At 43.2% G+C, this 1,153,433-nt stretch overlaps 2 protein-coding genes, 1 long non-coding RNA gene and 1 other non-coding gene across 8 annotated transcripts; 1 reads left to right on the top strand and 3 right to left on the bottom strand.

Annotated features, from left to right (window-relative positions):
• Nucleotides 1-208,020: 208,020 nt before the first annotated feature.
• Nucleotides 208,021-212,269, top strand: LOC126234402 (uncharacterized). Its single transcript, XM_049943090.1, has 2 exons — nucleotides 208,021-208,394; nucleotides 209,849-212,269. Exons 1-2 carry the CDS (start codon nucleotides 208,242-208,244, stop codon nucleotides 210,923-210,925), a joined length of 1,230 nt encoding a protein of 409 aa, XP_049799047.1. The 5' UTR covers nucleotides 208,021-208,241; the 3' UTR covers nucleotides 210,926-212,269.
• Nucleotides 212,270-263,967: 51,698 nt separating this feature from the next.
• On the bottom strand, nucleotides 263,968-1,046,957 carry LOC126236165 (atypical protein kinase C). Of its 5 annotated transcripts, none has more exons than XM_049945254.1 (15): nucleotides 1,046,824-1,046,957; nucleotides 1,046,421-1,046,583; nucleotides 1,044,036-1,044,157; nucleotides 1,026,219-1,026,308; nucleotides 505,428-505,478; nucleotides 479,730-479,815; nucleotides 473,879-474,059; nucleotides 473,354-473,452; nucleotides 468,798-468,973; nucleotides 465,748-465,982; nucleotides 460,672-460,852; nucleotides 447,592-447,710; nucleotides 444,792-444,961; nucleotides 439,648-439,763; nucleotides 263,968-265,783 (listed from the first exon to the last, which is right to left on the bottom strand). In XM_049945254.1, exons 2-15 carry the CDS (start codon nucleotides 1,046,483-1,046,485, stop codon nucleotides 265,696-265,698), a joined length of 1,779 nt encoding a protein of 592 aa, XP_049801211.1. In that variant the 5' UTR covers nucleotides 1,046,486-1,046,583; nucleotides 1,046,824-1,046,957; the 3' UTR covers nucleotides 263,968-265,695. The 5 variants fall into 5 exon arrangements, with proteins under 5 accessions (XP_049801211.1, XP_049801210.1, XP_049801213.1 ...); XM_049945253.1 differs by lacking the exon at nucleotides 439,648-439,763 and adding an exon at nucleotides 438,444-438,559; XM_049945255.1 differs by lacking the exon at nucleotides 263,968-265,783 and having other exon boundaries at nucleotides 439,644-439,763.
• On the bottom strand, nucleotides 908,223-908,296 carry Trnat-cgu (transfer RNA threonine (anticodon CGU)). The gene has a single exon. It is a non-coding gene; the product is annotated as a tRNA-Thr (tRNA).
• A 91,618-nt stretch (nucleotides 1,046,958-1,138,575) lies between the features above and the next one.
• On the bottom strand, nucleotides 1,138,576-1,144,995 carry LOC126234401 (uncharacterized). Its single transcript, XR_007544720.1, has 5 exons — nucleotides 1,144,657-1,144,995; nucleotides 1,144,428-1,144,560; nucleotides 1,140,879-1,141,339; nucleotides 1,140,650-1,140,782; nucleotides 1,138,576-1,138,635 (listed from the first exon to the last, which is right to left on the bottom strand). It is a non-coding gene; the product is annotated as an uncharacterized LOC126234401 (long non-coding RNA).
• Nucleotides 1,144,996-1,153,433: the final 8,438 nt, after the last annotated feature.

The raw sequence follows: 1,153,433 nt of genomic DNA, 5'->3' as shown, positions 1-1,153,433 counted from the left end.
TCATTGAGCGTGTTACAAGAGAAGGATATGAGGAATAGGTCAAAATCAGATTCAAGACAGGGCACAGAGGGAAAAGAATTGCGAACAGTGTTCTTGAGGTTACACCAAGGGTCAGATTGTTGCTTTCATAAGGTTATAGAGTGTACATAAAATTTGAGTCATCGCGCATCAGAGACTTTCTATCGGTCCAATAATATTTTAAATGTTGGGGGACATGATCACCCGACCAAACGTTGTGATAAAGAGCCAGTTTGCGGAAGATATGCTAAACTGGACCACAAGAAATCCGAATGCCCTGAGGAAAAGGCTGTGAGCTGCATACATTATGAATACAAAAATATAACTTGCGATAAGGCCGGGGGTACTGAATGTCCGACCTATAAAGAACTATGTAAAAGGCAGATAGAGCATACTGAATATGACGTCACAAATAATGTTTACTAAATAGTACAGCAACTATAGGCAACTACACCCACCAACCCCCCGCAAACACCACATCGTCTTATGAATTTATTAAGAGCAAATATTTATATGTTACAGATTTCATAGATGATGCATGCCTATAAGGTGTCATGGACTATACTACAGCTAGGATCTAAAACATGAAATTTTTGATCGGGAAACATTACAAACAGCCGTTTTTATGACGGTGGCAGAACTAGAAGAGGAAGTAATGAGACACGAGCAAGAACCGCAAAACACCACAGAGAATCCTGATCGCCGGCCGATGTGGCCGAGCGGTTCTAGGCTCTTCAGTCTGGAACCGCGCGACCGCTACGGTCGCAGGTTCGAATCCTGCCTCGGGCATGGATGTGTGTGATGTCCTTACGTTAGTTAGGCTTAAGTAGTTCTAAGTTCTAGGGGACTGATGACCCCAGATGTTAAGTCGCATAGTGCTCAGAGCCATTTGAACCATTTGAATCCTGACCACAGTCATCCAAGCACCAACAAAACAAATGCACAAGAAAAGACCTTACACCAGCATTAACAAAATCGATCAACTGAAGATAACAACGCCAATGGTGACGAAATAATTACCACAACTAAACAAGAATATGAAGGGAACGCACACAGCATTGTAAATACAGAAACGAAAACGACAGTGAAAAGTACTGACGAACAAGACAACAAGCATGATCAATTACGAGCGCTTGCAGACACAAATAGAACCATAGAAGTCAAAACAAGGACAATACAGGCAGAAAATGCGCAACACGTCTCACCAAAACAAATCACCACACAGAATAAGACACCACAAGTCAAAAACACACATAACTAGAAGAAAGGGATAAAAATGTAACTGACAGCCTACAAGAACAAACAATAGATTATAGTAACATAGAGAACAACGTGCAACTTAGTAGACTAGAACACACAGAGATATATTCCAAGCAGCACTTAGACGAATAACGAGATTAAATCCTCAAGATGGAGACAATATAAGTTACTCGACGACTGAGCAAACTGAGCGAATGATCTTACGATCTAAAAATATACCGACAGAGAAAAGAGGACTCTTACAGGTATTGGAACAATATGTGCTAGGAGGAATGAAGGAATTAACTTCGACAAGGTGCACAAAACCTTGTAAGGGAACATGGACGACTATACTTTGGCCACACGCAGACCGATCCTAGATGTTTTGCATTAACTAAACTGCCATAGTGATTTTCTTAAAATTAAATTGTATGAGAAGTACCATGGTAGATACAGAGCCTTTGAAGCTTGTGGAAGAAGTAGATGCTGATGTGTGCGTTCAAGAACCATTTTCACGTCATGCCAGAATACCTGACCTTTCGTCCGCCTGCTTAGCTGGGTAGTAACGTGCTTGCCTCCTGTGCAGCGGGCCCGGGTTCGATTCCCGCCCGGGTTGGAGATTTTCTCCGCTTGTGGACTGGATGTTGTGTTTTAATCATAACTTCATCCTGACCACCGGCGCGCAAGTCGCCCAATGTGACGACGACTGAAATAAGACTTGCGCTTGGCGGTCGAATTTCGCCGTATGGGGCCTTCCAGCCACCGATGTCATACGCTCATTTCATTTTACCTGACCTTCCAAAACACTGTATGACAAACGGAAGACCAGATAGCAAGACAATAATCATAGTATGTAACAAAAATCGCATCTACACTAACCACACAATTATGTTCGCATCATATAGCAACAATACTTCGATAATCTCCTGAATATATGCGCAATACTCATTTGACACAGCACGATTTGCAACTGCAAAACAACTAATACTTCTAGCGGACATCAATGGTCGCTCAACCCTTTGGCACGCAGATAGAACAGACGAAAAGGACAGATAATAGTTGAAACGCTCGCTAAACGCGCTGGTCAGAACAGGTGATGGGATTGTGGAAAGGGCCAAGGGTTGTCAGTTTCTGCTTCTAATTGTCATTCATTGTAATTTAGCGACTCTTTCACTGCTGAAGGCCTCTAACAAGAATCTTAAAAATCAACAAGTTAAAAATCCAATTAAGATAGCAGTAAAATAATTTAAAGAAATAACATATGCAAGGTGCAATACCAATGGCCGAGGGCCACAATCAAACTTCAAAATTGCAAAATATATTACCATAATCCTTAAAGGCAGAAGGCCGCAGTGTTTAAGCTTGAAAAATTTAAAATTAATTTTGCATAATATCAAGAAACAAACAATAACCATAAGCCTAAAATTTAAAATTGCTGACAGCAGATTTAGGTGAGACAGGTGGTGAGCCCAACTATATTTGATCCATCGGAACCCAACCAGGGGGCAGCCACGGACTGACCGACACAACAACTTGCTTGCCACGAAACAAAAAATGAGAATTCAGACGAAAAGTTGCGAGCGTCACTATCCACAATCAAATACATGTGTGTACTAGCTTCCAAAACTACACACCATGTTGGACAGCAGCAACAGGTGAGGAAAGGACACTGCCTAAAATTACGTTAGCGGCCAGGGCAGGTAACCACAACACTAACGCAGACAAAAAAAAAAAAAAAAAAGATTCCGCTGGTGCACTTTAACAATAATAAACTAATCTGATTAATTCCACCTGATGGCGGCTATTTCGACCACTTCAATCATTCGTTGTTACTCACAGGAAAACTCCACAGCAACCTACCAACTAGCTGCAGAATGTCAACAACATCTAAAATAGTCGTCAGTAGCAATAAGGAAAACTACACACACGAAAACAAATCGGGAGTCGATGCACACACACACACACACACACACACACACACACACACACACACACACACACACACACACACACACAGCCGACTAATGAACGATCGGCGAGCCGAAACGCGTCGTCCGGTATGGCGACCGACCGACGATCCACCAAGACCACGGCCTGGCTCAAGTAATGCATGGCGCAATGGTCGGGTGAGCCATGTCGATGCAGACCTCACTGCTGCTCCAACCCTACTGCCCTAGTGCCACATTGCCACTCGCCGACTCGCAAGTCCAGACTGCACTCCAGACGGGTTCCAACTAACTGGCAGACCCGCACTCGAGACCCAAACTCCGACCAACTGGTCTACGACAGACAACAACCGGGAAGTAATAGCAGTCGAGCAACACTACGATAGGGGATATACCGATACCCGCTGCTAACGCCGCTCACGGTCAGGCAAAGCAGCAACTCAGTGACAGTAGTAATTTAAATTAACGTAGTGAGGTGGAAGTAAGGTAAAAGCAGGGTGTAAAATACATTATAGAGGGAACACGAGCCGCGCACGGCTCTATAGTGGACGTAATAAATGAATACAATCTACTTGTTCGAAATAAACCTGGTCAACTGCTACTGCAGTAACATGGGAAATAAAAGCTACATTGTCATCTCACTTGTATACACTTCGTCAATTAGATATATTACAGATCGGAGAGTTTTAGACAACGTAACATAAAGGGACCCAAATGCAACCGTAAATGCACACAGGAACTAGTAACACAAACATACACGACACAATACAGAAACGACTAGTCTTAAACAAAGCAGACTGGAATAAACGTAAACAGATGATTGAAAACTCATTCTAAATACAATTAAAGACAGTATCGATTACCAAGCAGACGTTATAACAAATATTCTAGCCCAACCACGAAATCAAGCAATTCAAACAATACAAACCACACAAAAACAAGTAGCGCCATGGTCGACCACATTAACAAAACTGAGAAAATAATCACGAGACAAATGACGCTATTACGAAAAATGTAAGACAGCTTAGGGAAGAAGAATTAGACTGAAACATTACTTAGACACAAGACAACTATACAAAAACGAACGCCAAATGACCAGACAAAACCACTGGGGCAAGTCTGTAAAGACCAACACATAAATCAACACCTGGAGGGCACGATATTATGCTCAGTACCTTTTGAGTAAATTCCTTCCCTATGACAACTATACACAAGACAACTGACAACATACAAACTTACGCAGACAACTAACTGAACCATATGTGAATAACGAAGTCACTGCCTCTTTTTCACTCGAAGAGGTTGCCTTAGCAATCAAAAAATTAAAAAAATAGGAAAGCCCCTGACCCATATGGTAATCATTCGGAAACAATCGAATACTCTGCTCCACAAATTGTACCTTACCTAACGCACTCACTAAACTGTGCATTACTAGAGCGAAGAATACCAACATTATGGAAAACTGCCAACACAGTAATAATTAAGAAGTCAGACGATCGAGACCCGACTTACCCAAAGATCTATAGAACCATATGACTTATCAACAACCTAGCGAAAATACAAGAAAGAATACTATGCGACAGACTATAATTGCATAGATAGCTAGTCGGACTAAATCCCCATCAGTACAGCTTCAGACAATACAAATCTATAGATGACGCAGAAAACAAGATAATAGAAATAACAGAGACAATTAACGACAAATATGCACTGGCTATATTGATAGACATTGCTGGAGATTTTGACAGTCTCTGGTGACCGGCTTCCTTTGGAAGACTAAGAGATATAGAGACTCCATCAGCTCTCCGTAATAGTCTGGTAGACTAATGGTTGAAGTTGAATGGAAGTCTGGCCACCGTAAGATTGTCAAAAAGATTACCAAAGGATGTCCACAAGGGTCTATTTGCGGGCCAGTATTCTGAGACATTGCCATCTAACATCTGTTGAATAAAATCAATGAGGATAACAGAGCAAAATTGGTGGTGCCATACGCTAACGCCCTGCTGGTTGTAGTGCCAGCAAATTCAAGACTAGAATTACAAACAAAGGCCACACAACTCCCTAAAAATATTAACGCTTAGTACACAAATAACAAACTGTCTATAGTAGCTGACAAAACAATGTACCTGTTATTAAGGGAGATTCTTGAAAGAAAGTCTATAATGAAACCAAACAACATCTCAGTTAAGAACAGGAAAGTACGTAGATATACTGGAATACATCTGGACAATAAACTGAACTTCAATGAACACGCAAGACTAATTACCGACAAAGCGACGTAATAATGCATAAATTAGCTAAATTTAACATGATTCAGCATAGACTTCCATTACACGCTATGCCGATCTATCACATGGCACTTTTTGAGTCAACAGTTTATTTTGCTGCGAGCACGTGGGCATACAGCCTCAGACTGACCCCATACAAAAACATTGTAAGAACATTGTAAGCCTTGGACAAAGGAACGTGCTCATCAAAATATCAGGAGGTTTTAGGACAACATCCACAGAAGTACTGTGTATGGTTATGGGTGTGTGCCCCATTGACATCACTATTCGTAACCGAGCGGCAACATGCTGGTTAAAGAAAGACAGACCAGAAACAACATAGCTGGACCCGACATAATACACCGAAGATAGCTTAACATGTGGCCGGTTAAGACATGGCAGGAGGAATGGGACCAGACAGACAACGGACAACGTGTCTACTCTTTTTTTCCCTAATACATTAGAACGCATAAATTAAAAATACATTGACCCTACAAGAGGGCTGATCCACTTCCTGACGGGACGTGGCCCATATACTGCCCATCGGGTAGGTCTCAAAGAAACTGACACCTGTGAATGTGGTGAATATGGCATCGCAGAACATGTAGTCCTCCACTGCAACTCATTGGCACACCTAATACCGAATGTAGACTTACAAGAACTAGGAAATACAATAAGAGATCAAAAAATAGCACATCTTGAACAGACTAGCAGATGATGTATGTCAAATCCTTCACGAAGCTTACATACAAAACAGAGCATACTTAAGAACGCTACGAAACGCAACACTTGCACGACAAGAAAACACGTGGCACGAAACAGACACAGTCATTGACATTGAAGCGGATGAAACAACAGATACAGAATGTGAGTCTGACATTCAAATATGTAATTGTCCAAAAAAGATCAAAAGACGATTGTAGGTATAACAGAACCTATAAAAAAACAAATAAAATAGTATAAAAACTATACAGTTAACATAAGATTAGTATTAATTGATAACTCAATTAATGAAGCAAAACTATTATGTAAAGCAAAAGATACCAGTTGTAAAATCAAATAGTTTTAAAACTATTTCAGTAATGACAAGCTCGAAGTTTTCCAGAGTCCTCGTCATTAACTTCCGTCAGACCTTTCTTTACTATTTGTATTCTCTTTGGCCGATCAGTTCCCGTCATTCCACCAGGAAGGAGGTACAAGGATCGTGTGGTCTGTAGTTCAACCATGCCTAGACGGTCAATACCGCGGTTCGATCGCGTCCGCATTGTTATTTTGTGCCAGGAAGGGCTCTCAACAAGGGAAGTATCCCGGCGTCTCGGAGTGAACCAAAGCATGCTGTTCGGACACAGAGAAGATACAAAGAAACAGAAACTGTCGATAACATGCCTCGCTCAGGCCGTCCGAGGACTACTACTGCAGTGGATGACTGCAACTACGGATTATGCCTCGGAGGATCCGTGACAGCAACGCGACCATGTTGAACAATGCTTTTCGTGCAGGCACAGGACGACGTGCTACTGTGCGTAATAGGCAGCATGACGAGGTCCATCTTGCAACCACGACACCATGTAGCGCGGTACAGACGGGCCAAACAACATGCCGAATAGACCGCTCAGGACTGGCATCACGTTCTCTTCGCAGATGAGTGTCGCATATGCCTTCAACCAGACGATCTTCGGAGACGTGTTTTGGGGCAGCCCCGTCAGGCTGAACGCCTTAGACACACCGTACAGCGAGTACAGCAAGGTGGAGGTTCCCTGCTGTTTTGGGGTGGCATTATGTGGGGCCGACGTACGGCGCTGGTGGTCATGGAAGGCGCCGTAACGGCTGTACGATACGTGAATGCCATGATGCAGTAGCATACTGGCGAGGCATTCGTCGTCACGGACGCCAAAATTTGCGCCCCCATCTTGCACATCTTGTGAGTGACTTCCTTCAGGATAACGACATCGCTCGATTAGAGTGGCCAGCATGTTCTCCAGACTTGAACCCTATCGAACATGCCTGGGATACAGTGAAAAAGGCTGTTTATGGACGGCGTGATCCACCAACCGCTCTGAGGAATCTACGCCGAATCGCCGTTGAAGAGTGGGACAATCTGAACCAACAGTGCCTTGATGAACCTGTGGATAGTATGCCACGACGAGTACAGGCATGCATCAGTGAAAGAGGACGTGCTACTGGGTATTAGAGGTACCAGTGTGTACAGCAATCTGGACCACAGCCTGTGAAGGTCTCGCTATATGGTGGTACAACATGCAATGTGTGGTTTTCATGAGCAATAAAAAGGGCGGAATTGATGTTTATGTTGATTTCTATTCCAGTTTACTGTACAGGATCCAGAGCTTTCGGAACCGAGGTGTTGCAAAACTTCTTTTGATTGTAAATAAAAAGTGCAATGTGGTCTCGGGCTTGCTGCTGGACAGCCCTCGATCCCACTCCAAATTCTACGACGACCTTGACAACGCATCTACAACGAACGTACTGTCGGTAGTCGCGTGGCCAGTTGATCTCCTCCCTAGCCCTGGTAGGTTTCAGCAGCCAGAGCTACCTGAGTGTTGAACTGGAACGTGGATTTCATAGGCCCTGCTGCTGGCTTCCGCATTCTTGTTCAATGCTGGTATCACCCAGCGACGTGGTGTTGTCGGAAGACGTTCAGTTCCTCCATCAGAACCTGGTAGGCGAAAAGATGCATAAAGTTCATCAGGTGAAGGCCATCAACTCGAGTACATCTTCGGCTAATTCATAGACTGTGCTGGAGCATCTAGGACATGGATCCACTACAATACCGTAATCGTGGCACTGAGTGCTATTACTGTAAATGCCATTGATCCCAACGACCAGCTCATGAGCAGAGCTGGAGACCTGGGACATTCAAAGGGAGGTAGCTAGCGTGATGCTATGACGTCAAACTCAGTTCGTAATGCCCACATTTGTCCTCCTTATAGTGCTGTATTCACGTAATACTCTGCTTTCGTAAAGAGATGTAGTTTCACGTAACATGTCTTACAAGCTAACAAATATGCTTGTGTCGCTTCCTTTGGCGTTCTATCGCAATAGTTTTTGCTGAATGCATATTCCTCACCTAATAGACGGTGGCATAATGTGTCGACGACCTCATCCACTTGCGACATACTGGTTTACATCCTGCTCCGCCTTTATCTTTGCCTTAGCTTGAGTTTGCAGTGGCAATGTGAATGAGTTTTTATACATTTTTCTAATTTCTACCCTTTACTATTCTATGACATAAAAATGCTATGTATGACTGTGTTCTGACCTTCTGGAGGACACATCAACCTACATACATTTGAACCTGCTTACTATTTTCACTCTTCGTGTTTGTTAGCAATTTTTATCCCCCTTCTTCCCCATAAACTTAATTACACACACACACACATACACCTCCTGTAATTACTGAATTGAGGATTCCTTTCCTTTTTCCCCAATGCTATTCAGTGCCTCCTCATTAATTAGTCGATCTACTAATCTAATCGACAGCATTCTTTGTGGCACCACATGTCAGAAGCTCCTAACCTCCTCTTGTGGCAACTGCATGTTGTCCAAGTTTCGCCTCCGTAAAAGGCTACATTCCACACAAATACTTTCATAACATACTACGAAACACTTTAATTTATATTAGATGTTAACAAATATGTCTGTTTCGGAAATGCTTTTCTTGCTATTACTAGTCTGCTTTAGCTATCATCAGTTAGTCTACAGCCCAATCAGCAGAACTCATCTACTGCTCATAATTAGTTCACTACCCATAGTGACTCGTTTCCTAATTTTCTTGATAATCATTCTCCTACCACTTTTCATGGCACTATCCATTCCGCACATCTGCTGTATAAAGTCCTTCGCCATCTCTGACAGAATTACACTCTCCATGGGAAATCTGAATGTTTTTATTTTTTCCCCCTTTCCCAGTTTCTCGTTTATTTCCTTTACTGTTTTCTCAGTGTCCAGACTGAATAACATCGGGCATAGGCTACAAAACTGTCTCACTCCCTTCTCCACCACTGCTTCCTTTTCATTTTCTGTGCCTCTTATTACAGCAGTCTCATTTCTGTACAAGTTTTAGATAACCTTTCCATCCTTCAACAAATAATTTGTGTCAGAATTTTCCAGTGATGACTTATAAAACTGATAGTTCAATAATATTTACACCTCGCAGCTCCTGCCCTCTTTGGAATTTGAATTATTGTCATTTCATGAGCACTGGACTGACTGCCTTTTTGATGCTGACCTACCCCCATGAACCATGGACCTTGCCGTTGGTGGGGAGGCTTGCGTGCCTCAGCGATACAGATAGCCGTACCGTAGGTGCAACCACAACGGAGGGGTATCTGTTGTGAGGCCAGACAAACGTGTGGTTCCTGAAGTGGGGCAGCAGCCTTTTCAGTAGTTGCAGGGGCACCAGTCTGGATGATTGACTGATCTGGCCTTATACCAATAACCAAAACGGCCTTGCTGTGCTGGTACTGCGAACGGCTGAAAGCAAGGGGAAACTACGGCCGTAATTTTTCCCGAGGGCATGCAGCTTTACTGTATGGTTAAATGATGATGGCGTCCTCTTGGGTAAAATATTCCGGAGTTAAAACAGTCCCCCATTCGGATCTCCGGGCGGGGACTACTCGAGAGGATGTCGTTATCAGGAGAAAGAAAACTGGCGTTCTACGGATCGAAGCGTGGAATGTCGGATCCCTTAATCGGGCAGGTAGGTTAGAAAATTTAAAAAGGGAAATAGATAGGTTAAAGTTAGATATAGTGGGAATTAGTGAAGTTCGGTGGCAGGAGGAACAAGACTTCTGGTCAGGTGACTACAGGGTTATAAACACAAAATCAAATAGGGGTAATGCAGGAGTAGGTTTAATAATGAATAGGAAAATAAGAATGCGGGTAAGCTACTACAAACTGCATAGTGAACGCATTATTGTGGCCAAGATAGATACGAAGCCCACGCCTACCACAGTAGTACAGGTTTATATGCCAACTAGCTCTGCATATGACGAAGAAATTGAAATAATGTACGATGAAATAGAAGAAATTAGTCAGATAGTGAAGGGAGATGAAAATTTAATAGTCATGGGTGACTGGAATTCGTCAGTAGGAAAAGGGAGACAAGGAAACGTAGTAGGTGAATATGGATTGGGGGTAAGAAACGAAAGAGGAAGCCGCCTGGTAGAATTTTGCACAGAGCACAACCTAATCATAGCTAACACTTGGTTCAAGAATCATAATAGAAGGTTGTATACATGGAAGAATCCTGGAGATACTAGAAGGTATCAGATAGATTATATAATGGTAAGACAGAGATTTAGGAACCAGGTTTTAAATTGTAAGACATTTCCAGGGGCAGATGTGGACTCTGACCACAATCTATTGGTTATGAACTGTAGATTAAAACTGAAGAAAGTGCAAAAAGGTGGGAATTTAAGGAGATGGAACCTGGATAAACTGAAAGAACCAGAGGTTGTACAGAGTTTCAGGGAGAGTATAAGGAAACAATTGACAGGAATGGGGGAAAGAAATACAGTAGAAGACGAATGGGTAGCTCTGAGGGATGAAGTAGTGAAGGCAGCACAGGATCAAGTAGGTAAAAAGACGAGGGCTAGTAGAAATCCTTGGGTAACAGAAGAAATATTGAATTTAATTGATGAAAGGAGAAAATATAAAAATGCAGTAAATGAAGCAGGCAAAAAGGAATACAAACGTCTCAAAAATGAGATCGACAGGAAGTGCAAAAAGGCTGATCAGGGATGGCTAGAGGACAAATGTAAGGATGTAGAGACTTATCTCACTAGGGGTAACATAGATACTGTCTACAGGAACATTAAAGAGACCTTTGGAGAAAATAGAGCCACTTGTATGAATATCAAGAGCTGAGATGGAAACCCAGTTCTAAGCAAAGAAGGGAAAGCAGAAAGGTGGAAGGAGTATATAGAGGGTCTATACAAGGGCTATGTACTTGAGGACAATATTATGGAAATGGTAGAGGATGTAGATGAAGATGAAATGGGAGATACGATACTGCGTGAAGAGGTTGACAGAGCACTGAAAGACCTGAGTCGAAACAAGGCCCCCAGAATAGACAACATTCCATTAGAACTACTGACAGCCTTGGGAGAGCCAGTCCTGACAAAACTCTACCATCTGGTGAGCAAGATATATGAGACAGGAAAAATACCCTCAGACTTCAAGAAGAATATAATAATTCCAACCCCAAAGAGAGCAGGTGTTGACAGATGTGAAAATTACCGAACTATCAGTTTAATAAGTCACTGCTGCAAAATACTAACACGAATTCTTTGCAGACGAATGGAAAAACTAGTAGAAACCGCCCTCGGGGAAGATCAGTTTGGATTCCGTAGAAATATTGGAACACGTGAGGCAATACTGACCCTACGACTTACCTTAGAAGCTAGATTAAGGAAAGGCAAACCTACGTTCCTAGCATTTGTAGACTTAAAGAAAGCTTTTGACGATGTTGACTGGAATACTCTCTTTCAAATTCTGAAGGTGGCAGGGGTAAAATACAGGGAGCGAAAAGCTATTTACAATTTGTACAGAAACCAGATGGCAGTTATTAGAGTCGAGGGACATGAAAGAGAAGAAGTGGTTGGGAAGGGAGTGAGACAGGGTTGTAGCCTCTCCCCGATGTTGTTCAATCTGTATATTGAGCAAGCAGTAAAGGAAACAAAAGAAAAATTCGGAGTAGGTATTAAAATCCATGGAGAAGAAATAAAAACTTTGAGGTTCGCCGATGACATTGTAATTCTGTCAGAGACAGCAAAGGACTTGGAAGAGCAGTTGAATGGAATGGACAGTGTCTTGAAAGGAGGATATAAGATGAACATCCACAAAAGCAAAACGAGGATAATGGAATGTAGTCGAATTAAGTCGGGTGATGCTGAGGGAATTAGATTAGGAAATGAGACACTTAAAGTAGTAAAGGTGTTTTGCTATTTGGGGAGCAAAATAACTGATGATGACCGAAGTAGAGAGGATATAAAATGTAGACTGGCAATGGCAAGGAAAGCACTTCTGAAGAAGAGACATTTGTTAACATCGAGTATAGGTTTAAGTGTCAGGAAGTCATTTCTGAAAGTATTTGTGTGGAGTGTAGCCATGTATGGAAGTGAAACATGGACGATAAATAGTTTGGACAAGAAGAGAATAGAAGCTTTCGAAATGTGGTGCTACAGAAGAATGCTGAAGATTAGATGGGTAGATCACATAACTAATGAGGAAGTATTGAATAGGATTGGGGAGAAGAGAAGTTTGTGGCACAACTTGACTAGAAGAAGGGATCGGTTGGTAGGACATGTTCTGAGGCATCAAGGGATCACCAGTTTGGTATTGGAGGGCAGCGTGGAGGGTAAAAATCGTAGAGGGAGACCAAGAGATGAGTACACTAAGCAGATTCAGAAAGATGTAGGTTGCAGTGAGTACTGGGAGATGAAGAAGCTTTCACAGGATAGAGTAGCATGGAGAGCTGCATCAAACCAGTCTCAGGACTGAAGACCACAACAACAACAACTATAAAATGTCAGTACAGTTACCAATGTGACTACGGGCTTAAACTTCTTTCTCATGTTTCAAGTAATACTTCAAAATGACTCTATAACTCGGAACTAGTTTCGAATATGACTTGAGCAAGAAGAGGTCGTAAGAAACATTACTGTATTAGTGGAAAAATATCACCTTCATTACCAATTTTGGATGAATTTTGTGACGACACAGTATTCTAGCTCATCCGGACTAAAAAGCACAATGCGACTGCTGTAAAAAGTGGCATAAAACGTATTCCACAGGTCAAGTTGACATCTTAATTACTTTATCCCCGGACAAGTAATAGTAACATAAGAACAAACTTTCGTTAATATGCACGGCATGTTCGTGCCTCGCCGCGAGTTTTTCACCCAGCCCTCGGAAGCAACTGCCTAAGCCTTACAAAGGGTAATTCAAGTAATGCTCTTGTTCACGCTGCATAGCGGATGTTGACAATGCATCTTCGTTTCAAGTTTAAGGAAGCCAATAAGAACAGCCTTTAACCAAATACGTCTTTATGTTTCTAACATGTGAATTAATTTCACTTTTTAGACAGACTTTCCTTAACACTCTGCTTTTGCTGCAGATTCTCATTTTTGTTATTGATGGATATATAAATATATATAGCACATTTTCATCTTTTATGTTGAAATATAACAGCATAGCTATTAGGATTCTAGCCCACTTTTCGATGTGCAGGTATATACTATACAGTAATTACAAAGGAATGTTCCCAGGTGTAAAAAACAAGCCTTGATGATACTTGGCGGCTGTGTAGAGAGATCAAAATAATGCGATACATAGTTTTTCGTTTGTGCCCAATTTCTGTAGTAGGGGATGAAACGCAGCCTCAAAGGTAGTTTGACATAATGGTTTTAGAGCGAAAATCTTCGAAACCATGATATATAAAACGTGTTTCATATAAAAGTTGACATGTAATTTACGTTCTTGAAAGCTATATAATCAACGTTTGCAATAATTTGAAATATTTTACAATAAGCCACCGCCGTTAGTTAATCTAGGAAATGAAAACTTTTCCTCCCTACCAAGAAATCTTCAACCCTAAATTGTGTTTGATGCCCCATGTGATCGTACTTTTGCTAATAAACTTTGATGTAGTACCGAACCAAACGCTTTTCGAATGTCAAGAAATGCGTTGATCCATGGCTTTCAGGATGTCATGTGAGAGAAGTGCAAGATGTGCTTCCAATGACTGAGGTCTTGTAATCCATAATGGTTGACGCGGAGGAGTCCATCAGCTTTTTTTTCGGTCATGGAAAATGCCCGAGGTTGCACGAGCAAATTGTTACATTTCTATTGCTATCGTATCCTCTCCGCCCCCACCCCTCAAAATCCCCTGATATCAAACGCATCGATTGCCTTAACAACGAGTTCGCGAGTTCGGAGATGACAAACTACTTAGTCATAATACACATGAATAGCGTGAGAAGTGTGTGGGCAACTGCTACCATACATCTCCGACCACATACCAAGGACCACAGAACCCTCAGAAAGACAAACTATAGCTGTTTTTCGTTCCGCGGTAGTACTAACCCGCTGTTTTTGATACGTTATTTTAACAGATTTCCATCATTCTTTCGGACTCTCAATAATTACGTATGTGTATTTTGCAACGAAATGCTTGCAGTTCGTTTGGTCTCGTAAGGAGTCTTTGAACAGGCTCACAGTTATCAGAAACGGTTATTCTAATTATGAACGCGCGTTATATACGTTAATAGCTCCATACTTAACAATCGCCTACAACAGCTCGCTCGAGGAAAGATCCGTACCCAAAAACCGGAAATTTGCGCAAGTAATATCAATATTCAAGAAAGGCAGTAGGAGTAATCCACTAAATTGCATGCCCATATCATTAACGTCGATATGCAGCACTATTTTGGAACATATATTGTGCTCGTATATTATGAATTACCACCAAGAAAACGATCTCGTGACACACAGACAACTAGCTCTTTACTCACACCAAGTTATGAGTGCTATCGACATAGGATTTCAGATTGACTCCTTGTTTGTATATTTCCAGAAGGCTTTCAGCACCGTACATCACGTACGCAGCTCGTGGTGTAGTGGCTAGCGCTGCTGCCTCTGGATCTCGGGGTCGCGGGTTCGATTCCCGGCCGGGTTGAAGATTTTCCCTGTCCAGGGACTATGTGTTTGTGTTGTCCTCCTCATTTCATCATCATCATCATTTGTGACAGTGGCTAGATTGGACTGTGTAAAAGAATTGGACTGTGTAAAAATTGGGACTTTGTACGGGCTCTGATGACCGTGCGGTTGAGTGCTCCACAAAGCAAACATCATCACCGTACATCACAAACGTATTGTAATGAAAGAAACACAGCTTATGGAATATCGCCTCAGTTATGCGACTGTAATGGTGTCAGAGAGGTACTGTTCGTAGTACCTGATGGAAAGTCATCGATTTAAGCAGAAGTCATTTCTGACGTTCCCCATGGTAGTGTTACAGGGTCTCTGCTGTTCCTTATCTATATAAACGAATTAGGAGACAATGTGAGCAGTAGTCTTAGGTTGTCTGCAGATGACGCTGTCGTTTACAGCCTAGTTAAGTTGTCAGAAGATCAAACCAAATTGCTAAATGATTTAGAAAAGATATCTGTATGGTGCGAAAATTGGCAATTAAGACCAAACAGTGAAAAGTTTGAGGTAATCCACATGACTGCTATCAGGAAACCGTTAAACATCGGTTACACAATAAATCAGGCAAATCCAAAGGCCGTAAATTAAACTAAATGCCTAGGAATTACAATTACGAACAACGTAAATTGGTAAGAACACACAGAAAATGTTGTGGGGAAGATGAACCAAAGACTGCGTTTAATTTACAGAACACTTAGAAGATGCAACAGATCACTAAAGAGAATGCTTACACCGAGCTTGTCTCTTGTCTTTTGGAGTACTGCTGCGCTGTGTGGGATCCTTACCAGTTAGGCTTAATGGAGTACAATGAGAAAGTTCATAGAAGAGAAGCACGTTTTGTATTATCGAGAAATAGGGGAGAGAATGTCACGGACACGATACCGGATTTGGGATGGATATCATTGAAACAAAGGTCTGTCTCGTTGTTGCGAATGTCAAGGGGAAACGATCGTCATAATCAAATAAGAGAAATCGGAGTTCTCACGGCGAGGTATAAGTGTTCGTTTTTACCGTGCCATGTTCAAAAGTGGAATAATAGAGAATTATTGTGAAGGTGGTTCGATGAATCCTCTGCCAAGCACTTAAGTGTGATTTTTGGAGTACCCATGCAGATGTAGATTCTATGACTGTAATCGTTACCAGGAAGAAACAGTTTACCCTGCTGATTTTGCAAACTGTTTAACAAGTATGTCTACATATTCCTTCCATTTATATAATTAATTAACAGTCATTTTCATCAATGTGATTCTCTGTGGGAAACTAGATACCTACAATTAGATGAGAATTTTGCTTTTTGTGGAATGATGGTATGAGCTATTTGGCGCTTAGTATTTGTTATTATTTCTTTTTGCTACACACATTACTTATTGCTTTTACTTCGTCGTTTATAATGTATTCTTTTCCCTTCTCTACATATTTTTCTGCAATGAGTTTTTCTGATCCTATATTCACAGACGGCACAGATACTTCTCACTTGTTGGTATAATTTTGACAAAGTCCATTCTTTCCTGCAGCTCCATGCTGCTGTAAATTAGGTTGAAAAGCATGACCTAAAGTACTGTAAACTGGTTAAGCTGTTCCAACAGTTACAGTTGGACTGTAGCATTTATATCAGTGCATCGATATTCCTGTCACAGAACAGTATCAAGTTAATTATTATTCCAGGTAGGACGTTTGATATTAGATTAATTGATCAAGTCAACAACTTTGGCTGATATCAAGTTACAGTGGAAGAGAATATCTCACAACCCGTGGCATTTTTCAGACATTACGTGCTTCCGACTATTGGTGTTCTTGTAACAAACGAGATGGTTAATTCGAAATTTGTTCCCCGTAATTGACCGTTATAACATTCCACCGACATTGCCTACATCATCGTCAAAGCCAAAATAAAATTTTCAAAGTACTCTTGAAATTAACATTATCATACCCAACAAAATGGAACCCGCCTTGGTAGCAGCGCGTGTTGGCATGCCGATTCCAGTATTCTGGCTGATGCGCCGGTTCCGGGTCCAATCCAACCGCTGGGCTAACAACAGCCTGGATATAGCTTTTTGGCGATTTCCCACATTAGAGTAGGTGAATACCGGGCTGGTACCCAAGTCCCGCCTGAGTTACGCGATTCAGAAACAGAAAACTCCAGCCTGGACTCCCACTCAATGGAGTAGAAATGTCTTCAGTGATGAGTCCCGCTTCGAACTGATCCCTGAGGAGCAGCGGAGACGTTTCTAGAGTCGTCCCGGATAGCAGTGGCATACGAAACTGATTGTCGCCCGCCATACAGCCCGACAACCAGAGCCGATGGTCTGGGGTGACATTTCTCTTCAAAGCTTTCATTCCTTTGATTGTCATCCGTGGCACACTTACATCACATTTGTACGACGACGATATTCTACGCCCCGTTTAGTTGCCGTTCATGGCAAACCATCCTGGGCTTACATTTCAGTAAGATAACGTCCGCCCGCAAACGGTGAGAACTGCTAATGCTTGTCTTTGTGCTTGCCAACCCTACGTTGGAAGCAAGGTCGCTGGATCTCTCTCCAGTTGAGAACGTTTGGGGCATTGCCCTCCAGCCATTTTGGACAGAATTTACCACGATATCCCTCAGGAGGACTTCCAACAACTCTATCAATCAATGGCAAGCCGATTAACTGCTTGCATTAGGACCAGATGAGCACCAACGTGTTATTAATTACCTCAGTTTGTGAAGCTCTTTGTCTTGAATAAATCATCCAATTTTTCTGAAATTTTAGTTCTTTGTTTGTCAGTACATATACCTCACATCTGCAGATTTCCGTCCCATACGCATAACTCCTCCGTGACGCGTCTTCAAGTGTTGGTTGGTGGTTAGTGTTTAACGTCCCGTCGACAACGAGGTCATTAGAGACGGAGCGCAAGCTCGGGTGAGGGAAGGATTGGGAAGGAAATCAGCCGTGCCCTTTCAAAGGAACCATCCCGGCATTTGCCTGAAACGATTTAGGGAAATCACGGAAAACCTAAATCAGGATGGCTGGAGACGGGATTGAACCGTCGTCCTCCCGAATGCAAGTCCAGTGTGCTAACCACTGCGCCACCTCGCTCGCGTCTTCAAGTGTAATAAAATAGAACTGGAACGAGATAAGAGGATTAATATGACATTACCATCTTGGTGAGAGTGTTACAGCATCCAGCACATGTCGTGTGGCCACATCCACATTCGTCTCAAATGTTGATGTGCTTAAGCTTATGCTTTTCAACATAACTTACATTAAATTTCATGTATTATATAGTCCCGATTTGGAGTACATATCTTCCGATCCAGGTATTTTCCTCAACGGTTTTCAGTCTTAGTGCTTTGATGTTAATTCTAACTAAGCTTCCCGTCGCCAAGTCACGCATCAAGCAGAGTTGCTAGAGTTTTCACTTTTTGCAGACGACACAAATGTTATTACTACTTGGGTTAGAGAGACAGAAAGAAAAGAAACTGTTAAAGACGTTTTTTAAAGAACTAATAACCTAGAAATTCTTCGTAAATGGACTGTCCACTAATTTAGACAGAACTTTGTATCAGTTAAGTACAACGAACATAACACCACCAGCAATTATTGTAGCACTGAATGAATAGGAGATCCGTGCGTAGGGCAAACTGCTCCAAAATTGTTGCGTAGCACTGATCAATATTTGAACTAGTAAAAATATGTTGATGAGGGTCTCAACTAAATTTTAAATTTAATTACCAATTAAGGGGTAGAGGAGGGGGGCAACTCGTATTACTACCGCGGTGAATGATGAAATATTTTTGAGATTTCACGACTGATACTGACTGTTACATTTATCTATGTGCCGGGGTAGGATGCAAGTTCGGTTTGTGAAGATAATTTTTTTAGTGTGGTGGTGGGAGGTATTGTAAATGAGAATAGCGAGAAAGTTAACATCAAATTTGGCGATCACGAATTAGACGAAGTTGAAATACTATATTTAAAGAAAAATAACATACGACAGACGAAGCAGGGGGGACATAAAAAACCGACTAGCGCAGGTAAAGAGGGCATTCGTGGCCAAGAGAAGCCTACTTGTATCAAAAGTAGACCTTAATCACAGGAAGAAATTTATGAGAAAGTAATTTTGCAGCACAGCATTGTATGGTAGTGAATCATGGACACTGGTAAATCCGGCACAGGTGAGAATCGAAGCATTTGATATGTGGTGCTACAGAAGGTAAACTGATAAGGTAAAGAATGAGGAGGTTCTCTGGAGAATCGGCGAATCGGCGAATAAAGAGACATAAGAAAAACGTTGACAAGAAAAAGGGATGCGATGATAGTATATGTGTTACATCAAGGAAAAACCGTCAAGGTAGTAGAGGAAGCTGTAGAGGGGAAAAACTGCAGGGGAAGACAGAGATAGGAATACATTTAGCAAATATTTGAGGACACAGGTTGCAAGTGCTGCTCTGAGACGAATACATTATCGCAGAAAAAGAATTCGTTTTTTCTGTCTTGTTTTTCCTTTATTGTTATTTCCATTCCCCATCAGGGGCAGGCTGGTAGCAGCATAAGCACTGCTCTTTAGCCAAGAGACATTACAAGTAGATAAGAAGACATTTAAAACAATATAAAGAAGAAAACATGACGTAATATAGAAACAAAAAAGGCGGAACATAAGAAAAGAAAGCATACAAAGCGGTGACCGAAAATCGGAGATAAAAATCTAAAAAAGTAAGTTGCACAAAAAACATACAAGATTAAAGGGCACCAGGCCAAGTACAGCTGGAGCAGGAAAGTCGGAGAACAATTAAAACAGCCTCGTGATGGACGCTGCAGCACGGAACAGTCATGGATGATAAACAGGTCGAGCACACTATTAAAGCCACATCACTTGATGACTCTGTAGCATGGCACCGAAACACAACACTAACGCAGCACGCTGATAACTAATAAAAACCTGGAAGGGTCTGCCAGGGGGGGAGGGGACGTGGGAAAAGGAAAAAAGCGAAAAGGAGGCGAGGAGGAGGGGAGAGAAAAGAGGAGGAGGTGGAGGCCGCACCAGAGGAGGACTCGGGAGGGAAGGCATGGGAGAGGAAAACAGCCGACGATGGGGGTGCAGGGACTCAGGGAGGGAAGGAGGAAAATGCATTCTGGGGTAAGGAGAGGAGAGGAAAATGGGGGCCCTGGGGAGGGGGCGAGGGGAACAAGGCCAGGTTACAGTTGGAAGGAAGGGTATATGTCACGGCGAAGTTCAACATCTAGGAGGGGGAGGTGCTGGAAATTGCCCTGATGAAGGATATGGAGGGTGTGGAGGTGGAGAGAGGGAGGGAGACAGCCATAGAGGTGCGGCAATGGGTGGGAGGTGGAGAGGAAGGAGGAAACTAGGAAGCCTGCAGGCAGTGTAAAGGATACAGAGATGTTGGAGGAAGAGGAGGAGGGTGGGGAAGGGATGAGGTCGTACAGGAGCCGTGCGGGGCAAGGAAGGCGGATACGGAAGGCAAGGCAGAGCATGTGGCGTTCTAGGATTTGGAGGGCCTTATAGAAGTGGGGAGGGGTGGAGATCCAGGCAACGCTGGCATAACAGATGATAGGATGGATAAGGGATTTGTAGGTGTGGAGGATGCAATCCCCGTGTCCGGCCAGACAGGAGTTTCAGGAGGTGGAGGCGGGAGGGGGCTTTGTGCTGGATGCTCAGGAGATGAGGGGTCCAGGTGAGGTGCCGGTCAAGGGTGAGGCCAAGGTATCTCAGGGTGGGGGTGAGCTGGATGGGACGACCATAAATGGTGAGGTAGAAATCGTGGAGACGGAAGGAGTGGGTGGTGTGGCCTATGATGATTGCCTGAAGAATTTGTCGTATCAACTGATAATCAACGGAAACTTCCCGTAAACTGTGATCGAAACTGGGGATTCGCCTCATTTTTATTTATTTCTGATACAACGTTATCAGTTGACTGAGCGTGTGTGTTTGTGTGTGTGTGTGTTGGGCTCAAATGGCTCTGAGCACTATGGGACTCAACTGCTGAGGTCATTAGTCCCCTAGAACTTAGAACTAGTTAAACCTAACTAACCTAAGGACATCACAAACATCCATGCCCGAGGCAGGATTCGAACCTGCGACTGTAGCGGTCTTGCGGTTCCAGACTGCAGCGCCTTTAACCACACGGCCACTTTGGCCGGCCTGTGTGTGTGTGTGTGTGTGTGTGTGTTTTATTTAAGGTAATCGCCAGGTTTTTTGATGAACTGTGAAAAGTACACTGTCTGATCAAAAGTATCCGCACAGCACTATGTAACCTGGAATTGACCACTAGATGTCACTGGAGTATGAAAGGAGGCCAAGAGTAGAGAAGTAGCAATAGTGGAATCGAAAAGTCAGCTGAGCTCAGTGAATTCGAACGTGGACAGGTCAGTGGGTGTCACCTGAGTAACATATCCATCATGCTCGTTTCAACGCTTTAAAACTGAAGCGGTGTGGAAATACAAGGAACAACCACAGCTAAAACCACGATCAGGAATACCTCAAATACTGACGAAAATGGACAGTCGAACATGGCGGATAGTGATTGTAAGTTACTGCAAAAAACCAGTGGGAGAATTTAGTCGTTAGTTCCAACTTGCTACCAGTATTGACATTTCCTTCAAGTGTTGAAATGAATGGTGCTCAACGGCCAAGCAGCCGCTTGTAAGCCACACAGCGACTCTTGAGATTCTGCAAAGAGTGACAGAGGATGACTGGAAACAAGTGTTTTGGAGTGATGAATCACGCTGTATCCTATGGGAATCGGGTGGAATGCTTTGGGTTTGGCGAATGCCAGGATAACATTATCTACCATCATGTGCACTGACAACAGTGAAGTACAGGGGAAGTGGTGCTACTGTATAGAGATGTTTATCGTCGATACGGTGTGGTTTCCATCCTGCACTTAAGAAAACGCAAAATATGGAACGAATTGAACGCATTTTACAGCATTGTTTACTGTCTACAGTAGTGGAACTGTTCTGAGCTGATGGTTGTTTGTATGAGCGTGACAATGATACTGTCATTAAGCAGCATACGTGACGCAATGGTTTGTGGGCAATAACATTCCTGAAATGGATACCCAGGGTTATTGTGCGGTTCAGCCCCTGGTGGACCCCCCCCCCCCCCCCCACACAGGGAACATCTCACACCAGACGAGTGGAACACCAGTGTTTGTGCAGTAGAGTAATGGTGGTGTACGCGTACATGGACAACTTGTTTCCGCAGCAATTTCCGACATAGTGTACCTGAGTCGGAATAAGGGAAACCAGCCTGCATTCGCCGAGGCAGATGGAAAACTGCCTAAAATCCATCCACAGACTGGACGGCTCACTGGACCTCGACACAAGTCCGCTGGGCGGATTCGTGCTGGGGACCAGGCGATCCTTCCCGCTCCGGAGAAGACCACCATACTCAGTGCCTTGCTGAATCCCAGTGACCTCGCGCGACTAGCGCCAGAGAGGACAGACATGTTGTTTGCTCTGCTGTCCCGGGTGGCACAGCCATGTCACGGTACCTTGACTCAGAAAATACACTTAAAAGCAACAAGGCAAGTATTGATATGGGGGTACGGTGGCATCTGAAGCACAACGAACTGTCAGCACAAACGACCCCTGTTGACTTGGCACCACAGACAAGGCCAGAGAGTGTGCCCCATTTTCACGTCACTGTGGCGTTATCTTTCACGAAGATGCCGTGAGACATTTTGTTGCCTACCCTGTCCTGGACCACCTTGGCATGGAGAGTGTTTAACTGTTGCTGTGGCCAGCAAACTCTCCAGATCTCTCATGCATTTTAAAAATTTGCTCATGGGTGACACTGGCCACCACGACTTATCAACTCTGGCATAGAGCAGAACCTGTAGTGGGCTGACGTACCTGTCGTCGAGGCTCAGTTCGATTCGACCGGTCTAGAGAAATGTTCCTTTTTTTTTTTCGAGAAGTCAGAGTTTTGTGTACTACACTGTCCAGTGACGTTAATGTGACGACCTGTTAAAAGACTGAATGATCATATTTTGCAGCGCGGACCACAGCGAGACGTGCAGGCATAATGTCAGTGATGATCTGGAAGGCTGTAACCTTCTCGTATACAATAATATCAATGATAATTTTTTTGTTAATATCTTAACTCATGAAAACTGATAAATTTTGACGTGAGCAACGATACGCCATGGCCCTGTGAAATCAATCTGAAAAAATTCTTGCCTCATGATGGTGTCGCCGGATAACTCTGTCTACATATCTACTCGTGAATGACACAGCTTAGTGCAATGCTGGCCTATCTGCTAATACTGGACAACATTTGTCTGAGATCTGAATCGTTAGAAAAATTGACTTTGCTTATTGACACAGCTGCATAGCTGGTCGTGTGGTTACTAAAGAAGACATGACTATGATCTGAGAAAATTTCTGAAATATTTAAATGTAAATAAATGACTGGATCGGGACTGGTAATAACTTAAGGCAAAATTATTCCTTCCTTTTTTCTGTTGACTGGTAAAAATTATATTCTGAAAATCTTTTACATTATTGATAAAGATCTGGAAGCCATTATATGAAAAATTGAATATTACAAATCTGGGTCAACTGGTGCTGACTAATCACAAAAAAGATTGAAAAAAATTCATATTAACATCTCAGACACGTGACTTAACTACGCGCATGCCAATAAAATAATAAAATCTACCTTACAGTACATGGCTATGAACTGCGCTGTACCAGCGACAGACTACAACTGCCCTGAAGCAGCGAGCGACTGCAATTGCTGCTACTCTGATCTGCGACTCTATTGCAGCAAAGATATTTTCTGTCGCAGGCAGCACGTGATCAATACATCGAAATTACATTTGCTCCAGCAGGGTGGTGAACCCCTTGCATAACCCTCCACTGGGGGGTAAAAATTTGGCAGTGATGGTGAGTCAATTGGACTTGCCATGAGCAACAAATTTTTCTATTGCAAATAGATATGAAATATTTAGTTTACTAAGTTTACAAAATGAGTTTTGGTAATTAATATACATATGTTTTACACATTTACAGAGTATATCAGCGAGCGACTGCAACTGCTGCCGAGACTGCTCTGACCTCCGACTCCATTTCAGCAAAGATATTTTCTTTCCCAGGCAGCGCGTGAGCAATACATCGAAATTACATTTGCTCCAGCAGGTGGTGAACCCCTTACAAGGTACAGACACAGATGTGGAGCCACACCGACTCCACTGCAGTGACCAGACGTGCTAGGTTTGTCGGTTGAGGATCCATGGCGCGAATAGCCCAATCGAGGTGATCCCACAGATTCTCAACTGGGTTTTAATCCGGGGAGTTTCGTGGCCTGAGAAGTATGGTAAACTCATGTTGGTGCTCTTCGAACCAGGCACACACACTGCGAGCTGTGTGAAACCTTGTATTTTCCTGCTGTTAGATGACATCCTGCAGAGGAAAAACAAACTGCATGTAGGCATGAATATGGTCTCCAGAGAAATACGAAGACATATGTTGATCCATTGTGCCATCAAGAATGACGAGATCACCCAGGGACTGCAACGAAAACATTCCCGAGACCCTAACGCTCCGTTATCCGGCCTGGAGTCCTTTGCTTTCAGAAGTTTCATGCCATACACGACAACCATCATCTGTCCCATGTAGCGTAAAACGTGATTCATCTGAAAATCTCGCGACTCATCAGACGTCCAGTTGCGGTAATGCCGTCACTGATTAAGAGCAGTCAGAATGGGCGCAAGAACTAAGTGCCTGATGCAGAAGCCCGTACACTGAAACATTCGCTAAGCGGTCGTTGATGAGACAATTTTGATATGCCGTAGGTTCGTCTGGGCAGTCAACTGGTCAACGGTTGCGCGACTGTTCGCCCGTATACGTATCTGCATTTGTCGTTCACCCCTGTCACTTTTGGCCGTGGTGCAACACAATTGCCTCATGTCCGATTTCGGAACGTGCCATTTTACCATGCACGGCATACTTTAAGAACCGTGTCATGCGAACTGTCTAAAAACTTAACCATTTAGGACGTGTTTCCACCTTTGCACCGAAAGCCAGTGGGATCACGCTCTTGTGGACGTCAGATAAGTCACTCTGTTTCCACATTACAACGACCGCACTATTCTCCGTGTACCTCCGACACGCTTCACGTACCCTTATTTGCTTAGCGCTGGTACCTGCCGTCTCTGAAAGCTTACTGCACGTCGACATCGAACATACGCAATGGTCACATTAAAGTTACTGGACCTTGTAAATTTCGCATCTGTATACCACCAGATGAAATACAAATTTAATGCATTTGTGCAACTGTGCTGTATACGCACAAAAAGTCAAATTTTGTTGTTTGCTAGCCTTCCTGATTCAGTTTTAATGGCCAGCAATGTATGTTATAATCATTCACCATTACGTAGAAAAAAAATAAATCTGCTAATAAGAATACGATAAATAATTTATGTACAGGTGCGGCTTTTCGCAGATGATGCTGTAGTATACAGAGAAGCTGCAGCATTACAAAATTGCAGCGAAATGCAGGAAGATCTGCAGCAGATAGGCACTTGGTGCACGGAGTGGCAACTGACCCTTAACATAGACAAATGTAATGTATTGCGAATACTTAGAAAGAAGAATCCTTTATTGTATAATTATATGATAGCGGAACAAGCACTAGTAGCAGTTACTTCTGTAAAATATCTGGGAGTATGCGTACGGAACGATTTGAAGTGGAATGATCATATAAAATTAATTGTTGGTAAGTCGGGTGCCAGGTTGAGATTTCTTGGGAGAGCCCTTAGAAAATGTAGTCCATCAACAAAGGAGGTGGCTTACAAAACACTCGTTCGACCGATACTTGAGTATTGCTCATCAGAGTGGGATCCGTACCAGGTCGGGTAGACAGAGAAGATAGAGAAGATCCAAAGAAGAGCGGCGCGTTTCGTCACAGGGTTATTTGGTAAGCGTGATAGCGTTACGGAGATGTTTAGCAAACTCAAGTCGCAGATTCTGCAAGAGAGGCGCTCTGCATCGCGGTGTAGCTTGCTGTCCAGGTTTCGAGACGGTGTGTTTCTGTATGAGGTATCGAATATATTGCTTCCCCCTACGTATACCTCCCGAGAAGATCACGAATGTAAAATTAGAGAGATTCGAGCGCGCACAGAGGCTTTCCAGCAGTCGTTCTTCACGCGAACCATAAGCGACTGGAACAGGAAATGGAGGTAATGACAAAAAAATGGTTCTGACCACTATGGGACTTAACTTCTGAGTTCATCAGTCCGCTAGAACTTAGAACTACTTAAATCTAACTAACTTAAGGACATCACACACATCCATGCCCGAGGCAGGATTCGAACCTGCGACCGTAGCGGTCGCGCGGTTCCAGACTGTAGCGCCTAGATCCGCTCGGTCACCCCGGCCGTCGGAGGTAATGACAGTGGCATGTAAAGTGCCCTCCGCCACACACCGTTGGGTGGCTTGCGGAGTATAAATGTAGATGTAGATGTAGAACACAAGCCTTCCACGAATATGCGTCGCTGGAATATTAAAACGCTTGTCAGTACGAAGTAAAACAATGTTATATTGTAGCATTTCTGTGTATCATTTTCCACAGATTACTGAAGAAATTCTACGAATTTTATGTTTATACGAGCCTTGCGTGTAAAGCAAAAAGTTAAATATGCTGGTAAATTTGCACAGGTGGTTCTGTTTTAGAGCACGAAAACAACACACTCAACTGAAGTATGTTTATTGCGTGTATTCTCGAGTGATTTCTCCTCTCTGGTTCCTGACGTTTCCAGTGTGCAAGTGACAAAACGGATCAGCGCTGCATATAAATTAATATCCACGACAGAGGCGCGCCTCTGCCAGGTACGAAGCGTAGCGCACGAAAGAAAAAGAGGAACGCAGCGCAGCGCAGAGCTGGCCGACTGGCTGGCTGGCTGGCTGGAGTTCTCATAAATCTGCCGTCAGCGGCGCAGCGACTCCCACTACATCAGCATTGTGAATGTGGAACGAGTACCGACTATTCGCGGGGGCTGCGTGCGCAGACATTTATCTCAGTTTCCGGGCGGAACGAGCTGACAAGCCGAAAATCCATGTAAATCCAAATATAAGAAGTGAAATATATGTCGCTGTGAAACACGATGACAATCGTCGTAGGACAAGCGTATCGTAGAATGTATATATTTTATTTTCGTTGCTCTTGTTGTATCTTACAAGGGAAGATCCCCATCGCACCCTCACCCCCCACCCCCGCCTCAGAGTTAGTAGTAAAATGGCCCAAAGGGTAACCCATCAAAGACTGAACACAGATTAGGCATGAAAGAAGTGTACTGAACTGTGAAAAATGAAGCCAAATACACTACTGGACATTAAAATTGCTACACCAAGAAGAAATGCAGATGATAAATGGGTATTCATTGGACAAATATATTATACTAGAACTGACATGTGATTACATTTTCACGCAATTTGGGTGCATAGATCCTGAGAAATCAGTACCTAGAACAACCACCTCTGGCCGTAATAACGGCCTTGATACGCCTGGGCATTGAATCAAACAGAGCTTGGATGCCGTGTACAGGTACAGCTGACCATACAGCTTCAACACGATACCACAGTTCATCAAGAGTAGTGACTGGCGTATTGTGACGAGCCAGTTCCTCGGCCACCATTGCCCAGAGGTTTTCAATTGGTGAGAGATCTAGAGAATGTGCTGGCCATGGCAGCAGTCGAACATTTTCTGTATTCAGAAAGGCCCGTACAGGACTTGCAACATGCGGTCGTGCATTATCCTGCCGAAATGCAGGGTTTCGCAGCGATCGAATGAAGGGTAGAGATACGGGTCGTAACACATCTGAAATGTAACGTCCACTGTTCAAAGTGCCGTCAACGCGAACAAGAGGTGACTGAGACGTGTAACCAATGGCACCCCATACCATCACGCCGGGTGATACGCCAGTATGGCAATGACGAATACACGCTTCCAATGTGCGTTCACCGCGATGTCGCCAAACACGGATGCGACCATCATGATGCTCTAAAGAGAACCTGGATTCATCCGAAAAAATGACGTTTTGCCATTCGTGCACCCAGGTTCGTCGTTGAGTACACCGTCGCAGGTGCTCCTGTCTGTGATGCAGCGTCAAGAGTAACCGCAGCCATGGTCTCCGAGCTGATAGTCCGTGCTGGTGCAAACGTCGTCTAACTGTTCGTGCAGCCGGTTGTTGTCTTGCAAATGTCCCCATCTGTTGACTCAGGGATCGAGACGTGGGTGCACGATCCGTTACAGCCATACGGATAAGATGTCTGTCATCTCGACTGCTAGTGATACGAGTCCGTTGGGATCCAGCACGGCGTTCCGTATTACCCTCCTGAACCCAGAGATTCTATATTCTGCTAACCGTCATTGGATCTCGACCAACGGGAGCAGCAACGTCGCGATACGATAAACCGCAATCGCGATAGGCTACAATCCGACCTTTACCAAGGTCGGAAACATGATTGTACGCATTTCTCCTCCTTACACGAGGCTTGACAACAACGTTTCACCAGGCAACGCCGGTCAACTGCTATTTGTGTATGAGAAATCGGTTGGAAACTTTCCTCGTGTCAGCAAGTTGTAGGTGTTACCACTGGCGCCAACCTTGTGTGAATGCTCTGAAAAGCTAACCATTTGCATATCACAGCATCTTCTTCCTGTCGGTTAAATTTCGCGTCTGTAGCACGTCGTCTGCGTGGTGTAGCAATTTTAATGGCCAGTAGTGTACAAACAGTGAATGGTCCAAACTCAAGATGTGCAACATCGAGCGAACTGCAGGACCCACGATGTCGTGGTTGAGTGGTCAAGGCGTTGGGCTGCAAAGCAGGAAAATTGTGTTCAGATCTCCTTCGTACCCCTTTTTTCGCAAAATTATGAGCTTTCCCTCCGGTCATTGACGTGTCTGTTCTCCTTCTGTAGGCTTCGCAGTTGTGATGTATACACTGGTTATAGCATTTGAGTCATGAAGTAAGAATATATTGTCACGTAGAAGGAGGTGTACTTAGATGAATGACGAACACGAACTTCACTTAACGAAGGTTTCTTCAGTACTTGCACATACAAGAGCGCGGAGCGAACTGCCTCCGGCCAGAACACATACAGTATATATACAGCTACAGAACATTCCAGTACAATGATTCTTGACATTTGTGGATACTTCTAGAATGTAGTCGAACCGAATACAGAAATTAAAATAACATACTCCAGGTGAGTTTTGAACTCACGACCCTTGACACTACACCACGGTAATACTCGGCTTCTGGTGCGAAAATATTACGGTCGCAAGGAAATGCGATGAATAGTGAGAGCAGGCGAGATGCTGCATAGACCTCTCACATAAATGAAAACAACAAATAAACATGTGTGAACTATGTTACAACAAAGGAATTCAAGAGTCAAAACTTCCTAAACGGAACGCAAGAGTCATAAAGTGGGGTACTTCTGGAGATCCCTTCTTTACAATGCGCTGTTGCAAATGGACGCTACACCACGACACAGACGCAAATTTGAATACCAGGAACAGACACATCAATTACCAGACGGACAGTTCATAACTTTGAGGAAAAAAACTGGAGCATGAGGGAGACCCGAACGAGGTTACCCCCCGCTTTCGCAAGCCAACACCGTGACCAGACAACCACGAAGCCGAGGCTATTGAAGATCGCTCGACGTTGCACTCTTCAGTGTTTCTATTTTGCATTTTTCTTCTTTTCTCACAGTTCAGTACATCTTCTTCCTGTTTTCATGCTTGATCTGGGTTCATCTTTTGATGGGCTATCCACTGGGCCATCTCGCCACCAAATCTGAGATTGCGATGGGGAGTTCCCCTTGTTAGCGGACTGCCGTTGTTCAGTTACCTCGTAATGTTTACGTCTTCGTCGATGTCTGTACTCCTCAAGACGGTGTGTAGCCAGAGGGTACTTGGTATCACAACGTTGTCTATGCTTACTTAATCCCATTAATGGATACCTAGTTAATTGTATCCCCGTAGCAAATATCGTATCTAAAATTCATGGAACCTAGCAATGCTACACGCTGTCTCTGACATACCTTAAGCCAAGGTCCGTCAGTGTCAATCATTTACTTGCTCTCCAGCTTTCGATGGGTGGAACGATAGTGCGCTCTATATTTTTACATATTGCGCATACCATTCAACGCGCTCTGCTGACACTACCACACAGTCCTGTTCTTGTCATTTACCGTATGGCGTCTTTTTCATAGTCCCATAACCTGTTGTTATTGTCGATGTAGTTTCAAATGATACACAGCAATGATTTTTCTTGACAATCCAGTAATTATACAGGGTGCTCAGAAACAGTCTGAAAAGCTTTTGTGAGTGTTGCCGGGTAGACTGCTCCGAGAAAAAAATTCGGTATGTTGCAACGTTTATGATTTAATTAGTATTGAATTTAGACAATCAGACAGTTAAATGCGCAAATTCAAGCAGTCTGCCAGAGATGCTGTTGCCAAACATTTTCTTCGTTTGATTTCCTCAAATTGAAAAAGAGAGAGATACAAAAATGGCAATTTTGACGGTAGCAAGGCTCGCACGTGCTACCATCCAAAGCGACCCGCTTTTTTTTCTTTGAACACATTCTACGAGACCGTCTGTTGCAGGCTGCTCGGACTGGCAGGCGCAACAACCCGATTGCCTAAATTCAGTGATAATTAAATCGGAGACGTATCGAATTTCTTCCTTAACAATTAAAGAGGCGACACGTAAAGGCGAACATGTCCACAATTTTAAAAGAAATGATATAAGGAATGGAACGCTATCTACAGGATAAGCATAATCTAAATACATCACGCAATTTAAGTGAAACCGAGCATGTGCCACGACACAAACCTGTAAAAATATACGGTTCAGAGCAGGAACTAGCATGTCCACGTATACATTTGGTGCAAAAAGAACCAGTCACGTGATATCCATTCCAGTCAGGATCAGACTTTACCGTGCAGAATAGTTATTAGCATTAGTTAGTGCTTCTGTGCTCCCTCGTAATAATATTACATCGTACTAATATTAGTAATTATTATTACGAGGGTACAGCTACTTACCTTCTGACCGTATTTTCGATAACCTAAGGAGACTTCTACGAAACAGACGAACAGCTGCAACAAAATAGGAATATAATGAGGTCTACTAGGCAGTGGGTAGAATAAGAAACCTTGATGAAGATTGGAGAGTGATAGACATGAAATTCCTATATAAAGGCCTACGAAATGACATAAGCGAAATGAAATGAATTTTCGTACACATGTACGCAGCTACAGCAAACACTAATATTGATAAAGAGACAACTGCTTTCTAGAGATCCCAGCAAGATTTACAAGAGCGGAAGTATTTTTAGAAACACCGATGGACTATTACGGAACTCTTTTCTTAATCACAAGCTGAAGTTCTTCTCAGCCATCCAATCTTAGATGAATAAAAAACGATTTTGATGATCTGGTGTAAACTATTTTCGGTGAAGACTGGCAAAATCAGAGGGACTGAAGTCGGTGTACATTCATCATTGACAATATACCGATGCTGCACAACACAGAGATAGAGGAAATTGCTTGTGACTGCTGTTCAGAATATGCTTTTGGTTTATGTGTTCAAGTGTAACAGTTACCTCAAAGAACCGTTCTATTAATGGGTAATTCCATTTGTACATCATTATATTCAGTTACGATGATCTGAAATGTTTTAAATAATTGTTAAGCAACAATAAAATGAGAACTTTCGGTGAAACACTGAATATCAATGTTACAGTTGCCAGTTTATAATTTATTTCCTTGATATCACATACTTTATTGTTGGAAATACATAATATGATACAGTATAGGAAGCATTATACAGTAAGATACAAGCTATTATTTTTTTTAATATATTTGCTTTTGAAAATCATTAAGAGGGAACGTGTCCAAATTTTTCATGCAAATGAGAACGTGTTCATGTTTACATGTACTTTTTAGGTGTACAGTGTAGATTTGATTTACAGTTTCGAATTGCCTTTTGACACAAAAGTAAAGGCTTTTACATTGCAATGTGTTATTTTCATTCATTTGTGCGCCTGCAACGTGTTTTATGTTGGTTATGAGATACTGCATTTAGTGGACATGTTCATCTTTGCGTATCACCTCAATCATTCCTCAGCACACTCTACCCCGCAACACACAAACTTTTCAGACTGTTTCTGACCACCCTGTGCACTCGAATCAGAAGCCATACAAAACTCTACGTCACGTGACTGCACAGTACTAACGGAGACTACTAAAATAACAATTTACATAGTTTTCATAGTGAACTGAATGACCTTCGCCTAGAGTTGAGCAACAGCAACCCCGCCACTTTCGCCGTTCATCAGCTTTCCGTCCTGCATGACAGAGGACATCCTGAACAGCGGCACACGTGATCCGCTGTTTGTTCTCCTTCGCATTCACATTGTGTCGGTCCTCTGTAACGTCCGCATTTGATAGGACTGTCCCTGGATTTATGAACACCTGATCTGAGCCTGTAGTGATCTCCAGGTGGACCAACGTAAGCACCTCCAGGCAGTAGATACTAAGCAGCTTTCATCCACGTTTGAAGTAGAGTCACATCTAGCTGTCCACAATTGCTCTCCGGCAGCAGGTGGACACATGTTTACTGTGACGTTGAACTAAGAAACCACATCTCGATTTAAACCTATGGTAGTTGATGAACATGCAGAGAGTGTAAAATAGGTGGTGTGCTAGCATACGAAATATATGACACTAAAGACAACCTATTCTGCACTGCATTCTGAACTGATGGCAGTTCATTATCAACGATCAGTCACAAAAAGCAGAAAATTATCATCAATGCACCGGTAAAACGACGTGCAACATTCTTCAGCTGACTTCACTTGCACACATATTAAAGACAAAAGCGTCTAAAGTAGATCATTCCAATTATGTTGCATTCGTTTCCGAGTCTGAGGAAGGTCACCCATCAAGCCTTTGGCGTCCGCTACCTACGGAGGGCCCATCTCGAATGACTCTAACCTCATTATAAACCGACGGAAAAAATCGTAAACTCAAAAAGTAATCAGTATAGAGTAATGAATGTTCTTGAATACATTTGTCTATGTAACATATTTAAGTAATTAACATTGCAAGATCACATGTTAATATAAGCGCGAAATAAGTCATTGCAAATTCGAAATGCTGCTACATTAAGAACCGGTATAACCGCCAGAATGTTGAAAGCAGGCAAGCAAACGGGGATGCATTGTCAAGTTCGTTTGTGTGGCCATACTCCGCAGCAAGCATATAAATATTTGTTTTGTAAATAAAATTGCCTTTTCCTGCTGCTAGTTACTTTATTTATGCCATACACGTTTCGCCTTCTCCTGTTCTAAGGCATCATCCGTGGGATCTATAACGATACAGTTCTGTTAGTTACAGATTATCAAACAGTTCACTTCGCGATTTTTTGTAAAAAAAAGTAATTACTTAAGATTTGCTGATCTGCATTTCCCTACATCTGGTCTGGAGGTCGCACTACCACTTTTTTCACTGCCATATAATCACATCTTTGTGTTCTCGCCTTCCACACACTGTTCACCATGTTTCTCACTTTTTTTGTGGTGGACTATTGTTCTTTTGTCACTCGATACAAGTATTTCGTCGTACACTGCTTTTCACAGTGTAAATATTGCGACTCCACTACGTGTTTCATCTTCTTTGGTACGTTTACCTATTGTGTTGTACCGCTGCCGGATGTCAATTTGGGGGGTGTGAGATCCATGTCTCTTGCACTTGGTTGGTCAATCACCAGACTGACGTACAAATCTACAGTCACGGTGCGTGGGATAACAAGATACAGTCTGGAACCGCGCGACCGCTACGGTCGTAGGTTCGAATCCTGCCTCGGACGTGGATGTGTGTGATGTCCGTAGGCTAGTTAGGTTTAAGTAGTTCTAAGTACTAGGGGACTGATGACCTCAGAAGTTAAGTCCCGTAGTGCTCAGAGCCATTTTTGATAAGAAGAGAGTGCTCCTGCTGTCACACGAAATCGCACCCCGAACCATAACTCAGGTGTAGGTGCAATGTTTCTAGCACCCAAACAGGTTGGTTACAGGTCCTCGATTGGCGTGTTTCTAACCATCACACAGCCATCACTGGCACCGAGACAGAAGCAGAGTTCTTCAGAAAACACAACGAATCTCGACCTGCCCTCCAATGCCAGCAATCATGTACAGTAACTACATTCCCACCAAGTCTTTCTGCAGTATCAGAGAAGGAACATCCCGTTTCTCGTAGTCCTATTACAAGACCTCATTCAAATTCAGTGAGCTGTTGATGATGGAGTCTTTGTCGCCTTAAAGGCATCTCCCGCCATCGCCAATCTCAAAGGTAACTAATGTTCACGACAGTTAAAGCTTTTAGTTAAAGCAAACAAGATTTGCGTTCTCATAGTGGCGGTACTAGCGCCACTCTTACGCGACTGGAGAGAAATTTTAATTTATATCGTCCTTCAGATATAGAAACACACCTACCATCTTTCGTTTATGTATCACAACCCCTTGTTGGTGTTGCGGTTTTTCCGTCAGTGTAATTATGGAACTGCTCTTTTTACATCTTCGTAAACTTTCGTGGGTGATGGGGTGACAATGTGATCCCCACTTCACTGCTGCACGATCACATTTTCTCTTAACACTACCTGCTCGTATAGCTTAATGCGGAGCGCATTAGCTTGGAGATTGGATCGCATCTGCGCGGCACATTAACGACCTTGGCTGGTGCACCGGCCAGCCTGATTGAGGTTTGTAGGCGGTTTCTCTCGTTCATTTAGACAAATGCTGGACTGGTCCCCAATTTTCACCTCAGAAAATACGGCAACAAACGGTTAAAATACGATCACACACTAAAAAATCTTACGCAGTTCCAAGACAAGTGGCGCTCTTAGATTACTGATGGCTGCGGCGTCAGGAGGGATTCGACCACGAACTTAAATCAAATTGCCAAATTCTTAAGTAGAGTGAACTCCTTACTAGACGGGATTAACGTTAACTAAAAGCAGTAGATGACTGATGTCTGTAACCATATTTCGTCTTTTTATTAACACTTAGCCTTTTTTCAGACTCTTGGCTTCTTAACTGTGCCCTACGTTTAGCTTAATTATATGGCGTGTGAAAAGAATTCCATATTTTGACACACAGGGATATTAACCAGAACACGAAAAATATATCCAGTAAACATGGCTTGTAAAATGCATACCTTAAAACTTACGAGCAGTGAGCCGTGGAAAAAACTGCTGTTTTGAAGAGCGCGCCGCAGCGCGTTGTGTGAAGCAGTCGCCCTCCGTTTCTGGCGGTGGCGCCGCTGTGGCAATCGCAGCTTTGGTGTCTCCCTCTGGTGGAAAAGGGGAAAGGTTGCCTGTTCACGTGCATTTAAGGGGCGCTATAAGCTCGCCAGTCGGTCAGTTGGTCAGTCGAAGTGAGTCTGGATCAGTCACTCGTCAGCAGTTGTTGGTCTGTCCCTCGTTCGCATTTGTGCGGCAGTTAGTGTTTGTCTGTCGTTCGGAGTGCTGGTATGTCTGTCGTTTGGATCAAACTTTAAAGCCGGCAGATGAGAGTCTTGCCACTCCGCCAGTAAGAGAACTCAGCGAGTGGTCGCCCGGTCGGAGAAGAGTTCCTGCATCTGCGTCTGCGCGTTAGGCCGCCAGTCTGCTCGAGTTGCTCGGGCAACGGTCATTGGCGGGTGGATCGGTCGGTTGGTGGGTCGCACATTGAGACACAAGATGACATGTCCGCCTCGAGCGTCGGCGCATGTGAGGTCGCCACGTGAGTCCAGTGGGCCGCGCCGAATAGCGAGGGGTAGTGACTTCGCGGCCGACACGAGAGCAACAGGAGTCAACCCACCACATCGGGCTGGCCGGTGCGAGCTGCGACGCCGTGAGACGGGAAATCGGCGCGCCTTCCTGCGTCCGTTGAAGCGGCTGGCAGCAGACGGTTCGAGAAAGCGCTGGGGGTGCTGCTCCAGGTCTTCGCCAGAAATCGCAGTTTATTAGAAATTAAGTGATTGGATATATGTTGTTTCATTTACTAGTAAAATTCTACTTGTTTTCTTGGTAAGGTCACCAGCCGCTTTTTTTGGGGTCGTCCCACCATTCTTCTCCGTTTGCCCATCCGCGAGAAGATGGTTATTTATGAATTAAGTGGTCCGTTTTTCCCTTGTGGAGTAGGAGCGAGTTAGAGCAACCTGCGGTTCGGGTTGTTCGGTAATCTCTCTATCAATCTACCGTACGTAGTAGCTGCCTCTGTCATGTTTGTCGGTTCAAATGGCTCTGAGCACTATGGCACTTAACTTCTGAGGTCATCAGTCCCCTAGAACTTAGAACTACTTAAACCTAACTAACATAAGGACATCACACACAGCCATGCCCGAGGCAGGATTCGAACCTGCGACCGTAGCGGTCGCGCGGTTCCAGACTGTAGCGCCCAGAACCGCTCGGCCACTCCGACCGGCATGTTTGTAGGATTCGGTGTTAACGAATTTATTCCTTGAAGTGTAACGGCCGAATTCCTGAAATATGGTTTTATCTTGCCTATAATCTTTTTTTTTTTTTTTAAATAAATCAAGTTGCACTTTCGGTGGCAAGTTAGTCTTTTAATGTTAGTGTTTTGTATCATTTCCATACCTCCTACAGGGTGCATAGTTTATGTGCTTTGTGAGTTGTTAAAATTTTTAGTTTATAGTAATCTGGTGTGTTGCAGATTTGCATCAGTGTAGTCTTTCAGAGGTTGTTGTGAGCGGTCGTGACTACGGTCGTGTCAAAAGGGAGCGGCAAGGTTCTCAGCCAGAAAGCTCATACAGTCTAAAATTTGTTCTTTCTGCCTCTGAATAAATTGTAACTTGATATTTAGAGGGTGCTTTCTGATTATAATTTTAAATCTGTTTCTAAAAAAAAAAATTTTAAAAGGCTCTTAGGAGTAAAATTTCCATTTTTTGAAAGAAATTTGATTTGTTTTCATCAGTTACCCACTGGCAACTACTTTCACGCTCACATAGGGTGATTAAATGTGTTAATGTTCTTGAAGAAACGCTAGTAAATAAAGTAAATTCTTAAGAAAAATTTTTGAAAGTAAAGTTCACGGTTCAAGCAGTTGTTCATGTTCACTACTGTTTCACTGCAAGTTCTTAGCTGTTATAAAAGACCTACAGAATACAGTAAACAAATGAGGATACATGCCTCTGTTAATTTCCACTAATGCAGCATGCAGTAAACATCTGTTTGTTTTGTCACTTTAAACGGTATTCACAGTTCTTGATAAGTGCATACGTTAGCGAAATCAGTTCGTGATTGGGTAAGTTTATGAAATGGTTTTATATCGTGTTTTACCTTTGATGATGCAAATTAATATGCAAATGAAGAAGCAAAGCATCAGCGCCAATTTTCAGTTAATGCGTGGGCAGGAATTATTAATGATACACTGCTAGGGCGTCACATAGGTTCAGTGGTGCAGAATACCTTCAGTTTCTATCAAACGACTTGCATCTCCTGCTAGAGGAGGTACCATTCCAAAAATGGCTGGAGAGGTGATTCATGCACGATGGAGCACTAGCCCATTTACTCTGACACCTCACACAGACGTTGAATGTGCAATGAATTGGTCGTGGAGGTTCAGTACGTCGATCCACTCGTTCCTCCGATCTTAACACCATGGATTTTTAGGTTATGGGACACTTGAAATCTTCAGTGTATGCGATAACGATGTACAAACACTATGCCTGCCAGCGCGTCCATGACAAATTTGGAGGTTTTCAGAGAGTGCGTGATCACTAAGATGTCAGACAGAAGCAGGTCTCATTAAAAAAGGACACCATACTGTGCACCTCTTTTAGCAATGACTACAAATTCATGACTCATTTCATACCAAGCAGATTACATTAGAAGCTCTGTTGTTCACAGAAAGAGAACAATGTGATCTCATTTGTTTACTCACTTATTTACTGCAATGGCACACAAAACGATTGCGTAGCTTACAGCAAGCAGATTATACAGAGGGAGATTAGGAAAGTAAGTTCTGATACGTCGCAAAATGGAAATGACAGTGAAAATTCGATGAATTTTTGCACAGATGTGTTGGGCAGTGTCTCTATCTTGCCCGTCAATGTCGTCATGTCGCTCTTTGCAGTTGGGAGCACACAGTGAGCACTTAAAGATGCTTAGAACAATACTGGAAGCCTGATTTCATGCATTTCCTACTTAATGAAAACTCTCGGCCGCACATTGCAGCGGCAATGAGGAAGCCCAAGCAGCGTTTTCGATGGGAAGTGTTTGGTTACCCACCATACAGCCTGGACTTGGTTCAAATGGTTCAGATGGCTCTGAGCACCATGGGACTTAACTATTGCGGTCATCGGTCCCCTAGAACGTAGAACTACTTAAACCTAACTAACCTAACGACAACACATACATCCATGCCCGAGGCAGGATTCGAACCTGCGATCGTAGAGGTCGCGCGGTTCCAGACTGTAGCGCCTGGAACCGCTCGGCCACCCCGGCCGGCGGACTTGGTTCCCTCTGATGTTCATCATTGCTCATATGAACCGCTGGCTATGAAGACAGCAGCATTTTAACACCAGCAACGAATTGCAGACAAGTGTAGAGAAGGGTGGAAAGCACAGGCAGCTGCCTTCTATGGTGAGAGTATTGGAAAGTTGTTACAACCCTACGACAAATGTCTAACTCGGAGCGGCGACTAATTACAGAAGTAGCTGGAAGGTGTACCAAATTTTTGCGAATACAACATTTTTTTTTTAATTTTCACTTCATGTTTCCTTCACCGCGACGGATTGGACACTACTCTCCAAAAAACTCTGTTGTTTCACTGTAACAGAAAAATTGAGTTTTCATTTCTTTCCTTATTTGTTTATTGCACTTGTGGTTCGTAAAAGCAAAGAGGTTGCATTAGTTTCACAGTAGAAAAGATGAACGAGGGCTCATAGCTCTTAAGATATACACTACTGGCCATTAAAATTGCTACACCAAGAAGAAATGCAGATGATAAACGGGTATTCATTTGACAAATATATTACACTAGAACTGACATGTGATTACATTTTCACGCAATTTGGGTGTATAGATCCTGAGAAATCAGTACCCAGAACAACCACCTCTGGCCGTAATAACGGCCTTGATACGCCTGGCCATTCACTCAAACAGACCTTGAATGGTGTGTACAGGTACAGCTGCCCATGCTGCTTCAACACGATACCACAGTTCATCAAGAGTAGTGACTGGCGTATTGTGACGAGCCAATTGCTCAGCCACCATTGACCAGACGTTTTCAATTGGTGACAGATCTGGAGAATGTGCTGGCCATGGCAGCAGTCGAACATTTACTGTATCCAGAACGGCCCGTATAGGACCTGCAGTCGTGCATTATCCTGTTGAAATGTAGGGTTTCGCAGGGATCGAATGAAGGGTAGAGCCACGGGTCGTAACACATCTGAAATGTAACGTCTACTGTTCAAAGTGCCGTCTATGCGAACAAGAGGTGACCGAGACGTGTAACCAATGGCACCCCATACCATCACGTCGGGTGATACGCCAGTTTGGCGATGACGAATACACGCTTCCAATGTGCGTTGATCGCGATGTCACCAAACACGGATGCGACCATCATGATGATGTAAACAGAACCTGGATTCATCCGAAAACATGACGTTTTGCCATTCGTGCACCCAGGTTCGTCGTTGAGTACACCATCGCAGGCGCTCCTGTCTGTGATGCAGCGTCAAGAGTAACCGCAGCCATGGTCTCCGAGCTAATAGTCCATGCTGCTGCAAACGTCGTCGAACTGTTCGTGCAGATGGTTGTTGTCTTGCAAACGTCCCCATCTGTTGACTCAGGGATCGAGACGTGGCTGCACGATCGGTGACAGCCATGCGGATAAGATGCCTGTCATCTCGACTGCTAGTGATACGAGTCCGTTGGGATCCAGCACGGCGTTCCCTATTACCCTCCTGAACCCACCGATTCCATATTCTGCTAAGTCATTGGATCTCGACCAGCGGGAGCAGCAGTGTCGCGATACGATAAACCGCAATCGCGATAGGCTATAATCCGACCTTTACCAAAGTCGGAATGATGGTAGGCATTTCTCCTCCTTACCCGAGGCATCACAACAACGTTTCACCAGGCATCGCTGGTCAATTGCTGTTTGTGTATGAGAAATCGGTTGGAAACTTTCCTCATGTCAGCACGTTGTAGGTGTCGCCACCGGCGCCAACCTTGTGTGAATGCTCTGAAAAGCTAATCATTTGCATATCACAGCATCTCCTTCCTGTCGGTTAAATTTCGCGTCTGTAGGACGTCATCTTCGTTTTGTAGCAATTTTAATGGCCAGTAGTGTATTTGTTTGGAGGCAGCGGCGTCTGTACTCTTATGATCAGCGCGTGCTTCTCAAATACGTTTGCATGCCTGCCACCTGTCGCTGCTCGAGTGTCTAAAATTCTGAAGATACAACCGACTTTCGACATTTCGCTGGCGTTCGCGTGAAGTCCCTCGCTCGCTGTGTGGTGCGATCTTTGTCCTGACCGCACGAATTTACGAAATCGTTTTTAACGATTTGGTAGCAGCAAAATAACGTACTGTGACAACAATAATGTCAATGTCATTTCTGCTCATGTGACTCGTAGCAATTTAACCTATGCTCTTAGGTTCCTGCCAAATCACACTCTAGGAAGTTGAGACATATTCGGGAAAAACTGCCAGATTATTTGTGGCAATCGAGAATACAAATATCATTGCTGGTCGTTTCACTGGCAGGTGTTTCGTTTCTTGATCAGACTGAAGTCACAAAATCGAAGAAACTCGTTCTTGAAAGGGCACGCTCTTATATGTAATTAACATCGACTATTACAGAACATATTTCTATCACATGAATAAGAAAAAACCAACATCTGAACAAACGCGAAGGTGGGGTATAAACATATCTGCATACAGCACTAAGCGAACCTACTTCCTATGGCTCCGCAACCACACGCCTCTAACCACAAGACCATATTGATCGCATTCAAATCTGATGATTAGTAGTGCTTATCTTAGGATCTCCAAGGGCTTTTGTTCGCCATTGTATCGTTAATTGACGTTTAATTCTAACAAATCGTACCAAGAGTGACTGTGATAAATCTTCAAAGCGCCTTCGACTTGAAACGACATACTGTCATGACATGTAAGTCATAATACAGAAACAACACAATACAATGAAATCGAATATGGAGCCTCCAAAGAAGAGAGTGAGGGACTCACGTGACCCAACCCAAGTGCCGGCTGTAGATTCACATTAAACTCACATCGGTACAGCAGTTGCTGTGTTGGCCTGTCTGTTGTCTAGCAAGACACCGGCATCGGTAGCTTGTCCTATAAGTGGCTTTTTAATGACTCGCTCGGTTGTTGTGAAGGCGACCTGCCGTAATTCAAAAGCTTTTAACAACATTAACTGACAGGTAAGTGTTTATTTATTTATTTATTGCTATTTAGCTTGACTAGATTACGGCCTTAAGGCCTTCTCTTGCATCTGACAAGAAACAACACATAGCAAAGATGTAGCAAAAACATTCACGGAAATAGTAATAACTAATAGTAATGATAATAATAGTAAATGGCATTAAGAATGATACGCAATACTTTAGTACATTTGAATACACGTTTAATGTTATAGCCTCGAAAGTAATAAAGAAAGAAGACTGAAATGACACTGGCGGTTCCTGTTGGGAAAGAAGAAAATTTAAATAAGAATTCTGCCGACTTGGGGGAAGAAAAAGTTGTGCGTGAGGGGGGCGATTGACGAGAGAGAGCTGCAGACAAGTAAATGGGACAGACGGCTATTGTGATAGAAGGTGAGCCATTGACTGTGTACTGGAGTTTGGAAGTTTTGTGACGGCCTTCGTAGCGACAACACTTCGCTGTAGAAACGGCCTACGAAGTCACCGCCACACTTTTAATAGCGGGCCGACCGGTCCGCTGGAACAGTGAACAGAAAGATGAAAACCCAAACACTCAGATTAAATGAAAGTCGGTACTTATCTTTATTAACGACGATACAGAACACAGTGGTGAACATGGTCTACAGAAATATGTCTAGTTCGAGTCGGAGCGGCTAGGTCAGCGTCGGCTGACGACAAACAACAACTCTGCTGCGATGAACACACAACTGACTAGCAGGTACACAATTCGGTGGCGAGTATACAACTGAGCGGCGAATCCAGAACTGTCCTAGCGCTCGCGACTCCAGCGCTTAAGAAGCCAGAAGCCAGCGGTAGCGCGCGCAGACTTGCGGCGATTTCCTGTATCGCTGGCGCTGCTTATGCGGACGGCGTCCGGACTTTGATGATGCCAACCTTTTTGGCAGCGGGCTCGGTTGGCATTACTGGCTAGGATATAACACTCCTCCCCCCCAAACCGCCGCACCGTCGTTGAATAATGACGTGGCGAGCGTCGACGGCGGGGGAGGGGTCTGGCCGCAGACGTAGCAGAAGAGATCGGGGCGGAGACTGTTGTCGGTGGCAGTCCCCGGTCCGCACCCCAGCATTGGCTGCGCGGGGCCTCGGGAAACACCGACTGAAAACCGAGGTCAGGGTGCACGCCTGTGACCACGGGCGCAGCTTCTGGTACTGGACGCGACGGGGCGTCGGGACCCACGAAGAGAGGCAGCGTCTCCTGACGCTGCGTCGACGGCTGCTGAGTGGGCGCCGGACAAGGCGCTGCGGTGTCAGACTCCTTGGGGGTGCCCAAGGAAAGCGGCTGCAGTACAGGCTGCACAGCCACCGCTTGGGAAGGCGGCCCGGCTGAGGGGTCGACGTCCATCAGCTCCGAAGGCGGTGGCGACTGAAGAGGGACCGCAGGCGCCGGAGCGACCACCCGGGGCGCTCCCGCATGAAGCTGCGCGGGGGGCATCAACGGGACGGGCTGTCGGTGTGGTAGCGGCGACGGCTGCTGCTGCTGCCCTGGGGGCGGCAGCGAAGTCGGAAGGCGCGGCTGGAACCCGCCGCGGACCAAATCTGTGGACAAAGAACGAGCGGCAGAATCCGGGCGGCCAGCGCGGCGCAACTGGTTCTGATGCCTCCTGTGCACCCCAGTAGCACCTTGAACAGTATAAAAACCGCGACCCTGGACACTTATCACGGTACCACGTTCCCAACGACGGCGACCGTGATAAACTCTGAAAAAAACGGCGTCGTTGCGCTGAAAACGCGTGCGATGCTCACAAGCGGCGGGTCGATCCGGGGGGGTGCAACAACCGTAGTAGGGTGCGATGACGACGGCCGTGGAGAAGCTCCGCAGGCGAAGGGCCGTCGCGTGGCGTGGTCCGGTACGACGACAGGAACGTGATGAGGGCCTGCTGACGAGAGTGCGTAGCACGAAGGCGGTCCATATGATCCTTGAATGTGCGTACAAAACGTTCCGCTGCACCATTCGATTGAGGGTGGAACGGCGGAGTAAGAACATGGCGAATGCCATTGGCAGAACAAAAACCTTCAAATTCAGCAGAGGTAAATTGTGGACCATTGTCAGACACTAAAACTTCTGGAAGACCCTCAATACAAAAAAATGAAGTCAACGCCCGTATCGTTTGTGCATGGGCACAACAAACGGAAAATTACTAAATGCATCTATCACGATGAGCCAACGAGAATTCCAATATGGACCAGCGAAATCAATATGTACTCGCTGCCAGGGACCGGCAGGGCGTGCCTACTCAAAATAGCGTTGAGGCGGAGCAGCTTGGTGTTCGGCACACGTCGAACAATCTGTAGACATCTGCGTAATCTGCTTATCAATGCCGATCCATGTACAATGACGGCGGGCAAGCTGCTTGGTGCGGACCACTCCCCAATGACCTTGATGCAACAAGTCGAGGACCTTGGATTGGAGCACTTGGGGAACCACTACACGAAGTTGGTCATTCTCGGTGCGTAACAGCAAAACTCCGTGCGAAATAGACAACAGATGACGTTGCGGATAATAGCGACGAACCACAGGATCCGATATGTCCTTTGCCTTGGACGGCCAACCACGTTGAACAAAACGTAATAGTACAGATGAGGATCCGTAGCTGTCTCACGTGCCACCTGACGATAATCAATCGGAAAATCCCGGAGGGATTGATGCTCATCGGCGTCAATCTGATGGCAAGAGTCGTCAGAGGAATCGAAGACATCATCCGCAGCAATCGGCAATCTAGAAAGCGCGTCAGCGTTTGCATGCTGAGCTGTAGGGCGATACAGTATCTCATACTGGTATTGTGATAACAAAAGAGCCCAACGTTGTAGTCTCTGAGCTGTCCGCTGAGGAACTGGTTTAGACGGATGAAACAGCGACGTCAGGGGCTTGTGATCTGTGACTAAATAGAATGGTCTACCATAGCGGTAGTGATGGAATTTTGTGACACCGAACACAATAGCCAACGCTTCCTTGTCCAATTGGCTATAATTACACGGAGCTTTGTTTAACAATTTAGATGCGAACGCAATAGGACGTTCGGTGTTACCGACTCGGTGAGACAACACAGCACCGAGACCGAAAGAAGAAGCATCACAAGCTAACACCAGAGGCTTGTTAGGGTCGTAATGGACCAGACAACGATCATTCAATAAAGCCTCTTTTAGCTGCTGAAAGGCTGATTGGCAATCAGCTGACCACACAAACGGAGCATTCTTACGGCGGAGACGATGCAACGGTGCAGCAATCTGTGATGCATTAGGTATAAACCTAATATAATATGTCAATTTGCCAAGAACTGCTTGCAATTCATGCAGATTGCGAGGGGCGGGCAAATCACGAATAGCTGCTAAATGTGACTGGGAGGGATGAATGCCTTGAGCATTAATAACATGTCCCAGATACTCCAACTCCGTAAGGAAAAATGAACATTTATCGATGTTGCAACGTAGGCCTGCCTGAGACAACACTGTAAACAAACACTCCAAATTACGGAAATGTTCAGTAGGCGTCCGACCGGACACAACAATATCGTCTAAATAGTTGCAACACGATGGCACATTAGCCGGAAGTTGTGACAAAAAACGCTGAAAAATAGCTGGAGCTGACGCACAACCAAAAGGCAAACGCAGAAAACGGAACAACCCCAACGACGTGTTTATGACAAAATACTGTTGTGATTGCTCGTCGAGGGGCAATTGCAAATATGCTTCACGGAGATCAATTTTGGAAAAGAAACGAGCGTCCCCTAACTTATCCATCAGCTCGTCCGGTCTAGGCAAAGGAAAAGAATCAATGACAGTCTGAGGATTGACTGTCGACTTAAAATCAGCACACAAACGTAACTTGCCAGACGGTTTCTTTATAATAACTAAGGGAGAAGCCCACTGGCTCGCTGAAACGGGTTGAATAACACCGTTGTTTTGCCAACGACGAAGTTCATCTTCTACAGGTGCCCGGAGGGCGTGAGGCACTGGACGAGCACGAAAAAATCGAGGCTGAGCATTATCTTTTAACGTAATATGAGCGGCAAAGTTCGCAGCACAACCGAGTTCGTCTTTAAATATGTCACTGTATCGTTTACACAAATCGGTTATGCTGTCTTGAGGAACAACAACAGAATTAAGTTGCAACACATTGTCTTGGATAGACAGGCCAAACAAGTCAAAACAGTCTAATCCGAAAATGTTTACACTGTCTGTAGCGCGGAGCACTGTGAATGAAACTGTTTTTGTGTTGCCCCGGAATGTGGCTGGCACGCTACATACACCTAACACAGGAATGTGTTCGCCACTATAAGTAGCCAAAGAATGTTTTGCCGCTGAAAGTTTAGGGCGGCCGATAGCCGCATACGTAGCACTATTGATGAGAGTCACAGACGCACCAGTGTCTAAATGAAAATTGAAGGTCTTATCCTGGATGCGTAGCTTCACAAATAGTTTATTACACTGTCTCTGGATCGGTGCAGCGGAGGCGGAAGACACAAAATCAGCGCGTTTAGCGCGTGTTCGCTGTTTACGACAACTCGTGGGTTGGGCGGGTGGAACAGCAACTCCCGCTTCACTTGCAGTCTGTACATTACTGTTTACAACGTTTGAAGTACGCTCGGGTCGCATAGCAGAGGGCTGGGTGGGTGGCTTATTGCGAACAAGTTTATTACCCACACGAACCGTGGAAGAGTCTTTAAACGCGACCTTCTGGGCGGGCTGGCTTTGAAGAACATGAATATCCATGGGCTGGGCAGCACTAGAATTGTTCTTGCGTTTACGCAAACAAACAGTCTGGATGTGTCCTTTCCTTTGACAAAAGTGACAAACCGCGTTTCTTAACGGGCAACGTTCACGAGGATGAGCAAGAACACACTTAGGGCAAGACTTAACTCTTGCATTTTGCACACGCGGCTGACGAATGTGTTTAACATGACGCGGCCGGCTAGTGTTTACAGTCTGACTCTGCCGGTGGGGCCGCGGGCGTGACATAACTTGCTTAGCACAGGCAATTTGAGAAATACATGGCTGATCTAACTCACACTCAGCATAGTCAAAAGTATCTTGGGCTTCAATAATGTTCATCACAGTCTCTAATGACGGGTCAGGCAACTTTAAGATAGCAGCACGAATACGAGAATCTGCAATGTTTTGAGTAATAGCGTCTCGTAACATGACATCACTGTAGGAAGCTCCACACACACAATTAAATCGGCACTGACGGGTGAGGCCCCGTAAATCTGTTAACCACTGTTTATTAGATTGATGTGGCAGTTTCTTTAATCTGAAGAACTTGAATCTGGCCGCTGCCACATGAACTCGCGACTCGAAATACTCAGCAAGCTTGGTAACAACAACGTCATAGTCTAAAGCTTCTGGCTTGGATTCCGGGAACAACTTACAAAGTAGTCTATAGACTTCCACGCCTGCAGTGGAAATTAAATAAAGCTGCCGCTCATTACCTGTGATTTTGTAGACTGACATGTGCGCCTGCAACTGCGCGAAATATTCTTGCCATTCTTCTCGTGATGCCTCAAAAGCACGAAAAGGCGGTGCTGCCTGTGCTTGTTCCTTGGGTGGTGGTGGATTAGCCGCTTGTTTGGCGATTGCTTCCACCAGACTTTGTATTTGCTGACTCTGTAACAAGATCAACTGTTGTAATTCGGCAGACATAGTGAACACAAATTAAACCAGCCCCCAAAATTCTATCTCAAGAAACAAGTTGAACCAGCCCTGCACACGAGTTCGGAAGTCCTCGTCGCCAGTTTTGTGACGGCCTTCGTAGCGACAACACTTCGCTGTAGAAACGGCCTACGAAGTCACCGCCACACTTTTAATAGCGGGCCGACCGGTCCGCTGGAACAGTGAACAGAAAGATGAAAACCCTAACACTCAGATTAAATGAAAGTCAGTACTTATCTTTATTAACGACGATACAGAACACAGTGGTGAACATGGTCTACAGAAAACTGTCTAGTTCGAGTCGGAGCGGCTAGGTCAGCGTCGGCTGACGACAAACAACAACTCTGCTGCGATGAACACACAACTGACTAGCAGGTACACAATTCGGTGGCGAGTATACAACTGAGCGGCGAATCCAGAACTGTCCTAGCGCTCGCGACTCCAGCGCTTCAGAAGCCAGCGGTGGCGCGCGCAGACTTGCGGCGATTTCCTGTATCGCTGGCGCTGCTTATGCGGACGGCGTCCGGACTTTGATGCTGCCAACCTTTTTGGCAGCGGGCTCGGTTGGCATTACTGGCTAGGATATAACAGGAAGAAATTTAATTTCTCTGATTTTTGTGGAATATTGTTTCAAAGTCGGAGACCCGATACAGAAAATTATTTAGAGGACATGGCAGTGTTATGTTATGGTACAGAGAGGATTTTACTTCATTGAGAACGAGTATTTTTGCTGTGCTATTCAAGTAGTAGAGTAATAGCAGAAGATAAATAAGAGGGAGTGCAGTGTTTGAGACGATGATAGAGGAGGCATGTAGTATGATAGTCTCTTCGCTTATCGGCACAAAGCCATGACAACTGTTTTGGAATTATGCTGCAGACGTATCGCACCCAAGCATTTGTCGCCAGTTCTAGCCTACGTCAGCTTCCGTGCGAAAGTCCTTGAAGAATGGCATCATCACAGTCAAGTAAGGGGAGAATTAGTGAGTCTATTAGCTTCTTTTTAAGCACAAAAGGAAATACTGTTTTATGTTTGTCTACAGAATGAAGTGACGTTGACACCTTGTTACAGACCGCCGTAGTGTGTTCAGTCCAGTCTAAGTGACGGTCTAGGATCATCCCCAAGTTATTTGTAGAAGAGGAAAATGTTATTTCTGTACCGTGTAGGATTAAGGGTGGAAGAGATTCTCCGAACTGAGTGGTAACAAGTCTTTCTTGAACCACTGACATTGCTTGCGTATTGATGGGTCAAGTTTCAAACCTATGTTCTGCACGCACTCTGATGAAGCAAATAGGTCAACATTTACGTTCTGGATGGCTGTACGCAGGTATGTTGGACTTAAACTTAGGAATACGTGAATGTCGTCATCATATAAATTATATTTGCAATGGGAGTTAATAGTGGATACATAATTAACATTTAATGAAGAAAATGGACCTAATACTGATAGTACATCCTTCTATTGTGACCTTTCAGTTCTAATCATTACAGACTGTTGGCGGGATGTAAGATATGTGTGAAGCCACTAAACAACACTCGAAGAAAATTTTTGACTAGTGAGTTTAGCAAGTAGAATATCAAAGTCAACAGTGTCGAAAGCTTTGCTAAAATCCAAAATCACATGATAATCTCCTATCGTTTGTCGATAACTTGACTCGGTTCGTTAGCCACTTTTATAAGAGCGATCGTCGTGCTCCTATTTTACCAGAAACCAGATAGGTACTCATCTAAAAGGTTATTTGATGTTAAGTAACTAGTAAGCTGTCCGTGAAATTTGTATTCTAAAGCCTTGGTCTGGTAGAATGCAAATGCGACAGCAGACGGAAGTTTGATTGGGTAATGGTTCTATCAGGCCCTTCTTCCATACTGTGGGGAAGATGCTGGAGGGCAGAGAACGGTACTGGATCGACGAGAAAATTTATCATTTGTACTGTTATATTATCGTGTCCTGCAGCTGCCGAATGAATACGCGCAATGGACATCCCGATCATGTTATAGCTTATCGGCTGTGGAATCATATTTTCGTTTGTATCAACCACTAACTAAGAGAATCGATGGTCTGCGCCCTTGTGCGGTGGTCAAGTAAGGATGTCGGCGTTATGAAATTGTCATATAATCCACAATGGGAATTATGGTTTCTTCTGCAGCTTTGCCTATTCCTAGACCTCGCAGATTTTTCCACAGGACGGCGGGGTCTGTGAAAGTCCACAGCTAGTGATTGGGTTGGTTGGTTGGTTGGTTGGTTGTTGTTGGGAAGGAGACCAGACAGCGTGGTCATCGGTCTCATCGGATTAGGGAAGAATGGGGAAGGAAGTCGGCCGTGCTCTTTCAGAGGAACCATCCCGGCATTTGCCTGGAGTGATTTAGGGAAATCACTAGTGACTGGGCATTTCTCGATTGCGTAGTAGCTTGCATGTCAGATAGTTATCAGAGGTCGGACGCTGTTCGTGTGTAGTGTGTGCTCCGGCTGCATTAGGTGTTTGATGTGGTCTGTAAGCCACAGTGCCGGTTTTCTCTTTGGTGATGGTCGTGATAGAGACATAACAACAAATCACTGCCGTTTAATCCCTTTCTTGTTCCAGTAATGAACGGCGCCTGAGAACGCAGGTAAGGCTCAGTACCAGCTCGAATCTCTCTAGTCTGACCGTCACATTTTCAAGAGGTATATTCACCAGGAAGGAATATAATGGATGTCCCATCTACGAACAAACGCCCTCAGAATTTCAGCAGAAAACCACACCGTCATACACAATGCTGGTCTTCTAGCGTCTACTACTGGAGATCAATGAGCATCTCCAAGGCGCTTTCACGCTTACTAAACAAGAACCCGTGACGAAATGCGCTGCTCGTCTTTGGATGTTCTCTGTTTGCTTTATCGGACCTAACTGGTAAGGGTACAAGACTGACAAGCGGTAACTAAGTATTGGCCGAACGATGGTTTTCTAAGTTGATTCCTACGGAGGTGATCTACACTTACTGAGGGTTTTTGCAATGAATATCAGCCTGGTTCCTGTCTTTCCTACCATTAATGTTAAGTGATGATTCTGTTTTAGCCACTGCACGCGCAATTCGCAGATATTTATTGGATGTGGATGTTTCCAGTCATTGCTTGGCAGTTGTGTAACTAAACAATAAAGGTTCGTTTCGACTATTTACGTGAAGCATCAATAAACAAGCCCTGCACCAAGTGTCGGTACTCAGTAAGTCTTCCTGCAGTTAACCATACTATTTCACCCTTGCAACTTCCTTATACACGACTGCATCATGTTTGAAAATACTCGTGGCGCTACCGACTTCACCCAATAGGTCATTTATGCGTATTGTGCAGAGCAATGATCCTATAACGCTCCATTCGGGTACACTCAAACGGCCTATAACGTCTGAAATTTTTTCTAGTAACGAATGACATAAAAGTAATCCGATTTTGTTCACTAATCGACACTGCATGGCTGTATCAAGTGCCTTCCGGGAGTTCAACAGTCTTCTGGGTATCGTGTGTAAATGATCGGCCGCATCGTACATCGTTCGTATCCATGTGTTGTGTAATATCGTTGACTATCTTGCTGAATATCGTTGTTTGTTTGCTGTCATAGTTACGTGAATAAATACTCTGTAAAAGTGATTGGCTTGGACTTCCTTACTTTCGCAACTCGACGGAGACATTTTTGGTACCGAAACCCGGCGCTGGGAACTTGTGGGCTGTTATTGGATGACACACTGCGGCCTTCTTCTCGTTGACCGAAGATGAAGATCCTGCAACATCACATAAAAGTATGATATACAATTGCGTGCTGTAGAGTAGACACTATACGGAAGACTATTAGCACTGCCCTCTGCTTTTGCGGCTGGGAGGAAAGTAATCACGGTCAGCGAGCCTGTTGTAGCCGTTAGAAAGTGTCTTGTCTAGCCGAGAAAGCTTCATATGGTTGTGCATATTTAACTTAAAATCGCTTGTCAATTGTTGCAAGTGAAACGCGCTGGCATCTTTGACTAGCTGCTTCACATAGTCAATCTTCTTTCATTTGAAACAATGGAATATTTAACAGAGCGCGTAGCGTATTAATTGAAAGCTAAGAACAACAATGCCTCTTGAAGAGCTACAGACTTTAAAAAGAAAACGATCTCGTCAGAGAGGTCTTATAACGCGTCTAGTGTCCGTGACGGAAGAGTTATAAGATGACACACCGCTACAGAAACGCTTGGAACAAGAGTTATCACTTCTCTCACAGCTTGACGACACCTTATAGGCTTACACGAACATTTATCAGACGTGGAGTATAACACGGATTTAGTTCTTTGCGAAGAGTATCCTGACAGAGTGAAACTCGTTTTTTTCAAGGCCCGAGAGAGTACTGAGCAAAAAGTGTCTTCTTTCGCCGGCCGATGTGACATGCGGTTCAAGGTGCTCCAGTCTGGGACTTCCCGACCGCTATGGTCGCGGGTTCGAATCCTGCCTCTGGGATGGATGTGTGTGATGTCCTTAGGTTAGTTAGGCTTAAGTAGTTCCAAGTTCTGGGGGACTGATGACCTAAGATGTTAAGTCCCATAGTGCTCAGAGCCATTTTTTTGTCTTCTTTCATAGTGACACCGTGCGGGACTAATCCAGTCTCGTCTGTGATTCAGATTCCTCTGTCAAATAAGATGTCATGTACTAGGCTCGAACCGTTCTCTGGAGACACTGAGACTTGGCACAGATTTTGGGAACTGTTTGAAAGCTTTATCGATGGAAATGCTTCCGTGTCTACTATTAATAAACACATCTTCCCAGGAGGATATTTCACTGGTGAACCCGAACATCTGGCCGATGGCACAGCAGTGATTGCTAGTACCTAGGAAGACAGTAAACGAATTCTTCAGGAAAGATATGAATACCGCAAGAGCATAGTACAGGTCCATTTAGAGTCTTTAGAAGAACTTCAACCCGTTCTAGATGAATGTCATGAAACTCTTAAAACGATATTCATAGGTTACAATAAAGGCATCCAAGTCCTGACACCCTTTGCTGATGATGTAAATGCCTATGGCAAGGTTTTCGCGCCAAACACTTTGCACGCTTCCCCGGCGTTTTGTCGGCGTTGGATAATTCAAGTCCGAAGAAGACTTACTACGTTGAATGGAATTTTTATGGGAAGATGTCGATGGTGCACTCACTGTGCTTAAGACACTTGAAAGGGAACGAACGAGAAAATAACGGGCACATATAAGCTAATGTAACTTTTATCGTTTGAGACATAATTGACCAAATTTCGTACGTGTTCTCATTATCTTATTGGCCATAATCCAGCTTTCTCTTTCAACATGTTTTGTCAACTAATTTGATCAGGACGTTGCCGGACACTATCAGAACACATTGTGTTACATGAGGAACATTTTATCAAAGGTTACTGTTCTTGCCACTTTCAAAATGTGGTAGGTTATTCTTACTAATTACACAAACAAATCTGTGAACCAGTTTTTTAACATCACTCTTAGAAAACTAGCAACAATTTTTTAAATGTGTATCTATGATACATAGCAATTTTTATTTCTCAAAAATTTAAATAAAGTCGACAGTAAGACATTTTGAAAAATTTTGTGCCATAGGAAGTTGTGTTATAGCATTTACAAAGTCTGTAGCAAATTTCACCTTATTATCTGCAATGGTTCAACAGAAAATATTCCTTATACACTGAAAAATGGAAGTTGCAAAAAATGCAGGAAAAAGAATTTATTAACTTTTATGCTACAGACAAGTACCTTAATGTTTGCCACAGCTACACATTTGTTCTTTTTGGTCTTCGTGTAGCTCTTTTCTTCTAGTCTGATCCTTTTGGCAATATACTTCACTGACATCTCAGAACTAGCTTTATCAGCCTTCTTCAATAGGTATTTAGTGAAACAAACTGGATCAAATCCTAGTCTCATAAGGGTCCTAATTCTTTCATTGTCACCATCACTGAACACCAAAACAATCGTTATATGAGGAAATTTTAGGAACAATGGATGAATAAAATGTTGTCTTTCAGACGTTTCTTCTAAATTAGAGTATTAAGGGTTCCGTTCACGTATTGTGTTCCACCATACGTGCGTTTCTTTAATAAATCACAATCTCATCGTAAGTAAAACTGAGGACTTTTATACTCTTATATGGCGATCAGTTTGGCTTTAGAAAAAGTAAAGGGACCAGAGAGGCATTTCTGAATTTGCGGTTGATAATGGAACTAAGAACGAAGAAAAATTATGACACTTTCGTAGGCTTTTTGACCTGAAGAAAGCGTTCAAGAATGTGAAATGGTGAAATATGTTAGAAATCCTGAGAGAAATAGATGTAAACTATAGGAAAATATGGGTAACATAGGTACAATATGTACAACAACTAAGAGGAAAGAGTAAGAGTGGAAGAACAAGAATTCATTGTACGGATTGAAAAGAGTGTAAGACAGATATGTAGTCTTGCGCCCCTGCTGTTCAATCTGCACGTCGAAGAAGCAATGACGGAAATAAAAGAAAGGTTCAAGACTGGGATTAAAATTCAAGAAGAAGGGATATCAGTATTAAGATTCGCTGATGATAATACTATCCTCGGTGAAGAATGGTCTATTGAATGGAACGAACAGTCTAATTAGTACAGAATATGGAATGATAGTAAATCGAAGAAAGACGAAAGTAATAAGTAGCTGAAATGACAATAGCGACAAACTTACCACGATTGGTGAAAATGAAGTAGATCATGTTCAGGAATTCTGATGCCTAGGCGCCAAAATAACCCATGACGGAGAAAGGAGGACATAAAAAGCAAGCAGACAAAAAGGGCACTCCTGGCCAAGAGAAGTCTACTACTATCAAACATAGGCCTTCATTTGAAAAAAGAAATTTCTGAGAATGTGCGTCTGGAGCACAGCACTGTATGCCAGTGAGGCACGGACAGTGGGAAAACTGGAAAAGGAGAGAAAAGAAGCATCTGAGACGTGGTACTACAGAAGAATATGGAAAGTGAGGTGGTCTGATAAGGTAAGGAATGAGGAGGTTCTCCGCGGAATCGGTGAAGAGAGAAATACATGGAAACACTAAGAAGGGAGAGTGTGGTAACACATCCGTTAAGACATCACAAAATAACTTCCTTGGTACTAGAGGGAGCTGTAGAGGATAAAAAGTGTAGACGAAGACAGGGCTTGGGAAGCATTCAGCAAATAATTGAGAACGTAGCTTGCAAATTCTTCTCTGGGCTGAAAAGGCTGGCACAGGAAAGGAATTCATGACGAGCCGCATCAAACTAGTCAAACGACTGTGGGCTCAATAAAAAGAAAGGACCCACAGCCTTCCATACTCTACAGATCTCTGATTCCAGGAAATTGTAGAATATCGCAATAGAGAACAGAGTCGTGTACGAAAGAGGGCATGGCACTGCGCATTGGTTGAAACAAGGTAGCTTTTACATTGGTTGTGGCATGAATTAAACCCTGGGAATTGGAGACAATACATCTAACATTGAAGAAACTGCAAAAAGTTGGGAATTTAAGGAGATGGGAACTGGATAAACTGAAAGAACCAGAGGTTGTACAGAGTTTCAGGGAGAGCATAAGGGAATAATTGACAGGAATGGGGTAAAGAAATACAGTAGAAGAAGAATGGGTGGCTTTGAGGGATGAAATAGTGAAGGCAGCAGAGGATCAAATAGGTAAAAAGACGAGGGCTAGTAAAAACCCTTGGATAACAGAAGAAATATTGAATTTAATTGATGAAAGGAGAAATTTAAAAATTCAGTAAATGAAGCAGGCAAAAAGGAATACAAACGTCTCAAAAATGAGATCGACAGGAAGTGCAAAATGGCTAAGCAGGGATGGCTAGAGGACAAATGTAAGGATGTAGAGGCTTGTCTCACTAGGGGTAAGATAGATACTGCCTACAGGAAAATTAAAGAGACCTTTGGAGAGAGGAGAACCACTTGCATGAATATCAAGAGCTTTGATGGAAACCCAGTTCTAAGCAAAGAAGGGAAAGCAGAAAAGTGGAAGGAGTATATAGAGGGTATATACAAGGGCTATGTACTTGAGGACAATATTATGGAAATGGAAGAGGATGTAGATGAAGATGAAATTGGAGATATGATACTGCGTGAAGAGTTTGACAGAGCACTGAAAGACCTGAGTCGAAACAAGGCCTCCGGAGTAGACAACATTCCATTAGAACTACTGACAGCCTTGGGAGAGCCAGTCCTGACAAAACTCTACCATCTGGTGAGCAAGATTTATGAGACAGGCAAAATACCCTCAGACTTCAAGAAGAATATAATAATTCCTATCCCAAAGAAAGCAGGTGTTGACAGATGTGAAAATTACCGAACTATCAGTTTAATAAGTCACAGCTGCAAAATACTTACGCGAATTCTTTACAGACGAATGGAAAAACTGATAGAAGCCGACCTCGGGGAAGATCAGTTTGGATTCCGTAGAAATATTGGAACACGTGAGGCAATACTGACCCTACGACTTATCTTAGAAGAAAGATTAAGAAAGGCAAACCTATGTTTCTAGCATTTGTAGACTTAGAGAAAGCTTTTGACGATGTTGACTGGAATACTCTCTTTCAAATTCTGAAGGTGGCAGGGGCAAAGTACAGGGAGCGAAAGGCTATTTACAATTTGTACAGAAAGCAGATGGCAGTTATAAGAGTCGAGGGGCATGAAAGGAAAGCAGTGGGTGGGAAGGGAATGAGCAGGGTTGTAGCCTATCCCCGATGTTATTCAATCTATATATTGAGCAATCAATAAAGGAAACAAAAGAAATTCGGAGTAGGTATTAAAATCCATGGAGAAGAAATAAAAACTTTGAGATTCGCCGATGGCATTGTAATTCTGTCAGAGACAGCAAAGGACTTGGAAGAGCAGTTGAACGGAATGGACAGTGTCTTGAAAGGATGGTATAAGATGAACATCAACAAAAGCAAAACGAGGATAATGGAATGCAGTCGAATTAAGTCGGGTGATGCTGAGGGAATTAGATTAGGAAATGAGACACTTGAAGTAGTAAAGAAGTTTTGCTATTTGGGAATCAAAATAACTGACGATGGTCGAAGTAGAGAGGATATAAAATGTAGACTGGCAATGGCAAGGAAAGCGTTTCTGAAGAAGAAAAATTTGTTAACATCGAGTATAGATTTAAATGGCACATCTTGACTAGAAGAAGGGATCGGTTGGTAGCACATGTTCTGAGGCATCAAGGGATCACCAGTTTAGTATTGGAGGCCGGCGTGGAGGGTAAAAATCGTAGAGGGAGACCAAGAGATGAATACACTAAGCAGATTCAGAAGGCAGTAGGCTGCAGTAGGTACTGGGAGATGAAGAAGCTTGCACGGGATAGAGTAGCATGGGGAGCTGCATCAAACCAGTCAGGACTGAAGACCACAACAACAACAACATCTAACACGCTACACAGCTATCTGGTGGCAAAAAAATTAACGTTTATGATCAATTTTACGTACAGCCGCCCCCTTAAGGACCCTCCGCTCACGGGCATATCTGGTCCTTTGGGCACATTAATTCTTGTCCAGCCACTCTCAACGTTAGCTCCAAGTAAGGCCGTTAGAACCACAAGACCATTCGCATTGAGAAGCCTTCCTGCGTTTTTTGCGAGCATATCGATCATTGGGCACTACATTACAAGACAGTGCAAAGTATTCCAGAGCGTCTCAAGATACTAAGATCGAGAAATCGCTGTTTTCTTTGTCTCAAGCGAGGCCACCCTGTCAAAGACAGTTCGAAGAAAGGAAGAGCCGCCTGCTCCCACTGCAAACGGAATCATCACCGCTAAATTTCGGACGTTTCGGATCAATCTAAGCCAAACAATCTTGTTCTTCCAGTGCCCCTATTAAAGCTCAGTGGGCAATGTCGTCACGGGATGCTCAAGTTTCACGAACCTTCAGGCGGCACGCGTTTTTGTAACAGGGCCCATAGGCGAAAGCCGACTCGCACGTTGTACTTTGAATGCAGGCACCCAATCCACGTTCATTTTCCGAAATCTGCTTGATCATTTAACCTACAGGTTATCGATACTCGGTCTCTGTCATTACATGCATTCGAATTTTCTTTGATGTCTGTGCCTTGCAGATTTGAGATTTGTGTGTTTCAAGCTAAGCAGCGCATGGAACAATGATCAAGTCTGGGTCAGTGCTTTCGAGAATTGACATAACTTCACCAAACCTCCGACTGTGCCCAAGGACGTCAAGATAAATCAAAACATCGAATATTTACAGTTGGCGGACAGTAGTATCTCCTGTAATAGTTGATTTTTAGGTTGGAATCGCGTTCTGGAGAATATGGATACATTTTCAAACGGAACTCGTTCTGGACTGGTTAGTAGCATCATTAGTAAATTTGTTTTACAGCAGTCTAAAGAACCTATAAAAACTGAATATATGTTGTTGTGCCACGCCCGGGCGGGGTCAGGGATTTTCTCTGCCTCGTGATGACTGGGTGTTGTGTGATGTCCTTTGGTTAGTTAGGTTTAAGTAGTTCTAAGTTCTAGGGGACTGATGACCATAGATGTTAAGTCCCATAGTTCTCAGAGCCATTTGAACCATTTTTTTATGTTGTTGTGTAGGAATGAGCCATTTCCTTTAGTCTCATTTTTTTCTCTAGTATTGCATAGCCAGCTGGTAACCATAAAGGTCTTTGTGAAGAGGTTGTTTTATTCATGCAGACATGTTGCTATCTATATTTCAGTGTTTCTATAGGAATAAAAAACTTGACTTACACATACTTTATTATTTATAAGCTTTTAAAAATAACTAGATAAACAGCCCAAGGTAAATGTGATCTCAGTTCTGTAGCTACGTCTGGTGTGTATATAGTACCATGTGTTAAGGGTGAATACGATTCAATGTGTATGGTTACACTTTCCTCAGTTGGACTGATACCACAAGAAGTGAGTTCTATTAAATTTATTTATATATTTTCGCAAATATTTTACATATGGGCTCCAGGTAATGCGTTTATCAATGGCTACCTGTATAGCATAGCTTGCAAATACTAAATTCTTAAATGTCTTTTTTTAAAGGTGTGTACAGTCATTCTTGTTGAAAATTTTAACTTCTGTAAGAAAGTCTCTACTGTAAACTGCATGGTATTTCAACTTCACTAATGAGTTTCATTGGCTCTATTAAAGATTGCCTAATACGCACAAAGTTATCACAAGGTTGTACCCAGCAATCAGTACAAAATTGCTACCCAGGTAAGAGAATTACTTAACTTCGTCTACTTCGTGATCCCTAATGCTGATGTAAATATTCTCTCTGTTCTAATTTCTGCTACTTCTCATTGCTTTCGTCTTTCTTTGATTTACTCTCAATCCATATTCTTCATTCATTAGACTGTTCGTTCCATTCAACAGGTCCTGTAATTTTGCTTCACTTTCACTGAGGGCAGCTATGTCATCCGCGAATGTTATCATTGATATTATCATTGATAATCTTTCACCTTGAATTTTAATCCCACACTTGAAGCTTTCTATTGTTTCCATCATTGCTTCTTCGATGTGTACATTGAACAGTAGAAGCAAAAGATCTGCAGCGGATAGGCGCTTGGTGCAGGGAGTGGCAACTGACCCTTAACATAGAGAAATGTAATGTATTGCGAATACATAGAAAGAAGGATCCTGTATTGTATGATTATATGATAGCGGAACAAACACTGGTAGCAGTTACTTCTGTAAAATATCTGGGAGTATGCGTACGGAACGATTTGAAATGGAATGATCATGCCGGCCTGAGTGGCCGTGCGGTTCTGGGCGCTACAGTCTGGAGCCGAGCGACCGCTACGATCGCAGGTTCAGATCCTGCCTCGGGCATGGATGTGTGTGATGTCCTTAGGTTAGTTAGGTTTAATTAGGTCTAAGTTCTAGGCGACTGATGACCTCAGAAATTAAGTCGCAGCGTGCTCAGAGCCATTTTTATTATTATTATTATTATTATTTTTTTTTGAATGATCATATAAAATTAATTGTTGGTAAGGCGGGTGCCAGCTTGAGATTCATTGGGATAGTCCTTAGAAAATGTAGTCCATAAACAATGGAGGTGGTTTACAAAACACTCGTTCGACCTATACTTGAGTATTGCTCATCAGTGTGGGATCCGTACCAGGTCGGGTTGACAGAGGAGATAGAGAAGATCCAAAGAAGAGCGGCGCGTTTCGTCACAGGGTTTTTGGTAAGCGTGACAGCGTTACGGAGATGTTTAGCAAATTCAGGTGGCAGACTCTGCTAGAGAGGCGCTCTGCATCGCGGTGTAGCTTGCTGTCCAGGTTTCGAGAGGGTGCGTTTCTGGATGAGGTATCGAATATATTCCTTCCCCCTACCTATACCTCCCGAGGAGATCACGAATGTAAAATTAGAGAGATTCGAGCGGGCACGGAGGCTTTCCAGCAGTCGTTCTTCCCGCGAACCATACGCGACTGGAACAGGAAAAGGAGGTAATGACAGTGGCACGTAAAGTGCTCTCCGCCACACACCGTTGGGTGGCTTGCGGAGTATAAATGTGGATGTAGATGTAGATGTAGATCCCCGTCTTACACTCTTTTTAATCCAAGCACTTCGTTCTGAGTCTTCCGGTCGTATTACTCCCTCTTAGTTCTTGTATATTTTATAAATAACAAATTCTTCGCTATAGCTTACTCCTAATTTTCTCAGAGTGTCAAATAACTTGCAGCATTTTACATAGTCGAACGCTTTTTCTCCGTCCATATATTCTACGAACATGTCTTGATTTTTCTTAAGTATTGCTTTCATTATCAATCGCAACTCCACAACTTCCGCTGTTGTGCCTTTACCTTTAGAAAGCCAAACTGATCGTCACCTGGTAGATACTTTTTCTTGTAGAACAATAAACTAGTAGCCAAGATCGCAGGAATTCTTTTTATTCCATGATTACCGGTTTCGGCGAAACTAAAGCCGCCATCATCGGATCTTAGGACACATACAGGTTACAACATCAAGGCAAACAATGGTGATATTAATAGTTGCCTATAACACGCAGGCCTTACAAAATTGTCGTAAGTAGCACATAGGCGTCCAAGAGAGATGACATTATAAATGTGAAGTGTTTCCATCACATACAAGCGGTAATCATGGAATAAAAAGAATTCCTGCGATCTTGGCTACCAGTTTATTGTTTTACAAGGATCTAGATCACTCGCACATGAGCGCAATGTGCTCCCTACAAGATCCTTTTTCATCCATCTGCATATAATTCTTGTCAGCATCTTGGATGCTTGAGCTGTTAAGCTGTTTGTCTATAGTTCTCACACTCATAAGCTCACAATTGCGTGGATGATTTTTTCCGGAAGGCTGATGGTATAGCGCCAGTCTCATATATTCTACACACCAACCTGAATAGTCGCTTGGTTGCCACTTTCCCTAATGATTTCAGAAATTCCAAAAGATTGTTATCAATCCCTTCTGCCTTATTTAGTCACAAGTGTCCTACAGCTCTGTCTCTTAACGGTGGATCCTCTATATCTTCCTCATCGACTCTCATTTCTTCTGTTACATCATCCGAAATTTTCTTCCTCTGTTAGAAGCCTTCAATGTACTACTTCCACCCATTCGCCCTCTCCTCTGCGTTTAACAGTGGAATTCACATTGCACTCTTAATGTTGATGTACTTGTTTTTAATTTCCCGGAAGGTGGTTAGGACGTTTCGTACTCAAATTCTCACAATTTTATTTCTATGCAGTTGAGTCAACCAGGAGGGGGACGGGGAGATAGCACAAAGAGACAATAAAACTTGAAAACTAGGGCTATAATATATAGCCGATAACGTATGCCTTTCTTTAACTAATAGCCTGTCAAGTTATCGCATGATTTCCTCGTTTATATTTCCTCTTGGAAAATACACTAAAATTTTAATTACTTCATCTATTTATTACTTCATCTATTTATTTATTTTGTTTCCGTGACGGTCTTAAAATCAGCAAAAATGAGAGGCAAAATAACAAAAACTGTTAATCTGTAATACGGAAACGCACTCAGGAAACAATTTACCCTTGAGTAAGTCGAAGTTGCTTCGAATAGTGTGACAAAGTCAAGAGGAAAGTTCTGAAGCCGTGGAAATTAAGAGAGACTTATTTACGTTGTCGGAATGGCTCTGTAGGCATTTCACCAGGTACTCTGTTGTTCATGAGTACGGAGCACATTATCATGCGTCTGAGAAAACAAGAGGATGTTACTGATTAATTGCAACAACATTTGTCGGACACCAAATCGTGCGGTTATGAAAGTGATCGAATAGTTTAGTTTCGGGAAAATCATTCTGCAAGCTCTAATTAATTGGTAATGTATGGGTAAACTCCAATTGGACTATAAGAGAGTTCACTTATGAGAAAGTTACATAACTTGCACTGGTATACTACATGTTTGTGTGAGTACAGAAAAAGCAGCGTACAGAGGCGAGATACCGCTCTTGTTTAGGACACTGACCGAGGCGAGAAGATACACTTCCAAATACACTTTCTATTATCTAAAATAACCAATTTACAAACTTCCAAGAACCGAAGAAATGTACATATGTTTTGCAGTCACATTACTGTCCTACAGACAGCGTAAAGACAAAATCTGACGTATAAGTAATGATGTTTCTCGTACTCCATCCGTGAATGGTTCAAAATGGTCCAAATGGCTCTGAGCACTATGGGACTTAACATCTATGGTCACCAGTCCCCTAGAACTTAGAACTACTTAAACCTAACTAACCAAAGGACATCACACAACACCCAGTCATCACGAGGCAGAGAAAATCCCTGACCCCACCGGGAATCGAACCCGGGAACCCGGGCGTGGGAAGCTACCTCACGACCACGAGCTGCGGACCGTCCGTGAATGAAACGAGGAAGAAATTTTAATACTCCGTCCAACTAAAAGAAACATTCCAATTCAGGAGTGAAACCAGCGGTATTATATGGCTCGGAATGAGCATGAAAACCGAACTGGAAATATCAAAAAGAAAAAAAAGAAAGCAGTATCTTTAGGAAAATGTTGGGACGATATAATAGGAGATGTGATATGGAAAAGCAGGATAAATGGAGACCTTCATAAATATACCGAAAATTTACAGAAACACTGCGCAAACATACGTTGAAATCCAGTGGACATTTTTTGGCCATGGACGAAACATTTTCCTGTACACCGCTGGACCGTGAACAACAATCAGATGGGTGGAGGATGTCAAGAAAGACAAAGAGAAGACTACTATCATCAATACTAAAAATGAGTACTGGAGCAGCATAAAAAACATCAAGACTTTCCACAGTTTTATAAACTCAAGAGCAGAAGGAGGAAATGAAGTGAAGGAAATTAAGAAATTTTATGAAGAGAAGACGCCATTGGAAGAAACCCTTAAATTCTATGTGTTCCATAGTTTGCTAAAATCGAATGAACCAGAAAATGCCTGCAACTTCGCCACGCCCCTTGCAGTGGAATTTCTTTTTTTTTTTTTTTTTTTTTTTTTTTTTTTTAATGTTTCAGCGCAGCCAAAGACAGATATTTACCTACCAGAATGAATACCTAGAGCATGTGTGTGTGTGTGTTTGTCCTTGGGATAATTTAGGTTAAGTAGTGTGTAAGCTTAGGGACTGATGGCCTTAGCAGTTAAGTCCCATAAGATTTCACACACATTTGGACATTTAGAATGAATACGCCGCTCGTCAGAGTGCTTGCGCTATTCATAAAACGTATAATGTTTCTAGTTTTCATGGTTACAACTTTTCATTAACACCTTCCAAAGCGGAATGTCTTATCTGAGATGCAAATATTTTGCGTTTAATTTCCTGAGGATTGTAACATAGCCTAGAGAACATGTTGTTTCACTGACTATAGCTACCCATTTGGGGTTAATACGATTTAGTCTTAACATTGCTGCAATTTGACGGTAGGGGAAACGTACTTCAGTATGATCGCGGTGCGAGCCGTTGGTTTCCACATCACTTATTCCAAAGCTAATTTACTCCAGACAGAAAGCGTTCTGGTGAGTACATTGCTATGTTTGCAGACGGATTCCCTATGTTTCACTGTCAGTGAATGTCGGACTCGTAATGGAGCTTTTCGACCCACCTCTCGAACGTTTCCTTTCTCTGGCTCCATCGTTTCTCCCTATATTAAGCAGATATAAGAGGATTGGTGGGAACGTCGGGATTTACGCAAGACTCAGACGAACTCTGCGATGCTCGTAACGTTGACTGCCGAGCTCTGGAAAGGATCTCCAGCGCATATCAAGTCGATACTTGAGGATTCTTGTTAACGGCAGGTGAGACCTCGGCAGCAGCAGGAAGGGCGAAATCAGGTTGAAGGCGCTATTGGAAACTAATGTGATGTACCAACCTTTGCCATAGGGAAACAAGCTGTGGAAAAGTTGGGAATTGTTTTCAAGTCGATGACAGATAGCGACATTCATTAACCGTAGTGAATGTAAACAGGGTAAGGAGGAACGAACTTTAGAAACTTTAGACACTTCGAGGGATGATAAAATACAAAAAAAAAAAAAAAAAACAACACACTAATTGAGATGATAATGTGTGTATCTAGGAACAAGAATATGAAAGTGGTAAAAGAAGGTTAACCAATAATGCTGTGCATTACATGTACATTCTATTTATTAGTTATATATTCCAGAAACTGTAATGTATAAATATTTACATCATAAGCATTGAATGGTTCAAATGGCTCTGAGCACTATGGGACTCAACTGCTGTGGTCATTAGTCCCCTAGAATTTAGAACTACTTAAACCTAACTAACCTAAGGACATCACAAACATCCATGCCCGAGGCAGGATTCGAACCTGCGACCGTAGATAAGCATTGAAGCAACGTAACAGTTTGTAGGGATATGAAATGGAATTACGACGTAGGCTCAGTCAGAATGAAGGAAGACGGCAGACTTCGGTTCATTAGAAAAATACTGTGAAAAGGCAGTCAGTTTAGAAAAGAAACTGATTGCAAATCACTTGTGTCCTTCATCTTAGAATATCCCTCAAGTGTATGGAACACATACCAAACAACACTACCAAGGAATGATAAACACATACAATAATAGTCACAAATTTTTTACTGACTTCCTGGGCATTCCCACAAACCCATCGCAATAGCAGAATGTCAGTTACGACGATACAAACGTGAGGACAACACAGAGACCAGATCCCGAGTGGCGGGAATTTCCAACCCGGCCAGGAACCGAAATCTGGCCCTTTTGATGAGCAATCCGCCACGCTGTCTGCGCAGCTGCCGAGGCAGACGAATGCTCGTGTGTTTGTCTGACGCATGAAACAGTCATGGCAACGAAAAACCTTAGCTGCCAGCGGCCTTAAGAGGGACGGCAATTATCCAGAGAAAGCAGACATAAAATATTTCGAGAACCAGCGTTATATGAAGAACGTATTTAAATGTGCTCCACTGTACTCTGTGACTGTCGCTTCTAGGTGGTGTAAACTGCCGCATAGCTTACAGAACGGTTGTGTTGTGTTTAACGGTGTTCTGCAATTTATTTACTTGGGCAATAAGAATACATGAAAGTCGACTGGTAAACCTTACAGAAAATTAAGACCGAAAAAAGATTATAAACTATGTTCTGCCTGAATACAGTTTTAAATAATTACCTGCAAACTATGTGAAGCTTGTTAACACAGGCTCCAACAAAGACACATAAGTATTATATTAATGCTGAAGAAACAAAATTTTTTCAATCCAAGACACTGTTCTCCACAACACCATCAAATAAAGATACTGCTGCATTAGGATTTGTTCCCACAAAGAATGTTACTCTGCAGGTCTTAAGAAAAAAGAAGCTATGAACGGACTAAATCATATCCTATTATAGATACTACTATTTTAAATGCAGTTACTGTATTACGTGTATGCAAAAGAAAGCTGAAAACGGAATAGCTTGAAGTAAAAAAAAAAAAAAAAAACGCAAACTTGAGCGTTAGGAGAAACCGCTGCCAGGAAGGAAAAATGGAAACGGCTATAGGAATAAGAACAAGCCATTCCTGATGTGAAAACAAAACTTACAAATTACTGTAAACACAACATAAGAAAAAACCTGGATATGACTGTGGTATATAAGTTATCAATATTTACTGCAAATCTGTATGGAAAGTGGTCACACATCGCCGCACTCACAGAAGATGATGGATCCAGTGAAGTTTAGTACTTTAACGGATATACGAAAAATCTGTTTATAAACCTGCACTCCTGTTTCGATCTGCATAAGAACGACGGTTACAATGTATCTTAATGATGATGATGATGATGATGATTAGTGTTTTGGGGCGCACAACAGCGAGGTTATCAGCGCCCGATGTATCTTAATGTGCAGGTCTCGACATTGTGCTTATAGCAATAGAAAAAACATTTGTAGGGAGTGTAACTGATGTAATAACTACATTTAACGGTAATTCATTTACAGAAATGATAATTTTGAGGTTTTATACCCCATTTCCTCTAGAATTTGGGCATAAATCCGTGGCGTTTATGAGTTTGCGTGACAAGATAGTGATTATTTCATGATGTCACAGATACTGTTCTGCGAATGGTTGACAGAAGCAAACTATGTTGATCTACGTGTTTACGAAGCGAACATGTCTCATGTGTTGTTTTACTTAGTTATGCTTGGGAAGTACGAAAATATATAGTTTAAGGAATAAGTCACATTAAAGGTCTCTCCAAAACTTATTATTTTCGGTATGCTTTCTTGTGCTGTCAGGAAATACGCAGCCACACACCCTATGAACTTATCTTGGAGTTAACTCTTGGTATTATTCAGTACTTTACTATGAAAAGGAAAGGAGATACAGCCGAAACTTTTTAGATAGCTCTGGCACCACAATTCCAACTGTTAAATATGACAGGCCTCCTTAGAATGGCAACCACGAGACACGCCTGTCGAAAGTTCAAGCTACCATACATACGAGCTTTCGCAAAGTACAGAAAATATAATGCCAGTCAGTAACGTTAATTATATTTTTCTAATGTAGAACATGATTCATAATCTTCTTTCCCCACTAAAATGGTGTTAAAAAAATGGCTCTGAGCACTATGGAACTAAACATCTTAGGTCATCAGTCCCCTAGAACTTAGAAGTGCTTAAACCTAACTAACCTAAGGACATCACACACATCCATACCCGAGGCAGGATTCGAACCTGCGAATGTAGCAGTCGTGCGGTGCCGGACTGAAGAGCCTAGAACCACTCGGCCACAGCGGCCGGCTATTTTCTTCCTGTCTAGAATGGACTTGGTGAGGTGAACGCTCCTGAAGCCACCGATTCCATATTCTGCTAAAAGTCATTGGATCTCGACCAACGCGAGCAGCAATGTCGCGGTACGATAAACCGCAATTGCCATAGGCTACAATCCGATCTCTTATCAAAGTCGGAAACGTGATGGTACGCATTTCTCCTCCTTACACGAGGCATCGCATCAACGTTTCACCAACCAACGCCGGTCAACTGCTGTTTGTGTGTGAGAAATCGGTTGGAAACTTTCCTCATGTCAGCACGTTGTAGGTGTCGCCACCGGCGCCAACCTTGTGTGAATGCTCTAAAAAGCTAATCATTTGCATATCACAGCATCTTCTTCCTGTCGGTTAAATTTCGCGTCTGTAGCACGTCATCTTCGTGGAGTAGCAATTTTAATGGCCAGTAGTGTATTTTTGCGTAATGGGCTGCCTTCGCAGAGAGCATTTGGTAGTTATAGTGATCCTATGAGGGAACGTATCTTGATAACTACCACAGAACAATGTTTTACTACATAGATGAAAAGAAGTTGATCCAAGCAGTATCTGAAATGTAAATTAGGAGCGACTACCCTTTAGAAAGTCGTGAGAGTTAACTTTACCCTAGTTCTCCACATGTAAATACATTTATTTTTCAGACGCTGGTAATTCCCAGGAATTACCGACCCCTGGAGAAATAATCAAGCGGTCATCGAAAAATGTTATGACTGACACAATCACAAAATATTTCACTCACAGTAACAAGTTTCAACCGACGTTGGTGTTGTTACCATGGTGAGATGTAGCGGTATTCTTCACTACTGTGTGCACGCAACAGTACCAAATTTTTGTCCTGTGGTTACTTGCACACATCACCGACGTGCGCAACCGTTTCCCTCACTGATATCAACATGATCGAAACGAGTTGTTGCGTGTGAAACATTTTGTGAAGGTGCCAGTGAATGTATGAGTGCATACCAAAAAGAGTGTTACTTTTTCCTCTCTGCTTTATATTACGAAAATTTCATACTTTCCAAGTAATTAAGCTTTTCTACACTCTGCTTCCTTATCTGTTTCAAAGTGTTCTTTCCTACCCTGAATTTTGTAATAGCAGTATTTTCCACTTCATGCATAAAGACTCCGTCAAAGATCACACCCAAATCGTTTTTTCACCAACAGCCCTCTGCTGGAGCCACAAACGTTCTACACGACATATGAGTTGTAAAACGAATACTACAATCAGACAAGCGGCGATGGTTAAGTCTTGTCGTCCAAAAAAGAGAAGGGGTAAAATTTATGTCTGAACATCACGATTTTTCAAAGCTGATCTAAACTCATTTTCCGACGAAACCGATGCACACCCTTCAACAGAGCCGCGACTAATTCGTCGATACGTCCTGCTGTAACTGGATGAGTTCTCAGCCTCTAATAAGTACCCTGTGGAGTGACGCAATTTTTACGTCACTTGTGAAGTTCTTGGCACGCTCCAACTTATTTTTCTTTAATATCACAATATATCTGGCAAACGCGACAATTGCAGTAATGTCTAGTCTTCACGTTACTGAAAATTTGCTTGATAACTTTATCGACTGTTGAAAGTCCCGTGGTTCATTATTTTTATTTAGAACCGCTCGGTATTTCTAAATGAATTTTCGCACTGCAGCGGAATATGCGCTGATTTGAAGCTTTGTGCCATACGGGGTCACTACCCTGGGACAGTTGCCTTTCGCTATCAAGTACTCTAGCAACTAGGTTATCCAAGTACTTAGTTTATTAATTACATGTTCCACAGATCATTTTGAAGATGATTTTATTGAAATTATGTGGCACGAGTCAGTTTAAAAAATGTACATGATCATGTTTAACATTAGTGAACACATTATTTTTGTCTTGCTCATTTAAGCACACTTAAACACCAGTTTTTGAGAAGCTAGAAGTATCTGAAACAAAAATTCTTCTATGGAATCGAAGGAGTTGTCCGCAGGAAATTATTTAAAGCTTACGTTGCTGCCTGTGACACATTTTATGTTATTGGGAAAATGGTCAAAAATTTAGTTGACGCATATCGAACATCTTTCTGAGCCACTGACAGCTTTAATAATGGGTAACATAGGTCATTATTTATTCTAGTGTTGCATGAGGGGGGAAAACGGTTCTTAGCAAGATTATTGACAGTGTGTTTACATGAAGTTTTGTTAGAAACAACGTAATTGGGTTGACCTCTGATTATGTAGTCCCAGAAGAAGTCATTTTACGTCCGAACTGTGTACATGTTGAGAATGTGATTCAGCCTAGTCACTAAATTATGTAAATCACATACAATTCTGTTTCTAATCGCGTAAACACTGTAGGATTAGACTTTACATCCGTTCTGTAATAATCAAAAACCAAGATGTGCGAACATACCTCTAACAAGGAACCCCTTGAATGCGAGGTCGTAAGAGCAATCTCTAATAAGGATCATTTGAAAGTGTTGTGTTAACACTTATGACAGGAAAAATATTAGCTGCAAATAACTCACCATGTGCATCAGGTGTGTAACGAAATATGTTTGTCTAGGAGGTCCAGAGATCGATCTTTGCCGGTCGGTGTGGCCGAGCGGTTCTAGGCGTTTCAGTCTGGAACCGCGCGACCGCTACGGTTGCAGATTCGAATCCTGAGTCGGGCATGGATGTGTGTGATGTCCTTAGGTTAGTTAGGTTTAAGTAGTTCTCAGTTCAATCGGACTGGTGACCTCAGATGTTAAGTCCCATAGTGCTCAGAGCCATTTGAACCATTTGATCGATCTTCTTCGGGATATGTATATTATAGTTCACAAAATGGATATCGTCGACATTCATGAAATGTTCAAAACAAACATTAACTAGCACAATGAACTCTGAATGAAAAATGGCGCGCCATAGTGATCACAAAGGTTCGCGCCATCAAGATCGAAGGCGAACTCTTTGGGAGTTACAAACCGTGCAGGACGTTCACCTCACTCTTAAAGAATGCGTATAGAATCATATTGGTGTAACGGGGTGATCAGAACTGATGGAATATATTGGCATGTAGCCGAATGCTACACATTCTGTCGTGTAGTTTATCTGAAACTGATTATCTTTTAACGCGTAGTTGCAGTTAGTGCGATAATACGTTTTATAGGCACGGAAAAAACAAACATCCATAGGCTCAATTTGTCGAGTGGCTCCAGATGGTATGAATTCCAATGTCACATAGTTTTCAGGAGGGATAGTTCGCTCTGAAGGAGTAAAATCCTTATACGCAGACCAGGAATCAAGCAAAAGCAGGTTATTTTGACCAGTTATTGGCCAAAAACAGTGCTCATACCACAGTTGCAGTTCTATTTCCTGCTGCTCTTGCAATATCACGCAGACGAGAAAGGATCATAGGGGGCAGAGCACCTCCAACGTTTCGCAACACAGTATTTATTTAACTTTCTAGCGAATTTACCAACCATATTAACGGTCAGCATAAGTGTACACGAATACGTTAAGGTAGTGATGTAGTTGATCTTGATAGAACTGTCTTGGCACCTCTAATTTTCAGGGCTCTTTTCATCTGCATTTTCTCTTCAAATCTCGACTGGTTGGAGTTGAAAACAAGTTCCTTACTGAATGCTGAAATAAGTTTGTTCATCTTATCTAGAAATTTGTGGGACGATTCTGCAGTTTTCTTTGCATTGTGAAGTTGACGCTTTGTTTGAAATTTCGTTATCTCACTTGTTCCAATTCTGTAGCACAACCATGCACTGCTTCCTTAGAAATCACTGTAATCTATGTCGTACCCAATGTTATGTGCATAACGTAGTACGTCATTATGATGCATATCCTGTAAATTGCATCGAACATCCTTGAAAAAACGTACGAACACCAGTTTCCCTTGAATATCTGTAGTTTTTCTTATACGTTACGCGGTCATATTGCTGCGGACTTATAGGAAATTTTTTCATTTCTCATTTTTTCATTATTTCGCCAATGATTTTCCATGTGCGTAATTCCATTTAGTACCCACTCCTTGGCCAACGATTGTCCTTTACTACGTATCATTGGAGACAGATTTTCGGCTCCCTGTCCTACAAGGATGATGAACTACATGGCTCGACACATGTTTAAATATCGCTTTCACTTGTTAAGCACGTATCGTCATCATTGCCCTCCTCATGTACAGTCGTGCTCAGAAGTATCCGAACGACCTGAATTGCATTTCACCTGATTCGAATGCAACCCACATTGCGCAGCTGTCTAGTAGGTCCCCTAATCGCCCCTCGGTACAGTCGTTTGACTATTGAAAATGGTTCCAACAAGTCACCACTAGAAAACACTGCTCTGTATCGCAATAACTCATGAGGTAAAGTAATACCAAGGTACTACAAATATCAGGGAACATCTTATCACAGATAAGACTGTTCTTCAGGCTTGTAAGCTCACATTTATTACAATAAATGACATACATGAAATGTTACCACTCTCATTATTACGTCAGATAGGTAATTCACGTAGTAAGTTCGTCGTATTCATGATTTCCTCTTCAAAATAGCATACCGTACTTAATATTTAACATAAAATGACATTAAAAATTGAATTATTCACTAGCAGCTAGTTGAGAATATGTATGAACTTCAAATGCTACGACGAACCGTCTCGTTCTGCATAAGGATTCAAACCCAGGTCATGCAGACTAAGCAAAGACTTCGTGACTGACGGAAACTAACAGTTATTCCTGACTAGGCATACAGAAAGTGATATACCTCGATTTTAGGCAGTATCAGTTAGCAAATATCAACTTTAAATTACATAACGTAAACATTGTTAACGGACGCGAATTCCTACCCAGCATCTATTGTCCTTGTTAACGAACTACGAGAGATGTTAAATATTGCTTTTTCACAAGTAACTTACTTGATATGCTGTGAGGTAAAGCTTTGTGTTGGACACGGATTCGAACCCAGAACCTAATTGGATTTTCATCGAAGCACAATCAACTGTGACATATCGGATTTTCTCGGCAGTAGCTAGATGTTTTAACTGAAATGACGAGACGAAACATTAATTTTTTCTTTCCCAAGACTCCAACCTGGCACCTATCGCTGTTATATTCTAGAGAAAACGAACGTTAAAAATGGGTCTGTTACACCAGCAGCGACATGTGAGCATGTTTGAACTAGAAATAACGTGACGAAGAGTTCAGTACTGACTGGGAATCGAGCCCCACACATATCGTTGTTGACTGCACACAGAGAGACGTCAGCTACCGAATTTTTCTCCACCAGCAGCTCGGAATAACATCCTTGAAATGGTTCAAATGGCTCTGAGCACTATGGGACTCAACTGCTGTGGTTATCAGTCCCCTAGAACTTAGAACTACTTAAACCGAACTAACCTAAGGACATCACACACATCCATGCCCGAGGCAGGATTCGAACCTGCGACCGTAGCAGTCGCACGGTTCCGGACTGCGCGCCTAGAACCGCGAGACCACCGCGGCCGGCTAACATCCTTGAATTTACAATTATTTGCAAACAGTTCTGTGTCTCACTGAGACTCAAAAACGTCAGATACTGTTAGTGTTGACAACGAATGAAAATACATTAAAAATCAAAATTATTATCCACCAGCAGATAGGTGTTCTCATGCTAGAGCTTGATAATACATAATGAAAGCTTTAGTGCCGGGCAAGGATTCGAACCCTTTCACGCGCAATATGTGGAGATGTTGAGGAATCTGCAGTTTTGAACAAACAACAAATTGCAGTTGAGCTGCATTGTCACGAAGGGATCAAATTCCGCGTTAAGGGCGGTCTGAGCTGCATTCCCAGATCAGAACCAATTTTATCGACAGACAGAAGCTCAAATAAAAGATGGAATAAATGTCCTGTGACCCTACATAGCTTTTGTTTCGTCACTAGAAATAAATAACTAGTATCAGAAAGATTACTATTGATAAAGTTTCTACGTGTCGCGACTCCTGACTTTATTGTGGTTCAACCTAACGTCTACTTGGTAGGGAAGGAATATCATGTTTAACATGAATGTCAGACCACAATGCCATTATACCGTCTTCACTTGGCGTAGCCAGAAGAGAACACAATCTGTCTCTCCTTATCAAAAATCATCAGCAGAAGTTGGAATCGAACCCAGACCATAAGTATACAAACCTAGCATCAATCTAAGAGACCACCAAGTTCTCTTCTTTATCACTCATTTTTCTATCATAAAAATGTTGCGCCACACTGGATGATAATTCTGACATACAGACTCCCTGTAGTGGTTTGCAGCATGTTCAGTACATTCATTTACTTGGTTGACCGAATCGCCATGAACTAGCTGCCTCGGCTACCCACTGCATACATTCGACTCTATTTTGTGATCACCGAAATAAAATCACGTAACTGACACCTACACAGAACTGCCAACAGTGTAGGATGCAGAAATTTAAACAGGAAGTGTTCCTTTCGACTTGAGCTACTCTATTGCGCTATCTGTTTGTTAAAAACGTCGTGCAGTGCAAAAGAAAAGCTGTAACTGTCTGTCTCTCAGAAGTCTATATCCAGCCATATGCATTATCTCACAGCACTGTGCAACGCGCAAGTTCTGGAGGACTTGTTATTGAGTTCTGGAGGTATTGTAGCTATGTGCCAGCTAGTAGCGTAACGGTAAGCGTCGCGCACTGTTGATAAAACGTCGCGAGTTTGGGTACATTCACTGCTACATTTTTTAAAACGCCATACTGCTGTCTGCTGAAGTTATCGATCTAATGGAACTTTGAACATAATTCCATTCACTTCTAAACCCAAAATAGTCGCATGTGGAAAAAGGGCTAACTTCTGAAACATTTTGTTCTTTTCAGGTTTAATAGATGGCCAGGCTGCAGATATATCTCGAAACTTTTGTATTATGTATGGGGAGAGCGCATCGTGCCAAACTAGGTCAGAAAAGTATTTTCTACATTAGCTGTCGTGTGGCAGTGGCATTTTATTCTTCATAAAACTTTGTTTGACAGCTTTAACTCAGAACAAGTTTTCTACATGCATGTAATCAATAAACTGCATGTGCATTGTCAGACTGTTATAGATAACATCAGAGAATTCGCATATATCGTTGATGATTAACTTCTCTCTCATGTTAACTAATGTTTTAACAACACTAAAAGAAACCGTACGAAAATTGTGCACTGTATTATAAGGTTGGTTGGTTGGTTTGGGGAAGACCAGACAGCTTGGTCATCGGTCTCATCGGATTAGGGAAGGATGGGGAAGGAAGTCGGCCGTGCCCTTTGAGAGGAACCATCCCGGCATTTGCCTGGAGTGATTTAGGGAAATCACGGAAAACCTAAATCAGGATGGCCGGACGCGGGATTGAACCGTCGTCCTTCCGAATGCGAGGCCAGTGTCTAACCACTGCGCCACCTCGCTCGGTGTATTATAAGAAATGAAATAAAACTACCCACGATAACCTTACGACGAAAGTCTGTTTCAATAAAACTGAGTATCTGTACACAAACGTGTAATCTGCGAGTAATTGCTGATGTTTGATATTAACATGAAAAGGACTCCGTACACAGGGAAAGAACCTCTTCTTGAGCAACTACTCCTATAGTGACCAAAAGGCATTAAATGATCTTCAAGCACATGTGATCCAGCAACGGTATGAAGAAAATGATAGTAACAATGACGGTAATAATCGAATTAGCCGGTAACTTCACACTTCACAGTGGATTTTCTCGAACTAAGAAATTTGCTGAATTAGTGAATATTTCAAAATGGCTTTACATCGAGGCAATGATGCCTAGAAGAGTCTTTACATCCTGCTGACATGAGAATAGCATAATCTCCACGTCAGAAGATTGCTTCTACTGAACCATTTAATAGACTCGCATTTTTTCCACCGTGACTAATTTTGTAAGCTAAACACATCATCCGTTACAGCACACTCCTGGGGCTGGGAAATGTGGCCACAATGGTCTGGTGGAACGAACTATCACAGGTGCAATGCGTGGGTTCAGGCATTTACTTTTAAGAGGCACAAACAGATTTACTTTACCTCTGGTAACCTCAAGAGAAAGACGTTATAATCCAGAATCCGCATTAAACATCACGTTTCTTCATTACCAATTGGGCAGAGCCGTATCACGTTGGGAAATGACATAGGCAGAAGTCATGGTAAACAGAAATACTGTCGCCAGTAAGCTTACTTACATTAGAAAATTTTATTTTATTTGATGAAACGATAGCCACTTAAAGGAACAGGGCTCTTATTTTTCCTGTACTTGATTAAACTAGAGACGCTGAAAAATTTGGTGCTGGACTGTGATTCCAATTCTTATCTCATCTTTCAAGGATCTGAATCTCTCGGAACAGTATAGTTCAATCATTTCGTTCCTTTTCCCAAGACTGCAATCTTCTCTAGGTCTCCTCCAAAGGTAAGTATGTGGGTCCGAATCCTGATCCAGTACAAAAATATTCATAATTTCATTTCAAGCCCTATCACCTGCATACCAGTCTGCTAGTGAAAATTAATGTGCATTAATAATATCTGTTCATGTATTGCCAACAATCGCAATAGGCGTCGTTATTTCTGGTCAAACACTCACACATCTTACTGTTGGTGAGTAAGCAAATGTTACTCAAGCTATGTTCGTGGATGATAAAGAAGGACGTTAGGTGTGCGGTTCGATTGTCGCTCAGGCACAAAAATTTGTAGCCTTATTTTAGATTCAAACATCTAGCAGCTGGTAAGAAAAACCGATACGTAACATTTGATTTTACTTAGTTAACAATCCGATTGCGTGCTGAGTTCGTATCTCCGTCACAGAACTTCACATCATGCGCTTCATCTTTAAATGCATGAACACTATTTTCTTCTGAATGGAGGTATATCACACATCTTTCGTGGTTAGTTAACAGGGACGAAAGGGTCTTTACAGGAGCCCCGGTTTATTACAAAACTGCCGTCTTTTTTTTTTTTTTTTTTTTTTTTTTTTCCCTTCAAGTTTAGATTTGGTTACTGACATTGGCGAAAATTTCTGTAATTCGTGCCTCTTCATGACTAGTCAGCAATATGATATGATTAGATTAGATTAGATTAATACTTGTTCCATAGATCATGAATACGACGTTTTGTAATGATGTAGAACGTGTCATTTTAATGAAAGATATCTTTACATACCATGATTCAGTTTCTTTGCAACAATATTTTACTCTCTCTCTCACTCTTTTTTATTTTTATCTCTCTCCCTCACTCTCTCTCTCTTCTCTCTCTCTCTCTCTCTCTCACACACACACACACACACACACAGACACAGACACACACACACACACACACACACACACACACACACACACACACACACACACGCACACAGTCTTTTTTATTTTTATTTGTTTGTTGTACTCGACTATCGGCGAGGCACGAAAACGTTCGTTAATAATTTTCTTAGTTTTGAGTACACTTACGAAAGATATCTAAAAACAGCTATGAGAGTTATTGATTTATGAAGATTAGTTTCCAGTCAGTTCTGAGTATTATTAGTAACTACGCTCCAGTCCCTAAACCCAGTTACAGAATTGTGAATCAGACGGATTACGTATTCCAGCCGCGTCTTTGAGACATCAGTTATAGTCACTTCCCAGCCCACTGTAGAATTACATCGGTTCGTCTTCTTCCCGCTGGTAATGTAACTGAGATTTGGCAACAAGGCAAGGTATATTTAGCAACTCTGTGATCGACAAGTTACTTCCTGGTGTGCACGTAATTAAGCCTCAAAGATCACTTGATTTTTCCTGTTATTTCCATTGAATAATATGAGTTATTATCAACGCTTGAGCTATAACAAAAGATTGTAAATTTACGGTTTTCAGCCCAGGAAAGTCGTTGCACGTGAAAATCGCATCTAATCTCGTCCTTTAAATAGTGGTTTACGAGTTCTAGCCACTACTGGACTCGTAAGAGGAGACCTATACGCATGCCTCTTCCCTAGCTCTGTGGAAACGGGCTAACCTGAGAGGAAGCGTCTGTTATGGTTTGCGGCTCCAGTCTTGCTGACTGTAACGTTTTTATCCCTTCTGTGAAAGAGCTACAAGCAGTCAGATCATACATCGATAAGGAAATCGCAAGAAGATACTTTCGGCTCATAGTGCAGTGGTGAAAAACTTAACAATACTGCACAACAGGTAACGCCTCTTTCTGCTACTGACAAACAAATTTTGGGTTTCTAGGAATACATAACTTTCTTTATGAAATGCCATATTTGCATACCACTTGAGTATGACACAGCATACCAATCAAACACAGACCCAATCGAAATCTAAGTGTTTAGTATTTTACTAATTCGTGCCGATAGAGGCACGCTTGTGTACAGATACTCAGTTTTACTGAAACAGACTTTCGTCGTAAGGTTATCGCCGAATTTGATCCCTTCGTGACAATACAGCTCAACTGCAATTTGTTGTTTGTTCAAAACTGCAGATTCCTCAACATCTCCACATATTGCGCGTGAAAGGGTTCGAATCCTTGCCCGGCACTAAAGCTTTCATTATGTATTATCAAGCTCTAGCATGAGAACACCTATCTGCTGGTGGGTAATAATTTTGATTTTTAATGTATTTTCATTCGTTGTCAACACTAACGGTATCTGACGTTTTTGAGACCCAGTGAGACACAGAACTGTTTGCGAAATCATTGTAAATTCAAGGATGTTATTCCGAACTGCTGGTGGAGAAAAATTCGGTAGCTGACGTCTCTGTGTGCAGTCAACAACAATATGTGTGGGGCTCGATTCCCAGTCAGCACTGAAGTCTTCATCATGTTATTTCTAGTTCAAAAATGCTCACATGTCGCTGCTGGTGTAACAGACCTATTTTTAACGTTCGTTTTGTCTAGAATATAACAGCGATAGGTGCCAGGTTGGAGTCTTGGGAAAGAAAAAATTAATGTTTCGTCTCGTCATTTCAGTTAAAACATCTAGCTACTGCCGAGAAAATCCGATATGTCACAGTTGATTGTGCTTCGATGACAATCCAATTAGGTTCTGGGTTCGAATCCGCGTCCAACACAAAGCTTTACCTCACAGCATTTCAAGTAAGTTACTTGTGAAGAAGCAATATTTAACATCTCTCGGAGTTCGTTAACAAGGACAATAGATGCTGGCTACGAATTCACGTTATGTAATTTAAAGTTGATATTTGCTAACTGATACTGCCTAAAATCGAGATATATCACTCTCTGTATGCCTAGTCAGGAATAACTGTTAGTTTCCGTCAGTCACGAAGTCTTTGCTTAGTCTGCATGACCTGGGTTTGAATCCTTATGCAGAACGAGACGGTTCGTCGTAGCATTTGAAGTTCATACATATTCTCAACTAGCTGCTAGTGAATAATTCAATTTTTAATGTCATTTTATGTTAAATATTAAGTACGGTATGCTATTTTGAAGAGGAAATCATGAATACGACGAACTTACTACATGAATTACCTATCTGACGTAATAATGAGAGTGATAACATTTCATGTATGTCATTTATTGTAATAAATGTGAGATTACAAGCCTGAAGAACAGTCTTATCTCGGGACATTTGCCTTTCGCGGGCAAGTGCTCTACCAACTGAGCTACCGAAGCACGACTCACGCCCGGTCTCACAGCTTCACCTCTGCTAGCATCTCGTCTCCTACCTTCCAAACTTTACAGAAGCTCTCCTGCGAACCATGCAGAACTAGCACTCCTGAAAGAAAGGATACTGCGGAGACATGGCTTAGTCACAGCCTGGGGGATGTTTCCAGAATGTTCGAGTCTCGGTCGGGCACACAGTTTTAATCTGCCAGGAAGTTTCATATCTGCGCACAAATCCGCTGCAGAGTGAAAATCTCATTCTGGAAACATCCCCCAGGCTGTGGCTAAGCCATATCTCCTCAGTATCCTTTCTTTCAGGAGTGCTAGTTCTGCAAGGTTCGCAGGAGAGCTTCTGTAAAGTTTGGAAGGTAGGAGACGAGATACTGGCAGAAGTGAAGCTGTGAGACCGGGCGTGAGTCGTGCTTCGGTAGCTCAGATGGTAGAGCACTTGCCCGCGAAAGGCAAAGGTCCCGAGTTCGAGTCTCGGACGGGCACACAGTTTTAATCTGCCAGGAAGTTTCATATCAGCGCATACTCCGCTGTAGAGTGAAAATCTCATTCTGGAAACATCCCCCAGGCTGTGGCTAAGCCATGTCTCCGCAGTATCCTTTCTTTCAGGAGTGCTAGTTCTGCAAGGTTCGCAGGAGAGCTTCTGTAAAGTTTGGAAGGTAGGAGACGAGATACTGGCAGTTCGGTGCTATCGGCCGTGCGAAGCGGATGTCCGATACTTCCGCCTGTGCGGCGTTCGCGAGTGTTTGTTTACCTGTGGACTTAGTCTGCGCGCGGCCTAGTAACAACGATCATGGCGAACAAGTACAGGAAAGCTACACTACGATTCAATTTCTGCAAAGACTACGAACGACCAAAGGCTTTAGCAGTGGAACGATTCATTCGAGAGGAAGTCAAGATACCGTCAAACGATATTGTCGGAATTCACCCGTCCATCATTAGTCCCACGGTGTATGTTAAGATGGTACAGGACTGAATATAACGCACTTTACCAAAATTAACGAAAGTCCATATGCAGAGGACTACTTATTAATACTGCGAAAAACATCGTTAACTATGTCGTCTGCTGCTTACAACACTAGTATTGCCTGCAAAAAGTTACAATTCTGCCCAGTGCATGCTAAGTGGAAGGGCATTCACACACAAAGAATAGGAGTGGAACCAAAATTGAACACTGTATAAATCCTTTTGCGATTTCACTCCAGTCAATAACATCTTCTGTCTTTCCAAAATTGTTTTAATTATTCAGCACAACATTATGCATTCTGTTTGTTAAGGACTATTCAGAACAGTTCCCTGTAAAACAAGCCATTCCAAAAAATAAAATCTTTCCAAGAGTGTAACGTGATCTATGCAATGAAACGCCTTGGGAATATAATGAAAAACTGACGACGTTTTATAATTATTTTCTTGTAACAATTAATTAAAATTGCATTCTCAACCCAGCAGCCCTTCCACAGTCCTAACTGTGATATGCTGAGAAAATTCTTTGTATTCAGATATGACATTTCTTCGTATATTCTGGTAAAAGCTGTCAGTAAGGAAATGGACCAATAATTACTCCTTTCTTGTCAACTTTGTTATAAGAAGTTTAAATTGGCATATCTTAATTTGTTTGGGAAAAGTTCTTTATCAGTAATGCAATATGTATACCACTGAAGACATTTAGAATAACTCATCACAATCCTGTTTCACCATACCATAGGAGATTTTGTTTCAAATAACTTTTATAATTAATTTCAGTAAAGGATGTGCCTCTCCCTATTCTTTCCCACTGCCACCAGGCTCTTCACATCCTTTTCTTTTTACACCTGACCAGTATCGCTATGCATCTTCCATTTGCCTCCTACACATCTTGTCTCTCTCATCCCCTCCTCCCTATCTCTCTGTCCATCTCTTAAGTCACCCCAATGGCAGGTAAGTGGTTCTTACCCCCCATAGTCCCCCTCTCTCTGTCCATCTTCTCCTACCTTTCTCTCTCTCCATCTCTTAGGTCACCCCACTCCACCACAATGGCAGGTAAGTGGTTCTTACCCCCAGCAGGTAAGTGGTTCTTTCACTGACAGTCCCCCTCTCACTCTCTATCTCTGCCTCTCTTCCTCTCTGTCCATCTCTTAGGTCACCCCCACTCTACCTCAATGGCAGGTAACTGGTTCTTACCCCCAGCAGATAAGTGGTTCTTACCCCCCACAGTCTCCCTCTCTATGTCCATATCGTCCTCCCTTTCTTTCTGTCCATCTCTTAGGTCATCCCCACTCCATCCCAATGGCAGGTAAGTGGTTCTTACTCCCCAAAGTGCTTCTTTCCAGACACACACACACACACACACACACACACACACACACACACACACACACACACACACACAGAGCTGACCCTTCCTATGGGTTTTACACAACCTGTAAAACATTCAGAAACCACGCGCGATAATTTGATATTATCTGGCTCGCTATGTGCTAACAATGACAGAATAACTGAACAAAACTATACTGTAGCAAATTTAATGTAGTTAAATTTTGTGTCAGGATACGTTTTCGCTGGAAGCCAACGTTTTCGAGTAATTCAAGAAAAAAGCATTTGAAGGTCACTCTTGTATGTTTCTTTCGAATAATTCGAAAGCCTCTAGTGAAAAAGTATCCCAGTAAAAAATTAAAAAATTTAACTACATTAAATTTACTAGAAAAAAGTTTTGTTTATTTTCTTTGTAACACTAACAGTTTACGCATAGCAAGTGACAGAATGAGAAAATCTTGCCAGTGGTATTTGGAGGCATTGTAGGTAGGGACAACTAAGAATGTTGAGGTTAGGAGGGTATTTTCTCTACTACTTTCAAGTTGTGTTTTTTGTCCTTTTTCAAAAATTCTTATCGCTTCTGATATTTTCGAATAGTCGGATATTTTACGCCAGTGGCAACAATCATTAAATAAAAGTAATCATCTAAGATAACGAAAGGCACCAGCGTGTTCTTGAAGTTCTACATTACTATCTTTTGCTCCACATAGTTTCCTTTTTTCACACTTTTTAATACTACTCGCGCTTCTTGTATTGTGACTGAATCCAGAGTAATGTTATACACTAAAGAGCCATAGAAACTGGTACACCTGGCTAATATCGCGTAGGGCCCTCGCGAGCACACACAAGTGCCGCAACACGACGTGGCATGGACTCGACTAATGTCTGAAGTAGTGCTGGAGGGAACTGCACGGATGTCCATAAATCCGTAAGAGTACGAGGGGTGGAGATCTCTTTTGAACAGCACGTTGCAAGGCATCCCAGATATGCTCAGTAATGTTCATGCCTCGAGAGTCTGGTGACTAGTGGAAGTGTTTAAACTCAGAAGAGTGTTCCTAGAGCCACTATGTAGCAATTCTGGACGTGTGGGGTGTCGCATTGTCCTGTTGCAATTAGCCACGTTCGTCGGAATGCACAATGGACATGAATGGATGCAGGTGATCAGACAGGATGCTTACGTACGTGCCGCCTGTCACAGTCGTACCTAGACGTTTAGTGGTCCCATATCACATCAACTGCAAATGCTCTACACCGTTAGAGACCCTCCACCAGTTTGAACAGTCCCCTGCTGACATGCAGGGTCCATGGATTCATGAGGTTGCCTCCATACCCGTACACGTCCATCCACTCAATACGATTTGAAACGAGATTGGGGCGACCAGGCAATATGTTTTGAGTCATCAACAGTCCAATGTCGGTGTTGACGGGCACAGGCGAGGCGTAAACCTTTGTGTCGTGCAGTCATCAAGGGTACATGAGTGGCCTTCTGTTCTGAAAGCCCATATCGATGATGTTCGATTGAATGATTCGCACGCTGACACTTGTTGATGGCTCAGCACTGAAATCGGCAGCAATTTGCGATAGGGTTGCACTTCTGCCACGTTGAATGGTTCAAATGGCTCTGAGCACTATGGGACTTAACAGCTGTGGTCACCAGTCCCCTAGAACTTAGAACTACTTAAACCTAACTAACCTAAGGACATCACACACATCCATGCCCGAGGCAGGATTCGAACCTGCGGCCGTAGCAGGCGCGCGGTTCCGGACTGAAGCGCCTAGAACCGCTCGGCCACAGCGGCCGGCAGAACACTGGGCGCAGGAGTAGCAGCTCGTCATATTGTCAGACCAGTCCCAGTTCTGAGTACACCATCACGAGGGATGCATTCATGTGTGAAAGCTCCGAGGAGAACAAACTTTGCGCGACTGCGTACGTCGTAGTCATAAGAGCCCAACACTTGGCGTGACGACCTTCTTGTGCCACTGCGTACATTATAAGGACGAGCGAGGTGGTGCAGTGGTTACCACTGCTGAGGCCGAGAGTGTTTGTCATCTGCGGTGGCAGGTGGAACAGAGTTGTCAGAGGTAAGGGTAACAGTGGAGCTGCGAGTGGATGCCTCATTGTCGGTCGACCTTTCGTCATGTACTACCATTGTTGTGCCGATGCTTGGAGAAGCCAATGCCCCCAAATCGCAAGCTGTACACGGTCGGCGAGAAGGTGTTGCAGTTAGCGAGCAACCTATTGCCTCTACTCGTAGCCGCCCGCGGAGTTGCTAGCCCAGTGAAGTGACAAAGGCAGCGATTTAGCAAGGACGGTGACTCGAGCAGTGGGCAGCAACCCACGACGGTAGATGCACGTGCTAGAGGTAGCCGCGCGACTTGTGGTAGGGTGCGCAAGGGTGCGCAGCATCACACCGAGTTCCCGGCAACACTGTCTGCAAACACAAACAGAGGCAGACAGCAAGGAGTTGAGCTGTACAGACAACGGAAGACGAGTGGCTGCACCGCCATACGCTCGAACTGTAGTCCACAGGGGTAGGAGGCTGGCAGCAGCTGAATAGGCCTGCAGGTGGCCCACTGGCTGCAGGTACTAAGTCAGCGGCATTGGACTCAGCGCAAACAGCGAGGCTGCAGCTAGCAGTGGCATAGTTCAGGTGTGGCAGCTAGTTCGTCCACACAGCCTCGCAAACAGGCACAGGTCCCCTTCAGAGCTGGTGGCTGTCACACTGCATATTTCTATTTATAAATGAGTAGTATTTGTACAGACCTGGTCAGTCCTAGATTTGTAGAGGCATTAATCCCCGTCATGTAAGCCACTACAGAACCACAGTTCGGACGTGAAGCAGCTAGGTCACCCACGCCACAGTAGCTCTCATTTCTGCGCTGTCGATGAATATACAACTCTGGTCCTTCTGCTGAGCTGGCCTATGTCATACCTGCTCGACGTCGTGGTGACAGTACGTGTTGTATCAGCAGGACACACCTGATGTCAACACCTGGCCCATCTGACCCACTTCCATAAGGCTCTTCCATTACCCATGGCGAAGTCTTTAGTTTATTCAGCCCAGCCAGGTAAATTAGATGCAGCGCAACATGCCTCACTTCATCAGGGGATTCAGCTCACCCGATCCAGCTCACGGCAGTTCTGTAAAGTGTCGACGCAGCACTATGGATTCCCATTCGGAAGGACAAAGGTTCATGCCATCGTCTAGCCAACCAGATGTAGGTTTCCTGTGATTGCCCTAAGTCACTCCAGGCAAATTCCGGAATGATTCCTATGACAAGGACATGCCAGGTTCCCATCCCCATCCTTTCGTAATCTGAGCTTGTGCTCCCTCTCTAAAAACTGTTCTGTCAACGGGATGTTAAACTCTAATCATATTTCTTTCCTTTTTGCACTAGACGATCACCTCTTGTTCGCGTAGCCGGTAATTTGTACAGTAGTTGTCCCCTTGCCTCGAGGTCTCCGTAATGTTATCTTTCAACAATATAACACAAATCTGCATGTTTCAAGTATCTTCCATTTTGATACAGATGATGTCTGTTGTCGTCAGAGGACGTCCAAATCTCTCACCCACTGAAACGATCTGGTTATCAGTTGCCCTGAGATTGGCACATAATCAGTCACTAACCAAAATATCTCATGAATTCAGGCACACCGTTCAAGCAGGTTAAAATGGTGCCTCATACCTTTCTTTTGCGAATGTAAGGTAAGTGTGTCCTGATCATGTATCTCTGTTTTCGCTTATCGAAGACATATTGTCTTAAAACGTGTATTATTTGGGTCATTACCTGGTTGTTATAAGGCATATTTTCTTTACATCAGGCCTAGATTGGTTTACTTAGGATAACTAAACGGTTTTCTTAAAAGGAAACGTCGCTTGATCTTATCAGTACAACAAGAGAAAACCTTTTTCCTATTCGTCCTGGTGTTACTACACTGCTCTGCAAAACTTAAGCACGAGACAGATAAAGTAAAATAACATATTATATTAACTACACGGTGAAAGTGCAGCACCATATTGCCAGAGGTCTTCCGGCAGTGCTCAGAACGCTAGAACTCACAGGACTTGAGGCCAGCGTGAGTCTAGTGCCAAATTAGGCTGGTGGCCTCGCAACGCAAGGCATTTAAAGAAACTGGAAAAGACAGTGCGTGTATGCCTGATGAATTTTTACATGTATATTCGGTAGGTCTGAGGATCGGTCGTAATCTATTTTACATACCCCTAAGTGATACGTTTGAAGTTCTCTAACGCTATAGATACAGTAATAAGGAATAGCGCAGTAGGCAGTACAGATGAAGAGGAATGGACAACTCTAAAAAGGGCCATCACAGAAGTTGGGAAGGAAAACATAGGTACAAAGAAGGTAGCTGCGAAGAAACCATGGGTAACAGAAGAAATACTTCAGTTGATTGATGAAAGGAGGAAGTACAAACATGTTCCGGGAAAATCAGAAATACAGAAATACAAGTCGCTGAGGAATGAAATAAATAGGAAGTGCAGGGAAGCTAAGACGAAATGGCTGCAGGAAAAATGTGAAGACATCGAAAAAGATATGATTGTCGGAAGGACAGACTCAGCATACAGGAAAGTCAAAACAACCTTTGGTGACATTAAAAGCAACGGTGGTAACATTAAGAGTGCAACGGGAATTCCACTGTTAAATGCAGAGGAGAGAGCAGATAGGTGGAAAGAATACATTGAAAGCCTCTATGAGGGTGAAGATTTGTCTGATGTGATAGAAGAAGAAACAGGAGTCGATTTAGAAGAGATAGGGGATCCAGTATTAGAATCAGAATTTAAACGAGCTTTGGAGGACTTACGGTCAAATAAGGCAGAAGGGATAGATAACATTCCATCAGAATTTCTAAAATCATTGGGGGAAGTGGCAACAAAACGACTATTCACGTTGGTGTGTAGAATATATGAGTCTCGCGACACACCATCTGACTTTCGGAAAAGCATCATCCACACAATTCCGAAGACGGCAAGAGCTGTCAAGTGCGAGAATTATCGCACAATCAGCTTAACAGCTCATGCATCGAAGCTGCTTACAAGAATAATATACAGAAGAATGGAAAAGAAAATTGAGAATGCGCTAGGTGACGATCAGTTTGGCTTTAGGAAAAGTAAAGGGACGAGAGAGGCAATTCTGACGTTACGGCTAATAATGGAAGCAAGGCTAAAGGAAAATCAAGACACTTTCATAGGATTTGTCGACCTGGAAAAAGCGTTCGACAATATAAAATGGTGCAAGCTGTTCGAGATTCTGAAAAAAGTAGGGGTAAGCTATAGGGAGAGACGGGTCATATACAATATGTACAACAACCAAGAGGGAATAATAAGAGTGGACGATCAAGAACGAAGTGCTCGTATTAAGAAGGGTGTAAGACAAGGCTGTACCCTTTCGCCCCTACTCTTCAATCTGTACATCGAGGAAGCAATGATGGAAATAAAAGAAAGGTTCAGGAGTGGAATTAAAATACAAGGTGAAAGGATATCAATGATATGATTCGCTGATGACATTGCTATCCTGAGTGAAAGTGAAGAAGAATTAAATGATCTGCTGAACGGAATGAAAAGTCTAATGAGTACACAGTATGGTTTGAGAGCAAATCGGAGAAAGACGAAAGTAATGAGAAGTAGTAGAAATGAGAACAGCGAGAAACTTAACATCAGGATTGATGGTCACGAAGCCAATGAAGTTAAGGAATTCTGCTGCCTAGGCAGTAAAATAACCAATGACGGACGGAGCAAGGAGGACATCAAAAGCAGACTCGCTATGGCAAAAAAGGCATTTCTGGCCAAGAGAAGTCTACTAATATCAAATACCGGCCTTAATTTGAGGAAGAAATTTCTGAGGATGTACGTCTGGAGTACAGCATTGTATGGTAGTGAAACATGGACTGTGGGAAAACCGGAACAGAAGAGAATCGAAGCATTTGAGATGTGGTGCTATAGACGAATGTTGAAAATTAGGTGGACTGATAAGGTAAGGAATGAGGAGGTTCTACGCAGAATCGGAGAGGAAAGGAATATGTGGAAAACACTGATAAGGAGAAGGGACAGGATGATAGGACATCTGCTAAGACATGAGGGAATGACTTCCATGGTACTAGAGGGAGCTGTAGAGGGCAAAAACTGTAGAGGAAGACAGCGATTGGAATACGTCAAGCAAATCATTGAGGACGTAGGTTGCAAGTGCTACTCTGAGATGAAGAGGTTAGCACAGGAAAGGAATTCGTGGCGGGCCGCATCAAACCAGTCAGTAGACTGATGACCAAAAAAAAAAAGTGATAAGGGTGGTCCACCCCAAAAAAAGTTTCTTATTTTTTGGACAGAACATTTTATTTTTATTTTTTTATGATGTGGCATTAAAAAATACACACAACCCTAAATTTTCACCCTTCTACCACCAACCCCTATTTTTTAAAAGCGATTTTAGTAATGTAATAATTTTCAACCCCAGTCGATAACAGATCAATTATCACCTGATCAGTTATCCCCTCCAGCTGGCTACCAGTGATAGTCTTTCACTATTCGATAGACAGGTAACTCAAGAAAACGTACCAAACGTAATGACTCGAATATCCCTCTTTGAATCGACGTAACTAGACCGAGGAGTTTAACTAGGTAGCAAGCGTCATTCGCCAAACCGCCATTTAGGCCAAAGCGCCCACACATCGATTTTTATCGTACGGAAGTATATTGTACGATCAAATTCGTTTAGTGGAACAAAGAAGTGCCTATGCTTTGCTTTGTTCCTCTAAAAGAATTTAATCGTACAATATTTTTACGTACGATAAAAATCGACGCGTGAGCGCTTGGCCTTATTCATAATGCTGGCGAACACGTTTCGACACGAAATTGCCGCCATGTTTGTATGCTCATGGACGAGCCGTGTATCCGCCGCAGTTGTTAAATCCGCGCGGTCTACCGTAGAAACGCTAGAACTAATAGTGGCCGATACTGCCGGACTTCCCCCTAAGCCTTTTCTCACTCCCTAAACAGTTTTCGGCCATTATTATTAAAAAAATGGCTCTGAGCACTTTGGGACTTAACATCTTTGGTCATCAGACCCCTATACTTAAAACTACTTAAACCTAACTAACCTACGGACATCACACACATCCATGCCCGAGGCAGGATTCGAACCTACGACCGTAGCAGTCGCGCGGCTCCGGACTGAAGCGCTTAGAACCCCTCGGGCACCGTGGCCGGACATTATTATTGTTTGTGTCACGAGATACCGGCAACAAAGGCTATTGTGTTACACGGTATACATCGTGTTTCACGTATACATTATTCTTATAGACTATAGATTATGTGGCAAAACAACGCTTGTCGGGTCAGCTATAGCATATAAAGAGTTTCAGAGGCGGAACGAAGTTCACCGGGTATTCATATACTACTGGCCATTAAAATTGCTACACCACGAAGATTACGTGCTACAGACGCGAAATTTAACCGACAGGAAGAAGATGCTGTCATATGCAAATGATTAGCTTTTCAGAGCATTCACACAAGGTTGGCGCCGGTGGCGACACCTACAATGTGCTGACAACAATGTGCTGACATGAGGAAAGTTTCCAACTGATTTCTCATACACAAACAGCAGTTGACCGGCGTTGCCTGGTGAAACGTTGTTGTGATGCCTCGTGTAAGGAGGAGAAATGCGTTCCATCACGTTTCCAACTTTGATGAAGGTCGGATTGTAGCCTATCGCGATTGCGGTTTACCGTAACGCGACATTGCTGCTCGCGTTGGTCGATGTCCAATGACTGTTAGCAGAATATGAAATCGGTGGGTTCAGAAGGGTAATACGGAACGCCGTGCTGGATCCCAACGGCCTCGTATCACTAGCAGTCGGGATGACAGGCATCTTATCCGCATGGCTGTAACGGATCGTGCAGCCACGTCTCGATCCCTGAGTCAACATATGGGGACGTTTGGAAGACAACAACCATCTGCACGAACAGTTCGACGACTTTTGCAGCAGTGTGGACTATCAGCTCGGAGACCATGACTGCGGTTACCCTTGATGCTGTATTACAGACAGGAGCGCCTGCGATGGTGTACTCAACGATGAACCTGGGTGCACGAATGGCAAAACGCCTTTTTTTTGGGATGAATCCAGGTCGCATTCGTGTTTGGCGACATCGCGGTGAACGCACATTGGAAGCGTGTATTCGTCATCGCCATACTGGCGTATCACCCGACGTGATGGTATGGGGTGCCATTGGTTACACGTCTCGGTCACCTCTTGTTCGCATTGACGTTACTTTGAACAGTGGACGTTATATTTCAGATGTGTTACGACCGGTGGCTCTACCCTTCATTCGAACCCTCCGAAATCCTACATTTCAGCAGGATAATGCACGACCGTATGTTGCAGGTCCTGAGGTCCTGTACGGGCCTCTCTGGATACAGAAAATGTTCTACTGCTGCCCTGGCCAGCACGTTCTCCAGATCTCTCACCAACAGAAAACGTCTGGTCAATGGTGGCCGAGCAACTGGCTCGTCACAATACGCCAGTCACTACTCTTGATGAACTGTGGTATCGTGTTGAAGCTGCGTGGGCAGCTGTACCTGTACACGCCATCCAAGCTCTGTTTGACTCAATGCCCAGACGTCTCAAGGCCGTTATTATGGCCAGAGGTGGTTTTTAATAAGAGGTGGAGCCCCTCCACGCCCACACCGGCATGATGTCCAACACAAAAGGTCTACTGCCATCTCTGCATAAGGGTTAGTATTCACTAGAGTGAGGTGTCGCAGGATGTGGGTACTGCGATGTTTGCGTACGTCTGGTTAGGATTAACCATTAATACGCGCTCATCTGGAGATAGATTGGTCGAAATCTGACGAAGGGTAGCGGTTTGAAGGGCAGAGGAAAAAAAGTGCCAAAGCAAGAGCCAAGGGAAAAAAACCTCTGCGAAAGTTAGGTCGGGCGGCAAGAGCAGTAGCGGTTGTCTTGCTGCCTGCGATAGGTTGTACAAGGATAGGCTTTGTTAGTAGTGGGTATCATGCATGTCGATACCTTGACGTTGTGCGTTTGTGCTGCTCGGCGGCTGGCGCTGGGTGCTGGTACGGAGTCCTCGTTCAGCGTCAGCAACCTGCAACAGTTAGGTTTGTTATCGATCTTGTGTCCGATGGTCATATACCGGAGGCACAGTGTGAGGGAGTGTTGGCAGATTGTTTTTGCGTCTGTGGGCGAGCTCGTCGGTGTCCCTGCTGTGGCCTGTTGGTCGGCTCTAATAGCAGCTGGTAGTTGCCAGTCAGTGTTGCTGATATGCAGGGGCTTACCGACGTTTGTCGCTGTTTGCGTATGTTAGTTTACCATAGGTGGTTATGCCCTAGCTAGCAGTGTCTTTGGCCGCTTGTGCTTCCACCTGTGGTTGTGATCGTAGTTTCCCAGAGTGAGGATGAAAGGATTGTTCGAGTGTCTCGAGTTCCTGTATAGTCGTGCGGCGTGTTTCTTGAATACTTCCTTGAGGGCATCAAGGCGGTATTCATGGTGAAGATCCACGGTGCGTGTGTAGCGTGGAGCATTGCTAATGATTCGTAGCACCTTGTTCTGTATGATCTGCATGCGGCGCAGTCGTGTGGGAGGTGCATATCCCCAGACGGGAGCTGCGTACGTCATCAGAGGTCTAATCAGTGTCATGTATAAGGACCTCGACATCCTCCTATTCAGTGTGCTTTCCCTGTTGAGCATTGGGTAGAGCTGTTTGAGCCTCGCGTGCGCTCGGTTGGCAACGTATTCGATGTGGTCCCCCCATGTAAGTTTCCGGTCCAGCCAGACACCAAGGTATCTGACTTTCTCTCGGAAACGTATTGGGCGTGTATGTAGTGTTATCGGTCTACAGTGTTGGTGTTTGCGCAAGAGTTTCGGTCTGCGTGTGAACAGAACTGCTTCGCACTTGTCGACGTTTACTTTAATACGCCATCGCTCCAGCCAAGGCTCAGCTGTTCTGAGTGCTGTCTGTATTCGTGAGTTGATGTTCGACGGTTTCCAGTCTTGCGCGAGGATGGCTGTGTCATCCGCGTAGACGGCTAACGTCGTGTTTCGTGTCGCTGGGAAGTCATTAATGTACAGGTTAAACAAGATGGGCCCTAGGATGCTTCCTTGGGGTACTCCAGCTTGGATACCGTGTTGTGTTGATTGTTTACCCTGCACGTTAGTGTTGAAACATCTGTTCGTGAGATATGAGTGTATGAGACGTACGAGTCCGTCCGGGAAACCAGCTTCGCTTAGTTTGCGTATGAGTCCGTTGTGCCAGAGACGATCGAAAGCCTTTTCGATGTCTAGGAACACGGCCCCTGTGGCTTTGTTCATGTTGTAGCCGTGTGTTATATGTTCGACTACGCGGAGGAGTTGTGTTGTCGAGTGGTGATTCCTAAAGCCGAATTGCTCCGGTCTTAGGGTGTCGTTGGCGATGCAATGCCTAGTGATACGTTTTAGTATTACCTTCTCAACAATCTTGCTGAGCGAGCACAGCAGACTAATGGGTTGGTAATTTTGTGGGAGGGAGTGGTCTTTCCCTGGCTTCCTGAACATCAGGACCTTGGCCGCCTTCCAAAAGTCAGGGAAGTGTTGGTGTGTCAGGATAGCATTCGTTAAGTGTGTGAGGTATTCTACGGCTTTATCCGTGAACTCCTGGAGGACACGGTTTTGAATGCCATCAGGTCCAGGGGCTTTTCTAGCGTTGGTGTGCTTGATAGCCCATGTGACTTCATTTGTGCTAGTACGTCTTATTTCGTTGCGCGAGGGCTGGGCTACAAGTCGTGTAACCTCCTGGTCCGTTTCAAGTGTTAATGCTGGGTCTGAAGGAACCAGATTCGGCATGAAAGACGCTGCAAGTGTTGTGGCCATAAGCTCTGCCTTCTCCGTCGCGGAGTAGGCTGGGCCGTCTGGTCCTTGTAACGTGGGAATGTAATGTTTCTCCCTGGTGAAGTGTCTGGCCAGCTGCCACACGCCAGGACGTGTGGTATCCAGCCCAGCGAGTTTCTGTCCCCATTGTTCGTTTCTGAATGTTTGAATCTTATTCCGTATTATGCCCTGGAGTCTGTTGACGTGCAGTTTGTAGAACTGGCGCCTGGTTCGCTGCCAGTATCTCCTGAGGCGGTTCCTCATTGAGATCCAGGATTTCCTGGGGCAGGGCCGTCGAGTGTTGTCTTGGTGTTGTGAATGGAATGGCGTCAGTCATTGCGTCTTGGACGGCAGTTGTGAGAGCCTCCACAGCCTCGTCGATTTGCTGTGTGTTGTTAATTTCGTGGGTGTCAGGAATGCGACTATCAAGCGTTTCCTTGAACAGTGTCCAATTCGCACGCTTGTAGTTAAGCATCCTGCGTGGTTCGATGTCCTGCAGTGTCTCTTCCATGTGCAGTATTATAGGCATGTGGTCTGAGTCCAGATCGTTTTCAACCGTTAGGTTGAGTGTGCATATGATGCCCTTTATGAGGGCTATGTCTAACACGTCTGGCCTATGTCGGGCCTGTGTAGGCACGAACGTGGGAACGTCCGGTCCAAGTATAATGGAGTTTCGGCCTAGTGCGTGTTCGTACAGTTTCTTGCCGTTGGAGGTTCGTATTCGTGAGTTCCAATCAGGGTGTTTTGCGTTGAGGTCTCCAGCGGCTATTACCCGCGGTGCTATGTTGAGTACTGTGCTGATATCGCGTGTTACTATGTTTTTAGGAGGATTGTATAGCGATACCAGTGTGGTGTTGGCTCCGTTGAACTTGACCCTGACGGCCGTAGCCTCTAGTCTTTCAAGTGCTGGGAGCTCGATGTTCGTGTGGTCGATGTCTCTGTGTATGATGATTGCCGTGCCGCCTCCCCTCCTGCCATCCGCTCGGTCGGTACGATAGACGCAATAACCTGGGAAGTTCAGTTGTTTGCGAGGCGTAAGCAGTGTTTCGTTCACAAGAGCGATTCGGATACCCTTTCGCTCCATGAACGCGGCCATCTCGGCTTTTTTGCTTGCGATCCCGTTGGCATTCCAAAACAGGATCTGTGTGATTGTGTTTAAGTCTGCGTTTCGGGGCTGGTGTGGTGTATTATCCATGTAGTAGTGTAAAAAGCGGTGTGATAGTGGCCTGGAAGCTAGTCCAGTTGAGCGTACCCAACATGAACTGTATGAAGAGTTGTGAGACACACCCCATAATCTTCGTGACTATTTCGGTGGTCGTGCGTCCGGGGAATAATGTTTCCATTATTCTCTGGAATGTTGTCGTAATGTTGGTCATGTCGGCCTGCGAGTTATTGGTCGTGTTAACGGCCGCTTGTTCCAGTGTTGGCGTTTGGTGAGGGCTGGCCCGCGAGTCGGTTGTTCGTGTGGCAGTTGTGGGCGCCTGTGTACTCTCTGTGGTGAGTGGGTGTGTTATGTGGGTTGTTGAGTTGGTGTCCGGGATGTATTCGTGGGTGTTGGTGTTCTGTTGCCTGTGTACTTGTTGTGGTGTGGTCGTGTTCCTCGTGCTGCGGCTGTTTCTCCTTCTCCTCCTCCTCTGGCGCTGTGATTGTCCCTGTGTAGGTGCGTTTTCTGTAGCCTGTGGTGGGCTGCAGTTCGCGATCTCAGGGGGTAGGGTGGTGTTGTTGCTTGTACCGTGTGGTGTGCCCGGTGCGGGTGTGGTGTCAGGTGTTGTGCTTGTCTGTTGTGTGTCTGTTGCTGGGGGTGTTTGCTGAGCGTGTTCTGAGCTCTGGGGCTCCTCTGACCGTCCCGCGCTGCTGGGGCTGCCAGCGACCACTCCAGCGAAGGATATTCCACTTCTTACTGGGCGCGGGGGCGGTTTTGGAACTGTGATGGCGGTAGGTTTCGCATGTTTCGCGATTTTGCGCCTCAGAGCTGCTTTGTAAGCAATGCACCCTCTGTAGTTTGCCGGATGGGCAGCACCACAGTTGGCGCACTTGCGAGGTGCTGTATGGGGGAGTTTGCAGCGTTGGGTCGTGTGACCGCCAGCGCAAATGCGGCAGCGGGGTGCGAGACCGCATCTGATACCTGCGTGCGCAAAGCGCTGGCAGTTGTGGCATTGTTTGGGGGTGCGCGGCGTGTTGTACACCTCTACATTGACGACCATGTGAAGAAATAGTTTTAACTTCAGCAGGTCGCGGGATTTGGCCGTGTCGGCCAATTCCGCCATGTAGTTGTGAGACGGTCTCGCTGTGCCGAACTCTGACATTCGGTTTACCCGAATGCACTCCCACCCGAGAGCAGAGAGTTCATTGTGTACCGTGTCTGTCGGGGTTCGTGAGTCTATCCCCTTTATTACGTACTGCTGTGTTTTTTCCAGGACTGTCCTGTACGTGTAGTGTTCTACCTTCCTTTCTTTGAGAAAGTCCAGTAGATTTGTGTAGTCTGCCTTGTTCGCCACGTACAGTGCGGCGTGTTCCCCGGTGAACTTAGAGTAGTATGTTGTGGGGCTGTGCTGATTGTTAAATTCCTTGTTTAGGAGACTTAGGTCTCCGTAGTTGTGAATGATGACCGGTGGGAAGCCAGTCGCGGTGTTGTTTGTGTTCTGCGTAGCTGCTTGTATATTTGTGGTTGCTGCAGTCGCAGGGTTGTTTGTGTTGGTCCCTGTGTTGTTATTGTTGTTTGTTCGCGATGTAGATGGTGTTGGCAGCAGCGCTCGGCCGTTGCCTCGTGAGTTTGTGGGCTCACTTGTCTGCGTATTTGGCTGCTGTTTGCGCCTTGGGCCGACCTGCTGCCACGGCCCGTCTTCATCTGTGTTTGTTGTGTCCTCTGTCGGCTCTGGATCCGGTTCCGTCGGTGCCTGGGCCGCCAGAGGTGAGATAGGGGGCATGTCCTTCTGTTGTTCAGCAGGTGCCTGTGTGTGTGGTGTGGGTGTTTCTGTTTGTGTGTTTTCACTGCCCATCAGCTCTGTGATCAGCTCCAGCTGTTCCGCGATCTGTTTGTCCTTCAAGGCAACCTGCTCTTGGAAGGTGGACAGTGGGACGGAAATGATGGCGGGAGTAGCTGGCATTACCGCCTCTTGTGCTGCAGCTTTGCTGCGGGTGAGTGGCGGGGAAGCACAGGAAAGATCGGACATCTTTGCTGTTTCGGGAGTATTTACGTATTTGGATAGGGAAGGATGGATGCACGACAATTTTGCTCTTTTCACGAAGCGACAATATTTGCTTTTTAGCGAAAGCGCTGTGTATCGTGTTCCTTCAGAAGAGGGGTGTCCCTACGACCTATCTGCGCGGAGTGCAATGCGCGGCGCAAGAGAGCGCGGGATGAAGAGAGCGGCCTACAGTGCGCGGGGTTATCCGACGTGAACGGGCCCCTGACACTGAGATTACCCTACCAAAGAACGGGAGAGTCCCGCTGGGGAGATTGCAACCGAAGTTGCAGGAAGTTGAGCCGAAGCTCTTGCCACTTAGCGCCCGAAAGCGTTAAGCGGCTTGCGCGGGTTCGTGCCGCTCAGTAGAGCGTCACTGGCAGCTACGCCAGTTGCAGCTTATTAGAGACCACTCCGAGGAGCTGTCAGCGGGCAGCTACGCCAGGTGCAGAGAGCAGCGTTCCGCTCGGGTCGGCTGCTCGACTGCGATTTATAAGGATCTATGCACCCAAATTGCGTGAAAATGTAATCACATGTCAGTTCTAGTATAACATATTTGTCCATGTTTATCATCTGCATTTCTTCTTGGTGTATCATTTTTAATGGCCAGTAGTGTGTATGTGTGTGTGCGCCTGAATGTGAGTGTCGAGCGGCGCGCAGTTACAATACACTATGGTGGTGTTCTTCATTACAACATGACCCGGAGACAACATTTGAATGACTTCACAGGGGAAGAATCATCAGGAAACTGCAAGATGCACGAATTATGACAAGTGTAGCCCAGGAGTTTGGTATTGCTCACAGCATTGTTTCACGTGCAGAGGATCATTCCGAGCTACATGCACAGCTGCCCGAAGGAGAGGAGGTGGTCGATCTCGGTCAATTACAGGAACAACAGGCAAGGAGCGACCCACGTCACATAGTCGGTGCAGTTACATCCACGTTTAATAGGACTGGAAGAGCATACAATCTCACGCTCCACAGTGGCACGGTGACTGCATGTGCATGAACTCGTTGCCCCACAACCAATATATTGTGCCCCTTTGACACCCATCGGCGGCGGCATTTGTGACTATGCAAAAACCATCGGGACAAGACCAACGAAGTGTGGGTTCTCGTGTTCCTCTCGGCCGAGAGCAAATTTACTCTAAGTAGTGATTCTGTTCGTAACCCATATGACGAGGAGTTGGAATATGCATTGCATCCTGGATCACTGTCGAACATGTTCGTTTGGGTGGTCCAGGTGATATAGGGTGGAGAAGACATAATGTACGTAGGTGTACTGACTTCCAAAACTTGAACTCCGTACAACCACGGGTCTGCTTCCTCATGCGCGTCTTTTTAGGGGTGATTTCTGCCCTGTCTTCACTTTTTTATGTATCGCAGTGCGTGGCCACATCGAACAGCGCAGGTGGATGAGCTCTTGGAAAGAGGATATTCGGTGAATGTAGAGACCTACCCGTTCCCCGATTTAAACCTTATTGAGCACTAAAGGAATGCGTTAAGAAGACGCACGTCCACGTGAATCAACGACCATCCATTAGATGTCAACCGAATTGGTGGAGGAATTGAACGATCTGCCACAGTATCCCCCTAGCGATCTTGTGACGAGCATAGGGCCATGTTTCAGAACATGCACTGCGTCCGTAGTGATCACACACCCTATTATGAACCACATCCCATCTCTTGTGACGTCCAGAGAATCATCATGAATAGCAGTGACTTCATTGTATTCTGTGGCAGTTATTTCCGTGTATGGTCTATATTTGTTCGACTTGTGTTACTTGGCACTGACACGTCATGGGAAAGTTACTTCAGTCCTTAAGTTTTACAATTAATGGCGATTTGTGTAATTGCAGTTTCTGGTAATACAGAATCGTCGTCCAATAGAAATACGAGTATGGCCAACAGTAGCAGCAAAGTAAAGCGTTTCTGGGCATTGGTTATGTAGTGTCACCACCTACTTTCAGTAGAGCTTCAAATAATGTGTCGCAGCTGCGAGTACTGTATAATGGAATGATGTCAATGACAACTTGTGCCAGACAGGGACTCGAACCCGGATATACTGCTCATCGTGTGCGGTCGCCTTACCATTAGGCTATCCGAGCACGACTCACGGCCAGATCCAAACTTCCATATGTCTTCAATCTGTACTCGCACATCCATTACGGGGATACATTTTACTCGAAAGTCGCTTGCTCGGTGTCGAGGGATAAATATGATATTGCAGTGACTGTGTTGTTCAGAAGTGCGATGCAATGTTCCATTGCACATGGAACACTGCATCGTAATTCCGAATAGCACAGGCACTGAAACATCGAATTTGTAAGGAGTCGCCGGCCGCTGTGGTCGAGCGGTAGTAGGCGCTTCAGTCCGGAACCACGCGGCTGCTGCGGTCGCAGGTTCGAATCCTGCCTCGGGTATGGTTGTGTGTGATGTCCTTAGGTTAGTTAGGTTTACGTTGTTGTAAGTCTAGGGGACTGATGACCTCAGATGTTAAGTCCCATAGTGCTTAGAGCCATTTTTTTTTTTGTAAGGTCTCGCGGTGTAGCATTGTGTCAAGTTATCACTGGTCAGTAAGTATACTGTGGCATCACATGGGGCGTAGTAACATGTACGCAAAAAGATTCTGAGAAGGGCTAGGCGTACTCAGCAGAAAACTGTTACGTGGAGCAGCAGTTGCTGGAGTGGGCGGACGGTGTGACCACACCAGGGTAAGACTCTTCTTATGAGTGACGCGACACGCTGTGGTGTTTTAGTATGAAAAGTGCACAGTGGAGTCACATAAACAGTAGTGGATTTTGAGGCAGAGGTATTCGGACTCCAGCAGCAGCAGCACCACCACGACACCGGACGACGAGACGACTCTGCATCGCCAGCTGCAGCCATGGGTTCGAGACTGGGCCGGGCCAGCTGCACCCTGCACTGGGTCTCCTTGTGGGACTTGGCGCCACAGCGCCGCTGACTTGCCGTATGGGCTTACCGCCGTCCGACTTCTGTCAGGGGAGAGCGTGTCACGTCCTGTGTATTGCGGTCTTCATTAGTCTTCACGGAGGACGTCGCCAGGGCTGATCCACCTAAATGATGGCGTCCGCCACTACAGAACAACCGTGGCCCACTGTCAGGCCATCGGCAGTCATCAGTCCGACGTCTGAATCACAGAGCGCTGACGCTGTTTCTTCGTGCCACGGTGAGCCGCCGCCCGCGAGGCTTAGCCGGCACGGGACACTGAGCGGGGCGTGTCTGCATCACACTGCTTCCAACATCATGTGTATCTGAAGCTAATAAAGTAACACTGCACACTGCAGCAGTGGGTTACGGCTCGAGAGTCTGGGCACACAGGCTCACGAGTGTTGTGCCCGCCATGACAGTGAGAAGGGTTCAGAGATATATGATACTCAGATCTGTGGGGGCCTATAGAACATCACCAGGGGGAGTCCTGTTAGTCATAATGGGGCTCTGCCCCCTGGGCATCAAAATTAGAGAGCAGGCTGCGTGGTTCTGGGTTAAGAAAGGGAACGTCACGGAGACAGAAGAGATATTAGGCACTGGGGCTAGCGATAAGGGTGAGATTCGGCAAAGGGGCGAACAATTGTGGCAAGAACTATGTGAGGCGGATGAAACAGGGCGTAGAACATTTGAACTTGTTCCAAACATTAGAGAACGATTGAAAATGACATACTTTGAATCCACTAGAGGACTAATCCATTTTCTCACTGGACATGGGCCATACCCAACATACCTATGTCGGATCGGGAAAAGGGCCACACCAACGTGTGAATGTGGTGAACCGGAGGGTACCCCCGATCATGTGATCTACGAGTGCCCCCTTTTCAATGATGTTGCTTCCACATTACGTGACCAATTACCTGACTGTGGCACATACCAACTAATAAGACAACAAGACACTTTTCAAACTCTCAATAAACTACCAGATGAGGTATCACGAAAAGTGCTAAAGGAATACCTGAGGGACATAAATTACCATAAATTAATGTAAAAAATTGAGACATACTAAATACCGATCACGCGCTCTACTCCTATATCGCCTGCGCGTGGATAGGCCGACTTTCTCGCGGTCTGGAATCCGCCACGTACAGGACTAGGGGGAGTGGGGAACAATATCACCAACTAGACAAAGCACCGGATTTGACTTAGATTAGAACTAGTTAGTAGGACTTAGATTAGGAAATTAGTTATTAGGAACCGGCAACGAGTAACATCTTGGCCTGCCCAGTGTCAGGGGAACGCCCATCGGGATTAGCTCGATGGGGAAGGCAATAAAGTAGGTTTATATATCTCTCACACAACTGTGACGCTGCAGGCAGTAGAGTTTAGTGAAGATATTACACACTAAATACTAATACTTGTCGGAATTTAGCTGCCCATTGTAATTAGTTATAGCTGTAGCTGTAGCTCACAATTAATTAAATTATAATTAGCTGCATTTGATGTTTAAACAAATTAGCGCCCACTAATCATATAAGGAAGTGGGTTATGTTATATAATTATTATTGTTGTTGAAATAAAGAATTTTTTTTAAAATAAGTTATTGGTCGGGGACTGATGACCTTAGAAGTTAAGTCACATAGTGCTCAGAGCCATTTGAAAGTATTGTTTCTCGGTGATCAGTGTATCTACAGGGCCCCACCGGTGCGTCACTACCCTCACTCCAGCGCCGCCGTCACTGTTCAATTTGGCAGAGAGTGAGTACGGGGCGTAGTGGGCAGAGCCGCCGGTAGGGCGCGGGCAGTGTGTGGGTGTGGCGAGTGCTGGCCGCGCCTCATTTCGCGACTGATTACGAGCCGCCGCACCGCACAGCGATGAGGTGAGCTGTGGTGAGATGAGGAGGCGCGACACGCAGCGCCCATTTCCGCCGCTGCCGCGTCTCAGCTCACCTCAGCTCGGCACGGTATTCTCAAACGGTTCAAATGGCTCTGAGCACTATGGGACTTAACAGCTGTGGTCATCAGTCCCCTAGAACTTAGAACTACTCAAACCTAACTAACCTAAGGACATCACACACATCCATGCCCCAGGCAGGATTCGGACCTGCGACCGTATCAGTCGCGCGGTTCCGGACTGTGCGCCTAGACGGTACTCTCAGCGGCGCCCGAAGAACGCCGCCGCACACTACAAACTGCACTGCTGCTGTGCTTCTGAGTGTCTCCAGACCGGTGGCGAGCATTTGTCAAGCGTAGTCAAACCGAGACAGAGGGGAAAAGACCGGACAAGTGCGAGTGGGACTCCAGCTCTGACGGTTCCGTGCAGACTTAATTGTGTATACAGGGGTTCCAACAATACTTTTACGAACTAGGGCGACAGGTTCCTTACACCAAAACAGGAAAAAAGTGTCCGGTAAACCTGCGCTGCAATACTCATACCTGAATACCTACACTAAAGTGACAAAACTTATTGGATACCCCCTAACAGTGTTGGACATACTTTTGCCCGGCATAGTGCAGCGACTCGAAATGACACGCACTCCACAAGTCGTTGCAGAAATATTCAGCCATGCTGCCTCTATAGCCGTTCATAATTGCGAAACTGTTGCCGGTGCAGAATTTTGTCCGCGAACTTATGTCTCGATTATGTCCCATAAATGTTCGGTTGGTGGTCAAATCCTTAGCTCGAATTGTCCTGAATGCTCTTCAAACAAATCACGATCAATAGTGGCCAGTGAAATGGTGCATTATCATTCATAAAAATTACATTTTTGTTTGGGAAAATGGTGTCCAAGTAGTCGGACGAAATCATTCACACTCAATGCTCGGTTGAATTGGACCAAAGGACCCAGTCCACTCCATCTAAAGACGGTGCATACTATTATAGAGGCATCACCAGCTTGTACGGTGCATTATTGACATATTGGGTCCATGGCTTCGTGAGGTGTGCGCCACACTCGAGCGCTACCGTCAGCTCTTACCAACTGAAATCGGGACTTACCTGACCAAGCCACGGTTTTCCAGGCCTCTGGCGTCCAGTCGACTTGGTCACGAGCTCAGGAGAGGTGTTGCAGGCAATATCGTGCAGTTAGCAAAGGCACTCGCATCTATCTTCTGCTGGCATAGCCCGTTAACGACAAACTTCGCCGCACTGTCGTAACAGATACGTTCGTTGTACGTCCCACATTGATTTCTGCGGTTATTATCCGCAGTGCTGCTTGTCTGTTAGCACTGACAACTCAACGCAAAAGCTGTTACTTCTCTTCTTCTTCTTCAGTAGCGCTACAACTCTTGGTGAGCCTTGGCTTCTTCAACAATCGTCCTCCACACTTCTCGGTTATTTGCTGCTCTTTTCCACCCCCGGACTCCCATATTGGTGATATCCATTATTATCTCGTCGATCCATCTTCTCCTAGGTCTCCCTTTTCGCCTAATTGAATGGATCATACCTTTCATCATTTTCTTTGGAATTCTATCCTCTGCCATTCTCTCCAAGTGTCCTAGCCATCGTATTCGCTGTGATATCACAAATTTTACAATGTCCCTGCCTTATATTAACTAAAGCCTTCTTCCTCCCTTATTGGCCCATAGATTTTGCGTAATATTTTCCGCTCAATGCTTCTTACTGCATTTTTATCGTGTTCTGTCAACGTCCTTACCTCTGAGCCGTATGTGATAACTGGGTGGACTAGGCAATTATATATTAACAGTTTAGTTTTTCTTGTAAAAAGGCTATTTTTGAAAAGCTGCATATTTGCAAAGTAAGCTCTGTTTCCTGCTTGTATTCTTTCCCTTATAGCCTTTACAATACTGTTGTCATTTGTTATTAGGGCTCCCAAGTAGTTAAAAGAGGACACTCCATTGAAGAATTTCCCATTGATGTTTAGGTTTTTAGGGGTTCTTCTGGCCTCAGATTGTAGCATTACCATATATTTTGTTTTGTTTTCATTTACTATGAGGCCAATTTTTAAGGCTTCTGTTTCCATTGTCCGGTATGTTTCTAGGAGTGTATTGGTGTTTCTTCCTACTATAGCAATGTCATCAGCGTATGCACATATCTGGCTAGTTTTCATAAATATGGTGCCTCTTTTGTTGATTTTATTTACTACACAATGCAGGGCTATATTGAATAGGGCAGTGGAGAGACTATCCCCTTGCTTCACACCTTTATTAAAATCAAAGCTTTCACTTGTTCTGCTAAGGACCTTTACTTTTGCTCTTGTCTCTGTCATTGTCATTCTGATTAGTCTTATTAATTTAGCACATATACCAACTTCTTTCAGTACTCTGTATAGTTCTTGCCGATTTATGCTGTCAAAGGGTTGTTTGAAATCGATGAATAGGAAATGCAGATCTATATCATATTCATAGAACTTTTCCATCATTTGTCTTATCACAAATATTTGATCAGTTGTTCCTCTGCCTAGTCAAAAGCCACACTGATATTCCCCTAGTATGCCTTCTGCACACTTCTGTATCCTTTCGTTTAACATACTTGTGAAGATCTTATAAGCTGTACTTAGGAGTGTTACACCTCTATAGTTTTCACATGCTGTTCTGTCCCCTTTCTTATAAATGGAGACTATTATTCCAATTTTCCAATTAACTGGCATAGTTTTTGTCAAAAGCTGTTACTGTCGTTTGCTAAATGAAGGCCATCGGTCACTACGTTATCCGTGATTAGCGGCAGTGCCTCAACTGTGGTATTAGAGCCTATGTTTACTGGGCATTTATTTCTTATTTTGATGCATACTATCTGTACACAAAATATGGAACGCAAAGAGCTTGTAGTAGAAGAGATGTGCTTCGCGGTACCTAAGATGAACAAATTCTCGCAGCTCTTAAGGCATGCATTTCAGAGCCCGTTTTCTTGTTTTTCTTGTTTCCGCTTAAAGAACCTGCCCCCAAATTGATATGAGTATTTTACAAATACTCTGTACACATTATATAGTGGCCTGGTGCAAGTCTTTTCTAGTGGACACTACTGCGGCGACTTGCGAGTCTCTAATCTAACACAATTATCCGTTGGGGGAAAGGGGACCTACAGTTCAACATGGAAACCAAACCACGTGTTTCTGGCGACTCCTCATATCGTGAGAGATGAAGACTATGTTGAAACGAAAACTGAAAAATCTAAAGTCCGACTGCGGTTGGACGCCGTGACCTCTCAGTTTCCAGGCAAGCGCTTTACCGCCAGAACACCAGGCCTCAGACCTACATAACTTTATCTACATGTTTTGATGAGAGTTCTACATCTACATCTACATGGATACTCTGCAAATCACAATTAAGTGCCTGACAGAGGGTACATCGAACCACCTTCACAATTCTCTATTATTCCAATCTTGTCTAGCGTGCGGGAAGAATGAACACCTGTATCTTTCCGTACGAGCACTGATTTCCCTTTTTTTATCGTGGTGATCGTTCCGTCCTATGTAGGTCGGTGCCAACAAAACATTTTCGCATTCGGAGGAGAAAGTTGGTGATGGTAATTTCTTGAGAAGATTCCGTAGCAACGAAAAACGCCTTTCTTTTAATGATTTCCAGCCCAAAATCCTGTATCATTTCTGTGACACTCTCTCCAGTATTTCGCGATAATACAAAACGTGTTGCCTTTCTTTGAACTTTTTCGATGTACTCCTTCAGTCCTATCTGGTAAGGATCCCACACCGCGCAGCAGTATTCTAAAAGAGGACGGACAAGCGTAGCGTAGGCAGTCTCCTTAGTTGGTCTGTTACGTTTTCAAGGTCCTGCTAATAAAACACAGTCTTTGGTTAGCCTTCCCCAAAACATTTTCTAGGTGTTCCTTCCAATTTAAGTTGTTCGTAATTGTAATACTTAGGTATTTAGCTGAATTTACGGCTTTTAGATTAGACTGATTTATGGTGTAACCGCTGTTTAACGAGTTCCTTTTAGCACTCATCTGTATGACCTCATGCTTTTCGTTATTTAGGATCAACTGCCACTTTTCGCACCATTCCGATATTTCTTATAAATCGTTTTGCAGTTTGTTTTTATCTTCTGATGACTTTATTAGTCGATAAACGACAGCGTCATCTGCAAACAACCGAAGACGGCTGCTCAGATTGTCTCCCAAATCGTTTCCGAGAATCGAAGTATGTGACTTATGCGGTGGTATCTTTTGACTCGATTGACTTCGAACCTTAAATGATTTACACCTACAAAGAACTGTAGATCTTAGTACGTGACAAAAATTTCATTTCCCCTCTACCGGTTACTGAAAAATAGGGGTCTCCACAGACGCCTCTATCTTTTGATTTCCTAAATTTTTTACAGCACCAAGAGATCATAGACATTAGTATTTCACGTAAATTTCACCTTGATACCTCTACCCGTTCCTGAGGAAAACGGGTCTTAATAGACGGGCAGACAGACGGAAATGACAGAAAAATATTTTTCATGAGATATAATAACAAATTATCAGTCTTCGGATTTTATCCTTTACTTGTACCGTAAAATCTTGTTTCTTGTTAAGTTTCATTATTCTAGGTCAACCCTGTAGGTTTTGATGAGTGACTTTGCAAGTATCAAAATATGTAACATAAATGGCCGTATCTTTTGCCTGCATTGACGTTACATTTTTCACAGCCTCAAGCAAAGATAGGCCTTGGTATGTATATAAATATCAAATTTTTCCCTCTACCGCCCTGAGAAAAAGGCTCTTAACAGTCTGACAGACAGACTGACACATGAACAACAAAGTGACCTTATCAGGGTTCCGTTTTTACAGATTGAGGTACTGAAACGTAAAACGTAAGTAAACTGTTTATTAGTTCAAAAGTAATCATCATAACTGTTGATACATTTCTCGCACTGTGAGAAAAGACGATCAGTGCCTTCATGGAAAAATGTTTGGGGTTGTCTGTGGAACCATGATTGTACCCAGGCTTGCACATCTTCGCGCAAGGAAAATCGACAGCCACGAATGTCTTTTTTCAGGGCCACAAAAATATGGAAATACCATGGGGAGAGATCGGGACTATGTAAGGCCTTCCAGCAGCTGCAGCGCAATCGAAACAACATGGGGCACACCAGTTCCGGAAAAACTGTGATGACCTTTTTCGCTGACTGCAAAGGACGGCTGCTTATTGTCATTCTGTAACACGGCGCTACAGTCAAAGCACAGCGGTACGTGGACAGTTTGCAAAACCTGAAGCTCGCCTTCAAGTCCAAATGCCCAACAATGTAGACGGACGGCATCATTCTGTTGCACCATAATGAACGCCCACATGTTGCCCAGGTTGTTTCTACTATGCTGAAGAAGTTTCTCTGGGAAATCCTTACACAGCCTCTATACACACCTGATCTCTCCCCAGCCGATTTCCATATGTTTGGAGCCGTGAAGAAACACATTCGTGGCCGACGATTTGCTTCGGATGAAAAATTGCTCGCAAGCGTACAATCATGGTTCTGCAGGCAACCGTAAACATTTTTCCATGAAGGCGCTGACTGACTTGTCTCGCAATGGGATAAATGTATTAACTTTACATTAAAATTGAAGAAATTCCTCCAGATATATTTAAGATGTCGATTTTGTTTTGGCAACTAGTTTCAGCGTTGTAACAATGTCATCTTCAGGCCCATACACTTGTTGACGTCAACTGCGTGCGGCTGATACTAGAAGTCAGTGGTGAGTTACGGACGTGCTCCGTTTAGACCGGTCTAAACTTCATACTAGTTACTAACCACCTTCCACACGGAGCACGTCCGTATCTCACCACTGACTTCTAGTATCAGCCGCATGCAGTTGACGTCAACAAGTGTATGGACCTGAAGATGACATTGTTACAACGTTGGAACTAGTTGCCAAAATAAATTCGACATCTTAAATACAGCTGGAGGAATTTCTTCATTTTTAATATAAATTTATACCAGCTGACGTTCCACTGTCCTCCATTTAAACTACGGATGTACGAAGATAAAATGTTCAAAAAATGGTTCTGAGCACTATGGGACTTAACATCTTAGGTCATCAGTCCCCTAGAACTCAGAACTAATTAAACCTAACTAACCTAAGGACATCACACACATCCATGCCCGAGGCAGGATTCGAACCTGTGACCGTAGCAGTCACGCAGTTCCGGACTGAGCGCCTAGAACCGCGAGACCACCGCGGCCGGCAAGATAAAATGTATTAACGGTTCGACGATTACGAAATAATAATAGTTTAGTTACTTTTCTCCATCAGTCTCGTGTTCTTTGACTGTCCCTTATACATCAGTGGATCCCAACCTCAGAGGAATTACCCCAGGAGGGATAAAATGAAATTTTCTAACGGTAAAAACAAGAGGGTTTGATTGTGCTTCGGTTTTTCAAAAGATCATAACTATCTACTCAGCCCAGTAACATTAATATTACCAACGCCTATGGTCGACGACAGCGTGCAATGACGACTTATAGACGGTAGGCGGCAGCACTAGCAGACGGGGAGGGGGTGGTATACAAAGCGTGAGGACGGGAACGCAGAAAACGGTGACGTGGTCGTAATGCGGAAATGGAGCGATTTATCTGACGTCTAAAATGGCATTATCATTCGCTTTCGAGCCAAGGATGAAAGAATTTCCGAAGCGACGAGTTTGTAAACTGCTCGCGTGCCGCCATGGTTAAAGTATACCGGCATGGCAAAATGGCGCTATCCAAAACGGGCGCGGAGGCCACTGTGCAGCACCACGGGGCATGGATGACAGGATTGAACGACAGCTTCAGGCAAGTGTACGGGGGAATAGACGTGCAACTGTTGAGCCATAGACCACCCCGATGAACCAGGTGGCGACGAATAGGGTCCCTGGACGACTATATAGCGATCATTGCTGCATATGGGCCTCCGCAGCAAGCGCCTGCTCCATGCAACCATGCTGACTGCTGTTCAATGGCGACGGAGGCTGTAATTTGCACACTGATACCGCAACTGTATGTTCATTGAGTCGCGAATGCTGGCCTTTACAGAAGTCAGATGGTCGTTGGAGCGTACGGCGTGAGACGTCTGAAAGCAGACACTCCGCAACAACAGTCGGAAGGGTACAGACGAAAAGGGTGAGTGTTGTGGGCTGGGGAATGTTTTCGTGGCATTCCCTGGGGGATCTCGTCATTCTGGAAGGGGCAGTGGATCAACACCCTATCTCATTGCATACCATTTCCATCCCTAAATGCAGCTTCTTTCCTCGGCACAACAATGCAGCGTGTCACGCAGCTTGCACTGTACGTCCGAAGTTCGCAGAGCAGCAGGATAAGTTTACCGTACTCCCTTGGCCACCAAGCTCCCCTAATTTAAATCCAATGGAGAGTCTGTGGGACCACACTGATCGGGCTGTTCGTACAATGCATCCTCAGCGGAGAAACCTAGCCCAGCTGGCCACGTCATTAGAGTCGGCATGGCCATACGCTCCAATTGGTACCTTCCAGAACCTCAATGATTCTCTTCCTGTACCTCTCGCCGCGGTTCAAGCTGAAAATGGTGATTATTCAGGCTCTTGACAGGTGGTCTCGGTAATGTGACTGGAGAGTGTATATCACTAAGCAGCTATCCCAGAACCCAGGGCCAGGAGGAACAATTATTGACTGAATTTCAAAATTTAAAATGCTGTCACAATCTAGTCATTAAGAGGTACAATCGTATGGTAAAACTTTAACTCAAGAGAAATATTAGAGTTAGAAACTCTGTGTGTGTGTGTGTGTGTGTGTGTGTGTGTGTGTGTGTGTGTGTGTGTGTGTGTGTGTGTTATGTCTTGAAGCAGCTTAAATGACGCCGGGCCTATACCCGGACTTTAGTCATGCAGTATTTGAAAATGCCAGCACTTCAGGACTTCTGACAAATTAGAAACATAATTTCAAACATTTTCTAAACTTTTTCTCACCTACACCCCCACCCCCTCCCCAAAATTATGAAAAGACAAAAGTTTATCATTTACCACATTTCCGCTTTTCACGCGGTGAAATGGCACCAAAAGGTAGTATGTAAGGAGTCCAAAAATGAAGTATTTATATGCTAAGTGTACACATCTTAACATGGTTGATTTTAAATGGAGATGCAAGGTGTGGGCGAAGCAAGGTGGTGCACGGCAAACGTATTTTGTAACAAGTTCTACTCTCAGTGTTGACAGGTAGCTTCTTTCTGAGCAGGAGCTTAGGTCGGACTCGCAATGCGCTGAGGACTCATCATTCTATAAAAAAGAATGTTGGAAATAACCGCTGCCTGTTTTCTCGTTGAGTCATTAGTTCGTAGTTTAATGAAACACTAATGAAATCTAAATATCATTTATCTTTTGTTGTTTAAAAAATAAAATTCTTCAAAGCAAATTCTTTTTTATTCTAGAGCAATGTGGTAATGTTGATGGTGACGGGACGGTGTACTAAATAATACCTGATCGCACTCAGAGATAAGAGATTTAGAATGGTTGGGAACCACAGATCTAGAAAAACCCATACTACAGCTTAAGGCAGAAAAATACCGGTACTCGTGCACTTTTCATGGCATCTGTCATCAGGTGCATGGAAATGTTGTGAATGTAAATTATATATGACTTTATCAGCAACCAGTGACAGAACCTGCAAACTTACAATGAAGACAAAAATTGTATTCCAGTGACAAAATGAAACGTTGAGCGATGTGGACAGTTGCACTGCAAAATAATACAAAGTAGCACGCTGTATATCCCCAAGCACTCACCGACTCCTTTTAGAAACAATGTGCAGCATACAAGACCCTCTTTACTTACAGTGATGAAGCAACTACAACAAAAATTGGCCTGGCGCGAGTAAGACTCGCGCACTGACAGTTCCGTACAAACTTTATTATGTGTACAGACAGTCCATGCACTGCGGGAATCGAGAACCTCAACCATTTTAGCCTGGAAAAATATTGGCCCCACGGTTCCAAGATTATCGAGAATGTTTTAATTTCAGTAACATAAATGTGACGGAAAGTAGTGCAGGAGGCAGACGACCGTTATTATAATATTCGGGGCCGAGTGGTTCTAGGGACTTCTGTCCGGAACCGCGCTGCTGCTACGATCGCAGGTGCGAATCCTGCCTGGGGCATGGATGTGTGTGATGTCCTTAGGTTAGTTAGGTTTAAGTAGTTCTAAGTTCTAGGGGACTGATGACCTCAGATATTAACTCCCATAGTGGTAGAGTCATTTGAACCATTTATAATATTCGGTACTTCTCCATTCAGGCTGACTGGGTCAAAATTGTAAATGTCATACGTCAGGCAGAGAATAACTTTATTCCTCATATTACACGTTTCGGAATTTATCCAACATTAGATATCCAAGAGCGATTACTGTACGTTGATATCACGTTTCAAGCTGTATGAAAAACAAACATTCGCAGATTAGTCTGCCATACCTACGTGTAGTAATCTCTGTTGGATATATCATGATGGATAAATTCCAAAACGCATCATATGAGCAATAAAGTCATTCCTAGCCTGATGTTTGTCTTTGACCATTGCGTACCAGTCAGCCTGAGTGCAGAACTACCGATTGTTTTCAATTAAGTTTGATGTCGGATAAAAAATGACAAGAAATATGTTTTTCATGTGATATAATTACAAATTAACAAATTTAGTATTTTTTTCCTTTTCTTGTACTGTGAAACTTTCCTTCTTGCAAAATTTCGTGATTCTATGTCAACGGGAAGTACCCTATAGGTTTTGATTAGTGAGTTTACGAGTATTAAAATATGTGACGTAAAGGGCTGTATATTTTGAGTGCATTGACTTACAAGCTAACGTTTAGTATACCGCCAAGCGACCATAGACATGTGACATCGCCGGCCGCGGTGGTCTAGCGGTTCTAGACGCTCAGTCCGGAACCGCGCGACTGCACACATACATGCCTCGGGCATGTATGTGTGAGATGTCCTTAGGTTAGTTAGGTTTAAGTAGTTCTAAGTTCTAGGGGACTGATGACCTCAGACGTTAAGTCCCATAATGCTCAGAGCCACATGTGACATCAATTTCATATTGATACCTCTTCCGGTTCACGAGAAAGAGGAATCTCAACAGACAGGCGGACGGACAGAGTCTATAGCAAATAATTTTTTTTCCTTTTGATGTACATTCATATTCACAAAAAACACCTTGAGCGACTAGAGATGGGATGTTCATATTAATAGGATATACGCATTAGTATGTTCTGCAGAAATGATTTTTCATCTCAGCCACCTCGGTTCAGCATTTCTGTTGCCTAATAAGAACAGGGTCCTCCATGGGCGCTGATAACTTGTTCCATGCGTGATGCCATCGACGCGTATAAGGCATGGATGGCGCCCTGCGATACCATCCACGCTGCATTCAGCTGGTTCTAAAGTTCATGTGTGTTGGTTGGGATTGGGTTACAGCACCGCACCCGTCGTTTCATCACATTCCACACGTTTTCGATTGGCGACAAGTCTGGTGATCTGGCGGGCAAGGACAAAACGCTCAAATCCTGTGACACCAAGAAGGCGAGCATTTGTCCAGCAACATGTGGTCGTGCATTATCTTGCTGAAAACTTGCGTCTAGGGTGTTGTACAGAAAGGGTACGGCTACGGGTCGCAAGATGTCATTCACATAAGGAACACTGGTCACAGTGCCCTGGACGGGCAACGACTGTGATTTGTGGTAGTTCTCAATAGCACCCCTCACTATAAGGCCTTGAGTTGACGCTGTATGTCTTGCGCGAATGCAATCACTGTGATGCCGCTCCCCCTGTCTGCAGCGAACCAAAACTCGGTCCTCATTTTCAAACAAAAATAAATAGTTCAAATGGCTCTGAGCATTATGGGACTTAACTTCTGAGGTCATCAGTCCCCTAGAACGTAGAACTACTTAGACCTAACTAACCTCAGGACATCACACACATCCATGCCCGAGGCAGGATTCGAACCTGCGACCGTAGCAGTCGCGCGGTTCCAGACTGAAGCGCCTAGAACCGATCGGCCACAATGGCCGGCCATTTTCAAACAAACAGAACGTGGATTTATTCGAAAGCACAATCTGTCCCCAGTGACGTTGTTCCATTCACAATTGCCGTCTAGAATGTTTCTGGACATTCGTATACTGGGAAGTGGAGGACGTGGACGTAACCCATGGCGTAATATCAACCCTGATAGTGTACGATGTGTTACACTGTCCCACTGTTGCGCCACAGCGGAGGAGGACGCCGATCTATCCTGCAGTGCCATTCGGATGGGCGTCCATTTTCTCGGGGGTTGGTCTGGGTGGTGTGACCTGACCCATCTCGTCGTGTTGTAAGGCCTTCAGTGGACCATTATGCACACACCCGTTGCACTGCCGAAACACTTCGTCCCACACGAGCAGCAATTTCCCGGATTGGTGCATCACATTCTCTCATGCCAATAATGCGCACTCTTTCAAATCAATGATTTGACGGTATGGTTCAGGCATCCTGCACAAGTCACACTGATCCATTTCCTGCGCCGGCCGCGGTGGCCTTGCGGTTCTAGGCACTTCAGTCCGAAACCGCGTGACTGCTACGGTCGCAGGTTCGAATCCTGCCTCGGACATGGATGTGTGTGATGTCCTTAGGTTAGTTAGGTTTAAGTAGTTCTAAGTTCTAGGGGACTGATGACCTCAGATGTTGAGTCCCATAGTGCTCAGAGCCATTTGAACCATTTCCTTCGGTTTATAGCGACAAAGAGAGCCGTAAACACATTTCACTGGTAGGTGGTGCTGCGCCGCGATATCGATGTTGACCATGAACCTGCGGGCAGAGATGGTTGAAATGCTAATCATTTCTGTAGAATATACTAATGTAAAGGTGTTCTGTCTTTTCTGAAAATGAGCGTAATTACAGATCTACAGTTTTCGGATTTTTTTCCCTTGGTTGTACTGTGAAACCTTGCTTCTTGCCAAATTTCATGATTCTAGGCCAACGGGTAGAATCTTATAGGTACTGATGAGTGATGATTGACATACGTGACACAAATGTCAATATCTTTTGAATTTATTGACTTAGAAGTTTCAATGCTTTACATCGCCAAGGGACCACAGACTTCAGTAAGGATATAAATCTCAACTTGACACGTCTACTCGTTCCTAACAAGGGAACCTCCCCATCGCACCCCCCTCAGATTTAGTTATAAATTGACATACTGGATAGGCCTTGAAAAACTGAACAGAGATCAATCGAGAAAACAGCAAGAAGTTGTGTGGAACTATGAAAAAATAAGCAAAATATACAAACTGAGTAGTCCATGCATAACGTAGGCAACATCAAGGACAAAGTCAGCTGAGAAGCACCGTGGTCCCGTGGTTAGAGTGAGCAGCTGCGGAACAAGAGGTCCTTGGTTCGAGTCTTCCCTCAAGTGAAAATTTTACTTTCTTTATTTTAGCAAAGTTACGATCTGTCCGTTCATTCATTGACGTCTCTGTTCACTGTAATAAGTTCAGTGTCTGTGTTTTGCGACCGCACCGCAAAACCGTGCGATTAGTAGACGAAAGGACGTGCCTCTCCAATAGGAACAGAAAACATTTGATCGCAAGGTCATAGGTCAACCGATTCCTCCACAGGAAAACACGTCTCATATATTCTATACGACACTGGTGACAGCATGTGCGTCACATGACAGGAATATATTGTCGACCCACCTAACTTGCACACTTGGCGAATGGGTAGAAAGATTCTTCTACCTTGCCCGATTTAGGTTTTCTTGTGGATGTGATAATCACTCCCAAAAAAGTGATGAAAACATAAGAGTTTGTCACATAAACTGCAATAAATGAATGCAACAGTTTCACAGTCGCACAGTTTTCCCTGTGCTCTGTCAAAACATATGTTTTTTTACGTTTTCAAATGTTTCCGTGTGTAGACCGTCAAATCCTGCATACGTCCAAATAAATCTGAACATGTCCTGGAATTTTTGAGAGCGAAGTTGATTATGTGTGAGTGCCTGAACTTTGATAATTGTCTGAAAATAAAAAATTAAACTTTTCACTAGAGAGAAAACTTGAACCAAGGACCTCTCGTTCCGTAGTTGCTCACGCTAATCACGGGACCACGGCGCTCGTACGCTCATACTCTCCTTAATGTTGCCTACATTGCGCATGGACTACTCAGTTTGTATATTTTGCTTATTTTTTTCATAGTTCCACACAACTTCTTCCTGTTTTCTCGATTGATCTGTGTTCAGTTTTTCAAGGCCTATCCCTGTGCCAACTTATAACTAAATCTGAGGGGGGTGCGATGGGGAGGTTTCCTTGTAAGAAAAGGGATTTTTAACAGACAGACAGACAAACAGACAGACAGACAGACGGACGCACAACAAAGTGATAATATAAGGGTTCCGGTTTTACCGACTGAGAAACGAAAGCCTAAAAATGTACTAAGAAATAACATGTTGAACGACCTCTAATAACTGTGATAATAAGTACGCTGCCTTACAGAGAAAGCACCGGGGAGAGGGGGGGGGGGGGGGGGGAGAAAACGAAACGGTTTCAAAGAGTATGTGACGTTATTTCAGCCACTACAGAATCAAATAAAACTTACAAATTACTTAGCAGTATGAGCCTACTTCTCAGTCTGTCGTTACATCTCCTGTGGCCTGGACGCAAAAATTAAGTTGCGAAGGGTCTCATAAAGCGATTGTACAAGGGCATTTCGAAAAGTAAAGATGCAATGGCTCGCAATCCTTAAACAGAACATTTATTCATAAAACGTCAGTTACATCTTATTAACTGGATTATTTGTTATTTTTCGACTTAATCACCCCCATTATCCAAACATTTGTTAAGTCGGTGCACAAGCTTTTGAATCCCACAGTCACAGAAAGTTGCCGCCTGTTGTCGGAACCACATTTGAACTTCATCTTTGATCTCTTCATCGTCGTGGAATGATTTTCCACCAAGATGTGACTTCAGGTAATGGAAGACATGGAAGTCGGTGGGCGCAAGGTCCGGGCTGTATGGCGGATGGTCCAATACGTCCCATTTGAATTGTTTGAGTAGTGCTTTGGTTACGAGCGCTGTGTGAGACCGAGCGTTGTCATGACGCAAGCGGACTCCACTTGTCAGCATTCCCCTGCGTTTGTTTTGAATTGCCCTTCGAAGACGTTTCAAAGTCTGGCAATATGCAGCAGCACTAATTGTCGTTCCAGGAGGCATAAATTGCAACAGAAGAATGCCTTGTTCTGTCCCAAAAGTCAGAAAACATGATTTTCTTCGCTGAAATCGACGTTTTGCATTGCTTGGCTTTTGGTGAATTCGAATGGCGCAATTGCATTGATTGTTGCTTGGATTCAGATGTGTGGTGATAAAGACACGTCTCGTTACCTGTCACAATGTGATGAAGGAACTCATCACCTTCTTCAGCACAGTGTGTGAGAAAGTCGAGTGCAAAGCCCATCCTTTTCTTTTTGTGTTCTTCCGTTGACAGTTTTGGAACCCAGTGCGCACACAATTTCCTGTACCCTAACTTGACAGTCACAACGTCGTAAAGAGTTGTCATTGACACGTCCAGTATGATCTAATGCAATTGTTTCAATGTGAGACGTCTATTCGCACGGATTGCTTCCTCCGTTCTCCGAAGAAGGGCATCAGAGATCACTGATGGCCGACCTGTTCTTTGTTCGTCATGAACATCGGTCCTACCTTCAGAGAAATGACGACACCATTTCGTTACATTTTGTCGATTCATAATGTTCCCATAAACAGAAACAATTTCTTTGTGAACATCCACTGGTCGCTGACTTTTTGCATGAAGAAAACGTATGACGGAGCGCACTTCGCATTTGGCGGGATTCTGAATCGGCGCAGCCATTTTAAACACGACCTACTCCAACCCAAAGCAACGTTAAACTGCCGAACGACCGCGAGGAGAAAGCTAACGGTTCAAGGTTAACACCAGTGTTGCCAACTTGCTCGCCAAAACTCTCCTGTTCCTTTGGCGTACGGTGTATCTTTACTTTCCGAAATACCCGCGTATCTCCCGCTCAGGCTAGCTGGCCCACGACTGTTGTACCTAGTCGTTGACACCCTGGACACTGGCAGTAGCACCGAATTGACGTCCGAACTGTTCCCACACAGGCTCTGCCGTGGGCAGATCTGGATCTTGATGGCTACGGAAGTATCTCTGTTTCACGCAGACAGTTCACGGAGACGTGTGTCATTCTGGACGAAAATCGTCCTGTTGAAAAGTGGCACCATGATGCTATCGCAATAGAGGCAACACATGAAGACGACTGTGCTGTGAGAGTTCCTTCGACCATTTCCACCCGCGACCTGAAGTCATACCCGATGCACCCCCCCCCCCTCCCCCCAGGCGACAGGTCCCAGGAGCAACACCGCTGTACCTCATCAAAACAACGCAAGAATGGAATCTCTCTCTCGGTCGTCGCCACACTCGCTGTCGATGAGACAGTCGTTCAGTGTAGTGTAGAACCGCGACTTATTCCTCGACGCAATGTGGCGCCATTCATGAGCAGTCAGTGCATCCCAGTTACAACACCACTCCAAACGCAGCCGATCCCCCTTTGCGGTGGTCAGTCGTTGTCGGCCGGAACTTTGATGATTATGCGCTCATGTTCCCATAGGCCCAATGTCATATCTGAGTGTCCCACAAACATGTATAGCAGACAGTTCAATAGCCGGCCAAATGGAGGCCCACAATGAGGCCCTATCAAACTACCAGGTGCCGATATCGCTATCAGCAGTACGCGGCATCTCCGTATCCTTCGCAGTGCTCATTCAATATCTGACACGTTCACGCCCCTTATATGCCCTACCAAGCTTAATAGCAACGCTAATGTACTCTGCTGGCCGTTCTACTTGCCACACAGAATACAACTCCAATCGCTTACATACCCGCCTATCGTGTGAGTGTGTGATATTCGACTATCGTCATCTGTGTGATGCACTTCATTTGCCGGGTGGTGAATTTAAAATGATAGCATGTACATTTACCAAAAAATTTTAATAACCATTCCTTAAATCTAGTAGGAACAGTACGGTCAAGGCATTCAGTAAAAATTTCAAGGTATTCAATTTAGTGATACGGTGCTCTCACTCCTCGCCACGATCTCAATTCCAGTAAAGCCCACAATCGCAATATTTGTCCAATACTGGGAGACGAATGCCATAAATTAACGTCTGTTTCAGGCCAGGACTAGTGATAGTGAAATATCTATGTGTTAACTGATGGCAGGTGTCAAGGAGCAGGTCTTTTCAGATTTGAATGGTTTTGTAAGGAACACTACGTCAAGGTTCCCATTGGCTAAAACTACACATAGTATGTAAAATGCAGCTTTGCTGTCTCCTTGCGTGACCTGTTGCCAGTCATTCTGCTCAACTTATTGGTGAAAAAAGTGTATTTTACATTTCGCCAGATAACAGCGGTTGTGAATACTAATACCACATCTTAAAGAAGTCCGACACAAGTCAGGTAGCCCACCTGACGAACAATAATTCGGGGCCCTACTGAAGAAGCCTCTGACTGAACAGTCATCGAAGTTACATTGGGCGTCCCCTGCATTACCGACACTTGTTTTTAATACATTGTAACTATAAGTAATGGGTGGAATTTAATATCGAATTTAGGGTAGTGGCAGTACGCACGAGCTTCTTAAGATTAGAATATTGCTGAGAGGCACTGCAGACTTAAGCTACAGGTTACATTACGTATAGTCATGTACTCGGTGCGAGCAACAAGTGACTGGCGAAACTTCTTCTGAGACAGGAAGACATAGTTCAGATTGTCTGTAAGAGAAATAAATATTCAGTACGTAAACGCACCCTCGCTACCGTACGCATGTGCGCTGGCGTTCCTCTCGGACGTAGCTGCTTCGGTTCTTCGTGGTGAAAGACATTTTCCTCACCAATATTTGGTCGCAAGGGGGTGAGAGCTGATGGCGTAAAGTTCCTGATATCCACAGTTGGCTTCAGTGTCGCGCAGTACATTCCAAACATCTCCTCGGTCACCCGCGGGATGAGCGCATGTGACATGATGATCATCCGTCCGACGGATAGAGACGTTGAGCCTAGCAGTCCCCTGGATGCTATTTGAGAAGTGTAGAGCTAGTGCTTACACTTAAGGCACAACTCTTATACACAACGTGGAAATTAGTCACTGTGTGCTGAAATACTTCTTGAATAGATGTCAGAACAACCCCTCATTAGCTCCCAGCCAGTCATGTCGAAATAATTCTGTTTCTTCACGTAACAGTTGGAGGATGCTTAGATGTTTACGTATAGTCACTTCGTTAGGTCGCCAGACGTGTGACTGACAAGACTCGAGGTCCTTCAGAGTCAGCAAAAATGACATCAACGTTTCTGCAAGAATCATAAATTTATAGTGCACAGAGAAGCTTCTAATTTGTTTGTTGTAGTAGGTAGTGGCTTTATAACAATTTAACTTTATCATATACATTATTCTAAGTAATTCCTTTTGCCGAAACCGACATCATCGTCATCAGTGTTCTGTCCTAGAGCAGATCTTCACTTGTAGCTCTCCATGCAGTACTGTCATTTGCTACCCTCTTCATTTTCTCATAATTATTTTCTGTCATTGTACTACTCACCATCTGGTATCTTATGCGTCCTCTTCTTCTTCTTCCATTCACCATTCCTCTCACAGCATCCATCAGTAAACAATCTCTTCTCAACCAAAGTCCTCTTCCTGATTACCTTTAAAATTTCCCTCTCTAGCTCCGCTCTTCTCAACATCTTCTCATTTTTCACTTTGACTGCCCATTTTATGCTCTCCATACTCCTCCAAATCCACATCTTAAATGCTTATATTTTTCTTCGTTCCTCTTCCCTCAGTGTCCATGTAGCAGCTACATATAATGCCACCCTCCACATAAAACTCACCACCAGCCTCTTCCTCAAGTTCCTGTCCATGCACCCACACAGAAGTCTCCTCTTCTTATTACATTCCTTCTTGGCAACTGCTATACGCGTTTTCACCTCCTTATTGCATCTTATGTCTTCCGTAATTATGTTACCCAGTTGTTTGAGAGCACTAACCTGTCCTAACTTCATACACACATCAAAAAAGGTTTGCACCACGTCGGTTCCGAGAGTTCCGGAACGTGTACAGAAAATTGGAAAAGAGATCAACATAAACATCATTTACGTCATTCTTATTGCTCATGAAAACCACACATTGCATGTTGTAGCACCATATTGCGAGACCTTCGGAGGTGATGATCCAGACTGCTGTACACAGCGGTACCTCTAATACCCAGTAGCGCGTCCTCTTCCATTGATGCATGCCTGTATTCGTCGTGGCGTACTATCCAAAAGTTCATCAAGGCACTGTTGGTCCAGATTGTCGCGCTCCTCAACGGTGATTAGGCGTAGATGCCTCAGAGTGGTTGGTGGGTCACGCCAACCATAAACAGCTGTTTTCAATTATCCCAGACATGTTCGATAGGGTTCATGTCCGGAGAACATGCTGGCCACTCTAGTCGAGCGATGTAGTTATCCTGTAGATGTGCACGATGGGGGCACGAATTGTCGTCCATGAAGACGAATGCCTCGCCAATATGCTGCCGAGATGGTTGCACTATCGGTCGAAGGATGGCATTCACGTATCGTACAGCCTTTACGGCGCCTATGACCACCAGCGGCGTACGTCGGCCCCACATAATGCCACCGCAAATCAGTAGGGAACCCCCACCTTGCTACAATCGCTGGACAGTGCGTCTAAGGCGTTTAGATGATCGAGTTGCCTCCAAACACGACTCCGACCATTGTCTGCTTGAAGGTATATGCGACGCTCATCGGTGAAGAGAACGTGATGCCAATCCTGACCGGTCCATTCGGCATGTTGTTTGGCCCATCTGCACAGCGCTGCATGGTGTCGTGGCTGCAAAGATGGACCTCGCCATGGACGGGAGTGAAGTTGCGCATCATGCAGCCTATTTTTTGTACACCGTTTGAGTCGTAACACAACAGCCTGTGGCTGCACGAAAAGCATTATTCAACGTGGTGGTGTTGCTGTCAGGGTTCCTCCGAGCCATAATCCGTAGGTAGCGGTCATCCACTGCAGTAGTAGCCCTTTGGTGGCATGAGCAAGGCCTGTAATCGACAGTTCCCGTCTCTCTGTATCTCTTCCACGCACGAACATCATCTCTTTGGTTCACTCCGAGACGCCTGGACACTTCCCTTGTTGAGAGCCCTTCCTGGGACAAAGCAACAACGCGGACGCGATCGAATCGCGGTATTGACCGTCTAGGCAAGGTTGAACTACAGACAACACGAGCCGTGTACCGCCTTCCTGGTGGAATGACTGGAACTGATCGCCTGTCGGACCCCCTCTGTGAAATAGGCGCTGCTCATGCATGGTTGGTTACGTCTTTGGGCGGCTTTAGTGACATCTCTGAACAGTGTCTGGTATACAATATGTATAGTCAACGTCTATCTTCAGGAGTCCTGGGAACCAGGGTGATGCAAAACGTTTTTTGATGTGTGTAGTTGTTCTTACATTTCTTGCATTCATCACCATATATCATTAAGTGCAATTTCGAATTCCTTATAGGTCTTATTTAATTCTCTTGATATTCCCATCATAGTCCTTTCGCTCTCTGCTAATAACACCATATCTTCCGCAAATCTATCCTCCTACCATCAACCCGCACTCCTCTTTCCGTTTCCAACTTTGATGAATAATGTGCTCCAAATAGATGTTAAAGAGTATTGGGGAGGGACAGCATTCTTGCCTCACTTCCGATTGTGCTTTTCTTTGTCGTCTCATCTCCAATTTGTACTCGTATTTACTGTTGTAGGTATAGATTCTTAATCAGCCTTCTATCCCTCCAGTCGACTCCATTCTTCCTTAGATTGTCCATTAATTTATTCCACAGTACTCTATCAAAGGGTTTCTCCAAGTCAACCAAAACAACACAACTTCACTTTCTATTTCATTGTATGACTCATCTATAATTCTCAACAGCCCAGTTACATCTCTGGTACTTTTGCCTTTTCTAAATCCATACTGTTCCTCTGCAGTACTTCTTTCCAGTCATCCATGAATTCTTCTATGTATCACCTGTAATAGAAATTTGGCTGCATCAGATATCGAACTTTTGGTTTTAAAATACTCACATTTCTTGGCATTGCTTTTCGTTTCAATCAGTATCATTACTGCCGAGAGAAAGTCATCCGGATACTCACGTTTTGCATATCATTTATTACATAGATAAGTTAATTCTTTCACACTCTGCTCCCGAGGCTCTTAAACAACTCTGCTTGCAATCCATCAGTTCCACTTCGTTTATGATTCTTCGTCTCCCTCGAAGTCTCTTCTACTTCTCCTTCCAAGGTGCTGTAGCTTTTGTCCTCTTCTATAGTTCTCGCCTCCTCTTCTAATTCAATATAGTTTGGTTTTCGATCAACCTCGTATAGGCAAAGTGCTTATTCCTGCCACCTTTCGGACACTTCCACCGGTGCCACCGGAACCTCGCTCGGTAACAGAAACCTGAATAAGTAATCATGAGCCATCAATTTGTGTATCAAGCCGTCTGATTTATCACTTTTAAGAAATACAATAATGAAACCATAAAATAACCGCACTTCGAAATGGAGTGAATAAACAATGACTCCAGCAAACTCTGGAACGCCAAGCTACTTAATACTATAAATCTCTGGGAAAAGCCACAACTGAGTAATTTTAACAATTATTTTAATAATGATTATAATGATTCCTTTAATAATGATTATAAAACCGACTTTAACTTCGTTATTATGTGGCGCCAAGTTCAGAAACATCTTTCAACAAGTGAACACCAAAATACGAGATTTAACTATACAAGGACCTCACATTTCACAGTGTTGACAACACAGTACCCAGAAGGTTACACCGAATCTCAAGTTAGCGACACTAACTTAGGGCTTCCAGACTAGTGGCTGGCCACTGGTTTCACTACACCCAAACTACTGCCCATCTGGAGCTCTCTTACAACTGCTTAGTCTTAACAACTTTAAGCAAGACATAAAGTTCACTAAGTTCTTAAGGTTTACGACTAGTGAATCTAACTCTTTATTTCGACCAGCACTAGCCGTAGCTTAATTTAGATCTCAATATTCGGTAGGGCTTAGCCCCTTATCACTAGGCAGGCACTAGCTCAGTTAACATAAGTTAGCCTGCACTTAAAGCGATAGCTTCCCTATATGCAGAAAAGCAGTCTAATTCATCACTGACTGCTAATCCGTCACTAAGACACACGCCGCACAAGACGCTGAAACGTTGATTTTCTCAACAGGCAGTGTATCGTCTACACTGAGAGAAGAGTCCCGTTCCGACGTCGTAAGGCGTCATTTTTTGCGTCATTTTGGGGAGCGTTGTTTACGCAATCGTCCATCCTTGAATACGGGAAGAAGTCGCGCCAGTCATGCAGAAAGGCCGCCGTCGAGACAACCAGTGACTCGACCAAGAAGTCACATCCGACATCAGTATCGGCCACGGGAGCAGCCGGAGCAACCACCGGAGCTGAGGACACGGCTGAAGTCGCATCGTCACTCACCTCGTCCACAACCGGTCCAGGAAGTAGCGGACCACTATCTGTCAGCTGCTCACGTGACTCCCGAGAGCCGCCGGGAGGCCGGCAGCGACTTACGCGCCGTCGCATAGGTGACAAGAAGTATCGTAGACGAGTGAAGCACCACTCCTCCAGATGGTAGCTACTTTATCGGTCGCTGCAGACATTCAGATCTGAGGTGGTCTTATTTTCCACACCCAGAATCAATATGCTGCTGTCCGTCGTACACGATTAAAGCTCGACATCCGCTGATCACACTGAACATGACTGCGCAGATCAATTGTGATCTGTCGCTCCCGGTAAGAACAGAGTATACGCGGAAGTGCGCCCATCGATCTGCCTTATGATCATGAACAGAGCCTTATGTTCGAAAGCCGCTGAGACGACCTCTACAGGTACCTCTAATGGCAGTTCGAACACGCGACTAGTTCTAATGCCTGATCCCGCATGTTCGAATTTGACCACGCCGAGCTAAAACGTGCACGTTCGCAATATCATTGATCACTTTAACGTTTATGGTGCTAATGAGAATGAGGAGGTGGTTAGCCAGGAGTTCCGACGGCGGGATCTTCGCCTCCTCACGGAGGAAACGTTCCTCATCTAAGGTAATCGGTCGTGATATTCGGACAAAAATTGAAACCTAATACCGATTTCCTTAACTTATTTGCCATAATCTCGCAGGCTAAGTAGCAACCTAAACAAACACGAACTCACACGCTCTGCAGGCGGAAGTGTGGCACGTCCTCTCTGACGGGCTGCTAAAGCCAGACTGACGGGTTTAGCCCCTTATCATTAAGCAGGCACTAAACTAGTTAGTCTGCGGTTAAGGCGATTGCTTGCCTATATCAAGAAAAGAAGCCTGGTTCATCACTGACTGCTAATTTATGCCGGACAAGGCGGTGAACACCGTTATCCCACGTTAGCAGAACATACAACAGCACTCAACAGCAGCGTTCCACTCAGCAGGTATGTTTGAGTGCAGAAGAACCCTTCTGTACCCTAACACCAACTAACGTAACTGAGCCTTGTTTTCCTCAGTTATTCACACGGAAACACAAAGCCCCCACAGCACAAACTGATACAACAATATCACTACCGGCTGATCATAACTCACACTCACTACAGAGTAGACACAATTCCGCAACGAGCTGTCAAAACTACCCAAAGTTCGTGAACAGTTCGAGTCACAGCAAAAGGCGTCCGTGTGACTCCGAAACCAAAGTCCACAACGCCCACGCAACCACCGCCTACCAACACAGACCCTGTGCCTTGCACCAGCCGACTCTTTCCGCAAGCAGACCAAGCACTCTCCCTGACCTCGGTCCGCGGGTCGCAGCTCGCCAGCGCCTGCGCAGAGTGGCATCCGCTGAGAGCCGACATGGCGGAAGTGCAACTCACCCTAGTGGACGGTCAAGTTGGCACACACTGTACAATCACTTCTGTCTATAAATGATAATTAACTGAAACCCTTAGCTGCCGACGGGTGTTGTTGATATACCTCAATGGGAACAGCTGGAAATGTGTGCACGACCGGGACTCGAGCCCGTGATCTCCTGCTTACATGTCAGACGCTCTATCCATCTGAGCCACTGAGGACACAGATGAACAGCGCGACTGCAGGGACTTACCCTTTGCACACTTCCCGTGAGACCCACATTCCCAATTGTCCACAATCTACATACGTAATGTGCCTAATAGATATTTGCCCATCCACTCATTACTCGCGCATACAAAGATGACGATTCCTGTAAGAGTTCGGGCAACCTTAGTGTGCGCGACTAATGAGTGGATGGGCAAATATCTATTAGGCACATTATATATGTAGATCGTGGACAGTTGGGAATGTGGGTCTCACGGGAAGTGTGCAAGGGATAAGTCCCTGCAGTCGCGCCCTTCATCTGTGTCCTCGGTGGCTCTTGTCGGCACGGTAGCTCAGCGTGTTCGGTCAGAGGGTTAGCTGCCCTCTGTAATAAAAAACCTGAGTTAATAGACCAACAACGAACTTAAAAGGGTGTCTTACGACGTCCGCCCCGATCAGATGCAGCGAACGAAAACGAACAAAATAATTTTTTTTAAAAAAAAGATGGATAGAGCATCTGACATATAAGCAGGAGATCCCGGGTTCGAGTCCCGGTCGGGGCAACATTTTCAGCTGTCCCCCTCGTGGTATGTCAACAACACCTGTCGGCAGTTGAGGGTTTCAGTTAATTATCATTTATTCTAGATAAGCTGCACGGTCATCAATGGTTTCTGTTCTTTCGAAAGCAGTTACTGTTTTCATACTTCTTTCTATACCCATATTTGTTCTGCTTTTCTTTGCTTCAAAGACTAGGTCAGCAGCTGATGTATACATCACATTTTCCTTCCTTTTCTAGTTTGTCTATTTCTGTACATCTCTCTTTAATCCATGTCTTCCTTGCTTGTTCTGTTTCTCTCCTTAACTCATTATTCAGTTTTCTGTACCTTCCTTTCCCTTCCCAGTTCCTTCTGTATTCGATTTCCTTTTCCCTTCCAATTTCCCCAGCATTGTCTTTTCTACCCATTCTTTCCTTACTCTTTCGAACTTTCTCTGCAGATTCGCTAAGGTTTTGCATCTTGCTGTTAAATCTCTCGTTTGCTCTCTCTTCACTAGGCTCTCTATCCCATTTTGACAATGTGTTACCGAGCGAGGTGGCGCAGTGGTTAGACACTGGACTCGCATTCGGGAGGACGACGGTTCAATCCCGCGTCCGGCCATCCTGATTTAGGTTTTCCGTGATTTCCCTAAATCGCTCCAGGCAAATGCCGGGATGGTTCCTTTCAAAGGGCACGGCCGACTTCCTTCCCTGTCCTTCCCTAATCCGATGAGACCGATGATCTCGCTGTCTGGTCTCCTTCCCCAACACAACCAACCAACCAACCAACCAACAATGTGTTTTCCAACTCAGCATCCTTACTTTCTTACTTTCGTCTTTCTAGGTCAAATTTCTCTCTTGGTTTTCCTTCTCTCACTCTCCTCAACCTTATTTTCAAGTCAGCCACCATGAACTTGTGGTCCGAATCTATGTCTGCTCCAAGATATGCTCTGACACTCTTTAGGCCGTATTTGTACCTGTTCTTAGTTATAATATATGTAGTACCTTTCGTCATTCAACTTAGATTACTGCGTATTATCTTCGCCCTCAATCAATGTGTTTCCAGGCACGAGAGAATTTTCTCTGCCAAAATTAGCTAGCCTTTCACCCTGTAGGTCCTATCTCCCAATACAAATCTTCCAACCTCTCTCTCTTCTTTTCCCTCTCCTACCACTACATTCAACTCCCTCATTACGATAGTGTAGGCGTTTCTTTTTTTCTTTATTCACAATTTGTTCAATCTTTTCATAATATTCCTCTACTTCCACGTCAGTGTGTTGACTTGTTGACATGTATATTTGTATTAAAACGATATCCTTCTTCAGTATGAACTTTTCACTCTGCAGTGGAGTGTACGTTGATAAGAAGCTTCCTGGCAGATAAAAACTGCGCGCCGGACTGAGACTCGAACTGGGGATCTTCACCTTTTGCGGGAAAGTGTGAAACGTCCCCTTAGAACAATTATACACGACTGTCCTTAAACTGACACACAATATTTTTTAGCGCAACGCAATCTGACTTTCAAAAATCCCTACAAAAGAATGGCCTTGACTAACATTAACCTATAACTTTCACAAATCACTTACCTCACAAAAATCTTCGCTACTCAAGCTACTGCAATACAGCGAGCGCCACTACTGCCAGCTAAATAAGATTCAAACTACGGAAGGCACTAACTACTGATAGGCATAGTTAGCAAATGAAAGATTTTAATAGAGAACAAACAATGTATTTACCTTAATAATGTTGAAAACTCATAATATGCATAGCAGTTCATGACATACAGTTTTAAAAATTTCACAATTCCGCCATCTCTCTCCCCACATCCACCACTGCTGGCGGCTCACCTCCAACTGCGCAACGCTACGCGCTGTTAACATCCAGCTGCCGCTGCCCAACACTACAATGGCAGGCAACAATGCAAACTAGCCACAGACTGCACACAGCACAGCCAGTGATTTTCATACACAGCGCTACGTAATATTGCCAATAAGAAAACATAAACAGCCTACTTACAAGTGCTCTACTATTTGGAAAGTGTTCGGTTTTAATCTACTGCTCATAACCAATGAATTATGGTCAGGGTTCACATCTCCCACTGGAAATGTCCTACCCGTTAAAATCGGGTCCCGACATCTCTGTATTATTATTATATGATAATCTGAAACTTTGTGGTGTCTCTAGGTCTTACGAGCAAATTGTACACAACCTTCTTTCACGTTGTTAAACCAAGTACTAGCAATAATTACATTATGGTGGTGGTGGTGGTTAGTGTTTAACGTCCCGTCGACAACGAGGTCATTAGAGACGGAGCGCAAGCTCGGGTTAGGGAAGGATTGGGAAGGAAATCGGCCGTGCCCTTTCAAAGGAACCATCCCGGCATTTGCCTGAAACGATTTAGGGAAATCACGGAAAACCTAAATCAGGATGGCCGGAGACGGGATTGAACCGTCGTCCTCCAGAATGCGAGTCCAGTGTGCTAACCACTGCGCCACCTCGCTCGGTAATTACATTATGCTCTGTACAAAACTCCACCAGGTGGCTTCATCTCTCATTCCTTTCCCCCAGTTCATACCCTGTTTTCAGTCACCCAGCACACTTAACTCTTCCTCTCCCTTAATTATCTCAATAATTTCGTTGTCTCATCATACATTTGTTGACTCTGTTCCTCATCTGCTGAGCTAGTCGGCATATAAACTTTTACTAGTGTGGTGGGTATTGGCTTTGTGTCTATCGTGGCTAAAATAATGAGTCCACTATGTTGCTCATAGTAGATTACTCACATTTCTGTTTTCGTATTCATCTTCAGCTCTTCTGCTGTATTTCCCCTGTCTAATTTTGTATTTATAATCTTCTACTCGCCTCACTTGAAGTCCTGTTCTTCCTGCTACCGAATTCAGTAATTCCCTTATGTATAACATAAACCTAACCGTTTCCCTTTGTTAATTTCCTAACCTACCTACCCGATTAAGGGACCTACCACTCCACGCTCCACGGGATACCAGTGTTGTTTTTCCTAATGACGACATTCTTCTGAGTAGCCCCGAACTGGAGATCCGAATGGGGGACTATTGTACCTCCGGAATATTTTATCCAGAAGATGGCATCATCATTTAACCACACAGTAGAGGTGCATGTCCTCGATATAAGTTATGGCTGTAGTTTCCCCTTGCTTTCAGCCGTTCGCAATACCAGCAGAGCCAGGCCATGTTGCATAATGTTTCAAGATCAGATTAGTCAATCATCCAGACGGTTTCCCCTGCAACTACCGGAAAGGCTGTTCGTCCCTCTTTAGGAACGTCATGTTTGTCTGGCCTCTCAACAGATACCCCTCCGTTGTGGTTGCATCCACGGCGCGGCTACTTGTATCGCTGAGGGACGTAAGCCATCTCACATCGGCAGTGTCTGTGTTTCAGGTATTTTATCATTATTTTGTCTGTGACTGATGTGCGTCCAATCTGCAGTTGACTTAGATCGTATTTTCAAATAAGTTCTGAGTCAACTGCAAATTGGACACACATCAGTGTGGGACTACATTGATGTGGAAAACTTAAGGACGAAAGTAACTTCTGCATGATATGTCAATGCCAAGTAACATAGCTCGATGCAACTTAGACCATACACAGAAAAAAATGCTAGAGTGTAGTAGAGAAGGTAAACGAAGGAAACAATGTGACGAACGGAAATGACTCTTTTTATTCAAAGACAATAGTTATACCGAAGTCACCGCGATTGATGATGTTCCCCTGGACATTACAAAAGGCGGGACATGGTTCTCAGTAGGGTGTGTTATAACAGCCCCCTGCTTCCCGGGATTTGCGAAATTACAATTTGACAATGACCGTGAATTATGAATTTCGACCCGCGTCGGGATAAGGCATCCGAATCTGAAGTAAATAATGATTATTCCGCGGGAAACAGGAGACGTTATAACTTGACCGTTATCGAATGAGTAATTTCATTCAATAACGATCGGTAAATGAAATAACGGAAATAATTTGGAAATAAATTTTGCCAGTGGAAATTTTGCCTAAAGAAATGATTAAGTTGTAAAAGCAATTAAAAATCGGTCGCCAGCTCAACTGATGAGCGACAGTACTGTTAAGTGCGTGAATAATTGTGTCAAAAATAAAGTTTACCTGTTTGTAGCGCAGCAGGTGGAACGGGAACTTTTACGTAAGTGCTGTGTCAGGCTCAGTAGTCATATAAAACAATGTCATAACAATCTAACTACACTTATTTTGTTCATAATTTGTCAGCTAAGTGCAATGCTGACAACACAGATAATTATCTATCGATATTTTGAATAATGGACTGTCATTCTGTCTTTAAAATTAGGTACTTTGCACAGTTCAATCTACTGATAATGAAATATATTGCCAATAATTGATTAACTATGTTTTGACTGATAATAATTCATTAATTGGGGGATTTTCAAGTGGTTCAAAATGGCTCTGAGCACTATGGGACTCAACTGATGAGGTCATAAGTCCCCTAGAACTTAGAACTACTTAAACCTAACTAACCTAAGGACATCACACACATCCATGCCCGAGGCAGGATTCGAACCTGCGATCGTAGCGGTCGCGCGGTTCCAGACTGTAGCGCCCAGAACCGCTCGGCCACTCCGGCCGGCGATTGTCAGGTGGAATAAGCTTTATAGTTTCATGAAATATCCTTGAATTAACTACAGCTGAATATTCATTGAAATAAATCTTAATAATCAAATTTATTATTTCAGTCTATTATTAAGTTACTACGATTGGCGTAAGCTTATTAAGTGCAACAATTAACTACGATAACCAGTCTGAAATTTACTCTTCACCGTCTATGAAAATAATTTGATAATTAACATATTTTCTCTTGATAATGGCGTGACACACTCGGTTCAATAAAGTAAGGATTGGAAGGAACCTATTTGGTGTTATTGTCGGGTGGAATGTAACTGCAACTCTTCGATTATAAAGTGCTTGTTATGAATTGCTCGACTTCAGAGAAAAGCACAGTCACTGGCAAGCCTTCTACAGTTTTATCCTACGAAAATTACGTAGATCTTACTTCCCTCGTTGTCGGTGGATCAACGGAAGTCCACGGCAGCGATACAATGTGGCAGCGGGCTTTTACTGTTGCGACTTGGGCCCACAGTGCGCTTCACATTTAAGTCCTCGTTTCTTCAGCACTATGCCCATTAATCCATAATAACTTGCCCGGCCACGCTTCCAGAAATGCCGACCATTACTTTCCCGTCGTACTTAGATCCACACACTAGCCGTTAGATGTAACACAGCTAGGACTAGCAGCACTCGACTGTACTTCTTACTCCGAGCACGGCGTCACTGCTACTACTACCCGCTAGCGCGCTCCCGCGCCCAGAGGCGCGACAAAACAATCTCTCTGACTTCAACGTTAACTAAATATGCTCTGACTTGCCAGTGTTTAATATTACATAATTTAAACATAGTATTTACAATACATATTTACACTAGACAATACATCGTATACCAACAGTTTCATGTGTTAAGTAAGCGAAAAAATTCATAGCAAGGACTGCGTTGTAGCGTCACAGTGTGATCACATAATCTGCAACTTTCTCTAATGCTGAGCACACTTCAGTGTAATTATTGTCTTTCAGTGAAACTGTCATTTCTGCTCGTCTCAATGGACCTTTCCTTCAGTTAACTTCTGTAGTATACTATAGCAGTCTTTTCTATGTATGTACGGTGCAAGTTTCATCGGGCAACGTCACTTGGAAGCGACACATCATGCGGAAGTTACTTTCGTCCTTAAGTTTTGCACACCTGTGTATTTGTCTATAAATTGCTCCTAATATTACTCCTACCTCTGCAGAAGTATTTAATACTTCTCTTTACACGCCCTCCTGATACAACTTGATGTCTGAAATATTTGTGAGGTCAACTCTACAGAGGTGGGAAAAGCCTTCACCCCTTTCTGTTCCCATCCGCTGGGCAAAAATTTTAACAGGTCTAGCATAGCGATTAGTTTGCAAACTCCGGCAGCCCACCCCCTTTTTTTTTTGCGGTATTTTTGGGTGGCCACCACAAGGCGCAGGCGGCGAAAGTTGTCCGGCGCTGGCGAAGCATCGAGTTAGGCCGCAGTTGGCGGCTTATTAGCGGCTAATTCCGAGCACCCCGTAAACAACAGGCAGGATGCGCCCGCCAGCATTAAAATTCAAACGCCGGCGTGGCGGAGCGCACAGCCACCTTCCCGTAATTACTTGCCGGCGTCCAGTTGTGCGCGCTTTTTGTACTCCCGCGTCCGTCTCTTCAGTTTCCGTCCCAAGGCACACGAAAAGTTTCCGCAAACTATGCCAGACACGTCTGCGCATCTCCGTCAAGTGTGAAGTCGAAGTTTACCGCTTACTTGAATGACTCTTCCGGCTCCAAAGGTAATTGAAACTCGTAACAGTGTATCATATAGTGTCCGTTGAGATCGGAGAGACAAATATGAATAATCATTTTCTTCATTTGCTTCTCCCTTTCTTTCTTTATATCTCCATCTCTACTATCTGATCCTTGATGTGTATTGCTTAACATACATGCCATTCTTCGCATTTTCCTCTTCCTTTCTGTTACATGGTTTCGTGGCATGAATGTTTCTGGTTTTCCTCTCTTCCGTAGAACTTGCCACTACTGACATGTAGCTCCTATGTCGGAACGTCTTGAGCCTCAGTTTGTAGTGCTGGACGAAAAACAATTGAGACATTCGCCTCGGAATTGTAGTGGGTCGTAACAAGCCTACATTTACTTCGGAAGGATACGACCAGATACTACAACACACACAAAATATTAGATCGCTTTATTAAAACTTGAAAAATGTAAAATACTTAACTTGGAAACAATCCATGTTCACAGAAATGTCACTATGTATTTGTTAGTGTCGCTGAACAATATATCTTAGTACTTAACATGATACAGAGTGATGGTCAGATCTCAATGTTCAATTGACTATAAACTTCGATATACAATTCTGGCGTCTAATACAACTCATGCTGCTGGATCTGAAATAAGATGATGCTGTCGTCTTAAGAGAAGAATACAGAGTGGGCATTGCGGCCCTGTGCTCTCACATACGCAACCTTCCGGCATATACAACCTCTCGAGGGCGTGTCTTCGCCGACGTTTCTCATTCGTCCTTACTTGTTCCTTGTTCTTACTTGCGATTTTTTCGTGAGACACCAACATAGACATGGGACCTCATTTTCGGACAACATGACACGGGTGATTTAATTGTGTCGGTGAAAACAATAGATTCGTCGGTTCTTCGTACCCTCACAGAATACGACCCACAACGAAGCACGTCCACTGTGTCAGGCACTATACTGAAAAGAGCAACAGGTCCATTCCGGTAAACATGATGGCAACAATTACAGGTTAAAACTATATAGTTGCTGCAGATATTTGATCAACGCAAAGTAATTACTTACGGAACACAATCTGATTGCTTCCCTTTTTTTAAAAAATGGAGAGCTGGAGTCATCATCAGTGATTACGATACACATAAATGTATTCCCCTTACAAACATCCTACCATCTGACAAAAACAGGGCTATCTTTCTGTAATGAAAAATAAGAACATCTGAAATGTGAAAATTGTTGGTCAAGGTCGTTCAAAAAGTGTCCGTTCGACGGCCGTACAGTCCAGAGTCGATATGCTAAACAAACAAAATCGCAGTGAGCATATAGGCAACCATCCCACCGATTTACGAGGTTGAAGATACCCGTTTGGTAAAACAACGTGTCCTGCTGCGTGAAGAAATCCTTTATAATAGATCGAAGGCGTGACAACGGCATGGGGAGAGACGTGGACTGTAGCTGTAGGTCGGGCGCTTGCGTCTCCCACTCGAGTTGACGTTACCACGTTGGCGATATGGGGACGTTCGTTATCATCAAGAGCGGGAAAAACGAGGTTTCCGACGGACATGTTGCCCCACGCACATTCTTTATTCTCCGATGGATGTCTACCGATGTTTGTCCTTTGGTAGCCAAGAAAAGAAATAGAGCACGTTGGCTCTGTTTAGACGCATGTGGTAGTAACATCGTCACAGGTCACGTTTCTGCATTTATTGTACGCACGGCGGAAAGACGCAAATGCCACACTAATTCTTCACTAACATGTCGGTACTTATACACCCGCATCGGAGTTGCGCTACGTTGCATATTAGCTGCAACTACGCCCTCAAACCGAAACTTTTTGATGACCCTTATAAAAGCCACAGATTTGCGCCGCATATGTAAAGCAGTGACGATGACAAGCTAATAAGCTGCTCTAGTTCAACCGTATCTCCTTCGCCGAGTCTACTTCTAATGCTTTGTGGCACATACACTGATCAGCCAGAATATTATGACCACAGACCTACTATCGATGAGCCGGCCAGTGTGGCCGAGCGGTTTTAGACGCTTCAGTCTGGAGCCGCGCGACCGCTACGGTCGCAGGTTCGAATCCTGCCTCGGCCATGGATGTGCGTGATGCCCTTAGGTTAGTTAGGTTTAAGTAGTTGCAAGTTCTAGGGGACTGATGACCTCAGAAGTTAAGTCCCATAGTGCTGAGAGCCATTTGAAGCATTTTTTTTACTATCGATGCAAACCCGCGCAGGCGACCGCAGCACCACCTGCCTGCGCGGTGCATGTACTATCAGTCAGCGTGCTGTTCGTGTGTAGAATGGGGAAGGCGCGCCCGCCGTCTATATGAGTGAGATTGACCGATGGCACATTATGATGACCCGGAGCCTCGTCATGAGCATTTCGGAAACTGCACAACTTGTCAAGTGTTCGAGGAATGCTGTGGTGAGTGTCTTCAATACGGGGCGAAACCAAGCTGAAACTACGTTCAGACGTCTTGAGGTTGTGTGGCCAACCCTCATTGTAGATGTCGGACGTCTTAGGCTGGCAAGACTGATACAACAGGACCGGCTGCGAACTGTGGCGGAACTAACATCAGACTTAAATAGTGGGCAGAGTAGAAGTGTGTCTGAACACACAGTGCACGGAACAGCCCTAACGATGGGCCTCCGCAGCCGACGACCCGTGTATAACACTATTTGTTTATGGTTCATCTAAATTTTTATAATTTTTTGCTTTAAAATTTTCTCATAATGGTGCTATATTTTCTTTTATGTAAAAGTGTGCTATACTGAAGTTTGAAGTTCTTTGCATTGTATGTGAGTAATGTGAGTAAAATACTATGTAAATTGTTTATTACGTTAAATAATTTTATGATGACATTTTGTATTTAAAATTATTTATGTGTATAAACTGTTCATATCGATGTAAATTTGACAGTTGTAAGAAATCATCACGCTTAGGAACAATGTCAGAAATAAGTGTTATGTAAAAGCTAGTGTGCTTTTGTTTGAAACAGAAGTGGCTCTGGGGAGTGTAAAAAGTGGCAAGGGTGAATTGGCGCGCGGGAAATTAGTCACGCAGTTTGTAGGCAGCAGTGATTGAGACAACACCCTAGTGGAGCAGGAGAAGCTTTGCCTGCAAATTTGCACAAAAATATCTCGGATGAAAACTGCAAACGGCTTACGGCATAGCTGCGAGTTGTTGAGTCTAGAAGAGAAATTGGGCCCATACAGCAAGATACTTGCAGGCCGTACTGAGGGAAGCGTAGCAGTCACAACTGTTCATCACACCGAAGCCTACAGCCACCAAATAAGATTTTTTGGTATTTTACTTCTTTACAGCGCGAACCATTAATTTAAACTGTGTTTTATTAGTAAATAACAATTTTTGAACTTTAAAGAAACTAGTTCACCCTGTTGATTCATCCAAATCATACCCATATATAGGGTTCCATCCTAGTGTTTGATTAATCCGAGTATCCTGTTTTACAGACTTATGAAGTGCCAAGTTAATATAAAGAGGCACCATTTAAATTGTTTTTGTGTAAAAAGTTGTCTTAGTTGTTTCGCTGAAAGGCGTAATGAGAATTTTAGTTAGAGTAATACACGTCCATGCTTTAGTACATTACAGAGAAATAAAGTGAAACTATTCTTGTTTCATAAGTTTTTTTAACTATTTCAAAGTGTTATAGTAAACGATTGCCTACGAAAAATTCAGTCAGAGCGAGGCAAAGTTAATAGAATCTGTTAGTTCAAAGAGTAATAGCTTTTGAATGTAAATTCCAGTAAGAAAGAGGTTTTCTTGAAGTGAAACATAAAAGGTGTGTGCTTTAGTATCTAAGTATATTAATATTTAAGTCTGTTGGAAAGTGCTTTTCTAAAGGTCCCCACTGGCCAACATTTTTTTTAGCTTCCTTGAAGCTATCTTCTTAACTTTTTCTCTTTTAGAAACGTAATGTGTAAGGATGTAGTAGTCAAAAAGTTATTTACATCTACATCTACATTTATACTCCGCAAGCCACCCAACGGTGTGGCGGAGGGCACTTTACGTGCCACTGTCGTTCCCTCCCTTTCCTGTTCCAGTCGCGTATGTTTCGCGGGAAGAACGACTGCCGGAAAGCCTCCGTGCGCGCTCTAATCTCTCTAATTTTACATTCATGATCTCCTTGGGAGGTATGAGTAGGGGGAAGCAATATATTCGATACCTCATCCAGAAACGCACCCTCTCGAAACCTGGACAGCAAGCTACACCGCGATGCAGAGCGCCTCTCTTGCAGAATCTGCCACTTGAGTTTGCTAAACATTTCCGTAACGCTATCACCCTTACCAAATAACGCTGTGACGGAACGCTCCGCTCTTCTTTGGATCTTCTCTGTCTCCTCTGTCAACCCCACCTGGTGCGGATCCCACACTGATGCGCAATACTCAAGTAGAGGTCGAACGAGGGTTTTGTAAGCCACCTTCTTTGTTGATGGACTACATTTTCTAAGGACTCTCCCATTTAATCTCAACCTGGCACCCGCCCTACCAACAATTAATTTTATATGATCATTCCACTTCAAATCGTTCCGCACGCATACTCCCAGATATTTTACAGAAGTAACTGCTACCAGTGTTTGTTCCGCTATCATATAATCATACAATAAAGGATCCTTCTTTCTATGTATTCGCAATACATTACATTTGTCTACGTTAAGGGTCAGTTGCCACTCCCTGCGCCAAGTGCCTATCCACTGCAGATCTTCCTACATTTCGCTGCAATTTTCTAATGCTGCAACTTCTCTGTATACTACAGCATCATCCGCGAAATGCCGCATGGAACTGCCGACACTATCTACTAGGTCATTTATATATATTGTGAAAAGCAATGGTCCCGTAACACTCCCCTGTGGAACGCCAGAGGTTACTTTAATGTCTGTAGACGTCTCTCCATTGAGAACAACATGCTGTGTTCTGTTTGCTAAAAATTCTTCAATCCAGCCACACAGCTGGTCTGATATTCCGTAGGCTCTTACTCTGTTTATCAGGCGACAGTGTGGAACTGTATCGAACGACTTCCGGAAGTCAAGGAAAATGGCATCTACCTGGGAGCGTGTATCTAATATTTTCTGGGTCTCATGAACAAATAAAGCGAGTTGAGTCTCACACGATCGCTGTTTCCGGAATCCATGTTGATTCCTACAGAGTAGATTCTGGGTTTCCAGAAATGACATGATGCGCGAGCAAAAAACATATTCTAAAATTCTACAACAGATCGACGTCAGAGATATAGGTCTATAGTTTTGCGCATCTGCTCGACGACCCTTCTTGAAGACTGGGACTACCTGTGCCCTTTTCCAATCATTTGGAACCTTCCGTTCCTCTAGAGACTTGCGGTACACGGCTATTAGAGGGGGGGCAAGATCTTTCGCGTACTCTGTGTAGAATAGAATTGGCATCCCGTCAGGTCCAGTGGACTTTCCTCTGTTGAGTGATTTCAGTTGCTTTTCTATTCCTTGGACACTTATTTCGATGTCAGCCATTTTTTTCGTTTGTGCGAGGATTTAGAAAAGGAACTGCAGTGCGGTCTTCCTTTGTGAAGCAGCTTTGGAAAAAGGTGTTTAGTATTTCAGCTTTCCGCGTGTCATCCTCTGTTTCAATGCCATCATCATCCCAGAGTGTCTGGATATGCTGTTTGGAGCCACTTACTGATTTAACGTAAGACCAGAACTTCCTAGGATTTTCTCTCAAGTCGGTACATAGAATTTTACTTTCGAATTCACTGAACGCTTCACGCATAGCCCTCCTTACGCTAACTTTGACATCGTTTAGCTTCTGTTTGTCTGAGAGGTTTTGGCTGCGTTTAAACTTGGAGTGAAGCTCTCTTTGCTTTCGCAGTAGTTTCCTAACTTTGTTGTTGAACCACGGTGGGTTTTTCCCGTTCCTTACAGTTTTACTCGGCACGTACCTGTCTAAAACGCATTTTACGATTGCCTTGAACTTTTTCCATAAACATTTAACATTGTCAGTGTCGGAACAGAAATTTTCGTTTTGATCTGTTAGGTAGTCTGAAATCTGCCTTGCTAAACAGATAAACCTTCCTCCTTTTTTTATATTGCTATTTACTCTCATATTCAGGGATGCTGCAACGGCCTTATGATCACTGATTCCCTGTTCTGCGCTTACAGAATCGAAAAGTTCGGGTCTGTTTGTTATCAGTAGGTCCAAGATGTTATCTCCACGAGTCGGTTCTCTGTTTAATTGCTCGAGGTAATTTTCGGATAGTGCACTCAGTATAATGTCCCTCGATGCTTAGGTCAAAGTATGCTAAATTACAGTAGTAGTGGTAGGGTCATACGTGGACCCTCGAATGTGCCTGTGTTAACACCACGACTCAAATGGGCGCGTGACCATCAGCACTGGACGTTGGCGCAGTGGCAGCCGTTGTATGGTCTGATCATGCCGATGGGAGGGCGCGAATCCGTCGTCTTCCACAAGAATAGCTGCTTGACACCTGTACTGAGGGACGCAGACGAGCTGGCGGCGGCTCCAGTAGGCTCTGGGGAACATTCACGTGGGCATCGATGGGTTCAGTGGAGCTCGTGCAAGGCATCATGATGGCCAAATATTATCGTAGACTGGTTGCAGATCACGTACACTCCTTCATGACGACCGAATTTCCCGATGGCAGTTGCATTTTTCAACAAGATAATGCGTCACACCCCAAGGCCAGGAGTGTGATGGAGTGGTTCGAGGAACACAGAGACGAGTTCCAATTGACGAGATGACACCTTCAACTCACCAGATATGAATCCAATCGAACACGTCTGGGATTTGGTTTAACGTTGCGTCCGAGTTCATCGTCTCCATTCCAGGAATTGATGGGAATTAAGTGACTTGTGTGCAGATGTGGTGCCAATTCCCTCCAGCTTCTATGCCACGAAGCGTCGCCGCTGTTATCCCTGCCATAGCTGGACATACGTGCTATTAGGTAGGTGGTCATAATGCTCTGACTCATCAGTGTATTCATTTGATTCCGTCATCTGCAAAGCTCGTCACGAATTGTTCTTAGTAACCTGTGATAGACGTTCCAGTCTTTGCCTCACCCACCATTGCTACTTCCTGCTATCGTTGCTCCTTCGCATACCCTTTTAGCCTCTTCTGTCTCAGAAAACGTCGCACCAAATTGTTCATCCAAAATGTAATTTCTCCAAAATACTATCTAACATCCGTTTATCTCTTGCTGTAATAGTATTTCATACGAAGGGTACTCAAAAATTTTTAATTATCTCTTCGAACAAACTAAGCTTGCTACTTTAGTCCTCATCTAGCTGTTCACTCTTCAGTGCGTCACATTCTTTTTCAACGATGGATGGCTTGAGGGACATCTCAGTTGCAAAAGTCTGCATTTCAACTGTCGAGGAAAGGTTCCACTGTGAAAATAATCTCGTCCATTCTGTAATACCTGTTGTGCAATGGTTTCTTCACACAGGGAAACAGTAAGAAGTCACTAAGTGCCATGTCAAAGAATACAAAGACAAGGCATAATGTTACAACCTAAAGAAGCAACGTGCGTCACGTGCTAAATGAGCAAATGCAACAGCTTGGACTTCTTATCGCAGCGCTCCGTACCGATAACTCTCGCCCCCCCCCCCCCCCCGACACGTTGTCATTAGTTTGGGATAGTATACACCTGTGACGGTTTTCCACCTTCGAGCATAATCTGATAGCACAGCAACACGGCAGTCCCAAAAAACATACAGCATAACCTTGCTCGGTTCAAATGGCTCTGAGCACTATGGGACTTAACATCTATGGTCATCAGTCCCCTAGAACTTAGAACTACTTAAACCTAACTAACCTAAGGACAGGACACAACACCCAGCCATCACGAGGCAGAGAAAATCCCTGACCCCGCCGGGAATCGAACCCGGGAACCCGGGCGTGGGAAGCGAGAACGCTACCGCACGACCACGAGATGCGGGCATAACCTTGCTCGATAATGGTTGGGTCTTCACCTTTTTAGTGACGAATTCACATGCTTCTGAAACTGCTTGTGACGATTTGGGAGAGCGGGAGGTAGCAGATGATCAAAAAACAACTTCAATTTAAAACAAATTTTTCAAACCTTTATTGAACTTGTAATTTGCGAAACTTCTCAAGTAATAGCAAAATTCACAACACTTCAGTCATTTACACAAGATGAATCCGCTTCACCAAGCTGTCTTGAAAACTTGAAATCAATAAGCTTAACAGGGAAGAAGATAATTTGAATTCTTACATATTCTCGAATTCAACCAATAAAAAAAAAATTCATCATAGCAGTTGGGATGGAAGTTTAGTCTTCGCCTCCGCCCATACGCACAAATGACAAGCTACAGTTGGATAACAGAACTAGAACAGAGAAAAGAGCACGCTGTTAAAGATCACAGGATACAGCTTGGTACAAACATATGGAGCAAAACCATCCTGACACTAAGTTAATCAGTTAAAAACAGAGTAATAACTCTGACTAACCATAAACCTTCAAAGCAATAGCTTAAATTCTTAAGAAATTAAAACCATCCTAGATCAGTAGTAGAACTGGCAAAAGCATTTACGATAAAACTAGTAAAACTAGCTGATATTTGAGCGTACAGAACTGATTTATAAATTCTTTCTTTCGGTTTAGCACAATAGGGAGTACAACAGGTATCGTAAAAGCTGTTGGTGGTGCAATACACTGTTCACAAAAATGTACTGCCTTAAGGTCATTAACGAAGTGCCTTTAATTATACAATTAAAACGCCGATGCATCGAACACAAGCGATGCTCACTTTAATAAGCAGAGCGAATTCTTCAACGTGCTTAATTTATTTTCAAAACCTATGCCAGTATTCAGCTACCAACACTCTGCAGATTGTAAATGGCATCAAATCGCTGCACACCCTGTGAAGATAGTAGTGTGCCGCACTAGACCATCACATCTGACAGACTAGTGGCAACTCCAGTCAAAATGTTCACTACGCCACTTGCTGACAGGCAATATTGATGCGACACGGTTAAACACACGCTGACATTCAAATCACAGTCTTACGTCAATAGGGTTAGGCATCTGACCGCCTGCCGGCTGAGACTCCAAGAGACGCCGAGGCCTCCAGTAACACTGAATCATGTCATCGTAGCGCCACCACCACGCCACCTAGTCGGGCGCTGCAACAGATGCTGGCCGGCGATAACACTCACAATTACTGACAACCGAGCCATCGCACTGGAGACAGTACCAAACTGGCTCAGTTTCCGCGGCTTGCTTTGCTCCTTTTTCTACTGTCAATAGTGATGGGCACAGCATTCTTCAACGTTAATCAGGCACCTAAAGAAGTAATCTTGATTGGCCTGACACAGTTGTAACATTTCCGCTCCTCTCTCTGTTTCTAGTGACTTTTTGACTGGATGTGACCCGTTGCGGAATCTTTGTGATATTCGAAACTAGCTGAGTACCCAGCGTTGCCTTGGTATGCATGTAGTCCGACCTTCTGTTAGTCTATCCCCTCCTTCCCCGACTGCTCCCCCCTCTCTCTCTCCAACTACTCCCTCCCTGTCCATCACCTCCTTCCATCTCTTGTTCCCCCTCTAGTGTCCTCTCCTCACCCCCTTTAAGTCAGTCTCCTCCTCCCTCTACCTGTACATCTCCTACTCGCACCTCCTCTTCCCTTTCTCTCTCCACTTCCTTCTCCCGCCTCTCTCTGTTCACGTCTTCCTCCCCCTACCTGTGTCCATCTCCTGCTTCCCTCCCTCTGTCCATCTCCTCCTGCCGACCTTCCCTCTCTATCACAAGCTTATGACCCCCCTCCTCCCCCCCCCTCCCTTTAGCAGGTTGATGGCCCTTACCTCCATCGTATTTCTTTCAGATAAGTAGGAAGTAACATGTTAAAAAGTTTCGACATATATCCAAGGATTTAGGACGGACTTTTTACCTATAGCTTTGACAGAAATCGCACATGTCACATGTATTTAACATATACATTTTTCTACACATATTTCACGTATCTGTAGCGAATTTCACCCTGCAGCTTGCTTTCACGCAGCCCCAAATGTATGACGTCTTACCTCCCGAATAATGTGTCTTACAATGACATAATTATACAGGTATATTCAGTGGTATATTTGGATACTGCCTGCGAAATTTGTTGCGAATAGAATTGGTAGTAAAGACGTAATAAATTAAAACGTTACGCATGATGCAGTTTTTCACGCATATCAATGTTTATGAAGTCATATCTCCTGAACTGTGCGTCGCACAATGATGTTGTTTTGTAGGTAAATTCATCGGCCGTATGTGGATAGTGTCTGTGAAATTTCTTACGAATGAATTCAGTAGCAAAGAAATAATAAATTTAAACGTCAAGCACGATGCTGTAGTATTTCACGCATCTCAGTGTTTACGTCGTCGTATTTCCCGAAGTGCGTGTCGCACACTGATATAATTTTGCAGGTACATTCAGTGGTATAGGTGAATACGGTTTGCTAAACATTTCGCGAATACTGCAAGTATTAAAGAAGTAATCAGTTAAAACGTCATGTCTGATGCTGCATTTTTACTACATCAACAACGAAAATGTAGTGAAAGATAAATTTTGTCGCTGTTGTCAACGAGAAAAAGTTTCGTAAAGGTTAGAAATTATGTGTAAAGTTTGTTGAAAGCCAATCCTGTAGTACCCTCATTCTCAAATACTGGATGGGTAAAGTGGACATTCGCTCCTCTTTGGCTACACGTCTTTTTCACCTCCACCCCTTTTGGTAGGTGGTGGTTGTTACTCTCACACCAATTCCTTCCCGACGTGATATGTGTACCTAGTTTGGCTGAAAACGTCCCCAATGGTTTAGGAGGGGATGCGGAACATACATACATAAATACGTAAATGCATACATACAAATATTTCATAATATGTGTGGATGTATGGATGTCGTGCAATAGTCTATGCTGAAAACTAATTTCCACTTTTTCATCTATCAGCTTAATTGTGTTACGCCTGTCTTCTGACCATCGAGGACTCCACTTTGCTTGCGATTCTCGTTTCTTCACAAAGAGCTGTTCTGACACTTCGTTATTTGTAATTCAGACCAGTCTGACCGCAATGGAAGCATTTGCGCCATCTGACGACTGTGTCATATGATGGCGTGTGTTCCCGTACACATGAACCAACGTGGATTGTTCTCTTCAAATGCAGGAAGCGGATTACGGCACTATATCACATTTTACCAATGTTTTGATCATTTCGTTTCGGCTCCTCTAGGGGCGTGCTACGGTAGTGTAGCGTGGGGTTTCAGTATTTACCAGGACAGCAGACACATATTGCTAATAAACAAAGTAATTCACAATACCCGACATAATAGTCGCGAGAGAATTCAGCAACTGTATTGATATTTAAATTTTTTATGTTGTTTCCTTTTATAGTCCCAATAGCACATTTTTTCACATCGCCTGCAGCGCCTCTCCTGGCCTCACGACCATGTCGGCTGGACCCTAGACGACTGGAAAACCATGGCCAGGTCAGATGAGTCCCTGTTTCAGTCGGTAAGAACTGATCGTAGGGTTGGAGTGTGGTGCAGACTCCACGAAGCCATAGACCCAGGTTGTCAACAAAGCACTGTGCAAGCTGGTGGTGGCTCCATAATGGCATGGACCGTGTTTACATAGGATGGACTGGGTTCTCTGGTCCAACTGAACCGAGCATTGACTGTAAATTATTACGTTCGACTACTTGGAGACCATTTGCAGCCATTCTTGAACCGAGTCACAATTGTTCGTGGTTGCTTTGAAGAATATTCTGGACACTTCGAGCAAATAACTGGCTACCCAGTTCGCCCGACATGAATCCAATCGAGGGAGCAGTTCGTGCACAGAACACTTCACTGGGACCATGGACGGCTCTAGAGGCAGAGGTTTTCCAACGACTTGTTGAGTCCATAACACATCGAGATCCTGTACGACGCCGGGCAAAAAGAGGCCGACACGATATTAGGAGGTATCCCATGACTTTTGTCACCTCGATTTACACCTGGTATCGTTCGCAGTGTCTGACGTCGTTCGCAATTCAGACATAACGAGATGCTTAAACTCTGACAAGACCTGCGTAAACCGTCGACTCAGAATAAGATCAAATAGTTTTGACGCTTCGGAAGAGATGCACGAACATACCAAGGAATTCCTCCACTATTTTAGTGACAAACCAAGGGTATGAGAATTAGGATGCAGTCGAGCTCATAAATTAAAGCGTGCAGCGGTGTTAATGTCTTGAAATACATTCTTCGACTAAGTGTTAGTACGGTGTCTTCCTAGTGATCCGGCATCAATTTTAAGGAAGTAATGGAAACACGCAATACCTGTAACTATGCAAATAAGTATAGCCAGATCACTGTTCCCTCATACGAACATAAATGTGCGTATTTAATATTATTTAACAGGGAAAATGCAACAAGACGATCTCACTACGTCATAATCACTAAATTCACAACATTCGTGGCTTAATGAGGAACCAATTCGTAACGAGCGTGGATCGAACTCTAGACTCCATCTTCATGAAATGGTCGCTGTGCTACGAGTGACCAGTTGAATATAGCGACACAGGAAAGGAACCAAAAATATTTCGTAACTCTGACTCGTGACGTTTATATTAGTTATACATTTTTCTGGCGGCCATTCTGTGCGTTCCGCAGCGGTGCCAAAAGAAGAGGCCTATTTTAGCAGACGTGGGCGAGTTATGTTCCACATTTAGCTTGCCGGGGTTATCCGCCAACTTCCCTAGAATATTGTACTGGGTGTGGGTCGCTTCATGATTTTCAGTCTGAATGAAAGATAGAGGGAAGCACCAATTTTCAACATTTCATCATTTACTACATCTTCATTTCGCGGCTTAATAGTTTGAAAATTATGTATTAGCGTAGGTGGCTACGTTCGTATTTACGTTTTCTGCTCTGGATATTTTAAACGTCTGTTTTCATTTTGTTCTGTTCTGAAGATGATAAAAGATTGTTTCCAAATTATGAGGCATTCTTGATTTCAGAATTGTGAAAGTCCCGCAGAGGCATTGTTTTAAGTTTTTAATCAGTAGCCTTGTCAGAGGTGTCATCTTAGCACCCATGTTTTCTTCTTGATGATGCAGATACGCTACGGTTTGAAAAAAGTGAAATACCAGAACCAGGAGATCACAATGAAATTTATTCCACTGATAAGGCACGTGATACTACACGAATGATTAACGTTACAGACGTGTCCATGCAAGGCGACTGTGGAAATTCAGTACAGTGTAGCGACAGCACGTGCTGCAATCACAGTTGATAGATGTCTTGGCACGGAATCAAAGAGATCCTGAGTATGCTGTCGGGGAATACTCTCCCATGCGGTTTGTAAGCACGTCCACAAAGCCGCGGAAGGACCTGAACGAACGAGTTACCGACCGACTAGACCCCATACATGTTCGATGGGTGACATTTCAGGCAAATGCGCAGGCAAGGGAAGAAGTAGTAGCCGTCGTTCTTCAAAGAAGGTTTACACATTCTTCGTCACATGTACCAGGCGTTGCCCTGCTGAAATATGGCATGGGAAACAACCAGCGGGAAGGACAGTGACTCGGGCTGTAAAACCTCCCCGATGCAGCAGTAGTTCACACAGGGCGCAAGAAGTAGGAGGCAGGATCACGTGTTACAGGGAATGACGCCTCAAACTACACAGGTCTGCAAAAAAATTTTTTTGTAAGTTGCTTGAAATATTTTTACTGAATTATTTGTTTTAGCATGCACTGATTTCAGAAGTGATGTCCATTTTCTTCTATCACATGAGGCTTTTTTTTTTTAAATTCAAACACAAAAAATTGGTAAAAGCACTCGTTTATTCAAAATTATCAAACATAATATTTTTTTACAACCAATGAAACATCATTTTGAGACATATAGTAACAATATTATACTTATTCATGTTTTTTATGAAACCTTTTCTTCTTTTCCTTGATACTCCGCCAAGCATCCAACAGTAGTCAGCAAGCTTAGTGACATCCCATCTTCCTTGCTACCGTCTCTCGATATCACGGACATCCTGGTGAAACCGCTCCCCCTGTTCTTCACTGTAAGCTCCCAGGGTTTCAGGGAAACTGCCTATGTTGGAGTGTAAAAAATGGACCTTCAAGCTCATCTTGCAGCCTTCAGATTCGTATGCCGCTAACATCCGTTGAACAATGGTTTTGTAGTTAGGATCCTTAGTATTTCCCAAAAACTTTCGCACTACATCCTTGAACAATACCCAAGCTTCTTTTTCCTTCTCATTCATACTTTCCACAAAGAGGCTGTTGGTTAAAAGTTTTCTTATGTCGGGGCCAGTGAAAACTCCCTCTTTCAACTTTGCTTCTGACAGCTTCGTGCATTTTGTACATAGATATTTAAAAAAGTCTCACTCCTTTTGCAGCGATTTTACAAATTGTTTCATCAATCCCAATTTTATATGAAGAGGGGGCAACAAAACCTTTTCTGGTGGTACAAAAGTAATACTGACAAGATTTTTCTCTCCAGGTTTTAAAGTTTCTCGGGGTGGCCAATCACTTTTAGTCCAGTGCTATTATCCCACAAGCATAAGAAGCATGGGTATTTAGCATAGCCTGCCTGCTGACCCAAAAGTATTTTGAAGTCTCCACAAACCATCCATTGATTTGATTTTTTCCAGGATAATGGCCAAATCGTTAAAGTTTTCGTCCATAAGCACAGACTATCCCATCGGAAGCGATGCAAATTTATTTCCATTGTGCAATAATATTACTTTAAGACTAGTTTTGGATGAATGAATGAATAGGCGCATATCAAAGCAATGCATGAGTCCTTCCACATCGTTGCAAAAAAAAAAAAAAAAAAAAAGCCTTCTTTTGAGAAAAACTGGGTAAATTCTTTTTCTCGCTGTCTGTACCATGAAAATGATGCACTAGATGATAAAAGGTTTTTATTTTGTAATCTGGAACCTAACAGTTCGGCTGCATCTTTTGAAAAACCTAAATCTCTTACTAGATCATTGAGCTCGCTTTCAGAAAATAGTTGAGGTCTTTTATCTTCGTCTGAAGAAAAATCTGAGCTTGATTCATGCTGAGGAGATAATGTAACTTCGTCCTCCAACTCACTCGGGTATTCATCCAAACTGGAAGGTGGCTGTCGGATAGGTATTTCAGAGCTATGGGGCACTGAACGTATAGCTGAGTCAAGGTTTGGATAACTTACCCTTCTTTTGTTTTTTGAATTGACTCCCTTTACGTCAAATGAACAGAAGTAGCAATCAGTGGTACGGTTTTTCCGCTCACGCCATATCATAGCAATCCCAAATCGAAATGCATTTTTCTTAACCTTAAACCACAAACGAAGATCTTCTTCACATCTTATGCGGGGCCCATGGTTTATCTTGATCATCAAGTTTTAATTTAAAGTAAGCAAAATAAACTTTCCTCACAAAATCACTTATGTTTCTCTGTTGACTTTTAATAGTGTATTCACCACAGATATAACAAAAACTGTTAGGAGAATCACACAACCTCTTGTAGCCATGACCAGACAGAAACAGTAGCACTGTTCACTTGAATAGCAAAATGTCTACTGAGAGTTTCTCTTCATTTCATGCTAGATACAAATCGTCATTTGACTTGTCGCAACACGACAAAACTGAACAATCAGATTGATTGCATTTGCTTCTGGCGCCCAGGAGTTCACGGTAAACCCTGCAAATGGTAACAAAGAATAGTTACCATTGTAAATTTTAAAATAATAAAATTATAAACAGCCGACAAGTTGCAATGGATAAAGAAATTCTTTACCTAGGTTTCGACAAATATAAACTTGTCTTTATCAGAAGGTAACCTAAGCACGATGAACATCATAGCTTACATTAGAAAAGTATGTAACTTATAAGCCAAGAACAAATTTTAACACAAATTAGAGAACTCTTGCATTACAGAAGTATGATAACGACGACTGGTACTTACAATTTTACATTAGTAAGGACTAATGTACCTTTCGCCGTTTTTACAATTGTCGGCATAGATCCATGTGTCAAAAATAAAATATAGCCCTAGAATTAAGGTTTGTCACGTTAATACAAAATAGCTCATGGATCTTGCAGAGCTCACAACCGACTGAGTGTAATCGGCGAGCGTAGTTACTCTGAAAACAGGGCAGGTGGCGCTCGTGCCGAGAAACATGTGCCAACTGGCGTACAAAGGCAACGTGTAAATTATCGGTATTAATAACGTCCTTAGGTAGGGTAACAATAAAAAAAAGGAAGGAAATGAACACTCCCGTTACAATAGTATGGGAGCATTGGTAAAAATAATGTAGTTATACATCAAAAAAGGCAGGTGGCGCTTACGCCGAGAAACTTACGCCTAGTAGCCAAAATATAAAAAATTACGTTACTATATTAGTGAAGCCCACATGTCAGAACTTTAAAATTCTCGTCGTATACGAAAATGTTAAAAAAATCCTATGCAGTTTTTTAGTCGCAGACCTGTGCTATCACTCTTGGCTATTGTCCGCTATGTCGCGCAACAGTACAGTCTGCCTGACTCGTTCACGACGGCGACATCGAACGCATGTGCTGCCATCACTATAAGACAAGCTGAAGTGGGTAAATACTACATTTTGTCACTCAGCACGCCGATGTTGGCGCCAATTGCAGTCAGTGGTGTGCTCTGGTGAATAGAAGCCGACGCAATGACAAGCGTGCCACGGATCCCGACCGCAGAAGAAGGCGTCCAACCGTCGGCACAGACACTTCCACACCCCTTGCAGTGCTCCAAAGTCATGCCAACACTGTGGACGAAGCTGTTTTGTCCGACACGGCCAAGCGGGCAAGATGGAGGTCATCTTGCGCTGTGGTGATATTGTGTCGTCCAGTACCCAGCCGGCGCTGTTTACGGCCATTCTCCCTCCTCTGGTCCAACATACGCCTCACTGTTGAAACAGCGGGCCCTGAATGAGCCGCTGTGTCACCGAACGACAGACTTGCCTCCCAGACTCCAATCATTCTGCCCCGTTCGCACGCACTCACATGCCGGTATTCCACCATGCGATATCGGCGAGGCACATTGGCACTTGGTTACACGTTTCCACTTCGTATGACGGATCCACACCGACTGAGCGTTGGGTAATAGTGTCCTGTCCAGTCACGTCTTCTTATAGTGCGGTGTTGCAGAACATTGCTTCAGAGTAGTCACTTTTTACAAACAAGAAGTGTAATATACTGAGTCTGAAGTCATTCCATCAGATAACATCGATAAAGATGAATTTTGTAAGGAAAGTTTCCAGCTTTGCTGCAAAGATTTCAGCATGGGTTTTTGCACTCGGCACTTGTTTGGGTGATTGTCAGACACTATTTTTGCTGCAGATAGGTGTTGATCCAAGTGCAATATTCCGTTTTTAATTTAATAGGCACAATTTACATTTAATTGCACGTGGTGATTGTCAAATGATTAATTTGAAATTCCCCATGATGTCAGTTGGACGATAACCTAGTTTCTTTCTTGACAGAAATTATCAAGAAGTGTATTGAATGTTTTTCGTTAACAGTTGTAAGTAGGCTGTTTAAGTTCTTATATTGGTAACGCCACCGCCACGTAGCGCTCTGTATGAAAATCACTGGCTGTGCTGTGTGCAATCTGTGGCTGGGTGGCATTGTTGGAATTTGCTATTGTAGTGTTGGGCAGTTGGCTGTTAACAGCGCATAGCGTTGCGCAGTTGGAGGTGAGCCGCCAGCAGTGGTGGATGTGGGGAGAGAGGTGGCGGAGTTTTGAGAGCGGATGATCTGGACGTGTGTCAATCAGAAACAGTAAATTTGTAAGGCTGGAAGTCATGAACTGCTATATATTATGAAAATGGTTCAAATGGCTCTGAGCACTACGGTCGCAGGTTCGAATCCTGCCTCGGGCATGGATGTGTGTGCTGTCCTTAGGTTGGTTAGGTTTAAGTAGTTCTAAGTTCTAGGGGACTCATGACCTCAGAAGTTAAGTCCCATAGTGCTCAGAGCCATTTGAACCATTTTTTTGACAGGAAACGTATTAGAGTGATTAATTTTGTACTTAAAACATTTATTTTTAAAGATTTTTGTATTACAATGATACAAAGGTTTTCTGTGATACATTTCATTCCATTGCTGTAATCTGTAACACCTGAGGGTATAATTTCATTAATCCTCAGAGGGTACACGCTTACTTTGTGTACAATGTGTTTGGCAAGTACAAGGAGCCCTAGCTAATATGGTATTTGCTTATACAACTTTACACATCGGTACCATATTTCTCTAACACAGAATTACACAGCTATCTGATTATTTACTGAGAAACAAACTTTTTTCTCTACATCAGTGACATATGTTTACATAATTGCACAGTTGGATAACTTCACACTTATGAAATTGTATTTTGTCTGTACTTTGTGAACTGCACATATTTTTTCAGATCCATTGTGATACTATGAGAGCTGTGAATGATGCATTTGGTATGAGATCATGATTTTTAAAGTACGTTTGAGGTAGATAACATTATTGAAATGAGCAGAGAATATTGTTTAGGGTTTGAAATTATTGCAGAAAGCTACGACGTTTTGGAGATTTGGCTGAGGTTTTATGATGTTATTATTACGATGACAATGTGTATTATGCAGTTGAGGTATGTTTATGATCAATAAGCTGATGCTATATGAGGAATTTGATTATGCTATGCATTTATTATGATGAAATATTGAAGTGTCGACGAATATGTTTATAAGTAATAAGGTAAGGAATAATGAGTAGTGGTTAGGCAATCTGATTTGAGAAAAAGGACGTTGTAAACCAAGAATCGTACTTTAAGAGTTATGAAATGTGTGTAAATGCGTGAATGTATCACAATGTCGGCGAAAATTTTTTGGACACTATTATATTTATAGGATTTTGTTTCTACACATTTCTACTGCAATTTCTCGACTTGTGAAATTTTATTTGTATCAAACTGTCACTGCAGCGGAAACTTCTGTTGTAAATATTTCGGTAAGAGAGTTAAGTGAACTTCACGTAATGCGTCATGGGTGCCCACCTGTGCCACCTGCCTGGAGAAAAAGCCATTAGAAGAAAAAAAATGGCCATTATCCTCGCTATTGACATTTCTTTGTAGAAAGCATTGCAAATACGACACGGTCAAACTTGAAAACATATGATTACACTGTGGAGGTCTTAATTAATGATATTTACTAAAATGCCTAATGAAATGATGAGAAACATTTTACATCTATTGTCTTTGTAGTTGAGAGATTTTTTACTGCCTTTGGAGACGCCATTTTCCTAGTGAATGACATTTCATGCCTTGCTCTATATAGGCTCTTTATATTTGCTCATTTCGTTTAATATCTAGTTTGTAGCTGCACTGCAGCATTGGTTAAAATAAAATTTTATAGATGTACTAATATAAATATTTTATGCCTACAGATTCAGTAAATAATAACTTTATGATCTACTTAAAAAAAAAAGACGAAGGAGCACAAAAAGACATTTCCCTTCACAGGAATTGCATACAGAATTTTCTTTTCAAGTACTTGGTAATTTCTTTTGCAGAATAAGTTGTGGTGCACCACTTTAATTACATAGTCATTAAGATGTGAATATACGAGGGTTGCCCAGTAAATAATGCCCCATATTTTTTTTCTCCGAAATAAAAAATATTAGAAATGTGAAACTTTAGGTGCGAGTTATTTGAAGTTTCCCGCGTGTGTACGCAAAGTTTCAATTTCCTCCGACAGAAAGCGGTGGTGTAGGAATGTTCTAAAATGGCGTCTGCAAGTGACATCCGTCAGAAACAACGTGCAGTGATTGAATTTCTCGTAGCAGAGGAAGAAACCGTGGGCAATATCCATAAACGCTTGTGCAACGTCTACGGAACATCTGCAGTCGATAGGAGTACTGTTGGTCGCTGGGCACAGAGGGTGAAAGCATCAGAGGGCGGTGCTGCGGAGCTCCGAGATTTGCCGCGGTCGGGAAGGCCTCCCACGGCTGTCACGCCTGACATGTTGCAGCGGGCTGATGTTCTCATTCGACGGGATCGACGCATTACGACTCGACAATTGGCACTGGAGTTGTCAGTAAGCAAAGGAAGTGTGGATGTGATTATCAATCAGCTTGGATACTCAAAAGTGTGTGCAAGATGGGTTCCTCGGTGTCTTACTGTCGATCACAAATCCCAAAGAAAAGACATTTCTTTCGATTTGTTGCGACGCTTTCACGTTGATGGGGAGGCCTTTTTGTCACGGATTGTGACAGGTGATGAAACTTGGGTGCATCATTTTGAGCCCGAAACAAAAAGACAATCGATGGAATGGCGTCATGCTTATTCTCCACAGAAGAAAAAATTCAAAACAGGTCCTTCAGCCGGAAAAGTCATGATGACTGTGTTTTGGGATTGCGAGGGCGTAATTCTCATTGATGTGATGCCAAAAGGCAGTACCATTAATTCAGAGGCTTATGTCAAAACATTAGACAAACTTAAGCAGCGCTTCCGGCGCCTTGGGCGTCATGTTAACCCACAGGATGTTTTGATTCAGCATGATAACGCTCGTCCTCACACAAGTTTGAGGACTTGTGAACACATCGCGAAACTGGATTGGATAGTGTTACCCCATCCACCCTACAGCCCCGATTTGGCTCCTTCAGACTTTCACTTGTTTGGGCCAATGAAGAATTTCATTCGTGGAAGACGTTTTGCCGATGACGAAGAAGTGATTCACGAAGTGACAACCTGGCTCCGTAGGCAGAGTAAAGATTTTTACCGGCAGGGAATACACGCTCTTGTGTCTCGCTGGAAAAAGGCCGTCGAACTTGAAGGAGATTATGTGGAAAAATAAAGCAAGTAGACAAAACATCAGTCTTTCACATATGTAAATTTGATTGTTGTGGAATAAATACTTCTGGAGAAAAAAAATATGGGGCATTATTTACTGGGCAACCCTCGTACATTTCCCTTATCTGCATTGTTGTCTTTAGTGTAATATTTTTTCTGCTTGTGGGTTTGTCATATTTAGATTAAGTTACTGCATTTGCTGCTGCTGTTTGCCAGGCATAGTACTACTAAATTTCACTGTGTATTACTCTGTTAAGCCAGTTTTACTACTGATTTATTTTTCTTGTTGCTGCCCATTGGCTCATATTAGTTACAATGTTGCATTTGCTTTGCTAATTGAGATATACTGCTGCTTGCTTTGCCAATTTGCATTTTTTTGTCATTGTTGTTTGTGTTAATTGTTTTGTACTGCTGCATTGCCTCGTTCCTTAGTGTATATCTGATCTCAGTAGATTTAAGTTAGGTTAAGGGGGGCAGACTATATAAGAAACTAACTATGGAGAATAGGGAAAGAATGCATTGACAAGTTATATGAAAAAGATTTGGGCCAAAATGGGTATTGTACACTGCGAAATAATTATTTTGAAAGAAATATGAATAGAATACAGAAAGCAGATATAGATAAGACTTTTTGGGAATAATGATGAATGAAGGGAGATCTCCAAGAAGTAAAGAAAGATTTGTTTGCAAAATACTGCAGTAAAACAAACCCTGTCCTTTCCTTTTGTATTATTCCGCTATGTGTTTGTGTACCCTTGTGTATTTGTGTTCTTCCTGTCTTTATGTGTTTATCTGATAAGACTTATGTTGTAGAATTTTTGTAATACTCAGCTACATTCACTATGATGAGGAATACTGTTATCCTCAAATATAATTTGCATTTATAATATGTTATTTACTTTGTAAAGATGTTTAGACATTATTAATTGTGTTCTGTTTCAGTGCTCTTGTGTGAAATTAATGTTTAGAAAACTGTTCTCATTATTTGATATATTTACTTATGTCATAATTCCTGTAACACCGATGTATCTGTTTATTTCTATTCTTTTGTAAAGCCTGTACTACTACAAATGTTATCTGTATTGTTGTGTTCTTTAATGACGTATTTTGTACCTTTGTAATTGTATTCACGTGTCGTAAACTTATAATTGTATAGACACCAGTTCTTCAAATTAAGTATCATTTCACTGCACATGTTTCTGTTGGTCATAATATATGCACAGTATGTGAGAAGTTGGGACTGTTAGTGCTTGCACATGTGTTAATAATTCAGCAAGGGACTAGTTAACAGCATTGCTGGTTCTAAGGACGTTACAAAAAAAATTTTTTTTGTGAGTGCACAAGTGGTGGTTCATGGACTTGCTATATTGTCCGCAAGACTCTTAGATGGTGATTGTGCACCTCCACAGTCGCAACAGATGGCTGCTGGCCATCTCTACAAGGACTGAAGTGGGTCTGCACCTTTGATGGCCCACCAATACCATAATTTCTACAAGGACTGCAGTGAGTCTGCACCTATGGTGGCCCACCAATACCATAATCTCTACCAGGACTACAGAGGGTCTGCTGTGTGATGACGTACTTACCAATATTCTTCAAAACTTCGACTGACTCTGCTGTGGGTTAGCTCTGTTGTGGCCCATTACCTGTCTGCATGTCAAGAGTCAGCACTGTCTATCCGTTGGAAGGACAACACTACTTCTTCAAGACTGCATGGAAATCCACTACTTCCGTGTGCATTTTCTTTTACTGCTCAGACTTTGAGAAAAACACTGCAATTTTACTGTGATGAACGATCAGGACTGTCTTTATGGACTGTGAGAAAATTTTAACTTTTGACCAACATTGTATCAATAAGTGTGTGCATTTGATTTCTTTGATATTGTAATTGTGGAAAAATTTTAACAAATACGTAATGACCAGTGCCCAAAACAATTTGTAAAATTTTTTGTGGGGAGCATGGGGGCTATGTAAGTAGGCTGTTTAGGTTCTTATATTGGTAACGCCACCGCCACGTAGCGCTCTGTATGAAGATCACTGGCTGTGCTGTGTGCAATCTGTGGCTGGGTGGCATTGCTGGAATTTGCTATTGTAGTGTCGGGCAGTTGGCTGTTAACAGCGCATAGCGTTGCGCAGTTGGAGGTGAGCCACCAGCAGTGGTGGATGTGGGGAGAGAGGTGGCGGAGTTTTGAGAGCGGATGATCTGGACGTGTGTCAATCAGAAACAGTAAATTTGTAAGGCTGGAAGTCATGAACTGCTATATATTATGACCTTTGAACACTATTAAGGTAAATACATTGTTTGTTCTCTATCAAAATCTTTAATTTGCTAACTATGCCTATCAGTAGTTAGTGCCTTCAGTGGTTTGAATCTTTTATTTAGCTGGCAGTAGTGGCGCTCGCTGTATTGCAGTAGTTCGAGTAACGAAGATTTTTGTGAGGTAAGTGATTTGTGAAACGTATAGGTTAATATTTGTCAGGGCCATTCTCTTGTAGGGATTATTGAAAGTCAGATTGCGTTGCGCTAAAAATATTGTGTGTCAGTTTAAGCACAGTCATTTATAATTTTTCTAAGGGTACGTTCCACAGTTTGACAGAGATCAAATGATATATCACCATTATCGTTTGTTCTTCGACATTCGGCGTCCCGTACGGTCATTCTTCATATAAATTTTGTTTCTTCGTCAGCTTGTAATTATGAACTCATCTTGAAATACTCTGATACTACACTACTGGCCATTAAAATTGCTACACCACGAAGATGACGTGCTACAGGCGCAAAATTTAACCGACAGGAAGAACATGCTGTGATATGCAAATGATAAGCTTTTCAGAGCATTCACACAAGGTTGGCGCCGGTGGCGACACCTACAACGTGCTGACATGAGGAAACTTTCCAACCGATTTCTCATACACAAGCAGCAGCTGACCGGCGTTGCCTGGTGAAACGTTGTTGTGATGCCTCGCCTAAGGAGGAGAAATGCGTACCATCACGTATCTGACTTTGGTTAAGGTCGGATTGTAGCCTATTGCGATTGCGGTTTATCGTATCGCGACATTGCTGCTCGCATTGGTCGAGATCCATTAGCAGAATAAGGAATCGGTGGGTTCAGGAGGGTAATACGGAACGCCGTGCTGGATCCAAAAGGGCTCGTATCAGTAGCAGTCGAGATGACAAGCATCTTATTCGCATGGCTGTAATGGATCGTGCAGCCACGTCTCGATCCCTGAGCCAACAGATGGGGACGTTTGCAAGACAACAACCATCTGCACCCAGTTCGACGACGCTTGCAGCAGTATGGACTATCAGCTCGCAGACCATGGTTGCGGTTACCCTTGACGCTGGATCACAGACAGTAGCGCCTGCGATTGCGTACTCAACGACGAACCTGGGTGCACGAATGGCAAAACGTCATTTTTTGGATGAATCCGGGTACTGTTTACAGCATCATGATGGTCGCATCCGTGTTTGGCGACATCGTGTGAACGCACATTGGAAGCGTGTATTCGTCATCAACATACTGGCGTATCACCCGGCGTGATGGTATGGGGTGCTATTGGTTACACGTCTCGGTCACCTCTTGTTCGCATTGACGGCACTTTGAACAGTGGACGCTACATTTCAGATGTGTTACGACACGTGGCTCTACCCTTCATTCGATCCCTGCGAAACCCTACATTTCAGCAGGATAATGCACGAGCGCATGTTGCAGGTCCTGAGGTCCTGTACGGGCCTTTCTGGATACAGAAAATGTTCGACTGCTGCCCTGTCCAGCACATCCTCCAGATCTCTCACCAATTGAAAACGTCTTGTCAATGGTGGCCGAGCAACTGGCTCGTCACAATACACCAGTCACTACTCTTGATGAACTGTGGTATCGTGTTGAAGCTGCATGGGCTGTTGTACATGCTATCCAAGCTCTGTTTGACTCAACGCCCAGGCATATCAAGGCTGTTATCACGGCCAGAGGTGGTTGTTCTGGGTAGTGATTTCTCAGGAACTATGCACCCAAATTGCGTGAAAATGTAATCACATGTCAGTTCTAGTATAATATATTTGTCCAATGAATACCCGTTTATCATCTGCATTTCTTCTTGGTGTAGCAATTTTAATGGCCAGTAGTGTAAAATAAAAATTAAAGAGAGAGAGAGAAAATGGTTCAAATGACTCTGAGCACTATGCGACTTAACTTTTGAGGTCATCAGTCGCCTAGAACTTAGAACTAATTAAACCTAACTAACCTAAGGACATCACACACATCCATGCCCGAGGCAGGATTCGAACCTGCGACTGTAGGTGTAGCAATTTTAATGGCTAGTAGTGTATTTTCTTTACCTTGTGTTTTCCATTAGTAGCTGTTTGTGGAAGAGGTGCCACGGATGCCTGTTTATGTACTATTTTCTGATTTCAGGGAAATAAGCATCATTCTTGCAGAAGAAGATGTCGGATTTAACACTGTCTTTATGGTATTTCCCCTGCAGGTACAAACAGTGGTAGTTCCTTTGAAGCAGAGGTGACTGGTTGCCACTTACAGAGACCCAAATTTTCTGATTCAAAATTATTTGATCTGTATTGTAAATCTCTCGTAGTGTTGAGATTTTAGTATACATTTGTCTACTGCACCGATTACTTGCTTTAGTTTAGCAATTTTTGTAATGCTCTGATACTTATAGCTCGTATGAAGCGTAAGCGTTCGGCTCAAGAGATGAAAAATTCCTATAGATTCCCGAATAATGCTCTCGGTGTATGAGGATGTGTTGGCCGAGATAACTCAGAATCTTTACTAGGCGATGGGCTAATTACTCCTCTGCAGACGGTATCATCACGCTATTAGGTCTAAGTTAATCAAGAAATTAATTTTAGTCCATCTCATTGTTTCAGACGGGGTACTGAGCCCTAATGGTTGACTCAACACCGTCTGTGGCTAAGCTTTCGTAACCGCTTTGTACACCAACCATACTTCTTTATCCAGACTTGGGATCACAAAAGAAATTATTGAACTATTCGTCACACCTAGTAGCAACAACACAGCTGATATTTATTTAGCACTCTGAAATAATATTAGAATCACATATAGTGCCAGACGTTGGTAATTTGTTCCTAAGTGCTTGTAATGGACTTTACATATTATATTTATTTATTTTGAGTCATCAGTCTTCTGACTGGTTTGATGAGACACCGCCACGAATTCCTCTCCTGCGTCAACCAATTCATTGCAGAGTAGCAATTGCAGCCAATATCCTCAATTATTTGTTGGGTGTATTCAAATGTATGCCTTCTGCTGCAGTTTTCGTCCTCTACAGTTCCCTCTAGTATCATCAGGGACATTCCCCGGTGCCTTAACACATACCTCATCATTCTGTCTCTTCTGTTTGTCAGTGTTTTGCATAAGTTCTTTCCTCGCCGATACTGCGGAAAACCACCTCATTCCGTGTCTTATCCATCCACATAATTTTCAACATTCTTCTGCAGTACTACGTCTCAAACGCTTCGACTCTCTTCTGCTACGCTCTTCGCACAGTGCATGATTCACTACAAAACATTGCTGTGCTCCAAACGTACATTCACAGAAATTTCTTCCTCAAATCAAGGGCAATGTTTAATACAAATTCGCTTCTCGTGACCAATGTACCCTTTTCCCCGTGTTAGTCTGCTTTCTACATCCTCCTTGCTTCGTCCGTCATGGGAAATTTTACTTCCAGTTTAGCAGAATTCGCTAACTTCGTCTGCTTCGTGATAAAAAATTTTGATGTTGCTGTTCCCGCTGTTTTAATTTCTGCTACATCTAATTACCTTCGCCTTTATCCGGTTTGCTCTCATTCTGTAGTCTATAGTCCTTAGACTGTTCATTCCGTTCAAGATATCCTGTTATTCTTCTTCACTTTCATTCAGGATAGCATTGTCATCAGTGAAACTTACCACTGATAACCCTTTACCCTGAATTTTAAACCCACTCTTGAACCTTCCTATTATTTCCTTCATTGCTTCTTTGATGTATAGACTGAAGTGAAGGGACGAAAGACTGCATCCTTGTCTTTCACCCTTTCTAACCCGAGCACCTCGTTCTTGGTTTTCAAGTCTTATTTTCAATCTTGGTTCTTGTACATATTGTATATAACCCGTCTTTCCCTGTAACTTATTCTTATTTTTCTCTGAATTTCGAACACCTTGCAGCATTTGACATCGTCGAACGCCTTTTCTTGATTGACAGGTCCAAGAGCGTATACTGATTTTTCTTTGGTTGAAATGGCTCTGAGCACAATGGTACTTAACTTCTGAGGTCATCAGCCCCCTAGAACTTAGAACTACTTAAGGGGCTCCGAAAAGGCTCAAAATCATGAAAAGTTCAATTTTTAATAGATATATAATTTATTCAATTCCGAAGACTACAACTATTTTTAAATTTTTTTTGAAATGTGTTCTACATGGGCGAGACCCACTGTGGCGCTGTTAAACTGCTGTCAAATGGTGTTAGCCGGCCGAAGTGGCCGTGCGGTTAAAGGCGCTGCAGTCTGGAACCGCGAGACCGCTACGGTCGCAGGTTCGAATCCTGCCTCGGGCATGGATGTTTGTGATGTCCTTAGGTTAGTTAGGTTTAACTAGTTCTAAGTTCTAGGGGACTAATGACCTCAGCAGTTGAGTCCCATAGTGCTCAGAGCCATTTTTTGAAATGGTGTTATTATTAACGTCCGTGTTCATCAGGTACATTTTAGTGATGTGAGATAAAGTATGTGTTGTGGCTAACCTGTGACGGTTCAATATATATCGCTGGTGTGATTGTCGATTGTTTCATGTTTATTTACTCTGTCGTTATCTCGAAAATATTCGTAATTAATTCTGTTTCTTGAGTCTCTGTTTTGTTGAAGTATAATAATGAGTAAAAGTAAAGTTATTAGAAATCCTCTGAAGGCTTTTAAGAAAAGGAGAAATGTTGGAAAGCCAAAGGGATGTGTTATTACTGTAAACAATAAAGACGATGAAAATCCCCAACATAGCTTGTGTCCCAAAGAAGAAGACAGTTGGTGTAAATATAACAAAGGATTGCTAACTGGTGAAGTGTACACTCATAAGCATAGTCTGCCTCATGCAATAATGGAGGTGATAAAACCTATTTTCAGAGACTTAGCAGCACCCGAACTGTTGAAAAAGTGTATTCACGGAAAAACTAAAAACCCCAATGAAAGTGTAAATAGTGTTATATGGTCGAGAATCCCCAAGACTGTATTTGTTGGAATAGAAACACTTCACTTTGGTGTGTATGATGCTGTTGCGACTTTCAATGATGGCAACATTGTAAGGTGCAAGGTATTTAGAAATATGGGAATGAAGATAGGTTCTAACATGGTACGAGCGATGCTTGCTTTAGACAAGGAACGCCTTCGGGCTGCAGACAGGGCTGTAAAGAGTCTAGAAATACAAGCAAGAGTAAACAGGAGGAGGAACAAGAGGAAGCTGGAGGAGGAGTTTGCAGAGGATGAAGATAATCCATCCTATGGACCTGGAATGCACTAAAAAGTTAATCCAATCTTTGTCGCTCGATTCCCAAAACTTTTATTTTCTCATACTAATTACATGTTTTCTAAGGATCTTCCAAACATATTTGTTTCAAACTTTCAGTAAATGTTACACAGTACCTTCTGCATAATTTAACACAGCCCTTTTCCAAAAAACTGTATATTTTTTAATATATAAATAAAAAATTGCAAAAAAAGTTGTGAATTTTCATTACAATTAAAAAAAATCATCTTTAATAACTGAACCAAAATTTTGTAAAATCCCTGTGTTAAGTTGTAGCCCATATTCCAATAAATAATCTGTAAAAAGTTCAACTTCCTACCTCAAATACTTTGTGAGGAAAGATGTAATTTATAAGCGTTATTTTAACATTGCAAGTATAGGGCGTTCCGGAGCCCCTTAAACCTAACTAACCTAAGGACATCACACACATCCATGCCCGAGGCAGTTTTCTAACCTGTGACCGCACAGGTCGCGCAGTTCCAGACTGTAGCGCCTAGAACCGCTCGGCCACCCCAGCCGGCATTTTTCTTTGGTCTTGCTTCCATTATCGAGCGCAAAGTCAGATCTGCCTCTGAGGTGACTTTACCTTTCCTAAAGCCAAACTGATCGTCATCCAACAGATCCTCAGTTTTCTTTTCCATTCTTCTGTATACTCCTGTCAGCACCTTGCATGCTTGAGATGTTAAGCTGATTGTGCGGCAGTTTTCTCACCTATCATACCCGTGCTACCTTTGATATTGTGCTGTTGATATTTTCCGAAAGTGTGATGGTACGTAGCCAGTCCCAGAGATTGATTCCCATTTCCCCAAATGATCTTAGAAGTTCAATTGGAATGTTATCTATCCTTTCTGCCTTATTTGTCTCAAATCTTCCAGGGCTGTATTAAAATCTGACTCTAATATTGGATCCCCTATGTCTGCCTTATAGACTCCAGTTTCTTCTTCTATCAAGTCATCAGACAATTTCTCTCCCTCATTGAGGCCCTCAGTGTATTCTTTCCGCTTACCAGCTCTTTCCTCTGCTTTTGACAGCGGAATTCCATTGCATTCTTAATGTTACTACACTTGCTTTTAATTTCACCTATGACTGTTTTGTCTTTTCTCTATGCTGAGCCAATCCTCGCGACCATCATTTCTTTTTTGATTTCTCCACATTTTTCCTGGAGCCATTCGCCTCGGCTACCCTGCATTTCCTTATTATTTCATTCCTTAGTGATTTATATTGCTGCATTTCTGTCTTTCCTTGAACATTTATGTACTTCCTTTTTTTCGTCGATCAATTAAATTATTTCTTCTGTTACCCACGGTTTCTTCGGAGTTATCTCCCTTGTGGCTATGTCTGACTCTCCGACATCTGTGATTACCCGTTTTAGAGATAGCCACTCTTCTTCAGCTGAACAACCTACTGTGATATTCCTCATCGCAGTATCCATATCCTTAACGAACTTCAAACGCATCTCATCATTCCTCAGATCTTCAGTGTCCCATTTCCTTTCACACTGATTCTTTCGTACGATTCTCTTAAACTTCAGTCTGCTATTCGTCATTACAAAATTATGATCTGAGTCTATATCTGCCCCTGGATATGCCTTACAATCCAATATCTGATTTCGGAATCTCCGTCTGATCATGATGTAATCCACGTGAACTCTTCCCGTGTCTCCGGGTCTTTTTCAAGTATACCTCTTCCTCTTGTGATTCGTAGACAGCCTATTCGCTATTATCATCTGAAATTTATTGCAGAACTCAGTTAGTCTTCCTCAGCTCTCATTCCTACTGCCTAGACCACGAACACTGTCCCTCACATCTCTCCTCGACCTTAACGCTATTTTCTGAAAAACGTATCAGAAACACCGTTCCCATCAAAGCAGAACCTTTTCTGTCTCACTCAATTGTCCAGCCACTTTCTCGAAGTCCTTCTCAGTAGCAGCACCCCAACTCTGGAATAAGCTCCAGCATCATACTAGAGAAACGAATAATACCTCCAGCTTCAGAAGACAGTTAATGAAATATCTACTGAAGCAGCAATAATGACTATCATCGTCCCTGTAAGTACCTATTACCCTTTACATCCTTCTTTCCAACAAGTATTCTTAGCTGACGCAGTTTCCTTAAATTTCCTTTCCCCAGAACTCGCTGTATCAGAAAACTTCTGTTCTGTACCACTACAATGGACTATTTATAGCAGTGTGGAATTCCAGCATACTGTCCCAGACTTGACTTACTGGGATAGGTTTCATAATTTGAGAATTCACATTCCAGAATCTGGCACAACTGCATCTGAGACAGAGGATGTATTTGCAGCTCCAGGTCTGTGACATATTTTCCTCTGCTACTATTCGCCCAGAAGTATGTGTCACTGCTTCTCCTAAATCTAACTTTGATTCTTTGCATTTTTTATCTTTAATACCACACTAGGAGTGAAAGGCTCTCACTCAGAGTTGTACAGTTACTTATAGAATCCTGCATACTGCTCTTCCTAACTCCAATTCCTCCAACTCACCCTGGAATCACACTGGTGACAGTTCCATGCACTGAGATGTCACATGCATAGTATTTATTCAACTATGTTCATGACTGAGAAGTCCACCCATGGCCAAATCACTGAGCACCACTGCCAATGTTAGGAGACAGGGCTACAGAGCTCGCCATACTAAATAAGACATGAGGGCCCCAAGTTAAAATGACGGGAAATATGAAACCACTTGTACTTTAACGCAGGTGACAGGTAAGGGGCAACAGCAGTAGGAACGAGAGGAATTCTGGGATTGAGAAGCGTCAGAGAGTTCCTCCAGCCAGGTCTACTCAATAGGGAATGAGAGAGGATTACTGGGACAGCCAGAGGAAAAAAAGAATTAGGTATCATGCTTGTCAATTTCGACACATAAATGTGTGTGGAACAGATGGCGGTATTTATGTAAACAACCACCACGGAGCTGTATTTTTCCTTTATTGTTATTTCATCCCCCTCACCCCACATGGGGATGGATGTGCCATGAGTGGTACAATATTCCAATCTTCAGCCTAACGAATTTAAAAATATTGTAGTGACTCGAGAACTGTTTGCAGTATCATACACCATGCAAATTACCAATGAGGTCGCCCCACACTGGGCATCAAAAATGAAGTGTACTGAAAATTCTTCTCTCTTCTCTGACATGTAATGATGTGTACATGACCACATTTGACGCCAAAATGTTATGATTCGAGGATTCGAGATCTGTTTGCGATATCACACAGCTTGCAAATTACTTACCTTCAAGTGCACATTCTTAACACTCCATCCTAGTGCTGCAGTGGTCCATCAGTTTTCAGCATGCTTTTCATTGTCTGTCAGGCTCTTCGAAGCGGTCCATCCTTAAGTGAGGTGAGGACACCTATTCCTTTCCTGATTGCAGAATGGCTCTAGTGTCTACATCTCAGGTGCTTGTCACATAGGGTCCACCTCTCTCCTTGTCCCAAGCTGTTGGCCCTTTGAGTCAGTGAAAGTGGCTCCTGGCAGAGGCATCATAATATAGAATGAGGAACAAAATTTGTGGCTGTTCTTTCTAATTTAAACTAAAAAACAGATAGCTAAAAAACGAAAATATACACATTTTAAAAGCACATCACACAAAGTTAAAATTCTTCTGATAAAAAAAACCACTGAAGTGGTGCACTTTCACTTAAAATATGAATGACCCACACTGGATAAGGAGTAGCATCAGACGACAGAATACATTCCATAATGTTGAAGGATATGGGTAAAAAGATAGGGGTCTATTAGGTAGAAAAACTATGGAGATGTCAAGTATCAGTTGAGGATAATGCGAAATATAGCCAGTGGGAAAGACAGAGGGTGAGGAGCAGTGTGATGTGTAGGTAGGATAATGGTTACAAGAGGAAAGAGGGGGATAGGTGGGGAAGAGTTAAAGTTGTTGGGAGCACAGAACCATCTTTGTTTTCTCTGTTGTTATTTCATCCCCCGACCCCTTATGGGTGTGGTGGTGGTGGGTAGTGTTTAACGTCCCGTCGACAACGGGGTCATTAGAGACGGAGCGCAAGCTCGGGTTAGGGAAGGATTGGGAAGGAAATCGGCCGTGCCCTTTCAAAGGAACCATCCCGGCATTTGCCTGAAACGATTTAGGGAAATCACGGAAAACCTAAATCAGGATGGCTGGAGACGGGATTGAACCGTCGTCCTCCCGAATGCGAGTCCAGTGTGCTAACCACTGCGCCACCTCGCTCGGTCCTTATGGGTGTGGGGTGAACTATTAGTGGTACAATACTCCGCTCTTCAGCCAAGGCATTCATAAGGATACAACAAAGATGATAGAAAATATAAAATATGAATACTGTCTGTGCTATAAACTAAAAATATTAATAATGGACAGCCAAAAGGATGAAAAATATATACATTTAAAAAAATAAAAAATGGCTCTCAGCACTATGTGACTTAACTTCTGAGGTCATCAGTCGCCTAGAACTTAGAACTAATTAAACCTAACTAACCTAAGGACACGACACACATCCATGCCCGAGACAGGATTCGAACCTGCTACCGTAGCGGTCGTTCGGTTCCAGACTGCAGCGCCTAGAATCGCACGGCCACTCCGGCCGGCCAAAAAAAAACAATTCGAATAAGGATATATTCTTCTATGAAACAAACACTGTAGCACTGCACTCTCACTTAACAGCAGAAGGGACCTGCACTGGGAGAGAAGTATTGTGGGAGGAGAGAATATATTCCATAGAGGTTGAGAGGTATGGGTAAAGAGATAGGGGCTTGTTAGGGGGGGAAACTATGTAGATTATAAGTAGGAGATGAAACAGGTAGCAGAAATACAGATGATGGGATAGACAGAGGGTGAGGAGAAGTAATGGGGTGTTGGATGGGCAGAGGTACAAGAAGAAAGGGCTAGGGATAGGTGAAGAGGGAATTTAATGAGATGGTACAGGTACGACGTAAGGGGAAGTAAATAGATGCAGAAAGCCTGGCGCTCACGGATCTAGAGAGATTTGTAGAACTTTGGAGACAGAGTTCTATGCAACATTTGCGTAGCAGAGGACAGGTTGGATCAGGATTTTGTAGGTGTGGAGAATAGTGGAGGAGTGTAAACATAAAGTTAGACCCGTTAGTAGGTTTAGTCGATTGTGGGCTTTCCGGTGGATGTTTAGTAGGTGAGGTGTCCACACTGGTTGCCATTCGAAGATTCAGTCCAAGATATTTTAGTGTGTTAGTTAAGTAGATAGGATGGTCATAACTGGTAAGGTAGAAGTCATGGAGGTGGAAGATGCACATGGTTTATCCTATAACTATTTCCTTGGAAGGATTGATCTTAAGGAGTCATTGGTTACACCAGGAAGTAAACTGATTGAGGTGGATTTGGAGGGATTGTTGGGCTTTTGGATTGTGGGACAGAGGGTGAGGAAAGAGGTTTTATCAGCATACTGAAGAAGGTGGACTGGTGGAGGTGGTTAAGACATATTGCCAGTGTAGAGGAGATAAAGGAGAGCACAGAGCCTTGGGGCACTCCTGCAGTGGGATGGAAGGAGTGAGAATTGGAGATGTTAATAGTGACTAAGGATATAGTTAATTGGAAATGAGTATGTCTAGAGTCTGAAAGGAGCCCACAATGCCATACATAGTCATGTGCTTTCTCTAGGTCGAGGGACACAAAAATAGCAGATTTACAGGAGCTGAGTTGGCAAGTTAGGAAGTGAGTGAGGTGCACGAGCAGGTCATCAAAGGAGAAACTGGGACAGAAGCCACACTGGTTAATTGAAAGAAGGTGGCATTGGTGCAGGGGTTGACGGATGCACTGGGAGAGGATGGATTTGAAGACCTTGCTGAATATGGAGGTAAAGAAGACAGGGTTATTAGAGGAGGCATCAGTAGGGGATTCGTACAGTTTGAGGGAAAGTAGGATTTTGGAGGTTTTCTGGAGCTCAGGATGGTAACTGCGGAGAAGATAGTGGTGAACAGTCACAAGGGTGATGAGAAAGGAGAGGGTGGGCATTCTTTGAGGTGTTGATAGATGATGTGGTTGTGACCAGAGGATGTTTGCGTTTTTTATGAAATATGTGTTTTATGTCATGTGGATGGTAGGGAATAGGGAGTAACCAAAATGAGGCTAATCAGGGATGGAGAAGATGTTGAAGAGATAGGATGAAAAATGGTCAACCTTGCTCAGGTTGTTATCAGGTAAGGGATGGTTGTTGCAGAAGAGCAGGTAGTGAGGTATATGGTTATTGTCTGTGAATTGATGGAATGCTTTCTGGTACTTGGAAGAGTGTATGGGGAGTGTAGTGTCGTGTCTGGTGAATGTCTGGCGCCAGTTCTGGTGTTTTTTACATTTCATAAATTCCTGATGTGTCTTTGTATTTGCCGATAAATGTAACACAGTCAAGAGTTTGAAGGAAGGAGCAGTACATGTGATGAGGTTCTGAAAGGAGGAGTAGGGCTTGTGAGAGAAGGGTGTGACAGTGAGGATATATCATCTTGGTAGGAATGCGGGTAGATATAAGTGTCTGACAAGGTCTGCTGCAAGAAGGATGCGGCATGATGGGTATCGTCAGGTTGTTGGAATGTCAGGGGGCGGATTCCAATCTGGGTATCTTGGAGCCCTAGTAGTCTTGAATATTGTATTGTATTGTATGTTAACCAGGGGCCTAGAAATGATGGAGAGACTCTGTCCCCACTGCAGCCGTAGTGGTCCACAACCCCACGACGACTACAGCAGTCCACTTCACCCCTCTGCCACCCAATGCTGAACCACTCTTCCATGGTTACTGTGAAGTTCGGCCCCCAGTGCACCCCCCAGGGAATGTCTCACACCAGACAAGTGTAACCCCTATATTTGCATAGTGGAATAATGGTGCTGTACTCGTACATGGAGAACTCGTTTGTGCAGCAATCGCCAACATAGTGTAGCTGAGGGAGAATAAGGGGAACCAGCCTGCATTCGCCAAGGCAGACGGAAAACTGCCTAAAAACCGTCCACAAACTGGCCGGCTCACCGGACCTCAACACAAGTCTGCTGGGCGGATTTGTGCTGGGGACCAGGCTCTCCTTTTCAATCCAGAAAGCTGTGAGTTAGACCATATGGCTAACCGGGTAGACAATCTTGGATTACCCTTGGATGTAGACTGGTAGACTGGGATGGTGTGCACAGGAATAGGGTTGTGTGTAGTAGATGGTGAGAAGTACAGGTAAGTTGTCATTTCCAATCAGATCGAGGACTCCTGCAGTGAGGTATCCATGGAGGTTGTGAGATGCTAGGATGATACCAGGGTTTGTGTTGCTTTCAGGATGGGTGAGTTGTGGGATTTGATGTCACCTTGCAGGGAGTCAGTAAACTGATGTCACCACTGGATTTCTGTGGGGGATCTGCAATATATGTTGAAGTCTGTGGCAATAATATAGGTGAAAAAGGTATGATCTACACTCCTGGAAATGGAAAAAAGAACACATTGACACCGGTGTGTCAGACCCACCATACTTGCTCCGGACACTGCGAGAGGGCTGTACAAGCAATGATCACACGCACGGCACAGCGGACACACCAGGAACCGCGGTGTTGGCCGTCGAATGGCGCTAGCTGCGCAGCATTTGTGCACCGCCGCCGTCAGTGTCAGCCAGTTTGCCGTGGCATACGGAGCTCCATCGCAGTCTTTAACACTGGTAGCATGCCGCGACAGCGTGGACGTGAACCGTATGTGCAGTTGACGGACTTTGAGCGAGGGCGTATAGTGGGCATGCGGGAGGCCGGGTGGACGTACCGCCGAATTGCTCAACACGTGGGGCGTGAGGTCTCCACAGTACATCGATGTTGTCGCCAGTGGTCGGCGGAAGGTGCACGTGCCCGTCGACCTGGGACCGGACCGCAGCGACGCACGGATGCACGCCAAGACCGTAGGATCCTACGCAGTGCCGTAGGGGACCGCACCGCCACTTCCCAGCAAATTAGGGACACTGTTGTTCCTGGGGTATCGGCGAGGACCATTCGCAACCGTCTCCATGAAGCTGGGCTACGGTCCCGCACACCGTTAGGCCGTCTTCCGCTCACGCCCCAACATCGTGCAGCCCGCCTCCTGTGGTGTCGCGACAGGCGTGAATGGAGGGACGAATGGAGACGTGTCGTCTTCAGCGATGAGAGTCGCTTCTGCCTTGGTGCCAATGATGGTCGTATGCGTGTTTGGCGCCGTGCAGGTGAGCGCCACAATCAGGACTGCATACGACCGAGGCACACAGGGCCAACACCCGGCATCATGGTGTGGGGAGCGATCTCCTACACTGGCCGTACACCACTGGTGATCGTCGAGGGGACACTGAATAGTGCACGGTACATCCAAACCGTCATCGAACCCATCGTTCTACCATTCCTAGACCGGCAAGGGAACTTGCTGTTCCAACAGGACAATGCACGTCCGCATGTATCCCGTGCCACCCAACGTGCTCTAGAAGGTGTAAGTCAACTACCCTGGCCAGCAAGATCTCCGGATCTGTCCCCCATTGAGCATGTTTGGGACTGGATGAAGCGTCGTCTCACGCGGTCTGCACGTCCAGCACGAACGCTGGTCCAACTGAGGCGCCAGGTGGAAATGGCATGGCAAGCCGTTCCACAGGACTACATCCAGCATCTCTACGATCGTCTCCATGGGAGAATAGCAGCCTGCATTGCTGCGAAAGGTGGATATACACTGTACTAGTGCCGACATTGTGCATGCTCTGTTGCCTGTGTCTATGTGCCTGTGGTTCTGTCAGTGTGATCATGTGATGTATCTGACCCCAGGAATGTGTCAATAAAGTTTCCCCTTCCTGGGACAATGAATTCACGGTGTTCTTATTTCAATTTCCAGGAGTGTATGTGGGTGAGGAAGTCGTAGGGAATCAGGTGATTAGGTCAAATATAGTTGATTGCACAGGTGATGATTGAGGTTTGAAAAAAAGATGTTTAGTGGGAGTATTGTACAAGGTTTGTGGCTGAACAGGGATGTCCTAATTGTGGTCAATTGCAACTCTACCTCTGGCTTGAGGAAGGGGGTTATCTGTGCAGTGTGGGATGTAACAGGGTCTGAGAAACATTTCATTAAGAACAAATATATTGATGTTGTGTTGGGATACAGTATGCATTAAAAGATGTTTATTGGTGGGGAGAGAGAGGGTATTGTGGTACAGGATTTTGTAGTGCTGTCATACCATTATAAAAAGATAAGATTGGTTTGTGTAGATGAGGTCCGAATAGGTTTAGATGAAGGTGTCGAGGTGGGTGAACATGAAGTGGACCTGGCTGTGGAAGAAGGTAGCTTGAGTATTGAGATGGGAGGTGGAGCATGCAGCAAGGGAGATTCGTTGGAATGAATGGATGTTTTGGAAGTTCAGTGTAATGAATTTGATAATATCTTCAGCAGTGGGGGTAGGGCAGAGAGAATTGTTGGGTGAGCGGGTGTATCAGGGGGATGGAGCAGAACAGTGATCTCAGATTTGGTAGATTATGGCTTAGCTTTGCATTTCACCGCCTAGGTGCTGCAAGTAGGAGGCAATGATAGGTTAGGGCACTGTTTAAGAAAATGGGAGGCTTTTCTGTGTGGGTAGGTAGCTGTATTTTTACAATCTGCAGTAAGGTGGTCACTGTAACAGAGACATTTTTGGCAGCAGTAGGACTGAGGAAGGGATTTTGAAGGTTTGACGTTGCAGTGGTTGTGGTAGGTCAGGGTTCTCCCTGCTTGAAGTCTATGGTGGCAGCGGATTCAGGTAAGGCTCGGACAAGGTGAAAAGGGCCAAGGTCATTATTGATTCAAACGACTTTTTCAACTTCTGAATCTAGATATTTGTTCAATTCAGATGCCACTTCCTCATCCACAATCTCAAGGTCGATCTTTGTGATCCCCAGCATCCTCCCACTGTGACTACAGTGCTCACAAATGTCGAACTTGAGATCATGGACGGGAGGGTGGGAGGACAGCAGGTTGTTTGACGCTGGGTGTGGTGGTGAGAGGAGTTAAGGAGGCTTAGGGACCAAAGCCAGTCCGAGGAATTTTAGAGAGGAGGCAATATGGAACTTGCGTTTCAGGGACTTTAGTGAGACAGAGTCTTTTCATTGGATGATTTGTTGGATGTGGAGGTTTGGTAGGTATTTTTGATTCAAGGGTGAGGGATTTAGGTTGAAGGAGCTTTGGGTCAGGGTTGAAGAGGATGAAGATGTGGATGTTAGGGAAAGATGTTGGTGGAGGAGGAGTTGTATCCATATGCTGAGTGTCGTCAGGTACAGTTTGTGGTTTCTTAGTGTGGGAGTGAAAGAGAGGTCAGTGGTTTGATGTTTTGTAGGTTTCTTAATGCCTGAGGGAGGGAAGAATGGTTGTGGAATGGGGGTGTCAGAATACGACATGATTTATGGTTTCCTGTGAGTTGTGCAAGTCCCTCAGCATGGTCTGCATTGCTCGGTGCAGTGCGGCTCGATGAGGTGATACTAGTGATCTCACTTTTTACAAGTGGTACTCGGTAGACAGTGACACATGCATCAGTGGTGGAAGCAGGTGGCGAGTCGAGGCTGGAAGAGAAACGGTAGTGTGAGTTGGTAACACAGAAATATGCATGTGTTACTGCTGCGGTAGAATAGGATACAGTAGCTAAGGGGGGGGGGGAGGCAATAGATATAAGGGGGGGGGGGATTAGAGGACATACTTACAGTAGCTAAGGGGGGGGCAATAGATATAAGGGGGAGGGGATTAGAGGACATACTCTATGTCGTGACACTGAGAGCAGGAGATAGAGAGGTGTAGATGATTGACGTAGTAGGGTGGTCCATGATGGGAGACACTGATGAATCACGTTGATTGTGGTGAGCGGCCGCCAAAGTGGAGCTGGGACAATGGTGACGGGGTGGGTGGAGTTGTGAACGATGAGAACTTCGCCGATGTGACAGGAATGGAAGCAGCTATGTCAGTAGCGATGTGGTGGCGGCGATCAACAAACGGAGGCGGTGGTGGTTGCGAACAGGCGATGAAATGGTGGTGACACTGACGAAGGCGAAGATTGGCAGTGAAGATGTAGAAGATGATGACTGGCAGTGAAAGTGATGATGGGTGGCGAAGGCTGGCAGCAAAAGTGATGACACGTAGCGAGGACTGGCAGTGAAGACAACGACGAAGAAGATTGGAAACTATTACCTATACGAATTTAAACCCTGAGAGCAGCCTAGACAGCTGTTATATCCGAGAGGAGGAGAGGTTCCAACACTTGAATGACAGATCCATCTTTTTTATTATTTTTATTTCATTCCCCCCACCTCATACGTTCTTCAGCCATATGAGAGCAAACTTTTAAAACATATTAAAAATTGCAAGTGACAGTTGACAAAATGAATGTTTGACGTAATAGGAAGACTTAGATTCACTTACATAGTTTAAAATATAAAAGGCAGATTAGTGGATTAAATAGTATATTGACACAGATGTAACAGCAATACAATGCTTCTCGAAAAATAAGAGACAAAAGCAAAAGTTAAAATATGCAAAAAGCCACTATGCAGTAACGCTGAGCCAAGACTACCAAAAAATAAGAGAATCAAGGGGATACAGAATCATATTTTTTTTTTCCTTTATTGAGTTTCGATTCCCCCCGAAGGGGGCGGGCTAGCAGCAGCTTAGTACGCCGCTCTTCAGCCTACAGAATTTGTTTTGAAAAGATGAAGATAAAAAATAACAAAATCAGGCGATAAAATCGGTGACTTAAATGGTAAAATGGCGGAAAATCGTGGAACTTAAAACATAAAACAAAGGGTTGATGATGCTAATAAAAGACATATGAAGCAGATAGGTAAAAGAATAGACAGACAATTAAAAAAACACGGCGACAGTCTGGTTTCTATTCCCAAGAGATATAAAATTTACACCCAGCGACAGCATGGTTTCTGTTCGCAACACTTTTGAAAGACGAACAATACTGAACATTCACTTGAACACTGCAGTAAAAAATTGGCACAAATACAGAATCATCAGACACGCAAACTTATATGCGAAAGCCATGTAGCGTCAACATTTGCGAATGAAACACACTTATACCTACTAATAACTCAACTCGTACCCATCAAAACGCGGCAAATGCAAATACAGGAAAGTATGATATCTTCTAGGAGAGTAATGATGTAAACCATTCTCGTACATCACATTTCACAATGAAAAACTGCGCTGCCACCACGAACAGAGTGAAGCGCCAACTGGTGGTAGATGACTGTAGCATCGCCCAGCAACACAGCACTGGTTGCCAGCTCCACGTGGTTGAAGGAGTATGAACGCTGTGCCTCGAGAGTGCGAGCAGAGCCTAACGGGAATGACGTGTGCAAGCTCTAGCTACCGCATAACGTAGCATATGATTCATGCACGCAGACAGCGCTCCATCTATCTGGACGAAGAGATGTCTCTCTCGGAGCACGCGTGCCGGCTTCTGTCACGAGTCGCTGCTGCATTTAGTCTCTTTTCTAAGGCTTCCATCAGACGGTTCCATTGGATTTCTAAGTCTGACGTTGAAATATCGGGAGGGAAACGGTATTGTTTCTACAGAGGTCAGAAAACAAATAAGATTTACTGTCAGTTCTTGAAATATGGGAATGGCTGTTGAAAAGCATTTCTATATTCATTACAGTCTCGATTTCGTGCTACACAAGAGGAGATTGTTTCTGATGGCGCTGCCATATTTCGAATTTGTCACTCAAAACGTAGAATCCATCCTTTATTGCGTATTATTTTGCAATAAGAGCTGTACTTTACGAAATCAAGGAACTATCCCACTGTAACTGCGAAAGATATCAGTGATTATGATCATATTTGACCGGAGGTGGGACATCTGCTTGATGGTACGGTTGTTTTTTGAAAGTGTACATGCAAAATTTTCAGGGTTGCGACGAGCAGGCAAAATCTTAATTTCATCTCTCTGTTCGGATATGACTATGCGAGATAGCAGCACTTGGAATCCGCCAATTAACACAACTAAGAGGCGTGTGGACCTTATATTGTATTGCATGGAACTGGGGACCTGGAAACGACGGAGACGCGTCGTCCCCTCCGTAGCCTACGGTGGTACACAACTCCACAATAGGCTACAGCAATCTGCTCACCCCACCGCCACCCCACACCGAACCCAGGGTTACTGTGCGGTTCGGCCCACAGAGGACCTCCTCCGGGAATGTCCCACACCATATGAGTGTAACCCCAATGTTTGCATGGTAGAGTAATTATGGTGTACGCGTACGTGGAGAAAGTGTTTGCGCAGCAGCAATCGTCGACATAGCAATCGTCGGAATAGGGGGAACCAGCCCGCATTCGCCGAGGCAGACGGAAAACCACCTTAAAAACCATCCACAGACTTACCGGCACACCGGACCTCGACACTAATTCGCAGGGCGGATTCGTGGCGGTCGCCAGCACTCCTTCCCGCCCGGAAAGCAGTGCGTTAGACCGTACGGCTAACCGGGCGAGCCTTGTGGACCTTTATTTCGCGAAACATTAATGCTAAACTTTACAGAACCCACAACTGACCCAGCAGAACGATCCACATCTCACTTAAACACTTCGATAAAGTACCGTTACTCATTGTTGGTGACTGACGATGTGATTACAGAGTTCCATACTCAATATCTACTACTTTTTACATCAGACAGAACATTTATTCTGCCTGACACAAACCATTTATAAGTTTCCAGAGGTGTATAAGGGGAACTATTTATGAAATTCACATCCGATAACGCTTGGAAGTTATGTTATGTTCACTTAATTCTTATAAAATGGTCGTCAGTAATGGTAAATGTATGTGACGAAAGTGCGAAATGTTGTGAGGATAAATAATCTGTCACCTTCATATCCACAACACTTCAACGCGAAAAATAGCCGCCAATGGCAGACACTAGGCCACAGTGCACCCTACATTTAAACACCGGCCAGAATTCAGGCACTCTATGTTCTAACACATACTTAACAACATAATCGAAGAGCATTTAAGATCTCTCTATTGCGATTCACATTGCAGAGTCAAGTGTCCTAGGTTCACCCCAACTCAACGCTTAAAAATTTCTTGTCAGAGACACATATTCGTTCTCCCATTGCTCCTTACGCTAAAATTTACTTGACAGAGACACATATTTGTTCTCCCACTGCAGGTGGAATAGCAAAAGAGACGAATCAACTTTTTTGTCTCTCTCTCTCTCTCTCTCTCTCTCTCTCTCTCTCTCTCTCAGTGTGTGTGTTGAGAAAATAAAGAGATGCACATTCATCGTCCTGATGGTGAGCCATTCCCTTGTTATACATGACATTTAAACACGAGAAACAGTCACCACACCACAGCGCACCATGTACTTAACACTGACCAGAAGTCAGGAACGCTAACTTTGTGTTCCAACAAATAATTGACAACATAATCGAAGAGTAAGATATGTCCACCACAGACTAAGTCTCTCCATAGCGATCCATACTGCAGACAACATGTCGCACAGGTTCACCGCCGCTGAATGCTTAAAGTTACTTGGCAGAGACACGATTCGTTTTTCGTTGTTACATATGCAGGTGGAATAGCAAAGTGGTCGACTGGCGATGATAATTCAAGACTTGGAGGACTGGCACTGCCTCTATGACTTCATAATCCAGCTCATACCTGTCGTCCTATTTATAAAAGTGTAGAATTATGGCATATTGGCCCAGACCTCAGATACTGGAATAGCTTCTATGATACTTCCTGGAAGATTAAAACTGTGTGCCGGAACGAGACTCAAACTCGGGACCTTTGCCTTTCGCGGGCCAGTGCTCTACCAACTGAGCTACCCAAGTACGACACGCCCCTTCCTCACAGCTTTACTTCCGCCAGTACCTCGTCTCCTACCTTCTCATTCTGGAAGCTTCTATGATGTCAGAACTTCTGTTATACAGGCACTGTAAAGGAAAATGTATTATAATCATTCACATGACAACATTGTCGAAGAGCAGATACAGCCAATATAGATAGACTCCCTGTAGTGATCCCTATTGCACATTACATATCCCACAGGTTCATCACATTTCAACGCTTGAAGTTACCTGTCAGAAGTATATATTCGTTCTCCCATCGATTTATATGAAAGTGAAACAGAGAAGGGGACTCATTAGCAGTGATAAAAGATATTCTCCATTATACAGGCTTACTACCCATCAAGAATATATTGGAGCAAGACAGCAGCAAATTCTTTTGCATCAGACACAGCACACACCAGAAATTGCACATCACATCTCTTATTTCTGATGAATTGTAAGAGTGTTTGAAAAGAAAATGTTCTACAGTAGACGCTTTGGCTCAGTTGGTGTAGTACCATATTAATATTTGAAACAGTAGATTCAAGTAGTTGACCTCATGACGAATTCAGACTGCAGTAAGTTCCCAACTAACTGTAGGATTCTCAGCCAGCTGTACCATAGCGACAGACACATTCTTTTGATCGGTGGCAGTGTAACATTTTTAACTAACACCGATTTTCGCTGTAGACATGCCTTGGTGTGATAGAGATTTCACACTGATGCAGACAGAACACTGAACTGCAACCATCATCCTTCCTACCGACAGAGTGTGATCTAACGTCTGGGCTGGCACTGCATTTTGAAATGATTTCTCACATAAATTTTAAGCGTTTTACAGTGTACACAGGTCATCTAAGATTTCCAGCATATTTCTATCCACACCTCACTTGTAGCATCCAGGCCCACCATCCATCAAGAATGAGTCTCTGCTATGAATTTCTAACATGTTATTGTCATCTTACATTCCAACATAGTAAACTACTGAGCAGGGTAACGATCTTTCCGCGACATGATCCTGCAGGTACTAACCTGCATGGTTCTGAGTTTAGAATCCATGACATCTTCAGTTACATCAGAATCCAAGATGACTGACCTGTGGATATGAATAGTTGTTACAATTCTCATGGTGCTGTGATCATCCAGTGTCACTTCTATAAAGAGAAATTCCATACAAGCGGAGTTTACAGAAGACACTCCTAAGTCTACTAGTGCTTCAATTCGATTTCGAGAAATACATGCTAAATTTGAAGCAGATAAAAAGCAATTTTTGGAGAGTACTGCAGAGTGATGAATAAGTCTGATGTAGAAAAAAGAGAATGACAATGTTTTTAACGATAGCGTTATAGTTACTACAGTTCACAAAGTACCAAATGTGTGTTAAGAGTGTATAGAAGCTACATCAAAAATACATATGATAATATTTTTCTCTTAGAAATTGTAATTTGTTTTATTCCATCATACACATATACCATGAGACTTAACAGTGCATACCTTGGAGGGAGAGTTTTAGTAGTTCATATATTTGCAATGTTGGAGAGATTTACAGTTCAGTGGTTGCTATGTCAGAGAAACTTAAAACATCTATAGCCTTCAAAGACAGATACTGTTCAGATGACAACACACATGGAGTGTTAGCAATAGCAACCACTACAAAAAAAAAAAAAAAAAAAAAAAAATCAACCCACCTCCACTCCTCTCATGTCTCTACCTACACACAAGACAATTCCACAGATTTCACTAACTCACACACACACACACACACACACACACACACACACACATACACAAAATGAAAAAAGAAGAAATAGTTTTACAGGTTGGAAACATTCACAACGTTAACGAAACCAAACGAACAGACATAAACACTACTGCAGTGCTGACTGAGAATCAGTTTAAGAAAGTGAAGTGTAAATGAAGCAGCGCAAGAAATACTGCAGAATGGCAAAAACTTTCAAGTGCAAAAGTGAAATTAAGTCTTTCGACGCCAACAGCTGCTAGCAAGGACGGAAGGAGAAGAATATATAAAGAAACATTGTAAGTAATTTGCACACCAACTTTATAAACAAAACGCTGTTTTTAACTTAAAACAATCAAAAATGTACAAACGTATGTACCCAATTTGCAGAATAACTAAGGAAGATGCTTTATAATAACAAAAGCGAAACGCGTTTGGTGTAATTCTTTTCAATTAAAGTGCAGTCAGCTCAAGACAGATAACCTATAGTAATGTGTGGAAGAGATTTTGGTTTAAGGTTATAGTTGCTCTGAAATTAATTTTTCAGTTTTTTGTTACCCAGGAGTGCTCTATTTTTCAAATTTTGAAGGACAACGTTTCTCAGGTTAAAGATAACGGAAAAGTGCTGCACAGAATTATTCAGTAAAATATTCTTAAGAACTATGCCAAATTTCAGGCTGCTAGCCTTTATAGTTCTTGAGAAAAGGTACGTTATAACTCAAAAAAGTCGGTTTACAGTAATTCGCATTTAAGGTTTTTATTTCAATTTTTGACAATATTGCTATAGCTCTAGTGAATAATGATGTATCTTCCTCGTCTCCCTGGAGTAATCTCTTCCCCTGCCTTCTTTGCCTAGCCAACTTTCGCATTTTTTCTTCTGCTGCCTGAGCTTTGTCCAGCCGCACTTGATCGATGCTTCTGAGTATCTCTGGTGTGAATGCACCTGGATGTAAGCGTACTCTCTGCAGGCACTTCATCCTACCTACATTTCCACTATCGAACACTAGACAGGCATCACATGCAACTATCTTCACAACAACTGAGGACACAATTACTGTTTTTGGACAACACATCCACATAAGATGATTGTAGCTCTCATTTTTTTTCTGTTTTCCCCTGTACACATATTTTCAGCAGTTCAGGATTGGCTAGGTATCTGAAAGTTGGTTTTATAACATCTAGAACAGCCAGTGGCAAACCATGTTTGTGGGTGTATGGCTTTACACTGGCTTCTGCCTGAAGACATTTGCACCACGATATGTCACAAAGGGAATGTTGAGAATTATTATCTGTGGAAAGTTTTTGAAAGAATATTGCCCACACGGGTTGCTGCACTGTTTTCACACTATGTAAGTTATCCCTTATAGCTCTTCCATAATGTATTTGTAATGTGTGAATTTCCCTGTCTGTCGGACTGTTAACACCTCCCAATGGCTTTCAATCTTCTAATTTCTTGCCTTTCATTTCTTTCTTCAAGTCTACCTCCCACTCGCTTTTGAACATGTCCCAAATAATCCAGTTTTTTGTTTCAGTTTTAGTTTGTGAGTCATAAGGACTACATCTACATTTATACTCCGCAAGCCACCCAACGGTGTGTGGCGGAGGGCACTTTACGTGCCACTGTCATTACCTCCCTTTCCTGTTCCAGTCGCGTATGGTTCGCGGGAAGAACGACTGTCTGAAAGCCTCCGTGCGCGCTCTAATCTCTCTAATTTTACATGCGTGATCTCCTCGGGAGGTATAAGTAGGGGGAAGCAATATATTCGATACCTCATCCAGAAACGCACCCTCTCGAAACCTGGCGAGCAAGCTACACCGCGATGCAGAGTCTGCCACTTGAGTTTATTAAACATCTCCGTAACGCTATCACGGTTACCAAATAACCCTGTGACGAAACGCGCCGCTCTTCTTTGGATCTTCTCTATCTCCTCCGTGAACCCGATCTAGTACGGATCCCACACTGATGAGCAATACTCAAGTATAGGTCGAACGAGTGTTTTGTAAGCCACCTCCTTTGTTGATGGACTACATTTTCTAAGCACTCTCCCAATGAATCTCAACCTGGTACCCGACTTACCAACAATTAATTTTATATGATCATTCCACTTCAAATCGTTCCGCATGCATACTCCCAGATATTTTACAGAAGTAACTGCTACCAGTGTTTGTTCCGCTATCATATAATCATACAATAAAGGATCCTTCTTTCTATGTATTTGCAATACATTACATTCGTCTATTTTAAGGGACAGTTGCCACTCCCTGCACCAAGTGCCTATCCGCTGCAGATCTTCCTGCATTTCGCTACAATTTTCTAATGCTGCAACTTCTCTGTATACTACAGCATCATCCGCGAAAAGCCGCATGGAACTTCCGACATTATCTACTAGGTCATTTATATATACTGTGAAAAGCAATGGTCCCACAACACTCCCCTGTGGCACGCCAGAGGTTACTTTAACGTCTGTAGACGTCTCTCCATTGATAACAACATGCTGTGTTCTGTTTGCTAAAAACTCTTCAATCCAGCCACACAGCTGGTCTGATATTCCGTAGGCTCTTACTTTGTTTATCAGGCGACAGTGCGCAACTGTATCGAACGCCTTCCGGAAGTCAAGAAAAATAGCATCTACCTGCGAGCCTGTATCTAATATTTTCTGGGTCTCATGAACAAATAAAGCGAGTTGGGTCTCACACGATCGCTGTTTCCGGAATCCATGTTGATTCCTACAGAGTAGATTCTGGGTTTCCAAAAACGACATGATACTCAAGCAAAAAACATGTTCTAAAATTCTACAACAGATCGACGTCAGAGATATAGGTCTATAGTTTTGCGCATCTGCTCGACGACCCTTCTTGAAGGCTGGGACTACCTGTGCTCTTTTCCAATCATTTGGAACCCTCCGTTCCTCTAGAGACTTGCGGTACACGGCTGTTAGAAGGGGGCAAGTTCTTTCGCGTACTCTGTGTAGAATCGAATTGGTATCCCGTCAGGTCCAGTGGACTTTCCTCTGTTCAGTGATTCCAGTTGCTTTTCTATTCCTTGGACACTTATTTCGATGTCAGCCATTTTTTCGTTTGTGCGAGGATTTAGAGAAGGAACTGCAGTGCGGTCTTCCTCTGTGAAACAGCTTTGGAAAAAGGTGTTTAGTATTTCAGCTTTACGCGTATCATCCTCGGTTTCAATGCCATCATCATCCCGGAGTGTCTGGATATGCTGTTTCGAGCCACTTACTGATTTAACGTAAGACCAGAACTTCCTAGGATTTTCTGTCAAGTCGGTACATAGAATTTTACTTTCGAATTCACTGAACGCTTCACGCATAGCCCTCCTTACGCTAACTTTGACATCATCTTTCTTCTGTTTGAGAGGTTTTGGCTGTGTTTAAACTTGGAGTGAAGCTCTCTTTGCTTTTGCAGTAGTTTCCTAACTTTGTTGTTGTACCACGGTGGGTTTTTCCCGTCCCTCACAGTTTTACTCGGCACGTACCTGTCTGAAACGCATTTTACGATTGCCTTGAACTTTTTCCATAAACACTCAACATTGTCAGTGTCGGAACAGAAATTTTCGTTTTGATCTGTTAGGTAGTCTGAAATCTGCCTCTTGCTAAACAGATAAACCTTCCTCCCTTTTTTTATATTCCTATTACTTCCATATTCAGGGATGCTGAAACGGCCTCATGATCACTGATTCCCTGTTCTGCACATACAGAGTCGAAAAGTTCGGGTCTGTTTGTTATCAGTAGGTCCAAGATGTTATCTCCACGAGTCGGTTCTCTGTTTAATTGCTCGAGGTAACTTTCGGATAGTGCACTCAGTATAATGTCACTCGATGCTCTGTCCCTACCACCCACCCTAAACGTCTGAGTGTCCCAGTCTATATCTGGTAAATTGAAATCTCCACCTAAGACTATAACATGCTGAGAAAATTTATGTGAAATGTATTCCAAATTTTCTCTCAGTTGTTCTGCCACTAAGGCTGCTGAGTCGGGAGGTCGGTAAAAGGAGCCAATTATTAACCTAGCTCAGTTGTTGAGTGTAACCTCCACCCATAATAATTCACAGGAACTATCCACTTCTACTTCACTACAGGATAAACTACTACTAACAGCGACGAACACTCCACCACCAGTTGCATGCAATCTATCCTTTCTAAACACCGTCTGTACCTTTGTAAAAATTTCGGCAGAATTTATCTCTGGCTTCAGCCAGTTTTCTGTACCTATAACGATTTCAGCTTCGGTGCTTTCTATCAGCGCTTGAAGTTCCGGTACTTTACCAACGCAGCTTCGACAGTTGACAATTACAATACCGATTGCTGCTTGGTCCCGGCATGTCCTGACTTTGCCCCGCACCTGTTGAGGCTGTTGCCCTTTCTGTACTTGCCCAAGGTCATACAGTCTAAGGCCATTTGACCCACAATTACACATGTACACGAACCATTAATCATATGGGTAAGTATTTCTAAGTCAGTTAACCTAAATCCACTGGAAAATTCGTCTCCTGCACTGTATATAGCATGATCAACACCTTCACTAATTTTCTTCTTTGATGAACTCAGTGACTTTGTCAAAAATTATTCTTTACACTAAGGAGCAGCATATGTAACAATGTTATTTAAATTTCCTGTACTTTTTACATGTGAAATTCGACATTTCCTCACTTGTTTATTTGTGCGTCCACTGTTATGCCCCATTATGAGCAAAACAGATTGATATATGCGAAACTAAAAATTGAAATAAGTTTGTAGCACATGATGTTCAAAAACCCACGTTGTAAACAAAGGAACAAGCAAAGATAATCTTTCTCACAGCCTTCTAGATACATTTGCGGTTCGTTTCGATTGCGTCAACAAAAAACTAACGCATGAAAAACTTCTAGCGTAGAGAAGATGTGGATGACATCATAGAAAGAGGGGACATGGCAGACACAGACGTCCAAACAAACTTTTTTAACGCCTATTTCTAACGAGTATTCGACTATGAAACTTCAGGATGTTATTCCTAAAGAATCAATCTAATAAATTACGCAACAAAAAAATTGGAATTTCTGCCATTAAACTATTACGGCCGAGCTCACTCCTGTTATAGAAATGGATCTCGTGCTTTTGTGTCCATTGAATCTTTAATGTATTGTTTCCTTTGTTTTCGTAACACGTTGAAAAATTGAATGAGATCTCTGTATTTTTTGCTACTAACGTTCTCCTACTACTGAGATGAAAACTCCGAAAGGGAAAATGTATTTACCTTTTACAAAGAGAAAGTCGACACTCTGCGTAAATAAGAACGTTAATTGATAAATGAGTTTCAATGAAAATTACTTCGACATTGAAAATGTCAGAATTATTTCACGAGAAAAATAATTTTCAGTGTTACTTGGCACTTAGCAAGGAAACAAGATACAAAGGATAAAACAAAAAGGCGCTATTTACTGCATTCCAGATATTGTGTGATATTTTTTCCAGTATTAATTTTCTCGATCAGATAAATTTATATATTCTGAAATATTTGGATGACAATTTTCCAATTCTTTCAGTTGTCAGGAGTGTAAGGAATTTACCACAAGATCTTTGACAAAAACTTCCACTGAAACGTGGACATGAAAACGCACGTTGACGAGGAGCTAGTGGCGCCACAGCGTGAAATCCCACGTTACGCTACCCTGTGGATCGTGAAATAAAGAATTTGGCACGTCAGGTTTTTGCCCCTTGGAGTGGCACGTGGCCAATGAAATGCAACATCGTTTTACGATACAAGCAGAAAACAGCAGGCACCATACGTATGGCGTTAAACATCGTATTTCGTCGGTTTTCTTTCTCATAAAGTACGTTGTATGAATTTCAGTCTTTCAAAGCATCAGAAAATTGAGGATCTCTCGAAAATGCTTTGTTATAGCCATAATTTGTCATAGTAAAATGACCCAAAACTGTGTATCATTAGGTAAAGTTTTCCTATACTTGATGTTTTTAGTGTTATAACTTGTGTGTTGCGAAAGCATACCGTCTCAGTGCAATGATGGTCTATCAAAATTGCGTATTTCTGGTACTTTGCAAATTTAATATCAAATAATGACATTCATAGACACAATCTTTACAGACTCTAGACCAAATTCGAAGATACAACTGCTATATCGAAGTTGTAGCGCAATGAATAGTGTCGCGGGCTTTTGAGTTGAGAAGAGCACGGTTGCAGGTTCTCGTCCGTCTTCCCAATTTTTTTTCTTCCACCTTCTATTTTCTAAACGGAAATAATGTAAATACTGCAATTCTTGTTGCAAAGACGAACGACTGGAATGTTTCTCCAGTGGCCAGAAATCTCATCGTGACTGCAGAGTATGTCTGAAAGTAAACACAAGTTACACACTGGAAATTTTTGCTATCATAAAATTTTCTGTAATATACAGGGTGATTCAAAAAGAATACCACAACTTTAGGAATTTAAAACTCTGCAACGACAAAAGGCAGAGCTAAGCACTATCTGTTGGCGAATTAAGGGAGCTATAAAGTTTCATTTAGTTGTACATTTGTTCGATTGAGGCGCTGTTGACTAGGCGTCAGCGTCAGTTGATGCTAAGATGGCGACCGCTCAACAGAAAGCTTTTTGTGTTATTGAGTACGGCAGAAGTGAATCGACGACAGTTGTTCAGCGTGCATTTCGAACGAAGTATGTTGTTAAACCTCCTGATAGGTGGTGTATTAAACGTTGGTATAAACAGTTTACAGAGGATGGGTGTTTGTGCAAGGGAAGCCCGTGACAGAGCACTTCATCACTGGCCTCCAAGAAGCCCTGATCTTACCCCCTGCGATTTTTTCTTATGGGGGTATGTTAAGGATATGGTGTTTCGGCCACCTCTCCCAGCCACCATTGATGATTTGAAACGAGAAATAACAGCAGCTATCCAAACTATTATGCCTGATATGCTACAGAGAGTGTGGAACGAGTTGGAGTATCGGGTTGATATTGCTCGAGTGTCTGGAGGGGGCCATATTGAACATCTCTGAACTTGTTTTTGAGTGAAAAAAAACCTTTTTAAATACTCTTTGTGATGATGTATAACAGAAGGTTATATTATGTTTCTTTCATTAAATACACATTTTTAAAGTTGTGGTATTCTTTTTGAATCACCATGTATTATTACCTTTCTCTGGGTTAATGGACTGGCTCATGTTTGTATTTGTATCTTACGGTAAATGTCTTTTTTGTAACACTGAGCAGCTTCCAAAAAATCTCCTCTTCTATTCAAATGAAATTACGAAACGAATCTTGATCTTGAAATCTATGTGACGGATTATGTTATTTCAGTGTTGGAAGCGAATGTAATATCGAGAATATTGATATTATGCATGCCCAAACTGACTTCAAACAATATACCTTAATTACATTCAGATTAAAACCGAAAATTGCATGCGAATTTAATTAAGGTAACGAATAACTTCTACTGGTATGTCCGAGCGGTCAGGGGCGCTGCAGCCATGGACTGTGCGGCTGGTCCCGCCGGAGGTTCGAGTCCTCCCACGGGCATGGGTGTGTGTGTTTGTCCTTAGGATAATTTAGGTTAAGTAGTGTGTAAGCTTAGGGACTGATGAAGTCCCATAAGATTTCACACACATTTGAACACTTTGAACTACTGGTATGTCTCTCAAATCGTTGTAGAGCATTATGTAGTGTTCCTCTACCAGCCATTCGTGTTCATGTCATGAATCTTCTTCACGATTTTCTCCGTTCCTCTTCGATAGTCACTAACAGAGTTAACGCATCTATTTTACGCGCATCCATTTTCGTAAAGAAAATGTGTGGTCTGCGAGCCAAATGAAGCCGACAGTGGCCGCCGGAGAGCGCTGAGAACGCAAATCACGTCCCGTGTGCCGACGGCGAAGCCTCTTGTGAAGACGGATGTGAAATGCACGTCCACGTCATCGTTATCTGTCTCGTCCAGTGTGAGGCTGGCTTAAGAACTGTGCTTTGGTCGTTACTCATCTCTGTTATCATTGCTTTCTGCTGCATTTTGTTGCTGTATTTTGATTTTTTCGAAAAAGGATATGCCCTCGTAGCCTGAGTTTCACCGTTCAAGATGCCAGAATGCACAGCAGACAGCTCTCACAACATTCGCAAATTTTGGCGTTGACGTGTAAACGAAAATGACCACTCGAAACAATCGAGACTCAGTACGGAAATAAAACGCCAGGGGTGCTGCAGTAGACTAACTTGTCTCGAATCGTCAATTGAGACATGAAAGTCGATGTGGTGCAATAGGGGCATTATAAGGTGCATGAACCGGTGACCAACCCCCCCCCCCCCCCAAAAAAAAAATCCCCGTTGCCTCCTTAAGGCCCCGTAAACGAACAAACATTTTGTCAAATTTATCAAAATAACAAATATCTGACCGTGTTTGACGTATTTGTCAAGCATAGATCGTTTTTTACGTGTTGTAGAGAAATTTGATTGACAGAAAGTTTAACAAGATGGCGGACGTTGTTTGTGTTGATGTTTCGCCGCATATGTATAGTCAAAAATTGTTTTATTATGATTTATCTCACTATATTGTGAGCTTCCACTACTATGAAAACTACTATCAAGTATAAAAACAAAATAGCTTTGACAATTATCGAAATGGCATAGTTACCACATATTTCCCAGCCATATATTACGCACGAAGAGTTTATGAATAAAATCAGTATTTTACGCAAACAGTCACATACAAGCGGAATGGAATGAAATAAAAGAAATCGAAGTTCTCCGGTTCTTCCACGGGCGATGTGGGTTATATGCTCCCATGTTGCGATAATTTAATGACTTGTCATTAGAGGACCAAGTGAAAGAGAATAAATTTTCGTGAACTTGTGTCTTCTTTTTCAATATATGGGTGAGGCAACGCTAAACAAGTTATTAATCGTTTCACTGTCCATCCGCAGGAAGTTGATGTATTCGTCACGTTCTGAGAGAAACATTTCAAAATGGCTCTGAGCACTATGGGACTCAACTGCTGAGGTCATAAGTCCCCTAGAACTTAGAACTACTTAAACCTAACTAACCTAAGGACAACACACACATCCATGCCCGAGGCAGGATTCGAACCTGCGACCGTAGCGGTCACGCGGTTCCAGACTGTAGCGCCAGAAACGCTCGGCCACCAGCGGCCGGCGAGAAACATTTCCATTAACATGTTTCGAGTAAAATGTTACTCATTTTAAACCATTCCCTGGACCAGCATCCTGTTGTCTTCTTCTTTAAACACAGAACCAGAGATAATGTTAGAAATGTTTTTTAGACATTCGCCGGCCGCGGTAGTCTCGCGGTTCTAGGCACGCAGTCCGGATCCGTGCGACTGCTACGGTCGCAGGTTCGCATCCTGCCTCGGGCATGGATGTGTGTGATGTCCTTAGGTTAGTTAGGTTTAAGTAGTTCTAAGTTCTAGGGGACTAATGACCACAGCAGTTGAGTCCCATAGTGCTCAGAACCATTTGAACCATTTTTTTTAGACATTCAAATGGTTCAAATGGCTCTGAGCACTATGCGACTTAACTTCTGTCATCAGTCGCCTAGAACTTAGAACTAATTAAACCTAACTAACCTAAGGACATCAAACACATCCATGCCCGAGTCAGGATTCGAACCTGCGACCGTAGCGGTCGCTCGGTTCCAGACTGTAGCGCCTAGAACCGCACGGCCAGTCCGGCCGGCTTTTACACATTCACACTAGTGCGAAAATACAACAGACACGAAAAGTGTCTCCTTCAAAAATAAGGTTAAATTGGCAAGCCTTGTTAGAAAGTTTACGGGCTTAATTGACACATCCGTGGCTATACAAGAGCCAATTTGACAGCCAAGTTTGCTCTTTTAGGAGGGACTTATTAAAACGTTTCATTGTCCATTCGAAGAAACTTCATGTACTCATCGAGTTGTGAGAGTAATATTTCCTTTAGCATATTTTTATGGGTAAATGTCTCATTGTAAACCATTCCCTGGACCAGAGTCTTGTTTTCTTCTTTTTGTTCTTTAAACACAATGCCAGCCAGGCCTGCTTTGTCTACATTTGTGGCCGTACTCACAACGCTCGAAATACACACGAAAACGAATAGCGTCTGCTTCAAAGTGAGGGTAAACTCAAAAGATTGTTTGAACGTGTACGGGCTTGCTTGACAAATCCGTGACTACATAAGAGTGATTTTGTCAAACACGTTTGATCGTTTACGGGGGCCTTTACCCTCCGAAGGAAAGCCAAGATCTGTTCCTGACGAGTTTCGAAGCGTCTGTTGAGCCGAGCTGCTGTGGGCGGCATGCAGCAGACGTACGCAGCAGGCGGCCCGCGTGTTTACCTGTCGGTCGGCGCGTGTGCGCCCGCGTCCGCCTTTAGCCTCGCGGGGGCGGCCGTGTCTGTACCCGCCGCACGTCGCGCCGCGTTGCGCAGATCAGGGCCGGCTGTTGCGCAGGGTAAACACCGCCCCTCCTTCCCTTCCCCCTCCGACACGTGCCACTGGGGGCCGCGACCTGACCTGCCTCAAGGCAGAGCCTCGCGCTGTGACGCCACCCACCACAGCTGTATGCTCGCCACTGTCCGCTGCTGCGCCACAGGAAACAGCTTCTCTCTATGACTGCATGTTGGGCGAAGGTCAACAGTGGTTGGGGCACAGCACTTCTCCTCATCGAGTGCTGATCGTACTTCGGCTGTAGTGTTCACTACAAACTTCACCGCACAAAACGTTACTCGCGCCCTTTAGAAAACACGCTGATCCCTCTGGTAGTTATGGGAAGACCTGAATGAAAACAATCTAGTCAGCGAGTTGTTGCTTCGTATCGGGTGCACTAGTTATTCATTCTTTTGACTGAAAGCAAACCAGGTTAAAACAATCCAAAATGACCAGACACAGCTCAACACTTCCCCTCTCATAAACTTCATATAATCATCTTTGTTGTTCATTACTTCCCACACTCTCTCTTCCAACATATTCCCATTTTCCTGTATTCATTAAGTTGTTTTGTTTTGTTGAAGTTTTCTTTGTATTCCACATAGACTGTAGTTTCAATAGTTAAGGCTTTCTTTTAACTGGTACTCGTATTACTGTCCATGTTTAACACCCCTCGTAGTTGTCTCATCAAAGACTGTTCATATTTTACTTTGCTCATTTACTTAATGAAAACTGTTACACAACCAGTGCTTTGATTATAATGTTAATGTTAAAATGCAGTAACACCACACTCTCAAACTGTAGGTTCCCTCAAACACCTCCATTTTCCTACATTTATTTATTCTGTAGTTACATTGATAACTGTCTCTTTAATTGGTTGTGTATCACTCTCCATCTTTCATACCTCCTGATGCAGCCTTGTCTAGTACTAATTTTATGTAGGCATACTATTCCTATTTTGTGCTAAACGTTTTCCTGTCTACTCCATTGTTATTTATGTACTGCTCAGTTTTTACCTTTTCTTTGCAAAGATGTTACTTACTGTATGTTTCTACTTCAGTCTAGATGTGTTACTTCTCTTCCGATGTTGTTTGCTAACATTTAACTTCTGTGGTGATAATACACAGTAAATGTCTGAAGAAGGCCTAGTAAGCCGAAAACCGGTTAACAATAAAAGTAATATTGTAGAACAAAAGCAAACTGGTGCTTTTCATTTATTAAAACAATAGATTCAATCGGTTGTAGTTTTCGCATTCGTTCATATATTACCCATTCAAAAAATGGTGTAAATGGCTCTAAGCACTATGGGACTTAACATGTGAGGTCATCAGTCCCTAGACATAGAACAACTTAAACCTAACTAACATAACGACATTACACACATCCATGCCCGAGGCAGGATTCGAACCTGCGACCGTAGCAGCAGTCCGGTTCCGGACTGAAGCGCCTAGAACCGCTCGGCCACACAGGCCGGCATTACAATGAAGCCAGTGTGCAGCGGTAGTAGATACAGTCCGTTGTTAAATCCTTATTGTCGACTGCACCCTTATCCTCACCTGTCGCCACTATTACTATCGTTTCGATATTTGCTTTTTAATGAGCACTAATAAGCATATTTTAATTCAGTTGCCGGCCGGTGTGGCCGTGCGGTTCTAGGCGCTTCAGTCTGGAACCCCGAGACCGCTAAGGTCGCAGGTTCGAATCCTGCCTCGGGCATGGATGTGTGTGATGTCCTTAGGTTAGTTAGGTTTAAGTAGTTCTAAGTTCTAGGGGACTGATGACCACAGATGTTAAGTCCCATAGTGCTCAGAGCCACTTTTTAATTCAGTTGATGTTGAGAGGATGAAACCCAATTCCAGAGCTTACATTACTCCTCTCGAACAGCACTAAGATAGTCGTTTAACTTTAAGTTCCCGTTCATTGGACGCATCGCAGTCGACAGTTGTAAACTTGGAAACGTTGAAAAATCAGCCAACCAGTTGCAAATGAAACTGTACTGCCGTTTCCTCTAGTACTCCGGTGGACACATCCGGAGGTAATGGAGATGTAAGTAGTTAATTCTACAACGCATTTTTTTTTAAATCCAACCCCATGTTGACTGTGCTTGCTCAGACAGCCGAAACTGCGGAACTGTTTAATATCGAACGGTGCAACAGTCAAGTGTCGATGTCATACAACGATTCGCGCCGACGTGTGTTACGGAGTTTATTTAACACTAAGGCTCAGGGGCGGTCTGACTTCATTCCTTTCTCCCTCTCTCTCTCTCTCTCTCTCTCTCTCTCTCTCTGAGTTGTTTTTGTGTTTCTGAATCTGTACGACTTCTTCATAAAGCCTAGCATAGTAAAGATTGGACCTTGAGAAAATTTAGCTTTCGAGAATGGAATTTGGTTGTCCTCTGATCCGAAAGCATGATCTTCTACCGTCATTTTAGCTGATTTTCCCACACGCATATCACTCGGTGTCCGTTATGCCTGGTGTTGATGCTTCTTTCAGTAGTTCCGTCGTACACCTGACCACACGAGCAAGTGATCTGCTATAAAAAATGGTTCAAATGTCTCTGAGCACTATAGGACTTAACTTCTGAGGTCATCAGTCCCCTAGAACTTAGAACTACTTAAACCTAACTAACCTAAGGACATCACACACAACCATGCCCGAGGCAGGATTCGAACCTGCAACTGTAGCGTCTAGAATCGTTCGGCCACCCCGTCTGGCGATCTGCTATACTCCTTCCGGGGAAGTTGATTGGGGGACGGGAGGCGGGAAGCGCAATTCCTTCATAGTATTCCGATATTCACGGAACTTTCTTGTCGCTTTATCACTGAGTCAATACCATGTCTATTTAGCACCTTTTTATTGCTATATGCGACCGTTTTAACAAACTGGAGGAAACTGTCCCTTCAGGTGATCGATTTTCACCAGAGATTTGGATCTTTCAGATTGTAGTGCCCGTGGTTGCTAATTGAAAGGTGCAGACTATGTGCAGGGTTTCACCGTCTCAGATTGTTTCTTCTTACAGATATTCAATAAAAACACAACGCCATCATGTTGTACACGTAACATTACAGTCATGTTTACAATGTAGATACCGTCTACATTTCATTTGACTTTGAAAGGCAATGGGAAATCTTCGATATGAAACTTCCTGGCAAATAAAAACTGTGTGCCGGACCGGGACTCGTACTCGGAACCTTTGCCTTTCGCGGGCATGTGCTATATCATTTTTATATATATAAATCTCAGTTTGTTCATTCTCGTTCGTTTCATCTGTTCTGGGCAGACGTCGCAAGACACCCGTATCAGTTCGTCGTTGATTCCTTTACTCAGTCTTTTTATCACAGAGTGCAGTTAACCCTCTGACCGAACACGCTGAGTTACCGTGCCGGCGACATCCGAGCTACCCAAGCACGGCCCATGACCCGTCCTCACAGCTTTACTCCCGCCAGTACCTCGTCTCCTACCTTCCATCGCAGGAAAGCTTCTGTGAAGTTGGGATGGTAGGAGACGAGGTACTGGCGGGAGTAAAGCTGTGAGGACGGGTCATGGGCCGTGCTTGGGTAGCTCAGATGATAGAGCACATGACCTCGAAAGGCAAAGGTTCCGAGTTCGGGCCTCGGTCCGGCACGTAGTTTCAATCCGCTGCAGAGTGAAAATGTCATTCTGGAAATCTTCGATAGCACTTGATGCAGGCGAGTTATGCTGGATTCCTGCAACATCACTGACACTACGAGTATGACTCTCTATGTCCACTTTCCACACATGGTTGCGAGATCACGGCTGTTCAGTACAGAATGCCAAATCAAACATCTTTCAGCCGTCTAATTTCCAAATTGTTATTTTATTGGGATACCAATTTCGGCAATATATTACGCCATCTTGACTGTACCAATGGTGGGAATCTTCCTATTCCTGAAGATGGCGTATATCGCCGAAAGTGGTAGCCGAATAAAATAACAATTTGTACATTTAGACGGCTGGAAGGTGTTTGATTTGACATTAGGAGTATGAGGCTTATCTTGACAATCCACTCAACACCAAATTAACCACGCAATAACCACGATGGTGAAGAGGCAATATTATGACACCTGTGAAAGCGTGAAGGAAATCATGCACTGCCTGATAAAAAGGAAATGCCGCACCCAGAAGAGGAGGAGGGCAAGAAGTGAAACTTCAGGATGTCGCCAGGATATGTTTTGTTATTTCGGTGATTAAGAAATCGAGCCAAATATTCAGAGAAGTTGTCAGTACCAGACCAGTTATAAGTATTACGTTGCACCCACTCTGGGTTGGATGCACGCACTGATTCGATTCGGATGTCATAAAGCCATTATATCCTCTCCTAATGTAAGTTGGCCCACAACAGCTGTAATCGTTCATTGATATCCTGGACAGTGTCATAGCGACGGAGCAGACGTCCGAGCTGGTCTCACATGTATTCTATCGGGGGCGGAGATGGGACATTGCTCGCCTCCGACTACCTGAACATCACGCAGACAATTCGGAGACATGTGCCATGTGTGGACCAACATTATCCTACTCAAAAATGGCACCACGTTGCTGGGAGGTATTATATGAAGACGCAGCATGTCCGTGTCGTAACGTTGTGATGTTAGACTTACCTGAATTACTGCCAGATGTAACCTGAAGTCATTCCCGAATAGCTCCCCTACACTATGACACCGAGAGTGACACCGCTGTGCCACTACAAAAATTTGGAAGAATGGGTAGTCTGCCAGGCCGCCGCCAGACGTCTTCGACGCTCATCTGAGGAACTCCAGTTCCGCGATTCATCGCTGACAGTGCGACGCCATTCATTAGCAGTCCATGCTACCGGTCAGGGCAACACTCCAAACGCAGCCGTTTGCGTTGTTGTGTTAATGGCAGCCTACGCGTGAGCTGCTGCTGCTAGTTTTCGATGAATGATTCTATACGACAGACTGTTGCAAGGTATCCATCACTTTTTCTCGCGCAGTAGGCACAAATTTGAAGCGGTTCCGATGTGCATGGCGCACGATACGACGATCCTGCGCCTTGTGTGGTGAAATGTGACAGACTGGAACCTTGACGAAAGGGACGCCTGGTCCCATGTTCCCATGCGGTCCGACATTGGGGCGTTGTCATATCCGAGCAGGATGCCTCACAAATCTAGGTATTGCACGATTTGACCATTCAGCCAAATGGAGACCGACAATGAGGCCCGTCTCAAACTCTTCAAGGTGCTGATAACGCTGTCTCACACAAGTACACAGCATCTCCGTGTCATCCATGGTGATCACTTCCCATCTAACGCTGCTCATGCCTCCTGTTATTCCCCACCTGGCCTTGGTAACAACACTAAGCACGAATAACACTGGTGCACTCTGGTGGCCGTTCTGCCCGTTACAGAGAATTACGACTTCAACCATTTACATTCCCGACAATGGTGGGTACATGTGAGAACTATTGTGTTCAAATGTTCAAATGTGTGTGAAATTCTATGAGTCTTAACTGCTAAGGTCATCAGTCCCTAAGCTTACACACTACTTAACCTAAATTAGCCTAAGGACAAACACACACAACCATGCCCGAGGGAGGACTCGAACCTCCGCCGGGACCAGCCGCACAGTCCATGACTGCAGCGCCTCAGACCGCTCGGCTAATCCCGCGCGGCCTGAGAACTATTACATCCAACCTTGTCTTCTCGGTGCTTCACTTTTTTTGTCACACAGTGTATTTCTTCTTCTTCCTCTACTTATTTTAATTTTTTAATATCTCTCTCTTATGATGGATTGAAATGTGCACCTCGTAGGATCGTTTCTGTGTGAGCGTGACCTGATGAGACTCGGCAGGTGAAAGTGCTCTCTGTCTGTCACACTTTGGTGTTCAACACAAAGCGGTATTTAAACTGGCGTAAGCCACATATTGCCTTAATCCAGCAAACTACACTCCTGGAAATGGAAAAAAGAACACATTCACACCGGTGTGTCAGACCCACCATACTTGCTCCGGACACTGCGAGAGGGCTGTACAAGCAATGATCACACGCACGGCACAGCGGACACACCAGGAACCGCGGTGTTGGCCGTCGAATGGCGCTAGCTACGCAGCATTTGTGCACCGCCGCCGTCAGTGTCAGCCAGTTTGCCGTGGCATACGGAGCTCCATCGCAGTCTTTAACACTGGTAGCATGCCGCGACAGCGTGGACGTGAACCGTATGTGCAGTTGACGGACTTTGAGCGAGGGCGTATAGTGGGCTTGCGGGAGGCCGGGTGGACGTACCGCCGAATTGCTCAACACGTGGGGCGTGAGGTCTCCACAGTACATCGATGTTGTCGCCAGTGGTCGGCGGAAGGTGCACGTGCCCGTCGACCTGGGACCGGACCGCAGCGACGCACGGATGCACGCCAAGACCGTAGTATCCTACGCAGTGCCGTAGGGGACCGCACCGCCACTTCCCAGCAAATTAGGGACACTGTTGCTCCTGGGGTATCGGCGAGGACCATTCGCAACCGTCTCCATGAAGCTGGGCTACGGTCCCGCACACCGTTAGGCCGTCTTCCGCTCACGCCCCAACATCGTGCAGCCCGCCTCCAGTGGTGTCGCGACAGGCGTGAATGGAGCGACGAATGGAGACGTGTCGTCTTCAGCGATGAGAGTCGCTTCTGCCTTGGTGCCAATGATGGTCGTATGCGTGTTTGGCGCCGTGCAGGTGAGCGCCACAATCAGGACTGCATACGACCGAGGCACACAGGGCCAACACCCGGCATCATGGTGTGGGGAGCGATCTCCTACACTGGCCGTACACCACTGGTGATCGTCGAGGGGACACTGAATAGTGCACGGTACATCCAAACCGTCATCGAACCCATCGTTCTACCATTCCTAGACCGGCAAGGGAACTTGCTGTTCCAACAGGACAATGCACGTCCGCATGTATCCCGTGCCACCCAACGTGCTCTAGAAGGTGTAAGTCAACTACCCTGGCCAGCAAGATCTCCGGATCTGTCCCCCATTGGGCATGTTTGGGACTGGATGAAGCGTCGTCTCACGCGGTCTGCACGTCCAGCACGAACGCTGGTCCAACTGAGGCGCCAGGTGGAAATGGCATGGCAAGCCGTTCCACAGGACTACATCCAGCATCTCTACGATCGTCTCCATGGGAGAATAGCAGCCTGCATTGCTGCGAAAGGTGGATATACACTGTACTAGTGCCGACATTGTGCATGCTCTGTTGCCTGTGTCGATGTGCCTGTGGTTCTGTCAGTGTGATCATGTGATGTATCTGACCCCAGGAATGTGTCAATAAAGTTTCCCCTTCCTGGGACAATGAATTCACGGTGTTCTTATTTCAATTTCCAGGAGTGTATTAGTCACAGAAATCGAAAGTGCTCTGTGATTCCAAAATCGTTAAACATAAATGAGAGCAATTTCATCAATCGTTTGTCATGTAAATTAATCAAATATTCCTAGACACATACTCTGAACACCCAAAGAAACTGATACACCTGCCTAATTTTTAAAAAATGGTTAAAATGGCTGTAAGCTCTATGGCACTTAACATCTGGGGTCATCAGTCCCGTAGACTTAGAACTACTTCAACCTAATTAACCTAAGGAGATCACACACGTCCATGCCTGAGGCAGGATTCGAACCTACGGCCGTAGCAGCAGCGCGGTCCCGGACTCAAACGCCTAGAACCGCTCGGCGACAGCGGTCGGCTGCCTAATTTCGTGTGGGGCCCCCGCGAGAACGCAAAAGTGCCGCAAAACGACGTGTCATGGACTCGACTAATGTCTGATGTAATGCTGGAGTGAACTGAAACCATGAATCCTGCAGGATTGTCCATAAATCCGTAAAAGTACGAGGGAGTGGAGATCTCTTCTGGACAGCACGTTGCAAGGCATCACATGGCCAGCTGAAGTGTTTAAACTCAGAAGAGTGTTCCTGGAGCCACGCTGTAACAATTCTGGTCGGGTGGGGTGTCACAAATCCTTCGGAATGCGCAATGGATATGAATGGATGCCTACGTACGTTGCACCTGTCAGTGTCTAGACGTATGTGTCCCATACCACTCCAACTGCACACACACCACACCATTACAGAGCCTCCACCAGCTTGAACAGTCCCCTGCTGACATACAGGGTCCATGGATTCACGAGGTTGCCTCCATACCAGCTCACGTCCGTCCGCTCGATACAATTTGAAACGAGACTCGTCCGACCAGGCAACATGATTCCAGTCATCAACTGTCCACTGTCGGTGTTTACGGGCCCAGGCTAAGCGTAAAGCTTTGTTTCGTTCAGTCTTCAAGGGTACACGAGTGGGCCTTCGGCTCCGAAAGCCTATATCGATTATGTTTCGTTGAATGGTTCGCACGCTGACATTTGTTGATGACCCAGCACTGAAATCTGCAGCAATTTGCGGAAGGGTTGCACTTCTGTCACGTTGAACGATTCTTTTCAGTCGTTGTTGGTCCCGTTCTTGCTCGATCTGTTTCCGGCAGCAGCGATGACAGACTTGATGTTCTACCGGATTCCTGATATTTACGATACACTCGTGCAATGATCGTAAGGAAAAATTCCCACTTCACCGCTAGAAAATCCCCACTTCGTCGCTACCTGGGAGATCCTGTGTCCCATCGCTCGTTCGCCGACTATAACAGCACGTTCAGATTCACTTAAGACTTGATGACATGCGATTATAGCAGCAGTAACCGATATAACAACTATGCCAGTCACTTGTCTTATATAGGAGCTGCAGACCGCATTCTGCCTGTTTACATATCCCTGTATTACGCATGCCTATACCAGTTTCTATACCAGTGTATATTCCTCTGTACAAAGGTGCCTACTTCACGGCAGAAAACCGTCACAGTAAGAGCATAATTCAGTTGTGCAGGATAAATCGGGCATATTTCTTTATTGTGGGTAGCCTAACCTAATTTGTTGTAGGACTAAAGAAAAGAAGGAAAACAAATCAATTATTTTAAATACTGTATATATTTTCCCTAAACTGGTTCACAAGTAAAGTGAATATTTTCTCTAAAATGAATCTGTGAACAGTTTCTTATTTAATGCTCAGATAAGAGACAAACTATCTCTGTAAAAATCTAACAAAATGAATTTCCACCATGGAATGTATGTTCATGTACCCAAAATTACAATAAATGATTGTTTGAACAAAGCTCACCTCGGACAGGCTGGAAACCTGTAATTGAACAGAAGACTGTTATGCAACCGCAATTGGCTTTCCAAACTCTGTGCAGCTTGCAACCACAAGTTGCAACCAGATCCAAGATCCAAACAAGTGGAGACACTGAAAAAGCAACATAAGTTGTGGCATTTACCTCGAAAATTGTGAGTTGCTCAGAGCAAAACCCGCGCTATCTCTAACGAGGCGACACTTACTCGGTCAGTTCAGCACAAACAACCAGGCTGTGATCAGGGGTCTCTCTCTCTCTCTCTCTCTCTCTCTCTCTATCGATGTGACCTCTCGTCCACACGTTCTTGCACTGACTGTATGACTCACCAACGTACCTCCCCACTCTAAGAAAACTACCGCCTGGAGGGAAAGATTTCCAACTTTCGTCGCAGTGACGACCAAGAATTCCTCTGAACACAATGAAACGCCGGAGAAACCTGCCAAAACTTCTCCACTGTCGCTTACACTATGCCCATTACCTGCCCAGAGGTTGGTACACTGTATCTGCTGTGTCGCCACTCACTGGCTCAGACATTTACGCTACAGCGCCTATCCTGATGACTTCTGATCGGCTGACATCATCCGGACAGTTACTTTCTAGAATTTTCCCACACAACACGGCACAATGCCTGCGCTACATACTTGCAACCGCGACAGGAAATGCAGACCCGTCACACCAGAAATGCTCTGGAACCTGCAGTCTTTCTACACGGTGCTGCTTCATGGACACCAGAAATTGGACAGCAGGTTGCCACAACATTTGTACGAACCAGCAGCCCAGCAGCAGAGAGCTTAAGCTGCTCCATATTCTTAGTGTTGCGACCTCCCAGGCCCGCGACTGTATCCTCAGAGGCGTGCCTCGTCGAAAGGAAATTCACCAATCTTACACCAGAAGCCACTAATGATGTATTTCCTTCCAGCACTGTTAAAAATGCTAAGCCACCAATTTTACTCGTTTACGTTCACAAGTTTTCAACTGGAGCATCTCCATTGCGGCCGGTTGTAAGCATCTTGCTCCATCCGTTTGTGCATTCATCCTATTTTCATGTCATCCATCATTCCAATTGTCGTCTTATCTCTTCCCCTCATTCTTTCCATTTTTCCTTCTATAATTCTTTTTTGCAGACAATTTTTACGCAGTGTGTAGCCCAACCAAGATTTTTTCGTCTTCCTGATCAGTTCCAATAATCTTCTTTATTTCCTTATTTACTTATCCAGTTCTTCTTTCTGCGCCATAGCTATATTTTAAAACTTTCTAAATATCTCTCTTCTGTCTTTTTAACTGTCGATGATTGACTGCTGAATAGCACTACACTCCAGTCCTAACATCTAGCAAATTTTTTCCTGAACTCCACTGGAATTCTTCTACCTATTAGTAACTGCTTCAGCTTTTGAAAAGTTCTATTTCCCACAGTTGTCCTCCTTCCCATTTCTTCTGTAAATCTTCCTTTCCATGTCATTAAACTTCCCGGGTGCAGAAAGGATATTTCTTATTCTGTCTATTATCCATCTATGTTAACTGACTTTTCCTGATTCTTTATTCTCATCGCCTTTATCTTCCCTGTATTCATCTTTATTCCATATTCTTCGCCCCTTCTTGCAGTACTCTACAATATTTGTTCTAGCTCCTCTTCTGATTCCGCCAGTACAGCATGAACATCGGCACATTGTGTCGTCTTTACCCCTTTCTATAAGTTACAATTCCTCTTGATTTCTCTGTGGCCTTACCTATCAGTTGTTCTCCATATTTGTTGAACAGCTTCGTGACATTAAGCATCGTTCCCTTAAACATATTCCAATACTGACGTCTTCAGTCTCCTCGGTCCCTATTCTTACTGTCACTTTTTGCTTTTTGTACATCTTCTTTACTGACATATCTTGTTACTCTATTCCAGCCGCTACAGTCTGGAACCGTGCGACCGCTACGGTCGCAGGTTCGAATCCTGCCTCGGGCATGGATGTGTGTGATGTCCTTAGCTTAGTTAGGTTTAAGTAGTTCTAAGTTCTAGGGGATTGATGACCTCAGAAGTTAAGTCCCATAGTGCTTAGAGCCATTTGAACCATTTTTTATTCCAGCAGTCTTTTTCAGATTCTCAGCAGTAAACTTTATTGACTGCCTACTCCCAATAGATAAAACAAATATGTACACCCTTCTGCATTTCTGTCATTCTTTCTTTAGTCATCCTCGTACAACCTGTAGCATATCATGTTCCTTTACCATTTCTGAACTACACCTCGTATCCTCCAATATTTTCGTCAATTTGCAGTTCTCCTTAGTATCACTCTCGTTACAACCTTTGCAACAGGACGACCAAACTAATTGTCCTATAGCCTTTGCATTATTTTTTGCTGCACATTTTAGGTAAGGGATCTATAATGGTCTTAAGTAGAGCTTGGGGCCAGTTGCCTGTATCACAAATTCCGTTAACTATCTCAATAAATGTAGCTATTGATCTGGACCTAAACTTTCAGTACCTCAGATGGTACAGTGTCATAGCCTAATGTTATGTTTTCACAGAGCTCCTGAACTGTTTTCTCCAACTCCCATTTCAGTATCTTAGGTCCTTGGTCTTCTTCATTTCTGTTCCCCTCCATCTACCGAAGCCAGTCTGGTGTCGACTGCTGTCCACTGTATTACTCTTCTACGTAATCCATCCAAATTTATTCTCCTCGCCGGCCGGGGTCGCCGAGCGGTTCTAGGCACTACAGTCTGGAACCGCGAAACCGCTACGGTCGCGGGTTCGAATCCTGCCTCGGGCATTGATGTGTGTGATGTCCTTAGGTTAGTTAGGTCTAAGTAGTTCTACGTTCTAGGGGACTGATGACCTCAGAAGTTAAGTCCCATACTGCTCAGAGACATTTGAACCATTTTATTCTCCTCTTATATGCATACTGACCTCTTACCATGTTTATCTGACTTCATTGTGTGCGTATTTTTTTTTACTTCTCTAATTCTTAAATGTTTCACTATTGTTCACATTTTTTTCAATATTCCTTTCTCTTACATTATTTCTCATTCCTCACATTGTTTCCTGGCCAGTTAACCTTCTTAGTTCATTGGTCTGTTTTCTGTATTTTCGTCAGTCTTCTTATAGTAGTCTTTTTTTTCTTTTAATTTCCTGAACTCATCCATTTTTCCAATGTACTTCCTGTTATCTAATCTTTATTGTTCCTTAATCTTTTCACTTTCCCAGTTTCTATCTCGAATACTTCCTATGTTGTATTTCTTATGGTATACTACTCTTCAAAGACTTCCGCTCTTCGCCTTACGTGTTCCAAATTATTTCCGACATAGTTACTGTACTCAAGTTTCTGACGTTTATTTTTGCTCTCCCACAGTTTTTCGAGCTCCAACTGGCGCCTGCACGTGAAGACCGAGGCCACGAGGCCGACGCAAATAAACGTGACTCTTTGGCCTTTCGGCTGGGTTTTTGCCCGAGTGCAGGCGAGGCGTGACGTCAGGACTCAACAAACACAGTGTCACACACAGAGAGAGTGCGTGGGAACCACGGTAAGTGGAGGGGACCGTTGAAAGACGGCAGGGCGTTGGCCCGGAGCTGGCCTGCCCCACGCAGACACAGTTAAGTATAGATCAAGTCTGCACAGCGTCTCGCGTCACGAGACAGCTGTTGGTTCTCTGGTAACAGCGGGTGATTCGTAAACACGGTTGGCAGGTACCGAGCTGAGAAGTCACAGACCCCTCACTAAACGAGCGAGAACGTACTCGTGGTAGCCATGCTGAAACGTAGCAATTTGATGGCTTGTCAAGATTGCATCTGTGTGGCCACGTTCCATCTCGTCTCTTCCATGGGGCCGTTAACCTAGTGTTATTGTAAAGAAATCTAACTGCACTTTTTTGCATTTTTGTATAAATAGGAGATAACAGCTGTCAAGAAAAGTTGTTTTAGCAAATCTCTTTTGCTGTTTGTGAGTTATGACGTGCTGAATTTTCGTATTCATAGGGGTAGTTCATATAGACTCTCTAAAATCTTTTCTGGAAACGCAGAAGTGGAATATCTGTGGAGTTTCGTACTGCACGTTACCAAACCGAAATAATCACGTGACATTGAAATTACGCTGCTTTTTAAATTTTGTGCTAAGAACGACAAACATATATTACGCTTATTTGCCCTGTATCCACACATTTATTTGTTAGTAACAGCTATGGTGCTGAATTTTTTGTTATCGATCGAACACGAAATTCCTCAAAGGAAAAAAGTACAACAAAGTTCTAATTATAGCTACGACAATAGTAAGAAGCGCTTTATGTGTTGACTAATATTGCGACACAGTGCAATGAAAGAATAAAATCGTAGGGCTAATGTATGTGATTGTATGGCCATATATTTATGAGATAAATGTAAGATAAAGTGGGATATACAAGGTGGTCCATTGATCGTGACCGGGCCAAATATCTCACGAAATAAGCGTCAAACGGAAACACTACACAGAGCTTCACTTGTCTAGCTCGAAGGGGGAAACCAGATGGCGTTATGGTTGGCCCGATAGATGGCGCTGCCATAGGTCAAACGGATATCAGCTGCGTTTTTTTAAAATAGGAACCCCCATTTATATTACATATTCCTGTAGTACGTAAAGAAATATGAATGTTTTTGTTGGACCACTTTTTTCGCTTTGTGATAGATGGCGCCGTAATAGTCACAAATATATGGCTCACAATTTTATACGAACAGTTCGTAACAGGTAGGTTTTTTAAATTAAAATACAGAACGTAGGTACGTTTGAACATTCTATTTCGGTTGTTCCAATGTGATACATGTACGTTTGTGAACTTATCATTTCTGAGAACGCATGCTGTTACAACGTGATTACCTGTAAATACCACATTAATGCAATAAATGCTCTAAATGATGTCCGTCAACCTCAATGCATTTGGCCATACGTGTAACGACATTCCTCTCAACAGTGAGTAGTTCGCCTTCCGTAATGTTCGCACATGCATTGACAATGCGCTGACGCATGTTGTCAGGCGTTGTGGGTGGATCACGATAGCAAGTATTCTTCAACTTTCCCCACAGAAATAAATCCGGGGACGTCAGATCCGGTGAACGTGCGGGCCATGGTATGGTGATTCGACGACCAATCCACCTGTCATGAAATATGCTATTCAATACCGCTTCAACCGCACGCGAGCTATGTGCCGGACATCCATCATGTTGGAAATACATCGCCATTCTGTCATGCAGTGAAACATCTTGTAGCAACATCGGTAGAATATTACGTAGGAAATCAGCATACATTGCACCATTTAGACTGCCATCGATAAAATGGGAGCCAATTATCCTTCCTCCCATAATGCCGCACCATACATTAACCTTCCAAGGTCACCGATGTTCCACTTGTCGCAGCCATCGTGGATTTTCTGTTGCCCAATACTGCATATTATGCCGGTTTACGTTACCGTTGTTGGTGAATGACGCTTCGTCCCTAAATAGAACGCGTGCAAAAAATATGTCATCGTCCCGTAATTTCTCTTGTGTTCAGTGGCAGAACTGTACACGACGTTCAGAGTCGTCGCCATGCAATTCCTGGTGCATAGAAATATGGCACGGGTGCAATCGATGTTGATATAGCATTCTCAACACCAACGTTTTTGAGATTCCTGATTCTCGCGCAATTTGTCTGCTACTGATGTGCGGATTAGCCGCGAGAGCAGCTAAAACACCTACTTGGGCATCATCATTTGTTGCAGGTCGTGGTTGACGTTTTACATGTAGCTGAACACATTTCCTTAAATAACGTAAGTACCCGGCGAACGGTCCGGACACTTGGACCTTTTGCACAATTGGTAAACGGTCCATTTTAACACGGGTAATGTATCACGAAGCAAATACCGTCCGCACTGACAGAATGTTACGTGATACCACGTACTTATACATTTGTGACTATTATAGCGCCATCTATCACAAAGCGAAAAAAGTGGTCCAACTAAAACATTCGTATTTCTTTACGTACTACACGAATATGTAATAAAAAATGGGGGTTCCTATTTAAAAAAGAACGCAGATGATATCCGTTTGACCAATGGCAGCGCCATCTAGCGGGCGAACCCTAGCGCCATCTGGTTTCCCCCTTCAAGCTAGACGAGTTTAGTTCTTTGTAGTTTTTACGTTTGATGCATATTTCGTGAGATATTTGGCTCGGTCACTATCAATGGACCACCCTGTATGCGAGTGTGCTGTTGGTCAGTCTGTTGAGTGCATATACATATCGAACAATTTTCATCTACATCTACATGACTACTCTGCAATTCACATTTAAGTGCTTGGCAGAGGGTTCGTCGAACCACAATCATACTATCTCTCTACCATTCCACTCCCGAACAGCGCGCGGGAAAAACGAACACCTAAACCTTTCTGTTCGAGCTCTGATTTCTCTTATTTTATTTTGATGATCATTCCTAACTATGTAGGTTGGGCTCAACAAAATATTTTCGCATTCGGAAGAGAAAGTTTGAAATTTCGTAAATAGATCTCGCCGCGACGAAAAACGTCTTAGCTGTAATGACTTCCATCCCAATTCGCGTATCATATCTGCCACACTCTCTCCCCTACTACGTGATAATACAAAACGAGCTGCCCTTTTTTGCACCCTTTCGATGTCCTCCGTCAATCCCACCTGGTAAGGATCCCACACCGCGCAGCAATATTCTAACAGACGACGAACGAGTGTAGTGTAAGCTGTCTCTTTAGTGGACTTGTTGCATCTTCTAAGTGTCCTGCCAATGAAATGCAACCTTTGGCTCGCCTTCCCCACAATATTTTCTATGTGGTCTTTCCAATTGAAGTTGTTCGTAATTTTAACACCCAGGTACTTAGTTGAATTGACAGCCTTGAGAATTGTACTATTTATCGAGTAATTGAATTCCAACGGAGTTCTTTTGGAACTCATGTGGATCACCTCACACTTTTCGTTATTTAGCGTCAACTGCCACCTGCCACACCATACAGCAATCTTTTCTAAATCGCTTTGCAACTGATACTGGTCTTCGGATGACCTTACTAGACGGTAAATTACAGCATCATCTGCGAACAACCTTGTTTTGTGTACCACGGGGGATCAGTTCCATCTCTTACCAATTTATGAGGTATGAATCTCTCAATTGCTGTTGCAACTATATCTTTGAATTTGAGCCACATCTCGTCTACATTTGCATAGTCTGTTCGGAAGAATGGAGATTGTCTCTTACGAAGGCTTCTAGTAACACTTCATCCGCTTTTTTAAATAAAATTATTTTGCGTTTGTTTCTGGTGGATTTGGAAGAAACAGTATTGAGCCTAGCTACAACGACCTTGTGATCACTAATCCCTGTTTTAGTCATGATGCTCTCTATCAGCTCTGGCTTGTTTGTGGCTAAGAGGTCAAGTGTGTTGTCGCAACCATTTACAATTCGCGTGGGTTCGTGGACTAACTGCTCGAAATAATTTTCGGAGAAAGCATTTAGGACAATCTCGGAAGATGTTTTCTGCTTACCACCGGTTTTGAACAAGTATTTTTGCCAACATATCGAGGGAAGGTTGAAGTCAACACCAACTATAACCGTATGAGTGGGGTATTTATTTATTACGAGACTCAAATTTTCTCTGAACCGTTCCGCAACTATATCATCGGAGTCTGGGGGTCGGTAGAAGGAGCCAATTATTAACTTAGTTCGGCTATTAGGTATAACCTCCACCTATACCAATTCGCACGGAGTATCTACTTCGACTTCACTACAAGGTAAACCACTACTGACAGACACAAACACTCCACCACCAATTCTGCCTAATCTATCATTCCTGAACACCGTCTGAGACTTCGTAAAAATTTCTGCAGAACTTATTTCAGGCTTTAGCCAGCTTTCTGTACCTATAACGATTTCAGCTTCTGTGCTTTCTATTAGCGCTTGAAGCTCAGGGACTTTCCCAGCACAACTACAACAATTTACAACTACAATTCCGACTGTCCCTTGATCCAAGCACGTCCTGTATTTGCCATGCACCCTTTGAGATTGCAGCCCACCCCGTACTTTTCCGAGGCCTTCTAACCTAAAAAACCGCCCAGTGCACGCCACACAGCCTCCGCTACCCGTGTAGCTGCCAGTTGAGTGTAGTGAACTCCTGACCTATTCAGCGGAACCCGAAACCCCACCACCCTATGGCGCAAGTCAAGGAATCTGCAGCCAACACGGTCGCAAAACCGTCTGAGCCTCTGATTCAGACCCTCCACCCGGCTCTGCACCTAAGGTCCGCAGTCGGTTCTGTCAACGATGCTGCAGATGGCGAGCTCTGCCTTCATCTCGTAAGCAAGACCGGCAGCCTTCACCAAATCAGATAGCCGCTGGAATCCAGAGAGAATTTCCTCAGATCCAAAGCGAAGTCTTTAGTGCCGACATGTGCCACCACCTGCAGCTGGCTGCACCCTGTGCTCTTCATGGCATCCGGAAGGACCCTTTCCACATCAGGAATGACTCCACCCGGAATGCACACGGAGTGCACACTGGATTTCTTCCCCTCCTTAGCCGCCATATCCCTAAGGGGCCCCTTTACGCGCCTAACATTGGAGCTCCCAACTACCAATAAGCCCACCCTCTGTGATTGGCCGGGCCTTGAAGACTGAGAATCATCCTCTGAAACAGGGCAGGCAGCTGCATCTGGCTCAGCCAGAGACAGTGCCTGAAACCTGTTTGTCAGATGCACCGGGGAGGCTTTCTGATCAGCCTCCGGGGACGTCTTTCGCTACCTGCCACGCCTTGGAACGACCTCCCAATCAACCATAGGCGAGGGCTCAGCCCCACTGCGGGCAGCAACCAGGGCAACCACAGCGGCAGACCGATCTGGGGACAGACGGGATGAGGTTGATATCCCCGTGATACCCAAGTCCGGCTCCCCACAGTGGTGCCCATTGGCAACAGCCTCAAGCTGCGCGACCGAAGTCAGCGCCGCTTGCAGCTGTGAGCGAAGGGATGCCAACTCAGCCCTCATCCGAATACAGCAATCACAGTCCCTGTCCATTCTCATCGATGTTGAACAACAGTTACTGAAACACGAGTCAGTGCCTAGATAACGCAAGGGAAACACGCAAAGAATGTATTAACTAACCTGTACAAATGCCTCAAGACTGCGCTACAATCTGCCTGAAATTACGATTACAGTAACTAAAACTCGAAATTACACCTCCTATACGAAACTCACACGCAATTTAAGTAAGAATCTACGAAGTAAACACTAAAGCGCGATGCTACAACTCTCAAATACTATAATACGCCCGAAATTTATGAATTAAACAATGCAAGTACCCAAAAACACGCAAAGAAATTAAGAATTAAACTATGTAACAAATAAGTAAGATACAAAACTTCCTGGCAGATTAAAACTGTGTGCCCGACCGAGACCCGAACTCGGGACCTTTGCCTTTCGCGGGCAAGTGCTCTACCATCTGAGCTACCGAAGCACGACTCACGCCCGGCCCTCACAGCTTTACTTCTGCCAGTATCTCGTCTCCTACCTTCCAAACTTTACAGAAGCTCTCCTGCGAACCGCCGGCCGGGGTGGCCGAGCGGTTCTAGGCGCTACAGTCTGGAACCGCGCGACCGCTACGGTCGCAGGTTCGAATCCTGCCTCGGGCATGGATGTGTGTGATGTCCTTAGGTTAGTTAGGTTTAAGTAGTTCTAAGTTCTAGGGGACTGATGACCTCAGAAGTTAAGTCCCATAGTGCTCAGAGCCATTTGAACCATCTCCTGCGAACCATGCAGAACTAGCACTCCTGAAAGAAAGGATATTGCGGAGACATGGCTTAGCCACAGCCTGGGGGATGTTTCCAGAATGAGATTTTCACTCTGCAGCGGAGTGTGCGCTGATATGAAACTTCCTGTCAGATTAAAACTGTGGGCCCGACCGAGACTCGAACTCGGGACCTTTGCCTTTCGCGGGCAAGTGCATGGTTCGCAGGAGAGCTTCTGTAAAGTTTGAAAGGTAGGAGACGAGATACTGGCAGAAGTACAGCTGTGAGGGCCAGGCGTGAGTCGTGCTTCGGTAGCTCAGATGGTGGAGCACTTGCCCGCGAAAGGCAAAGGTCCCGAGTTCGAGTCTCGGTCGGGCACACAGTTTTAATCTGCCAGGAAGTTTCATATCAGCGCACACTCCGCTGCAGAGTGAAAATCTCATTCTGCAAGTAAGATACAGTTCCATCAAGTAAGATACAATTTTTGCACATCACAATCTGAGTCATTGCCTCAACATCACACAGATCTCCTAACTGCTGTGTCTATTTTACAATAGCGTCGATAGGAAACTGCAAAAAAATACCTATGTCGTAGAGAATGAGCATTTATGTGCATTCAATATTTTAGTTATTTCATTGTGAACGAAGATTAAACACGAGGTACCATAAGGTAAAAACCGAACAATTTAGTCCCTAGAAATACTTCGGTACCTGATAAATCGCCCATTTGCCGAATGTCTACGCTCCAAATTCAATCTTTTTCAGGACACATTCATTTTGGTATTTGGAATATTTCGCAATGTTGCATGGGGGCTTAATTATAATGGAATGCAAATAATTTTAATTTTTTGGTTTAGTAGCTGTCTGTCCGATTACGAAGTCTCGTAACGGTTGGCCCTGACTAGTATTTGTACGCAATCTGACTGCATAGAACAACAACAAAGAATGAAATGAAAATTTCCGTTAATACAATCAATTAATTAAGTCCCCAGCAACTATAAAACCTACGAAGCCAACAATGCAGTGTAGCTGTTCTGTGTGTGGAAGTATGACTCAACGTACGCATCTGGCACGGTTCTTCTTCAATAACACAAGAAATTTTAAATATCATTTATACTGAATTAATTAAAGGAAATAGAAATACCATAATTACTCAAGAAAACCAGAATTACACTCTAATACAAGAACACAAGCCAGATGCTTTGTTGACTGAACCTGTAATGACGCATTATTTAAAACATGGAAATAATGAAAAAACACGCAATATTTTACCTTCATATATATTGACGAAAAGCACTCTGATCATTACAGTATTTCCATTCGAACCATCTGCTGTCTAGCCCATCAAACAACTGCATAAAACATGGAACAACATCTCGACAAACACCGCCCACTACCACATCTCAACACACACTGACTACTACGAGTCCTCGACAAGCACTGCCCACTACGACATCTCAATAATCACTGACTACTACGAGTTCTAAACAAGCTCTGCCTACTACGACATCTCAATAATCACTGCCTACTCCCTCGTCTCGACAAGAACTGCCAGTGGAGGAGGGGGAACAATACTCTCTAGCGCGATCTCTGGCGCTGTGGCTCAGTGCAGCCACCTTTCATATGCCCTTCCTCCACGGGCTAGAATTTGATGGTATTTTAGCCAGCATTGGTGGTGAAAATACCACCAAATTCGTCCAAAAAAAATACAGACAAAAATCAAAAGATAAAATTAATACATAAATATCACATAACTAGATAAAATTTTGGCTTTGCACTGACCTTTCAATAAGCTAATATATAGAATACAGTAAGCAATACAAATTCTTTCATACATGTGACTTTACATAATAGTTTACACAAGTATTATGTGGTTAAACAGTTCAATCAATAGCGTCAGCAATGACGAATATGTGCAGGTAAGAGTCTCATAACTTTTCACAAACAGTAATACACAAAAAATCAGTTCACACAAATATTCACATAAACGCTTTCCATAGCCCAAGAATAAGCAGTTGACAGTTCCAGCAGTAGCACCCAGCAATGGTCAACAGGTGCAAATACCAACAAGTAACATTATTTCAATAGAAGCAGTCCATCAGTGGCACCCAGTAATGTTGAATAGGTGCAGACACCAACAAGTAACACCATTTCAGTATAAGCAGTTCCATTAGTGGCACCAGCAATGTTGAGCAGGTGCCGACACCAACAAGTGACATCATTTCGGTAGAAGCAGTCCATCAGTGGCACCCAGCAATGTTGAGCAGGTGCAGACATCAACAGGTGACATCTTTTCAGTAGAAGCAGTCCATCAGTGGCACCCAGCAATGTTAAGCAGGTGCTGACAGCAGCAAGTGACATCATTTCAGTAGAAGCAGTCCATCAGTGGCACCCAGTAATGTTGAACAGGTGCTGACCGCAGTCCATAATATTCACTTTCACTAATCACACTGTTCATCAGCAGAAATTAAACATGTTCTAGTGGCACCAATCATGTAGAAAAAGTGCAAATAACAGTCCATAATATTCCCTATCACTAATCACACAGTTCATCAGCAGAAATTAAACATGTCCTAGTGGCACCAATCATGTAGAAAAAGTGCAAGTAACAGTCCATAATATTCCCTATCACTAATCACACAGTTCATCAGCAGAAATTAAACATGTCCTAGTGGCACCAATCATGTAGAAAAAGTGCAAATAACAGTCCATAATATTCCCTATCACTAATCACACAGTTCATCAGCAGAAATTAAACATGACTAAATGTCACACATCATGTTGATAAGTGCAGCATCATCACTAATCAGACAGTTCAGGCATGAACAATTGTTTGAATACACATACAATGCTTTAACAAATTATTATCAATGCTCTTACACTAAACATACAAATCATAATAAACACACAAATGATATCAAGTAATTGTCACATTAACTATTACAGTACACAATAACAGTAAACCTATAATATTTGTGGGTGTCAGTGCAAGCCACAACAAACAAGTAAAATAATATTTAGGAGATAGGTGGGTAGGATTAGGAAAGGAAAACACACAAAACACACTCACTCATCTTTCATCCACATTTAGTGCTACTGTGTAGTTGAATAGTGTTAACTGTGTAAATGCAATTCTGTCAAAATTTTATGTTCATCATGTGTATCAAGTAGTAGTGGCAGCAATGTATAACAGTCAATAATAGTTAGTCAACGTCATAGTCATCATGTCAAGACCAATGTTTGCCAAGCCAGATCAAAATGTACGGTTGCTGAACAACTGTCAGTGACCCAAGATATGCAATTGCTTCCTCTCTCCAAAAAAAAGTATATACTGCTTAGTGATTTAACAAAGTGTGTGTGTAGACAATCTTCCTCCTACTTGAGTGTTCTAGTCTGCCATCTTCATCCTCCTTGTTCCATATGGACCAACAAAAAAAATTATGCTCCTCACTTACTTTACCTCTTATCCACCAAAACTCCAATAATCATCAGCATCACATAATCTCAATACTTCACTAATACCTCTTCAATACATCGATACATATAAACCTTATCATCAATATCATTTACCTTACCTCTTGTCCACGAAAACTCCAATAATCATCAACTTCACATAATCTCAATAATACCTCTTCAATACGTCGAAACATATAAACCTTAGCACCAATATCGTTTCACTTCCATAACAACTCTTTCCTCTAGTCAGTCTCCTCGAACAAGTAGAGATAAAATCCTAATGCAAACTTTAATTCAGCATCCCATACAATCCGAAGACACAGTGTCCACACACAACCTCTGTGTAATCCATCTGACCCAAATTTTCTACTCATGACCTCTAACAGACTTTAGTTCGAATAACTCTCAGTAATTAAGTACGATTACGGAGTGTGAATGATCATAATATTTCACAGTGTGTACACCACTTCAAGAATCATGGCAGAAACAAACATGTGGAGTATTTTTTTGTGTCGAGTGTCACTTCCTATTTCAATTGCTCACGAAGAATGCAGTGTAATAACTGTCAATGGTCTAACCTAGTGTTGGTATGTCATGTCGTTAGCTTCCTTCCTATTAGCATAAATTTATACAGCTTCCATAAAACCTCCAGCTCATGTGACTTCTATGCAGTTTCTTGTACCAATGTCGTTCGTAGAATTATAGCAGTTCATTTTCTTATCTTAAAAATATAAGGCACTGAGCGTAAGCAAAACATCCAATAGCGAGTAAATATACCAGCAGAGAACAGAATGTCAACATGTGAATGCAGCACAATCCTTACAACGAGGCTCTGCCAAGCGAACAATCTACAATTAATACCATAGTGTGACCTAAACCAGCACCCCCTGTAAAAGAAAGCCTGTCTACGTAGTGCGTGACGTCACAAGATGGCTACACACATAGTCCCTTCTTCAACAGTTTCACGGAACAGTGCTTGTGAATAGTCGTTCGGCGAGTTACGCGTCAGTTTAGTATTATAGTGAATGGTGTTCCTGCGTTAGTGTACGTGATTTGGTTGTTTAGTTTCTGTGCACTAAACTGGTGATCTGTTTTTCTTTGCTGTGAAAATTTCGTTGCCTGCAAAATGCCGTATCGTTGTTGTGTGCCGAATTGTAGAGGAAATTACGACGGTGGACCAAAAGTAACCGTGTTTAAATTTCCGGAGGATGAAGCAACGAGGAAGAAATGGTTGTCACGTATTCGCAGACATAACTTCACTCCTTCTTCAAGTTCAAGAGTAAGTATTTGTTTTGTTTATTTCTTAAAAGAGGTTAAGTGTGCTAACACAGAATAGGCACTTATGCAGTAAGGAAGGTCAGCGACATTTTGACTAATAGATCTTAACTGAATAAGTGCCGAACTAAATAGCGTTTCGTTTTCTTGCCCTGGCAATTCTACAGTTTAGCTGGTATAGGTTATATGAATTCTGTAAGTTCAACCAGCATAGCCTAAGCACAGTCATACTTACGTAGTTAAATATCTCATATCTTTATACTTACTGTTTATGCTGCCTGTTGTTAGGAATAAAAGTCCGTTTATAATTAAGTACGTGCACTTAAGATACAGACGACTTTCGATGTATTCTGCTTCTGTATTTAGTGTTTCTTTTTGCTGTAAAAGTCTTTAGGAAGTTGCCTGTTCAAAAACAAGTAATGTGGTTTACCCAGAAATTGAAAATGAAGTAAAAACAGTGTCTCAGTCGCTTGTTTTTAATAAATTATTGGTGGGAATTTGAAGTCATTGCAAGGAATGTTACTATTAGGGAATATAGTAGGCTTTAGACTTAACAGTGAACCATAGACAGGAAAAATGAATGGGTACATGAATGGATTAACAGGCCATCACAAAATGCAAAGGGAGAAACTGTGAAAACATAAAAAATACTTGTGGATTTTACAAATTCTTACTTTCTGGGTCTGGAATTTCAGATACATGCCAGTGACCTACACAGCTGTCTTATAGATACACAGCTACAGTACTTGAAAGCAATTGTGTGCTCATGTTTAGCCTAATAGGTAGCACATAAGTGGCAATGTATTAGTTCATCATACTGTCAGTTTTTATGTAAGTTATGAACTGATATCAAAAGCAAAACAGTGTCTATCTGATAAAAAGCACTACCTTTAAGTATTTCGTAGCTCTAAAGGTTACACAGTGTGACAATTACTTTGTATTATTCTGTTACTGTGTCACAGTTGCTTCTATGGATTACACCTGTGTGAGTTTGGTGTCATCATGCTTTCTTGTGTCCGAGGTGTGTGTGTGGGGTGGGGGGTGGGGGGGAATAGAGCAAGACATTAAGCAAAAGTCCCACCCCTCTTGTGAATATATGAGCTTCAAGGCTAAATTATAAAAAAAATTGTCACTGTTATTGAATCATGCTACAAACATTAGTCAATGTTTGTAATTTTTGATGGGGAAAGTACTTTCTTCATTTCACCATCTCTTTAAGAGCTTGTTGCCATGACATGTAACTGCATGTGTTTTGATATTGAAGTGTTATTGTTTTATAGAGTTACTATGCCATGGCCACATTTATCACTTGAGTATTCTGCATTTTAGTTGGGAGTCTATTTGTATTTTAGAACTAGAAACTAACTTTATATTCATAAATTGTTTTCACACTATTAATATTGTCATCACATTCAGTTGTAAGCACAGTTTTCATTTTTTATTCATTTTTAATTACAGGTATGTCATGTTCACTTCCACAAGGATGATGTTATTTGGGAAACACAAATTGTGGATGAAAGGACTGGTCAGTTATTAAGAGCCCCCCTTCTCAAACCACGTTTGAGACCACATGCAGTTCCATCACTACTCCCAAACTGTCCTTCCTACCTTTCAAAGGAAGAAAGTAGACGTGAAGGGCCAGAGGAGAAAAAGCAAAGGCTTGAAAATGAGCAGTTAGCTGCAGCGTTACAATATAGTTTAGCATCACAGAAGGACTATGAAAACACTTTCAGCTTCAGTTCTTTAGAAGAGTTGATGTTGCGTACGAAGGAAGTGGATTTGCCCAACGAGTGGAGTGTGATCGAAAAACACAGTGATTTTGTTTGTTTTTTAAAGATAATAAGAAATCCAGCACCATTAATCACACATTCTGTCGTTATAGATAGTAATTTAAATGTTTCATTGTTTAAGAAAGATGTACAAATTAAGACATTAGGAAAAAGATCTTTTCCTGTAATTGTAATCAATATCCATGAAATTGTCAGTGTACTGCAGGAGTTTTCAGACACAGATTGTGGGCACTCAGAAACTTCTATAGATAGTATTGTAGAGATAGTGAAAGACAGTCTAGGAGTGCTGAAAGACAGTTTACAGGAGAGTGAAAAGGAGATGGTAGACTTTATATATGAACAAGTTAGTCTCATAAATGTAAAGAAATTTAATCATAGGTTTAGTTCTACATTTATGATACTGTGTTGTTTGCTATTTTCCATTTCATCTCATGCTTACAATTTTTTACGTAGCAGCTCATTAATGAAAATGCCACATCCAAGCACTCTGCGTAGGGTCTGCAGCAAATTTAATGTGAATCCATCTCACGAAAGGCTTGGGGGAAGTAATTTCCTGTCCTATGCAAGACAGAAATTTCAATACTTGAACAGCAATGATGTCAATGTTGTTTTGAGTGTAGATGAAATTCATCTAAATTCTTATTTGGAATATAAAGGAGGTAGTGTTTTGGGCATGTCATATAACTCGGAATGTGCTGCAAACATGGCACATGCCTTTGACAAAGACAAGACAATGCCATTTTGATCACCTTCCTTTATTATTTTGAGAAAAACTTACACAAACTGTGCTATAGCAGACTCCACTTTTTTTGCAAACAAGGTTAGTTTGTTTTGGTGATAAATGGAAGACAAGAGCAAAATTGCTCTATAGTTCTCTACATTCTCTGCAATACTTTTCTTTGTATACTGAAGTTATTACTTTAGCTTGTGATACATGTGAGAAATCTGCCAATTTGTAATGATTCATTAATTGTTACTGTTGAAAAAGCTACTATAGTATTTATGCATTCTTTAGGTAGACAAACTTCGATTTCACGTAGTGTTCGTGGTGTTCCTCTGTCTTCTACTACTGTCACTGTTATGAGTGCAGATGTGCATGCTGTGACAATTGCCCCTCTTTTTCTGAGTTTACTACTTTCTCTGCAGCTGTTATAACTGTTGTTCTCTCAACATTTTCTTATGTAGATCATGTTTGCATATATTTTACTACCAATACAAATGGAGAAGCTGGTGGGGGAGGGCTTTGCAGTACTTTCATGGCCTTTGTGTATAATGATTGGCAGGTCTCCTCATCTAATAGTAATGTAATTCTGGAACAGCTCTCACTTCTGTTACAAGCACTATTGAGTGCCACTAATCCTCAGGTTGACTAATTACTGAGCTCTTTAAATAGATGCTTGCTCTGTGCCATAAAGTGCCTTCTTGTTAGCTCATCTTTGCTGAGGAGAAAAAATCTGAGGTGGACTCTCAGGTATGCCCTTCTGTTGGCTTTTTGAATATATTTGTTTATAAAAGAATATTAAAAAAGCTTAAGCCTGTCACAATTGCTTTTCACTCACCTAATCTAATTAATGTTAGCAGATCATATTCCAACACCACTTGACACATTTTTGCCACATAACATACACTTACAGTTGGTAATTACTTGCAATTTACAGGGTGACCTAATATAATGTCTATATGCATTGCCATTTTTCTACTACAGTGCTTTCATATGCATTCTTCCTACACAAAACTTTATGGTGCAGTGTTTTATTTGCATTCTTTTAGTGTCCCACTTAAAGACCTTCCATTACTACCCTGGAGATTATAAAATAGCAATTTAATAATTAATGTTGTTCAAAATTTATCATTATTATTCCTAAAATTATGAAACTTAAGTCTCAAGAATGTGGTTATTGTTAATGTTTGGCCTTGGTGTCCATAAGTCTTAATTATTTTGTCCCTACATAGTATTCATGCTGTACATCTATAATTTTCTATTGTGAACCACTATAATCTAAAATTTTTCTCATTCCATGTGTTAGTGATTGACAAGAGTGTATGGAAGATGAACAAAAGAAATAAATAAATTCATTCATACACAGAATTTTTTTACTTAATTTGCATTCATTCATATCAGCATGGTCAGTAGATGAAACTTTTTTTCCACTTCTAAACAATTACCAGTATATATATTTTGGAATGATGATCTGTTAAAGTATTGCAACTAAATAGAGCTGAACCACCACCCCCACCCCTTTCCCCAAACTTACGGAAGGATGAAGTATCTAAGCCACTGGTGAGTGCAGCCCAAATGTGATGCCAAATGAAGGTAAGTGTTCATTTTTCACAATTATTTCATCACAGGTCACATCACGTCATAAAACTTCTCAACAGATGAAATGAAAGTTTACTTCGTAGTTGAAATTTATTTATGTGCAATTCATGCAAACAGTTTGTTTCAAAGTATATACTTCTTAGTACAGAAACATTCTTTCTTCAAAGGTATTCAGTTTAGAGCAGCGAAATTCTAACCTGGTAATCTGTATTTTGAGACCTCATGTAATTTCAATACATAATGGAAATTTAGTTAACTTACTGAGAAAAGAGAATTCATTGAAATTTGTATTGGCATACCAAAACTTTATGGCAATACCATTACATACTCATCTCAGGTCAGTGAGATTTTCTTAATGGAAAGAAAGTTTCTTAGGGAAAGGTGCACAAACTGAGAAGAGATATCATATCATTCATTAGAACTGCATTTTACTTAAAAAATATTAACAGGAGAAATTTCTTTAAATTTAAAAAAAAGCATGAATACGAGGTTGCTGAAATGGTGGACTAAAACATATGTAGAACATGTCTTTCAGGGCAGTGTTAGTTTTTGAAACGACTCATACTATTGCTTATTACCAGTGCCTCTCTCTAGGGGGTGTTATAATTCGAACACTATTTGCCCAATTTTCGTGTTTCTTTTTTTAATTCACACGTATATCATCCAACCAGGTTTTAAAATAGATTTTGCTACATAAGGAATAAGCAGCGGCAATAACAGTGTCCTTAAAATGTTAGCTGCCAGTGTGCTACTTTGCAAATTGCTGTCCACACTATTAGACCTGCGTCAAAGTGATGCAATATTTAACTTAAAAAACATAACAAAAACCCTAATAGAAAGTCCGCGAGAGCATACGAGAATCTTTCGCGGGTGGCTTTCAATCAAAATTTTTGTCATTAAAAATCGTCTTACACAGGAGCTGCAAAACGGAAGAATGGTGAATGGTGGCCAGCCATAAAAGATAAATGTATACCGTTGCAGACGTTTATATTGGCCTTTTCGAGATTTACAATTTATACTACAGCACTTACAGTTTAGGAATGGTATTGGAAAAGAGCACACTGGTGGCAAACACTTGCACTTTGTGTAGCTGACGATCTTTGAACGGCTAACCAAACTGCCATCAAACAAGTCGTGACAATCCCCATTAAAGCAACTTTAAAATAAACTACAATGAAATGGGTCCATTCATTTGGGAGTTTTGATGCCTCAGATAATGAAAGTTATTACAGCCACTTTTTACGTCGGGGCTAAATGGTATGCAGAAATAAGTTACAGACAAAAGAACTGGGTCATTTGAGAAAGGAAATCTTGTAATTCATGAGAGAGGTATGTCAGATTTCTTTACGAATTTTCCTCGTGCGGTTTCCGTAACAGTCTTATTGCTGTGGCCAAACGGACTGCGAGCACCGGCACCAGACTACGTGCGTGACGTCACTGAGCGGGCGCGCAGGCTTTCCTCTATAGGGGGTGCTGCCTAAACCCCATGTTCGTACACCGCATATCAGTATTCTATATACCAAATTAAAGAGTACTTATGACAACAAAAGGAAATGTGTTAATATGCAATCCATACGCAAAGCAGCAAATATGTATCTTACATAATAAACAGGTCATTATCATCATATCAGCATAAGCAAATAAACGTTCATATGTAACCTTAATAAGTAAACATGAAGGCGCAAGCAGATAAATCACAAAGTATAACTTACATACATAACCACAGTCAGCACAATTAATCAGGTGACAATTCTAATTTAAATAAATAAGCACAGCAGGCACATAATAAAAAAAATATGACATCAGTGAAAGAGCATTGCAGCCAAGCGATGCATAATATATACAAATAACAACCCTGTTCATTAATCAATAATTGTCAAAATCAGCAAATGTACACAAGCACGTCGCTTCACAAGTAAATTCATAGAACATGAAATTTAGCACAAAGTATGAGTCACATAATCGCAAGCAGCAAATTACGTCTAAAGTACGTACCTAAGTGGAAATATGTTACCTGAAAAATAAACTCAATTAATCGTTACCTTTTGTGTTTATTACTTTTTTTTTTAAATTACATTCTTCCTGAAATTTTCTCCATAGCAAGTCCTCTTAACGTCAAACACACACAGAATTTACCTGAAGGTCTTAAATACTTTATACAACCGTATCCTGAAAAATACTGAACGTTAATAACATAATTTATAAAGTCACCATAGCTTTATACAGAATTTATTCGGAGAATTTAGACTGTATTTGTTTACGGCTGTCAGTGCATTCGCACTGAGTGCTCGATCAGCTGTCGACACGTGACGTAGAAAGTGACTGTTTGCGGTCAACGACTGCCTTGTGCGGCGCGCAGACTTCACTGTTGCTTTGAGTATCTGCCGCCGCCGGAACACGGCGCGGTATCCTTGTACTCTCTTCGTGTTTACATGTAGCTGTTAGTTTCTCACAAGTATGTCATTCCACAAAAATTTTAACGTTTGATATATGATGTATTCCTTTAGAGCGCCGAGATTTAAGAGTTTCTACTTCAACAGTGTTATCATGAATGATTTTGCGAACCCTATATGGACCATTATAAAGCAGAAAAAATTTGCGACACAAGCCTTTTCCTTTATGAGACAAACGGTGAGACTTAATTAACACCTTTTGACCAACTGACAAAATTTTTAAACGACCAGGACGTTTCGCTGATTTCTCTCTTCTAGCAGCCGCAGATGCAATATTTTGTAGAGCCAGGTTGACAACTTCAGAATGCCGCAGTTTCCGTGAAGGCGGAAAAGGAACGATTTCAGAAATGCGATTTGTTGGTACTTTATTTTTTAATATCAATAGAGGCGGTAAAGAAGTTGAGTCATTAGGAAGTTCATTCAGAATGTTTTGAAAAATATGAAGATACTGATCCCAAGTTCTGTGATTCTGATGACAATAAAGACGGCACAATTTATTGATTTCCTTCATCCACCTCTCTGAAGCATTAGATTGAGGGTGAAAAAGTGAAATAAAAATTGGTTTAATCTTACGACGCCGTAGAGTACGAAGCCAAATTTTAGAGCGAAACTGTGATCCATTATCTGATATAACCTTATCAACATGACCAACTTCTTTAAGAAAATGTTTGATGAAAGCATTAGATACTGAACGAGCTGTTGCCTTGCGTGAAGGTGTAAAACACACATATTTTGATGTCAATTCCACTGCTACGAAAATGTACGCAAAACCATTAGTAGAACGAACCACTGGACCGAACAAATCGACTGCAGCCATGTCCTTTAATTTCGCTGGAATGATAGGAAACAACGGTGCTCTGTGAGAAATAGTTGGCGGTTTAGCCTATTGACATAATTTGCATAAACGAGGTGTGGCCAAATTGTCCAATCTAACAAAGCGTCTAAGAAAATTACAAACACCAAGGAAACTACGAACATCACGTTTTGTAGTAGGAACAGCATAATTACGAATAGCGTCTAGTTTCTCTGGATCAGGAAGAATACCCTCTGTAGAAATAATGTGACCGAGAAATTTCACCTGAGAACGACCAAATTCAGATTTTTCTAAGTTCACTGTAATGCCAACTCTTGCAAAAATACGTAACAATGAATCCAAAATTTTGTTGTGCTCACTCCAAGAACGTTTAGCAATAAGAATGTCGTCAACATATGAAGTAATATTGTCACAAAGATAAACAGGTAAAATTTCGTTTAAGCTACTAATGAATGCTGCAGAAAATATAGTAAGTCCAAACGGTTATTTCCAAAGTCACTTTTGGGTAAAACAGTCAAATCCGGTTATTCTTTACCTACTGTCTAGATAGATGGATAGTAGAAGAATTGTTTTTTATAGATACGAAGAATAGTGAAAGAGTAGGCAGCGGTGCAGAAAACTAAAAGGGAAATAACACCACTACAGCTCGGGGCCCTGTGAGCGCTACGGCACATATTCACTTAGTATAGTGAATCCCCTGAGGACATTAATAGCTGCACATAAATTTCAGTTTGTGACTTAGTGGCAAATTTGGCGGAAGTGCGTACATAAATTGATCTAGCCATGAACATGGATGTATGTCATTCTTAGAATTGCGAAAGATCTTAAATTTCCGAACAGTCAAAAAGTGTTTATAGTCAAAGTTTTCGCCTCGTGGCGACAAAGACCTACCGCGTCTGTCCCAGTCCCAATGTTGATTATTGTCAAGTTCGCGCTCCTGGCGCTCTCTTGTTGCATCCCGTAAATGAAACAAATTATTTTCTTCAAACCCCTCTGGTATCTGTGATTCTAAATTTCTTTTGCTGTCTTTTCCTACGATTTCGCCTTCAATTTGTTTGACTTGTTTCCGTAATGCCTCAACTTCCCTTTTAACGCGTTCATTAAACTTTCCCTGATTTTCAACATGCTTATTTATGTTCTGGTACTCTTCAGTTTCCGCAAATGGCAATGGAGCCGTATCATCCGAATCTCTGTCCCCATGTAAACTAAGACTTATCAATTTATCTGAAATCTCCTCAACTCTTTCCGATAAGTCACCTATTTTTTCTTTCTGTTTACTTATGTCTTCCGTAAGTGTCGCGACTCGAGTTTCAGTATTGACACATTTTGTAGTTAACTGTTCATATTGTTGTGTTAGGTTATTTAATCTGTCATTTGGTACGTATTCCTCGATTCTCTCAAATATTTCTTCTTTATCGTGTGCACGTTGTAAATTTAACTCTGAAAATTTTTGTACTATCACGCGATCTCTTTCTTCCTGTTCTCTATCCTGTTCCCTTTGTCTAATCTCTACTGCAATTAATCTATTATTGTGAGAATTCAAAATCGGTTGTACTTCTTCTCATTTCTTTCTTTAATTCATCTTTCATATTTTTGAAACATGTCCCTATTCGTGAATCTAACCGTGTTTCCAAAGTTCCCATCTCTGTTTTTAATTCAGATCCAAACAGTGTTTCCACTGTTCCCATATCAGTTTTTAATTCAGATCGAAACTGCTCCATTGTTCCCCTATCTGTTTTTAATTCAGATCTCAAAGTTCCCATCTCAGTTTGAATTGTTCCCATTTGTGTTTTTAATTCAGATGCCAAATTTAATATTACACCCATCGACTGCTCCGTATTAACTTGTTCGAAATTCCTTTCGCCCCTAACATTTCCCGCAAGACCAGTTTCATTCGTCATAGCTGTAAGGCTATCTGTGTTCAATACTATTCCAGAATCTTCTGTCATTAATCTCGTATTCTGTGAATTTACTGATTGAGAAAAATTTTGAAATGGTTCCGGACTATCTACCCGACTTATTAAATTGTTTTCCACTTCATTATTCATCACACCGTTCTCCTGTGTTGGCGAGTTCGCCATGTCAACAATTTCGTCATTCTGACTATCCATCATTTTTGCCTTTTTCATCGATCGCGTAATCATTTACAAAACATACAAAATTCGTCACTATACGAAAGTTACACAGAATGACACTATATCTCCAACAATATCATTCACACGAAATGCTTCCCTCAACCACGATTAACGAACAATTGAAATAATTGCACTAAATTGTCAAACCCGTAGACAAGACAATGAAAATTAAATTCTGCCAATATACCATTAAAAGAATGACAATTATCAAATCTACACATGCAAAATAGACTACAATTACTAAACTACAAATTACTACAACAATACTACTGTCTACTATTTTTACAATCAGAAGAATTCCAAGGGACGAACCGAAGCAGCGGTCGCCACGTGCATGGGGGCTTAATTAAAAATAAAATGCAAATAATTTTAATTTTTTTGCTTTAGTAGCTGTCTGTCCAATTACGAAGTCTCGTAACGGTTGGCCCTGACTAGTATTTGTACGCAATCTGACTGCATAGAACAACAACAAAGAATGAAATGAAAATTTCCGTTAATACAATCAATTAATTAAGTCCCCAGCAACTATAAAACCTACGAAGCCAACAATGCACAAGTGTAGCTGTTCTGTGTGTGTAAGTATGACTCAACGTACGCATCTGGCACGGTTCTTCTTCAATAACACAAGAAATTTTAAATATCATTTATACTGAATTAATTAAAGGAAATAGAAATACCATAATTACTCAAGAAAACCAGAATTACACTCTAATACAAGAACACAAGCCAGATGCTTTGTTGACTGAACCTGTAATGACGCATTATTTAAAACATGGAAATAATGAAAAAACACGCAATATTTTACCTTCATATATATTGACGAAAAGCACTCTGATCATTACAGTATTTCCATTCGAACCATCTGCTGTCTAGCCCATCAAACAACTGCATAAAACATGGAACAACATCTCGACAAACACTGCCCACTACCACATCTCAACACACACTGACTACTACGAGTCCTCAACAAGCACTGCCCACTACGTCATCTCAATAATCACTGACTACTACGAGTTCTAAACAAGCTCTGCCTACTACGACATCTCAATAATCACTGCCTACTCCCTCGTCTCGACAAGAACTGCCAGTGGAGGCGGCGGAACAATACTCTCTAGCGCGATCTCTGGCGCTGTGGCTCAGTGCAGCCACCTTTCAATGTGACAGTAGCATTATTTATGAAAATACAGTCAGAAATATGATCAGATGCAGTACAAAACCGAGAGACAGCGATGCCTATCAGTTATTTTCCTACAAAAAATGCATACCAGCTGTGGCAAAAAATAAAATGACTGTGCATTTATGTTATAGGATTCTTCCATAATACACACAGTAACCGAATAAACTGATTTCATTTTCAATATTCGAATATACACGTCGATAACGGTGAGCAAACAACGAACTGCCAACAAAACTAAGAAAACATCCATCAGCAAAGCTACTTCAGTAGACCAAATGATAACATTTACATTTTTAATGACTGTCACTTGAAAATGCTTCTCACACAAAGCCCATGCGGTGGAGCGGAGCTTCTTGGAATGTACGGCTATCGTACCCGTCGACCTGCTGCAGTACAAACAGCTCCGGCTAGTCCTGTGTAAATCTCCGCTGAGGCGAGAGCGGCACTGGGGCTGTGTGACGAGGCCAACGACTGGGTTGGCTCGAAGTCGTTGAGTCAAGGGTTCTGATCGTTGTGAAAGGGCGACTGGTATTAGTAAACAAGCCGGCTTGACTTGTTCCAGTGGTACCGCTGGTGGTTTGCGATTTAACATTATTTGCACCATATCTTCATACCCGTGGAGTACTTGGCGATTGTAATGGTGGGCGGCCGGCCAGGGTGGCCGAGCAGTTCCAGGCGCTTCAGTCTGGAACCGCGCGACCGCTCCGGTCGCAGGTTCGAATCCTTCCTCGGGCATGGATGTGTGTAATGTCCTTAGGTTAGTTAGGTTTAAGTACTTCTAAGTTCTAGGGGACTAATGACCTCAGATGTTAAGTCCCATAGTGCTCAGAGCAATTTGAATTTTTGTAATGGTGGGCACACTTCACGTTCCTTAGGATAAGGGCCCGGGTTCGATTCCCAGCTTGGTCGGAGATTTTCTCCGCTCAGGGACTGGGTGTTGTGTTGTCCTGATCATCATCATTTCATACCCATCGACGCGCAAGTCGCCGAAGTGGCGTCAAATCGAAAGACTTGCACCCGACGAACGGTCTACTCGACGGGAGGCCCTAGTCACACGACTTTTTATTTTTTATTTTTACCTTCATTAAGATCATATGCGAGCACTAGACTGTGGACGAAGACTTTCTGGTCTCCATGGCGGGATGCTGGTGAAGGACGTCGCTTAGAGGTTTGTATCTTGATTGTTACCGTAAAAGTAGCAGCTCCTGTTCAATTGACAGCTACTGTGCCGCAAAAAACATTCCGATAGCGGGCTTACTGTCGCCCATAAACCACTTCCGCTATCGATGCTCCAGACTCGCGTCTGAAACTGTGTGCAGGCGCAGTAGTCCAGCTGTTTCCCCGACAGGTAAGCGCAAGTTTAACATTCTATGCCAGCGTTTTACCATTCCATTAATTAGGGCAAGGTAGCTGGTAGTACACTGGTGTTGGAACCCATACGCGTTGGGCAGTTCTAGGAACAACGTTGAATAAAATGTACGTCCTGGAGCCGTATTGAAACGAGCTAGACAGCCGAAGCGGGAAATACACTTTTAAGTTCCTGCTGTTGTTTCCGCTGAGATGTCACTGACTGGTGTCGCCTCAGCCCAACGAGTGTATCTGTCAATACTTAATTAAACCGTCCGCCCCTGGCAGCTGAGTGGAGAGCTGGCACGGTAACTCAGCGTGTTCGGTCAGAGGGTTACGTGCCCTCTGTAATAAAAAAAACTGAGTTAATCGATCAATGACGATCTTAAACGGATGTCTTACGACATCCGCCCCGAGCAGATGCAACGAACTAAAGCGAACAAAATGAGATTAAAAAAAAAGTGGTCAGCGTGACAGAATGTCAAACCTAAGGCCCCAGGTTCGATTCCCGGCTGGGTCGGCGATTTTCTCCGCCCAGGTACTGGGTGTTGTGTTGTCCTAATCATCATCATTTTATCCCCATCGACGAGCAAGTCGCCGAAGTGGTGTCAAATCGAAGGACATGGACACGGCGACCGGCCTAACCGATGGGAGGCCCTAGTCACACGACATTTACATTTTTTATAATTATACTTTCGCTACGTGAGCCAGTGTAGACGAAAATCTATTTACAGTACCAATACACAACTTTACAGGAACAATTTTCAGACCGTGCGCTGCAGGATTTGCATTGTTTCTAGTGTTAGTGTCATGACTTCCCGTTAGGCGCCGGTACTGGAACGGCGACGTAGGTTCCAAACACAAGCACCAGTGTGCAATTAAACTGCACACAGTCAAAATGGGTCTGGGCAACGTGAGCAGAGCTTAACTCGTAAAAGTTCAAATGGTTCAAATGGCTCTGAGCACTATGAGACTCAACTGCTTTGGTCATTAGTCCCCTAGAACTTAGAACTAGTTAAACCTAACTAACCTAAGGACATCACAAACATCCATGCCCGAGGCAGGATTCGAACCTGCGACCGTAGCGGTCTCGCGGCACCACTCGTAAAAGTGTTTTATAAAAACAACAGCACTAGTGCTGCTACTCTTCGTGAGTATCGACGCATTGAAGGAGATGTCCTCTTCCCGCCACCGGGATTCAGGAACATTATTCGAAAGTTTGATTTAACTGGAGATTTGGAAATCACTCCTGGGAGAGGACGGCCAATTGCGCCATAAATTGTGGTTACTATTATCATGGCTGAGAATGCTGGACGAAATTAGCGATCTTCAGTCAGTGCACATTTGAACATTCCACACTCCATCGTTGTTTCTGGCAGCAATTGAGCAAACGTGGCTGCGGTTCCAGGCCGTCACGGATGCAGATGACCTTCGCATTGATCAGCATTTGCACCCTGCAACTTGAACATGGTAGGCAATTAACAAATGTTATCCTCTCATGTTGAAATTACAATAAAATATGTTTCTTTCAATGCTTTTTTCGTTATTTCTCTTCCGTTTGTCCTTACAAATGTTTACACAAAGTTTCATTGCCCTACGATCACACGTTTGTCATGAGGACTCTCTCAAGTGGCGAAAGTCTAATTACAACCATCCTGTATGTATCGACACCCCTCTGACGGTGTAACTTGGCCCTCAAGATCTCTGTGTACGTGGAAGAAACGGCCTGTTGCTTCTGGAATTTCTGCCAACGGCTTGTGTATATATCGGTTGACTTTGCACTGCTGACATGCGACATATGTTTCGACATCTGGCGACGAGTCTTCTTTGCTTTTAAAAAATAATAATGCTGAGCAATACAAATTTCTCTGTTATTAACTTAATGGTGGCTTTCGTGCTGGGATGGGCGTGGTTATGAATGCTGGCAAACAATGATTTATGTACAATTTCAGACAGAAATTCTCTGGATGATGGTCGAAACACATCGCGCCAAATAAGGTCTTTGGTGTCTATGACCTGTGTATGGGCTGGAGATCAATTGAATTCCCTTGTAAATACTCCTGTAGCTATTTGTCTGTGGCTGCAATGAGCTGACTGTAATTTAATGTGCAACAGACGACACCAATCCTGGAGAAAAAATTAGCAACTCTTCTGCCCCCTTTGACGCAATTATGTCCATCGTAAATTGACAAATGAACTCCAGTTGGCGAAACTGTTGCGTATAACAACCTGTGACGGGCTCTCCGGCTTCCTAATATTGCCATTGGACATCGTTATTATGTTAGTTCAGCTAGGATTCCACTGCTGTATCCACTCAGAATTTCTATGCTTGTCTTTCGACACATGTTAAAGCCTCGTTGGCGTATCACCAAGAATCCTGTCAGCTTTCCTGACTGATTTGACCCTATACTCCTAATTTTTAGATGCATTTAAACTTGCTTTCATTTTTTACCTTGGCGCGTTTGTTTCCCGTATTGGGACTCTCAGCTAGCGATGGGAAAACCGACAGGTTAAAATCTATACCGCTATTTCCGTTCTGAATAAGCTGTATTTTTCGGTATTTGATTGGTTTCGGGTGTAAGAGGTTTTTTTCATTTTTTCTAATAACTGGGTACAAAAATCAGCAAATTAATTTGCCATAGCAGCACTGCGAAAATTTTAGATTTTCGTATAAAACTTTTTTTAAAGACGATAAATGTGCATTCATTAAATTCTATTGCTTTGAAGTTTTGGATTATTATAGAATTTCGAAAAATCGATCAGCATAGATTTAACAACAGCGGCTATAGATAGAAACTAGCAACAATACATGACGTAAGAATAGGTACAGCACTGCAGAGAAAATGATGTACCTGCTCCCGTGTATCGTGGCCTGTTACATGCTGCGCATGTACTTGCAGTATGAAAGACTTACCCCCATACGGTGGTTTCTCGCTGTTGTCGCCGCACATCAGTTGCATTGCAGAGTTGTATCATCCCTAGCCTGCAAGTATTTTATGAAGTGTGTTAGCAGTGAAGTACAATCCTCAATTTGCTTCAAAGGATTAAAAATGGGAGGAAGCACAACAAATTTGCAACATCTTATAATGAGAAAACGTTCACTATGTTCCGTGGAAGAGAAGTTAAATTTGATTACTATACTCATAAATTTATTGATGTGCTGTAAACATGGGATAATAACTGAACCCCTTAATTGTGTGGGGGAAAAATTCATGGCATCTAAAAGTGACGATACAGGATAGTCAACAACTTGTCACCTTTCGCTCTCACTGTCTCCTCACTATCTCTTACTCCTTCACATTCATTATAACTTTTCAATCTTTGATCTGATTTTGCATGTATTACTGGAAGCAAAAGCAATAAAAAACGGAAACTCGATTACTTCAGAAACCAGTTATTTTGAGCGGTTATAACAGTCATGTTAAAACGGAGACGAAAAGAACCTGTGTAACCGAAAACCGGTTGTTTCTGCGACTGTCATCCCTACTTTCAGCAGCCATCTCTGAGAAAGCAGACTGGGCACGTGACCCGCCCGTCCGTCCACTCTGGGTCGTAAAATGTGTACAAAATGGAACGGCAACTCCCCCGTGTCACGTCGGCAGTCCGCCAACTACAACACTCTCCCTTTATTATGGAATCAAACCACTTGACCCTGCTGCTGCTAAACTACGACATGTATCTTCTTCCATACGGAAGAACCACTTTTCACTCTCAATAACAACACTGTTCACAGTTGGCAGAATAACACTGCCGCTATACCAACTTTGATTCCATAGAAGAAGTGAAGCCCAACTTATGCACTAAGAATCAAAACTGCTTATAGATTCTACTATCAATTCTGAGAAAAAGGCTAATGTGAATAATGACGGCTCCAGCAACAAGCACATGAGAAATAAAATCGCTCAGTCAAAGAACATGTCCACAGTTATAGGTAATGTTGATGTCCATTTACTTTCCGTCAGCATGAGGCTGCGGAGATGGCAGGCTGTGTCCTGCCTCCTCCAGTCTTGTGTTCCAAGCAAAGTTCCTTGAGAAAGTATTAAGGGTGAGGGTTAGGAATAGTTAACGCTTCGGTGATATAAAAGTCAGCAGTTCAGAAAACCAATTCTGAACATCATATTCCCCATTCAATGACGAAACAGTTCTGAACCAAGGCGTTACACCATTTATGGCTGTTACTAGATGATGTCCCAGCAAGTCTCTAAAGTCGTCGTCCTTTTTCCAATGACAGGAAGTTTTATGAGATCCTTCCCTATACAGACTGTGTGCCATGAGCCTATTTCTCTCATGTTTCTGGCCGGAATCCTCCAGCTTGACAGCTGATGTTTCACCGATGGTGTTGGCTGATGATGGTGTGCTGGACCACCTAGTCAGAGGCTGAGAAAAATGTTGGCAGCCTTCTGAAATGTCTGCCGCCGCCCAGGTCGCTTCCACTGTAACGTGTAGGTACCACAATGAACAGACCACCGACAACTGCCCAAGAGTTCTGTCACTAGCGACGACCATATTATTGCTTCCTCCAAGCCTTCCTCCACCAAGGGACTCCCCCGTCGGTAAGATTTTTCAGCCTCCTGATTCTTTGTTATACTTAACTTCTGTTTGATCCAGAAAATAATGTACATTCTATATTTACAGTTTTAGATTATACTCTAACCTTTTCCTCTTTGACAGTGCTAAGTTTAACACTCGAAGTACTTCTTAGTTACGTTAGAAACGTGCTATTTGAAGCTCCACCAAAGATATGCTTCTTGCTTGTTCCTGAGGCTTCTCGCCCCTCCCTGCCTAGTTTCATGATCCCACAGCAATTAAGGCAACGCCGGCCGATGTGGCCGAGCGGTTCTAGGCGCTTCAGTCTCGAACCGCGCGACCGCTATGGTCGCAGGTTCGAATCCTGCCTTGGGCATGGATGTGTGTGATGTCCTTAGATTAGTTAGGTTTAAGTAGTTCTAAGTTCTACGGGACTGATGGCCTCAGATGTTAAGTCCCATAGTGCTCAGAGCCATTTGAACCATTTTGAACCAAGGCACCCATTTTTGGCCTCTTGAAGCCTCTTCGCACATCATTACTAAAATTTTCAAAAAATTTCTTTAGCCATGAAACATAGCCGTCATAAACACTTCTTGAGTTTCTTAAAAGTGAACGTAATCGGTTTATAGTCCTTATAGACTACAGTCTGGCTCCTATATAAGGGCGAAAGCAGTACAGCTTCACAGATGACCAGAGCAGCTCTTGGTCATACGCACTCCAGTTGGTTTGTGCCTCCGTCAGTTTCCGGGAGAAAAGATCTAAAGGTTTCAAATACTTTCCAACATATTGATGGAGAACTGCACTAATAGCATACTAGCATACTAGCATTTGCCACTACCCGCCTTGTCACGGTCCGCGTGCCTCCCTCCGTCGGAGGTTCGAGTCCTCCCTCGGGCATGGCTGGTTGTGTTGTCCTTAGCGTAAGTTAGTTTAAGTAGGATTAAGTAGTGTGTAAGCTAAGGGACCGATGACCTCAGTAGTTTGGTCCCATAAGATCTTACCACAAATTTCCATTTTTTTTCCACTACCGCTAATAGAGCGTTATAGGCTGGTTGAGACAAGAGAACTGCTTTATACAAGCTGGTTTTTACCTTTTGAAAGGTTTATTTCACCCTGGCGTCATGGAAGGGGGTGTTGACTGTGGTGTTGTTGCCCATTAGTGTTGCTGCTGGTAGTGCCTGTATCTCAGCTGCTCCCAGTGGAAGTAATCGGGTAGAACTTAACAATGCCCAAGAATCATCTCACCTGCTGACAGTTCATATAGTGTGTGGTATGTTTTTAAGGACATCGTTCTTCTCTTTGACTAAACAAATACTGGCCATATAAATTTTATGGCCAAGGAATGTTACTTGCTTTGGTACAGACGTATTTTTTTCATTCACTGCCAAATTGTATTTTGATATCTAATTGAACACCGCACTGAGATTTTTATGATGTTATACAGCTGCCTATATGGATATCAAAATATCGCTTATATAGACAAAACATAGATTCAATCTCCATAGTGCTTCATCTAAAACTAGCTGCCATTTTTGGGCAGCATTTTTCAGACCAAATGGCATATTTAGATGCTCGAAAAGATCAAAATGTGTTTTCACTGTGGTCTTCTTTTGCCACCGGAATCTGGTTACAAATCTTTTTGCAGTCAATCACACTAAAACTTGTAGCTCCAGCTAATATATTCATGAAATCTCTTACATTGGGGAGTAGGTAGCAGTCAGGGCTGGTATGTGCATTCAGTGTATGGCAATTTCTGCAGGGCCTCCAGGTTCCTTCTTCTTCTCCAGATGTAATGGTGATGCCCATGGGCTGTCACATGTGCATATGATACCCATTTGTACCGCTTCCTCAAATTCCGCTTTTACTACAGAAAAATGGTTGGTTGCTGGCAGTCTCTGCGGCCTTTGAGCGACTGGTTGCCTGGGTGTTGTCTTAATGCAATGCATTGTGGTATGTTTTAGTTCACCGAAACGCTCAATAACTACGTGTCTGGCTTCTGGTACAACATAATTACAGGGTGAGATGATGATGATGTTCATAGAACTTTCGGCTGTATTACCTGTGACTATCTCTGTACCTATCTTGATCTGTGTTGTACAGGGGCTTATTTCCAGTCTTTGGTGGTGAAAGAAATCTGTTCCCAATATTGGTTCAGTAACAACTGCTAGTATGAACATCCATTTCAACTTTTGACTAAAACCCAGGTCAACTGTTACTTCACGTCCGCCATATGTTGCAATAGGCGAGTTGTTGCTTGTAATACGGCACAGAGATGTGCCCATTGGTGCAGTTTCGTTCTGTGTGTATGAAGCGTATCATATCTGTACCTAAGTCAGTAAGTTAGCGAACGGTTTGCTTACTTGTCCATCACATACACACGGCGCAATGTTCTAAACAAGTATGCTCGACTCACTGCATGTGTGGATGTGATTGCTCTGTGAACGATAACTGGGTCAATTTTGCGCGCGCTGTTTCAGTTACTTTCGGTTAATTGGTCGGTGGCGCTTCCAGAACTAACGATGACTCCTTCATGCACGATTGGAATAGTGCGGTCTGCTGCTCCTACTACACGGCGCTGGGGAGATTTGGCAACGCGCATGGAGACGAGCAACCTGTGGCCAGACCGCCTAAACTCCTGTAGTTCCAGCACTCCAAGTAGGATAATAATGTTTCCATTGTGCCATTTGGTCGCCGATTGGTTCTGCCAGCAGAAAAATTGACTATCTTCTTTACTTTGTCTGATGCAAGCTCGCGTTTACCCTTTGTGCCAGTAACTGCTTCTGAAGTGTGTCCATTCGACATCACGAAACTGTTCGTAATGTTCAGTTGCTGATCACGTTGTATAGCAGCAGTCTCATCCGAGCTGATGTCGTTACCCGCTTCCGCTAGCCTGTTCCATTATGCATGAACTTTATCTATTATTTATAGTGAAGATTCAATACACTTTTCTCACAGGCCAGCATAGCTCCTTTTACTGGTAATGGCAGGTGTGTCAGCTTAACATAACGTTGCGTTCCACCCGTCATTGCTTCTTCCTCGACGATGTTTCTCAGGTGGCGCCAGATCTCCATAGGTATTATGTCGACGATACGCTCAGACTGGAATACTTGTTGCATGCCTTGTTCCACCACTGATTTACACATTTAGCTGGACTAAGGTGCTCTCAAGTGGGGATACTGTTGTTACAAGGGTCGCATTAATATTATGTCCGAAACCATTGCGACTCTTCAGGCATCTGAGTTGTTAACTATTGCGGAAAAGTTTTTGCGTGAACGCTAAGTCCCGATTTATCAGGTAGGAATTTCGGAATTTGTACTTCCATTTGCTGTATGGAAAGTCGCTGGTTTCGGTGGGTGTATTGTCTATCATATTTGCGGTCTGTCTCGCTGCTTGCGGGAATAACTTAATATCACTGTGTCTTGCAGTTTGTATTTGAAGGTCAATAACCCGATTTTGCTGGTGTTCTCATTGCCGTTAAAGTTAGCTTTGTATCTGACATCGTTTGAAGTCGTGATGCGAAGTCACTGTTGATCTTTGCTCGTTAATCGCAGTTCCTATGTTCATTTGTAATCCAGGAGTCACCAATCCATAGGAGTCTTCCTTAATACACACAACAATAATTCAGAAATACTCCTTTTCCGAATAAAGTTATTTTCTTCAGTATTCGGAAATACATATCGACAGCAGCAATCAAACAAGGAATAGTCAACAAAACTTAGAAAAAACATAAACATCGCAAAGTTAGATCAGCAGACCAAACAGCAACACAAACACTTTTAATCGTTGTGACAAGTCGACGGTTTCTACAATGTCTTCAAAAGTCTTCAAATCCTCGAGTTTATTCCATATGCAAATTATTAGGATGCCTATGAAGCTCGTGTACAGAATCCACGGTACTTTTGAATGAGATCTGTCAGTACGAGCGATTTTATGACATTAAAAATTTGCGTCACTGTAAAACACGGAAAACAGACGTTGCGCAAGAATGCAGTAAAGAAAGAGAGAGAAAGATGATGATGTTGGTTTGTGGGGCGCTCAGCATCGTAGTCATTAGCGCCCGTACAACTTCCCAATCTTTCCATTTCCATTCTCGCCACTTCCAGAAACGATGACGAGATGTTGAGGACAACACAAACACCCAGTCCTCGGGCGGAGAAAATCTCCGACCCGACCGGGAATCAAACCCGTGATCCAGAAACAGCAACGCTAGCCACTAGACCACAAGCTGCGGACAAGAAAAACCACGAGCTGCGGACAAACGAGAGAGAGAGAGAGAAAGGCAGGAAGAGTTGATGGAAATGATACAGCAATATAGGTCATTCAGAAATGACATCGATAGAAAATTATGGGAAACTAAAGCAAAACTTCTGCAGAAAGAAAAAGTGGGGAAAGGGAAATGGTCGTCGGAAGGACAGATTCAGTATTTAGAAAAGTTAAAATAATTCTCTGCTAAATTACAAGTAGAGCTGTCAACATGAAGAGTGCAAAAGCATAGGCGAGAGCGTGTAAGTGGAAATAGCACAGGGTGATTATAATTAAACTTTCGCAACTTGAGGAAAAACGAGTGATCGTAGGATAATGAAATTTTGTGGAAAAATTTGTAAGGACATGAGGAAGAAAAATAATAGACAACTCAGTGAAAGAAACACATTTTAATTACCTCTTGACACCGTTCATATCTGGCGATCATGGTGGTTACGCAGTTTGAAACGATAGGTAAACGAATCGGTTTTCTCATGGGAGAGCCGACAGCTAACTGCGCCACGAACTGGCGAAAAATTTACTGTTGCCATGGGTGAGAAAGCTGGAGCAATGTGCAATCTTCAAGCAGTGAACGAGCTGTGTCTCGACAGCTGAACATTCCATGGTGCACCATTGGAAAAGTGTTGCGAACAACTGTGAAACGATATACTTACAAACTTCACATTACTTACCAACGTATGCCACGTGACGCAGACATTCAAGTAGACTTCGTTCTTACGTTTCTTGTGTAAGTAGGCTGTTTAGGTTTTTTTATTGGTAACGCCACCTCAGTATGAAAATCACCGGCTGTGCCGTGTGCAGTCTGTGGCTGCTTTGCATTGTTGTAATACTCAACCATTGTAGTGTTAGGCAGCTGGCTGTGAACAGCGCGTAACGTTGCGCAGTTGGAGGTGAGCCGCCAGCAGTGGTGGATGTGGGGAGAGAGATGGCGGAGTTTTGTAATTTGTCATGATATCAAGGTAAATACATTGTTTGTTCTCTATTAATATCTTTCATTTGCTAACTATCCCTATCAGTAGTTAGTGCCTTCCATAGTTTGAATCTTTTATTTAGCTGGCAGTAGTGGCGCTTGCTGTATTGCAGTAGTGGGAGTAACCAAGATTTTTGTGAGGTAAGTGATTTCTGAAAAGTACAGGTTAATGTTAGTCAGGGCCATTCTCTTGTAGAGAATTTTGAAAGTCAGATTGCGTTGCGTTAACAAAATATTGTGTGTGGAAAGTCAGATTGCGTTGCGCTACAAAATATTGTGTGTCAGTATAAGCACAGTCTTGTATATTGTTCAAAAGGGGACGTTTCATATGGCGACCCTGCCAGGATACCTCACTGGAATCTTCTGATTTTTTCCTTGTAGTTTGTGTAATTAGTGTAGATTTTGTTTATTGCTAGCGCGTAATTATAGAGAGAATTTCCTTTGTAGTTGTAGTTTTTCATTGTTGTACAGTAAAACAGTTGTGGCATGCATGTAGATTTGCAGCAAGTATTTCGCAGCTGCGCTTGCAATTAACTAGATATTATTTTCAGTGCTATGTTAATGTGTTTTCTTATTTTTGCTCTTCAAATTGTGTTTTTCTGTGTTGTCGTGTGAAATACTGTGACAATAATGGCGTGTGAAAAACGTAACACTAGGCTCCAAAGCAAACTGAGAAATAATAGTGACGACGAGCGTAGCTTGCCAGCACCACTGTGTAATGAATTAACAGATGTTCAAAGTAATAATTTGGTAGCTGTGCATAGGGAAATGGAGCGGGCTGCAAACAATGGTGTAGACAGCGAAACAATTAGAGAACAGGGAAGCATTATCGATCGATCGGTCGGCGACGGCTCGGCTCGGGAATCCGAAATGACACGACGCGATCTCGCAAATACTGTGGATTCGGGATTTGGGTCCTCTCCGTTTTCTCAAATAGGTCAAGACGCGTTTTCTGCTTGTCAAAATGTGAATGTTGCCGGTGAGAGTGCACTGCCAAAAGGCATGGAGAAGCAGATTCCGGACACTGATACATTGTTATTGCAATTAATACAACAAATGGGACAAATACAGCGGCAGTTAGACGGAATGGTGCAAAATCTTCAAAGGTTCGACACAATGGAAGAAAATCTTCAAAAGTTAGACACCACACTTGAACAAACACGTGAAGATTTGGCTACTGAGTTGCATCCCATTGAATCGAAATGTCGAGAAGTCTGTAATGACGTGAAAACACAAATTTGTGAGCGTTTCCAACCTGTTTTTTCGCGTCATGAAGATGCACTGCAGAGTCGCGAGGCAGCCATGAAAGAGCTGCAAACTGCTGTTCATGAAAATCATGAGACCTTGCAAGCTAGATTTGACTCAGTTGCATCTGCCGATTCGGTTGCGCAACTTGCAGGGGCTCAGGAGGGCTTAAAGGACACAGTAAATACTCTGAAACTTGGTTCAGAAAAACACACTGAGGAGATGTGTTCACTATCGGATAAAGTAGCCGAACTTTCAGATCAGTTCACTAATTTATCTACGAAGGTAGATGATAATCTGAATGACACAAAACCGGTAGTCTTTAATGACACAGAAAAGTGCGAACAAATTAGGAAATTCAATCAAAATCAAATCAATATACAGTACAAAAGAGAAATCCGGGAAGTACAAGATCAGTTGGCACAAGTAATACAAAAATTACAAATTTCAGAGGACACTCGCGCTCCAACACGGGAAGAGGGACTTAGAAATACGGAAAAGCCGCAACATAATAACACAGGGCATTTCGGAAGTTATGAAAGAGGTTGGCGGTGTGCGCCGAATTTTGAGATGGAACCGCCGACGCGACCTAGCAATGACCGATATGCTACTCGCCGACACAATGATTTTTACTATAAGCTGTTGGAAAAAAAAAAAAAAAAAAAAAAGGGGAGGCAGAAGGACTTCAGACGCAATCGCGGTTGCGATTCCGGGAGAAATTCTCCACCACATGACCGACAAACGGGAAACTATGTAAACTGCCGACATAACGACAGACATGAATTTCATCGGAACTGGCGGGATTGTGGCAGAGCTGGGCCATCTCGTCGGGGCGAATTTGTGGAGGTTCGGTCTCCGAATCCCATTAACGACGCGCGCGCGCCAACAAAGCGGCAGGCACTGACCCGCACAGCAGGCAGACACCTGCGCCGGCTGGCTCCGAGAAAAATAACATAGCGCTAACCTTGAGAAAAAAATTCCAGTATTCTTTACCGACGTATACTACTTGATAATTGCATTGTTCAAACTCTGAGTACTAGGAAGAGCAAAGGTTTACACCACATTTCACACGTAAAACCGTTTATTGAGAGATAATGTGCTTTTTTAACTTGAGATTTTAATACAACATTTTGGTTTACTTGAAAATACATTCTGGATTCAAGGTGCTTTCTGAGAGATACCAGGTGACACAGTGGTTAGTTTATTTGACAGCTACACGACTATATCACGACGCTACTAATGTGTGACACAATTCACCTTGTTGCTTTTGCGGTGTATCTGTTTTATATCTGCACAGTTTTTCTGAATTTTTCTGGAAAGTAAAACATGTTTTAGTAGTAACTTTTGTGGTATAGCAACAATGAGGCAGCCTTTTCCGTAGCACAACAATACGTTACAGCACAATACTTTCTTCATCACAACAATAAGCGTAATAACTAAGATATCTATACGCAAAGCATTTCACTTTTGTGTATCATCAGGTAAGTACATTGACTTCTGCAGAACTTAGCTTTCAGAGGACGATAACTACGACACTTCCACAGAGATTATCTTACAACATGAGGCACAGTTTAGCGCTACAGGACACGTATTTGAGTGATTAATTTTGTACTTCAAACATTTATTTTTTAAGATTTTTAAATTGCAAAGAAAGTTTTCCGTCATACATTTCATTCCATTGCTGTAATTTGTAACACCTGAGGGTATAATTACATTTATCCTCAGGGGGGTACACGCTTACTTTGTGTACCATGTGTGTGGCAACCACAAGGAACCCTAGCTAATATGGTATTTGCTTATACAACTTTACACATCGGTACCATATTTCTCTAACACATAAATTACACAGCTATCTGATTATTTGACAGTGAAACAAACATTCTTTTTACTACATCAGTGACAGATGTTTACGTAATTACACAGTTGGATACCTTCACACTTACGAAATTGTATTTTGTCTATACTTTGTGAACTGTTCATATTTTTTTGGACCCATTGTGATACTATGAGAGCTTTGAATGATATATTTGGTATGGGATCATGATTTTTGAAGTACGTTTGAGGTAGATAACACTTTTGAAATGAGCAGAGAGTTTTTTTAGGTTTTGAAATTATTGGAGGAAGCTACGACGATTTTGAGATTTGACTGAGGTGTTATGATGTTATTTTTACGACGACGATGTGTATTATGCTGCTGAGGTATGTTTATGGTCAAGGAGCTGATGCTATATGAGTTATTTGATTATGCTACGTATTTATTAACAGGAAATATTGAAGAAGCGTCGACGAATTTGTACATGTGTAATAAGGTAAGGAGTAATGAATAGTGATTTAGGGACTCTGATTTGTGATAAAGGTTGTTGGAAACCAAGAATCGTACTTTAAGAGTTGTGAAATGTGTGTAAATGCGTGAATGTATCACAATGCCGACGAAAATTTTTTTGGACACTGTTATATCAATAAGATTTTGTTTCTACAGATTTGCAACGCTAATTCTTGACCTGTGAAATATTTTTATGTGAGACTGTCACTGCCTTAAATATTTCAGTAAGAAAGGTAAGTGACCTTGAAGTAATGCGTCTTGAGCGGCCACCTGTGCCAGCCACCTGGAGAAACAGCCATTAGGTGGAGAGAAAAAAAAAAGGGAGGCCATTAGCCTCGCTTGACGTTCCTTTGTAGAAAGCATCGCAACATTTCACGGCTATTGTCGTGCTAGTTGAGAGAAATGCCATATGGCGACAGAAATGCCTAATGAAATGACGAGAAATATTTTTACATCTGCACACCTGATTACGACAAGCGTCTTTCTACGAGAGTTGAGAGAATTTCTAACTTATGAAATGTCACATGACTACTGAATGATTATTTTATGCTTTACTTTGTACATTGTTGCTTATTTCATTTGATATCTAGTTTCCAGCTGTGTTGCAGCATTGGTTTCATAAAAAAAAAATTTCATTTGCTAATGTGAACACTTTCTGTCAACAGATCTATTAAATAATTACTTTATGACCCACATTCTTCGAAAAAGGAGCTCTTGGAATGGAAAGAACAATAAGAAGGGACTAATCACAGGAACTGCATACATAATTTTCTTTTCTAGTACTTAGTAATTTTTTTGTAGAATTAGTTTTTGTGGTGCACCACTTTAATTACTTAGACATTAAGATGTGATTATACATTTCCCTTATCTGCATTGTTGTCTTTACTGTAATATTTTTCTGCTTGAGCGTTGTCATGTTTAGATATAATTTATTGCTTTTGCTTCTGCTGTTTGCCAGGCATAATGTTACTGAATTTGACTTTGTATTACGCTGTTAAGCCAGTTTTACTAATGATTATTTTATTGTTTGCTGCGCATTGCCTCATATTAGTTGTAATGTTGAATTGCTTGGTAATTTAGATTTACTGTAGCTTGCTTTGCCAGTTTGAAATTTTTGTCATTGATGTTGATTGTTTTATGTGATGCTGCATTGCCTCGTCCCTTGGTATATATATATCTGAGCTCAGTAGATTTAAGTTAGCTTAAGAGGGGGTAGACTATATAAGAAACTAACTATGATGAATTGGAAGCAATGCATTGACAAGGTATATAAAAAAAAGATTTGGGCCTAAATGAGTATTGTACAATGAGCCATATTTATTTTGAAAGACTTATGGTTGGAATACAGAAAACAGGTACAGATAGGACTTTTTGGGAATAATGATGAACACAGGGAGATCTCCAAGAACAAAAAAGGTTTTGTTCGCACAATACTGCAGTACCAAAAGTTACACTGAAAACGAACCCTATCCATTCCTTTTGTGTCAGCCCTCTATGTGTTTGTGTACCCTTGTGTATTTGTGTTTTTCCTGTCTTTATGTGTTTAGCTGATTAGAGCTATGTTGTAGAATTTTTCTAATACTATGTTATTTACTTGGTAAATTCTGTTTTGTTGCTCATATGTGGAGGTGATGTTTCAAAAGTTATTCTGATCTTTATGTAAGTACTTATGTCATTATTTTTGTAACACTGATGTATATGTTTATTTCTATTCTTTTGTAAAGCCCCTATTACTACGAATGTTATCTCTACTATTATGTTTTTAATGATGTTTTCTGTACCCTTGTAATTGTATTCTTATGTTATAAAATTGTAATTGACACCAGGTCATCAAATTAAGTAACTTGTAAGTTACATTTCACTGCACACGTTTCTGTTGGTCATAGTATATGGACAATATGTGAGAAGTTGGGAGTGATAGTGTTTGCATGTGATTTAATGATTCAGCAAGGGACTGGATAACAGCATTGCTGGTTCTGAGGACAATTCCAAAAACTTTGTGAGTGCACAAGTGGTGGTTATGGACTTGCTACATTATCCGCAAGACTCTTCGATGGTGATTGTGCACCTGCACAGTCACAACAGATGGTTGCTGGCCATCTCTACAAGGACTACAGTGGGTCTGCACCTCTGGTGGCCCACCAGTACCGTCATTTCTACAAGGACTACAGTGGGTCTGCACCTCTGGTGGCCCACCAATACCATTATTTCTACAAGGACTACAGTGGGTCTACATCTTTGATGATCCATCAATACCATTATCTCTACAAGGACTACAGTGGGTCTGCACCTCTGGTGGCCCACCAGTACCGTCATTTCTACAAGGACTACAGTGGGTCTGCGTCTTTGCTGACTCACCAGTACCATTATTTCTACAAGGACTACAGTGGGTCTGCGTCTTTGCTGACTCACCGGTACCATTATTTCTACAAGAACTGCAGTGGGTCTGCGCCTCTGGTGGCCCACCAATACCATAATCTCTACCAGGACTACAGTGGGTTTGCTCTGTGATGACCTACCCACCAATACTCTTCAAAACTTCGACTGACTCCGCTGTGGGTTTGCTCTGTTGTGGCCCATTACCTGTCAGCATGTCAAGAGTCAGCACTGTCTTTCCGTTGGAAGGACAACGATACTTCTTCAAGACTGCAGGGAAATCCACTACTTCCGTGTGCATTTTCTTTTACTGCTCAGACTTTGAGAAAAACACTGCAATGTGATGAATGATCAGGACTGTCTTTATGGACTGTGAGAAAATTTTAGCTTTTGACCAACATTGTATCAATAAGTGTGTACATTTGATTTCTTTGTTATTGTAATTACGATTATGAAAAATTTTAACAAATATGTATTGGCCAGTGCCCAACAAAATTTGTAAAATTTTTTGTGGGGAGCATGGGGGCTATGTAAGTAGGCTGTTTAGGTTTTTTTATTGGTAACGCCACCTCAGTATGAAAATCACCGGCTGTGCCGTGTGCAGTCTGTGGCTGCTTTGCATTGTTGTAATACTCAACCATTGTAGTGTTAGGCAGCTGGCTGTGAACAGCGCGTAACGTTGCGCAGTTGGAGGTGAGCCGCCAGCAGTGGTGGATGTGGGGAGAGAGATGGCGGAGTTTTGTAATTTGTCATGATATCAAGGTAAATACATTGTTTGTTCTCTATTAATATCTTTCATTTGCTAACTATCCCTATCAGTAGTTAGTGCCTTCCATAGTTTGAATCTTTTATTTAGCTGGCAGTAGTGGCGCTTGCTGTATTGCAGTAGTGGGAGTAACCAAGATTTTTGTGAGGTAAGTGATTTCTGAAAAGTACAGGTTAATGTTAGTCAGGGCCATTCTCTTGTAGAGAATTTTGAAAGTCAGATTGCGTTGCGTTAACAAAATATTGTGTGTGGAAAGTCAGATTGCGTTGCGCTACAAAATATTGTGTGTCAGTATAAGCACAGTCTTGTATATTGTTCAAAAGGGGACGTTTCACTTGTAACGGTTGAACTGGACAAGATGTGGCCTTGGAATATTTTGCGAAGTGATGAAGCACACTAAGTTTACTTGGCACTGAACACTCACAGTTTTCGTATTTGCGGTTCGTCACCGCCTACAAACTTTCATGAAGTTCTCCTGCACATCGAACGCGCCTCTGCCGGCCATGTGGTCGGGCGGTTCTAGGCACTTCAGTCTGGAACCGCGCGACCGCTACGGTCGCAGACTCGAATCCTACCTCGGGCGTGGATGTGTGTGATGTCCTTAGGTTCGTTAGGTTTAAGTAGTTGTAAGTTATAGGGGACTGATGACCTCAGATGTTAAGTTCCATAGTGCTCAGAGCCATTTGAACCATTTTATTGAACGCGCCACTGTGAGATGTGGCTTCATGACACAGTTCATGATGGGTCCACTATTCTTTCAGGAACTCGGACCCCAATGACTAAGTGATATGCAACGTGAACGGCACACGCCGATCTGATTTGCTTCGAGAACATATGATTCCTGCTCTACGGGAGAGAGGTGCTATGGACTCAACTGTTTTGATGCACGATTGAACGCCATCCCACATTGTTCGTGAGGTCACTCCGTAATACAATTCAAGCAAACCGCATCATTCTCCGATCGTTCCAAACTGCATAACCACCTAGATGCCGGCCGAAGTGGCCGTGCGGTTAAAGGCGCTGCAGTCTGGAACCGCAAGACCGCTACGGTCGCAGGTTCGAATCCTGCCTCGGGCATGGATGTTTGTGATGTCCTTAGGTTAGTTAGGTTTAACTAGTTCTAAGTTCTAGGGGACTAATAACCTCAGCAGTTGAGTCCCATAGTGCTCAGAGCCAACCACCTAGATCACTAGATTTGAACAGTCTCATATGGAAATAAAAATGTGTTTCTTTGAGTGGTTTATTCAGTATTTATTTTCTGCATGTTCTTACAAATGTAAAAGTGTTTCTACAAAGTTTCATTGTTCTACGATCATTCTTTTTTCATGGGACCCTCTCAAGTAGCGAAAGTTTCATTACAACCACCCTGTACATTGATGGACTCTATGAAACGGACGAAGTGGCAGTTGACGTAAGGCAAGAAGAAATGGGTGTCGATTAGGAAGGCATGCAGAATCCAGTGTTAGAATCTGAGTTTGACAGTGCTTTGGAAGATCTGCGATAAAACAGGAGGGATAGATAACGTTAGTTTGGAATTCCTAAAATAACCGGGCAAGTGGCATCCATTGATTTATTCAAAAAAATGTTCAAATGTGTGTGAAATCTTATGGGACTTAACTGCTAAGGTCATCAGTCCCTAAGCTTACACACTACTTAACGTAAATAATCCTAAGGACAAGCACACACACCCATGCCCGAGGGAGGAGTCGAACCTCTGCCGGAACCAGCCGCACAGTCCATGACTGCAGCGCCTTAGACCGCTCGAGTTATTCAAGACAGTGTGTAGACTCTATAAGGCTGCAGACATACCGTGGGTGTTTTGAAAGAATATCGTCTACACAATCCCGCAGATGGCGTGGACAGAGAAATGGGAGATTTATAGAATCATCGTAAGAGCTTGTGTATAGATTTCTCGACCTATAAAAAGCGTTCAAAAACAAAATATTGGGCCATGTTTGAAATTCGCAGTAAATTATGTATAAGATGTACGGAAAGAAAGGTAATGTACAGTAGCTACAAGAGCCATGACGGAACAATAACAATGTATGACCAAAACAGATGTGTTCACAGTAACAAGGGGCTAAAGCAGGGAAGGATTCTTTCTCCCTTACTTCTCAACCTGTAGATCGCTGATGCAACGACGGAAATAAAAATGGTTCAAATGGCTCTGAGCACTATGGGACTCAACATCTTAGGTCATAAGTCCCCTAGAACTTAGAACTACTTAAACCTAACTAACCTAAGGACATCACACACATCCATGCCCGAGGCAGGATTCGAACCTGCGACCGTAGCAGTCCCGCGGTTCCGGACTGCAGCGCCAGAACCGCTAGACCACCGCGGCCGGCACGGAAATAAAAGAAAGGTTCGAGAGTGAAATTACAGTTCGAGAGTGAAATTACAGTTCAAGGTGAATGGCTTTCAATGTTAATATCCACTGAGGACAATTGCTCCTCAGTGAAAGTAAGGGTGTATTATAGGCAATGTGGAACAAATTGAACAAATAGTGAAGAGTAGCAGAAATGAGATTAGCGATTAAATTAACGTAAATATTGGAGACCACGTGGGAGACGAAATAGAGAATTGTGCTCTCCTTGAAATAAAATAACGAATGACAGACGTAGCAAGAAAGGCATAAGAAGTCAAACAGGACATTTATGGCCAAAAGAAGTGAATTAGTATCAAATATAAGTCTTACTTCGAGGAGGAAATTTCTGAGAATATAAGTATGGAGAGCATCATTATATGGGAGTGAATCATGGAAGAGCGGAAAAGAAGAGAGTCGAATTTTGTGAGATGTGGTGCTACAGAAGAACGCTGGAAGTTATTGGACAGGTAAGATAAGATCGCAAGCTGCACTCTGCAGATTGGTGAAGAAAGGGATGTGTGGAAAACACAGACAATAGGGCATGTTTTAAGACATCAGGGTATAACTTTCACAGTAGTAAGGGAAAAATCTAGCGAATAGGACCATACACAGCAAAGTGCCGTCGCGTTCAAACCAGCCTCATCAGTTGACAATAGCTTTGATTAATGACCTACACTGTACTCTGAGTATGTAAATGCTATTTCTTCATCGCATTGTACTCCATCGCATTGTACTTACATCTACATATTTCGCATGTTTTACTTGCATTGTGATTATCAGTTTCACATTCAGGTGCTATGAATCCTCACACATGCTCTTTTGCTTTTTAATTTAGTATCTTTATGCTGAAGTAATTATTCATTGTTGGATTTACTCCTCTGAAAGGAGTAGTCCAGAAGTGTATTTCCTTAGGTGGTGAAATGTCATTTATAATTTATGTCACAGTTCTCTCTTACATTTGAGTATATAAAGCAGAGCGTATATATATATATATATATATATATATATATATATATATATGTGTGTGTGTGTGTGTGTGTGTGTGTGTGTGTGTGTGTGTGTGTGTGTGTGTGTGTGTGTGTTTGAGATCTCCCCCCAAACCTCTGGATCGATTTCAGCTAAATTTGGCACAAAAACAGCAGGCCTCATGAGCGTCAGCTCTTTGAGATTTATAACCTCCCAGCTCTAATAGGAGCAGAGATATGGGTAAAAAGTGCTTTTTCCAGCCTCTGGCATAGAGGCTGCACTGCACAACAGGCATGTTGGAATAGTATCAGCCTGCAAAAAATGGTTCAAATGGCTCTGAGCACTATGGGACTCAACTGCTGAGGTCATTAGTCCCCTAGAACTTAGAACTAGTTAAACCTAACTAACCTAAGGACATCACAAACATCCATGCCCGAGGCAGGATTCGAACCTGCGACCGTAGCGGTCTTGCGGTTCCAGACTGCAGCGCCTTTAACCGCACGGCCACTTCGGCCGGCTCCTTGCAAAAATAAACCTGCTTTGCAGGGCAGCCTCCTGGAAGAAAGGATATTGTGGAGACATGGCTTAGCCACAGCCTGGGGGATGTTTCCAGAATGAAATTTTCACTCTGAAGCGGAGTGTGCGCTGATAAGAAACTTCCTGGCAGATTAAAACTTTGTGCCGGATGTGGCGATGAGGGTTTTGGTGGCAGAGGTGGCGGTTACTCCTCAATAATGGAGCAAAAGTGTTTAATTCACAAATGTCTTTTGTCGAGTCATGATCTGTCATAAGCTGAACTTTTAAAGTTTCGTAAATTTCAAGCAAATTAATTGTAATATAAATAAAACTGAGACCTGCAGGGGGTAAATAAGATATAAACTTGGCCACAAATTAAGGGATTTGATCCCCAGCCAGGCCAAAAAGTAGTTTAAGTGGTACTTTGATATGAAATTCGATTATTTATGTTATGTATACTTGCAATCTGCACCACTACCATACACTGTCGTTCGGTAATCACGGACAACGTCAGTATACAGTAGATGGAAGAGGGGGGGAGGGGTAATTGTGATAGATCTTATTTTGGGTACCCATCAAGCTTATGTCATTTAATAAGTATCGGAACATTGTGCGGGGCAAAGATACAATACAAACATGTCCGTGCCAAACAGAGATATGTGCGAAAAGAAGAATTAACACATATCTACATTCTTATGTTCCTTTAAACCAATATCCAATTTTTCGCTCTATCTGCCTCTTCCCTTACGTGATTTTGGGCGGACATATTTTGTTTTTGTTTGTGTGTGTGTGTGTGTGTGTGTGTGTGTGTGTGTGTGTGTGTGTCAGCTATGGATTTCTAGGTAAAAGTTTTTTACAATATATTTTCTGGAAATGCAGGCAGTTTCTTTCATTTCTGAATTATTCCTCCAAGAAATGATACCTGGATGCACCGCAGGCTGCAATCTTAGAGTATAACTGTGACGTCATCATGATTGTATTACGTTGCATTATTTATCGGGGTGATGCATCCTTTTCTTCAAGAGAGCAGATGCAAATATCATTTCGTTAAAAGGTGAATCAATATATCAATCAATTTACACTGGTTCAGTGGTAGTCGTAGCGAGAAACTATGGAGGTGCGAACTTAGACGCGTCAACCACACACCACGAAATAATCTACATTATCCGTTCCTCCCTTACGGCACCAGTTTTTAAATGACCAGCATAAGTGCAAACGTCAAACTGCTGTCTGATATGGAAAGTCTTTTGAGACCTCGTCACCAACTGGTTTCTTGTTCTTTCTTTTGTTTTTCATGAGATGTCTGCCACACTGGCTGCCGGTAGGTGATTGTGAGTGGTCTTGGGTTAGTCGACGAGGCGTCGAGAGCAGGCTGATTCATCGTTGGCGATTCCTGGGTCTTCGGCGAGGCTGCAGATGCAGGTTCTAGTAGTAGCTGCTCTAAGAAGGCTGTTTAGGTTTTTATGTTGGTAACGTCACGTAGCTCTCTGTATGAAAATCACTGACTGTGCTGTGTGCAGTCTGTGGCTGGTTGGCATTGTTGGAATATTCGCTATTGTAGTGTTGGGCAGTTGGATGTGAACAGCGCGTAGCGTTGCGCAGTCCGAGGTGAGCCGCCAGCAGTGGTGGATGTGGGGAGAGAGATGGCGGAGTTTTGAGAGCGGATGATCTGGACGTGTGTCCATCAGACACAGTAAATTTGTAAGACTGGATGTCATGGATTGATATATATATTATGACTTTTGAACACCATTAAGGTGAATACATTGTTTGTTCTCTATCAAAATCTTTCATTTGCTAAGTACGGCTATCAGTAGTTAGTGCCTTCAGTTGTTAGAATCTTTTATTTAGCTGGCAGTACTGGCGCTCGCTGTATTGCAGTAGTTCGAGTAACGAAGATTTTTGTGAGGTAAGTGATTCATGAAAGGTATAGGTTATCCTTAGTCAGGACCATTCTTTTGTAGGGGTTATTGAAAGTCAGACTGCGTTGCGCTAAAAATATTGTGTGTCAGTTTAGTGTTGATCAGAAAAAGTAAAGAGCGAAATGTCTGAGTACGTTCAGTTCTGCTCAGCTGTTTGAAAATCAAATAACGTAGGGGGTTTATCAGCACCGTAATTCATTAATTTTTCTACGGGAATGTTTCACTGCCTACCCTGTATCTTACGCTTTAGGCCATAGCCGCTGAAGGACTTACGACTAATAGACAAAGATTTAATTGTAAGGTTAAAAAAAAATTAAGTTGTGATCATGAAAACTGGTTTAGTCCTATACGCGCTCACACTTCATGTGACATTTTTCCCAATGATGAAAGACTTGGTGGACATCTTGATCACAGACAGCTCTATTTCGGCTGATCAGAAAACGTTCCAACCTGAAAGCCACATTGTATCGATTCTGGGAATGCCTGCCAAGACAGGGTTCCATGGCGCGAGGTGCTGCCCCACAATGTTAGTTCAAAAATGGTTCAAATGGCTCTGAGCACTATGGGACTTGACAGCTATGGTCATCAGTCCCCTAGAACTTAGAACTACTTAAACCTAACTAACCTAAGGACAACACACAACACACAACACCCAGTCATCACGAGGCAGAGAAAATCCCTGACCCCGCCGGGAATCGAACCCGGGACCCCGTGCTCGGGAATCGAGAACGCTACCGCGAGACCACGAGCTGCGGACACACACAATGTTAGTATTGGCTCTTGAGCAAAAAAGGTTGACAACCACTTTTCTGCACGAATGCGGATAGAAGCATGGAGTGGATTTTACCTTACACGTTGGGCTATAAAGTTTTTGTTTTCAATACGATCTTCCGATTTTACAGTGATATGTCTTTTTCTCGCATCCACATACAACCACGGGATGTTTTCTTACATTTACGTTTACGATCAAAGTTTTCATTTGACTTTCATAAATGGTCAAACTGTCCTTCATAGGAAGTACAATAAATATCCTTACCAGAGTAACATTCGTTCATCTGTTTTGTAAACAAGTTCGGGGCTACTGTATTCGCCGCTGTTGATATGCCTCGCGGCAGTTCAACCCAAGTTGCACGGGGAAGCGCGCAGGCGGAGTTTTCACCTCCCCGCACCGTACCAACCATCCAAATAGTAAAAACAAACTTTACGGGAACAGACAACATGGGAGTGCAGTGGTACAATCCGAGACCTGTATGCATCTTACGCTGTAGGAGTGCCAGTGTCGTCCTGTCGCCGAATATGACACAGCATGGATGTAAATGAATTGCATCTGAAAGTTTCTAGGCAAAGGTCCTGCGTTCGAGACTCGGTCCGGCACACACCTTTAATCTGCCAGGAACTTTCAAATCAGCGCACACTCTACTGCAGAGCGAAAATTTCGTTCTGAACTGCACTCGTTGGAATGGAGAACGCAAAACAAGTCACCATCTCCACTCCGTCCTCGCTGAATAGCAAAGAAGCTAGCTGCAGCAGGGAGATTGCTGGTGACACAATTTGCTCGAAGATAAACTTTTAGTGTGGATCCGCAAGTTAAAATCCACCCCACATTTCTCCGTGTACAACACACTGTACTCTGGGAAATCACGAATCTTTTTAGAACAGCTTTTAAGAGAGGGGCATAATATTATTTAGAAACCAACGACACAGTAGGGCAAAAGTGTATTAGAGTTTATAATTTCCGCTAACCTTACGCACGTGGAAAAAAAAAACAAGTTGCCTTGTCGTATGCGAAAACAATGACGTGAAAATAGAAGAGACTTTACTTTACAGGAAGTGAAGTAGTGGCTGTAATGGAAAGCTGAAATTTGGGCTCAAGCACTGATATTGCAAAAGAAATCGCTTTTATGAGTTCAAAGGTACAAACAAGCCTTTATCTTCAGAAACATCATAACGTAAGAATCTGCGTTTCATTCCGCGCAGATTCTTGCGTTAAGATGTTTCTGATGGCGACAGCCTATACGTTCGAAATGTTTAAAAATATGTTATGTTGCACTGTGTGTGACTGGGAACACATTTTTAACTTTCATTTGATAATAGCAGCTAAGCTGCCAAAACATTGTCAGGTTTGTAGTGTTTTATAGTTGCTATCAAGTACTAACTTTCTTGATTTACTTTAATATGTTACTCCATTCATTTACTCCGAAAGAATGAAACGCAGCTGAGGAACATTATACCAGAAATCCAAAACACTGTATAATAAAAAGAACTTCAGACCAGCTGCTAGTCACATAGATTTTTTGTCTTTATTGTTCTTCGGTTGCACCCATACGGTCAGTGAAAAAATACATCTTGGAAAACTAGAACTGCATCTGACAACTGGTTCAAATGGCTCTGAGCACTATGGGACTTGACAGCTATGGTCATCAGTCCCCTAGAACTTAGAACTACTTAAACCTAACTAACCTAAGGACATCACACACATCCATGCCCGAGGCAGGATTCGAACCTGCTACCGTAGCGGTCGCGTGGTTCCAGACTGAAGCGCCTAGAACCGATCGGCCACACGGGCCGGCGCTGCAGCTGACGGTAACATCTGCACACGAAAATAAGGAAACTGACCATAGTCGTCCAACAAGATACTATTCTGACATTTAGCAGTCATAGTTTTCCATATATACTAGGTTTGGTCAAAATAATGTATTCACCACGAGAAATTCAAGTTTGAACACAAATGCAGATGCTAGCGAAGCCCACAGACTGAGCCGTTGTATTTGACCACGATCGGCATTTGTGCAATGTCCTCTATGCGCTTCAAATGTCAGTCGTGGTCAGAACTGTGTTCTGTGTGGTTTTGAGTGCGTTATGTCGGAGATCAGTGCATTTGAACGTGGGTAAATTGCTGGCGCTCGTATGGTGGGAGCGTCCACAGGCAAGGTAGCTGAAGTGTTTGGTGTTTCAAGAGGCACCGCGTAGAAGAGTTACATCGCTTGCAAAGAAACTAGTAAAATAATATCCGTCACAATACAGACGATCGTGTATCTAGAGTGTTCGTTACAGACGGTCACTGGAGTGGACTGTGAAGGAAAATAAGGGGAAGACTGCTGAAAAAATCACTGCAGATTGAATGTCGCACTCTCAAACCATGATAGCATTAAAATACAATGAAGGGAGCAACATGATAATGGAATTGCACGGTGGACTGGAACTCCAAAACAACTCGTGAGTGATGCAGGCTCCCGTAATAGGGAAACGTGGTGCCGAAGATACAAAACCTGGAATATTGAGTAATGGAAAACAGGAATTTGATCGGGCGAGTCTTGCATCACGCTGTTTCCAACTTCTGGCAGAGTTTACGTCCTAGGCGTGAAACGTGGCGAGCGTTCGGTTGTGATTTACACAGCCGTATTGTTGTATTCCATGGGCTCCGTGACTACTGTGCAACGTCGCATTGTTACTAAGGATTATGTGATCATTTTTGCTGATCATCTCTATCCCATGTACAATGCTTGTTGCCCAATGGTGAATGGCTCTGAGCACTATGGGACTCAACTGCTGAGGTCATTAGTCCCCTAGAACTTAGAACTAGTTAAACCTAACTAACCTAAGGACATCACAAACATCCATGCCCGAGGCAGGATTCGAACCTGCGACCGTAGCGGTCTTGCGGTTCCAGACTGCAGCGCCTTTAACCGCACGGCCACTTCGGCCGGCTCCCAATGGTGATGATGTGTTTCAACACGACAGGGCGTATCATCCGGCACTGGTTTTGTGAGCAGGAATATGAATTGTCACATCTCCCTGGCCACGACAGACATCAGGTTTCAATATTATTCGGCCTTTGTGGTCTACTTTCGAGAGAAGAGTGCGTTATTGCAATCCATCTCCATCATCGTTCCTGAACTTGCCAGTATTTTCCAGGAAGAGTGGTCTAAGAGTCCCTTGAAAACCATACTGGACCTGTATTTATGCATTCCCGGACAACGGGACACTATTTTGAATGTCAGCGGTTTATCTACACCATATTAGGCGTCGTAATGAGTTTTTAGGGCTTTCATATTTTTGTCCACCCCCAGTATCTGTGTAACAGACAGTGAGACACGATGGATCTGTATTTTCAGAATGCTGCACTTCCGGTTGTGCCACATCTGACGAAGTAACTACACTGACGTAAATGGGAAGTGTTACTTACATCACTAACACTGCGCCGACCTTTATACACTCCTGGAAATGGAAAAAAGAACACATTGACACCGGTGTGTCAGACCCACCATACTTGCTCCGGACACTGCGAGAGGGCTGTACAAGCAATGATCATACGCACGGCACAGCGGACACACCAGGAACCGCGGTGTTGGCCATCGAATGGCGCTAGCTGCGCAGCATTTGTGCACCGCCGCCGTCAGTGTCAGCCAGTTTGCCGTGGCATACGGAGCTCCATCGCAGTCTTTAACACTGGTAGCATGCCGCGACAGCGTGGACGTGAACCGTATGTGCAGTTGACGGACTTTGAGCGAGGGCGTATAGTGGGCATGCGGGAGGCCGGGTGGACGTACCGCCGAATTGCTCAACACGTGGGGCGTGAGGTCTCCACAGTACATCGATGTTGTCGCCAGTGGTCGGCGGAAGGTGCACGTGCCCGTCGACCTGGGACCGGACCGCAGCGACGCACGGATGCACGCCAAGACCGTAGGATCCTACGCAGTGCCGTAGGGGACCGCACCGCCACTTCCCAGCAAATTAGGGACACTGTTGCTCCTGGGGTATCGGCGAGGACCATTCGCAACCGTCTCCATGAAGCTGGGCTACGGTCCCACACACCGTTAGGCCGTCTTCCGCTCACGCCCCAACATCGTGCAGCCCGCCTCCAGTGGTGTCGCGACAGGCGTGAATGGAGGGACGAACGGAGACGTGTCGTCTTCAGCGATGAGAGTCGCTTCTGCCTTGGTGCCAATGATGGTCGTATGCGTGTTTGGCGCCGTGCAGGTGAGCGCCACAATCAGGACTGCATACGACCGAGGCACACAGGGCCAACACCCGGCATCATGGTGTGGGGAGCGATCTCCTACACTGGCCGTACACCACTGGTGATCGTCGAGGGGACACTGAATAGTGCACGGTACATCCAAACCGTCATCGAACCCTTCGTTCTACCATTCCTAGACCGGCAAGGGAACTTGCTGTTCCAACAGGACAATGCACGTCCGCATGTATCCCGTGCCACCCAACGTGCTCTAGAAGGTGTAAGTCAACTACCCTGGCCAGCAAGATCTCCGGATCTGTCCCCCATTGAGCATGTTTGGGACTGGATGAAGCGTCGTCTCACGCGGTCTGCACGTCCAGCACGAACGCTGGTCCAACTGAGGCGCCAGGTGGAAATGGCATGGCAAGCCGTTCCACAGGACTACATCCAGCATCTCTACGATCGTCTCCATGGGAGAATAGCAGCCTGCATTGCTGCGAAAGGTGGATATACACTCTACTAGTGCCGACATTGTGCATGCTCTGTTGCCTGTGTCTATGTGCCTGTGGTTCTGTCAGTGTGATCATGTGATGTATCTGACCCCAGGAATGTGTCAATAAAGTTTCCCCTTCCTGGGACAATGAATTCACGGTGTTATTATTTCAATTTCCAGGAGTGTATTTACTGATTATGCAGTTCTGGCATATATCATGTTCGGCAGATTATTCATGTAAACAAAGATTACGTCGTGAGCTTAAAAGTTAGAGAGAGTAAGTACTACCTCATCATAAAACTTGTAAACGTAAGCCATTTATTAATGGCGAGAATTATTATGAAATAACTTGCCACTGAAATGTTGCCTTATGAATTTTGCAAGCGAATAGACTTCTTACATGTTATTCATTTGTATTTAAACACTGTTAAGCAACATTAAAATGTAACAAATTCATGTTGAAACTTGTATGCAATTGAAATGTATTAGACCCCACGTTAGCTAATATTAAAATGACATTTATATGCAGTTATAAGGAGCAAATTTACGTCATCTTTTAATTTCTTTATGTAAACCAAGTAAAATTTTACATACTTGTACAAAGACATGTAAGATAAACTGTATATGAAAAGGGTGTTTAACACAGGTGAAATAAAAAAGGACATCAAGAAGAACTATCCACATGTCATATGTTTAGCGTGTGTTAAATGAAGACTGCACCCTCGTGTGAAGCAGTGATCAAACTTGCGTGTGTCCTTTATAGTGGCGTTGGACGACGAACTTTACTACGAAGGAAAATTAAATCAAGTAATTTAAAGACTTGCCAGGAATATTTTGAACTCTCGACATGGTTCCAAAGATACGGTATGGCCTTTTGGACACTGAAATGTGTGATGGACGACGTGGTCTTTGCAACCATGGTCCGAACTTTATGGCTTCTTCGTCGTGGCAGAGCTACCCTCTAGACGCAATAACGACATACAGCTCGTCGTCGTCTACAGCGTTATAGACCCGAGGCTGAACTGTTCTCCGTAGCTGCACTGCTGGTAGCGCAAGGTACGCGCACATCCAACACCGCTTAACGTTTGGAAATGTGGCCGCGCTTTGTGAGAGGTGGTTACGCTTCAATAGTGGAGCGAAGGACTCTAATTCAGTCGTGCCCTTTGAGAATATCAGAAACTGAACCTTCCATGTTTTGTAAATTTGATGCAAATTAATTGTAATATAAATAAATCTGACCTTGCAGGGGATATAAACTTGGTCACAAATAAAGGGATCTGACACCCAGCCAGGCCAGAAAGTAGTTTAGGCGGTACTTGCATATGAAATTTGATTATTTAAATAAGGTATGTGTGTAAAATGCACCACTACTGTATACTGTCGTTCAGTACTAATGGACAACGTCAGTATACAGTAGGGGGAAGAGGGGCAGTTATGATAGATATTATTTTGGTTTAGCCGTAAAGCATCTGCTATTAAGTAAGTATCGGCACACTGTGCAAGGCAAAAATGCAATATAAATATGCCTTCGCCGAACAGAGACACGTACGAAAGGAACAATCATCATTCTCTTAAGATAAGAATTAATATGTCAATCAGTTCCGAATATTTTAGTGGTAATTGTAGCGAGAGACTGTGGAGGCGCGAACTTAAGCGTGTGAACTGCTGCACACCACGAAATAATCCACATTACTCGTGCCTCCCTTGCAGAGCCAACATTTAAGTGACCATTATAGTCTCAAGCGTCAAATCGTTGTTTGTTATGGAAACAGTCTTTTGGGACCTCATCGCCAACTGACTTCTTGTTCCTTCTTGTTTTTCTCGTGAGGAATGTCTGCCACACTGGCTGCTGGTAGCTGCTTGTTACTGGTTTTGTATTAGTCGAAGCTGTGTTGGGCACAGCCTGATTGCTGGGTCTTCAGCGTGGCTGCAGGTGCTGGCCCTAGTAGTAGCTGCCTACCCTGTACCTTTTGCTTGAGGTCATTGCAGGTAAAGGATTTTACAACATATAGAAAAACGTTTAGTTATAAGCTTGAAAAAAATCACTCTATGACAACGAAAATAAGCGTTAGTCCTCTACTTATTCACTCTTCACGTGAGATACTTTTCCCAAAGACTGAAGACTTCGCGGATATCTTGGTTGCAGAAGTCTCTATTTTAGATGATCGGGAAATATTTCACCTTGAAAATCACGTGGTGTCTGTCCTGGAAATGCCTGTCAGGACATAGTTCTTTCATCTGAGAAGAGAGGAAGAATTACCTGGCTTCCATGTCAACAGAATTTCAGGCTGAAGCAAAATTTGGTAGCCAAAAGAATCAACATGTATGACTGCCTCCTTAGCAGAATGAATGGGGGAGTTTGTCGTGGAACAGAAAGACCTCGTTGGACAACTTGTTGTTTTCCTTTCTCAGGACAGCCTCCCGTAACCTCTTCGGGTGATTTCGGTGGTGTACTTCTGTGGCAGTTAACCCATTATGGTTATATTCCGTTAGCTCCACATCAATGCCGTCTCCAAAAACACCCAGTATCAACTTTGTCTTCAGACTTCTGTGACCACATTGCAAGTGTCTGCAACTGATAGTCACTGTGTCACATGATAGTCCATTGTTGCTTTATAATTTCCACGACCTCAGCAAAGACGGTTACAGTGTTTCTCCCCTGTTAATGTAGGAAACGAATTACTGCTCGGTAACCCACTTCATCAGTGAGGTGTACTATATTGTTTCTGCTGCTCTAACGACAGGATAACATTCTGTGGCATAGCGACTTCAATGTGTAGTATCGTATACCATATTCCACTTGCAAGTATGTGCCTATGAACAAATTGAAAATTTAATTATGTAACTTTATTTTTTTGATTTGATAGTTAAAATTTTAATACTACCCATTGTAGTTGGAAGTCCTTCCTTCTCCATGGTGATTTTACACATTCCACAGTGCGAACGCCAATGCCAAGTCCCTCTTGCTCTTATCATACATCAACGAGTTCCATTGAAAACGGAAGATACTGACGGCCAATTTCAGTAAACTCGTGGCAGTCGAAGGATATGTATAGTATGGCAGTTGCTATTTGTTACGTCTCTGCCACCTTCCTGCAAAGACATGTCCGTACACAAATTATCGGCCACTGGTTTGACTGCTAATTTCGTGCCGACACAGGTCTTATACACTCCTCCTGCGGGTCACATACCTCTTTTCATACTTTGAGCTAGAACAATGAGCGGTAGCCGCATCTCCATGCGCTGGAGATCTGAATTGATATGGCAGTGTTTTTTTTTTCCAGTGCATGACGTTTCATATTTCACAAGTAACCTACTTCCGTTTTGAATTTGCGCTCTCTTCTACTTTGCTGACTTGATTGCATGTCCAGATCTAGAAGAGTACACTAGCAATTCCTTGGTCCCATCACACTTCGTGTGCTTTGAAATTGCGATTCTGTGACACAATCTTGAGCCTGGATGAGGTTGATGCCACAGTCAGGTCACTTGTTCCTCTTTAGCCGTGTCACGATCCAAACTAGCTCGCGACTCTACACAGTGACTTACTTTCAAGTCTTGGTTGCACACTTGGTTGTTCATGCCCGTAACAGGAAAACCTCACGCCGAAGATATAAAACCTGGAATGTGGAGCAGTGGAAGAATGGTTCAAATGGCTCTGAGCACTATGGGACTTAACTTCTGAGGTCATCAGTACCCTAGAACTTAGAGCTACTTAAACCTAACTAACCTAAGGACATTACACACATCCGTGCCCAAGGCAGGATTCGAAGTTGCGACTGTAGCGGTCGCGCGGTTCTTGACTGTAGCGCCTAGAACCGCTCGGCCACTCCGGCCGGCGGAAGAAAGGAATCTATTCGGATGAGTCTTACTTCACACGGTTTCCAACTTTTGGCAAAGTTTACGTCCCACAAATGAAACATGAAGGCTGTTCGGTGGTGATTTTGGGAGCCATACTGTTGTATTCCATGGGCTCCATGGTTACTCTGGAATGTTCATACAGTTCATATCGTCCAGGACAATTGTTGTATCTCCCTGACCATCGCAGTCAGTAGGTTTCAATATTATTGGGCCTTTGTGGTATACTTTCGAGAGAAGGGCGCGTGATCCATCTCCATCATTGTTATCTGAACTTGTCACCATTTTCCAGGAGGAGTGGTATAAGAGTCACTTGAAAATCACACTGGACCTGTATTTATCCATTCCGAAATGTCTGGACGCTATTTTGAATGTCAACTGTTTTCCTACACCGTATTACGCAAGGTGATGCGTTGTTTTTGGTGTTTCCGTATTTTTGTCCACCCCCTGTATCTGTATAACGGCCAGTGAAACACACTGCACCCTTATTGTCAGGAATACGCACTCCCGGCTGTGCCACGCCTAGGATAAAGTAGCTACACTGACGTAAATGGGAAGTGTTACATCACTAACACTTGGCCGAACTTCACAAGCTGATACTAAAGTATTTTGAAGATCTCGGGATTATGTTGGTTAAAATCTCATCATTATGAGAGCTTATTTTTAGAATTTTCAGTACAGCATATGAAATTCCTACAGATGATTTATGATGCGAGTACACGATGTCTATTGGGCTTGCCTAATAATACTCGAACTTTCCACGTGAACAGCACAACACAACGTCAAGCGCGTGCACGTGCACCTTATCGTCGTCGTCTTACGGACTTTGAGAAAGTTCCAATCATTGGCAAAAGGGGACATGAGAGCATCATAGGAACAGATCGCACAGATACATCTACATCTGCATAGATATTCCGCAGGCCACAGTACGGAGCGTGGCGGAGGGCACTCTGTACCACTACTAGTCATTTCCTTTCCTCTACCAGTCGCAAACAGAGCGAGGGAAAGACGACTATCTATATGCCTTCGTACGAGCCGTAATTTCTCGTAACTTACCCCCGTGGTCCTTATGTGCGATATATGTTGGCTGAACGGAATGGACAGTGTCTTGAAAGGAGGATATAAAATGAACATCAACAAAAGCAAAACGAGGATAATGGAATGTAGTTGAATTAAATCGGGTGATGCTGAGGGAATTAGATTAGGAAATGAGACGCTTAAAGTAGTAAAGGAGTTTTGCTATTTGGGGAGTAAAATAACTGATGATGGCCGAAGTAGAGAAGATATAAAATGTAGACTGGCAATGGCAAGGAAAGCGCTTCTGAAAAAGAGAAATTTGTTAACATCGAGTATAAATTTAAGTGTCAGGAAGTCGTTTCTGAAAGTATTAGTATGGAGTGTAGTCTTGTATGGAAGTGAAACGTGGACGATAAATAGTTTATACAGGAAGAGAATAGAAGCTTTCGAAATGTGGTGTTACAGAAGAATGCTGAAGATCAGATGGGTAGATCACATAGCTAATGAGGAGGTATTGAATAGAATTGGAGAGAAGAGGAGTTTGTGGCACAAGTTGACTAGAAGGGATCGGTTGGTAGGGCATATTCTGAGACATCAAGGGATCACCAATTTCGTGTTGGAGGGAAGCGTGTAGGGTAAAAATCGTAGAGGGAGACCAAGAGATGAATACACTAAACAGATTCAGAAGGATGTAGACTGCAGTAGGTATTGGGAGATGAAGCAGCCTGCACAGGATAGAGTAGCATGGACAGCTGCATCAAAACAGTCTCTGGACTGAAGACCACAACAACAACAACAACAACAACAACAACAACGAGCCCTAATTTCTTGAAACTTACCTTCGTGGTCCTTATGTGCGATATACGTTGGCGGCAGTAGAATCGTTCGGCAGTCAGCTTCAAATGGTTCACTAAATTTTCTCAAAATTGTTTCTGGAAGAGGAAGTCGCCCACCCTCTAGCGATTCGCATTTGAGTTTCTGGTGCATCTCCATAACACTTACGTGTTGTTCGAACCTACCGGTAACAAAATCTAGCAGCCCGCCTCAGAATTGATTCGATGTCTTCCTTCAACCTGACCTGGCACAGATCCCAAACACTCGAGCAGTGCTCAAGAACAGATCGCACCAGTTTCCTATATGCAGCCTCCTTTACAGGTGAACCATTCTTCCCTAAAATTCTCCCAATAAACCGAACTCGACCACTCGCCTTCCCTATCACAGTTCTCACATGCTCATTCCATCCCATATCGCTTTGCAACGTTACGCCCAGATATTTAAACGACTTGACTGTGTCAAGCTGGACATTAGTAATAGTATAAGTGAACGTTACTGGTTTGTTCTTCCGACTCATCGGCATGGACTTCCATTTTTCGACAGTCAGGGCTAGCTGCCATTCATCACACCAACTAGAAATTATGTGTAAGTCGTCTTGTATCTTTCTACAGTCACTGAACTTCGTCACCTTACCGTACACCATGGCATCATTAACAAACAACCGCCGATTGCTGCCCACCCTGTCCGCCAAATGATTTATGAATACAGAGAAAAGCAGCGGGACTGTCACACTTACCTGGGCACTCCCTTGTCTCCGATGAACACTTCCCATTCAGGACAACAAACATACTGGGTTCAATTACTTAAGAAGTATTCGAACCACTCACATATTTGTGAAATTCTGTCTGTGAACAGGTAGCTGGCGGTGGTGTAATGACACCAGAACAAGTGGTGACTAGATGGGTTAAGGACAACAGTATAGGAAGGGGAGGAGTCACGGATCCTTCCAGAATGACTACACCGCGAGATCTCAGGATTTTTCGACTGGTTCTGTCCGACGGACGGAGTGCAACAGCTGGAATCGGTGAACAGGTTACAGATACAACACAATCTCGAACTGTCAGGGACAGATTATTAGAAGCTCTGTTCACTTCTCCAGTTCCCATGCACCTTTTAACAAGGCAGTAAATCGCAGGACAACAGAAATATGCAAGTCGGGGGGCCAGCGTCAATTGGACATTATATGGCTTTTGCGTTCAGCGATGAGTCTCACTTGCGTTCATGGAGGTCAAAAGGACGCCAACGTTTGAGCAGACGGAACAGTGAAAGGTTATAGGAAGCCCAAGTCTCTCCAACCCCCGGAATCATGGTGTGTGGAGCTACAGGATATGGTAAGACTGATACATAAGGGAGGGTGAATGCTTACCACTATGTGGCAAGAATGATAACTCTGTTGTCATATCCTTCATCATCCGGGTAACACATGTATTTTGGCAGGATAATGCAGATAACGCAGATAATGCCACCAGCGACTTGAGTGGCCTACCTGATCCAATCACCTGACACACACAGGGCATGTTTGGGATGCCACGGAATACATATACAGACTGTCCCACAGAACACTGACAATGTTTAGTATGCTGTTCAGGAAGGCAAGCTGTTCTGTTTTCGAGGAGAAACCCGTATACGGAAATGTCATGACTTGAGAGCTGGAGAGTGTCGAAGCCTGCATTCCACATTACATCAGCAAACCCTAACACGAGTAGCGCAACGCACTGTCTACATTACAAACGGGCTTTGAACTGCGTACCTTCTACGCCAATACAGAGCGTACATCGGCAGTGCTGACCTCACGCACGAGGCAGTAGGTGTCTTTGATTTATTTTAATCGCTCTTTGTACTCGAGCAATTAGGTCCTCTGCTGACGTTACAGGTCTGCCAGACACCGTACTCTTCATACTACTACACATAAAATAATCGAGAGGTGTAGGATCTGGCGAAAGTGGCGGCCGTGGAGCTGGTTCACCCCTACCAATCCATCGATTGGGATATGCGACGTTAAGGTCATTCCACACAGCGGCATCAAATTGTGCTGGAGCTCTGTTGTTTGGAATCACATGTCCATCCGAACATTTAGTGGCATTACATCAAAACATTTCTAATACATGAGAGGTACATCAGTCCTTTTAGTCTGCTTGACAGTAGATATAGCCCAGTGATATTGTCACCAATTATCCCGGCCCAGAAGTTAATACTGTCCGGTATTGGAGGTCCGGGACCACGCATGCATGCAGAGTTTCATCCGCCGAAACGTGCAAGTTTAATATGCTGTCTTTAGTAAATGTGAATTCATCCATGAATGGCACCAAAGTCAGGAATTGTGACTGGAGTATGTTGTAAATAGCACTGCGCAAACTGTACCTGTTGTGGATAGACCTCTTCCCGTAAAGCCTGAGCTTTCTGGAAATGGTATGGATGGAGCTGGTGTTCATGGGCAACAAGCCACATGGCACTTTTACCCGTGTACTGCACGTGTACCAACTACCAGGTGCTGGTAGCTGGGTCCTCTTTGAACATTGTCAACGTGTCCTCCTCCAACTGTAGTGTTAGTGCCAAGCGTGGACAACCTGCATCAAATTTCGGCTCCCACCAGAGGTCAAACTGCAGAATGGAGATATTACTCGCAAGTAACAACAGTCTCTTGATGACTGTTAATGTGGAATGATGTCTGTTTGGAAAACATTCCGCATACAGTCTTGCAGCAGCTCTCCCATTGCAATCTGCCTTGGTGTATGCAAGTCCCATGTCGGTCATTACCGCGGCTGTGTTCTGGTACATGTCGCACTGCTGTTAGCAACATTACTGTACTGGCAGATCACACCAGCAAGCTGCGCAGTAAGATGTGCACAATGGCTGTGTGGAAGAATGTAGCGCTTCCAGACACCAAAACTAACCGGAAGAAACCGTCACAAGAGTTCGTTTTCTGACTTCTATGCTCTACAGCGCACAAGCCGCGCATTACCAGGTATGGGTTCCTTCTTGCAAACCGATCAGTTTGCCTCCCACCAGCGTCCAAGCAGTAATCTTTATAAATTGACACAGTATGTGTTTCAGGCTTGAGAATAAATTCCTGGAGATGACATTGGGTTGTTGATTGCTTCCATGCCGTGGGCGTCACTAAAACTGATACTGATGATGGACGTCAGTTCCGAATGGAATGCTCGATAATTATCGAAGTGCACCTTCATGGTGCAACACTTACCATTTTTGTCACTGGATCTGTTGTAGCGTTTTTTTATGTTCGAATGTTTTTAGACATTACGCGTGTCTTGCCTTATGACAGAGCGTAAGCAGCACTTCTGTAAGAAAATGTTCGTTCAGCGTCACTCATCTTTTTCAGTAAGTTGAAAATTGTCATTACATTAAGGACACAGTTGATGGTCGAAACTCAGTGTGCTGTGGCAAATGACTCTTAGGGAACCAAGACGTTTCTTTTTTTCACATTTCGTACAGCAATTTAGAAATGCAATGAATAAATAAATAAAACACCTCTCCAACAACTTCTTGCTCTATAAAATGCAATTTCGGCTGCCGGGGAACTCTATTCGGCACATTTTCAGTATGGTTCTTACAGAAGTTGTGAGTCCACGTCCACAAAATTTGTTATCCTACGTTATCAGTTCGAAAATGACGGTTAGTTAAAAAATCATTTTAATCACTGATAATACAATAAAATAAACTCACCGCTGAAAATATTAGTTATCCCCTTAAAAGATCACACTAGTCGCTTTGCAGCACACAAGATATTGTCAAATTCATGCTAGGTGAGTATGCGACCCTACACCGCTGATTCTAAGTCATAACAGTGAAGTCGTATGTATGTGATAATCAGCTGTATCCAACCAGAGCGATGAGATCGGTCGACGTGGAATCATGACAGAATGGCAGAAATCAGCCATGGTGTTTCAACGTACCCATGACCACACCACAATGAAGTTGTCTCATTGGTTGGCGTATCTATGGAAACTGTCCAACGCGTGCATGTGTGAGAGCCAATAGTGGCCGTAAAAGATCCTAACCGACAGGGACGCGACACGGGTATCACATACTGTTAATGACAACTGAATTCAATCCCGACAGGAATTGTTACAGTCAGTAAATTAAGGTGAATGTCAATTTTTGGGTGCGCTTTGCGCACGTAGCTGCGTGCATTGAACATTTGGATTTGGATGCCTCGTAAAATGCCACTGCTCACAACTGAACACTGAACATCAAGCTGCACGTCTTCAATGGACCATGCAAGAGACAAAGTGAACAACAGGATACTGGAGGCGAGTAGTGTAGTCCAGCGAGTCGCGATTTCACCTCTTTAGAAATTACGTAAGCCATCGAGTGCATCGACGGCTGAAAGAGGCGATTAACGTGTAGTCTGTGGACGATGCAGTTCAGGCTGGAGGTGATTCTCTCATGTTTTGAGAATGTTTTCCTTACCATGACTTGGGCCCAGGATACGTGAGCGTAAACCAGGATGTCTACAGGTGGTGCCCAATTTTTTTGCTCGTGTCCGTATGTACAGGAGGCAGTACAACGCAGTCATGAAGGCACTAGCGTAAACAGTGCATGAACTTTGGAATGACGTTGAGGTGTATTAGGGAAACTTTATCATCGCATGTTTCCTTGTATACCGATTTGCATCGATCTCCAAAAAATTGTTAAAATGGCTCTAAGCACTACGGGACTTAATATCGGAGGTCATCAGTCCCCTAGACTTAGAACTACTTAAACCTAACTAAGGACATCACACACATCCATGCCCGAGGCAGGATTCGAACCTGCGACCGTAGAAGCAGCGCGGTTCCGGACTGAAGCACCTAGAACCGCTCGGCCACAGCGGCCGGCATCGAATCTCCTTCTTGGCTTCTAGCTATTGACTTCTGACAGAGAATATACGTTGAGATTGGTCCGATGTAATCGAACCCCCTCCCCCTGTTAACTAATGTGCATCACATATTTGCCATACTTAAGTCAGTTCTCAATGCATGACTTATTCACAGAGAAGCTGCCTTCTGCTCCCAATGACACTGCAGTGTGTGTGTGTGTGTGTGTGTGTGTGTGTGTGTGTGTGCGCGCGCGCTCGACAGCCTCACGGCAACAGTGTGTCAGGTCCCATAACAGTTATTAAAGTTATAAAAGTTGTTACAAATTACACATCTCATCTGATCCCCTAATTGTTTTGAGCAGTATAGTACCAGCACTTCACTTCATGAAATGTTACACCAAAAGGATTCAATCCTGCAGAAATACTTTAACCGACAAAACAATGAGGTCATCAGTTAAGATATCTAGGTCCTGAAGTATTGTCATAGGCAGAAGGAACTAAAATGGTTCGACGTCTTTCTGTCGGATCTACGGAGTGGAGACAACAACATTACGGTCACCGAGATAGTGCTGATAAAGGAAAGTTGCTGCAGAAGGGTTTGCTGTTCACTTGCGTTTACTCTATCAAACGAATTACACAAGCAGTTGGGTTCAGATAGTGTAGTGAGCAGATAGTGCAGTGCAACAACAACGTGACTTACCTGAGAGCCATAGGACGGTTAGAAGCGGGACAGACACAGAGGAAGGTGGCTGCAGCTATTGGAATTTCCCGAAACGTAGTTTCCAGGACCTGGACGCGATTTCAGATAACAGGAACCGTTAAAAGAAAGCAACGCCAAGGTCGTCCACGGGTAACATCAGCAAGAGATGACCGTTACCTCCGGTTAACAGGCCGTCGAGTAGGAGACTGAATGCAACTCAGCTGCAACGCACCCTCCAGGCAGCAACACGACGCGCAATATCAACACAAACAGTTCGTAATCGTCTTTGGGAATGTGGCCTCTACGCACGGAGGCCTTGGTGTATGTCCCATTAAAACCACGACACCGTTTAGCCCGCAGAAACTTGGCGGAGGGACATCAGGATTGGAATCGTAACGCATGGCGCCGGGTGCTGTTCACAGATGAGTCAAGATTTTGTGTTCAGTGAGACAATCGTCGCTCCTTCATCTGGGGAGAACGTGGAACTCTGAACAATCCTGTTATCTGTGTGGGCTGGAGCCAGTATTGGCGGACGTACGGACCTCTATGCCGTTCAGAATGGCGCTTTGACTGCTCAGAGGTATAGAAACGAGTTCTTCGACCTTTTATTGTGCCCTACGCTGGTGCGATAGGAGAAGGGTTGCTTCTGGTGGACGATAACGCTCGTTCCCACAGAGTTGCACTGGTGGACAACATGCTTGAAGTTGAGGGAACTGAACGAATGGAGTGGACACCTTGTTCACCGGACTTAATCCCGATTGAGCATGTCTGGGATGCACTTGGCAGACGCATTGCACCCAGACCAGCACCTCTCGTAACGGTTGGAAAGCTGGAATTGCTCTCACGGAAGAATGGCCAGATGTCTCTCAAGAGCTGATTGATAACCTCACACTGTCCATACGACGCAGGTGTGCAACTATACTGGCCGTCCGAAGTGATCACACACCATATTAGAGGACAACGAGAATGACTGTTTCACTGTTACGGTAGACTCATGATGCTTCGCTCTACGTAAACGCCATGTAAACCTCAGGTAAAGAGTTGAGACACCAAAATATCGCACTGTATCACACACAGATTACAATTGTAGCATATATCTGAATAAAATAAGTTACCATAAGTCTATTTTGTATGATATCTCATCTGATCCCCTAATTGTTTTGAGCAGTATAGTACCAGCACTTGATGAAATGTTACCCCAAAAGGATTCAATCCTGCAGAAATACTTTAACCGACAAGCTGAGCCCTATACAGGGTGTCCCAGCTATCTTGTCCACCCAAAATATCTCTGGAACAATAACAGCTATTGGAAAACGACTTTCACCGGTATCAATGTAGGGCTGGGGCCCATGAATGTACATATTTGGAAACATTCTAAAACGAAAGCATATGTGTTTTTTAACACAAACTTATGTTTTTTTAAATGGACCTCCTATATTTTTTCTTCAGCAATCCATAGCGTGACAAAGCACACACACAATGGCGTTGATTGCATCGCAATATTCCCCTTACATCCCGAGATATTAAGACACGAAGTTGACGCTTGAAACACCCGACATGCGCTGCTAGCGCACGTCCTGAGGCTCAGGCGTGAACCCCATGCTGCCCGTAATCGCGATGTGATTGACATGCGTAATCACACTTCCATACTTATCAAGAGGTCCGAAACGAATAATACGGTCTGCTGTCATCCTGCATTAACGTCGTACATTCCAGCAGGTATTTATCCCATAGGCTAGGGATGATGCGGTTCTGTAACATATCTGTGTACCGCAACGTTAGTCACAAAGTTAACTTCGCTTATCGTTAATCCGTTACTAAAAAGGTAATGCCGTTCAACGTTAAAACTTTACTTTACTGTAGATCTAGCGCAAGTGACAGTTAATCATTCACTCGTAATAGTAAAATTCATGTTGGTGGTTTTAGTGAAGCAAGTGGGCTAAAAGTTTTACCGTTGTTTCGGACCTCTTGATACGTATGGAGGTGTTATTACACATGTCAATCACATCGCGATTACGGGCAGCATGGGGTTCGCACCTGAGCCTCAGGACGTGCGCTAGCAGCGCATGTCGGGTGTTTCAAGCGTCAACTTCGCGTCTCAATATATCGGGATGTAATGGGAATATTGCGATGCAATCAACGCCATTGTGTATGTGCTTTGTCATGCTATGGATTGCTGAAGAAAAAATATAGGAGGTCCATTTAAAAAAACATAAGTTTGTGTTAAAAAACACATATGCTTTCGTTTTAGAATGTTTCGAAATATGTACATTCATGGGCCCCAGCCCTACATTGATACCGGTGAAAGTCGTTTTCCAATAGCTGTTATTGTTCCAGAGATATTTTGGGTGGACAAGATAGCTGGGACACCTTGTACACTCCTGGAAATGGAAAAAAGAACACATTGACACCGGTGTGTCAGACCCACCATACTTGCTCCGGACACTGCGAGAGGGCTGTACAAGCAATGATCACACGCACGGCACAGCGGACACACCAGGAACCGCGGTGTTGGCCGTCGAATGGCGCTAGCTGCGCAGCATTTGTGCACCGCCGCCGTCAGTGTCAGCCAGTTTGCCGTGGCATACGGAGCTCCATCGCAGTCTTTAACACTGGTAGCATGCCGCGACAGCGTGCACGTGAACCGTATGTGCAGTTGACGGACTTTGAGCGAGGGCGTATAGTGGGCATGCGGGAGGCCGGGTGGACGTACCGCCGAATTGCTCAACACGTGGGGCGTGAGGTCTCCACAGTACATCGATGTTGTCGCCAGTGGTCGGCGGAAGGTGCATGTGCCCGTCGACCTGGGACCGGACCGCAGCGACGCACGGATGCACGCCAAGACCGTAGGATCCTACGCAGTGCCGTAGGGGACCGCACCGCCACTTCCCAGCAAATTAGGGACACTGTTGCTCCTGGGGTATCGGCGAGGACCATTCGCAACCGTCTCCATGAAGCTGGGCTACGGTCCCGCACACCGTTAGGCCGTCTTCCGCTCACGCCCCAACATCGTGCAGCCCGCCTCCAGTGGTGTCGCGACAGGCGTGAATGGAGGGACGAATGGAGACGTGTCGTCTTCAGCGATGAGAGTCGCTTCTGCCTTGGTGCCAATGATGGTCGTATGCGTGTTTGGCGCCGTGCAGGTGAGCGCCACAATCAGGACTGCATACGACCGAGGCACACAGGGACAACACCCGGCATCATGGTGTGGGGAGCGATCTCCTACACTGGTCGTACACCACTGGTGATCGTCGAGGGGACACTGAATAGTGCACGGTACATCCAAACCGTCATCGAACCCATCGTTCTACCATTCCTAGACCGGCAAGGGAACTTGCTGTTCCAACAGGACAATGCACGTCCGCATGTATCCCGTGCCACCCAACGTGCTCTAGAAGGTGTAAGTCAACTACCCTGGCCAGCAATATCTCCGAATCTGTCCCCCATTGAGCATGTTTGGGACGGGATGAAGCGTCGTCTCACGCGGTCTGCACGTCCAGCACGAACGCTGGTCCAACTGAGGCGCCAGGTGGAAATGGCATGGCAAGCCGTTCCACAGGACTACATCCAGCATCTCTACGATCGTCTCCATGGGAGAATAGCAGCCTGCATTGCTGCGAAAGGTGGATATACACTGTACTAGTGCCGACATTGTGCATGCTCTGTTGCCTGTGTCTATGTGCCTGTGGTTCTGTCATTGTGATCATGTGATGTATCTGACCCCAGGAATGTGTCAATAAAGTTTCCCCTTCCTGGGACAATGAATTCACGGTGTTCTTATTTCAATTTCCAGGAGTGTATATTCCTCGACTAGTCCTTAAAAATAGCGTAAGAGGACAATTTTTTTTTCAACCTCCAGTCAGTCGTGAAACGGGAACCACAGTGAAAATCAATAATGCTTTATTTGCAACATTAAGCTACACCTTCCAGCTACTTCTCAATCTAGGCGCCGTTCTGACCTACTCATTTGTTGTAACGTGGCACCAAACTAGCATTCCAATACCCTCGTTATAGAAGACAGCCGCCTGTATTTTCCGCCATTTCCCTACACTGGTCTACTCGCGGTCTGTGCCATAATGCTCTTCCGATAGCCAACGGTTCATGTGAGCGAGGAGATGAAAATCTGAGGGAGACAAGTCTGGTTTGTGTGGTGGGCAATGAAAGAATTCCCGTCGGAAACGTTGCAGGAGAGCGTCTTCGTTGCACCTGCTGTACGTGGGAGAGAACTGTCATGAAGCAGAATCCCAAAATATCAGGATCAAACAAAGTGTATTTACATTCGTGAAAATCGTACATTGACATTACCTGTCCATGATCATACATGCTTTCTAAATTTGCACCATCTCGGGTAAACCTATGATGATCATGACTATGTCAGGGATACTTTTGAAAAATCTGGAAAAATACATCTTTTGAAGATATACATGGTAAAAGAAAAAAGTTTTTAAAACGAATTTTTGGTGTCCCTGAAGACTATGTGGTTTCAGTCCAGCTGTCCATCATTTTGTTTCCCTGATTGCAATATAAGTCACGGAAGTTCTTTCAATATCTGGAAGTTGAATAATTACATAGAAGTGAACAAGAGTTGTAGTACAAGTAATCAGGGCTAGTTTATTGTTGGTGATCTATTTTTATTTCAAAACATATGCATGAGATACATAATAACAAACTTCACGTCTGTTTTACATTTAGTTAATTACATAAAAATAAGTAAAGCACTTAAAACACAAAAAGTTTTCTAAAGTACAAATATCCATTAAGAATAAACTAAAAACTCGAAAGCCAAGCACATACTGGAATGTTAAGGATCACCCGTCTACACACTGCAAACAATTGCTGTCAACAAAGCAGCAAGTCGACACAATAAAAACAACAACAAGCTGACTTCCTCCTCAAGGCCAAAATTATCTTCATTAAAAACAGTGTTGACAAGACATCGTATAGAAGTCGACCGTATGGATCGTTTCAAATCAACTTTTCACAGAAAATATCACTTCTCGCTTCATTTTTTTGAACTACATTAAATCTCCGAGAAAGATTTAACCGCAGCATGAGAGGACCAGGAAAACACTACAGAGAAGCTAGGCTGTTGAAATTGTTTGGAATATACTATGAAGATTAACGTTACGTGTTTATACTTAGGTATACATACTGGCGGTGTGGCCGGAGTACGCTAGTCGTTGACAGCAAGTTTTCTCGTCCCGGCTTTGTTATCTGGATTGCAATCCCAATTTCTTTTTCTTACTCGTCAAATACTGCAAAAACGTTATTCACAAGCGAAGCTACATAAACTTTCAAAATGCGAAACTTTTCTCCATCCACGCTGCCTGTAATAAGTGATTTTTTTCACGCGTAAAATACGTCAAAAAGAGTGGAATGTACGGTAATAATACTTGTTCCTCTAGTACAAAGGAACGGATACTTTTTTTTATATTTTTTGTCGGACTACTACACGACGTATCGTTACAAGAGCTGAACGACCAAACTGTTGTACAAAGAGCACACAAAAACGTAACGGTAGCACACGGAAAGAGCACCGCGCGCCGTTTGGAACACAAGAAGTTTCCGTCTCGACTCTTGCGTTAATTAGTGGAGGAGAAAGACCACTTTGCACCAAAACATCGTTAATACTTTCAAGTGACTCTTCGGAAATACTGAGTTTTACTCCACAAAAATAAACGATATCAAATACAACAATGGTATGTATATTTATATGTATATATAATTTTTTATACAGTGCGCTATGAAGCGCCACACTTTAGTGTCACGTTTTCATTTTTTTCATAGCCTCCAATACTTGGAGTCCGATGATCTAAGTAACCATCTACGACTTAAATCTTAATCTACAGACCTGCTTTTCCGTCGTTGAAGAATTTATAACTCTTACATCTAAATTACTTGATACGTAACGCTCTCTTTCTCTCTCTTTTTAAATACACTTCTCTTCGAGAACATCCTTTCTTGCTTCACACTTCCTTTTTTTTACAGTATAACAATAGCATTATGACAGAGCTAGCCTCCATTGATTTTTTTGTTTGTTTCTGAGTGACTGTGCAGGAAAAAATTAGGCCTGAATGCGTGAGCCGTAGAAGCAGAGAGAACACGCGGGCGGCAAAGTAGTTTTAGGGTGCGAGTGTCGAGCAGTCCTCCGGCGCACACGGGACAGTGAGAGTGTGTAGTGGCGGGGGCGGGCGAGACGGGGACAAGAGGGCCAGGGATCCAGATAACGCGGCGCGCGGCGACGGTGGCGCCGCTAGAGCGGCAGCGGCAGGCACAGAAGCAGCGGGCCCGCCGCCGCCCGCGGCCGCGCTGCCGCCCCCGCGCCGGGGGCCGGGACTCCTCGCCCGCGTCGTCACACGCAGTCCTCCAGCGACATCAGCAGCGGGTTCACGTACTCGAAGCCCTCGAACTCGGACTGGTCGATCTTCTCAATCACCCGCCTGAAACACGACAAAAACACACACACAATAGTAACTCAGAAGTTCCTCCATCAGCCCACTAGCGCTGCACACACAAAAGACGTATGAAGTCTTTACTACATCCATCTTCCGACAAATAATGGGACGGCAACTCAGCTGTCACTATATATTCATGTAATAATGATGACACATTAAGCTATATTTATAGGCCTAATTTTATCTCCTCCTCTGTGATACCAGATGATCATGTGGATATCGGGAAATAACTAAAAATGTGTGTGAATTTCTAAGGGACCAAACTGCTGAGGTCATCGGTCCCTAGAATTACACACTACTTAAACTAAGTTATTCAAGAATAGCACACACACCCATGCCCGAGGGAGGACTCGAACCTCCGATGGGAGGTGCCGCGCAGTCCGTGACATGGCGCTCTAACCGCGCTGCCACTCCGCGCGGTGTGGAAATAACTGTTATACATCTCACGGAGGGTAGCAAAAACGATGTCCGCTGTGCTGAACCTCCTTTCCTGCTTGTGCAAATTTATTTGGTGTGTTGCCGCCATGAACATCTTAAGCAGGAGAGACGAGCCTGCATCGGTATTTTGTACCCTCCATGAGATAATGATTATCTGTCATGGGATCATAACCATATAAGCTGTAATACTGTAAGATTGTGTACTTTAATTATCGTGTGTAATACTGTCCATTGCCTGAAGTTAAGTTTATAATGTTCAACAACATAAGGAGTGAAACTTCCTGGCAGATTAAAACTGTGTGCCGGACCGAGACTCGAACTCGGGACCTTTGCCTTTCGCGGGCAAGTGCTCTACCACTGAGCTACCCAAGCACGACTCACACCCCGTCCTCACAGCTTTACTTCTGCCAGTATCTCGTCTCCTACCTTCCAAACTTAACAGAAGCTCTCCTGCGAACGAAGGTTCGCAGGAGAGCTTCTGTTAAGTTTGGAAGGTAGGAGACGAGATACTGGCAGAAGTAAAGCTGTGAGGACGGGGTGTGAGTCGTGCTTGGGTAGCTCAGTGGTAGAGCACTTGCCCGCGAAAGGCAAAGGTCCCGAGTTCGAGTCTCGGTCCGGCACACAGTTTTAATCTGCCAGGAAGTTTCATATCAGCGCACACTCCGCTGTAGAGTGAAAATTTCATTCTAGAAACATAAAGAGTGCTTAGTTTAACAATTTCTCAACCAATATCAAGACCTTACAACATTTAGCATTATAACAATTTGACCTGTAATATTGTGTAGCTGAATTATTTATTGTGCTTAACATCGTCTATTACGAAAATTTTAATTTTAACGTTAAGAAATAAGTTTCATACACAACACACTCCGCAAGTGTATTGTATCTTTATGTATAATGTTTGGTTGCATAAGAACTAGCGTCCCTTTCAGACATCAGTCAGTTGTTTCCTGAAGATGGCCTAACAAGCCAAAAACTAGTCCGAGATTAACGAAAAATCAGTAGGACAAAAACAGTGCACTTATTATTCAAACTTAAATATGTAATTGTTCTACCAAGTAGTAACGGAAGAATCCATAAATAAAAATGTGTGCTTATAGCACGTTAGAGTAGAAGACTAACAAAAATACCCTGGCATCTGAGATCTGATTGTTCATGAGGATATCTTTTGGTTTCTCAATGAATAGACGGGCCTCATAACCAACAGAGTCTTAGGCATTTGCGGAAATGTGCTGCACCATACACTCTTAGCTGTGTACATTCCCGTTGTGAAGTGCATACGCCTCTACATCCATTCTCTGCAAACCGCTATAAACTTCACGACAGACGATGCTTCTCATTTTACCAGTTGTTAGGGTTCTTCCCATTCCATCCCGTGGGAAGTGCGGGAAGAATGATTGTTTAAGAGCACCTGTGCGCACTGTAAGTAGTTTAATTTTACTCACGTGACATCTCCCGGAGCGATAGGTAGAGGGTTGTAGTACATTCCTAGAGCCATCATTTATACCTGCTTCTTGAAACTTTGCAAGTAGACTTTCTCGGGATAATTTACGTCTACTTTCAATAGTCTGCCAGTCTTGCAGCATCTTCCTGGCACATTCACGTGGGTCGAGCAAACCTGTGACCTTTCGTGCTGCTTTGTTTGTATCGGCAGAATGTCCCCTGTTAGTCATATTTGGTACGGGTAACACACACGTGAGCAATATTCTAGGATGGGTCGCACGAGTGCTTCGCAAGTAGTCACCTTCCTAGACTGACTACATTTCCCAGGTATTCTACGAATGAACCGAAGTCTGCAACCTGCTTTACCTACAACTGAGCCTATGTGATCATTCCAGTCAATACCTTTACAAATAATTATACACAGTTATTTGTATGAAATTACCCATTCCAACAGTGTTTCGCTCATATTCTAGTCACAGGACACTAAGTTTTTTTGTTTTGTGAAGTGCACATGGTTCACTTATAATTACAGTAAATAAAAACACGTAGCATGGCAAATGTGTTGTCGACTAGCTACTCTTTCATTTACACATATCTTATAAGTCGTCGTGTCTGCTCCACGTTGACTGACTTTAATTGGCCTGTAAATAACACAAAGCTACGTATTACGTTACTCGTGTCACCGATAACAGCCGTTTATGGAATTACCATTAAACGTGACACAGACATACTACGGCATCGTTATTTTTAGTGTAATTCTATGCCGTAACATGTCATCGAGTCTTATAAGTTTGTGAATGTTAACAGACTCAGAATGAGATTTTCACTCTGCAGCGGAGTGTGCGCTGATATGAAACTTCCTGCCAGATTAAAAACGTGTGTCACGATAATAAGAATCCTTACAGCTCACAGGGGCAGTAAGCAAGCTCACCTTGCTTTAACACGGCTTAAATGAAACCATTTACGCGAAGGACTGGCGTGAAAAAAATATCGCTTCTTGCTCACGCACGTACTTGAGTTCGGCCATCAATCCAACAGTTCGAGCGCAGAAGGCCACTGCCGCTCCTATACGCCGCGTCGCAGGTAAAACTGGCCCGCGCTGCATAAAAAGTTCCCAAAGGGCGCCATTACGACGGAGCTGACGCCGCTATTCTCAAGGTGGACCGGGCCCCGGCGCGCGGCTCCTTCGCGACGGCGCAAGTTCTGCTTGGGCCTCTGTCCCTCCCCCCTCACGTGGACGGCGTTTTATGGCCGCATTAAAACGGGTACGCCACCGAGTGGGTTTTGTTCCCCCTTATTTTTTTATTTTTTTGCGACTTGGCTCCTACTCAACCGTAAAAGCGCGCGGAACGCGTTTCTGAAGGGTTGCACGCACACCGCGCCGCGGTTAATGAAGGGCCGGTGCCGGGCGCGCGGTGGCGTTATTAAATAACTCGGGGCTTCCCCGCAGCGCCGCCGACGCCGCCACAAATTACCACCCGGAGGGCTTTTCCGGCGAAAATCCGCGCCGGATTCGTCGGGGTAATTGGCAGCGTTCTCCCCGCGGTAAGAATAACATAGTGTGGTGGGGTGATAAACGACCATCTGCCAGCCAGATACGGCCATAAAGAGGTGGCGCCCAGGTTATAATCCCCACTACAAAGTTTTTGTGCCAACAGCGGTCGTGGCACTTCGCATTAGATACACAGATATACGGGCAGAAATTGTATTTGCTTAAAACACCTCCAATATTTTTTTACTGTGAAATTTTCTTTCCCCGTATGGTAATCGAGACGAACTATGAAATCATGTGCATGTTTAACGAAACCAGAATTAGTCAAATCTGACGTGAATCGCCTCACAAAGATAGGTGGGGTATGTACTAAATGTGAAGGTCATGACTGTTCGACAGTTGGTACAGCTAGGGTTCCACCCTGTTATCTTACGTTTACGTGACAAAACAAGTGAAACTGCGCTATATCAACAACTTTGGTGTTCCCATCAAGCACACACAAAGACAGAGAGAGAGAGAAAAATCTCAATACTTCTCCCTTTGAAGGGCTCCTGAAATCAGTACATAACGCATTTAACAAAGAGTTCCCCAGTATCTATTACGCTGTCTCTGTATATTGTTACGTTTATGAAAAATTACGGGTCAGTCCGATGACAGTATTTAGGTGCACTGCATGAAACAAATGAGACCAAGCTAAACGTTTAAAAATGAACGAATGATTTTAGTGTACTGTGATTTTTGACGCAAATTTCAAGTCTATCATTCTCTTATAGCAATCGTTTAGAATTGGACCTGCTGTAACTTCAAGTAGATAAATTGTTCTGAAATGCACGACGTACAAGTGATGAACATCTGAAGAAAATACGGCTAGTGGACTACCACATAAGCAAATGTAATGCAATATGCAAAATATCCAATATAGTTTAGTTTCACCTTTATTAAACACTCTGTAGAATCAGTCACAATTGTGAAACATTTATAGGAACCTGCAAGGAATGAGTGAACATGAGAAGGTCAGATAAGTTATGATTTATAGGTTGTTTCACTAGAACCATTATTATTGTTATTATTATTATTATTATTATTCATGAGACATTATACTTATTTCACAAAAATGTGATTGGTCCATCGGACAAAAGAGGAAAGTAATCAAATGGTTCAAATGGCTCTGAGCACTATGGGACTCAACTGCTGTGGTCATCAGTCCCCTAGAACTTAGAACTACTTAAACCTAACTAACCTAAGGACATCACACACATCCATGTCCGAGGCAGGATTCGAACCTGCGACCGTAGCAGTCGCACGGTTCCGGACTGCGCGCCTAGAGGAAAGTAATCCAGGAAGCTACGACATATAACGCATCCTGGCTTTTATCAAAGGTCGGATGGTTTCCTCAATAACTTTTGTCGGTGTAGTGTGGGTACCAATCAAAATACGTTGTTTATGTGCCTGATGCAGTTGTTTAAAATGAACTCCACAATACACATTCCCGTTGAGTGTGCGGTAGTTTTCGATAATAGAAAGGTCGGGAGGTGAAACACGTAGAAAGCTGATGTCAACTGAAGGAAATTTACGGTTAAACACTAAAGAACGAAAAAATCAGAAAACACTGTGAAACGCCGAGCCAATGCTTTAAGAAAGTACAGGTCGAAACTCGACTCGAAAATCCACTATTCGTCATATACGACTTGAAGAGTCAATCGAAGAATTAAACTGTGCAAGATACCGTACCATAAAGTAGATACGTTTCCTGGATGTGAAACGTTTTTGAAGCCAAAGCGAACAATGCTGTGAAAAACTGCCTTAATGGACGGCGGAAATTCTAAAGCTGATTAACAGATATGACAACAGGTTAAATGCAGGAAATGGCTACGTCGATAAACAAAGGAAGCTTGAAGTGATATGTATTGTATTAGTAAAATACAAGCTCACAGAGTAAAATACTACTCACACCCTGGAAAGGGGCTACTAATCGCTTTGGAGCGCTGCAGATGATGTAGAACTCGTATCAGATGCTCAAGTGACTATCCACTGCTGACCTAAATCATGTCAGCGAAGTGGTATTTGGCAATCGCTTATATGCAATGATAGTGGTAAGATAGAATGCTATGCGGCTGGTCCCGGCGGAGGTTCGAGTCCTCCCTCGGGCGTGTGTGTGTGTGTGTGTGTGTGTGTGTGTGTGTGTGTGTGTGTGTGTGTGTGTGTGTGTGTCCTTAGGATAATTTAGGTTAAGTAGTGTGTAAGCTTAGGGACTGATGACCTCAGCAGTTAAGTCCATAAGATTTCACACACATTTGAACCTTTAGAAGGTAGACTGACGTGTCAGGCAGGCAGAGAAGCGGCTGTTGTGTCTGTATTTGCGCATGAGCACACCGTGATTTAAGATCCCCATTTGTTGATCTCACGTGCCTGCATGTATTGGCGTACCACTCACGGCCATGTAACACAGCGCAAGAACAATAGGCGTAAGAAGTACCTAACGAACAGGGTCCTGAGACGGGAGTCACACCTTATCAATGGAAGCCGATTTCAAATCGGGCAGGCACTGTCAGTGAATGATGCACGTCCAATTCAACACGTTTCCTAGGGAATACCTGGAAAGAAGTCTTTGTTAAAGTACAACATGCAGTGTAAGAATTTGGGGGTCACAAAATCCTGGCGTCATCTTCGAACACGAAAGAGAGTCACCGAAACTGAATGTGTTTTGTGCCTTTTTTGTTCACAAAGTTCATGGACCTTTCTTTTTTGTACCGGAAACTGTGACAGGAATGTCATACCTCGATATGCTGAAAAACTCATTGTTTCCTGGATTTCACGAAAATTCCAGTGATTTCATTTTTCTGTGCGACGTCATCCCGACTCTTTCACCTTGAGGTGTGGCGTTATCGTAACACCACCATCCCACAACTTTGGCTTGGAAGGAGGACACAACAAGATCTTGTTCATTATTTTTTGGCCTCCCAGGTCACCAGGCCTCGCGCCTTGCGGTTCTTTTATGTGGGGGGGGGGGGGGGGGGGGTATATACAAGGCATTCTTAGTCCCACTTATGGCAGCTACTCCTCAAGAGCTGAGAAATCGAACTGTTGGAGCCGTCGCTTTAGTACACAGAGACCTGTTGATTCGAGTGAGGAATGAAATGGACAATCGTTTCGATGTTCCTCGAGCAAAGCATGGTGCTCATGTTGAGTGTATGGTATAACGTCTCTGCGAACATGAAAATTTGAATCTTCCTCTATCCAGTGACACGAACAATGAACTGTCTTTGTTTGTCTGTAATAAACACCTTAAAACTGTTCTTTCTTTTTGAATCAGCCTGTACAATGGAAATCTGCAGTCTTACCTCGCAAAAGGTCACTGCCCACATTGGCACAGAACGGCACGACAGTAATTGACTGTAGGCGTGCAGTGTGGCCCGAAGAGTCGTAATTTTCCCTCTTCCGAAATGCTGAGGGGGCGACGAGTGCACCTATGGCCCAATGAGACGATTAATTCTCAGTGTGGGAAGTGTACAGTTCAGGCCAGAGGCGGTTCTGTGATGTTTTGCGGCTATTTTTCTTGCCGTGACTTCAGCCCACTTGTCTATGATACGTTAGCATGAACCGGTAAATATTTTTCAGCATTCTGTTGACCAAGTGCGGCCCCTTCTTTTACGTCTAGTTGACGAGTTTGCTGCGGGCAGTCCTATCTTCAAGGATGACAGCCTCGACTGGAGCGCTAAGCCCCCTGATCTTAATCCCACAGAAGTTATCTCGAACAATTTGGAGCAGCGAGTGAAATACAGCAATCAACATTCGCACGACTTGGTAAGTGTACAGGGAACCCTCCGATATGCACCATACCGTGGCTTGCGGAGTTTGCATGTGAATGTAGAACTAATCATCAATGAGTGGCTTCAGCTGGAAAGGGCACACATAAGAGAACTGTGGAGACGTTTCCTCGCGTAACTGAGACCGTTTCCAAGACTACAGGCGCAATTAGGCGGTACTAGCACGATGGCTCCTATGGTGACTAATTTTTGTCCAGTGTGCTTCTTTCTTGATTTTATTACCACCAAACGGTCGTTAGTTCCTGGATTACCCTATTTAGCACTCGACGTGGCACAGACTCAACAAGTCGCTGGAAGTCTCCTACAAAAATATTGAGCTATGCTGCCTCTGCAGCCGTCCACAATTGCGGAAGTGTTGCCAGTGCAGGATTTTGTGCACGAAGTAACCTCTCGATTACGTCCTATAAACGTCGATGGCATTCATGTTCGGCGATCTGGGTGACAAAATCATTCGCTCGAATTGTCCAGTACGTTCTTCGGACCAATCGCGAACATCTGTGACCCAGTGACACGATCCACTGTAATCAGTAAAAATTCCATAGTTGTTTGGGAACTTGAAGTCCACAAATGACTGTAAATGGTTCTACGTAGCGGAACATAACCATTTCCTGTCAATGATCGCTTCAGATGGACCCGAGGATCCAGTCCATTCCATGCAAAGGCAGCCCACATCATTATGCAGCCAACACCAGCTTCCACAGTGCCTTGTTCACAGCTTGGGTCGATGTCTTCGAGGGGTATGTGCCACGCCCGAACACTACCATCAGCTCTTACCAAATGAAATCGGGACTCATCCGACCACGGCACGGTTTTCCAGTCGTCTAGGGTCCAAAAGATATGGTCACGAACTTAGAAATGCGGTTGTCTGCCACCATAGCCCACTAACGGCAAATTTCGTCGCAGTGCCCGTCGTCGTACGTCCCTCATTGATTTCTGCGGTTATTTCATACAAGGTTGCTTGTCTACTAGCATGGGCAACTCTATTCAAACGCAGCCGCTCTCGGTCGTTAAATGAAGGCCGTTGGCGACTGTGTGGTACGTGGTGACACTTGCTTGAAATTTGGTACTTTTTGCACACTCTTGACACTTTGGATCTCGGCATATTGAATACCCTAACGATTTCCGGAATGGAATATCCCACGCGACCAACTCCAACTACTATTCCGCGTCCAAACTCTGTACATTTCCGTCGTGCGCCCGTAATCACGTAGGAAATCTTTTCACGTGAATCCCCTACAAATGACAACTTTGCCTATGCTCTGCCCTTCTATACATTGTGTACGCGATATTACCGACACCTGTATATGTGCATATCGCTAACCCATGACTATGGTGACTATAGTCTGTCGGTAAACGGAAGAGCGAGCGAGCGAGTCCCCACTCTGCCAACCCAGCTACGTCACAAGTCGCTTCTACAGGCTGTTTCACAACGTAATACCGGCCCTGCGCGGCGCGCGCTTTAAATCTGTGGCGACGCCGTATACAGATACGTCTCGGCTGCGTTCATTTTTAGACAAATGCATTAAGACCATAAGGAATACAAAAAACGTTAGCTTCTTCCGAAACACAACATTATAGAGTAAATAATATTAAGATAAATAATATTAAGATAAGAACGGGAGTCAGGATTATACTACAAACATAGAACCGAATGCCTGTTCATGTGAATGTATTCTATGTTCCTCTATTGCTATTCGTAAAACGAACCCCATATAACGCAATCAATCTGTAGAATTTAAGGCTTGTTCTTACTTTGTGTTTCTACTACAAGGTAGAAGTTTTCTTTTAAGGACTTGCAACACGAAGAGTGTTTAAAAAGTAAGCTGAAGTTTATAATTTTGTATGTTGTATTAGTCCGATTTGCACTACTTCATTGTCACTGTCTTCGTAAATATGTCTCAAAAGTATGTGTACAATGTTATGCATATTGGGTATTTACTCTGTTGTCAGCTGTCAAAAAGGTTACATGTGTTTCCGTAGCATCAAGGATTTCTTGTTTTGTATAAAAACAGATTAGAGAATCTGTATTAATATTTGTTATAGGAATGGAATAAAGGGTATGAAATTTTTAGAAATGTTAAATATTGCTTTTCGTGAGCCTGTTATGAGCGAACCAAGGGCATACAAGTGGTATAAACATTTCAAAGCAGGCATTAAAGGACAGCTGTTTTACAAGCATGGATGAGATTAAAAATGCACAGTTACGAGACCTATAAACTATCCCGAAGAAACAGTTCGTAAAGAATTTCGGGAACTGGAAAAAGCACTGGCACAAGTGTATAGTATGCAAGGGGGAATATTTTGAAGAGGATAACATTGCTGTAGATTAACAAATAAAGTTCTTACCAAAAAATAAAAATTAATATGTGAACGCACCTCATATGTCAAGCGTTTTGCTTAGAAGTCCAGAATCGATGTACATGTTTCGAAGAAAATTTCAGCAGTGTTTAGAATAGCTATTGCGCACATATTTAAAGCAATATGTCTCAGAATCAGTTCAAAATGGCTCTGAGCACTATGGGACTTAACTTTGAGGTCATCAGTCGCCTAGAACTTAGAACTACTTAAACCTAACTAACCTAAGGGCATCACACAAACCCATGCCCGAGGCAGGATTCAAACCTGCGACCGTAGCGCTCGCGCGGCTCCAGACTGTAGCGCCTAGAACCGCTCGGCCACCCCGACCGGCTCGGAATCAGTTGAATAGTGACCGAGATAGAGATTTTGTGTTCCATAAGCATCAGAGTTTTTACGTGATTTTGAAACTGTCTACAACGATCGGTTTCCTAGCAAGATTATTAGTTTTCCTTCGTGGTGATTCCACTAAACCATGCGGCTCATTTTCGCGATCGTTCCTTATGCGTCCAATTGGGCGAGGCTGACGTTTGTATAAATTGCAGCCCATTGATTGGGACTGGTAATATTAGCCAACAGTTCGTTTTGGGCCGCCTCTTTAATACACGCTGTAATAACATTAGAGACGATCGAACGCTCGTTCAAGTACCTCTTCTTCCTCGTATTTGCACATTTTCTTGCAATGCTAGACGATTATCCGTCACTTCCAGATATAGAAGTATATCAGTAAGTATACAAATTTAACTGGCTGACACTGGCAACTAAGATCCCACGAACAGAATCGACGTGTATCACTGCACGCCGATCTACACCGCTAGACACACTAAAACATTTTGGGTGCCCCTGTAGGCCGGTGGCAGCGTTCTTCCGGGAAAGGCCACTTCCCCCACCAAAAGCGCTGCTTGGTCTTGAGTTTACAGACTATATGTGTGACGGTAACGTTACATCATTCTACGATGAGGTGAATGGAACCATTGGTTTCCTACAGCGTAACATAGGTACAAATTGCCTCAACACACGTGAAAGATAGTCGGCAAACCTCGCTTCCAGGGAGAAACAGTGCCGTAAAGTTGCGCCGCGTAGTGCGTACAGTGCAACGAGTGGCAGAAGACGTATAAGCGTTAATTGAACAGCGCTGGCGAGAGCGGCGGCCGGCGTGTAGCCTGTGGCGGGTGGAAGCGGAGGTTGGGGTTGCAGGTGGGGGCAGGGGGCGGGGCCGCGGCGTCGCCGGGCCGCGCCGGGCCGGGCCGGCCACCGACCGATCAATACGCGCCGCCGGGGCGCGCGTGGGCGGCGAGGCGCTGCAAAAATAGTCGCGCGCCGCTACCTAGCCGAGCCCGGACGGCGCGGCGCGGCGCGGCGGCCGAGCGCGGCAAACCGCACCTTGCCTCCCTCCACGCTCCAGTCTCGCTGCCTGTGCACCTCTGCTCTCCCGCGCAACTGGGCACAACTACAAGCAATAGCGGAGACATGTGTGACGTTTTATACTTCTTTCATTAGTGACGTCACCTCCTCAGTACTTTCAACTGACCCTTCGGTACGTCACTGATACACTGTTTTATGTCGCAATTGAAAATAGTTTTCTAACAGGCCCCACACACACATTCCGGTTTACCTGTCTGGTGTACCTGGCACCGGTTAACGTGAACAAACGTGGCACAGAAAAAGCACGCCGCGGTACAGCTGAGAGCACAGTTTTGACTGAAGGCAATGAGTTGGCTGTAGTAAGTTTGTTACTTGTTTTCACTTTCAACACTTCTGTGCAGTTTCTTGCCTCCCTTTAAGGAGATCCTCCTTTTTTAGGGTTCCATGCCTCAATATGAAAAAAACGGAATCCTTACAGGATCGCTTTGATGTCTGTCTGTCTGTCTGTCTCTGTATGTCTGACCGAGTATTAAGAACCTTTTTCTCAGGAACCGGTAGATGCTCCAAGTTCAAATTCATGTCACATACTGAAGTCTATGGACGTTTGTCGGTGTAAGGAATTTAAGCTTCTAAATCAATATAATCAAAACATTCCGCCATTTATGTCACATATTTTGATACACGCAAACGCACTCCTCGAAACCTATAGCCTACTTCCCATTGACCTACAAAGACGAAATTGGGCATTCGCAAGGCTTCACGGTGCAAGTAATGTAAAAAACGTGAAACTTGTTAAACTGTAATTATATCACATAAAAAATATCTTTTGCCATTTGAACATAAATTGCATTCATCGTCTGTCAGAACCAAAATGGAGGAAGATTACTGCATCCAGACATAAAATGTAAGTTGTAGACAGGTTTTAGGATGTAAATAAAAATGTTTTATAAATCTTCTCTCTATCTCTACATATATAAAATTAAACTTCTGACTCGCTTCTTTTTGTATCGAGGACCTACTGTAGAGATTTTCATACGGTCTTGGAATTCCCGGGACCAATATCTTTCCAGTATCGATATCGGTAACAGGCAACCTTTGGGACTCTCAATTCGCAAGGTGCGCGAGTCTTACACTCGCTCAATTTTTATTTTTCGTTCAGTACACAAGGGCGGGATTTAAACAGTATAGCCCAATTATTTCTCCAGCGGTATTCCCTTAACGACATGTCTTCTTGTAAGTCGCACAAACCGACTGAAAAACAAAAGTCAACACTATCAACATTACAAATTAACACAACGAGAACCACAACAAAACATAATTTTTAACTATTCACGCGGTTACTAAGACATACTAGAAGCGGCGCTGTGATAAGACGCTGGATTCAAACTCTGCATCTAACACAGTATGCGACGGAGGGTGCTTCAGGTATCACTACCTGTTCCCTCCTTTCCCATGCTATTCAGAATGGCGCTTGGGGAGAACTACATTCGGTAAAATTCCGCATTAGCTCCAATTTCTCGGATATTTTCGTTGTGGTAACTTCGCGACACATACACAAGTGTTGCGACAAACTTTGAGGGGTTACAGCCGGCCGGGGTGGCCGAGCTGTTCTAGGCGCTACACTCTGGAACCGCGCAACCACTACAGTCGCAGGTTCGAATCCTGCCTCGGGCGTGGATGTGTGTGATGTCCTTAATTATGTTAAAGTATTTCTAAGTTCTAGGGGACTGATGACCTCAGAAGTTACGTCCCATAGTCCTCAGAGCCATTTGAACCATTTGAGGGGTTATAGAGGGGTCTCTTGAAGTACAAATTGAGGAGGATAGGACCTAGTGTTTGGAAACGTCATCCACCGACGCTACAGAGCGTCGAAGTTATGGCCGCCGGCGCCTACCCCTAGGACACCCTTCCGGCAACAAAGGGGACCTTGTACGCTGACGGACGTAGGTGGAACATCTCGCAATGTTGTTCTGTGATCGCGGCTTACTGTCACCATCGCCAGTGGGGAAGATGAAGCTAGCTACTGCTCAAACAGGCCTTGTCTCCTATGACGGCGAGGCTCAGTTGAGTTTCCATCTGCTGATTATTTTTATCCCGGAACACTCTTCAGTCTCCAATGTTTTTCTGTGTACAATAGAAAAATAAACTGAGGATGGAAACGTACGTCCGAAACTGTCATACACCAAGGTAAAAGAGCATCGCAGTCAATGCCACAGCTAGCTCTATCTTCTCCATTGGCGAAGGTGGCAATCAGTAGCAATCAGAGGTTCCGTCTATGTCCGTCAGCATAAAAGGTCACGTGTGCTGCCAAAGGGGTGGCCTAGTTGCAGGCGCTGGCGCTTATAACTACGACACTGTAGCGTCATTGGATGACATTTCCAGACACGAGTTCCTATCCTCGATTTGTTGCTCAAGACACCCTCAACAACCCTGGAAGTCTGTCGCAACATTTCTGAGGCACACTGTATACCGGAGGAAGTAATATGTTGCCTGAATCTTCCCGGTATGTACTCTCTCGATATTTCGATGGTAAATTTCTCCGTGGTGCTCAACGCCTCTCTTGTGACGCCTCTGACTGGAATCTGCTGAGGATTTCCCTACCGCTCTCGCGCCTACTAAAGTATCTCGTGACAAAAGACGCCCCTTTCATTCCATATGCTCTACCTGTTCTGTTAATCAAACCTGGTAAGCGTCGCAGACTAATGCGCAATACTGAAGAACTGGTTGAACTAATGTTTTGCAGACATTTCTTTCCTCGGTGAGTTACATTTTCTTAAGAGTCTCCTAATGAATCTCAGCCTGGCATCTACTTTTCCTACCATTTGTTTTGTGTGGACATTCCACTTCAGATCGGTCCATATTGTTACTAGCACGTATTTTACGGGACTTTGTGTTTCCAGTGACTACTCATGAATGGTGAAACCGAAGAGTAGAGGAGGATTAGTGTGAAGCTGGTACGATGAACGCTCTACCAGGCACTTAAGTGTGAATTGCAGAGAAGTCACGTAGATGTCGATTTCTTCGCCTATTTATATGCAATACATAACATTTATTTATGTTCAGAGTCGACTGCCTGTCACTAGACAGACCATCAGTTCTCTGCAGGTCTTCCTGCAATTCGCTAGTCTTCTAGCCTGCGAAAAGGCTCATGGGGCTTTCGATCCTATCATTTATGTACAACAAACAGTAACCATCCTACCACACTTCTTTGGGGTATTCCCAAATTACCTTTATGTCTGTCGAGAAGTTTCATTAAAGCTTACACGGCGCTACATAGTGAAGGGATCATTACGATAATATATGTTGTTTGCAGTATATAATATTAATATTTCTTATACAATACTTTACTCTTCCAAACACTAAGGTAATGGAAAGTCTTCGCTGTTGAACCCGCAATGCTCACAGACAAGGGAACCTCCCCATCGCACCCCCCTCAGATTTAGTTATAAGTTGACACAGCGGATAGGCCTTGAAAAACTGAACACAGATCAATCGATAAAACAGGAAGAAGTTGTGTGGAACTATGAAAAAAATTTGTAAAATATACAAACTGAGTAGTCCATGCGAAGAAAGGCAACATCAAGGACAGTGGGAGTCAAGGAACGCCGTGGTCCCGTGGTTAGTGAGAGCAGCTACGGAACGAGAGGTCCTAGGTTCAAGTCTTCCCTCGAGTGAAAAGTTTAATTTTATTTTCAGTTTATGTGACAAACTCTTATGTTTTCATCACTTTTTTGGGAGTGATTATCACATCCACAAGAAAACCTAAATCGGGCGAGGTAGAAGAATCTTTTTACCCATTCGCTAAGTGTACAAGTTAGGTGGGTCGACAACATATTCCTGTCATGTGACGCACATGCCGTCACCAGTGTCGTATAGAACACATCAGACGTGTTTTCCTGTGGAGGAATCGGTTGACCTATGACCTTGCGATCAAACGTTTTCGGTTCCATTGGAGAGGCACGTCCTTTCGTCTACTAATCACACGGTTTTGCGGTGAGGTCGCAAAACACAGACACTAAACTTATTGCAGTGAACAGAGACGTCAATGAACGAACGGACAGATCATAACTTTGCGAAAATAAAGAAAGTAAAATTTTCAGTCGACGGAATACTTGAACCATGGACCTCTAGTTCCGCAACTACTCATGCTAACCACGGGACCACGGCGCTCTCGAGGTCACATTTTCCTTGATGTTGCCTATTTTGCGCATGGACTACTCAGTTTGTATATTTTACTAATTTTTTTCATAGTTCCACACAATTTCTTCCTGTTTTCTCGATTGATCTGTGTTCAGTTTTTCAAGGCCTATCCACTGTGCCAACTTATAACTAAATCTGAGGGGGGTGCGATGGGGAGGTTCTCTTGTGAGAAGATTCTGTGCTTATACACTGGTTGCCCTGACTGATCACAGGTACGACTCATCAGCGATGTGGAAGGTAATGTTCTTTTAGTGTGAAGAGATTTGTTTCGACTCCTGTGTCTCATCTTCCGAGCGCCAAATTTATTTCTGAAAACGACACTGCTAGTGAAAATGCAAGTTCACAAATAGTTTTTGTGCCCTGTCCTTCTTGTCTTGACCGCAATTCATATTTTTCGTCTTGTTGTGTATCTCTGGCGGATACCCCCTTCTACTGCTACTCTATACACTGTTTTGACACCTTTTCTTTATATAACTTCACTTTTACTTCGAACTTATTTTCCATAAAACTTGATTTGATCGGACACTTAAGGCTCATAGCACCTCTCAATGAGTATGGAGACGGAAGTGTTTGCTCAAATAACGTTTTGTGGAAATCAGGTGTAAAGTAAAAGACTTTTACTCAGTGGCATTGAAACTGTATTTAAAAAATGGTGTGAAAACAATGTACAAAATAGCATTAAAAAGATGTATGCACCACACCTACACAAAAGGGGAAAAATGACATCCTGCCAAAACGACAAAAAAGAGCAACGAAAATTGATCTCTAAAAATGTGTTCTCGCTAGCAATGTAATTTCCAGAAATAAATTTTAGATACAGAATATGACACTCGAAGCTAGGTATCGAAACATGTCTGGGTGAATGGAAAGGCGTAAACATTGTTTTGCATAAGGCGGAGTTCAAAAGCAACCAAATTTTTTATCAAACAGTGTAGAATAATTTTGTAACTGTAACGGACTGCACGAATTAAAAAAAGTTGTGTTTATAAATATGCGCGTACACGAAGCGTAAACAGTTTGGTTACTTTCAGTACGACTTACAAACGTAAGCCTTGGAAGTGGCAGGCAGATGGTGTACTGTGGCAGTAGACACGGTTCGCGACCACGGCACTTGGCAGCAGTCAGTTCAGGAGGCCAGATGTGAGTCGCTGCCCTCGCCCACGACTTGGTGATCCCCCAAAATACGTCGGAGCGCGCTTCGTGTGTTCTAAAAAGACGCCTGTCACACCGCTCCCAGAATAGTGCGGCCGTCGTTCCCGTCTCCTCCAGCACCTGCCGCGTGTGTACGACTCGACTGCAACCGCAGCACCGGCCGAGCCCTGCTACCCGTGTGTCCGACTGGACTCTCTCAGGGCTACCTCCGTCCGCCCGCAGGTAGTGTCACTCCCTGCTTTTCACTCTAGAAGCTATTCATTCCTCTTGTGAAAATCCCTGGGAGTTTAAAACCCATTCCTGAAATAGACTCAGACATCCAGGCACGAATTTGACAGCAGCTGTCCCCCATGAGTGGACAGACGTAGAGATGCGATGGCGGGTCGAGAGTCTTCCACAGATAGCTTAATCGGTTAGAGCATTGCCTCCGCGAAGCAATTGTTTCAGGTTCGCGTCGAAGTTCGGCATTCCGCACACTGACTACTCCATTCCTAACGCGATTTCTACCTCACATTGCAAACTGTGAAACGAACCGCTTACAATTAAGACGACTAAGTAACGGTCTTACAGGTTTTCAATACGTCTAAAGGCCGACAGAAGCACATTTTTCTATTTTATGTTAGTTCATATATTTTTTCCTAGTGTAAAATTATTCGATTTACACAGTCATCACATATTTTCGAGCCACACTGAAGACGTGTTATTGCTGATTCCCGCTTCTTTACGTAACGAAGACGCAACTTCTAGTAGTAAATATTGGAGGAACCTCTCAAAGCTCAAGTATTTCAGTCGAGAACAACAAAACAAATTATTATCATCTATTCACAACAAAAGCTTCACATTTGTAGTCTAAGGGAGTGCACTGGCTGCAATTATACCAGTTCCGGAAGAATATGAAATGCTCGGATTACTGCAATAGTCTGCCTGTATCGTCCCGGAAGTGCAAACCTTCAAATCCTACAGACAACTGCCTAAAAGAAACATCTATTTAGTATCATATGGCCAGTTAGGAAGTATCTACGCGTCGGTGGTGAAATCCACTAATTTGCTGGAGGGAAAGACAGGCTGTATACCCAACTGGACATTTTCCAACATGCTGCATATAACCTGCTCCCTTTTTGCCCCTTAACAAGATCCGTTCGTCGCGTTTGCACACGTGTACAGAATTAAAGAAACAGACAAAAATCTTCACGTTGAAGGCCAACAGTGATTCAGGAAAGTAGAAAGAATTCTTTAATGCAGCCTTTCATCGCACCGGTCACACACGATCACTTTTTGCAATAAGTGTTAACCTTCGGATCTGTGTTCAAGTACGCTTGTGCAGAACCACATAACGAAGTTCACTCATAATAATGAACATGAACTCAGATGTGAAAATTGGCATCACTGACTGAAACAATACTAATGTACTAGTGTTACATCCGAATGCTGGAAGAAAGATTCCTTTCGAATTAGAACAATTTTCCTCTGAAGGTAAAGTGCAAAACTTTTAGACGAATAACGAAAAAACGTTCTCATATTTTTCTGGAACTTCGTTTAAACTATTATTTTACACTCATTACAATAATTTAAATTATTCAACAATTACAAACGAACAGCAATATGCTATAAAAACAAGACTGCAGGACACAGTATGGCCACTAAAATGGCAATGGAAACATGACATACCACGAAAATAAGGCATCTGATAGATCTTTATATTTTTTTAATTAGATTTTTATTCTCAAATGTCGCTGCAGATTGACGCCAGGCCACGACAGTGGCCAACGTTTGAAACAATCATCTGGTGCACTCATATTCCATTCCCTAAAAAGCAAAGGATTTTCAGACATGGGAGGACCAAAACGAGACTTATTAAGTCTTGTGTGGAAGAAAAAAAGAACAGCGTTTAACGAAAGGCTGATCAAAAGGAGTAAGAGAGAAAGCGTAAACACACATTGGGCAGTGGCAGAGAAGAGAATCGGACTGACAGTTCCACATAAAGCGTCCCTGTATTCGCCACAACTGATGTAGAGAAAGCTCTGCAAATTTAAGTATCGGCAGCAGGAACTGTATTTGCATGCTGTAACTCCCAAATGTGAATCCACTAGGGTAATCAGTGTGGAACACAGTTCAATAATCACGTTGAAGGCCGACAGAGAAACAGTGATATTGTTCTTGGCAGCGTACGCTACTGGCCACTGATAACAGCTCTGTCTTGACAATGCATCCCTCATACTCGTAAACCGTGGTGGCTCTGAGTATTATCCATTTTGTACCCTCTTATTTTGCACCATCGCAGAGAGAAACACTCCACAGAACTCAAATCCATTTAATGTCCAAATAAGGAGGGCAGGAAACAACACCTCAAAATTTATTTCCAGAGCTGCAAGAAATCTGAGACCACAATAGGCAGTGGCTTGACTTAGCAGACGATGCAGAGTTTTAACGCAGGGCATCCTACATGTCATGATCCTGAAAACCTTTTCTTGCCCCTGACATGCAGGCCTGCTTGCAAAGCAGGTTGATTTGGTAAGCCAATACAGTTCCTACACTGGGAAAAGGAGGTTATAAGCCCCACAGTGCTGATACTTGTGAGGTCAGCCGTTTCTGTGACAAATGTGGACTAAATTGATTCTGTAGCTTGGGAGGGGGGTGTTGAGAGACGTGCGCAAATCTGCTCCCCTCCCCAATCCTCAATATGCACGAAAAAACGCCGGCCGGGATGGCCGAGCGATTCTAGGGGGCTGCAGTCTGGAACCGCGCGACCGCTACGGTCGCAGGTTCGAATCCTGCCTCAGGCATGGATGTGTGTGTTGTCGTTAGGTTTAAGTAGTTCTAAGTTCTAGGGGACTGATGACCTCAGCAGTTAAGTTCCATAGTGCTCAGAGCCATTTGAACCATTTTTTTTTTTTTCATGAGGAAACCAATTTTAACAATGGCCCCTCACCGGGGAAAATAAACAGCCTATCACATTATACACCTTTTGCAGTTAATCCATCTACGGAATGCACTAGTGAGGCCCACCACAGACTTCAAATGACAGATTCGACATGCCATTTCGCTCTCTAACTTCAAAGCACTCTTCTGTCGGTTTGGGAAAGCAGGAGTCACGCTACGACTGGAACTGCGAGGCGTCCTTTGTCCATGAAACGCAAGGGTCCACGTTCAAACCAGAGCCTGAACACAGTTTTAATCCAGCAGGATGTTTCATCACACAGCGTGCACTGAAATAATCCTTTCACTTCACAAACTGGGCATTCTGATCAACTGGTGCAAGCACTTGCAAGGGAATGAATTCAAATCTATTTGATCACTGTAAAAGGGGACCAAAAATACACTACTGGCCATTAAAATTTCTACACCACGAAGATGACGTGCTACAGACACGAAATTTAACCGAAAGGCAGAAGATGCTGTGATATGCAAATGATTAGCTTTTCAGAGCATTCACACAAGGTTGGCGCCGGTGGCGAAACCTACAATGTGCTGACATGAGGAAAGTTTCCAACCGATTTCTCACACACAAACAGCAGTTGACCGGCGTTGCCTGGTGAAACGTTGTTGTGATGCCTCGTGTAAGGAGGAGAAATGCGTACCATCACGTTTCCGACTTTGATAAAGGTCGGACTGTAGCTTATGGCGATTGCGATTTATCGTATCGCGACATTCCTGCTCGCGTTGATCGAGATCCAATGACTGTTAGTAGAATATAGAGTCGGTGGGTTCAGGAGGGTAATAGGGAACGCCGTGCTGGATCCCAACGGCCTCGTATCACTAGCAGTCGAGATGACAGGCATCTTATCCGCATGGCTGTAATGGATCGTGCAGTCACGTCTCGATCCCCGAGTCAACAGATGGAGACGTTACAAGACGACAACCATCTGCACGAACAGTTCGACGACGTTTGCAGCAGCATGGACTATCATCTCGGAGACCGTGGCTGCAGTTACCCTTGACGCTGCATCACAGACAGGAGCGCCTGCGATGGTGTACTCAACGACGAACCTCGGCGCACGAATGGCAAAACGTCATTTTTTCGGATGAATGCAGGTTTTGTTTACAGCATCATGATGGTCGCATCCGTGTTTGGCGTCATCGCGGTGCACGCACATTGGAAGCGTGTATTCGTTATCGCCATATTGGCGTATCACCCGGAGTGATGGTATGGGGTGCCATTGGTTACACGTCTCGGTCACCTCTTGTTCGCATTGACGGCACTTTGAACAGTGGACGTGACATTTCAGATGTGTTACGACCTGTGGCACTACCCTTCATTCGATCCCAGCGAAACCCTACATTTCAGCAGGATAATGCACGGCCGCATGTTGCAGATCCTGTACGGGCCTTTCTAGAAAATGTTCGACTGCTGCCCTGGCCAGCACATTCTCCAGATCTTTCACCAATTGAAATACGCCAGTCGCTACTCTTGATGAACTGTGGTATCGTGTTGAAGCTGTACACGCCATCCAAGCTCTGTTTCACTCAATGCCCAGGCGTATCAAGGCCGTTATTACGGCCAGTGGTGGTTGTTCTGGGTACTGATTTCTCAGCTTCTATGCACCCAAATTGCGTGGAAATGTAATCACATGTCAGTTGTATAATATATATGTCTAATGCATACCCGTTTATCATCTGCATTTCTTCTTGGTGTAGCAATTTCAATGGCCAGTAGTGTAAAAATAGTTGCACCAAACAGGAGATCTATCCGCAAAACGCTCGGAGCGAGGCGGCGCTCCCCTCGCTGACGGCGGGGCTCGCTTAACGAGAGCCGAGCCCTGTACCTGGCGGCGGCGAAGCGCATTAGCAAATTGCATTAGGGGCGACCCTGTCGCCAGCTTCCGGCGACAACTGCAATCAGTCAGCCGCGACCGGCGCCGGCCATTCACTGCGCGGGCAGCTGGAAGGCGGCGCCATTAGCGGAACACGGCGCGCAGGCCTGGGAACGAACGCCCACCCCGCCCTGCATCAAGATTTACAGCGGCATGTGGCAGCTACCCACACGGAAAACCTTAACCTTGCCGTCTTTAACGCATGTTGTTGTTTTTTCACGATTTAACGTTCCATTGGCTAAGCAGCTGACCAGAAGCAGAAATGAGGGTCAGTGGAAAGAGACATGCTGATGGACCTATCTGGCGTTCACCTTAGGAGACGTTAATGTGTCTGTGGAAAAAAATCAAACATGGCGCCCGAATTGAAATTACTCCTGGTCATTCTACACCAACACCATGTTCAGTATGCCACCTAACGGTATGTGGCGTACATGTCCGTACTGTTTTACGATTTAAATTAGTAGACGGGAGACGAAGCTCCACAGCTGCGATGTTGTCGCGCCAAGTAGACTGCAGGCAGCCACCACAGGGCTTTTTTCTCCACATGAACAGAAAATCGCGTTAAAAATTTGTCTCTTACAGAACAACAATAAACAGCTTAGACGTTTTACTGTGTCTTTCCATTGTACGACGGTTGGAACTTTAATAGTGACAAATATTTATTTATAATTTATGCAGAATTGATGTTTCCAAGATTTACTACCCTTCAGAGTAGTCACCAGCACTGCGTATAATGTGTTGTCAGTGATACGGAAGCCACAGATGGTTCAAATGGCTCTGAGCACTATGGGACTCAACTGCTGAGGTCATTAGTCCCCTAGAACTTAGAACTACTTAAACCTAACTAACCTAAGGACATCACAAACATCCATGCCCGAGGCAGGATTCGAACCTGCGACCGTAGCGGTCTTGCGGTTCCAGACTGCAGCGCCTTTAACCGCACGGCCACTTCGGCCGGCAGGAAGCCACAGACTGCCCTCGGCTGCGTCAGTTGTGTTGGCAGTTTGAATGAAGCGGTCTGTTGCGGAACAAATCTCTCTAACTGTTCTGAAGCGAACGCCATGAAGTGCTCCCTCTAATTTAGGAATTAAATTGAAGTCATAAGGGTTTAAATCCGTGGAGCGTAGTGGATGGTATACCACTTTCCAGCCCAATCAGTCTAACAAATCAGTCACAACTTGTGCCATAAGCGCCCGAACATTGTGCTGCAATCTTGTTCATTTTTTCGAACAAAGCCTGCGAACAGTTCAGGCGACGTCCTATATAAGCGACAGAAGCAACCTACCGCGCGCAACAACTTCAGGCGACAAAACACAACCGCAGATACAGCTAAGGAAGTGTCCTACGTTTGTGACATCCGTCTCTCTGCTTGTCGTACACTACAACTGGCGACGTTTGAATTCAAACGTGTCTGAATTCAAACGTGTTTGTATGTTGTGACTGCAGCCCACATAACAGTGACAGCCGAGTCTTCTCAGCAAAGCGCTGGAGCGGACACAACGGTTGCTATGAAACGCCGGCCGCGGTGGTCTCGCGGTTCTAGGCGCGCAGTCCGGAACCGCGCGACTGCTACGGTCGCATGTTCGAATCCTGCCTCGGGCATGGATGTGTGTGATGTCCTTAGGTTAGTTAGGTTTAAGTAGTTCTAAGTTCTACGGGACTTATGACCACAGTTGTTGAGTCCCACAGTGCTCAGAGCCATTTGAACCATTTTGCTATGAAATACTTATCGTCTGCTTTTAAAGGAAACTATTTGGTAAACAGATGTGATGTTTTTCTTATCTTACAGCATGATATCTCCGCTCGATAAAGGACTGAATTTCTTTTCGTTATTCGTCGTAGTGACTGTGCTGCACGAAAAGAAGTGAACGACTGCACCAAGTTTTTACAAGTTTGCAGAGGTAAAACCGCATTGCATATCTTTGCGTACAGTTCATTTTTGGCCACATATCATTATGTATGAAACGTGGCCAATATACCGAAATTGCATATGAAGTTGAGAGCAGAAGCACATGTCTTTTCATTCTCAAGATACTGGTTTTTTGAAGCACCGGTCGTGCACGCTATTCCAAATTCCTTCCCCTGTGTACTGGTAAGCATATGGTCACAGATATCGTCATATTTCATGAATGGTTCAAGACACTGACATGAGATTTTCTGCAAATGACAACGCGCAGAGAGGACTTAATTTATCATACGTTGAACCAACTGAATATTTTTGTCAAATGCTGGAGTGGAGGGAAAATACGACTCCCTATAAATTCCACAATTTTTTTTTTTTTTACTTGAATATATTCATAGCCAAACGAAGAGCGAGAAATGAAGAAATGGGGTGTTAAACAGACCAGTGTGAGTTCTAGTTTTGCAGACAAATATGTAACCACTTGAAAGTAATTGGGGGTAATTAAGAAATAATTAGTGAGTTGGAAAACTGAAATATTTCATTAATACCTGCTACTAGCTACATAAATGAAGTGCCAAGAAGTTTCTCTCTTCTAGGTTTATCTATTTTGCGCATAAAAAGATGTATTGGTGTGATATTTAACTGTCATAAAGGCTCTTTCGAATCAAATACGAAATATAGGACATTTCTAGAACCTAAGGCGCTAAGAAGACAAATGAGGTGTCAGTAACATCACGCTTTCTGAATAAAGCTTGGAAATAAAAAAATTATAAATAAATCGGTCAAATGTTTTGTGAAATGATTTAGCTACGAAAAATAAACTAAACTACAGAAACATTTTGTGTGTCTTTGAATGATGCCTGAAACCTTGTACAGCAAGAGAGATGCACCAAATGTTTCTCTAATCTATTTTATTTCTTACTTTTACACGAATCACTTCACAAAACGTTTGCCCCTTTTTTTTCAAATATGTTGTATGCTTTATTTATTCAGATTATTTAGATTAACTGAAACACTTGGTATTAATATTGATTACGATAAATTACATTCCTAGCAATCAAATGTCAGCAAATCTCCATGGTTGTGCAATGTGCTTTATTAGGAATTTAATGTGTATGATGTACAGGGATAGGTATGTATACATTTAAAAACCAATTACTTTGGCAAGACCTTAACAATATGCTGTGAGGTACAGTGTAAAGAGTATAGATGAAACAGAGAACATGTCATTGGATTGTAGGTGAGTCAGGTAAATTACGGGAAGTAGCCAGCTCCGAACCCAGGACCCATGACGTTTCACATTACTAACGCTACACCACAGACACCTCCTGTGGAAAGTCCCTTATTTTTCCATACCTGCGTTAAACAGTCATTCTTCCACAATTATCAGTTACTGAAAGTTCTTGGTCACATAAGAAACACTCTCTTTTAATTCATTCATGAGAGTTTGACGTCTCTCTCGTCATCAGCATATGTTCGAAAAATTCGTCTGATTCTACCGTTTATAGGCGCCGGTTTATGGAAACAGCTGGTCGGGTCTAGTAGCCACCTTGTAGCGGGAGTTCGCCGCCGCACGCTGAACACTCCTGCGTATCGCCCTATGCTGCCCCATGTAGCAGGAATTATCCAGAAGTCGCCCGCTGTCAGTCGCTTTTGTCACTTATGGTAAGGAAGCGGCGTAAGGGAAACAAGCGACGACATTTCTGCAGCAGTCGCCAATCATTTTGCAGGACAATGCTGAAGCGCATATGGCGTACGTTGTGACTGTTTTGTCTGATCTCCTCCCCCCCCCCCTCCCCCCGTCAGAGGTTCGAGTCCTCCCTTGTGTGTGTGTGTGTGTGTGTGTGTGTGTGTGTGTGTGTGTGTTGTCGTTAGTTTAAGTTCGATTAAGTAGTGTGTAAGCCTAGGGGCTGATGACCTCAGCAGTTTGGTCCCATAGAACTTACCACTAATTTCCAATTTGTCTGATCGATGGAGCTGGAAAGTGCAGTACCACCCATCACAGTCCTCGGATCTAAGCCCTTGTGAATTGATTCCTAAATTGAAGGAAGCACTTCATAGCATTCGCTTCAGAGCTATTACAGAGATTCGTCAGGCAATGGACCGCTTCACTCGAACTATCAACACAAATAGCGCTGCTGAGAGTATCCTACGACTTCCGCATCGACAGTAATGGGTTATATACTATGCTAGTGAGAACTTTAAATAATAATAAAACTTTGGAACACACATGTAATTTCTATAAGTTGTAAATAACTAGTTGTCACCATTAAAGTTCCAGCAGCCCTCATATCATTAAATATCTACGCAAACCCTTTTTAATCTAAAAACCTATATGTAGAAACAAAAACCTTGTAACATTTAAGCCCACTAACTCCAAGTGCCTTGTTAAAAAGTGGAAACGAATCTGGGTGTATATACAAACACTCATGCGCAGCATGCAAAAAGGCGTTTTCATGGTAACTACTGCAATTTGAAAGTATATGTTTCCATAAGAAAAGGAAATACATATTTGCTTCAATGTCTTGCTTAATATAACAGTTAATTTCATCATCCACGCAACAGAATCACGTGCCTCGCTTCCTACTACAATTTGCTGAAAATGCCGTTTCGAGATATTGAACCATTCACGAAATAATAGTGGTGCAAGTCTGAGGTGATAACCTTTGTACAATAAGAATGGATAGTACGTACAATGAAAGTGGGATGGGGTGGAAAGGAAACCGAAGCAACTGATGGTTTCAGCTGCATCGGGGCTTTCGGCGGGTACGGCGGCGACGAGTGAGAATGTGTGTCGGTGCGGGACTCAATCACGGGATCTCCTGCTTACTAGGCGTAAACTACACAGTGTTAATCGCAAAAGCGCGCACCATCTCGGCACACTCCCCTGCCGACCCACACTCGCCACCTATCCGCACAGTCCACGTACATGTTCTTCGTGCTGGCTAATTTTAGATTCCCGTTGGAGGTCGAACGATATTCAACATCCGCACTGAAGGCTGCGCATCAGTTGCCCATATAAAAGAATGTGTAGGCTGAGAATGGCAAGAAAATCAGGCAGAAAGAGGTTGTACAAAGCTATATAGAATTTCGAATTACGGAGTTGCTTGCTTGTTGTGGGTGCGGTAACTTTAATTTCGCGCACAATAATATGAGACACCCAACAGGAAGCAAGGTTTCTTTATTTGTGCTTCACTTCATTAGTTTCCTGCCGGTGCGCAGCGCACTGGTGCCTCTCTATAGAGAGAGTGGCCAGAAAATAGCGGACCATATGAAAACGAATCCGTAGCAAGCGGAGGAATAAAATCCAATTTGGAGGCGCACAGCTGAGGTCAATGCTCGTCGGCGAGGTTAGGAGCGGAGTGAAGCCGTAACAGCAGCGAGAGAGAGAGAGAGAGAGAGAGGGGGGGGGGGGGGGGGGGAGGCAGTGGCTGTGCCGGGGGAACGCCACGCAGTCGCCAGCGCCATCGCGAGCGCGAGCGGATATTGGCGGCCCAGGCCAGCGCCGCTTTGATACGAGTGCGGCGCCTCGATTTCCCGCGATCGCTCAATAAAGGCCGCAGGCGGCGGCCGCTTCTAGAGAAACGGGTCGGCCTCGTTCTGGGCCGGCACTCCGCAGGAAGCGCCCGCTCCTAATAGCTCATCCCAGTCTCAAAGGCAGCGCCGCATCGCTCCACCCTCCTTGTTTCCGAAGGGATTACGCTCTCCACTGATAAAGTACCAAATGAGAGGCCTCAAGTAGGAAGGCTGCGCCTTGGAGAACTGTGTGTGTGTGTGTGTGTGTGTGTGTGTGTGTGTGTGTGTGTGTGAGAGAGAGAGAGAGAGAGAGAGAGAGAGAGAGAGAGAGAGTGCGCACGTGTAAGGGAAAAGGGGAGGGGGAGAGAAAGCCGGTACGTACTTACAGAATTTAAACTTTGCCCAGATTTGCGCTGAAATACTGGTCTACACAGATGTACCCTTGTTCATTTCACTATGAGCTGCCATTTCACAATTATTAGACAAAGACCTCTTTCCAAAACTTCCGCACGGCAAAGCAGCGTAGAGGTTCAAATACTAGACTCGTATTCAAAGGGACCAAACTTCAAATCCTTGTCCCATCATCCTGATTTCGGTCTATGTACTTCCTCTGAAACGTTTAGTGCAAAATTACTGATTCCTTTTCAGAAGGAGACTGTCGATGTCCATTGGCACGCTTCCCAGATTCCTAGCTTGTACTCCGTCTAACATAACCACCTCGACGACGTGGCGTCAAGCCCTGATCTTCCATCCTCCTCACCTCATGTAGTAGGAATGACTGTGGCACTAGGCCATCGGACAACCTAAAATGTTTCCATGGGTCGCTAGTAAGGATTTTCCGATCATAGCTCTGGTGAAGTTCCATTCTTGCATTCTGCTGGTCTACGAAACGGACGGCACTAGCACTGAAGCACAAAAACGCCGTTTGTGCAGTTTCTGCCTCCCTGTTTAATCTTTATGAAAGGACTACGAAGTAGACAAAGTTAAACAATTCTGCTATTTTTGAAGTAAAATGACATGTGACGGACACGCAAAGAAGAAATAAAAGCAATTATCACAGGCAAACAGGACATTCTTGGCCAAGAGAAAGCTACTATCAAACATCGGCCTTGAGCTGAGCAAGAAAATACGTAAAATGTGTACATCTGCAGTGCAGCTTTGTATGGTAGCGAATGATGGACTTTGGGAACACGGGAAAGGAAGAGAATCGAAACGTTCGAGATGTAGCGGTGTAGAAAGATTTTGGAAACTTGCTGGTCTGGTGCGGAATGAGAAGGTTCCCCACACTATCGGCGAGGAGAGGAACATACGGAAAACGGTGACAAGAAGTAGCGACAGGAAGATACGACGTGCGTTACGGAATCCGGGAATAAGCTCCGTGCTACTAGCTGGGGCATCCAGCATACAATTGGGGATGTCGGGTGCTAGTCCGATTCTGAGACGAAGAGGTTGGCACAAGAGAGGAACTCGCGGCGGGCCACAGCGAACCGATGAGAAGTCTGGTGAGACCAAAAAAATTAATTAAAGCCTTTAGTATTATGCAACTATTAACTGAGACGGGACAAGAGACGGTACACATCAAAATATTCCACATAAAATGTTTTGATATATTTAAAGGTCCATTTTCATTCGCACCCTTTCAGTGCAGACGCAGCATGCTCCAGATCTTCAGGCTCAGAACAAGTTACAGAGTAAACTAATTCTTCCGACACTTCTTTACAGACCGACATCATAATTATAAATGAAAAGGACAACACTATGGATAATCTACAGTTAAATTTGAAACTTCCTGTCAGATTAAAACTGTGTGCCGGACCGAGATTCGAACTCGGGACCTTTGTCTTTAGCGGGCAAGTGCTGAGCTACCCAAGCACGACTCACGCCCCGTCCTCACAGCTTTACTTCTGCCAATACCTCGTCTCCTACCTTCCAAACTTTACAGAAGCTCTCCTGCGAACCTTGCAGAACTAGCACTCCTGAAAGAAAGGATATTGCGGAGACATGGCTTAGCCACAGCCTTGCGGGATGTTTCCAGAATGAGATTTTCACTCTGCTGCGGAGGTCCCGCAAAGGCAAAGGTCCCGAGTTCGAATATCGGTCCGGCACACACGTTTTAATCTGCCAGGAAGTTTCAAATCAGCGCACACTCCGCTGCAGAGTGAAAATCTCATTCTGGATACAGCTAAATTTATTTTCGTTACCCTGTTTTCGGCTTACAAAGTCATGATCAGATTCATGATGACCTTGTACGCTGAAAACAGGTTAACCAAATAAATTAATGCTGTAAATCATTCTCAATATTGCGCTTTTCATTTACAGCTAGCAGAGGATCCTAAGCACAGTAAGCTAAGGCTTGAAATCAATGTTTACGTATTACTGTCATAAACAATTGGCGACAGTAACTGTTCCAAGTTAAAGGCATCAGCTTCAATGCATCCTTTACCGCGGCAGACACAAGCCTACCAACCAGCTTCTCTACCGTTTCTAACGCAGTTTCATACAACCAGTTCGTGTACACCGACAACAACAGCAACAAAAATCACACTGAGAGATATCCAGCTATCGCGTTGGCCATGGAACGGAACCTCCCCTTTCAATCCAAGAACGAAGATACCTGTACTCCCGAGTGTCCAGAGACATTACTCATTTCATCCTCATTCACTCGCATGTCGCCGTAGTGGCGTTAAAGAACTTGTGGAGCGGCGGCCGAACCGCCCCGCGAGGCGTCTCCCGGCCACCGATGCCATACGCTCATTATTACTGTCGAAGCTGGACGGTGCACTGCGTCTTTCAACCAGATCATGTCGCAGGCAACAAAAGGTACAGCTGGTGACAGCTGTGGAAGCAAATGAAGTACTGTTAATCGAACTTGTAGAATTACAGCATTATACCGCCTGACACATTCTTTCATTTTTCGATTCTGTGCTGCCGGCCGAAGTAGCCGTGCGGTTAAAGGCGCTGCAGTCTGGAACCGCAAGACCGCTACGGTCGCAGGTTCGAATCCTGCCTCGGGCATGGATGTTTGTGATGTCTTTAGGTTAGTTAGGTTTAACTAGTTCTAAGTTCTAGGGGACTAATGACCTCAGCAGTTGAGTCCCATAGTGCTCAGAGCCATTTGAACCATTTGATTCTGTGCTGTTTATGTACGACGGCATGGTGAAACTAATGCCTCCGAATCTTTTATGAATCTTTATAAATAAAAGAAACATTATTACCATTCCACATCTTTATTCTTCGTGTCTACGTACTTGCAACCCTCTGCTGTTGGAGGGCTCGAAATTTTAGAATATGACATGGTGGTGTTTAACGTAACTATGTCGGGGCCTTAAAAACAGTCCTCAAAACACTGGAAGCGTGAATTCTAAGAGTTCCTCCTCACAGGGAGCACCCACTTCTTCAGCATGGCAATGCCAGACCACACACGAGCGCGGCGATATCTGCAACAATCCAAAAGCTTAGCCTCACTGCTATCGGTCTGTCTACATAGTCCCGACTAGGTCTGTTCATCTGTTAGCAGAAACGTAAACAGCACCATCGAGGACTCCACTTCGATAGCGAAGAAGAGGTGCAAGGAGAGGTGAGATCGTGGCCCTGTCAACAAAGTCGCATATATGGAAGAATGGCTCAAATGGCTCTCAGCACTATCGGTCTTAACATCTGAGGTCATCAGTCCCCTAGAACTTAGAACTACTCAAACCTAACTGACCAAAGGACATCACACACATCCATGCCCGAGGCAGGATTCGAACCTGCGACCGCAGCAGCCGTGTGGTTCCAGACTGAAGCGGCTTGAACCGCTTGGCCACCGCGGCCGGCTTTCCACCTTCGAGATCAGGGCCACTCCTGCTGCTCCTTGCATTCATGAGGCCTACACCAATGCTGCCGACTCCCAACATGGGCTGCAAGTCAGCAAGTACTTCAGGTGGGCCGAGGGAGGAGGGGGGTGGCGTGACTCTTCGACGTCAACGAGAGCACTTTGGAGATCCATATGTAGGGCTGCAACCACCAACGCCCATGGGTCGACGGTAGCCCTGTGAGCTAGCCAACGCCACCTGAGGCTTCGTTGCGCTGGTGGAACCAGAAATCGAGCATATGCAGACCCTATTCCGCTGACGATGACACCGCTCTGCCGGCCTAGCTGTGGCGCGGCGCTTTGCAAGAATATCGTGTACTGTTGCTTAATAAATGTGTTACAGTCAATGATGTTTTCTTGCCCCTCTCGAGCGCAGCTTCGTCCTCATCACCGCATTCTGCCCAGCTCCCTCCTGACGACCGCAGCACTGCGAGTCTGGACTCTTTTAGCTCTACCGACTTCGACTTCACAGGTGCTTTCGGAAAGTAATCATTCCGCGATCACGTTTCTTGCATTATGTACCATGTACCCGCTGGGTGACGGGAGAAGAAAATCGAAAACGGAGCGGCAGCGGCGGCTGCGGACTTTGGCCTTATCATCGGCCACGACGCGCCGCGGCCTAAGTGCGCCGGCGCGTGCTCCGATACCGCGGCCGTAAAACGCCAAGTCTGGGAGCTGTTAGGGCGCCAGGCAGGCACCGTAGCGAAGTAAAAGCGGGAAGCGGCATTTGGACGCAATTCGCTTGAGGGGGGCGGGGGGCCAACAGAAGCGGAGCCACTCGTAAAAAGGGGGCCCGGCTGGCGCGACAGATAGCGGTGGGATGCGACAGTGCAGCGCCAGGGCAAGACCGGCCTACTCCTGGCCCACACTCGCTGTGTCTGCTGCGGGTTATCCTGCATCTGCATACGTTCTAAAAATCATGGTATGGTAAGCTCACCGGACAAAACATTACTTGCATCCTTTAAAAAGAGCACACTGGCCCCTCTGCAGCACTATAGATGGTGTAGAACTGATAAGAAGCGGTCACGTGACCCAACGCCGGCGACGTACACGTGCTGAACAAAAACATGGATACACCGCGAGAAATGCGTGCTCGAACATAAACGCAGATTCCAGCCGAGCCTGCAGGCTGTGCTATGTCGTCAGTAAATTGCATGTGTCGGTCGAGGTCAGTGTAGTTGTCAGTGCATTATGTCGCAGCTAAGTGAATTAGAATGTGTGCAAATTGTGGCGTTCACATGTAGGATGTTTCCGTAACCAAGGTAGGCAAAGTGTTTGGTATTTCAAGATGCACCGTATGGAAGATTTCTAGTGCATACAAGGAACGGGGTGATCGCGAGTGGCAGTCATTGAAGAGGATTGTGACGAAACATAAAAAGACCTGCCAAACTCACTGCAGAACTGAATGTCGCAATCGCGAATCCTGTCAGCACGAAAACAGGAACGGAGCTTCATAAGCAGAGTATTGCAGCTGGAGCTGGAATTCCAAGACCAGTCATCGGTGATTCAAATTCCCGTAACAAGAGAACAGAGCGCCGAAACGCTGAAACGTGGACTATACAGCAATGGAAGAAAGTTATTTAGGCGGGTGAGTCTTGCTTCACACCACTGAGGTGTAAAGGCTACATTAAAACGATGACAAACATCCGTGGTCGGGCCAAGACTCGATCCTACGACGTCTCGATTTCTAACCAAGCGCTTTATCGCTACAACACTGAACCCGACATGTATGTAGATGGTTCCAGTTTTGATGAGCGACTTTGAGTGTATCAAAACATGGGACATAAATAGCCGTGTCTTTTGATTTCACTGACTTAGACGCTTAAATGTTGTACTCCGCCAAGGCACTGTAGACCGTTGTATCTGACAAGTTTCAACTCGACGTCTCTACCCGTTCCTGAGAAATAAAAAGAGAGTCTTAACAAATGCACAGACAGACAGTCAGTCCATTTTTAACACATTGAGGTACAGAACCCTAAAAACAGCTGACATCGTAATAGCTTTGGTGTATACTGTAACATGTGTTCGTTAGACATCAAACCCAAGAAACAGATTCTAAATACCCATGCCGACCGGAGTGGCCGAGCAGTTCTAGGCGCTACAGTCTGGAACCGCGCCACCGCTACGATCGCAGGTTCGAATCCTGCCTCGGGCATGGATGTGTGGTGTCCTTAGGTTGGTTAGGTTTAAGTAGCTCTGAGTTCTAGGGGACTGATGACCTCAGATGTTAAGTCCCATAGTGCTCAGGGCCATTTGAACCATTTTTGAACCATTTTAAATACCCATGTTGGAGCACCTGAAAATCAATCCATAGGATCTGAACTGAAGTTGTGCGTTATTTTATAGTTATTTTGTAACTGAAAGAGGTAAGAGGCACATTCGGAAAGTAAAGAACTTTTTTTTTCCTACAGAAAATTTTATTTGATATAATAATTAAACGAAACTATATTCTACATACAATTTTATACCCAACCTACTTTCCTGCCTAGTCACAGTTAAAATTAAGCATTTGAATGCGGTGGCGTTAACCCAGTACTTCTCCACAAATATAACAGCACAGTCATGGTTCGCAGTTCTCTCGTGAAGCTGCATTAGCATCTTGCAACAATATTTGCACGAGATGGTGAGTTATGGAAGTTCTGTGTCTAGCTTTAAGTACGTATTCCTTGGAAATAGTCTAATTAAGAACCTTGTTCACTGTCTCCCTCCGCTCAGGCGTTTCTACTGCTACCACCAGAAACGTGACCTCCATTTCAAATCGTTCTTTTACGCCACGAAGACCACTAATATACAGAACACGGTCTGTGTTTGCATAATATTAGCGTTTGAGTCGATCGCAATTCCAAGAAGCGCTTTAGACTTGAAATGTCTCGGTGCGGCCAATAATAACGAAGAGGGAAGAAATTACGGGTCTGCAGAAGCAGCCACCGCAAAGTAGTCCGATATCCCTGTTCACCGGGACCACTCCTATTCCGCCGGCGCGGTGCGAATCACTAATGCATGCGCTGGCGATCGTGGCCAAACGGCTGGTGTGTAATGGCCACCATCCGTCCTTTCTACTGGAGGTGTCGCGCAACGAGCTACCCGACCTCCCACGTTGCTGCTTCACGGATCGTCATGTCGACGGCACAGCTCTAGGGGACGAAAGAGCGCTCATGCACTGAAGCGGTGGAGAAACTGGTATAGGCATGCGTATTCGAATACAAAGATACGTAAACACGCAGGTACGGCGCTGCGGTCGGCAGCGCGCCTATATGAGACTAGAAGTGTCTGACGCAGTTGTTAGATCCGTTACTGCTGCTACAAGATTTAAGTGAGTTTGAACGGGGTGTTACGGTCGGCGCACGAGCGATGGTACACAGTATCTCCGAGCAAGCGATGAAGTGGGGATTTTCCCGAACGATTATTTTACGAGTGTATCGCGAATATCAGGAATCCGGTTAAAATCTCAGACATCACTGCGGCCGGAAAAAGATCCTGGATGATGACAAATTGTATTATTTTCGCTACAAAGGGCTGCTGCTGGTGGTGGTGGTGGTGATGACGACGACGACTACGACGATTCGATCCCGATCAGGTTCGCCTCTCCGTGTCCCATAATCAGCACGTTAAAGCGCTCCGCTATCTAGGGAGATACAAGGTACTGATTACACTAATGATTCACTGGAGTCTGTAAAACAGGCAGTTAGTACTGAAGCTAGCTTACCAGCCTTCAAACATAATGTCACCGTTCGAAATTCACTCCGCACTCGGTCATGATGAATTATCAAGCCCAGATTTTTAATTTAATTCAAGATATTTATTGGTCACTGTTGTGTAGCACAGAACTACGCAAAAATTATACAAATAACAAAGCAAGTTTAAAAAAAAACATTACTCTCCAATTGTCTTGCCGTCTACACACCACAGCTCCAGTCTTTCTGTTACAACTTCCTGACTGCCACCACAACAACGCCTAAGTGCCGAAAGCGCGGGAACTCAAAGATCATCTCTAAATTTATCGACAAGTCACAGAAACCCTACATTGTACGATTAAGTCACAGAAATTTTACAAAAAACACAGCTTAGTTATTATATGCAAAGATCGAAACTGTGAGGCAGCCGCATGCAATGTTCCGAGTCGAAACCTGTTAACTGTCATAAATCCACCAAATACGATCAAGACATCTGTGTGCTTTACTGATAGATTATCAGTTTATGTAAGACAGCGCATACACGCGTCAGCTATCGTTATGACATCTTCCAGCGCTGCAAAACTCTCTTTTGGAAGAAGCGTGAAATCACTTCAAGGGGGTTCACTGATGACGCTTTTAAGAAACTGTTTACGACAGCAATATGTGCCTTACTGGTAGTAAGTGATCCCGCCCCTTAGCAGTTTCTTTGAACCGAATCAAGCGACTGGCAGTTCTCCTGGTATTTTTACGTATCTGTGCAACAGTGGTGGTGCAACTGTTCGAATATAATGGGAAAATTCTCTAAGAACAATCTGGTGATCACGACTGCAAACAGAAGCGTTTCTTCTGTGAATCATGCAGTCCGTAGAGCCACGACCCATAAGTGCATCCAGCGCCGCCCCCCCCCCCCCCCCCTCATGTTCGGGCTAATGAGATCGCACAGCGTTAGTCCGTGGCCCGCTCATGAAATATGCAGCGCCCCGCAGCCTGTTACGTCACGAGCAACAGGTGCAGCACGTCCCCCGTGCCATGGAAACCATCACGTAAGAGCCTGCGCGCTACCAAACGGCAGCGCCATTTGCGACGCAAATAAATGCTGCTTTCGTGGGACCACCTGGGATCCTTTTGCAGTAACCTCCTAGTGTATAGCATCTGGAGTGCGAGTTCCAGCAAAGAAGGATCGTGCATGCCTCTAAGCAGACACTGAGCGCATTCTCGTTCGACTTTAGAGACGGCATAGTGCTAATAAGTGTATGGACCTCAACACGACTAATAAAAAAAAAAATCCAGTACATTTGAATTGCACGATAAATCACACAAATTTTAATGGCTGACGATTTAACAAAATACCTATGGATTACATTAACGAACAACTTAATTGGGACTATCATACACAAAAAAGTTGTGAGGAAGGCACGCCAAATATGGCGTTTTATTGGCAGAAGACTCAGAAGGTGCAACAAATCTGCTAACGAGACTGCCTAGTCCACACTGGTCTGCCTCTTCTGGAGTATTGCTATACGGTATGTGGCTCAGCACCAGATAGGATTAAAGGAGGACACCGAAAAAATGCAAACAAGGACAGCTCCTTTGGTGTTACCGCGAAATAAGTGGGATGTATCACGGGTGGGATGTATCACGGATACAATAAATGAGTTGGGGGTGGAAATCAATAAAACAAAAGCTTTTTCGTTGCGTCAGGATCGTCTAATGACAATTCAGTTACCGATTTTCTCCTCCGAATACCCAAATATTTTGTGTACTCGTACCTGCTCAGGGAGACATATACATCTTAATACAGAGTGACCCGAAAGTCCGTTAACAGTTGAAAATTCAATACTTCCTGGGATAACACAGGTTGTTGTTGTTGTGGTCTTCAGTCCTGAGACTGGTTTGATGCAGCTATCCATGCTACTCTATCCTGTGCAAGCTTCTTCATCTCCCAGTACCTACTGCAACCTACATCCTTCTGAATCTGCTTAGTGTATTCATCTCTTGGTATCCCTCTACGATTTTTTCCCTCCACACTGCCCTCCAATACTAAATAGATGATCCCTCGATGCCTCAGAACATGTCCTACCAACCGATCCCGTCTTCTGGTCAAGTTGTGCCACAAACTTCTCTTCTCCCCAATCCTATTCAATATTTCCTCATTACAAAATTGTTAAGGCTTTCGTGGCCACTTGTTGACAAACTGCCTATTGGCTTCTGTCTCGGGTTCTTCGGCGTCGCCATGGGTAGTCCTCTCAGTCCAGTGGTGGCCAACTTCTTCATGGAACAATTCGAAGCACAGGCACTCGACTCGGCGACTTGCAAACCTAAGGTGTGGTACAGGTACGTCGATGATACTTTCGTGGTGTGGAGCCATGGTGAAGAACAGCTCGGTGAATTCCTGAGACACTTGAACAGCCTCCATGCCAACATAACATTTACCATGGAGGTAGAAAAGGACAGGAAACTGCCATTTCTAGATTTGCTGGTCACAAGGGACGGCGAAAACCTGGGACACAGCGTGTATCGAAAACCGACACACACGGACCGATACCTGCACAAACTGTCAAACCACCACCCGAGCCAGAAAAGAGGCATGATTAGTACGCTCGTAACGAGAGCAGGACGAATATGTGAGCCTCAACACCTCAAACGAGAAATGCAACACCTGGAAACTGTTCTGAGGAGCAATGGGTACTCCACAAATTACATTAGAAGTGTAACAGAGCTAAACACTCGGCGAAGTAAGGAACCAGAAAAAGAAATGTCGGGTACGGCCTTTCTGCCATACATTCCCAGAGTGACGGACAGAATCGGCCGTATATTGCGCAAACACGGCGTAAAGACGATTTTCAAACCGACAAGGAAGATCAAACAGTGTCTTAGATCGGCGAAGGAGAAAAGAGACCCACTTGCAATGTCGGGAATATACCGTATACCTTGCACATGCGGAAAAGTTTATGTCGGAATGACTGGACGATCCATTAACACCAGGATCAAAGAGCATAAGCGACATTGCAGGTTGGGGCAGGTGGAGAAATCGGCCGTGGCAGAGCACGCACTGAATGAGACCGACCACGTAATAAAATTCGCCGACACGGAAGTTCTGGCTGTAGAGAAGCACTATCACACGCGCTTGTTCAGAGAAGCTGTAGAAATACAAAAACACGCGAACAGTTTCAACAAGAAAGAGGAAAGCCTTAAGGTAAACGGATCCTGGCTTCCCGTACTGCAGCGAACGACCGTCGCAGGTAGCAAGAGGAGAACCGCACCGGAAATGACCGCGGAGAAGCCCTCGGACGTTGGCGCGCCAGGTACATATAGCCTGCGGCCGCGACCCCAATAGAGCAACAAGCTCTCCAGCGGCCCATCCGCCTCCCTTCAGGTGCGGAAATGAATAGAAAAAAAAAAAAAAAAAAAAAAAAAAAAAAAAAAAAAAAAAAGCTCGCCTCCAGTTCACCACCGGCAATGGAGGGTGAAGCTTTGACAATGCCAGCCACTCGTGCTGGCGAAACGTCAGAAAAATCATTAGATGAACGTCGGCCGAAGAACCCGAGACAGAAGCCAATAGGCACTTCTATGCTCTTCTTGTCCAAACTATTTACCGTCCATGTTTCACTTCCATACATGGCTACACTCCATACAAATACTTTCAGAAATGACTTCCTGACTCTTAAATCTATACTCTATGTTAACAAATTTCTCTTCTTCAGAAACGCTTTCCTTGCCATTGCCAGTCTACATATTATATCCTCTCTACTCCGACCATCATCAGTTATTTTGCTCCCCAAATACCAAAACTCCTTTACTACTTTAAGTGTCTCATTTCCTAATCTGATTCCCTCAGCATCACCCGACTTCATTCGACTACATTCCATTAACCTCGTTTTGCTTTTGTTGCTATTCATCTTATATCCTCCTTTCAAGACACTGTCCATTCCGTTCAACTGCTCTTCCAAGGCCTTTGCTGTCTGACAGAATTACAACGTCATCGACGAACCTCAAAGTTTTTATTTCTTCTCCATGGATTTTAATACCTACTCCGAATTTTTCTTTTGTTTCCTGTACTGCTTCCTCAATATACAGATTGAACAACATCGGGGAGAGGCTACAACCCTGTCTTACTCCCTTCCCAACCTCTGCTTCCCTTTCATGCCCACTGACTCGTATAACTGCCATCTGGTTTCTGTACAAATTGTAAATAGCCTTTCGATCCCTGTATTTTACCCCTGCCACCTTTAGAATTTGAAAGTATTCCAGTCAACATTGTCAAAAGCTTTCTCTAAGTCTACAAATGCTAGAAACGTAGGTTTGAGACGTAAAAATTGACACACACACATGCTTGAAATGACACGGTGTTTTACTGAATCCAAAAAAGTGCACAAATGACCAACAGATGGAGCTTCATATTACACAAAAGCGATAATCAGTATAAGGACGATGTTGCTTATGGCAAATGCTCAACATGTTGGCCGTCATTCATCAACAATACCTGTAGTCGAGTGATAATTTTGTGAAAAGCACTGTACAACATATCAGGAGGTATGGTGAGAAACTGTCGTCGGATGTTGTCTTTTAGTATCCCTAATGAAGTCCGACGATCGCGATGGACTTGCGACTTCAGGAGACCCCTGCAACGTCTGGGGACGTGGAAGGCCAAGCATGATGGACGTGGTGGCTCAGCACGCGATCGTCACCGAACGATGTGCGCAAGAGATCTTTCACACTTACAGCAATATGGGGTGGAGCGCCATTCTGCATGGAAGTAGTACCTTCCAGCAGGTGTTTATCAGCCAAGCTAGGAACGAACCGACTCCGTCGCTACAGCTCATTTTATGCACGGTTCTAATGCGGCGCACTGACGAGTTGCTGTCCAGCAGTATCTGTTGGCGAGTTTTTGCAATCGTTTTTGGTTTAAAAATAAAACGCCATGTCATTTCAAGCATGTGTGTCAATTTTTACCTCCCAACCTACTTTACTTCGTGAATTAGTGCGTTTTCAAATGTTAACGGTGGTTTGGGTCACCCTGTCGAATAACAAAAATCAGAACTTGTACGGACAATTTTCGTGTTCATTTTTTCCCACATGCTATCTGAAAATGAAACGGCAGAAAACCAGCATGAAAGTAGTGCTATGAACCCTCTGCTGAACACTTCCATGTGAACAGCATAAGAATCAAATAGATTATTAGAGCATCAACTATAATGGGCATGTTTTCCGCCGTCCGCTCTAATACTGTTATCACTTCGTTGAGCACATTTTATTATTATTCCATGAAGATCGGGCAAAAATTTGCACACCGTTTAGTTCTAAATTTTCTGCATTCTGCTTCATAGCATATCTTATAACGTTCAATGATTCTCTCATTACATGGAGTGATCCAGATCTACACAATAAAATAAGGCACACACGTCACATTGGGATATGCTCAGTAACTAAAGGTACCGCTTTCGTGTAGTCGCAATCGCATCATATAGATTATAGAGATGACTTATAAGCGTATTAGGTTTAACTTACAATCGACAGTAACGTCATCAAAGTCAGCAATGAAAATCGTCGAAAAACGAGCTGTGGCCTTGTTGATATGACCACGCCGGTATTCGTCGGGAATTTAGAGTAGCTACACATATTACAGTTTAGAATAACATGAGAGGAATTTGAGTAGATTTTTCTTTTTTTTTCCCCCACAGCCTGTCAACATACTTATACTTTAGTAGCTATGGAAGTACGCAGCTCTTACTGGTGTGCTGCATGAAATTAAACTGATGACGTATTAATACTCGCGATCGTAAGTCAATTAGTATCAGTACTGCCACAGGAATGACAGCTAGAACCCCCCCCCCCCCCCCCCACACACACACATCTCATCTCATCCTATCAGAAACTATCCAAACGTCGCTACAACGAAGCAAGCGCGGAGTACATCTAAACTGTAGCGGAATCGTAAAGTGGATAGTGATGGACGAATTACTGCATTGGAATAATTAGGTTAGTTGCCTCCGTGAAAGCGACTGACCTTGGTCCTAGCGACTTAACCGAATGCGTCTTTAATTATACGTGTGAATGAAATGAGAATGTGGGACCAGAACTTTCAGCTGCATATTGCGCAACTGTAGATGGCAAGACTGGAGTTTGTGATTACGCTAAACGATGTGAGGCGTACAGGAAGGCCTCTGACGATCTGAGCAATCCAATATTAACAGTGGCTCAGGCTTAATTCGGAGATGATTTCACGCATGTACCGGTGCAGGGAGCTTAGTCAGCCAGCGTCAAACTTGCCCCGACGCACAGTAATGAAGTTTGTCAGCCCTGAAAAGGTGACGCTCCAACGCAAACATTGGGCTAAATCTCTCCGTGTTTCATGTAAGCTGGCAGATCAAAAGAGCCATTGGCCTCCGCTACCGCTAGTGCCACGATTAAACCGTACAGAACGTAAACCACCTTTAGGCGAGAATTCAGGCAGCCTAGTACACAGAACATACTAATCTGCTCTGTTTGGAAACAGTCGCCCCAATGTCGTTATCCTACCATAGGTGTAAAAAAGGTAATTTGTGTAATACTTCTGAGTTTATATGAAGAGAGGTAAACAAAAAAAATTATAAACAGAGCCAGCAGATAAAAATCAGAGCGAAACGTATCTGTTAAAGAAAGTGGAAAAAAGAGGAAATGAAAGAACTTTAAGTTGAATAACAGAAGTAAAACGACGTGAAGTGCACAAATAATCACAAACGCTTTATCAAACAGGAATGAAAATAACTGAGAGACTCTATAGTGCAATTACTCGGATGAGCAAAGCACATGCTTTATGCAATTAATTTCCCCCACACGTTGGAAGAGTAGCTACCATGCGTGAGGATGTTTCATAATACTCTCTCAAGCCGTGATCAAAAACTTATTTTATACACGACACATCAAACTGCTAATGCAGCATACGCCCTGGTACAGCATTTATCTTACCCCATCATTCTACTACTACTATTACCACCATTACTACTAGTAATAATAATAATAATAATAATAATAATAACGGAAATACAGTATCACTGTGAATGCTAAATAGAAGTATATTCAAAAAACAAGATTATGATATGAATAAATAAAAAGAATAACTTGTTACAAAATATGAAGTTAATCGTCGCTGTTACTAGAAATGTACAGCGCATGCGATACACTTGCTGCAACTCTGTCAAGAGGCGGCAATATACAGTAACCCAATTTAAAAAGCAAAAGACTTCAAGAAAACTATTACTGAGCACTTACTTTTAAGTAACGATGCATTGCCAAGAGAACGCTACCACAGAGGTTACAATTCAAATTGCACTGCATAATTTAGTCAATTTTAGGAAGGAAGGGTAAGAGAAGGGTCAACACGAAATGAAGTCATTATTAGACAGCGGGTAAGCTTACTGTTTAGTGCTATGTGCATGAAAATCTGAAATAGAACGGAAAATCGCAAATGATGGTCGAAAAGTGATTTAAAAAGAGGAGAAATCCATCTGTGTGATCACCACCACATTATTATTATTTCTTTCCTTTCTCAGACATTATTATTATTATTATTATTATTATTATTATTTCTTTCTTGCCTCAGACGTTATGTCTGGTTAAAAATGGAAGGTGACGCGGACCTTGATCAAGCGTGACTTCCTTTTAACTGTACGGTATATGTTACATTGCATTTAGGAACTTTCGGGTAATTGAACAAGTGTCAATAATTACAGATTTCTGTAGTTGTATATATCAGTTTGGATGTAGCTGTATTGCATTGATGTACTGGTGGATATTGTGTGGTATGACTCCTGTAGTTGATAGTATAATTGGTATAATGTCAACTTTATCCTGATGCCACATGTCTTTGACTTCCTCAACCAGTTGGATGTATTTTTCAATTTTTTCTCCTGTTTTCTTTTGTATATTTGTTGTATTGGGTATGGATATTTCGATTAGTTGTGTTAATTTCTTCTTTTTATTGGTGAGTATGATGTCAGGTTTGTTATGTGGCGTTGTTTTATCTGTTATAATGGTTCTGTTCCAGTATAATTTGTATTCATCGTTCTCCTGTACATTTTGTGGTGCATACTTGTACGTGGGAACATGTTGTTTTATAAGTTTATGTTGTAAGGCAAGCTGTTGATGTATTATTTTTGCAACATTGTCATGTCTTCTGGGGTATTCTGTATTTGCTAGTATTGTACATCCACTTGTGATGTGATCTACTGTTTCTATTTGTTGTTTGCAAAGTCTGCATTTATCTTTTGTGGTATTGGGATCTTTAATAATATGCTTGCTGGTGTTTATTGTTTGATCCTGTATTGCAATCATGAATCCTTCCGTCTCACTGTATATATTGCCTTTTCTTAGCCATGTGTTGGATGCGTCTTGATCGATGTGTGGCTGTGTTAGATGATACGGGTGCTTGCCATGTAGTGTTTTCTTTTTCCAAATTACTTTCTTCGTATCTGTTGATGTTATGTGATCTAAAGGGTTGTAGAAGTGGTTATGAAATTGCAGTGGTGTAGCCGATGTATTTATATGAGTGATTGCTTTGTGTATTTTGCTAGTTTCTGCTCGTTCTATAAAGAATTTTCTTAAATTGTCTACCTGTCCATAATGTAGGTTTTTTATGTCGATAAATCCCCTTCCTGCTTCCTTTCTGCTTAATGTGAATCTTTCTGTTGCTGAATGTATGTGATGTATTCTATATTTGTGGCATTGTGATCGTGTAAGTGTATTGAGTGCTTCTAGGTCTGTGTTACTCCATTTCACTACTCCAAATGAGTAGGTCAATATTGGTATAGCATAGGTATTTATAGCTTTTGTCTTGTTTCTTGCTGTCAATTCTGTTTTCAGTATTTTTGTTAGTCTTTGTCTATATTTTCTTTTAGTTCTTCTTTAATATTTGTATTATCTATTCCTATTATTTGTCTGTATCCTAGATATTTATAGGCATCTGTTTTTTCCCATCGCTTCTATGCAGTCACTGTGGTTATCCAATATGTAATCTTCTTGTTTAGTGTGTTTTCCCTTGACTATGCTATTTTTCTTACATTTGTCTGTTCCAAAAGGCATATTTATATCATTGCTGAATACTTCTGTTATCTTTAGTAATTGGTTGAGTTGTTGATTTGTTGCTGCGAGTAGTTTTAGATCATCCATGTATAGCAAATGTGTGATTTTGTGTGGGTATGTTCCAGTGATATTGTATCCATAATTTGTATTATTTAGCATGTTGGATAGTGGGTTCAGAGCAAGGCAGAACCAGAAAGGACTTAATAAGTCTCCTTGGTATATTCCACGCTTAATCTGTATTGGCTGTGATGTGATATTATTTGAATTTGTTTGGATATTAAGTGCAGTTTTCCAATATTTGTAGTAACCATGAGTGGGGTACACTATCAAAAGCTTTTTGGTAATCAATGTATGCGTAGTGTAGCGACCTTTGTTTAGTTTTAGCTTGATATGTCACCTCTGCATCTATTATCAGTTGCTCTTTACATCCTCGTGCTCCTTTGCAACAGCCTTTTTGTTCTTCATTTATAATTTTGTTCTGTGTTGTATGTGTCATTAATTTCTGTGTAATGACTGAAGTTAATATTTTGTATATTGTTGGTAGGCATGTTATGGGGCGATATTTAGCTGGGTTTGGTGTGTCTGCTTGATCTTCAGGTTTCAGATAAGTTATTCCATGTGTAAGTGTATCAGGGAATGTGTATGGGTCTGCAATGTAACTGTTAAATAATTTAGTTAGATGTGAATGTGTTGAGGTTAACTTCTTTAGCCAGAAATTTGCTATTTTATCTTTTCCAGGGGCTTTCCAATTGTGAGTAGAATTAATAGCTTGGGTGACATTATTATTATTATTACTATTATTATTATTATTATTATTATTATTATTACGTGACTCGTTTTCCGCAAGAAAACGACATATGACCATTCTATGATTTCTAATTTTCCTCTCTCTAGAAACCACACGAGGAAAACGAACTAGAAAGAAATAATACCAGAAACAACTGGAGTACTGAAACGGAGAAGTACAACCTAAAAATCGAAAAATATATCGCCATTTCAAGGTGAAATTGAGCACTTTCATTCATTTCTAGTGTGAACTCAAACGGTGTTCATAATGTATGGAAATTGAAAACAATAATTAATCAGAAACGGCAAACAACGTATGTTCAAGCAGCCCACTAAAAATATTCACATACTGTAACTGGATGGGAGGTTACTACAATTCGTTGCAGTCTCTTAAACGGCTCATTTTCTTCACCGAAGGCTGGTATCGTATTGGGAGTGTAATTGTTGTATGTGGCTAGGAAGTGTGCACTGATAGAACGTAGCGCCATGCTACTAGAGTAGAGGGCATGGGTGGAGAGGGAGAGATGGCTTTCAACTGTTTCACTTTACAATACGTCATGAGAAACTGCAAAGGAGACTGATATCTTACCCCATACCTGGAAATCATGCATATACGAATTCGGTTCCCCTGATTTTTCTACCACCAAGGCTGCAACCCGGCGCCCCAAGGACGATAGCAAAAGTTTTGCAGCGCGAAAACAAACGCGGCTAAGGAGGCGAGACTAGAGATTCTAGATTATAGCTGGCAGAAGCGCTACAAAAGTGTACGTCAAAAAATTATTGCAATTAGCTCAAATGGCTCTGAGCACTATGGGACTCAACTGCTGTGGTCATAAGTCCCCTAGAACTTAGAACTACTTAAACCTAACTAACCTAAGAACAGCACACAACACCCAGCCATCACGAGGCAGAGAAAATCCCTGACCCCGCCGGGAATCGAACCCGGGAACCCGGGCGTGGGAAGCGAGAACGCTACCGCATGACCACGAGAGGCGGGCTATTGCAATTAGCTATGAAATGCGAATGCCTGCAAGATAATGATTTCTGTGGTTATGATTTTGCTGTCAGATGACACTGGTTCGGACCAGTGAACGACCTCTTACTCAGAAAGGACGCTGACGTGAATGGGCGCTGACGCATAGGCCTGTGGCAGCGGGCATCCATCTCTGACAGGACGTCAGTTCATCACTTTCAAATGCAGAGGAGCTACGACGGCGTCCGTCTCCAAAACCCCGGCAAGGGTGGCAGAAACACCGATAATGGCTGCAAAATTATTAATTATCATCTCCATGACGAGGCAACAAGTGTCACACTGTATTCGTTACTCTTACGTACTCCTCCTCCGGTTCCGCGTTGGAGCTCCAAGCTTCGCTGCAACGATACTGCGTACACCGGTTGATTACAGTGGTTTTTCGTCACGTTCCCGTAAAACTGCAACGGTACTGTCATCCGCAATAGCGGCACGTGGCTTAAATCAGCATCTTAATACCTGCCAACACACACACACACACACACACACACAACGGCGCTTCCTGTTTCGCGCATTACAATACGACACGACACTTCACACGCACACCGCTCTTGTTTTATGCAAACTTTGCGCAATGCAGAGACCTCGTTTGTAAATAGAAATTGCGTCTTTCTCAGATCACACAGGTTACGTCCAGGCTCACACACACGGGACTTCGCTCTGAAGACGCTTCTGTTTGTTGTTATTACTTCATTCAAGTCGCACTATACGAATGACAGTTGTTGGTTTTCGTGGTTGCTCTAACGAGTTTTTCGTAAATAATACTGCTGTTAAGGAAGATACGTCTGACAAACGCCACCTTCACACAGTAAGAAAACCAGTGTTAAAAGTGCATAGTTTGGTAGAATGCTGTAATACTGTATCAAGCATGTTGTTATTCCCTCCTCCTCCTCTCCTTCTTACCCAGCTTGCGTCTGTGATGTTTCGGTATGAAGAAAGGAAATAAGCGCTACGACAGATTGTTGAATCTCATTGTGAAGTTATTTATACAAGTAATATACCACCTGTCAAAAAAATGGTTTAATAGACACAGAGAAATTTTAAGATGGCGGTTTTAACGGTTCAGATGTTCTATATAGTGCCACCGTGACACCCCCCCCCCCCCCTACACACAAACTTTAATACAAGGCATAGAATGTTCATTCAACCACGTAAAACTGACCGAAAAGTTCTACTTTGAGAGCTCGTTCAACTAGTCCTTCATAATTGCATCTTCTTCGGTCTTGGGGAATCCATCAGAGATCCATTTTCCACTGTGGTATTTGTGGTAGGATGTACTCATGACACCAACTCTTTTTTTAAATGTGTCCTTTAGGCACTACATAAGCTATAAACCTCAGCAATACGGTGCCAAATTCCATCATGTTATCAAAACCTCGTTGCTCAAATAGGCCGCGTACTTCCTCTACATAAATTCCTACAAAACCAGTAACCGGTCGCGGTGGTCTAGCGGTTCTAGGCGCTCAGTCCGGAACCGCGCGACTGCTACGGTTGCAGGTTCGAATCCTGCCTGGGCATGGAAGTGTGTGATGTCCTTAGGTTAGTTAGGTTTAAGTAGTTCTAACTTCTAGGGGACTGATGACCACAGATGTTAAGTCCCATAGTGCTCAGAGCCATTTGAACCATTTGAACAAAACCAGTAGGATTGACCGTGGATTTCCCGATACGCAGGGGAGACAAACATTGGTTGTGGGATTTCATATCTAAGTGACAATTGTAAAAATATCTATTAAGGGAACTCGTGACAGAAGAGGATGGGCACGACGGCATTACGCTGTTTCCTAGATTGGGGAGTGCTGCAACCTACTGTAGTGACATGAAACTAATTCTCTGAATGGAATGAAAAGTGCGACAGTGATTTTGACTTGATTTGGAGTGCGAATTGTAACTGAAAGATTGTCCTTCACGTTTCCAATTCTGTTTTTATCATTCTTGCTGAATTTAAACGCAAGGTAGGGCCGTTAATTTTTAATTGTACGCCCTTAAATAACATGTGATGTAGAAATGTATGCCATTCGCTGTAAGTTCGTACATAAAACGTTTAAGTCCATCAGTTATTATGCTCCATAAAAGTGATCAATCTGGAATGTGCTCTCGGAGTGGAAGAGGACGGGGCCTTCATGTTTTGATGCAAGTAGATTTCAAGAGATACATTCCCCTTCCTCCCACCTCTCGCATTTCCAGACGGCACGAACTCACATTAGAAAGACTGTTAGATATCAACTGCGTATTAACTCAATGGAAATGGCAGTTTCACTCAATCTTCTGAAATGGGAATTTTAAAAGCTCGTAAGAAGTTTAACGCACCCAAATCACGGTTGGAAAGGTATGCTTATAAGGCTAACAATAATCCCAATACAAAGTTGACAAATCAATCAATAGTAAATTCCAAAATGTGCAAAATGACGAGCTGGTAGCATACTAGAAGTCAATGGGGTACAAATTTAATAGTCCAGCGATGAAATATCTCACTGTCGGATCATTTACTATTCGCAAACCGGAAAATATATCTGCTGCACGAGCGAAGGGATTAAAAAAGTAACAGTAAGAGTAACTTGGCATTAAGCATTAAAAATAAATGTATATTTTTCAAAATGACAAAATATTTTCTCACTGTTAACTATTTTTTGACGATTCCATATTCCTTAGTCCAAATTTTTCATCAAGAAACCTTTTGTGTTGGTTTTAAGATGACATTCCAAATAATTTCAACGTTTATGCTATAATTTAAAAAAATTGCTTATCTCATTGTGCCGTATGGGTGTGAAGAACGGGAAATATGCAAGCATTTCCTTCATAAAATGTAAAAAATACATAACACAGTTTTAAGTGATTTTCGAGTAAAGTACGTTAGGTTATACTACAAGGTGTTTTCTTTTCCTTTTTTTATTTTACGACAATTGTTCAAAATTAAGTATCACGCTCTGTCCCTGCTTCCCTTACTAACTGAAAAGGTGTGGACAAGCTTGAGTATACTCTTGGAATGACGTTGCAAGCTAAATTTGGATTAAGTTATCAGATCCACAAGGTAAATCTGAATGACCTCACTGTATGAAATGGTATTTGCACCCCATACTGCAACACAGCCACGACTCGCCACGACGCAAGGTATGTCTTAGTTAATTGAAAAACCTGGCAGCAACGGACAGCCAACGACACTGCATCTCTTCAAAGCAATTTTAGCTTGCTGTTTCACAACGATAAAGAAGCACGAGTAACGGGTGCAAATCTTTCAATCTCAATTCACTAATGCCGTCACTGCGTGTCAGTTTCTCACTTATTAACACAAACATCATCTCATTTGACTTTATGTGGCTGAGCGCGCCCAGTTTCAGACCACCTCACGGCAAAAAGTTCTTAAATGGTTACGGGTGTCGAAACAAGGTTCAAAAATGGTTCAAATGGCTCTGAGCACTATGGGACTTAACAGCCATGGTCATCAGTCACCTAGAACTTAGAACTACTTAAACCTAACTAACCTAAGGACATCACACAACACCCAGCCATCACGAGGCAGAGAAAATCCCTTGACCCCGCCGGGAATCGAACCCGGTAACCCGGGCGTGGGAAGCGAGAACGCTACCGCACGACCACGAGATGCGGGCAAGGTCGAAGCAAGGAACAGCGCATCAGTATTCTGCGAGGCTAAGACAGAGCTTTCTTTGAACGCTGTCGTTCACAAGTGCGACATAGTCACATCAACAAACGTCTGGTATTTTGAAGAAATTGTGTAAAATAGGTCTTTATGATATTCATGGTTTTGATGAATCTCTGGAAGTAACAACACAGCTGATGATGAGGCAAGCTGTCACACAGGTCATTAATAACGAATAATAACTGAAAGACACACCACAATAACGAAGAGCATCCACCTGTGTCGTATGAGTAGTAGTAATATCGTTTTAATTATCACATCGAGAAATAAAATTAAGTTAGGTTAGGTTAGTGTTGTTTAGCGTCCCGTCGACAACGAGGTCATTACAGACGGAGCGCAAGCTCGGGTTAGGGAAGGATGGGGAAGGAAATCGGCCGTGCCCTTTCAAAGGAACCATCCCGGCATTCGCCTGAAACGATTTAGGGAAATCACGGAAAACCTAAATCAGGATGGCTGGAGACGGGATTGAACCGCCGTCCTCCCGAATGCGAGTCCAGTGTGCTAACCACTGCGCCACCTCGCTCGGTGGAAATAAAATTAAGTAATTAATATTTTTGTATGTTTGCAGGTACGCGTCTCCAGTCCGGGTAACAATACCATTTCCCGCTGATCGAGCAGCCAAAGCTAATCGGCGTTACCCACTGAAAATATACTAAGGTGACAAGAATAACGGGATAGCGATACACACATATACAGATGGCGGTAGTATCGCCTACACAAGCTATAAAAGGGCAGTGCATTGGCGGAGCTGTCCCTTGTACTAAGGCAATTCGTGTGAAAAGGTTCCCGACGTCATTTTGGGCGCACGACGGAAATTAACGTATTTTGAGTGCGGAATCTTAGTTGGAGCTAGACGCATGGGACATACCATTTCGATAATCGTTAGGGAATTCAACATTCTGAGATACACAGTGTCAGGAGTGTGCCGAGAATGCCAAATTTCAGGCATGACCTCTCACCACGGACAACGCAGTAGCCGATGGCCTTCACTTAACGACTGAGTGCAGCGGCGTTGTGGTGTAGAGTTGTCTGTGCTAACAGACAAGCAACACCGCGTGAAATAACCGCAGAACGTATCCGTTGCACAGTGCGGCGAAATTTGGCGTTAATGCGTTATGGCAGCAGACGACCGAAGCGAGTGCCTTTGCTGACAACGCAACATCGCCTGCAGCGCCTCTCCCAACACTATTGGAAAACTGTGGCTTAGTCAGATAAGCGCCGATTTCATTTGATAAGATCTGATAGTAAGTTCGAGTATGGCACAGACCCTACGAAGCCATGAATCCAATTAGTCAACAAGGCACTGTGCAAGCTCATGGTGGCTCATAATTGCGTGCGCTACGTTGACATGGAATGGACTGGGTCCTCAGGTCCAACTGAATCGGTCATTGACTGGAAATGGTTATATTCACCTACTTTGAGACCACCCGCAGTCATTCATCGACTTCATGTCTCCAAACAACGAAACGACGATGGAATTGTTACAGGTGACAGTGCGCCATGCCTGTATATCCTACACAATTCGAGTGAATTTATTTAGTCACCCTGATCGCCCGACATCAATCCTATAGAACATTTATAGGACATAATCGAGAGGTCAGTTCGTGCACAAAATCCTGTACCGGCAACACTTTCGCAATTATGGATGGCTACAGAGAAAGCATGGCTCAGTATTTCTTAGGGGACTTCCAACGACTTTCTGACTCCATGCCACGTCGAATTCCTGCAGTACGTCGGCCAAAAAAAAGGTCGACACAATATTAGGAGGTATCCCATGACTTTTGTCACCTCAGTGGAAGCGGAACTGTTGATCTGTGCCAAGTCAGAGGAGACTTCATGATTAAACCTAGTAATTACAATTTTATTCTACGTGGAGGAGACCGCTTTTCTGTAGTCTCACTAAATAAGACAAATTATCCGTACGTTTCTTCAAAACAGCGGTAACTGATTCATTCCTCCAGCTCAGTTGCTTAACTAGAGTTCGGTTTGTAATGACAGAAACGTCAAAATTACACTAATTTTACAGAAAAAAATAATAGTGTGCTACAGGGTGTTCAGTTGAATGGCTACTTCTGTTTTATGCATAGTATTTTGACAGGTGCTGCGAGCTGTACTGTTAGGAAAACTCTCCCCTTGGACTCAACCGTTGGTGTGGAGCCGCTGGTTATAGCTGATGCCCGCACTTTCGTTTTCCAGAGCATGAAACGCACATTCTCTGAGTGTATCCCAGCTCCAGAGGATGTGACGACAGACAAGATTTTAATAAATCGAGAACCGGATCACAAGCCTTGTTTAAACTGAACCGCCATACCCGTTTATTATGTTTTCCGACATATTTATTTCAATAGGCTCCTTAATTATGCTGTCACTGAAACTTGGTGTATGGACCACCGATACTGGTCCCATCGTATTTCACTTCTTGACTATTTTCAAGGCAGTCCCCGGCAACAGCTGATTTGCTCGGTTGTTGTAGTAGTCGGGTATGTCTTTGATAGTTCTTGCATGTCTAATCAACTGTTCTAATGGCCTGCCTCAGTTAAGTCATGGTACATTCGCATGGTATGTGGTACACACCCGACTTTCGGTGTCTTAAAGCGTTCTTTAGCTTTTTATCCTAGTTATTGGAATCGAAATATAATGGATGTTACGTTTCGGCAGGACGCTACCGATCTTCCGAGTAATGGGCCAGTTAAGGTAGAAAATAGTTTCATGACTTCAGTTTCTCTGGAAGAGTCTCAACCTATTTCCCACATGTTTTTCATTTCGACAGCAATGGTCGCTCAGTTAGACGATCTGAGTGCGCTTTCCACCGGAACACTAATCGCAGGCAACCCTCTCCTTGTGTGAAAGCGATCGAGCTCTAGCTACATCTACATCAGCACTTCGCACGCCACTGTGTGGTGCATAGCGGACAGTATCTTGTACTACTACTACTACTACTACTACTACTACTATTAGTAGTATACACGATTACTGTTAAGGGGGTAGGACGTCAAACGGGCCGACTTGGAGCAGGAGAGGCATCACAGGAAATTTTAATTTCCAATGTCTATACTTTCACAAATAAATTCATAAAACTTTGTCAGCATCACCAGGAAGGATTCAGGATTCACACTCATTGCAGTGGAAGTTCGAAAACATAACAAAATAATTTTTTGCGTGTGAAAATTCATCATTTTTTCACTTACTAATGGCTGCATTTGTTGCTATAGGTACACTTTTCTTCATAAGTAGGAGAGATTCTTCGATGAATTTTGCACAGCATACATACCATACTTACAGGTGCATGAAACTCTAGAATTTATTTAATTTATGAAAAAAACGAATGAGCTGTTGTATTTTAAACTTCATGTTTAGAAAAAACACAAATTTTGTAGTTAATTGCCTCAATTTTTACTACAGTTTTTAATAGATTTGGAAAATTCTAGAGTTTCATACACCTTTAAGTATGGTTTTATGCTGTGCAAAATTCATGGAAGAATCTCTCTAACTTATGAAGAAAAGTGTACCTATAGCAACAAATGCTGCCATTAGTAAGTGAAAAAAATGATGAAATTTCACATGTAAAAAAATTTATTTCGTTATGCTTTACAACTTCCACTGTTAAGAGTGTGAATTCTGAATCCTTTCTGGTCATGCTGACCAAGTTTTATAAATTTATTTGTAAAAGTATAGACAGTGGAAATTGAAATGTCCTGTGGTGCCTCTCCTGCTCCAAGCCGGCCCGTTTGACGTCCTACCCCCCCTTAACATAAATGAACACATTATTTTTCGTCCCACTCTTGGCGGCAGTACACTTGTTCTGCAGTCAACGTCACCTGCTGGGCCTCAAAATTTTCTCAATAGTATTCCTTGAAAAGAACATCGCTTTCTCTCCAGATATCTACATTTGAGTTCACGAAGCATCTCCGTAATACACACAGGTTGATAGGACTTGACGGTAACAAATCTAGTAGTCCGTCTTTAAACTGCTTCAATGTCTTCCTTTGATCTGACCTGCCGCGGATCCCAAACGCTCAAGCAATACTCAAGAATGGATCGCACTAGTTTTCTATACGCAGTCTCCCTTACATTTGAACCACACTTCCTAAAATTCTCCCAGTACACCAAATTCGACCATTCGCCTTCCCTACTACAATCCTTAAATGCTCGTTCCATTTCATATCACTTTACCACATTACGCCTAGATATTTAAGCACACTACTAATACTGTATTACAGTATTACGGGATGGGTTTTCACTACTCATCTGCATTAACTTTTATTTTTCTACATTTAGAGCAAGCTGTAATTCCATCACACCAACTAGAAATTTTGCCTACTCGCAAATCATCTTCAATCCTCCTCCTGTCGCTCAACCTCTAAACTTTATCGTATACTACAGCGTCATCAAACAGTCGCCGACTGCAGCTAACTCTGTCCGTCAGATCATATATGTCTATGGACCACAGCCTATGACGCCTGATTCCTTTACGGCGAACGGTGATCGCTCGGGGAATGGAGGTATAAGTTAGGGTGCCAGCATTTGTTTGTTCACTGTGATCCAGTGGAAGAACCTGAGAGATCATGCGCTGTCATTATTACGTGGATCGATTGTAAACCGGAAAAGGGACAGAAAATTAATACGTGGAGCTCCGAGACTAGGGGGCGACAGCTCTAGCGGCGAAACGCGTCACCATTTAGGGCTGTCGTAGCGATTGAAAAGTTATCGCCCCGCGGCAGACAGCGGAGCCAGCACGGCGAAAAATAAACGGAAATTGGTTGGTTGCAGGCGGCGGCGGCAGCGGCGGCTGCCGTGGCGTACATTAAACATGGGGCGTGCAGATTGGCGGGCGCTGCTGAATTATGCATCGCGCCGGCTGTCGGCTCTATTTGATTTGGCAAGATGGATGCGCCGGCGCGCGCCATCAATCAGCCAGCCGCATCCCGCGCTCATTAAGCGCCCTGCCCGGACCAGGCTGCGCTGCGCTATGCCACGCTGTGCTGTGCTATGCTATGCTATCAAGCGCTAGCCGCTGCTGCGTGTTCCTTACAGTGGCGGTGGCTCATACCAAGCACCGAGCACTTGGGTTGTGGTGGTGGTGGTGGTTGGAGGGGAGGACTGAGGGAGTGGGGATGTACGCAGGGAGAGAGGAGGTGTTCGCTCTGTGCAGTGCCCGGTTGACCCAATTCTCTCTTGCGTGGAGGCGACAGAAACACCAACACTACATCGTGGAAAAGAAAAAATTGCCTCCGTATCTGCAAAGAAGATCTTGCAGACTACTCATCCTCCACTTCCTTCACAATTATGTCACTTGAACGTGTATAGGACAAATGATACCCGTCTTTGAACTGGCTCGAGATTTCCCGAAGCGCAACAGTGCTCGGTACACTAACGAGCTTGTTCGAACCGTTACCAGACATTTGGCTAGGGCGTCGCGAGTGCAAGAGATACGCGAGAAATCACAATTTACTCGACTCGTATAATCAATGCTTCCACTTAAAATTTCCCGAGACTCACAAGGAAACAGTATTAAATCTTACCAACGTATAAATTGATGACGTATCGAAAAAAAAATTGCAATAAGAGTTATCGTATAGGTCTGTATGGATATACACTGTTGAGTACCATTAATGTGACCACCTGTCAACAGCTTGAATAACCACTGCAAGACGTGCAGGAAGAGAGAGAATGAGATTCTGGAAGGTATCGACGGGCAGTGTGGAGCCATACCGATTCCAGTGCCGTGACCAGCTGCGCTAAGTTTCTCAGTTGAGAATCCATGACGCGAACAGCCTGACTGAGGTGGTCCCAAAGATTCTCGACTCGTCTTAAATACGGGAAGTTTGATGGCCATGGGAATTCGGTAAGCTTATCCTGGTACTCTTGGAACCAGACACGGACGATGCAAGTTGTGCGACACGTCGCATTGTCCTGCTGGTACATGCCATCGCGCCGAGGAAAAATAAACTGCATTTAGGAGTGAACATTGTCCCGAAGGGTAGATGCAAACTTATGTTGATACACTATGCGTTCCAGAATTATCGGATCCCCATCGAATGCCCTCTGACCAAGGCACCTTCTGACGACTGCTGCACCGTGTTTGGTTTCAGACGTTTCACGTCGTACGCGCCAACGGTCATCTGTTCGATGGGGTATAAAACGTGATCCATCTGAAAAGACCTCCTGTAGCCACTCAGTGGACGTCCCGCTGCAGTACTGGCGTGTGAAGTCCAGACTTTGTCACCGATGGACGGCACTCAGCATGGTGCAAGAACCAGGGGACTGGTGCTGAGGCCCAATTCCAGCATAGTTCGCTGAACGGTCGTTGAGCAGACACTGCTGCTGGCCCCTTGGTTCGCCTGGGCGGTCAGATACTCAGCAGCTGCACGTCTATTCGCCCTAACACATCTCCGCAGCCGTAGTTCACACCTGTCATCTGGTCCGTCGTGCACCACGGTTGTCTCGGCGTCGGTTTTGGATAGCGCCATTACGCCATGCACAGTATACTTCATCCACGGCGGCACGCCAACAGCCTACAAACTCAGCAGTTTCGGAAGGTCAGTGATCATGCCCTTTTAGACGTCAGATAAATCAATCACTAACCGCTTTATGACAACGACCGCATTGTTTTCTGTGACCCCCTCCCTCCATGACGTTCTTTATGTCATCCGCTGCTAGTGCTGCCCCCGTCGTCTGTGAGTGGTTATTGCAAGTTGACGTCTGACACAGGCTGTGAATACATATATGTGACTGGATCGTGTTTAAATATTTGTGCTGATTTTTGAGTAAAGGTAACGAGCAAAGGCGAAAACGTTGTGCTAAAAAAAAGTTATTCCTGTACAATATCTTATTTCTTTGCCCGAAACTAATAATTTAGGAAGCGGTTTGCAAAATATTTCAGTTCCTTTTACACGTTATAATAACTGGTATGAAAATTACAAATCTGTTTGAAAATAAGACGGCAACATTTAGATGAAAAAAGGGAAAAAATTCAATCAAGAATTAAAAGTCTAACAAACGAAATATTTTTTGGTAAACTGACTGAATTGTTGCCGCGAGAATAAATTAGAGCGGCAAGACCCGTGTTGGAGATAGTACCATCAGACAACACTGATCGTGGGATGAGCGAAATTTTGAGAACTGGGTAGAATCTTGACATCAATCTTTCATTTATTTATTATTTGTTTTTGTTACACGTCACCTGCATCCTAGAAGATACTGTAGTCCGTGCTTCACAGTTATTTTTATTATCAAAATCCACTGTGCATTAAAAACGCTAAAACTAGTGGCAGAGATAGTACAACAAGAGCCACTGGACTGCGGCCCCGCTGAAATATCTAACAGAACACGTGGTTTCCCCAAGTGTGACGTACACTGTACGAGCAGTTTGAGTCGTGCTCAAACACAGCCCTACTATCCACATCCAGTAGATCACACTGCAGTTATTAACACCAAAGCATTTCGCAGAGGTTCATAGTACCACTCTGCCTCTACCTTTTCACTAACACCACGCGAGAAAATAAACCCCTAAATCTTTCCGTTTTCTCTCACTTCAACACGATGGACATTTATTCCTATGTAGGAGGAAGTAAATAAAATATGTTGACATGCGTAGAAAAAGACTAATGACGTAACTTTCGTGAAAAATCTCACCGCTACGTAAACAGCCCTTGGTTTTAGTAACTGCTTCCCTTAGTTGCCTATCTCACCCGCGACACACACTCTCCCCGTTAAGGTGTTCGTAATTGTAATTCCTAAGTATTTAGTTGAGTTGACAATCTTTAGAGTTGTAAGATTTATCATGTAACCGAAATTTCAAGGATTTTCCTCTTTAGTACTCATACGGAAGGTATCACACTTTTTATTGTTTCGCGTCAATTGTCACTTTACGCACGACGCAGATGCCTTGTCTGAGACGTTTTTCAATTCACCCTTGTCTTTTAATGACTTTAGTAGACAGTAAATGAGAGCACCTTTTTTTTTTTTTTTTTTTTTTTTTTTTTTAGGGCTACTCAAATTTTCCGCCAAATCGTTTATCCAGATAAAGAGCACTAGAGCGCCCGTAACTCGTCATTGTGGAACTCAAAACGTAACTTGTCAGTAACTACAAACTGAAAACTAAAACTTTCCGACAGAACATCACGAATCCAGTCGCACGATTGGCACTACGTTTGCAAGACACGCAGTTTGATGAAAGGTCATTGTACCGTCTTACAAGAGCGCGTTGATCTCACTTACGAAACGCCTGGGCTACCGACTTCCCTGCGTAACATGTGCGTTTAGCGGTACACCTGACTCTCTTGGCGAGGCGTACTGTAGCGCTTCAATGCGCTATCACGAAGGATAGTATCACGTCAACACTTCATTTTCCAATGGAAAAATGCATATACAGCGTGTCCCAGGAGGAATGGTCAATATGCAGGGATATGACAGGAGCGACCATTCGAATCCAAAAAAGTGTAGTAAACAAAGGCTCTAAAATGCCTACCTTGAGAGCTAGAAGAGATGTATTTCACAGTAGGAAGATGAAGGACTCACGGTTCTTAAGGTATGCATTGCAGAGCATATGTTTACCAGACTTTTTTTGTTTCGATTGATCGTTCCTCTCACATTCCTGACTATTTACCATTTCTCCTGCGACGCCCTGTATGATGTACAAACATCATGAGATTTAGCTACGTAAATGATACGTATAGCGGTGACTAAAATCGCTAATATCGTAAATTTGACCTACAGCTTCCCCCTCTACTTATTAATGTTAATGGAATGCCGTTACGATACTAAAATCTTGTATTCACACCCTTAATTAATTTGTGGTATGTGAGCGACACTTGACGAGTCACGTGTCTAGCTGTCGAAAACGTAGGGTCAAGCAGAAACATTTCTCCTCACAATTCATTACTACACAACTTTACTAGTGGTTTGTTTCCGTTTTTAACATGGAGTGTTGACTGCGTATTCTATAACTTAAGTACAATATGCGTGAGTTTCCACGTAAAACAGCAACAAGAAATCCACAAGTACAAGTTACTTTCAAATTCCCTATTATCTACAGGGTAAAAAACACCAATAATTTGAATACTGTACTTGTTTCTATAATAGCACGTTACCAGAACAATGCAAGCTCAAACATGCTAATATCAGACTTAAAAATGTACTACACGACAAAAGCATTTGATATTGGTAATTATTTCCCTAAAAGCGTCGTGAAGAAAACAAACACACAAAAATCGTGCCTGGAAGCAAAACAGAAAAGCAATTTTTTTGTAATTAGGATTGCTTAATACGTCTGTTGGGATTAACGGGCATTAGAATCTGCAGCAGCATACATTAAATATGTCAAAGTCCTCGCCATGAGCAATACTGTATGATCGACAACCAAACATGGACTATTAATAGCGGTGAATCCACAGTGCGGTCATGTCGCAGAGGAGTGTGCACTGTTTCGCAACGTGGCGCTACCAACTTCGTCGGGGCAGGCAGTAGTTCATTGTGAAACATAATGTGGTTTACTAAGACGTCCCTCACATGCATTTCCCATTCAAAACGCGCACCGACAGACGTATTCATTTCTCGCCCTTTACATCTACTACATGCCCGTATACGCTTCGGAAGCTACTGTATATTGTAATGTGGAGGATATATCATACTTGTATTACCGATTTTCTTTCCCATTTCCTCGTATCGAGCGAAACAAAAATTACTGCTAGTGTGCACTTAGCTCTCTTAACTTACTCTCGTCATATGTATGCGTGATACACGACGGCGAAAGCTTAATGGCCGCAGTCTTTTTTGAATAAAGTCTCTAAATTTACCCAAGAAGGTTTCGCGAGAGCTACATCGTCTTTCTTCCCAGGGTTCACATTTATGTTCCCCGAATATTTCTGTTACACCTTCGTAACACCTGTAACCTATTCGTTACGATCCTACCGGTTCGTCTCTAGATTTTTTCTGCTTCTTTTGTCACATCTACTAAATAATGATTCTTAACACTCGACAATAACAAGACATTGTCGCACTAGCGTTCTCCGGTGCGATTTCCTTTAGGAATGCAATTCATCTTCCCAGAACACTTCCAACAAATCGAAGTCTACCATCTACCTACCCTAATACTGATGTTAGGCGATCAATGTACTTCATATCATTTGTTAGTATTACCCCAATATGTAGAGGCGTGACGTGCTCAGGATGTTCACCAGTCATCTTGTAATCGCATGCACTCGGGTTGTTTCTCTTTGTTACAGGCGTTATCTGAAATTTATCCGCATTTAAATATAGCTGCCATTTATTACACCAAAGTACAAATTTTATCCAGGCCTGTCTGTATTTTCTTACGATCGTCCAACGTTGATACTTTCCCCTACACAAAACCATCATCATTAAACAATCTGTTAGGATGCTGATCCCATCTGATGACTAGTTCATGTTTACCGAAAAATCTGCCGATGCCGTTACTCTCCTTGGCGCACATTTCAGTTTGTGTGTAACATTCACCATCCAGTATAACGTGCCTGGATCTATTAGTCAAATACTCGTGACGCAAATCACATATCTGCGGAGATATTTCGTGTGACCGTCTCTCGGTCGGTAGTCGACGACGTGACACAGTGTCGATCACCTTTAGGGAGTCCAGAACGACGGAATCTATTTGTTCAGCTGCTTCTGTTGCTTGTAACATGTCTACATGAATAAAGCATGCTGAGTTTCGTAAGAGTGGGTTTCCCTTAATCAGTGCTGGTTTTGCAGAGAAGTTGGTTTTTCCCCAGGAACATCATAATGGATTAGCTTAGGACCATGAAACACACAGGCTTCAGTGATGCTGGTCTGTACTCTATCTTTTAATATTTTCGTAAAACAGCAGTCATTTCCACTCTCTTCCAGTCACACTGACTTAAAAGCTGCACCAGATATTCTCGGTAAATAAGACGTAGGAAGGAAGCTATTTGTGCTGTGTACTAGATGTAAAATCCAGAGCTTCTCAGCGAATGTGCTCTGCGAGCGGCGGGCACTGTACACCCTCCGTTGTCATAAAAAATGGGGTGGGTGGTCTGTTTGCAGATTTGTGTAATCGAGGTAATGAGTCTTGAGGGAAATGCTTGAAGAAATCAGGACTGCACAGTGCCTGTCACAGTCATCACAGATCAATTATTTAAAGCTGTGTTGTCAGTGCGTATTGGGCACTGCGAGGTTTTTCGTTTTCCCACTCAGCTGCGCTATGAATCCTGATTTATTTCCCCAACATGACTGATGTTCCTTCTGTACAAAACTAAACTAATAAATTCCTTGATAAACCTACATTTTCTACACTTACTTCAACGCTGAAGAGAATGTCACATAGAGGTATGTGCCTTTGATATTCACACAGCTACAGATTTATAACATGACCCTTACAATGATTTTACGAGCAGTCATCTGCCATAACCTGCGTCGGACACAAGATTTTCATATTTTATAACGCTTCCAATCGAAACTTTCTACATAAAGCGGACATAAAATGGTCAGCTACAAATACCAAGTACGCTTTTAACAAATTGCAATCCGTGGAAGGGTACAAGGACTTTGCTAAAAATTGTGCAGTTTCGTAACCCGTCTGAGTGGCACAAAAACCTCTTGAACATGGCCAAGTACACCACATTTTGCATTTCCGTACTCTCCTTGACATGATAACACACGTGACGTTTTCGTAAATTGAACGTTCTGAAACTAATCAGTGGCTTACGATACACTAAATATTTAGCGAACCCACCTTTTCTTGCGAAAGAAGATTCCTAGCTCTGCGAATTGAAGGATGAAAACATTGACGGTATTAGACAATATGGATTCGGCATTGTTGCTATTATAAGGCATCCCTGTCAAAATCTATCCACCCCGTCTACGAAGTTGGCGCTTCACCCATGTTCTCGCGAACACATGGTGCGCGCGCATTTCGGTCACTCCCTACCACGCGGCAACTGCTATGCTCGCGAGCGTGAGCAGGCGCGGGTATAGAACCTGGGAAGCTTATGAGTATAGGAAGGCGCTCCGCACCGTAGCGCGTGCGCCAGGTTACAAGTGGTAACAGAGCGGTGTCACCAGGGAGGGAGAAAAAAATGTGTGTTAAATCTTACAGGACTTAACTGCTAAGGTCATCAGTCACAAAGCTTACACACTACTTAACTTAAATTATCCTAAGGACAAACACACACACGCATGCCCGAGGGAGGACTCGAACCTCCGCCGGGAACAGCCGCACAGTTCATGACTGCAGCGCCTGAGACCGCTCGGCTAATCCCGTGCGGCAGGGAGGGAGACGCTGCTACTTGTTGCGTACGAGCGACAGTTGCATGATTCAGCCACAATCCTCATACCTGGCCGCTGTCCGCGCAATAGATTTTTCCCGCCAGCAGCGCGCCAAACCGTGCCGTGCCAAGCCTCGTCGTGAGCTGGCGTCCAGGTTCGACCGACCGACCGCCCGCGGCTGCAATTCAGTGCGGCTTCTCGCCGCCGCGCCGGCCGCCCGGGACGGGGTCGTTAATCCTGGCAGCCACAGCCAGAGCACGTGTGCACGCGGCGCTGCCCGATTTGTTGCGCCCGCGAGCGCCATTCCGTTTCGCTTGCTTCTCCACTTCTACGGGGCCTCTCTAATTACCCTGTTTGCGTCCAACAGCCTCCAACAAGTTTACAAACGCGCCGTTTCCACGAACGTCTCTAGTTAGCTCAACATGCGATGCGGTGTTAATTAACGCTGCCGTAAATTCTAGCTTTCTGTGAAGTCTCTGACCAGTACTAAAGGTGGCTACACCATTATTGTACCTAAGCGTGCACCTCTTCATCCGAAGCAAATCGGCGGCCACAAATATGTCTTTCTTCAGGGCTCCAAAAATATGTGAACGGTATGGGGAGAGTTCGGAAGCGTATAGACCGTATAGAGGGGTGTGCAGACATTTGCCACGCCGGACATTGCCACGATTTTACCTGCTCCGAAGGGTTGGGTCCCTTGTCTCCCCCTCCTCCTCCACATCGCTTGCTGAGCCTTTCCGCCGATTTACTTAACGTAGAACCAGAATCTCTTCGGGTTTTCGGCCACATTTCTAGAGAGAGTTTTGTTGTGGAAACTATTAAATGTATTTCGCATTGAAATCCGTACCAAATTTCGAGCCTCAGTAAAACTGCGCCAATCTTGGAGATTTTGCGTTCGTCTAAATTATACTTGCCTTTTTCGGTGCTCCTGCATCAGCTTTCTGTCGTGTTTTGTGTACCATGGGGAATCAGTTCCGTCTCTTATTAATTTATTTGGTATGAATCTCTAGAGTGCCGTTGATACTATTTCTTTGAACTTAAGCCACATATGGTCTTCACTTACATAGTTTGGAAGGATTGGAGACACTCTCTGAAAAAGACGTCAACCGAATTTTTAGTTGCTTTTATAAATAGATATATTTCGAGTTTAGTTTTGCCTTTCGCGGGCAAGCGCTCTATCAAAGGCCACGAGTTCGAGTCTCGGTCCGGCACACAGTTTTAATCTGCCAGGAAGTTTCATATCAGGGAACACTACGCTGTAGAGTGAAAATCTCATTCTGGATACATACTGACATAATCGTTTGTTTCCCAAAAGTTATAAATATTTCGATTTCGGAAAGAAGCTCTATATTTGGCCAAGATGTCGAAGAAGAAGGTCCCTTACGTACTGGTTGTATCGAGTAATATGTGGAGACGGTGGTTTGAAAGAGGACAGAAGTAGTACGAGGAAGGGGCGTCCCTTACCTGAGGGATCGCTACCTGGCGAAGGGGCAAGTGTGGCAAATGTCCGGCATTCTATAGAGGATGTGCAAGTACTTCCCTGCGAAACTTCTGCAGCATTGTCGAAACAACCTTTGAAACATGTGGGCCGGTCCACGGACCCGATCTCTCCCGTGCGAGTTCGTCATTTTTGGAGCCCTGAAGAAAAACATTCGCAGCCGTTGATTTGTTTCGGACGAAGAGGTAGACGGGCACGTACAATCATGATTGAACAGGCAATCGCAAACATTTTTCCATGAAGGCACTACACGTCTTGCCTCACTGTTGGATAAATGTAACAATAATTATGGAAATATAATTGCGTCGGCCAGGGTCAGTCGACATAAAAGTTTTCTGTGTATGGTACCGCGTCATAATGTATAAAACTACTACTGCTGCTGCTGGAGAAAAACCAACGTTTCGGTCACGGTTGCAGCTGCCTTCTTCTGGGTCTACTCAACAATAATAATTATAGCGATTACTTTTCAACTAATAAACAGTTTACTTAATTTTTCTCAGCTGTCGCGTTTTCATTTGACTGCCCCTTATGTATGAAACTGCAAGCTCTTTGCTATTACGAACCTTACTATGAATGGACATGTCCGAAAGAACAGACACCACGTATTCACATAACAGATTCGTCTTGATGGGAAACAAATCGACAACTTTCAGTGCGGATGCAGATCTACGTTCGACCTACTGCGGGAATCTAAAATTAGCCTGCATGGAGGACACGGAAAGGGGCTGCAGATAGGTGGCGCTAGGTGAAAATGAGTCGGCCGGGTAGCGTGCAGGGATAGTCCGCGCATTTGTGATAAACACTGTGTCCTGATGACGGAGTAGTTAACGCAACTGCCTCGTAACCAGGAGATCCAGGGTTCAAGTCCTAGACCAGCACAGATTTTCACTCATAGCCGCTGATTCCGCATAACGTTCTGATACAGCTGATATCATTAGTTCCTTCCCCTTCCATTTCTTTCGCCCCCCCCCCCCACCTCGCCATCTTCAATTTACATAAACAGCAAAGAGCATGCAGTAGAAGATGTGTGTTTCACAGGAGCAAAGATGAACAACGGCTCAGGCTCTTAGGATGTGAATTTAAGATGCCCATTTTTACTGTCCATTTTTTTGTCCATGCTACCGCCTATCAAAATACGAAATAGTTTTTTTAGGCCCTGTATATACACGAGAGAGAATGGCAAACTAACAGCGCTACACTTGCAGCTATTGTGTAAATCTGTATGAGTCTACCAATCCTTGGCAATCCTGTGCTTAAAACACTGAAGCCGCGTTCCGCTGGACAGGTGCTCAATCCCATTCCGCCCTAATATGTCGGAGGCAATCAACTCAAAAATAAAAATACAACAGAAAGTTTAGCGGTACGGCTGGTTCTTTCTATCCTTCTTTTAGAATTTGAGTGAAGAGTGACTGCTACATTTGTAATTTCTCTCTGTTGGCCATCACTGTACTCAAACCTTCTAGCGTTTCCTCCACCCTCCCATCACATGCGCCTAAGCAGATTATTGGATTCTACTGTTAGGGAGCTCACACCATACTACTTTTATAATTATGCACTACTCTCAATTAATTTCACAAACAAGACTAAAGCGAAGTCCCTAGGTCAAGGCGGATCTCTCATCTGAAAACAGTACGCTACAAGCTCTCGCCTGTCAGTGCAGGAGAGTACTCCTCAAAAGAGAAAACATACAGCACGATTACGTACGTTCCGACTACGCTACATAAATGGAGGATATGTAACAGTGTTCTTCCCGGAACAAGAGTAGAACAAAAATTTCTTGTTTGCCTCTCATTTGTCTGTAAAGTACAGGGAAAAACGATGCTTGAGGAACATGATACAACGTAGCTACATCGGCACCCAGACTACACAATCTTGTCGTCTCAGATGACTATTTATTTCAAACCTGCACATGCCCCCACGCCTTGAGTATCCTAAAATGAATAAATTCACGGAAAGATCGCCGCTGCACACGGTTCCTCTACACTGTATATTATGGATACAGTACACAGTATCACGATCGGGAGGGCAGAACCACCACGCAGCGAACGCCGCAACACTAATAGTATACGTGTTAAGCCGCGGCCACACCGGCTGCGCTGCGACGCACCGCGCAAAATCAAGAAGAGATGTTCGGCGCAGCGTGGGGCCTCCAGTGTGGACGTCGAAGTAAATGGTTCGTTCATGTGCGGCTCTGTTTGGACGTTTCCCATTATTAGTGACGCGCGAGCGCGCTGGACCATTGCTGCACACCTACTAATACGCTGCTCCATTCTGCGCAATTCTGTGCTGCTCTGCGCCTTTCTGCGCTGCACCTCCTTTGTGGACGCGGCCTTATGTTGAAGTCCATTTAGGTGGCTCGATTCTGCAAAGCTTCTCACTGACAAGGGAAACACCCCAGTTCGAATGACTAAAACCGAATACAAATGATTTAAAAATACGGAGATGTGTGTTTCATTATTTATCAAAGTCATTCATTCGTAAAATTCTGAGTTTACATAAGGAAGATTGTAACAAACGTGTCGATAAGGTTCCCTCGTCAATCACATCCAGAAAACGATGTCTGGAAAGTGTTTCCAGTTGTTTAGGAGAGAACTATTCGACGCGTACGTGAACATTTCACGGTTATGCAGCTCCTTTAGATCACATTTTATGACAGACGTGAGACTTTTTGATCGAAACCCTCGTTTTCGCAGTATTATTCTAATTCCACGTGCGGAACAAAGTAATTTGAAACACGGAAACTGCTGCGTCGTATTTTCGAGCAGCACACGTTAAGATAGTAAACTCACGATTAAGATGGGTTTAATTACTTCCGCATCTGTTTCTGCGCTTGAACGAGATTTGCAGATTACAGGCGGTATATATCTACGAGCACATTACTTTTTACAGAGTCGATAACAAGGCGCAACGAGCGGAGCACCTGCCTCTGTCCCTGGAGGCGTTTATTAAAGCCATCAATCGCGACAGTAATTTAAAGTTAATCAAGAGAGAATAGGAAGGAGCAGACAGCTCTCTAATAACGGTGCAATTAGTGCCCGCAGGCGCGGTGCGCCCGCATCGACCGCGTAATCGTAATGGCTCGCGCGAGCTCCACCGCGGTAGCCAGCCCAGGGCAGGGCAGCGCCGCGCCGCTTACTACCGCACGCGGACGTCTCGTTCTCATTACCACCACCACCACCACCACCACCACCACCACCACCACCACCTACTACTACTACTACTACTACTACTACTACTACTACTAAATGGCACGTATGAATGGCATTTCACCAGCGGGAGACGCTAAAAGAGAAGCACTGTTAGAGTAACTCAGCCGTGAAAGTGATGTGAGTTTCGTGATGAAAGTGATTCTGAAGCCGATGCTCCAGCCGCCAGTTATGGATAATAGCGAAACCGATCAGTCTGCCGAATCTTCAGTCAGCGTCGAAGAAAACACCATCTTCCACGGTAGGAACGGTCATTGTTGGAACACAACTCTCCCAAACAGAACAGCCCTGCCAGCTACTAACATTGTAATCCATATGCCATCCACAATGAATGGATTTATGAATAACTGAGGACTTTTCAAAATATTCGTGTAATATGTTCATTTCTTTAAATGAATAGCATCTTCATCAAATTAAAATGCAAATAAAGTCCTTAGATACGGATCATTTTCAAGTTTCTTTACTGAAAATTTTTTATGAATTTTTTACTTAGTTTCTAACTGTGAATGTATTAATACTAATAGTGACTGAAAAAGTACATGAAAGAGTTGAAATAAAATGAGTTTGGTATATGAGGGACCACTTTCATCCTACAATATTTCTCCAGAAAATAAATGAGGGTCACAGTGACCCTTGTGTACAAAATGGAAATTTGTCGTAAGTTCCTATGGGACCAAACTACTGAGGTCACCGGTCCCTGGGCTTACACACTAATTAAACTAACTTACGCTAAGGTCAACACACACATCCATGCCCGAGGGAGAACTCTAACTTCCGACGGGGGGAGCCGTATGAACCGCGACAAGACGCCTAAGACCACACGGCTACACAGCGCGTTGTGTACAATTGACGTGATAATTTCAGAGGTGTACGCCACTAGAGTTAATTGTAATTTATCAAATGGCTGCGAAAAAGTTCAGTCTTTAGCCACTGAATATTTGTATGTACAAACCATGTTTCGCCTTTTCCTACTAGGCATCTTCGGTGGTCTATAATTTAACGAAATGTTTTTCATTACATATCTTTTCATACGAGATGCTTAGTTATTATTGGCAGCTCATTTAAGTTACATAACTATTCACAAATACACTCCTGGAAATGGAAAAAATAACACATTGACACCGGTGTGTCAGACCCACCATACTTGCTCCGGACACTGCGAGAGGGCTGTACAAGCAATGATCACACGCACGGCACAGCGGACACACCAGGAACCGCGGTGTTGGCCGTCGAATGGCGCTAGCTGCGCAGCATTTGTGCACCGCCGCCGTCAGTGTCAGCCAGTTTGCCGTGGCATACGGAGCTCCATCGCAGTCTTTAACACTGGTAGCATGCCGCGACAGCGTGGACGTGAACCGTATGTGCAGTTGACGGACGTTGAGCGAGGGCGTATAGTGGGCATGCGGGAGGCCGGGTGGACGTACCGCCGAATTGCTCAACACGTGGGGCGTGAGGTCTCCACAGTACATCGATGTTGTCGCCAGTGGTCGGCGGAAGGTGCACGTGCCCGTCGACCTGGGACCGGACCGCAGCGACGCACGGATGCACGCCAAGACCGTAGGATCCTACGCAGTGCCGTAGGGGACCGCACCGCCACTTCCCAGCAAATTAGGGACACTGTTGCTCCTGGGGTATCGGCGAGGACCATTCGCAACCGTCTCCATGAAGCTGGGCTACGGTCCCGCACACCGTTAGGCCGTCTTCCGCTCACGCCCCAACATCGTGCAGCCCGCCTCCAGTGGTGTCGCGACAGGCGTGAATGGAGGGACGAATGGAGACGTGTCGTCTTCAGCGATGAGAGTCGCTTCTGCCTTGGTGCCAATGATGGTCGTATGCGTGTTTGGCGCCGTGCAGGTGAGCGCCACAATCAGGACTGCATACGACCGAGGCACACAGGGCCAACACCCGGCATCATGGTGTGGGGAGCGATCTCCTACACTGGCCGTACACCACTGGTGATCGTCGAGGGGACACTGAATAGTGCACGGTACATCCAAACCGTCATCGAACCCATCGTTCTACCATTCCTAGACCGGCAAGGGAACTTGCTGTTCCAACAGGACAATGCACGTCCGCATGTATCCCGTGCCACCCAACGTGCTCTAGAAGGTGTAAGTCAACTGCGCTGCCCAGCAAGATCTCCGTATCTGTCCCCCATTGAGCATGTTTGGGACTGGATGAAGCGTCGTATCACGCGGTCTGCACGTCCAGCACGAACGCTGGTCCAACTGAGGCGCCAGGTGGAAATGGCATGGCAAGCCGTTCCACAGGACTACATCCAGCATCTCTACGATCGTCTCCATGGGAGAACAGCAGCCTGCATTGCTGCGAAAGGTGGATATACACTGTACTAGTGCCGACATTGTGCATGCTCTGTTGCCTGTGTCTATGTGCCTGTGGTTCTGTCAGTGTGATCATGTGATGTATCTGACCCCAGGAATGTGTCAATAAAGTTTCCCCCTCCTGGGACAATGAATTCACGGTGTTCTTATTTCAATTTCCAGGAGAGTATATACTTCTGTTTTTTTTTACACTTACATTCAATTTTATGTCATTTTCATATATCAATATGTTGCTCTGAAATTTTTTTATACACTCCTGGAAATTGAAATAAGAACACCGTGAATTCATTGTCCTAGGAAGGGGAAACTTTATTGACACATTCCTGGGGTCAGATACATCACATGATCACACTGACAGAACCACAGGCACATAGACACAGGCAACAGAGCATGCACAATGTCGGCACTAGTACAGTGTATATCCACCTTTCGCAGCAACGCAGGCTGCTATTCTCCCATGGAGACGATCGTAGAGATGCTGGATGTAGTCCTGTGGAACGGCTTGCCATGTCATTTCCACCTGGCGCCTCAGTTGGACCAGCGTTCGTGCTGGACGTGCAGACCGCGTGAGACGACGCTTCATCCAGTCCCAAACATGCTCAATGTGGGACAGATCCGGAGATCTTGCTGGCCAGGGTAGTTGACTTACACCTTCTAGAGCACGTTGGGTGGCACGGGATACATGCGGACGTGCATTGTCCTGTTGGAACAGCAAGTTCCCTTGCCGGTCTAGGAATGGTAGAACGATGGGTTCGATGACGGTTTGGATGTACCGTGCACTATTCAGTGTCCCCTCGACGATCACCAGTGGTGTACGGCCAGTGTAGGAGATCGCTCCCCACACCATGATGCCGGGTGTTGGCCCTGTGTGCCTCGGTCGTATGCAGTCCTGATTGTGGCGCTCACCTGCCCGGCGCCAAACACGCATACGACCATCACTGGCACCAAGGCAGAAGCGACTCTCATCGCTGAAGACGACACGTCTCCATTGGTCCCTCCATTCACGCCTGTCGCGACACCACTGGAGGCGGGCTGCACGATGTTGGGGCGTGAGCGGAAGACGGCCTAACGGCGTGCGGGACCGTAGCCCTGCTTCATGGAGACGGTTGCGAATGGTCCTCGCCGATACCCCAGGAGCAACAGTGTCCCTAATTTGCTGGGAAGTGGCGGTGCGGTCCCCTACGGCACTGCGTAGGATCCTATGGTCTTGGCGTGCATCCGTGCGTCGCTGCGGTCCGGTCCCAGGTCGACGGGCACGTGCACATTCCGCCGACCACTGGCGACAACATCGATGTACTGTGGAGACCTCACGCCCCACGTGTTGAGCAATTCGGCGGTACGTCCACCCGGCCTCCCGCATGCCCACTATACGCCCTCGCTCAAAGTCCGTCAACTGCACATACGGTTCACGTCCACGCTGTCGCGGCATGCTACCAGTGTTAAAGACTGCGATGGAGCTCCGTATGCCACGGCAAACTGGCTGACACTGACGGCGGCGGTGCACAAATGCTGCGCAGCTAGCGCCATTCGACGGCCAACACCGCGGTTCCTGGTGTGTCCGCTGTGCCGTGCGTGTGATCATTGCTTGTACAGCCCTCTCGCAGTGTCCGGAGCAAGTATGGTGGGTCTGACACACCGGTGTCAATGTGTTCTTTTTTCCATTTCCAGGAGTGTATAACCAAGATCTCTGTGCTGTTAACTTGAGTTTGTTTGCTACTTGAGAATTACTATTTATCCTTAAATTAATGTAATTTCCCAAGAAGCACACATTCTCAAGTAGTACACAATGCCAATTTAACAGTACAGAGATTTGGTTGTGTAATGAACTAGGTGTTAACCGCAGCTTTGCTAACGTATCAGTGGTTTCATTACGACAAGTGATGTTGAGTAGATAAGCTGCTGTACGTACAACCACCTCAGCTCCCCTCGTGTGCCTGCCTGTTCGGGTATGGGTACCTCGTGATGCGTTCCGTCTCCACACCCCTCCTCACTGCCACAACGCACGACGATGTAGCACGCAGCGCCTCTGTCGACTGGTGCATAAGAAAGGGCGTCAGCAGGAGCGCGCATTTGTGCACCGTCCTGCCCCTCTTTTTTAATTTATTTTACTTCCTATAGTAGCTTATGTTCTTCCTCAGAGTACACGCTATCTCAATGCCGAATTTCGATCGAAATCAGTTCAGTGGTTTCATCGTGAAAACGTAGCAGACAAACTTACTTTCGCATTTAATAATATTAGTATGCAAGTATGGATTAAATACGTTGTATTCATTATGTTCAATTGCATTACGTAGAATATATCAACCAAAATAATCATTTTTACAAATATATTCAAACAGTAAATACACAATGAAACTTCTGACGACCGGATGTTTTAGTAACTTGTGAGTCTTCTGGGTTGTATGGCTACGGTCCAAAAAACTTCAATTCCTGACGTTTCGTCCAGAACTGTGCTGGACATCTTCGGTGGTGCTCCTAGCGCCACTAAGTCTTGCCAACAAACGACTCGGACGTTGGAAAGCGACATAAATATTGTGTAAAATTGGCGTGGTCGAGTTTACGCGTTACCAGTAGAGATAATCTTCCTCATAGATGAAACTTAACTATCAACTGACGCCAGTCGAGGATAAAAACTTATTCATCGATTCTCCAGAGCAACTGTCCAAAAAATGTACCTGATCAGATCGGAAAGATTTTACAGAAACTTGGCATCAAACCAGTTTTTACACCAGTTAAGAAAATGTGTCAAGCACTGCGACCTGTTAAGGATAAACGTCCTCCGCTGTCAGTATGTAGGGTAGACAGGATTCTATATAATTGTAAGAAGGTCTACTTTTGAACTACCAAGAAAAGCATGAATACAAGACTGAAAGAACGTAGAGCCTTTGCCGACTATGACAAATAGAACAACCAGCTGTAGCAGAACATATTCTTCAGTCACGAAACGACGAAGTGAAGTTTCTCAAACCACAACTTTATCTACCATGTTAAACTATTATCCACGGCTATATAAAGAAGCCATCGAAATATCTAAGCTTGAGGATAGTTTTAACATAAAAAGGAGAAGCTATGATATCTACTGATACATGGGCAATGTGTCTGCAGAATCGACAGATAAGTTTTGATCCTTTACAGACCACAAACAATAGTTAAGATTTATCTCTAACAATGATTATCTCCGCTGATCAAGTGTAAGTGTAAATTCGACCACGTCCATTTTACACAGGACTTCTGTCATTGTCCGGCGTCCGACTCGTCAGTCGGCAAAACTCAGCATTGCCAAGAGCACCTCCGAAGATTGTCCTTTTCAGTGGTTCTTTTTCACAGCTTATTTTTGTTGAAATTAAATTCCAAATGTATCACATGTTTCCAAGTTTTTATGCCAAACGATAAATAAAGGAAACCCCGATGTATTAATACAATGAGATAAAAATCTGAAAATAAGAGCGAATTAGTTACACGAAATAAATGACGTAGTGTAACTTGGCCTCTCTGATCCTCGTGATTTTTGCGTATCTGTATGGATTTATGAGGCTCAACAGAATTTTGCTTCTAGAGATAACGCTCCCAAAGAAAAAAAAAATTGTGAACTACGAACTATCATTAAGGTGTTAGAACGTGCAGCGGGACACGTGCGGAACGAAAGATTTTCCGGATGTGTCATACACGTAAAAGAGGCGGTGGGTTCCGGACGCCCAGTGTGTCAGAAGCAAGAACACAAACGAAGGCTATTGCAACAAAGTGTAGTTTATATCTCCATCTGCTACACATGTTGCGTATTCGAGCAAGTAGGCGGAGCGCCGGGGGCCGCTGTAGGGTACACCGTTTAATTTACGGCGCAGCAGTAGCGGAGAGCAACTTTTATTGCGCAGCGTGATGCACTTTAGGCTTCTGTACCAGCTGCCGGCAGTCCTTGGCAACGAGGTCAAGAGCCACGTGTGCACACTTCGCCTGAAGCTAGCCACTCGGCCTAGCTTCCATTATCATCAGATGCCCGCTAAAACACCTGTCACTGGATCACATCTTTCAATATGTCTTATCTCAACCGTTCAGCACGGCGTGTCGATTCTTACAGCTGTAACAATGAACTTGGTACAAATTTTGTACGGTCTTCAAATTTCAAACTTTTGCAGCTGAAAATTATTGCTTTTGGACACTTTAAGGATTTTTGCAATCCGCCCGCGTTCTGGCTCTGATGGGAAAATCGGAACCGATCCACCGACCGACTTCCGTGTCATTCTCTACCAATAACATTAATGGATGCGATATGGAGAAGCGTGGGGTCAACACATCGATTTTCCGGGCACTTTGCTTTTGCTTGTTTTGGGAAAGGAGACCAGACAGCGAGGTCATCGGTCTCATCGGGTTAGAGAAGGACGGGGAAGGAAGTCGGCCCTGCCCTTTGAAAGGAACCATCCCGGCATTTGCCTGGAGCGATTTAGGGAAATCACGGAACACCTAAAAAATCAGGATGGCCGGACGCGGGATTGAACCGTCGTCCTCCCGAATGCGAGTCCAGTGTCTAACCACTGCGCCACCTCGCTCGGTTTTCCGGGTACTAAATGGCTCTTAGCACTATGGGACTTAGCATCTGAGGTCATGAGTCCCCTAGACTTAAAACTACTTAAACCTAACTAACCTAAGGACATCACACACATCCATTCCCGAGGCAAGATTCGAACCTGCGACCGTAGCAGCAGCGCGGTTCCGGACTGAAACGCCTAGAACCACGCGGCCACAACGGCCGGCTTTCCGGGTACTGTCGGTATTTTTCATCTTGGAATTGCTACTTCTCACACAAACAGCTTATCAACTGGCACCACGACGCTGAGTGCACCCCGTTCCAATCCCTCCACCAAGGAAAAATCCCTGAAAGTCTCGAGAGTCGAATTTCGCTTTCGAGTCAAGCGTGCTGCCCACGGAGAGGCGGAGGCTGACATTTATATTATCAGCATGTAACGAAATCACGAACGCCGACGTTGTGGACCTGTTTTGTTGGAGACAGATACAGTTTAGCTGGGAGCATCCCTTTTTTTTTGTTTTTGCCAATTTATCAAAGCAAGTTCCGTTATCATTTGCATCATCACTGTCATTCCTTTCTCTTTGTCTTCATCACTAGATTCAATGACGTTAACAGCCCTCGCGGCTACGCACAAGGACATCTTTCGTGATTGCTTCCCATGATTTCTCTCTGAGGTAACAGTGCGCACTACTCTGATCCGGGCCATGGCTGTATCTTGTCTTGAGACCAAGTTAGTTCGCGTTATGGCCGCGACTGCGGTTCGCTTTGTCGAGTGATACGTACTGTCGTCGTCTTAGGTTCTAGACGAGGTGATGGACGTCTCAGTCTTATGTGGCTCGTTGAATGTTACTTGTTTACAGGGTAACTCTGTAGAACAACACACTTTGTATTTTCTATCATATTTGTGGAAGCGCGCGCTCTCTCTCTCTCTCTCTCTCTCTCTCTCTCTCTGCCTGCCTCCCGTACCAAATGGGAAGATTTACTTCGATTACAAATTTTAGCCAAGACTGCTAGCTTGTCCCGCGAGGCACCAGGTTTTACAACCCAACAACAAGCGGTGTCCGAGGCGGGGAACCAGTGCCCGGCGGACCTTTATTCACTCAGCCACAAAGATAACTCGCCAGCGGACATAAAAAGCAGCGCGCCGAGAGTAAAACTAGAGCTGCAGGCCGGAAAAACCAATAAACGCCTTGGGCCGCTTCTCGAGGCGGGCGCCCGTCGTAAATCTGCGCCAAATTAACCGGCAATCAGGGACACTCTGCCGCTCCGCGCTGGGGCGCTGCGCTGGGCCCGAGCTGAAAATTCAGATTTACGAGGCGCCGAGAGGACCTGCACATGAGGGAATGAGGCTCCCCATGTTTATGAGGTGCGAGGCGCCGACCGGGCCCAGGGCCCTAAAAATAAAGCACGCCCAACCGGACTCCCTGCCCTCCAGAGCCCTCGACGATGGTAAACCACGCATTCCGGAAGGTGCGAAGAATGACAGCCAGCTTTTACATACACACACTTCAACAGGACGCATCAAAACCATTAGCGAATACACTGCTGAATCGCATACTGTGGACAGAGTTGTGAAACTACCATAGGCTACCGACGACTATAAGTAATCGTAGGCTACGGTAGTTTTCCTAGTAGCTCTGTTCAGTTAAGGTCGTACCCGTGTCACCTGTACGTTATGTGTGTTGTATACCCATTGGCGTTACCTCGTAACGATCGTTTTCCTAACGTATGCGACCAGTGTCTTACTATATTCCCCTAAAAAGCGAAAGCAGTATACCGTCTAGAAATTGAAAGAAGATGTACGTACACTAATGGAAAGAAAAATCGCGACACCACAAAAAGGATTGATGTACAGTACAGAAATTTCGGAAAACATTGCATGATCACAGGTTAATGTAAGTGCGAGATACGCCATTGCAAATGTATAACAGGGGTACATTAATAACCGGTGTAACTGCCAAAATGTTGAATTCAAGCAAGCAAACGTGCAGGCACGGTGTTATACAGACGAGAAATGTCAGTTTGTGGGATGGCGTACCATGCCTGCTGCAATTGTTTGTCAATACAGGGACAGTTAACGCTGGTTGGGTATGACTCTGGAGTCGTCGTCCTATCATGCCCATACGTGCTTGATTGAAGAAAGATCTGGTGATCGAGCAGGTCAAGGCAATATGTCAACACTCTGTAAGGCATCCTGGCGTTACAATGGCGATATGTGGGCGAAGGTTATGCTGTTGGAAAAAAACCCATGGAATGCAGCTCATGAATGGCACCACAACAGGTCAAATCACCAGACTGACTTACAGATTTGCAGTTAGGGTGCGTGGGATAACCACTGAGTGCTCCTGCTGTCATACGAAAGCACACCCCAGACCATATCTCCAGGCCTAGGTCAAGTGTGAGTAGCAAGCAGACACGTTGGCTGCTGGCCCTCAACTGGCATCCCCGTAACCAACACACGACCATCACAGACACCGAGGCAGGACCGGCTTACACCAGGAAACACAACAGGAGTCCGAAATGGAGGTGGTTTTGAGTCAGAGGAATGCATGCATCAGGGCGTCTAGCTCGGAGCTGTCATTGAAATAATCGATTTGTAATTGTTCTTTGGGTCACTGTGGTGCCAACTGCTGCGCAGATTGCTGCTGCAGATGCAAGTCGATGCGCCAAATCCCTACGTCGAACAAGATGGATTTCTTTCTCGGTAGTGCCATGTGGCCATCCGGATCGAAGTCTTCTTGCGATCGCACATTCCTGTGACCACATCTGCCAGCATTCATGTACAGTGACTACATTCCTGCCAAGCCTCCTGCAGTATCGCAAAAGGTACATCCAGCTTTTCGTAGCCATGTTACAGACCTCCTTCAAACTCAGTGAGGTGTTAATAGTGGCGTTTTTGTCGCCTTAAAGGCATTCTTGACCAACACCAAATCATCACGTCCAAGTTCAGTGGTAACAAACACTAATCACTGTAACAGTGTGTATGTAACTGAATCAAACCTGATTTGCATCCTTATTGGGGCGCTACTAGCGCCATTCTTACGCGACTGGCGCGAAGTTTGAACAGGGGTCATGTTTCAGACGCAAAAGCACGTTCACTAATTTTTACCAATCCCACCATATTTTGTTTATGTCGCACAACTCCTTATTGCTGTTGAGATTTTTTTCGTCAGTGTGTATAGGACAGTGAAACCTATGGAAAAGTTTTGTTCTACATAGTTATCCTCTTGTCTGTTACTCAAAAATAAACAATATTTATAGCAAAACTGAAACTGTCAACGTTTAATTCAGGTTCTATTCTATACTGCTGGTCTGTAACGTGAAACAGAGGAATGTCGTAGTAAAAATAAAGGAAACAATACAAATTTGTCATACAGCGCTAGAAAACGCAATTTTCTCAATAAACAGGTAAGATAAAGAAAAACTAACCACAAAAGCATATCAAACATCGCTTCAATACTTCGTGGAACATACAAAAATCAAGTTTCTGTTTCTTCATACACAACTTTCGAATTTACAAGGTAACAATTATTTAATTATACGAAAAAAAAAACCATACATTAGTTACAAACTACGACGTTCAAACACTTTATTCAACACGTAAACGTCGCTAAAGATACTCCGATTTAGGTTATGACATGTTCGTTATGCCTGTCATCATTGAGGATAATGTACCGCAGCCGAATAGCTAAATTCTGCATGAGCCGCTGAAGTGTCGGAATACCGATGCTGTCGATGACCTCCTGAATGGCTGTCTTCTGTTCAGCAATGTTTCTGGGGTTATTGCTGTACACTTTGTATTAAATATAGCCCCACAAAAAGGAGTGACTTGTGTTTAGATCCGGAGAATATGGCGGCCAATCGAGGCCCATACCAGTGACCTCTGTGCACGAAGAGCCAGAATGCGGTCCCCGAAGTGCTCCTTTAGGACATCAAACACTCTCCTGTTTCGATGGGATTGAGCTCCGTCTTGTATGGAACACATCTTGTCGAAATCAGCGTCTTTTGGATAATGGGGATGAAATCGTCTACCAAAACCTTCACGTACCGTTCGGTAGTTAGCGTGCCATCAAGAAATATCGCACCAATTATTCCGTCACTGGACATTGCACACCAGACAGTCGCCCGTTGAGAATGAAGAGACTTCTCGGTTACGAAATGGGGATTCTCAGTCCCCCAAATGCGTTAGTTTTGCTTATTAACGAATCCATCCAAATGAAAGTGGGCTTCGTCGCTAAACCAAACAACAATGCGCGCTCTAATTTCCATCATGCCCCGAGAGCAACCGTGCAGTTTGAACGTCCTAACGCAAACCGTTGAGACGTTATGACGATTTTATTTCATGTAGTTCAATAAATGTTACCCTATATGAATGGTAAGAGAAAGCTCTTAGCTTTGATCATGATGAAGCACGTCATACTGAGTACAAATAACAACAAATAACATCTATGCTTGAATCAAAAGTAACTGCTTTGGTTAAACAAAAGAACAGAACTTACGCAATCATCTAATTTATATTACTTAGAAAATGCAGTTTATGTTTTGTAAGGATATAAAATACACAATGGAAAAACAATGAATGATGTGCTGTTCCAATTATACGCAAAAGAAACAACTAAACATACAAAAAGCAAGTGCAAAAGAAACAACTAAACAAAAAAAAGAAAAAGAGAAGTTGTCGGGTCCTAGTTTCTCTTTAACACGTTCACTACATTTCTTTCCCTACCAGTGCTGCCAATACTTCCCCTTAATCCTACCATTTACTACGTCTTCTGGTAAAGTGCAATTCTACTCCTGACATTATCATGTGGTGTGCAGATATCTATATTACGTGACTGACAGGTGGTCGGTATGTCTAAGGGTGCGTCTATGTTTAAGCTGTTGTCCACAACAAGAGTTTCAAAAAGAGTAACGACTAAGGCAAAACGTGACTCTGGCCATTACGTCATAATTACTGTTCCCAGTAAATAACAGTGTCGTGGAAAAATATCTCTCGGCCTACTTAAGGCGATATAAGAATTCCGGCGACAGAAATGGCAGCACGGAGCCGGCCGAAGTGGCCGTGCGGTTAAAGGCGCTGCAGTCTGGAACCGCAAGACCGCTACGGTCGCAGGTTCGAATCCTGCCTCGGGCATGGATGTTTGTGATGTCCTTAGGTTAGTTAGGTTTAACTAGTTCTAAGTTCTAGGGGACTGATAACCTCAGCAGTTGAGTCCCATAGTGCTCAGAGCCATTTGAACCATTTTTTGGCAGCACGGAAATACAATCACTAGAAGAGCTCTCAGTTTACGATAGCGTGCTGTGTTAAAGTCACTTTTGGCTGAACAGAACAACATAAATGGTGAGAGCAAAACCAATAAACTGACTGCTAACAAACCAACTCTGCAGGGATCTCCTCCGCAATACCGTATCAATGGCGTCTCATGTCGTCTGTTGGGGAACGGCAGCTGGGATGGGTCACGTGAGTCAAAACTGGTAAAAAATTCTGTTTTTGTTGTTGTTTTGAAAAAGATGTAACTGCAAAAAACCTTTACTTGAATATCTATTTTGGTGTGTATGGTGAAAGAGAGATTTCTAACCAAACGGACATCCAGCAAGAAAACGTTCTGTAATACTTCCAATTCAGGTGTTAAGAAAAATGTCGGATAGTATGGGCCATACATTAAAAACAAAAAAAAAGAAATTAAATTAAAAAAGCCTGTTTTTGTGGTTCACAGACTAATCTGCTTATGTATCAAAAATACAAGATGGTAAAAATAGTAGGTTAAAAAAACCAACTTATGATCGAACTCGACGCAACGGACTGAACTTGTGAACTGAGGTTTTCTGTAAGATAATTCTGGGTGCTTCTTCATGAAGTTTCGATAGAAATCGTTACCTGCACATTTCTGTGACGCAGTTTTAGATTTTCTGCCAAACTGTAAACCAACTTCTGAAACCTAGTCTTCGCTAGACGCATTAACCTAATCTAAATCTCTCTATAAAGAGTTGTTCGCAATTTTCCTCAAACGTTAGCTTGAAAAATCCTACATGAGGTGTCATAGATGTCTGCCGACTCTGTACAATAATTTTATCTCATTTTGGGAACATTAAAACGCTCGGCGGCAGCCCTTTCGGTCACTTCGACTTCCAAAACACCTGAAACCGCATCTTTCATTGTAGTTGCGGACTGTGACCCTCATCGACAGTCTGCTTCTTAGCCTTGGCGTCGAGTCCTAAATACAAAAACAATTCTTGTATGACCCATGACATCCAATTTTCGTATAGCTCCTTCTACGCGACTGATTCTGCAGATTGGAAAATTGTGGGAGAAAAAACAGGCTCGAGTTAGCGGAACTTCATTAGTATGATACAATACACATTAGACTACTTTGATGTTAATACTAGTAAAGTAAGGAATATTACTCCTTACTATTAACAGCATAAAACTGTGTTGAAAATTACGCCGTTCACGACTTCGACACTCAAAAACAGATTTTAATATGACACCAACTCAAGAGCCACATCACTCAATTTTCAGCAAATGGCGGAGTGCCGCCTGCGCTTTATTCCACGCACTGCATGCGTCCGCCTTTTTGCGTCAAACGTGAGAAACACCAAATGGCCCATACTGCCCACACAAAACGCCGTTACCCTAACAGCACACTATCTCACCGAAGATTTCCTCCGCAATACCATAAACTGTGGCACACGTTTCCATCTCATGATAGAACAAATAGTTCTCCTTCTGTCCTAACAGCAATTCTTCATCCACAACCTTCTCCCTATCCTCTTTGCCTCTCGTGTTTGGCCCCTCCATCCCCAGAGACGTCACCTGAAAGTCTGTTTCCTGTTTTCCATTCCTTGAAATTCGGTAGCAAAATCTTTTAATCAGTGCTCAGAATGGCGAAAATGATTGCGATGGAAGAATTTTTACTGCCGCTTGTGTTAAGTCAAATACGAGCACTTTTGAAGAAACAATCTTACGTGAAGAAGGGCAAAAGTCCGTGAAAATATAAGTCTCAGATTCGCTGCCCAGAAAATTGTGTAACTGTTTCCGCCGACTTGCCGAAACGTGTACCGCTAGTACAACCCCAAACAGATAAACTGTGTGTTGAAGAACAAACACTAAACCAGTGTATTCAAATTACATATGACACTAGACTAATTTTCGTACTTCATATGTAGCTGGTGGGTTTAATGAGTGGCTTGTACGTGCACTGCACCTGTCACCACAGGGACTGAAAATTTCTCAGTCCTTTCGAATGGATGTAAATATGCTGCGCGGTCATCAATAAAGATGGAAGTGACTACAGGGCACACGTACTAGGCAGGGGAACAGCGTGCATATGCGATTCTGCGCTGCACGCGTCATGTGCCATAAAATGGTGACGGCAGTAAATCTGCACAGCCCCCATATTTACGACACACCATCTCGCAATAAAGAATCCAGGCGACAAGTGTATCAAAAATTACATGAAAAATTGAAATACCGGGAGAATATCGAAAATGTGTTCTCCCCCCCCCTCTCTCTCTCTCTCTAGCGTTATACCAATGTTCACACGTATATACGTCATCTTCACGGGTTGAGGGGGTATGTGCTGTTATTCCAGTGATTACAAAATGGAGTCAAATTCACAAAGAGCTTAAGTAGTATGAACACACTTCTCAGTACGACGCTGCACCTTCTCTGGGTTGGATGCAGGCACTGGATCGGTTGGGTTGGGAAGGCTGACAGGAAGCTGTTGTATTCTCTCCTGAACCAAGGTGGCCCACAACTTTGATAGCTACTCCTTGATGTGGATACTGGTGCTGGGACGGAGATGGCGGCAGAGCTGGTCCCACTAACATTCTGTACCACTGTACCGCCATAGTTCCCTCCGTCAAATAATGTGACCCTCACCAAGTCGCAGTCGTACTAGCCGATGATATCGTTCGAGGTAGCGCACAACCACGGCTCATCACTGAACACAATGCGACGCCACTGATTAGCAGTGCATGCCTGCCGGTCGCAGCACCATTCCAAATGCAGCAATTTTTGTTGTGCTGGATGCAGCCTAAACATGGGATAGTAATACCCTACTACGGCAATTACTAGTCTCCGACCACTGCTGCGGGATGACACAGAATGCTGCAGGGAATCCATTACCTGTTATCGGATGGCAGGGTCCAAAGCTTATGGTCTAGTGGCTAGCGTTGCTGTCCCTGGATCATGGGGTCCCGCGTTAGATTCCCGGCTTCCCGGACGGGTTGGGGATTTTCTTTGTCCAGAGACTGGGTGTATGTGTTGTCCTCATTATTTCTGAAAGGGGCGACATTGGACTGTGTAAAGATTGTGAATTTGTCCGTGCGCTAATAACCGCGCAGTTGAGTGCCCTACAAACCAAACATCCTCGGATGGCAGGCGCGGTTGTGGAGTTAGGATGTGCTTGGCGCACAATGCGGCGATCAGGCGTGGTTGATCGGAATATTGTAGACGTCACGTCATGCCTGCTCTCACACTGTCACATCCGGACACACCACAAATATGGATATTAAACGATTCAGCCAACAGGCCAAATGGGGATGCACAGTGAGGATCCTTACAAAATCTCTAAGGTGCGGATAACGCTTTCTCTCATGAGTACGCGGCACTTCTGTGTCTTTCACACGATCACTCAACATCTGATTTTGTTTACGCCCCCTTACACACCTTACCTGGCCTAGTAACAACACCATACACTAATATTCTGTTCTACCTGTCACGGAGAGTTGTACTTCTGGATTACCACCAAGCGTGTGTACGAGCATGGAGTTGCATTGACAACCGACCATGTCTCCTGGGTGCGTCACTGCTTTTGCAGGCAGTGTATATAGTACTTGATAACGGAACCTATAGTTTTCGTAGACATGAACCAAATAGTTACGTAAGACATGTTAGTACAACATTACCTCTACAGTTTTACCCTTCTGACGACATTTAATACAGTATAAACGTGTCTTATACAAATATTTTGTTTATATCTACGGTAACTTCCGGTCCCATTGGCCAATACTATGCGTTTTGTTTGGAGCGATTCATAACAGCTTCTTGGAAGTCATTTTTTCTACTTCTGATTCCACAATAATATGTTCATAATTTATGTATACAGTGATAAAGCCAAATACATGTCGTATTTTTTCTCCACTGCTAGACAGGCTCCCTGACGATGGCAGTGTCAGACTGAAAATTTCAGCAAATAACTTCATATTCCTTAAATGTTTACGATCTGTAGGGAACAACCTGCACAGTATTTACTGACAGTTATCAACGTATGCCAGTAGACAGCACTTCAGTTTTACATCACGCAACAGAAATGGGCCAGAGAATTCTCGTACATACCGCAGACATCGTAACATGCCACTATGGTTGCATTGTACTTTAGTTGATAGAATAATACAAACCTTCCGATAATAATAGCAGGAACTACTACCCGCTGGTTTAGATGCAATTATTTGGACAAGAGCCTTTTGGTTTTAGAGTGAGCCGTAAACCATATTTTTCTACATTCTACTCGTTGTAACCTGCGCTTTTTAGGATCACTGTGCATACTGAAGAGCATGGCTGCTGTGGGAATTCTGCGCAGACACGTGCACTTGGGGGGGAGAGAGATCTGTAGCGAGTCCCCTGGTACGGCGCAGAAGGGCGTAGCTAATAGGGCCCGGGGCAGGTGGCATTTTAATCTCGGTGTCGCTGCATTAGGAACGCGCGTGTCCGATCAATTAATCCGGCGGCAGTGCGGGGGCATTTAATGAGAGGGTAGAGCACACACGGAGGGAGGGAGGGAGAGAGAGAGAGAGAGAGAGAGAGAGAGGGGGGGGGGGGGGGGGGTCCGCGCTGCCAATCAGCGGCCGCGACGCGAGCGATGGGGTCAGGCGGAGGGGGTGGCGGAGGTGTCAGCTACCCACTATTCGTCACTAACGCTTGGACGTCACACGAATGGTACTCTCCACACAACCACGCCTAACAATGGCTTCTGCAGCAGCTGCCAATGTAAAAATTCTATTTCCTTATATCACTTTCATGACAAGTTTTGATGTGAACCTTCTTTATACTCACAGATGATTATTAACATCAAATATACACCGGGTGCCCCTCCTACGAGTCGTCAAGGGCATTTTCTCTGGTGTTTCGCCACATATTTCCAATTTCGTCTTTACAATGTGTAGCTGGATTTAGCCCAAACAAATACTGCTCATAAAGTCTCTAATGCGACACCCAATGTCAACAGAAAGCATCGATTTGTTTATCGTTACATCAAAAAGATTTATAAAAGCGAAACTTTATGTTTTGTCGGTATTTATTAACAGGGAGAGTAAAGCATGATGAATAAATAATACACCAGCAGCGACTACGTGCCGCCCTGCACCGCGGAATCTGCTACCGCGATGCAGCAGCGCTACTCAGACGCTAGTGATCCCACTAGACTAATTCGGAAAAGCTGTATCGGATGGGCAAGTAAACTTCCACTTTAAAAATCATTCTATTTATAAAGGGGACAAACATGATTTCCACTGACATGGGCCGTCGCATTAAATGTGTAATAAATATGTAATAAGCAGTGATTGTATGTGCATACTCCATTTATATATAGCATAAAGGAAGGAGCAAATATCTGCCGAAACACCAGAGAAAATGCGCCAGACAACTCTTACGAGAGGGACCCCATATACAGGACTAAAACATAGCCTTATTTAGCGACGCGCTGACCATCATCAATGGCGCCACAGTTGGTATCGCGGCTATGTGCCTACAAATACGAAACCATCGACTTTACGGCTGTCAGTTACCAGTTGACATTGACTATGGAGTACTCAGTCCAAAAGCCATAAAACTTTGGCTACGTAGCCTGGCTAGAAATTCAAAACGACTTTATTAACTCAGAACGATGTGCCATCTGGCATTCCTAAATACTGTACGTCTGCACTCAAAACATAATTTCGGGAGTTCGTTTCCTGATAAGGCTGCAAATCAGTTAAACCGTCTTATTTTCTGAAAGAAAAATATCACTTTATGAAGTGTTCTGAGCCAGCAGGACCTCTGACAGTGTTGTGGTGTTATTCTGATCTATAGTCATCCCGCTTGAAGAGATTTTTTTACCAATCCCTACAGGTTTCAGTCTCAAACAATCTCGTAGTCGACGGTAACTCCAATCCGTCTGTCTGTCTGTCTTCCTTCCTTCTTCAATAGGCTCAATTTTCTATCCCTTTTTGGGTGGTACGGCTCTGCCAAGAGTCGCAAATGTAGTAGGCATATCTAGGGGAACTGTGTGTAGTGTGTGTTATGACGGCCAGAAGAGCTCATGAGAACACTTGGTAAGCTAAGTACAGCATCGGAAAGGAAATTGAATTCATCACATTATTGAATTACATCAGAGGACCACTAACTATGGATACAGCATGTCAATAACACAGAAGTGGTCGTTAAACTGTTTATGTGGATCAGAATACTGTATCAACAAAAACATTGCGTCGGGAAAAACATTGCGTCGGGAAAAACATTGCGTCGGGAAAAACATTGCGTCGGGAAAAACATTGCGTCGGGAAAAACATTGCGTCGGGAAAAACATTGCGTCGGGAAAAACATTGCGTCGGGAAAAACATTGCGTCGGGAACTTTATAGACAAAGCATGAATCGCAAAGCAGCGGTTTCAACATATCCTTCAAGCCAATTTCATTTAATATGAGATTTCAAATGCTGAATGCGGACAAAACACGGAAAACCGACCAATGCACATATGGAACGCAGACCGATGAGTCTGCCACTGAATTTAACCCTATCGCCAGACGTCTTTAGGTACTGAGAATACCATAGGAAGAGCTTGAAAAAACCCTAACCTAAGTGCTCAATCCAAAGTTTTCGAAAACTAAGGATAGTATCCAATGCAAAGTATGAGAACACCAAGAGAAGCGCGCAGAACAGAATACCTTCATCCTTCTAAGAAACATGGCGGAGCATCTTTGTATGGAGCTCATATCATAGTTGCAGGACTGTTAACAGTGTCATCATTCACGCTGCGGGAAAAATCAAAGACGGCAAATGAGCATCTGGACGAAGTAGCGCTATTTAACTAACCTCTGTAGCGTTGAACTAAATACTTTAGAGCCACTGGTAACAAAACCGAGAGCCTTTCACCCTCCTCGGCCACTTGCAAAGCGTAAAAACGTCGTGTTTGCCTGTCTCAATATGCTAATCTCCAAAACTACCACACGAATTACATGGGGTTTTCACAGGTAACTTGAGCTTGTCTTGGGGCAAAATACAGGGTTTATTTCATCAAAAGCAGATCAAGGAAAAAATACGTTGTAATTTAAAGTTTTTTTTCCATACTAACACAATATACTGAGGTAACGAAAGTCATGGGATACATCCTAACACCGTGTCGAACTTACTTTTGCTCGGCGCAGTGCAGCAACTTAACGTGACATGGTCTCGACAAGTCGTTGGAAGTGCCCTGCAGAAATACTGCGTCATACTGCCTCTGCAGCTGTCCATAAAAGCGAAAATATTGCCGGTGCAGGAATTTGTGCACAAACTCGCCTCCCGATTATATCCCACAAATGTTCGATGGGTTTCATATCGGGCAATCTGACTGACCAAATCATTAACTCTAACTGCCCAGAAAGTTGTTCAAACCAATTGTGAACAACTATTGGCCTATGATATGGCGTACTGTCAGCCATAAAATTTCCATCGTTGTTTGGGAACATGAAGTCCATGAATGTCTGCAAATGTTATCTAGGTATCCGAACATAAGCACTTTCAGACAATACTCGGTCCAGTTGGACCAGAGGAGCTAGTCTGTTCCTCGTAAAAACAGCCCACACCATTATTGGCTCAGCACCAAATTGCACAGTACTTATTCACAACTTTCGTCCATGGCTTCGTAGGATCTGCGTCACACTCAAACGCTACCACCAGTGCCTAGCAGCTGAAATCGGAACTTACTGACCAGGCCAAGGTTTTCCAGTTGTCTAGAGTCCAACAGATATGGTCACAAGCCCGGGAGAGGTGCTGCAGGCGATATCGCAATGTTAGTGAAGGCTCTCGCGTCGGTCGTCTACTGTCGAAGTCCATTAAAGCCAAATTTCACCACGTTCTCCTAACGGATACGTTCGTCGTACATCACACTCTGTTTTCTGAGGTTATTCCACGCAGTGCTGCTTGTATGTTAGCACTCACAACTCAACGCAAACGCCGCTGCTGTGGTTCGTTAGTTGAAGGCCGTCGGCCACTGCGTTGTCCGTGGTAATGCCTGAAATTTGGTATTGTCGGCACACACTCGTGACACTGTGGATACTGAATTTCCTAACGATTTCCGTAAAGCAATACACTACTGGCCATTAAAATTGCTACACCAAGAATAAATGCAGATGATAAACGGGTATTCATTGGACAAACATATTATACTAGAACTGGCATGTGATTATATTTTCACGCAATTTTGGCGCATACATCCTGAGAAATCGGTACCCAGAAAAACCACCTCTGGCCGTAGTAATGGCCTTGATAGGCCTGGGCATTGAGTCAAACAGGGCTTGGCTGCCCATGCAGCTTCAACACGATACCACAGTTCATCAACAGTAGCGACTGGCGTATTGTGACGAGCCAGTTGCTCTGCCACCATTGACCAGACGTTTTCTGTATCCAGAAAGGCCCGTACAGGACCAGCAACATGCGACCGTGCATTATCCTGCTGAAATGTAGGGTTTCGCAAGGATCGAATGAAGGATAGAGCAACGAGTCGTAACACATCTGAAATGTAACGTCCACTGTGCAAAGTGCCGTCAATGAGAACAGGAGGTGGCCGAGACGTGTAACCAATGGCGCCCCTTACCATCACGCCGGGTGATACGCCAGAATGGCGATGACAAATGCATGCTTCCAATGTGCGATCACCGCGATGTCGCCAAACACAGATTCGATCATCTAGTTGCTGTAAACAAAATCTGGATTCATCCGAAAAAATTACGTTTTGCCATTCGTGCACCCAGGTTCGTCGTTGAGTACACCATCGCAGGCGCTCCTCTCTGTGATGCAGTGTCAAGGGTACCCCCAGCCATGGTCTCCGAGATGATAGTCCATGCTGCTGCAAACGTCGTCGAACTGTTCGTGCAGATGATTGTTGTCTTGCAAACGTCCCCATCTGTTGACTCAGGGATCGAGACGTGGCTGCACGATCCGTTACAGCCATGCGGATAAGATGCCTGTCATCTCGACTGCTAGTGATACGAGGCCGTTGGGATCCAGCACTGCGTTCCGTATTACCCTCCTGAACCCACTGATTCCATATTCTGCTAACAGTCATTGGATCGCGACCAACGCGAGGAGCAATGTCGCGATCGGCTACAATCCGACCTTTATCAAAGTCGGAAACGTGATGGTACTCATTTCTCCCCCTTACACGAGGCATCACAACAACGTTTCACCAGGCAACGCCGATCAACTGCTGTCTGTGTATGAGAAATCGGTTGGAAACTTTCGTCATGTCACCACGTTGTAGGTGTCGACACGCGCGCCAACCTTGGGTGAATTCTCTGAAAAGCTAATCATTTGCATATCACAGCATCTTCTTCCTGTCGGTTAAATTTCGCGTCTGTAGCACGTCATCTTACTTGTGTAGCAATTTTAACGGCCAGTAGTGTATCTCATTCGTCTAGCCCCAAACGCCACACCGCGTTGGAAGTCTGTTCATCCACCATAATCACGTCGGAAATATTTTCACATGAATCACCTGAGTACAAGTGACAGCTCCGCCAATGCACCGCCTTTTTGTACCTTGTGCACGCGATACTACAGCAATCTGTATATGTGCATATTGCTACCACATTACTTTTCTGACCTCAGTGCACTTGCGTATTTGTATTATTTTGTCTAATTCGTGTACGAGAGGACTATGACACATCTGACGCCATATGACAGCGCCATTATTTCTGGTCCCTGAAGGTGTGGTATCGGTCTCTGTATTTGGCAATAAGATAGCGACCGACAACAAAGGTCCCAGTCCTGATTTTTTTTTTTTTTTGTGGTTTTAGGGCGCACAACGACAATGGTCATTAGCGCTCAGACTAAGTTAGGAATGCACCGCGAGGCACAAGGTTAAAACAGCAACTAAAAGGGACAATACTATAAAAGACATAGACAGGCAGAGGATTAAAAACAGCATAATCAAATGTCCTTAGACAGGTTTTGTCAAGTTGATAAAACGAAGAACGCGAGCAGCTGCTCCTGGGTCATCCGCTAAAATGGCATCCAGAGTACATGGCAGGCCAAGATCAAGACGCAGTGTATTAAAATCCGGACAGGACGTTAAAATGTGACGGACCGTCAGCAACTGCCCACATGGGCAGAACGGCGCCGGCGCAGCCGTCAGCAGATGGCGATGGCTGAACCGGCAGTGTCCAATTCGTAACCGGGCCGAAACGACCTCCTCCCGCCGAGAAGGGCGTGAGGAGGACGTCCAAGCCGCGGGAAGAAGTTTCAAGGCCCGAAGCTTGTTGTCCGTAAGTGCAGCCCAATCGGCATGCCACAGCGATAAAATGCGCCGACAAATGACCCTGCTACAATCTGATGAAGGGACACAACAAGCAGCTGTCCGAGGCTGGAGGACCGCAGCCTTGGCCGCGGCATCTGCAGCTTCGTTCCCAGGGATACAGACATGGACAGAAACTCACATAAAGCTAACCGGAGAACCGTCGTCCACCAGCTGCTGAAGAGAGCGTTGGATCCGGTGCACGGAAGGGTGAACCGGATACGGATCACTGAGGCTCTGGATGGCGCTCAGGGAATCGGAGCAGATGACATAAGCAGAATTTCGGTGGCGGCAGATGTAAAGAACAGCCTGGTAGAGGGCAAAGAGCTCAGCTGTGAAGACCTAACAATGGCTATGGAGCCGGTATTTGAAAGTTTCTGCCCCGACAATAAAGAAACACCCGACCCCGTAATTGGTCTTAGAGCCATCTGTATAAATGAAGGTCATATTAATGAACTTTGAACGAAGTTCGACAAAACGGGAGTGGTATACCGAACCGGGGGTAACCTCCTTTGGGAGCGAGCTGAGGTCAAGGGTCCTGATCCTTGAGGGTTACCCACGGAAGTGGCGGTGCGCCGAGCGATCGGTGCGCGCTCTGGGCACGTGGTTCGCGTTACAGGGCTGGGACTGGGACGCACAAAGCGGATCATTAGGCCTGCGGCGCTCAATGGGCTCTGATTGCCTGCCGGCCGGCGCTGGCGCTGGTCCGAGACGGCTCATTTCGCGCGCCCAGCAGCGCCGATATGCCTCATTTCCTGTCGCCGTCTGCGCAGCCACTCTGTCTGCACGCCGATGTCTCCGACGTCGGTCTGTCCCAAGCGGTGCGTAACTGCTGCTACTGTCGCCATCACGGGGCTTGGCTACACGTCCTACGAGGCGGTAATCGGAAGTTTCCGAAATTGGAATTTTGCGTGCAAACTGTTACAAATTCATTGAAACACCACTAGGCATATCTGCGCACATTCATCTTCAATCATTGTGACAAGTGGCTGCGAATTGAATAGTTTGGTCAGTTGCTGGTTAGCGTACTTCCATTGACGTGTTTGCATGACTTCGCTGTTTTGCGAAGGCTGGTGTGAAAGAATAGCGTGTCAGTATAATTTTTTGTTTAAAAGTAGTGAACACCGCTGCCGTAACGCACCAAACGTAGCAGAGAGGTTTAGGAGCTAAAGTTTTAGGTCAAACGCACTATTGTATTAAGATTTTCGTAAACGGGGAAAAAAATGGGCTAATGCTGACGACCGTTCTGGTCGGTCAAATGGCTGGTTCCAATGGCTCTGAGCACTATGGGACTTAACATCGGAGGTTATCACTCCCCTAGAACTTAGAACTACTTGAACCTAACTAACCTATGGACATCACATACATCCATGCCCGAAGCAGGATTCGAACCTGTGACCGTGGCAGTCACTCGGGTCCGGACTGCAGCGCCTAGAATCGCTCTGCCACCAAAACCGGCTTCTGGTCGGTCATCAACCGGCATGAGACTGAAAAGTGTTCAGAAAGTGAGGTAGCTGAGTCTGCAAAATCGTAACAGACTATCTAAGACCTCTGCAACAGCTTAACAGTAAGTTATTGTACATGCGAACGCATTCTAACAGCGACACACAATATGACTAGGATTGCGGCGAAGTTTGTGCCACGGCTCCTTCAGTTAGATCGGAAGCAGCATCACATACTAGTCTGTAAGCAGCTTAAAAAGCTGCGTAAAAACGGTCCAGATTTTTTAAGGGTTTTCACTGCTGACGAAAGTTGCTTTTAAGGGGCTCCGGAACGCCCTATACCTGCAATGTTAAAATAACGCTTATAAATTACATCTTTCCTCACAAAGTATTTGAGGTAGGAAGTTGAACTTTTTACACATTATTTATTGGAATATGGGGCTACAACTTAACACAGGGATTTTACAAAATTTTAGTTCAGTTATTAAAGATGATTTTTTTTCAATTGTAATGAAAATTCACAACATTTTTTTGCAATTTTTTATTTATATATTCAAAAATATACAGTTTTTTGGAAAAAGGCTGTGTTAAATTATGCAGAAGGTACTGTTTAACATTTACTGAAAGTTTGAAACAAATATGTTTGGAAGATCCTTAGAAAACATGTAATTAGTATGAGAAAAGTTTTGGGAATCGAGCGACAAAGATTGGATTTACTTTTTAGTGCATTCCAGGTCCATATGATGGATTATCTTCATCCTCTGCAAACTCCTCCTCCAGCTTCCTCTTGTTCCTCCTCCTGTTTACTCTTGCTTGTATTTCTAGACTCTTTACAGCCCTGTCTGCAGCCCGAAGGCGTTCCTTGTCTAAAGCAAGCATCGCTCGTACCATGTTTGAACCTATCTTCATTCCCATATTTCTAAATACCTTGCACCTTACAATGTTGCCATCATTGAAAGTCGCAACAGAATCATACACACCAAAGTGAAGTGTTTCTATTCCAACATATACAGTCTTGGGGATTCTCGACCATATAACACTATTTACACTTTCATTGGGGTTTTGAGTTTTTCCGTGAATACACTTTTTCAACAGTTCAGGTGCTGCTAAGTCTCTGAAAATAGGTTTTATCACCTCCATTATTGCATGAGGCAGACTATGCTTATGAGAGTAAACTTCACCAGTTAGCAATCCTTTGTTATATTTACACCAACTGTCTTCTTCTTTGGGACACAAGCTATGTTGGGGATTTTCATCGTCTTTATTGTTTACAGTAATAACACATACCTTTGGCTTTCCAACATTTCTCTTTTCTTAAAAGCCTTCAGAGGATTTCTAATAACTTTACTTTTACTCATTATTATACTTCAACAAAACAGAGACTCAAGAAACAGAATTAATTACGAATATTTTCGAGATAACGACAGAGTAAATAAACATGAAACAATCGACAATCACACCAGCGATATATATTGAACCATCACAGGTTAGCCACAACACATACTTTATCTCACATCACTAAAATGTACCTGATGAACACGGACGTTAATAATAACACCATTTGACAGCAGTTTAACAGCGCCACAGTGGGTCACGCCCATGTAGAACACATTTCAAAAAAAATTTAAAAATAGTTGTAGTCTTCGGAATTGAATAAATTATATATCTATTAAAAGGTAATAGTCTGCAGATTCAGAAAACGCAAAAAAGTAAAAATTGAACTTTTCATGATTTTGAGCCTTTCCGGAGCCCCTTAAGGCCACGACGCGACACTAAACAGCAATCGTCGCAATGGAAGAGTCCCTCACCACCTCCTCCAAATTAAATTCAGCATGTCAAGACCAACATTACGTCTTATCCATCATTTTGCTTGTTGTTGTTGTGGTCTTCAGTCCTGAGACTGGTTTGATGCAGCTCTCCATGCTACTCTATCCCGTGTAAGCTGCTTCATCTCCCAGTACCTACTGCAACCTACATCCTTTTGAATCTGCTTAGTGTATTCATCTCTTGGTCTCCCTCTACGATTTTTACCCTCCATACTGCCCCCCAGTACTAAATTGGTGATCCCTTGATGCCTCACAACATGTCCTACCAACTGATCGCTTCTTCTAGTCAAGTTGCGCCACAAACTTCTCTTCTCACCAATCCTATTCAATACTTCCTCATTAGTTATGTGATCTACCCATCTAATCTTCAGCATTCTTCTGTAGCACCACATTTCAAAAGCTTCTATTTTCTTCTTGTCCAAACTACTTATCATCCATGTTTCACTTCCATACATGGCTACACTCCATACAAATACTTTCAGAAATGACTTCCTGACACTTAAATCTATACTCGATGTTAACAAATTTCTCTTCTTCAGAAACGCTTTCCTTGCCATTGCCAGTCTACATTTTATATCCTCTCTACTTCGACCATCATCAGTTACTTTGCTCCCCAAATAGCAAAACTCTTTTACTACTTTTAGTGTCTCATTTCCTAATCTAATTCCCTCAGCATCACCCGACTTCATTCGACTGCATTCCATTATCCTCGTTTTGCTTTTGTTCATGTTCATCTTATATCCTCCTTTCAAGACACTATCTATTCCGTTCAACTGCTCTTCCAAGTCCTTTGCTGTCTCTGACAGAATTACAATGTCATCGGCGAACCTCAAAGTTTTTGTTTCTTCTCCATGGATTTTAATACCTACTCCGAATTTTTCTTTTGTTTCCTTCACTGCTTGCTCAATATACAGATTGAACAACATCGGGGAGAGACTACAACCCTGTCTCACTCCCTTCCCAACCACTGCTTCCCTTTCATGTCCCTCCACTCTTATAACTGCCATCTGCTTTCTGTAAAAATTGTAAATAGCCTTTCGCTCCTTGCATTTTACCCCTGCCACCTTCAGAATTTGAAAGACAGTATTCCAGTCAACATTGTCAAAAGCTTTCTCTAAGTCTACAAATGCTAGAAATGTAGGTTTGCCCTTCCTTAATCTAGCTTCTAAGATAAGTCGTAGGGTCAGTATTGCCTCACGTGTTCCAACATTTCTACGGAATCCAAAAACTGATCTTCCCCGAGGTCGGCTTCTACTAGTTTTTCCATTCGTCTGTAAAGAATTCGCGTATTTTGCAGCTGTGTCTTATTAAACTGATAGATCGGTAATTTTCACATCTGTCAACACCTGCTTTCTTTGGGATTGGAATTATTATATTCTTCTTGACGTCTGAGGGTATTTCGCCTGTTTCATACATCTTGCTCACCAGATGGTAGAGTTTTGTCAGGACTGGCTCTCCCACGCCCGTCAGTAGTTCTAATGGAATGTTGTCTACTCCGGGGGCCTTATTTCGACTCAGGTCTTTCAGTGCTCTGTCAAACTCTTCACGCAGTATCGTATCTCCCATTTCATCTTCATCTACATCCTCTTCCATTTTCATAATATTGTTCTCAAGTACATAGCCCTTGTATAGACCCTCTGTATACTCCTTCCACCTTTCTGCTTTCCCTTCTTTGCTTAGAACTGGGTTTCCATCTGAGCTCTTGATGTTCATGCAAGTGGTTCTCTTATCTCCAAAGGTCTCTTTAATTTTCCTGTAGGCAGTATCTATCTTACCCCTAGTGATACTCGCTTCTACATCCTTACATTTGTCTTCTAGCCATCCCTGCTTAGCAATTTTGCACTTCCTGTCGATCTCATTTTTGAGACGTTTGTATTCCTTTTTGCCTGCTTCATTTACTGCATTTTTATATTTTCTCCTTTCATCAATTAAATTCAATATATCTTCTGTCACCCAAGGATTTCTACTAGCCCTCGTCTTTTTACCTACTTGATCCTCTGCTGCCTTCACTAGTACATCCCTCAGAGCTACCCATTCTTCTTCTACTGTATTTCTTTCCCCCATTCCTGTCAATTTTTCCCTTATGCACTCCCTGAAACTCTGTACAACCTCTGGTTTAGGCAGTTTATCGAGGTCCCATCTCCTAAAATTCCCACCTTTTTTCAGCTTCTTCAGTTTTAATCTACAGATCATAACCAATACATTGTGTTCAGAGTCCACATCTGCTCCTGGAAATGTCTTACAATTTAAAACCTGGTTCCTAAATCTCTGTCTTACCATTATATAATCTATCTGATACCTTTTAGTACCTCCAGGATTCTTCCATGTATACAACCTTCTTTCATGATTCTTGAACCAAGTGTTAGCTATGATTAACTTATGCTCTGTGCAAAATTCTGCCGGGCGGCTTCCTCTTTCATTTCTTAGCCCCAATCCACATTCACCTACTACATTTCCTTCTCTCCCCCCTTTTCCTACTACCGAATTCCAGTCACCCATGACTATTAAATTTTCGTCTCCCTTCACTATCTCAATAATTTCTTTTATTTCATCATACATTTCTTCAATTTCTTCGTCATCTGCAGAGCTAGTTGGCATATAAACTTGTACTACAGTAGTAAGCGTGGGCTTCGTATCTATCTTTGCCACAATAATGCGTTCACTATGCTGCTTGTAGTAGCTTACCCGCATTCCTATTTTCCTATTCATTATTAAACCTACTCCTGCATTACCCCTATTTGATTGTGTGTTTATAACCCTGTAGTCACCTGACCAGAAGTCTTGTTCCTCCTGCCACGGAACTTCACTAATTCCCACTGTATCTAACTTTAACCTATCCATTTCCCTTTTTAAATTTTCTAATCTACCTGCCCGATTAAGTGATCTGACATTCCACGCTCCGATCCGTAGAACGCCAGTTTTCATTCTCCTGATAACGACATCCTCTTGAGTAGTCCCCGCCCGGAGATCCGAATGGGGGACTATTTTACCTCCGGAATATTTTACCCAAGAGGACGCAATCATCATTTAACCATACAGTGAAGCTGCATGCCCTCGGGAAAAATTACGGCCGTAGTTTCCCCTTGCTTTCAGCCGTTCGCAGTACCAGCACAGCAAGGCCGTTTTGGTTAGTGTTACAAGGCCAGGTCAGTCAATGATCCAGACTGTTGCCCCTGCAACTACTGAAAAGGCTGCTGCCCCTTTTCAGGAACCATACGTTTGTCTGGCCTCTCAACAGATACCCCTCCGTTGTGGTTGCACCTACGGTACGGCTATCTGTATCGCTGAAGCACGCAAGCCTCCCCACCAACGGCAAGGTCCATGGTTCATCGGGGGGGGGGGGGTCATTTTGCTTATATTGAGGAAATTGCTCACTAAGAGCTTGATCCTTCTAGTCAGGTATTCAACAAAGAATTCTATCACGAAGTAGGACATCAGGAGAAAACGCCTACAGAAGTAGCGTACGAATGTCTGGGGACTGGTGATGTGCTTTACTAGAGGGTGTCGAAGTTGAGTGACTGTCGGAGCATACAAGATAACTTAGACAAAAATTTTTAGTTGGTGTTGTGAATGGCAGCTTGCTCTAAAGGTAAGTAGGGACACAATATGGAAATGTTCGGATACAACATTAGTAGTGTCCTGCTTGACACTGTCACGTCGTTTAAATTTCTGGGGGTAGCGTTGGAAAGCGACAGGAAATGGAACGAGCATGTGAGGATTCTAGTTGAGTACGTGAATGGTCGACTTCGGTTTACAGGAAGAATTTTGGGAAAGTGTCGTTCATCTGAAAAAGAGACGGCATATAGGTCGCAAGTGCGACCTACTCTTCAGTACTGCTCGAATATTTGGGAACCCCACCAGACAGGATTAAAGGAAGAGGCGGGCTTTTAGATTTGTTACCAGCATGTTCAAACACGATGCAAGTGTTACGGAGGTGCTTCGGGAACTCAGATGGGAGTCCCTGGAGGGAAGGAGACTTTCTTTTGGAGGAACACTGTTGACAAAATTTAGAAAAACGGATTTTGAAACTGACTGCAGGACGGTTCTACTGCTGGCAACATATATTTTGCGTAATAACCGCGAAGACAAGATACGAGAAATTAGGGCTCATACGGAAGCGTATAGACAGTCGTTTTTCCCTCACTCTGTGAGTGGAACGGGTCAGGATATGACTACTAGTCTTACAGCAGACCCTCTGCCACGCACCGTGGCTTACGAGTACGTTTGTAGATGTAGACAATGCTTGACCCTATACGGTACATTTTATTAGGACATTTTTTTACAACAGATAAGGTAAAAATTGTTTCCTACCCGCCGTAGTCACAACACGTATCTGTGCCTAACTTCGTTCTCTTACCCATGATGAAAACGAAAAGCTGGGATACGGTGGAGACGATTCACGCGGAATCGCAGAGCGTATTAACAAACAAAGCCTTCCAGGAAGAATTTCAAATGTGGCAGAAACGTCGGCATCGGCGAATTTGCTGCTTTCAAGGATATCGTGCAGAATAAGGTATGACGAAGTAATGATATTTCGGGAACTTTGCAACTTCATTTCGGACTTCTGAACTTCTTCAAAAACAACCAGTTAAGAAATATCTGATGACCAGCAAAGATGCACGTCCTCCGTTGATGAATGCTAGTGAAGAGGGTGCTATTCTGCTGGGCGCCAGGAAGCATAGGGATAAGATAAGGTGATCTGCTAGGTACAGCAGCAGAAGATGATGGGTATGAAACTTGTCGAAACTTCGCGGTATTTCTACATTGCCACCCCACTGGAACCCGATGTCTTTGCATCATTTGTATACGACACGGAACCTTCGGGTTGACGACAGATTTACCTTTTTACTGTCAGACCACCACGAGATTGCTATGGCGAAAGACTTAGTGGGCACAATAAAAAAAGGAGACCACTAGTACTGGAGAGCAATTTCAACAGATCAGTCCGATATCGGAGATCAGAAACAGACCGAGGACAGTTTAATGTTCGGGTTGCATACATCGCATTACTGTTACATCAATATTGACGGGCTTGCTTCGTTCCCGCTGTAGGTCCACGAGTGTGACGAGTCTGAGAACTGTGGCGTTGCGTTCGCTTCATACTCAGCGACTCGTTCTCTCTTACTGAAGCAGACAGGAATGTAAGGCTAGTTAGTACGGAAGATGAGTGCACTACCTAGCTGCTGAAAAGTGGAACTGACAAGGCGAAACGACCGCTTGTCGAGCTCAGATGACTTAACGAAGCTGCATTTCGTGAGACTCTCCACGATGTAAGACGAAAAGTAACTGATGCATAGGCGATAACTACCAATGGGTTCCATCGGAGGAGAAGTGATGTCTGGGATAAGTTCCACGCTATAGTCCACGATTCAGACGAAAGAGATACAAATATAGTCCAATAGAAACAAAACGGTTGTATTCTTGTTTATTGCACCTCCACCGTGAGAAAACATTATGTGCTGCTACGTCAAAAGAAAACTGGACACAGAGGAACGTCACTGCTCTATCCATGCGACAAAAAAAGCGCGCTGTTTCTGTATTCATTTGGTCGTGGTAACTTAAGGTTATTTGCTAACAGAGAGTTGTGTAGCTTATCATTCATTTCGGTAATTTATTTCAGAAATCAATCTCCATTTACAGGTGAACTTCATCCTTATGCCACGTTTTCTGGTACCGGAAACGCCTCGGAAGTATGTGGATGTCAACATAATTGTTAGACATTTTCTGAGTAGACATGAAATATTAAAACATATCATATAGACAAATGTTTTGTCTATATAAGTGTATGCATAAGTAGAACCATAGTACACGCTAACCGATTAGTCGTTATAATGGTACATAACTTGGTTCTGCCATTTAGGCAGGTCGGAGATTTTGTGACATTTCAACTTGGACTTGAGAATGGCTACAAAGCCGAAAACATGATCGTGTGAGATAAACGAAGAGTAATTTAAAAAGTAAACGGCGGAAATTTCTTCCAAAAAGGTTGCGTATGTAGCGACAATGCCGCGAGCCCGCGGTTACACATGTGAACTCGTGTACTCGCTCTGCTTTCTGAACGAGTCGAGTCTACTTGTACCTGACTACAGACGCAGGTGGCGATTACGCTGCGGCGGAGATTCACGAGTAGAGTCTACGGGCACACGGAGATGGAGAGTTCAGAGATGCGTCACATTGCTCATTGGCGGATTTAAAGCGAGTGAAGGGAGCTCATTTCTGATCTCAATCCGGAATATTTGTCCCGCGTCAGCACTACTACGTCATCAGCATTTGGATCTGAGACAGAAGCCAAAGACGTGAGCGGACCGAGGGTAAATTGGACAGAGGGCTGGGACAGATGGGGGCCTGCTGTTCGCACAGCCTGTTTACAGCGAGAGGCGGCAGTGTCCGGCCTAGGCAGTAATTGCGCCGCCCCCGGCCGCGGAATGTATAAATCAGACTTTATGAGCGCCCGCGACTAATGACGGTCCGGTTTTAATATCGCCAGCCCCCGCGATGCCGTAAAATACTGTGCGCCGTCAAAGTGTGTGAGGCTAATGGCACGGCGCGAAGGGGCTGCCGGGTAATCACGCCGGCCCGTGTCGTTTACAGCTGCACTGGGAGGCCGCCGCCGCCGCGCTGGCTGCAACACCGCGACACGCGACAAGTTTTCCCCACTGCGGCGGCGGAAAGGCGCTACTTGGTCCATTCCTGAGCGACCCAGTGGTACCGGGTCACCAGGAACACTGTGGAGAAACTGACAGAAGCCGCTGGGGCAAACGTGCTCTACGAAATCGTGAGAAGCTAGGGTTTTCGGGAAGCAAGATACCGAGGAAACAATGAAAGAATGGCGGGAGGACGAGAAAAGTGGCACAATGGTTGCGATATAGTTCTACTGAACTCACCGTTCTTTTCGTAAATCCGAGATCGATTCCGACCAATAGGTCTATTCCAATTAGATTGCTGTCTATGACATCTGTTTTGTTCGTCATACTGTAAAACAGGGCCGCACAAACACGGAAAACCGCACGCGTGCAAAGCGAGGTGCAGCGAGTGCCTGCACAGTGCATCGGTTCAACTCGGCATAATTTGCCTCCACTCAGCTTGCTAGGTGAGGCCGACGCTGTGCGCTGCCGAATGCGCTGCCAGACGGCTTAGTCAACATTGGAATATGTAAGCGCAAGACAATTACCGGAATAATGGAACCATCTGCTCCAAAAAAAAAAAAAGGGGAAAATTGCCGAAAGTCAATTTAAACCGGAATGTCAACTATCCTACTTTTTTGTGCGTTGTGACGATAAAGCCAAATGTCGAATCTGCGGTACACTAATTACGTGTGTCAGAAAATCGTCTATTGAAAGGCACTACAACAAATTGCATTCAGAAAAGTATAGTGATATAACAGGGGATGCCAGAGAGGAAGAATTACGGAAATTGCAAACTCTTGCAGAAGAGAATTCTGTATCTACAAACGAGGTTTGTTGCAAGTACTTTAGCATATATATTTTGGTTAAAGGTCATGCGAAACAAAATAACATTTGTTTAGATTCCTTAGATTTCGTTTTCGCATAAATTATTTCTAACATATCTTTTTTTCTCTACTTTAGGGTGAAGAAGATGAGGGCTGTTGCGAAAGGACGCTCAGAGATAGTTACAAAGTTGCTCTACGTTTAGCAAGAGCTGGGAGGCCATGTATGGACTGGCCATTAATAAAAAAAACCTTACGTTGGGCGTAGTAGACACAATGAATCCCACATTAGCTCCCGCGTACAGCAGAATACCACTTTCCATTATGACAATACATCGGAGAATCAACGACATATCTGAGAATTTGCATGAACAACTGGCATCCAAAATTGAAAACTTCCTAGCGTACTCCATCGCACTTGAGTCCACGGATATTAACGACACGGCTCAGTTAGCAATATGTTTGCGTGGCGTGGACGACGACCTACATGTAACGGAAGAGCTCCTGGATATGATTTCGTTGAAGGACACTGTTACAGGAGCGGATATTTTAGCAGCTGTTGAAATGGCAGCTGAAGGAATAGGACTCCCTTGGGAAAAGCTGTTTTCCGTAACCACAGACGGGGCACCAGCAATGTGCGGTAAAGCGAAAGGGTTTATTGGCCTACTGCGGAAAAAACTTAACATGCCGAATTTATCTTCCGTTCATTGTTTTGCACACCAAGAGGCTCTTTGTGCGAAAGTTATCGGTCTTCAGGATGTGATGATGGTAGTGGTGCGTATCGTGAACTACATTTGTTCTCATGGACTCACTCATCGTCAATTCAAAGAATTTTTTGGTTTCCTTTGAAGAGGTGTATCCAGATATTCCCTACCACGCTGAGGTGCGCTGGCTGAGCAAAGGGAAAGTGATTTCCCGAATTTTTCGACCTCGCCACACTGTGGCTCAGTTTTTGGAGAGCAGAGGACGTCCGGAGCCACTTTTTCATGACCCTGAATGGGTAGCAGATTTAGGATTTTTAGTAGACATTATGGCTCTCCTAAGTGATTTAAGTCTGAAACTCCAAAAGGAAAACAATCTCATCAACGGTATGATCAGCAAAATAAACGCTTTCCAGTATAAACTGAAGCTCCTCAAAAACAACCTTTCAGAGAAAAATACGCAACGCTTTCCTGAACTAGGTAAGCGAGATATAAATTGTGCCTTTATTAAAAAAGCCTGATTTTTATAACCGCTCTCATCAAAACGGTACTATGTTTTTGTTTGTCAGCATCTGTGCAGGAAGGAGCGCGCTTTGAAAAATACGTCGAGGTGCTATAATCCCTTGAAAATGGGTTTAGCGACCGATTCCAGGTAATGTGCCGGTATATGACATACAGCTAAATAAAGGAGATTGCGTTACATATGCAAGTGTAACATTACGTTAAAACCAATAGTATACATTACATGTTTATTAAAATCTATCGCATTTTAGTACTTCGAAACAACGGCTTACATTACTTTTATTTATTAACATTGCCTTTGTTATTGTTTCAGGAAATTGCCTACCTGCAGCCAATTCTCGATGTTTTTGTGAAACGTTTTTCGATGGATATTGAAAGTGCGTCTTCAGATTTACATTTAGAACTAATTGATTTGCAAAGCGATGTTCACCGAAAAGGTGTGTTTTACAATACAAAAGGTTTGCTCCAATTCTACCAGAATTTGCCGAAGGAAGAATTTCCCAAGTTACACAGAGAAGCAGCGAAGATTATTTCTATGTTTGGTTCCACTTGTGTATGTGAAAGGTTTTTTTCTGTTTTGTCTTGTACAAAACCTAGATTGCGTGCGAGTATTTCTAATTGTAATTTAAAAAATTCTCTCAAAATTGCTGTCAGCCAATCGCTTGTTCCAGATCTTATTAGCATAATTGCAAATAAAATAAAGAGCACATAGGAAGATACATTTGTGTTGAAACCAAATTTAAAATTGTTACCATTACAGTTACTATATAAATCTCTTTTGTACCGGTACACCAAACTAAGCTCTCCACCTAGTGTACATTAGTATTTGGCAATGACGAAGACAACAGGGTAAAAGCTTTGAAACAGGTCGAGACAGGCGGCGCGAGCGACACAAGCTAAGGGAGTGAGAGGCAGCGCTGTTGCGCAAAGCCGAGGAGTGGGGGGTCTGCACCGTCGTCAACATAGCGCAGCCGTCTTCTGCACTCTGCGATGCACCGGTGCACGCACCTTGTGCGGCCCTGCTGTAAACAGTTCGTAATAAAAGTTGGTACCGATGTAACATAACACACACTTCCGGCCAACACATTAACTGCTGCAAAGTATCCGTCCCTTTTCGTATCGATCTTTCTATTTTAGTATTTAATTACTACTTTATTATCTAATTGATCAGTTTTCTTCGTATGTGTCTAGTTTTGATATTTGGTCTTCTAGAAATTATCCTTAGCTTCACTTACATGTACTCCGATCACTGGCAGTGGCGTAATAGGATTGCAGGGGATGGCTTCCGTCAACTAATCCTTTTTCACAGCCTGACATAAAAACACTGTTCATCTTCTTGTTGCTGCTGATGCATTTCAATCGAAGCAAGAGATCAAAATACATCGATTCCCACAATTAACTGTACTTAAAAGACGACATTTTCATACCATTACTTGATTAAAATATCGAAGAAAAAATATATCAATATCTTTCATAATCCTTTACCTAGACAAAATCCAGTTTCAATTTTGTACTCCTCTGATCAACTGGAATCGTTTCGGATGCATCACGTAACATCCTTTGTGGTTTGTACTGTGGCATTTTTCTAGCGAGTTGTGTGTTCGTACGTATTGCGCCCTCCAATCACCTAGCAACCCGGTTCAGTCAATATACCGGGTGATCAAAAAGTCAGTATAAATTTGAAAACTTAATAAACCACGGAATAATGTAAATAGAAAGGTAAAATCTGACACACATGCTTGGAATGACAGGGGTTTTTATTAGAACCACTCCATATTGCTACACGCGTGAAAGATCTCTTGCGCGCGTCGTTTGGTGATGATCGTGTGCTCAGCCGCCACTTTCGTTATGCTTGGCCTCCCAGGTCCCCAGACCTCAGTCCGTGCGATTGTTGGCTTTGGGGTTACCTGAAGTCGCAAGTGTATCGTGATCGACCGACATCTCTAGGGATGCTGAAGGACAACATCCGACGCCAATGCCTCACCATAACTCCGGACATGCTTTACAGTGCTGTTCACAACATTATTCCTCGACTACAGCTATTTTTGACGAATGATGGTGGACATATTGAGCATTTCTTGTAAAGAACATCCTCTTTGCTTTGTCTTACTTTGTTATGCCAATTATTGCTATTCTGATCAGATGAAGCGCCATCTGTCGGACATATTTTGAACTTTTGTATATTTTTAGTTCTAATAAAACCCCACGTCATTCCATGCATGTGTATCAATTTGTAACTCTCTATCTACATTATTCCGTGATTTATTCAGTTTTCAAATTTATACTGACTTTTTGATCACCCGGTATTATAGGTCCGAATGTAATTATAACGCAAGCAAAACCGACAGATTTGTGAGGAGCTCCCAATCTCATTTGGATGCGCTGAACTGTCTGTAAAACTAGCCGCTAACACAACATAAACTCACACGATACTTCAGTCTTCAGACACGTCGTAATTCTGACTGCGGGCTTGTCTGGCGGCATGGGAGTGACCGAACTATCCGCTTGACGGTAACCGTCAGCCTTGGCTGAAGGGAGCCACTGGTATATGAGCAGTTATGCTGACAGGCTTCACGCGATTCTCGACGAGTATTATTCAGCAGAGGCTTTGAGGGCAGGGCTACAAACGTGTGTATGTTACGAACATCGCGTCGTATTGTTTCTGTCTACAATGAAGGTGGCAGCGAGGTGCTTCAGTTGATCGATCTCGTGTTATTGTTTATGTGCAGAACAATAATAAACAAACGTTATTGGAAGTTTTTGTTCCTATTTATGAGATCTAAAAAAAAAAATCAACATACGAACCTGTGGACCTGCAGCCCTGTACAGTGAACGACTACAAGGTACGTATATCCACGGGAGTTGTGGTTTTGGAAATCATCGTTGTTAGTGGGGACTCGAATTGATGTTATTTAAAATAAACTATACGTAGATCTCACGGTCACACTCGACACGGAAACAGAAAGGTAAAGAAGGTTGGAGAAGGTTGGAGAAGGGAAGAATTGTGTTGCTTAGGGATAAGCTAAACTATTAATAACAAGTAATAAACAAGGTAAAATGAGGAGAATCTTCAGCATTGTGCGCGATCTTTACATGAATTACACTCACTCGCTAGGTAACGTTCAATATGACGACACTGCATGAAGTAGCATTCGTTCCATCCTCCAGTGAAAACCTGTGACGACAATATCGAAGCTGCAAACCTGATTGCAGAGTGCACACAACTTAATTAAATTAAATGATCCCATTACTTCTCCCCTAAACTGTACTATACAGAAGTTGGTTCTAGTGTAACATAACCCATACTTCTGGCCACTATAAAAAATTGCTTCAAATTACCACTCATTTCTGGGCTGATATTATTACTTACATTTATTTTTTCAGGTTTTTTTCGGATGGTTCAAGTCTTCTTAACTGGTCTTGTAGAAATTATATTTAACATGTATTGGAAGCCAGTACGATTTCTCATTGGCAACAGCATAATAGGATTTCCGGAGGATGACTCCAGTCAACTAATCCTGCAAAGACTGACAACAGAACATTGTTCATCTCCATCTTGGCTTTTTTTTCTGAAATATGAATCACGTTCTAAGAACTTAGATAGTCACTTGAGGTATCCGATATTAATGTAAAAATGTGTGTGCTTATCTCCAATAGTTATCAAAGCCCGATATTCCTGTTTCTAGTGAACTATTCGCTTCGACGATCGAGTAGAAAAACACTGCCGAAAATGTTTAACGCTGCAACGTACTGCGAAACGAGAGCAGCAGTCCAGCAACACCCTCTGCTGTAATACAGTACCCCCTCATACCATTCGCAGCAGGCACACGTGAACGCAAAGGGCATCGCCCCCGCCGAAATCTCGCGAAGAGCGTCCCATCGTTTGTAAACAAACATATCTCCGCGGAAAATTCATATGCCTCTGAAATGGAGAAACCAATAACGCCGTATTACTTCCGATCGGTTTTGCAAGCTCACAACACGGATTTCCGATACGATTTCCTCGACAAAGCGTTCGCGTAACATGCGATAAAGAAAACAAAAACTGTGCTCAGGGGTTGAAGGGCCGCTTTTGTTATTGCAAATATGGGAGCACTTCCGGCGACAACATGGGCGCGGGGCATCGATGTTCTCCTGCCGCAGGCAGTGCCGTATCGAATTCTGCGAGCAACCAACCACACCACCCTCGAATCCACCAGTCTCACACACGCTATCTTACGGTCTGTAATTTGAATCGCGGTGTCCGAACCCACGTGTTTGTACGAAACGGCATGTAGAGCACATACAAAAAGCTTCTTTGCATGACTAAAAACCTAAACCATACACGAAATCTTGATTTGGCGTGTCCAATCTTCACAGTGAAAACTCGTTTGATGCAGCTTTACTTGCTAGTACATCCTGCGCGAACCTCTCAATCTCTGAATAACTACTGCCCAAATAGGAAAACTTATCTGCTTCTCTTAGTACTTCACTTCCAAGTTAGCTGCCTGAGCATCGTCTGATGTAATTAGACTACATTCCAGCTATATTCAGCTCGTAACTTTTTCTCAAGACACTATACGTTTGGATCAACTGAACTTCGAACTCTTCTATCGTCTCTGACAACATCGGCAAACCTTACAGTTCTTATGTCTTATGCATGGCTTTAATTTCCTTTTCAAATCCCTCCTTCGTTTCCTTCACTACTTCCCCAATATACAGATTGAGTAACATCGGGGATAGGCTACAGACTGGTCTCACTCCTTTCTCATTTACAGCCTCCCTTGCACGTGTTTCGACTCTTGTATCTGCAATCTGCTTTCTGCAGAAGTTGTGAATAATTTTTCCCTCCCATTGTTTTATGCGCGATACCTACAAAATTTCAACAGTGTCAAAAGCCTTGTGCAAATCTAGGAATTATATTTTTCCTGCCTTCTAGGGTACGTGGTAGGGTTGCTACTGCGTCGCGCGTTTCTACATTTGTTTGGAAATAAAAACGATCCTTCCCGAGGTCAAGTTCCATCAGAATTTACGATCTTTTTATAAATACTTAGTACTAGTATTTTGCAACCATTACATATTACAAATTTTGGGTCGAGCCTTAACCATAAGTATTGTTTTTTAAGTAGAAGGAAACATGAAGCAACAACTTGTTTTAAATCGTTTGCTTCTGATCTATTTTATTTCACTGCTTCGTGGTTAAAGTGATGCATGTGTTCGGTTGAAGTAATACGCAGTTTTGAATGTTTGGAGGTCGAAGAATCATGTCTGTCTGGTGCTGCCATTAGAAGCAGCTTTCGGAACCAGGAAAAAAGTACTAGGGAGCATGGGTTGTAAATAGAGATGATACATCCAATGTCCAATTGAGCTAGTTTGTGTTTATAGATAGCATAGTGTATATGTGTTATGGAAATCACATCGAATCACCATCGTTGCCGTTCGAAGGAGACCTGAACTGAGTAAATGTGTTCCCTTCTGTATTATAGGCATTTTTTTCTGGAACAGTACTAATTAGGTTGGTTAGTAGATCAATCGTATTTAGTTGCGCCTATACAAGATGTGTGAGAAAAGTTATGCAACTGATTTTTTTCTCATTCACTGCTTTTTTTTTCATCCAAACAACAATATTGTTCCATTCAAGGTAGTTCCCTTTAGCACCTGTACAACGACGTAGTCATTGTTCCCAGTCTTGGAAGCAGCGCTCAAAGTCTTCAAGTGGTAAGGGGCCTTTAAGATGTGGGTCACATTCTTTTGAATGTCCAAAATGGTTCAAATGGCTCTCAGTACTATGGGACTTAACATCTGTGGTCATCAGTCCCCTAGAACTTAGAACTACTTAAATCTAACTAACCTAAGGACATCACACACATCCATGCCCGATGCAGGATTCGAACCTGCGACCGGAGCAGTCGCGCGGTTCCGGACTGAGCGCCTAGAACCGCTAGACCACCGCGGCCGGCTTTTGAATGTTCTCCAGAGTCCCAGAATGACGTCATTTTAAGACAGTTTTCAATTTCGGGAAAAGAAAAGGGTCACAAGAACTCAGATCAGGTGAATAGGGGCTGTGGTACAATAGGAATGCCTTTTGAGGTCAAAAATTCCGTGATGGAAGTGGCTGCGTGACCTGGGGCGTTGCCATGATGCAGCAACCATTTGTCCACAATGTCCGGTGTCACTCGATTCACCCTTCTCCTGAGCCTTTTAAAGATATATTCCTAAAACACTTGGTTCACAGTTCGTACAGGAGGAACAAATTCCTTATGCACGATACAACCAATGTCAAAAACGCGAATCAGTATTGTTTTGACCTTTCATTTGCTGATTCGAGATTTTTCGGTCCGGGAGACTTCTCAGTGTGCCGTCCTCATTTTGCCGCTTTGCGTCAGTATTATACTCAAAAATCCAGGATTCATCTCCTGTGATCACATCAACACTGACCCATTCGTGGTCATTGGCAATCAATAAAATCAACGCACATTTATCTTCCATGGTCGTTCTGCTCAGTTGTGAGGTTTTCGGCACAATTTTGGGACAAACATTTCGCATGAGTAAATCTTCCGTCAAAATTTGATGTCGCACAAAAGTGTTCATCAGGTCATCTGTCATCCTTATTACTGAACGTCGGTCTGATCCCACAAGAGCAAGGACACGTTGACGTTTTCGTCTGTTTTTGAAGTTGAACGCCTCCTTGTGTGAAGTTCATCTTCAACGTGTTCTCGGTCTTCCAAATGGCTCTGAGCACTATGGGACTCAACTTCTGAGGTCATTAGTCCCCTAGAACTTAGAACTAGTTAAACCTAACTAACCTAAGGACATCACAAACATCCATGCCCGAGGCAGGATTCGAACCTGCGACCGTAGCGGTCTTGCGGTTCCAGACTGCAGCGCCTTTAACCGCACGGCCACTTCGGCCGGCTCTCGGTCTTCCAAAAATGATTTATACCACTAAAAAATTTGTGCTTTTTATAAGGAATGTTCCCTATAGGGTTGTTTCAACTTTTTAAAGATCGCACTCGCGGATTCTCCAAGTTTAACACAAGACGTGATGGCATAACGTTGCTCTAAATTCCGCTGTTTCCATTTTCGTAACACACGCCAGAAACACAACTTCACTGATGGCGCTGTCAAAAACGAGTGATGACTGTATGGAGTCTGATCTCGGACAAAGCATATGAAAGGGATGAACACACCAGTGTACACAAGCAGAACAACGCAACACTGCCAGATTGCTTGCAGTTTTGTCAGTCTCATTATTTTTCTCACACACCTCGTATGTCCCAGCAACCTCACAAAAAGACGTCAAATCCATTAAGTTTTACGTTGATAATTTTTATAAAGATAAACGCAACGTTTTCAACTGTCTGAAAACAAATGCGTTCTGGTATTGAGTTATTACGATCTTTTTCATAATTAAGAGTCGAAAGTCCCTCACGAAATAATAACAGACATTTGAAAATTCTAGGTTCCAACGAAAACTTCGATATCGTTAGTTTCTATGTCTCAACTGATTGATTATCGAAATGAGCACATAAAAAATAAAAAAGGAAAGAAAGAAAGAGCTACTAAGTAAAAGTTTAAGATCGTTTTTGACCGTTTATTTCTCAAATATGTGTAAAATGAGTTTTTACTATGAAAGGGTCAATAATGGTCCGGACCACGGTTCGTCGACAATGGTAACGTGGATGTCGATCTACGTAAGGATGGCCACGTCAGGTGCGACTAGATGTAAAGATTAGGACCAGGTCGAGCGAATACAGGGCTCTTGAAACCAAGCGGAACGCTGACACCTCGTTTCCGACTGAAATCTGGTAGCTGCGATATCAGAGGCTGCGGTGGTGGTGGTCACACACGGCGTGTGACGTGACGCGGCACTGCGGCGCGTTCGAGTTGCCATCGCTGGTGCGTGGCTGTGGGCTAATTGCGCGCCGCCTGTCGCTGGCAGCCGAGTGTCCGCGCCTCCTCCCCCACACCGCAGGCCCACAGTCGGCAGTTAATTAGCCGCTGTCTGCTACACGGCCGCCGCGCCGCGCCACGCCGCTCAACGTCAACCACTTTATTCGAGTTTTTCCTGTCACCGCAGCCGTCTTCTTCCTGCGACAAGTTTGGAAGAAGCTGTAACCGTCGCTTAGGAGGGAAAAGTCCAGTCTCTTCTGAAACGCAAGCTCCCCGGGCAGAACAGAATACTGGTCAATCCGTCCCCCCCCCCCCCCTTTAAAGAGCGCAGTGGTCTCTATGGAGCGCTATAAATGTCACAGAATTGGTACAATGGATCATGTGACGCCCCGGCGCTCTGATAAATCACGGCAGTGCCAGTCGACAGTTGCGTTCAACCGAAACTCCGGTTCGGTAGTTTTGGTACAATACATAAATAACGAAGTAAATGGTAGGATCACCGGCAGCACTGCTAGCATTTGTAGCGAAAGAAACATACACTGAGGTGAAAAAAGTCATGGGATCCCTCCTAATATCGTGTCGGACCTCCTTTTGCCCGCCTTAGTGCAGCAACATGGCGTGGTATGGACTCGATAACTCGTTGGAAGAGTCCACTGCAGAAATATTGAGTCATGCTGTCTCTATAGCCATCCGTAACTGTGGAAGTGTTGCCGGTGCAGGATGTTATACACAACCTGACCTCTGCATTACGTCCCATAAATGTTCGATGGCATTTATGTCGGACGATCTGCGTGGCCAAATCATTCGCTCGAATTGTCTACAATGTCCCTCAAACCAATCGAGAACAACTGTGGCCCGATGACATGGCGCACTGGGTTGGGTTGTTTGGGGGAAGAGACCAAACTGCGAGGTCATCGGTCTCATCGGATTAGGGAAGGACGGGGAAGGAAGTCGGCCGTGCCCTTTCAAAGGAACCATCCCGGCATTTGCCTGCAGCGATTTACGGAAATCACGGAAAACTTAAATCAGGATGGCCGGACGCGGGATTGAACCGTCGTCCTCCCGAATGCGAGTCCAGCGTGCTAACTACTGCGCCACCTCGCTCGGTCGCATGGCGCATTGTCAACCGTAAAAATAACATACTTGTTTGGGAAAATGAAGTGCACGAATGGCTGCACGTGTCTCCAAGTTGTTGAACGATCGGTTCAGTTGGACCGGAGGACCAAGTACTCTATGTAAACACATCCCACACCATTATGGAGCCCCCACTAGCTTCTACAGCCGGAGTTGTTGACAACTTGGGCGCATAGCTTCGTGGTAGCTGCGCCACACTCCAACCTTCCCACCAGTTCTTACAAGCTGAAATCGGGGCGCACCTGACCACGTCACTGTTATCCAGTCGTCCAGGGTCCAACAGATACGGTCACGGGCCCATGGGAGGCGCTACAGGCGACGTCGCGCTGTTAGCAAAGGCGCTTGCATCGGTCAGTTGCTGCCGTAGTCCAGTAACGCCAGACTTCGCCGCACTGTCCCAACAAATACATTCGTCGTACGACTCACATTGATTTCTGCAGTTATTTCACGCGGTGTTCCTTGTCTGTTAACACTGACAACTCTACGCAAACGCCGTTGCTCTCATTCGTTACGTAAAGGTCGTCGGCCATTGCGTTGTTCGTGGTGAGAGGTAATGCCATGTATTCTCTGCACACTCTTGATACTGTGGATCTCGGAACATTGAATTCCCTAACTATTTCCGAAATAGGATGTTCAATTTTCTGGCTCCAACTACCATTCCGCGTTCAGTGTCTGTTAATTCCCGTCGTGCGGCCATAATCACGTCGGAAACCCTTTCACACGAATCACCTGAGTAAAAATGACACCTCCACCAATTCACTGGCCTTTTATACTTTGTGTACGCGATACTACCGCTATCTGTTTATGTGCACATCGCTATCAAATGATTTTTGTCACCTAAGTGTAATCTAGTCACATATTTAAAAAAAAAAAAAAAAAAAAAAAAGTCTTGAGGCAGCCTTGGTCACAGCGTAGAAATTACCTAGAGCATATTCATTCAATATCTGAGAATTAGAGCACTTTGCAATTGTCAACAAATTTTGCAAATAATCTCAAACATTTTGGAAACTTTTTCTTGCTGACGCATCCACCGTAAAATAATGAAAGAAAAAAAGTTTACTGGTTAATAAATTTTCGCAATTCATGCAGGCGTGACGTTCAATTCATTTATCCTTTACTGCTAATGCTACTCGCAACACATTTTGCACACATAGAGGGTATGTGAGAAAAGTAAAGTGACTGACAAGACTGCGAGCAATCTGTTAACGCTGTGTTGTTCTACTTGTGTACAGCGATGTGTTCATCCCTTCCAGATGCTCAGTCCGAGTTTTAGCTCAGTATAGCCATTACGGGATTTTTGAGAGCGCCGTCGGTGAAGGTGTATTTTTGTTGTGTTTTACGAAAATGGAACAACAGATTTTGGAGCAACGTTTCGTCACGCTTTGTGTTAAACTTGGGAAACCCGCCGTTGTGATATTCGAAAAGTTGAAACAGCCCTATGGGGAACATTCCTTATCAAGCGCACATATTTTCCGCTGGCACAAGTCATTTTTTCGAACGTGTGCGTGCTCTTTTGAGTGTGCACTTCCAGGACAAGCCGTCAACCAAGGTTTTACAAAAAAAAAAAAAAAAAAAAAAAAAAAAAAAAAAAAAAAAAAAGTTCAAATGGCTCTGAGCACTATGGGACTTAACATCTGTGGTCATCAGTCCCCTAGAAATTAGAACTACTTAAACCTAACTAACCTAAGGACATCACACACATCCATGCCCGAGGCAGGATTCGAACCTGCGACCGTAGCAGTCGCGCGGTTCCGGACTGAGCGCCTAGAACCGCTAGACCACCGCGGCCGGCCAAGGATTTACAAAACTGATCTTCAGAGGCTTACAAAAAAGGCGAAGAGAGTGAGACCGGACATTGCAGACGAGACGATGTTGCGTACGATAACGCCCCATGTCACACGGCCACTTCCATCATCCAGTTTTTGACCTAAAAAGGCGTACCTGTTGTTCCACTGCCCCTTATTCACCTTATCTGAATCCTTGTTACCTTTTTCGTTTCCCGAAATTGAAAAATGCCTTAACGTCATTTTGGGCCTCTAGAGAACATTAAAAAGAATGTGAACGACATGTTAAAAGCGCTACCAGTTGAAACCTTTCAGCGCTGCTGCCGAGACTGAACAATGACTCCGCCTGTGCATAGTTGCCGAAGAGAATTACTCTGAAAGAGACAGTATTGTTGTTTGAAAAAACAAAAACGTTGATAGATAAAAAATACAGTCTCATTGCTTTTCCCGCACACCTCGCATCTGTGTTATACATGGGAGGTCGAGTCTTTAAAGAACCGGAGTTAGGGCGAATTAACGGTATAGACCTGAAACGTCGGGTGTGATCGTACTGGTTGCATCAGCCGCCTTTTAAGAAATGATACGGCATGGGAAAATATGAAAAAGCGTATGCACGACCACGAGGGGGCGGGGTGGGGGCGCGAGCTTAAAGTTTTGGTCTCCAACACAACACTGCAGAAGAGTTGTCAATGCGTGTACTCCGTTATGCACCACGGTTTGTATTTATCCGCTCGGCACCTCTTACAGCAAGGTACGCACTTCAGCGGGTGACTAGCATTTTAAGCTGGTGGGCGCAGCCTGAATGCAGCGGGCGGAGTTGGCTCGTCGACTGGCGTAGCAAACTTTTCCAGTTATCAGCAAATGGATGCAAATCCCCGAATTACACGGCGACGGCGCGGGATTGGCTTCTGCCGCCAACGCCGGCATCTCACCCGTATTCCCTTTTCCACACGCTTGATTTCCGACTTTGATAACAGTGGGTAGAGCCAAGATTGCGGTGGAACTCGAGATTCTACACAAGCTCTTGCGAGACTATGAAAACGGACGCGACAAGAATTAATTAACGAAATGCACGACCGAACGCTTCGCTATTTGCGCAGCCTAAAAAAGTGTAATGCTATGAATTCATTTTGACCTGAGTGTGGACAGACCTGACAAAGAGCGACTAATTAATTGTGAAAAGTGTTCGCTTGAGCCGCGCGCGCGCGCGTGTGTGTGTGTGTGTGTGGGGGGGGGGGGGGGGTGCGAGAGAGAGAGAGAGAGAGAGAGAGAGAGAGAGAGAGAGAGAGAGATGGTTCAAATGGCTCTGAGCACTGTGGGACTCAACTTCTGAGGTCATTAGTCCCCTAGAACTTAGAACTAGTTAAACCTAACTAACCTAAGGACATCACAAACATCCATGCCCGAGGCAGGATTCGAACCTGCGACCGTAGCGGTCTTGCGGTTCCAGACTGCAGCGCCTTTAACCGCACGGCCACTTCGGCCGGCAGAGAGAGAGATCGCAAACTTCGGTGGGGACTGAGAGACGAACTATTATTTTCGATTCAGTGTTGTCAACAACGGAGCAGAAGGCCCCAAAAGGAATGCACATTAGTCAAGAAATCAGTGTCGTTCTCCAGAGATGCTGGGTGCGTCGATCTGGAGTGCACCACGATGTTACTACGTTACTACAGGCGAATTCCGGAGTTGTTCCCTAAGCAACGCGACTGTCTATTTACTGACAGCTCTGTCCTGCTCAAAGAAGTTAGCGATATTGATTGGCGACTCCATGGCGTGTTGTGTGCACCACGACCAAATAGTGGATAGAATTGGAAGGAAAATCAGCATTGGCCATATTTTGTTGTTTTATTGTCAGAAAAATCGATTTTTGGTCACTTAGTGACCATCCTCAGTGCTATAATATACAATTAAAATTGGTAGGCACTGGTATCAAGCTATAATCACAAACTTAGAGCTCTAAGCTTGTGGTTATAGCTTGATACCAGTGCCTACCAATTTTAATTGTATATTATAGCACTGAGGATGGTCACTAAGTGACCGAAAATCGATTTTGCTGACAATAAAACAACAAAATACGGCCAATGCTGATTTTCCTTCCAAGTTAGAGATAGATTCCGTCTCTAATGATATCGATGTCGGGTGTTTTATTCTACACTGAGAAAGCACGACATCAGTGGAGGGAGAGACTCACTGGCACTCTACAGAAGCCCCAAATAATTTTTTCCTGTTCTTGTTCTTTTATGCACTGACTGCGCGCGTACGTGTCGTTATTATAAGTTTTAGGTAACTGTTCATTTTATTAGCATCTTGACAGGGAGGGATTCCAATTTTCTCTATCAGTAACATTGCACGTCCGCATAACATGCCGACCCTGTGATGATGCGCGATAAGGCAATGGAAAAGAATAAGAAATATCATTTTATTCGCACAACTTATGTCCATTTCCTTCTTTTGTAAATGTACAGTTTAGATATGAAAACGGCTGCAAGTCGAAATCAGCTATCAATTTTAATAAAACATCGTTTGACGGAGACTTGAGTTTTATAACCTAATCTGATTTAGGTAAGCTACCAATGTTAGAAACCGAATGGTTCCACTATGACGTAAGCGAAAAGAAATCAGATCTAGATCAACATATTTTATTCCACTTAGAGGAAGAGTATGAGATAAGTTAATGCCTGCCAAGAAATGCTTCTCTTTTAGATTTTACTAGATTCCTGAACACGATCTACCTCAGACCTGTTCCTTTGGTCGACAGCTTAGCGCAAAAGGGTTAGTACTGACGATACTCAGGTTCGTAACATTAAAACAAGAGCTTCCAAGAAGCTTTCAAATAAATGGTCATACGCATTGTGCATCACGGTGTGGTTTACAGTTAAAATCCGAGAGATTACGTTCCTTTTCAAATTACTCTCCGCTACATAGCATAAGGTGGCATCCGGAGTATAAATGTAGAAGTTCATTCAAAGGTTTGGAAATCGGAAAGACACGCACGGTTCTGTCTCTAGCACGTATGGATACGTAGTGAGACACTGGGCTCTTCTACAGAGTTAAAATTCAATGGCAATCCTGATTTATGTTTTCAGCGATTTCCATGTCCATTCGGAAGAATGCTCGGCGCTGCTCGTTCCTAAAAAACACACAGCGGCCCGTTCCCTAGAATATTCTTATTCAACCGAGTAATTTTTCTCTGCCAGTTTACATACCGACGAAAAGCTTATTTCTTACAGCGAAGCTATTCAAAGATGTTCGAGGTTCACTGATCAGTAACGTGGAACTGGCAAAACACTTGACTATGGGCAATAGCAACATGAAAAGCAGCATCTCAAAGTCATGTCGATCTGCGTTCCTTTTCCGTGCGTTCGCAAAGACGACGGAAAATAAAGCGAGAGGTGCTTGTCTTAGCGACTCCTCCCCCTCAAAGCCCCACAGGCATGCTGTGGGAAGCAGTTTCGGGACTAGGAAATGGGGCATTAGCCGGTGGCTGCCTCTGCAACGACACGTCGACCGGGGCTATTTTCGTCGAGTGCAAAGGGGAGCAATTAAACGAATTCATTACCGTGCCAGTGCGGCGGGCTCTGCAAGATCGGATAAATGGACTGTCGCAGGGGGGAGGGAATAAATTACCGCTGCCGGTGGAATAAATTTCCCAGAACAAGGAGCACCTCCCCGTGCTTCAGCTGTGTTTCGTATACTCGACTCTCGACAATTCCGCTGGGCTGCTAGAGCTTTACTTAGCTGTGCCATTAAAATGGATGTGCTTTGGGAAATCACTACCGTACAAGAATACGGATACTATGAACGAGGCATGTGGGATGAATACCACAAACGGCTCCAGTAGCTCTCGTAACGTGTTATTCTGTCGTCGTCTTCTTCTTTGACAAACACTAGATGTGTTCTTCCACCGACGCTTAGTAAAACAACGCTTATTTACCAATAAATGCACAAGCTGTGAATGGTCTACAATTTTCGTCAAACTTACGAACGCTTTTCGTGTTGAGTATCATCGACGAAGTCTTGAACGATTTGGATAACTTTTGATACGATATTAAATGTGAAGGATGTGTATTCACTGACTTAATATTTTTTAATTGTTTCCTCCTATCATATATAAATGGTGTCAAAACTTTTATTGTGAACGGTGAGCAAAATAAAACTAGCCCGGGTGGATGATATAAGTTGGGTTGCCTACATTCAGGTGCATGAAATACAGGGTGGTTACAACTAAAGTCCCGCTACTTTAGAGGGGCCCCATGAAAACCGAGTGATCGTAGGATAGGACAATGAAACTTTTTGGAAACATTTGTATGGACATGCGGGGGAGAAATAAAGAATCAACAACTGAAAGTTTACTAAATGAGAGAAGGGAGGAGGGGAAAAGGCGCCTAGACAGTTTCAGCGTAAATGCTCGTGTAGTGCAAATGGTTCAAATGGCTCTGAGCACTATGGGACTTAACATCTGAGGTCATCAGTCCCCTAGAACTCAGAATACTTAAACCCAACTAACATAAGGACGTCACACACATCCATGGCGAGGCAGGATTCGAACCTGCGACCGTAGCGGTCGCGTGGCTCCAGACTGAAGCGCCTATAACCGCTCTGCCACAGCGGCCGGCGCTCGTGTAGGGCACTACAGAAACAGTCTATATTTCGCCAATCGAATCAAAAGAGATGAAGATATACACTGTTGTTTGCAGTGAACAGAAGAAGAGAACGCAAAGTATAGCAACTAACTGGTCTACCATAGGAAATAAAATTTGATCAATACACAGATGCAACTGTTGGAATGGAAATCATTAACAAAAACGGCGATATCTTTTTTTTTAATTCAAAATGGACAACACGAGCGTAGAATGATTTTACATGCTATTTTAAAAATGTATTAATTTCAGAACTATCACAACCACCACCACCACCACCACCACCTCCACCACCACCCACCACGTCCCAGCGTACCCGGATTAGTACTTACACAGGTCTTCAACTATCCGGAGAACGTGAGAACATTTTTTAGTATGTTTTATTTTTGAGCTTCAAATGGAAGACACCGAAGTGAAAATGGAACCCAAATTACTAGTCGTCAAAACTAAGAATGTGAAATTACTGGAAACGGTACCATAGGGCCTCATGGGATTACTGTTACACCTTGTGATTTGTATTTACTGTAACTGAAAAAAGTCTAACAAGCTAACTAGCTTACTCTCTATGTGTACCGCGCAAAATTTTGCTCTCTTTGCATCGGTGACTGCAACTACATTCTCAGCTAGGAAATCTTTGCAGCTAGAGGATGCTGGAACTAGCAACCGAAGCGGGTCTGTCAGATTTACGATGCGGCCGCCCGAAGAGCTTTAACGAGGTACACATGTGTTTAATGAGGAAACAGCGCCCACATCATGCAATGGGGAAAGCACGGTTCTCTTCGCAACGATTCTTAGAAGTGAAGGTGCGAGGTCACATGCATTTGTCCACGAGTTAAAATACCGCAAGAACCATCGTATATCAAACTGCTACACGTAGAACGCTCACGCGAAAGTAATTAGACGAAGAGGGACGACAGAGTTATTCAAAGCCAGGAAGTACATGACCGTTAGCGGTAGCTGTATTGCGTAGTCAGCACTTTTTGCCTCGACCTAAACGTTAACTTTAATATCAATAAACTGTAATCATTTTATCGATACCGACTAGCAACACCTGGAGTATCCGTCTATTTTTACTTCTGTTTCACAGGAAAGATATCAGATGATGTCTTCTTCATAGGAAACATACCAGCATTTAGAAAAGTTACGAAATACCTAAAGCAATGCGGATAGGTAGGCGTGATTTTGATCCCTTTTTTCCCAAAATGCGAGAGCAGTGCTTTATCCACTATACCGCTTCGTCCAGTGGCTGGGGTGAGAAGGCGAGGCCAAAACTGTTTTGAAAGCAAAAACGTGTTTAAACTGTATTGTACACAATCTCTGAAGGAAAATTGGGTGTAAAAGCATACGGTTCATCTTACTGACCAAGGGGCTGCGCTGCGTGTATATATAAACAAATAAGGCTTACACTCATATGTATTGGCTGTTAGTTCAGCACAAAAAATGGTTCAAATGGCTCCTTAACATCTGAGGTCATCAGTCCCCTAGAACTTAGAACTACTTAAACCTAACTAACCTAAGGACATCACACACATCCATGCCCGAGGCAGGATCCGAACCTGCGACCGCAGCAGTCGCGCGGTTCCGGACTGAAGCGCCTAGAACCGCTCGGCCACCAGGCCGGCAGTTCAGCACAATATACGAGCAACACATGAAATAAAAACTATGAATGGTATGTCGCTGGTACCTCTTTATCTACGTACACTATTTGATCAAAAGTATCCGGACACCTGGTTGAAAATGACTTACAAGTTCGTGGCGCACTCCATCGGTAATGCTGGAATTCAATATGAAGTTGGCCCACCCTCAGCCTTGATGACAGCTTCCACTCTCACAGGCATACGTTCCATTAGGTACTGGAAGCTTTCTTGGGGAATGGCAGCCCATTCTTCACAGAGTGCTGCACTGAGGAGAGGTAGCGATGTCGGTCGGTGAGGCCTGGCACGAAGTCGGCGTTCCAAAACATCCCAAAGTTGTTCTGTAGGATTCCTGTCAGGACCCTGTCCAGGCCAGTCCATTACAGGGATATTGTTGTCGTGTAACCACTCCGCCACAGGCCGTGCATTATGAACAGTAGCTCGATCGTGTTGAAAGATGCGATCGCCATTCCCGAATTGCTCTTCAACAGCGGGAAGCAAGAAGATGCCTAACACATTAATATAGGCCTGTGCTATGATAGTGCCACGCAAAAGAACAAGGGGTGCAAGCCCCCTCCATGAAAAACACGACCACGCCATAGCATCATCGCCTCCAAATTTTACTACTGGCGCCGCCCGCTGTGGTCGTGCGGTTCTAGGCGCTTCAGTCCGGAACCACGCGACTGCTACGGTCGCAGGTTCTATCCTGCCTCGGGCAGGCTTAAGTAGCTCTAAGTCTAGGGGACTGATGACCTCAGACGTTAAGTCCCATAGTGCTTAGAGCCATTTGAACCATTTTTTACTATTGGCACTACACACGCTGGCAGATGACGTTCACCGGGCATTCGCCGTATCACACCCTGCCATCGGATCGCCACGTTGTGTACCGTGATTCGTCACTCTACACAACGTTTTTCCACTGTTCAATCGTCCATTGTTTACGTCCTTACACCAAGCGAGGCGTCGTTTGGCATTTACCGGCGTGACGTTTGTTTTATGAGCAGCCGCTCGACCATGAAGTCCAAGTTTTCTCACTTCCCGCCTAACTGTCATAGTACTTGCCGTGGATCCTGATGCAGTTTGGAATCCCTGTGTGATGGTCTGGATAAATGTCTGCCTTTTAAGCATTACGACCCTCTGCAACTGTCGGCGGTCTCATTCAATCAACAGACGAGGTCGGCCTGTACGCTTTTGTGCTGTACGTGTCCCTTCACGTCTCCACTTCACTATCACATCGGAAAGGGTGGATCTTGGGATGTTTAGGAGAGTGAAAATCTCGCGTACAGACGTATGACCACGTTCGAAGTACGTGAGTTCCGCAGAGCGCCCCATTCTGCTCTCTGAGTATGTCTAATGACTACTGAGGTCGGTGATATGGAGTTCCGCTGCCCATCTTTTCGTTGTATTAACATTACATGTTGAGACGATATTAAGGCTAGGTAGGTTTACTGCTGATGTTATAATCAAATAGTACTGGGTTCGTTTTCCGGTTGAAGAACATTATCTTGAAGTTCTCCGCCTTAAAGGATAACTAGCAATCAGTAAAACAAGTGGAAAACCAGACCAGTCTTTTATGTAAGTCACCGGACAAAATATCAAAATATTACTCAATCGCTCACCTAAGTCATGGTACGGAAGTGGTGAGTATGTGTCGATTGTATAGAATCAGCGCGATGAGTTGGGTCGACGAGGAGACGTGACAGAATGACAGAAAGGAGCTGTCGTGTTTGGATGGACTCATGAAGAGGCGCTGAACAAAACTGCACGTCTTCATTGGGGGGCAAACATTGAACACAGTCGCTGACTGGAGTCGTGTAGTGTCGTCCGACAAAACGCCATTTTCTCGATTTTCAAAAGATGCTAAGAGGCGAGTCCATTGACAGTTCGGTGAGGCAGTAACATGCACTGTGAGCAGGGTGCAGTTCAGCTCAGAGATGGTTCTACGATGTGTCTGGGCTTTTCTTGGGACGTGACTTGGGCCCATTCACCGAAGTTATAGTGAACATGAAGTATGAGCAAGTTTGCTCCTTCGTCTACATCTTTATAATGAGTACACTGTGGACAGACTGGTCTTCCTAGAAGAGAAAACAGCCCCGGTTCACAGGTCTGCAAACGTATGTTAATCGTTTGACAAACACGCAAGAACCTCCTGACCCTCGACTTTAGTGCTAAATCACTTGATCTTAATCTCATTTAAAATGTCTCTGACTATTCCGAGCAGCGAGTGAAACGTAGCATTCCGTCATGTAGGCATATCTTTAAGGAGTTGGACATTTTAACTGCACCATTACAATTCATGAATTCGCTAATGGGACTCACCATAAATAATCCTTAACAATTTGAGAAGAACAGTGAAATTCGAATTTATATTTAAAAACTGATAGACTGAAAAAAACTAGTTTTTGAGAGTAGCAGCATGAGTAGGACTAAAAAATACTGTGTACATTAATGTTAACACTAATCATGTACCGGCCAGAGTGGCCGAGCGGTTTTAAGCGCTACAGTCTGGAACCGTGCGACCGCTACGGTCGCAGGTTCGAATCCTGCCTCGGGCATGGATGTGTGTGATGTCCTCAGGTTAGTTAGGTTTAATTAGTTCTAAGTTCTAGGGGACTGATGACCTCAGAAGTTAAGTCCCATAGTGCTCAGAGCCATTTGAACCATTTTGTTAAGTCCAATAGTGCTCACAGCCATTTGAACGAATCATGTACACACAACCTGTAAACTGACTTGTGACAGATCATTTCGGCAACAGAGTAGTTCAAATGATCTACGGATCGACCGACCAACCGACCGACCAACTCACCGCAATTTGGTAGCTCAGCTGGATGTGACATACCTTAAGTAACTTGTGAACACTGTTCTTAGTCGAATTGGAGCCATTTTCATGGCTAGCGACGATTGATACGCGGTATCATCGCGATGCCTCGTGTGGATGGGACGGGTGGGAAGGTGACTTTTTTTTGTCTGTAGTTCTTACATTGCTTAGCAACACACAATATGGTGCGGTGTGGATGGCTTCTCGGAACCTCCTCCCACCCCATCCTTCGAGACGTCGCACTAATACCGCCTAACAATGCCTCTAACCTTCAATTTCTCCAGGTATGCCGTATCAAGCTGAAGGCACTCTTTATCATTACATCCCGCGCCTATCATTTGCTTGACAGTGGCTGCCGCAATCCACGAAGGTAGCGTTATGGAGGACTTGGGAGCAGCGAGCATACTGCCTTGCGGTCGGTCTCGGGCGCAAGAGGCCGCGCTCTGTAACCAGCGCCACGCCTGTGCCGCCGTCTATGCACCAGCGTGCACGTAATCGCATTAGGGAGCGCGACACCTCGCGACAGACACCTGCGCGCGGGCCGCGCTGAAGCGTCCAGCCGGCTGGAACCCAGCCGCACCAGAGAGCGGCCTTTGACGCCCGCCGCCGCCGCCTCCGCTGACACCTGCTAGCGCTTCTCTGGGCACGCATTAATACACGTCATTACACGCAGCCATATCGACCTTGAAACAACCCCTGCCGCGCTTCTATCAGCTACAGTCTGGGGATGTGGATATCGGTGGACAGATTCGCAGAAGTAATTATTTCGAGGGCAAAAGCCCAAAGCAACGCGGATATCTGCAATAATTGTTATTGTGTGGTTAAATGTTACAGATCAGTATCAATACCATCATTTTCTTCTATTTGGATTACATACCACTGATAACAGGCAAACACAGGGAAACAGAACATCCCCGGCCAAAAGGAGTGTACTAGTATCGATCGTAATCCTTAATTTAAGAAAGATATTTCCGGGAAAGTGCGTTTGGAGCACAGCATTGTATCGAAGTGAATCATGGAATGTGGGAAAACCGGAAAAGAAGAGAATCGAAGCGTTTGATGTGTGTTGCTATAGAAGTATGTTGAAAGTTATCCCACCCAGTTGGACGTGCGGTCTAACGCACGGATTTCCGGGCGGGAAGGAGCGCCTGGTCCCCGGCACGAATCCGCTCGGCGGATGTGTGTCGAGGTCCGGTGAACCGGCCAGTCTGTGGATGGTTTTTAGGCGGTTTTCCATCTGCCTCGGCGAATGCAGGCTGGTTCCCCTTATTCCGCCTCAGTTACACTATGTCGGCAATTGCTGCCAAAACAAGTTCTCCACGTACGCGTACACCACCATTACTCTACCACGCAAATATAGGGGTTACACTGGTCTGGTGTGAGACGTTCCCGGGGGGGTCCACCGGGGGGCGAACTGCACAATAACCCTGGGTTCGGTGTGGGGCGGTGGAGGGGTGAAGTGGACTGCCGTAGTCGTCGTGGGGTTGTGGACCACTGCGGCTGCCGCGGGGACGGAGCCTCTCCGTCGTTTCTAGGTCCCCGGTTAACATACAATACAATACAATGTTGAAAGTTAGTTGCACTGACAAAATAAGAAATGAGGTGATTCTCCGCACAAACGAACGGGAGAGAAATATAAGGGAAACGCTAACGCAGAGGAGGAACAGGAAGATAAGACGTGTTTTACGATATCAATGAATAGCTTCACTGGTACCTGAGGAGCTGTGGAGGATAAAAACTGCAGGGGAAGACAGAGATTTAAATACATCCAACAAGTAACCGAGGGCGTTGGGTGCAAGTGCTACTCTGAACGGAACGCATCAAATGAACCAGGCAGAAGATCGATGACAAAAGAAAGATACACACTACATTTAAAAATTGCCCGTGTGAGATTGGGACCCTCGCTGTGAGTGTCACGTACATTAATTATGTACACAGACAATTCATCCGTCTCGGAAATCGAAAATCTCTACGATTTTTGCCTGTTAACGACACTGATACGCGCAAGGCATCTGTCGCGGGAATTCCAAGACTTTCTCGAATGTTTTGATTTTAAGCCTCACCGGTCCACGACAGTCAGTTTTACCCCTGACGAAGATGACGGAGGTAGTCATCGAAAGGTCGGGATTTTATCCAAATTTGACGCGGCAAGTAAACCGAGAACTTTTTATGCAAGGACTCCGTCGCGAAAGACTTCGTAGACATGTTTTGATTTTAAGTTTGAAGTCGGATGGCAAATCGCAGAAGAAATATTTTTTTCGTGTGATGTAATTGCAAATCAACAATATTCGGATTCTTTCTTTTACTTGCAGGGTGGAATCTTGATTCTCGCCAAATATCGTGGTCATAGGTCAACGGGAATTGCCCTATAGGTTTCGATGAGCGAGTTTGCGAGCGTCAAAATATGTACCACAAATGACCGTGTCTTTTGACTGCACTGACTCAGAGGCTTCAGTTTTTGATTCCGCCAATGGACCATAGACCTGACTACAGGACATAAATCTCAACCTGATACGTCTACCCGTTCTTGAGAGAAACCATTTTCAACAGTCGCACAAACGGAGGATGGACGAATAACAAACTGATCTTGCAAGAGTTCCGTTTTCGCCGACAGATACAGAACCCTAAAAACGACTGATAGTAATAATTGCCATTATTCTTTTTAGTCATTATTATTAACTTTTCGGAATCGATTGTCACTACGTTGTCTGGCGTCCTATGTCCTGGAGAGGGCAAACACGTTATTGATATTTGCAAGGGCTAAAGGAGACAACATGCCCTTCTCCCTGCTTTTCCACACTATCACATGTACATCCTACTTCCGCTCTACCGCCAACTGCTTTATATCTGAGTCATTCCTGTTTCGTTCGTATTAACAGCTGTCACTTATGTAATAAAGGAAAGCTGCCACAAAGCGACTTATAGGTCATTCCAAGGTTTGCAACCTCCTTTCCATGTCCTGACACTTGTTCGAGTTTCACACACTACTCAAATAGCGTACCGTATAAAATAAGCGAATTTCTCAACATTTCTCTTACATGTATGTAGAAGTACACATTGTAAAGCTTATTACATTGACAGTATATAACATACGGTAACAATTTGAAGCCGCGATGGTCTAGCGGTTCAGGCGCTCAGTCCGGAACCGCGCGACTACTACGGTCGCAGGTTCGAATCCTGCCTCGGGCATGGATGTGTGTGATGTCCTTAGGTTAGTTAGGTTGAAGTAGTTCTAAGTTCTAGGGGACTGATGACCACAGATGTTAAGACCCATAGTGCTCAGAGCCATTTGAACCATTTTTGAACAATTTTAACAAAATTCACTTGACATTTCAGTGCTCAATCAACCACAAGAAATTCACAACATCTGTTTCCGCAATTGCGACAGGAAACTAACTTATGCAAAATATGAATTATATGAAAATCTATCTTGTATTAAAATGTGTTCACGATCGGTATCTACATTCTTCGCAAATGCAATGTAAATTATGGGGCCAGAGTTCGGCACACGAAACTTCAGGCCATACACACGCCTAACGTTAAAGCTCCTTCGTACCCAATGGACTGGTTCACAAAATTTGGGGAATACGGGACACGGTAAGCTGAACGTAACATTTCTCTTCTTCAAAGCTGGCCTCTTACCACTGACCTATGTCGACAGAACACTCACTCGTTATCAGCCTTCAGTAACATCAAAGTAGTTTATACCAGTATACATGAAACTGCGTTGAATACCTCTTTCAAGCCTATCATTGTGCCTTACTCACGATAAGTATTAACACACGTTTAGAATAATTCGAGCTGCTGCGATGATTTACCCAAGCCATTCATCTAACTGTCGAAATTATTCGTTCAAAAAGACCACGTTGGCTTCCGTCTCCCACTGTCGCTTGGCTGAGCTAATGCCCCGTTTCGAATGGCGCCGATAACGTCGGCGGCCTATAAATCTCCTTCTTTTGTATAAAATGCAGATACAGAGGTTCGCCGATGACATTGTAATTCTGTCAGAGACAGCAAAGGACCTGGAAGAGCAGTTGAACGTAATGGGCAATGTCTTGAAAGGAGGATGTAAGATGAACATCAACAAAAGCAAAACGAGGTTAATGGAATGTAGTCGAATTAAATCGGGTGATGCTGCCGGAATTAGATTAGGAAATGAGACACTTAAAACAGTAAAGGAGTTTTGCTATTTGGGGAACAAAATAACTGATGATGGTCGAAGCAGATAGGATATAAAATTTAGATTGGCAATGGCAAGGATAGCGTTTCTGAAGAAGAGAAATTTGTTAACATCGAGTTTAGATTTAAATGTCAGGATGTCGTTTCTGAAAGTATTTGTATGGAATGTAGCCATGTATGGAAGTGAAACGTGGACGATAAATAGTTTAGACAAGAAGAGAATAGAACAGAAGCTTTCGAAATCTGGTGCTACAGAAAAATGCTGAAAATTAGATGGGTAGATCACATAACTAATGAGGTATTGAATAGAATTGGAGAGAAGAGAAATTTGTGGCACAACTTGAATAGAAGAAGGGATCGGTTGGTAGGACATGTTCTGGGTGAGGCATCAAGGGATCAACAGTTTAGTATTGGAGGGCAGCGTGCAGGGTAAAAATCGTAGAGGGAGACCAAGGGATAAGTACACTAAACAGATTCAGGAAGGTGTAAGTTGCAGTAGGTACTGGGAGATGAAGAACCTTGCACAGGATGGACTAGCATGGAGAGCTGCATCAAACCAGTCTCTGGACTGATCTTGAGAAGATTTTATAGTGCTGAAAAGACTTGCTTCAAATGTTCAGAAAAGTAAAACTGTACACTTCACAAAACGAAAGATCATAATATCCTATAATATCAGTGAGTCACAGTAGCAATCGGCCAACTCATACAAATACCTGGGTGTAATAGTTTTTAGGGGTATCAAATAGAATGATCACATAGACTTAGTAGTAGATAAAGCACGTGGTAGACTTCAGTTATTTGTAGAGTACTGGGGAACTGCAATCAACTCGTGCGACTCATTGTAGAACATTCCTCCAGTGTGTAGGACCCGTACCATGTAGGACTAACTGGGGATATTGAACGTATACAGAGAAGAGCAACACGAATGGTCACGGGTTTGTTTGACCCAAGAGAGTGTGTCAGAGAGTTGCTGAAGAAAACGAACTTGCAAATTACTGAATATAGATGTAAAGCATCTCCAGAAAATCTACTAACAAAGTTTCAAGAACCGGTTTTCAATGATGCCTAGGAATATACAGCACCATACTTATCGCTCAAATAGGGATGTTGAGGACAAGATTAGGATAATTACAGCGCGCACAGAGACATTCAGACAATCACTCTTTCCGCGCTCCAAACGTGAAGAAACATCAATAGCTGGTACAACGGCACATACACACTGCCACACACTTCACGATGGTTTGCAGAGCACTGATAAAGATATAAACGTACAAGTGGAGATGTGGCAGTTGTATGGATGTAAATTCAAACATACGCCCAGTGAGGTCCCCCAGAAATATTCTAAGACGCAAATGCACTTAATCCGCAATTAGAAACTATTAACGACAAAATATCGTAATACATAAACTCACATTATTTCATACAGGTCGCTAGACAACGAATGTATCGTGGAAGCAGGAAAAAAAGGATGCAAGGTTAGAGACTAATCTTGTACACATTGAGGTCCGAACAGAGAAAAAAATGTTAGTTGGTTAAGGATACAGGGAAAAAAATCGTGTTACCTTTCTTAAATGCAACTGCGTGGAGTTATTTACGTACGGTATGTTAATAACTAGTTCAGCGCTGTAAAGTGAGCTCTTGCATCACGAATAGAACTCCTAGCCATAAATTTATCCCCTGCGTCAGTCGACAAGGGGTTTTCATGATTCTTTCATTGTCAGCATTATGTTATGGTCTCGCCGTATTTACGGGTGCACAGCTCACAGAGCCAACGTATCACAAATAGAACTTCACCTGAGCGACAGACTACACAGAAACGTCAGTTTACTTATAGTAACGCTCTATTCTCCTTCGCTTTTTATCTTATTCCGAGAAAAATCTGATTCTCAGTGATCCTTTTATTTATATAAAGCAAAATATGAGCCGGTTAAACCTCTTAAGGAGATTTAAGGCCTAGGAGAAGCGAATTCGTTTTATATCCAAATACGATGTGGCGGTATAGCTGAGCTTCCACGAAACGGAGATCAATGGAATAGCATCACACGGGCGAGGAGTGAAAAATTCCTACAGATATGCTGCCCCTGCTGTGGGCTGCAGAGGGCTTACAAATCACAAAATCTTATCTGGTCGACCGAGAGATTACCCCTTTTTTTCAGGGTACGGTATGGACTTCCGTTCGCAAAAGGGAGGAGGGGGAATCTTCCCCCGCTTTTCTTGCGTTTAGCATTTCTGTCAGTGGGGAAACGTTGTACATCCTCATTACCTTCGATTTCTGTCCAAGGGGCTGCACCAATTGAGGATTGCTTTCGATAATCAGTAATGATACGAAAGTACCCAACTGAAAATGCTACATAAAAGTGTCATGCAACTCCTATCACTGAAGTACAGCTCCACAGGCTATTCATCTAACACAACAGCTTTCTGTTATCTTTTAGTGTCCTGCGACTGGACTTGATTTCTTTCGTAGAATTATTCAGTTGTCAAGGTCCATCAAGAATTTAGATGATGATGATGAAGTCCCATACTCCGTGACGGAGCGTAGGGGAACGATGCGGCAGACCCGCACCGCCGTACTAGGCAAGGTCCTAGTGGAGGTGGTTTGCCGTTGCCTTCCTCCGACCGTAATGGTGATGAATGATGATGATGAAGACGACACAACAACACCCAGTCATCTCGAGGCAGGAAAAATCCCTGACCCCGCCGGGAATCGAACCCGGGACCTCGTGCTAGGGAAGCGAGAACGCTACCGCGAGACCACGAGCAGCGGACAAACTTGCAATATTTTGTAACTGTTAATTAATCAAGAGATATGTCTGAGGTATTTCGACGCTGAGCGGAATTTACACCCCTTTCGAAACTAATTTATAGTTGCAGCTTTTTGGGAGATTTAAAGTAGGAGGCACAGAGTGACGATTAAATTGTAATAGCTCATTCACTTCTGTTAAGCATTGATGTGAAAATACTACTTTAAATTCTCTTTCGTACACGGAAGGAGAACAAAGTATTTCCTCCTATTAGACGCAGAAAGAAAGGGGTGGGAGAGGAATATGCCGCAGCATTAGTCTGAAGTGACTACGCAGAGAAATGAAGGAATAATAGGATTTGACTACTGTCGACGACGAGGTTATTAACATGGAGCACAGCGGGGACTGGAGGCGAACAGCAAAGGAATTCGGCCGTGTCCTTTAAAGAAACTGAGCCAGCACTTGGCATAAGCTATTTAAGAGCATAACAGAAAACCTCGATCTGGATGGCCGAACGAGGAAATGAACCGCTGTCCTCACGAATATGACTCCAAGCTCGCTGGACAAAACATTTGTCGTCATTGTTCCTTCTTCCATAAAAGGGCGTACTGGTCGCTTTGGAGCGCTGCAGATGGTGTAAGTCTGGTACCCAGCTGTCATGTGTTCCTTCACCAGTGACGTAAGTCATGGCACTGAAAATGAGTCAACGTGACTGACAGAATGGCAGAAACGAGTCACTGTGTTTGGACATGACCACGACCACATAGTGACTGATGTTCACACCTCTGCACGCATACACTCCTGGTTTGACGTACACTCAATATCTGAAGAAACTACTCACACTCTTACTCGAGGAATATCCGCCGTTATTAAGGCTAGAGGTGATGTTGCACGGTACTAGCGCGACGTCACTTGGGAGTGACACGTGTTTTGACCGGTGTGCTTAGTTAGCGAACGATCAAATCTTCTGATAGGTGATACATTGGGAAAACAACATTTGTAATTACAGTATCACAATTTATCTGTAAACGAAGTGTGCATCGTGAGAGCCGTCTGGTGCATTTTCTCTGATGCTTTGGTAGATGTTTGCAATGTGTAGCAGTGGTCAGCGCAACAAAGTACTGCTCGTCACGTCTTTCATGCAACATGAAGTGTCGAAGAAAACCGTCGGTTTGCTTCTCACTACAAACAAAATGGTTTTTAAATCGAAATTTTACATTCTCATGAGACAGAATGGCCACAAATTAGTCTAGGGAAATATTAGCTTTATTAATATGTATTAACAGAGCAGTAAAAGACTAATTTCAACCAGTACTACAGCAGTGACTGGTCTGTGCAGAGTGCTACTGCCATGCAATAGTACTGGTTAATCTTCGAGCTGTATTGCCTCTGTTAATACATACTGATAAAAATAATATCCCATTAGATTAACCTGTGGCCATTCTACCGAATGAGAACGTAAAACTCCGGTTTAAAAATAATTTTCTTTGTAGCGGAGAAACAAGCCGGCGCTTTCCTTAGACACTGGGAGTCGCATGAAAGGCGGAACGAGCAGTATTGCTTGGGCTGACTCCAGCTACATATCATAGAAACTCCAAAGTTACTCCACCTGCATCCCGTAACAAAATGAGTATGACCTTTCTACGAGATGGTTGAGTGCGGAATTTTTTTGGTTTTTGATAATAGTCGACCCAAGTCTCATCGCCTGTAACGCAAATGTTCTCGTCCGTCATTATGCGGTGCGCCTGCCCTGCTCCACACAAGTTAGATCGCTTTTAAACTTCTTACACTACACGTACACTTGCTACAATGACAAACACGAATCATCATACTGCGCTGTCATTTTGGGATGAATTTCGATTGGTTTGACACCTTCACTACACAAAATACGCTTCACAGATCGCTGCTCAACCGTGATCCGTGTTGAAAGCGGTGTGGCCATCATGTTGTGGACGCTGCTGCCTTCTCCCGCTTTGTAGCATCACGCTGCCATCTATCGGACACTTTATGAGTCTCAAGGAACACTACTACCACCTACCAACTTCGTCATACAACTTTACGAAATGTCGTGGAACTTTTAAGGTAAAAAAAGGGTGTACGTACACTTCTACGTGTGGTGTCGTTCCCTACAGACACAATCCCCGCGGGTCAATTCGTAATTCATAGTTTCATACCAGATGTTGACAGTGCTGGCGCCAGAGGCAGCCACATAACAATCGCGACCGCCCTACGAACACGCCCCTCTCGGGTGGCGCAGGCAGCGCCGAGGTGGAAGTGTACTTGTATAAGAGGACTGCTGCAAGCTATCATGAGCCCCATCTTACTGCGATCGCCGGCCGGGGTCGCCGAGTTATTCTAGGCACTACAGTCTGGAACCGCGCGATCGCTACAGTCGCAGGTTCGAATCCTGTCTCGGGCATGGATGTGTGTGATGTCCTTAGGTTAGCTAGGTATCAGTAGTTCTAAGTTCTAGGGGACTGATGACCTCATATGTTAGGTCCCATAGTGCTCAGAGCCATTTGAACCATTTTACTGTGATCGACGCTTGCGACTATACAGCCTCATTCAAACTGGCTTCTAAATATGGACTTCGCCATGAACCCGGAAAACCGAATACTCCGTTTGGATCTGACTAGGTTTGTGTTCGGCAAATCACTGAGTTAAGCAAACGCTTTTTACCAATCTGCTGTTGTCTATCTGATTATCTGTTTCTTGTCTTAGAACCCACGCTTCGGTAAAGGATACATAATATGTACATACGTACGTATGTCAAAGATCTCCTCTTAAAACACTGGATCAATTACAACTACACTTAGTAGACAGACCACTTATTGTCTAGAAAGAAGCACTCTGAGGTAAGAACCACATATCTCCCATTGAGGTGGGGCTTGGGTTGAAAATGGGATGATGAAGAAGAAGAAGAAAAGGAAGGATGAGAAGAGAGGGAGGAGGGAGGGAGAGAGAGAGGAGAGGCGGTGTGTGCCACATACGTGATACGTGAAATAAGCGTACGACGACGAAACCACGGATAAAAAGCTGGCAGGAAACACAACGCAGGAACAGAATATAAAATAAGTTTAGAGTACAACTTTTAGACAAGCATTTTAGGTCTTATAATTATGTACATATATAACACGTTACTCATGAATTATCAACCACTAATAATAAATATGAGTAGTATGTTTTAAGTAAATAAATTATCGTTCCCACAATTCTTGTAAAAATTACGTAGGGTACAAGACGATACGCCTGTGTACTGTAATTAGCCGTACGAATATCCGTTACCCCGCTGCACATCCAGTGCAACCTTTGTTACTGAGAATAAAGCAGACCAAATGTTAGCGATCGGAGGCTATGCAGGGTATTTTTTTCCGCACTCCTCTGCAGCAGTACATGAGCAGTGCCTGGAAACCACAAGCACGAGCATGACGCGGAACTGGTTGGGTGGGGCCCCGTGTCGTATTATATCCGGGAATGCGCGGACGCTGTTCGCCAATTAGCACAAATTGAGGTAGCAGTCGGCCGGACAGCACGCGCTTGGGCACCGCCAGAACAGGACGTAAAGCGCTGTGCGAACGATTCGCCTGCTTACAAGAGCTTACGGACTGGCCCTTTTCGCTTTGCTTCTCGCTTATACTCCGGTGCTACAACATGAATTTCCCACAGCAATAAGATGCAGTCCTCAAAGACACTAAAAAAGTTCGAAATTGAAAATTGTTCGGCTCAAGTAAGTACGATCAATTTAAACATTTTCAACACAGCCGTCCGTAGCGTTCTGCACTTGTACTCTGGAGTTTGCTCGTTTGTTTCTAGCTAGATACAACTTTTTTTTCTCGTTTGTATTTTATATTTACTACCAAAGTAGCGATGCGCCAAGGTTTCCTACAGGTAGCACTAATTATCTACGGTCCAACGATTTGTCTACTGCACTGGTAATACACACACACACACACACACACACACACACACACACACACACACACACACACACACACACACACACACACCCCTCGTGGATCAGTCTATCCATTAGCGAAAACTGTATCAAAATCACTACAGTAATTCCGGAGAATTGCCTTCAAGTGCATGCAGCAGCAGTAGCAGCAGCAGCAGCAGAGGAAGAAGAAGATACTTACACAGGTATAAATTCTACACACATCAAAAAAGTTTTACATCACCCCGGTTCCCAGAACTCTTGAAGATAGACGCTGACTGTGGATATTTTATCACAGAAACAGTCCCTTTGATTGTTAAGAGATGTCACTACACCAGTCCAAAGACGTAAACAACCATGCATGAGCAGCGCCTATTAGACGGAGGGAGTCCGACAGCCGATCAGTTCCACTCATTCCACCAGGAAGGAGGTACACGGCTCGTGTTGTCTGTAATTCAACCATGCCTACACGGTCAATACCGCGACTCGATAGCATCAGCATTGTTACTTTGTGCCAGGAAGGGCTCTCAACATAGAAAGTGTCCAGGCGTCTCGGAATGAACCAAAGCGATAGTCTTTTTTTTTTTTAAAAAAATCTCATTTTGTTCTATATTGTTCGTTGAATTTGTTCGTGGCGGACGTCCGATGACACTCGTTCAGGTGTTCGTTAATCCGTTCACTCAGTTTTTTTATTACGGAGGGTAGCTAAACCCTCTCACCGAACACGCTGAGCTACCGTGCCGGCTTGTTCGGACATTGAGGAGATACAGAGAGACAGGAACTGTCGATGACACGCCTCGCTCAGGCCGCCCATGGTCTACTACTGCAGTAGACGACAGCTACCTATGGATTATGGCTCGGAGGAACCCTGACAGCAACGCCACCATGTTGAATAATGCTTTTCGTGCAGCTACAGAACGTCGTATTACGACTCAAACTGTGCGCAATAGGCTGCATCACGCGCAGCTTCTCTTCCGTCCATGTCGAGGTCCATCTTTGCAACCACGACACCATGCAGCGCGGTGCAGATGGGCCCAACAACATGCCGAATGGACCGCTCAGGATTGGCATCACGTTCTCTTCACCGATGAATGTCGCATATGTCTTCAACCAGACAATCGTCGGAGACGTGTTTGGGGCAACCCGGTCAAGCTGAACGCCTTAGACACACTGTCCAGCGAGTGCAGCAAGGTCGAGGTTCCCTGCTGTTTTGGGGTGGCATTATGTGGGGCCGACGTACGCGGCTGGTGGTCATGGAAGGCGCCGTAACGGCTGTGCGATGCGTGAATGCCATCCTCCGACCGATAGTGCAACCATGTCGGCAGCAAAATGACGAGGAATTCATCTTCATGGACGACAATTCGCGCCCCCATCGTGAACATCTTGTGAATGACTTTCTTCAGGACAACAACATCGCTCGACTGAAGTGGCCAGCATGTTCTCCAGCCATGAATCCTATCGAACATGCCTTGGATAAATTGAAAAGGGTTGTGTATGGACGACGTGATCCATCAACCGCTCTGAGGGATCTACGCCCGATCGCCGTTGAGGAGTGGTACAATCTGGACCAACAATGCCTTGATGAACTTGTGGATAGTATGCGAAGACGAATACAGGCATGCATCAATGCAAGAAGTCGTGCTACTGGGTATTGGAGGTACCAATGTGTACAGCAATCTGGACCACCACCTCTGAAGGTCTCGCTGAATGGTGGTACAACATGCAATGTATGGTTCGTAAGCAGTGAAAAGGGCGGAAATGATGTTTATCTTGATCTCTATTCCAATTTTCTGTAAAGGTTCCTTAACTCTCGGAACCGAGGTGACGCAAAACTTTTTTTTTATGTGTGTAGTATTAAAAATTTCGTGCAGCACAATGGCCTGTTGCAAATCTTTCAATCTGGCGCTATGTCGGCGACTCATGTGTCCCTAACGTACCCTCGTTATCCAACCGGAGAAAGGGGAACTACAGTTTAACGTGAAATTCGAACCACTTGTCGTTTCTAGCTAATCTCTACATCACTGAGAGATGATCGTTTGCTTAAAAGACAGACTGAAAAATACGTGGTCCTACTTAGATTCGATCTGGCGACCTTCTGAGTTACCTGGCACGGGTTTTACCGCTTTTTTCCTCTCATTTTGTTCGATATGTTCGTTGCGTTTGTTCTGGGCGGACGTGCCATGACACCCGTTTACGTTAATCGTTGATCGGTTCACTCAGTTTTTTTTATTAGACCGGGCAGCTACCCTCTGACCGCACAAGCTGAGCTACCGTGCAGGCTACCATTAGTGAAAACCGTATCCCTACATTTTAGTTCCTCACATTAGCCCGAACATTCAGAAAAAAACCGCGGCATGGGACTCAAATTTACAACAAGCATACAGGGGGCATTTAAAAATTAATTATACAAAACTAATCTTTTATTCTGAAAAGGCTACATAACTTACATGTATGTTTGATACAGCGCTGAATGCAGTATAACTGCAAGTTTTATTCCCACCTAACAATGTTAGTTCCAGCGTTCCCGCTACGTGGCATGATGAACTATTCCAACAGTCGTCATAGAGTCGTATAATAATGCACAGCGTGTGTAATGTTTTTTATGGTTTCATGGGTCTAAATCCTCTACTACAGTTCAGAGGCAACTCAGTACTAAACATTGCAATCCACAAACTCAGAGACAAACTGCTATTAACCGGTAATACCGCTTCACCGACACCGGCTGTGTATCACACAGTACGCCGGGTCAGGGTGGACCAGCAGTCTCCGACTCAGCAACTGAACAAGTTCGGCACTCTTACATTCGTAGTTCGGGAAAATGAAGGAGACGTGCGAGCTTAGAATTGAATATCCGTAGTGTTACAACGTGGAAGGTATCACGGCCGAGTTGTTGTGGCGCGCCGGTATATTATCGTGAAGTTGTCGCATATCTCCGTAGGAATGTGCCGACTTGGATTGGACGCAGTGGAACAACATCCAGGCTACCACTATCACCTGAGCTAATCCAAATGAACTCCTGTGTGTAGGATTATATTAAAGACAGATTGTTTGTTCCTCCGCTTCCGGGGAACGTCGACGAGCTGCGACAACGGATAACACAAGCAGTTGCCACCATGCATCAAGACTCGCTTCATAGGATTTGCCAGGAAATTTACTATAGATGGGACTTTCGTAGTGTTACAAAAGATAGAAGCGTTGAACATTTGTAAATAAAACTTGAAGATGTACCGCATTCAGTGATGTATCAAACATTTATGAAAGTTATCTTTTTCACAACTAAAGGTTACTTTTCTGTAACTAATTTATATAGATCGAACTGTTGATTAACAAGTAATTAAAATTTTAAGAAATATAACAAAATGGACAAGCAGGAATGGCTAGAGGACAAGGTAAAGACGTATAAGCATGTATCACTAGGGGGTAAGATGGACGCTGTCTACAGGAAAATTAATGAGACGAGCTTTTGGAAGAGCAATTTGGATTCTAGAGAAATGTTGGAACACGCGAGGCAATACTGACCCTACGACTTCTCACAGAACACAGGTTAAAGAAAGGCAAACCTACATTTACAGCATTTGTTGACTCAGAGGAAGCTTTTGACAATGCTGACTCCAACATTCTCTTTGAAATTCTAAAGGTGGCAGGGGTAAAATACAGGGAACAAAAGACTATTTACACTTTGTAAAGAAACCAGATGACAGTTATAAAGAGTCGAGGGGCACGAGAGGGAAGCAGTATTTGAGAAGGGAGTGAGACAGGGTTGTAGCCTATGCACAATGTTACTCAATCTGTGTACTGATCAAGCATTGAAGGAAACAAAAGAAAATTTGGAGTAGGAATTAAAGTAGACGGAGAAGAAATAAAAACTTTGAGGTTTGCCGATGACATTGTAATTCTGTCAGAGACGGCAATGGACTTCCATGACCAGTTGAACGGAATGGACTGTGTCTTGAAAAGACGATATAAGATGAACATACACAAAAGCAACATGAAAACAAAGGAATGTAGTCGAATTGAATCAGATGATGCTGAGGGAATTACATTAGGAAATGGCCCTGAGCCCTATGGGACTTAACATCTTAGGTCATCAGTCCCCTAAACTTAGAACTACTTAAACCTAACTAACCTAAGGACATCACACACATCCATGCCCGAGGCAGGATTCGAACCTGCGACCGTATCAGCAGCGCGGTTCGGGACTGAAGCGCCTAGAACCGTTCGGCCACAACGGCCAGCACGAATTACATTAGGAAATGAGACACTTTAAGCAGTAAATGAGTTTTTCTATTTCGGCAGCAAAATAACTGATGATGCTCGAAGTAGGGAGGATATAAAATGTAGACTGGCTATGGCAAGGAAAGCGTTTCTGAAGAAGAGGATAGAAGTGTCAGGAAGTCCTTTCTGAAAGTATTTGTACGGACTGTAGTCGTGGATGTGAAACATTGACGATAAACAGTTTAGGCAAGAAGAGAATAGAAGCTTTCGAAATGTGGTGCTACAGAAGAATGCTCAAGATTAGACCTGTAGATCACGTAACTAATGAGGAAGTGCTGGATAGAACTGGGGAGAGGAGGAATTTGTGGCACAACCTGACTAGAAGAATGGATCGGTTGGTAGGGCACATTCTGAGCATCGAGGATCATCAATTTAGTACTGGAAGGAAGAATGTGTGTGAAATCTTATGGAACTTAACTGATAAAGTCATCAGTCCCTAAGCTTACACACTACTTAACCTAAATTATCCTAAGGACAAACACACACATACACACACCCATGCCCATGCCCGAGGGAGGACTAGAACCTCCGCCGGGACCAGCCGCATAGTCCATGACTGCAGCGCCTTAGACTGCTCGGCTACTGGAAAGAAGGTTGGGGGGTAAAAACCGTAGAGGGAGGGCAAGAAATGAATACAGTAAGCAGATTCAGGAGGATGTAGGTTGCAGTCGTTACTCAGAGATGAAGAGGCTTGCACAGGACAGTGTAGCGTGGAGACCTGCATTAAAGTAGTCTTTGAACCGAAAACCACAACAACATTTTTTCGCAGGAGAGCTTCTGTAAAGTTTGGAAGGTAGGAGACGGATACTGGCAGAAGTAAAGCTGTGAGTACCGGTCGTAAGTCGTGCTTCGGTAGCTCAGATGGTAGAGCACTTGCCCGCGAAAGGCAAAGGTCCCGAGTTTGAGTCTCCGTCCGGCACACAGTTTTAATCTGCCAGGAAGTTTCATATCAGCGCACACTCCGCTGCAGAGTGAAAATCTCATTCTGGAACATTTTTAAAATTACTAATTGCATCATGATGCCAGTATTCAAATAAATTAAAATTTGATACAAAAACGCGAAACATCAAATAATAAAACATACCTTTCTTCTAGACATGATGAATAAATGTTAAAACCAGAATTTTACTTTATGGGAAATGAGGAGGAAATTCGACCGTTTTAGAGGAACCATCCCGACATTTGCCTTGAGCGGTTTAGGGAAATCTTCACAAACCTAAATCTGAATGGTCGGACGAGGATTCTAACAGCAGTCGTCCTGAACATGAGTCCAGTCTCACACCGGCGCGATCTCGCTCGGTTCAGTGTAATGTCGACACAAGAAACATCGCAGCCTGTGACGGATTGTCAACCAGCAAACTTGAATACAAACAACAATTCGTCACGACAGCACCAAAATTCCATTCCATACGTGAATAAAACCCGTCACAGGGCTTGATTTTGTCGACATTCCAAGACGAACATTAACGCCACGCTATCGGACTTGTCGCACGAACGTAAATAACCAGCTGTGGGATATATAAATAAAACCCCTCTCCTGAGACGTTTGTGCCGCTGACGTTTTAATTACTTCAGCAAAGCGAATAATTAGTTTCTTGCAACACAATTTAGGCTCTGCCGCCAGAAGGCCCGCCGTATTTCACGCTGAAGCGTCAGAGAAGGAAAAAATTCGCGCAGAGGCCAGCAAAGTGATTACTTGCCCAGAGGCAACTGGCTCCCGCCGCGGCATGGGAATTGCTGCCAAGCACGCGACGCCAGGAAGCGAGCAATCTTAAAGAGTTTTTGCTGCAGAATCTGCTTATGCGCACACCAGTTGCCGAACATCCCCTTTGGCACCAAAAGTTACTACTTTCTTATTTGTCTGTGTTATTAGGCGAAAACTAACCACCTGAAAGTCAACACATGGAGATCATCAGATAAAATTCTAGAAACATAAATGACGTGGTAAGCATTTAATATCCAGACTTACTGTTTGGCTTACACTTACTGTAAAACTTACTGTAAAAACAAGAGATAACAATTTTAAACACTGTCCGTGTGCCTTTTGTTTGTGAGACATGTACTTCCACAAACGTGTTACAAATACTTCATGTGAATTCATTGCCTTACACGTCGGCGTAACAACTTTCCGTAACCACAAAAGAAGGCAATGTATTTGCTCAAGCTGGGAAATCTAACAAGTCTTTTATTGAAGCAGTGCTGTCCATCATACAAAATGTTACATTTCTCCCTTACTAACAGGGAAACGCTTATTAATGCAACCGTAACAATGCAAATTATGTAGGAAGTTCTAAATAGCACGTAACGAAGGAATCACGTAAAAAAAGTCTAATATTTTGTGGTGAGATCGTTAAAAATGAGATAAAATATGAGGAACTATTATTGCGTTGCTACAGTACTTCATTCTTAAGGCCATTAATACTAACTGCACAACAGATTATTGTAACACATTAAACCGCACGTCTTAAGGTCCAAGAAAGCGGCTTAACGTCTTGTTAGGGCCATAGTTACTGACCGTAAAGTTAAGGCGTAGTATTTGTCCGGAGCCAATTAAAAAGCCGTTATGACTTAAGTAGTTCTCTGTCTAATGATATGTTCACTGTCTCCGTTTTGAGCAAGCCGCATCGGCGATGCGTGTCGTTTCGTTGGCCGTAAACAGTAAGCAAACGGGTGAACTTCAACTGTCGCCGATATTGACTACCAGTATTTCGACGAATGCCATTGCAGTGTTGTGGGAGATGAATAGCAGTTTTAATACTAACTGTAAATATATCAAATGTATCACAACGTTTCCGCACACAAAAAAATTTAAGATGTGATACGCCACATAAAGAAACTTGATGAGAGTCGTTTGATGTTGTGTCTCAAACTTCTAAGGTAAATCGTAATGGCTGGGTGACTTGTTGACAGAAATCGCCGAGAACAGTAACACACTTCGATGTACACGCCACTTCGATAAACACGTGCGAATTCGTATGAAGAAAACAGCTGAAACAAACATTCAGTCCTTATCGTCTATAAATATCTACGGTTACTACATACGCCGACGCCGAACATTCTGTAATCGTTATGGTCGGATAGCATCACTGAAGCAAGTATTGAAAAGATTCAAGTTAAAAATTCTGTAGCCCTGTAATCTCAGAAAAACCTTAACAGAACAACAATAATCCTGTTTTGGATGGAATCTATGAGTACTCCTAAGCTTCACACATACCGATTCGCGAAGTAGAACAAATTAGCCCAACAATAACTCACAGAGGAGCATGTAAGCAGCTACTCTGCAGATGTTCCCTCTACAAACGTAAGTGGGAAAAACAGAATAAAATATGATCAAAATAATTCTGGTCAATAAAGCGCTTCCCGCATTTCGTGACAATGCAATTTAACTAAGAAAGAGGACATTAGGAAACTATCTGAAAAGAGCCTAAACACAAGAAAACGTCGCCCAAGTGAAAGATGGCCTTCAGAAAATAGCTACGACGGACAGCCGTGTAAGAGGGAACTAAAGGCCGTCGGGTCACGTCAGTATTAAAAAGTACCTACTCATACATCCTTAGAATTTCGCGTTGTGTGTTGGTTAAAATTACTACATCATTCCGCACGTGATCAGTGAATATGGTAGTTTGCGACCGAAATGGTATCGGAAAATTTGGATCCCTAGTTTTTGATTTCTCATATCAAGACTGGTTCGGCCGGTTCGGCTACGTGAACGCGTGGAAAAAGCACTATTATGTACCCAAAGTTCAAATCAATATTGGTGTGTTGCACAGCTACTGCATGATGTTCAGATCAGTGTTTGGTGCGCCAATACCTGGCACGTTTTTATTACAGTCACCCTACATGTGGTTACTTCCGCCAGGCAATAGTCCGGCGACTTTTGAACAAAAAATAAAAAACGAATCCTGAAGTATAGTTTAATCAGAATGAAATTTTTTAGTTAAAAACACACTATCATGTACATGACTCACAGTAATACTTTTCCGATGTTTCTATTTCATCTACGGCTAAATATGGGAACTTTAGCCCTGTAACACGACCGCGGATGATTTCCTCTACGTACGATTCCCTAGCCCTTTCCTTAACAACGGAGAGTCAACATGTTGCACAAGCCAAGTAAAAAAGAAAATGATTTACTTCGAAATTAATTCGCTGACTGCTAATTCCTTGACATCATTTGTATTAGGTGTAGATCTTCTACATAACAGTGACATACGAAAATTTTTGCCAGAATGGAACGAGAAAGACTGGTAATCCATGGTACAAAAGGAAGTACTCTTTGCCATCCACTTCAAGTTGGTTTGCGAGAATGGATGTGAATGTACATTGCCTAATCGAAAGTATCTGAAAACCCCTACATAGTGCGGAATTGACACTACATGTCATGAGAGGCTGATCCGTCAGCTTAAAAACGGACCGGAAGTGTTCTGTTGTCAGCTCGGAAGCAGCAACAGCACAGCGACGGGTCGGCCAGGAGGGGTCAGTGACTTCGAATGCGAACTACTAACTGTAGGTCACCTCAGTAATAAATCCGTCGAGGGCATTTCAATCCTTCTAAAGTAGTCCAAGTTAGTGATGTGATTGTAAAGTGGGAGCACGAAGGTACGACTAGAGTTAAACCAATGCAAGGTAGATTCCATGGACCGATAGACAGGTACCGTCGAACATTGCGGAAGGAGCATGTAAAATATCGCATGAAATCGGTAGAACAACTCATGAGTTACAAAGTACTACCACACCCAGCACAATGGCTATGCTTTGAGAGTTAAGAAAAATGGCGATACTGGGAAGTGGATGGCTGGAAATGAGTGATATGGAGTGATACATCAGGCTATATCTTGTGGCAATCTAATGGAAGAGCCTGGGTTTGGCGAATGTGTGGAGAAAGTTACTGCCATCATATGTTGTGTCAGCAGTGAGGGACAGAGACAGTGGTAATACGGTATGGGGACGCTTTTCGTGGTCAGGCTGTGGTCTCCTTATAACTCTTAAGAATACGAATTGTACAGCACTGCGTAGAACAGAGGAACAGTTTGGAGACGATGACTGTATCAGCATGACAATGCATCCTGTCATAAAGCAGCATCTGTGAGGCAATTGTTGTGGACAATAACGTTCCTGAAATGGACTGGCCTCCCCAGAATACGGAACCTGAAACCAATGGAACGCCCTTGGGGTGGAACAGAATCTCGACATCGCTCCGTATCCATTCTTCCACAGACACTAAGACATCTCACTGAAAGTTCATGCCATCATAAAGACAAAGCATGGCCACACCCCATATTAATATGCACTAATAGCTGTCTAGATTCTTCTGATCACATTTTTTGTAAATACACTGTCCAGTCATAATAATGTGACCACCTGTGGAAAGCCTGAATAACCAAATTTTGCACTAAGGACTGGTGCGGGTCATGCAGGAAGACAGTCAATATGAGTGTCGAAGATACTGATAGAGATGTGGAGCCACGCTGGCTCTAGTGTCACGATCAGTTAAGCTAGATTTCTCGGTCGAGGATCCATGGCGCGAACTGCCTGACTGATGATGTTCCACAGATTCTCGATTGGGTTTTAAATCTGGAGAGATCGGACCACGAACGTACACTGCAAGCTGCGTGACACGTTGCATTGTCCTGCTGATAGATGCAATCATGCCCAGGAAAAGCGAACTGCTTGTAGGGGTGAACATGGTCCCCAAGGCTAGATGCAGATTTGTGTTGATCCACTGTGCGTTCCGGAATGACGAGATCACCCAGGGAATGCCATGGAAACATTCCCCAAACCATAACGCTCCCTCCTCCAGCCTGGAGCCTTCCGACGATAGTTGCAGGGTGTTTGCTTCCAGTCCGGTAAAGAAAAAAGGGATTCGTCTAAGAAGGCCATCTGTCAGCACAGTGTGGACGTACAGTTTCGGTACTGACCTGCAAATTCCAGACAATGAACAGCAGTCAGCATGCGTGCATGAACCAGGAGCCTGCTCTGCAGACCCATACGCAGCAACCTTCGCTGAACGGCCGTTGAGGAGACATTGTTGATAGCCCCTTAGTTCATCTGGATGACCAGTTACTCGACAGTGGCACGCCTGTTCGCCTGTACACATCTCCGCAGCCGTCGTTCACCCTTGTCATCCATGACCCGTGGTACAACACAGTTACCTCAGCGCTGGTTTTACATAGTGCCATTTTAACAAGCACAGTATACTTTAACAACGACGGCACGCGAACAGTGCACAAACTTAGCCGTTTCGGAAATGCTTCCAGTGGCCCGAAAGCGGATCATCATGCGCTTTTGGACATCAGATAAATCGGTCTGTCTCCGCATTACGACAACGGCTGTATTGTTTCCCGCCGTCCATCCCACTGAGACGCTTTATATACGCTACTGCTAGTGCTGCAACCTGACGTCTTTGAGTGATCATTGCACGGTGACGTCGAACATGGGCGGTGGTCACAATGTGACTAGACTGTGTATATGTTTCCAGTAAAAAATATCCTTATGTTTTGGATCGCCCACGTTTTTCGGTTATCTGTGTGGTCTTGGGTTCGCATTAACTTGGATAACCGGAAGAGTGCTGTATTATTAAAGTTGCAAATACCATCAATGAAAGACTGGTGGCAGCCAGTCGATGAATATTTAGAGAACTGGTTTATTAAAAATTTATTTGAAAGGCCCCAACCAAGTCCTTAGCACTTTTCTCCCAGAGTAACTTCGGCTGTGCCTACGTGACACAAGCTGCCTGCCTTTCAGACACGAGGCAGTTTTCAAACTTCCTGGCAGATTAAAACTGTGTGCCGGTCCGAGACTCTAACTCGGGACCTTACCAACTGAGCTACCCAAGCACGACTCACGCCCCGTCCTCACAGCCTTACTTCCACCAGTACCTCGTCTCCCACCTTTCAAACTTTACAGAAGCTCTCCTGCGAACCTGGCAGGACTAGCACTCCTGGAAGAAACGATATTGCGGAGACAAGGCTTAGCCACAGCCTGGGGGATGTTTCCAGAATGAGATTTTCACTCTGCAGCTGAGTGTGCGCACTTTTGTCCGTTTAAAAAGCTACAGACAACAGTGGCCTTCAAGCCCTTTGCTGTAGTTGCTAGAGAATTCACGGCATCAGCTCACGGCGACAGCAAGTGTGGGAAGCAGGTCACTTGAGTGGGCTCTTCAGTGTTCTGTGGTGGTGTTGGGGGCGGCGGGGAGGGGGGGGGGGCAGAACACAGTCACAGTCACTCTCGTTATCCACATCTGGAGTAGAACAGACGTCCTCCTTAGGATGCACGGCCTGTAGTTCTACACCCCACGACTCCTGCCAACAGATCTTAACGTTAGCTGCCGCCTGTCCCGTTGTCTACGTTCTTTAGTTTGTTCGACGTACTAGTCTGGCCTACACCTAGCAACTTCTTACCCCTGGCGCGACCCCATGTATTCCGTACACTGAAATATATGCTCTGTACTAGTCCAGATTACCTGTTGTATCATTCAACGTTAACCCTGGAAGTCCATTCCCAAGTTCGTGACCGCACGACGACCTGTACTGTAGTCTCTAGTCTGCATGTGAGCAGCGCTCAAATGTGCCACGCGAAGTACACTGGCTTTACAGCGGCGGCGGCTGGCGCTTGTCTTATCGAAATTGTCCCCTTATAGTTGCTAATCACGTACGCTTAACAGCCGTAGAAGACAGACTGTGGCGCGGTGCGGCGCTATCCATTTACACACGGCACGCAGAGCTGGCGCGCCGCCATAAAACCGGCTGCCCGGAGGGAGAGCGCGCCGCGGTGCCGACGCCTGGGCCGCCGCGCACAATTAACGAGCGGAGCGCAGCGCCGCTGGCCGGGCGTCGGCTTTGATGAAACCCTGCAGGCGGGCCGTATGCAAATGCCGGGCTGCGCGGCGCGGGCGCCGGGGAGACATAATTTAAGGACGGCCGGCGCGCTTTATTGGCGGGGAGGGAACCCGCGCGCTCGTAAAGCCGGCGGGGAATCCCCGACAGGCAGCGCCAGCAGCGCCGGAGCGGCCACCGACTCGGCGCACGTCCGCTTCTGCACGGCGACTTAATGTGGGCAGAGGCCACGTGGCAGCGTCATCGTTCTATACCCACGGGCGTACACGGTGGCGGGGCAGGGGTGGGGGTGGGGGTGGGGGTGGGGGTGGGGCGGGGAGGCAGATGACACCTGCCCCCTCCCTCAAAATGAGTGATCACAAACCGAAATCGCAACCTGGCCTGCCACACAGACCAGGGTATCAAATCTATGCCAGTTGGAAGAAAGGCAGCTGACGTGATGGACACTGATTACCAATACACAGTACACTAAAGTGATAAAAGCTATGTGGTAGCAATATGCACATACACAGATTGCGGTAGTATCGCATATACAAGGTATAAAAGGCAGTGCATTGGCGGGGTTGTCATTAGTACTCGGGTGATTCATGTGAAAAGGCTTCCGATGTGATTATGGCCACACAACGGGAAATTTAGACACACTGAATGCGGAATGGTAGTTGGAGCTAGATGCACAAGTTATTCCGCTTCAGAAATCCTTTGGCAATTCAATACTCCAACATCTACAGCTTCAAGAGTCTGCCGAGAATACCAAATTTCAGGCATTACATCTCACCACAGACAACGCAGTGGCCGATGGTATTCACTTAACGACTGAGAGCAGCAGCCTTTGCGAACAGTTGTCAATGCTAACAGAGAAGCAACACTGTATTAAATAACCAGAGAAATCAATGTGGGACATACGATGCATGTATCCGTTAGGACAATGTGGCGAAATTCGGCGTTAACCGACCGTGGCAGCAGACCACCAACAAGAGCGCCTTTGCTAACACCACGATATCACCTGCAGCACCTCTCCCGGGGCTCGTGAGCATTTAAGCTGGACCCCAGATGACTGGAAAATCGTGGCCTGGTCAGGTGAGTAAAAATTTCAGTTGGTAAGAGCTGATGGCAGGGTTCGGGTGTGGTGCAGACACCATGAAGCCATGGATCCAAGTAGTCAACAAAGTACTGTGCAGGCTGGTAGTGGCCCCATAATGGTGTGAACTCTGTTTACATGGAACAGTCTGGGTCCTCTACTCCAAATGAACTGATAATTGACCAGAAACAGTTATGTTCAGCTACATCAAGGCCATTTGCAGCCACTCCTGTACTTCATGTACCCGAACAACAATGAAGTTGTTATTGACAACAATGTACCATGTCACAGGGTCACAACTGTTTGTATCTTGTTTGAGGAACATTCTGGATAATTTGAGCAAATGATTTGGCCATCCAGATCATCTGACATGAATCCCATCAAACACTCATGGGATATAACTGAGAGGTCAGTTCATGCACAAAACCTTGCACCAGCAACACTTTCACAATTATTGATGGCTATAGAGGCAGGATTGATCAGTATTTCTGCAGGGGACTGCCAAAAACTTTTTGAGTCCATGCCACATCGAGTTACTGTGCTACACCAGAAATAAGGAGATCTGATGTGTATTTGGATGTATCCTATGACTTTTGTCACCTCACTATATCACTGGTGTGCTGCTTGACATAGCCATATTGATTAAAAATCTGGTCATAACACCTAAAGTATGAAATGGAATGAACACCTAGGATGAGTGGCAGGAAAGGCGAGTCGATGATTTCACTTTATTGGGAGGATTCTAGATCAGTGCAGGTCATCCTTACAGGCAAACTTATAGGTAAGACTTATGTAGTTGATTCTTGAGTACTGCTGAAGTTTTTGGGATCCCCACGAAACAAAGAGGGGTCCTGCTACATCTGCTAGCACTATGTTTGATCAACACACTAACATTACAGAAATGCTGTGTGAACACAAATGGCAATCCCTCAAGGAAAGATGATGTTTCTTCTGGGAAACACTGTTCAGAAATGAAATTCTTCATTTGTGTGACCATATTGTCCATAGTTGCTTTATAATTATTGAAGGTATTTCAATTCTGCCTTTTCAACTACAAGAAAATTTGCATTTTTGTCGCCAAATGCATTTCCTTTTATTGAAATAAAACATTATCAGTGGTCTCTAAGGAAAGATTCTTACAAACTGACTCTCTTTCTAGAATGAAAAAGATTCTAAAAAAAGATGTTGATACCATAAGTAAAATAACATGTTTTTAACTGTTTTTTATCTAGAATGAAAGTCATTTTGTTAATATCTTTCATTACATTTATTTCCAGTATAACAAAATGCATTTGGTGACAAAAATGCTCATTTTCATCTGGTTGCAAAGACTGACTTAAAGTAGCTTCTGTAACAGTTGGGAATGTTTGGAGTAGTGACATCTGTGACTGACTTTAGAACAATCCTACTGCCAGCAACTTAGATGTCCTGCATGGACTGCAAAGACAAGATAAGAGAAATCATTGCTTGTAGGGAAGCAAATAAACAGTTGTTTATCCCACGCTTCATTTCAGAGTTCAACCAGAAACAGAATGACTAGCAGCAGTAGCAGAGACATATAAATCTTTCACTCTATAATATAGCGTATAGTATTGTGAAATTTCCTGAAACATTAAAATTTTGTGCCATATGTGGACTTTTTCAGAGCACTTCCATTGAAAGGCGAAGTTTCTCTTTCATCTACATCTACATCTACATTTATACTCCGCAAGCCACCCAACGGTGTGTGGTGGAGGGCACTTTATGTGTCACTGTGATTACCTCCATTTCCTGTTCCAGTCGCATATGGTTTGCGGGAAGAACGACTGCCGGAAAGCCTCCGTGCGCCCTTGAATCTCTCTAATTTTACATCGTGATCTCCTCAGGAGGTATAAGTAGGGGGAAGCAATATATTCGATACCTCATCCAGAAACGCACCCTCTCGAAACCTGGACAGCAAGCTACACTGTGATACAGAGCGCCTCTCTTACAGAGTCTGCCACTTGAGTTTGCTAAATATCTCCATAACGTTATCACACTTCGCAAATAACCCTGTGATGAAACACGCTGCTCTTCTTTGGATTTTCTCTATCTCCTCTGTCAACCCAACCTGGTATGGATCCCACATTGATGAGCAATACTCAAGTATAGGTTGAACGAGTGTTTTGTAAGCCACCTCCTTTGTTGATGGACTACATTTTCTAAGGACTCTCCTAATGAATCCCAATCTGGCACCCTCCTTACCAACAATTAATTTTATATGACCATTCCACTTCAAATCGTTCCGTACTCATACTCCCAGATATTTGACAGAAGTAACTGCTACCAGTGTTTGTTCCGCTATCATATAATCATAAATAAAGGATCCTTCTTTCTATATATTTGCAATAAATTACATTTGTCTATGTTAAGGGTGAGTTGCCACTCCCTGCACCAAGTCCCAAGTGCCTATCCGCTGCAGATCTTGCTGCCCCCCATTCCCCCCCCCCTCCCCCTCCTAATGCTGCAACTTCTCTGTATACTACAGCATCATCCGCGAAAAGCCACATGGAACTTCCGACACTATCTTCTAGGTCATTTATATATATTGTGAAAAAGAAAAGCAGAGGTTACTTTAACGTCTGTAGACGTCTCTCCATTGAGAACAACGTGCTGTGTTCTGTTTGCTAAAAACTCTTCAATCCAGCCACACAGCTGGTCTGATATTTTACTTTGTTTATCAGGCAACAGTGCGGAACTGTATCAAACGCCTTCTGGAAGTCAAGGAAAATGGCATCTACCTGGGAGCCTGTAGGGACCCAAAACAATTTTAATCTGGCAGGAAAATTCACAAGACTTTTATTTTTATTTGTGATTACAGTTAGCAAACTTCTAAAATTCACCATTAAATGTAACCAAGAGGAATATTTTACTATCTGAACTAATTGTGATAGTTCATTGAAGTCCAATTCATGGGAGATGGGATATGACAATAAGTACAACACCAGATCTGATGGATACTGTTTTGTGTGGATGTTCAGCCATGATGTTGTCGTATGCAGCATAGCCGCAAAACTAGAAAAATAGAAATACACAGGAAGAACTGCAGGGGATCAACACTTTGTGCAAGGACATAGAGTTGACATACAACGTAAATAAAAGTAACATATTGCATTTAAATTGGCAGAAAGTCTCATGGCAGTTCAATTACACTATTTTTTATCAGCCACTGAAAAAATATCAATGAGTATGTTCCAGGTGAAAACTACAGTAAGATCACAAAAAACTCGCTATGAAGAAAGCAGATGTTGGGCTCAGAGTCAACGGAATAGTTCTAAGGAAATGAAAGAGGTAACTTACAATACCTCATTTGACTGATTCTTGAGACCATTCATCAGATTGGAAACCTTGCCAAATAGGGTTAGAAAAGAAGATCAAAATGAACTACAGAAAAACGTTGTGTTTCAACAGACAGATTTTCATCAAACTCCAGTCAGAAACTCAACTAGAGAGGTACTGGGCATCACGGAGAGGGTACACTTCAAGAAAAATGTGGCAACGTATTACTCACTAAAATAACTGCAGCAGTAAATTTACAGAAATTCACATTCTTACATAAGCTTCATTGCAATTATTCTTCCTGTGCATTGTTCATGAATGGAACAGGATGAGGAGTAAACAATAATGGCATCCAAAGTACTCTGTGTCATTCATAAGACAATGGGTTATGGGAATACAGATACAGATGTACATTGTAGGCATGTTCTATGTGTCCTGCCTGGAGGGTACTGCCACTGAAAGCTGCAGTGCAGCCATTCGAGTGAAGTGTGGTGGGGAGCTGTGGGTGACATCCACCATCAGGTCTTCTGGTGGCCTAACCTGTGGGTCCAGGGAGCAGTTAACAACTGGCATCGCAGAGGGGTGTGCCACTACTAATGCCCACCTTCTGTTGCAGTACACACACTTTGATGGTGCACACCTTTCTCTTGTTGGAGGCCACAGTGTGGCCCAGACCTATGTCACACACTCCATGCATAGCCAGTGGGTGCTTACTGGGACACTGTCTATGATGTCAATGACAGTGCTCTGGTAACCCACTGCCTAGAGCTGCAAACACTAGAGGCAGGGTGGACAACACCAACCGAGCTGCGACTAACGTGCTGTGACATCATTGGGTGCTGAGTACACATCTCCATCACAGCAGTGGCCGAGATGGTATGGTGTGTATGGTAGCAGCCGTCAATAAAGGCAACAGTATATTTTGAAACAATAAATGCTTGTTTGTTAATGATGTTTTACTAGAACCTTCAGGTGCTGGGCAGGTTATCTCCGACCAAACTATGGCTCATCCTGCAAGGGCTGACAATCCAGCCAGATTCTGATATTGATGACCTAATGCTACTACCTCATCTAGCATCTGGTCTAAAGGCAGTTGCAGTATATTGCAAAAACATCATGCCATGACTGTATTGTCTGAAGAGTACTTCCGCTACAACATTCTCTACATGTTTCTACACACTGAGTAATTCATAAGTGTGTACAGGCAAACATTAGCCACCAGCACTGGCCCAATATGATGCTGCAAAGCAGACAATGGAAGGATGTAAGTTAACAATTTGATGTCTGTTAACATGTAAGTTATTAGACACTAGCCTGTTTGCTTATGGATAAAGATGGAAACTGGTAAGGGTATTCCGGGGGCAGTCGTAGCAAAAATTAAATCATTACAAAAACAACAGAAATGGTAAATTAAGTTAACTACAGTGGAATTAAAACACATGAAGCCACTGATAACAAATGTCCAAATCAATAATTTGTCAAAAAAGAACATCCTGTTGCTAATCGGCACACAGGTCTCCATATTGACGATCATGGTGCATATACAGGTTTCATTCGTCTAGACATACTTCTTAGCATGCCTGAGCATGAAACACAGTTTACAACAAATAGACCTACTTTGAGTTCCAACTGTGTTCCACAGCTTTCTTAAGAGCACAAGTGATTGATAATCTCCATGCAGTGGCAGTGCCTTTAAAGTAAACTGAAACTGCCAAGATTCTGTATCAATCATACTATGCATACTGCAGACTCTGCTTGCATTTCCATGTGTTCTACCTGTGGCCCATCTTGCACATGTAGCTATCTGCAAGTAGGCTGCATCATTTTATTTGACAATACAACAACACACAGAAAGCCTTCAACTCACTTTGTTTTAATTCTCAAGTTTACTTAAGCAATCATCATATACAGGGTGTTCCAAAAGTATTCTTTCAAATTAATATGGGAGGTATTTATTTATTTAATCCATGTGATATGACAGTACACAGTGTGTTACAGAAGTCTGATAAAATCTGTTAACATTGTTAAGCTATATTATGGGTAGATTATGGTCTTATAATACATTGCAACAGTATGAACAAAATAGCTCCATTACGTAGTTCGTGTTTTGCATTTAAACACAATGCACAAAATTACTTTTCTACATTTCTTTTAAAGGGTAAAACCAGTAATACAACTAATATGACTTCACAGCTTTACTAAATTGTATGTTGTCTTCAATAGACATAATACATATGGAAAGCTTGTTGAACAACTGGAGGCCCAAGAGCAATATTCCCTTTTTACAATGGTGTGTGTTTGCAGCACATAACACATGCAGATTTAAGTTCATTCTGGTGTTGAATTCGTGTATGTCACTTAAAACAAAAAAAAAAAAAAAAAAAAACAAAAAAAAAAAAAAAAGTAAATAAGGCAGTGTTAGAATGAGGTAAAGAACAGCAAAACAAATGTATTTTGACAATCAACATATGGTCTCTAAGTCACCTTATAATGTTAGGGAATATTTTTTAGTGATGCTGACATATGATCTTGTGTTGGTGCCATTGAGTGGAAATGTGTATTGACATTCAAATACCCACAGTTCACATATTTGGGCATGTGAATCCATGAGGCTCTTGACCATGTGCTCACTGACAGAAATTCAATGTTAATGTGTGGACAGGAATTCTCAGTGATAGGTTGATTGGAACATACATTCTTCCATTCTGCCTCAACAGTTGGAGATAATGGATCTCCACGGAATGTGTGTTACCAGAACTGCTGGAGGATGTACCTCTGAATGTTAGACAAAGGATGTACTTCCAGTACAATGGTGTGCCATCCCAGCATTTTTATGAGGTATCATCTGAGACTCATCTCTGAGAACTGATGAATCAGCTGAGGTGGCCCTGTGACCTGTCCATCCAAGTCACCTGATGTCACTCATCTGGACTTCTTCCTCTGAAGGCATATGAAGCACCTGCTGTATGAAACCACTGTGGAAACAGAAGAAGACCTCATCGCTAGAACTGCCATTGCTGCTGCTACCACTGTGGACATGTCAGGGATCTTCAAATGGACATGACTATCAATAGTCTGACAGTGTACTTCATGTATACTAGCCACTGGTTGTACATTCAAGCAGTTCCTATGAATGCCAGTGCTGTAATTATCATTCCAAACTACCCTATGTGTAAACTGTCCCTACCACCAGAAATTGCTGTAAGGGACTATATGTACCATAACTAAATGTATTTCTTTTGATGTTTTCTTCCTCCCATGTTAATCTGAACAAACCGTTTCAGAGCAGCTTGTATAAGAATGTCAAATCCATTAACTTACATTTCAACAAATAGTACATATAATGTATCATCAGGTACTGTCCCCTCAACCGGTCTAACACCACTGGACCCACTGTCAATCAGGGAGGATAGGGTACTCACGATATTTATTACAAACCAACACATTGTGTGTAACTACAATTTCATCATTTCTTCATTTTTTGTCTATTTAGATTTGACTGTGAAGCAGGAGTGTCCAGAAACAATGGTGGGGTTGCTAATTTACTTATTGTTATCTATAGCACATCAACCCCTACTATAATCCATTTACAATAAGAAACACACACATACATGATTTTGTGAAAAAATGCATTTGGAGATATAGTGCTATGGGCCATATGGTGAAAAATAATGAACCATGTGATGAGTGAAATTTTTAATATGAATAAAGTAATAGCAACTGCTGTCTACAGTAAAGTGAAAATGTTAGTCTGCAACCATTCATAATCAGTTCTGCAAGTGCCAAACATCTTTACATGACATATTCGAACATATCATACAGTCTGCCTTAGAAGGATTTTATGTATTTTAACAATACTGTGACATCGCTCAAACAAGACTCTGGAATTCAACTACATACACTCCTGGAAATTGAAATAAGAACACCGTGAATTCATTGTCCCAGGAAGGGGAAACTTTATTGACACATTCCTGGGGTCAGATACATCATATGATCACACTGACAGAACCACAGGCACATAGACACAGGCAACAGAGCATGCACAATGTCGGCACTAGTACAGTGTATATCCACCTTTCGCAGCATTGCAGGCTGCTATTCTCCCATGGAGACGATCGTAGAGATGCTGGATGTAGTCCTGTGGAACGGCTTGCCATGCCATTTCCACCTGGCGCCTCAGTTGGACCAGCGTTCGTGCTGGACGTGCAGACCGCGTGAGACGACGCTTCATCCAGTCCCAAACATGCTCAATGGGGGACAGATCCGGAGATCTTGCTGGCCAGGGTAGTTGACTTACACCTTCTAGAGCACGTTGGGTGGCACGGGATACATGCGGACGTGCATTGTCCTGTTGGAACAGCAAGTTCCCTTGCCGGTCTAGGAATGGTAGAACGATGGGTTCGATGACGGTTTGGATGTACCGTGCACTATTCAGTGTCCCCTCGACGATCACCAGTGGTGTACGGCCAGCGTAGGAGATCGCTCCCCACACCATGATGCCGGGTGTTGGCCCTGTGTGCCTCGGTCGTATGCAGTCCTGATTGTGGCGCTCACCTGCACGGCGCCAAACACGCATACGACCATCATTGGCACCAAGGCAGAAGCGACTCTCATCGCTGAAGACGACACGTCTCCATTCGTCCCTCCATTCACGCCTGTCGCGACACCACTGGAGGCGGGCTGCATGATGTTGGGGCGTGAGCGGAAGACGGCCTAACGGTGTGCGGGACCGTAGCCCAGCTTCATGGAGACGGTTGCGAATGGTCCTCGCCGATACCCCAGGAGCAACAGTGTCCCTAATTTGCTGGGAAGTGGCGGTGCGGTCCCCTACGGCACTGCGTAGGATCCTACGGTCTCGGCGTGCATCCGTGCGTCGCTGCGGTCCGGTCCCAGGTCGACGGGCACGTGCACCTTCCGCCGACCACTGGCGACAACATCGATGTACTGTGGAGACCTCACGCCCCACGTGTTGAGCAATTCGGCGGTACGTCCACCCGGCCTCCCGCATGCCCACTATACGCCCTCGCTCAAAGTCCGTCAGCTGCACATACGGTTCACGTCCACGCTGTCGCGGCATGCTACCAGTGTTAAAGACTGCGATGGAGCTCCGTATGCCACGGCAAACTGGCTGACACTGACGGCGGCAGTGCACAAATGTTGCGCAGCTAGCGCCATTCGACGGCCAACACCGCGGTTCCTGGTGTGTCCGCTGTGCGGTGCGTGTGATCATTGCTTGTACAGCCCTCTCGCAGTGTCCGGAGCAAGTATGGTGGGTCTGACACACCAGTGTCAATGTGTTCTTTTTTCCATTTCCAGGAGTGTATTAATGGTTAAATACCAGTTAATACCACCAATAATGTTCACTCATTAAAATAGTTTCACCCATCATACTTTAATCATATACCGGTTACATATGAGATCGAATTATAGTCTACATTCCGTTGTTGATTCAGGTTTTCAAGCACACTTTCCTAAGAAGATGTGGCACAAAATGATTACCTATCAATTGCATGTAACACAGATCTATCTGTGTTTCTTAAAGAAAGCCTGTCACAGTACTTTGTAAAATATTAAGTTTCCAGCATCATCTGATGATGTCGCTTTAGTCATGATAAGGTAGAAAGATTAGGGAGTTTTACTGGTACCAAGGACAAGGGTGATGAAGGAAACACGTCATGTGCCCTATGAAGGAACAATCTGGATATTTTCCAAAAGTGATTTCAAGTAACACCACAAAACTAGTACCTGATTGACTTAATGACAATCTAAACATCACTCCTCCCATCTTTGAGCCCAGTTTTTCAATAAGTGCATCAAGAAACTTGTTTTTGATCAAAGAACCTAAGTCAAAGATCCTTATAATGGATGCTTAAAGACTCTTACACTGTTTGCAAGTTAGCTCTGAAAGAGCACATTGTCTGCACACTCAGCAATATTTTAATCTTGTTTATGTTCCTCCCGACCAACCACTATCTAGCAAACCATTTGCTGTCTATGATCAACATCGATATGCAGAAAAGCAGTGAAACTTGCTCTCATCAAACTTCTAGTAAGTTTTAAGCTTAGACTTTACACTGTAAAGACCTGCTTGTTTCTTTTATTTTCACTACCAAAAGAATGTTTACATTGTGTCTTCAATTAAAGGCATACTTTAAACTTGATTTATTTCAGTAACAGACAAAGAAGGGACAGCACTGCCCAACAACACTGGCAGTATTCTCCATCTTTATTCCACATTTGTAAGAGATCCTTCAGTAGTGAGTGGTCTATTGAGACTATAGTTTATTTATTTACAACGCGAGTTAAAATTATGGCTGGTACTCTTAGAAACAAAGGATTTATATGTTATTTTAGCTATGTCAGATCTTGTAAACTCTATGGCCGTTAATGAATGTTGGTGAATAATGCAATCAGCCACAAATGATTTTAAAATGCTTTTACTTTAGAGCCATAAAGGATTCATAGATTAACCTCACATCTCTAGCATAAGGAAACAATTTAAGCAGGATAGACTTACATATAAATGAAATAGTAAAAATTCTGCAGAAAGTTATATGGCTTCTTTATACAGGGTGTTTCTAAAATGAATGTAAAAATGACACAGTTGTTAGAGTGGGTCATATCGTGCAACTTTCACATAGCACCCAATGTCTGCATCCCATTGAATTTGGCACTAGGCATAATTTAAACAGCATTACATGCTGCAAGGAAGGTAGGCATACAAACTGCCATCAGAGTCAACACAGTAACAGATCCGCAGGGAAACGTTTTCAATTTCTTTGTGACATCAAGCTAAAAGAGGCGGGGTTCATGTTTCATGACCTTTATTGGAGAACAGTTACAAAAACAGCTTGAAATTATGCCCTCCTGCTTGATTTCAAGCCATGCAACAATACCAGAGTGATTGTCACACCCTTTCAAACACCATTTAAAAAGTGGGGAACGCATCAGAGGCTGCCGTAATTCACGCTACCAGCTCTTCATCCATAACAATAGGTGTTTCATAAGAAACACATTTCAGGTGTCACGGGGGGAAAAAAAAAAAAAAAGTATGAAATACCTGCCACCATTTCAGTTTCAATGGTGGGTTATATTCCTGTCTTCCCGCAGGCACATAATGATGTTAAATGACATATAGGGCTGAATACTAAGGAATGCGGACATGGGTTGCTACATGGAAGTTGCTTATTATGACCCATTCTATGCACCCTCTCATTGTTTACATTAAATTTAGAAACATCGTGTAAAAACAACATGAATCACCCCACAAGACAAACGGATTGCAGTATATGTAATGGAAAATGAAATAACAGCCAAACTACAGTGGAATCTGTAGAAGAATATTCTTATCAACACTCTTCAAGAGTGTCACTGTGCCCAAAAAACATATAACAGCAAAAAGGAATAGAGGGTTCTTGAGGAAAATACTGCTTAATGCAGTGCCACGAGTTCCAATCCTAATTTTCCTTCTTTCATGAGGAAAAGTAGTTCTGATTTCAAAAGTTATAATTTTTAGTGCAAGAGCATTTGGTCACCAAAACTGATCAGTAAAAAGGAAATGTATGGTCTGTATTTGCAAGAAATTTTCAGTGTGAGACTACAATAATACATTTTACTGTTCTTTTCATAGCACTTAAGAAAATTATACTTTTCATGATATCTGTTGAAAAAGGAAAAACCACTTAGAGAATTTGCTAACTGCAATGCACTCTCTGAAGCATATGAGGTAACAATGTGTAGAATTAAAAACTGAGATTTCACGAAGAACAAAGCAAAATAAAACTTAAACACATAAAAATTTAATTTAGTTATACCAGACACCGAAAATCAATCAATGTTCCTGCTAAAAATTATTTCATAATAAAAGCAGCAAAATCAAGAAAAATTTTATGTTTATGGTATATGTTATCACCAGGTACGTCAGCTACAAGTTATTTTCATGCTTGTATTAAAGCTGAATATGCTCTTCCTCTGTTCTGAATTAACAGCCCAAATTCAGTTCATAAACTTTTTTCTTCCTGTGTTAAACCAATTCTGAGGGGAATAAAATCATGACATCACAGTTGTTACTGTATATTATATCCACTTAATTTTATTGACATGAAAGGTCAGGCTTATTGTTATTTATGAAATGAATTACTTCACTTCTTTGAAGCTATTTATAACACATGAAACTTCCTGGTAGATTGAAACTGTGTGCCAGACTAAGTCTCAAACTCACGACTTTTGCCTTTTTAACACATTTTTATTAGGTCGCATTCTCATCTGTTTCTTCAGTACAAATTTTGCAACTGATTTTAAATTAATTTTCTGAAGAGCTAAAAGCTTGAAACTTTCGACATAGCTCAAACTCAATGACAATGCAGTATTAACCCACTCTCATGTCTGGTGGGTGGTGGAAGGTACTTAGTGTACTACTGCAACATCCTCATCTTAGTGTTCCACTCACAAATGTTTCATAGTAAGAACTGGTGCCAGTAAGTCCCTATGTGGGCTTAAGTCTCTCTAATTTCTACCTTTGAGGCCTTTTTGTGAGACAATTGTAGGAGCAAGCAATGTATTGGTTGACTCAGGTCATGAGAAACTGAAATAATCCCAAAATTTACCACGTGTCTCTGTTGTGATATCAAAATCTGTGAAATCGATTGAAAAGTCTTTCACACACCAGACTAAAGAGCAGAAAATAAATATTTAAATAATTTTTCAAATATAACACATTTTTAAAATGGACAAAAAAGTGTAAAATAATTTCTCCTGGCTCATTATAGATTACTAACCTCATACAGATAATACTGAAAATTTGTGTTTGTGAATTTTTAATAGCTATGAAAGTACAGAATTTAAATCAAAAAACAAGGTGTGTATGCAATACATAATTGATGCATGAACAGATCATCTCCTTACTATTATCTGTTGCATGCATCCCACATTTTTTGTTTTGAATTCAACACATAGTTTTGTAGCCATTCAAAATTCACCAGCAAAATTTTTCAGGTCTATCTGTATGGGATTATGAATCTGTATCCGTCTAGGAGAAATTATTTTATACTTTTCAGTCTATTTTAAAATGTGTTACATTAAAAAGCTTTTTATTTAAATAATTACTTTAACACATTTTTATTAGGTCACTTTCTTATCTATCTGTCTGTCTGTCTGTCTGTGTCTGTCCAGTACAAATTGGAATTGATTCTAAAATAACTTTCCGAAGAGCTATAGACTTGAAACTTTCAACGTAACTCAGGAAAGGATGACAACGCAATCTTAACTCACTTTCTAGCTTGGTGTATTGTGGAGGCAATTTTATACCACTGCCATTTTCCTCTTTCTCTGTTCCAGTCACAAAAGTTTACTGATAAGAACGGTTGCTGGTAATTCTCCGTGTGAATTGTAATATATCTACTTTTCACCATCAGGGTCTCTTCATGAGATATACATAAAAGAAAGCAATATAATGGTTCACTCAGATGGAGAGAAACTGAAACAAACCTAAAATTTACGTCGTCTCCATTTTGACGTCATCAAAATGTTTCGAATCGACTGAAACACTTGACACACACAAGTCTAAAAAGTAAAGAATAAATTTTAATGTACTACATTTTTTATATTGGACTAAAATGTATAAAATAATTTCACCTAGCGATTTCACTCATACAAACAGATAGTGGCAATAACATATAAGAACTGCAACATACCAGAGACTCTGAATGACTGTGTGGACCTCTAGTGAGGGAAAGTGTTACTCACGTGTTTCAGTTCTACAGGAAGCATATTATAAGAACAAGCTTTCTTGAAAGTATCACTTTCAGGATCCTTTGCAGAACCACAGTGCTGCTGGCTCAATTTTCAGAATAATCTGCACTGTCACTGATACTGACATAAGAAAGCTATTTTTCTTTGTATATTTTCACTCAATTATGTCATAGAAAATATTATTCTGAAGCAGTTCTGGGCTTTCACAAAGGATACTCCTAAGAACAGAAAAGGGTAGCATAAAAATTCACAAGATCTCTCAGTGGAGAGCTAACAGGTCACTGTTCACGTGCTGTAAAATTCCAACTCTGTCATCCCTTAATACTTACTCACTCATGTGGTTAAAATTTAGTAGTACTGTCTCATTCAATACAATCTCCAGTATTCACTTAACAAAGACCCAACAGAAAGATGTTCTGTCATCCTTACCCTAATATATACTAAGATGTACAGTATTCTGTAGGTTCATTTTTTACTTAGAATATGCTTTCTGTAGAACCAAAACATGTGAGTAACACTTCTTCTCACTGGAGCTTCACACATTCATTCAGAGTTTCTGCTATGTTCCAATTCTTGTATGTTATTGCCATTCTCTTATTTTCATGGTGTTTTAAAACTGACTTTCTGAAAAGCCAGTAGGTAGTGACTGAACATTACCAATTATCTTTAACTCACACCACTGCACAGAATGTAAGAAAAATAAAAGAATACAATAAAAAAGGAAAGAAAACAGTGTGTCACAATAAAGTTACAGAATACTCAATTGGGAAGAAGTGTTCTTTCACTGAAACATTGTAGGTGGTGTTTGTAGTTAATCACACATTAATTATTTATATGCAAAAACCAATGTTACTATTCTTCTATATAATTATTTGCCGCCAATACCCACAGAGTTCAGATACAGCTGAATTCATGATTTCACAAAATTAGCCTGTTGGCAGTAGAGCAAGTGGAAAATTTAATTAACCTACTGAACTTGCTGCAAACTCACCTCCAATATCAATTTCAACATTTAATAATAAATGTTACAAATATAGAAATTATATTCATCACAGTGCTAAACACTTAATAATGTGAAAGTTCTTACTGCAGTTGTTAACATCACTTTCACCACCATTTCACAACCTTAAATTTTGACTGGTTGTATCATAACATGTTGGTTATCCCCTACATTTTTTCCATAACCCTATATTGTTTACATATGTTCAGTCCCATATGTTGGTTACATTGATGGCAGTGATGGTGGATGCTGGGGTCTGGAGCACAGCCAACGTTCTAACTCACCTCAAAAGTGTTCCACTGGATTCAGGTCAGGACTCTGGGCCAGCTCTTCTCTATCACTGGGAATGTTACTGTCCACAAACCACTGCCTCACAAATGCTGTTTTATGACAGAGAGCATTACCATGCTCATACAATCAATCATAGTACCTCAACTGTTCCTCTATTGTATGCAGTACACTATGCCATAACATGTGTTCATATTCTTCTGTACCTAGTATTTTTTTTAAGTGTGATAACGGGACCACACTTTAACCATGAAGAACATCTTCATACCATACCACTGCCTCCTCCATACTTCACTGTTAGTACTACATATGATAGCAGATAATGTTCCAGACCCCACCATCCATTTGTCACAATTTCAGCATGAGTAATCACCGCAAATCACTTATTCCATTCATCGACTGCCCAGGCACAAAGCTCTTCACACCATCTCAAGCGTCGCTTAGCACTGACGATAGAAATGAGTGGCTTATGAGGAGCAGTTTGGCCATTGTGTCCCATTCTTTTAAGCCCCATTCACGCAGTCACAGTGCTTGTTGGCAGCACTTCGGAACTCACGATTGATTCCTTCCACGGATATCTTAGAATTTTTTTATAACTACCATCTGCAACACTCGACAGTCCCTCTCTATCAGTACACGAGATCAGCCTCGTCTTTGTTTAGCTGTGGTAGTTCCTTCCCGTTTCCACTTCACAATAATACCACCAACAGTTGCCTTTGGTGGGTTTATACGAGTAGAAATGTCTTTGATGGATTTATTACTCACGAGACATCCAGTAACTACGTCCAACTTTTGGCACAGCTAGTAGCCAGTTCAACATTATTTATGGGTACGGGGTACTCACAGTCAGACAGGGAATGTTTGTTGTATTTTTTGACACTTTTTCTAAATTTATTGCATAGTGTTACCATAGACTGAATGCGATATTACTGCAGCTACTGCTGGTTAAGCTATCTTCAGCATTTAGGAGTAATCTTTGCCCACTGACACTGACAACTATATTCAAATTGTGATTGTCATTTCATGTGCACACTTAGTGTGATACAGTAGTGTGGGTGAGTCAGTTATTGCTGCTGATTGGCCACATCTGTAGTCAAATGTGTATGTTTGGAAAACATGTACGTAGTCTAATTATGTGTTCTTACAGCCTTAAAGTTTCAGTGTGGAACAATTAATATTGTATGGTAATGTACGGGACATTGTTAAATGGCGTGTAGTTAAACTGGCTTGAAATGTGTAAGAACTTCAGAAATAAATCATACAGTCTGTGATCTGTCATTAACCATTATCAACTGAGCCCTTCATAATCCACTTCCTAAAATTACCAGCAAAGGGAAGAATGTAAGTGGATATTTGGAGGTGATGACTCCGTCATGTTATACCAACATATTTAATTGTGAGAAACCATCATGTGTGAAAGTAGCTTTCAAGGTATCCCATAGGACTGTTATTTGGCTGCCACCACCTTATTTTAAGGATAAAGTCAGAATATCTGATAGGTTGATTTCAGATGCTACTGTTGCAAATAAAGAAGAAAATTTTAAGGGATTGCAGGAAGACCTGCAGGAAATCAATCCTTGGTCTTGAAAGAAAACCTAAGTGTAAACAAATATAGCCTTTTGTGCATAAATAGCAAGAAAAATCATTATTCTTTAATTACATGTTTGTTAACCAACAGCAGGAAAGAGACACAGGTGTAAAGAAAAAAAAATCAAGGTATGTGTGTGTGTGTGTGTGTGTGTGTGTGTGTGTGTGTGTGTGTGTGTGTGTGTGTGTGTGCGCGTGTGTGCGCGCAGGGTGCCTGTAAGTAGATGAACACATGAGCACCCAAAGTAGAAAAGCAGAGGCCAGACTGAGAACCAATGGAAGAAACCTCCATGAATTTAATTAACCTACAAGGCATGAGGTACAAGGCTTAGAAAATCCTCACTCAAATGATTCTGGCATACAGCTTACCAAGTAATATTAATAAGAAGATAGAAGATGGGTACATTTTGTCAAAGGCTCACTTACAAACATAAGAGTATCATAGAGATATTCATCCACCTCTAGTAGCAGATATCACAGGAGCTGTATCATGCATCAGAAACAGTTTCTCTATAAAAATTCTGAGAGTGGGGATTTCAGGAAGAGTCAAGAACTATATTACTTCTGAAATGAATCTGATTATAAAATCAGAGATATTGGAGCTCATACAGACGTTTACTGTCAGTCATTCTCCTGAAAACCATTAATGAATGGAGAATGAGATGGATGGAATGATAGTTGTAAACAAACTGCTTTCTTCCACACACAGTGAGGTGGCCAGTAGAGCAATGGATATAGACATAGAAAGAATGCTATACACCAATAAGTCATAACCTTTGGTGTGGCTATAATAGAGAGCCATTAGTTTATGGATTTAAAGACATTCATTGTTGAAGCAAATGTTGATAAAAAGATCACTGAAGGCAGAGCATACACTTTGGTAATGCATGAATGGGGGCAAAAAATTGAACGAAACTTGTTTGAAACATTTATCTTACCATTAATTTCAAGTGATTTACAGAAACTTCAGAAAACCTAAATCAAAATAAAACCTACACAGACATGAACTCTCAAATGGTTCAAATGGCTCTGAGCACTATGGGACCCAACTGCTGTGGTCATAAGTCCCCTAGAACTTAGAACTACTTAAACCTAACTAACCTAAGGACATCACACACATCCATGCCCAAGGCAGGATTCGAACCTGCGACATGAACTCTGCTCCAACCAAACAGGTGTTCACTGCTTGGTTACTGTGCCATCTAGACCAGTTCCATTTTGTCATAGCTGGTCTCATGAGTATTAATGGTCAACAAATAATCCAGTTTCAGAATTACATAAAGTGGCACCTTGCAATATTTGCACAATGCATTAACACTACTGCCTGACACCACCAAATGCAGTGTCATCCTTTTTCCCCCAAAACATTTAAAATAAAATCAATTCCATCTTATCACAGGAGACATGAATACTATAAACCAGTTTTTCCAGTGATGTGTATGGGCATTTTTAAGCTAGTAACAACACTCATTGCTAATGACCTGTGCAACTTCCATCATTTCAGATGTTTCTATAAAAAGAAAATTAGGGAATACATCTTATATTAAACAAGTATGCTGAAAAATGGTAATGCAAATATTAACAATTCTATGAATTTGTAGACAACTGAGAATTTGTGCCATGCTTCAATTCAAATCCATATTTCTTGATTACCATAAGTGTTGCCATAAGGAAGCAAGCTGCAGATCTAATCCAGTGATTCGTCCATCAGTGGTCTCCCAACATTACCAATGGAGGTTCTCTCAAAGAAAGGGAGGCAGATTAGAGTTTTATGTATCATCAACAGTTTAATGTATCATCAACACTGAGGTCATTAGAGACAAAAAACAAGCTTGGAATGCTTCAAGGGATGGGAAAGAAATCAGCCATGTCCTTGCAACAGAACAATCCTACCATTTGCCTGGAATTATTTCAAGAAATCATGGAAAACCTAAAACTGGATGGCCAGACATCTATTTGAACCATCATCCTCCCAATCCTCCCAACCACAATTCCAGTGAGCCCACAAGTCCAGGGGGCTCACCACCACACATCAGTCTGTTCTTCTCAAATGGTAAGCAGGAATAGGACAACTGGGAAAACAGAGCTGAAGGAGTGCTCTGGTTTACCCTGCCACAAAGGAAATGTATGAAATGAATTAAATGCACTGGAAAAAAATCAAAGGGTAAAAGGGTGATTAAATCAAGCAAGATGCACTAACAACAAGAAATAATAGTGAAAACTGATCAGAGATGTTGAACCTGCAAAGTACAAATCCCTTCCCATCAGTTCTTTCACTTCATTTCAATACTCTAGCGACAACTAAGTCTGCATGAGGCTCAAGAGTGCATAATGGTTAAGATGATTGCTCCCAACAACCAATAAATCTGGGATTGAGGACTGACACAGCACAAATTTTCAATTGTCACTACAAATTCAATACAATGCCGATTCAGTACATTGAATTGTTTGCACTGATTTGATTTCATGTCTTAGCATTTCACTTTTCTTCAATTCTGTAACTCCATCTACAAACATACTCAACAAGTCCCAGTTTCTCTTATCTTCCTGGTACTTATGCAAATTGTACACGGATGGCAGTAGAATCATTTTGCAGTCAGGTTCAAATAAGAGTTATCTACATTTTCTCAACAGAGTTCCCCAAAAAGATCATCATCATCATCATCCCTCTAAGAGATTCTCATTTGAGTTGCCAAAGCACCTCTGTAACACCTGCAAGATGATCAAACCTTCTGGTAACAAATATAGCACCCCCACCTCTTTATCGCTTCAATGTCTTCTTATTCTATATGTGGTCTCCTTTACAGATGAATCATACTTTCCTAAATTTCACCCAATAAGCCAAAGCTGACCATACACCTTTCCTACTACTGCCCTTGTGCACTCGTTCCACTTCCTATCACTTTGAAACATTACGTCTAGATATTTAACATACAGGCACTCAACTGTGATACTTTCCATATATCAGTGTGATCAGCAAATAGTTGCAGACTGGTACTCACACTATCAGTCACTCCTTTTTTTGTACATAGAGAACACGTGAGGTCCTATTAAACTTCCCTGGGCCACACCGGATGATACCCTACTCGACTTCAAGGGCAACCTACTAGGTTATATTACTTAAAAAGTCTTTAAGCCACTCATATCTGGGAAACTAGTCTGTATGCTTGTACCTTCATTAACAGTACACAGTGAGGCACCGTATGCTTTCCAGAAATCTAGGAATACAGTATCTACCTGTTCATTCACGGTTTGCAGGGTGAGTTGGTTGGTTGGTTCTTTGATAGGGGGTGGGGATGGAGGTGGCTTGGGGGACCGAACAATGAGGTTATGAGTCCCACGATCTAAGGTGACAGAAACTAAGGGAGGAACAACACGAACAGCACAGTCCAGTCAATGGGAAAGGAAAACAGGCAAACAAAGAGACAAAAGGAATGTCAGGATGGCAGAAAGATTAAAAAGAACAGGAGGGGGGGGGGGGGGGAGAAGGGCATTAGCCTGGGGTGCCCCAAAAGTGCACAAGTGCTACACATGATGGGGCTCCAGCACAGGCACTGACCTATCCTTGATCTATCCTGAGCCCTACAACATATTGTATCATGATTGTGACACAACTGGGACAATACTACAGGAAAAAGAAACAACAAAAGGGGAAACAAAATGGCACAGAACACCAGACAAAACATTGGGAGGGGGGGGGGGGCTGATTGGCATGGATGCAAGGATAAAGGATTCCCAAACAAACACCAAAGGTAACCAAGGGACTTCAATTCTGGAAGGAAATTCAGATACTTAAATCTGGGAGGACACAACATGTTCACAAATAAAACAGAACAGTTGTAACCATGTGAGGGTCATCCATTGACAACCACATTAAGAAAGGGGGAGGGAATTTTAGTGTGAAGGGCCACAAGGCAAGGGCAGTCCAGCAAACTATGGATCACTGTAAGGGAGGCCCTGCAACTACAAAAGGGGGAAGATGGCAGAGGATGGTAGATTACTGCAAGGGAAGGCAGAGGGAAAACACCATGTGGTGGGAGTCCCCTTGATGGCACAAAGTTTATTAGATAGGGGGTGGCTCCCCAGAGTCAGCCCACAACTGAGCAAACTGGAATTTGATGTGAAGCCACAAATCCATACCTGGAATCGTCACACAGAACATGGGGTAGGTGGCTGTCACCACACCCCAACCATTGGTAAGCTCATTATCTGGGATACCCACTTGGCCAGGAAACCAAAGTAAATCAACCAAACAAGCAGCACAGCCAAGATTGGCAAGAAGGTTGTGGAATGCAAAGACCAACGTGTACCAGCAAAAACAACAGGCGACAATCTGAAAGCTACTGATTGTGTCCGTACATAACAAAAATCTCGGTGAGGGCGGACTATTAAATAAAGGAGAGGGCTCGATAGACTGCCATTTGTTTCACGGTAAATACTCCACACATGGCAGGCAACAGACAGTGTTTCCTGCCAACAGAAGATGTGAAGGCATATTCCAAGTGATCAGTTGATTTAGAAGCACAAGTGTTAAAAATAATAGCATCCTGAAACTCCCATAAAGACAGAAGTGAGGTGGTGTCCAACCAATATATCCACCTGATGGCAGGCAGCAGGCAGGCAATGTCCAAAAAGCTGCAAAAATTAGAAGAGGAGTGGTGAACAGCGGAAGAGTGGTTAGCAATAGCATTGGAAACCAGGAGCTGGGCGCACCAAACCAAGGGGGGTGAGCTTGAAGACCCCCTTCATGAATGTAAACAAGATGTGATGGTGCCAAGCCATGTCATGGACCTTATGAGGATAGGAGAAAACTGCGAAAAGATGGCGGTGCTGAGAAAAGGTCTCCTAAAATATGATTCACAATCAAAGTAGACGATTGAAGGAAGACTGTGCCTCCCAAAAGCTGCACTGGTAAGAAGACAAAACGTCCCAAGATTCAAGGATCCAAATGAGCAGATGAGCCACTATCTATTCCAGTATCTCGCAGAGGACATTGGTCAGAATGATCGGCTGGTAACTATTGAGGGATGACATATCCTCACCGGACTTAAAGACAAGACTCACAACACTGACCTTCCACTGAAAGAGGAAGACACATTAGAGCCAAATATGATTCAACACCCAGAGGAAATACTGTTGTTGTAGAGGACTGAGGTTCTGAAGCAAATGGTTATGGATGGAATCAGGACCAATGGCTGAATTATGCAAAGAGAAGAGGGCCAGAAACAGCTCCCATTCAGTAAAATGTTTATGGTAAGATTACATCTCACAAGGGTAAAACATAAGTGAGAAACTTCAGCCTGCTGTTTCTGGTGGAGGAAGGCAGCTGGATAGGAGGCTGATGCCGATGCTGTTTCAAAATGGGTTGCAAGTTGTTCTGCAAGAACCAATGCATCCACACGAAGTCCACCCGGAAGTCCAAGGCCTCGGATGGAAGACTGACATTGGCAGCCTAAGAGGGTATGGAGCATAGCCCACACCTGTGATGAAGGGACAGAAGAACCTAAGGAGGAGACAAAGCATTCCCAACACACCCACTTTCTCTGTTTGATTACATAATGTGCTTTGACATGAAGACATTTATAGGTAATATGTCTGGTGGATGACGCGTGCCATTTAAGGCATTGCAAGGCCCAATGGCAATCATGGATGGCAATGGCAATGGTCATGTTCCACCATGGGACCACCCCATAGTGAAAGGGGCCCGTCAAGTAGGGAACAACAATGTCAGTGGCATTAATAACTGTATCGAACATGTCACAAATGACTTCATCAAAAAAACCTGACAAAGAGGGGATAGACACATTCTGGGAGGTATATAGAGGCCAGTCAGAATGATGGAAAGCCCAGCACAGTAACCTGGCCATTGGGAGGCAGGAAGAGAAAGAAAGAATCAATGGGAAGTAGTCACTATCGCAGAGGTCATTGTGCTGCAACCAGTAAAATGGAGGGGGAAGAGGAGAGGAAGTGAGCGACGGATCTATGGCAGATAAAGTGCCGTAAGCAGTACTGAAATGGGTTAGGGGCACCACCATGAAGAAGGCACAGGTCATGTCCACAAGAAAATGGTCTAGCAAGAGACTCCGACTAGATGAACTGCCCCACAAGGGTTGATGGAGATTAAAATCTCCAAGGAGGAGGAATGGAGGTGGTAGTTGCTGAAGGAGGTGGCCTGCCACAAGGGAGGTAGAGATTGCGAACAGTGATTGTAGAGTCCAAGTGGACCCAAAAATCAGCTTTCAATTTCATATGAAGGGAAAGGGGGGGGGGGGGCTCCCTTTACTAAAGATGTCCATAAAGACCAACATGCAGATACCAACAGAAGCCCTCGAAGGGTTGACCTGGTCCCAACAGAAAGCATGGAACCCATGAAGCACTGGTGAGTAATCAGCATGTAAATGAATTTCCTGGAGAACAACACAAGCTTTAGAGTCAAAGGATTACAATTTCGGAAGGTAACAGTAGTACCCATTACAATTCCATTGAATAAGCATGAAAGGTGGGTCCACACGGGAGGCAAACAGGGCTGAAACTGGTCACTATCTGTTACCAACATGGTTGGGGGCGACATACATAAACTAGTGGTCTGACTCAAATCGCAAGAGGGGAGTCAGTATCCTCTTCTGTCGAGGTGGGCAGGGCCCAGAGTGTAAGTGAGAGAGAGAGAGAGAGAGAGAGAGAGAGAGAGAGAGAGAGAGAGAGAGAGAGAGAGAAGGCTTCAGTGAGCTCTGGAACTGAGAGAGTGTGAATGATCTTGGGAAAAATGGATTGTGTGTCCCAAAGCTGACTCCTGTCAGCAGACCTCTGGTCAAGAAGATGCTGAGGGCAGGGTTCCCGGGAGAGGGCCCCTAATCACTGGCAGGCGCTAAAGAAGGAAGACACTAAGACACTTCTCTAACTAGGTAGCAAAGCAACATGTGTGTGTGTGGGGGGGGGGGGGGGGTAAGAGGATGTGGGAGCCACAGGGGAGGGAGAGAGGAGAAGGGTTGAGACTGAGGTAAGAAGGAGGGATAGGTGGCGGACGGGACGTAATGGAGGAAAAGTGAGATGTCACAGACACAAGGTGACGACAGTCATATTTCTGACGGGCCTGAGTGTAGAATAAACCACTAAAGGATTTACACTCCTGTATCTTCTTCTCCTAATTATGAACTGGACAATATGGTGACCATGGATAGTGATGATTATGACAATTAATATGCATGGGCAGCAGAAAACAAGGGCTTCCCTCATGGAGGGGGGTCTCCACTTTCACCACATAGAGGGTCCACTGTACAGTGGGACGACATGTGCCTGATATGCAAACAACAGAAACTCATCATGGATGGCAGGATGTATGGCTTCACATCACACTGATGACACACAAACTTTACCTTTTCCCAATGGTACCCCCTCGAACGCCAGACCAAAGGCACTGGTCTCAATGCAATTGTCCCCATGCCCTTTCTGAACACGCTGAACAAAATGAACACCCTACTGTTCTGGATAGGCCCAGAGTTCCTAATCAGTTTGAAGGATGAGATTACTATGAAAAATGACTTCCTGAACCATATTGAAAGACTAGTGAGGAGTAATGGACATCAGGTGGTTGTCACGACAGTCACAGGTGCAAAGCAATGCAAACTGTATGACAAAAGAAGTTCTGATAAACAGCAAAGCCAACCATATCTTACTCAGAGAGTCCATTTCGCCAACTTGTCTTCAGTATTTCCCACAAAAAATAATGGCTTGATGGTGGCGAAAGTGTCACATCAGTCCATGTGGAAACCTGGTAATAGGGAAAGGGTTTCACACCAATCCAGCAAGTCTGTCCCCCGCCCTCCCCCCCAAGAGTGTAGCCAGAGGAAACAAGGCTGTTGGGTTATAAGAATAAGCATTAAAAAAAAATACATTGCCAACTAAAGAGATGGCCACTGAGGAAAGGCCAGCTTGAAGCTTAGTGCATTTCATACGTAAAGTATAGATTAGATTTTAGATTAGATTAGATTTACTTTCATTCCAATTGATCCGTAGTGAGGAGGTCCTCCAGGATGTGGAACATGTCAGAAAAACAACAATACATGACAAATATTTACAACTAAAACAAATAAGCTAATGTACCATTCCACAGGTCCCAAGTGGAATGATCGTCATTTTTAATGAACACTAAGAGTCATTTTACAAATACTAATGCACTGAATTTAAAATAAAAAAGTTTTTTATTTATTTATAAGGTAATACAACTACTGTAATACTTATTTACAATGAACACACTACTGCACTGAAATGGTGCAGAAGTTATGTTGTACTTATATACAAATCAGTTGGTTTTACTAAGAAATTCATCAATGGAGTAGAAGGAGTTGGCCACCAATAAATCCTTTAGGCTTCTCTTAAACTGAATTTCATTGGTTGTTAAGCTTTTTATGGCTGCTGGCAAGTTACCTCCTGCCCTGATACCTCCAATCCAATCAACAGCTCTTCCCATGGATGCCACACAGGAACAGCAAGGGCCATCTGGCATGGCAGCCATTGCCGGGAAATCCAATGGTCCACAATGACAAGCAACCACTCCTAGGCATACATGGGGAGGTATCAGCTCAGGTATCAGAAGTGTGATCTCTCTGTTGTCAGGTGCTCAACCACAAAGACTGGTTGCTGTGCTGTCTATCTAGTGTTACAGGAAAGAATGGTGTTGAGGAAAAAATGAAAGAAGCAGTAAGGCCTCATGCTGAAGTGAAGGTCAAATCCCAAAGGGGGACCAAAAATGCTGAAGAGGAAAGATAAAAATGAGAAAGCAAGAGGAACAGAAACCATAAGGAATGTCAGGTACAAGGACAGCCAGGCCGATGTAAACAAGGACTCAAGGACTCACAGAGATGGAAAGGACATCCTGTTTGTGCCACGCATGAACTCATGAAAGAGCTGTAAGCCCCTATGGGACAACGCAATTAGTACATTTCATACTCCTATATAGGAAGTCTAAGGTCCTGCAGGATCCACAGCAGTGATGAACTGTGAGGATCCCGCTCAGCTGTAGGCACTCTTTTTTACGTATTATTTTACTTTTAGTAAGATGTGAAGGTAAATGGCCAATTTTCATTTCACTAATTTATGAACTAATTTATGCACAGAAATGCACTTTGACTGTTAAAGCATTATCTGATAAAATGATAAATATTAGTAGGAGCACTAAAATTACTTATCATGGTATATATAGCAGGGAAAAATGACTGCTTAGACAATTAGTTAAATGTCATCTCCTGTTCTGTAACTGTACCCCATAAGAATATTGCTAACCCACAGAGCTAGCTATACAGTGACATCTGAAGACTGTCAGGTAATGGAAGGGAGTGCTGTTCAATTCTAAGTCATTCTGAGCCAGTTATCCACTCTCATCTAGGTCCTGGTAGGATGGATGTGTTCCCATTTAAATTAAGAAAAACCAGACAAGTGCAAGTGGAGTTTGCACCCTGAGGGTTCTGTCATCATCATCTTCGTTTCCCCTCTATCCAACATATGGTCGAGTTGGGGTATCAATGGTACTTCGCCACTTTACTCAGTCTTTCCACCAGTCTTCTTCCACAATTTGGTTCCATAGCAGGTTTCTCCTACTTAAACTCAACTTTATTGTATCAATCTATCTTGTTCTCGGTCTTCCTCTTGGCCTCTTGCCCTCAATCTTGAACTCCATCCTTTTTCTTGGTATTCTTCCCTCTCCCATCCTCTTCACATGCCCAAACCATTTTAATCTATTCTTTTCAATTTTTTAGTCAACTTCTCCACTCCAATTTTCTTCCTAATATCTTCATTTTTCACTCTGTCTCTCCATGTCTTCCCTAGCATACTTCTCAGAAACTTCATTGCACTGGATTGTATCCTACTCTCCTTTCTTCTAGTCATAGTACAAGTCTCGGAGTTGTAATTTACTATGAGTGTGAAGTAAGTCTTGTAAAGTACCAGCTTGCACCTCATTAGTATTTCCCTTCCCCACACCAAGCCCCTCACACACTGGTAAAATGTACTACTCTGTTGTATTCTTTTGCTAATTTCTGTCCCCATTAACACACTTCCCAAATATTTAAAGTTGTCCACTATTTCAATATCCCATACAGAATGCTAAAAAATGTAATTACAGTGAGTAGCTTTCAGACTTTTGGGAGCATTCTGTTTGTCCAACTGTTTGGTTAGTGACCTATGTCTTTTCCTGCTACAGTATGTCAAAAAATGATTTTTGCCTAGTTTTGTTAACAATGTAAAACAAACAATCCCTGCCGATAATACTGTGATGCAAGTCTGTTATAATGCACAACAGACCATAGAAGAACAGAAGATGCATAAAAAAACTTGGGGTCAATTTATAATACAGAAAATTTAGTTTAATGAAGTAAAATTATAATGAATTATTCTTAAAACGTTCAAAAATACAATTTCATGACAATGATCTATTGTTTACTGTGATTTTAAAATACTGTCCATAAATGACATAAAATTAGTGCAAGAGTCCTTAATCATTGTTACTAATCAATATAATTGCCCATCTTCATCATTAATTTTTATTTTTGTACCCTTAACAGCTAAAGACATTATCAGAATATGTCGGATTAGAATTAGAAAAATGAAAAGTAGTATTTCTAGATGTATGACAATAATAAATACTGTACATAAGTTCTCACAGAATATAATTTGTTTAGGAATAAAAGGGACAACTCACGGAATAGCAGAAGCAGTGAGTCATTGACAGATACAAACAAAACAGAATGAAAACTCTGCTTGCTTTCTGACCTACATTGTGCTGGCTAGACATGACTGTCAATGACTGAATGCTTCTGCTATTTGGTGAGTGGTCCCAGAGAGTCCTAAATTATTTACAGTATTACAATAATACATGTACAAGATATAATGGAAACCTACCATGTTCAAAATCTAAGTATACTTTATCTTGTCAGTTCTCATGTGCACTTGTAGCACCGATTAGTGATGTTTAGTGAGGCAGTCTACCTTAAATAAAATTTTGGCCATTAGATGGCATTGAATGTTAATTTTTCTAAAAATGTACAAAACCTGCAATGCCTTCATCATGATACCCAACTGCAGTTCTGGCCTGAAACCTGCACGATTACTTCCTGCTTTTATCTTCTACATTTACCTTATTTCAGTCTTAACCAACAAAACTTCACTTCTTTCTTTCACTGATATGGCAGCCGCAGATTTATTTTCAATTTTAATAACTGCATATTTGCACATTTATTGCCACCTAATGACCACTGACAGTTATTTAAGCTAGACTATCCTGATACACAGCATCAGTCTATGTACATGTGTCCAGGAGAACTTTGAAGATAAAGTGTGTCAAGCTCTTAAATATGGTATGTTTATATTTTAACCTATGTATGCTTTACTGTGATATTTGTATAAATATTACTTCTCATTTTCCTATTTCTAATCTGATTGAGACTATGATGTTCAATGAGAGTGGGTCCACAGTCGTGATGAATTATTTAAATGATTTAATACCACCTGCAGTTGTCAATTTTCCTTTATGGGTTGTACAGTTGTACAATTCTGGTCTTACACCATTATCGAGTATCTGCATTTTAAGTCAGAGGCACCACCATTGCTTCTAGCCTTAGACAGTGTATTAGTTGCACGTCCCTCATGTTTGACTCGTTAAATATTCAGTACCACATTTGTCCAAGTTCCAGCTGAACAGGCTTGAATGATGCAAAAGTGCCTTTAGCTGCTCATAATTAGTATCTTTACAATTTCCACAGGCTACAGTTTCCTGACTTAACACCTGCACAATACATTTTATAGCTTGTGGAAATTGTTAGGGCACAGAAAAAAGAAACTGTTCACCTACAATAAAACACAGTAATTATGAGCAACTGAAGGCTTTCAGCTGGCACTTCAAAAAATGAGATACTGAGTATTTAACCAGTGAAACTAAAGACATGCAACAAATGCACTGCTTAGGACTGGAAGTAATGTTGGTGCCAGATACCTAAAACACTGATCCTTGATAATGATCTATGACTGAAATTGTATAATTGTACAACCAATAAAGGAAAAATTATAGATGCAGGTGGTACTAAATGATTTAAACTGACAGATTTTGATGATGGCTGTAGCCGAAACATGTTAAGGTGTATAATCTCTTAAAAATAAAAACAGCAACCAAGACAGATAATCATCATAACTTTAAAAATAGTGACATCAAGTGCATTCAATTCCACACATTATTTTGAATTCAGATACGCTAACAGATATCCTTCCTTCAAAAAATCATGCAGTGTGACTGCAGAACTGCTGAAAGTGTGGGATTCATGGCAAGTATCCTATGGATAAATTGCCTCTGACTTTTGTATATGAAATCTGCATGTCAACTGAAATATACTAGATACATGTAAATTACCAAACAGTGAGCTAATTTACTCGCACAAAAATATCATTCTCTTTTTGAATTCACATTTTCACTAGTTACAGGTTGTTATGTTTGTAAGAAGTTTTAAACCAAAATAAATAATATATGTACATCAATATTAAATATACTCCTAAGGAAAATTTAAAACAGAGGAGCGTATTTCCCATCCCACCTTCTCCTTGGAACCACAGTGAGAAAGGGATGTTTGACACACATGGCAGTAATATAAAGTAGGATCATGCAATGGCTCACTAGTGAAGAAGCTTTTTATGCTTCATTCATGGATCCATCAGAAGTTTGAAGCATCAGATTAAATCTAACTAACTTATGCTGGGATTTAACACTATCCTTGCTTCTGATGAATAAATTAACATAATTGTTTCAAAAACATAATTACAATATAATAGTATTTAATTAATTTATAACTAAGCAACCAAGCACTATATCACAGCCAGTAAAGAGTAAAGCTATAAATTTAAAGGTAGCACAGCAGTTTGGATAATATGGCTGGCAGCTAGGTAAAGGGTGAAACTCACGTGTCATCAGGCGTGAGGTGAACAGGCTCATCGGTGAATTCTGGAGGAAAATTGGCCAGGTCTCGGTCCGACTCGAGGCGAGGTTTGTACGGGGGAGCCACTTGCTTCTGCTCAAGCTGCGGACCAACAAGATGCATGGCTACACTACGCAAGGCAAACTATCTACTTAGGAGCCAGGCCACAGGCAGAAGGGGTCAAAACAGCTCTTAGCTATTGGCTGCTTTCTAAAGCTCACTACATTCTGGAATGACTGTGCCCTGAACACTGGTGCACCATCCACCATCACTGATCTCTTCAACAAAGTACTTAGCGCGCAAAATTTTTCTGTACAGTAATCTATCCCAGCTTGTTTACTTCCTTTTCAAACATCCTCCCTGGTCTAGGTACTTTCTCAAGGATACAGTATTTTATGGCACCCACATACTTTCTCAAGTATATAGTCTTTTATGGTACCTAGGATTCTCAACACTGTTACTTACTCAGCAGTAAACTTTTGTATAGCTCGAAACTCTTGCAGTCACTCTTTCAGAACGACTTAGTTGATGAACTCATACAAAAAAAGCTTCCAAAATACTGTGAACTATCTTCAAAAGACAATTTAGTTTTACAACTATAAATAATATATGGGCTATTCATGTTTTGATAAAACTCTGCAGCAATAAACTTTGACATTGGAAGTGAATCACAATGAACATTATCTCACCCCCACCTGCCTCCCTTCCACTCTTACTTACACTTACTCCCCTTACTTTCACTTTTTCTTTCCTGTTCTTCTTCCCATCACAAAATCATAATTATGATATTAAATCAAGAAAGACGTGGCAAAATGGAATTTATCCGTGCAGTCTGTTCAATGGTGCATGTTTATGCTTCTGACAGGTACTTCAGAACTTTCTATTTCCATTAGAGACTTACTTGATTTTTCTGTTGTAATCACAGAGCCACATGTTACAAATAGGGTTATACAAATAAAATACAGGAAGCTTAGTGTTCGTTTAGCTTTAAAATAAAAGCAGAATTTTTTTTAAAGAAATGGCTTCTTGTTTAACCTTTTCTGCCTGTAAACTTTGTTGCAGCTGAGGCACCAATGTAATAACACACAAAAGAAATTTCTTAAGTGTCCTAAGATTCTTGTGAGGTGAATGGTGCAGCATGTAGGGGCACTGAAGGGGACAGGGCTCAAACTGTAGCTTGGCTCACTTACGGGTCATCCGGGGTCAACTGAACCGGCTCCAGCGTGAACTGGGGATCAAAATTATCCAGGTCCAGCTCAGATTCCAAAGTAGGGCAGAAAGGGGGAGGGATTTGTTTCTGGTTCAGCTGCAAGAAAAGGAATACTCACCAATGATGAAAAAAAATACAATGTTCCACAGGTATTAAGTAGTAACATCAACTGACAAGTACACCAAAGGCTTAAGGTAAAAGTGAAAACAGATTTGCACAATCACATTCAGTATCATGTGGAACAAATTTCAGATCAGCAGTAAGAAAAAATTCAACCCAAATATTTCTATTTTTAGTTTCAGAAGAAACGTTCTCTGTCACTGAACTAAAATAACAGGTACATAACAGAGACACCAAACAGGAGACTTCCACCTATAAGACCCAAGTCCTCATATATGGGTGAGATGACACTTCACTTCATAAAAATGCCATAATTTCTGCTACACTATGTGATCAAAAGTATCCGGACACCCCCCAAAAAATACGTTTTTCATTTTAGGTGCAATTGTACTGCCACTTACTGCCAGGTACTCCATATCAGCAACCTCAGAAGTTATTAAACATTGTAAGAGAGCAGAGTGGGGCACACCATGGAACTCACCGACTTCGAACATGGTCAAGTCACTAGGTGTCAGTTGTGTCATACGTCTGTATGCGAGATTTACACACTCAAACATCCATAGGTCCACTGTTTCCACTGTAACAGTGAAGTGGAAACGTGAAGGAACATGTACAGCACAAAAGCGTACGGGCTGACCTCATCTGTTGACTGACAGAGACCACTGACATTTGAAAAGGGTCGTAATGTGTAATAGGCAGACATTTATCTAGACCATCACAGAGGAATTTCAAACTGCACAGGATCCACGGCAAGTACTATGACAGTCACACAGGAAGTGAGAAAACTTGGATTTCATGGTCGAGCCACTGCTCATAAGCCGCACATCACACTGGTAAATGCCAAACAGCGCCTCATTTGTTGTAAGGACGTAAACATTGGATGTGGAAAAATAGCGGAAAAATATTGTGTGGAGTGACAAATCCCAGTATACAATGTGGCGATCCGATGGCAGGGTGTGGGTATAGCAAATACCCGGTGAACATCATCTGCCAGTGTGTGTAGTGCCAACAGTAAAATTTGGGGACGGTGGTGTTATGGTGTGGTCATGTTTTTCATGGAGGGGGCTTGCACGCCTTGATGTTTTGCATGGCACTGTCACTGTACAGGCCTACTTTGATGTTTTAACCACCTTCTTGCTTCCCATTGTTGAAGAGCGAATTGGGAATGGCGATTGCATCTTTCGACATGATCAAGCACCTGTTTATAATGCACAGCCTGCAGCAGAGTGGTTACATGACAATAACATCCCTGTAATGGACTGTCCTGACCTGAATCCTATAGAACACCTCTGGGGTGTTTTGGAATGCCCAATTTGTGCCAGGCCTCACCGATTGACATCAGGGCGCCACAAACTTGTAAGTCACTTTCAGCCAGGTACGCGGATACTTTTAATCACATAGTGTGTGTGTGTGTCCATAGTTGAAAGGTAGGTAAAACATATTTTTTTGCTCCACAAACATTCTGAGCCCTGTGTGTTTTCATGTGGCTATTTATGATGTACAAGTGACCTAAAATCATCACTGCTAAATGCCCAACTTTTTGTCACTACGCATGTTTATATGAAAAAAAGTATTTTCATGTATCGTTCTTCATACAAAATTACTGAACATTCAGCAGCACCTTCTTTTCCAAAAATGAATCTATATTGAGTTAATAAGCCTCCCCCCCCCCCTCTCTCTCTCTCTCTCCCCCCCCCCCTCCATCGCCTTTCCCTTCTGTTTTGTGTGTGTGTGTGTGTGTGTGTGTGTGTGTGTGTGTGTGTGTGTGTGTGTGTGTGTGTTTTCTATTCTGGATTTTTGGGCAAAGTCAACAACTTTTTTTTCATTTACTGGTAGAAGCCAACCTCGGGGAAGATCAGTTTGGATTCCGTAGAAATATTGGAACACGTGAGGCAATACTGACCCTACGACTTATCTTAGAAGCTAGATTAAGGAAAGGCAAACCTACGTTTCTAGCATTTGTAGACTTGGAGAAAGCTTTTGACAATGTTGACTAGAATACTCTCTTTCAAATTCTGAAGGTGGCAGGAGTAAAATACAGGGAGCGAAAGGCTATTTACAATTTGTACAGAAACCAGATGGCAGTTATAAGAGTCGAGGGACATGAAAGGGAAGCAGTGGTAGGGAAGGGAGTGAGACAGGGTTGTAGTCTCTCCCCGCTGTTATTCAATCTGTATATTGAGCAAGCAGTGAAGGAAACGAAAGAAAAATTCGGAGTAGGTATTAAAACCCATGGAGAAGAAATAAAAACTTTGAGGTTCGCCAATGACGTTGTAATTCTGTCAAACACAGCAAAGGACTTGGAAGAGCAGTTGAACGGAATGGACAGTGTCATGAAATGAGGATATAAGATGAACATCAACAAAAGTAAAACGAGGATAATGGAATGTAGTCGAATTAAGTCGGGTGATGCTGAGGGAATTAGATTAGGAAATGAGACACTTAAAGTAGTAAAGGAGTTTTGCTATTTGGGGAGCAAAATAACTGATGATGGTCGAAGTAGAGAGGATATAAAATGTAGACTGGCAATGGCAAGGAAAGCGTTTCTGAAGAAGAGAAATTTGTTAACATCGAGTATAGATTTAAGTATCAGGAAGTCTTTTCTGAAAGTATTTGTATGGGGCATAGCCATGTATGGAAGTGAAACATGGACGATTACTAGTTTGGACAAGAAGAGAATAGAAGCTTTCGAAATGTGGTGCTACAGAAGAATGCTGAATATTAGATGGGTAGATCATATAACTAACGAGGAGGTAATGAATAGAGTTGTGGAGAAGAGGAGTTTGTGTCACAACTTGACTAGAAGAAGAGATCGGTTGGTAGGACATATTCTGAAGCACCAAGGGATCACCAATTTAGAATTGGAGGGCAGCGTGGAGGGTAAAAATCGTAGAGGGAGACCAAGAGATGAATACACTAAGCAGATTCAGAAGGACATAGGTTCCAGTAGGTACTGGGAGATGAAGCAGCTTGCACAGGATAGAGTAGCATGGAGAGCTGCATCAAACCAGTCTCAGGACTGAAGACCACAACAACAACAACAACAACAACAACGATAGAGACTGTGAGGATGGAATCCAATTTCATCCAACTGCAGAGTCTTCCCACCGTGTGCCCAGTTTTGGGAGTCCAGCAGGGTTATGGAGCAGAGCAATTTGATGTGTTCCCCTTACTGCAACTTTGCTGAACCCATACATAACTACACAAATAGATGCCCTTCAAAACATGCTTGTTCATTGTGATTTTAGTGGTCCCCGAGAGATGGGTTGTGTAGTGTCAATAGTGGTTGCTCCTGTGACAGATTATGCTTTGATTCAGTGGTCACCCAAGCAACAGATTGTGTAGTGCAATAATGGTCACTCGTGAGATGGGATATGTCAGTGAGTCCAGCGGTCACCAAAGTGATGGACGGTTTACAGTGTTTTTCAGTGATCACTCCTGTGGCAAGCCCTGTAGAGTAATTTACGTGGTCACCACTGTGATGGGTGTTTCGTGACACTATGATCATTTCTGTACCAACAGTGTGAACAGTAAATGTTAATTACTGAGCAATTGTGGCTTTTGTGTGTCAATACATGTCTTATACTTCCTACGTACATAATTCCAAAGTAGTAACCATTCACTGTGTAGTCAGGGTGCTGAATAGTAGGCAAGCACATAAACTAGAATGACCAGGTCCTTTAAATTTAGTTAATCTCCCTGTCTGCCACATATCAGCAATTTATAAAAGGGCAATTGTATAAATCTAGATCCATTGCTGTTGCTCTGGCAACAACAAATTTCTTTTTTAATTCAAAATGAATTTAGAATGAAAAAAGACTGTTCAGCAACTGAAGTTAATAAGGATAATGTTAAAATAAATTTTAAAGTGAAGGATGTTCTTATTCACATCACAGTATCCATGGATTCACATCTGCTTCTGAACTAGTTCTCCCAAGAAGGTCTTTCAACTTATTTGTGATATACATTGTTTCACGTTAAGCAGTATTATAATATTTATCAAATCAATACTAAGTCATTACCATGAAAATAACTTTTACTCATCCAAAAAAGCTTAGCACAAACATAAAAAATTGCATGGGTCCAAAATTAATTGTGTTACTGGTGCTGTAAACAGAAAGACATGAGACATGAAGAAAAAGCACATGACTAGAGTACATGTTTAGTTTTATTATTAATGTCTTCATGGAAAGCAACTACTGAACACTTTTTTAAGATTCTATCAATTCTGAGCTTTAGTTTACACACACACACACACACACACACACACACACACACACACACACACACAGAGAGAGAGAGAGAGAGAGAGAGAGAGAGAGAGAGAAATATCGCAATCCACTCGGGATGTGCTTAAATATTGTGCTGATTGCGAAATAGTGGCATAGCTCAAATATTAGTTTCCATAGGCAACATTAAATGTAGTCTCAAGAGAAAAAAAAAAGGAAAATTAGTAGCTAGCAGCAGGCAACAGGTGGAGAAGTCTGGAGTGGGGAGATAGCACACACAGCGATCCCATTAATTTTACTCTCACAATTTCATGTACTAGAGTCTTAATCTAATTACAATTTGTATTAGCTTCATGTCATTAATCATTCAAGGTGTGTCCATAATATAGTGATAGGATAATACTGAGAAAGTTTAGAAAAAATAGATGAATGATGAATTTATTTGTTGTACTTTCCATGGAAGAATCTTATTTTCTAAATCTAACTAGCCCATTGGTAAGTAATTACTATACACATGGAAATAAAGTATACATAGCATTTTACTAGTGGTATGGGCATTTAAAGAGTAATGCATCATTAACAATCTAATGAATTGCCATTAACAATGTAACATTTTGCTAAAACCAATATTTTTACATGAAAGTCAATGGAGAATATTTCAGGTTCATAAGGAAAATTAAGAAACTGCTTATCCGGGTAACTATTAGATGCATTAAATCAAAATTACTGAAGTTTTACAGTGCCTATACATTGTTACAACATTTATTACACTTACCAATTCCCACTCTATGCTTTTGAAGAATGGATGATTTGCAATATCCATGAAACCTGTTTCTCGATGACAGCCTAATCTGTCAGCCGGGTTTTTATTTAGGAAACCTTTGAGCACAGATGCAGCTTTCACAGAAAGTGAGCGAGGTATACGAATCGTCTTCTCCAAGATAACTGGAAATACACAAATTCAATAAGATTATTTAAGAAGAGACTATTTCTTTAGCTGAACAATGAGTACTCTCACTTTCATAAACTATCAGTAGTAAACACAACAGAAATGCACTGAAACTTACAGATGTCAATTACCTCTTATCAGTTTGGAGATACAGTATACTTGATAATTCAGGGACCAAAAAGGAAGTAAATTCTGAAACAAACTGCTTCTACACACAGCAAAAATTAGCTGTACAATCATGATGTTCCAAACAGCTGATGAATCAATGGAACAAAAAGTTTAAAAAATTGTTCCACACAAGAACATGGTCATAAACTAATTGCTGATTTATGAGCCTGCCCTGTATCTTCCCTTCGTTTTTCTTTCTCATATTCTGGATTCTAAATCTTTCTGCTCCATTGTTTCCTCATTATTTCTCTTTCAACTCCTGAACCTTCCCCAACCCACTGCCTTGGTGCCAGCCACCTCCCATGCACAACCAAAATGCTCAATGTAAGGGTTCTTGAGCTGCTCCTTTAATGCTCCACTGCCTCCCTCTATCCTACTCTACTTCCACATTTCCAGCCCCTCCCCAGGTAAGACTGATACCCAACCAAGTTACAATGCCCACCAAGGGGGGAAGACCAGGCTGACTGACTACTGGTTTATTTATTTACACAATCACGTCAGAATCATCATGACTATGACTGATAGTGAGAGGGTGAGAGGGAGAAAAAATGTTGCCCACAAGTTAACCAATTTATTGCCTTCTTTTTTCTACCTGCCTGTCTGTTGCTCAGTGCTTCTTCTGATTGTGGTGAATAGTAATTATTTTTATAAACATAATTATGCAGTAATACAATAAATCAATAATGCTTTTCTTCTTTCATAAATTAATAAAATTTATCTATGGAGACTTGATTATGTGAATACAATTTTCTCAGTGCAGTAAAAATACTGAACTGTAGCACATAATAACCCGTGCCACAAAAGGATTTTCTGGGCAATCTTCACAGTTCTTTGCGATATTATCTGCTAAGGGGTCAAATATTGTAGAGAAGAATGGCAAAATGAATTTTGTGCCAGAACAGCTACACTTTCTTTATTTTTACAGTCATTAGTAAAATAACAGCATCATACACTGATCAGTCAGAACATTATGACCACCTACCTAATAGCCAGTATGTCCACCTTTGGTACAGATAACAGTGGCAACATGTCATGACACAGTAGCAATGAGGCCTGAATAGGTCACTGAAGGGAGTTGGAACCACATCTGCACACACGTGTCACCTAATTCCCATAAATTCTGGGGAGGGTGTTGGTGAGCTCTGATGCCATATTCAGTCACATCCCAAGTTCAGATCTGGCGAGCTGGGGGGCCAGCACATCAACTGGAACTCAACACTGTGTTCCTCAAACCACTTCATCTCACCCCTGGCCTTTTGACATGGTGCATTATCTTGATGCAAAATGCCACTGCTGTCAGGAATCATGATCATCTCATGAAGGGATGTACACGATCTGCAACCAATGTACGATTCTCCTTGGTTGTCATGGTGCCTTGCACAAGCTCCACTGGACCCATGGATGCCCACGTGAATGCTTCCCAGAGAATAATGGAGCCACCATCACTTGTCTCCATCCCACGGTACAGGCGTCAAGGAGCTGTTCCCCTGGAAGACAACAGATTTGCACCTTCCCATCAGCATGATGAAGAAGGTATCAGGATTAATGAGACCATCTGTCACTGCGCCAACATTCAGTGCTGATGGTCATGAGCCCATTTCATTTGTAGTTGCTCATGCAATTTAAACAGTGGCTCTTGCATGGGTCGGCAGCTGTAGATACCCTTTGTTAGGAGTGTTTGGTGCACTGGGTGTTCACACACACTTTTACTCTGGCCAGCATTAAACTCTGATGTTAGTTCCACCACCATTTGCCATCTGTTCTGTTTTACCAGTCTGACCAGCCTACAATATTTGACATCTGTAAGGAGAGGTGGCCACCCAACCCCAAGACATCTGGATGTGATCTCACCTTTGTTTCGCCAGGTGTTGAAGACGCCACAGCACTCCTCAAATGCCCAAAAAGTTGTGCAGGTTCCGAAATACTCATGCCTAGCCTCTGGGCCACCACAAACTGCCCTCGGTCAAACTCAGATTGTGCGCCTTCCCCATTCATTCTCCACAAAGACAACATGCTCACCGATACTACATGCACCACGTGTGTGTCTGACTAGCAGTCATTCCTCACCAGCTGACATTGCTACCATCTGGATGAGTTTATACTGATAGTAGGTCAGTGGTCATAATGTTCTGTCTGATCAGTGTATTTATACAATGCCAAATGGTTGTATTTTTTTCTCATACAGGATCAATAGAAATACACACAGCAACAAATTTTTGTGTGTAGCAAAGCCTAAAATCATCTGTTGAGTTAAATCTAACTAACAGCGGAGAAGTATTACTGACTCGAAGAACAAGACGTACTACTAAATTAATAATAACACATCATTCAAATAAATTGCAAAGTCACATAAGACTTTAAAAACTACCAGAGCCTTCTGCTGCAGACAGTAACTTGCTGGTAAAATGAGTACAGCACTGAAATGTACTGCTGAGCAGTTACAACAAACAGATCTCACCTTGGAAAAGGTAATCTTCAGTATTCTGATCTGGATTCTCAGATGCACCAGCAATATCAAATGGACTTCTACCAGCTAACATCTCATAAAGCAGGACTCCAAGTGCCCACCAATCAACACTGTGAAAATAACATCACTGTTAAAATAACATTCAATGTTAATTATGTTTTTTAGAACTGTTCTTGCTATTTAATGGCATTAGAGCTGGGTGTTTACTATTACTTACTATTTGATTTGCATTCCGTAACACTGTCATTTAGTTTCTTTAGTTGTGTGTTTCTAGAACTGCCAATTCCACATTAACTGTGTTTCTGAACCAACCAACCCTTTCATTTTATTAAAAATAAGTGTATTACCTAAGTTATAATAAAATATTAAAGATGGTATTATAATTGCATTATTTTTCTGTATTTTATACACAGAGTTCATTTCACAGCTGCTGATATACATTTGTAACGTTATTACACTGCTGTTTCAACTTCTTACGTTACCTGTAGACCTCTCTGACTTGCTGACCATCATAATAAAACATTCTATCAAATATTGAGATTGATATAAAGAACTCTGAAAACTGATACCATTACAATGCACATTCTCTAAAATGCCACATCCATATTTCACTTACAGCTTCCACAATGACTTACTCAAAGATTTATATCAGTATTTCCATATGTATCTTAGGAGCAGAAACAGACATCTTTATTTCTTTTTCGGCATACAAATATGCCTCAGCTCACTCTCTTCTTTACAACAGATTGATTAATTAATAGCAGTTAATTCTAGAAAATTGAAAATTCATTTTATAAAACTGAGACACCCATTAAATTCACAAATTCAACCTACACTCCATATACTATAATTAATTGCTCTAGTATTAAGTTTAGCGTGCTTGTATGCTTCGATGGCCTCAATCGGTTCTATGGCCATATGTTATCTAAGCACAGTCAGCATGCCAAGTCACATTTTGTTATTTACTTATTTGATGCTGTTTACTGTACAATTTCCCTTCAAATGTGATCCTAACATCTCTTTCTCAACATGAATTCTAGGGGACAATTCCCCTTCAGCTACACATTTTGGAACTCTCTGTACCTACTGACCTGTACAAAAAGAAACAGTTTAGAACACAACAATATCACTGTAAAATAAAAATTTGATCAAAGCCCTTGTGGTTCTTTCTTCATTGTGCAATACATCTTGTCAAATTTACAATTTTCAATTTGTTAAGCAGATTCTATTTATTTGGACTATGAGTGGGTTACAGGAGAGAGGATGGGGAGACTGTTGAGCAGAAGGTCTAGGTGCAATGGGTTAGCCAAGACTGAGGCCAGGAGGATTACAGAATCAAAGCATGTGTTGCAAGGGTAACTCCTATCTCTGTAGGTCAGAAAACGGGAAGATTCCATATGGCACAGGTTGTGAAGCAGAACTGAACTGAAGCATATTGTACTCAGCAGTGTGTTCTGCTACTGAGAGGTCAATTCACCTCTTAGCCACAGTTTGGCAGTGGCACTTGTTCTGGCAAACTGCTGGTTGGTGGTTATGGCCACATAAAATGCTATGCACAAATCACCACAAAGCTGGTATAAGACTTGACTGCTTTCACCTGTGCCCTTCCATCTGCTGGCATAGGTTTTGCACCTGAGTCTTCCACAGGGATATGACTTGTGGAAATTTACTGGGAATGGGAGTAGCATAGGGATGGACCAGAATGTTGCCTAGCTTGGGTGGGCAGAGGAATACCACTACTCCTAAAGTGGTATTCTGCTTTACCAAACCTACACAACATTCTGGTCCATCCATGTGCCACTCCCACACCCAACCCTTTCCCATGTAAAACATCCAGCTGCAAGACCTGCCCAATTCAACCACCTAGCACACCAAGATCTAGTTCTGTCTCACTCATATCCTATCCCACCACTTGGAAACCAGTTGTGTCACACATGAACTCTGCTGCAATTTCTGCACAGCATTTTATGCAGGCATTGCCATCAACCAGCTCTCCACCAGAATGAATGGCCAATGCAAAATGGTGGCATGTGAACACACTGCTTAGTGCAACATGCTTGATATCAACAGCTGCTTCACTATCTCTGCCATCTGGATCCTTTGCAAGCTTTTCTGAACTACGTAGAGGTGATTTATCCTTGCAACACATCCTGTGTTTCCATGATCCTCTTGTGACACGAACTCACCAGCTCTGGTGCCAGTGTTCTACATTTCTGTCCTATGCACTTACTTCCTCCCCCTGAATTTTTAGTCATCCTTCCCCAGCCCCTCCTATTTCCTGCCTTTTTTCTCCCTCTATGGATCCCACCTAACTCAAACCCTCATCCCTGTCTACCTGCTGGACTGCAGTCCCCGCATTGTGTGCTCAGCCAGCACAATGTAGCTGCACAAATGTGTGTAAAATACATGTGTGTGTGTGTGTGTGTGTGTGTGTGTGTGTGTGTGTGTGTGTGTGTGTGTGTGTGTGTGTGTGTGCGCGCGCGCGCGCGCGCCCATGCGCGTGTGTGTGCGCACACACGCAAGCGCTCACATGCCCACTGCCAACTCAACACTTCTGTCATTCAGTGAGTTGTCTCCCATGCATCTAAATTATTAACATTCTGCCAGAACTTTCCTCGCAAAATAATAAGGGCTACAAGGTATCAAAATTCAATTTCCACAGCTTGTTTTCTGGTGGATATGAAACATGCTGACTTCAGCTTTTGTCTTCCTCTTCAACTACATCACATCTAGACACTTTCCAAGTTCCTAGTACATTTGTGACCACTGTAGTGTTGGTGTACTTTTACATCCGACATTAACGACTTCCAGCAATGCTTTTCAAACTGATGCTTATGTGACAGCAGTTCCAATACGGTATCAATACAGAGGGAACAGACTGTGTTCAGGCACGAACTCCCTGCATTGATGGCCAAGCTGCTCGTACAGATCACAGCAAACATATTCAGTGGGCAGTGCTGGAGACTTACCTAGCTGACTTAATACAGCCCCACAGTGTGGGACATAAAGCTTGCTTACTTGCATGAAATGATTTTGTAGTCGTTACACTAAATACATGAAAACTTTGGTTCACGGCTCTGGATTTAAATTAGGTTTGTAACTTGGACAATGAAGCTGCTCGTTGATTCTACTGTTGTTATTCATGACCTACAATTGACTGTAGATCTGCTGTACGCCACAGTGACTTTCAGTACAAAGTATACCCCTGAGTATCCTGTGGGACAGTAAAGACAACATTAACTGTTGAAAACATTAGTGTGTGGAAAACTCATCTTGTTCACAAAATCAAGATTAATTTTAGAGCAATGCCACTGCTAATAAGACCATCTGTGCCAGAAAACTGATGGGTTTAATATGTGTCTGGAAAACGCACTGCCAGCAAACAATCATACTATGACTGCTGTCTTACAAACCGCATAAATGTATAAGAAGGCTTTTATAAACACAAAGTATATAAAACTTGATCTAGCAACAAACACAAGCATATAACATGGTCTGACAAGTCTATGCCTACATTGTTTACTACTACTGGACATGTTTACTTTTGAAGAAGACCAGGTGAGACTGTTCCCAGCTGTGAAGCACAGTGGCAGTTCAGCAGTGGTTTGTGTGAGCATAATATGATTTTCAATGGGTGATACTGTTACAATGAAAGAAAAGCCAACTAGTTAAGTCCATGAAAAAATCTATAACAAGGGGTGTATTCAGTGGTGGTAGTATTGTTTCTAGCAAGTGACTTCATCTTCCAAGATCATAGTACTAGCATTCACATGGCTAGAACTGTCAGAACAGGTTTGATTATGGGGATGACACAGCAAATCATCTGTAGTCCCTACAACTGCTGAGTTTCTGTACTACTGAGGCATTATGGTATTTATTGGAAAAACAACAAAGAGCCCATTACTCTTCCACACATCCATCAATCCTAGGGGAAATGTAAGTCAAACTGGTGCTAGTGAGCCCCTAGAGATCAATATCTCATCAAACTGGTAAGTGGTTATTTTTATTCTTCCCGCTGAGTTATTTACACTCAACTAAATGCAGTGATATGAAATTATGAAACATAGCTTTGGTCGTGTTTTTAAATTATTATTTATGATCTGTAACAAAAATAATTAACTATATACAACCCCCAAAATGGCACTCATGTAACACACATAAAAAATAACAGACCTAACTTTCCTATAGTTTATCAGTGTGGGGAGCATGGATACATATAACAGACAACAGCATTCACACTAGCTTTCAAGCACCAGCTCATTTTCTAGCAAAACTCACATAACCACTCAAATTCAAACACATAACCACACAGACACCAAAATGTACACTCCTGAATGCAGTTGTCTGAGCCGATGGAGGTAGGGAGGGAGCAGGGAAGGATGCAAGGAGGTGGTAGCGGGAAAGAGACAAAAGAACACAAAGCGTAGAATGGAAAGCAGCATACTATGAGGACATGGCAAGTAACTACCTGTTGACTCATATGAAGACCAGTGTCAAATTGTGGCAAACTGCAAATTTGACCATCCAGCTGCCATTACAACACAAATGACTTCAACAGCTGCTTCGCTATGCAGACCATTTGGATACTACCTTTCACCACACTTTTTTCTGAACTATGTACATACCTAGTGAGGTGGCCCAGTGGTTAGCACACAGCACTCCCATTCGGGAAGACAATGGCTCAAATTCACATTTGGCCATCCCGATTTAGGTTTTCCATAATTATCTTAAATCGCTTCACGCAAATGCCGGGATAGTTCCTTTGAAAGGACATGGCCAACTTCCTTCCCCATCCTTCCCTAATCTAATGGGATCAATGACCTCACTGTTTGGTCCCATTCCCCAAATCAACAAACCAACCAACCAACCAACCAACCATGCACATGGGAATTCTCTCCCCAGCATATCCTTGCACTCTCATGATCCCCCTGGCCTTAAACCACACTAACCTGTTCCACTGCCTCCTCTTATCTTTTCCTTTCTCTCTTCTGTCACCTCATTCCTCCTACATCCTGATCATGTACTGCCTTGTCCCATTGCTCTCCCCTCCCCACCTCAATTTGGGCACTCATTCTCTGTTTTCAAAACCACTCCCTTCCCACTCTCTTCATTTCTTACTCTTTATTAAACTCTCTCTCTATTTTACCCCTTCTGATTTTTTTCCCTCCTTTCACCCCCCCCCCCCCCCCTACTTCCTACATTTTCATACTCTACCCTATGTACTCTTTCTTTCTTGTGTGACTGCGGAATCATCAGTCTGGAGACCTGCCTCTTTCCAGCTAGCCCCTCCTTGTGTCCTCCTCTACTACCCCCTCCCCCCTACCCCACCACCATCAGTTCAGGCACCTGCTTTCAATAACTGAATGTCAATATAAATCTTTCTGTGATTACAGAGTTGTATTTTGGAAGTCTGTGTGGTTGTGTATGTGAATGAGTGTACTACTTCTATAAAAAGAGCTAGTGTGAATTCTGTTTTGTGGTAAGTGTTTCTGTGCTCCATGCATCGATCTGCCATAGGTGAGTGGTTGCCTTTCTTTTATTTTAAATACTGCTCCATCCCAGAATTTCCATTATTGTTCAACTTAATTTCCAACACACACACACACACACACACACACACACACACACACAATAAACTCACAGCAACTGACTATACTGTGAAACTCAACATTCTCTGAATTGCAGAAATAACGACAGGTATCACTCGCTCCATTAAGTTAACGAAGTACATACACACTGTGTTCCCCAGCAGTAACTCAATGACTCAATTAACTACTACTTCTGACAGTTTTAAATTAATTATTATTTTTGTATCACTTCACTGTTTTCTGTTATTTCCCATGGGTGCACAGTAATTATATATTAATTAGTATCCACAATTCATTTAATAAGTTTTCTAGGAATTTCACACTTAAAGCCAGTAGATCAGCCTCACATTAAAAGCTTAAAATCAAAATATTTTCCCTTTGCCTTTCATTCCCACTTCAAACTACTTTTTCATTGTCTTCGCAGAATTTTTAGCACAGAAGTTTAACAGTGTAAGTATTAAATACTGTTATTCAAGGATGAAAATTTCATACTGGAAGTATGTTGTTATTACACCTTCTTTCCAATTACAATTATGTGCTTGACCAGAATTTGTACCTAAAACACGGCTTCCATGGGCTGCCTTTCATGACTGAACTACCCATGTTTTATGGACCACTTTCTTCAAACCCTCTCAACCATTCCTCACACCATAACTATCAGAAAAACTATTCATCACCATTGATGCCACCACCCTACACATGCACATCCCCCAAGACCCTGCCCTTGTTGCTGCCAAACACTACCCCTCCTGACATCGAAAACAGACTTTCAAAAGTAAAATACCACTTTGTTCTCCTGTTTTCAGTTTGTGTTTGTTATTACACATTTCCAACACTCGTGTATCGGATACCACTATATTAAAATTGTACAGGGTCAAATTATTATTAGATCATGCAATGTATGTGAAATTTATCATCATGGCTATTTTACACGGTCAAAAATAAGAATAGAAAAATTGTATTTGATACAGATCTACAATCTCATTCCTTATGCTCCTGACCAACAACATCCTTTCATGAGAAGAAAACAGAAACAAATTTGGAGCAGTCTTGGGAATCCATGACACCTTCATGTACAAACTGTCTATGTGCCACACAGAAGAAACCTCCACTGCCACCCAAAATCCAAACCCCCTTGTCTGGTTTACATCCACTTGATATCTTCATGACCTGGATCCGTAACATACACTTCCCTCTCATTCCTCCACAACTTCAATAAATTCTCTCCCATAGCTTCATCTGAGCTTCCTCAACTCAACTAGTCACCTTCTGGAACACTGTCACTATACCTTTCCAATGGATAAATACAAATCCCTGTCCAAGTCAATTTAATCCTACCAATTTGTGTCACCCCATCCATACTAAAAAGTCACTCCCACACAGTCTGGTCAAACAGAGGTGGAGCACATGCAGTGATGAGCAATACTATGTTCTATACACTGTAGATCTGCTTAGGGCTTGAGACTAGCCTCCAACTCTACTCTGCCAACACATCCCCAATGCCATATCCACAGATGCCCCTAATACTGTGACCACCCCATGGGTCAACTGCAAAGGAGTCCCCCTTTATTATCCAAAATTACCCCAAACTAGAACAACTGAACTGCATCCTTTCACAAGGGCTACAACTACCTTTTATTATGCCTGAAAATGAGGAACATCCAACCCGCAATCCTTCTCATATCTCCAAAAATGGTGTTCCTCCACCTCCTTTGTTTACGAAATACCCCGGTCCATCCTTATGCCCTACATACTCTCAAATCTCTGTCACATAGGTCTTATACCTGTGATAAACCCAGGTACATAACCTGTCCTATATACCCACCCAGCACATTCTATTCCAGTCGCATAATAAGAATACCATGCCCTATTAGAGACAGGGTAACATGAGAAGCCACTCATCACTTATCACCTCTGCTGTAACTTCGGCACTATGCACAGCATTTTATGAGGGCATGGCCACCAACCATGTGTCCACACAAAAAAATTGCCACTGCCAAACTGGTTACAAGAGTAGAAGTGACCAGCTGACCACCTGGTCCAATGTGTGTTTCCGAGCTCATGCCTTTTGTGCAACCACACAGAATTATGTAGATGGGAACTGCCCCTGCAACATATTTCATCCTACATCCTCTCAATTTCCCCTAATCCTTGTCCACACCCTCCTCCATCCCTGTCACCATGCTCTGAAATTCCCTCTTTATACACTCAGCTCACTCGCTCGCTCCTCTTCCCGTATCTCTCTTCCTCCACTGTCTTCCTCTCCATTCCTCCACTACACTGCACTGCAGGCCACATGCAAGTCCGCTGCCAGCATAGTCAGATGGGACAATTTAGTAGTAGTAGTAGTAGTAGTAGTAGTAGTAGTAGAATTGTGTGTGTGTGTGTGTGTGTGTGTGTGTGTGTGTGTGTGTGTGTGTGTTTTCTGCATAGTCTCTCCTCGCTCGAGTACAACACATGGAATATTCATACAACCCCGTCAAGAAAGTCTGTCTTTGAGACGTTGTTCAACTGGCTCATCATACAGGGCTGATTATCGCTTATGATGTCAAAGCATTGACTCTTCATGCGAATTTCTGAACTCACTCTCTCTCTCTCTCTCTCTCTCTCTCTCTCTCTCTCTCTCTTTTTTTTTTGGGGGGGGGGGGGGGGACACATCATAAACACTTTTCTCTTCTTCAAAATGTTCTACAGTATGTCCTGAACATCTGTCTTAGAAATGTTTGTGACACAATATGGTGGCACCCACATTACTTAGGGCCCTACGACAATGGGATGCCACAGCATATCTGCTGGCAATGTTAAACATAAGCAGGGGAAGCAATGGAGCCTCCCGCATCTGGCATCTACCTGAGTGTGGCAGCTCTGCCAGGTTCTGCTGGCAGGCCTGCCAGCGAAATACACGGCCACTTATGGCAGCACTCGTACCAAGACGCCAGTAGACCTACCAAGAACTACCTGCCTCTTACCACTGCCTAATTTTAACCACCCACATGCTATGGATAGTTTTGACACCAAATCTTTTATCTGCGAGATTCAGAGGAGTTCTGCAACCTGGGATACTCCATCTCAGAACTATTCAAAACGTGAGCTAAAAAAAGTGTTGGGAATTATGAGGGTAATAAATGAAGCTCAGTTCAAAGAATAAGCCTCTCCATGTTACAGTCACATTCAAACTGCTTACAACAATGCTCTTTCTGAACTCTGGCTTCCTGGAGATCATGGAAATTGTGGACCCTCAATTTCCTCACAGCTTGATCCTGACGCTCCACTCCAACACAAGAGGGTACATCACAGTCAAAGCGCTTTTACTATCTGGGACTGATGACCATAGCTGTTAAGTCCCATAGTGCTCAGAGCCATTTTTACTATCTGGGCTACGCAAGTTTTCCTCACAGCCTACTTCCAGACCGAAATAGTTGAGCTACATCTCCTGCTGCAACAAGTGATGCTAATGGGCCAGATCATCAGACACGATAGAATTCAGACATAAGAAAAAAGATGTGTAAACAAAGGAAACAGATTTCTGACTTCTGTCTAAATCATTTGTAAATTGACCTTCTGTTTATAATAATGTACTTTTCAAATAAAAACTGAAAAACTCTTCTATGTAAACTTTACAGTAACAACTCAAACTGTAAATATCACTATGTACAATGAATAATTACCTACTGAGTACACATATCACGAAAATGTTTTCCTCTGGTGAGATTACTTTCCTTAAAACAATGACCTTTTTTGGCAGTTAATCTTGGGAGATCTCCACTACCTTGTCAAATGAACAGAGTAACATTCTCAGGATAGTGGAAAATTTAGCACTGTAATTTCTTAACTCATTATAAACCAAGTCAAATAGCCCGTAAATATCTTGATCAGCAATGAAGAGATGTACCCAGAACTTCTTTTCTTGCATTCCCTTTTTATTTTGAACCTACACATAAAGTCTGTAGCTCTCCTACTGAGTAGAGACTGAAGGCATTCCTCTGGCACCTCTAAACTCCGATTGGAATGTACACCGCAGAGACAGGCTGGACAGTGAAGGGGGAGGCGTGTTTATAGCGATAAGAAGTGCAATAGTATCGAAGGAAATTGACGGAGATCCGAAATGTGAAATAATTTGGGTGAAGGTCACGGTTAATGCAGGCTCAGACATGGTAACTGGATGTCTCTATATGCCCCCTGGCTCAGCAGCTGTTGTGGCTGAGCACCTGAAAGATAATTTGGAAAATATTTCGAGTAGACTTCCCCACCATGTTATAGTTCTGGGTGGAGATTTTAATTTGCCGGATATAGACTGGGAGACTCAAACGTTCATAACGGGTGGCAGGGACAAAGAATCCAGTGACATTTTTTGAAGTGCTTTATCTGAGGAGGGAGGAGGAGATTAGTGTTTAATGTCCCGTCGACAACGAGGTCATTAGAGACGGAGCACAAGCTCGGATTATGGAAGGATGGGGAAGGAAATCGGCCGTGCCCTTTCAAAGGAACCATCCCAGCATTTGCCTGAAGTGATCTAGGGAAATCACGGAAAACCTAAATCAGGTGGCCGGACGCGGGATTGAACCGTCGTCCTCCCGAATGCGAGTCCAGTGTGCTAACCATGCTTTATCTGAAAATTACCTTGAGCAGTTAAACAGAGAACCGACTCATGGCGATAACATATTAGACCTTCTGGTGACAAACAGACCCGAACTATTTGAAACAGTCAACGCAGAACAGGGAAACAGCGATCATAAAGCAGTTACTGCATTGATGATTTCAGCTGTACATAGAGATATTAAAATGGTAGGAAGATTTTTCTGTTTAGCAAAAGTGACAAAAAGCAGATTTCAGAGTACCTGACTGCTCAACACAAAAGTTTTGTCTGAAGTACAGATAGTGTTGAGGATCAGTGGACAAAGTTCAAAACCATCGTACAATATGCGTTAGATGAGTATGTGCCAAGCAAGATCGTAAGAGATGGAAAAGAGCCACCATGGTACAACAACCGAGTTAGAAAACTGCTGTGGAAGCAAAGGGAACTTCACAGCAAACATAAATATAGCCAAAGCCTTGCAGACAAACAAAAATTACGCGAAGCGAAATGTAGTGTGAGGAGGGCTATGCGAGAGGCGTTCAATGAATTCGAAAGTAAAATTCTACATATTGACTTGGCAGAAAATCCTAAGAAATTTTGGTGTTGTGTCAAAGCGGTAGCCGGATCAAAACAAAATGTCCAGACACTCTGTGACCAAAATGGTACTGAAACAGAGGATGACAGACTAAAGGCCGAAATACTAAATGTCTTTTTTCAAAGCTGTTTCACAGAGGAAGACTGCACAGTAGTTCCCTCTCTAGATTGTCGCACAGATGGCAAAATGGTAGATATCGAAATAGACGACAGAGGGATAGAGAAACAATTAAAATTGCTCAAAGAGGAAAGGCCGCTGGACCTGATGGGATACCAGTTCGATTTTACACAGAGTATGCGAAGGAACTTGCCCCCTTCTTGCAGCGGTGTACCGTAGGTCTCTAGAAGAGCATAGCGTTCCAAAGGATTGGAAAAGGGCACAGGTCATCCCCATTTTCAAGAAGGGATGTCGAACAGATGTGCAGAACTATAGACCTATATCTCTAATGTTGATCAGTTGTAGAATTTTGGAACATGTATTATCTTCGAGTATAGTGACTTTTCTGGAGACTAAAATCTACTCTGTAGGAATCAGCATGGGTTTTGAAAAAGACGATCGTGTGAAACCCAGCTAGCGCTATTCGTCCACGAGACTCAGAGGGCCATAGAAATGGGTTCCCAGGTAAATGCCATGTTTCTTGACTTGCGCAAGGCGTTTGATACAGTTCCCCACAGTCGTTTAATGAACAAAGTAAGTGCATATGAACTATCAGACCAATCGTGTGATTGGATTGAAGAGTTCCTAGATAACAGAACGCAGCAAGTCATTCTCAATGGAGAGAAGTCTTCTGAAGTAAGAGTGATTTCAGGTGTGCTGCAGGGGTGTGTCATAGGACCGTTGCTATTCACAATATATATAAATGACCATGTGGATGACATCAGAAGTTCACGGAGGCAGGGAATGGCAATTGAATCTCAATGTAGAAAAGTGTAATGTGCTGCGAATACATAGAAAGAAAGATCCCTTATCATTTAGCTACAATATAGCAGGTCAGCAATTGGAAGCAGTTAATTCCATAAATAATTATCTGGGAGTATGCATTAGGAGAGATTTAAAATCGAATGATCATATAAAATTAATCGTCGGTAAAGCAGATGCCAGACAGATTCATTGGAAGAATCCTAAGGAAATGCAATCCGAAAACAAAGGAAGTAGGTTACAGCACCCTTGTTCACCCACTGCTTGAATACTGCTCAGCAGTGTGGGATCCGTACTAGATAGGGTTGATAGAAGAGAGAGAAGATCCAATGGAGAGCAGCGCACTTCGTTACAGGATCATTTAGTAATAGCGAAAGAGTTACGGAGATGATAGATAAACTCCAGTGGAAGACTCTGCAGGAGGGACGCTCAGTAGCTCGGTACATGCTTTTGTTAAAGTTTCGAGAACATACCTTCACCGAGGAGTAAAGCAGTATATTGCTCCCTCCTACGTATATCTCGTGAAGAGACCATGAGGATAAAATCAGAGAGATTAGAGCCCACACAGAGGCATACCGACAATCTTTCTTTCCATGAACAATACGAGACTGGAATAGAAGGGAGAACCGATAGAGGTACTCAAGATACCCTCCGCCACACACCGTCAGGGGGCTTGCGGAGTATGGATGTAGATGTAGATGTAGATGCTGGCGTCTTGTACTTCCAGACCAGAGCACCGTCAGCAGAGCTGCCATGGCATCCCAGAGCAGTATGGCCCTTAATGCTACCTGCTCAGAAGTGGCTGCTCAAATACACATTTGTTGTTTACAGTGGTTAATTCAAGCTGCCACCATAGTCAATGTGGTAACACAACTTCCACACCAAGAATAAAATAAGTCTCAGGAGTTTTTGGATGTATGGTGTACATGATCTGATCGGAGTGATCTCAAATCTGTCATTTTACATAACAATCAATCATTTATAGGATCAGTAAATACTATGTGTATTAAATAAGATAAATTTTATATTTGTGAACAGAACGTTATTGAAGTATAACATACTGATTTTGAGCCCACAGTAAAACCTACTTATCTATAATCAGAAGTAGTCAATGATAGAACAAGAAGAATGCTACTGATGATTTATGAGAGACTGCCATCAACTGGATCAGTAACAGAAAAAGAATTTTGTAAAAAGAAAAGAAAATCTCTCATCTAAGAAAGAACAATTGCATCAGTCTCTCTCTCTCTCTCTCTCTCTCTCTCTCACACACACACACACACACACACAACACACACAGGGAGAGGGAGGGGGAGGGGGAGGGGGAAGGGGAGGGGGAGGGGGAGGGGAGGGGGAGGGGGGGCGTCATTTTTGAATCTATGATTGCTTGATACCTGAAGCCATAATCCTCTCCACGGAGGATTTCTGGAGCGATGTAATTTGGTGTTCCACAGAATGTTGAAGTGGTATCACCAGGTCTGATACCTTCCTTGCACATACCATAATCAGTCAATTTGATATGGCCTTCGTGATCAAGGAGCACATTATCAAGTTTCAGATCACGATAAATTATGCCTGTAAACACACAAGTTGAAAGAGAAATCAAAACATTTTTACTGCCCAGATTTATAAAATAAAATGCTATATTTTGTTTCTTAAATATGAAAGTTAGCATCTGCATACAATTCTTCAAGCTACAAGTTTGAAACAAACAACACAAAAATGAGATGTAAAATTAAGAGTGAGAAACAATTACACAGTCTCTTGGCAAAAAGATGCAACATTGCTGATGTGACTATGTTCAGGATGGTAATAAATAAACTTTTGTTACTTGAGCCACTCACTCTATGAATGACGTTCAGACTGTTTGCTGCACAATTTGTGTTGTTAGTAGTGTCAGCATCATGACTTACTATTAAGCACCACTGCTGGTATAGTGACATAGTGTTGAAACACAAGCTTCAGTGTGCATTACAGTTGCAAACAGTCAATACCGTCTGGACAAAGGGTACAGGGATTTACTTGTAAAGCTGTTTTATCAAAACAACAACAATAGTGTTGCTCCTCTTTCTGCACCACGGTTGAAGAACAAGATTCGCAAGTCTGAATTAACTAGTAATTTGAGAATTGCTTCTGGGAGAGGCAGACGGCCAATTGTGCCACAGACTGTTGAAGACGTTACTGTTGGCCTGGCTGAAAATTCTGAATGCAACGTGGGATATTCAAGCAGTGCACGAGCTGTGTCGTGACAGCTGAATGTTTGGTGGTCCATTGTTCAAAATGTGCTGCAAACAATTGTGAAATTGTATCTCTAGTGCAGTTCCCAGCAGTTGTGAACGCATTCAGTCATCACAGTGAAAAATGTTTGCAACGTGGAGCATAAACATGGAGTTCAATTAACAAATGGTGTTACCCTCTCATGTGGAAATTAAAATGTGTGTCTTTCAATGGTTTATTCACTACTGCTCTTCCACGTGCCCTTACAAATGTTTTCATAAAGTTTCACTGCCCTAAGATCACTTGTATTTAATTAGAGCTCTCCCAAGTAGTGATAGTTAAATTACAATCAACCTGTATAATATGCTAATGTTACTTATTACCCATAGTTAGTATGTCTTACAAAATTTATACGAGAAGCGTGTTGTCTCTTTATTGGCTATTTTGCTTCACAGTTTATTACAACACTGATATTTAGATTATGTACTTTAAATGAGAGGCAGAGAATTTTGAAGGCTATAAATAACTTACAGCACCTATGTAGCCGACATAAGAGAGAATGGCCTTTTTTTTTTTTTTTTTCACCCTCTTCACATGGGATCTAACACACTATTAATATTAATGAATGGTCTTACAAACACTTGAGGGCATCTACTTAACAATTCCTACTATTACGGTAATAATGATTGGACTTGTCTTTGATAACAGATTAGGTGATGTCTATTGAATGCATATGCCCTGGCACTTACCTTATTGCCTGTGTGACATCACAGGTAAAGGATGTCCAGCAACAGAACCCCTCACTTTGAAATTAAATATCTCAAAAACTAAGATATGGTGAAGAATTTGCAAATGGTTTTCACATCAGTTCCTTTTGTAACATTAAATCATGTTTGAAAACTATGCCTTGTTGCCAAAGGATTGCGTTCTAACCTATGGTATTCCAATACCAGAAAAACACACTGTTCAATGGAATACACGATTTCAACTTCTTGGCTCAGTACGCTAACCTCCTTTCATATTTCAACAGTAGAACTGATCGTTCCGAGCTGTGGTGCACTATTTGGCCTATAGGCACTACATACTGTGATTACAATGCCAGCTGTTAGTGACTTTTCAAAGTGTTTCAAGCCATTTGTATAAAATTTTTACAGCTTTTCCAATAAACATACCATTTGTTGCAATCATCTATCAATCTTAGTTCTCAAGTTATTTAATTTTGAAATCAGGGCACCTGTGCTGGACACCCTGCATTCATATTGGCTAGCAGTTTTCCTCTTAAAATATCACTTGGGAGTGGTATAACCATCTGGTAGCATTCCCAAGAGCACTGTAAACAATATGCTGACAGTTCACTGTCGTTAATTTTCTCAATTATTAGCCATTTCTGGAAGAGCAAAGATGAAATAGTCAGCAGGAATGAAGTAGTTTTATGTATGGTGGTATTTGGGTCAAACAATGATTCTCTGTTAAAATGATAATGCATTCCTCACACACTAGCATAGATAGCAGCTACTATTTAAGTGTTAGCTGACAACTTTTATGCAACACATTCCGTAGTCTTGTTGCATCTCTTAGATAATACATGAATTTCTTTGTGATTTCTCTCAATGCTCCTATACCTGAATCTCATCAGCTCCTAAACTTGAAAAAATCTGGCAACTGCCTCAAGTATAAACTAATTAAATAATTAGTCTATACATAAGTTACAATTCACATGATTTTTTTCTTTGTTGTGTTTCTAAACATGTTTAAAAAGTTTCAGTGCAGTGTTGACCATATTGGATGTTTAGTCAGTCTGCTGTCAAAAGAATTATATGTTTTGGTAGTGATTGTGTTTTTATACAAAAGTGGGTAAGAGAATTTAAACTATATTTTGCGATGGGATTGCAATAAAATGCAGATTTTGGTGAATATGTTGTGAGCAAAAGAAGAATTTTTGAGTGGTATAAGTGTTTCAAGAATGTCATGAAGGTGTTAAAAATGATCACCATGCATGCTCTAGCACATCATCAACTGATGAAATCATGGAAAAAGTGAAACAAGCAAATATGAATGATCACCGATCACAATCGGAGAATTTACTGATTCTGTTAGTACATGAACTGACTTATTCACGAAATTCTTTCAGAAATGTGCAGCACCAAAATTTGTTCCAAAGTTTTGAATTTAACAAAAACAACAGCAAATTTATGTTGCTCAGGAGTTGTCAGATGAAGTCAACAAGATGTCAAACTACTGAAACATGCTATAACAGATGATGACTATGTGTATGAAGCAGAAACTAAGACTAACTCCTCCAATGGAATGGAATGTCATGATAACATTGGTGGCCAGTGACAGATGGCATCCTAGAGATGCTGTGAAAATGACTCAAAGATATTATTTGCACATGTCAGTTGTTTCACCAGAAATCTGTACTCTTTGGCACGGTATTCATGCACCACATGGGTATATGAACATAACTGTATCCATGTGCCAATGTTATGATGAATTTTCCATAGGAATAAAATGAAATAATTAAATTTCATTAACAACTGTAAAATAATCATTTAATAATGTCTTACAATATCATAATGCGTGAAACTTGTGAAAATTATTGTTATTTTCGAGGAGATGATTTTGCATGTCAGGAATGTGACAGAAGCAAACAAGTGGTCAGGGGCCCAACAACATGTTGTTGGGGTCTTTTCTGTTGGAGCAGTGCTGGCATGTGGACTCAAAATAGAACAAAGTAAAGTTTGTCTTTAAACTATGATTTTTATTTGACCCAACCACCTACTTACGTTAAACAAATCATGATACAATGTTAAGATTGGCCAAGAACTGAGTGGTTGTTTCATCCCCTAGAAAGCAGAAAGTAAACTGTAACTTTGTCATAATTTTCACAGTGAGCAGAGCTCATTAGCATTATAGGGAGCATTCTGGATTGTCAAAAGTGAAAAAACCTCAATAAATGTGATCAACTGTGAATGTTATTGTCACTGTGATCTTCAGTGACCTGAGTTCTTGCCACAAGGTTGAAGAAACAACTGGATTCTGGTCCAGCAAATGCTTTTAATCTGCCAGGAAGTTTCATATCATCCCATATTCATCCTGGAAACATGCCCAGGTTGTGGTTAAGCCACGTGTATGAGCAATATCCTTACTTCCAGGACAGCTAGACCTGCAAAGTTCACAGAAAATCTTCATTAAGTTTAGAAAGTACAAGATGAGAAACTGGCAGAAGTAAAGCTGTGAGGACAGGTTTTGAATCATGATTGGGTAGCTCAGTCAGTACACCACTTGCCTGCAAAAGGCAAAGCTGCCGGGTTCGATTCCTGGTCCGGCACATAGTTTTAATTTGCCAGGGAATTTAAATGAAGATACAGATACACATCCTTGTCAAGCAATCTAGAGGGTGGATGAATGCCCAGGTTTGTAGCAAAATGATTCAAATTTTTGCACCATGATAATACATCTGCTCAAACTCAATCACTTATTCATTAATTTTTGGCCAAAAGCAATACTGTAATGACGCCCCAGCCCCCCACAGTTGCCAGACATAGCCATATGTGACTTTTTTGTTGGCAAAAAGAAAGAAAACTTAAAGAGTCAACATTTTATATGCATACATGAGACTAAAAAGGCTTGGTTGTGACACCTAAAAGCTATTCCTAAATCTGGGCCTCAGAAGTATTCCAGGGATTGGACAATGCTCAGCTACATGTGTATAAAAAATAATAGGAACTCTTTTAATGGGTATAATATTGATGTAGATGGTGGTGGTGGTTAGTGTTTAACGTCCCGTCGACAACGAGGTCATTAGAGATGGAGCGCAAGCTCGGGTTAGGGAAGGATTGGGAAGGAAATCGGCCGTGCCCTTTCAAAGGAACCATCCCGGCATTTGCCTGAAACGATTTAGGGAAATCACGGAAAACCTAAATCAGGATGGCTGGAGACGGGATTGAACCGTCGTCCTCCCGAATGCGAGTCCAGTGTCTAACCACTGCGCCACCTTGCTGATGTAGATGAATAAATAAAATTCTTTCCAAAAACAAAAATTCTCATTTTTTAACAACCCTCTCAAATTTTGTGTGATCAACACAGTGCAAGATTTGTCAGTCAGATTGCTAAAGTTTTATAAAGAAAGTAAACTGGAAAACGGAAAGGCATCATAATTATCACCAACGAAATTGAACAACATTACCAGTTGGTGTCGATATGCCACATGTTAGCTAAGTCAAAAATGTGAAGTCTATAATGTGCATTACCTTTATCATGCAGGAAGTTGAGAGCAAGACTGATCTCTGCTGCATAGAAACGAGCATGTTCTTCTGGAAGGCGACGTTGCCTCTGCATGTGGAACATCAGGTCACCTCCACGTACAAACTCAATAACAAAAAACAACCGACTCGGTGTTTGGAAACACGAGTGCAGGCCTACCAAGAAGGGATGGTTTGATGCTGTTTCAAACACATGCTTCTCTGTTTGCACCCAGTCAATATCCTGCAAAAAAGATTTTAAGTCTTCAAGTAAAGAGAGATGCAAGACTAAGTTCGTACTTTCATTATCATCCTCTTACTAAGTAGAACATGGCCATTAACATATAATGCATAACTTACAAGTGACAAGAAGTATAGCTGTAGAGAGCAAACATGGAAATTCTTGGATGGAACAATATGTAAAGTAAGGGAAAGGAACCATTCACCTAAAGCGGACTCACGTGTGGCACACAGACGTGTGTAAAAGAAAACAGTGTTCACTAGCTTTTGAGCTCTAGATCTTTCTCTAGTGGAAATTACCGAAATTCACACACATGACCACAAAAACACCAAAATGCACACTACTGCACTAGCTGCAACAATGATTACTGATTACTGAGAGCAGTTGCCTGGTCTGATGGATGAGGGGAGTGAGTAGGGAAGGACACAGACAAGGAGGGGGTAGTGAGGTAGTGCGAGGCAAAAGTGAATAGATAGATGTCTCATCAGCTGAACAACAGGATGAAAGGAGTTCTGCCAGAAAGACTAAATAAGGCAGAAAGGGGGATAGACTGGTTGGGTGGTTGGTTGGTTGGTTGGTTTGGGGGACGGGAGCAAATAGCAAGGTCATCAGTTCCATCAGATTAGGGAAGGGTGGGGAAGGAATATGGCCATGCCCTTCAAAGGAACCATTCCGGCATTTTCCTGAAGCGATTTAGGGAAACCGCGGAAAACCTAAATCAGGATGACTGGACATGGGTTCGAACCATCGTCCTCCCAAATGCGAGTCCAGTGTGCTAACCCCTGCGCCACTTCGTCCTTGTTCGGTAGGGGGAGAGGGAGATGGGGAGGGGGGAGGCAGACATACATATATACTTACTTTTTTTTTATATGCACATGGAGAGGCCAGGGAGGAAAAGTCGTGGGAGAATGCAGCACATTATTGGACATGGAAGGAGTAGTGATTTGGTATGCTTCTGCAAAAACAACTTCAAATGATATTAGTATTTGATAAGTAAAAATAATAAATTATTAAACACATCAGATTTACTATTTTCCACTATTATCACACAATATGTCACAGTAGTGTTTAATACTTTCTATCTTAGTATGGCCATTAGAAGGAGAATAAATTATGTTCTCAGGCCAATATTAACCACTGAATTATTACTTGATATTTTATTAAAAAACTCTACAAATGTAATTCCTACCACTGATGGAAGGCATAAAGCATGTGACATTTTGCACATGGAACAGGTGACAGTTTTCGAAGCAGTCGTGCTGTTGGTGGTTGGTGAGCTTGATACGAAGAGATGTATTTATGGAACCATATGAGAGGTGGAGACTGACGTGTGGGAAGGTGGCTCGTTGAATTCAGTAGAACTAGTTGAGACACACTTGGGAATAGGTGTTGAGGTTATGGATGCAAAAAGACAGGTTGTCTTTGCCATGTATCCAGATTATGACAATCTCATTAATGAATCTGAAGCAGACAAGGGGTTTCAGGTGTTGACTGGATAGGAGGGATTCCACCAGATGGTCCAAATGTAAGTCAGCATAGAATGGTGTCATGCAAGGACTCATGAGAGTACCACAGAATTATTTATAGATTGGGCCTTGAAAAGTGAAATAACTGTAGGTCAGCATGTGGTTGGTCATGGGAATTATGAAAGATGGTGTGGGTTTGGTATCAGGCAGATGCTGGGAAAGTTAGTGTTCCATGGTCACAATGCAGCAGGGCTGGAGGATGCTGCTGATCAAGGACGTCACAACCAGAGTGATGAACAAGGAGTCTGGTGGTAAAGGGACAGGAACTGTGAAAAGAGAGTGAAGGAAGTGAGCAGTGCCTTCAATGTAGGATGGGAGGTTATGCACTATTGTTTGGAGGTGTTTGTAACAAAAGCAGACGTTCATTTTGTGGAAGCATTGTTTCCAGCCACAACTGAACGGCCAGTAGGAAGATCTGTAGGGGTTGTGTTTGTGGAGTTTGGAAGTGGTAAAAGGTAGTTTATGGAGGATTGATGGTGTGATGGAGGAGATGGACCTAAGGCCTTGAGGAGCTGCTGGAGGCCCTGTCGGACTTCTGGAATGGAATCATAGTTGTAACATTTGTATGCAGAGGTGTGAGTAAGTTGGCAGGGATCCTCAGCCACCAAGTTACTGCGATTTTTGACCACAGCCCTGGAGCCTTTGTCTGTCGGAAGGATGATAAGTTCTGGATCAGTTTCCACATTATGGATAGCTATTTGTTCCATAGGAGAGATGTTGCACTCACTAGGATGGAGTTCAGGGAAGGAAGGTGAGGACAGATTAGAAGTGAGGAATTCTTGTAACTGGGTGGAAGAGGAGGAGCATAATGGTTGGAGGAAGGTTGGAACTGTTTCAAAGAAGGTTCTATGTGGGGTTTTGGTTGGTTGTTATCAGTGGAGTGTGGGGCACAGAAATGTTTCCACTGCAGAGATGAGTGAAGAAAAGAATGTCCTTTACAAGTCCAGCATGGTTAAACTTGAGCTTTGGGCTAAAGGCGAGACCTTTGGAAAGTACTAAGACCTCTGCTGGCGTCAGAGCTTTGGTCAAAAAGTTGACAACAAGCATTTGCTCTCAATAATCATTAATCTGTCACTGCAGCTGTGTGGTATCGGTGTGATTTTGTTTGAGAATGTGTGTACTTTTTCTGTTACATAAGTCTATGTGCCACACATCCGTCTTCTATAGGTGAGTGTCTGCCTATGTCATTTTCACTGTTGGTTTTACCTCTCACACATACACTGGAATAAAAGACTGTGATGTTACAGGAAGACAGAGTTCAGTTGCATGTGAACACCTTGAGCACTGCATACCTCATCATCAGTGACGAGTGCCTTCTTAATAACCTTCATGGCATATATACGACGTGTCTTCTTCAGTTCAACCATAAGAACTTTAGCGTAGCTCCCACGACCAATAACACGAATCAGCTCGAAATCATTAAGGGAGTACTGTCGTTGTGATCCTGGCTCCAGAGACTCCTCATCAGCTGCAAAACACATAATAGTTAATTAAATCATGGAACTGGACATGTAATCAAGCATGTATACAAAAGTTTTCAAATTAATGCATCACACTGGAAAAACCATAGTCTGAAGACTCATAAGGAGAGGCCATCATGTTCAGATCAGGGATTTACTTGAAACTTTGTACACTTTTATTAGTCCATTAGGACAACGTAATGTGCAAGTAGTAAGACATACTACTTAGGCAATTTGAAGAAAATCGTAAGGGAAGTTTTGAGTGGAGAGGATGTACCAGTGGACTGACACTTGAGCACAAGATGGTGGTGATCAAGTGGTTAGTGTCAGAGATGTTTTGCAGCAGCATTATGCATTGGATCTTTACAACATTCACCAACTGCAGTAGTCAATGAACCCTGAGAACCTTGAGTCACGTGCATTTTTGCAGTAAAAATGTATATTTCGTGATTTTCAAAAAATTCACACATACAACATTCATCTTTGCTACATTAGCAAGGTCTCATCATTACGCAAGTCAGCTGCTGAAGGGGGCTTGTTTCTGTGTCTGCAGGCCAAGGTGTCCAGGTGCAAAGCAGTTCCACGCATATTGGCTGCAGGTAGAGAGGATTTTGTATATCACAACAGTCATGGATTTTTTGGAAAACTTCAGACATTTTGTCTTTTACTTGTCAGCAGTTATAAATATAATACTTGTTGTAATATTTAAAATTAGTAAACAGCCAAATAACTCTGGAAATTGAATAGAAGTTAACATAAATACACGTATTTTCTCATTATATTACTTTTCAAATGTCATATATGAACCAATATGACCAATGTTGAGAAACATAAATGGGAAAAAAAAATTAAGAGCAGGACTCAATCCAGTGATCTACTAATTATGGAGGTCTGTCACTAACCTCTTGACCATTGCCTTCTCAAAGCGGCAACACACTGGCACATACTCAGTGTGCAAAACTACTCTTGTGGTGGTCTTGAAACTGCTTACGTACTTACTTATTTACTTACTACTTGCACATTATCTTGTCCCAATGGACTACTAAAAGTGTACAAAGTTTGAAGTAAATCCATAATCCTAATGTCTTGGGCTCCCCTTGTCAGAACAAAACATGTACCTAAACTTCTTCAAATGTTCAAACTGTACCATAGCTGAAGTACAACATAAAGAAAGAAAGAAAGAAAGAAAGAATAGTGAACTTCCAGTTTTTGAAGCATCGTTTCTTCCCTCTACTCTAAAAGCTAATATGAGAGGTATAGAATATGGTTGGGAAGAAGTAAAAATTGTGAAGAAATCAAAGTATCTCAGAGTGAGCTAGAAATTCTACATAACATACAAATACAAGAACGACTGAGTTCCACTCCTGGTAACTGCTAAATAAATGCTTTTATTCTGCTTGCTGCATTTCTGTTATCTACAATCTTCATTCTGTGATTACAAAACAGCAATCTCATCAAAGATTATTACATATTGAAAGCAAACTGAATATGCTCAAATTATGTAGCTTTCAAAAAACTGCAAGTTATTGTCATTCCAACAATAACATCAGAAGATTAAACTCAGTCTCAAAATTTCCATCTTAAATTTCCACTGCTTAAAAGTAAGTACAGAAAGAAAATGCCAAGACAAAATAGAGAAACTGATTAAAGTAATGCTAGCCAATCAGAATCATGTAAGAGAGAGAGAGAGAGAGAGAGAGAGAGAGAGAGAGAGAGAGAGAGAGTGCACAGAAGTCCATAAAATTTACTTGTTACTCTGTGTTCTACAATGACACACGTTTCTGATGTGTTATCATTACTCAGATAAACTTTTATCAGCTTATATTCTCTCAGCATTCACAAATTAGTAAGTTACTCCAATAATCTCTTTGCACAAAGCTGCTGACATTTCTCACGTGCCAACTCACTGGTTATAGTAAATTATAAAATTCAAGGGGGGGGGGGGGGGGGGATTAACTACATAACACTTCTTAAAAGTAACTAAAATGATGGTTTCATTACAACACTAAATTTCTTGTGTGGATTCATAAATGGATGGGTGCATAACAAACTGTAATTAAGATGAACACAACATAATTTTCAAACAGGTGCAGCTTTTAATTAAAGACTCTGAGGTGGAGCCACCCTAAAATATACATTAAAATAAATTTCTCAATAATGTATTGCAGAATTGAAACTATCAGAATGCATTTCACATACTCCCCAAGTTGATTTAAATAACACATTTCAACATTTTTGAAACCATTAATATGTGATACCAAGCGATGCTTGTTGAACACATAGTAGTTAGTCTTCAGGCTGCGCCTTGGAATGCCACTTCGCTCTATGTAGCACCAGTTTGGGGGCATGGCTTCCTTGGAATACAGTCCTTAGGGGCATCCTGAAGGCCCTGGTGTTTCGGTCTAAGGGTGTCCTGCCAACCTGCACACTATTTTCACATTCCACTGCTTACATCAAAAGGGAATGAACAGAGTTGGTGAAACTTCACTATCAAATTCCTGTTTCTGTATAACTCTATTACGCTTTCATTGTCAGTAATCAAGATTTAGTATTATTGTTTTGATAGTGTTTTAGACAGGTTTTTTTTTCCTTTCTGCCATTGTTTATTCTGTCTACAGTTGAATTTGTTTGCAAATGTTCTGCCAGAGTGCACTTTGAAGGAAAAGTGCACAAAATATAACCTGTGTGCAAAATACACACCATTACTTTAGTTTACTTGCTTGCTTACTGTGAGTAATGTCCATTATTAGCAAGTTTGTTTCTCTTAGTGTATTATGAACAAGTTTACTGAGTTTTTCTATTTTGCGGGTTTTGAAAACAACGCAATATGAATACAGTGTGTAATTTATCAAGTAAAATTCTGGAACATATGGTTAGGGTGGAAGTAAAGTAAGTTGGTGCACCCAGATCTGATTCAAACATGAACCAAGAAGAAAAACAGGCAAGGGTATACATGCAGTTTTAACAGGCTAAAGTATAAAATGCAGCTCAGTGGTTGTGTGTGGTATATCACTTAAAATGCATATTTTCTTAATATGACAAATACAGTGAGTGATCCCTGAGGTCAAGGCAACATTGCTGTTTCCTCAAGAGAATTCATGAACACCAGGGTCTAAGCACACAAAACATGAAACGTTTGAAATTTAGAAATGAAAATACCGAGAACATTAAGCACGCAGTTGCAGTTGTTATGGCATAAAGTCAAGCACCAGCATGCCAGTCTGGAAAGACAGAACGGAGAGGGCTGCGAAAAGACGTCAGCCAATTGCACACTGACCGACTCCTCTCTAGGATGACAACGCAACAGCAGCAGCCTCTATGCAAAGAGGACATGAGCGCTGTGCCCGACTGGTCATGGTCCAGTTCTACAGCAGCTTGAAGACTAGAGTTTTGTACAGCAGCGACTTACGAATTTATTATACTGAAGTAGTTTTATCATTTTGTATGTTGCCATTTGCTTGCAACACTTCTATGTACAAGTCAAAGTTAAGTATTGTCATTTAATTTTTTTGTAATAAAACCCATCAATACGATTTGCTTGAATTTTTGTCTAGCGATCTGAAAAAGCAGATTTCCTAGACATCTCACATTCAATGACTACGCAAGATTAAACAGCAGTAGAGAGCTCTCCAAATCATGTCTTTTACTGCAATTTGTTGTGGTAAACTGTCAGAAAATGTTATTCAGGGACATGCCAGAAATGATCACGCAAAGCAAGAAAATCTAGTTAACAAGGGCTCCGAAATTCACACCGTAAGTCCACTTCTGCATCTTCGATAACTCCGAAATGAATCTCTTCTACTGTAAGCCCTTTCCTTTTCGTGTTTTGAAAGCTAGTAGTCTGGACCACAACAAGACAAGAAGTCCAGTAAACATGGGCCCTGAAGTGCATACCTTAAGGGCTGTCAACTTCAGTTATATGAAAAGCATCTCTTCTACTGAACAAGTGCTTGTAAGGTTGAAGGTCTGCATTTTACAGCCCATGTTTACTCGACTTTCTTGCTTCAAATGATCGTTCCTGTCACATCTTCGAATATGCACCATTCCTCCTGGGACACCCTGTATATGTTGGCCGAAAGCTGTGGTTGTTTAGGTGCCTGTTTTCAGAGGTGCTGTATCATTTTGTGATTACAGAAAATCAATTACCATAATGCATTTTGAAACATCTATAAAAACTAACAATGAGTTTTCCAAATATCTGTGTAGTATGCCTCACATTGGAAAGACGCAATAAATGTCTCTCATTTATGACAGAAAACGGGGGCGCGCACATGCCTGCCTGCCCACCTGCACCAAAACACTCCTATAGCTATTCTTCCACTGTAGTGATTACTTAATAGTATTCAAATGAATCCAATAATTACACATTCACTAATATGAAGACTTACTCTTTGTTGGATCTTCAACAGGGACAGAGTCTGATGTAAGATCTAGTGGTGGTTCTGGAAATTCTTTCAAATCTGGTAACAGCTCTGATGTAGGTGTACCTGTGAAATGAAATTTCACTGTAATTTCACTGCCATAAAACAAAAATAATTTTGTTTTTCATAGTACTGCACTTGGTCTACAATAAAATAGTGAACATAATTTACCCCTTAATGATTCATATCTAGTATCCGTTCTGAAGAATCAGCAGGTGATATGTTATAAAATTACCTATCTAGCAGGTTTTCCCATAAGACATCAATTGTTAACTGACCAGATTTAAGTATTAGGTGATGCTTAAACAAATACTGAACCGTACAAACAATAAGATACATTATCAATATCCCCCTGCTTTTCCTCATTTGTGGTGATGAAAAAAATTCTTGCGACCTGATAACATGAAATTTATCATGCTTGAAAGCTTAATAATCACAGTTTTGTCTGCATTAAATTTTGATTCAAATGTGTGGAAAAATTTCATGTCTTACTGATTGTCGGGGTTTCTCCATTGTGCTCCTCCTTAACAATGGGCTCAACTTGCTCACTGCTGCAGGGCTTCTGCACCAGCTTGTGGCATTTCTTGTGCACCAAGAGCTTGCACTGGATGCACTTGAAGCCTTGGCGCCCCAGACCCCAAATACGATCTTGACAAAAGGCACAAAACGCTCGCTGAAAAAGTCAAAGAACTTGCCCTATAACAGTTGCAATCCATAACCACAAACTGGAAATTATCAGTGGCATCTATAGAACATAAATAGATGTTTTCTGGAAACATTAATTCTAACAAATAAAAGAAAGGCCAATAACTTCACATACAGTCTAAGTACAAGACTTAAAGGAAACAGGAGTTCTTTTGTGCTTATAGATGTTCCTCACCTAGATGTTCAGAAGTTCTTTCTCCAACTTATTGAGGTTTTCCTTATCAACCTCTACCTCCACCAATTACAACTCTCACTTGCGAAAAGAGGACAAACAGAACAAGGATGGAATCTTTTAAAACAATTTAAATATCTAAAAGAAAATTATGTACAATTATACACATTCTTAAAAGAAATTTGTTAGCTTCTTCTGTTCTTTTAGTCTGTAATTTACACATTTTCACTGTTCCCTCTAAAGTAATAGTTTTATGAACATTTATTTTCAACAACGTCTATCTGTGGGAATATTTTTATCGACAATTTATCTGATCTGCTCCACATGATATTTCTTGCTGTTAAAAATTTGAGCAGCTTGGATTCTCTAAATATATGATCTTTGCCTTTTAAATTGTTGTAAAATATGGTCTGAGGCATGTCAAACTAATTCACTGTCTCAGTTTGCAAATCATCACCTTCTAAAAACTGTGCAATTTTTAGCTGACCACCTAAAGAAAGCAGTTTCATGTTTTGCTTAAATATTCTTCAGCAACTTACACTTGCCAACTAATTAATTTTTATTTCTTACAAGGGGACCACACAATAACCAAATTTTGATGTGACTTACCGAACGAAAGTGCTGGCAGGTCGATAGACACACAAACAAACGCAAACATACACACGAAATTCAAGCTTTCGCAACAAACTGTTGCTTCATCAGGAAAGAGGGAAGGAAAGAGGGAAGGAGAGGGAAAGACGAAAGGATGTGGGTTTTAAGGGAGAGGGTAAGGAGTCATTCCAATCCCAGGAGTGGAAAGACTTACCTTGGGGGGAAAAAGGACAGGTATACACTCGCGCGCACACACACACATATCCATCCGCACATACACAGACACACGTGGAATGTTTCCAATGAAGTCCAGAACTCAAATATCAATCACCAACCTGTTCAATGCAACTCTACATTTACATCTACATATCTACTCTCCAAATCGCACTTGAGTGCCTGGTAAAGGATTCACTGAATCACCTACACACTAATTCTCTATTATTCCACTCTTGAACAGCAAGCAGAAAAAACAAACACACATATCTTTCAATGCACGCTCTGATTTCCATTATTTTATTATGATTATCATTTCTCCCTGTTTATATCAGTGTCAACAAAATATTTTTGCATTCAGAGGAGAAAGTTTGGGACTGAAATTACGTGAGAAGATCCCACCACAACGAGGTTCCACACCAAATCCTGTATCATGTACATGATGCTCTTCCTCCTATTTCTTGATAATACAAAACATGCTGCCCTCCTTTGACCTTTCTCGATGTACTCTTTTAATTCTATCTGGTAAGAATCCTACACCATGCATCAGTACTCCAAAAGAGGATGGACAAGCATAGTGTTGGCAGTCTCTATAGTAGATCTGCTGCATCTTTTGAGTGTTCTGCCAATAAAATGAAGTTTTGGTTTGCCTCCCCCACAACATTTTCCATGGGTTCTTTCAAATTTAAGTTGTTTGTAATTTTAATTCCTAAGTACTTAGTTGAATTTACAGCCTTTAGATTTGGCTGATTTATCGTGTAACTGAAGTTTTAACGGATTCCTTTCAGCACTCATTTGGTTGACCTCACTTCTTATTATTTTCTCACCATACAGATCTCTCACCAAATTTTTTTTTTCCAATAGGTTTCAATCTTCTGATGACTTCACTGGATGATAAACGACAGCATCATATGAAAACAACCTATAACGGTTGCTCAGATTGTCTCCCAAATTGTTTATATAGGTAAGGAACAGCATAGGGCCTGTAAAACTATCTCTGAGAATGCCGTAAGTCACTTCTGTTTTACTCTATGACTTTCTGTTAGTTACCATGAACTGTGACATCTCTGACAGGAAATCACAAATCCAGTCACATAACTGAGATGATATCACATAAGCAAGCAATTTGATTATCTGCTGCTCGTGAGGTATGGTGTCAAAAGCGTTCTGGAAATCTAGAAATATGGCATCAATTTGAAATCTCTTGTCAATAGAACAAAATACTTCATGTGAGTAAAGAGCTAGTTGTATTTCACTAGAAAGATGTTTTCTAAATCCGTGATACCTATGTATCAATGGACCATTCTCTTCAAGGTAATTCAAAATGTTCAGACACAATGTATGTTCCAATATCCTGCTGCATATCAACATTACTGATATGGGCCTGGAATTTAGTGGATTACTCCTATTGCCTTTTTGAATATTGGTGCGACCCATGCAACTTTCAAGTCTTCTCTCTCATAAATTCTCAAGAAAACTGACTTTTAAGTTTTCTGAGTGCCTTTAAATACTCTACAATTAGATCATTAGTTTAAATGAGTATTGTGGCTCTGTGGTAGAATGCTTGCCTGCCATATGGGTGGCACAAGTTCAGGTCCTAGAGTGGTAGTATTTTAAACATAGATCCGAGTTCTGTGAAGAGTTGATTACACAAAGATGAAAACATTTAATTTGTAATGTATTTTTAATTTGCACAATCTTTATTAACCATCTTTTATGCAAAATCAGTAATAAAGAATTTATATCTGTACATGAGAACTGGTTGTTTTTGCACAATATGTAATAAGAAAAATGGCATTTTTCATAAAAATGAGGATTAGGTAGATGTTATTCAGAATATATTTGATGAATTTCATATTTAAACGATTTAGGTATTCGAACAGAAACGAAAAACAGAAATATGATAGCCAAAAAGGCTCAAACCAGCGATCCAGCAATTATCAGTCTCAAGTGCTATCTATTTTTTCCCATCTTCATGTATTTTGCACTTTACAGAAGTGCTCGTTGAACATGAACCATTCTTTAAGGATTTGCATCAACCAGGAATCAAAAACAAATCATCCACTTGTCAACCCAGCATTCTACCATACAGTGACACTACTTGTCAAATAATGGTATCAGAAATCATTTACAATGTGTAACATTCCCAAATGTGTACCAATCATTGAAAATTCCATCAATCCATACATTTATAATTTAACTAGATTCAAAAATGTAAGGCAACAGGCATATAAATATACATTTATTTCAAATTCTGGATAAAATTATTGTGCAGTTAAATTAGTTGTTTCCTTCTAGCTCCTTCTAGTCAATTACACTTATGAGGATGGAAGTTAATGGGGTTGCACTGATGAGAAATACTATTCCCACTTACAGAGGTCTGTATCTTCTCCATTATAGAGTTTTTAACAGGCTGAAAATGAAAGGAAGTGGGAGTTAGTCCCACTTATAGAGTTTCTCTTTTTCATTTATCCTCAATTTCCTATATTGTTATAAGTACTATTTATTTAAAGAATCAGATTAAATTTACATTATCTCTCTCTCTCTCTCTCTCTCTCTCTCTCTCTCTCTCTCTCTCTCATCCACCCCAATCTCTCCACCCTCTTTCTCTCAAGCATCATGTCCCTAGCTCGTATGCTCCTTCCCTTGTGCTCTCTTAAGCAAATAAGATAGAATGTATTTTTTTAATGAATTGTGTTTCTTACAGTATATCTGGTTATTATGTTCTAAAACATCCCTGGAATGTACACAACTGTGAGTGGGAAAATGTGAGAGTGTGAGAGTATAAATCTTTAGTTATTGGATGAACTTCCAGTGCTGGACAATATTACCGCAGAATAAAAAACTAAATACAATCTTTAAAGGGCTGACAACTGTTCACAATAATGTAAGTTTATGCAGTAGCATGTCAGTTGGAAGTAATGCCTCATAGATTCAGGTTCACTCAAGATGATTAATTGAAGAATCTGTCTTGCATAACTTCACAGTGAAATACAGCATGTGTGGAATACAATACCAGTGGACATCATTTCAGTGGAGTTTTGGAGGAAATTTATGTGAATAAAATAAACAGTCCTTGGTAACTAAACTCCTGAAATTATTATCCTAGCATAAAATTTTGTTGTATAGTGTACACAAAGTTTATAAGAAGAATCAATGCCTTGAGCAACTTTCAGAACCAACAGAAAACTTAAAGCAGTGTTGATGGACAATGCTCCAGGTTCAGTCTTATTACTCTTCTGGTTCAGCATGTGAGATTACATAGTTTTGTGCTTTAGCTGTGTGGTTTCTGGAGCAATTTGATACATTCACTCTAAACAGAAACAGCCAAATCTTGCACATGTAACTCATGCTGAAGTACAGCCTTCCACAACTTAACCACAAGGGAAGGAATCTGACATAACTGTATTGCTCTATGGTCAACACATATCAGTGTGATGTACAGTTAGTAGAACAGTGATAATTAATTCACCAACAGTTCTGCCATGAAAAGAAAATTAAAACACAGCTCAGTCAGCAAAACTAACTGCGACTTGCCATGGCTTGACAGATATTTTTTCTGAAGTGTCAGTCATTATCTACAGAGACAATTATGATTGTGAAGAATCACTTGGAAATCTCTTTGCATCCTGTAATGGCATTCCCTCCATTGCCTAAGAATGTATTAAATAGAACAATTGTGACAGTTATACTGCTACCAGAGAGACTTTGTGGTGGACAGCAGAAGTATCTGCATCCATTGAAGATATTCAGAAGAATGACAAAATATTTTGGTGTCTGATGCAAATTTTGTTTATAGCACCTTCACTTCTAAAGAATGGCAGGCTGTATTACATGAAACCATTCAATTTTATTGCAAATTGCATTATCAGCAAAATAGAGTTGCAACTACAGATAAAATTTCATGGATTCCAGTAAGTGAACTACAAATGAGAAACAACTTGAAGTTTGAGTAAAGGTACAAAATAAAAAAGGCATAGTAATATTCCAAGTCTAGTAGAGTGTGATACACATTCAATTATATCAGTAAACAATGATCCAATCTTGTTACAATATAGCACAGTAGTCACAAAAAGCGTAATTTCTGCGAGGAAATCTGCTGGTCTACAATTCTAGTACAACAAGACTCATAATATGCTGCACCATATTTCTGTTATAACAAGTGCATTTCCACTGAAATCATTTTGTAACAAGGTACACCAATGAAGTATTGACTCCATGTCCGTACATGACGTGAAAAAATTTGGATTCTGAAAAGGACGGCAACAAGATTATGATTTAACATGCTGCTGTCAACAACGTCTCTGGAGATGGAGTACAAGCTCAGACTGGGCAAGGAGGGTAAGAAAATTAGCAATGTCCTTTTGAGAAATGACAGAAATCAATGAAAATCTAAGTCTGTATGACCAGATAAGGATTTCAGTCTTAGTCCTAGTAAATGGAAATTCAGTGATTTAATCATTGCAACACATCACTCATTTTGGATTCTGAGTGTGAAGCATAAGAGACTTCTCACTATAATGCACAATGGTCATATGCACTTCAGATTTATAACTCATACAGCTCTCTTGTGCACCTGTCCTGAGAGCACATTACAAGAAAAAAAGAGTGGCATAATCTTCAAAATATTCTATAATCACAAAAAAAAACTCTTTAACTTACTCGATTAAACCGCTTCGCCTGGAAGATGTGTCCATTGACCCGGTACAACTTCCTCCATCTCCGAGCACCTCGTCGATATATACTCCCTGGAAAAAGAGGTAAAAGGTCCATTACCAGGTACCGAGGTAAACAAAAAGCAACACCAGCATTAGTATCAACAAAAATGTACTACAAAGTAACAGAGGAATTAAAACTACATTAATCAGGAAATATTACAGAATTTTCTGTAAACAGCACTCCACAGCTACAACATATTAAAAGACTGGCATCCAAAAACCACCAACAGTTGCTGTATTGTGAATTTATTTGTTGACAACCAGTTTCAGTCTTGCAACTATCTTCGTGTCATGTATACAGTTACACAATATTAAAGGGAAGTTCCCAGGTGTCAAGCACATAATTATCATCCACTGTATCCATTGCAGCATCTGTCACTTATACACACCGCCACTAAATAGTACATCTAGCAACTAAGAAAAAAAATTTTAAGTGACACATGCTGTAAATGATGATAAGTATGTACTTGGTACCAAGGAGCCTTCCTATAACCTGATGTAATAATATTTGTGACTTGGAGATGTTCATTTGACCTAAACTGGATGTTGATTAGTAAACTCTCTTTACAGGGGTTTTTGGTGGTTTTGTGATGCCATCTTATGGTAGATTGACTCGAATGAGTTGACATTACTTATCCAATGGTGCCACAACCTCATAAGTTGCTATGTTTTATCTGCTGTGTCACAATGGTGTCAATAGAAAGACCTATTAAGGATAGAGAGAATTGATCTTCCAAGGGAATGATGAACATACATGCTCTAAAAAAAAAAAAAAGAGTATGAGTACTCATTTTTATCTTATCCTCTATATACTCTTCACTTTTCCTTCATTTACATGTGGTGAACTTTTTTGCATTTCCCATTCTCACATCATTTATCATACTTTGGATTCAAAGTTGGCAGCAATAATTTCATTTGTTTTTGACAGAAAACACAACCAGCTGGCATTGATGCCAATTATTAAGTTTATGTACAGCCAACTTGATGCTCACTTGCCACTGAATATTACTGCTTCATTCTTTTGATCCTATATGCCGTGTTTATATTGATGGGAACTGATTTAGCATATTGTGTGACACTGTGGCATACTGAGTTGACAGTACATGTGCTGGTCTGTGTGGGTCTTTGTTAAATTACTTTGCATTTGTGACTTGTATGATTATCTTTATTAAATCCTTGCCACACCCCTCCCCAACCACCACCACCACCACCACCACCACCACCACCACCACCACCACCACCACTTGCGGGCTGTGTATTATCTACTAGTGAATGACTACTCAGTGCAAAAACTGAAATGGCATGTTGGAAATTAATTTTTGATAGTGACTACCCTGGAATAAAGCAAATTACGGATTATGACTACAAGACTAAATGTGCCACCTGCAATGTAGTTTTATCAATTCAGAACAAAGGGAAGCATCGTATTGAGCAGCATTTAAAGACACCACTGCATAATCTAAAAGTAGAACAAAGTAACTAGACCTCTTATGGTCATATTCTAATGTTGCCCATAATCAACAGTTTCAAATTGTGGACTGTACAAGCACTCTTCTCAAAAAGTCATGTTATCAACGAATTTTTGTTGCAAGGACTAAATCAGAAACTAATGTTATGAATGTTCTGTATAACTGGTTTGAATAAATATTAAGAGACAAGTTTAAATCAGCAAATTTCATTGGAGTAGCATGTGGTGCATTAAATAGGAATGACAAGAATATGCTTCCTGTTTTGATTAGACTCAGCAAATTTTCCAGCCTGACTGGTAACACAAATACTCATGTAAACATGAGGCTTCTGTGACTAGGCATTCTTCCAAATGATACTGCCAATATTGTTGTGCAATGTGTTCAATCTGTTCTAATATGTTATATGCTGGAAGAAAGAATTTTTGCTTATGTCACAGATACCTCACCTTTCAGTTTTAGCGCTCTTACAAATACAGGTCGAGGTAACGAGTACACAATATACTGGAAAAGACATTTAAGAACAATATGCTGACAGTAGCATGTGTTATTCATGATCCACTGGAATCTGCAAGGTGAAGGCAATACCCGTTTACACCAACAACATCAGTTACAAGATGTATGATTGACATTTATATAGCATGTGTAAATAAGCTGAAAGAATTATGTGACTACTAGAATTCAGTGTCAGCAAGTGCTGCAACATGGGAAGACTCTCTCTCTCTCTCTCTCTCTCTCTCTCTCTCTCTCTCTCTCTCTATCCCATGGCGGAATTTATTGAAGTCAATACATTGCAAGAAAAATAATGCAAATGTTCATTTATATGACACAAGAAATGAAGGCCAGCTGAGAAATCTATAGCACAGACTGTGAGCTGTGGAAAAATGTCCTCGATACTCAGGTGTACAAGTCGTAAAGCATCTCCTGAAGAGTCTACAGGACAGTAGGAGTGAAAGGACATTCCAGAAACTTCTAAAAGATTACTTAATGGAAAAATAATTGTGTAGTAGAGAAGTATACGCAAAGAATGAGGAATACTGTTACTACTTTTATGAATGCACTGTAATCAACTGAAAAGATTGTAGTATGTTGATGTAAATAACATGTATGCTGTTTTGTATTTTAATATGTTGGCTAAATATTTTAAAATATTAGGTTAAATTGACCTGTTCTACACTACAGGTACACACACAGTACATAATGTACCAATCTAACTGGACCAAATAAAAAAATCTATCTATCTATCTATCTATCTATCTATCTACGAGGGCGGTTCAGAAAGTAACCTCCGATTGGTCACAGTGCGGGTTGTGGGGGGAGTAGCGACGCCATCTGTGCGTTCACGCACTCAACAGGTCAGTCGGCATCAAGCCGTGGTCGAGTGAACGTCGTACCTGCGCTAGTTTAGTTTTTGTGGCAGTTTGAAATGTGTGCTGCAATAGAAAACCCCGCCAAATGTGAAGTGCGTGCTGTCATAAGGTTTTTTACAGCCAAAGGATATTCTGCAGCAGCTATTCATCGTGAGCTTTGTGCCGTGTACGGACCAAGAGTTATGAGTGAAGGAGTTGTCCGTGAATGGGTACGTTTATTTAAAAGTGGACGAGAAAACGTTCATGATGAAGAGAGGAGTGGTAGACCATCATTGGTGACTGACGAACTCGTTCAGACAGTCGATGCAAAAGTTCGTGAAAATCGACGTTTCTCAATGTCGGAGTTGTCTACTGGTTTTCCACAGATTTCTAAGACTCTCTTGTACGAGATAGTGACAGCAAGATTGGGTTACCGTAAGTTCTGTGCACGATGGGTGCCCAAAATTCTTACCGACCACCACAGAACTCAAAGAATGGCCTCTGCATTAGACTTTCTGTCACGTTATGAGGACGAAGGAGAACCATTGTTAAACAGAATCGTGACCGGTGACGAAACCTGGATTAAGTACGTGAACCCTGAGACAAAAGAACAATCAAAGATGTGGGCACATTCAAATTCGCCTACCAAACCAAGAAAAGCCTCGCAAGATTTTTCTGCCAGAAAACTGATGGCAACGGTGTTTTGGGATGCCAAAGGGGTGTTGTTGGTTGAATTCATGGAACGTGGTACGACCATTAATCAAGACGTGTACTGTGAAACAATAAAAAAGTTACGACGGGCTATACAGAATAAACGCCGTGGTATGCTGACTTCCGGTATCTTTTTTTGCACGATAACGCCCGTCCTCACTCTGCTCGTAGAACAACGGCCCTTCTTGAGTCCTTCAAGTGGGACGTTATCAACCATCCACCTTAGAGCCCAGACCTGGCGGCAAGTGATTATCACCTCTTCATGCATTTGAAGAAATGGCTCGGGTCACAGCGGTTTGATGACGACAAAGAGCTCAAAGATGCGGTCACAGGCTGGCTCGAGGCACAAGCGGGTGATTTTTATGCAGAAGGAATTTCAAAGCTTGTGAAGAGATACGATAAGTGCCTCAACCGCTATGGAGACTATGTAGAAAAATAGTGCAAAGATGTAGTTGTAAGATGTATATATTAAAATATTTTTATTTAACTTGGTGTATTTTTTAAAATCAACCGGAGGTTACTTTCTGAACGGCCCTCGTATCTATCTATCTATCTATCCTAAAATTGTCTGTATTATTAAAGAGATACATTTTACGTAATATGGACTTACCAATAACTTCAAAAAAGTTCTTTGAGGAAGGCATTGAACTGTGGTTTCTGTTTATTCATGCACAACTTAAACTGTTCAGTAGTTTTCTTACACGAATAAAGAGGGACTACATTACTGTAACTGAAGTTGCAACAGAATATAACAATTTAGTTCAGGCATTAGAAAGTAGGCAAATGAAAATATTTATTCTACTTACAGTCACAGCACTGTAGAACACATTAGTGAAGAATGGTGTTGTCTGTAGAACTCAGTTTCAGAAAACTTTCAGGGCATTCTACAAAGAGTGTATCCTATACCCCAAAATTGGTCTAAACATTTTACTAAAGGTATGTTGGAACTAAGGAAGTTGCTTTTAAATTCTGTTGTAACACACATACATGCTTTGAACTGTACAAAAATGTAACTGAGTGCCATGATGTTGAAAACACTATTTCTGATATGTACTGTTCCATGAAGCGAGTAACAAAAGAACACTTGGGAATCCCCAAGAACCAATAATTTGAGTCTTCAGAAAAGATGGGAAATTACCCTACAATGCTTCATGAAGGCTGAGTGTAAGCTAAATGAAGAATTCAAGAGGTTTGTGGAGTTCACTTTTGCTATTCCAGGAACCAACGCAGACTGTGAAAATGTGTTCAGTGTTACCTCAAAATACTGGTCATCTGAAAAAAGTTGACTTTCGATGCAGACAATGGGAAGGGTGATGAAAATGAAAACTAGCTGTAACTATAATTTTCACAATTTTGTTATGACACAAGGAAAAAAAAAAACAATCCCTTCTTAAAAAAGTGGGAACCTCAGAAAAACACAATAAGGAGGGACCAAGTTGCAGCACATAATCTTAAGTGTTCATATATTATGTATCAGAGAACAGCAATGTTATTATTATTATTATTATTATTATTATTATTATTATTATTATAGATATTTGGACAGTTGAGCTGATATGTACTCATTTTCAGTTGAAAATATATATGCTTATCCTGTACAAGGTTCATTTTTTAATACATCTACCAACACATCCATCGTAACACCTTTTACAGTATGCAATATAAGAAAGTTCCACTTTTCATATTCACACTTTATCAAATCCTCATACTATGAAATTTTGGTTACACCACATTCTGGCCCACTACGAAATTCGGTGTGTTCTGCTCTGTTATGACTGCTTTCCCACCTGAAAAAAGGGAAGGACGATGACTTATCATAGAACCAAATCGAACACTGTCATAAAGTAATTTGGCTATCTAAAAGTTGAGACTACTCTTTCAGGTACACCATGTTTACTGGTTTAGCAGCATGAAGAGAATATCCATTCTATAAGAAAGTTATCTAGACCAGTTTATCTATACAATTGTATATACACTAAATAAAAGAAAGAGAGTCATTTCATTACAGATGGCCTGTTTTCTGGATGGATCAATATTCAATTTCGTGAAATTCATCACTCTGGTACCATAATGCTCCCACTATTATAATTTTAAGATGGAGCTCCCTAGACTCTGGACATCGGACTTAAGATATAAAGCCCAAATATTCAAGACTAAAATGCTGCTGGAAGTTACGAGGTCAGCAAAGCAAATGACGTCGTAATACTGCATATAAGGCGTCCTCATGTCTGTCGCCATTCCTCGTCTAATATTTGGGTCATTAAAGGAATAGAGCTCTTCGACGTGTAATAACAAGACGTTTACCATACTGCTATTTTCCCGCCAATTTCATGGCTGCGGCAAACAAATTAACGGTTTACAGCAGAACAAAACGTATTTAATTTTGCCAAACTTAGAATGTTATTAGCGTCCTCCAACGTTACTGCAGCTTATTATTAGCCAGGCTTTTCTAAAATCTTGAGAGAAAAACTCATTACCGCTGCTTTGTCTGAAAAGCTTGGATTCCGCCTCGACGATAATCAGAATATTACTATTCTTTAATGCGCAGAACTTGCATACAGAAGCCACTCTTCCGCCGGTGTTTCTTTTTAATTTTTTTATTTATTTTTTACGCAAACAGTCCACAAATAGCATTTTACTGTATACAAGTGGAGCAACAGATTCTGAGTTTTGCACGTTTTTTTGAGTTTAACTGTAATTTATTTTTATTTTATTTTGTGTTTCAGCAGTCTAGGACAGACAACAAAGGATGACGTCTAATTCAATTTTTTTCTGATGGGACATATTGCCTTTTCATTTGCGTACAGCGTTTTTTACTAGCCGTGTACATAAACAGTATTCTAAAGATATTTGCTGCGGATAGAAGACAACCACACCACCAGCAGCTTATAACTGTGGAATATCGGTTGTCAGTCAATACTGAAGGATAAATCTTAAACTACGGATTTTTGACGACGATTCACAACAGATGACTGAATAAGGAAGGACTATGCAACACTGATGTTCCGCGGGAAAGGGGTAAGAGCTCAGTGAAAAACTGTTAATAACATGATGGTTTTTTTTCCTATCTCTTGATGATACTAATTTCTTTTTTTAAAATGTTATGATTCCTGTGTTATTAGTTATGATTTAAAATTGAAGTAATCGCTGAGTAAACCAAGTTTTTCTTATTTTTTTTTTAAAAAATACTAATCTTCAAAATAAACAACGTGTTCAATCGAAGTCCCTCAAGTGTTCTGTCAGAGGAAAAGTTTGGGAACTCCTGGGCTATGCTTAAGTTCTCAGATGTCCCGGAAAATGAGAAGAAATATCGACAGAACATAAGAATATATGAAAACAGACAAATCCGCTTTAATAATCCATATAAACAGTGGAAATAACGATATAGAATTCAACAAATCGTCGATATTGAGCTTATTAAAGATTGTAATCAAGTTCTAATGAATCAACATGGGTATAACAAGTAGCCATGGCATATTCAAAAACCGAAGACTTCCTATCCTCCTGAACGAGGGATATGAAGCTGCGCTTACGACACGAAAGATATTCGGGAGTATACTTAAATTTGGATCAATTCGAAGACATTAACCCAGATTTCACGAGCCATCTTTAAATTAATCCATGTGAATCTTTTAAAGGCTCGTAAAAAAATTGTATGGTCGCTTTCTTCTACATCTAAATACACACTCTACAGTCCACGTACACTGGATAGCAGAGAGTACTTCGTACAATATTATAGACTATTTGCCCTATTCCTTTAGCGTACAGAGCGAGGTGAAAACTAACCTGAATATCTCTTATCCCATTCCCATTATACTTGTCCAATTGTCGCAACGGAATGGGAGGATAGATCTCATCGTTGTGGTAACGGAACGGAAGGATAGATCTCATCCAGTACAGATTCTCTAAATTTACCCAACAAGGTTTCGCAAAAAATGATGTCTTCTTAACAAGTATTTCAAATTAATTTTCCCAATTATTTCTCCTGCACTTTCGCATGATCTGCACCGTCCTATTACGATTCTAGCAGGCGTATTTTAATTGCTTCTATGACTACTGCCATGTCTACACAATACGATAGCAACGATGGAAAAATACTATAGACTTTGTCGCACTAGTGTCATGTGTGAATTTCCTTTACGAGTGTAACTCAACTGGCCAGTGGGCTACATTCACTACGTACTGAACAACCCGATATGCTTCATAAATTTGCTATACGATACAGTTTAGTTCAAATTGTAGTGTCGCACGTCGCATAGTTTTAATAACATAAATAATATAGTTTTTTTACACTTATACACAGAATAAGTGCTCAAACATGAATCTAACACAAAAATATTAATTTCATTATGTTTTCAAAAAGCTAATTGTTTCTCAAATGTTGGATATTTTTCAAAATTTGGTTATCCATTTGTAATTTTGTTTATTATAAACTTCTAAAAATGATTCAGAAGTAACTCATCATTTGTAATTGCCCCCCCCCCCCCCCCCCGTGTGTATTATCATCGTTTTCTTACTCAATCAGAAGCTGGCAGGAAGAGAGACGTGAAAAAAGTTGGTTTTATTCATTATTCACATGTTTCTGTAATTATTTGGAAAATATGGAATATATGTGTTGACAAACATATACTTAAGTATTCCACATGAGATGAACCCAGAATCTTTCTGCATCACTCGGGAACGTTACATACGTCAAGACTGCCTACAACATGAAGAAAATGAAATGCACTTCAAGGAACAATATATTTGAACATAATTACTTTCAATTTTCATATTAGAAATGATATAAAAATTTCTAATCCAAAACATTGATATTTACAAAAATATCATTACCGGGCCTCGATTTATCAAAAGAAAGGACCGATATATCGATATACCGGCGGAAAAATTATCGAGGCACTGGTATACAAAAATATCGTCTCATATTGTAAATATACTGCCTGTTTTATAAATGTTATTTAAGTATTGATTTATTATTTGATATTCTGTACATCAACACCCTAGCAGCCTGCTTATCCCCCTTAGAGCAAAGAGCTGAAAGGAAAACAATGCATGTTCACGCTTAGTGATAACCACTTTGCTAACAATGGTAACTGCATGTAAGTAGCACAATAAAAGGTGTCCGATGGGTCCATCGTTCGGTTTCGTCACACATCGGATTTTCCTGGAACACTTCGACTTCCCTGTTATTTTTTTTTTTTTTTCCCCAAACGGTTGCGACCTAGCAGTTATAGTGTCAAAATTGCATGGTGAAGTTAAGCGTTGTAGTTTCTCTTCATTTGGATTTTTGTTCATCACTTTCAGCAACTGTTTTTGAAGAATGACAGGCCGGCCGAAGTGGCCGTGCGGTTAAAGGCGCTGCAGTCTGGAACCGCAAGACCGCTACGGTCGCAGGTTCGAATCCTGCCTCGGGCATGGATGTTTGTGATGTCCTTAGGTTAGTTAGGTTTAAGTAGTTCTAAGTTCTAGGGGACTAATGACCTCAGCAGTTGAGTCCCATAGTACTCAGAGCCATTTGAACCATTTTTGAAGAATGACAATGTGAAGAAAAGGCACAATACTTGCGTTAAAATTGTTTTCTTACGCAACTGGTGTGTTATTTCTTCACGTCGGAAATCTTGTTATTCTTTCACACCGCCATCCTCCATTGCAATCGAACTACTACTTTGTGCCACCTATACTTGCTTCACACAATCAAAGGGAAAGACTGGACGTGATGAAAGCTCAAAAAGTACTAAGTCTCCTTCACACAGTGAAAGCAAAATTATATTCTATTACAATTTCAAAAGAACAATTTCATATAGTCATCGGAAACTGCGAAAAAGATATAACAATGAAAAAATACTGGCGTTCGATATTGCCAATTCGATATCGATTAACCGGGGAAGCAAATATCGGCTTTATATATCGACACCTTTCGGAATATATATCGATGTATCTATGTCTTATCAACGGCCCTAGCGGTGAGCATGCTGTCTATTTACACAGTAGTGTACAACAACTGAAAAAAATGAATTCATATTCAGTAATAAAAAGATTAATCTTTCACACTACGTATACCTAACACTGGTTTAAAGGCAGCGCGTCTGACCAATTATCAAAACTGGGTCTTGTGTTCGAACTAGCCACTGATTAAATTCTGAATAAAACTATCGGCCCACTCACTCACCGACATTGTCAAAGATGGCTGAGGAGCGTACATACTGTAATTCCAGGGGAAACTGCACTAAACGACGGAACAATCAGCAATGATCAACGGCATGAGGCAGCAGAATGCTATTGAAACCACTACATCAAAGACACATGATGTGTATCCACAGAATTTATGGCCTATAATTGAGAAAGTGTCGTGATGATATCTGCATTGGCAAAGGATTCCCGATTAGTCCATCATTCTGATCTTCTGTAGGGAGCTGACAAGGGCAAGGTAAGTACGAGAAAAAGATTGAATAACCAACAAAAATGTAACACATTACGAGTCGGAACGTGGGCTGTCATAAATCCGAACAGACCAGAAACACCTGCAAAGGAAAATATGTCTTAGATATAACGCGGGTCGGTGAAGTGAAATACAAAGAAAATAAGAATTTCTGGTCAGACGACTACAGAGTAATATGAACAGCAGCAAAAAGCGGTATAACGAGAGTAGGATTCGTTATGAAATGGAAACCAGACCGGAGAGAAAATTACTGTGAACAATTCATCAGAACTGACAGCAAACCAACACCAACAACAATACTTCAGGTACAAAGGCTGATGTTACAAGCAAAAGATTAGAAGGCAGAGATACTATATGAAATTTCAGCTAGCAACTGCCAATACAGTGCTCAGAAGCCACATGAGGACAAGGTATATTCGCAAAAGGCTTCCGACACGGGAAAATTCCAGCTGGATTACATCATGGTCAGACAAGTGGCTCTGAGCACTATGGGACTTAACTTCTGAGGTCATCAGTCCCCTAGAACTTAGAACTACTTAAACCTAACTAACCTAAGGACATCACACACATCCTTGCCCGAGGCAGGATTCGAACCCGCGACAGCAGCGGTCGCGCGGTTCCAGACTGTAGCGCCTAGAACCGCTTGGCCACCCCGGCCGGCAGGTCAGACAGATTCCGAAATCAGATACTGTATTGTAAGGCGTAATGACTAACAGAAATAGACTAGGATCATAATTAAGTAATGAAGAGGAGATTGAGGTTTAAGAGACTCGTTTGGAACCATCAACGTGCAAAGACGTGGGATGCTGAAGTATTAAGGAATGAGGAGATGAGTTCTCTAGGACTACAAATACTGCGATAATAAATACCACAGTATGGAGTTCTTTTGAAGCGTAATGGATATCACTAAATACGGCAACACAGAAGTTGGACAGACAAAGATAGGTACAAGGAAGGTAAGTGCGAAGATACATTGGGCGGCAGAAGAAATACATTAATCGGTCGACGAAAGAAGGACGTACGAAAATGTTCAGGAAATACAGGAATACAGAAATATAAGTCACACATAAGAAGAGTACTGCACTGACTCAGTATATATAAATGTCAAAACTATCTTCGGTGAAAATAAAAGCTGGGGCGTCAACATTAAAATGTGCGATGTGAATTGTACAGTTAAGCGCAGAGGAGGCAGCGGATAGGTGGAAGAAGTACACTAAATTCCTCTACAAGGGGAAGGTCTAATGACGCGATAAAGGAAGAAGGCAGCTGTAGTGGGTAAAAGGTCTAAGGCAAGTCAGAGATCGGAATACATCCAACAAATAAATGAGGAAGCATGATGGAAGTACGACTGTTGTGAAACTTTTATGTAATGTCTGGATTCTTGCTTTTGGGATGGAGATTTTAGTGTTGCACAGTAAGTGGTCCTTTCTTATTCAAGTATTCAGCCTGCCATACCTGCTACGCTACTTTAACTCTCTCCACTGCTTTATCCTTTTAAATTGGAATTTTTACACCTGGCAAAATACATTCTTGTGCTGAAGAACTTGCTACCGTGTGCCCAAAACACATCATCATCATCATCAGCAGCAGCAGCAGCAGCAGCTACACATATGAAAAAGACGTGACTGCTAACAAACTGTCGAGGTGATCGGCGCAATTTCATCATTTATAAAAAAAGCCTCTGTTCCTTCCCCATTCCCATTCTCTCTCTCTCTCTCTCTCTCTCTCTCTCTCTCTCTATCTATCTATCTATCTATCTATCTATCTGTCCTTTCAATATGTGCGCTAAATAACATAGTCTATTTCCTTTTCAATCTCGCCATGTTATGTTATTTACGGCTCGCGTGAAATAAGTACGGCCGAATATCAGTGTAAATAAAATATAACAATTGAGTGGTTTCGATTCACCGAAACTCCTAATTTTATTGCTCGTGCAGTTACGTAGTATCCATTACTCATACGTGAATGATGATTATGTCACTCAAAGCACATTTAAATATTACAATGCAATAATTCTTCGTAAGGCAGCATCGTACATCAAGAGAATATGCAGCTTCCATCAGAGTTTTGTAGTAACGAAAAGATCCTTTTAAAAAATCAGTGATTTGTGTTCGTTAAAAGGTGAGCTAATGCACTCACGTAGATATGTTTAGCTGTAAGCGCTGACTAATGTGACACACACAAAAGCGATAATGATATCAGAGTTCATATTATGATATGAGCAATAATGCGGATGTTCCTAGTGACAGCACACGAGTGACAATGTATCGTACTGTATGCCATACCAAGTCTCCCGCGTGCCTATATTTATACGTGCCTCTTTACGACTGACGAAGGATGTTGAAAACGAAAATGAAAGTCGACAGTCAAACAGGGAGAATCCTCAATGGTACTAGGACGAAAAGAACTTATTGTTTGTTCTGTAGCTGAGGTGTAGAATACCCGAATCTATTTCCATCTACGAGAATACACTGGCAATACCTGATATATCGCGGCTAGATGAACAGAAGTCTAGAATATTCTGGAACAAGCGCCAGGCTGAAGTTAGAATCTCCATAAACAAAGCAGCCGACTTGTTTTTGACGATGCTAATAACACTTGCTTATCCAGAAACTTTCACTCAGTAACTAGAGTGTACCCTGTGGCGATACTTCCTAGCAGGTACAACCTGGGTACTAGCAGGTACCGAATCTCAGTCGTTCCAAAGGTCCACGCACAACATGCCTTACAACAAGTAATTAATGTAAGGACCGTTACTTCAAATCACGCGAAGCACGAATAACGTGTGTTTCACTTGCCACATAATAAACATTTCGCCGGGGAAACTGGTAGTAGCTTTATTAAATAATTATTGCATTCACAGTCTGAAAGTGTGTAACGAAAGCAAAAAACAAATAGTCACATGTCTCCTACTGAGAACGTCTTACAAAACTCCACAATCACAGTTTATTCCAAAGCTACTGGGTTGGGCAAAAATATGAAAACACCGCGAGAAAGGCATGCTTGAACATAAATTCAGATGCTAACTATGCCTGCTGGCTGCGCTGTTGTATTTGACCAAGAACGGCATCCACGCAATGTCCTCAGTACGTTGCGAGTGCCAGCCGTGGTCAGAAAAATGTTCTATGTAGTTGTTAATGAATGATGTCGGAGCTAAGCGACGGGCACACTGTTGGTACTCGTATGGTTGGAGCTTCTGTAACCAAGGGAGCCAGTGTGTTTGGTGTTTCAAGAAGCACTCTTTGGAAGATTTGTACCGCGCACAGGGAGAGCAGAGAAACATTCGCTAAGGCTCAACTCGGACGAAAGCGTGTGTTGGGTGCGCGTGACACAAAGTCACTGAAGAGGATTGCGTTGAAAAATAACAGGACGACAGGTGCAAAAGTCACTACAGAACTGAATGTCGCAGTCACGAACTTTGTCAACACCAAAACAACACGAAGGGTGCTCCATAAGCAGTAAACTGCGGGGCGAGCTAGATTTGCAAAAGCATTTATCAGTGACGCAAGCGCCCGCAACAGGAAAACGTGATCCCGAAGCAGTAAGACAGGGACTATGGAGCATTGGAAGAAAGTCATGTGGTCGGATGAATCTTGTTTCACACTCTTCCTAATTGCTGGCAGAGTTTAAGTCTCAAGAGAGAAACATGACCAGGGTTCCGACAGGATTTACGCTGCCTTAACTTGGGATTCCATGGGCTCCCATTGTTATTCGGCAAGGTTCAATGATGATTGTGTGTTCCAAGACGACATAGTCCCTGTTCACACAGCTCGCATTGTCCGAGAATGGTTTCGTGAGCACGAGGATGAATTGTCGCACCTCTCCTAACCACCACAGTCACCAGATATCAGTGTTACTGAGCCCTTCGATAGAAGAGTGCGTGATCGTTATCATCATTACGTGAATTTGACACTGTTTTCCAGGAAGAATAATGTTATATTGCCTTGAAAATCGTAGATAGCCTGTATTTAACCATTCCTATACGACTAGAAGTTGTTTTGAATGCCAGAAGTTTTCCTACACCGTTTTAGGCATGGTAATGTGTTGTGTTTTTGGTGTTTGAATATTTTTGTCCAACATTTGCACTAAATGGAATATCGTCAGCAGAAATAACGTCTTAGCAGTCTGCACATCATACAGATTTCAATGCCTAAATGTTCAGTCACAACCGTCGTGTACAAGTTACCTTTCCAGCAATATACTGTAGCATCAGCACTGGATACAGTTGGGAAAGGATATCGAACATGACACGGTGCGACTAGATATGGTAATACAATCACAACAGACTGTTTGTTTTTACAAATACTTCCGTTTGCACATTTGATTCCACTATTTTTCTGTAAGATCTGAATGTCTTTGATTCTTTTATTTGTATCATACAGTAATCGTGAGATTCAGGTACTATAACGTGAGTGAAAATAAATTTCCTGTTCTACAAAGAAAGGACTGCAATAGCTAAGGGCGGACGGCCCACGAACAGACGAAAGAATATAGCTACAAAATGGGTCACTTGCGGAAGATGCCAATTACAGAATGGAGAGAGAACGACAACTATAATCGACGACAGCTATGTGTAAAATACTGGGAGGTAAAAACTGTAGAGGGAGACCAATAAACAAATCCAAAAGTATCTGCCCACAACACCACCATCCGTAAACTTACTAGTACCACGTATGGCTCGCAGCCAAACGTGCTCCACACGTCCATCCTGGCACTACGCTTCTCTTCAGCAGAATACGCAGCACCAGTTCGGCGAAACTCCACATATGAAAAACAGGTAGAAACTGCGTTGAATGTGACTGGACACACTGTGATTGACAGCCTATGACAAGAGTTCGTCGCCAAAATCTATCAAATTACTGGTATAGCGTCACTTGACATCCGGAGAGGAACTGTCGCAAAAATGGAGAAAAAGAAGCAGGATATCGATCCCAGACACCACCTGTTTGATATGTACCACAAAACCCTAGTCTGAAGTCAAGGAGCAGCTTCATGCGCACATCATCAGCAGTTCCATCAGCACCTGGAACTCGCCGGAAAGAGCTATGGCGAAATTCATTAACCGAAAGAGTTGGGGAGAACATTAAAGAGGAATCTGTTCCGAGATTTCATCTGCTGTATGTGACGTGGAATGCACTAAACAGATTGAGGACAGGAGTGTCACGATGCAAGGCGGAAGTCCTGAGGATGAGTCCCGTGAGTGTGGTGACCTGCAAGACCCACAAAAACGCTTGGTCTACAGAAACCTGCCCCCATCCTTACACCACAGAAGATCAATACAGGGTGTTACAAAAAGATACGGCAAAACTTTCAGGAAACATTCCTCACACACAAATAAAGAAAAGATGTGTCCGGAAACGCTTTCCATGTTAGAGCTCATTTTAGTTTCGTCAGTACGACAGTACTTCCTCGATTCACCGCCAGTTGGTCCAATTGAAGGAAGGTAATGTTGACTTCGGTGCTTGAGTTGACATGCGACTCATTGCTCTACAGTACTAGCATCAAGCACATCAGTACGTAGCATCAACGGGTTAGTGTTCATCACGAACGTGGTTTTGCAGTCAGTGCAATGTTTACAAATGCGGAGTTGGCAGATGCCCATTTGATGTACGGATTAGCACGGGGCAATAGCCGTGGCGCGGTACGTTTATATCGAGACAGATATCCAGAACGAAGGTGTCCCGACAGGAAGACGTTCGAAGCAATTGATCGGCGTCTTAGGGAGCACGGAACATTCCAGACTATGACTCGCGACTGGGGAAGACCTAGAACGACGAGGACACCTGCAATGGACGAGGCAATGCTTCGTGCAGTTGACGGTAACCCTAATGTCAGCGTCAGAGAAGTTGCTGCTGTACAAGGTAACGTTGACCACGTCACTGTATGGAGAGTGCTACGGGAGAACCAATTGTTCAGCAGCTGATTGGTAGACATCTGAGAATGGTTCATCCAACAATGTACCAATCCTCATTTCAGTGCAAATGTTCTCTTTACGGATGAGGCTTCATTCCAACGTGATCAAATTGTAAATTTTCACCATCAACATGTGTGGGCTGACGAGAATCTGCACGCAATTGTGCAATCACGTCATCAACACAGATTTTCTGTGAACGTTTGGGCAGGCATTGTTGGTGATGTCCTGATTGGGCCCCATGTTCTTCCACCTACGCTCAATGGAGCACGTTATCATGATTTCATACGGGATACTCTACCTGTGCTGCTAGAACATGTGCCTTTAGAAGTACGACACAACATGTGGTTCATGCACGATGGAGCTCCTGCACATTTCAGTCGAAGTGTTCGTACGCTTCTCAACAACAGATTCGGTGACCGATGGATTGCTAGAGGCGGACCAATTCCATGGCCTCCACGCTCTGCTGACCCCAACCCTCTTGACTTTCATTTATGGGGGCATTTGAAAGCTCTTGTCTACACAACCCCGGTACCAAATGTAGAGACTCTTCGTGCTCGTATTGTGGACGGCTGTGATTCAGTACGCCATTCTCCAGGGCTACATCAGCGCAACAGGGATTCCATGCGACGGAGGGTGGATGCATGTATCCTCGCAAACGGAGGACATTTTGAACATTTCCTGTAACAAAGTGTTTGAAGTCACGCTGGTATGTTCTGTTGCTGTGTGTTTCCATTCCATGATTAATGTGATTTGAAGAGAAGTAATAAAATGAGCTCTAACATGGAAAGTAAGCGTTTCCGGACACATGTCCACATAACATATTTTATTTCTTTGTCTGTGAGGAATGTTTCCTGAAAGTTTGGCCGTACCTTTTTGTAACAACCTGTATATAGCAAGTGATAAGACCATCAAGACAGCGGAATCTGGAGCTCAAGCTCCATCTAATAGAGAGCCAACAGGGCCTGGCAGAATTTAGTTTTTATTTTGTGTTATCTAACACCTGGACACGAAAAATAAATAAATAATAGGGCCTGAAGAGAGCTACAGGTTCAAATGAATGTTGGTTGCCGTAGCTTTGCAAAGAAGGAAAGGCTTATCCAGGCCACGCTAGCGTGGAGACCTGCATCAGACCAGTCTACGGACTGACGACCGCAACTACGGCACCGGTTCCCTCGCCGGTGCCCGAACTGGTGCTCGAGGTGGGTGTATAACAGCGCATAGGTAAGTTTGCTGGCCGGTACCAGACGCGCATCTTCACACACAAACGAGTCTCGGTTGTGCAGTAGACGAGTTCAGCTCACGCACTGCCCGCGGCGCGAGGGGGCTCCAGTGAATGCGGCGCTCATTAGCCTCGAGCGACCAGTGCGTGCGTCGAGAGGAAACGACGCAGGGGCGCTGCAGCTCCGCATGACGGCAAAGGGTGTAACGCCAACTCTCGGACCATCCACAGTGCGAGCGCCACGTCACATTCCCGACTTGAACAAATTCGGTTTTTGTTTCGTAGGCACGCACCGCGTAATACCAGCAGACAAATGGCTACTTTATGGTTCAAATGGCTCTGAGCACTATGGGACTCAACTGCTGTGGTCATTAGTCCCCTAGAACTTAGAACTACTTAAACCTAACTAACCTAAGGACATCACACACATCCATGCCCGAGGCAGGATTCGAACCTGCGACCGTAGCAGTCTCACGGTTCCGGACTGCGCGCCTAGAACCGCGAGACCACCGCGGCCGGCGGCTACTTTATCTGTGGAATAATATTACATTTGCACCGCTTTTCAAAATTATAATTCGTCGATAATTAGTTTAGAACTAACGGCTGCGAAGGAAGTGGTAGGAAGATGTTCACGCGAGAGGACCGGCCCGCATTCAGCCATTCTCGTGAGTTCTGTGGCCACAACAACAACCTACTGTTGCCGAACTCCCTACAACCCTTCTCGATTGCACTATTATTCAGTTTTATGCAGCTGGCTGTCCTGTAGGATCTTTTGTTAGTCTTAATGTCCTAGAGTTGGGGAAGTTATTACTATATTTGTTGTTACTATTGTCTGTTGTGTCATACTGGATATTGCCAGAAGATTGTTCGTCAGATGTTATGAGTGGAAATGTTCGGCGTTGCTCTCTCTTGGTCAGGGGATTGCCGTACGAGATCAGTTCAGAACATGGCGTTCACGTTACATACCTTGGTTTCCCCGTTAAAAAAGTTATCAAACGGACAGCAGCTGCTTTAAATTTTACCAGGAAGGCTATCATCAGCAGCTGAGACCAAGCGAAGCTATATCAGGAGCTTCGTCTTACGCAAAAGAAATATATATATATATATATATATATATATATATATATACAGTCTAACTGCTGCAACACTCAGAATTTCATGTATCTCTATCCTCGCAGTACAAGTAGGCTTATTTAAGATGACATTTTACCACTTCTATTCACACACGCAAGTTTTATATTCTAATGTTACAAATGAGCAGGCTGACCAGAAAACGTAGGTGTAGTTTATTTATAAACATTTTTGTTTTTCTCAGTCTTCTGACTGCTTTGATCCGGTTGGTGGCCAATTACTATCTTGCAGCAAACGGTTTGCAAACTCTTATCTCGGAGAAACGCTTCCACCTTATGTCATCAATTAGTTGTTAGCTAAGGCGCTGCAGTCATGGACTGTGCGGTTGATCGCGGCGGAGGTTCGAGTCCTCCCTCGGGCATGGGTGTGTATGTTTGTCCTTAGGATAATTTAGGTTACGTAGTGTGTAAGCTTAGGGACTGATGACCTTAGCAGTTAAGTCCCATAAGATTTCACACACATTTGAACAGTTCTCAGGTATTTCCAATCTCTGTCTTCTCCAACAAGTTTTACCCTCTACAGCTGCCTCTAGTCTTAACGCATTTCCAATCACTTCGTTCCTTCCTCATGTCAGTGTTCTGCATATGTTCCTTTCCTCGCCGATTCTGTGGAGAACTTTTTGCGTGTCAGTCCACCTGATCTTCATCATCCTTCTGTACCATCACACTGTAAATACTTCAATTCTCTTCTTTTTCTCTTTCCCCACAGTTCATGATGAACTGCCGTACAATGCGGTGCTCAGATATTTCTTCTCCTAAAGAAGCCCGATGTTTGGTGCTGGTAAATTTCTCTTGACCAGGAACGGCCTCCTTCCCTGTACTGATTTACTTTCTATGTCTTCCTTGTTTCGTACCAGAATTAATTCACTCCGTAGTCTCGATTCTGATGACAAGTTCCTCGCTATCTCGTTCCTGCTACTTCTCACTACTTTCGCTTTTCTTCTGTTTGCTCTCAATTCACATTCTGTACTCATTAGATTGTTCATACTATTCAACAGATCCTGAAGTTCATCATCTCCAGTCAGGATAGCAATGTGGTCAGCTAATCTTATCACTGATATCGTTTCACCCTAAATTATAATCCCACTACAGAACCTTTCTTTTATTTCCGGCACTCCTTCTTCAATGAACAGACTGAACAGTAGGGGTGCAAGACTTCATTCCTGTCTTACACCTTTTTAACCCAAGCATTTCGGTCTTTGTCTTCCAATCTTACTGTTCCCTCTCGATTCTCATACATACTGCATACCACCCGTCTTCCCTATATTTTAGCCGGCCGCGGTGGTCTAGCGGTTCTAGGCGCGCAGTCCGGAACCGCGAGACCGCTACGGTCGCAGGTTCGAATCCTGCCTCGGGCATGGATGTGTGTGATGTCCTTAGGTTAGTTACGTTTAACTAGTTCTAAGTTCTAGGGGACTAATGACCTCAGCAGTTGAGTCCCATAGTGCTCAGAGCCATTTGAACCCTATATCTTACGACAGTTTGGAACATCTTGCTCCATTTTACAACATTTAACGCTTTTCCTACGTCGATCGATCCTAGCAATTTGTTTCTCGTAATGAATCCCAAAAGACGACCGGAGCATGGTATTGAAGCATAATTTGACTCATGTAACTCAAGCATCGCGCCATCGATATCTCTGACAGAGTTCTAATTTGGAGCAGACGAAAATCAGATTTATTCTCAAGATTTTGTGCGTATAATGTGTTCGTCTAAACTGAATAACGACAAAGTTTCTCGCATGTCAATAATTCGATGAAATCACATTCTTATATTTTCCGTATATTATACAGTAATGTAAACATCATGACAAATGGAAGTTTGGACCGCTGCTGGAAGTGAAACCAGGGTTCAAGTCCTAGTCTAGCACAGATTTTCATTTGTTCCCAAATATTCTACAGCTGATGCGGAACGATAATCCCAACTTGTGAATCGTTTCTTAATATGCAAATATCATCTTAAAATTTTGTTACAGTAAATAAAACTAAAATGAAATCACAGTGCAGTTCGTACAGAAACACTGATGTCAGTTCCGGAAATGTGCACAGGATGTGAATGAGTTAGAATAAATGTAAGAAGTCTTGTTTCGTGCGGAATGTAGTAACTCTGCTTCACACCTGCACGAGCTCCTGCCAAAGTGTCACACCCAAAGACTGGACCGAGTGGGTCGCGTTGAGTTTCGTTCAAATGGATAAACTGGGATGCCGTAGCGCAATAAGATTGTTTGTTTCGGATAATTTGTCATCACTAGAAACTGATGAAAAATAGGAGCAGCTTTGTAAGGAGTATGCTCCTGTATGTTTAATAGTAAAGAAATCAGTGGCCGATATCGCCTCTCTTGAAGATAAACCATGGAGAGAACGTTCCAAAACTGCAAACAAAGATGAAAACACCGAGAAAGTGAACGATATAGTACTGGGCGAACGTCAAAGGTGTGCCAGGTGGCTAACAGAAAGAAGCGCATCGGAACACACGAAAGATCGTTTTCAGCTCATCGACAGGATGCAAAAGAAAATATTTTTCGGCAGACCAATGCAGTTTCCCGCAAAGGATTCTTCGGTAAAAAAAAGTTAAAAATATAGAAAAAATATATGGCTGGAAAAAATCCAATGAAGTAGCGACGGCTATAGATGACTATTTTGCAGAATTTACGGCCTACATTATGTCGAATGGAATACAACTGTGATCTAAAAAGTAAAAAATGAAAGTTGTGTTGTCGGAACGATAAATTTTCGCCGTAGAAGTATACATATATAACACCTACTGATGCGCTTGAGGAAAATTATGTAAGTCTGAGTATTTACTTTTAAGCTACTTTTGACCAGTGCATTGGCTGCTGTACGATGCACTGATTAAAAGAAGAACATGAGACCCTACGACATTACGTTATCATTCCACTATCACGTCCAACACGAACCACCTCATTATCAAATAAACTTAATCCTTTATCCTTCAGTTCTGTGGAAAGTAAACTCCAAGCCCCGCACAATTACCCGGAAACTGTAGAATACGGGATAAAAACACCGCCTTTCACCAAGCCAACCAACTGTCAGCTTTCCTACCTCACCACGTTCCTACATACGTGTCTTTATTTTGTTCTGCACATCCCATGCTGTTTACAGAAGATCTTTCTGTAATTGACAAAATCTCACTGTAGAAACTCAATCTAAAGAGTTCATTTGACACGTTCTATAGTTTAACACCCAATCATCAAACAGCAACTTGTTAAGAACGGAGAGATCCGACTCCCAAATGTTTATCGCTCTTGCACGTTTTTCGTGTATCTAAATTACCAACCGTACACTCCCACGTCTAACTGCTGAAAAATAGTACCTTTGGGAAAATGAAAACGTTTTTATTTATATCTCTTACGCCGAATCTGATCGGACTGAAACTTCCTACCTGTAAATAACTTACTTTTGGAACACTTAAAAGTCCCAAATGCTTTTCGGTACACAAGAGACAAAAAAATCTGCCGGGAGAAAGCCGTGTCTGAAAGAGTCATCCACCAACGCAACAGAGCATCGCATTCACAGGAGAGAAGACCTGCCTACGCAGCACCTAGGTCGATATTCTCCACTGTAGATCGTGGCAACCAACGCGAATACTGAATTCCAGACGACACTGCGAAACGTTCTTCCAAGTCAGTCAGAGTCCAAAGTCACGTTTGATGCAAAAGGGTGGTGCAGTGGCAGGCGCTGGATCCTGTAACTTCGACGCGCTGTAGCGTCGTTGGATGACGTTTCTGGGCACCGGTTCCTGCCCTCGAGTTGTTCATCAAGACACACTCTACAACCGCTCCAAGTCCGTCGCATTATTTCTGGGAAACCCTGTATACAGGATGTTCGTAAATTCTTGTTGCAGACTTGAAGAACTCAGAGAGGAATGAGTGCATAATATTTTGAGTAGGTAACCATGTCTGGGAACGTAGCTCTTCCGTTCGATAACGGTTTCAATTCAGATGTGTAACGCGTCCACATCTCTGCTGAGGTAAAGAGAAAAGTCTCCGAGTTCCTTGTCCTGACATGCAAAAGGGTTGACAGCATAATGTGTATTACATTAGACGGTCACTTGCTTTCACTTAACGTCTGCCTAGCACCAGAACTGTTCTATACGTATAGTACGCTGCATTTTTTGTTTTGGAATAATGTAAATACGTAATGTTTACGTGTTAATATAAACAAATGTGCTTAAGTGATAATTGGACGTTTCGTTATGTTTCCTTTCGAATTGTTACATAATAATTGAAGTGCGTCACCCCTAATTCAATTCCTCAAGCAGAAGTGGATGAGCTGAACATTTGAACTGAAACTGTCGTAGCACGGAAACAGTACGTTTCCGGACATCGGTTCCTATTTAAAATATTATGTACTCACTGCCCTCTGTAAGTCCTAGAAGTTTGTAACGGGAATTTCCAAACACCTCGAAAGACTTGTTATGTGACCGACAAATAATAGCGGCAGACTGTTATCCCAGAGGGGGAAAAAATCCTGTTAAGGAACATCAGTTATGATGTGATTCTTGAGTTTCTCCCGGCGTATTTGATAATCAAAATATCCACGGGTGTGCTGCCGGTCTATAGTGTCCAACGGGCACAATATTTCGGCGATCATACATGTCGCCATCATCAGGTGAACTGACGGACTGAGCTCCTGTGAACGTGCCGGCACGGAGATCCGTACGCTAAGGCTGCTCAGAGGGAACTGGGTTCGGTCGCAGACAGCTGCCACCACCCTTCACAGAGGAATGGGGTACTTAAAACTCTAGTACATAGGGCGCGCACTATCTCTGACGCAGAGAGTCTACCCCAGGAATTGGAACATCTGAGAACTGTTTTTCGAAAAAATGGGTACTCAGAGTGGCAGATTCAACGTGCTCTCCGCCCAACCACTGCAGCACAACCTGTTGAGATGGATGACGTCACGAGGGAGGAGGTAGGCATTGCATTTATTCCATACACAGGCGCACTCTCGGGGAAAATCGCCCGCATTCTGAAGAAATACCGGGTCGGAACTATGTTTTGTCCTCCAAATAAAACTCGTGCACTGGTGGGGAGCGCCAAGGATGACCTCGGTTTGAGGAAGGCCGGCGTGTACCAGATTCCGTGTCAATGTGGCAAGTCGTATATTGGTCAGACGATGCGTACCGTCGAGGATCGATGCCGTGAACACCAGAGGCACACTCGACTGATGTATCCGAGCAAGTCGGCGGTCGCTGAACATTGTTTGTCGGAAAATCACGCCATTGAGTATGACCGCACGAGGATTCTGGTACAGACGTCGAGATACTGGGACAGCGTTGTTAGAGAGGCCATCGAAATTCGCACCAATGACGACCTCATAAACCGCGACTGTGGCTATAATCTTAGCAAGGCTTGGGAACCAGCGATCGGGTTAATCAAGAGTACATCGAGCAAACGTATAGTTGTGACGACCACGGCGGACAGAGCCATCACACCGACGTCATCTCAGACGCCGTCGCAATCTGTTCCACCGCGCGACCGTGGCGCGGGGCGCGGACGGCGGAGGGAGCGCGCCGCGGGCAGAGGGTATTTAAATCGGCCGCCGCCGCGACCGAACCCAGTTCCCTCTGAGCAGCCTTAGCGTACGGATCTCCGTGCCGACACGTTCACAGGAGCTCAGTCCGTCAGTTCACCTGATGATGGCGACATGTATGATCGCCGAAATATTGTGCCCGTTGGACACTATAGACCGGCAGCACACCCGTGGATATTTTGATCAGTTATGATGGTTTGACATGAGCTATGAGGGGTGTGAATCAGGATCCCAAACTAAAATATACGAACGTCTGTTCCCTTACGTATTAATGAAGGAAAAAGGCGAAGTCACGGTTTCAAGACCAGGCCGGGACGAAGTAAGCCCACCGAACAAAACATTAGTCACCCCTTTAAACGAGCACACTGGAGCAGAACTGGTACGTGCCAGGCCATCATGCGATACCCTACCACTGAGGAAATTTAGGTCGGCCAGAGAAGTGGGAGGTCAAAGTCCGATGTATGGAATCAGCGCAGTAATATGCGTCGACAGTGAGGAGCTGTTGCCTTTCGACGTGCCCATGTGCACACAGTGAACTACATTGGACTGTCAAACCTGAATACATGAAGTGGTGTATCACTCACATCTACGTAACATGACGTAAGAATAGGGATCTTAGAAAAAAAATCCCAGCCGACAGAGACCGGAGATGACCATCATACCTTGTCAGTAGCTATCTTATGCGAATTTCTCCCGTCCGTAATGCAGGTCCATCTCAACAACTGCGAAGAAAATTGTACGCGATGCACATATGGAGACGGGTGCCTCGCAAAGGGCCATTGCTCACAGGGGCACATAAAACTGCACGCCTTCAATAGATCAAACACTACGAGAACACTAATTTTACTCACGTTTGAAGATCATCTTCTGTTCTTCCGCGTTTGTGATTTAAAACTGGGTCGTTTTGAAAATCCAGCATAAACCTGATTTTCGAAACAACCCAACTACATTAACAGGAAAGTAGCTGACTGTAAATGTATAGTGTTGTCCAAAAAGTCACGTTTTTGCCACTTTTCAAAAGATGTTCACAGTGCTGGAAACACACATTTACTACCTACGAAACGCTCAGGCACTATCTCGTCTTGACAGGCACGCTCCATCACCGGACGTTAATCCCATAAAAAATCTCTATTTGGGACAGCGAGTGAATATAGCAATCAATAGCCCATCGACTTGGTATCTCCATGGGATATAATCATTGACGAGTAGCTTCAGGTAGATGTGGCATACCTGAAGAGACTTGTGAAATCTCTTCTCCGCCGAATTGACGCCATCATGAAGACTAGAGGCGGTGACAAACGTATCAGCATTATGTCACCTGGAGGTGATTAATTTTTACCCATTGCAAATAAGGCATTATTTTACACTGGACAATGACAGTGCATAAAATCGGCAGTAGTTTTTCATAGGAAACGTACCGGTATCCGCTTTAAACCATTCATGTACACCACGGGAAATGGGTGGCCTGACGGGGGTGCGGATCACTCTCCTACCGAATGCGAGTGCAACATCTTCCCAACAGTGCCAATTCGCTGGATGTTGTTATCTGATGATGGAGCGGTTTGGGGGAAAACAAAGGCAAGGCAAAAAAATATTGTAAGAAAAGAAGTTCTAGACGCAAAACAGATTTTGTTAGCAATCTTAGGCAAAAACTACAATTTCGGAAAGTAATAACGCTGAAAAAGGTTGGCATATTATTATAAGGATACCTGTTAAACCAGTGTGTAGCAGAGTGGCATCTCTTTGTAGTTAATGTTACGGCGTTATATAAAGCAAATGAGCTAGGAAGCAGAAATCTCTGAAACATCATTAAAGGCATTACACTCCTCAGCTTTATATTTAAATCGTGTAGTACTTACTGTCTTCTCCTTGGCAAGGCATCCCGGGGGCAGATGGCGCATTGGGGAAAACTGAAACAAGAAGAAAGAATGCTGTCAGGAACTAAGCTATTAGCGGCGCCATCAAGCTGCAAGACATAGCGCTTCATGGAGAAAAGCCAAAATAAAGTAATTAAATAAAAAATTATCATCAAAAGCTTTGTACACAGCGATGTAAAGAAGCTCTCTGAATTTTTTTCTTGCACGTTTGGGTTCAAACACTTATACAGGCGCTGCCACATGCAATGCCACGTAGGTCTACGGGCCACATACGGCGGAAAGCCTGGCTACGCGGGTAGTTGCACTAGCTTGCTCAGAGCTATAAATGCGTGCTCTATATAATTCAATGAAAAAAAAAAAAAGCAAGCAAAACCGTTATCGACGCAAACACAATCTGATGTGCCAATATTTGCTCCAAACCTTCACAACATTCGACGTTTCCCAGCGACCTGATGTGCAGTGAGGAACTTCCTTCCCATTTAACTAATTAACGGAAACCACCACTCAATTCTTCTCATTTATTAGCCAGTAAATGTTCGTATCAGGTACGGAAAGGAATATTCACTCGCTCGTCATTTCGTAACCGGAGCGTTGTACGATAATGAACCTTACACCTCCTTTCTATATGATTTATTTTCGATGTACACCTTATCGACAGGGTTGTAACTTAGACTTAGCAGCGACATCAACCGGGAACGGAATTGTTTGTGATCTTATCAGACCAACCATGTTACCACTAGTTTTAAGTAAACGGAAAAACAATGGAAAACCTACGCGTACTGATAGCTGAAAGTTGAGAAACAGTTGTTTTTCTGACCTATTACGGAACATTTACTATTACCCTTCTTTGTACAATTTAATATTTGGAGGTAGAAAATCAAATAAGCAATACAGAAGTTAGCGATTTAGTGTGTAAGAAGTTTTGCGAAGGTATAAATTAACTAAAGCGTACAGTTTGATTCGGGAAACCGAACTGAGGGCCGCATGGTTGGATGGCAAAAATGGTAAACAATTTGAATAACCTAGACAACGACAACTGTAACAGCCATTTCGCGTCTGACAGACATACAGGTAAAATTGAACAACGCGACTGCTGCGAAAGAAGGCCCATCTCTGAATTGAAGCAGCTACAACAACTATAAATTCTCTGACACTAACAAGTCACTATGATCAGCGTCCACGGGATAATACCAGGTAACTCATTGCTCTCAACGTGACAGAAAGTCCAACACAGCTGTGAATAACCTTCTGTTCTGAAACTGCACTAGTACCCACCGAAGGTTTCTAAAGGTATCAACTCCGTGCATATACTGGCACTGGTAGTTTTTATTTTGAGGGGAAATGTGCGTATGTCACGAAAAGCAGAAACTAATGACGAATGACACGTTTGCACCACCATTATGATTTAGACGAAAAAGGAACACCAGTTCCTATTACAGGATTCTAGGGGATGTAGAGGTGTTGGACTTCCTGTCACGTTGAGAGCAATGAGTTACTTGGTATTATCCCGTGGACTGCTGCGAAAGAAGACTCATCTCTGAATTGAAGCAGCTACAACAACTATAAATTCTCTGACACTAATAAGTCACTATCATTTTAGAGAGCAGCAGATGACCTATAACCCCATTGAGTGGACGATGATATGTATAAATCTCGCTCTTCCTCCGTTTCGGTCCAGGTAATTACCCTCACTCTTCTTCAATTTCGATCCGAAATTACGTTCTGCGACATGTTATTAGCTTTTTTTATTTCAGTGATTTGAAAATCACATTTCCCCTCAAAACAAAAACTACCAGTGCCAGTATATGCACAAAGTCGATACCTTTAGAAACCTTCGGTGGATACTAGTGCAGTTTCAGAACAGATGGTTATTCACAGCTGTGTTGGGGTGGTTCTGCGATATTTTCGGTGTGTTTTTCGTAACGAGGACTTGGGCTCGCTCGCTCACTCACTCATGTTCCTGTGATAACTGACCATGATGTTCATCTGAGCATTCTCGGTGATCAAGTTTTATCCTTTTTCCTACATCTTCGTGATGAGTACGCTGTGCACACTGTCTTATTCCAGGAAATACAATAGCGGTGTTCACAGTGCTGCATGCATACGCTTATGATTTACCGAACACGCAAGCACTCTCTCGCTCCTTGACATCACTCGCGATGTCAATTCCACAGAAAATCTTTGGGATTACTTGGAACGGCGGCTACAACGTAGCAATCAACATCCCCACATTTTGATAGCTATACGAGATTTGACATATTAATGACTAGCTTCAGCTGGTTATGGTATACCTCAAGAAGCTGTTGAAGGTCTTCCTCGGCGAACTGAGGCAATCATCAGCACATGGCACTAGCATAATGTCTCCTGCTGGTACGTAATTTTTTTTTCTAGTGTGCGTATGTACAACTATACTTTAATACTCTGCCACATACCTGACACTATTTTACGCAGCAGACTTATATAAGTGTCAGTCAAATGAAAAGCGAACACTCACCACAACGAGACCATGGAATGGTTTCATTCAAAAGTAAGCACCAGACTGGTTAAGAGATTTACCCCACTCGGAGACGAGACAACCAACTCCTGTATTACAGAACGTGGTTGGGCGCTGACAGATCTACAACAGCAACCACTGTTCCACTTCCTCGTCCGACTGAAGCCAATGTCCACTCTTGTCTTTCTTCAGGTCGCTGAAGATGTGAAAATCACGCGGTGAAAGATCCAGATTGTATTGAAAACGCTGCAGTGTTTCCCGACGAAATTGCTGAAGCGCAGCCTTCGTCCGATTGGCAGTATGCCGGCAGGAGTTATCGTGCAACAAGATGCTTCCGTCCGACAGCATTCCTGGTCGTTTTGACTTTATAACGCGTCGCAGTTTCTGCGAAGTGACTTCACTGCGCTGTGCACTGATTGTGGTTCCATGCCCGAGGGAGGACCGCTGCAGTTGAAGAAAACGGTCATCATGAACTTACCGGAACTTGTGCAAACAGCTCCGTATTTCAATGACGTGTGAGATGTACGGTGCTGCCAATGTTTTGCCGTTTGTTCTCTGGCTCAAAATAGAGGCGCCATGTACGGTCATGACGACCTCCTTCGGCTGCAAGCGACCTATGTTCGTCGAGTAAACAGAGCGTGGAACCACAATGAATGCGCACCAATATGAAGACACTTGGCACAAACTGGGACACGTCATAAAGTCAAAAAGCCCAGGAAAGCTGTCGGACGGAATCACACTGTTGCAATCAGACGGAGGCTACACTTAGGCGATTCGGTTGGGAAACACTGCAACATCCTCCTTACGGTCCGGATCTTTCACATCTTTGGCTACCTGAAGAAAGACATGCGTGACGTCGGACGAGGAAGTGCAGGAGTCAGTGCGGTTGTGGATGTATCAAGGGCTGACCGCGTTCTGCGAAGCAGGAATTGATTGTCTCGTCTCCCAGCCGGATAAATGTCTTAACGCGTGTAGTGTATACTTTTGACTGGAACCATTCCATACTCCCGATGGGCTAGTGTTCGGTTTTATTTTGACTGCCCCTCATATATTCGCGGCTGGTGACAAAAAAACAGGCGAAGTGTGCTAAACAAATTAGTAACTGCTACCAAAGGTCGAAATACTTTTGGATAGGTGTGTTACGGGAATTGTGTATTACTAGTGCACAAATTCAATTATTACATCACGTAGGAGGTTCGAGGCCACACGAAATATCGCCTGTAAACAATGGGAAGAGACAGGTGGCATTATTATGAACATATTGTCTTCTGAGATCATGTTGAAGGCGCACGTGGTTCAACATTGCACACGTGATGCGTAAAAATCAATAATGTGTTGGCGGGATTAAGAATATACAGCTCCTAGATAGGATGGAACTTTGAGTGTCAGTGTACCTACTGGAGAACGGCCGGGGACACGTCGGATCGACGAGCAGGAAGCCACCAGAGGGAAGAGAGCAGGATAAAAGGACGAGCACCGCTGCAGAGCCCAGGACAAATATTGGGAGAGCGGCGGTAGGGCAGGAATACGCCCCCTAGCCCTCGTCGTTACGATTTCAGGACTGCCGTAAGTCGTTCGACAATGCATTATGCAGGCCTCGGCCGATCCCCTGTGCGCATGCGCGGCAGCCCGCGTCACAGCGGGTGACTGCCAACCAGTCCAGCAGCATGGAGACCGACCTGCGCACACCCCAGAATTTTTCAGCGCCCAAGTTCCCCTTCCCGGGCTGTCAAACACTCTTAAATGCCAAGTCACGGTGGACATGTTAATTATGTATGACCTTCGGCTCCCTCTCCGCTCGTTTAGAAACACTTTAAAAGTTACCTCCTCTTCGCCGAGCCGTGGGAGTGAAAAGCGCACGCAACGAGATTATTCTTCAACCACCACCACCTGCTTCTCCTCCTCCTCTTCCATGTCTTTTAAAACAAGAACTTAGTTTCGCTGATATTCATTCTGAATGAATATTACTCTGATACAACAAAACAAATCATCCCCTGTGAATAATGCGTCTGTGCGTGTGAATTCTTAAGGGACCAAACTGCTGACGTCATCTGTCTCTAGACTTACCCACTACTTAGACTACTACTTAAACTAACTTAACCCAACTTACGCTAAGGACAACACACACACACACACACACACACACACACACACACACACACACACACACACGCCCATGCCCATGCCCGAGGAAGACTCGAACCTCAGGCGGGAGAGGTCGCACGACTCGTGATATGGCGCCTCTAAACGCGCGGCCACTCCGCGCGGCGCTGTGAATAATGCCATATACTAAACTTATAGTCGGGGACAATGTTATTTTAAGCGTAATGAATTGGTAAAACTCTACAGCTGTTTGTGCAACACGTGATGTAATAACAGCAGAAACAAGCCGCTTACGGATGATTTTATTTCGTCAAAAGAATTCCGACTGCGAGGCCTACGTTCAATGCCACACACGTTTGATTTGGATGTTTTCTTCACTGTAAATGCGCTCATACGGTCTTTTGTGTAACATGCTTTTATGGTTCTACAATTAAATCTCTACAGTCTGGTCAACAAATGCTACGTGAAATGTGTACTAACAGAGAAACTGCAGCATAGTAATTATAAGGTAAATACAAAATACTTACTAATCCTTTGATAGCCGCACACGGAGATACATGTATAAATAAATTATTGTGGTAGCAACCACTTACCAATTCCCTAGGCTCCAATGTTAGTATCAGCACAGTATAAATTACTCTCTAAGGATGTGATGCTTTTAGAAGATCGACCGTTTCTAATTCCCTTGGTGACATATTTTAGAACTTACGTTAGAGCTTATCCCTTTGACTTTCACGTGGTCGTTCATCTTTAACCACACTGCTGGTATGTTGCTCTGCATAGTCTTCGACGAGCGAGCTACACTTCCCACAGCTAACAGTGACGAAATAACCATGCAATTTACAATAGAATACTTACCCGTATATTTATGAGATAAAATTCTCTTGGGTGTTCTACGTAGTTGCGTTCGACAAAAAGTTGAGTTAATATTTAAAAAGCTCACGCGGGTGCTGAGAATTGTGTTTCCCGCTGGGGGACGGCGCGCGCGTTCATGCATTACTTAATCTGGCGGCACTCATTTTCCTGTTTCTCGCCGTGGGCGGCGATCGTATTTAAACGCCCTAGTCTACGATTTTAGTATATTCACCTTTTACTTTAAAACTGGCGTTAAGTCCATTCTTTTAATACAATGAAAGGTCACATAAAATAATTTACACTAAATTATCTCAAATTAAGTGATGTTTCACTCGTTCAGAAAGCTCTATCGTTGAAAGATCACAGAAAATAGCAGTCACAACTGTTCGTTGAGCCTGGCATGCAGTCAATGCGACATATGCGAGGGTACTACTGGTAGCATAATTTCTGGAGTTGAACGGAAGCCACCGGTGGTACAAACCGCCCGATGAGAGGATCTACCATGAGCCACTGGCGGTAGACGCCCGCGTGAACGTGTTAAACAAAACGCGAAAAATTACGTCTTTTCATTACTTATGTTTGAGTTATAAACATTCAGCTCCAATATAGAACTGTTCTCGCACTCTGGAGAAGACAAACTTCATTCGTGGATCCATCTGTAACTACTTATATCACCAAAAACGTATATGGCGTTTCACATTGCTTTTACAGATTTATTCCCTTTTTGTCTAGCCAGTTTCAGGAACTACAGATTTCAGGTTTCCAGAGGGCTTCATCCCAAAAAACTGATCGACTCCCACCACAACCCCACTCTTACCTTCAAATCAGAATTTTGTTTCCTCAATGGCAGCTTTAACAGAACTAGAGAAGATTTGTAAAGAAGCAATATGTGTCGCTATGGAGAAGTCTAGATTTGTGCCATATCAGTATTACCAAGATACAGGACATTCCACTATTTGTGACAGCAATATTCGACTGAAATAAAATTTTGACGTTCCTTTTAATGCAGTAATTTCCTAATTTACTGTCACGACAATAATATGATATTAAGATGGTTGCGGTCTTAAACGAAACCGATTATACAACGATGTAATTGTGATTTTCAAATCATTGAAATAAAAAGAGCTAATAAAATGTCGCAGAACGTAATTTCTCGGATAGAAATGGAAGAAGAGTGAGGTTATTACCTGAACCGAAACTGAGGAAGAGCGAGATTTATAAACCTCATCAACCACTCAATGGGGCTCTCTTAAATCATTTCTAGAGATTTTGGAGATGGTTCCTTCGAAACGCCACGACTTATTGCGTCCCAGCTCTGCTAGTTGTGTTTGTGTGTGTGTGTGTGTGTGTGTGTGTGTGTGTGTGTGATGAGCTGTATTTCAACACGAAGTTAATCCTACGGCTTCCCTTCTTTCCTTACAAGTATCCATAAATAACAAAACTGGAACACATCAATCTGAACGTTTGTTTGCACAGCACTACACTTTTCTACGCTTGGCTGCTGTTGGCACATCATACCCGGCAAGTTATCCGAGTCCGATAGAGGTTGTGTACGACAACAGCTTGGTTCAAACCCCGTTCGCACGTACTTAGTTTTTCGTAGTTCGCCAAATCATTTCAGGCGCGTTCCTTTGTAAAGGCCATGTTACTCCTTCCCCCCCCCCCCCCCACCACCACCACCACCCACCCCCACCCCACCCCTCATCTCTGCATAATCATAACTCGCCCTTAGCCTCTAATCTACATGTATGCTCTGGGAACCACCTAACAGTGTGTAGCGGAGGGACTCCCGGCACCATTATCTGTTCCGCCACTCACCTGTTCCACAAGCGAATGGTGCTTGGGAAGAACGCATGTCGACATATCTCCGCACGAGACATAATTTCTCTGACTTTTTCCATCATTTCGCCCTATTTACTTTCGATAAGTAATCGTAGGTCTTTCGACTGTTCTTTAAACTGTGAGAGCGTACTTTCCAACTGTGGAGTTCTCCGTGAGCACAATGCATCTCTTTTAGCGTCTGCCACTGGATTTTAATGAGTGCCTCCGTAATGCTGTCGCACTTTTTGAACGAACACGTGACGACACATGTCGCTCTTCGTGGAAGCTTCTCTGGCAAGGGTCCAATTCCGACGGGCTCAGTTTGGGACCGTTGTCACAGACTAACACAACATCATGTCGACGAAAAGTTTAATTAACTACCTCATTAATATTTTCTCTAACCGGAGAAGACTCTTAATGGCCAGTGAAATAACAACATACACTTTGCCACGTCACCACTCGACGTAGGATAAAGTCTTACAAATCGTACCACCTATTAAATTGCGCCGCTAACAAATCCAGAAAAATATCTGCCGAAATGGTGATGCCGCATGTCGAACAGAATGTGTACGAGGTTGTACCTAGCTATTATAGGTGACAAGTTCGACAGGCCGTTGATATTTATTGGCGTCGAGTAATGCAAGTTCGTTTTGTGCTCCGAGGAAGTACATATCTGTTTGTGAAGCCAAGTATCTGCACTCTTACAGATGCAGAAAGTCTACCTATAATTTATATACCATACAACTTCACTTTTAGCGAAGGAAAAAAAGTTATCACTCCAGCCTCTGTGCAGTAAGAAGTAACTTTAAAAAGTAAGGCGTCATCTTATAAATTGTACGATCACTTTTCTTACATACTGTGCTTCTACATTTCAAAATAATGTTCACTATACAAGTTTTACCAATTATTTGACCTAATTATTTATCTAACAATTGTACCGCTATATGTGTTGCCTGCTGTAACCCTGGTATGCTCTATCTGCCTCCGTGTAACACACACGGTACAGTCACTACACGTTACAATTTTAAGCTATTCGCCGGTTATTACAACTAAGCAGCTGACAAATGGCTTCACACAAATCCTTACAGCAATATTAGTCAGACAAGGGTAGGTCAGCTCTTAGAGTCACACGGCAGAGATGAGACTGTACAAAATGCTGTCAGTGCCTTCTTCAAAACTGGAACCTGGCCATTGGAGCTACACGTTTTCGAGTTTCGGACTTCGCGGCGATTGAATCCAACCCACAATCAGAAGCTACAGACGAGAATACGAAATGAGTCAACAGACAAATCAAATGTGTGAATGTATTCCTAACGGGCCAAATTGCTGAGGTCATCGGTACCTATACTTATACACTGCTTAAACTAAGTTATGCTAAGAGCAACACACATACCCATGCCCTAGGAAGGAATCGAACCTGCGGCGGGAGGAGCTGCGCAATCCGTGACATGGCGCCTCAAACTACGCGGCCACTGCGCGCGGCAACAGACAAATCAAGAACTCCCTGGAATATCAAGCAAACTAATGGAAATTGTGCATTGTTAGGCCTTCAGCTCCCACAAAACAAAAAGGAGAGTGGCAGTATCGCCTTTACCCGAACTCTACAAAAGAGAACAAGAAGCAAAGCAACATCTGTTGTTGGGATCAGAGGTACTCCTTACAAGAGGCTCATCCTTGGCAAAGAATCTGTGAACTACAAAAGTAGTCCTACAAAATGTTAAACCAGCAAAACAAAAAAGCATAATATGTCTTCATCCTGGTTCTGCAAGATCTGCGAAGTTGTTCAGAAGCAAAAATGGTTAACTTCCTCAAATGTGTATGGTTTCATATCCGGAGTGTGAAAGTAGGTGCGAAGAAAAAACGCATTTTATTGTGACAGTTGCAAACCTGAATGAATCGGCAATGTTGAAACTAATCAGTTTAAGACCAAAAGTGACCTAATATTTCAGATAATGAATATGTATTACAGCTTCAGATGGGTTCGCTAATGTCTTAAAAATTAAAATAAATATTGACCACTCTCGCCAAATTCCTTTCTGTAGTTCAGAAAAAAAATTATTTTTATGATTCATAATATAAGTGGTATAATTCAGAAGACATGTTGCAACCCTCTATCTACTGTGTTACATCTCTCAATTGTAGAAAATTTACTTTCGAAACTTCTGGCGAATGTGTGTGAGAGAAAAGATCACTCATTTTCAGTATTACATTTAGGTAATATATATATATATATATCATATTTCAGTAAAATCATAAAAACGCTGCAAGTGGTACTATTGATGAGATTTCATCCTACATATTGCTTTTTTCAGAGTTTGGGTGCACACATCTTTACTCATGTAACATCCCAACAGAAACTGCACAAATTTGTGCCACTCTCTTGAATTTCAGGGTAGTCCGCTGGTGTATGGGGAAGGAGCGGGTGCTGTGCTGGGGGTGCCAGGTTCGAACCCCAGCGGCCCCGGCGCACGCGCTCCCCGCCGCCTCCGCCCATCGATCCGGCCACGCCCACCGCTGGCGCACAGCGCGCGACCTTGGCCCATACTGTCCGCTACAGCCGCCAGCGCACAGGCCCAACACGATCCCGCACGCTCACTCCCGTGTTTTCGGCAGGGGCGGCGTATGATCACCCCAACACTGGACATAATCCTATCAGGGGTACCAGTGAACCGAGTACGCAAGATACCTTCTGTGAGACAGAACGATTTTTGACTCTGCAGCGGCCAGTGCGCCGATTTGGTTTTCCTTGCCAGATTAAAACTGTGTGTCGGACTGAGACTCAAACCTGGAACATCCGCCTTTTGCGATCAACTGCTCTGCCGACTGAGCTTCCCATGCATGATTCACGACCGGTCGTCTCAGCTCACTTTCACCAGCTTTCTCCTACCTTCAGAACTTCACTAAAGTTCTCCTGTATACCTTACAGGACTAGCACACCTTTCTTGTAAGGAGTACTAGCTCGCAACAAATGCAGGTAATTTGTACTGAAGTTTGGTATGCGTGAATTTGAAGAGATGACGGCGGGCCGGGAGTCTCCCAGGGACTCTTGTACAGAGGAAAAGGGAGGCTGCCACAACAAAGCCTTACAATCTAAATTTGAAAGTCTGGGAGTGCCTTATCATTATACTACTGCTTTGAAGCGATACAGTGGTACGTAATACAGTTAAAGAACATGCAGTTCCTTTAAAAATGGTTGCTTCATCGTCTATATGGTCAGATTATATCCACAAAGTAATACCACTTCGTGTATTATAGATTCCAGAAAACTGTTTCGATATTTCAAACCGCTTATGAAATATGAGACACGATTGCACACCTTAAACGACACAAAAAAGGCCATGAGATACTGTGAGAAATGTATACATCTGATAGGGCTGAAACTGGAAGAAAGTTTGCTTTATTTTAGATACTCAATTTATTGTACTGAGCATTTAAACATATTTTTTAAAGAACTACGTGCAATTGCATCCTTCTTTTAAGTCGTGAGAAGGTAAGTGCTGTGATAATTCTCTGATTTAAGCAATCACAGTTAAGAAGGGGCTGTCAATGAGGTAAATATGAAGGCCAACACAACTGTCAAAATTTTACAGAAGCAATGGACATAAAGCCAACGGCGTTGCCGCAGTGGTAACACCGGTTCCCGTCAGATCCCCGAAGTTAAGTGCTGTCGGGCTGGGCTGGCCCTTGGATGGTTGACCTTCCGGTCTGCCGAGCGCTGTTGGCAAGCGGGGTGCTCGAGTGAGGTAAACTGAGGAGCTACTTGATTGAGAAGTAGCGGCTCCGGTCTCGTAAACTGACATACGGCCGGGAGAGCGGCAAGCTGACCACATGACCCTCCATACCCGCATCCAGTGACGCCTGTGGGCTGAGGATGACACGGCGGCCGGTCGGTACCGTTCGGCCTTCCACGGGCTGTTCGGACGGACTTTAGTTTAAATGGACATAAAACCGAACCATGGGATATCAAATGGATCGAGCATGTGAGGATTGTGGTAGGGAAGGGGAATGGTCGACTTCGGTTTATTGGGAGAATTTTACGAAAGTATGGTTCATCTGTAAAGGACACTGCACACAGGAGGCTAGTGCGACCTATTCTTGAGTACTGCCCCAGTGTTTAGTATCCGCACCAAGTCGGATTAGAAGAAAACATCGAAGCAATTCAGAGGCGGGCTGCTAGATTTGTTACCGGTAGGTTCGAACAACACGCAAGTATTAAATTTTGATAACCAGCATTTGAAGCTGGCTGAAGAACGTTCCTACTGCCGCCAACATACATTCGCGCAATGACCACTAAGATAAGGCATGAGAAATTGGGGCTCATACGAACAAATACAGACAGTTGTTTTTCCCTCGCGCTATCTGTGGGTGGAACAGGAAAGGAAACGGCTAGGTATAGGGTACCCTCCGCCACGCTCCGTACGGCGGCTTGCCGAGTATGTACGCAGATTTAGATGCTAAATTTATGTTTTGCGACAAAAACGAACACCTGGCATGCGAGTCAGATGTACTCCATATTCTTCACCAGCGAAGAAAACAATGTGTAGATTAGCTATACACAAAACAGGTATTCGGAGCCGCGCCGTGCAATGGCGTAATCTCCTACCAGGAAGTGGTCAATGCTCTGGTTATACTGAGCGTTGTAAATTAATACACTAATAACAAGTGTCACTATAGTAAGGTGAGAGTAGTGTAAAAACGATGCCGTTGTTAGCCTCTGGAAGGGAGTGTACGGTTTGGGAACGTCGAGGAACCGAGATGCGAGAGTGGCAGCCGTTCTCTCTACGCCAAGTGTGCGGGTGCGCTTTAATCGGATACACGCGGGATTGGACCCGTCAGGTGACAAGAACGGCGGCAGGAAATTGCCTCGGCCGCTGGGACGTGCCGTCGCAGGTACGAGCGCTCCCCAAGGAAAGCCACAATTCCAGACAGCAATTTCCCTTAATAAATACAAAGGAAATGCGAAACGCATAGATATCGAACCGTCGAATCGCGTATCCGCACGAGTCCTAAGGTGAGGTGCGACCTGTCTTGTATCGTAAACGACAGAATTTCCAGGTCAGGCATTAGGTTACATAACTACCACAAAAATGGCAATAAGGCTGTCCGGGGAGGCGTCTCTTACTATTATTCTGCAGTACCACGTACACGTAGTAAGCACGAATTGTAGAAAGCTAACTATAATCTTTTTCCTCCGCGAGTGAATACATATCGAAACTAATGACGACAGAGGACGAGAGAAGAATGTATTAAATCCATTTGTTGTACAACGGTTACATCATGCAGTATAATTCAGAGAAAGATGCAATGACTATTCCTTAGCAGTTCTGTGGGCACTCTCTCAACTCATTTACAAACAAGCAAGACGGAAATGTGGTTAAGACACTGGACTCGTTTTCGCTGGGAACTGGCTTCTAACCCTCGTCCGACGACAATGACTTGTGCTGTCCATGATTAACCTGAATCACTTCAGGCGAATGCTAGTATCCTTCCAGTCACAATGTTTTTTCCGCATCGATGTCTAGCAGAGATAGCGGAACATTTTTAATGGTCTTGAGAAGGGGTGAACCCAGCGAGGGGCACGGGACGGCAACTAACATCCAGAGATCTTTGTAAGACGACTTCACATCCTGCTCAGCAATACAGCCAGTCGCGTTAACTCAGCACCATTTTGTAGAAAGCCAGAACATTCAATGCCTACTGACTAGCGACAGACGAGCACCCAGATAAATTTTGTCGTGATTTCTTCAAACCGCAGTATTTCGACGTTCGCTGATATTTTCCTTCCAAACTGAAAACGCCAAATCGGTCTCCGTTCTCAAAACTTCCAGTATTGTTGTCCCATCAATTCGCGACGTTTTTTCATCGTGTTAAGTCAATGTCAAAAACTACTAAAATGTGGATATAAAATTACTGACGTGAGCGTGAACGTTACATTCCTAACAGCTACATAATACGTACAAAACCGATACAAACTATACTACTGACCGGCACTAGGTACCTGTTGTAAAGGGCAGCATTTGCTTAATTGGTGAATACTGTCAAAAACCCCTATTTCAAAAGTTTCAAGTTTTAGTTTTATTTTGTGACAAATTATGCTTCGCCTCACTCCGCCCTCCACACCCCTCAAAACAAGCTAGGATGCTGGGTACACCCTTCATCCTGGGTTACTAGACATATGTATGCTGTTCTCTGACATGAGGCAGAAGAAAGGGAATATTATTTTTCTTTGAAACGTGAAGCAATTTCGTAATTCTGTGCTGCTTCCTTCCTTTATTCAGGTCATTAAATATTCGAAACATTATGTGAATCTTGAGTTTCTCCCGGTGTATTTGCCCGTTGGACACTGTAGACCGGCAATACACCCGTGGATATTTTGATTATTCGAAACATTATGTTTCTGTCCCTTGTCGTGTATAAACGACATCGGGTGGAGAGGGAACACGTCGAGCAGGTGTTCGCTGGAGAACTCCTAACACGACGAACGTATTGCAGTGCAACAGCAAGCCTTTACATTAGTCCCAAAATTGAAAACTGTCTAAAGAATGACTGTTTTAGCCTCAAACAGCTTTCACCAAAACAATCTAAATGATTACATCTAATGTTGCATTAATACTCCGAAGGCTACACAGAACACACAGTGCGAACGAAGGGTGTTCAAAAAATAATGCAAAGCACTTTTTTTCTGAAAGCAGGTTGGTTTTATTCAAAACTACAATGCATCACATTATTGTCCATTCTTTTGGCTACAAAACCCTATTTTTCTAACATAACCTCCGTTCAATGAGACGACCTTACGCCACCCTCATGGAAGAGCCTGTATGCCGTCTTGATCCATCAATAACCTCCCCATTATAAACGTACTGCTTCTCGTGGAGGGCATCCTTGATTGTACCAAACAGATGGAAGTCGTAAGATGCGAGATGCGGACTGCAGGGTGGATGAGGAAGAACAGCGTAATCAAGTTTTGCGAGGTCCTCTCGAGTGCGCAGACTTGGGTGAGGTGCAGCGTTGTGGTAGAGAAGTTCCTCCGCATTTTTGTGGCGACGAACAAACTCAACGAGAGTGTCCGCGATGATGACAGACGCTTCGCTCAACAGCTCACCGTGCTTTTATTCAAAGTCGGGTCTACAAAGACATTCTGCAAGCGCTTGTATCTGCGATGCTCTGGTTTTCCGCCGCAAGAAACTCACTGACACGTTTCTGCGTGCAACGCACCTCCGTTACAGACGCCACTTTGAAGATGATGATGATGATGATGATGATGATGGGCTTGTGGGGCGCTCAACTGCGCGGTTATCAGCGCCCGTACAAATTCTGACCCTTTGCTCAGCCCAATCTCGCCACTTTCATGATGATGATGATGATGAAATGATGAGGACAACACAAACATCCAGTCATTTCGAGGCAGGTGAAAATCCCTGACCCCGCCGGGAATCGAACCCGGGACCCCGTGTTCGGGAAGCGAGAACGCGACCGCGAGACCACGAGCTGCGGACACGCCACTTTGAAGGCTAGGTTAGCGCCGCCACCCGACGGAACTTCATGAAACTACAAGGGCTGAAACGGGAAAATTCCACGACGTCCCACAAAAAATTGCGCATTTACTCAATCGAAATTGGCTGAGAAAAAATGTGTTGGATTACGTGCTGATACTGTATTACACTCATAAATTCCAGTTGCTGATGTTGCGTGGAAAGCTTAACTGTTGCTATGACTCCACCTAAGCCTGAATTAGAATTTCCCTCATTTTAGCGCCTTTTATTATGATGTGGAATATACGTGAGAGGAAGTAACTTTTTTGTCTCGTATTGGAACATACGCTTTCGAAATTTCCACAGCAAACCTTTACATTTGTCTATAGCTTCTCCCACTTAGTCTTGAGCACTGCAGCGACGCCCTCACATTGACAAAACAAATCTCACGAAGCTCTTCTTCAATTTCCTTCGTCCCCTGCGTTAATAAAACTCGGCAGAGCTCCCGTACTGATGAACAGTACTCGATAAACACACAGCGCGAGAGCCGGAGGTTCTGCACGACACCTGTTTTGTGGGTAAATTACATTTATTTAGGCAACAACCGTGATTACGATTGTTCGCTCAAATTAAACGTGAAATGCCTCAAGCCAGCAGAACTTTGTTATGGAAAAAAAGAGAAGTCGATAGCGCGACGAACATTAAGATTTAACTTTACGCTGGAATAATGTATGACAGTTTAACAGTAACGAAAGGGACCGAATTACACTGTACCATTTATACACTCTAATAATGACGAAAATACACCAATAACCCCCCCCCCCCGAGCAATTACACCGCCGGGGCCGGCGGCGCCGTTAAGCAGATATAGTTAGCACTGACTGTCTATGGGCACCGTTATACTGCTGCCAGTGTAGAACAAGTACGTTTCCCTCTCGTGTCGTGTCTCTCTCACCCCCCCCCCCCCATCACCCCCTAGTTACAGGGTACGCCCTTGATACTGACACAGACAGCATAGGCAGTTTGGCAAGAGGGGAGGAAGAGTAAGTTCATGGACAGTCTCCCCCCCCCCCCCCTCCAAACACGAAGTGATTTGGTAATACTGCTGTTCTGTAGTTCCGTTTACAATTGTATCTGCACTCCGCAAGCCAGCTTGTGGTTTACGGCGGAGGGTACACTGTGTACCCCTGACTCTTACCGCCTTCTCTTTTCCAGTCGCGAATGATCCACGGAGAAAACGATTGTTGTTGCGCCTCCGTATGAGCTCGATCCCTCTGATTTTACGTTAATAGCCTTTCCGCAAGATATGCATAGGAGAAAGCTATATATTGGTTGGCTCTTCTAGGAACGTAACTTCTCGGAACTTTTAACAGTGAAACACACCGAGATGCACGTCGTCTCGCTTGTACCGTGCGCCCTTCGAGTTGGATGATGCTTTCGTGCTTACTAAAGAAACCTGTAGAAACGTTCTGCTTTTCTTTGTATTTTCTCTGCTTTCTCTATCAAACCAATTTTGTACGGGTCCCAGAGTGACGAGGAACATACCAGTATTGGTCTAGCGAGGATTTTGTAAGATTATATGCATCACACCAGCGGAGAAAGCCGGCGTTGCGCAGGTATTTATCTATAGCTGTGCGTCCACGTCCTTACGACACAGCGTCTGGCCTTGCGCTTAACGTTTATGATGTCATATATCCTGAGCTACATGTCATACGTCATACAACAACACAATATTGTAGGTACATTCAGCGGCATATGTGGATACAGTCTACAAAATATGTTGCGAATGGAGTTAGTAGCAACGAAGCAATAAATTTAAAAGCCATGCACGATGCGGCAGTTTTTCAAGCATCTCGTTGTTTCTGACATCTCCTGCATTGTGTGTCGCAGAAAGATATATTTTACAAGTACTTTCAGCGGTACTGTCTCTAAAATGTGCCGCGAGTTCAGGTAGTAGTAAATAAGTAATAAAATACAAAGCCCTGCCTCACGCGTTGCTTTCACTGCATGCACAGCGGAAAAGTAGTAAGCGATGAACATTTAAACATATTTCCTTTCATCGCTTTGTAGTGGCTATCAGAGAGAAAAAATTTCGTAAAGGTTCGAAATTCTGTATAAAGTTTGTTCCAAGTCGCTAATTGTTCTCTTTCTCCAATACTAAATGAATGAAGTATGGGAATTTACGCGTCAAGGAATACGCTTCTTTCTCACCCCCACCCCCAGTCATTTTATAGACAGGTGGTTCTTACCTCCACAGCGACTGTCGCCTGGCGTAATGTATATGTATACCAAGTCTGGTTGAAATCGGTCCAGTCGTTTAGGAGGAGACGTAAAACAAACAAAGAAAACACACATTTTTATATGTATGGATATCTGAAAAATAATGGTCCTCTAACATTCCACTGGGGCTTGCGCAAAGTTACTTTTGCGTCTGAACATGCAGTCTTTGCTGAGGTCATAAAAATAATGGAAACATAACGTTCTCTGTCTTTTGGTTGTGTGTAACGACATGGTAGCGCGGAAGGAGCAGGATGACGCACGTATTCACTAGAGAAATGGTTCAAATGGCTCTGAGCACTATGGGACTCAACTGCTGTGGTCATTAGTCCCCTAGAACTTAGAACTACTTAAACCGAACTAACCTAAGGACATCACACACATCCATGCCCGAGGCAGGATTCGAACCTGCGACCGTGGCAGTCGCACGGTTCCGGACTGCGCGCCTAGAACCGCGCGACTACCGCGGCCGGCATTCACTAGAGACCTCGCAACAAGCTTAAGTACTGCGATGGCAGCAAGCATTGCACGGTCCCATAATTGCAACGAACACTGTCTAATGGTGGACCAGTGATGCCGCTGGCACAAGAAAACAGGAGGGAACTCGCCCTATACGAGATAAGTGACAAACGAAGTGTACGGCAACTTACAGTCATGGCGGGTCCGGGGAGGGATCAGGCACTGCCAGTCGCCGCAATTCATGTGCGCCGGAGGCGACGATGCGCCAGCCACTGACTCCCAATCCCATATCTTATCTGTGTGGCCAGACATTCAACGAGCAGTCTATCGCGTGACTCAATCGACGGTGACACGTGGTTACCAGAAAACGCCACTGGCCAGTCTTCGTTACGCTACTACAACTAACACTGCCCCTCTGTATGCAGTCACGCATGGCGTGCGTACCTCTACGGTACCGACAGTGTTTCTTGTTTAGTTTGCTGTTAAGATTACAGTCAAGAGTATGGCTGTTGTATTCTACCAAATTGATAAAAAGTATCTTATCTAAGTAAGCGCAGTATCTGGGATGGTTTTTCTCGTAACGGCGAAGGTAAGTAAAGCTGTAGTATCTCGAAGAGGAAAGCTATCACATAACCCAATTGTCGACCCAAGACTGATATATGGGGAATTACTGATACTCTGAAACTGTGAACGCCACGAAGTCAGTGGTGAGACTTGCCCCTTCTTGACTCTGAAACACTTAGCGAGATGGCTCAGCGGTGAAGGCAATGGACAAGCATTAGGGAGGATGATTGATTGTATCCCCCGTCCAACCTTACTAATTATGGTTTACGCTGATTTTCACTAATTCGCCCAAGATAAATGCCGTGGCTTGTAAAAGGACCTCGCGCATTTCCTTCTTCTACCCAAGCCTGTGCTCCCTCTCTAATGACCGAATAGTCGACATGACGTAGAGTCCTAAGCCCCCTCCGTTTGCTTTCCAGACATGTAAAAGTCATTCGCACTACGTTGATAGGGATTCGTCACCCACAGCCGCGCGGGGTAACCGCGCCGACTAGGGGCGCCTCGCCACGGTTCGCGCGGCTGCCCCCGTCGGAGATTCGAGTCCTGCCTCAGACGTGTGTGTGTGTGTGTGTGTGTGTGTGTGTGTGTGTGTGTGTGTGTGTGTGTGTTATTCTTAGGATAAGTTAGTTTAAGTTAGATTAAGTAGTGTGTAAGCCTAGGGACCGATGACCTCAGCCGTTTGGTCCCATAGGGACTTACCACAAATTTCCATCGCCCACAGAAGGCAATGCACTGACTGAATATGTTGTGTAGTTGCAGCAGTGGTTACGTTGCTATCGTTATCACAGGCGAGAGTTACGAAAAAGTAATGCCGCTAATGCTTCTTGCAGGTAACATGAAAGACTGTTCATAATAACGTACGTTGTCTTTAATAATGAGCGACGTGATGCAGTGGTTAGAACACTGGGCACGTAAGAGTAACGGGCGGACAGGGAATAATTCTCCTCAGATTTGCTCATCGATTCTTCCTGTGGTTTCCCCAAGACACTTCGAGCTAGTGTCGGTATGATTTTCTGATCACGTGCAACTTGGTAAAGGTATCGTCTTTGATTGCCTCCTCTCGATAGACTAAGCTCAAATTATTCCTTTATCCAGTTTGACGCAATAATATCGAACTAGACAAGTAAGTTCATCACCAACCATGAAGCTGCACCGTCAGAGCGTACGAAAATGCCCTTTACTATTTTGTGGATAAAAAATTCTTTTTTGTCTTTTTCTCCCTCTGTAACCATAGTGATCATTACTCACTCTCTATTCCGTCTGCTGGAGAAATTGTCACCACTGCGACCTGCGTCGTATATTCACGGAGAAGTCTTCTAGAAACATCAGACGCTTGCGCGCACACACACACACACACACACACACACACACACACACACACACACACACACGCGCGCGCGCGCGCGCGTAAAGCAACACAATCACTGTTTATTTCAAACACTTTTGTTAGTCTGGCATGACTTTCGCGAGGTTCGTCAAACTTTCAGAATCCACAAAGCGGCGTTTGGGTTCCTGCAATAAAACTAGTACGCCGTCCCATAAAATAAACAACTACTTCCACATACAACGGTAAGTGCACTGCAAAATATGAAAAAGATATATAAGGGTTCTCCAAAGGAAACTGGCAAGTAGTAGAACGATTATTTGCTTCACAGTGTATGGAAATATACAACAAAACGTGACGATAGAAAGATCATGATTTAACATCCAGTCAACGAGGTCGTTAGAGACAGAGTACAAGCTCAGATTAGGGATAGAAATGGCTGACCCTTTTCCAAATTACTTTGGCACATGACTGGAATCTGAATCCCCGTCCTCTTTACTGTGAGTCCAGCGACTTAACCAAATCGCAGCCTAGTTTGGTCAAGAAAAAGTGATGATTTGAATTGAAAACAAGCTTTGTGGGACACACAGTCGTCCTCAGTACGCATCCAACACGCTATCAACATTTTCACTGAAACTTCTCTCTGGTACACTATAGTTTTCTGTCCTAGTGAAACTGAACATTAACCCACTTCCGAAAAGGAAAGAAATAAGCAACAGCATCATGACGGAAGTCGCCTCTGGCGTTGGGAGGAGTGACTTTACAAAATTAAAAGAAAATCTAAATCAAAGCTGGATCTAATCAAAGTTTCGCACTATTGTGACTCATGGCTTCACTTTTAGCCTGCTTTAATTGCTGTCTGTAGCTGAACCAAAGGAATGTCAAACACAGCCTACAAAGACATTCTTGTTAAAATCAATACATTTAATTGCTTTTTCCCATGATGTGCAGTACTGGATCAGACGTCGAATGCTTTGATAAATTTTTAATCTAGTCTGTAATATCTTTTTCACAAGCCGTCTACAAATCACATCGCTGCTCACGCAGAAACTGAAGTAGAATATCTAAGTAAAAGTCGTCATACTTTCTTTTCTGCCTCTTTGAAACATCAAGCATTAAAAATTCAATTAGCTCCAGGCCCACTGCTTTCAGCAGAACCGGCGAGAGACCTGCCTCTTCACTAATCTGATAGCGCCTGCAGGTTTCCTGCGAAATTACGTCGGGATGTACAGATGCTTATGTAATTAGAATATAATCCTCATTTGAAGCCTCTACTTCCCAGTAATTTGAGTGATGCCCATTCGCTACCTTAACTTGGGAGATACACTTCAGCATTCTCGGCCTATCTCCAAGGCGCTACTTTGACAGCCCCACTTATGTATGGTGACAAATAAAATTATTAACAGTATAATTAGGAAGGGTTGTATGTGTACAAACAACCAGAAAGCATCAAAAGTAGAACACAGGTGCAATGAAACATGATGCAGGACTGAAATAAACCCATGACGCGTTGAGCAATACATTACTGACTTGCAGGGCAAACTGAGAAACCTCCGTAAACGATAGTACTATCTTAAAAGTTTCGATACCACTGTAAGTGTATGAATAAGTCAGCGGCAGTATCAGCGATTCGCTGTTAATGAGCTGTGCCACATTCCATTCGTAACCCACGCCCATTTGTAATCTATCACGTATCAGCAGAAGCGTCGAATATTAATTTCAGGTCTTCTTTCAAATCCGTCTATGTACGCTGTTACTGTCGTCAGAAAACATCCAGAAATTATGTCCTGTCTTACGACGTCTATGTGCAACTACAGGAAACGTAAGTATGAATGTGGGCATGCAAAACAAGCCAATAACTCCAAAATCCACAACTATTGGAAACTGTGAGCTTCTAGCGGAAACTGCTACGATTTACTATTCGTTCATTGCTATAGCTCTGGGTTCCTCAAAACTCCTAATGCTGAAACCTATTTTTTTCTGCTAATTATAGTACCCTTGCGGCTTTTACAAACTACCACATACTGCCTTTAACGATTTCATTAACAGTAAAATATTTTAGGCTTTAAGGCTGGTTATCTTTAAAACTGTTTTTTTTTTTTTGTTGCACTGATTGGAAAATGTTCGTTAGCGGAAATTACTTTCGCACCTAAGTCCGTTTTCGGACTGCAGCTCACCTTTCTTGCATAAATACGGTTATGCATCCATAATAAAGGATCCTTTTTCTGAAATGATACATAATACATTTTCTTCATGACACTGAAATGCGAGGAAGTCGCAGCAAGACAAAAAAAAGCAACAAAAAGTTCCATCCTGTAATTCCTAACGAGAACAAGATTGCGGTAAGTCAATGCCGACGAGTGACATAGTGCCTTCGTAGCACATGCGTCGAAGAAACCCTAATGGAACAGAGAAACAGTTACTGAAGGGGACAAACTACAAGATATTCAGAATTTTATAATTGCCGGATGCCGCTACCAATTTCAGGCTTGCACCAATCCTAACATGCAGCTGCATACACGAACTATAGTTTACAGTTAGTAAAATACTCACGGTAGTAAAATGTAACTTTTATGTTGACTGTTTCTATATAGCTCCACGTTCTATCTAATCCTATGCGAAAACCAATTCGCATGCAGTTAACCTTTCCTTGAAGTTCAAGATTGTAAGATATTTGTGCCAACTGTGGAATGTGGCGATTAAGCAACAAATTACTATCTTTTTCCAGCAACTGATACAAATATCTCGCAATCTTGCATTAAAAATTTCTATGTCTTTCACATGCATTAAGTATTATACTAACTGTCGTCTATTATCTATGTATGTAACTGTCTACAGATAGGCGCAAAACAAATTTGTAATAGCGCATTAAATAAATTATCAATACGTTATTGACAGCTAGCAATTTGCTACAAACCTAAGTGTTTCGAATAGTTCACTGACAGAGACCCAGAAATGTATTGCCAAGAACAGATACGAATGAAGAGACTCGCTGACATCGCACTCTTTTTGCCTGCGTGTAAGGAGAACACAAAGAATTTTTGAAAGAACCGACTACCTTGCACAGAATCTCAGTTCAAGATACTTGGCGCATACTGAAAGTGATGAAATAAAGAAAAGAGAGAAGGGACTTGTTAAACATCTTCCACGGAGAACAGTGAGTTCAAGAAATGCAATAACTGCCGTAAGTAAAAATGAAGGCTATATAATTATTGGAAGAATCGTATGGAAACGTAATTCACCCAAAAAGGATTCAGCTTACAGAACCATCATTCGCGAGAAAAGCTTGTCAGTCAGGTATCCTCGCCAGGTAGGCTTAATAGAAGAGATAGAGCAGGAAAATGGTAGCATTTGAAAAGTATGCCATCGAAGAATACTAGGCGACGAGTTGGAGCGTCAGAAGGGAACAATAACAGAGACAGAATGAGACTAGACTATCAAGAAAAAAATTTAAGAGGCTTTTGAGTGAAATACAAGGGATAGTCGAACAAAAACCACACACTCGCCACTGAGGGATCATGGGATGGTTCCATTCGGAAATAATCGCCACACACGTTAAGACATTTATCCCACTGGAGACGAGACGAACAACTCTTGCTTCGTAGAACCAATCTTGCAGTTGTCGTCCGATTGAAACTGACTTTACGGCGCTTAGCAGTTCTTCAAAGTGCTGCGCAATGATTGTGGTTCAACGCTCGAGGAACTCGACGGGCAGAGGGCCGCTGCAGTCGAAGGAGGAAGTCATCATCACTTTATGGGACCATGTGTAAGGAATTTTGATTTCTTTGGCGGAGGAAATATGGGATGTTTCTACTGTTGGCTTTGCCGTTTGGATCGCGGCTGCCAAAATGCTGTCGGACAGAATCACCCTGCTGCACGGCAAGGCCCAGCACCACACTGCCAATCGTACGACGGCTACCCTTCAGCATTTGGGTTGGGCAACACTGCAGCATCCTCCACACAGCCTTGATCCTTCACCGTGTGATTTTCACACCTATGGCGATCTGAAGCCAAACATGCACAGGCGTCGGTTTCAGTCGGACGAGGAAGTGCACGAGAGGGTGCTGTTGTGGATCTGACAGCGGCCGACTGCGTTCTATGAAACAGGAACAGATTGTCTCGTCTTCCAGTCGGATAACTGTCTTAAAGCGTGCGGTGATTACTTTTGAATGGAAGTATATCACGGTTTCGTTGTGGCAGATGTTAAATTTTCATTTGACCTTCCATTGTGGTTATGCGAAATTGGAAAGATTATCAGAAGACAGCAACAGATTGACGCAGCATTAAAGAAGTCTAAAGAGTGATGACACGAAAAAAAGAGCATATCGAAAGAAGAGCGCCGCATTTATTCACTTGTTTCTTTACTGAGACAGCGTCACAGAGATACTCATCAAACTCCAGGAGTAGGCCCTATGACAGATGCAATGTGAAATGATGGAGAACGCAAAAATCACGAGCAGAGTAACATATGCTAGCATTTGATAGTAGGTATGTATGGCCGCCGTCGAAGAAATTTTTTCGGTTCCTGACGTTTCGTCCAAAGTTGCGCTGTTGCACCTCCGAAGACGTCCAGCGCAGCTCTGACGAAACGTCTGGAACCGAAATGTTTCTTCGACCACGGCCATGCAGCCCAGAGGACTCGTCAGCAAGTGTGACATCCGGTCTCGAAATCCTCCATTGTATCATCGATAGGCTATGGAGGAAGTAGCAGACACTGTCCAGCCGGGACGCAGCAAGGGCGGTAACGGCAGGTACTGACGTGCGGTGTGCGGGCTGTGCGGCGAGAGGAGGATCCAGCAGGCGGCGGCGGGCAGCTGCAGCGCGGCGACGACGGCCGCCGCCTCGGCGACCACCCCGCGCCGCGACATGGTCCATCAGGCTCGGGGCGGGCAGCGAGCGCGGCTGCCCGTGGCGCACTGCACACCGGCCACGGTATCCTGCGTGTCTCGGATCGCCGCTTATCGCCGCCCGTTCTGACACATCGGCCCTTATCTGGCAGCGCATGACGGCGCGCCGGCGCTCAGTATAGCCAGCCCTCACTCTATAATGGCAGCCTGCTATCGCCACTCCTCATCACCGTTGACAGTCTTATTAATACCTGTCACTTCGCGAGGAGAGGGCCAAAACAGACGCTGCCTTCGCAAACAACTAACACCAACAGCCAAGGATCTACACCATCAGCAATGAAAGTAGGTTTCAAAACAATGAAAAGTGGCTTTCGAGATGGCAACTTTATTTTGTGTTTAATCTTCGTAAGCGGTTTCGGTCATTAAAACCACCTACAGCCCAAGGCTCTAGGTGACGACATGATGATGATTGGTTTGTGGGCGCTGAACTGCGCGATCATCAGCGCCCGTACAAAGTCCCAATTTGTACATTGTCCAGTTTTTTTTTTTTTCACAGTCCAATCTAGCCAGTCACAAATGAGATGAGGAAAACACAAACACCCAGTCCCCGGGCAGAGAAAATCCCCAACCCGCCCGGGAATAGAAACGAGGATCCCGTAATCCAGAGGCAGCTATGCTGGCCACTGGACCACGAGCTGTGGACTAGGTGACGAGAGGAGCCAGTGCTCGAAGCTTCAATGTGATACCATGCCTCCTTGCGCGAGTGGTTCGTGACAGACTCCAGTTAATTTCACACTGCAGCTCCCAGCATTAACCCTTTTGACCATTTGGACTCTTGGTCTGAGGGTGCTCGTGATTTACAAAACTCGTCACCCGGTCAACAACATTATCAGTTATCATTATATACTTTTTACCAGAGGACAGCGATTAACTGTAACATTACACGATTATTCAATTTTTCTTGTTTCCTTCTTCCTTTTCCAAAACCTATTCTTTCTTTAGCTGTGTCCCTGTTTCCTTTGCTCTGTCCATATTTTGCCTGTTTTCTTCCTTTCTTTGTGCTCACAAGTGGCTTGTTTTTGCATTCGTCTCCATTTAGCACTTCCGTATTGATCCCTTCCTTCTTATATATCTTGATCTAATGTTTTCTAACTGAACTGTTTACTACATCAAAAATCCTCTTTGTTGTTCATTCTATGTATGTGTCCACAGAATGTTAGTCGGCGTTTTCTGATCGTGTCTGAAAGTCCGTCTGTGTGCTCCTGTGATTCTTTGGTTGGTCGCTTCATCCATAAACCATCTCTGCGTACTGCTCCAAAAAAAAATTTTCTCAGGATTTTTCGTTCTATTTTTTCTGTCTCTGTGATGCCTGATGCTACGATTGTCGTCGTTTTTGAAGTGTAGACTGCATTGTACTGTATTATAGTGCCTGGGTTTGGCTATCTCCACCGTAACCCTTTCCGATTATAAGAAGTATGACCGCCGAGCTCTTTCACGATGTCGAAAAAACTTTTGTATTTCGTTTTAAAGGACACAGGCTATTTTTACATTAATTTTTCACTCAGCTGTGTTTGTTGTTTATTTCTTTTGCAATCTACTTACAAGCCTCTTCAGAAGCTTAAGCACAGTTATTGACATCCTGAAATATAGATGTTTCCATAACTGTGCGATGTGCCTGAAGATGAATCCATACAGGCCTTCGAAATCTTTTGCACATAACGTAAACAACAAACACAGCCGAGTCCAAAATAATGTGACAACAGCCTGCATGCTCCAAACCAAAGAAATTTAGTGCTACCGTCATTTAACCAGTGTAATGGAAGCAACAAGTTTATCACCAATAAAAACTCCGAGAAAATCCTCACTCTGGGGCATGTACAGCAATGTATTACCAATAAGCGGCGAGGATTAGAAAGGGATGGTGTACATTTCTGTACACTAAGTGTTCCTCTTGCGACAGAGAAAGGCCAGTCTTACGCAAAACATTGACAGAGAACTCTGCCAAACGATATGAAAACTTAAAATGACACCAACATGTCTCGTTGACGTAAGAGACGATACAATCATCACATAAAACAGTTCCAACGAGAGGTAAAACAATCTACAAAATGGCTCTGAGCACTATGGGACTTAACTGCTGTGGTCATCAGTCCCCTAGAACTTAGAACTACTTAAACCTAACTAACCTAAGGACATCACACACATCCATGCCCGAGGCAGGATTCCATCCTGCGACCGTAGCGGTCGCGCGGTTCCAAATTGTAGCGACTAGAACCGCTCGGCCACTTCGGCCGGCTAAACAATTTACAGAAAATGGTGTGTGTGTGTGTGTGTGTGTGTGTGTGTGTGAGAGAGAGAGAGAGAGAGAGAGAGAGAGAGAGAGAGAGAGAGAGAGACATTTGTCTATAGGAACGCATCGGCACTAAAGGAAATGCAAAAATCCTTAGACAGAATTTCCATTCGGTGTAATAAATGGCAGATTCCTTTAAATGTGGATGAATGCTAGATAACGCCAGCAACAAAGAGAGGAAAGATATAATTCTGAAGACCATCATATCATCTGAATACTTACAAGTAACGTAGAAAAAGATAAGATGGGGAACGTGCACATTAAACCAGTGGCAGCGAACGTCAGGTGTCGACATAAAACGTCACTTCTGCTTTTCTTAAAACGTACCAAAAATTTTCCGGAAAGTGTCGTGCGAATGCGTTTGTGATGAGCACTGAGCACACGTGGCACCCATTTTGCACAAAGCTTTCTCATGTTCAATTCCTGGTGCAACATGTGGCCAACACGTTCCTTTGATATCCCTGGAACATTAGGAATTTCACGCACCTTCATACGCCGATCTTCCACAATCAATCGTGCATTTTGCGAATTATCTTGGACGCTTTCTCGGCCACATTTAAGCTCGAACGCTCATTTCTTCACGGTGAAAAGATAAGGTGAAGAGCCACCACACACGTTCACAAGACGCAAATGAAATATATACAAACTGCAAATGAATGTCGATCGGTCTTAAACCTAATTTCACCACAGCACGATAAGGTCACTGCAACTGCTTCAAACGACTGCTTACAGTCAGCTGCTGCCTGGATTGACTTTTAATTTTTCGCGGCTAATACGAGTACCAAGTAAGAGAGGGAAAAAAAAATCACGCGAGTAATGCTGCAATCTTTGGGTGAAGCCGAGAACTATTCAGTCATCTCTCTTAGTGGCTAGGACTGAGGTAGTTTTGATACAGTGGCGGATCCCACTCTGCGACGGGCAGTGTCGTTCACTGGAGTGTGCGCACAGAGACAGTGTGAGAGGCACGACAAGCGTGAAGACGCTCGGCGCCGGTGTTTACGGACGTGCTGACACTACTGGCACCTGGCAGCTCCCCGCAGCCGTGTCCAGCGCTAATTAAGTGCCCGAGGTGGGCCGACACGGCCGTCCCCAGCGAGGGCCCTCGCCGCCCAATTAGGGCATGCGCAACGGGGAACTCGTCGCACCCAGTCCAAAGTGCTCGCGTCCCGCGGAGAAGTGCCTACCTACACCTGCTTTACTAATTTCCGTCGCACGGCGAGCGAACAAACTAATTAACACCGAACAAGAAAGGTGGAGCCATTTCCTTAAATAATGTTCCCGCCGCAAAGTGCACACAAAAGGGTACAAAAGACTGCGTGATATTTCTTCTTAGGCAAACCATTGTTTACAGCAGCAGTAATGATGTCATGTTCTACACTATCTAACAAAAGAAGCGTCACATTTCACAGACATAATCCCATAGTCAAACTTCATTACACATATGAATTAATTTCGTGCTGCCACAACAGTCACGTTTCTGCAAAGCCACCCTATGTTACAAACAATGCGAAGCAGCTATTATGATATCATGAATGGGCGAAAAGGAATTAGACCTCGAGCTCTTTAACGAACCCGCAAGATAAAGCTATCATGAATCCGAAGATCGGTTTGAAGGCCGCAGTACTTTATTAAACTTTGTCTTCTTGAACGTACTATGCCCTTGCCATCCTCCAACTATGGGGTCTCTATCATTTAACGTGGGCCGCCTTTCTTGGCATTTTTCATATGCATAAATCATTTACAAACCAGAATGAAGCGATACTCGTATAATTGCATACAATGGGTGCCCGCCCTACGAGTCGCCAGGCACATTTTTTCTGGTATTTCAGCAGATATTTGCAGTTTAGTTTCTGCAGTGCGGAGCTGGAGTCAACCCAAATAAATACTGCTCATCACGTCTTTCATGCGACGCCAGCACCGACGGAAAGTGTCGGTTTGCAAACAAAGTTATTTTGAAAGCGGAATTTTACGTGCGCGTTCGATATAGCGGTCGCGAATTAGTCTAGCGCGGTATTCGTTTCAAAGATATATAGTGACAGTAAAACACGAAGAGCAAGCAGGACGCTTACAGCGACTGAATAGCGATGCTGCACGGCGTTGGCAAGTTAGAGCGGGCCAGCGAGGAGCTTTCGCTGCTGGCGTTGGCGTTCTGATTTTTCTTCATGTTTTAAGAGTCTACATTGATACATATCGATAAGCTGATTATCCCACTATACTAATTTAGGATTACCAAATCGACCCACACATGACAGAATCCAAGTCTTGATGACCAAATTGACAAGGAGACTACGTGGCAACTGGGTTTTTCTAATTTTTTTTTGGTACTCAACGGCACATGAAGTTCAGAATTCTACCATCAGTCACTCACAGCATCTCGATGCAGCTCTCAATATTTACAGAGAAAATAGACTTTGAATGTTCCCGAGCATCTTAAGTACACCTAAATCAAGATCGGTTTTTTAACAGGTAGACTGTGGTGGAATTCTAGCCTGCCTGGTAGGGGACCTCGATTCGATACCCAGCCAATGCACTTTTTTAAACAAAGGTGCATATGTTACGTACATTTCTATGAAGAATAAAACACGTAATGATGAAAAAAAAAAAATCGTGTGTGCTCGAGACTTGTAGTTACTGAATCGCTAGTTCTGCTCTTTTCACCTTCATTTTTTTCGTCTTTTTCCATACAAAGTCATTTAAATAGAAAATTCATCGACCAGGCCTACATGCGTATCAACACACATCTAACTTATTTTACAGAAAATGTATTTCTCCTTTTTCTAATCAAACGTCGCCCACGAAAACACTGTTTTCATTGCTAAGTTCTCAGTTATCGGCGTTGAATAAAACATGGTTGATAAACTTTATTTAAATTAAGAAAAGTGTTAGTGTGGTAGATCGTTTACAACTTAACCGCGGCTGTCAATCGAACCCGGGCCGCCCACATCACAGGCAAGCACACCAATACAGAGGCACGCGGCCCGTCGGAAGAAACGACCTGTCGTTAAGGTATTAAAATTGCGCGGATTTTCTCGAGAATTCTTGAGAGTTGCATCGAAATGCTTTGGGGAATTTGTATCTGACTTCTGAATTTCACGTACCACACATAGAAAACAATATAAAAATTTAATTGGCGCGTGGTCTTCTTGTGAGATTTGAACCCCGTTCCACCCAGTATAAGTCCAGAGTCTTAACAGATGCGCCAAGTAACTCGCTCGTAGCAAGCGAAATCATCTCATCTCATAACGGAAAACCGACCGATCGCCCGATATCATCCTACAGAACGCACGTTTGAACTTGGTACTTGCAACGTTATCTGATGCACTGCAGACTAAAATGAAGTACGAACGGTCCTCAAATAAGACTTTTCGACAATTAGCTACCCGTTAGCTGTGTTCAGCCGTTCACAACAATGAAACTCTGATAATGTTGAGATACAACCAAGTACGTAATTCGCGTGTCAAGAGTTCTGCGTTCCCTGAACGACGAACACAGCTCTTGCAACGCTTAAACCTCGAAATAATACCCTCTATTTGCCACACTGCATGTGCCTTTCTCCAACAACACAATGCTTCATCAACAGAAAATCGCAGTATTCTTCGTAACACACATGTATCATTTACGATTATCCGCCACTAACAATTACCCGAATCTAATATCCACCGAACACCTCCGCAACACATCCAACGCTGGTTCAATATGATGCTGCAGCAAACACGTATTCCTACTTCTACACCTAGTGACTTAAAATATCGATTTTATAGCAACGATGTAGGTCTCTCGAACTGTTAAGTGAGCGCACATTTTTCTCGCTGTGGTGTGGTATTGTATTACCCCTATTTACCCCAAGAAACACGTCCATATATACATGTTGTAAATTTTCCAGAGGCTGTAAACACGTGCAAGCGAGATAATGTTAATTTCAACGTGTGGGTCCATATGGATTATCATCGGAATCAAATCGAAAATAAACGCAGTAAAATGATTTTAATTTACAAATTTTAGGCCATTACAACTTAATAAATCACAGTAACTTTGCATATCGCTACCCAATGGAAGCGTCGTGTGGAAGGCTCTTAGGAAACTGAACGACACTTTCGAGTCTACTATCACGGTGTTAAATCGAGCATAAAACCAGCGGCACAATCCCGTAATGAAAGAAAAAAAGTCCCGTCATCCGTTGTGATTTTTATAGCTTTATTCTCAGATAGGAGAAATTTGTGCTTCTTCGGGTTTCAGCACAATGAGATGCATAGAACAACCTGTAGCTGTAGCTATTCTATGGCATAAAGGAGAAAGCATAGAGCTTCGGTTATGGCGATGGATTTCTCTCAGTTATCACGGCAGAAGTACACTACTATATAAAATCAGTTCATGTACGACTAGCATCAAAAGTACACATGCAGCAAACTGGAAGCGAGACAAACATTCCGTAAATTCTTTGCACATCTATTTTGTTGTTGCAACATCTTTGTCGTTACAGATTCAAGTATGTGAGATTGACGAAAAGATTATCTGAAGTGTCACTACAAAGTCGTTTTAAAAAAACTTGCATCAAGGTGCAGTCCTATAGAACTACTTCTCCACTGAATCATAACCTAAAGCTACCTAAGTTTTTCAAGACTCATTGCCCTGAAATTCAGTATTACCACACCATAGATCGGCGTTCTTCCCCCATGAACCTTGCCGTTGGTGGGGAGGCTTGCGTGCCTCAGCGATACAGATGGCCGTACCGTAGGTGCAATCACAACGGAGGGGTATCTGTTGAGAGGCCAGACAAACATGTGGTTCCTGAAGAGGGGCAGCAGCCTTTTCAGTAGTTGCAGGGGCAACAGTCTGGATGATTGACTGATCTGGCCTTGTAACATTAACCAAAACGGCCTTGCTGTGCTGGTACTGCGAACGGCTGAAAGCAAGTTGAAACTACAGCCGTAATTTTTCCCGAGGGCATGCAGCTTTACTGTATGATTAAATGATGGCGTCCTCTTGGGTAAAATATTCCGGAGAAAATAGTCCCCCATTCGGATCTCCGGGCGGGGACTACTCAAGACGACGTCGTTATCAAGAGAAAGAAAACTGGCATTCTACGGCTCGGAGCGTGGAATGTCAATCCCTTAATCGGGCAGGTAGGTTAGAAAATTTAAAAAGGGAAATGGATAGGTTAAAGTTAGATATAGTGGGAATTAGTGAAGTTCGGTGGCAGGAGGAACAAGACTTTTGGTCAGGTGATTACAGGGTTATAAATACAAAATCAAATAGGGGTAATGCAGGAGTAGGTTTAATAATGAATAAAAAAAATAGGAGTGCGGGTTAGCTACTACAAACAGCATAGTGAACGCATTATTGTGGCCAAGATAGACACAAAGCCCATGCCTACTACAGTAGTTCAAGTTTATATGCCAACTAGCTCTGCAGACGATGAAGAAATTGATGAAATGTATGACGAGATAAAAGAAATTATTCAGGTAGTGAAGGGAGACGAAAATTTAATAGTCATGGGTGACTGGAATTCGTCAGTAGGAAAAGGGAGAGAAGGAAACATAGTAGGTGAATATGGATTGGGGGGGAAGAAATGAAAGAGGAAGCCGCCTTGTAGAATTTTGCACAGAGCATAACTTAATCATAGCTTGGTTCAAGAATCATAAAAGAAGGTTGTATACCTGGAAGAATCCTGGAGATACTAATAGGTATCAGATAGATTATATAATGGTAAGACAGAGATTTAGGAACCAGGTTTTAAATTGTAAGACATTTCCAGGGGCAGATGTGGATTCTGACCACAATCTATTGGTTATGAACTGCAGATTGAAACTGAAGAAACTGCAAAAAGGTGGTAATTTAAGGAGATGGGACCTGGATAAACTGAAAGAACCAGAGGTTGTAGAGAGTTTCAGGGAGAGCATAAGGGAACAATTGACAGGAATCGGGAAAAGAAATACAGTAGAAGAAGAATGGGTAGCTCTGAGGGATGAAGTAGTGAAGGCAGCAGAGGATCAAGCAGGTAAAAAGACGAGGGCTAATAGAAATCCTTGGGTAACAGAAGAAATATTGAATTTAATTGATGAAAGGAGAAAATATAAAAATGCAGTAAATGGAGCAGGCAAAAAGGAATACAAACGTCTCAAAAATGAGATCGACAGGAAGTGCAAAATGGCTAAGCAGGGATGGCTAGAGGACAAATGTAAGGATATAGAGACTTGTCTCGCTAGGGGTAAGATAGATACTGCCTACAGGAAAATTAAAGAGACCTTTGGAGAGAAGAGAACCACTTGTATGAATATCAAGAGCTCAGATGGCAACCCAGTTCTAAGTAAAGAAGGGAAGGCAGAAAGGTGGAAGGAGTATATAGAGGGTTTATACAAGGGCGATGTACTTGAGGACAGTATTATGGAAATGGAAGAGGATGTAGATGAAGATGAAATGGGAGATAAGATACTGCGTGAAGAGTTTGACAGAGCACTGAAAGACCTGAGTCGAAACAAGGCCCCGGGAGTAGACAACATTCCATTAGAACTACTGATGGCCTTGGGAGAGCCAGTCATGACAAAACTCTACCATCTGGTGAGCAAGATGTATGAGACAGGCGAAATACCCACAGACTTCAAGAAGAATATAATAATTCCAATACCAAAGAAAGCAGGTGTTGACAGATGTGAAAATTACCGAACTATCAGTTTAATAAGTCACAGCTGCAAAATACTAACGCGAATTCTTTACAGACGAATGGAAAAACTGGTAGAAGCGGACCTCGGGGAGGATCAGTTTGGATTCCGTAGAAATGTTGGAACACGTGAGGCAATACTAACCTTACGACTTATCTTAGAAGAAAGATTAAGAAAAGGCAAACCTACGTTTCAAGCATTTGTAGACTTAGAGAAAGCTTTTGACAATGTTGACTGGAATACTCTCTTTCAAATTCTGAAGGTGGCAGGGGTAAAATACAGGGAGCGAAAGGCTATTTACAATTTGTACAGAAACCAGATGGCAGTTATAAGAGTCGAGGGGCATGAAAGGGAAGCAGTGGTTGGGAAAGGAATGAGACAGGGTTGTAGCCTCTCCCCGATGTTATTCAATCTGTATATTGAGCAAGCAGTAAAGGAAACAAAAGAAAAATTCGGAGTTGGTATTAAAATTCATGGAGAAGAAACAAAAACTTTGAGGTTCGCCGATGACATTGTAATTCTGTCAGAGACAGCAAAGGACTTGGAAGAGCAGTTGAACGGAATGGACAGTGTCTTGAAAGGAGGATATAAGATGAACATCAACAAAAACAAAACGAGGATAATGGAATGTAGTCAAATTAAATCGGGTGATGCTGAGGGGATTAGATTAGGAAATGAGACACTTAAAGTAGTAAAGGAGTTTTGGTATTTAGGGAGTAAAATAACTGATGATGGTCGAAGTAGAGAGGATATAAAATGTAGACTGGCAATGGCAAGGAAATCGTTTCTGAAGAAGAGAAATTTGTTAACATCGAGTATAGATTTAAGTGTCAGGAAGTCGTTTCTGAAAGTATTTGTATGGAGTGTAGCCATGTATGGAAGTGAAACATGGACGATAACCAGTTTGGACAAGAAGAGAATAGAAGCTTTCGAAATGTGGTGCTACAGAAGAATGCTGAAGATAAGGTGGGAAGATCACGTAACTAATGAGGAGGTATTGAATAGGATTGGGGAGAAGAGAAGTTTGTGGCACAACTTGACTAGAAGAAGGGATCGGTTGGTAGGACATGTTTTGAGGCATCAAGGGATCACAAATTTAGCATTGGAGGGCAGCGTGGAGGGTAAAAATCGTAGAGGGAGACCAAGAGATCAATACACTAAGCAGATTCAGAAGGATGTAGGTTGCAGTAGGTACTGGGAGATGAAGCTTGCACAGGATAGAGTAGCATGGAGAGCTGCATCAAACCAGTCTCAGGACTGAAGACCACAACAACAACAACAGATCGGCGTTACAAACGAGGTTGCCCTTCATGGAGGTAGGCGGTGAGAAATACGCTTATGCGTTGTGTTTAGATCAAGGCACTTAAAAATACAACGCCATAAAAAACATTGCTGTTTCAGAAGAAGAAGCATTCATGGAAAATTGTAATAATAATTTTACTAAACACAGAATTTCCTATCTCAGTAGATATAATTCCTACAGGTAGAAACTAGTTCTAATGGTTGAAAGCTGAAGAAATAAAAAACAAACGGCCGCCTCCTTCAACGCATTTACCGAGCAGAATACAAAACTACAATTTTTTTCCTGTTCTTGTGCCTGAAGGAATAATAACAGTGCAGTAACATGGGTCTGCTGCGGAAATAATATCGCTCCAAAGATTTTTGAAAGACCAGTTACAGCGCACTGTTACCTTGAACAGAGGGAACGCTTCTTACGTTCCAGTAAAGCATCATCTTTCAAATCCTTCCGTCTTTTCCAACAAACTTTAGAGTGTTACTGCTCCGGCAACTGACAACACAAATAAACTTATGGGTTCACGGTTCAGAGTTGTAAATAATGACAAAATACTTACGAAGCTTTAAGAATCGGTTTTAAAGAATGACTCCGGAATATACTAGAAGGCTCTACCTATCGCTCTTGTAGGGATGGCAAGGATCTGATTAGATTAATTACAGCGCGCTCAGATACAGTCGTTCTTCCCATACTCAATACATGAACGGAACGATAAAATCCCTAATAGGTGGTACAGTGGGACGTTCCCTTTGCCACATGCTTCACAGTGGTTTTCAGAGTGTAGACGTAGATGCAGAAAAATATGGAAAGACATAACACTGATCAATGAATAAATCAGTCACGAGTTTTACTCTGTGCTGAGCGTCGTGACCCCATGAACCAAGCGTCTCCATCTCGGAAGGCCACCGACTTCTCTTGGAGCCTGCTGAAGAGATAGACTTGATCTTGATTTTAACATCCGCCTGCTCGCTGCTCTCCCTTTTTTTATGTTCTCTATCTCTTTTCGCAACATGGCCGAAGAACTGGATAATTTTTGGTTCACAAGAGAAGATAGGCGCCTGGAAATAATGAGTTGTTCAATAATGCACACATTAATTCTATCGGTCCTTTTAAGTGGAGCATCGTGCGTGAAATGCATCAATACGCTACGTATCTCTGGCCTTAAAAGTCCATCTTTCAGAACGTTAAGGAAAACGGAAACATGAGTGTTTCAGATCTTTGTGCTGCCTGTTATCGCTCTGTTCTACCGTATCTTTGTGATCTTCATAACCAATCGCCCTAGCGCGATCCGTCTTCTTATCTTATCTTCAAAACTTCCTGTGTCGCACATGATTCACACAACATAAATGAAAGAATGCACTGCTTCCAGTTCCTTTAATCGGCCTGTCAGTTAAACCTGCGCTCCTCGAACAATTATCGTAAGTTGGGACTAGCTAATATTGATTTCTAATCATATGACAGACTGAGGTTCTTTTACTTTTATTAGTAGCGTAACAAGTTCATCTTCGCCGCCGGCTAAAAGCACGGTATCATGAGCAAATCGGAAATGACAGTTCTTCCAGCAACTGAGACTTTCCTAAAAAATAAATATACTTTTAATATTTTATTTTTTATCATCTTTTATTTAGATAAGAGAATGAAATTTATTGCACAGATAACTAAAATTGCGGAAGTGTCGTCAGCTTTATTCTTTGGTAGGAGTTGTTATATCTGTGCACATTTTTGCCACCATACGCCTACACCAAGTATCTGTCAAACCACAAGAACAGTGGAATTTGCAAAGCAGACAACGGTAACACATCACGTGAATACGCTGCCACTTCTATGTGCATGGCACTTCTTCGAGGTAACTATATTTTCGTTAGGCAACGTTCGCAAAATGTTGTGCTCCCGTTTCGCGATGATAACGAAATATGCTTTTTATACAAGTCTATAATTATTTAGAAAATCGGAAGTAGGTCTTAATAAACTGCGTTGTAAGTGGGCAAACGCCGCCTTCATCTAACAAATTTGTGACTGTGTTGTCCACTTTGAAAATGATCTGGAATTAGGTCTCCCCAACCCAGCAATGTCATAGGAGTCCTCATTATTATCCGAAGTTAAGGGTTGAGTGTGCATTCGGTCTTAAATGCTTGTGTGTTGTGCTTCTGCAGGCCAGATTTCGAAGTGACCCTGTGTTATCCAAACATATATGACTGTCTAGAAACTTTGCTAATCGATGTACAAGATCAATGACAGTTAATTCAGCGAACTGATTCGACGTGGATTCGTCTCAGCTTACCCGTCTCGCGAGCTAGCTTTCTACGCTGTAAGAGAACAGCCTTCATAAGTACGTTGGTGTACAAAACGTAAGGACGAAAGTAACTTTCGCATGACGTGTCATTTCCAAGCGACAAAGCTTGTCGAAACTTCGCCCGTACGTAAAAAGAGCTGCTACAGTATAGTGCAGAAGCTAACGAAGAACTGCGCAGTGAGACGGACGGAAATAACACTTTTATTCAGAGGCAAAATTACACTGAATTCACCGCGATGTACGATGATCCCCCGAACATTACAACGGCCGGTACTTGGTTCCTAATAGGGTGTGTGATCACCACAGACGGCGAAGCACGCTCCCATGCTGGTCACAAGAGTGGGAAGGAGCCTGCGTGGTAGGAGGTTCCATTCCCACACCAGCGCAGCTGACGGCCGCTGTATGGTCGTCGGTGCCTGTGGTCGTGCTGCAATACGTTTCCCTAAGGCAATCTACATGTGCTCGATAGTGTTTCAGTTGGTGGAACGAGCAGGGCAGGGTAGGCAAGGCCAGTCCATGCGCCGAATATCCCCTCGTTACAAGAGCTGCTCCACCTGTTCGATGTGGTCGCGCATTGTTCCCCACTAAAATTACGTCAGGGACGAATACACCGCTAAAAAATGCACATGGAGGGAGTACAGTGTTACAATAACGCTGAGCGGTGAATGTATGAAAGTAATAGATTTAGAGGTCAGTACGCCCGTCAACATTATGACTGCCCACACCTTAACGTCTGGACCACCTTCCGATAATGTTCGACAATGCTGGACGTACTCATACGACGAGAGGTGGGAAAACTTAACGCAACCAGGACGACAGTTTTTGTAGTACAGCTGCAATGGTGTGGGGTGGCGTAAGGTTGCAATGGCGTCCTGACCTCTAAATCTTTGAACACGGTGCACTCAACAGTCGACGTCATTGTAACACAGTACTCTTTCCTCATGTGCGTCTTTCCAGGGATTAGATCGGCCTTGAATTCATTTAATGTATGCGCAACAGCATCGAACAGCGCAGGTGGATGAATTCCTAGAACGAGACGATATTCGGCGAATGAGCTAGCCTACCAGTAACCCCGACTTAAATCCCATCGAGAACGTGAAAATGTGTGTGAAATCTTATGGGACTTAACTGCTAAGGTCATCAGTCCCTAAGCTTACACAGTACTTAACCAAACTTATCCTAAGGACACACACACACACACACACACACACACACACACACACACACACACACACACACACACGAGGGAGGACCGGCCGAGGGAGGACTCGAACCTCCGCCGGGATCAGCCGCACAGTCCATGACTATAGCGCTCGGCTAATCTCGCGCGGCCCATCGAGAACGTGTGTGATGCGCTCGGGAAAAGTCTTGCAGTACGTAGGAATAGAACGCCGCACCACAAGAACTCGTCGGCAACCTTGTGGCTACCAGGTGAGCAGAGTATCCATTTCCGTCCTATTAAGAACTATGGCACACCTTCTGTAATGTTTGGTGGACCCTCATAAATCGCAGTGACGTCTGTATAATTATTGTCTTTCAATTAAAGTGTCATTTCTGTTCACCTGATTCTGTATCTCTTTTAGTTACCTTCTCTAATGCACTGCAGCATTTCTCTTTATGTATGAATGAAGTTTCATAGTTTAGTTGCTTGGCAATGACATATCAAGTGAAAGTTACGTATGTCCTTCAGTTTTGCACACCACTGTATGAGGGTGGTCTGACAAGTCCGGTAAGTTTCCATGAACGAATCGTTAATGAGCTTGATTATTCCAAGGATCGTATAAAGAATTTCAACAATCTACAGTGTGCAGTTCATTGTTGACAGCAATCTGGAATGATCAGTGTGTCGGTTGTGATTGAAAAATGGAGAAAACCGAGTCTTTGTGCTGTTATTAAACATTTTCATTTGAAGGGTTGGACGAGCGCCCGAAATAAAACGGAATTGGACGAAGTTCACGCGGACTCTGCACGATCGTTAGAGATCCATTTTCTTTTGGATTAATGAATTTATACGTGGTTGGACAAGTACCGAAGACAAAGTACGCTCCGGCCATGCAACTGTGGTCACCACAAAGCAAACCATTGACTAAATCTATGGTATTGTCACGCGAGACGGCCGAGTAAAAATTCGTGAGATTGCTGAGACTGTTGGCATCTCAACTGAGGGAGTGCGTAATATCCTGCACGGAGAATTGGCTATGAAGCAGCTGTGTGTGAGGTGGGTGCCATGATTGCTCAAGTCGACAAAGAGCGCATCCGACACTACATTTCAACACCATGTCTGACGACGTTTAATCGCAACCCGCAAAACTTTTTACGCCGATTTGTAAATAATGGTGATGACTGGGTCCATAACTGTACACCAGAGACAAAACGGCAATAGAAACAATGGACATAGGTTGTTGAAAGTGCATTGAAGACCAAACCAAAGACCATTTTGTGGCTTGGTAAGATGACTATCACTGTTTTTCTACACACATCAAAATAAGTTTTGCATCACCTCAGTTCCAAGAGTTCCGGAACCAGAACAGAAAATTGGAATAGTGATCAACATAACCATCATTTCCGTTCTTTTTATTGCTCATGAAAACCACACATTGCATGTTGTACCACCATACAGCGAAACTTTCTGAGGTGGTGGTCCAGATTGCTGCACACACACACAGGTACCTCTAATACCCAGTAGCACGTGCTCTTGCATTGATGCATGCCTGTATTCGTCGCGGCATACTATCCACAAGTTCATCAAGGCACTGTTGGTCCAGACTTCCCACTCCTCAACGGCGTAGATCCCTCAGAGTCGTTGGTGGGTCAAGTCGTCCATAAACAGCCCCTTTAAATCTATCCCAGGCATGTTCAATAGCATTCATGTCTGTAGAACATGCTGGATACTCTAGTCGAACGATGTCGTTATCCTGAAGGAAGTCATTCACAAGATGTGCACGATGGCGGCGCAAATTATCGTCCATGAAGAAGAATGCCTCGCCAATATGCTGCCGATATGGCTGCACTATCGGTCGGAGAATGGCATTCACGTATCGTACAGCCGTTACGGCGCCTTCCATGACCACCAACGGCGTACGTCGGCCTCACATAATGACACCCCAAAACAGCAGGGAACCTCCACCTTGCTGCACTCGCTTGACAGTGTGTCTAAAGGCGTTCGGCCTGACTGGATTGGCTCCAAACCCGTCTCCGATGATTGTCTGGTTGAAGGCATATGCGAAACACGTCGGCGAAGAGAACGGTATGTTGTTGGGCGCAACTATACCGCGCTGCATGGTGCCGTGGTTGCAAAGATGGACCTCGACATGGACGTCGGGAGTGAAGTTGCGCATCATGCAGCCTATTTTGCACAGTCTGAGTTGTAACACGACGTCCTGTGGTTGAACGAAAAACATTATTCAATATGGCGGCGTTCCTGTCAGGGTTCCTCCGAGCCATAATCCGTAGGCAGCGGTCATCCACTGCAGTAGTAGTCCTTGGGCGGCCTGAGCGAGGCATGTCTTCGACAGTTCCTGTCTGTCTGTACCTTCTCCATATCCGAACAACATCGCTTTGGTTCACTCCGAGACGCCTAGATACTTCCTTTGTTGAGAGCCCTTCCTGGTAACAACGCGGACCCGATCGAACCGCTGTGTTGACCGTCTAGGCATGGTTGAACTACATACAACACGAGCCGTATACCACCTTCCTGGTGGAATGACAAACTGATCGGCTGTCGGACCCCCACCGTCTAATAGGCGCTGCTCATGCATGGTTGTTTTCATCTTTGGGCGGGTTTAGTGACATCTCTGAACAGTCAAAGGGACTGTGTCTGTGAAAACATATCCACAGTCAGCATCTATCTTCAGGAGTTATGGAAACTGGGGTGATCCAAAACTTTTTTGATGTGTATAGAATTCCCAAGGAATAATCCTCATAGGTTACTTGGAAAAGGGCTGACCAAACCTGGACCCTACTGTATTTCATTGATGGCTGAAAAAAAAAAAGGCCAAGGTTAGCATGTAAAAAACGTGCTCTTTCATCAGCATAATGCATCATGCCACACATCAGCGACAAAAATGGCGAAAAGGCATGATTTGGGCTCTGAATTGGTCCCTCATCTACATTATTCAGCATACTTCGCGCAAAGTGACTTCTTTCTGTTCCCTACCGCGAATATTCATCAACGAGTATTTTGCACAGTTTGACAGAACCTATTTTTCCGACGGGATGAAAAAGCTGGAGGATCACTGGACTAAATGTATAGCCCTCAAAGGTGACCTTGTCGAGAAGTAAGGTGATCTGTTTACGAAACAAACCTTTTTTCTCACTTTTTTACCAGACGTATTGAAACCACCATCTGAACTGAAGATAAAATTACGATTTTTTTTTTCGTGCAAGTACAGAACCGCACAAACCGGCGTCTGTAGTGACAGACAACGGTAGCCTGCAGCTGCTCGCCGGGACAAGGTGTCATCGGATACAACGCAGTCGGTAGCCGTCGAGTTGTCGGCGCACACAATGGGTCGGCATGAATGGGATTCCGGCGCTGAGAGGCGGGTGGGCAGGGCCCGGCCTAACGCCGCGTGAAGTGGCTGCGGGGTGCGCGGCGGCGCGGGGAAACGGGGCGTTTTTCAGCTTTTATTTCGGAGCCAGACAACTGCAAATTACTGCGCGGTGAGGCGGCAATTACTCGCGCGCTGGCGGCAGCTAATCAGGGCGCGCGATACGCCGCGATGGGCCCGCGGCACGCACCGCCGGCTCTGCCGCCTCTCGCTGCCGCCAAAAACTTGCTAGTGATAGAGCAGCGGCGCCAAAGCAAGAGGGAGAACTGGTGCCCAGAGGGGAGGGGCAAAGAAGGCGGTGGTGGCCGGTCCAACGAGGTCCGTTCAAAAACTAATGCAATACTGTTTCTGAAATCTGACTGGTTTCATTCAGGATTCCAATACTCTCCAATCTTTTGGGTACAAAACTCTTAATTTTAACATAATCTCGGTCCAACGCGACCTGCTTACGCCACCTTCCTGGGAAGGCCTGTATGCCCTCATGACACCACTCTGCTGGTCGACGTCGGAGGCAACACCTTGCTGCGTTAATAACCTCACCATCATCCACGTACCGCTTCCCGTGGAATGCATCCTCCACTGGGCCAACCAGATGTCAGTCTGCAGATGCGAGATCCGGGAAATACGATGGATGAGGAAGAATAGTCCAATGAAGATTTATCAGCTCGTCTGGGTTGCGCAGACTTGTGTCACCTCTTGCGTTTTCACGGAGAGAGAGAAGTTCGTTTGCATTTTTCTGGCGACGAACACACTTAAGTCATTTCTTGAAGACCGTCGCCATAACTTTACCGGCTGAGGATGCGGGTTTGAACTTTTTCTGCGGAAGAGAGGTGGTGTAGCGCCAATTCATGGATTGCCGTTTTGTTTCCGGTACGGAGTGATGAGCCCATGTTTCAACGCCTGTGACGATGTTCGACAGTGAACTGTCACGATCAGCCTCGTAACGGGCAAGAAATTCCACACAGATGGTCCTCTGTTTATGTTTACGGTCTCCTGTTAGGCGGCGAGGTCCTCAGCGGGCACACGCCTTTGGGTACCTCAACTGGTGGACCAGTGGGTCAGCGCTACCAGTAGAGATGTCCAGTTGAGCACCGAGGTGTGTTTGTGATCCGTCGATCACCTTGAATGAGTGTTCGTGCGTGCCAACATTGCAGGCATGACAGCAGTGTGCGGCCGGCCGGCGCTTGGGAGACCGGAAAGGATTGCGCGACCTTGTTGCGATGACGATAGATAGGTCCCCCAACGACTTACCGAGCGTTTGTTCACTGTTAGGTCTCCGTAGACATTCTGCAAGCGCGTACGAACACCTGTGATGCTCTTGGTTTTCGCCAGAAGAAATTCAATGACACCTCTCTGCCATTTCGAAGTCTACGCATAGCGCCACCACGTATCGGAACTTCATGAAGGTACAGGCGCTAAAGTGGGAATCAACCGAAGGTGGCTGAAAAAAATGTGTTACTTTACTTACTTAACGCTCCTTGTAGATTGGAATTTATAATGGCGTAGCCGCGCGGAGCCTGAATTTCCGCATTTATATATCCACTACAAGCAGTTAGGACAAAGAGTATAATAATGAGCGTAGTAATGATACGATTTTGTTGTTGGTATTGGTGCTTGTTATAGATACTGATACTCTATTCATGACAGTGGAAAATATCAATATTGCGGGGCAGTGGTAGTAGTGCCGCAGTGGCAGGACACAAGAAAACAACGGCATGAGGGTAACAACCGCAGCAGCGCTCGTGGTTTTGTTGGTGGTACCGATACATACTTCATAACCAGGGAAGCCACAAAAGAAGTGAAACCTGCCGTGGATACCACCGGTAAATTAAGAGTTTTCGGAAGGGGTGATTCCAGTATGTGTCGAACTGCTAGCAGTGTAGGAAACCCTTCAAAAACTTTGCTCAGCTAGCACTGGTAAGGTGAGTGCTGGGAATTGCTATGAGAGATAGTAAGGGAAACTAATCGTTCAGGGAACAGACTGGAGAGGAATATTTAACTGAAGTAGCTGATGGAACAAAAAGCTTACCAATTCGAATTACTGCATGTTCTACGCTTGGTTAAAATCGCCAACGAGAACATAAATATAATAACAGTTACTTTCGTCTTGTTGTCTTTTCTGATCTCAATCCGCCATCCGCTGTTGACGTTTCCAAGTCAGTCTGCAAAGCCTCATCGGGTTTCTCTCGAGTCGTGGTTCAAGAGAGGAACTGAGGTTAATCACGCGTGAAGGATAGAACTGTACGTAAAAAATTCACAAGCAGTGTGTAGTAATTAATGGTATCATTATGAAAGGAGATAAAATGGAGTTTCACTAGTTTTAATACAACCAACAACTTCAGTAGTGATCTATTTAAAATCGAAATTTTTTCTAGTATGCGGCAGCAGTTTTAGGCTCTCGGATGCACTGTAATATCTAACATCACATACCTAGGGACCTACAGGAGAGAGTAGCGGAGATCATCCAAACAGCTCAAAAAATGGTTCAAATGGCTCTGAGCACTATGGGACTTAACATCTATGGTCATCAGTCCCCTACAACTTAGAACTATTTAAACCTAACTAACCTAAGGACAGCACACAACACCCAGTCATCACGAGGCAGAGAAAATCCCTGACCCCGCCGGGAATCGAACCCGGGAACCCGGGCGTGGGAAGCGAGAACGCTACCGCACGGCCACGAGCTGCGGACCAAACAGCTCATTCTCATCCCCTGATCTAGAAGTACTCATTTAATACGCTTCCAGTTGTGATGAATACGTAAACTCCAACGATGTACAGCACAGCACAGCGAGAAAATTCGAAGCAAAAACCTCTAGAAATCCAAAGACGATTGAGAAGACACAGTGAAAGTATATGAGCTATAACATTTAAGACAGGTAGCAAGTATGTCAACAAATTGGCTCTCCGTGCAATGTTAAATGAAACATCACGCAGTGCACAACAGCGGAGAATGCTGTGCATGCAAACGACATTAACAGTTGTTTTCCCAAGTACAGCACCATCAGCGGGCAGAACGGAAACGAGATAAAAATAAACATCTCTGGCTCGGGAGTTGCATAATATCCCCACCCAGCAAATACGGAATAACTCGGCCTGTGACGGAATGGGACCAAGGTCAGGCTGGGAAGGAGCACTGGGGGCGGATGGGCGCACACTGCCTCAGAATTCGATTACTGTGCGGATGCACTCAGAATACGCTGGTCGCGGCCACAAAGGCTCCATTAGGACGCTAGCGGACTGCCCCGAAGCGGAGCCGACGTCTGCAGCGGAAGGACCGACGAGCGTTGCCAGGCGCCTGTTCCAGCTATTCTGGGATCGCATGTACACCGGAGATATCGATGAGATTCACTTCTGTTTTAAAGCCGCTCTGTTACCACCGAACTCGGGATTACTTTTCTGCGATTTACAGAACGCTGGAATGGAGTCTGGATGGCACATGCTTAACGGAAAAGGCACAGGTATTCTCTCTAGATTGGGGTTTCCTTAATCTCTACGTGATATTGTGATGTCTACAGCAAAGGGAAAAAAACTTTCTTTCAGTTCTGCGGTAAATTTTATTCTTGGAGAATATGAAATCTACGTCCGACCTTACTGCTTTGAGTTTCCTGTGGTTTCCTTTAAACTTTTTTCTTTATTTTCGCCTGTAGTGATTCTTCTTGGGCAGACCGCCGGCCGAAGTGGCCGCGCGGTTCTGGCGCTGCAGTCTGGAACCGCGAGACCGCTACGGTCGCAGGTTCGAATCCTGCCTCGGGCATGGATGTGTGTGATGTCCTTAGGTTAGTTAGGTTTAACTAGTTCTAAGTTCTAGGGGACTAATGACCTCAGCAGTTGAGTCCCATAGTGCTCAGAGCCATTTGAACCATTTTTGGGCAGACCATCGTGGTAAATAAAGGCCAGCACAAGCTTGAACCAGACGAAAAAATGGAGATGGAAACTAAACGTGATCTCGTCGAAGGAATCGTCACGACAATGGCCTGTTCTAAATCTGTATAGGCTGACGTAGGTTTTAACACTGATACCACCAATGTCCAATGACTCAACCAGTGCGCACCTCACCTCGCTCTTTTCGCTTCAGACATATGGTGGAACGGTACCTTGTGATGGCAACGGTCGATTGTCTTCTGCCTTACAGGCTAACTCAACCAGTGTCCCAGCAACACAGAAGTCAGTACGAATCTGCTCGGTGGTGTTTAAGTGTCTGCGAAAGCGTCAGACGTATTTTATTTGGTCTCCCTAGCGGCATGTTACGGAACTATGTGGCTGGGTTTCCGATGTGCACCAGGAGTAAAGACATATACCTGCAAACAAATAAAAAATTCATTACGTCACCTTATTTATTCCGGGATATAATTAAAACGTTATGAATGACTCGTGCCAGAGACGCGGTAGGTGTTTTTCGTTCTTACAATAGTTTAACCTTCAGCCATTCAGTGTCAGTAGAAAGAAGGCTACATACGCTAAGGCATTTATCTCCCTTTAGCTGTGTAATAATTTCTCTTTATCGATGGACTGTAATGGTCGGTAGTACATATATTTTTGGTAAAATTCGTGAATATGAGCACAAATAGATAGCTAAAGAACCGTGATAATTAGCAACGTCTCTGTATTTCTGTGTCTTACTAAGGACCATATTCACTACTGGAAGCAGAGATATTACAAAAAATCTACTCAGTTTCAATGCAAATACATACACACGCTTAGGTTTTAAACTTAGGCTTATTGCGGAACAAAAACGAGGAGTAACTAAACAACAAATTTTAGAACTAGCGTATTATAAAAGAAAGCTCAGTACAGTGGCGTACGATTTTTAATTTCGTCGACGTCGTGCGCTGAATTTGTGACGACCACGGCTTTAAAACTACACCACTACGAACACACATCCCAACACTTGATCATTTGGAAGTCATGAAATCGGCTAATGTAAAGATTACGGTCAAAAAAACGTGCTGACGTTTTCCGAATTTTCTAGAGACTGTATACCCAGATTCACCAATTTGAAAACTGAGTACACCATCTCACGTCTTCGTAAATTCGTTCCAGAACTGTATGTTACTTTGCGTAAAAAGCAACATAAGAAAGACCGGCCCTCCAACGTATTTGTGTTGCAATACGAATATCGATGTAACTACAGCTTCAGAAACAGTGATTCCTGGAGGAGTTATTTCCGCACCGCGTGAAAGAAATAATACATCCGAAAATTTTGCAACGTATTAAGTTCTACAGCGCTACAGCATTTACACCAAACGTAGGGTTGGTTCAAATGGCTCTGAGCACTATGGGACTCAACTGCTGAGGTCATAAGTCCCCTAGAACTTAGAACTACTTAAACCTAACTAACCTAAGGACAGCACACAACACCCAGCCATCACGAGGCAGAGAAAATCTCTGACCCCGCCGGGAATCGAACCCGGGAACCCGGGCGTGGGAAGCGAGAACGCTACCGCACGACCACGAGATGCGGGCCCGAACGTAGGGTTAATTACGTAAGTTGCAGTGCCAATTACGACTACAACACGCGAGTTGCGGTGAATGGGAGAGGAGCACACGCGTCCTCCAATTAGTAGCAGCGCACAGAGGCCTCCCCGCTTACATTATCAGTAGGGGAATTTCCTATTATCAGGAATCGAGCAATTTGTCTAGGGTGAGGTGGTGCCCCTTTTTCCATCTTCTTCGTTGTTTAGTGTGTGTGTGTGTGTGTGTGTGTGTGTGTGTGTGTGTGTGAGTGAGTGAGTGAGTGTCGGCGATGAAATGGAAATATCGCGACTGTTTCATCATGAAATATACTGTACATAAAACAGGAAAATATTTACACTAATTTCAGAAGAAAAACTGACGCAAAGTTATCTTCGCTATTTGCCCGAGCCAGCACATGGCGTCCACAAAAAAGGTAAAATAAAAGTCATTCACTACGAGCCTACCACAAACGCGAAACCTGTTAATATTTGACAGGCAGCTGTTAAATATTTAATGTAAAAGCAGCGAGTTTGCGCTGGGTCCCGCTGTTTTATCGCACTGTCTCAGTCCTCAAAACTCCGAGAGCGTAATTCAAGCGCTTCTGGGTATAAACTGGGCCTCTTTCCTGTTGAATGAGCAATTCTGTATGCAGCAATTGGCAATTTAACGCGACAGCACTCACAAAGAGAAACGCGTCCTGCACTGAGTAATGAGGCTTAATGTAGGAGATGCAAAAGAACCAAGGAAGAATGGTGGGTTTCGACACAAGATTGTTCAGCAAGGCCAAGAACATTATAAAAATGCCTCTTGAGTAGCAGACACTACAAGAGAGGCAATGTGCATCAGAGAGGGGTTTAGTATTGAAATTCCAAACGGGTAGGTTCCAAGAAGAGCAAGGCAACATTACTTCCTCCCACAGACATCTTTCAAATCAGTCATGAGAAAATGAGGGAAATCTGAGCTCGTTTAGAAGCTTACCGACCATCAGTCTTCCCATTCACCATTCGTGAATCTGACAGGCAAGGCGTATTATCATAGTGGCATCCTAAGTACCCTGTAACACACGCCGAAATGTGGCTGGTAAATCCTATATTAAGGCTTGCCTTACCGACTTTATCCCGGTATTGTAGGAATTTTTCAGACTGTTTTATGCTACAAATTTCCTTCTTTTGTATAACACAATAAAATAGTAAGACATCGGCTGAATACGTTACAAAGGATGCATTAGTTACATAATTAGAATCAAGAGCATTTTGTTGGGCACAACAGAACTACACTAACGTACGGAAATAGCACAGCCTGCAATCGATTTCTCCTCACATCATCTAAATACATCTATAATGAGAGCAGCTCCGATGTCTCCTCGCATTAGATTACGTACGATTACGTGGACCGAGATGAGCCGCGCCCTAAAGGATTTTTATACACGTCTGCGTCTATCTGGTGGGCAATGAAATGCTACTGAAGAGTAATCATTGCTCTCCTGAGTACAAAGTTACAAAAAGAAGAGATTAGCTTCAGTACTTCTTAAGGTAAGATCTGCAAATAAATGATTTTTAACTGGCGGGGTAGCTTCGTAAAATGATGATGACTGTTCACAATGCAGACCAACGCTACCCTTGTTCCTCCAGTACAAGTACAAAACGAAAGAGTTTCAACAGGCCTTAACTTATTTTAATCACGATTTTACTGGGGAACACAGGTGACTTCTCTTGTAAGAGTCTGAGAGAGAAAGGAAGACACACAGATACTTCGAAATCCTTTCTCCTGTTCATTCCAGCTGATTCACTGGTTAAATATGCCTGTTTCGTATGGAAATGGTATTTGAGACCGTAATCTGTCACATTATTTCCGATGGCGACGGTTTACAATGGTGCGAAAATGACGTCATTCGCATCTGTACAATCTCAGTACACCAGTTGGAGATCTGCCTGCAGACCACTGAAAAGTGTTAAGAGGACCTGCATCCATTTGAATTTGGTATTTGAATAAGCAAGAACTGGTTGGACAATAAATAAGTGCAGTCTGTATCCATGTCACCTAACCAGTCCACATATAACTTCATCGAATTTCTTTACAGAATTTCATAAACCGCAATTCAGAACTCATTGTAACTCCCTGGCGTGTTGACGTCGCACTCGAGCCCGCTTACGCGACAAATGAAGCCCCACTTTGTACCAGTTTTAATACATCGTTTATTTTTGAGTTCCAGTTACGGACTTTTTATATAATTTTTTGAGTCACTACTTTCGATCTCTCTGGATCATCTTCAGATCATGTAGTTGCGTCAGCAACCCCTTGACATCTGAAGATCATTCAAGGAAATCGTAAGCAGTGGCCGTACAGAAAAATAAGTGTAACTGAACGGAAATTTTTTGTTACATTCGTTTTAAGTATCAATAGAGCTACATATTTCTCTTGTGACATTCATGTCGGTTATGGTGAAGTCCTGATGATGAAGTTCTGACCTCTATGGACATGTTGTAGAAGTAAAAAAGCTACTGAAAAGGCAGTAGACGGATTTTACTACCAACTTTTTGGTTCATTTCACTGACCCGATTTTGCTAAGAATTGCCATTACGGCTACCATGAAATTTCTTTACACGGTTTTATAATTCACCGTGGACTGAGCGCCGAAGGAGGATTATTTCTTCCCCACATCTGCTGACAAAGAATTTACCCCAAACGCACACGAAGTGTTCAGGCAATAGATAAATTGAGGAAGGAATAGGTGCTGGCTGCTGGCCGTCGTTGAGGAGCGTCGGTAAGCAGCACTGACGCGCTCCCGTGCTCCTGCAAGAACGCAGCATCCCTATGATCAAAGCTACTCATCTGATGGAACCAGGTCCGGGCTCCGCCAAGAGTGGCGGACGATCTGGCACGTCGCATGGCTTAGTCATATTACAGTTCATAACTGTGTAGGTATATTAACACTGTTAGTCAAAGTTTTAACTATCACCTCGTAATGTAACAGGTGATTTTTTTTTTCTTCTGCAAATTCACGTCTGCGGTACTGTTACAACATGCGTGAGCAACCTCTGGTGATCCGCGGGCCTGAATCACTTTCTTACGCTCGCCGACCGCCTCGTCACGTGATACGACAGTGGCGCTTCTAGCGCATGAATTCAAATTATTAGCGTTCATGACGTTACTTTATATGGGTATGGTATATCTTCCCTGACACACCACGTCGATACATTATGCCTCCAAACACACGTTTTTAAGAGCATATTCATTTTATTTTCAATCCATCTTCGAATGTTTACATCTATTTAAGCTTCGTGAAGATTGATTCTTTAATTAAGACAATAGCAGCCTTAAAAACTTCCGCTGCAAAATACTATTTGAAACGGCGGTGAAATAGTGCGCTGGACTTTATAAACCAAATCTATGACAATTTTGCGACTTAACTGATGTACCACACAAACATTTTTGGTGATTAATGCAGTGAAGAACTGTTAAACTGGTTTTCTCAATATTTAATTCGTCAGATTTTTCATTTAAAATGCCAATAAAACTTTTTCGTAGACAGTTATCGCAGGTGCTCCGTCACGATAAGCTCCTTTCTGAATTCAGTTTCAGCAAAAACCTTCAACGATTTGGCAATTTTACTACTCACTATAAAACTAGCTTTAATCGAATGGTCGCAGTGTGTCCTCTGTTTGGCAAACATTTGCTGGTACTTGTCAACCATGGAAATTAATATTTTATTTTTGTCTTTCGGCTATTGCCCTGTAAGTTGCTGTTTTGCAAATGTTTCGTAAAAAAAGTTCCTTTTCATATCGTATTCCTTCACAACAGATGATTGTTCGCTACACAACAAGCACACAGGTTCGTTTCTGTACACTGAAAGAAATAATCATCCGCCAGTTCTTCTCGAACTGGCGACATTCAAAATCATCTCTTCTCTTCTTAATGCTAGACATTTTGCGAATGAATTCAGTACGGCACACGGAAACACTTGCACGAAAACAACAAACAACTAGAATACCATTGATTATACGCATCTGTGGTAAGGTAAGTAGTTGGTTCACCAAGTAATGGCCGCTGCTACCGTCGTTCGAATCTGCACAATACGCAAGTAGTCGGTAAATTTCCTGACGTTGCCGCCACCAACGTTTGGGATCTATCAATGTGTAAGCACGTTACCCTCTCTCTTCGCACGCACAGGAACAGGACATGGGCCGTAACTTTGCATTCAGACTGGAAACATATTTCTCTTTGTTGTTCAAATCCAGTGGTGACGAAATGGCACTGCCCAGCGGGGAGCAAGCAAAATTTTCACCGATCTGCGTCACGAGCTGCAAATCCGATACGAGCCGACCGTCGTCTTAAACATCCGAAAATGCGTCCAGGCTGGGTACAATGTGAGTGCTTCTCTCTCTCTCTCTCTCTCTCTCTCTCTCTCTCCCACTAATTCCGTCCGCGGGCCAGATTGAAACCAACTGCGGACCAGAGGCGCAAAAGAATATGCAGTAGACCATTGACAAAGCCGAGTATCGTGCAACAAGACAAATTATTTGTCTTCTGCAACACTCCATGCTGAGTCGGTGATAGTTTTTGGCAACAGTACACAACCATATGACAGTGGTTAGGTGTTGCACACGTTTGTAGTATGATCAAACAACTCCCATCGGCGAAGAACGAAGTGGCAGACCTCTCTGTTAAGAACACTGAAGCGCCAAAGAAGTGCAGGTCCTGATGCTCGTCGACCGGCGTATCTCAATACAGGCGATAGAGAAAAAAGTGGACTCAGTTAACAATTAGTTTTCACCATCTTACACAACATTCTGAACATGACAGAGGTCGCCGCTCGCTGGTTTCCTCTAATGCTCACATTCATCCAAGAAGCTCGTGCTACCGAACCAGCAGCAGGAATGTGGCAGCTGTGCCAGTCCAATCCATGACTTCGGGTCACCTCGTCACCATGGACGAGTACTGGGTGCTTCACTGTGACTCCAACGCAGAGGAGCAAAGCAAGAACTGAAAAGATGTGGATTCAGCATCGCCAAAAGAGACGAACATCCAGCCGTCATCGAACACGGTGGTGCTCAGTGTTTTAAGACTGTCATGATGTGGGGAAAACCGTTTATGTTCGTAAGGGGAAAACGATGATACGAGGGTACTACCATATCTCCTGATGGTATTACGGGAGACTGTCGAGATGAAGCATCTCGGGAAGCTGCCCAACAGGGTGTTTCTGCTCCCACAGGAGTGGCGCTTTTTGGGCTGTTCAATTTTGCGTTCCTTTCGTATTCTCCTGACATGGTATCGTGTGATGCCATCCTCTTTCCTTAGATGAAGAAACCAATGTAGGGCACGTATTTCCAAAGTGACGACCAGGTTATTTTCGAGGTGGAACGTTTCTGTAACAGCCAAAATGCAGACTTCTGCAACGAAGGTCTCCATCAAATCATCCATAGTTGGCAAGATACTGTCGCACTGCAGTGTGAATTACGGGGTGTGAGAGAAAGGTAATAAGAGTGACAACACTGACAAAGCAGTTGTTCTACTTGTGTGCCGGCCGCTGGTGGCCGAGCGGTTCTGGCGCTACAGTCTGGAACCGCGCGACCGCTACGGTCGCAGGTTCGAATCCTGCCTCGGGCATGGATGTGTGTGATGTCCTTAGGTTGGTTAGGTTTAAGTAGTTCTAAGTTCTAGGGGACTTATGACCTCAGCAGTTGAGTCCCATAGTGCTCAGAGCCATTTGAGCCATCTACTTGTGTAGACCAGTGCGTTCATCCCTTCGAGACGCTCAGAGTTTCAGCTCCACACAGCCATCACGTGATTTTTTTAGAGCGGCATCAGTGGAGTTGTGGTTTTGTTGTGCTAAGCCAGGGGAATCCACGAATATGGCATCTGAAAAGTTGAAAAAGGCCTATGAAGAAAATTCCTTTTGGAAGGCCGAGAACACGTTAAAGATGAGCCACGCTCACAGAGATCTTCAGCTTCAAAAACGACGAAAACGTCGAATGTGTTTATGCTCTTATGAGATCGGACCGAGGACAAACAGCTAACCAAGCGTTTTGCAAAGGTGTCCTTGAAAGGCTCCGTAAAAGAGTGAATCGAGTGAGAAAGGGCACTGCAGACAAGTGTATGCTCCGTGTCAACGCCCCGTGTCACATGGCCACTTACATCTCTGTATTTTTGACCTCAAAAAGCATTCCTGTTGCTCCACGGCCTCGCTATTTACCTGATCTGAGTTCTTGTGAGTTTTTTCTTTTCCCGATATTGAAAATTGTCTTGAAAGGCCGTCATTTTGGGACTCTTGAGAACATTCAAAAGAATGTGACCGGCATGTTACATAGCCTACCAGCCGAAGCCTTTCAGTACTGCAACCAAGACTGGGAACAGACACTTTGCCGATGTATAACTTCCGACGGGAACTACTCTAAAGGGGACAATATCGTTGTCCCAAAAAATAAAAATCAGTCTCATTACTTTTCCCACACACCTCGTAGCCGTCACAGTGATTCATGGTCGCAGCTTGATTTTTTCGAGGTCATAATTAAAACTTTAGGACTACCCCTAGTGAAAAGGGAACATTTGAGTTTCTCCTTCAACACTGATTAAGGATGCACTAAACATGGCCTCTTATCACTGTTTTGAATAGCATCTTTCACTAGTCGACAAGGTATCACTTTTCAGTTACATATAAGCTGTAGAGTACCACCAGCAGAGGGTGTATTTCCACAACCTATTAGTGCTGTGCCCTCGAAAGTAACCCCCGCTGTATCTTTAGCAGACGTTTCACGTGTCTGCACTCACTTTTATGCAGGGGAACTGCAGCTCAAGTGAGCAAGTGTGTCATCGTAGGACGACCGAGTGGAGCGCTGTGCGCCAGCCGAAGCGCACACAAGTGACCAAAGACGCCGTGGACTGGCTGACTGGCCGGACCTATTGATCGGGTCGTGCACCAAAACTGGGAGGCAGCCGCGGCAGAGGCCGGTTATGCAGCAAATCGCGCTTCAAACGCGGTCGCCTCTTCCGAACCACTGGGCAACGCTGCCGTCCGCACGTCAGCTCGTCTGGCACCTCGCGCCCTGCAAAGTGGGCCGATGCTCAGAACCTCGTATCTTCAGCTATTGGACGCGCTACTTAAGCACGGCAGAATCGACGCAAAATCAGAATGGAAAAATTCTGTTCCTCAACCATGAAACCCACATGGTGTAGAAATTGCGGTCATTCAGTAAGTAAAGTCTGCTACATTTAAGTATCAGTCTGCTGACAATTGTCAAACGCCTTAAGGAGCCAATAAGAACGATATATGAAATATCCGGCCACTTGTTACTGCGGTCATTTTCTTATGAAGTGACAGCCTTCTTAGCTGAGTTCGCTAAGGCACGTTAGTTTACCGTCGTCACATCTGACCAACGTAAGGAAGCAACTAGTCAGGCTAGATATAAGACAGACTTAGAAGACCCGCTGAAAGGAACTGACAGCGTACTTGGCGTAGGATCTGGCTTAAGGACAAGCAAAGCAAAGACGAAGATGACGATGAATAGCAGGAAGGAGAATAAAGACTTCGTAATATCAAATCTGGGAACGACACAATAGAGAAACATGTGAAAGCATTGGCCTATCTAGGAAATGAGACTACACAGGATAACCGAAACAAGGAAGATACCGCAAATAGGTGGGTACGTGCAAAAATAGCATTCTTCAATAAAAGAAAAGCTCTACTGCTATAAAACATTGATATGGACACAAGGAATAAGTTCCTAAAATTGTAACTCAGGAGCACACAGCTGTCCAAAAATGAGCCATAAAACATCGGAATCCCTAGTAGATGAAACGAGAAGCATTTAAAATGTGGAACTCAAAAAATGTAAAACATTAAGCCAGCAGATAAAGTAGGATATGAAGTAATAAACGGAAGAAACGAGAAACGAAGTCTGTGGACGATCAGTACCAGAAAGATGTGACAAGTTAAAGGGACATACGCTACTGCAACTGGAATTGTTAACTACATACTGCTAGGAGTACAAGAGGGGGAAAAACAGTAAGGAATGCAGAATGACTAGCATATGAACAACAGATTATAGAGGTGTTGAATGCACGACTTTTGTGGAGATAAAAATATTGCCACAAGACAGAAACGGAAGAAGACAGTATTTTTTTTTTAACACAGAAAGTAACAATGAGAAAAAGGAGGCGGTTCAAATGGCTCTGAGCACAATGGGACTTAACGTCCGAGGTCATCAGTCCCCTACACTTAGAACTACTTAAACCTAACTAACCTAAGGACATCACACACATCCATGCCCCAGGCAGGATTCGAAACTGCGACGGTAGCGGTCGTGTCGCGCGGTTCCAGACTGAAGCGCCTAGAACCACTCGGGCACATCGGCCGGCAAAGGAGGCGGAACAGAGATGACACTCCGGTCCTGGCAACCTGGCCTTGCGACAATTATCTGGGTAAAATTTCGATCACTCTGGGCGAATTCCTTGACCATCTAAACAAGATTAATGCAAACGTCAAACTGACCCTGGAGGTAGGAAAGACTAGTTCATTTTCGTTTATTGACGTGCATACGCAGAAGGCCCTCGATGTCACCATGGAACATGGCGTATGTAAGAAACGGATACACACGAACCTGTCTGTCCCACCGGTCATCCAGTGCAGCGCAGTTCGGTACTGACGATACTGGTATATGGACTGGAAACTATACCTATCGAATGTAATCAACCGATGCAGCTGCATCACTTGAAAATTACCTTCCCTTCCAACGGCAAAGGCAGAGTTCATATCAAGAAAGAACTCATTTTAATTCCTTGGGAAATGACAGCATCTAAATGAGAATGCTATATGTCTAACTCCAGTCGCAAAAAGGGATCGGTTTTAAATAAAAGGAGTTTGCTGAAGAACGAAATTCTCAAGAACCATTTTTATTTACTTACTGGCCAAGAGCCACACGAGGTTTCCTACTTTTCAACAGAGAACTAACTGTTGACAGTCTGAAAAACACGAGCATTATTATTACCAAGCAAGGCGTCACAAGACGTAAGTTAGTCAAAAAAAAAATGGTTCAAATGGCTCTGAGCACTATGGGACTCAATATCTGTGGTCGTAAGTCCCCTAGAACTTAGAACTACTTAAACCTAACTAACCTAAGGACATCACACACATCCATGCCCGAGGCAGGATTCGAACCTGCGACCGTAGCAGTCGCGCGGTTCCTGACTGAGCGCCTAGAACCGCTAGACCACCGCGGCCGGCTAAGTTCTAAGTTAGTCATCGCAGCTGGTTTGTTCAATAATGAAAGTAGCCGTGTTGACAATCTGAATGGAATTTTTGTAATGGAACGTAACCAGACGTATTTTAAAATAACGAATACCAGTTCATTTTTTGCATTTTCATTTCGTTCTGTTTGAGATGTTATCATAGTATCAATAGTACTGAAAATGGTACATGTAACACATTCACAGTAAGAGAAGGAAATTACAACATCTGCTCTAAAAAAGTTCGCAAAAGTGTGAACAGCACTGTAGTGCTAGGTTCAAGATGAAGAAATAAAGGAGTAAACAAAACAACATCTACCTAACCATTTATCTAGCAATTTATGGACACATCGCAACTGGGATTATCGTTAAATAGGGGGCGGGAAAGGTGTAAGTCAGCAACACCCATCCTAATTCGAAACACTGAACTCACGTGGCAGTAGTTCGTGATGTGTAACTGAGCTCCGCAAGCCTCAGTAAGTCTCTCCAGCATTCTAATCAAGCGCCATCTGGTGCCCGGATTAATTACAACTTCACGCCAGAACCCTATAAATTTCGTAATATTAACCGTGCCATTTCTTTGCGGCGCCGTGATCAGTATTCATCTCTCGGCGTTAATTAAACGTTACGGTATTTCTACGATCATAATACACTGAAATACTTCTCGCGTCGCGACAAAATCTTACTAATTAAATCAGCAGTGATTCGCTGACGGGGGCGTGGCAGCGCTGCCGGCTTCCGCTCGAGTGACGTGGCACTCGTGAATGCAGCCGCTCGCCGCGAAAATGAGAAGACGCGACGGCCACGGAGTGCAGCTTACGTATTCAGGGCGGGCGGGCGTTCCTTCTCCCGTGTCGCAAAATGTGCTGCACTTCCCCCTCAAAGCGACGCTCGCTCCTATTGATATTCTACGGACGAAGCATGTGCTCCAAGAAGACGAGTGCCGCAGCGCTACGGTATGTTACACTGCTGATGCTCAACATTTCCTCCCATCACTCTAAAGTGACGTGACCGTATTTTCCTGTTATGCACGCCCGTGGAGGCATCGAACTGTAAAGCAAACACATGCAGATCCGTATTCCACCTAGCTGAAGATAGATGGTGTCACAGCGATAACCTAGTTCAACACAATCCGTTGCTGTCATTCTGCTACGTACACTGAGAAATGGTTCTCTTCCTTCTCTCTATTCCCTCCTCGTCTCTGGTCTCTCCTCTGCCCACTTAGTTCACCGTTGTCAGAAAGCGTTTTACGGATGTTCTTTTCACTATCTTATGTCTTATTATTCATCGTCTAAGTTCAGTCGTCTGCGAACATTAACTTGGAAACGATCTTATTACCTTTCTTCCTTTTCTTATATTTTAATATATTGGTGTGCAGAACTTAACGACGAAAGTAACTTTGCGGGGCGTGTCCCTGCCAAACGACATAGTTCGATGAACATTAGACCATACGTGTAAAGATGTGCGACAGTACAGTACAGAAGTTAACTGAAAGAAACACGCAATGAGACGAACAGAAATGACACTTTTATTCGAAGACAAAAATTAACTGAAGTCACCGCGATTCATGCTGGTCCCCTGAACATTACAAAAGGCGGGACATGCGTCTCAGTAGAGTGTCTGATCAGCACTGACGGCAATGCGTGCTGTACAACGTGCTCTCATGCTGGCCACATGGTTGGCAATGAGTTTTTGTGGAAGGGCGTTTCATTTTTCCACCAACTGCTGGATGGTCGTTGGTGCACGTGGATGTGTTGCAATACCTCTCCTTAACGCATTCCACATTTGCTCCGTAGGATTGAAATCGGGCGGCGGGAGGCAGCGGGAGATGCAGGCTATTCCATTCGCCGTATATATTCTCGTTCCAACAGCTCCCTGATTCTATACTGTTCGATGCGGTCACGCACTGTCTCCCATAAAAATGGTCAGAAGCTGAATCCATCCCCAAAAACCGCACATTGCGAAGGAGTGGTGTCACAATAACGTTAGCCGGTAGGTGATCCGCATTTAAAGACTTGGAGGTCAGTATGCCCATGCAACATTATGGCTGCCCATACCGCAACACCTGGACCAACCAAACGTTCTACAGTGCTGGACGTACCCTCATATGGCGAGAGGTGGGAATACGTAGTACACCCAGAAATACTGTTGAACATCACTGTTTTGGTGATCCAGGTTTTATGATGTGGAGACGCATAATGTTGAGAAGTCGTACTGCTCTCCAAATCTTTGAAGTGGTGCACTCATTGCTCAACGTTATTTTGACACTGCAGTCCTTCCCGTGTGCATCTTTAAAGGGGCGCATTCGGCCCTGACTTCATTTTTATGGATTACATTTGTCGACCGCACCAAACAGCGCACTTGTCGCTAGTCCCAATTAGACAATTAAAAGCTCTCTAGCTGTCTAACAAGGAAATCACCCACCAATCGAATTCTTTGTTTTTATATTTATGGTACATGAAGTTCAGAACTCAAATATCAATCGCTCCAACCTGTTCGACGCAACTCTCAAATAGCCCACAGAAAATCGACTTTCAAGTTTTGCGAGGAACTTCACGAAAATAATCCCCTGAAATGAAGACTGTTCCCACGACACGTTCAGTGGCTCAGTCGGTAACGCTGGTAATCGGATGATCACCGATACGGATCTCGTTACATTATTTATTTCGTTTATTTCGAATACCTATATATTCAACAAGAAATTTATTAAATATATGCTGCTTAACACATATCTAATAATTATTTTTATGAAAAATGCATGTCTTCTCGTTTCTAATCACACATTACATGCAAAATTCAAGTTTCCATTGCAAATATAAATTATTAATTACAGATATTACAAGAAATATTGTTAATAAAGATTGTTTAATTTTAAATAATAAATTTATTACATTATAAATTTATTAACGATGTTTCATAAAATATAGACAATTAAGAAGTTATATTTGCATTTAAAAATAAAATAACTGTGTTCGATTTGTAATTATAAACAAGAAGACGCCCATTTTTAATAAAAATAATGATTTTATATATATATATATATAAAATCATTATTTTATATATATATATATATATATATATATATATATATATATATATATATATATATATATATATATATATATATTCGTCAAATATATGATAAAGTATTCCAACTAACAGAGAAAATATAAATAAAAAAAGATTCGAACCAGCGACCAATTGATTACTTAGTACCATTCTCCATAGCAACAGAGTGATCGCCGCCGTCTGTGTGCAAACTGCCGTCGTTTTAGAGAATTATAGTTTCTCAAGGTCCTAGGAAAACTTTTAAATCGATTTTCTTGAGAATTTTTGAGAGTCGAACTAACTGCTTTGGATTGAGTTCGGAACCTCAGGTACTATAAATATTTTTAAAAAATGACAAAAATCAGAATGGCGGGTGGTCTCATTGTAAGAACTTTCAGGAAAGATTTCGATATCCGACCACTGGACTGGAGTATTTCCATAGTTGAAAGTCCAATACACCGCTTCCAACTGGTTGCGGGCAATTCCGCCTGTAATCAACGTAAAAGGAACACAGTTCAAAGTGAACGAAGAGAAAAACAAGAACATGACTCTCAAATATCCACGGAAACAAAGACAATTTACTGGCTGGCTGGCAAATCCATGAAGTTCACTAAAACACTACCATCTAGCTGCTTATTGGCTCCTCGATCCGACAGACGGGCTCTGCCCACCGAACACTTGAATGTTTACGGAGAGGAAACGTCCGCCGAGAACAACGTTAAGTCCAATCCGAAAGCGACGCCCTCGCACGGGAACGTACTTTTGGAATCTCTCAATTTTCTGCACTACACAATACAACTAGGTTGGTCGCCAATGATCGCCCTCCCCGGACTCCTGAAGTACACCAGGATAGCAACACACGACTTCTGCGTCCCACGAGCGCTGCCGGCAGACTCTTCGATCTCGCGAGCCTGGAGTTGCTCCACGAAATTACTTCACATTTCACGCCTTACAGCCAATCAGAAGATAACGTTGAATTTTCAATGGCCATTTCCTGCTTCCACTTACAGCCCTTCAGTAATGTGCTACTTCCTGCGAGGACTTCCACGCGTTTCTCTGCAGTGGCTGTAGTGGACAACGGTCGTCCTGGTGTCGACCACTACTACTTTAGGAGTACCAGGAAAAGACCATACCATCAACTCCACCCTGAAATGGGCCTCCATCCCCCAAAAAGCAATCATGCCGTAGACAACAGCTACAGGTACAGCATACAGACGTGAACATGAAATGATATGTTAAATCTCGTCCGGCCAACTCGATGAAACATTTCCGTGCTTTTCTTACATCAGTTCAGGTGAAAGGTAGTATGGTTACATAAAACCAGGCTCATATGATTCTCCACTCGTGTGCAGAGATTAAGTGCTGTCCCCAATGACAATATGTTCAACCTACAATCCACCCCGTATGTAGCTGCAAAGTTGTCTTTCTGCTCGTAAATAACTTGTATTCGCGTAGCACAGTACTACTGGAATAGGTGAAAATAAACGACTGGATAATGCTTGCAGGCAGGGAGCTTAATAGGTACAATGTATCGGAGAAAATGAGTTCTCATTTCAAAGAAGCTATTGGTTGTGACTGTTTTTCTGGTATTAATTTACTGTCAGTCTAGTTTCATCAAATTGACCAATTCGGTGGCAGCACACGTGTTCTCGCCTTCCAATGTACAGTAAAAACGGCGGAGTTCCTGCGGAACCTCGACGATAACAGCATCCGGAAATGTTTTGAGCAATGGAAGAAACAAATGCAGATGAGTGAGCTCTCAGATGTGACTATGAAGGCGATTATCAATAATCAAACAGTGATTTGTAGCCAGAGTTGGAGTATTAGTCTCGTTTTGTATCAAACCTAGCACGTTGCTTTTCTAAAATAGGAATAGTACACTACTCGTCCACTAGCACTGTGTCGAACGAGAAAGTTGAAAAATGTCAGAGACCTAACTCAAGGCCGAAAAACGATCGCACACTAATTTCCTTACTACAAATAGTGGCTACCTTTTTTATTTTTCTCTAGGCCTCATGCATGATGAACTCTGCCACGTGTCTAATAATTTCTATACATATTGAGAACACTGGAAAACTTCTTATTCTCGAGCTGGTGCTACCAAGTATCCCTCCTTTCCCTTTCGCCCTGAAGACAAAGTAATATGACAAAGTTCTGTTGCGCAAGGATATAAGCGTTATTTGTTTTGGAGGTGAGTTTTCTGGAAGCGCAACACTCGATAGGCCACGAGGTGTTTTACACGTGGGGCGCCTCGACTGCCGCCGCAGCCTAGGTCAGGCGCCAGGCGGCGTGACGAACACGTTCCGGTAGACCGGGCGCCCGGGCCGTGGTGTGGCGTGGCGTGGCTGTACTGTGCTGGGCCGTGCCGAGCGCTATCTGAATGAGTTGCGGCGCCGTTTCGCCGGCAGTGGGCAAGGGCCGCGTATCGACCTCATCTGCGTGCTGTGGAATGGGCCAGGACTACATCCACCCACAATCGCACTCAGCGCGCGCGCGCGTTCGCTGACACACACACACACACACACACACACACACACACACACACACACACACACAGAGAGAGAGAGAGAGAGAGAGAGAGAGAGAGAGAGAGAACACCAAAAAACTACACCAACGGATGCTGGCTTAATGGAGCTGCGTTGGAACGGCTTGCACTCTGAAAAGTGAGCCGACTGTTAACTGCAATACTCGGAGCTGCGTCTCTGAGCGTTTTTTCACCCCCACACTTCCACGCCCCTTGTGGCTATCACGAATACTCTCTGCTGCTACTGAAAGTGACTGACGGGTAAAATGCAATACTCGCACCGAGTCCCGATACAAACGGTATCCACAACGAATGTTTGTGTATGCGAAGAACAAGAAGTATGTCACTCTTACAATGGACTGTGACTCTTCGTGGTCGACGTGTTTTTAAACATTAAAACCACTATGTCACTCACTACATCTCTCACACTACTTAACTCGGTAACTACCGCAAAACATGAACCGCGAGTTTCTTTACCCAGCGGATCAAATAGTCCATCATCCTTGACCCCACACTGTTTGTTTGCTCCACACCACTGTGTAAAGCGCTTTAAAAATCTTGCGAGCAACTCAACTTGACAATGAGTGTAAGACTGTCAGTTGAAGTATCGCAACAAGAGTTAACAATATCCCGGACGCAAGCCCGAAAGATGGTGGAATAGCACAAAATATAAACCTACTGACAAAGCATATACTCACCACCAGTTCACGTAACAAACGAACATTTTGTTCACAAAAGTTACTACGTAAACAGTTATGTGGCTTACCCAGTTCGTACCCCAACTTCTCAATGCATTCTACTTTCGACCATGTAGTCTTCCCCGAAAAGTGCTCTTCGTATAACCGTTGAAATATTCTGCTGGTAGAGGATTCAGAGTTGTTCCAGTCCCACCAGCGTAGTACTCTGTGAAGGTGTTCCACATTACAACTGTCGAGACTCTACCTGTAACAGTGCTCTGAATGAAGTCTACCTTAGGTGGCGGGCCCACAGTAGCATCGCACCCCATAGCCTGTAGCAGATCGCAGCGTACGAGGCCGCCAACCACCTGCAGCAAACCTACAGGTCTTTCAAATGGCTCTGAGCACTATGGGACTTAACATCTGAGGTCATCAGTCCCCTAGTCATAGAACTACTTAAACCTAACTAACCTAAGAACATCACACACATCCATGCCCGGGGCAGGATTCGCACCTGTGACCGTATCAGCAGCGTGATTCCGGACTGAACCGCGTAGAACCGCTCGGCCACAGCGGCCGGCCCCCACAGGTCTCTGACATCCAGACAGAGTTCTCGTCGTGACAAGGTTCTGTCACAGATCTTTCGCTGAGAATATGAGCGGTGGCAATACGTCGTTAATCAGCATGCGTAAAAGTAACACACAACGTTTCCAACGATCTATTCTAGCGGCAAGAGCGTCTCCTCCCAAAAGAAACCCACAACCTACAAACGAGAATGTAAAACAATGTACAAGGCTTTCCTCACTACCTGATTTCCCGGTTTTGTTTCGACTGTTAACTTTTGTGCGTCACAGACACAATCTTCAATAGAGTCCACATTGCACTTCACTGAACTTACCTCCCCTACTCCTTATTCATCAGTCATACGCGAAATCAATACCTATGACCTCTTATAGTGCGAAGTATACCGAAGTTCAAATCTGTTCGCCAACTTACACCCTCTTACACGCTATCTACTTACCAAGCATCCTGCCCAGAAAGAGTAACAATTCCGTTATGAGAATGAGATTTTGACTCTGCAGCGGAGTGTGCGCTGATATGAAACTTCCTGGCAGATTAAAACTGTGTGCCAGACCGAGACTCGAACTCGGGACCTTTGCCTTTCGCGGGCAAGTGCTCTACCATCTGAGCTATCCAAGAGCACTTTCCCACGAAAGGCAAAGGTCCCGAGTTCGAGTCTCGGTCTGGCACACAGTTTTAATCTGCCAGGAAGTTTCATATCAGCGCACACTCCGCTGCAGAGTGAAAATCTCATTCTGGAAACATCCCACAGGCTTTGGCAAAGCCATGTCTCCGCAATATCCTTTCGTTCTGGAGTGCTAGTTCTGCAAGGTTCGCAGGAGAGCTTCTGTAAAGTTTGGAAGGTAGGTAGACGAGGTACTGGCAGAAGTAAAGCTGTGAGGACGGGGCGTGAGTCGTGCTTGGGTAGCTCGGTGGTAGAGCACTTGCCCGCGAAAGGCAAAGGTCCCGAGTTCTAGTCTCGGTCCGGCACACAGTTTTAATCTGCCAAGTAGTTTCAATTCCGTTATGATTTTCTTAAATCGGATGATTCTTTCTGATACACCATGTATTTTACATCCTGCATTTCTTTGTGTTGTTATCGTCTGTGCGTGACATACCTGATCTTAAACAGACACTGTATTGTGTTTCACTTACCATCTCCGCTCACACACCGTATCTTTCACGGGAACATTTTTAAACGGCACTGTACAGGCAGTATTTCCACAGCTTCGACCAGAACTCTACGTTCTCTATAACAAAGCTATTAGTATCTCCTGACGGTGCAGCAACTACAAACTGGAACTGAGACCGTTAGCAGTACTTGATGCTGCCGTACCGCAAACTCCGTGTTGGTTCTACGGGTTCTACGACGTCAGTGAGATGCTGCTGATGATTACATCCTCAGTGAAATAATTATCATTAATCAATATGCTATTATCAAAAACGTGTTTTCTCGGAAATGTTTTCCTAGTACGAAGTATACACTTCATTTATTTTCGGTAGGCGTTCGTAAATCGCTGGAAATCTTTACCACGAATCTCTTGCAACACGATATTCAGATAAAAATTGGACTTTGATGTATCTAATACGTGCACTTCGACTCTCTTGCCATTACATGAGGATGAAACCGAGTAGAAAGGAAGTATGCACTGATAGCGCGTATAAAATCACAAATTCCAATTTTTATTTGAATATCGAGTTGCAAGAGAGACGCTATAAAACTTTTGAGCGATTTATTAACGCCCCACCCAAGATAAATGAAGTGTAAACTTCGTACGGGGAAAACATTTCCGTGAAAAACTGCAAGCATAAACTTCAAGCGCCCTCTATTCTCGACACTGTGATACATGATCCAGATAGCATCTACCGCGCTGTAACTAGGTGCGGGGAAAGAGGATAAAAAATGCGGCGTGCGATGTGACTAATGCTGAAACATTCGCCTGACTACCGGCTGCAGGCGGCCGCCCGCCGTTAGCGTACAAAATTCCTGGGGTCGTTAAGCCGCAGAACTCTGCACAATAAAGCCACTTCTTCACGGCCGGCGCCCGGAAGACATTATCAGCGAAACGTGAGGCCGCAAAATGGCCAAAGTTGCGCCAGGAGCCGGCAGCCGGCGGCCCGTGGCTCGGACGCCAGCATTAATACTCGCCCGGCCGCACCGCGTCGCAGCAGACGCGGGTCGCGTCGCGTCGCCCGCCAAGGTGGGTCGACTCGCCCGACACCGGAGCCAATCTCTCGCTCCGAATTCAATTCCATTCGACTACCGCTTCGGATATCCGGCAGCTTCTGCCCTGTCTGGCCTTGTACCGCTCTCGGTTCCTCGCGCCGGCTCCCCCCCCCCCCCCTCCCCCACCCCCGTCCCCAACACACACACACACACACACACACACACAGAGAGAGAGAGAGAGAGAGAGAGAAACGCCCCCTTCTTCACGCTTCGCTTTTCTGCCAACGTACGAAGTGCTCTCTTGTGACGCTGGCAAAATACGGCGGTCCCACTCAGATTCTTCGATCTGCTGCAGAACGTGCGCAGACTCTACAACCAGTCACGAAACACTTTCCCATCGCAGTTTTTTTCCGAAGCGGACAGACGAAAAATTCATGCGCACTCACCGGTGACCCGTAGCCCACACAGGCGGGGGATTTTTTTTATATGCGGAACCAAAATGGATGTCTTGCTGATTCACTATTTCATCTCCGAGCGGCTTTCCTTTTCAAACATCATACAACAAATCTCCGTCTACATTTAGACTCCGCAAGCCACCCAACGGTGTGTGACGGAGGGCACTTTACGAGACACTGTCATTACCTCCCTTTCCTGTTCCAGTCGCGTATGCTTCGCGGGAAAAACGACTGTCGGAAAACATCCGTGCGCGCTCGAATCTCTCTAATTTTACCTTCGTGATTTCCTCGAGAGGTATAAGTAGGGGGAAGCAATATATTCGATACCTCATCCAGAAACGCATCCTCTCGAAACCTGGACAGCAAGCTACACCGCGATGCAGAGCGCCTCTCTTGCAGAGTCTGCCACTTGAGTGTGCTAAACATCCCTGTAACGCTATAAAGCTTACCAAATAACCCTGTGACGAAATGCGCCGCTCTTCTTTGGATCTTCTCTCTCTCTTCTGTCAATCCGACCTGGTACGGATCCCACACTGATGGGCAATATTCAAGTATATGTCGAACGAGTGTTTTGTAAGCCACCTCCTTTATTGATGGACTACATTTTCTAAGCACTCTCCCAATGAATCTCAACCTGGCACCCGCCTTACCAACAATTAATTTTATATGATCATCCCACTTCAAATCGTTCCGTACGTATACTCCCAGATATTTTACAGAAGTAACTGCTATCAGTGTTTGTTCCACTATCATATAATCATACAATAAAGGATCCTTCTTTCTATGTATTCGCAATACATTACACTTGTCTATGTTAAAGGTCAGTTGCCACTACCTGCACCAAGTGCCTATCCGCTGCAGATCTTCCTGCATTTCGCTGCAATTTTCTAATGCTGCAACTTCTCTGTATACTACAGCATCATCCGCGAAAAGCCGCATGGAACTTCCGACACTATCTATTAGATCATTTATATATATTGTGAAAAGTAATGGTCCCGTAACACTCCCCTGTGGCATGCCAGAGGTTACTTTAACGTCTGTAGACGTCTCTCCATTGATAACAAAATGCTGTGTTCTGTTTGGTAAAAACTCTTCATCCAGCCACACAGCTGGTCTGATATTCCGTAGGCTCTTACTCTGTTAATCAGGCGACAGTGCGGAACTATATCGAACGCCTTCCGGAAGTCAAGGAAAATGACATCTACCTGGGAGCTTGTATCTAATATTTTCTTGGTCTCATGAACAAATGAAGCGAGTTGGGTCTCACACGATCACTGTTCCCGGAATCCATGTTGATTTCTACAGAGTAGATTCTGGGTTTCCAGGAATGACGTAATACGCGAGCAAAAAACATGTTCTAAAATTCTACAACAGATCGATGTCTATAGTTTTGCGCATCTGCTCGACGACCCTTGTTGAAGACTGGGACTACCTTGCTCTTTTCCAATCATTTGGAACCTTCCGTTCCTCTAGAGACTTGCGGTACAGGGCTGTTAGAAGGTGGGCAAGCTCTTTCGCGTACTCAGTGTAGAATCGAATTGGTATCCCGTCAGGTCCAGTGGACTTTCCTCTGTTGAATGATTTCAGTTGCTTTTCTATTCCTTGGACACTTATTTCGATGTCAGCCATTTTTTCGTTTGTGCGAGAATTTAGAGAAGGAACTGCAGTGCGGTCTTCCTCTGTGAAACAGCTTTGGAAAAAAGGTGTTTAGTATTTCAGCTTTACTCGTGTCATCCTCCAAGTAAGCTCCATTTGGATGGCAAAATGCTTTACCAGCTCGCGACGAGTAAACGACTGCCGGCAGCAAACGAGTTAATGAAAGCACGCTGAACCTTACTTACTGTCAGGTAACCACGACTTCGAACATACACTACGTACGTCACTTAGAAAGTTTGCACCGCAGTAACGAAATCGCTGTGCATGCGATGCAAAGGAGAACTAAAAGGTGCTATATGTCAGCGATGGTTACATCCACAGAGAATGTTTATCATGAACCAATATGCTGTTACCCTACAGGCGTTTAAAACGGAATCAGTGTGGAATTTCACCTCTTGCGTAGCACACGTCTCCAATTACATCTGTATTAGCCGTACCAGTTACTTTGGCGCTTCAGTGTAAATGCATTATCGAGACACTATCACAAGTACAGGGCTATTACAAATGATTGAAGCGATTTCATAAATTCACTGTAGCTCCATTCATTGACATAAGGTCACGACACACTACAGATACGTAGAAAAACTCAAAAAGTTTTGTTCGGCTGAAGCCGCACTTCAGGTTTCTGCCGCAAGAGCGCTCGAGAGCGCAGTGAGGCAAAATGGCGACAGGAGCCGAGAAAGCGTATGTCGTGCTTGAAATGCACTTACATCAGTCAGTCATAACAGTGCAACGACACTTCAGGACGAAGTTCAACAAAGATCCACCAACTGCTAACTCCATTCGGCGATGGTATGCGCAGTTTAAAGCTTCTGGATGCCTCTGTAAGGGAAAATCAACGGGTCGGCCTGCAGTGAGCGAAGAAACGGTTGAACGCGTGCGGGCAAGTTTCACGCGTAGCCCGCGGAAGTCGACGAATAAAGCAAGCAGGGAGCTAAACGTACCACAGCCGACGGTTTGGAAAATCTTACGGAAAAGGCTAAAGCAGAAGCCTTACCGTGTACAATTGCTACAAGCCCTGATACCCGATGACGAAATCAAACGCTTTGAATTTTCGGCGCGGTTGCAACAGCTCATGGAAGAGGATGCGTTCAGTGCGGAACTTGTTTTCAGTGATGAAGCAACATTTTTTCTTAATGGTGAAGTGAACAGACACAATGTGCGAATCTGGGCGGTAGAGAATCCTCACGCATTCGTGCAGCAAATTCGCAATTCACCAAAAGTTAACGTGTTTTGTGCAATCTCACGGGTTAAAGTTTACGGCCCCATTTTCTTCTGCGAAAAAAACGTTACAGGCCACGTGTATCTGGACATTCTGGAAAATTGGCTCATGCCACAACTGGAGACCGACAGCGCCAACTTCATCTTTCAACAGGATGGTGCTCCACCGCACTTCCATCATGATGTTCGGCATTTCTTAAACAGGAGATTGGAAAACCGATGGATCGGTCGTGGTGGAAATCATGATCAGCAATTCATGTCATGGCCTCCACGCTCTCCCGACTTAACCCCATGCGATTTTTTTCTGTGGGGTTATGTGAAAGATTCAGTGTTCAAACCTCCTCTACCAAGAAACGTGCCAGAACTGCGAGCTCGCATCAACGATGCTTTCTAACTCATTGATGGGGACATGCTGCGCCGAGTGTGGGAGGAACTTGATTATCGGCTTGATGTCTGCCGAATCACTAAAGGGGCACATATCGAACATTTGTGAATGCCTAAAAAAACTTTTTGAGTTTTTGTATGTGTGTGCAAAGCATTGTGAAAATATCTCAAATAATAAAGTTATTGTAGAGCTGTGAAATCGCTTCAATCATTTGTAATAACCCTGTATTTTTGAATGTCATGACTCTTCTACTCATTATGTTGTACTACAACAGCATTAATTTAATTTTATACTCCTACCTTCGAGTATGTAAAACATTTGAAGAGGACCGTCGGTATGATGTGCATTCATGTATCTATGTTACTTTCGTTTGAAATTTATAAGAGGGTTGGAACTTAAATAGTGGCAACTATTTATTCACAACCGATACAAAAGAGTTACATGTTTGCACCTGTTACTGTCCTTCAAAGTAGTCACCAGCGTTGTGTAGAACCCGTTGCCAGCGATGTGGAAGGCGTAGTATACAATTAGCAGAGCCTGCTCTGTTGATGGTTCGAATGGAGCGATCTACTGCTAGTCGAATCTCTGGAACAGTTCTGAAGCGCATGCCACCGGTCAATGCATAGTATTACTGTTCGTGTTTGGAGCATCGCCTGCGACCAGCTTCGCGAAAGAAGCGGAGACACTTTCTGCGCAACCCACCCATCATTCTGTACGACAATGCGCGGGCGCATACAGCGTAAGGTGTGACTGCTCTGTTCGGTCGATGGGACTGAGAAGTACTGTACCATCCACCATACTCCGCGGACTTAAGTCCTTGTGACTTTTATTTGATTCCAAAGATGAAGGAACCACTACGTGGCATTCGCTTCAGAACTGTACAGATATTGGACAATCAGCAGACCGCTTCATTCGCACCATCAACAGAACAGCCTCTGCTGATGGTATACTACGCCTTCCACATCGCTGGCAACGGGTTCTACACAACGCTGGTGACTACTTTGAAGGACAGTAACAGGCGAAAACTTTTAACTCTTTTGTATCGGTTGTTAATAAATAGTTGCCACTATTTAAGTTCCAAACCTCGTACCATAGCAGCTGACCGCTTCGAGTTGAGCACGTCCGTGATTTGTTAGTAATGGAAAAAACGTCCCCACAAAGTGCATCCCCTAACCTAGCAGTGATCGTGTTCTCACCAACGTCAGTTAACATTAAATACATCTCAAAGTATTACTGTTTCTAGAAGTATTTTTTTGTTACTGTGCAGGAAAACTACACTCTTAAGAAGCTCTTGCTTTAGCTGACGCTTTTGGATTCTGATTTCGTTTGCTAGATCCACGATGTTACAGTAAACGCATCAGAACCACGGGCAGCAGGAATACTTGATTGGAGCCGCATGCTGCCCTTGGGCCGCTGTTTGACGACTACTGCACTAGGGTATAACGGAACGCAAAACCCAGGGGGTGGGGTGGGGGGGGAGTTGGGAGTCCACTTTAGGGCACTTTCCTCTACTACACGTCGAATTTCATACTGATGATGGTGGCCCTATCAGAGGGAATAATTATCCCAGTGGTTGACTTATCGGGAGAGGCGGGAATGAGTAATCAGTCAACACGCAGCCGGGGCGGCAACAAATGAAGAGACGGGCCAGCAGCGCTCGGCGACTCAGGTCAGGGTAGACGGGGCGAGGCGTCCATAATGCAGAGAGTGCTCAGCGGAGGACATCCGGCGGGCGGAGGTGTCGGCCCGCGGCGGGCGCTGACGGCCGGCCTTTATTATTCAATTACGACGGCACACGCGCCGCGGCAAATAATTCAGGCGGCCAGCGTCCCAAGCCGGGCACAAACAGGGCCGCTGTCTGTCCGCCCAGGCAAGCGGTCTCACCGCAGTCTCCTCTGGCTACTGGCTCACGTCGGCCTACCGTAGTACACTTGCGGAGTACAGCAGTTACCAGCTTCAGATACGGATGTGCCGCAGTGGACCGTTTCGAAATCGGCAACGAAATATTAGAACGCAGCAATGACCAAGAATGACGACTTTCTCTGTGGTTTGTAGACTTTCATACACCTTTTGAATCACTTTCAACAACATCGCTATTAACAGCCCTTAAGAGGTTAGCGGATTCAAATTTTATGTCGTTATAGACGTGCGGCCCCTGCCACCGCAGATTCGAGTCCTCCCTCGGCCATGGAAGTGCGTGTGTTGTTCTTAACATAAGTTAGTTTAAATAGTGTGTAAGTGTAGGGACCGATGACCTCAGCAGTTTGGTCCCTTAGGAATTCACACATTTATGTTGTTTTACAGAAATACAATGACGGAAAAAAATCGCAAACCAAAAAATAGAGAAATGAGATTTAGGAAATACATTTGCCTACGTAAAATATTCAAGTGATTAACACTGCAAGATCACAGGTTAATGTAAGTGCGAGGTAATCCATTGAAAATGTGACATGCTGGTACATTAATAACCCGTGCAACCGCCAGAGTGTCAAACGCAACCATGCAAACGTGCATGCCTTGTGTCGTAAAGGTCCCGGATGTGAATTTGTGGGATGGAGTTCCATGCCTGTTGAAGTGGGTCGGTCAATATAGGGACGGTTAATGCTGTTTGTGGATGACGCTCCATTGGAGACAGATCTGGTGATGTCACAGGCCAAGGCCACATGTCGACTCTTTGTAGAGCATGTCGGATTAGAACAGCGGTATGTGAGCGTGAGTTATCCTGTTGGAAAACACCCCCTGTAATGCTATTCATGAAAGGCAGCGCAACAGGTCGAATCACCAAACTGACGTACAAATTTGCAGTCATGATACGTGCGACGACCACACGAGTGCTTCTTGTGTCTTACGAAATCGCATCCCAGACGATAACTCCAGCAGTAGGTTCAGTGTGTGTAGCATTCAGACATTGGTTGGAGGTCCCCAACTGGCCTCCTAAGCAACACACGGCCGTCACTGACACCGAAGCAGAACCAGCTGTCATCAGAAAACCTAACACACCTGTACCCTGCCCTTCCTTCTCAGTTAACACCATTCAAGTCGAAAACGGCGTCTTGAAAGCGCCTAGTTCCCACATTTTTTCATCAACTGGCATACAGTTTTATTCTGTCTTTCCGTAAATTTGGGTTGATTCTGTCGAAGAATACACAGAAGGAAAGCCTTTCCCCACAGCGCCTAATTTCATCTTATGTTGTATTGTGTGGAACAGGGGACCTGGAAACGACGGAGAGGCTTTGTCCCCGCCGTAGCCCTCAGTGGTTCACAACCCCACAACAGGCTACAGCAGTCAACTCACCCCACCTCCGCTCCACACGGAACCCAGGGTTATTGTGCGGTTCGGCCCAAAGATGACACCCCCCTCTCCCGGGAACGTCTCACGTCTCACACCAGACGAGTGTAACCCTAATGTTTGCGTGGTAGAGTAATTATAGTGTACGCGTACATGGAAAAAAGTGTTTGCGCAGCATAGTGTAACTGAGGCGGAATAAGGGGAACCAGCCGGCATTCGCCGAGGCAAATGGAAAACCGCCTTAAAAACCATCCACAGACTGGCCGGCACACCGGACCTCAACATTAATCCGCCGAGCGGATTCGTGCCAGGGAGAACGGCACGCCTTCCCGCCCAGCAAGCAGTGCGTTGGATCGGACGGCTAACCGGGCAGGCTAATTTCATCTTACTCCAATTATGGGTTCAGTTCTCAGACTTCCGAATCTCGATCAATCTAGGACAGCAGCTCAGGCCTTGCATCTCACGTTCAAGATCTTATATTCACCCGCATGTTGAATCGAGCGTTTCTGCTGGGAAGGTGACTTCATAGAATATGTATATCGAGCCAATTTGTGTTCACCAGTGTCCTGCATACAACTTCCACCTCCCAAAATTGATACCGCGGTAGCTCTGAACTGACTGACCAAGTCAAGGAGCAGCTGTTCTCTGTGACACTGACGTCAGCTTACGAAACTTATTCTTATCGACATTAATCCTCCCTCGTATCTGTCATTTCATCAAATCTAATCTGAGATGGAATGCGCTCACGGAAAATTCACGCAATACGCACACTGTCATGATAACGTAACCACGAAGTAATCAGAAAGAGTCTACAAAAGTAATACGTATTTCTCATACTGTATGTTATCCCTATTTTGTGCTTGTCGCGGTTGTCCAAAAACAAACTACGTGCCGAGCTTCAATAACCTTGAGAACTGTGGTGTAACACGAAAGTAGTTGATCCACTGAACGGAACAACGTACCATGAGACTCTTGTCGCTAGTAAAACGCACTATATTTTCAATTTACATTAACGCTCCTTCTGCGTTGTATATTCATATTTCCGTGATCAAGTTGGACTTTGCGCCAATAGAACTGAAATGCGTCCATTCCATGACACTTAAGTACATGACACACAAACGGAATAAATTTAAAATAAATTTAGTAAGCTACGCAATGAAACATGCTAAATTCTTCAAAGGCACGAAGGAACATACGCTTAACTGTGGTCCAAATGCAATCACTAATCATAAATCAAAAAGCCACCAAAGTGCCACCTTTGGCTAACAATATAAAGACGAACTTTGAAAATGAAGAATACGTATGTCAAGTGATGGCTCAGCACAACACTGTTGTGCTGTGTAGACCTAGAACTTAAATCTCTTGGGTAATTTTCTTTCATTCGTTCCACTTAGATCCCGCATTGCTAACAGGAGTTGCTTGTCTCTGTATGCATCATTACTAGGACGAATATGCCTACAGGCCTCTGCCACGGCGTTCCGGTGGATTTAACAACAAGGAGCAAAAATTACAGTTCAGCTAATTTAGTTGTGGCTCGTGATGCAGGCATTCAAGTGTCGAGATGTGTTTCAAAAGGCAACATGTGTCAGAGCAAAGGAAAAATTTAATGCTAACACGTAAGTATAATCCACTACAATCTGTAACACACTCCGTCGATTTGTAGGCTGTAAACATACAAGAATAACTAAAAACAACGTTTCTGCTGTCACTCCATTGAAGGACGTGTTTTTAACATTACGGAGGTGGTCGATACCACTTGGAGACTAACGTCCATACTGAACAACATATACCCTTGTAGTTGTGTTTGGAAAAAAGTCCTATCTCATGGTCACAGCGACAGCAATATTTCACAACTAAACATCTTTTTAATTTGACGCCATATTGACTATTAATCAACCGTGACTGTTTCGAATAAATAAAAAGGCTTTCCAATACCGCTACCAGTCACAAAGTGCGTTGACAACTAAATTATTTATTCAACGGCATGTTTCTAGACAATAACTCATCACCAGGCTATATTGGCATTGCTTGACACTTAACACCTCTTAATACCGGTGTTAAAGATTCTTTACAAGACTGCTGTGGTCACCCTGGAGAGAGAGAGAGAGAGAGAGAGAGAGAGGGGGGGGGGGGGGGGGAGGGAGGGGGGGTAGTATGTTTTTGTGGTGTGACAGTTTTCTTCTCATGCATTGAGGCATCGCTATTTCAATGGCTCTGATGGCCTACTACGGCATCGCTCACAAAATTCACAACCGTGACTTTAAAGCACGCTGCACGAAACAAATCCGCAGGGCGGAACACAAGATGGCGGTCAAAACAAGACTAGTTTCTATTTGAGTATCGATATGTCGATCCTGTCGTTGTCAGCAGCAATATCTTCTGCATGTCTTGCTGTCGTATGACTGATGTTGGTTGGCGTAGTAGATTAGGATCTCACTTTTTGACATAAAACCATGGATGAATATTTCCATTTCGTCCAAAATGTCCACTTTCGACCTCTGTTCCAAAGTATGTAGTACTTTGGGGTCATACAGAACACCTATAAAGTACGTAAAAAAACTTACATTTCTTTTACCTTCTTTATAAATCTTATTGGTCTGTTTCCATCGATTAAATATTTGTAACGATTTAGAACCGCGAAATTCGGTTTTAATCTGCTCTGAATACCTGATCAAGAAAATTTTAAGGGCAGCCTGTAGAAGGAATTGGGGTGGCCAAGTCAACGTCGAGCGTGCCGAGACCACTCAAATAGAAGAACGTCACGTAGTTCTTATGCACGCCTTCTCTTGCCAATACAGAGTCTGGAGACGTCATTTGGCTTCAGTTGAAGCCAACATTTGGTAGGTTTTATATATTAGTTACGCCCTATGAATCTATGTCGTTTCAAAGTGCCAGCAAATTGATGTCTCGAAAGCCATCGTTTATTAATACGGTTTTTAGAGATGAAATGACGGGAAACTTCATATTGGTGGTTAGGGAATTGTCGAATTATATCTTGCGTACTCTATATGTATGGCGTTTCAAGGGAAAGGTACACTGAAGATCAATTAAAAACACTTTTCTCTTGGCACGATCTTACAATTAAATATCAGTCAATAACATACTAGCGATTACATCCTTAAGAAGATAATAACATACAATGGCAATGGCGTATATTACTGAAGGTCAGGGTAGAGTAATGAAGAGAGACACTAAGTTACAAAGTGACGGATGATGTATTGAAGGTTCGCGTCTCACTACATAGAAATGTCTTTTACTCACCTTCGCGTTTTCTGGTACGTTCGGCGATTTTTATTAATTTGATAGAAGTATAATCTATAGTTGAGAATAAAATTCAGTCATCAGTTGCAAATGTGTTTTTATTTCGCTTTATCGGTTTCGATAAATTAATTTGTCTTCAGAAACCTAAATAATTTGGGATATTGTAATCCTTTAGACCTTGACAATACTTTTACGTAAAATATAAGGAGTATATTACAGAAACTTACTCAGTATTGGTTTAACAAATGTCAGTATCATCTTCATGGATGTCATTATACGTCCAAAACTGTACATATTTTATGTGATTATTGTGAACACAAATTTATAGTAATTGAATTACATCTATGTACACATCTAGTCGTGCTAGCAGCAAGGAATATACATAAAAACATACAAAAAGTGTGAATAAAGTATATAAACAAGTTACATATAATATCTTTCAACAAAGGTCACATAATCGTATTATATAGAAGGAATTGTGTAATTTTCACATTGTATAAGAGAAGCTACGCAATCAAAATCGTGTGTATTTTTTAATTCAGGTTGAGCATTCAACAAATCTTTTATATTTAGGTGGGAATATCTGTATACTTCAAATTCTTGTAAAAGGTTCATTTTATAGCTCTTGTCCGCTACATGCAAAACTTTTTATGTTAAGCATCGATCGAGGAGGAAGGGAGTGTTTCCTGATTTCGTTGCGTTCTGCAGAAGTTGACTTACGTAAATTGTCTCAGTCACGTATAAAATAATATTCTGCAGTATTCAATTATGTAAACGAAAGTGCGGTGTCTCTGAGGTGTTTGTTGGAGAGGCATAATGTACAAGAGAGCTAACACTAGTTGCAATAAGATACTTGGAAATTTCTCCTTTGAAATCTTGTATTTCGGATGTTCTAAGGACGATGTTACAGAATGGAAACACCGATCAAATGAGAATGATGTTAGGGTTTTACTAAAATGTCAGAATGATGAAATAATATTTATCTTATGTGGAAGAGTATCGTAAATTTGTATCACACTGTTTGGAATGGAACTTTTACACGCTGTGTTCTTACTGACTGGACATGGAGCTTTCCTTTTTGCCTCATATCACGTTCATGGATACTGAAGTTTTTATTTGTTTATACTACAGACATAACAACATGATTAGCATATAGAGAAGGGATGAAATGTGCGTTTTAATACAGATAAAGTAAGAATTTTACGTCCGTTCATTTCGTACATAAATAGTGTGATTTGAGTGCCAGATACAACAGTCAACTGCCACTCAAGTGCGCTGCAGTAGTGTATACCGCGTTGAGACAGGCGTAGCGTATGCGCGAGCCGCGTCGTTTCGGAGCATTCAGCAGCACGGTTAACCCGGCACGCCCAGCGTTGACGTTGAAATACAAGGCCTACGCGAAGACGGTTTTAGTTGCCAGATTTGACGAGGAGAGGTGTCCAGCGAAGACGTGCAGCTCGCAGGTAACTTATGCAGCGGTGAGATGGAGGACGCAGGTCAATAGGAAGCCTTGGCTGTGGCGCGGTGGGGTGGGGCGGGGTGAGGCGAGCCAGGAGTGCCGCCGGCCAGTCGATAACCACTGACCGCACCGCGGCGCACAGCACAGCACGCGAGCCGACAAGCTTCTTCAGGAGGCGGACGGGGCGGCGGCGGTGGGCGCTCCGGGATAAAATGGTGGCCAAGTTTATCTGCGAGAGCCGCACTGCCACGGCTATCGGCTTTCCAAGCAGCGTCAGAAATGCCGCCGGTGCCCACTCTTGTGTTCGTCCCTTTTAGTAGTGTAAGACGTCGTCGTCTCCTGACCTTCATTGCTTACATATTCCGCCCTCTCAATCATATTCGTCTCATCTAGATGCATCATTCGAACCCAAACTCGATAAGATAAAGCCAATGTAGTATGAATTCATGTAAACGATAGGAAAATAACCAGTAAATCGCAAATGCGCATCGAGATTGAAATACTCGAGGCTGGCATAGGCTGGCATACACACACACACACACACACATTCCAGACACAATGGTCACAAAAGCTTTTAGTTCAGGAGAGGCAAACCGCACCGCACGCCAGGAGGCCGGTCCCTTCAGAGGACGGACGAGTCAACCTATCTACGTCGGCCCCGTGGAGCAGAGAGCGTTTGCCAGAGTGAAAGGCAGAACGATCCCGTGTTCAGCTTAAAAGCAAATTCCGCTGCATTGTGTGGGAGCGCCCAGCCTATGCATTCTTTACAAACATAGCACGCAGTTTCAGAGGTTTTCACAGGGAGACAGCAAACGCCAAACGCCGGTGCTACAGATTTCCGGATTGGTCGCCTTAAACGAAACGTCATTCTCCCGTTTTAGAAGAGCAATGCTGCTTGGCAGACGATATTCCTGACGACTTGAGCTGAAGGAGTAATGGAAGAGACCGAAAGATATACCCCTTCACGTCTGGCGTGGAGAGGGGCCGTTCCGTTGTCGCTCTTCGAGCGAGAACACGTAACGAGAGCGTGTGCGCTCGTACGTGTACTCAAAGAGCGAGGAACGAGTCTCTCCTCAGTACTTCACTGGGAGAGCACCTCTGTCGAGAGTGAATCTGAGTGCGACTCTATATTGAGTTCTTGCAATTAAGCGTTGTTCACTGTGTTGGCCGACACACTTATTGTGCGGTGTGAACAGACAGAGTTATAGTTAAACGCCTGCGAGCGAATTTTTGAGTGGCATCGCAGTGGACTGGTTATCTGACCGGTGTACCAAGCTGAGTAGGCGCGGCTCTCAGCCATTCTGCCAAGTCAATAACAATCTTAAACTCTGTATAGAAATTTCATTAGCGAATCCCATCCTTAAGAGGTAACTTCACATTCCGAAAAGAACCCGGAAATAACTTGTTCAGTTCATAACTGAAAGTGCCATTGTGATTTCTCAGAATTTTTGCAAAATAAATAAGAATTTTCGTTAGTTTTATGTTTTTCTTACACTAACTAGCACTACTCCAGTACCCAAGTATCCCACTAGTTACGTAAGAAATTTTGTGAATTTTTGTGTCATTTCCTTACAGCAGACGACTCCAGAAAATATTTACTGCTGAAAGTTTTTCAGGCATTTCTCTTGAGAACGTTAGGAGCGTCTGTCTGACTTCTGTAGGAGTGTAGGGGGCGGAAATTGCATCTTGCAGGAGCCACAAGGTAAAGGGTACATCTCAGATTAATCCGTTGCGCAGAATAACAGAATAGCACCCACATGTCGCTCACAGTAGTTACGATACGAGCAACTCTGCTGACAGCAGTGGTCGTTCTCCTTTTACCGCTACTCATTACAAACACACTGTTTCTCTTTCTGTTATTTCGTCACTTGCGATAGTGACCGACAGATGGCTTGAAAGAAAACAATTGTAGCAAAGTATAAATTTATAATGTTGATGTACCTTGAATTGCTGTAGAACACCCGCTCAGTTGTAATGAATCCTTGCTTTAATTGCCAAAAATTACTAAGGGAACACGAGCCTAATAATACAACAAACCGATCCATTTATGCAAATAAAAAGACATACATAACTAAACAAGATAAAAAATTAAGTACCCACAGGAGCCTTCACGCTGAAGACGTGCAATATAGCATCCCGCCCTGATAATGGCCTCAGTTCGGCGAGGAAGAGAGTCCATGAGATTCTTCTGGCATGCCACTCATTGATGATTAAATCACGGCATTGCTTGTAACGTAAATCACATACAGACGGCATTTTGAATCTGTCGGAAGTGACGGAAACTTGGCACGCTCACTCAGGAAACTTCAAATAATACATAGGTAACGTTTCACATTCGTAGCATCGTTTTCGGCAGAGAAAAAAAAAATGCAGTGCATTACTTTCAGGGCAACCCTCGTAGTTCAAGAGGGAGTTCGTTCTGTGATATTTTGGGGTTGTTTTTCGTACCATGACATAGGGTCACTCATTCATGTTGCCATAAACAATAACGTGAATGATTCTTCAGCGTTCAGTGAGAGCAGATATTGCCCTTTCTTTTACAAAAAAAATGGTTGAGATGGCTCTGAGCACTATGGGACTTAACTTCTGAGGTCATCAGTCCCCTAGAACTCAGAACTACTTAAACCTAACTAACCTAAGGACATCACACACATCCATACCCGAGGCAGGATTCGAACCTGCGACCGTAGCAGTCGCGCGGTTCCAGAGTGTAGCGCCTAGAACCGCTCGGCCACTCTGGCCGGCTTTCTTTTACACCTTCATTGTGTTGTTCCTTTGGACATGCTCATCTTTCAAGATGACGACAGCTGCGTTTACAGGTCTCCAGACACATACGTTCGTGGTGTGGAGCACAGTGAGGCACCCTTGCCCACCTTGATTGGCTCACTCCATCGCCAAATGTTAATCCCAAAAAAAATCTCTGCGATTATTTGGTACAGAGGGTGGAAATAGCAACGAACATCGTCACTTTTACACCTCTCTGCCGTGATCTATCATCAACGAGTGGCTTTACCTGGATATGGCATACCAGAAGAATTTCTTGGACACTCTTCCTCGCCGAACTGAGGCCGTTATTGCTCATTCTCTTCAACTTCTGATCCTCTGTCAGTTTGTGGGGAACCCACTGCGCACAGATTATCGGAACTTCAGACGCTCTGTGATGACAGTGTGAGCGGTACTGCTACTAATGGCCAACATGAGCCCAATGTCTTCCACCGTCCGTCGTCGGTCATTTTTTACGGCGTCATCCACGGCAGCAGTGACAGAAGCCCGTCCTGATGATGTTTGGTTAGTGGGGCGCTCAACTGCGTTGTCATCAGTGCCCATACTAAGTCCCAGTGTTTACACAGTCCAGTCGAGCCACTGTCACAAACGATGATGGTGGTGATGATGATGATGATGATGATGAAAACACAAACACCCAGTACCCAGGCAGAGAAAATCCCCAACCCGGCCGAGATCGAACCCAGGACACCATGATTCAGAGGTAGCAACGCTAGCCATTAGACCACGAGCTGTGGACTCGAGACTGTCCTGACCGACTGCTGCCTTTCAGTGACACCCGACCACCTGGAAATCGTCTGTAGGACTCAATCACACGCGCACGTGATATAATGTGTTCGCCATACACAGAAGGCAAGCTGGTATGAATACCACTTCCTGACACTCTTTCAACAGTAAAAATTCGCAGAGCTCACTGTTCATCTTCCCCGGCCTCCATAGTGAAGTCTGGCGCATTTGACTCGCTGAGCTCACGTCGAACTCGTCTAACAGACAAACGGCACTGCGGACAACGTTCGCAGTTTTCGTTCCTAATTCGCAATAGAGGGCACTTCCATACACACACCTACTTGCGTTACCAACGTCCGCGCCATGCTCGTTATATAGCTCGTTTTCATTTGACTGTCCCTTACACTGAGTTCCCTTCACAATGTTGATCTGAAAACACGTCGAGATACAGCTGCATTCACTAACAGCATTACGTCCTGCCGGTTTGAAACCGATTGTTATTGACAAGGTGTGACACTCGTCTGTGCTCCCTGTCGGTTAAGATCACTTTTCACCACTATTCTTCCTCCGTGTTACATGCCCTCGAATGGTAAAGATACTGAACAGTCCGCGTTGGCATAGCATCGATTTCAACCAAACTTGGTGCACATATTACTTACTATCTGGTAAGAAATACCGTGGGAGTGAACGACAGGAGGGGACAGGAGGAGATGGACACACGCAAGGGAGAGGAAGACATAGGCAGAAAGGGGGGTAGGGGAAAAATGGACAGATGAGGAGAGGGGAGGAGGTGCAGCGATATAGGAGGAGATGTTATCAAAGTTGTCTGGACTAAGCTGCAGAAATTTGGCTGGCAACCTTACACATCCTCCATACAGTCCCAATCCCTCCCGACGCGAATTCCATATTTTCCGTGAAGGAAGACATTTGTTGCCGTCCATTTGCTTGGAAAGAAGAGGTGCACGCCTGGGTACAATCATCGTTCCATAGGCAGCCGCAAACATTTTTCCACGAAAGTAATGACCGTCTTGTCTCAAAAGTGGGATAAACGTATTAACCGTTATGACGATTACTTTTGAACTAATAAACGGGTTACTTGCGTCTGTTGCCATCTGTCTCGTTTTCATTTGACTGTCCCCTGTAGTAAGTCATTTGAAAACAGCTTTCCGTGAAATACGCCTTTTACTCACTAAAGTTTCCGCACTACAGTGACGGAATATATTACAAGTTGTCTGTCTGTCTGCAGCAAAACGGGAATGATATGAAACTTCCCGCGAGAGGCCGACTACATATTCTTGATTAAGTGGGAGCACGCCGGTCTTAATCGAGGAAGCAGATCCGAGATTCGAAGCGAATAGGTATTGGTGACACTGCTTGAAACCGGTCCGTTTGAGGTAATAAAAACAGTGATCGATAGACGGAAAGTAAGTGTATTTTCCACAAGTAAGTATAGCGGTTAACTCCGTGACGACAAATACGTCGAGTTTTGATGAAGTATGTTTTTTATTCATTTCCGAAAAGAGTTACAGGATGTTGTTTTGTCTCCCGTGCATAGTACACATTGTTGAAATTATTTCAATGAGGAAGTATTTTCTTGAACAGTTACATGTTCAGTAGTGTTACACACGATGTTTTGAAATTTGGGCAAGCACCAGTGCCTAACTGTTTGATTTTGCGTCCTATTTCTTGGGCTACTTCTGTACTGGTAATATTAGAATGATTTTTTAGATTTTTGAAGTAAGCCATTTAAGTAAATTGTAACTCTTAAAGAACGAAACCTTTCATTTCCCTTTTTAAAGTCTACTGGACACCGAAGAGATACCTAAAACACACTAAACGTCTGCGAAAGGACAGGTATATGTTTTGACTGGAAAAAAAATTAGATGCCGGCTACAAATGTTAGATGAAGGACACAATACCCATACCCAGTGTCAAACATAAATTCTTTCTCGTAAAATTTAGTTCGCCGCCACTTTCTGTTCAACCTGTATTTCAAATTGCAACGGCACAAATAGATACTTCTCTAATAAAAAAATGTTTCAGGCGAAATTCCGGTAACGGCACAGAATAAATAATAAACGACAAACATATTCACAGGTTTAACGAAAGCCACAAATGTGAATTAGCCGCCACCTTTAGAATATACTTGCTGTATTTACGTGGAAACTGTTCTTAACAGGAAGGTATCATCATGCAAACAACGTTGCTTAAAAACGTCTATTTGACATCAGCAACAGCGGTAGCATACAAGTACCTAACACCTATCAATATGTTCCACCAGACTCTTCCATAACCTTCACTCAGTCATTTTACTTTGTTCTGTAAGTCAGAGGAGGTGGAAGAAGGAGAGAGAAAAAATTATTCTTAAATGTGTCCATATTATAAGTAATGTTTTGAAGTCTGCGATTTATTGTAAATGTATGAAATCATTTCTACCATTTCTTCTAATATTTAATTAGCACAACGCGTTTCGGCAGCATGCTGCCATCATCAAGTGGATTATAGTTACATTTACATTACATTAATGTGCAATGTGATTACGTTCATATGCCGCTTGCGCCCCTGAGGTTATGTATCGAAACACAACCCTGTACGGAAAGATACCTACATTTTTGTGTGTATTGATTTGATCACAAATACATATAAAAAAAACGTTTAGTCTTCACAGTACAGGATCTGAAACCAGTTTATGTATGCAGTTACGACTACCTGGAATGGTGTAAACACCTGCATGCCAAAGTGTAAAGCTATGATGTGTTTGTTACTGTGTTGTGTGTGCCAGATAACTAAATTCCATTGAAAAATCGAAGTTAATGCACTAACGACGTGAGCGAAACGTGCAAATCACTTAATACATATATTAAAATATATCTGTTATTCAGTACAGGACTGTATTTCGATACATGGTCTCACTGTCACACACAGAAAATGAACCTTATCACACTTTTAGATTAATGTTTGTACATGTCGCTGTAATCAACCTGATGATGGCACCACGCTGCCGAAATGCGTCGTGCTAATGAAATATTAGTAAAAAGCGAATGAAGCAGTAGATGTGTGTTTTTGTAACAAACAGAGTAAGCAGGCAGAATACAAGTGAGCGTGGGGACGTCGGAAAGTAGAAGTGCGAACAGCAGCCTCATCTTCACAGACCCTTGGGCGACAACACAAAAGCGACAAGATGTTGCTCTTATATCATAGTAAAAGTAATAGCAAAGCTCTAGAAAGTGATAATAAATGTTAACACATAATCTATGTTACAACGACCACCTTAAGACCTAAAAGCCCCTCCCAGATACTCCTCCCGTCCCACCTTAGAGCCCCACCATAAGCAGACAAGCAGACGCGCACGCCCACGCGCACACTCACGCACGTGAGAACACACACACACACACACACACACATACACATACACACACACACACACACCACGCTCTCTCTCTCTCTCTCTCTCTCTCTCTCTCTCTCTCTCTCTCTCTCTGTACCCCCGTCCCTCCCTGCCTTCTCCCTTTCTGCTGTTGACAACAATTTCGATTTCGCTTAAACGATCCTTACAACAGCTGTACAAGTACATAAGCGGCAGGGCAGGGCTGCTAGCTACTCACGAGCGGAGGGAAGGCGTCGGCGTCGTCGGCGGCCGCGACCAGACGGAGGGCGGCTCTGGGGCCACTTACCTGCGGCACAACACGCCACACCGCTCCGGCGCCGGATCAATGCCACATCGATCACCGCCTGCGCACGCTTGCTACGGCTGCCGCTCCGGCCACGCCGGCGGCAGCGGCAGCGACCCCTCTCGCCCTGCCCCACGGCTCACGACATCCGACGCGACGCTGGGCGGCGCCACTGGCGGCTTGCATTAATCAACTCCCGGCGGCCGGCGCCGCTTCCGGGGAAATCCACGGAGTGCGCATCTAACAGATTGAAAACTCAACTACCTGTCTCGATCGCTTACGTTTACTGATTTTCGAAAACACGTGGGAACCGCACTGACGGAAATGGAAAATGTCAAACCGTGAAGCACCGCTGTTCCGATCTTTATGAAACTTTGAGGATGTTGATGGTACAGATATCCGCCACCATTGTAAAATACTACACTACCCGAAGTCTTGCCCGACAGAAGTCGCTGCACACTAACATAGTTTCGGGGAGTTAGCCCCATCATCAGGTGTATATAAAATCTGGAAGTTGTAGGACGTCATGTCGATGCCCTAACAAACAAATGGTTCAAATGGCTCTGAGCACTATGGGATTTAACATCTGTGGTCATCAGTCCCCTAGAACTTAGAAATACTTAAACCTAACTAACCTAAGAACATCACACACATCCATGCCCGAGGCAGGATTCGAACCTGCGACCGTAGCGGTCGCGCGTTTCCAGACTGTAGCGCCTAGAACCGCTCGGCCACTCCGGCCGGCAATATTAGTAATAGTTGTGGCCTACGGCCACGAATATTCGTTGCGCCGAATGTGATCTTGAGCAAACTCTTCTAATGCCTGAAACATATACCGGTAAGGTCATGAAGATATCTCGCTTGAGGCTGGTATGAGAATATGTCTTCCCAACCCATCTCAGACACGATCTAGGACAGGCATGGGTAACTTTTTGGTGACCTGCGGGCCTGATTCATATACATTGATGGAAAAAGAATCACAGAACCAAGAACAAATTTTCCGACATACACGAGAGATGGTACGCATGTTCCTAGGTCTGAAACAAGATGCCCATTCAAATTTCTCGCCAGTCGCATAAGAGTGGTGTTAGGAGCTCCACTATGATGATGAAAATCGGTTTACTTTAAATACACGCTCTAACGTTGGTGAGAGTTACTTCCCTTTGAGACTGGACGTGGTGAGTTGACGTTAGTCAAGCAAGGTGACACAAAGTTTGAATGAGGTCGTGTAATAGGGCTAAGAGAAGCTGCATGTTCCTTCTGCAATATTGCAGAACAACTTGGCGGGGATAAAACCACTGGACATGATTCCTGGCAGCGGTGGTGAGGAGAATGTATGGTCGCAAGAAGATCGGGCTCCCGTCGGCCACGTGGAACTTACCGATAGGGAAGACCAGCGTGTTCGGCGTGTGGCTCAGACGCACCATACTGCATTTGCAGCGCCCATCTGAGCAGCAGTTGGCACCACAGTGACACAACGAACTGTTACAAATCCATTAATCCAAGGACAGCTCCGAACCAGACGACCTGTAGGATGCATTCAACTGAACCCAAAGCATCGCCCCTTTGCGACTTCAGTGATATCAAGCGAGAGCTCGCTGGAGGGCACGGTGTAGCTCTGTTGTGTTTTCTGAAGAACGCTCGTTCTGCCTAGGTGCCAGTGATGGCCATGTGTTGATTAAAAGGAGATCAATTGAGGACCTGCAACCAATGTCTGCGGCCTAGGTATATTGGACCTACACGAATTATGGTCTCGGGTGTGCATTTGTATGACAGCAGGAGCACTCTCGTGACTGCGAATTTGTACTTCAATCTCTTGATTCAATCTGTTGTGCTGCCACTTATAAACATCATTCCGGGGGTTGTTTTCGAATAGGATAACGCTCCCCGACATACCGCCGTTGCAACCCAACATGCTCTATAGAGTCTCGACATGTTGCCTTGGCCTGCGCGATCACCAGATCTCAGATGTCACAGGACGACAACTACAGCTTCATCCCAAACAGCATTAACCGTCCCTGTATTGAGCGACCGAGTGCAACATGCATGTAACTCCATACCACAATCTGACATCCGGCACCTCTACAACACTATGCATTCACGTTTTCATGCTTGAATTCAACATTCTGGCGGTTACACCCGTTATTAATGTACCAGCATTTCACATTAACAATGGCTTATCTCGCGTTTACATTAACCCGTGATCTTGCCATGTTGATCACCGAAATATGTCCTAGACAAATGTATTCCCAAAATTTCATTACTCTACATTAATTATTTTTAGGTGTTGTGATTTTTTTCCGTCGGTGTACTTACTTAAGATCAGGGGCCACTTCGGCACGTGACCAACAGCAACGCCCCTAGCGCATAAATCCCAAACATAGCGTCCGTGACAATGTTTATCGGACAACGCACGACCATGTATGGCACCCCTTCCCGACAAGCCATGCCATCAAACTATGCGTTTTTGAGAGAGATGCTTACATTTATTTATGCATTGCGAACATCCGACGTTTAGCAATAGCTGCCTTAAATACGTCCATTGCAAAATACTGCAACGTTATTAGTAAAGAAACTATGTTCATGCCACGAAAATAAAATTTAACGTCTAAAGATGAAATGCCAAGCATATTGAGGTATCATGGGAAAACAAACGCCTATAAAAGCAACTGATTGCAGCTAATTCATTACAGTTATCTTCAGTTTCACCAGATGCAGTGTTCTCATGCATCCACGACTGACAAGAATTATTCTGTCCACAGGTAGGTGATTCGATTGTTGTTCAAACTGAGTGGCGGACGAGTGCCATCACGCACGCGTGGTGGTACTGAAACTTCCACTGATCAGCATCATGAGCTGCAAAAACCACAAGAGAGCCGAGCTTCAGCGGGAACATCAGAAAATGCGTCCTGTACGGGGTACGATATGGGGTGCGACAACAGGGATTACCATTCTTGCCACAAATAGGCAATCATACAGTCTCGTTCAATGATTACCAAATTATTATTATTATTATTTCTTTCCTTTCTCAGACCTCAAGTCTGGTTCGAAATGAAAGTGACGCGGACCTTGATCAAGCGTGACTTCCTTTTAACTGTACGGTATATGTTACATTGCTTTTAGGAACTTTCGGGTAATTGAACATGTATCAATAATTACGGATTTCTGTAGTTGTATATATATGTTTGGATGTAGCTGTATTGCGTTGATGTACTGGTGGATATTGTGTGGTATGACTCCTGTAGTTGATAGTATAATTGGTATAATGTCAACTTTATCCTGATGCCACATGTCCTTGACTTCCTCAGCCAGTTGGATGTATTTTTCAATTTTTTCTCCTGTTTTCTTTTGTATATTTGTTGTATTGGGTATGGATATTTCGATTAGTTGTGTTAATTTCTTCTTTTTATTGGTGAGTATGATGTCAGGTTTGTTATGTAACGTTGTTTTATCTGTTTTAATGGTTCTGTTCCAGTATAATTTGTATTCATCATTCTCCTGTACATTTTGTGGTGCATACTTGTATGTACGAACGTGTTGTTTTATAAGTTTATGTTGTAAGGCAAGCTGTTGATGAATTATTTTTGCAACATTGTCATGTCTTCTGGGGTATTCTGTATTTGCTAGTATTGTACATCCGCTTGTGATGTGATCTACTGTTTCTATTTGTTGTTTACAAAGTCTGCATTTATCTGTTGTGGTATTGGGATCTTTAATAATATGCTTGGTGTAATACCTGGTGTTTATTGTTTGATCCTGTATTGCAATCATGAATCCTTCTGTCTCACTGTATATATTGCTTTTCTTAGCCATGTGTTGGATGCGTCTTGATCGATGTGTGGCTGTGTTAGATGATACGGGTGCTTGCCATGTAGTGTTTTCTTTTTCCAATTTACTTTCTTCGTATCTGTTGATGTTATGTGATCTAAAGGGTTGTAGAAGTGGTTATGAAATTGCAGTGGTGTAGCAGATGTATTTATATGAGTGATTGCTTTGTGTATTTTGCTGATTTCTGCTCGTTCTATAAAGAATTTTCTTAAATTGTCTACCTGTCCATAATGTAGGTTTTTTATGTCGATAAATCCCCTTCCTCCTTCCTTTCTGCTTAATGTGAATCTTTCTGTTGCTGAATGTATGTGATGTATTCTATATTTGTGGCATTGTGATCGTGTACGTGTATTGAGTGCTTCTAGGTCTGTGTTACTCCATTTCACTACTCCAAATGAGTAGGTCAATATTGGTATAGCATAGGTATTTATAGCTTTTGTCTGGTTTCTTGCTGTCAATTCTGTTTTCAGTATTTTTGTTAGTCTTTGTCTATATTTTTCTTTTAGTTCTTCTTCAATATTTGTATTATCTATTCCTATTATTTGTCTGTATCCTAGATATTTATAGGCATCTGTTTTTTCATCGCTTCTATGCAGTCACTGTGGTTATCCAATATGTAATCTTCTTGTTTAGTGTGTTTTCCCTTACTATGCTATTTTTCTTACATTTGTCTGTTCCAAAAGCCATATTTATATCATTGCTGAATACTTCTGTTATCTTTAGTAATTGGTTGAGTTGTTGATTTGTTGCTGCCAGTAGTTTTAGATCATCCATGTATAGCAAATGTGTGATTTTGTGTGGGTATGTTCCAGTGATATTGTATCCATAATTTGTATTATTTAGCATGTTGGATAGTGGGTTCAGAGCAAGGCAGAACCAGAAAGGACTTAATGAATCTCCTTGGTATATTCCACGCTTAATCTGAATTGGCTGTGATGTGATATTATTTGAATTTGTTTGGATATTAAGTGTGGTTTTCCAATTTTTCATTATATGTTTAGGAACTGTATCAATTTAGGATCTACTTTGTATATTTCCACTATTTGTAGTAACCATGAGTGGGGTACACTATCAAAAGCTTTTTGGTAATCAATGTATGCGTAGTGTAGCGACCTTTGTTTAGTTTTAGCTTGATATGTCACCTCTGCATCTATTATCAGTTGCTCTTTACATCCTCGTGCTCCTTTGCAACAGCCTTTTTGTTCTTCATTTATAATTTTGTTCTGTGTTGTATGTGTCATTAATTTCTGTGTAATGACTGAAGTTAATATTTTGTATATTGTTGGTAGGCATGTTATGGGGCGATATTTAGCTGGGTTTGGTGTGTCTGCTTGATCTTCAGGTTTCAGATAAGTTATTCCATGTGTACGTGTATCAGGGAATGTGTATGGGTCTGCAATGTAACTGTTAAATAATTTAGTTAGATGTGAATGTGTTGAGGTGAACTTCTTTAGCCAGAAATTTGCTATTTTATCTTTTCCAGGGGCTTTCCAATTGTGAGAAGAATTAATTGCTTGGGTGACTTCATGTTGCAAAATTATCACTTCAGGCATGTGTGGTATCATCTTGTATGTGTCTGTTTCTACTTGTATCCACCGTGCATGCCTGTTATGTTGTACCGGGTTTGACCATATGTTGCTCCAGAAGTGTTCCATGTCTGTTATGTTTGGTGGATTGTCTATTTTAATGTGTGTGTTATCTATTGTCTGGTAAAATTTCTTTTGGTTTGTGTTGAATGTTTGGTTTTGTTTCATTCTATTTTCACTTTTTTTGTATCTTCTGACTCGTTTGGCTAATGCTTGTAATTTATGCTTCTTTTCGTCTAATTGCTCTGTCGCTTCTTGTTGTGAGATTTTACCTAACCTTTTTCGGTTTTTTTCCGAGATTTCATTTCTTATAAATTGTGTTAGCTGTCCGATGTCCTTTCTCAGTTTTTCTATTCTGATCTGTAGCCTGTGTTGCCATGCTGGTTTTGTGGGTTTCTTCTGTGTGTTGGTTGGTTCTGATCTCTGCCTAGTGTGTATATTTAATGTAGTGAGTGCTCCTATATAAACCAGTAGTTGTAACTCTTCCATAGTTGTATATTCATTTATTTTGTTGTATATGATTGTGTTGATAGTTTTTATTGTTGTTTCGACTTGTGGGTTACTTGGGGGTCTATGCAAGAATGGTCTACTGTCTGTATTTGTGTCTTTGTATTCTATATATGTCAGCTGAAATTTTTCTTCTATATCTAACAAGTGTGTCACTTCGTGTTCTATTTGTGCTTGTTCTGGTGGCTGTCGCAAGATTTCGTTTTCCTCTGATTGTTTAACTGATGCGTGTTGTTCTTTGTTTGTTTGCTCTGGGATGTTTGAGTCCATTACTGTATTTTCTTCTTCTTCTGATTGCACATTATTTTGTTCCAGTATTTGTTGTACTTGTTGTTTGATGTTTTCTAATTCTGACTGGGGTATCCTGTTATTTTTTATTATTACACGGATCTGATCAGTTAGTCGTTGTTCTGTTGAAATTTTTAATTCTGGGTATCTGGTAATAAATGTTATGTATACTTGTGATCTGTATCCAGTTGTGTTGGTTCCTAGGTTTGTTGCTTGGTAATAACAGAACATGAGGTGTCGATTAACTTCATCTGACCATCTCATCCTCTGCCTTTGTTTTCCTTCGAGGGTGGTTGTAGGAAGCATATCCTGCAAAACACCTCTATTTGGATTTAAATCATTTTCCAGTTGGCTAGCAGTGTCGTTACCATTGTGGGCGGGCATAGGGTTCAAGCGTCGTCCCCGACCATGACGGCGCTTGTCCGAGGCTTCTTTAGTTCTGTCCTGAACCAACTCATCACACTAAAAGGGGGGTTAGCCCTATTAGTGGTTTGTTCTTTTCGTCGCCTCTTACGACTGGCAGAACATACCGGAGGCCTATTCATCGTACGCAGTTCCGTTCCCTGGAGGGAACCCTTTGGAATCCTACGAATAGAAGGCATTTCCTGCACAACCACTAAACCTATGGGTAGAAACGGCGCTAACGATTATAGATACGATGCTATGGAAAATCTCCCTCCAGAATTATTATTATTATTATTATTATTATTATTATTTTACTGCTTCCCACACCATGATTGGGTATCGAGAACCGCTGCTTCCTGTTTCCGTTCATCATCTTTTGTATGCATCTGACCGCCACTACACATGCGAGACTCATCGCCGGGACTACAGAATGAAACTCTTTGTCCAAGGTAACACTTGCATACGTTAACCAAGTCCCTGTCGTCTGTGATTTAGTGTCAGCGGTAAGCAACGCTTGGCAATTCGAGAAGTCAACCCAGCTTCCAGTAATGTGGTCCAGACGGCTCGTGAATGTACTCTGCCTGTGAACTCTGCCGGGATTTCAGCTGTTGTCATCCTTTTTTGTCTTGAGAGTTACCGAAACAATCATACGACCTTCCTACAGTGTACTCCTTTTACTCTTCCTGCAAGATTGTCATCTTGAGACTATCTCGTCACCAGTCGTTCTACCGTCATTGAATTGGGGCTTACATTCTATGCCATGTGTCAGTATTATCCTCCCACTTCGCCCACTCCAACGATTGGACCTTTCTCAGTCTCCGGTGACAGGCTGCGTGTGAACGTCCTCTGAACATGCTGTGTTGCGACCACCGCTTCAGATGTTACAGTAACGTCATAAAGTGTTCACATAATTATGTAGGAGGGCTTTCTCCGGAACTGTAAATACTGAAATATTTTACAGCCGACCAGGATCTCTTTGGATTTCCTGATATAGGTAAAACTAAAAAATTAAAATAGCTGGGAGCGGATTCGAACTCTTTGAGAAATACGAATCCAGTGTCTTAATCAAAATTCTACCCCTCTTTCTCTCACTGTCGTCCATTACTTTGATTTACGCCTGGTTTTACTGAACCACATGGAAATTTTGTTTTCAGAATGAGATTTTCACTCTGCAGCGGAGTATGTGCTAATATGAAACTTCCTGGCAGATTAAAACTGTGTGCGGCCGAGAGTCGAGTCTCGATCCGGCACACAGTTTTAATCTGCCAGGAAGTTTCAATTTTGTTTTGTTTGTTCAAAATTTGCTGAATGGTTTCGCTGTCTCCATTTCGTTCGATCATGGGCCATATCTCTATGAAGATTTACAGCCTTCACGTCGTTCTGCAGAGCACCGGCCGATCGCTGCCTTGGTCGTCCCTCCGATCTCTTTTCCACGACTTCCACAGTGTACGTTGCCTTTGTTAAGGTATCGTCCTCGCGCACAGCCTACGTCCAAATCATCGCAGACGGCTTCCTGGGAATTTCTTCTGGCTCGGTGCGACCATAAAACATTTCCTGATAGTATCGTTCGAAACGTGATCCACTCAAGTAACGATTCCCGTTCACATAAGCTTCTTCGTCTCCATGACTCCCACTCTTCGTTCTGCCTCTTTTGTAGCCGCGCAGCGCTCGGTGCCGTAGAGAGCAATGGACAGATGACACTCGTTGACTTCAGATGATCTTTCATCCGACAATCACAGCTGATTCTTGTTGTCGTTCTCAACTTCATCGTGGCTGCTTGCGACCTTACGTTGTCAACGCTTGGAAGATGGCCGTCACTGGAGACTGTAGAATTGGGATACTTGAATTTTGTTACCCCTGACAGATCTTCTCCGTCAGTGTCGATGGTCCCAATTTGTAGTGTATCTGTTATAATGGTCTCAGTCTTCTTTTTGTTGAGTTTCAGGCTGTATCGCACAAATCGGTCGTTCCACTCTTGTGTTTGGCGCTGGATATCAAACTTGTCCTCCGCAGACAACGACATCATCAGCAAAGGGAAGTGTCCCTGGTAGTGGCATGTGCAGGTCTAATGTGACAGTGCCCATCAGAAGAAAAAACAGCAGTGGTCGTAAGGCCGAGCCTTGGTGGACTCCAACAGTGATGCTAAGGTCATTGAACGCTCCTGTAGACGCTTGGACGTAGCTCCTTGGTTCGATATACAGAAACCGTATCCAACTAACAAGACACTCTGGAATTCCATGTTCTCGAAGCGGTAGCCAGATTAGGTCATGCGGTCACCGATCGAAAGCCTTTTAGGGTCTCGAAAAGCAAGGAGCAGTGGCTCAATCTTTCCTTGGTGTTTTTCAACAAGCAGCAGTGCAGGACGGATAGCGTCAGTTGTGCCACAGTTTGGTTCCTTGTGGTTCGGCTACCTCGCGAATTAAGACGAATAAACTTATCGTACGCAGTTCCGTTCCCTGGAGGGAACCCTTTGGAATCCTTCGAATAGAAGGCATTTCCTGCACAACCACTAAACCTATGGGTAGAAACGGCGCCAACGATTATAGATACGATGCTATGGAAAATCTCAGGAAAATGGTTCAAATGGTTCTATGCATCTACGGTCATCAGTCCCCTAGACTTAGAACTACTTAAACCTAAGTAACCTTAGGACATGACACACAGCCATGCCCGAGGCAGGATTCGAACCTGCGACCGTAGCAGCAGCGCCGTTCCGGACTGAAGCTCCTAGAACCGCTAGGAGACAGCGGCCGGCGAAAATCTCAGACCACTTGAAATTTGTGTGTGTGTGTGTGTGTGTGTGTGTGTGTGTGTGTGTGTGTGTGTGTGGGCGCGAGCGCGCGCTTGTACAGTGACTACCTTGCTGAATTGAAAACGGTCGATCGCACCTACGACGTCGACGCCACATAACGTTGATGTAATCGGAACTTGAGGGACGGCATAATGAACGACACGGGAAATCCCTTGACAAAACTCGTGCAGCTACCAAAACTACTCGTACACACGCAAATGCCGGCGTAATGTGATTCTATAGGGCATATGACCACTTACGTAATGGATCTGTGATTACATGCCAACCTCGTAATCGTGTAAATGCTTATAGATGGACAGCCAATACGGATTTTTTTAACACCCACCACGCAAACAAGTAATAATTATGATATTCCTTCTACTTAATTATCATTAACAAAGACCGAATTAAATCTAAAATAATGTGATTTTCACATCAAATATGACAAATAGTGAAGGACTGATTCTTCCCTTCGGCAGAAGTGTATGGAGTTGATATCTACTACATGTCTAACACTGAGTGTGAAATATACTCCTACTCGAGTTTCAGGTAACCTCCAGAAACCCTGATGGTGTCTATTCAACCTTAAAAATAGTAAGTAAGCTTCACTTTTGGCAGCAATGTAAAGTACTAACGTTGCGATAATGCTGAACTTATCTGGAAGACTCTCTTCCTGTAAAAATTTTATCAACAGAAGAATTCAAGTAGAGAATTTCTTACAATCGGATATCAACCTTTTTTTTTTTTTTAAATGTAACACTGAAAGAGACTTCTCAACCTTTCCGCGAAAGACCTGGGAAAGCAGCTTGTGGTACACAGTAGACCGCCTCCCAATTAAGGCTTTGTGCAACTCAGTGATAGCTGACGTATCGACACAAATTACTTTGTTATGTTTCTGATAAAGCTGAAGCGTGGAATACATTTTCCATCTCCTAGCCTTCATTTAAATGACGTACTGCATCTAAGAGCGTTCAGTCCATGTTTATGCCCTGAACCTGAGTGAGGAAATGATTGTTTTTAGGATAATATACTTGCACTCCTGTTTCCTTTTGGTTCCTCTTAACTGTCATTAAGTTTTAAGTGCATGACCTGTTATATATTACAAAGCATATTCCATTTTGTTACCAACTGATTCCTTTTCATGCACTTACTAATATTTAAGCTTTTCTACAACTTCATTCAACATGCAATACAGAATTGGAAGTACATAAGCTTCTCTCTGAAATGCAAACAGTGGAGCACAGCGGGTGGCAGCGAGACGGATTGTTCTCGACATCTGGTAGGACGCCCTCCTGCTGCCACGGAGATGGTGCCCAGCAACTACCGCTGATGGCTGGATTGTCTCCGGAAAAGACGGCTCAGTCCCTCAGTGTTTAAGGCAAAACAGCGCCGCAAGTCGTATAAAGCACAATATTTGAAAACTGTCGCAACAAGTTTGTCAAAGCTGCTCATGCCATTTGAACAATAAATCCACCAATAGTCGAAATTACACGTGGCGGCATGGAATTTACGAACAACCTGCCTAAGAGAGTATCTCCATTTTGTGTAAAGTAAACTACCCTCCAAAAGTAATTAGAGGAACCTCTGGTGATTACTTAATGCTAGCTTCGATACCGAAATTATGTTACTGAAATCATTGTAATTGTCTCTATTAGTATGTGTGACATCAGACCAATGAAAAATGCTGTTTGTGTCCGATTAATTATGCTTTATTTCTATTAACAACTGTAACAGTTGGAATTCAAATAACCTGAATTTACACGTCTGAGAGATTGGTCTGAAGAACGGATCCTAATATTTCACCTCAACCTCAAGAGATCTAGTCCACAGTAACAATTTTATTCAATCCTGTTTTTCCTATTTTTACAACCATTCTGCTCTAAAATTCAACAGCCTCCGGCAAAATATGAGTAAAGCCTACGGTACAGTTGCAGTACAGCGAGACAACTCATGCTTCTGAATTACTTCATTTCAGATAAATACTTGCCGCCCGCCAGACAAAACTGGAAAAAGCAATTAACATCAGGCGATCCGCCCAAAAAATGACCACAATCTGAAGGAACAATCGCTTGCCGATGTCGGACTATGAAACGGGAGCCACGCGAAATAGAACACAACACATTGGTTTCTTCTATTCACAGGGTACATCAAACTCGTTTTACATACAGTGGGAGAAGCTGCAAATAACTGTAACAAGGAAAAAAGTTCATATACTCATATGCCCCATAGTCCTTCGTTCTTGGAACAACTAAAAAGCAGTCATAAATTAGGTTCAAAACTTCCTCACTTTGCTTTCACACACAAAACGCTTGTCGTGTAGTTTCTCAGGTTTTCTTTGGATTTCGGATGTCTATTGTATGAAGTGTTTTGAAGTGGCTCCACAAACCATAACACTCAGGACTTACATCGGCGGGAAAGAGTAGGGCATGGAACTCGTCATTCCCAATCTATCAGTCTAATGGCAAATATGACCCTACACATCTCGAACAATGTGAGTGATACTTGCTGCAGCCTCATAATGCATAATGTAAAAACCACTTGCGGAGATGCGCGTCCTGTACCAGGTCTATAAATAAGGCCTGATTTAAATTCTTCTACATGACGCTTGGGAGGATGTGAAACGTACACGACAAACTAACCTCAAATGAACACTAATGCCAAATACAAGTAAGTGATAATAGCAACACACCGCCATCAGAAATACAATGAATCCACCAGCAGATACTCAGCTATCAATAAGAACAATCGATTATTAAACAATATGATTTTTAATTACTTGTTGCAAAATTCAGTTGGTCATCTTTACATCTAAATGCGGTGAAATTCCAGTAATAAGTCAGAAAACTAAGTATTTTCGGACGCAGATTATATCGATTTTTTCATTTTGTTTTGTTGGTAAAAGTATTTCAATAATCTCTATTACTAGACCACTATACCAGAACTACAGTTCTACAGTTGCAGATTGGCTTCGAGGACAGAAAAAATATGGTTTTCAATATTTCGCGTCATTATTGCCGAATCAAATAATTTAAAATGCTACGACGTATGATCTTATGCTTAAAGTTTAACACAATAAGACATGTTTTGCATTTGTGTGTGTGTGTGTGTGTGTGTGTGTGGGGGGGGGGGGGGGGTGTTGAGGCAGCGTAAGTGACAGCGCGCCAATACACGGGCTGTTCAAATGGTTCAAATGGCTCTGAGCACTATGCGACTTAACTTCTGAGGTCAGCAGTCGCCTAGCCTTAGAACTACTTAAACCTAACTAACCTAAGGACATCACACACATCCATGCCCGAGGCAGGATTCGAACCTGCGACCGTAGCGGTCGCTCGGTTCCAGACTGTAGTGCCTAGAACCGCACGGCCACTCCGGCCGGCATACACGGGCTGTATTTATGCATTTATCCAGTACTTGAGAATGAGACAACAAACTTCAGCGTATTTCAAACCTTCATGAATTTTTTTTTTTTCTTGCTGACTGCCCCCATCAGAATGATAAAGGGAAACAAGTTCATGGCTTAGAACGTTTTCGCCCTTCACCGTTCATGAAATCAATCTTCAGCGTCAAGCATTTACTGCCGACTCCATTCACAACACTGTTAGCAGACATTATTATATCACTGCGCGACACAGAGTTCAGGAGATATGAACGTGAGAGACTCCCACGTGACAAAAGCGCAGATGTCAAAAATTTATGAAATACATAAAACCATACCTAATGGATCTCATCGTAAACTATCAGACTGTAACGAAGGGAGTCAGGTAGTATTAACGAACATCTCAAAAGAAAAATCCGTAACGGTGTTTTTCCAGGTACCTGTCTGCAGTCCTAGTATACGACAAAACCCCCGCGACACAGTGCCGTAGCACTCTGCCAGAGCAGCCAAAATAAAAGTGCGCAGCTCAGTGATAAACTTGAGAATCGTAGGGTAATACTTTTCTTACACTTGAATGGCAACAACATCGCAATTATCGATGATGAGTTACGCGAAGGGTACGGCGACAATGCACCATCGAATGACAATGGTTAGATGGCGTAGACGCTCCCACTGAGGTCTAACAAGTCAACGGCGAAGAATGAAATGGTACAAGATCTCTCTGTCAAGAACCGGTGAGCTCAAAAGAAAGAGAGATCCTGGTGCTCGAAGACTGATGTATTATGAAGCGACAACAACGGAAAACTGAAAAACAGTCCTACATCAGTTATAACACCTTGCGTGACAGTCTGAACGCGATTTAGGTCCCCTCTTACTGGGTCCCGTTACTGCACATACATTTCCAAATAATCTGCCTAACTGAAACAGTAGTGTAAATGTTGCATAAGTCTTAGGTGAATACAGATGTCTTTTTTAGCTGCTTAATAACAATGGACGAGTGCCGGGCATCACTACGACCCTGGGACAGGAGGCTAGGGATATAAACAAATGCATTCACCTTCATCGAAAAACACGAACACCCAGCCATTATCGGATGAGATATGTGGTTTTACCACATTACGCTGATAAGGTTCAAATGGATCTGAGCACTATGGGACTTAACATCTGAGGTCATCAGTTCCCTAGATTTAGAGCTACTTAAACCTAGCTAACCTAAGGACATCACACACATCTATGCCCGAGGCAGGATTCGAACCTGCGACCGTAGCAGCAGCGCGGTTCCGGACTGAAGCGCCTAGGACCGCTCGGCCACAGCGGCCGGCCGCTGATAAGGGGAAAACCATAAGAGGACCATACTCCTGAGAAGGTAATGGGAAGCTGTGAAGACGACGCCTCGCTGAAACCTATCCAAAGTGTGTTTCCGGTCAACGAAATCAGCCCAGCCGATTCAGCACGGGACATGGGCACAACACAAACGTTGCTTCCTTGGGCAATCTAATTTCGCTTCACTCCTCATTATGCTCATACGGCACCCAGTACCTTCTTCCTGTTATCTCGGTTGAAGAAGACAATGCGTGGCAGGCATTTCTAGAATCACGACGAGATGATTTTGGAGGTAGAACGTCTCCCGAATAGCCAAAATGCAGTCTTCTACTACTAACAAGGGAACCTCCCCATCGCACCCCCCTCAGATTTAGTTATAAGTTGGCACAGTGGATAGGCCTTGAAAAACTGAACACAGATCAATTGAGAAAACAGGAAGAAGTTGTGTGGAACTGTGAAAAAATAAACAAAATATACAAACTGAGTAGTTCATTGGAAGATAGGCAACATCAAGGACACTGGGACCGCAGGAGCGCCGTGGTCTCGTGGTAACGTGAGCAGCTGCGGAACGAAAGGTCCTTGGTTCAAATCTTCCATCGAGTGAAAACTTTAATTTTTTATTTTCAGTTTATGTGACAAACTCTTTATGTTTTCATCACTTTTTTTGGGAGTGATTATCACATCCACAAGAAAACCTAAATCGGGCAAGGTAGAAGAATCATTTTACCCATTCGCCAAGTGTACAAGTTAGGTGGGTCGACAACATATTCGTCATGTGACGCACATGCCGTCACCAGTGTCGTATAGAATATATCAGATGTGTTTTCCTGTGGAGGACTCGGTTGACCTATGACCTTGCGATCAAATGTTTTCGGTTCCGATTGGAGAGGCACGTCCTTTCGTCTACTAATCGCACGGTTTTGCGATGCGGTCGCAAAACACAGACACAGACACTAAACTTATTACAGTGAACAGAGACGTCAATGAACGAACGGACAGATAATAACTATGCAAAAATAAAGAAAGTAAAATTTTCACTCGTGGGAAGACTTGAACCAAGGACCTCTCTTTCTGGAACTGCTCACGCTACCACGGGACCACGGCACTCCTCAGCTCACGTCCTCCTTGATGTTGCTTATGTGGCCCATGGACTACTCAGTTTGTATATTTTGCTTATTTTTTCACAGTTCCACACAACTTCTTCCTGTTTTCTCAATTGATCTGTGTTCAGTTTATCAAGGCCTATCCACTGTGCCAAGTTATAATTAAATCTGAGGGGGGTGCGATGGGGAGGTTCCCTTGTAAGTTCTCCGTCGAGTCAGCCGTCACTGGGAAAAATGTGCCGCATTGAAGAGTGAACATGTAGGAAAGATTTAACACGGTCACTAAGTTTCACTGTTGCAGCCTGATCCTTTAGAGGTCATCATTAAAACTTCGTGACTACCCCCCCCCCCCCCGACTACTTTTCTTCTCTTTCTTGGTCATATTACTGCATCGTATCACACATCGAATGACACGGTTACTTATTTTCTAAATCTTCCTAACATTTTTTCTTCCACTCGCAATTCCATTCGTTAACTGTCGCTCGCAAGCTTTGGAGTAAATGTGGGGTGTTTATTTTCGGACGGTTGTTGCGATTACCACCCGTAGCAACGATTCAGATTTGAGCCCGCTTCAGCACTGTGGGTATCTGTTTATCTAACACGTGCGCTCTTATGTATCTGCTCTTTGTTCCCTATAGGAACAACATTATTATGATCATTGCAAACGTATTGTTTCTGTCCTGCCCTCGCACCACGATGCTAGAACAACACAAAACACCGGTGACTGCAGCCAAACCCAAGTGGCCACAATGAAATCCAATTTACCGGTGTAAATAGGCAGCTTAGGCAACGGCACGGTGGTGAGCTTCGGCTCGGCGCAGTGTATGTGGCACAGTAAACCGCGTTCGACGCCAACAGCGTAGACTATTACCAGCGCAGGCGTCGTGCAGCGGCACAACGTCATTAGCACTCGCAGGCGCCCGTGCGATTTGCAGTCAGGCGTCAATGGGAACTGCGCTGCTTGTCAGACCGAAAACAAAAATTCCAAACGTATCGGTAACGACGGGTGCGAACAGTGCACCGTGAATGTAAATTTATAACGCCACTACCTCGATAACGACCGGTACTCACTCCTGGATATACTGCATTTAATTTCATGATCCCGCTGCAGTGACTAATTTAATAGGATCCTACTGATACGCGACCCAAATCCAGTTGTTTGGAGCATAGTAAATTCACACAACGTCTCTCTCTCTCTCTCTCTCTCTCTCTCTCTCTCTCTCTCTGAATGACAAAACACTGCAATCTCGTTACACAGCGCATAATGCTCCCGATATCGGACTCCGCAAATTAGGACAGACGGAGCTAAAGCAAGCGGGCGCTATACCGCCTATTTCCGGCCCTGATTTCGGCTCCAATCTGCGTTTGACATATAGAATTCCCGCCTCAAACATACGTTCGTTCTGTTCGTGACGTTACTTTACGCAGAATTAGCGTTGTTGGCGTTATGGGGGGAATTGACCTCCAACAATATATTAGTAACGATTGAGAGACAACAAAATCAACATTTTGCGGCCATTAGATCTGAACTACTACTGAGTCGATAGCACGCTGCTGCACAAAAGCAGACTATTAATGAACAGAGACAACCATCAAAGCGCAATAAATCCATCACAGTAGAGTTTCAAGTATTCACGCTACCACCGTAAGCTGCTTTTACTGAATAATGCTTTACTGACGACTAATTTCGATAGGAAGTACCAATTTTTCGAGTGCACGTAAAAATATTTTACAATAAAAACATAGAAACCCTATTTGCAATGTCATACCTACTGATGTACGTCGTACACCTGTGACGGACTTGTGTTGATATGGGATTCGGAAATCGAGAGGAATACAGATCGCCAGCTTGTAGTACACTGTAGGCCGTTTGCAATTACAGGGTGTCTACGTGGACAAGAAAAAAAAATTCACGCATTTTTCCCGGATTTCCCGCTTAAAAACACAATTTCTGCCGGATGAAATTACGTATAAAGCGGGTGAAAATACATCCGTGTTAAGTAACAGTATGCTTTCCCTCGGAGCTGTAAAACCTATCAGTCCTTTGAATCGTAAAGGTCTTATACCGGCGGAGGACGTCCCAGCACTTTAGGAAACGAAATCCAGGAAAAACAATGCATTTGAAAAGTTGTTTGATGCGAGACAATATGCACAGAGTTTATTTTCGTATTGCGAAAGTATATACACAAATTCCACAAATTACATCTCGGTAGCTTCCGAAACTCTAAAATAGAGATTGCATTGAGCGATGCATTTTGTCAGCCAGTCATAGCTCATGTCACGTGATATCGTTAGCGAATGACGGCAGTTATTCAGAGCACGAGGCCTACGAGAAAGACAGGCCGCGGCGCGTACGTTACGAAGGTAGGCCGAGCTCGCTCAAATCAGCAATGTGCGTTTCTACACCGGTTAACTCGTAAATAGATGTGTATGTACGCACGAGAATTGCATCGTCTATTGGCATCCACTGTTATTAGTCCTACAATGATAGGAAGTCCGTAGGCCTACTAACAGGCTCTAATTTGGCAATTAAAATCGTGCCAAAATGATTATCAGTTGCGTAGAAAAGTCGAGGTGTTTTGGCATGAAGAGACTTGTGACACTGCTCAGTAACACATGAATATGTTTTTGAAGGTCAATTACACTTTTTGCCATCGATTGCATAATTTTTTATCTATGAAAGAACAACATTAAATATGAAAACTAACTTGAAGCTCGGTCTTTTTTTAGCGTGTATTACACGTTAAGTCATATCAAATACAAATGTGCCGGTAAAATTTTAAATAGTGGCATAAATGACTTATCTTCTGGGTCCGACATTTTTCAAATGGCTGATTCTCAAAGTGTTACGTTTTGAATAAGAGTTATAACGCCCTGTGATTTAAGAAATTCACTGCACATTATCACACGTAATATAAATCATCTTGCGTGAAAATTTACTTTGTAAGTAACGCATCTCAAGTAATATTTTCTGGTGATCTGTTAGAAATGTAAACAATTGTGACGTCGTCACGCACATCGAATGCACGTTAGTTGTTACGGACGTACTGCATAATCTTCGACCTAAAGCCTTTGACACTTTTCGGCGTCGGCAAACTGGTCTGTGCATTGTGTAAATTACCCATTTCTATGCAACTAAACTTTTATTTTGGTGTTATTCTCTGATTTATGTTTCATTGCTGCAGTATTATTCAGCAGTAGTGGACTAAAGTTCTTTGTCAGCGTATCAGGTCTTACACGTCAAACCTACAAAACTTTAACTGAAATCTAGAACAATGAAAAATCCCGGATTTCTAAAAAATTCCCGGGTTTTTCCCGGATCTCCCGGGTCGTATACACCCTGAATTAAAGCTACGTGCAACTCAGCGACAGCTGACCTGTATGAAACAAATAACTTTATGATGTTTTTCACAAAGCTGCAGCGTAGAGTACGGTTTTTCAATAAATTTTTATATTTAGTCCTTTATTTATATCAAATCTGGACCCGAGATCAAGGAAAGAAAAATCGGTTTAAAATTTATTACTCCCCTTTGACTTCTGAATGTAGGAGGGCTGTCCAGAAAGTAGCAGACGTCTTTGTTTATCGTGGCGGCAGGCGGGGCTGCAGCCGCCATCTTGATGCCATAACGTTCCTACATTCACTACGCATCCAGCGCTGGTAGCGTGTTGTCTGTGTGTCTGCTGCTTTGCTCTCAGTGACGTGTGGAAATGTGCGCTGCGATAGAAAATCTCGCCACTCGAGAGGTGCGTACTGTGATTAGGTTTATGATGGTGAAAAAACTGCAACTAATGGAATTTATCGCAACCACTGCGACATGTATGGAAAAGCGATAACGAGTGAAAGACGAATGAGGCAATGTTGCAATGCCGCGCGTGGTAGCCATGCGGTCTTGGGCGCCTTGTCACAGTTCGCGCGGCTGCCCCCGTCGAAGGTTCGAGTCCTCCCTCGTGTGTGTGTGTGTGTGTGTGTGTGTGTGTGTGTGTGTGTGTGTGTGTGTGTGTTTAGCATAAGTTCGTTTAGGTTAGATTAAGTAGTGTGTAAGCTTAGGGGCCGATGACCTCAGCAGTTTGGTCCTATAGGACTTACCACAAATTTCCAATGTCGCATTGATTTAAAAAGTGGTCTTAACAATGTTCACGAGGGGGGCGGCAGTGGTGGGCCTAGCCTTGTAATTGGCGAACTGGTGATGAAAATCAACGATAAAATTCGTGAAAATCGTCGTTTCATGATTACGGAACGTCCGCAACATTTTCCCCTAATTTCACGGAGTTTGGTGCATGAAATCGTGACGGAGAAGTTTGGTTACCACAAATTTTGTGGTAATCAACGAGACTTGCTGCAGCACTGACTTTCCTCGAAGATTACAAGAAAATAGTGATAAAGTTATCGATCGTAACTGCTGACGAGACTTGAGTGAAGCAAGTCGATTGTGAAACAAAACGGCAGTCGACACACAAATTCTCCCAAGAAACCTAGGAAGTGTTTCGAAACGCTATCAGCAAGGAAAATCATGGCTACTGTGTTTTGGGACTGAGAGGGAGTGATTCTCATTGATTTACTTGAACGTGGCACGACAATTAACTCGTAGAACCGTTGAAAGGAGCCTCAGACAGGGCGGCTCCAGCGCGTGGCTAGTACATTCTTAGTAAATCGTGAAATCAAATGTGCCGAAGCAAATGAATGAAACAAATAGGACGGAATCACTGCACTTACTTCCTAAATCAAGGGAAAGTATACTAGTGACAGTGCACAGAGGCGAGAGTTTCTTAGTCTACCATTAGAATTATTAACTTTATTTGCAAGAGAACTGAAAGATCAGTTTTTGATCAAAATTACTTACTTTTGTCAACCTCATTCGATCGTTCTTCTGAACTGGTTAGAAAATTAGCGTTTATTGCTTTCCGCGAAACATGAAAAAAAAATTTGGCTGTGAAATCAAAGGGTGTGCAAAGAACGAAATCGTAGGCTATCGGTATAATGCTGTTTCAGTCAATGAAAGCAAAACGTCCCTGTGACAGATGCCTTGACCTTGATAGTTAGCACGCATCACAGCCCCTTTTGCGAAATTTATCACTTCACAGACAAACATTTATTACATTTCCCTTTCCAAGAGCTGTCAAAAATGGTTCAAATGGCTCTGAGCACTATGGGACTCAACTGCTGAGGTCATTAGTCCCCTAGAACTTAGAACTAGTTAAACCTAACTAACCTAAGGACATCACAAACATCCATGCCCGAGGCAGGATTCGAACCTGCGGCCGTAGCGGTCGTGCGGTTCCAGACTGCAGCGCCTTTAACCGCACGGCCACTTCGGCCGGCCAAGAGCTGTCGAATGACATCTGTTTTGAAATTACGCCGTTCCATCAATAAAAACATAACTGTAAAACACGTAGTATACCGTCAGAACATTATCGCCATACTTCGTGTCCGTTAAAGGCCGCTTAGTTTACTAAAATAAATTTAACTCTTACTTCAACATTTATTTCTTTTTGGCCGGTTTCAAAGGCAAATGTTAAATGTAATATCATCAAAATCTTTACCAATGACGTGCAGATGTGTCGTCATATTTAAAGCCAGTTCCTGTTATGTGGTGAACAGCAATATTTGCCGCAAATTATCATATTTTGCTGTATGTAAATACGATAGTGACAAAATAACTATGCGCACACATTGTCCTGCACGCTCTGGGTGTCGTCGTAAGTGTATGAGGAAACACAAACACTTGGATGAGTGACCGTCCTGTCGGCCGAGCGCTGTTGGCGAGTGGGATGCTCTCTGTCCTGATGACGCAAAGTGAGGAACTAGTTTATTGAAAAGTAGCGGCTCCAGTCACGAAAACTGACAATGGCCGTGAGAGCGGTGTGCTGACCACACGTCGCACCACATCCGCATCCAGTGACGCCTGTATGCTGAGGGCGGCACGGCAGCCGATCAGTACCGTTAGCACCTTCCGAGACCTGTTCGTTCGACGTTTAATTTAACAGGCCCTAGTGGAAAAAAAGGTAGCGACTATCAGAAAAGAAACATTGTGGCTATGGAGTCCCAATTTGAGAAAACTAATGGAAAATTGTTTGCAAATCCCAAATTATTTAGAAAATACGCGCTACGTATGACAGTATGTAAGAAATTTCTCTCAAGATGGTATAAGACAATTATTGTCTCGTACTGCCGTACAGGTGAAGATTTTTTAAAGGTTTTCCAAGTCACTTCTGCACAGTGTAATAGCGCCTCCGTTGTAGTGGTTGTACGCAACTGCGTCTCAACGGGGCTTTAGATCCTAACAAAAGACCACATACTGTTGGCTACTGCACTTCATAACATGAATGGTATCATAGTGTGACTATTTTTCTACATCCATATTCTGTTAGCCACCGGGAAGTATATGACAGGGGGACTGTCCAGTGTACCACATGTTAGGGTTACGCTTAAAAGGCTACGTTGAGAGAAGAAGTAAACAAAAATCTACGACCTTTTTTTTTTTTGTCGTAGTCATGAAGTCGGTACCATACGTTATCGAAAGTCCACTGATGTTAATGAAAGTGTGTTGAAAGATATTTTCATGTTCTCGAATCCACTTACAAGCCAGTACCTCTTTAAAAAGTATGTTGTATGTATAATTCTACACGTATTAACGACTTTATATATTGCGCGTTATGGCAAATCCCTTGGTATTGGTAGTGTTTAGGGCCTCTGTGCGCGCTGCAGCCAGTCTAATCTTGTCTTCACGATCCTTATGGGGCCGCGACGCAGGGGATTGCAACGTATTCTTAGATTCCTCACTTCACACCAGTTCTTGAAGCTTTGTAAGTAGGCTTTCGCGGGACAGTTTGCGGCTATCTTCAAGAGTCTGCCTGCCAGATCATGTTTCTCAGCATTTCTGCAACGCTCTACAGTGGGTCAAACAAACCTGTGACCATTCGTGCAGTTCTGATGTGCTTACGTTCAATATCACCTGGGAGCCCTCTTTGTTAATGGTCCCACAGCCTTGGGCAGTATTCTAGGCAACGATGCGTGAGTGTTTTTTAAGCAATCTGTTCAGCAGGCGGTCTCAGCCTACGTAATCGTTCCATTTCATATCCCTTCGAATTGTTACAGCCATGTATTTGTATGACATGAAATGTATTCTGTATTCGCAGTTGCGCATATGGACAACCATCAGCTGTATAATGGAATGACAACAATGGAAACAGGTGCCGGACCGGGACTCGAACCCGGATTTCCTGCTTAACGTGAGCAGTCGCCTTACTATTAGGTTATTCGAGCGCGACTCACGGTCAGACTCAGACATCCATATGTCGTCAACCATGCGTCTACACCCTGCACTGATACATTCATTTTGTATATTTCGGTACAGGGGAGACATTTCAACTGAAACTCACTTCCCCGCTGTCGGCAGATAAATGCGATATTTATCCTCAGACATACATGCATGTCCGGACGAACTTTGCATTGTAGTTCTGAACAAAGGCACTGCAATACCGTACATATCTGTATGAGCTGACTGGTTCCAATTGTGACTGACTGATATCAAAGTCGTAGGATAGTATGTTTTTGCCGTTTGTGAAACCCACAGTTTTGCACTTCTAATGATTTAAAGCAGGTTGCACTATCGAATAGAAAAGATCGTTGACTCGAAGCTAATTCCACACCAAGCAGGTTTTAGACCTGGAAAGTCCTGTACCAGTCAAATTCTAGCATTGACGGAACATATAGAGGATGGGTTTGAGAATAAACTAATCACCGGGCTGGCACTAGTCGACCTAAGTTCCGCCTATGATACAGTACATCACCGGACACTACTGCATAAAATCTACGAGACCCTGAAAGACTACCACCTAGTCAAGATAATCGAATCCCTGCTCCAAAATAGACAGTTCTTCGTAATGCTTGAGGGGAAAAAAAGAGTCGATGGCGGAATCAGAAAAATGGGCTCGCCCAAGGGAGCGTGTTGGCGCCAATCCTATTCAACATATATACAAATGACCAACCAACTCCAGACAAAACCAAAACTTTTGTATATGCAGACGACCTGGCAATAACAGTTCAAGGCAACAGGTTTGAAGCCATCGAGGAGAAACTAGAAACCGCCCTTTCTATAATGTCAACCTACTACAAAAAGAATTCTCTAAAACCCAACCCCTCCAAAACTCAAGTGAGTGCATTCCATCTGAACTCGAGGCAGGCAAAGTACAGGCTCAATGTTACCTGGGATGGGACATTACTAGAACACACAGATACTCCCACCTACCTTGGCGTCGTGCTGGACAGAACATTGACATACAAATATCATTGCGAAAAAACACGCAAAAAAGTAGAAGCACGAAATTCCCTAATAAGAAAGCTGTCCAACAGCAACCGTGGTCAGAACTTCAGCCCAAGCTTTGTGCTTTTCAACTGCCGAATATGCCTGCCCGGTATGGTGCAGATCCGCCCACGCAAAAAAGGTAGATATTAGCTTGAATGAAACATGCAGGATAGTGACAGGCTGCATGAAACCTACCCCCATAGAAAATATTTACAGGGCCGCAGGTTTCACAAACCCTGACTCACGTAGGAAAGCCCATGAACATACCGAGAAGCTAAAACAAACCTTTGATGCTCGTCACTCAATATTTGGCCTAGAGTGTGGCCCCGGCAGACTCAAATCCAGACGCCGTTTTCTGAGTTGCGCCTTAGATGAGCCCCCCCATCTACTATCCACTAAGAGAGAACACACCAAGCGGCGTTTCTGGCGATTGGAAAACCTGGAGAATGCTTAACCGCATCAGAACTGGGGTGGCTCCTGTGAAATCTAATCTGATCAAATGGGGTTTGTTGGACGAAAATGACGACAAATGTGACTGCGGCACTAGACAGGACATGGAACATCTCCTACAATGCCCAGCCTGCTCGCACAGATGCACCCTCGACGATCTATGGCTGGCTAAAGAAGAAGCATTGGACATTGCCCAATATTGGGCAAACAAATTGTAGTTTCCGGACAAAAAAAAAAAAAAAATCTGCAACAAGTCTGAGGTTACGATTAATATTGTCTGCCAGGTCATTAATATGCAACATAACAGCAAGGCTCCCAGTGCACTTCATTAGGGTAAGTCTACATCTAATTATGACTGTCCATCTACAACACGATGCAGCATCCTTCCTACCAAAATTCCTCTATCGTGTTACAAATTTCTCTTGATACTTCCGTCCGATCGTGCTTTCGATAATGATCGTTGATGTGCCACTGAATCAAATGGTACTCAGAAGTAAAAAAATGCTCCATCTACCTGACTGCCTCGATCCACTGCTTTCAGAATGTCGTGTCACAGAAGTGCAAGTTCGATTTCGCTTTACAGATGTATTCGCAATCTACGCTGGGTGGCACGGGCGAGTTCAGTCTGTTCGAGGTGCCTCATTACGTTTTACCTCAGAAATGTACAGACTGACAAGGAACAAGGACACCACTGTTGCGTGCCGAGTGTACGTGCGACGTTGGCAGTGCCGACCTCGGTGGTGGGTGGTGTGCTGACCTGCCGGCAGCCGGCTTCGCGCCGCGCGCCGCGGCCACACGCAGGGCGGGCGCGCGCGGTCCTGTTAATGCTGGCCGGCCCGGCCTGCGGAGTGAGCGCCGCAGTGGCCGCAGATCGATGCTCGGATGAAGCGGCTCAAATTGCGACGTCCTCGGTCGGCGGAGGGCCGCAAAACCAGACAATCAGCCCGCAATTGCTCTCTCAACGGCTATGTGCAAATATCTGCCGCTCTCCCATCCCGATAAAAGCAAAAAATTAGTTCCCTTTCATTACGTCGCGCTCATACGCAACTGCATTATAATGTCGTTAACCTTCGCGAAATGTATGGTACTACTCAGTGACTTCAATTTTTTCGGGATCGGTATCGGACCACATATCCTTTTTCAGCGGCACGCTACGTATCGTCATATGCACAGTCTTTAGGGTCTGTACTGAAAACGATCGTAAGCGCAATAGTGGTACTACGTAGCTGATTTGGTTAAAAACAAGCGGGACGTAACTAAAGCACCAACATCCACAGTGTGGCTTCGACCGTTACTTCGAAACTAACATGTTTACACAGGGTTTTCCATTTATCTTGACCACTCCAAATAATTTTTTGTCCAGAAGCAAACCAAAAAAATGTTCTTGTAATTGTCTTTATTACGAAACTATCAACAGCAGTATGCTTTTTTTTAAAAATAGCACTCTAAATTTTTTATTTGGTAATAATAATGAGCGTATGGCATTGGTGGCCGGAAGACCCCTCGCGGGGCGGTTCGGCCGCCGCTCCACAAGTTCTTTAACGCCACTACGGCGACGTGCGAGTGCATGATGATGAAAGACACACAACACCCAGTCATCTCGAGGCAAAGAAAATCCCTGACCCCGCCGGGAATCGAACCCGGGACCCGGTGCGCGGGAAGCGAGAACGCTACCCCAAGACCATGAGCCACGGACTTTTATTTGATAATCCACTTCCACTCTTCGGGACTTGAAACATGTATCACATATTAACATAAACATGGTGTTCTTAAAAACGGAACACAAAACTGACTTTGACTGTTCTGGGTCGAAATCTGTAGAAGCGTCACAATAAGGCGAGGAAACATCTGCCATGAATGTGGAGTCTTGTCAGGATTTCGTTCAGAGTAAAGTTCCTCTGCCTGAGTAGTATTACGTTTACTTTCAACAACGTAAAAAGAAAAATAATGGAGATGCATTTTTTAATCACGGACTCCCTTTACTGTATTCATATATTTCTAAAAGCACCACAGTACTGCACAGGTACCTATATTCTCAGTAACAAAACATTATTGCAATTGCTATTCTCCCGACGTACGTTCTACATAGTTCAGCAGCATTTGTACCTCTTCTTCGTTGGTGTACACTGTGCTCTCACAAACCTTCAACTGAAGATGGTCGACTGAACGACGGCAGTGCATTATCCTCGTGTCTCCATTTATTTACTGTCGACTCCAGCAGGCGGACGAGTTACGTTGCTCCGAGTATGTGCAGCGTCGGCTCGTACTAGAGAGTCAAAGTTAATTTTCCGTTGCGTTTTTATCATCAACATGTTTACGTGAATGGTAGACAGTGATCCGATTTTGAACAGGTCTTGAGGAAACAAAGAAGATTACGTAACAAAAGATATAGATGCTATTTACAAAACACGTACACCTATTCGTACCTTGACAACGAAGTTACAAGAAATACTGTCATGCTGGTTAATGCCCCCCTGGTACCTAAACAACAGTTTGATGCATATTTTATCTTGCTTCTGGACAAAGAGTTATTTGGGATGGCCGTGATAAACTAAAAACCCAGCATAAGCAAACATACAGGGTGGCGCACGAAATGTGTTACCATTTTGTTTTTTAATATAAACTTTATTGAAAATACAATATGAAAGGAACATATACTACAATGAAGAGCCGTCCATGGAGATTTGTTCTAACTCAGCACATGCTCAATATGTCCACCATTTCGTTTCCTAACTTCCTTCAAACGAACACTGAAGTTAGTGATTACCCTACGGCACATGTCTTCCGTAATTTCACTGCAAGCTTGAAGAATAAGTCTTCTGAGCTCCATTAAATCACGTGGACGTTTGGGGAAAATTTTTTCCTTTAGGTACCCGCAAAGAAAAGAGTCACATGGATTGAGGTCTGGACTGTTGGGGGGCCAATTTTGTCCGTCATTGAAGCGACCTGGAAACCTGAGTAAAATGACCCGCATGTCGAAATGCTCGTGTGAAAACTCCAACACAGTGTTTGCAGTATGTGGCCTTGCTCCATCTTGCATGAACCACTGCGTCTTGAAGGGCAAGGCAGTAGCAAGAAGCTGTGGAATGAAGCTACTGCGAAGCATGCCCAAATAACGCTCGCTGTTCACAGTTTCTTCAAAGAAAAAGGGTCCAATAAGTCCGTGACTGGAAATTGCTGCCAACGCTGTAATCCTCGGAACATAATGTTGTCGTTCGTGAAGCACTTGTGGGTTTTCAATGGCCCAAAAGCGTACAATTTGTTTGGTAACCACACCGTATAAATGAAAATGCGTCTCGTCTGAAAACCAAACGTTGTTGAGACACTCTTCCCTATCCTCCGCCCAGTCAGCAAACAGTAGTCTCTGCTGCTTGTGTTCTTCAGTGAGATTCTGTGCACAGGTCATCTTGTATGAGTACATGTGGAGGCCACTTTTAACAATGTGTTGAACGGAGCGTCTGGATATTCCCAGTTGCACTGCTGCCTTTCTACATGATTTTCCGGGACTTCTCTGTACAGCACCTCGTACCGCTTCAATATTCTCCGGCGAACAAACAGGCTTAGGCCGAGGTCGCTTCGCTTCCAATACTGTTCCTTCCTGTACAAATTTATCGTACAACCTGTGGATGGTCTTCTTGCAAGGGACCCATCGTGTATTGAACTGTTGTCGAAAACGCTTCTGAGTCACAACAAGGCTTTTCGTTTCATGAAAAAGTAACACAATTGCCGATCGTTGCTGTGTCGTCAGGCTTCCATTGTCAGCCATTTCTGCTTACTAGTCTCCTAGCGGCAGTATCGTGAATTACACGTCATTTCGTAACTCCTTTATTTTTCCAAGCTCTGCTGGTACTGCTGTAGAGATCCCAGCGGGATATCTAATGTGCGTCGTAATTGTGAAAGAAACAATTGGTAACAGACTTCGTGCGCCACCCTGTACCTTACGAAAAGTCTTATTGTCAATTTGTTAAAATGCAACAAGGGTTTGTATGTCAGTGTTCAGTTCTGTTTCCTTCTGTGTTCCACGAAATTGTCAGACGTAAGCAGAACGATAGCTTATTGTTGTGGTTAGATCTTTATTTCTTGCGTCATGCGACTCAGCGGAGAAATCTTGCATTCGTTCGGGTACAAGTATCTCTGGTCCAGCTGTAATGCACCGAGCGACCGGAAGTAATGCGAAGGCGAGGCAAAACGAGTATGTCATCGACTGCTGACGCCTATGCGATTCGTGTGTCCCCGTACAGCAAATAGCAGAAGTGGTTCCCTGAAGCCTCACATTCCGATCACCTCGTACGGGTCGGCGGAGGCGAGACGACCTTACTACACTTCAATTTCCTTTTAAGCGGCCGGAGATGGCTTGCAACGTAACTCGCCATACACGGTACATATTCCAATGTAACCGCCCTTCTCGTGACTTCCTGCCGCTCTGCACGTTTACACCCTTCCCCTACTGTATTCAGCTAGGCTTCTCCAGGTTAGAGGCGTCAGGAAGCGCACGTCAGTACTACAAGCACAGAGAGCAAGGTATCATTGTGGCGACTCCTAACACCAATTGAGAAATTCTGGTTTTCTCGGGGGCCGCTGCGTTACATGCCATGCTAGTGAACTACACGAAAAGAAGAAAACTGTCACTGACGGTTGAAAAATTAATGAGTAAGAGACAGGAGGGGGAAGCTTTACATTTCTTCGAAAATGTTTTACGTAAGAGGGCGAATACTTGTTTCGAAATAACCTGAGGATGAGCGAATATAACTATCGATCTGTACTAGACCTTACACAACAGACATTGGCGAAGCAGGATACTCTCATGAGGAAAGCAATTACCTTCTCTGAGAAGTTATAGGTTACTTTAGTATTCCATGCACTGGCCAACCGAAGTCTAAGAACTATTATTTTCGTACGGAGGCATCCTCACTGCAAGCATCACTTTTCACTGAGATCTAAACGACACGTCTTTCTCGGTAGTATAGTGAACGGAGAGTTTTAATCAGCTTATTAATTTTCACCGCCTTTGTCCCTGACCTATATTCTTTTAACGTACAGCATATTTCTTTTAATATTATACCACGTTTCTTCTTTTTGTGGTTATCTTTACTTCTGATGTCAAAGACAAACGCCTGCAGTTCAAATTGACAGCCCCCATACTCAAGTGTTCTTCGCACCATGTTGCCATATTCTTCCTTGTTTCTTCTTGAAGCCCATTTTTAACATGCCGCGCGAGCTGCGAGCACCACAGCTACGGACAGCTTCACCACAGTACACGTGTGAGTGAATTCTTCGCCTTCTACTGACAGTATTCGCGTGCCATTGTATGCGCTTTCACGGACGGGCACAGACATTTTTATACAGGGCATTTCAGTTGCCCCTATCGATTCGTTTGATCCAACCTGCACTATGTCTGCATCAGGAACGGTGTCCAAACAGGCGATTATCATGTAATCGATATAAGCTCCCTGTCAGAACTTTGGGTGACTCTTAGAAAACAGAATCATATTGTAAAAAATATGAGTGGTTATTGGCTGTGAGTTACAAGGTATTTTTGGACCAAGAAATATCCTGCTTTTGCCATACTTATCCAAGTGTCTCTAATCTTTCTTTGTGTAATTAGCGGTGTAATAATACAGGTTTTGGATGTCTCTGTAAGTTGATTCCGTTTAAGCAGTTAACCTTTTGTAAGTGGTTGAGAAACGTTCCCTTATAAAGTGTATTTCACCATCGGAAACAACGAAATTAACAGGAGATATTAAAATGGGAACTGTACAAGTAACAACCTTGCGGTTGTCCTCATACAGACTTAGCGCGGGTTGCATAAAACGAATCGGCAGCTTCAACCACTCTGTGCACGTCGTAGCAAGCCTAGATGACAGTTCAGTTCTGGAGGATGTCGAGCGGTTACTACAACACACATGAAGAACATATCAGCTCTGTTCAGTAAAATTCTCTAATACAGAACACTAACTTGTACGCAGCCTAGGACCACAAGAATGACAATATACATTTAGTACTGTCGCAGAAAACAATGCTAAATCCAGAATTAATTTTCACTCTGCAGCACATTGAGCGCTGATATGAAACTTTCCGGCAGACTGAAACTGTGTACCTGGCCTAGACTCGACCTCGTGACCTTTGCCTTTTGTGGGCAAGTGCTCTACCAAGTGTGCTATCCAAGCACGACACACGACCTGTCCTTACATCTTGACTTCCACCAGTACATCATCTCCGACCTTTCAAAGTTCATAGAAGCTATCTTGCGAAACTTGTAAGACCAGCAGTTCTGGAAGAAAGGATATCGTGGAGATATGGCTTAGCCACAGAGTTTGGGATTGTTTCACTCTGCAGAGTGAAAATTCATTCTGGAAGCAATCACTCAAGCTGTGGCTAAGCCACGACTCTGCAATATCCTTTCTTCCAGCAATGCTAGTCTTCGAATTTTCGCAGAAAAGCTTCTGTGAACTTTGGAAGATCGGAGATGAGGTACTGGCGCAAGGAAAGCTGTGAGGACGGGTCGTGAGTCGCGCTTTGGTAGCTCAGTTGGTAGAGTGTGTATGTGGGTGTATGTGTATGGGTATTGAACCGGGGACCTAGAAACGACGGAGAGGCTTCGTCCCGCCGTAACCCTCAGTGGTTCACAACCCCACAACAGGCCACAGCAGTCCCCCCACCCCACCACCGCCCCACTCCGAAACCAACGTTATTGGGCGGTTTGGCACCCACTGGACTGCCTCCCCCCCTCCCCCCTCCCCGGGAACGTCTCATACCAAACGAATGTAGCCCCAAATGTTTGCGTGGTAGAGTAATTATGGTGTACGCAGCAATCGTCGGCATAGTGTAACTGAGGCCTAAATCTCTCGCGGCGGCACTGTTTTACCTTGAATTGACGCGGCAAGAAGACCCAGACTGTTTTATACAAGTTTCACAATGCTAACCGTTTATTACCTTCAACTGTACTGAAAGTCAGTCAAGTATCACATGGCCTTTATGAACTTTGGCACGCAGTTCTGACTAATGATACTAGATCGCTGAATGGATCGGAGCTAGGACGTTGCTGCTATCATAATGAGCTATCAAACAGTGGAACGAGCGACGCTGCGCTTTGACTTCCAGCTGCGGCGGCGTACCGAACCTCTTAAGTGCGCATCTTCGCCGACGTCTCTCATTCCTGGCTGCGTCTGACAGCGACTGTTCTTAGCTTGTGGTTCCGCCATGGGATACGAACTTTAGTATGGAACCTCACACTTCGAAGGACACCACATAATTGCCCTTGGTTCTGCTCAGCATGCAGGAACAGGGTGGGGCTAGCTATTTTAGGAAGTCTGCGCAACTCCGAAACTCTTGTTGTACGCTAAAAGAAGTGTGTGTGTGTGTGTGTGTGTGTGTGTGTGTGTGTGTGTGTGTGTGTGTGCGTGCGTGCTGCCATGCTAATGGAGGCGAGTTTTAGTAATCGGTATGATGTTTGTTAAGGACTGTGGGACTGGTCGAAGCGAAATAGGATCTGCGAGTGGCCGCCACGAGAGCGCAGTCGGCCCGCTAGCAACGTGAGATGGTTATCAGACAGGGTGCAGGGCCGTAATAAAGCCGGTGGAGCGGTGCGGTACGACTCGACTCTGCCGGCTGGCCAGCTATATTGGGACTGCAGGGGTAATTTCCGATAGAGCGGCCCGCGGCCGGCAGCTTTAATTATATTTTATTGGCGCGCAGCAGACTTCTCGGCGAGTTGCGGCCCTGATGCATCACCTCAGCAGCCTGCTTGCTGCCAGTGGGCGGAGAACACTACCAGCCCGCGACTCCCGAATCCACTTCCCTAAGAATGCGGATATCGATGCACGGTAACACTGTTCCGTGAATCGTCACTCATGGCAATTCTACGTCTCGAGAGTGCTGGAACTATCTAACGCCTAGAGCACAAGCATTTCGTCGAGAACGTGAATCTCCTAGTGTTTCCACCCAAGACATTCTTACACACTCTCTAGACTGACACAGACGCGAGGCAAACTAATATGATAATGAGTACTGAGGTAACCGGCTCTGCTATAGACAGGGATCGAAAACAAATAGTAGAAAGCTTTCCTGACTTCGTAGTTGCAGACAACACATTCTTATTTTCACTTGCGAATGATTTCGGGCCATTAAGCCACACAATAAAGAAATTGCAGATGGTTCAGATGGCTCTAAGCACTATGGGACAACATCTGAGATCAACAGTCCCCTAGACTTAGAACTACTTAAATCTAACTAACCTAAGGGCATCACAAACATCCATGGCCGAGGCAGGACTCGAACCTGCGACCGTAGCAGCAGCGCGGTTCCAGACTGAAGCGCCTAGAACCGCTCGGCCCCAGAGGCTGGCTGAGGAAATTGCATTTTAGACTAATGTATAATAGCCCACGTGTAGAGAAACACAGTGCTTCATTATCATCAATCGACATTTATGGAATATGAAATGAACTCTACATAGTCATTAAATATCATAATGTTTGAAATTAATTATAACAGTCTAGATCTCAAGTCATGTTTATTAAAAGGTTGCCGGTTTCGATCATCACGTGATCATCTTCAGACCTACACCCATATTGATGGACACTGGCTGTGCACCGAGCGAGGTGGCGCAGTGGTTAGACACTGGACTCGCATTCGGGAGGACGACGGTTCAATCCCGCGTCCGGCCATCCTGATTTAGGTTTTCCGTGATTTCCCTAAATCGCTCCAGGCAAATGCCGGGATGGTTCCTTTCAAAGGGCACGGCCGACTTCCTTCCCTAATCCGATGAGACCGATGACCTCGCTGTCTGGTCTCCATCCCCAAACCAACCAACCAACCAACCAACCAACCAACCAACCAACCAACCAACCAACCAACCAACCAACCAACCAACCAACCAACCAACCAACCAACCAACCAACCAACCAACCAACCAACCAACCAACCAATCGGCTGTGCATCGAGCACGAACCGCTGAATTGCGATATTCAACTGTTCACAGCAACTGCTCAGATCAGTTGACTATCGTCATTCAGCGTTTCCTGCTCCCTTCACAGCCAACGTCGATCAACATGGCTGTAGGTTTGAAGATGATCACGTGATGATCGAAACCGGTAACCTTTTAATAAGCGTGCCTTGAGATCTAGACTGTTATAATTAATTTCTAAGATGATACTTTGATCGCTGATACCTCCAACAATGTTTTCAAAAGTAATATCATAATGCTACTTAATGTTTTCAGTCTCGTCGAGCATCTTTTTACAACATATTCAGCACTGGCTGGATATATTCATTGTTTTCTCTCTACTTACATACAGTTCCGCAATATTTTAGAAATGAAAACATTTTCCCTGGACTGCTACTATTCACGATCGTGACTTCGGTCTATCACGTCATTCTCAAGCGATACGTGTAATAACGTAAATAGCCATACTTCAGGCTGAGGTAGCGAGAGCTGTAAGTTCGTCAAACAAATTCTAACATCTTCATAACAGAATGTTTTCATGAAGTAGAACTGCATTTCAGCAATTTGTGTGTTTAGCTGTCACCTGACAGTGGCGTAACATGTCATAATCGCGATCGTGAACAAATAACTCACGTTGAATACCGGTTCAGACGCGAAGTGTTGTCATTTCTAAAACATTTATCGTAAACGCCGTAACTGCAATTTCGGCTTTACATGACCATCGAGTGGTTTAGACGCTGAAACATAGCAAGTCTCAACACAGCTGAAAGAAATAAAATGCAAGTGAGCTTGTATGGGTACTGGTTGCGATCGACACACAAGCGCGCGCGCGCGCGCACAATTATTCTAAGCCGGCCGGAGTGGCCGAGCGGTTCTGGGCGCTACAGTCTGGAACCACGCGACCGCTACGGTCGCAGGTTCAAATCCTGCCTTGGGCATGGATGTGTGTGGTGTTCTTAGGTTAGTTAGGTTTAAATAGTTCTAAGTTCTAGAGGACTGATGACCTCAGAGGTTAAGTCTCATAAAGCTCAGAGCCAATTATTCTAAGATTTACAATCAACATATGCAGTCAGTAGCACGAGTTGATGACGAATCAAAGGGGAGAGGGGCACGGAATGGACAGGGATTCCATGCCTTCCCCACTTTAATCATTACGCAATGTTGTTAAGTCCTTGGCGACAGTATTAATTTCACAATTTTGTAAAGTTTTACCTACTTCTTCATAAAGGTAAGGTGATGACCATCGAGTTGAACCCACGTTTTCTGAAACTTTTTTTTTTCGGTGAGTCCGTATATAGTAATCGTTTCTAAAAAGTGCGGCATTTGCGACGTTGAAATATCACATATAAATAAAGAAGTTATCGAAATAAATACTAAATTGAACAGACCAAGGACTTATTATGCATGATGTAATTCGAGGTGGTGCAAATAATCTGTGGGCTGGCTCCAAAATCTATCAGTTTCAAGTGCAATACTATCAATGGCGCAGCCTGGCCTTTCTCACATGCACGACGCTTTGACTGAAGATGACGTGACTTTTCAACTTCCGACAGAAAGAGGCTAAATGTATATTAACCGTTTTCTCATGCACCAAAATCAACGGATCTTTATTGTCAAATAGTCGTAAGTAATTTCTCTGCAACATTGTTTTTCACTATCCCTACAAAGAAGTCTTACTTTGAAGTTGCACAGTACACTGCTATTCAAAAATTAGAGTGATGAGCATAAATTTTTTAGACAGATCGAAATTGCGTACGAGGCGGTACAAAATTCCACAGCTCATTTTTACAGCATTCTAGTCAGCTCACACGTCTCATCTGTAACAAAGCTACCTTTTGTGACCCAAGTATAGCAATTAAGAGTGAGGATTCAATACAATTTCTTTTGGAAATGTCAGTTTTTGGAGTTAACGAGATACCTTCTATCAAGTTTAGAAAACTAAGCACGGAGCTGTGGTATATTATTAGTTTTTAGTGGATACATGGCAGCAGCTCTAACAGTTCCCAAGAGACTTTTTAAGCTCTCTTAGCGAGTATATTACAAATCCACTTCTCGGGTTTACTGCCAGAAAACACCCTGTAACGGAAATTTGCCGATGCAATTGTTCACGTTTTCTGGTGGTTCGGTACTTATTGTAGCAAAACGCAAATGAAGAACCCGTCTTGGACCAGCAACTACAAATAATTTAATTCTTACTTCATGTAATACCCGTTTCACTTCTACATGCACGGTACTGGTCTGCAATGTGCGCTTACATGCTTGGCAGAGAAACACGGAACATCCTTCGCACTATTTCTTTACGTCCCGCTTTCGAACAGTAAACGGGAAAAACGAACACTTAAAACTCTCCGCGCGACCTCTGACTTATTTTATTACGATGGTCATTTCTCCCTAAGTAGATGGGCGTCAACAAAATACTTTTGCATTCAGAGGACAGAATGGCGGATGAAATTCCGTGAAAATATCTCGCCGCATGTGCAATCCAAACTCGGGGTGTTGTTCGCCTAGGTAGCTGCGCGATCAGCCCGGCGGACTGCTAAGAACAGGAGCGTGGGTTCGATTCCCGGATGGGTCGGAGATTTTCTCTGTTTGGGGACTGGATGCTGTGTTGTCCTTACAGTCGTATCGTCGTAACATTAAACTAGTGAGATGGCTGAATAGACACGCCCGAAAGCAAATAAAGTGACAAAAAAATATATCCGTCACACTCTCTCCTCTACTTCGCGATAATACGAAACGAGGTGGCCTTATTTGAACTTCGATGTCCTCCGTCAATCACATACCACACAACACAACTCTGCATGAGGAAGGAAAAGCGTAGTATAGGCTGTCTCTCAAGAGATTTGTTCTTTCTTCTACGTTTTCTGCCAGTAACAATCTTTGCTTCGCCTTCGACACGAACGTTCTATATGACAGTCCTGTTTAAACAGCTTGTAATTGTAATCACTAGGTATTCAGTTGAACGAACTGTCTTTACAGTTGTGTGAGTTACCGTGTAAAAAGCAGAAATCTAGGAATATGGAATAAATTAAAGTTCCGCCGTTTACATTAATTCCTGTGAATGTAAAGAGTCACTTGCGTATCATAAGAACGATATTTTCTGAATCTGGGCTGGTAATATGTCAAGGGATCGTTTCATCCGAGGTGTTTCATAATCTTCGAACACAGTTTTAATGTGCTACGGCCCCGGGTGCAGCTAAAGGAAGGCCTTCTATCATGTAAATCAGAACCCCAGAAGATCTTCCTTTACCGCCGTCGTTGACCAACGTTCGCTTATTTCGCTAGGTTTGTAAAGGCAAGAGACTGCGACGTAACTGGTACAAGTGCACCAATAATGTGGTCTATCAAAGGAATAAATACAGCAAATTTGCATGAGTACGTTTCCGACAACGCATCGCGTTTCGTATAATCCTTAAACGTCGTTCACTGACTGACTGTTCTCTATAAACAATCAGCGCAAACAAATTCGTCGGAGGGCCGAGGCGCTGTAGAAGCGTTCGCCTTCGTGCATAAACAGACCAGTGAGATATTCTGCGGAACGCTCAGCAAGACGGGCCGGAAGCCGAAGGTTACGAGACAAACGGCTGCCCTGTTAGCGCGAAACGAATTGCGGCGTCACGTCATTTGCTGCCTTCTGCTGCTGGCCGCGTCTTTGAAACCGGCGCAGCGCGTCCCTGGGATATTGCGAATAACAGGCTCGCCGCTAAACGTAAGCGGCCCCCAAAACAAGCGTAAATCTCGCAAATATTTCACAGCGACGAAAACGACCTGCAAGGGGGCGGGACGTACCGCAATAAGGACGTCCCTGCGCGCACAATGTCTGTCTGCCGTTATTAATTTTCCGCTCCTCAAAATATGGTTTTAAAAATAGCTAAAAAAGAGAGAGAACCTGCTCTGCTTCATCTCTTCTCGCCTTGCCGGTTACCCCACCGTTTTCCCTGTAATTACGCAGAGGTTTTTTTTTTTTAAAAACCAAACCTTCTCGCACAATAATAATCACACCAATGGAGCGGCAGAGTCTGACGCACGGTTCGTAGAACTAAATACCGCAAATGCACAGCAGTTTGAAGAAAATTAAAAACGTTTTGCTTTGGGGTACACATCAGACGGAAATTACGGAGAACGTACAGAAAGATAAAACGGTGGGTGTCAGTAATTCGCTGAGAGTTGAATGACATTTCACAATCCCCTATTCCAATACGGTCAAAATATTTAAGAATGGTTCAGAATGGCAGTCGGTGACGTTAAGAAAACTGATACGTAGAAACTTGCGATGTGTCCTCCCTCTTATGACTGGTTTGGTGCGGCCCATCAGGATTTGCTTATCTATGCCAAACTCATCATTTCATATTAGCAGTTGCACCCCACGTAGTCCATTACGTGTTCGATATACCCCGTCCTCTTTGTTCTTACGTTGTACACTCCCCCTCTAGTACCACGGAAGGCATTCCCTGATGTCTTGACAATGTCCTATCATCCAGTCCCTTGTTGTTCCTTACTTTGCGGTTCTGCAGAGAACCACCACATCTTTTGAATTCCATTATATTATATGAAGAGTATGACAAGGATTCCATCAAGGGTATTCCGTACGATGAGAAAAGCAATGAAAGAAGTGAATTATCTTAAGCACACTTCAATGGAACGGTTTACGGTTACGAAATATTCACTCGTTCAAATGGTTCAAATAGCTCTGAGCACTATGGGACTTAACTTCTGAGGTCATAAGTCCCCTAGAACGTAGATCTACTTAAACCTAACTAACCTAAGGACATCACACACATCCATGCGCGAGGCAGGATTCGAACCTGCAACCGTAGCAGTCGCGCGGTTCCGGACTGAAGCGCCCAGAACCGCTCGGCCACCGCGACCGGCTATTCACTCGTACTTGCAGGAACATAGACATTTAAGAATTGAGACTAGCAGTATTAATAGACTATTGCAGTATCAATATTTTGTTGTGGACCTACTATCGTCTTTCAAGGCCATTATTAGAGGGTAAAATAATTGTTATTTTGAGACACTAATAACGTGTGTTTCAGTTTATAATTATAGCTAAAAGCATTAGAACGGAAACTTAATTTTAAATTTGTTGTAAGAACTAACACGGAGACAGTTTTCAAAGGAGTAGAAAGAATTATCCAACAGAGAACTTAATCTCACTCGCGAATTTCTGACCGACCTCTGCTCTCTACAGCACCCTCCCCTTAGCCACAATATAGGTTTCTCAGAATTTGTTGATATCTTGTGGCTCCAAGCATGCGACTTCGTGCTGGACTAACGTTATGCATGCCTTTGCACAGAATGTACTGTCATCATTTCAAGTCGTCAAAGTGGCGTCAAATAGAAATACTAGTAACAAGCGATCAAACAACCCCATACACGATCTTCCGGCCAATAACGTCATACGTTCATTTCATTTTATTTTTTTAGCCCCACATTCAAGTAACCTCTATCGACTTCTTCCTTTCACTGTTGAATTTTATTTGCTCTGGTAACAAACTCTAATGTCACTGCAAATACTCTTCTAGGGTTTTTCGTCGGATCGAATGGTGCAAATCTCACAATATTTCAACCATACAACTGATCGACATCTTCAGATGTTCGTAGTGGCTGTTGTCACAACTTCAAGACGCGATTGATGATGATCGCGCTGCGGCGTCGACATTTATCAGGCCAGGAGCAGGAAACACGTGTGCGCGACAGGACGCTCGCAGTTGAAGGAAAGCGGCGCTCCTAGTGCCCCTGCCCGGACCCATAGAAGGACAACCGCGCGTGTGCTGTGAGCAATGACAGTGCTGCCGGACGCTCATGTGGTTAAACGCCGAATTAAATCTCAGTAAAATGCTGCGTCGGGTCACGAATAGGAAGTTCTTGGTTCTCCTGTTTTAATTTAATGGCAGCCAGAGCTTGATTCCAGGACCATAGGAGCGTCCGGCAGCAGTCTGCCCAGAGCGCACGCACGGTAGACCTTTCTGCGGCTCCCGGCAGGGGTACTGTGAGCGTCGCTTTCCTCCAACTGTGAGCGTCGCTTTCCTCCAACTGCGAGCGTCTTCCCGCGCACACGTATTGCCTGCTCCTGTCTGAGAAATGTAGACACCGTATGGCGATAATCGTCAGTCGCGTCTTGCAGTAGTGACAACAGCCACCACCACTACCTGAAGATGTCGATCAGTTGTATCGATGAAATATTGTGGGATTTGTACAATGTGATCCAAAGGCAACCCCGAGAAGAGTATTTGCAAAAGATCCGTCGGGAAAGACTGGAAAGCTACACTAATTTAAGTCGCAAAACGAAGGTCTTTCGGATATGATCCATTAACACGTATTACTCAATTTTTCCTGTTGCACGATTTGGAAGGTTAGCTGGAGGCTGCTAAGAAAAGTTTTAGTGATACGGAATTTCCTTCTCTGAGTCCTGTTTCAGCTCTCACTTGCTCACTATTTGATGATCTCTAACGGAAGCTGCAGTACTGTACATATGTACATATAGCTACCGATATTCCAAACTGTCCAAAAGTTTTTTCTGAAGATTATTCTAGCAGTACAAGACAGACGTATTGTAACAAATGGTTCAAATGGCTCTGAGCACTATGGGACTTAACATGTGAGGTCATCAGTTCCCTAGAACTTAGAACTACTTAAACTAACCTAAGGACATCACACACATCCATGTTCGAGGCAGGATTCGAACCTGCAACCGTAGCAGTCGCGTGGTTCCGGACTGAAGCGCATAGAACCGCTCGGCCACCGCGGCCGGCCTATTGTAACATGCTACTGCATTCTGAAACCATATTCTCCCCAAGCCAAGTTTCCCAATAAAAAAATACCTGTAACAAAATTGAAGCTATACAAACCATGAAAAGTACCAGTCACGAAGAATATTGACCTAATGGTTAGAGGCACTAGTCAGCCAGCTGGCGCAGCATTAGTTGCATGTGGCTCTCACGGCTAATAAAACGTGCCTGGTATACGATCTGATGGCATGTGAAGTAAACGTGCCGCTCACGTCGGATTACAGCACGCTAGAGTCCTCAGCAAAACAAACAAACAAACATGTAAATACATATAACATCGTCACGCTGACACAACACCCCACTCGTTGTGAGTGTGTACTTAGCCACACATTTAAGCTTAAGAGATAAACGGCATCCACCACGGACAGGCTACAGACTCTATCAGGCAGAACTCGTAAATTATCTGATAACGATACAGCTGTGAAACTTAACATATGGTCTAACTCTCAAATGAGAATCCAAAGTGCGTTCCCATGCAGGTGTGTAGATTTTCCTTTACCTTAATTCCGCTGAGCGGTACTGGTCGTCTATTCATTTCACTCAACGGCCTGAATGCGACCGGTTGCAACATTAATTAGTAGTAGCGGACCATTAATGGCACACAGTTTTTTTTTTATTACAGGAAATTACGCACATGGTGCGTGGCGCTACACTATAGAAAAAAACTGAAGTTCCCGGTTCCTCGTATCGTCGACGAGGAGATTTCAGACTGAGCACAATGTTAAGGGAGGATATCAATCGTGTACTTTTCAAAGGGATCCGACATTGCAAAGAGTGATTTAGGGAAACAATGACTATGGCCGAACTCTAGTTTCAACCGTCGTCGTCAACAATGCTGATACACTGTCTAAAAGTAAAACACTATACTGTGCTACAGGTTTGACCTGAGCCTAGATTAATACACACTGCAGTTGTGAGAGTGCAATCAGCGATGAAAAGTGTTTCTGCGTCCACACGATATTTACTCGCTGGCAGGATTTTCACCTCTAATTATTTTGGTCCTACTGCCAATGCGACAATACGTCATACGATTATCACTCCAAAGCAAAGCTCGTTTGGAAATACGAAAGTGTTTGGAAAAGTTAAACATGTTCGTCTCTATACACATGATATAGAAACATGATATTAGAACGGGGAAGTAACAGGCTGGCTCTGAGCACTATGCGACTTAACTTCTGAGGTCATCAGTCCCCTAGAACTTAGAACTACTTAAACCTAACTAACCTAAGGACGTCTCACACATCCATGCCAGAGGCAGGATTCGAACCTGCGACCGTAGCGGTCGCTCGGTTCCAGACTGCAGCGCCCAGAACCGCACGGCCACTCCGGCCGGCGAAGTAACAGGGGACAGTACTGCCACTGAAATAGGCGCACACATTTTAAGGATTAATGCACAGAACGAGTCGCTGATCGTCTCCAACTCGTTTATGCAAACACGATCCAGTGAGCCGTGATAACAGAGATAAGCACGAAAACGCTGAGAGCGTTGAACTGATGAAAAAGTGCTCGGTTGTCGGAAGCACGTTAAAAGGTTAGTAAACATAGTTAGAACGGTGTCAACGAGCCACAAATCGTCCAAATAACTGGATTAAAAGACGAGGACGTACAAAGGGCTTCGAAGTGAGTAGAAGTAAGAAGTAAACTTTCAGGCAGGAAAGGTTAAAGGGATTAAAACGTTCCCAATTATTACTCGAATGAATCTGTTTGAGAACTCCAACGTCTGGCACCCACTTTTGGTGGGCATCTTCAAAGTGGGAGTGGGGTGGGGGTTGCAACTTCTATGAATTACTCCACTTTGCTGTGGGTTGAGCATATCTCGCTGATCAGGTGCCAGTTCTGTTTCCGAAGGAGCACAAACAGCGGGTGTAGACTGCTGGCTCTGCGAGGAAGAGGCAGGACTTCCTCCCCCCCCATGCCGCTGCTCACCCCTCGAATGGTCCAAGTTCTCAAAGAAAATGGCTCTGAGCACTATGGGACTCAACTGCTGTGGTCATAAGTCCCCTAGAACTTAGAACTACTTAAACCTAACCAACCCAAGGACATCACACACATCCATGCCCGAGGCAGGATTCGAACCTGCGACCGTAGCAGTCGCACGGTTCCGGACTGCGCGCCTAGAACCGCGAGATCACCGCGGCCGGCCCCAAGTTCTCGTCTGCTTACATTCTCGGCTGTCTGTCATGCTACTGTGTCCGCACAACACGTTATTAAAATTGTTGACGTTCCACAGTTGCACTGGCTGAAGAGGTTTGTAAATAATTGCCGAAACGGTTGACGTCTATTGGGAACGTAAGCGTTCTTCCTTCACTATCAATACACCACGAGCCTATCGGCTTTTTCTGCATTGGCATATCCCACCGTCCACTCACGACCTACTGCATAGACTGTCACACACTAACTGACTAGCAAGTGGCAGTGCATTCTAGAAACACACAAGCCTACTGCAAACAAACATAACAACATCGTACCTAGGAACAACGCAGGATGAATGGCACAAACAAGTGTCGATGTAGTTACTTTGCAAACTACGTATCTCGTAAACAACTCGCGCTATAATTCTGCAACGACTACCACTGACATTCTAATTTGCCCTACTTTCAGTTCGTTAATGACAATAGGCATTGTTCCATTTTAAAAAAGGGTATCTTTGTACAAAAAATACACTTTTTAACTATTATTACGATCTGATTATTGGCTAACAATACGATCCCCTGACTACCATTCCGTTCTGTGAACACCTCATATCAATAGCACTTCCTGTTTCTGCAATATTTGCGGTGCAGGTTCTATGATAATACATGCTGCAACTCTATTCGTGCGCGCAGCACTGCCTCAGGGCGTTCATTTTGCACTGGCGCGGACGGCGGTTCAGAGCGGGTGACGTGCTCTCCAGTGACGGGGGAACAGCTGGAGCGCGCGCGGCCCACACAACACGCGCTGGCGGCGCGCGTCAGATACGCTGCGGATGCCGGTCGCGGCCGGCCGATCGATAAGCGCGCGTGCTCCCCGCCGAGAGCCAGCGCGCGCGGCTCATGGAACGCAGGCTGCCAGGCCCCGCCACCCTCCACGACCTCGGCGTGTCCACCTCAAAACTTGGTTCCGATCTAGAGTACGACAAATGATGCAGTGTAGCCACCAAAGTCATTTCAGTGTCTCACTAATTACATATCTACGTACGAGGTGTAACAGAAAAATAATGAGACTGACAATACTCCGAGTTATCTGGTAACGCTGTGTTGTTCTTTTTGTGTAGAACGGTATGTTCACCTTTCCAGACGTTCAGCCCGAGTTTCAGCTCCGTACATTCATCGCATAAATTTTAAGAGCGCCATCAGTGAAATTGTGTTATTGTTGTGTGTTACGAAAACAGATCAGCGGAGTTAAGAGCAACGTTATGCCATGAAGTTTGGTGGTTAAACTTTGGGAATCAGCGAGTGTGACGTTTGAAAAGTTGAAACAGGTATATGGGGAATATTCCTCATCAAGAGCACAAGTTTTTCGCTGGCGCAAATCACTTTTGGATGGCCGGGAACATGTTGAAGATGATCCTCGCACGGAGACACCTTCAACTTCAAAAAGCGACGAAAACGTCGACAGTGTGCGTCCTCTTGTGTGATCAGACCGACGTTTAACAATAAGGAAGATGGGTGACCCCTTAAACACTTTGAAGTTACATCAAATTCTGACCCAAGTTTTGCACATCCGAAAGGTCTGTGCCAAAATGGTGCGGAAAATCCACAACTGAGCAGAAGAACACTCAAAGAAATGTGTGCGTGCGACAACGAATGGTTCAGTCGCGTGATCACACATGATCAATCCAGTTTAGAATCCAGAATAGAAAATACAGGGTGCCATTTAAAAATGTCGTATCTTTGTACTAAAAAAAATAAAATAAAAAGAAACAAAGTCACAACGAAGGAAATCATACTGATTGATGCCCCCCTGACGGCTAAAGAAGATTTGCTTGAAACATTTTGTAATTTGCATCTGGACAATGAGTTATTTAGGGTGGTTAAGATAAATCGGACACCCTGTACACAGATTTGAGCAGAAGTGCGTCTTGTTCTATAATCGAAACTATCTCTACAGAGTGGAAGGCACTGGGCCAAAACAACAAAACACAAATTATTTCTACTTCTCTTTATTACTCATGTGCAGGTCAGGCAGCAGCTTCATCTGGCGAACTGCTGTGTGTTCTTAGTTTTCCCAGTATTGAATGTTTTTAACAACTCTTCCAACATAAGAAGCTGAATTGGGAGCTTCTGAAAAACCATTCGGTAATAATTCGCAAAGGCCTGAGTTAATTCAACGAGGCTGTAATTCTTATGTGCCGCATTTTGATAAAGCAAGATCGCAACAAAAAATTAATCAAAGTTCTAAGTGAAGTGCGACGTATTGATCTTCATGTACAATGAACCTATTTATAAATTGCAGCTACAGTGTGTCTAAGTTACGGCGGATTACATTTATTATTCCTGGAATAAGACGATGTTCTGTACCGCAGAAGTTCGCGTCCTTTAAATACCTTACAGCATCAAGATGCTTGTTCGTAGTAGCTAGCCGTCTCCTCGCTTCATCGATCTGTGGTGCATAATTTCCACCAGCTGATGGAGTTCTACTAAACGCCAAAGAAATTATTCGTATGGAGATGCTCTGAAGAAGATGCATGAGAAGACTTGTTACGAACGAAACTCCTAAAGTCAAGAACACAAACAGAACAAAAAGCGTTGCTGTTTTCACAGAGCACCTCCTATTATAAAAGACGGGTTGGACCGAAGTTTCATCCAGGGAGATGGATCCTAGTAAATCTTGCTTATCTCTCCCAGGAGGAACATTTCTCGTGATATTCAGCGCCTACAGCTACGCCCTCTACGAAAGTTTCAGTGAAAAAACCCACCCACAGGTACTTCGCACGTGGCTGTGTTTCAACGAGTATGGAGTCGAAGAGCGACTTCTTCAAGGATTGTTGTGTGTTTACAGTTTCGTCCACCAATTTTTCAGTAAGAGCGAAAACCATGTAAGGCGGTTTTATCAATATTTTCTCCATTGGAATGTGTTTATTACAGTGTGGGTTGTTGATAGTTTTTAAGAAAGGGTTCTCTCTCTCATATATATACATCTATACGCTGAAGCCCGCCGAGATAGCCGAGCTCATTAAAGCGTCGCTTCTGGGATACTCGAAGACGAGGCGGCGCCCCGAATAGATTCCGCCTCGTGGATTAACGACGAGTGCTGGTCAGCCGGATGCGGTTTTTAGGTTTCCCCTGTCCACCTAGGTAAATATGGGACTGGTAACCACGTTCCATCTGAACACGCGCTACACAAACTTTTAGAAGACGTTCTCACACTTGAACATACATTTTTTTTCCCTTTTTTTAAGAGATAGGTTGGTTTTATTCCAATACATCACATCATTCCCCACTCTTTTGGCTATAAAACCCTACTTTCCAACATAATCTCTGTTCAACGCGACGGCCTTATGCTATGTTATTGGGAGAGCCTGTACGACGCATGGTAGCACTCCACTGGTCAACGTCACAGCCAACGCCACGTTGCATTAATAATAACCTCCCCATCATCCACGTACTGCTTCCCGCGGAGTGCATCCACCATTGGGCAAAACAGATGGAAGGTGCGAGATCCGGGATGTAGTGAGGATTGAGGAAGAACAGTCCAATAAAACTTTCTGAGCTCCACTTAGATGCGCAGACTTGTGAGAGGCCAAGTGTTGTCATGGAGAAGGGGAAGCTCGTATGCAATTTTTGTGGCGACGAATACGCTGAAGTCGTTTCTTCAATTTCCTGAGGGTAGCACAATACACTTCCGAGTTGATCGTTGCATCATGAGGAAGGATATGAAGGAGAACACCACTTTCATAGTCGCAGGAGACCGTCACCATAGTTTTACTGGCCGTTGGTACGCCTTGGAGCTTTTTCTTAGGAGGACAGGTGGTGCGGCGCCACTCCACAGACTGCCGTTTTGTTTCCGGCTCGAACAGAATGTTTCCTAGCCTGTGGCGATGTCCGACAAAACAATGTCACAGTGAAACTCGTAACGCGCAAGCAGTTCAACACAGATGGTCCTTCGGTGTTCTTTAGTCTTCTGTTGGGCGCCGAGGAACCTGGCGGACACACAGCTTTGAGTACCCCAACCGATAGACGAATGTGTTATCACTACAAACAGACATGTCCAGTATAACAGCAAGGTGTTTGTTTGTGATTCGTCAATCGCCTCGGCAGAGAATATCCACACGTTCCAACATCGCACGAATCGCGGTGTGCGCGGCCGGCCGGCACGAAGGAGATCAGGCAGGTTTGCGTGACTTTGTTGCGATGTTGACAGACGGCTCGCCCAACGACTCGCCATGTTTTCGTTCACTGCCAGGTATCCGTAGACATTCTGCAAGCGCCTATAATTATCCGTTTCCGTCAAAAGAAACACAGTGACAGCTCTCCGCTTAGAACGCCACTATGTTAAGGCCGCCATTTTGAAGGCTACATATAGCGCCGCTGAAGTCGGAATATTCCACGATGTCCCACAACGAATTAAGCATTTTTTTTTTAAACCGAAATTAGCCGAGAAAAAAAAGTGCTGAATTACTTATTGAACGGCTCTCGTAGTTTCCATGACCCTCATGTTTGAAAATTTATTTGTGTGGGAGATATTGTATCCCGAAATCGGATGAATCGTTTTGAAACATACTACGCTTTTCGTCGCGGAAGCTCTTCGGGAAAGCACAGTATTGTTAACGAGTAACCAAATCGTGGTGGAGAGGGGGTGGGTCTTCATAGTGTATCAAAAGTAAAGTAGAGGCACTGAACTTTTCAGTGTCTCGAATGCGTCCAGAGTTTTCTAGATAAAGAATCACGGTTTCTGGAGTGAGCCGCTTCCAACAATCAAGAGCGCGACGCTGCTACCCAACGTCGCAAGAGAAACGTCTCACCTTGTTCTTGATCCGACACCTCCGTTACCAATCTGTAGCAGCTCGGCATGAGGGGGACGGATAAGGCGTCGGCGTGGGCGGGGCGCTGTGCCTTGACGTCCCTGCGCCGGGAAGTGCCTTATTGAGTTAGCCGCAACTCACCTTATTGGGTTTCCTGCTGCTCGGCGGTAGGTGCCGGGGGCCAAGTTGGTGCTACCTGCCCCCATCAGGCCGCGCCGGAACGCCCCCTTAATGTTCCAGTGCGCCCTCGATATCACAACTTCGTCGCCTCCTTCCCACGATCGTTCCAGTGTTAAGCACCCGAATTATCGCCGCCATTGTGCGTGACACCATAGCCGGCTGAGTGTATTTGCTGCCCGTGTCTACACTCTCTCGATTTAACAACGCTGCACAAATGGAGAAACAGATTTCTCAGGACTACGAAAGCAAATACCACCTCCCTCCTCCCCCCCCCTCTCTCTCTCTGCCCCCCCCCCCACAAAGCATCGTACTTGTACGAAATACTTGTATTGCACTCAGATACCTTGTTATGTAGAATGTACATTAATGATTGGGTATATACTTACTGTGGAAGCTTGTGTTATTGCTTTAGTATCTGCACACAACGGATATCAGGAAAACGATCGCACTTCCTCCGCAATAACAACTGGATAACTACTGTTTTTTAAAATAAAATACCCGCCAGAAGTGGCTGTGGTAGACCCAGCACACAATACTTCGACCACTTGAGAACAACGCTGGGATCTAAATACTATTAAGTGATGAAAAATGTAGGAAGAGTCCGAAGCACCAAGTTTTTTGCCTTTAGAACATTTTGATGATGATGATGATAAACCAACGTTAAAATACATTACGTCGTTGGAGTCTTCCTCGGAGGTTCTTTCCTATGCCACAGAAAAAGTTTTGCACTTCCATCAAAGCTATAAGGCCGGTGTCAATTCAGGAGCTACGAAACCTCCCCCTGTATGTTTACTAATTATGTAAGAGTGACAGAAATGACATATTTCGGTACGTATGTCCTGTGAAGATTCTCCTTGACTTGAACACAGTGCCTCTCTTCCCAATTCAATGACACACCTCATTGTTACAGCGGCCTGTCTAGGTGCCTTTCGTCCATCGATTACCGTGAGCTGATTTTCACTTCCGTGCTCACGTATTTGTTTATTACTTTTGCATCCGTGTGACGATAGGAAGAAGCAATTATGTTGCCTATTCACATGTCTTAATTGCGGAGTAAATACGGAATAGCTTGATCCTAAATGGAAGTGTTCTAGTATTACATGACGAAACATTTTCCTCAATGACGACATGATATTTAGATGAATTTGGGTTATCTTGGAATATCATTTACTTTTGTAGTTATACCCCCAAATTGAATTCATTCTTAGCTTTCAAACACACTGTGTCATTCACTTAAACAACATGGCAGTAAGTATTTGTATTCCTCTTAACGAAACTTAAAAAATTATCACCGAAACAAGTTTTAAACAGTCTGGCACATGGAGGCTAATATGGAATAGTCGGTAAATATGGAACAGGTTTGTAAAAATGCCGAGAATCATGTAAATTTGGGCAAAAACACATAGTTTACGTACACAAAATACGATTATGAAATTGCTCGTAATTTAAATTCTCATAAGAATTAGTTCACATACCACTAACAGAATAAATACTTTAATACGGTGACAAATCCGTTACGTTCATTAACTTCAAATCCAAGTTCTCAAACAATTATTTGTTTATATAGCAGAGGTGATTCGTTTCACGGTCTTCTGTTTGCGTAAGTGGCATACCTGATATTCGTTCTCAGCACCGTAGTCAATGCGGATTCAAGGGAATCCCCCGTACTCCATATTGCCCGAAACGCCTTCTGGGACTTCAGAACGTAGCAACAGAACCAACTGTAGCGATAGCCAAAAACCCCGAATTGCATAACGAATAATTACTGCCTATTTTTGAAAAGTTGCAAACAAAAATTCTGTCAAACTACGAAAACAATTTTTCTTTAATCTCACGATGTTTCGACACCAACCGGACTCGCTACAGAACATCACGGAAACATTTCGAAGGACATCCTGCATCTCTTACTTCTGAGTACCACTCGAGGCAAGAGAAATCACGTTATTGCATATTTCCCGACTATTACCTAATACACGAAGTTCAACTATCTTGTCTATCAGTATCAAATACTAGAAACCTCTATGCTTTCAAGGCATTCTAATGTGTAGGATAGAACATCTGTAGAAGCAATAATGTAGCTGGAAAGGAAATATCTGCTGAATGATAGTATCAGCAAGGGTTGTTGTTGAACTCCAAGAAAGAACTTTATGTTGTTATTGCGTAGAAAATTTGGAGCAGATGGCATGCACCGCGAAATGACTAAGAAACTCTTCGTGTCTCTGTGACAATATTTCCCGCCTTCGATTGTAAATATTACCTATTTTCCACTGATTTACAATTTGAGCTGTTACAGAATTTTCAACTGATAGCTGACGCACATGAGGACAAGGCACCATAACCCGTCTGTTCCAAAAAGTTTCGAAACCGAATTAATAACACACTGAGAAACGCGAAGATATTCTACATGCCCCCCCCCCCCCCACACACACACACACACTCACGCTTGAGTACAAGGCACAGAACGTTCATACAACCATGATAAACTATCAGAAATGCTCTTCTTTGGGATGTTGTTTAATTCGCGCGCCACATTGGTTTACATGTCGGTAATGTCGTCAAAGCGCTGATCCTTCATGTGAATGTTTAAACTGTGTTGTTCTGCGGTCGGTTCGTATTGGTAACACCAAGTATCGTCACCCGTGATGGTTTTTTCCAGAAAAGAACTGTCCGCATTTTGCATTTCAATCAAATAGTGGCAGAAGTCCACAAGTCGTTGGTTTTGTTCAGGGATCATGGTGTGTTGGGAGAAAGCTGTACACACTTTTCTCTCCCTCAAAACATTCCGGAAATTCCTTTGGAGACTTAACTTACAGACGTTGCTCCATTGGGATTTGTGACACAATGAAGATAACAAACTACGGTCACGCAGCCATAACTATCCGCCAATGATATTATTGCACTTGGCCTCCAATGACCATTATCTGAAACACGCAGCGACGTTACGTAAACAAAAACTACAGCGGTGACTAAAGAAAAAACATCGTATTGCGAATGTTTTCAAGACAGATGTGCATGTACGAGGGTAAGTGAATTATTATCCGCAGTTTAGTTATATTTTTGTTTATTTTGGCAGTACTGTCGTTTTACGTTGATAAGGCATACTTTGTTTATTTGTTGTTATATTTTTGCAATTTTCAAGCTGCTAGGTTAGCTTCGCTACCGCTGCCGTGCTGTTAATCATGGCTGCTCCACTGTCTATTTGCACCACAAAAGAGCAACGTTCAGTGATCAGTTTTTTGTGGCCGGAAGGCGTATCAGGAGCCGAAATTCATCGAAGACTTTCGGTACAGTACGGGAACAGTGTTTGCCACAACGGAGTGTCTACGAATGGACTGAAAAATTCCGAAATGGTCGCACAAGTGTACGCACGATGAACGAGCCGGGCGACCGTTTACCGCCACTAATGAAGAAATCACTGACCGTTCACGTGAAATGATTCCCTTAGACAGACGATAAACTACTGACGAAGTGGCACATCGTCTGCAAATTAGTCACGGTTGTGCCTACGAAATCATCCACAAAAGACTTGGGTTTCACACAGTTTGTGCAAGATGGGTCCGAAAACACCTTACAAAGGTGCATAAACAAACGCGCTTGGGAGTCTGAGGTGCTGTAGAGAAAATTCACGATCAAATACGAGCTACTGATTCGGTCATAATCATTTCCCGAAAAAACCAGTGGTAAAATGATACAAGTTTTCCGTGATAGTACTTCGCGCATTCAAAATTAAATAAGGAAGCAAGTTAAAGTTTCGTCATCAAGGAGGTCATTAGGAACGGAGCAAAAGCTCGGATCAGGGAAGATGGGGAACGAAGTCTGTTGTATAATTTTCAAACAAACCATCTCGGCATTAAACTTAAAGCGGTTAAAGAAACCGTGCAAAAACTAAATATAGGTGGTTGGAAGGGGATTGCTTGAATGTCACATCCTGCGACAGCTTCAGTCCTACTCAGAACCGAATATAAATTATGTATATTCCTATGTTGTTGTTGTTGTCTTCAGTCCTGAGACTAGTTTGATGCAGCTCTCCATGCTACTCTATCCCGTGCAAGCTTCTTCATCTTGCAGTACCTACTGCAGCCTACATCCTTCTGAATCTGCTTAGTGTATTCATCTCTTAGTCTCCCTCTACGATTGTTACACTCCACGCTGCCCTCCAATACTAAATTGGTGAACCCTTGATGCCTCAGAACATGTCCTACCAACCGATCCCTTCTTCACGTCAAGTTGTGCCACAAGCTCCTCTTCTCCCCAATTCTATTCAATACCTCCTCATTAGTTACGTGATCTACCCACCTTATCTCAGCATTCTTCTGTAGCACCACATTTCGAAAGCTTCTATTCTCTTCTTGTCCAAACTGGTTATCGTCCATGTTTCACTTCCATACATGGCTACACTCCATACAAATACTTTCAGAAACGACTTCCTGACAAATCTATACTCGATGTTAACAAATTTCTCTTCTTCAGAAACGCTTTCCTTGCCATTGCCAGTCTACATTTTATATCCTCTCTACTTCGACCATCATCAGTTACTTTGCGCCCCAAATAGCAAAACTCTTACTACTTTTAGTGTCTCATTTCCTAATCTAATTCCCTCGGCATCACCCGACTTAATTCGACTACATTCCAATATCCTCGTTTTGCTTTTGTTGATGTTCATTTTATACCCTCCTTTCAAGACACTGTCCATTCCGTTCAACTGCTCTTCCAAGTCCTTTGATGTCTCTGACAGAACTATGTCATCGGCGTACCTCAAAGTTTTTATTTCTTCTCCATGGATTTTAATACCTACTCCGAACTTTTCCTTTGTTTCCTTTATTCCTAGTTAAAATGAAAACTTTACGTGGATTCTACGCTAACCGCTGCAGTATTACATATAAGGTAAGCTGGCTGAACGTCAAATTCTACCGCTCGTATGAAAAAGTACACCACCAAGTAAGTTGCAAATTTACGGCTGCCATATGGACAGGCGAGACATCGTTGTCACAAAAATTTAATGAAGCCAAAATACTTTAATTAGATAGGAAATATATCAAATTTCTCGATCCAGATTCACAAATAATACATTTCTTATCGATTTATACACGTACCGGGCCCCACAGCACCTTCATAGTCAGTACATGAACGCATTTCGAACAAAGGCATCAATAATTCAAAGTTCTGCTACCAACCAATCGCAGAGTGTTTCAGAGAAAGTGATCAAGACGGCAGGGAATGGATTTATCCTGCCCACAGAGGGCCATTTCGCATTGCAGATTTCTTTCCGGCGCGCCTGGCGGACTTAGACTCGTTACAAATGCATGAACGCTGACGCCAAGGGGCTTTCCAGGCCTCACGTACAACAGCTATCAGAAAATAAAATCGCGGGCAGTCTCTGCGTTGATTCAGGATCCGTTCAATATTTCGATAGATACTGCCGGGGTCGGCGAGCGAAGCAACAGCGACGCAGCAGAGACAATTCGTTCGCCAAGACGGGCAGTGGAGGCCTCGCCGCCGTCAAAATGAAACCATGGCCGTCACCAAAAAAATAAGGCCACAGAAATAAAACGTAGAAGTTATCTGCTCTGAGGTTACGCTTCAACTATTGGAAGGTACATACAGAAAAATTCTCTTCAACAGAGATGTGCGATATTTATTACACGTATCTTCAAATTTGATCTCCCAGAACGCTTAACTTTAGAGACGAATTTCAGTGATGCTAATCACTTTACTTCCAAGTAACTGATTTACGGAAATGTAACCATTTTTATTTATGTATATATCTGAGTGGGGGAAAGGTTGCTCAACGTTTGCTTCACTGCGAATGCACAAATATCGTCCGAATAAAAAAATGGTTGGTTCAAATCGCTCTGAGCACTATGGAACTTAACATCTGAGGTCATCAGTCCCCTAGAAATTAGAACTACTTAAACCTAACTAAACTAAGGACATCATACGCATCCATGCTCGAGGCTGGATTCGAACCTGCGACGGTAGCGGTCACGCAGTTCCAGACTGAAGCGCCTAGAACCGCTCGGCCACACCGGCCGGCGTCGTCCGAACTCCTACGGGGAATAGGATTTGCGGGTAGTGAGTTTAAAGTACGAAGGACACTGCAATGCAGGTTTCGGTAAGTTGAAAATTTGATTCGGTCAGGGACCGTGTCCGCAAATCCGAATCGGTTAAGGATAACGCTCATGCCAAGCGGAAAATCCGAATTCGAGTCCCGTTCCGACACAAATTTTCAACTGCCGGCATCACATTATCACAATGCCCCACGCGGCTAGCCTGCAGATTTCCTTCCCCTTTCCTTCCCGTCTCTATATTTGGATGTTTACATTTCCATTTATACTTCCAAGCCAACAGTACAACAAATATAAAAATAAATAAAAACTTCAGCGGACCTTCTTACTTCTTCATCTACACTCCTGAGATGTCATTCCCTTTATTTCCACGTCACTGCCATATCGTCATGTATCTACATCTACATCTACACCCAACGGTGTATGGCGGAGGGCACTTTACGTGCCACTGTCATTACCTCCCTTTCCTGTTCCAGTCGCGTATGGTTCGCGGGAAGAACGACTGTCTGAAAGCCTCCGTGCGCGCTCGAATCTCTCTAATTTTACATTCGTGATCTCCTCGGGAGGTATAAGTAGGGGGAAGCAATATATTCGATACCTCATCCAGAAACGCACCCTCTCGAAACCTGGCGAGCAAGCTATACCGCGATGCAGAGCGCCTCTCTTGCAGAGTCTGCCACTTGAGTTTATTAAACATCTCCGTAACGCTATCACGGTTACCAAATAACCCTGTGAGGAAACGCACCGCTCTTCTTTGGATCTTCTCTATATCCTCCGTCAACCCGATCTGGTACGGATCCCACACCGATGAGCAATATTCAAGTATATGTCGAACGAGTGTTTTGTAAGCCACCTCCTTTGTTGATGGACTACATTTTCTAAGCACTCTCCCAATGAATCTCAACCTGGTACCCGCCTTACCAACAATTAATTTTATATGATCATTCCACTTCAAATCGTTCCGCACGCATACTCCCAGATATTTTACAGAAGTAACTGCTACCAGTGTTTGTTCCGCTATCATATAATCATACAACAAAGGATCCTTCTTTCTATGTATTCGCAATACATTACATTTGTCTATGTTAAAGGTCAGTTGCCACTACCTGCACCAAGTGCCTATCCGCTGCATATCTTCCTGCATTTCGCTGCAACTTTCTAATGCTGCAACTTCTCTGTATACTACAGCATCATCCGCGAAAAGCCGCATGCAACTTCCGACACTATCTACTAGGTCATTTATATATATTGTGAAAAGCAATGGTCCCATAACACTCCCCTGTGGCACGCCAGAGGTTACTTTAACGTCTGTAGACGTCTCTCCATTGATAACAACATGCTGTGTTCTATTTGCTAAAAACTCTTCAATCCAGCCACACAGCTGGTCTGATATTCCGTAGGCTCTTACTTTGTTTATCAGGCGACAGTGCGGAACTGTATCGAACGCCTTCCGGAAGTCAAGAAAAATAGCATCTACCTGGGAGCCTGTATCTAATATTTTCTGGGTCTCATGAACAAATAAAGCGAGTTGGGTCTCACACGATCGCTGTTTCCGGAATCCATGTTGATTCCTACATAGTAGATTCTGGGTTTCCAAAAACGACATGATACTCAAGCAAAAAACATGTTCTAAAATACTACAACAGATCGACGTCAGAGATATAGGTCTATAGTTTTGCGCATCTGCTCGACGACCCTTCTTGAAGACTGGGACTACCTGTGCTCTTTTCTAATCATTTGGAACCCTCCGTTCCTCTAGAGACTTGCGGTACACGGCTGTTAGAAGGGGGCAAGTTCTTTCGCGTACTCTGTGTAGAATCGAATTGGTATCCCGTCAGGTCCAGTGGACTTTCCTCTGTTGAGTGATTCCAGTTGCTTTTCTATTCCTTGGACACTTATTTCGATGTCAGCCATTTTTTCGTTTGTGCGAGGATTTAGAGAAGGAACTGCAGTGCGGTCTTCCTCAGTGAAACAGCTTTGGAAAAAGGTATTTAGTACTTCAGCTTTACGCGTGTCATCCTCTGTTTCAATGCCATCATCATCCCGGAGTGTCTGGATATGCTGTTTCGATCCACTTACTGATTTAACGTAAGACCAGAACTTCCTAGGATTTTCTGTCAAGTCGGTACATAGAATTTTACTTTCGAATTCACTGAACGCTTCACGCATAGCCCTCTTTACGCTAACTTTGACATCATGTATCTTCTGTTTGTCTGAGAGGTTTTGGCTGCGTTTAAACTTGGAGTGAAGCTCTCTTTGCTTTCGCAGTAGTTTCCTAACTTTGTTGTTGTACCACGGTGGGTTTTTCCCGTCCCTCACAGTTTTACTTGGCACGTACCTGTCTAAAACGCATTTTAAGATTGCCTTGAACTTTTTCCATAAAGGAAGTAATATTTTGGCTGACTCTTCTCGGAGTTTTAACACGGCGCTCTCCGCAATGCACAACGGCTCTACTGCAGTGCCTACATACCGAGTCTAATAAGTGAATCCACACTGCTCTCGAGTTAGTAATCCCAGCTGTCAAGGGTCCAGCACTGACGCATGGCCCCACACGAGAAACTGCACACACTTTGTAAAACTTTTGACTGCTATATGTGTTGCCAACCCGAAACTAATCCAATTTTTAAATCAGATGAAGCTTTATTTTCTTAAAAAAATGAGTGAGTGTGCTCTGACACGTTACGAATACTTGGCATTCACACCTGGACTTAATTTCCTTATAACATTGAGACTAACATTGTGTGTTTTCCTAGACGATATACCAAAAGACGTGCTCGCGCGCGCGCCGCTCGCTCGATGTAGCGCCTTGCTGCATGGACAGATAGCCCGGCACACGAGTGTGTTAGGCGGGCAGAATACTCGCCAGGTCTTGGTGCCAGGCACGGCGGATGGCGCGCATGCTCTCAACACCACTGTTCCACGAGGCGCGGCGTTTAGCCTTGCTGGAACCTGACATCCCATCAGTCCGCCGCTAGATGGGGCGTCTTCAGGGATGCCGCCTTACAATCACCTTCTTACGTGTCAAGGCTTCCACCGGCTACGTCTTTTTAGCTGACACAAACGCGATCTGCGTTACTGAATACGACAGCCGTAAAGTAAAAAAGAGCAAAGAAAAAATGAGGCGGAATGAAGGCACTACACATGGGAAAAAAAGTGATGGTAGCTATCATAGCACAAAATAAAACGCACCAAATACAGGGGGACAATTATTGAAGTATGTGAAAAAAAACGTAAATTCGTTACAAACTACGGTGTACACACACTTTATTCAACATGTAAACGTCACTGAAGATATACGGATTTAGGTTATGACAAGTCCGATATTCCTGCCATCATCGGCGTTGATGAGATGCAGACGAACAGCGAAATTCTGCATGACCCGCTGAAGTGTCGGAACATCGACACTGTCGATGACCTCCTGAATGCCTGTTTACAGCTCAGCAATGGTTTTGGTGTTATTGCTTGTCTTTAATACAGCCCACAAAAAGAAATCGCATGTGTTCGGATCCGGAGAACATGGTGGCCAATCGAGGCCCATGCCAGTGGCCTCTGGGTACCCCAGAGAGAGAATACGGTTCCCAAAATGCTTCTCTAGGGTGTCAAACACTCTCCTGTTTCGGTTAGGCCGAGCTCTGTCTCACATGAACCACATCTTGTCGAAATCAGTGTTACTTTGCACAATGCAGATGAAATTATCTTCCAAAACTTTCACTTACCGTTCGGTAATCACCATGCCGTCAAGGAATATCGCGCCGATTATTCCGTGACTGAACATTGCACACAACACAGTCACCCGTTGAGGTTGAGGAGACTTCTCGATCGCGAATTCTCAGTCCCCAAAATGCGCAAACTTTGCTTATTGGTGAACCCATCCAAATGAAAGTGGGCTTCGTCGCTAAACTAAGCCACACATCACATACTAATTCCCGCTATGGCCCACGGCCAACCGTGCAGTCTGAACGTCCTAACGCAAACCGTTCGGAAGTTACGACGATTTCATTTCATACAGTTCAATAATTGTCACCCTGTAAGTCTGTAATTCAGAACCTATGACATGTACTACTTCTCTTGATCGCAAAATGAATTCATTACTAAAAAGACTGTTTTCAGCAGCTAGTACATAAATAACCTTTTTATAAATGAATGTCTATTTCTCGCTGCAGCACTAAAACATAATTTCCAGGGACGTTTCTCGTTCGATATTAAAGGCTTCTGCACAGCATTTACAGGTATTTTTGCCTGTCTCGACAATTTCTGCACTTCGTCTCTTAAGAGACGCACTTACACTTCACTTAAAAATCTCAACACAAATCCGCGTCGAAACTTCGGGCTTTCCTGATTTTCCACACTTTTTTTCGTGTATTGTAGGCTGTAAAATACTTCGCTCGAGATCTGGCAATTATTTCAGATTGATAACGAAAGAACTGTAATGATGTTTCCAGGAATAATTGTTTGTTCAGTGTTTAAGTGAAGCGAAAGTGTGTGTGTCTCGACCGATTACCATATGAGAGGTTCCGAAGAAATTCGGAAAACAAGTAAAAAGTAACTTAAAATTCACTTAACATGTCATTCACAATAGGTTAAAAGCATCCCGAAATTAAAAATATTGCTATTGCAGCAAGAAACAAGCGTCGAATTCACAAAACGAAAATTTATTACTGTTTATTCGGCGCGCGTTTCGGCTCTTGTCATCGTCTCACGAAAACCTTAGAAGTCAAACATTCATAGTGTAGAATTTAATGTGTGATCATACAAAAAGTTAATAATGGACTCAAGATGGCATCAGCTGAAATATGTAGCGAATGAACAGTACTAAGTTTCTCTCGTGATCTAGACAGAATGACTCTGAGCACTATGGGACTTAGCATCTATGGTCATCAGTCCCCTAGAACTTAGAACTACTTAAACCTAACTAACCTAAGGACATCACACAACACCCAGTCATCACGAGGCAGAGAAAATCCCTGACCCCGCCGGGAATCGAACCCGGGAACCCGGGCGCGGGAAGCGAGAACGCTACTGCACGACCACGAGCTGCGGACTCTAGGCAGAATGTAGATTTCAATATGCATAATGATCGCAGAATCTTACAGAGAATTCCTTTCCTCCATCAACGAATTTTCTCTCACTTTTCTATTGCTTGCCTACTCAGAACACGGTTACTGCTCCAGTGCTCTCCTTAGAGAATTAGTATGCGCGAAGCCGATGTGTAGTATTGTCTAAGAGACGGTCCAATGACATTTGTAGCATTCTACGGGATCTTGTGTTGTATCTGGGCTTAATTCAAGCATTTATCTCCCAGACCTGGAGACCTAAAGTTATTTTCATCTTGTCGTGGAGCGAATATTCTGACGAGTCTAGAGTTGTATTTACGCTATTTTCCAGAACTACAAATGTTAACATTCAATTTAATACACAGGTTTCTTTCCCTTGCAACTCCTCTAAATTTCAGGTGGAAATGGCTCGCGTAATTTAATGTTCATGATTATGGATGCATTATCTTCATTTCGCAACGTTTTTTTCATTAAATTACTTCTGACGTCATTCTTGAAAGTCTGCGTATGCTAATAATGAACGGCAGCTCTACATTGCGAGTTTCTTCTGTCACGCTAGGCTTTATGCCCGTCTGCACTCATATCCGCTATAATGGTTTTTACCCGCCCATTAACGTCACAGTATAGTCCCATATTTGATCGGTTCCATAACTCGCAAAAAATCTCAATGAATAACAAAATTTTGTTAGTGTAGTATCAGGTCTGTAGCCTAGAAGCAGATCCACTAAGCTCTGCTTCCACTACTACCCCCCCCCCTCCCGACACACACACACACACACACACACACACACACACACACACACAACACTAGAGACCCACTGATATTATCAACGCATGGGTAAGCGCGGTAATTTCAGTGATGAAGTCGCCGACAAACTCATCAAAACCACATTACTGCTACTCATATTAACGCTCTGCGCTAGTGCTGGTTGGCAATTCATATAATATAATTCCACACACGCGCGTTTAACATTTATGTTGGAATCTGAGTAGCGTTATCGACACATCAGAGGCATAACGACAGCAGTTACAACGTCGGACGGCGGAATGTGCACAATTACACGTTTTCACCGTCCAATTCTCGGACTTCGTCTATATACCGACGCAATTACTTCTATTCTGTAATTAATCACACGGATGTCGGAATGAACCTGTTTTTTATGGAACATAAAAGGTGCTCTAACTAATATAGAAAATTACTAGTTAGGTTCTATAAGGAGTGTTTAAATGAAAAGTTACGAAGTCGTGACAACCAAACTGGTTGAATTTGCGAATGCTGCTTCGGGATAGCGTAATGAGACATCTAGGGATGCTAATGCAGTGTCGTCGCTTCCATGCAAAAAAATTCAAAGCTGTGCCCTCAGTACGCGAGGTGTTGCTAACCGTCTTTTTCGATACTCATCGAATTGCTCGGGTACGGAAAAACCACTAACAGTGACGTTTACTGTGAGACACACCGTAGCCTATGCAATCCGAGTCGGAGCTAAAAGTCTGGGCTACTCATTGAAGGAGTGATCCTGCTCCACGACAACGCGCGCCCACTCCTCTCCTGTTGTTGTTGTTGTTGTTGTTGTTGTTGATGTTGTGGCCTTCAGTCCTGAGACTGGTTTGATGCAGCTCACCATGCTACTCTATCCTGTGCAAGCTTCTTCATCTCCCAGTACCTACTGCAACCTACATCCTTCTGAATCTGTTTAGTTTATTCCTCTCTTGGTCTCCCTCTACGATTTTTACCCTCCACGCTGCCCTCCAATACTAAATTGGTGATCCCTTGATGCCTCCGAATATTCCCCACCAACCGATCCCTTCTCCTAGTCAAGTTGTGCCACAAATTTCTCTTCTCTTCTATTCAGTACCTCCTCATTAGTTACGTGATCTACCCACCTAATCTTCAGCATTCTTCTCTAGCACCACATTTCGAAAGCTTCTATTCTCTTCTTGTCTAAACTATTTATCGTCCACATTTCACATCCATACATGGCTACACTCAATAAAAATACTTTCAGAAAAGACTTCCTGACAGCTCAATATACAGATTGAATAATATCTGGAATAGGCTACAGCCCTGTCTCACTCCCTTCCCAATCACTGCTTCCCCTTCGTGTCCCTCGACTCTTATAACTGCCATCTGGTTTCTGTACAAATTGTAAATAGCCTTTCGCTCCCTGTATTTTACCCCTGCCACCTTCAGAATTTGAAAGAGAGTATTCCAGTCAACATTCTCAAAAGCTTTCTCTAAGTCTGCAAATGCTAGAAACGTAGGTTTGCCTTTCCTTAATCTTTCTTCTAAGATAAGTCGTAGGGTCTGTATTGCCTCACGTGTTCCAACATTTCTACGGTATCCAAACTGAGCTTCCCCGACGTCGGCTTCTACCAGTTTTTCCACTCGTCTGTAAAGAATTCGTGTTAGTATTTTGCAGCCGTGGCTTATTAAACTGACAGTTCGGTAATTTTCACATATGTCGACATCTGCTTTCTTTGGGATTGGAATTATTATATTCTTCTTGAAGTCTGAGGGTATTTCGCCTCTCTCATACATCTTGCTCTCTAGATGGTAGAGTTTTGTTAGGCCTGGCTCTCCCAAGGCTGTCAGTAGTTCTAATAGAATGTTGTCTACTCCCAGGGCCTTGTTTCGACTCAGGTCTTTCAGTGCTCTATCAAACTCTTCAACTCCTCTTCTAGGTCACAGAAAGTGTAACGCCCTGCGCGCGCGCACACACACACACACACACACACACACACACACACACACACAGAGAGAGAGAGAGAGAGAGAGAGAGAGAGAGAGAGAGACGCGCGCACACAAACCACAAAGGGAAGTGCTTCAACCCGGACGATGAACTGAAGCACACAATGGAGGATTGGCTCCTGCCCCCACTCAATTTTTGCAAAAGGAAATCCTTCGGCTCGTAAAGCAGTGGGATAGTTATGCTCAGGCCTCTGGTGATTACTTTTGACTTCAGTTATAATCAGAGTTATGTTTTGCACCTCTTTTTGAACACCGCTCATACATCTTGGATGTTTCTACATTTAGACTAAAAAAACAGCCACAACAGGAAAGATGTAAAACTAAGTCATGAGTCGGTATCTCAGTCGGAAAAAGCAATGGCTGCGAAAAACAAAGTTCTGGCTTCGAATGCAGGGCAGATACACAGTTTTTATCTGCCACTAAATTTCTAAATAGTGAATTCTTCACTACAGTGTGAGCGGTCCACATCTGAACCGCACCGTGTCCACAACGCCTGTCAACTGTCGGGAAAACCTTCCCTTAATTGTACTTTGCACAATTATCCTAAGTGTTATTTGGCGTTAATATCAAATTATGTAGAAGAAGTCTGCCATCTGTCATTTGATCTACGACTTTATTTTTTTCTCTTTCCCCGTCCTACAACGGTTTCGTGAACACAAAGACAGACGTATTACGGATCTTCTTGTGCAGTTTCGTGGTTACAAATACATCTGTACAAATCTCTTCAATATTGTATCCGTGTCCTAGTTAATGAAGTCATTGTAACGGCGAACAAGAAGTCACAGCTACCTGGACGTTCACGAGAAACTAATACGATGAAAAATCACAACGTCGAAACGCAGGAGCAGCTCAGTGCATATGGAACAGTCGGAGTAAACTTCTCTATTTGAGAAGTAGGAAAAAAGATTGCGGTTAATGTCACGTCGACGACCAGGTCATTAGAGACGGAGCGTATACTCTGACTGAGGAAAGATTGGGAAAGAAATTCACCGTGTATTTTTGAAGGAAAATATCATACAGTAAGGGATTTAGGAAATCGTACATCTGCATGACCGAACGGCAATTTGAACCACCGTCCTAAAGAACACGAGTCCAGTGTCTTAACGCCTGTTTGCTGCAGAATAAGTCTCTAAATCTGATATGAGGTACTGAGAAATATACGAGTAAAATATTAATTAATTGTATGTAACAAACCCAGCTTGTGTCTGCAAGTGTGGTTACATATCAAAAAACATAATGATATTACACAAGATGGGTTGATAAAGAGTGTTAAGTTTAGATCGACCTGCGTATCTAGGGGTCAGTAAAGATTGCACTACAGCTAGTCAATGTTCACAATCAGTGACTCGTACCAAGCAGCAAGGACCACTCTCTTGGTTGGAAAATACAAACATTAGGAATAGAGTATCCAAACAGTATGACTAAGCCTTGCAGAAAGTAATTATCCTTCACTGTGTCACTGAATGGACAGATATACTAAGTACAAGTTTCGGCCACAATGAAATACGACTCTAACGACGCATTTCACACCGATGTTTCTCTTTTCTAATGATAAATTGTAATGTCTAGCTTATTTGTGCGACACATTCATGTTATACAATAGTATTCCCTCCGCTTGGATGGAACATCATACACACGAACTGTTTAAAGGTTTATGGTCAGAATGGTGATGCACCCACCTTTCTGTGTTGTAAGAAATATATTTCAACATTATGATACACCATACCACATCAATAATGCTCTATGGGATCACCTGACAGTCATATTTTTTTATTTCATGAAAAACTACGGTTCAAATTTATAACTAAAATTCAACTTAATCGGAATAGGAATAGATGTACTACCTAAAGTGACTTGTGAAAATTTGTACCAGACCGGGACTCGAAACTGGATTTCACATTTATCGCGAGCGTTCTCCTGATCACTTAGCGTCGAGTCTCGGTCCGGCACAAATTTTCGTAAGTCGCTCTAGGTAGTACGTCTATACCTTCTGCAGTTAAGCTCAGGTATTAAATTTCGAGTCACGTTAGTGTATCGATGAATCTGCCGCAGATGCGCCGTGTCCTAGCCGTCGCGGTTACCCGACATCTGATGTCTGAGCCATCAGACATCTCGTGTGTTCAGTAGTCATCGCAACACAATCGGACGTACTGCTCAGCAGACGGTCGTACTGAGGGCACGCTGGGAGCTCTCAACTGTACACGAACGCCACAGTTTTGCCCCCGACCATACTGAGGTTTTTCAGCTTTTATATATACGTATAAAATCAGGGCGAAGCCTTATCTTGCTGTGCAAGCGTGTCTGCCTTTTGTGTGCCTTGCACATACTGAAGACAATGCCGATTTATGAACATCGCACTCTGCAGCCTGCGCGGAGAAAGAGAGCATGCGTGTGGAATTTCCGAAGAGCTACGAAACATGGAGCGCGCACAGTGGCGAAACAAGCGGTGCGGGAACAATGGAGGAGAAGCAGCGTGGCCGATTACAGCACGCGAGAACAGAACAGAACACAGCAGCCACAGGTAATCGCCCACGGGCGCGCCGCACAGCCCCGATAACACAACGCCCGCCGGCTATCTCACGCGGGCCAACGGAGAGCGGAACAAAAAAAGCAAAAATTAAAAAAGGAAAAAAGTAGTGCCGCATTTCCAGCTATGCCCAATACGGGACAGCCGACAGCTCTAGCCTGCCGGTGCACAATGAAAGTACCGCCATACTTTACACGGATTATCAACGCAAGAGATAAAGCGCCCCGCATTCCGTAACACTTCAAACAAATCAATGGCTGACGACGAACCTAGACCCAAACGAGGAAGTAATATCGCAAACGGAAGTGCCACAATGTCGATACCGGCCAGTGATAAGCGTCCGTGACCACAAACTCCCTACACTACCCAAATTCCAAAAGCTGTCATTTAGGGCGGTTTAGTGATTCACAAATCAATCTCAAAGCTCGACGCCACAGTTACTGTAACAGAAGTAAACCGAAAACCTGCGACGGGAGGGAGAAGAAGAAGCAGTACCTATACAATGAATTTACACTCGCACAAAATTCTGTTTCCATTTTGGTATCTGTGCACGTGATTTTCGTCTCAAAGACATAAGACTCCTTAATTGTGTGCTTTCGGGTATTCAGCAGAGTTCCTGATTCCCAACTAGGCTAGCTGGAGACTAGGTAGCGAGTACACACAATAATATTACGCTTGGAGATGATGACTGGGTCGGTCGTCATAATGTCGTGCAGAAAAATTTAAGTAGTAACTCGGTTGAAAACCCGAAAGCACATCACCGGTCAATCACACCCAGGAAACCCGACAGATCACAACTTAATATTGCGTCCATTGATGATGGCAGCACACGTGGGCTGTATTCGAGGCATTATCATTACATGATATCCTTGCCGTGCGATGCATTTTCAAATAGAGTCTTCTCGTGCGGGATAAGTGACCCGAAAACATACGATTACTTTCTTTAAGAACAGAACCAAACGAGAAAAAAATCACTTGAGCAACTGGCAAATTAGTGGACAAGGCAGCGAAAAAATGATCTAGAAGTTTACATCACTAGTGGCAGGTCAGGGAGTGACGTGCAGAGGCCAGATATTTGGACATTTGAACTGTGAGCCATAATGTCGGTGTAAGCATCATTATAGACCCGCAAACGAAGAAGAAATGTTACGTGCACTAGAGACTCAACGATGATTCCGTTGCAGGAAGGTTGGAGATGAAAATTGCCCCGCATTTCGGCTTTCACCTTAACCACCCATCCAGCAAAATGGTATACAATTAGAATAATAAAATTGCTTGTCCTGAGAAGCAGTTCCTATTTATTCGCTTGACAAATATGATTTCGATTATTTCACGGGTAGAAACTCAGTTATCTAGGTCAGAGATGTCATTTAACACATTGTTCACTACTTCATTCTGTACCACGGCGAAGCTGCGGCAGCTCTGCCTAAAGCTATACCATTGACCTTTAGTAAAGTCACGGTGTAAGCACCTCGTCCACCAGCGACCTTTGTAATCTGAACCTGCAGATCAATAACTTCCACTGAATGCAATAGCTGTGGCGGTACAGAGAGACATAGTATTACAATACAAATAAAATAATAAAAAACACATGAGTACTCTGATTTAGTAAACATTATAAAATTAGTAATGGAAAACGGAAAAAGAAAATAAACTACAGAGTTTGCTTTTAGTAAATACTAATCAGGTTTCTTTTTCACTATCTTAGAATCCTTGTAAACTCAATGCTTTTTCCCTGAATACTTCTCTTCTTCAGCTTTTATATTATTCTTAATCCTCTTTTATTTTATGTATCTTGTTTACTTCTTATCCCACAGATTTTTAAGATTTTTTGGTTAAAGTATTCTCTTGCATTCAATACAAACGTCAAAAAAATACAAGTCGCCTTTTTCTCATTACTTCTGATGCGTTTTCTATGTTTCGATAAATTTAATCATTACTCCGTAATTTCCAGCCTTCCACAGATTTTAGTGGGCCTGATATTTTCCTAATGATTCGCCTTTCTATGTAGTATTTCTAATTTGTCTAAATTATAGATTAATGTGAGACATTCGGTTTCTTGTAAATATTCTGGCTTCACTACTGTACCGTAACGCCTTGTTTTTGCATTTTTTTGCTGCGACAGTCTTTAGTTATGCCGCATGCACTGCCCATTTTATATATTCTTTCCTCTATAGCAGTTTTTTCGAAACTATTTTCTTGGATTATCTCCGCCTGATATTTAAATTTTTTAACCTCTTCAATTTGGCCAATAACTTTTCAGAAATTTTTTGCATTTTTAAAGTTAGTAAAAAAAATTTTTTCTGCAGAAATTCTTAAGCTGTTCTTACGGGCTACTACTTCCAAAACATGAATTTGTGTTACAGTAAAATATTTTCAGAAAGTATAGCACAGTCATCTGAAAATGCGAGACATTTTATTGCAGTATGTGTGTTACTTCTTCTCAACTTTACTGCTGAAATCTTATAGTCACTCAGTTTTTCAATCCACATTTCCACTGTTCTTTCTAGAACGCCATTAAAAACAACTGGAGATAGGCCACAGCCTTGCTGTGCACCTCTCTTTATTCGGAAGGGTTGAGATATTTCTGCCATAAATTTCACTTTAGATACCGTGTGTGTGTTTCACGAATTAGATTTGCTAATTTTGACTTTACACCAAATTCTCGGCCTATTTTCTCTACATTTGTCTATGACGCAATCAAAGGTCTCTTTGAAATTAACTGATATTACTACAATATTTTGAACTCAATAACTTCAGATTGAATATTTGTTCAGAACACTATCTGCCCTACCTAAAACCAACTTGATATGCACCTAAATGACTGTACAGTGTTGTTTCTGCTCTATTTAGTAAAATCATGGAAAATATTTTATATGCAATTGGTAGCAAACGAATTCCCCTGCAGTTGTTAACGTCATAATACACGTAATTTCGCCGGCCGGTGTGGCCGTGCGGTTCTAGGCGCTTCAGTCTGGAACCGCGTGACCGCTACGGTCGCAGGTTCGAATCCTGCCTCGGGCATGGATGTGTGTGATGTCCTTGAGTTAGTTAGGTTTAAGTAGCTCTAAGTTCTAGGGGACTGATGACCACAGATGTTAAGTCCCATAGTGCTCAGAGCCATTTGAACCAGCCATACACGTAATTTCAAAATTTGTAACGCGCACCGTTATTAGTAGAGCCAGTCGTAGAGGTTTCTGTTAGAGCAATGACATTTGCACTCTCAAATACAATAGCTGTGGACAAACACAACATGTGCAAGAAACTTGTCTGGATAATGTGCCATCGCGGATTTTTGACAAACGTATTGTCCACAAATTTCCAGGTACCTGAAATTGTACAGGGCTACACGTAATAAACTAAAAGTAAGAGCTGAAGGGGTCATCCAATCATTTAAACAATTCGCCGCAGCTGTGGACCACAGTTCAATGGAAGTCATTAATACGTATCACTTTGTTCGACAGTAGGTTCTGGCGAAGATTCTGTCGTCTTATAGGCTAATACCTCCTGCCTTTGTTTGCAGTTGACGGGCATTACGCTTTTCACCACTTCAGTGGAAGTTTCAAAAGTGCAGAGGCACTTTCCGCCGCAGTCGCAGTTGCCTACGTGTAGAGCTCATAAGCGCCGACGTGTTAGGACGCAGTTAAGATTCGCTGATACGGGGACTGTTCGGTGGGACGTACTTGCTGCTATTCTGACCACGGGGATTTGCATACGTTTGCATTTTAAACGGCGGCGCGAGAGGTGAGATGCGCCGCCGCGTGACCCCATATATAACGGACCGACGCTTCCCGACAGCTGAGGCGGGAAGGTATGGCACGAGGCAGGGCCTAACTCGGCAACTTAAGGCCTCACACGGACAACTGCGGCCGCAGTAGTTGCTAGTCCCTCTACCCGAGTTAGCTCCCAAGCCCATGTTAATCATAAATCACATCGCCCACGTCTCACCTGTTTTCCTAAACATAGCTACCAAACAACAGACCTGACTCACTTGTCGTAGCTACGGCAATGAGCTACCTTCATACTACAGCATCTGCTTTACGACTAGAGGTTACTAATCTTTGTATACCAGGTGTTTGTAACTGAAGTGCAGGTACTTGCAGATGCCCACTGTGAGCTGTCACTATCTCACGGCAGCGAACCTTGGTGGATATTCTAATTCGATAATGCGGCAACGATTGCCGTTCTCAAAAAATTAGTTCCAGTTTTAGCAGCCAGGTGCAAATCTGGCACCGGCCGGAGTGGCCGAGCGGTTCTAGGCGCTACAGTCTGGAACCGCGCGACCGCTACAGTCGCAGGTTCGAATCCTGCCTCGGGCATGGATGTGTGTGATGTCCTTGAGTTAGTTAGGTTTAAGTAGCTCTAAGTTCTAGGGGACTGATGACCTCAGCAGTTAAGTCCCATGGTGCTCAGAGCCATTTGAACCATTTTTTTGCAAATCTGGCGCTGTGAATGCAAAAAAGACGCCTATACATGTTTACATACCTAATGGATCAGGAACGGGATGTGGGCAGAAAAGATGAAACAAGTGAGAAAGGCATAATGTTGATTTAATTATTAGCTGCAGGTTGCACAGTTTGTTGAATATGAGACGAGATGCCCAATTCCTAAAATGACGTGATCATCAGTTGCTCGCAGCAGTCTCCTGTGAAATCTGAGCAAGGTGTTCTTCTATATCTGGCCTATAAATCTGGTAGGAGACAGAAGTATCCCTGGTAAATATATTCTTTTCGATATCCCAGAGTCTAAAGTCACATGGATTCAGATGAAAACCTTTCGAGATAACACGTTCGAGGAAGGTTGCATTAAGCAGATCTTTCACTGGGCGAGCGACCTGAGGTGTTGCCGCATCTTTCACATAAAGAGTGGTTCCACACAGATGCGCTCTTCCAAAGTAGAAATCACACGCTGTAGAAGGTGGTGTCGACAGCGAGCAGACGTCACGATATACTAGACAGGACCTCTGGGTATATTCGCTTCGAAGAAGACTTGACCGAGAAAAAACGTTCTTGTGAGTCCTCACAACCCAGTCACATACAAAGAGCGCAACGGCTCTTCGTGCACAACACTCAGTTCAACAACACACTAAATTCGGCTGTTCTGTTTATTTGCTGCACCCTGTCGTGTAAAAGGCGCCTCGTCACTTTTCAGAATATTGCCCGGCCACATGTCATCAACTTCGATCCGCGCCAGAAACAGAAGAGCAAATTCAGAACTTCGCTTCGGATCACGAGGTATCAGTTGCTGCATCGTCTTGAACTTGTACGGGTATCACTGTAATATGGACCACAAAACTTTCCGTACTGCTGACCGTGGGAAGGACATTTCTCGTGACACTGTATGAGCATTAGCATTACCCGGGGAATGTGCTGCATGATCAGTTAAAGCAACATCAACGTCGTCAGTAACTTCCACTGGGACAGGATGCCTTCCTCCTACACCAAGCTCACCAGTATTTCCAAATTTCATTATCATCTTCTTTAGATCGTTTAATGACATCGGGATCCTCCTCAGACCTTTCAATCGCAGATGCACTCGATGCAGCACTACAATTTCTGCCGTTCGCGTAAAATAGTTTCACAAACAGCGTAAGGACTGTCTTCCCCATAACTCACGTTATGGCTTATCAAATGACGGCGTGGATTTCACGCCGTCATACAAGCAGCGTACAGCGCCAGATTTGCACCGGGTGGTAAAAACTGGAACTCATTTTTTCCATCGTAAATCGGTTCCGCATTAACGCATTAGCATATCTACCAAGTTTCGCTGCCATGCGATTATTTCAGGCCAAACTGCACCTCTGTTAGTATCTGCTTTTTAATTACAAACACGCCGTAGTTACAGTCCGTACTAATATTATAAACGCGAAAATAACTCAGTCTGTTACGCTTTCACGAGTAAACCACTGAACCGATTTTCTGAAATATGGTATGGAGACAGATTGTACGCTGAGGAAGAACATAGGCTACTTTAAGAAGTGTGTAGTTCAAGAGTATAACGCGAAATATGGAACAGTTATTACTCTCTGAAAAAGCCATTTAGTATCTGACTTCTCAACATTATCGCGTTTCTCCAAATGCTTTTATTGTTTGATGTGTTCTGCATTATACGTTTCAACGTAATGAATACAATCCTCAACGTGTTTAATCCATTCTTCTACACTAACATCAGTCACAAACGTGAAGCATTTTAGCCGAAGCTGAAACTGCCATGCGCTTTTCCTTAAACCTCCAAAGGACATAAGGCACCCCGATTTATGTATATTTATTCGTATCAGCGGCAGGAGCGGGTCGCGCTCGTCCCCCTTTCACTGGCTCAGAACATTACGTACGTTCACATCCGTAAGATAAGCGACGACTGCGGAACAACATGAAGCACAGCGATAGTTTGTGTACCACGTGTGTTTCATATGGAAACATGGTGACACGTGGTACGACGACGATGGCACAAGGTAAACCAAAAAGTGGCTGTGGGTTGTCTTTGGCACTTTCCGTAAGTGGTTTCTTTCCGATGGTAGCACATTCAGTATCAGTGGCGATACGGTGGTTTGTATGTCAGGCCTCTGGAGCCCTTCAGTGATCTGTTCTGATGATGCCAGGGCTGCCGCCTTTCTGCCAAAAGCGTTACGTGAGTGTTCAAACGGCTTTTAAGCCCAGTGATCCAGCTGGCTGCCTGGATGTCTGATTTCATGTTGTAGGTACTCCACCTTGCCAGTCCCGTGTGACTGGAAGCTGCCATCCATCACATGCAACCCAGATGTATGGGCACAATGAAGATGTACATGCCGTTGCAGGTTGTCATCCGTATCCTCTGTAGTAATCACAGTGCCCTAAGAAAACATGCAACAATATGTTCCTCAAAACATGATGCTATCCCAGAGAAAACATCGTCGCGATGTTTCACTTTCCACAATGTTGTATGGTTTTTGACGGTAATCGCCAGTTGAGTTGCACGACTGCTTACATCCTTTGAAAAAGGTCCGCGAACTGAGGCAGCGGCGGGGAAGTTGCAGGTGTGTCAGGCCAATCCAGATGTCTTCTTTCCTCACCTAATCACGATGCCAGAGTCCAGCGTGTGCTTCTATGATACCGATGGAACAACCATGAGTTGTGTATGTTGAGGAACAAATCATCTGAAGATAGCGTTGATTTAGTTTTAGTTTTCATCCAACTTTCTGTGTAGGTGCCACAAAGAATTACTGCTATATGGTAACCGGCACCGTAATGTTTTATGTAAGGGTGAATATACATGAAATAATATTACCTTCCTGACTGTCACAAACCTGTATAAGTTGTGATTCGTTTGTAGGAAGGTGACAAAGACAAAATGGCAACCTTGCATATGACGTACCGTTATGAATTTCCTGTATTGCAGCAGCACAATTTAAGATACATGCTCGTATACAGAGCTTTAAAAAAAAAAAAAAAAAAAAAAAAACACGCGTCTAGCATTATCAGTGTAATATAACGTTTCGGAATGATGTGAATTTTCTAATGCGTTCTTTATGATAAGATATTAAGTAAATAATTATTTTTTGTTACAGTTTAGCGGCAGAAAGGCGTTATTGAAAATGGAGCACATACAAAACTGCATTTAGCTGTAACAGTATACTCAAATGAGGATTGTAGATTAAATAAATGTGTACGAATATAAAATGTGCCTAATCCAACAATTACGAGCGATACTGAAAATCAAAACAAAAATACAAACAGGAATATAAAAAATTTTGGCAGTAAATTCTTTCTCAGCTAAGATGAAAACAAATTACAAGACTACTTTCCCAGATTTGAAGAGATGATGATCGGTTTAAGCACGTCGGATGCAAGAAAACTTGCGTTCAACATTGCGGAATAATTTCAGTGCATAATCAGCCGCGGCAGGCAAAAAGTCTGCTAAAGGTGTCCCTCCAAGATATATGGCCGAATCCGGGAGAAATGATGAAAGCTCCAAGCATAAGATAAAGGTCTATCCTGGGAGCCGACGAGCAGGCCACGCGAAACAAAAACTAACAAAAGCAAAGCAGCAAAATTCTGGACCTGCAAATCGACATGTGAAAAAGGAAGTGTTTTGAAGACTCTGTGGGGAAGCAACCACAAAAACACATTCGAAAAATATGGGAAAGGTATAGCGAACTGTGCGAGGAAGATCGAATGGAAGAAATTATGAGATGCATTAAATAGGAAATATGCATTCATGCAAAGTTTGCGGGGATGGGGAAAGAAGTGGGGAAGTTGTATCGTACTGCGTGCGAATAATGATGCAAAAAGTAAAACATGGAACATTTCCTTAGACTAGTACGTATCTTTAAGCTGAGGCATATAGTTTAGAAGGGTGGTACAACTTATGCACCCATTGGTAGAAATTAGGAAATCGGACTTCTAATTTGCACCACTTGTAGATGTTTGGAAACTATAGTGTAGGATCTTCGTAAATCTCAGAAGTTTCACTCCGTAAATTAGATACCAAGAACAACATCCTCCAGTTGAGGATGACATTGTAGAAAACAATGGAAACTCCAGGTTGGAATATCACCAACAACATTAGGAAAAGAGTAAGAGTGACATTAACTGTAAAGTTGACCCGTTGAGTTGCGGACAGGTACAACGAAAAGACTGTTACGTATTAAAGCTTTTGGCCAAAGCCTTCTTCAGCAGAGAAAACCACATTCACACAAGCAAGTACACCTGATGCACACTTGACCGCTACCACCAGAACCTCCGCCGGAGTAGTCTCATCCTCCTCTTAACATTGTGGGCATTGTATAAATAATTTCATAACTTCCTCTTTAGGTTGTTGTTGTTGTTGTTGTTGTTGTTGTTGTTGTCTTCAGTCCCGATACTGGTTTGATGCAGCTCTCCATGCTACTCTATCCTGTGCAAGCTGCTTCATCTCCCAGTACTTACTGCAACCTACATCCTTCTGAATCTGCTTAGTGTATTCATCTCTTTGTTACCCTCTACGATTTTTACCCTCTACGATTTTTACCCTCTACGATTTTTACCCTCTACGATTTTTACCCTCTACGATTTTTACCCTCTACGATTTTTACCCTCTACGATTTTTACCCTCTACGATTTTTACCCTCTACGATTTTTACCCTCTACGATTTTTACCCTCTACGATTTTTACCCTCTACGATTTTTACCCTCTACGATTTTTACCCTCTACGATTTTTACCCTCTACGATTTTTACCCTCTACGATTTTTACCCTCTACGATTTTTACCCTCTACGATTTTTACCCTCTACGATTTTTACCCTCTACGATTTTTACCCTCTACGATTTTTACCCTCTACGATTTTTACCCTCTACGATTTTTACCCTCTACGATTTTTACCCTCTACGATTTTTACCCTCTACGATTTTTACCCTCTACGATTTTTACCCTCTACGATTTTTACCCTCTACGATTTTTACCCTCTACGATTTTTACCCTCTACGATTTTTACCCTCTACGATTTTTACCCTCTACGATTTTTACCCTCTACGCTGCCCTCCAATGTTAAATTTGTGATCCCTTGATGCCTCAGAAAATGTCCTACCAACCGATCCCTTCTTCTAGTCAAGTTCTGCCACAAACTCCTCCCCAATTTTATTCAATACCTCCTCATTAGTTATGTGATCTACCCATCTAATCTTCAGCATTCTTCTGTAGCACCACATTTCAAAAGCTTCTATTCTCTTCTTGTCCAAACTATTTATCGTCCATGTTTCACTTCCATACATGGCTACACTCCATACAAATACTTTCAGAAACGACTTCCTGACACTTAAATCTATACTCCATGTTAACAAATTTCTCTTCTTCAGAGACGCTTTCCTTGCCATTGCCAGTCTACATTTTATATTCTCTCTACTTCGACCATCATCAGTTATTTTGTTCCCCAAATAGCAAAACTCCTTTACTACTTTAAGTGTCTCATTTCCTAATGTAATTCCCTCAGCATCACCCGACTTAATTCGACTACATTCCGTTATCCTCGTTTTGCTTTTGTTGATGTTCATCTTATATCCTCCTTTCAAGACACTGTCCATTCCGTTCAACTGCTCTTCCAAGTCCTTTGCTGTCTCTGACAGAATTACAATGTCATCGGCGAACCTCAAAGTTTTTATTTCTTCTCCATGGATTTTAATACCTACTCCGAATTTTTCTTTTGTTTCCTTTACTGCTTGCTCAATATACAGATTGAATAACATCGGGGAGAGGCTACAACCCTGTCTCACTCCCTTCCCAACCGCTGCTTCCCTTTCATGCCCCTCGACTCTTCTAACTGCCATCTGGTTTCTGTACAAATTGTAATTAGCCTTTCGCTCCCTGTATTTCACCCCTGCCATCTTTAGAATTAGAAAGAGGTTATAATAAACAAAATCACGAAACTGGAAGAATGTAGACGACTCTACGTAGAGGGCTGCACAAGATGTCCACGGATACCGTACGCTATAGTGATACCGACGCGTTACGTATAGTGTGGACGACGTGAATCGCTGCAGCAACGCAGACCGTAGGGCACAGTGGCGGGCGTGGGGCGCGCGGGCGGCGCTTCCTGGCGGCGCGCGAACAAAGGCGAGCGCGGGTGCGGGCGCGCCAGCTCTGTGCATCTCGACAGGGGCACAAAGGGGTCCGCGGCTGTGCGGCGCAGTCTGTCCGCCGTCCGCTCGCCCATACAAACACCAACACCCAGCCGCAACTGTGCGTCTCCGGCCCCGTACGCTTACTCACGCACTCTAATGCGGCTAATGGATTAGCGGAAAGGCCGAAGGTCCTCACTGGCTACCTCCATTTAGCCACAACGGACTAAAAAATTAGTCAGCCCTCCTCTCGGTGGGGTGACACCAAAAGCTGAAGTTTTAACACCGCGGATGGGAGCACCTCTGTATTTCTCCCTAAAGCGGCTCTATCTGCTCTAACACTGCTGCAAAATATTAACACCCATTTTGAAAACCCCACTGTACACAGCATTATCGAATTGCAGGAATCGATGCGTGAGGAAGGCCATTCCGACAATTTCGCTTGGGTTAAATCACACTAAGGGATCACTGGAAATGAAGCTGTCGACTGCTTAGCCAAAGAAGCTGTTGCGACACAGCATACCACCTGGACTGCAATCCCAAGTACGGATTACGAATATTATCTACGCAGATGTATGACAGAAGAGTGGCAACGGGAATGGGAAAAAACAACAAGCCACAAAGGTAATACGTAGGCAACAAATTAACCGCCGTTCCCCTGTCCCACGGAATCTCATACAAAGTCAGTGCCTATGCACCTCGCCTCTCTAACAGCCACACTAAAATTTAACCAGGGATGTTTCCGTAAACATCTTCAAGGGCTGCACATCTTAAGACACAGCTTCCTGCTCTTCTGGACCAGAGGTGGACACAGGTCACCTTCTACTCCTACAATTCTTTAACAACAACTTCTGTAGCTTGGTCATCTGTTGTCAGCCTGCGTGACGGCTTCGTTAGCGACCCAGAACCATGGATTTTTTCAAAAATGTTCAAATGTGTGTGAAATCTTATGGGACTTAACTGCTAAGGTCATCAGTCGCTAAGCTTACACACTACTTAACCTAAATTATCCTAAGGACAAACACACACACCCATCCCCGAGGGAGGACTCGAACCTCCGCCGGGATCAGCCGCACAGTCCGTGACTGCAGCGCCCCAGACCTCTCGGCTAATCCAGCGCGGCTGGATTTTTTCACGTAATGTGCAGATTCACTGTTGTCGCAGGCGTCCACATATAAAACCAACATGTCACCGACAAACTGACTGCACGCAAGAGTTCTATAACATTTCAGTTTTACAAAGAAAATACGGTATTGCTCTATCTGTAACTAGGTATGCCGTGTCTACAGCGCGCGAGCGCGAGCACTTTTGTGTGTGTGTGTGTGTGTGTGTGTGTGTGTGTGTGTGTGTGTGTGTGTGTAAAAAAACAAACATTCTATCACTAATTTTCTATCAACACGCATGTAGTTTATGTACGTATGAGGTGGACCCGTATTAATTCTCTGTTCCGATACACTATAAAATCAGTATAAATATGGGGAACAAGCCTCAAAAAATGTCACTCTAAAATATCGATGGAAACAAGCATATTGATTTAATTATTTATTTATTTATTGTATTGCTTTCAGTACACCTCGGCAGGTCTGTCTTGTTCACTGACAAACCAGAGTTACTGGCTGAGCGATCTGGTTGAACGGGTTCTGATTAACAAGGCACACGGATCTTCACATGAAGGCAACATTCGCTTCAGAAAACCACAAAGCGCCCGAGAAGAATTCCACGCTGACTCACGGGGGACGCATTTTCGAATGCCTGTACACTTACCTACTGAGGAAGTTACACGCTTCATCACTCAGGATCATTGGCTACTGACTTCAGTAACACACTTAACAACACACTCTCCCCCAGAGGGCACACGACACCACACATACCCCGCGAGGGCTGTCGACAGACTCCTCGAATCACGAGCCCACAAAACGCTCCACAAACTTCTTTCCAAACAGATCTTTCAGCCAACCATAACCCGGAACAGAATGTACGCATTTTCATTCGTCATCTCCTGTTCCCGCAGGCAGGCGTTCTGCAATGTTCTGTTTCCTGAGAATACTTTCAGAAGTTTCTCCGCAACGAATATTGGAAAACACCGGTCGCTATGGGATAATTCCTCGTCGCTGAGATTAGCCTCGTCGGCTCCGACCATCACACATTTAGGAGGATTAAGGAAATACCGCCCTATCATCTTCAGTAAATTATTACTGATCATGAATCAGACATAGCCTGCCAAAATGCAGTGACAAATTGCAGTTACCAGTCAAATAATAGCAATGTTGGAGTAAATGTAGTGTAAGATGGTAATCTAGCCAACAAGGCATCCTGTGCTTTACTTGGAAGAATACCTAATGTTAATGCACAGAATTTGCAATACCATTTCTCTACTACTAACTATACACTATTTTGTTGGAACTGGCGGTTTATAGCTCGAAGAAACCATTCCAAGGTAGTCACCGCCAGTCACAATTGGTGACGCCAGTAAAAAATCTCTCGATTCTATCGTCTCAAAATAACATTTTATTTATATTTCAACCTAAAAATTACTGTTATTTTAAAGAAGTATCATTCCGTATGAAATATTGCAGACAAAAACTATCCAAAAACTACCAAAAATTAGAAAATATGTACCACCTGTTTTGAAATATCAAGTAACAGACCTTTAAATTTGCGATAAATAAAATAAAAAATATCAACATAAGGCAGAACAAAGAAACATTCCCCCTAGAGCAGGAAACTTGTCCTTGCGACCACATTAGAGTACAGAGCACAGGAACGGGCAAGAAATCGTGTAGTACGACTGCTGACAAAATTTTTCGATTTGTAAGCGCAAGACTCCTTAGCGTGCACGTGTTTTTCTTAAGATTCTGCAGAGGCTGGGGGGTGGGGGTGGGGGGGGGGGGGAAGAGAGAGAGATATGAGGAGGGGGGGCATACTGATAATACGTGCTGGGGTTGTAATGGTTCTTTACTTACGTGACCATTACGGCACTCCAACCACAGTTCTCGATACCAGTAATATCGTACTACTTTTCTGCGAAGTAACAGACATACTTTTGTGACAATATTCACATTTGGTTCTATTAATGTATAGGTACTGCGATGTATCGATATATTACAGTGATATGGTTCTTGTGTGTATTCATTTCTGTGAGACTGTCATAATCTTTGACTTACTTGTAACCGTTTTGGCGCGATTGCGCACAGAGCAGTCTGTTTCACTTTGCAGAAGTTAAGTTATTTCGCTTTGTAAAAGAACACTCAAGTATTGTGTTTGGTTAAAGTGGAAATTATATATATGCAGATTGATACAAAACTGTTTTCTTGATTATGTGACAATTAAGAAGAAGTATATGTGAATTTACAAAAAGTTTCATGAAAATGTGGATCCTGAACACCAAGTCAAAAATTATTTCTACCACAGCATTGTTCTGATCTGGGATTGTTTGATCATTAAGAATTTCCTGAAAAACGCATTTGTTAGGTCTTCAAATATTGCTAAAATACAGATCTGGACCTTCTAGCAGTCAAAGTGGAATCACCCTAGAATCAACAAGATGAGCCATAACAACTTCGACGAAATATACGTGGGAATCCATTCAAGATAAGTGCCAAAATTAATGACATTTTTTACAGAGTCTTCATTTCCATTCTGACGATACCATCCACAGTCAATAACTTTGTTGTTGCCCGATAAAGGGAACATATGCTGCGTGAGCAACATTATTAATCTGATTTCTAACCTACTTTGCAAGTGGTGGTATTGTTAGAAGGTCCACGTGCCATAGTCGTGCCGTGTGGAGCACGGTCGTAATATCGTGCTCGAATGTTCAGATCGTGCGTGTAGAACCGCGGACCAGAGCGGCGCTGGGGGACTAGCGGGTGGTGGAACGCTGGCGCAGCGAGTGCTCGGAGAGAGGAGCCGCCTGCAGCCGCACTGCGATCGGCGGTGACCTTTGGGGGACCCCACGTGCCGCGGCGCCGCCGGCCGCGCCCTACCACACACAGCCGGCCGGCCAGCGGGCGGGGATGCGCCGAGCCGCGCCAGACATCGATCCTGCCACGCGCACCGGGCCCTGCTCCGCCCGGGCACCGCGTCCCTCGTGCGCGCTGCGCTACTCCACGCCTCTCTTACTCCGCTCTAGACATCTCCCCTAATGCAGACCACGGCGCTTCACTCTGCATCTTCATTACACTACGTGATAGACAGTCTCCAGACATCCATGCGTAATGCGGAATTGACCGCCAGATCTCACGAGCTGCGATACCGATAGTACCGGGTGATCAAAAAGTCAGTATAAATTTGAAAACTTAATAAACCACCGAGTAATGTAGATAGAAAGGTAAAAATTGACACACATGCTTGGAATGACATGGGTCTTATTAGAACCAAACAAAAAAACAAAGTTCACAAAATGTCCGACAGATGGCGCATGACAATGGTGTATAAAAGGAGCTGTAATGAGAGAGAGAGAGAGAGAGAGAGAGAGAGAGAGAGAGAGAGAGAGAGAGAGAGAATCAGATGAGCCAGCAGTCGCAGCATGTTGACGTTACCTGAAAAGGCGCTTTCAGTGAGGCTGTATAATCAGAATGGGGAATGTGCTAGTTCAGCGTTACGATCCTATCGCCATAGGAATGGGATTCGAACGGGTAAAGGTCCGTTGACAAATGCAGCTGTGGCGAGAATTACTTCGAAGTTCGAAGCCACGGGTTGTTTAGACGATAGACCCCGTAGTGGCCGACCGAGCACAAGGGGTAATGCTGCTGACACTGTTCAGGAAGAAATGGAGACTGTAGCGGGTTCGTCTACGCACGGGGAAGTCAGCGCTCGTGCAGTCGCACCTCGCACCGGCATTCCATACACTACTGTTTGGTTGGTTCTTAAGCGTACCCTCCGATGCTATCCGTACAAAATCCATCGGCATCATGAACTGTTACCTGGCGATTTAGTGAATCGGAGGGCATTTGCGGTGTGGGAGGTTCAAAAGATGGCGGAAGATGACGATTAGTTGAGTAACGTGTTGTGGACCGACGAAGCTCATTTCACGCTCAGAGGGTCTGTCAACGCCCGCAACTGCAGAATTTGGGCTACCGAAAATCCTAGAACTGTCGTGGAAACTCCACTGCACGACGAGACAGTCACGGTATGGGTTGGATTTACCACATCTACCGTTATCGGTCCTTTTTTCTTCTAGGAAATGCGTGATTCTGGTTTTGTAACTGCTACCGTGACGGGTGAGAGGTACGCCGATATGTTACAGAATCGCATCATCCCCAGCCTGGCTGATAAACACCTGCTGGAACGTACGAGGTTTATGAAGGATGGCGCTCCACCCCATATTGCTAGACGCGTGAAAGATCTCTTGCGCGCGTCGTTTGGTGATGATGGTGTGCTCAGCCGCCACTTTCGTCATGCTTGGCCTCCCAGGTCCCCAGACCTCAGTCCGCGCGATTATTGACTTTGAGGTTACCTGAAATCGCAAGTGCATCGTGATCGACCGACATCTCTAGGGATGCTGAAAGACAACATCCGACGCAAATGCCTCACCACGACTCCGGACATGCTTTACAGTGCTGTTCGCACATTATTCGTCGACTACAACTATTGTTGAGGAATGATGGTGGACGTATTGAGCATTTCCTGTACAGAACATCATCTTTGCTTTGTCTTACTTTGTTATGGTAATTATTGCTATTCTGATCAGACGAAGCGCCATCTGTCGGACATTTTTGAACTTTTGTATTTCTTTGGTTCTAATTAAACCCCATGTCATTCCAAGCATGTGTGTCAATTTGTACCTCTCTCTCTACATTATTCCGTGATTTATTCAGTTTTCAAATTTATACTGACTTTTTGATCACCCGGTATAAAAGGGAGGTGGCGTGCACTGTGTTGCCAGTAGAGAAGCAGTAACTGCAGAATAGGTCCGTCTGCAGAGCTCAATGGCTCTGAACTTGCATCGGGGCAGTCTCTGCACTGGAAATGCCAAGGAAAAACCACAACGCAGAGAGTGACTGTACCAAATCGCATGAAATCCGCTTTCGCTGATTTCATGCGATTTGGTACAGTCACTCGCGAGTTTCAAAAAGCTATCACCAGCCCAATATCCAAAATGATTGTGCGAGTTGCTGTTCTGGTCTTCAGGCCGAAGACTGGTTTGATGCATCTCTCCATCCTCCTCTATCCTCTGCAAGCCTGTTCATCTCCGAATAGCTGCTGCAGCTTACATCCTTCTAAATCTGCTTACTGTGTTCACCTATTTGTTTCACTCTACGATTTTTACCCGCGGACAATTCCCTCCAATACTAAATTGGTGATCACTTCTCAGAATGTGTCGTATAACCGATCCCTACTTAAAATCAACTTGTGCCAAAAATTCTCTTCTCGCAATCGCATTCAGTACCTCCTCGTTAGTTACTTCATTCTTCTGTAAAGAATACGTGTTAGTATTTTGAAACCAACACTTTAATAGTGTTGGTTAGGTAATATTTAAATCCGTCAGCACCAGCTTTCTCCGTAATTGGAATTGTAACATTCTTTCTGAACGTTGGTGCACACCAGGTGGAATAGTTACATCTTGGCTTGCCCTCCCACGGATAACAGTAGCTCTGACGGAATATCGCATACTCCAGGAGCCTCTTAGGCAGTAGAAAAAGAATTATGCTCGATGGCAGAGTATTCCTCATAAGCTAGTACTCTTGTAGTAAATGACGAGGGACGCTTGAGGTGGAGTAAAGAACGACGCTGCCGGACAGTGGATGACTGGAAACGATTGATTCGCAGTGATGGCGCACAGTTTTCCGTTGTGGCAATCAGATGGAAGAGTTTTCGTGTGGCGAATGCCTGGAGCACGTTAGCTCCCATCATGTTTAGCGCCAACAGTTTAGTACGGAAGAGAGGATGCTACTGTATGGGGGTGATTCTCAAATGGATGTGGTACCCTTATTTCACTTAAGAAAACGCTAAATTCGGAAGGATATGACCACATTTTAAGGAATTATGTACTGCGTAAAGTAGAGAAACAGTTCATGACTGATTGTACAAGCATACAATGCGCTCTGCCAGACAATGTCTTGTTGTTGAGAGGCTGTGGAAGGTGTAGGCTGCGTGAGCCAAAGGCGGTTGCGTAGCGAAGGATTTATCTCTATGTTTAATAGTAGTGGGACACAGTTTGAATAATAGTGTGTTTATGTTTGTGCAGTGTCATAAAGGAAATAAATTAAATTTTACCGGTTCTTAATGCGTCTCCATCAATTAGTACCACACAATTGCATTTAACAATGAACGAAGTCTCGACACACACGGCCAACTACAACAAGACGATTGTAACAGAATAATCATTAATTAACCCATCTAATCTCCAAGGAGACGGGAGCTTATATATATATATCCCACATATGGACTGGCCTGACCGCAGCCCCAACGTGAATCAGTTGTTAAGAGTGGCGATATCGTTCCAGAACCCAACATCCCCACCTTCTCTGGTTTAGGCTCTTCAGGAAGAACAGGCTCCCATTCCTCCATAGACATTCAGACAGGTCACTAACAGTGTTCATCCTGCCATGAAAGCGAAGGGTGGACCCGACCCCTATCGATGTTTAAAAACAGATATCCGATTACTTTCGATCGGACAGTCTTCGTCGATATTGTCCGACTCTTCCTGGAACGCACACGCTCGAAATTTCAATAGCAAACCTCTCTGTGATGCACGAGCTGTCTCTTAGCCTCTGCCACTGGATTTTGTTGAGTATCTGCTTGATGCTTCCCCTTTGAGTAAACGACCCCGCGCCGAAACGCGCTCCTTGTTGTATCTTCTCTACCTCTTATTAATCCTACTTGCTGAATCCCAGACTGGTTTCACAATACTCAATAATCGGCGGAACAAGTATTTTGTAAGCTATTTATTTCGTGGACTGATCATATTTCCTTCGGATGCTTCCAATGTCTCTCAACCTGGCATATGACTTTCCCACTACCAATTTTACGTGGTCATTCCACTTAAGCCCGGTTCGGATGGTTAAAACTACTCTTAGCTATTTTACGACAGTTAATGTTTCCGCTGACTTGACGCCTATAGTGAACCGGAAGGTTTCCCCCTACTTAGGCGCAGTACGTCTACTGCCCGTCCCGCACCAATCGTCGATGCTGTGCAGCTCTTCCCCATTTTCGCTACACTCTTCCAGCACTGCGCCCTTCCTGTAGACAACAGCATCGCCAGTGAATAGCATCACGAAGCCTTCAACGTCGTTAATATTAATCGTAAACAGTAATTGTCTTGGAACTCTCTTGGGGTAATTCCGAAATTATCTTCCGACTATGTTCCGTTGAAAATGGCATCTTGATTTCTGTTTATAAAGAAGTCCTGAATCCGATCACAAACCTGGTCCAATGTGTTGTTCACCAAACGACAGTGCGAAACTTTATCGAAAGCCTTACTGAAGTCAAGGCACGTATCAATCTGGGCGCCTACGACACACTGGATTTCTGGGCGAGTTGAGTTTCGTTAGACCTCTGTTTGCGGAAGCAGTTTTCATTTTTCAAGAGTAGATTTTTATCCTCCAAAAATGTGATAACGCGTGACATAAAACATGCTCCAAAAGCATACGAAATTGTATGTTCCGCAGATATATTACGTGTCATCTTTATCTATAATAATCAATAAAGGCTGAAGCATTGAATTAAAGGCCGGCCGCGGTGGCCGTGCGGTTCTAGGCGCTTCAGTCCGGAACCGCGCGACTGCTACGGTCGCAGGTTCGAATCCTGCCTCGGGCATGGATGTGTGTGATGTCCTTAGGTTAGTTAGGTTTAAGTAGTTCTAAGTTCTAGGGGACTGATGACCTCAGATGTTAAGTCCCATAGTGCTCAGAGCCATTTGAACCATTGAATTAAAATTTGTGCTAAGACCAGGATTCGAGCACGGGTCTGCCGCTCGCTAGGCAGATGCTCTAATGACTGTGCCACCCTGGGCACTGTGCCTAATACAGCTGCACGGATTACCCTTATAAGTCTCCCTCCCTAATACAATAGCATAGATAAAGCTGACATTTTATATATCTCTTGAATACATAATTTTATGTCATTAATATACACCTATACCTGAGGCATAGGTTCAATGCTAAGCTGCATTCCAGTGTTGGAGAGCCGCTGCAATACTGATACGAGTTAAAAAGGTGAACATCAACATGGGCTGAGGCGTGAATTGGAGTATGTTTTAGGGGGGGGGGAGCTTACTGGGGTAATTGTGCAGCTGTCTTAGCCGCAGTGCCAGATTGGCGTATCTGTCTCGTGAGAAATGTTCGGAACCCGGCCTTGGTACAAATTTAAATTCATTACTTCGGCCTGTATTCAGAACCACGTTACAAACGTATACAACACTTGACGTCAGCGCCCTAGACCTATAAATATGTCCATCTGTTTGACGATCCTTATAGAAAATGTTAATGACGTTCGTTTTTTCCACTCATTACCCAGTTTCGTTGCTATAGTGACATACAATAAACTACTACTAGAAGGAGAGAAATTTCTTTCGCATATTCCTTGAAGTACCTCACAGGTTTCACCGCTGGTCCAGTTGCCTTTCCACTGTTGAGCAGTTTTACTTGATCTTCAATTCCGCGATCGCTCATCTCAATATCTGCCATTTCGGCATTCGTCCGATGATTTAGAGGAGGAACCACGGTACAGTCTATAGACAGAGAGAGAAGGAAATTCTTATCAAATACGACTAACAAGGGGTACTGGACGCATTCAAAGAAGGGAACCAGGAATTACCTCGGACCGGTTTGATTCGGGGATGAGCGACACATAAATGCTGAAGAAGCTAAACTGGCAGACGGTCGTAAATAGGAGTGAACTATCCGGCGAAATCCTGTTTATAAGGTTTCGAGAAGCAGTAGGCCTAATGAGGGGTTGTGTTTATCCAAGATAGGTGCAGAACATAAAGGTAGCATTAAGCAAGCACCCCGTTCCTCTCCTGCATGTATATCTGTAGCTAACTGGAAGCGCCCTGCTTGCACCCTAGCTAGAAACTCTTCAGAGGGCAATAGCTCTATAAAACAAAAATCAATACGCGAAACAGTGTGAAACAATAATGATAATTTATTGAAATAATGATCGTAAAAATACTCTCAGCTTTGGCTTCCAGAGAAGGCCAGGCGCTGATGTCGAGTTCTGTAACTATCTAGCGTAACACAGTAGACGGTTACTAACTAATCAAACTTAACTTCAATATGGACAGTATTTCTCTTAAATTGTGTGCTCAATGTATGGATGTCATTCTGTGGGCTGTTTGACGGATCCAGAAAAGTAGTTCCGGTTTTCTGCGCTTTCTGTGTTTGCAGAAGTAACTACTGGCGAATGGAAGGTCTATTTGACTGCCTTACACGGGATCACAGAGTATTTATTCGTACGAGGGCCATCCAAGAAGCGACTTGACCGTACTGTATGTTAAGTGTCACGTGGTCACCGCCAGGTGTGAGGCGCCCCCTGACGATGACGCTGTCTGTATGCCGCGGCTGTCGAAAAGATAGTACAAGTAAAACAGGAAAACAACACAGCTTTCCTGCGTGTCATTCCCTTAAGGCTTAAGCCGTCGTGGGACCATACGACCAAAATCCACTTTATCATGAGACGAGTCGGTATATAATTTATAGAATGCAGATGTGAAATTTATAAACCAAAGAACAGAAGTAGTAGTAAAGCACGAAAAAAGTGTTGGATAATATACTAATAGATAATACATTACTGAGAAAGCTTCTAAACCAGTGCGAGGAACTACCGCAGAGAATAGAAGGCGTTTGAAACAAGAAAACCTTTTAATTTACATTTGAATACCAGGGGTTAAACGTTCACGTTTTAGACTTCTACTGGAAGCCTACTGAAAATGAAACCTGCAGAACACACGAACCTTTCGTTACAGTGCTTAAGGAAGTATTACGCATGCGCATATTGTTTTTCCGTCCATTGTTCACTGAATGAATATTGTAATGAGTTAATGTCATCAACCACTAATACCATGTTGTTATATATACGGGGACGGCAGATATATAATTTCGAGACACCTCAACAATGACCTACGCGAAGTTCGTCAACTGATACTGCGAACCAGTCTGAACGCCATCTTCTGCACTATGAATATTCTCCGTCAGTGGACAGAGCTGTCCCAAAATATTATCCGTTAGATATTAACAAAGTTTGCAGTCATATTTCCACAGACGATTCGAAAGTCGTTTGGCAGTATAATTTGAAGGCTTGTACTTCAGTACGCAGACGTGGTACCAAAGTACCGCATTCACAATTGAAGCCTGTCATCCTCCGTTAACACCGTATGAAGTATAACTATGTAGAACACAGTAAAAGCAACATGAGCGCTCTCATACTGGTTATTTGTGTCATTCACTTGCAATAAACATCATTTTAACCTAGGCGAAGAGATGGAAGTTCCCGAGAGCCGAATATGAAAACACAAATATTGACTGAACGTTGATTAAAGTCAGCAGTTCACAGCAGTGGCCGGCTACAGTGGTAATTACAGAGCTGATATGTTTGACAGCATCCGTTCTCCGGAATGCATGGACAGTTGGCATTATTACCCGTTAAATCAAATAGGTTATTACGCTTCCCGAATATACTGCTGCGGCATGCGCGAGCGCCATTCTGCTTAACTAACAATGGAGACGGTGCGGGAGTGGAACGCAGTCCCGGAGTAGTTACAGACACACCACCACACTCCCTTGCCACATGTCTTGCGTGTCGTGAACAAACAGCATGTCAAACTCTGCGCGAGTCCCCAGTCTCCCACCCCACCTCCATCACCGCCCCACATTACTAAAACGACCTTAACATTAACACACGTGCTGGCGTCAGTACTTACATTTCGGAATAAATTTTCACTCTGCAGCAGGGTGTACACTGATTTGAAATTTCATGGCAAATTAAAACTCTGTGCCGATCCGTGACTCGACAGTGGCTCCTTAGCATTCCACAGGCAAGTAGTCTACCTACTGAACTATCTAAGCACTATCCACGGACCGCCCTCGCACCTTTACTTATGCCTGGCAAAGGTCCCGCGAACGACTAAATCGTTTCCTCCTGTACATTTCAGTGTCGATGACAAATGGGTTCTGTACATCACAGCGCACAATGACAAATTAGAGAACCTCTTCGCAATCCGATAAACGTTACACATACCCATTGTGAGAAGACGTTGCAGGTCATCACAAAAGCAAAGCATTTTTTCGTCATCAGTATTCTCAATAGTTTGATGTGGCCCGCCACAAATTCCTCTCCTGTGTCAACCTTTTCATCTCAGAGTAGCACTTGCAACCTACGTCCTCGATTATCTGCTTGGAAGTAACCCAATTTCTGTCTTCCTCTACAGCTCCCTCTAGTACCGTGGAAGCTATTACCTGATGTCTTAACAGATGTTGTATCATTATACCCCTTCTTCTTGTCAGTGTTTTTCATAAATTCCTTTCCCCGCCGGTACTGAAGAGTACCATTTCCATGCCTTACCTTATCAGCTCACCAATTTTCAAAATTATTTTGTAGCACCACATCTCAGATTCTTCTATTCTGTTCCGACTTTCCCACAGCCCATGTCTCACTGCCAAACAATACTGTGCTCCAAACACAAATCCTCAGAAATTCTCGACTGAAACGTGTCAGCTGGTTGGATGAACCATGTTTGTTCTTACACCAGGTCTACGACAGTGTCCAGATACGGCGACATCCAACGAACAGCACCTCGCCACAGATGCAGACCGATGGGCGGCAGTATTACGCTACGGGGAACACTCATCTGGACTTCTTTGGGAGTTACGGTAGTAATCGAAGGCACTGTAACCGCTGGGAACTACGGGAACATTATTTGCATAACCACCTGCAACCCATCATGATTGAGGTCGTCCACGATGACAATGACATCTTCCAGCTGGATAACCGCGTCAAGTCCAGAATCGTGCTACAGTGGTTCGAGGATCACCATAGAGAACTCAAACTGATGTCTTGGCCACCAAATTCGCCTGATCTAAACCGACGGAAAACGTCTGAGGCGCTATCGGGCGCCAGCTACGCGCCTCCAAACCATGGGTCCGTAATTTACGGGAATTGCGTGACCTGTACGTAGAAATGCTGTACTACTTATGTCCAGAAAGCAACTAGGGACTTGTCGAATTCATGACACGAAGAATCGCTACTGTATTACACTCCATAGGTAGACTCACACGCTGATACGCAGGTGGTCATAACGTTTTGGCGTTGTCACCGCAGGCCAACGGTCAGTAGGTCTGACTAAGACACAGAAGAGCTGGGGACGATGCCCACTGGCATTGAATTTTCGTTTGAGAAGCACAACGGGCTCTACTTAAAAAGTGAGAAGTAGCGCGTCTCGTTTCGACAGAAGATGTTAACAACCGGCAGAGAGGCCGCCAACAACGTATCCTTTCAGTACCGTCGGCCAAAGATGGCTGAGAATACGAAACACAGACGGGACGGCAGCAGTTAGTCTCAACAAACTGAAGTAACGGTAAGTAATTTCAAATTTTACGCTATCGCCTCATTCAGTCTTCGCATCAGCTATAATTTATTTGCGGATTCGACGCACAATTGTACATCAACCCATACCGATGCAGTCTTCACACGTAGAGAAAGGCCGGCATCAGTACCATGCTCCTAACACAACTTCACTAATAACTCTAGTATTTTATGCAGGGATCATTCCTCCCTCGTATTTTCTGGAGTGTTCAGCTTTAGTCTGTTACATCTTTTAGTATACAGGGTGAAGCGAAATTCGCGCACTCCTCACATGCCAGCGATAAAAAAATGTCTGTCACAAAATTTCGTCCGCCGAGTACATCCAGGAGAAAAAAGAACGTTGAAGGGTGGCAAACTGGCAACACTGTAACCACATGTATGGTTACTACCTCTGTCAGCACATATTAGTCTTACTGTACAGTTGGTGCAATGGGTAGAGTTGTGGGTTAGTATGCAGGAGGTCGTTGGTTCGATCCTGGGTTGAAGCATATGTTTTTTATTTGGTAAATGTAGTTAAGGTGGTTCGGTATCTGGCATCTTAATCGTCAACAGCGATTGCAGCAGGTCCTCTTGAAAACATTCGCACTTACACACTACAATCGTACGAATGGACTATTAGTCAGCTTTGAAAGAAGCCCTTTCCACGTCGTGGGCGTGAATTTATTCGCACCACTTCATCTACTAGATGCGAAACCTATTTTCTTCATACCCTCCTCCGATGGTCCCATAGATTAGTACCAACTATTATTCATGCCTTATTGAAGTCCATTACATTTCGTTAGGGCCTTACGTTACCACTAGGACAAGCAACGAGACGGCCGAAGTGGCCGAGCGGTTCTAGGCGCTTCAGTCTGGACCCGCGCGAACGCTCCGGTCGCAGGTTCGAATCCTGCCTCGGGCATGTATGTGTGTGATGTCCTTAGGTTAGTTTGGTTTAAGTTGTTGCACTAGACTGATGACCTCACATGTTACGTCCCATAGTGCTCAGAGCCATTTGAATCTTTTTTTTTTTTCTTTTATTAGCAACGTGCTTTGCGAATAATATCCAAACTCAGTTACCATTTGTATGTGTCATCACCATGGTTCCACTAATTATGCCTTTCAGCACTGGGTGTGGAAACCACATGCTGTTTAGTACATATCTCAATGCATTATTATTATTATTATTGCTCTATCGATGTGACTGTGGAAACATCATGTCTATTGCCGTTAGGGTAACAGCGTAATTCGAAACCGAGCATTCCACAATCAGCAGAGTCTGCTTGAATCACAGCGTGTTTACACTGAATGCGCTGTCCAACAAACAGCGACTAGTTGCGAGCAGAGTAATGCGCCCATGACAGACTCCATTTTACATGTGTACACATGTCGAATTTTCTCATTGTAAACCTCTAAACCTGTGTGGCAGACGTATAGCATACACAAACGATGAATATGTGGATATGCTTCTGGCGCTTGGTGCATCTGGTAACCGGGCTGGCGTTGCCGCTCGTGAGAATGCTGCTAGATATCCTTATCGACGTCATCCAAATAAAAATGTCTTTTGTCGTCTGGGGCTGCGTATTTGGGAGTCAGGTTCTCTCCTTCCACCATTGCATGAAAGAGGTCGTCCACAGACTCTCCGTACTCCAGCTACTGAGGAAGCTATTCTGGAGGTCATACCTCAGCGAAGTACACGTAGCATTGCAAGGCAGCTGCGTGTCTAGCAACTCACGGTCGTTAACTTGCTGCACGAGCATCATCATGCTTTCGCCCAATACCCGCATACTGCAGATCGCCATCAGCGGATGCAATTCCGTGAATGGTTCCAACCACAACAGGAAGCCAACGATGACTTCGAAATATGGTCGGATGAAGCAACATTCACTCAGGAGGTGTCTTCAATACGCACAATGCCCACAATTGGTGTGAGGTTAACCCGCCCATCACCCGCGACCGTGGCTATCAAGTTCGCTTTGGTATCAACGTCTGGGCCGAAATATTGGGCGACAGATGTTTGGGCCCCTACATGTTGCCTGACCGGTTGACTGCACGAAGGTATCGTGCATTCCTCTCAAACTACCTGACTGATGCGCTGGAAGATGTTGCACTACATGTTCGGCAGAGGATATGGTTCCAACATGATGGTGCACCTCCACAATCTCCAATTAATGTACGACAGTATTTGGACAGAACATTTCAGGGGAAATGGCTCAGACGTGAAGGTCCAGTTGTATGGCCACCTGATAAAAATTCCCTGGATTTCTTCCCGTGGGGACACTTGAAGGAGCACGTGTACTCTACTCCGCCGACGAATGTGGAAGAATTGGTAGCGCGTGTTCATGCTGCTCTTATTACTGTGGACGCACCTTTACCGTGAAGGGCTCAGAGCTGTATGATCCGGCGGGTTGCGCAATGTTTGGAAGTGCAGGGAGGTCGCTTTGAGTATCTATTGTTCTGAGAACAACGTATTCTGTTGTGAAGGTCATGCAGTCATTAACTGCACTATGCTATCATCTTTAGCATCTCGAAATTGATATTGTTTTTGTAGTTATTCTGTCATATAACAGGTCATTTGTTTCAAATGTCTATTTCTTATTTGTCTAACCACGTATATGTTATGTTCAGCGTTACCAAATGTTGTGAATTTAGGATACATGTGACCTAAGAAACGGTGTATATTACAGTACGGAATGTCAGAATGAAATTAGCAAATAAAAAAATGCGCTCGAACCCAGGATTGAACCCTCCACCTCCTGCATGCTAACCCAAAACTCTATCAAACTGTACAGCACGATTAATATGTGCTGACAGAGGTAGTTACCGTACATGTGGTTACAGTGTTGCCAGATTGCCACTCTTCAACGTCCATTTTCTGCTGGATGTACTCCAAGACAAAATTTTGTGACAGACATTTTTTATCGCTGGCATGTGAGGAGTCGCGCTGCGAAGTCCGAGTGCACGTATTTCGCTTTACCCTGTATTTCTCTGTTGCGTTTGGTTAATGCTTTTCTACTTTCTGTGATGAATATTATAATTTGATATAAAATAGGTTTCTGATACTTCCCCTCTCGAAACAGAATGTGCTACAAAGTGAAACAGTTCCAAAATGCAATTAGCGATGAGAAAAATCTCTCAAGCCGAGAGTATTCCAAACATTTATTTTCATAAATTTGAAGTATGAAATGTTTGTCATTATGAGTAATGTACCAAACTTGCCACACTGAGGAAGCGTTTTTATTTTTTAGTAAAGGAGGGAACGTAACTACTGTATTAGAATTATTGAACCAGTTAGACACACTAAATCACAATAACTAATATTTTCATGTGTAACAGTGTTTGTAAACCCACCTACACATGGAGAGATTTAAGTGTTCTGCACGAGTTGATCCACTTTCAGTTCCCTAGAACCTATACGTTTCCTGATGTTCGGAACACAGTGCATTTGACATGCTAACTGCAAGTAACTTGGTAACCCAGTCGCCGGAACTGTCGTACAATACCTTAAACTGCACGAAGTGCCATGTAATTTAAGATGCGCAACTTCGTCAAGTGTGGCGCCGCCCTCGCAGGTCTGTATTAATGGAATATTAAAACACAGTCTCGCTTGGAGACTGTAACCCACGTGCAGTAGCAAACAAGTTAAGGAGAATCTCACAGCTGCTAATCTCAGGTGACGTCGTCTAATGGTCGTTGTCTCACGCACAGTACGACAGATTCTGCATTTCTGTCACTAGGTAGTACATATAGTGATATGTTAACGTGTTCCCACTTGACTGGATTTTAGTTGCTGGTTTAATAATTCGTTAATTTTTTGACACCGTTACTTCCTCAAATTGTAGGTGTTATTCGTATCTGTGCTAGAAGTATTTCTTTTTCTTTTTTATTGTAGAGCATCATCAGCGACAAATTAAATTACAAATTTACAATATCTTCTTCTCTATTTCCTGCTTTGCAAACTTTAGACAGAAATGTACGCGTGCAACCAACTATTCCTGTATATAAATTTTTAGTTTCTCTGTGATGATATTACTAGAACGGACTGGATTTAACAGCCGAATGACTCTGGTGTGTGGAACACATGAGCGCTCTTTAGCAACGCTTCGTAGATGCACTTCTGTTTCACCCGCAGACACTTAACGGACGATCAAACGTGTAACACAGCATAATCGAAGGACGAAAGATTAGAGTTTAACGTCCCATCGCCATCGTGATCATTAAAGTGAGAGCACGCGCTCGGAATATTTTAAGGATGGGGAAGGAAAAAGGTCGTGCCCTTCGTAAAAGAATTATCCCGGCATTTGCCTGGAGCGGTTTAGGGAAATCACGGAAAATCTATATCTAACTGGCCGGACGTGGATCTCATCCGGCGTCGTCTCGAGTGCGAGACCAGTGTGCTAACTACAGCGCAGATCGACAAGTCCTCGTGGTGCTCATCAATGCAAAGTGCCTCTTCTACAAAAATTGGCTACAAACAGTTCTTCAAACGTTTACAGTCATATTGGATAAAGATGTATCACTCATTGCTCTCTGAGCAAGTAGGGGTTAACCAGAGCTCGCTGTCCTTTCTCACCGAAAATTTGGAAATTTATGATAAGTACCTATGGGACCAAACTGCTGAGGTCATCGATCCCTAGGCTTACATACTACTTAATCTAACTTAAACTAAACAAACTTACGCAAAGGACAAAACACACACACACACACACACACACACACACACACACACACACACACTCCAATCTCCGACGGGGGAGACCCACGCGAACCGTGGCAAAACACCCCCTAGACCGTGCGGCTACCCCGCGCGGCTTTTCTCATTGACCGAACACTAAAACAGTAATAACGTTCTTTGACGTTGAACGTCTACAAAAAAAAAAAATACTTTAGCATTTCAGTTTTCCAGTACTACTGTGAACGAAGTGTACGTAAGTAAGGGATGTTACATGTTGTCGGCTTCCGCTGTAAATCTTTCATGCATTATGCGTTGTGTGGAACCAGAGGCAAAGCCGGGGAGAGAGTGGGGTTCGAACCTGACGATGCGAGTCCCCCCTCCCGCCCTTTCCAAGAAGTACACTTGCTTCTTTTTGCACTAAAGAAAGAGACTCACAACAGTCTCGAAAATGTTCTTGCTATTGTAGTCGATATTATAGCAGATTAAGGAAATACCTTATTTATAGGCGGCACATGACGGAGCATTTCCACGAGCCCAGGTCCCACAACCAAAATCCTGGATACTGTGTGGAGTACAATGGCCGACGCAAGGATACGGGGACACTGGGTTTCACAGTAACTGATCTACACCTTGTATACTTTTGAACCGAATACCACTGCAGTTCGTCGAATATATTTAGCCTCTACCCCATTTGCACAACTTTCACTCAGTCACCAGCATCTAACGCAACAACTCTACAACCTGACTGCCTGGTAATTTCTAAAGTAAATAAAATTACAGCACTTCGGCCGTGTTTTGTACGGATAATTCAGTGTTACTGCTTGCCTTCCACCCGGAGATTCCGGTGTACTCTTTCTCGTTCAGCACATAGGAAATAGCGTCGATGTGCTCCAAGTCTGCGGCAGTATATACCGGGACGGAGACAGAACGCGACGCTGACGGCGCCCGAGCCCGTAACGGCCTGCCGCGGTATTTAAGAGGAGCGACGCAGAAATCCCCCCGTAACGAGCGAGGCCGCTAATGAGTGTTTCGGCAGGGCGCTCCTGCGGTCGATACCACTCATAGCCAGGCAACACCCTCCGACAGGTACGAACGTCGGGTGTCGCTGGTTTCACAACCCCCAAGGCGAAAAACGACAGCCCTCCTCCATTCTCAATTTCGACTAAAATATATAAAAGGAAATACAAACGAAAAATCAGTACTGACTCTCGAAACACTTTTCCTCGTTATCTTACGGGGCAGGGAGATGAGCCAGTCCTGGATGGAAACCGCGCGGCAGTTAGTTTTCTACAATGGCCAGTCTGGGTGTCTTTTTTAGGCGGTTTTCCACGCTCCTTTACGCAAATGTTGGGCTGGTCCCCAATGTCCGCATCAGAAAACAGGTCATACAACCAGCTAACACATGTTCACGCATAGAATGAGGTTTACACGAACTGAAGACAGATAGCGCACACGGTTTCTCCCCCCCCCCCCCCTGGATTAATTAATTGACGGCTGATGCTGCAGGAAAGCGATGCGAGCAAAAAAAAAAAAAAATAAATCCCCCATCACTAATACAGCGAACCTCTTGCGACGGAATAAATGCTAAGAAAGGGTGAGTTTGAGATTATTCTGAGAGATTTTTTGGATTCAAAAGGATGATGATAAAAATGTAACACGACCAGAAAAGATACTCCTTTAGGCTTAGGTCTGGACCAAAAATATTTGTCCGTAACTGCAAGTGTAGCTTACCATTTCCCTGCAAAGAAAGAGCTAGGGTATCACTTTTTTTTTCCTTGTCTCGATTAGAAGAGTTTATTCAGAAGTGTCCCGTTTACGTTACGAACGTCTAGGTTACGTCACTTCTGATCACTCGTTACTATCATCTAGAATACGATTTATTCCTAAGCTGCTAAGTTTTTAAGTCTCATAAACTATACATAGGGTGATAGCAAATTCCATCAAAAAAATCGGATTTTGTTCACGATACTTTCTACGTATTTTAGTATAAGGAGGCCTTAGTCTCTGATCGCTTGTTACTGGATAACTGTATTTGGTTTGATATCTTACCCCCCATTTATCTTTGTACCTGTATTGCAATGAAAATAGCTGCAGAGTAGTGCTGTGTCGATGATGTGTGTGTCCTGTCTGGAAACAAACCACTCGTATTTCCTTCGCTCACGGTGCCTGCATCGTACAACAGTAATGTCGACATCTTTTCTTCGGCCTCAAACTGCCATTCACTACTGCTCGGTTTTGTCTCGGGTTTTATTTTTGCGTCAGTGTTAGTTGAACGTTAACGGTGAAACACACCAAAACGGATAGTTTTACTGATTAAGAGTTGGCCAATATGCACTTAGTGTATACGATACAAAAGAAATCATTGTACAAGTGTTTTCCTTATTTTACGAAGGGCGTTCAATAACTAATGCTACACTTATTTTTTTCTCGGTCAATTTCGGTGGACCATTGTGGAATATTCCCGCTACAGCCCCTACAGTTTCATAGGGGCTCGCAAAATGTCTACAAGACCTGGCAATGAACAAAGGCACAGTGAATCGTTGGGCAAGGCGTCTGTAATCACAACAAGGTCGCGCAAACCTGTCCGATCCCCTACGCGCCGGCCGGCCGCACACAGCTGTGACTCCTGCAGTGTTGGAACGAACGGACAAGTTCGTACGAGGTGATCGACGCATCACAATCAAATACCTCGCTGCAACTCAACTGGACGTCTCTGTTGGCAGTGTGGACACATTCGTCCACCAGTTGGGGTACTCCAGTGTGTGTGCCCGCTGTGTTCCTCGCCTTCTAACAAAACAACATAAAGAGTAACTAAGGACCATCTGTGCGGAACTACTACGCGTTACAAGGCTGACCGTGACAATTTCTTGTCGAATGTCGCCACATCACCACGTTGGCTCATGTCGACCAACGGGGGCGGTGGGGGGGGGGGGTGTACCGTGCAGGTATTCTGGCCCTGCCAGTAAGACGGCATAAGGAAGTCGCACTGAACGGAGATTATGTTGAAAAGTATGGTTTTGTAGCCAAAAGAGTGGGGAGTAATGTGTTTATTGGAATACTGAATAAAACAAACCTGCTTTCACAAAAAAGTGTTGGATTAGTTATTGAACGCCCGTCGAAATAATACTGCACTGATCTGCCTCAGTAGGAACCCTCTCCTACCACATAGTCGAGTAAAATATCTATTTTGCACTTTTTTATTAATTAACGAATGTCGGTTATATACCCTCAGCGTATGCTGTATAACACCGAAACTTTAGAAAAAAGTCTGGTTTAATGTAAAATGCGGAGTGTTGTTCGATTTATTATCATGCAGCGATTAACTGCTCGACCTTTTCCCCAGTTTTCTTTTTTTTTTTCAGTAAACCCGCACGTAACGACGCTGCCGCCACTGTGCTCTATCGCACACATTTCACTCCGCGTTCATTACCGGCGCGCTGTAAACACGGCACCAGAGGCGTGTCGCCGCCGGCGTTATCTGCAGACGCCGTCCCAGCCCGCGCCGACGCCCACCGGCGGTTCGCCGCTCGCCTCGCAGGCAATCGCCGCCCACGCACCAAGCAGATCGCATCACCGTGTGTGGGGCCAGTGCTAATTACATTCGCGCCGTTAATACGCCGTCCCGCTTAAACTGCGTTTACCGAGAGAAGGAATCCATCCCGCCGGCCTCATCTGCGTAATTAAAAGAGCCGCGCCGGACAAGGCTTCAATTTACTGTGCTGCTTCCATTGGCCCAGCGCGAAAACTCCCCCCGCTCCCTCCCTCCGCCAACTTCGGCGGTGCGCAAACTCCGCCCGTGGTGTTCCGCTATCTGAGCTTCATCAATTGCTGGGATTAGCCTCATGTTTGTCGGCGCTACGTCTCGCCTCAGGTGAGGAAACGAGAGTTGTACGGAAATTAGAGCGAAGCCTGTGCACCTACCCCGTTAAAATACAGATTGCAAGCTTCACTTATGTGTCATCGGAAGACGTCAGTAGTGCCATTGTACGTGCGAACAACGACTATAGAAGCAATTTCTTTACTTGAAACCAATTGCGAACACCACTCACGTAATTTTAGTATCTCGTCAGAATGTAGTCAGTCGTGAATGCTATGATTAGGCCCCCATTCTTAGGCAGGATACCTCAGTACAATACAAAAAAACTGTGAAGAATGCGGGTATAACTTTCGATGTGTAGATCAACATGGAAGATAATGCTGTCGACACGCGCAGGAAAACTTCTGATTTCTCTCTATGCCCTCCAGAAATTTCCGATATATCTCTTCAGCGTGTAAAAAATAAACTTGGGCACCAATCATTCTCTTGAACCTCTACTATTGTGCCGTAGTCTCACATGGTACGAACAGTGGAACCTCTAAATCGTTGAAACTAATTCTAATTGTCTATGTGCGTTCCCATTTAACCGTGACTACTTCGTCGTCTCAGTGCGGTCGTCCATCAGGTACTTTCACTGTAGTAACTATCATTTCATCATAATCGTAACACAAAATCTCACTTATACAGTTTTCTAGTTCTTTCAACCACGAAACCAAAAATTTTTTCTATCTCCTCGGCAGTCTGCCTCCGGATGAGTTACCCAGCACTTTACGAACATTTAACACCCTTTGGCTCTTAATCAATTGCGAAAGTACTTCCTTTTGTCATTCGTCAAAAATTTTGGTGTACTGCAACAGAGTGATACAAATACTCACGTCTTCTCCAACAAACGTTTCTTTCTACTCCAGCTTTCACTCACGTTTTCTTTTCTATTCCTCTCTTCATTGTGTATCTTCGATCACGTTCTTCTTCCTCTTCTTCCTCTCCCATCGTTTCCCTCACGTCCACTGCTCTTACAGCCCGCATTCTGTATCTACCTACCTGTAAATTATCTTCACAATGGTTTTTTCCCCCCTCATGAATGCGAGAAGCGTTTGGCTGCATAAAAATTCAGCTTCCACCACTTCCTATGGTGACAGCGATGAAGTAAGGATTATTGTCGTAATTACTTCTACGTCCTTGATCCATACTCCTCGTGAAACTTCTTATAACACTTGCAATACAACGTGTGTACTGTAAAATACGACGAATGCCGACTCGGATGTTCGAGAGATCCAATACCTTAATCCTGCCGTAAATCAATAAACTGACGATGTATGTATAAATGTTTTCCTTTACTATGATCACACGCAAAGTTACGTCTAATGAACAACTCAAACTATTTGTACATCCTTTCAAGTGTGAATCTTTTCGTTGCAGATTTCGTTCATGTATTTTGTTTCCAATACGTCGGTTAGTTCTTGTTCGTATGGCTCGGTTTGTGTTGCAACTAGACGTACACAGGGTGTCCCAGGAGGAATGATCAGTATCCAGGGATACCGTTGAAACGATCATACGAAGCAAACACCGGCTCTAAAATCCATACCGGTACTGCAAGAGCTATGAGCACTTGTTCAGTAGAAAAAAATGTTTCACAGTGGCGAAGATAAGTAATTCTAGCGGCTCTTCAGGTATGCACTTTAGACCCGTATTTACTGGACATTCTTGTTTTGCTCATACTGCCACCTCTCTAAATATGTAAAGTGAAGAGCTCGCAGTATAAGAGATTTGTTTCACAGTATCGAAGATGAACAAGGGCTCGTACCTCTTACGGTATGCGTTTTAGGCCCTTGTTTACTGAACGTTTTAGCTTCGAATGATAGTTCCTGGCATATCCCTGAATACTGATCGTGCTTTGGGACACCCTGTATAGGAGTAGCAGATGTGTCTACACTGGCGTTCTCGTTTGACTAGTGTTGCCGCCGTCGGCATTTTTTTGCTTTTAATGGTGGCTGCAGTTATGGACTGAGCTGAAGCGTAGATCGAGGTCACTGTTACGTTGGGAACTCACAGTTTGGTTATGATTTTTCCAAAACTGACTAATGTGTAATGATCATTTTTTTAAATACATGAGCATTACACAGTTACACTTACGACCTAAGTGAAAACCGTTATATTTGGACTGCTTTCTGATACGCTTGAATACGAGGTGGTACACAAAATTTCTCGGTATGTGGAATACCCTAACTTTCGTCACCTACGACAACCTATGACAAAATGTTTCCACCACACTTTCACGCGTTATTGCTCTGATGGTCTTGAAGCCATGGTAGAATCACATTCCCACTTTCCTAACATTTCCTGGAGTGATGCCAACTGACGGCCGTTCGGAACGTTTCTCACCTAAGGCTTTTACTGTAGAATTTCGCTCAAAAATCTGATGTGATTCTATGCCGGTTTCCCTACGCTTAAAACAAAAATTTCTACGGACACGCTGCTCTACTGGGTCAGTCATCGCAAACCGCAAACTCGCGTAAGCACGACAATGGAAATATGCTCACTAACAACTGACCAAACCACTCATCTCACAGCCGTTATCAAACTGATATAAGGACGACACATGGGGAGACACCTAGCGGTATTTGAATATACTGAAAACCATTTCTTCCAAAATTCAAATTTCGGGACCTTTTGGATACCAAGTCGTATCACTATCATCCTCCCCTGAAACCCACTATTCCCCTAAATAGTAAATGTCGTGTGACTAGGGCCTCCCGTCGGGTAGACCATTCACCGGGTGCAAGTATTTCGATTTAACGCCACTTCGGCAACTTGCGCGTCGATGGGGATGAAATGATGATGATTAGGACAACAACACCCAGTCCCTGAGCGGAGAAAATCTACGACCCAGCCGGGAATCGAACTCGGGCCCTTAGGATTGACATTTTGTCCCGCTGATCACTCAGCTACCGGTGACGGACACTATTCCCCTCAACACCCCTTATTTCCTCAGTTTTAGTATCGGTAATGTCTACATATTTCGAATGGTTTATCACATTGCAGAATCATTTTGGGAGATTCGAAACAGTGATAAAGGCACAACATTTTATATATTTTAACAACATGAGCTTCCCAGTAGCAACGCGCCTGAGGTAACGGGGACTGGCACCTGATGACTGAGCAAAGTCCCCGAAACGTGTTGTACATAAAAAAAACTAAAAAGTTAAATGACTGGAATCGTTATGTTTACTAATGTTTTAGACAGACACCCACGGGAACAATTTACGAAATAAACGAGGGGCGTTCAGTAAGTAATGGAACGTATTATGTTCTGAAAGCAGGTTGGTTTTATTCATGATGCCAATACACCATGTTATTCCACATTCTTTTGGCTATAAAATCCCATTTTCCATCACCACCTCCATTTAATGCGACGGTCTTACGCAGTCTTACCGGGAGGGCCTGCATGCTGGTCGATATCGGAGTCAACGTCTTGCTGCATTAATAACCCACGTACTGATTCCCACGTGGTGCATCTTTCATTGGGCCAGGCAGGAGAAAGTCGGAGGTTGGGAGACCTGGGCTGTCGGTTGAATGAGGGAGAACAGTCCAACGAAGTTTTGTGAGCTCCTCTCGGGTGCGCAGACTTGTGTGAGGCCTTGTGTTGTCATGAAGTAGTGAAGTAGTTTGTTTGTATTTTTGTGGAGACGAACACGCCGAAGTCGCTTTTTCAATTGCCTGAGGATAGCACAATACATTCAGAGTTGATCGTTGCACCATGAGGGAAGAGTGATGAACCTTTGTTTCATCGCCTGTGCGGTGTTCAACAAAAACCGTCACGATTAGCCTCGTAAAGTGCAAATAATTCAGCACAGATGGTTCTTCGTTGCACCTTAAGGTCTTCTGTTAGGCGGCGAGGAACCAAGCGGGCACACACCTTTGAGTACCCCAAGTGGTGAACGAGTGTTTCACCACTACCAACAGAGACGTCTGGACGAGCAGCGAGGTGTGTGTGTGTGTGTGTGTGTGTGTGTGTGTGTGTGTGTGTGTGTGTGTGTGTGTGTGTGTGTGTGTTCCGTCGATCATATCGAATGAGTGTCTAAGACTTTCCAACAATGCAGGAATCACAGCTGTGTGAGGCCGGCCAGAACGCGAGAGATCTGACACGTTTGCGCGACCTTGTTGCGATGACGGAAGCCTCGCCTAACGACGCACCGTGCTTTTATTCACTGTCAAGTCTCCATAGATATTCTGCAAGTGCCTATGAACATCTACAGTTCTCTGGTTTTCCGCCAGAAGAAACTCTAGACAGCTCTCTGCTTGGATTTGTAACAAACGCCATTTTGAAGCGCCACCCATTGGAACCTCATGTAACTACAGGGCTGAAGCGACAATATTCCATGATGTCCCACAAGAAATTCTGCATTTTTCAATCGAAAAAAGGCGATAAAAATATGCGCTGCATTACTTATTGAGCGCATCTCGTATGCCTCGTATTTTCAGGATATTAGTTAATTTGAAGTCCTTAATAAGAAGACCATCTCCACTCCAAACTCCCTGCTCCCTAGGACAAAAGCAATGGGCTTCTCATGTTTTGTTTTGATATTTTCCTGTCGTTAGTGACACGCAAGATATTCGAGATTCTGAGAAAATAATGAGTAAGCTATAGGGTGACACGGGTAATGCTCGTATACAGTATGTACAAGTACCAAATGGAAACAATAGGAACGGATGATCAAGAATAACGTGCTGGGATTAAAAAGGACGTTATACTCTGAAAAATGCTCGAAATAGGTTCGAGACTAGCATCTAAGTTCGGGGTGAGAGAATAAGAGTGATACGATTCGCTTATGATACTTCTATCATCAGTGAAAGAGAGAAAGAATTACATGACGTGTTCATTGGAAAGTACAGCATAACGAGTAAAGAATATGGGATAAGTAAAAACGTAAGAAAGAAGAAAGTAATGAGAAGTACTGAAGTCAGAGTAGCTATTAAGGTAACATAAAAATTGGGTCACGAAGTAGACGAAGTTAAGGAATTCTGCTACCTCGGAAGGAAAATGACTTACGACGGAGAAAGGAAAGAGGACATAAAAAGCAGACTACCACTGGCAAAAAGGGCATTCCTAGCCAACAGAAGTCTACTAGTGTCAAATAGGCCTTAATCTTAGGACGAAATTTCTTAGAATGTACGTTTGGAGCACAGCGTGAGACATTCATTGTGACAAAATCGGAACAGAAGAGAATCGCAGAATTTGAGATGTGGTGTTACAGAAGAATTTTGAAAATTAGGTTGACTGATAAGATAGAGAATAAATTTGTTCTCCGGAGAATCGGCGAGGACAGGAAAACATGGAAAACACCGACAAAAAGAAGGGACAGGACATCTCTTATGACATCAGGGAATAACCTCCGTGGTACTGGAGGGAGCTATAAATGGTAAAAATTGTAGGGAAAGCCTGATTTTGAAATACAGCCGACAAATAACTGAGGACGTAGGCCCCAAAAGCTACTCTGAGATGAACAGGTAGGCACAAGAACTCGGTGCGGCGGCGTCAAGCCAGTCAGAAGATTGATGACGTCATCGATCTCTTGTAGATCGTGTCATTTACTAATCCCACCGAGAGCGTTTATAGAGTGTTCGGAGGATAGCCGGATGACCCGCACCAGCAGCAAGGCCAGAGAGGACGGACAACGCAGAGCAGTGGTGTGGTGTGGGGTGGGGCGGACAGTCGTGTCGGCAGCGGGGCGCGCCGCCGGGCAGCTGGGGCGAGCCGCGCCGCAGGGACCGGCGGCCGACCACTAAATGGATTACATCGGCCGGCAACCGGCTTTAATTCCCGGTACACGGACCCGGTTAGCGCGTTACACGGCGGCGGCGCCGCTAACCGCAGTTTTACACGGATCGCTTCTGCCGGCCGCAGAATTTACGGTCACTAATTCCGTCATCTGCGTTAGCCGGCGCGCGCACGCCCTAATAAAGAACACTGCACCATTCCCGATATTGTAGTCGCGCGCTTCGGTAGTGAGCGGTGACAGCTGCGAGCGTGACCGGCCGGCAGCTGGTCACACTGCGAGACACATATTTAACGGGCTTTTACTCCACATTTCCTTTCGTTGTAAACGGAACCTTGATAAAGTGAAAAGCACGATGGAAATATATCGAGGAAGAACTAACAAGAGACATAGCGCAAGTTGCGATCGCAATTGCAACGAAGTTTTGGTTTGCATGTATAGAGTTTTACATGTACATAACAAATATGCGCACTGTATTTGCCATCGACAGTCACACTGTACTTGACAATTATGGGCATTTCAGTCGCCCTCGAAATGTAGAGTTCACAATAACTGAAGTTCTTCCCGCGTATCGCTTTCATCGGTATTAACTCCTTCACATATCCCAGTCTCGTCATATCTGCATTCCATGCTTCAATGGTTACACGTTTTGTTACTGTCCGTGAGCCAAGATGGTATCTCTGTTGAAACCTTGCAGCCTATCCCTGGAGAGATCCAGTGAATCGAGCCAGTCCTCCCTCTCCCTCTCTCTCTCTCTCTCGCTCTCTTTAATCCCAAGCAGGAATACCCCTGTCATGAACATCAGCGGCTAGAACTGTCCTCGCCAATCTGAATTTTTCAGCTACATAATCGTCATGCGCCCGAATATTTAAGTGCTGGCCATCCTTCTCCTTTTCTGCCACGTGACGCATATATCGTAGACGATGTATTTCTTGAAGCCTACGATATCGTTTCTGTACTGTACTGAAGCTTAATCTTTTAGTTGTCCCAGAATCCCAGAATTCAATTACCTGCTTTGCCTTTTCAACAGACATATCACCCCACCTTTCCACTCCTGTAGGCTTGGCAGATAAGCAGACGACTGGCTTCCATCACTTCGTAACAAATTAAAACCCAGTCGAGAATCTGTGCAATCATCAGGATCGGATTGCTCCCGCCACTGATCGTCAACTGGGAAACCTAGCGCTGCCGGTCACAGCACTGCAGTCGGCGTGGCTCCACATCCCTGTCGGTACCAACCAGAACCTCGCTGACACTCTTCCTGCAAGTCTCGCAGCGGTCCGCTGTGCAAAGCGTGGTTATTCAGGCTTCTGACACGTAGTTACATTACTTTGGATGTGTGGCGCACAAATAACAGCTCGCAAAGAAGCGTGCAAGAAGTCAGTCTTCCATTGATTTCTCCGTTAATGCACCGGGAAGAAACCTTAACATACGGTACAATACAAGATATTCCATGCCGCACAACCCATAGGGACTTATGGAATATGTATTATCTCGATGCCCTCATACAAGAATATAAAGAGTGGAGAGTGAGGAGACGTGCAGGGAACGACAGGTGTGATCAGACGTTCGGCAAGCCAGAAGCCGCCAGAAGCCGCAAGAGGGATTGGGGGGGGGGGGGGGGCTGTTGTAATCAGACGGCAGACTGTGCCACTTGGCAGCGCGGGCCGCCGCGCCCAAATGATCTCATTTGCGCCGCCCTCCTGCCACCGCCTGATTACGACCCTTTTAAAAAGCGGATCGCTCGCTTTGAGGAGCACTCACCTCACCTCCCCCGCCGCCGCCCCCCAGCGCGGGTCTCGTTCCGCGCTGCCTCCCGCTCCGCTCAGTTTCGCGCCTTTGTTCGCCGGGTCGCCCCGTCTCTTTTCTTTGAAGCCTGCGGCGCAAGTCAGTTGCCAACAGCTTCGCCCGTGTCTTCCCCCGCGGTTGACCGGACGGGCTGTGACGACTGCAGACTATTCAGCGACGACACGCGGTTTATTTTCCTTTAAACATTTCAGTGTTGCTCCAATGCCGTGCAAGCTACAGAGACTGTCGCGAAAAGGCAGCGCACAGCTGAAGCTGTCACATCCACAGACTTGTCTTGTGAAAAGGCTCCAACAAAATTTCTCTATGCCGAAAACATGTCAGGTGCTGGTTTTTTTTTTTTTTTTTTTTTCCAGACCAATCTTCCGCTTTCTTTTACGCCTCTCATACCGGAAGACTGCCTTCACGTTAATGTTTGCTGCTGGAAGTGCGCTACGATCACCTAGCCCTTCCAAAACAGCTCAGAGGTTTGTTTGTGTGTGTGTGTGTGTGTGTGTGTGTGTGTGTGTGTGTGTGTGTGTGTGTGTGTGTGTGTGTATGTAGAGAGAGAGAGAGAGAGAGAGAGAGAGAGAGAGAGGGAGGAAGGGAGGGAGGGAGGGAGAAGTAGCAGATCTACATCCATACTCCGCAAGGCATCTGACGGTGTGTGGCGGAGGGTACCCTGAGTACCTCTATCGGTTCTCCCTTCTACTCCAGTCTCGTATTGTTCGTCGAAAGAAAGATTGTCTGTATGCCTCTGTGTGGGCTCTAATCTCTCTGATTTTATCCTCATGGTCTCTTCGTAGGAGGGAGCAATATACAGCTTGACTCCTCGGTGAAGGTATGTTTTCGAAACTTCAACAAAAGCCCGTACAGAGCTACTGAGCGTCTCTCCTGCAGAGTCTTCCAGTGGAGTTTATCTATCATCTCCGTAACGCCTTCGCGATTACTAAATGATCCTGTAACGAAACGCGCTGCTCTCCGTTGGATCTTCTCTATCTCTTCTATCAACCCTATCTGGTACGGATCCCACACTGGTAAGCCATATTCAAGCAGTGGGTGAACAAGTGTACTGTAACCTTCTTCCTTTGTTTTCGGATTGCATTGCCTTAGGATTCCTCCAATGAATCGCAGTCTGGCATCTGCTTTACCGACGATCAACTTTATATGATCATTCCATTTTAAATCACTCCTAATGCCTACTCCCAGATAATTTATGGAAGTAACTGCTTCCAGTTGCTGACCTGCTATATTGTAGCTAAATGATATAGGATCTTCCTCAATGTTCGCCATGCTGACACTGCGTGGTGTTTCAAACGTCGCTGCACAGTCCGGGTAGATACTTGTATTGCCGGAAACAAGTCCATTTCAGGACTGTCGGCACGTGGCGTGGCTGTACGATCCTTCACCGGCAACTAACAATGTGTCTCCTTTAGGGCGCCAGTCTCGCCGGATCACTGAGATCTCGCATATCGTTGCGTATGGTTCACCTGAACCCATCTATTTCATATTCGCGTTAACACTCTTTGAAACCTAACCAACGCTAAGAGCCATACCGCAAAACGATAAACCGCAGTCTCAACAGTCCACGACTCAGCCACCAGCAAACTCCGTCACGCGCTGGTGTAGTATACCATGTTTTCCGTTCGTAAATTTCCGTCAACCAGAGTTATTAGAGTTCGTGCGTTAGCGACCTTTTGCGCTCCTAACTGTTCACGTGGCTATCATCTTTTGTTCTTATTGCAGTAGCATGAATAAAGAGGAGAATGGTTGCAGGTTCTGTTAAAGCTGACACAGCATATAGATGTGCAAATTTTTCTGGCTTGAGAACGCCATCTTGTAAATTTTAATAAATTGGTTCAAATGGCTCTGAGCACTATGGAACTTAACATCTGAGGTCATCAGTCCCCAAGAACTTAGAACTACTTAAACCTAACTAACCTAAGGACATCACACACATCCATACCCGAGGCAGGATTCGAACCTGCGGCCGTAGCGGTCACGCGGTTCCAAACTGAAGCGCCAAGAGCCTCTCGGCCACACCGGCCGGAAAATTTTAATTAATTATTAATATATGATTGAATACGAGAAACTGTCTCGCTCCATATAACTGGCGAGACCTAAAGTTGAAGTACGTAAGTTTTAATTTACAGCTGAGAGTAAGCTGGATTTCTAGTCTCGTTATCAACTCTTGGACCGGCTTATTAGTACCTTATGTGAGGCTCCAGATTTCTCACTCTCCGGTTTCGAGAAATTACACCGATCATAAACTGACGCGCCTTGGTCGTAGCGTACTCACTTACCCGCCATGGACTTTGGCTCTGAAGTACTAACAATTACTTGACGTGAACTGTTGTTGTTGTTGTTGTTGTTGTTGTTGTTGTCTTCAGTCCAGAGACTGGTTTGATGCAGCTCTCCATGCTACTCTATCCTGTGCAAGCTTCTTCATCTCCAAGTACTTACTGCAACCTACATCCTTCTGAATCTGTTTAGTGTATTCATCTCTTGGTCTCCCTCTACGATTTTTACCCTCCACGCTGCCCTCCAATACTAAATTGGTGATCCCTTGATGCCTCAGAATATGCCCTATCAACCGAACCCTTCTTCTAGTGAAGATGCGCCACAAATTTCTCTTCTCTTCAATTCTATTCAGTACCTCCTCATTAGTTATGTGATCTACCGACCTAATCTTCAGCATTCTTCTGTAGCACCACATTTCGAAAGCTTCTATTCTCTTCTTGTCTAAACTATTTATCGTCCACATTTCACATCCATACATGGCTACACTCAATACAAATACTTTCAGAAACTACTTCCTGACACTTAAATCTATACTCGATGTTAATAAATGATCTATAACAACCAAATAATAAAAACCCCAAAAAAATATTATTAGGCTGTAAAACCACACAGGTTGGTGTTTCACGAGGCACAGTACGATATTCTCACGATGAGAAATGCGCGGTGTGATGTTTCCTAATGTACATAAAGTAGATGGTGTTACCTACTTCATGCGATCGTGCTGGTATACTGATCATTTGCGTATGTAAACATGCAGTACACTTCATCTCAGTTTGACGTTTGTCGCATGTCGCTTTCACGGTATTGCAATTTTAATGGTCAGCACGTAGAAATGAAGGAGCGTTACGCGTCGGACGGTCTGATCCTCAACATCTACGGAGGCGACTTGTGCAAATAAAATGCGTATTCGAGAGAAACCAGGGAAGAAGGCAACGCTGTGTGCACGGCCGGCAGCTGGTAGTACCGCGAGCAGGCGCCGAGGGGCGCCTCCGGCAGTGAGCCGTGAAACAATACACAAGCAGCGCAGCACAGCACAGCTGCGGGCGTACATCGATCCCCAGTCCCGCCCGCATCAACGCCTCACCGCGGCAACAAGTTACCCGTCTGGACCCACCCGCGTCAATAACACGCCACACACACGCAGTCTTCCGTTCAACGTTGACGGCCGACTTCCGCCCGTCCTGCACGCATTTCCTTGCCGTCTGCACTGCCTCGAAAGGCAGAGGGAATTTAACGAGCCACAACTGTTACCGGTGACACGGCATCAGCGTACAACTCACATACCTTGGTTGTAAATACCGTATGGAATTCATCATCTTCTTCATAGTGGGCGCCACAGCTATAAATTTATGAAATGAGACATTGAGACATTTGAACGAGATACATCAACTAAGAAACTGATCTACAAAACAATGTTTGTCGATAATTTTAGTCACACTGATTACAATCGAAACCGAAACACAAATTCAAATCGTAGTTTCCACACAAGATTATTTATATTGCACACACAGCAAGTGATTTTTTAAATTTCCGAATATCCCCATTTTGCCACGCCACTCGTTTCGAATAACTTCGTTGTATTAGCTTTACTTTAGGAATACTCATAAACATACATACATAGATCTATAAAATGTTTATTGCGTCTATAGTTTCATTCTCTGGTCAGCGTTATATGTTTGCACATTTTTCCCCGGCTTAAGCGCAACGACTTTAAGCCAGACCATCGATAACAATACCATTTGTAAATAAAAACACACGCAATCAAATGTTGCGAATCTGTCATTTTCATACATGTGGCAGCTTGTTCCAGACAGCTGTTTCTCTGTAAAGCTGAAGGCATTGTGTAACGGTTTTGTGGCAATGTGCTTTTTATACAGCTCAACATTCCAGAACAGCTTAAAACACCTAAACTACAGATTTATTCACAAACTTTTGTTACCATTCAAATGGGATGAATATTTATCTGTTAACCGTGCACCAAACATGTAAGTCATTCAACTTTAGCATAGTAATTAAACTTTGGCACAAAGACTATTCAACTATCAATGCTACAAGCTTTAATGTTTTTTTTTTTTCTTTTTTGTAGATGATGTACCATAATGGCTGATCGTAAAAGAGTTGTAACAAGCTTAATCGACGTATATGATTCACCGACTGTAGTCGCTCGAATGTTTTGGTACTGTATGGTCGTGACCCATCAGACCGTTTAACAGTTCGCCGCGTTTATCAAAACTTTGCGAAAACTTTACCAGTAAATGGCAACTATCAAGGAAATGCAGGCCGTCCAAAAGCCTGAAGATCTGAAATGAACGCTGCTGCTGTTGTGCTGGGCGGTGTATAGTGCAGAGTCCTTCGAAGTCAACCATGTGATGCCGTTTTGAAACTGGGATTCCGTACTCAACTGCTTGGCGTATCTTAAAATACGACCTTGTGATGCGGTCGTTCCACCTTCAGGTCATCCAATCGCCAACGGAGTAAAAACGTGTCAGAACTGAATGCTGTCGGATACTAGCTGAACTAACAGAGAAATCAATCCGTCGTTCAAAATTTTTGACCACACTGGTTCGACAAGTTTAGGGGTGCACCTATTGCTTCACCTGCGCTCTACACAATGCGTTCGTCGCAGCACGCTTTTCACTAGCAAGTTGATGCATGCTTATTGATTAATCTCCTCACACACAATCAAACGCCACCACTTCGAATAAAATTGTGTGGAAAATTCTTTGTCAACAGCCTCGGCCAGCTCTCTACGGCTTGAATGACCTAGTTTCTCGTAGAGTATTTTTGTTTGTACTTTATGTTAATCTTTGGTTATAAGACACACTACAAGGTTTCTTGCAGTTGCATCAAACAGATGTCCATGAGAAGTTCTACGCTGATACATGTTGATTACACAAAAAATGGTTCAAATGGCTCTGAGCACTATGGGACTTAACATCTGAGGTCACCAGTCCCCTAGAACTTAGAACTATTTAAACCTAACTAACCTAATGACATACACATCGATGCCACAGGCAGGATTCGAACCTGCTACCGTAGCAGCTGCGCAGTCCCGGACTGAAGCGCCTAGATCCGCTCGGCAACAGCGGCCGGCTATAAATAAATGTCTAATGCTTTTTGAACAGCCTTCGTGCAGTGTACCCCGAAATTTACGCAAGAAAGTGTGGAATTTGTAAACGGAAAAAATTTATATGATAACAAAACGACCGAAGACAATGTACTTCCAACGTCTGTGATACAGCAGGCCGATAGCCTGGAGTTCCAATACTGCCAGTCACTTCTGATACAACAGTTTCAGTTACAAAGCTTGTGTAAAGGTGTAGTACATGATAATACAACAGCAGCAACAAGAACAGACTTCGTCAATCCAGTGGAGTGCTGTTCGAAGATTAAAATGTGAGATAGGTTGGATAATAAATGCCTGTCTCTCAACAACGGAAGAAATTAACGCTAACACGAAATGCAAGAATAGGAACGTAGCTGAAGAAGAGGCCACTAACGATGCCGATATTTCATTTGCATCGATTCTTCTTCCACGTAAGGGCCTTCTGATTTACATGGCGGAAGAATCAAGGCCACATTTTCCTGTGAATGAGGATAATAATGCACTTGCACCTAGTACAAACGTGTAAGTTACTTACTCACTACCGATGCTTGCATATAAAAATAAAATAATCCAAATTAAACGGGCGTCTCTCCTTTTCAACTAGAAGGTGTAAGTTTTCAACGGAATTTCCAACAATGGATCGTAACCATAGATGTTCCTAACCATTGTCAACACTTACTTTGCACGTTTAAGATGGCAGCACTCACAATAGCGTGGTAAATTCTCATCCTTGAAATCAACTATCCAACAGGCCATTAACTTTTATAATGGAATGTAAGCGTGGAACATAAAGCATTTGCATCAGAGAAAGCGGCCGCAGTGCAAATCGGGCACAGGAGGTAGAATAGAAAAGGTATGCCTGTCGATTTGTCTTACCTATATTAACATGATTATTCTCCCATGCGCATCCCCTACTGTTAAGCACGTCAACAAAAATTTTATTTTCTTACCGCTAGCCGAACAAATAAAACCACGCCACGCATGGAGAGTCTGATCATAGAAGAGGCATTACTTCCAAAAATTTCCTTACTTACCATATCCCCTGAAGACAGCGGATATGTACAGGCACTTACCTGAAACAAAAATCGGAAACGCTGTCACTTTCTTGTATAAAATTCACATCAAACAAAAGTAAAAATAAACATAGTACAAACACACACAACAGACAGTAATGAAATACTACGTAATCACAAAATCTACTCTTTCAAAGCATACTCATTAATATGAAGCGTGCTAGTTGTAGTAATAAATCCACGATAACCGGAGCTGCTATAAGTAACGACTACGCTAAGATTCTCGATAGATTTACTACTAGAAATAAGAGTTTTTTCATACATGTAATTTCTCATTCCCTGCATTTACTCCACTGTAACGTTAAAAAAATCCTGATCGAAAGTATGTTTTTTTACACTTTATTAGACAGCCTGGCAACTTGCGAACCACAAACCTATAGCACAGACAGACAATCCCGAAATGCAGCTTGTGACGTAAGTGAGTGTCCTTACATTACCGCAATTCAGGCTTATATTTTAAGGAAATTAAACAGATGCGTTAGTTTCTTAAACCTGTATAAAGATAAATGGTTTAGTACCGAGGTATCCACGTAAAACAATGATACCGCGTGTATCCGAATTTAGTATACACGTTAGAATGGTGTCACGTTACTCGTGTGTCTTAACAGCACAAAGTCGCAGAAAGTCAAAGTGAATAAACATAAGAGATTTCATGGGCAACATGGGGATGTTACCAGCGAAGAATACGGAGACGTATACCAGAGTGACGTGAAGCACTCAACCATTCGCCCAGGCCTGCTGAAGAGGCGGCCGCAAGCTATTCACGGCAGGGCTTCAATAACGCACGACAATTCTTGCACGTCTATCAGGAAGTTCAGCAGAGTGGTACATTATCAATCACAACAGAATTGCTATGACAACAAAAAAATCAATACGCATAAAGCCGACGGGCTGACATCAAGAATGCTTTACGGTATTTAAAATTGTGTTTTAATGCTGGATGTGTAAATATCTATTATCAGTTCTTCATGTACAACGATGTCACCACCAATATAATCTTGCCACAGCCTGATTAATCTGACATCAATTTTCGTTGTTATCTTGTGCCAGTAAAATCGGCGAGTACACAAACAGCGGCAATGTGTAATGATGTATACGGAAGTTGTTTTCGTGGCTTAAAACGTCGTTAAGATATGGTAGTAAACAGGAACAGTACAATAATGATATGGATCCAATTACATATGTGATTCGAGCCGTATAACACAAATCTAAATACACTATCTTATTCATTTATTCACGATAATGGAGGTTAAAAGCCGCGGCTGCAAATTCAATCATTTGAAGGAACCAGTATTTCCTACAAGCTGTGGTTCAAAGAACCATTAAATCAACTGAACATGGGGAAGGATGAAACTACTACTCATAGAAATACAGACATCCCACAAAACGGGAGATAATTTTTAACATTAACATGAATGGCACTTACTCTTATACATGTTTTCTGACTTGTCAATGGTATCTGAACCGATACGGAGTCACTCGTAGCGACAACTCAGCTGAGCGACAAAGAGGACAGCGAGCAGTCCGCCTGTCGCGTAGGCAGCCTGCAACCCATGACGACCTGGTTCGCATCACTCACTCAGCTCTCGTTTATGTTGTTTATGTTCAGTTGGCAAAATTAATCTCGCTGCTTCTTATTTTTAACTGCTTTAATAATAATCCTTTTACCTTATTAAAAACGAGAACTACAATCCGATATCTAACAGATAAGTAAGTCAGCTGCTTGTTTTATTGCCTACGCGAGACAACTATTTATAAGGGAGAATTACGGCCGTAGATCTACGTTCGACAAATTCCTGCTGTTTTCCTTCTGTCCAACAGTGAACCAGTATCTCTGACAGACTGTCAACATTACCGATATTTTTGTCATCCGTATCTACTTCTGTTTTCTTGCTAGCATCTGATCTGCTAATGGTACCCTATTATTTCTCGCTCTTCCGCTGAACATTTAACTTGCTCTGCATATTGATTCCTTTTGCACTGCTGCCATACTTTCTGTTACAAGTCTTTACTCACAATTCGAGAATGACGTAACAATGAGAATGACATTTCTAAAATTCATTATTTACTTTTCCATATAGTATTATTATCTTTACTTTCTCAGACGTTAAGTCTGGTTAAGAATGGAAAGTGATGCGGACCTTGATCAAGCGTCACTTCCTATTAACTGTACGGTATGTGTTATATTGCATTTAGGAACTTTCGGGTAATTGAACATGTATCAATAATTACGGATTTCTGTAGTTATATATATATATGTTTGGATGTAGCTGTATTGCATTGATGTACTGGTGGATATTGTGTGGTATGACTCCTGTAGTTGATAGTATAATTGGTATGATGTCAACTTTATCCTGATGCCACATGTCTTTGACTTCCTCAGCCAGTTGGATGTATTTTTCAATTTTTTCTCCTGTTTTCTTTTGTATATTTGTTGTATTGGGTATGGATATTTCGATTAGTTGTGTTAATTTCTTCTTTTTATTGGTGAGTATGATGTCAGGTTTGTTATGTGGCGTTGTTTTATCTGTTATAATGGTTCTGTTCCAGTATAATTTGTATTCATCATTCTCCTGTACATTTTGTGGTGCATACTTGTATGTAGGAACTTGTTGTTTTAAAAGTTTATGTTGTAAGGCAAGCTGTTGATGTATTATTTTTGCGACATTGTCATGTGTTCTGGGGTATTCTGTATTTGCTAGTATTGTACATCCGCTTGTGATGTGATCTACTGTTTCTATTTGTTGTTTACAAAGTCTGCATTTATCTGTTGTGGTATTGGGATCTTTAATAATAATAATAATAATAATAATTATTATTATTATTATTATTATTATTATTATACTCATGTACTAATCATACAGTAGTGCTGATCACTAGAGAGATCTGGTTATGTGTAAGAGTCAGTCGTAAGGCCTTAATCTTGCCGCGTGGAATAACTGCATTAATTAATCAATTAATTAATCTATTTACATAAAAGTCATTCTCCTGACAGGCTGATACGTCATCACCCAGCCAAACTTCTAAGAATGGAAACCCCAAATTTGGAGGGGATGTTCGTTTTACACTGTAGGCGTTGTTTAAGAACGGATTTTTCGAAATTACACCCATGTGAAATGGGGGACGATAGATTTTTTGAAAATATGTAGCTATTAAGTCAATTCTGAAGAACTACAAAAATTGGTATTTGGTATGTCAGCCAGAAATAAAGAAATAAGTTTGTCATCATTTTTCGAAATTCAAGCACTAAGTGGGTAAAACTGTGAGCGATTTTTTAAAATTAATCATTATCAAATTACTACTAAATCATGTTTGAAACTAAGTCTACGAAAACAGATATCTGAGTTCTCTGTAAGAAGACGTATTCATGCGTTTCTGGAAATTCAAACCATAAGGGGGTCAAACAGTAGATGAAAAATTTTACTAAAATATCTCATTATGAAAGTATTTTTAAAGCTAAAGTAAGAGCTTCCGGGTTAGAAAACCAAAATTTTTCACTGTTTTTGCAAATTCAACACTTAACGGGGTGAAATATGGATTCAAATTTTGTAAGAAAATGTTTCTTTATATTTAAAGATGTTCAGATCTAAATCTATGAAAACTGGTACTTCAGTTCTCGGTTAGATATAAAGAAATGTGCGTTATGGATTAAAGTAGCCCATGCTTCTATAGTCTTACTTAGCGCGAAAAGTTTATAAAGGTTGCAATTTGTGAACATAAAATCTCGATTAAAGAAGAAGAAAAAAAAAAAGTGCAGATCATAAAGTCTATGCGAGAAGTTTTGGTATGTCACAAATACAAATTGTAAGAGACATAACAATAATTTATAAACATATGGGATGTGAGAAACGCAAAAATCGGAAGTAGCCTGGTCTACATCAATGCTCCACAAGCCACTTTATGGGCTTTGTGGTGCTTGGCGGAGTACACTTTGTCTACCACTTTTGTCCTTTATTGTTACAATCACGAATGGTACTTCATATAGGGAGGCATGATCAGTTCTGTACAGATGGCGTAACCATCTCGTCAGTCTCATATTTATCGAACCGACCACAAAGATGACATCACAGAAGGAACCTTATTCTGTTACGAGTCCGTCACATTACAGATGAGCTAGCTCGTTACAATTGTGGAGAAGCTGCTGTTACGTCGTATGACCGTCTAGTGTCTGCCACGATGCAATAAAGCCACGGCGTTAAGTTAACGAATATCGCACCTGTTCCCATTAAAGAGCAGCCAGAAGCCCGCCGGCCGGCTAGCTGGCTGGAGAAGTGTGCTGATTTGTTAACCTGGTTTCGCAGCTCGCAACAAAGGCCCTGAGAGCGGCGCCGCCGGCAGAGGAGCGCCGTCCCGGGGGAAATACGCGCCCGACAGGGGTAATGGAAACGAAGTTAAATTATTGCCAGGCTCTTCTCTATCTCCATCAACGGGCCCGTTCCCGCTCCCACTCCCACTGTAAAAACTTTTACACCCGCTCCGGGCCGCGCTTCCTCAGTGAGGCACTGAAATGCGACAACAGTCTCTCTCTCTCTCTCTCTCTCTCTCTCTCTCTCTCTCTCTCTGTGTGTGTGTGTGTGTGTGTGTGTGTGTGTGTGTGTGTGTGTGTGTGTGTGTGTGTGTGTGTGTGTGTGTGTGTCGTCGTCGTCGTCGTGCACACACTGGAATGTAGTCGGGAACGTATCTCAGCCCATTATCATACTGCCAAAAAACATCTGTATCCTCAGTAACAGTATTCATTCAGCTGGGATTTGGTGCGTAAGCGCGCGGAAGAGTTCCTCTGCACAAAGCCAAAAATTTTCTAACTGTCAGTGAAACACTATTTTGTTTGTCACAACTTGTAAGATACACAACAGAGTTTCGATTAATTGGATACAAATCAACCAAAACGTGGGTTGGCAAACTTGTAATTGCCTTAAAACAAAATTTTCCAAGGACGCAAAAACTGACCGCATTGCATGATAGAAACATGGACCAACTAGATGCGTACCAGTTGGCGGTGGGCTGGACAGATGGGGGGGGTTTCCCTCTCCCTGCCAACCACCGTTTATGATGTTCTGCGTTGATGTGCGAACGTTCATTTGTGACAGGTCGTTGTTCTTACTGTTTCCGATAACCTTCAAATAATGAAGAAGTACACGAAAGGCAACAGCAGACATAGCATAATTCGGAAATATCCGGCTGGAATCGCAACAATATCGGACATTAAAAAGAAGAGTGATATCATTATACAACATGCCAATGTACTTGACGTGAATAAGAATCTGTCCACAGAGAAACGATGACAATGACAGAAAACCAGGATTTAGACGCTCTAAAAAGCTTGAATAATTGTCCTTCAGATGGGTCCTTCACTGCAACTGAAGATTCACCAAACACCCAATTTTTATCTGAATCTCCAGGACTTGAAAAATGCGACTTAAAAAACCTTTAAGTCTAGCTCTAATGTGATTTTGATGGCCATGGCTATAAACTACTGACGAGCGATGAAACAAATGAAAGTGTCATCGACGACCAAGACCTTCGCAAAGAGTCTTGGGAGAGCCCATGGGATAATGCTGTCCAAATGCTACGTCGTCACTTCTCTGTGTCATTTGTAGGACGTAAAATACAAAATATACATATACGGTTTTGTATAATTCGGTGTTTATTTGTTCGACATTCCTACCAACTTTGGTACCATGTATTTTCCTAAATGATTGCTTATCTGGAGGGGAAATAATATGAGTTACCCGAACGGCTACGGGTAATTGATGCACTACTGGATTTGAATTTCAGGTCTACGCACTTTGACAACTTTTGAGTAGTTTAAACCCACAAAGTGAGCTTCTGAAAGGTTGTAAAATATGCACCAATCATAACCTTTTCAAAGGATTCAAAATTTTTCTACAAAAAATTCCTGTAGTCGTAGAAACAGATGAAAGACAGATGCTGCTTAATCTGGCGAAAATACAGTGGATGTTTTGAAACTAGATAACTACACACGGCGACACTACCTGGCACTTCCTAGCTAAAACGTGTTTACGTAAAAGAAATGTCACAGTTCAACGTCTTAAACTAATGTGTTCTAAGTGATATTCAATACCAGTTATTAGTGCGTTACTTCGTGTTTTTTTTTAAACGTACATGCGCCTACGTAAGCAAAAAGAAATCACTGCTGAAATAGATAGTTCGCTTTATTGATATCATGTCAGCACTCCAGGACTGCTCCCGTCCAAATGAACATGAGGAACCTGTGCCTGGCTACCTCGAAACAAACGCTGCTGGCTCCACAGAAAATGCAGAGAGTAGTTGTACACCGAAAATAATAAAGTACAATTCCCCCACATTCTATCTAATATAAAAACACAAAATTTGATAGTTATTGACAAAATACAATTATTGCGTTCAATTTATTAGGAATGTTGGTTTCAATTCAAGTTACTGGTGAGTCACAACAGTAAGACCACCTGCTTGATAGCGGGTTGGTCCACCTTTGAGCGTAATAAAGCAGTGATTCTACGTCGCACGGATTCGACAAGTTCTTGGTACGTTTATGGAGGTATGTGGTACCGATTGTCTACACACAGGTCACGGGCCGGTGGTCTTTGAACGCGCAGCTGGCGCCCGACATCGCCACCGGGTTCACATCACGAATTTGGTGGTCAACCCATCAGTCTGAGTTCACGACCATTGTCCTTATACCATTGTAGCGCGATTATTGACTTGTGAGATGGACATTTATCCTGCTGGAAGACGCCGTCAGGGAAGACATCAATCATGAAACAACGCAGTATGTCCGCAATAATACACACGTAGTCCACAGCCGTCATTGTGCCTTCGAGTACTACCAAAGGCACAGGGGACGCCCAGGTAAATGCTGCTCATAGCATAACACTGTACACTCCCTTGGTGGCGTGCATGTTTCGACCAGGTTTACCTGGATGACGGCGTATCTGTACACTGACATCGACTTGGTGTAACAAAAAATGCCATTCATCCGAGCAGACCACACGTTTCCACTAGTCCCCGGTCCCATCTCGATGATCCCATGGCCACTGAAATCGTAACTGACGATACTGGGAACACAAATGGGTCGCCTGCTTCAGAGCCCCACGCACAACTATGTGCACCAAAGAGTATGCTCCAAAACCCTTGAGCGTGCACCAATCACTTATTCGTCAAATCTGCCACATCTCTACCTATCCTGCTTTACAGAGCCGGCAACCATCCGACATCCACAGCATGTAATTAGTAATGAGACATGGGCGTCCAACACCAAGTCGCCTGTTCATATTGGCCTTCATTCGCTTTCCATGGATGCTCAAGACCGTCGGACGCGAACAGCCTACCAGCTCCGCCGTTCTCAAGTGCCGCGCCAGGTCAATCGGCCCTCTGTCACTCGTATAGATTTCCTGCTTTTGTGACCCGTATCACCGCTGGAATAAATTCCCCATTCGCCTCTGACTCGTTTATATAACAATGGATGGCATTCACCCTTTCGGTGGGCAGTGGCCCGTCAGTGTATGTGGCGCACAGGTATAATCACGCTCACAAAGTCCAAAAGCTTACAACTTCTTCGCAACAAATATTTCGAGATCTTCACAATGACTCTGGGGATACTGTCATTTGTGAGATAAAGATGTTATTGTAATGTTGTACAACCGTTAGCTTTATCACTCTCAAATCACCTTTATGATCCTCCTTTGTTTTCTTATCGAGCTCCTTCTCTCGAATTAATTCAGCAGTTGGTCCAGAATATTTGCACAGTATTCGTCAACTGTTGTTGAGCTCTTTGCATTATAGGAAAAATCCCGTGTGTCTAAAAAAATATATACAATTATTCCGGGAAATTTCGCGTTTTTGTGCAATTGTTCTAATTACTTTTTATCTTCTGAGGGATATGTCATCCACGACAACATAACGATAAGAAAACCTGGCCTTTTAAAAATGATTTCTGATAAAACTGTCTCCGAGTTTGGTTATGTCCTGCATTCAGCAAATGCGATACCCATCTTGAACGAAGCTCTCTTAATTAATTCAAGGTAACAAAACGTCGTGAACTAATTCTTCTAAAATGCCCATGACGCATTTATTTCGTACAGGTATACCACTGTCGTCGATCGTCCAACACCAAACTGAGCTCCTTTTCCATGGCCCCTGTGGACGCAATTTTGGGATTTACAGTTTGTCCACCAATAGTAACTGTTGAAAACCTACATAAACCTGGATGAATATTCTTTGGCGATGTATCACCCAATTTCATGACGACATTGTATTTCATTTCATTCGTTTGGGCGAAAAGCAGATGAGACGACTCTTGTGAAGAGATGTATAAGGAAACAGTTCTACGGATAAGACTGACACTTCAATTACGTTACTGAGCACCATGCAGCAAAGCAACAAAAATATGATTACATCGATATCAACGAGGACGCTAAGGCCACGTCAACATGTTTACACCTTTCACTCTTACGTCCCTTTCCTGGCTTTCTGTGATCGCAGTATTTGAATGTGTTATTTGACTTTCATCAACACTTTACCAAAGTACATGAGTGTTCAGTTAACTATAGTAACTATTCCTCCGTAAATATCTTTCCTCGCTCTTATAACACATATGTCAATATTCGGGTCAACGTAATCCACTTACGCCCAACACGAGGAAATTACTAAAAAATAGATTTAATTACTGGATAATACGCTGTAATAAAAGTTCCACTCATCCACGACTGCCAGAAGAGCTGCCGGTTACGTAAAGAAAGCCGAGAACCGAGGTATCGAGCACACCGAAGACATCACGTGAAGACGTGTAGGTTAGTGCCGCAGTATTTTATGGGAAAAAGTGGAAGCTGTTTTAGGTTTTAACATTTGGCCGAAAGATTATCAGGAAGTCAGCACACACTCGAAGCAGAGAAAGTTAGGGAGCGAAGCCGAGTGTGTTCTTTTCAAAAGTTCCCAAGAAAATTCGATTTTCAGATTTCCAAAAGAAGTCTCGAACGCTGCTGGCCTATAATAAAAAGAAAATCTAAATACCGATATTAAGAGGCTAAATAATTGAATTGTATTTCCATATTTTATTTTTATTGTTTATTACTAATTATTATATAGCCCGTTAAGCTGAAGACAAGAAATAGTATCTTGCAGAAACGTTGTGATACCACATGGGGTTCAAGAGCTCCAACACTAAAAACTTCTGCTGCTGGACTGTTGCATCCTGTGGCAGAATATTGTGTTGCAGTTTAGATCAACAGCGCATGCATCAGACTCGTCGACAGGTAGCTCAACTAGACTACGCGAACCGTCACACGAACAATCAAAAGCTGTAGAACTTTCTAGTTGTCTATCGTCAGCCGTGTAAGTCCCCTCATTTTTTCGGCGAGGCTCTGCTCTCAAGCGGGAGCTTACAAGAATAGCTGGTAGTCCAATGTCCCTGTACACGCGTGCTTTCCTGTACTCAGCAGAAGCAGCCTTCGCTCCCGTCATCCACCTGTACAACGTACAATATTTCTTATGATCAACAAAGAAACAATAACAAACCGTTGGCAATATCTATGACAGAACAATGCTACTCCAGAACGGCTGAAGATGCCCTGCTTCTCGTCCAGGCAATCGGATTCTGAAGAGTGCCACAAGATCTGGTCCGCGCTCAACAGAATAAGAACAAACAGTGGAAGATGTGCTGACTCAATGTACAAACAAGAAGAAGAAGAAGAAGAAGAACAACAACAACAACAACAACAACAAGAACAATAATGTCTGTGGACTCCTGTGCGTTGTAAATACTGTACATTAAATTAATTTACGATTATGAATTTTTCCATGTTTTACATGTGTGTATATGTACTGTTAAGAAAAAGCTTTCCTTGGGTGGTGTGATACTAGTTACGAGCTAAACCAGTAAGTAATTATTACATATTTTTTTACTCTCTAGAGAGAGTGCTGCTCAAGTTCAGTGTATTTCAATAACCTAATATTTGGCCAAACGACCCGCTTAAAGCCACGTATCAACACTACATCAAGTTTAAGGGGAAAAAGATGTAGACGTCGTGTTAGTCCGTGATTAGCAACCTCCCTCAAACCAGACGTTGTGTTACTCCGCGACTTTAATATGGTCGCTTGGTCGAAACTAGTCTATGGGTAATTACATCACCTTTTCCGTACTTCCACGATGTCGTTTTTCAAAGTTATATTTCAGTTCACTCTCAGTGATACTACAGTTATTTGCCGGCCGCGGTAGCAGAGCTGTTCTAGACGCTGCAGTCCGGAACCGCGGGACTGCTACGGTCGCAGGTTCCAATCCTGCCTCGGGCATGGATGTGTGTGATGTCCTTAGGTTAGTTAGGTTTAAGTAGTTCTAAGTTCTAGGGGACTGATGACCACAGCAGTTAAGTCCCATAGTGCTCAGAGCCATTTGAAGTAGCATGCATTTTATGGCAGTGAGGACGAGGAGTGGCCTCATATTTAAAGAGACGTCCATATTCACTATCTGTGTAGAGGAAATCGTCCGGACTAACCGTTAGGTCACATCATCACCGGAGAATATAACGCACACGAAGAGGATAGCTTCATGCAGCAAACACTGGAAATGTTTCAGAGGAAAACGTTTCACAACAGGTAACATAAACGCTACTAAAAAAATGTTCAAATGTGTGTGAATTCCGAAGGGACCAAACTGCTTAGGTCATCGGAGCCTAGACTTACACAGTACTTAAACTAACTTACGCTAATAACAACACACACTCACCCACGCCCGAGGGAGGACTCTAACCTCCGGCGGGAGTGGTCTCTACTAACAACAGCTATCGACAAATTAAGTAGACATTAGCTGCGATCAGTGCACATACCGAGAAAACCCGTGTCCTCTCGCAGATTTCAGTCCCAACGAAACCTTCGTTCTTGGAATTTCAAACAAATTTTGTGCCGGAAGTAATTTTACATTAATGATGCTCTTAGGCGTCTATGGAACAATGGTTAAGTGAAATATTAGTACTTAGAATATAGTTGGAGAAAACGCATGTTTGTCGTGCATTATTATGTGAGAAACCGAAAACAGTAGACGCTCAGATGTCCTCGCAGAATTTTACAGGTCGCAGTGTATGTTTCTTTGAGGAGGTAAATACCCATTCTAACGTGAATTGGCCATCACTTCGCACGGGCGCCGCTGCTTTCGTCATCCTACGACGAAAAAGAGTTATACCTCAATAAACCTCAATGTAGGAGAAATACGTTGTTGTTAATGCTACCTTACTACCAATGGAATATGTTGTTTTACTGAAAAAAAGGTAATGCCCTTTTCATTTACGATGGTTCACTGAACTGGTACTGCGGCCCTGCGGTCGTTACTAGCGGCGATGGAGGCGCGCGTAATACCACCACATAATATGGCGGCTGCGCTAGCCATATTCGCAGGGGCCAGCGCCGCTTAAACGCACACAAAGCCGCTAGGCGCACAGAGCCGTTACCGGTGGACAGCGCAGTAACCGGGGACCGCACCGCGTGCGCCGACCGTAATGGTGACGTAGTACGACCAGCCGTTGCCGCAGCTTAGAGCTATAGGCCAGGGCTGACGACATAATATTCAGTACGACCCGCTTCTTGCCACCCTCGTCTAGTACCACAGAACCCACCAGTGGAACAGCAATAACCGAAGCACGTTCGTTAATGTGTTACGGTTAAGTTCTGAGATAGGGAACCGGAATCTACTTCGGCACTTACATCCGAGATAGTACGCCGAGATACTCTCAACTAGAATACGCAAGCCGGAATAATGATTACTGGCCTCCATTATCGGCCAGCAACTCTCTAAGACTTACCTCAGTCGGTTCGTCAAACACTTTTACGCTAGTGCTGGTCTGGTTTTCTACTTTCACATTAAACGTGAGTCGCTTAAGACGTAATACCCGTTTTAATTGGTTGTCAACAGATGACAGTACTCAGGCAGCACGTAACTTTCTCGTAGGCTTAATCCTTCTTACTTACAGAAAGAGAGAGAATGAGGCAAGTACTTTTTTAATGGGATGATACACTTCTTTCAAAAGCATTCTAAATCTCATTAAGAGATTAGTGCAGTCATATAACGCTTGTTAAAGTTGGCGTTAAAACCTTTGGCAAAAGCATTCCAGTAATCTGTTGCTGTGTACGCTAAGTGGGGTCTTCGTGCCACTCTCTGCAGTTAAATGCAGCAGGAAAATAAGAGTGAGGACACTTAAGATCAAACTTATTCCCTCCTGAAAATATCTTATGCGACATAGATACAGGGTCAGTAACGACTTTTGTAAACGTAATTACACCTTAAATTCTTGTGCATGAAATGAGACGTAGGAAAACTAGTTCAGATGTTTCCAGAATGAGATTTTCACTCTGCAGCGGAGTGTGCGCTGATATGAAACTTCCTGGCAGATTAAAACTGTGTGCCGGACCGAGACTCAAACTCGGGACCTTTGCCTTTGGCGGGCAAGTGCTCTACCAACTGAGCTACCCAAGCACGACTCACGCCCCGTCCTCACAGCTTTACTTCTGCCAGTATCTCGTCTCCTACCTTCCAAACTTTACAGAAGCTCTTCTGCGAACCTTGCAGAACCAGCACTCCTGAAAGAAAGGATATTGCGAAGACATGGCTTAGCCACAGCCTGGGGGATGTTTCAAGAATTAGATTTTCACTCTGCAGCGGAGTGTGCGCTGATATGAAACTTCCTGGGAGATTAAAACTGTAAAGTTTGGAAGGTAGGAGACGAGATACTGGCAGAAGTAAAGCTGTGAGGACGGGGCGTGAGTCGTGCTTGGGTAGTTCAGTTGGTAGAGCACTTGCCCGCGAAAGGCAAAGGTACCGAGTTCGAGTCTCGGTCCGGCACACAGTTTTAATCTGCCAGGAAGTTTTATTTCAGATGTGTAGACCTTGTCATGCTTCAGTGAAAAGCTTTTGCGGAAGCAAATAAGCAGTCGAAAGGCTTGGTACAAAGCCGTGCTGAAAAGTAATGCCTCCGAATTCTTTTCTGTGAAACTCTTAAAGCTTCTTAAATAAAACAAAATTTATTGGCGTTCTACGTCTTTATTCTTCATGTTTGCATGTTTATTTCTCAAAATAGTCACTCTGGCGGCGAACATATTTCTCCTAACGAGAAACCAGTTTGTTGATACCGTCACTGCAGAATGTTTGACATCGTTGGCGGAGCTACAACCTTACCTCGGCTTGCACCGCTTTATTACTTTCAGGAATTTACGGAGGGTGATCGACGACAGTTACGCCAATGCGTTGTATTATTGCAGATGTCGCAGCGATCGCGAGTGGTCTGATATTATCGTGCTGAAGGAGACGGTGCCCAATGTGTGGACAGGCTCTTCTAATCAGAAACTTTATTACGGAACGCTGTTTGTCACTTACCGGTATAGTTACGTCACACACCACCATGTTACACGCTACAATTCGCAGCCCTGTAGCGGTAGGGCGCTGCAAGTATGTAGACGTCCAGAAAAAGAGATGCAGAACATTGATAACGTTTGTATTATTTAATATGCTTCAAGAGCAGTCACTTGAAAAATTTGGAGGTGTTACTTTTCAGCAAGCTCTCGTACAACGACGGAGCCTAGCATCAGACCCCCTCTCGACAGTTTTTACGTCAACAGCCGATTTACCGGAAGGTTTCCACGCCAGCGTTAATAAGCACTGCATCACTATACTCATCTTTCTAAGTGCTTACGAATGCCGTTAAAAAAGGTTCATCGTTCCAATTAAAAAACCGCACTTGCGTCAATATCTCTGATAGTACAACAGTTACGAAAACTAGAAGAACAACAAAATTACGGCCGGCCGGAGTGGCCCAGCAGTTCTAGGCGCTAGAGTCTGGAACCGCGCGACCGCTACGGTCGCAGGTTCGAATCCTGCCTCGGGCATGGATGTGTGTGATGTCCTTAGATTAGTTATGTTAGTTAGGTTTAAGTTCTAGGGGACTGATGACCTCAGATGTTAAGTCCCACCTCAGATGTTCCCATATTGCTCAGAGCCATTTGAACCATTTTTTGAACAAAATTACGTGCCTCTCTGTGTATCTGACTAAAAGCCTCATTCCGGTATCCTGAACCGTTCATGAAATAAAAGGAGTGATAGGTCTCAAAGCAACTCGCCTTTTGTACACAGCGCAAACAGTTTGTCCAGAAAGTTTGCCGGAATACGATGACTGGGCTCTATCTATTAGGCTCCTTTATCACAGTTTCGTCTGTCAGATCCCACTGTCAAATTCCAGGGTTCCAACAGAAACGACTATTTACGTGAAGTGAGAAACTACTGTTCCAAACATTTCAACAACTTTTGATTTACCACAATTTTAAGTAAAGTCAACGAAGGACAGAATACTAACTAATTGTGGCTGACAGGTATTAGCTCCGAAATTATAGCTTACCCGAGATGGGAGCCACGTTTTTGGATTGCAATTTCAACACACAGCGCAGACAATACAGCAAGTTTTAAATTAACTGAATTTGTCACCTAGCACACGTACTCTGCTCCAAAAGTGACTCATACCTACGAAAAGCCGTATGTGTCTCCATACATTCACTACCACTGTATTCATCCCTCTATGTTAATGATGCACACTAAGTACCAGAGAAATCTGTGGAGGTGACGACTACAATGACATGTAATATTTTAAGATGCTTCAATGGAAAGTATTTCTTTCAAACGTAGGGTACCTCCACTTACTTCTATAAAATGTAGTTGCAAAGGAAGCTCTATAACCTTGTTAAATTGCCCGAATCATCGCTTCGTAGAACCGTGACCTTTCATTTGCCTTCGCCCTCACTGATGCCGTACCTCAAGGGACGACTCATAGGCGACAGTGGCCAGAATACGAGGAGCTTGTAGAAATGTGCTGCGAGCGAGACGAAGTGTACAACGTATAGCGACACTGATTAGCATGAAAACACTCATCAGTGTACTCGGAACAACGCTCGTCACTTCTACATTGGTAAATCAGTCTTAACAAGGGTCGCCAGCCTAGCTTCAACAAGCGAGCCAGGGTCAAAATTGTCACTACGCCAACATCAATGAAAAATCACTAAATTAAGTTAGTTATATCACCGTTTGCTGACTAAAAGGCTTTCTGAAATTATACGGTAGTATGCAGGAAACCAACATCCAGTAATACAGTTCCAACTGCAAAAACTGTTTATGACGGCGGAAGATAAAAAGAACCGGGGAAAGAAAGAAGAACTTCTGAACACACTAATTACTGGTATGCGCTGAACTACACCAAAAGAAGTAAAATGTGCGCGCGAAAGAGAGACAGAAAGAGGGAGGGAGAGAGAGAGAGAGAGAGAGAGAGAGAGAGAGAGAGAGAGCGCAAGTTCTCTCTTTAACAATGTCGACGTTTTAAACTTGGTTTCACAATGCGATAAAGTAATATTCCTCCGACACGCAAACCCACGCTTTAATGCAGACAAATGTCTTTGAATCAAACTTTTGAAGTCTGGTAGCAAAATCTGCAGTAACTTTTTGAGAGAAGACCTAACTTCCCAGATCTGCCTTAATGAACTACTTTAACCTTACTTCGCTTGCCAAGCAGTATCAGCTGGATTCGCATTTCTATACAGTACTTCGCTTAATTCAATTAACGCAGGTAAATGAGAAGGTAAAGAAGAAATCATCCCTTTCCAAAGCGAAAGAAGTATGCAGGTATTTCGCTTGAGTCAAGAACGTCTATTTAAAATCACTCCCGTGGCCGAAAATTTGGGGAATTATGATATTACGCCCTACATCCAGCGAAGCGACAACACATTTCAGTAGATTACTCTTCCTTTCCATTAGGAACTGCGTCAAATGTGTATGTTCTCTCAGGTTACCAATAAAGTTTATATCGAAAGCCAGTGCCGACCGATTAGAATTATTACATACTGCAAACAAATATTTATTTGGGCGTTACCGAGCTTATCTAGATTTTGCGCACCAGTGCAAAACACTGTATCCCTAGGAACGCAGTTTCGATTATTTTCCTCACGTTACCTCCATGACCCAGTTGTGCCTGGATAAAAATAAACACGAGAGAGAGGGAGACGGAGGGAGAGCAAACAGTCATCCTAGCTCCGAAATGTAAAAACCATTTACCGACGTACAGCTCGTTATTAAAAGTTTCTCGCGTCCAGGACGGTTTCATAAAGCTGAAGCTCTAAAGTACTTCTAGAAATGGCCAATCAACAACTGGAACAGACATGTTTCGCCGAAAACGTAAAAGATGAAAGCGGTAAGGAAAAAGATGTGACGGAAGTACACTTACTGTTCTCCAACGTTCTCATTCTTAGCTTGTTTCAGGATTAACAACAGTACTCCTAACAGACTGTTACAGTTACTGTACGTCGCTGCTCAACACATTTTGTCCTTGCAGAAACCTCGGGTATTGTATCTCTTGCTAAACAAACCTCAAGGATTCGTGGCCGTGATAAGGAGTCCGCATTATTAATCTCTCCTAGTTTTTTTCATTACAGAGCGGAGTGGCAAAGCGGTAACTGCCGTGATAAGTTCCGTACGGGTGCAATATCTACGAAACTGCAAGCGAAAGGCAGCAAAATATGTGTGAGACATGGTGGAGACAAAATAACAAACGGTTCTTCTTCATTCGAAAACTTTTCCACCTTCCTATTAGAATTGAGATGTCCCTCATGCAGCTGAACAAGGGTAGGTAGTAAAGCATTCGCGGTAACAGGTCGACATCTGTGAACGAGAAGTTTTCAGACCGGACAGATTAAAATTGTTCGCCTGAGAAGAAAGGCTTGTAGTGCGGCTGGGAAACGAAATTTCGGAGGAAAGAGGGCCGGGCCCCGACTGTTTCGTAAACAACCGCCCCGGAGCGGTAAACTACTTGGATTAAGTCCTCCCGGCTTCCACCGCGCGCAGGATTAACGTTCATTAGCTCCGGCTCCCCAGAGCGGCTCTTCCTCCCACTTCCGTGGTTGTTCTCCAAGAACAACTTGCAAAGGCTGTTAAACCACGTACGCATTTCTCCGTGGATTGTGTGTTCCAAATTCAAAGAGTTCTTCCTTCCTATCTCCAACAAAGATCGTACGTCGTATAAACAAGATGGAAACACAGGGATTTTAAGTTCAAATATAGCTCCGACTAGTATAAACGTAACATTTTGCAATTCACAAGATGCCCCTGAACGAATAATATAATTACACTGCTCATTTATAAAAATATACCTTACACGAAAACACACACACACACACACACACACACACACACACACACACACACAAGCGCGCGCGCACTTGCCCCCGAAACTTCGTAACTTGAGATATTGTGTCGTGAGTTTCTGCAGAAGAACTGAGAGGGTTATTTTCCGCAAAGTTGTTTTTCATGGAAGGGCGGTAATTTCCTGCTGGTTCGTCAGTATTCGACATGCTTCTGCATTACTCGGCTCCAGGAAGACGAGTTACAACGCGAAGCGAGCCTTACAAAGTTTTTTACAGCTGTAAATTAAACACATAAAACATTTATGTCTCACAGATGAACAACAAGCAAGACAGTACACTTTGGGCAGACTAAAAACCACTGCAGAATATTCTGTAACGCAGATGGCCTCTTTTTGAATTGTAAATAAAGTCGTAGCCGATCTGGTGAAGTCCATCTACATAGCAGCAGTGCCTTCTGAATTTCTCCGGAGGAAAAGTGAAATAATAAGTGGTGACCGACAATGGGGTCTAGATTTTATGTCTACCATGTGCGTCTTAGATTGAAATAAGTAGAGAATAATGTTCCCATCAAAGAAACGCACATGAGCAAATTCGTGGATCAAGTAGGGTTTACAGAGGGTTCATTTTCGCTCAATGCAGTAAGCGCAACCTCGTAAAACCACAAGGCCTTCTCTTTTCTCCTGTCAACTTTACAGTTTATATATAAGTATTTCCACAAAAAACTTTCACTTTTGAATTAACTGCTGTCGGTCGGAGTACGAATCAAGTGGATCATTAATGGGACGGATCAGAGAACCGCGAACTCGGAACAGACTTGGAGAAAAACAGAAATGAGTGGCACCACTTAATTAAAAGAAGCAAACTGTTGAGAGGGCACGTGCTGAGGCATTAAGCAATCGTCAATTTGGTGATGTATGGAGGTTTGTGGTGTAAACAATGTAGAGGAAGAGCAAGGCTTGAGTACAGCAAGCAGGTTCAAATGGCTGTAGGTTGCATTAGTTACTCAGTGATGAAGAGCCTTGCACAGAGTGGACTAGAGCTGCATCAAACAAGTCTACGGACTGAATAGCGGCGGCGGCGAATCAGATCCCATAGGCGAAACAATAATGCGGAGTTAGATTAGTTCAATTAGGTAATAATCTTGAGGAATCACCTGTTACATAGAAATGTCAAGCCGTGGACATACAAACACTCATCGCTTGGTCTCAATTCAAGTACGAAACACTTCTGTCATCAGTGGAAATTAATTCATCCCCATCTAATAATACTTATATAAAAAGACTGCTTATATGTATGTATGTCATTTCACCTTGTTAAATTTCACTGAAATTTGTACGAAGGCAACACACACAGTTTTCATTAATGAGAATATGAAGCTACAGTTCACACCTGTCGGTTTCATTACCATTCACTTTACTGCCACACTTACAGCTTGTGGAGTTCTTTTAATAGCAAAATTCCATAAGAGGAAAAATTCTGCATTCAGACGATCGCATTTGAAAGTACATACATTCCACAGAGGGAGGTACACACAACGAGTAAATCCCTTCAATATGTCCAAAAGGAACACGATATCGAAACACCTGTTTCGACCAGAGGCTGTACGCAAAGTAACGACTGTTTTGTTCACTGACCAAAGCTCAAAACATTTCTTATCCATCAACAGACTTAAAGTAAAACTGTATTTCAATTTAATTACGTGTATTTTCATGACATTTGAAAACCAGTTAAGAAAGAACTACAGTATACTGACAGGACAGTTATTAATGACTGCAGAGAAACGCATCGCAAAAAGAAGAGTACAATTTGCTGAACATGAAATTGTTTCCAAAGCACACTTTCATCTGCTTCGTCGTTCCAAGGGTTTATACATTATTTATACAGCCCAAGTTACGTGGGACACATTCTACACGTAAAAAATGAAGTATGACATGTTTCTCAGATGAATGTGTAAACTACAAAGGACAGCAATCGTAATAAGTAGGCGTACTGCGGACGATCAAAGTTTAGTATAATGGAAGGTCGTAAAACATGAATGTGCATGCTTTCATCTGCACAGGCTGAAGTCTGATTACAGGGCGGATGTATGCGTCAAGCGAGAAACGACTGTAGTAAATCACGCAACTAATTTGTACCGTAATTACAGTCATTATACGGGCAGACGGATTTTGTAACAGCAGCCTATCACCCCGGAGCGGAATGTAAACACGACGGTTCGCGAAATATTCCAGTTATCAACTGCGGTGTTTGCTCACTTGAGCTTATCCACTGTACTAAATCCTTCGTCATACATACAGTTTGTCGTCTTATTGCTGGACAGACGTGCGCATATATTCCACGCATTCGCATTTCGTAAGTCGTCAACAGCACTCTGTAAAACGTCAAAAATAGTTTCGCAATTACAGCTTCTGTCTGTCTGTTACGTAGTGAAACAAATTCAGTCAGGACCATTCACACGGGTATGCCAATAAAAAAATAAAAAAGGTCGACATGTTATTCGCCCTGCTCTACCCCAAAATCACTTACCCACCTTCCAGTAAGGTTACACGTCTTCAGTGTTTCTGATACCACCACTTCAGGCGATTTTCTGCCTTTGGCATTTTCACTTGTAAATCTTCGCAATCAGAACTCGATCTCGATTAAAATAGTAAGTAGTTAAAATGAGAAATTCGACCAAGTTGACTTTAAAAAAAATCCATACACGTCGAGCTCATAAGTGAAAATATTGTCTGCAAATAACTTTTCATTTTACAGATTATGCTGGAACTTCGAGTCTATGCCTCATGTTGGTAACTAGTTGTCACTGACATTAACCGTTTTTTTTTACATACCTTATTACAATATCTATCCAGTCATTCATACCAATTATCCTACGTGCAGAATAAACGCGAAAGTCTTAGAATATTCTAGCACTCTACGGTGTGAAAATGAAAGAAACCACTGACCTTATTTTCAAGAACATTTTTGTAAATAATTACTGAATAGAGTAGTTGAACAGATGTCGGGAAAAACTATGTTTTTGTCTGATTTTAAATATTGTTGTTACCTCTCTATGCTAACGCCAACAGCCCTGCCGCAGTGGTAACGCCGGTTCCGTCAGATCACCGAAGTTAACTGCTGTCGGGCTTGGCTGGCACTTGGATGGGTGACTGTCCGGGTCTGCGGGGTACACCCAGCCCCTTGAGAGGCCACTGGAGGAACTACTTGACTGAGAAATGGCAACTTCGGTAACGAAAAGTGATAACGGCCAGGAGAACAGTGCGCTGACCACACGCCCCTCCCTCCATATCTGCATCCAGTGACGCCTGTCGGCTGAGGATAACACGGTGGCCGGTCGGACCGTTAGGCCTTACGAGGCCTGTTGGAACAAAGTTTTATCCGTCCTAATGCGCTGATTTTTAAAAATTCTGTCATAATGTATTTCTGAACATCCTCTGTGCTTCCAAACAACAGTAAACTAAGTTACAGCACAGCTATCATTTTACAGTGTTATGAGGATTCGCAGTTGACTCCATAAATAGCATGTGCGAATTAACGAGTAAACACAATGTATGAATTGACGGCTTTTAAGCTTTGTTTCCATAACCTATATCACTACAGTGGAAGTGCGAAACATTGCTGGTTTGCACAGCTTTCTAAAAGGTTTGTCTGCATCACCATTATTTACGGCCTGGACTTGGGCGCTGTGGCCATAATGGTGTCCTCGGGTTTGCATAAACAACCACTAACTACTCCTCTCTCTGGCGGCCTTTGTTGCACGTGTCCTCTGTCACGATGCGAGAATTAGTGTTTGCACGACTAGCGATCGAAGTAACGTCGAATCGTCGCTAGGTCGATAACGTCGTTAAGGAACAAATCACCACCACTGTCGTCGTCAGTGCCGCCGCCATGAGTGTGACGTGGAACAGAATACACATAGAAGTCTTTTCTGACTTACGTTATTAACTTTTATGCAGGGAAGTATTTTTTTTTTCTTTTAATAACTGCCAGCACTGAAACGTAGCGCATTCCAGTTGTAGTATGTTTTGTATTCAAGCTGCAGGCAGTGACACATTAAATTTCTTGCCTCATTTAGTCACTTTGTATTTCATGAATATCGTTATCTTTCAGAGAACTATGATTCAAAATGTACAAGGGAGATACTATGACAGTGACACACTGAAGTCGTAAGGACCCCATTTGAAGCGGAAAAATTTTGTCCAAAGATGCTATAACGCTTGTGACTGTAGTAACATAGAGGAATAATGTTATCCACAGTCTTGGAGCCATATTAAAAAATAAATAAAAGAATTACAAGCATGTTAAAAATAAAGATAGGAAAACAAAGATAAAGAGAAACACACAAAGGCGAGAACTGAAATTTCCTTAGTGGAGACGTAAGCACACGCAAGTTACTGACATAACGCATGTATTGAAACAAAAGATATGAGACTGTTCGCAATTATTTGTCGCGACTACCGTGGCCGCTACTTGTTTTGGGACTCAGCTTTAATAGGCTTCAGGTTACTCGACAAACGCAGTTTACTGAAGACATGTTTTTGACACCTCAAAAATGTTTCTCTTCTTTTCGCTTCATCTCGAGTTGTACAGGACATCTTTCGTTCATAATTTTTTATCCAGAGCTGCGTCACACGAAATATCAGGATCAAAAACATGTCGAACGCATCTCTGGACTAAACGTTAGAGTTGAAAGTGTTTCACGGTCCACAACCCGGAAGAGTCATCAAGAACATGTTCTTGAATTCCAATGGAAAGCCTAAACGCCAGAGGTACTGTGCAGATTCACGGAAAAAAAGAAAAAAGGACAAACAGCAATGTTCTTAACAGTGGAAGGAAATACTGGAGTCGTATGTGGACTCAAATAGCTATTCCTTTGAACACATTCACTACTGCCGGAACACATGTGATAGAACAAGCTTTGGCAGCATCAGTCTCGTTTCTCTATAATAGCGTCAGGTTATGCAGGGTGGCCAGAAACTGTCTGAAAAGCTTGTAAGGCTATTGCAGGGTACGTTGTACCGGAAACAATTGTTGAGTTGGGCTGTTTCCGAGTTAATTAACAATGATGTTACCCAATCAGGCCGTTGGGCGCACACATTCAGGAGACTCACCAGGTACAACTTGTTCAAATGGCTCTGAGCACTATGGGGTTTAACATCTGAGGTCATCAGTCCCCTAGACTTAGAACTACTTAAACCTAAATAACCTAAGGACATCACACACATTCATGCCCGAGGCAGGATTCGAACCTGCGACCGTAGCAGCAGCGCTGTTCCGGACTGAAGCGCCTAGAACCGCTTGTCCACAGCGGCCGGCCCAGGTACAATTAGTGGCTGTTGTTCTCATAGCGTAGATGATAGCGCACGAGACTGCTGAGCCTTTGGGCCTCGTGTTCGATCTTTACTACCATTCCATGTCCAATTTTTGCATCACTCTCTTGTTCGGTTTTAGGAAACTAAACGAAGAACATGTTTGGCGACACAGTCTCTGGCGGGCCGCTTGAATTTGCGCGTAGAACGGCCTGACTGGTTAGCTTCAGTGCTAAGTAACTCCGAAAAGGCGCAACGAATCAAATTTCTCTTTTACTTACAATTATTTCTCAGCACAGCCTACCCTGCAACACCCCTACAAACTTTTCAGAGTGTTTGTGACCTCCTTGTACATTATTTGTTAGAAGGGAAGAAAATGGACCAACACATCCGTACTAAAGTGCTCACCCACTGCCACCACATTTAACATTTTGATAAAACTGCTCCCGTGTAAGGTCACAATTTAAGTGTCACACACGAAGGGAAACGGCAAACAGTTCCTTAATGTTTGTAGGAAACGCGTTTCATTTTGTGCAAGACCTTGTACGTTGTTGATGAAAAAAGAAAGTAAGAATTATTCTGCGTCGCAATAGAGGCGACTGAGCATCATATTTGAGCACAGAAATAGCATCAAATTATGTTTACTGTACAAAGGGCCTTAGAATAAATAAGGAGAAATCGAGGATAGTTCAATATTTTCGAAAAGATAAATTATATCGAAAATTTTTATTTAATGGAAGTGGGAAATAAATATGCAGTAATCGGTGTGAATAGCAATCCAGAATGATGCTAGAACTATTCCACTTGCACGAGCACGTACCATCACAGAGTCAAGTTTGAGAGCACCGTCATTACAGGTAGCACAACCTCTTTATTACATTACGATCAACGCATTGTATCTGAAGATACTTCCCACATCCCATCAGTATACAAAATACGCGAACGAGAAGCAGCAAGACTGCCATTTACTGAGTACTTTCGTCTCCCATATCTGAGTGTTATCCAGACGTTCGCAGATCAATAACGTCGTTGCCGCCCTCGTTTCGTTTTTACTGCGGCTGGCACCACTCCCGAAGCTACTACTGGAAAAACACCTCCTTCTCGTCGATAAGACGAAACAGATGCTGAAATTTTGTTTTCGAATCAGTGTTCTGCGTCACTGTTTTTACATACACACGATGGCGTAAAATGTTTATAGATGCTATTGTCAACATTTTAAAGTACATCGTTAAAAAAGACATGTTACAGAAACAAATTTAAAAATATGAAGTTAGATTCTACCTTAAAAACAAAAGTAGACAGCAATAACGGAGACTTATCGAACCACCATTTAAAACTAATCAGAAACAGTCCTAGCTGATTACATCACTTTTATTATAGTATGAAGCTATGGGAAGAGTAAGACAGATCAGGCTGACTAGTTCGTAGATTACACGAAGAAAGCAGACAAATGAAAAATAATTAAAAACATTAATAAATCGGATACTTCTTGTCTCAGTAACCGAAACATTTACATGTTCCTTTACCACAGGACTGTAGCACTTCACTTGAGGATTTTAGGAAACGTTATGAAAAAACACAGAGATACTGCGGGAAAGGAGAGTTCGAGGTATATCAGTCGAAGAGGCTATAATCAGAGGACGAGCCACAGCATTAGGCCAAGAATCACATATGCTGTTCGATGAATAAACAAATCTGAAGTCAAACGATACAGTTACAGTTAAAGAAAGTCAATGGTGACTGCTTTACTTTTAATACCTCAAATTTTCTTGCGGCGTGTGTTGCATGAACACCAACACCTCCCAAGATTCTTCCACAGCTATGGCAGAGCAATGTGACACAATGGTAAGAAGGTAGACTCTTACTCCAGAGGAAAGCGATTAAAAGTTCTGTCTGGCCACCCTGTTTGAGCTTATTGTAGCTCCCCTGTGGCAAATGTCAGGATGGATTCTTCGAAAAGAAAACGGACGATAAATTCTAACATGTTTCACTTCTGAGTTTCCCCAAAGGAGTATTATAGCACCACTGCTGTTCAGAATGTACATAAACGACCAATTTGAGAACGCAGGAAGATGTAACAGTCTGATCGCGGATGATACTGTTGTGTATAGGGAAGTTAGAATATCAGAAAATTTGGCGAAATGCAGGATGACCCGCAGAAGATCTTTACTTCGTGTATGGATTGGTAGTTGACCATACATGTAAACAAATTTAATGTGTTGTGCATAAACATGAGGAAAGATGTGTTACACGATTGTTGAACAATAACTAGACACTGTTAGACCTATCAAACACCAGCGACAAATTTTCGAAAAGATGTTACCATCACTTGATTGTGTTATAATGTTTTATTTTCAGTGTCTATATTTGGGCCCTAGACCATTTCCAAGTGTTAATAACGTCAAAAATCGTCCGACTTGTGTGAAATAAAAGTCATCGACGAAAAATACGTATCAGATTATACAAACCAATTGTATGTCTAATTTACCTTCAGGGACCTTGCGTGGCTCCAGAAAAAGAAAATTAAAATTACAAAGATTGGCGCTCAGACGGGGGCTTCCCAGCAGTCATTATACCGCCAGTGTAACAAGAAAGGGGGTACACGAAGTTCCCTCCATCACAAACTGTAAGGTAGCTTTGGAGGTACAGACGTGGATCTCGGCGTTGACGGTATGTTCAACTCTAACATTTCTTTTCCGAAGCTAGGAATTACTCGACAAACGCACGTCACCTTCGTGGATCATCGATATGCTGTAGTTGCATTCAGATTTTGATTTTAATTTATCTTGAATATCTTAAGGCGAATGGTGAGATCGTTCCTTTAAAAGGACACAACTGATTTCCTTCTTCACCCTTGTCTAGTGCGATCGTATGCTGTGTCTCTAACAGTCTAAAAGTCTAATTTACATGGTGTCCCAGAAATTTGCAGTGCGAGGTGGCCGAGCGGTTCTAGGCGCTTCAGTCTGTAACCGCGGGACCGCTACGGTCGCAGGTTCGAATCCTGCCTCGGGCATGGATGTGTGTGATGTCCTTAGATTAGTTAGGTTTAAGTAGTTCTAAGTTCTAGGGGACTGATGACCTCAGATGTTGGGTCCCACGGTACTCAGAGTCATTTGAACATTTTTGAACCCAGAAATTTATCAACAAAATCTCAGGGGTTGTAGATGTTATCTTGAGGAACAAATCGAGGATAGGAATCAATGTCTGGGAACGTCATCTAACGACGCTACAGAGCGTCGAAGTTATTGGTACTGGCGCCTGCCACTAGACCACCCTTTCAGCAGCAAAAGTGACTTTGTACGCTGTCGGATTGTACGCGGAACGCCTCGCAATCCTGTATATTATTCCGTGACCGCGACTGATTGCCACGATTGTCAGTGAAGAAGGCGCATAGCTGTTGCATAGAAAGGCCTTGTCTCCCAAGAATGCGATGCCCTGTTGCCTCCGAGGATGACAGCTTCGGACACGGGTTTCCAACGGCAGTTAATTTTTTTTTCTTCTGGAACCCTCTAAAATCTTAACCGTTTTCCGGTATGCAGGAGAAAAATAAATTACAGATGGAAATCTGTGTCCGAAAGTGTCATCTGCCACGATAACATAGCATCGTATTTATAGAAGACAAGGCATTTCTACGCAGCGGCTGGCTCCATCTTCTCCACTGGCGATCGTGGCAGTAAGTCGCGATTACTGAGTAACTTAAACATTGCGAGACGTACCGCCTACGTTCAATCAGCGTACGAAGTGACGTTTGCTGCCGAAGATGTGGCCTGGTGGTAGGCGCCGGCGCCTGAAACGTCGACGCTCTGTAGTGTCGTTGGATGAAATTTACGGACACGGGTCGGCATCCTCGCTCGTTCCTCAGAACACCCTCTACAACTCCTGGACGTTTGTCACAACATTTCTGCGACACCCCGTATATTAAACCCTGATCTGGTCTTTCCTCACCCAAGTGCCAAGCTGCATCGGTCAGTCGCTGTAACCACATACTGTATTAGTTTACAATAATTATACAGATACATTAAACAGCTTCTAGACGCAGCTAAAACTTTGTAGATCTAGCATGGGCGAATTACGTCTTTCTGTAAGGCGTGGAAGTCTCGTCTGCTCCCTCATTCTTTTAACAGGATTCCTCCAAAGCAAAGGCGCAGCACATCATCATCGCAGCAGCACTCCATGTAATTCTCTGCGAAATGATACGTGGGAAACACGCAGTACGCAGGGAGCGGGGTTCTGTGGAAATGTTAATAGCAGCGACCTACGGCCTCGAAATGGCCTTGCGCAACTTCCGACGTAGCTGTAGCTACAGCACGTCAACGGTGACACACACACACACACACACACACACACACACACAATGTACGTAACAGACTGTTTCTATACTGGCTGTTTAAAAATTTTTGTCCCATGCCAAACGTTTGGAAATAAATAACATCGGGAATATGGGCCGTTCTTTGCTATGCAGCCATTAGTCTACTGACACTACAGGTGATGCTCAGTGCAGTTACTAATTATTTTAGAAGAAACAACAACGCATGCGATCATATCTGGCTGCCCTAGGATATGGTCACACGCCCGGAAAACGCAGTTCTGTAAAGTGTGGACATTTCTGGTGGGTGTGGAATACACTAATGGCATAAAATGTCCCTACAGTCAAAATCTAAGGAGTTATGTAGTGTGAGCGGAGATGTCTGCTAAGACCAATCCATCACTCATTAGAAGTTTCATTTACATAAGGTCTAACGAGGCGCATAAAATGCATTGAAGCCCTATCGTATACAAACCACATGCGCTATTTTTCTGCATGGGTGATTTTCTCCAATAGCATGGACATTTTACTGTACAATAATTTGTGATAAAGAAACACTTGTTAATTTGTCTAGTAAAGTGTACGACCCTTTGACTAGGTCAGCCACAAAAGCTGTCCGCACACTGACACTAAAGCGAACCTTACGCCCTGCTCAAATTAATAACTGTTCGAGAGTTTGCATCTCCCCACACGTGGTTATTATGTTAATTTATTATTTCAGTCTGTGAATTTTAGCGATAAAAATTTCTACACTCATTAAGACTCGAGGGTCCACAACAGGCGTAAGAAAAAAAAATCTATGCTGAACGGCGTTCCATTAACATGATTACGAAGTCCATGCGGTGGTTGCTGTCTGAATGACCGGTACTACTAGCGGAGGGAAAGTGGACGAAAGACACCAAAAAATCCGACAATATGCGACTACACTGGACACCTATCTCGGCCTAAGTGAAGACAGTACGTACCATGAGACGTGTTCCTAGCGTACATTACTGTTTTTGTTGCTCTTTTCATCAGTTCGGAGACTGGTTTGATGCAGGTTTCCCACGATACTCTGCCCGGACATGTCTATCATTTTCAAATAACTGCTGCACCCTTGGTATATTTGAACCTGCTTACTGTATTCATCACTTTGTCTCCGTCTACAGTTGTTCAGTACCGAACTGACAATTACTTGAGGCCTCAGAATGTGTTCTATCAACTGATCCCTTCTTTTAATCAAGTTGTGCCACAAATTTTTCTCCCGATTCTGTTCAGTGCCTCCTCACTAGTTACGCGATCTATTCATCTTATCTTCAGCATTCTTCTACAGCATCGCATTTCAAGAGCCTCTATCCTCTTCTTGTCTGAACTGTTTATCGTTAACGTTTCACTTCCATACGTGGCTACACGCCATACAAATAGTTTCGGAAAAAATTGCTAAAACTTAAATCTGTATTGTGTATTAAAAAGTTCCTCTTTTCCAGGAATGCTTGCCTTGGTAAAGCCATTCTGCATATTACGTCCTCTCTATTTCGGCCAATTACTTTGTTGCCCTATTTACAAAACTCATCTACTTCTAGTCGCTCATTTCCTGATCTAATTCCGTGATTTAATTCTACTACTCTCCATTAGCCTCATCTTATTAATTCTTTTCAACACATAATCCATCCCATTCAAATGCTCTTCCGAAGTCCTTTGCTATGTCTGACGGAATTACAGTGTCATCGGCAAATCTAATATTTCGGTATAGACGAAAATGTTACAGACACTCTCAGAGAAGTGAAACAGAAATTTTTGGAAGAAAGGCAAAGTTCTTTCCATGAAATGTCAAACTTTGCATTTAAAGAATATATATTTCAGATACATCGTGAAACAAATTTGCTTTATTCATGGTATAGTTAGCGTAAGGATCACGTAACTAATTAGGAAGCACTGAACAGAACTGGGGACCCAAGATATTTTGTGCCACAACTTGACCAAAAGAAGGGATCGGCTGATAGGAAGAATTTTGAGACATCAAGGTATCGCCAATTTAGTACTGCAGGGCAGCGAGGGAGGTAAAAATCGTAGAGGGAGACCAAGAGATGAATACAGTAAGAAGATTCAGAAGGATGTAGGTTGCAGTTGTTATTCTGAGATGAAGAGGCTCGCAAAGGATAGAGTAGCATGGAGAGCTGCATCAAACTAGTCTTCGAACTGCAGTCAACAACAACAACAACAACAACAACGACGATGATGATGATGATGATGACGATGACGACGACTCTGCAAGAGAGACACTCTTGCAGACTCTACAAGAGAGGCGCTCTGCATCGCGGTGCAGCTTGCTGTCCAGGTTTCGACAGGGTGCGTTTCTGGATGAGGTATCGAATATATTGTTTCCCCCTACTTATACCTCCCGAGGAGATCACGAATGTAAAATTAGAGAGATTCGAGCGCGCACGGAGGCTTTCCGGCAGTCGTGCTTCCCACGAACCATACGCGACTGGAACAGGAAAGGGAGGTAATGACAGTGGCACGTAAAGTGCCCTCCGCCATAGACCGTTGGGTGGTTTGTGGAGTATAAATTTAGATGTAGACGACGACGACCAATAAGCCTAGGATATGAGAAAGTAGGGCTCATACGGATAATAGCAGTCCATCATTTCTCCCTCGTTTCGCAAGAGAACTGAGCAGGAAGAGGTACAAAACACTCTCTCCACTGTGCCAAAAGTACGGCTTGAGAATTTATACGCAATCTTAGTTTATTATATTTGTCCAGCTGTCTGATATGGAGTCCAGACATTCAGTGAGAGACACTGTAGTGCCATACTACAGAATCCTCTTCTACCATTAACAGCTGACAAAGTTTGGAAAAAAGAAGCTTCATAGAATGTAGACCTTCTGTGTAGCTGGGTATAAAAAATAGGCTGTAAAATGCCTAGTTAAAGCCTTTTAGTTAATTCATTGCGTCAGTTACACCTAGGTCGCAGTCTCGCATTCAGCAGCCGAAGAATCTCGCTGAACGAAGCTTGGAAAACAAGCTCTGCGACTAGTTTCTGTGAGCACTGTAGGGCGTCGGTGCGCATGCAGCGTTAGATCGAACTTTTCTCATTCTCTGCTAGAGGGCTGGATTTAGGTTTTCGGTGGCATCGCCCTGCTAAGAGAAGTTTGCGCAAGGGGAGGAGCACGGAGTGGAGGGCAGCAGAGCAGATGAACGTCAATGCCGAAAGACGCTCGCCCCGCCCGCGCACCAGGGTATGGGCAGTAAAGTGGGATTACACTGGTTGCCCAGGGGACACAAGACTGCGAGACACGCTCGGCACTTTTTACAACCCTGTCATGCGGAGCGGGCCTCTTATAAGCCCGCAAACGGGAATGCTGTCGGCGACGGCACGAGTTACAGGGCGCCCTTAATGGAGCATAGCGTCTGGGGCAGTGGCGCGGTCTCTCAAAAGGCGTCGGTCGAATCGGCTGGTTACACGTTACGGCGGCGCTCTCGGGAGCTTCGGTTTTGCGGAGGGTCTCATCCATTTCTCAAGGGCTAGTGGAAAATCCTTACGGTGGATACTATAACAGTTTTAAAAAATAATTTACTCGTCATTCAAAAAGAACCTCATCATCATCGGAAAGCACCTGTTACACCATTTCTTCCGATTATCTTCTGGTCAAGAATTCGTCTTCTGCGAGAGGAATGAACAGGGGTATACAGTCTCTCTTGGGGACAACTGACGGGCTACTTGAAGGAGAGGTAGCGGCCATCGTTCATCTTTTTCGGAGCAAACATTAACGGCCAGTAGAGCTGGGTGCTATCCGTACGCCACTCCACAGCGCCGCTGGCAGAGCATGACACAAAGATTTTCTGCAAAATGTTGTACAAGAGATCTAATTACGTAGTTGTTACTGTAACTGTTACTATACTACTAAATCCCCTAACATCGAGGTACGTTCACTGTCGCACTGCCCTTCAACTGGTGTGTGTCACTGACCTACCTATTACGCGAATGAGGCCATGCGACATATGGAAAGAAATAGTTTAAAGGCAGAGCACTCCGAAAAACACTGTAGTAATTGCAGCTAAGAACTAAGTATAATTTCTTTTTAGTAGCACGTGGTGGTGTCATAGTGACGGACAGAACTGCAGTGGAGTCTCGGGCGGTTACCAACTGATTTAAGCGCCTCTGTAGACTCAGATAATCAATGCTCGTGTAACTACCTTAACGGAAAAAAAACTACGGCAGAAAGGTCAGGATTTAACCACCATTCGACAACGACGCCGTTACACTGAATACAAGCTCCGGTTGGGCGACGGAGAGGACGAATTGGGGCGCATCTTTTCCGAAGGACTTATCGCGTAAATGGCCTCAGTTTATTTACGGAAACAACGAAAAACATAAACCTGGCTGGCTGGACGCGGACTTGAACCCTGATGTTCCCGGAAGCGAATCCAAAATCGTAATTACTGGTCTACCGCGCTCGGTCGAATAACGTTAATTTAACTCCAAAACAAGTAGCATTTCGAATTACTAAGCTACATTACAGATGTGTGGAACGGAACTGAGTCCATTACAGGTCCCTACGAGGATAGCATAAGCGTTACTGTAAATTCCTCAACTGTATCATGATGGCGTTGCCATAATGTCAAATGATACACGACGAACATTATGCGACTAAGCTTTCAGGTTGCGAGGGCGAAAAATTTGCTGACGCTCCTCTTCCTCTCGTTTTAGCAAGTGTCTGAGAATTACAAAAATTTTAAAAGCTTAGAGTTAAGACCGACAGACGCATAGCGCTCTGCAGCTACACCATACAACGTCGATTCAATACATCGAGAGATACGAGAAATTCGGTTAGTAACGCTGACGGAATTTCTGCAGATTAATTCAATAATTATTTTCTATCCACCGCATTGTTCGCGACTTGCTGCAACACCACGAAACTACTGCTAGCTTAAGGCAATAATAGTAAATGATAAAAGCACCGTGTGGGTACCTGTGACACTCAACAACTTTTATTGGAGTGTCCGCCAAATGCTTTATGTTCAGCTAATCCATCACCACTGATTACCGTGTATCTAGATCCCTAGGAGGTCAATAGCTGACGAGACGTTCTGGACTGGTGATAATGTGAAACGGAGGAACTGTTTGCATGTACAAACCCGGCAAAACCAAAATTCTGGTGCTCCTATTTAGTTACACTACGTAGGAAGGTGCTAACATGTTTTCAATTCTGCTGTACAATGTAATCCATCAAATCAATTATCAAGGTTATTTTTTTTGCGTATGTCCTGTAATAAAATCAGGTTCCGAAATATTTGTCTCCAATGAAGTCAGAAAAATTATAGCTTCGCCGAAGCCTCCACTACTATTCATTAACTGTAGAAGAAACAGGAGTATTTTCTACAATTTTTCTGTGCGACCAAGACAGTGACAAGCGACTCAACAATCTTTAATTCTTTTAGTACATTCATTAGAACATCTACACTGCCAATCCAGAGAGATAAAACTCAAATTCATTCTCTGCGTTTCGCTCTGTATCTGCTTTTGTGGTGCTTTTAGTTTCACGGGAATATGCCTCACGTTGATCGTAAGTTCTATGTGTGTATCCCTTCATAGAGACAGGTCTCACCCTTCAGTCAATCTCACGGTAGGTTTTTTTTACATCTACATCCATACTCCACAAGCCACCTGACGGTGTGTGGCGGAGGGTACCCTGAGTATCTCTATCGGTTCTCCCTTCTATTCCAGTCTCGTATTGTTCATGGAAAGAAGGATTGCCTGTATGCTTCTGTGTGGGCTCTAATCTCTCTGATTTTATCCTCATGGTCTCTTCGCGAGATATACGTAGGAGGGAGCAATATACTGCTGGACTCTTCGGTGTAGGTATGTTCTCGAAACTTTAACAAAAGCCCGTACCGAGCTACTGAGCGTCTCTCCTGCAGAGTCTTCCACTGGAGTTTATCTATCATCTCCGTAATGCTTTCGCGATTACTAAATGATCCTGTAACGAAGCGCGCTGATCTCCGTTGGATCTTCTCTATCTCTTCTATCAACCCTATCTGGTACGGATCCTACACCGATGAGCAGTATTCAAGCAGTGGGCGAACAAGTGTACTGTAACCTACTTCCTTTGTTTTCGGATTGCATTTCCTTAGGATTCTTCCAATGAATCTCAGTCTGGCATCTGCTTTACCGACGATCAACTTTATATGATCATTCCATTTTAAATCACTCCTAATGCGTACTCCCAGATAATTTATGGAATTAACTGCTTCCAGTTGCTGACCTGCTATTTTGTAGCTAAATGATAAGGGATCTATCTTTCTATGTATTCGCAGCACATTACACTTGTCTACATTGAGATTCAATTGCCATTCCCTGCACCATGCGTCAATTCGCTGCAGATCCTCCTGCATTTCAGTACAAGTTTCCATTGTTACAACCTCTCGATAAACCACAGCATCATCTGCAAAAAGCCTCAGTGAACTTCCGATGTCATCCACCAGGTCATTTATGTATATTGTGAACAGCAACGGTCCCATGACACTCCCCTGTGGCACACCTGAAATCACTCTTACTTCGGAAGACTTCTCTCATTTGAGAATGACATGCTGCATTCTGTTATCTAGGAACTCCTCAATCCAATCACACAATTGATCTGATAGTCCATATGCTCTTACTTTGTTCATTAAAAGACTGTGGGGAACTGTATCGAATGCCTTGCGGAAGTCAAGAAACACGGCATCTACCTGTGAACCCATGTCTATGGCCCTCTGAGTCTCGTGGACGAATAGCGCGAGCTGGGTTTCACACGACCATCTTTTTCGAAACCCATGCTGATTCCTACAGAGTAGATTTCTAGTCTCCAGGAAAGTCATTATACTCGAACATAATACGTGTTCCAAAATTCTACAACTGATCGACGTTAGAGATATAGGTCTATAGTTCTGCATATCTGTTCGACTTCACTTCTTGAAAACGGGGATGACCTGTGCCCTTTTCCAATCCTTAGGAACGCTACGCTCTTCTAGAGACCTACGGTACACCGCTGCAAGAAGGGGGCAAGTTCCTTCGCGTACTCTGTGTAAAATAGGATGACAGAACAACAACCACATCTGTATTTGCTGCAGAATGTCTTTAGATGGGCCACTACTGACCTGTTACAGAAGATGTTCTACACATTTTTTTCCCCACTAGGCTTGATCCCAGAGATTTCCTCAGAGTAATGTCACGTTTCATATAAGGTGTCACATGTACTCATAACATATGTTACTGCGCAGAGACAACACATCTTATGACCACAAACTGTAGGGGATGGTATAGTTTACCATCCACTGACAAACAGGTCATTAAGAATGGATACAAGTTCACATGCACAAGAAATTAGGAAAGAACTGACTGTGATATTTTTCAACAATAGATCCTAACATTTTCCTGGAGGCTTGGATGCAGATTTTAAGCCAGATTCTCCTAAATAGTTGCCTAATGCCTTGACAATTTTAACCATTGTGACACCTCATTTTGTATCAAGAAATGTGTCTGCCCCCTTGGTCCTTCCGTCACCTTTAAGACAACAAGGTGACAATTCTGTATGTCCAACACTCACTATCTTTGGAATAAGTATCACTATGTTGCTATGAGGATGGTTTGGAGGGTTTCTACATGTCAAAAGCATCAAAGAAAATTGTAATAATTTGTTGCCAGCTACATAAAATATTTAATAACAAGCAAAAATGCGATTTCGTGTGTGTGTGTGGGGGGGGGGGGAGGGGGGGGTATCAGGTCTTGAGCAACTTTGATAAGTCTAGTCTCATACACAGACTTGATTTTCTGTATGTGAGTCTATAATTTTTGAAAACAATTTCTGCATTTACCCCCGTCACAGCTGTTTTCCATCTTTCAGTTTTCTTGGTTAAGAAGAATATTATTGTGATGTCAAACTGCTCTTCAAATAATAAATATGCCTAACTGATCTACATACCTTTCTTCAGATCACTATCAGACAAGGAAACATCAGAATCTGTGTCGGAATCAGAATCTGAATTTTCTTCATTGTGTTCTTCTTTGTCTTCCTGCTTTATTTCAGCATATGTCTCTTTTTTTTCTGTTTTCGAACCTGCTGAATTTTATCATCAACCTTACTTTTTGCTTTCCGCTTAATGTACTTAGAGATATCATCCCATTTATCTTCTTCAGTGTTAACCTCATTCACTGTGAATGAGAAATCTGTGTCAAAATCAATCTTTCTCTTCTTCTTTTGTTTGCTTGGTTGAAACTCTTCCTCTTCATCAGAATTTTCCGAAAAATCCGGTATCTCTTCATCATCACCAATCGTTTTAATTAAATCGTACATCTCTTATATTTTTAACCACGCACGTGCTCCGTCAAAACAATAAGGGATGGGGGCTACGGCAGAGTCAGTTTTCAGCGAACTGGGATCTGACAACATTCCGTCGATAAGGATGCATGAAGTTTAGCTCCTGAACAGTGCACTTTACACAGAGTACAATGCAGTAGTGATTCATCGTGTAGCACGCTTATGCGACGCCTTGTTGGTAGAATATCACTGTTAAGGCGACATTTCTTCTGGTGGCCTGTCTTGAAAAATGTGTCATTGAATTCACCATAAAATCTTCAGAACATTCAAATCATTCTTTAACTCCTTCCAGACGTTACCGATTTTTTTATTATAAAGAGGATATCTCTATGGTCCAATGCTGCAGGTTCTGTTCTATTCAAATTTATCTTTATTGTAACTAATTGAGGTCGGTGTCTGTCTTATGAAACTTAACTTTTCCGCTTGTGTGAGTTTTATTACCAAATATTAGTTGACCACTTGCGACTTGGGAGCACAGAATCTTTATGCGGCCACAAGGGAGGTAATAATTAGACACGCAGCGCAACTCCAACTTCCAGTAAAATCTTGGTGCTTCAAAGGATTATGTGTCATACAGCATAAAGTAACAACAGCACACAGGCATCTGAAGAGGGCAGAGCGTTTCTGAAACGCGAGATTCCACACTATTTTTTGGAATGGCACTGATTCAAGCAAAAAATGTAAGCAACTGCATGAGTTCATGACCCATCGAAAACACCCAATCCCCTTCCTCTAATATACCACAGAACGTATTTGGCAATATACAGTAGGTCGAACATGTTGTTTATGGCTTATGTGTACCCACACAACTTCTGTATGATGTGCAAAGAGGTTAAGTAAAAGTCTTGCAGGGTGACAATTATTGAACTGTATGAAACAAAATCGTCGTAACTTCTGAACGGTTTACGTTAGAACGTTCAAACTGCACGGTTGGAAGCTGGTATGATGGGAATCAGTTTGGTTTGGTTTGGCGAGAAGGCCCACTTTCGTCTGGATGGGTTCGTTAATAAGCAAAGTTGGCGCATTCGGGAGACTGAGAATCTGCATTTCGCAATCGAGAAGTCCCTTCACCCTCAACGGGTCACTGCGTGGTCAGCAATGTCCAGTCACGGAATAATCGGTGCGATATTCCATGATGGCACAGCGACTACCGAACGGTACGTGAAGGTTTTGGAAGATGACATCATCCACATTATCCAAAGTAACCCTGATTTCGAAAAGACGTGGTTCATCCAAGACGGAGCTCGACCCCATCGAAGCATGAGTGTGTTTGAAGTCCTGGAAGAGCACTTTGGGGACCGCATTCTGGCTCTGGGGTTTCCAGAGGCCACTGGCATGGGCCTCGATTGGCCGCCATATTCTCCGGACCGGAACACATGCGACTCCTTTTTGTGCGGCTATATTGAAGATAAGGTGTACAGCAACAACCCCAAAATCACTGCCTAGCTGAAAAGAGCCATTCAGGAGTTCATCGACAGCATCGATGTTCCGACACTTCAGCGGGTCATGCAGAATTTCGCTATTCCTGTGCACCACATCAACGCCAATGATGGCAGGAATATCGAACATGTCTTAACCTAAATCTGAATATCTGTGGTGACGTTTACTTGTTGAATAAAGTGTGTTACGCCGTAGTGAATACCAATTTATGTTATTTCGTACATTTCAATAATTTTCATCCTGTAGGATGAAAAGTGTGAGCAGCAATAGCATCTCCACGTCAAGAGTGACTTTCGTCTCCAGTGCAGCAGTGACAGGTTTGTGACTGCGGAACTTCTACCCGTCGAGAACTTACAGATGGTAAATATAATCGTCGTTTAGTTTTCCATGTGTGTAACTTTCATACACAGTGTGAGACTCGCATAACTCGGTAACTGATAGCAGTGTATGGGCCGAAATTGTGAGATTGTCTACTGTAAATGGCTTCCGATGATGGTTATACTTTCGGTAGTCGGAGTAATCTCAGTACCATTGCTTTAGTATACTGGTAGTGTTGTCCACCGTTTACATACCCATAAGTAATTAATATTGATAGGCGCCACATTCAAACAAAATCATCGGTACGTTGCTACATTACGTCCTCTCCCTTGATACGACCTCAGTTCGATTTAGGATATTAGAATGGCATGTTCGGGGGGAAAAATGTGAAACTAAAGTTACTTTAATACAAAAGTATTCTGGATATCGTGCAGCGTCATAGTGTAAAGTAACTACAACGGCATAAAATCGAAGGTTTATTTCTCAAGACTCTTTAAATTTTCTCTTACGTGAACTGTGAACTCTATGGACATTCCTTGACATGCCGGTGGGGATCATCATCTTTTACAGCGTTCTTTTCTCTCTTGCATACCCGCCACCATTATCCTGGAATCTAACTACAAGAGCCAGAACCAGATGTTCGAAGGCAATTTCTTATCACTGAATACCTATAGATGGAAAATTTCACATGACAACTCCCGGGAAAAGTTTCCCACATTGATGGAGGAACCTAATGTGATAGTCGCACTCGCTGATAGGGCTGATTGTTATCTTTAGGAGCTTAAGATTCTCTGGCCGACTCTCCCATTAATATTATTGTGGAGAAAAAACTATTTGCCAATATGCATTACATAGAATTTCAGGAGACGGCATACAACGAAATGAATTACCACATCATGGACTGAAGATAAGGTGATAGCTCGAATGAAGGACAAAGAGGTGGCAAATTTTTCAAGTTCACAGAGTTATTAGATGTATATAAGTTTATCCCCATCACAGTTAACATGGGATTCAGTGTATATGTGGAGCTAGAACATAGTGAGAAGCAGAAAACATAATTTACATATCTAACCACATGAAGCACTCTGTGCCGCTTGTAATAACGTCCACATAAACGCAGAATTCGTAAGGAAACATTCATACATTCATGTGCGAAGAGTATTTATTAAAACAGTAGAATCTTGACTATTCTATGACAAGCGAAATGTGGCCGGAGAGTTCACGTATCGAAAAACATGGAACGGAAATCTTTAAGTACAGATCTACGAAAGGTGCACATGTCATGTCTCAAAAACTGTAAAGCCACTGGAGAGCTCGGCCTGTTACTTTATATTATCATATGGCTCAAAGTAAGTATCGACCTATTAAATTTACCACAGGAAAAAAAAGAAGAACGTCTGTTGAGTTTTGTATTTCTACCTCAAAATATTTAAATGGAGACGTCTACCACCTGCTACGCAACTGTTCATCCACCTGTATTACATCGTACGGGTTATCTTTACAGTCGAGTATCCCGTTCCTTGAAGCGTAATGTTCCAGCCACAATAGCAAAATCATATGTACGAACCTACGACTCCTATCTGGGAAACTGAATCACCACGGTTATGAACACAATACTACACGCATCCTTACGCCATTTCTCTACTGACATGAAGATCTATATCAGCAAGCGTGATTGAAACAGTGTCCTAAAAGCCTTTTGGCCTCACTTTAGACGGCACTGGAAGCAGCCTGCACGGATTATTACTTTCAAAATATCTTTATATGTAAACAGATACATGTAGGATGACGTTCGTATCCAAAATACAGCGCAACATCCGCGAGAAGTTGTCAACTTTAAAAATGCCAGCACCTTTACGTCGTCATGATGCTCCAGATCTATGGACAGCTTTTACAGGTGCACCTTTAAAGAGTCCTGTGGAACTGAGAAACGTTGCAGGTCGTGGAAGTAATCGCGCTTCTTACGAAGTATTTGTTGCTGAAATTTCTCCGCCGTCCAAATGCCAGAAATGCACTCGTTTTCCGTATCTGCAGTTATATTCGATTCATTCTCTTCGCGATCTTTACGGATCATCATATATGGTCCATGACACATATGTTAACATGTCCCTTTGAAACCAGATTCATGAAATGTTTACTCGCTGCTGCGATCTCATAGACTGAATACTGTTCAATATTTGAGGTAACATTTGATACACTTCAATTATCTGCAAGAGCTCCACGTGATCTAAACGGCCAGTAACTTCACTGTACACTCTTAATTCCCTCAGACGTAACCATGGGTGTACGACCACACATGATCCTGCTGAAGCATATAATACGACTGTAGCAATTCTCCTTTTCTCAGATAAATTAAAATTTCTCGCCATTTCCGCAGGTAACTAAGTTGTTCTTTATAATTTTTTTGTGAATAAACTCAGAAGAGAGTTTCCTCTCAAACGGTTTTCAGTTATTTGAAGGTAACGGACGACTGATTGCAAGAAGGACACAACAGTGAACGAAATATCATGGCATGTTTACAAGTAGCCAAAACGGTAAAGTGACCCTTTTTTTATCAGCAGACTTCGTACGGGCCGCTTAGGCTTGATGCTGGAGAAGGTTTCAGAAGACTCTTTGATAGCAGTGGGTGGTATTACTGAAGTTGTTAAATATCATTGCGCTCAATAATGTGCGGTGAACGTACCATTTACAATGCAGGAAACAATATCTGCCGCTGTCACACTTCTAGCCGATACATTACGTGTTTGGATTGTCTTATAACCACTAGCGAGAGGTAAAAATGGTAAAGCTGCCGTCAGCCCAAAGGTTGTTTTGAACAAGACAGTGCTTTACTAGAAATGTTCATTTTGAAGATGTTATCGTTTGCATTACTCGGATCAATGGACTGACTGACCAATCAAGCTCAAAGGGGATCGACAGTTTAAGTGGACCACTGATCGCGGTTGAAATAAGCAATTTTAGGTTTAACAGACTTTGAAAGCAGTGAAAGGAGTTGTGACAGGTAAGAATCCTAGGACTGGCCAGACCTAGTATCAGTAGTCTAGCACTTTACCATTGAGCCACTCTTTTTGACGAATTATTTCGTAAAATTTAAAGCGATTTGCCATGTGGCTCGTTGCCCAACAAATGTCGCACGTGCGCCACACTAACGCGTTTCGAAACGATAAACAAGAATAATCCGCCTGACCAGCTAAACGAATATCGTAGCGAATGACGGCGTGAATGAAGCAGAGTGCGGTAGTAGTCGCGCGCAGACGACACGGGAATGCGGAGCTGCGCGCTTGCCGGGAGCAGGGAGAGCAGTGGCTGGCACCTGTGGCGTACGGCGGGTCGGGATCCTCGTCCTCGGAAGCGGACAGTTCGCGGTGGCACTCGACGAGGGCGGACTGGTGCAGCTGGCAGTGCTCCTGGTGCTGTTGCAGCGACCGGCCCAGTCCGCCGCCCCCGGGCCCGCCGCCGCCCCCGCCGGGCCCGCCGCCGCCCCCGCCGGCGCCCCCGCACAGCACGACGGCGAGAGCGCCGCCGGGCCCCAGGTCTAGCGAGGGCCGGCGAGAGGCGACAGCGGCGGCCGGCGGGCCCGGGGGCGGCGGCAGCGCGTCCGCGGCGGCGGAGGGCGCGGGCGGCGGCGGCGGCAGCTGCTGGTGCAGGTGGTCGTGGCGCGGGTGCGGCGGCGGCGGGTGCGGCGGCTGCTGCGCGCGGCGCGGCGAGCGCCCGCGGTCGGGCAGCACGGACGTGGCGCTCCAGTAGCCCCACGCCATGGCCGCTGCAGTAGCCGCAGCCGACTGCGCCGCGCTCGCCTCGCCTCGCCGGCCGCACCGACCCGGCCTGCCCCGGCCCGCCGCGCCGCCCGGGACGCGCCGCGGCGCACCGCGCGCATGCGCACTGCGGCGGCGCCGCACCGCGCCCGTCAAGTCTCCTTCCCTGGCCCCCAGCTTCCAAATTAACCCTTCTTCCAAATGCGCACTTTCGGACACAGGTTATCAAGCGTGTCGGGCAGATGTCTCCACTAACTGCTGGTTCTTGCTTCAGTTTAACTGCGTAGAACAAATTTTATGGATATAGTGGCTCTGTATCCTACTGCTATGAAACCATAGTTTTCGATATACCACCACCACCAGTAGTAGTAGTAGTAGTAGTAGTAGTAGTACTGCTGCTGCTGCTGCTGCTGCCGCCGCTTTGGATTTTAGTATCATATAAGCACGGCAACAGTAGTGGTAAAACTACGGCCCGAACCAACTGTTCGTGCGACTCGCGTTACTCAGCCGTACTATATAATACACTACTGGCCATTGAAATTGCTACACCAAGAAGAAATGCAGATGTTAAACGGGTATTCATTGGACAAATATATTATACTAGAACTGACATGTATTACATTTTCACGCAATTTGGGTGCATAGATCCTGAGAAATCAGTACCCAGAACAACCGCCTCTGGCCGTAATAACGGCCTCGATACGCCTGGGCATTGAGTCAAACAGAGCTTGGATGGCGTGTACAGGTACAGCTGCCCACGCAGCTTCAACACGATACCACAGTTCGTCAAGAGTAGTGACTGGCGTATTGTGAAGAGCCAGTTGCTCGGTCACCATTGACCAGACGTTTTCAGAGATCTGGAGAATGTGATGGCCACGGCAGCAGTCGAACATTTTCTGTATCCAGAAAGGCCCGTACAGGACCTGCAACTTGCGGTCGTGCCTTATCCTGCTGAAATGTACGGATTCGCAGGGATCGAATGAAGGGTAGAGCCACGGGTCGTAACACATCTGAAATGCAATATCCACTGTTCAAACTGCCGTCAATGTGAACAAGAGGTGACCGAGACGTGTAACTATTGCCACCCCATACCATCACGCCCGGTGATACGACAGTATGGCGATGACGAATACACGCTTCCAATGTGCGTTCACAGCGATGTCGCCAAACACGGATGCGACCATCATGATGCTGCAAACAGAACCTGGATTCATCCGAAAAAATTACGTTTTGCCATTCGTGCACCCACGTTGATCGTTGAGTACACAATCGCAGGCGCGTCGTCGAACTGTTCGTGCAGATGGTTGTTGTCTCGCAAACATCCCCGTATGTTGACTCAGTGATCCAGACGTGGCTGCAAGATCCGTTACAGCCATGCGGATAAGATGCCTGTCATCTCGAGTGCTAGTGATACGAGGCTGTTGGGATCCAGGACGGCGTTCCGTATTACCCTCCTGAACACACCGATTCCATATTCTGCTAACAGTCATTGGATCTCGACCAACGCGAGCAGCAATGTCGCGATGCGATAAACCGCAATCGCGATAGGCTACAAAATGGTTCAAATAGCTTTGAGCACTATGCGACTTAACTTCTGAGGTCATCAGTCGCCTAGAACTTAGAGCTAATTAAACCTCACTAACCTAAGGACATCACACACATCCACGCCCGAGGCAGGATTCGAACCTGCGCCCGTAGCGGTCACGCGGTTCCAGACTGAAGCGCCTAGAACCGCTCGGCCACACCGGCCGGCTCCCTTTAAGTCACTACATATATACCTCCCCCTACAATGTCAATATAGTATCCTAAGCAAAAAAGTTTGACGGCTCCTGGTCTAGAATACCCCTAACAGATTCTCTAATACAAAATGTATCATGGCGAAAACTGACACGAGTGTAAATCTATTTATTTATTTGCTACAATTAGCCCACTATCTAGAAAACACATTATGGGCAGTATACGGTGACAAAGACAAAAACGATCCAGTAAATAAGAGTCACAAACGAGCCGCTTTATAGTAACTGCGAATTTCTGATTACTAAACGCAACTGACTTCGATATCAAATTCTGTCCTACTTGGGCCACCCGAACTTTTCGATACAGGATGTCGGCTTTGTTCTGCAACATAAAGATGATGTGGCGTGTGAACGTACATGGGCGGAAGTAGAAAGAGAATCAAACACTGGGAATATTTGTTTTGTGTTTATATCAGTTTTTGGAATGTACGTTGTGGTGAAAGACTGATCTGTAACGTAGCGAGAAGTCTGGTCTAGGTTTGAATGTGACAGTTTCGGTGTCAGTCGGCGGAGGCAGCGAATGCGAATACGAAACCATATATCTGGTGACTTAATGATTTGTGGCGTAGGGCAAGGCTAGGTTAAGTTCAGCGGCGACAGCTTGGTTATGAGTTGGTGAAGAGGCATCGAACGGTTTAGTTACCGATGCCCTAGTTAGTACAAATGCGTTTGAAATGTAAACTTTTCGTGTATGTCGGTCGCCATATGATTCTGCTCCAATTGAAGTAAACATCACTCACTTTGATACAGTTGGCCAATTGGAGCAATAAATTGTGAATACTCGTCAAATTTTACTTGATCTATGGGTGCTTGAAGGATTTCCCAGCTCACTTCACTATTGCATCCAAATGCGACGATGCCACGTGAAACAACTCCCTTAACAGGTACAAGTGAACTCGTACAGTAAGGTTCATCGCGCGAAATGCTGGCGTAGTTATCTCGAGAATAGGTCGTTTGCGGTTCCACTTCTGCTTCTATTGTCGTATATTTTTAGCTGAGTCAGAATTCGCTACAAATTACGATACACCCTGTCTATAAATGCTTTATCAAGTACACATAGCAGCACTATCATACTGTTCGCCGATGATATTATCTAGAAGACAATATCACAGTTCGACGATTGTAAAAAAATTGAGAAAGAATAGGTCAGAAGTTTCACATGACGTAATGGATGACAACTCTCTTTTTTTCCATGTAGATTAATACAAGGCAGTATGTAGAACAAAGAGGAAATAACAGACTACAAGAGTAGAGTTGAACACCTGGAGCACTTCGTGTGGTTTAGATAATTAGGAGTTTTATTAAAAATCGAGCATGCACAGTTTTCGATCAAATATCTCTAACTAGTTATACAAGACTGGCAGTGCACCACAACAATAAGGGCAAACAAGACCAATACGGGAAGAAAAAAGTTCTGAACATTTTGTTTCGGAAACGAGAGCTATACAGCGACCTCCAGCTTATGACCAGATGAGAGGAAATGCAGACGCCAACCAAAAACGCGGTGAACTACACCACTAATGATACCGTAAAGTAAAAAAGGCGAAATGCATCTGGGAGAAATGAAATACAGTACAGCAAGAGAAGGCGGTTTTTATTTACAGAACAGATATTTCTGTGCTTGCTGCGGATGATGGCACGCAAACAAACTCGTCGTGGTCATAATGTTTGAATTGCTACGACGGATTTGTCTTTCCTCTTGTATGGCAGATAGACTGCTGTAACTCACTTCATTTCTCATTAAAAAAAAAAAAAGTTTCCGCAAGTTCAATGGAAATGACATGTTTTGCGTAGTTTCCACTTCAGTAGTATTGCTTCGATGCGATGATGGCAGTCATTGATTCAGCGATCCTACTGTGGATTTATGGTGAGGCTACTACTTGCTTCTTTTATAAAGCAGACCTAGTTATTAAGACATCAAAGTCATTGTCGACAAGAGACACTACTTGGTGCTCCACGAGTTATACTTAGCCTTGGCGTTGCATTACTTCTTAGTAGTGACACGACATGTCGGAAATGAATTTAACTAATGAGTGGCATTCACTACGTAAGGTCCCTGAAGTTATTAAATTGTTATTAGATTTTATAAGAAAACTCTACAGGCATAAATATGTACACTTTGACCAGCTGTTCAGTGCAACAGTTATATGTATTACACTTTAGTTCCAGCATCCCACTTACTTATTCAATCTTTCGCCAAACATACTGCGTTCAGGTATTTAACTACACACGCTAAACGTCTTGCGTGTGGGCAACCACGCGGACTTCCTGTCACTAGCGGTTACCTATCTTCAACAATCTGGAAGCAGAAGTTTCAAAACTGTATCCCTTAGCTGAAAATTATCTACCCAGCAACAATCTTTATTTAACATGCTAAGCCGTATGCCCAATCACGCTCAATCAAGGCATCAGGTTCATCCTGTCTCTACAACACAATTCCAGCAAAGCAGCACTGGGCCCTACGACATTATAAGAAGAATTAATCAACTACTGGTGGCTCTCCGAAGTGTAATCTTTCTGCTACGAACGGAAAAGCAACCGTAGTGATCATGCAACCAAAGCAAGTAGTTGAGTAATGAAACCATCTAGGTATCAAGTAGGAACACTAAACATGTAACTGTTCTTCAAAACTATGCTCCAAGTTTTAACCGCCAAAACCACGTCAAACAAAAACGCGACGCGCCATGGAGTACTGCACACTAAGAGGTGGCAGAAGCCCCCTCTCATACTTCTATCTTACCCTTAGTAATTCGATTTTCCTCTCTAATTGCATGCGGTGACAAGTTGCTATTCCTTCACACGCGGACTTCCCACGCAGCGTCTCTTCGCAGAAACTTAGCGAAAACACTTTCTGGCGGGCTACCAGCGAGGCGTGGGAATGACTTGTGTACCCAGGCAGTCTTGGCGGGCAAATTCCCGCGTTTTCTGCAAAATCGTAACTGTGATTGGCTTGCTCAGGGCATAGCTCCGTGCCGTAGCAAAATCGGCGCAGAAATTGGCGCCCAGAATCTCCATTGGTGGAATGGTAGTGCTTCGGCAATAGGGTGGAATTTTCCGCCGGTTTTCGAGTTGCTGATTGGAACGGTTAACCACGGCCACTGTCGTGGAGGAGGGAATGTTCTGTTTTCGGCCTGTATGGGTGCTCTGGTGGTAGTCGGCTCTCGCCTTTCGGTCGGAGTAGGTTACAAGACTGAGCTCTAGCTGCTCTGGACAGCCTGCCTTCCGTTGGCTGTCTAATATACTTTTATTTAATTGTAACTGTTTGACGAAGTTGCTGAAGTTTCGACTTCAACGTAACTTTCCGAGTACAGTTGGCAATTGAGCGTTCTGCGTACAAGCAGCCTATGTTGTCTGTCTTGAGCAGATTTGGCTAAAGTTGACTGTATCGGAGTTACTGTGTGACTTCGCTTGTTAAAATCAATCACTGTATCGTCAGTGATTGTGTGGCGAGCCTTCTTCGTCTCCCTCAGAGGCGCATTTGTATTGATAGGAAGTCTTTAGTCTGGAACAACCAGACCAGGACAATTTGTTTCGGGCTATACTCGCGACATTATCATCACCACGACGGGACGTCGAAGCAACCAGCCATCGCTTCCGGTACGCCAGATCTTGCCCTTGCAGTTAAGAAAACAGCTTGGTAATGTACACTCCTGGAAATTGAAATAAGAACACCGTGAATTCATTGTCCCAGGAAGGGGAAACTTTATTGACACATTCCTGGGGTCAGATACATCACATGATCACACTGACAGAACCACAGGCACATAGATACAGGCAACAGAGCATCCACAATGTCGGCACTAGTACAGTGTATATCCACCTTTCGCAGCAATGCAGGCTGCTATTCTCCCATGGAGACGATCGTAGAGATGCTGGATGTAGTCCTGTGGAACGGCTTGCCATGCCATTTCCACCTGGCGCCTCAGTTGGACCAGCGTTCGTGCTGGACGTGCAGACCACGTGAGACGACGCTTCATCCAGTCCCAAACATGCTCAATGGGGGACAGATACGGAGATCTTGCTGGCCAGGGTAGTTGACTTACACCTTCTAGAGCACGTTGGGTGGCACGGGATACATGCGGACGTGCATTGTCCTGTTGGAACAGCAAGTTCCCTTGCCGGTCTAGGAATGGTAGAACGATGGGTTCGATGACGGTTTGGATGTACCGTGCACTATTCAGTGTCCCCTCGACGATCACCAGTGGTGTACGGCCAGTGTAGGAGATCGCTCCCCACACCATGATGCCGGGTGTTGGCCCTGTGTGCCTCGGTCGTATGCAGTCCTGATTGTGGCGCTCACCTGCACGGCGCCAAACACGCATACGACCATCATTGGCACCAAGGCAGAAGCGACTCTCATCGCTGAAGACGACACGTCTCCATTCGTCCCTCCATTCACGCCTGTCGCGACACCACTGGAGGCGGGCTGCACGATGTTGGGGCGTGAGCGGAAGACGGCCTAACGGTGTGCGGGACCGTAGCCCAGCTTCATGGAGACGGTTGCGAATGGTCCTCGCCGATACCCCAGGAGCAACAGTGTCCCTAATTTGCTGGGAAGTGGCGGTGCGGTCCCCTACGGCACTGCGTAGGATCCTACGGTCTTGGCGTGCATCCGTGCGTCGCTGCTGTCCGGTCCCAGGTCGACGGGCACGTGCACCTTCCGCCGACCACTGGCGACAACATCGATGTACTGTGGAGACCTCACGCCCCACGTGTTGAGCAATTCGGCGGTACGTCCACCCGGCCTCCCGCATGCCCACTATACGCCCTCGCTCAAAGTCCGTCAACTGCACATACGGTTCACGTCCACGCTGTCGCGGCATGCTACCAGTGTTAAAGACTGCGATGGAGCTCCGTATGCCTCGGCAAACTGGCTGACACTGACGGCGGCGGTGCACAAATGCTGCGCAGCTAGCGCCATTCGACGGCCAACGCCGCGGTTCCTGGTGTGTCCGCTGTGCCGTGCGTGTGATCATTGCTTGTACAGCCCTCTCGCAGTGTCCGGAGCAAGTATGGTGGGTCTGACACACCGGTGTCAATGTGTTCTTTTTTCCATTTCCAGGAGTGTATGTCCGCAGCACCGGCAGACTAGGGAATTTGCACTGTGATAATCAGAGCTCAGCAGAGCGCGCCTGTTCGTCTTTTCTAACTTTGTTCTGTCTTGGGTGTTCATTGTCTGAGTTCACTACCGTAGCAGAAATTAATGTTAAGTTGGCTGGGTGTTTCTCTTAAGATTTGAGTTGCAAGGAATTGGCTCCACATACCACTTCGTCATAAATGTCACATAATCTAGTTTATGGACAACTTCACCTTCACAGCATTTATCTGAGTATCCAATTTGATCCAATTTGATGTATTGTACATGTTTCATGTGTTTTGTTTATGATTTTGAGTTTAGTCATAATAAATCAAATTGTTATTTTGGACAGAACTTTCATTCTGTTAATCGGTAGAGCAACACTTTCATTTCTCACTACTTTACTGAAACTTCCCTTTATTTAATTAATGTCTATCAAATTAAATTATTGCAGGTGCCAAACTCTTTTCTACTCCACTTGCAGGGTCGATTACAGTCAGTTCGCGTTTCTTCTTAATCGATGTGAAACAGCAAAAGTAGGAGTTAGAAAAGGGGGGGGGGGGCTTAGAGCATCAGTTCCATATGAAGATTCGAGAAGAATTTAGTGTTAAATACACTGCTAGCCCCGGCACCTCGCAACTCAACGCAGAGATGGCTCCCATTTGAGATGTCTCAAAATATCCTGCTATACTAAACTTCCACCCTGTACTAAAGCGGCATTGGGACGATCAATGCACAACGCTACAGGCAGCAGGGCTTTCCCTGCGTATCATCCAACGCTTGCTCTACTGATCAAGAGCTCCCCAGGTGATCATCTTTCAGCTGCAGTAATCGACAACGCAACCCAGTTGAAATACACTGCACACGATGCACACTGACGCAGTTTTACCACTACACTACTACACCGATGTCGTAATCAGTCGCTTGCAGATATTCCGAGGTAGGTCGTCTTAGCCACGAACGCTGCTGCTTTAGCAATAAGCGATAACGCTGCGGCAGACTGACGTATCAGCCAAAGTAAATTATGTGAAGACTTTTTTTCTGGTTTAACGCACAAAAGATAAGACGTTCACACCACTCTACAACAACGTACACTTCCATTAACGTCGCCCATCTCGTATATGTTAGCTGCAGCTGAGGTCTATCAGTTACCTTCCGAACAGAATGTGGATTCAGAAGATTATAGAGAACACAACCAGAAACAAAATCATTTATTTTAAATAATAGGTCCCAAGAATCACGTTCACTGACACTAAGTCACACCATAATCTACCTATTGTTATTTCGTATGTATTATAGGTCCTGTGGACGACACCTGGCATTTTACCGCTTTATCCCCAGATGGAGAAATAGCAAACACACACAAAGACGTACAAGAACCGTTTAGATACATTGTCTCTTTGGTGTGTATGTAATTCCTCGGCACCTATGTAACGTCTATTGAAATTATAACTGTAGCCGGCAGGACAGAGAGTAAATTGGTCAATACTCAAAGAGCAAAACAAACACCGCCTTACTTCTGTGAAGGCAAGCATTAGATTTCAACTATGCATCACACATCCGATGTTCTACTCCTGTAGTAGTAGTAGTAGTAGTAGTAGTAGTAGTAAGTCCCAAAACTGGTTTGATACAACGCTCCACGTTAGTCTACACTGTAGAAGTCTCTTCACCTCTGCATAAGCACTGAAAACTAAAGCCACTGAACCAGCTTACTGTAGTCAACATTTAGTCTCTCTCAACAAATTTTATCCCCCCCCCCTTCCTAGTTTTCCCCCATTACCAAACTGACCATTGCTTGATACCTCAGAATATGTCCTACCATCCGAACCCTTGATTTGAATACGTTGTACCGTACATTTCTTTTCTCCCAAACACTATTCAGTACATCCTCATTAGTTATTCGATCTACTCTTTTTGTCTTCAGCATTCTTCTGTACCATCACATTTCAGAACCTTCTATTCTCTTCTGGTTCGAATTGCTTATCGTAAACGTTTCAGTTCCACAGAAGGGAACATTCTTTTCATAAAAGACTTCCTGACACTTTAGTTTCAGTGTTATGAAATTCCTATTTTTCGTAGATCCTCTCCTTGCTATAGCCATTCTGCATTTTGTATCCTCTCTAGTTCGGCCATCATCATCATCAGTTAATGCTGCCCGAACAGCAAGACTCAGTTCCTATTTTTTGTGTCTCATTTGCTAATCTTATTTCCTCAACATCGACCGATACTACTCAACTACGTTCCATTATCCTTGTTTTGCCTTTGCTGCTGTTTGTGTTATAATTTCAAGATACTATCCATCCTGTTCCACTGCTCATCCACGTACGTTGTAACCTCTGACACAATTACAATGACATTGGTGAACCTCAAATTTTTATTTTTTCCCTGAATTTTAAGACACTTTAGGAATTACTCCTTGTATTCCTTCACAGCTGGGAAGCGATGATAAGCTTTAACCATCTCCCACTCCCTTTTTTCGCTCCCTGTTTTTATCCAGACTACCTTCATAATTTGAAAGAGACTATTCCAGTTAGAATTGTCAAAAGCGTTCTCTAAACATATAAACGTACATTGCTTCCCTTTAACCTATCTTCTGGTATTGCCTCGCGTGTTCCTTCTTTTCTCCGAAACCGAAATGGTTCTCCTCCGAAGTCGCCATCTGCCCTTTTTCCTTTCTTCTGTTAGTAATTCGTGTCACTATTTTGCAACTATGACTCATGGTTCTTCAATAGTCACACCTCTCAGCACTTGCCTTCTTTGGAATTGGGATCATTACATTTCTCTGTAATGTCTGAAGGTATTTCCCCTAACCATTTTTTCAGCACCATAAATTGTCCTTTTTCCAAATCTCACAATCCTTCATTGCGATGAAATAGACCATGAAGGCAGGAACATGCGAACGGGCAAGGGGCAGTATCCAAGAGGTGTACAGGGGACGGCCCCTCTTAAAGAAAAGACCGAACAGCTACTGGAAGCCAACAGAGGGCAGCGGTTAGCCGCTCTGGGGGATCGGGAGAATGCGCGGGGAATCGGCAGCACGTGTGAAACACGCACGCGATTACAGAGGAGGAAACTGCGCAAGGATTCCGGTTTAATTACGGAGCAGTTGCCAAAGCCGCAGCCGTGCCACCACAAAGCCCGGCATGCTTCTCTCAGGCGCCCGCCCGGCAGCTGCCGGCCGCCCCCACTCTCTCCATCTCACCCCCCCTTCCCCCCCTCACCACACACACACACACACACACACACACACACACACACACACACACACACACACAGCTTTGTCTCATTTGGCAGAGGGGCCATTTCGCGCGTGATGTCCCGACGCAGGTCATCACGGCGGATGAAGCGAGTGAAGCGAATAAAAGCGCAAATTCACAAAGCTAGAGCCTCTCACACAGAGAATAGAATTTAACGTCGCGTCGGACTAGACCTCTCTAAAAATGGGGCAACCAGCTCAGTTGGTGCTCGAAGTCCGAAGACATCGGGCGCGTATCTGCACTCTAACCATTATCGCTTGAAACTGTGTAAAACATGGCAAATATTACTTATTACTTGGCAAAGCCAAGTAGTTACCTCGCCGTGGTGGCAGCACCGCAGTGTTCATGCCCGAGAAACATGGAGGGGAGGCAGTGTTGGAGTGCACTCCTATATTCTTACAGGCGGGTAGGTATTACATGAGGCCTGTCTATCGCCACGTTTTCAAGCGACACAGTATGCGAAAGACTAAAATTAATATCTAAATCTGAAAGCGATGTTCGCTGTTGTGTTTGTGTGACGGCCGAGAATCTATTTTGCTAACCCCGTCAAATATCTGTTTCCGAGTGTCACGTATCTAAAACGAATAGATTATGTAAATCGGCTCTGTGAAATGAATCACCGCCTTCGTAGATTTATTTTTATTATTATTTACTGGAGGCGTCAGATCACGCGCATTATGGAAAATAATTGTGAAGTTATCAATTGCCGAACTTTACTGTGATCAAAAATTTTGGACGCTTACAACGATTAGAAATATTCAGAATGGTTAAAGACATTGCGAGCAATCAACAGAGAGTATTTCCCGTGATTTTCTACAACATTGAAATTAGCAGTGTTGCAAAAAGTAGTGGCGTAGTGGACGGGATTATCACACAGTTGTGATGAGCCAGGCATTGCCAGTTTGAGTCCCAGCAGGAACCTTCAAAATTCTTTATTATTCACCTAAATGATTTGATTCATTTACTTTGTTCAATTAATTACATTTATTTTATTTTTATCATCTGACATGTCGTTTTGATCATCGTATTCGATGATGCTTCAAAAAGTCGATCCCATCCCTCCCATTGTGAGTTATCGAATGTTTTGTCACCCGCAAGCAAATGACTGAGGACGAGAGCGTTTGCCAGTACGAGAAACTGGTGTAACAGTTTTCAAGTTAGCTTGATACGGAGGATACCATGGTTGTAGCCAATTTGTTTTGTTAATTTAGGAAATGTGTCAGCATTTGTGTATCTTATTTCGTCAAAGACAAGTAAAATGTGATTCTCCTCATATAAAGACTACATGGTCCATTTCTGATTGATAGTCCGACATTTTAGTTTTTGAGTCATATACGAGAAGTGAACTCTTAAAGAAACCCACGTTACTGCTTAATGCACAACAATTAAACGTTGACCGGCACTTTCATTGGAGAGTACTCCTCACACCGTGTCACTCTGCAACCTTTATTTACGGTGTAATGTACGTGAATCCATATCTCACCTAATTGAATCATTGGTCGCTTTCATTCTGCTGCTTCATTTTTTCGTAAAAAAAAAAACTGATGATGTATGCCATTTTTCAACTAGACCTCACGTTCGTAAATAACCACATGTTCATTATGGCACCTTTTTAAAACTAAATCTCAAGACAGAACAATTATTTTTCTAAGAGTTTCCTTGCTAGCCTTAAAATTAGTTCTATGTGACAAAAGCTGGGCAGTTTTCGCATAGTTGGTTTTTCTTTATGTTGTTCATAATAGCTAGAAATTGCTGGGTCATACTACATGTATCTTTATAGTGAATAGAATACTTACAGTGAGCACCTAGCATCTTCTGCTTTTGTGTATAAACTCTAAACATCCTTCCGTAATTTGCATATCGCCCTGTTGTTCAACTTTAACATTTTGGCTGCACGTTCTGTCGCCTTCTCCGCCGGTACTATAAATCCCTGCTCTTCCTCACCATCAACAGTTTTATTCACGTAACGTATGCCGTCGCACCTGCCCGCGAAGACACTTTCGCCTCACCTTCAATGCTTGCACTGCGGGGTAACAATGCGCAATACTTTAACCGGAGTGTGACTTAAAGTAGTCAGTTGATAAAGTTGGTTCCTGCTACTGCCGCATTACCAGTTCTCCATGCTGGGTAATACTAGTCAACAACAATATTACAGCACCTGGGTGCGGGACGCTTCGACCAGCGTATCTTGAGTTTATATCGTGGTATTTCTCGAGGACACGCTGAAGCACTTGAGAGTACACGAGTGTGTATTGATTTGTCTGTTAAGATCGCTCGCCTTTCGTCACAGCGCAATCACAAAGAACGCCTGGGCACCAACTCCCCGCAGCACAGCTACGACACAGTGGTTGCCGGCCTGTCTGCTTCCACACTTCACACACAAGGTCGTGCACAACGTAACTAAATAAGACATATCAGTTTTATAAGCAGACTATTTATTTCCTGCAGTATACACCACTACTGTCGACAATATATTGCTATTTCTCTGGAAGCTTATAAATACAATTTTTCCAAAATATGGGGGTTTTCCGGTTGATGAACTCATCGAGGTTCAGTCTGCGCTCCTCAAACAGGTTGAGACGTTTGCCATTCAGGAAATTCTGCCTGGAACGTAATAGATGAAATACAATTAAGCGCGGAAGAAACTGGTATAGCCATGCGTATTCAAACAGGTAGAATACGGCGCTGCGATCGGCAACGTCTATATAAGACAACAAGTGTCTGGCACAGTTGTTAGATCGGTTGCAGTTCCTACAATGGCAGGTTATCGAAATTTATGTGAGTTTGAACGTGATTTTATAGTCGGCGCGCGAGAGATGGGACACAGAAACTCCAAGGTAGCAATGAAGCGGGGGTTTTCCCGTACTACCATTTCACGAGTGTACCGTGAATATCAGGATTCCGGTAAAACAACAAATCTCCGACATCGCTGCGGCCGGAAAAAGATCCTGCAATAAAGGGACCAAGGACGAGTGAAGAGAATCGTTCAACGTGATAGAAGTGCAACCCTTTCGCAAATTGCTGCAGATTTCAATGCTGGGCCATCAACAAGTGTCAGCGTGCGAGGCACTCAACGAAACATCATCGATATGAGCTTTCGGAGCCGAAGATCAAATCGTGTACCCTTGATGACTGAACAACACAAACCTTTACGCCTCGCCTGGGCCCGTCAACACCGATAGCGGACTGCTGATGAATAGAAACAAGTTGTCTGGTCGGACGAGTCTCGTTTCAAATTGTATCGAGCGGATGGACGTTTACGGGTATGGAGACAACCATGGACCCTGCATGTCTGTCGGGAACTGTTCAAGCTGGTCGAGGCTCTGTAATGGTGTGGGGCATGTGCAGTTGGAGTGATACGGTACCCCTGGTACGTCTAGATACCACTCTGACAGGTGACACGTACGTAAGCTTCCTGTCTGATCACCTGCATCCATTCATTTCCATTGAGCATTCCGACGGACTTGGGCAAATCCAGCAGGACAGTGCGATACCCAACACATCCACAATTGCTACAGAGTGGCTCCAAGAACACTCTTCTGAGTTTTAACACTTCCGCTGGCCACCCACTCCCCAGACACAAACAATGTTGAACGTATCTGGGATGCCTTGCAACGTGCTGTTCAGAAGAGATCTACATCCCTCGTACTCTTACGGATTTATGGACAGCCCTGCAGGATTCATGGTGTCAATTCCGTCCAGTACTACTTCAGACATTAGTCGAGTCCATGCCAAGTCGTGTTGAGGCACTTCTGCTTGCTGTCGGGGGCCCTACACTACATCGGGCAGGTGTACCGGTTTCTTTGGCTTTACACTGTATATGAATGCGTAGTGTGTGTTCGCATTCATGTAAGTGACTCGCCTCGATGGGCAATGGATCCATCCCCTCCAGTGTGGAATTACAAGAACGTCCGAACTCCTGCGGTAATCTCAGAGTAGCAAGCATGAAGGAAATGGGCAGCGACTGCAGACAAGTGGCGCTCAGAGGGAATACTGGTCGGCCGTGAGGCGTTCCGAGATAGTCGGTTCATTTGCAATAACACAGTGTCCCGGGTGGCGCTGTGGTTAACGCACCTGTCTAATAAGCAGGAGATCCCGGGTTCCAATCCCGGTCGGCTACACATTTTCACTCGTCGCCACTGATTCCGCCTGATGTCTCGATGCAGCTGAAATCAGTAATCCTTTCCCTTTCTCCCCCGTCACCTTCAAATTACCACCTTCCGCGGGCATCGTGAAGTGGTTTTTCCCTTACCATAGTAAAATAGAATACGACGTCGGAAATGTTCCTCCTTGCTTTGAATAGCTTGTACACATACGTTCACGCTGTTACATTCAACGCTAGGCACAAACACACACTGACGTATTCAATGGCGCGTCACGTTGTCGACCTCCACGTCGTACGGGCTGTTAAGGAACTGTGTTGTCCTGGGCGGCGGGAGGGGGCGGGTACGGCGGGTGCAGGACTTGCAGGCGCTATAAATGGAACGCGCGTGCAAAACGAACTTACGAGACAACCTAATACAACTGTCTAGAAGGCATTCACAGTGTGATGCGTTTCCCGTAGTCACGACTATACTGTAACGTCGCTGCATGTTTCCGATAACGGACACGGGAGGACAACTGCAATGGTATCGTGGTCGGCTAGCAGTTCAGGCGGACGGGAGCGTAGACACACACATACCTGGAGACCAAGAGATTTGTTATCAACATGGCAATAATTACAGTTACGGAGATTTTGCTCTTAAAATGACGAATTCACTGACTTGCAGAACATTACTCTAAATTTAAAAATAATTTATGCTCATGAAAGGTTGGAAAATTGCTCTAAGGGCTATGGACAGTATGGGTGCTGATAATTGCTTATCCAATGCGTACATGTCAGTAAAAAAATTATTAAGCAAAACTAGCTAAAAATATAACGTTGTGCATGAACATACTCCAAAATCACTCTGTGCATTGTCAAACCACAAGACAATCAGTGTCGAGCAGAAAAAGTTTACGAAAAATCAACGAAGCACATCTGACAAGAAATTAGTAACTCCCAGGAGATGACAAGCTAATACTGCCTAACACCACCTCCAGCCTTGTTAACAGGGCAAGTAGGCCAAGGCATTTTCTATGCTACGAAGGTCTTGTGATTTAGTGGACCAATCGAGATGCGAAAGGGTGGCACAGAGTTCGTCAAACTAGGAGCGTATGCGTGCAGTCCTGTGAACACAGCTGCTGTCATCTTGCACCACAGGAGAGTCCACAGTAGGCTCATCATGAAGGTGTAGAGAACAGAAGGAGCACACTTGGGTATCGAGAAAGTTTAAATAAACATCCTGGTTCGTGTTCGCGGTAACCTGAATGAGCGGGACCAACTTATGGTAAGGAAAGTACCTCAAGACATAAAAGAACCACCGCTTGCCCCAACTGCACGTTCCACGCTCACTGCGAGTTACACGCTTCGTTGGACCGCCTGTGGTTCCGATATATTGCAACATTTAAAGAGGGGCAAAACTGTAACTCATCGGACTGCACAACACAACTCCGTCAGCTACTGCCCAGTGTCTGTTGTTTGGTCTACTGAATTGCTGCTGCGTTACGTAACGCTGTGAGATATGACCTTTTGCGTGGCACTCTACTCAAAATGTCCACTGAATGCAGTTCCCCTCGCATTGTTGGCTCGGAAACTGGTTTGCGACGGTCCTGCATTTGAAACTTCCCGGCAAATTAAAACTGTGTGCCGGACCGAGACTCGAACTCAGAAACAGGTCCTGAGTTCGAGTCTCGGTCCGGCACACAGTTTTAATCTGCCAGGAAGTTTCATATCAGCGCACACTCCGCTGCAGAGTGAAAATCTCATTCTGGTCCTGCATTTACTGACAGCAGCCACTCCTGTCCATTTTGAACCCGACTGCAAGTGACAACACACGTTACTTGTCTCCGGTCCCTGTCAGTTGAACTCCTTTCCGCCATATGTAGTGCCTCCACATCGATCCTTCTTAATGCGCTGATTCTAGGGAATGCTAACATTTTGACAGGCGAGATAAACGTATTTTGAAACAACATATTTAAGGAGGGACGTTGATGAAAAATTCACACTATTTAAAAGATATACCAAATCCACTCTTTTGAAGATGTGGCAATGAAATTTTGTACCATGGTTTAAATAAATTTAACATATTTACTGTTACATTACTTCGATTATATATTTCCTAATCGCTATCCAAGCGACGCAAGTTTGGTAAGCGATATGTCGATCCAGCTTCAACACAGGGAATTACGAGAGCGATGTTGCTCGTTAGGTGGCGTCATTGCGCGAGAATATCCAATAACACGCAATGCAAATGAGCTACATGATTGGGAACAGCAATATTTAGTAGATGGCCGAAACTCACATGCAGTCATTGCTTCTACAGAACTAACACGAAACAGCCAGTCCGGACAGTCAGTTGTTTATCAGACTATTATCTAACTCGCAGTAACTAACATAATCACCAGCACTCCTTCCCAATGTACACGGATACGAGAAATGTTATCTGTAGGTACTGCAGTATTTCTTCATACCCATAAAGTTACCACGAATGAGACCGGCAAGTAATCAACAGTTAACTGAATCCTCGCTCTTCAAGTGGTTGTGATGACAAACGGACGAGATGTTCAGATAACCAGACATGTAATTCAAGCACTTTCAACCACCATTTCATTTCAAAAGAACGCTCACTTCGCCAAGGTATTTGGGGATTTTTCGTTGAAAAGGATGGAACCTTCCTTAAGATGGGTAGGTGAGACTAGTTCGATTCTAATCCACACTTCTTCCCTTTCACCTCATTGAAGGATATGTGTTGTTAGTCACGTAACGTAATTCGGAAATGAAGTAATATACATGAACCGGCAAGAGTACAGTATGCTAAGAAACAAACTCCACAAAAGTGTGGTGTTCAATGTTACAAAGTGCACCCTTTTTTTCTTTATCGGACGGTACGACATTGTAAAGCGAGAAAAATCAAGAATGAAGTCTTTACAAGAAATTAACTTCTAACTTCGTGTTTGCAATTCTCATTCACAACTGAATAAAAGTTTCAGCCAACTTCCATCGGGTTCATTCTGCTCCTCAGGTGGTTTGCACCAAAGAACAACTTAAATCAGTTAACATTTTTCCAGGAGAGATCGACGTTTTCTTTCGTTTAAAAATCTCATTGCGCTATATACGAGTAAATCTCTTTCACTGAGAGGCTCACTTTAAGTCCGAGTTCTAGTTCATTAAAAAACTGCGCTGCACATGCCTTCCATTCCACTTCGGGATGCGTGATTTGACAATTCTGTAAATTTATTATATTCTGTTTTCATTACGTACATCATCGGAGCGTTGCATTCATTTTGAAATTGCGCTATACAGTGTACAACAAACTGGGCACTAATTATGCTAATCTACAATGGCTGAACAGCACGCCAGAAAACTCAATTACTCGGAATGATATTTACTGCCATTACAAAACTAATTTTTGGAATAAATCTATGCATGTACTTCAAATAGACAGTCCTTAATTAGAAGCGCAATGTAACAAGAACTAAAAGATGAGAAATTGTCCGAAGCACGAACGAGCCATGTTCGCTGAAAGAGATTAGTGAGATTTCACGAGACTATCTTGTACATGAATGAAGACAAAAATTTGAGCCGAACTGTAACTTCCGCATCAAAACTTTAAGTTTACCTTGGCGCCAGTTTCAAGTTTTCGATTCTTGTGGTTACCGTTAGGTGTCTCCCTGGTGCGGCCAACCCACTCGCTCCGTCGTAGGAGAGACGGCCATACCATATTTGGAATAGTTAGTCTCCCCACGAAATTTGGTTTCTTTTTTCTTTTTTACAGAATTTATTTTATTTACAGAAGTAAACTAAGTACGTTCCTATGACCGGTTCTACTAAATGCAGATGGAGAGAAGGCAACTTCAGATTGCTATTAATAAAGTAAAAATGATAGTTATTCGGTCAGAAAAAGTTCCACAGAGTTAAACATTCCAAGGAAAACCCTAGAGGGAAATATAAAAACCAGCTGTGATCGAAAAACTGCAATGGGTTCGGGTTAGCGTTTGCGTTTAGCCAAATGAAGAACGACTTATGTGATTTCCTACAATTTCTCAACAAAACGTACCTGTAAGAAGTAGTTCAATAAAACATGTTATTGGATACTCTTTTAAATACATTTCCTCGTCGTTTTTAAAGTTTTTTGACAGCTAGGCATCTATTCACAACACTGATACACGGGAAAAACGGCCATGTATTACATAACTTAAAAAAAGTCTTTCTTAGTTTGAAATGTCGTCTAACCTCGTGAAAGAAATCTTGTTTTCATGAATATTTAAAGCGATATGTAAATTTCCCAGCGGTTTTTTTGTATATTATGGTTTGATACTGGCATCTGAAAAAATCACGGCCATCTATCACTAGTCTTGTGAAATCAGGTGAACCATTCTGAACCGTCCTATACTGTACGAGCACGTCGACAATTCGTAGCACTCGCTGTTTGGACTAGTTTGTAAATAATGTTGCACCTGCAGTTTGTACACACTATGTTAACAACTTATAATTTTCTACTGAATATGCCCATTTTCTCTACATGTATTGTAATCGGTAAAATATTTTTTACTTGACTAATCCATGTATAGGCTCGACAGTTGAAACTGTAACGATACGGCAGGAAAAGTTAAAGGGAAGTCGCTATATGTTACGGAAACAAAAGCGCGCCGAAGGAATAAAACGAGTTCGCGGAGAGAGCACACCAACTAACAACAAGGTGCCTGTCAGTCGTTAGCTATCAGAGCGTACGTGTCCCTGTACGTATGTCAAGATGAGGTGCCTTCCAATCCAAGGAATTACAACGTTGAAACGATGTTGGTTCTGAATCTAAAGAGGTGAAAAGCTAATACCATGCTCCATGGCAACAGCTAATTGGCAGAAGAGGAACATGTGAGCTGTGGAAATGCTGAGGCTAACGTCTACTTAATACTCGTCGACGCTTCGTATTGTTTTCATTGTAGTAGTAAAAATGTATGGAGCAGTATTTATTGTGTGTTTATTACGAATATACTGACAGAATTCAGCTTACGTACGAGGTGTGGCTAGAAAAAAACCGGACTAGTACTGGTGAAACAATAAAACGAATGCAATAAGGCTGAAAGTCGCGTGGCCTGTCACGTGACTCTCGCTCCGCCTACTGCTCGAGTTTCATCTGCCTCCTGCACTCAGTCTGCCCGTGGCGTCTGTTTTAAGTAGTTGACGTTTTGTCTGTGCGTCGGAAAATGTTGAGTGTACAGAAAGAACAGCGTGTTAACATCAAATTTTGTTTCAAACTAGGAAAATCTGCAAATGAAACGTTTGTAATGTTACAACAAGTGTACGGCGATGATTGTTTATCGCGAACACAAGTGTTTGAGTGGTTTAAACGATTTAAAGATGGCCGCGAAGACACCAGTGATGACACTCGCACTGGCAGACCATTGTCAGCAAAAACTGATGCAAACATTGAAAAAATCGGTAAACTTGTTCGACAAGATCGCCGTTTAACAATCAGAGCAGTGTCTGAGTTAACAGGAGTTGACAAGGAAAGTGTTAGGCAGATTCTTCATGAAAGTTTCAACATGAACAAAGTGTGTTCAAAAATGGTTCCAAAGTGTCTCACAATTGAACAGAAGGAACGCCGAAGAATGATTTGTTCTGACATCCTGGAAAACATTGAAAGTGATCCCACCTTCTTACAAAATGTTATTACTTGCGATGAATCGTGGTTTTTTACTTACGATCCCGAAACTAAACGCCAATCGATGCATTGGAAAACTCCTGGTTCTCCACGACAAAAAAAAGCACGAATGTCAAAATCGAAATTCAAGGCAATGATGATTGGTTTTTTTGACATCAAAGGGATTGTGCACATTGATTGGGTACCAGAGGGACAAACAGTGAATCAGCGTTACTACATTAGCGTCCTGGCTACCCTACGTGAGCGAGTACGGAGAAAACGGAACGATCTGTGGAGAAAAAAGTCATGGATCCTTCACCAAGACAATGCCCCAGCTCACAGTGCGTTGTCAGTGAAGACGTTTTTGGCAAAACACAACATTCCCATCTTAGATCATCCACCCTACTCACTTGATTTGGCCCCCTGTGACTTTTTTCTTTTCCCTAAAGTCAAGTCAGCTTTGAAAGGAACTAGATTTGAGACTGTTGAAGCAGTAAAAGAAAAAGCGACGGAAGTAATGTATGGACTTACCGAAAATGATCTGCAGCATTGCTATGAACAGTGGAAAATTCGTATGGAGCGGTGTAGAGACCGAGGAGGAGAGTACATTGAAGGAGATAACATGAAATTGTAAATAATTGTAAATAAATGTTTTTTCCAGCATCAGTCCGGTTTTTTTCTAGCGCACCTCGTATGTGTCCAGACCGTCACTGGTCCAAGTCATGTTACCTATGACAGGATCCAGCCCGAATCCTAAAACCTATTTTCTTGTTGTAACTATGTGTTGTTACTATAATGAAAGTCAGTAAGATTTACTAATTAACAAATTCATTGTTCTATCTGTGACATAAGTATAAATATGCGAGTGCACTTGCGATAATAAGGTGCCTTCGTAAAGAAAGTACGTCTGCAGATTAACTTCAATGATAACTGTAGAGGTGAATTTATTCAGAACAACGCTGATTACTTTCGTAATCGTTAATGTGAGGAAATGATTTTCTTGCTACCTAGAATCCCATAGTAAATTGCTAAATTAATACTCCCATGAAACAGTTATGTAAATTGAGTTTAAGGACCACAGCTACTTTGGTAAATGTCCAATTTAGACTAGAGACCTTCCTATTACGTTGCAACAACTAGTTACAATTATTTTGTGTAACCTAACAAAGACAGTGTACAATCTGCACTGCTCTGTATACTGATTATCGTGGGGGTTAGAAGGCGCGTAAGTAGCTTTTACTCCGGGTAACTAAGCGAAGCATTATGAACACGATCACAGTCAAAATGCATTAAAATAATAACACGAGCAAAGGAGCGTGGTATACGAATGTGGCAAGTACATCTGCAATGCAAAAAGTAAAAGACTTAAAACGCTGCCCCCATGACTGACACAATCGTCAAGTAGTTAAGTTTCAATTTCTTCTACCAAGTAACAAACTGTCGCAGTAAGAGCACTGTGCGAAGAACCCTCCGACATGGGCACGTAAACTGTTCGATATGACAGAGCACTCACATGGAAATGTTAGCCGGGCAGCATCAGTGTCGGCACGCGGAGCGGCGCAGAATGCAAACCGGTCCCCCGCACGGACCACTTTCGCCACATGTGAACGGCGGGCGACTCCCGGCGGCCACGCGGCGGTTCGCACAACACCGCTACCTGTCTCACCGGCCAGTGCTAAGTGGCGCTGTCCCTTTAACGCTAACGCGACATCTGACGACGAATACGAACCGCTGCGCCAATAGCTGCAAAAAACAGTCGTCGCTCCCATACTCATCCTCCCATATTATTAACGTTATATATGCATTATTCCTGAACGACGTCTCAACTACAAAGAAACTCTCGAAAACTGACAAGTTTACTGATCATCGAACCGAAACAGCACAGTGTATTGCTCAGAATTACGGACAGTTACGGTTCAACGTCTCCTCGGTACTTAGATTATTAGATGATTTACGATTAAAGCGCTGAACGAAAAAGGTGTTCGCGCCCTGAGGTCAATAGAGGCGGAGTGCTATCTCACTGCAGAACGATCGTGAAGGAAATCATCCTTGGGCCGATTAAGAGAAACATTTAGTGTACAAACGGAAATACAGATCAAGGTGCGCGAACACAGCATTGAGCGCTGTCCGCAGCTCGTGGTCGTGCGGTAGCGTTCTCGCTTCCCACGCCCGGGTTCCCGGGTTCGATTCCCGGCGGGGTCAGGGATTTTCTCTGCCTCGAAATGACTGGGTGTTGTGTGATGTCCTTAGGTTAGTTAGGTTTAAGTAGTTCTAAGTTCTAGGGGACTGATGACCACAGCAGTTAAGTCCCATAGTGCTCAGAGCCATTTGAACCATTGAGCGCTACGTTAGCTTCCTTGCATATTTCCTATAATCATTTTCCTGAATATACCAACAAATCAATAAATCGTTTATTTGTTCTCAAACGTCTGCATATCTCCCAATAGTCTAGAATTATTCTAAATAATTTTAATAGCTGGCCAAAAGCAGGCTTGGGTTTTTCGTTTAGATTAATACAAAGACAACTTATTGAACAGGCATAATTAACAGTTCTCCCTAATTCCCGATTCAGAAATTCAGTGTTGTATAAAAGAATCCATAAAAACATTTATAGTATGTAAAGTTTATCTACAAAAAACGGCAAACTGAGATTGTGTTTGAAGCTGTGTGACATTTCCACGGTGATTACATATTTCCATGAACTTGAGAAAACAAAATCAGAAATGTCAACAGCATACTTTCCTTTGAATCCTATAAAACACCGGGATATAAGCTTTCGTTCAGTTTAATAGAGGTGTCGCTAGAAAACAAGCATTAATATACAGATCGGCATTTCTATGTTTATCAAGTGCAAGTTACGTTGTTCATTCAAATACCTGAATACAGCGCGAAATACAGAAGGCACTTGAATAAAGAGCTACACAACACCACAAAGTAAACACCAGCTGCTAAGGGCAATTTCCAAAGCCGTTCAGTATCCGTAGTATGAGGTAACGTACTGATGAATGAATACCAGTAAAGTTCAGAAAAAAAAACATTGCGTGCCACTGAACTGTAATCAAGATCTTTGTGAAATAAATGTTATCTTGATTTCTGTTGCTCGTATTATACTGCTCATCAAAGTCATGTACCTGCGAAACTCTGTACCGATGTTTGAAGATTACAGAACCCCAAGATTACAGAAGCACATGCCGCTGAAAGAATAATACAGCATATCAGGTAATTATTACAACCAGTATGTTCACAAGGGTCATAATCGAGGACTATTTGACAAAAAAGCTGAGTCGCTGTAACACATATTTAATACCTTCGCATAACCGTTCGCGGCAAGGCTTACTGAGAATAGTAACACCTAGAACCGATAGAAATCAATCCTTGACTCGCACGAACCACTTCTCAATTCTTCTTCAACGCATAATGCTCCTCTTTATTTACCACTACTTATTCCCCTTGTACTCTGACTACGCTTCCACTTCGAACCATGCTGGCATTCTAACCGGCTCTCTACTTATTAAAAAGCCACGTTTCCACACTCACGACAAGAGCAATAGCATTATCGATCGCCCGAAGGCAGTATTCTTACACTATGTAGGCACCACGTGGTATGTTACCACAACAGAATTACGTAATCACTTTTTGGAAACCCTGTAATTCGCACCCACTGGTCCCCAGTGGTTCCAACCAGTACACCAGGGCAAACATTGCGGTCGCACTACACTACACAGCGTTGCGATCATGTTCAATGGGGTTGCAGACCTACGATGTCCTTAGAGAAGGGTTGAACCGTCCAAAAGTGTCAAAGTTTGTTAAGAACATCTTCCTGCTGCTCATCGCATAACGAACTGTTCTCGTCCGCGAAATGTGTGGGAATCAAGGCCCCAGCGACAGCGAAAGGGATGGTTGCCCCTAACTGCGGCTTTTTCGTACCGACTGAGCGGTGTTGTGTCTGGGATGTTTCCCTTGGCCACTCGTAAGAAAACCTTGTGATTTGAACGCTATGCCTCGCGGTTCAGATCTCCGCAGGGGCGTCAGGAGACAAGTGAAATATGGCAAAGAGGGGTGTGATGACCTTCTCATCGTCTGACACGTCCACGATGGCATTGGCCAAACTTTTGGTGCCAGAGTGATATCATTAACCTACCTTACACGTCCCGTGATGATCTGAGCTGTGGGGTTTTTATGGCAACTGTCGAGGCATCGCTGTTTAAAGCGTCGTCGAGCCCACGGAGCCTCCTCTGCCTCGTGATGACTGGGTGTTGTGTGATGCCCTTAGGTTAGTTAGGTTTAAGTAGTTCTAGGCTCTAGGGGACTGATGACCTCAGTTGCTAAGTCCCATAGTGCTCAGAGCCAGTTGAACCATTTGAACCCACGGAGCCCGTCGCAGGGCGCCACGCTTTTTCACTTTCACAGGAGAAGGTTGCAAGCACATTTCTGCCGATTTTCAAACTTGAGTGTCGCAATGGGTAGGAATTACGGGGTTTCGAAAAAGTGATCCTTTAATGCAGTTGCACAGTGTAGTTCCGAAAATGGTGCGTCGGTACCAGGGTGTCCACATTACTGTGCCTACTCCAGGCTGTATAACGCCCGATGATATGAAATGGCGAGTAAATCATATCTGTGCCCAGAGCACGCAGAGGGCAGCGGGCTACGAGCGAATATATTTGGTGGCATGCCGGCGCGTCGGCACGGTGCGATGTGGGGTGTTCCCGACAGAGAGCACGGAGTGCTGCGCGATTTAGTGAGGGGGGGGGGGGGGGCGTGGGCGGGGGGAGGGGGAGGGGGGGGACGCCATTAGCGTGCGACAGCTCATTCATTTTAATTACAGCCGCACGCAGCTGGCAATCACGGAGCGCAGCGACTCTGCGCCCTTAGGGCCGACTGCCACGTCATGACGACTCCCTGTCCACAGCTCTCTCCAGCGTCGCTTTTCCACTACCAAGAGCCCTGCTCATGACGCACACGGTGAACACTGGCACTACGTCTGCGGATTCCGAACCGTCCGTCTGCAAATGAATGCAGTATGGTCACCAATGACGAGCGTCTTCTGACAATGTAGATCTTTAGCTCTGATAGAACTGAGACTCATATGTCTCAAAGGAAATATAATCATATCAAATCTACAGATCACCCACGCCTGAGGTACAGGCAGGATTTCCCCATCACGCCCAAAGCTGGGGTGCTATTCCAATACCGGAGAGTCTCGGCAATAGTGACAATTTAAGAAGGGGAATACAAGTTGAAGACGTGAATTGAAGTTTCTATTAGGGAGGGCTTTGGACTTAGGTAGTCCGTGATGCTCTGTTACTTATACTACTAAGTTGGTGTAATGGCTAGCACACCTACCTAGTAAGCAAGGACACTCGGCTTGAATTCCCGGTCATGGCACAAATTTTAATTCATTTCTTCAGTTTGCATCATAAATGTAGATCTTGTTTTCAAGACATATTGCCTGATCGATAAAGTTGTGAGTATTCCACATTAAACAGACTTTTCTTCTGTTAATATTTCGGAAGTCAACCGTTTGGCCATCTTTGGGGGGGGGGGGGCGTTAAGAGTGATGGTAAAACACTCCTGTTCACCTTACAGACCGGTAGACCGGCGCCAATCATGGGTACCCATAAAATGATAATGGAACAAATACCGTACAGGCGGCATAGGCATGTGCTACAATGACGCCTTCTGTGAAGGACACTTTATCACCAATTCTTGTCAACAAGCGAACAGTACCATTGTGAATGAGAGCTAACTATTAACAGTGCCGAATTCCACATTAATCACTCATCAGCCGCATTTCAAGGCTTTCTTTAAAAACGAATACCAGGTTGAAGATACAGATATTGAATACTTTGAGTTCTCTTAGGCTTCAGCGTGGCCTGCCTGAATACGACTACGCTACTCGGCGAGGTAGTTCTATCAGGGTGTATCAGGCGGACACAACATCGACGTTCCTGAACTGTATGTAGTACATGCCCAATATATGACAATCCACAATGACAAGGAAACTTATACAAATATAACACTCCCTGTCTGCTACCGCTACACCATAACCTTAAAACTGGAAACAGGTTATGAAATAAAACTATTTTGTTAAAGCAATTATGGTATATAGCAACAGAGCAGTGTTACCCTCTGAGAGGAATTTTGTTAGGTTGACCGTGCTGTACCTAACGGGAATGGCTTATCGAAAATGAAATTCAGAATTACGTAAATATTTGAACAGTACGAACAAAATTTTGTCTATCTGTACTGTTCAACTGAGAAAGAAAACGGTCGCCAGCCTAACTAGGCAAGAGAATGATTAACATTCTCGTTTAAGAAAATAGTTATCAGTAGCTATAACGGATCCACACAACCTATACTTTGTCACACGCAAGTGCAGTGAACTATTACACATACATATGTTTACGGTAAGATTGGAACTAACAGAGCAGCAGAAACAATTTGCAAAATTATAACAGCTACCGAAACACACTATTACTTTCAGGGCTTACACAAAGTGAATGGTCTTTATAACATTACTATTGATATGCACTTCTAATACACCAGAGACACAAACACTTAGTGATCATGAACATATAATTTCCTGCTATGCAGTTTTCCACTTTTACTACCGTGACACATAAAATTAACATCTATGTAAGATACTGACTCACTTTCTGCGATTAACAATAGGCAGTAATGTGATCATTTATTAATCAAAACTTTATAAGCCTCAGTCTGGAGAAATTTTAATTTGAAGTTGGCAACAACACATTAATAAGCAGTTTTACTAGGAAAATTATTTCAGCAAGCATCATTAACTTTAACTCACTCTCTTGCCACATTAACTTTATCTTTCTTTTTACTAAGTTCAAGAGGCATTAATTAATATAACATTGGTCATAAATGTTCTTTTAGTAAGGACACTCGGATATCACTTTAGCTCAAACGGAGAGGAACCTGAGAGGTGTTATGATGAGGAAAAACTCAAGGTAGGTACATAAATTCAGATAAAATTTACCTTATATTTGAGCACAATAACACATCCATTAAGCTGATCCTTCACTGTACATCATTATAGCATTCCGATGCAATGATTGCGCAATGTGGTGGCAACTGCATGTTGGTAGGTGGAATTGCAGGCAGAATTGCTGGACTCTGTCAGTTCTTGGTGGTGATGATAGATACAAATTCCAGAATAGTTCCAGCTATTTATCCATCCATCCGAGGCCTTGGAAAGAGCAGGAAAAGCCTCTCTCGAAATCAACACAATATGCATCTTTTACATGGCAGTGCACGGACTCGTAGCTCGTCTCCGACCGGTGGCTCGTCCCGACTGCTGGCTCGTCCTCGACTATCAGTTCCACCTTTCCTACCTAGGCCAACCACAATTTGCACGCGCTACACAGTTCCGTTCCCGAGGGGAACCACAACAACTTTTACATACAGAATAACTAAGAATCCTAAGTGAGGATCAGCAATTTACGTAACAGCAACCAAATACATTAAATAAAACAGAACATTTGCACATATTGACGTTTCTACCAAAAATTATTCACACAAAATTACAATCATATACAGTAAGTTTTGTTCCCTCCAAATGGGACAAAGAATTTAAATGACAGATACACTATACAGCACAGAATCAAATCATGACATCAAAGTTTTAACAAGGAAAGGAGTAAACAATTTTGTGTTATCGTTCAATCAAACAATATTTACAGAAGCTTAACGATGTAATATTAAATGAAACAAAAGCAATATAAATCAGTAGAGCTTAGAGCTATGGTGTTACACAAAGCTGTCTTTCGTACAATCAGGACATCTTTTACAAAGTTAACGACCGTGGCTATCCTTGATGCTGACTGAAGAATAGCCGTTTCTATCACACATCCTATTTTAGGAGACAGATTTCCTACGAAACTAAGGGAGACTATAGACCTTAACCTTTCCTCTTCAGCTTCTTGCACCTTCGATTCGAACTGCAAAGCCACGAGTATCTTCCATGATGGATAGGCACCACCATCAAAAACATTTTTTGATGTCTTCGACATCTCCCTATATATGTTTCTTACCAGTGTTCGTAATCGCCCTGTGTGCAAGTGCACTGAGGTCATCATTCACGTCTGTGCAGCATGACAGTTGTCCACTTGCAGGTACAGAGAAGTCTTTTTGGTGTATGAATGGCACCATATCCTATGTTGCCGTCGGTTTTACGGTTGACCAACACATCAAAGAACAGAAGCATCAGTTCTTTTCCGGCTCCGTGGTAAACTGGGTGTTCCCGTGAATGGAATTCCGATGGTCCACGCAATTATGGAGTTTCTCCTCGCAAGTGCCTTATCCCCCTACGCATTCATACTTCATTTCTTATCGTCATCCGCGGATGTTAAAATTTTGTAATTCATTTTAACCCATATGCTTCACCGGAACTTAGGACCATATTTTCGTCTGCTAAAGTCAAGCCTCGAAATTTACAGTCCACAGACTAAGAACACAATGACCTATCACGATTACATTTTAATGTAACACAGCCTGTCATATTCCCAGTACTTTCTGTAACTATAACTTCCCGTTGTAATTTATGAAACTGAGTTTGTGATATTTTCAGTTAACGTTTCCGCAAAGCTGTAGTCCCATCTTGCATACTGCTACACATTAGCCACATAGCTCATGCATGAAAGGTACGTAATACAGTAAACAAGTGACTAAGGCAAAAAAATTTTCACTTACGTTTTTTAATCTGCCAGAATAATACATACTTATCAAAGTCGACGTGACGACAGTTAACTGATAGCTGGGTTAGTGTAAGAAGTCCGCAGTATGCGAACGCCTGTACGAATCGGTCGAACTAGATGGGTTTACTGTTGCAGACTACTTGCCACCGAAGACGATTTGGTTGGCGCTTATAACAGCACTTGTTTGGTGAAGAGAGCTGCGTTGGCGGAATTTATTAAATACCTCTCGTTAAGCGGCATCCAGAATCTTTGGTAAATTTGAAGCCATTACTCCATTCATTTTAAGAATGTCATCGTTCGTAAGTGCTAGCAACGAACTGTGCATTAGCACTGCAGAGAAGCAGCAGTACAGACGATAAGTGAGTACCGTGGTGACCAATATGAGATACTGACTAAGCAGTAAGGAAATTCCTTGGGTAGCTAAGAAGCATTCATTACAGCCTCTCCTGATACATATTGATGTGCCACGGTTAGTGAAGGACGTGAAAGTCCCAATTTCAAAGCATTGTGTAAATTCTTCCAGTAAAAAACATTACGTATAAAAACAAACGAAAAAAGTGGACTTCAACTCTGTGAAGGACATTATTTAGTGATACGAAGAAAATTCACTACACTGATTTACAGGGTGTTTCAAAAATGACCGGTATATTTGAAACGGCAATAAAAACTAAACGAGCAGCGATAGAAATACACCGTTTGTTGCAATATGCTTGGGACAACAGTACATTTTCAGGCAGACAAACTTTCGAAATTACAGTAGTTACAATTTTCAACAACAGATGGCGCTGCGGTCTGGGAAACTCTATAGTACGATATTTTCCACATATCCACCATGCGTAGCAATAATATGGCGTAGTCTCTGAATGAAATTACCCGAAACCTTTGACAACGTGTCTGGCGGAATGGCTTCACATGCAGATGAGATGTACTGCTTCAGCTGTTCAATTGTTTCTGGATTCTGGCGGTACACCTGGTCTTTCAAGTGTCCCCACAGAAAGAAGTCACAGAGGTTCATGTCTGGCGAATAGGGAGGCCAATCCACGCCGCCTCCTGTATGTTTCGGATAGCCCAAAGCAATCACACGATCATCAAAATATTCATTCAGGAAATTAAAGACGTCGGCCGTGCGATGTGGCCGGGCACCATCTTGCATAAACCACGAGGTGTTCGCAGTGTCATCTAAGGCAGTTTGGCTCTGAGAACTATGGGACTCAACTGCTGAGGTCATTAGTCCCCTAGAACTTAGAACTACTTAAACCTAACTAACCTAAGGACATCACAAACATCCATGCCCGAGGCAGGATTCGAACCTGCGACCGTAGCGGTCTTGCGGTTCCAGACTGCAGCGCCTTTAACCGCACGGCCACTTCGGCCGGCTAAGGCAGTTTGTACCGCCACAAATTCACGAAGAATGTCCAGATAGCGTGATGCAGTAATCGTTTCGGATCTGAAAAATGGGCCAATGATTCCTTTGGAAGAAATGGCGGCCCAGACCAGTACTTTTTGAGGATGCAGGGACGATGGGACTGCAACATGGGGCTTTTCGGTTCCCCATATGCGCCAGTTCTGTTTATTGACGAAGCCGTCCAGGTAAAAATAAGCTTCGTCAGTAAACCAAATGCTGCCCACATGCATATCGCCGTCATCACTCCTGTGCACTATATCGTTAGCGAATGTCTCTCGTGCAGAAATGGTAGCGGCGCTGAGGGGTTGCCGCGTTTGAATTTTGTATGGATAGAGGTGTAAGCTCTGGCGCATGAGACGATACGTGGACGTTGGCGTCATTTGGACCGCAGCTGCAACACGGCGGACGGAAACCCGAGGCCGCTGTTGGATCACCTGCTGCACTAGCTGCACGTTGCCCTCTGTGGTTGCCGTACGCGGTCGCCCTACCTTTCCAGCACGTTCATCCGTCACGTTCCCAGTCCGTTGACATTTTTCAAACAGATCCTTTATTGTATCGCTTTTCGGTCCTTTGGTTACATTAAACCTCCGTTGAAAACTTCGTCTTGTTGCAACAACACTGTGTTCTAGGCGGTGGAATTCCAACACCAGAAAAATCCTCTGTTCTAAGGAATAAACCATGTTGTCTACAGCACACTTGCACGTTGTGAACAGCACACGCTTACAGCAGAAAGACGACGTACAGAATGGCGCACCCACAGACTGCGTTGTCTTCTATATCTTTCACATCACTTGCAGCGCCATCTGTTGTTGAAAATTGTAACTACTGTAATTTCGAAAGTTTGTCTGCCTGAAAATGTACTGTTGTCCCAAGCATATTGCAACAAACAGTGTATTTCTATCGCTGCTCGTTTAGTTTTTATTGCCGTTTCAAATATACCGGTCATTTTTGAAACACCCTGTATATACAGTGTGTTACCGTTCTAATATTCGGGTCATAGTCTCACTAAGTTCCACAATCACATAGGCTTACACTACTTGGCAAACCATCGTTTTAGGGTTTAAATTTTATGATCCTCTCCACCCAGAAAACAACTTTGTGCCATATTCTACTAATAAACACAATGATGGAGATCACCTGTTTAACAGCGTGTTGGTCCACCTTCAGCATCAAACATAGAAACAATTTTGAATGGAACGCATTCCTCAAGTTCTTGGTAGGTTTCCAGAGGTATATGGCTCCAGATGCCTAAGCTTATGTCACTATTCCCGAAATTTATGTCTCGGTGCTTCATGGACGCGCAGCTAGTGCCCTATAGCGTCCCAGATGTGTTCGGTCGGTGTCGACAATCAGGCGATTTTCGTGACCGAAACATCAACGTGAGATGACCGTCATGCTCACTAAAATCACTGCGGCGTACTTCAGGCCTTGTGACACGGATAATTATCCTGCTGGAAGGCAACAATCATGAAGGGATGCAGGTGGTCCGTAATGATGTTCACGCAGTCCACCGATGTCATGGTGCCTTCGATTACTACCACTAGCCCCACGGAAGCCCGGCTGAATGTCTGAATAGAACAATAGTGCCCCTAGCGGCCTGTGACCATGGGGCGGTGCATGTTTCGAGGAGGACATGAAACGCGAATTTTCATCAAGTCGCGGTCCAATCTCGATAATCCGCGCCCGATGCAGTCGTAATTGACTGTGTCATTGGTTTAACATGGAAACATGTTGGGGCCGTCTATTGCAGAGATCCACTTCGCACTATGAGCGATGAACGATAAACGTTCTCTTCCTAAACACTTAGGCTTGAGCCATCACAGTTATGTATCATCAGATCTACCACGAATCTCTGCCTATCGTGTTTTACAGAGCGGCCATGCTTCCAACATCCACGTCCTGTGATGAGACGTGAACGTCTGCCGCCTCGCTGAATACTCGTGGCTTCACAGTTTTCAACCACTTTTCACATATGCTCACGAGTGTATCATAGACACAGGAAACAGGTTCGCGGTTACCTAAACCCTTGTTTGCACGCGCCGGCCCGCATCAATCTGCCATTAGCGAAAGTCGCTGTTGTCAGTGCCGTACCGCACCCAGAAGGATTCCTATTCCTCTCTGTCCCGTTTTATACGTTCCATGCCGACTTAACGTGCCAACACCACCATCTCCACCACCACCACCACCACATCCACCACCACCAACAGGACGGCACTCAGTCTCGCGGTGGGCAGTGGTCATAATGTTTGGCTCATAAGTGTATCTCTAAAATGAGCCACAGACAATGCGCATAGTTCGAGTATCAGGTGACAATAACCATGTCACTAGCAGAAATATTCCACCTGATGATGTAAATATTGTGTGCGAAACCGGTCGTGTCTCTGCATAAATATTTTTAACAGTCGCAGCGATCCTTCCTATTCAACATGGAATATACGACTGAGGATGCCCTACCTTGTTATTTTCAGAAATATTCCAGCCGGAAAGATTCCGGCAGGTATCAGGCAGAGGATGTGTAACACTTTTCGCCTAACATCTGCAAGCCGGCAGTCACATTCCAATTTCTCGCTTACAAGAAGAGGCAATACCAGCGAGTGCATTTCACACCACGGGTTCACTGATCTCCAGTTCCACAGTCCGTCTGCGTGGAAATCCGAGAACACAGTCAAGTTGTTAGCTAGCAGACCAGCGCAAAAAGGCGCCGAGTAATTTCAGAGAAGAGCTGCCTGCAAGGCGGCCATCTCCGACAGAAAAGAAAGTGCCCCGGACGGCAAGTGGTCTCCCGTTTACAGGCGAGTTGGTCGGGATGAAGAGACCTCTGGCCGAGACGTTTCATTTGCTCCGCGCCACTTGATGCCCTCTGACGCTTCGCCACCTCTTACTTTCACCAGACTCCACCAATAGCGTCTACGTGGTTCTTCACGAGAATATCAATATAATATGGCTGTCGTCCGTACGCCGGACTACTTTATCAAACGATTTAATGTTCGAGGAGGATATCAGTTAGCTTCCTGATGCCTGAAAACACAAGACCGCAAGCTGCTAAAAGAAACAAGGCAAAATAGAACAAACATGCTAGCTCCCTAAAGTACTGGAACGGGACTCAAACCAGGATTGTTGCGTAACGCCAGCGACAAACTTTGAGCTACTGAAATACTGCCTAATACTACGTTTAAATGTCAGAATGTTTCATTACAATCAATTCTCCACTGCTGGATAACATCTCATTTTACTCACGCAATACGTATAAAAAACGGTTTCCACAGTAATGGCAAAAACAATAAAAGTAAGCTATCGTTCACCATATAGACAGACACTGGACTAAACAGCTGGCTGTAACTTCGATTCCGTCCAGGTATTACTTATTTACTGTAAATGTAATACATAAAGAAGACAAGTTATGACCAATGACATTATTCTTTGTCATCACATCCGTGCTTGATTACGTATCATCATGTACTAAAGAGAAGCCACTGTAACTTCCACGATACGCCAACTTATCGGCAATGTCTATCAGTCACGTTTGTTACCCAACTGTCAAGCGAGACCATACGAACGGGAGAAGGATCATACTGTAGAGATTTTGTGATTATTCGTGTACCTTACGAGTTAGGTACGGTTCGTACTCAATTAGAGAAGCGACCGTACCTATGCCTGTATAAATATTTGTATTTGAGGTTTCTGCCTGTAGATGGGAATAATACTCGAAATCGCAACCGCGATAAATAAAAAATAAATGCTTTAGCACTCGCGAGTGGAAACATCGGCGTTTATAATAAAGAAGCTCTCCCGTTATAGTCTTTGACTGCGCATCGCATTTAACTGCCAATTACTTGTCATTCTCTATTAAGTGTTGCGTTTAACGTCTCGGCGAAGTCCAGAAAGTGGAGATGGAGTTGCACAATGGGGCTGAAGGATACTAGCATGATTCAAACCCCTTCCGAATACGTGCAATACTAGCGAAGATGTGTTACAGTTATGAGCTACGTCTGGACACTATTACATATCTGGGAATCTAAAAGCATGTACCCCTATAAGCAATACGTTTACAGGAAATGTGATTCAAGCTTCTTTTCAGTACTACCTGGGTAAAAATACATTAATGACATGAATAATTCATAAAGATAGGCTTTGAAATGTTTCCCTCTAATTCATAATCATATCCCGTTTGAAAAGATCACCACAGTACACAGTATATACCTAATTTTTAAGCCAGTTTTGCACCCCATCAAGCCAAAACAAATACAGTGACTATATTCTAACGGTTCCGCGGTGTGCAACATCGGGATTATTGGGGTCCTTACAATATGAAACCCTCAACTACGATTGGCAACTAGGATGTATCAAGGTGCAACTTACGCTGTTCAGAAGATTCCTCAAATCATTCCAAGTGCTGTGGCACTTCTTTTAACTGCAAAGGATTCCTTAGCGAGATGGGAAGATATTCGCTTTTATTGCGAGTGACAACAGACTTGCAGGGATATACCGAGCGAGGTGGCGCAGTGGCTACCACACTGGACTCGCAGTCCGGAGTACGACGGTTCAATTCCGCCTCCGACCATCCTGATTTAGGTTTTCCGTGATTTCCCTAAATTGCTCCAGGCAAATGCCGGGATGGTTCCTTTGAAAGGGCACGGCCGAGTTACTTCCCTGTCCTTCCCTACTCCGATGAGACCGATGACCTCGCTGTCTGGTCTCCTCCCCCAAATAACCCACACCCTTGCAGGGATAGGAGCAACCGATGTATTTGAAGAAAGATTTTGTTAAGATATGATATTAATTTATGCAATACACACTGTTGTTGGCGACCTCAAACTCATCAGAGACCAATGAATCGTAGCAGTACCGTACTAGACTTTTTCCCTTTATGTTTGCTGCTTTTCGGCTGCTGAAGCGCTGACTGGATCAACAGCAGCAGCTCATGTCGAGGACTTATAGCACACGAGTTGAAAACTGTAAATTCAGTACATCTAGGTAACTTTCTGAAGTCATCTGTACGATCCACACGGCACAATAAAATCTAAAGCGTATCACTTGTAGTAACCACAATGAATGGAATCAAACGCAGAGCATAAACAAACAGCTGTCCTTTCACTGCAGAGTTTAAATGGCGGCCAGAGGGATAGAGATGATGAAGTCGTCACGCGGTCTAAAAGAGCTAACAAGTAACCAAACTACAAGCCTTTTGTGAGGGCCGACGCAGCGCTCTGCTTTCAAAGTCCGCCTCGGCGAAAACATTCGCGCGGAGACTAGCGGATAGCGGACGCCCCCGCGCACACGAACCCCCCCCCCCCCCTCCTCGACAGCGAGTGAAACGCTGTAAACAGACTGCACTGCGGTGCTCCCGCTGCATACAAAGCGACGCACACGTCCTCCAACACAAGGGCGATTCGCGAGTTGTGTTTAACGATGTGTGGGACACGTTGAATAGCGGAGAACGATGAGGAAAGGTGGGAGTTCTGAGGCAACCCAATTCATCAGAAGGAAAACACTCCCTCTATGGTGAGGCGACGACTAGCGGATCGTCGTCAAACACGTAGCAGAAGACACGATTCCTTCTGCAACACTGAGTACACATTTATAACGTTCATACAAATGTTTTTAGAACTGACACTGCAACAGATAACATAAAAAGACTTTCAGAAATGCATCTTGTTCTCAGATGTAAAGCAGTGTGGGACATAAAGCGACGATACATACCGCACATAGCACTTAAGTACCGTCCGCATAACTGAAGGAGGGAGATGATGTTCAATCTGTGCATTTAACAAGTAGTAAAGTAAAATAAGGTAAAAATTGGAAACGGAATAACAAATAAAAAAAACTTTGAAGTCTGCCGATGATGTAATTCTATTAGAGACGGCACAGGACTTGGAAGAGCAATTGAACATAAGGGGTAATGTCTTGAAGAGAGATTGTAAGGTGAACTTCAACAAAACAAAAATAAGTGTAAGAGACTGTGCGCAATTGAGTTAAGTGATCCTGAGGGGATTATATGACGAAATTACGCATAAAAGTAGATGTGTGCTGTTATATGAACAGAAATGTTACTGGTCATGCCAGAGGCAGAGAATGTAAAATACGAAGTAGCAACACGAAAGCGAGAGTTTCTGAAAAACAGAAATTTCTTAATCTCTAACCTAAATTTAAGTGTGAGGAGTTGTTTTTTGAAAGTATTTGTGTGGATTGTATTCTTATAAGGAAGTGAAATGAAAACAATAATCGGTTCAGACAAGAAGATAATGGAAGTTTTGAAATGTTGTGTTACAGAAGAATGCTGAATATCATGTGTGTAGATCGGATAACTAATGAAGAGGTTTGAATGGAACTAGAGGGGAAAATTTATGACAACTTCCTCTACATCTACACCCGGTTCGAATCCCAGTCTTGGAACATACTTTCAATAGTCGCTCCAGCCTGCATATATATATCATACTCTGCAATTGGCAGAATGTGCATAGAATTATTTTCTATTTCTCTACCCCTCTGCTCTTGAATAACACTCATGAGAGTTGTAATTTTATTAGCAGACCCGCCACACCGAAAAACGCCTTTGTTTAATGATTGCCACCTCAACCCGTTTATTATATCCATGACGCTCTCTCTCGCCTTTTTGCGGTAATACAAAACGAGCTGCCCTTCCTTGAACTTTCTCAGCGTCCACTTTTAATTATATCCGGTACAGACCCCGTACCGCGCACAATACTTCAGAAGAAGACGACAACCGTAGTGTGTGAAGTCTTTTTAGTCCATTTGTTTCACCTTACACCTGCCTGGATTCCTTCACAATTGTCGTGATTCAGCTTGCCAGAATTTCTTAACCATTGCCTAGGTTGTGATTGCCTGCTTATGTCGAGCTAAATGAGGGAAAGGAAACCGGCCGTGTCATTTTCAGAGAAACTACCCCAGCAAAGGCCTCAAGCAATTTGAAGACGGACTTTTTTATCTGAATAGTTGAAAGAGTATTTGAATTGTCGTTCTCCCGAATGTGAATCCATTGTCTTAATCACTTTGCGACCTGACAAGGTGAAGTAAGACGACAGTGATTTCCTAACAAACGCAGATCGACTTCCTACTGAAGTAGAATTGTCGACGGTACCCAAGTGATTACTTCAAAGACATATTCTAACTACAAAGCGAAAACGTAGTTCTATTACGAAACATCACGATGGAAATAATACATCAAGTTGACTAAATAATACAGCAAGTTCAGTGTGTGTGTGTGTGTGTGTGTGTGTGTGTGTGTGTGTGTGTGTGTGTGCGCGCGCGCGCGCGCGCGCGCGCGTTTTCAGTAGACGAGCAGACTACTCTTTGGAGGATAGTTTGGAACACCTATGGTACTTCCCAGTAAACAAGAATTCCGTTCTTGTTGCTAGGGGTCCTTCAAGCAGACTCAGCTCACCCGCGCAGTCACTTGTAAAGCTTGGACTCCTACTCTCCTTGTGCGCGACATTTCTTACGTCTCTGAGCCTCTGCCAGTACACAGTAGACGAGTAGCGCGGCCTTTTGTTGGCGTCTCCGACAGCTAGACATCTCTCTGGCGGGAAGAAAGCCGAGGGTCTGCAGAAGTTGCTTGTTAAAGATATTCCCGCGGGCCACGAGAGGGAAGGGAGTGAATGGCCAGTGGGCTTTGCCGCGAAGAAGCTCACGCATCGATCCAGTTAAGGTGGGCGGGCGCAGGCCAGCGCGCATGCGCGAAAGGCGCCGCGCGGGACTTCCGACTATTCACTCTGCCGGAAGGGAGCCGACTTCAGAGAAAACTAAAGAACACCACCAGAGACTCTCCGAGATCAGACTAAAGGGCGAGCTCCCGTATCCAACAATAGAAGCCTGCAGCAAACATACCACGGTAGCCCATCCTATTTCTTGGAAGAACTGGTTCTTTATTCTCCAGGAGAAATGAATATTTAACTTCTCAGAAACTGTACGCCGAGAAGGTGTCAGTTATTACCTTTGTCGATGCTTCCCCTAGCGTTCATCTTTGTAATTAGATGATAAATATATACAGATGTAAATGAAAGATGTAATACTACGTTTGTACATGCATTTATAGCCAAGCAACAACGTATTCTATTTTTAAAAGCCAGAAACAATAAAATGCGGTTAATGCAAATACGAAAAATGCAATATTCATTACTGTATAAACTGCGAGCTAGGTCCGACAAAAATAATTTACCTTCCAAAACAAGGAATTTATCTCTATCGAAAAATTATTTAAAAATTCATCAAATTCTTACGAGGAGTGGGAACCCACATCTACAAAGAGCTCATTATTTGTTCTCCTTATATTCGATTCATGGGTAGTGCCATAAATCTGTACACACATAAGCACAACTTATATTTTGTCATGCTACTTATGTGATCCCTGTACGATAACACACATTTTTAGTCCAACACAACATGTTCAGCCTCAGAGTATGAGTGATGAGTATGTATTTTTCCCTTGGTATGGAGACGGAAAAAGAGAGGGGGGAGGGGACGAAGGGCGGGATGGAATGGGAGTTGGGGAGCATGGGGGGGAGCGGGGGGGGGGGGGGTGGAGCGAGCTAGAGATTAGGAAGCAGTGTGGAGGAAGCGAGTATAAGGGAGTCGCGCATACGGGAAACTGTACGTAAAGGACGGACAGCTATTCAGATTCTGAGTGTCATCTTCAAGTGAATTTTTAAACAAATGTCTGGTTCTCCAAACAAAAATTGTAGCGCTGGAATGGTACGAACACTGACGATACAAGACGGCTATCCAAAAACGTAACAAATAAATAGCCATCGATACTGGATGCGTATTGCTGCATACACATTATTTCAATAGAAAATTTCACTCGAGTAATAGATAGCGCAGTGGAAGTGAGAGAGGTTTAACGGTTGCTAGCTGCTCCGTCTTGCGGACTACTCACCTGGAGTGAGGCGCAAGGTGGCGACAGCGCGCACAAGAAGCAGCGTGGTGGCGGCGAGAGCAGCGGCGTCCCGGTGGAACTGCCGCCTATGCCGCGTCGAGCCTCCAAGGGCCACGCCCACGAATGTAGCGTAAACAACAGGGTGGGGCGGCCTCGGGGAGGGGCGCGTCAGGCGCCGCACAATACCGCCAAGGCGGCGGCCAAGCAACGCGGGCAAGCATAACCTCCACAACGGCGCCAAGCAATGCACGCAAGCCCACCCACGAGAACGGTGCCAGGCAATGCGAGCTACCCTAATCACATCAATGGCGCCAGTAATGTAGGCCAGCATAAACATATCAACGGCGCCAGGCAATGCAGGCAAGCCTAACTACGTAAACGGCACGAAGCTATGCAGGTAAGCCTACCCACGAGAACACCAGCGAGCAATGCAAGCTACCCTAACCACGACAACTGCGCAAAGGAATGTCGGCAGCGCATCCATGACAACAGTGCAAAGCAGCTGCCCTAACACTTAACATGGAGCCTGCCAATAAAATTAGGTAAGAGTCTATGGCACATCATATTACACTCTAGCATAATGCAAACAACAGTGCAAAGTAATGTAGGCAAGCACAATCGAAAAATGCGAAACATTGCAGACAGGCCAATACCTCGACAGTATTGATGCAATGAAAGCAGACCTGTCTTCAACTGCAACATAGAAATACAGGCAAGGATAACCTTTGTGCATCATTCGTGCGAAGGTTCAGTCCAACCATTTTCCTTCCTTCTTACTTCTCTTTTAATGTCTTCGTAGCCAGGTATAGAACAGTCATATCCTGAATGTGGTTGTGGGAGGAAGGGGGGGTGATTATATAGTAATTTCAATTTAAAATACATATTGCTGCCACTAACCACATTTATTGTATTATTGTTTCCATTATGCATTTATGACACTTATACTTCCATCTTGAGTATTGTTTGTCCACCTAACAAGGAAACATTACCAACTTAAACTCATATTTTAAGAAGAAAAAAAAGCCTTGCAAGATTCCAGCAATCAACTCCTGCGCGAAAATCTGGGCCATAATTCTGATATTAGGCAATTATTAGCTGATGAATGTACAGCTTTCAAATATGCGCACACACTGTCACTCGTCTCGCCCCAATGCAGCCGCTTAATGCCCGAGCTTGAGGTACTGTATCGTGCAGTGAGAAAGAAAAGAAAAAAAAATGCACTCCGTCTTCAGGCCACGAGTGGCCTACCGGGACCATCCGACCGCCGTGGCATCCTCAGTGGAGAATGCAGATAGGAGGGGCGTAAAGTCAGCACACCGCTCTCCCGGTCGTTATGATGGTATTCTTGACCAAAGGCGCTACTATTCGGTCGAGTAGCTCCTCAACTGGCATCACGAGGCTGAGTGCACCCCGAAAAATAGCAACAGCGCATGGCGCCTGGATGGTCACCCATCCAAGTGCCGACCACGCCCGACAGCGCTGAACTTCGGTGATCTCACGCGAACCAGTGTATCCACTGCGGCAAGGCCGTTGCCTGCAGTGAGAAAGAAGTTTGTGAAATACTGTTTTCCCATTGCTAACATGCTATGTTCGTTGTGTCAGGGTGCGGGATTTGTTAGCTGTAGCAGGTGTCAGAGATCTCTTTGTTTTGAACATTATGTCACGGTTCAAAAATACAATATAAATAAATGAAACGAAGAAGTCTGCTGTTATTAACATCGCTGTTGTGCGTTATTTCTTTCGATTTTAAAGCTGGCACTCTTAAAGTGAAATGTATTTCCAGGAGATGCGCTATTCTTCAATGTAATGGCATGATTAAATTGTGAACCGAAAATCAACAACATCGTTTCGTCTTACTTCTTCAATTACTTAGGTTTATTGATTTCAATTCTGGGGCATACATATAGGAGAACAGTAGTACAAGCATACTGTTAAAATAATACTAGTCGTATTATTGCGTGAGGCTGACATATTACATACTCAGATTACTTATTTTTCACGTGCAATAACATCTGTTCTTGAACAAGATTTCAGAACATGTTAGACTGATGTGTCCATCCCCCGCCCTTCCCGCCTCCTCCCCCTCACCCCACCTCTCTTCCATCGCCCTCAATACCACGCGAATACGAGGGCTCTGCTTATCATTCCGCCGCAAACCACTTTGCGTTCGTGCATTAGGCGTCTGCAGTGTGACGTAGGAGGTGCCAAACAACCAGTACGCGTACTGTCTACATTTCTCCGCGGGATCGATTGTCAGAGAAGATATCTTGCAAGTGCGACTTTTCTCCTTAAATTATGAGATAAAGATGGTGGTGTTTCCCTGTAACAGCAGTACAAGAAAGAATTAAGACAGGAAATAGAAAAGAACCACAGAAGAGTAGCGTGTTTCGTCATACGTTAGCTTAGTAAGCGTGAAAGCATCACGGAGATTCGCATCCAACTTCACTGGCACACACTGTGAGGTTTACTGTCGAAATTCTTTGAGTGTACTTTACTATGGGAGTCAACCAATAAGTTGCAACTTCCTACACATATATCGCGAATGGACTATGCAGGTAAAATCAGAAAGTTTAGAGCTCACAACTAATCTGACCAAAAACAGTTTTTCCCTCACACCAATCGCAACTGAAACATAACGAGGGCAGGGGGCGGGGTGGAAGGAAAGGGGGGCGGGGGAGTGACAGTGGTACACCACGTACCCTCCGCCACATATCATGATGTGTCTTGCGGCGTACAGATGTAGAAGTCATCAGTTGGATTTGTAGCGTCAATGCTTTGTATCACAGATGTCACCACACTAACACTTTACACCAGTTAAGTAAATATTTTTTGCGTGCTTTCATGTTGGGTGCATCTTTTCTGAATGTCATCAAGAGACTTATTTACTTTTGTATGTTAAATATATAAAATAATTTGTTAACTACTCTAGTTCGTGCGTAGGGAGAATGATAACAGTCGTTAATATTCAATTACCTAACATTGTTCTCTCGATTTTAATCATAGCTCTAGGTAGTGACCCGTAAACAACTCTATCGCTACAGCAGGAGAGTCATCTGTCTGTAGATACTTTGTGCTACCCGTGTGAAACTGTGGCGGGTCGATAGCTACATACTAAATGTGACTGGTCATACTAATGTGCATTTTCAGTAAATACTCAATATGATAACTGTCAAATATACCCTAAAATGTTAGCATTTAAAATAGTATTAATTTTATGGCAGAAGGCAGGGTGCAGGAGACAGAGCATAATTTCTTAGAAAATAAAAATTCAAAACTTTTGTAAATTTGTGTTTACTAAAAGGAAAACATGGTACGACTTTTTAACACACACTTATTACCGTCAACGTGATTAAATGAGTCAATATGAGATTTCTACATAGTATTTTGTTGTGCATCGGTAACGTTCACTTACGTACCAGTACTTTCTACAATCACATTTTAGTAGTGTCTGGTAACACGGGAAAGGCATCACGAATTGATGGTACACCGCTACTGGAAACTTTGAAATCCTAGACACATTTCGCAGTTTCAGTCGCAAGAAGAATAGCAGCGAATGAAGAAATACACTCATCGTCATAAAAAGAGCTGCACCCGGAAGGGTATTGAGGATTGCTATTATTGTTGGCAGGCAGACAGATTGTACCACACATATGAAATGAGTACACTTTCAATTATGAAGTAAGAACATGTAATGCGTTAGACAGCCACAAAATGTACAGGCAAGTATGGCGTAGGGCCCTCATGGTTGTGAATACAAGCGTACAGATAGCACGGCATGGACATTTACAGGCCTCAGATACCGTCTTGTGATACCCCATCTCGGGTCGTTTGTACCTGAGCGTGCCGATCTCTCAGTTTGTTGGGTGAAGATGAAGCACTGATGACACGCACCATGGCATCCCCATACATTCTCCATCCAAGAGAGATCTGGCGATGCGGTTAGCCATGCAAGAGCATAGAACCTACCGTTACGTTCGGAAGGTGGCAGCGGTATGAGGATGCGAGTTGCCCTGTTGAAATAGGGCATCGGCGTGGACGTTCATGAATAGCAGAGCCAGTAGCAGGACCTTATCCACGTGCCGTGCAACTGTCACAGGGCCCGTTAGGAGCACTAACGGTGTACAGGCCCATACGAGATCACTTCCCACACCATCACATCACGCTGGCGCAACGTGTGATAGGAGACCACAAATCGCACTTCGTGGCGCTCTCCACTGCGCCTCCAGACGCGAACTCTGTGGTTGTCGGCTCCAAGACAGAAGCGAGACTCGTGTATAAGACGACCCGCTGTCGGTATGCGGGGCCTCATATCCAAGGCGTCCTAACGATTGGCGTGCGGCGGGCCCTACTTCATGCAGCCTCTTGCCAATGGTACTAGCATAGATGGCAGGACAGCACATTGAACGGCACCTACCGTTGCCGTTGTACTGGGCCCGTTTGATGACAATCCGTCGGTGCCCCCTCCTTGTGTGGTGCATGTTGGACGTCCGGTTCCTACATGTTGTATAAGCAAGCCTTCCTGTATCCATATCCGACAGTAACACAAAAACAGTGTCGCGCGGTATACGACGATTGAACCACCCATTCACTCGCAGCCCCACTATACAGCCCCTATCGAACTCAACTAGTAGACTGCTGTGGAACATGTCGCCTGGGCATAGTGTACGTTGAGGTGAAATGCTGGTGATGCTACCCGCTATCGTACGCGCTGGCACGGCCGTTTGGGGCCCTCTCATAATTGGCACGACGTCACGGCTCACTCACTCTCCCCCAGTGCACAGCCAACGTGGAAAAGCAATCACTGACATAACTAACGGTGTCCAACATACACATCCAGCCTGCAGTGTTCGGTTAGGTCCTTTTGGGTGCAGTTCCTTTTATTATGATGAGTTACATTTCAGGAATAAATATGGTCGAAGTACACTTGTCATAATCAATATCCATTACATCGTCTCATTTTCTTAAAATTGAGACTGGATTAACACATATGTCTAAGTAGCACAGCAGGGTGCTAGTACGGTTTCTGAAGATTGAATCTTACAGAATGCTTACGTTATGTAAATAAGACTGAAAAAGAAGCCTGTGACCATTGAATGGTACGTACATTTACAGTACGGTTTAGCTATGTAATCGAAGCATCCATTCATCTTTCAGCCTTATATTAAAAAAGTTTTGACTTTTGCTCCTTGAGAGACTGCTCAGAAAAATCAAATATACACTTTGTCTATGCCCTACTCACGATGGAGATTGCGGTAGTCAGCAATTCAAACAGTGAGATTCTTTATACGATGCCAGAACCGCCGGCGCCACACAAACGTAGAGCAGGCAGCGAGCGAACAATGGCTTGGAGATGCCCTCCTCTACTGTGCTGAGTCACGTGGCGTATTCCTGTGACATGCGGAGCAGAATAAAGCGACTAGCGCAGCGACGGGAAACGACTGTTTCCAGTCTGCATGCTTACAACATATGCATCGGTTGCCCTCTTGTTGACGACCTAAGCTGCGAGTCTGGACACTCTGGTGTTTCACATCGGCTGCATTTCTCAGGGCAGTACGATGAGCTTGGTCTTTATTCACGGACTTGCAGAATTTCACAGTGATCATTCTTCGGGCAACCGCAGCTACCTCTCAACATATAACGAACTTGTAGCTAGTGTTATTGTTGAAATATATAAAAAGAAGCTCCGTTCCAACAGAGATATAGATCTCCGAAACGCGGGGTGGGCAAAATAATTCAGATGATATAGATTGGCTCTTACCATGTGGGTTGTAACTTCAGTGGATACAGAGAGAATTTTATAGATGTGGGAAACCTACGTATTGCAAACTAAATAGTACTCAAAGAGGAAATTTGCTCCTGAGAGTATCAGAATCTTTGTACGACAAAAAATACTGATCGTGTCGAACAGCCTGTAAAGTTGTTTGGGTATTATGGATCCGATATTTAGGAACTACTCCTCTTGAAGCGAATTCCAGCATCTTGACAAAATTGTCAAGATGGTCACTTGTTGGCAAATTGTCTGTTGGCTTCTGTCTTTGGCCGAGGTTTGTTTCACGATTTTTCCGACGTTACACTAGTACGAGTGGCTGGCATTCTCAAAGCTTCACACTTCATTGCTGGTGGTGGACTGGAGTCGGAATCGCAGCCGCAGATTACGTGTACTCGGTGCGCCGTCAGCGGGATTTTCAGTGGTCATTACCGCTGATATTCTACCATTGCTACGCTACCTGCAATATTAGGTCGTTGCTCACAGGGATCCAAGATCAGTTCACGTTGAGGCTTTCCTTCTCCTTGGTGAAACAGTGTGGTAGCTCTTCCCCACAGTAAGAGCTTCCGTGTCGGTGAATTTTATTGTATGGTGCGTTTCACACAACGTCTGTTCACCACGGTCGGTTCCTCCACCTTCCCCAACCTACAAAGCCGCTTAATGTTCGGTGATCCTGATGTTGACTGAACACCCAGTCATTCCAAAATAGGCTTTTCCACGTGTTCATGGTATCCGGTATATTACTGACATTGCAAGTGGGTCCCTTTTTGTCCTTCGCCAATCCGAACAGTCTTTGACCTTTTTTTGGCTTATAAATAGTATTTACGCCGTGTTTACGCAATATATGGCAGATTCTGTCTTTCACCTTGGGAACATATGGCAGAATGGCCGCTTGCACATTTCTTCTTCCGATCTGCAGCTTCACCGAGTGATACTTCTCATGTAACTGGTGGAGCATTCATTGCACGTCAGAACGCTTTCCAGGTGTTACATCTCGCGTCTGAGGTGCTGCGCCTCACATATTCGTCTTGTGCGCTTTACGACAATGTTAATCGTGCCTCTCTTCTGGCTCAAGTTGTGATCTGACAATTTTTACAAGTATCGGTCCGTGTTTGTCGGTTTCCGATACACACTGCGTCCCACATTCTTACAATCCCTCGTAATTAGCACTCTAGGAAGTGTAGCTGTTGATCCCTCTCTAAAGTAAATTTCATGTTGGCACGGACACTGTTCAGAAGCTTTAGGAAGTCAAGGAGCTGTTCATTACCATGGCTCCACACAACGAAGATGTCGTCGATGTATCTGTACCATATCTTAGGTTTACAAGGTGCCAAGTATTAGTATTTCGAAATGTACCATAAAAGTGTTGACCACCACTAGACTACGTGGACTATTCATGGCGACGTCTTCCAGCTGTTTGAAGAAGTTGCCACTCCAAATGAAATAGCACGTGATGCGACATGCATAAAAGAGCTTGGTGATGTGTGCGAAAATGGAACTGATATACCGCAGAGAACCGCTGAGTGACAGTTCGGTAAACAAAGAACCAACATCAATTATCGACATGCGCGAGGCGTGAAACACTGGAACTTTGAACAATGGTCAGTAAAACATCTTCCTGTGTGCGACATCGCGCCGCAAGCTCAATGGTATCAGGTCGCGAGAAAATACACGATAGGATGGATACCGCACTCGAGACGCTAGCGAGCCCGATAATGAAATAATGTGGGAAGCGTGTTCGGCTGTCCGTGCCGATTAAATTTAACGGCCGCCGTGTCCCGCTTATTTCCCCTGACAGTACACGCTCGGAATTTATTGCTCTCTATGAAGGGCCGTAGCTGCAGCTCTCGCGAAACAAAATTCCGATCCATTACCAAACGGTGCTGTCCCTGTGTGCAAACGTTACCAACTTCTATAATCTCGTCAACTCTGAAGAGCGAGCAATTTTCAGCGCCATCGCTGGAAGAAAAAAAAGAAAAAAAAAACTCTAGACGAAGGATACTGCTTGGTAGTAAAATTAAATCCCGATTTACCATTATTCCTATAGAAAAGGCAAATATAATTTCATTTCATATCAGCATAATCTTACCTGTGTATATTAAAATGTACGAATTAATGTAAACTCTTCCATTTACACCAGTCTGTGACTTTGCTGAGTACCTCCGAACGGCTCCTATTCCCGGGAAAGCTTCTCTCTATTCGTTATAAGGACATTACATCAGTGATAGCCACACGTAACTTCGTGACAAGTAAATAAAAACACCTACAGCCGTCCTTATGATTTTATTTTATTTTGTCGCTACCAGTTTCAACACTTCACTGCGTCATCTTCAGGCTGATTTTGATACGATACAGGTTGATATGATCCCCATGCATACCACATCTGTTGCCAGCATCACTGGATACGCAGATAATGTGTGAACACTCCAACCATCAACTGCCAACTTTTCTTTAGTTCCATTTTTCTAGGACTATTTTGGAGTGAATTTTTGGGAACGACTATGTATCAGTCAGTCCCATGGTCAGAAAATAAGCATTTGAAAGTAGATGCGGCAATCCCGCGCTGCCGTCTTGACCTAGTTCCTAGTAGAGGCGGTCTGCCGTAGCCTTACTTAGACTTGTTATCAAGTGTCAAGTATGTCATGTGGATGACAGTGATGAGTGTTCGTACACAGTGTTGTGTAGTGTCTGTGTTGTTATGGATGAAAGGAACGTACACGGTGAAATCCGGTATCATCACATAGACTAATTCTTTCGAACAGCAATAATCGTACGCCGAAGTAAAGGATCTCGATCTGACTGACGGACCATCAACAATGTCACATGCCCTCACACTCTGTGACATTGTGGACAAGTTTCAAATTAACTCTGGTGACTGGGGCAAACTGGGGTGATCAGCAACTCTACGTCACCACCTGATGTCTTAACGGCTAAATAAAAGCACAGAAAATTTCTTCCACAATCAGGAGTTGAAACGTGCGTTGGAGACCTCGGTTACGGAGCCGGGTATTCGATGTGTGTGGAAAGAAATGGTTTTTACGACTGCTGCTGTTAAAACAGCGTAGTCCAACGGACCGAAGAAACCTGCTTTACTTTCCTATGCAATTAAATAGCTATTATTCAGTGGCGAAACTAACAATTAATATGCAAGAAGCTATGAGAGACTGCTGCACTAATCAAAGTGAACCACGTACTAGCTAAAAATTTGCCAAGTCCGACTTTTAGTAGACCGCAAAAATCGGTATGTATGTCTCGTCTCTCGCTGCTCAGCTGCTCTTACAGCCTAGTTTCTACAAGTTTTCCCATATAGTTCATTACCTCAACACGAACTATACTGAACAAGCTAAGATAAATTTCAGTTCCCTCTGATTTTATGAAAACAACTCTAGGCAAGAAATTACCCGTCCGTATCGTTCGGCTGCAGCTTTATTGTGTCTGACAGATATCTGTGACTTACAAAAATAGGAAGTGAGAAGTTGCGGGCTGACAACACCATTATGGCCAAACTTTGTTCCAGGCGCCAACTTCGTAATTCAGTCGGCTCTTAACAAAGCTCTGCAGTAGCACTACTTTTTTCCCTTCAGGTCACTGTTTTCATGTGTAATGGCCGTAGCTGACACAAATATGGCGAAGAGCTGTAATGATTAAAACTGAGCAGAATCAAGAACGAAAAATAAGATAATGACAATAATCGTGGAAACAAGAGAAGGTCCGACGCTGAGAGAGAGAAAGAGAGGGGGGGGAGATAGAGGGGGGGTTGGGGGTAGAGAGGGGGGCTGGGTTGGAGGAAGCGATGAGGGCCTGCCTTACAGCACTAACGAGGGAGCAACATGAGAAAAGTGCAAACAAACACGCAGCGAAATACATAAGAGTCAAATTCTCGTAAGCGAGGAAAATTCTAGCCCTGCTCTGATTTCAAACTGCGCAGTAACTACTTTCTGTTGATATTCTGCCGCTTTATGAAACGGACAGGAGAAGGTCGTTAAGCTTAACCGCCTATCTGCCCATATAAATAGTCCTCCAATCTCAGCATACTGTGAGTAGATCGAGATGTTCAATCTTGGGCACTGTAATAATTAATATGCGGTAGACTGTGGCGTGGCAATATCACACATATTAACCGTACACGACTTTACTGCAGTCAGTTAACAAATCTGTAGCGCCACATTTGTCGATATCGCGCCACTTCCAGAAAATAAGTTCCAACAGTACAGATAGATATCTAACTACAGCATTATACGCCCTATTTTCGTCGTTACGTGAACTACTTCAACGCGTGTCGTCTGTGCACGGTCACTAATGTTTGTAAATTGCGCCCGCTGTAGATTAGTATCGCAGTTTGTCAGTGAAAGATTTCTCTCTTAGCGCCAGCGGCAAACAAGCCTCCACAAATAGGAGCTGGTACAGCTACGGACGAAAAGGCTACGGTGACGCTTATCGAGCCGTAGGCACGCGTGCTGACGTCACGTACTGACGTCACGCCCCCTTGCCAGCAGGCTACAAGTTGTTACCTCGATCGGCTTGCGAACTCCGAACGCGCCTCAACCCGGCCTGACTCGCCCGCTAAGCACTAACTTGGGAGTTTCACAATTAGAGCTACACCGCGTCGGCTGCAGGCTACGTGTCAAAAGTTTCCCCTTCGGAATCTGCGAGGCACGCCGTCGTCGACGGATACGAGCGCGTTCGCATGTCTGCTTACAAGACAGCTTATCTGCTTGCCAGTCGGCGGTGTCGGCGACATGGGTTGCGTGTCCCGTCAGACACAGAGGTCAGGAAGTAACAACGGTATCGGAAACTACAACTTCCCTGAGGGGCACACGCTGAAGGTCTTCATTTCACGTTTCTTCTCATGATGCCCGTGAACTGCAATGCGCACGAGGCAACGCACGAGAGGAAAGAATCCGCCTTATCCAACTGCGGATTTATTACTTAAGTTTGTGTAATTCCAGCGTACATGCCCGTAACAACAGCAAAAAGGTATGGAGGGATCTTACTACAGTTGACAAGACTGGAAAACAGCACGTACTGTACAAAGAAAAACAGAAAAGGAGGTGAAACGGTAGAGAGAGGGTGAAGTGGAACGGGAAGTGAAGAACTTGCAACCTCTCACGGCAACGTTATGTTTTAAACTGTTGCAAGGTTCTTCAAATATAACAGCAGAGTTGCAGGCATACGTCTTCAATATAACCTGAAAGAAATCACGCATCTATTCACACATTCCTCTCTGTTCTGCTGACGTCTATCGGCGAAGTGTAAGTTAAAAGTATACTGGCTTATCCTGTTATATCTGGTGGGTGTATTAGCAGAACAGTGAGTAACTTGCGCGTTAGCTTCTTCAGCCATGGAAAAGTAACGTCATAATTCTCCAGATTCGAGATTTAAATACACTGGTGCCCAAAACTAAAGCAACAATCGGAAATTTTGCAAGGTTACGTTTATTTTGTTACAAAACAGCATAAAAATGTGACAGTAAATAATAATGTAAAGAATACAGAATGCAAGCAACTGCAACATGTAAAACGGTAGACAAAACATTCCTCGTTTTCCTCCAACTTAACGTATTTGTACACAAATTCTGACAACTGGTTAATGTGTTCAGCATGGGTTGTGACCACCTCTGGAGGCAATACAGGCTTGACAAGGACGCAGCAAACCGTGAATGATGTCATCAGCCTCATGTTGTGGTAATAACACCCCTTCTTCCTGCAGAACTGCTCGCAGTCTTAGAGAATGGCTGGTGAATGATGACGTGCTGGAACCCGTCTCCCTAGTGCATCCCAGACTTGCTCTATGGGATTCAAATTGAGACAGCGAGCAGGACACGCCACATGTGCAGGATCTTCCCTTTTCAAGAAAACACCAACCACCCGTGCTCTACAGGGTCGAGCATTACTGTCCATCAGTACGAAGTCTGGGCCCACAGCACCTTGTGGCAATCGCACATGAGGTCCGAAGATCTCCTCACAATATCTGACAGTAGTTAAACCTTGCCGATTCACCAGTACCATTTCACGAAGAGGTGATCGAGCTGTCAACATAGTCCCTGCCCACACCATTAGGGATCCTCCCCGATATCGGTCTCTTTCCACGATGTCTGGGTCCTGAAACCGTGTTCCTTCAGATGTGAATCTGTCGAGAATCACTCTCCAGACCACATCGGGACTCTCTGTGAAAAGAACATTGGCCCACTGTTCGACCATCCAGGTGGCATTTTGACGACTCCCCTGTAGACGTTCCCTTCTGTGACAGAGCGTCAGAGGTACACATTAGAGATGGGTAGTTCACGAACGAACGGGTGGAAAGGAACGGTTCACCAAGATGAACGAAAGGACTGAGGAACGAATTCCAAGGAACGATCAGTTCATAGTTCACTTCGGTCGCGGCAGTCTACTTATAGTTCCCGGGAACGAGGAACGATCGGTTCATAGTTCACTAGTTCACTTCGGTCGCGGCGGTCACTTCGGCAGTTCCCGTCCCAGCCTCGGTCGCGTGCTCGTCTCAGTCTCGGTCTCCCTCGGCCGCACTCGTCATTCTTCGCATGACAACCTGTCTCAGTTCTACTGCCGACTGCTCCTAGTTAATTCAGTATACAGTTGTTCATTTCGTTCACTGCGATCTCCTACTTTACATGTGTTCCAAAGTGTTCTTGCACTTGGTGCTGGCTATTCAGCGTCCACGACCGGTAATCAAAAAGCATTTTATAGTCACGTTAATTACATAAAAATTACGTTGTATCTAATAGGTACGTCTTTCCAGGTAACAAAAGGGCGTATCAGCTCACTTCACTATATCGATGAACAGCAGAAAACAGACTTATATCAAGGCAAGTTTTTTTTTTGTTATTCATATATTTTTTGATTTCATCGATTTGATTTAGCATCTAACTTTCAATAATTTTCTTAATTTTTAGTGTAAGAAAATTCATATAAAACCATTTCCGTGTATCTGTCATATACAAAACATTACATTTAGGAATGCTCTAATTGGCTCTGAGCACTATGGGACTTAACATCTATGGTCATCAGTCCCCTAGAACTTAGAACTACTTAAACCTAACTAACCTAAGGACATCACACAACACCCAGTCATCACGAGGCAGAGAAAATCCCTGACCCCGCCGGGAATCGAACCCGGGAACCCGGGCGTGGGAAGCGAGAACGCTACCGCACGACCACGAACTGCGGACAAGGCTCTAATTGTTTTTAAGTTTGGTTGTTTCCAATTTGCATTACCTTCTAGTTTGGTTTCTTTGGAAAAAAAGTGGGTTGTGGGTCATTTTGGCTCAGTAGGAAAAGCGGTGCCTCTCCATTTGGAAAGACATAGATTGCCACAAAATCGTATTTACTCATTATCTCAAAAACATTTGTTCAGAAGGAGCTTTCACACCAAAAACTTTATTACTGCGAACTTAATAATAATAATAATAATTATTATTATTATTATTATTATTATTATTGCTGCATTAACTTTAATAATGGAACATAAAAACATAATTTTTTCGACGCGTGTGACGCAAGTATGAGAAAAAACCACATTTTATTTTATGCCTCCATAAAGTCTCTACTTCGCCTACGAACTCACAGACAACGTGAAGTATATATAGGGTGTAAACGATTATTGTTTACAACGTAGCATAGCTATGAAGTAGAAGTCGAAGAATTTTATACAAGACACTTGTGGTCTATAAAGTTGGGAAACAGCCACCAACAGGTTTACAAGACTGCATGAGCTATAGCCTATGCGCGTCGCATGAGATTTTCATGTTCTCTTCTCCAGCTCTCTACACATCGTCATCGATTGTTTCGCAATCGTTGCTTGCATTAGCTTGTTATTTCTTCACTGCCTAATTATTACATGTTTGTCTGTTTGTTGTATCTGCTCGTAACGGGCAACACGTCGTCCGTAATTGGCGATCAGTCTGTACTCGGTATTCCCCTGCGATCAGCCACACAACGCTACAGTTGGCTAAACGAGAGGTTCTACATAATCACAGAAATTACTTCTAAAAGTGTAAGAATTCTGTAATGAATAAAAACTCTATACTCCAGGGGGGAGGCAAATGCCCCCTCTCGGTGCCCTCCGTCCGTCAGTCACCTACACTAGTAGTTTTCAGTTTTTCATAAGAACGATATACCAAGCACAAATGAACGGTGAACGAGTAAAAATGAACGATTCCCAAAAAGAACGATCAGCAGTGAACTAGTTCCCAAGGATGAACGAGTTTGCCCGTCTCTAGTACACATACAGCAGGTCTCGGCAGTAAAGGCCACTCGGCCAAAGCCTTCTGTACACATTTGCCTCGACGCAACACGTCCAGTGGAAACTGCGGTAGACTTGCCTTGTAGTACTAAGGCGGCATCGTCTTGACCTTACAGCCAAGGAATAGTCCTCTCTTTCTGATGTTACATCTGGTCGGTGCTGTCCTGGTCTTTGGGATACAGCTTCAGCCTTTATAAAATATCGACTGTCCTGTTTCCATTTTTTCTATAGCCTTCCACCGCAGAGAGTCTGGTAGGCGTCTTCTCTGAGCCATACTGCCCCGGCTGTGACCGTATACCCACAGACTGCGGATGTGGGACTACCTGGCAAACACTACCCTATCTGATAGGTGCCCTGACGTCATCGTTGGCACCGACGTCATCGTTGGCACCGTTGTCCGTTGACCGGAATGCCACCTTCCGTCCAGAACACGATCGTACTGACGTGTATTGGCAGTTTGTACGACTATATGATGAATTAGACGCAAAACTGGGAAACAGCGGTTTGTTGCTTTAATTTTGGACACCAGTGTAGTATCTTTCTGTATGGCACCTGCAGCGATGAATTAATTGTCTTCCGATGCGCTTCACTTCTAGTTCATAATTACTGCTGCATACCTTTTCTTGTACGAAATATTTTAACGTCGCTATTAGACCAAATAAGCGCAAGCCTTTGATGAGAACTGAAGCATGTATGATGGCTCTCACACTACAATGTACAGTTGACAAGGCTGAGCATAGCTATGGTGATTACGAGTTCCTTACTCTGGGTCTTGTGTCACTGAGTTCGTGCTTCGTTTCTAATGACATCAACGTCGAGTAACGCTTAACTGCTATTATGTCTCATTTCCGACATTTTTTTCATTCCACAGAAGCATTCATCCAGTAGACTTGCCTGCTGAATAAGCTGAGACTCCGATTATTTCTGGCTGGCGACAGTGATTTCTTTTTTTACCCTGGAAGAGACCTTTTGTTTTCAAGGACTCTGGCGCAGAGACCGATACGAAAGCGTGAGTCTTCAGAGATGGCGAAACTATCCGGTGAATTAAAAGTACAGCAGCAAGCGCCGAGGAAGACAGTGACAAGGACTTGGCTAATAGTAACGTGCGAACAATAAACGTAGTAGATTATCCCTGGTCATAGCATGAAGGGTTCGGTACTGTCCAGAAACCACAGGGAGATCTCGCTTGGATCATTTGTTTCTCATTTTAATGCCAGCTTCCTGAGTAATGTCGGAAAAAATACTGCCTGGTGTCTTAGCCGGCGCATGTTTGGCCGTGGTCTGCCGAAATGTTACCATGTGCGGCCACGGAGAGACGGAACAGTAGTGCCTATTCTCAGGTTTTTCGTTCATATGAATGTAGTGCTTAAATTTACGGAAATTAAACAAAAAGGAAACGGGAGTTTTGGAAATTAAAACTTTTTATCCAGGAAGGCAGAAAATACGAAGATTAGAAAAGTGCCACAACTGAGGTGTCCAGGGGCGAGGACCTCAGCGACGCATTCCCAACAACATGGCAAAATTCCTCTGAAACCAATCAGGAATTGGACTCGTTAGGAACAACGTAGTTTCAGACAATTCAGTCACACAGCAAGTCTCCTTCTTTAAGCGCGTCTGGAATCAGATAAAGTTTGACTGGAGCCGAAATACTGATAGGAAAGTGGTCAAAAATTAGTATGGGCGCCCTACAACAGAAATAACATTTCGAAAACTAACAACATCAGAAAACGAAGTTAAAGTTTTAGAAAACCATGGCCATCTCGATACTTCTGTTTACGGCAATTAAAATTAGGTGTTGGGGAAACAATAAAAAATACACGATCTTTTGCTTCTTCTAAACTCGCTACATCCTAACTAGGGTATGCAATGCACGTAGCTGCTAATGACTTGACATATAGCATGAGAAGCTCCTTCTGATGTACAACTGTACTATCTTAAAATATCTTCCAGGAGATCTTTCGCTATGTATGTGTTTCCTTCAATAATAAGTAGTAATTGATATCTTTCACCCGTCATAAAACGTCCGATATATTTTCTTTGCTTTATAATATTATACATTGTTTGCTCAAAAACATGCTGCAGGAATAATACGTAGTGCTCACCCATGTTCATTTTGTAGACAGCTGATTACAGAGATAGGCATTCTGATTACTGCTTCACACTATATTTATTCCCTTATGGATTTTGCTGTAGATAATGCACTGCAGTTCAAATGGAGGAATGATGCATATAATTACAATACCACAAGAAAAAATGGCATTCATTACTCCATATTAATGTGTCTTCAGCGCAAAACTGGGTACACAATGGTGTAATCAAAATTTCTGATCTCTTGTTAGTGACAGAAAATGTCAGACACCAGAAGAGTAAAATCTGAAAATAAGCTGAAAAAGATTCTCCTCGACAACTGCTTCTATTCTGTAGAAGAATTTGTATTATTGTAATGTATGGAAGGAGATGGGTAGGAATTACTAACAGGCATCCGGAAAAAGAGAAAAAAAATTGAAATTGATCACCATCTACGCATATTTACAAAACAATTTGTGATGTGAATATAGAATGACTCGTTGTACATCATTACGATTTATAGTGCAAATGACTCAAAGAACATGGAACTAAGAACATCTGATTAAGAATCTCTACATTGGGTATTTTCAGTACGCAGGATATTCGTAAGAGACGACGCCTAAATTCGTATTTCGGTATTTGGGGCCAAGGTCCAACTTTCATATTTACACTGGAGAACGCGGAATCTGGAGAACCGAATCATTCTGGTTCTCAGTTGTAAACTAAGGCATGGCCTCATGAATAATTTTCTCATGTTGTAAATGATTTCGTAGCCTGTTCAATTCCAGACTTTATCGTTCACCTGGATGCACACCGTTTGTCCAAAATGGTGATTAATTATTTGAATGAGGTCGCATGTCCATCTTTATTACCTTTTACTGAGAGGTTTATTGGGTTTAGATTGTAGAGAATGTCATGATTCGCACTGTCAAATAACGTAAAAATTCTGCCACTGAATACAAGCAGTGATCATGTGATAAATGAAGGACACAGAAAACAAGTTCCCACAGAAGTGCTATACAGAGCCACTAAAGGAAGAAAACAGCCTGTCAGAACCACTTACGGTAAAAAAACATTTAGCCCAAAATGCACAGCTGTAAATAATCACTTACAGCCCCGCACATCTCTATTTTTAAGCTTGATGCAGCCAACTTTCGACACAGCCGTAGATCGTCACAATTATCACATACGGCTACAAAAATATGTACCACAAAGTAATTTCATATTTCTTACCGTGGTTACCTCACAAACTTCGGCATTATAAAAATGTAATTTGCATTACTATAACGCTGTGTATTTTGATCATATACTGTGTTTCATATCACCCATTGCGTAAACTAATTTGCAACGTATAACATTTTTGTTGCACAACCCAAGTGAGTAGTGCTCAGACAGTTCTCAACCAATGTCACGACCTCACGAACTGCAGCTTATAACCATATAACCTGTAATACTGTAGTATCGCGCATTTCAATTATTTACTGTTTACTATTGTCCATGGCAGAAAGTTTAATTTAGAATGTTAAAAACATGTTTGGTGCACAACAATCTGTACAAGCGGATTGTATCTTTGTTTACAATATTTGGTTACCTAAGAACTAGTGTCCCTTGCAGTCGCTAGTCATCTGTTACCTGAAGGTGGCCCAATAAGCCGAAAACTAATGAGAAATAAACAGGAATCAGTAGAACAAAAATAGTTTCCTTGTTATACAATCTTCAATAATAAAAACGGCCTTAGCGTTTTATTTAAGAGTGAGAACAACAAAAATTTAATCTTATATGGAAGACTATTGTAAATTTCTATTACATCATCTGCAACGAAAGTTTTAACAGCTACTGATCTGGCTGAGTACACACGGAACTTCCTTTTTGCCTTGTATCACGTCTACACATATTTACATTTTTATTTACGTACACTAAAGACAGAAGAGCGTCGTTACCATATGGATAAGGGAGGAAATGTGTGTTTTCATAGAGCTAACATAGAAATTTTACGCGCATTTTTTCTACTAAACAAACTGTGATTTGTGAGCCAGATACTGCCGACAACCGACGCCGGACAGGGCTGTTGTCACGAATCACGATGACGAACACGTTGTACCAGCTCGTTTCTAAGTGTGGAAACCACAGCTGGCTCGCTTCACGATGGCAAACACGTCCCGCGTGATGACTGCTTACGAGTGTGGGGATTCTGGCAGCAACTTCGCAAGTCGCCACGTGTGCTCCGAGGACGGACGAAAGGGAAGTTTCACTGTGGGCAAAGAAATTGGCAATAACTCTGAAGCGTGTGGGGCAATTCTGGGATGAGTGTGACGGCGGTGCCGCCGAGAAGAGTGGCTTCTGTGGCGGCAGTTCCCGGAGCCGGTGCCCTGCGCGTTCCTGGAGAAGCTGAGGGCGGCGCTCGCATTACCGTAAAAGCCTGCAGCGGCAGCGGCGGCGTGCTACCTGCCAGCAGGGGCCGCGGCCTGGGCCGGGGTAAATAAATCCGGGCGCGGCGGGCGGACGCTTTATTCCGGCCGGCGGCGACATAAATCACGCAAGAGGCCGGACGGCGCGTCTGGGGAGCGAAAGCTGCAGCAAGTCCGCCGTCACCCCGTCACCGTCACAGCGGACGTTTTACACGGACGGGCCTACAGCCTCCGTCCGCGTAATAAATTCTGTTTTCACTGCAGCGACACTGACCGCTACACGTGACGCGAATACAGCACGCGTTGGCTCAGAAACGACGCCTTTGGGCAACTCCCGTTTGTCTGAGTACATTTTCCATGACCGGTACTGTGTTGCCCGCTTAACGAACCACTGGCTATAAACCAGTGCCTAAATACAGCAAGGTATCGTCTAGTCCACTGATGTTCCCTGTTTTGTTTTCACAGATTTATCGCCAGCGCTTTGAAAATAAAAGTTCATCGTAGAATTCACCTGCACACCTAATGTCATTCTAAAGATTTTATGAAACGCATGACGCTTAGCCGTCTGCATTTGCTTCCTTACCACTACTCGTTTCCGTCACATATGTGATGTCTTCATTCGGACATAAAAGAAAGAACACACACCATTTTGATCCAGCAGACACTATCAATCAAGACACAAAGGAATTAAAGACATTAGCTGCCACTGGGCACTGATTTATATCAAAGGGGTAAGATGAAAAGTTGTCTCCAGCTTACTAAGCAGATGCGCTGGCCACTACACGATCCGTACATGCCCCACTGATATAAATCAATACTCACTGGCAACTTAGGTCTTTAATTCCTTTGTGTCTTGAGTCATAGTGGCTGAAGAATCAAAATGGTGTCTGTTCTATCGGTAATGTCCAAAAGAAAATTGCTACACCAAGAAGAAACGCAGATGATAAACAGGTATTCATTGGACAAATATATTTTACTACAACTGACATGTGATTACATTTTCACGCAATTTGGGTGCATAGATCCTGGGAAATCAGTACCCAGAACAACCACCTCTAGCCGTAATAACGGCCTTGATACGCCTGGGCATTGAGCCAAACAGAGCTTGGATGGCGTGTACAGGTACAGATGCCCATGCAGCTTCAACACGATACCACACTTCATCAAGAGTAGTGACTGGCGTATTGTGACGATCCAGTTGCTCGGCCACCATTGACCCGACGTTTTCAATTGGTGCGAGATCTGGAGAATGTTCTGGCCAGGGTAGCAGTCGAACGTTTTCTGTATCCAGAAACGCCAATACAGGACAGGCAAAATGCGGTCGTGCATTATCCTGCTGAAATGTAGGGTTTCGCGGGGATCGAATGAAGGGTAGAGCCACAGGTCGGTACACATCTGAAATTTAACATCCACTCTTCAAAGTGCCGTCAATGCGAACAAGAGGTGACCGAGACGTGTAACCATCACGCCGGGTGATACCCCAGTATGGCGATGACGAATACACGCTTCCAATGTGCGTTCACCGCGATATCCCCAACACGGATGTGACAATCATGATGCTGTAAACAGAACCTGGATTCATGCGAAAAAAATGACGTTTTGCCATTCGTGCACCCAGGTTCGTCGTTGAGTACACCATCGCATGCGTTCCTGTCTGTGATGCAGCGTCAAGGGTAACCGCAGCCATGATCTCCGAGCTGATAGTCCATGCTGCTGCAAACGTCGTCGAACTGTTCGTGCAGATGGTTGTTGCCTTACAAACGTCCCCATTTGTTGACTCAGGGATGGAGACGAGGCCGCACGATCCGTTAGAGCCATGTGGATAAGATGCCTGTCATCTCGACTGCTAGTGATACGAGGCCGTTGGGATCCAGCACGGCGTTCCGTATTACCCTCCTGAACCCACCGATTCCATATTCTACTAACAGTCATTGGATCTCGACTAACGCGAGCAGCAATGTCGCGATACGATAAACCGCAATGGCGATAGGCTACAATCCGTCCTTTATCAAAGTCGGAAACGTGATGGTACGCATTTCTCCTCCTTACACGAGGCATCACAACAACGTTTCACCAGGCAACGCCGGTCAACTGCTGTTTGTGTATGAGAAATCGGTTGGAAACTTTTCTCAGGTCAGAAAGTTGTAGGTGTCGCCACTGACGCCAACCTTGTGTGAATGCTCTGAAAAGCTAATCGTTTGCATATCACAGCATCTTCTTCCTGTCGGTTAAATTTCGCGTCTGTAGCACGTCATCTTTGTGGTGTATCAATTTTAATGGCCAGTAGTGTATATATATACAAAAAATTAAAGCGATGATGTATTTCTTTAAAGATTTTAATGGTGTTAGCCATACCTGGGACTGAAATGCGTCAAAGGTAACATGTGGAAATTTATGCTAGACCGGGACTCGAACCGGGATTTGCCGTTTTACGCGAGCGGTCGCGACATCCGCATCGGCCATCCGAGCAAGCTTCCCTTCCCACCAAATTCCCAGCCTGTTAATCACTACCGACGTACCGACAACTACACATGAACCCCGTACTCCCATTCCCGAAGCCCGTAAGGATTGTTGGCCGTCGCCACCTTATAGAGCGTAATCGTCTCCGGTTCAGTCTCGTTGAACTTGTGGGGAGGACAGAATTTTCCCCGCAGACAGTGCTGCCCATGGGGCAAATGTAATAGCTAAAAAAAAAAAAAAAAAAAAAAGTAAGTCTGGTTTTCTACCGACTGTCATTGATAAGGAACACCCTTCTCTTCTCCCTACATTATGGCGTGGCCTAAAGGGTGTAACTAAAGTCCCTTTACAGACTTAGAGGGCAGGCTCCTTACGGTAGAACAAGAAAAATTGCACAGCGAACATGGAATCTAAAATACATACCTTAAAAGCTATGAACACTTAAGTAGAGGGAATGCTACATGGGAACGCAGGCTTTCTCGGCGAGTTTCGATGATTAACTCTTCAAGAGTAATCAGCCGAATCAAGGCGTCCTTCTGCGGCAACGCGGAAGATACGAATAGGAAACATGTCGAAACGTTCCCGCAGAACGACGTCTTGACTCGGCTGGTAACCTGAGAAGACTTCATCATAGAAGGGATGCGTTTCACAGTAGTCATAGCTCTTAACGTACGCATCATACAGCCCTTGTTTACTAGAATTCTTTTCTTGTTCTGTTGTAAGAGCCCTACCCTCGAACTCTGAAGAGAATTTAGTTAAACCCTGTGTGGATGCGTCTAGTACACCATTGCTTACAAGCATTCCGGACAGTCCACGATTATACACAAGTAAATCGGACAAGTTCGGTACGGTGTAGTCATGGGCACTCAGAACACGTCAGCTACTTCTGCCATTCTTTCACGTCTCCACGTCATGCAGTGATTCCATACAGCGACTGGTACACACAACCACCACTTGACCCCCGTGATTCCGTCAACGCTGGTGCGTCAAATGATCGCCTGGTACTAATGTGCTCGTGTAAAAGGGCGAAGGGTCACTGACATTTTGTTTGATGAGGGTGTAGTAAATGCGTGCCGCTACTGTATGAACTTCCGCTGTCGGCCTTGAAAGTGAGGCTTTGCGAGCGGCTACCACTGCCACGACGGCAATGCGCCACTGCGGCAGCGGCGTGGAGCAGTGCTGAGCTGCGCCGAGGGCGTGGCGTGGCGTGGCGGGGTTTTTACGGGCGCCGCCATTAGCCGGGACAAATGCCCGCCGTGCTTTACGGCGGCACTCTGCGGTCGCCTGGCCCGGAGTCTACACAGGAGCCGCATTACCGCCACACGCTCGTCTGCCGGGCCACGCCGTCAAGCGCTCCTCCAAAACACTGCCTGCCCTCGGTTAAGAGTGCCGTAGCGTACACAGCAGTCACGGCAAAAGACTTGCCTCGCGGCCTCACAATACTGTTGTTGTTGTTGTTGTTTTGGTTGGTCGTGGTGGTAGTATTAGTCGACCACAATATTTCACGCTGAAACAATAGTATATGCGCAACTGTTTTCCTTACTCACCACTGTACTTTTTTACTGTAACGTCATCGCGTGTTTCCGGTAACGGCCAAGCGAGGCCAAGTGTAACAATACTGTCTTGTAGTGGTGGTGGTGGTGGTGGTGGTGGTGGTGGTCCTCATTCCGGAGACTGGTTCTACACAACTCTCCACATTAATTTATTCTTTGCAAGCTGTGTCATCTCTGTGTAGCTACCGCAACCAAGCCAATTTCAACTTGCTCACTGTAGTCGAGTCTTGGTCTCCTACAATTTTTAGCCCACACACTTCCCTTCATTGCCAAACTGACGATACCTTGATGCCTCAGGATGCATCACTCCTATGAGTCCAGTTTTCGATGCGTGTCTATTCTTCTCATTTCGATTCTGTACTGCTTCATTACTTATTCGATCTATCCATCTAGCCTTCAGCATGATTCTGTAGCACCACACCTGGAAATCTTCTATTCCTTTCTTGTTTGAACTGTTTATTACCAATTTTCAATTCCTTACAACTCGCCAGACAAATTACCTTCAGAGATGACTTCTTAAGATTTAATTCTATACTCGACATTAACAAATTTCTCTTTTTCAGAAATCCATTACTTCCTGCTATCAAAAATCTACTACACTTAAGTTTCATTTCGTAATCTAATTCCCTCAGCATCGCCTGATTTAGTTCCACTACCCTTGCGTTACTTTTGTTGTCGGAATCTTATTGACTCTTCTCAAGACATTATCAATTCCTTTCAACTGATCTTCCAACTGTGGTGTTGGCAGAAAAAATAAATATATAAAAGGTTACGTACGGTAGGTCACTGTAAAGATTGCGACTTTGTGCTCGGTTGCCGAAGAGGATTGGTCGGGAAACCATAAAATTGTCGAGCAACGATTCCAGCATCCGCCTGACGTGGTTTTGGAGAACCCATGGGGTACGTAAACCAGGATTAGCGGAAGGACATGAACACGATGGTAGGAATATTACGGGTTTTACATACGGCCCCGTCAATGATTCGGTTATTCTGCGACGGTGCATGCGTTCTGATTGTGTCACTCTCAAAGGAACCAGCCCAGGATGGGCCGTATACATTTTAAGGAAAAATCAAAAATGCAGAACGGGGATCTGAATACCATTCCTCTGGCATGCGATTCCAATGAACCGATACGTCAAAAAAGACTTTGTTAACGGAAGGTTTCTGAACTCCGTATCCACCACCACCACCACCACCACCACCACCACCACCACCACCACCACCACCACGAAATCGTGAACGCTGCAACAAATAACGTCTGTTGACCTATCCGGTGGAATCCGTGGTATTTTCTGTTCCTACCGATGGTGTCCAAACCAAACCACAGCAGACTACGTCTCGTATTTTTAATATACTACAGGTTTAGCAAGTACTATATATTAACAACTACTGATCTTAATTTAAGTAAAACTTGTAATTAGACTCTAAGGAGATCTCTAAATATGACAGATAATGGACACAGCTCCGAAAACCGAGATGGCGTGAATTTTTTAAAAAAAATCCCACTCCGATGGTCATCTGCCCAGTGCGAACTACTTCCGTATTTTATGACTGCTATACCCAAAATAGACACATTATTTCTATCATCGAGTACTTTTCAGAGCAACTCAAAGTTGAAACATAGTAAGTTAACAAAAAAATGGTTCAAATGGCTCTGAGCACTATGGGACTCAACTGCTGAGGTTATTAGTCCCCTAGAACTTAGAACTAGTTAAACCTAACTAACCTAAGGACATCACAAACATCCATGCCCGAGGCAGGATTCGAACCTGCGACCGTAGCGGTCTTGCGGTTCCAGACTGCAGCGCCTTTAACCGCACGGCCACTTCGGCCGGCCAGTAAGTTAACATTCATCAATATAATTTATTCACTTGCCGTTGGGTCACAAGCTGATATATGGGACGAGGTGGCCCTTTGGTGAGACACTGGACTAGTATTGGGGAGGACAGAGGTTCTAATCCCCATCCAGACATCCGGATCTAGATTTCTGTAATTCTGTAACTTGTTTAAGACAACGGAATGGTTCCCTTGAAAAGATCACGTACGCTTTTCATTCTGTTCCCAGTCGGATCTTGAGTATCATTTCTAATGACCTCGCCGTCGACGGCATGATAAACCCTAGTGTTCCTTCGTGTGGGCACAAGTTTATGTATATTTTGTGACACGCTTCTTTCAGCCCGTTAATTCGTACTATTTGTCCTATCACTCCAATATACACTGAGTTTTGAGACAACAAATATTGCTTTCCTGCTTAATTTCCCTCAGGCATTAGCTGTTAAGTCATGGAGGTGTATTCCAGTAAACATGCATCTCATCGCATCCATATTTAATGAGTACGCGAGTGATTGCCACAAAGTTTTAATTGTTCCCGGGAACGACACGAGCTGGAGAGGTTTGAACTGATATGTGGATGCTAACATGCTGGAGGGGGAGAGGGGAGAGAGAAATCTACATGATAGCAGTCGGGGTGACAAAGAAGAGAGAGGTTGAGGTGGCTGTCAACAGAGCGACGTAGTCACGCACGCCCAGTGAAAACGGCGACGTCTATACACTAGCAACATCAATAATTTCTGTTCAAAGTAATGAACAGCCAAACCGTAATCTGACTCAAGACAGCAAGTGCCAAGAGCGTACCGCGTTCGCAACGGAGTCGTCTAGCTGCTAACGCTGGTCTGAAAAAGAACAACAATAATAATGCTCGTACTAAGTCCTGGAAAGGGCACAGTTCGAGGAATGTCTCCTGAGGCTCAGAGAACCGACGTCTTCTATTACCAGAGATTTCATTTCCTGATTTAAGTTTAAGTCTGTACACGGTCCTCTTTGTATCACTGCGCCTCCTCGAAGATGAAGAAAATCCTTTTGAATTTTACCAGAATCCAACGGTTGCCACCATCTTGAGCAAATAATTAAATCCTCTAAAAATGATTTCATCCGAAATCAGAGTCTGAAATACCGTTCCTGAGTTAGTGAGATACCTGCGTATTACAGTCTCATTTCTCACTGAATATTTAATAGGGGGTTCATTAGCATTTCAAGTTATGTGAAGCTCGAAATAAAATTATTCAAAATGTAAATTCAGAAGTGAGTGAGTCAATAATAATGGATTCGTAACGTACTAATTAGTCGGCAATTCTTTGTTAGCAGCATCTCTCGAATGCACATGTACGCGTCCTGACAGATGACAAGCCTGGCGTGCTCGCTCTTTCCTAAGATGACAGGCCTTACTGTCATTGTGGTAATGCAGATTAACCGCATGGCACTGTTACTGAATTTCTTAATTTTTGTTTCTGATTTGTTTTCCTAACGAAGAGGTATGTTCTCTCTTTTCTTTACAGTATTTTTCGTAGATTTTTTACTTTTATTTCGCTAGAGGAAAACGTTACAGGATCGTTGTGTTACAGACAGAAGTGAAGGCCATGGTACTAGAAGACCAGCGTTTCACAATCCAGGCGATAGTGGAAAACTAAAAAAGAGTCGTGGATAAGTTTCCTACATCTTGCACATTTTGAAAATGGCAAAAAGTCGCCGTCCGCTGAATTCCGCGACTGATCCCACCCATTCCAACAACCCGCCGAACCGACTCTGTAGCGGAAATGTTTCATCTCTGCCAAGGAGGTCCAGAAGAGTTCTTTAGCTAACTAATCATCGTGGACGAGGTCTGGAAGTATGACTGTCAACCAGAGACAAAGGAGCAAAATAAGCATTGGAAACGTGCTCTCACCACTGTCGTAAAACGAGAAGACACGATCATCATCGGATAATACAAAATTGCAGTGCCTGTGTTGTGAAGAAGTATGGTGCAGTGTTCCTTCTGACTCAACGTACTCCTTGACAACACAAGCACTGCAGTTTCGTATGTATATGCCGATAGCAGGCCAGCGACTTTCGAATAAAACATGTCTCCCCTGTACAGGAATATTAATAATGGGATGTATGAGTACAGGTATGACACATGCAAGTATGGATAGCCGAAACGATTATGGCGATCTCTCGCGTAACGCGGGAAATCAAGCCTCGAGTCCAGGTCCGGCACAAATTTTCATTGTCATCCTGTTACACATGTTCCCAAAAGCATTTGACACAGTGTCCCATCGCAGGCTGTTAACTAAGGTACGAGCGTATGCGATACGTTCACAGATATGTGAGTGGCTCGAAGACTTCTCATATAATAGAACCCAGTATGTTTTTCTCGACGGCGAGTGTTCATGGGAGACAAGGGTATCGTAAGGAGTGCCCCTGGGAAGTGTGATAGGACCGCTGTTGTTCTCTATACACATAAATGATTTGGCGGAGAGGGTGGGCAGCAAAATGCAGTTGTTTGCTGATGATACTGTAGTGTGAAATAATCTTTCTAAGTTGAGTGACAATAGGAAGATACAAGACGACTTAAACAAAATTTCCAGTTGGTGTGATGAATGGCAGCTAGCTCTAAATGTGGAAAAATATAAGTTAATGCGGATGAGTAGGAAGAACAAACCTGTAATGTTGGGATACTGTATTTCTGGTGTTCGGCTTGACACAGTCAAGTTATTTAAATATCCGGGTGTAATGTTGCAAAGTGGTGCGAGGTGGAATGAGCATCTGAAAACTATGGTAGGGAAGCAAATGATCGACTTCGGTTTATTGGGAGAAATTTAAGGAAAGAGTGGTTCACCTGTAAAGGAAACGGCATGCAGGAAGCTGGTGCGACCTATTCTTGAGTATCGCTCGAGTGTTTGGGATCCGTACCAGGTCGGAGCAATTCAAGCAGCGCTGCTAGATTTGTTGCCGGTAGATTCGAACAAGACGTAAGTGTTAAGGAGGTGCTTTGGGAACTCAAATCGGAATCCCTAGAGGGAAGGTGGCTTTTTTTGGGGGGGGGCGGAGGGGGGGGGGGAACAATACTATTACGAAAATTTAGGCAGCCGGCATCTGAAGTTGACTGCCGAACGATTCTGTTCCCGCCAACATACAGCGCGCGAAGGACCATGAAGATGAGATACGAGAAATTAGTGCTCATACGGAGGCGTACAGATACTCGTTTCTCCGTCGCTCTATTTGCGAGTTGAACAGGAAGGGAAATATCCTCCGCCACGCACTTTATGGTGACTTGCGGAGTATCTACGTAGATGTAGATTTAGAGGTCGTCCATATTCGCAGTTGCGAATACATTTCGTGTTCGGGCAAGCTGATGCTCTACGTGCTTTGGGACTGCCATGGCGTGAAAGCTAACAGATTATGCTCGCAAGAGGCAAACCGTCCGAGAAGCATACTACTGGGATCTCCTGACGAGTTTACAGATGACTGTTACGATGACGCGGGAAGCTACCAACAACAAAGTCGCAGAGTGAACACAAGACGACGTGATTTTTGTTTTCCACGTCCTCCAGCGATAGGATAAATGTGTTGCATTAAATGTGAATAAGTAAAGAAGGACTAACACTATTTTAATGTTCCATGGTCGCGAGTAGTTTTTTTGTTTTCTTCGAGGTCACTTTTAAGAATTTGTGACTACACTTGGCACTCCACGGTACAATTCGATGACAAAAGTCATGGCACACCTCCTAATATCGTGTCGGGCCTCCTTTTGCCTACCGAAAAAAAAAGGTTCAAATGGCTCTAAGCACTATGGGACTTATCATTTGAGGTCAGCAGTCCCCTAAAACTTAGAACTTCTTAAACGTAACCAACCTAAGGACATCACACACATCCATGCCCGAGGCAGGATTCGAACCTGCGACCATAGCAGCCGCGTGGTTCCGGACTGAAGCGCCTAGAACCGCTCGGCCACAGCGGCCGGCTCCGTAGCGCAGCAACTCGACGTGCTACGCATTCAAGTCGTTGGGAGCCCCCGCAAAAATACTAAGCCATGCTGCTCCTACAGCCATCCATAATTGCGAAAGAGTTGCAGGTGCAGCATTCTGTGCTCTGATTGACCTGTCGATTATGTCCCATAATTGTTCGGTGGGATTCATGTCGGGCGATATGGGTGGGCACGTTATTCGCTCGAACTGCCCTGAATGTTCTTCAAACCAATCACGAACAACTGCGGCCCGATGACATGGTGCACTGCCATCCACAAAAATAACATCGTCGTTTGGGAAGATTATGCCCATGAATGGCTGGAAATGGCCTATTTTACTCGATGATCTGTTCAGTTGGATGAGAGGACCCAGTCCGTTCCCTGCAAACAGAACGCACCTTTACGAAGCAACCACCAGCTTGAAAAGTGCCTTGTTGACACCTTGAGTCCGTTGCTTCATGGGGTCTGTGACACATTTGAACCCTACCATCAGCTCGTACCATCCTCATGTGACACATTCATCTTGCAGGTACTCTTCAACTCTAGTCCTGAATGGTAGCGGAATACTAAGCACAAGTCTGAGGAAGGTAGCGCACTGCTTAGCAGTTTGGCCTCTAGCTCGGGAGAACTGCGGTTCAAATCCCCTCGCAGCCATCCAGGCTTAGGTGTTTCGCGGTTTCCCTTAAAAAGCCAAAGGGAAATGGCGAGACGATTCCCTGCAATGGACACTGCCGATTTCCTCCACCACCGTTGTGCTCCGTCTTTATCGTCCTCGCCGTCGACGGAATGTTAAACACAAACATTCTTTCCAAATTCTTTATGCAGGGATCAACCGATTTGGTCACGAGCCCAGGAGAGGCGCTGCAGGCCATGTCGTGCTGTTAGCAAAGGGACTCGTGTCGGTCGTCTGTTGCCATAGCCCGTTAACACCCAATTTCGCCTCACTGTCTTAATGGATACGCTGTCGTACATGTCACATTGATTTCTGCATTATTTCTCGCAGTGTTGCTTGTCTGTTAGCACTGCCAATTCTACACAAACGCCGCTGCTGTCGGTCGTTAATCGAAGGCCGTCGGCCAGTGCATAGTCCGTGGCGAGAGGTAGTGCCTGAAATGTGGTATTTTCGGCACTCTCTTGAGACGGTGGATCTCTGAATATTCACTCCCAAACCATTCCGAAAGGGACTGTCCCACGCGTGAAGATCCAGCCACAATTCCACGTTCAAAGTCTGTCAGTTCGTGTCGTGCGGCCATGCTCACATCGGAAATCTTTTTACATTGTCACCTGAATGCAAATGAAAACTCCGCCAATGCACTGTTGTATTATACGTTGTGTACGCGATATTACCATCTGTGTATGTGTATATCGCTATCCCTCTACTTATGCCACCTCCGTGTATAAACGGTATTTCCGAAACTGCTGCATCGACGACTCCATCTTGCAAATGTACAGCTGTAAGAAAGTGACATGTGACGGCGCGGTAACAGCAGGTCAGCAGCGGCCGAGGCAGTCGCCAAGCGCGGCATGGCGAGCCGGAAAGCGCAACGCGCAGGCGGCCACACCCGGCGCTGCGCGGCGCGGAGCACAATCGATAGCGGCGTCCGCGCTGCCGCTGCGGACCAGTTGGCGCGGCGCAGCTCCTGCCCGAGCTGGTCCCCTGAGCCTGCGTCAGTCCTCTCCTCGCCGCCAGCCACGCTGCCTGCCCACCATTCCCGCTCGTGTTGCACTGCGCCACCGCCGCGTTGTCACCACGCGGTATGGGGATAACAGTGGTTCTGGTGGGGGTGGGGGTCTCACGGCAGCGCGGTGGCAGCAGCTCTGCTACGCTAATGAACTTAGCTTGGCCGCTATTAACAAGTGCCAAAGCTACCACCTGCAGAATCCTGAGCATCTGCACAAAGCCAAGGTAGCCATGCAGTTTTGAGAAAGAGTAAGGCTAGCTTGGACAACCGAGACTAGCCGGCCGCAGTGGCCGAGCGGTTCTAGGAGCTTCAGCCTGGAACCGCGCGACCGCTACGGTCGCAGGTTCGAATCCTGCCTCGGGCATGGATGTGTGTGATGTCCTTAGGTTGGTTAGGTTTAAGTAGTTCTAAGTTCTAGGGGATTGATGACCTCAGATGTTAAGTCCCATAGTGCTCAGAGCCATTTGAACCATTTTTGAACTTAAGACTATAAAACCGTGGCCCGTAGAAGGGAAGATCTGGGCACACAGCTGTTATCTCCCAGATACTTTCATCAACTACAGTAAAGCTACCACTGGAAATAATGATTTGGACATTATGACCGCAGAGGCTGAATCATCGGTAGAAATTATTAACCTGTTACGAACTAAGTCATTTCCAAAGAGTGGACAGCTGATAGTCTGGCATTTGCCTTCCACGTCACACAAATGAAGTGAAAGAATCGCACAGCATTACTGGCCGAGAGACCCATGTGGTGTGTTCGTCCGCCTAGTGCAAATAACTTTATTTCAGGCTATTTCGGCAACATGCGCGTCCATGGCGATAAAATGATGATCAGGACAATATTACACCCAGTCCCAGAGCGGATAATATCTCCGACTGCGATGAGAACCGAACCGGGGCCCCCTACGTGACAGTCAGCCGCGCTGACCACTCACCTACGGAGGCGGACTCCACATCACCCAAGTATGTCTGTCGATCGTTCTTCTCATACACATCATTTAAAGAGTGGAGAAAAAAACCTGACAAAGGTAAGCACACTTTTCCACATTATTATATATCACGATGCACCTTTGTGTGACTATGGCACAAAATGACAGAATGCAGTTACTAATGAAATTAGCTGAAGATAATAGTTTCATATATATATATATATATATATATATATATATATATATGGTGTCTGTTCTTTCGGAATTAAATTGAGGACAGCCAATGATCACTTAGCTGCACATACACACCAAGTTCGAGCTCTTACGGGAATCGGCGAAATACCGCGAGTAATGAGCATAATGGGCAAGCATCAGTAGTGTGGGGATGAGTTGAGAATTTGGGACCGACAGGAGGCGTGCTAGAGTAGTCTGTGCATTTTTCTTGACCACTGTGTCCAAATGGCGTAATGGGCACCGCATCTGCTTAGTGAGCAGAAAACCGGGTTCGAATCCCGGTAGCTTTCACCACTGATTTCAGTCAATGCCCACAGGCAGGTAATGTCTTCCAATTCCTCTGTGCCTCGATAATGATTTCAACTGGACAACTTTACATTAATATCCACGGCTCATTACGCTGACATGATCTATGATGTTTTCCGGATCAAGCTTCACAATTAAATCTGCTACGATGGAAGTACCGTAAAGCCATAAATTTGTGAAGCTAACAAGCTTAGTCGGACAAAACCGCACTGCTGGACAGACCCCGAGACATTCGCTTAGCAGACAAACTTCTGCGCGCGTCGCTCATTGGCTGTCGGTTAAAGGCCGTAACTCAACAAAAGTTTATTTTTGACCTAATATTATCATGAAAATTTTGCTCCAGTCCATGCCCCTTACTCTGCTCTGAGATTAGCTCCAACCTGTATACAAACGACACATTCTCATGAGAGCTCATCCTAGAAAACAAACATTAATTCATCTCAAGGCAGAAACATACAAGACACTCGTTCTTCTGTTGCACAGTATGACATCCAGAGCTGGTAAATTACAGCTGCCACTCAAAGACCTCTCCGTACTACGAGCTACCTATGGCCTGTTGGTAAATGGCCATTTTCCTACTTGACTACGTGGTCAGCGAGAGCATCCAGTAGGAATTTCATAAATCTCCCATTACAGAGAAACCATCAACCATCGAGGTAGGAGGAAGGAAGATTAGACTTTAACGTCCATTGTTGGAATGATTTCGGGAATCATGATACACCTAAATCTGGATGGTAAGACGCGAATTTGAACCGTCGTCCTCCCGAATACCAGTTCAGTGTGCTAACTACTGCGGAGAAACTGTGGCGAGGCTGTTTTCCGTAGAGGGACATGTTCTGAAGGCAGCACCTTGGACTATGGTAAAAAAATCGGCAAAATACGGACACGTATTCACGTGAAGTTGTGAGGATATCACTAACAATCGTTAAGAATTCCGTTGGCTTCCACCTGGAAGACGCAATAGATCGATAAGCGGCGAAACAAGAGCCAAAGAAACACACCCTCATAAAGCTTCAAAATTTTAGCAAGAAGAGGGAAATGAAGATAATGATTATAATGATGATGATTAGCACGAAGGCAGCTAAGTGATACGAGCTGTTCCGTCTCCAGGACTTGTCCAGGTTCCTTAAGGTAGCTAAGAACACGCTTCGACTCATAATACGAGCGTGAGAAAACCTTCAATTTGTAATAAATCGAAATTTCGCGTCGTTATCCTGTAAGTTGGTAAGCGTGCTACAAACAGAGTGCAGAATGGCCTGTAGGTGGCAGCATAGTGCAGATGCACACATACCGCCGCAGTATCAGTATAAAGACGACCGCACCACTTGCGACTTGCACCAGGGAAGAACAGCGCTGTGTTATTCGGTTTTTGCGTAGTGAAGGTGTGAAACCTACTGAAATTCATCGGCGAATGGAGGTTCAGTACGGTGATGCATGTTTGTCACAGCAGCAAGTCTTAGAATGGAGTAGGAAGTTCGCAAATGGTGTGACTTCAGTGGGAGATGCTCCTCGTCCAGGTCAGGCACAACGAGTTGTGAGTCCACAGAACATTGCAGCAGTTGAAGCCATAGTGAAGGAAAACCGCCGAGTGACATCGAAGGACTTTGCAACATGTTTACAGATCAGTCATGGGTCAGCACACCACAATGTGCATGATGTGCTCCAGTTTCACAAAGTGTCTGCAAGATGGGTGCCGCGGCAGCTGACTCCTGAAATGAGAGAACGACGTATTGATACTTGTGAAGAACTTGGCTTCCTTGCAAGAATCGTTACTGGGGACGAAACCTGGGTTCACTTCCACCAACCGGAACCGAAGAGAGCGAGCAAGGAATGGCGCCATTCCTCATCACCAAAACCAAAGAAGTTTCGAACAGAACCATCAGCAGGGAAGATTACGTTCACTCTCTTTTGGGACGAAAAAGGCGTCATTCTGGAGCATTACATGCCCAACACTGTCACTAGTGCATCATACACATATCTCCTAAAAATCATCTGCGGCCTGCAATCAAATCAAAGCGACGTGAATTGCTGTCAGCAGGTGTCCTTTTGCAACATGACAATGCAAGGCTCCACAATGCACGTACAACAGTTGCAACAATCACAGACCTGCATTTTGGGTTTCTTCATCCTCCATACTCACCAGACCTTGCCAAGTGATTTCCATTGTTTGGACCACTCAAAGACGCAGAGAGAGGAAATAAGTTCCGTTCTGATGAAGAGGGACGCCACGCGGCGCATGAGTGGTTGCGCGGACTACCAAAAGAATTTTTTTCTAAAGGAATTTATGCACTTTGTAAGCGCTGGAGGACTTGCATTGAGCGTGGGGGAGATTATGTTGAAAAGTGATACAGCTTTGTAGCACTTCTGCACAATAAACATTTAAAAAAATATTTAAGGTTTTCATTTGACTCACCCTCGTAAAAAGCATTTCCAGAGAAACTGAGCAGATAGTTAGAAGTGCTGTAAGATTGACTATCGCGCGAGACAGAACTAATAAAGACAAGACCATCTCTCTTAATTATATTTTAGTTTTCTTTATTTAGGTACCGAATATGCTGAAAGACGAATATCGAGCAAAGTAAAACAACGAAACTGGAATGTTGTGGAATTACATCAGATGATGCTGAGCGAATTAGATTAGGAAATGAGACGCTAAAAGTAGTTTTGGTATTTTGGCAGAAATCTAAGTGACCACGGCTAAAGTAGGGAGGATACGCAGACTGAAAGACAAAACGCTCGTTAACATCGAATACAAATTTAAGTATGTTCCGAAGCTGTGTGTCACGTTATAGCGGCTTACGGAAATTAACTTGAAATAAGATATTACACTTTTTTATACTGTGATGATATAGAAGATTGCTGAAGATCAGATGGGTAGACGTAACTAATGGGAAATTGGCAGCTAGATGAAAAAAGAAATTTATGTCTCAACTTGACTGAAAGAAGGGATTAGTTGAGATGATACAGCTTGAAGCGTCAAGGTATGTTACGGAATCGTCAGTTTGGTAATGGAAGGAAGTGGGGATGTGGGGCAAGGTAAAAATGTTAGATTGAGAGACCACAGCTCCGCTACAGTAAGCAGGTCCAAATAGATGCAAGTTGGGGTGGTTATGAAAAGATGATGAAGCTTAGACAGGCTACACTAGCGTGGAGAGGTCGTCGGACTGAAGACTACAAGAGCAACAACAAAAACAAGCACTGTCGACCTGCACAAAGTAACTTTAGATACAAACCGAGAGCGGCAAAGTGCAGTTTGTTGCGGAAAAAGTTTTGGATCTGAAGATGAACTGTGGACCAATTTGAAACCGGTTATATATGTGATATATACGTTGCTCTTTCGGTTTACTAACAGTCACTGCGGTATCCCAAATAGTCTCGTCTTCAATTATGAGACAAATTTCATTGTTAAGGTTAAGTGTTGGGACTACAACAACGTTGCGTCGGGGGATGAGAGAGAGAGAGAGAGAGAGAGAGAGAGAGAGAGAGGTGGGGGGGCCCTCTAAAAGCATCACCGTTAATAACAGTTTTCCGATTACTAAAGGCTGTTCTTATTAAACAAGGTGTTGTAGCTACAAACATAGATTCAGCATCAGAGTAGGACGAAGACGACGTTTCAAGTGACTACATTCACTTGAAATGTAGTCTACGTCCTATTCTGATGCTGTGACTATATTTCGTCTGCTCTGATGCTGAATCAATGTTTGTAGCTACAACACCTTGTTTAATAACAACAGCCATTAGGATCTTTTCCATAATAAGAAAATTCTGACAAAATAACTATAACGATAATAGTCTCATCACCGTTCGGCGAGATCCTGTTTAGATATTAACAAACCGCACAATCATTTCCCCGGCGAAATATATGCAATGACCCAAAAATATCGACGGAAAACATTTTAAAACGTTCGTAGGTAGCTTATATCGTACCCACTATTTAACCGCTAACGAGAAACACAGGTGAAATGGAACTTTCAGTATTTAATCACAACGTCACACGACCTCAAAGTACGGAAAAAACAACAACAACAAAAATCCGTTTTTAGCATGGAGCGTAAGCGTCAAATCTGTGCAAGACCAACAGCTAATGCGAGGCACACGTCCGCTGAATCACGAGCGCGGCAGAAATTTGAAATATTTAATGCGTCACAGCGGATCTGGCACCAGCGAATATTCCGTCGTTGACATTCAAAGTTATTACGCGAATTCACCGATGAAAAAATACAGAAAACGTGAAATCAAAGCTTGCTGTCAGCCATACATCACAGCAGGCGACAACATTACGTTCCTCATTGCCTGTTCCACACACACACACACACACACACACACACACACACACAAGCCGTAGAAAATAAGCTCTGCGAAATGAAATCCGTGATGATCTGACGAGAACCGATGTGTGTTTCATTTTCATGTTGTAGTATGAAATAGCATATTCCCCAACTCCCTACCAATATTATCTCTCTCTCTCTCTCTCTCTCTCTCTCTCTCTCTCTCTCTCTAACACGTTGGTTGCCTTAGGCCACAAATGCCAGCATAGTGAAGGGGTATAAAGTGCCCTACATTTCCGAAGGGCTCACGCGCGCGCGCTGACACACACACACACACACACACACACACACACACACACACAGAGAGAGAGAGAGGGGGGGGGGGGGCAGTGTGAGAACGCTCCTCATACACACACTCCGTATAACTAATATTCGGAATGAAAATCTGAATAGTTTTCTAATATACTTCGAAGAATTTAGTCATTCTTTCAAGCACAATCTTGGGGATACATATAAGTAACGTCACTTGCACCGAAACGTAGTTAGCGGATGGGCGTGCTGTGTATGCAATACTTTTAAAGAACCATAGCGAAATTAAAATCACTGCCCAAAGGAACCATAAAACGCAGTTAATTAGGGAAACAATTTTAAATATTTTTTAATTTTCGCTGTTTTTGAAGAAAATCACTGTACGTGAAGCTGCTGCTTCACTACCTGTGAAGAAATCTCGACTCGGACACATGCATCAAACAACCAGAAGGTGTGCGAGTAAGCATAAATCTTTTTTTTCTTTCGCTACTCACGAGAGGTGGGCGGCCTGTTATAAAGCTTTGTTCTTTCCAACCGAATATACTAGTAGGCTGCGAGTAGGGCAGAGATGTACACAGCTGGCGATATTTGGCAACAGATTTCCAATCTGATGTTCATATGAAGATACACGGTATCTGGGGAGTTGACATTTTTATTTTGTTTTCTGGACTTTTTTGTATCCTCCATTCTCTCTCCAGAAAAGAGAGAGTGGTCTATGCTCTTTTCAGCCATAAATTTAGTTTTTCTGGTTTGGCTCCATTTATTTTTAGATAAGGGAAAACGATCGTTTTGATGTATTTATTGTCTCTTTTTCTTCTTTCTAGAATGGTTCTTAGTTTGATTTTGGTTCGATGAGGTAAATTTGAATACTGGAATTCGCCTTAAAGTGAGTGAAACGCCGCTAAAACGTCAACTGGGATTATTTTGTAGACAGTAGGTTTGATTGTTATTTTCCTAGTTTATCTTTCTTGACTTTCTAATAATCGATGGTTGATATTGCTGGTTAGTATAGTACACAGTTCTATCTCGTTGCATTTTTCGTTTGTCCGTGAAGATTTTCCCGTTGTCACCATTTGATTCGGTCCTGTATCCGAGTCTGCTTGTGGGATTGCCTGTAATTTTACAGTACAAGGCCTCCACAAGATCCTGAACTATAAGTGGAACGGAAGAGAGATACTAGAAGACATCGAAAAAGACAGGAATGATTTTGTTTTGAGTTCAGAACAGGCAACAGCCTAATCCTTGAAAGGAAGATGATATATTCTTCCTCTTTTTTTATGCGTTGGACTAATGTATTTGCTGGGTAACTACTGAAATCTCAGAAAATGGCAAATAATGATTTTAACCTTACACAGTTCCATTCTCTGTGTATTAGTAGTTCGTCTGTTTAGTTTAATTTTACGTGCAAGTCCTATGAGAGTGTATTTTGAAAGTTTTATATTGGCCATTTCGTACGAGGCGTTGTTTGGGGCGTGTGTGCTAGATTTTGTAGCTATCCTCTTCTTTCTGTACTGAATAACCTTCTTGTTTGGTTTTGGTTAGCCGTCCAGGTAGGCGCTTCGTATTCGAAAACTGGTCTAATGAAGGTCTTTTCTGTATGAACAGGATTCGCGTAAAGTGCCGTTTATGCGTCCTTAACTAGTTTTAAAAGGCCTTATCTTCATTTTGCTTTTTCTATGATGTTGTCCTGTGAGGCTTCCATGTTAGTCCACGATAATTGGCTTCCGTTTTTTATGTTATTCCTAGTCCCCATAATAATTATTCATCGTCTTCTGGCGTTTGATTTTTATTCTTCTAAAGTTTCTGTGCCGGAGGTTAACACGTTGACCTTTTTAGTCATTATGTTTTATGACACACATGTTGAGTCTTTTTTCTAGTTTCCTCATGTCTTGCGTGTTCATTTGGTGAGGATAATTTTAAAACTTTGGCAGCCACAGCTAAAACAGTTATACATGATTGGTTGACAATTCATGGAGTACAATAGGTGTTCAAATACAGGTGTTAAAACTATTGAAACATAAAACCTAATGAGACGTCCAATAATCCGCAATAGCTGTATTTATTTAAGTCGATTAGAGACCCACACAACCGATTTCCCAACTTTTAAGTTGCATCTTCTGGTGTATACCTGTACGATCTATTCGACTTTTCATTAAGTTTCTTATTTTAATAGTTTTAACATCTGGTGCAGGCAACTGTTTTTCCTGTCTGCTGGCTTTCCAGTGGCGCCGTTGCCGGCCACCGGTGACCGGAAGCAGGAATCAGACGTCCCGAAGAAACAGGCGGACTTGCTTGCTATTAAAGTTTAAAATAAACAGAACGGTCAGCCCAACCGCCCACCAGTCAACAGAACTCCGCCGTCCATTCCCCAATCATTTTACCTGGCACAACAGATAGCTTTGTTCAATAATTTTGAAAGAATTTCGTCTACTTCGACATGCTCTGTGAAATTCGTAACGCAGTATCTTCATCTACTTCCTCTCACGTTGGATAGTGCTAAATATTCCTTCTACCTTTCTGCCTTCCCTTCTTTGCTAACTACTGGCTTGCCATCTAAGTTCTTAATATTCATACACGTGCTTCTCTTTTCTCAAAAAATCTTTCTAACTTTCCTATAGGCGGTTTCTCTCTTCCCCATACTCGTACATTTGTCCTCTAGCCATTCTTGCTTTTCCTTTTTTGCGCTATCACTCCTATTTTTAAGACACATTCTACGTAACTTGACACTGAGAGAGTCAAAATTTTTGAATTTTTGATTTCTGCGTTTATTATAGGAAATAATAGAAATAAAAAATACAATATGTATAATTTCCGAAACCGGTTATTCTGGGCGGTTTTAACAGTCAGGTTAAACTGCAGTGGAATAAAAGTGATACAACCGAAAACCGGTTGTTTCAGCGGTAACCGCCATCCACCGTTCCAGGCCCTGTCCGGTACACACAGTTCTGATCTGTCAGGATGTTTCAAATCCGCGGACACTCCGCTGCAAAGTGAGAATTTATTCCTTACACGCATTGTGTTTGGGTGTTGGGTAACCACAAAATTTATTCGCCTTCTCATCCTGAAAGCATACCACTAAACATAGTTTATAAGAATACAGGCTACTTTGATAAGTGAGATGCTATACATACGAGATGATTAATTGCACATTTTTCCACGCAAGTCAACAAATGGAAAAAAAATACTAAACGTACTAAACCGGTTGGCTCCTTTCCCACTAATATACACTGTTAACGCTGTTATGGTGGTTGTCCGGTTCTTCGGTTAGAAGACTGGTTTGATGCAGCTCTCCACGCTAGTCTATGATGTGTATGCATCTTCACCTCTGCGTATGTAAGGCGACCCAAATATACTTCAACATGCTTACTGCAGTCAAACCTTGGTCATCCAGTACAATTTTACCACTCCCCCCCCCCCCCAAACGACCCACCCATCACGAAACTGACCATTCCTTGATGCCCCACGATACATTCTGTCAACCGATATCATCTTTTCGTCTACATGTGCTATAAATTTCTTTTCTTCCTAATTCGATTCAGTGCCCAGACTTAGGTAATCTGATCTGCCCATCTAATTTTCTCCATTCCACTACAGCACCATATCTCAAAAGCTTGTCTTCTCATCTCGTCTTAATTGCTTACTGTCTACGTTCCATTTGCGTACAGGCTACATTCGAGGCACATAGCTTCACAAGAGACTTCCTAACACTTGATATTATATTCAATAAATGTGTCCTTTTCATAACGTTTTCCTGGCTACTGTCAGTCGGCATTCTATACCCTCTTTAGTTCGACCAACATCAGTTATTTTTCTGCCCAAATATCAATACTTACCTACGACTTACAGTGTATCGTTTCCTAATCTAGTTCCCTCAGCATCACCTGGTTCAGTTCTACTAACTTCCACCATCTTCGTTTCGCTTTTGTTGATGTTCATCTAACACTGATCAGCCACACCATTATGATCACCCACCCAATAGCCGGTATGCCCACCTTTGGCACGGACAACAGCAGTAATGCGTCGTGGCATGGCATGGATGGAATGAGGCCTTGGTAGGTCGCTGGCACCACATTTGCACACACAAGTCACCTAATTCCCGCAAATTTCAGGGACGGGGGGGGGGGGGGGGCGGCGGGGAGGGGGCGATGAGCTCTGACGCAGCGTTCAGCCACATTCCTGATGTGTTTGATCGGGTTCAGATCTGGCGATCTGGGAGGGGAGAGGGGGGTGGGGACAGCACATCAATTGGAACTCGCCACAGTGTTCCTCAAACCACTTCACCACACTCCTGGCCTTGTGACGTGGCGTGTTTTCTCGTTGAAAAATGCTACTGCCGTTGGGAAACGTGATCGTCGTGGAAAAATTTAGGTGGTCTGCTACCAGTGTACGATACTCCTTGGCCATCACAGTGCCTTGCTCGAGCTTCACTGGACCCACGGATGGTTCAAATGACTCCAAGTACTATAGGACTTAACATCTGAGGTCATCAGCCCCCTAGTCTTGGAACTACTTAAACCTAACTAACCTAAGGACATCACACACATCCATGCCCGAGGCAGGATTCGAACCTGCGACCGCAGCAACAGCGCGGTTCCGGAGTGAAGCGCCTAGAACCGCTTGGCCAGACCCACGGATGCCCACGTGAATGTTGCTCAGAGCATAAAGGATCCTCCGTCAGCTTGTCTCAGTCCTGCAGTACAGGTGTCAAGGACCTGTTCCCCTGGAAGAAGGCGGATTCGCGCCCTCCCGTCAGCATGGTGAAGAAGGCATCGGGATTCATCGGACCACTGCGCCAACGTCCTGTGCCGATAGTCACGTGCCCATTTCAGTCGTAGTTGCCGAGGTTGTGGTGTTAACTTTCGCACCTGCGCTGCTTGTTGGCTGTTGATGACTGTCGTTAGGAGTGCTCGTTGCACTGTGTGTTCAGACACTCTTACTCTGCCAAGCACCAAAGTCTGATGTTAGTTCCGCCAATTTTCGACGCCTGTCCTGTTTTACCAGTCTGTCTAGCCTACGACGCCCGACATCTGTAATGAGGGGTGGCCGCCCAGACCCACGATGTCTGAACGTGGCTCCGTTTCGCCACGTGTTGTTGACACTCATCACAGCACTCCTCCAACATCCGGCAAGTCGCGCAGTTTTCGAAACGCTCGTACCACGCCATCACAATTTGCCCAAGTTCGAACTCAGATAGAGCGCGCGCCTTCCCCATTCTACTCACTGACACTACATGCACCATGGATGTGTCTGACTAGCAGTCATCCTCGCCAGGTGACGTTGCTATCGCCTGAACGTATTTATATCGATTTATATCGATAGTAGGTCGGTGGTCATAATGTTCTGGCTGATCAGTGTATACCTCCCTTTCAAGACACTGTCCATTCCATTAAAATGTTCTTCCAAGCCCTTTCCTCTCTCACGCAGAATTATAATGTCATCGCCAACCCTTTAACGTTTTTATCTCTTCTCCATCAATTTTAATTCCCTTTCCAAATTTTTCTTTGGTTTTCTTTACTGCTTCCTCGGTTTACAGATTGTATGACATCGGGGCTAGACTACAATCTTGTCTGGCTTCCTCCTCAATCACTGCTTCGCTTTCTGGTTCTATGATTCTTGTAACTGCGTTTGGTATACATACAAGTTTTCGCTCCCTGTATTTCACCGCTTCTTCCTAGTATACGAATAATATCATAATCTTTTTTAAATCATGATAAATCGAGAAAAAAATAGTCGTGTAAGAAGCACAATGGGGGTCTAAGATTTCGTTCCCAACTCTTTAGATGGAAGCTGGGTGGGGCTATGACTGGTGGCGTGTTTCCGGAGTTATAACTGCCCCGCTACGTATATGGATCCCACCCTGTGCTCGCGCGCTCTGGGCCGGCGGCCAGGAAGCGCCGCTGTGCTGTGCTGTGCTGTGCTGTGCTGCGCTGCGCTGCGCTGCGGCACTTGTTAGGGCTAGGGTTAGGGCAGGGTCGGCCCCACGTGCCGCGCTGCCAGCAATTGGGACACGGCGCCGCTGGCTGCCTGCGACCTCGTTAGGGCGCCTCGCCTCTGCAGGGGCGCAGCCCGCAGCCACCGGCTTGTGCTCGGCCCCTCTTCCTTAAGCCACTGTGTATGCGCTACAAAGTGCTTGTAAGCATGTGCGAAGGTTCCGCTTGTCCAATAACGTGACACATGTTACGCACTGACTTCCTCAAAGAATTTCGCTCTAACCTGCCGAGCTCCTTTCCATTGACGTCAACAGGGACAACGGTGACACTTTCGTTTCCCCCCTTTCAACTGCTGTGTTATTTACTACCTAACAAAACACTTCAAAACCACCTTAACTCTAGTCTTTATCTCTAATTTCACAATCTTTGAGAACATGACATATTACGAAAACGCTCATACGTTAAAGAAACTGAACAGCAATGGCAAAAGTTACCTCAGAAACGGGCAACTTTGCAAATTCTATTAAACCAAATATAAATCAATTAAACATACAGGGTATTTTTTTAAACTATGTGAACTCTTTTGGACAGGCCACAAATGTTCAAAAAATTGAAGTACGCAATTCTAACTACACACACTTCGAAATTAAGAGAAATAATACTGCTCTATATTTCAATGTGAGGCGACTAAATTATATACAGAATGTCTTGTAAATTGAGTAAAGCTTCATCCGGTATGCTCGGTAAGTAAAAACTTTTTCTAAGCGGAATATTTTACCTTTCGAATCCATTTCCACTACTTCTGGAAGATGAATTTTTGGTAGGCTGTGAGTGTTTTGTCCTACTCATTAACTCACAACTGAGTAAAAATCATTAATTTTAATTATGAGAGCTTGTAACTGTTTCAAAATCTCTTTTAAATCTACATATTATGTGATATTTCTCTTTAATAACAACATTTGACAGTGTAGGACCAGGAAGCTTGGTGGAAACTGGATAACTTTCCCGCTGTAGACTTTGGCGACGATGTCAACTTTTTCCTTACTGAGTTTCAGATTTTGCGTTTTTCGATCCGTTATGGAAGTTGCGAAAACGTCGAAACGCATTAGGACGAAACTTCGGGGCTGCATGTATCAGACTGATGAAATTACCCTACAATTTGCTCTCTCTACAGTGATTTTCTCATTAAGCACGGGTGAGCTAGGTGTCGTACCTGCAAGAGAAAGGCGACCTATCCCGGTGGAAGGTATGTTGGTGCTGGTGCAGTGTCACTAGAGTTGTGCATCCCATGGTCAACAGTACGGAAAGGTTTGTCGTCTATATTGGGCTGGTACCCGTACGAGATCTAGACGGTGCAGCAACTGAAACGTTCAGAATTTGCTCTGTTGTTTCTGGAACTGTTCGCAGTTCATTACCTGCGGCCGGGCAATATTCTGTGAAGTGACGAGGCACATTTTACACTAAAGGGTTCAGTGGTTATACAGAATTGCCGAATTTGCGCTACTGTTAAACTAAGTGTTGTGCACGAAGAGCCATTGCATTCTCCGTATGCGACTGTGTTGCATGGATTCATACGAACGTTCGTTATCTATCCGTGTTTTTTTAAGAGAATACACCCAAAGGGCTCGTCACGTGTACCGCGACATCTTCACTTTATCGAGACCTCCGCGTACAGCATGTGACCTGTTTTGGAAGAGTGCAACCGTATGGAAACCACTGTTTTCATGCAAAGTGGGGCAACACCCCATGTCGCTCGTCCAATGAAAGATCTGCTTAATGCAACTTTCCACGAACTTGTTGTCTCGAGAGGTTTTATAGATGCATGGTCTGCAAGATCACCTGATCTGAATCCGTGTGACTTTACACTCCGGGAAATCTAGAAGAACGCATTTACCACGGACACGTTCTGACTCTACTTTATCTGAAAGCCGGTATAGAGGAACATGTTGTTCAGATTCCACCAGGACTGTTCCGGGTAACTGTTGATCATGTCGTTCTACGGATGCAGCATCTCGTCGACATCTTCGGTGCTCATACTGAACAAATTGTGTAAGCGGTAGTTAATAATAGAATAAACGTTATGCCTTTCTCACTTGTTTGACGTTTTCTGCCCACGTCCTGTTCCTAATCCATTACATATGGAAATATATCTAAAATTTGAATTTTTTTAAATTGTAAATCAGTTGCGCATTAATGCGTTGGAGTATCTATCAAGTATCGTTGCCACACGATACTTACAGCCCACTATGGACCTCTGTGAATAGCTGCATACAACTTCCCGCTGCTTCACGTGCTACTAAAATATTCTCAGGCAACTTTAAAACTTCATGGAGTCTTCAGAACAATAACAGCAGCATAGTAGTTGTTCTGGGCTTTTCTGACGCCATATAAAAGATAGTAGACCCGTTACTGGCGTGGATTCGTGTTATACTTACAAATGCAGGATACTGTCCAGAAAACGTTTTTTTTTATTTTTGAGTACGGCTGATATAATTCTCGAATGTAAATTAACGGTCATCTAAGTTAGTTATATGTCAGGTACTTTGATACATTTTCTTTTCGCCTATTTGTACCGCGCCACGTTGCCAAGGCATGTTTCTACTCCATTACGTGACATAGCCCGGTATCTCACTTATGAATAATGCAGCAAGAAGGGCGACGTTCGCAAGCTTGTGATGTCTAAGAGAAGTGAGGCATAATCTTGGGGCCGGCCGCTGTGGCCGAGCGGTTTTAGGAACTTCAGTCTGGAACCGCGCGACCGCTACAGTCGCAGATTCAAGTCCTGCCTCGGGCACGGTTGTGAGTGATGTCCCTAGATTAGTTAGGTTTAAGTAGTTCTACACTCCTGGAAATGGAAAAAAGAACATATTGACACCGGTGTGTCAGACCCACCATACTTGCTCCGGACACTGCGAGAGGGCTGTACAAACAATGATCACACGCACGGCACAGCGGACACACCAGGAACCGCGGTGTTGGCCGTCGAATGGCGCTAGCTGCGCAGCATTTGTGCACCGCCGCCGTCAGTGTCAGCCAGTTTGCCGTGGCATACGGAGCTCCATCGCAGTCTTTAACACTGGTAGCATGCCGCGACAGCGTGGACGTGAACCGTATGTGCAGTTGACGGACTTTGAGCGAGGGCGTATAGTGGGCATGCGGGAGGCCGGGTGGACGTACCGCCGAATTGCTCAACACGTGCGGCGTGAGGTCTCCACAGTACATCGATGTTGTCGCCAGTGGTCGGCGGAAGGTGCACGTGCCCGTCGACCTGGGACCGGACCGCAGCGACACACGGATGCACGCCAAGACCGTAGGATCCTACGCAGTGCCGTAGGGGACCGCACCGCCACTTCCCAGCAAATTAGGGACACTGTTGCTCCTGGGGTATCGGCGAGGATCATTTGCAACCGTCTCCATGAAGCTGGGCTACGGTCCCGCACACTGTTAGGCCGTCTTCCGCTCACGCCCCAACATCGTGCAGCCCGCCTCCAGTGGTGTCGCGACAGGCGTGAATGGAGGGACGAATGGAGACGTGTCGTCTTCAGCGATGAGAGTCGCTTCTGGCTTGGTGCCAATGATGGTCGTATGCGTGTTTGGCGCCGTGCAGGTGAGCGCCACAATCAGGACTGCATACGACCGAGGCACACAGGGCCAACACCCGGCATCATGGTGTGGGGAGCGATCTCCTACACTGGCCGTACACCACTGGTGATCGTCGAGGGGACACTGAATAGTGCACGGTACATCCAAACCGTCATCGAACCCATCGTTCTACCATTCCTAGACCGGCAAGGGAACTTGCTGTTCCAACAGGACAATGCACGTCCGCGTGTATCCCGTGCCACCCAACGTGCTCTAGAAGGTGTAAGTCAACTACCCTGGCCAGCAAGATCTCCGGATCTGTCCCCCATTGAGCATGTTTGGGACTGGATGAAGCGTCGTCTCACGCGGTCTGCACGTCCAGCACGAACGCTGGTCCAACTGAGGCGCCAGGTGGAAATTGCATGGCAAGCCGTTCCACAGGACTACATCCAGCATCTCTACGATCGTCTCCATGGGAGAATAGCAGCCTGCATTGCTGCGAAAGGTGGATATACACTGTACTAGTGCCGACATTGTGCATGCTCTGTTGCCTGTGTCTATGTGCCTGTGGTTCTGTCAGTGTGATCATGTGATGTATCTGACCCCAGGAATGTGTCAATAAAGTTTCCCCTTCCTGGGACAATGAATTCACGGTGTTCTTATTTCAATTTCCAGGAGTGTAATTTCTAGGGGACTGATGACCTCAGATGGTAAGTCCCATAGTGTTCAGAGCCATTTGAACCATAATCTTGTGTGTGCCTCCCACTTGTGATGATGATGATTGCGTTATCATAAATACTAATTTACAGATGTGTGCCGGCCGAAGTGGCCGTGCGGTTAAAGGCGCTGCAGTCTGGAACCGCAAGACCGCTACGGTCGCAGGTTCGAATCCTGCCTCGGGCATGGTTGTTTGTGATGTCCTTAGGTTAGTTAGGTTTAACTAGTTCTAAGTTCTAGGGGACTAATGACCTCAGAAGTTGAGTCCCATAGTGCTCAGAGCCATTTGAACCATTTTTTACAGATGTGTAATTTGCCAACTTTCATAAATATTGCGTTTTATTTGATGAAGTAAGACTCCTGTAGAAGGTACAATATTGCTCAAAGATAATCAGCAACTGTCCATACGACAGAAGAAAAGGTTGTCTGTTGTGAAGTAAGCCGCGACTAGGCTGTACGGAAAGATGGGAAAATATAACAACGTGATTGCTGCCTCGCCGGAAACAAAGCGCGAGCCCGAGAGCATTTGTCAAATAAGATGTGCGCATAACTAGGTCCTCCGAATAGATTCTAAAAGGAAGCAGAAACTCTACGTCGTATAACGACCGCCGCCACGAAGATGAACAGGGCGTGCGAAGTTTTAATGGCTCGGCTCCGCTCCGCTCTGCTCTGCTCCTTGCGGCTTCCGCCTGTCAGCGCCCTCCCCTTCGCACGCAGACAATGCACCCAGCTGCCCACACAAATTCTTCTCGTTATTTTGACTCTCAGAGTTAGAGCTACAATGTACTAGCACGCATACTGCTAAGTAAATAAATCGGACACAGCCGTTTCTCCACATCATTTTCTGTCATCAAGCTAATATTTACCAGTCACTGAATCAATACTGCGTAGAGTTACAGATATGTGAAGTCTGTCCGTAATGTAGAAAGGTCACAAATATACAGTTTAATTTAATCAACTTTTCCCTCCAGTCATATGTGCTAATAATTTGAAAGTGTCACCCAAAACCTAAATTATACCAATCACTTATACCGAAATACAAATAAAATATTAACAATAATAATGAATTACTATGAGGAGCCTGCAAGTGAATGCCATACTTTGAAGAACAACAAAAGTAATATTATTTTTGGAGGCAATTTTAAGACTGAGTATCCATCAAGTGAATCCATCATTAACCTGAGTCCTTGTTACCAATCAATCTCCCATATCGTACGAGCATTTAAAGGTACAGATGGAGAGGGAAGGGGAGGGGCAGAGGGAAGGGGAGGGGCAGAGGGAAGGGGAGGGGCAGAGGGAAGGGGAGGGGCAGAGGGAAGGGGAGGGGCAGAGGGAAGGGGAGGGGCAGAGGGAAGGGGAGGGGCAGAGGGAAGGGGAGGGGCAGAGGGACGGGGAGGGGGAGAGGGACGGGGAGGGGGAGAGGGACGGGGAGGGGGAGAGGGACGGGGAGGGGGAGAGGGACGGGGAGGGGGAGAGGGACGGGGAGGGGGAGAGGGATGGGGGAGACAGAAGGGGAGGGGGAGACAGAAGGGGAGGGGGAGACAGAAGGGGAGGGGGAGACAGAAGGGGAGGGGGAGAAAGAAGGGGAGGGGGAGACAGAAGGGGAGGGGGAGACGGAAGGGGAGGGGGAGACGGAAGGGGAGGGGGAGACGGAAGGGGGAGATGGAATGGGAGGGGGAGACGGAAGGGGGAGAGGGAATGGGAGGGGGAGATGGAAGGGGGAGAGGGAATGGGAGGGGGAGAGGGAATGGGAGGGGGAGAGGGAAGGGGAGGGGGAGAGGGAAGGGGAGGGGGAGAGGGAAGGGGAGGGGGAAATGCTAATTAGTTAAAATTCAGAAAAATTATTGCTGTCCTATAACTCCTCTAACGACACACAACAGTTTGGGACCTTCTAAAAGTGATCTATAAGGAAGGGAGACTACATATAAACAAGGAATGCAGGAAGGGGAAGGAAAGTAAAATGATGGATAGGATATCGTGACAGTTAGCCCCAACAGGGCACTGTGGTAATGCAATGGCGAAGATTGAAAATTTGTGCCAGGCAGGGTCTCGAACCGAAATTTACCGCTTCTCGTGGGCGGTTGGCTTAACCGCTTCGTCCATCTGGAGAAGATTCCTGACACACTCCAATTTCCAAATTATCGCACGCTGCAATGCAGCGTCCCTCGTCCATTATACTCAGTACTCGCACATCCTGATTCCTGTACTAGTTCGGGCGATATTTGTGGATTCGTACTGAACCAAATGTCGAGAAACCGTCCTCCTTTTTTCCGGATATACAGGGTGTTACAAAAAGGTATGGCGAAACTTTCAGGAAACATTCCTCACACACAAATACAGAAAAGATGTTATGTGGACATGTGTCCGGAAACGCTTAATTTCCATGTTAGAGCTCATTTTAGTTTCGTCAGTATGTTCTTCCACCTACGCTCAATGGAGCACGTTGAGCACGTTATCATGATTTCATACGGGATACTCTACCCCTGCTGCTAGAACATGGCCCTTTACAAGTACGACACAACATGTGGTTCATGAACGATGGAGCTCCTGCACATTTCAGTCGAAGTGTTCGTACGCTTCTCAACAACAGATTCGGTGACCGATGGGTTGGTAGAGGCGGACCAATTCCATGGCCTCCACACTCTCCTGACCTCAACCCACTTGACTTTCATTTATGGGGGCATTTGAAAGCTCTTGTCTACGCAACCCCGGTACCAAATGTAGAGACTCTTCGTGCTCGTATTGTGGACGGCTGTGATACAATATGTCATTCTCCAGGGCTACATCAGCGCATCAGGGATTCCATGCGACGGAGGGTGGATGCATGTATCCTCGCTAACGGAGGACATTTTGAACATTTCCTGTAACAAAGTGTTTGAAGTCACGCTGGTACGTTCTGTTGCTGTGTGTTTCCATTCTATGATTAATGTGATTTGAAGAGAAGTAATAAAATGAGCTCTAACATTGAAAGTAAGCGTTTCCGGATACATGTCCACATAACATATTTTCTTTCTTTGTGTGTGAGGAATGTTTCCTGAAAGTTTGGCCGTACCTTTTTGTAACACCCTGTATACATTTCTGAAGAGTGACTAATACAAGTTTAAAAATGACAAACATCCGAATCGCATCCGCCGGCGATTTACGGTCACCACATGCGCGACTGTATTCCTGCAACCAGGACACACCACGCCGACTGCCAGACGGACGAGCGAGGGGATTTTTGCTCGTTTGGTGTTATAGCGCAGAATTAATCTGCGTCGCAACAGTACAACGCGAGTGAAACAGCCCCGGGAGGAAACAAAAAAGAAACGGCGAAAAAGAGAAAACAATAAAAGGAACGGAAACGGTGCAGGCAGTGAGGCGGCAGTGAAAAATCCATTAGAGATGCAATTGCGGCCGGCTTATTTCACTCGCACGGCGCACGCTGGTGCGGAGGGCCCGGCAAGGCAGGGCGCGTGCATAGAAAGCACCGTGATTAGCGTCGGTGGTTGCGGCGACGGCAGCGGCTGCTGGCCAGGCAGCGCAGCGCAGAGCAGTGCAGTGCAGAGAGAAGCGGAACGGAGGCGCTCTTTGCGCTATCGACCTGGTCGCGCTGCGCTGCCGGTCTGATCGAGCTCACTAGAGCCTCTCCTCGGCTCTCAGGGACGGAGCAGGTCGCTGCTCACTACCCGCCACTCCAGCCGCCCACCCTACCCCGCCGTACCTGCCTACCTGCGCCGCCCCTGTCCAGGCACCGACGCTGGAGCGGCTGCCGACGGACGACGCTCTGCCGTCGCCGTCACAAAGTACACAACCAGCAGTACCGTAGCTCCGCGATTTCTCCAGGCCTACGATAGCAGTACGTTCACTCTTACGGCCACATCACCTTTTATGCGATTACTAGTGCAGCAGTTACGTTAACGACATCTCCGAACTCGAGTAGAGTACATTATCAGAGTGCATTATCAGAAAGGAATGGGAACGGGAGTGTTAAGATAACTGATTTTTAGGGTAACTTATCTATCAAAATACATTGAACCAGAGAAGTGCGTCAGGACCGCTTTCGTTCTCAATACACACCGTCCGTCCAAAACGCTCCGAGGCTGATTTTATTCCTGGTGTACAAGCGACGACACCGCAGTAACCATGGCGGAAGCCTGAACTAACAACTGATAAAATTTTCTCGAGCTTCCAGCAGCGTCAAGTGTTTTACAACCCACAAGCTTTCGGCCGAGTGCTCCTCGGCCATTGTCAAGTGGTGACTGTCTTTTGGTTGCTGCCTTCTGGGACGTCACTAGTGTCCGCCCGAGGCCTACGAGAAAGACAGGCCGCGGCGCGTACGTCACGAAGGTAGGCCTTCGCTTGCTCGCTCAACTTAGCAGACAAACTAAGTTTTTGCACCTGTTAACTCGTAACTAAGTGTATACGTACAAACGAGAACTGCGTCTTCTACTGGAATCCGCTATTATGAAATCTTACTGTTATTAGTCCTAAAATGATTGGAAATCAATGGACCTACTTATAATCTGTTACAGCTGTACCGGTGTACAATACAATTAAAATCACGCCAAAATGATTATCATTTGCATAAGGCACCACTTCTTGTATGAAATGAGGACTGTTAACAGAAAAGACTAAATGCTGTAAACAATCCGGTATACCATTTATATCGCGTATTGATCTTAAATTAAATTTTGTTGTAGTACTGTTAATGATCAAAGACTTCATAATAGCAGATTCCTGTAGAAGACGTAATTCTTGTTAATACGTACACGTCCTGCTGCGAATTAACAGGTTTAGAAACGCATTTTTTCTGCTGAGCTGGTGACGAGATTTGTGGTGATCAACACGAACCTGCTACAAAATGATGATGTGCCGAAACTCACATGATGGCTTAACGCTTTGACGACGTAAATGACATTCAAGCAGAAGCAACGCACGAGTTGATCAATATCCCAAAAAAGGACTGTTCTGACACTTTCATATGGTTCTTTGAATGTTCTGCGAGTTGTACTTAAGTAAGGGGACACTATGTAGAAAACCTGAAAGATTACAACCACCATGTTGACGTTTCTCTATTTTCATTAATCTAGCCTCGAAACACACACATACTGTTCACTACATGCCGATGTTGGTATGAGCTGACTCATTCTATTTGTGACTTATTGGTATTCTTTTCATAGGATACTACACTTTTGCCCTTTCTGAATCGCACTTTTTTTTGTCAATACTTAAATAAAGTTCACAGTAAACGTCTTGGGAAGAAGATCACCTTGCAACAGGATAACCTATGTCCTCACTTTGCTGGTATCACAATGAAGAAGATCGGGAGATGTGGAAAACTCTTCCACGCCCTCGCTACAGTCCCGACTTGGCATCTCCGACTACCATCTTTTCGGTTCTACTAAGGAAGAGATGCGTCGCCAACGCTAGGAGACATTGGGGAATGCCAGACAAGCAGTGTGTGAGGATCTTCGAGAAGTTAAAACGGGCTTCCATTTTAACTGTATTCTTAAACTTGCAGAACGATGGGAAAAATGTGTGCAAAGAAATAGAGACTACGTTCAAAAGTGACAGACAGCATGTAGATTAATATGACGTACTTGGTTTGACTGAAAAAAAAAAAAGATTAATAATTTAAAAAATTGCTCTTACTTTCAGAAATTGATCCTGTTCATCTCGTGCAAGTCTAAATTACACGTCGCAGTCTAAATTACCCACACCTCCACTGCTTCGAAGTTATCGCAAAAATCACACGCCTCGTGAAAAGCAAACGCAACAGAAACCTATACGGCTCTCGCGTTTCACGTGCAGTAATCGATATCTACACAGCTCCAGGACATCTAATATGCAGAAGTGTGTCTATTCATTTAGCTCGTTATCTCCAACGAAGACTCTTATGATGGAAATCTTAGTGTGTAACGAGGAGTGTGTGCCAAACATTATAACTGGAATGAAACTATGGAGAAGGATTATGTAGCAAAAAAACTTTTTACGTCGCGGAAACGCCAACCATTCATGAAGTTAACTGTAGTATGTAAAATCAGGTTACCTGAAGCGTATCGCTTTGATCGTAATTAACAGAGAGAAGAACAGTGCCATCAGTGGCACAATTACAGTAATTACGCCAATTCACGCTCTACTTGGCAGCACGCGACCACTACGACGGCGACACACACCGTTTCCGTCCAAAACCATAAAAGTCTCACAGCGGGATTCAAATGATTCATTATCCCTGAAGCTCATTATTTCGTTTCTAAAATTCTGGGCTGTGAGAGAGCCGCAGCAGCAATCTCATAAAAGAGGTAGCCGTAAAATTTAGGCCACTCCTGTATTCTAATCGTCGGTCATAATAAAAGTTCGAACTCGCTGTTGTTTAACAGCTAAACTTGCAAGTAGGACTATCGAAAAAAGATAATGTAAACGTTAGGCCACTCCGTCCGCATAAGGCAAGAGGGGAATCATATTCCCTCCAATCCCTAACATTTAGGTTTTCCGCTGTTTCATCGAATCACTCGAGGCAAATGCCGAAACTGTTTCTTTGGGAAAGGAGACTTGTTTTTTTTTTTTCATTCACTTTTTTTTTTTAATCAGAGATGGTGTTTCGCTTCTGATGACCTCAACGTCGACAGTACATAAAACAGTTGTCTTTCTATTAAAAGGAAGTGCTACGAATCCTGCTTAATCACTTCCTTTATTTATCTACATATCCTTTCCTCTTGCATCTCGGTGCATTATTTTACCCCGGTCCCGCTGAATTCTAATATGCCGGTCGAACTCTGTAACACAATTCCGTTCCCAGAGGACAACACAGGAGATCACATACTGGGAGGACACCCGGTCACGCGTAATAAAATTCAAATTTACGCGCCAATGGAATTCGAACCAGTGATCTTTCAATTGGCCGCTCCTCAGCGAGCTCGGACAGACGTGATGGTAAATTAAGGAGTTTTCAAAACGACTTCTCTCTTTCAAAAAAAAGAGACAGAAAATGAAATGTTCCTTGCCTCTGGCCTTTTGTTGTTTGATGGCTCGTTTCATGGTCGTACCGACGCTGAAGATGGCATTACAACCGAACTTTAATACATTCATACCGAGAGGCACATACTAGCTTCTGTTGAGACACAAAATGTTATTGATGTCAGTGCTCTTATTTTGTGACGGCGAGTAAAATAAGAATGGAGTCGCGGCCTTCTAGGTTTTCTTAGACTGACTCATGTGACGCAATCGATCCATGATAGTTCGTTGAGTTGTTGACAGATAGCGGTGTATGTCGGCTATTTATAGAAATTTTAAATGCAGTCAAACTGGGAAAACCTTGCTGCCTAGCTCTATATACGACAAGTGAGTACGTGATTATTTTGCATCACATCGGCTCCAAAGAACTCAACTTGTACTTGGCAAAAATGAACCTTTCTTTACTTCAGTTTCAAATACGTGATGTGGTATTCGTCATAGTAATGTCTTCCATGCCAACCCGCACGGGTTTCGAAAACATCAACCATACGAAATCCCACTCGCGATTTTTCTCACGTGATTAATTGAAAACTAAAAAAATTTTATTCAGTACCACATTAATAGTTCTTAAGGGAAGTATGATCACATGGGGTATGAAATGAAATTTGTGACTGCATCGAGGATATCTTAGTAAGATGGACGAAGCGTGTCGTCTTCGACAGTCTGGGACACATGCAGAAATAACTCCAGGGGTGCCCCTGGGAAGTGTAATGCAGCCTTTGTTGCTCATGTTGTATATAATGATCTGGTAGACGATATAAAACTAACCTCAAACTTTTATGAAGTTATGTGCTATGAAGTGCTACCTGAAAGAAAACTCCACAAATATTCAATGAAACTGTAATAAGATTTCGAAGTGGCGCAAATACTGTCAACTTGAATTGAGTTTTTAAAATTATACAAATCGTGCAATTCGGAATGCGCGAAAGTTTAGTAAGTATCCTATGACAACAATACCAACAAAAATACCAATAAATCAGAAATAGAAGCAGTCAACTCGTGTAAACGCCTGCGTACAGTAATTTGTGGGCATGTGAAGTATGTTGAACAGGATTATCTCCTTGCTAATTTGCATGGACATAGGAGAGATTGGTAATGCTTTCCAAATCGTATTTCTCTCTTACTACAAGCGGTAATACATGTATCATGACTGTATTTCTCGAAAGCATATGTGTCAGTATCACGTTAAAATATATTAACAAAAGGATTTACATATGGGGTATCAAGAAGAATCTCAGTCGACTGAGGATTTCTTGTTAGGGAGGAAGCAGCATGTTACCTCGCACAGAGAGCCATCAACACATGTACAAGTAACTACAGGTGTCACCCATGGACATATGTTGGGGCCCTTACTGTTCATATTGTATACTAATGACATGGACGTCAAAAAACACGCAACAAGACTATACAGGAACTCGAGACACTCGAACAATCCTTTGATCCTCACTCTGGGAAACTACGATCACAACCATAGGTGTAAGCACAAGCAGCCAAAAACACTACTAGCTAGGGCATAACCGCCTATGGCAAGCGACAAACGTCGGCAAGCCCCTCAATATCAGCAACGTTGACTGGAAACACCAGCTGCTATTAAAGCCGACCAACAGGCTACAGCAGAGAAACCAACGAGCTCGCCCACTGACGCACATATCGCCAACATCACCGCACACTGTGCATCTGACATATGACCTATCGGACACAAAACGATGATGAACCCAACTGTTACAGGTTGCTGACGCTGATCGAGAGTTCAACACCGGCACCCAGCGGCACCCGCCGAGCAACAGCACCGCACAACGTCAAAGGTATCGACATGCATTGTACCCACTACTAACAAAGCTTCCCTCGCAATGACCTATAGCAGGCAGCAAGACATCCGCTACTACACTGACCACCCGACCTAACTATCGCAGAGGGTTTTTTTTCCCCCCTCGGCTCTTGCCTTGGCACTTTTTTCTCTCTGTCCAAACCGCTACCCTTCGTTCGCAGTACCCACATCCTGCGACACCTCACTCTAGTGAAAACTAACCCTTATGCAGAGATGGCAGTAAACGTTTTGAGTTGGCCACCATGCCGGAGTGGGCGTGGAAGGGCTCCACCTCTTGTGTGAGAACCAATCAGCGTCACCATCGAACAGAGGAGGCTTCATCTATGGAAGGAATAACACCAAATCGTGTCCTGGAGCTGAAAGAAGAACTTGTGGCAGGAAGTAACAAATCCTTCACTATCTGGAAAGCTCTCAACAGGCTGAGGACTAGGGTCTCAAATTGCAAATATAACCTTGCCCGATGGGGCTACTTCGATAGGGAACCACTATGTGCCTGTCGGAATGTCCACACGGACGACCACCTACTGATGTGCGCAAACCTCATTACACGCTTTACCCCGCTAAATTTAGAACTAGCTGATGATAAGGCCATCTGTGCAGTTGATTATTGAACGAAATATATTTACACTTAAAATTATATTACAGTTGACTTACACTAGATTTTAATGTATGGTGTTCTGGACACGAAAAATACATACCTGGCAGACAGTCTTAGCAGTAATTTCAGACTTTCTGTAGACGATCCGTCCATTCATTAAAGTCTCCAACCAAGTATTTATGTCTGTATGTGAAGGCTAATCTCAGGAACTTTCCTAGAGATCTTAATATTGTAATAGACAGACTGATTCACGAGGGAAGTTTGTTTACGTAACTTACTACCATTACGCCAAACATGTCGTCTGGCTGTAGATACTTAGCACTAACAGTATTTTTATAATGAAGAACTACCTGGAAAAAAAGCTGGCTCAAATTTCCAGTCAGATTACTTCCAAGTAGTATGAATATTGGTAACTTGCTTTAAATATTCACAATTGGTACCAGTGAAGTCATATGAGTAACTGGCTGTAACAATTTGTTGGTGTATGAAGTGGGATGATCAAATAGGTTGAGCCGAAGGTAAAACAGGTAGCAGACTTCGCCAGACCAGCGGGATACAAAGAACATGCTGTTAATTTATAAAGCAGATTACTCGATGTTGGATCCTGCGACTATCCCTGACACATACATCCCTTCCCACAGCGCTGTATTCCGGGTTGCCTGCACCGCAGGGACGACATTAAGCAGCCCGTGTCTCGACGGATATTTAACAGTGATCGCCTTGGACAACTTTGCCACACCTCCTGCAGATACTACCCAGAGATGACGATGGCATCATCTGGCAAGGAGAGCCGGCATCATCTGGCAAGGAGAGCCAACAGAGTACGAGCTCGTTATCTCCGGCAGTGATAGTCAAACACGCGGATCCAACGTAGTCATCCGTGCAGGGTTATAACCTGTGACCAGTGTGCTGCAAAGAGAGTCGCATTTCAACAGTCTTGTTCTAAAGCCTATAGTCGCAGTGGTGGACTACTGAGAGAGACGCTATAGTGGGATGTGCCTTATTACTAAATAGACTTACTGGAACCACGACAGCTCTAGTGCAGCAGTGCCGACACGAACTTAAGTCTCTGGGGGACATTACTACTGGAAGCGATAACCTGTGACTAACTTAATATCCGTCCATGTGGAATACTGTGTACCAGAGTTCATGATATGATTTTTGTCACTTACAATTAACAGAAGTTCTTTTATTCATACTAATTTATTAATGTTGTAGTTTCAGAACGCTGCACTAGCAGTCATTAACAGTGACACAGTTCAACACAAGTAGAGAGCACGCAATAACACTCAAAATATCCTACAATGTTATTCATGTGTGTGGAACCCATACCAAACAGGACTAACAGTGGATACTGAACGTGAAGAGAGAACGGCAGCACAAATGGTGACAGGTTCGTGCAACCGGTGGGGCCGTGTCATAAAAATGCTGCAGATACTGAAATGACGGGTATGAGATACAGCCGCCACGTTCCCAATAACTCTCGACATGTGTATTCAGTGGCAGGTAGTTCACATGTGTTTGAAACATCAGCGGGTTTCTCTATTAGCGCCCGCCGCAGAAGGCAGCGAGGAAGGCAGCAGCTTGCTCCGAGAGGAGTGGTGGGCGCTGCGAGTATTCAGGACGCGGGTGCGTGCACGCCTCTTCGCTACCGCAACCGCACAATAAGCACGCGCCGCCCATATAAAACCCGGCTGCCCGCCCGACTGCTGTCCGCCCGGGTGGGCGCCTCATCTGCACCAGAGCACCACCAGCGGAAGCGCCAAGTCGCCTCTATTTCCTGCGAGGCAGCCCACCAGGCCCATGTCGGCTTCCGGTATAAGCATTTAAAAATAAATAAATTAAAAATTAAAAAAATAAAGTCGTCCCGTTATTAGAGCGCGGTGCAGAACGCTCTAAACAAACGTTGCTAATCTCAGCAGGGAGACAAAGTTAATAAAAGTCCCTCGTATCGTGACAGAAGTGACGTTTTTCCATTTTTCCCATACAGATAACAAACTCCACATTGACAATCGTTGAACTATCAAACCGAGACCAGTCTTACCAGACATTCGCACTGATATCCTCCCAAAGCCACGGATCAGGATGCCTACTTTACCAAAGAAAGAAAGCCGGCATGATTAGTTATCAGTACACGTCATTGCAGATTCGGGACCCATTCTTAATGCTTGATTCGCTGGTGAACTTATTATCGGGTTAGCAATTTTATTACGAGGTTTACCCGAACATTATATGCAAATCAACTCGTAATTAAAAACTGAGACTCAAAAAAGACCACACATAACTGACGTACTCAGGAACAGTAAGACATTGTCTGTGATGTGACCATCAACTAACGATTTCAATTATTTGTTCAAGGTGACACCAATACAGATGAACATTCAAACAGCTGCCCTCCTTCCTCGAAGGGGTGAACGATACAAACACGACCGTGTTTCGACGGTTGAAATCAAAGCAGGACGTGAAATCTTTGAGGACTGACGTCGGTTCGTTGGGTCCCAGCAGGCAGTCTTTGGCCACTTTTGGCGGCTGCCTCTCCCAACAGTAGGTACTATCACTAATTTTTGATGTCGGAATGTCAGTCCAGCGCGTACACTCCAAAGTCATTAAAACTCAGACCGCAGCCGCCCCAGCCCCGGTTTACCAGCTTCTCTTCACACCAACAGTAGCACAAACACAAATCCAATACGAACGCATATGCTGTTGGAACTTGCCGCCTTGAGTCAGGTTACAGTTTGCCTGCCTGTTCATTACTTTGAGCAGAAGATGGTAGTGACGCTCGTGTAAAGGTGTCGCCGTTGTCACTCGGCGCACGTCACTCGATATGGTAACGAGGTATCTCGACTCCCCCCTTTGTCGCCTTTGGCTACCTGGTAGGTTCAGCTCCCTAGCATGTTAGCATTCGCAAAAGAATTCAAAACCTTCCAGCACATTAATAACTCAGGTGCAATTTAAGTCCTTATTTTTTCATCACTGATCATATTACTTAATTTATACGACATTTGAGAAGTAATATAATGAGAAAAAACTACGTGTATTTGCATGAAGCTTCAATTTATGTTTTCCATGTCTGTATGACAAACACCGTCCTGCAAAGTCTGATGTCGAGAGCACATCTGACGAGTAATTGCACATTACTCTTGAGGCCTGGCACATTGTGACTTCTATATTACTGATTGTGAATAACGTCATTCGCATCATTATTTATCTAGATTTGACTTGGGCTTTGCAAGGCTGTCCCTCGTCCTTGGCCGGCCGCTGTGGCCGACCGGTTCTACGCGCTTCAGTCGGGAACCGCGCTGCTGCTACGGTCGCCGGTTCGAATCCTGCCTCGAGCATGGATGTGTTTGATGTCCTTAGGTGAGTTAGGTTTAAGTAGTTCTCAGTCTAGGGGACTCATGACCTCAGATGTTAAGTCCCATAGTGCCTAGAGCCATTTGAACCATCTGAACCTCGTCCTTGGAAATTTAATTACAAATAATAAATAGTCAAACAACATATGAAATTCACAACTTCATGAAAATGCACGTCTTTTTTTTATTGTATTACCTCTCAAATGTCATACACATTAAATAATATGACCAGTGATGTAAAAAATGTAGAATAAAAAGTCGTAGCAGGATACGAACCGTCGTCTCGTCCACGACCCACTTGCCATACGTGAACACTAACCACTTGACCGCAATGACTTAGTACGAACGTCACCCTCACACAGATACATCAGTTACGTAACAGACGCGTCAAACTTCTCTTGCGATTTTCTCGGAATTGCCAGAATAGTGCACCTTACTACTTGCATATTGTGTTTTTTTTAACGTCATACTAAAGGTGTACAAAGTTTGAAGTAAATCTGTGATCCCAACGTCGTGGTCTCCTCTTGTCAGTGTAGCACACGTACACTACGTCCTCAGTTTCTTGTTGGATGTATTCCAATGTCCGTCCTCAAATACCGTCTTTTACGCTCTACAGGTCCCTCTAGCATCATACTAGTTATTCTCCGATATCTTTACAAATGTCCTATTATCTTGTTCCTTATTCTTTATTAGTGCTTCCTGTTACTTTCTTTCCCCGGCGAATCTGCCAGGCGACTCGTGCATCGGTTAAGTCCCGTTCAAGGTCACCCGCCTGACGTAGCTGCAGCGGCTAAATGAACACAGCCATGCATGAATACCCACCCACCTCCCCAGGGGTCGGAACCCCTGCAACCCACAGATGATTATAATCAATAATCAATTAATTAATAGATCTAAAAGATAAGCTTTTTTAGTGAACCAATAAGGAAGCTTTTTAAAAAAAAATCTCACGAGATAGATAAGGATGCTTCGCAACCTTAAACTGAACAATAAAATAAACAATGCCCCATTGAGCATCCCAGAGTGCCACAGAGAGCATCCCGAGAATCCCAGAGTGCCCAGAGAGCATCCCAGAGTGCCCCAGAGAGCATCCCAGAGTGCCCCAGAGAGCTATCCTTATCTAAATAGTGTACCTTACTTTCGTCATTCTTCGATAGCACCACGACTCAAACACTTCATTTCTCTTCTTTGCCTGTTTCATCACAGTATATGATGCACTATCGTACAATGCAGTGCTCCAAATGTACATTCTTAAAAATTGCGTCCTCAAATAATGCCAGCAGTATTTGATATTTGTAGTCTTTTCTTGGTCAGAAATGCCCTCTTTTCATGTGCTAGTCCATTTTTTTTATGTCGTCCTTACGTCGTCAGTCAGGTCTTATTTTGTTTTCGAGTTAGCGGAATTCCTTAATTTCGCCTACTTCTAGAGCACCAATTTTACTGTTACGTTTATCACTAATATTATTTCTGCTCCTTCTGATTACTTTCATCTGTCTTCGGTTTACTCTCAATCCATATCCAGTTAACTCCTCCCATAACTCTTCTTCACTTTCACTGATGACAGCAAACCTAACCATCGGCATTCTCCTTCCCTGAATTTTAACCTCATTCTCGAAACTTTTTTTTCCTATTGGCGTCATTGTTGTTTCGGTACATCGCCTGAACAGTAGGTGTCAAAGACTGAATTCCTATCTTACCCCCTTTTTAATCGGAACACTCAGTTCTTGATCTTTCTGCTCCTCCTGATTCTTGTCATTAACTGTATACTTTTCTCAGAATGTCCAACAACCTGCACCATTTTACATTGTCGAACGCTTTTTCCATGTCGACAAATCCTATGAAGATGTCTTGATTTTTCTTTAGTCTTGCCTCCATATCAAGCTCAGCGTCAGGACTGACTGCTGCATTTACCTTTCCTAAGGCCAAACTAGTCGTCCTCTAACCGATCTCCAATTTTCTCTTCCATTCTTCTGCCTTTTGATGATGTAAGAATCTTGGATACATGAAGTGTTAAGGTTATTGCGCGATAGCTCCCGCACTTACCTGCCTTCCTACTTTCGGGACTTGTGAATGGTACTTGTTCCGAAGCCTGACGCCATGTCGCCATTCTCATGGACTCAACTTGAATAGTAGCTTAGTTGCCATTTCCCCAAATGATTTCTCACATTCCGAAGTGATGTTATGTATCCCTTCCATATCTACTGTAATTTCTTCTTCTATCCAGTGACGACACCAGTCCTCTGTCTAGCAGAGGCCTTCAAAGTACTCTTTCCACCACTCTGCTATCTGCTCTTTATTTTACCGTGGAGTTCCCGTTGGGCTCTTAATGTTGTCGCCCTTGCTTTTGATTTCACCGAAGGCTGTATTAATTTTTCCGTCATACTGAACCAGTCCATCCCACGACCATTCCTTTCTCGATTTCTTCCCATTTTTCATGCAGCCATTTCGTCTTTGTTTCCCTGCACTGCTCACTTATTTCATTCCTAGTTGACCTTTATTTCTGTATTCCAGAATTTCTCTGAACATGTTTGTACTTCGTTCTTTCGTCGATCAGCTGAAGTAATTCTTTGGTTTCCCCAGATATCTTCACAGCTATCTTCCATGCACGTCTATTTACCTGGCCAACTTCGGTGAATGCCTTTTTAGAGACGTCCTCTCCTCTTCAACCGAACTGCTTAATGCGGTATTGTTTATCCCAGAATCTATAGGCTCAGAGAAATTCAAACGCATTCTTCAGTACTTCAGCATCCTACTTCTTTTGCACACTGATTCTTCCGGACGAGTGTCTTGAACTTGAGCCTTCTCTTCTCCCAGGTACACTTTAAAATCCAGTATCCGTTTTCGGAATCTGAAGGATGTAATGCAGACGCAACCATGTTCTATCTCCAGACACTTTATGGTGCGCGGGCTACGCACAGACGGCATCCACCTAGGACTGCCGCCTGTTCTGGCACCGGTGTCGACCGGCCAGGCTCGCTGACGTTAACGTCTCCCGCGCCGGAGATAAACGGGCCGAGTAATTTCCGTGCGATCTGACTAGCGGCGGCTCCCGATAGTTACTCCTCGCTGCAGCGGCTGACGTGAACGGCAACAAACCGTCTGCCCGCACGCTCACTATGTCCCTGCCATTGCCACCGCTATCGTATTATCACACACGCTGTACAGAACGACGTACTTAGAAATTTCTTCTCTCTTACCCTCTTTGGACCACGAGTATTTGCTCAGTTATGAGAAGTAACTATAATGTTTGAAATATCACCTCCAAAATATAAAGTTATGTAATTAATTTATTGCTCATTTGCAGGTACGCACAGCAATGATGGCCGTGGTAGTCTCCAGCCCTGTTCAATGCCGCACAGGGGCGAGGATTTTTCTGTGTCCCAGTCCCTCCAGGACAGCACGAGGTCCAAGCAGGCTGCTATCAAATAAGCACCGAGGATCTTTTCCGGGTTAAAGGGTGGCCAGGGTGATGGGCCTGCCAGCCTCCCCTCTTAGTGCCGCAAGGAAGCAAGGCTATGCTCTACCTAGTCAGGCCACAGACGTAACATTTTTACTTTTACCTTTCACATGTCTCCAGACAAGGCACACACTGAAATCCCCGTGCCACAGTACCGTAACACACCACTAGAGGAGTGAAAAAGTTACAGGCTACTGAAGTATTAGCTGTACAGTGGCGCAGGTATTTCTGTGTACCGGAAACTGTACACATGTAACTGCCAAGAGGCAATAGAATTTATTACGTAACTTTATTTCTTCGAGCTGATAATTAAAACATTATGATCACTCCTCGTAACTTACGTGGAAGTATGACAGTTCAATAACAGAGAATAATCTCTGGGCGTCTTACGCGAAACAGCTATGGCACTTACGAGCTATTTATCCTTCACACTTTGCTGGTCGAGTTGTAAGCTCCTGCTGTATTACTCGATTATTCTATCATCTTAACGCAAACCCACGCTCTTTTGTAAATGCTTTTGCAGTTGTGTCACACAAAATAACAGCTACTATCCATTAATGACTACAAACTTTAAAAATGATTCTACATTAAGGTAACTGAAAAAATGATGTTGCTAGTTAATTTCGTCGCAATGCAGTCTTTATCCTGAAGCTTTTTTCAAGCTTACTACGAATCTTGTTAAAGTCTATAACAATATACACTACAACATATTTTTCCCCGTTTCGGCACATTTTATACGTCACGTAGTGTCCAAATATTAAAATAAATTTGTCTTTAAGTACTTATATGTGGTTATCTAACACACTCGCACCGACTGCCGCTTGTGGGAATGCTGCTTTCCTTACTCGATCAAATGGTTCAGTGCGCGCAGAAATAAGTGAGCCGGCCGCGGTGGTCTCGCGGTTCTAGGCGCGCAGTCCGGAACCGTGGGACTGCTACGGTCGCAGGTTCGAATCCTGCCTCGGGCATGGATGTGTGTGATGTCCTTAGGTTAGTTAGGTTTAAGTAGTTCTAAGTTCTAGGGGACTGATAACCACAGCAGTTGAGTCCCATAGTGCTCAGAGCCATTTGAACCATTTTGAAATAAGTGATCTTACGAACAGAATCCACTTGAAATGGTGCTAATCGACATTTATGTTGCGCAGTCGTTAGCAATAAATCTGTCAAAAGAGCTGGAAAGTCATAAACAGATGGTGAAGTTAGGTTGCAGGTGTGCTCATGTTGGCGTCGTTACCTTGTGAGGGAATGGGGCATCTGATACGTTTGCTGTTGTACCTCACCGATGAACCATACGCGAGAGACACTTATTATGTGGATTACTTTATTCGTCTACAGCACTGTAAAGGTCGCCAGTGCCTTCAGCAAGACAATGCACTACACCACCCCTTCCTAATTGTCTCACCAACGATGGAAACACAAACCCCTGTTATGAGGATGGTTACGTACCACCGAAGTTATTTCGTCTTCATCCCACTGACTACATCTAGGACGTCCACGAGCCAGATGTATGCGGATGCCGACCACTACCTCAGTTGTGTGCAGCGGTTACATGGTCAGGCATCAGAACAGCTCCCAACGAGTTTAACAACTTACGGAGTCCACAACACACGCATCGGTGCCGTAAATGTATTTGAATTTGTACGTTTGATGCATGTGAAACATTGGCAGAATCAGCCATTCTAAGATAGTATTCCACGTGTATTATTTGGCAGTCTGTCGACTCTAAATCCTCTTAAAAGCATTCTTTGCATCTCTTTTAGTTTATTAATTTCTCTGCTGAAGCTAACAGAAAAAATTCTTGAAAATTTAAGATTACAATTGACAAGGTAGCTACAGAGTTGCCAGAGCGATGCTTCCGCTGTTCTTCCAAACAGTCGCAAGGGCAACAGTACAGCAGTGCGACTATCAATTAGAATCAATCTAAAAGTACAACGCCCCTTCAAGCCGTGGTTAGATAACCCGGACGGCAGTTTGGCTCGACGTGTTGCCTAACATCCAAGGCGACTAGCTAGAACGTTCTTGACTTTAGGTTTCCAACATCTTACCTACAAAACTCCTGAACGCTACTGTCAATCTCAAATAAAAAAATTTACTCTCGTGTTCATTTTTTCCTTTTCTTAAGTTCCTTCCGCTGCAGTTATTTCATTTCCATTCTTTTGTTCAGGCGATTAACTTAGCGAAATTTTATGACGTAGAACATCAACAAAAATGTTAGTAAATTACTGTAAAAGCTAATGAGGTTTGGTTAACATATTCATGTTATTCTAAACTTACAGTGCTGCACCATTCAAATTCTGAATACCTGGTAGATTCTTTTTCATCGCTTTAGAAAGCAAGAGCCGCTAACAAGTATGTAAAACACTTACCACAACCACCCACTGGCGCCTTCCCAGTTCTTTAGTGCTGAAACTTACCTGAAACAAGGGAAACAAGCATTTTAACGACATGGAAAACATTAAATTCTGTCCTGCATTCACCCTTGAATGTAAAATGTTAAACAGGAGTACGAAAGGAAAAAGAAGAAGAAGAAAGACGAGAAAATCATCAGCAAGCGTCTGAAAAAGGACGATTATAAAGAAATAACGTGCTACATTTTATTTATTATAAGCCCAACACACATGAGGCATTATTGCCTATTTTAGTTTCCTTTTTCATCCAGCTGCCACGTAACAGCTACCTATGGCAAACTGTCGTGTTGCATTTCTAAAATGTTATCAATAGCCTTTAACTTTATTTTTCACGAAAACATCTCAGTTCTCCCGGTTGGTTTTATCTGTGAGGCAGTTCAGTCTCGTATGTACTGTAACTCCTCCAGGGAATTTCATTTCAATGAGCTGGAGTCGTCTTACGTTCATGGCTTTTCTAATCAATGTTTCTGATGATTCTCTTATTCTTGTGCGAAAGAAGTAGTAAAAGTGCAGAAAAGTGCTTATGATACAGTATTACGCATTGAATTTTATTTATTTATTCGCTGGGAGGTGTAGACAAACCTGGTTCTCTTTGCTGTCGCAAACGCTAGTTATAGGTTCACTCGTCCCGCGATGTAGATCTGACGGACTCATCCGTAGCCGCAATGCCATTAACTCTGCAATCAGTTTACCGTCTCCCCACACTGAAGGCGACACCAGTTCAGTAGCACAAAATTAAGTGGACGTCGATGAGGAGTGTGGGTGCTATCTAAACTGACTGCGCACCCCTCCAAATATGCAGTTCATTAAATTACCTACACCAGTAACTACATTTATAACGCCAATCTCGTCGTAGCATCCAGAAACAAGTGATTTCGATGCACGTTATCACAGAACTAAGCACGGTCTGTAGAAAAATGCTATAAGCAGAGTTTTCTGTCGCGTTCGCTCATGGTACACCCCTACACAACGACCTAGTATGCCTAACGCTGAATGTTGGCAATTACGCAGACGTAATCAGTTTATTACGAAGTAAAAAGAGGTTCAGGTTATTTTTTGCCGCTAGAAGAGTTAAGCCATATCACATTTGGCTTCTAAGCTTTCACCTCTGCCGTTTTGATCTCAAAGTGATAGTTTCCGTCCTGCATCAATACTAAAAGTTTGAATCACCGTCACTGAAACGCTATGGTATCTCGCACCTGTCTTCCATACCCCCACTAGCCGTTTCCTAAAGTATTCACAAGTGACAACTGTGGAGACCCTGTCTTAATTCTCGAGCCCTCTTTCTTACGATACACCAATAACATGTAGGCAGTAGAGCCCAACCCCTTCACTTCGCTTGAAAGGTAATACGTGAGCCCTTTTGGCAGAGTTGACAGAATGATCATTTTCGAAGAAATGTAAGAACCACGCGAGCCTACACTGACCCCATGACTTACCTTAGAAGACTCGACTGAAGAAAGGTAAACTACGTTTGCAGAATTCGTAGATTCAAAGAAAGCTTTTGACAATGGTGAATGGACTAGTCTCTGAAAATTTGAAGGTACCAGGGATCACATGTAGGGAGCAGAAGGATGTTTACAACTTTTACAGCAACCAGAGGGCAGTTGTAAGACTCCTAGGACACGGAGGGAAAGGAGTGGTTGAGAAGGTGGCGACGCAGGTTTCTAGGCTATCCATGGTGTCATTCAACCATTACACTAAATAGCTCTGAAGAAAACGAAGGCGAAATTCGGAAGAGGATTCGAGTTCAGAAAGAAGAAATTAGAACTCCGCAGAGATGGCGAAAAACTTTGCAAATCGGTTGAACGCAGTAGATAACGTCTTGAGAAGAAGTTTTACGATAACAACAGTAAAACAAGGGTAATGGAAAGTAATAGAATTAAATCAAGCGATGCCGAGGTAATTAGAAATGGGACACTGAAATTAGTAGGTGATACTTGCTATTTGGACGTCTAAATAACGGATGATAGCCAAAAATGTGTGAAATCTTATGGGACTTCACTGCAAAGGTCATCAGTCCCTAAGCTTACACACTACTTAACCTAAATTATCCCAAGGTCAAACACAACACTCATGCCCGAGGGAGGACTCGAACCTCCGCCGGGACCAGCTGCACAGTCCATGACCGCAGCGCCCTAGACCGCTCGGCTAATCCCGCGTGGCGGATGATAGCCGAGGCAGAAAGTATATAAAACGCGAACTAGTAATATCAAAGGAAGAGTTCCTGAAAAAGTAAAGTGTGTTAACATCGAATAAAATTAAAGAGTTAGAAGACGGTATTTGTCTGCAGTGTCACGTTCTACGCTAGTGAAAGGTAGACAACAGGCAGTCCACATAAGAAGAGACTAGAAAAATTTGCAATGTGGCGCTACAGCAGAATGCCGAATATTAGGTGGGTAGATGGGTAGATCGAGTAAGTAGTACGGAGGTCTTGATCCAATTGTGGAGAACAGAAATTTGTGGTAAAATTTGGCTATAACAAGGAATCGTTTGATAGCACGTGTCCTAATACAGGGTGTTTCAAAAATGACCGGTATATTTGAAACGGCAATACAAACTAAACGAGCAGCGATAGAAATACACCGTTTGTTGCAATATGCTTGGGACAACAGTACATTTTCAGGCAGACAAACTTTCGAAATTACAGTAGTTACAATTGTCAACAACAGATGGCGCTGCGGTCTGGGAAACACTATAGTACGATATTTTCCACATATCCACCATGCGTAGCAATAATATGGCGTAGTCTCTGAATGAAATTACCCGAAACCTTTGACAACGTGTCTGGCGGAATGGCTTCACATGCAGATGAGATGTACTGCTTCAGCTGTTCAATTGTTTCTGGATTCTGGCGGTACACCTGGTCTTTCAAGTGTCCCCACAGAAAGAAGTCACAGGGGTTCATGTCTGGCGAATAGGGAGGCCAATCCACGCCGCCTCCTGTATGTTTCGGATAGCCCAAAGCAATCACACGATCATCGAAATATTCATTCAGGAAATTAAAGACGTCGGCCGTGCTATGTGGCCGGGCACCATCTTGCATAAACCACGAGGTGTTCGCAGTGTCGTCTAAGGCAGTTTGTACCGCCACAAATTCACGAAGAATGTCCAGATAGCGTGATGCAGTAATCGTTTCGGATCTGAAAAATGGGCCAATGATTCATTTGGAAGAAATGGCGGCCCAGACCAGTACTTTTTGAGGATGCAGGGACGATGGGACTGCAACATGGGGCTTTTCGGTTCCCCATATGCGCCACTTCTGTTTATTGACGAAGCCGTCCAGGTAAAAATAAGCTTCGTCAGTAAACCAAATGCTGCCCACATGCATATTGCCGTCATCAATCCTGTGCACTATATCGTTAGCGAATGTCTCTCGTGCAGCAATGGTAGCGGCGCTGAGGGGTTGCCGCGTTTGAATTTTGTATGGATAGAGGTGTAAACGCTGGCGCATGAGACGATACGTGGACGTTGGCGTCATTTGGACCGCAGCTGCAACACGGCGAACGGAAACCCGAGGCCGCTGTTGGATCACCTGCTGCACTAGCTGCGCGTTGCCCTCTGTGGTTGCCGTACACGGTCGCCCTACCTTTCCAGCACGTTCATCCGTCACGTTCCCAGCCCGTTGAAATTTTTCAAACAGATCCTTTATTGTATCGCTTTTCGGTCCTTTGGTTACATTAAACCTCCGTTGAAAACTTCGTCTTGTTGCAACAACACTGTGTTCTAGGCGGTGGAATTCCAACACCAGAAAAATCCTCTGTTCTAAGGAATAAACCATGTTGTCTACAGCACACTTGCACGTTGTGAACAGCACACGCTTACAGCAGAAAGACGACGTACAGAATGGCGCACCCACAGACTGCGTTGTCTTCTATATCTTTCACATCACTTGCAGCGCCATCTGTTGTTGAAAATTGTAACTACTGTAATTTCGAAAGTTTGTCTGCCTGAAAATGTACTGTTGTCCCAAGCATATTGCAACAAACGGTGTATTTCTATCGCTGCTCGTTTAGTTTTTATTGCCGTTTCAAATATACCGGTCATTTTTGAAACACCCTGTACATCTAGGCTCAGTCAGTCTGGTAATGGAGGAGGTGTGAGGGAGGGAGTGGTGATGGAGTGGTGAGAGTGAGGCGTAGAGGGGTAGAAAATGTAGAGGGAGACCAAGGCTTGACTACAGCAATCACGTTCCGATGGATGTAGATTGTAGTAGGTGTACAGGGATGAAGAGGTTTGTAGAAGATAGACTAGCGTGAAGAGCAAGTTGCATCAAGTCAGTTTTCGGACTGACGACAACGAAAACAACAAAAACAAAAAACGCCTTATACTGTGACACAAAGGGACTTCTCAGACACATTTCTAATCCCCTTAGTACAGAATGCGTGACGATGAAGTGATTTTCGATTCTTAAGGAAAATAAATGTTCAAAGTCCCGTCGACAACGAGGTCATTAGAGACGGAATTTATTCTTAGTACGAGCAACGTGTAGGTGAAAGTTGTCTGACTCGCACAGTAGACGCCGAGCTGTTTCTCTACGCCAAACGGGCGCGAGTGTAGGTACAGTGGGGAGCTGCCCCGGCGTAACTCAAGAATGCGCCGTACGGCTTCATTTGGCTGAAAGACGAGGCGGGTGGCAGTGGCGGCCGCTGGCTGGCGCCTGGGTGGTCTTATTAACCTGGCGCACCGCAGAAAAAGCGCGCCGCGCGCCGCGCGCCGCCTTCCACGTAATCAGCGAGCGAGCCGACACCGATTATTCAGCGGCGCCGCTGGCCGCCGCGTTATTACCGAGCCCTCCATCACAATGGCCTCACTTCACTTCAATGACACTTTTCTTAATTAAATTCGCAAAATACGACGCCTCGCCCTCCTGTGCTCTTCGAAAACAGCCGTATTATATGTAGTTGGAACTTCTTACGGTTGGTACCTGGCATGCAAAATTTTCCACGTCAAAAAATACAACTGCTCTTTTACGAAATTAGTAAAGTTCCGTCCGATACAGTTACTATCCTAGCTGGCAGATGCTTTAACACGGAACTATGTAGAAAATTTGAGTAGCGCCACTGGAATTCCAATCTGAACGTTCTAATCAGAGGTTTCCAAAATTAAGCTGAAGTCCATAAGGAACTTTTTTTTATAACAGCAGTCAAATTCGTGGAAACCGCCAGTAATTAGTCGAATGCGGCGTCCTACTGCAGTGAAGACCGGTCACTACCCACAGAGCAATACTGTCGTGCGGCGGCTTCCTTACGGAAGTACTGAAAGCTAAGAGACTGCGCAGAACTAAATATTAACAATTCTGGCGATGAACCGACACTACCGCATGAGTATACATAGCTGGCTATGACCATGATTGTAGAGTTTTCTTAATAAACAGGAAACCTACAATTTAGTGTGACGTCATTCCCTGCACCCGGTTTCTGACCGCTAACCAACGTCAGGGACTGTTCGCAACGCTTGGCTATAATAAACATTATCTAAAACATATTATCAGGGAAACGAATCAAAGTACATTTACGTTAACATGTGGATGCTAATTACCGTCTCAGTACGAAGTTCCAATGAACTTGAAGTCAACGAGACTTCAAATTGCGTCGGAGCATGTGGCGTTAACAAATCTACACTACTGGCCATTAAAATTGCTACACCAAGAAGAAATGCAGATGATAAACGGGTATTCAATGGACCAATGTATTATACTAGAACTGACATGTGATTACATTTTCACGGAATTTGGAAGCATAGATCCTGAGAAATCAGTACCCAGAACAACCACCTCTGGCCGTAATAACGGCCTTGATACGTATTGAGTCAAACAGAGCTTGCATGGCGCGTACAGGTGCAGCTGCCCATGCAGCTTCAACACGATACCACAGTTCGTCAAGAGTAGTGACTGGCGTATTGTGACGAGCCAGTTGCTCGGCCACCATTGACCAGACGTTTTCAATTGGTGAGAGATCTGGAGAATGTCCTGGCCAGGGCAGCAGTCGAACATTTTCTGTATCCAGAAAGGCCCGTACAAGACCTGAAACATGCGGTCGTGAATTATCCTGCTGAAGTGTAGGGTTTTGCAGGGATCGAATGAAGGGTAGATCCACGGGTCGTAACACATGTGAAATGTAACGTCCACTGTTCAAAATGCCGTCAATGCGAACAAGAGGTGACCGAGATGTGTAACCAATGGCACCCCATATCATCACGCCAGGTGATATGCCAGTATGGCGATGTCGCCAAACACGGATGCAACCATCATGATGCTGTAAACAGAACCTGAATTCATCCGAAAAAGTGACGTTTTGCTATTCGTGCACCCAGGTTCGTCGTTGAGTACACCATCGCAGGCGCTCCTGTCAGTGATGCAGCGTCAAGGGTAACCGCAGCCATGGTCTCCGAGCTGATAGTCCATGCTGCTGCAAACGTCGTCGAACTGTTAGTGCAGATAGTTGTCTTGCAGACGTCCCCATATGTTGACTCAGGCTACAATCCGACCTTTATCAAAGTCGGAAACGTGACGGTACGCATTTCTCCTCCTTACACGAGCCATCACAACAACGTTTCACCAGGCAACTGCTGTTTGCGTATGAGAAATCGGTTGGAAACTTTCCTCATATCAGCACGGTGTAGGTGTCGCCACAGGCGCCAACCTTGTCTGTATGCTCTGAAAATCTAATAATTTGCATATCACTGCATCTTCTTCCTGTCGGTTAAATTTACCGTCTGTAGCACGTCATCTTCGTGGCGTAGCAATTTTAATGGCCAGTAGTGTATGTCATACTTTCACCAAATGTAACTAATAGCGGCTATATATGAAACGCTTATTAACTGTAAGAAAAAGAAACTAATAACAGACAATGAGGCTCAGAATGCTGAGACGTTACAAGGAAGAAGAAAATAAGACAAGAGTTAAAGAGTCGCGCACTCGACTTTGAAGTGAGTACAGATGTAGCACAAATTACAAAACGTTGCCAGTTCTGAACAGATCGGGACTGGCTAGATGGCTCAAGGTAGTCACACCTGGTCGTACCACCTGCGGCTCTCTACCACTAACGGGTATTCCTGCTGTCCTTGCACATTACTGGAAGACTAAAAATTATTCCCTGAGACTGTGAGATCTCACTCCTTTCCAGTTCACAGAGCACTGCGAGACCGGCGTATTTGAACCGAAAAAAAATTGATGAACATTCTCAAAGTTTACAGACGCATGTGATACATATTTTACCGTGAGAAAATGAAGGTACTCAGTGAAAAAAATAAAATACCGTAAGAGGTGTAAAACTTTTCCGCCTGTGTAACGAAAAAGAATGTCGTGAGTAATGTAATTGGCGTTGCATTGGACCTTGTACAAACTTCCAGTGAGGAAGTAGTTCAGAAAACTATGAAACTTATTTTGGTGACACCAAAAACATCGTCATAATTGTATCGTGTCACGTATGAACCCATTTTATTTGCGACATACTCCGTGCGCGACAGCACGTGAATGCTTTTATGCCGTCGCCAGGATTTCAGTTCCGATGGCGTCCGCAGCTCGTGGTCTAGTGGTGTCGGCACGGTAGCTCAGCGTGACTGAACGGATCAACGAAGAAGCTGAAAGGGTGTCATCGGCCGTCCGCACCGAACAAATTCAACGAACAATACAGAACAAAATGAGATTTAAAGAAAAAAAGAAAAAAGTGGCTAGCGTTACTGCCTCTGGATCACGGGGAACCGGGTTCGATTCCCGGCCGGGTTGGGGATTTTCTCTGCCCGGGGACTGGGTGTTTGGACTGTATGAACTTGGACTGTGCAAAAATTGGAACTTTGTACGGGCGCTGATGACCACACACTTGGGCGCCCCACAAACCAAACATCATCTGTTCCGATGGCTCGACTTGATACGACCGAGAGTATTCCCTACCTCTCGAAACTTTATATGCAGTTCTTACTGACTCCCAATGCACCCATAACCCAAATCGCCGGTATACACTATATAGAAACCACTGTAGGTACTTTCGAGCCAATATTTCCCTTGAAGCCGAGGAAAATATATTTTTGCTTGCGGTTTTGTGAAACTCAAGTTTTATAAAGTACACTATAGGATTACTGTCCTTCGTTCTTGCTGCTGCAATGTCTGCACATTACAGTAAAAATGTTTATCCTTAATTATACTACGTGAACCAAAAACCAAGTGAGCGGAGAAAACAAAGAACGGAGGTCTCTGAGCCAGAATAATTATTTTTTTCACAGAGATCACACTGTATTTTTTCTAGCCGTGGGATAGTCTCCTCTGTCGTAGTATCTAAGTACAGTTCTACACATTAACTTATTTTCAAAACAGTCCAATTCCGTAACTTCCCTTTCCATTTATATCCCTTTCTTGCAGGATCAAGCGCGTGCTCACAGGGATTCTGATGTTTCTACGCTGTTAGTACGGGATGCAGTCGGTTCGGAAATATCACACGGTTTTGTTGTCATTTTATAAACCTGTGCAAAATTTTCATTATTCACTGTTGGCCAGTACAGGAAAAAGTTTTCAGTACATTCGGTATGACAATGTTACATTGTTTTCCAATGTCTCAATCTTTACGCACACCGACCAGATTAGCACTACACTACTACCGAACAGACTTAGTGTACCGTTCCACCGAAAACAATCCACACGTGAACATACGACGTCGCACAGACGCACAGAACTTTCGTCTAGCGTTAATCTAAAGCCCTTTTAGTCGTGTACATGCAGCAACAAAACTACGAAGCGGGCGATTCACAGCGTTTAACGCCACCGAACTGCAGGAAGTGGATGTGATCTTGAGGTGTCCAGTTCCGTGACGTCCACTCTAGTAGAATCCAATTAGTCAATTTAGAGAAACTCAGGTATTGTAGTTTTATTTGGGAGTATGCGAGTTTTTTATTGAACCTGCTAAGCCGTTTATATTCAACATGTTTGTTTAAAACAAAAAGTACTATTTGTGCAAAGCAGTATAGAATTTTTAATATTAGTTACTCGAAAGCTCATACTACATTCAATCTACTTATCTAGATAACAGACTAACGTCAAATCAGTCGATAAATAAACGTCTGTATCAGAATAACGTTTACAAAGTCTTATAATATGTTTCAGGAATTTGTGAAATAGGTAGTGGAAATTCAACATCACGATATAACAGAACTGTGTAATACTGCTTAAGACACTGGAGAATGACACTTTTTCTTGAATTATTAGAGGAGAACGTAAACAGAAGGCAGGCTGCGCTACTGGTTCATGAACCAGAATGTATACTTCAGCGTTCTCCGAGACCAACGCTGCACTTTCTTCTACATCTTCGTCTGGATCCTCCTCTCTTGTAAGTCGTGCCCATAGTGCTTGATGCATGCGTCCCTGGTCTGACGAGCACTCGCGTAATCTATCGCACTTCGACTGGCCGGTTAAATCCTGTGATCTTAATCCCACAGATAATGTCCAGGAGCAGTTGGCAATTCTTAAATTATAGGTAATTTGGTGGCTACGATCATCAACGAGTGCCTTCACTGGATGTAGCAATCTGAAGAAACTTGTGGACACACTAGCTCAGACAATTGAGTCCTTTATGAATGATAAGAGGCGCTGTTACAAGGTATTAAAGTGACGCCTCGAGCGGGTGACTAATTTTTTTGTCCGGCTTTCATCCCAAGATTTCCAATCTATGCTAACGGGTTCTAGTAGTAGTGCCTGTCTGAAGCAGAACACGACGGCACAATGCACGGAGGTGACAGAAGCCATGGGGTGTACCTTCAATACTTTCGTAGTGCACTAATTCGACGTGGCTTGGACTCAAGAAGTTGCTGGAAGTCAGCCGCTGGAAGTCACCTGCGGAAATACTAAGCCATGATGCCTCTAAGGCCGTCTGTAACTGCGAAAGTATTGCCTGTGCAGCAATTTGGCACGAACTGGCATCTCGATTATGTCCAATAAATGTTCGATGGGATTCAAGTCGGGCGATCTGGGTGGCGAAATCATTCGCTCGAACTGCCCAGAACATTCTTCAAACCAATCGCGAACAGTTGTAGCCCGGTGACATGCCGTATTGTCATCCATAAAAATTACATCGTTGTTTGGGAACATGAAGTTCATGAATGGCTCCAAATGGTCTCCAAGTAGATAAGCAGTCAATGATCGATTCAGTTTGACGACTCGACCCTGTCCATTCTTTGTGAACACAGCCCCCAACATTATGAGGCCACCACCAGCTTGCACAGCTCCTCGTTGACGATTTGGGTCCATGGCTTCGCGGTGTCTGCGCCATACTCCAACCCTATCATCAGCTCTTATCAACTGAAATCGGGACTCGTCCAATTAGACCAGAGTTTTCCAGCCGTCTACAGTAAAACCCATATGGTCACGATCCCAAGAGAGGAGCTGCAGGTGATGTCGTGTTTTAGCAAAGGCACTCGCGTCGGTAGTCTGCTGCCATATCCAATTAACGCCAAATTTCGTCACGATTTCGTCACGCTGCCCTAACGGATATGTTCGTCGTACGTCTCTCATTGATTTCTGCGGTTATTTCAAGCAGTGATGCTTGTCTGTTAGCACTGACAACTCTACGCAAACGTCGATGCTCATGGTCGTTAAGCGAAGGCTTTGCCTGAAATTTGGTATTCTCGGCACACTCTTGACACAGAGCATCTCGGAATACTTCATTCCCTAAGTACTTCCGAATGTCATGTCCCATGCGTCTAGCTCGAACAACCATTCCGCGTTCAAAGTCTTAATTCCCGTCGTGCGGCCAGACTCACGTCGGAAACCTATTCACATGAATCGCCTGAGTACAGATGACAGATCCACCAATGCACTGCCATTTTATACCTTGTATAGTGATACTACTGCTATCTGTATACGTGCATATGACTTTCCCATGACTTTTGTCAGCTTACTGTATTTTCACGTGCGTTATATGATTACAGTACAGTTGTCCGCGCCGTGGCAGATGGTGTCGTTTTCAAGGCGGAGTCGATGGAGCACCTACGGCTGCTACGGGCAGAGCTGCTGGCCGGCTGAGGCCGGACGCTGAATGTTTCATGGCGCGCCGTTGCGGAAGCGACCGTAACGAGCAGTTTCCCCGGATGGCGCGCCGCCGCGGTCCCTGCTAATCCATTAGGCAGCCAGGCGCTCGCGCCGCCTGTGCTGACGCTGTCGCTGCCCCCTGCTGCTTACCTGGCTGGCCCTGGCGCCGGCCTACAGCCCGCTCCCTATGCCTGACGCAAAGCGTTCCCACACACCATTAGCAGCAGCTCACATCACTCGCGGATCCAACGTCATGCACCCGTTACAGATTATTGGCGTAAGTGAACTCTTAATTAACGTAAGGACGCACTTACGACACTGCACGATAGAGCATAATATAAGGACAACCCGCAGAACTTCACGTACTAGGTGTCTGAGAAGCCCTCGTACCTCTTCATAAGCAACGAGAGAAAACGCGTACCGAAGTCGCTTACTCATCTCAGCAGCCTAAAATGAAATCCATCAGCAACAAAGCAGCTGAATTTCAAGTACTGCTGTCAACAACATTAAAAAGCATTTGAAAATAAAAGGTTTTAAGACAGATGTCTGTGAATGAGTTATCTGACAACTACGCGGAGCGTCAAGTTCTAGTTTGTCGTGTTTAGTTGTTACAACTTCCAAATGCCGTGCCCCTTTCATAAATGTTATTCTCCGATGAATGTGCAACATATCGCGGCTCATACAGGAGGAATGTGCAAGTAACCCTTCTAATTTTATAATGTGGAGCGGGATGTTGTCGTGATACCTGTCTGGACCTTACCACGCGGGACGAATTTTTATGGGGAATAATCAGCTCTCACGTTGCTCAATGTCGGTGCAAGACTAATGAACTACTCTGTGAACGCGTTCACGCCTTTACAAGAATGACTTTTGAGACCTCTTGAGGTACTCCGCAATATGTCGAGGAGGACTCCGAGGTGCAAATATATCTGTGTAACGCACGATGGCGCACATACAGACGTGATATGTAGTTTTTAGATGTAAGTACTCCAATATACAATATACTGTTTTTGCCTAGCAATGCCGGGACTTCTCGTGCACACTGTACATCGGTAGTGTGTTTAGTGTACTGTCTACGACGATCGAGGGTTTGATGCGAGACAGACCCTAATGTGTATGTAGTAAATGACAGTAGCTATAAAGTTTGTCCGGGGACGACGCCGTCTCCGTTTTATGAAAGTCATGTTGGTGAATAATATGAAGTCAGGAAGATTCCCACAATATTCGAGTATCGGGTAGCGACAGGTAGCCAGTTTCACACACAGCACATGCTGTGCAAGCAAGTGGAATTTCCACTTACTATCTGAGTAGATAAGCTATGGGAAAAAATTGGAGATAGCTAGACCGTCCTAAGACCTTGGCAACACTGTTCAAAACAAAATAGCTTTAACGCACCATGACAAAGTGAAAACTGGGTAGACAAATGCCTGCTTCCAGACTGTCAGGAAGCAGTCGTGGAGCTCCGCTACGAAAGAAGCAATGAACAAGACGCTCAAGTGAGCTGGACATTGTGTAGGAATCCTTGCCTAGTTTAAATGACAAAAGGAAGCCCAAAAAGTCGAAAACAAATGTGCTATTCCTGAAGAGCTTAAAGAGTTTATCTGTTCGGCAGCAGACGTTACAGAGATCCTCATTGATATCCTATGTGGAGCTTCACAAGAAAAGGCGTACAAGAATGCTTTGAAAATTCTTAGTAAATGCCTTCAAGGCTTATTCTATGACGATTTACACCCTTGTAACTCACGCTAATAAATATCGTACAACCAGCACAATGGTAAAATTCGGTGTGATACCAGGAAATAAAAAAGGCCAGGTGCGAGGAGGACTCGCGCTCTGATTGTCCCGCACAAACGAATTGTGTGTACAGACAGTTTACCCATGCACGGAATCGAGAATCGTGATGATTATTACCTGTTATCGACATTGATACTGGCAAGATATCGATCCCGGGAATTCCAAGACTTTAGAGAATGTTTTTACTTTAAGTGTGAAGTCGGATAACAAATGACTAAATAAATATTTTTCGTTTGATACAATTACAAAATAACTATTTTCTTATTTTTTTACTTTTACTTCTACTGTAAAAGTATGCTGCTTGCCAAATTTCATGATGCTAGGTTAACGGGAAATTCCCTACAGCTTTTGACGAGTGAGTTTGCGAGTGTCAAAATACGAGACACAAACGCCCGTACCTTTTGACTGCATTGACATAGAAGCTTAAAATTTTTACACCGCCTATGGACCATACATCTTCGTAGGCGAGGCGACATAAAATTTCCACTTGATACGGCGACCCGTTTATGAGGGAAATAGGTCTTAACAGACGGACAGACAAAAAAGTGATTTTTTTAAGTGTTCCGTTTTTACCGATTTAGGTACGGAACACTAATGAAGGAACGAATAGTACAATTTAGAGTCTCCTCGGCAACGAGATGACAAGAGACCGAGCAAAACATGGTGGTTGGGCAAAGAGCTGGGAGGAAGTCACCGTTATTCTTTTCCAAATCACCACACCATGTTTTTCAGAAACCACCGAAATTGTTCCTCTTGACGACCGGATGGTTAATTGCATCCTGCTCCTCCCGAAAACGAGTCCAGTGCTTTCAACCACGTGACGCTTCCCTCGGTAGATAATAGCAGGTCACAGACAAAAGCATATTGGAAGTAGTTTTTCTCAAGCTACCCCCGTTATGAAATAACAATGGGAAAAATAACACAGGTAACAGGTGCCCTCCACTATACACAGCAGCGTCTGACCACCCTGAACTACGCAAACGATTAGCTCACAGCAAAATGTCTACCGAATGTAAGGTTGCGTTATTTTTAGTGACCGGCTTACATACCGGCAGTGTCCGCTGTATCCAAGCAATGCGGAATAAATCGAGGCCAGAACATTTTGCAACGGAGCGTCCGAGATGGCGTAGTGTTCACGACACTGAACCCGTATTCCGGAGAAGCAGAGTGCCAGTGTCAGTCCCTCAATCATTGCATCTCAATGCTGGGATGGTTTCTCAACCACTGTCGTCCATTTCTAGCTAGTGTTCTGTTAATCTCTAACATTCCGTGCTCTCTCTGGATACGGTCGCCAATGGTGTTGACGGTGAGGCTAGGAAAACGCGGCTAGGCTACGCACGTAGCTTACGCAAATAGGTTACAGCCAGTGAGCGCAGAGCCGCAGTCTGGCCGCAGAAGTCGATGCAGCACGGCTCGCCCCAGTATCCGCGCCCATTAGCTGGCGGCGGGTTAATCGGTATTCAGTATTGCCGTCTGTACGCCGGAGAACTCTAGAAGCACTACTGTGATCGCTGAATTGCGTGGCCCTCAAAAAGCAAAGAAAAACAGCCTCCGCTGCACCGTTCCATTCTCTTTTCCTCCTATATCACCCAAGATAAGGGTGAAAGCAGTGCTATCCGAAACTGCGGTAGGCAAATGTTTCGTGAACAAAAGCTGGAGAGGATTGCAAATATCTTCAGCCCAAAAGAATTATTCAAACATCTCAAACAAGAGCTAAATATGAATGCGTGGCGTCTGTTCTTCCGGTACTTTCGACGTCTTGCGGTAATCTCGGAGTAGCGAGCAAAGACGACATGGACGGGGGCTTTGGACAGGTGGCGTTATGTGGGGATGTGGGTTGCCTGCGAGGCATGCCAAGATAGTCCGCGCAATTGCAATGAACACTGTGTGCGGCTGACGCATTGGTTAACGCAACTGCCTAGCTACCGGGAGATCCGGGATCGTAATCCTGGTCCGGCACACATTTTCATTCGTCGCTGCCGATTCCACATAAAGTCCTAATGCAGCTGACATCAATAATTCCTTCCCTTCCCTCTTCCCCATCTCCTCCTTCAATTTACATAACCTTGGTACTACTTTGTTCATGGAGACGCCCTTTCTCTTAGGCTTTTCTTAGATTAAATGTCAACAAAGAAACCTTTATGGCAGTACCTGCAAAGCAGTATAGTGGCATCCTATTATCGTGATTGCATAAGTTTTCATCACATCTGCTCACCGGTCATGCCCACAAACGAGGAAAGCTGCAAACGTCGATCTGCAGGATAAAAATAGAACATCACACTACTCTGAGGAAAATCGTATGAAAATTAGTTTAATAACAAACATTAAACACACCATATGACGAAGAAGTGTTGTGTTGAGGAATTATTACATCGCGTAAGCAATTTGTGTATGGGATATTGTGCGTTGATATCACTACCGCACAACGCCCACAATTTTAATTCTTAAAACTCCTCGATCAGATGCGTAAAACCACGCAATGTAAACCGGCTGCTACGTCACCCTCTGCCAAATGGCGCTGTTCCCAGCAGATCGGCTTTCCATGCCTTGGGACCGCCACTTCTCTGTCAAGTAACGCCTCTATTGGCTCAGGAGCCTACGAGCGCCCCATTTCCCCACCAAAGAAAATTCGCTGGCAATACTGAGATCTGAACCAGGGTCCTCCGAGTGATACATAAAAGCACATACCTCTCAGCTACAGAGGTGGACAGAACATAATTTTACATACTTGAAAATTTGATCTCTACGTCTTCTATTCAACATTTTTTCCTTATAATTATGACGTGTCTTTCCCAGACTTGCATAAAACGGAAAATGTACAATACAAAAATTCAATCTATTCAGTATAAGATTTTTTAAATTTGTGCAATAACGTCTATCATTAGAAATTCCCATCATTATCAGTTTTCCAATAATTTTATACGAGTACACTTACACGGATTATTTTATTCTGGATCTCAAAAGTGCAAGTGTATTATGTTGCAGTACTCTCGAATCTACAACAGTCTACAGTACAGTTTGTGAGATATAATTCAAACATATATTCACCTCCAGAAGTTACAGGATTTTGAAGATAACAACGAAACAACACGAACATAACCGATGTGTGACTTGAAAGGTGCTTAGCAACCCCACTGACCTTGGGTGACCCGTGTGATCCTTCACTAGTAGTGGTAAATACAACGTCGATGCGGGACGTGATGCCCACGCATAGCAATACTGGCTGCACAACTGCTCACTGTATTCGGAATTAGGCCTTTCGGCACAGCTTGCAGGAACGCCTTCCATTACTGCAGAAGCGTATTCTCGAGCTTAACAATGATTCGCGGTGGCAGTGCTAGTATTGAAATACTACGACTTACATTCATATTCAATCGTATTTATGTGAATAATCGAGAGAGGTGGTAAACTCAGACCCGTGATTCCCTCGTGTAGCAGATATTCGTCCACCAGGCGAACCGCGTGGTCGTGAACAGTGGTTCACACATACCACTAGAAGAGCGCCAACACCGTTGCAGGGCCTCATCCGTACTGGCTGTAATCGTTACAGAACCGCTACGAAATATGTGGCGCAAGATGTGTAATCCCCACATGATGCCGTTCGAGATAAAAACAAAGTTTCTACCATGTCGTATCTGTGCCACAATTTTTGAAGAGACGCGTCAGATTAACGTTCGATGAATCACTCTCGAAACTAAAACCAATGCTTATTATTAGAAAACCGGACGCTGGCTCCAGTGTTCCCAAGTCTTCTTACGGAGGAAAAGACACTACATTTCCAAAACCACGCAGTCCTTTACGTGAAAGGAACGCAGAGCATATATAGCAAGCTCATGAAGCCGAGGATACATAGCCTGACAACAGATGTGAGCGCAGACGCTACGAAGTCCAGGCAGGAAAGAGGCTGTGCTGTTTGGAAATCTTCGTGATCTTAAGTCAAGATAACTGGATCTGGATAGTAACGACTAGTCGACTTTGTAGGTAGTGCCGTTGTATGTATCCCACCTCTTAGAGGGAAGGAAGAAAAATTGGCTTTAAAATCCCCTCGACATTTATGTCATTAGGGGCGGAGCACAAGCTCGGATTGTGTCAAGGATGAGGAAGGAAATAGACGCGCCCTTTCAAAGGAAAAATTCGGCATTTGCCTAGAGCGATTTAGGGAAATCACGAAAAACATAGATCTGGATCGCCGGACATGTCATCAGTACGTCTTCGCTGTGTCATCTGGCTTTCCTCCACGCAAATGCTGTGTGCCGGACACAACAAGGACGCTGTCAGAATCAATACCAGACTTCAGCCCACGCAGACGAGTCCAGGCACACTAAGAGGACTCGTTCTGGCGTCACAATTTCAGTATTGGCACACCCCAGTTCAGCTGGCACTTCGTTTTCACGGCGTAGCGCGTTTCAGTGGTTCTCAAAAACGCTTTGACTTCTGAGAAAGAGTTTTTAGCCGACATTAAGAGAAATATTTTTAAAACCTTAACAAACCGTTTGTTCGAAATCAAATAAATAAGTAACGAAACTGTGTACACAGACTTGCGGGTGTACAGGTACTTCTGTATATTACGTACTTTTGTATATTACGTCTTAGAAGCGCAAGGAAAATGAGAAGGATAAACAAATTGCATAACGACAGCAATACGCTTACCGAGAAACACTAGCCGGCGGTGGTAAAGGGAGTGAAGTGAAACGAGAATGGCCGGCATTATGCAAGAGACCGGCCTTGCAAGGTAGCAGCCTGATATTCTCCGCCCGTCCGCCAAGGCCGACTGCGCGCTCTAGCGCCGGCAATGTGCTACACAACGTGACAACCACGTCCGCCTACGCGACATCCTGCCTCACTATCTTGTGTTTCTAATATAGTACCTCGCAGTCTATTACCCGTAAATCATAGAGATTATTTACGGCTGAATCATCGCATAATGTGGTTGATACTCCGAATGAGCAACGACCATATGTCTAACGGTTAAATTAAAATGCATAGGCGACGTTTCGTTTCACACTCACAGGATGCAGAACGCGAGAGTCTTTGAACATCTACGAAGTAACAATTAAATTCCACGTAAGGCAAACGGTTACTTAAAAATTTGAGCATAACTAACGAAAGAGATTCCTTTACTGCCAGTTTCCATCTCTAAATCTTTGGGAAGACGGAAGATTACTTTTACAATTGAATGATTCTACATTTCTTTGCAAAAAATTTTAATGATGAGTAATGGAGACTGTTTATTGTAAGTGTTGACAAATAACTATAAATTCCGTTAAATTTCATGATATGATGCAACCCTCTGGCGAACTGGGACTCGAACCGAGTCCCTGCCTTCCGCGAGCAACGCTCTGACTCACTGGGGTACCACTCTCCGCGCACGCTCCGCTGAGAAGTGGCAGATTCATTCTATAAAATTATGATGATAAAGACAAACTTCATATTGATTTAAATGTAAATTGGGGCTGTCGTTCATTCGTAGAGTTACTTGAATAAGCGCCAGGAAGAGATCTGAGTACTTATACAAACACAGCTACTGTTATTCTTCGTGCACGTTTTTGTCCTATGTTTTATTTTGGGTGGAAATGTGGGAAAAATTTATGAAGTGTTTTATCTGTCAGGTACTTTTACTGCCAAAATTATCTGTCCCATATATACAGCAACAGTTGGTGATTCTACACGCGTTTAAGTAGTTTCATAAAAAGTTATTTGTAATTGAAGTTGCTATACACACAATCAAAAACATTCCAGTTCCTCTTTACGTATTGCTATTACCTGCGTTTCCTACTTCTAGTGTTACTGACGAAGTCCGCTCATATTCCGTACAGAAACATGATACTCTACATACAGAAACCGATTCAATATTCTAATAAACAAATATTTCATTTATCATTCCAACAGTTCACTGATGAGTACTTCAGTCGAGGTGTGGGGCCATACTTTTAAACATCCAGAGTGGAAGATGCGTCAGCATTCCTTCTCTAAAACAAGAACTTACAAAAACAAAATAAAGAGCCCAATAATAAAAACCCTTTTTCGAATAAAATGGCTGCCTCAGCACTCAACGAGGAATGTATCTGTGGATCTTATTTTTCTTCTAATTTTTAAAGAAAGCGATAAAAGCAGATGTCACAAAAGACTTTCTAGAACAGTCGGGCTTTTACAGTCGGATTTTTGTCCGCGAGCGCGAAACACATTCCACTGCATTTCGAAGTTGCGTCCAGAAATGCTTGCCATTACACTGGTTTATTCAAAAAAAGAGACACAAAACGGTTCGGCATTATAAAAGTAACTTTTTTTAACAGCATCATTAAGATCAAAGACAACGAAAGACCCACTGAAAGAGAGCAATGCAGGTACTGCCTCGAGTTTAACGAGCACGTTTCCGCACTTCCATGAAAATTCTGAATTGCGCCCTGTGAATGCGGATGCCGCTGTCGGCGGGTGCTACTTTAACGAAAGGCTGCTGTCCCTAATATCCTCGACGAAGCACCTCTGCTGATGTCCCACATTCTCTCAGCACAAGACTGGTACCACGATAATACTATTTCACGCAATATTGCGTTATTGCAGACATGAGTGCACAGTCCACATCGTAAAGAGAACTATCGAGATAGTACTCACGTCTAGCGACTAACATTGAAGTTATCTCCCAAACTGAAAAAAATTATTAAAAAATAACCCAAATGACTAGTAATCAGTGTGTGACGCATTGTAAATGAGAGAGTTTCGACAGGCGCAAAACAAAGGAAGTATTTTAGGTTCATTGGCAATGCGTTACAACTAGCTGAACCAAAACGTCGCCATCTTGAGTGTCATAGCAACTGAGCCTTAATTCGGTGGATTAGTCCGCAACACGGGTAATGCAATACTCCGTTACGGTGTACGATAGATTTACTGCTTAACGTCTCGTCGCCGCCAGGTCATTCACTGTTCACAGAGGTCTATCTCTAATATGAGCTCATAGTCTTCTGTGTAGTGGAGAGGAGGTGGTAACGGAAGGAATATTTATACAGTGGTCCAAAAGTCTATAGTCAGTACTATGCAGGCGATAGATTTACTGTTTAACGTCTCGTCGCCGCCAGGTCATTCACTGTTCACAGAGGTCTATCTCTAATATGAGCTCATAGTCTTCTGTGTAGTGGAGAGGAGGTGGTAACGAAAGGAATATTTATACAGTGGTCCAAAAGTCTATAGTCAGTACTATGCAGGCGATACAGGATCCTAAAATGAATCCTTCAAGATGTGAAACTAATGGTAGGAAATGAGTGTTTCAGGCGGTGTTTCAGGTACGCATTTGTAAAGTGCCTGCCGCCTCGACAATCTTCCTGAGCTGTCGCCGAGCGTGGAGCATTACTCCTTACTCGACACACGATGCAGATGGATGTAGTGCCCAAAAGCCCAACGAGTGCAGAAAGCAAAATTTCGCAACAAGAGACATCCTTATTGGAAGAAATTTACCGCTTTGCTAGGAATCTTACGACAAACTGGGTTCTTAAAACCAGAAACATCTTATCCAACAACCCGCATAATAGAAACTAAAGAGTAGGTGAGGGATCGTTTGGGAGAAGGTTCATCACCTATGGAAATACCATTGGGAACTTCGAAAACTACGGTAATTACAGCCGTAGCATAAACAATGCGTAAATGCAATGGGGGCAGCTGATTCTGAACGCATAATTCAGTGCTGTCTACAGATTGTCCAGTGCAATACTGAATTCTACACAGTTTGTATTATTCACGGTCGCAGCCTCTTCAGCCGCTGTAACCATATGCTACGCTCGTCGCAGATCACCAGCAACAATTTTTCGTCCCTTTTTGAGCACAAGTTACACAAGATAAACTAAGAGACCTTATTTGTTGTCAACCTGCACGAGGCCTAGTTTTCATGCGGGACGTGCTGCCACATTAGCTGGAGAATGTATGTCTCTATGTTGGTTAGAGTATGTGGTTTCAACACGGTGCGGGGGTGCGTCAGTTCATTTCAATATTAATGTACTGAGCACCACAACAACAATTAATTAATTAATTAATAAAATAGAAAATCATCTTGATTAGCCAATCATGTATGTTTCCGTAAACTACAAAGGATTTTTTAATTTGTTAAAATCTTCCTCAGTTGTGGATGTTCACCTGATCAAATATTTTGCACAATAGATAACGTCTTTGCTGGACTGTAATGTGAGGTCTTATGTCACGACCAGCGTGATCGATGTTATTTCACTCCAATGGATACTTTCCTAGGGGGCTACATGAAGTAGTTGGAGTTTAAAACGCCAGCAGAAACTGAAATACATTTGGTTCATAGGGTACTCGCTGCCTATCTCGATGGACAACAGACAAATACGATATTTGAGACAGTGAAGAAAGGTTCAGAGGCTAATTTCATTCCTGGCGTATAAATGACGTCAGAGCAATACCTACGAAGGCGGCTTGAACTAACAACTGTAGACAACAGACGTGCATTCGACAAGTCAGTTGTAAGCAGGGAGTGTTAAATAGTAGACGTGCGGTCGTAGTGCGTCAACGCTGTTGTGTCACAAATCTCTATGGAGCAACTTCTCTAAATCAAGTGTTCAAGACATTGTCCAGAATGTTTTAAAAAAAGAGAAAAGTTTGTGCCTAGTTTTTCCTGCACACCTTGACTCCGGAACAAAAACCGACGCGCGGACTCTCGTTGAACTAGACTGAAATGCAAGACGCGGACAATTCTTTTCCGGAAAATACCACCACGGGTGATGAGACTTTTGCTATCAATACGAACCTACCCAAAAAACGGCAACGTGCGGAAATTCACCAGAAGGGTCAACGTTTTTACGATATAACCGACATTCAAGTCAATGTGACGCGCAAGTTGAACAGCATCCCAACGAAGGGGTTTTCTGACAGTGTCACATGGTTGTACGAACGTTCTGTGCGAGTGTGGTGAGACTACGTTAAGACACCTGAAGCATTAAAACTCCTCCAAGGTTAAACTTATCTTCATTGTATTTTCTATTGATTAACTTTCTGCAATGACCGGATATGAAATACATCACCTCATCTGTCGTTAAGAAATGTTTTAATTTGCACTAACGGCTACGTTCACTGAAAATCCTCAGGTGACAGGTGCATAGGACCTGGCCGAGTGCTTTGGCACACAGGGAAACAGCTTCAGTAGAATGTTGTTTTATGACAAGCCTTAAGACAGAATACGAAATACTGCAAATGACACTGCAGCATAATGAGAAAGGGCCAAACCGAAACAAATACTAACTGTATGCAAGCAAAACATAAACAACACTTCATTCTCGTCTACGTAGCTGTCAACTGCGCCGCTCTAACGCATGGAGACTCGTGGTCGCCGTTCTGAACATTCCTACTAATTTAAATTGCCGTATGGTGTAAGTTGCTTTGAGTAATCAGTGTTCTTCTCCTGTGCCAAACTTATCTCAGAGGAGCACTTGCAACATACATCCTCAGTTGTTTGCTACATGAATTTTAATCTCTGTCTTCCTCCACTGTTTTTACACTCTATAGCTCCATCTAGTATGCAAGTTATTCCCTGATGTCTTAAAAGATGTCGTATCATCCCTTCCCTTCTTCTTGTCGGTGTACCCCATATATTCCTTTCCCCTCTGATTCCGGGCAGAACCTCCTCATTCCTTACCTTATCAGTTCGCCAAATTTTCAACATTTGTCTGTAGCACAATGTCTCAAATGCTTCTGTTCCGGTTTTCCCACAGTCCATGTTTCTTTACCATACAATGCTGTGCTCCAGACGTACGTTATCAGAAATTTCTTCCTCAAATTAAGGCCTATGTTTTATACTAGTAGACTTCTCTTGGCTAGGAATGGCCTTTCTGTCAGTGTTAGACTGCTTTTGATATCCTCCTTGTTCCTTCCCTCATTGGTTATACTGCTGCGTAAGTAGCGAAATTCTTTAAATTCATCTACATTGTGACCATCAATCCTGATGTTAAGTTTTTCGCTGTTCTCATTTCTGCTACTTTCGTCTTTCTTCGATTTACTATCAATCCATATTATTACTCATTAGACTGTTCATTCCGTTCAGCAGATCACGTAATTCTTCGTCGCTTTCGCTGAGAACATCAGTCTCACCAGCGAATCTGATCATTGATGTCATTTCACCTTGAATTGTAATTCCACTCTTGAATCCTCTTTTTACTGCCAACATTCCTTCTTCGATGTAAAATTGAATAGTGGAGGCGAAAGACTACATTCCTGTCTTAACCCTTTCTCTTACACTCTTATTGTTACCTCTTGGTTCTTATACATATTATGTATTACCTGCCTTTCTCTATAACTTACCGCTATTTTCCTCACAATTTATAACATCTTGCACCACTTGACACTGTCTAACAATTTTTCCATGTCGACAAATACTATACGTCTTTATTTTTCTTTAGCCTTGCTTCCATTATCAGCCACAACATCAGAATTGCCTGTCTCGTGCCTTTAACTTTCCTAAAGCCAAACTGATCGTCATCCAACACATTCTCAGTTTCCTTTTCCATTCTTCCGTATATTATTCTTGGCAACAACTTGGATGCAAGAGCTGTTAAGCTGATTGTGCGATAATTCTCGCACTTGTCAGCTCCTGCCGTCTTCAGAATTGTGTGGATGATATTTTCTCCGAAAGTCAGATGGTATATCGCCAGTCTCAAACATTGTACACACCAACGTGAACAGTCGTCTTGTTGCCACTTCCTCCAATGATTTTTAGAAATTCTGATGGGATACATCAATCCCTTCTGCCTGATTTGATTTTAAGCCTTCCGAAGCTCTTAAATTCTAATTCTTGGTGCCCTATCTCTTCTATATCGACTCCTGTTTCTTATTCTATCACATCAGTATTCCCCCCACACAAGAGGCCTTCAATGTACTCTTTCAACCTACTCGCTTTTCTCCTCTGCATTTAACAGTGGATTTCCCATTGCATTCTTAATGTAACCACCGTTGCTATTGATTTCACCGAAGGTTCTTTTGACTTTCCTATAAGATGAGTCGGTCCTTCCGACTATATTTCCTTTTAGGTTTCGGCAAATTTTTTCACGCAGCCATTTCGCCTTACCTGTCCTGCTCTTCCTATTTATTTCGTTCTTCAGCGACTTGTATTTCTGTATATTCTTAATTTCCCTGAACACTTTTGTACTTCTTTCATCCATCGTTCCTTCGTAGTTACCTTCTTTGAACCTATGTTTTTCTTTCCAATTTCTGTGCTTTCCCCTTTTTGGGATGTCCATTCCTCTTCAACTGAACTGCCTACTGAGTTATTCCTTATCGAAGTATCACTAGCCGTAGAGAACTTCAACTGTATCTCTTCATTCCTTAGTACTTCTGTATCCCACTTATTTGTGCATTGATTCTTGCTGACTAGTCTCAAACTTGAACCTATTCTTGATCACTACTAATCTGTGATCTGAGTCTATATCTGCTCCTGGGTATGCCTTAACATCCCGTATCTGATTTCGGAATCTCTGCTTCACCATGACGTAATCTAACTGAAGTCTTCCCGTATCTCCAGGTCTTTTCCAATTATACCTCCACTCTTGTGATTCTTGGACAGAATATTCCCTCTTACTACCTGAAATTTATTGCAGTACTCCATTAGTCTTTCTCTTCTCTCATTCCTAGTGCCAAGTCCATATTCTCCCTTAACCCTTTCTTGTAGTCCTTCCTCTACATCCGCATTCCAGTCCCCATGACTATTAGGTTTTCATCTTTTTTTACGTTCTGAATTGCCCGTTCAATATACTCATATACTTCTTCATATGACGACGGTGGCATGTATACCTGAACTACCGTTGTCGTTGTTGGTTTGCTGTCTATTCTGATAAGAAAAAACCTGTCACTGAACTGTTCATAGTGACACTCTCTCTGCCCTACCTTCCTGTTCATGACAAGTCCTACTCCCGTTATACCATTTTGTGCTTTGTTGACATTACCCCATACTCACCTGTTGCTAAAAACTAAATATCGATTTATGACAATTAGATCGTAATCGCAAATGAATCAGTTCAGGAGCCTGAACCATCTGTAAGATTTTGACAATGTAAGTTTGGAACACTATGCGTAACTGTGTTTGCAGTAGAATTGCGCTCTAACAAAACTACAGTTCGGTAGTTTTGGTATACAACATAAATGACGTAGTAAACTGTAGTTTACCGGACATATTGGTGGCATTAATAGGGAAAGAAACATAAATGAATGCGTGAGACAGAAACTGGAAGTCGACCAATTCCCATAGTTTTTTTATTTGCTTGTTTGTAAGCATTGCGCATAATTAAAACTGCACATTGTTCAGAGTTAGTCCACTGTGTATTTTATGTAGGTTTACAATATACATTGCATTTTACAAGTAAGGAAAATTAGTTTATAGCATGACTTCTGCGGTTTTTTTGTAACCAAAACAATCATTCTGACTCTAGTACTTTTATATGCACAAACATAAAAATATGTACGTAAGTACTGTTGTTATTTTGTACTAAGTAGAACGTTCTTCATCATGATCAAAGGCAAGAGTTTCCAGCTGTTACTGATAATGCGAAAGGTTTTTTGTGAATAACAGAAACATGTTTTATATACAAGCGACGAAGTACTGAAGCGAAGTTTGATGTATTTTGTTTTGCGGTTTTATTTTGCCTCTGTTTCACGAAATTGCGTTTTATAGCACTATATGGTAAATCTGTTTTATTTTTACCACAATGTCCCTCTGCCTTAAGTTACAAATAAACGATTTTCGAATGAAATCTGAATTAAATATTAACAATTTCAGTTTAGCTATGAGCACATGTTCTTTTTAAGTAACAGACAGGAGGATAAATACGTCAAACAAACATATTCCGCAGGTTACGCCGCCCTTCATATAGCCTCATTCAGTTTCTAGACAGTTCAGTGCTATCGGTGTGTAAGGGAATCTAGTAAGAGACTAATAGCACGCGCACACAAAGCGATCGAAATAAGGTAACGCCCGATAGGTATGCAACACACATAACGTACAGATAACGCAGTTACGATCGTAACTGGCTAAGGCTACTAAGGAGACTACCGTAGACTACACTTACCTACAATAGATTACGGTAGCCTGCAGTAGTTTTGCAACTCTAGTTCGGAATAACACGAAGTCTGGATTCTATATGTGTCACAGTCAGCGAATCGCAACCGCGCAGCCTAGTGCAGACGGCACGGTGGTTGCGCATGGAGCAGTGCCAGATCGCTCCGCCGTTGACAGGCGGCGGCGGTTGGGAAACCAGACCAGAGTGGTGGCGACTGCTGGTGTGCCGCTTCGTCCCATCCGACCTGTCTCGCCTTGTTAGGCGCCTGACCCCGCCACGGCGCAAGACGATCGGCTCCGCGGAGGCGCGTTTCCCGCTTGGCGGTCCGGCCCCAGCCGCAGACTGCGAACACGACCGCCGCTAGACCCCGCCTCCAGAGCGACGGCACCGGTTCACCCGCCGCGCCGCGAAATCTGACTGCTGCGGCTGCGGCTAAACTCTTCAGTCCGCAGTCTGCTCCGTGACACCTCTACCACATCACGCTACTGGTTTTAGTTACTTCCTCTTATAATACGACCGAACGATGGCTTTCTCTTCCTTTTCATGTACGGGAACAGCAGTACACGCGTCAAAGACGGTATAACGCATGCAAATGTGTGTACGCTATACCGTCAACACGTTGCCTCAGCGGCAATATCAATAGAACTTTAAGCTGCACGGGACTTTTTAGTTTCTTGGACTGATTTTTGTGAATTATCAATATCTGCAATTATATTTTTTTACTAAGATAAACTACTGAACGAGACTCCGTGAATAATCTGTGAGGCCACACGCCCGCAGCTCGTGGTCTAGCGGTTAGCGTCTCTGTTTCTAGACAGCTGAGTCCCGGGTTCGATTCCCAGCCGTGAAAGATTTTCTTGGATCACTGGTGTATTGGGTGTTTGTGTTGTAATCATTTCATTACAACTCATTTTCACCACGAAAACGTCGAAGTCGTCGAAGTCGTCGAAGTGCCGTCAAGTAGACTTGCATCTGGCGTCAGAACAACCACAGGCCAATAGTGCAATACGATCATTTGAGGTGCAGGGAACCAGAAGGGCCTAAAGCACACAGTCATCGATTTTGAGATTGTATCCTGTATGTGTCCTCCTGACATTTGTCGACCTCGTGGTGAACCAACTTTATCTGTATTTGCAGCCCCACACTGTACATATGAACATTCACCACACTGTATATATGGACATTCATGAAAAGTTCTCCGCTATTCATTTCCATATCGGCCAAAAACACAAGGCATAATTTTATCGCCCTGCGCTGCTTGGACTTGGTGGTTACATATCGTACGTAGTAGTGATACCTCATAACCGCAGGCGTATCGGCAGTTTTATCTGAGCCCAAGCCCTCAGAATACGCTTATTGAGAATGATGATAACGAGGACCATGAAGTGTTGGTATACGCCATCATCGCGTGTGTGGTGCATTGATTATCCGTTCTTTATGTTGTGATTCTAGTTTCACTTTAACTATAAACGTTATAACAGTCAAAATCATTTTAGGTCAAATATGAGGTGTTTTTACTGTCAATATACGAAACAGTCACAAACACTCAACAAAACCTTATTAAATACTCGTATATATCGTGCAAAGACCGATCGGTCTTAACTGGTGTCATCAAACAGCGTATGAGATTTCTGCCAAGCACAGGAAGTTATATTTCCTCGATGAAACACATGCGCGAGATGTACGCCTTTAATTAACAGCTGTGGGTATACATTTCGATAATGTGATCAATGCGCATAAACTATAATGGACACTCAATGAAAACGAGGCAGAGGGCAAAAAAGTAAGTAAACTCTATTATTTCAAAAGCATTCGCCGTAGCTGTTAGTTTCTTTATCCTCTGTGAGGAAAGACTGTCAATGCCTACATGAAAAAATGTTTGCAGTTACCTACAGAACCATGATTGTACCAAGGGGTGCTCCTTTTCGTCCGAAACAAATGGACGGCCACGAATGTCCTTCTTCAAGACCCCAAAAATATGGAAATCGGATGTGGAGAGATCGAGACTGTGTGAATGATTTCTAAGGACTTTCTCAGCGAAAATTCTGTACCATTCTCGAAATAACCAGGACAACATGTGGGACAACCCTTACACATCCTCCGTACAGACTTGATCTCTCCCCATGCAATTTCCACATTTTTGGAGCCCCGAAGAACAGCATTCGTGGCCATCAATTACCTTCAGACGAAGGGGTGCACGCCTCGGTAGGATCATGGTTCCGTAGACAACGGCAAACATTTTTTTCAAGAATCCAATGACCGTCGTATCTCACAGTGGGATAAATGTATTAACAGTTATGGCGACGACTTTTGAAACGTAGTACAGAGGCTACTCGGTCATCAAGTCCGCGGAACTGTTATTCCGCTTTCCACCCCACTGACGACGGGCGAACTCTTGCCGTGCTATCACCTTATTTTTTTTTTTTTTGTGATAAAAGCTCACGGTTTTCTGCTTCACGTGGAAATAATCAGAGTTATGTTGTCGAAAACCCAAACGATTGTATGTACAGAAAAAATATTACAATTGAGACGTCCGAGAAAGACAGCAATACATACCTGAAGCCAGACATCTTACGAATGTCACATGTAAACTTAAGAATTGACAGTGATTATTGCACCGACCTCTGGCAATGATTTGTTAATGTCAAAAACGCCAGCAAATTTCCCTCTGGTTCAGATAACAAGTCAAAATGTACGTTCCTAGTATAGCCGGCCGAATACATCAAGTCAAGGATTGAAAGAAGGTGACTACTATTTCCAAAGGACCACTCTCTGAGGAGCACTGGGGTCTATAAACCATCCTGGCTGAGGGTAATTTTATTACGCTTATAAATAATAGAAAATCCAGTCTGTGAAGCAGTGTTAGGTAGACAACCAGTTTCGTGAAAATATAATCTTTTAACATGATACTACGGAGTAACAAGAAATACAGATGCATTATCGACCCAACAACATGTTGAAACACTCTTGATGTACGTTTGATTATCACTTAGAAAATGCTATGTCAGTCTACATTATTATTATTATTATTATTATTATTATTATTATTATTATTATTATTATTATTATTATTATTATAGGTTTAGGGAGCTAAACGGCGAGGTCATCAGCGCCCTTGAAATAAATAACAATGTATGTTAAAACCAAGCCATGTCCTCACACAAGTATTGAAAATACAACCCTGACATTGTGACACTCATAAAACACCAGCTACAAAATTCAGACAAAATTTAGCAAAATAACTAGATAAAAAAGATAAAGTACCCGTTCAGAGTTAAAAACGGGACTGTGGCTGGATGAATACTTAGAAATAACGGATGACCGAGCCACTCTTGAACACATTAAAATCTCACAGCCAGTATTTTGGGAATAAGTCCAGACATCACACAAAAATTTTAAACGCGAACCACGCTCGCCTCATCAGTTAAAATAGAGGGCAGGTCCCACGGGAGACCCAGGTCCATCTTAAGTCGTTACATAAAACACACACAACTAAAATGTCGTATCGACAACCGTGTTCCAAATCTGTGACACACCAAGGGCCCCTCACGACATAAGAAAACCCTGTGTGTCAATTGGGCAATGTCCCACGCTACGCCTCCTAATAACTACGCCCTCAGCTCGTCGTGGTCTTAAGGAGATAGGCTATGGTCACACTGAAGGTTTCACTGCTTATTATTATTATTATTATTATTATTATTATTATTATTATTATTATCTTATTATCCCTCACTTTCAGCCACCAACACAGAGTCACAAATGAGGGGGCTGAACAGCGAGCCGATGGTGGATGTAGCAAGCCTACTTAGGAACCGCATCAGGGAGTCCGTTTCCCCGGATCCCTACATGTCCTGGAACCCAGCAGAAAATTATTTCTTTGTCCTGCCTTTGCAAAGGAAGGAGAGCGTCCTGCAGTCCTTGCATCTTCCGATCTTCTGCGTACATCTTGCCAACAGCGAGAAGGGCACCACAGGAAGCTGAGTACACGTCACGACGCCCTCTGTTCTGCTCCAGTGCTCCCAGCATAGCAAACAACTCCGCATAACAAACTGAACACTTCTCTGGAACATCATCCTAACGACACTGTCGGCGAACACAAGGTAGCATCCCTTAAATTCCCCATGCTTAGACCCAACGGTGACAACACTAATAAACTCCTTGTGGCGGTTTAAAATCTCGTCAAATTTAATTTTAAAAACATAATCCGGAGAAAAGACTGCATTCTGAGTGCAGAAAATCATCGTTCAAACACAGGTATGTACTCCTGAATTGGGAGTCGCGTTTCCTTCAACAAGTGCGAACGACTAGTGGAATAGTCTTCCTAGTAGGACTAAAACTCTGAAATCCTGTTTCAAACCCTTACAAGCTGTGCAAAACGCATTTAAGTTCGGCGTCAAGAACTGAAGGTACGTATAGAATCACAGTATTTGTTACGTTGTCGATTATGTCTTAGGACGACTTCCGCCAGGCGAAAGGAAATGCGCCGCTGCATTATAACATAAGAGAGTGAGAAACCCTGACACATCAGCCCACGGGCAGCAACGTCCGTAATGAGACACGTCCGGTCCACGTGTTCCCGCTCTCTCCGCTGCAGAATCGACCCGTTAATGTCTCTTTTCCTGCAATAAAGGCCGAGTCAGTCACACGTCTCGCTAACGCCGAGCAAAAAATTTTCTCTAACAGACTCGTTGCTTTCTTGCGCCTTGTCCTTTCAAAAATTCTGTGCTTCCTGTTTTACAACTGCATGTGCTGTGCAATGTTTGTTTCGTCTGCTACCACACAGCTCGAAGACCCATCTGAAAACTGATAACTCTTCTTACTATCCACATCGCACTGACGGAAGGATGTGTTCCAATGCTTCATGTTGCCCCTAAATACTGTTTTCTGGATCTATTGTAAATACAGACACGTATTACAAATGTTTAAGATCACAAAATACAGCCAAATAATTTACATAACACCTAATGTAGAAGTGTTGCAACATAACGACATGCGGCCTCATAGTCTTTCAGTCTACACAAATATTTATGATCGTACACGAACATTCAATGAGTTCCGAACCCTCAAGATCAACTGTAACCACTGCTTACATATAGTAAATGATGAGAAACAGACGTCGAAGTAGGCAGCAGGCGGGAAGATTAAGGCTGCATCGAGTTGGTACACACAATTAGCCTTCACCGGCGAACAGCTGCAATCGCTTAAGGAGTTAAGCACCAACAGCATCCATCAGGCAGCGAAATTACCATACAGCGTCATTGCCATTTCAAATATACAATGTAACATAATTACTACACAACGTTCTTTCCCACTTGTGCACGCATAAAAATGTTACACAGGCAGTTTGATAGAAGTCTAAGTTCACATTTTCATCCTAGTTTGCAGAGTTAACTTATAAAAACGAAATGATTTTCAGAAATATTTTGTGAATCATCTGATTTTACCATTTTCTCGGTTGTTACCTACTGCAGTGTGCATTTTTAAAATTACGAGGGTTGGGACTTAAACAGTGGTTCAAATGGCTCTGAGCACTATGGGACTTATCATCTATGGTCATCAGTCCCCTAGAACTTAGAACTACTTAAACCTAACTAACCTAAGGTCATCACACAACACCCAGTCATCACGAGGCAGAGAAAATCCCTGACCCAGCCGGGAATCGAACCCGGGAACCCGGGCATGGGAAGCGAGAACGCTACCGCACGACCACGACTTAAATAGTGGCAACTATTTATCTACAGTACGTACAAAATAGATACGCGTTTCAAAGTTTTACGGACCTTCAAAGTAGTCACCAGCATTGTGTATAACCCGCTGTCAGCGATGTGGAAGCCGTAGGATACTCATAGCAGTGCCAGTTGTGTCGACAGTTCGAGCGGCGCGGTCTATTGCCCGACGAATTTGTAGCAGTTCTGAAGCGAATGCCGTAAAGTATTTCCTTCAGTTTAGAAATCGAGTTGAACTCATGAGGGCTCAAGTCAGAGGAGTGCAGCAGGTGGTATACCACTTAGCAGCCCCATCAGGCAAACAAATCAGTAACCGGTTGCACTGTAAGTGCTTGAGCATTGTCCTGCAAAATGATGGTCAGGTCCTGCAGAAAGTGTCATCACTTCTGTCTCTATGCTGTTCACTTTTGGAACACAATCTAGGAACAGCTTATTCCATATGTTGGCACTTCCGTTAACTGCCTGCAATGGGGTATCGTGTCAGATGCTCTCCGGAAATCTAGAAATATGGGATCTGCCTGATGCCCTTCATCCACTGTTCTCAGTATATCAAATGAGAAAAGGGCAAAACGAGTATCGCACGAGCGATGCTTTTTAAAACCATGCTGATTCGTCGACATTAGCTTCTCATATTCGAACTGAGAATATGTTCAAGGATTCTGCAGCAAACCTAAGTTCGGAATGTTAGTCTGTAATTTTTCGGGTCCGTTCTTTTACCCTTCTTATACACCATTGTCACCTGCGCTTTTTTCCAGCCGCTTTGGATTTTGAGCTGGGCGAGGTTTACGACAAATGCCGTAGAGTAACCTTTGTAAAACCGAACTGCGATTCCATCCAGACACGGTGATTTATTTGCTGTTAAATCTTCCAGTTGTTTCTCTACTCCAAGAATGCTTATTACTGTGTTGTCCACACGAGAATCTGTCAGATAGTCAAATGACGGCATGTTTATACGATTCTCTTGTGTGAACGATTTGTTGGACGTGAAATGTAAAACTCCGGCTTTCATTTTGCTATCCTCAGCTGCCACACCAGACTGGTTAACAGGGGACTGAATGGAAGCCGATTAGCGATTTCACGTAGGGCCAGAATTTTCTCGGGTTCTCTGCCAGATCTTTTCCTAAGGTTTGATGGTGGTGGCGGTTGTACGCTTCGCTCATGGATCTTTTCACAGACGCGCGAACCTTCGCTTGTCATTTCTGCGTTCTCTTAACCGAGAGTACAACAACCTCTGCTTCCTCCACATCTTCCGAATTTCGTTATTAAACCATGGTGAGTCTTTTCGATCCTTTATCCACTTACTAGATCACTATTTACAATCTGCTTAAACTTTGTCCATGATTCCTCTACATCCATCTTACTGCCACTAAGTGAGGTCAATTCACTGTCTAACTGAAATGCTAAACAACTGCTTATCTGCTCTATCTAGCAGAAACACTCTCCTGTCCTCCTTCACCGATTTATTAACTTTCGTAATCACAGTTGCTACAATGACATTATGATCGCTAATCTATATATTGACATCGGCTGCCAACATCGTGGAATAGTGGCATCGCTCCTATTTAAATGGCAAGCAATTCGTCGATTATTCCAACCGGCTTCTTTGTGCCCAACTACATCCTCTGTCAAATACTGACATCTGCGTATGTTTTTGACGCGCCCGTCTGCGAGGAATAGTTACTAACCAAATGAGTACACGCAACTGAATTCTCGAAGGCTTTATGCCCATTTACTATCCTTTTCAGCTGCGCAGTGAAACTGCGCTGCAGCGTCACATATTCATCCATATCCAGCGAACGTTTAAAGTTTTGTATTTTCAGTCAATACCTGTAAGAAAATAAATTCGTGGCCAAATCGCGTAACTCCTTCGTGGTGCGTAATTTTCCTTTTTTTAAAGAGTGTATTAATTAAGCACGATCAATGAATTTCTTCATGACGTCAAATATTCACTGTCCTAATCATTGGAAGCTTATCATAGTCCTCAGACAACATACTACGTTATAACACGGCTGCTTCAATTAGACGCAGTGTTACACGGTTTTAGAAGGCCATCTGCAGCACCTTCGCAGCACGGAGAAGGGTGATTACCGAGGAGCAGCAGCCCGCCCGCCATGGAAGACGAGATCTCTGCGCCGTCCGCGCCTTTGTACAGGCTGAGGCGGTCAGTAGTGAGACGTGAAAGAGCCGCTTTCGGGCACAGAGAGCCCAGAACTGCTGGGAAGGGACAAAGAGGAGGACCTGCTGAGGCGTGGGAAGCCCGGGACTACGAAACGCGACACCGGCCGTGCCAGGCCCAGCTGGTCGTCGGCCGAGTCTTTCCGGGTGCCTTGGGGGGGGGGGGGGGGGGGGGAGGGGGGGGCGCAGCTCCACGATCCAGCCCTTACACTAGGTCTGAAGTTGCTGCCGCCCTACTGCTTTGCTGTGTCGTACGATCCTCGCGGTATGGGCGTTACCACAGAGCAACTAACTGCGAAGATGCGTATAATAAAGCGCATCTAAGTGTCTTCTGCACTTTCTAGATTTCAATACAGAATGAATGATTTACTTATTTATTTATCGTACGATGACAGAGAAATGTAGACAACTATTTACAACAGATACATACGAGGAGTAATCAAAAAATACGGTGAATAATTTTATTAGAAACCAGAAAATAGCCGGCCGGGGTGGCCGAGCGGTTCTAGGCGCTTCAGTTTGGAACCGCGCGACCGCTACGATCGCAGGTTCGAATCCTGCCTCGGGCATGTATGTGTGTGATGTCCTAAGATTAGTTAGGTTTAAGTAGTTCAAAGTTCTAGGGCACTGATGACCTCAGCTGTTAAGTCCCATAGTTCTCAGAGCCATTTGAACCAGAAAATAATATGCATGCAATTTGATTATATCTCCTTCAAAGCACTGTCCTTGGCTAGCAGTGCAATTACCCCATCGTTGAACCCACGAATGGAAGAATTTCTGGAATGTTACCTTTGGGCCCGCATCTCGTGGTCGTGCGGTAGCGTTCTCGCTTCCCACGCCCGGGTTCCCGGGTTCGATTCCCGGCGGGGTCAGGGATTTTCTCTGCCTCGTGATGGCTGGGTGTTGTGTGCTGTCCTTAGGTTAGTTAGGTTTAAGTAGTTCTAGGGGACTTATGACCACAGCAGTTGAGTCCCATAGTGCTCAGAGCCATTTGAACCTTTTTTTTTTTTTTTTTTTTTTTTTTTGCTACCTTTGGAAGGACGTTCAGCAGCTCTGTCGTGGCCCTCTCAACATCAGGTATGGCGTCAACACGTTTTCCTCCAAGAGGGATTTAATTTTTTGGGAAGGGCCAGAATGAGCACCCTGCTAAATCTTGTGAGTAAGGCGGATGTGGACAGACAGGTGCACTTTTTCGGCCAAAAACTAGCGAATCAAAGGCGAGAGTGGCACGGCGCGTTGTGATTAAGAAGAAAACTGACCCATTTTTCTGATCTCTTTCTTCGTATACCACTTCGCAAACGTTGCACAACGCCCAAATAAAATTCGACGTTGACAGTTGACACCTTGAAACGAACTCTCCATTATGCTCACAACATCGAAAAAAAAAAGCACGACTTTGATATTCGATTTTAACTGACATGTCTTTTGACTAGTTTCCACTGGCAGTTCTCAATTTTCGTGTAAGGGTCTACCCAGAGAACCAAGTTTCATCTCCAGTTAAAATTTTGGACATATCTATGAAAAGTGGTTGCAGGACGAGTGGGCTACAAGGCTTGTCCGCACTGAGAAGCAGGATGGGAGGCGATCTGTAATGTAACCCAAAACTCTGAACTCCTTTTTTTCACAATCGTACTTTTCAAATAGGCGATGAAAATAACAGGAGAATGGTATACACAATTCTGATCGGAATTTGATGCCGGAATTCTAATGGAATTCTCCACCAAAATACGTACAGCCTCTTTGCGACGTCTTCGAAAGTCTATTGTCGGTGCACGTCTTTGCCTCGATTTTGTGTGTGGAGAAATTGGCATCTGTTTCAAAAGGGCACCATTTTGTTCGAACTTAATTTTTTTTTCTTTTTCCTATGTATGCTGATGATTTATACAAAATTATTTTGCTGCGAGTCCAATAGGTGAGGTGCGCTTCGAGAATTCACGCTGATTACCAATGTTTCGGCTGCAAGGGGTCCTTCCACCAGGCGCAGTGCTTACAGTGAGCGTCCGATGTGGACACAAACATGATTTCTTAAAGATAAAAGTGTAAGGAATGAAACCATGTCATCAGATTTAACATTATTTCCTATTTTACTTGGAAAAAAAACACGAAAATCATCCATTTTTCTTGCGTGCAAAGAGGATTAGCCCCTCAAGAAACAGTCAGACACGTATCAAAAGGGTTAAAATTTGCAATATCAAGCACCTCATTCAATTATTCTTCAGTACCACTTACGCTCTCGCCCTTTTCCTCGTCCCTGTGAAACGCCAGATCAGATATGCAGTCACAGGTTTAATCGGGCCGTTCAGTCAACCAGTTGTCCACAGTAATGTTAGAAAAAACACGGTCACCATCAACTCGTGAAAAGAGATTCTGTGAATAAGTATTCTAGACAGGGTTTAAAATGGTTCTGTGGTCTTCACTGTATGTCTCGCATGAAGAGCATAGAAAATCTCTAGTTCTGAGACAAACTGCTTAATTCCTCGTAATTCTCTTTCACATATACAACTACTAACTATAAAATAGTTTGCGATGTACATTGGAATATTAACAGGAAACAAACGAGAAAAAAGTACGTGGAGTGATTACTAAGAGAAAATAATTAGTCACGCATGCAGTAAAGGCTTCATAAAGACGTTGCTAATTAAACTGTCGATCTCCTGCTCAATTTATCCACAATTCGAGAATGCTGATAAGAACGTTGCTGCAATAAATCGACGATGTAATACCACTTTTGAGGGGCAAGAAGAATTCTGCAGAATAACACTTTTGCTCTAGCCAGAGGGACTTCACGGTTCATTAGACTTACATGAGAAGTAAGGAGGGCCCATCAGCTCTTAACAGGACAAAAAACGTTCCGCAGTATTTTCTTAGCTTCATAATGCTGATATACACTGTCTAAAGGCGTGTAGAAAGCTGAGATGCAGAAATGAATTTAACTCCTTCGTAATACAAGCATTAAAATTATTATTTTCACGATCTGAAAATTAGTACGACAGAAATAATAACAAAAGAATACGTCTCGTCGTACAATTATAAATGGAACGCTCAACGATGACGATTCTCGTAAGTTCCGATGTCGTCCATTCCCAAGCATCTAATGATGTTAATCCCACGAAAAAGCTATCTATGTGTTCGAGGTAATAACCTTTAAGCTTTTAAACTAACCCAACCGAAACACGTACGCAGTCACGATGCATACATATGTAGGCACTATGCAAAACACGGCTGTGACACAGAGAATAATTGCTTAGTGTTCTACTTTATGTAATTTAAATCCGTTCAGGTTGTAAGAAACTGCATGAAAAGACATACACGTTACATTTTACTGTTTTCGTTTCCTTCTGGTCTGTAATGCCTGCAGTAGATAACTGGAGACCAACGAGGCAACAACGTCATCATTGCGTCGTGAGGAACTCGGTATCACTGTGTTAGAGAGTAAACTGAAGCTTTGTGTCCGACTCTAAGCGTGCGATATTTGTAGAGCACTAGTTGATAAGGATGTTCAAGAGCCCCTCCAGCGCAAAATTTCAACTTGTTAGAAATATTAATACTTTATTAGCTTCAATAATTTGTGCAAATCTGAGCTGCACTAATTCTCAGAAAATGCTGAAACGGCAGAACCTGCAAGATATCGCCTCGTGAAAATATCTTGAGATACAATTCAGTACTAAAGCTCTTCCTGACTCGTACTTGACCTGCTCCCGACTTCTTGCTGAGCAATCTGTGGCAAGGAAATCAGATCCTGCAAGCAAGCACCTATAATTCTTCATTATCAAATCGATGTTAATAAAATAAATCTGTTCTCCTGTGACAGTTCTTTCGTCGCTTTCTTTATGATACCTCTCTCTCTCTCTCTCTCTCTCTCTCTCTCTCTCTCTCTCTCTCTCTCTTATCTATTCTCTTTCCATTTAACTTCTAGTTGACATGAGCTCTCGAACTTGCTAAACGTGTTCCCAATCTGTATACTCTCGCCGCAGCCAGCACAGCCGGTTTGGAAATGAAAGTCAGTTCGGGAGCACATCCTGCAGTATAGAAACCGCAGATACAAAGGCGGGATACACACTCTGGCTATGTAGCCGGTATTTCTAGTAACTCGTACACAAGCTTCTATATCCGAAGCACGGCTAACGCCACTCCTTACTAAATCTATCATTTATTCTAAGATTATCCTACAAATACCTGTTTTCGTTTAATTTTCAACCAGCACATTATAAAAGTCTCTCTACCATGCGTCTCAAATTCAACATATGATTAGAATTTCACTACCGCATTAAGAAGGTATAAATTTAATGTGAATTAGACAAGATCAGTCTATAAGGCGGAAAGAGACTGTCTACCAGTCCCTATCTTTGGTATCATGATCAATAAAGTATTAGTTCTTATTGTATTATCTGGGCAGTCTTTACGTTGGGTACGATCGTTATATTGTATTTCCGGGGGTGGTTGTGCGATTATACGGAGGTACAGTCCGTATGCCTTCCTCGACATACTGTATTAACTTACAGCAGTATAATCACTCCACATGCTGTTCTATAGTGGGTGGTAATTTGTGTCGATAATAGCGAATTACTGTTTTACTGCATTCTCATATGGAGCGAGAGGAATATGACCGTCTACATGCCTCGTAAGTACCTTGATCTCTCGTCTCATAACATTCGTCCGTGATATACAGGGTGTCCCAGAAATGTAGCGACAAATTTCGAGGGGTTGTAGAGGGTGTTCTGAGGAACAAATCGGGCATAGGAACCGCATCCAGAAAAGTCATCCAACGACGCTACAGAGCGTCGAAGTTATAGGCGCCGGCGCCTGCCACCAGGTCACCCCTTTGAAAGCAAACTTTGTACGCTGAGTACCGTAGGCGGAGCGTCTCGCAATGTTGTTCGTTACTGTATTCAGTGATTTCGACGATCGTCAATGGAGAAGTTGGAGCTAGCTATATCTTAGAAGGGCCTTGTCTCCTACGAATGTGACAGTCTTTCGTCTCGGTGGATGACGGTTTCGGTCACAGGTTTCCATCAACAGTTTATTTTTCTCCTGAAACCCTCTACAATCTCCAGTGTTTTTCGCTATACTGAGTATCGCATTGATAGGAGACGAGGCCTTCCTACGCAGTAGCTAGTTCCACTGGTGATCATGACAATCAGTCGCGCCAAGGCCTTTCTACGCAGTAGCTAGCTCCACAGGCGGTCACGACAATCAGCTGCGATCACTGAATAAGAAACAACATAGCGAGACGTTCCCCCTACGGTCCATCAATGTATGGTCATATTTGCTGCCGAAGGGGTGGCCTAATGGCAGGCGCCAACGCCTATTACTTCGACGCTAACATTTGTGAGACACCCTGCATACAGATCTATGGCACAGCCTTCCTTGTATAACAGCTATCTCAATCTTTTGTGTTTGGAGAGAACAACACCGTGATTCCTTCCACCCTGTGCTGCTGTCCTGCGATAAATACAACCGTTAAAATAAATAACATAATTAAATGGATTAATTTACGTCGCAAGTGAGTAAATGTAAATTAACAATCAACACCTTTTATGTGCCTATAGAACGGCTACAACTAAAAAAAAAAATGGTTCAAATGGCTCTGAGCACTATGGGACTTAACTGCTGTGGTCATCAGTCCCCTAGAAGTTAGAACTACTTAAACGTAACTAACCTAAGGACATCACACACATCCATGCCCGAGGCAGGATTCGAACCTCCGACCGTAGCGGTCTCGAGGTTCCAGACTGTAGCGCCTAGAACCGCTCGGCCACTCCGGCCGGCGGCTACAACTCAAGAGAGGGGAATTAATTAAGGAAATTACTCGAATTTTTTTCCCTTTCCATGGCACTTAGAAACTATAGATAAGGCTATGCGTGCATTTTAGTCCGCATGTGTGGTAATAAATCTGTCCGCCATTCACATTAATGAAGAGGCACTACCATTCGGGAAACATCTTCAGACTAACTGGATTGTAAATCCATACTGTCACACTAATAGAAACGCCGATCAAACCCACTCCCGGTTACCGTAAACTTATTCAGGGGAAGTATACTTCCCTCTCTGCATCTGAGTTCGTGTCTGACATCAGCGTCGACGACACATTAACATTAAACTCCTTCCTTTCTCTTGTAAGATTTAAGTTCGACCAGAGTTCTATTTGATCAAGCATCTACGGATTGTGTTGCGTCTACACGTCTCCACATACGTTCCAGATCTGCAGTAGCTGGTACCCTAATAGCGTCCTAGTAGGACGAGGAACTTGTGTGTCGTGTTGACCGCACCTGTTACCGGTTGTCAAGTGCACTCAGGGTGGCTGAAGGGGAACCCGAAGATGAATCGGGTAGGCGAGCAATAACGGCAGCGCGGCGATAAAATCTGAATGCCGGCCAGGAGGCCAGTGCCAATATCGACGCGGCTGGCGCAGCCGTGCCGAAGACGCGCGCCGCGCCACAGGACGGGCATGAATTGCGAACGCGGTGGCGGCGGCGATCCCTCATACCGCGCGCGCCAGGCCCGCACTGCGGCACCGCGGCCGGCCGGCGGTTGGTGGGTGGGTGGGTGAGTGGCGTACCGCGCCGGACAGCCGGGCGCAACCGAGCTCCGCCACGCCCCACCCGCCGCTATCTGCAAAACGCTGCTGCTCACACGCACACCTTGCTGCAGCGAGGAGGGGGTGGGAAGGCGTTACAACACCCCCACGTGGACGTACACTGTGTACCGAATGTTACATAGGAAATCTATATTATGTGAACAAAACAGTGGGGGCATTAATATGGGGTGCACTCACCCTCCGCCTTCATGACGGCTTGAACTTTTCTGGAGACACTACCATAAGGTGTCTTCAAGTCTATGGTGCAACTGCAGCCCATTCATCCCTCTAGAGCCGAAGGCACTGAAGGTAGTGACGTTCAGTCCTGGGGGTCTGGAGCGAAGTCGACGTTCTAACTCATCCCAAAGATGTTCGTCATTGGATTCAGCTTGGGACTCTGGGAAAGTCAGTCCATTTCAGGAATGGCATTGTCCACAAGCCATTGCTTAACAGATGTTGCTTTATGACAGAGTGCAGTGTCATGCTGATGCAATCATTCATCATCTCCAAACTGTTCATCTACTGTAAACATACACAACGCTGTAAAAAGCGCGCATACCTTTCCATATTTAACTTTTTCTAAAGTGCAATACCAGGGCCATATCCTGACCAGGATCAATACTGCCATACCATACCACCACTTCTTCCATACTTCACTGCTGGCATTATAAATCATGAGAGATAACATTCTCTAGGCGTTCGCCAAACTCAAAAGCCTCTATCGTTTTGCCAAAGTGTATGTTGTCACTAACCACTCCGTATCACTCATTACACGACTCCCATTATCCAGATGGTTCAAATGGCTCTAAGCACTATGAGACTAAGCATCAGTTCCCTCGACTTAGAACTACTTGAACCTAAGTAACCTAAGGACGTCACACACATCCATGCTCGAGGCAGGATTCGAACCTGCGACTGTAGCAGCCGCGTGGTTCCCGACTGAGGCTCCTTGAACGGCTCGGCCACCGCGGCCGGCCCATTATCCAGCTGTGTCTCTATTTATACCACCTCAGTTGTCGCTTTACATTGACTACAGAAATGTATGGGTTATATGACAGGAATGCTCGACCATTGTACCCCATTCTTTTTTAACTCCTTACCCACAATCATTGTCCTAGCTGGAATAGTAAATAGTATTTTGAAATTCATGGATGATTGATGTGATTTTTGACAGACACTTTCCACAATGCCTTTCAGTCAATGCAAGAGGTCTGTCTGTTCTTTGTTTCGCTACGATCGTTTCTTTGCGTTTCAATTTGACATTCACATCATCAGCAGTCAACTTTGGCAGCTTGAGAAGGATCGAAATGTCCCTCATGGATTAGTTATTCTGGTGACATCAAATGACTAGCCCACGTTTCAAGCCACTGAATTCTATTGACCGACCTATTTTGCTGTTACTAATTCTCTACTAACAACATAATACTCCCCACCTCCTTTTATATTGGTGGGTCCACCTCTCTTTGCATTTAGCAGTCAATTTCGGTTTACATAGAGGTGTCCAGATACTTTTGATCAGATTGTGTACATCTACTCTAGACTCTGCAACCCACTGGGAAGTGCAGGGGAGGGAGTACTTCCCATTGTAACGGTGCATGCTTCTTCCCGTTGTGGTCACTTACAAAGGTGATAAGAATGACTGCTTAAATGTATCTATGCTTGCTATTATTCTAATGTTTTCTTCGCAATCGTTACGAGACAACTTGTAAAAAGTTGTCCTATGTTCCTAAATTAGTCAAAGTTGGTTCAATAGTCGCTCTCTGGCATTTACTAGTCCAGATGGCTACACATTTAACTGCAAGCATGACAAGCATACAGGATCAACCGTTTTGCGCAAACCTGGTTGAGCGTCTGAATGGAATTTTGGGTAAGCATTTTATTGTAGAAGCCGCTTGAGGCTTGACCGACTTTGAATGCACGAGCCTACCAGCAAGAAGATGCTGGAGCTTATGTACGCACAGGCGGCCAGGAAAAACGGCTGCAATATGTGAGGCGGGCCAACAGACTCCCAGTCCGCAGCTCGTGGTCGTGCGGTAGCGTTCTCGCTTCCCACGCCCGGGTTCCCGGGTTCGATTCCCGGCGGGGTCAGGGATTTTCTCTGCCTCGTGATGACTGGGTGTTGTGTGCTGTCCTTAGGTTAGTTAGGTTTAAGTAGTTCTAAGTTCTAGGGGACTGATGGCCATAGATGTTAAGTCCCATAGTGCTCAGAGCCGTTTGAACAGACTCCCACTCCCCCACCCCCCAATCACGCTGCCTATACAGGGTGTTCCAGGAGGAATGATCAGTATTCACGGATATGCCAGAAACGATCATTCGGAGAAAGGAAAATAAGTCCAGAAACATGGCATCAAAAGTTCAGAGCTTAAGAACTATTTTCACATGTTCAGGAGAAGAGATGTGTTCCACAGTATCGAACAAGTGTTCATAGCTCGTAAGGTAAGGATTTTAGAGCCCATGTTTACTCGACATTTTTTCCTGAAATTATCTCTGAAATAAAGACTATTCTCCCTGGAACACGCTGCACAGTGGTATCGGCAGTGGGGAGCACACAGGACTATTAGTAAACTTCGCGGTCAGCCTCTCTCTGTCGTGTTTCGCTGTTCGCATTGTGATAGCATACGGATGAATAGACAGTGCATAGCGGACACGGACTGACATGAATATTTTACTCAGGGTATTAACTGTGAATCCAACTACTAAAACGCGTTGTTTTCTTTCTACCACTATACATCTCTAATATTATTTACTTAAAACTCTGTCAGCGCAGGTCTTCTGTTTCTATTACTAGCTTACGAAGCGATGTATTGGCTTGTTTAACACTTCACACAAATTTTACCTTCGAAAAGTACTTCTTGAACTTTTTTTATTTACAACGTCAGTGCCAAAGGTGAAATTTCTTGTGAAAAGATGTCGTAAACATAAAGTACTCATTTTAAGCAAGACGCACTGCCGTTCCCTCCAAATACGAATGGTGTCATAACGAAAATACGCATTTCAACAGTTGCATGTACAGTAGCTATTGTGGTACCGTATCTCAGTTTCATTTTCAATCCCACAGCGTAGCAAGTTTATTTCATTATGATATAATTTAACGATGTTCTCGTCTGTGATCTATAGCAGAACAACAATACATTTTTTTTTACTCTTCTGACGTTCAATCGTGTTCCTCTCTACGGAGACAGAGACAATGCCAGACAGATCAATTTGCGTTCATCGGCTCACTGGAGTATAGGCTTTCCTGTCGAGATCCGCCGTATGTCATTAGTATCCATTACAAGAGCCATAATTATCTGAATAATACCGCGGAAGAAGATTCCAAAGTAAAGTATTGTATATGAGTACATGGCTGAAGTCCAACAATTTATGTGCTCAGAAGGTAAAGAACATTATTCTTTTGTTATTTCTCTGTGTGAACTAATGAACCCAAAGTTTTGTTTCCACGTTAATCTGCTACGTAGCGACAGAAGCGAAGAATTATTGTTCTCACATTTCCAATTTCTCTCTCTGTAAGGAGGCTACACGGTAAAAAGTAAGTAAATAACATATTTCAGACATATCCTTTTTGGGAATTGTCAGACGATATTGTGACCATACAAACGAAAGACGCTATTCCAGATGCATCAACATGCTAGAACATGTCATATTTACGTCGCTTGCACGTAAACAAGTCATTCACACAGTGCTGACACTACTCCCAAACTCTAATATTGTTGGAACAGCGCGTACTATACTGCTCCAGAGCACGTCACAATGCTCAACCGACAGACTACCGCATCCCTCTTCGAGGAGCTACGCAGCAACGGCTCTACCCGCTCTCATAGCTTCACCTCGGCCAGCGCCTTGGCTGCTTTCTGAACCTCACCCAAGTTCTCCTGTATCCCTTGCGGGCTGTCAGCATGCAAGTAAAGACACTGTGGAGAAATGACTGCTAAGCGAAGTGGTGCTTTCCACAAATAGTCTCTACATCGGCTCGCGCGCTGATTTTGAACATCATGGGACAGGAGAATAAAGCTGTGTCGGACAGGCACTCGAATTTGGAATCTTGCCTTCCGCGAACGGTGCTCTTACCTACTGAATTACCCACGCACGACTTATGAGCCGCCCTCACAAACTTACTATTGGCAGTACCTCTCGCCTGTTTTCCAGACTTCACATAAGCTCAGCCTAGTCTTAAAACATCCCACATTCTGCTGCAAAGTAAAAGACTAATTCTGGACATAACGCGCTTGCTTGTGTTAAGTGTGAACGCGTACCTTTGCGCCACGCACTGAACCCAAGGTGTCACACTGGGCCTGTGGAAATGACGCATCAGCCACTGCTCCGAAAAATGTCTGCTAGTATTCCTGGCCCCATGTCGCCAGAATGAACGGACCACTTCTGCCCACGGAAGCGGCCACTCGTCCGATGCTGGTGGGCCGTGGAGTTTCTCCGAGTTTCGGTATTATTAGTTACGCCTGGTCCGATCCGGACTGTGGAAAGTTGAAGTGGGGCGGCGCGGCGCGGTGGGCAGTTCTTCTGGCCCTCGCAGCAGCCTAGATGGTGCGGTGATCTGTACGCCATCGAGTTAAGTACGACGGGACCGGCAGGAAATCAGGCCGGAGGCGAGTGCGGGGTGCAGATAGCGAGGTCGCTCGGCGGTGGGCGGAGCGTGTAATCCCGCGCCGCCAGAAGGGCCGAGACAAACTGCCTGGCGTCGCGTCGCTGTCTCCAGACCCGCCCCCTGCTGTTCGCCTACGTCTCCTCGCCACTACCAGCTCTCCTCTCCGCCGCCAGCAGCGCCCGTTTGCGGAGCTTCTGATATTAACCGTTACAACTTCCCTGTCTGTCTAACCGTTTTCACTTCTCTCTCTCTCTCTCTCTCTCTCTCTCTCTCTCTCTCTCTCTCTCTCTCTCACACACACACACACACACACACACACACACACACACACACACACACACACACACACACACTAAACACTAGCGCTGTGTTTGGTGAAGAATATTTGATACCAATTAACAAGAAATGCCGCGCTGCTTCTCATTAAGGCAGCGTCTTGCAGCGACGGCTGGTGATGAACGTAGCTACGAAGGGTTGACAAAAAGATCGAAATACCAAAACCACAACACATTACTACGCCTAATACGGTGTAGGAAAAACGTTGGCAATTAAAACGGCTTCCAGTCGTTTCAGAAAGGATAAATTCAAGTCTTGTATGGTTTCAGAGGGAATTTTCAACCGTTCTGCCTGCTAAATAGTGGCTAGCTGAGGTAACGATGAGGAAGTTAGAGAGCAATCACGCACCCTTCTCTCCGAAGTAGAACACAAAGGTTAATTAGTATCATGGCCAGGGGAGAGATGACAATTCATCCTCGTGCTCACAAACCGGTCCTGGACGATGGGAGCTCTGTGTACAGAGCCTTGTCGGTTTGGAACAAAGCATTGCCCTTGACGCACAAATATTGTACCGTCAGATAAACATGATCAACCAAAAATCTTCACATAATCCTCGGCAGTAATGTGGCCTTGCACAGTAACCACACTAAGCTCATGAAATACCACGACATGGCTGCCCAAACCACCACCGAACCCCCATCATCTTCTACACTTGCCACCAAGCAGACAGCATTGTACGCTTGGGACGGCGTAACGAGACTCATCCGAACAAATGACTTTCTTCCATTGCTCCATAGTCCACGTGTTATGGCTTCGCTCCACGTTTTCCTGTTATTGACATTTGCATCACTCATGTACGGTTTTATAATTCCATCTCGCTCTTCAATTACCGACTTATGGAGCAACCCGCTTGTTGTTTTGGTGCAGACAGGGCCGCGAGCGCGACATTCAGTTCTGCTGAGGTACTGCAGCTGTAGTCGTCTTTTGCGTCGCAATCCTACTCAATGATCGTCTGTCACGATGACTCTACACACACTTTCGCCCGAGTTGTGACAGCGAATGACGTTTCTCCGCTTTCCCCGTATGCGGTATAAATCTTCCATGCTGTGCCTCTTGAAACATCAAACACTTTGGCTCCCTTGGTTACGGAAGCACCCATCGTATGAACAGCAGCAATTTACCATGTTCCAATTCACTTAGCTCCGACATAATGCTTTCACATCAAAACTGAACATCGCTGTAATCACGAATGACACTTGCAACGTACTGAAAAATTGGACAGGAGCCGTTCGTGATCAAATATAACAGTGAAACCTGCAGGATAGTCTAGTACCAGCATTTAAGTTCAAGCATGCATTTGACGCAGTGTTACTACATTTTTGTCCAACCCCTGTCGCCCTGGCAGTGACAGTGATGAATTGAAAGCTTCTTCAGATGTACAATTATCACTTTCAAATGTCTGTAGCTATCCACTCTATGGTCGCCCATGTGTAGGAGAAGTGTTCGTCTTGCAGTTGCCTCGGCCAGATGCTGACTGCAGGGGTAAAGGTGTTTTTGTTTGGCCTGGAGGCGATGGGCTGGTCTTTCCCTAATCCTCCTAGATGTGTGGTGATCGAAGCTGGATAGGCAGATTTTTTCCCGTTGGCGACCAATATTAGTCAACATCTGTAGTAGAGAAACTATTTAAAAGTCCCGTAAGGTAACAGCACCTTACAGAAGCTCTATTCGCGGGATCAGGAACTGGTCAACGAAAATTAATACGTTCTGCTCCTGATTCTGAATGCTTCGAAGTTTGTACATGGGCGCCAACTAAACAGTTGGCGCCGCAATACATGACAAAGGGAGTGGGAGACGTCCGACAAAGGGCGTCGAATTTTCTCCTCCTTTCCCAGTATTCGGGAACAACTGAAGTTGAAATATGCGGGTCCAAGGTTTGTCATGGTTCAATTTTCGATCGGCAAAAGCCCGTACCCAGTGTATCTAAATCGCTGTCTGTATCTGAAGCCTAACTTTACTGTTAGGTTCTGAATTAATGTCGTTCAACAAACACGGTAACCCCATGGTACAAGAAGTAAATAACCCGGCGTGTGCGAACTAACACGAACAAGAGGTACAGGTACACTGCATGCAGTAAGATGGAGCGGGTGCAACCGTATGTTGACCGTAAACTACCATTCACAGAGTCCACGCATATAGCACGGCGAAATATCTATCACAAACATCATTTGTAACATGGAGTGCAATTTTAATGTGATTGTAGTGTTTAAAAGGGATGAGTAACATTGAGCATACCGAAGATCATCCATACAAGTGTGCCGTATTTCGAAGCCTCCAGTTCTTTGGATTTATCGGGAGTGGCGAATATCACAGTCTGAAAAGAAATTCGTATCAGAATTACTGCCGAAAGGTGATCTTGTCGATCACTGGTGACTGAACTCTGCCACAGTTCGTGGCAAAAAAAATGTTGGCTACCAGGTTCGAACTGCCGTACATTAACCTTGGCGCTTTCAAATGGTTCAATGGCTCTGAGCACTATGGGACTTAACATGCCCGAAGCAGGATTCGAACCTGCGACCGTAGCGGTCGCGCGCTTCCAGACTGAAGCGCCTAGAACCGCTCGGCCACACAGGCCGGCCTTGGCGCTTTCCGGCGATCCTACCTTTCCTCACGAAGGTGTCCACTTACTTCTAAGAATTATAAGTTTACTTCTTTGTGCGATCAACGATTCGAATGAAAACGCTCACTTATGGATATTATATGAGAAGGGGGCAGGAGACCACGGGGACAAAACATATTGTTCGTCTCTTTAAATTTTTATTTTGAAATAGAAGACCACAGTATACTGTTTTATACAACAATTTCTCACACAAATAGTGTGTGTGTGTGTGTGTGTGTGTGTGTGTGTGTGTGTGTGTGTGTTCCAGAAAAAGTGCTGCTGGCAAGAGCAATGTCCATCAGCGTTTGAGGGATCCGAAAGAAGATAAATGACGCGACACAGAGGCAACGCCACTTCAAATAAAGCTGAATATACACCAACGACGTGATAAATAGTCTGCTTTATTACGCACCCTGCTAGACGAAACGAGATAAGGCTGACAAAAGAAGGCCTCCAACCGCCACTCATATTTACTCATCACACAAAGAGCTGCCTACGCCGTCTGATCAGGTAGAACTGATTACTACGTAGCAAACAAAGTGTTGACATTGGGGGCAGAGAAAGATGAATATCTGCTTTAGAACCTGCGCGTATAGGGTTGGCGTTTTGCGTGCCTGCGAAGTGTAATTACACAAACCATTGGAGACAGAGCCCATATCGAACAACAGCAAAGCAGCTATCACCGCCCCAGTACGCCATAAACAAAAGTTTTCCGACATTTTCTTCCTAAGGGCGCCACAAATCATACGGAGAAAGCAACACTGATGCCAATAATCAACGCCCCAACTAACAACGGACAATCTGCCTGACCAACACACAAATTGCAATCGGCGACTGCCCAGTTCCAATTTCTAAGTGCCTCTAGTCTCCAAACTGTTCCGCGATCCATTCAGGCAAATGTTTGTGTGTTTTCCAGTTTCTCTCCATTCTACTCGATGCAGAAGCACCGTAAATTTCAAAATTGTTTACATCCGTTATTTTTTCTCCGATAGCTGCATTCTGCTTTAAGGTGTGCGACGACGGTTACCTATGAGGAAAACGCAGACTGACTGCGTGATTTAAACGAAGAAACTAATGCGCTACTGCACTCACGAGACAATGCAGTACGTTCTTTTCATCACCGTAAGTCATGTATTCACACAAATTAGACAATTATTCTCGTAAAATCTTCCGTCAGTGACAAAATTTCTAAGAGTCATTTTACCCATTACCACATACTGGATTCTATTTTCCGCTTTATCCCATGCTGAAATCCGGGAACTGTTACACAACTGAAGTTTCCTTATTAGGTACCGCTATCGCTGTAACAAACAACGCTTTGGCCCCGACAAAAGAGAGAAAAATTGTACAAATATTTCTTCAATTTAACGACTTTGTGACGTATCATGCCGTTTACTGAGGATCTTGTAACAATTTCGATCTGTGCCCATAGATTACATGCAGAAGAAGAAAAGAAATAAGGTAAAACGTGTAACTAAGATCGAGGTATACGCTAGAATAATAATTTGTTCTTGACAAAGGTAAAATTAAGTAAATGTAAAATTTACGTAAGCGAAGAATTTTCAGAAAAAATGTTTTATAGTATTTTTGTTGTATATTTCATATTGAAACCACTGGAAAACCAGAACCTGTTCAGTTTTTGTAGTATTCTGCATGAGGATATTCTTATTATTACTCCTGCAGAGTTTAGCACCCGTTAAGTTTGCAGGATATATGATTTGTAACAGCTGATAGGTAGAACTTCATTTACTAATGTTGCTGGCAATCACATCGGTATCACCAAAGGCCAGATTATGCAAGCACTGGCTATAGCCACACCAAGAAAATTCCACATTATGTGGTGCTACCATTTCATTTTCACTGTCAATGTCGGACGTTATTGACTTCTGATCACTTGGTGATTCATTCAGTAGCTGTTATCTCGTGGCAGTTGGTCACGTCAGCAGCTGGCGGATTCCGTAATTTCATTGCTGAGAAGAGATGAAGACTCGATTTTTTAGTTGCCACTGGTTGCAGATAGGATTATCTCGCTTAATGCTGAAGACAACAGTCAGTAGTAACTTACGCCACAAGAATCGAAATTTTGGAGACGCATCAACACTTATCCTAAAAAGACGAAGTTTTCTACACTGTAGAATCACTAATACGGAACGACGCACTGGCAGCGGAGTCTCTAAGAATATAAGCTATACCAGTAATCCCGAGGGACCTTTGGTCTGACGCACCAGAGAGCGACAGGGAAATGCTGAAAAACGCCAACTGGCAGATTCTTGATGACAGGTGCCAATTACCAGCGAAAGTCTGCTCTACAAAGTTTCCAGAAGCTTTTTTAAGCTGAGGCTGTACAGACGTTCTTGAGCCACTCTACCTTTCACTCGCGTTGGGACCGCGAATACAAGATTAGACTTATTTCAGCGCACACACAAGCGTTTAAACAGTCGTCCTTTCCGCGTTCCATATAAAATTAGAATGGGAAGTAACGGTAACATGTGGCACAATGGTAAGTACTGTACGTCACACGATTCACTGTGGTTTTCAAAGAACGTATGTAGATATACAAAGGCGGGTACAGTGTGTGTTCCTAGTGGCCATTGCTACAACTAAAAGCCACGGTATCGCTATAATAGGACTGGTTGGCTAGGGTACTCGACCTAGTACGGGTAGTTTCGCCTAGCAACCTCAAATAAAAACATGTTGAGACAGTTTTTGGGTTTTACTGATACGTGGCGCCATACTCACTCGCCTCTCTGAAGAAAAGCTAGAGTTATACAACAGCAATTTTTAACCTATTATAATATTAAAGCAAACACTGTGCTGTCTGCTCCTCCGTGTTTTTTGTTACCTCGCTGGAGTCCACCCTCCCGTGGAACGTAAATCTGTCTGTGATGCAGCTTCGCAGCACTTGTCACAATATTCTCTTAAGGTGAGGAGACATAAGTCATGGGACAACGATATGCACATACATAAATGGCAGTAGTATAGACTATAGACTATAGACTGTATAAAAGGGCAGTGCATTGATGGAGTTGTCTTCTGTTCTCAGGTGATTGACGTACAAAGGTTCCCGACGTAATTGTGGCCGCACAACGGGAATTAACACCATTTGAACGGGGAATGGCAGTTGGAGCTAGACGCATAGGACATTACATTTCGGAAATCGGCAGGGAATCCAATATTTCGAAATCTACAGTGTCACGAGTGTGCCGACAATACCAAATTTCAGGCATTACCTCCCACCACGGACTATACAGTGCCCGCTAGCCTTCACTGAACAACCGAGAGCATCGGCGTTTGCGCAGAGCTGTGCTAAGAGACGAATAACACTGAGTGAAATAACCGAAGAAATCAATGTGCGGCAAAATTTGGCGTTAATTGGCTATGGCAGCAGACTACCGACGCGAGTGCCTACACTACCAGCACGACATCGCCTGCACCTCCTATCCTGGGCTCGTGACCATATCAACTGGACCCTAGACGACCGGAAAACAGTTGCCTGGTCGGATGAGTTCCGATTTAAGTTGTTTAGAGCTGATAGTACGGTTAGAGTGTGGCGCAGACCCCACGAAGCCATTGACCCAGTTTGTCACCGAGGCACTGTGCAAGCTGATGGTGGCTCCATAATAGTGTGGGCCATGTTTACATGTAATAGACTGCGTCCTCTGGTCCAACTGAACGGACTACTGACTGGAAATGATTATATTCGGCTACCTGGATACCATTTACAGCCATTCATGGACTTCATGTTACCAAACGACGTCACTGGGCCACAGTTGTTCCCGATTGGTGTGAAGAACATTCTGGACAATTCGAGCGAATGATTTGGTCACGCAGATCGCCCAACATGCATCCCATCGAATATCTATGAAGCATAGTCAAGAGGTCAGTTCGTGCACAAAATCCGGCACTGAGGGCACTTTCGCAACTATGGACGGCTGTAGAGGTAGCATAGCTCGTACTTCTGAATGAGACTTCGAACGACTTATTGAGTCCATGCTACACTGCGTTACTGCACTACGCCGAACAGTTTAGGTCAGACACGCTATTCGGAGGTATCCCATGGCTTTTGTCACCTCAGTGTATTTTCCTCAGAAACAGGATTGTCACCTTGTTGTTCTCCCAAACGTAGACGGATCACATGTTTACTGGTTTACTTTTCACGCACATAGAGCACTCGGCAGAGTAACTCCGGTAAATTGAGATGGAATTTCTGAAATATGGAAGACATTAAGCACCAACTGTTCGTCGTGATTTGCCGCACCTCTGTTTCACAACTTCACACATTTTCACAGCGCATACGGTCTGAAGCACGTGAGGACAACTGGCGAGACACAGACTGGCGAAGGAAACTAGAAAAAAGGAAATATGTGACAAACATTTCGCACAGTGAACACTTTATTTTACTGTGTGTCATTGGATCATTCACGCAAAAGTAACAAGGAATGACTTACCAGGTGTACCGGTACGAAATGAGCGTTTTTTTTTGTGAAAATGAAACACTAATTTTGAATTGAAAAGTAAAACATTTTATGCAAAGTACTGACCATTGCTTTCTATACATTTTGACCACGTTTCTGGCAATTTGTGGACACCACGCCAATAGAAATGTTCGTCTTTTGAAGCAAACCAATCAGACACCCAATTTTCCACTTCTTCCTAGGAATCGAAGTGTTCCTCAGCCAATGCGTGTCCCACTGATGAAAACAGATCGTATTCGGAAAGGGCCAAGTCTGGTGAATAGGGCGGGTGGGGTAGCAGCTCCCAGTCAACTGCTTTGATTGCATCCTGAACCAGTTTTGCTTTGTGTGCAGGTGCACTGTCGTACTTTGCCATGTCTTCTGGCCCATTCTGGTCTTTTTTCAATCAATGCATAGTTCAAATTGATCATTTGTTGTCTGTAGCGATTAGTATTCACAGTTTCACCGGGTTTTAGAAGCTCATGATACACCACTCCTTTCTGATCCCACCTGCCCAGAGCATTGTCTTCTTACAGAATCGATCTGGTTTTGCAGTCGATGTTGATGGTTGTCCCGGATTAACCCATGATTTTTTCCCGTTTCAGATTCTTAAAATAAATCCATTTTTCATCGCCAGTAGCAATTCGATGCAAATTGATTTTCTTTCATGTCTTTGAAGCAAAATTTGACAAATGGTTTTTCAGTTTTCCATCTGTCTTTCATTTAGTTCATGTGGCACCCATTTTCCACACTTTTGGATCTTTCCCATAGCTTTCACACGATCATAAATTGTTTGATGTGCAACATTTAGCATTGCTGCCATTTGCTTCCGACTCAAAGTATCATCTTCATCCAATATTGCTTGCAATTCGGCGTCTTGGAACTTTTTTGGTGGTCTTCAACGTTCTTCATTTCTTACAACAAAATCATTATTTCTGAACCGTTGAAACCATCTTTTGCATGTTGCTTGTGATAGAGCATGATCACCATATGCCTCGACAAGCATTCGATGCGACTCTGCAGCACTTTTTTTCAAATGAAAACAAAAAATTAATGCTTTCCGCAAATCATCACTTTCTGGTACAAAATTCGACATTTTTAACACGATGAAAACATATGATGTTGTTTGTTCCATGACTTGATGTATACTAAATATCTCTGACAGATGTCATACCAACCAAACAAAAATAAAATTACGGCTCGTTCACAACAAATGTTCCGTAACTCTCATTTCATAACGGTACACCTGGTATATGTAAGTAGAGTATATCTCCAGCGGCGTCACATCATCTCGTGCAGGTCACAGTGCTCGACAACCAACCGCAGAGCGGGCGTTTGTTTCCATTAAACTGAACTTACAAGGAATAAAGTATAAGACAGAACACTAGTCCATACAGGATGGTCGGCTTAATTTCGACCTTGGGAGACTCACGCAGATACGAACCGCCTCGCCGCCAGTGCTATTTAATAAGGGCGGTCTTCGCTCGGAGTTTCGACGCCAGGAGCGGGCTTTGCCGGCAGCTTAGCGGTGATTTAGCGCGAATCGCCGGCCGCTGTCTTACCTGCCGGCTGGCTATTTAGAGGCGCTTAAGGCCGGCGCGGCGAGCACCTAGCGATAAGCCAGCCTGCCGGCTGCCGGGCGCCAGATGGCCGCCGAAGCCAGTGTCCGCGGCCCGGCGAGGCGCTAACCGGCGCGCCCATTCGTCACTCAATAATGGCCGCCCTCAGTTAGCGTCAGCCGCACGCCATCTTCCATTCCACGCGCCCATCTGCGCCCGGCATTAGCGTTCATGGCCCGTCCCTCACGGCTAAACGCAGCCAGAAGTTAACGCCGTCGCGAGAATGGATTGTCGTCCTCATTTCGGCTGTTGAAGACATTTCACTAACTGCCGTCAAAAAGGTCATGGCGAGATTACAACACGGAAATAATACGTGCTCGTTAAATGGACGAACGTCTCGGCAATATATTCCTAGCCACGGCATTCCGTTAAACCTCCGATCTCGAACAAAACACGACTAAACTGCAGTAGATTAAAGAGACTATTACTAACCGCGAATGGAGCTAATGTTTGTCTCATAGAAATTCAAGTCCGCCTGTTACGCAAACTATTATTCTTTTTAATGCCGAAGCATAAATCAGTACCTTCGTACCGTTATCAAGTGTTATTACCTAGAATCTTAGGCTCTGTATGACCTTCCTTACTGTATTACACAGCCTGCCACTGCTATTTCCGTGGTACCTGTTCTCATTTACACCCTCATCTGTTGGGGAAAGCCTCTCGTGGTCGTGCGGTAGCGTTCTCGCTTCCCACGCCCGGGTTCCCGGGTTCGATTCCCGGCGGGGTCAGGGATTCTCTCTGCCTCGTGATGGCTGGGTGTTGTGTGCTGTCCTTAGGTTAGTTAGGTTTAAGTAGTTCTAAGTTCTAGGGGACTGATGACCATAGATGTTAAGTCCCATAGTGCTCAGAGCCATTTGAACCATTTTTTTGTTGGGGAAATACACACAGGAACGGGTACGTATGTTTGATGAAGCAACATCGCAAATTACAACTTCGAACTTGATAAAACACGATGTTTGTGTTGTTGCTGGGTACTTGGTGCGTTTTGACGTTCAGGGACAACATGTGAACATGAACTGTGACAGGACTTTCGATGTGAGCCCTCATCTACAGTTCGGCAGTCTGAAGGCAGAGCTAGAAAAGGCTCAACGGTTTTCTCTCTTCATGATTGGAATGTGTAACAACGAGGGGGTATTCAACAGGATTTGCGTATGGTAGTACCTCGAAAAACAACAGCTTCGAAATTATCGTGTAATCAACACTGACAACGACGACGCTGCTAACGCCAATGGTCACACTGAGGATGACGAGAATGGTTCAAATGGCTCTGAGCACTATGGGACTTAACATGTGAGGTCATCAGTCCCCTAGAACTTAGAACTCCTTGAACCTAACTAACCTAAGGACAACACACACACATCCATGCCCGAGGCAGGATTCGAACCTGCGACCGTAGCGGTCGAGAGGCTTTCCCCAACAGATGAGGGTGTAAATGAGAACAGGTACCACGGAAATAGCAGTGGCAGGCTGTGTAATACAGTAAGGAAGGTCATACAGAGCCTAAGATTCTAGGTAATAACACTTGATAACGGTACGAAGGTACTGATCAACCGTAGCGGTTGATAAGGAGGATGCTAATTATGGTGATGATGACTACAAGATTTATATCGATCGAATTAGTTATCTTCTGCGATAAGTCGATCTGTTATTTGCCATGGTCGTTTCAAAAGATCAACTCGGCCATTCGTCTCAAGCGATTTAGACGCACCATGGGAAACCTAGACCAGGGTAACTGGGCGAATGTTTAGACTGTGCTGTTCCGAAATAAAGAGTCCAATGTATTTCTTCCTCTCTGATCTTTTCTTTATTTACTTGCTAAAGTACGCAGTCTTTCCCCCTTACTTTTCAATTAGTACACCGAAGAAGCAATGATGGAAATAAAAGATAGGTTCAGGAGTGGAATTAAAATTCAATGTGAAAGGAAATCAATGATACGATTCGCTGATGATATTGCTATCCTGGGTGAAAGTGAAGAAGAACTGCACAACATGCTCAATGGGACGAACAATCTAATGAGTACAGAATAGAGATTGAGAGTAAATCGAAGAAAGACGAAAGTAATAAGAAGTAGTAGAAATGAGAACAGCGAGAAACTTAAAATCAGGATTGATGGCCAGGAAGTAGATGAAGTTAAGGAACTCAGCTACCAATGATGGACGGAGCAAGGAGGGCATCAAAAGCAGACAAGCAATTTCAAAAAGGACATTCCTGGCCAAGAGAAGTCTACTAGAATCAAATATAGGCCTGAATTTGAGTAAGAAATTTCTGAGAATGTACCAAAGTTCAAATGGCTCTGAGCACTATGGGACTTAACATCTATGGTCATCAGTCCCCTAGAACTTAGAACTACTTAAACCTAACTAACCTAAGGACAGCACACAACACCCAGTCATCACGAGGCAGAGAAAATCCCTGACCCCGCCGGGAATCGAACCCGGGAACCCGGGCATGGGAAGCGAGAACGCTACCGCACGACCACGAGCTGCGGACGAGAATGTACCTCTGGAGCACAACATTGTATGGTAGCGAAACATGGACTGTGGGAAAACCCGAACAGAAGAGAATCAAAGCATTTGAGATGTCGTGCTACAGACGAATGATGAAAATTAGGTGGACTGATAAGGTAGGGAATGAGGTGGTTTTGCGCAGGATCAGAAATGGAAAACAAATCCAAGGAGAAAGGACCGTATGACAGGACATCTGTTAAGACATCAGGAAATGACTTCAATGGTACTAGGGGGAGCTGTAGAGTGCAAGAACTGCACAGGAAGACAAGAGATTGGAATACATGCAACAAATAATTGAGAGCGTAGGTTGCAAGTGCTGTTCTGATATGAAGAGGTTGGCATAGGAGAGGAATTCGTGGCGGGCGGCATCAAACCATTTAGAAGACTGATGAAAAAAAATAAATAAATACAAAATTCTTGTTACAAATCTTTTTAACTCACCAAAACATGGAATCTTATTTTATTTACGTAAATCTAATACTGGTTTGTATTGCAGGTACAAATCAAGTATTAAATTATTAATACATGTTGCTAATTTTCATAACGTTGTAACGCGAAAAACACTAGTCCGGCGCGTTAACCACTGTGCCACCACACTGTATGCTGATCTCTGATCTGCTCCAACATTCTAAAAAAAAATTGTAGTTTGAAAATATTCATTTCACTGTCTTACTCTGCCGACCATTTATAAAATCCGTAAGCAAATATTTTCAAATTGTGCAAATCAAAGCGGACAGGAGGAAACGTGAGTTGCGCGTCTAAGAAGCATATTGGCGGCCAAGAGGATTGTGCTGCAGTGCACGTGCTGTCCCCAGCCAGTACTTCTCGGAAGACCTAAATAGGGTCAACTCGGCGGAGCGCGCTGAAAATTTAAACACATCTGGCGCTCCAGGGCGGCGCAGCAACATTTCGTGTGCGAGCTGGCGTCTTGGCCAGTCTGCAGAGTTGTGCAGTTGCTGTCTTAATACAGGCAAGTCATCAAGAGTACCTTCTAGGTAAGTCACCCGTTGCTCCGGGAACTCATCCGCTTGGTGGACACTACCACAAGTTCCAACTCGCCACGCTACGGTAGAAGCTAAAACCTTGACTCAGGACAAACCAATCCCTTCCCACTGATACGCTTTTGAACAGTTCTGTCCCCCAGTTGATTCACTACGAACAACAATCCCTAAATAAATGAAGTCAAACATTATCATCAAACGCATAAATTACACTTGTTCATTATAAGACATCTTCGTGTCACATGCGTCATGTTGGTCTCAGGTATATAAAATGGCTGTTCAACTGTCTATTAGTACTGTATTGTTCATGCAGCGATAGCGAAAATTTACGCGGATGAAACATGGTAACAGAAGCAAACACATTCCAGGAAATATGGGCGCACAACCAAGGATCTCGCCAGGGTATTGTGAATGTGTGGGGCTACAAGCCGCCTCTGAGTACAGTTTGAAATATTGACTTACTTAGTATAAATGTGCGAGTATTTGAACTATAAACCTTTCGATTAAGTCTATCTGATAGGGCTCAAATTTCATTCCGTCCCACGGTTGGGGAATGTGGTACAAGCATAATGGAGTACCAGTATATGGTCCACAATGATTAGGTCGAGAAGCGTCTGTACTTTGGCCTCTAATGTGACTTGAACTCAATGCTCTGCATTTCTCTGTCTTGGGTCGGCTCAAAAGTTAAGTGTACAACATTCCCGTTGATACGGTTCAAGAAACTGGAAAGCGAATTGAACAGCCTAGTGAAGAAATACGAGATGATTCGGGTGTGTTTCAAAGAGTACGAAAATCACTGCGAAGGCAAGTACAGTACTCCACTGAAATGCGACGACAACACGTAGACCCATACTGCGAACAGGTACGAGTGTACAGTGAACTGTAAAATATAACGTGTTCAATCAGTGTATTATTTCATTTTAAATTAAGCCACTAGTGAAATTTGAGTACAATTAGACGGGCCAGTTTAAATTTGTGATACATTTGATTAGCTATGACGATACTACATACTCGAGTCAGTACCGGCTTGTAACCACATTCGCAATTATCTTCCAAGTGGCTTGTTTGCGGACCCATGTTCACTAGAACATTTTCATTTCTATAACTGTATATTTTCACCACCCGTATCAGTTTTCGCTGTTAATTCACGCACTGTATAGTGAACACTAAAAGAGTGATGCGGTGGTGTCAAAATAAGTTTTGCCTCGCAGAGCGACTATAGGGAATATTAAGAATACAATATTTTCAAATGAGAATATACAACAAATTGATTATATTTATTTTAGGCTTGCAATGCAAATAGATTACCGTTTTATGACTATCCTCCAGGCGGTGTTTACATCCACACATCATACAATTTAAAACTAATGAAGTAACAGGAGATGATTTCGGAGAATGGACGTGAAAATTTAAACAGTGAAATGTCTGCTTTAGAAGCTAATGTCCAATTCACATGCAACGGTTTGCTGAACTGTTTTTACCACCACAAAATTTTTTGTAAGAGCAACGCACAAACTGTAACGAATCTCACTTTCAATAACGTCGAAGGAAAACTAATTCTTAAATTTGAACTCGGCAGTCTATCTTCGTTGCGAGAACAATTTCGATGTAAGGGCATGCCGAGCTTCAGATGCTACTGGATATTGCCGAAAGTCCAAAGAATTCAGTCCTGATCAAGTACTTGTGTTACATTTTGTAAGAGAATTAATACTTGCACGGTAATTCCCACGCGTATCAAAAACACGGCAATCGCTGTGCCCAAGAACTAATTCATAAATTCCGTATTTCATTGTAAGGAGACAACACGAAGCCTGGCGTGACATAGCTTACATTTTACTCCAATTAACAACAGCCAGATTGAGAAAAATCTTATCTAAACAACTGTTGCGGCTGTGGATCGACTTACAACGAAAATTATATGCACACAACATGTAATAAGACTCGTTCGACATGATTTCCATTAAAATCACACAAATGATACGTGGAACCTCTAACTAACCAACAAACCAGCTACTCGACCACTAGTGTCATGTCACACGTTACTCAACTTGTGACGAAACAGTACGTGACTGGCGGCAAAGCACGGAGCTCCGGTAACAGTTTCGTTTCAGTAATTCAGAAAACAACAAAAAAGATAACTAAACACTAAAAGCTAGCTCTTAACGAAGATAAATGTTACTACAGCACTTGTGAGGAAGCGAGGTGAAGACTTAAAAACCTGGCTTTGTGAAGCTCCAGGTCTAAATAGCCAAGAGAAATTGCTATACCGGTAAGAGAATTAATATAATCAGGTTTGGACTAAAATTGGACAAGCGAGAGAATGTTTAACAAGCTGAAATGAACTCTTGTCCGTCTCTCTGCACAATCAGAGATAATCATCACTTTCTGAAAACTTTGTTCTTTATACAATTACCTTCTATCAATGTGGTGCAAGATGCCCAATTAGAGCTACTGACTAAGTGATTTACACGTTCGTTGAATACTTTCGGTTATCACATACAAAATACGAAAACAATAATAAACTAGGATGCGTGTATTTCATAGCCAATTGTAACGTTCGCTACGGCGTGCCCATACATAAGGTATATGGTGACTACAGATCCCCATCTACTAATGGGCATTAGTACCGGCGTTACCATCACCTCCTCACTCTCAGTAATACAAAAATCTTAGTCGTCCTGAACGTCTAAGCCAGTTTCGACTTGTTCTGCTTTTACATATTCTGTTTCGTCAAAGTTATTCTTGACCTTCAGGTCATTTTTTACTCTTCGTAAACAAAAGACGAAAAAAACATAATTCATATAGTTTTCGCACTCCTCGTGTTCTTCGCAGTTGTAGCTCTTCGATTACTGTCGACACTCTACAGAGGTCTGTCTTCCTGATGACATCCGATTGTGAAAGAAAGCGTAGTTTTACGACGCCTCTGAAAATCTTCAGCGTGATACTTCTATCTGCTTTGATTAAGTGACATGTGGTGGCAAAAGGAAGTGGGCGGGTGGTAACTGACATATGAGAATTCTGAAAGACGAAACTACTCCGCGTAGTAGTTGTAACAATGACTATTATTAGATCAATGATATACAATATCCGACGAATGAGGGTCTTCAAAATGCTATGTGGCAGTCGCGAAAGCAGGGAATGATGAGAATGAACGCGATTACAACGTTAATTCTCAGTGCACAAAAACCCACCAACAGGTTCTCCCCAAATAGTGCTGCGTTTCTCACGAAACGAAAACACCGTATGAAAGGTTTTACCTTCGTCAGAAGTTCTGTAGCGAGATTACCTTTCAATACAAGAAATGGTCTGTGGCTTGCGGTCACAATAAGCACAAATGTTCATTACAAATAGTAGTTAACGACAATCCTTAGACATTGAACTATGTACCACTTCGTACTTGAGGGACGCTATTTTATCTTCTTTCCTTCTTTAACTTGTTACACAGAATTTGTCGGCAAGGCGAACAGCCATTTGCTACCTCACGTTCTCTTACGGTGGGTCGGAAGAAAAGAAGACTCGTCTGGGCGTATTTCATGCAATAACATTTTGGGCCTAGCAATACAGTCGGCGAACTGTAAATACTGATCATATAACATCTCAGTACAAACGATGTCTGTGGTGGACTTTGTGTACACACACACACACACACACACACACACACACACACACACACACACACAGCGCGCGCCCGCTACGTGAATATAAGTGTGCACGTTAGCACGTTAATGTGACCCTTAAACGACAAATATCGAGTAACGTAAGCAGGACGTTTATTAGTTGTCCAGACAGATGATCACCGACACACTGCACGGTACTCTTCAAGATGCTGGTTAACGATTAGGTTTAGAGCACCCATTTGGCTTTACGACGTTTTTAAAGCTTACGAGTGAGCAATAAGGCAATGCACAAGCGTTTCTAATATCAGCTGATTCGACTGTGCGAGTTCGCTTTCTAATAACGTAAGCGCCGTCCCTTGCTGAAGAAAGGTGGCCTTCCACGTGACGGAATTTATACACCCGTTTGTTACTTTGGCCAGTGACTATGCGTCTCAGTGTTTGCTTCCAGTAATTTCATTTCTAAAACGCTAATCTTACTAGATTTACGACAATTTTAAGTGTTTCCTTATCAACGCAATAAAATGAACCAATTCCACTCTACTTTTTTATATTCATGTTCAAGACTAAAGAGAAAATACAATGAACGAAGTTGCGTATTTCGTTTTGTACTTTGTGACTGCAATTGAGCCACTCTCAAACCCTCTTGTTTTCTGCGGTATGTTGACGATACGTTTGTGGTGTGGCCACATGGACTGGATACTCTACCTACGTTTCTTCAACATCTAAATTCGCTCCACCCAAATATTAACTTCACTATGGAAGTGGAAAAAGATGGCACTCTACCTTTTCTTGATGTTTTGGTACGAAGGAAAGCAGATGGAACCTTGGGACACAGCGTATACCGCAAGCCAACGCATACAGATCTATATTCGCAGGCCACAAGCTGCCATCATCCAGCACAATGCGGTAGTGCATTACGTACGCTAGTTCATAGAGCGCGTGTGGTGTCTGACTCTGAAAGCCTGCCGAGTGAGATGCAACATTTGAAGACAGTCTTTCGTCAAAACGGTTATTCTGAGAGACAAATACGTAATGCATTGAGGCCCAAGCGAATTCCATCTATGGACCAGAATGAAGATACGAAGACACCCACCACCTTGGCGTTCTTGCCGTACTTTGGTGCCATGTCGTCAAGAATCGGAAGAGTCCTCGAAAGATACATCAAGTGTGTTTTCCGACCATCTGCGAAACTGAGGAACCTGTTAGGTTCGGTTAAGGATGATCTCGGTCTGAGGAAGCGTGGTGTGTACAGGATTCCTTGTCAGTGTGGGGCGGCATATATAGGTCAGACATGTCGCACAGTACAAGAACGTTTGGATGAACATCATCAGCGTCATACACGCCTGCGCCAACCGGATTTATGAAAAGACGGAAGTTTTATCCCCAGCATCCTCTTTCTGGGATTGCGTCATTAAGGAGGCAATACATATACGTACAGCTGATAACCTTATCAACAGGGATGCGGGATTTCAATTGCGTACAGCCTGGAACCCTGCATTGGCTGCTGTTAAATCACGACGAGAAAGCAAAGAGCTTTCGATAATAGGCCCGTCATAACTTTGGCAGCATGTTAGTAAACACAGCGTCAGCGCACGCGCAGAACGGCCGCTCTGCGTCTCCCGGCAGAGGGTGTTTGAGTCTGGCGCCATCTACCTGCAAATTTATGCGCATGCGTGGTTTCCGCGCTTGCGCAATCTTCACGCGCGTGCTCTATATACAGCGGCGTCGACATGCGGATCTTGTCAGTCGTACCTAGCCACCAGTGAGGTTCAACCACCTGATGATGTCTGACAGCTGCTCCGAAGAAATATTGTGGGATTTGCAGAACGTCATCCGGCGGCACACCCGTGTAGACTATTTACGACAAGAATCTGGTAACACGAAATTTAATAACTGTATCATTCAAAACAGAGAGTTGGCAGAAGGTCCCAGTATCCATTCAATGTTGACAAACAGTGATTTTTAAAATACGAAACCAATTTTTAATACGTCCGTAAACCCGAAACGTAGCGTAAAATGTGACACTCATGGGATCCTACCGTAGATTAAGTCACCTAGTTTGCACTTGACATCTTCGCAGGTGATTAACAGAAACACTCAATGTCCTTCCATAACATGGTGTCCCGCCAGCGATGTTTCCCAGGTGTCAAAGGAAAACAAACACCACTGACGTTTGATAAAATCGATATGCGCCTCCACTGTATACCTGCCCTTCAAACAATGGACGGCATCGTCAATAATAGGCACTAGCTGCCACGTTAACACAGACTGCCCATGTTGACAACTGACATGGGCCTCTTTGTTAGAGAATAAATGCATTGATGATTGCTTCTTGAAATCAATACTTGCAGTAAAGAGCTCGCGTTCAGAAGAAATATATAGGGTACAGAACATGGGGCCTGAACGGCGAAAATAATTTAAATTCCTATGGGTAGTGCGTTGTGTTATGTATGAAACCCAATTAAATGGGCATTAAACACTGGAATACTTTAAAATTTCACAGGTCTTGGATTAGATCCAGCAATGGGACTTGTCAAGTTTGTGTTCATTTCACTAAGTTAAGAAATCTTTTTTTTAATCCAACAAATTTTGCTTCGTGTCTCTGTGACACAAGGAAAGGTCGGAATAGTGTTTTCAAGAACAGCCTTAATCCTTATCGTAACGGAAACTCCCGCGACATGAGAGTTATTCACTGTTCTTTGCGATTAGTGTGACGAAACTGTTTACGATGATCACGACCATGAGAGTTACGCCGTGATATACATTTAATTTTTACTCCACGAAGGTTAAAAGAAATTCCTTGTAAGCAACTACAAAGTTGGACACAATTCTGTTACGATGATCTTCGTGTTGCAGATTTATTGTTAAAAATAAAAATAAAGGAAGTCATTGTTCGCTTTCCATAAGTAGATTTGATTCTTCTCTCTCTTTGTTATTTGCACATAATTTTATGTTTATACGGAATTATATCTACTTTACGTTCGGATAAAATTCGCAAAAATATTAAAAATAGCTCCAAGAGGTGGCCTTAAAACGAGGTGCGATTTCCCTAAATTGCTAACACCACAACTGCTCGTTTCTGAAACAGTGGATTTTTAAAGCGCAGTGTAATGGCTATAATACAAATAATCAATTAACGGAAAAAAGATCTGCCAACTTGGTGAATGGAAATGAGTGCTTTAGTGGCGAAAGAGGCACACTGACATGAGCTACCGAGCAATTCAAATATACTGTGTAACAGGGCCGACCAACATTTGCGCTCCTGGAGCGCGCTCGGCGAGTGCAGTCGAATATTTTCAGCGCTCCGGTTTCCCCCCACCAAATGCGCCATTCCAAGCTGATGCGCGAGTGAGACTGCCATATGCTGAAGCGTGCACATGTGGGACACTTAGGAAAGCGTGAATTGAAACACAGTGCGGCTACTTCTAAGAGGCGAATATTGCAGCATATTTCTGTAAGCATGATTTTATAATGCGTTTATTTTCAGCTTTTCATTTCTCTGGCAAAGCAATAACTTACAATGAAATGAACACCCTTAGCTGCTTACAAGCGTTGACATACGTCAACGGGAACAGATGAAAATGTGTGCCCCGACCGGGACTCGAACCCGGGATCTCCTGCTTACGTGGCAGACGCTCTATCCATCTGAGCCACCGAGGACACAGAGGATAGCACGACTGCAGGGATTTATCTCTGGCACGCCTCCCGCGAAACCCACATTCTCAACGTATTTTCCAGCACTACATTCGTAGTGTCCCGCCCATTATACTCATTACTCGCGGAGCGTTGCCGATTCCCGTAAGAGTTCGGGCACTGTTTGTGCATTCGCACAGAAGAAGAAGAAGAAGATGGTCAAGTGGCCGGTGAACATGAACTATATATAGATGGTATCTGTTCTTTCGGACATTTCCGAAAGAACAGATACCATCTTAGTATATATAAAGCAATAACCATCACTATTCAACTAAATAACTACATTAAAGTCAACTAATACGGTTAACAGAATTACAAAAAGTTTTTATGTTTATAAATTTTTGATGTTTATAAAAAAGGTAAAATTTCATGTTTATAAATTTATAGACGTGTCGGTTTTAGAAAATTTAACATATCTCTAACTATGGTTCATGATGCTGTCAAACACGTGGAGATAGATTAAAATCTGTTAAACCCGAATGTTGGCGAAACTTTTGAGAATTTCGTAACAGACAGAAAAGATAAAGCATGCACCCATGTATTGAACCAAACACTGAAATGACTTTAGCAGCTTGTCTTAGTAGTGGAAGGTATTGCTGTCGAGGTAATATTTTACGAACGTTTTGTAAACTGTTGACAAGCCTTTGCAATATACGTCTATCAGCTGAAGTTGGAAGTAATGAGGAACATCAGCACACCCAAAAGCGAGAACTATCTGACATGCAAGCAGAAATCAGTCTACAATCGTGCAGTGTCCTGGAATCTCTATGAAGACTCATCACGTAATATTTCAGTTACTGAAACGTAATCAGTGATGTTTGGTCCACAAATAACTGCCTCGATTTCCGTGAAATGTTACATCTCATGAAGTTTAAGCTAATTTTCAACAGGATAAATTTTGTTTGATAGCATCAGTCTTGACTGCCATGACTCCCCCGCGGCGTCCACTTGCAGCGTTGCTGTTCCCTCTTATCCTCCGCGACCGGAGCGCACGAACTCGCCGAGCGCTGATTGGCCAGGTTCGCTGTATGATGTAGAAAGCATGACGCCTCTGTGCCATGGGTCGTTTTATGTCGCTCCTTATTTCTTCCGGAGGCTCGTTATCTGCTTCTCATAATTAATGAAGTGTTTGCGTGTAAAACTTTCTCCGTGTCCAAACCAAGTTATGTTTGAACCAAAACTCGAACTTTTGAAGACATTCGTTAGGAGCTGCAAGTAAACTCTAACTAGGAGACGCAGTGGTTAGAAATCGGGAACTATACTCGAGAAGACGGGAATACAAATTTCTGTAAGTTGATCATGACGCGGCTTGAATACAGAGAGACGTATGCGGAGACGAAAATTTAGGAAGCCGTAACAAGAACGAAGTTAATTCTGTTTTGTAGAGCAACGGGAAAAGATGTTTAAAAAAAGGCAATGGAGTCCGATCAACGCACAGAACACCAATGAGATAACCGCCTCCTTTCGTTCAGCTACCATCCACGCACAAACAACAAATGCACATCCAAAGGATTAATAAGTGGTCAATAAACTTACGTACTGCGCACTGTTAGGAAAAAAAAAAACACTAGACGAAAACTAGGTGTAAATCCCTTGCTCTCATTGGGTAAAGAACACAACTGGCGGGTCTTCTGTCATGTTACCACATACAATGGATTTTAAGTGGCTACCTGCGTGTGTGTTAGTGATATGGTCAACTGGAGACAAGTACCACATCATGTGGTTGTCTATATTACATTGATCAAATGTGTTACACACACTGAACACACTTGACCAAACGACACCAAATCGACACTCCAGTATTTCCAAACCTGTACGATGTACTGATGAAAATCTAATCCTTTTACGTTCATCTTTTTTGCATTATCAAGAAAGAAATACACATTCATACAAATGAAGAATGGTGTGAGTAAACGATGGTTACTGGGTTTTTTAATGGTAATGGAACTTACCAGGTGGAGATCCAAATACACTCCTGGAAATTGAAATAAGAACACCGTGAATTCATTGTCCCAGGAAGGGGAAACTTTATTGACACATTCCTGGGGTCAGATACATCACATGATCACACTGACAGAACCACAGGCACATAGACACAGGCAACAGAGCATGCACAATGTCGGCACTAGTACAGTGTATATCCACCTTTCGCAGCAATGCAGGCTGCTATTCTCCCATGGAGACGATCGTAGAGATGCTGGATGTAGTCCTGTGGAACGGCTTGCCATGCCATTTCCACCTGGCGCCTCAGTTGGACCAGCGTTCGTGCTGGACGTGCAGACCGCGTGAGACGACGCTTCATCCAGTCCCAAACATGCTCAATGGGGGACAGATCCGGAGATCTTGCTGGCCAGGGTAGTTGACTTACACCTTCTAGAGCACGTTGGGTGGCACGGGATACATGCGGACGTGCATTGTCCTGTTGGAACAGCAAGTTCCCTTGCCGGTCTAGGAATGGTAGAACGATGGGTTCGATGACGGTTTGGATGTACCGTGCACTATTCAGTGTCCCCTCGACGATCACCAGTGGTGTATGGCCAGTGTAGGAGATCGCTCCCCACACCATGATGCCGGGTGTTGGCCCTGTGTGCCTCGGTCGTATGCAGTCCTGATTGTGGCGCTCACCTGCACGGCGCCAAACACGCATACGACCATCATTGGCACCAAGCCAGAAGCGACTCTCATCGCTGAAGACGACACGTCTCCATTCGTCCCTCCATTCACGCCTGTCGCGACACCACTGGAGGCGGGCTGCACGATGTTGGGGCGTGAGCGGAAGACGGCCTAACGGTGTGCGGGACCGTAGCCCAGCTTCATGGAGACGGTTGCGAATGGTCCTCGCCGATACCCCAGGAGCAACAGTGTCCCTAATTTGCTGGGAAGTGGCGGTGCGGTCCCCTACGGCACTGCGTAGGATCCTACGGTCTTGGCGTGCATCCGTGCGTCGCTGCGGTCCGGTCCCAGGTCGACGGGCACGTGCACCTTCCGCCGACCACTGGCGACAACATCGATGTACTGTGGAGACCTCACGCCCCACGTGTTGAGCAATTCGGCGGTACGTCCACCCGGCCTCCCGCATGCCCACTATACGCCCTCGCTCAAAGTCCGTCAACTGCACATACGGTTCACGTCCACGCTGTCGCGGCATGCTACCAGTGTTAAAGACTGCGATGGAGCTCCGTATGCCACGGCAAACTGGCTGACACTGACGGCGGCGGTGCACAAATGCTGCGCAGCTAGCGCCATTCGACGGCCAACACCGCGGGTCCTGGTGTGTCCGCTGTGCCGTGCGTGTGATCATTGCTTGTACAGCCCTCTCGCAGTGTCCGGAGCAAGTATGGTGGGTCTGACACACCGGTGTCAATGTGTTCTTTTTTCCATTTCCAGGAGTGTATATCATGTCCAGAGAATGTTCACAAGCATCCTACCACCTGTTTCAGACACTGAGGAAGGCGAATCATAGGCATGAGTGGCATGGGAGGATAATATCGATAGATCGTACATATAGTTAGCTGTAGTGCCATAACTGCAGAACAAGTGGTGACGTAATAGACTCAGGACAACAACCTGGCAGAGGAGGAGGACTACACCACATGAAGGTGACATGACTGTTCCACCAGCTCTGAGAACAGATGGATGAAAATAACTGAAATCTGGGCAGAGGTTACAGACAGAGTGACATCAAGAACCGTCGCGAAAATTTAACGAGAATCTGGGTTGAGATCTCGAGTTGGCATACGTTGCTTAGTACTGACACGACACTACAGACAACAGTAACTTGCGTGGTATAGAGCTGGGGTAAACTGCGACATTTAGTGGCATTCTGTTGTGTTCAGCGATGAGTGTCTGTGTCTGTCTGTGGCCAAAGTGAACGCAGGCAAGCTGATGAAAGGTCACAGACAGTACTGATTCTCAATACGCGTACCTCACCAACTGCTGGAATCATGGAGTGGGTAGTTATTGCATGTGAGAACAAGAATGATATGGTATTTATTAAAGGGAGGCCGTATGATCGCCTGTTCTAATACTGTTAATGCCTAGGATGGCAACTGATATATTCCAGCAGAATAATGCAAAACCCCAGATTGCAATTCACAGCAAAACACCTTTATGAATGTACGGATCCTTCACTGGCCAACCAGTCCTTTGATATGTCACCCAGACAGTATGGCTAAGATGCGATGAGAAAACGTACAGTGTGGTAAGAAACAGCCTGAAAAGCTTGAAGAATGTTTCAGGGGAGGCTGTGCTGAGAAATAATTAGTAAGAAAAAAATTCGATATGTTACGTCCTTTCCGTGTTAATTAGCCAATCAGTCCGCTGTGCTCGCAAATTCAAACGGTCCGCCAGATACTGTTAATGTCAGTTGTTCCGACTGCGTAGATGGTAGCGCACGGTACTGCTCAATTTTTGGCTTGGGTTTGATCCTTACTACTGTCGCGCGTTCAATTTCTGTATAGCTCTCCTGTTCGGGTTTAGGAAACCGAAACGAAGAACACGCTTGGCGACACAATCTCTGGTGGGAAGCTTGAGTTCGCGCGCTCAACGGATTCATTAGCTGAATGCAATGCTAATTAACTCGGAAACTGCGCAAAATATCCATTTTTTTCTTAAAAATTATTTCCCAGCAAAAGCTACCCTGCAACACCCTTACAAGCTTTTCAGACTGTTTCTGGCCACACTGTATACTTTCAAACTAACCATTAGTCAAGAATTTTTATAAACTGACACATAATTTGTTTCAGGTACGGTAATAAATTACTCAAGATTACGTTCGGAGGCTGTTTGCTTCCATTCCACCAAGAATGCAAAGGTGTATTTGTGCCTGTAGGGGTCACACACAATACAGACGTTGCCGATGGACGTCGGTTCTGAAATAAGCATTTAGTGCCCGTTGCATGATAAAAGTTTGGTGAATGTCGGACTCGTACTTCACGGTGTAACCCTTTCCGTCTCCACTAGAGGCCGGTTCAGCCTGTGATCTGCGAGTAGTGAGGCCAGCGTGTAGACCGTGCAGCGGCAACAAGCAGCGAGCGGCCAGCAGAGAGACAGAGACACACACGTACCTGGGCGCTCGAGGTGTCCCCCGGCGGCGCCGGCCACGCCCTGCAGCAGGATCTTGGCCGGGCTGAGCGCGCACAGGCAGCGCGGCAGCAGCGTCTCCAGGCTCACGGGGCTGCAGCCCATCTTTCACTGCACTCCACTGCACATCACTCGACACCACACCCACTGCGCTACCTGTCCCCGCAACGTCCTCCTCGAGTTAACAATTCGTGAGACACTTCACTCGCTGAGAGTAGACGTTTTGCTTCTAATGGAGGAAAGGACCTCGAATGTCCTCTGTTCTGCGGTTACTATGGTGAAAGACTCAGTCCAAAGTCGAGGTTAGTAGGACTTTTTTGCACGATACAGTTGTTATCTTCTACTCAAATTTCGTTAGATCTCAGTCCTGCAATTAAAAATCACTACTTGAGATATCAATTGTAGGTGAAAGCCATTATCTACCAACATCTACATCTACATGGATACTCTGCAAATCACATTTAAGTGCCTGGCAGAGGGTTCATCGAACCACCTTCATAATTATTATTCCAATCTCTTATAGCGCGAGGAAAGAATGAACACCTATATCTTTCCGTGCGAGCTCTGATTTCCCTTACTTTATCGTGGTGATCGTTTCTCTCTATGTAGGTCGGCGTCAACAAAATATTTTCGCATTCGCAGGAGAAAGTTGAAGACTTGAATTTCGTGAGAACATTCCGCCGCAACGAAAAACGTCTTTCTTTTAATGATGTCCGGCCCAAATCCTGTATCATTTCTGTGACACACTCTCCCATATTTCGCGATAATACAAAACGTGCTGCACTTCTTTGAACTTTTTCGATGTACTCCGTCAGTCCTATCTGGCAAGGATCCCACACCGCGCAGCAGTATTCTAAAAGAGGACGGACAAGCGTAGTGTAGGCAGTCTCCTTAGTAGGTCTGTTACATTTTCTAAGTCTCCTGCCAATATCACGCAGTCTTTGGTTAGCCTTCCCCAAAACATTTTCTTTGTGTTCCTTCCAATTTAAGTTGTTCGTAATTGTAATACCTAAGTATATAGTTTAATTTAAGGCTTTTAGATTAGACTGATTTATCGTGTAACCGAAGCTTAATGAGTTCATTCTAGCATTCATGTGGATGACCTCGCACTTTTCGTTATTTAGGGTCAACTGCCACTTTTCGCACCATTCAGATATCTTTTCTCAATCGTTTTGCAGTTTGTTTTGATCTTCTGATGACTTTATTAGTCGATAAACGACAGCGTCATCTGCAAACAACCGAAGACTGCTGCTCAGATTGTCTCCCAAATCGTTTATATAAATAAGGAACAGCAAATGGCCTATAACACTACCTTGGGGAACGCCAGAAATCACTTCTGTTTTACTCGATGACTTCCCGTCAATTACTACGAACTGCGACCTCTCTGACAGGAAATCACAAATCCAGTCACATAACTGAGACGATATTCCGTAAGCACGCAATTTCACTACGAGCCGCTTTTGCTGTACAGTGTCACAAGCCTTCCGAAAACCCAGGAATATGGAAGCGATCTGAAGTCCCTTATCAATAGCACTCGGCACTTCGTGTGAATAAAGAGCTAGTTGTGTTTCACAGGAACGATGTTTTCTAAACCCATGTTTATCGTGTGTCAATAGACTATTTTCTTCGAGGTAATGTCGAATACAGTATATGTTCCAAAAACCCGCTGCACATCGACGTTAACGATATGGGTCTGTAATTTAGTGGATTACTCCTACTACCTTTCTGGAATATTGGTGTGACCTGTGCAACTTTCCAGTCTTTGGGTACGGATCTTTCGTCGAGCGAACGGTTGTATATGATTGTAGTATGGAGCTAATGCATCAGCATACTCCAGAAGGAACCTAATTGGTATACAGTCTGGGCCAAAATACTTTCTTTTATTAAGTGATTTAAGTTGCTTCACTACTCCGAGGATATTTACTTCTACGTTACTCATGTTTGCAGCTGTTCTAGATTCGGATTCTGGAATATTTAATTAGTCTTCATTTGTGAAGGCATTTCGGAAGGCCGTGTTTAGTAACTCTGCTTTGGCAGCACTGTCTTCGATAGTATCTCCATTGCTATCGCGAAGAGAAGGCGTTGATTGTTTCTTGCCGCTAACATACTTCACATACAGAATGAGATTTTCACTCTGCAGCGGATTGTGCGCTGATATGTTGCCAGGAAGTTTCATACTTCACATACGACCAGAATTTCTTTTGATTTTCTGCCTCGCTATTCTTACACAGAAAAAACAGAACATCCCCATTCGACAAATCCACACTGACAACGATCCGGATATATCGATAAATAACTGACGTAATACATTTGATTTAATCATGTTGTATGACATAATGAAAAAAAACAACAGCGCTGTGTAACAGGACTAACCATCCATGGCCGGCTTAGAAATCCCTCCTACATACCCCTAAAATGGCGTACGATAGACCACAGAAAACCTAAATCACGACGGACGGACCGAGATATGCACTCCTCTCTTCTCGAATGCACATATCGGTTCTTAATCACCGTTTCATTCCGCTAGTTATAAACAGCGAAATTTATCACTGTTTTTCTTCTAATTTCATTAAACAATATTTACACAACCGGGTCTGTCTTTCTTGCGACAAAAGATCTCAACACCGTTTCTCTGGCTGCTGCCGTTACCATTCCAAGCAGTAAGTCGTACCGAACGTCTCACTGTTCAAGACGTATTTTCAAATATTCATTGTGAATGCTTCTCTCAGTCATCTGCAGAATGGATGTTGTACATAAAAACAATTTAAATACCTAGAACCTTTAAGGCATTTTAAATCGATGTACACGACGAATTCGAGCTTAGTTTACCACCATTAACGCGCAGTGTTTTACAATCCTAACTATTCAAATACCTCTCTATGGCCAAATTGAAATATCTCCAAATAAGCTTTCGTGATAACCACTGCTGAATTAACACACAATGAAACACGCATGAGCACAGAATAATTTACCACAACCAGAAAATATTCCTTAGTACAGAAAAGCATTTCTCCCCCCAACGCGAGTAACACGAAAAAATACGAGACCCTTACGCTTTAGGTTACTCCTCGAATCGTATTTTGACAAAACCGTTGACAGAGTGCACGCCGTGAAAATGATGGCTATCCTGGTGTTCACTCCTGCTCTGAACACATTTTTTAATCCGGAGTAACAACTTTCTAAATTTTTTTTTTTAGTGCACTGTCTCACATAACGATGCAAAATTTTCATCTGTGAAGTCATTAACCATGCCATGGTGCCATGAGTTACGCGCTATTCTAAATAGAACGCAAACAGCTAAAAAGGGTACCTCTAACCGAGGTCGTTAACGTATGCTAATGTGATGGTGTTTAATCTGGATACAGCGAGTCGGAATCCTTGCAACTGAATCAATTATCTCCAATAATCATCCGTGGCTGAGACTTCCTGATAACCAAACCTTTTGTCAACGCACTCCGCATTAAATTTCCGAGCATCTCTCCCCTCTCTACTCGAGTGATCCAGCAAGACACAGCCACTGTGGTCAGCACACTGTACTCGCATTCGGGAGGAAGACGGTTCAAATCCGGATCCGGCCATCCTGATTCAGGTTTTGCGAGATTTCCCTACGTCACTTAAGGCAAATGCCGTGATGGTTCCTTTAGAAAGATACGGCCGATTTCCTTCCGCATCCTTCCTTAAGCCACCTTGTGATCTGCCTCTGAAGACCTCGTCGTCGATTCAAAATTGAACATTCATCTTCCTTCTTGTAATGGAGTGAGGGTACGTCACACTGTCATGGCAATCCTCACGTCGGATTATGGTGTTAAGCTCGCCGGACCCTTTGGTGCTACTGGAATGGAGTAGGTTACCCGCTATTACCAAGTTCCCACACTCCCCACCCCTCAGCCTTTTGTATCACTATCATCGTCAATACAAACACTACAATGCAATCTATATATAATCGTCAGAGACTGTTAAATTAAACAGATGCACTTTGAACGATGCATTTCAAATCTCGCGAGCGAAATGTGTCAACTGGCAGCACGCGATTAAAAAAAAAGCCCAATAAGACGGCAGAAACAGCCTCTTACGGTACCCTAGCCAAGCGTGTCGTATGCAATGAATACACCCAACGTTTTTAAGAGCGAAGAGGATAATACTCTGAGATGGGACGCCTTGCTTAACATTCCGACGTATTCACCCTTCTCTGATACATTCGATTCTGCTTACGATATGCAGTTCTTGTTTCTCAAAGAGGATTGCCACGCTGGACACTATCGTTCTCTTTCGACAGCAGCCCGCGTCCAGGAAGAGGAAGGAGAGGACGTTCAGCTGCTGGTGCCGCTGTCGAGCCGCGGAAGACCGTGTGGCAGCCGGCGCGGAGCCTGCAGCAGCTGACGTAACGGCACACACGGCCGCTGCCGCTGCGGCTGCTTACTGTTAGCCAGGCAGGCCAACACACGCCGCAGCAGGACAACTTGCCTAACCGCACGCTGATTCAGCCGACACAGGCGCGCTCCTAACTCCCTGGCCCCATTCCCAGAACCATTCCCTCTTGATGCTCACCTTGTCAATGCGTAATCTGCAAGTTGCAGCAGAGTAGTTCCCATGTCGAATGCACTTTAGTACCACGTGGACTTCTTTCCCAGTGCGGGGAACTTCGTATGGCAGTGTTTACAAAAACACTCAGCGTCTAAACCGAAAAGTAACTTTTACTTACAGCCTGCTGGCTGATACGGCGCAGGAGCTAAGACGGTGGACTCGTATTTGGATCGGGAGAACCCAAATTACTGCTCCGCCATCGTCATTTGCGTGTTCCCTGTTTTCCTTAAAATACTTCAGGGAAATTCAAATAGTTTGAAAGAAAATGCAACCCCCCCCCCCCATCCTTGGCTGAATGACCTACATTACAGCTTCGTCCCTAAAACCTCAGTTGGCGGCGGTGTGTAAATTTCTACACTTCATTTCTTCTTCTTTCTCCGAGTGAACAACTAATATCTCACAGTGTTTACTTGTTCTGCACATGCACTTGGCTGGAATACCAGGGCGCAATCTGTTTTCAACCTTGCGATTACTGCAATGAGTCATCACTGCTCCTCAAGTAAAGCGCTCATCATTTCAAATGTTAGTTTCAAATCCGCGGTGATTCACTAGATAGGTCTATTTCATAGCTCAATCTAAAAAAATTAAAAAATTGACAGACGTTATACTGTACGAAAATTATGTATTTAGCGTAATTCAAACATTGCTCCGTTTCGGAGGAAGATTCACTAGAGAAAGGTTTTCGCCCCTGTGGCATTCTAATCCCGATCGTGCAGAAGTTTAAATTAGACAAACTTTACTCGTCCTCTACGCCCTTCTTACTGGAGTTTTCCATTTATAAGAAGAATCTTAAGGAAATACAACTCATTCACGAAGTGGTTCACAAGGCGCTTGTTTCACCGAGTGTTGAGTATTCTTCATCAATCTGGAACCGTTACCAGGTAGATCTGACAGACGAGAGAGAGAGAAGATCCAACGAGCGGTGCGTTTCGTCACAAGACGGTTTAGTCCGCGTGAGAACGTTACAGAGATGCTCAACAGAACAACTCCAATGGCAGACACTACAGGTATTGTGAATCACCAAGAGGTTTACTACTAAAATTTCGAATGTGTACTTTCCGGAACAGTCGGACACGCATTACTTCCTTCCACACGCATCTCGTGAAATGACCAGGAAGACAAAACTCGACAAACTGGAGCCAACACAGAGCATTGCCGACAATTATGTTTCCCACGCGTCATTCGGGAGTGAAACAGGGAAGAGAGAATCAATTAGTGGTATCAGATGTACCTTCCGCCAATCACCGTTAGGTGGCTTGCGGAGTTTGTTGTACACTACTGGCCACTAAAATTGCTACACCACAAAGATGACGTGCTACAGACACGAACTTGAACCGACAGGAAGAAGTGAATCTACTGGCTAAAGAGTTAAGATTGTATTCTGTCGCAAAAATCACAATACACTGCCGAACAATTGTGTTTTCCACTACCACATCTGTCTTCGGTAGACTCCCCCATTTCTAAAGCAAACACGTATTACCGAAAAACAAAGAAGCAGTAGAGCATGCGCTGGAAACAAGTTCACGGAAAGCTCGATGAGACGACACAGGCGACCCTTCAAAAACAACTTTTGGCTGTTCGCTTCAGGAATACTTCAGCACATGCTTAGAAAACTTTTTTGCTGTTAGCATTTATTATTTCGTCCAACAGAGGACACTACAAACAAATCACGAGCTCGGCTGAAGCACTTCTGTCGGCGGGACTGTTTTGGCTCAATATGGAACGGGGTATGGTGGTCGAAGCAGCGGTCCCGCAACCGAAAGCGGCGAAAAGTCGAAAAGAAGAAGCAGGAAAATGGCCAAATCGCAGAATATCAGTAGCCAACGGGTAACCGTCGGTGTTTTGGAACCGACACTACACTCTGAGGCGTGGAAACCGATGGTTGGCTCTGCAGACACGCCGCCAGTCCGCCGATCGCGAGGCTGCACATTACGCGGCCAAGTCACGCGACCGAGACGACGCTATTTTCCGCCTCCGCGCCCCACCCCGCCAGGCACTTTGCGCACAAACAGTGGCCCCGTTTTCACGCTGATACCAGATCTGGAGCGACCAGGTGGCGCTACAAACTTCTCTCAGTGCCGAAAACTCTCAGTTCAAGGCAACTGCTGTTCTGGTGGGTCTTCACGACTTCCCGCTACATTGTCACTCTTGCGGTTGAATACGTCAGTTTTGCTGTCAATAGGTTTGTTTCACTACCCGTTCAATGTACAATTTCGGGGCCGCGCCTGTGCGCTCGTCAGTTGGCTATTGTGTCCTCCATGGCCAGTGTCGGGAAGAAGGTAGTGTTCTCCAGTCTGGAGATAATGAGCTGGTCTTTCCCTAATCGTCCTAAACGTGTTGTGGTAGGAGCCAACATGGCTGTTTGTGATTTCCCATGATGCAGTTTTTTTTTTTTCTCTCGACACACGTTGCAGGGAAAAGTTCTAAAATGAATGCCCCACAGCAACACTTCACACTTCACAGAAGCTCTGTTAGCAGGGTGCAGAAAATGACCAATGAAAACGTCTACAATCTACTCCTGATTCTGATTAGCTGAAACGTTTAAATGTTACATAAGTTTGCGGAACGGCTTGGAGCTCGCAGCATCGAGGACTCGGACGGCAGCCCTCGTGGAGTGTAGAAGTCGTATGCCCTCTGGGAATGGAGGTAGAGTACTTCAGATGACGAATGAAGCTCACCTTTCGTGTCAACCGAGTCATTTCTGGCAACATGGAAAATTGAGAGATTTCCAGAGTGCTTTCCTGGGCGGGGGAGGTGTATTTCGAGTTCAGTTGTTCCGATTTTGTAGGTGAGTGCCGCCGTTTTAAACGAGTGTGCTAGTAGTTACCTGGACCGTGGTATTTTATCTACATCAACATTCCTCAAGCTATCCTTCCCTGCTGCACTCGCGAATGGTGCGTGGGAGGAATGACTGTCGTAAGCCTCTGTATTGGCTGTAATTTCTCGAGTTTTCTCACTGTGTACGTATCGTGAGATGTATGTGGAAGGAAGTAACATGTCATCCGACTCTCTCCGGAACGTATTCTCTCGGAATTTGAATAGTAAACGATTCCGTGACGAAACGTGCAGTTCTTCTTTCGATCTTCTCTATCTCTCGTATTAGTCCTGCATGCCAAGGATACCAGGTTGACGAACAATACTCAAGAATCGGTCGACCAGGCGCCCTGTAAGCCACTTCTTTCGTGGACGACTTACATTTCCTTAATAACGTTGCTATGAATCTCAGTCTAGCATCTGCTTATACTACTATTTGTTTCGCGTGGACATTCCAATTAAGATCGCTCTGGATAGTTACTCCTAGATATTATACGGTAGATACTGTTTCCAGCTTATGTCATGAATAGCGTAGTTGTACAATAGTGGATTTCTTTTCCTACGCATGCGCAATGCGTTACATATACAGGGTGATTCAAAAAGAATACCACAACTTTAGGAATTTAAAACTCTGCAACGACAAAAGGCAGAGCTAAGCACTATCTGTCGGCGAATTAAGGGAGCTATAAAGTTTCATTTAGTTGTACATTTGTTCGCTTGAGGCGCTGTTGACTAGGCGTCAGCGTCAGTTGATGCTAAGATGGCGACCGCTCAACAGAAAGCTTTTTGTGTTATTGAGTACGGCAGAAGTGAATCGACGACAGTTGTTCAGCGTGCATTTCGAACGAAGTATGGTGTTAAACCTCCTGATAGGTGGTGTGTTAAACGTTGGTATAAACAGTTTACAGAGAATGGGTGTTTGTGCAAAGGGAAAAGTTCTGGATGGCCGAGAACGAGTGATGAAAATGTAGCACGCATCCAGCAAGCATTTGTTCGCAGCCCAGGAAAATCGACTCGCAGAGGTAGCAGAGAGCTGCAAATTCCACAATCAACTGTATGGAGAGTCCTACGAAAAAGGTTAGTTATGAAACTTTATCGTCTGAACGTCAACTACCCGAGGCGATGGATCGGCCGCCAGGCAGCCCGTGATAGAGCACTTCATCACTGGCCTCCAAGAAGCCCTGATCTTACTCCCTGCGATTTTTTCTTATGGGGGTATGTTAAGGATATGGAGTTTCGGCCACCTCTCCCAGCCACCACTGATGATTTGAAACGAGAAATAACAGCAGGTATCCAAACTGTTACGCCTGATATGCTACAGAGAGTGTGGAACGAGTTGGAGTATCGGGTTGATATTGCTCGTGTGTCTCGAGGGGACCATATTGAACATCTGTGAACTTGTTTTTGAGTGAAAAAAAAAAACCTTCTTAAATACTCTTTGTAATGATGTATAACAGAAGGTTATATTATGTTTCTTTCATTGAATACACATTTTTAAAGTTGTGGTATTCTTTTTGAATCACCCTGTATTTACACTCAGCGTCAACTGCCAGTTCCTGCACCATTCAACAATCTTGTGTTGTCCTTTTGCAAATCGCTAGTCTTCTGGCGCTTTATCTCCTTGTAGACAACCACATCATCTGTGAATAGCATTACGAGGCTTCCGACAATTCCTACTAAATCACTTATATACGCTGTAAACAAAAACGGACTTATCACACTTGCTATGGGCACTCCTGAAATTACCTTCACATCCGTCGATTTTGTTTCGCTAAAAGTGACGTGTAGAGTTCTCTCTGATGCGATACTGGGTAAGCTTTTTTTTTTTTTTTTGCGCTAAACAGTACTGCGGGACAGTGTCAAATGCCTTCCTGAAGTCTGGGAACACGACATGAACCCGAGCGCTGATATCTACAGCGCTATGGGTGCCGTGAAGGAACAGAGCAAGTTCAACGAAACGGACTTGGAGAGGCTTAATTTAAGCAAGTAAATTCAATTTGTTTTCGTGTAAATATGAGTGTTGCGATTTTTGAGACACTCTTTATTGACACCACACTGCCACTCTGTTGTGTTATGTAATGACTATCGGCAGAAGTTGTTAGAAGCTAGCTGGATGTTGCGTAGGAGCTGTAAGTAGCGTTCATATTCCAGTTTAGTAGTCAGATCTCTGAACCCTTCCTGAAAGTAATTACATAGCTACAGGGCTTTTAATGACTGACTTTAGAGCTGCGAAGTTTAATCTTGTCTAGGTGCGGTCAAAGCGAGGCTGGCGACCCTATATTTAGAATGACTGGTAGTGTTGAAGAGCAGGGAATTAATCCTGGTCCGCGGTTAATCGTTTCAGATTGTATCCGCGGAGCAGTAAGTCACATTATTTGTCTCTTGAGGATCTAACGTCCCTTCGAAAACGTTACCATTAGAGTCTGGCCAAAAAACTCGGATCGGCAAAAGACGAGGAAGGAAATGGTCCGTTTCCTTTTCACAGGGCCCGCATCTCGTGGTCGTGCGGTAGCGTTCTCGCTTCCCACGCCCGGGTTCCCGGGTTCGATTCCCGGCGGGGTCAGGGATTTTCTCTGCCTCGTGATGGCTGGGTGTTGTGTGCCGTCCTTAGGTTAGTTAGGTTTAAGTAGTTCTAAGTTCTAGGGGACTTATGACCACAGCAGTTGAGTCCCATAGTGCTCAGAGCCTTTTCACAGGAACTATCCCGGCGTTTCCTTTAAATGATTTAGGAAAATTATGCATAATCTAAATATGGAGTGTCCGACGGACATTTGAAACGCTGACCTCCGGAATGACAGACCACTGTCTTATCAACTGCACCATATCGCTGAATTTTATTTCTTTAGAACATCAAAGCAAAATTTTGGTGATGAACGAAATATCTAATGATCAATATAAAATTGATTACGTTGTGCGTGCCAATACGTAAGTAAAGATAAAGTTTTAATTAAGGACATTGTTAGCGTTCTTAACAGTCCCTTGTCCGCTCCATTAACGGAGTTATGACATCGAGTGTTCTGGGCAGGATACCCGTGTAAGAACGACGTAACTGTCTTCTCTGGAACCTACTGTTCCATTGCCTTCGCAGCTACCAAAAAGACATGATAAACAAGAGCTCTTTTTAGAAGTTTCGAAGTATAGCGGAGGAGTATATATGAACTGCATTCGTCAAGTCTCAACACAAATCTGCGTGACTACATATCAGTAGCTGTACAGTGCCTTCATGAACCACAGCGAAGAAATATTTTGCTCCGTTTCATGTGTAGGACGAATTTAATCTTACGTCCCAGAGAAATTGTATCGTTGAAGCAATTTTAAAAGAAATACTTCATTGCATAACTCGTACCCTTTATTAACGTACGACGAACACTGGTATGTCTGCGAAATCAATATCTCCCTCTGGGTCTTTAAATACTATTTTAACTGGAAGGCATATACGCCAGTTAAAAATTCTCTCTCTTTCTCTCTCCCCCTACCCTCTCTCTAAAGGGATACCGAAACTTGTAGCCACTTTTCCATCATATTTCAAGAAATCGTTCAAGGAGCTCGAACGGTACCATCGTCTGCTTATAGAAACGACGAGAAGGGTGGGAGGGGACGCGGTAGATTTATAACGAACACGGACAACAGAAATTTGCAGTTTTGTTCATACATCGCATGGTGATGAAGTACCTAATGTGTCTTTCACTGTCTTATTATACGCACTTATAAGAGGAAGAAAAATCACGAGATGATTTCGAAGTAGCCCTATACTAAATAATTTGCGAAAAATGCCTTGAAAATATCTCGCGTGTTTGGAGGGATAACTGCCTCTGTCGTCGGTATGTGCTTGTGGGTTCAGACAACTTATGAAATCCGATGCTAAGTTAAACTCAGTAAGCTCGTTATACGGACTTCTCCACAGTAGCAGCTGTGCGTCCGAACAGTTAGAATAACTTACTACCTCACATCTAATACAGGCAGGTTTGGGCTGCTTTCTGTGAAAACTGGGAATATAACATCGCTTAGAAGACAAATAATAAAAGTAAAGAGTGTGATGGGTAAACATCTATTAGGCGCACTACGAATGTAGTTGTGTGGACATGTTGGGAATGTGGGTCTCACGGGGAGCGTGGAAGGGGTAAGTCCCTGCAGACGCACTATCCTCTGTGACCTCGGTGGCTCAAATGGATAGAGCGTCTGCCATGTAAGCAGGAGATCCCGGGTTCGAGTCCCGGTCAGGGCACACATTTTCAAAATGTCCCCAATGATGTATATCAAGGTCTATTTGTAGCCAGGGTGTCGATTTATTTATCATTTCATTCTAGAGAAGCTGCACGGTCATCAATGCTATCTGTTCTTTCGGGAGCAGATACTACCTTCATATATAATAAAAGAGTCGCTGAACATGTTTACATAGTATTTCGATAAAGCCCAAAAACAAGATAGGAGGAGAAAGGAAAAAAGAACTGCGGAATACTCTTGCAACATAAATAAAAGAAGCGCCCATTTCGTCACCACGAATTCTGTAACTGAGTTCGCCGCTGTCTTTTCACTTGGCTCCGGAATTGTTCCTGCAGCTTTCCGTCCAGCTCTTGGCAGTGTTTTTTTACAGTAACAGTCACCTGATTCCAGATCGAGGTGAGTACAGCGGGTAGCAAAACCAGCCGCGGCGCACAATCAATTTTACAGTCCGTGCGCTGTCGGCTGTCACTGTGCCTAGGACGGCATCCAGCGGCACTGAAATACACTGCGGGGATGGATGGAGTCCGTTTTCCCTCGTTACGTGCTCCGGCCGGACGGGACAGGACACGACATGATTAATGTAAAAACCCACTGCAGATACCGGCGTGGACGAGGTGAAACACGTTCGGCTTATAACAAACAGCGCCGTATTTTCGTTTTACGGCCGACCGTATATTTCAGTAATTCGGCTAAAACTCCGTGAAGTACCAAACACCACCGTACAGATAAACAACGGAGTGATGTGGTGAGTCGCTCGATATTGTTTGGTAATATCAGCCTCTGGGCAGTAGAAGAATACAAGAAACAACGGGTAATACACAGTTTTCGCCCTATTAGTACTGAACAATGCGTTGTTTACAGATCGATGGCTGAGAGGGTAAGAACCAGGGCACCATTCCCACAAAATTCTGGGTTCCATCTCGAGTCGACCGTAGAATTTCCTTTTTTGTCACTTTTGTTCTTTCAGCCATGGCAGTAATTTGTTAACGCAAAAAGTGCCAAGTTAGACCATTAGCTGGAGTCTACGTTAAATTGTATATCCCGAAATATCCGACCGGATGTCAGTAAAAAGGTTGGAGCAAGCAAGGGCATACCACTCCAATACGGCCATTCCTACAAAGCACTGCGCTAGTCAAACCAATCTTCGAGTTCATGATGGCTTTGCTGTTTAATAGGTCGCACAATGACCAAAACAATAAGAACTATTTTCTTTCCCGATTATATGTAACAAGTTAAAATTGTGCGCTGGACTGGTATTTGAGCCCAGATCACCGTCTTTGGAGCCCAGTAATCTACAAAATTTTTTCGCTGGAGTACGTATCGCAAACAGATTCACACAGCTTACTAGTTTTTCTGTCGTTAGGCCGTTTCTCGCTGGCTGTTGCATTAGTTTTGCAGACGACAGTAGATTATAAGGAGCGGCTGACCTCTGCGACTGTGGGGTCAACAGACGTCGTCGGAAAAAAGTGGAAAGTACGTGAAAGAAATGCATATAGAATAAAATACATTCCACGGCTCTAACCCGAAACCTTTTTGAAAGTTGTGGATGCATAAAAAAAGCCTTTATTAGTCATGATCGGAAGTATAGTTTATTATTGATAATTGGTGCTGCTACATCAATCAGCCATCTTCAGATCTGTAATACATAGAAAATATCCTAATTACGTGTCTCTACACTTCCAGAATTCTGGCTGCATGCTACTTGAGTATTTAGGGACTCTGAATTGCATCAGCATTTTACATCATACTGACGGCTAATTTACGAGCTCTCTTATAATGCTGTTAATCCTAATCTAATATATATCATGTATAAAAATATTTTTCATCCAATGTAAATTATTATTCTATGTTGTCGATATGTAAGGCTAATTGATTGCTGTGTAGGCTGGCATTGTTTACAAGTCTTTATTACCAATTAAATAAGAGTAACTTTCTCACGGTTGCACGAGTTTCTTCGTAGTAAAGATTTATTTTGCACGCTGCTTCTTAAATACTAAGATAGAAGCCATACCACGTTTCCGAACGGCTTCTGGAACACTCTTACTATTGGACAACTTATCATAGATTTCATGACAATTTTTACGCTTAACATTTTTCTGTAATTCTCTATCATTGTAATGATGATAATTTATACTTCGCCAAATAATGACATATATAGTTTATACGCTACTGCTACTTCCCGCGTAATTATAAGCCGCTGCTTTTTATGTTATCCATTCATTTAAATTATCTCAAATTACTTCGGTTTGTCAAACGTTCAGTGGTTTCTGCTACGATCAACACCCAGCAACAGCGCCATCTGGTGGAGGAAATTACTTTCTTGTAAGCCTTGGCGTCAGTTAATATTTTGCCTGCTAAAATACGGACATTCCCCTGTTTATGTCATGAGCTATGATGTTTACTTTCACATGTAGAACTAACTTAGTATTAGACATACACAGTGAACAGGAGACTGTCATACAACATAGTCAACATTATCCATTCTTTCTGGCGTCACGTCTTTACACACACACACCGTGTCAATTTTGTTCTTACTATGGACATGTGGAAAATATTTGATTCTGTTGTTAAAGAGGTTCTTAGCGTAAGTTATTTCAAGTAGTGTGTAGGTCTAGAGACCGATGACCTCAGTAGTTTGGTCCCTTACGAATTCACACACATTTGAACATTTTTTTAATTATACATGGCACCCAACCATCTCGATAACTTGGGTAAGCATCGTAGTCTCAACTTACATTTCTATGTGACATATTCATGCACTGGGTATGTATCGTTACGATTTAAATGGAAAATGGCTCTGAGCACTATGGGAATTAACTTCTGAGGTCATCAGTCCCGTAGAACTTCGAACTACTTAAACCTAACTAACCTAAGGACATCACACACATCCATGCCCGAAGCAGGATTCGAACCTGCGACCGTAGCGGTCGCGCGGTTCCAGACTGTAGCGCCTAGAACCGCTCGGCCACCCGGCCGGCTCGTTATGATTTAAGCACATCTTACAGATAATTTTACATCTTTGTTCCATCAGCTTGTGTAATAAGCAACGCAGCTTAAACAAAATTATGACGCTGTGTCCCGTGTCTGGTGACGTACACTAAACAAATAACTTGTATCGTAGTACATACATCAACAAAATGCCTTTCGACTTCTGTCTCGGGTTGTTCGGAAGACGTTTGTTTGCTGACTTTTTCTTACGTTTCGCCAGCACGAGTGGCTGGCAATGTCAATGTCAACGCTTTAGTTTACACGCTACTGTCACTTCCAACATAACCAGTCACTCGTGCTGGCGAAACGTCAAAAAAAAAAAAAAAAAAAAAAAAAAAATCAAACAAACGTCGGCGGAAGAACCAGAGACAGAAACCAACAAGTAGTTTGTCAACAGGTGGCCACGAAAGCCTTAAATTTTTTTATATTACCGTTTTATACAGTATTATTTTCTTAGATGGAATTTCCTATGTATTACAGACCTGAAGATGACTAATTAATGTAGCCGAAATTGTTAAAAAAAAAAAAACCTTACACTTGCGATATTGACTAATAAAAGATTTTTCTGAATCCACAACTTTCAATAAACCCAAATCGCTTATCTCCAGTTTGACTATCTCTCACACCAATTAAACCTTTTTATTGCGATCACTATAGTTCGCGCTGCCATGAAGACCATATTTGACTCTTTACTAGAATTATAACCGGTGAACATTTCAGTTCTGTTTATAAAAATGTACATTTCATGTGGAGGATGTGCTATTCAAGAAAACCATATGAAGTGAGCACGAATAATACAGTAAAATCGTACAAATTCATTGAAAAACCTCATACAAAGTCATTGAAGAATCAATCTTGGCTCAGGTTGGATTTTTTTTTTCTTGAAAGAGCAGAATAACCACACATAGCATTAAGTTTCTGGAGCTCTGTTGCTATTTTTTAAGACGTGGATCGAATGTTTCATTTTTTCGTGTTGGTGACATTGCCTCGATGGATCATTTAAACTTGAAAGCGCCAAACTTGACGGATAAAGACTGTGCACATGAATAGGAAATGCAGAAATGCAATAACGCCGGATAAAACAGGAAGTGACAAAGAAGAAATCTTAGAATCTTAATATTCGTGAATAAACTTAAACAACGGCCAAATATTTATCTAAGAACCTTCAACATCGCAGCGCGTCTGCAATCGTTGGTTAATACTCGTATATTAAAAAACTAGAAACCCGCCACGATTGCGAAAAAGCACCTAGTGTTAACCTAGGTTTCGGCGTAGATAACTACACCTTCTTCAGAACAATAAAACCCGCAAGTGCCTAAGAAGACCTTTGTCAATGATTAAAAGAACACCATAGCTATACATTTATAAACGAAAAAAAGGGGAAACATGAACAGTACATGTGTACAAAGTCCAAACCGTTACTTAACTTAATGGTGTAACCACCTCACACCGGCCTATGTTCGATGGGCCATGACCCGCCATAAACTGCAGCTACAAATGGTCGCGACCATTAATACACCTGAGTGTATGCACCTCGTCAGGTACACGTGGAGTCAAAAGGGTATAAACTCTGATTATTATGTTACACGAGAGTAGGGTCCGTCAGAGCGGAGAGGAAAATTTATAAAATCTTCATAATTATTCGAACAGGAACACACTCTGCTTGTGATGGTTGTGTGTTATATTAAAGCTATATAGCTTTATAATGCTTTTGTGTTCACGACGCCTTTCAGCACCCGCAGTCGTGGTGGTGGTGGTGGTGGTGGTGGTGGTGGTGGTGGTGGTGGTATGAATAAAGGTACGATAAAAATGGTTCACTATAATAAGCAAGAGAGCTATCGATGACTCTAGCACGCGATATCAAAAGAGCATTAGACGATTTATTTGGGTAGTAATAAACTGATGCAGAGCTGTTACGACCATGGGGCTTTCGCGAACGTACCGTTAATTAGCTAAAAATAGTTGCCTTACGAACGCGGTCATGCCAAAAGTGGAGCGACCGGCCTGCGGGAGACATTCAGACAAACAAAGATGAAGAAACTAAACAGAATGGGGACGAAGCGAACCTGGAAAGGAAGAAACTACACGTAAAGGGAATAGATTGAATTCCAGCCCACACGTGACAGGACTAGAGTGGAAAAACGAGTATATGCACCATAGTGGTAGAACAGGTTGAGAAATTTGATTAAAACAACAGTGGAGATCGCAATAACGTTTATTACTACCCATTTCGGCCTACGTTAAAGCCGTCCTCAGATTTTCTTAGGCTCCCTGTGACTGGTACTGGCGTCTCCTCGGTTCTTCACGCGGTACCATGATCGCACACTTTACAAGATATCGCACATGGAAAATTATATTAGATCCTGAAACCGACAAGCGATATCGGAGACGATAAAGAAGGGATGCATTACGCGGTGCTTGGTTTCGCCGCTTTTGGAAGGTAACCCTGGCAAAGACGAAGCACTATGTCAAATGGGAGGAGTCGGATGTGGACATGGGAACAGAAAGATTCCAACTACGGCCTAACGTTTTAGGGGAAAAACAATCGGAACATACAATCAGAATGACCGAGTCAGCGTTTTAACTCCCTCCTCCAGAATCTAAAACAGTGAACCAACGTACTCGATACATACACATTTTTGTCCTTTATTATTTCCTGCCAGATTAAAATTGTGTGCCGGACTAGTATTCGAAAATGAGATCTTGGATTTTCACGATAACTGGTCTACCGACAGAACAGATAGAAGTGGAGCCTTGAGAGAGGATCGTGAGTCGTGCTTGCATAGCTCAGTCGGTAGAGAACTTGCTCGCGTGAGGCAACAGACCCATGTTCAATTCCGGGTTTGGTATAGTTTTCGTCTGACAGAAAGTTTCAAATCAGCGTACACTCCGCTTTAGAGTGGAAAGTCATACCGTAAATTATTGTTTTCAGTCTGAGTTCCGGATGGATTCAGATCTTCGTCTATGCTCTTGAAGTCTCTTCAACTCTGCAGAAGTATTTCAGCTTAATCATTCTTTAATATAACACACAACCATCACAAGATATAAATGTGTTCCTGTTCGAATAATTATGAAGATTTTATAAATTTTCCTCTCCGCTCTGACGGACCCTACTCTCGTGTAACGTAATAATCAGAGTTTATACCCTTTTGACTCCACGTGTACCTGACGAGATGCATACACTCAGGTGAAAAAGAGTCATGGGATAGCGGTATGCACATAAGCAGATGGCGGGAGTATCGCTTACACAAGATATAAAAAGGGCAGTGCATTGGCAGAGCTGTCGTTTGTACTCAGGTGATTCATCTGAAAAGCTGTCCGACGTGATAATTGCCGCACGACGGGAATTAACAGATTCTGAACGCGGAATGGGACATGCCATTTAGGAAATCGTTAGGAAAATCAGTATCCCGAGAACCACAGGGGCAAGAGTGTGCCGGGAATACCAAATTTCAGACGTTAACTGTCACCACGGACAACGCAGTGGCCGACCACCTGCACTTAACGACCGAGAGCAGCGGCGTTTGCAAAAGTTGTCAGTGCAGACAGACACGCAACACTGCGTAAAGTAACAGCAGATATCAATGTGGGACGTACGGAGAACGTATCCGTTGGGACAGTACGGCGAAATTTGGCAGTAATGAACTACTGCAGCAGACGACCTATGCGAGTACCTTTGCTGACAGCACGACAACGCCTGCAGCGCCTCTACCGGCTGCTGACCGTATCGGTTGGACCCTGGACAACTGGAAAACCAGGGCCTGATCAGATGAGTCCCGATTTCAGTCGGTAAGAGCTGATGGTGGGGTACGAGTGTGGTGCAGACCCCACGGAGCCATGGACTCAAGTTGAGAACATGGCAGTGTGTGAGCTGGTGATGGCTCTATAAGAGTGTCGACTGTGTTTACATGGGATGGGCTGGGTTCTCTGGCGCAAATGAACCTAGTGGAAATGGTTATGTTCGGTTACTTCGTGACCATTTCAGCCATTCATGGACTTCATGTTCCCAAACAACGATGAAATTTTTATGGATGACAATGCGCCATATCGCCGTGCAACAAATATTCGCGGTTGGTTTGAAGAACAGTCTCGACAGTTCGAGCGAATGATTACGTCACCCGGATCGTCCGACATGAATACCATTAAATATTTATGGGTCATAATCGAGGTGTCAGTTCGAGCACAGAATCCTGCACCGGTAACACTTTCGCTTTTTGGACAGCTATAGAGGCAGTATGGATCCGTATTTCAGCAGGAGATTTCCAACGACTTGTTGAGTCCACGCCACGTCGAACTGTTGCACTACGCCGGGCAAAAGCAGGTCCGACACGATATTAGGCGAGGTGCTCCATGACTTGTCACCTCAATGTACAGATATAAGGTTCTTCTGTAGTTACTACCGCGTAATTATTTTACTATTATTTCACCTAGCTGTGATGTCGCAAGTGTTAATGGTGAATGTAGCGAGCAACTCCAGAAATAATAATCTGAAAGCATTATAAAGCAACGGGAACAGGTCCGAAGAAGAAAGAAAGCACCGAGAAACGATAGATAGTCTGGAACAAACAGAGAGGAGAAAGCATCTCACTTGCCAGATCCGCCCGGACGCTGGAAACAGATCATGACAGACACTGACGACACTCCACGTGGCGAAGTCCACAACGGCTCCAGCCGCTCTTCCACCGTACCGCGTCTACCAAAAAAACGCAGCTCCTAGAACGGCACGTGCCTCACGCGCAGCCAGCGCAACTGGCACGGCGCCGTCGCAGCTGCGGATGAGTACACAGGCGCGGCAATTCGGACACGTTGCCACGACGACGGCTGATAACGGGGCGACTCTCAAACAGAAACAAGCAGCCGCCGTTCCCCGGGTAGCGGCGCAGCGCGGCGGGGCCATTACGGTAATGCATTCACACGGTGCCGCGACAACACGCGCCGTCATTAACATGGCCGCCTGGGGCGGCGCACCGATGCCGAGATGAGGGCGAGATCGGCTGATGCGCCGGAAGGGAGGCGTAGCGTGTACAGGCGGGTGGGTACATGTGTGCCAAACACGACCAACAAGGTCAGACCCACTTCTCCTCAGCGCGTGGTGCACAAGTCAAACAAGCTCTGCGCTAGATATATACCGAGCACACAACCTGCAGTTGTACACAGTCCAGTCACATTAATGTGACTACTTGTCACAAGCCCGAATAACCGCTGCGAGATATGCAGGAATAGAGTCAATAAAGTTCTGGATGGAAGGATGAGGAGCCATGCCGACTCCAGGGCCACGGGCAGCTGCGTTAGGTTTCTAGGCTGAGGACCCATGGCGCGAACTGTCCGATTGAGGTTGTCTCACAGATTCTCGATTGGGTTTACATCCAAGGAGTTTGGTGGCAAGGGGAGTATGCCAAATTCATCCTGGTGCTTTTCGAACCACGCACGTACACACACTGCGAGCTGTGCGACACGTTGCATTGTCCTGCCGGTAGATGTCTGCGTGCTGGGGAAAAACAAACTGCATGTAAGGTGAACCTGTTCCCAAAGGATGGAAGCGTACTTGCGTTGATCGACCGGTATTCTGCCTTCCAGAACGAAGAGATCAGCCCACGGAATGGACGAAAACATTCCTCTGGTCAAAACACTCCCTCCTCCGACCTGGACCCTTTCGACAATTGTTGCAGGGTGTTTGCTTTTATACGTCTCACGCATAAAACGTGATTTATCTGAAAAGGCCATTTGCCGCCACTCCGTGGACGAGTAATTACTGTACTGGCGTCCAAATTCCAGTCTTTGTCGCCGACGAACAGCAGTCAGCATGGGTGCATGAACCTGACGCCTTCTGCAGGGTCCCAAATGCAGCAACGATCGCTGAACGGCCGGGGGCTGTTGCTCAACAGTTGCACGTCTATTCGTCCGTACACATCTCTGCAGCCATCATTCACCCCTGTCATTTAGGGCCCGTGGTGCATCACGGTTGCCTCGGCGCCAGCTTTGATTAGCGCCATTTTGCCATGCACGTTATATGTTAACCACGGCGGCACGCGACCGGTTTACAAACTTAACCGTTTCGGAAATGATTGTCCGCTTGGCCCGAAAGCCCATGATCATGCCCTTTTGGACGTCAGATAAATCGTTTAGTTTCCTCATTACGACAACGACTGCACTGTTTTCCGCGTCCCCCACACAGGCTTTATATCACCTCCAGTGCCAGCGCTGCCACCTGCCCTCTGCGCGGTTGCTCCACGTTGACGTCAAACATAGGCGGTGGTCACATTAAGGTGACTGGACTGTGCATAAGCACACTGGACGCAACATCAGTCAACCACATCATGCAAATATCGAGAAACATCGCCTCTTATTTTGATAGAGGCCACAACTGACGGATGAAGAGAGTCCCCACTTTCTGTAGAAGTGCGACATCCTGATGGAATCAGTTGTTGTTGATTAGATCTCGTAGAGCTACCGAAATGTCCTTCAGTAGCTGACTAATCACGGAGCTCCTTTTTGTCTTTTATTTATTTATTACAGCTATCAAATTGCGCGTAAGTTGATCGCTATGCGTCGCTAGTCGTCCAGATTGGCCCAGTAATGGGGAGGGGTTGGGCTACAATGCACACCGCTTTTAACGGTCTAACACTTTCAGTCGATTTACGTTTCTTGATCTTAGATCTGCGTTTGTAGTGCCTAGCCACTGCAATTTAGGTCTTCCATGTTGTCTCCGGCCTTCGACAGTGAGATGGTACGGTGCGCTGATGACTGAATTAGGTGGTGCCCGTGTGATGTGTCCATCATACCGAAATTTCCATTCTTGCATATATTCACTGAATGGAGCTACTCCAGCTAGTCGTCGGATCATTGTACTGCTGACTTGCTAGAGCTGAGAAGTGCCTAATGGTTTTCTCAGTATCCGCATTTCCACGGCATGTGGAAATGCATTTTATAGGTGTGGGCCAACACTCGATACTGCATAATGCAACTGACCTCGCCATTGTACAATATATCTTTTATTTTAGATATATAGGCATCTTTTTATCACAAAGAATCTTCTTGAAAATTCTGAAATTAAGATAAACTGGTTTAGCTGGTCAGCAGCAGAGCTATATGGTGCCTAAGTGTTCCTCAAACCGGGAACGAAAGTTGTCATCTCGGAGGACGGGGGTGTCCACACCATACTCATCACGGAGATACAGACGAAAAGGCAACACTTCCTTACCGAGAACGTTTAAACAAACATCTTGACTCACGCTCATGGTAACCTGAAAAAGTGGACACACATCTTCGTGTACGAGAAACACCGCGAAAACATCAGCGTTTCTATTGTCTTATTCCAACATCTCTCCGTAACTGATCACAGCATGGCCTTTTTAAGTCCAATGCAATTTACTAAATATACAACTGATATTGATCAATACATGGTGATTGTCTCAATGGCTTAGATGAGACAGTATCTCCTCATTGCAGTGACCTTTATCATTTCAATTCCGACTATGAGTTCATGTCGTCAAAACAAACTGAGGCAGGCTTTGTGCAATCGTAAACAACAAAATGGCGTCTGTTTTGGTGAAGCACGTCATCATGTCTGTCCTAGTTTAGCAGACAGAGTGAAATTTCAATTTCTGGTCCAGCTGCCCAATTTACGTCTACTGCGGTTTTCGTGCTTCATTCCTCGACGAAATTGGAATGGTCTCTCTAATGAGCACCTCGGCAGATCTTCTCCCAGAAAGCTTGCGTAATCGGCGTGATTAAGTCAGCCTAACGATCTCGAAGCCGGTGTAGTCCCGGTCCCCCCACGTCCTTCCCCATCCGCAATCGCATACCGAACCATTACTCTGATCCCGACTTACGGCTTACTTTCTAGCAGATACGTAATCGATAGTGAAGTCTGTTAATCACCCATGCTACCACTTCTCCACGATGTGTTACAGCAGTGGCATTATTATTATGATTATAATTATTATATTATTATTATCACCAGTCAAAGAAGGGAAAGAAAAATTAGCGTTTAACGTTCCACTGAAGAGGACATTAGAGACATTCCGCGAGATCGGAAGAAATCGGCTGTGAGTCTTTCAAAGGAACCTCCCCTTCATTTTCCTTCAGTGATTTAGGAAACCCACGAAAAACTTAAATATAAATGATAGAACTAAGATTTGAACCATCTCCCAAATTCGAAGTCATCGTGTTGCCAGTGCCCCATCCCATTCGCTATGGTTAAAGAAAGAACGAGCTATCAGCAAGCACGACCAAAATAAAAGGGAGCAATGAATATACAGACTTGCATGAGACAGAAAAACAGTTGAATATAATTGCACAAATTACCGCTAAAATGGACAATGAACCTACCTCTACTTAGTGTGACCAACTAATGCATTAGGGTGTAGCCTGTTCTAAAACTTAGTGTAAGTCAAGTCTTATCAGTCGGAGAACAAGTTTTTTTTTTTTTTTTGCAGCAATGATATGGTGATAACGCCTTTGTTGTAGCATGTATACGAATGAACAAGATACACATATACAGTGGCATAAAAACACAAGGTAAGTCGGCGAGCGAGGCCATTATTCCCAGAGCGTGGGAGAGAAACACGGAAGTATTACGAGGAAGCGGACGTTGTTGTCCACGCGAGAGAGGAGCACAGCTATGACTCAAGGCGACGACGCGCAGCTATGAGAGATGCTGCGGCAGTAAAAGTGGGTGTGAGTTAGACAATCGCCGCCCCACTACGCGGTGCCTCGCGCCCAGGTTTCACCCGGTCGCTGACTTCCGGATGTGACGACTTCTCACTGGGACATTCCGCGTTGTTCCGCGGCTGGTACGCTCTTCCACGAGAGGTTTCTTGCTCGACTCCTAGAGACAGCTGCTGCTCACAGCGAGAGCTAACGATAGGGCGTTGCACCGAAAAGAAGCCGGTTCACTTCCCTGGGTGGCCGTCGCCATTAAGGTTATCGAACGAAATGTAATACACTGCAGAAGACAGAACAACCGCGACACGCCCATTTCGTGCGGTCGATTATCATGGTTCATTCTCTAATCCAGTTACAGTCTTTTGCTTTTCTACTTAACCTTCCCCATTATTTATTCTTCACGAAAGTTCGAAGTTTTTTTTTCTTTTTTTTAATTTTACATTTCTACACGACGTAACACGGAAACGTCAGCAGACAGATGTATTCGGCAAAAACAAGAAAAAAATGATTAACAAAGAAGGGTGACTTACGGGTTACTGTTCAAAAGATTAATAGCCTGGGATCACAGAAGACATTGAAGACGGGTTACTAGCTTAGCTCAATGCCCGAAGTTATTATGGAAAGACTGAATTTTGAGCACTCTACGAACAAGAATCTTTTGGTGTCTACTTATGTCAAATCATCTTCTCCTTGTTAACCAAGAAAGTACCAAGTTTATTTGCACCATTACAGTGAAATCGTATTGCTCTGTTGACGCTTTCGTTATCATCAGTCATCTGACAGGTACGATGCAGCCTGTTATAATTCTCTGTCCCGTGCAAATTTCTTCCTCTTAGAACAGTCCTTTCTCTATTCAATAAAAAAACTAAAGATTTCTTTTTCTCTGAAACATACCATTATGAAATATTTAAATACATTTTTTGTCGAACTTCCGTTCTGCCGCAAGGAAACGCGAGAGAAGGAAACACGAGAGAAAATTCGAAACGTCTATTTAGTACACAGATAATCTGCATAAACTGAACTGTTTTTGAAGCTTTACACAAAATTTCATGTAACAAATCTTTTAATCACGTCCAATCGACGCAATGTTTAATACAAGCGTGAACCAACTTCCCCATCACAAGGCCTCCGCGAAATTCACAAGCCACCGTAGCTGACTCATCACACGACTCTGAATTTTGTCATTCCTTATTTTCGGACACGCGAGCTACTGCAGCAGCAAATCATGACGTATTTGGAAGTTGTGCAATGGCGGCTTCGAAAACGAACGTGGCCGCAAACAGCACTTCACTCGCCTTCAGTTACATTACGATAAAGGTTAAGGTCGCCATTCAATCACGATAATCTCGTATAATTCGGAGAATGATGCTTGAGCACTGCTAACTGCGGCTGCGTTTTAATTCACGCATACCTTCAAAGGGCTCAAGGTGCAGCACATAATATGATCTGAGCTTTCCAATGCAGAAAAATAAGTCGCTCGGGCATGCCTACAAATATGGACGATAGAGCATTTAAATCATGAACCTCCAAGTTCGGTAACTGCTTCGACACGAATTTGACACTTGTAAGGATGAGCTACACCAAAATAATGTTTCAAAGAACAAAATATGTATACTGTAACAGTCTTTTCGACACTTTGTTAATCGCTCTTTGAAGCACGGAGTTCTGCGGTAATGGTTTGCCGTAGAATGACAACAGATTTTGTTACTCCATCACTAAATTGCCTCCGAGACACATGACATTAGCTAAGACATTATGCACAAGATGGTGTTCTATTAGAATGTTTCAGAAACCAAGCAACGCAGAAGGGAAAACTGGAATTTGGAATGAGCAAAGTTGTCCACCGTGTGCCGGGCGTTACAATCGTGATGCTAGCTAAGCGGACCTCGGTGACAACACATGTTAGCGTCTCGTCGCTATTGGAGCTGACTCACTTCGCACGACAGCACACTCATTAGCGCAGTTTCGTACCCCACTTGGCAGCTTCAGAGGCGGATAGGGGTAGTGCGTTGTGTATCCCGGAAGAGCAAAGGCCTCCAGTACAAAGATCATGCAAATACTACAGCATATAGCCACAACTGCAAAACCTAAATTAATAATCAACAATCGTCAGTGTCTAGTAGGATACTTCTGGAGAATCAAGTGAGGAGTTGATGGGCTGTACTACGCAAATGTGCCAGTGGTACTTCCACCCAGTTCACGCAGTAATTCTACAACCGCCTACTTCCGAATAAAAACAGAGGGGAAGACAAAAGAATCCCAATACTCATGAGCACTGGCAGTAAAAGGAATGCCAATGACAGGCGTTAAACCACAGACAGCACCATCGACCACGCGACTGATACACAGAGTGATTCCAAAATGACGTAACAAACTTTCAGTGATAGTGAAGGGTAAATCTATCAATTTGAGGCGGCAAGGGACCCGAGTCCGGAAACGATCGAGTGAAAGTTATAACCGAAAATCTACTCAAGTTCCGCCTTGGCCTCGGGCAGCGCTCAAACCGAGGGCTGCAACTTCCGAACCATGATCATGACGTACTGATTCCCGCTGAATACTCCGTAATATCATCAGATAACATCTCCTGTTGATGGACTAGTAACGGCGCATGTAACTTCACGTAGCAGAAAACTAAAATCCTAAATCTGCGGTCCGGTAATAATTAGTTCTATTTACCTGCCAAATTTCATAAGTTGGTAAAATTACAACTGTTGTTCAAAATGGCTTCCACCAACGTCAATGGAGGCACGGCCTGGTCGCACAAAGTTCTGTCGCACCTGCTCCAATATCCCCGACGTTGTTTGAATAGTGTCGTAGGCAGTGAAATTTCTTGCAAGAAGATACTATCCATTCTCGACAGGGCTCTCATACACAATACTTTTCACATAGGGACGCAAAAAGACACTAAGTGGGGTGAGATCAGATGAACGTTCCAACACGAAACAGGGCTTCCTCTACCTATCCAGTTTTCAGGGACTGTCTGATACCTGTGCTCATGAAACCTCAGTGCAAAGTATAGTGGGGCTCCATAGCGTTGGAACCACTTGTATTGACGAATAACAAGTCTGATATTTTTTAGGAACCTACAATCTTAGCAGACAGTACAAGTATTCCACAGTCAGACGTTTCAGAACAGTTTTTACTTATAACTTTCGACTTGGTCGCTTCTGGACAAGGGTTCCTTTATCTCAAATTGATACATTTACCCCTCTTCATCATCCTTGAAATTTTGTATCATGACGGAATCACTCTAAACAAAGTATCCAATGAGCCTCTTTTAAAAGGACAAACACGTGAGCAAATTGGAGAATCTGCGCGAAAACTCTAAATATGCGAATCAAATGGCATAAATTGAAAAGTAAGGTGAATTTGAGTTAATTGCGAGATTATTAGATACTGAATATAAGCTCAGACTGTCAGACTGCACACGAGTGGAGAAGCTAATTGGCCTTGCCCTTTCAGAAGGAACCATCTCAGTATTTTCTTTAAGCGATTTAGGAAAATTACTGAAAATCTGGATGTCTGAACGGAGACCTCATGCCTGCACCACCTGTATGCATGCAAGGGGAGAGAAGAGTTCAAAAAAATATGATGAATGTGAGTGAGTGAGAGAGAGAGAGAGAGAGAGAGAGAGAGAGAGAGGAGGGGGCGGACACGTGTTTGTCGGCTCTTACGACTAGTGGCCAGTGGATGAACACCGTATTCGCGAGCCATGAGAAGTGAGTTCTTTATGATGCTTCACGAGACTGTCAATGCTGATGGCATGACACTACCACTCAAACAACAAAAACCCGCATTCTCGTACAAAGGTCGTGCCTCAGCGGGGTTTACTGCTAATGGAACTATGTACTGTTACCTAACGCAGTGAGAGCCAATCGCAGTTTCGGCTGCATAACTTGTAGTGATCAGAACATGCCGATGTAAAACAAAAACCGTTAACCCACAGGTTTTGCCTTAGGGCAGTACACAAACCCCATGTCTGTACTATGTTCTCTGAGTTCATGATGCACCCTTTAAACCTAAATTGTGTGCATTCATTACCGACTTGGATCTCATACGTATGGGTAACAAATGTCATTACAAATAAATATTGCACTCACTCGTTTATAACACGTCCGGGATGTCTAGATCGTTTTACTATTTTGTAAACTCGTTTTGCACAAACGCCGGCCATGCAGACTGCTATACTCTGAAGCAACCACGCAGAAAACCATAAGTATGTCAGCGGAGAAGACGTTTCTGCGTCAAACTGAGGGAAACACAGATTACAGATTCTCATTCGCTGCGAGATCCACAATCTGAGCACTTGCTGAAGATACGCTATTATCTTAATGCAGACTATATACGATCTTCCAGGTACGCCTTACTAAGTGCTGACACACATCTTTTCTTTTGACTGTGAAATCAAAGTAAGATATTGTATGCAAACAAAATTAAAGATTTTTCCGCACCAAAACAAACGCATCTGATCACCGACACACTGGAAGCAGGCAGGTAGAGCTGCGATGGGAAGCCCGCTGTCATCTATTATGGCAAATTTGTTTACGGAAGATTTCGAGGAAAGTGCCTTGCAGTCGTCGGCTTTGAAACTTACGAGTTTTTCAGATCTGTAGACGATATTTTTGTTGTTTGGCCACAAGGCAGTGATAATTTGAACGACTTTTTACAACATCTAAATTCAGTCCACCCGAATATTTGCCTCGTGATGAAGGTGGGAAAGGATGGCTGTCCTCAATTCCTTGATGTGCTGGCTAGGACGACGGTAGATGGTACGTTGGGACATGCCATTTATTGGAAGCCTATTCACACGACTTGTAGCTGCAGACTAATAGTTGTCACCATCCGACTCAATGCGAAGAGGCACATCGTACCTTAGTTCACATGACCCATGTCATCTATGACCCTGATAGTTTATCAGTTGTGTTAGACCATCTCGAAGTCACCGTTCGTCAGAATGTTATAGCGAAATATCAGACGTGCGTTGCGCCCCAAATGTGCCCCAGGTGAGTGATAAGACTGTGGTGGCACCAAAGTCTACGGCCTTCTTGCCTTAAGCAGGGAACGTTTGAAACAGGATTGGTCTGTTTTGCGGAAATACGTGAGGTGTGTTTTTCGACAACCATCTAAGATCACGGCCCTTCTGGGTCCGTAAAGGATGACCGGTGTACTGAGCATAGGCAGCGCACATGCTTACAACAGCCACGCAAATCCGCCTTTGCAGAACAATGTCTTTTGGCTTTGGTCATCTTAAGGAATATAACACGGAGATTCTGGCAAACAATTCCAGTGATTAGGATAGTGTTACCAAGGAAGCGGCTGTTTGTGTTTGTTTGTGTGTGTGTGTGTGTGTGTGTGTGTGTGTGTGTGTGTGTGTGTGTGTGTGTGTGTTACCTTTCTGGAGTTTCTCTGAAAACCGAGATTTTGTATTCTCTTGCGTAGCGCTTACTTGCTACAGTTTTGCCTTGAATATAGCAGGGTATGCTCCTGTCGAAATATCGGTGGCCTTCGACATCACGCGGCTGCACTCCTGTAAGTTATTTGAAGAAGTAAATACCCAGCCACAGTGCGCAAGGAAAACAACGAACTACCAAGAAGCCACCCATGTTTTTTGGTAAACAATCCTACTCCTCTCCTCCCCCTCCAACCCCCCCCCCCCGCTCGCTCTCTCTCTCTCTCCCCCCCTACCCTAGTATTCGTACCTATCCCATTACGGTGGCCCACCAATCGTAACAGAATAAGTACCCAGTAAGGCACTTCTTCAGATCAAGATCGGGAAAACTTCCTTTTATAAACGAACGCGACATGGTGTCTGACAGTGTTCAGCTAATCGGGGACAAGCGACATCCTGAAAAAGATGCCAGCAAATAGGTCAAATTGTCAACTGTGCGAGAACTGGTTGAAGAGGAATATGATGTTGGATGATCTTATCTTTAATTGAAAGTTTTTGGGTTACTTTACTTTCGAGAACCGCAAATTAGACAGGCCAGCTTGAAGCTCTGAAACTAATATGGCGCGCATCTGAACTCGAGTAAACGACGAGTAGAGGAGCAGACTTCTCGCCGGCCGCGTTCAGAAGCGACACAGGTGGTGGGCCCGGGCCGCTCCTGGTCTACCGGTTCGCCAGTTGGCCGGACGTTTAACCGGCGCTGAGTGGGTCGCTGGCTGCGCCGTCCGCATTCCTGTGGTCGCGGACTGCAGACCTCGCAAAACCCTACAGCCGCCGACTCCGCGGCTGGCCGCGGCCGCCGCTACTTTCACTACGCACACACTCCGCAATTGCAGCTGTGCGCGGTCCCTGCTGTCATACAAAAGACCGAAAAATTATGTAAGTAACGTGCAAGGAGTTCCCGTGGCAAGCGTCACCAGCTAGGACGTACCAGGCCTCCTTACCATTGCGGTGATGATCTACATCGACATACCTATTCAACAAGCCACCGTATGGGGAATGGCGGAGTATACCACTGCTTGTCATTCCATTTCCTGTTGCACTCGCAAAAGGAGAGAAAGTAAAACGGCAGTTAGTGTGTTTCCGGAGAAGCCCCAATTTCTCTTACTTTGTGTCGCGGTCCTTCCGCGAGATGTATGTTAGCGCCTGTAGGAACTTGCTGCAGCCTGTCGCAAACGCCGGTTCTCTAAACTCATCTTTCCTCCAAAGTTTCTCTTTCGGTTCACGACGCATCTCCGTAACAATCGCGTGTTGATCGAATCTACCGGTAACAAACCTAGCAGCCTGTGAACTGATTCGATGTCTCCCTATAATCCGACTTGGTACGGACCCCATGCACTCGAGCAGTACTCAAAAATAGGTCGCTCAACTGTTCTGTACACGGTCTCCTATAAAGGTAAGCGACACTTTCTTAGAATTCTCCTAATAAACCGAAGCCAACCATTCGGCTTCCCTACAATCGATCTTAGGTGCCCGTTCCATTCCAAGTCGCTATGCAACGTTACGTCTTGATATTTAGGGGACTACATAAAACTTAAAACTGGAGGGCCGGACAGGGATACGAACCGCCGTCCTCCAGAATAGGGTTGGGTTGTTTGGGGAAGGAGACCAGACAGCGAGGTCATCGATCTCATCCGATTAGGGAAGGATGGGGAAGGAAGTCGGTCGTGCCCTTTCAAAGGAACCATCCCGGCATTCGCCTGGAGCGATTTAGGGAAATCACGGAAAACCTAAATCAGGGATAGAACCGTCGTCATCCCAGAATATGGATCCAGGATCTTTTCACTAGGCAACCTCGTTCCATCCCAGTCAGTAAGATGTAAGGCAGTGACGAATGCATCGTTGACTGAGAAAACCCTGTAAGTTATTCAACAACCTGATTGAAAATGTTTTTCGTGTATCGTTCGCAATGCTGTCTTTCCTTCACTAAGTGTGAGTTCTGGAATCTGTGTGTAACTGCCCAGCGTAGATCACAGATCGAGTGAGTTAAGGGTTCAGAATCATGTTTGTATCGTCGTTGACGATGAGAGACAAGGGAGAGGTTAAATACTGAAGTAAGCACTTAGCCTACTCCTCTCGAGTAACACCTTGGGAGTCCCTGAGTTTAACATCCCCATACGACTCATGACTGACGAACAACAGTGCCACATTATCTCGCTCCATGAGATACTTCGAAGACGTTTAAAATTTAACCCAGAACTTATAGCGAAAAGTCTGGAGACCAGGCACTGCAGGCCAACAGCCCTTGATCCCCTGTCGACCAAATACGGGCGAAGAAAATATTTTCACCATCACGACTTCAATCGGCTATTTACTAAACCAGCGGTACGGCACACGCGTGACAATGCGACCTCGGTCAGGGAGGCGGGTATTCACTCTGTTACTAATATTATTCTAAACGCTACCACTGTGTACTAAAATGGTACGCAGCACTGATGCACTAGTAAGACAGACGGAACAGTCAACTTAATCTGCCCACAGTTCCCAATACCTGGACACTGTTATGCAGTGAGTGTTCGGCTCATTTACGTTACACACTCAGATCCACGTTACACAAACTCATTCAGCTTGAAGAGCAGTCTTCAGAGCGTGCACGATTTATATCATTACTGGTTACATACGTATTATTCCCTCAGAAAACGGGCAAGGGTAACATCTACTCGTGCGATGGAGAAAGGGCTAAACGGTTAGGCCTGCCAAATTTCATCTAGAGAGAGAAGGGGGGGGGGGGGAACAGGTACTACATATCTATACCAATCATGTCCGCTCGGGAGACATTCAGAGCGAAAATTGGGAAGACTGACCGAGAAAAAGGTTAGATACAGGAAGGGTCATCGCGTCAACGCCAAGCGATGGACAGCCAGTTCGGCTGTTCGGTTGGAGAGGGGGCTGGTTGTAGTCTGTTTACGAAAATTATCCAGGGAGGCACCGAAACTGATTTTTGGGAAAATATTCAAGACCAAAATTTACATGTTTGTAAAAGGACTTTGGATTACTTCTCGTCAAATACACACATCAAAAAAAAAAAAAAAAAAAAAAAAAAATGTTGCATCGCCCCGGTTCCCAGAACTCCTGAAGATAGACGTTGTCTGTAGATATGGTATCACAGACATAGTCCCGTTGACTGTTCAGAGATGGCAGTAAACCCGCCCAAAGATATAAACAACAATGCATGAGCAGCGCCTATTAGACGGAGGGGGTCCGACAGCCGATCAATTCCAGTCATTCCACCAGGAAGGAGTTATACGGCTCGTTTTGTCTGTAGTTCAACCACGCCTAGACGGTCAATACCGAGGATCGATCGCATCCGCATTGTTTGTCAGGAAGGGCTCTCAACAAGGGATGTGTACAGGCAACTCGGAGTGAACCAAAGTGATGTTGTTCGGACATGGTGGAGATAGAGAGAGACAGGAACTGTCGATGACAAGCCTCGCTCAGGTCGCCCAAGGGCTGCTACTGCAGTGGATGACCGCTACCTACGGATTATGGTTCGGAGGAACCCTGACAGCAACGCCACCAAGTTGAATAATGCTTTTCGTGAAGCCACAGGACGTCGTGTTACGACTCAAACTGTGCGCAACAGCCTACCTGATGCGCAACTTCACTCTAGGCGTCCATGGTGAGGTCCATCTTTGCAACCACGACACTATGCAGCGCGGTACAGATGGGCCCAACAACATGCCGAATGGACCACTCCGGATTGGCATCACGTTCTCTTCACCGGTGAGTGCTGCATATGCCTTCAACCAGACAATCGTCGGAGGCAACCTGGTCAGGCTGAACGCTTTAGACACACTGTCCAGCGAGTGCAGCAAGGTGGAGGTTCCCTGCCGTTTTGGGGTGGCATTATGTGGGACCGTCGTACGCCGTTGGTGGTCATGGAAGGTGCCGTAACGGCTGCACGATAGGTGAATGCCATCCTCCGACCGAGAGTGGAACCATATCGGCAGCATATTGGCGATCTGTCTTCATGGAGGACAATTAGCGCCCCCTATCGTGCACATCTTGTGAATGACTTCCTTCAGGATAACTAGAGTGGCCAGCATGTTCTCCGGGCATGAAACCTATCGAACAGGCCTGGGACAGATTGAAAAGGGCTGTTTATGGACGACGTGACCCACCAACCACTCTGAGGTATCTACGCCGAATTGCTGTTGAGGTATGGGACAAGCTGGACCAACAGTGCCTTTAGTATGCCACGACGAGTACAGGCATGCATCAATGCAAGAGGACGTGCTACTGGGTATTAGAGGTACCGCTGTGTACAGCAATCTGGACTACCACCTCTGAAGGTCTCGCTGTGTGTTGGTACAACAGGCAGTGTATGGTTTTCATGAGCAATAATAAGGACGGAAATGATGATGATGATCTCTATTCCAATTTTCTGTACAGGTTCCGGAATGCAAAACTTTTTTGATGTATGTAGGAGTCCCACACATCATACCACACATCATACCCACTCGTTCTGGCCTCAGAAGATGTGCTACCGATTTATAATACAGCACAAAAAAACAGCAACCATTTAACAAAATGTTAACTTAGAGAATACGTATTCAAGCTTGATCAATGTTATCAGTTTCGTCATATCTTTACTATAATCTGTGCTATTAAGAAAGCATTTCAATTTAGTTTCAAATAACCTTAACATCCGAAACCGACTTCAAAGTAGTTGCGTTTTCACTGCGATAGCTCTTTAACCTGAAGGAGAAATTCGTATAACGACGTATAACTTTTACAAAATGGAGCTACATATTTTTGCAAAACCAGTGGTGTGTTAATAAACTGTATGTTGCGATGATGTCTAGTTGATCAAAAAACACAGTCTTGCTAGAATGAGACGATACAGTGCACCTGAGCAACCGTTCTAAGCGGTTTAAAACGCCAACAGCGCGTTAGCATGTGTTACACAGGTTTCTTTTTCTTTGGAAATACATAGTACTTACCGACCGTGCTAGTCTTTTTCCGAAATTGTCAATTTCTAGTGCTTGAATGTCACTGTTTCGTTTAGATACACACTCCAATATCTGACTTCGCAAGAAAGAAGATTGTGGCTCTGTAATGAACCCAACAGATAAATATTTTCCAGGCGCAAACATCTGCGGAAAACGGCATACTATGGGCCAAGGTGAACTGAAGTCACCGAAAAGAATGGCGCGAAGTTTATCCAAGCATTTATTGGAAAGGAAATGTTTGCACTACCTCGTGCAACAAAGGTGAGCTCGGATACGGAAATGTTTCTCCAGTGTTGAATCGACAGCTAACGTCGAGGTCATTAGAAAGGCAAAACTGTGTGTGTGTTGAATTGGGAGGATGGGGAGGTGGTTAGCATGATCACTGTAATCAAAGATAATCAGCCTGACTCTTAAAAACCGTAACACTGACGGATGCCACATGTTTAAGAAGGGGTTCATAAAGAAGTGACACAATGAAAGGCAATAGGAAAAGTACAGTTCACGAAACATTAGTTGCGCTTAGCAGCACACAGCGATTCACGACTATCGACAGTGCTAAATGAATAATAAATTTCTTCATTTCTTGAATGAAACAGCACAGTAATACAGAACAAACTTTGCAATAGTTAATTCGAATGCAGAAAGCAAGAATGCGTATAACGGGAACTGGGCAGAAATTTCAAACAAGTTTTCCCCTCCTCAAAAGCAATGCGCCTGCCACCACAATGGGTCTAGGAACTAGAATTAAACTGTCTTCGTTTCAGAGGTTGTTAACGTCAACATTCACATTCCGTTTAGAGCTTCTATTCGTGGATTAATGACAGTGACAAGGCCGCCTTGTCGCCTGTTTCGAATGCTAAGCTGTTACTCTCGAAGGGCTGAGTATTGTCCTCCATCGTACGTACCAATAGAAGCAGAAAATTTAACAGAATCTCTTCAAGTATAAAATCAGGCAAGTCGGCTTGGATGGACAGGATTTTCCATTAAATAATTAGACTTAATTTGCACGTTTATACTGACAAACCGTTTATCACACCTACCATACAAGAATGAAACAACAATGAAGGTAAATTGAAAGGATTCGTCTGCATTACTGCCAACGGGGTTAATTAACTCCGTTACAGACGCGCTCAGGTTAATGGCTACATTTTTTTCCTTTTGTGCCAGCAGCTAATGCACCACAGTGCAAAATACCTGTTGTTTGCAAAGGCGGCGATGATTAATTTACTTCGATGTCTCGTAACATTTCACACCATTTTGTTGAACTACTGACGCGGGCTGTATCCACAGGGTCGTGTCTCCGTCAGTAGCCGTACCAGCGACAGCGAGGAAATCGCTGGGTACGCAGCATCGAAAAAGAGTTTCGCATTTTATGCGCGCGTACGTTACGCTCAAAATGGTGCCTTCCGCAAACTTTTCCTCTAAAGCTCTTTTAAAGACTACATTACCAACGCTGCGCTGAAAATGTGCGCTTCGAGTTCAGCTGATTATTCTGCAGTCTTTCCTCGTCGTCCCACCAAAGTCGCTCAAAATTCTTTCAGGAAATACGACACAAAATCTGCTGCGGTCCTCTGGAAAAACTTTCCTGCTACGAGAGTGAACGAAGAGGCTTTCAAAAGGTGGCCTGCTTTAGGTTCTTTCCCATAGGTACTCATAAAATTCGAAACGTGCCAAGCGCCAGACTAAGCACAATCTCCTAGTAGCTTGATTAAAAAATGTGTGGTTACTAAAAACATGACGCTAGGTAAAACATTCGGCATCCCTTTTCGTTTGACACGGACGTGCTAACGAGCCATTTCGAGTGTCCAGTAAACATGTATTTCGTGGAAATATTTTAAGAGTTGAGCAGCTACACATATATTTACACTTTATTTAAATGATTAATCCTTTTAAGCAATTTCTGTCGGCAAACTACCATTAATACCTAGGTAACTGAGTTAGTAAAGATCAGGGGTAAGAAGCTGCTGATTGTATGAAGCGAAGTTAACGAGCAGCCAAACCCAAGATTATCAACAGATGTTCAGAAGAATACTGGCAAAGAACTACCAGCACCGTTATTGTCTAGTTCATTTACAACCATGATCTGTAAGCAAACGAAAAAGTTATTTCAATCAATCACGATCGTCAATCACAAGTAAATCAAATGGGTGCATTTAACTTCTGTCCACGCACACACGCACACTTCCTCTCCTAGCAACCGAAAGACATTGCTTAAAATAAAAACAATACTAATATTAAGAATGCGACTCATACAGAAACGATTAACAATTAAAACTGAGCACATGGTTACGTCAAATATGAATGCGTCACGATTTGTTAATCGTGAAGCACAATACTGGGAGAAAGATACCCACAAGTGAACTCATCATCATAAATTTCTTTATTAAGTCTGTCATACCCAACTAATCCGACAGAACAGCTTCAGCTTCACATGACAGCACAATACAGTGTAAGACGTAAGACTCACAAGAGGGCCACGCAAGCGGCAGTGTATCACCATCGATTGAAGTAAGCTCTTTAACGAACACACTGTATTACAAAAATATTGAAATTTTTAATTTGGTTAACAATGCTTTGCAGTTTGTGTCTGCGAAACAGCTGCAAAACCGGTATTTCATTACAACGTTCCAGACTACCTACGAAACGTTAACACAGTCGTATGTAACTGAACACAGAAACGCAAAGTCCAGCTACTTTACCCCCCCCCCCCTCTCTCTCTCTCTCTCTCTCTCTCTCTCTCTCTCTCTCTCTCTCTCTCTCTCAGCCCCCCACCGCCTCCCCATTTCTCTCACGCTCGTAGCAACAACGGGGTTGTGCTGAAAAAGAGAGAGAGAGAGAGAGAGAGAGAGAGAGAGAGAGAGAGAGAGAGAATATATGGAACACTTAAACACGTTGAGAGCAATATTTACTGTTTTTAACGAGAGTATTATGAGCGAATAACTGAATGCTAACTATGATAAAACTACTGTTTCGTCACATGCTTGGAAAACTGGTGATCCATTTTAAATGCATAATACAGTGTATCCGTTTGCAATTGTATTCAGTCACATGGAAATTTTATCAGTTGAGAACGCGTGTACGTACACATCGGAGATAAACAGTCGCCCACAGTATAACCAGCGACACATCCTCTCCAACTCACGTTGAGTTCATGAAACAAAGCACGCGCTAGCACGTAAATTTACGGTAACATATTCAACGTATTTGTGTTTCAACGGCGCTATTTCGAACGAAAGAGCGGACATTAGCGTTTCGTAATGTGTTTGCTGAGACAAGGTGAGTGCGCCAGCCATCGACGAGAAGCGTAAGCAACCGACAGGTGTTTCCTATCATCGGACTTCACAACACTTTATTACCAGTGTCGTCAGTCCTGTTTTACTCATGTAAATAACGAAGGATGAGGAGTAACGCCGGCCGCGGTGGCCGTGTGGTTCTAGGCACTTCAGTCCGGAACCGCGTGACTGCTACGGTCGCAGGTTCGAATCCTGCCTCGGGCATGGATGTGTGTGATGTCCTTAGGTTAGTTAGGTTTAAGTAGTTCTAAGTTCTAGGGGACTAATGACCTCAGATGTTGAGTCCCATAGTGCTCAGAGCCATTTGAGCCATTTGAACCATTTGAGGAGAAACATTTGTACGAGTATCCCGCTAACTATATCTCTTCCTGGGATAGTGCTGTCACTTCTCCTTTCGTTCAAATGGTTCAAATGGCTCTGAGCACTATGGTACTTAACTTCTGAGGTCATCAGTCCCCTAGAACTTCTTAAACCTAACTAACCTAAGGACATCACACACATCCATGCCCGAGGCAGGATTCGAACCTGCGACCGTAGCGGTCGCGCGGTTCCAGACTATAGCGCCTAGAACCGCTCGGCCACCCCGGCCGGCTCTCCTTTCGTCATAGACGTTACTCTAGTGTCGCGGCGACGTATTTTATAACGGTTATGGTTGTTGACAACGTGTACTACTGGCTCATACCGACGGAAATGCTGCAGAGGTTAAGATACTCGACTCACATTTAGAAGGATCAGGTTTCGAACCTGCTACCGGTCCTGCCGGTGAACTTTCCTGGTGTTCCCTACATCGGTGAAGACTAATACACTCAATCCTCTTCCCATATGCGTTTTTACTTCATCTCTAATAACCTCGTCTTCGACGGAACGGTAACTACTAATTTATTTTTTTCATTTATTTCACATGCTCAAGGCGTGACAGACAACACTTAGTCCGCGAGCAATTGACAAGGTTTCAGTTCTAACGACACTATCTCTTTCATGGGTCTTGATGCAACAATCATGCGGACTCAGCTACTGTCAGTAATGTGTTCAAAGGCTGTTCTGAACTATCAGCAGTTCCTCCTTGGTACGGTACAGCGGTACCAGATACTACAATACCTATTGGAGTATCTGGAACATTTTGAAACCATTTCCGATGAGGTTCGCAAAACTTGCGTTTCATTTAGATTTATATCCAAATTCTTAATACATAGAGGTTATGCTTAAAGTAACACTAGAACAAAACTACAACGAAAAGAACCTAAAACATGGATGCAACAACGTCTGATTTCCCATCAGTAGACGACTATAAAACAGCTACACTAAAGTTCGTCCGCCTGAGTCGTTTCTACACCTCCGTGCTGCCTAAAGTCACAGACCGGACTGACAAAACTGCAGCAGCTGCAGAATATGCCGGAACATCACAATTCTGCCAGATCGTCATACAAAGAACGAAATATTGCTCCCGCCTGACACAGACTTCATTGGCTGTAGGTTCAGCCTGCTGGCCTTCAAAGTGAATACATCCAAAATTACTGCCGAGCGAGGTGGCGCAGCGGTTAGTTCACTGGATTCGCATTCCGGATGGCGGCGGTTCAAATAACCACTCAGCAATCTAGATTCAGATTTTTCACAATCTACCTAAAGCGCTTACGGCAAAAGCCGGAGTGAATCTTTTGAAAGCGATATGGACAATTGCCTTCCACAATCAGAGTATGTGTCCCGTCTCCCAACATCTCGTCGTCTATGAGGTGCCAAACCCTAATCTTTCTTCCTTTCTTCAAGCCTTTACAGCTTGTTCGAGGTATCTCCAGCCGACGCATTACTGGTAATAAAGGGCCTATGTCCACTGGACATCGAAATTCGACAATAAGCTGTACATTACTAGTTGAACGATTGTGAATTCAAAACAAGTAACAGATAATTTGTCAAAACTGCGTTTAACAGACAGGAAACTGCAAAAAAAAAAAAAAAAAAAAAAAAAAAAAAAAAAAAAAAAAAAAAGGTTCAAATGGCTCTGAGCACTATGGGACTTAACTTCTAAGGTCATCAGTCCCCTAGAACTTAGAACTACTTAAACCTAACTAACCTAAGGACATCACAAACATCCATGCCCGACGCAGGATTCGAACCTGCGACCGTAGAGGTCTCGCGGTTCCGGACTGTAGCGCCTTTAACCGCTTGGCCACTCCGGCCGGCACAGGAAACTGCAGAGACCAATATTAGACACATGGCATAGTCAAGGAGAAACCTATCACGCTGGACAGCGCGGGCCGGTACTGAAGTAAACACACTGGACTCGTACTCGGCCGGACAATGATTCAGATCTCCGAATGGCTACCCAGAATTGGGCTTTCCGTGGTTCCTCTTAATCAGCAAGGCAAATTCCGGGATGATTCCTCCGAAAACGAAACGGCTGAGTTCCATCTAGAGCGCGTACTCCGTCACTAATGACAACATCATCGAAGCGACTCTAATCCCCCCATCTTTCTTCCTTTCTTATTCCGAACCTGCAGTTCGCACAAAGGAGAAACTTTTCTTTTGTCTTGATATTTTACCTCTATTTTTTTTTTCTCTGCCCCGGCGGGAGTTCTTATCTTCCGGGAGGAATGTTGTGAATGGCATGTGTCACTGATTCGCGAAAGCCACATCGTGAGAGTTGCCGCGTTTGAATCGTTCATTTTAGTGTCTTCCTGAGGTGAAGATTGGGAATGTGCCTGGTATTTCTTAAACTGATGTGACAACACGTTTAGAACATATATAAGCTAGACGATACAACAGGATAGCCGTCGTTGTTCGGGGAAGGGAATATGATCCGGCTGTAGCTCCCTGCCCTGTCCCGCATGCTAGTATTGTATGCGTTACCGGTTACAGTATACGTTCACGTAAAGAAAGAGCAGGCGCAAAAAAGAAAGACATGAAACCCTGTATGGATACGGGACAGCGTTTTCCTCACTGTCCTTACATTATCTGATACCAGCGCAGCGTAGTCACGCACGTCGGAGTGTATGTAAGATTTCACTGTCCACAATTATGTTACTGCAGTTTGCCAGAGCCACAAAAATTTTAAAAATTATCTGCTGGCGTCATTAGGAAAGCTTTGCGATTCACGCGACAAACTGATAGTTTCTGCGTAGACTGACTCAGTCCAGAACCTTACATACATCGTTCATGAATCGCACTTTGTTTTTCAAGGAGTGTAACATGGAAGCGTTAACACGTGCGTCGTTCAACGTCCGCCCCCTTCCCCTCCCCTCTCCCCACTCAAACACACACGTACACGTATCTAACGAAGAGGTCTTTAAGTTCTTTTTTCAAAAAATTTCACAGAAACTTGGACAAGAACTACTGTTCAAGGAAACGATCTTCCTTTCGAGGAACGCCTTAAACTAATAGAATAAATTATGTACAATGCGACAATTTCGCCTAACAAATGGAGCTTACGCCTTTTAAATGGAAGATGCCAGCGTTGAGACACTTCCACCGTTCACAAATAAGAAGGTATTCCGACTGAACGGCTGCCGAAATGAGAAACGTAATTTCTTTGGAGTAGATTTATAAGAGGCTGAATCAGAAAGTAATACCTCACGTGTAACAAGAAAATTAATAACGAACATATATCTCCAGAATTAGTATAGATCATAGCCTAAATTGTCCTCGACGCAATACTACTGTTGAACATAGTCGCCATACATTTGTACACATCTGCAATTGTATCGTTGAACTCAGGCATCAAGAATAGTTTGGAAAAGTGTTTTACTTCTTGACTCATTAATCCAAATCACGCAGAACGTGTATGGGGAGGCTGTAAAGGACACCAACAACGTGCAGCATTGGGGGAAAAAGTTTGGTGACGAAGAAACGAATATTGCAGATAAACCGCGCCGTGGCCGACCGACGACATCTGCAGCAGATGCCAATCGAGGGCGTGCTCATAATGTGATTCGAGGAACATACCCGTTAGTGTTCACAATCAACAGCTTCAAAATCATTCTGAGAAAAATGGATCATGAAGAAAAGCCCTGATTTTTTGGAGCTGGTTTCGATGCCTGGTTCAACGATGGAGCAAATGTGTACTGTGCTGAACGGTAGTCTTACACAGAGAACAGATCAGGCTTTAACAATTCCGCTGTTATATATTCATCATTATTTTTTTATGATACAGGAGGTATTAGATTTTGATCCACTGTCGTAACTTTGAAGTTCTTTTGAAGCTACAATGACATAGCGGTCTTAACAGCGCATTTGATGTTCATGTTAAGATAATGCTGCTGAGGTCTGTAACACTTTATAAGAAACGCACTGGATTTACTACGATCTTTTTTTTAAGAAGACACCAGTTTGTAACATCCAAGCAGGATTTTTGTTCAAGCTTATAAGATGTAATCAAGAAATCTAAATCTGAAATTGAGAGACCTACTTGTCGCCAATCTTATTCTGAGAAGGAGAACAAGTTCTGCTTTATGTATGTAGCACTCGTGTATTAATGACACAACATAGTTCCAGCAAGAGACTTCCACCAACGTTCTCTTTATCAGGAATGATTGCGATCTATGACTGCTTCACCAGAGCTCTTACTATGAACCGGTCCATCTCTGATCAGTTCTGTACTCGCTGTGACACGAAAACTGGTCTGATAATTCAACGAAAATGTCAAGTAAATTAACAATTTTGCCGTTTTTCTTGTCGGTCATGGCTTGTAAAATTTCTTAGTGAAATTGTCTTGCATACGATCGCCGGACTTTTCCAGTCTTAGTAACAAGAAACAGGCAATAACGAATGACATCGGAAAATTTTCCATGGGTACGACAAAGGCTCCCTCTAAAATTATCTTGTAACATACAATTGGAACATAAGTCACCGTATTAGCTTTGTAAGGGATCGGCAAAGAAAAGGGCTTGTTAAACGAACACTACTGAAGCGAGGAACGCAGATCTATTCTGATAGGGTACAAGAAATTAGGCGACCCTTCACGAAACCAAGGGTGGCTAGATGCATGGGCTTCTACTGAACACCTTCGGCTGAAGCCCAGACGCCTCCATCATAGTAAGTCCACCTACCAATGGCGACTCGACGGTGCCCGCGCAGGATTTCGGCTGTCACCCTGTGCTCCCAGACATCCCCGCCCACTCACACACACGTACACACACGCGACACACTGCCAGACGCGGAAATTACGCGCGGAACACTACACAGCACACGCCAACTCTTGCCCGCCGCGCCGCGGGAGTGACTGAGGTCTCAAGACCGGCTGTAGACAGCAGCTGCCGCAACAAACGGGAACCGGCAGCGGCCGGTCGGTCACGTGACCGAGTCACTCAACTCGCGACGCGGCCGGCCAATCAGCTGGTGTGCTCAGCGCTCAGCCAGCGTCTGGCGATGCCCCTGATCTCGGCGTTCACTGTCTCAGTGATCCAGGCAACAAAGCTCTTGGTGCAGCACAGACAAGAGGAAGATACGGCGCCGTTACGAAGCACTGAAATCATGCCCGAGAAAACATTTAGATTCAACTTTGTTCTACAACGACGGACTGACTTAGCAATTCAGAGAGTAACTACAGTACATAGAAAATTTGTTTTTTCCTCTTACAGTGTACAGAACGATAATGACTTATTTATTTAAACAATAACCGGTTTCAACTGTGATCTACAGTCACAACAGCCACATTGAAGGTCAGTATTGCAGCACAGAAAGCCTTGTAACAGGAGCCGGAAGTTATGAAGTCCTTACTGAAGAGTTCGGCAGAAGAAAATGCCATCAGTTTAGCAAGGATTACTCTCATCTGTTGCGTACCTGAATACACCACATGCTGGTAATTTCACATTCACCGCTACAAAGCACTGTCTACTACACAAACTGTTCTGTCTTTTCGTATTTATTTTCTTGTCTTTGAATTTAACCAAACATAGAGGACGCAGTAACTCATAATATCCTCTTATGATTTTTTGAGTATTGGTCTTCTGACTGGTTTGATGCGGCCCGCTACGGATTCCCCTCCTGTGCCAACCTTTTCATCTCAGAGTACCAATTGCACTCTACGTCCTCAATTATTTGCTGAATGTATTCCAACCTCTGTCTTCATCTACAGTGTTTACCCTCTACAGCTTCTCTGGTACCATAGAAGTTATCCCTTGATGCCTTAATAGCTGCCTCATCCTTTTGTCCGTCACTTCTTCTTGTCAGCGTTTTCCACATGTTCCTCCGTCGCCGATTCTGCGGAGAACCTCCTCATTTCTTACCTTATCGGTCCACCAAATTTTCAGCATTCTTCCGTAGCGCCACGTCTCAAAGGCTTCGATTCTCTTCCGTTCTGGCTTCCCCACAGTCCATGTCTCACTACCATAAAATGCTGTGCTCCAATCTTATATTCTCCGAAATTTCATCCTCACGGTAAGATGTATACTACTAGACTTCTCTTGGTCAAGAATGCCTTTTTCGCCAGTTCTAGTTTGCTTTTTACGTCCTCCTTGCTCCGTCCATCACAGGTTACTTTGCTGCCCAGGTAGCAGAATTCCTTCATGAACATCTATTTCGTGGTCACCAATCATGATGTTCAAGTTTCTCGCTGTTCTCATTTCTGCCAATTCTCATTACTTTCCTTTTTCTTCGATTTACTAGCAATGCACATTCTCCATATTAGACTGTTCATTCCATTCAACACATCCTGCAATCCTTGACTTTCATTGAAGATACCAATGTCATCAGTGAATCATTGACATCCTTTCACCCTGAATTTCAATTCCACTATTGAACCTTTCTTTTACTTCTCACATTGCTTCTTCTTGTCGATTAGCGCGACGGTAAAAATGAAATCACTGATTGTCACTCGCTGTAAGAGAAAACCATGTGTTCTTGCTGTTCCCCCGTTTGTATGTATTTGATATCTTGTTGCACACCATTAGCTGCACGTCAAAATTATTTACCTGCCACGGTATTGGGTGATATGGTCCATTATCAGTCGATTATGGGACATATTAAGATTTTATACCTAACTGGCCCGTCGTTTAACACAACATGTAAGTAATTTTTTTCTACTTAAGTGTAAACAGTTCTTGTGTTATCGATATAGGTACCCATAAGTTTGTTGTTTATCCTCTTGGAAGCCAAGCTGAGATGGGCATCAGAGGCGCCACATGTGTAAGATGTACCTCAAGATGACGGAATTGACTGCGGACACACTAACAAAATTACTCCTCGTGTACATCCGCAAGGAGCAACAGGGTATTTTTTATTTTCATTTATTATTACAAAAAAAGTGATCAAAAATACGCGACAAAACTACATCTTTGTTTCAAACGTCCCGCACTTTATTACTTTTTCCAATTCCACAAAATCTGTGTTACTATTCCGCGCTGGGAATAACCTATAGATTAAGAATATTTTTAAAAAAATTCAGATACGATTACCAGACGGCAGGTCTTCCGTCACGGACAAACCTCACTTTGGACAGAGCAACTTTAACTGCTCGGGCGAGGGCTTAATTATGACAAAATTACTCAAAAAAAAAGTCCGAAAATGTTGTTGAACAGACTACAAATGTGCGAAAAGGTTTATTCTGATGGTACATTATTTTTCCGAAAAAAAAAACGATTATCGCTTATTTTATAGTTCGTCAGTAAAATGGGCCCTTAACCCTAGATTACTAAAATCCTCCTAGAATTTACGATTGCAGGTGGTACTAATTCGCGGTTCAAACAAATCTGGTATTGTCAGTATATGGTACAAAAACAGCGAATTTTGTAGTTATTCTGTATGTCACACACACCACTGCGTACCTTATATCTGAATAAACTAGCGCATAATCTACAAATGACTTACTCTGAATAAAATATCTAGTTGTAAAATTTACGATGGTTTCGTAAAAATGTAACGTTTTCCCTGTTAAGTGTTCTACGCTTAAGGCAAATGCCGCAATAATTCCTTTGAAAAGGACAAGGTCGATTTCCTACCTCAGCTGTCAAAAACCGTTTTTGTGCTACGTCTGTAATGACCTTGTCGTCAACGGCACGTGAAACCCTAAGCCTCATTTGTTCCTTTCCTGCACCCCATCTATACACACTAACTGAATAAAAAAATAATTCGTCATGTTTTATTTGGGTCCTAAGTTTAATGAAAAACCTTTAAGAATTATCATCCTACAACAATGAAATAAAAAAAATTATTTCAATATTGCATAAATGGGAACGGAACAACTGACCGAGGGTTTCCGCTAACGCCGAGGAACCCATTACTACACTACACTGTTCATCGACCCGTAATCTCACGCTGTTAAAGTTTAATAGTCTCATTTGCAGAGTTCCTTTTTTTATTTGGTTTATTGCGATCGAACGGGAAGTATCGATAAGGTAAGAGCGCAACGCAGGGGAGCGCGCTGGATATTGCAGTCAATAAAGGGTGTGTAAACAGGGGGAAATGAACTGGGGCAGCTGTCCACCACGCCGCACAGTTCCACACAATAGAAGGTAACGTAAAGGAAATTTCATCGAACTCCTGAGACGGAGACAATGAGAAGACACTATAAGTTGTTATCATTTACGATTCGTTGCAACACGTACTTTCGCTGTCCTTTATACACTGATCAGCCAGAACATTACGCCCACCTATCTAGTAGCCGGTATATCCAGCACTTGCACACACAAGTCACCAAATTTCCGTAAATTCTGGGGAGGGGAACAATGAACTCTGGCGTCACGTTCAAGCACATCCCAGATGTGTTCGAACGGGTTCACAATTGACGCGTTGAGGGGGGAGGGGGGGTGGGTTGGTTCAAATGGCTCTGAGCACTATGGGACTTAACTTCTGAGGTCATCAGTCCCCTAGGACTTAGAATTACGTAAACCTAACTAACCTAAGGACATCACACACATCCATGCCCAAGGCAGGATTCGAACCTGCGGTCGTGCGGTTCCAGACTGTAGGGGGGGGGGGGGGGGGGGGGGGAGCAGCGCCTCAATTCGAACTCATCACTGTGTTCCTCAAACCACTTCATCACACTCCTGCCCTTGTGACATGGCGTATTATCGTGCCACTTCCGTCGGGAAATATTGTCGTAATGAAGGCATGTACGTGGTCTGAAATCAGTGCACGACACTCTTTGGCCCTCAAGGTGCCTTGCACGAGTTCCACTGGACCATGCATGCCCACGCGAATGTTCCCCAGATCATAATGGAGCCGCCGCCAACTAGTCTCCGTCCCGCAGTACAGATGTCAAGCATCTGTTTCCCTGGAAGAAAGCGGTTTCGCGCCCTCCCATCGGCATGATGAAGGTATTTGGATTCATCAAGCCATGCAAAGCTGTGCCACCGCGCCAACGTCCAGGGCCGATGGTCACGTGCCCATTTCAGTCGTAGTCGCCGATGCCGTGGTGTTAACTTTGGCATATCCATGGGTCGTTGGCTGCGGAGGGCCATCGCTATGAGTGGTTGCTGCACTCTGTGTTCAGACGCACCTGCCCTCGGTCAAATTCAGATAAGATCGCGTGCCTTCCCCATTCTGCATTCGGACAGAACGCTAACTGGTACTGCATGCACCGTACGTGTGTGACTAGCAGTCATTTCGCCAGGTGAAGCTGTTATTGCCTGGACGGCTTCATATCGACAGCACGTCGGTGGTCATTAAGTGCTGGCTGATCAGTGTACATGTTATGCGATCGGATTAGGTTACATTTTATTATGATTTAGCACAGTTTGGGAACCACTACTAGTTTGTTTAGAATCAGTGCGATACATCGTTTAAAATACGTTGGATCATATAATACTTCAGGACCTCTATGAGGTTTTTCGCACAGATCTGTGCACAAAAAGATGAAAGTGTTAGCATTTTGTTACAAAATGCGAAGCAACTTTCAAACCATCAGCGCCTTCTACAATAGCAGACAGCTGACATTTGACACAGATAGATTTAAAGTTATGCGTGCAAACAGGCGAAAAGATGCAAGGTCCTTTGACTACGCGATCGGCACGAAGTACCAAGGGGTATTTGTCTTGATCCATTTAAGATGGAAAGACCACATCAGTCTAGCCATAAGGAATTCAGACGTCAGACTTAGATTCCTGAAGTCCCTCAGTTAGCTCGGCAATTAGGTCAAGTAGACTGTACAGTAAACAAGCCTGCGCCAGTGAAATGCCTATCAGTGCCCCACAGTTAACAAGAATCACTGTGCTCCTCTAGCGACTACAGAAGATCTAAAGGGTACAGGAAAGACTAGGAAACACAAAAGTGATATAACGTTGTCCTACAGTGGCAAATAGTAAGATAACCTAAATCTGCTGACAGGAAACACTACAAGTCTCATAACAAAATGGTTAGTTAAAACAATCTTCGTTTTATAGACCACTGCTGACAGCTGGAACATGTTTGGTGGAAAATAAAATGAACATTCAGTTGCAAAACAGGGATTTTTTCTGTTCCTATTTACACGATAAACTTAAGTGCTACCAGATAAAAGAAAAGCAAAGACTGAAGCTGTAATTTAAGTGGTGCTTGCTACATGTAATGTTCAGAAGGTCTTAGCTTACATAAATTGCAATAGCAACGCTGCCTGTTGTCTTTCTTCTATTTACATAAAATTGTTCTGTAAAGAGGAGAAGAAGAAGGATCTATTTACATCCTACATAAATAAATAAGAAACTGAAGAAATGGTAGCAAGTTGAAAAAATTTCCTGCTTTCACTTTTACATCATTCACTTCCTCACACAAAGGAACGCACTAGGACGGCAGGTAATCGCATCAACTTCGGACGAAAGTTCTTCGATAAGCAAGAAGAATAGAGATTAGATTCGGACAATAACAGCCGCCTGTTTACCTGTCTCATAGCACGACCAACTTCACTGTGCGCTCCGTTCAGTGCTGTCGTTCGTTAAGTATGATTAATTGTTGTGTGTGTATAATGAACGTGTGGGCGGTGGCCACCCCCGTGGCGCGGAGTGCTTGCTGCACTTTCTATGCGCTCGCCGCGTATCTGGATCTCGCCAGAGAGGAAGCAGATTCGCCCTCGGGCGCGTCCGTTCCCTCAAGAAAGCGACGCAATACTTTTACCGGCACTCCCACAGCGCGAGGACTCGAGTGTTAATGCACTCTGCTCGCAGGGGCTCTCACAGTAGTAGGGGGCCATTATCAGCACACAAGGGGGTACGTCTCCACTGCAACCTCCTGTTTGCGGTGTCTACAACACTACGTAATGACATCAAGGACAAGTGGTAGATTATGTAGTATTTCATCACGTACTACTACAGTAGGGAAAACAACAACCGGAGAACAGATGAAAATTCCACTGGCGGTATACAAGAGACGAGTTCACGCAAATTTGCGTCCACTGTCACACGGGCAGAGAGAATAATAATTAGTCTGCTGAATATACATAATATTTGAAACATTCAAGCTAACAGGACTAGTGTCAACTTTACCAACAATTTTTTTACATCATTGTTCAGGAATGCCGATTCAACTCACTGCGGTAAGGAACAAACAGATCAATTCGTCGTTGCACACAGGGTTGGTCCAGCTTATTCTTGTGGAACGTGTGGCAGTGACTCGCCATGTTGTGACCACTTACGCATCTGAATAACCGGAGACGAAGAAAGGAAGAACATGGCCTATGAATGTTTCGTGGACACCTCAGTTAAGCCGCTACGCAAGTACACAAGGCACAGTCAAATAGTTTGCTATACCAGCCTACCGAAGCACAGTAAACGTTTAATACAAATATATGATAAATGTGAAAACTATGACCAGTAACGCGGAAATAACAGTTTGGTTCCATAAACTAGTTTTCGAACTTACTCAAGTTCACCTTCAGACGGAGCACGTAACAGTTGCATTATTTATCATCGTAGGGTGATGCTGGGTGATAGCTCACGGGAAGAAGAGAAGAAACACTTTAATGTATCGTCTGAGTGATACTTATCTGACAAGCTGCGTCGAAAAACTTATTTCTTTGCTTGCCGTGATGAACTTTCTTTCAGGCAGGTTGTGCGAAAAGCTTTTTTCTCCTCAGTTCGATGCAGTAACTCTTGATCAGTAACTCCATCTACCCATGTAGACTTCAGCATTATTCTCTAATCTCACATTTCAAAAGCCTGCTACTTACCTCTTGTCTGTAATGTTGATGGTAAAAGTTTCACTTCAACATAAGAACGTAAGACTACACTTCAAATAACTTACTTTCAGAAAAGATTTGTAACACTCAAATTCAGATTTGATGTTCACAAACTTTTCTTTTTGAGAAACGCTTTTCTTGCTTTTGCCAGTCGGCATTTTATACCCACTTTACTTTCGCCATCTATAGTTATTTTGCTGCCCGAATAGCAACACTCATCTATGATTTTTAGTGTCTTATTGCCTAATTTAGATCCATCAGTATCGCCTGAATTTTTGTTCTGTGGCTTTGACAAGTCTCATTTTTATGTCATTATGGTACGTTGGAAATTGTCTTAGTAGAAGGAAAACCAAAGAAATATGTTTTGGTGTTTTATTTCAAGAAGGAAAAAAAAGGAACTTCAAAGTCTCGTTAGGTCATAATATATATGTTCAGTCATCGACAAACATTACAACTGGTTTTGAAAAAAACAATTTTCTCTCTCACTGACACGAAACAACAGCTTGTATTATATTGGGCATTCTTTGTATTAGTTCTTGATTGCATATTGTAAACAGCCATGTTTCCACATTTTCCATTAACAACAAAATATGGCAATGAGCTCCCAAGATTTAGGGTTCACATTTCATTTGAAACTGAAAGACATTTTTTTTTTGTTCTGAAAAATGTTGGCAGATACTTCTCGTTATCAATGACATCTTCAAACAATGTCTACAGCTTCTGGAAATATTCTGTTGATGATGACATCTGGCGTGGTATCATGTTTTGTTTATTTGGCGCCGGCCGCGGTGGTCTAGCGGTTCTAGGCGCGCAGTCCGGAACCGCGCGACTGCTACGGTCGCAGGTTCGAATCCTGCCTCGGGCATGGATGTGTGTGATGTCCTTAGGTTAGTTAGGTTTAAGTAGTTCTAAGTTCTAGGGGACTTATGACCTAAGATGTTGAGTCCCATAGTGCTCAGTGCCATTTGAACCATTTTTTTGTTTATTTGGCCAGCAAACTGGTGATTGTTCAACAACATGTTTTGTTTCAGAATAACTACTTTCCTAAATAGGGAAAACTTGTGGAGTAACTCCGCTATCTCCTAACCTTCCAATTTTCTTGCCATGGCCTGTCATGCAAAAATCACTAAGCTATAAACTTGGCGGGACTTGACAAGTACAGAATATTTTATGTTAATATTTTCTAAAAATCGTAAACGTTTTGCGCTTGTAATCAGAATAAACAGACTTACCACGAAATTTGAGAAAAATATGAAACTGGATTATCACAGTAAATACTCAAGACCAAGCACAGAATGACCCACATCCAAATACGCACAACCGAATAGCGTGGGAACTGCAAGTGCTAAGACTCAAATTATTCTGGAGCCACGAATACCACATCCGCAAAAGTTAACAATTCACCAAGCTAACAATAACCGTGGCGCGGCAGTCTTGTCAGACTAGTAACGAAAGATAATATTTTATACTTTTCTTTTAAGTGCTACTCAGAAGTCCCGTCAGATCATAAAAGGTTAAATTCGACCAAATTCCATTACCCTTGCTTTACTTTTGTTAATATTTCTCCTACGACTTATCTTAGAAGAAAGATTAAGGAAAGGCAAACCCACGTTTCTAGCATTTGTAGACTTAGAGAAAACTTTTGAGAATGTTGACTGGAATACTCTCTTTCAAATTCTGAAGGTGGCTATTTACAATTTGTACAGAAACCAGATGGCAGTTATAAGAGTCGAGGGACATGAAAGGGAAGCAGTGGTTGGGAAGGGAGTGAGACAGGGTTGCAGCCTCTGCTGAGCAAGCAGTAAAGGAAATGAAAGAAAAGTTCGGAGTAGGTATTAAAATCCATGGAGAAGAAATAAAAACTTTCAAGGTTCGCCGATGACATTGTAATTCTGTCAGAGACGGCAAAGGACTTGGAAGAGCAGTTGAACGGAATGGACAGTGTCTTGAAAGGAGGATATAAGATGAACATCAACACAAGCAAAACGAGGATAATGGAATGCAGTCGAATTAAGTCGGGTGATGCTGACGGAATTAGATTAGGAAATGAGACACTTAAAGTAGTAAAGGAGTTTTGCTATTTGGGGAGCAAAATAACTGATGATGGTCGAAGTAGAGAGGATATAAAATGTAGACTGGCAATGGCAAGGAAAGCGTTTCTGAAGAAGAGAAATTTGTTAACATCGAGTATAGATTTAAGTGTCAGGATGTCGTTTCTGAAATTATTTGTATGGAGTGTAGCCATGTATGGAAGTGAAACATGGACGATAACCAGTTTGGACAAGAAGAGAATAGAAGCTTTCGAAATGTGGTGCTACAGAAGAATGCTGAAGATTAGATGGGTAGATCACATAACTAATGAGGAGGTATTGAATAGAATTGGGGAGAAGAGGAGTTTGTGGCACAACATGACTAGAAGAAGGGATCGGTTGGTAGGACATGTTCTGAGGCGTCAAGGGATCACAAATTTAGTACTGAAGGGCAGCATGGAGGGTAAAAATCGTAGAGGGAGACCAAGAGATGAATACACTAAGCAGGTTCAGAAGGATGTAAGCTGCAGCAGGTATTGGGAGATGAAGAGGCTTGCACAGGATAGAGTAGCATGGAGAGCTGCATCAAACCAGTGTCAGGACTGAAGACCACAACAACAACAACAACAACATTTCTCCAAGGTCATTCTCATTACAGATGGGCCTGAAGCTCGGAATGTACAAGGACAAAGTAAAGGTAATCATGATCGCTTTCTCCAAACGTTGTAAGAATAACTAAGTCATAGTTCCCTGGACAAGACACAGAAAACCAAAATCAGGACCAGGGGAGCCGGGAACTCGAACCCCACCCCTTGCGAACCTGGGCCGAATATCTTAAGTACTAAGCCCCCATCGCACTGTGAAGTGAAAACATACATCTTCCAGTAATAATGAAACTATACATCTTTCAGTAATAATGAAACTCCGTCAAGTTACATACGGCAGTCTTCGAATCATGTAAATTATAAGTGAGCCTTTTGTAATATCAAGTAACCTTGACTAATGTGGCAACCACAGTATTTATAATGTATTTTTCACGGCGTAAGTCCTCCACGGCAATGAAGTCCCGCCGCAACAAAAGGCGTCCGCAGCCAGATTGCCGTCTCAGACGCCGAGTCCCACAGCTAACGATTCACAATACAGAGGGTGCGGGAAGAATAAACTTGGCGACCTTGGCACATTCCGCCGAAATTGGCTTCTAACTGATCCAACAGCGTCTGAAAGCAGCAAGCAGAAGCCTTCGGGCCGCTAGCTTTTTTCCTCCGAGCCCGTCTCACTATTCAGAGTCGCCACTCCGGGGCGACAGAACTGGGTCAAGCGGAAGGCAGCCAGGCGGGCAAGAACACACACACACACACACACACACACACACACACACACACACACAAGCAGCAAAATCCGCGGAAAGGGAGCCACCGCCTCGGCGTTCTGCTGAGTGGCGAAAGGGAAAGGCAAGCAGACCACAGGCGCAACAAAACACAGTGCCAGCAGCAGCAGCAGACGTTGCCGCTTTAAAGCGGTCTCGAAGATGCGGCAGGCGGAGGGCGACAATTTATTGGCGCCACTCGAACGCCGCAACTTCCCACTTCCGAGAGCCCTCTCCGCCTCCGCCTGCGTCTCCGGCTCGCTAACACGCGGCAGTAAAGAGGCTGGAGACCCGCGACACGGCGCTCTCCCATGTAACGCGAGACGACTTCTGAAACTCATTTTTCACCCGCAAGCCTCCCTCGTCCACGGGGCGGAGCTTTCGTCGCCGCAACACCACACCCCGTGTCTGCTCCTTCCCCTCGTCTAGCAACAAAATAAATACGTATCCGGATATCACTACCTGACAACCATTTGCTGCAGAATCTTCCAACATATTCCGAGCTCAAACATAATAAGGTATCTCGAACAGAATGACCACCTCCACACCAAAAAAAAAAAGGTCATTTCATACCGAATTCGCACTTTTGTCACATGACGTACTGAAAGTCATGGATCGAGGCAGCCAGGAAGACGCAGTGTTTCTTGATTTCCGGTAAGCGTTTGATTCAGTACCACACATACGCTTATTACCAAAGAACGATTGCATGGGATATCTAGCGAAATTTGTGAGTTGATTAGGACCTTTGGTAGGAGGATACAGCAAATTATCTTGGATAGAGAGTCATCGACTGATGTAGAACTAACTTTGGGTGTGCCTCGGGGAAGTGTTGGGACCCTTGCTGCTCATTCTGCACAATATTAATAGTAACCTCAGCAGACATTTCACACATGATTCAGTTACCTATAATGAATACAATCTGAAATAAGCAGCGCAAATATTCAGTCACATCTTCATAAGATTTCAAAGTCGAGCGAACATTGGAAATTTGCTTTAAGTGTCCTCAAATACATAACTGTGTATCCACAAAACGAAAGAACGTAGTATCCTAGGACTATAATATAAATGAGTCTCAGCCACTCATACAAATACCTGGGTGTGGCACACTGTAGGGATATTAAATGGAATGATCACATAGACTCAGCCGTAAGTAAAGCAGGTGGTAGTCTTCAGTTTATTGGTAGAATAACTGGGGAGGTAGCTTACAAGTCATTCGTGCGACCCATCCCAGAATATTGCTCAAACGTGTGGGACCTGTACCAGATAGGCTCTAATGGCTCTAAGAACTATGGAACTTAACATTTGAGGTCATCAGTCCCCTACAACTTAGAACTACTGAAACCTAACTAACTTAAGGATATCACACATATCCATGCCCGAGGCAGGATTCGAACCTGCGACCGTGGCAGCAGCGCGGTTCCAGACTGAAGCGCCTAGAACCGCTCGGCTACATAGGTCGCTCCCCCCCCACACACACACATGCGCACACGCGCGCGCGCAGGGACGGACACAATCTTTTCAAATGCACGAAAGCTTCAATCCACACTTGAATTTACCATTAGAGAACTGTACCAGCTTGAATACTCTGCAAATTGTTTCTTACTCAGCCGTAGCAAAATTCACGAACATGAGATGCAGTACAAGGCTACAGTTCAAATTTCGTTTCGTATTTCCCGTCGGCTTTATTCACTGGAAAGAAAGAGACTCTCGCAAGATCGTACCAGGCCCATACAAAACATTTGATGAAATCCAAAACGAAGATGTCTGACATTTTTCAAAAATGCGACCACAGGAAAATGAGCAAAAATTAAAAAACAGAAGAGCAAAAAATTAAAAATCAATGATTTAGTACTACACCACAGCCCAGATAAGGAAAGTAATGAATGGAGGAGAAGAGAAAGTGCTGATAAAGCGCATATTAGCCACGACCACTAGGGTCGTAAATAAAGGAGAATGGTTCAAATGGCACTGAGCACTACGGGACTTAACATCTGAGGTCATCAGTCCCCTAGAACTTAGAACTACTTAAACCTAACTAACCTAAGGACATCACACATATCCATGCCCGAGGCAGGATTCGAACCTGTGACCATAGCGAATAAAGGAGAAGGGAAATTTACACTTCAAGAGTGGCTCTTAACGTTGGGCGCACCCACAAATCAATTGTGTGACCATCAGTCAACTTCAGACTGAGTTCCAGGAGTTTTTTTCCGAACTGATAATTTGTCGATAAAGGCGCGTTTGGTAATTACATGTTAGGTTACCTCTTGTCATTTCTGTAGTTGACATTTATCTCAGCAAAGATTCAAACTGTTAACATTTTGGAGTGAAATTTCATACCACTATTTTCAAGAAGTCAGTAAATTCCGCAAAAGACGTAAACCTACTACTTGCCCTAGTCTGTGAGAACTTATCCAATAAAACTAACTTCGGATGACGTCGCTGACTAAGCGAAGTACTGTCGTTCATCAGAATCGAAAACCATGAAAAACTTTAGCAGTTCTAGCTGAATACATTGGTGGTCCTTTTGAAACGCCTGCACTGTTAGGCGTCATTATCACCAAACTTCACGGTCTCATGATATTACATATTCAGTGGAAAAATCATTCACTCTTTACAAGAAACAGTAGAAACAATAGAGTACCATGATACTGCGTAACCGAACCGAACTGCGCAAGTGGTAGAGCTCTCCGAACAAGAGGATATTCGCCGAATAGACTGGTCTGCCAGTTACCCCGATGAAAATCCCACTAAGCCCGAGTGGGACACGTCGATATGCACCAACGACCATTCACCAATTGTCAACAGCGCTGGTGAATAAATGGAACGCCCTACCACGAGAACCCCTCACCAGCCTTGTGGCCAGCATTGGAGCATGACGCAGGGCATGCAATGCTTTCCGCGCTGATCACACACCTTATTAAGAACCATGACCAACCGTCTGTAATGTCAAGTGGACCACCACGAATCGCGCTGATATCAGAGTAATTGATTTCTTCGAATAAAAGTGTCATTTCTGTTCGTCTATTGCGTATTTCTTTCAGTTAGCTTCTGTACTATAGTGTATCAGTTTTTTCTATGTATAGTCAAATTTTCATCGAACTATGTTATTTATAAGTGACATATAAGCGGAAGTTACTTTCGTTCTTAAGTTTTGCGAATCAGTGTATATAGTGGCACCCTGTATTCGGTAACTCACTTTCAGCACTATTTATAATGCCTGATGACTTGTGTGTGGTTCTCGCGACTTGACTTTCTTATAAACTATGTTCTCTCCTACAGCGATTAATCTGGTACACCTCTCTTCACATGCTTCAGCCAAAAACGTGCCAACGCTCTTTGAAACAATCAAACCTATTTCATACAGTTTACTTGCGACCTGCTTCATACAAGATTTAGAAATAACTGTATAGACAACTGAGGCGTAAAACAACATTTTCGCGTTGACTGTTTGTTCGACAAGACCAACAGCTTCCCAATAGCACGGAGCTTTCATTATTTCTGTCCACCCTGTATATGACTTGGAACTGAACACAAACGAAACACAAATACGGGTCTTCCACACAGCGCAAACTGTCGCTGGGCTCTGTTATTGAGGAAGTCTCGTTTCGAAGGGAAATTCAACAGAATCCTTATTTCGGCTCCATTCTACAGGTGGAGCGGAAATGTTACACAATTCTCACGTTCGCAAACAGAACTAGAAAATACTCGCCATTTCATTCAAACCTTATTCGCTGTGTGTGCTTCCCATCGTATGACATTCTATTACATCTGCACTCAAAAGTATTCAATCGATGCAGGAACAGTTCCAGCGTTGTTTCGTGATTTCCTGCCCCACTTCATTTTTCCCACTCTACCAGCAAAGAGGGAGGGAGACGAGCTGACTGCTTAAACCGACAGCCACGAAATGGTCTATTACAAGCAGTCAAAAACAACTGCACCAAAGCTCCATTTCATTACTCCCTTACAGTGCTTTCCATTATACGGCGTATAATGCTTTCTTCCCATTCGAATCATGAATGTGGCGCGGGAAGAATCACTGTTGATATACCTCTGTGCATGCGGTCGGGAGCACAGCGCTCGCTTTTGTCACTAAAGTTGTGTGGAGACAACAGGGAGTATATTCGACTCAAGAAAATTCTTAACATGGCTAGTTCCTTCTCAGCAGCTACATAAGAGATACCCAGAGGACTGTAGTACATTCATGAACTCACTTAACAGTGGTTCTTGAAACTTCGTTAGCAAGCTTTCACAGAATAGTCGACATCTATCTACGAGCATCTTCCAGTTTCGATTTTTCATCATTCCATGACGTTCTTAACCGAGTCAAACAAACCCGTGATGGTCTTCATTGTACTGCGTGTGTTCGAGTTACCCTGCTGAGCCCACACACTAGAGAATATTCCTCGACTGTTCTTAACAGTGTTTTGTAAGCAACCTTCTTTGGGCAGACTGACTGCATTCTGAAAATATTCTAATAATGAACCGAAGTTTGCCACCTGCTTTATCTAAATTTAAGCGTAAGATTAAGCCTAAGTGATCACTTGCTACTATAAGCACGATGAAACGGACGTACATTGGAGTATTATGTAGGGACGAATAGGCTTGCGCAGGATAGACCAGAACGGAGAGCTATATCGCGGCTCTTCTTTGGTATCGTTCTAATAAACGACCTCACTCCAAATTGCAGCACTAATAGGCACTGCAATCTCCTCGGACTTCTCTACGGGCTATATTTCACTTGAACTATGTGTTAGAGTGTTCAGACACGAATCTTATGCTTTCCATGATACCTTGCTGCTTAAAAATTACGATATCCGGCAATGCCGAAAGTAAAATTAGGGTCATTCTTATTTTGGCCAAGCTACATGTATTAATTCGTGCAATAACACAGTGACATTTAGACTACGACGTTGCAGCATTAGATGGCCCGACGTCCAACAGAAATCAGCAAGCAACATGATAATTTTTTCCGTACGCGACAACAAACGTTTCATGAAGATAACTACGCATCTCGATTCCCAGTTCTTCTGAAATTGCGGACACTATATATATCACACTCGCGTAAGCGGAACACACCTTAAGATCATGTCAAAGCATCTCGTGGATGAAATTCCCGTATACCCAGATTTCATTCAAGGCTTCGAGGTCAATGCTGCACGCACAGTTCTGTGTCGAATGAAATCTGACACCTCCGCTCTTGCCGAAGAATAGAGCATTGTTCCCCGTGACGGGTGCGTTACCAAGTGTTAACAGTTGTCTCGATATTGAGGTCAGCTGGGGAACACAAAGTCAGCGGCCAACTTACAGAAACAAAAAGGACATTCACCCGTGCCTGCAAAGAGAACAGACACGTGTGCATCAAAATATGACGTGAAATATTTTATTCGCGTCCATACATTAAAACGCTCATACGGCGCTGGAGTGATTTCCATTCTGTCATATGTTTAAATTTTAAAGCGAGTAAAGTTTCCTTACTGTACAGCCTGGGAAACTGGGCAGCTCGATCACTGCTTACATTTCCGGCCGGCGGCATTGCACCTGCATCTGTCACGTCTACATTAAGAGTGCTCCAGAAACAGCAGGTAGTACAGCCTACACTAAAGGGACGACGCACCACGAAGGAATTATCCAAATGCACCGCCTCTCCTAGCTCTTGACGATATCGGTTGGACCCTGAACGACTGGACAACCGTGGTCTGGTCAAATGAGTCCCGATTTCAGTTGGTAGAGCTGATGGTAGGGTTCGATTGTGGTACAGGCCCCACGAAGCCATGGACCCAAGGTATTGTGCAAGCTGGTGATGGGTATATGATGGTGTGGGCTGTGTTTACATGGAATGGACTGGGTTCTCTGGTACAACTGAACAGATCATTGACTTGAAATGGTTATGTTCGGCTACTTGGAGACCATTTCAGCCATTCATTGACTTCATGTTCCAAAAAACGATGAAATTTTTATGGATGACGATGCGCCATGTCAACGGCTAACAATTGTTCCCAGTTGGTTTGAAAAACAGGTCTCGACAATTCGAGCGAATGATTACGCCATCCATGTCTTCCGACATGAATCCGATCGAACATTTATGGGACAATCGAGAGATCGATTCGTGCCCAAAATCCTGTACCGGCAACACTTTCACAATTATGGAGGGCTACTAAGGCAGCATGACTTAGCATTTTCTGGAAGGGACTTCAAACGATTTGTTGAGTCCACGCCACCTCGAGTTGCTGCATTATGTCAGCAAAAGGAGGTTCGACGAGGCGGTAGGAGGTATCCTGTGATTTTTGTCACCCCAGTGCATACCTACTCAAATTATAGTGCAACACAATGTACTACAAGATATTAACCGATTTCCGTATCTCGGCAGCCATATCTGCAGTAACGATAACGTATGAGAAGCAGGTGTCATGAGCAAAATTGGAAACGCTTTTTTTCCCACGAATGTGGCCCATATGGTAACTAGACTTTGTATGTATGTGCAAAAAAATTCGGCTGTATTTGTCTATCCGCCTACAGATGACTATTTACGCATGCGAGACCTAGGAAAGTCAACAAAATCAGCACACAAGCTCAATGTTTTTCAGCACCGTTACTTGAAACGAATTTTGATGGTCATCTATCATGACCCTGCTTCACATTATGAAGTGGTGAGAAGTGGTTTACGCAAGCTGCATAAATTCGTTGCTAAAAGAAGGCTGAAGCTTGTGGGGAATATTTTACGCGCGCAAGATTGCAGAATCCCCAAACAGTACAGTTGTGGAAGCCAACGGATGGAACGGATGGAGACAGAAGTAGAGGAAGACCTAGTAATACCTGGATACGAACTTTTGCCAACGATGTTTAAATCACGGACATGAACTGCAGGGAAGCTGGAAACCTGGCAGGTCATCGAGTTCGCTGGAGGAAACGTACTGGCCAATATGCTGTACGTCTTTGGAGGAACTGCAACTGGTACTGTATTATCGAGCCCTTGGTTAACGCCTAGTAATTTACACTGCTGGAAAAACGCAACATCCTCAACAAGAGTGTTCAGTGGCACCTGGGTATGATATGTGCATATTGAGGGGTGGTTGTGTTACTGATTCATCTGTCACGGTCATCTGCGACCACATGGCGCTCACGAGGCCTGTCTGTGCACCCTTTGCTTTGACTCTGCAGTCAATAACTGTGCTGAGTTTAGACGTGAGCAGTGCAGCCTTCATCCCAGGGTTCAACGATGCTCCGCCGACGAGTACGCACTCCTACAGAACAGCTGCAGCCATTTGGACGGAATCACATTGTGGTCCTGCTGGATGGACATACCGACGGGTTCCTGCACAGGGCACAATATATTAGCGCGCTGCTTTCAGTAGTGGTCTGTGGAACGTTCCCACACCCCTCGATCAAGTTCTGAACGTTCGTGTATTACGGGCGCACGTCGTGTTGACGCATTACGTGAGCAGCTGTGGCCGACCGAACGTCTTTCGGAGACGAAATCATGACGCATGTTGTCACTTGCTGTGTCACCAAGGACCACTGGGAACCCTCGGCTTGCAGCAGGACTAACATCACGTATGCCTCTTGCCAGGCTACCACTGTCACCGCGACACCGGCAATCATGGCTACTCTGGTGTCGTGAAAGTGTCTCCTGCATGTCTCGTACAAATTTTATTTTCGAACTATGTAGTTTTCTGGTTATTGACTCCTTTTCTAGAAAACGGCATAGTAACCGAAAACTTAGGCCTTACGAAACTAAGATTACTGAGAAATTTTGATTGACGCGGCGCGCCATGATTTCCTGTGGGCTAATGTTTTACTCTAAGTAGTGCTTACACACAATGGTTTGAATTATTTGTTGTATATATTCCAATCTCTGTGTACCTCTACATCTACCTCTAGTATCACGCAAGTTATTGACTGATGGCCTGAGCAGACAAGGAGATTGTACTTACGATATTTCTCGTATTAATATGCCCAGGCTGCCTTTGGGATTATGTGTATGACATTCTCCGTCGCACCGAGCGAGGTGGCGCAGTGGTTAGACACTGGACTCGCATTCGGGAGGACGACGGTTCAATCCCGCGTCCGGCCATCCTGATTTAGGTTTTCCGCGATTTCCCTAAATCGCTCCAGGCAAATGCCGGGATGGTTCCTTTCAAAGGGCACGGCCGACTTCCTTCCCTGTCCTTCCCTAATCCGATGAGACCGATGACCTCGCTCTCTGGTCTCCTTCCCCAACACAACCAACCAACATTCTCCGACCACAGAAACACCAATTATTTTTTAAATTTATTTATGGCTTTGGGTATCATCCACACAGCCAGCCGAAGACCACGATAAAAAAATAAAAAAAAAAACAATTACCTGCTACATCCATTTAAACTAAACTTAAGCAAACGATATACGTAAACACACGTGTTTTGTTTTCTGTTGCTAAACTGGTTTTAATGTTTGTAGCCAAGGCATTTCCAGACATCACCAGACGCTATAATAGTTTCGTAGCTCCCTGAAACATCCTGAGGGAGCCAAAGAAAATGTGATTATCATGATCCTCTCAGCCGCATTCACACGAAGACGATGTGACCATGTTGAGGCGGTAGAGGTTATGTCGGAATCTCCCGTGATTGAAGCGATATCGTGCCATTGTCACTATGAAGTTTCTGTTGTATCTGCAGTTTTGGTAGCAACGACCTGATGGGACGTTAGACACCTTTGCGGCATCGCGTCTCCCCTAAATTTCTTAAAACTGTTGGAGATTTTCATTCCTTCGGGTCCCGATTATAGTCCTTATTGTACGAAGAATATCGTCCGGTGGCATTTTATCATACATCACTAAATCAACGCATACAGCTCCCTTGGTCAGAGCGTCTACTTTTTCATTTCCTTTTATTCTGTTGTGCGCTTTTACACTTAACATGATAGTCGTCTTATTTAAGGGTGAAAGCTCCAGAATTGCTTCTATAATCCGATATACTGGGTAATGTTTGGCATTGTTGATGTGCTATTGTAACATCATCAATGCTGAACATGAGTCTGATAAAATTATGATAGTTTCTTCTTGCACTTCTTTTGCATATCTAAGTTCCTCTGAATTCGGTACAAGTTCTGCAGTGAGCATGGGTTCAACTTCCGGGAGCTTGAATTTGCCTCCTCGATTAGTCTTGCCATCTACGGAGACAGTTCCTGCCCCGTCGTTTTGTTTAGACAACTGTCTTGACGACGGCCATGTTGCTAGGTTCACGGCTAATATCTTCTGATTCAGTTAACCTTGCCTGAACTGAAGGCGCGTCTCGATATTCAGTTTCACTGAGCTGTTAGTGTAGCGCACCCTAAGCAGCTTGTATTTTTAAGAAGTGGCGACCTATTCACGGAAAGACAAGGTGTGAAATAAAATTCTGCTGAGGGTGGAAGTTTCTTCTGAATCTAATACCTGCCTGCATAGCACTTTGTAGTGAGACCTCTAATCTAATAAATTGTCATGTTCCATGACAATTACTACCTGATGGCTCGACACATGTACTACCATCCTGCCCTTTTTTCTTCTGATCAGCTGTCAAGCAGATTGTAGAGGGTGTTTCAAAAAGAATGACCTGATTTTGGACGGTAGCAATTACGAAACATGGGACGTGTCGGCAGGAAAATTGTGTGTCTGAATGGGAGTGCGCTAGAGTTTCAGAAAATCGCCGTTCGACATCAATCAATGCGTCTTCTCAGTTTGCAGCCAGTCAGAAGCAAAATGGCGTTCGCTTAATAGAACCCTCGGCGCTTTGGCATTGGTCTGCTTGCACCCAAAAACATTCGTCGTTGGTATCGCCAACTTTAAGAGAAAGGATGCTTGTGCTAAGGTAAGAATGCAGGTCGACCTCGCACTTCTGATTACATGCTGCAAAGAATTCGGTAAGCGTTTGAGCGGAGTCCACGAAAGTCTATTCGACCTGCAAGCTGAGAACTAGCAATGCCTCATACGACTGTCTGACGAGTGCTAAGGCGTCGTTTGATCTATAAACAACACAGGCTACAATTAGTGCAAGTTCTTCGGGTTGGTGATAAAAGGAAACGACTTCAGCAATGTCGTGATGTTAGCCGCAAAGTAAACCAACATAACGTGCGCAAATGAGGACTCCTGAATCTTCGTGACACTACTATGCAAGGGTGAGACTCACTGAAAGTGAACATTTTTGTGCCAATTCTCGTCAAAAAGTGTAAGGTCCCATCTCTTTTTGAGGATAACATGGTGACTGGAATCAGCTATCTTCAAATGCTGCGGAAATGGCTTTTTCCACAACTTCAGTAGGGCCCCGAGGCTTCATTCAGGATGGAGTTCCACCACACTGGCACAACAACGTACGTCTGATTCACAATGACATTCCGCCTTAACGCTGGATACAGCTCAAGGGACCCTGAGACACTGCCCAGCATTCTTGGCCTCCAAGATCGCCTGGCATGGCCTCATGCAATTTTTTTCTTCTGGGATATGAGAAGGAAAGTGTGTTCATCTACCTTTTACCTCGTGACGAAGTGACGAACAGCATAACAGCAGCCGTAACCTGCGTAAAAGCAGATACATTGTGCAAACTTTATTTAGCTATCGTCTAGATGTTCGTGCTGTTGGTGGTGGACACAGTAGAGCATTTATAATATCATAGCTAAAACTTTACAAATTTTGGGTATTTTACTATTTATCCCACGTTTGTAGGATATTTTTTATCGATAAATACGGAGTTTTGAAATCAGATCATTCTCGCACTATATTTCTCATATTAACATGTCTCGGCTGTCTTTGGGATCTTGTAGATGATATTCTTGGAAACGCCTGACTGTATGTCTTCCACAGGAACACGGGCTTAGTAAATAAGGGTTCATTATTGTTACTTCACCTTACTGACTGTGGATAGTTACCGACATGCATGTTTGATGATTCCACTAACGACCTTGTGTTTCCTGCGCAGCCATTACCTTGCACACCCCGTCCACCCTGGAGGTGGTGTCGATAGCGGCGCTCTCCAGAGACCGGCGCTATCGCGGCGGCCTGGAGCTGGAGCACAATGCGCCGGCTGAGTTACAGCTGGCATATCCGGCCGGCCGAGCGCGCGGGAAGAACTCCCCGGCCCGCCCCACCCACATGGGCGCTCGGCTGCGTCCGCTATTTGCAAACAAAGGGGCGGAGCTGCCGCACAATGTGGCCAGACCGGCGCGTCGCTCCCATCACATAAGACGTGTGGATACGGTGGTGCCTCACAAGACTGGCGCCGTAGGTCACGACACGATGATAACTCCCTACATCGCAGGCCCAGCATTAGGCACCAACAAGTCTCTCCCAAGTTGATGCTGACTGACGCCAAGGATCGGGGTGACGTGTAGGGAGTAACCATATAGGGAGTAGGTTAACATGCAGGGATGATCTCCAGCCAAGATAAGATGATGTGTCCTCCCTAAATCGCATAACAAATCTCATCTGCTACCGCATCTGATCGTATTTTTGTTAGTAATCTTTGGTATGCTACCGTGCTAAATGCTTTTCGGTTGTCAAGAAGTACTGCATCCATCTGATTGATCTATGGCTTCAACGATTTCATATTAGAAAAGCGGGAGTTGGGTTTCGCGTGAATTCTAAGGAATTCGTGCTCGTCCTTAGTAGGATGTCATTCTGTTGGGAGATAACTCCTACGCTTAAGCTCAGAATCTACAACGTTGACAAAAAGAATGAAACAGTGACAACAAGGTTATGTTATCGACAAGTGACGTGACACGTTCTACATTCACTGTTGGAGTATATGATGACGAATTCAGACGAAATGAAAGACTGGATCACAGTAAAAGGTGACCAATGGCCTCAATACCCACTGCAGCCGCAATGGCGACAGTCTCTCCGAAGGTGGCGGCTTTTGACAATGTCGACTGGAAAATACACTCTCTGAAATTCTGCAGGTAGCAAAATTAAAATATAGGGAGCCGAACGGTAGCTACAACTCGTACACAAACCAGACGGCAGCGTCTTACGAGTGATAGGAAACAGTATTTGTGCGAGGGCACTGACACAGAGTTGTAACCTATCCCCAACGCTATTCTATCTGTACAATAAGAGCAAGCAAGGAGAAACTTGCAAATGGGATAACAGAGTTATTTCTGACACTCGCAAACAATACGATAATTATAACCTTATGAAGAAGGGCTCAAGGTGCCTGAAACAGGTAAAGGGAATAAAACTTCTGTGCAAGCGCTTGCTGACTATTTCAACAAATAAATAAAAAGCTGCGGTGTGCCGGCTGGCATTGTAATCTAGTCAGAGACGGCGAAAGGCTAGGAAGAGCAATTGAACGGAACGGATGGAGTCTTGGAATGAGCCTATAGGATGAACATCAACAAAAGCAAAATAACGGTAATGAAACGTAACTGAATTAAACAGAGCGATGGAGAGGAAATTACATTATGAAATAAAAGTTGAAATGTAGTAGACGAGTTTTGCTATTTTGGCAGCAATGTAAGAGACGACGGCCAAAATTGGGACGATATAAACGGCAGATTAGCAACAGCAAGGAAAATATTACTGATAAAAGAGAAATTTGCTAACATCGAATATAAATTTCAGTATTGAGATGTATTTTCTGAAAGGATTTGTTTCGAATGTAGCCTCGTACAGAAATGAAACGTGGGGCGATACGCTGGCCAGGCAAGAAGAGAATGTGACGAGCAAAGAATATTTTGAAATGTAGTACTTCAGAAGAATGTTAAATATTAGATTGCTTGATCGAGTAGCTAACAAGGTACTGAATCGGAATGGGGGAAAAGAAACTTGTGGCACAAATCGGCTAAAAGAAGGGATCCGGCGATAGGATAAATACTTGAAGTTACATCTAGTTGTACCTGCTTAATACAGTCAAGGCTTGTTACCTCCCTCTCCCCCCCCCTCCCCCACCGCACGCACACGCACGCACGCACACACGCAAACGCACATCCGCACCCACACAACCACTTCCTTTCAAGACCTGACTCACTATTTGTCTTACCAACCTATCCTTTCCTTTAATAAAGTCGTGCCCTAAATTTCTTTCCTCCTCAAATCTATTCAGTGCTACTGTTCCGTCCATTAGCCACTTCCACGTAAAACCGCACTCCCAAAGTATTCTCGCAGAAGACTTTGTATCACTTACAGTTATATTCGATGTTAGCATGTTTCTATTTCTCACGTAGGATGTTCTTCGTATTGTCAGTCCACACTTTATATACAGGGTGATTATAATTAAAGTTAAACTTTCAAAACGCTGTAGAAATAACACCACTGGTCGGAATGACGTCAAATTGCAACGGAATATTATCGGAGAAGGGGGGAAATGTTTGGAAGAAGGAAAAAAATAGTGTGAAAACTGATCACTACATGGCGATGTATGTGTCAGAATACGTAAATGATAACACCTGTCATGCGCACGACTCATTGAAATTTGTATAAACACGCCTTTCGCGTCTGCAACATTTGCCATGACTGTGTCAATGCAGGATCGAGCTCTGCTTGTAAAGCTGTATTACAAGAATGATGACTGTGCACACGTCGCTCTGCAGAAGTTCCGGACACTGAACAGTTTGAAAAAAGGCATTGTTCCGATAACTGCCGTGGGTCTAGAGAAAATGACTCGGAAATCCTAAAAGACGGGTTCTTCCGGTGTGCGACCTGGTAGAGGGAGGAAAACGAATTGCTTCGATGTCAGTGGAAGCAGTGGTCACAGCAATGCAGGAGTAGACGAGTGATGGTGTGCAAACGTGTAGTGCACGGAGAATTGTCCGAAGATTGGACATACCTGTGAGCACGGTGCATAAAATCCTACAAAACATCCTTCTTTGTATTCAATCAAAATTACCCATGTGCACGAGTTGCTTCCTGCTGACCTGCAAGAGAGATCTTTGCTTTAGAATTTCTTGTTCGCATGGAAGTGAACAATGATTGGCCGTGGAAGATTTTGTGGACAGACGAAGTCCACTTCCATCTGACAGGATATGCCAATACACAGAGCTGTCGAATACGGGCAACGGAAAATCCACACGCAAATCAACAAGTACCACTTCATCCTGGAAAGGTCTCTGTGTGGTGCGGGTTTACGGCATCATTTATCATAGGGCCATATTTTTTCAAAGAGACAGGTCTTCCGGTCCTGTTACCTCTATCGTCACTCGTAAGCGCAACCAAGTCATTCCAGCTCTCCAACAGCGTGGATGTGTGGATAGGATAATTTTTATGCAATATTCTGTACCTCTCTACACGATGAAATACGGTGTATCCTGGATTTCTCAGGAATTGTCCATTTATTACCCAAAAATTCCGTACTGTCGGACACCAATAAGCGCCGAAAAGAAGTAAGATCACGGTTTAAGGTCCCGGCATAAACGAGAGTATTAGATACAGAACACTACACCGTATTAATGAAGGATAGGGATGGAAATCGGCGTGCCGTTTTAAAGGAACGGTCACGAAATTAGCTTTAAACTGTTTACGGGAATCACGCAAAATCTATATCTGGTTAACCGAACCGCCATTCTCTCGAATCCACTGCGCCACCCAGCAAGCGTCGAGGTATTCACTCGCAGCAGTCCTGCATTTTTACGCAAGCTCTCAGCTCTGTTTCATCCGTAATTCCTTCTTTCCCTTTTTTACCTAGTCGGTGCTTTCGGCGATGACTCTTTCGCTAGTGGTTCTTCGCGGGAAGTCAGCCTGGCTCTGTCCACCGGGCCGCGCACTATTTCTGCACCCTATAAATTACGTTTATAGCTCACACAAAGATCGCGAAATGTCGACGAAGACAATTACAGCGGTCGCTGTTGCTCACGGCGTTCTCGTCCACCTCCGGAACCTCGTAGCTGAGTCGATAAATTGGGGAGAAATGCAGCCGTTTCCTGCGGAGCGTTTTTCGGCGCCATAACAAGGTGCTACACCGTGAGCAGTTTCACTGGCCACCGCGAGAAAGGAATGTGCGCATCGGTTTTTCGCCACATACCGCACAAAGGACAAAAAATAAATGGAGAGGCAGGAAAGCACGGCACAGGCTACATATACTTTCACCTTTTACACTCTTCAAGCCACAGAACAGCGCACAGACGACGGTATCAATTACTGGACGTATTTGTCTTCTCTCCTACTCCATTCACACACTCGGGGCACGTAAAACGTGATTCTTGTATTTTATCTCTGAAATCTTTACGCAATGAGCGCGTAGGGGCGGGATAACACGCGGTACGTCCAGAAAGTTAAGTTCCATTTTCATATCATCAGCCTAAATTCGGCGCATGACTCCAAACTGCTTTGATACAAGGAGAAGGAAATAAACATTTCGAGTTCTCTGTGTGTTCTTTATGCTGCATAGTGTTTTGCGTAGAACCGGGAAGTAGACTGAAAATTCCGCCGCTTGAGAGATTACATTTGTAATTAGTTTCCTGAGTACGAAGAACATTAAACTGATCGATAGACATCGACAGATTTCAGAGGTTTACGGAGAAAATTTAATTAGTTATTCAGTGGTAGGGAAATGGGTCCAACAGTTCAATGAAATACGTCATAAAGTGCACGAAGACGAAGTGGGCATGTACGTTTGTTTAATGTGGAATTGGATCGTGCAGTTCAAATCGTAATAAACCAACAACACTCTCAAGTTCCCAGTATCAGAGATTTCTAAGAACTTTCCGCAAAATTCAATATCAGTTCCTCATAAAATTGTTTCTGAAAAACAAAATTTCCGAAAATTGTGTGTTCGCTGAGACGCAAAAACTTTTTCAGAGCCAACACAGTAACAGCTTCCGGGTGCTTGACTTTTTTCTGGAGGTTACAATAAAGATGATGAAGATTTTCTATGCAAGACAGTGACCGTGGATGGGACTTGGGACGCTATGGAAACCCCCTCCCTCCAATCCAATCGAAACGGCAATCAATGGAATGGGAGGCACACTGCCTCATTGGAAAAAAAAGAAGCCATGTGCAGAGTCTTTTGGGATAGACGTTGCACTGCTGGCGCATTTCTCACCGCGATGTGAAACAATTAATGGCAATATTTAGTGCGAGACGCTTATGAAACTGCGTCGCGCAACACAGAGTAAGTGATCTGACGGAAAGCTCACGAAGTATTGTTTTCATTCGTGACAATTCCCCACACTGCGCAAAAGACACAACTGTTACAGGGCCTGACCTCGCCCCTACTGTCTTCCATCCCGTATTTCAACTGCAAACGCACCTTGGTGGCCAAAAATTCAACAATGATGATGAGCTCAGAGGCCATGCTATCATGTCGATGACAACACAAGCGCCAACGTACCATGAGGAAGCCATACAAAAACTTGTGCCACGCAATAACAAGTTCCCATAAAATGTTGGCAGCTACGTAGAAAAATAGTTTACGATTGGCACCTTATATATTCCATAACGCTTTGCACAGACGGATTACAGAATGTCTGGCAGTACCCTACACTCGGTTTGTTTCCATCAATCATTCCGACTCGTATCAAGTTGAATAAAATTAAACTTATCAGCAACTGAAGCAGTGAAATATAATGAAAATATGGGAGTCAGTTAAGAGATAACAATAACTTTTCCTAACTCACTAGTGTAAGAACAGAGACACTGAATCCCCAAGCCATCCTGGTCAAGACGACTGCGATAACTTCTTGGGAAGCAAATACGTCTGTTCTCAAGCAGATCTCCTCTCTGGTGTTATTAAATGCATGGAAGGTATTTTATGATGATGATGTTTTGGTTTGTGGGGCCCTCAACTGCGCGGTTATCAGCGCCCGTACAAATTCCCAACCTTTGCTCAAGCCAATCTCGCCACTTTCATGAAGGATGACGAAATGATGAGGACAACACAAACACCCAGTCATCTCGAGGCAGGTGAAAATCCCTGACCCCGCCGGGAATCGAGCCAGGGACCCCGTGCTCGGGAAGCGAGAACGCGACCGCGAGACCACGAGCTGCGGACGAAGGGATTTTAACTTCCCCATCCGACAGACAGATCGCCATGTGATCACTCGACGAGAAGCTGAGGTAAGTTTAGGAGTTTAAGCTACGAGACTGGCACGAAGTATGGTGACCAATAACTTCAACTGAGCGTCGACCCTCACCTCCAAAATACACTCCAGCCTTGGTCCATCCCCGGCCTTTACGAAAGTTGTTATTCGGTTTGGCATTGACTGATAGAGGTTTGAATGTCCTCCTGACGATATCATGCCAAATTTGTCCAATTGGCGCGTGATTAGAGCGTCAAAATCCCGTAATGCTCCAAACGTTCTCAATTGGGAGAGATTTGGAGACGTTGCAGGGCAAGTTAGGGTTCGGCAAGCATGAAGACGAGCAGCAGAAACTCTCACCGAGTGCGGGCGGGCATTATCTTGCTGAAACGTCCGTCCAGGATGGCTTGCCACGAAACACAACAAAACAGGGCGTAGACGTAGTCGGCGTAGTGCTGTGCTGTAAGGATTCCGCGGATGGCGAACGAAGAGGTCTTGCTATGAAAAGAAATGGCGCTACAGACCACCACTCCTGGTTCCCGGGCGACATTTAGGTTGGTATCCCGCCGGCTCAGTTAGAAGCGGGATTTCATTCTGAAATTGTAATCATTGAATTGTCTGTATCTTTGCATCACATCTACCGATTTCTGTCTCATTCGGATAATTTATCCGTAGTGAGTCTTTTTTTTGTCTTAAGAGTGTACATGGTGGTTAAAATTGAGTGCCACAACACAACTGTGCGTTGGCGTCCTCGCATACAAAGGCGGATACGCCACCGAAACCGAACAGTGTAAATGGACCTGCCTAGCGGGCGTCGCAATCACGGATCAAGAGCGATTACAAGAGTCACGACTGTAAACTGATTTGTGACGTAAATCCGCTTCGACACAAATGTCTGGTCAGCTGCGAACACGTTTCCAGTGGCCCGTGCCACAGCCGCGGCCCGCCAGTCGCTGTTTGGACAACGACCCGGAGCCTCTCGGGCAGCAGGTGCGCCCGGCGCGGGCTTACCGCTGCGTCAACACGGCCCGGCGCCGCTGTTTGCGGAGGACACCATAACAGCCAGCCGGCCGGCCCGCACTGTCTCGTTAACGGCACCTCCCTCAAGAACACTAGATGCTTGCCCCAGTTGCACACATTAGCTATTGTCAAAAGTTTGTTCTATCCTCGACCCTGCAATTCACAGGTCGACGCAGAACTCTAGTAGTAGTGAATCAAACACTGCGGCACATCAATAATCCGATTAAAATTACTTGATACTTAACACTTCACGCATCCAATTAGACCGCTCAATGTCACGCCCGAACTGCTCGCCGTCGCCAAACTGCCACAACAAATGGTCAGTTCACTTCCAATTGACTGTCTAGCTTTTGTTCTTGGTGTGTCTGGATCCCGAGTCCTGGGTTTGGCCCTTTTATTTCATATTTTATCAGGCATGATAATCACCCAAAACACAACACACACAAAACGATGGTAACGAAATTGGCACTTTTCGTATACAGCATTATCCAAACACTACTGGATCCTTTTACACAAGACGCGGTTCGGCGTCACACATTCAGTTAATATCACCACAGAGATCGGCCTACAGTATATCACCATCACATGACATTGCAAGGGGCCGAAATTTTTGAAGGAAACAAATCACTGTTGCAACTGGTAGTGTAGGGCCGGCCGTAGTGGCCGGGCGGTTCTAGGCGCTAGAGTCTGAAACCGCGCGACCGCTACGGTCGCAGGTTCGAATCCTGCCTCCGGTATGGATGTGTGTGATGTCCTTAGGTTAGTTAGGTTTACGTAGTTCTAAGTTCTAGGGGACTGATGACCTCAGATGTTAAGTCCCATAGTGCTCACAGCCATTTGAACCAATCTACATCTACATGACTACTCTGCAATTCACATTTAAGTGCTTGGCAGAGGGTTCATCGAACCACAATCATACTATCTCTCTACCATTCCACTCCCGAACAGCGCGCGGGAAAAACGAACACCTAAACCTTTCTGTTCGAGCTCTGATTTCTCTTATTTTATTTTGATGATCATTCCTACCTATGTAGGTTGGGCTCAACAAAATGTTTTCGTATTCGCGAGAGAAAGTTGGTGACTGAAATTTCGTAAATAGATCTCGCCGCGACGAAAAACTTCTTTGCTTTAATGACTTCCATCCCAACTCGCGTATCATATCTGCCACACTCTCTCCCCTATTACGTGATAATACAAAATGATCTGCCCTTTTTTGCACCCTTTCGATGTCCTCCGTCAACCCCACCTGGTAAGGATCCCACACCGCGCAGCAATATTCTAACAGAGGGCGAATGAGTGTAGCGTAAGCTGTCTCTTCAATGGACTTGTTGCATCTTCTAAGTGTTCTGCCAATGAAACGCAACCTTCGGCTCGCCTTCCCCACAATATTATCGATGTGGGCTTTCGAACTGAAGTTGTTCGTAATTTCAACACCCAGGTACTTAGTTGAATTGACAGCCTTGAGAATTGTACTATTTATCGAGTAATCGAATTCCAACGGATTTCATTTGGAACTCATGTGGATCACCTCACACTTTTCGTTATCTAGCGTCAACTGCCACCTGCCACACCATACAGCAATCTTTTCTAAATCGCTTTGCAACTGATATTGGTCTTCGGATGACCTCACTAGACGGTAAATTACAGCATCATCTGCGAACAACCTAAGAGAACTGCTCAGATTGTCACCCAGGTCATTTATATAGATCAGGAACAGCAGAGGTCCCACGACGCTTCCCTGGGGAACACCTGATATCACTTCAGTTTTAGTCGATCATTTGCCGTCTATTTAATAGTGTAGGGCAACTAACTGGATCAACATCTACACTCCGCAATCCACATTACGACGCGTGGTGGAGGGTACCTCAGTACTGCAAATCGTCATTTCCTTTCCCGTTCCACTCAAAATTCGACAGAGGAAAAAAAACGAGTATCTACATGCCTCCGTATGAGCCCTAATTTTTCGTATCGTATCTTCGTAGTGCTTACGGGCAATATATGTACGTTGCAAGCAACAGAATCTTTCTACAGTCAGCTTCAATTGCCGGTCCTCTGTATTTTCTCCATAGTATTCCTCGAAAAGAATGACGCCTTCTCTCCAGAGATTCCCATTTGAGTTCCCGAAGCAATTCCGTTAACACTTGCGTGTTGTTCGAACCTACCAGTAACAAACCTAGCAGCCCGCCTCTGAATTGCTTCGATGTCCTTCAGTCCGACCTGGTACGGATCCCAAACATTCTAGCAGTACTCAAGAATACGTCGCACCAGCGTCCTACACGCGGCCTACTTTACGGATGAATCACACTGTTCTAGAATTCTCCCAATAAACCGAATTCGACCATTCGCCTTTCCCACCAGTCTTCACATGCTCGTTCCATTTCATATCGCTTTGCAACGTTACGCCCAGATATTTAAACGACGTAACTGTGTCAAGCAGGACACTACCAATGCTATATCCGAACATTATGGGTTTGTTTTTCCTGCTCGTCTCCAACTGGAAATTTTGTCTAAGTCGTCTTGTATCCTCCTCCTACAGTCATTCAATTTCGACACCTTATCGTACACCACAGCATCATCAGCAAACTGTTGTACACAGCCACCGGCTCAAAATGTTAGTTTTTGACAAAATAGCAGACTGCTGTCCATCCTGTCCGCCAAATCATTTACTTATGTAGAGAATAATAGCGGTCCTAACATACTTCCCTGGGGCACTCCTGACTATATCCTTGTCTCTAACACTCGCCACCGAGGACAACATACTTGGTTCTATCATTTACGAAATCTTTGAGCCACTCACATACCTGCGAACTTATTCCACATGCTCGTACCTTCGTTAACAGCCTGCCTTTCTAAAACCATGCTGATTCGTTGACATAAGCTAAGTCTCAATAGAATTTATGATATTCGAACTGAGAATATGTTCAAGGATTCTGCAGCAGACCGATGTTAGGGATATTGATCTGTAATTTTGCTCGTCCGTTCTTTTGCCCTTCTTATACACTGGAGTCGACTATGCTTTTTTTTCCGGTCGCTTGGGACTTAGCGCTGGGCTAGAGATTCACAATAAATGCAAGCTAAGTAAGGGGCCATTGCCTAGAGTACTCTCTGAAAAATCTAATTGGGATTCCATCCGGACCAGGTGACTTATTTGTTTTCAACTCTTTGAGTGGTTTCCTTACGCCAGGGATACTTATTACTATGTCGTGCATACAGAAGTTGTTCGATGGTCAAACCTCGGTATGTTTGTACGATTCTCCTGCGTGAATTATTTCCTGAATGTGAAATTTAAAACTTCAGCATTCGTTTTGCTATCATCAACTGCCACACCAGGTTGGACAACAAGTGACCGGATAGAAGCCTTGGACCCACTTAGCGATTTCGTATACGACAAGAATTTTCTCGGGTTCTCTGCCAGATCTTTTGCTACGGTTTGACGGTGGTAGTAGTTGTATGCCTCGCGCATAGGTCACCTTCAGAGTTAGTAGTGCCATAGCACTACGGTTAAGTACCATTCCTGACGTGCGTAACATCATGGGTTCGAATATCAACGAATAAATTTTATTTAATTGTAAATCTTTATCAAACTGACTGATTATTATTACTTTCAGTTAATTGGTAAATGTAATTTTTAATATTTTGTCGCAGATTTTCTTCATCGTTACAGATCAATATCCCTAACATCGGTTTGCTGCAGAATCCTTGAACATATTCTCAGTTCGAATATCATAAATTCTATTGAGAGTTAGAAGCATATGTCAACGAAGCAGCATGGTTTTAGAAAGCATCATTTTATTTGTAATATTTTTCCTTATACCATTTTTTTGTCGTTTGCAATCTGCCTGTGTCAAACCCAAGTGTCAACTAGCACAGCATATCGGCTGGAATCGTGTCAGCTTGTATAGTCCGTACGAGGGTAGTTTCTGGTAATAGACGAAAGTGGAAAGGTACAGTTCGCGTGTAGTGCTGGAACTGAAATTTTTCAGTCTTTTGTTTGTGCTTTATACAACTGCCACGAACAACGCAAGCGTGATTAATAGTTCTGCCGCAGGTTGATCCCAGCAGTGTTGTCGGATGCATCGCACATTGTGGTTACGTTAGGAAACGAGTGTATATTCAGGGTTACACAACGCATCGTCTGCCGTAGTTCAGTCACCGGTCAATTAAAATGCTGTGGACAGAGTCGTTCGCGTGCCCGCCACATCTGACGGAAGCCGATTCCAACACTGCTCCGCGTTACATGTACAGCACTTCATCACTTGTCAAGCGATCCGCCGCGTTCGCGAGTCGCCTTTAATCGAGTGACAGACGATGTAGCAACGCTGTAACGGCGACGGACATCAGCAGTCAAGTAATTTTAATCGGGCTATAGGTAGTCATGATCAACGGTAGGGAAAAACAGAAATCCCACCAGCTACTACAGTGTAGTCACGCAAAATCTACAGCGTGGGAGTCGCATCCAGAAATTATACGTTACGTTCCCAGGAGTCTGCGTTAGCATTGCCTATACCTGGATCTCAACAACAATCTCATTTGCCAGATATTTGTTAACAGGACAGCTACGATATCAATACACGACCAGAGAATGAATTTCGTCACCCTTCTGTTCCATTCAGTGTTGACATAAAGCCTCAACGGGTGTGAGACATTCATTTCATCTCTACAGGAAGCAAGCAATAAGAGAAAGTAATAAGAAATTTGGAAAGATCAATGTTCACGAACTTCGTTATTTTGTCTGAGACAGCAAAAAGACTTGAAAAACTAGTTGAACGGAATGGAGAGTGACATGAAAAGAAGTTGTAAGATGAACAACAAAAGTAAAACTAGGGTAATGCAGTGTAATCGAAATAAATTACAAGATACTGAGTGAAATGATCAAAGAACGTGAAACTGAAGATAGTAGTTAAGATTTGCTACTTGAGAAGCAAATTCGCTGGCAAGAAACAGGATTGGAGAACTGCATTAAACCTACCTGAGTGCTGAAGACCGAAACAACATCGTCAGTCTAATCACTGAACAGGTCAGATGTGGTATCTCGGCATTCCGGTGTGGAAGTGCTTCTGCACTGGTGGAGAATGGTGCTGGGGCGCTTGTTTCGCTAGTGGCAAACCCTAAGAACGATGTTTCATACGTAGAAACATCTGAAACCGTTGCCACAGTTGCTCGCAATATTCAACCAAGAGCAAAGAAACAGAGAGATAGGGGGAAAAAAGCATTAGTTTTCGTTTGAAAATTACGTTGGTCCTCCGCTACCCCAAATACCTGCCAAAATTGCTGCATCCAGAAAGGGAGGAAGACACGAAATGAAATTTCACTCGTTGAGAGGATATGCGATGTTATTTTGGTGATTACAAAATCCCGTCAAAACTACACGGAACTTGGCAGTGAGAGCCCACTTGTGGCCTCGGAGTCTTGCGTCAATTCGAACTGACGCGGCTTGAAAACCGATAAGGTTTTACTAAGAGCCCATTTATCCATACGACGCTGCACCCTCTCTGGCCTGGATGCACGCACCGATTCGGTTGGGAACGGTGACACGAAGTTGTTGTATCCTCCCTTGAGGAAAGATGGCCCACAACCGTTGTAACTGGTCCTTGATATCCTCGATACTGGCGCTGAGACAGAGTTTATGTCCGAGCTGGTTCCACACGTGTTCTTTTGAGGAAATATACGGCGATCTTCTCTGTTACGGCGTAATGTTAAGCGCCGGCACACCAGTCGGGAACGAGAGAGCAGAGGGGGCTGTGAAGAAGACGTCAGCCAATTGTACGCTGATGACAACGCGACAGCAGTGGCCTCTACCGGAAGAGAACATAAGCGCTGCACCCGTTTGGCCGCGGCCCAGTTCTACGAGCAGCTTCAAGACCAGCGACTTGAATAGAAGCGTCAAGGCTCATTACTTTGCACGTACATTCTATGTAGCTCATTCTTGGAACTGTTATACTGACTCCTCAGTATCGTATTTCGTCTCTAGTCCTTTGCTTCCGACACATCTGTTTAACACAAAGTTAAGTATTGTCAATTACCCTTCGTAATAAAACTCATTAATATGATCTGCCTGAATGTTGTCTAACGATCCGAGAAAGCAAGTTTCCTAGACTCCCCATAGTTGACGACTAGGCAGGATTCAACATACTCGGTAACCCGAGTACCTCAACATTACTCGGAAGTTCACAGAGACAAGTTCCACTGCTGTGGAGGAGCATTGTCCTGTTGAAAAATGGCACCAACATACAGTCGCATGAGTCTTAACACACGAGAAAACAGGACATCTGTGGTGTGCCACTGTGGTGTCAGAGTTCCCCCTCAATCACTACCAGCCGTGACCTGGAGTCACAAGCGATGAGGCCGGCCGAAGTGGCCGTGCGGTTAAAGGCGCTGCAGTCTGGAACCGCAAGACCGCTACGGTCGCAGGTTCGAATCCTGCCTCGGGCATGGATGTTTGTGATGTCCTTAGGTTAGTTAGGTTTAACTAGTTCTAAGTTCTAGGGGACTAATGACCTCAGCAGTTGAGTCCCATAGTGCTCAGAGCCATTTGAACCATTTCACACGCGATGACTCCTCACACTAGGACGCCACGTGTTTTATCGCTGTACCTCTCCAAAATATTGGAAGATTGGCATCTCGGCCCAGGTCGGCGACTATGGTCATCAGAGGTAGTGCAGAACCGCGATTCATCGCTGAACACAATGCGACGCCATTAATCAGCAGTTCGTGTTTCCCGGTCTCGGCACCATTCCAACGTAGCCGTTCGTGTTGTGGTGTTAACATGATGTGAAGGGGTTACTCTGTGCTTGGCGCAATATTCTGTTGTGGCACTCAGATGTGATTACCCGGGATCTTGGAGACGCTTATGCCTATTCTCACGTTCCCATGCAGTCCAACATCACATTCGAATGCCACACAGATTTGGATACTGTAGGATTCGACCAGACGGCCAAATAAAGGCCCACTTTGGGGTCACTTTCAAACTATGCCAAATAAAGGCCCACTTTGGGGTCACTTTCAAACTATGTCAGGTGCTGATAACGCTGTCTCACATGAGTATGTGCCTTGTCCGTATTCTTCAGTGGTCACTAAACATCTGATGCTGTTGACGTCCCTTATTATACCCTACCAGGCATGGTAACAACAATAAACGCAATCAACACTAATGTGTTCTGGTAACCGTTCTACCTGTCATATAGAATTTTAACTTATCATATACATACCTGCCGATCGTGCGTATGTGTACGAAATTTCATTTCCATCCGACCATGTCTTCTGGATGCTTCACTTTTCTTGTCAGGCAGTGTGTAACATCTACCAGTTAATGCCGCTATGGTGAAGTTGTCACGACAAATACCTGATTGCCTCACACAAGAACAGTAGGTATTTCAACAGGCTTCGGTTTAACCCTCCGACAGTCGCGCATGTATCTGTGAGATACATGACCTACTTTTTCTCTAATATTACCGCAATGAACAGTGGTAACGGTTTGCTGGCCCACGACATCTTGCGTCATACCTTTCTTATTGCTTCACAGGAATTTCAGTCTTATCCCGATAGTGACAAGGTCATAAATGAGTTAGGTGTGGGAACGTGTACCGCCTGTATCTCTCAGATACAGCGCGCCTACTCGGGTAACGCTTTGTCGCCGCAATGACTGCAGCTGTTGCATTGTTTGCAGCGTACGCAAGTCGGCAGTTGCGTTGTTGTCTTCTAAATGAAGCAACGTTTCGTTGTAGCTACGTGTACTCTCTTTCAAAATGAGTAAACGATATGATCTAGAAAATACTAAGGATTTAGAAGAAGTACATCGCCTTCTTCTCGACGACGAGGTATCCATTGAAGATGAAGATGATCTTGCAGAAACTGATTCAGAAACCGAAGATATACTCGAAACACGATCTGTAGACTCAGACACAGATCATGAATTGGATGAAGAGGAAAATAATGAAACCCAGGAAACTGATGAACATTACTATTTTGGTGAGTAGAAAAGACAATAAACATGCTTTCAGATGTAATAATAACAATATCTAATAATGGTGTAATGTACTTATTTTTTTTATTTTAGGTAAGGATGGAACTAAATGGACGAAAGTGCCTTGGAAAGCAACACGGACACGGCCTCATAATATACTAACCAAACTGCCTGGGGTAGTTGGAGACGCAAAGAAAATGGTAACTGAAATTGACTGCTGGAGCCTATTCATCAGTAATGATATCCTAGATCTAATTGTGGTCAACACTAACAGTCGTATAGCTGATCTAAAAGGAAACTTTGCTCGCGAGAGTGACTGCAAGGACACAGACGCAATCGAAATAAAAGCCTTTCTTGGCTTGTTATACCTTGCTGGTGTGTTCCGTGGTGGGCGACAGAATGTCCACGACTTCTGGACAGCAGATGACCTTGGTCTGAATATTTTTAGAATGACCATATCCGAAAAACGTTTCCTGTTCCTAATAAGATGTGTTCGTTTTGATGATGGAGCCACAAGACAAGAACGGCGCAAGACAGACAAATTAGCAGCCGTGAGGGAAATGTTCACCATGTGTTTGAATAACTGCAAGACACATTACTCCCTCGGTCAGAACGTCACAGTTGATGAGCAGCTACCAGCATTTCGAGGCCGGTGTGGATTTCGCCAGTTCATACCATCCAAACCATCTAAATATGGCATCAAAATTTTCTGCCTATGTGATGCCAAGCTTTATTATACTTACAACATGGAAATATATTGTGGATTACAACCAGAAGGATCCTTTCAGAACAACAACTCCGCCAAAGAAGTAGTTCTGAGACTTGCCGAACCAATATATGGGACGGGTAGAAACATTACAGCAGATAACTGGTTCACTAGTTTGGAGTTAGTAAGAGAACTGCATAAAAGGAGACTGTCGTTTGTAGGCACAATTAGAAAAAACAAGAAGGAACTGCCATCGAATTTCGTAGCACCAAAAAGTAGACAGCAATATGATAGCGTATTTGGCTACAGCAAGAATGAAACCCTTGTGTCGTATGTCCCGAAAAAAGGGAAAACTGTAGTCCTCCTTTCGAGTATGCATGTATCGTCAAGCGAGGTTTCGGAAGGTTTAGAGAAAAAACCAGCAATTATTCTACACTATAATGACACCAAATCTGGAGTTGATGTAGTTGCCAAACTCTGTGCAACCTACAATGTAGCTAGGTCAACAAGAAGATGGCCTATGGTGATTTTTTTCCACCTGTTGAACATTGCAGGCATCAACTCAAGAGTAATTTTCTTGGGCAACAAGAATAAAAACTCAAATCGGCACGAGTACCTCAAAACTTTGGCTCTGACTCTAATGCAAGATCATCTCAAAAGAAGAGCTCTTATTATGACTCTACCTGATGATATAAAGTCAATGCTAGTAAAGTACAAACCTAAAGGAAAAGAGCAAGAAAACGCTGAACAATCCTTGGAATCAGAAAACAAGAAAAGAAAAAGGTGCCAGTCATGCTACAGGGAGACGAAAAAGACTTGTCTCAGCAAGTATACATGTGAAAAATGCGGTACACATCTTTGTTTGGAAAAGCACGCAAAAATAATTTTTGAACAATGTCTTTCTGTAGAAGGCAATCAGTAAAAAGAGACATGCTTTAATTAGTTCAATAATTTATTTGTATCTATAATAAAATCAATTTTTAAAAGAATTTCATCTACTTCTCCATTACAAAATGTCAAATATTTCTGTTAATTTGAAAGTTTAATGAGCCTGATGTTCACTTCTGTATTTGTAAAATCTGTAACAATAAAGGTAACTGCAATTTAAAACAAAAACAAAGGTAAAAGAACCTGTAAACAAACAAAAAACCACAAAAATCTTCGCATGTATCCACGAGATACATCGCGACTAGTGGCGTCATGAAAGTTGACGCGCCTGCTGGAGGGTTAACAAGGGAGGACGAGAGAGAGAATGGAAGGGCGAGTAATCACTCCCTGATTACGGGAGACGCCTGCGTCAGCTGGGATCTCGTTCCGGTGTGATTAGAGACTAAGGCAGACGGACTGACGGGCTTATAAGGTGGGCAAGCACAGTGTTTATCGGGGAGCACGGCAATCAGGGGAGCCTCCGACCGGGATCGATGTCGGTGCGGCGTTATGATGAGACGGCGTGATCAGGCGGTGCCTGATTCGACGCTCTCTACGTCACGCGCATGACAGCGACGCTCCGTCTGATTTACGGCGCGCGCCGTGATCAATCAGACCCGGCGCTGCCCTCTGGGGGAATCACGCATACGCCAGCGCCTCACCCCGGCGCCGCATCGGGTGCCGCTGAGAGAGCGATGGAAATGTAAGTGCTAAAAACAATGCAAAATTTACTACGGCAACAGCTCCACAATGCAGCGCACTTTCCTCGTACACCTGGTGAAATGACTGCACCAACAAGGCGAGAGAAACGCGATATTGCAGTGCGTGTCATAGCCGTCGAGACAGCCACACAAAAACAACTACGGGAGCCGTAGGGATTTGGCCCTCAGGTAACTTCACAGTAGCTTCACCAATCTCGCAAAAACACACTTTAGTGATCCAGTCAGGGTAGCCTTCCTGTGGAACGGTGGCCTACTCTGCGCACCCTGGCGTGAGGGTAGGTATCGATCTGACGTCTTTGTGCAGTGCAGTAGCATGGCACTGGCGCACACCAAAATAATCGATGAGTGCTCAATCCGGTTCAAACAACATATCTTTGGAAAGCAGCCCATAAAAAAGTTATTGTCCGCAAATTGTTTACAGATCATCTGATGAATTCTTACTGATGGCTGTATCAGAGACAACAGCATGAGCTCCAAAAGGGGGGGGGGGGGGAGAGGGAGAGAGGGGGGGGAGAGGGAGAGAGAGAGAGAGAGAGAGAGAGAGAGAGAGAGAGAGAGAGAGAGAGAGGTAGGGAGAGGTAGGGAGAGGGAGGGAGAGGGAGGGAGAGGGAGGGAGAGGTAGGGAGAGGTAGGGAGAGGGAGGGAGAGGGAGGGAGAGGGAGGGAGAGGGAGGGAGAGGGAGGGAGAGGGAGGGAGAGGGGGGCATGTCACGCAGGGATCGGTGAGGCACACCAGGAAGATTACTTCCTGCACGAACCGTAGCGGGGAGATCAGCGTGTCTGGGAGATCAACATGTCTGACACCATGCTGACAGAACATTTTGATAGCTGGCTTCTGCCGAGGAGCTAACTGAATGAGAATTAGCAGTTCCGGTTTAGAAAAGCAGACGTGATCGCCCGGGAGAACAGTGTGCCAAGCATATTCCAAATCCACGCTGACGTCCAAATGACGCCACAGACAGAAGAAAGAGACAGAGATCGACCGGAATCTAGGTTTTTTTATACAATAATCGACCGAAAAGGACCCACTTCCCTTGTCTCTTTTCATCTGGATTCGGAATTGTAAATAATAAGCAATTAATCATCTCCTTTGTACAAGCTGTAAAATGTACAAAGTTTATTCTTATAACCTACGTTTAGTGTTTCGCTTTCGGCTGCGAAGTAGTTGTCCAACACGAGAAAACGTTACGTGCTGCTGCCCGCAGAATAAACACGATTCTTTTAAATTCACTCTGCTGCAGCCTTTTAAAACTGAATAGTAAGTTAGTTGGAATTCGTGATATGAATACTGACTTGCCTTTTTTTTCCACGCCAGTATTTCAGATTTCATTCTTTTTTTTTGGGGGGGGGGGGCGTACAGAAAAAATGAGCGAATTTAGGAATTCTGTTGAGAATCTAAGAGATTCAAAATTATATCAATGGATTAAACTATCTTTCCTTCCCCTGATGTCATTCAGCTTTTTCTCTATAAGCGATTGAGTTGTTATTCTGTCTTTACAACGTTGTAGAACCTCACCAGTTAAGAAGATTCTGCCGGACTAGGGATCAATCAGATACGAGCAGTTTCCAAGTCGTATTCTGTAAAAGGCAGTCAAACGAAAGAGTGTCAGATGGAAAAAAAAACTAACTATGTTATTTCAAAATTAATCGCCAAGTCTGGTAATATTTTTATTCCACTCTGAGACAAGACAGTACCTTAATGGAAAATGTTTGCGGTTGCCTACGGAACTATGATTGTACCCAGTACACGGCCACGAGTGTTTTTCCTCGGGGCTCCAAAAATAGGAAACTGGATGGTGAGAGATAGGGACTGTGTGGAGAATCTGTAAGGGCTTGCCAGCGACAGCGTAGTCGAAACAACCTTGGCAACACGTAACAGAACAGATACTGTTATAAATACTATTCCTTAATTAATTCAAAATCGGGGATAGAATGAACTTTGCCACGGGTAGAGTGGCCACTTTTGTATATCGACGCAATGTCAGCATAAACGGTTCGCAGATGAAGCAATCGAACCGAAAGAAACAACCAGGAAAAAATACGCAATGGCCACTTCTCCCGCCTTGGCCACTTTATGCCACCTTACCTAGTATCATCTCTCCGTGGAAAACATATTTAAAGACGGACGCAAAATTATGGGAAAGACTACCGGATGAAACAGGACGAAAGATGGCTACAACCTAAAAGTGCAAAATACAACAGAAAAGTTATTCAACCTCGCGGAAGACATCGGGAAAGAATAAGTTTTATGAACACATCCACAGATCCCCAGCAACAGGGAGCCGCTGGGGGCAGTATTATGCTACAGTTGACATTCACCTGGGCTTCCATGGGGCCGAAGGCCCAGTTACATCTCCAGACTACACGAACATTACTGCAGGCCACCTGCTTCGAATTCATGTTTGATGCCCCCCACGATTGCGATGGTATCTGCCACCAGGATAACATTTCTAGTCATAAGGCTATATAACAGCGCTACGGTGGTATTAGGAGCATGATAGTGAAAAGTGAACTTACGTTGAGTTCCTGGCCACCAAATTCACCTGACACGTACTAAACGGTAGACAACTGGGACGTTGTCGGGAGCAAGCTGGGCGACCACACACCATCGACCCGTAATTTACGGGAAATGCATGACAAATGTGTAGCTATCTGGTGCCAAATATCCCTGGATACTTGTCGAATTTGTGGCACGTGGAATCGCTGCTGTATTGCGTTCCAACTTTGGGTCAATACGCTGTTTAACCAGATGGTCATACTATTTTGGCTCATCAGTGTAAGAATAAGGAATGAAGAAACAAAGAGATGTCACGGAGAAACAATAGGCTGCATGGAAAATTATAAAATAGAACCATAAAGCTTTGTGTGACCTTGTACAGTCCAATTTCGCTTGACAAAGATTATTATTATTATTTTTAATAATAAGTGACATCGACAGGGTTAAAAGTGAAAAACTTAACTTAGAGTCTGACATCACGCCGACGAGCTAGTAATGAAGTCTCATAAGGTTGGAAAGAAACTGGCGATGGCTTTTTTTGAGTTAAATATAAAGGGGTCGATCAAAAAGTTTCCCTTTGAGGGCGTTGTTGCAGCACACATGGAACGTAGCGCAACTGCGATGCAGGTGTACAAGCACCGACATGCAAGCAAGGGATTTGTGTGGCATTTCTGTCTTTCCGATCTAAGTGCGGAAAATGCAGGAACGTGAACTATGGCGACGAAACAGGACCAACCCACTGTTACTTTTTTCTTGGTTGCCGAAGGACAAACGCCAGTAGACCATCCATCGGAAAATGAAGAGCGTGTATGGTACAGCATGTCTGTCGAAAACCACTGCTGTGGAATGGTGCGCCAAGTTCCTTGCTGGTCGCGGTTCGGCACAAGCCAGTTGGTCTGGGAGGCCAACATCGTCCAATACGGACACGTGGGGGAGACACAAATACTTCTCCTATAGTCATCTTTCCACACGCGTTTGTCACATCTTCGGTCCCTTAAAAAAGGCCTTCAAGGATCGACGATTCCTGTAGCACGAGGGTGTGCAGCAGGCACTTGCGGTCTTCTTCAAGCAGCAAGACACGTTTTTTTTACTAAAAGGAAATCTTCAACCTGAGGTGTGAGTGGGATGACTGGCTCAATGCTCACGGCAATTTTGCCTGACTTGCATACCGACACTGGACTGTACGCCCTTCGAACTGCATCCTTCAACACCACTTACATTATGGCATCAAAGTTAAGTGCTTGAGGTGAACGACGGAAAACAACTCTGGATGGAGGGATGGAGATTCAAACCCTCCTCCTTCTGAATATGATCTAATGTCTTACCTACAGCCACAGCTCGTTTACAAGTCAAACAAGGACGATCTCCCGGCCATTTTACATAAGTCACGAGAGAAAAATGATTGTGCCATTGGCTTGCATGATTCGAGGGATGATGTTTACACAAGTTATGATCCAGAGTTCTCTCAATTATGAGTCCTGCGAAACATTTCTGAATTTGTAAGGAGACATTAAAATATAACAGCGCTTACGTACGAAGATTCGGACGTGTTTGTGACGGCCTAGTTTGTTCTCCAGACGCTAGTGATGACATAAAGAAGCCAAGAGGGCACGAGGGCACGACCGGTTGAGCAGCGCAGTCCCAGGGATGCGCCCTGGTGGCTGGGCAGTTGCTGGCCGCGGCAAAAACAGCGACAGACCTGGGGGCGCAGTGGAGTTGGCGTGGCTCCAGAATGGGGCGTGGCCGCCCCGCTAGGTGCCTCGCTGCAGACACCGCACCCTAACTCAGCACAAGAACATACCCGCAACGGCATAGCTAAATACCACCGCCACTCGTGCACGAGAGATAATATCAGTTCTTCTTCTTCTTCTTCTTCTTCTTCCTGTCGTCAACTACATTGTTTGTTTACAGTCGTCATCCTCCTGTCCACTCTGTCCTCAGCACGTGTCTTCAAATCGCTGCACTTATTGGAGTCGTCTTTATCAGTTTATCAACGCCGTTCATCCGAGACTGTCCCATGGTATTCTTCCCTTCCGTTGCACCTTTGAAACCCTGTTTACATAAAAGATTCCTGTATGAATATATGACCAACAGATGTGGGGTCTATACGTACCAGTAGCTGAAATCTTCCCCAAGTCAGATTTCACTTCCATTCGAGTCAGTATTTTTTTGTTGCATATTTTTGTCCGTTCACGATTTTCTTGAACTCTACGGGCACGTCGTATCCCAGTCTCGACTACGCTGCTTCTAATGCAAATGTTTCACTCCACCACTATGTTATATTCCATAATTCTCAACAAATAATTTGGACTGTCTGTATAAAGAAAATATTTCGTGTTTAGGGCTATTTCTGCTTGTTGTACTCTACGACATCCTTTTTATTTCTTATCTTCTGTTGACTAACTCGAAGGGGTTGTCGGAATAAAGTGCTATGCGTCCGTTTCGTAAGTATTATTCTAATCAGTCTGTTTTGTTTTCACAAAAATGGTTCAAAAGGCTCTGAGCACTATGGGACTTAACATCTGAGGTCATCAGTCCCCTAGAACTTAGAACTACTTAAACCTAACTAACCTAAGGACATCACACACATCCATGCCCGGGGCAGGATTCGAACCTGCGACTGTAGCGGTCCCGTGGTTCCAGACTGAAGCGCCTAGAATCGCTCGGCCACACCAGCCGGCTTGTTTTCACATTCATGACATGCTGGTAACGAGTGCTTCTACATATACGCCTACAAAGCGCTTCTAGTATAGAGTGTGTACCAGAATTATACCGACAAACTTTCAGAGGTGATAGTATGGTCGAAAACAAAAGGAATCTAGTGAACATGAGCTCCAAAATGCATATCTTAAGAACTACGAGCACTTATTCATCTACACTAAAGTGAAACACATCCCTTCAATTGAGCAAGTGATCATAGCTCCTACTGTATGCATTTTAGAGCCCTTGTTTACAAGACAATTTTTTCTTATTGGTTCAAATGGCTCTGAGCACTATGGGACTCAACTGCTGAGGTCATTAGTCCCCTAGAACTTAGAACTAGTTAAACCTAACTAACCTAAGGACATCACAAACATCCATGCCCGAGGCAGGATTCGAACCTGCGACCGTAGCGGTCTTGCGGTTCCAGACTGCAGCGCCTTTAACCGCACGGCCACTTCGGCCGGTAATTTTTTCTTATTCTGGTACATAATACCACCTCTGGAACTTCGACGGTGGAGTGCTAATTCACCGGTATAACCGAGCATATAATATGCAATAACAGAAAACACGTTCTTGTGGATTAGCACTTTTCTCCGTCAACCCCTTTAATCCTATCTGATTTCCACAATAGACATTGTGTACAACTGTCAGCTCTGGTATTCCTGATTCGCATACGTGTGTCGAAGGTCTTGTCTAATTCATTTCAGGTTCTACCCTGCAGATGTTATCTCCCAGTCTGTGAGCATTTGATTCCAAATGTGTCCCTAATTCAGCCAAGGCTGCTACACCATTCGAAAAGCGTGAAATACCTACTGGTCATCTCATATCCGACCTTATGCTTCCACACAGTTCCCTCTCAATTTCTGCACAAACATGTTAAATAGATTACGTGACAGCGTCCCCTCAAGTCCCGCTTTCCTTGTAATTATGTGCTATTTTGCTTGTCGTCAAATTTCACAACCGTGCTGCCTTTCCCTACAAAAAAAAATTGTCTTTCAACATCTATAAATTATCTCTGTTATTTACAGCATCATTAAACGTAGACGAACTGCAAAATATCGAACTGACGCCAGATGCTGAGATACGACTCACTGAAGCAGCAATTGTCCGTGACAGCCTGATGCCAGCAGCAAAGAGGAGCAGCATCCGACGAAATCGGCGCAAAAGATGAGACTTCTGCAAAACGCAATTGTTACGACGCATGTGATCACACGACAGACGCTGGAACATTCTACAAACCTCCGAAGTGCATAGTGCTACAACAACTCTGTCATGGCGGCATCCCCACGCGCTTTCGCTATGCAAGCGACGTAAGTGGAGCACACAGGGTCTCCAGGAGGCGCCTGGCAGTTCGCCTCGCACACTGCTGTGAGTCACCTCGTGTGTGTTCCGTTCCTTGGCTGGCAGTCGCGGAAGGCTGAGTGCAGCTCGGGCGCAGATCCTGTCGCTCCCGGAAGCAGCGGCACCGCCCACCCGCTACTTGACGACGAAGCTGCCGACACGGAGGCGCTGCTGCACGTAGTCGACGCAACTCGGTACCTCCAAGTCGGAGGGCGTTGTCGCTGTGGCAATGCGTCAGCTGATACTGGTTAGTCTCGCTGACAGTAAGTCAGTTAGAAGTGGGGCTCCAGCTCCGATGGAGAAGTGTGGGGGAATAAACTTATCGTTGCCTCAGAAAGGAACTTTTGCAGCATTCGCTTAAAGTAACGAAGTCAAACTAAGGAAATCTAAAGGCGAATGATCGAACCGACATTCCAAGACAGCTCCTCTCGAATTTGAGAACGCGATGACCAAGTTGTCTGATAAGATGCTGACCCGAACGTAACAGTCAGCAACATTTTTATTAAAAGACGTCTTCACTACACCATGAGCTGCTCATCGTGTATTGAAGTTGTCCTTTAATAAATATCTGACAGCTGCAGAGCACAAAGCATTCAAGATTTTTAAGTCAGTTCCTAAGAGAAATTGCCGAAGCTGTACTCGACAGATGCTACGGAAGAGGTGGTAATGGCGTTTGCTGCACAAGTAATGTTGGAAACTCATTATCAGACAGCAGAGACAGTACTATGGCACCTTTATTAAGTACCAATTTAATTACGAGTGGTCTTCTTCGCAACCTCACTGGGCAAAATATCAGTGACCTCTTGGATGAACACAGCGGTCACTTTGGAGCTCTGTATATGGTGTACAGCTGGCCATGTGACTCATTGCCGCTGTCGTTAAGTGCCGCCAGTGAAGTTGTGTGTTTATGTCAGTCGGTTATACGGAATCACCGAAGTAAGATAGGTCGAGATGGAGACGTGACAGAATGGTAGAAAAGAGTTATTGTGTTTGGACTTGCCATGATCACACCGTGAATGAAGTTATCCGATTCGTTGGTGCATCAACATGGTCTATCCAACGTGTCTTCGAACAATGGAGTACCAATCGCAGCCGTGTTGTAACATGACTGTCGAACAGTGGTAGAAAGAAGATCCTGACGGATCGAGACCATGTGTCACAAACTGACAATAACCATCGGCTTGCTACTATCATTGGGTGCATGTCCACCTCAACCAAATTCAGAACGAATATTGCCATGAGAACTGCACGCAATCGACAGTCAGGTACCTAGCAGAGGGCCGTTGATCACACAAGCGCGTTAAGTTGGACCAACTCAGAAACTGACAGCAGTTGACTAAGTGTAGCGATTTTGTCTTTTCAAATGATGCATGGCTTAGAGAGCACTGATAACCCAAAGAACAGTTTAACCTGAAGTGTGGAGGGTGTATCTCAGGCCAGAAGTGGTCCTATGACGCACTGGGCCCACTCATTCATATTACCGCGAACATGAACCAGAAAGTTTATTTTAACATCGACTGTGAACAAGGGTAACCCTTTTTTCTACATAGACATGGGAACTACGTTGTGGACATTCCCGTCTTCCAAAATGGTAAGAGGCGTGTTCACAGGGCTGCACGCAAATGTTCCGTGTGTGACGCAAACTCAGACACCTTGCCCCACTTGCGCTTATTTTTGAAATCTCAACCAGTGTGTGGGTGGAGGTAAGACAGGTTCCAGAAAGGGAGACTACACATCCTGAGAAGAAAATGATACCTCAGCAAAGGCAATGAGCTTACTAATACTGGGGGAGGCCGAGGCACTTTAGCCATAGGAGCACGATGGAAAATTGGCATTATTTCGTTAAACTATTTTTCGACCCTCTGGGGGGCGGCAAAGCCTTGCTGAGGGGGTCACGGTCGCAGAACAAAGCAGTTGCAGCATGACCATCTGCTATGGTATAAATATCACACACAAGTGACAAGGTTTTGTGAAAGCATCTCACAAATTCGCTCACGTTCAGATCTGGTACTTATTTATAATAATGAATACGAATTTAATTTAAACCTGTCGAAGAGTTCAAACACGCAAACACTTGCAGCAGCGAGAAGCTACACAATGTCTATCGATCTCTTCCCAGTTCTGCGGAAAGGAACAACAGCGGCGAGAGTCACAAAGTCTTGTACAGATAGCATTTACCTCTGAGAGGTTTGCAGGGAGAGGGAAAGGACCACAGCGTCATAAAGTCTATTTTTTTCGATTTTCATTCGCTTTCGCCACTGCCACTTTTACCAAACGTGGAGGGCTGCACAGCTCTTTTAAGAAATTTGTCCATTTATGCTCGATCAGAGCGATGCGCGAAGACAAAAGTCACATCCGTACTTGCTGGCGTACTCGGACAACTGACTGTAGTGACCAAAAACGCGCTACTACACCCCCGCTGACCCCTTCCACCCCCACGCCTCTACCGCGGCAAAGAATATAATTGTATCTCTGCCTGCAAAGCACTGCGACCTCTTTTCACATTGCATTTGATTTCTCTACCAGTATAGTATCAATACAAAGAAAATTATATACGTATTATGGTTCTGGGAGTAGCTAGAATATTCTTCGTTGGAAAGGGGCCGCGTATTCAAAATGGCTGAAAAACACTGGAATAGTCTGCCATGTAGGTTGGTGGCAACAATACTGTCGTCTTTCCACAAACACGTCAATACAATTGGATTGTCGAGCGAGGAAGGGCACGCATTTTGTGTTTCCTTGTTAGTGAAAGGAAATTTTGCTTGCTTCAGATACTTTGTGCACTCCAAGACGACGTTCGTACTAAACAAATAGCTACAAAAATTAAAGTCCATAGATTAGGTTATTTTGACAATGTATATGGCGATAAATGTTTAAAATGATTTCGTAAACAAACTGAAATAATTCCAATACGGCGATGAGACACAATGGCCCACTTAAATTGGCGCCAATGGTCAGCCTGTACCTCCATCATATCCAACGCAATTTTTACGTAAGCAATTTGTGTGCTGTATTGATTTTAAACCGGTAACACTATGTAACGCTTGATTTTTTCCCCTTGTTTTTCTCCAAAGTCCACAACTTGTGTTCAAGCACTCAACTAAAATGATTGCAATATAAATTTGAAATTATTACTTCTGAGACACAGAAAGACATATTTTGAAGTATCAAACGTACGTATATCTTCGAACGTAGTCCTCCGATGACCGCGCTCTCAGCGTGACGTTAGTTCCCTGGAATGTAGTCATGTCTTTGTTCATCGTCGTTCTATGGTTGTGTGTTTAGGGTGGCTCGAAACTATAAAAAGAAAACTGAAAGACGCAATGTTTCTGAAGCAACAATGAGACTAGCAATAATAGAACGTGAACAAGAAACCTCCACAGATATAAAAGAAATCGCTTTAAACAGAAATATGGATGTAATATGTGTGAAAAAAATAATGGTGGCCGCGGCCAAGCTAAACCACCTGATAGAACTCACATAATGCGCAGAAAGAAGGAAAGTATTCATAAGTAGATTCTAGATGATGATGATGAGCATGAGAGTGCCCTGTTTCTTAAACCATTTTATCATTGCAATCCAGTTGATGAATAGATTTAATGCAAAGTTGTCACCTATGGGCATATCTATTCTGGGTTGGAAATGATATGAAAGGACTTTTTATCTATGTCTGAGCTTTGAAGATGTCTATCGAGCATTCAGGCGAAGACTGATAAAAATTCTGAGCACACTTTTCTGTCAAACCGTTACTATAACAATTATAACACAATTTATGACTGTAGTTCTTGTCATAAAGCAGTAGCAGCTTGTATTAAAATCAACTTTTAGTCTCAAAGTCGATATATTTTTAATTAAATAACCGATGCCAAAGGGTAAATGATAAAATCTTAAGCACTAACTTTCCCCAACTGCTTGGCAACTTGCCTCATGGGTGCGCCACGTGTGTTGGTCCAGGTGCATTACAGGACTAAATATTTTTTTATGAATAGACAAATAGTGACGGGACTTCGTTGTAAAAGTGCTGAAGTAATGTACCAATTTATGCGCATAAAAATATCAATAGAAACTTATTAAATACGGACTGAAAAGAAACCAAGAAAAACAAAATGTGGGCCAACCTGTTCCAATCTCCCCGACCTAATGTTCAACAAACCTTGTTACAGAAACCAATCCAGACTGCCTTGCATATAGTTCATTGTTCTCAGAGGATGTCATCAAATTATTCCATTACGCTAGGTACACATGACCGATTTTTCGGTTGACCGATTTTATTCGGCCGATAACGCAAACAAGCGCGCATTGAACTTTCGTTAATCGGACGAGAACTGTTGGCGCGCATGACCGATCTATCGATAGGTGGAGTACGAAAATGCACAATTGGGAAGACAGAAACGAAACGATTAGTAACCTTTGAAATGTGAGGTGTTGCAGGAGATTTCGAAGGTCAGGTGGCTCGATCGAGGAAGCAACGAAAACCTCATGCATCGTCTAGTAAGAAGCGTAATAAAACGGGCAGAGAGAATAGTTGGGCACATATGTGTCGTTGGTGGAAACAGCAGTTGAAGGGACGGTAAAGGAAAGGAACCACACGGGCACGCCTAGACAGGAGTACATGAGACTGATCTTCAACGCTGTGTGTTCCGGAAGTCATATTGAAATGAGGTGGACAAGTCGCACGCGACAGAAATGGACAACTGCACCATTCCACCCTCAGGGCTGATGACATAACCACACACAAAACAGATGAGGTAAACATGATTTATGAAATGGTATCATGTGTTTACGCTGTACTTAAACCCAGAGAAAACAAACGGCGTACATCAGTAACAAATGCAAGATAACTAGAAAGTCAATTCAGTAGGTCTTATGGAGATTTAGGATAATATTCAACATTTTGGAACTAGATTTTTGAACATGGTTGTGGAGAGAAGCAGCGATTAGTATGATGAACGAATAATTCAAAAACAGTCTTAATCGCATTTCTTATTATTATACCGTCAACCGGTTTCAACCCGCCGTAGGGGTGATCTTCTGGGCGTTTACACCATTGGTCGACTGCTGGTGGTGTCACTCCTGCCTACATAAGGCCAGGAAACTATTTATTTTGGAACTACTTCAAAATATCGATCAACGACTTGCAATTATTAACCTCATTATGTATCAGAATGTCGTTCGAGGTAGTACACACATAAAAAAAAGTTTTGCATCATGTCGGTTTCGAGAATTCCGGAACCTGTACAGAAAATTGAAACAGAGATCAACATAAACATCATTTCTGCCCTTCTTATTGCCCGTGACAACCTTACATTGCATGTTGTACCACCACACAGCGAGACCTTCAGACGTGGTAGTCCAGATTGCTGTATACACCGGTACCTCTAATATCCAGTAGCACGTCCTCTTGCATTGATGCATGCCTGTATTCGTCGTGGCGTACTATCCAAAAGTTCATCAAGGCACTGTTGCTCCAGAATGTCCCACTCCTCCACGGCGATTCGGCGTAGATCCCTCAGAGTGGTTGGTGGGTCACGTCGTCCATAAACAGCCCTTTTCAATCTATCCCAGGCATGTTCCATAGGGTTCATGTCTGGAGAACGTGCTGGCCACTCTGGTCGAGCGATGTCGTTATCTTGAAGGAAGTCATTCACAAGATGTACACGATGTAGGCGCGAATTGTCGTCCATGAAGAAGAATGCCTCGCCAATATGCTGCCGACATGGTTGCACTATCGGTCGGAGGATGGCGTTCACGTATCGCACAGCCGACACGGCGCCTTTCATGACCACCAGCGGCGTACGTCGGCCCCACATAACGCTACCCCAAAACAGCAGGTAACCTCCACCTTGCTGCACTCGCAGGACAGTGTGTCTAAGGCGTTCAGCCTGACCGGGTTGCCTCCAAACACGTCTCCGACGATTGTCAGGTTGAAGGCATATGCGACACTCATCGGTGAAGAGAATGTGATGCGAATCCTGAGCGGTCCATTCGGCATGTTGTTGGGCCCTTCTATGCCGCGCTGCATGGTGTCGTGGTTGCAAAGATGGACCTCACCGTGGACGTCGGGAGTGAAGTTGCGCATTATGCAGCCTATTGTGCACAGTTCGAGTTGTAGCACGACGTCCTGTGGCTGCACGAAAAGCATTGTTCAACATGGTGGCGTTGTTGTCAGGGTGCCTCCGAGTCATAATCCGTAGGTAGCGGTCATCCACTGCAGTAGCAGCCCTTGGGCGGCCTGAGCGAGGCATGTCATCGACAGTTCCTGTCTCTCTGTATCTCCTCCGGGTCCGAACAATATCACTTTGGTTCACTGCGAGTCACATGGACACTTCCCTTGCTGAGAACCCTTCCTGGCACAAAGTAGCAATGCAGACGCGATCGAACCGCGGTATTGGCCGTCTACGCATGGTTGAACTACAGATTAAGGAAAACGTACATCTGGGTTACCGGACGGAGATTATTGGCAACCGCTTCCTCCCGATCGGATATCCAACGTCTAAACTACACTCCTGGAAATGGAAAAAAGAACACATTGACACCGGTGTGTCAGACCCACCATACTTGCTCCGGACACTGCGAGAGGGCTGTACAAGCAATGATCACACGCACGGCACAGCGGACACACCAGGAACCGCGGTGTTGGCCGTCGAATGGCGCTAGCTGCGCAGCATTTGTGCACCGCCGCCGTCAGTGTCAGCCAGTTTGCCGTGGCATGCGGAGCTCCATCGCAGTCTTTAACACTGGTAGCATGCCGCGACAGCGTGGACGTGAACCGTATGTGCAGTTGACGGACTTTGAGCGAGGGCGTATAGTGGGCATGCGGGAGGCCGGGTGGACGTACCGCCGAATTGCTCAACACGTGGGGCGTGAGGTCTCCACAGTACATCGATGTTGTCGCCAGTGGTCGGTGGAAGGTGCACGTGCCCGTCGACCTGGGACCGGACCGCAGCGACGCACGGATGCACGCCAAGACCGTAGAATCCTACGCAGTGCCGTAGGGGACCGCACCGCCACTTCCCAGCAAATTAGGGACACTGTTGCTCCTGGGGTATCGGCGAGGACCATTCGCAACCGTCTCCATGAAGCTGGGCTACGGTCCCGCACACCGTTAGGCCGTCTTCCGCTCACGCCCCAACATCGTGCAGCCCGCCTCCAGTGGTGTCGCGACAGGCGTGAATGGAGGGACGAATGGAGACGTGTCGTCTTCAGCGATGAGAGTCGCTTCTGCCTTGGTGCCAATGATGCTCGTATGCGTGTTTGGCGCCGTGCAGGTGAGCGCCACAATCAGGACTGCATACGACCGAGGCACACAGGACCAACACCCGGCATCATGGTGTGGGGAGCGATCTCCTACACTGGCCGTACACCACTGGTGATCGTCGAGGGGACACTGAATAGTGCACGGTACATCCAAACCGTCATCGAACCCATCGTTCTACCATTCCTAGACCGGCAAGGGAACTTGCTGTTCCAACAGGACAATGCACGTCCGCATGTATCCCGTGCCACCCAACGTGCTCTAGAAGGTGTAAGTCAACTACCCTGGCCAGCAAGATCTCCGGATCTGTCCCCCATTGAGCATGTTTGGGACTGGATGAAGCGTCGTCTCACGCGGTCTGCACGTCCAGCACGAACGCTGGTCCAACTGAGGCGCCAGGTGGAAATGGCATGGCAAGCCGTTCCACAGGACTACATCCAGCATCTCTACGATCGTCTCCATGGGAGAATAGCAGCCTGCATTGCTGCGAAAGGTGGATAAACACTGTACTAGTGCCGACATTGTGCATGCTCTGTTGCCTGTGTCTATGTGCCTGTGGTTCTGTCAGTGTGATCATGTGATGTATCTGACCCCAGGAATGTGTCAATAAAGTTTCCCCTTCCTGGGACAATGAATTCACGGTGTTCTTATTTCAATTTCCAGGAGTGTATATTGCAACGAACCACTCGGCAACAACACACACAAAGGCAGAACATTTTCTACATCCACATCTATACTCTGCAGGCCACCTTATGATGTGCGGAAACGGTGACGGCATTCCTCACTTCCTGTTGCAATGTGAGCACAAATCCCTCTAATTTTACCTCCATGTTCTTTTCGCGACATATATGGAGACAGAAGCAATATAATTTTTTGACTCTTCTAGGAACGTAAACCACACCACGATGCCCAATATATCTCTTGCAGCGTCCGCCACTCGAGTAGATTGAGCATTTACATGCACCTGTCGGGTCTTTCAAACAACAATTTCTTGAGACACCCGCGGTGTTGCATAAACATTGTAACTCTTTGGATGAATGACGAAAACGGAAGACATTTTGGACCGGTTGGCAATGAGTAACGCGTGTGCAGTCAGTTGTTAGGACATCTTACACAGTCCCTTAGCTATCTAAACAAGTAGATCCTACCAGTAAACCTCCAATTCTTTAAAGAATAGAACTCCTTGTATACAACAACTTCAAACGTCTGATTACTTATGAGTCAATGTGTTAAACATTTGACTAAGCATGTAAGCGAGAAGAAGTTAGATATTACGTTTAAAGTTTCTAGGACGTGGACAAGTGCTCCCGTTATCAAACACTGTATAACTATATTCTGTGCAATCTGCGCGTTTCGTTTAAAGCAAAAGCTAATTTTTCATGAATTTCGACGCTTCTGATGTCTCCTGAACTGTGTGTCGTAGAATGATATAATTTTGCAGGTACATTCACTAGTATCTGTGGATGTTGTCCGCAAAACGCGTTGCGAATAAAGTTAGTAGTAAAGAAGTAATAAATTAAAACGTCATGCCCGGTGCGGCAGTTTTACTGCATGAACAGTGAAAATGGAGTAAGCGTTAAACATGTTTTTCTCGTTTTCTGGGCGGTTTCAGTGAGACAACATTTCGCAAATATTTTAAATTATGTATAAAGTTTGTTCCAAGTCACTAAGTGCTCTCATTCTCAGATTCTGGATGAATATAGTCTGCGTGTTTGTACGACGTGAATTATGCTGCCTCAAGAAAAATGTTCAGATGTGTGTGAATTCCTAAGGGACCAAACTGCTAAGGTCATCGATCCCTAGACTTACACACTACTTAAACTAACTTATGCTAATAACACCCATGCCCGAGGGAAGACTCGAACCTCTGAAGGGAGGGGCCGCACAATCCGTGACATGGCGCCTCAAACCGCTTGGCCACTCCGCGCGGCTGCCCCAAGGTATAAACTCAGTTTCTAACTGTAATTCTTGTCTTACTGTGCTAACCCTGTAGCATAATAGTATCCCCTTAGTAAGTAGAGTATGTCAGTACTGAAGATTTGGTCACTAATTATATAACACTAGCTGCACCCTACATGCTTTGCAATGCCATTGGAAGAAAAAAAAAGTCGTTTTACAATTTGTGTATTGAAGCGCTTTTGGATACGCAATATTATGGGTTCTCCGCCTGGCGCGTCTTGAACGACTGATTTTAAAGTTTGATCCAACGTTGCAATGGAATACTCCCGTGGTTTCATATACTTATTTTTTTTTTTAAGAAGTTTGTGAAATTTGTTGCCAATAACTTCACTACTAAGAAGTAATAAAACAAAGTGTCATGCCTGATGAGGCAGTTTCTCACGAATCTCAATGTTTATGACGTCGTATCTTCTGAACCTGTGTCTCGTACAGAGATATACGTTTGCCGGCACATTTAGTGATATATATGGACACTGTATACAAAATACGTTGCCAATACAGTTGGTAGTAACGAGGTAATATATTAACGCGTCATGCCTGATATGGCAGTATTTACGGCATGTACAGCGAAAATGTAGCAAGCGATAATCTTTTTTTTCTTTCAGAATCTTTGGGGGGGGGGGGGGGCTGTCGGCGAGAAACGTTTTCGTAAATTATGTGAAGTTTGTTGTTAGTCGCTAAGTGCTCCCATACTCAAATAGCGGATGCATAAGTCTGGGTATATTCGCGAAGTGGCATTTCATTGTTTATGACGTCATACCTCCTGAACCATGTGTCATACTCTTCTTTTTTTCTGCCAGGAACCATCGCGGGCAAAGAACAACAACTCACCAACGTTTCACCGCAATCGGATGAATGATTTAGGAACGCACACAAAACGAATATACAAAGACCATATATATAATTGAAAATCGATTTTGTCTACCCCTGTAAGCCTTTAGATAGGCAAGCTCTAACAGCAGCCGAGGCCCATACTCCGGGATAGTCGCTTAATAATACAGATGGTTAAATGGTACGTCCTACTCAAGTTTTTGGAGATGCTTTGAACAGTGTCTAAACCACGTGGAATCACAACTACGCTCGACTAAGGAAACAGTAGCAGTTTCGTCAGTCACTACTCCGTAAAACATACAAGCTGCTAAACTGTGATGTTACGAGCGCAAGTTTAAAGAAATGTTCTCGCTGGTGGGCGTGTCGTGAATGGCTGATGCAGAATACTGGCGCTAACGCTGACGTCACAGACATGGCAGAGCTGAACTGACGACCGCAGCAAATGCTGGACTGTCCTTCCCGCCGTCCCCGGGAAATCGGAGAGCAATAACCATAAAATGGTGGCCACGTACGCCCCCGCCCCAAATGGCTCCGATGGAGGGCCATTAAAACGGCGGGCAGCCGTGTCCCGCCAGCCACGGAGGGCCACCGATAAGGAAAATGCCGCATCGCTCATTACAGCTTTTACGGACGGGAACGGAGACCTAATCATTTACCTCACTGCATGTGGGGCACACACACAAACACACACAGTGCTCGTAACTGCTTACTGTGGAGGTGGCCGACGTAATCCAGCGGTAAACGAGGGCGGTGCTTCACACAGTAACTATAGTTAGTTCCCCGCGTAAAAACAAATGCCACGTGGTGTATTGGTCGCGCCACGTGAAGTCCATTCGCAGAGGAGAGACGGGCACGATGACAGGCTGGTACCAAAGTTCGTAGGGTTTTTTCGTACGCTTAAAAAAACACACGATCGAGAATTCGGTCATTAGTAACATAATGTCCTTCACTATTAACAACAATCTACCAACGCTTGTCTTGAGGCGAAGAACTCGTCGAGCCATGCTCGGGCCGCTTTTTCATCGGAAAGAAAGTTCTTGAAGGTTTTCGATAGAGAGCGGAAAAGGTGAAAATCTGAGGGCGCTAGATCACTTGACTTGGGTACGGAATGGCTTCACAACCCACCTGCTGTACAATGTTTCTCGACAGTCGAGTAGAATGCGGGCGGCTGTTACAGTAGAGTAGCATCACTTCCCGTAATCTTCCTGGCTGTTGTTCTTGGAATAAGTCCGGAAGGCGTCTCAGTTGTTGATAAGGTAGCAGTGGTGGTTACAGCTCGGGGAAACAGTTCGGTAGTCTTTACACGGGGAGTTGCTGCTTTGTTTGGGATCAAACATTCCTTTCTTCTGTGTACGTTGATATAAAGACACCGTTTCTCGTAACCTGCAACGATAGAGGATAGGAATTCTCCATGTTATTCCCGAGCCAATTAATGACGAGCACGTAAAGACACACTTATGGCCACCCGCCGTTTTTTTTAATTTTTTTTTTTTACTTCCCCGTCGCATGCAAATGCCGCACGACGGTGGAATGACCACAGTTCATCTGCATTAATGCGTTTAAACCATCTTCTTCAAACCCCAAGGTCTTCCTGAACGTGGAGAGTCACTGATGTCAAAAAGATCCTCCTCAAAACGAGAATACCGTTTCTTTGCCGTGCTCTGTCCAATGGCATTATCCCCATACACGACGCAAATTTTTCTGGTTGCCTCAGTTGGTGTCACCCTTCCACAGAATTCAGGCAGAAGAATACGCCAGAAATGTTCCGATTTTTCCACTTGGCACCCCATTCCCTAGCGTCCACAGCACCACTCACTATCTCCAAATGACAGAACGACATTATCTCAAATCAAACAGCAACACTGAACTACAAAAAAAAAAATGACAATCGATAAATAACCCCATAACAACCGGAATACCAGCATACAAAACAAAAAAGCCAAACTACTGATTATAGTAACTTCAGACGCCTGCAGACGCTGCAGGTGGGGGTCGTGGGCTGAGGGGTGGGGTGGGGGGGGGGGGGGGGGGGCGCAACAAGAGTTCAGCGTAGCAGAGGCGAACAAAAACGAGAACTTTCAGGAATCGAGAAATCCGTTCCCGTTCTCGATAACGAAAATAAATCGAATACACAGCCGTGAACTTTAACTATACTTCCAAATCCTAACTAGCCACTTCAGTGTTACAACAAGAGTGAAATACTAGTACGTAAGAAATGAGTGTTCACAGGAGTTACCTACCAGCCTAGCGACTCCATAAATTGTGGAACTGATATAAACATTGGCAGTTTTCGGTACTAGTAGCTCTTAGCTCTCTACCTACTGCCGCCCCCTCCCAACAGTAAATGTGCTACAGCTGTTTTAACTTCACAGATTTTTGGTCAGATAACGAGTGCCATTGGAACGCGTCACATATCTGACAGTCACTGCTCCACTCCTTCCCAATATATGCAGAAAAATACATTGATTCAAATCTTATCAAAGTTTTCTTGAACAGCAACGCACTGAACGAAACACAGCACTTTGTTGACAGTGACTCTGATCCATACAGACAATGTATTCAGCAACAGCACATATTAAAATCCACACCTGTACACAGGACTCGATCAGCACTACACTGTGACAGTTACTGGCGCTACCCTGAGCCAACTGACACTAACCCCCTGGTGGCTTTCCATACCATGGCAGAAAGAAGCCCAATATTCATGGCAATCCCAGCGGCATTTATCCATATTTTCATGGCAATCGCGAATATTATAACTGTTTCCAGTAGCATAAGTATTTAAACTACTTCATTGTTTTCAATATAACTTACTAACAAGATATTTTATCTTCTTTCACTTTCAAAATCATTACTGTTAGTTAATGGGTCATTTCACAGCATGATTTTATGTGGTACTGTAAATATACTAGAATTTCCACATTTTAAAATCCACCTTTCAATGCAACACTCACTGCTGTAGACCAAATTCCTGTAGCAAGGGACAGCGGGCACAAAATAGAAATGAATACCAATCCAAGAATTTTTTTATCTCAGGAGAAACAACCAAAGTCAGAGGACTGAATTGAGAAATAAAAAGAGAAGTTGGTTCCCGTGAATCTGAGAACACTTCGGAATTGAGACCTTTGTCGTTATCAGACTGCTCGTCACTAGTCTAGACCTACAGTACTGTCAGTGCACACTGCCAATGGAGAGGGGTAGATTGCAGAGCTTGTCTTGTTGGTCACATTGACTTCGAGTGCGAGGCAAGGCTAGTGTGACCGCATGTAAAATGCAAGTAACTGTCTTATGGCACAACAAGTGCCTACCTATGAATCAAATAGAGAATTCTGCAATGGTCTACAAGCAGTGGTGCCACCTCAGTCTAAAATGAACTCACATCAGAAGTTGGATACTAAGAAATTGAGAATTATAAAGAAAGAAATGTTATGTGCATTCCCGGCTAAAAATTGTCTCCTTGTGACACTGTAACTGCTGCACAGTGTGGTTGTTAGCTCTTCATGATATGCTTCTGAATGGAAGTGACAGAGGAAACTGCATAGCTTAGCTATCTGTATCAATATTGAATGTCAGAAATCTTTACTCACTCCCGCTCACAGAGGGGTTCAATAGCAGTACAAAGGAAACAACAGCTTTTTCTGGAGAGCAAGAAGCATATTTTATGATTGCAGAAATCTAGTTTCTGGTTGCATACGAATAATTTATGGTGGCATGTTGAAAATAGACATCAGAAAGCACCCCATGGCAAGAGGAAGCTGTGATGGTCTGGAGATGTTATAATTATGCAAAAATCAGTTGCTTGTTGAGGTGACTGGTGCTATAAATTAGAATGGCCATGTCAAGTTGCTGGACAAACACATTTTCCATCTACCTGTGATCCTAATGTGAGCCACAGCACTATCAACTCTGACTTCTACGACGAGCATTCTCACATCTGCCACAGTCTAACTGAGACTGCTGGGTATAGAGAACATGCAGGAGCAATAGCTAGACTCCCCTGCACTTGAAACCAATGGAAAAACTCTAGGCCTTTCTGGAATAATGGTCAGAGATAACAACTATGCAACCTTGGTCACATGAGTGCTCGACCATTGGCATCACCCACATTTACTCCATACTGCAGAAATCTGCTGCTGTTATTACGCATTGAGGAAATGCTACATCCTTATTAGGATGAAAGTGACTACTTTTTTGTCCAGTGAACTTATGCATTCAATCAGCAACACACAAAAATTTTCTGATTATGAAATTTTATTAATGTGGTGCCATGATGCTGACTTACACTACATGCATACCAACAGACAACCATTCAACCATATTAAAATATGGATTAGCACTGTCACTTTTGTTTTAATTCTGTACACCAACATTCACTAACATTGAAAAGGTTCATTGTCATCAGCCGAACTCAATTCAAAATATGCATCACTACTTCTTGCATTGATTGAGCATTTCAAGTCAGCATATGGATGCGTTTCTGATGACTGAACAGACCAATCCTGGCATGAAACAAGTGTCCACAAAAATCACTCTGAATTGTTGGGGAGAGAGTGGAATTTTAATTCACAGAGCTTTCTCACTTGTCGCTTGGCCTTCAAATATGTGAAATTCCCTAACAAACAAGTTGGATATAGGTGGATGCAATGTTCCTCCTCAGTATGTCCTTCCCATACTTGCATATTTATACCAGCTGTCTTCACGGTCTGTTTCAGCTGCTTCTTGAAACACTTAAAATTATTTCCATGAGGTCTACTGATAGAGCAAAGTTCATCACAAAGGACCTGGTGGGGAAGCCTGGCATCACTCATGTGGTGAACATGGTCTAGCCATCTCAGCTGATAAATGATGTTGGTTGCCTCAACGCTATTTATATGCACTTTCTCAAGAACCACAATGTTGCTCAAATAGTCTTATCACCAAGATGTATCTGATTTTGTTTTGTTGGCTAGAGTACTCAAGTTTTCTGATATCGCAGCAATAGACTGGACAAGTTTCGTAGCCATAGAGGAGCTTGGAAATAACATCAGCTCTGTTCACCAAGAGTTTGGTATGGAGTTTTAGACCTTTAGTCATGAAGAGACTGTGCATTAACCATCCAAATGCTGCGTGGACAGCTGCAATTCTTTTATCAACGTTCTATCTATAGGCACATCATTTAGATAGGATGCCTCCAAGATAAGAAAAATATACTAAACCCAGGAATGGCTGATCCTGGGGCAGACTGTGCGAGTACCTGCCCCCCCCCCCCCCCCCGCACACGTTCATGGTAAGACCAAAGTGATCATATGCAGTTGGCTGCTTGTCGTTAACTGTGCAGGTGTTACGAGTAATCTCCAGGTGTTAGAGTAGGAGACACGGCATCATCGTTATACTGCGTGACTACCACGTTTAGCTCACATTTTATAGGATCTTCTCCATTCAGGGTGGGCAGCAGTAATCCTAAATAGGCCTGCTCAAGGACTGAGCAGTCACAGGGTCTCCGAAAGACAAGCATTGCACATCTGCTGCCAACGTGCAAGTCCAAATTAGAAGCTTCCAGTTTCACCCAAAATTCTGCCTTCACCATCCTTATCCCATTACTGCTGAACTTTACTTGCAAATGTGACAGCTGGAAGAAGTGACACAAGCAATGTTTTGTTTAAGGTGGATCTCAGCTTGCAAGGAAGTGACCCACATGCTAACATCTCACAACCACACTCCACAGCAAAAATGAAGTGAGAAATGCAAGTGCATAAATCAGATATATTACAACTGCACCATACTAAAACTGAGGTGTCTGTCATAACTGTAATCCCCACACTGTCGACTGACACATCTTCCAGGCATTTTTACACAATGTACAGGAAAACTCTGCTGCATTCCTAACATTTCATTAGTAAATGAGATCCATCTGTGACTTAACTTTATTGTGAATAAACAGGTCAGCTGTAATACAAAACCAGCTTCACACTGTGGTTAGGCAATAGTTTGATTGAATGGCTCCATTACTTGATTATCATTTGGCTTCCTCACATCTGTGGCATTTGTCTCCTGACAGTCAGCGTATCTCTGGGTTGCAGACTTATTCTGATCATATTTAATTTAATGTTTAAAACTCCTTTCACATGCTTCCTCTTAGTTTGTACTGGATCACAGCTCCTCACACAGAATCTATCAAGAAACTGAAACATACAAAAAATGCAATGACAACCTAACCTCTTTACCAATGCAGTATGGCAGCTTGGTGTGCAATATATTAATACAGATAACTTGATAAGTATTTCTTGAAGTTTTCCTAGTGCATACAAATATTCCATTATTTCTCGGATGTGCATATTCCGCTAATTGTTTGTGTACATTTTCAAACCTGAGTCCATATGAATATTTTTTTTTTCTTTTTCTTCTTTGTATTTGTTGCAGATACCACACACAATTGCAGTCAAGCAACATATTTCCAGCAGCAAGAAGAGTAACCAGCTAGTTCATGTTTTCTAGCCAAGACAGCCGACAAAATACAGGAAGATCAGATATACATGTAACAGAAAGGCCACAACTTTAAGATACAGTAACTGCCAGAAGAACAGACAGCCAACAGATGGAACTTCACATGGGTGGATTCACACTCATCTAAAATAATTTTAAGAGACATCAAATTCACCACAGACTACAGAAATTATGCTATTGTGTCAAAAACTAACATTCTGAGCCACAGTTGTGTACGAAATACAGGCTTTTTTTCTTGCAGGAAAGAAAACAGTAATTAACCACTTTTAACACTTCCTTGCTCACACAGATCACCTTGTTCACCCACATGATCTTCCTGCTCTGTTTTGTCCAAATCGGATAGACTGAGTTCATGCCATTTTCAGTACCTTTCTGTTAACTCTCCATATGTTAGCTTCAGCCAACATATTTTCAGTCATGCAAGTGGCATTTTTGCTTAAACATTATTACACCTAGGAGGACACTGGTCATCTGAGCAACCTCCACTACAACAGTCCGAAACGAAGTAAGTCTATGTTACATCATTGTTTTTCTGGATTCAATCCTATTTTCATGTGCACAATTTTAGGTATATCAAATCTAATAACAGTTAATTTGCTTTTTACCTACAAAAAGTAAAGGTTTAGCAGAGATCCTGATGTACGTCTGGAATGATTCCGAAAGCTGAGTGATGAAGATCCTGAAAGTGATATTGCTGGTTCAGAAAATAAGGATTGTGTACATGAGATTCAGAACAGAACAAGAAGTGTCACAAAATGATGAATTTGAAGCATGGGAAGATGTTAATTCAAGAGGACGTATTACTGTCAGAAAGAGATGGAGTGACTAGATGAAGGGAAAGTAAATATCATACCAATGTTAGAACAAAATCTTTACCTCGACCCAAAATGAAGCTCGTGTCACAAAGACAGAAATAGAAATTCTGAATTTATTCTTTGATGAAAATACATGAACAATTATATACAATGTTCAAAGTGTCGTAATATGCTATCTATGTCGGAGATGAGACCTGTCATCCGTGCGAGTGACTGTGTCAGGAATTATTACATAACTGTGGGTTCATAGGGTTATTTATTCACACAAATGTCACTGTCAGAACTGAGCCCGAGAACATGATCATTAAAAACCTTAACACAAATCACAATAAACCCAAGTGTTCTTACACATTGTTTACACGTGAACATGTATACATGTTGGAGAATTTTCGATTTTGATACACTCCAAGGCAAAATTACCACTGGAATTGCAGCTGTGAAATACATAATTTCTGCAGTAAATGGTGAACATGTCTTTTATATGAGTCCTACAAAAAACTTACATTACAAATTGTCTATCTTTGCGTCGCTGTCTTTGACTCAAAAGCTTTCAAAAACACGAAGAGAATAACAAGCCTCCAATTGCTGAATCTGCTTTAGAAAGTCACGATTCATTTCCCAGAACACTAAAATTCCTATAAACGTGAACCATCTTTTAATCAAATAAAGAAAAGTCATCCCACAAACAAATAATAAATATTTCTACATCTCCCACCCAATTCCACTTCAAGTGTGTTATTGGCAGATCATATGTATCCCTTCTTGCCAAAATGTTACAAACTACAGTTTATCAGTTGTAATAAGTAATTTCATCTGCATAATAATTATTTTCTACCCAAATAACTTTGCTATTGCAACAAATGAGGTAACATCAAAGAGCAGACAAGAAGAAGATCACGTGACAGGGTTAAGAGTTTTCTATCCTACACAATAAGCAGAGCCACAATATGTGACAATGAAGAAATAACTGCTACACACTTTATGATTGTAGGCCAGCTCTGCATGTCCCTGGCCACGTAAATGTTCTAGTGGTTCAAAGGACTGGCTACTATGGTGAACATCTGAGATTCGATTCCCGGTGCCCTTTCCTTCTCTCTCTCTCTCTCTCTCTCTCTCTCTCTCTCTCTCTCTCTCTACTATCCCCCCCTCCCCCTCCCTGCGATAGGAAAGTCTGGAATGGGGGTCCACTCAGTCTCATGAAGCCAAATGAGGAGCCACTTGATAAAACAAGCACTGAAATTGACACATAAGCCACCGAAGTGTCAAGTAGACAGGCGTGCACCAAGCTGATAGTCAAGTGACATTTATTTATTTTACATATCACTTGCAGTTTCAAAAATATCTATCTACCTGTCCAAGTTCATATTTATTGAAATATCTTTTAATTTCAAGCCAAAACTACCAGTCACACTTATTAACTGTGTACCCACCTGAAGCTATGTCACAAATGTTCCACACATTCCAGTAGGGACACAGTGCTTGCTACAATCCCCCAGAAGTCCTACACTTCTGACTTCTTTGTGTGGCTCCTGCTTATAATATGAAGGAGAAAAGGAGATTACTGTCTGTTTCAGAAATACTGTCATTGATTGCAAAACCATCATGGTCAATTTTGAAACCAGATTCTACAAGCAGCTCCAGAATTTCTTCATTAGTCAAACTGTCCCCCATTTTATGGCAAAATTTTTCAATCAAGGGAACTGTGGAAGCACACTGCAACAATGAGTGCACAGGAATTGATCACATCTTTAACACTTTTTCAGCAGTAACGCCCCTCTAGCAGCTCTCGAATGTACTTCAAGTGTAAGCAACTAACTTCAAGCCATCACTGACCAGAAAAAAATGGACTGCAAAGTAACCATCATGAAATCCGCACTCAGGGATTCTTCAGGTGCTGACTGTTAGGGAAAGCACAAGGTGCCCTCAATTTCTATGGACAGTGGGAATGCGTTAATAACACTGTGACTTTAGTGTTTCATGAGTATGTTTGAAACATTTGATCATTTTAGATGTGCATAAAATATACTAAATCTTTCAAAACATTCTCCACTCATTGTGTGGCTTTGTCAAGACTATCACATTCTGAAATCTACAGTATCAACCCGGTTTAATCCATCGAGCACTATCGGTTGACCAATTAAACACTTCCTGCTTATCTACCAAAGTTGGATCAATGTGATCTTTCTTCTACTCGTTGCCTCATATATTTATTCATCACAGCTGTTTAAGGATGCCTTATAATGATGATTGGGATATAAATTGTTATGATTGCTATTACAGCTTTTTTATGTAAATGCTAAAATATCTTTGTCTGGATTGCTCTCACTGTAAACCAAACAGAAATGTAACAAACTAACTAACAAAAGAAAAGCCCTCTGAGAACCCAAAACTAACTTGCATAAAAACCTTCCAGAATTAATTAAATAATACATATTATTTCTACAACACTATGGAGGAATTACCAAAAATTTAGCCTAGTATTCTTTGTCCACATACAACACACTTTTGTAAAGATATAATAAAAGAATTGTGTTGAAATAATGAGACTATTTAAAACTTTGTAACTTCCTTTGGTTTCAAAGTAACCTTTCATTTAAGTATCCTAAATTTACAGTAGCAAGACTTGTGGATTGTCCCTAGTGGTCACTAGAACATGATGCAAGATATAAATCTAGCACAATTTCATATAAAACAATGGAATGTCCGGATGAAATAACAACATTTGGATCCTTCCTGCCAACACCAGATTTTCTGACTTGCACAGGTGAGACCTCTACATACAAAATATCTTTCAGTCCTGTAATCCCCTGGCTGCAACCTTCACTAGAACCAGTCCTCCACTTACCTATCCCCTTCCATGCTCCCCACCAGCACTACATACAACCTTCCATTCAGCCAATGCACCCACTATGTTTCTCCCCTTCTCTCCACTCCCCTCTTCTTTTTCTGTTCCCCCCCCCCCCCCTGCAGCACAACATCCAGACTCTGCTTCCAGCAGCCCTATCCCTTCCCCACCCCATCCCCATCCCGCAAGGTCACACAGGGAGCAAAGCACCATCCCCACTTGTATCCTGTTATCCTCCCATTCCCCAACCCATACTTCCCTCTCAAATCCCGCCACACAACTCAGATTGAGGCTCACATCAGACTTAGTCACAGACCACAGTCTGACCATAGTGGCTGGAGACAGTAGTCGCCTTGTGTGTGTGTGTGGGGGGGGGGGGGGGGGGGCTTAGTGTGCACACGCATGCACTTTACAGTTCTAAATAAGGTCTTTTTGCTGAAAGCTTAAACATTTAGTAGTCTTTCCACTGTGCCTGTTTGCAACTCAATGCCTCCTCCATATTGTAATAATTTCATAAAATGGATTCTGGAAGATGACTTATTTCCATAGTGTTTTAAACACATTCGGATATCATACCATCTGCTTGGGGGGAGGACAGATATAAGTGCACTATTCCTGGCAACATGGAAGAAATCATTCCAAGAACTTGGAAACATAATAAGGAATAAATTTAAGAAATAATTTAAACATGTCCAATTCCTTCATCAAGCAGCAAGTTCAGTGAAATGTCTGCAAATAACATGAAACAGTTCTTACTAAATAACCGCAAGAAAACCCAGAATATCACTGTGACAGTGGTACATTAATAACAAAATGTGGAAAATAATGAGGAATTAGAGACTGTTGCACACACAGTTCAAGAAAGGGCACAATGATATTGGCAAGTAAAAATTAGTAGAACTTTGTGTGCCTATTAAAAGATCAACGTGTGAAGCATACAACTTCCACTGTCATACATCAGTGAAAGATCTTGCTGAGAACCAAAGAAAATTCTGGTCGCGCGTAAAATTACCAAGTGGCTTGAATGACTCTATCCAGTCAGCCACCAACCACTCTGGTGTGGCAGTAGAAGACAGCAAAGGGAAAGCTGAAGTTTTAAACTGCACATTTAACAAATTATTCATGCAAGAGGAACATACAGACATAGCATTGTTTGACCGTCTCACAGACTTCCATATGGAGGACACAGAAATATGCATTTCTGGTTCTGAGAAGTAACTGAAAGAGTAAAAAGCGAATAAGGCACCAGGGATGGATGGAATCCCAATTTAGTTTTACAGATACTGGCCCATTTGTCAGCTTGCATTTATCATGAATCCCTCACCCATCAGAAAGTCCCAAGCAAACGGAAAAACAAAAAAACCAATGCTGGTGACTCATGCATATAACAACGGTTAAAGAACAGGCTCACAAAATTATAGACCAATATCCTTAACATTGGTTTGCTGCTTAATTCTTGAGCATATCCTTAAGTATGAATATAATAAATTTCCTTGAGGCAGGAAAGTTTCAGTCCATAAATCAGAATGGGTTTAAAAAGAATTACTAGTATGGAACTCACATTGGCCTTTTCTTACATGGTATTCTGTGAACCACGGACGAAGAGCAAGACAGATGGCCTATTTCTACAATTCCAGAAATTGTTAGATACAGTCTGCCATTGTACACTGTCAATAAATATCTGAGCATATGGAATAGATTCCCAGAAGTGAGTGGCTTGAAGACTTCTTAAGTAACTGAACCTTATATGTTATCCTGGTTGGCGAGTGTTCATCAGAGACAAGGGCACAGTCAAGCGTGTCCCAGCAAAGGGCAGTAGGACCACTCTTCTCTATACACTTAAATTATCAGACAGGTAAGTGACAACAATCTGTAACTTTATGATGATGCAGCTGTAGTGTACGGAAAAGTGTCTAAAGGAAGATACTGAAGCAATTCAGCGGCATTCTGCTAGATTTGTTGCCAGCAGTTTTAATGAACAGATGAGTATTACAGAGATGCTTTGTAAACTCAAATAGAAATCCCCATGGGGGAAGGTGATATTCTTTTCATGAAACATTACTGAGAAAATTTAGAGAATTGGCATTTGTAGCTGACAGAAAATGATTCTACTAATTCCAACTTAACACATCACATAAGGACCACAAAGAGAAGACACAAGAAATTAGGGGTGATACAGAAGCATATTGGCAATCAGCAATTTTTTGTTTGCTCCTCCAAGCACCCTATAGCTTGCAGAAAATTTATGTAGATGTAGACATTAAATGAGCATTTACTGTTTGTATAAGCCACAGTTATATAGAAACCACCTGTTTCCTTGCTGGACTTCAACCTGTCATCAGTACTTTAGTACTGCCTTCAAAACACGTACTTTAATAAGATGCATTTCTATTACAGGTCGTATGGACATGCTCTGCTATAAGGACTAGCATACCCACTCATTTACAGATGGACCTTCATTCTTTAACTGGAATTTGAAAGTAAAAGCAAACTGATATTTTAGAGGTGCATGGAGTATTGCCAAGAGATGAACCAAGTGTTGGAGAAATCCCTAATACTCATCATCAACTGCACGCCGAATCTCTATATTACCAATCTACAAATACATGTATCTACCACATCACAGTTGAATAATTTTAGTTACATCCATTTCACTCACATATAATTTTATTACATACCACACAAAATTAAAAAACTATGCCTTCTTATATAGTATTTAATACACTGCTGTATCTACTACCTTGAAAAGAAAAAAAAGAAAAAAAGCAAGAACAATATGATGTTTCAGTTCAGTCACATAATGAACAGTATGCAGAGCACATTCCTCAACAGAATATGGACTCAACATGGTGTTTCCATCAGGAGATAAAATAAAGTGCTTCAGATCAAGAAATGCAGAGTTTTAGACAGAGAGAAGTATTGCAGGTACCTGCCCAATCCACTTTAATAAAATAAAAAACCAGTTACTGGTTGTCATATTATTCTGTTAGTTAGCAATTATCCTACATCAGTTAAATAGGATTAGAGTTCTAAAACTACCATAGGCTATCACAGACCATCAGAAGCAGGCATGGACTATGGTCGTTTTCCCAGTTGACTTGGTCTGTTAAAATCCTATCTGCACGGCCTGTACATTACGTGTGTTGCATACCTATCAGGCATTGGCTCATTTTGGTTGCTTTGTTTACTTATCCAACCAGTTTCTTACTAGATTGCCCTTGGAACTCGAAGCACTGAACCCTCTGTAAGCTGAGTGAGGATATATAAAGATCCGCATAACCTACAGAACATTAGTAAATGACCAATGTTTTTCAGCATGAATCACTGTTTTGAAGTGTGGGAATTGCTCAATACAAGGACCACTGAAAGCAAGATAGAAGCCATGTTTCAGTACTGTAGAACTAAATGTATATCGTAAGACACTGGCTACTTGTCTATGAGATAACCACCACAGATGTAGACTGTCTGAAATGTGTCCCACATGTTGCTCTGGAACCTTTATACAGATCAGGAAAAATTTCGAGGAAAACTTCTGAAACAACTAATGAAATGTCGATACCTACTATCTCTGTGACCTCATGAACACCACAGCAAGAATTTCGTCAGATACTCCGATGACAATATCTGACAGATTTAGATGAAGTCATCAACAGAGCTGTTTATGCTTCAGGAGCCTCGATATCAATGTTAGAGAAAGTTTTTCATTTAATCTGTCCTGGCTATGAGCCACCTAACCACTACAGTAAGGGTACCACGTTACTGAACATCAGTGTGTTCATGCTGCTATCACATATGAGATAAAATGCTGAAATGCTCTCGCTATGCATGGACCGATGTGTCTGGACACAGAAATTAAATTCTATGTTACAACACCAGAACCACTTTTCATCAAGAGTATTTTCCCTGGTGAGTGCAGAGAAACAGACAACTAAGGATGTGAAACACACACTGGACTAACACTGAACAATGTGTAGTTCTAAGTATGTGCATAACAAATAAATAAGAAACCAAAGAGAAGTTGTTAGCTCCCAGTTTCTCTCTTACACATTCAGTTATGTTTCACTCCTACCAATGTTACCAGTAATCACATCATTTACTACACCATTTATGTACTATACCAAAACTACAGAACCATTGTTTTGATATGGCTCAATTCTATATAGGATACATTAGTCAACTAAAACAAAAAATGGCTTCTCATAAATATGAGAGTGTTCCTCCAACTGGAATATGTATCACATTTTACTGATATGCAGCACACAAAAGGTCTTAGTTGGAGTGGGGAGAAGCTCATGATAGTTTACTGTGAATGATGGAGGATTTTTTAAAAAGAGAGAGAGAGAGAAGGAAAATACGAGAGGCAGTTGAAATCTTGAAGCAGCCTAACAACACCAACAGGGAAGATCAGCTACAGGCTCCTAACATCCTGGCTGCCAGAAATCCCAGTATGATAGTTATGTGTAGCTGCAGGGCAGTGGTTTCATCAGACAATGCAACCACTGGTTAAATAAACAGTGTACACACAACTGATGTCATCCTTCGAACATTAACCAGTGTAAAAACATTGCCCTCAGGAAGCTTGTTGATTCGTAGTGGGCAACCAATTGCCAACAAGCCGTGCAGCAAAGAAATCATTACCCACATGTCCTGTCCTATCTCCTTACACCCACCAATGTTATTTTAGTGTCAACAAAATCTAATAAATTTGATATTGGTCGTCTAGTGACTAAGTCAAGAAAACAACATATTGATGCACCCACACCTAAGCTACACAGTTTCTGCAATGAGAAGGCCACCGCAACTTGCTTGAAACATCGGTAAGTATTAGGTTTTTAAGTATTTTATAAGGTGATACGGCAACAAATCTTAATGACAGTACTGAAATAACTCTGTGCTTCCATGCCCATATGGATCTGGGCACACTCACTGCTAATCAATATTCATTACATGCTCCGACTTTCTAAGTCATTCAGTCCATCTGGTGGGGCATGACATGAGTTGGGCTGTTGCTGATTTGTTTCTGGGAGAGGAGAGAGGGGTGCAGCTTCCCTCTGCTGCCCCCTTAGCCCCACTGTGCACGCTCTTGTTCACCAAGTACCTTTCATAGATTGTCATGTTACAATCACACTTTCAACTCATAAACAACATAAAATGGTAGGGAGAAAGGAAATTTTTTTATAATGGTATGCCTACCACACAGTAAAACATATATGATAATAGTAAATAAAAATAAACAGTTGCACTTGGGATAAGGACTGCATCTTCTTCTCTCCCTCTCTCTCCAATGAACTTCCCTGCAAAGCATTTCAGGATATAAAAAATATTGGTCTTATACTTACCATGAATGGTGAGCTCAGAATCCTTGTTGACCTCATAAAGACGTATGGCCTCATCTAGTTCCATCTGCGTTGAAATAATGCATGGGTCCCCTGCAAGAGAGAACAAGTCAATGAGTAAACACATTATTGGTTTGTTTCCAACCTGTAACAGGTCTGTCATTATCACAGTGGCATGCTATGTTTCTTCTTTTGTTACTATGGATACATTATATAGGTATGAACACTCAAATTCATTGCACAGACAAAAATTAGCTGGAGACGGTCCAGTAGAATTTGTAATTAAAATTCTTCTTTAGTGTTCTGATAGGTGAGTGAATGCTTCAGCATGAATTTTTGGCAACAAGACTTGCCTCCATCTAAATGCGACGCCAAATGGATGATGATCTGGACCAGTGAGGCATCAATTTTCCCCTTATTGGCATTCTTCTCCTCGGGTGGTACTGGCTGTGCTTCTAAAGTGACATATGTTCTGGTGATTCATTTGGTACTGCCTTACTGGGATCAGATCCTGTGTCATTAAGTCTGCAGTATGCCAAAGGCAGAATCCCATAACATGGTAAGATAGAATCTGCTACTTTTGTTCCCAGGTCCCTGTCAAGTCAAATACCTATAACTTCCATTAAGTAAAGAGTCAAAGAAAAAAGCTGACTGCCCAAGTACCTTATCATTTCAGCCCATGGCATGGCTAGTTTCCAAGCAGTGATCTACAACAACTAACTTGGTAGGTTGGCACAGTTATGTGTGTCATTTGATTCCTTGATATCTCTCCTCAATTGTGTGAGCCATATAATCGTTGTATTCTTTGCCTTACTGGTAGAGGAGATGGTAGACACACACTTTGCAAAGTTTCAGATAGCCTTTCACATGTATTGGGTTGGGTTGTTTAGGGAAGGAGACCAGACAGCGAGGTCATCAGTCTCATCGGATTAGGGAAGGATGGGGAAGGAAGTCGGCCGTGCCCTTTCAAAGGAACCATCCCGGCATTTGCCTGGAGCGATTTAGGGAAATCACGGAAAACCTAAATCAGAATGGCTGGACGTGGGATTGAACCGTCGTCCTCCCGAATGCGAGTCCAGTGTCTAACCACTGTGCCACCTCGCTCGGTTTTCACATGTATTAATTAATCTGACATCTTGGGAGGCAGGTGGAAAATTCGCTTGATGTTCTGGAGTCCTACGATAATTGTGAATTCCTTTGACATACTGACAGCATACACAATGTACGTCATTGCTTTGGTGTCTACTGTTCATCCTTTTGTCTTACAACTGCCAGCTGGTGAATATAAAACTGCCACTCTTGTGTGATACAATGACAGTGGAAAGCATGCGTATATATACTTTCTGAGCACATTATTTTCTAATGGGCCTTCACCTCCTCTTCTCACTGTGATATCCAGGAATAGGGGTGCTCCATATATTCTGCCTTCGTTGTGAACAGTATGCCAGGTTGGTGAAACTTCAGGTGGTTCAGGAGTTCATATATGCCTAAACTTTCTTGCTGAAGTGGGTATGTGGCCCTCTTGAAACAGCTCATCATTCAACCGCAGTGACATGAGGATAACAATAAGTCTTGCTGCTAAAAATTCATGCAGGACCCAAGACTCGACATAGTGATAAATCCAAGAATTGCTAGAAAGGGTGTTCATTTTTATCAAATGCAAAATGTTACCTTATTAAACCATGTTTGTGGAACTAGCCTCAACTCGAAGAGATAAAACTACATTCACAACTTAATTATCAATGAAAGTACACGATGGAATAACAACAATACTGTTAACAGGATAAATTGCTACACACAGTATGGAGGAGACTTTTGCAGACAGGTATAACAACATTCACACAAGCAGGATGTACACACATGGACACGATTTCTTGCTGATGTCGCTGTACTCTTGGATGCGATGACCATGTGTGTCTAGGCTGTATAGAATGGACTTCTTGGTACTGAACGGATGACAACTGCAGCTGTCAAAGCAGAGGTATTGCTGGTTGTTGGTAAGTTTGATATGGATGGAGTACTGATGTAGCCGTCATTGATGTGGTAGTCAACATCAAAGAAGGGGGATTCTTGGGTTGAGGGGGGCCAGGTGAAATGAATGGGGGTGGTGTTGAGATTCTGGAGGAATGTGAATAGGGTGTCATCATCCTCAGTCCACATCACAAAGATTTCATCATCCAGTTTGAATCAGGTGAGGGATTTGGGATTTTGGATGGTTAGGAAGGATTCCTCTAAATGGCCAATGAATAGACTGGCATAGGTTGGTGCCACAAAGGTGCCCACTGCAATACCATAGATTTGTTTGTTGGTGATGGCTGCATGGGTGAAAAAATTGTGGGCGAGAGTATAGGCTGCGATGGTGACCAGGAAGGTCATGTTCATTAGAGATGATATAGCAGAGCAAGACACCCTATTGTAAAGGAAAGGAAACTGTTGGTGTCTTTTGCATGGGGGGGGGGGGGTGGGAGTAGGTTACAGGTAATAAGGTGAAGGTGCTGGTCCACGAGAGCAGAGATTTGCACACTGATGGCATAGCAACCAGTCACAATTGTGTGTTCCGGTTGGTTGGGTTTATGGACTTTGGATTGCAGTGAGCGGTAGAGTGTGTGTGTGTGTGTGTGTGTGTGTGTGTGTGTGTGTGTGCGTGCGAGACGAGGAGGGAGAGGGGAGGGAGAGAGAGGGAGAGGGAGAGGGAGAGGGAGAGAGAGAGAGAGAGAGAGCAGACATCATGGACAGGTTATGGGATGAGATATAGATAAATCTGACTGCTGCAAAGTCTGTCCGCCAAGTAATCCCAGCAGTTTGCAACCTCAGTGGTGGAGGCTTTGTGAGCAAGTATAATTATAAGGTCGGGATAAGCTTTTAGGTGGTGGATTGCAGTTTTTTCTGTGGATATGTAGTTGGCTTCCATGTTCAGGGATTTGGGGAATGATGGTGATGTAGGGTTTCAAGCAAAGAAATCCTGAATTGTTAACAGGACGACGATTTGTGGGTAGCGAGGTGGACCACGGACGGATGGAGAAGTGAAATGAGTCAGGCAGAGTTCAGTATTGATTTAGTGTTGAGTGTGGTTGGTAGGGTTAGTGGTGAAAAGATTTTCCACAACGGATAGTGGCTTTTGAAAGGAGAGAGAGAGAGAGAGAGAGACAGTGGTCATGTATGTATGCATTGCACTTGCCTGAATGTGTGCGAGCTTTCTACTCTGGAATAAGGCCTTTTGGGTGAAAGCTTAAATGTACAGCAGTCTTTTCATTGTGCCTGTCTGCAAGTCACTGTCTCCTTTACATTTTGTGTAGCAATCTGTCCTTTCCATAATAATGTAATTACAAATAAAACATCTTTAAGGTTAAGTGCAAACATGTAACAACTATTGTAACATTGGGTGCAAAAGAGGTTCCATGCAGTAGCAACAATGGGGGGAAAAAAAACAAGTTGATTCTGCAGTTGCAGTGCATCAAAGGAAGAAAACATTAATGTTCAGAAACATTCAGTGAACAGACTGAGCAACATGTTGCCACTTCCCTGCCTCTCATCAATAACATATCCGAGTTTAAAATTAAAACATCATCATAGACAGAGCCAAAATTTTTTAGATTTACTGTACAGGTTGCTACTGAACCAAGAGGCATTTCATAATTTGTTGCAGTCCTCCAAGAGTATTTCAGTAACAGACATTGGACAGGCACAAAAGGTTTGCAACAATTAAACTTTACCTCATAACATAAAAGACCTCAACAATAATTTTGTATTTTAATAACCATTTAAATTTTGTGTCTATTTGTTTACGCTCTCTGTTTATTAGTTCAGACGTTCTTTGCACAACAGTTTTTAGCATGGATAGAGACTGCAACTGCTGTGTTCGGATGCAGGCTGAGTTGGCATCCCTTCGCTCCCAGCTTCAGGCAGTGTTGGCTTCGGTCACACAGCTTCAGGCTGTTGCCAATGGGCATCACTGTGGGGGTCCGGATGGGGGTTTGTCGGGGATGGCCAGCTCGTCCCACGCATCCCCCGATCGGACTACGACTGTGGTTGCCCGGGATACTGCCCGCATTGAGGCTGATCCCTCACCTGTGGTAGAGTGGGAGGTCGTCTCAAGGTGTGGCAGGGGGCGAAAGACATTCCGGAGGGCTGAACGGAAGGCCTCTCCAGTTTGTCTGACAAACCGGTTTCAGGCTCTGTCTCAGGCTGATACTGACCTTCGGCCTGACATGGCTGCTTGTCCTGTTCCAGAGGTTGCCCCTCAGTCAGCAAGATCCGGGCGGTCGCAGAGGGTGGGCTTACTGGTAGTTGGGAGCTCCAACGTCAGGCGCGTAATGGGGCCCCTTAGGGAAATGGCAGCAAGAGAGGGGAAGAAAACCAATGTGCACTTCGTGTGCACCGAAGCTGAAATCGTTATAGGTACAGAAAGCTGGCTGAAGCCAGAGATAAATTCTGCCGAAATTTTTACAAAGGTACAGACGGTATTTAGAAAGGATAGATTGCATGCAACCGGTGGTGGAGTGTTCGTCGCTGTTAGTAGTAGTTTATTCTGTAGTGAAGTAGAAGTGGATAGTTCCTGTGAATTATTATGGGTGCACTCAACAACCGAGCTAGGTTAATAATTGGCTCCTTTTAGTGACCTCCCGACTCAGCAGCATTAGTGGCAGAACAACTGAGAGAAAATTTGGAATACATTTCACATAAATTTTCTCAGCATGTTATAGTCTTAGGTGGAGATTTCAATTTACCAGATATAGACTGGGGCACTCAGATGTTTAGGACGGGTGGTACGGACAGAACATCGAGTGACATTATAGTGAGTGCACTATCCGAAAGTTACCTCGAGCAATTAAACAGAGAACCGACTCGTGGAGATAACATCTTGGACCTACTGATAACAAACAGACCCGAACTTTTCGACTCTGTATGTGCAGAACAGGGAATCAGTGATCATAAGGCCGTTGCAGCATCCCTGAATATGGAAGTTATAGGAATATAAAAAAAGGAAGGTTTATCTGTTTAGCAAGAGTAATAGAAGGCAGATTTCAGACTACCTAACAGATCAAAACGAAAATTTCTGTTCCGACACTGACAATGTTGAGTGTTTATGGAAAAAGTTCAAGGCAATCGTAAAATGCGTTTTAGACAGGTACGTGCCGAGTAAAACTGTGAGGGACGGGAAAAACCCACCGTGGTACAACAACAAATTTAGGAAACTACTTCAAAAGCAAAGAGAGCTTCACTCCAAGTTTAAACGCAGCCAAAACCTCTCAGACAAACAGAAGCTAAACGATGTCAAAGTTAGCGTAAGGAGGGCTATGCATGGAGTGTTCAGTGAATTCGAAAGTAAAGTTCTATGTACCGACTTCACAGAAAATCCTAGGAAGTTCTGGTCTTACGTTAAATCAGTAAGTGGCTCGAAACAGCATATCCAGACACTCCGGGATGATGATGGCATTGAAACAGAGGATGACACGCGTAAAGCTGAAATACTAAACACCTTTTTCCAAAGCTATTTCACAGAGGAAGACCGCACTGCAGTTCCTTCTCTAAATCCTCGCACAAACGAAAAAATGGCTGACATCGAAATAAGTGTCCAAGGAATAGAAAAGCAACTGAAATCACTCAACAGAGGAAAGTCCACTGGACCTGACGGGATACCAATTCGATTCTACACAAAGTACGCGAAAGAACTTGCCCCCCTTCTAACAGCCGTGTACCGCAAGTCTCTTGCGGAACGGAGTGTTCCAAATGATTGGAAAAGAGCACAGGTAGTTCCAGTCTTCAAGAAGGGTCGTCGAGCAGATGCGCAAAACTATAGACCTATATCTCTGACGTCGATCTGTTGTAGAATTTTAGAACATGTTTTTTGCTCGAGTATCATGTCGTTTTTGGAAACACGGAAGCTACTATGTAGGAATCAACATGGATTCCGGAAACAGCGATCGTGTGAGACCCAACTCGCTTTATTTGTTCATGAGACCCAGAAAATATTAGATACAGGCTCCCAGGTAGATGCTATTTTTCTTGACTTCCGGAAGGCGTTCGATACAGTTCCGCACTGTCGCCTGATAAACAAAGTAAGGGCCTACGGAATATCAGACCAGCTGTGTGGCTGGATTGAAGAGTTTTTAGCAAACAGAACACAGCATGTTGTTATCAATGGAGAGACGTCTACAGACGTTAAGGTAACCTCTGGCGTGCCACAGGGGAGTGTTATGGGACCATTGCTTTTCACAATATATATAAATGACCTAGTAGATAGTGTCGGAAGTTGCATGCGGCTTTTCGCGGATGATGCTGTAGTATACAGAGAAGTTGCAGCATTAGAAAATTGTAGCGAAATGCAGGAAGATCTGCAGCGGATAGGCACTTGGTGCAGGGAGTGGCAACTGTCCCTTAACATAGACAAATGTAATGTATTGCGAATACATAGAAAGAAGGATCCTTTATTGTATGATTATATGATAGCGGAACAAACACTGGTAGCAGTTACTTCTGTAAAATATCTGGGAGTATGCGTGCGGAACGATTTGAAGTGGAATGATCATATAAAATTAATTGTTGGTAAGGCGGGTACCAGGTTGAGATTCATTGGGAGAGTGCTTAGAAAATGTACTCCATCAACAAAGGAGGTGGCTTACAAAACACTCGTTCGATCTATACTTGAGTATTGCTCATCAGTGTGGGATCCGTACCAGATCGGGTTGACGGAGGATATAGAGAAGATCCAAAGAAGAACGGCGCGTTTCGTCACAGGGTTATTTGGTAACCGTGATAGCGTTACGGAGATGTTTAATAAACTCAAGTGGCAGACTCTGCAAGAGAGGCGCTCTGCATCGCGGTGTAGCTTGCTCGCCAGGTTTCGAGAGGGTGCGTTTCTGGATGAGGTATCGAATATATTGCTTCCTCCTACTTATACCTCCCGAGGAGATCACGAATGTAAAATTAGAGAGATTAGAGCGCGCGGAGGCTTTCAGACAGTCGTTCTTCCCGCGAACCATACGCGACTGGAACAGGAAAGAGAGGTAATGACAGTGGCACGCAAAGTGCCCTCCGCCACACACCGTTGGGTGGCTTGCGGAGTATAAATGTAGATGTAATGAAATAAGGAAACTTAAGTAAATCGATAACATCACGAAGTTCAGAATACTGACGGTAAAGTCCCTTAATTACAATGCTATAATTTGGTGCAGACATATAGATCTGAACAGTCTCTCCACAAACATTATTTGAAGAATCCCAAGCAATCAACCAAACGACAATCTTAGTCACTTACTGCTAGGTGTGTTAGGTGTGTGATGAACCAGTGAAGTGTGGCTCAGTCTTCATATTTTCTGGGAGTGTTTTAGATTGATTATTTTTATCAGACTGCATTAAATCACTGCTAAATTTGGGTACTGCCTGAGTAACTAGTAGTTTTGAGAAGTTCCACTTAATTTTTAATGACACTTGAAACTATCTTTGAAGGTGTTTACTCTTTTATTTCAATTATTAGTGCTCTAATCATCAAGTCAGACTCTACATTTTGTGTAGGGCCAGCTGAGTAGCCTACAGTCACAACAATTTAAAATATTTGTATCACACAAACTGCAGTCTGTCACACTTTATGACAGTGTCTGGTTTATCTGGAAATTGACAAAAAAAAGTCCCGGGGATTCAAATTCACTCCAACAACAGTAAGAGAGATGTACAGGTATAAGTTTGACTAGATGCTCAACATTCTAAAGCTTTATGGCCTACTTCCAAGAGTTCAGTCAGGTTTCTCATTCCACATTATGCACAACCACACTGTTCTCAGTTCAGGAAGTGAGCATAAAAACACAGTTCACAGCACCTTATGTACATGGCTGAGTCAGCCATCAAAATATTGTTCATAAAATGGAATCAACAAGACAGGTAAATACCAGAGAAACAATCACGTAGATAAAACCTGGGAGATCATATTTTGGAGAGTCTTCACAGTGTACAATAGAAGAAATCATGAATACGAAGTTGACATGTCAAAGGATAGGAATAAAAGTGATGATCAGCAGTAGGGAAAGGATTAAATGCAGCAGCACATAACCAGGGAATTAACAGGAGGACTGAGGACTGTTAAACATTGAATGTCAGAAACATTGTAAAACCAAACCAATGGAATAGCTACATGGGAACCACGGTGGGCAGAGGGGGGGGGGGCGGCGAAGGGGAGGGGGGCAGCAGAGAGAAAAAGTACTGAAAAAACATATTCCAAATCAGGTGCACACAAAGAAATACACCAACTGAAATAGTGATAAGCATTCCATGAAGTGTCAGAACTGCAGCCTGTGATGTCCGCTTCTTGCCATGATATTTCGGCTGACAACCATTCAGCCATCTTCATGTGAGTGTTTAGCACTTGAGATTGCTGGTTCATGTTGTTGACTTAACATAAAAAAAACTGGTGCAGACATACATGCATGAAGGTAACCACTACATAAGCAACCTGTGTCAAGTTTTGCATCCCCTTCGAATATTGGTCCATCTGTAGTATGCACGAGCATGCATATTGGTGACACTGCATGCACGCTCTCTGCTGAAATGCAGGCTCACAGAGATAAATTCAGATATTGAATTAATAAAACTAGTTGTCACTGGACATGTCACTAGTCATGAAATGTTTTCTTTCTGTAGACAGTAGTCTCCGGGCGGGGACTACTCAAGAGGACGTCGTTATCAAGAGAAAGAAAACTGGCGTTCTACGGATTGGAGCGTGGAATGTTAGATCCCTTAATCGGGCAGATAGGTTAGAAATTTTAAAAAGGGAAATGGATAGGTTAAAGTTAGATATAGTGGGAATTAGTGAAGTTCGGTGGCAGGAGGAACAAGACTTTTGGTCAGGTGATTACAGGGTTATAAATACAAAATCAAATAGGGGTAATGCAGGAGTAGGTTTAATAATGAATAAAAAAATAGGAGTGCGGGTTAGCTACTACAAACAGCATAGTGAACACATTATTGTGGCCAAGATAGACACAAAGCCCATGCCTACTACAGTAGTACAAGTTTATATGCCAACTAGCTCTGCAGATGATGAAGAAATTGATGAAATGTATGATGAGATAAAAGAAATTATTCAGGTAGTGAAGGGAGACGAAAATTTAATAGTCATGGGTGACTGGAATTCGTCAGTAGGAAAAGGGAGAGAAGGAAACATAGTAGGTGAATATGGATTGGAGGGAAGAAATGAAAGAGGAAGCCGCCTTGTAGAATTTTGCACAGAGCATAACTTAATCATAGCTAACACTTGGTTCAAGAATCATAAAAGAAGGTTGTATACCTGGAAGAATCCTGGAGATACTAAAAGGTATCAGATAGATTATATAATGGTAAGACAGAGATTTAGGAACCAGGTTTTAAATTGTAAGACATTTCCAGGGGCAGATGTGGATTCTGACCACAATATATTGGTTATGAACTGCAGATTGAAACTGAAGAAAGTGCAAAAAGGTGGGAATTTAAGGAGATGGAACCTAGATAAACTGAAAGAACCAGAGGTTGTAGAGAGTTTCAGGGAGAGCATAAGGGAACAATTGACAGGAATGGGGGAAAGAAATACAGTAGAAGAAGAATGGGTAGCTCTGAGGGATGAAGTAGTGAAGGCAGCACAGGATCAAGTAGGTAAAAAGACGAGGGCTAATAGAAATCCTTGGGTAACAGAAGAAATATTGAATTTAATTGATGAAAGGAGAAAATATAAAAATGCAGTAAATGAAGCAGGCAAAAAGGAATACAAACGTCTAAAAAATGAGATTGACAGGAAGTGCAAAATGGCTAAGCAGGGATGGCTAGAGGACAAATGTAAGGATGTAGAGGCTTGTCTCACTAGGGGTAAGATAGATACTGCCTACAGGAAAATTAAATAGACCTTTGGAGAGAAGAAAACCACTTGTATGAATATCAAGAGCTCAGATGGAAACCCAGTTCTAAGCAAAGAAGGGAAGGCAGAAAGGTGGAAGGAGTATATAGAGGGTTTATACAAGGGCGATGTATTTGAGGACAATATTATGGAAATGGAAGAGGATGTGGATGAAGATGAAATGGGAGATACGATACTGCGTGAAGAGTTTGACAAAGCACTGAAACACCTGAGTCGAAACAAGGCCCCCGGAGTAGACAACATTCCATTAGAACTACTGACAGCCTTGGGAGAGCCAGTCATGACAAAACTCTACCATCTGGTGAGCAAGATGTATGAGACAGGCGAAATACCAACAGACTTCAAGAAGAATATAATAATTCCAATCCCAAAGAAAGCAGGTGTTGACAGATGTGAAAACTACCGAACTATCAGTTTAATAAGTCACAGCTGCAAAATACTAATGCGAATTCTTTACAGACGAATGGAAAAACTAGTAGAAGCGGACCTTGGGGAAGATCAGTTTGGATTCCGTAGAAATGTTAGAAGAAAGATTAAGAAAAGGCAAACCTACGTTTCTAGCATTTGTAGACTTAGAGAAAGCTTTTGACAACGTTAACTGGAATACTCTCTTTCAAATTCTGAAGGTGGCAGGGGTAAAATACAGGGAGCGAAAGGCTATTTACAATTTGTACAGAAACCAGATGGCAGTTGTAAGAGTCGAGGGACATGAAAGGGAAGCAGTGGTTGGGAAAGGAGTGAGACAGGGTTGTAGCCTCTTCCCGATGCTATTCAATCTGTATATTGAGCAAGCAGTAAAGGAAACAGAAGAAAAATTCGGAGTAGGTATTAAAATCCAAGGAGAAGAAATAAAAACTTTGAGGTTCGCCGATGACATTGTAATTCTGTCAGAGACAGCAAAGGACTTGGAAGAGCAGTTGAACGGAATGGACAGTGCCTTGAAAGGAGGATATAAGATGAACATCAACAAAAGCAAAACAAGGATAATGGAATGTAGTCAAATTAAATCGGGTGATGCTGAGGGGATTAGATTAGGAAATGAGACACTTAAAGTAGTAAAGGAGTTTTGCTATTTAGGGAGTAAAATAACTGATGATGGTTGAAGTAGAGAGGATATAAAATGTAGACTTGCAATGGCAAGGAAATCGTTTCTGAAGAAGAGAAATTTGTTAACATCGAGTATAGATTTAAGTGTCAGAAAGTCGTTTCTGAACGTATTTGTATGGAGTGTAGCCATGTGTGGAAGTGAAACATGGACGATAAATAGTTTAGACAAGAAGAGAATAGAAGCTTTCGAAATGTGGTGCTACAGAAGAATGCTGAAGATTAGATGGGTAGATCACATAACTAATGAGGAGGTATTGAATAGGATTGGGGAGAAGAGGAGTTTGTGGCACAACTTGACTAGAAGAAGGGATCGGTTGGTAGGACATGTTTTGAGGCATCAAGGGATCACCAATTTAGCATTGGAGGGCAGCGTGGAGGGTAAAAATCGTAGAGGGAGACCAAGAGATGAATACACTAAGCAGATTCAGAAGGATGTAGGTTGCAGTAGGTACTGGGAGATGAAGAAGCTTGCACAGGATAGAGTAGCATGGAGAGCTGCATCAAACCAGTCTCAGGACTGAAGACCATAACAACAACAACAGATATTAAAGAAATTATTGGGCTCCCCCAGTTACTTAATTCTACCAATTCCTTAATAAATGAATCTCAGAAGGACCTCTTTGCAACCAAGATTTCCATGGCAGAATAATCCACGTAATATCCTGTGGAGAAGCAACATTTGACTATGGCTGACTTGCTGGGCTGTAAAATGCGAGTGTGGTGATCGTGTTCAATGCACCTTTTGCACACTGTGCACATGTCTAACCAAAGTACGCTTTTCCACATTGGCAAGGTATTCTGCAGATTCCAGCCCTCTGCAGTCCCACATTGTCCTCTGTCAAGCCGAGAAGAGCACAGGGTGGAAGATTACTTTGGCATAATGTTTCCTTATGATTCTGTTTAATTTCAGTTAAATATTGGTGGCATATGGACTTGAACAGCTGCTGCTCCTCCTCCTCTTTATCTTGTCAGTGGTCACGTTTCTTCCTCCTTAAAGATGTGCAGTTCTGATGTGGAGAATATCCATTATCTTTGAACACAGACTGTAGGTGTTCCAGCTCCTTTGCGAAGCTGTGTCCACCTGTTTAGCTGAGTGGTAACGTGCTTGCCTCTCAAGCAGCGGGCTCGGGTTCGATCCCTGGCCAAGTTGGAGATTTTCTCCGCTCATCGACTCGATGTTGTGTTGTCCTCATCATCATTTCATCCTCATCGGTGTTGAGTGAAATAAGACTTGCACTTGGTGGCCAAACCCAAATGGGACCTCCCGGCCAACAACACCATACTATCATTTTTATTGTGAAGCCGTCTCCATCAGACATAACATCTGCCCAGTGCATGAATGTTCGAAGGATGTTCATATTTTGTAATGGATGGTGGCAGTTAGATGCAAACAAATACAGGTCGGGTATGTGTGGGCTTATGGAAAACACAATGGCCAATGATACATCCACTTTCCCACTGACCAAGACATCGAGAAACAGCAGACAATTGTCTTTCCCCAATTCCATTGTAAATTTTATATTCTTGTAGATTGAATTTAGGTGCTGCAGACAGCACAAAAGACTCACTTGAAGATGGCTGAACTGTTGCCAATTGAAATATAGTGGCATCGAAACCTCCTGGCAGATTAAAACTCGAACTCGGGACCTACGCCTTTTGCAGGCTAGTGCTCTACCAACTGAGCTACAAGCACGACTCACGCCCCGTCCTCACAGCCTTACTTCTGCCAGTACCTCGTCTCCTACCTCCCAAACTTAACAGAAGCTCTCCTGCGAAGGAGAGGCTGTGAGGACGGGGCGTGAGTCGTGCTTGGGTAGCTCAGTTGGTAGAGCACTAGCCCGCGAAAGGCAAAGGTCTTGAGTTCGAGTCTCGGTCCGGCACACAGTTTTAATCTGCCAGAAAGTTTCATATCAGCACACACTCCGCTGCAGAGTGAAAATCTCATTCTGGAAATATTGTGGCATCGTCCAGCTCCGATCTAGAAAGTTCACACAACACTCTTTATGCCGGGAAAATAACAGTAACTGGCAGAACGACCGGTTTCAGTGAAACGGGCAGACAAAATCATGAGTTGTATACAGATGACCTCAACATTCTTGTATTCTACAGTATTGATTGCAAAAGAGAACAAAGGGAACACAAGGCGGGATCTCCAAAATTCCTTGCCAGTGTAGCAAAGCTTACATAGGTCACACGACACGCACAGTTTATGACAGGTGCGTTGAATACGAGTGCCACACTTGCCTTTCGCAGCCCATTAAATCGGCCGTAGCTGGGCATTGAATTACCACAGGCCACGCTAAGGACTTTTCTACCACAAAAATCTTGGCCCCACCGAGAACTTTTTGGGAGTCAATAATTAAAGAATCCATGGAACTGTATCTATCACAAAATCTTATAAATTGTGACTGCAGTTTTCAATTGGACAAGGTTTGGGACCGGGTGATCTCTCTAATCTCTTCTGAGAGACGACAGTTTATTCATAGTGACACATCTGGCAACATCTGACACCTGGTTTTTTGAGACGCAAGTGCGCAATCCGACAGAGGGCAGACATGTAGTTTCACCTTTAAGCATGCGCCTGCGTGCCACAGATAGAACAGTATTTGCAGAGGGTGCAGATTTCGATAGAGGACGCTCCTGTGACAGCTGCCAATGCATATGTGCTTTTGCGCCAATTTTTGCTATAAATCTGACACCAGGAACTTGCAGTCTCCAGTGGCGCACACTCACCAGAAGATGGCTGGATGCTTGCCAGCTGAAATATTGCAGCAAGAAGTCAACATGATCTGGCTGCAATCCCGAAACCTCATCAAATACTACTGCGGCTGTATGGTTATTTATTTAAAAAGCATAACCAGTTTGTTAGTTAAATGGTAAAGTGAAGGTCTGAATATAAATAAACTGTGAAATAATACCAGGAAGTGACAACCTTGGATAGAGAGAACATTAGATCATTGCCAAAGGTGGCTGGATGCAAGTAATATAAAACGTGGCAATGATCAGTACTTTTAAGTTACAACACGATACTGGAGTACAACTGATACTAAACTTTCCCCCGATTCCTAGAATTTTACTCCATTCTAAAAATCATGTCAGAAACCACAATAAACTAATATATAAGGGGATTCCAATAGCCAGAACCAAAAAGGAATATAAATAAACCATTAAAGTATGGTGCAGTGGGGGAAAGCAAGAAAACAGAGACAATCATACCATGTACTAGTGGAGCAGATGAGTGGAGTACAGCGCAGCACCATGGCTGACCCCACACTAACAGGGAACCAAGTGATGGGCCACTACGCAGAAGACACATGAACTGAAGAGCTAAGGCGCACTGAGTACGAGAAAAATCTAGGAGCTGAGTGCACATGAGATTACAAAGTCAAATACTTGCAACAGAAAATATAAACCAGATAATACTGAAAGACATAAATCACATAATGTGGCTAACTATTAAAATGTTGGAACACTTTGAAAACTCTTAAAAGAGAGAAACTCATGAAGTATCAAACCATAAAAAACCCAAAGTAGTTTGGCAAGAGGGGGGGGGGGGGGGGATGACTCAAGGCAGCACAGGAGGAGCCAATGCACAAAAAGGTGAACAGGAACCAGGATAGGAACAGGCAGGGTTACCCACTGAGCTAATCAGAATTAACTAAGATCAATTTATGTTTTGATTCAACTTGGGTGCTAAGAGAGTGACTAGGAGATTACTTTAAGGTACAGTAAATCCCTGGTTATTCTAGAACTTTAAGAATACTGCCCTTATGTTCGCTATGGAACACTGAAAGGTAGGATGAATTACTGGTAACAGAGTGAACTGTCTCAGGAAAATGGGAACCCAAAGCTGAGTTAGAGCCCAAGCCACATGAATGTTTCATGAAACTAACCTCAAATTTTCTAGCCACCTCACTGATATACTTGTAGGTGCAGTCATTACACTTAATTTTGTAAGCCCTCTGCCTGTTAGTCCAGGGAATAAAATAGGCTGCGACAATCTTACGAGGTGAAAGCTGTTTGCTAACACGACATGAAATCCTACAAAACCATCTTACAGGTTCATTTACCTAATGGAACCAATGTAATTATGCCCTCTTGCTGGTCTGAGGGTGGAGTCAAGGAACCTGTCTGGTGTTGAGTTTCACACTGCGTTTTTCAGATTATATGTTCAATTTCAGTATGGAGACTGCATTTACCTTACATTTCGTTGTGTAGGAACTAATAATTGCCCATCCATTCTTTTAGCAACTACTTTTAAGCAAGAAAAATAGAAAGGATGATATCATTACTACTTACTTTTACAGGATATGATCAGGGAAAATAGAACCTAATAAAACAATTCATGATGGACAAACACTAAAAAATCTACAAAATAACTGCAACTTCTAATGGGGGTACAGTTGTGGAATAAAGAGGAATATTCCGTAAGAGCTGTCAGCTTGCACCAGTAACACAGAAAACATGCGACAAATGCTGTAAACAACAGGGCAAACGTAATGCAATATTAATGGCAGATTTATCAAACAATGTAAGCTATAGACAAGTAGGTCCCCACAACCACGTATTCTCAGTTTCCCACTTGTAGGCTTCGCCAACCAAACACCCTGTAACCTTCCAACCTATCCTACACTTTGGGCAAAGCTACATATCAGTTTGCGACCAAAACCATGTTTCTGTGCTTTTACATTTGTGGGCTTCACCAACTAACAAAAAAATTGAATCTACACCTCAAAAGGTAATGCCACAGCAGCCATTAACATTGCAGCAATAGTGAAAGCCGACGACTCATTACTGCATATTCCTCTTGACCCCAGCTGTGTAGTTTGTGCCAGGTGGTACACCTTCCAGAAAAATTACATGAAGCAGAGTAGTATTTGGTGACAATGAATATTGGTTAAGAGCGGATACTGCATAGAGTATACTTGAGAATGCTTTGGTCTAACCACATGCAATAGGCATCACTACAAATTTGTCATTACCAAATGAAGTCAGCAGAGAACAGCCAGAAACCTAAGAATCTGCTTTAGATATTATTTCAGTATCACCAGTACAACTTGAATGCATGTTACACTTTGACTAACAGTTCAAAATTTAAGTAAACTGATAACATACTTAAAGAGAAGCACAAAATATGCTAAAATACAGTCTTTAGATGAATGCGAAACTGACTTCTACATGACCGTAATATACTCTCACTGTCTAATGAAATATATATAATTTTATGGCCCATCTTTTATACAAATCACAAATTTAAGCCATACACACTTGTTCAACCCAGTTGATAAGGTAGTTTAGACTGAACTATTTTGACAAACTAAATGATTACAAACCTTTGAAATACAATATTACAGGAGATTGTTAAAGACAAGATGAAGTAACTGAGCAAGGAATGTATAAGCATAATGAAATGAACATAATTGGTAAACACATATGACATGTATTGTTGCTGAAAACTGTAGAAATAATAACTGGAGCCAGTCTAGACAGAAGTACTTAAATTAAATTGATGATTATGTAGGATGCACGAGTTACGCTGAACTGAAGAGGATAGCTGACAAGAACGGTCTGCATCAAACGAACTTTAGGGTTGATGACCAAAACAACAACAACAAAAGTCAGCTGTGGTTAGCAAGGCCAGCATCTATCAACCTGTACAAAAAGTGGATCAACTGAAGCATTCAACAGTGCTTTGCCAACTCAATCCTACTGTCAGATTCCAACATAATCTAGACCCCTAGCTACAGTACTGATTAATGCAACACCACATCCACAATTTCAAATTCACATTCACTGGTTTATTGTCAGAGTTCTGTTCTCTTACTGAATGCACACATTTGATATCAGATGCCACATCACTATTACATTACAGGATGGAGCAGACACGCAGTAATGGTAGGTTCAGTTGACCCCTTGAACTAATTGAAATAATATCCAAGCTAACTAGCAAACTGATGTATCATCTGGACTTCAAGGTTTAGATTCCTGTGCCTGTTCCATCACTCTGATACATAGGATATTAAAATTCATTGAAAATAGGTAAGTAGTCATTCCTGTAACACATTAAATAAGTGATGAACTAAACTAAGAGTTCAACATTCTAGATCCAAGACGAAGTTACATTCATTCACAGTCTCCATTATTGTTTCAATTCTATGGCACTGTTGATTCTTTCTCTTAACACCAGCGGCTAACACTTTCTAGACCGTACATGTGTTACCCACTACACATTACAGATATGCTGCCTTGGAAGCTGATAACTGTTTTTGCTACAATTACTATCTTACCTACGCCTTCTCCTGACATTCAATCTCATTTCAGGCAAACATCACTGTTCCACATTTTTTACCACTTAACAAATTGTCAATTATCAGGTGTGGTAACTTTGAAGAGGTGGAGCTACTACAGATTAAAGTATTGAAATATGTATTACTCAACAAACAGAAAGTTTCTTAATATTTCCAAAGTTTTCCCTTTATGGTTGAGATAAGATAACCTGTCATTCCAATGAATATACAAAAGTAGCCCTTTATGATACAACAAAAATTACAAAGCTCGAAACAACACAGAAAGTATCCCACTAATGGAGCGTTTTGAATAAGTTGTCTAATAGGGGGAAAAATCAAACACTAATTTCCTGAAACCTCACTGATGGTCCCCAGTCATACACTGAATCTCCATAAGTAAATTTAAACATTTTTAAGAAAAGTTTTGTTACAGACTAGTCACAATTCTCGGTATTGTGCCTAATTATATACAACAAGCAGTGTTAATTCAACAGAACATGTCATACATTGTGGACGTAACATGCAGTCAGAAATTTAAAAACGCACCTTCCTCATCAACCCATTTCATAGTAAAGACTTGGTCTGGGGGAAAACGACAGATGTCTCTCATCTCTTGACATAACTGCTCAACTGTGATTTGTGGATCAATGTAAGTTATCATGATTTCCCTGCAAGAAAAACAATGATTTATATCCATTATAATTTACAGTCACACAGTTTACTTGAAACTATTTTACTATATCACATCACAATTTTAACACACTAATTATTACACAGAAAATGTGACAACTAAATGAAAGACAATATAGAAAACTAAACTGTCAAAATACGTAACTTCATCCAGATTTACAAATTCAGAGAAGTAACAGTATGAAATACCCGCTGCCATAACACGATGTTTTTGTTCATATACAGCAGTTACGAACGCCTAATGGGAATAAACAGTGTTGAAAAATGTGACCACCAGAAGTAATCAAAAATGTGTAAAGTTTCTCAACAAAATCTATCAGAAGGGGGACACAATAAAGCTTTTGCTTTTGTCGGTGTCCTCTCCCAGGTAAGTAAGGACCCATGATTGAATAGATGATGAATATTATAAACCAACAGTGTATTTCTTATCCAATATTAATCAAAAACATTCAAGACCTTTCAATACACAAATAGCTCTGCTATAAATAGACAAACTATAAAACCAAGTGAGCAAACACTTTTCTGAATTTCTGGAAATAACTCTCACATAGCTTCAATTTATTCCTTTGATTGGCCATAACTAGTCTATAAGTTGAGGCACCCACGTGGGGGGGGGGGGGGGGGCATAGGTGTGTGTACACATGTGAGAGTGGACATTTCAGACGAATTCATCAAAGCGCAACTCCCAAAGCCAGCAAGTTTCGTTTCTTTTGTGTGTGCCTTTCGACGGCTCAACACTACTTCTTTTTGGGGAGTGGTCTCCTTTAACACAAAAGTATTTTCACTCTCATTGAGGCTAGATAGAAACTGTCATTGTACTACCCAGTATGCACAGGTGTCAAACACATATATAAGATCCTTCTCCTCACCAATTTTGTTATGGCATCCCAAGTTCCACTTCTTAGGCATGTAAAAGTACACAGCAATGAATTTCAGCAAGATCAGTGACCTTGTTTCCAAGAAACTTCACCACAACTGGATGTGTAATATCCTGGTGCCCTTATCTTCACCAAACATGATAGCTACTGAATTTAAAGTAGTCATGGAAAACAATGGGTATCTAAAGGGTGTTAACACATTTCACAGCCAACTAGCAACCAAGCCAGACACACTTTTTTTCAGTTCATGGCAGGGTCATAAAGCAACCAGTGATAAATGTTTTTAAAAGATAAACAGTCTCTATGGAGAAACAAGCTTTATTGTTTTATAGTTTGCCAATAATGTGTTTTGCCTTATTTAGGGCATTTTCAGATTGGCTGGCACAACAGGTGTTAAACACAATAGGCGGCCATCCATGTGAATGCCTTAGCAGGCAAATACTGTTTTCAATATTTTAAGAGTAGCAACTGCGTGGTGCCATGAGATAGAATAACGTTGAGTACACAAGAAGTCACATTTAAAATACATAAAAGATCTCAGTAGGTAGTTGTCCTTGTTGAATATTAAGTATTTCCTCAGTGCCCTTATAGAGTGTATAGCACAGTTCAAAAGACACCAAAAACGGCACCAGGCCTACAGAAGTGCATCACAAAATACAAACACATAAGAAAAGCCAGTGTACACATTCTGGCCACACAAATAATACTCACACAATGAAAATGATTAAGGGCCATCTATTTTAAACACAGCGACATCAAAGTACTCATAAAAAACATCTGTCTTGCCCATAGAGATAGACTCTTCGAACATTATACTCAAATTTCTGAGAAGATTGGAAAGAATACAACCACGAATGAATGTCTGAAAGTAAAATGAACTAGCCTATTGGGACACGGACTTCCTCTTCTATAGAAACAAAAATCACTTACATTAAAACAGATACAGAAAGAAGTGTGTATTCATCAATTAACTTTCCTCCCACACAAAGTGCCTGAGTTTTTCCTTACATCCCTGAATCATTCAGATTTGAAAATACACGCAAAACATGGTTCATCTATCATAGTTTGAAATCAGGAATCTTATTTAACTTCGTAAGAATATAAAAACGATGGTAGTTATGAAACCCGAGTGATTAAACCGGTAAGAAGTTAAATTAAAATTCTCTGCGGACAGCAAGTTTTTTGATTAACGTTTCTTATCTAGTTCACCGAGAATTTGGAAACGACAACTGTCCGAATTGAATGTACAGTCACTCATATACCTCAGGCATTTCGACCCTTTGCGAGTCAGTTGGCATCTACTTTAAAGAATAACTAATATGAAATATCGTTGGGGTGCCTTGAAACAACGAATCACACTCACCCATTATAAGCGGTCTTCACCCTTATCTCCGGAACTTCGTTATCAGGCGAAAGCTGGGTTGGCATTTTTATGTTTCCACCTTCTTGAATGTTTCGTTAACCAACTGACTTGAGAAACAGAAAGCTTATCTGTCTCCGTTAAGTCTAATGAACGGGGATTTGTCCTGAAAAAGCACACATCGTATGACCACATCAAGGTCAGTACTTTTGACAGCACACTACGAATGCACAAACAAACTAAAAATTAATCACGAAATTGTTTTATGTCATTACAAACACACTGGAATAACATAGCTAGAGAACTAACAGAAAACTCAAGTGACCGAACAGTTGGCAGAGAATTTAATTTAGGGCAAATTATCATTCATCCTTCCCACTACAACATTCAGCGAAGAGACACAAACCTAATGCTTCACTAATGTATCTACAATAACTGTGTTCAGCCACTTTCACTACCACTTCACATAAAAATAACAAGCACCACAAGTACACAACACAACGCCTTCCCCCAGTGTCTCGAATGACAACAACTCATGACACATCTCTGGTTATTTAAACTGACGCATGGCGGTACTCTCGCAGCAGACTGTATATCGAAATTTGAAAAGCGTGGTACGCAAAGTGGTCCGAACGATAAATATAGTAGTAAGTATGCAAACAAATTCACAAAAACAATAAGACGCAAATAAAAATTCGATCGCCCTGTTGCAAGTGCCCTGAATGTGAAAAATAAATCATGAGTAAAATGAACATAATAGTGACTCCTTCTTTTCAAATACAGTACTAAAAAGTAAATAAGTATACTTCTGACACATAGCTTACTTTTCTAATCTAAAGTACTCTAAACTCTGAATCTAACATCAAACGCAACAATTAAATACAAACAGGCCTGTATTAGACTTCCAATTTCTGTCTATTTTATTTTCATCTTTCTCAGATAGATTTCTTCTCAGTTTCGCATGGATTAATCGACGTATCATCAATTACATGTTAAACTCATCAACTGAAATAAAAGCTGTAATCATAAACAATCTGAAGAAACACCGAAATCAGCAGGATGACAGAAAGCGAATGGGATATTGCTATGGTAGGTATTCAGTAATCAAGAAATCTCCATGGATCATTTTACATTGGAGTGTAGTACAGGATATAGTAACGCACACTTAATAATAAAATAAACTAAAACTAGTAAACTATAGTATACATATCAAGCACAGCAATAAAAAGTACACTACAATAAAACTCCTCAGAGGTAGTGTCAATCAGCTATACTGTAATACAGAATGGAATAAACCCTGTGCATAATAACTGGATAGAGTACACTGGACACAATCATACAAGGTAGAACCACAACACATAATAATACAAAAACTGTAGGAAAATTTGTTAAGTGCTAATATCCCTCTCAAGAATCCCAAAGAATTCTTTAATTTGGTGAAACAGATGATCTGATAGCAAGTTGTAACACATAATTTTAAAAATTTGTAGGTCCATAGACCTAACATAGATTGGTAATTTCTTGATGATTTTGAGTGGGTTCGTTTCGTGAGAATTTCCAGTTCTAGCTAACATGTGCCTTGATAGGGCTAAACTGGCCTTAGCTCTGGTGTAATATTCATGAATTGATCCCTTAGTAACAAATTCTGAAATATTGTTTTTAATATGCAGCAGAGACACACAGACATATGAAATTATAATAATATACTTGGAAAAAAGATGATGACAGTGCTTCATACCACCTGTTTTACACATTATCTATGGGTCTTTGCATAGGTCTTTTTTTTTAATTTTAAAATATTCTTGATGAGAGGGGAAAGTCCCCTCACAGCCAGACCATATGACATATGCAACTGAAATAGCCCATAGGAGGTCACCCTAAAGCAATCCAAGCTCACCACATCCCAAGTTTGAAAATGAGCTATGCTGCTCAAGACATTTTTTCACATACATGTTTGGTATGTTCCTCCCACCAGAGTTCATAGTCATTGCAAAGACCTACAAGTTTTACTAACTTATTTTCTCCTTCATTTTACATCCCCATTAGGACTTGTTGCCAACAGCCTTGCACAATGGTAACACCAGTTCCCATCATATCATCGAAGTAAAGTGCTGCTGGGCTGGGTTAGCTTTCAGATGGGCAACCATCTGGTCTGCTGAGTGCTGTTGGCAAGAGGGGTACACTCAGCCGTTGTGAGGTGAACTGAGAAGCTACTTGATTTCGAAGTAGCGGTCCTGATCTCATAAACTGTCATATGACTGGGATAATGGTGACTGACCACATGCCCCTCCATATCTATAGATTAGATTAATACTAGTTCCATGGATCATGAATACGATATTTCGTAATGATGTGGAACAAACAAATACATGACATAATTAAGTTTATTTAACAACATACGTAAGTTAATATAACAACTTATTTATTTTTTGTTTTTTTTATTTTTTATTTTTTTAATAACTTTTTTCTTTATTTATATCTAAAAATTCCTCTATGGAGTAGAAGGAGTTGTCATTCAGAAATTCTTTTAATTTCTTCTTAAATACTTGTTAGTTATCTGCCAGACTTTTGATACTATTTGGTAAGTGAACAAAGACTTTAGTGGCAGTATAATTCACCCCTTTCTGTGCTAAAGTTAGATTTAATCTTGAATAGTGAAGATCCGTCTTTCCCCTAGTATTGTAGTTATGCACACTGCTATTACTTTTGAATTGGGTTTGATTGTTAATAACAAATTTCGTAAGAGAGTATATATACTGAGAAGCTACTGTGAATATCCCTAGATCCTTAAATAAATGTCTGCAGGATGATCTTGGGTGGTTTATTCTGATTACACACTTTTGTTCAATAAATACTTTATTCCTCAGTGATGAATTACCCCAAAATATGATGCCATATGAAAGCAATGAGTGAAAATAGGCATAGTAAGCTAATTTACTAAGATGTTTATCACCAAAATTTGCAATGACCCTTATTGCATAAGTAGCTGAGCTCAAACGTTTAAGCAGATCATCAATGTGTTTCTTCCAATTTAATCTCTCATCAATGGACACACCTAAAAATTTGGAATATTCTACCTTAGCTGTATGCTTCTGATTAAGGTCTATATTTATTAATGGCGTCATACCATTCACTGTATGGAACTGTATGTTCCAGTGATGCATGTGTGTTGAGGATGACACCGCGGCCAGTCAGTGAAGCTGGGCCTTCATGGCATGTTCAGGTGGAGTTTAGTTTTTTATGAGGACTTGTTGGGATCTATTTGGATTACACTGGAGTTTATCAGCTAAAAACCAGTCCAATGCTGTGTCACGATTTTACTTCGTTATCCTGTTCAGACCTGAAATTCTCTGGTGTGTGAAAAGTAATGTTATATCATCAGCATAACATATGACCCAGCGACTTGTTGGGATCTATTTGGATTACACTGGAGTTTATCAGCTAAAAACCAGTCCAATGCTGTGTCACGATTTTACTTCGTTATCCTGTTCAGACCTGAAATTCTCTGGTGTGTGAAAAGTAATGTTATATCATCAGCATAACATATGACCCAGCGAGTTATGTTACTAGGCAACTCATTGATTGTTGTAATGAAGAAGAAGGGTCTGAGAATAGATCCCTGAGGAACAGCTGTACTTTTATGAAGTACAGCTGTACTTCCATGAAGGATGAATTTACATTTCCAACTGGGACAAATTGTTTTCTGTTGCTTAAATAGAAACTCATCACAGGAAATGTGCTCCTACACACACGCAAAACTCCAGTTTCCTTAGTAGAATTTCAGCAGGAATGCAATCAAATGCTTTGCTTGGATCACATCACACCATGATACCATCTATGTCTACATTTACATGATTACGCTGCAATTCATAATTAAGTGCGTGGCACTCGGTTCATCAAACTTCCTTCAAGTCATTTCTCTACTGTTCCACTCTCGAACAGCAAGCAGGGAAAAAAACACTTAAATCTTTCTGTGCAAACTCTGATTTCTCTTATTTTAGTATGATGATCATTCCTCTCTCTGTAGTTAGGCACCAATAAAACATTTCCACATTCTGAGGTGACTGAAATTTTATGAGAAAATTCTGACACAAGGAAAAGTGTCTTTGTTTCACTAATTGCCACCCCAATCTGCAAATCACATTCACAGCACTCTCTCCTTTATTTTGCAATAATACAAAACGACCTGCCCTTCTTTAAACTTTTTAGATGTCCTCTATAAATCCTCTCTGATATGGATCCCACACTGCACAGCAATATTCTAGCAGAGGACGGAATTGCCTACTACAAGCAGTATATTTAGTAAACCTGTTACATTTTCTAAGTGTTCGTTCAATATATCACAGTACTTTGTTTACTTTCCCTACAACATTATTTATGTGGTCATTCCAACTTACGTTTTTTGTAATTGTAATCCCTAAGTCTTTAGTTGAGTTTATAGCATTTACATTTGTCTGATTCAGCATGCAACTGAAATTTAGTGGATTATTTACAGTACTCACGTAGATGAGTTCACACTTTTCATGGTTTAGAGTCGACTGCCACTTTTTGCGCTGTACAGATATCTTGTCTAAATCATTTTGCAATTCGTTCTGATCATCTGATGACATTACATGACGTTAAATGACGCATCAACAGCAAACATTCTAAGATTACTGCTCAGATTGTCTCCTGAATCGCTTAAGTCGACTAGGAACAACAGAAGGCCTATAAGACTTCTGTTTTACTCGATGACTTTCCACCAGTTATTACTAATTGTGATCTTTCTGACAGGAAATCACGAATGCAGTCGCACAACGGAGATGATACTCCACATGCAAGCAATTTGATTAAAAGTTGCTTGTGTCAAAAGCCTTTCGAAAATCTGAAACTATGGAGTCAATTGACATTCTCTGTCGAGGGCACTCAGTACTTCATGATAACAAAGAGCTAGTTGTGTTTCGCATGATCGGTATATTCTGAATCTGTGTTGCTTGTTTGTCAATAAGTCGTTTTCTTTGAGGTAACTCCTAATGATCGAACATCTTATTACAAATCGACGTTAGCGATATGAGTCTGTAATTCAGCGTATTATTCCCATTTCCTATCTTGGGTGTTGGTGTGACTTCCGCAGCTTTCCAGTCTTCAGGGATGGATCTTTCGACGAGCGAGCAGCTGTACATGATTGTTAAGTGTGGAGCTATTGCATTAGCACAGTCTGAAAGGAAGCTGACTGGTATACGACCTGGACTGGAAGTTTTGCCATTGATAAGTGATTTGAGCTTTCTCACTATACCAAGGATATCTACTTCTAAGTTGCTCATGTTAGCAGTTGTTCTAGATTAGAATTCTGGAATCTTTAATTCGTCCTTTTTGTCTTCAAGAGCTGTTATGTTTGACTCACAATTTTCAAAATGGCTACTGCTGTGTTTCTCCCCTGTGAAGCCTAGAACTGATTGCTACTGTGGGAGACTGTTTTTGTCAAAGTAGCTGCTTATTTGTGTATTTGGCAGTGCCTCAAATACCTTTCAAACTAATAGCTGAATTGAGACTGATCTACAGCTGTGGAGCAGTGGTATGTACCCTTTTTTAAAAAACTGGAATAACTTTTGGTAGTTTGAGCGAATCTGGAATAACTCCAAATTCTACGGATTTATCTATATCTGCATCTATACTACTATCCAGGGTGAAGAAAAAGCGCTGCACTGGGCAGTTGGCATGCGATTCATCATCCGAACTCAAGACAAAAGTGTAGTTATCAAAACCTAGTCCGACCAACAGGTTTAATAGAAATGCGATTTAAAAACTGAGGCTCTGGCAATGCTGTCACTGCATGCAGTGTGGGCAAGAACAGGTAACATTAACGTGTCAGAGCTGTCCCGTTAGTTCATTGAGATGAGACAATGTCATGGGCAATGGATATGCAGGCTCACTAATGGTTGAGCTGAGTTCACATCAAACATTCCTTTTTTCAGTTAAAACATCAATTTGTATCCAATTTACATCTCCACAATGCAGTATCTTGTGTATTTCTTTCTGTTACTGTTGCCTTTCTTTAAACAGTTAGATATAACACGAACTTTCTACAGATGTAAACGAACACTTTGTTTTGTCCATGACGCAAGTAAAGCCAATAGAAAATAATAGTCTGTACCTAATGAGGTACAAAAAGCACAATAGGTAAGCTACACTAGGTTGCACACCATGCTATGCACAATACAGGGTGTATGAAAAAGAATCATTCGATTAAAAAAAATCCTAACTGTTACATTATTCGAGATATGTGTGTGAACAACATACTGTTGGAAAAAGCAAACTCTCCAGTTTTACATGGTTCACGCTAGGTAACAGCAGTGTGTGCCCACTTCAGTTCTAGTAAAAATGACGTTGACTATAGAAAGCTTTTTGTGTTCTACATTCTGTGCAGTGCGTATCAGCAGTAACTGTTCAGCGTGACTTTCGTACTAAGTATGGTGTAGATCCTCCAACAGCACAGAGCATTAGACGATGCCACGAACAATTCCTAGAAACAGGTTGTTTGTGTAAAGGCAAATCGCTGGGCCATCCCCGAGTGTCTCACAGACGTCGAACGCCTCCACCATAGTTTCAGAAGGAGCCCACAGCAATCCGTTCGCCGTACAGCTCGACAGCTCAATATGCCCCCAATATGCATCTGGCTTGTGTTGCGCCGACGCTTACACATAAAACCATACAAAATTCAGCTACTGGAAGCTCTTCATGAAGGTGACAAACAATAACATGTGGAGTTCTGTAATTTTGTTCTTGGCAAGATGGAGGATGACAGTTTTCTCCCACACTGAGTGTTTATTATCGTGGTAACATTCCGTTTAAATGGAAAGATGAACAATCATAATGTGAGAATATGGGGTATGAACAACACATGAAGCTGTACAATATGAGAGGGACTGTCGAAAACTCAATATGTTTTTTGGAGCTTCATGGGAAAAGGTGTATGATCCAGTTTTCTTTGCCGAGAAGAATGCTACAGGAAGCACGTATCTCGATATGCTTGAGAACTTCCTTTTCCCACAGTTGGAGACTGATGCGAACGACATAATTTATTAACAAGATGGGACACCGCCACACTCGCATCTGGAAGTGCAGGAATTTTTAAATCAAAGGATTACTGAACCATGGATCCGTCGCACTGGACCAAATGATTCAGCCTGAATACCGAATTGACCTACGCCATGTATCTCAAGGGGGCAATATTGGACACCTATGAAAAGGCATGAAAAAACTTTTTTAGTTTCCCATCCAACAAAAAATTAAATTCATTCTATGTGTTCATTAGTTTCAGAAATATAGACATGCCAAATCAGATGATTCTTTTTGATATGCCCTGTATAACATATTTGCCACTACTAATGAAATGACACTTGTATGTGGTGAACTGATCAGCACATTGATTTGCCAGTGTCTGAGCAGAACCTTCTAATAATCTCTTAACAACCTTAATTCTATTTTGATCACTCATTCCTTCAATGAAATAGCTTTTGCATACTGCAGGGAAGTACACAGCACTGTACGTGCCTTCATCTGAAATAATTTTGCCACTCGGTACCTGTGTCATAGAATACCCTACATTTCCTGAAGTACTGAATTATTCTAAATTTCTTATTCTACTATTGACTAATTTCACCATTTACAGCTACCACACTATCCACCACATTCCCTAAACTGCTAGCTATACATACTAGTTCACCCACCAACAAAGTTTCCTTATCATGACATCTAGCCACAACCTTCCTAACCATCTCCATTAGAGCTTGCTTTGTCTTTTCATCCTTTGTATTACACAACTGCCTGACTGAATCAATCTCATTTTCCAATTCAGTCTCCACCATATCAGTTCTAACAATTAAATTCTTTTCCATCTCCCCAAACTTTACCATTAATTCCTCCAATTTATTGCTCCAACCCTCCATGGGACTACTTATTTCAGCTTTTAATTAATCTTTTAAATAACCCATATAAATATCTATACTGCCCATCTGGCTCATCAACATGCTAAACTTTTCTTTCATGGTCCCACTATTTCTTCCTGTATTCTGGGGGCTCTGTGCTTCATTCTCGCTAGCTGTAGTCTCAGAATCATTAGGTGACTTCTTAACCTCGTGATTCATGGCTTTGGTTAACAAGTGACATGAATAGCACACTTGTGCTGTAACCATGGCTCTACTGCTGCTGATGACTGCTACAGTTGTCGCCTGCTCTGATGTGATGAGCGGCCGAAATACGGCATGGAGCGGATGCATTTCAGAGCAGTGTATCATTTGGCTTGGCAGCGATCGCAGCTGCAACTCCCGGCTGGATGGTTGGCGCTTGGACAGACGTTTTGCACAGATATGCTGACCGATCAGCCACACTATTCTCGCAACGCTGAACTGGCTTCACATGTAAACTGGGCCGTGCACGACTCTGCAGGAGTTATAGCCGACGCCACCGCCACGCTCGTGTATTTTTCATTAGGTGGCCGTGCGGAACTGTATCGAATGCGTTTCCGAAGTCGACAAACATGGTATCTACCTGGGCAACTGCATTTACTGCTTTCTGTGTCTTGTGGACGAACAGATTGAGCTGGGTGTGACATGTTTGTTGTTTTCGGAACGCTTGTTAGTTTCTTCGGAGGAGGTTTTCGGTCTCCAGAAGTCTCATAACACACAAGCATAAAACATGATCCACAATGCTGCAGCAAATAGTCATTAGGAACGCTTCACTCCTCAGTAGACCTACAGTACAGTGCTCCTACAAGAGGGGCAAGTTCTTTCCACGCTCTTGTAGAATCGAACATGTATCCCTTCAGGTCCAGCGGTCTTTCCTGTATTGACCGATTTCACTTGATTTTCCATCCGTTGGTCACTTTTTTTCGATGTCTGTCATTTCGTCGCTCGTTCAGGGGTTTAAAAGGAGGAACTTCAGTGTCCTCTTCCTCTGTAAACATTTGTGGAAAACCAATTTTAGTATTTTGGCCTTTTCTGTGCCATCTGCTGTTTCAGTGCCTTTGTGGTCACAAATTATCTGGACAGATGAATTCGATCGGTTTACTAATTTAATATAAGACTAGAACTTCATAGTGTCTACGGAAAGCATCGGTTTGTTTGCTGTTACGAACGAAATTATTTTTAAAGCAGAATTTGGGTGCCCATTCGACAGAGCAGTCGCAGATTAGTCTAACGCGATATTCATTTTATCGATACGTATTAAAAGGGACAGTAAAACAGGAAGAGTAAAAACCAGTACTGGAGCAGCGACTGAGCAATGCTGCTGCATTCTGGTAGCAATCAACGCTGATATATTAATGTAAACATTTTATTGTTATTTCAAACTACCACAATAAAATCAGTTATTCCTTCCACAACAGCGTTGCAAATGCCTTGTACCAAGTGGCATGTCGAAAAGAAGTGCACTTTTAAGAGGGACGTCAAACTTCTGTATGAGTCACCAGCAGACAGAAACCGAAGGGTGTTTGCCGATCTGCTTACAATCACCATACAAAATACAGGATGTATCAAAAAGAATCATCTGATTTGGTCTGTCCATATTTCTGAAACTAATAAACATATACAATGAATTTTGTTTTTTGATTAATGGGAAACTCAAAAAGCTTTTTTCCATACCTTTTCATAGATATGCCCTCTTGAGATGCGTTGCATATGTCAATGTGGTATGCAAATTGTTCCTACACTGCACTGAACATGTCTTGAGTTACAGCTTCCACAGCTGCTGTTGTGCAATTTTTAAGTTCATTCATTGTTGTTGGTAACAGAGGCACATAAACAGAGTATTTTATAAATCCCCACAAGAAATAATCATATACAGTCAGGTCTGGTGACTTTGGAGGCCAGCAAAGTAAGGCTTAATCATTTGGTACAGTGTGACCAATCCATCGCTCAGTAATCCTTTAATTTAAAAATTACCACACTTCCAGATGCCAGTGAGGCAGTGCTCCACTCTGCTGGTAAATGAAGTCGTTCGAATCAGTCTCCAATTGTGGGAAAAGGAAGTTCTCATGCGAATCGAGGTATGTGCTTCATGTGAAAATGTTCTTAGCAAAGAAAAATTGGACTATAAACCTTTTCCCATCAAACTGCACAAAACGCACTAAATTTTGGAGAGTCCCTCTCATGTTGTACAACTTCATATAATTGTTCCATACCTCACATTCTCACATTATGGTCGTTGACCTATCCATTTAAATGGAATGTTGCCTCGTCAGTAAACACTAAACATGGAAGAAAACTGTCATCATCCATCTTGAGAACAATTACATTGTTGTTTGTCGCCTTCATAAAGAGCTTGCAATATCTGAATTTTGTATGGTTTCATGTGTGAATGTCGACGCACCACACGCCAGACAGACATCAGGGGCATGTCGTTGAACCGTCAAGCTGCACAGAGAACAAATTTCTGTGGACTCCTTGTGAAACTATGTCTGTGTCAGAAGTCTGTGTCAGACACTCTGGGACAGCCTGGCTGTTTGCCTTTAAACAAACAACCTGTTTCTCGGAATTGTCCATGTCATCGTCTAATGCTGTGCTGTAGGAGGATCCACACCAAAGTCACGCTGAACAGTTATTACCGATCCGCATAGTACAAAAAATAGAACAAAAACGCTTTGGCTATCCAAACACCATTTTTACTAGAGCGGAAGCAGGCGCGCACTGCTGCTACCTAGCAGGAATCATCTAAAACTCGAGAGTTTGCTCTTTCCAACAGTACATTGTTCATGTACATATCTCAAATAACATGACAGTTATGGTTTTTTAAAATCAGATGATTCTTTTTGATACATCATGTATTTTAAGAACATGTGGCATCACCATAATCACAGTAAATATATTTCAAAGCCTGCAGCAAACATCACCATAATCAACCAACAGATTGCGACCACATGCGAAGATGGCTCAGTACCAGAGCCTGAAACATTCAGTGTGAGGTTTTCTGTCCTGCACGATGGATCCTCCCCCATCCTCCCTACTCACCAGACCTCAGTTCATGCAACTTCAACCTCATTCTACAACTAAGGAGACGATTGTGTTGGACCAAGCTAGGTGGGGCAGTGGTTAGCACACTGGACTCATATTTGGGAGGACAATGGTTCAAACCTATGTCAAGCCATCCTGATTTAGGTATTTCACGATTTCACCAAATCACTTCAAGCAAATGCCAGGATGGTTCCTTCGAAAGGGCATAGCCAACTTCCTTCCTATATCCTATACTTCACTAATCCGATGGAACCAATGTCTTGCTGCTTGGTCCCCTCGTACAGATCAACCAACCATTGCATTGAAGGTGTTTTGTAAACAGGGCAAATGTTCTCAAAGCATTTCAGCAACAGGTGGCACAGATTGAAATCGATGCCAATGACATTCAATGCCTTCCCCATCGTTGGAAATGCTGTGTGTGCACAGGGTGCTATTTTGAAGCACTGTAGTTGATTTTGATTTATTTTTATTCCATTTGTACTCACGTACAATAAATTTATACAGAGTTCCAACATGTGTGTGTTTCATTCCAACCTTTACCAAGAGCACCTGTACTGAAACACTATTTTATGTTGGCATTCAGATACACACTGTTGTACTGGTTCAAAGCACATTGTGGTATCTGCATGATGTCACACTATTGCACGACAAACTATAGTTGCCATGACTTACAGAATGACCCATGTATGATGCATTTAAAAAGTTCTTTTTAAATAGGGATTAGAGTCATACAAGCAATGTAGATTACAAAATGAGTTTCTGAATGCACCGGTGTACAAGGGGGGCAGATATACTATGATAGAATTCTGTCAGGAGGAATTGAGCAGATGATATATTCAGATAGAGCATTGGGATACTAACTGAAATTTCCATATTAAGAAGTATGTTACCTGAGAATTTACAGTGGGAGTTAATACACTGTTCTACAAAATCTATTGAAAGTTTCTTTGGATTTTATAGAAAGGCTGGATCAGTCATTGTGCCATAAGGCAAGCATTGGGAGTAATAATTAGGAAAACAATCAGAGGAATTACCAAGATGATAAGAATAAAAGAATTTGGGGAAGTATCCACAGCATCAGATAGAAATAAGAATCATGATGTGAATTGAAACAGAGATAGGAGTAATGAGGAAAACGGGAATCAGAGGGGTTTATGGGAAAGAAATTACAGGAATGAACCAGTACCAATGCATGAAAACAGATTATGGAACTGAATAATATTCGAAAGGAATTTGGAAAACTAAATGTTGTTCCAAGTGGGGTTGACTAAGGGACAAGAAATAATGTATGGTATAGAACCAAGAGGTGAGATACTGTTTATGGGCACAGTAGCAGGGTTTTTTGATGACAACAGTAAAAGCAAAGGAGTAGGGGAAGAGAAGGTATGTGAGATGGAGGCAGTCACAGGAAATAATAATTTATTTGGAGACTGGTTTGAGCAGCATCGTAGAAGAAATTCTTATAGGAGAAATTTTTGTGGAGAAACTAGGAAAGAAGGGGGAGAAACTAATATTGAGGGTCTGTTTAATGAAGGGGATAATAGTGGCATAAATGCAGTTTTCCTCCTCATTGGTTTGGCATCTGTATTAAATAAGGAATCAGAATCAGCTGTGGAGCATGAGCAAGTACATGTCTATTGTGGTACTGAAAATGAGGGTGTAGTTTGAAAAAAAAAATACTGAGCTAAGTGAACTGTAAACCAATTCAGTGGAAGTAAGTGTTAATTGTGTGTGGGGAAATGGTGCTTGCGTGTAGTCTATTTGTGAATAGGGATGTGCTAGGAGGTACTTGCTCCAGTGTTATGGGTGAATTAATTTTGGTCAGACAGTTGTTTCTGTATCAGATGGTTTTGCTGGTGATTTTTGTAATATGATAAATATAGCTGCAGATAATTATGTTTTTGTGTTAGAAGCAGTCAGTGATACTATAAATCCCAGTTATGTAAATTCTGTTACAAATATTGTGAATGAAGAAGTGGTCAGATACAGTTATTTAGTGAATCAGGGGAGAATAAGAAGGAGAGTGATTTTGACTGCAGTGATTGGTACTCAGTGGTTTTAGAAGTGGGCACCTAAGAATGGATGTTTAGTAAGCATGACTGCATAAGGCAAATCACGGAATTAAATGTGGAGAATTGTGGATACAAAGATGTTTTCAAAGAAATATTTAATGAGAATAAAGATGTTAAGTTATTGGGAGAGAATATATGATGGGGAAAGTGGATAACAGTCCAAAAGATGAAGATGAAGATGATGATGAAGTACAAACTTTCTTGATTTATAATGATAAACTGTGTGTGGATTTGAAAGACTGTGAATTAGATACTAAACAGATGGGAAAACATGAGTATAATTAAGGAACCAAGAACTGGGTAGGCTTTTCAAAATTCCACCAGCCACTGGTATGAGAAAAACAGAAGACAGAAAAATGTAGAGTTGCTTGAGAATTATGGGGATTTAGTGTAGAAAAATCAGAATTTAAAGAACCTTATAATTTAATATTTGCAGAGGATGATAAGATCATTTGGTATAAAGCTGACATGTGCCATGCGAGACACTGTGCATATGAGGTAGAGGAGGACCTGTCAACTGAAACAGAATTAAAACACAGTTTTATTGAATAAAGCCTATAATAAATATTAAATTGGGAAACATATTTGAGACTGCTTTGGTGCATACTGGGAGTCCCACTTGCGAAATTGCAGAGAATTTTTATGAGCACATTAGGAATGAGAAAACAGATGAATTTTGAGCCACAGGAGTAGAATAAAAATAGTACAGGGAATTACACTAAGCCATTAAGGCAGGAAGTAGTTTACATTAAACTTTGATGTAGAATCATTTTATCATGCTTTTTTCGTGGTACTACATTTGTGAAAAAATGTGGTGCTGGGCACAGACTTTCTGGGTAAACATAATGCAAATACATACAGTAAGGAAAACTTACTTGAAGCAGATGCTGGAGGAGTTAGGGAGAAAGCTAAGTTTAAGAGTGCCTTGACTATGAAGGATTTGGTGTCGGAATGATAAGTGGAGAAGAGACAGTGAAAAAGGGAATAGGATAAGGTCAAACAGAGATGTACACCAGTGTACATAGTAAATTAAGTGTTTAGCTTATAGTTTGTTTTATTTTTTGTACATTATTATGTATATGTGTTTAGAGGTAAGAATGTTGGTGAAGCAGTGAGAATGAGGTCACATTAAGCAAACAGCAGATGCTAACAAGCTAACAACCAGTGTTGTGGTGAATTAAAATGATGGATATATCAAGCAGATAATTTTTTTGTGGTTAGGTTAAAGATTTTGGGTATCATACTGTCATGGGTGTATGTTGGGCATATTTTACTGCAGGAATTGGTATAATTTGGGAGCATATTTATAACAAGATGACTAGAGTTAAGAATTCTGGAAGGGCTAACTGTATGTATTTTTTTTTCTTCTGCAATTTTCTTCTGTGTATTTTTGTTTGAATGTTGGAATTGAAACTATGAGCTTCAAATCCAGGGAAGAATAAAGTGTAGTTCAATAAGCTATAATAGCTCCAATTATTGTATAACATCTGAATGTGCTTAATTTGAATATGCAAAGGGAATGAGTTACAGGGGTGTGACATTATATACTCTTGTTGCATTAGTGACGATTTTAGTTTGGTCACACACCAAAGTTCTTTTGGTGTGCGGGGGTCAAACTATGAACTAGGAAAGGTGAGCTATTATTATAAAAAGGTAAAAACAATATAAAGTTATAGTGCAAGACGTCTGTGTTACTTTTCATTCTTGCATATCATATTACTTTGGTTTGTGAGGACGTTTAGTCATTGGGATTCGATTACGCTCAAGTACAGTGTTGTGTGCAGTTTTGTTTAATACACTTTAATTCATGGCGTTTAGCCATGGCAAAGTAATGAGATACAGCAGTCAATTTATCGTGTGTTTTGGACGAAGTAAGGATTAGTTTTTTTCCTGATGCTTGCTCATGACACCAGTCATCTGTTGAAGATTCTGAGCATTATTTATGCCACATCTGAAGTGCATTTTGATTCGAGACAATTTGTTTCAATGTAGTACAGTGGCTATGGCTTCAGCTGTCCTGGCCTTGAGGGGAACAAGTTGTTGCTGCAGATATGAAAAGTCTGTACTTGTCAAGCATATCTTGTGAACACTTCGATCTCTTTGTTTGTGTCAGGTTTTGCTGTAAGATCTAGAGTTGACCGTGTTGCATCTGGGTAACTGAGGGATGGGTTTGGTATTACCAGTCCTTGGTATTCATTTGCATGGAAATAACAGGTGACTTACTGGACAATTTTTGTTTCTTGGTATCATCATGTCAACTGACTAACAGAGCAATTGGGAACAGGCTCAATGAACTAAGGTGCATCTTTGTTACGAGCTTGGAGGCACATATCAAGAAATCAAAGATGCTGTTTAAAGTGTTTTGTTTGTGCTATGAAAAAATGGTGAAAAGTCTGTGACAACAAAAGTTTAATTTTGATTTTCATTTTGTTTATTGTGTTTACCAGTGAGAATGCACTCACACATGCACAAAAATCATGGGAGATTAGAATCATTAATTTGTTTACAGATTTGTACTGAATTTTTGGTATGCACACGTATACAAATATTTCAGTATGTTTAGGATAATATTTAGGATAGGAGATGCAAAGCTTTTATTAAATTCTTGTGTTTAAGGAGATGAGTATAATCTCCTATGAGTGCATCACAGTGTTATATGCTACTTGTGAGAACACTCACTATGTATACGGAGTAACTCATGGGGGTATAGAGGTGGAACATTACGTAAATGGCTATGAGAAACTATAAAAATAGACACGCCCATGCACACACGTCCTGTTGTAGTGTTAGCAGCTGAATCGACTGGTGCTGTGACAGCCAAGAGGACGTATTTTGACAGCTGTGGGGGTCATGTTCGGTTGGAGGAGCTTTGTGGCGTTGTTAACATGTGGCGACAACTTTGAGGCGCGATGATTGGCAAAACTCAAAAATCGAGAAATTTGGACAGCAGGTCAACTAACCAGAGTCTCTGACCACACTATGGGAAAAACGCAGCCACTAATGTGGACATCGAAGAGTATCCGCCATATCTGACTTGGCTGAATAAAAATGGTTCAAATGACTCCAAAAACTATGGGACTTAACATCTGAGATCATCATTCCCCTAGACTTAGAACTACGTAAACCTACCTAACCTAAGGACATCACACCACATCCATGCCTGAGGCAGGATTCGAACCTGCGACCATACCAGCAGCGCGGTTCCGGACGGAAGCGCCTAGAACCGCTCGGCCACAGCGGCCGGCTGCTTGGCTGAATAGAGTTAATGTCAAATAAACGAAATAGTAATGAAAACTAAACCCAACCAGCGACAGACAAACCAGTAACATGGTTTCAAAGACAAAAATTAAACGAGTGCTTGAGTAAAGACAAGTCCTTGCAACAAGATTTAGTTTCTGAGTCACTTAATGTTAAATGTTTCTGACATAAAATAATCTTTAAAAATTAATATTAAATTGTAGGCCAGAATATATATATTCTGCTTATAAAACAGTCAATTTTCTCGTAAGTAAAATATAAAATAGTGAATGTAGTAGCAGCATTAGTAAAGAGATGTATTTAGGGATGTATAACTGTAACTACTTTCAATTATTTATTTGTATTGTTGACAGAACTACACAAAATAGGGTACCATTTGTGATCAAACCATTCAACATACACAGAAAATACAATTAGCATTAGAAATCTGATATAATTTGCATCCAAGTTCATGTATAATATTTATGTATAACATTAAATTTATAGTTTTAAGTATTATTTCGGAAGTGCACAAGCGTGACTCGTGTTAATGCGAAGGTATAAATAACAGTCACCATGTTCGTACAGGACTATCACTATGTAGTCGTCCGGCAGATGGGATTGAGATCTGGAGGAGACAGGATTCGTATGTGGTAGTAAGTCGTCTCGTGTGTGTGTCAGATATATTTTTAAGATTTTGAATCAAGTGAACTTATAGCATTGTGAACTTGTAACATTTAATAATGAATAGTCTGAAACTTTTCAGCATGTGTATTCTGAATATTTCGGGTTAGGAGACTTGTTTTAAGCTTTAAAAACTTCTGTAGTCAACATGGAGGGTGATCTGCACTTAGAATTATGTTAGTTTGCAATTAGGAACTTCCACTTTACACTTTTGGTACAGTAACATTAACTAATTTCCGTGGACTTTCGGAAGTTTATGCAAATGAGTGATGTTGACCAGTTTATTTAAACCCTCACAAAGACAGTTATTACTTCAATCAGAAAAGGCTGTGAATTTTAAAAAGTGATAGCTTGTTTTTTCTGCAATAAATTCAGAAAAATTAAAACCCCTAGAGAAGTCATTTTCTGCCTGCATTAACTTCTAACTGAATTTATTTTGGGTTAATGTAACAGGTGCTTTGTTCGGAAACTAGTCAGAAACATAGCCAGTAGTTTAGAAATCCAACCATGCCTTAAGGAAACCCTATAAACAGTGTTTTTTCCTTGGCTTTAAATTTTTTGTTCATGTCAATGTACATGGAGGCTCGTAAGCCATTATCTGATGAAAGCAACAGTGTTTAGCTACGATATTCATCAATTATTTATCCAAACAGGATTAACAAGAGTTAGCAAGAAGAATACTACTCCATTTACTTTCATAATATTTGAAATAATTCAATCCTACAGGTCACAAGAGTGTGGAGCAGCACACATTGAATGTTATTCAGCAGCAGATTTTGCCTTCACAGAGGATCAAAGGTTTTCAGTTTTGATCAGACTACCTTTTTTGTTATTGCTGTGTTTTTATTTGACAGTAAAGTTATTATTTTTGGCTCTTCTTTCCTGCTACCTTTGTACTGAAGTCAACTCAGATTCACAAGCATAATGGCGGTGCATGATATTTTTAAGTAGTTTACTACGTTTAAAGGACTGAAAATTCAGTCTACTGTAACTTTACAATTGTATTTTTAGACTGAAATTTTCACAAGCGCTATAAATCTTGCAGGATATGGCAACAAAACTTGCTGTTTGAAGGATTATTAATTTTATATTTATCGTTCCAAATCACTTTTTAGTGCTCCTACGCAAGTGTTAATTTAAAATTAGATCTTTAAAAAGAAATTACACCTGACAAAGGACTTCCCATAATACCAAACCACTGATTTATTCGAATTCTGAAGTTCCAGTCGATCCTTTCGAGGACAACAGTTGGTACACAGGTTGTTGTTTTATGAAAATTCTTCTTCAATTGTGTAAGGGTCCTTGGATGACAGATGTAAACAACACACTTTAGATATCTGATTAGGAAAAGTCCAAGGGATTGGTCAAGTGCGCTGGCAAAAGAGGATCACCCCTAAAGCAGACCAGGCAGCAGGCGTTTTCCCACAAAATAGCCATTGTACTTCGTGCAGGGTGTGTCGTGGCCCAATCTTGCTGGAATCACATATCACTAACAGCAATTTGTTCCAGATTTGGCCAAAAAAGCTCTATCCTCTTGATGGACCACTGAGAATTCACAGTTACTGGACTTCCGTTTCATTCGCTGGTGATCAATCTAGGTCGACTGGCTGCTGATCTGACGAGATGGTCGTGTTCGGTTTCTTGTTCAGAGTATGTTTATATTGTTGATAAAAATTTTATAAGAGTATGTGGATAGAGTAATTATTCGTCATAATTATCTCCTATCCCTGTAGATCTACATGGTGACTTCTGACGATTGTGATTGCACCCAAATTTCAATATTCTGGGCTACTGCACAACAACAATGCTGTTAGTGTGACCCACATTGTGCTTGGAAATTCACACTTGTGGACAACGTTTCTCAAGTCACGACATCAGCCATTATGGATAATGTTCCACATCCTCTTCACGCAGCATGTCGTGCTCTGCTCTTCTTCCACTATGAAGATCTTCTGGCCACAGGATACACCTCAAACTACCGTGTTTCCAGCCAGATCACCCTACTTTGTGGACAATATATTCGTATTGAGTGACACCAACACCAATGGCACTAAATTTGTCACATTTTTAAGCCTCTCAGGGGTACATGCTGTCACAGTAAGTGATGTCATCCATGACCTACAGCAGACAACAACTATGATATGGTGAAGGCACTCTACTCTGCCACCTCACCCACTCCTCAGAGGAGCAAATCCACCACAACTATAAGACGAATTTTTAAGTGAAAAGATCCCATTGCAACTGTGATGTTGCCTCCACACACAGACTGACATCCATCTATGTCCCACCACACGTTATGTACTCTGTGGGTTGTGAAATTACCTTTGAAAGTGCATCTGGCAGTGGTCGCCCCTGAGCATGAACCCTTGGACTCATGCTTTCAGCTTGCCGATCAAATATATTCGATCATACAACACAGATAGTACATCAATAATACTGACCACAATGGCGTCCACGTCACTTGCAACCTCAACAGCAGTACAAATGATGGGCTGCCGACTAAAAGCTGAGCCAACCTTGCTCGACTTTCAACAACAGTGTGTAAGGTGTATGCTTCGCCAGCGATGGGCGAGGCATGACAGAATCTCTGACCAGAGAGTAGTTTATTGTTAGTTGTTGCTTGTCGTGAGTCTGCACTAGTCTGCGCGAGTCGACAGTAGAAGTCAGTCTGCGCTTGTCTACGCGAGTCTGCAGTAGTAGTCAGTCGGATACAGTAGTCGGTCGGCTTTAGTAGCGAGTGGATGGTAGTAGTCTGCGGGAGTCGACATGCGTCGGCTGTGTGCTCTGCTCGCGACTCTGGTCAGGATTCTGGACGATGAGTATTGTTGTAGAAGGTAAAGAAGCAGCATTGCGCATATTTAATAATGTATGTTAATTGTAATTTAATTTGTTCAGAAAAAATGCCCCAATAATAATTTTTTTATAAAGTAACTCTTTTAAAGAAAAACATTCATTTCAATTTATAGGCCATCTCTTTTAAAGAAAAGTATTCATTTCAATTTAAAGAATTTTTCCAAAGCATTAACATTGCTTCCAAGAATAAAAAAAATGAAAAAAGAATAAAAAAATGAAACATTATGTGTTGTATGGGCTTTTACCAGATTTAGGCATTTTCTTTATGGAAGACATACGACCGTTTACACAGACCACAGAGCGATACAATTTTTACTTTCGGCTAAAATTACACACGACAGATTAAGTAGATGGAAACTTTATTTTCAGGAATTTAATTTTACAATTGTTCACATTCCCGGCACACAAAATATTGTAGCAGACACACTATCCCGTTCTCTTAACAACAATCAGCAAGACATCGCAACCAACTTCTGCAAAGCAAATTTCAGCGTCATGTACATTCAACAGGCTGCATTTGAAAATTTCATTTCGTCGTCATTACAAGACATAGCACAAGAGCAGAATAAAGACAACGTATGGAAAGAGATTAAACACCTTTGGCAAGATAGGAATAATGTTACCATTAGAAACCATTACACTGTACGCAATAACATTCTGCTTCGCCGCTCTCATCCTGACAGCAACAATTGGTTATTATGCATTCCTGACGAACTTGTTAACTAATTAATCTGGTATACTCATTTAAGTTACGCACATTACGGAGCCAGAAAATGTTTTCTTATACTGAGACAGAACTGTTATTTTACCAACATGGAGAAGCGTATTTGACGAGTTTTAGCGTCATGTAAAATCTGCCAGAAAGCTAAATCAGATACGACTTCACATATTCCTCGATTACATCCCATTTTACCTGTTAAATTGAGACATATGGCTGCTGTAGACATTTTTGGTCCGATTTCCAGAACTAATAGAGGTTTTTGCTACATCTTTGTCGCTGTTGAACTCACTTCAAAATTTGTTACCTTCACTCTGTTACGCAAAGCTACTGCTAAAACTGTTTCGAAAGCATTTGTAAAACATTTTCTATTTCATGTAGGGCATGTGTTGAAAGTAATTTCCGACAATGGACCACAGTTTCGATCTGCTATATGGACACGTATGTTACGAGCTAGAAACATTTCTCCGATATATATATCCAGGTACCATGCTTCTTCGAACCCTTGTGAACGATTAATGAAAGAAATTGGTAAACTGTGTAGAATATACTGCCATAAAAAGCATATTGATTGGGACACACACATACTCTCATTCCAAGATGTGATTAATTCCATACCGAATGAATCTACTATGCTATCTCTGTCTGTTATACTGAAAAATGTTGAACCACCTAACAAAATTAAAGAATTAGTAACATTTCCTACATCTCGTCGACTACGACACCATGAAATAATTGACATTGCGCTGAACAACATCAAACGTGCCGCAGAGCGCCGGAGAAGACAGCAAAAACAGGTTTGTATACGCCGTGGCTTTCACATTGGACAGAAGATATTACTACGTTCACACTATTTATCCAACAAAGGAAGGAGTAGGTGCAGTAAATTTGAAATTCTATACGCAGGTCCATATCGAATTGCAGCATTCCTCACCCCAATGCAGTACACGTCGAAACTTTGAGAACCAGAAAAACCAAAGGGAACCAGCACGTATCCAACATCAAACCTTTTATTGAATGAAAATACTTTATGATTTATCACACTGTAATGCCATTTCCTAATTTTTTATGACCGCTTATGTAATTGTATTCACATAAACACCTACTGATGATTATCGTAATTTTTTCTTGGCAAGTGCCCGGCAAGGTAAGGTTAGCAGGTCGCTTTTCTTGTCGTTACACATCAGACCGTGCATATTTTTCCAGATGAACTTACACATTTTATGACCACTTATGCAATTATATTTATGTGACTACTTACTGATGATTATCGCATTTTTTTCTTGGCAAGTGCCCAGCAAGGTAAGGTTAGCAGGTCGCTTTTCTTGTCGTTACACATTAGACAGTGCACATTTTCCAGATAAAATTACGTATCATACGAATAATTATGCAATTCTATCTAGTGATACATTAATTTTATCAAATTTTCTCTCTATTAAAGTCTTCAATTCTCGCCTCTATTAACTACACAACATACAAGCTGTACACAAACAAGATCACATTTCTTGTCGTTATACACCATAGACCGTGCATATTTTCCATTTTTATGTATGTATGATTGTTTTCCTGTTTTGTTTGTATGTACTATGAAATATTTAAGATATAACAAACACCAGTTGACTTTAACATTTTGGCTTATGATATCTCAACATCGTGACTACTTTACTTTTTTTTGCTGCTACATTGTGATACACTGTGTACATTTTTGCTTTTGAACACTGTCGATGTTTTTGACATATTACGTTTTCTGTCATGCTATGCTGTATGCTCAATTATGTTACTATAAACCAGTTTTTATCTAATGGGTATATGAATTAAATGCAAGACATTAATATTTGTTCATCATTTTCAAAAAGAAATAACGTGTAAACGAAATAAATTAAACAGAAATGGGAATTTCACCTTCGGAATGAACGAAAGAGGATGCAATACCTCGTGATGAAGAGTAAACGTATCAGAATTAACAAGTATTAACAAGAATATACTATACACATCGTAGAATAGCAGTCTTAACTAATTTTTTCTTTCAGAATACGAGGCGATTGATGCAGGCTGTCAGACAGAACTACACATCTTAGTTTTAGTGATGAAATATGATAGAAATAAGGAATAGTTGTATAATGAATAATGAAGTGACTCTTTTGCAGATGATAATGAATGGTGATGAATAATGATGAAGAATATGCTACTATGGATAACGAAGTTTTTCTTTACAGGTGATGATAATAATGGAGTTATGGTGATATGGATAATGAAGTTTTTCTTTGCAGATGAAAATAATGATGAAGTTTATATATTTGCTATTAGTTAAGAGATGCTATGTAGTTATTTAAGTATTTGTTGCAGTTCGTTTTGACAGTATGTTTTATATCGCATGGTATAATGACTGAAGGTTTTGGAAAGGACAGCTAGAGAACGCATATATTTTTATACACATTTCACTACCTGTAAATTCGAAGTTCACTACTGATCAGCATAATATGCGTTTCTTCCTTCAGTTTCATAATCCATTTTGTATATTTTGCAGGAGAAATTATTCATGAAATTAATGTGGTATAAATAGTTGTTTATTAAACCAATGTCGTTTATGAATGTGATCACATATACTCTACTTGTTTCATAACCTTGCTACATCTGACTCATGACAAATGACGTTACACATCTTCATTTGCAGCAATAACTCAAAAGCAAACAAAGTAATTACCAGTCCCAAATAATGCTACTAGTTTAAGAGAGTTGTGAATAATACTGATCAGCTCTGAATAGTATGTCACTTCAATAATGACTTCTGAATAATACAAAAAAATGCTTTGTAACTGGCCAATGAATGCCACTGTTTATTGTAATAAGATTACCTATGATGCCAATGATTACTATAATTAGATTAATTACATATAAATGCTATGCCAATAATTAACTCATTTTGAGTAATGACTTCTGAATAATCCAAAAAAATGCTTTGTAACTGGCCAATGAATGCCACTGTTTATTGTAATAAGATTACCTATGATGCCAATGATTACTATAATTAAGTGAATTATGTTAATACTATGCCATTCATTAGCTTCTGTTTTGAATGATGACTTCTGATGGTTTGTAACTGGGCAATGAGTGCCAATAATTACTATATTCAGATAATTTTATGAACATTATTCTGTAGTACTACATACATGGTACAGAAATGTTCAGTAACTGGGCGATGAGTGCCACCAATTACTCAAATCAGTTGTTAAACTAGTGTAATTCTCAATGAAGACTACTATGTGACTTAATGTCCTTCACCTTCTGACCTAATTACCAGAAATTATTGCAATATCCATTTGTCCTGTCTGTCCTCATGATCATGGAGCACTATATTTGGTTTTAGCACTAATTCTACGTTGGTCTACTGTACAAGAACATGGTGTTGACACGACATGCTGTCCACCACCTTGAGCGATGGAGATGTTATTATGGTCCCACTGTTTGGTGTACCTAGTGTACTACCAAAATGATAGCATGGAATATTATTACGACATTTCAGTGTCTTGGATACACTGATTAATACTTTAAGGAAAAGAGCTTCAGATTGTCTCACTTGGTGTTGTGCTTCTGTAGAAAGATATGGACTTTCAGTGCAGCTGGGTGCAACCTAAAGTGCTACAACCATGACGCAATCCTTCCCATTCCTTTCCTAATTCTTGTAAAATGATAAAGACATATACTGTGTGTGTGCACTTCCTTTCATTTGTAAATAAGATCAGTTATCCAGAAAATACTAAAGACTTCTATAGTGCATGTGCACTTTATTTCACGCCTTGATATGTTTATTTGTTGTAAAAAATGCTAGAGAGTTTTACAGTGCATGTGCACTTATGTCATTTGTTAATATGATTTGTATCCATTGTGTATACATTTTGTGATTCCCAGATATGTTCTGTATTACAGTGCGTGTGCACTTTCGTCATTTTGTTAACACGATTTGTATTCATTGCAAATACATTTTTGTGATTTGCTGATATGTTCTGAACTTCAGTGCGTGTGCACTTTTGTCATTTGTCAATATGATTTGTACTTATTAGGTTTATTTGTTGTAAAAGTATTAGAGAGTTTTACAGTGCTTGTGCACTTTATGCCATTACGTATACATTTTTTTTGTTATTCCGAGATGTGTTCTGTATTACAGTGCGTGTGCACTTATGTCATTTGTTAATATGATTTGTATCCATTGCGTACACATTTTTTGATTTCTGGATATGTACTGTACTACAGTACGTGTGCACTTTATGTCATTTCATTTGTACTCATTGTGTATACATTTTGTCATTGCTTGATATGTCTGTCCTCAGTGCATGTGCACCATATTTTATTTCATGTTCTGCACCAATATATATATATATATATATATATATATATATATATATATATATATATATATATATATATATATGTGATTCTGTGATTGTAAAGTTAATTAATTATGAAAAATTTGTTGCTTGTGGCAAGTCCAATTGACTCACCATCGCTGCCAAATTTTCCTCCCCCAGTGGAGGGTTTTGTAAGGTGTATGCTTCGCCAGCGATGGGCGAGGCATGACAGAATCTCTGACCAGAGAGTAGTTTATTGTTAGTTGTTGCTTGTCGTGAGTCTGCACTAGTCTGCGCGAGTCGACAGTAGAAGTCAGTCTGCGCTTGTCTACGCGAGTCTGCAGTAGTAGTCAGTCGGATACAGTAGTCGGTCGGCTTTAGTAGCGAGTGGATGGTAGTAGTCTGCGGGAGTCGACATACGTTGGCTGTGTGCTCTGCTCGCGACTCTGGTCAGGATTCTGGACGATGAGTATTGTTGTAGAAGGTAAAGAAGCAGCATTGCACATATTTAATAATGTATGTTAATTGTAATTTAATTTGTTCAGAAAAAATGCCCCAATAATAATTTTTTTTATAAAGTAACTCTTTTAAAGAAAAACATTCATTTCAATTTAAAGAACATTTCCAATGGATCGTCACTCCTTTCAAGAATCCAAATACATATATATATATATATATATATATATATATATATATATATATATATATATATATATATAGGCCATCTCTTTTAAAGAAAAGTATTCATTTCAATTAAAAGAATTTTTCCAATGCATTATCATTGCTTCCAAGAATCCAAAGCAGCGCTGACCTTTGGCCCTCTATTCTGAATAGCAAAAGCAAAAATTCTTACCTCAATAGAAACTGCAACTATTTCTGCTCTTATTTATCGACACAGCTTCGTGCAATGCTGGCATATTGCACGAAGCTGTATATATATATATATATATATATATATATATATATATATATATATAAGAGCAGAAATAGTTTCAGTTTTTATTGAGGTAAGAATTTTTGCTTTTGCTATTCAGAATAGAGGGCCGAAGGTCAGCGCTGCTGTCCTTATAAAATTTACTAGATATTATTATTTCTGTTAGGAGGTTACATTTCGTTCATGGTTCATTATTTACTTAATATTGTTGTTGGTTTATGGTCAATTTTCATTCCTTAATTTTTGTGGGGAGGTTACGCTTGGCTCCATTTCCATTTTCATTTGACAAAATTACGTGTGGAGAGGTTACAAGTGATATGATGGCACCTGGCCAGAGTGATAAGCTCCACATGGCATCAACAAATCCCCACCTCCCTGCCATCCACATCATGTCCTCACCTGTGCAGAGCACAGTCAATTACATCACATCCTTGAGTCTGCAACATACCACTGATCAAAAAATGGTTCAAATGGCTCTGAGCACTATGGGACTTAACTTCTGAGGTCATCAGTCCCCTAGAACTTAAGCCAACCTAACTAACCTAAGGACATCACACACATCCAAGCCCGAGGCAGGTTTCGAACCTGCGACCGTAACGGTCGCGCGGTTCCAGACTGTAGCGCCTAGAACCTCTCGGCCACTCTGGCCGGCAGCCACTAATCACATCACACTTGCGCAGATTCGTTTTTGTAGGTATCATGCAATATATGTCGATGCTGCCCGCGGCTGCTGTCCTCTATGCAGTTTTCCAAACTACACTCATAGTTCGCTGGAAGTGCACCAGACTGTGCAGGACTTTTAAATGGTTCTAATGGCTCGGATAACTATGGGACTTAACATCTGTGGTCATCAGTCCCCTAGAACTTAAAACTACTTAAACCTAACTAACCTAAGAACATGACACACATCCATGCCCGAGGCAGGATTCGAACCTGCGACCATAGTGGTCACGCGGTTCCAGACTGAAGCGCCTAGAACCACACGGCCACACCGGCCGGCGCAGGACTTTTAAGTTGCCTTGATACCCACAGTGACAACTATGGACCACATCTACAGCGCCGCCTCCATGAAACCAGAGTTAGGTATATGATCACTTCTGTGACTGATTGTAACTTGTTGACACAGGCTCAGAGGTCAGAACTTTGCCACCCTCCTTGGCAGGGCAAACAGCGTCCCATGTGTTTGCTCATCTCCATGAAGCAAATAATTCCACAGTCGAAGTCTATATCTCACAAGGCTGCACACTAGACCTCGGCCTCAATAAAACATTCACTTGAGCATTTATTATTGTGGATTTAGCAGAACCAGTTATCATTGCATATTTTCCCTGGCACTTCTACTTGGCTCAGGACCTAACGTAAGGTGCGCTATCTCACGCGGCCCATGCCTGCTCCGCTGCAGGTGCTGTCGACCACAACCCTTCAATGGGCCAACCCAATGTAATGGCTCAACCTACTTCTCGCGCCTCCCCCCTCTCCCCACAAACACGTCTAACAGACAACGAGTCCTTCAAGTGTCTCTCGACACCATTGACTGTATTCAGCACATTCAGCAACTCTACTACAAGACGTGTGAAGCCAACTTTCACCTATTACATGATAACCATGTCATCTGACACAGAATTCAAGACATTGAATGGGTAATCCATGCAATGTGGCAACACCTCCACCAGCTATGTTAATTGCCTACACCTGTCTACATCACCTCACTGACAATCGACTGCCATACACAAAGAAGCTGACAACACTGTTTCTGGATACCCATACAGAGGTCAGTATTGCACCAGTCGCTTGCTCACCTACTAGTGGGTTTTTGTATGCCCTCCTGCCAGAACGATTCAGAGTGTGCGCCATTATGAATGGAACAGTCCACGAGTTCATGTCCACACCCAGCCCCTGCTGTGCCACAGACAACGTCGCTACCACTGGATCTACTTAGCGGTGCCAAAGCAGCAGTGGAAGAGCTGCTACAAGCAGGTATGATTCTCCCCTCCGACAGTTTGTGGACTTCTCTCATAAAATTAGTTCCCAAAAAGAATGGATTTGTCAGGATGTGCAGTAATTACAGACTGTAAGATGGTGTACCTATAAATGCCCATGTGTCCAGACAACATTCACAAAACGGCTGTTATTATGCCTTTTAGTCTGTTCGAAATTATGTTCATGGCATATGGACTGAGAACACGCCACATGCATGTCGACACTATATTGATGGTTTACTTATCTCATCATATAAGGAATCCAACAATAACCAACTCAAACAATTTTTAAGCTGCCTCTTGCAAAATTGTATGAAAAAATGTCAACTTCGATCAAAGAAGTCGTCGTCCTCGGACATATTGTGAGTGCTTGGAGCATTCGTCTTACATCACAGCATGCAGAGACTATCCAAGAACTGGGTTCTATCACAAGACTACGTCAGCTCTTAGGTATGATAAATTTCTACAGAAGACACATTCCACAGGCACCCTTCCTGTAAACGCCCCTAACACAAGCTCTCACCTGCAGGAATACCACAGGCAAAAACAAACGCACATAGAAGAAAGAAATGCAGTCCGTTTCTGAAAGTATTAAGGACTGCCATACCCAGGCCATCACCCTAGCACACCTCCCTTGCACACAGCTCATCATAAAGGTAGATGCGAGTGATACTGTTATCAGAGCTTCGTTACAAGAAGAGGTGAGAGGTGTACAGCAGCCACTCCGTTTCATTTCATGCAAGCTCATGTTGTCACAAAGCAAGTGGTTTGTGTATGACAGGGAGTTATTGGCGTTCTACAAAGCAGTAAGTTACTTCAGACAGGATGTAGAAGGATGCCCCCTTTTTATCTATATCGATCATCACCCACTTGGAGACTCTATTCAAAACCCATCCAAGGACGCCTGCCCCTGATGGTTTCGGCATCCAGACTAGGATGCACTAGTTTCCTTGGGATGTCTATTGACCGTCTATTCGTATCGAGTTCTGAGAAATCAGAGAGGCCATACTGGATTTCGTCGTTTTTAGCTGGACCTCGTATTTGATGGGTTTTCTATTATAACTTATGTCCTATGAACATAAGCTGTTTCAGTTATTGAGGAGCTCTCAGAAACGAATTGGGATTGCTGCGATTTGTTATAATTACATGTAAGGTAATGATATATTTGTGGTTACAGCATGTGGGAGGTGTAAGCTGAAATGCACAATGCTGAATTGCAAGAATACATGGTGGTGTACTGCATAGAAGGTCAGGTTTCGAAGTGGAATGTAGTTGGTGCCCTGGTTAATGTCCTCCGAATTCTTCTATTTTTTTTATTTTTTATTTTCTTTTTTCTAAAACATTCTGGGAACTTCTTGTTAATTTAATAACAGTATATTCTGTAATAGTTGATGTTATTAATGTATAAGCGTGCAGTCTTCCAGGAGTGAATTGTCACTCTCAATAATTTATAAATTAAGCATGAAACACGCAAACACAAGAAATATTCAAAACACATTGTCCATGTGGTAAAACAAAATAGGTACAATTGGCAATAAATTGTGTATAAAATGCTGATGCATCTGAAAAAGAATTAAAAGGAAACTTAGTCTCAGACATCTGTAAAGTATAAAAGGAAATTTACTCACTAGCTGTTTTAAGAGTCTTATTTCCCAAACAAGAACATCTTCAGACTGAGATTTTCACTCTGCAACGGAGTGTGCGTTGATATGAAACTTCCTGGCAGATTAAAATTGTGTGCCAGACCGAGACTCGAACTCTGGACCTTTGCCTTTCACGGGCAAGTGCTCTAGCAACTGAGATTCTGTTAAGTTTGGAAGGTAGGAGACGAGGTACTGACAAAAGTAAAGCTGTGAGGACGGGGCGTGAGTCGTGCTTGGGTGGCTCAGTTGCTAGAGCACTTGCCTGTGAAAGGCAAAGGTCCCGAGTTCGAGTCTCGGTCCGGCACACAGTTTTAATCTGCCAGGAAGTTTCAAGAACATATTCAATTGAAGTGAACATGAAGACAAAATGCATTCTGGTGCTGGTGCAGAAATTTTCTGGCTGCTGTTTTCTCTTGTTTCATGTACCATCAGGTGCAAAGGGAGAAGTTTAGTTTTATCACTGTACTTTTTAGCGCAACTTAAAACATACTTCACACTCACAGAACACTTTTAACATTTAGAGATCTTAATGTTAACACTTTTCGTAATACATATGTAAATCATGAGTGTGAAGTTGGCAGGTTCTAACTTTCAGAGAAAGAAAAGACAGTAATAGTTTTAAAAGTGCAATGAATGTACTAATTAAAGCTATATTGAGTTGCTGTTTTAATTTGTGTCCAAGAACGGATATCACAGTCACAATGATACTCCACATTTGCAATCTTTTTCATGGTTTGAGAAGAATGTAATGGTAATGCGACATTTATTATTCTGGTCTACAGAGCACGTATAATTTTGTATGTGCAACTACACAATATTTATTTATACATATGTTTCTCAAATGAATAAACAGATAAATTAAAATGAAATCAATGAATAGATCAAGTCCAATAAGAGGAGGCCAGATATGACTTATAAACCACACACAATGACTGTGCACTTGCAGAAAACATTTCTAAAATGAACATAAGCTGGTTCGTCAAACATTACTCCCAGGCTTCCAAGTAGTTAGGAACTGCAAACAGCATTAGTTACAATATTTCTAAAAATCATTAAGTCACGGCAGAAATTATACCAGGTGTGACCATCATTCCACACGTGCGCTTATTTCCCAGGGAGCAAAATCTTTCTAGGTTGGGTAAAGAGCTAAAACCATGGGGGTGAAAAAAAGAAGGGAGCTGACACTATTGACTTACCAAAGTCTAACATATACAGTCGCGACACTCACTGCTATGAAGATTGTTACCATCTGACAGCTGGTGCGACACTAGCGCCCCAGGTGCAAGAAAGCAGCCATATAATTAAAGTTTGTTTTTTAATTGTATTTGCAGTTAATTAGCGAAATAGTTACTAATTTTTGTGTTCTAGGCGTTATTAAATTATCAACAGGCATGAATGATCATTAAATACATGTAAAAACAGCTGAATCTCCTTAATTCATTGACATACGCTACAGCTTACTGATGATGAGTTTTAGTGGTGTTAAGTTCCTATGGGACCAAACTGCTGAGGTCATCAGTCCCTAAGCTTACGCACTACTTAATGTAACTTAAACTAACGTACGCTAAGGACAACACGCACACCCATGCCCGAGGGAGGACTCGAACCTCCGACAGGGGGAGCCACGCTAACCGTGTCAAGACGCGTTAGACCGCGCGGCTACCCCGCACGGCTTATGATGATGAAATACTTACAAATATGTGTATAACTACAGCGTACTCCACTGAAAACGAGAAAATATAAACACATATCTCATGCATGAGAAGGATATATTTCTTTTGTTGTCTGTCCTTATTATGACAGGCACTTTCCTTGACATTTGACAACTTTGTAGGGGTCCTAATGTTTCGCACAGTCTTACGATTCTCTCGAGTTTTTAATACATAAGCCGGCCGCGGTGGTCTCGCGGTTCTAGGCGCGCAGTCCGGAACCGTGCGACTGCTACGGTCGCAGGTTCGAATCCTGCCTCGGGCATGGATGTGTGTGATGTCCTTAGGTTAGTTAGGTTTAAGTAGTTCTAAGTTCTAGGGAACTGATGACCACAGCAGTTGAGTCCCATAGTGCTCAGAGCCATTTGAACCATTTTAATACATAAATATTTTTGTAAGCGTAATTACTTTTTTTTCAAAAGCGAATGTGCTGAATATTCTTGCCGTTTGTGGCTCAGATGCAGCAACAATTGTGGAATTGGTTTCTTCTATGTCGGGAAACCGCTTTATTGCTTTTGTTGCTTTATTTTCTCCTTCAGCTATAGTTGTTGTAGCTTATCTGCTACGTTAAATAACGTAAGCACTGCATTCCATTAGCGTTACCTACGTTCCACATTCACTGATTTGACTGGAAGTATAAAACGTCTCGTTTGTAAGTAGACGACGTCTTTCTGCTAAAGGTCAGGTCTTCTGCTGTTTCCTAGCAATTCTGTTGTTGTTAATCACCACCACATCTTCCAGAAAATGAGCTTTAGGTTACAAGAAAATCGTAAATAAACTGTTCTGAAATGTAGCAGTGCACACTTCCGAGGGTCATTAGGAACTCTAAAGACAAATGTGGTGTCTTCTTCTTGTTGTTGCTACATTTTGTTGCGCTAGAGCCGCTCTCATTTGTAAAAACCATTCTACAGACAAATATAAACAAATACGATTCGCTTCCGCTCTCATAAGACCTCGTCGAACTCAACTCCACTTGGAGGGCTGCAATCGCAGTGGGTGAAAAAAAAAGAGATGGAGTGTCGCGACTGTTCTGTTAGACTGTGGACTTCCTCTGTACACTGTTTTGAAACCGAGTCGGTGAGGCCTGTGGCCATCTTAAATAGCCCAAAACATTAGCACACTACTGTGTACAACTGCTTGTTGTTCATTACTTCTGTCATGTGTACGCAACAGCTCTTTTAAATATTAAAACTTACAGTGATTACATGAATAATTTAGTGGCAGGAAGACAATTTCGAAAGTTTTTCTGTTCTTGAACGCCTTTTTATGTAATAAAACGACACCTTTATCCTTGTTAATGTAGCTTGTTTTTTTGTTGATCTACAGGTTGCCGAATACTTTGAGAGGTGGTAGTACTCATAGAAACAAGAATAATAAGTCCATTAAACGTGAGTCTGGAAATGCATACTTACTGAGATATGTCCAATAAACATGGGTCCAGAAATACATACTTTCCGCGATAAATGCGTATTTACACAAGGTGTTCAATATTGCGTCCATTCATGACACTACACCTCTCTGCCCTTCGGCAAAGGAATGAAGCACCCTTCGAAGTATATACCATATTTGTTGTAACTTGCTGGCACACATTGAAGACGCAACCCTGTGATGTCTGCATAGTGTTGACTGGCACAGCATAGACCAATTCTTCAAGTGTCCTCGTAACTGAAAGTCTAGGGGATTGAGGTCTGGAGAACGAGCAGGCCAAGGTGTGGGGTCCCTCCCCGACCAGTCAAGTGGTCCTGAAATGTCTGTATCAGATGTTTGTGCACATTGAGACGAAAGTGAGCTGGTGCGCCATCAGGCATGAACCACATTTGTATTCGTTGCTCCACTGGCTCAGGCAATAAATTAATGAGGAAATTTTGGAAATTTGTGGTAAGTTCCTATGTGACTAAACTGCTGAGGTCATCGTGAAACGTCTCTGTCGAGTCTTTTCATACATGTCTGCCTCATATGATTCAGTTACGTCTCATTTGATCCACTGCGTAATTGCGATTTTGCTTATTAACTTTCCCAGAAAGACTGAGCAGTGGAACTGAAAGTAATTTACTATATATCCAACGTAAAATGCAAGCAAATGGTGCCTTGTATTCTAATTTTATGTTCTACGTGAACTCATGAGCCATATTTATCATGCCCCTCCGTTATGTTATCTTATGTGTGGTTGAATGTGAGTGAATGGGTGTTTTACGTATCTGTTCGGGCTTATTTTGTGGTGGAAGCTAGTTGGTTGTTGTCTTCTGGGAGCAGAAGATGAGTGCCTTTCGTATGGCAAGGTTCACAGGCTCACCAACTTAGAATTGCTTACCTGAGGAAAGAGGTTCATCCGAGGTTCATCCCTTTTGTCCCGAGATTTGTGTGTTTGTCACGATGGTGGCGCAAACGATCCCTCTGGTCGCTTCCGTCTCAGCCAAGGGTTGCTACGAGCTTTGTGCAGAGCAGGCACTCATCTCCAGGCTGTTGGTGAGTACGGTTCGCAGATCCTAAGTAAGGCTTCTAGTACTAATGACAAAGTAGGAGGTAGTGTTAATCGCGATTTTCCTATCTTAAATTCGTTTGAATATTTAAGTCGTTCAGCCTAACTGAAACCTTACGAATTTCTGCTCAGACTGGTACAATTGGTTAATAATAGGTCATGATCGTGTAAAAGAATAGTTGTGGAGGAAATTGGTTTTGTTCCTTTGGGACATCGTCGCGTGGAGCATCCACTATTGAACATGATTAGGAACAGCTAGCGAACTTATATCTCATGCCAATGTGAAACTAATTGTGCTTTTTGCGTGTGTGGTTTTTTTTTTTTTTTTTTACTATTTTTTGTGGTTTCTTGGTGATAGTATACGCTTGTGTTCATATTGTACTACGGGTTTGGTAAATCATGTACGTTTCCACTTTCCTACTGCGTACCGATAGGTTTTGCCAGTGCTAATTTAATCTGTTTTGTGCGGGATAAATTAGTTGAAACATAAGATTTTCGTGAATTAAGGCGAACTTTTGTAATGGTTTAATTCTTAACGAACAACATGTACCTCCATAGGATGTGCACGCTATTTCAAAAATCTTTATTAACAAATAAATATGCCGTAAAGGATAATACTGTGTGTCCTGCTACTTCATTGGTTTCCATTGAATTCCAAATTTGAATTAATTCCAGTTCAGTCATTCTTCTATGTTAGGAAGGGTTTGGGCTGGTGGCGACCCTGTAAATTTTATTGTAAAAAAATTGTCTTTTGATAGTAGCTTAACCGCAGATATTTGCCAAGTGTGGATGCGATTCGGTGCTTAATATGGTTCGGTTCAGTCCATTATCATCGATAAGGTTATGACGTGTAGCTTACACCTACAAATAGAAATAGCTCCCACTGTAGACCAGTGAACTATCGGTTTACATAAGTAGCTTACAATCGGTCCCTAGACTTACATAATATTTAATCTAACTTAAACTAACTTACGCTAAGGACAACACACACATCCATGCCCGAGGGAGGACTCGAACCTCTGACAGGGGGACATTAATGAAGAAGTCCAGATAATGCGCCCCAGTTAACCTTTGTGGTAGCATGATTGGCCCTGTTAACCTATCATCAAGTACACCTACTCCTAAGATGACTGGTAACCATTTTTGATGCCCTCTTTCCTGAAATACTTGGAAATTTACATCTGCCAATACTTGCTGGATATGGAAATTCACAACACCATCTCCTGTGAAACCTGCCTCATCGACAAATAAAATCTTGGATGTGAACAGTGGATCTGCGGTGCACTTCTGCAGCAGCCATTGACAGAACTACCACCTGCCATGATGACCCTGAGGCCTTATCCCTGAACCCACTGTAGATGATAGGGGTACAGCTGTAGTTCATGGAGTACCCCCCAGATAGGAGAGTGAGACAAGCCTGCTGCTGCTAATCGTTGCACGCTGGTCCTAGGGGTTTCTTCCACCAAACATAGCACACTCTACTCCATGTCAGGCGTGCAGACTGTGCGGGGCCTTCCACTGTCAGTCTTCTGAGCTGCAAGGGTGCGTGTTCCCTCAGATGCTCGAAAAGTCTGTACAACAGCTTATTAGAGGGCACCCTGCACTGCAGATATTTTTCAGTGTAGAGGGCACAGGTTTGCAGGCTATGTCCATTTGCTATACCATTAAAGGGTATCATATCCGCAATTTCACTTTTTGAATAGTCGACTTCCATTGCTAACAAGTGGTGGGAGAGAGATGATGAAAATGTATTACCCATTTGTACCTATAAGCAACGCAATAACAGTAAACATATAAGTGAATTCGCGTTAGGAAGATCGTAAAACACCATGATATGTACCCAGGGTTGACATTACTGAAAAATAAGACACACAAACACGACGCAGACTGATGTAGCCTATAACATGATTTGAACCACAAAACTAACTCCAGACCATCTAATTGTAAGTAGAGTGCTGTGAATAAGACATCATAATGCCTTACTGACACATTTGATGGAGAGCCAATGGGATGACTGTGCTAATATCCAAAACCAAGCGTCCTGGACCCCTTCCTGTACCACATTTATCTCGAAAAGTACGTTTCCAGACCCATGTTTACTAGACTTATTTTTATTGTTTCGATGAGTACTACTGCCTCTCAAGGTATTAGATACTTTTTTTGACCACCCAGTATTTCTAATAATCAAGAAGAGGAGAAGTGAGATGAAAAGCATAATTTCGTATTTCATTTAATTCCACTTTTACTGTATTTGTATTGACAGCACATAAAATTGGAACTATGAAACCAATGCTTGTTAGCTTACTGTTAATGCTTCTTGTATGTTACATTTTCAGTTTGTATGCACAACATTTTTAATGTTCACGTTTGCAAAAAACTTACCTCGTTGCTAGCTCATAAATGTGTGCAAAGAGGGAAGATGCAAGGCATGCTACCCTGGCCTGTGCATGTCAACTAAGTGAATGAGTACTGAAATGTCAAATAAATAGAACTGCATTGAGGTGTACCTCCATGTAGAATAGAATAACTGTTTTATTAGATTGTCAGTGCGTTAGTTTCACATCTTACTTAAAAATGTAACCTATGATGTGTCATTCAATGTGTGACCATTAATAGCAATCTACATGGTAAACAACGATATAATTATATTAACAGAATCTTCCGTCGGTTCTTAGTAGAACAACATTATAATAATAAATGAGAAGCACCAGTTTGCTTTTGTTCTACAATTTTACTTTTATGTCCGAAGATGGCCTTGTAAGCCGAAAACCGGTTAGCAATAAAAGTAATATTGTAGAACAAAAGCAAACTGGTGCTTTTCATTTATTATTAACGATATAATTTTTAAACATGTGCCAGTTTTGTGCAATATTATAAATGTGATTAAGAGAATAATCTCTCAAACGCTTAGGCTGTGTAAAATGAGTATTTTAATTTAACATATATTTAAGTCTTTTTTAAGTAATAATAGCCCAACCTGTGTAACAGGTCAACCTTTCTAATAGTAGCTTGTTTGTGTCTTTTCCCATACTAATTCTCACTGGTAACTGTCAGTTTTTCAGGAATAATCGAACATATCACAATTGCGGTTGATGTCTGCCATTATCATCTGCTTCATTTTACTTTTGAACTTCATTTTGAGGTTTTCAAAGTATACAAGTCTGTATCATTCTTTGTCATATACCAATAGTTAGTTATTTTCATCTTCCAGGTATCATTTGCATGACAAATCTAAATGATGTTGAATGAGTTATTTTATATTAACATGTCTTTTTGTAAATATGCCTCTATACTGACCATTTACTAATTTTTTGTTTTTGTTAAAAACATACAGAGAAAAGTTATTCCTAGTCATAACCACTTACTCATTACAACAATAGATAGGCATCTACAAAGAAGGAAGAATTGTCAAAGAGAAACGTTTTCAATTTGCTTTCAAATTATACTTTGCTGCCTTGTAGGCATTTTATGTAACTGGATAAGTGACCAAAACTTTTGACTGCAGCATTGGGAAACCCTATTTGTGCTACAGACAACCTTAATGTGACGTAATGGACGTCGGTTTTTTCTTTTGGTATTGCAATTACATTGTTCCTGTTGAAGTGCAGCTAGGGTTGCCATATCTAGCTAAGACCTCCTCGGGACACTCTGAGATGGGGGTGTAGAAACGAATAAAAAATTTATTTTATGTTATTCTTTTTTATTTAGGACACAACTACATGGAATCTGTTGAGGCAGAGGTAATTGGTACACTATATTTTTTGAAAGATTTCACCTTTGTTAGCAAGTATTTTTTCCCTTCTATATATTTATAAAACTCCATGCAAGTCAGCTTTTAATTAAACTGGCACTGTAAGACTAATTCCATAGCCCTGGCAGCAGTCGGTTTCTTTCATCAGTCCTCTCGGTCAACATCAGCAAAAACACACTTCCTACAGTGACATTGTGTATGGGAATAGGAAACAAATAGCTGCATAATTTTAGCAGGTGACATTTACATTCAGGAGTTTGGTTTTCTTAAGAAAATAAATTCGCCTTTCTTCCAAGAAGTGTGTAGACTTCCATTGTTCCAAGTCATGATTAGCTTCTAAAAAGCTCTTCAGATACATATGTTCTTGTTAACAATTCTCGCCTGAAATCTTCACACCAGCTTTAGGCAGGAATATAATAGTGTCTTCAATCATCACCCAATCTGGGGCTTTAGGTAGCATCATCCAATCAAATACTTCATGTTTATTAATAGAAGTAGCCCATTTCCCTATGTAATCATATGTTGTGGTAAAGTAAGTCATTGTCTCTCCCTCAATTTTTGAAATAAAATTAATTATTTCTTGGTTAGGGTTCGCACTTTTTAATTTGTTCAAATAATAGTGTCTTCAATCATCACCCAATCTGGGGCTTCAGATAGCATCATCCAATCAAATACTTGATGTTTATTAATAGAAGTAGCCCATTTCTCTATGTAATCATATGTTGTGGTAAAGTAAGTCATTGTCTCTCCCTCAAATCTTGTTTTTGCACGCCAATAAAACTGGCAGTCTTCCTTTCATTCAGACATCTTTGAGTGCCGATTAATATATTTCTTATTTCAATTATCAAGACCTCATTCTTCTCCACACTTTTATTTCAAACCAAGCCAAGTTCGAAGTCAATTTCACAGAAGCAAATTTTCAAACAGTTTCCAAAATTTACTAAGAATTGATAGACTTTTATTCTTCAAGCAGGTTGGAATACTCAAGACACAGTTAACAGACTTATACATTTTAACTGCACTTGACATAAAATATTTACTTACAGTAGAAAGGTCTATACATTTTAGATACACTTGGCATGGAACATTTATTTAAGCCATAACACTAAATTAAATGTGACCCCTTTCGTATGGCCAGGGCCAGTGAAACTTAACATACTGTACAGATAGTAAACATATGGTGTGAAAAAAAAACAGTTTAACTCATGCACATAGTGTGCAGAGAAACTAATTTCTCTCTCTCTCTCTCTCTCTCTCTCTCTCTCTCTCTCTCTCTCACACACACACACACACACACACACACACACACACACACACACACACAAACACACATACATGCTATTGCCCAAGTGAATAGTGTGCTTACAGTAGGATTTCTTTCACATCAGCACAAATAACTGACTTATAGTTATGTCGAGGCAGACTGATTCTCAGTTGCAATACTGGGCGCGCCTCATGTCTTCATGACTCAATAGTGAACTGCCATACCATGTGCAGACTGGGGGTCAGAGCACCAGTGTGTAGATACTTCATGTAGTCTTCAGTCATGAAAGCCATTAATGCCACATGCCACCCACCCTTTCTCCATCAAAGGATGGCACCTGTATCTGTACAGTTTGTGTACATTTTTGAACAGAGACCTACCATCTCCACAATCAGTGACCCGTTCTCCTCATCTTTCACCAGACCAATAATGTTTTTGTTTGGCAGGTGTTATGCCATGAGGACTATTGGCTACATATCCAGATGCATCGATTGTGTTGTAGTGGCACCTTCTCATGCTTCACCCAATAGATGAAGCTATCAATGTCCATACAAGTAACTTCGGATTTGTGAAATGAGATTTTGCAACCTTATAATGGAAACGGTACATGTGGAGTTTAGGTATGCCAAATATAAACATACCCACATAAACAGGTTTCGTGTACTCTGTCGAAACTTTACCATCTCCAGGGCAAAGAAGTCTTTGTTGAGGATTGCGGCCCATTTAAAATTTGGCATGATGATACAAACAGTGCGCCATAACGCCCCTTCCAACAGGGCGCTAAGTGAATTTCGCGAAGTTCTTTCACATTTTGCCTAGTTATGGCGAAAATTGCATTGTTTATAAGTTTGTAAAAATCCTTCTCAAATGTACACATCGTGAGAGACCTCTTTTTGGCGTTTACACCAAAATATTCCTTCAATCATAGACGCTGCTTGCGACAGGTTCTCACATCTTGTGCAGAAAATTCTTAAACTTTAAGATTTCATTCTCCTGAGCAGGCATTACAACACATACTGGGTCATTGCTAGAGCGATCTATTGGATGTTTTGTTAAGCTCGCACTCATTTGAAACATGTTCAGGTACCTAAGGCAAAGATGCCATGTACTATGATGTTTCGACATTTGGGAGGAGAAGGGGCAGGATGTTCTTCTGGTCCAGCAGTAATGCTGCCAGTCATCCATGGAGAATAATAACCAACCTGAATGCTTTAATCACCAACCAGCAACTCTGGGAAAGTAATTGGGTCCAACGATCATGTAGGTAACAATATCATTATCTGACTCACAATCCCTCAGGGTATAAACATGAATGGATATATAGGGGTTCTGCATCTCAAATTTTCTGATCTGATGATTCACGGGGAATTTAATACTATTATATTCATAACATCCACAAATATTCATAAGGTATCATTCTGGGCCACACAGAATACATCTTATAATTTCTTTTGCAAACTGGAAGCGACCACAGAAAGAAGTAATGGTATTTATTTTGCACTTTAACAACAGCCTTTTTATCAGCTATATTCTTTGGAAGGCAGATAAGCGATGACCCTCCATGCTCTGTGTCATACACATGCTTGTGAATGTCCAAATACAGAACTCCACGGAGATCTTTAATGAAGCTCTTTTTGGAAATGAAAGTGCTGAGCCTGTATCATCTTCAGAGGAAAATCATCAAACTATTTAGCAATTGAGGTGCCCCATGATATCTCACCTTTCTTACTTCACTTATGTATCATAGCATACTTTGACACATTCTCCTTTGGTGGGAGAGTGAATTCACAGCATATCACAGCAAAGTATTTAATGGCAGAATACTGTGGATCCTTTAAGATCTTAGAAAATACCCTTTCCTGAACAGACAGACACCCATTCATGAAACAAATTACATCTAGGTACCCAGCTGTGTTACTGATGTAACTAAGCAAGTGCACCTTGAATCACTGAAGGTGGTAAATCTATGCAACATACTTGAACATCCTTATCCTCACTGTCACAACAGGTGTAGTGTCTGCTGCTAGCCAATATATGATTGCTACAATTACTATGCAGACCTCATCCCAGCAGTCCAGCTGCCAGTGACAGTGGTGCTGCTCCTGATGGTCTGGCCACTGGACAGGAGTGACTGCTACAGGCCTAGCTGCTGGCATTGCTGCTCATGGTGATGGTGACAAATATGTTGATGGTGCCTGTGACAGGAACAGCAGCTCCATGTCACCAAGAATTTTTGAAACAGAACAGAACAACAGTCTACAAATATCAGAAAAAATTACAAACATACATAGTCAATCAATTCTGAAGCATTCTATAAGTGTCCAAAACCTTAAATACAATAGATATACTTACTTAGGAATTCTATCTCACCCAACTAACTCATGGCTGCATGTCCACCACTGAGCCTCCACTCCAAATCCCTCAAGAGCCCATGATGACCTGGAACTAGAGGTTGCTACATGGGTGAGGGGGGGGGGGGTGTTACAGGCAGTGATGATACCTGAAGTACCTAAGTGGATTGAACATGTCTGTGAAAAAAATTATAGACACACACACAAAAATAAAAGAGATACTCACGTAAAAATCAACATAGTCATCACCACCATAGTCATCATCATCAACAACAACATTACTACTATTCAGCATCAGGCTTGCAGGGGCCCACTGACCCATGACAAAATACATGCCTTGGTGCATCTAGCTCACTAGAACTATAACGTTTTGTTGATTATACATAAACACAGTGGCACTTGATGTGCATACAGACACAAACATATATGGAGAAACCAGCTAGAATGATACACAGGTTAAGCAAAATACACAATGCATAAGGAGTACTTAAGTGGAGAGTCAGGATCATCATTGTCATCTGAGTCACTGTAAGGCAGTAACCTTACAGGAGTCTTGAAGGACTCAATAAAAATCTGGGATGGTGTGACCAACACCTGAATACATGTGACGACATTTGCTTGCCAAACTGACAATACTGGCAACGCCAAAAATTTATTCTGAAAAAGCAAGAAAGACATTGGCTAAGTAGAAAATATAGACACCAACATGAACACACACACACACACACATTTATAGATTCTGTGTCATCATTAGCATCATCATCATCATCAACCCCCTGTGATGGGTTAATGTTAATACACCAATCCACAGCACTTGTGATGCTGTGAATGGGGTGGCAGCCTGCACATTTAGTTATTCTGAAACAGAAGTAATGATCTGGTTAAGTAAACTATGTGATAAAATACAGATCATCATGCATTCACTCATGTGTATATATATCACCCCTAAAACAACAGTATAACAGCCTGCTCACGATGATCTGGCCACTAGCACAGGCGTGACCACCACGTAGGTGGCTGCTGGCGTTTCTGGTGATGATGGTGGTGATGTAGATGTTGGTGCTTCCTATGACAGGGACAGCAGCACCAGGTGAGTGAGCATTCCCGAAACAGAGCAGAACAACAGTCTATAAGTATCAGAAAAATTTACTAACATACGCCATCAAGCATTTCTGAAGCATTCTGTAAGTGTCCAAAAACTTAAATACAATAGAGGTACTTACATTCAAGAGTTTCGTCCACCCCAGCACACCACACTAAAATAGCAAACGTCTCATCATTGAAGAGGTTGAATGCAACATTGCTCCTATCAACAACTCCTCGAAATGAGGATGCTTGCTGCTGCTGCTACTACTTGGTCACTTCATGATGATGAATTCTATGTGACGAGCACATACGTCGGACTAATAGATGCTAGAAGCAGACTGAGGAGAAAGTACTCTTTCTTAGTCATCTGCTTTTGGTTGACAGAGAGGTGGTGGTGGGATGGGGGATGGGGGTGTTGGAGATGTGTGGGGAGGGGTAAAATTACATCAGTATTGCTTCACAAAGAAAGACGAAATAAATATCCCAGAATTGGAATAAAGAACAACTGCCAACACGAGTAACTTAGAAGTAGATATCCTCAGCGTAGCGAAGCAGCTTAAAACAATTAAGAAAGGCACGACTTCCGGTCCAGACTATATACCAGTCAAGTTCCTTTCAGAGTATGCTGACACAATAACTCCATACAATCAAATACAACCGCTCGCTCGTAGAAAGATCCATACACAGAAACAGGAAAGTTGCACAGGTCACACAAATACTGAAGAAAGGAAATAGCGGTAGCTCGCTGAATTACAGACTTAACGTCCCCCCCTTGAACCATGGACCTTGCCGTTGGTGGGGAGGCTTGCGTGCCTCAGCGATACAGATGGCCGTACCGTAGGTGCAACCACAACGGAGGGGTATCTGTTGAGAGGCCAGACAAACATGTGGTTCCTGAAGAGTGGCAGCAGCCTTTTCAGTAGTTGCAGGGGCAACAGTCTGGATGATTGACTGATCTGGCCTTGTAACATTAACCAAAACGGCCTTGCTGTGCTGGTACTGCGAACGGCTGAAAGCAAGGGGAAACTACAGCCATAATTTTTACCGAGGACATGCAGCTTTATTGTGTGATTAAATGATGATGGCGTCCTCTTGCGTAAAATATTAAAGTAGTAAAGGAGTTTTGCTATTTAGGGAGTAAAATAACTGATGATGGTCAAAGTAGAGAGGATATAAAATGTAGACTGGCAATGGCAAGGAAATCGTTTCTGAAGAAGAGAAATTTGTTAACATCGAGTATAGATTTAAGTGTCAGGAAGTCGTTTCTGAAAGTATTTGTATGGAGTGTAGCCATGTATGGAAGTGAAACATGGACGATAACTAGTTTCGACAAGAAGAGAATAGAAGCTTTCGAAATGTGGTGCTACAGAAGAATGCTGAAGATAAGGTGGGTAGATCACGTAACTAATGAGGAGGTATTGAATAGGATTGGGGAGAAGAGAAGTTTGTGGCACAACTTGACTAGAAGAAGGGATCGGTTGGTAGGACATGTTTTGAGGCATCAAGGGATCGCAAATTTAGCATTGGAGGGCAGCGAAGAGGGTAAAAATCGTAGAGGGAGACCAAGAGATGAATACACCAAGCAGATTCAGAAGGATGTAGGTTGCAGTAGGTACTGGGAGATGAAGAAGCTTGCACAGGATAGAGTAGCATGGAGAGCTGCATCAAACCAGTCTCAGGACTGAAGACCACAACAACAACAACATCACTAACGTCGATTGCAGCAGGATTTTGGAACATATCTTCTGCTCCAACATTGTGAATCACCTGAAAGAAAACGATTTATTGACAAATAGCCAACACAGATTCAGAAAATATCGTTGTTCTGAAACACACTTAGCTCTTTATTCTCGTGAAGTAATGAGTGCTATCGATGGGGGACGTAAGATTGATTCCATATTTCTAGATTTTCAGAAGGCTTTTGACACTGTTCCCCACAAGCGACTTCTAATTAAATGGCGTGCCTATGAAGTCTTGTCTCAGTTGTGTGACTGGATTCGTGACTTCCTGTCAGAAAGATCACAATTCGTAATAATTGATGGCAAGTCATTGAGTAAAACAGGAGTAATATCTGTCGTTCCCCAGGGAAATATTATAGGCCATGTGTTGTTCCTGATCCGCATAAACGATTTAAGAGACAATGTAAGCAGCCCTCTTATGTTGTTTCCTGATGATTCTGTCATTTACCGTTATGTAACGTCATCAGATGATAAAAAGTAACTGCAATATGATTTAGGCAAGATATTTATGGTGAAAAAGTGACCGTTGACTCTGAATCGTGAAAAGTGTGAAGTTAGTTAGTTAGTTGGTTGTGTGTTCCATTGATCAATCGCATGGTACGGTACCCGTTATGATGTGGAACATGTCAAGTGCACAATAATGCACATATGAAACTATATATATATATATATATATATATATATATATATATATATATATATATATATATCCCTATTCAAGAATTCATCTATGGTATAGAAGGAGTTGTCAAGGAGGTATAATTACAAATTATTTTTGAAGCTATTACTGCTGTCTGTCAGACACCTTATTTCATCTGGTAATTTGTCGAAAATTTTATAGCAGCATATTTTACCCCTTTCTGTGCCAAAGATAGGTTGAGCAAAGGATAGTGTAAGTCTTTCATTTTCTGGTATTATAATCATGAATATCCCTGTTGTTTCTAAACTGGTCCATGTTATTGAGAACAAATTTCATTAGTGAATAGATGTATTATGAGGCTATTGTAAGAATTCCCAATATATTAAAAAGATGCCTACAAGATGTGCGACTATGAACTATACACATTATTCTAACCACTTTCTTTTGAGCAGTGAATACTTTTTGTCTAAATGTTGAGTTACGCCAAAACATTATTCCATATGACATCAGAGAGTGAAAGTATGCGAAGTATGTTAGCTTACTAATTTCTATATCCTCAAAATTGGCAATTGGCGAAAGTTGCTGAATGCAGTCGCTTTAGGAGATCCAAAATATGAATTTTCCAGTTAAGATTCTCATCTGTATGTACACCCATAAACTTAGTATGCTCTACTCTGTCTACTGACTTCTGTTGTTATGTTTATTGAAGGAATTGTACTTTTTGCAGCAGAAAATTGGATGTACTGTGTTTCTTCAAAGTTTACAGCAAGCCCACTTGCACAAAACCAATTAATGGCTTTTTCAAAGACCTTATTTGTATCATTTTCAGTTGGTCTTTCTTTTACTGGATTAATAATGATGTTTGTATCATCAGCAAACAGTGTCAGTTCAGCTTCCTGTTTCAGATAGGGAGGGAGGTCGTTCACATATTTCAAGAACAGAAGGGGACCCATGATTGAAACCTGTAGAACACCAAATGTAATTTCACCTGAGTTAGATGAAGTGGCAAACTTATTTAAATCACTTGACCCATATAAGGAAACTTTTTGCTTCCTGTTCTGTAGGTATGTGTCAAACCACTCATACGCTATTCCATTTATACCATAGAATTGTAATTTCTGTAACATAATGTCATGGTTCACACAATCAAATGCTTTGGACAAGTCACAGAAAATTACTATTTTTGACATTTTACTATTTAAAGACTCTATTATGTGGACAGTGAAATTGTATATTGCTGTCTCAGTGGAACAGCATTTTTGAAATCCAAACTATGATTTACAAAGTATCCCATTACTGTTGAGGTGGCTAACCACTCTTGAGTACATTACTTTCTTGAAGATTTTTGAGAACGCTGTAAGCAAGGTTACTGGCCGATAATTATTGACATCTGTGGTGTCCCCCTTTTTGTAGAGAGGCCTGACAAAGGTATATTTTAACCTGCCTGGAAAAATACCTTGAGTTAGTGATGCATTACATATGTGACTCAGAACATCAGCTGTAATTGCTCCATATTGTTTTAATATTTTAGTAGAGATGTCATCTACTCTAACAGAACATTTATTTTTCCGAGATTTAATAATTTTACTTATTTCACAAGAGGTTGTTAGGTGAAACTTAATCTGACAAATTTTTTTCAAAACAGATTCTTCCATGTAGTGCCTAGCTTTTTCTTTTGAACTGTTCTCACCAATTGTTTCTCCTACACTTAAGAAATGATTGTTAAACACATTTACTACTTGTGTACTGTTGGTTAGGATGGTCTCGTTCTCTGTAACAGTAATACTACCTACCGCAGTCGTCACTTTTCCTGTCTCCCTTCTAACAACAATACATATTGATTTTATTTTATTGCCAGAGTTGTTAATTTGTTCTCTAACATACATATTTCTTAATTTCCTAACTACTTTTCTCAGTATGTTAGAATAATTTTTATAGTGTAAAACTACTTCTGGATCTTCACTAGTTCTTGCTGTCTCATACAGTTTTCTTTTTCTTTCTGAAGACAATATGAGCACTAAAAAGAATCCACTAAATTCCAGTTACACGATAAATGACATAAAACTAAGGATTACAATTACGAATAACTTGAATTGGAACGTTCACATAGATAATGTTGTGTGGAAAGCAACCCAAAGACTGCAGTTTATTGATATAACATGAAAAATGCAACAACTTTACTAAAGAGACTGCTTACACTACACTTGTCTACCTATCCTCTTTGGAGGGCTGCTGTGCGGTGTGGGATCCGCATTAGATAGGAATGATGGAGGGCATCGGAAAAGTTTAAAGAAGGGTAGCTCGTTCTGTATTATCTCGGAATAGGGGAAAGAATGCCACAGATACGATACACGAATTGATGTGGCCGTCATTAAAACAAAGGTGTTTTTCGCTGTGGCAGGATCTTCTCAAGAAATTTTAATCACTAACTTTCTCCTCAGAGTTGAAAATATTTTGTTGACGTCCAACTACATAGGGAGAAATGGTCATTAGAATAAAGTAAGAGAAATTAGAGCTTGGACAGAAAGACTGAAGTGTTCTTTTTTCCCACGCTCTTTTTGGGAATGGAACGGTAGAGAAGCAGCTTAAAGGTGCTCTCACGTACCCTCTGTCACGCACTTAATTGTGAATTGCAGAGTAATCATTTAGACGTAGCTTTGACCAGGAGTGGACAAAGGCACCAAAGCTCCACAAGGGGGAGCGTGTTCGTGAAATAATAAGCCCTGAGAGCTAGCGTTAAAATAATTTATTCATAATCCAACTAAATGCTACTTTCACATTATCCATTGCACATATATAACAATTCTTCTTCCCCAGCCTAATCCGTTGCAGCAGAGGACATGTATGTCTTTTTACATCTCTAACACAGGTGTTCTTGTAAATACTGTATCATGTATCCATAAAGATTTCTTACTACCTTTCACGCAAACTACCGAATCTGTGTGATCGACATTTTGAAGTAATGTCATTAGATCTTAAAAAAATTATTATATCTCCTTACCAGATGAAGCCACAATAATACTGGCTCAACCAAGACACCCTTTTATGTGCCTGAGGCAGCTGATTTCTTTGAAAGGTTTACTTGGAGCCACGATTCTCAAAAATGTTCTGGTAACTCGGTTCTCGATCGTAAAAGCGAAAAAAGTAAGTCCTTAAATACGAAACGCCCATATTCATCAAGAAAGCCTTGCACATCTATCACAATGTTAGTAGTTTGAAGTGTCTTTGTGAAATGGTTACTTGTTATGCTACACCTATAAAAGAGCTGTAGCTGATGATCCAAACATGTAGTGTTAATGCAAATGCTGGCATGTTTTGTGGGAAGTTTTTGAGTGTTCAAATTCAAGACGAACGTCAACAGGACCGCCTTGCATTGATTCATTCTGTTTCGAACAGTCTATAACAACGATTTGAGCTCCATAACTTCCATTGCACTGAGCAGGCACCCCTCATTCTCTTCACCCTCTTAGTTAGCAGCACGATATCTAGCATACATATAAAAAAGAAAGCTGTACCATTATTGACTAGTCTTGCTGTAAGTTGTCATAGGGGTAAAATTTGGCATTTAAGTATACTCGAGCATTAAACAACTATTGTCGAAATGACTCGAATCACATTTGAGGTTCACTTTCCTGTCGGTTGAAAATGTGAGGATGATAAGTCGAGGTGTTTCTAACTGGACTGATGTCTTAATGGTCCATGATTGACGAGATGAGCATGGAAGTAGAGTATATTCAAACAGCTTCTATGTTATGAAATTTAAAGGCACTTGAGTCCCAGATCCAAGTATTTTTAAAACTTTCAAGCGTTGTTCATCGGTTAGAGAGATATGGCGGGGCCTACCAAATTAATTTCTGTAGCACAGTCCTGTTCTCTTCTCCATTGTCACCATGGATATATGTGGTACCATCTATTCCACTTCTTACTAATATAAGTTTCTACTTCATATTAACTAGAATTCTCCTCATATCTTCAAAGAATCTCATAAGCATTTTGCGAGGTATTCATGCACTAGATCAATTGTACTCGTCTGCTGATGGTGGTTTAATCATAAACCATCCTGCATTTTCTAAACTGTTCAAGTCCATTTTTAAGGTTGATGGGGTACCTGCATTCCTACTGCGGTCAATTTCTACACCATTCAGCTTGTATATTATGTCCTGAAACAGAAATAGTAATGTGTTACATGTAAGGTGAAATGCTTCCGTGGGATTATCGTCCTTTCTCATGAATTTACGCACCAAGCATAGGAAACTCCTGCTTCGAATGGTCAAAGCATACTGATGTTGGATCACAATTCAGATCTCAGCACTGTTCTTGAATGTTGCTGATGCAAAAGGTTTGTGTGAGAAGTATTCTTGATGAATGGTTTGTTCATCATACTCGACTGGAATGGCTATGTTTAGTGATAATTTTGTTCTTGCCTGGTTTCAAGTCTAGCGATTTAAGGACTTGACAGTTCTTTGATGTTAACGCACTACAGTTTGGTTGTAAAGAAAAGCACTACGGGCTGTGTATGAACGTTTAATATCGTACGTCCATCCTGTTTCAAATTAAGGCGCATCACGATCTCTTCATCACGAAAATCGACGACATGGTCGCTCTGGTCCACAGTCTTGAGCTAAAGATGGTTTAAGGTCGAAACAGTCACTAAAAGATAATGTCAGCACTTGGTGTCTCCAAAATTTTGTATCCTGCAGCTACTGTAGGGAAAAAACGATAGGTGCTACGAAAAGAACATTGTTGAGAAATGAATTTGATCCAATACTGGACTCAATTCAAATTGTGCTAAACGGTAGTATATCCACTGAATGAGCTGACCCGTAAAATTTAATTGATTCATTTTGCAGCATTTGATCCTTTGAGAAACCTAGTAACTATACTATTGAATTTTCCTTTGTACAGTCTGTTATGTGCTTAGTCGTTCTTATTTTATCTCAAGTGTGTTTAAGTTCACGTGTAACACTAAACCTGCCACTGTCTCTTTTAAATATTCGTTTCAATCATCAGTGCTGTATGCGCCGTGATGCATTTCCAGAACTTTAGCACTTCCCAGATTTAGATTGCACCGTTTGAGTGTAATGATATTTAGAACTGTGTTGTATGTTTCTAAGCGTAGCAGTGCAATACTCCACCCTCCTTTGTCTAGACAGATTGGCAGCAAGTAATTCGTAATTAGTACCGACAATCGACTACTGAAAGTCAACGTGTATGACAATGCTTCTCAAATTCAACTGATGGACTGGTGTGCGTGATTACCATTTTTATATCTTCCCTGTAGTTGTCAGGATGAACATAAGACATAGATGTCAGCAGATATATATATTGAACTTTTGGTAGTGTTGAAAATTATAAAATGTGTGGTTACTAGCAAAGTAATTTTTCCCGAGGGCATGCAGCTTTACTGTATGATTAAATGATGATGGCGTCCTCTTGGGTAAAATATTCCGGAGGTAAAATAGTCCCCCATTTGGATCTCCGGGCGGGGACTACTCAAGAGGATGTCGTTATCAGGAGAAAGAAAACTGGCGTTCTACGGATCGGAGCGTGGAATGTCAGATCACTTAATCGGGCAGGTAGGTTAGAAAATTTAAAAAGGGAAATGGATAGGTTAAAGTTAGATATAGTGGGAATTAGTGAAGTTCGGTGGCAGGAGGAACAAGACTTCTGGTCAGGTGACTACAGGGTTATAAACACAAAATCAATTAGGGGTAATGCAGGAGTAGGTTTAATAATGAATAGGAAAATAGGAATGCGGGTAAGCTACTACAAACAGCATAGTGAACGCATTATTGTGGCCAAGATAGATACGAAGCCCACACCTACTACAGTAGTACAAGTTTATATGCCAACTAGCTCTGCAGATGACGAAAAAATTGAAGAAATGTATGATGAAATAAAAGAAATTATTCAGATAGTGAAGGGTGACAAAAATTTAATAGTCATGGGTGACTGGAATTCGGTAGTAGGAAAAGGGAGAGAAGGAAACATAGTAGGTGAATATGGATTGGGGATAATAAATGAAAGAGGAAGCCGCCTGGTAGAATTTTGCACGGAGCACAACTTCATCATAGCTAACACTTGGTTTAAGAATCATGAAAGAAGGTTGTATACATGGAAGAACCCTGGAGATACTAAAAGGTATCAGATAGATTATATAATGGTAAGACAGAGATTTAGGAACCAGGTTTTAAATGTAAGACATTTCCAGGGGCAGATGTGGACTCTGACCACAATCTATTGGTTATGACCTGTAGATTAAAACTGAAGAAACTGCAAAAAGGTGGGAATTTAAGGCGATGGGACCTGGATAAACTGACTAAACCAGAGGTTGTACAGAGTTTCAGGAAGAGCATAAGGAAACAATTGACAGGAATGGGGGAAAGAAATACAGTAGAAGAAGAATGGGTACCTTTGAGGGATGAAGTAGTGAAGGCAGCAGAGGATCAAGTAGGTTAAAAGACGAGGGCTAGTAGAAATCCTTGGGTAACAGAAGAAATATTGAAATTTAATTGATGAAAGGAGAAAATATAAAAATGCAGTAAATGAAGCAGGCAAAAAGGAATACAAACGTCTCAAAAATGAGATCGACAGGAAGTGCAAAATGGCTAAGCAGGGATGGCTAGAGGACAAATGTAAGGATGTAGAGGCTTATCTCACTAGGGGTAAGATAGATACTGCCTACAGGAAAATTAAATAGACCTTTGGAGATAAGAGAACCACTTGTATGAACATCAAGAGCTCAGATGGAAACCCAGTTCTAAGCAAAGAAGGGAAAGCAGAAAGGTGGAAGGAGTATATAGAGGGTCTATACAAGGGCGATGTACTTGAGGACAATATAATGGAAATGGAAGAGGATGTAGATGAAGATGAAATGGGAGATACGATACTGCGTGAAGAGTTTGACAGAGAACTGAAACACCTGAGTCGAAACAAAGCCCCAGGAGTAGACAACATTCCATTGGAACTACTGACGGCCTTGGGAGAGCCAGTCCTGACAAAACTCTACCATCTGGTGAGCAAGATGTATGAAACAGGCGAAATACCCTCAGACTTCAAGAAGAATATAATAATTCCAATCCCAAAGAAAGCAGGTGTTGACAGATGTGAAAATTACAGAACAATCAGTTTAATAAGCCACAGCTGGAAAATACTAACACGAATTCTTTACAGACGAATGGAAAAACTGGTAGAAGTGGACCTCGGGGAAGATCATTTTGGATTCCGTAGAAATGTTGGAACACGTGAGGCAATACTAACCTTACGACTTATCTTAGAAGAAAGATTAAGAGAAGGCAAACCTACGTTTCTAGCATTTGTAGACTTAGAGAAAGCTTTTGACAATGTTGACTGGAATACTCTCTTTCAAATTCTAAAGGTGGCAGGGGTAAAATACAGGGAGCGAAAGGCTATTTACAATTTGTACAGAAACCAGATGGCAGTTATAAGAGTCGAGGGACACGAAAGGGAAGCAGTGGTTGGGAAAGGAGTAAGACAGGGTTGTAGCCTCTCCCCGATGTTATTCAATCTGTATATTGAGCAACCAGTAAATGGAAACAAAAGAAAAATTCGGAGTAGGTATTAAAATCCATGGAGAAGAAATGAAAACTTTGAGGTTCGCCGATGACATTGTAATTCTGTCAGAGACAGCAAAGGACTTGGAAGAGCAGTTGAATGGAATGGATAGCGTCTTGAAAGGAGGATATGAGATGAACATCAACAAAAGCAAAACGAGGGTAATGGAATGTAGTCGAATTAAGTCAGGTGATGCTGAGGGGATTAGATTAGGAAATGAGACACTTAAAGTAGTAAAGAAGTTTTGCTATTTGGGGAGCAAAATAACTGATGATGGTCGAAGTAGAGAGGATATAAAATGTAGACTGGCAATGGCAAGGAAAGCGTTTCTGAAGAAGAGAAATTTGTTAACATCGAGTATAGATTTAAGTGTCAGGAAGTCATTTCTGAAAGTATTTGTATGGAGTGTAGCCATGTATGGAAGTGAAACATGGACGATAAATAGTTTGGACAAGGAGAGAATAGAAGCTTTCGAAATGTGGTGCTACAGAAGAATGCTGAAGATTAGATGGGTAGATCACATAACTAATGAGGAAGTATTGAATAGGATTGGGGAGAAGAGAAGTTTGTGGCACAACTTGACGAGAAGAAGGGATCGGTTGGTAGGACATGTTCTGAGGCATCAAGGGATCACCAGTTTAGTATTGGAGGGTGACGTGGAGGGTAAAAATCGTAGAGGGAGACCAAGAGATGAATACACTAAGCAGATTCAGAAGGATGTAGGTTGTAGTAGGTACTGGGAGATGAAGAAGCTTGCACAGGATAGAGTAGCATGGAGAGCTGCATCAAACCAGTTTCAGGACTGAAGACCACAACAACAACAACAACTAGCAAAGTAATGGCGTAATTACCCTGGAGGCCTCAAATCGCCAAAAAACTATTTTGGCATCTTCTCCCAACATGTGCCACCCAGTGAGTTCCAGGTCCTTCCACAAAGTCTCAATTAAGAATTCCACATATTCTCGGGTAGTGGTTTCCTCTTGAACACTCCATGAAATCTAGGGATTGATAAATTAAAGTAGGTCGAGATTGTAATGTGGTCTCCTGGACGGTACAGCAATTAATTTTTTTTAATGAACAATCCAAGACCTTTCCTGCGAGGCTTTAGATATAATCATTTCCATTTAGTCACAGATTCCATGAATCTATTAAGCCTTTTGGTTTCGTCAAGTTGCTGCTGTGCATATTACGCGTTTTTCACTGTTCTGGCGATAGCTTCTACACTTCTAGCCAGAGAACGAACCGCTGAAAGCCCTGCCAAGGCTCGAATGAAAAAGGGAAGGAATTCACCTGATGAACTTGGCTGTGGTAGGACCCCCCTCCCCCTCCTACAAACTATCATATGGGCGGCGTTAATATCACGTTAAATTTAAGCCAGATTACTAACACCACTCGTCACCCATTGAAGAATAAGAAAAAGAAGAAGGAGTCAGGATGTTTAAAAAAAATGTATTCAGTTATCACTGGCTGCAGTTAAATGGCCCATACCCAGTTTAAGACTTACATGTCTTGCTTTACCTACTAAAAGTGTGGCAGTACACTGACCAGTACCGATAACCCTTCTTGAACGTATTTTCTTAGCTTGTCCAGATAATATATTACCTGCAATGTAATGTCCTGGGAGATCCTTATTTGCTGCATATGTGATGTCGTGACTTCTGCATGTTTCGTCTAAAAGACTGACCCCTCTTGTCACTATGTATGAGTCGGTTCTCAAGCTTAATTACAGGTCCACAGACGCTACTTGTAGGGATATGAGGTTGTATCATTTACGAAAATACCACCGCCTCTGCTGATGTGTTTTCTATCATACATGTTATGCTACTATGCTGTTTGAGGTTTGCATACTTTATTTTATGGTGAATCAGTGTCGTCCACCCAAATGTTACGTGATGAAGGGAATCCTAACGATTCAACAAGGGCGGTACCGCTTCTATCCTTGAGGATTATTCCGCCTCAGTTACACTATGTCGGCGATTGCTGCGCAAACACTGTCTCCACGTACGCGTACACCAGAATTACTCTACCACGCAAACATTTGGGATTACACTCGTCTGGTACATGACGTTCCCGGGTGAGGAGGGGAGGGGGGGGGGGGGGGTTCCACTGGGAGACGAACCGCACAATAACCCTGGGTTTTCGGTGTGGAGCGGCAGTGGTGTGGGTAGACTACTGTGGCCTGTTGTTGTGTTCTGAACCACTGAGGGCTACGGCGGGACGATGCCTCTCCATCGTTTCTAGGCCCTCGGTTTAAATACACTATACAATACACACAATCCTTGAGGATGTAAGTTCTTGGGTTTGTTCGTTGCATCCTGGAAACTGTAAATATCTCCGTTGACCAATTTGGGAGGTATGATTTTTCAAATGTTGTCTTGTGTTGTGAAATACATACAAAACCATCTAAATTAAATTTATGTTTATGTGAATCTACCATTTTAATGTGAGTGCAAACGATCTTTAGAAGCTCATTATCACATGATCAATTGGCTTGGTTTTAATTGCTCTGTGAACAGATCAGTCCATTTGAAAGACCATTACAGTTAAAACACACCAACATTTACCCCTTTACGGTCTGGTTCAAATGCTCCACAATAAATTGTTTCATCTGAGAGAAGGTTGAATAGCAATGTATTCCATACCGTTCCATTACCGTCTTGATAGTGCATCGCGTCCATGCATCTTGTCACGTGACGTCCGTTCACAGTCGGCCACTCTTAGCCAGTCTCTCACTACACCACCATTATATTTCACGTCGCTGCCAGTGTTGGTTGTATGGTTACATTGCTTCGTTTGTTGCCATGTCAACCGGCAATCCCACCAATCGTGAAGTGTGCTCGGTTATCTGGTTCTTAAATTTAAAAGAAGTAAATCCACTGGCAGTTTGTTGAAGTTAATGGTGCAGGTGTGATGAATGGTGGAGATATGTGTAAATGGTGTAGGCTGCTTAATGACGAAGAACGATCTGGACGGACTACTGTCATGAATCAAGACTTCACACAAAAAGTTGATAAGGCCAAAACTGGCGCTTTACTATTGACGAGCTGCATCAGAAATTTCCACAAGTTTCAAGGCCATGAGTTTACAACATTGCTACTGACAAACTTCACTACAAAAAATGTGTGTAAGGTTGGTGCTGAAAATGTTGACAGAAGAACAGAAAACAAAGTGACTGGCACATTCTTTCTCCGTTTTGGAGCGCTATCACATGGATGGTAATGAGTACTTGAGTCACATTGTGACTGGTGATGAAACATGGGGTGGGAACTACACTCCAGAGAATAAACATTAATCCAATGCGTGGCATCATTCAAACTCCGCGACGAAACCATGAAAATTCAGACAAGAACCTTCAACATGGAAAATCGTGGCCATTGTTTTTTGGGAACTGAAAGGCATTCTTCTGTTACCCATTTTGCCAAGAGGAATGACAATAAATGCTGAAAGGTACTGCGAAACATTATTAAAGCTTAGATCCACTACTCAGAATCGCCGTTGGGAACTGCTCTCTAGTGGCGTCCTTCTGCTTGATGGTAATTCTCGGCCTCATGCTGCGGCAACAACAAAAATGCAACTGGACGAGTTTCATTGGCAACTGGGATCATCCACCTTACATCCCTGACTTAGCACAATCAGACGTTCATCCGTTTCCAAAACTGAAGGAATTTCTTGGTGGAAAGCTATTGGAAAATGATGACATGTTGAACGAAACTGTTACTAACTGCTTTAATGATCAGGCTGCAGAGTTCCTTGCTGCTGGGATCCAAAACCTGGTCTCACAACCTGACAAACGTTTAAATATTCATGGTGACTATGTTGAAAAGTGAAAAATGTGCATATTGTAGTCTCTGTTACAATTTATGTTCATAAATAAAGTTCTCGTACTCCATTACAAATCTGTTCTCACTTTAATAAAGAATGATAATTGTATTACAGAACTCACCACCAGGATCTTTTTTGTAGATTGTGTGGCTTGCGGGTGGTTCCTTTCTGTAGTAGTTGTCCAAAAACCAGTGCTTCCATCTTCCCCACCTTTGTTTTCACAGGCAGAGCCAAAGCAAATATGGAGCGTGCATCAATGACAATCAAGTAATATCTGAAAACTTTATTCTCCCGTGAGTATTGTCTGATATATACGAACTCTGCCTCCTATAACCCATCCAAATCTTGAATTATAACCTACCTACGTGGGTAAGTCCTGCCTGCTGGTTTATGGACTTCTTGAAAAACTGTCTCCACGATTATTCAATGATACATCTTTCTATAAGCTGAGAAAGTATTTCATTCGAATATACGGCATTCCCAGCTGCAGATGATGCTCTGGGCAACTGCCATCATTCAACTATTTTGTTGGGGTCATTGTAATGTGTTGTGGTGATGTGTTGTTGATCATCTTATTCTGAATGCAGATAATGCCACTGCCAGGTATATCTACTAATGCACATTGAATAATGTTCCTGTATTTCGAGCTGCTGATACATTTCAGATCTATTCCATTGTCTTTCTTATATACATCCAACATACATAATAGTTGATCACAATTTTCAATATCTTTCAGTGTATAGCAGTCTAGCTTTGTGTTTTTTAAAGTATTAGATTCAATAAGCAGGGTGTTCTTTTGAATTCATTGTCTCCAATCTTTATTGCATTTTTCGTTAAATTTATGGGTTAAGCACCCACCATACATGGTTTTTCCATAGATGAGATTACATTACATTAGATTAATTTTTCATTCCATAGATCCATAAAAGAGGGAATCCTTCTGGGTGTGGAACATGTCAGATAAACACATTACAAAAATGTAATTAGAAAAACTTGAGTTTCATTAATTTTAATGAGCCTCCATCAATAAACAGAAAAATTACGTACATGAATTAAATTTCAACTTCTCATATTTACAGGTTTAATACTTACATCTGCTTTCACTTAAATCCATCATTCGGACATTTGCTAGTTTCTTGGCTATTACAACCAAGTATTGTCAAAAATTAAAGTGTATTATTCATTTCAGTGATCCTCTGTTAAGAACAGTCAGAATATGCACAAGATTTAAAATTAAACTTCCACTATTTACAGACTTAAGACTTACATCTGCTTTCCATACATCCATCATTCACACACTAGATAGTTACTTGGCTGTTACAACCAAGTATTGTCAAAAATTAAAGTACAATAAATTTTCATTAAAATGCTCTCCTGCACTTGTTGAGAAATTCATGGATGGAACAGAAGGAGTTGGCCACCAAAAATTCTTTAAAATTATGTTTAAGTTGTGCCTTGTCTGAAACTAACATTCTAAGTTCTATCTACCTGACTGTCGGTGTTACGTTTAATGGAATCACCAACAGTATCTTCTGCATCCTCTTTCTTAGCCTTTGATAGTCATAAGAGAGATTCTATGGCAGGCCTAAATGTGTCTTTCAGTGATTGCTCTGGTTCAAAATGCCCTAGCTTTAGAAGTCGCAGTTTCTCTCAGATAACCTATGTGCTTCAACAACTTTATGTTTTGTCGACATGTTGTTAATACTAGGTAGACTTTGGAATGAGATGCAACTTATGTGCACTCCCGTTTGACTTTTTTTTCAGTTACATCAAGCTGACTACTTAACTCACTTGTATTCTTTCCAGAAACATCAGCCCTTGCAGCCACAGGTACTAGAATACATGGTAGGGATCACAAGGTGTATGCACAGTAGAAAACCGCGCTGCTGTTGTCAGACTGAACCCAACCAGCGCTGAATAGCTTGCAATAGCCGTAACTCATTGTGTTTTAATTGCGTTTACGAGCAGAAACAAGGTCGTTTAAGAGAGTGCGAATTTATAATAGTGACTGACGATTGACTTCGGAGCTATACCGTAATTATCAGTGTATTGAAGGACAACAAGTTTGTTTGCTTGGCCATCCTCCGCAGCAAGCATATAAATACTTGTTTTGTAAATGTTTTAAATGTTTTATTTACAAAACAAGTATTGAAGGATTTTTAGGATATGTTTTCAAGTGAAAAATAATGGTTTGCTGCACGGTAGCTAGTTGTACTAACCACAGCAGACAACTAAGTTTTAGTTGAAAATGCTCATTTCTGCTCAATACATTTTATTGATTTGGATTATAGAAGGAATTTGAAAAGTGAACCGTTGAATATTTCTTCGAAACTCAAGTTTAATAAAATGCTTATGTCTGCTCAATACATTTTACTGATTTGGATTATAAAAGGGATTTGAAAACGGAACCACTGAATATTTCTTCGAAACACAAGTTTAAGATTGATGCTGTTCCATCTCTGAATTTGCCATCCTCCAGTGCTGATTTAGGGCATAGTAATGAGTCTAGTAATGTAACAAATAATTGTGCATAAAAACGAAGCTATCATAAAGAAGTAGAAGATATTTTATAGGTAAATACATTAACAACTAACGAAGGAATTACTACTAGACAAGACACTGTCCCCGAAAACAAAAACTACTGTAAATGCGACAATGCGTTCCTACGCCAACAATTAGAAATTATGGAAAAAGAAATAAAAGAATTTTGGGCAAAAGAAAAAAAATGACTGAGGCTTCTCTTTCTGACAGTCAACAACAAATCGTTATGGAAGCACAGTGTACTATCAGGTCATCTGAAGATATTGCTAAGGCTGTGACTTTACGTTTTCTGCCTTATAAAGCGTTGTCTTTTGTCAAGTATGTATTGAAATATCCTCTTCCTAATGAAATCACTATTAAAAAGAAGACTCAGGCAATTTAGTGTTCCACAAGTTTTATAGATTTGAGCCTTAGTGTTTTGAAAATACAAAGCTTTTAAAAAAATTCGAAAAAGACGTAGTTCAAAGGCTTTACACTAGCATTCCATCGACCTTGGAAAAAAAGTTCAACTAACATAAAGATTAATAATAACAATAATAATAATACTCTAAAACCTGGAAAATCTCGAATATCTTCATACCTGCCTATGAGCGAAATACGTGTGCGCCATGTCACTATAAGCTTCAGTGCCACGTTTCAAGAGGGTTCACAGTGACATCACAGCTCACAGCCTGCCTGTGCGTGACCCCTACTGTGTATTCTAGTATCTGTGCTTGCAGTTAATTCATTGGTTAACCTCAGAATGGTTTGAGAATAAATATTTAATCCCTCGATATTTTTGTTGAGTGCTTCAGGTCTGGTGGAATGACGTTTAATACTGTCATTGATCATCTGAATTTTCACCTCAACATACAGATGACTGTCTGTCTTCTTCCTCTCAACTGACTGTAGATGGATGACCTTATAAACTTATCCACACTGTAAAGTATATAATGACGTAATTACCCTGTTGTTTCACCACACACACACACACACACACACACACACACACACACACATACACACACAAAGATCTTGTAGAAACATCCCAAAAGTTCCAGAAGTATCGTCTTTCACTCAACTGTTTAGTTTTATCAATAACAACGAAGCTATATTGTCAATGACCCCAGAAATCTCTACATAAGTGTGTAAATTCATCGAATGTCGTGTGAGTTGCTCCATGCGCCTGGTAAATGTGTTTTCAATTCATATTATCCCGTCTGTAGGCAATAAAAAATGTTGCATTATCTCTCATTAGATGCTTTAGGGTTCTTTAATACATCTGACTTTGGCAAAAGACGTCAAAATCTCCATGGCGCCCAAAACAGAAGTACCTGCGTATTTGATCCTGATTTTCCACTATGACATCGTCGAATATGAACGCTGTACCAGATTTTTCAACTTCAGGTGCTGCGACCTCTTCACTTTGGATGAAAGACTTATATGTAATTCTGTCAACACATCAAAGTATTTTCTCATGTAGCTGGTACTTGGGTTGAAACAGTGTTTATGAAAAAATATATGTACATTCTCGAAGCAAACACCATCTGTATTTAATAGCAGAGATATTAGGACATTTGTTTTGCCCAAGACAATGGGCCAACAATGATTGATCTAAGGCTCTTGGACAGTAGTGGTGCATTCTTGTTATTCTGTTTTTCCAAATTATTATCAGACCGATCCGTTACAACACGTCCTTGTGGAGAGGTTACTTCATCCATCTGCTCATGCATATTTCTAAACCACGCGAGGGGTTGTGTTCTTACGAGAGTTACAGGTACTGTTCCACGTCACACCGACGGGGACGAACATCGTTACGAGTCGCGTCTCATACCGGCGAGTGAAGGAGGAGGGAAGGGGCGGCACAATCTCCTGGTGGGGCCTGCTCATGCCTACCACAGCGAATCTTCACTGCACACAATAGTCTTTGGCAAACGCTGTCCTAACTGAAGTCGCCTTTTTTACAAACTATGTTAATGGTGCCCTTCCGTCCGCTTTGCTCTGCTGTCTGTGAAGTTGCCAGCCCAGCCCAGGCTCAGATCTAGGGGAGAGGTGGGGGGCAAAAAAATCTTGTTTCTCAAAGCGCCTAGCATCAAGTGCACATTGGTCAGTTATTCATACAATTTTGAAACGCATTCTTGTCCATTTTTGAACACATTCTAAGTTGATTTCTGAACGAATCATAAGTTGACTTTTGAATGCGTGCATAGTGTACGCGATGTCTCTGTCAGGGGAATCTCCGTCGCAACAAGAAATAAAAACCTTCCCCACAGACAAAAGCGGACGGGACTATACGAACCGAGCCGAATGAAACCGAACAGGTGAATTCCAATCGCTGTTTGTTTATGTGGTTGATTGGATGTGCGAGAGATAAGCGTTGTTATAACTTTTAGCAAAATCCATAGATTCAAACTACCAGAATGGAAATAAACGATTAACAAGAATAACAGGTAAGAAAGATTACATATTACCTTCTCGTCGTATCCAAGAAAATGAAATTTTGACAGAAAATTTTTGGCAGATCGGTACACTATTAAGAGCCAGTTGTACAGTCAACCGCTTAGTAGCCGCTTAAGTTCTGTTCTCGGAATAGCGCGGAAAACGCGCTGTGCGAACACTTAACAACGCCTAACCGAAGAATAAACGCGGGATAATTGAACCAGTGATTCCGGCAAGGTCAGCGAAGTTAACCAGAGAATAATTTTTGACAATGGCACAGAATTAGTGATGACAAGATTGTGTGTCAGAACGAGGAAGGAGAAGAAACGGTGACATAACACACATATTATATGGAAGAATATGACGATTCCAAATTTATATAAAAATTTCGTACTACTACTACTTTTTGATCTCATGCTTGAAAAACTGGAGCGTATGAATGAAATGTGAAACTATTTCCTAACATAATAATTTTTGCTCGTAATAGGCCTGATACGCTTTTGATATTAATACTTCGTGAATTATATTCTGTCGTGTTGTTTATGTAAATGTGTATATTTCAGGGAGAGCATAAGGGAACAATTGACAGGAATGGGGGAACGAAATACGTAGAAGAAGAATGGGTAGCTCTGAGGGATGAAGTAGTGAAGGCAGCAGACGATCAAATAGGTAAAAATGAGGGCTAGTAGAAATCCTTGGGTAACAGAAGAAATACTGAATTTAATTGATGAAAGGAGAAAATATAAAAATGCAGTAAATGAAGCAGGCAAAAAGGTATACAAGCGTCTCAAAAATGAGATCGACAGGAAGTGCAAAATGGCTAAGCAGGGATGGCTAGAGGACAAGTGCAAGGATGTAGAGGCTTATCTCATTAGGGGTAAGATAGATACTGCCTACAGGAAAATTAAAGAGACCTTTGGAGAAAAGAGAACCAGTTGTATGACTATCAAGAGCTCAGATGGAAACCCAGTTCTAAGCAAAGAAGGCAAGGCAGAAAGGTGGAAGGAGTATATAGAGGGTCTATACAAGGGCGATGTACTTGAGGACAATATTATGGAAATGGAAGAGGTTGTTGATGAAGATGAAATGGGAGATACGATCCTGCTTGAAGAGTTTGACAGAGCACTGAAAGACATGAGTCGAAAAACAAGGCCCCGGGAGTAGACAACATTCCACTGGAACTACTGATGGCCTTGGGAGAGCCAAATATGACAAAACTCTACCATCTGGTGAGCAAGATGTATGAAACAGGCGAAATACCCTCAGACTTCAAGAAGAATATAATACACTCCTGGAAATTGAAATAAGAACACCGTGAATTCATTGTCCCAGGAAGGGGAAACTTTATTGACACATTCCTGGGGTCAGATACATCACATGATCACACTGACAGAACCACAGGCACATAGACACAGGCAACAGAGTATGCACAATGTCGGCACTAGTACAGTGTATATCCACCTTTCGCAGCAATGCAGGCTGCTATTCTCCCATGGAGACGATCGTAGAGATGCTGGATGTAGTCCTGTGGAACGGCTTGCCATGCCATTTCCACCTGGCGCCTCAGTTGGACCAGCGTTCGTGCTGGACGTGCAGACCGCGTGAGACGACGCTTCATCCAGTCCCAAACATGCTCAATGGGGGACAGATCCGGAGATCTTGCTGGCCAGGGTAGTTGACTTACACCTTCTAGAGCACGTTGGGTGGCACGGGATACATGCGGACGTGCATTGTCCTGTTGGAACAGCAAGTTCCCTTGCCGGTCTAGGAATGGTAGAACGATGGGTTCGATGACGGTTTGGATGTACCGTGCACTATTCAGTGTCCCCTCGACGATCACCAGTGGTGTACGGCCAGTGTAGGAGATCGCTCCCCACACCATGATGCCGGGTGTTGGTCCTGTGTGCCTCGGTCGTATGCAGTCCTGATTGTGGCGCTCACCTGCACGGCGCCAAACACGCATACGAGCATCATTGGCACCAAGGCAGAAGCGACTCTCATCGCTGAAGACGACACGTCTCCATTCGTCCCTCCATTCACGCCTGTCGCGACACCACTGGAGGCGGGCTGCACGATGTTGGGGCGTGAGCGGAAGACGGCCTAACGGTGTGCGGGACCGTAGCCCAGCTTCATGGAGACGGTTGCGAATGGTCCTCGCCGATACCCCAGGAGCAACAGTGTCCCTAATTTGCTGGGAAGTGGCGGTGCGGTCCCCTACGGCACTGCGTAGGATCCTACGGTCTTGGCGTGCATCCGTGCGTCGCTGCGGTCCGGTCCCAGGTCGACGGGCACGTGCACCTTCCGCCGACCACTGGCGACAACATCGATGTACTGTGGAGACCTCACGCCCCACGTGTTGAGCAATTCGGCGGTACGTCCACCCGGCCTCCCGCATGCACACTATACGCCCTCGCTCAAAGTCCGTCAACTACACATACGGTTCACGTCCACGCTGTCGCGGCATGCTACCAGTGTTAAAGACTGCGATGGAGCTCCGTATGCCACGGCAAACTGGCTGACACTGACGGCGGCGGTGCACAAATGCTGCGCAGCTAGCGCCATTCGACGGCCAACACCGCGGTTCCTGGTGTGTCCGCTGTGCCGTGCGTGTGATCATTGCTTGTACAGCCCTCTCGCAGTGTCCGGAGCAAGTATGGTGGGTCTGACACACCGGTGTCAATGTGTTCTTTTTTCCATTTCCAGGAGTGTAATTCCAATCCCAAAGAAAGCAGGTGTTGACAGATGTGAAAAATACCGAACTATCAGTTTAATAAGTCACAGCTGCAAAATACTAACGCGAGTTCTTTACAGACGAATGGAAAAACTGGTAGAAGCCGACCTCGGGGAAGATCAGTTTGGATTCCGTAGAAATGTAGGAACACGTGAGGCAATACTGACCTTACGGCTTATCTAAGAAGAAAGATTAAGGAAAGGCAAACCTACGTTTCCAGCATTTGTAGACTTAGAGAAAGCTTTTGACAATGTTAACTGGAATACTCTCTTTCAAATTCTGAAGGTGGCAGGGGTAAAATACAGGGAGCGAAACGCTATTTACAATTTGTACAGAAACCAGATGGCAGTTATAAGAGTCGAGGGACATGAAAGGGAAGCAGTGGTTGGGAAGGGAGTGAGACAGGGTTGTAGCCTATCTCCGATGCTATTCAATCTGTATATTGAGCAAGCAGTAAAGGAAACAAAAGAAAAATTCCGAGTTAAACAGATACAGAAGGATGTAGGTTGCAGTAGGTACTGGGAGATGAAGAAGCTTGCACAGGATAGAGTAGCATGGAGAGCTGCATCAAACCAGTCTCAAGACTGAAGACGACAACAGCAAACATGACCATTCGTTGCCAAAGCGTATTTTGTGTGCGTTAGAATTGCTGCAGTATTAGAAAGGCCTATTTTATCGAGCAGAAACTGACAAAATAGACGTAATCAGATCGAGAAATCGCATCACTCTTGGGTACTACTGGTATTAACAGCTTTTTGAGTATTAGACAACGACATTTTGATTTTTCATGTAGCAAAACATTTGACGAACTTTGATGAGGTAGCACATTCTTACGCAGAAAGGAAAGCACGTCGTGCAAGATTAGAGAAAAAAATGCTGGCACCTAAGAATTGAAGTAATGCGTACTGCTCGCTTGTCTCTTGTGCTTACTGGTTTTATGTTTCCTGTATTTAATGTTATGTCACACGAAAAGAGAAAGTTATTAGCTAATAGGTAATAAAGAGTGCAAATTTTTTTAATAAGAACTCTTGCGGCCACAAATAATCCTGTATCAATTTGGAGGTTTTTTTTCTTATTTTTTTTTTTTTTTTAAGGGGGGGATGTAGGATGTCAAACCGGTCGACTGAGAGCAGGAGAGGCATCACAGGACATTTTCATTTTCACTGTCCAGAGGATAGGTTTGATGGTTTCCATTACAAAATATATACGTTTGAATTCCACAGAGCGAATTACAGTGACGTGTGATAGCAGAATGCTGTGTGAAGAGGCGTAGCATTGCACTTTGGCACATTTAAGACCAATAACATGTCTCACATTTCCTCGAACATACATGTTTTACGTACCTAACTCTTCAGAAAGATGTGCGCTACAAAATGAACGTATGTTTGAAAAACCGATTTTTTTAATAAGTTTGTGACTTCTTATCTGAAACACTCGAGTGGGGGAGGGGGGGGGGGGGGGAGGGCACGATCAAGTTTTTGCTTCGGCTCGGAAATATAGTAGATATGGGGCTGGCCCAACCAAATGCAATTCTCAAAAAAATTTAACTGCTACAGGTACTTAATTTATTAAGAATCACTGTTGCTAAGACAAATGAATGAACTGAATAACATAACGGGGACTCATTATTTGGAAATCAAATTAATTGTATTTACATATCTCGGTATATAGTTTGTATATCAAATGAGGATAACATGAAAGTCGACGAAACCGTCAGTTTCGAAGTCTTTCAGCATGACGATCCAGGAACTAACATTGGAAAGTAGGACCATACAGGAAAAGTTTTAGGAATCAGTGAACAAGACAATTGACGCTCAGGACTGGATACCAGAAGGTTGTGAAGACGTTCGTGTTCGGTGAGTTACATGAAACGATACAGACACGCGAAGTAGAGCAACTGCTTTTCAAAAATTTAAAATGGTTCAAATGGCTCTGAGCACTATGGGACTTAACATCTGAGGTCATCAGTCCCCTAGAACTTAGAACTACTTAAACCTAACTAACCTAAGGACATCCCGTAAAAAGACTAAGTGTCGGTTTGCGTTCAGTCGCCGGAGGAACTTGCATGAACCGATCAGATTATTGCCTGCCAAGCTGGACCAAATGTCGACAGCGAAGCGATCTTGGCGAGCACGAACAAAGACGGCGTGTGGATGTTCCCATGCGCACACGTGTTGATTGTGGCTTCTGAACATACACTCTCGTGCAAAGGATGTCTCATCCGTACAAAGCTCACGCTTCGGAAAGTCCGGTTGAATGGCACACCTTTGCAAAAACCACTGGCAGAATTCAGTTAGACGTGAAACATCGTCTCGGTTAAAGGCGTGACGCTTCTGAACGCGTGAAAATCATCTTCATAACACACACTTCAAATTGCGGGACGGCTACACCCATTTCCCGTGTAACATGAGGCGAGTTTGTTGAGGGTGTGTATTCCAGCAGTGTTAACGCCTCCTCTTCAAGCCCTGGTGTAAAAATTGGTTCAAATGGGTCTGAGCACTATGGGGCTTAACTTCTGAGGCCATCAGTCCCCTAGAACTTAGAACTACTTAAACCTAACTAACCTAAGGACATCACACACATCCATGCCCAAGGCAGGATTCGAACCTGCGACTGCAGCGCCTAGAACACCTCGGCCACCCAGGCCAGCCCCTGGAGTAAGCGCTGTGCGTTGACGACCGCGTCCGTTAGGCCTTCGCACCTGTAACACAAAAGAATACACTGGGATTCGAAGGAGGCCTTAATTGCACATGTACCATAACGAGAACGTGCTAATGAAAAACTGTCGACGATATAATTTTGTTATGTAGGTACTTACAGATGGGAACTTCCCATGCAAAATGTGAAGCTGGATACGCCTGTGATCCATCTCTACAGGGATAATGGAAAAACTCCACTGATATCACTCTCGTCGCTATGATGGATTTCTGAAGTGTTACTATCACTGTCACTGCCATCGTTTAATGAACTTAGGCCGGCCGGAGTGGCCGCGCGGTTAAAGGCGCTTCAGTCTGGAACCGCACGACCGCTACGGTCGCAGGTTCGAATCCTGCCTCGAGCATGGATGTGTGTGATGTCCTTAGGTTAGTTAGGTTTAAGTAGTTCTAAGTTCTAGGGGACTTATGACCACAGCAGTTGAGTCCCATAGTGCTCAGAGCCATTTGAACCATTATTTTTTTTAATGAACTTACGCTCTCCTCCATTGAATTTTCCAAAAGAGCCTCATTCTGCCACGCTCTTTCCATCATGCTCTGCGTATGTTTGCCGGCTTCCTTCCACTCTTCAGCTTGACATTCGTGACAGCTTCTCTTGTGAGTGCTTCGACTGCAGAGAGGGTAGATTTATTATTATTGCTGGCAACGTAACCTTTAGTTTGGGCCCATATTAACTCTTTTGGGATGAAACGGCAGTGATAAGGTGGTAACCTTACGAATTTGTGTTCATGTTTTTCTTCTTGCCAGTTTGTTGATTTCGTACAGGGGGAACTGTAACTTATGGAGAGATGTTTTTCACATAGGCTCCATCTTTTTAAGATCATCACTTACATCCATGTTATGACGCTGAAGCCAATCAATCATTCCCTCCTTTCGGTTTGCTATGGTCAGTGCCCTGTCAACAACAACTGAATGGTAAGGAGTATTATCTAGAACATTGGTTGGTTTACCGTGATTTGATATTAGTGAATCTTCGAACCACTTGGTAAATACACTACCGGCCATAAAAATTGCTACAACACGAAGATGACGTGCTACAGACACGAAATTTAACCGACAGGAAGAAGATGCTGTGATATGAAAATGATTAGCTTTTCAGAGCATTCACACAAGGTTGGCGCCAGTGGCGACACCTACAACGTGCTGACATAAGGAAAGTTTCCAACCGATTTCTCATCCACAAACAGCAGTTGACCGGCGTTGCCTGGTGAAGCGTTGTTGTGATGCCTCGTGTAAGGAGGAGAAATGCGTACCACCACGTTTCCGACTTTGATAAAGGTCGGATTGTAGCCTATCGCGATTGCGGTTTATCGTATCGCGACATTGCTGCTCGCGTTGGTCGAGATCCAATGACTGTTAGCAGAATATGGAATCGATGGGTTCAGGAGGGTAATACATAACGCCGTGCTGGATCCCAAAGGCCTCGTATCACTAGCAGTCGAGATGACAGGTATCTTATCTGCATGGTTGTAATGGATCGTGCAGCCACGTCTCGATCCCTGAGTCAACAGAGGGGGACGTTTGCAAGACAACAACCATCTGTACGAACAGTTCGACGACGTCTGCAGCAGCATGGACTATCAGCCTGGAGACCATGGCAGCGGTCACTCTTGACGCTGCATCACAGACAGGAGCGCCTGCGATGGTGTACTCAACGACGAACCTGGGTGCACGAATGGCAAAACGTCATTTTTTCGGATGAATCCAGGTTCTGTTTAGAGCATCATGATGGTCGCATCCGTGTTTGGCGACATCGCGGTGAACGCACATTGGAAGCGTGTATTCGTTATCGCCATACTGGTGTATCACCCGGCGTGATGGTATGGGGTGCCATTCGTTACATGTCTCGGTCACCTCTTGTTCGCATTGACGTCACTTTGAACAGTGGACGCTACATTTCAGATGTGTTACGACCCGTGGCTCTATCCTTCATTCGATCCCTGCGAAACCCTACATTTCAACAGGATAATGGACGACCGCATGTTGCAGGTCCTGTACGGGCCTTTCTGGATACAGAGGAGGAGGATATTGGTGTTTAACGTCCCGTCGACAACGTGGTCATTAGAGACGGAGCACAAGCTCGGGTTAGGGAAGGATGGGGAAGGAAGTCGGCCGTGCCCTTTCAAAGGAACCATCCCGGCATTTGCCTAGAGTGATCTATGGAAATCACGGAAAACCTAAATCAGGATGACCGGACGCGGGATTGAACCGTCGTCCTCCGGAATGCGAGTCCAGTGTCCTACCACTGCGCCACCTCGCTCGATTCTGGATACAGAAAATGTTCTACTGCTGCCCTGGCCAGCACATTCTCCAGATCTCTCACCAATTGAAAACGTCTGGTCAATGGTGACCGAGCAACTGGCTCGTCACAATACATCAGTCACTACTCTTGATGAACTGTGGTATCGTGTTGAAGCGGCATGGGCAGTTGTACCTGTACACGCCATCCAAGCTCTGTTTGACTCAATGCCCAGGCGTATCAAGGCCGTTATTACGGCCAGAGGTGGTTGTTCTGAGTACCGAATTCTCAGGATCTATGCACCCAAATTGCGTGAAAATGTAATCACATGTCAGTTCTAGTATAATATATTTGTCCAATGAATGCCCGTTTATCATCTGCATTTCTTCTTGATGTAGCAATTTTAATGGCCAGTTGTGTATAATGTGGTTCATTTCATGGTGATGATTTTTGTTGCTTTAAAAAGCAGGAAGACTTGGAGAAAAGCCTTGCGACGTGCCTGCCCGTAGAAGAAAAAGTCTGCCCACCTTGCCACAAGGCACTGCCATTGTTCGTTTAGCTGTAGCGTCTGTCCAACCGTGTTTGACAACGTTACCAGTACTGACCCGGCACACACGAATATCACAAAAGTCCAGCGGTCATCTGGAAGAAAATAATGAGACATTTGACTAGACCCTGAGTTTCGTAAGTCCATCCACTGGACTAACTGTAAAACCACCGCTCAGCCTGACCAAGACGCTGCAACGAGCTCTCACAGCACACTCCCCAACCAGCACAAGTCCAGCCTCAATCAGGCCATACCAGGCCCTCCCACATCATAATGGCCGTCGCCCCTATATAGCCTTGGTCCACCCTCCTCCGCGAAATTCCCGTATACATCACTTAATGAAATTCACTATTTCACCAGCCTCCCTTACAACTATTTATACAGACTACTTACAAATGATTTGACTGCACGATTAGCTGCGCATTGAAACTCAAGTCTAAAATTATATATAGCCCACCCAATAATTAAAGTTGAATAATTGTTAACTTCGTTGCAACGCTCAAAAAGTGTTCTTTCATTTTGTACCATTATAAATATTATTACAGTTATTAATGTGGCACCACTTCCTCGTCTGATTTTTACTGCTCTTTTTGTTGCACTTCTCAGAATTTACACACATATTTAATAGTTCATTAGTAATGGACGAACATATGCAAAATTACGAACGAGCAAAGACACATACAATAAAAATTATAAATATTAAGAACTAATGATTGTAAATTGTGTTACGACCTCCGTCAATACATATTCCCTTGCTATATGTGTACTTGTTTGGCAGTAGGTTTTATATCAATTTTCAATTTAAGTCCAATTAAAATATGCCACACTGCTGAATTAATTACGCCATGAAATATGTGAATATACCAGTCAAGTATCTCGCTGAGAGCTAAAGATCGATTGTCTGATCTTCTTTATACATTAATTAGTGAAGAAATTATTACACTTTTGCTTATTGGCGGTCACAGGAAAACTTCTCGATTATGTATGTGTTGGAAAGGTTGGGTGTGTGTGCAGTTCTTGTTCTTGCTTATGCTCACATTCTAATCACTAATGCATAGAGTTTATTTATGTGAGCGCAGTAGTAGTATTCATTGTGGTTGTTTTGTTGCATGTGAAAAGTCAGCCGTTGTTAAGAAACCCAGTTATTTTAATCAATAAACTAAGTTCATACACAGTTTTATTAATTTCTCTTAGCAAATCTCCACTATCAGTATCAGGTTATGGGTCCTGCATGCTTCCATTGCGTGAGGAAAGTTGTTATTTCATATAAACTTTGGGTATCCGACGGTGATATGTTCGGACGAAAAGAAGAGAGAAGAAATCTGCAATGGCTGAAGAAGTGTATTCAGAATACATCTCAAAGCTGGACTCGAAAAATTATCAAAGAAATTCCAGATAACTGCAATCTTAAAGGCTTACGGAATTTTCGATGTTGTAATTGGTACTCGAGGTCAATCTAACGAAGACGACGATGCCGCCTTGAAAGCATGGGCAAAAGAAAGTGCAAAAGGTATGTTTCTGATTTCCACATCAGTAGACAATACACAAATGCAAAGTCTGTTGGTTTGTGAGACAGCCCACAAAATGTGGAACAAGTTGAGATCAATACATGAGGAACGGTCAGAATCCAGCAAACTAACAATAACTCAATGTTTTCATGAATATCGGTGAATGTTTCTGTAGTTGCAAATGTAGCTAAAGCTGAAAATCTATCATAACAAACAGAAGTGTTGGAGAAAAGGTTTCAGATGCAGCTGTAATGGCGAAAGTCATTGCGTCCTTAGCATCAAAACATAACGTGTGAGACCTTAACTTGGAAATACAGAAGCGTCCGATCTTACCCGTCGGCTTTGACCCATGACGTCACAAATACCGCGGAAACGACTATAAACAATTCCAATATGGCGGATATAAAAACATCGCATACGTATTGTAAACACTGAAATACACAAGTTTCACAAAAAGCCTAATGACTGTAACGGGACAAGCGTGGGAAATTAGGGGTTTTTGGGTGGGGAGAAACTAAATATACAGAAATGTAGCCACCGACCGCCATTCAAAACCACGCAAAACAACGAAATAAATCAACATCACAAAACTGACCAAATACCAAAAAACACATTCGTATCCATAATCGGACACTTCCCTTAACCTATATAGCTCAACAGAACCTACCGATCACATCCCCCAATAGAAAACTAAGAAACGAAAGCTTCCCTTACACCTACATACATCGGCACTTATGCAGTCTAGCAGGTACGGAAAAAATTTTTCATTTTTTTTCAAAATTTGATCATCATGTGTCGTTATGCGGTGGGGGGAGTCTGCAGTGCCCCCCCATCCCCCCACAGGCTTCATTAGTGTCAAATCAATATTTTCGAATCATAGGCGGCCGCTGCCGCGGCCGCATTCCAAAAAAAAACTCCCAACCTAACCTCAAGTGGGTTACGCTACAGATCAATATGTTCATCAAATTGCTTCATATTACGTATACATGTTCATTAGTGTCAAATCAATATTTTCGAATCATAGGCGGCCGCTGCCGCGGCCGCATTCCAAAAAAAAAACTCCCAACCTAACCTCAAGTGGGCTACGCTACAGATCAATATGTTCATCAAATTGCTTCATATTACGTATACATGTTCATTAGTGTCAAATCAATATTTTCGAATCATAGGCGGCCGCTGCCGCGGCCGCATTCCAAAAAAAAACTCCCAACCTAACCTCGTATTCAGGGCTACGCTACAGATCAATGTGTAGGTCCCTTACGTCACGGGTCAAAGCCGACGCGTGAGATCGGATGTTTCCAACCTATACCCTATACACAAAACATACATAAATAACCAAAAAAAAAAACGGAACTTACCTCAAAAAAGTTCCAGCTCCACAAACTAGATTGGCCAACACACACACACACACACACACACACACACACACACACACACACACACACACCAACGAAAAAATACTGAACTAAAATAAAAACCCAACCCACCCAAACGTCAACCCCCTCCCCCACAACTCCAAAATACAACACACAAACACTATACAACAAAATAAACCACCGAACACACCACCAAAGAGCACCACAAATAAAAACAAGACATCTACAAACACGCCACAATCGCAAACCAAACTCCGCGCCGTAATGACGTCACACACCACAACACGCTTACGTCACGGGTCAAAGCCGACGAGTAAGATCGGACGTTTCTGTTGACCCCTTAACTTTTCCCGGCGAATTGAATGTTCGAATAACTTACGGGTTTGCTGCCGGGTGACGTCGTCCACAACCGCCGACATTTCGACAGGAGCACGCTCTGCCATTCACAAGACACAGATGCAAGGAGGAAGCAATATGCAAGGAAATTTAATACCTCGATTCACAGAGGAGAAACAAGGACGATACCACACACAGAAAAAGTGTCAACACAAACAAAGATAACCAACATCAGAAATATCGATAGTGACTATTAATCAACAGGTGAGGCAGCACTAATTCTGTCCCTCTGTTTTTTGATGAGGGACAGAGCCGGATTCCAAGCAGCATTTAAATAAAATCCACAATCTCTGTTTATAAGGTTGCTTGATAGTGTGATTTCAACAGCTTCCTTAATAACACTGTCCCAATAGCTGGACGCGCAAGCCAGAATCTCCGTGTTGTTGTATTCCATAGGATGACCGGTGTCAAGGCAATGTTCTGCAATAGCGGATTTTCTCGGCTGTTGTAATCGTGTGTGACGCTTATGTTCAGTACACCGGTCTTCCACAGTCCTGATTGTCTGGCCAATATATGACATGCCACAACTGCAAGGAATACGATAGACACTCTAGCCTTACGCAAACCAAGATCATCTTTTATGGACGCCAACACGGCCTTAATCTTAGAAGGTGGTCAAAAAACACATTTCACATCATATTTCCGCAAAATACGGCCAATCCTGTTGGAAATGCTTCCTGCGTAAGGCAAAAAGGCCGTAGACTTAAGGTGCCACTTCGTTGCTATCTTCACTCACCCGTTGCACAGAAGGCTGATAGCGCAACCCACGTTTGATCTGCCTCTCACTATTACCATTCTGTCGAAAGGTGACTTCGAGCTCAGCTGCCGAACTTTCAGGGTCTGAGACAACGTGGGCCCTGTGAAAAAGGTACGAAGTACTCCTCCACACTGAGCTGGGTGGTGACAACTATCAGCTCGCAGATACAAGTCAGTGTGAATAGGCTTCCTATAAACGGAATGTCCCAAAGTCGGGTTAACAAATTTGTTTCGACATGTGCTGACTTCCACTTACTTTTTATTCAATGGTCAGTACTACGAACAGACTGATGGAGTTGCAATGGGAAGCCCGTTGTCACCTACTGTGGCCAATTAGCTTATGGAGGACTTTGAGGAACGTGCATTGGAGTCAGCGACCTTGAAACCTACGTGTTTTTTTTTCAGATATGTAGACGATACTTTTGTTGTTTGGCCTCATGGCAGTGAGAATTTAAACCTGTTTTTGGAACACCGGAATTCAATCCACCCGAATATTCAATTCACTATGGAGGTGGAAAAGAATGGATGCCTTCCCTTCCTTGATGTGTTGGTCAGAAGGAAGCCTGATGGTACGTTGGGACATTCTGTTTATACACTCCTGGAAATTGAAATAAGAACACCGTGAATTCATTGTCCCAGGAAGGGGAAACTTTATTGACACATTCCTGGGGTCAGATACATCACATGATCACACTGACAGACCCACAGGCACATAGACACAGGCAACAGAGCATGCACAATGTCGGCACTAGTACAGTGTATATCCACCTTTCGCAGCAATGCAGGCTGCTATTCTCCCATGGAGACGATCGTAGAGATGCTGGATGTAGTCCTGTGGAACGGCTTGCCATGCCATTTCCACCTGGCGCCTCAGTTGGACCAGCGTTCGTGCTGGACGTGCAGACCGCGTGAGACGACGCTTCATCCAGTCCCAAACATGCTCAATGGGGGACAGATCCGGAGATCTTGCTGGCCAGGGTAGTTGACTTACATCTTCTAGAGCACGTTGGGTGGCACGGGATACATGCGGACGTGCATTGTCCTGTTGGAACAGCAAGTTCCCTTGCCGGTCTAGGAATGGTAGAACGATGGGTTCGATGACGGTTTGGATGTACCGTGCACTATTCAGTGTCCCCTCGACGATCACCAGTGGTGTACGGCCAGTGTAGGAGATCGCTCCCCACACCATGAAGCCGGGTGTTGGCCCTGTGTGCCTCGGTCGTATGCAGTCCTGATTGTGGCGCTCACCTGCACGGCGCCAAACACGCATACGACCATCATTGGCACCAAGGCAGAAGCGACTCTCATCGCTGAAGACGACACGTCTCCATTCGTCCCTCCATTCACGCCTGTCGCGACACCACTGGAGGCGGGCTGCACGATGTTGGGGCGTGAGCGGAAGACGGCCTAACGGTGTGCGGGACCGTAGCCCAGCTTCATGGAGACGGTTGCGAATGGTCCTCGCCGATACCCCAGGAGCAACAGTGTCCCTAATTTGCTGGGAAGTGGCGGTGCGGTCCCCTACGGCACTGCGTAGGATCCTACGGTCTTGGCGTGCATCCGTGCGTCGCTGCGGTCCGGTCCCAGGTCGACGGGCACGTGCACCTTCCGCCGACCACTGGCGACAACATCGATGTACTGTGGAGACCTCACGCCCCACGTGTTGAGCAATTCGGCGGTACGTCCACCCGGCCTCCCGCATGCCCACTATACGCCCTCGCTCAAAGTCCGTCAACTGCACATACGGTTCACGTCCACGCTGTCGCGGCATGCTACCAGTGTTAAAGACTGCGATGGAGCTCCGTATGCCACGGCAAACTGGCTGACACTGACGACGGCGGTGCACAAATGCTGCGCAGCTAGCGCCATTCGACGGCCAACACCGCGGTTCCTGGTGTGTCCGCTGTGCCGTGCGTGTGATCATTGCTTGTACAGCCCTCTCGCAGTGTCCGGAGCAAGTATGGTGGGTCTGACACACCGGTGTCAATGTGTTCTTTTTTCCATTTCCAGGAGTGTAGTTAGCCTACTCACACTGACTTGTATCTGCGAGCTGATATTTGTCACCACCCAGCTCAGTGTGAAAGAGTACTTCGTGCCTTGGTTCACAGGGCCCACGTTATCTCAGACCCTGAAAGTTTGGCAGCTGAGCTATCACATCGCGAAGTCACCTTTCGTCAGAATGGTTATAGTAAGAGGCAGATCAAACGTGGGTTGCGCTATCAGCTTTCTGTGCAACGGGCGAGTGACGATAGCAACGAAGTCTACGGCCTTTTTGCCTTACGCAGGAAGCATTTCCAACAGAATTGGCCGTATTTTGCAGAAATATGATGAGAAATGTTTTTTTCGACCAAATGGTTCAAATGGCTCTGAGCACTATGGGACTCAACTGCTGAGGTCATTAGTCCCCTAGAACTTAGAACTAGTTAAACCTAACTAACCTAGGGACATCACAAACATCCATGCCCGAGGCAGGATTCGAACCTGCGACCTTAGCGGTCTTGCGGTTCCAGACTGCAGCGCCTTTAACCGCACGGCCACTTCGGCCGGCTTTTTTCGACCACCTTCTAAGATTAAGACCCTGTTGGCGTCCATAAAAGATTGTCTTGGTTTGCGTAAGGCTGGTGTCTATCGTATTCCTCGCAGTTGTGGCATGTCATATACTGGTCAGACAATCAGGACTGTGGAAGACCGGTGTATTGAACATAAGCGTCACACACGCTTACAACAGCCGAGAAAATTCGCTATTGCAGAAAATTGCCTTGACACTGGTCATCCTATGGAATACAACAACACGGAGATTCTGGCTTGCACGTCCAGCTATTGGGATATTGTTATTAAGGAAGCTGTTGAAATCAAACTATCAAGCAACCTTATAAAGAGAGATGGTGGATTTTGTTTAAATGCTGCTTGGAATCCGGCTCTGTCTCTCATCAAAAAAAGAAGGACAGAATTAGTGCTGCCTCACCTGTTGATTAATAGTCACTATCGATATTTCTGATGTTGGTTATCTTTGTTTGTGTTGACACTTGTTCTGTGTGTGGTATCTTCCTTGTTTCTCCTCTGCGAACCGAGGTATTTAATTTCCTTGCACATTGCTTCCTCCTTGCATCTGTGCCTTGAGAATGGCAGGGTGTGCTCCTGTCGAAATATCGGCGGTTGTGGACGACGTCACCCGGCAGCAAACCCGTAAGTTATTTGAACAAAATATAACGTATTTACAACAGCTTGGGAAAGTGTGCCAGCTAGTCAAAAAAACGTGGAAACTTTGACGTAACGTCTCATCAAAGAAGAGTCCCAGTTGAATGAGTGATGAAGAAAATGGGACATTTGCAGTGATGTCCATCAACAGACAAAAGGGAAAAGCAAGATCTCCTGATAAAACCAAAAGTTCACAAGAAAGAAAAACAAGATCAGATGTCGAGTGTTTTTACAGCAAGAAGCGTGATCATACAACTCGCGAGTGCCGGAAGAAAAAGCGAGACAGAGAAACTGAAGAGTGGCGAAAATAAATCCGGCTGTGCATTTATTGTGTCATCAGATAATATGTCTCGAGTTGTCAGACACTCAAGGGAGACATATGCTAAGTGGTTTGAACGTGATCAGTCAGATGTGTGGCTGTTGGACAGTGGTGCATCGCGTCATATGACTTTTTGCCGGGAATGGTCTTCGAAGTTCTGTCCACTGATTGGGGAGCATGTGTTACTGGGTAATGATAAAGAATGCAAAGTCGCCGGTGTTGGTACTATTATTGTCAGCAAAGAAGTTAGCGGTAAATGGAGTGAGGCATGTCTCGAAAATGTTTTGTATGTACCAGGTATTGAAAACAACTTGTTTAATGTCGGAGTATGCATGCCAAAGAAAATCACTGCAGCTTTCAAGGAAGAAATTTCTGGTTCTGACTCAAAAAATTGGAAGAAAGCGATTGAAGAAGAACTGGAAGCTCATGAAGACAACAAAACCTGGAAGATAGTTCCTAGAACTAATAGACAGAGAGTTATTGACTCAAAATGGGTGTTCAATGTTTTATTTGACACAGATGGTAAGATTACTAGGTACAAAGCACGGCTGTGCGTAAGAGGTTTCAAACAGGACTATGGTGTTATCGACAATGAGGCTTTTTCACCAGTAATTTTTCTTGGCAATTGTCACATATAATGAACAAGAGGTGGTAGAGTCCGATGTTCGCACAGCATATCTGTATGGAAGCCGTGAAGAAGAAGTTTACATGAATATACCCGAGGGAGTGGTGCTTAAAACAGAGAAACCTGTAGTCTGCTAAGTTGAGAAATCGCTGTATGGACTTAAGCAAGGTCCTCGGTTCTAGAACAAGAAATTTATAGACTTTATTTCACATTATAGTTTTCAAGCAACTGACGCTGATCCATTTATATTCAGTGGTGTTAATCAGTGGTGATGTTATCTTGTTAGCATGATTTGTAGATGATGGTCTTAGAGAAGTCTTTCAAATCACTGTCGGTGAAGGTCATTGCTTTGTTGGAGTGGAATTTGAGTGAGATCGTGTGGAAAAGAAAATGTTAATATGTCAACACCAGTATACGAGAAGAATGATTGAGAAATTAGGAATGTCTGAACCAAAAGGTTTAAGTGTTCCTGCTGATCCTCATGTGTCTCTGTTACCTACTGATGAAGAGTTCAGCGGTGAAAAAGTACCTATCGTGAAGCGGTTGGATCTCTTATGTTTTTGTCATTTATCTCTCGACCTGATATTTCATTTGCAGTGAACAGTGTGAGCAGATTTTTGAAGAGTCATTCTAATACACATTGGCAAGCAGTGAAAAGAATTTACAGGTACTTAATTGAAACACCAGACGGTATAGAGTACTCAAATAGCGGGAGCAAAATGCATCTGGTTGGTTTTTCTGATGCTGACTACGCAGAAGATCTTACATCGTGAAAGTCAACAACAGGATTTGTTTTTCTTTTGGCTGGTGGTCCTGTAACCTGGACTTCTCAGAGACAAAAGGTTGTTGCTCTAAGTACAACTGAATCCGAATATGTGGTTGCTGCTACTGCTGCTAAGGAGGCAATTTGTCTGAAAAAATTACTAGGTGGTCCGGGAATCAAGTGTAAAGAACTAACTATATTACAAATCGACAACCAGAGTGCAATCAAGCTGTCAAAAAATCCTGAATATCACAAACGCACCAAACATACACTCCTGAAAATTGAAATAAGAACACCGTGAATTCATTGTCCCAGGAAGGGGAAACTTTATTGACACATTCCTGGGGTCAGATACATCACATGATCACACTGACAGAACCACAGGCACATAGACACAGGCAACAGAGCATGCACAATGTCGGCACTAGTACAGTGTATATCCACCTTTCGCAGCAATGCAGGCTGCTATTCTCCCATGGAGACGATCGTAGAGATGCTGGATGTAGTCCTGTGGAACGGCTTGCCATGCCATTTCCACCTGGCGCCTCAGTTTGACCAGCGTTCGTGCCGGACGTGCAGACCGCGTGAGACTACGCTTCATCCAGTCCCAAACATGCTCAATGGGGGACAGATCCGGAGATCTTGCTGGCCAGGGTAGTTGACTTACACCTTCTAGAGTACGTTGGGTGGCACGGGATACATGCGGACGTGCATTGTCCTGTTGGAACAGCAAGTTCCCTTGCCGGTCTAGGAATGGTAGAACGATGGGTTCGATGACGGTTTGGATGTACCGTGCACTATTCAGTGTCCCCTCGACGATCACCAGTGGTGTACGGCCAGTGTAGGAGATCGCTCCCCACACCATGATGCCGGGTGTTGGCCCTGTGTGCCTCGGTCGTATGCAGTCCTGATTGTGGCGCTCGCCTGCACGGCGCCAAACACGCATACGACCATCATTGGCACCAAGGCAGAAGCGACTCTCATCGCTGAAGACGACACGTCTCCATTCGTCCCTCCATTCACGCCTGTCGCGACACCACTGGAGGCGGGCTGCACGATGTTGGGGCGTGAGCGGAAGACGGCCTAACGGTGTGCGGGACCGTAGCCCAGCTTCATGGAAACGGTTGCGAATGGTCCTCGCCGATACCCCAGGAGCAACAGTGTCCCTAATTTGCTGGGAAGTGGCGGTGCGGTCCCCTACGGCACTGCGTAGGATCCTACGGTCTTGGCGTGCATCCGTGCGTCGCTGCGGTCCGGTCCCAGGTCGACGGGCACGTGCACCTTCCGCCGACCACTGGCGACAACATCGATGTACTGTGGAGACCTCACGCCCCACGTGTTGAGCAATTCGGCGGTACGTCCACCCGGCCTCCCGCATGCCCACTATACGCCCTCGCTCAAAGTCCGTCAACTGCACATACGGTTCACGTCCACGCTGTCGCGGCATGCTACCAGTGTTAAAGACTGCGATGGAGCTCCGTATGCCACGGCAAACTGGCTGACACTGACGGCGGCGGTGCACAAATGCTGCGCAGCTAGCGCCATTCGACGGCCAACACCGCGGTTCCTGGTGTGTCCGCTGTGCCGTGCGTGTGATCATTGCTTGTACAGCCCTCTCGCAGTGTCCGGAGCAAGTATGGTGGGTCTGACACACCGGTGTCAATGTGTTCTTTTTTCCATTTCCAGGAGTGTATATATGTATGCTATCATTTCTTACGTGAAAAAGTGCAGTGTAAAGAGATAGAAGTTGTTTATGTGTGTACCAAAGAAGAACTTGCTGATTTATTGACCAAGACATTAACCAAAGAAAAATTTGTATATTTTCGCTCAAAGCTCAATTTCGTTATTGGTAAATGCAATCACTTCAAGAGCGGGAGTGTTGGAAAGGTTTTGCATAGTTGCATCTGCACGTGTTTGAAGCTCTTGTTCTTGTTCTTGTTTATGCTCACATTCTGACCTCTAGAGCACAGAGTTTATTAATGTATGCACAGCTGTTTATCTTTGTCTTCTTTGCGGTAGTAGTATTCTTTGTATTGTTTTTGTTGCATGTGCAAAGTCAGCCATTTTAAAAAAAAAGCCAGTTATTTTAATTAATAAAATAAGTTCATACACAGCTTTATTAATCTCTCTTAGCAAATCTCCACTATTCGCATCAGTATCTTTTTACACAAATGATTACAAATAAGATCTGCACACTGGCATAATTGTGATACTCGAGTCTTTCATATGACGTATCATCCTTCGTTGCATGATTAATCGTTCACTTTGTATGAACGCGAACAATAGTTAGCTGCCATTGTGTGTTCAACGGGTGAGCTAACTTCACGTCCGTATTATTTCAACTTTTGTAGATGCGCGTGGAAACGGGGTTGACACAAGCTAGCGCACGGACCATTCCAGCTCTGCAGCCGACTACGCTCGCTAGCCCGGCCGGCACCGTGGCCAGCCTTTACTTCAAGGAGCGTGTGCCGTTCAATCGCCGCTCGAAGCCAAACCGTCGCTTTCACACATAAACGAAGTCGGTTGTGTCACTCCCGCTATCACTTCCGTCCCCATTGTCAACCCTAAAGCGATTTTGCACGGATTATAGAGGATCACTTTTGTACTATGGCTACAATTGAACAGTAATGTTCTGCATCCCAAGTTACAAGCCAAAGCGCATGCACAGGGTGTCTCACGAAGGACGGCCAGGACGGGTCCGCGGATCGCAAGGCGCGTTTGCCAGCTGTTGCCACTGTATCTGCCAGTTGTCGTTATGCGTTCTTGGACACCAGTACTTTTCGCGTGCCCCCTACACTGTGGGACTTAGCCTACTGGTGTTTTATTTTGAGTTTTTTTTTTTTTGTAGTGTTTAATCTCTTCAAATATTGTTGGGAGCTTTCCCTTCCCATATGTCGCTGGGACCGGCCCTCAGCCAGAATCATCATGAACACCATGTGAGTGTCGTCTATACTGTACAACTGAGTGTTCGATGTTTTGTTTTGAGTTTACTATCGAAACCCCATTCCTTATGATATACACGAAGGATCAACGAAAGTTTCTTGTGCTGAAGTATGCAAAAACAGAATCGTATGTGGATTGTCGGTTTTAAATCATACGGAAATTTCCCAGTGTGCATGTTCGCGATGATTCGACGATATGCAGATTAGTGAAAAAATTTCAAGAGAGTGGATCTGCGTTATACAAACGAATGCCTAGAGAACCTAGCGTTTTAACCGAAAATAAATTACATGAGATACAGGAGACCTCGGAAAGAAGTCTGAGAAAATCTCTGCACTTCTGACTGGTGTGTCAAGAGCATCTTCTCGCAAAGCTGTACATAAACTAAAATCGAAACCATACAAAATAATGGTAGTGCCTCCACTGCCTGACTGTTACAGTCTGTTCAAAATGGGTAAGTTGATCCTGAGATGCTTTTATTTCTGATGAAGCATGGCAGCGTTTGTCAGGGTACCTAAACTCTCAAAACAGTCGTCGCTGGTGCTCCGAAAATTCTCATGAGTTACATCAACAACCTCTGCCTGATGTGAAAACAGGAGTGTGGTATGCAATTAGTGCAAGACGAAGTATTGGACTAACCTTTATCCACGAAACAATACGTTCTGACAGGTAAGTGAACAATATACTGCATCCTTTTTTTCCGAGAACTAAAACCTAACGAAAAGATGTATGGCTATTTCATGCAGCAACACGAAGCGTTTTTGATGATAGGATAGTTGACTGGCCTTCTCGTTCTCCAGATCTAAATCCGTGTGAATTTTGTCTTTGGGGAATGTTAAAAGACAACCAATCCCCACACGCTTGAAGAACTGGAAGACAGGGTTCGGCTAGCCGTTTCCAAAATTTTGGCAGCCGAAATTCGTCGAGTGTTTACTGATACATTCAGATGTCAGGCTGCTCTTACGACAGGGTGACATCATTTTGAGCACCAATTGTAAGTAAAGGTAAGCTTCAGTTAATGAGACAGCAACGTTGTTTATACTGAAGTCAGGGGAAGCACGCGCACAGCTGACTACCAGATTAGCCTCCTCAGTCCTGGTGTCCCCTATGGGGGACATAACACATAGCATTATTTGAAATTTTTTCCCCGGGCTCATATGATGTTGGCAACACTGAAAAGTGTTTTTGAAGGAACTTCAGAAATGGCAACACCTCATGCAACAGCAGTTAATCATCGTTTTGCTGAATCTTATTGTTGCCAGGCAGAATAGAAAATGGCTGACAGAAGAAAGCATGTTTTCAGAGAAGATGCCCTTTTATAAGTTTTTTATTACTACTTTATACTATTTTAATCAATGTAATTTATATGGAATAATCTAAATGAATTGTCAGAGGATAATTATTTAAAACTATAATTTTAATAGTTTTACAGTTGTCTTTGAAATATGTATTAAAATTCGATTGTATCCTGTAAAGGACATCAGGACTTAGTGCAATGTATAACATGATTTGTCAACAAAACATATTTTCTCTTTTTTTACAAAAATAATATTTTAAGTATTCATTTTATATTCTGTGGTGAATATTAGATTCATATTAATTATGTTTCAGGAAACTGTAATCTACAGGTAAACAATTTTACAATTTTTAGGCCTAATTTCGATTTTTTTTCAGATTTCAAAGGCATTTGAAGATTTTGTAAATGAATTATTTGATGGAGATGTTAGTGAATTGGAGCTCTCTGATGATGGTAATGATTACCATGTTAGTAATGAATAGGAATTAGGTATAGCTATGAAGATGAAGAAAAAGCTGAAGATAGGAATGATAACAAATCTGAAAGAATATGCTCTAGTCAATCTACCACTGACAGGACATTTTGGAAGAAAACTTTGGATTTTTTTCCCCTTACCACCTGCACCTGAACGTTAGGAACAAGTAGCAGTTGGTGTGAACTTACCACTTCATGATTACGAGAGTAAATATCTGCCAGAAAATATTTTTAGCATCCTTATCAAATATACAAACAGGAAGTATCTCAAAAATACTGGGAGAGAGCTGAAATGTACTGTAGATGAAAAGTTTATCTCAGCAACAGTGATAATGTCATACTTGTGCTATCCTAGGATTAGGATGTACTGGGCCAAAAAGACTAGGATGGGAGGTATTGCTAAAAAAATTGCCATGACAGATATTTTACAATTAGAAAACATCTGAAACTTGTTAATGATGACGAAGTGTCCCTCAAAGTAGAACAAAATAATAAAGTTTGGAAAATACAACCTATTCTTGAAAGTGTGCATACTGGTTGCGGATTGAACACCAGGCCCACTAACGTTTCTGTTGATGAACAGATAAATCCATTTTGGGGTCACAGTCCTGCAATACAAGTCATAAAATCGAAACCTAACTCTTATAGACTAAAGAATTTTGTACTGGCTGGAGCTGATGGCCTTCCTTTAGATTTCTTCTTTTACCAAGGGGAAGGTGATCCTATAGTGACTGACACTCAATATGAAAATTTGGATGTAGGTGGAAAAGCTGTTATAAAACTGACAGCCACTCTTCTTCCTGGAGTCACCATATACATGGACCGTTATTTCACATTGGAGTCGCTTTTAGACAAACTGCACGGTGAAGCTGAGTGACAAGCTACTGGAAAAATTACGGAACTCCAGAATTACAAAAGCTTCCAAACTATCATTGGACAAGGATATGAAGAAAAATGATAGGGGATCCAGTGATCAATCAGCAGGAAGTGATGGCTAAGTTTGTGCAGTGAAGCGGTTTGACAATCGCCCTGTTATCTTCATGTCCAGTAGAGAAGGAGTAAATCCAGTTAATAAAGTCGCCACTGGTGCAGGAAAGAAAAAAAGTACATTCAAATGGATCATCCCGCAATTGTAAGCACCTACAATTCAAATATGACTTTCTCGACAGCTATTATAGAATAAGTGCCAGAACTAAGAAGTGGGCTGTAAGAGTGATTATGCACTTCATTGATTTCACTATTTGTGCTTCATGGCTAGAATACAGTCGTGATCAAGCTGTCTTGGGTACATAGAAGAATGACATTCTAGACTTCCTCCAGTTCAGAGAAAAGTATGAGGAATATCTATGGCGTACACTTGAAACTGAAGTGGTATCTGGTAATTATCCTGACATCGAAAATCTAGTACCAAAGCGTTCAAAATGGCTCAAATGGCTCTGAGTACTATGGGATTCAACATCTGAGGTCATCAGTCCCCTAGAACTTAGAACTACTTAAACCTAACTAACCTAAGGATAACACACACATCCATGGCCGAGGCAGGATTCGAACCTGCGAGCGTAGCGGTCGCACAGTTCCAGACTGAAGCGCCTAGAACTGCTCAGCCATACCGGTCTTCCACCAAAGCATTCAAATGTAGAGTGATCACCCTCCTGAAGCCCTTCAAACCAAAAATGTTCTACATCTACCAGAATTTCCTCAACCAGTTACCAAAAATCGCTGTCGATTTCCAGGGTGTTCAGCTAATAAGGCATGTATAAGATGTTCCACCTGCAAAGTTTTCCTATGACTGCAGGATACAAGCAATTACTTCAAGCTTCATCATGAGCTGTGAAGACTAATTGAATTAAACTTGTCATCACTAATAAATGATTATGATAGAGCTACTGTATTCCGAATTTTTTTCTAATCTACTTTTCTTTTGTTCAGTAGATATACCTAGGTACAATTTTGTAAAAATAAAACGTATTTTTGTAGTAATTTAAGTAAATAATGCATCGTTAAAACTAAAATAATGTTCTTAATGAAATATGATTTGTGGAACTTCATTATACCTTGAAACCTAATGTCTCCTGTGGGGGACATCCCTTTGTAGGACTAGGATTTTTTAAACATTTTACTTGTGTTTCTAATATTGCTAGTAAGCAAATTATGGAAGAAAATATAAGAATTTTAAATAATCTTCTCAGGACTGCGGAGGTTAGTGTCCAAGAGTCGAGTGTGGCAGCGGCTGCTGAATGCAGTGGCAGCGGCCAGTGGCAGTGCTGCGCCACCAGCAGACCCATCCCAGTTGTCTTTTGTGAGACACCCTGTAATTATTTGATACTTAGTACAGTTAAGCTTCCACTTCCACGAGTATTCGTTGCGACACTATTTACCTAACCAAGTTTCTGAGAATACTAATACTTATTTTTCAGTTAAAGTCGATAAATTATTTTTTCATATGACACAGTATACCTCATTAATCACATACCTTAAAAAATTTTAAATCCTCATTTACTTATCCATCAGTAAAGCACCATTCCTTACAGAAGGTTGACATATTCGTTTGTTCCTTAGTGCCAAAATCCTGACGATAATCCACTTAATTACTTATTAGGGTCATTCCAACAGACCCCCGTCCTCTCAAATAAATTTACCCTAACATTACAGTGGTCGTAATACATCCTTTCGCTCACCATAACATATGCATCTCTGTTGATGGGCAGCAACTAGTTACTAACGTATCCTGGTTACCTATAAAATAATAACATTCACAAAGAAAGACTGCACAATAGCATCTCACATATAAGACAGGATTTCGCTTATTCCATGAAAGCAGAGTACTAGTTATTTGATTGTATTTAATGTTACTTCAGTTATTGTCTTCAGTGGTACCCAGTTGTACAGGTAATAATTAGTATATTATTAAAGATTCATGGTTTCTGAACTTTGTGTCCTCCTTCAGCCTCCATTAATCGCTTGTGTGCTGTATACTAGTGGAGTATTTTTTCGTTGTCATGGGGGAATACAGTCATTTGACTGTCTTATTTGTCAGATGTGCTAAAAGATAACTTCCCTCATGGTGAGTTCTTACTATTTGGAAGGGAGTAGTGAACATCAACCACAAGTAGTATATGGGTTTATAATGAGTCTGCAACGCGTTTCATCAAAAGATTAATTTTGCATTCTCCTAACTTTCTGTCATGGTGTCTATGGTGTCCTCAATGGGCACTTTCAGTATTTCAGGTTGAGGTTTGTTTTATCTTCTCGTCCCAGGTGGTCTCCATCTGAGGCAAACATGGGACTGAATCCAACCATTCATTACCTATTAAACCAGATGGGGTGTAAGGCATAGAATATAGGGCAGATTATTCACTGTTTGTTCAAATGCTCTCAATAATGCTACCTGTTTGGTTTGTTTACTTGTTGCACATCTTCCGATAAACCTATTGAATACGAAAAATCCTTGCTCTGCGATTAGCTTGGGAACTAAATTTCGAGATTTTGTTGGATTTGTTGATCTCACAGAAATTCTCTGCATTATTTGCAAGTAAAAATTTGATCCATTGTCTGACAATATTGCGATGGGCCTACCCACCATGGGAATAGTCATTCACTGTGTATTTAATTATTGGAGCAGCAAAGGTGAATTTCATTCCATGTAAGTTAATGTTTTTAGGAAAGATATGATGCTTGCCAACTAGATATTTGACTCCTGTGTGGGCAGAGAGCAAAGGACCTGTTAGGACAATACCAACAATACTTACAAGTTTTGTGTGTATGATTGAGTGTAGTTTCATTCTACAACACTGATTTGACAGTTTAGCTTTTTGCAAATCAGAAAAGTTTTTAACATTTTCTGAGCACACCATAACATTTCTTTGCACCGTAGGGTCCTCACACACAGTATCTATGACAAATCATGGTACCCTGACATGTGGTAGGTATACAAACACATGAGGAATATCTTTCCCTTTTTCCATCTGAGATTGCTGTCTTGCAGTTCTTTCATATTTTTGCGCATATTCAAAGAATATTGCCTGTAGTTGTTGTCTTTCATTAACATGATTTTAAATTCAGGGATTTGTTCCACAAAGTCCTCAAATTCTGGCATATCTTGTGGAAGTCATGCTAAAACATTGGCTGTTACGCTGTGTATTCCCTTTACATGTAAAATTTCAAAATCATATGTTTGCATGAACACAGTCCAGTATGGCAGACGAGCTTCCAACAATTTACAGAACAAGAAGAAACTTAATGCTCAGTGACTACAACAGGCCTACATAAGCTTGTCAAACAGATAATAGTTCCACTTTTTAAATGCTCCAGCCAAGGTTTCTGATTCCATGTTCTCATTCCATTAAAGTACAACTAGCAAAACTGATAAGCCTAATCTTACTTTCGCCTTCATCATCAGAAAGTTGGAATAGCTGTGCCCCAGTCCTGAAAATAAGGCACCAGAGGCAATACAAAAATCTTTTTTCATATCAGGATGGTATAATATCTTGGTATGTGCCAAACCATATTTCATAGCTTCAGAATCTTGTTGACATTGTTTCATGCAACACCACTGTGCATTTTTCGTCAACAGTCTCAACAAGGAAACAGTTTTTAACAGTTTACTTGGGACGAAACACCTAAAGAGCAAGCATAATCCATCAGAGCTTTTAATTGTTTTTGGTTCAGGAAACTAGAAAGTTTTCTATAGTACTCATTTTATCAGGAGCTGGGGTTATTCCTTTAGGATAAATTAAGTGTTCTGGAAATTCATTTTCATTTGTAACAAATTTAGATTTCAGTAGGAAGTAACACTGACAGACGGAAATTTCTGCAATACCCATTCCAATAATTGTATGTGTTCTGTCACTTGGGGTTGGCTATGACAATGATATAAACTTAGTTTAATTTTATCTCGGCAGTCAGGTCCAAGTTCGATATCAAGAGCTGTGATGAAACCTCCAGACCTGACATTTAGGCCAAAAGGTAATACATAATATTGATAACATCAACCAGCAAATATGGAGGCTGTATATTTTCTGGATTCCTTGGTAACTGTAATCTACCAGTATGAATGCCAGAGGTCAATAATGGATGAGAATATAACTCCACACAGGATAAATTGTGTGTCCTGAAAATTCAGTTTCGTTCGTAACAAATTTAGACTTCAGTAGGTTGGAAGTAACACTGGCAGACAGAAATTTCTGCAATACTCATTCCAACAATTGTAGGTGTTCCTGACACATGCGGTTGGCTATGACAATGTCATCAACTTGAGGTTTAATTTTATCTCGTCAGTCAGGTCCAAGCACAGTATCAAGATCTGTTTAGGCCAAAAGGTAACATGTAATATTGATAAAATCAGCCAGCAAATATGGAGGCTGCATATTTTCTGGATTCCTTGGTAACTGCAATCTGCCGGTATGAAGACCAGAGGTCAATAATGGACGAGAATTTAACTCCATGGAATGTTTGCAGATGTTCTTCCAGATTTTCTGGACATATTCACACATGTACAATAATGTGATTGATTATTGTGGCATCCAGCACTAGAAGTATCTTCCCATCTGGTTTACCTACAGCTGGTAGTGGACTACAATAAAGAAAGAGCAAATGTTCAACGACTTGTCACTCTAACACTCGTCTATTCTCTTGGTTAACTGCCTCTCGCTTTGATCATGGAATGGAGTACATGTCCTTACATTATATTTCACGTACTTTAACTTCCATATAATACTGATACATATTAATAATGCCTAGTTTTTGTCAAATACACATGTATATTTTGATAGTAACTCTTTAAGTTCTTGTTTTTGCTGTGGAGAAATTCAAGTACATTCTAACACTTTGTTACAAATAACATCAGTACCTTTATGTGTTGAATGATGTTTAGACGTTACTGTTCAGCAACTGTTTGGTTCAGATAAGTTTCGGTATTATACTTCAACAAAACTTGTCATGATGTCTACTTATCCTAATCAAACCCACAATAAAATCTTTGCCATCTATTTGTAGGTGGTATTTTCCGAAGTGAAGATCGATTTTGGCATTTCTCTCTCAAAGAAACTCAAGACCAAAATTACACCATGCCATTAATTCCTCTCCCACAATAAAAATACAGTCCATCACTGTATTCCCTACCTTCATGTCTATCTGCCTTCGTTTTTTTGTTGGTCTTCTATTTACCACCTACAGCACCAACTACTTTGCAATTTTGTACTGAGTAAGTAATTTTTTAACATTACTGATTTCATTACATCATGTTCAGGATATTACATTAACCAAACTCCAATATCAAGTAAAATAAAAATTGGAAAAGTTTCCACAACATAACAAATACAAGCTCGTACAACCTCATCTAGTTTCTCTTAACATTTATGATGACTATTTGTCAACTCATCTTGGATGTCCATGTCGTTGTTATATCTCAGCAGGTTGGTTGTTGGATTCAAACTGCCTTGACCTTATTCAATGACCACCATTGATCAGCTTAATGAGACCAAATCTAGTTTGTCAAACTTGTGGCCACAGGTCATGCCTCCTCCGTGACCTCAACTACACTGGTCACGGGGTTCTGATTTCTCCTCTGTGGTTCAACATTATGATCTGATTGTGAATTTGGTTGCTGGTAAGTATTTTATACATTAAAGTGTGGCTAATTTCTTTGATTAGGGTACCACTGATTATCAGGATTATCATGACTTACATTAAACTGTGGCTGATTCCATGGACCAGAATACCACTGCTTATTGTTATTATGGTTACTCCATGGACATGTTCTGTAATTTTGATGGTTGGGATGATATCTATCACTGATTCTCCTCCCCCTTTTATAGTTCAGAGACCTACCATTTGACAATCCACCACCCAACATCTGAGGAGCCAGTGGTGGAGCAACAAAGCCAGCATGAGCATTAGCTGTTTGCTCATGACAGTGATTGTACTGGTGGTGTGGTGATGTTGCTTGGCTCACACTATTTCAGCTTCAGTAACTGTTACTGTTATTACCATGAGCTCTTTTGCTATCATTTGTCAAATCAACCAAATTTAGAATGGATAGAAAATATTCCAGACACGATTCATGGACTTGTACCAGTTTTTCTCCTATGTGGATCAGTAGTTTCTCTTCAAGGATGCACAACATATCTTTGTGGGATAAGGGTTCATCCCAGAAATTGGTTTTATTTAATATTTGAATATCTCTCCTTTGTTTGACATTTTGCGGTTCATGATAAAAAAAGTTCATTATCCCATCTCTGCTGTATACACCTGGACAAATACTTCACCAAAAGAGAACTATCAAAGTCTTCATGGAATTGACAAGATTCCCTGACTGCAGGTGTCCAAAAGCCAGCCACACCATGTACAAACTCTGTGTTAAATTGTATTATTGGCCAGACCATGTTTTGAGTCACACACCTTTGATAGGTTTATTAAAAATGACTGGACATACAATTTTCTTTTCTGGAATACACACCTGGAATTGTCCATATTTTAAGAGAATCTCTTCTAGCAAAAAAGCAGAAAGAGTTGGCCCTCCCTCCAACTCTTAGTTGTAAGATTTTGTGGCAATTATTACCACTATATAAACTTTGTCAGCATATATGTTTATGGGATATTCTGGACTTTGACTGATATCATTAGTCCTTACCATATTGGCTGTATCATTTCTTATTAACATTACAACATTCTAATCTTTTTCTGTATTACCGATCTCAATACTAAGGTGAGATTATACACTCTCTTGCCACAGAAGCAAATCTTGTGTTAGTGTCTTGTGTGTTTGTCCTAACACATTGTGAATCGTCTGTACTGAAGTGCATTGCTCCATACATACTTCAGTAATGGTTTGCTGAAATGCCTTCTTTTTCTGTTTGGTGGAAAGATCCTCTGCTTGTGTTACTATCTACTGAAGTGTTCATTTTAAAGTGCTTTGTTTTAATTGTAGAGTACTGAAGCCCTCAGTTAATCTGTTTGCTGATTCAGGAATACTCTTAATAGTGTTTTGTAAACCTGACATTTCGCTCATTATGTTTTCACGATCTCCTCATACCATCTCAGTTATATGTTTGGCAACTTCGATTTTTAACTGCTCGGTTTAATTTTAAGCTGTTCAGTAATTTGTGGAATCTCATTAGCCAGATCATCTTGGTTACTGGCCAAACTGTCTTGCTTTTCATTCATAGCATTGAAATCTTTAGCCAAACTATCTGTCTCATTTGATGTGTTTTATTGTTCAATTATCGAACCACCTATAACAGTTTCTAGTCTTAGGAGCACTTGCATAACACGATCTGGTGTCATAGCAATATAATCAGCAATAGCTTCGATTGTAGAAGATGAAATAGCCTCACTTGCTGAAGCAGTACTGTTCTTTGCATTCTCAAGACAAATTCGCCCTCTAGTATCTGATTAGCTACATTTTATGTATTTAACAAATCTATCACAGTAATATGGCATCTTGGTTTTACTGTATTAATGTACAAGAATAATTGGTTGACACCAGTGGCGTAGCATTGAGGCGCAGGGAGGTGGGGGGAGGGGGAGTGGGGGAGTTGGATGGGCCATGGCCCCAGGTGACACCAATGAGGGAGTAGCAGGTAGTGGCCAAGCTGGATAATCCTGCCTTTGTGGTAATTAGGTCACTTAATAAATTCTCATCAGGATTGCAAAAGATTTTCAAGGTAAATGTACAAATAGAAAAGTTCGAAATGGAGCTGTTCGATTTGACCTACACAATTATACCGTAAGCTAGGGTTACTTGAGCCCTCAGTGTTCAGCTCAAAATGGAAAAACTTTTGGTCTGTTGTCAGAGGTAGATGAGAATGTTAGAAAAACATAATTTTCTGATAGGTAGCAGCAGTGTCTCTAGCATAGATAAATTTGTTAGTTCATATACTGGCCACAAGATTCTTTGTTCTGGCTAGTTCGCAACAGTGAAAAATTATTGTTTCTTTTATTCCTCAACTTCTATCTCTGTAGCAACTATCAAAGAATACAGATTGTTGGTAGGTAATTTTTTTCATATTTCATACCTTTTATAACTTTATCAGCACTCATTTTAATTTTTTTATAAAGTAAAACGTACAAAGACATTGGTTTAAAAACTTATTAACTTAACAGGTAGAAGTGGTCTACTTTAATCCATTGTTTTTGTCATGCAATTTGGGCTCAAGTAACCTGAACCATATTTTCCACCAACAAATGTGATATTAGTATGAACTCAAGTTGCCCATTAAAATTTTTCATTTGCAAAACCTAACTACTGTTTGTAAAATGTAATTTATTCAAGGGATTTTCAGTAATTAGCAAATAGAAGACTAGGATTTTCTAATCAAATGCATGAAGCCCACAAACAAGGTCTGGAAACAACCAACATCGAAGGACATCATTTTGCTCTTCATATGAGAAGACATTACTGGAAACATGTAGTCTCTAAAACTTCTGAAGATAGTTCTTTTTACAGTCACTTTGAAGTGCAACATATCAGGCCCAATGGTTCATGTTTTCTGTGAGTGGGTAGTTGTCTGAAAAAAGATCTTCCCTTGTAAATGTAATTCAGTATCATTCATAAAATGTTATCTATCTTATTAAATGCTGTTCCGTACAAAAAGCTGCCTGCATTATGAAAAACTATGCTGCACTTTGTGTGTCATGAAATAAATGTAATTAACAACTCATCTAAATCTAGTTTATCGTCAATATGGCAGAAAATATGTAAGATAAGAAAATCATTGAGTCGCTTTTGCAACATAGTAGATCTTAAATAATATTTTAATGGACTTAATAATGAAGAACTTCGTTCATTAGAACAGGATGATAAAGGAACTGAAAGAAGCAATTAAATAAAGTGCACACACTCTTGCAATTAGTCCTCTTGTCCATTCATATTCTCTGACGATTCTGCAACTTCCCTCAACTTCTTTTACTTCTCATTTCGTCTCTTAAAAAGTTACAAAAATGTGTCTCTATTGCTTATGAATCTCTCTGCATCAAAATCATTTTTGTAAGATTTGACAATTTTGTTGATGCCTGTAGGATTCCCAAGAGTAAACTTTTCCAATGATTTAAAAAAAATTGTGGAATGATGGCCAAATCTACTCTTGAGTGATGTAATCAACTGGTTGAAAATTTCAGGATATGGTTTTCTGGAAAACCCAAGAGTATGATATATTCTTCATTACTTTGAAGTTTAGGTTTGTCAATATGGAGATCAGCAACACCTTGATAACCCACGCCAAATTTCCTCGGATTATAGTGTGTACATAATGACTCATCCTTGAAAATCACATTTGCAAATAAATAAATAAAATTAAAATATAAATGTCCACCCCCCCCCCCCCCAATACCCCACAGGACACCTGCATTTGCTATAAATTCTGCAAGGGTTTCTAATTAGGTCATCTAAATCTGTAGTCTGGAGGACATTCATTTTAGGTTAAATGTTCTAGGCAATAATTGATTGAGTCTTAAGAGGATTCAGGACACACATTGAAGCGCAAGAATTGATGCAGTAAACATAACACAAAATGATAACAAAAAGTTCTTGACAATGATAAAGAAGCTAGTAGAAATAAACAAAAACTTGAACACGTGAATGGATGCAGAAACTTTGTTAGTTGGGAAATTTGCATGAAGATCTTGGCATTTCCATTGAACCTCTAAGATAAATTAGGAAGAGCCACATTTCTGGCGATGGAAGTATAGATTCTGGCTTGTCACATGAAGACGAATTAACACGAAAAATGCATTCTCCAGTAGACTGAGAAATTGGTATTATTCGAGAAAGGTGTCGGCAGCTCCAGAATTTGGCCCAAAATATGCGCTCCCTAAGGCTATCAGTAATACAGGGTACTGATGACAGGGAATGCAACCTCGACCAGGTTTCTCAAGATACTGACAGAGGAGAGTATGTCAGTCTATGAGCTTTTGTAGCTATAACAGATTGTAAGAAAGAACTTACTGATACTGGCCCACTGGATTTATTATAGTTTATTTTGAGTCTCAATCTGTAAAAGGGTTACCTAATGCAGTTAAAATGCTGAGCCATAAGTAATGCTAGTTGTGAGACAAGCTTCTCTAAACTGAAACTGATTAAAAATTATGTAAGATCTACAATGTCCGTGTTGAGATTAAGAAATCAAAGTATTTTGGAAATCGAACAATAGATGGAAATTTACGCTCACATTTGCATTAGAGAGTCTGTGTTACGAAAAACGAGCAGAACAAAATTTTAATTTAAGAAAGACGTTTTGCTTAGAACTCATTTGAAACAGTGACAGAGTATCCCAGATTTTTTTTATTTCCAATTTTTTGCATGCTTTATACATTCAGTGTGAGGAAAATTAGCGATTTCATGAAATTTAAAACTTTTTGCTGATCCAGAATGTTTGGAATGATTATTGTATTTCAGGTTCATTTGTGAATATCGCTTACAAAGTGAAGTCTTACATTCTCATGTCACATGTTCTTTCTATTAGAATGAAGAAGGACAATACAGTGAATTTCATTTATCATTAGTTATTATTCAAGAAGACTTACATGGAAGACGCAATGCACCTGAAAAGTCGTTCTGCAGCAACGAGCTCTGCATGTCTCCCCTTCCGGGTCACGAAAGGTTAGCAGCATATTCATTTTGCTGTATAAGCTAGCAGCCAGGATTCTCTATTAGTGGCTGCAGTTATGTCGAGAGATGGGATTAAACATTAATACAATTAAAACAATGAAATTAATTGATTATATTCATTACAATTAAACACACTGTACATACCAATATCACAGTAGGTGCTGGAAAATTTTCCTCTTTCTTGAATACATAGTTCAACACGTTTACATTTATTTGTGAACACCTTTACCAATGTTTCATGTGTAATCAAATGCAGATAATCAGTTATTGTTGTTTTTGGATCATCTAGTGTCCTTGGGTTATTTTGATACATAAATGTTTTAGCTGCATCCCAGAGGGTCCAGAGACCTTTTGCAATTATTCTGTTTCCAACGGTTTCATCTAAAAGTCGGTGAAGTCGAGAGCTATGCCGGCGGTAGCATAGCTACTGGCAGGATCTCCCAAGCCGGACTGGTCCCGACAGAGGAGCCAGACAAAGTGTGCCCACAACATAGGGCAGGGAGGGCTCTAGAGGCGCAGTGAAGCCAGCTTCCCTAGAGGAGTAAACCTCATACAAATCCTGGTCCTCCAGGTTGGGGGTTGGGCATGGGGCTAATAACCCCATACTGTAAAAAAAAGAATATTACGGAAATTCAACAGAAGCCTCAGAAACTGGATGGAAAGCATGTATCATGACCCCGGCAAAGGAAACGGATAAAGGATCTAACAGTAGCATCATGGAATGTGAGGACAATGCTTCAGCCTGGAAAGATGAAAGAAATAGCCAATGAAATTTTAAAATTCAGATATGATATTGTAGGGCTACAGGAAATAAGATGGCAGGGGAATGGGCATATAGATAAACCTGAGTACTCATTGGTATATAGTGGACCAGAAGAAAGAACAGGCCAACTTGGAACAGGGTTTATAATAACTAGGGAAGTTAGGAAAAGCCTTCTAGGATTTGAACCCATAAATGAAAGGATGTGCAGACTCAGACTAAAAGGTAAATTTAGGAATATATCAATAGTTAATGCACATGCACCAACAGAGGAAAAAGAGGATATAATTAAAGAACAGTTCTACGAAGACTTGGAAAAAGTATACGGTGCAGTACCTAAATATGACCTGATGCTGGTAATAGGAGATTTTAATGCAAAAATAGGGAGGAATGAACATCTGTATGGAGTTTCTGGAAAATATTCACTACATGAAGAAAACAACGAGAATGGAGACTTACTATGCCAATTCGCAGCAAGGAATAATATGATTATTAAAAGTACCTGCTTTCCACATAAAGGATCCATCTGGATACTTGGAAGTCTGCAGCCAATGGAGTAGTCAATCAGATTGATCATATTTTAGTGATTGCACGCCACTCCACGTCAGTTACGGATGTACGGAGCTGCAGAGGACCAAACTGTGATTCAGACCACTTTCTGATAAAATCAGTCTTGAGAGAGAAACTGTCACTAACAAATGGCAACAGACTGGGAAAGATGATGAAATGGAATACAGAAAAACTGAACATCCCTGATGAAATAAAAAAATACCAAGTAACACTAAGCAGAAAATTGAGCAATGAAGAGACCACAGTAGGAGTAGATGAAAGGTGGAACAGGTTTGAAAAAGCCATTAAGGATGCTGCAGAGGAAATAATAGGCATAAGAAGGAACAGAAGAACCCAGGAGTGGTTTGATGAAGATTGCAGGTCAGCAATAGAGGAAAAGAACAGTGCAAGAACAAAAATGCTACAGGGAGAAACCAGAAATAATGTGGAACAATATAGAGAATTAAGGAGAAGAGCTAACAGACTGTGCAAGAGAAAGAAAAGAGAGTGGAATAAGAAGAAATTTCAAGAACTAGAAGAACTAAAGGAACAGAGTGAAATAAGAAAGTTCTATCATGCCATAAGCAAAATGAAGAATAGATTCCAGCCAAAAACAATGGCCTGTTCCAGTAAAGATAGAAAATGATAAGGGAGGAAGAACAGATAGTGGGAAGAAGGGCAGAATATTTCAAAGATACACTAAGCACCAGCCTAGAAGATGAAGAGACAGCTGCACAGGAGGGAAGAGTGGAGCTGGAAGTAGACAATGAAACCAATGAGGCAAGAAAACCAACACTACAAGAGGTCTCCCAGGCTGTGCACAAGTCAAAAAACAATCGAGCCCCTGGGGAAGACAGCATAATTGCTGAATTAATAAAAACTGGTGGGGAGGCTGTAATAAAGGAACTGCACACATTAATATCAGATATATGGGAAACAGAAACTATGCCAGATAATTGGAAAATTGGACTAATAGTCCCCATTTATAAGAAAGGGGACAGAACAGCATGTGAAAACTATAGAGGTGTAACACTCCTAAGTACAGCTTATAAGATCTTCACAAGTATATTAAATGAAAGGAAGGCATACTAGGGGAATATCAGTGTGGCTTTCGACAGGGCAGAGGAACAACTGATCAAATATTTGTGATAAGGCAAATGATGGAAAAGTTCTATGAATATGACATAGATCTGCATTTCTTATTCATTGATTTCAAACAAGCCTTTGAAAGCATAAATCGGCAAGAACTATACAGAGTACTGAAAGAAGTTGGTATATGTGCTAAAGTAATAAGACTAATCAGAATGACAATGACAGAGACAAGAGCAAAAGTAAAGGTCCTTAGCAGAACAAGTGAAAGCTTTGACTTTAATAAAGGTGTGAAGCAAGGGGATAGTCTCTCCACTGTCCTATTCAACATTGCCCTGCATAGTGCCGTAAATAAAATCAACAAAAGAGGCACCATATTTATGAAAACTAGCCAGATATGTGCATACGCTGATGACATTGCTATAGTAGGAAGAAATACCAATACACTCCTAGAAACATACCGGGCAATGGAAACAGAAGCCTTAAAAATTGGCCTCATAGTAAATGTAAACAAAACAAAATATATGGTAATGTCACAATCTGAGGCCAGCAGAACCCCTAAAAACCTAAACATCAATGGGAAATGCTTCAATGGAGTGTCCTCTTTTAACTACTTGGGAGCCCTAATAACAAATGATAACAGTATTGGAAAGGCTATAAGGGAAAGAATACAAGCAGGAAACAGAGCTTACTTTGCAAATACGCAGCTTTTCAAAAGTAGCCTTGTTACAAGAAAAACTAAATTGCTAATATATAATTCCCTAGTCCGCCCAGTTATCACATACGGCTCAGAGGTATCGACGTTGACAGAACACGATAAAAATGCTCTAAGAAGCATTGAGCGGAAAATACTACGCAAAATCTATGGGCCAATAAGGGAGGAAGAAGGCTGGAGAATACGCTACAATGCTGAATTACAGGATTTAATACAAGGCAGGGACATAGTAAAATTTGTTAACTCACAGCGAATACGATGGCTAGGACACTTGGAGAGAATGGCAGAGGATAGAATTCCAAAGAAAATGATGAAAGGTATGATCCATTCAGTTAGGCAAAAAGGGAGACCTAGAAGAAGATGGATCGATGAGGTAATAATGGATATCAGCAATATGGGAGTCTGGGGGTGGAAAAGAGCAGCAAATAACCGAGAAGTGTGGAGGATGATTGTTGAAGAAGCCAAGGCTCACCAAGGGCTGTAGAGCTACTGAAGAAGAGAAGATGTTCTTTCTATTAGAATGAAGAAGCACAATACAGTGAATTTCATTTATCATTAGTTATTATTCAAGAAGACTTACATGGAAGACGCAATGCACCTGAAAAGTCGCTCTGCAGCAACGAGCTCTGCATGTCTCCCCTTCCGGGTCACGAAAGGTTAGCAGCATATTCATTTTGCTATACAAGCTAGCAGCCAGGATTCTCTACTAGTGGCTGCAGTTATGTTGAGAGATGGGATTAAACATTAATACAATTAAAACAATGAAATTAATTGATTATATTCATTACAATTAAACACACTGTACATACCAATATCACAGTAGGTGCTGGAAAATTTTCCTCTTTCTTGAATACATAGTTCAACACGTTTACATTTATTTGTGAACACCTTTACCAATGTTTCATGTGTAATCAAATGCAGATAATCAGTTATTGTTGTTTTCGGATCATCTAGTGTCCTTGGGTTATTTTGATACATAAATGTTTTAGCTGCATCCCAGAGGGTCCAGAGACCTTTTCAATTATTCTGTTTCCAAAGGTTTCATCTAAAATTCATAGGGACTGGTGCAAAACAAAATTAGAGTGACGTTTCAGTATGCATTTTTGAGCCCATGTTTACTGGATATATATTTCTTGTTTTGGTCCATACTACCATTTCTGAACGTTGCCTGCCCTACAATCTTAGCAGCAGTATTAATACATATTTTGCATTGTCAGAGATATCATAATGATTTTTGCCAATAATTTTCGACTCTCTCGTTTCCATGGTCTTTTATCTGATAGTGATACATTTACCCTTCTCCATCAAGCCTGAAAGTTTGCATCATCATCACAGAATCGGCCAGTATATAGTTCCCTTTTTGTGACTCTCTGTGTTTTCAGTCTCAGTCACCTTAACTCGCAAATAGAGATAGCAATACTACCTGATGAAAATCACTGCTGTCTTGGCAAACATACGCTTTCATGCAGTGCACACATAAATCAATGCAGGAGAGTGGGTTGCAACAAAGTTGCAAGGTTTGCAAGCAGCAGTACGAATGAAGTACAGAACTGCTATAGAAACCTATTACCAATAAGTGTCCTTTTCATACCACTGCTTTTCAAGCCCAGTTCACTCTGGCCGACTCATCACATCATGTCACATCACCGTCATGTCATGGTGTATTCACACTCCGATTTTCCCTGTGTGCAGTGGAGTTTCTCTTAAGATGTGTGGATTTTCTGGTGACCAAGTCAGCTACCTAGGCAACATAGGTAAACATCAAAACAACAAAATCAAGTCGTTGAGTCTAAGTCTTAATTAATTACCCTCAAAAATTCGCAATATAGACTCAACTGCCAGCAATTCCTGCGCTCACGCAACTGCCAATTCGGGTCGCTGCATGTGCTCGCCATTTAATGAGGCGTGAGTTACTACACAATCATCAAACCCCTGCATGACAGAGGCCTCATAAGATGGATTAATGCATATAACTAAGTTCATACATAATTATGTAAAAAAATAAATAGGTAACTCTATTCTTTAACAATGTTAGGCTAATTAAAGATGGGTTGGTTTCTGTCTTTAAATGATAATCAGTAATTATAACTCCTCTAGCTATTTTGAGGTGTAGATGTGCAGGCCTGGAATACATGACGCCAAACAGAAGCAGCTTATACCTAGCAAGAACGGAAGTATGGTGTTCTAGAAAAGATACTTGCTGTTAATTTCTCTTTTTTTTGTTTACTTAGCGGTCCCGAGACGCGACGATGCTTGGATCAACATATATTATTTTTTTACTTTTTGGAGGTTTTTGTGTCTTTTTTATTTTTAATATATTTTCTATAAACAATGTAAGCTTTGTTCCGTTATTGTAAAATTTACATAATTTTTCGACTTCAGATATCTGACGTCGCTTGTGGAAGAACACTCAGTGGGAAAAATATCCAAATCGTCAAGGAAAATTTGCAATGTTCCACGAAAACAAAGCACAATAATGAAATAAAAATTAGGAAGATACATAAGCACAACATTCACTACTATAACATTAGCGAGCACGGCGAATATATGTTAACTTCCAATGTTAGCAGACGATGATGTTGTTAAAACTCTTTCCTCGAGAAACTCTGACGCAATGTGACGGTCCGTTGAAAGTCTGTGTGAATGCTGCCATTTTAAATGCATTGCACAATGTTTCGGCATGAAGTGACGTGAGGACTAGTGCAACGCCATCTGGAGTATCTGAGAAGGCTCTGGCCAGTGTGAAATGGGCTTTCCGATGCCATGTGGACGGCACGAGTGGCGAAAGGGGGGGGCGTTGGGACTAAGGGCGGGAGAACGCACTTATCTAACTCAGCCGCCGCTTTCACTGCTGCGTTTCACTGTCTACTACAAACAGTCGAGATACATTGTAGGGCAAAAAAAAAAAAAAAAAATAAAAAATGAAACCTTCGACAGGTGCAGCGATGCGAGTACTCCAAGCAACAAAAGAATGACATAATATCAAATGAGGAACAATAATTTCACCAGTACGAAAAGGAAAATGTTGTACTGTAATACATTTCACAGTTGCACAAACGTAATTGATTCACCGAAATTGAAATGAATGGTGACCTAGTGTGCTTATGATCGTAGGGAACTGATTATATTTACGTGCTTGCCTCATCTTTTCTGATGTTATGCGCCAACTGTAGACGGTTTCGCAAATTTATTTATGGATTTCAGACCCATTCTAATATGCTCTAAAGTACTGGAAATTTTTATATTCTAGGACATGAGCCGATATTTATTCTTATAAAAGACTTTTTGGTCTTGGTCTTGACCTTTACCTGTACCTATCGTATTTATCTATTTTGCTCCCAAGTATCAAAATGCGTACATCCCGTCTAAATTCTCTTACCCGCCTGTAACGTATAGTCCTCCAGGATGCGCACTTGTGACGCATTCTTCTTATTCATGTGCATACCTTAATATAGTGACTAGCCCATGTTCCATTACATTTAGCACAAAACCCAATGCAGTTCACTTTCGCTATCACTGTTGTATCGTCAGTGAATTGTAATGTGGTAATTGTCTGTCCTTGATAAACAAACAACAGTCATTTTATTCCCTCGTCCCCATTTCAGGGAACAAATTAACTTCTGTGAACTTACCGTATACCTCTCCTAGTTTTCCCATCTCGTACAAATCTGTCAGTACAGGCTTTTCAAATTTGCTTTGGAGGAGGAGATAAGGTTTCCATCTCCCTCTGTTACTGATATTGCACTGCCTGAGGAAGGTAAAACATTTTATTTCATCCCCCAAATTTGCTTTGGAAGAGGAGATTAGGTTTCCATCTCCCTCTGTTACTGATATTGCACTGCCTGAGGAAGGTAAAACATTTTATTTCATCCCACATTACAAAGTGCTGTCCAGATTTATAGTGCCACAATGAACTTCTGAAATATGACCTTATCTGCATTCTTCACTCCATATACACATTCTGCACTAGTGAAGTTGCAGAAAAAAGGGGGGAGTTATATGACACGTTTGTCCTGGACTCTGTCCGTAGTATACAATTGTTACAACAGTGTACAGCATCATAGTAATGTCACAACAGACATGTCCACTGGTGCCTCTGAGAAAAGTAAGGACGTCTTCGAATTAAATCACCCTCACCCTCAGACTACCACGACTCCCTTCACAGTGCCCATTTCAAACAGATTAGTTTCACTGCCGCACTCTTACGTGAAGGGGGAAAAATATATATTGGCTGTCACCTGATTTTTATATTAATAAATATTCCTCTTGTTGGTGTTTAGACATGCAGCAGTTCTGGATGTGTCATCATATTTCTAAGAGTTTTCTTCCCCTGCATGCATGTCTTTGGGTTCTGCAATCACCTGGGCTGCTTGAACACTCAGCTTGTGTGCCAAAACCTTTTTGTAAGCAGTGGGGCTTCTGCTAGCTGCTGCTGAATTGCAGCCATGGGATAGCCTCACAGCAGGTGTAGCATGAGACAGCTTTGAATTCTGGAGACCCTGGTGGTGTCTGTGTCTGATGTGTATTGTCCAACACCAGTGCTAGGTGCTCTAGCACAGTGCAAATTAATGTGAAGCCTGGGAGACAGCACCGATCTGGGATTCAGCATGGGGTGTAAGACTCAAAGCCTTCCCGTTACATATCTTCATACCTCTTCTTAACACTTGGTGAGTGAGTCTACCTAAAGTTACTCCTAGGTAATGTGCAATATCTCTCCATGAAAACAGCAAGTAACACATGCTCACAGAATGCAGATCACGGATAGGGGCCATCTGCATACTGTTTGATGGTGTGTGTTTTGGTGACATTGACAGGCATCACAGCACCACACATCCAATGTAGGTGCAGCTGAGAATGATCTGCATTTGTGCTTCTTGTGTATACACCCATATTGTTGGTGTAGAGTGCAACATATAGTTACTCCTTTGTCATGATATTGGCAGGCCCAACTACATTGCCTTGGGGCATGCAAGTTAGGAAAGAGTGCCTTGTGGACACATTGGCATGCATTGGGAATGTGAGGTATGATTGCAGCTACTTGACATGCAACACAGGCATCACTTGGGCACCAGAGAACATACAGGAGGCAATCACACCACATACAAACAAACACTGATGATGTACAGAAAAATTTCTGCTTAAGTATGTTTATTGTTTCACAGCATTCGCAACTTTCTTAAATATGTGCTGAGCTGTTAGAGGTGCTCTTCCTTTTGTAAGTGCCCTGTATACCATACCCTGCCCCTCCTGGTGGTCCTGTTGATGATGTTCCTTCTGCCATTACTCCCTATAGCTACTCTTTATTCAGAGGCATTTTGCACATGGTTCACACCCACACTCATCACCTGGTGTCTACGTCCTCCACAATAGGTCCACTACCCTGCCAATGGAACTGCAGTTCATGTACAATACAAGCCAATAGGACCATGTTTTCTGCCAAATCTGCTAGTTGAGGTGGTGCAGAAAACATGACTAATTGCAAGAACAGCAAAACAGATTTTTTTTCCTTCCTGTCTATGCAGGCACTATTGCATCTTCAAATTACCTACGCATTGGTGGTTAGTAGCCAGCATATCATTTGATAAGATTCACCCCAGCTCAATTTCAGTTACCTCCTTAAAAACACTGCCCTACAATACAGGAGACTGACCCAAGATGCAATTTCATCGTAATTCCTCAGCTACCACAATTTACTAATTTGTCCAAGTCCACACATTGGACCTTCACTGTTCTGGTTGTCTGGCCAAATAACTCTGTAGATTCCTACATCTGTAAGCCTTGGGAGCAGAATGATGACAGCTACTTATTTATTTATTTTTAGAAGTGGCTGATGTGTAACTGATGTCAGTATTATCACGTAATGTACTTGAAAGCAAACAATGCCAATATGGTTTGGGATCAAAAACATGACTTACAAAAAATGAGCGAGTTTAAAGCAGCCATAAATTAATATGAACCAAAAAGTTATGTTATGTGGAAAACAATGTTCAGATGTGTCTGAGAAAGATGCAGCACATATTGATAAGGAAGTAGCTGGCAATCATTCATAAGCTAACAGTCTGTACCTTCAAAACAGGTTACCTTCCTGTAGACACATTACCGTACTAACCTACACATCCAATCGGCAAAACTGTCTGTTGACACCACATTAACCCATCAGTTTTCTTTTGAAAGGCGCCACTGTGGTCTCATAATACCAGTACTTTAATTACACAGGGACCTACCAAATGTAAAAGAAAATTTTCATGCAGCGCAAATCTGAAAATATTTTCCTGGAAATCAGATTGCAAAGTTCTTTCAGTGAACACAGCATGTGACGTAAGTATTGGTGATAATTTTTTTCTTCATTACCAGGATTCCTAGTTCTGAATTATTTTAAGTCTGTCAGTCACGTTCTGTGGAAGAACACTGTCAGCCTTAGCAATTAAAGACACTGCATAAGCCATTTCCCAATTTAAACTACATAGGGTCAGCACTGTGAGAGCAAGATGAGTTGCTTCCCCCACTGATCACAATGAGGCGGTGCAGTGAGCGGAGCTTGCTTCACATGAACCCACAACAAAACCTGATGAAAATTGCTTTTTAACTCTTAAAAGTAAAAGCTACACTCCAGACAAATACCTTGAGGAAAGGCCTTCTGAAAGATTTATATTCAATGTCAACTAATTCCTCTTTCAGAAATGCTTTTGTCATGCGAATGCCAATCAACTTTTTATATAATCTCTACTTCAGCCATGGTCAGTTATTTTGCTACCCAAATATCAAAACTCATCTACTACTGTTAAGTGTCTCACTTTCAAGTCCAATTCACTCAGCATCAACTGATTTACCCCGATCGTGTTCCACATTGTTTCCTTTTGTTGATATCTTATATCAATTTTTACATGTAGTGTTTGTTACATGCAAATAACTTTGAACATCCTTTGCTGTCTCTGACCTAACAGAATATCATCAGCAAACCTCAAAGTTTTCATTTCTTCTCCCTGAACATTAACATTTTTTTTCAAATTTGTCTTTAGTTTCCTTTAGTGCTTGCTCAGACTGAGCAAGATGGGGGACAGACAGCAACCCTGTCTCAGTCTTGTCCCAATTACTACCTACCTTTCACATCTTTGGCTCTTAGAAAGCAGTACGATTTCAGTACAGGTTGAACATAACCTTTGTTCTCTGTATTTTTTTCCCAGCTACCTTGTAACTGTCCAAGAGACTATTCCAGTCAACATTAACAAAACTTACAATATATCTACATTTTCAAATGCTATAAATGTACGTCTGCCTTTTATCAATCGATCTTCTCTGGTAAGTATCAGTATCAACATTGCCTCACTTGCACCTCCATTTCTCCGTTATCCAAACTAATCTTCCCGTTGGCTTCTAGCAGCCTTTCCATTCATCTGCAAACAATTCATTTTAAGATTTTCTACCTGTGGCTTATTAAACTGATGGTTCAGTAATCTTCACAATTGTCAGCACCTGCCTTCTTTGGAATTAGTATTATTACATTCATCTCTAAGTCTGAGGGTATTTAGTATGTATCATATGTCTTGCACACTGGTGGAATAGTTTTGTAATGGTCTGTTCTCCCATGGACATCAATAACTCTGAAGAAATGTCTATCCTAGGTGCTTTGTTTTGATGTAGTTCTTTCTGAGTTTTGACAAATTATTCTTGCAGTATCACACCCCTGTATCATCTACTTCTATCCCTGTATCACCCACTTCCTCTCCCCTTTCCATAATGTTGTTTTCAAGAGTCTCTCCTGTACATAGGCCTTCTGTATCTTCCTTCCAACTTTCAACCTTCCCTTCTTTGGTTAATATAACATGAGGTCTTGATATACATACAGCTGCTTCTCTCTTCTTCAATTTTTTTAAAAATTTCCTAACAATGGAAAATCCAGGCTGGAATTTCAACAATATAAGAAAGAAATAGATTGCTACTCTCCATAAGGACAAACACACACACACACACACACACACACACACACACACACACACACACTCTCTCTCTCTCTCTCTCTCTGGTAACTAGGACTGGAGGAGAATGTAGTCATGTGTGCTTGTTTGTGTGAATGAATGTGTGTGTGTGTGTGTGTTTTCCCTTTTCTGAAGAAGCTGAATGAGTAACTGTCTTTTTGCTGTGTCTGCTTGATCTCAATGTGTCATCTTAATGGCCAGCAGCCATCTATCTTTTCTTATTAGTATTATTTTTTTTAATATTTTTACACACTGCATCTATGTTTTCCATTTTCAGATCCCTGCCAGAAGACTTGCAATAAAGGCAAATGAGCTGGTGTGGGTTGCAGAGCAGAATAGTGCGGAAACCTGTCACAAAGGGCACATGGGACGTAGTATGGGCAGACACACTAACAGAAGAGTTTACCTACAGGCGGCAGTAAGCTGAGTGGGCCAGTGCTTATGCTGAGTTCCACCACCGTGGATCTCACGTTTGTACCAAGTGTTCAGTCATCAGTTACCCATGCCAGCCTTGTGCTGAGCTTATTGCTGTGCACCTCTCTGCTTGGTTTTGGACATTCTGCTTCCCACTGGTTAACTCACTTCCTCTCAAGGTGTTCTGTTCCCTGGATATTATTGAGCAACTGTCAGCCCGTGAAGTACTCGTGTCGACAGTGTAGTGTAGTGGCACTGTCTTGCGTATGCAGGTACTAAACCCATTGTCATTTTAAAACTTTGCACTTCTGCTCTAGCTGTTCCAATTTTGCCATTTTGCACTTTCTTCCAGTCTCTTTTTTAGATGCCTTTATCCTATTTTATTTGCTTCATTTTTATATTTTCTTCTTTGTTAATAAAATACAATGACTCGTGCTATCCAAAGGATTTCTATTGGGCCTTGTTTCTTGCCTATTTGATCCTTCGCTGTCCTCACGATTTCACCTCACCAGCATAACCTGACAAATAAATAACAAAAGTGGAATACATTAATAATAATGATAAACGAATACAACAGTGTAACTTGGAAACCAACTGAAATATTTTTCCATTTGATCTTACTTTGGAACACTTTATACAGAAAAACCGTGGGTAAGATACACATAATGAAAGGCATAAAGGTAATCACTAACTGTATAATTAGCTTTGGTGGATGACAATGATGATGACGATGATAAGCTCCCAAGTATTTTCATTCTTGTTTTAATCAGATTTGATTATTAATGACAGAGAACACTGTCTACTACGTATTGCAGCACCAGATAGATGGACCACAGTATATCAACATTCATAAACTCAGCTTTGAACGAGATCTGCTAGTGTGTTCAGAGGCTACGATGCCTCTGCAGTTCAAGAGATTAGCATCAGTGTCCAAACAGTCTGAATGGAGGGCTGATGAATTTTAGTAGATATTGGTCGATATAACTGGCACAGTGTGAGTACTTTGAAAGCCACATGTATTCCGCTAGCCAACACAGCACCATTTGCGCAGGATGTAGAGGTACACAGTCCAATCATATTAATGTGAACACCTGTCAAAAGCCTGAATAACCACCTTTTCCAGCGTGGACTGCTGCTAGATGTGCAAGAAGGTTCTGGAAGTTACGTACAGGGATGTGGAACCGTGCCGGCTCCAC

Source organism: Schistocerca nitens, chromosome 2 (assembly GCF_023898315.1).
Source record: "Schistocerca nitens isolate TAMUIC-IGC-003100 chromosome 2, iqSchNite1.1, whole genome shotgun sequence".
In the NCBI taxonomy this organism is placed as follows: Eukaryota; Metazoa; Arthropoda; class Insecta; order Orthoptera; family Acrididae; genus Schistocerca; species Schistocerca nitens.
The sequence above is the reverse complement of the archived record's forward strand: the minus strand, read 5'-3'. Positions and strand labels throughout refer to the sequence as shown.

What these genes read in the sequence shown, in the direction of transcription:
- LOC126236165 (XM_049945254.1), bottom strand. Translation starts at nt 1,046,485, where the DNA reads ATGCCAACCCAGCTTTCGCCTGATAACGAAGTTCCGGAGATAAGGGTG. An exon ending in CAACTTCCTGCATGATAAAG is followed by an intron (nt 460,853 to 465,747) that starts GTAATGCACATT and finishes GTGTGTTTACAG; the next exon opens with GCATAATTTATCGTGATCTG. An exon ending in AAAGCATAGAGTGGGAATTG is followed by an intron (nt 439,764 to 444,791) that starts GTAAGTGTAATA and finishes CTTTTCTTGCAG; the next exon opens with CTGAACCAGAAACAAATCCC.
- LOC126234402 (XM_049943090.1), top strand. Translation starts at nt 208,242, where the DNA reads ATGCCGTATCGTTGTTGTGTGCCGAATTGTAGAGGAAATTACGACGGT. An exon ending in CTCCTTCTTCAAGTTCAAGA is followed by an intron (nt 208,395 to 209,848) that starts GTAAGTATTTGT and finishes TTTTAATTACAG; the next exon opens with GTATGTCATGTTCACTTCCA.